This window comes from Acinonyx jubatus, chromosome B4, assembly GCF_027475565.1.
Source record: "Acinonyx jubatus isolate Ajub_Pintada_27869175 chromosome B4, VMU_Ajub_asm_v1.0, whole genome shotgun sequence".
Classification (NCBI taxonomy): Eukaryota; Metazoa; Chordata; class Mammalia; order Carnivora; family Felidae; genus Acinonyx; species Acinonyx jubatus.
This window is the reverse complement of record NC_069387.1, coordinates 44,980,130-46,133,562: the sequence shown is the minus strand read 5'-3', so window position 1 is coordinate 46,133,562 and position 1,153,433 is coordinate 44,980,130. Positions and strand designations below refer to the sequence as shown.

At 41.7% G+C, this 1,153,433-nt stretch overlaps 17 protein-coding genes, 3 long non-coding RNA genes and 1 pseudogene across 47 annotated transcripts; 9 read left to right on the top strand and 12 right to left on the bottom strand.

Annotated features, from left to right (window-relative positions):
* Window positions 1-72,175: 72,175 nt before the first annotated feature.
* On the bottom strand, window positions 72,176-93,042 carry EMP1 (epithelial membrane protein 1). The gene is made up of 5 exons (XM_027035606.2): window positions 92,873-93,042; window positions 77,581-77,693; window positions 75,655-75,751; window positions 75,400-75,540; window positions 72,176-74,467 (listed from the first exon to the last, which is right to left on the bottom strand). The coding sequence occupies exons 2-5, from the start codon at window positions 77,656-77,658 to the stop codon at window positions 74,301-74,303; spliced, it is 483 nt and encodes a 160-aa protein (XP_026891407.1). The 5' UTR covers window positions 77,659-77,693; window positions 92,873-93,042; the 3' UTR covers window positions 72,176-74,300.
* Window positions 93,043-177,122: 84,080 nt separating this feature from the next.
* On the top strand, window positions 177,123-192,615 carry GSG1 (germ cell associated 1). 2 transcript variants are annotated; one of them, XM_015061726.3, is made up of 6 exons: window positions 177,123-177,347; window positions 186,677-186,998; window positions 188,419-188,466; window positions 189,298-189,450; window positions 190,124-190,235; window positions 192,200-192,615. In XM_015061726.3, the coding sequence occupies exons 1-6, from the start codon at window positions 177,300-177,302 to the stop codon at window positions 192,540-192,542; spliced, it is 1,026 nt and encodes a 341-aa protein (XP_014917212.1). In that variant the 5' UTR covers window positions 177,123-177,299; the 3' UTR covers window positions 192,543-192,615. The 2 variants fall into 2 exon arrangements, with proteins under 2 accessions (XP_014917212.1, XP_014917211.2); XM_015061725.3 differs by having other exon boundaries at window positions 188,419-188,589.
* A 712-nt stretch (window positions 192,616-193,327) lies between these two features.
* FAM234B (family with sequence similarity 234 member B) lies at window positions 193,328-228,453 on the bottom strand. The gene is made up of 13 exons (XM_015061724.3): window positions 228,280-228,453; window positions 217,420-217,818; window positions 214,192-214,290; window positions 210,645-210,833; window positions 209,474-209,604; window positions 205,692-205,839; window positions 205,188-205,329; window positions 204,046-204,189; window positions 203,801-203,882; window positions 200,656-200,811; window positions 198,188-198,305; window positions 196,408-196,628; window positions 193,328-195,831 (listed from the first exon to the last, which is right to left on the bottom strand). Exons 1-13 carry the CDS (start codon window positions 228,314-228,316, stop codon window positions 195,826-195,828), a joined length of 1,872 nt encoding a protein of 623 aa, XP_014917210.3. The 5' UTR covers window positions 228,317-228,453; the 3' UTR covers window positions 193,328-195,825.
* A 28,869-nt stretch (window positions 228,454-257,322) lies between these two features.
* On the top strand, window positions 257,323-282,605 carry HEBP1 (heme binding protein 1). Its single transcript, XM_015061722.3, has 4 exons — window positions 257,323-257,510; window positions 266,207-266,345; window positions 268,108-268,288; window positions 282,023-282,605. Exons 1-4 carry the CDS (start codon window positions 257,433-257,435, stop codon window positions 282,192-282,194), a joined length of 570 nt encoding a protein of 189 aa, XP_014917208.1. The 5' UTR covers window positions 257,323-257,432; the 3' UTR covers window positions 282,195-282,605.
* Window positions 282,606-301,114: 18,509 nt separating this feature from the next.
* On the top strand, window positions 301,115-310,263 carry GPRC5D (G protein-coupled receptor class C group 5 member D). Of its 2 annotated transcripts, XM_027035602.2 has the most exons (4): window positions 301,150-301,288; window positions 302,025-302,962; window positions 308,502-308,569; window positions 309,670-310,263. In XM_027035602.2, exons 2-4 carry the CDS (start codon window positions 302,068-302,070, stop codon window positions 309,748-309,750), a joined length of 1,044 nt encoding a protein of 347 aa, XP_026891403.1. In that variant the 5' UTR covers window positions 301,150-301,288; window positions 302,025-302,067; the 3' UTR covers window positions 309,751-310,263. The 2 variants fall into 2 exon arrangements, with proteins under 2 accessions (XP_053081826.1, XP_026891403.1); XM_053225851.1 differs by lacking the exon at window positions 308,502-308,569 and having other exon boundaries at window positions 301,115-301,288; window positions 309,670-310,255.
* Window positions 310,264-326,727: 16,464 nt separating this feature from the next.
* GPRC5A (G protein-coupled receptor class C group 5 member A) lies at window positions 326,728-345,944 on the bottom strand. 5 transcript variants are annotated; one of them, XM_027035600.2, is made up of 5 exons: window positions 345,685-345,939; window positions 345,018-345,201; window positions 332,062-332,990; window positions 329,691-329,749; window positions 326,728-329,397 (listed from the first exon to the last, which is right to left on the bottom strand). In XM_027035600.2, the coding sequence occupies exons 3-5, from the start codon at window positions 332,981-332,983 to the stop codon at window positions 329,305-329,307; spliced, it is 1,074 nt and encodes a 357-aa protein (XP_026891401.1). In that variant the 5' UTR covers window positions 332,984-332,990; window positions 345,018-345,201; window positions 345,685-345,939; the 3' UTR covers window positions 326,728-329,304. The 5 variants fall into 5 exon arrangements, with proteins under 5 accessions (XP_026891401.1, XP_053081822.1, XP_053081824.1 ...); XM_053225847.1 differs by lacking the exon at window positions 345,018-345,201 and adding an exon at window positions 338,721-338,761; XM_053225849.1 differs by lacking the exon at window positions 345,018-345,201 and having other exon boundaries at window positions 332,045-332,990; window positions 345,685-345,944.
* A 42,657-nt stretch (window positions 345,945-388,601) lies between these two features.
* DDX47 (DEAD-box helicase 47) lies at window positions 388,602-411,441 on the bottom strand. The gene is made up of 12 exons (XM_015061716.3): window positions 411,284-411,441; window positions 410,322-410,415; window positions 404,554-404,742; window positions 404,234-404,305; window positions 403,884-404,002; window positions 403,234-403,305; window positions 403,021-403,137; window positions 402,342-402,488; window positions 401,663-401,800; window positions 399,629-399,699; window positions 398,442-398,571; window positions 388,602-396,904 (listed from the first exon to the last, which is right to left on the bottom strand). The coding sequence occupies exons 1-12, from the start codon at window positions 411,368-411,370 to the stop codon at window positions 396,773-396,775; spliced, it is 1,368 nt and encodes a 455-aa protein (XP_014917202.1). The 5' UTR covers window positions 411,371-411,441; the 3' UTR covers window positions 388,602-396,772.
* Window positions 411,442-430,137: 18,696 nt separating this feature from the next.
* Window positions 430,138-490,403, bottom strand: APOLD1 (apolipoprotein L domain containing 1). Of its 2 annotated transcripts, XM_053225846.1 has the most exons (4): window positions 490,292-490,403; window positions 463,727-463,892; window positions 436,513-436,662; window positions 430,138-433,915 (listed from the first exon to the last, which is right to left on the bottom strand). In XM_053225846.1, exon 4 carries the CDS (start codon window positions 433,910-433,912, stop codon window positions 433,172-433,174), a length of 741 nt encoding a protein of 246 aa, XP_053081821.1. In that variant the 5' UTR covers window positions 433,913-433,915; window positions 436,513-436,662; window positions 463,727-463,892; window positions 490,292-490,403; the 3' UTR covers window positions 430,138-433,171. The 2 variants fall into 2 exon arrangements, with proteins under 2 accessions (XP_053081821.1, XP_026891398.1); XM_027035597.2 differs by lacking the exons at window positions 436,513-436,662; window positions 463,727-463,892; window positions 490,292-490,403 and adding an exon at window positions 435,162-436,486.
* Window positions 490,404-491,322: 919 nt separating this feature from the next.
* Window positions 491,323-496,469, bottom strand: CDKN1B (cyclin dependent kinase inhibitor 1B). The gene is made up of 3 exons (XM_027035599.2): window positions 495,496-496,469; window positions 494,790-494,919; window positions 491,323-492,687 (listed from the first exon to the last, which is right to left on the bottom strand). Exons 1-2 carry the CDS (start codon window positions 495,968-495,970, stop codon window positions 494,798-494,800), a joined length of 597 nt encoding a protein of 198 aa, XP_026891400.1. The 5' UTR covers window positions 495,971-496,469; the 3' UTR covers window positions 491,323-492,687; window positions 494,790-494,797.
* Window positions 496,470-513,421: 16,952 nt separating this feature from the next.
* Window positions 513,422-554,366, top strand: GPR19 (G protein-coupled receptor 19). Of its 4 annotated transcripts, none has more exons than XM_027035588.2 (4): window positions 513,422-513,892; window positions 514,607-514,695; window positions 531,954-532,110; window positions 552,490-554,359. In XM_027035588.2, exon 4 carries the CDS (start codon window positions 552,512-552,514, stop codon window positions 553,757-553,759), a length of 1,248 nt encoding a protein of 415 aa, XP_026891389.1. In that variant the 5' UTR covers window positions 513,422-513,892; window positions 514,607-514,695; window positions 531,954-532,110; window positions 552,490-552,511; the 3' UTR covers window positions 553,760-554,359. The 4 variants fall into 4 exon arrangements, with proteins under 4 accessions (XP_026891389.1, XP_053081820.1, XP_053081819.1 ...); XM_053225845.1 differs by having other exon boundaries at window positions 513,448-513,518; XM_053225844.1 differs by lacking the exon at window positions 513,422-513,892 and adding an exon at window positions 513,910-514,126.
* A 10,295-nt stretch (window positions 554,367-564,661) lies between these two features.
* CREBL2 (cAMP responsive element binding protein like 2) lies at window positions 564,662-630,518 on the bottom strand. Of its 2 annotated transcripts, none has more exons than XM_053225841.1 (4): window positions 630,192-630,518; window positions 571,697-571,894; window positions 570,139-570,283; window positions 564,662-567,784 (listed from the first exon to the last, which is right to left on the bottom strand). In XM_053225841.1, exons 1-4 carry the CDS (start codon window positions 630,501-630,503, stop codon window positions 567,780-567,782), a joined length of 660 nt encoding a protein of 219 aa, XP_053081816.1. In that variant the 5' UTR covers window positions 630,504-630,518; the 3' UTR covers window positions 564,662-567,779. The 2 variants fall into 2 exon arrangements, with proteins under 2 accessions (XP_053081816.1, XP_026891390.1); XM_027035589.2 differs by lacking the exon at window positions 630,192-630,518 and adding an exon at window positions 591,244-591,383.
* Window positions 630,519-630,943: 425 nt separating this feature from the next.
* DUSP16 (dual specificity phosphatase 16) lies at window positions 630,944-717,864 on the top strand. Of its 6 annotated transcripts, none has more exons than XM_027035587.2 (9): window positions 630,944-631,084; window positions 637,614-637,742; window positions 673,324-673,365; window positions 673,567-673,917; window positions 674,860-674,998; window positions 691,831-691,994; window positions 704,095-704,254; window positions 712,181-712,304; window positions 714,119-717,864. In XM_027035587.2, exons 4-9 carry the CDS (start codon window positions 673,690-673,692, stop codon window positions 715,293-715,295), a joined length of 1,992 nt encoding a protein of 663 aa, XP_026891388.1. In that variant the 5' UTR covers window positions 630,944-631,084; window positions 637,614-637,742; window positions 673,324-673,365; window positions 673,567-673,689; the 3' UTR covers window positions 715,296-717,864. The 6 variants fall into 6 exon arrangements, with proteins under 6 accessions (XP_026891388.1, XP_053081814.1, XP_053081815.1 ...); XM_027035584.2 differs by lacking the exon at window positions 630,944-631,084 and adding exons at window positions 631,344-632,470; window positions 632,561-632,686 and having other exon boundaries at window positions 673,324-673,917; XM_053225839.1 differs by having other exon boundaries at window positions 637,614-637,770; window positions 673,324-673,917.
* Window positions 712,065-721,824, bottom strand: LOC106965646 (uncharacterized). The gene is made up of 3 exons (XR_003412969.2): window positions 721,227-721,824; window positions 718,821-718,978; window positions 712,065-712,347 (listed from the first exon to the last, which is right to left on the bottom strand). It is a non-coding gene; the product is annotated as an uncharacterized LOC106965646 (long non-coding RNA).
* Window positions 721,825-724,043: 2,219 nt separating this feature from the next.
* On the bottom strand, window positions 724,044-820,960 carry BORCS5 (BLOC-1 related complex subunit 5). 4 transcript variants are annotated; one of them, XM_053225842.1, is made up of 5 exons: window positions 820,476-820,928; window positions 817,868-818,011; window positions 749,298-749,455; window positions 746,614-746,781; window positions 724,628-724,765 (listed from the first exon to the last, which is right to left on the bottom strand). In XM_053225842.1, exons 1-4 carry the CDS (start codon window positions 820,531-820,533, stop codon window positions 746,623-746,625), a joined length of 519 nt encoding a protein of 172 aa, XP_053081817.1. In that variant the 5' UTR covers window positions 820,534-820,928; the 3' UTR covers window positions 724,628-724,765; window positions 746,614-746,622. The 4 variants fall into 4 exon arrangements, with proteins under 4 accessions (XP_026891383.1, XP_014917195.1, XP_053081818.1 ...); XM_027035582.2 differs by lacking the exon at window positions 746,614-746,781 and having other exon boundaries at window positions 724,044-724,765; window positions 820,869-820,960; XM_015061709.3 differs by lacking the exon at window positions 746,614-746,781 and having other exon boundaries at window positions 724,044-724,765; window positions 820,476-820,925.
* LOC113592972 (uncharacterized) lies at window positions 775,465-787,575 on the top strand. Of its 2 annotated transcripts, none has more exons than XR_003412967.2 (3): window positions 775,465-775,770; window positions 780,594-781,320; window positions 786,329-787,575. It is a non-coding gene; the product is annotated as an uncharacterized LOC113592972 (long non-coding RNA). The 2 variants fall into 2 exon arrangements; XR_003412968.2 differs by having other exon boundaries at window positions 775,567-775,770; window positions 780,594-780,733.
* Window positions 820,961-829,228: 8,268 nt separating the features above from the next.
* Window positions 829,229-848,846, top strand: MANSC1 (MANSC domain containing 1). Of its 2 annotated transcripts, none has more exons than XM_027035578.2 (4): window positions 829,229-829,366; window positions 835,346-835,667; window positions 839,345-839,485; window positions 846,815-848,846. In XM_027035578.2, exons 2-4 carry the CDS (start codon window positions 835,445-835,447, stop codon window positions 847,786-847,788), a joined length of 1,338 nt encoding a protein of 445 aa, XP_026891379.1. In that variant the 5' UTR covers window positions 829,229-829,366; window positions 835,346-835,444; the 3' UTR covers window positions 847,789-848,846. The 2 variants fall into 2 exon arrangements, with proteins under 2 accessions (XP_026891379.1, XP_053081812.1); XM_053225837.1 differs by lacking the exon at window positions 829,229-829,366 and adding an exon at window positions 834,942-835,073.
* Window positions 846,904-1,056,034, bottom strand: LOC113592969 (uncharacterized). The gene is made up of 8 exons (XM_053199618.1): window positions 1,055,938-1,056,034; window positions 1,051,930-1,052,100; window positions 915,128-915,230; window positions 888,967-891,212; window positions 884,699-884,836; window positions 851,891-851,979; window positions 850,822-850,968; window positions 846,904-847,039 (listed from the first exon to the last, which is right to left on the bottom strand). The coding sequence occupies exons 1-4, from the start codon at window positions 1,056,032-1,056,034 to the stop codon at window positions 890,315-890,317; spliced, it is 1,269 nt and encodes a 422-aa protein (XP_053055593.1). The 3' UTR covers window positions 846,904-847,039; window positions 850,822-850,968; window positions 851,891-851,979; window positions 884,699-884,836; window positions 888,967-890,314.
* LRP6 (LDL receptor related protein 6) lies at window positions 890,879-1,066,795 on the top strand. Of its 3 annotated transcripts, none has more exons than XM_027035576.2 (23): window positions 890,879-891,219; window positions 915,089-915,482; window positions 962,370-962,567; window positions 992,934-993,130; window positions 994,892-995,023; window positions 998,305-998,701; window positions 999,841-1,000,012; window positions 1,018,327-1,018,543; window positions 1,019,307-1,019,596; window positions 1,020,874-1,021,100; window positions 1,023,283-1,023,467; window positions 1,024,106-1,024,432; window positions 1,033,113-1,033,315; window positions 1,035,073-1,035,284; window positions 1,036,214-1,036,404; window positions 1,043,721-1,043,930; window positions 1,046,428-1,046,553; window positions 1,051,899-1,052,135; window positions 1,052,619-1,052,729; window positions 1,056,973-1,057,203; window positions 1,058,459-1,058,595; window positions 1,059,268-1,059,365; window positions 1,061,421-1,066,795. In XM_027035576.2, the coding sequence occupies exons 1-23, from the start codon at window positions 891,165-891,167 to the stop codon at window positions 1,061,713-1,061,715; spliced, it is 4,842 nt and encodes a 1,613-aa protein (XP_026891377.1). In that variant the 5' UTR covers window positions 890,879-891,164; the 3' UTR covers window positions 1,061,716-1,066,795. The 3 variants fall into 3 exon arrangements, with proteins under 3 accessions (XP_026891377.1, XP_026891378.1, XP_053081811.1); XM_053225836.1 differs by lacking the exon at window positions 890,879-891,219 and adding an exon at window positions 913,737-913,760; XM_027035577.2 differs by lacking the exon at window positions 915,089-915,482 and having other exon boundaries at window positions 891,198-891,219.
* Window positions 944,762-945,122, bottom strand: LOC128311007 (bublin coiled-coil protein-like; annotated as a pseudogene).
* Window positions 1,066,796-1,077,128: 10,333 nt separating the features above from the next.
* Window positions 1,077,129-1,114,127, bottom strand: BCL2L14 (BCL2 like 14). 4 transcript variants are annotated; one of them, XM_053225834.1, is made up of 7 exons: window positions 1,113,991-1,114,127; window positions 1,112,032-1,112,084; window positions 1,091,446-1,091,882; window positions 1,086,772-1,086,945; window positions 1,084,660-1,084,730; window positions 1,082,285-1,082,551; window positions 1,077,129-1,077,561 (listed from the first exon to the last, which is right to left on the bottom strand). In XM_053225834.1, exons 2-7 carry the CDS (start codon window positions 1,112,061-1,112,063, stop codon window positions 1,077,523-1,077,525), a joined length of 1,020 nt encoding a protein of 339 aa, XP_053081809.1. In that variant the 5' UTR covers window positions 1,112,064-1,112,084; window positions 1,113,991-1,114,127; the 3' UTR covers window positions 1,077,129-1,077,522. The 4 variants fall into 4 exon arrangements, with proteins under 4 accessions (XP_053081809.1, XP_014917190.1, XP_014917189.1 ...); XM_015061704.3 differs by lacking the exon at window positions 1,113,991-1,114,127 and having other exon boundaries at window positions 1,112,036-1,112,090; XM_015061703.3 differs by lacking the exons at window positions 1,112,032-1,112,084; window positions 1,113,991-1,114,127 and adding an exon at window positions 1,110,362-1,110,569.
* Window positions 1,111,728-1,152,382, top strand: LOC113592971 (uncharacterized). Of its 2 annotated transcripts, none has more exons than XR_008300120.1 (4): window positions 1,111,728-1,114,449; window positions 1,129,347-1,129,467; window positions 1,132,656-1,132,787; window positions 1,151,854-1,152,382. It is a non-coding gene; the product is annotated as an uncharacterized LOC113592971 (long non-coding RNA). The 2 variants fall into 2 exon arrangements; XR_008300121.1 differs by lacking the exon at window positions 1,151,854-1,152,382 and adding an exon at window positions 1,133,547-1,134,017.
* The last annotated feature ends 1,051 nt before the right edge of the window (window positions 1,152,383-1,153,433 follow it).

Here is a 1,153,433-nt window from a genome sequence, read left to right as displayed (position 1 = left end):
CTTACCCACTGGACTGACACTCAGCCATTCAACTCCATCGACTTAGCCATGGCCATGCAGGTGAAAGTCACCAATTATAACTTGACTGTACCTCTGCGTGCGTATAACTGCATTGCCGAGAGGGGGCATTCTCGTAGGAGCAAGGCATGGCTGAGGCAGACTCGCTAAAAGTTGACCTAAGTCAAAAATCCAGCTCAGGTTCCAGCCCTTTCTTGAAGCTTTCTCTGATTCCACCATCTGGACATTATCCCTCCTCTCTCTGAGCATCCGTACCACTTGTAGGTGACGGCTTGGTGTCCTTTCTGCTGAACATCCACGTCCTCCACCTTTTCTTCTTCTAACAGACTCCTCCTTAGCCCCCAGGCTAAAAAGCAGGCATCGATCCCACCTAAGCCAAGTGCAGCACCTCACCCACCTCACCTGGAAATAGGATGATGAAGGTGACAGCCTCTAAGATGTGGGCTGGTCTGAGCTGATGAAGGATGGGTGGCAGTGTGAGCCACCCCCTTCCAGGCTTTGATGCTGGAGTGCCCGGCTACTTCTGACACACTCTGATCAGATACCATAAGGCAGTTACGGTGTAAGAGACTGCCACAAGCTGATCTGAGTAGAACGAAAAAGAAGGAACAGGATGAACAGTGGTCGGAATGTAGGGCAGCTTCCTAAAAACTGAGTCCACGCCTGGGGTTCCCAGGAGCTGTCCTCATTTCTGACCTTCTGAAATTTTGTTTATGAATTATCTCAGGAGCCTAATAAATCTCTTTTTGCTTAGGGTGGCCATAGGTTTCTTGTAACCAATGAGAAGTGACTGCATAGCCCTTTATTTAAACCTCTATTATGAGGCTAATTACTTCTTACATTGAATTATCCTTACTTGTCTCCACGCTCTCTTTGTCCTGTGGTTCGATGAGATTCCTAAAGACAGAGATCAGGTATTACTGCTTTCTGATTTCCCTCAAAGCCCCTATCATGGGAGATAATAAATTCTTACAATATGTTCTTTCAATGAATGAGTAAAGAGAAAGCATCCATTGTCCTATTCCCATGATCAGGCTCTTCACGAATTTGGGGAATACTTGTGAGTAGAAGGAAATAATTGCTGCCTAAATCAGTGTTTGGGGGCATGTTGGTACAGTTCTCTAACTGGTACCTGAGTTCTCCTTGCCTGTTCCCTTCTACATGACTGTGCCTAGTGAGGGTGCAGAGGGTATGGACACATGTGGCTTTTGTTGAACGAACAGTATTTGACAGCCCTGGGAGAAAGAAATGAGAGACAACTCTTTACTACATGGAATAAAGAGAAAGGGCCTTTCTATTTCCCCAAAGCACGAGCACTCTTCTTACAGAATCCAACCTATTGCATACTGAGTTGATGGGTTTGGTTTCAGTACGGCTCAGAAAATGTCCAAAACATAGTCAATTCCTGGCCGAAAACCACAGATACTGTGCTTTGACAGAGGCACCCATGGTTGTGTCCATTTATGTCTGGGAAACTTCAAGGTCTTACGACAGGTTCTCTGGGAATTCGTTTTGAAACTGGAGTAGGAATCCTAAAAATCTTGTCTAACTCTTATCTTCCCGCCGACTTCTGTGTTTCCTACCAAGTCTGCTCAAAACCCCTGTGGAGGATTCAAATGTGTCCTTGGTTGAGAAGCTTCCCTCTCTAAACCCCAGAAGGAGCTATGGATCCTCTGTGCCCAAGCTCATCTGTCTGTCTCCCTCATCATCCCCAGAGCCCAGGCTGACAGGGCTGGACCCTGAATTTTAAACAGAGCTTCACCTCACCCTTCCCCAGTGACAGGCTCCTACCCTTAGCGTGCTCTGAGACAAATGCTAAGACTGTCTCAGGGGCACCAATGCTGCCGGCCCCTGGCCTACCCTCGCTTAGTCACCCCCTCCCCAGGCCCCAGCAGGCCTTATCTTCCCCACATGTTTGGCATTTGACAAAGCTGTCTCCCTTGGGACCGTTCATCTGTGACATTTTCCCAGCGTGTCTTCTCCTTGTCAACATGATAGGCAGGCAGTCTTTCAAAGTGAGAGAAATGCCGGGAGCCTGTGGGCACACACTTGCGCACACACACACACACACACACACACACACACACACATGCACGCGCATGCGCAGAGAAGAGAGGGAAAGGAAAAGAGCCTCAGTGGAAGGGCAGCACTGAATTTAGCTCAAATGTAAACATGCCTTAAAGTAGCAACAGCTCAGCAGTGCACATTCTGTTTTGATAAGAAGCCATGAGAAGGTTGAGCCTCTTCATGCACGCTTCCCAAAAGCCCTTAACAGACTCTGGACAAGACTCCTTTTGGTATGGCCAAAATGCAAGCACTGCTAGGGACAAAAGCCACCACCAGTTTTAAGGTTGCCTACCAAAGATGTTATCTCCCCCTGCCCCTTCAATGCCTGTGCCCATGCCCTGCCTGGCCCGGGTGGAGGCAGAAGGACACAGAGAGTCTCGGCTGTGCTAGATTTCCTGGACCCGGATTTCCATTGAACACACCCTCCGTCACTAGGCCCCTCTGCCTTTGCCAAGCTGCTCTCTGTGCCTGGAAGTCACCCTCGCACTTCCTCTATTCATCCGCCAGAAAACTTCCCCTCTTCAAGAGTTAGCTCAATTTGCTCCTCATCTGGCACTCCATAGACACCAATAGACTCACCCACTGCAGTGCGTGCTGGCCTCCATGTCGCAAACGTCACCTTGTCTTGCATTTGTCTTTTGATGTTTCTATTCAGCTAAAAGATTGTGTGGGCCTTAAGGCACAGAAAATGGCTTTTTTATGTCTATCCCCAGCACCTAGCCCAGCTCCTGTCATATAGAATTTTATAAAAAGCAGAAAGGCCAGGGAAACCCCTTGGCACCAAGAGATTCTTCCTTTTCTTGCCATGTTAACAGAAATATATGTTAGTGGATGTCTGAAAATGCCGCCTCACTTTCTTACTGGAGAGCCACCCACCCATCCTACGTGCAAAGTGCACTGTCATTCACAGTGGCCCAGCCCTCCTCCCCTGTCATAGGGATAAACCTATGACCCAGCCTGACCACTTAGACTATTCCAGCTCCTTGACCACAGTAATATGTTCAGGAGTGGGCACATGACACAAGTAAGTCCAATTAGGGCCTTCTCTGAGATGTAACATATAAATACAGGGGAAAGGGTCTCTCTTCCTAGATTAGAAATTATATGAATATAGACATAGAGCTGTTAGTGGCCATCTTTCCTTCCTCTTGAGTATGAAGCCAAAATACAGAGAGAAGGAGGTGTAGAGTATATAGAGACATGTACAAGTACAGCCCTAATATACTGCTTTAGTGCCTAGCTCAAGCTGTGCCTGAAGTCAGCCCCATCTTGTTCTTTAGTTATTAGGATTTACAGCCAGTCAAATCTCCTCTCTGTCCTTCTCGTCTTTCTTTTTTTGTTTCTCTAAGCGACTTGTAGTTGAATTCCTGTCCTTTGCAATCAAAACAGGCGTGAAATATACCATTTCTATATAAAGTGAGAGTTTCCTCTTTACCAGTGGAACTCTTAATTACTTTACTTTGAACAATAAAAATTGTTTGGGGAAACCCATTAGCCTTACAATGATCTCAATCATTGCTTATATTTGGTGCTTTCAGACGTTATCTGACATAAATCTGACACGGCCTGTTTAAAAAATAAAAACATTTTAACACAGATTTCGCAACTATTCCCAGGAGAATTGCGACTGTCCGTTGTCATAATTGAACTCTTAAAGGTCATTTTAAAAAAGCAATACCCTGGTTAAGTGTAAGGCCTTTAGAAGGAAAGGTAGGTGAATATTTTCTTGACCTTGGAGTAGGCAAAGCGTTCCTAAATAAGATTCAAAAAGCTCTTAACGATAAAGGGAAGAAAATCGATAAATTGGACCACATTAAAGTTGAGAACTTTTGTTCAAAGGTATCATCAGAGAGTGAAAACACAATTCACAGAGTGGAGAAGGTATTTGCAATAGGCATCAATAAAGGACTGGTATCCGGAATACGTAAAGAACTCCTACAAATCAATAAGAAAAGGGCAGACGACTCAATAGAAAACAAAACTAAAAAAAAAAAAAAGGCAACATGCAATATCAAATAGTCAATATTATGTGAAAGGTGTCCAGCCTCACCACCAATTATCAGAGAAATTCAAATTAAAACGGCAATGAGATATCTTTACAAAGCTGCCCGAAAGCCCAGTATGAGGAGGACAACAGGACCAGATTGTGAAGCCTGCAGAGCAACTGGAAATCTTGGACCTTGCTGGTAGGAATACACTGGGCACCCACTCTAGAAAATCGTTTTAGATATTTATTGACACTGAACTTTTTCATATGGGATGCTGGTAATGTTCTGTATGGTGGTGGGTACCAGGTGCATACATGGGTGTGTTGGCTGTCCATTCTTGGGGCTCTATGCTTATGAGCGTGCACTTTTCTGAATACAGGTTTTGACATTTAACTTCAATGTTGTCAGGGCCTCCTGCAGCAGCAATGCAAGTCAGGTCCACAGTGTCCGCACAGCGAAGCTGGGCCAGGCAGGAGCTCTGTTCTCAGTCCTGGTTCTCCACCCTCCCCTTCGGTTCCACCTGCTACCCAACATCCTTTACGGCAGCCAGAGTCAATTTCCACTCCTTGGAATGCAGAACCCTGACTAGCACAACCCTACATAATTTTTACGTGAATAACTAACCTCTTATTATACAAGTTTGCATATTCAAAATGGTCAAACCATGTCTTTTGTCATTTTTCTGATTGAGAAATAAGTCGTACTTTCTGATTGGCTGTATATTTGGAGTTGCCCTTTACCCAGATGATGCTTCAAATGTCTACTAAAAGGCAGCTGGTGTGGTGGGTAAGCACTTAGACTGATGCTAAACAGCCTGGTTTTGATTCCCAGACCCAACATTTGCCGACTGTGTGGCCTTGGTAAAAACTCCTCAACTTCTCTGTCTCGGTTTGCTCACTTTTAAAATAGAGAGAATGCCTACTTTCACAAGTTTGTTATGAGTCAATTCAGGTAAAGCATTCGTAAGTATTAGCTATTGTCATAGTTACTAACATGAAAGAAACCCAGGCTCTAAGATCATCTAAGCAGCATCCCTTGCTCGGCCTGGGGCAGCTGGAAGCAGAGCAAGGAGGAGCTTCTGGAAGCAAATGAGAGTACATCCATTTGGGCAAGACCCAGGTTTTGGAAGGAGGCAGTAAAGACCCTGAGGGCTACGTTCCTCCAAAAACTTCCACCACCAGCTCTCCTAGATCCCACCTCGTAGTCACAAATATTGTAGCTGTCCCTGGCACTGTTCACTCTAGCTGATGAGAATGGCCTAATAAAATCCCTTTCTGGACTCTGCCTTGGTCTCTGATTCCCAGGCCCCCTTGAAGTACCTCCAAGGTGCTATTTTAATGGTGACTGACAGCCAGGCCCTGGGGGCTGCAGCAACAGCTGTAGTGGCCAGAGTTTGGAGGCTTTGGTCCAATGGCTCCTCTCATCTCTGCCCAATCTCCATCCGACACCCTGCCTGTCTAAGGGGCCTCAACTCCTGCACCGCCCATAAGCCTTTCCTTACGTGCCCCACCACTGGCACAGCCCGCCTCCAGAGGCCACCCTGAATCTGGACCTTGATCATGTCTTAGCTTTGTGGTTTTCAGAGCCCTTCCCACCCCTCTGCTGCACACTCCTCACCTGCTACAATGGCCATTTATGTTCTTCTCTTCCTGATCCTTCTTTGAGCTCTCATCCTTCTCTAAAAGGTATCTTGGAACATTAAACTAAGGCAATAAGTAGAAAATATGGGAAAATATTAAGAAAATATGAGCCACATTATATTTACATGCCTACACACACACACACACAGATGGCACTAGATAAAGTTCATCTCAGAAAGACAACTCCCTTTGGTGAGTGAGACCCCTTGATATGCCTACGGAAGTGCAGAAGATGGGCCCCAAGAGCTTGGTCAATGACAAAGGAGATAATCAATGGCATAGTTAAAATATTTTTTGCACAAAAATGTAACAGGATTTGGGGTAGGATGGGAGAGGAAAGGAGGAAAGGGGTCTGTGTAATGTGGCTGGAAGTTGCTCCTTGCTGAGAAGAGAGGCCAGTAGGAATGCCCAAGAACGTTTGAGAACAGGGTGTCTATTGTGCAGTGAAGTTGTTTGTGATCCTGCAGTGTAAACTCCCTCCACGCCCTCGAACCTTCACCTGAGTCTGCTACACACAAGGCTCCATCAGCTTGGTGATGGTACCACTGGGGAAGGTGAAGGAATCACGCCCAGCAAGGCATAATTTAGTGAGGAAAAGGTAAGGCGTGCACAGTTTACCCAGGTGATCCAGAAACAGGAAGGTCAGGAGGTCAGAAGCAGGAAGTCAGGGCTGGAGGTGACCAGCAGAAGAGTAGGTGTCTGTAAAAACCTCTGCAAAGACTGAGAGAGAAGATGGATCCCCTTTGCCCATGGAATGAGGGTCCCAAGCTAGTATTATTTGCATTTCAAAAGACAAGGAGACTCCATCTAGCACCCGGGTTGTGTGGGTTTAGTGATTACATTGCTTATGCTCACTTGCATTCATGTGTGGTCATTAGAGTGGACAGGGGAAATGATGGGGTAAAGAGAGTCCTGAGTTAGAGGTCCAAAGAGGTGAATCTGAGTTCTGGATTGGTCACTAATCTTGGCAGAACCAGTGAGCTTACATGGTCCTCAGGTGCCTCAGCTATTAAGTACAGATCTGAACTGGCTAAAACTCTATAATTTCTATCAGCTCCAGCACATCAAGGGACTCATTCTGCCTTTCTGCTTTGCCACGACCATTTGAGTCTGCCCTCCCTTAACTGACTCCTCCTTGCTTTTTTACAAAGCTGGGGAGCAATTTTAAGATTTCTTAATGTGGACTCATAGGAAGACATGCATCCACCATTCCTCCCTCCATAGCACTGAGATGGGAAGGCCCTTCTACTCCTGGCCCAGAGGCCAGCAGTGCTGTGGCAAAGGCCAAGCTTGGATGTGAAGCAAGGGGAGGTTAAATACCTGCACAGACTCTTCTCACAAACCAGCCCAAGACCCAGCTCTTTGAGGATCCCCCACCTCCACCCCCAATGCCATGCCATTAGTCCACTTCCTTCTATCACTTAGTATTTGTTCGATAATTGCTGGGACTTCGGAATAAGGGAGATAGCATTTTGAGAGATAAAGTAATGTAAGATGAAGTGCTTCACCTCAGAAATTGCAATAGAATTGGGAACTCTCTTCTTCCCAATCTCTTCAGTAATATCTTCCTTAGCAATTGGTGGGACTCTACTGGAAAGCTATTATTTCAATAAATTCTTAAGTGGCAACTCTATTCTGTCACTGTGCTGTACTCTGAGGATAAAGTGGTGAATAAAGTAAGTTCCTTGTGGAGTTTATAGTCTAAAAAAAGGAAGATAGGCATTAAGGTTGTAATCACATCACTACAGATAATTAATTACTTAATTACAATTGTGATATGTTGCTATGTATAACTGGGAGACTGTGATGCTTAATTTTATGTGTCAACTTGATTGGGTCATGGGGTACCCAGATATCTGGTTACATATTATTTCTGCGGGTGTCTGTGAAGGTGTTTCTGGATGAGATCAACATTTAGATTAGACCGAGTAAAGCAGATTGTCCTCTCCTATGTGGATGGCCATCATCCAATCCATTGAGGGCCTCAATAGAACTAAAAGGAGAAAGAAAAGAGAGTTCACTCTTTGACTGCTGAGCTGGGACATTGGTCCTCTGCCTTGGGTGGGGACTTGTACCATCAATGTTCCTGGCTCTCAGGCCTTCAGACTCAAATTGGAACCATACTACCGCCTTTCCTGAGTCTCCAGCTTGCCGACAGTGAAGGGTGGGTGGGACTCCTCAGCCTCCATAATCATGTAAACCAATTCCTTATAATATATATATATATATATACACACACACACACACACACACACACACACACACACATATCCTGCTGATTCTGTTTCTTTAAGAACACTGACTGATACTAGCCTAGGGGGTCAGGAAAACCTTCATGAATAAGTAAATTTAAACAAAGACCTAAAATGGAATGTGAATTAGCTAGCTGAAGGAGTAGGAAAAGAAATGGGAAAATGATCACAGGAGAGGAAATACCATGAGCACAGAGCATGACCACTTTGAAAAACTGGAAGACAAGTGGCTTAGCGGGGCTGTTGAGAACCGGGAAAATACTGGTGAGAGGAAACCAGAGATGTAGGCAGGAATAAAGTCATGCAGAGCACTGTGGGTCTTCTTAGGGATTTAGGGCTTTTTCAAAGAGCAGTGGGAAGTCATTTAGGATCTCTAACCAAGTTTCCATGCATTAAAAGGATCCACCATGTTGGTTTGTTTATTTCATCACAGAATCTAGGCCAGTCTTAGTTTGAAGTATTGCCAGATGTGCTGTCTCCTGAAAATCTCCCTTGGGCTTCTAGAAGACTTTTTTTTTTTACTTTCTCCCTCACAGTCTGTCTTTCTGCCACTGAACCCAGTTACCATGTGACAGATTGTAAGTGACAGGAAAAAAGCCATGAGGTCCAGTGAAAGGAAGTCTGAGCAGGGAGTCAATAGGTCTGCCTTTCTCTTGACCTCTCTAGACTCTGGTGTAGGGATTTTGGTGAAGTCCAAGACCCTGTATCTCCATTGCTATACTCCACACTTGAGTCTGCCTCACCTCCCTGGGATGTTGAAGGAATAATTAAATTAAAGAAATGAAGTGTGATGCTGTCAGGTGCTGAAGTTAACACCGGGCGTTATAGAATAGAAGACAGTGCCACAGGGAGGCACCCAACGTAGCCACAGCAGAGCCCAGAGGGAGCGGCCTACCAGCCAGAACCATGCCTGCCCTGGTAACAGCCTCAGCCACACCTGCAGGAGGAGTAGGAAGGTGGCAAGGCTCTCTGACAGAGTTTGTCAAGTTGAGGTTACAGTCAACAATCTATTCAGTAAGTATAACTATATGCTGGGCCCATGAAGGTGGGTAAGACAGGCTCTCTTCCCTGAGGGGTAGAGTGTATGATATTAGGCAGAATAATAGCCTCTAAAGACGTCCACATCCAAATCCCTAGAGCCTGTGAATACCTTACCTTCTATGGCAAAACGGACTTTACATATGTGATTAAAGTTTAAGAACCTGGACAGGGAGTGATTGTCCTGGACCATGCAGGAGGGCCTAAGGTAGCCATGAGTCCTTAAAAGCGGAGAACCTTTCCCAGCCTCAGTCAGGATGGAGAGAGATGGGACAAAAGAAGACGCAGGAGAAATTTGAAGCATGACATGTACTTGACGCGCTGTTGCTGGCTTTGAAGATGGAAGAAGAGCTCCAAGAGCCAAGGAGGGTATGTGACTTCTAGAAACTAAAAAAGGCTAGGAAGTAGATTCTTCCTAGAGTCTCCAAAAAAGAATACAGCCCTGCAAATGCCCCGATTTTAGCTCAGTGGGACTTGTGTCAGACTTATGACCTGTCGAACAATAACATAATAAATTTATGTTGTTTTAAGCCACTAAATTTGTGGTAATTTGTTAGCACACTAATGTGTGTGTGTGTGTGTGTGTGTGTGTGTGTGTGAGTATGTGTGTGTGTGTGTATACATACACACACACACACACACATACTAATTATCTTTCAATCAGGGGTTCTTAGATGTGAACGATACAATCCACTCTAGCTAGTGGAAGCATAAAATAAATGTAGTACAGGGTATTAGGTGGGCCAGAGACTGTATATGAGAGCCAGAAAGGCTGAGTCTGAAAGTTTGTTGGCCAGGAACAAGCCCAGTTGTATCACAGAGGCCTCTCTTGTTTACACTGCTGCCCTTACCTCTGGGACCCAACTCCTAAAGCTCAGCATGATCGTCCACAGAACCAGATGGCCTCATTGCCATGCTGGCCAGCAGATCAGTGCCCTGGCATTGCCTGCCTCCCTCACACTACCCACTTTCCCGATCCATGTTTCATGAAGGAACCGAGGTCTCCTACCTGCACACCCACTACAGAAGAGTTCCGTTTTTTTGGCAAGACTCGTAATGTATGGAAACTATGAAAATATAGGAAAAGTACTCAAATTTGGTAAAAGAAAAAAAAATAGTAGAAAAAGCATCCACTAGAGAGGCCTTTGGCCAGGCCTCGTAACTCTCCATGTGGCCACCGTATCTACTGTCCTTACTTGCCCCCACCGTTCATGAATGTTACTTCCTGGACCCTAAGTGAACAGCGTCTGCTAAACCACTAGAAAATAATTCTGATGCAATGTGTTCAGCGCTTTAATGGAAGAATGGATAAAGAAAACTTTGAGAACCACAAGGAGGAAGCAGTTGCCTTGGGACAAGTGGACCAGAAGATTTGAGTTATGAGATTTTGAGCTGACCCTTACGAATCAGTAGAGCTGTAATATTCCAGGCAGAAAGCCATTATAAAAATACATGAGATTGAAGAAGAAGTTGGCACACGTGGGGAGTATTGGATAGTGGGTATGACTGAGGCCCGGGAAGGGATGGGGAATAGAGGGGTATAAGGAGGGAGAGGTAGTGAGGGGTAGACGGTTAAGGGTGTAATAACCTAAGCTAAAGAGTTCAGAATTTATCCTATAGGCAGTGGGGAGCCATTGAAGCCTTTTAATTAGGGAATTGACATCAGGTCATTTTTGAAAAGAGAATTCCGATCGCGGTGTGGCAGAAAGATTAGAAGAGAAAAAACGGGCCAGCAGGCTAGTGAGGAGGTTATTATACAAATCTAATGAAATGGACAGGATGTGCACAAAAGCAGCCGCAGGAGGTATTATGAGGAAAAGGGTGATCCCGAGTGAATAGAACTGGTAGACAGAGAAGATTCAAAACTCTTAGGACTTTTCAGAATTAGACAATTGTGGAGAAGCTCTGACATTCAGTAAACTGGGAAATTTAGGTCTTTGGGAAATGTAAGAAGAGGCTTTAGAAAGAGACAACAGTTTTGGCTTGCACTTGTGAATTTCAGAAACGGATAAGTTGCCTGAGAGGAAACTAAACATAAGAGTCTGGGGCCTGGAGAAGAGCTGAGTGGCAGACACAGATTTGGGGTCATCATAGAGACTGAAGCCCTGGGCTCAGGTGCAGATTTCTCAGGGAGAGTCTGAAGAAGAGAAAAGAGGGTGAGGACGCACCCCTGGGCCAGTGCAATATGTAGGAGTAATGGCAGGCAGCATGGGCCTCGGGGATCCTGGGCCTCACTACCAAATTGGACTCCATGTCAAAATTTTTGATTTTACAACGGTACCAAAACAAAGGTGAGAGGTCAGGGGGTGCTGGGTGAATGTGTGACTGTGCCTAGGACTGCAGTCGCACCTTACGTGGACCCTGTTTCCTTCCCTTGACACAAGTGGCCCAGAGGAGCCACCTGCCAAGTGCTTGACTTGGCCAATGGCCCAAATCTAAGAGACATTGCCCTCCTAGTGTGGCCAGGGCTTGTAACATGTGACTCTCGCCCAACTAGAGAAGACTGGTCAGAACAAGGGCTGTCAGGGACGTCTGGGTGGCTCAGTCGGTTGAGGGTCCGACTTCAGCTCAGGTCATGATTCTACAGCTCGTGGGTTTGAGACCCGCTTTGGGCTCTGTGCTGACAGCTTGGAGCCTGGAGCCTGCTTCAGAATCTGTGTCTTCCTCTCTCTACCCCTCCCTCACGCACACTCTGTATCTCTCTCTCTCTCTCTCAAAAATAAATAAACATTAAAATAAAAAAAGGACTAGGGCTGTCAATATTTGGTCTGGCCCTTCGCTATGGCCTTTGAAGATTCACATAAAAGACAGTTGTCACGTAGAGTATTTGGAGTAGCTCACACTAGAAGACTGGGCATTTGGTGTTTGGACCCAGTAAGAACACAATGGCCTGGTGCAAACTAAAGTTGTCAAACCCTGAGCATACACAGGAACTGGTTAGTAAAGAAAATGGAGCAGATCTCAAGAGAAGTGGAGGGGCCCTGAGGAAGAAATATGTGGCCAAAAGAGAGAAGAAAGGGCCTTGGGTTTGACAGCTTTTGGTCACAGTCTTCATGCAATGCTGCTAGACCCATTTTGTCTGGCAAAAATTCAAATACAGACTGATAGAACACCACTGAGAGGGTTCAGTTTGCTTAAAAGTATACTTATGCGTGTTAAATGTATCCCCAATATAACTTTCCACATTACTCATTCTCATGGCAGAATCTTTTCCGAAGTTAAAACAAAGATATATGTAAAGGATGGCCCTCTCTAAAGGAACCCAAATTCTGAATTAATGAGGTTTTACAAACATATCACAGGCACTGGGCTAACCTCTGTAAATAGCAATTGGCAATTTCATTAATTGGGGTCAAGGTCTGGTCCATACTTCTCATGTCAAATGCAATCAGTTATGCGAAATAGAATCTTCATTTATCATAAGCCTATACTGCTTGTAAGTCAGAAGCGGTTTCCTAAGAATGTTTGAAATGCAAAGTCTTACTTCTACTAGGAAGACCCAGTCTCAGTGACCTTTTCCTGGACTGACAGTCCCCACCAAGCCAGAGGAACTTTCTGGGGCTGGTGAGTTACTATCTTTAGGAAGAGAGGACATATAAAACAGCTCTCTAAGAAACAGATTTGTGGGGCGCCTGGGTGGCGCAGTCGGTTAAGTGTCCGACTTCAGTCGGGTCACGATCTCGCAGTCCGTGAGTTCGAGCCCCGCGTCAGGCTCTGGGCTGATGGCTCGGAGCCTGGAGCCTGTTTCCGATTCTGTGTCTCCCTCTCTCTCTGTCCCTCCCCCGTTCATGCTCTGTCTCTCTCTGTCCCAAAAATAAATAAAAAACGTTGAAAAAAAATTAAAAAAAAAAGAAACAGATTTGCAACAGTTATTGCCGATTTATGGATAGTAATCCAAGATCAAAGACTAAAGCACAGAAGAAATTCTTCCAAAATATTTGCAACGTGGCCATAGCATTAACACCTCCATAGAAAGTTAACTATTAAATCAGACTTTGGCAATATGTCTCTCTCGTATTTAGAAGGGACAGGACATGCCCTATGGTATGTTTGACTCTACAAGTGTATTTGATAAATACGTGTAAACTTTCTTGGAAATGTTTAAGGGCAAGCTTTAAGTTCCCCTCCCTACACCTGGACATATAAATGTGTAATCACGATATTCCTCACATACATGTGTTATGGACAGATCTTTAAAGCAGTCCTTGCTGGTATGAAAGTAGGCGCACACAGGGGAGCCTGGGTGGCTCAGTCGGTTAAGTATCAGACTTTTGATTTTGACTCAGGTAGTGATCTCACAGTTCATGAGTTCAAGCCCCACATGGGGCTCTGCACTGACAATGTGGAGCCTGCTTGGGGTTCTCTCTCTCTCTCCCCCATCTTTCTCTCTCTCTCTCTCTCTCTCTCAAAATAAGTAAACATTAAAAAAAAATAGGCACACACGGACATGCAGACTATTTAAAAATGTTCATGAGACGATGAATCTGTTTAGAATCGTGGTTGTACTGAAAGTATCACAGGGGAATGCATATGTGCAAACTCATCAACATGTATACACTAAATGTGTACAAGGTTTTGCATATCAATCACACTTCAATAAAGTATACACATAATATAAACACTGAGCAAACAAAAGAAAGTTGCAGAATGGTAAGTACAGTGTACAGGAGGCAAAGACATGTGACAAGGACATGAGAGCCAATTCTATATATTATTTATGACCATATATCTAGTAAAAAGTGTTTTAAATGTGTGGGAAGGACAAAAACCCAATCCAGGGTGTCGGTTACTTCTAAGAAAGGAAAGAAAGAAATGAGATGGAAGAGAAGTATCCAGTGGATTTTAACTGTATCTGTAACATTTTCTTTAAAATAAATCCTACTATAGATTCAGGTGGGGCCTGGGGGTGGGGGGCGGGGGGAATGTCTACGTGTCTGAATCTGTATTTCACACACACATAATGGCCCAGAGATATTCCTCAATGATGAAGATACACCATGTCAGAACTGAAACCTTCAAAACTGCGTGCAGGCAGAAATAGAATGCATACCTTGCATTCACCTTGCCCTTCTCAAAGCATTCCCCAAATCCTAGGTATCTTAACATCATAAGTCGAGTGTATAAGTTCTGAGGATGTCATTACCCAGTTAGATGAAATACAAAGATCTAGAAGTGAATTTTTCCTGGCTCACAGTGGTATTTACTTGGTTGGCGATGATCATAAACCTTCTTCTTCCCACACAGTCTTTAACATCCACATACCTGCAGAGCACCTAGCGTAAAAAGCATCTCATTCCAAACTCCAGTAAAAGAATTTCCCTGGTGGTTATAATTCTGGGGACAAACCTCTGATTGGAAGTGGGGGTTGGATCTCTTCGAAGATGACTGCAAGAACATATTTTGCAAGCTAAGTGGTCTCTTAAAATGCAAGTATGTACTGTGACAGGGACATTAACAGATGGAGATCGGGTGAACCGTGTGTCCACGTGGAATGGGACTGAGACCTCTTCTCTACATTTGGAAAACTTGTATTTATTGAGCACCCACTGTGTACCCCATAGCACCGGGCTAGATGCCACAGTGAGGGAGTGTAAGGGAACACTCAAAATGAGCTAAGCTGTGGGCCTTGCCCTTGGGGGATGTTCCACCTGAACGAAAGAGTCTAACTGGGAAACTAACGATTTCCAGGAGGAAGCAACATGGGTCCTCCGGGGCACTGAGGAAGGAATGTGACAAGATCTGCACTGGATGTACAAGAGAAAAGTAAGGGGAGGGATCAGCTGGGAAGAAGGGCTGGGGCAGGACTTCAGAGCAGAGCCAAGAGATATGTGGGGACAGTTTCAAGAGTGAAGGTCAAGGCATTTCCTCAGAGTCAGCGTCCTCTGGAAAAAAGAGTTCCACTACCAACAGTGACCCGCGTGCCCATAGAAATGGCCTTTAAAGAGGACTAAAGCTGTACCTCAATCTTTGCCAACAACGGTGGGGAGGGCACTCTGAGTCCCCTGAGATGCGTTGACCCAGCCAAGTGAAAAGACATTATAATTCTTTTTTTCTGTGGCTATCTTCCAATTTTCCTCCCACTGTAGAGTCCACAGCTGCTGGGCTGCAGTGAGGAAGGAGTGGAGGAATCAAAACGCAGAGAACAAAGGACGTGCACTTTGCTGGGATAGGTCACTGTCTCTTAAGCAAAGCTGGGTGATGTGAAGAAAGAGAACTCTAGACAAAGCATAGTCCAGAAACCGCATTAGCACCAGCTGGGAGATTGTTACGCATGCAAATTCTCAGGCTCCTCCTCAAGCTGACTCAATCCGAAGTTCCAGGGGTGAGCCCGGCAATCTGTATTTTAAGAAGCCCTCCAAGTGGTTCTGATCCACCTTAGCATCTGAGAACCATTGCCCTAAACCATCACACATTGAAGAATGGGCAGTTCTCAGGACTGGGAAAGAATTGGCATAGGCTAGCACTCAGAAGAATTAGTGCTCTGTGACCTTCACGCAAACCAGCGTAGGATAACGATCAACAAGCATAGGCACATCATCCCCCCCCACACACACACACCCTGTACCCAGACTAAGCCACGGGCACCTCAGGAACAAATAGGCTATCCACCAGAAGATGCTTGATTTCAAGTTTTGCATGGTTGTAAGGAAGCATCTTTAAGAGAGCCTTCTGGGATCAACTCCAGACGTGCTGAGGACCACCAGAAAAACCATCTGTTTACTGGACCCTCCTCCATATTACCCCACATTACTGTAATCCTCGATTAATCTAACCCATGAGTTTTGCAGCCTCTCTACACAAGCTCAGGCTGTCTTGCTTGTGAAAATCATGAAACAGGAAGACTTGAGTAAAGACACATACACTCTTCCTCATCTCAGTTGTCTTCAATGTTGCTCATGTACTCATGCATTCATTCAACAAACATGTTTCCCTATAGAGTGCTTAGAATGTGCCCAGCAAGGATCTTTTCCCCATCTCTAATAGGTTTCTATAAAATTCACCACATCGACATAATGTGTGTATGTGTTCAACAGTTTTTTCAAGGGGCTGAAATTTTCACCAATCCTTGACTCTGACCCAGAGTAGTGTTTGCCTATGATTTTTAATTTATTTCATAGAAGGGTGGCTTGGACCCCTCCTGTTGTGTTGTCTTCATCCAGAGAGGGTACTTCTTTCTCATTCACGCTTTGAGGGAAGGGAAATTTGCTGACCAACTAAGTTTCATCACCTCATAGAGATAATATTCAAGAAGGTGGGTCAGACACACAAATCATTACTATGAAATAGGATAAGTGCTCTGAAAGAAGTATGTGTAGCACATTGTTGGAATAGAGAGGAACTTACAATTCCTATGAGGTTTGGGAATTTTTGTTTTTCCACAGAGAAGGAGCATCTAAGTATTTTGAAACCATCCTGATTCCCTGAAGCTCTCCGACATGCTGTTGACCTTTATTCTTAGGAGATTCTCTGCCAACTCCTTCACGGCAATAAGCAGGGCCAGCAGAGCTGAGTTTTCTCATTCCCAATGAGCCTCTGGGTCCCCGTCACCTTTTCCTCTTTCTCCACTTCTGCTGTTCATGCCACACCCTCCCACATTCTCTGCAATCTTGCCCCATTGATTCTCCATCCTTGCTCTCACGTATTACGTGATTCCTGGCTCTACTCCCTGAACCAATATAAGTAGTCATACCTCCTGCGTGCTGATACAAAACGATACATGCACCCTTATGTTTATTGCAGCATTATTTACAATAACCAAATATGGAAGCAGCCCAAGTGTCCATCAATAGATAGATGTATACATACACAATGGAATATTACTCAGCCACACAAAAAAAGAATAAAATCTTGCCATTTGCAACAACATGGATAGAGCCAGAAGGTATAATGCTAAGTGAAATATGTCAGTCAGAGAAAGACAAATACCATGTGATTTTACTCATATGTGAAATCGAAGAAAAATCAAATGAACAAAGAAAAAAAGAGACAAAAACCAAAAAACACCAGACTCTTAAATACAGAGAACCATCTGGTTGTTGCCAGAGGGGATGTGATGGGTGAAAATAGGTGATAGGAATTAAAGAGTACACTTATCATCATGAGTCCTGAGTAATTTATAGAAGTGTTGAATCACTATATTGTAAACCTGGAACTAATATAATGCTATATGTTAATTATACTGTAATTTAAAAATGAATAAATAATTAGAAGAACACAAAACACAAGCACGTCATGTGCTAAATCTTCCAATGAATTTCCAATCATATTTAACAACAAAACACGAAGGCCAGACCTGATTTACGTAACCCTCTGGAGCAGGACCCCTTTTTCCTTTTTTTTCTAAATGTTTATTTATTTTTGAGAGAGAAAGAGACAGAGTGTGAGTGGGGGAGGGGTGGAGAGAGAGGGAGACACAGAATCCAATCCAGGATCCCGGTTCCAGGTTCCAGGCTCCAGGCTCCAGGCTCTGAGCTGTCAGCACAGAGCCAGATGCGGGGCTCAAACTCATGATCCTTGAGATCATGACCTGGGCCAAGTTGGATTTTAACCGACAGAGCCATCCAGGCACCCCTTTCCTTTTTTTTGAAAACACCTGGCTTGTTCCCACCTTACAAACCATTTGTGCCTCTAGTTGGCTGTGCCTGGAATGTTCTGCCCTGAGATCTTTGAATGCCTTGTCATTGAAGATTCAGCTCCAGACTCCAACAACCCAGTACACATAGACCCACACCCTGTCATTCCCTTTACATCACTATGTTTTCCATCTTCTTCAGAAACTTGTCACTTTCTGAAAGTAACTTTTCCACATTTGGAGTATTTGTTTGTTTTGTGTAATTGTTTTGTCCAGTACCTGAAGCTAACCAAACTGCAGGGTCTTCCAGAAGCCAGGTCTGCCCAAGACTTCTGGCACCAACTGCAACGTCGGGGGTTTCCCCAAATCTCCCTCTGTTTTGATAACTTGCTAGAAACACTCAGAGCTTACAGAAGACTATTATATTCAGAGTCACATTTATTACAGGGAAGGGATACAAATTAGAACCTGCAACAAGAGGGGAAGGGGGGGGCAAGTCTGGGTGGGGTCCAGAGGTGGAGCTTCTCACTGTCCTCTCCCTGAGGAGTCAAGCAGGGTGTGGCCCCCGCCAAGACACAAAGTGTGGCATAAAACATGACAGGTAGAGAACAGCCAACCAAAAAGTTTTGCATGAGCCTCAATGTCCAGAGTTTTTGCTGCATCTTCATTATGCGGACATAATTGATTGGATTACTGCCCCTGTGGCAGAAGTCAGTCTGCACCTCTCTACTCCCTCAGGGGTGGTGCTGATATCCTGTAGCCCAAGGGGCCCACCAAGATCCACCCCTTAGCCTACAGTATCAGGCAGGGTCTGAGGGGCCTACCATGAATAACAAAGACACTTGTATCACTCAGGAAATTCTAAGGGTTTAGAGGTTGGGTTACTTCCCAGGAGCAAAGGCCAGACCTCTCTTGGGCAAGGCCAAATTCCTTACTCTGCATCTGTCATCTCCCTACTCTCCTACTAAAACATAAACTTCTGGGCTGCAGAGAGTAGACTATCTGTCTTGCTCTCCACTGTGGTTCCAGCAGTACAGAGAAGTGCCATTTTGTGTGTGTGTGGGGGGGGGGGGGGTAATTTGGCTTTACCCATTCGAGGTCAACATCAAGTTTCATTTCATTTAAAAGCCAAATAAATGACTTTAAACTCTCTTTCTATCAATCATGAACAATTCATCCTTCCTCCCCAAATGACACCTTTCAAAAGTCCCAGAGGTAAGTGAGGTTGTTTCCGCCTGAGGCCAAAGCAATCAGTTACTATTGCCTTGCCCAAGAAAGAGACAAATGAAAATGGAAAGTTCGGTCAATGTGCCAAAAGCCCAATACTACAGCGATAGCTGTTGTCACCACCACTGAATACTTTTGCTGCAGAAAGAGTTCCATGAATCCTTTGTTGGGTGCTGCACACTATAGGAAACACCCGATTCCCAAGTCCCTGCTCACCACAGGAAGTGCTGGAGGAACCCAGATTTATACCTACTCTCAGGTTGCATCTAGCTGCTCAGGGTTAGATGGGAGATGACGAGTCTTTCCCCAGAATTCAGCTCAGCTGTGCGCACATCATACATCATGCTAAGCAGGCCAGAGTTCTGGTGTTAGAGCTCTTTAGGGACACAATATTTTTAGTGTTCACCCACCCACAACCTTTCCCCAACGCGTGGTCGTAATCCAAGGAGTAGGGGTAGGGAGTGGCTCCAGCCTTCCCTGAGTGCCTTCTGTGGGTCTGAAGATGCCTTTCTTCCTTCTCCTTTTCCTGCCACCTGGGCCCCCACCAACATAGCGGATGTGAACATGGACCTCAGTGGAAAAAGTGCTCTTGCCCTTCTTCTAAAAGGCTCTTTGATCTCTTTGTAAATCCATGAAAGCAAAAAGATATCGTGGAAGTTGACTACCTAATTTCATCACCACCACCACCACCACCCCCAGTGTCTAGGCTTTAGGCCCTAGCGAAACCAAAACATACTCTATTATACTTTTCTCCTAAAACAATGGGCAGATAGATACTTCCCTTATATTCAGTGCCTACATGGAGATATGCAAGCGGTTCTTCCCAAAAGAGGATGTGTTCCTAGGTGATTTGAATTAGAAACTACTAGCAATTTTTAAATAACTAAAGGCACCAAAAATATATATACATGTATATGCATGTGTACCTAGTTACAAAATATTAGCATAGGTTATATTGGGGCAATGAGATATCAAGTGATGCTGAGTTTCTTAATTGCTTTCTTACCTTTTAAAAAAGTATTTCAATATTATAGGAAAAAACTGCAAGAATCTAGGGGGTGTGCAGATGGTTGAATGATCAGAAGCCTCTGCTCATGGAACTCTAACATTCTTGTATGCTTGAGATCCTCTCTTGTTTTACTTTTGTATTGATTCTTTTTTATGCCCCTTCTACACTTCAGCTCTCCCCCATGAGAAACTGCTCTAATATATTCAACATGTATCTTTCATCTGGGTATACACTTATAAAGTACATAGTGCTATTTTGTAGCATATATTTTTTATTTACATATATTCTATGACATACCTCTTTCCCCTAAGAGACTCTAACCGCCACATAAGCCATGAGAGTTAATTTATATTTGTAGTTCTATAGCAAAATATGGAGCTTAGCATAGAGGAAAACAGAATATAAATATTTGTTGAACTGAACTGAAATTTTACTCTCTTTTTTTAAAATCTTGCCTTTCCTATGCTTCAGTGATACTTCCTTCTCCTGGTTTCCCTCCTGCCTCTCAGTCTACTTCCAAGGCTCCTCCTTCTTCTCATTCCTAATTACAGGCACTACCTAAGGCTAAGGCTTAGTGCCTGTCTCTCGCTTGTTGTCAATCTACCTGACCCCTACAATTAGTCTCATCCACATGCATGGCTTTTATGATCATTTTGGCATAGGTATTTTCCAAACCTATCTCTAGCCTTCATTTCTTCAACAAGCTGTAGACTTACATGCTCATCTGACAGCTGAAAAGTCCTTCAGCCTTCTCTCCCTCAACATGAAGTCACCTTTACCCCCACCCAAGTCTCTACTTTCTCCTTTGTCCCCTCTCACAGGAACAGAGGTTAGTGTTCTTCTAGTATCTCCTTCTCACCTTTAATAGAACTCCCCCTCCTCTTTTGCTCTGTATGTGGGATAACCAGATCCATTTCTACCTTACGGATAAAACTACTAACTCATAGCCGGGGCAATGCTAGGTGCTGAGAAGGTAAGGGTGAGAAAGGTATATCAGTTTCTGAGTCTTAGGAGACAGACAGTAGACCAATAAATAAGCATTATGTTGCAAAGTGTGATCAATGGTATGAAGGAAATGAGTAGGGTGATGTGTATAATTTCAGGTCAGGAAAAGCATCTCTATAGGATGAGAAGGGAGCCTCTCATAAAAAGACCCATGGGAAGAGCAAACAACCCAGGTTCAAGGGTCAGCAGGTACCAAGGCTGTAGGGAGAGAAAGAGCTTCACATGTCCAAATACCAGAAATGAGAACTTTGTGATAGACCTTATTGAGAAGGGAGTGATCATAACTGATTAGGGTAAGGGGTGGCCAGAGGCCAGATCGTGAAGAGCCTTGGAGATCATTCAAGCCATTTGGATTTTATTCTAAGTATGATGGGAAGTCAAATGTTAGCATTTAAGCAGGCCAGGGATCCGATCTGAATTATGCTTTTAAAAGTTCACAGATGCCTGAAGAATGAATTATGAGGAAGAGGGGGCAAAAGGTGGAGCAGGGAGGGAAGTTCAAAGCTTTTGCACTAGACCAGGTAAGAGGTAGTAGCAGCTTGAACTATAGGATGGCAGTGACTATGGTGACAAACGGACCAATACGAGACGTATGTTGGAGACAAACCTTGTAGAACTTGCTGATAGATGGGATATGGAGATGAGAGAAAAGGAGGAATTAAGAATGACTCAAGGTTTCGAGTGTAAGCAACTATGTGGGTGATAATGCCATTTCATGATTGGGGACATAGAAGGAGGAACGGAGCCAGCTGGCAGTGGATACAGCAGAGAATTAAGAGTTTTGTTTTAGACATGCTAAATTTAAGATGCCAATGAGATATCCTAGTAGAGATGTCAAGCTGACAGATATAACAACCTGGAGATCCACGGGGAGAGCTCTGGAATGGAGATCCATTCAGAAGGCATCATTATAGAGATGTGTTTATGCCGTGGGAGTACACAGATGAAGGGAACACAATCAATGAGATAGGAAGGGAGAGAAAGGAAGGGAAGGGAAAAGAAGAGGGCCCATAACCAGGTTCTTCATCACTTGGAAGTCCTGTCTAAAAGGATGAGCCAGGGGCGCCTGGGTGGCTCAGTTGGTTAAGCGTCCGACTTCAGGCAGGTCACGATCTCGCGGTCCGTGAGTTCGAGCCCCGCGTCAGGCGCTGGGCTGATGGCTCAGAGCCTGGAGCCTGTTTCCGATTCTGTGTCTCCCTCTCTCTCTGCCCCTCCCCCGTTCATGCTCTGTCTCTCTCTGTCCCAAAAATAAATAAACGTTGAAATAAATAAATAAATAAATAAATAAATAAAAGGATGAGCCAGCAGGGGTGCCTGGGTGGCTCAGTCGGTTAAACATCTGGCTCTTGATTTTGGCTCAGGTCATGATCTCATGGTACTGAGATCGAGCCCCACGTTGTGCTCCATGCTGGGCATGGAGGCTGCTTGATAGTCTCTCCCCCTCTCTCCCTCTGCCCTTTTCTGTCTCTGTCCCTTTCTCCCTCTCCCTCTAAAATTAAATAAATAAATAAATAAATAAATAAATAAATAAATAAATACAAGGGTGAGCCAGCAAATTTGCATGAGAAGCAGAGACTAGTGATATAGAAAAAAACATCCAGGAGAGTATGAATGTTATAAAACTAAGAAAGAAGAGTGTTTTGTGAAGAAGGGAGGAGTGAAATATGCCGGATGTTACCAAAAGACCAAGATAAGGCCAGAAACCCACCCGCCCGGTGTAGGATAATAAAAATTAAAGAGTAATTTTGGCAAAGCAAGGTTGTGGGCCAGACTGGAGCAAACTGAGCACTGATCTGTAGTTGTCGGTGAAGAAATGGACCCAGCATGCATAGACAATGCTTTGGAGAAGTTTTACGATAAATAAGGCTATAGGGAGAGAGGAATATAGCATCAGTTGAAGCTTTTGTGAAGATGGGGAATAGTAGGGGTGCCTGGGTGGCTCAGTCGGTTGAGCGCCCGACTTCGGCTCAGGTCATGATCTCACAGTTAGTGAGTTCAAGCCCCGCGTGGGGCTCTGTGCTGACAGCTCGGAGCCTGGAGGCTGCTTCGGATTCTGTGTCTCCCTCTCTCTCTGCCCCTCTCCCACTCATGTTTTTTCTCTCTCTCTGTCTCAAAAATAAATAAACATTAAAAACAATTTTTTTTTAAAGAAGGGGAATAATAGAGCACATCTGTGTGCTGGTGGGAATGAATATGAAAGAGGGGGAGACAGATGGTACAGGAGAGAGAAGGAGCAATGAAGGAGAAACACCCTTCAGAAGAGCAGAGGGGAGGCGCTGGCCTTTGGTAAGGGAGACTTTTTACATCCCAGGAGGAGGAAGGATGGATCCAACGATAACAGACACAGGTGCATGTGTAGACCTAACTAACGGTTGGGAGGAGAAAGAGTTCTCTGTCAATAGTTTCCATTTGTCAATGAAAAGCGGTGGGAGATCGCCAACCATGATGGAGAGTGGGAGAGAGGGGGAAGAAACGGGGGCAGGAGGCTGTCGAGAAGCAAGCATGAAGTCCTTCCGTGTGGTTTCTACGTTCTTTCCGCTACCAGTGCAGCAGCCCTAGTTCACGCCATCATAGTCTGCACCTCTACCGTCACAGTGCTCTCCAAACTGATCTCCCTTGCCCAGCACCCCCACCTCCACCACCCCAACCCTTTATCTATCCACCCTTCAGAGGGATCCCGCAGACCACAAATCTACTGTGCCGTGGGAAGCTTCAATGGGCTTGTTTTACACAACCCTCTACCTCCTCATCTAGGCGCGCAGAATTCCCCATCCCTGATCCAACTTACTCTGCACACTGACACCACGCATCCCTTCCCCCCCATCTTTGCAGAACCACTGCGACAACAGCTCTCCTCGAATGCTACGAAATCTCTCGCGCTGAGGTCTTTGTTCAAGCTCTTTTTTTTTTTCTGCCTGGCATGCCTTCCTCCCTCTTGCGGAATTCCTAGCCATTTCTGAAGATCCAACCCAAACCCCACTGATGTCAAGAAACTTGTTCCTTTAAAACTTATTCCCTTGAAACTTATTATAATAGATCGAAGCCTGTCTTGTATCATAAGCAAATATTTACACATGTGTATTTGTCTCTATGTGTGCTTGCATCTGTCTTCAAGGAAGGAACAAAGGGAAGGAGAGAGGCACGGGAGGGGCAGGAAGGAGAAAAGAGGAAGAAAAGTGGACCCCTGCTGGGAAAGAGGAAAGGTGCCTCCTGGACTCCTGTTGGTTCACCACCACCAACCCGCCCGCCCCCCTCCAACACACACGCTGGCTTAAATAAAACTGCTCAACAGTGCTTCCCAAGAGCTGCAAAAGCCCCAGCCAGCCCCTGGCTTCTGCTCACTGACTTACTGCAGGCATCCTGGGCTGGCACATCCCTTCCCCCTGTCCTTGGGTTCCTCGCCTCCTTTCTTCCCCCCGTGCCTCCATCTTAGATGCCCAGTAATTGCACCAAATCCTAAGAAGCAGCTCCAGCTCTGAAAAGAGCAGTGGGAGGAATTGAGAGAAATAGGGCAGAGAAATGAAAATGTAATGTTGAAAAATTCATGCTAAAGGAAGCACGTGCTCCCCTCCCCTCCTCTGCATGCCATCTGATAAAATTCTGGCAGAGGCCTTGCTTTCCAGGCACATGCAGGGACCATGAGAGGCTGGGCCAAGTCTCTCTGAGGTGATGGAGATATCACTGGTGAGCCGGAGCGTCCACGTGCGTGCAGGAGGAGAGCAGCGCTTTGCTTCTGGGGGCCTGGGCTGCTGACAGGGGTAGGGGAGGCAAGAGGACAGGGGTGGGAGGCATGTCCTCTCCCCCTACATCAAGATCTGCCGCTGTAACGCCACCTCCTCCTCTCCTTTTCAGAAGGAATTCTGAAAAACCAGCACGACCCTGGGCCTGGGCGAGTGGCTGCCCCCCCCCCCCCCCTCCTCCTGCTCCACTTGATTGAGCACTGTTTGCTCTGAGCCTGGGGCAGGAGAGTTGAGGCGGCCGGTCTCCAGTTGCCTGAAAAAGCCCGATCTCGTTCCCAACCCCGGTCTCTCACTCCCCTCGCAAAGCACTGCAGAGCTGCGGCCTGATTAATGCGGTGCGCTGATATATACAGGAGATGGGCTCGCGATTCCCGGCAAGCGGTCCCTGCGCCCCTGCGGAGAGGCGGCTCCGACTGCTCGACTGCGACCCCTGGCGGCCGGCGGAGAAACTCTCCGCAGAGCTTCAAAAGCGAACGGGCCGCTGGACAGAAAGCAAAGGGAGGATTTTAAAAGAAACTGGGGTAAGAAATATGCACCCCCAGATGGTGCAGGGCCAGGGGGTGGAGAAAGGAAGGAAAGCCAATTTTGCTTACTTATAATCTAAACAAGAAGGAAGGGAACAATCTGTCAGGGACGGTGGGGGCTGCTGGAGGGGAGAAGGTGGAAATGTAAAAATCTGTTTATAGTTGGAACGGAATCTGTTTAATATGATGCTTACACAAAATAAGACTTATAAGTTTTTCCCTGCTTTGAACTCTGCTTCCTCCATCTTCATTTTAACTAGCAGCGGGCTCTGATCCGATTTCCTCTTTCATACTCCCAAACCGGCTGCCTATTAGAAGAGGCACCTATCTATTCAGGGAAATGAAACATACTTGGGCTTCCTCCAGTGCCTTCAGTGAGCCTGAGTCACAAGAGCCAATATAAGATAGGAGTTAAGAGCCTGAACACTTGAGACACAATGTAAATCCAGTGTACGTCACGCAGTGCGTGACCTTGAGCACTTTGCTCGACCTCTCTGAACCTCTATTCTTTCTTGCCTAGAAAACAGAGTCTAAGCAAAATGCACCTCCAGGGTTGTGACCATAAAGAGGCAGTAGTGCCTGAGGCGCTCTTGTCCTCGCCTCTCTCTCCAGGACAGAGGAACTGCCTGATGCTGCTACTGCATTCTCTTCCTGAGCAGGACTCCTTTGGGACATGACTATGATACACGCAGTTCAAGAATAGGCCAAACACCTGTGAAAAAGGGATGAATCCTTGCTCACTTTCCCTGAGTCCTTCCCTTTCTTTCCCATCAGTTCACACAGCCCATGCCCGAACATGCGAGCAGACCAGGCAGCACCCACAAAATGGTAGGTGTGGGTGTAGGTGTGTTTGGTGTGCAAAGAGCTTCTTGGCACGGAGCTGCTCTTAGCTTGGGATGGAGCCTGATGCTTTCCGTCAGTTCTTAAAGGCTGTGCATCAATGTCCTTCTCCATGGTGTTAGCATTGCAAACATTCAATGGTCTGATATGCAGTGTTCTCCACCAGGGGCTGGCATGATGAAGAGGTTCTCTAAGGGGCCCCTGCTCCTAAGGAACATAGTCTAGTTGGAAAGGTGTGATGTACACATAGGAAAAACTAAGTAATAAATCATGATTATAAATGGCACGTGTGAAGGATCAAATGAGGAGCCCACTAGCACTATAGGAAATCAGAGAATGAAAGCTGATTCAGATCCAAGCTGAGGGCCCAAGGGGTGCCTGGGTGGCTCAGTGGGTTGAGCATCTGACTCTTAATCTGAGTTCAGGTCATGATCCCAGGGTCATGGGATCGAGCCCTGCATCGGGCTCTGCACTGAGGGTGGAGCCTGCTTAAGATTCTCTGTATCTCTCCCTCTGCTCCTCCCCCTGCCAGCTCTCTCTCTGCAAAACAAACAAACAAACAAACAAAACCCAACAACAACAACAAAAACCCCCAAATAAACAACAACAACAAAAACTTGAGGGCCCAAGAACTACAGAAAGTATCTTGGTCTTTGATGGTGGTGGGCAAGCTCTTCTTTCTAATCAGGATGTCTCACTAGAAGGGTACATCATAGGGCATACCATCTTCAGTGAGGAAGAACGACTTCCTTTTCTATATCACTATCCAACCTCTGATAGTCCTGAAGATGCTGGGCCATCTCCAGCCCCATGACATTGGGCTTGTCTCGGGACATGACTCACTTCCAAAGACTCCACGTCTGAGAGTGTGCCTGCTCCATGCCCATCTTCTGGAGGACAAAACGACGTTGCAAATAAATTCCTACGCATGAGCAAGAGGAAAGAAGAAAGGTACATAGTTACTCATGATTCCTTATCTGTTCACTCATCAGTTCACTTACATAACATCCATCCATCCATTTATCCATTCAGTCTTTCCTGCATACACTAAGTATTATATTTAGCAATTGTTGTATGCCCCGCACTGTGTCCTGTGCCATGAGTACAAAATAATGATGCATTTCCTTTCCTCCTACCCTGATCGAGATCCTATAGCACCCTACTCAATTTGAAAGGATCTCGTCTTCTGTCCCACCTCATCTGAGGGACCAGATGTACTATGAGATTCATGTGGCTCATTCTGTTGCAGTAACAGGGCCCTGATAAACACGGATCCCACCACTCTGGTCAACAAACTGTCATACGGAATCTAATAGTTTAGATTTTACTGATCCACCCACCCACTTCCTGAAGGGACAAGGAAGAAGAGAACTCAATGTACTGACCCCTTAGGATGGGATACAAATAACATCAAGCCTTTGCCTCACACTAGATCTCTGATGACTGACGCACAAGCTGGTTCTAATTTGACCCTCGCAAGTGCCTGCCTCCCTGGGGTGTTCACCTGAAATCATTCCAGTAGCCTTTTCTCCTTGCTGGCTGCCTCTCACTCCCATCCCCTGCCTTCATGGGATTTGTGACAATCCGTGCTCTTTAAAAAATTTGCTGGAGTGTATTTGTATGTCTTTAGTGGTGGCGGAATGCTGTATAATTATCTCCCAATTCATCAGGCTCGTTAACAGGCAAATGCCTTTTTTTCCAATAAGTTTTTCTGGCTGAGGCACCAATAGGCCTTGTTGCTACGGAAACCAGAACGTTTCTTCCTCTATTTGAATTGTGTGTTGAAAGCTCTGTGTGTATGTGCATGCACACATATGGTAGCTGCTCGCTTTTACAGCTCTTTTCCCCTCTCCTACCTCCATGGACCTGTCTGGCATTTTCCCTACATCCCCTGTTTCCGAAAGTTACCCCCTCATCCACAGCCCCTGCGTGTCCCCTTCCTGCCTTTCACTGTGCCCCCACCTCCCCCTCCCCTTCCATCTGGTGTTCTCGGCTGTTTAAAAAGAAATACCAGTTGGCTTGCATTAAATCTAAGAGGGAGAGGGAGATAAAGGGTAATTGTGGAAACAGAGCTTTGCAAAAGCCTTTGACCATCCAGGTGTTTCCTGCTGGAAGGCTCGTGGCCACACTTGGCCATTTCCTAGAACGCGGGCTTCTTCAGAGGAGGAGGACAGGGGTATGGAGAGAGCACCGCTCAGTGCAGGAGAGCAGGGAGACCACAGCCCAGCAGCTCCATCTGCCTGCCTCTGCTCTTGGGCGTGGACAAACATGCCTCCACCCAAGTCACTGGGTTTGATTCAAGGACTGTTGGACGACGGGAGGCCTCCATTGGAATCCATTTCTTTGTTCATTTATTCAACAAGCATTTACTCAACACGTAGTATATGCCAGGTACTGTTTTAGGCACTGGGGATGTGCCCATGGCCCCTGTCCTCAAGAAGCAACACTTGCTCACAGATAATTAAGACAACACGGTAAGTGGGACGCCTGGGTGGCTAGGTAGGTTAAGCGTTGGACTCTTGGACTCTTGATTTTGGCTCAGGTCATGATGGTTCCTGAGTTCAAGCCCCACATTGGCCCCGCCCTTGCACTGGGCTTGCCCTGACAGTATGGAGCTTGCTTGGAATTCTCTCTCTCCCTCTCTCTCTCCTTCTCCCCTGCTTGCACGCTCTCTCTCTGTCTCTCTCTCTCTCTCTCTCAAAATAAATAAGTAAACTTTTAAAAAAAAGACAATATGGTAAATGATATCATAACTACGATTTGGGCTCAGGAGTCAAACTGTCAAACTTAAGTCTGAGCCCCAGGCCAACATTTCCTAGCTGTAACCCTGGGTAAATGACTAACCTCTTTAAGGTTCAATTTCCTTACCTCTAAATTGTTTCTGATGATTAAAATAATGAGTAGGTATTAGCATACTGCCCTGCCCTCAATCCATACTCGATATTTATTGCCATTGTTGTCCTTATCATTACCATTGTCAGGGTTATAAGAAGATTATGATAATAGGCAAGGAGACCACAGAGAGAGTCAAGGTGTCACAGAAGAGGGGTTGGACTGGCCATTTTCCAGGTGAAAAAAGTAGGAAGAACATTCTAGTCAGAGGGACCAGTGTGAGCAAAGGCATGAGGTGTGGACAGGGAAGTGCTTCTGTGCAGCTACAAGGTCAGCTACGTGTGTCTGGGGACAGGGTCACCATGGAATTGTCCTAGGCTGTGAGGACTCTGATCACTACCCCGAGAGGATTTAATCAATCCCCTTAATGGAGTGAGCCGGGAATTCTTAAGCTTAAGAGAGACACAAGTAGACAAACTGTGTAGAGAAGAGACTTTTTTCCTGGTGATACACAAAATCCCAAAATTAAAGGGCTCCTGAACCTTCCCTTGCTTTAAAAGTGATGATACCAGCTGATTCCAGCCTGCACCACACAGCAGTTGATTCCTTGATCCGTGTTGGCCCAACCTCCCAGCATATTCCAGGCCACGCATACCTGGGCATCAGGATATAAGATGCAGCACACCCAGCTCTGTAGCCTCCAACTAGGCATTGAGGCCGTGTGGGAGGAGAGGTGATGAGATGACCCCCAAGGTTTCTTCTAGCTCTTGAGAGCATGACTCTAAATTTAAAGCAGTGGTTGGTTGACTCTAGAGGTAGAGTAGTTGGCAAGGGAGAAAAGAGGCTATGCGTGTAGAGGGTGGTGTGATGGCTGGAGAGGCAGCAGCAATGATGGGGCAGAATGTGCACTGTAGAGAGACCAGGCATGGTTTAGTGATTGAGCTGGAGCTGGAGGGGAAGCAGAAGGGCCAGCAATAACTCAGAGGCTACTTTTGTTGTTCTTGGAGGTTGGAAGAAACAGCAAGTCAAGAGTAAGATTGGATGCACTGGGTTTGGCCTTCGTATAAAAGAAAGAACGGAACTGTGAGGTCTGCTTTGGGTCACGTGGTATATCCACCCTCTCCTCTCAACGCTGAGCAAGGATTGTGGAACTTTGCAATATAAAAGTATGCCAAATTTTCTTTTACCTTTTGTTTCAAATGAGACAACGGTATCTCTGAAAATAAGTATCGGCCTGGATTTCTAGAATCAAAAGCTGGCCAAAGGTAAGAAGGCAGTGAACCAAACTCATGTGACACAATGTCCTGTGTCCTGTCTACTCCACAGCTACTTGCCCTTAACAGAGCTCTGTAAGGGTTACAGTGAATTTTTATATTTTGGGATTTTTTTTCTCTTAAAAACTCAAAGGGAAGGGGAATTTTTTTTTCCCATTGATTTTTCTATTCTGCATTCTTTCAAACCCATGAGAAAGGATTTCTTCTGTAATTAGAAAAAAAGACATACATACACACATTTTTAATGGGTTTGATGGAGCTTCAAAATAAATAAGGAAAATGTTTTTCAAAGCAAGAAAAGTTTAGAAGGAAATGGGGAGAAACATAGATGCTACTACATGCAAGACAGGTGAAACTTGCCATTCGTATTATCCTGTTTGGGCCTCACCACACCTATTGAGATAAATATTCTATACCCTTTTACACACTAGGAAATTGAAGTTAAGGTCCGTTGAAAAACTTGCCAAAGCTTCAGCATCTAATCAGTGGTGGACTGAGTAGTCACACCCATGTTTGCACGACTTCAAAGCCTCCAGCAGCCCCACCATTTACACTAATAATAGAAGAAGGAGAAGAGAGCAGATCACTAATAAGGTTGACCTTTGACACAGATTCACAGAAATTAATGCTTTCCTCTCCTGGGTCCCAGTCCTCAGAATCTGGTTGGTTACCAGAGTCACTTTATCATGTCCTTTCTTCCTCCAAATTTCCCCAGGCTCCAGAACTGCTTTTCCTTCTTCACTGACTCATCTGAACTTCAGTTCTGTCCACTTGGAGCTCTGAACTCCAGTTAAGAAGTAAGTAACAAGATTTACTGATGCAACAGTGTAAGAATCTGTGGGCCGTATTCTTACTTTCCTACCTGTGTTTGCGTCATGAAATCTGATAGAACCAAATGACTGTCTCATAGATGAAGTCAAAGACAGTGACAGAAAACAAAATGATGAATTTCAGGTTGAGGAAAGAGAGAGATCTGAGGCCCAGTGAGGTTTTTTAAACAGTTTTATTGACATATAGTTGACATACACTAAACCATTTATATTTAAGGTGCACGATTTGATAGGTTTGAGCATAGGTAGAAATTTGTGAACCATCTCCACACTCAAGATGATAAACTTATTTGTCATGCCCGGAAGGTCCCTCCTGTGGTGTGAGTGAGTTTTTGATTCCCTTAAATTGGACCAGCTCTTACGTAGAGTGGCTCTGGTAACCATAACAGAGCTCCCTGACATTTTTGTGAACTAAATGTAACTTCACAACCAAGTGCTTTTTAAGCCTGTTCCCAATTCTGGAAATGATTCTGGGGGGGGAAAAAAAAGAAAAGAAAACAATCGCTGGACCTATTTGCAAATAAAAATGATGTGGGGATGATAATCTCCAGAAAATACACAATGCACCTGATAACATAGTCTACACAAGTCCTGGTTAGGAAAATACATTTGTACTTTACATGGGTTAATTGTACATTGGAAAATTCCAACAGAAGTGAGTCCATTGTTTAGGCCCCATGGGCCACACCAGCAGATGTCAAGCTCACAGCCAATGGGGTCAGCAGGGCAGAGCTGAGGAGGCTCCCTATTTCAGACAACTGTACAGATAGCCAAAATCGGAGATTTGGGAAAAATTCAACTCAAGACTGGGGAAGGACCTACCACAAGACTGTTGGTTCCTTAAGGACAGGAAGCATGCTCATTTATTTTGATATTTTTAATAACCTAAATTTCCTAGCACAGGCCTGGACGTGTTTGTCGGAAGGAAATGCTGAACCATGAATTGGGATACCTATTCAAAATGAAATGTCCTCTGGTTTCACAGACCAAGGGGAGTTCCCAGTGTGACCACTCACAGAAATTCCACCACTCCACAAGTGAGGTGGCAAAGAAACTGCCTAGGCGAAAGGCTGTCACTAGGACCTCCTGGTATTCTGTGGACTTCATGCACTGAGCACCCATCATCGATGGGGGAGAGAGCCAAGCGTACAAGCAGGTGGTGGGGCCTATGCAAGGGGAAGAACACACAACACAACGGCATGCAGGTGGAGCATCTAAACTGTCTTAGGGGGTCAAGGAGAACGTTCCAGACGCTCTGGCCTCCAAGCCTCAACCCAGCTACCTGAAGGAGCACTCTTTTCAAACTGATTGTTAAGTATCTTGTATAACACCAAACTCTACCATTTAGCTTCTTCATCTATAATAATAGATTCACTTCAGGAATGCCTGGGTGTCTCAGTCAGTTAAGCGACCGACTCTGATTTTGGCTCAGGTCATGATCTCATCATTCGTGAGTTCGAGCCCCATATCGGGCTCTGCGCTGACAGCAGGGAGCCTGCTTGGGATTCTCTCTCTTTCCTTCTCTCTCTGCCCCTCCCCTGCTTGCACTCTCTCTCTCTCTGTCTCTCTCCCCCTCTCTCTCAAAATAAATAAATAAACTTTCAAAAATTAATAGATTCACTTCAGAAAAGTGAAAAACCAATCTTATTCTGGAGTAAAGTCACACATTAAATATATGCCTGGTGAATTACAACATGGGACATGGGCTTGTGAGCTGCCATGGCGCCTAAAGATGGATGGGGAGGGTAAGGGTTTCTCAGTAAAATATATCTGTGTCAAGTTCTGGTATTTATCAGACCACTAACATCTGTCTTAAAATGTGTTCAGAGAATGCTTCGTAGAGAAGAAAAAAGACAACAGAATGGAGAAAGTAGGACGATAGCAAGGGAGAAAGAACAAAGAATAAAACAATGGGTAGAAAACAGAGGAAAAGGCAAGCTTGAGAGAGGAAAGGGTGGGTTGGAGGATAAGGATGAGAGGAAGAGGCCAGAAAATGCTGACAACTGGAGCATAAAGAATCCAGTAGAGAAGTAAAGAGACAATGAAGGTAAAAGGAAGGAGCTACATTAATGAACACACACTGGGAGAAAAATAAGACAAAGAACAAAGGAACTGAGGGTGTGTGCGTGCAGAGGATGGGAAATCCAAATCTAAGCAGCCTGCCATCTACTGCCCTAAATGGAAGTGTGGAGGTTGGAGGACAAGAGGGCTCGTGCAGATGCAGGGTAAAATCAGTGCCATCTAGAGCCATTTGAATATCTCTGGGGGAAAATTAGAGGCAGCCAGTTGTGTCACAAGAGCCTCCCCGAGCCATGCTTCTAAGGACACCCTTCTGTATCCTTCACCAACTTAAGACCAGATGGCCAAAAAAGGATAGAGACTTCCAGAAGTCTTCAGGGGCTGGCCCCTTGACACTGCAGCGGCATCTCTGCCCCAGCAGATTTTCTTCCATGCATTCAAGCCAATCTCTGGAACAAGTGCCTAATGAGAATTTTTCAAGTGTCCCCATGATAGGAGGACTGCCTAACTTTATCATAAAATGTCTTCCTGCTACTCAGATCTTAAAATAGTAAATGTTCCCCTTAAGAATCTTTTTGACTTTTTTTTTCATGTGCCATTTCCTCTTTTCTGTCAGAAGACATAAAAGGCATTCCCGGAATTATGGTGGGGTTTATTTGAGAATTGCTTGTGCTGATGCAGACATCATGCTCACCACAGTGGAGTCTGTGTCCCTAAGTCATCAGTACAGACAAGAAACTAACAGCCAGAGGTGAACAATATGGCTGTGTTTGAACAGGAAGGTAATGTGGCCACTGCAATTAAATGGAGGATACTAATCCAATTAACCAGATTTACCAGCTATTATGAGGTCATTGTTGATCAAATCCAGGAGTCTCCTGGGAGAACTTAAGGGCTTCAGTTCCCCTCACCCCACTTCCAGGGGGGATGGTAAAACATCAAAGATAATATTACATTCTTAAGATCCCATAAAGTTGGTCATCCCATCAGAAGACAGAGCTCTCATTAGACAGAGCCAAAGGGATACATTTCTGTAATTCACCCCAGCTCATCCCTTTGATTCCATCACTGTCTCAGGGTGATTAAGGCAATACCCAGAGCTGCCTTCTCTCTAGAATTGTCCAGCCTTTGAAAAGTCCCCTCTAGAGGGGACCTCAGAGACAAGTGAGCAACCCCAACTGAAGAAGAGCCAGAATGGCCTGGATAGGCAGAGATAGGACAGGTCAGAGCCAGGCTGACCTCCACCATAAGCCCTTAACAGGGTGTTATTTCTAATGCCTTAAGAGTCTCTCGGGACATATTTTTTTTTCTGGCAGGATGACAGTAACTCTCAGCATAATGGCAACTCAGGCTTTATCTGTTGGATTGACTTCCTTTGTCTTAATCCTGTTTGCTCAGTAAGAGTAAGAGGCCAGGACCAAGCAAATCAGGATAGAGACTTCCAAGTTCCCTTCAACTACGAGGCTTTCTGAATGGACAGGAGGGACACTTAACCTCTTTTCTGGGGGCAAGGGAACAGAAGAGCAAAGACCATTAACTCAGAAAAAAAAAAAAAAAACAAGGCATGAGTTGAAGCCTAAATGTATTGTAATTCCATGACAAAAGCTTATGTTTAATCCGCAGTTTATTGAATGCCTTCTAGATACTCTTTAAATAGCTTATTGAGAGTCTAAGTACTTTGAATATATTATATCATTTAGTATTTACTAAAACTCCATAATAAAGATATTATTACATTCAACTTATAGGTGAGGAAACTGAGGCACAGAGAATTTAAATAGCCTGTCCAAGGTCTTACAACCAGTAGGCAGCTGAGCTAGGTTGGCTAGCTGGCTAGGTTGGCTAGGATGGGCTTCTGAGCCCATCACTGTCACATTGCTTCTCTTGGAGAATATCCATATAATATGATTGAGCCTGTCACTTAGGTCCCAGAACGTCTCCCCTATCGCCCTGGACAGCTGCACACACTTCTGACTCTCACTGGGGGAATTTCTCCCAGTCAGGTGCATGCTGGCTGGCCAAATGAAACATGATTGGGAATAATTGTGACATGATATGGTCTGGAATGAAGCGCAGATGGGACTTGAGTGCACGGAAACCCTTTGGGGTCTGATTTCAAGGGAAAGAGACATGGCCATCTTAATGATTTGGCAAGAGGAGGTAGACAGGAAGGGTGACAGCCATGGCTGATGCAGTTGGCAACAGCTAAAAGTGAAAAATACCTCCTGCCTACAATTTTAAGTCATCATTCTCAACATGGCCAGCCCTGGAGCCTGGAGCCTAGAGGGGTCATATGGAAGGGGCAGAAAGGCAAGGCCACAGGGGCCACCTCTTTGGAAGAGTTCTAAATGTGACTGAGACAGACCCACAACATTTCAGACCTTGCATTTCAGACCCGAGCACCATGGAGAAATTGCTGACTCTCTTTGAGCCCTGAGTGGGAGTTAAGTCTCTTCTAATCCTAAAATATTCTCATTTTACCCAGAGCCTTTTTTTTAATTTTTTTAATATGAAATTTATTGTCAAATTGGTTTCCATACAACACCCAGTGCTCATCCCAACAAGTGCCCTCCTCAATGCCCATCACCCACTTTCCCCTCCCTCCCACCCCCCATCAACCCTCAGTTTATTCTCAGTTTTTAAGAGTCTCTTATGGTTTGGCTTTCTCCCTCTCTAACTTTTTTTTTTCCTTCCCCTCCCCCATGGTCTTCTGCTAAGTTTCTCAGGATCCACATAAGAGTGAAAACATATGGTATCTGTCTTTCTCTGTATGACTTATTTCACTTAGCGTAACACTCTCCAGTTCTATCCACGTTGCTACAAAAGGCCATATTTCATTCTTTCTCATTGCCACGTAGTACTCCATTGTGTATATAAACCACAATTTCTTTATCCATTCATCAGTTGATGGACATTTCGGCTCTTTCCATAATTTAGCTATTGTTGAAAGTGCTGCTATAAACATTGGGGTACAAGTGCCTCTACACAGAGCCTTTTAAATACTCTACAGAAAGGTATCTTCTCCATGGCAAGTAAAAAACAAAGGTACCTCTTATAAGAAATGGAATAACACAGGGATTCAGTCCAAAGACAGGCATAGATTGGTATCCAGTTTGCCATCCTGAGGGCATAAGGGAATGGGTCTCTTTCTTTCTTTCTCCTGCATATCAGTCAGCATGCCTTTGGCTGCAACTAAGAAAGTACCAATTCAACATACTTAAACAATATGAAAATGTATTTCATAAGAAGTCCAGAAGTAGGCCAGCTCCAGAGTCAGTCAGTTCATCCCCCAAAACCCAGCTTCTTTCTATCTCTCCCTTCTACCATTCTCTGGGGACAGCTTTGTTCTTAGAAGTATGTTTTCCAGAGTGTTATAAAATGGCTGCTATATTTCCAGGTGTCATTATCAGACACTACAATGTCTAGTAGAAGAAAAAGTCAGTCTTTTCTGATGCGCTGCTTTTTTAAGAGGAAAAAAAACCCCACAAAACCCTTTTCCAGAAGTCCTTTCATATCTCATTGTCCAGAACTTGTTTATATGCCTAATCACAACCAGTCACAGGGAGGAGAGTGATACCACCATGGCTGGCTCTAATCATTCAGGACTAACACAGAAACTTGGGGAGACGCAGAAACCTGAAGAAAATCAGGACTCCAAAACCAGAAAAGAGCTAGAAGTAACTATGCCGATGATAGTTGTGGCAAAGACAGCTATTTGATTTCCAGTACTCATTTTCCTCTTCTTCCTTAACACCATAAGCCCTGGTATTTAATCGGGCAGTTCGCTATCCAGAATAAAGACTACATTTGTCAGCTTTCCATTTTCACCCCTATGCATGGCCATGTCATTAAATTCTGGTTGCTGAGATATAAGCAGAGGGGCTGTATGGAACTTCTGAAATGTTGCTTTCATGTAGCTAACTCAACTTGGAGACCTGCCAACCATATTCCGCTTTCCTCCTTCTTCCAGCCTACAACCCAAATGTGATGGTTGGATCTCCGTCGGCCATTTTGGATCATAAGTCCACCTAGAGGATGGAATCCACATCCTAGAATACAGTAGAGCAGAAAGACAGGAGCTTAGGTGACTGGTGATTCCATGACCATCAGACCTTCCTTAGACAACCTATCTCCACACTTATGAGAGAGAATGAACTTGTGTATGTGTAAGTCTGTATCTGTCTGATCTGTGGCTTACCACCAGTACCATTCTTAACTGATACAGCAACCAGCAATGAATGCTGCACCTCAGGAGTTAAATTATGTGGGTTAACTGAGTTGATACTCTCGGTCCGGGAATGCATGAAAGACGTAGACAGTGAGAAATTTAGGAATCAAACGGATCTGAGTGCATTCTGCCTTTGTCACTTACGACCTGTGTGATCACTGGTGAGTGACCTTACTTCTTTGAGCTTAATTCCACCATCTGTAAATTAAAGCTGGCTATTCTTACTGGCCATGGGAGTTAAATAAGAAAATGTTTGCAAAGCACTTTGTGTTGCAATCATGCATAACAGATCCACAGTAAGTGGTCCTAAATGTTTAGAAGACAAAAATATACCTTTAAGGACTTAGAAATCACCTAGCCCAAACCTCTCACTTTTATACAAGAAGAAACTGAGCATCATAGAGGTGAAATCAGATTCCCAAAGGGTCTCTGAAGTCCCCTGTTGGAAGGCACAGTTATCATGCTTACTCACAAAGGATATTTTCATCATTCTGTGCCCGGCATGGCATCCACATTGCTCATGGCCCTGGGGCCCCAGGACTTCTCTTCTGGACACACTGCCCAGCCCCTGATGAAGGACAGATGCTCAGCCCTGAGCATCAGCCACCGAGATGGTGTTCTTTTCCTGCACTGATATCATCAGTCACATCATGTGGTACTACTTTAATTGCTGTCCTATTTTTGGAAAAATAGATGGCTAAACATAAGCCATTTTTTCTTAGCATTTTTTTGGTTACTGAAGCAAAGTACTCAGTAAATAAGGCCTGATTTGCATGACATTTTGTATGAATAGCGATGTTGAATGAACAAGGTAACAGACTTTGAACTTTTGTAGGCATTCTATTCAATTTTAAAATGATTTTTTTTTTTGTTAATTCCCAGTAGATTTCCACTGACGTTAAAATCGACCACAATTTGGGAGGCCTCTGGTGGCTACAATGAGAAAATACAAAAGCAATTATAAGCCTGTGCGTGTTTGTTTAGCTAGGTGAGGTATGCCTTTACTTATGCACATTTGGCTATGCAGATTTTCGAAGCACGGGGACCCGGGTTCCACTCCAAACCCCAGGCAGCATCAAAGTTTTAGGCATTATCTAGGCATTATCAGGGTCTTGCTGGGAGCCAAAGAGGACTCATGCTGTGTTTTCCCAGGTCAGAACTGGTCCAAACGATGCCCACAGAAATTCAAAGGCAAGACAACACTGGAAAGGAGAAATAACCACCAATATTACATTCTAGAGGTAGCAATGTATTCCAGTTTGGGCCTGTGTACTAACTAGATAGCACGCTCCACCTAAAATAACTAAATAAAAGATTTTGGTGTCTTTTCCACAGAGCACAATCCGAATGTCCCATCACTCAAGAAACTTGCCCAGTGTGACTGTTTGTTCACATAACTCACCCCAGGGCATAATTGTACAGCACGGCAGTGATGAATGACTAGGAGAGAGCAAATAGAATAGAATAATAATTCTACTCTGGGCTTAAATAATGCTTTTCCTCCCCAGAGGTCTGAGGGTTTTCATATAGATTCGAAGGTAAGGGTGGGTGTTATTATCCCCATTTGTGGATAAGGAAATAAAAATGTTAAGTTGTCTGCTCTGAGACTTAGAATAAAAGCCTATTCAAGGTGAATAATAACCTTTGACATTATCTCTTTTCTCGGATGAAGAAACTGAGGTCAGGGTGGTGATATGACTTTTCCAAGACTGTATCATTAGTGGCCAAATAACACCCCTGACATGGAGCCAGAAACAAACATTAAGCTTCTTGCCAGCCCAGTAAATACCTGCACCATTTTCAAGTCCAGCTTTTCCAGAAACATAGCACCAAAACAGGCTTCCCATCTAGCCAATTGAGGGCCGAGTCTCCCTGGGGTCAGCAGGGTCGTGGTCAGAGATAATGTCTGCTTCCAGAATCCCGGGGTGGGGGAGGTATTTTGCATTAAGAGTAGGTTAACACAGTAACTGGAGAGCTCTCACAGGAGGAAACTTGCCCAAAACTTATATGCAGAAGTCCCCTCTCCATATTATAACAGCATTCAGATTTCCTGCCCAACTCTGTCTTTCCACCATTACCATAGTCGTCCATATCCCATAAAAGATGAGATGCTGCCGAATGTGGGAGGCATCTCAGTGGATACCTGCCCCCAAGGATTCTCTCCTCTACACGTGCCCCTTGCTTCCTGGGCTTTCCGGCACCATGATATGTGGCCCAGACATCCAGCCCGTGGATAGCCCCATCAGGATCTGGATTCCTCTGAGGATGACGCTCCAGGGTCCTGGCGTGACATGAAGCAGCAATGGCTGGGCATTGCTCTGGGGCTCTTGGGCGGCAAGAGGCCGGGGTGGCGGGGGGCAGGGATGAGACGTCACAGGCCGCAGAAGAATGGGCGTCGTGCTACACGAGGGAAAGGAGCTGTCATGGCGCCTTCTCTCCGGGCAGCTCTATCAGAACAGTAGACAGAGGTTTGAGAAGAGGTTGCAGCCACACAGAACCCATGCTATCCCTGCCTATCTTCCTCCCACCAACTTCCTCCACATGCTCTGGCTGCCCTGGGGCAGCTGCCTGCAGTCTGTGGTAAGCTCTGTCTGTTCCTACTGCCAAGAAAAGGTAGAAAACACCTGACCTCCAGCCCCCTGCCCCATGACCCCCACTTACAACCTCCTGATTCGGCCCAAACCCATTGCCCTTGCTTACAAGAGAAAGGAGGGTTGCTCTTGAGGTCACACACCAGGCCTTTTTCTCTCGGATCCAAATGTTCCTCCCAAGGTCCTGCATCAGGAGTAGATCCTACTTAGCAGAAATGGGGATGATAAAGAGTTTTAGTTCTAAATCACAGTATGTTCTCAGATACAAGGGCATGTATGACATCACCAATAATTCAGATATCACATAAATATTTACCACACAAAGCCACTCTCCAGGGGAACAGAAGAGAAATGATGAGGTACATGGAGACGTCAACTGAATTCTTTCACCCTGCTAGCGAGTGCTCGGGTCAGCTCACCCCAGTTTGGTGCCTTTGATCCCCGGGTAAGCTTCCTCAACAGGGGATTTTGTCAAACTTCTTAGGACGTGTAGCTTTTGTGTGGGATGCCCTTGACCTCTGAACTTCGGTGACGTGTGCAGCTACTATGTCCCCCACCCCATGTCCAGGTTCCCACCCAGCAGTCAGCCACAGCAGCGCTGGCACGCACACAGCCCAGTGCTCAGTTCTGGGTTTCTCAGGAACTGAACACGTAAGCGGACGTTCATGGACCCAGACACCTGCTTTCCCTTCCTCTCCCTCCTGCTGTCCACACTTGGGCCACTTCCCTGCTTCTTAGCACTTCAGACGGAGGACGTGAAGGAGTAAACGTGAAAATCTGACAACTCGATTTTGCTGTTTTCCGGAAGCAACGGCAAAACATGAGTTGCCAAACAAGGCAAAACCACTAGCTATTGAAATCTGTAGATTTCAGTTGCCCTTATTTCCTCACAGATAAGTGAGAACTGACAATAAAGTTATTTTCTCTTCAACTTTCTTCCGGAAAAAAAAAAAAATTATTTCTGATGCCAGCTTCATGGGGGTGGACCAGGACCCATAAAAAACCCACGGCTTCTGGCAAACACCAAGAACTCGAAGCTTGGGGAGTGAGGCCACAGACCAAAGACAATCCCCAAAGGTCTCTGGAGCCACAGGGAGGCTGGGCCCACCTCACCCTTCTCAGTGTGGGTCCATGGCTTCCAACGTCAGCCCCAGCCCACTCTTGCCATACAGGCTTCACCCCCTCCCCCTCACCTGGTCACACTGGCCTCTCACTGCCCCTGATCACGCCTCCCCCTCCCCTGCCCTCACCCCCTCTTCCCGCTAGGCCTCTGTCTGAACGTCCTTTCCCAAATCCAAGCCTTCAGGGCCTGGCTCAAGTCCAAGAGCACCGCGAAGACCTCAAGACAATGCCGGTCGGTCAGCACTGCTTTGAGCCCTCCACCACGACCCCATCTTTCCTCTGGGCGCGTCCTGTGGGCAAGTCCTGTCACCCTCAGGAAGCTCAGACGGGCGCCAAGGGGAAGAGTAGCAGGAGCCCTGTGCTTGGGCCGGGCCCAGCCTGCTGCAAACCCAGTCTCTGTCATCTCCACAAGTGAAGCCCGCCTCGGTGTCCTCTTCTGTAAAATGAGACTGGAAATAGAATCTACCTTCTCGATTTATTTTGAAACCGAAATGAGAGAAGACTTTAAAGCACTTGGCACAGGGCCAGGCAAAAAGTAAGTTCTGGGAGCATGGCGGCTAGGAGCATCGCTGGCAACGTCCCTACCACCCCAGTCACAGCACAATGCCTGGTGGGCCACCACTGGCGGCACATCGTGCCAGGAGACGCCCAGGGTTTTGTGGCTTGTGCCTTGGTGCCTAGGGTTTTGAGTACACCATCTCTTAGGTGTTTGCACGATTCCTCTATCCCGGCAAGATGCAGACTCCCCTTCAGGACTCAGGAGCACAATTCGCCCTTAGGGATCCAGGACCACGCTGTTACTGGTCCAGCTCAGAACCTGCTCCCTCTCCCCTTAGGCTGACTTCACCTCAGGAGAGCCTTGACTCTCCTGCAAATAGATCACCAGGAGACTTCGGAATTTTAGATATTCCCAGACCTGTCAGAGTCTTTAGACTTAAGGCAGGCATCTCCTCCCACTTCAGTTACGATTAGAATTCAATTACACGCCCTTCAAAATTGACAGTTCATAGCTCTGGAACGTTAGGAAAAACGACCACTGCCACCGCTCTGCCCTCCCTCCACACCTCCCCCTACCTCCTTTCTCTTCTTTCCTAGCGTCTGCGGGCTGCCTGCTGCTGCCCTGACCGCCCCAGGCTGGCGACCCCTTCCTCCCAGATGGGCTTTGCAGACAGCGCCACCTTCTGGACGCAGACTCAGTTGCACCTTCCCCTTCCAGGAGAAGGGGTTGCATGTAGGCCAGGAGCCCGCCTAGGGTGAACGGTCCTTAACCTCCTGGTAACGCTGCATTAACTGAACAGTTCTGTTGCAGTTCTGCAATAGCTAATATTTTCCTTCAGCAGGGAGCCTGATGCGGGGCTTGAACTCACAAACCATGAGCTCATGACCTAAGCTGAAACTAAGAGTGGGACGCTTAACTGACTGAGCCACCCAGGTGCCCCCATATTTTCCTTTTAAAAAGCAAGGAGCAAGGAGAGGGGCCCCTGGGTGGCTCAGTCAGTTAAGCACCCGGCTTCAGCTCAGGTCATGACCTCGCAGTTTGTGGGTTTGAGCCCCACGTCCTGCTCTGTGCTGACACCTCAAAGCCTGTAGCCTGCTTTGGGTTCTGTCTCCCTGTCTCTACCCCTCCCCAGCTCATGCTCTGTCTCTCTCTCAAAAATAAATAAACATTAAAAAAAATTTTTTTTTAAAGCAAGGAGGTACACATTGTAAGAGAAGACTGAAGGGCCAAATGTAAACAAGACCTATAAATTAGGGAAAATAAATTCCATGTTAGGCAGTCTTTTACCTTAAAAATGTGAAGTGTTAACAGTGATGACTGCATATTTACATTTCTTTTTTCTTTTTTTTTTTTTTTTTCTCTTAAGCAACTTCCATGGGAAAGTGTCAGCTTTAGAATTTGATATAATGGTATATCTTTTTGCATTGGTATAAATATAATTACTGGTCTAGAGACCTTTCCTAACGAAGAGACAAAAGGACATTACCCCTCCTAGCGATGTCTGGAAGTAGATTTGGGCTCTTCCTCTCCTAACAGAACTTGCCACGATAGAAAAACATCTTTTTAAAAAAATTTTTTGAAGTTTATTTATTTTGAGAGGGGCGGGGGGGGGGGAGGGGGAGGGAGGGAGGGAGAGAACCCCAAGCAAGCTCTGCACTGTCGGTGCCGATCCTGATGTGGGGCTTGAACTCACGCACCACGAGATCGTGACCTGAGCCAAAATCAAGAGTTGGATGCTTAACTGACTAACCCACCCAAGCGCCCCTAGAAAAAACATTTTATGGACAATGGATCTCACTTCTCTTTGGGTCTCAGGGAAAAAGTGCAGGATGGTATCCTAGCTACCCTGTTGGCCCACAATTCCTACATGAGAGTAAATCACCTTAGAGGAAGGAAAGTTCTTTCTGTCTGAAAGGGCAATTCTTAATTGCAATTTTCCCCTTAGCGATGTCGAATTTATTATTTGTACTGTCATGCTTTGTATATAAGTAATTATATCATTGGCGATTTTAAATCATCAAAATAAATAATAGCAACTAACGGAGCACTGGGCGGCTCAGTCCGGTGAGCACCTGACTTCAGCTCAGGTCATGATCTCATGGTTCGTGGGTTTGAGCCCGTGTCTGCTTGTTCTGGCTGCATGGAGCCTGCTTAGGATTCTCTCTCTCTCCCTCTCTCTCTCTCTCTCAAAATAAATAAATAAACTTAAATAAATAAATTAATTAATAATAGCAACTAACACTTTACTGAGCGCTTACTAAAATATGTTACTCTAAAATCCGTATCTACCTTAGTTTGTTTCATTCTTACAACAATTCGACATGATAGCACTATCATTAGCCCCATTTTAAAAACAGGGAAACTGAGAGACAGAATTAAATCGCCCAAAGTCACACACAGCCAGGATTTGAACCTAGAAGTTTAGCTCCAGAAGCTATAAGTTTAACCATGACTGCATTCTGCCTTATAGTAGATCAGCAGCTCCAAGGTGACCACCGCCAGTGAAATTTCCAGGTGGGGGGGGAAAAAAGCCATCATTCTATCTCCATAGCTCTTTCTTGCCCTCTACTTTTTTATTCATTCATCCATTTATCCATCCGCAGTCCTTAAACATATTAGTTAAGCAGATAAAAATACAGATAGAGAAACAGAGACATAGAGATAGAGACGAGAGAGAGAGAGAGAGAGAGAGACAGAGAGAGGGAATGTGAGGCAAGAGACAGAAGACAGACAACAGATGAGAAGATTTTGACAGAATTCTTAACCTGACGTCTATGGGATCCCTGAACTCCCTGAGATTATATGCAAAGTGTCCCCTGTATGTGTATTTTTTCTGGGGGAAGAGTCCTTAGTTTTCTAAAGATCGTCAAAGGTGCCTGTTTCCCCAAAAAGATTAGGAATTACCAATAGCAATAAAGAACACAATGGTACACACACCAACCATCTCTCTCTCTCTCTCTCTCTCTCTCTCTCTCTCTCTCTCTCTTTTCATATGGGACCATCTACACAGTCTACATTTTCTCTTTTGGTCAAAAAGTGAAAGAAGATAAAAGGAAATCCTAGAACATTGAGAGAGCTCGAGACTACCTTTAGAACTCATTAACATGTTCTTAGTTACTTTCAACAGTTAATGCAGTATGTGCTAGATATTACTTCAAACATACATAAGGAAGAGAGAAGGAGGACCAGTTTTTACTAAGTACTTACTACATGCTTGGCACTTAATTTTTCTAACGCTGTTGTAGGGATTATTGTTGTTGTTCTCATAGGATTGATTTTTTTTTTTAAGGTACAAGTTTTTGAGACCGTACAAATCACACCCAAGTTCAGGCAGTTAGCAAGGGGCCTGTCCACATGAGTTAAAGGCAAATCTACCTGAAGCTATAAACCTTGTTCTTCCCTCTGCTTCATTCTGTCCTGAGAAAAGCAGGAAGGGCTAATCACTGGATGCATCTCTAATAACCTTGGCAAACCTTTCCAGGGTCAGTCAAAATGAATATGGGTATGTGTGTGCATGTGTTCTTGGGACAAGGTGACCAAGCTCTATTGCATCTCTGATGCAACACATATTCAGAAAAGAAGCCTATTATTTGGAGATTAAATAATTTAATGGTGCTATTATTTCTAGCTTCTGAATCCTTCCGTTAATTCATCATCTTATTCCTGAGCAGCTCTATACTAGGCATTGGGTAGGGCCTAGCATATCAACTTGTAATATCATCTCCAATAGTCCCCACAGTCCCTGTCCTCAGAAAGCCCAATGTCTAACAGAGACCACAGGCATGTGACCAAATCATAATCATACTGTGGAATATAGTTTAAAATACAAGAATGTGCTGAGTCCGGTGGCAGAACAGAGAAGAAGAAAGATGTTTAGGCTGAACCTCAAAAAATTAGGAGGGATTCCCAGGCCAACAATGTGTGATGGTTAATCTTATGTGTCAATTTGTCTGGGCCTTGGTGCCCAGATAGGGGCTCAAACATTATTCTGGATGTTTCTGTGAGGATATTTTAGGTGAGATGGATATTTAAATCGGTGGATTTTGAGTAAAGCAGATTGCCCTCCCTAATGTGTTTGGGCCTTGTCCAGTGAAGCGAAGGCTTGAATAGAAGAAAAAATTGACCTTCCCCAAGCAAGAGAGAATCCTGCCAGCAGATGGCCTTCAGGCTTGGACTACACCAAACACTCTTTACCCTGCGCTTTCGGGACTTGACCACCTCCTTCGATAACATGTGCGTCAATTCCTTAACATAAATTATTCTCTCTCTGTCCCTCTCATTTTCTCTCTCTCATATATATGTAGAGAGAGAGAGAGAAAAAATATATATATATATATATTTATATTTATATATGTAGATATATATTTATATTTAAGTACATATTTACATTTATATCTCTGTTATGTATTTGTGTTGGCTCTGTTTCTCTGGAGAACCCTGACTAATGCACACTACGAATAAGGATAAGCCAGGTGGAGGGAACAACATGTGCAAAGGCACGGAGGCATGAGGTTGCGTGACAACTTTGGGCAGCTACGCGTAGTTCAGTCAATGTATTCAATCCTGTTCTGGAGCCCGGTTTTATTGACTGGTCTGCTCACTCTATGCTTTGCTCCCATACACTAGACTCTAGGAACCTATTCTTTTTAGTCTGTTTGACTAAAAAGCTTCCCCCAGAGCTTCCAAAAGTCTATAAGCTGCTTATATTTCCCTAAAACAATGAGTCTCAGTCACCAGTTGAAGTCCCCGGTTGGAACAAGCGCACGTTTGATGTGCCACCTTGACAGAAGCACGTACAGCTAGTCCCGTCAGGAAACAAGGCATGCTCTGGACATCATATTCTCTGTGCCACAATTTCAACGTCAGTATCCTTTGGGGAAAACCTGCATCAGTCAAGATTTTCAGAAAACAAGACCAACAGGATGTATGCAGTTTGAGTCCGAAGGCAGTCTGCCGGCAGGCAGCATTCCTTCTTGCCCACCCTCAAGAGACTCCTAGAGACAGCTGAGATGAGTCACGATCTCCTCTTGTCAGCTTCCCTGAGCCACACAGTCTCTTTAAAGCTATCTGAGTGCTGTTCTTGTGCCATGAATGAGACCCAAGAATTTCACGAAGCCCTTGAGAAATTGTGAATGCAGGTACAAATATCTGGGGGAAACGTCTACAGCTTCCATCACGTCTTCGAGACCACAACTCACCCCATCCAAAATGAAAAAGAAAAAAAATTAAGCATATGCGCTCTCAAGGGTAAGAGACCATTTGAATGTGAAAGGACAGACCAGAGGTATAACTCTACGACCCAGGTAACTTGCCATACATGGTTCAATGACCTTCCAGAAATAGTAACTGTGAAAATTGATTTCTCAAGTCCTCTCGCTTCCCCCATCTTTGTTAGACTGTGTCACTTCTCAAACTACTTGGCCAAACGGACATAGTTTCTTTGTCCCTGCTAAGGCAGCGTCAAGATCAAAGACTGGACGTTAGGAGACTTGGCCTCAACCTGGCCTTGGCTCTGACACCCCCCTGTTGTGTGACTTTGACGACTCATTCCACTGCCCTGAGCCTCATTATATTGCGAAGATTGGGTGGGATGATCGCTAAGGCCCTGTCTGACTCTCATGGAATTGTCGTCAGTGACTCTGAATTACTCTCATCTGCCTGTTGGTGGCATTGCTTCAGGCTGCTCTTCAATGCTCTGGACAGGTGACATCGCCTTAGGCCTTCCTTCTACCGGCCCGGCCCCTCGAAAGGAACTCAACGGCTATGCAGATTAGCAAAAAGCCATGCAAATTAGTTTGGCTGAGAAGGAAATGCTACTCTGCAAAAGGAAGAACTTGAATATAGTTTAAAATTATGAACCACAGACCTTATACCATGATTCTTCAGGCTGTGAATACCCACTGCTTTTGGAGGAGGCATCCCTGAGTGATTAGGAGGGGAGAAAGACCAGTGGCAATTTTGCAGGATAGTTTGAAAAGTGGTCTGATTATTATTTTTATCTCATATGATTCATTAGGGCTGTTCGAAACAGTCTTCCACAAGAGGTGAACTGTAATCATTTTTATTAGCTGTGCCACATCTCATACACTAGCTATATTTCACACATCAGGAAATCAGTTCTTACAACGAAAGAGACAGTTCTATGCAATGAAAAAAAATATTAGACTGAGAGTTCTGAGACCGGAGTCATGATCCCAGTTCACCCGTTAACTTGCTACATACACAGCCCCAGGTACGATTATCAGTATGAATTCATTGTCTTTCTGTCCTACTTAACTGGGAATTCCTCAGGGTCAGAGACCTTACCTTACTGCATCTCAGCATCCACTCCAACCCCTCCCCCATTGCTACTGGGCAACATCCAGGGGTTTGGATTGAATAGATCCCACTCCTGCCTGCAAGGATGTGCCTTGCTTGATTGGAACCATCCACAGGGAATGATTCAGTACTGGGCAATAAATTGAGGCATTAAATCAATCAGCTCACGTCAATCCCTTGGCCATGAGGGTGGGCACAGGATCCAAAGGGGTTAAAAAATTTTTTAATTAAAAAACTAAAACAGGGGTGCCCGGGTGGCTCCGTAGGTTAAGTGTCCAACTTCAGCTCAGGTCATGATCTCGCAGTTCGTGGGTTCAAGCCCCGCGTCGGGCTCTGTGCTGACAGCTCAGAGCCTGGAGCCTGCTTCAGATTCTCTGTATTCCTCTCTCTCTGCCCCTCCCCTGAATTTTTTTTTCTCTCTCTCTCAAAAATAAATAAACATTAAAAAATTAAAACAAAAAAAAAAAAGAGCTTGTGGGCATCTCCTTCTCTTTAGCTTTGGAGGAGGTATTAGTCCCTGTTGCTGCTGGGAGTCATTCCTTCATTTATTCTTCTCTCCAACCTTGTTTCATTGGTGATCCATGCTCTAAGCACAGTTCAGTTCTCAGTGCTAAGGATACCAAGTCTTCAGTCTTACATTTTAGTGAAAGACACAGAAAATAAATAAGCATAGAAATGCATTGTTTATTGTCAAGTGATGGTCTAGGAAAGAAAAAAATAAAACCAAATAAGAAAAGAGAAAGTTATGGTGTGTGATACGTCAGATGGGTAAGTACATTAAAAGAGATGCAACCAAAGGCATAGAGTTGCTTAGAGGAGAATAAGATTGGCCGGAGGAGAGGAAACCTGGGAAGGTTTCCCAATGGAGATAATATTTAAAAGTCAGAGAGAAAATTAAAAAAAGAGATTGAATATACAAGTCACTTTGAAAATAAGCCCATTTCTTAAAGACCAATTGGGTTTGGGAGTTAAGAGAGAAAGTTAATATAGTTAATATACAGTATAGTTAATATACAGTACAATATTGATTTCAGAGGTAGATTTTAGTGATTTATCACTTACATACAACACCCAGTGCTCATCACAAGTGCCCTCCTTGGTACCCATCACCCATCTAGCCCATCTCCCACCAACCTCCCCTCCACCAACCCTCAGTTTGTTCTCTATCATTACAAGTCTCTTGTGGTTTGTTTCCCTTTCTTCTCTTCCCCTCCTTCACGTATGTTCATCTGTTTGTTTCTTAAATTCCACATGTGAATGAAATCATATGGTTATTTGTTTTTCTCTGATTGACTTATTTCACTTAGCACAATATATTCTAGCTCCATCCACATCATTGTAAGTGGTGAGATTTCATTCTTTTTGATGGCTGAGTAATATTCCATTTATACGTATACCACATCTTTTTTATCCATTCATCTGTCGATGGACATCTGGGCTCTCTCCATGGTTTGGCTATTGTTGATAATGCTAAAAGCATTCTTTTTAAAACTGCAATTTATATCTCCTTAGTGGGTCATGACACCAATTTAATGGGTTACAACCAGATTTTTTTAATAGAATGGAATAGATCAGAATAAAATGGAGTGCATCACACATAGTGAGGCAAGTACAGTTCTGTGAAACTTTGTTTCAGTTGTGTGTGTGTGTGTGTGTGTGTGTGTGTGTGTATTTACCAGTCGAGATATGAAATGTAGTTCTTACAGTGGATCATGGTATAAATAAATAAATAAATATTAAAAAATTAAAGTTGGAAACGTTAACTCAGAAGTTTTAAATCCACATCAATGCAAGACTGTGGAATCTCTAGTTTAAAAAAAAAAGAGAGAAAGAGATTAACAAATGCCAATGGTTTTGACATTGAAGATTTTGAATTTGAGTTTAAGGTTTCAGCTGAATTATCTAACATGAAGGCAGTTTAAAAAGTAAACAGAGATGGGGAAATGTCAATGCTAAAGACAGGAATGTGGGCTTCATCTGTAGAGGAATTACACTTGAAACTACAGGAATGAGTAAAGTTGCTAGGAGGAGAAAATGTAAGAAACAGGAGGGTGGAAAGGATAAAGCCTTAGGTTCTAAACTGTGGGGAAAGGGGTGGGAAGAACAGACCATGATAATGGGAGAGAAAGAACCAGAAGCTCAGGGAAAATCAGGAGATAAAGGACAAGGAGGCCCAATAGAGCACGGAATTTCAATCATGTCAAATGTTCTAGGGAGTTGAGGAGGAAGACGTGGGTTGAGAAAAGCCACTGGATACAGCAACTTGGAGCATACTGACGGTTTTCAAGAAAACTGTTCTGCAGAGGGATGGAAATACAGGCCAGGATGATTAGAACATAAAGGCGGTGTGTTTTATAGCGAAGAGAAGCATATGGAATGAATATGTGATCCTTGCTTTCCATTTCCGACTTCATTATCACAGTTTCCAAGGGACAGTTCTCACAGTCATTGTCACCAACTTTATCTCTTCACCCATCCCGTTTCTGCACCATTTCTTGAAACATCTCGGGTTTTTCCTCCAGGCGGTGATCGTCAACAACATCAAACACGCTTTGTGGGCTCACAACAAGCTTTTCTTGGTCAAAGGATACATGTTTAATATTTTTAATGCCAGTGGAAGAACCCTGGGTCTCAGGAGGGGCTCCCATTCCCCACAGCCCTATATCCTCTTCCTGGGAATGCCAGGAGAATTCATCTTTAGCAAGAGACTGTTGTTTTGTTGGGGCAAATTCTTGAATGGGATTTGTGGTTATGCAAATGCAAGGCTCAGTGCCCAATCCCTGAGAAGGAAGGGGTTAAGCCCATGAAGACCTAAGGCTTCTAAATAGTGTAGGTGAAAGTGTTGTCTGCCATGAATGAAGAGATTGTTGTACTGTTTACTGATCTGGGGTTTCTTCAGGACTGAGATTAGGGACTGTGGTCCAGGATGGGAGGTGGGGCTGGGAGATGAGGCAGGAATATGAGCTAAGGAAGAGCATGTCTCCATCCGACAGGACAGTGGAGGCTGGGGACTGAGGAGGAAAACACCCCATCAGAGGCTCTGTGTCAGTGTTTACAGCGGCAACAATATCTCCTATCAAGTTTCACATTGTTCTTCCCAAAGCTGTAATTTTCTTATAACCTGAAGTCTCTGGTAAAGTTTCTTAACCGTTACAACCTCTCACTAGTAATAACTAACATTCACGGAGGGCTTACAATGTGCCCGGCGCACTTCTAGGTGCCCCGCGTATCATTAACTCGTTGATTCTCAGAGCTACTCTATAAAAGGAAATATTATTATTACCCCCATTTCACAGAGAAAGAAACTGAGGTACAGACAGGTTATGTAACGTGCTTAGGGGGGTCAGAGTCTGAATGTGAACTCATGAAGTCTGACTAGAGCGCTCATAATCTTAACCACCACTAGTCTCTTTATCTTTATGTATGGGTGCGCCAGCTTGGGAAATACAGGAAGGCTCTGTGATGACATTTGGACCGGAGACATTGGTGCACCACGGAGAGGTGAGAAGGAGCCCAGATTTGGGCGTGGACTGGAGATGTTGGTGCACCACGGAGAGGTGAAAATGAGCCCAGCAGAGGAAATCTGGGGTAATCGGGAAGCAAGCGCTTGGCAGTCACATTTGGGGAATATAAGCAATTCCTGGGAATGCCAGCGGCCCAAAGGAAGGACCCTGGCATTCCTGCAGAACCATGGGGCAGGGACTGTCACTAGAGAAATGTGCACATGGAAAGGGTGACTTCCACCTCTGCGAAATGTGATGGCGTGCAGACAGCGCCTTTCACGATGCTTGGACGCTCGGGAACGGGTGCCTACGTTCGTTAGGTCTTGCTGCCACTTCCTAATGCTCTTTCTAACATCCCTTGAAGGACAATCCAGATTTTCATTCTATTACCACCATTCAGCTCATATTCATCGTCTGTCATTTGCAGGCCAGCCAGCTGACTGTGTGGCACAACTTCCCCCCCTCCCCTACCCCCCATGTTACCTCTAAGGCATATCTGCAGCCTCCTAAAGATGCTTTCCGTACTGAGAAATAATTACACTTATCCACGGATAAACCAGAATGACATCAATGTTCCCCATTAATAAAAGAGATTTATGGGAATTTTATTTTTGATCCAAATAACTGAAAGCCAATGGAAGAATATGAAGTTTATATGAGCAGTTAGTAGTCAATTCACAAGAGCTGAAAGTGTATTAGACTAAAATAAATATTTGTTAGAACAATATGTGATGATTTTGTGTCTTTGGAGAAGGAATGTCAATGAGAAAGCTAGGTGTGGAGAGACTAGATAACTGCCTTCCCCCCAACCCAAAAAGAAAATAAGCTGCTTATCAGGCATGACGAGTCTATGGGACGTGGTCAGCCTCATTAGCATATCTTAATTGGGAATTAGACTGTCATCAGCAGAACACATTGTAAGTGAAAACCTGGGGAGACAAAATAATGCACTTAAATTCCAAATGCACATCTTGTTTCCTACCTACTTCTTGAAGTGGTTTGCCTTTGCCTTTCCCTTCTGTTTTCCTGTTATTCATTTCATCTTTCCTCTGTTCACAGCCACACCCCCAACTTCCCCTGTGAACTGTCTTAACTCCCTTCTTTTCCCCAGTTCTATTTGTGATGTATCTCCACAATCACCAGAAGTTATTCCTCCGTTTGTACCCTCTCTCTTTTTATATTGCTTTCCTTTTATCTCTACCTACCGTACTCGTTCTCATTCATCTTTCTCTTTGTCTTTCTCACTTTCCCCTCCCTCACTGCCTTCCTCTTTTCCTCTCTACCTCTCTGTCACTCACACACACCAGCTCCATCTCACATAGAAATTAACTTATAATTAAAAAAAATGTCTTTGCTGGTTACAAATTCCGTTCATGTGGCTCTTGCCCAGGGACTTAGGATTGCATTAAGATTGGATGCATCTCACAGCCTGTGCTCTAAGCTGCAAATGCTTTCTTGACCCTCTCCCACACAACTGGTGGAATAGCATTATCCGTTATCTCCTTAGAACAGGGTTGAGAGGAACATAGTGCTGAATATACATTTGGCCAAGGCTGCATCTATATTATGGAAGACGCTGTTCGCTTTCAGGACAGAGGACACTAGTGCCTGAATTCCCAGCCTCATCTGCAAGTGTGTTACCTCATGGCTGAAAGTACCCTGCTGGGCAAACTCTCCTCTGAACTTGGGGAGCATCATGAATGCTATTGAATTTGGTTTTCCCCAGTTACACCAGGACCTGTAGTAGTCCTGGTGGGTAGTGTGTTTGAAAGACACTTTCAAATAAAGCAGAGAACCATACATCGTGCAACCAGCTGTTTATCTTACAGACTTGCCCTGGTTGTGAGAAGACTATAGTGAAATACGAACTATTTTCCAGGGAGCATACACAGGGCTGTTGATGCAGGCTTTAGCTTTATTCTTATGGGTGGGGGTCTAAGCTTCAGAGCCATACAGAGGGGCATATGTTTGCAAGAACATGATAATTATACCTGTCTTCTAAGGAGCGGCTGGGGCTGTTGGATTAACTCTCCTACAAGCTGGCATGGGTATGAAAGATTTGCCCCATAGTGGGTCTTTAGGGGCACTTTTTTCTCACGGTGAGCTTAAGAATACCAACTTCTAGATAGCATCCTCAGAAAACCCCCAAACCTTGGCTCCAGGATGACTTTGAAGGTCTCTGACAAATTAGTGCCACATGAAAGTTTGTTCTGGACAGTCAAGGACAAGCCCCACTTAATTACTCTTTAGAGTAATTAAGATCCAAGATTGGCCTAGGATTATTAAAAAACAAAACAAAACAAAACAAAACCAAAAAACCCAGGGAATATGGAAACCTGCTCCAAACCCACCAGACTCCAATTACTCTGAAAATCATACTCTCACACTTAGTTTACACTGCAATAAGCCACAGAACTAAATATTTATAGCATATCTTGTTTATTAAACCCCATGATGTAGGTTGTTGTCTGTAGTGTGGTTGGTGCCTTTTCAAAAAAAGTATATTCTTCCATCCAGAAATAGAGACAAAAACCCAGAGACTGGCTCAGTGGCTCCCACAATTCTCTTTAGCCGGTGTGGTTCTTCTCTTGAGGTTCGGTTGTTGGGAATTGGCCTGATATAGCCCCCTGTAGAGAACCTGAAAGCAGATATTCCAAACTTAGCCGCCTGGTGCTGTCTGAACAAGAAGGGGGTCTAGTGTGTAAAATTAAGGTATTCAATCAATCATAAAATATAGGAAGATAGGGGCACCGGGGTGGCTCAGTCGGTTAAGTGTCTGACTTCGCCTCAGGTCATGATCTCACGGTTCATGAGTTTGAGACCCTCATTGGGCTCTGTACTGACAGCTCAGAGCCTGGAGCCTGCTTAGGATTCTGTATCTCCCTCTCTCTCTGCCCTTCCTCTGCTCGCGCGCTCTCTCTCTCTCTCTCTCTCTCTCTCTCAAAAATAAATAAATATTAAAAAGAAGAAGAAGAATTGTTAAAAAAAAAAAAAAAAAGGAATATAGGAAGGTGGTTCTCTGAACCAGGCACATGTCCTCCCCAACAACAGAGAAGAGCAGCAAACGACAATGAATGAACTCTAGAATGCTGTTCTCAGGGTATAGGCTTTGAGTAGAAAGATGGGTCCCAAGTATGTAACTTCGAATTTAACTTTCTGTAAGACAATTGGCACTTTTCTGGAAAATGCTCAATTTCATGAGTGTCACTCAATTCATATTTACTGGACACCTAAGTTGTTGATAATATTAGAAATCAGATATCTCCAAATTTCAGATGAGACAAAAGATCATTAACAGATACAACAAAGTGACTCAGGAAAGAGATACATTTATGTATCTAGTTATTGACTCTTGAGAACCGTGTTGTGTCCCTTAGATATCACTAAGTCCTTTGTCTCAAAATTAGTTAAGAGATTTTATCATAGTATCAGCCTTTTTCATCTCAACTACTTATAACATACAACTACCTTGGGATGCAACAAGGTCAGTTAAATTTTGGGAAAAGCCTTGTGTTACAGAAATACAATTTCTCATATACATGTGATTAATATTTTAACAATATCAACTTTTACACTTTGCCTTTTATGTTGACATATCAGAGTAAAGGAGACATTATCCCAAGACGTTCACCTTCACTTCTCAGTAGAAAAAAAGGGATTCAGGAATGATCGTGTGTATCACTCGCCTAAGAAAACTCAGTTCACAGAACTGCATTGGAGACCCTGCTTCCAGTTCAGAGGAACTATACATCCAAGATTCCCCAAGGCAGTTCCAATTTCAAAGATTCCGTCCCAATATCACCATATGTGGTCTCTTCTCAGATCTGTCTGACTGGGCTCCAGAAAACATAGATGCCAGCCTCAGCCTTGATATTCATTTGTCCATTCAGCAACTATTATTGACCTACTCTGTACATGCCACAGTGTTAAAGTAGATCAAACACCATCCCTGACCTAGAGAAACTTACAGACCTGGCAAAGACAAGCCTGTAAAAAAAATCAAAACAATGATAAGAACCTGCACAGTTGTGGCGGAAACATGAACAATGGTCTGCAGGAACAGTGGATGTCAAGAGGAGTGTGAGAATGCGAGGCAGTCCATGGAAGTCAGATCCTAGAGCTGGCTTTGAGAAGCATGGGAAAAGTAAGGGGACAGCATTTCAGATGGAGGTAACAGCACGAAGGTCAACACAGCTTCAGTGAACTGGACGTGTGTTTCTGAGAAGTGGTCAAGATGCCATGAACAAAAGCAGGTGAAGGTGAAGGAAGCAGGGGAAGAGTGGAGAACATGAAATTTCAAAGTCAGGTTGAATGAAAACTTTCAAGTGTCTATCTGGGATGTCAGGCTGAGGAGATGGGAATTTATTCTTTATAGGACAGGGAGCCACTGAATGTTTTTGAGGAGGGAAAAAGGACCTGGGAAAATCTGAACTTTAGGAAAATGATGGTCTCCTTGAAAAAAGGAGAATTTGTGGAAGGGAAGTCAATTAGAGGCTGGTTTTTCAGCTGAAAGGAGGCAATGATCCAGATTAGATACTGGATCCTGAACTGAGGTCGAGCAGTGAGATGCTAGGAGGCGGATGTGGATTTCACAATGAATATATATGGAGACCACAGTTTCTGTGGCCCTGACTTTCATCTGAACTAGGGGCTCTTGAAACTGCTTGAGAATGACCCCTAAGTACGTCTCGTCTTAATGAACTTCCTCCCTTCTCCACAATGTGTCATATCTAATGTGGCCACCAGGGGACACGCTTACACTAACAACTTCGGAAGAGACCAGAAAAGAAGCAGCCTAGGTAGGGTGGGTAGACACCAGGGATTAGAGCAGAACAGGAATGGAAAAATATGGAGGATAGTAGAGTAGTCCAGAGGGAGACAGGGGTAGAGGCATGGGATTCTTATTGTTCTAGTGAATTTGAGATGAATTTGCAATGTGGGCAAAAGAATGGAAAATAACATTTACTGTGTTCCTAATACACACCAGGAATGTGGGCTGGGTCCTTTTCTATTGTTTCATATCTATACATGACTTCTACATGATGACTATGCATTGTCTCATTTATAGCCAACAAAACGAAGCCTGAGAAGTTCGTTCACTGAGACATTTCTTGAGCAACTACTATATGCCAAGCACGCTTCAGAGCAGTTGGGATACAATGAGTAAACAAGACAACCCTGAAACATACTTCACATGGGAGATGGGTGGGGATCAAAAAACAAGTGAACAAAGAAATGAATGAGACAATTCAGACAGTGATAAACGCTATCAAGAGCGTGGAAGTATCATCAAGTATAATAGGGAAGGGGGTGGGAAGAATTTCATGTAAACTGGTTGATAAATGGAAGCTTCTCCAAGCAGGTGCCATTGAGCTTAAATCTGAATGATGAGGATGAACCAATCAAGTGAAGACCTGTGGAAGGAAGATTCCAGACAGAGAGAACAGCAAACACAAGAGCCCCAATGGGAGATTCGCCTTGACATTCTCTTAGGATGGAAAGGCCTGAGTGGGCTGGGTGCAGTGAGCAAGGGAAGATTGGTAAAGATGAATTGGAGAGATTGCGGGGGGGGGGGGGGGGGGCAGATCCCAAAGGCTACTACCAGGAATTTAAATTTTATTTTAACTTACAGGAAATCACTCAAACCTGGGTCCAGGCCTATATCTCACATTTGCAGGGTGCAGGACAAGAGTTTAAAGGGAAGCCTCAAGCACGTTTCTCTTCCCCCTCTGCTCCACCCTGCACCACAAAGAACTTCACACTCACGTGTGTGGACACCCTAGCTCTTATGTTCAAGCTCTGCCCCTGCTCCCTTACCCCCAAAAGCCATCCCTTGCTCACTCCTCAAGCCAAGGAAGCCAGGTGATCCACCCTTAGGAAGAACTCCAGAAGGATGCTTGTATATCTTTGAGCAGGAGATCCTAGGACCCTAGTGCCCAAAGTGTGGTCTAGGAGGTCTCTGGGCTCCAGACAAGAATGTCCCTCTTGGTCCCTTGGACTCTTCCCCAAACAGAACCTCTTGAATTTCAGGGCCCGGGACAGAGACACTGGTGGTTCAGGTCTAAAGGAACACTATGCATGTCTGCCTGACTTCAAATTCCAGACTCTTTCAACTAAGCACGTTTGTTCCAGTAGTGGGATCTCCTCAGCAACGTGGGTCCACCAAATCTCACATGTCTGGATATCCCATAAGCACAGGGGAATTGAATGGTGGTAGGTTAGACATTCTGGGTCAACACCGTGATCATTATAAGCTCCAGGTTTAAACTGAAAGCTGGCCAAAGAAAATCTATGTAGGAACACAGACAGTACCCACCTCAAAAGTGCTGAAAACTCTCAGTTTTACAGGCTTTTCAAACTTCCAGGAAAGTCATCTTCTTAAAAGTGATGCTGTTTTATCATCCATATCCACTAATACAGTCCAAATATCCCTCCAAAGAGACACATGAGAGTTCATATCCACTAATGCCTAGTGGGCAACAGAATCCCAATGAAGACTGGTTGACCACACGAGGAGGTCAAGAAGCTTCCAGCTGTCAGCAGGGAGGGGACATTGTTCATTGACAGAAAAAAAAAAGGTGAAATAGACTATAAGTGGGTTCTCAGGACAAACTTCATCCACTAAATTTATGTCTGGAGCAGAATGTTCTTTGAGAAGCGTCTATAAGAAAAATACCTAGCCTGACATATTGGAGAAAGAATAGATGAGGGAACATATATTAATTCGTTGCCTATGGTTGCATAACAAACTATCTCAAACGTAGGGACCTAAAACAGCAATATATACTCACTATCTCTAACAGTTTCTAAACTCTAACAGTTTCAGCAATCTGGAAGGGGTTCGGCTGGGTGGTCTGGCCCAGGATCTTTTAGAGGCTGTAGACAAGCTCTTGGCCAGGGCTGCTATCACCTGAAGGCTTGACTGGGGCTGAGAGTCTGCTTCTAGGAGAGTCTAGAGAGTCTGCTTCGAGGAGTTGTGGCTCTCTCCCACAACTGGCTGGCCGATGCTGGCTATTGGTGGGAGGCTGCCGGCACCATGTTGACTTTCCCCAGACGGGATGATGAAGCAGGGGACCAGGCAGAAGCTGTTATGTCCTTCATGAACTGGCTTCAGAAGTTACATTCTGACATTTCTGCAATATCCTACTGGTTACATAGGTCATCCCTACGCAGAGTGAGAGGAAACCCACAGGGCATGATCATCAGGAGGCAAGAACCAGGAGGGGTGATTGGAGCTGGCTTTCCCACAGGAAGCAAGAGCATGCATCGAATCTATGGAATCTTACTGTGATATTTCCTTTTATTCTCTCAACAACTGTAGGAATTGGTTGTCATTGTTCCCTATAAGAAAGGTTAGGCTCAATGAAGTTAAAAACTGACCCAAACTCACAGTTATTAAGTAGCAGACCTAAGAGTCAAACACAGATCAGACTGGACTCCAAAATCATAATCTGTTAAACTCTATAGTGCTCTCTTTCTGGGTAGAAGAGACAAAGCACAGGTTGTTAGCTGGGAGTTCGAGTTGGATAAAAGAAAAGGTAAGTGAGACAAGCCCCCCCGCCCCCGCCAACCCCGGGAGCCCTAGCTGCCAATACTTGGGCAAGCTACTTAACCTCTTTGTGCCTCAGTTTACTTATCTATAACATGGGACTAATACTGGTACCTATTTAGTAGAGTTATTTTAAGGATGAAATAGATTGATAGTCACAAAATTCTTAGAATGATGACTGGCACATAGTATGTGCCATATGAGTGGGTTTTTTTTAAATCAATAAATCATCAACAAATCAATAATTAACGGTACTGAAAGCCCTCCATATTTTAATCCTGTCTGAGTTATCCTTTAATCTGAGTTACACTGGGAAATTGTTTTTATTATTTGTCCACATCATCAACTTTGATCTGAAAGCCTGGGGTTGTCGAGGTTGCTGACCAGACAACCAGTGATCATTGTAAGTATCGTCATGGGTGTTAGAATGATTGGTTGGCATGTTTCTCTCCTGTCTCCATCAGGAGCCTTCAGAGAAGCTCTGTCTCTTCCTTTTCATGTTCCCTGTGCCTTGCACAGCACCCAGCTCACAAATAAATAAAGGACACACCCATGCAATATTAATAATGCTATTTTTGATGATGACATAATGGCTTCCAGAATCACCGAGAGAAATCCTGGAATATCTTCCACAGGCGGGGCTGCTACACCATGTCTGAGTAAACCCTCCTTTCACTGTAAGAGTGCTATTTTTAACCTTGGGCGGGTAGATGACTAGTTATTTCCAAAGGATGGTTGAGAACATGATGGCTGTGACCCTTTGGAATTAGGGGAAAAAATGTGCATGATGAGGAAAACCATGTGCCCTTTTCTGGCTCTGTCCTTTACCACTGTCCTGCCTGATTTCAGTTTGTTCACATCGCCTTCTGTCAGGTCAAAACCAAAGCAAAACAAAAGAAAAGAAAAAGAGAAAAAAATTGTTTCAATGTGCCATCCATAGTAATGAAAAAGCACACAATTTTTTTTATTACATCAGAAAGCCTGCTAAATGGCTGAACGCCTTGGGAATTTGGCAATATAACTAAAATAACAGCTCTAATAAAACCACATTTTTACTTAATATCATTTAAAACAAGATGCCATTTTTACAAAATGAAAGGAACTACCACAGAGCACTGGAATGATCTTATGAGACTTTCATGCAATTTTTAATTGGTTTGGCTGTTTCCTAATTCACTAATAAAAAGGATTATAAGAACATGACCATGTTATATCTGTCTTTTATTTCTAAGTAAAATTGAATACATTTTGTAATAAAATTGAAACAGTGAGTTGATAGTTCTCATTCCCCACCCCCAAAAAATCTATTTCTAAGTGACCTTGATCCAACCCATTCTGGTAAATGAGATTTAATAGTATCGAAAGTATGTCTAATAAGGCATGAGTAGGGTAGCGATGTTTTGGCATAAGAACCCTGGTCTCCCCAGGGACTCACAGTGGGACATTCGCCAATTTTCAATACCTGATTTCTCTCAGAAGACAACCTTTCTTTCTGCTGAGGAGACCGACAAATTAGAAGGCTAAGTCTTTCTCTGACATCTAGTGTCAAAGTGTGAAATAACAGACTGGAAAACAAGCACTCATTAGGACAAGGACGTCAATCTGATTTGCTGACTGTGTTGACAAGCAGCACTCCTTAAGCGTTGGCTCTCGATCTCAAAGCCCTAAAGGTTCATCAGTAAGCAGCTGGAAGCTTTGCCAACTCACAGGGAGCCCCAAGATAGAAGGAGCAAAGAGGTATCCAGAAGTTGGAAATGCATTATTTTTCTTATTATAAAATATGTCTTATTGATCCAAGACTGATATAGAATCCTCAGTGCTTATTTATCTTCCAGTTAAAAAAAAAAAAAAATCAGAAATCATTGCTCATGTCTTGCTAAACTGCCTTCTTATTCCAGGTCCCTTTTATTCTGGGTCTCCTCCCAGCCCACACTCTACCTTCACATGACCTTTTTACTCTGGAATTTCTCTGGCATATGGAATTTACACAGAATGCACAATATAGGTCAACAGATGCCAATGCAAAAAAAAAAAAAGTGGGAGTAGCTTCTGATTTCTGTTTTCTAATACTTGCTAGCTAGCACCAGGACATAATGATACATTATTTTTTTTTTTTAGCAGAGAGCTCATTGGACCATCTCACATTTTAGGATTTCAGGCAAGTTACTGGTAGCACCATTAATTTGTTTGAGAAGGCATCGTCTTTCCTCTGAAAAAGTGTTTGCCAGGTTCATACTCTCAAAACTGTTTCAGGATAAGTGGCTTCTGTACTTCGGTGACTGTAAGGAAATTACAATCATCCAGGAAAATAGACACAGCCAACTGAGGGAGCAGAGGAAGGGGGAAACTTCCTGAGAACCAGAACCACCAAAGTCAAGGGAAGGATGAGAGCCTGTGAGTAGTTAATCCATGTCTTCCTCCAAGCAGTCCACTGAAATCATCCCAGAATTATCGAAATTCTACGGTGACCATGCATCTCCCTAAACTATATAAAACTTCCTCAGTAACCTACAACAGACTCAGTAATATTCCCTGCCAAGAAATCCCCCTGCAGTTTCACTGATTCCTGACGCTTTAATGTAAGTCCATTTCTCCCTCCTTTTAAGATTTTTGTATTTATTCCCTTATTCAACTTGTTCGCTGCAGGTTTACTTGCTGTCTACTATGAGCCAGGTAGTGTGTGGGGTCTGGGAGAATAATGGAGGAAAAGGTCATGGGACAAGTCCTCAAGGTACTTAGAGCCAAAGGTGGTACACTTGATGTTAATTAGATCTTGTCTCCATGGTATTTATGATCTGGCCTTAGGACAGAGCCCCTCAAGCCGTCATTGCATTTCTCTACCCTACAACACGGAGGTCTCTCCTGGTTGCCGGCTCTCTTTCTGTCTCTCTGTCTCTCTTTCAAAAATAATCATTATCAAGTCTGGCAGGAGGCTCCCCTTCCTTCTGAGCTCTGATCTACAGGTTGGTCAGGTAAGCCTACAGTCCATAGGCCCACAAGATGGAGACAAGAAGAATCAACCCCTCACTCTGTGGGTGCAATGTTCTTGGGGGAAAAGAGGCACTGTGGGGGCTATATTCTAACTGCAATCTTGACTCTGGAGACCCCATCTGAGCTTGTCCTAGAAAGTACGTGGTATAGCAATAGAAACACCATATACCTGAGGGACAGGCTACGAGATGTTTCCTCCAATGGAATTGCATACATTTCTTTGGCCTATCAGCCTCACTGGCAACTATAAAATAACAAATTCCTAACAGCGGCTTATTAGCTCAGATTTCAAGAAGCTATTCCACTCAAAAAAAAAAAAAAAGGAAGAGATTATAAATAAGGAAAAGATAGGAAAATCAATAAACACTAAAGGTTAACAACTACCACACACACCAAAAAAAACAGCAAAAATATCTTTGAAGACTGATTTTTTTTTCTTTATTATGTTTCAGGGATGAAATTTCAAGTTAGTATATGTAAATGTCTGACTTGGCAGAACATGGTGAATTAGTCTAAAATATGGTAAAAATTGTTGCTGACCTCATTGGAAGAAATGGCTTTTTAAAATCCCTCTTATTTTTGTGTTTCAAATTCAGTGACTCCAGAATGCATGTTTCTGAGCCAAATGGCACCGAGAAAAATGCTTCCCTTGAAACTTAGCATTAGGAAATTCTTAAGGTTTTTTTTTAAGCGTAATTATTTCTTTTCATTTTATTTTAACCGATTTTATAATCCAAAAGCTTTCCTTTAACGAAGAAACTATGCTAGCCATGGTTAGAAAAGTTAGACAAATTAGATGGTAGAGAATAAAATTCAAATATTAACGGATGAATTACCTGCCACCTTTTTAATTGACCTGCTATACATCACCATGTGTTTAGGGTGTATATGGCAAAGATAGAAACTTAGACCTTCCGGGAAAGAAGAAGTTTATAAACAGCTAAAGTTCAAACAGTGTGATTTGAAAAACAACATCTGTCCCTTTCATCCGAAGCATCTCATAATTTACTACAGAGTAACAGCAAGTATTGATTTCTGCCCTTCATCTTCCTGATCTGCCATTTATCACTGTTTACCTCCCAGAGACTCAGCGTCAGAATACCATTGTTCATCAGGTTTTGTTTTTTGTTTTGCTTCCCCCCCCCCCCCCTCATAACAGCACGTAAAGAACTACAGAAAAGGCAGAGATTTCAGTTAGCTTCATTAGTGCATCAAGATGCCTTCCTCAGCCAATCAGCGTTCAGGGTCAACCTAGAGCCCAATTTTCTTCTCATGGGCCAAATAGTACATTTTGAAGAGGAGGTCCTGGGCGTGCTTGGGTGGCTCAGTTGGTTAAGTGTTCAACTTTTGATTTCAGCTCAGGTCATGATCTCATAGTTCGTGAGTTCCAGGCCCCACATGGGGCTCTGCACTGACAGTGCAGAACCCATTTGGGAAACTTTCTCTCCCTGTCTCCCTCCGCCCCTCTCCACTCACGCATGCGTGTTCTCCCCCATGCCTCAAAATAAATAAATAAGCTTAAAAAAATAAAAATAAAGTCCTGGTAGAAACTGTTCCCTTGTAGCTAGTCCCATCGAAATATATTTCTTTTTGTGCGAGCTTATCAGGAATATGTGATCATCAAGGCTGTCTGTGGAGAACTTGTTTGAGAAGACAACAACTTTATATTTTAAAATAGTAGCAGAATTCCCCATTCCTTCACTAAAAGCATTCCAAAAATGTCCCAGTTTGCTCAAAGGGTCAAGATCCATCATTGTTTATAAATTAAGTCTATTCCTCATGAAATTCATGAAGCAAATGATTTAGTAGAGCCATAGTACTGGAAGAATCTTTGAGAAATCATCTGGTAAAGTCTCAAGCCCTTACAAAGCAAAATGTCTAAAGCTAGACTAGCAGATGTGTTTCTTCTTCTGTAAAAGTTTCAAAGGCTGCCTTGGAATTCTGGGTTGAGGATTTTTGAGAATTGATCCAAACTCTGCAGAAAAGAGTGTTGTGATTAATTATTAATGTCTGTCAAGGGTACAGGAAAGGGTAAAAGGTTGACTCTGGCCTAAATTATCTGAGGGCATTTTTTCTTTTGGGGGGTTTGCTCACAATCTTTATCATACATTCTAGTGTCCTATTAACCATCCCCTTATAAAAAAAAAAAAAAACTTTCAGAATCATGTCCCACCTTTGTCTTCCCTTCCTGAGACATCAAAAACCTTTTCATCTTTCATCCTGGAACCTATTTTCCAAGCCTTTAATCATCTTGTTGCTTGTTTCTACAGTCACTTCAATTTCTTCACTTCCCTTTGAACAGTGGTGACCAACACTGAGTAGTTCTCCAATTCAGACTATAATCTGACTAATTCAGAATATGGAGAAATTATTGCCCCTCATCTTTGTATTTCTTCATCCATCCTGGTATCACATGGGCTTTGTCATAATCATCTGACTAATGTCTATGCCAGATCACTGTTACCTGTGTCCAGACATCATTCCAGATCTCTCATTGGCAAGAGGGATGTTCAGAGCTTAGCATCAAAATAGTTGGCCCAAAAGAAATTTCCATTTGAGGGGTAAGAAAGTTTGGACAAAAGTAAAAGGTGTCTTTAAGAATATATATATAACCATTTTTAAAATGAAAACAGATGTTTAAAATGTTCAAAAGGAAAATTTAGTAAAAGGCAACACTTTTGAAAATCAAATTTAAGAAAATCAGATTTTAACAAGATGTCTCATGGGATACCAAATTAAAGCTCCAAGCATGACCCACATCTATGTCCTGTCCTCTTGTCGGCCCTCCGGGCCCACCCCACCCCATGCCTTGTTCTCCAAGGGACCACAGGCTCTGCATCAGAACTAACATAAAGAGAAGATATGATGCTAATTTGAGGAAGCTAAATTTGGCGATAAAACGACTTAAAAGTAACATTTTAAACGAGGAGACAGCTGAATTAAAACAGATGTAAGAAGGGTCAGTCCCAAGTGAGTTGACACAGGATGATGGATGTGCCCAGAAAAGTTTAACTCTCTGAGAAATATGCAGCCTCCTAGGGATTTCTATTTTGGGGTGCTCCAGGGACTTCCAGGACCACTCCGGAATAGAATCCTTCAAGATTATCCTAGAACATTTTAGGCTTAGAAGGGAGAGCTACCTTCATGTCCAGCTGGCTCCTTACCCTTCGCATGTCCAGATCTGAGCCCATCCTTATCCCCCTCACGTTAATCCTTCCTCCAGCTTCCCCGCGTCATTAACATCATGGCCAGTTTCCCACTGTCCAATCTTGTAACTCGGAATACTCTCTGATGTCCTCTCATCAAATTTTTGCTGAGTCATGTGGCATCTAAGTCAGGTCTTTTGTATTCATTTCTTCCATTCCCATCCCAACGGCTTTGTTTAGTTACTTCCATTTTACTTCTTTCCTCAAGTACTGCAATAGCTTCCCAGCCCTCTCCCCACCCTTCCTTCTCTTCCCCTAGAACCCACTCTATAATCCGCCAAATTATATCATGCCCTCCTCAGAAACATTAAGTGACTCCCCCACGATCCCACCAAGTCAGTTTAAAGCTCCTAACTTGGAGAGTCAGGATGTTCTGTAGATCCTAATCTCTTTTTCCAAACACGTCACTTGACCCGGGGAGCTTTTCCATCCCTATACTTTTGTTGTTGTTGTTGTTGTTTTGGCTCATTCCTCTGAACTAGTTTCCCTCTTCCTCCCATATGTACAGCTTCCAAAATTGTATCCACCCTTTGAGTTCATCTCAAATGCTCCTGAAATGCATGTGCCCATGGAGCAGAGGTGGATGAGGGCCAGAGCGGGTTGCGATAAGGCAGAGGCCACTGTTACCCATATCTAAGGGTCGTACTACTTAGGAAAGCCATGGATGGCTCCAGGGAAATTTGTGAGTGTAATAAATTCTATGAAAAAAAAAAATACACACACACACACACATTTTTGCAGAAATGGATTTTATCCCATTTAATGACCTTAAAAGACAGAAACACCCACCCAGAAGTATCTTTCCTCCTTCCTTCTCAGCATCAACAACACTTCAGCTGCATTGGAAACCCTTGTCTAATTACCTTCTAGTCAGAAAGCACCTCAGGGAATGGGCTCTATCACCCATCATGATATCTCCAGCACCTTCACTGGTATTTCTCACACAATTATATTGAACATCTGCTAATTGCCAGACATAATACTAAATGCTGGAAGAAAGAATATGAAAGATGAGTTCCCTGCCCCAGTGGAGCTCAGTCTAATGAGGGTGCCACTCAGTTAATGCCACAATTAAAATATTTTGTGAAAAATACTCTGATGGAACATGAACATGGTGTTATGTAAACATTGATGAAAGACATCCTAGGAGGGCCTGAGGTAGTCAGAGTTTCTTTTCAGAGATGGGGAATCTGTGCTGAGTCTTAAGGAATCAAAATGGGGTAGCCAGATACCAGAGAAAGAAAAGATCTTCAGGGAAAAGAAATAGCATGTGGGAAACACTTCAAAAGCATGGTGTAAGTATTATGTTTCCTCTCAAGGATAGAATGGCATGGGGAGAGAAGTTTGCAATAGACAGGTTTAGGATTCTAAATTTTATCATGAACAAAATGAAGGGGCCAACGAAGGATTAAAAGCAGAGAAAGGACATGATCATATTTGCATTTCAGGACAATCATTTTTGCAACACAGTGGAAAATGAGTTATAGCAGTGACTTTTTAAGAGACTATTCAGCTATTTTTTTTTTAATGCCATTAAAGGTCTAAATCGGTATGACAATAAAGGGGATGGAAAGGTAGGGGAAAAGTCTAGAAATTTCAGGGGGTAGAATCAACAAGATACAGTTACTAATTAGATGTGAAGAATGAGGTAGGAGGAATCGTGAATGACACTTGGGTTTCTAGCCTCTACATCTAAGTGATAGGTGGTTATTTTCTGAGACCGGGAATACAAAAGAAAGGGGCAGGACCTAATGCGTTCAGTCGAATTTGTAGTTTTTGTGGGCCTGGATCCAGAAAATTGGTCTGAGTCAAGATGCAAATTTTAGATTCATTACAAGATACGTGGTGATTAATTATATACGCTTTAATTAAGTCATCGTGCAGAGTACAGAAATAAAATGACTAGAGGGTCAAGAAAAGAAGAAGGAGCAGGAGGAGGAGGAGAGGAAGAAGAAGATACAGATTAAGAGTGTTTACTGTGCTACGGAATCTAAAGATACCTATGGGAGAGCAATCACTTTGGATTGGTGAGGGTAGAAGCAGATTTGCTTGAAGTAGGCTATGAAAGAATGAATGAGAAATGGAACAATTGGCCCGTTCCCTTAGAGACCAAGTGGGGGGTCTTCACTAGGCCTGTGCCTGCAAGACTCAACTCTGACCCTCCTCCAACCAAACCCTCCCATTGACTAAAAGTCCTTGGGCTTGGGGCCAAGGAGCATACCCACTGGAGCCCACAGTCTCCTTCAAGATTCTATTCTGATTATCCAGGACCCCAAATCCCTGCCCAAAGTCCCCATCCTCACTTCTAGTCCTCTTTCCCCTGGGTCCAGTCCAATCTATTCAGAGGTCAAAACATGTCACAGGTTTGCACATTCTTAGGCTGGAATGGCTGAGGGGCAGCCATTTGCAGGATGGGGAAAGAGTGAGGACTGATCGTGGATACGTGGACTGGGGTCTCTGCATGCATGAGCCTTAGTCCCTCATGATGAGGAATGGAGCCAGAAGCAAACAGCAAGGAAAGCCTGCTGTAAGCGGGAGGCCCGGAACCAACTCTCTCTCCCCCTACAAAACCATGCTCTACCCCAGAACTCCAAGGACTGAGAATTCTAAATTTGATGCTGACCTTCTAGGTATGTTCCTCAAGACGGAGCAATAGAATACATATATTTACCAGCCTCTTAACTTGAATACGACTTAAATATTTAGATATGCAGTGTGCAGCCCTCCATTGCTCTCGCCTAAAGCCCCACGAATGTCACGCTGGGGCCCACTAGAGACACAGACAATAAGCCACAGTTTCAATAAGGTGAAGAGACAGCAAGAGGTTAAAGTATTAGGACAGAAAAAAAGTGTTTCGTTTTGTTTGGTTTCACTTCCGATGAGATAAACTCATGCTTATTTTATGCACAAGAGAAAACTTCCGATAGAGACAGGAATTGGAAATGCAGGGGAAAAAGAGGTATCTATAAGAAATCCCTGAGGACATAAGAGTATGAAATTCAAAAAATGGGGGTGGTTGTCATGGCCGTGGTGGTAGGCATGAGCACAGAAAGAGGGAGGAGAGCTCCTTCCTCCAAGTCAGGAAGAGCAGCTCTTGGAATGGGGATGTCCAGGGAAAGGTCATAGGAATGGGAAGCTGAAATGAACTTAAACTGAACATTTAAGGGTTGCCTGCATTGATCTTTTACTTGTCCTTCGAGGAGCTCTGACAAGTATTAAATACGATGAGAGGTAGAGAATGTGAATTACTCTGGGAGAGAAATTAGCAGAGTCCGTACAAGTAGGCAAGTAGGTTGAAGCGAATTTGGTAATTTGGCTTATGGAAAGAAATCTGGGTCTAAATATTACTGCCAGAAAGATCGTAACTTTTTAAAACAAGATGACTAAATGTCAGATTAATTAGTATAATCTACCTCCCTCATAAATCCAGTACTATAATTCTCAAACTTGATTTTGCAATGCCTAGTTACTCAAAAGCAATTGCAAAATTATACCCAAATAGTCAAAACAGGTTGGATCTTGATTCACCTTAAAACTTATAAATATATGTGCCCTATATCAGCATTTTGTAAGAGGGAAGAGAAGTTGTAAAATAAAACTAAAACAATAAGATCTCAGAATGCCCAAAAGCGTGTCAACAACTATACTAAGGAGTTAGAATCATTCTAACGTTCCTGGATAGACTGGATTTAAGCCACTAATACGATAACACATGTGGGGAAATTAAGATTGATTTTGAGCCATGAGATCAAGAGAGTGGAGCAAGTCATTCCAGCTTAACACCCAATTTAAAAAACTATATAGTGTGTATGTTTATAGACAGACAGAGTCATGCTAAACACCATGTTCTCCTGCACTCAATGACAAACTCGGAACATGGCCAGGGAAAAGGGATTTCCTGGCCCACAGGCTCCCATGGCTTTGGAATATGGACCCATATCTACTCTCCATTCCGCTCTCCATCAGACACACTACTCTTACCATGAAAGGTTTGGAAAGGCAACAGAGGGTTCTAGGTTTCCAGAATTTAAATTAACTCATTCCCATTGAAAATAATAATAGTGTAATAATTATTAAGCTTATTTCCATGCTAGATTATACAAGCCTTTTAGCCCATTTTATAAGTAAAATAATTCTGAATTGTCTCCATGGAAAAATATGCTCTGAGTTTACCCAAAAACCAACTTAGGAAAATAAATTTTGGAACCCGACCCATCCCTATAGTGGGAAAGACTCAACAGTTTGTTTTTGTTTTTCCACCCCCACCCCCACCCCTTGTTCAGTTTATCTCTTAATATAATAAAGTCCCTCGTTTGCCATATGAAAACAGTCATTCTTGCTTTAGGACTCACTCTGTAGCCCTTGTGGGTCATCAGCTAACCCGAAGACTGAGTATGAACTCCCATACACATTGGCATCGTCTGTGGGAATTCTTGTTCTCCCAGCCCTGGATTGGCTCCCTGGTGGTGATGTAAGCATCCATCAACATCCATCCGGACATTAGCCAAAAAGAGAGACTGGAAAGAGTAAAGATATGGAGGCCACTGGAATGTTTCTCACCTACAGTCATTCAGATGGAAGACGAGGAGAGCCTGGAACAAACGAGTGGCCTGTGGGGCAGGGAGATTTGGGGAGGTAAGAGATGTAGCAGAGGTAAAATCCACAGGAGCTGTCAGCTAATTGCTCACGAGGTGGGATAAGGATCATGAGAAAGGGACGAAGACCTGAAAATCGCTCTTCTATCCTCCCCCCTGATAGCAAAGTTCTCATCTCCTCTGTGCTCCCAGAGAGTCTCCTTCCATTTTCTCTAGGTATGAGTCTTACTGCCCTGCTACACTGTAAATTAGATGAAGACAGGAAGCATGTCTGCTGAATCTTTCATTTGCTAGCCTCCAGGTACAGCACCTTGCGCCCAGTGGTTTATCAATACATGTTTTAATGGTCCCCTTCCTGCCCCGTGAGTAGGCTTCACATGTCTCCCTTACAGAAACAGGACTAGGTAACATTCCAAAACACTCCTTTCCTTGGGCTCCACAAAGTCAGTGGACATCTTTCCCTACCTGCTGTGTTCAAGAGCTGCATGTTTCCCTGGACTGCAAATACCTCTTTCCATTGAGTCGATACTCTTCAGAATCTACTCCAAATTTTCCAGCAAAGTTTTCTCTTTTCATCCTGCCCCCCACCACCTTACCCCGCTCCCCCCGTTCCCAAAAATCTAGGCTTCTTTTAACCTCATGTGTACTTTTTTTTTTTTTTTTTTTGGCTGGGGAATTTTATCTGTATTTTGGTCTATTCTATTTCTTAGTAAACATAGGAGAGAGCTTCTCTGTTTAAGTATGGAGCCCTGCACAATACTCTCTTTACTGTTCATATACCTTCATTCAAGGCCCTCTGGAAAGATCTCTCTGTGCCTGAAAGTGAGTGGGGTTTGGCACAGAGACTGTAATGGCTGAGTCCAATGCAGAATGGTGTAGCTGTCTATTGCTCATTTGACACCTCACGTTTATCACTTTGATGAATAAAAACGTCGCCACTTGCCTGCAGCCCCCATTCTTGAGCGGTAATGGAGAGCTCTGTAGCTTATCTTCCTGATATTCATAAATTTGGACCAGTTTCACCTAAGAGCACTTTCTTAACCACCTTAATTCAATTTGACTCTACCTAAGACATTGAACTTAACAAATGTTGATTAAGCTCCACTATAAAAGGGACTCTGACAACTTCCTGTCTTTTCATAGGATATCTAAGATCATCTTTGAAGTTAACCCCATGTCTTACTCTTTCACTATTTGAACTAAGTGTCAACTGTAAACATAAAGATTTCCACTGCTCAAGCTTCTTTTAAATTATTTCTGAGAACGTTTGTGCCTTATCCTTAATAAGAATGTTTCCCCGTGATGCTTTATTTTGTGTCATATTGGCTGAGCCATGGTGCCCAGACATGTGGCCAAACATTATTCTGGATGTTTCTGTGAGGGTGTTTTGGATGAGATTAACATTGAAATTAGTGGACTCTGAGTAAAGCAGATTGCCCTCTATAATGCGGGTGGGCCTCATTCAATCAGTTGAATAGAACAAAAGACTGACCACCTCCACCCCCCAAACAAAGGAGAATTCTTCCGGCAGGCAGTCTTTGGATTTGAACTACAGCATTGGCTCTTCCCTGGGTCTTCAGCCTCTGCCAACCCTATTCTCACTGCAGATTTTGAACTTGCCTGCCTCCATAATCATGTGAACCAATTTTTTTAAATAAATTTACACACACACACACACACACACACACACACACACACACATCCTATTGGTTGTTTTTTCTGGAGAATCCTGAATAATACACTCCCATTCATCATCCAGGTCTTTGAGGTGGAAGATTTCATCTTGGCAGAAAAGTTCTGAAAGCTTATTGGAGATCCTGATTAAAGATCTAGAGAAGGAAGGGGAAAAAAAGGATGCTTTGGAGGTCTGATCCACGGCGAGGCAAATGACATGAGGGAAAGAATGCTAGGGGGAGCTAAGGGAGAGAAATAGCCTCCTATAATAGTATCCCAGAAATAATCTAAGAAATTACATAGGTCTCTGAGAGAGTATTAATAATCAATGCGCTTTGATTAATTGACTTGAAGATATGTTGAAGTTGCATTTTCAGGTTCCATTGTGTATGCTTTCTGGGTATTCCTTGTGTTGTTGCCTCATCCAAAACCACAGGGGACTGGCAGAGTGCCTACTCCACATTAAAACCATTTGTATGATATGGGTATTGACATGATGCTAGGGTACACAGTATCTACTCTGCTTTTCCACTGTTAATTCCAGTCTTTATTATTCACAGAGAGCAGTAAAGCTTTCCTTTTCTCATCTGGCTCCTACAGATATGCCCCAGTTTATGCAATGAATGGGTTTCTGCAAAGGTATGTATGTGATGCTTATCTTTGTGAATTGCTTTATATTTTGAAGACACGTTAGACGAATTGTGTTTCAAAGAAACTTTATGAGTATCTCACTTCTTAATGTCATAAGTCATTCTGACTCAAGATCATAACATCTCTCTCATGTATTAGCTTACAAAATTCTGGTTTTTGCTTTAAGAGGTTTAATTAAAGCAAGATAAAACTACCTAATAAGGTTCACTTGCTGAGTTACTGTAGAAATGCCTAATGTATTACCAGAAGGTAACTTAATGTCTCCAATAAATGCCAAGCTGTCCAAACCACACTGACTGACAACTTAATTAGGTATAAATGTCATGATTATTCCTCATCTCTTGCATTTTTTAGGAAGAAAACATTCACACGGTGAAGGGAATCAGAATCTATTTTTATATCCCTAGAGTTATAAACATTTGTATCAAAATATTTACAATTATAGTATATGAAATATCAATCTATTGAAGAAGAAGCCAAATACAGTACTAGAACAACCCACCAAAGTAATGCAAATTACATGAGACGTAAATGTCACAGAAATAAAGTAAAAGACAAGGCAATACATGGTTCACTCCAGTCATAGTTCGACTTTCCAACCTAATGCAAGTATCCCTTTTGGGTATATCTGATATGTAAGTGTGTTTCTGCACATAAGACAGCCTTCTATAATCTTGTGATGATTAAGTCACAATTAAAAAGGTCATCGTCCCGCAGTTTTGGCTTGCCGTCTCTCTACCCCCAGCCACGATAATCTGGTGGCCTGACCTCAATACTCCCTTAACCAGAATGAACACAGAGAAATATACTTAGTCATGGTCCTTTTACATAAATACCACTAGTCATGGCATAACAACTCCCCAAAGAGGAAAATCATGTGAGAAACGGGATAAGGAGAGAGCTGGGAGAAGGAAAGTAGGCAAGATGTCTCAGATTCTCCCTGGGCTAGATCTTCTCAGGCAATAGAGGAAACGTCTTCCTATAACAACCCCTTTAGACAGAATCTGAGATGGCTTGAAACAGCTCCTCCAGGCCAGAGCAATGCCTGCTTAACCAGGAATAACATACTGCAACTAAGTCCTATATAGAAATGCTCCTATGGCAACAGACAGCCAGTTACTATCTGATTGGGTACCACAAGAGTTTTTGCTTTTTTTTTTTTTCTTAAAGAAATTATCTGCCCATCACCTATATTTTTAATTATCTCATGGGAATTTTCTAACTCTCCTGGGAATGCAGGCCCTGTGTTCTTACCACGACCGAAATCTAGTATGCTTAATACTTCACAATTATATAGCACCTTTAACCCAAGGATCTATTTGGTTTTGGTTCGTGTGTGTTTTACTAAGCTTCCAGAACGGCCCTGCATCACCTGTGAAGTGGGATAGGCAGGGCCTCTGAAAGGTGACTACTCCAGGCAGAGTCAAAGCGAGAGTCACCGCTGAGCCTAGGAGTCCTGATCCCCAATGTGTATAATTAGACAAAACATCCTCAAAAGTTATCATTGAGAGGGAGGGTAATAAATCGTGTCACAGGGAACCGTGTCCATCTCTCTCCCATCATGTACTTAAAAGAAATACTGACTGTATGGACAGGGGGTCCTAAAAACATAACCCTACTGTTGCAGTGTCACAAAACTGCCCCTTGGTCCCATAACTTGCGTGGTACTTTCACCACTGAATTGGTCACTAGTGGCTTTACAGAATCACCAGAAGAGCTGCTTTGGCTTTAAGCAAGAGGCCTAGCAAAGTCCATAGCGAGAGGTCTCCATGAGGGACAGCCACGTGAGGTCTTGTCTGAGTTCTGACCATCCCCCAGGCCTTCCACTGTGAAAAGTTCTCTTTCTTGGTTTAAGCAATCCACCAATTTGGCCTTAGGACTGTATCTCTTTCTCCCATTTTTGTCACAAATACCACTGAGTTCCACAGAGTTAAATATCTGTTCTAAAGAGGGATAATGGCTCACTGGCCATAACCCTCCTGTGGGTCCTTCAGACTGGAATGTGATGTTTTGGTTTGGGTCAGAAAGGCGGAATGGCTTCCAGGCTTAGCATATTCAACCCCAGAACAAGATCTGCTCTTGCTGGAACTTGTACCGCTATTTTAACTTGATGCAATAGGTCTGAGGACCGCAGTGCGAGACCCAGAATTCAGCCTCAGGAGTGGAGCCAGTGGTGTGGCAGCTGATGGGGCCCCAGTGTGTGTAACTGAGGACAGTTGGAGGCCAAGTGTGGTGGCTGGAGAGAGGCTCTCCTGGGGCCCGCATCAAGGGAGCAGCAGAGTACTAGCCAATTACTTTCTCCTAAGGGCAGGGGCTCCACCATAGAGAACCTCCTCAGGAATGGTTTGGGTTTCAGCCTCTCCCACCCTTACTTCCCCTCCCCGCCCCCCGCCCCTGTCTTGGTTTTTCCTGCATGGCATCTTCCACTTCCCTCCCAGATTCAACGGCTTCCTTCTCCCCACCCCCACCCCCCCGGATCCCCATGAATTTGTTCAGCCTTATTTCTTTCTCAGGACCAGATAGAGAATGCCAATGATGAAGCTAAAGCAGAAGCAGATCCAGGTCAGGATGAAGGAATAGCCATGGTGACTCTTCATGTAGAGGTTTCCGTAACCACTGGCATAATGATGAGTATAGATGGACACCCCGACCATAATGCACAGCCCTGCAAGGGGGGAAAAAAAAGTTTAGGTTTGTTTGTTTGTTTGTTTACATTAAAACAAAGAAAAAAGATTGTATAATTTTTTTTAATTTTTTTTTTAACGTTTATTTATTTTTGAGACAGAGACAGAGCATGAACGGGGGAGGGTCAGAGAGAGGGAGACACAGAATCTGAAACAGGCTCCAGGCTCTGAGCTGTTAGCACAGAGCCCGACGCGGGGCTCGAACTCACGGACCGTGAGATCATGACCTGAGCCGAAGTCGGCCGCTTAACCGACTGAGCCACCCAGGCACCCCGATTGTATAATTTTTAAAAGATCCTATTTCCCTCATCGGGAGGATAAAATCTGGCCACTTAGCCCCAAAGTGTTGCTCTTATGATTTGCCCTGGACCAACCTCGATGGTTGTGTTGGTAAACTAGAGGTGTTTGGGCTCTCATATCTCTACTGCTCTGAGAAGCTAAAAGTGTGAAGCAAAACACAGAACTTCATGTCCGCCACTCAGTTTTCCCTTCTGGACCCCCCGCGTATGTAGGCAGGCTGCCCAGGATACAAAAGAACACAGCCTCTCACCAAATTCTGTGTGTTTGGGAAGAAGGACGAAGAATACGAACAGCACTAAGGCCATGCATTGAGGCAGTGGCTTCGGCTCTCTAAGGACCGCCAGCTTCCTGCCCTCAAGTGTCCAGTGTACAAGGACTAGCGACAGGGCAGCCCCAGGAGCGCAAGGTTTAAACAATGAAGCAACTGACAGCACTCATTCCAAGCAGCGATCAGGGGTTCTCAAAAAGAGAACAAACAACCGGGGGACAAAGCTGTCCAAAGTGACTTCACTGAGCCATGTGCTTGTCTGTCCGAGTTGCCGGGAGCACCCTCGGTAAGACCCGCATAAAAGCTTTTCCTGCACGAATGGGAGCCCACCACTGCGATACTCACAGCACACCAGCATAGTGGCCCCCGAGAGGAAGAAGCGGTTTCCCTTCTCCATGGTGAAGAGCTGGAACACGAAGACCACGAGAGAGATGACGGAGAAGATGATGGAGAGGATCATGAAAGCCTGCACGGCCTTGAGGGCATCTGTGGACACAGGAGGAGGAGAACAAGGGTATTAGACTAACTCGTCCCGGATGGACTGGACTTTTCTCTGATCACGCCAACCCTCAGGACCAAGCACAGCCCTTGAATACATACCTTCATTGGCATATGACAGGGCTCCATCACAGTTGCCACCCGTACAGTTTTTCCAAAGACCTACCGATGTTTTTGTATCATCTGAAACCACCCAGACCTGAAACCAAAAGGAAACAAACGGTGGTTGAAAAACTCACCCTCTGCTTTAAAAGAAAAAGGAATAACAAATCAGGTTTGCGCCGGGATCGAATCTTAAGCAATACACAGGACTGAGCCACAAATACGGCTCAGCACCCCCATCCCTTGGTGGAAGTGAGATGTGACTCAAACCGAAGTCACAAAGGTCCCAAGAGGAAAGATGGAAGAGTGTGTGGCTAAAGACAAATCACACAGCTTCTCTGGGGCCGCGTGTCAAGAAGCCACTTTCATCTAAACAGAAGAATGTCGAGGCCCCTAAAAGTAGAAGAGTGACCAAAACGTATTCCCCAAGGCTCACTGTGGTGCCAGTGTCCCTTCCCACCTGGACCAAGAAAAACCATTCTTCTTCTGAAAAACAAGCGTCCACTTGTCCACACACAGCACCTGTTAGAATGAGCATTGATGGAAGGACACGTCCAAGAACGTATGATCACCTGCTCTTGATTCAAGAAACAGCTAGGTGCCAAGCCCTGTATTAGGAGCTGATAATTCAGACATTCAGCACTCTTGGCCTCCACTTCTGCGGTTTGAAGTCGTTCATTGGGCTTGTTATTCTGAGAGACTTAGGGGCTGGTGTATAGAATGGCCAACCTACAGTCTGGAGAAGGCCTCATGGGCGGCGATTCTGTCTTATCAGAGTTGTACTTAAATTGGCCCTGCTTATGATCACACCCCCCCAATGTTAGCAAACTCTTCTATCTGAACTTTAAAGCCCATTTGTTCTTTATTTTTGTTTTTTTAAATTTTTTTTGACGTTTATTTATTTTTGAGACACAGAGAGATAGAGCATGAACGGGGGGGGGGGGGGGGCAGAGAGAGAGGGAGACACAGAATCGGAAACAGGCTCCAGGCTCTGAGCCATCAGCCCAGAGCCTGACGCGGGGCTCGAACTCACAGACTGCGAGATCGTGACCTGAGCTGAAGTCGGACGCTCAACCGACTGAGCCACCCAGGCGCCCCAAAGCCCATTTGTTCTTTAACTGTAACATGGACTTAGATTCTGGAACCACCGTTGGCCCATCTAGTGATGGGTGGCCTTGATTTTTGTGTGCGAGGAGCTGTCTTGTCTCTTTCTGAGAAAAGCGCAACAAAAGCAAATGTGATGCTATCGACTACCACTAGAGGTCAGAGTAGCCCAAGCTTCGGAGAGAAAAGGCTCCTGCTACCTCCATATTTTTATGTTGTTTTGTTTAAGTGAGTTAATTCCGTGGAGCCAGGTTAATCACGCAAAATGCCACTTTCAAGTGCTACTCTCAGCTCAGAATTTGAATGTGTCAGTCTGGCAACCACAGCTTCTCATCCTCTCTCTCCCATCTACCCTTCTAATCAAGGTTCCCAGAAGGAAGAGAAGTTCTGCTCCTGCTGCATACATGGCTGTCCTCATTCCACCCTGAACAAAGGTTCTCCCTCAAGGAGGCAGGCACCTCGGCTGGCTAGCGCTCCTGCCTGGAATGCGTCCCTACTCCTTCCTGGATTCATCGCCTGCCAAGAGACCCCGCCCATCTGCCCATCCTCCAAGCTCCACCTCCGGAGAAGATTCTGCTAGAGACTGAAGAAGCCTCATTGTCTTCTCCAGCCCCTAGACACCTAGAGCCCTGGCTGTTGACACTGGCTTTTATCCCCCCGCTGTTTAATCGTTGGAAGTGCGCGCGTGTGTTTATTGTTTTCCACAACTAAACTGTATATTCACAAGGGGCAGGGGCTGTGGCTCAAACTTCTTTTGTAGCGCTTTATATAAATATCCAAATAACTTCTGGGTGAATGAATGGAAAAAAGAACGTTACTCACATTGGCAATGGTGGAGACAAACAACATGATGACAGTGGCGATGTGGACCACAAAGATACCAGCTAGTAATACCAGCATCTTGGCTTCTTGATGCTTCAAGAGCGAAGAGAATTCTGAAAAGACAGAAGGTAAAGGAGGGAAAAAAGGTTACTGTCAGTTTCAGGAAGATGATTCAGCTTTCCCACATGCGTGGACTATCTGCTAAAGTCAGGAGGAGCTGCAATAAAAACCATCACAATTTCATTATAAATTCCTAGAAACATCTTATTCACCTACTTTCCTAAGCGCCTATTCGTCTGCTTACATACACCTCAATATAAACATAATTCCGCTTCTCAAGGATTTATATACTCCTCTCTCTAATACAGCCTGTTTCAAAAAAGAAAAGCCCACATTTTATCACCGTTGGTGTTTTATCTCGTTTGTGCTGTAAGCACCAAAAAGTAAAACTTGGATTTTTAAAAGGCCTTTTCACAGTTGTAACTTCCAGGTCTCTGCGCAACGATGTCATATAAATTTCCATTTTCCACTGAGGAAGGGTCCGTGCCTCTATCAAACTGCTCACCCAGTGATATTGATAGAAGTGGATTCCTTCTACAGAACAGCAGCTATTACTATGCCCAGAGACTGAATAGGCCACTAATTTGATCCCGGGTGAGCTATAAAATGTGAGAGCCGCAACTTCTGTTATTATAATGTTGTTTGGTATTCAATAATTATAACAACCTAATTACAGTTTAATGGTCTGATCACCTACTGATTGAACATTTCAGATTTGTGTTACTGCACCTGAGCCTTTGGGCTGTGTGTGGCTCATGGTAGGGACTCTGCTATTTGTCTAGGGCACAGTGCTGTATTTCTGTTGATGCACGATGTCGATTCTGGGGCTTTAGAAGCATGCAGCCTGAAACACCACTAAAGGTGCCATCTATTTGTGCGTGGCATTTACACAAAGTCCAATCCTTCAGGACCCAATGGAGAAGACAGGCAAATGCATAACTCACGTGCTAGGAGGACTGGGAAGTAATACGCATTAAGAATGGGTATGGATAACAAAAGCGTTCAGCCATTATCTCCGCAGAGGAGAAAAAGGGAGCCCACTGATCATAAAGAAAATACGCAGGATGCACATGGGAGTGGCTATTCTGATTTATGTCAGCTGCGGAGGGAGTGCTTTATCATGCCCACAAGAGTTACGATGCAGTATAGGCTCAAGGGACTTCAAAAGGAAAGGGCTGGAGGTTATTCACAGCAGAGTGGATATGTGGATGTCCCCACCTAGGAGGAGATGGCTGTGCACATCCTGCAATTGTCCTGCTTCTCTCTCTCACTCCACCTAATTTAATTGAAGCTTTGAGCGTGCTTGAGCCACTTTCCTGCTGTCCCAGGTATTTCGTGGCCAGCACTGATGCTATCGTCCCAACACTTCAGGTGCCTTTTATCTCCTCTCACTTTCCTCATCAGTACTCAAAGTCTAGAATGTTCTAAAACAAGCAAACAAACAAACAAAACCCCACAAAGTCTAGAATGTTCTAATGTAACTGATGGGAGACTTGCTCTTTACAGGCCAGGAATGAGAGGCAGACGCTGGCTTCCCCTCCGTGCATCCCAACTGTCTCCAGCAACCCCTGCCTTCCTTCCCAATCCCAACACTTCCCTTCAACCCAGACTACTTTGTAGGAATGTGTCCAATTTCACTGTGAATGACAAAAATTATGAAGTTTTTCTTGCCGCTTCAGGGGAGAGCTTGGAGCTTTCATGCCTGCTATTAATAATCTTCCTACACATTCAAATTTATTTTTGCTTTTCGCAGGTTCGTGCATACCTCCGCAATTTTCTGCTTGACTTTAATGCACAGTGAAAAGAGGTTTCCGAATTAAACAGGTGGAATTAGAATCATATAAGATCACTTGACCTTTCAGTCTCAGTCTCCTCTTATAGAAAGTGGGGGCTGCAATGTTAATTATACAGGGAGACAGGAGGGTTAAACTGGGTCATGAAAGTAAAACTAGCCCAGTGCCTGCCACATGGCAGGTGCTAATAGGGCGGCTTTGGTTGTGGCTATTAGTATCCCTATTATTATTCTATGAAACTGAGAGTGGCTGTTGCCAATATAACCAGTCAGTCACTAGGCTGCCCTATGAGAAGCACAAGTAGTAGGATATCTGCTATGTACATCACAAGGCAGTGTGTACAGATCATTTTGGGCTCTTAGAAATTGTCATTATGCCTAATACCTGCCCTGTGAGTGGGGAGACCACTAAGAACACACCCTCAGGAATCAGAAGGAGAAAGCTCACTCGTCTCAGCCCTCTCTGGACCATCCTCCTGACACCCCCAAAGTTCACACCATCCCTGGATCCTGATCGTGACCTTCATGGGGAAAGGAAATGGCTGACTTCAGGGGATTACAAATTATTACATAACGAGTCATATGTTTAATCCTCCTTGGGCTCTATAAATGCTTTTTTTATTCCTTTGGCTTCTAATTGACAAACACCCTCCTCCTAAAAGTGGGAAAAGATTGAGGGGCCAAGAACAGAATACAGTACACCAAATGAGGCTTCTTAAACGAGGTGGAGGAAACATCGCGAGTTCCCTGCCTTGCATGCTGTTGGGAATTCAGTAGAAATTTCTACCCCCTTGGGTTGCTATGTAACCCTCCGAAGTAAGTCTGATTCCTTTCATCCCTGCTCAGCTTACATTCTCCATTTTGATGACTTGAACATTATTGCATTCCATACACCTTCCTCCTACTGCACATCCACCTCAGCCCACCCAACTTACCCCTCAGCCTCTTGATCTCTCTCCTGATCTGGAGGGTAATGGCCTTATGAAGGAGAGGTCCTATAGTGCCCTGTTGTGTAGTATTCACTTTCCCCAGGGCCTGGTACCTTCCCTTGTGTTTTGTGTGTGCTCTGCTGTTTTTTCCTGGCTGCTTTAACCTTCAGGCCAGTCACCTGCAGATGCTCTCTTTGCCTGCTGCAAGCATTGTTTGCTCCCTGGACTGAACGTGGTGTGATTTAACTAGGTGTGCTCTGGTCTGCTTGTGAAATGAGACCTGTAGCCACTGCCACCAGAACCAAGGCTGGATCTCACTCCTGATCTAAGCCAAAGCCCCACCTGATCATTATTTCCCTGCCTGTGCAAGCCGGAGGGGTGGGTGGGGGAATCAAGCAAAGAAGTGACTCTCTTTCATCTTAGATTCCTGTGATCGTGCCACATCTATCCGCTGAGGAAAGGAGCAAAACGTCTTGAATTAGCAAGAGTGCTTAGTGTATAGAACACATAATTTCCTCTGCTTTTGGATGCTGTATCCAACCAGAAGTAAGGGGTATTTAGCTGGAGATAGCACATAATACATATAACTTCTCCATCTTTTCACTGCCCCCAATTCGTCAGGTTTTATCAGTGTCATCCATTGTCAGCTTAGGAGGGCTTCCATTGTTTTCAGTGGCCCTCTGTAACACATTTGGAAACAGAATAAACTATCTTCTTAAATTTCTCATCTGGATTGTTCCTAGTAACCCAGTCCCTATACTAGAGTATCCCCAGCAGAGAAACCCTCACCCAGAGGTGAGGTGGCAGAGGAAATCTTGATATGTTCATAGACAACCATTCTACCTAGTGGGTGAATGTCTGGAGATCTAATAGCAGAGCAGAATGGGAATAAATAACAGAAGTTCTCATGCTCTTAAACCTTCCGCCCACCCTCTACCAACAGTGCAGCTTGCAAGGAGACTCATTCCCTACCCTGGTATGTATCTCACTTCATACAAAAGCACTGAAAAGAAACCATGTCTGAATATTCATATCATTGGAAGTATTGACTGTTACAACTTTTTTCCTTGGCAGTTGGTTTCACTAAAACAATAATTGGCTTCTGCCTCAGACCTCTCTAAAATGCTTTGGATGGCACTCTCCAGTGGAAAGCACACTCTTAGTCACAGCTGGGCAGCTCAAACCAGGAAGTACAAAATAACAGCATTGCAATTCTAAATAACTAGGTGCAATGCCTAACCTTCCGAGCATTTGGTGCATTGGGCAGTCCTAAAGTTTGTCAGTTGGTTGTTGGGGACTCCCATAACATTATTTATGGTACTTAAACCTAAGCCAACAGAGCTAGTGCACACACTGTGTTCTTAAAGGCTAGGACATCCACTGACTGTTCTATGTGAGTTGCAAGGAACATATTTCTCCACCCATCATTGTAAGCAAAGTAGGATTTCTTGAGACAGGGGTGCTCAGGGATATGATTGGGCTGAGCAGGAAACTGAGAAAAGCATGGGAGGCATGAATTGTGACTCGAGAGAGAAGTTGAGTATTAAAAGAAAAGGAAGTTTGAGACTTAGAGCCACACAGCAGCTCTCTCTCCTTTTCTCCCAAACACACAGACCAGCCAGTTCCCTTTCCACCACCGCCATCTTTTATTCCTGACCATGCTTCCCCTTTTCTTCTCAAATTGCCCAGCCCACTTAGGAGCGGCAGTCTTTTTATGCTCCTAGTCCCAATGCAAATCTCACAACACTCACCATTCTAGGTTTGCATTAAGTTCTCTGCTAAAAGAAAATTATCACAGTTAGTGGAAATGACCTTGAGAATTACAAATTCTATAAGATAATTGGAGCTCTAAATGACTACCTAAGGTGGGGTGGGGGGAGGGGGGATAACTGTCCTCTCCAGGTTGTCTCCATCCACTTAAATCTTTATTGGTTTCTTGCCTTCCTTTTATGCCCTCCAACTCCCCAAAAATATGAAAGAATCAAAGGAACATAGCTATTGAGACTGCTTTGCCTTAATTTTTAGGATGCTCTGACCACAAGAAACAAATGAGGCTCCTATGGGCACCTTTCCTTTTCTGATGGGTACGTAATACTGCAGAGACTTTGAGAATAATTGACTTCTAAAGATACAGAAGAGAAGTTTAGATGTTGGTAATTTGGCTCTATGGTTGTTAAGCTAGGGTCAGATAAGTTCTTCCCACCACAGAGTATGTGTATTTATTGAACTGCCACCACCAGAGTCTGGGGGATGCAGTTCTTTAAGGGTGGTGGTCTAAGTCACAGTAACTGGGAGCCACACAATAGAATAGGACAATGAAAAACCCACTCTTCCAGCAAAGGAAGTGGTGGAAATCCTGGGCTTCAATCACTGAAGAACTAGCCAGAGCCTGGGGGGTACAACATAATCAGAAACGGGGGTGGAGGGTGGGGAGGTCAGAGGCTATGTGAGCAGAGAGGGAGTCGCACAGAGGTCAAATGTCCCCGATTCATTTGAGAATGAGTGAGATTCTCCCGGACAAAGACACAGGGAGGCATCCTTTACCAGATGGTGCAAGAGAGCTTTCTGAGAACATGTGAATCAGCTGCCTAGCTCGAAGACAGCTTGGTCATTTTCCTGACAGCCTTGTATAACCCAAGCTTCTCTGGGGAGAAGGGAGAAATCATGGCCAGCTGCCAAATTCCCCATCTCTCCTTCCTTTCATCCCAATTTTATAGCTCAAAAAACCATAGTCAGGTCATGGGTTCTTCCTCCATTATTTATCCCTCATCCACCCCTTACTTTCTGTTCGCCTTGTCCTTGCCCAGTTCAGATCCTAACCTGGACCACGGCATCAGCCTCTCCGGTGGTCCTCCTTCTGAGCTCTTCCTTCTCTGCTGTACCCTCTATGCCACTTCGTTATCTGACCTTGTCACTCCTCTGCTCAAAATCCTCCAAGCACCTCACCACCCCCTCCACCAACCACTGGAAAAGAGACTCCAAATGCCTTACTCCGGCCCTGGGAATCCTGAGGATTTGATTGCCAAAGAAAGAGCCCTGCTTTCAAGTGTGCTTCCTCCAGGAACTACCTATCAAAATTTTTTCAAAGAAGCTCAAATCCTGCCTTCTCTAAGAAGCCTTCCCAGATACATAAGTCAGAAGTAGTCATTTTCCCCCACTGTGTAATAACCTTACATAGCTCTTTATTAAAACCACTAGGGGCAATCTGCCTGGTAACAAAATTACTTATGACAATGTTTGGCTCTCTCACCCCTAAGATTCTAAGTTTCCGAAAGGAGAGTCTTGTCTATGACAGGTACCAAGTAAACTTCCATTCAGTGAGCAAATAAATGCTGTTAGGAAGGCTATATATATATATATATATATATATATATATATATACATATACATATATATATATATTACATACACAAACTTTAGTCTTTTACAATTTTTAGAAATCATTTGTACATGATTATAACTATGAATTGAGCATATTATTATATGCAAGCTCCGTGTTATATATTCCTATGTAAATACTTATGTAAACATACGAATATTTTCCTGAGTAATTTTGACATTTGAACATACAAGGGTATATATGTGTTTGTTGCCTTTTATTTAAGAGGATATAAGTGAATGCAAAGAAAATATCTTAAATTTCTAACCACTAATTTGTCCACAGATTCACCTTTTCTATCTCTTTAAGTTATAGAATCTCTAGACTGAGAAGGGGGCCTTAAAATTTCTCCCTAATATATGAACCTCAGCTACAAATCCATACCATGGAACTATCTAAGTCGTGCTTAAACTCCTCCAGTCACAGGGAGCTCACTACTTGCCAAGACCCTCCCATTAGAAACGTCCTTCTGACAATGCATCAGAATCTGCTCTGGGCAACTCCTACCCCTCATCTTAGTTCTGCCCTTAATCTAAAGCTGCCTCTTCAGGGGCGTCTGGGTGGCTTAGTTGGTTAAGCATCCGATTTTGGCTCAGGTCATGATCTCACGGTTTGTGAGTTCGAACCCCGTGTCAGCACAGAGCCTGGAACCTGCTTCAGATTCTATGTCTCCCTCTCTCTCTGCTGCCACCCTGCCCTCTCTTTCTCTCTCTTAAAAATAAATAAACACTAAGAAAAAAATTTTTAACAAAATAAAAAATAAAGCTGCCTCCAGGCATTCTCTAGAATGGTCACCTTTGAAGCAGCACTTTCATGCTATCAGAGAAGTAACCAAAGGACATCACCGTAGATCCCTAAATCTCAATCATGTCATAATACAGTCTTGATTTTATTCGACTTTAGACACGACTCTGTCTTCTCATTGGATCATGTTTTCCTGATTGTGAAATCTCCGTGCCTTTCTGGGTGACTGTAAACTTTGAAGAAAGCTTTCTCACACCATCTGACCAAAGACATGGTACTTCCTGCGAGGCACGAGAAAAGATGAAAGATGAAGCTGCCCCTGATCACATGATTTCCCTGAGTCAGCCTCTATCTCTGCGCCACCTCCCTTAGCGTGACACCCAACGGTGGCTGTTTGCTGCTCCTCCGTAAGGACACTGTGTAGAGTGGCAACACCAAGCCTTTCTATCCTCCTCAAGATCATTCTGCTTTGGTTGGTTTGTTTTTGATGTGTTTGTGTCCCATCGAGGATCATTTGGGTTGGCAAAGTGGATGTCCATTTAACACAAAAGCAGAAAAGGAAACACTCTCTTTTGGGAGCAGTCGGAGAGGATGTGTCCGGAGGAGGAAAAGGCTGGGATTAAAAGCAGGTTGAGTGGATGAGACCTTAGATGAGCTTTTCTGGCCATTGTTATTGTTGTTTTATGTCAAGCGTACTTTCCATTCTAAATATTGTTTTTACGTAGGGGTGGGAGAGGGCGGTGTTAATTTCTCCGTGGGAAACATGTGGAGAGAAAGGATCCCAAAGGGCCATTTCCTCCTGCCTCTGGATGTCTGATGTTCGGTGTGGAAGGAAAGAATTTCAGGTTGTATCTCACTATAGCTACATCATCACGGGGCCTGATGTTTTTACATGCAGAGCAGCTTATGACCAGGAGAAACATCAGGAATCAAGCTGCAAAACTACATGCTCTAGGGGAAACAACTATTTTTTCATGGTCCTGGAGGAAAGGGGGGGTCCATCTCCCAAACGTGGTCTATCGATAATAAATGGGGGGTATTAGAGAAAGAGTAGTGTTTTAACTGACCTTGGTATAAACTAGCACAAACTCTTGCATAGTTAGGGATGAAGAACCAGGGGTGGGGGTGGGGGAACAAGCATGATATTGAAAAAAAAAAAGGAAGGAGAAAAGAAGAAAGAAAGAAAGAAGAAAGGAAGAAAGAAGGAAAGAAGGAAGAAAGTGAAAAAGAAAGAGAAAGAAAGAAACAAAGAAACAAAGAAACAAAGAGAAAGAAAGAAAGAAAAAGGAAGGAAGAAAGAAGGAAAGAAGGAAGAAAGGGAAAAAGAAAGAAAGAAAGAAAGAAAGAAAGAAAGAAGAAAAAGAAAGAAAGAAAGAAAGCAAGAAAGAAAGAAAGAAAGAAGAAAACGAAAGAAAGAAGAAAAGAAGGAAGAGAAAGAAAGAAAGAAAGAAAGAAAGAAAGAAAGAAAGAAAGAAAAAGAAAGAAAAAGAAAAGGGAAGGAAGGAAGAAAGAAGGAAAGAAGGAAGAAAGGGAAAAAGAAAGAGAAAGAAAGAAAGAAAGAAAGAAAGAAAGAAAGAAAGAAAGAAAGAAAAAGGAAGGAAGGAAGAAGGAAGAAAGGGAGAAAGAAAGAAAGAAAAAGTAAGGAAGGAAGGAAGGAAGGAAGAAGGAAAGAAGGAAGAAAGGGAAAAAGAAAGAAAGAAAGAAGGAAGAAAAAGAAAGAAAAAAAAGGAAGAAAAAGAAAGAAGAAGAAAAGGGAAGGAAGGAAGGAAGGAAGGAAAGAAGGAAGGAAGGAAGGAAGGAAGGAAGGGAAAAGGCAAGCACCTATTAGAAAACCAAAATCTCCAACAAATTCTGCCTCTAACTTCTGACTTTGGGAAAATCACATCACCTCTCTGGTTGGTGCCTCCTACAGAGAAAGAGTATGCGGTGATGAAGAACATGGGCTCCAGGTTCAAATCCTGACTCCCTCACTTCTGTTTTTAACTTCAGTGTTGTGGAGGTATAATTAACATGAAATTGTAAGACATGTAAAGTATACGTTGCGGTGATTTGTTGACTGCAGCACTTCTTAACCGTGATCTGTAGACCTCAGAGGGCTAGCGTGAGGATTGAGGGGCTCGTGCCTGACAGAGCAAAGGCTAGATGGTTGTTGGGGATTCTTTTTGTTCCTTTACGTGAGATGAGAGGCTCAGGCTGGCCAAATGGACTTTCAACTTCTCTGGCAGAATCCAAGGGCTGACGACTATGCTAAAAACAAACAAGTAGCCTGAATCTTGCTTTTGCAGATGCTCCCAAGGAGAATAGCCTCTCTCTCTCTCTCTCTCTCATTTCCTCTTGTCCTCCTTTGTGTCCAAGCAGGGGGTGGATCTGGCAACATCTGCAAAGGCTCAGGCCAGACCTGGGCTGTGATGCGGGGACCAGCCCACGCCCCCAGACCGCAGCTGGCCAGGCCGCTGGGGCGACGGCCCCCAGGGTGAGGACAGAAGCTGCGGTTGTCTTCTGCTTCTGACAAAAGAGGAGTGTCCCGGCCACCAGAATGTCTTTGAGGGAGAGGTTGCCAAGACAATAACTAGGGTCTGGGAAGAAAATCAAGGTGTGGCCCAGCCCAGGGGCACTTGGGCGGGTCGACAGTAGGTGGCGGCAACATGCTTCAACCAGCAAAGCGGCCTGGAGAGCCCGCAGGGCCGGGAGGGAGGCCGCCAGAGGCAAGTGTGCTGGGGCGGGGTGGGGGGGGGGGGTGGGGGGGGGGGCACAGGCCTCCTTACTCTTTGTGAGAGCGCTTGTTTAGAGGTGTAGAGGTTCTTCAGTCCAGTCCCTGAACCAAGGAGAAAATGCACCTTCCCCGGAGCTGAACCAGAACGGGGAACTGAAACCCACCGTTTCGCACCCTCCAGGCTGGGCCTCCTCCATTCCCGCATGATCTCCTCTCTCCCGTATTTGTCTCAGGGTTCGGCAGACATTCTAGACCTCTTACCATAGCTACCCTTCACTCTGTTCCTTCCCCCACCTCCTGGTTCATCAGAGGGTCAGCAGTGCCCCCTCAAAACAGTGCCGGGGGCAGCTGCTTCTTCCTGTCATGTTGCTAAGGAGGCCCACAGCAGAGCCACCAAAAGTCCCAGACCAGATCCCCACACTGCAAGCCCTAAGACACGCTTCCAACGTTCCATCCTGGCCCCCACCCACAGCACAAGTGTCCCTTCTCCACCAAAGCCACCTCGGGCAAAGGGAAGCCGGGACGCAGCACCCGCCAGCCTAACTCACCGTTCCAGGATACCAAACCTCTCTCCAGTTCCCCATCTCCAGCACCCCCGCCCCCAAGGAGGGGCCTTTGATTATTTGAGAGAAGTCAAAGTATCAAGGACTTCATTTTGCTCTTAGCTCTGATCGGAGCCTTCTGAAAAGAGGAAAAACATCAAGGGAGATCACTGCCCTGTTGGCATAAATTTTCAGTGGAAATTCAAATGACACCAAGGATGTATTGACCAACATTTGCAGCTTGGGCAACAGAGGTTCTTCACAGGGGACAAAGAACAAAATATTTGACCCTGAGGAATGTTCAGAAACATTGAAGGGGGGGGGGGTGTTCCCCAGACAAGAAGGGAAGGAAACAGGGTGGGATCCTCCCTGTACTTCTCTCTGTCTTTCTCTTTCCGCGGCGCTCTTTCGACCTCTTCTAGAACTGTCTTCTAGACACTTCTTCTTCTCCCTCAACACACAAGCCTAAGGAAACACCTGCCTTTGCACCCGCTCCCTCTTCCTCCTCTACGACAGTTCTATTCAACTATTTGAATTTGAAGATTCTAAGATTCGTCCACACCTTTACCGCCACACCCTCACGCTGCAGGGTCCCCCTCCCAGACAAGAGGGTGGAGCTCCTTTCCCAGGACCAGCTCAGTTTCTTCCTAAACCTGGTTTGGTTACTGGTGAATCCTTTTTTGTTGTCAGTGTCTTAACAGGCTTCTATGGCCTGCCTCTTCTCATCTGAGCTGGTGCCCTTTGTGGGTAATCAGTCAAACCTCTTCCTTTTCTTCCAAGAGCTGGGTGAATCATTGCTATCTGATGACAAGGCGAAAGGAATCTCAGAGCAGATGAGCCCAGGAGGCTGCCTGGACCCTCAACCTTGTGTAAAATGCCCTGCGATGCAACACGATGCCTCAGTTAACTTTTCTCCCAACTTTTATGGATTGAACTATCAGCATGAGCCAAGGGATCCCTCAAAACGGGACGATAAGACCTTAGAACAATAAAATTTCAGAGCCACAGGGAGGCCGTGGAGACCATCAAGCTCTGTTCCCTCCACGAAGAAGACAAGTGACTTGCCCATGGTCACAGGACAGAGTGGGGACCAGACCACAACCCTCCCTCCCCTATTCAGCCATGTTGCATCTGCCCCGAGATTCTTACCATCACTTTCAACCTATGCCCATGTTCTCAATTTTAACTACCCCATTTGAGGGAAGAATTCGGGAAACAGACTCAGGAAATACGAAAGCTGCCGCATCCACATCAAGTCAGTGGCACCAAGAGCGGAGGAGTCCATTTTAGTTCCTGGGAAATGCCCATTTCCAGAACAGGGGAGAAAATGCTGACCCAAATATTTCTTCAAAGGAAGAGAGAGAAACAGAGATCGCCACAAGGGTTTGTACAAAAGTACAGTGTCAGTGGATCTCTCAGTTAAATTGCAAGAAATTATTTCAGGGCACCAGGGATTGAAGTATCACAAAAAGTGGTCTCAAGACATATGTGTTTGGGGGTGGGGTATTGTGAATTCAAGCAATCAAGGCTCCCTTGATTACTGAACAGAAATCCGGGATCATCTAAGCAGAACTGGGAAGAGTCTTGGAAAAGAGAATGTCACGGTCAGAAACTTTCAGATCTACCCTAGCTAAAGGTTATGAGCTCTTCTCCAGGACTGACATCCATTGTGCTGGCCAAGCAATTAGTCTGGGGTTATAATGGATTGGCAGCGTGTTCCTGGAGCTATCATGACAGGTGGTAACAATGTAAAGGTGTGAGCTACGTGAACTATAAACCAAGTTACGGGATAACCCCGGCAAGGCCAAGTTCGAAGCCTGTGCCTCTGGTATTAGATTGACTGATTTAACCATCACCTCCATAAGTAGCGACTGGGTGTGTCCCCTCTGGGTCTGTACGTCCGAGAGTCCCAAATGTCTCTGAGCTTTTGTGTTCGGCAGCCTTGGATATACTCGTGGTAAGTGAAAGAAGAAACCATATTCATGTGTTTAGAAAATGAAATCCCTCAGAATCAAATCCTGTGGGTATGGCTGACGACGTACATAGTTGTAAAGTTTTAAAAATGCTTCCTGCTCTCTCGGAGTCTTAGGTAATAATGATAATACCAATTCGTCAAGTTTTATCCATTGAACATTAATTAAGGGTTAAGCGTTTAGAGAATAAGAGTAGAGCGACAACAAAAATGGAAGAGATATTTTCTGCATGCCCAGGAACAGAACTAGGAGCACAGTATAGAAGTTATAGAGAAGCCAATTGTGCTGAATTTAAGAAATTCTAATAATTAGAGTTGTCTGGCAAAGTGGGCGGGTGGTAGTGGGGGAGCACGGAGACTCTCACTCGGAGGTAGTGAGCACCCCTATTCTGGAAATTTTAAGGAAATGTAAAGTGGCCATCTGTCCAAGGTGGTGTAAAAATAGGATTTCTGCATATGGTGGAGAATGAATGAATTGATCCTCAGACTGAGAATCTCCCTCAAACTGAGAATTTGATGAACAAAATTAAAGACAAAGTGTAACTAAATTTGCGTGTGCCCTTTTCTATGGCCATTTGTCAGATGTACTTCCTATCGGGCTCTGAGGAGTCTACAGGAAAACATTTTGCTTCATCTATAAGCCTTCTAGGTCGCTGACTGCTGTCTCTCCATTGATCCCTGTGCATCTGGCATGAACCAACCCCCCACTGCACCCTCCACACCAAGCCAAGAGGGTCTGCACCCCAGGGTGGTCTTTATGGAGCCCACTCGCAAGGCCCCCTGGAGTCTGGATGGCCCCTGGGAACTGGATAGGCCTAAGCTGGTCTCAGAGGGAAGCAGGAAGAGTTGAGAAAGTCACAGTAAGTTTTTCTAGTGGCCAGTAGAAGGGATGCCTTTCCTTTCCTCAGAGATGTGCCCTGTAGTCCTGGGAAGTAGCCAGCATCTGTTCTGGGATGTGATCTGCTCTGGGTTGGCCCTTGATGGCCTTGTGCCAACTCTCAGGACAGTTTAGTGCCCTCAAACAATGTAAAATCTGGGGGGTCCTCTGACCAGGATGCCAGACCGGATGTCCTGCAGCCCTCCAGACAGCACTCCACCCCCGCCCCATTCTTCAGAGTCTGTGGTGGAATTCAATCCGACTCTGAGGGTGGGAGGCTGCAGGGGGAAAAAATAACCCTCACATTTCAGTATTTTCAAAGACTTAGAGCTGAAATCCAGAAACACTCCTGCAGCTAGGGAGCTCCCTCACTACTTAGAGGCAGTGGGAAAGGCAAGAATTAGAACAGCATTTCAACAATTGCCCTAAAACTCCAGGAAATAACATACAGCGTATTTTCTCACTGCTAGAACTACAGTGTAATGTGAAATGCACACACACAAAAAATGCAATTCGTGATGGTCGACACTCCCAGATTTGTCAGTATTTTCTATGTGCTGACTGGATAAATATTGCTTATAGCTTTAAGTTGCACAGAACTACAAGAAGATTCATGCTGGATTCATAGAATACCATTACTATCAACTTAATAATGGCTTCCTTGAATCCACATCCATGTAATCTGGAAATAATAAACATTTGAAGCAAATGTGGGAGTTCCCTGCAGCTTGAAAAGTTTCCCTTGCACTTAGTTAATCATCCCCTCGAGGGCAGTTTTACGAGGCGCCTTGTCTGTACAATGTACACAGGCTGATTGCATTGAAATGGTCTCTTCCAACGAATTGCATTTCTAAAGGAAAAGCCTAATTTCATCTGACAAGCTGAATCCTGTCATTTTCCTCATCTTGTTTATGTGGAGGAAAAATAAAACCAGTATCTATGTTGAAATGGGCCACACCTAGGCCAAAATGCTAACTTAAAAATAAAACAAATCAGGGGCGCCTGGGTGGGCTCAGTCAGTTAAGCGTCTGACTTTGGCTCAGGTCATGATCTCACGGTTCGTGGGTTCGAGCCCTGCATTGGTCTCTGTGCTGACAGCTCAGAGCCTGGAGCCTGCTTCAGGTTCTGTGTCTCCCTCTCTCTGCCCCTCCGCCCCCCCTCAAAAATAAATAAACATTAAAAAAAAAAAAGCAAATAGAAATCACCCTTCTTCCTTTCTCCAGACTCTCTTTACCATTAATACTAGTGTTTGCGTTTGCACAACCACATTCTGGAAGAGCGAGAAGATAAAATGTTCCAAAACAATCACTGCCTTCCATGCCGAAAACTTCCACATTCAGCTAAAAAAAAAAAAAAATTCTTTTCTTATTTCTGATAATAATGATTATTTCTCTCCACTCAGAACTAAAGTTCAGCTGTTTCTGGGGTGGAAGCACAAAGCCATTCACCATTTTTCTACACCAGATGAAGTTCCCCTGCCCCACCCTCTCCTGCAAACCCAGTTTCCCTCCCGCCTCTCCCCATCCTCTACATCTGGCCAGGAGACATGGAGCTCTGGAATCCACATCAGGCTGATTCCACCAAATGCCAACTCTCCCGCATTTTCTCTGACACACCAGTTGATTCCCAACCCGCCCACTCCCCCCCCCCCCCATCTCTCTGTTTTCTTGAAACAAACCAACCCCCTCCTCCCATCCTGTGGGGAGAAAAAACACATTCAAACAGAAGTGAATGAACAAGCTAAAAGAGCAGGAGCAAATGCAACAACTAAAATAAACAGAAAAGCACGTATCTACCTATCATCCAAAAGAGACCAGCAAACAACCAAGAGAAACAACCCAAATCCTGAAGCAATTGAATCCAAACGGACAAACTGGAAAGCATCTGGCAAGCCGGTGCGCCCTTTCAAAGGCATGTAGTGTTTCCCCATGAAGAATGCCCTATCCTGGCGTGTTCCAAAATCCCTGCTCCCTCCACATTTCAGAGCAAGGACCCAGTTACTGCAAAACATAATCACAGCCCAGTCCCCCGGACTTACCCCTCACCCTCCACCCCGGGTCCCCCAAGCTCCCAGTCAAAAGGCATTTTTCTGAACCTTATGGAAAAAGTTGTCTCAGTATCCACTTTCAGCCAGATGTTTCAAAGAGTTCAATTCAGAGACTCATAGACAAATAGCTACAGGGAAAAAGAAAACGCGGAGCTTAGGTGACGAGGTCAGAAGAAGGAGAGCAGAGAAGGAAAGAAAGTTTGCCAAGCTTCCCCGCAGCGCTGGAAGCTGTCCTACCTGAGGGTCCTAAGCGACGGAGGTGCCCTGAGGAGCTGGTGGCTGCCTGGTCCGCTCTTCTGAAGGTATGTGACCACAGTGTGGGGAGGGACCTGCCTCCCGAGGTTATAAGTTTCCAGGGCTAGTGTGCTGGGGTGTGTGATGGGCGGTTTCTTTTCACTGCGTTTTAAAGGAGTTTCTATGAATCAGTCTGCCTTTAAAAAAAAAAAAAAAAAAAGATTTGTTGGTAAGCTACGCCCTGCTAGGTTGGCAGTTGGTCAAGAGAGGCTGGGAGTGAGCCATCAATTCAAAGAAGCCTGTTTAGGCTCCCTCTGACTCACACACACACACAGACCACAGTGGAAAAAGGAGTGACATTGCTTCAAATGAGTACTAGGAGTCACACAAATAGATCTATTTACCGAAGCCCGTTCCTCCTCACCAAAAAGGAGACACGGTTACCATGGGCATAGGCAAACACAACTTATCTGTCCAAATGTACATCTGGGGAGGAGGGGGTGGGGGAACAGGACAGAGCCCTGCCCGTTGAAATCCTCGCTAATCATCAAAGGAGATTCCCATTCCTCCTCCCCTGCCTCATGCATCCGGGTTGCCAGCCATCAGAAATGATCAGATTCAGTTCCTACTTGCTTCCCTGCCTGACTTAGGTGCACCGTCCTAGGGACAGCTGTCCTGGGAACCAGAACAGGACACAACGCGAGCCCTCGTAATGCCTCTGAATGATGGAGCGCTGCTTCAACAGCAGACTGGTCTCTAATTACGCTGTGTGAATGAATGCCCATGTGGACTCTTCACATTCAGGAGCAAGTCCTCTAGTTAAGATCTTTGCTCTCTGATCTCCATGTAATAATCATCTGGACCTTGCTCCGCAGTTGAGCTTCGCAGGGAGGGGCCCTGGAAGTCACTTGGTCCTATAGCCAAGGCATTCCACTGGAGAGGAGAACTCAGATGCCAGAGTGCAAGCCCAGCTCTCCACTTACTGGCTGTGCGGCTGTGGATAAATCGGCCTCCCCAGGCCTGTTTCCTTGTGCATCAGATGGGGGCAGAAGGTACCCATTTCACAGAGCTGCAGTGAGAAATAACACGGAGAGAGCTTATGATAATGCTCGGCACCTAGTTGAGCACTCAGTAAATGTTAACTATGGTTATTGGACTGAAGGAGAAACTCAGGCCCAGAGAGGTGATGTGACATATCCAAGGAGCCACCATAAATTATTAGCTGCAGCTTGGATCCAAGTCTGCCACATCCAGGCAACTCTATTTCTGTTCCCTGTTGCATCGTGACAACCTATTTTAATTGTAATCCAAGTTATTCTTTTACAGTTATGCATTTATGCAACCGATATATCTGCACGTTGCCACGCATGAGGCACTGTTCAGAGCTCTGGGTCACAGATGTGAGCAAGATCCCTACCCTCTTGGGACTTCTATTCCATGGGAGAATAGAGGACAGACTGTGGCTATTCACCAAAATGTTGATAAAATTACATGGTAAAATTAACAGGGGAATTTCAGTTTCTTGTGGGTCACATTTCCAAATCTTCTGCAATGAACCTACATTACTTTGTTTTTTAGGAAAAATATTTCAAAGTGGAAAGGAGAAAATATCTGCTGAAGTGGATGCTCGGGAAAACACACACACACGCACGCACGCACGCAGGCACGCATGCGTGCACACGCTGATTTAATACTGCATCTTCGCAACCCTTGAAAACTGAATTCTGTCCCCGTAACGATGAGACAGCATAGGTTTTTCATTACAAACTGATGATGTGACGGAAGACTGCATCGGCTTCTCCTATCTTTCCTCACCTCCCCCTCCCCCATCACTCATTTGATAATAAAAGTGCCTGTTTGAGAAAAGCCACTCCCAGGAATAGGTTAAGAGGCCCAGTGATCTCTGAACAGCCTAAGCCTTGGAGAGGGGAGGATGGTGAGACCCAGGAATCCTCCATGAGCTGTGAGGGCAGAATGGACAGCACATTCTCTCTGAGCCTTCACCTCCCGCCCCCCTCGGCTTGCCTTCACCTCCAATGCCTTCTACAAGTTTCATACTCCCTCCCGAGGAGAGCTGGGCTCCGGGGATAGAATCCTGGGATGCTGAGGAGTATGTGGTCTGGTTGCATTTTTTATAGAGAAATCTGGAGCCAGGAAACATTGCAGGAGAGGTGCTCTTGGGTTAACAAAGGAGCCGTGGAGGAGTCATTTGGTCCTTCTGGATTCCCATAATGGGTTTGAAAGGGAGAGGCAGTGCGCTGAGACAGGGGTCCTGGAGACAGGACTCCTGGAAACAGGAGCTCTAGTTTTTCTCTCCCACTGCCTGGCCTGGGGGTGAGTAAGTGAGCCGCCCTCCTACCTTTCAACTTTAAAGTGAGTCCACGTCCTAGCCTTCCAAATGTGCTTAATAAATCTCACCTTCCTGGGTACTTTTGCAAATGTTTAGGGTTTGGAAAGAAAATCTTAAATGCTTTGAGCTCTTAAAACACACACACACACACACACACACACACACACACACACGTGGCATCATATAAAGTGAAGTTGTATAAATATTTTTAAAAGATCAATGCCAGTCCAGGATTTCTAAAGTCGCCTAATTAACCCTTGAAATGTCACTGAACTTATTTTATAAAGCAAAGTTGTCAAGTCTGGGAAGGAAATCAGATCTGTTCTGGCTGAAGTTCCAGCTTACCGTGCCTCTGGATGTGATTAAAATGTTAAGTCTGATTCTGATTCTTTCCACGGCCATGAGCATAAGGCTATGGATAGGGAAGAGTTCAGGGGTCTAAAACCACATGGGGCCGGAGAGCACAGCTCTCTCTGCCATCTGCACGGGTCTTTTCAAACACTTAGGGGTAATCTGCCTGTCTGCTCCGTGCTCCCATGCCCTTCATCTGGAGGGTAGATTAGACACTTTCGTTTTCCATGGGGGTAAAGAACCGGGCAAAATTTCATTTGACCTCAGTAAAGTCATTTATTCTTGGGAAGGAATGTCCCCTCTTGCCCAGTGCCACAGCGTCACCCTCAACTACAAGAATATTTTTCCCTCCTTCTGAAGCAATGAGAATCAACTTCTGGCACAATGCCATTTAGGGCAGCTTTTCAAGTTGGAGCCGGCGTAAACACTTTTAATGAACGTATGAATCAAGAGCGTTTAATGATGAGATACAAGGAGAAACCTCCGAAGGTAGATTTGGCCCCTTATGGCTCCCAGAAAAGAAAACTAATAATAGCTTTAACTTGTTTTTGCTCAAAGTCAGTTAGCCAAAAAGAATCTCAAACATGTTCCCCATTATATGTGCAGGGGATGTCAATGCTAATATTAGCAAACACTGCTTGAAAGGTAAATAAATTAAAAGTTACATAGTATCCTCCAAAATCAAATGGGTGTTTTGTCCCTTGCCGCTCGTATTTGCAATTTGAGCATTTGCCAGAAATTTCATATTCTTCCCTCTTTCCTTCCTGCCACTCTCCTGTCCTTTTTTCTCCCTCAGACTGTTTTCTTCCACCTGTATTGTTTCCTTTCTCAGGTCTGTCTCACTGAGATGTCATTTTAGTATAATTCCCCCAAATAGAGAGTCTCTACAATCCTGTTAGTCACCCCTGCTTTCTTGTCTCAGCGAGCTCGTCCTGAAACTGGTTTTGAAAGATAAAATTCATGAAACTCCAAGAGCGTTCCAAGAATGTGGGCCCCTGGTCAGGCACTTCAAGCCAAGTGGAAAGTCTTGCCGACCCGGCGGTGTGATGTTGCCGTAGAAGAGGATGGGCTGTTGAAGACATCTGAACTCGGCAGGGGAAAGGAGCCAATGCAGCCACCTTGGACAGTTACCAGATTGATGCTAATTACTGCCTTTAAGTTCTTCAGGCAGCTGGGATTTGTATGAATGTTCAAAATGGCTAAAGGAACAGAATTCCCGAGCCATGTCCACATCACTGCAGCTCCAAAGCCAGAGAAGAATAACCAGCAAACAATAAGTGGTGATCAAAACAAAAAGTGAGAAGGTCTTTCTCCAGCTAATGTCAACAGCAACACTAGAAGACGGATATTAAACGCATATCGCCTTCTTCACTTTGCCCTTCATGTTACTGAATGCATTATTACTAGTGCTTAATGGACCATTTCAGGTAAAGCACTGAATATTTATAAGGAATTAAAGAGTGACTGTCCCTCCTTTTGTATAGAGTGGGCATCAGGTCCAGTAAGTAGATTCTGGCTACATTGCAGTTATCCAATTAAAACCTAGTACACTTAGGGCACCTGGGTAGCTCAGTCAGTTGAGCATCTGACTCTTGATTTCAGCTCAGGTCACGATCTCACGGTTCATGGGTTCGAGCCCCACACTGGGCTCTGAGCAGAGCCTCCTTGGGATTCTCTCTCTCTCTCTCTCTCCCTCTCTCTCTGCCCATCCCCCATTCGTGTACCCTCTCCCTCTTTCTCTCTCAAAAATAAATAAACTTTTTAAAAAAAAACTAGTACATTTAATTAGTAAAGTGTCCAATCCCCAAATAAAAGAATCTCCTGTTCTCCCTCAAGATTTTCCCCTCAAACTCAGATGCTGATCAGAGCACCCCTATGGCTAAACTTCCGCAGATGTGAGAAAGCAGTTAACACATATCTTTACATTTGCCCAAGGAAAATTGCCAGGGAAGAGGGCACAAAGCTGGACAGCGCAGCGGAGGGGTCCACCTGGCTCTGTGTGGTCAGGAGAGCACACAGACATAATGATACTCTAGAAATAATCTTGAGACTAAGTTAGCACTTTCAAGGACATGAACTGTTTCTTGGTGGAAACAAACAAACACTAAGTAAGGGGACTCCATTATTCAGCCTCATTGGAAAATGGAGTACTCTTTCCAGTTAAATTTTAGGATAATTGATTGAATATTTTTAAGTCCTGCAGGACTAATCCGAAGTCTTTCCAGAAGTCTTAAGACTAATCCAGAAGTCTTAAGACTCATTCACGTGTGCACACACAAGGTGGCATTTGCCATTCCAAACACGTGGATGCCAGGCGCTCTCTACTCTTGGTGGGTGGTATGTAGGAAGGTCTTTCAAGGCTCTGGAACATGGCAGAGCCAGTGGCCACAGAATTCACAATTGCTCTTCCCTAGCAGGGCTGGATAAATGCTGACCAATACACAGAGCTCATTTTCCAGACCCTGTACTGGTTTCTCCCCCTTGGTTAACGTGCTACGCCTTCAGCCAAATTACAGTGCTATCCAATGCAGTTAATTCAGTTTCATCTTTCCAGTTATATTTTTGCTTTAGTTATACTTGCCTGTGGCTACACCCAAGCATCTCAAATAGAGTTGGGGACCCCTAATCTCTGCCACACATTTGTTCAGCGTGGTCACATCCACAGAGGCTCAAATCAACCATTCTGTTCTTCCTAACTTTTACTCTTAAACAGAGACATTTTCTTGATGCCGTGGGAACCTCTTAACCCACCCTTGTACTAACAACGTCTATTTGAAGATCCAAGGCATCATGCCCTCCGTAACACCCTTCCTTTTAGATTGTGTGCTGAGCAGACCTTGTAGATTTTTGAGGGGAAAGCTACTATAAGGGAACCAGATGTGGGGGAACTCACTGCCACCATCCTGCAAACCTCTGAAACTGCACACAGATATCTGTGACAAAAAGGAGGATGTCCTTTTACTGTTTGGTTTCAGATTATAAAAAGTGATACATGATCTTTGAATAAAATTCCAACAGTGCATGAAAATCTAAGTAAGAAAGTTAAAATCATCCAAAACCTCACCTCTGAGATAATTATTGTAAACGTTTTTTCACATATATATTTACATATGCATACATATATACAATTTTACCCCAGATGACTTAACATGCTACATTGACATCTGCTATTGTCGCACAACAGAGAGTCACAAGAGTCCCTCTAGCTCAGCCCCAGGGCTTACCATGTCAGTAATGTAGATCTATTCCACCATTTGTAATGGCTACAAAGAATTCCATCATGTGTATCCACGTAATGGATACTTATGTTGCTTTGATTTTTTGTCACCGTAAACAAACCTGTGGTAAAACCCTTTGTATATAACATATCTATACACATAATGACATATTTGCCATATTTTTAAATAATGTGTCCCTCATTCATTGGACTGACACAAAGTACAGATGTCATCACCCAATTGTGTGCAGTCTTAGAAAAGTCACTTAAGCACTCTGGATCCTATTCCTCATGATCTTGAGGGTCCCTTCTAGGATTAACATTTTTTGGTCACTTTCCCCATTCTAAAAACTCAGGCAAAGCATGTATAGATGGATACCAATCAGCTGTCTCTGGCCTCTTCCTTCTCTTTTTATCTCATGAACAATAATCAACAATTCATATTGTTGTCCTTCTGATCTATCATCTGAGCACATGAAGCCAAATAAGCCTGCCCAACCCTAAAGATATAGGGCTGGGTAGTTGCCAGCAATTTGAGATTTAAAGGATTCTTTAGTTCTAGCTAAATCTCCCTGGACTGCCCCGTCAGCGTTCTCAACTCGCACACATGCATTTCCCAAAATTCCAGGCTCATGGCATCATTTCACCCTTAGTTTATGCCTTAATCCCCTGGCTCAGGATGTGACCCTAGTCAGCTCCGCAGGCTGGAGTCACGCAGAACTCAGAGGGGCAGCAGGAGTTGTGCCAGTGATCCGTCCCTAATGAGCGCCTGGTCTCGGGGGGATGCCTTCAGCAACCTACAGGTGCAGGGAAACAAACAAGTCTGTGGTGGTAGAGCTTTTGCCAAAGAAGTTCAAGCCTTAGCTCAGAAGCAATAAAAGGCAAGGTCCGTGCTAGCTGGTGGAAAGCGACAGCTGCACGATTCCTCAGCCCTGGTGCTGGCTGACTGATGGATGGGGGAGGAGCTGGCTCACTGGGCATTGTCTGTTGGACGTCTTCAGCCTGTTGAGGGAGAGCTTTTGGCACGATTCTGAGGATTAGGGTCCATCAGACTGTGGACTCCAGAAGGGAGGCCTGCTAAAAATCACAACACTAAAAACTTACATTTGCATAGCACCTTATGGACATACATTCCTTGTATTTTAACCTCTTCTTCTTTCTTTTTCTTCTCTCTCTCTCTCCCCCCCCACCCCTTCCTTTCCTTCCTTCTTTCCTTCCTCTTTCTTTCTTTCTTTCTTTCTTTCTTTCTTCCTTTCCTTCCTTCTTTTACATTATTGGAAGGATAAAATTGAGGTTCAGAGAGTCCTAATTGTTTGGTCAAGGCCACAGAAATATTAAGGAATAGCACCTAGTTTTCTTAGGCTTTAGGGTTTGTTGTTTTGGTTTTTTTTTTTTTAACTCTTTGTTAGGTTTTCTCTTTCCTCTACTTTTCTTACCTCTCTCTGGCTCATGGGAGCTAGAAGAGGTCTGTTGAAGATCCAGAATGGTCCAAAAACGTGGAGGACTTCCAGATATGTGAGGCAGTTTTGAACCCCTCCTGTGGGGTGCTATCCAAATTGAAGCTTCCTAGACCTTCATGGAGGAGCTTATGACTTAAAGAGATCCCTGCATCCATGTTCTCTGAGTGAAGAACTCACTCAACCCAAATGAGCCCTGCAATGGCCTCTAGGTTCCTCATCCCAGGCTTATCTTGCATGCCCAGAGATCTGGTGAGAACCAATCTCCCTAGGAAAGTTTACTTGAGTATCCTGCCCCACCAAATTCAGTGAACTATCTCAAGGTTGGGTCTCAGGCACCCTTTGGTCATATCCAGAGACTTTCCCCCACAACTCTTAGTTGTGGACAAAGAATTAAATGTTATAAGGACTTTACGACAGAAGGTGTACATCCAATAAATAGATCATTGGGAGGACTTAAGGAAACAGTTAAATTATCTTCTCAAAAGAGAGCATTAATTGTTTTCAGAGTATATAGAGGAGGGAGCTGCCATCTATGGGGTTTAAAAAGAAGTTATGGTCAGAGAAAAGGCCGTGACGTTGACATTCAGAACTCGGGCAAAGTACTTAAGGTTCTATTTGGGGAAATTCCCAGGGTAAGAAACTGCTGTGCTGTGAACAATCCATTCTAGGGAGATGGAGAGGCTCATGTGAAGGAGAGCACAGCCCCACTTGAGAAAGGGCTGCAGGGCACATTCTCCTGGCTGGGAGGGGACAACCCATCTGTGAATATCCCAAAAGAGTGACACAAATCAAGAAGTGGTAAATCACTGAGGCTGCAGAAATGGAAGGCTGCATGAGGGTAGAGTCCTTCCTTATTCATGGATGCATCCCATGCAGCTGCAACAGTTCCTGGTGCCTGATAACTACTTGTTGGGTGAATGAAGCAAAACCTTACCCAGGCTTGAACAAAGATTGTGGAGTACTCTCAGGAAGGAAGTAGACTGATCCACAACAGATAGTGTTTCCCCCTTAATTAACCCATCAGACAGTAACAATAAAAAATAAAGAGAACGGTACCTGAAAGAAAGCAAATCATTCACCACAACAGAAATGAGTACGCTAAAACAAACAAACAAAAAACAAACAAACAAACAAACAGCAACAAAAAAAAACAAGCCCAGGTAAATTTTACAAACGCTACAACACCTACGGTGAACAGCTAATGGGAAGGAACTCGGGGGAAGACTCCCAACCATGTGCCCACTTATACTGAGCATTTTAATAGAGGACAGAGGGAGAACAGGACCGCAGGAAAGGAATGTGTCATGTGAGTGAGCAGGCTGTCTGGACTTTTAACTGCCACAAAATGAAAAGCATCACGGGGGTACTAGATCACAGAAATTGCTGGGTTGAAGATAAGCCTCTGCTCAACAAATCCAAAATCAGATTTGTGGTCATCTCTCTCAAACATGCACTCCTCCCGTGTTCCTTATCAGCAGAGCCTTCCCTGACCCCCTGCTTCCTAAGACTAGGAGAAGTGCCCCTCGGTGCCCCCAAATCTCTCTGTGCTTACCCTCCAACAGACTTCCTCACTAAGTTCTGAGCTCCTTCACAGCAAGGCACTGTATCTTATTCTTTGCTGTACCTCAGCCCCTAACACAGCATCTTGCATATATACTAAGTACTCAACAAATAATTGTCCCAAAATTAAATGAATTAATGGTTCCATTATCTACCCACCCAACCTAGAGTTCTACCCTCCATGTCCAAAGTCACAGTCTGAGTTAGTCCATGTAAAATGTGTTTCAGGGGGCGCCTGGGTGGCTCAGTCGGTTGAGCGTCCGACTTCAGCTCAGGCCATGATCTCGTGGTTTGTGAGTTCGAGCCCCACATCGGGCTCTGTGCTGACAGCTCAGAGCCTGGAGCCTGCTTTGGATTCTGTGTCTCCCTCTCTCTCTGCCCCTCCCCCGCTTGTGTTTGCGCTCTCTCTCTCTCTCTCAAAAATAAATAAATGTAAAATGTGTTTCAGGCCTGCCCCCTCCTCTCATTGCGCACTGCCCAGGCCTTTGCTCAGGTCTTCTTTTGTCTAGACTCTTACAAAGGCCTCCTGACATTGGTGTCTTCTGTGCGCTCTCCGTTCTAATCCACCCTCCACATCACAGGTGGCAAGCCAGCAGTCCACACCTATGACTTGTTCAACCCTAAAAATGTTCTAAAAATATTATGAATTCGTTTTCTACATTTTAAAATCAGGGAAGCTCCAATAACATTTTGACTTTCCAAAGTTTCTTTAAAAATTAGAAGGACTCGGTTAAGCGTCTGACTCTTGATTTCGGCTCAGGTCGTGATCTCACAGTTTCGTGAGATCGAGCCCTGCGTTGGGCTCTGCACTGACAGCTCAGAGCCTGCTTGGGATTCTCTCTCTGCCCCTCCCCAATTTGCACACTCTCCGTCTCTCTCAACATAAATAAATAAACTTCAAAAAAAAAAATCAGGAAGACTAGAAACAAAGGCACTTGATTCCCACATGGCTGCCATGAGCTGAAAGGAGCTGGAGGCATGGAGCTTGTCACCTTCAGCAGGGACATCCCCCTTCTCCCCACATGGCCTGCTTCCCTTGGCTTATGGGCCTGCTCCTCGACAGGCACAGATGCTTGTGACATCTCTCCCGTTCTCCCATCAGAGTTATCTGCATGAAACACAGATCTGATCAAATTGGATCACATGACTACAATCTTACTTTGCTGGCAAAATAAAATCATGGTACGCATTCCATACCCCTCACACACACTGGCTCCATCCAGCTTTTTAAGCCTACACCTCCCTTTTTTATCACCCTGCGCCTTGAGCGTAATGGGCATTTTCCCATCTCTGAGGCTTTGCTCAAGCTCCGTTCTCTAGCCTGAGCGACTGGCCTTTTGCTGTAGTGGTCGAGAGAACATGCTGGAATCAGACTGCTTAGGTGCAAATCCTCTCTAAGACTTCCTCATCTGTAAAATGGGGGTAATACTAGTTGATACTTCATGGGGTTATGGGGAGGAGCAAATAAATAGTATGTGTGAAACTCCTAATGCAGGGCCTGGCACATAGCAAGGGCTTAACAGGTGATACTTCTGTTGTTGCTGTCATCTTGCCCTTCTGTCCCTGAAGAAATGCCGTTCTACCTCCATGTCGGGTTCAAATGTCGCCTTCTTGGTGAAGCCTTCCTCATCCTTCCACCCCACCCTAAACAGAATGAGTAATCTGTCCCGTCCCCAGGCACCAGAGGATTTTGCACATACCTCTAGGAAGGCAGTGTCCACATTCTCTCGCCTTGAGCTGTACGATGCCCATCCCCTACACGCACCACTCACTCGCTAAGGGCCAAGTTGGACATTTTCTAGCATCCAGTGCCTGGACCCCAGCTGCTCAGTGTTTCTGGAATGAGTTAGGTTGGACATGAGGATGGCAATAGCCAGAGGGTCAAATTTTTCCCCAGAGTTCTACACACCAAAGATTGTCACCTGATGCCATTTGTCACCTGAATGCCATCCGTAAAGGGCAATAAAAAAGGAAAAGGATAAATTCAGAGCACTAAGAGAAAACTACGGCACTTAACTGTATGGTTTCTGCTTTTCTCACCCTCAGTTTTCTTACCCGTACGATGGGAGATAATAATGCCTTTCCCACCTCACTGGAATATATAAGGATCCAATGAGGATAACATAGGTGCAAACATTTGTAAACATTTGTAAACTACAAACGTGAATTTACGTATGATGTTAATAACATGAGAATGAAAGCATACTATGTATTTTCTGATTTGGAATGGAGGGTAACTGAGTGTTTAAAACCCTCTACTCTTCTCTGCCCCTTCCCCACTCATGCTCTGTCTCTGTCTGTCAAAGATAAATAAACGTTAAAAAAAAAATGGGGCGCCTGGGTGGCTCAGTTGGTTGAGCGACCGACTTCGGCTCAGGTCATGATCTCACGGTTGGTGAGTTCGAGCCCCGCGTCCGGCTCTGTGCTGACAGCTCAAAGCCTGGAGCCTACTTCTGATTCTGTGTCTCCCTCTCTCTCTCTGCCCCTCCCCTGCTCATGCTCTGTCTCTCTCTGTCTCAGAAATAAACATTTAAAAAATAAATAAATAAATAAATAAATAAATAAATAAAACCCTCTACTCAGATCAAAGCCCTTGAAGCCCTGCTCCTTGATCACTCACCTGGATCTCTGCAGCCCCTTCCTATCTGTCCAGGGTACATGTTCTGGTCCCTTTCCACTCTCATCAGAGTGCCTTTCCCAAACTATTATTATGAGCCTCTACTATGGGAAGCTGTTCAATGGCTCCCCACTGTTGTTAGGACGTGGACCCTCTACTTGGCGATCGGCAAGGCCCTTCACAGTCTGATTGTACCTATCTCACCAGTCCTACCTGTCACCAACCCGTCACCCCACCCCTCATACCTCACATCCCTGCCACACAGTTCTAGCACACTCCAAGGCTTTTATATCCTGCCCTGATGAGATACCTCTTCCCTCTGGCCTGTTCTCTAAGGTTCGGTGTGGGCATCAACTTCTCCAGGAAGACACTGTCTGCCCCAATAGGGATTTGGTGCCTGCCCTGGATGCTCCCACAAGCTCTGAGCACACCTGTCTTTATCATTAATCACCAGGAAACACAATATTCACTTACTTGTCTGTCTTCCTCTTTCCATTAGATGGCAAGATCCTGGAAGGTAATAATGGTCTTTGGTGTTTGAATCCTCACCAATTACTGACCACGTCTAAGCATAGTTCGTCCTCTATTATTTTTTATTGAACAAAATTTATTTATAAGGGAATGGAGAATGTATTGGTTATAACATTAATGTACTGCAAGTAAGTTCATCTCTTTCCCCCTCCAAAAAAAAAATAATAAATCATCTCCTGTCTTCAGGAACTTGCTTTTACAGACATAAAGAAATCAGAATTTAAGTGATGGCGGATGTGAGGCCTTTTAGCACTGTGTTTAAGCACACAGACATTGGTGTTAGAGGCTGAGTTTCCATTTTGGCCATATTACTTACTAACTGTGAGGGCATGTTGTGCAACCTCTCTAAAGCGCAGTTTCCTTCTCTACAAAGCAAAGATAATGAGAGTACGTGCTTCATAAATTTTTTACGACAATGGGACAAGATGATGCAGGTAAAACACAGTGCCTAGTGTATAATAAGTGTTCAATAAATGTTAAAAATAAAGTAAGGGTGAAGAAGTCCTGGTAACTGCCTTTTGATCAATGAATCCGCAAGGGTTTGAATGTGTCTATTGGACCCTTGGGAAGCAAAGAGAGGTCTGGATCCCCAGCATGCCATAGACTCTAGATGGTACGTAGGAGGACAATGTAAGAAGCCTCGGAAATGCTTGCTCCCTGTGCGGAGAGGAGAGCACACCCATTTGCAAAGCGGCTTAAACACTTCAGAAACTGAATGTGGTCCTGCTCTTCAGATCACCCAGGCTGTTAGCCTCTCTCACGCACCATGGACTTTCCATTTGCTCTGAAATGCTCAGGTCCCTCAGCCCCATGCTTTTCCCCCCACCCTTCCAAGTGCCTTCCGGCCTTCTTGACTCACTTAACTTTTGATTCTCTCAGGCCTCTTCCAGGCCAGTTTTAAATGCCTGAAACTCTCATAGTGTCATAGTCAGTTGTATTAGGTTTTTATCATATGGCTTGTGAGCACCCACATGGGTAAACTATGCAGACCAATGCAAGAAAGGAAGAGATAGTGCCTGGGGAGGGCAGAAGTCCCAGAGCCAGCTCTCCCAAGGTCCCCTTCTGATTGATACTCCCAGGGAAGGACTGATAGGTACGATGCAACTCCGTGATGCTTGTGAACAGGCATCTTCTGGCAGGAAGGTTTCCGGGAGCTCCTGGACCCTTGGATGATGTTTGCTTTAGTCCTGCTCCTCGGTCACCCCATCCACCTTCTCTTTGCCTCTTCCCGACTCCCCTGTCCCAGCGGCAGGCCCCAGGCCCTGAACATGCTCCGGTGGCCCCAGGTCAGAGGATGTGACCCAACCACACCCCCACCTCTGGTGACAAGGGTACATCACCTAACCTCTCTATGTCCCCCATTTAGTCATCTACCGCGGGCAGAAAGCTCTAGAGTGAAATATGAGCTTGACTGCTATTAGCAGCCCCAGACCTATGACACGATTCCACAACAGCCACAGGGTGCCCATCATTTTGTGTCACAGAGTTATGCGATATCCTGATAATGGTAATAATGGGTAGGCTTGCTGAATGCTTTATATGTACCTTACAACACCCCTGGTTTGGGTGTGTTTTGTTTGTTTGTTTGTTTGTTTGTTTGTTTTTTAATGTAGCATTCCCAATTTGGAGATGAGGAAGCCGAGGTTCCAAGAATTAAGTAGCACACCTGGTCACAAGGTTAGGAGGCAGCCAAGTGAGACTTGAACCCACATCCCTCTAGCTGAGGGCACAGCCCCTGCTTTTCCACCCATGCCACCACCACTTCCTGGGGCAAACAACATTCCCACATCCGTGCCACCTCCCAGGTCCAGCTGCAGTGGTTGGGACCCTCGGACATCCCTGGTAAATTTCTGGATGCTGATGTATCTTGCCCAAAGAGCACCGTTAGGCACTATGAGTATTTTTCTTTAAAGTGTGTAATATACGGGGCACAGATAAGAGAAGACACTCATTGCAGCGTGCCAAATCTCAGTATACTGACACCACTTTTGGCCCCTTTCATTCCTTCTTTGATTAAAGTTTTGTCAACTTTTCAAACGTATAGATTGAGCCCCACCCCCCCTGCATGAATTTCCCCTGGCTACTCCCTGGCCTTCCCCTCTGCTACGTACTTACTCAGCTTGGACCATGCAATTCCAGTACTCGTATCTTTCAATTGGTTACTCAAATGTCACCTTCTCAGTAGGAACTCTCCCGGTCACCTGTTCTAAAATGGCAACCGCTCCCCAACACTTCCTACCCCACTTTGCTGTTTTTCTAAGCTATCTCCTCACTATCCCACATGCTACATATCCTACTTATTTCTCCACTAGAGCATAGCTGCCTGAGGGCAGGCATTTATTTATGCTTTTCCTTATGGCTGCATTCCCCGAGCAGTGTCTGATAGGTGCCCAGTGCTTACTGGTTGAAAGCTTGGCATGCTTGGTTTCCGGTTATATCAGTCTAATTAGTTCTTGCTCTTTCATTAACTATAAAGTCCTCAAAGACATTACACATACCCTATAGATCTTTTGTATCCCCACACGCTTGGGGAGATGCCAGGAACTCAGAAGTTATTTTTTTTTTAAGTTTTATTTATTTAGATAATTTCTCCACCCAATGTGGAGCTTGAACTCATGATCCTGAAATCAAGAGTCTCATGCTCTTCCGACTGAGCCAGCCAGGTGCCCCAACATAGAAGTTATTTTAAAATCCACTTGCCAGGGGTGTTTGGGCATCTGACTTTGACTCAGGTCATGATCTCACAGTTTGTGGGTTTGAGCCCTGCATCGGGCTCTGTGCTGACAGCTCAGAGACTGGAGCCTGCTTCGGGTTCCGTGTCTCCCTCTCTTTCTGCCCCTCCCCTGCTCACACGCTGTCTCTCTCTCTCTCTTTCTCTCTCTCTCTCAAAAATAAAATAAACATTAAAAGGTTTAAAAAGTAAAATAAAATCCACTTGCCTGGTCGAGTAGCAAATTATGCGAAATTGAGGGCCATAAGTTCAGTATTGAGGGATGTGGATCTTTCCATCATTGTGAATTTACCTCTGTTTGGAGAAGTTTAATCTGCATGGCAGGGTTAGACGTAGAGTTCTCAATGGTAAAAATTGATTTCTCTTTTACTCCAAGATTAACTGCTGGTGACCGTTTGTACCTTCTCAAACTAGTTTTCTTTTCCCCTAGCCCTGGAAGACAATTGGGTTCTCTCTCTATCCGTCATTCTGACAGCTCCCTGTGCTAGGAACGGAATTCAGCGTGTTGCACAAATTCTTGTGCCTGCTGGGTCTGGGTGAGGATGCACACTCCCCAGCCCATAGCAGGAGTGAGTGGCTCAGAGGGCAGAGCCCAGCATTCACAAGCCTGCAGGGCTGTGTGCCGCCTGCTCTGTGCACAGGCTGTGTGTGCCCCGGGGAGATCATGGATTTCCATGGCTGTCTCACCCGCAGCAGCGTGCACGTGTGTGCACGTGCTCGTGCACGTGTGTGCACAAGCACGTGTGTGCCCAGCCAGCTCTGCCTGATTCTTTGCCCTCCCGAAATGGGCTGGCTCCTCTGGGAGCATCGCTGTGTTGAAATCCTGTGGGAGGGACCAGCTTTGACCCTAAGAGAATGCAGAGGATTAGCTCTGTCTGCCACCACCCAAATCAGGCCACAAGTTGCAGTGGTTCGACAATGAAATCATCTTTTCTTCTGGTTTTGGTGGTTACTATTTTTAACTGGGTTGAATGGCCAGGAAGAACCTGAGGGGAAGGTAGCCAGAGCAGCAAAGACCAGTTTCCTGGCTTAGGAGCCCCACAGCCCAGGGATAGTTTCCTGTTTGCTGGAGGAGAGCTGTGTGTGTGTGCATGTGTGTGTGCGTGTGTGTGTGTGTGTGTTGCTGGGGGTGGGGGGAGGGCCATTATTCCCTCACAGTTTTTAAGGTTTTGCAACATTTTAAGGAAGAGAAATAAGAAATCTTTGGCTCTGTCCAGGCTTAGACTTCACAGCAATTATTTTTTCTGTTGGGGAAGGAGGGTGTTGATGAGCGGAGAGAGCAAAAGAAAGAGAGAGCAGAATGGGGGGGGGGGGTAAGCTTTGGTGGAACAGGATGTACTTAAAATTCTCCCTGTCTGTTATCCATCCAAAAACTGGCCTCTCCATGGGTGTAGGAGGCCACGGCAACTTCATACATATTTATAGTATTCGACAGATTTGTGGAACACAACTCTAACGATGTATTTTAAATGAAGCTAGAAGAAATACATTTCTATTTCCCTGGGAGAGTTCTTAATTTTTTTGTTTTGTTTTTTTGGATGTAACATGGTGTGGAGAGATGGTGCTGGAGGAAGTGTCACGGATAATGACAGTGTGTGAAGCTGACGTGAGTCTGGGTGGGAGCCGGATGACCCAATCTAGATCGGGCCACCCTGGAAGACCGCCAGCCACTCGAACTAGCCTGACTGTTCCCAGATCTGGGAGCCCCCAGAAGCAGGGTGAAGCTGAAAGATCCCACCATTTCTCTGCCTACCACGCTTTCCAAAGGCTTTTTGATGACCTGATTCTCTCCACTCATGTTAGCCCCCGTGCAAACTAACTCTGTCCCCTCAAAGGTCTCCGAGGATCAGGACGTCCCAGGGGTCAAGATTTCTGGAACCAGAATGCAGACGTCATGAGCCCAAACCCAATATTCTATTTCCTCTGGTTTCCCAATTATATCGCAGGAGTTTCTGTGTCCGAATCCCAAAATACATTTGTTATTTTCCAAATTAAATACGGGCCTCACTGAACTTCACCGGCCCACATTTTTTTCTCTGCATCAACAGCTTCTTTACTGACCTGACTATCAAAAATGCCAAGATTCAACAAAAATATATTCACTATCACTCCTCCAATCCCAAAGCCCTATTTTTCCCCGAGTCCTGCTAATCATTCCTCTGCCTTACTTCCTGTTTTGTGATCTTTTTCTCTATCCCAAAGGTATCAACACTAGTTCATCGTTTAAGCTTCTCAGTGCTAGATAGACTACTGAGCTGTCTTCCTCAGGATTTCTTTGGTTTCAGTTTTTTTTGTTTTTTTTTTTTTGGTTTTTGGGGTTTTTTGTTTGTCTGTTTTTTTGTTCTTGTCATTAATTGATAGCTCCTTAGCTCCTCAGAATAACCAGCTTTGGACACCACTTCATATCCAATTCAGGACCTGTAGATGGCTCCTTACTTTCTCATCCCTACACCCACCTCAACCCCATCACCCCCTGCCACCGTACAACATGGCCCTATGGCCCTAGTCGTGTTCATTTCCTATCCAGTCCTCCATTCGCCTGGAAGAGTCCCACTCCTTTGCCGTCTCACTAAGATTCCCATAGTTTCCCCTTCTCTCCGAACCAATCTTTGTCCATCCTTCCTTCAAGCCTCAGCTTGGCTCCACTGCTGGGAGACTGACCCTCGTTCCCTTTTGATGCTCCCTTCGTGTTCTTTTCTTTGCCATTTTGATCAAATACCTCTGTCATGGCCTCATGGTTTCATGTTTACTCAGTGACCGCCCCCCCCCAAGGAAAAGTACAAGATCGTGCCTGCCCTTTCTTCTGTAGCAGTTAAATGTTGCCATGTCACAGCCCCTGCTTCCTCTCCTTGGAGCCCAGTGTAGTACGTGGCACATACATTGCTGTTGGAGGATTGACAACAACTAATTGGCTTCCATTTGCAAGTAATTCGACAGCAACTGGGCTTGCTCCGTCCCATTAACTACATGTGCCCATTGCAGCAAGGGGACATGTCGAGGGCTCGGAGTTCAGAGGGAGGCTCATGGGCGGAGCCCAGGGCTTGGCTACACAGGCCAGCTTGAAGAAGGCTGAGCTCCCAACGTGTTTTGCTTGTTCTGCAACTAGTGAGCTCTCTTTGTTTTTATTCTCATGTCTGTAAATTACGGGTGAGATGACTCAGCCAAGAAATCCCATGCACGGGGGTATCATGGTATTTTTGTAAATATGATAATCTCCGTAGAGTCAATCCATAAGGCAGTTTATGTATAATGATAAGGACTCCAAAATGTTTGCTCATATTTCCTGTGCAAACATGACATATAACCTGAGGAACCAGAGGCTTTGGTCTCCCCCCACCCCACCACCAATACCACATCCACTATTGGCGAAAATGACCAGGAGGGGGGATCCTCGGAAGGGTATGGCCTTTTTTCCCTTTATCTGCACTTAAAAAAGTATGTCAAGACACTTTCCCAAAAGTTTTTTTTGAGTGTTCAGAAATTACACCCTTTCCCCCGTAAGTCTTTCTGGATGCCATAGGAAAAGTCTTCTGTGCATCCTCTAGAAATAGCATCTCTCATGAGAAGACAGCAGACTTATACTGCGGCTTTCAGCTTTAGGCCTTCTGTTGGAGGACTTGTTTGATCCCCTCAGGACTGTCTGCAGAGCTCCAGAAGTAGGCCGAAGATGTAGAAGGTCACGACTGAAAAAATGGCTCTGCTGGGGCCCCTTATTATTGTCTGTACTCTCAGATGCTCTATGGAAGGAGGCAGAATGAGGGGCTAAATCTACACTTGACCACACTTCTATGCTATGCTCACATAGGCTTGTCCTCTGGTGGCCAAGAGAAATTGTTCTTGAAGGTGCCAGGGTACGCACAAGAACATGACGTTGTGGGAAATGGTTTATATTTTCTTTCAATAGGAACACTATCTTGTTACAAGTTCCAGAATGAAAACCTGTTACAAGTTACAAGTTACAGAATGAAAACCTGTACTTTGCCTTGTTTGATAATATCTCATTCGGATACCTCCAGCTCTGTGCTCCATCACCAGGGCCTGCCAGTTAAAGTTCTGCATTTCCACCACCAGGGTCATGAACCTGGAAGGAATCTCCTCAAGCAGGTTCAGCTACAGAATTAAATCAATCCACCAAATGAACAAGGTGGTGGCAGGCTCATGCACCTTTGGCAAAAGTCATTCTGAGGGAAACGTCTCATTGGTAACCTCAAATCTTCCTTTCAGGGTCAAGGGGGTCATTTCCAACCTTTCAGCATACGACACTGTTTTCTCCTTCTTTTCACTTCATTATGTCACCTATGAGACATACGGGCATTATTATTATTTCTGTCAATAAAATGAATGGGAATAGATGGTTTTGGGAATTTCAGAATGTCTTGAACTCACAGAGAGCCTCCTGGCTGAACCGGACTGGACATCCGTGAAGAAGAGGCTCTGGAGTCGGGTGAACCAGATTTATCTGATTTCCAGCTGCAAGGCCTTGGATGAAGCATTCAGTCTCTCTGAGCCTCGGTTTCCTCATCTCTAAAATGGGGCTAATGCCACCTCGCTGATTGAGTCACTAGTAACAATAAATGTGATAAATAGAAGTAAATTCCTTGGCGCATAGGCATACAATAAATGGTAGATTTAATCTAACATATCACCATTGGAGGAATAGGCACCACAACGTGCAGGAAAACACTCATAGATGGAGAAAAGTTTATGGCTGAGGCATTTTCTCTAGCTTAGGTCACCGAAGGATTAAATTAATGCATGCAAGAGGGTAGAGCTAAGCATAACAGACAGGTGAAAAAGAAGGTGGAGAACAAGTCAACAGAAAGGAACATTCCACAGGAAATTACACTTTGGAATCCAAAGACAAGGGCTGGGCTTTTGAACTTTAGTCACTGCTGAGGAGCAATGAGGTAGAGAGCTCATGGTGGGTGTCCTCTCAGGCAACAAATCCACGCGGCGGGGACCTGAGCTGCGACAGCAGAAAGGCCATTTCCCTCCTCTCCGGGAAGGCCTGCTGGCACCAGGGGAGGAAGTGAACCCAAACGCCATGTCTCCTTCAGCACATGTGTGACTCGGGGCCAGGAGGCATGGGAAAAGCCTAGAAATACGAGGTGGAGAATCTCTATAAACCTGGTGTCTGAGCAGAATGTAATGACTGCAGGTCCCCTGTGCAGCGTTGTGGAGCAAGGCAGGCTAACTGCAACACCAGCCTCTCTGAAACCTCCTCAAAATAACAGTGAACACAACCAACTTACAAGAACGAAACAAAACACCTTTGCCGCCACGAATGCTAACCAGAAATCTGTCTAATTCAGAGATGAAACACACCAAGTTTGTAGTTAAAAGCCAGAATGGAGTACATACATTTTCTGAACCACATATTGAACTAAACCTAACTGACTCGTTTGCCAAAACCTCAAACCAATGCTAAGTGGTTTAAGTATAAAAATTTAAACACGTGAATCCTAGTGAGTCAGGACAGAATCAATGTCATAAAACTGAATCAGGTCTTCGTTGGAATAGCAAAATATGCCTAGAACCAAATTTAAACAGTAGGCTGCGGTTTCAAATCCAATTAGATTAAAGCAAAAAGAAATAAAGAACTCACAATTAGCCAATAGTGGTGAGGATGAGGATGAGGATGAGGATGAGGATGAAAACACTATACTTCCCGACACTTGATTCCCAGAGTAATGACATCTATCTGTGTATCCAGGGTGCACTAATCCCGGGTTCGCCCTTCAATGATCTCAATACCTTCCAATTAGATAATTTGCCTCTGATTGGTGTGGCCTTTGAGAAGTGTATTGGGCTACAAATCACAGGAGATTAGGTCCCACTAAGGAAAACAGAAGACGGCTAATTAACTTTTCAATTTAGTTATTATTAATTGTATTGTTAGCATATTGGCCAGAGATTATACCACTGTGTGTGTGTGAGTGTGTGTGTGTGTGTGTGCGCGCGCGCGCTTGCGCGCACGTGCGCTCAGTATGTAGGCATGATTGCATATGCACATATTTTAATAATATAAATAATTAGCAACTTAAATATACTCATTTTGTTGGCATGTGTGCTTTAGATCTTGAGAACCCCTAGAGGGAAATAAAAATGCGGACGCCCCCCTCCAGCGGGACCAGCACAGAGTGAGTTATTTGTGTCGCGGAAAAATATTAGGCGGAAGCGGGAATCAAAATCATACTTCCAGGGTGGCATGGAAATTGAGGCAGAGGACAGTCTTTGCACGGAAGAAGAAAAGGGTAGGGGCAAGTGGGGAGGTGGGGAGACATACATCTGGAGCAGCCATTTGTCAGATCTTCCCGGAGAAGGTGAAGATGCCAACAGAGGGAAAGAAGGGCGTTTTATGTCACGCAGCCAGGACTTTGACAGTGGCTCAGAGTCTCAGAGGTGTGACAAACTGTGATGACTTGGCCACAAGGCTTCAGTTTTCTGCGGTTCCAGCTTTACTCATCTGAGAAACCTGGGACCTCCTAGCCGGGGTGAAGGAACGAACCCGAGAGAACGAGTTGCTGATTCAGAAGCTGGAGCAGGAAAGGAGGTGCAGTTCCTGGCTTCTCCTTCCGCATTCTGGCCTCCCTTCTCTTCTCCCCACAAGACTCAGAGCCTGTCTGGCCTGCTATTACCACCTCCACTAGCGAACCTCAGACTCCCTCAGGTCTAAGGGGACTGAGCTCCTGGGGGCAACACCCCTTCGGAGTTTTCTCTCCAGCAGGACAGTTTGAGGTGTGGCCTCCAAGCACGCCGCATATCTGAAAGGGCAGCCCACGTGGGAATGATTCCTTGAGTTAGTCTGGCCCCATGTCCAAGAGTTTAACTTGGATTCCACGTCTCTCATTTCATCTCTCTTCCCCTCGTCCTACTTTCCCGTGTGGCTGGGAGCACTTTTTCCATTCCATTTTGCAGACATGTGAGGGCATCTCACTCCCCCGGCTCCCCCACCCCACCCTTCCACACATCTGGAAGAGCAATATTCACATCTGGAGACCATTCGCATCTGGAAGATTTTTTTTTTTTTTTTTTTTTTTTACATTCTTTTCTTTGAAACTCAATCCATGTAACCTCTTGTTCAAACGGGCCTCTGAACTACTGGAATCATTTGCAGAGGCTCAGGAAAAAAGTCCCGAGTTTTATCCCTACATGGTGGAATTTATGACTCAAACCAAGCCCAACATTATGTTTCTGATTGCTTTCTTTCTTTTCTTTTCTTTTTTTTTTTTACTTTTCTGAGCTTCATGTTGGAAAGGGCTGGAAGTGCCAGCCTAGGTCACACACAAGAGGAAGGTGGGAAGTGAGATGCTCAGCAAGCACATTGGTTTAAGTCTGGTGCCTAGCTAGGTGACTCTGAAGAAAATAGTCATTTCCTCATCAGTAAAATGGTTTTTTTTGGGGGGGGGGTTGTTGTTGTTTGTTTTTCTTTTTTTTTTTTTTTTTTGTCTAAAACTAGGTTAATGAACATGCTTCGTTGTCACATAAGATTGTTTGAGGATAAGGTGAGATAACGCAGCCGAACGTGCCTGGTCTCACATCTGGGTAAGATAAGGATCGGCCGGGGGGGGGGGGGGGGGGGGAGAAAGACACCAAGGCTATTGCTCTATGATGTACCACTGAGCACAGAAAGGTGGGAGTCTCTGGAACACGAATCCCACTGTTGGCCACATGCTGTCATGTTAAATGAGTTGACACTGGAGTATTTGATCAGTGGTTCTCCGTGCGCATACAAATCACCCGTCCCGTTGTGGAAAAAAATGTAGATTCTGGTCCAGCAGGCCTGGGGAGGGACTGAGGTTTGCACTTCTAACAATCCCAGGTGATGCCCCGTCCCCAGACATCCCAGGTACGAGGAAAGTAGAATTCCCCACCCAAAACTTCAACCTCTGCTAACAAGTGAATCTGCCATGTTTTCAGTGCCAAACCTTCATCTCAAGCACAGTCAGTGGGAGGAGAGGCATGGAGAGAAATGAAATTCACATTCCTGAAATGCACAAACACCTGTTCAGCATAACTTTGACCCTCTCCTGCCTGAAGGCAGAAGCCACGTGGCTTTGGGCGTGAAGGGAAAACTAACTGCCCTATTTCACCCCATTCCCTGCCTTCGAGTATTTCCCCTCCTGAGTCAGGTTCCTGCCAAGTCAAGAGTGCCACAGCTATGGATGGCTGCCTCTGACCTTCAGTGAGCTGCTCAACTCCCAGCCTGGCTGCTATGAAAGGGAGAAAGACCAGTGCCTTTCAGTGGGGCACTTGCAGCCAGCCTCTCTTGCCCCTGAGCTGTGTTGCCTGGCAACCAGAGGGCAGGGAGACCAGGGTGATGGGAGTCTGTAAGGAGGCTGGGAGAAAATAATGGACCGGGAGAGACAGGGCTGAAGCCATCTGAGCTTCGGTCACACAGACTCGCACACCCAGCAGGGTGGAATGTTGTTATAAGCTTCAGAGGGAGGGTCCAGTGGGTGTGAACCTAGAAAGCAGGAGGCCAGAAGTTTACAAACATTCATTTTTCCCATTTTATTATTTTAAAGATACTAATAACAAAAAGGGGGGGGGGGACATCCTCCTTCTTCGATTGAGTTGGCGAGGCAGGAAGAAAAAACTGAAAACCTGCTTATAAAAACCAAGGGAATCATTAAAGGGTGTGGAGAGGAGTGAAAAGAAGTTGGTAAAAATTCTGTACTGAAAACTAAAACATGCCTTGGAACGTGGCCCAAAAATAGTTTATAGTAAGGTTTAAAAGCTAAAATAAGACGCCTGCCCAGGGGGGCTCCTAGCGGCTCCCGAATGAGGAGGGGTGGGGCAGCTCCACGCGGTCCCCCAGAGAGCCAGGGTGATGGACTGCGGGCCAGGGAGGCAGCGAAAGTGGAAGGAAAATTTGCTACTCCATCACCATTTCCTCCCAGGTTGAAAGCCTTCGTTCAGGCCCTGAAGAGTCTCTTTAAGACTGTTGCGCCTGCTTCTGCTCCGGCGCCCCTGCTTCCTGGCGTGCCCACATTTCAAATCCTACCATAAGGATGTCACCATAAGGATGAGCCTTCTAAAACACAGATGGAATCGCACTGCTCAAAACTTCTCATGCTTCCCCGTTGCCAACAAAGGAAATTCCAGACTTCTTAGCATGGTATTCAATGCTTTCCACAGCCCTGCCCCGGTCTACTTTTCCAGAGTCATCTCCAGCTACTCCTACAGAGCCCCAGCCGCCCTGCAGCCCAGACACCCTAAAGCACACCAGTCTCCACCAAGCCCCGAACCCTTGGGCCCTTCTGTGTCACTGCACACTGCGCTAGCTCCTCATCTGGCTCATCTCCCAAACAAGCCCTATTTACCCTTTTAAAAATACAAAGCGATAGAAAGGTAAAATTTTCAAAGGAATACATGGCAATGATTTAATAATTTGTAAAGGCGCAGAAGATTTGGGGGTGCCTGGGTGGCTCAGTGGGTTGGACGTCCAGCTCTTGATTTCAGTTCAAGTCATGATCTCAAGGTCCCGGGATCGAGCCCCATATGGATCAAGCATGGAGCCTGCTTGGGATTCTCTCTCTCTCTCTCTCTCTCTCTCTCTCTCTGCCCCTCTCCCCATCTCTCTCTGTCTAGAAAGAAAGAAAGAAAGAAAGAAAGAAAGAAAGAAAGAAAGAAAAAATAAGAAATAAATTTAAAAGGTGCAGAAGATTTAAAATGCAATGAAACAGTCTCTTGCCTTCTTCCTCCCCTCCCTAGGCCCTCTTCCTCAACCAAATCACCTGCCACTCTTAAATTTTCTTTCCTGGTGGTTCCCTTCATTTTTCTAGAATCTATTTCTTGCTTTATTTCTTATTTCAGCAATTTTACATAGGATTTTTGCCTGCTGACTCTAACAAATGAGTGTTTGGCACATGTAGAACATATCTCTGTTTTTTATTTTCCCGGTGGAAACTTTTAATCACTTTAAGATCTGGGCCAAGAATAAGCAAAGTATGATAAGACTAAGAGCTCAGGCTAGGAAGTCCTTCTGGCTGGGTCCAGATTGCTAACTGCTTATCATCCCTGTGATCTTAGCCAATTGACTTAACCTTTTCTGTGCTTCTGATGTCTTCAAAATGGCAGAGGATACAATTAGTGTTTTCTTCACTGTGAAATCTGTACTGGTCTCTCCCTAGACCTTCAGCGAAACTTTCATCGGCATTTCTCTTCACTGCTGCTCAAGGGCAGAGGGGCTGTTTCCAGAATCCAAGTCCCCCTCTGGCTTGTTTTACTCTCTTGTCCGACAGGTGTACATTTTCCAATGGCTTCCTTAGAGAGATGGTGTAACAAGACTCTCCACACCTCATCCGTCTGAAAATGCCTTTTCTTCTGCCTTCAAAATTCACAATGATTTTTGCTGGATACAGACTTCTAGTTGAAAGTTATTTTCTTTGTCATTTGAAGCACTGCTTTATTATCTTCTAATATCTACTGTTGCTCTGAGAAGCCTTGGATGCCCATTTATTTGTGGGTTGTCACTAATTTTTCTTCATTTCTCTCTCTCTGGAAACGTCTAAGATCTCTCTTTCATTATTAATGTTCTGAATTTTTATGTTGCATTAAGATGGCTACTAAGTAAACACTTCTTTCTTAACTTTTGTGTCCTTGAACTCCAGGAAATTCTCTTATAATGTTTCTTCCATAATTCCTTCCCACATAGTTTTCTTTTTAGATCTCCTCTCAGGTGGATGTTCAGTTCCCGGGTTATTCTAAATGTTATTCTAAATGTTGGTGGTGGTCATTTTATACTCTTTTTTCTTTCCTTTTTCCTCTATTTTATCCTCCCTCTTTTTAGTTGGCATTTCATAGTGTCTTCTTCTTGTTTAATTGATGTGGTATCTTCATGAATGTCTCTGCGGTTACAAATTAGTTTCTTTCAAGCTCCTTATTTACCTTGAATTATCTCTTGTGTTCTCATGGGATCTTTTCTCTATTTCACAATGTCTCCTTTTCATGTACCACAATTCCCTCGAATACCTAGTCATCGACAGGATTAGCAAGGCTGACCGTGAACTCCGCATAGACCGACAGGCATTGGTTGAGTATTGGAAGAAATGGAGTATTGGTGGAAATGGAGCCCAGAAGTGGCATTAGCTCCAGCACTAAGAAAGGGGTGTTCAATATCGTGAGAGAGGAGCCAGCCGTCTCCCATGAGCTCACAGTGGAGGAGTAGGGGGTTTCTCTCAGCCCAAATCTCCCTCCTGCCTCCCATGAAATCTAGAGATTTCTCTAGAGAAATCTAGAGATTTTGAAATCTAGAGTCTTGAGTCCTTCCAGGAATCTTCAAGAAAAATTGCCCTTGACGCCTGCCTGCACTGTGGATAATCTGTACTGCATCTTCCTCTGTCGACTTCATCAACCCTCAGTCCTCCTCCCACTTCCTACAATCCGTGTATCACGCAATTGTTTATCCTCTGAAGACCTGTCCACGTTGTGCTCATTGCTGGTAGTTTATACTGGTTTTTATTCCTTTGCTGTCATGTCATGAGAGCTCAGAAGGTCAAAAAATAATAATAAATGTGCGTTTCGAGAAACCAAAAATAAAAATGACAATTCTAAAAGTTTCCGGAGAGGAGGTTTAGATCTCCTGAAAAGGAACAGGAATTCCCAATATCAACAATAGATACTGGCCAAAAGAATAATCTTTCCAGTGTTGAAAGACAAGAACCTTTAACCAAGAATGTTAACACCGATTCAACTATTTTTAAAACTTGGGGCAAATGAATGCTATCTCAGGCATGTGTATAAGGTCCTTTAATATTCTCTTTGAAGAAGTACTCTAGTAAGAAGAGAAAGAAATGCAGGAAAACACTGAGACTTATGTTAATTAAGAATGAATAAACACAGGGGCACCTGGGTGGCTCACTCGGTTAAGCTCCGACTCTTAGTTTTGGCTCAGGTCATGATCTTGCAGTTTCGAGAGTTCAAGCCCTGTGTCAGGCTCAGCGCTGACAGCACAGGGCCTGCTTGGGATTCTCGCTCACTCCTCTCTCTCTCTGCCCCTACCCCACTCATTCTGTCTCTGTCTCTCTCAAAATAAATAAACGTAAAAAAAAAAAAAAAAAAGAAAGAAAAAAGAAACATCATTTTTTTCCCTGAAAAAGAAACAATAAAATGTAAGTTAAAAGATACAGAATAGGGAAGTAGGACCGAGAAGACTCACAGAGTGTTATATAATGCAGATACATGGTGCCCTCCACACCCAGGCACATTACAAGTATAAAGTATCAAAATTAGCAAAGAATGAATTAAAAACTTGCATGGATAAATAACCATTATAGAAATTAAATTATCAATTGCCTGATGAAGCTAATACGTATAAACTTGATTCCAAAACAGGATGAGAACACAAGACAAAAAATTCTGTTATCTACATACATGGATAATTATACGTCTAATACATATAAGAAACTCTTACAAATCAGTGTGAAAAAGATTGGAAACTCATAAGCAAAATGAGCAAAATGTATAATATGCAATTTAGATAATGGATACCAAGGATGAGATGAGATATGTATTTCTAGGAAGGCCTAGAAATCAGAGAAAATTTTAATACAGTGCTATACCACCTTATACACACGCAAGATAGAAAGATTAGATCTGGGTAATACCAAGTGATGGAGAAGATTCAGAGAAGGAGACTTGCTCATGCGTTTCTGAAGCAACATTAAACCAGCCCAGCTATTCGGGAAAGCAAACAGGCAGGTGAGTGCGCACCTTGCGCCCAGCAATCCCCGGTGCTGGGTATGCAGGAGCTCATATATAAGGGTATTTGTCTTATCATTAGAGAATGCCATATGTGTGTCAGGGATTGGTGGCTGGAGGAAGTGAGAAATGAGGGAGGGGGCAAAAGGGAAATGGGGACGAAGATCAGGGATGAACAGGAAAAACGAATAACAAACTAAAACCAAAGTGCGACCTTGCATTCAGTGTTCACAAACTGAAGAATGTGTTTAACTCAGCTCTCTGTATGTGAGGTTCCACAAAGCAAAGCTCACGATGCACAAGCCTCCATTTGCCACCTGGTATCCTCTCCTGGGTCAGGGCACTTGTGGTAGAAAAATAAATGAGCAGGCGCTGCCAGACTGTATCATAGCTTTGACCAAAGACCTGAGCTGTGGCACGGAGGTCACCTTCCCTGTCCCTGACCTTCCAACCATCTACCTCCCCCCCATTCATCTGGAAAAAAAGAGAAAGCCTCACCTTTGGTAAACAAACCCCTCCCTGGCCCTCATTGATCTCCAGGCTTAGTGTTTCCCACCCAAACCTCCTTTCCTTTGACAGAACCCTCTGGAGTGCATTGCTCAACCCCCAAGCGATCCTGTCCACTTCACCTGAGGTCACACTAGAGCAGTCAACATCTGTGCCCGCACTCACCAGAGCGTCACTGCAGCCACCGCATGGGTCCCAGACCCGTGTTCAGAAGAACTAAGAAAGTAGATGAAGGCAAGACCTGTGTTTTCTGGGGGAAATTATTCTCACAGCTTACTCCTGCACCCTCCTAGGTAATAAATTGCACACCAGGATAAAGAAACTCCACCTCCGGCAGATAAGGATTTGAATGAACTTTTGAAGTGAACCAGTGATACAGACAAGACAGTACAAAGGTGAACTCTAAGAGCTGGTGAAGTTACAAGAGGCAGATCCTTTTAATGGGCGCATGGTTGGTCCCTTTTTTCTCCCACATAGGCCCACACCAGACTTTTCTTTTAGAACCAAATCTTCAGTTTTTCTATTTCCCCTCGATTCCTCTTCCATGGATCTTGCCTCATCTGATTCCCCAGCTCAGACACCCACACAGCATCCTCTTCCCCACCTCCCTCAACTCACCTAGAGCAGGGACCCCCAATCTCAGACATGTCCAGACTTCACCAGACCTCAAAATGGCCTCATGTCCTTTCCAGCTTGCTTGTCCTCAGCTACCAAACAGATGATCAGCAGCAGCCCTCATTTGATTTACCTTACAGGCAAAGCAGCACACTGAGGCCTTATGGAGAAAAACCACAGAAATAAAAGCTATAGATAGTCCTTGCCCTTAAAGACTGTGACTTAGTGTCTGTAGATCACCTGTTAAGTGAAAGCCATTATCCTCAGCACTTTGATATACAGTCCTTTACTTATCATCGCACTAACCCCAGAAGTTAAAGCCTCATTTTCTCTGTTTTCCAGATGAGTAAACTGAGCCTCTCAAAGGTTGAGCCTCTCGAGCTGGCAAATGGTGAGTCCAGGACGATTTTTTTTTTTTAATGTTTGTTTTTGAGAGAGAGGGAGAGACAGCAAGAGCAGAGGAGAGGCAGAGAGAGAGACACACACACACAGAATCTGAAGGAGGCTCCAGGCTCTGAGCTGTCAGCACAGAGCCCGACACAGGGCTCAAACTCACGGACTGCAAGATCATGACCTGAGCCCAAGTCAGAGGCTCAACCAACTGAGCCACCCAGGTGCCCCTGCCAAGTCCAGGACTTCTGACTCCAAGCCTAGGCAGTGTTCACAACAGCATAGTTGCATTAAAGACAATCAATCCGGGGTGCCTGGGTGGCTCAGTTGGTTAAGCATCTGACTTCAGCTCAGGTCATGATCTTGAGGTTCATGAGGTCGAGTCAGGCTCTGTGCTGACAGCTCAGAGCTGGAACCTGCTTCCAATTCTGTGTCTCCCTCTCTGTCTGCCCCTCCCTTGCTCATACTCTGTTCTCTGCTCAAAAATTAAAAAAAAAAAAAAAAAAAAAAAAAAATTTTTTTTAAAGCAATCAATCCTACTTGGAAATTCAGCGCACTGTGCCCTGAAATTGACTCAAAACATTTTCAAAATAGCCTGTCAAGGAGAACTAATGTGTGATAAAATAAACTCTGAGCTTGAGTGTTTTGCTCTTTTCTGTGGAAAGGAAGGGTTCAACAGAGAAAGGTTGCTAACGGGGACACCTTTGAAATCAAGTTTGAAAGAACAGAGGGCTCTAGTATTGGCAAGGGAGAGAAAATGAAGTGGGAACAAGCATCTTCCCTTACAGTTACTTAGACATTCCTCCTGTACCAGAATGAATTTTCCACTCTGTCTCCCAGAGTAAGAGGAGTCATGCTGAAACGTGGCAGGGTGAATTCAGGTTAAATAACACAAAGAAATATCTCCGGTGATGAGATGGTTAAAGACCAAACTATTTCACTAAAGGAAGTGGTGAAATGTAGATTTTTTTTTCCCCCTTCGATGATTTTGGCTTGCTCCTGCTGGAGACAGGGGTTGGAATACGCGAGCTCTAGAAATCTCATCTGCAGACGGCAGTCCCACAGCTACCAGATTACTTTATTATGCTCACATAAAAAGGGTTCAGGGCAGCCTGTGTAACAACAATTACTCAACCCCAGACCCTCCCAGAGAGCTATGGCAAAGGCTTTTCTCACCTTTCCTCCCTGGTTCCCATACTCCAACAAGCATGAACCAGAAAGGGCCTGAGTCACCGGGTCACGTGACAGAAAGTGCACACGGGGCCTCTCCGCACTTGGCACGGCCTCATGAAACCGAAATCACCGGTGCCCTGCATGCTGAGGAGCACCGGGCAGGTACAGGTTTGTGCTGGGGAAACAGACCAGCGCTGCCCTCTAGCCACTCGAGCTTTAAAGGAAACTCCTACTTGGAAATGATGGAGTCCCAGGCCCAGTGGCCTGGCCGAAAGGCCAGTTGAGTGGGCCACTTAAGGCCCGTTGTTCACATTTGGGGTCTGTGGGAGGCTGCAGGGCCGGGCCGGCTGAGGCGAGGTCTCAGCACTGCACACTGTTGTCCACAGCAAAGGATGCTCGCGACGGCTCCTTCCTGGCCCTCTGGCTGCTGCTCAGCTGTGTGTCCGTCAGTCAGGCAGTCAGTCAGTCAGTTGATGAGCTCATTGATCGTTAGTTAGTTCGTTAGTTTTCTAAATAGCACAAGGGCACAGCCCACCTCCTAGAAAACGATGTTTCACGGGCTCATTAATGATTTCACTGCCCCTGAGGGAAATCAGAAAACTGCCAGGAACAGGAAGAACTCCTGAGGAAACGTTGCTCCTCCTGCGAGAATCATTTCCATCTTCCTAAGAATCATGGACTCAGACAGAGACTATTCAAATTAGTCAGATCCTAGGAATCATCTAGAGCAAGCTCCTTGTTTTCCAGGAAAGGAAGCCCAAGCCCAGAGAGATGAAGCGACTCGCCCAGGGTCACACATCTAGTCAGTGCCCTTCAAGCCCTGGGAGTGGACCAGCGCACATCCAAGGTGAAGGAGGAGGAAACAGGCCATTTCCCTCTTGTGTTTCAGGTAACGGGGTTTGCCTGATATTGACAAGTATAGTTTTACACGTTTTTGCCTCCTGTCCATGTCTCAACCACCACCATGGTCACCAAACACACACATAAATTGCCCGTTCTACTGCTTCTAAGAACTCACTAAGCCTTTTAGTTCCATGAGAAGATCTTAAATTTATAGGTGCTTTTCATTCCTGCTAGCAGAAATGGGAATGGCTTCTGGCCCACAGAAAGGGGTGGCTATCCTTGGCAAGGTCAGGCTGAGTGGTGAATACAGGGTTTCTTTGCCATCCAGAGTTGTCATCCACCTTCCCCACCCCCTTCTTCCCTCCCAATTCCCAGAACCCACCTCCTCACCACTAAAGGGGATCAGTCAGGTGTAGACATGTGGGTCGTTGTAAGAGCCAGGGTTTTCAAACCAAAAGGCCTTCATACACGTTAGCTGCAAGGCATTACTCAAGACATTTAGTGACTGGAAGCTTCAAATTGAGGACAGTAATGCCATGGCGCCATAAGAATGAAATGAGGTCATATTTTGGGAAAGCCCTTTTGAAATTGTTGAGAGGAAACGTAAGAGATTTTCATTGCCGCCTCTGAGCTGCCCTGTGCCTGATCATTCATTAGAGTTCACAGCCCGAAGGAAGGGTGTCAGCAGCAGGGCTGGGCCAGGGACAGGGCTGGAGATTGGAAACGTAGTCTTCTCCACCTGTGTACAAGGAAAGAGTCTCTTGCCACAGTCCTCAGAGGGGACTCGGTAGAGGCAGGTCGTGTCTGGGGCCAGATGTGAGCACAATCCCAGAATGCACTGTGGCTGCTGCTGTGTGTCCATCTCTGAAGCTTTTTTTTTTCTTTTTTTTCTTTCTTTCTTTTTTTTTTTTTTTTTTTTTTCCTGATCTGGGTTCTCATGGAGCATTTTGAAGAGGCTGTGTCACTACCGGCCTGGCCAACTGGCAGCTTGTTCTAGGGCAACAACTCATTTTTTTTTTTTTCTGAGTCTGAGCTTGTGTGAGTGGAGAATATTGGAGATGTGGGCACGTATTCCCTGCTGCCCCATGTTCTTTGACCACTCGGTTCACCCTATGACTCCATTATCTTCAGAAGTCTTGACAGGACATGATAATCTCCTATCCAACGGAGAGTGATGTCCTTCTCCATCTCAAGACTTTGCTCCTTCCAGAAAGAGCGTCCTCTCTTACTCAAGTTAACCACGTCACCTATTTCATCACTCCTTCCCAAACCCTCCTCGCTCCCTCACTAAGCATGGCTGACCCCATTCAGCAGCCCCTTCCATTTCTCCTCTCCACAGACTGCTTTCCCCCTCTGCTTAGGAGCACATTCAGACTTCTATTAATTTGCAAAATGCTCCTTAATGCTTCTTACACTAATTACAATCTTATTTTGATTTTCTTTCCATTGCCACACCTCCTAAATCAGTGATCTACACAAGCAGTGTCTTCTTTTCCTAAAATCAGTTATGTTGCCTTAACCTCATGCTCCATACAAGTGTTACTCCCAAAGGTCCCCAAGGTATTGTCACAAGATCAATGGCTAATTTTCAGCCCTCGTTCTTCATTGGCAGTATGGATTCTCTGCTCAGTGGGATTCACTCCTCCCACGACGTTGGCGGTAACACACCATCTCATGTCTCCATCTCTCTGCCTGTTGCCATGTCCCCTTTGTCAATTCATTTTCCTTTTACTGGCTTCTTAACATTGACGTTTGTCAGGATCTAGCTCCCAGGGCCTCTGTTACTCTGTTTATTCTCTTCTTCTTGTTATTTTCACCCAGTCTCTTAGATGAGTGTTTGTTTCATTCTGAAAACGTGTCCAAAATCATAATTTTTATATACGACTGCTCTGACCTGAAAATTCCTACTGGATGTTGTCTTCCTCAGGGTCTTCATAGTGATTTGATATATATAAAATTAATTGCTTCATCTTTCCGGATTCTGTGTTTCTTTTAATAATACAACTTCTCTCTTAATTAATCACTGAAGAGTTAACCTTGAGAACCATTCTTAATTCCTCTTTCGTCCCCATATTTAGTCAACTTACCAAGTCAAGTTTATTTTTCTAAAAATTTTTGCAATCTCCTTTTCTTCTCATCCATTTTATTCCTATTGGCTTCACCTTCCCTAATTCAGAAAATTTACTCTTCATTTATTCATTTACCAAATCTGTATGGAGTGCCTATTCTGTGCCAGGCTTTGTGCAGGGAACTAGGCAAGTGACAGCAGACATAGACTGCCCCTGCTTCAGCAATGGAATTTACAAGCTGGTAAGAGACACAGATGTTGCTCAAGAAAACATTAATGAACATATGACTGTAAGTTGAAATGAGTATTCTGAAAGGGAGGAACGCAATTAAGGAATGAAACATGAAGTATGAGTAGAAGTTGATTAGAAAAGTGGGTGTGGCATGCCGAGAGAAGGAAGAAAGTCATTCACTGATGGAATAATTTATTCAGACTATTTGATCAAAGGGAGCAGAGTAGGTAGGTTCAAGAAACTTAAAAGCGGCCAGTGAGGGTGGAGCTGAGAGGACAAGAGGAAAAATGAGACTGGAGGGGGGAAGGGAAAGGCCATGTCAGGCCTGGTCCATCAGGGTAAGTTAACTGGTTGGACTCCATCTTAAAACTGATGAGGAGTGGGGCGCCTGGGTGGCGCAGTTGGTTAAGCGTCCGACTTCAGCCAGGTCACGATCTCGCAGTCTGTGAGTTCGAGCCCCGCGTCAGGCTCTGGGCTGATGGCTCAGAGCCTGGAGCCTGTTTCCGATTCTGTGTCTCCCTCTCTCTCTGCCCCTCCCCCGTTCATGCTCTATCTCTCTCTTTCCCAAAAATAAATAAACGTTGAAAAAAAAATTAAAAAAAAAATTGATGAGGAGCAAATGAAGAGTCTTTACTATTACTCACTTTGACTATAGCAAAGGCCTCCTGCCTGAGAGTCTGGTTTTCTTACTCTAATCTGCACTGCATGTCACCACAAGAGTTTTTATAAGATAAAACTCCAACCTATCTAGATTTCTTTCCCAAGACCAGCTTACACAACTTGTACATCACAACCAAATGATTTACCCTTTGAGCTCTGGGCTATTTGGTGCTTTTTGACTCTGTGCCTTTGCTTACCCCCCGCCCCCCCCGCTTCAATTGCCATCTGCTGCTCCGCTCTCCCTTACAGCTGCCTACCAATGAAGGGATCATTTAAATCCATTATTTTCTGGAAAATCAGAAATATCCTGACCATTCTAACTAAAAATGGCTCTCCGTGTGCTCAACAGCCATGATACTTGCCACCTGCATATTGCAAGAGCCTGAGTTTTAGAGCTAGAAAGTTTTGGTTTGAATCCTGGCTTGGAGTAAATTACTTAATTCTGGGAACTTCGGATACCTAATCTATAAAGTGAATAAAATCATTGTATTTATAGGCTTATTGGTAGAATCAAACCAGAACGCATTTCTAAAGTATGTAAAAGGGTACTGCACGCATAGAAAACATTGAATATTTGTTAATTACCTTGCCCCTATTCAGCTCTTACTTTCCTAAAGAAATGGTAGGCGTTTTAAAGAATAGGACTGTCTGTTATTTACTTTTGCATTTTTACACTTAGCATAGCGCCTGACCTATAATATCCAGTCAAAAATGGTGAACGATTAAAGAATTGTTTAATGAAGTGGAATTCAAGATCAGAAAATCACTTAACTAACAAACCAGAAAATCAGATTAAAGGGAGGAAAAGTCTGATGCTTTTAATAAACACAAAATAATCAGCCAAAATTTAATTTGGTCATGAAAAAAAAAATCTTAACAAAGAATAAAATTCAATGTTCTTCATCTGAAACGTGTGTTCATTGAGATCCTATAGATAATGTATTTGATGGTAAAATCTTAAAAGCAATTACATTAAAGTCAGGAATAAGACAAGGACGATTGTAACAGCATGTCCATTCAGTACTAGAAATTCTAACTAATGATATAAGACAAGGATTAGAAATAGAAAGTGTACAGAGTCCAAAGGAATTTACAAAGCTGCTCCTACTGGAAGAGGATAGGATTATCTATAGAAAATCTATATAGAAAATTAGTATCAATAAAATTAATACAAGCGTTCTGCAATGTTATTTTAAAAATCAATATATAAAAGTCAATAGAGCATATACATGCAATGAAATACTATTCAGCCTTAAAAAGCAATAAAGGACTAGTATATGATGAAGCATAGATGTACCTTAAAACATTACGCTAAATGAAAGAAGACAGTCAGTCACAAAAGACCACCTTTTATATGATTCTATTCATATGAAAATCCAGAATAGGAAAATCTAGAGACAGAAAGTAGATTAGCAGTTGCTTGGGGCTGGAGGAGTGAGGAGAAACGGAGGGATCCGTGAATAACTTAAACATACCAGATTTCTTTTTGTAATGAAGATGATTGAAAATTATGGTGATGGTTGCACATATATATATACATTTTAATTGGGCTCCACGCCCAATGTGGGCTTGAACTCACGACCCTGGGATCAAGAGTGGATGCTCTACCAACTGAGCCATCCAGGCACCCTGGTTGCACATATTTTTGAGTATACCAAAACCCATTGAATGTATACTTTCAATGGATGAATTGTATAATATGTGAATTATAATTCAATAAAGCTGTTTAAAAGTCACAGATGTCTAAAAATAATAAACAATTAGCAAATTTAATGGAAGAAATTTCATTCACAAAATCAACAAAATCTGTAAAGTGCCTAGAAGACTAACAAATGTTGTGTAAAATCTTTATTGAGAAAATTACAATATTAAAATGCTTGCGGCACCTAGGGCGCCTGGGTGGCTCAGTTGGTTAGGCATCCGATTTGGGCTCAGGGCATGATCTCATGGTTCGTGAGTTCCAACCCTCCGTCAGGCTCTGTGCTGACAGCCGGGAGCCTGGAGCCTGGAGCTGGCTTTGAGTTCTGTGTCTCCCTCTCTCCCTGCTCCTCCTTCACTCACACTCAGTCTCTCTCTCTCTCAAAAATGAATAAACATTAAAAAAAGTTGGGTTTTTTTTTAATGCTTGGGGCACCTGGGTGGCTCAGTCTAAGCATCTGACTCTTAAGCATCTTGGCTCAGGTTATGATCTTATGGTTTGTGAGCCCAAGCCCACATCGGGCTCTGTGCTGACAGCATAGAACCTGCTTGGGATTCTCTCTCTCCTGCTCTCTCTGCCCCTCCTCCACTCATGCTTGTTCTCTTTCAAAATAAATAAACATTTAAATAAAATCTTTTTTAAAAACAAAAAATAAAATGCTTAAGAAAAGACCAGAATAAATGGAGAAATAAAACATGTCCATGAATAGAATATTTAATATTGAAAAAACATCAATTTTCCCTAAATAAATCCATAAAAAGAATACGATTCCATTCAAATGTTTATTTGATCCTAACATTTGCATGGAAGGGAAAGGGGCTAAAAATAACCAAGACGCTCCTGAAATAGACAAAGTGAGAAACAAGGCTTGCCCTACCAGATATCAAACTTCTCATAAAGTAGAATTATTGACAGTGTATGAGTAAGGAATGGGCAAATGAGCCAACAGAACCAAATAGAGAGCTCAGAAACAGTCTTTCATATAAATTAAAACTTGATGTATGAGATAAGGGACCTTAAAAAAAATCAATGGAAATTTTTTTGAAAGATGGAACATTTAATAAATCATCCTGATACAACTGATTACCTACAAAATGTTATCTCCCCCATCCCACCAACCACAGAAATAAATTCCAAATGAATCGAATACAAATTTGAAAAGAAAGTTTCACAACTTTTAGAAGAAAAGTGAGAAAATATCTTCATGATCTCAGGATAGAGATTTTCTTAAATGAGCAAAACAAGCACTAACTTTATGTGAAAAACTAGATTGATTTGATTAAATGGGTTTTTCTAAAATTCTGCACTATTACAAATATAAAAACAAGGTGAAAAGATAAGTCACAGACTGGGAGACTATATTCTCAATGCATGTAACAACAAAAGATAAATGTTCAGAAAATATGAAATGCTTACTTAATTCAATATGAAAGAATAACCTAATAGAAAATGGTCAAAAGAGACAAATGAGAAATAATGCAGGAGAAACCCAAATGGCCAATATACTTATGAAACTATACTCAACTCACTAGAATCCAGAAAATGGAGGTTCTTTTAAAAACCAAAGCTTGAGGGTTGGGGGGCGCAGCTGAGTGGCTCAGTCAGTTGAGCATTCGACTTCGGCTCCGGTCATGATCTCGCAGTTGAGTTCATGAGTTCGAGCCCCACATTGGGCTTGCTGCGGTCAGTGCAGAGCCTGCTTCAGATCCTCCGTTCCACTTTCTTTGCCCCTCCCCCACTTGCATTCTCCTTCAAAAATAAATAAACATTAAAAATAAATAAATAAAGCTTGGGGTGCCTAGGTGGCTCAGTTAGTTAAGTAACCAACTCTTGATATACACTCTGGTCATGATCTCATGGTGGTAAGATAGGGCTCACGCCGAGCACGGAGCCTGTTTGGGATTCTCTCTCTCCCTCTCTCTCTGTCCCTCCCCCACCTCGTGTGCACCCACCAACCCTCTCAAAATAAATAAAAAAACTTTTTTTTTTTTTTTTTTTAAAGTAAAGCTTGTCAAGGGTGCCTGGGCGTCTCAGTCGGTTAACTGTCCGACTTCAGCTCAGGTCATGATATCACAGTTCGTGGGTTCAAGCCCCGCATTGGGCTCTGGGCTGACAGCTCAGAGTCCAGAACCTGCTTTGGATTCTGTGTCTCCCTCTCTCTCTCTCTCTCTCTCTCTCTCTCTCTGCCCCTCCTCCACTCATGCTCTGTTTCTCTCTCAAAACAAACAACAAAAACATTAAAAATTAAAAAAAAAAACCTCTTGCAAATAAATAAAATCAAAAACATCCATGATAGATAAATGAGAAGGTAACATGAATGGAGAATTTACAGAAAATAAAATATTGTTAATAAATATTTTCAAATAATTATTGTTAATAAACATTATCAAATAAATTCAAATGAAGAGTAAATAGATATTATTTTCCTTATTAGCTTAACAAAAATATTTTTCTTGGTAATTCTTACTGTTGTCCAAGGTGTGATTCCCTGTCCACTCATATGCCACTGCTAAGAGTATAAATTACCATCAATGGTCAGAAAAACTGGCAGTTTGCATTAAAATGTCCAAAATTTTTTATCTTGCAATTACCCCTCCAGGTATCTATCAGAAATAAAAACAGGAATTCAATGAAGATTTGTGTTCAGAGATGTTATGTGTTGCATTGTTTGTAATAATAGTCCAAAGAAAGGAAGAAAAAAAAACATAAATTATTCAAAATAAGGGAATGTTTTGATAACTTATGGATCATAGTTTACCCATAAGATAGACATTAAGAATAAGATAGACATAAGAATGATGTAGTCATTCACTTCTGATGATGTTTATGAAGCATTCTTTTTTTTTTAATGTTTGTTAATTTTTGAGAGACAGAGACAGAGCACAAGGAGGAGAGAGGCAGAGAGAGAGGGGCAGAGAGGGAGGGAGACACAGAATCCGAAGCAGGCTGCAGGCTCTGAGCTGTCAGCACAGAGCCCAATGCAGGGCTTGAACTCATGAACTGTGAGATCATGACCTGAGTCAAAGTTGGGGGCTCAACCGACTGAGCCACCCAGGTGCCCCGCTTGTGAAGCATTCTTAAAGATACTAGGGAATCACTGTGATTGAGGGTGAAGTGATAGGTAGGGGCACAGACCTGCATTAGTGTTGCCCCAGCAACATAAACATACACAGGTGTCCTCGTTATCTACATGTTCATTATCCAAAGCCTTCATAGTTGCAAAACTTAATGAAACAAAGAGAGGTTATTCGCAGGGCTGTGCAAATCACTAGCAAATAAGGATCTGGAGAGTTCAATTAAAAAACCAAAAAACACGAAGAGAAAATTAACAAAAGTGATGACAAGATGGGCCATTCAAAAGAGAATAACTTAAAAGTATTAGGAGAGGCCATTCAGGAAATTAACAAATGCTTCAAACCTCTTTGCCCAATTGGTCCTCTTTATAACTGTGCTACAAAATAATCACGTGTAAAGTGAAAGATGTAGTATTAAGCTATCTTTCATTTTCTTCGGAAAAATCATCCCACAATCCCTTCCCCCATCATTTTCTTTATTGACATTTTCTTCTAAGAATTAGTGTATAATTGCAAGTAGAACCTAAATTTTATTTGAAAGGTTCATAGTAAAATTATTTGTATAATTTTTATTATATTTTCAAGATAAAAATCACAATTAATCCTTTTCACTACTTACGAAATTTTGATTCTGATTTTAATTGATTAACTCCACATGAGTCTAGGTTAATAAAGTCTTCCTAATTATTAGCTATAGAAAATAAGGAGTAGAACAGCACTGTCCAACAGAAAGATAATGTGGCCCACTGGTGTTATTTAGGTGAAATTAATGTGAATGATATATTGTACTTATAACTATCCAAAGTACAATAATTTCAACATGTGATCAATATAAAAATTGTTCTTTTTTTTTTTTTTTTTACTATATCTTCAAAATCCAGTGTGTATCTCTCAATTTGAACTAGCCACATTTCAAGGATTATATAGCTCAGGTCTAGAAGAAAATGCACCAAAACGTATTTCCAAAATGCATATAAAATGGTTGCACGTGAATGGAGGGATGAAGATATAAGATACTACCTTCATAATTTAAAACTTTTAGAACTTCGGCATTTAAGGATCCCATATCTTTAGCTTTCTGTTTTCATTTACGAAGGGTAATATTTTTCTGTATCTCTCATTTGGGGCTTAAATGTTTAATATTTTTTTCCTGTTTCTCTTTATATTTTTTGCTAGTTGCATTTCCTTTTCTGCTTTAGCTCTTCTGGTTTTCTCAGCAAATTATTTCAATTTTTGACCATCCTTTTCACTGATTGCCTGGCAAACTTCCTCTTCTGAGATCATTTTAAAGCAACCCTTGACCCTGCCAATTTAATTTCTTTCTACCCTTTCCTGCTTTCTCATGGATCAAGATCTTTTTTTCTTATGTTATTAAAACCATATTGTTTTCTTATGAAACAGGCAGTTCTCTTAGACCTCTTTGTCTTTAAAAAAAAAAAAAAAAAAACCCTCCCCAGGGGACCTTTTAAGCTGTTGGAATCCAGTTAGTTGATTTTCATTATTTTTTTCTCCTACTGATTTCCTTCCTTCCGTCCTTTAGAATCATACATTTATAATGCATTAAATGTATGGTCACTTTCAACCAGGTTGATAAATTTAAATTTTCTTTCCTTTTTCTAATGTTTTGTTTATTTTTGAGACAGAGAGACAGAGCGTGAGTGGGGTAGGGGCAGAGAGAGAGAGAGAGGGAGACACAGAATCCAAAGCAGGCTCCAGGCTCCCAGCTGTCAGCGCAGAGCCCAACGCAGGGCTTGAACTCACAAACCTTGAGATCATGACCCCATCCGAAGTCGGACGCTTAACCGACTGAGCCACCCACGTGACCCTATAAATTTAAATTTTTAAATACTTATTCCGTGAACATAAGTATCACATTAAGAGCTGTGTTTTAGATCCAGTGATCTGATTTCTCCCTCACTTGCCATAAAGGGCTATTTGCCCTACAGGAGCCTGACAACTTAGTTCATATCACTTTCATGCTGTCTCCTTTCAAAGAAGGTATACACAGAAATTGTTGGGCTACACTGTTGCATTCTGTGCCAAAAGCTTTGGGTAAATTCTTCAAAGAAAGCCGTGGAGCTTGCTCAAGAGATTATGTATCATTTTCTTAAAGGCCAATAGCTCAATTTCACTTTTTTGATGCCCTTAAAATCCCTGAATTGGGGCTTTTGAGAGACAAAAGAATTGAGGAAAGAATTATCAATGTACGTATGACCTAAATAATTTTGAAATCTTCCCTGGATAATAGGCAACTGGCACTCATTACTGTAAGAAACCACCCACTCAGAAAGTGGAAGAGTTTGTTTAAAACAATAGAATGGAACTAAAGGGGGGAAAAAAGTAATAGAGGTGGGGGGAGGGGTGCCCAGGTGGCAGCTTACTGAATACTAACAGCTTACCAAAGTGATCCAGACAAACTCACAGATGCTGAAATCCAACTCCCTGAACATCTGCTCAGGAACCCCCACAGGCCACCCACAGAAAACAAGAGGATTTTTTTTTTCTCCCTCCAGGGGTGGGAGTGGAAGACTATGGATAATAGCTTCCTAATGCAGGAAGTAGAAAAATAAAACAAACACTAGGATTTGGGGTGGAATGAATTAATGATAATTCATATTTGATACGCATTGTGGGTAAAAGTGGTGAAATGTACAAATCAAACGAGATTATTTGGGGGAGGCTCATTATTTGTTTATATTCTGCCCTTTTCTGTGTAGGGCTTGAGGAGATTGGAGGTCACTCTGAAAACGTTAACATTCTATACACGTGAACATATAGAAGGAGATAAAAAAAAAAAAAAGAAGAAGAAAGAAGAGGGGAAGGGAGGAGGGGAGAGAGGGAGGAATTTCAGTTAAGTGTATTTCACTTGTAGAATAGGTTTCCTGGAGGGGGAAAAAAACAAGACAAAATATCGGTTACCATGTGATTAAATTAAAAAACATTTACTGAGGGGCTCCTGGGTGGCTCAGTCGATTAAGCCTCTGACTTCGGCTCATGTCATGATCTTGAGGTTTGTGAGTTCGAGCCCCGCATCAGGCTCTCTGCTATCAGTGCAGAGCCCGCTTCGGATCTTCTGTCTCCCTCCCTCTCTGCCCCGCCCCTGCTCATTATCTCTCTCTCAAAATAAAGAAACTTAAAAAAAAAAAAAAAAGACACTTATTGAGTATTTGCTCTGTGCTAACTTGCTCTGGGTGCTAAAGAGCATTGCAAGATGAGCAGCATCTTTAGATCTCTGCATAAGACAGGACCATGTCCTCCCCCCCACCACCACACGCCCACAGAGGATGGCCCAGTTTTTATCCCGTCACAAGGCAGGAGTGCACACCAGGATGGAGCCCAAACCAGTGCTAGGCCCCCTCTGAGGCCACTCAGGAGGAGCCCCCGAAAGTAGGAATGATTCCAGAATTTATCTGGGGCTTGCAAGGCTGACCTTGATCTTGAGTTATTGTGAGATCATCAATGAGGGGTCTCTGACCTTTCCCAGGACTTGGCTCTGTCCTCTCATTAACTTCTAAATGGGCTAGATTGGAGATCCTGGGAATGATCCAAATCAGAACTGGATGTTTAGGGAGAATGTATCCATCATTATTTTTGTCTAGGTGGGTTTCTTATATCAGGTCGCTCTCTTTCCCCAAGACAAAGTAGAGGTGCTGTAGGTTAAGGGAAACCCTAGTGTCTGGGACTGAAGAAAGGAGCCGCATCGTCAGGAGAAAGCCCAGAGAACCCGGGTATGGGCACCAGTGGCTAGCTGTGCACTGTTAACCAAATTGCTCAACCTTTCATGTCTTCATTTTCTCAACTTTCAAGCAATGGTAACAATCACCTACATCACAGTGTCACAGTGATGATTAAATGAGATAAGATACCCAAACATTCTGGGAACATCTAACACAGATGTTAATTAATGTTTATAAAATCATGAGGGAGGCACCTGGACAGGTGAGAGGATAGATTTCTAAGCAGCTAGGGGAGTAAGCAGGAGAGATTAGACCTCTAAGAAAGCATCTGGAGATACAGAAAGAACCTGATTCAGAAAACCGGAAAGAAGCATCCAAGCCGATGACAGAAACTACCCAAATAATCAGATTCTGCTCTTAATTTGTGAACCTGGGATGCTATTTTTATAATCCCATCGAGCCTACGTGCTGTCTGTGATAGAATGATGACCCAAGAACACCAGAAGACAGCCCGAAATCCACTGCTGTTGAAGCTTTAGAGACAAGAAGCGTTGTGTTCCGGAAGCCATAAACATGGGAGGGACAGAGCTGGCCGCTTACAGCCATCTGGCTCCAGTTTTACCACACCCTCATCCCCATCCTGTCTGAAACCGCACCCCTGGGGCCCGCCTGAAGCTGGACCAGATTCCATATAAATTGGGGTGCAAAGTGCCTTTTCATAGACAATCACCCAGGGAAACTGTTTCTTCTTGGGTCCCAGTCCTGGGTTTCTTTTCCCCCTCTCTTTGTTCATTTTGCAATTTACTTTGTAAATTGTATCTCAGCCACATAATAAAGCTGTGAGGAGACAAATGCTGAAAAGACAACCAGGGCTGCAGAATTGAGCTATCCTGGTGGGTGTGAAGTAACATCTCATTGTGGTTTTGATTTGCATTTTCCTGATGACTAATGATGTTGAGCATCTTTTCATGTGTTTAGTGGCCATTTGTACATCTTTGGAGAAACGTCTGTTCAAGTACTCTGCCAAATTTTTAATGGGGTTGTTTTTGTAATATTGAGTTGTAAGAGGTCTGTATGTAGTGTATATATTTTAGATCTACTTAGACCTCTAGATAAGGGGTCTTTATATACTCTAGATCTAGATATCTAGATCCTAGATACATGGTTTGCAATTTTTTTTTCCCATTCTGTAGCTTGTCTTTTCACTCTCTTGAGAGTATTTTTTGAAGCACAATATATTTTAATTTTGATGAAGTTCAGTTTGTCTATTTTTTCTTTGGTGGCTCCTGCTTTTGGTGTCATAGATAAGAATCTGTTGCCAAATTCGAGATTGTGAAGACTGACCCCTGTGTTTTCTTCTGAGAGTTTTATCTTTTCACCTCTTACACTTAAGTTCTTTGATCTGTTTTGAGTTAATTTTTGCATATGGTGTGAGATAGGGGTCTAACTTCATTCTTTTGTCTATAAATACCCAGTTGTCTCAGTACCATTTATTGGAAAGATCATTCTTTTCCTCACCGAAGGGTCTTGAAACACTTGTCAAAAATCAGTAAACGCATGGATTTATTTCTGGATTTTCAGTTCTATCCCATTGATCTACATGTCTATCCTTATGCCGGTATCATACTGTCCTGATTACTGTTATTTTAGAATAAGTTTTGAAATCAAGAAGTATGAGTCCTCCAACTTTGTTCTTCTCTTTTTCTTCAGGATTGTTTCTGTATTGTGGGTCCCTGTAATTCTGTATGCATTTTACAGTCAGCTTGTCTAAGAAGCAAGCTGGAATTCTGATGGGAATTACATTGACTCTGTAGATAAGTCTGGGGAATATTTTCATCTTAACAATATTAAGTTTTCTAATCCATGAACTTGAAATGAATTCTATTTATTTAGAGCTTATTTATTTTTTAATTTTTATAATGTTTATTTTTGAGAGAGAAAGAGAGAGAGAGAGAAAGAGTGTGAGCAAGGGAGGGGCAAAGACAGAGGGAGACACGAAACCAAAGTAGCCTCCAAGTTCTGTCCCAGCTGTCAGCACAGTGCCCAATGTGGTGCTCAAACCCACAAACTGCGAGAGCATGACCTGAGCCCAAGTCGGACGCTTAACCGAGTGAGCCACCCAGGCCCCCATAGAGCTTATTTAATTTATTTCAACAATATCTTGAAGTTTTCAGAGTATAAATTTTGCATTTCTTTTGTTGAATTTATTCCTAAATATTTCATTCTTTTTGATACTATTGTAAATAGAATCGATTTCTTAATTTCATTTTCAGCATGTTCATTGCAAGTATATTCTACAAACTAGCTGAACTCATTTACTAGTTGTAATCTTTTTTTGTGAATTTCTTAGGATTATTGATATATAAAAGCATGTCTTCAAAAAATACAGATGGTTTTACTTCTTCCTTTCCAATCTGGATGACTTTATTTCTTTTTGTTGCCAGAGTGCCCTGGCTACATCCTCTAACACAATGTTGAATAGAAGTAGTGAGAGCAACATCCTTGTCTTTTTTCCTGATTTTTAGGGGAAAGTATCTAGTCTTCCAACCTTAAGTATGATGTTACCTGTAAATTTTTCATAGATGCCTTTTACCAAGTTGAGAAATTTCCCTTCAGTTCCTAGTTTGTTAGTGTTTTTATTGTGAAAGAATGATGTACTCGCCAAATTCTTTTTCTAAATCTATTTAAAAAATGCTCGTATGGTTTTGGTTTTTTATTCTGGTGTATGATTATATCGATCATACTGATTGGCCCACCAAAATCTTGGGCTCACAAGAGATCCTGAGCACAAACCAACGAACTAATCTGCTCCTGAATTCCCGACCCACAAACACTGCGAGCTAATAAATGCTTATTCTTTTTTAAGCTACAAAAATTTTAGAATAATTTGTTATGCAGGAGTAGATAACTAATGCAGTATTGTTATCACTGTTTTATGAACGAAGAAAGTGAAGTTTGAAGTATTTATCTGCTTCATAACCCCACTCTGGATTAGAATGGAAGTAGAAGTGATTTGAACGAGGTCTTCTGCCTCAACTGGATTTTCCTTCACAAATGTGTATATTTGACAATTCAGCCCAAGTTCACTGCAAATTGTTGTCTGGTAGGCAAGCCCAGCTCATATGGTTGGGCAAGTAGTTCCCTGCACAGAGCCAAGTGGCTGAAGGGGCAGATAAGGATGCTATTCAGCCGATGATTTTCCTGCCAAGCTGTGCACCTGTATCTACCCAAAGGAAATGGCCCCTTTTCAAACATGCCCAGAGACAGAGTCTGATTGCCAAGCCATATACCCAGAGGGTTGATACCCATAGAGGTATTTTTCTTTTTTTTTTTTTTAATGTTTATTTATTTTGAGAGAGAGAGAAAGAGAGAGTGTGCACATGAGCAGGGGGAGGGGCAGAGAGAGAGGCAGAGAGAGAATCCCAAGCAGGCTCCATGCTGTCAGGGCAGAACCTGATGCAGGACTTGATCCCACAAACAGTGAAATCATGACCTGAGCTGAAATCAAGAGGCAGATACTCAACCAACTGAGCCACCCAGGTGTCTTGAGGTATTCCTATTTTGTGCGGAGGCACTCTAGAAGTCAGTTAGGTTGTTCCAATAAAATTATATACAGTAAAACCTTGGATTATGAGTAATTTGTTCTGTGAGTATTCCACAAGACAGGCAAACATTTCTAATAAATTTTAAATTGATAAACAAGCGATGTCCTGCAATATGAGTCGTATGTGATGCCCAACATCACATGATCATGACTAAGTGAATGGTTCTTGAAATTCGCTTCAATATACTAGCACTTTGGATTACAAGCATGTTTCCAGAACGAATTATGCTCACAAGCCAAAGTTTTACTGTAATGAGAAAAAGTTTCGTATTTCCCTGTTTACTAGTTCTACATGCCCATTAGGCAACATTAGTCAATAGGACTAGTCCCAGACAAATGTTTAAGTCTATGACAAGACTTGTTCTCACCACCCTCTCTTAACTCCCACCTTCTAACACCTCTTCCTTAGGATCTTGCCTTTAAGAAAGAGAAGAGCTTTAAGAAAAAGACCTCTTAATATATGAGTGTCTCTTATATGCCAGTACATGGCTGGTCACCTTTTAAACTCAATAACGTTAAAAAAAAATTTTTTTTAATTCTTTTATGTTTATTTATTCTTGAGAGAGAGGCAGAGTGTGAGCGGGGGAGGAGCAGAGAGAGAGGGAGACACAGAATCCGAAGCAGGCTCCAGGCTCCGAGCTGTCAGCACAGAGTCTCACATGGGGCTCGAACCCATGAGCCGTGAGATCATAACCTGAGCTGATGTCGGACACTTAACCAACTAAGCCACCCAGGCACCCCTCAATATCATTTAATGTTGATCGTTCCAAGAAGAAGATATTATCGCCATTTTCCAGATAAGGAACCCCCTGAAGAGGTCAAATAATTTATCGAAGTCATACAAATGCTAAATAGTGACACTGAAGTTAGAAATCAGGCTCATCTGACTCCAGAACCGATGTTTCGCCCACCACACCTCGTTAACAAATCTAAAGGGGCTGCCCTGCCAGGAACATCAGCATTCTTGCAGAGGACAAACAACATTCTGAACAAATCACATTTAAGACCCTAAGATATGAGATTATTGTAGGCATTAGGACCTACCAGCCTACCTTCAACATACCACATAAGTCAACACTCTGACCTAAAGGTAACCCTACTGACAAGTCTCCACGGTATAATCAGGCAATTCACTGAAGTCCACATCCTGGACCTCAGAGGCTGGTACCCTCTAACTCTGAGACCAGAGAGAAGATCTGATACGGGAAGGCAGATGTTCATTCATTCCTTTAACCAATATTTATTGAGTGCTTACCATGTACCATGGATGTGGCAAAGAAAGAAGATAGAGGAGTAACCAAGGTAGATATGTTCCCTGACCTCATGGAGCTGAGAAGATAATTGGGCTCCTTAAACTGCCCCTTCCCATTTTCACACACGCACACACACACACACACACACACACACACACACACAGCTGAGTAGGAAGGAAACTATACACTTAACTCTCGTTATAACCCCTACAGTAGTGGAAGGCTCAATTGACTAGGGCAGAGATTGGTGGTTTAAAAATAAGCAATAGCTGAGAAAGAAGAGATGATGCTTCCAAGAAATCTTCTTATCTTCTCAAGTGAAAACAACAGCATGCACACAGATGCCTCTCAGCAGCCATTCATGAGGCCAGAGGAAGAGGTTCAGACTACCCTCCCCCTGACCTAAGGGTGAAGAGATGGCGGCGGAGGGGTGGGGGTGGGAGGGCAGGGAAGGGCCTGGAAGGAACACTGAGGAGAAACGACCTTTAGGAAATTTGGCTTTAGAGTCAGGAATGTCAGCTTATTATTGCCACAAGTTGACCAGAGAATCTCAGAAGGTGGCACGAGTTTGGGTTCATTTCAGAACAACATGTAGAAAGAATTAACTGGCCACCCAAAACCTTATCTGAACCTAAAATGTCTGCAAAATTGGGCAACAACATTCAAAGAAACAGCCTTTTCCTTGCAGACTTTTAGTGCCAAGACTCCTTCTGGTCCAGTTGTAACTGAGTGAATATAGAAGCCAAGAAAATTAAGTGGAATTTTTGGAACATGATCCTGGGTGTGCTGTAAGCTGAGGACAGAGGTATTCGGGTTTATGAAAGTGGGGTGTAGGCTTATTTGCTCTAGGGTCCTTCCCATACTCCAGAACCTTGGCCAATGTCATAGAGCCAGGCTGGCTTCCAGGCTCCCTGCAAAGACCCAAGTTCAAGGTGATCAGTCCAAAAACTTCTCTTTTTACAATATATTATATGGAGAGTATTTGCTAACAACACCTGTGTAAGACGGAATAGGCCCAAAAGCTCCATATACCAGAAAAACTGGTTAGAAAAATGGAATATGACACCATGTCAAAGAAACAGATACATAAGTACTGATAAGATAGCAATGTGGGCGGTCTCGAGGGCTGCTGCACAAGGCAAAGAAAGGGCCAGTGTGCAGGGATCCAGGCCCTGCCTCTCACGTCAGCCAGAGCAGCTCAGCTTTCCATCTTCATAAACTGGGGCTCTGGAAAAGATTTAATTGGGGGGAATAAGGTCCAAAAAGACGATATAGACAGAGAGATGGATGAAATATCTAAAACAAGAAAAACCCGATGGTGTAGAATGAATGCTGCATCGTGAGTTAGGAGACCGCTCCTTAGCCCAGACCACCACTGGGTCCCTATATGGTCTTAAGCAAGATCAGAACTTGTAAGTCTTGGGGTTGTTTCAACTGATAAATGCCCAGGGTGGGCTAAAAGTTCTCTAGGGAGCTTCAGCCCCAACATAAATTGACTCTCTGGTTGCAAGGAAGCTCTAGACAAAGATTCCAGCTGCTTTTAGTGACCAGGGCTCAAATCCTCCCTTCGTCTCTTCCTCTTGAGAAGATGGGAGTTTTACATGGAGATAAACCTGAGGACTGTTAAGTCATCTCTAAGCTTAGAAAATCCTTGCAACTGAGCCCAGAATGCAATTTAGAGATGAAATGAGCACTCCACTGGGCTTCTCTCTCTCCCTCTGTTTCTCTGCCCCTCTCCCGCTCATGCTCATTCTTTCTCTCAAAATAAATACACATTAAAAAAAAAAAAACAAGTAACACAATTAGAAATTCAGCTCCTCAGTCTCACTAGGCACATTCCATGCCTTGCGTCATAATAACAACCCAGCACTCACTGTAATAAAAGCACGCTGTCACTGAAAACTCACATGGGTCAGACATGGGGCCCAACATTTCATGCATATTGACTCCTTTCATCCCCACCACTTGGGACTATTATTACTCCCATTTTACAGATGAGAAAACTAAGACTCAACCAGGTTAAGTGATTAGTCCAAGATCACATTGCTGCTCAGATAGCAAACCCAGATACCAATGCCGGGCAGTGTGGTGTCAGTGCTCCTGACTACTATGCCATTCAAAGTGGAGACCAAGATGATAGCCCTGTTGACTTTTGAAGACTCATCAGGGGAGGAAGGGGAAGTTATAAAAACAATGAAATGCATTGTCAGTAAAATCCAATGGGATGCCTCCAAGATACTTAAGAATAGGCTTGTCACACATACTGAGTTATTAAGAAGCACTGGCTCCATGGGACAGAGGAGAGAGACTGACAAGTAGTTCTCAAAAAAAAAAAAAAAAAAAAAAAAAAGATGAAATCAGGTCACTGACCATTGGCAGGATGAGGGAAACTTAAACAGGGAGGTCCTTACAGGCAGGGTGAGGGAGGCATGCTGGCGAAGGGAAACCACCAGAAATTCATGCCAAGTGTCCAAGGGCCTGTCTCCATTGCTTAATGGGTCTGGGGTTGTTTGAATGGGTCTTATACACCACTGCGTTCCTGGTTTAGGTCTGAAAAAGGGTCAGTCCTGGGTCAAGTGAGCTGAGAGGGTTCTGCCTCCACCCACTGAGGTAGATTTCCCCCATATTTGTTCTGATTTCTTCAGGAAGGGGTGAAAAGGAAGGGACATGAGCTATCATTTAATACAAGCCCCCTATAACATTGATTTAAATCTCCCACATATTCCCCTTTCCTTTTGTCCCTCAGCCTTTACCTTCTAGCCCAGAATTTCCAGAATCTCAGTCTTTCCCTCTGCTCCCCAGTCTACACTTGAGCTTAAAAGTTCCACACAGCCTGCTCCTTTTGAAAAGCATTCCCGTTGCCATCCTTTCTGCCCCAAGCAACAATGAAGCATCACGGTCCTTCATAAAGGGTCTAGAAAGGCTAGTCTTGCAGGACAGAGAGAAAGGGTCAGTGGTGACAGAGACCACCCTCCCCACCCCCCCGGACTAAAACCACCCAGGAGCAGATGACAGGCACAGTTCCTGCCACACACTAAGGACCCCAGTAGTATTTGTTGAAAGGAAGAGAGGGAGGGAGGCAGGGAGGGAAGGAGAGAGAGAGGGAGGGAAAGAAGACAGAAAAGATATTTTGTTTGATAGTTACAGCTGATTTGATGATTTGGAAACCTCCAGACTGTACTCAGGGGCGGCCAGAAGCCAGTGAATTTTTATTTTATAAAATGAATCAGATAATGCATTTCTATTAGTGACCTTGACAACTGCATCGTCTATGAATTATGTTCGTATCGCTCTGTCTCCTGTACTAAAGTATAAACTGCTAAAGGCTAATGTGCTAAAATATTTTCTATTTCTATTTGCCCCTCCTTTATCCACGGTGCCTTTGGGAGGCTTGAGCTCTACCTAGGTTCCCTTGTACTTCATCGAGATCTCCAATGGGAGGCACCGATGAAAAATTGGAGGGTGACAAGAGAGGATTTATTCCCACCTGCTAGGCCGTGTTTGGGCCATGGTTGTGTTCTTCTACCAAAAGCCACAACTCTCATCAAACGGCCCTTTTCCAAAAGCCACAGCCCTCTCCAGGGCTGATAGCCACTCTTTCCCGTCACACCTTCAACTGAGAGGTGGTATGGGTTTGCCGCCATATTCAGATTCATCCTGCACATCACACCATCCCTTCCTGGTTCTCTAAACCTTACCCCAGGGCTCTGTAATTGTCCTTTCATTAAACCTTCATTCGCATGTTTATTCATTATGGATCAGTCACTTAGTATGGAGCTGACACTATGTTAGAAACACGCCTTTTTGGTGCTGGAAGCGAGCCCTATTTTGCCTTCCTGCTGCTGTCCTGGAACCCGAACCCCAGCCCTACAGGGACACCCCCTACCTAATTATTTTCCCTGTATTAAAATTCCATTGAGGGTGATTAATATACCTCCGGGTTTAGGCTTAGAAATCTCTCTTACAATGTAAATATGACTTCTGGGAGGATCACATTCTTATCTTGATCATTATTGGAAGTGAATAAGCTCATTAGACTTTTTGGGGAAAGAGGGTAAATATAGCATGTTTTAAAAGTCTGTGATTTATTAGCCCTTATTTCAATGTTATCGCTTATATGACTCCCTAAACACATAGTACAGCAGATGTTGCTTCTGATGGGGACTAGGGAAAGGAAAGATCGCCCATGGCAGTGCTAAGGAGGATGCCAAGAGTGGGTGACTAGAGAGGTGTGAGGGTATTGAGGACAAGCAAAAGGGAGTGTGTCCAAAGATAGGGAAGGACCCTGAAAAGAAACTGAATTCATTCACATATTTGTACGGGGCTGGGCAGGCCCCACCCATTTCCTTCCTCCTCTTCTCCACCCACCATTACTGCTCTACTTGAACGGCTACTTCCTCCTCCTCCTCCTCTTTCCCTCCTGTGTCTTTGGGCACCACTCATGTATTGCCTAAGTTACAGAGTGAATTCATGCCCATGATTGCCAAAAGCATGCCGGATACCTCTTGTGTACCATTCAAACCGTTGAGGGTCTGGGGGTAAGGTAGGGAATCTGAAAAAGTGGTTCCATAAGGGCCCCAACATTTGTGGCTTTGCCTGGAATGAGTGTTATCTGGATGAAACATCCCTAATCGGCAGGACTCATCCATCCAACGGACCAAGAACATCCATTCTTCCATATTGGTGTTCTCAAAATACCTGAAGGGGTGGTGTGTTGGCAAACAAGGAGACCTCTTCCTTCTTCAGCATTTAGATAACACCAGTGCTAATCACATCACACAGGGTTGGGGGTTAATGACTCTCTGGAAGGACTCCCGCAGCTACATGATTCTCTGAGGCACAGGCTTCAGAGAAGAGGAGACGTGTCAGCTCTGTGCTCACATGTACAGTGTTGGGCTCTTGCTCATGGGATTTGTGGCAGAGGCAGCTTCTTCCCACTGCAGTATCTTTTCACCTTGTCACCTGGAGAAATAACATTTCCCAGCCTCCACTAAGCTCTGGCCAATGTGTTATAAGCAAAAGCAATGTGTGGCAGCTTCCAGAAATCTCTTTATAAGACAGTTGTCATGTGCTATTTCCTCCACCACCACCATCCCCCCCTTCTTAACTTCCCCTGCCCTCCTTCTGCTATTTAGAGTATGGATGTGATGGCTGGAGTTTGTGCAACCACCCAAGACCATGAGACGGGGGACACATGGAGAGAATAACAGAATATTAAGACCAAAGACTGAGTCCTTGACTGTGCATGATTGTACCAATCCTATACTGCTTGCCTCTAGACTTCTTATATTTGAAAGGAAAATAAATTTCTCTTCTGTTTAAAACACTGTAATTTGGGTTTCTTTGTTATACGTCACCTGACCAGATTCTAATTGATAAAACATCTCTCCAACCTTTGGGTATAATACCAAAGCTATCTTAAATAAATTCTACTCCAGAAAGTCCACTGTCATTTCCTGAATTTCTCCGGAGGTGTCTTAATATGGACCTCACTTTCCCTTTCTTTCTGGGTAAGTAAAAAAGACAATATTCCATGGCCCCTAAAGATGCCCAAGTCAAGGTCAAATGACAAAGCAGAAAGTGCAATGGCATGCAGGGTCCCATCCAGGCCAAGTTCTGGTTCCTACGTTTCCAGAGAACAGCAGTACCACAGCTTAACTATGGAATAGGTATGTGAAACCCACCTACATTTAGGGCCACGATCGAGATCAGTAATGATCCCATGTCTCTAGATGACTAGGGGACCCTTCATGAAAAGAGGCTCAGGAAACAGAAACACATCCTCAGCTAGAAAACAGCACTCCGTGAGTCAGATCCGGCACAAAACAGGTGCATTGGGCCATTTCAGGAAGTAGTTAACCGTGGAGGGAAGTGGCAAGAAAGGAGAAGGGAGGATGGAGAACAATGAGCTGCTGGGAGTGGACACAACGTTCCCCATCACTCTTCCCTGCAGCTGTGCTGGTCACATAACGTGTCTTGATGCCTTCGTGATCTTGCCTGATGAATCTCTTTTCTCATCACACTTCACCTTCTCTGCTACCGTTACGCGTGCCCCAAACATAAATGCTAGATCATACCCTGGAGACACTATACCCTCCCATAGCTACAGGCTTCCCTCTGCTCATGCTATTCTGTGTGTTTAGAAAGCTCTTGGCCCCCTACCAGTTGGAATGACACCTCCTCAGGAAAGCCTCCTTAGATTTCCTCAGGCAAAGTCAGAACATTTTTCCTCTGTGCTTTCAGACCACTTTATACAGTCATACAAACTTCCATTTTGGGGATAACCATGGGGCTGTTTCATGTGTACATTTAATTTGCATGGATTTAACTGCACGTGCTCGGTAAACAGAAAGAGGGAAAAGGAGAAAACAAAGAGAAAGAGAAAGACATATTTTTATTCCAGACACCCTACAAAATATAGCTTCATAAAAGAAAAGCAAACTTCTTTTTTAATGGAAGCTCTTGGGGTACATGAGTGGCTCAGTCAGTTAAGCATCCAAGTTTGGCTCAGGTCATGATCTCACGGTTCATGGGTTCAAGCCCCACATCGGGCTCCACGCTGACAGCATGAAGCCTGCTTAGGATTCTCTCTCTCCCTCCCTCTCTGCCCCTCCCCCACTTGTACTCCCACTCTCTCTCCCTCTTTCAAAATAAATAAATAAACTTTAAAAAAAAAGGAAGCTCTCACTAAAATGTAAAATGCAACGAAAAAAATGAAGGAAGTTTCTTAGAGTTTACTTAACAGGATTTTTGAGGGGGTGACTTTCTAGACTGTCATTTCACTTTATATGCTGACTTTGGACTACAGTTTTGAATAAGATGTGACTCTTCTGCATAGCATCACATAGTGACTTCTCTAACTGTCCCTACATAGACTGCTCTAGGCTGTGAGCTTCTGAATGACAGCAATTTGTGTCATTCATTTTGGGGTCTTCTGGGCCTCGCACGGTGTTCTAGTAGACAGTTGGCGGCCAATAAACATTTGCAGAAAGGAAAGTTGACTGGTCCCCGCATTTCCCACTGGCTACAACTGAATTCGAATCTGAGGGAAACTGTCTCACCCCATTCACCTGTACCACACCTTCTCCAAACTGTCGTCTGGTCCCCTCTTTGAAGACACCTAAACACGAGCCATTCACTGTGCAAAGCAGCACACTTCACAGTTTTGTTAGAAAATGTCTGACAAAGTCCAATCATTAAGAAACGAGGACTGTCCGGAGAGCTCATTGGGGCACCATGAGCATCAAAGGGAGCTTAGTTAACGAATTCTGCATTGCCACCACCACCAGTAAAATTGGCTACAGGAACCAGAAGCCTTTCCTTACTAAACTGATAACACTGGCTTTCTGCTATTAGAGTTTGAGAAATTGAAGGTCCACTTCACTCTCAACAATGATCCTAAGAACTGTCTTTGATATCTCAATTATCCACCTTCAGGAAGGCTCAGAATGGCTGTGAACCTGGAAGTAACAATGGAGTAAAACAGCAAAAACAACAACAACAACAACAACAACACTTTTCATTGGATACATCAACTTTTGACCACCCATCACAATAGATCAGAGAGGTGGGGACCTGAAGGTGACAGCTATTGACTACTTGACTGAACCAGGAAGAAAATGAGCTCCAATCACAGCTGGTGCAGAGGGCACGTGTAGATCTTTGGTGAGAAGAGGAAGTGTTGGTTGGTTGTTTATTTCAGTTTCTTTCTCTTCTTCTATCCTCCCTCTACTTTGCTTTATAGGGGACCAAAAATCTTTGTTTTATATTCATCCATTAATTCAAGAAAAATTTTTTGAATCTCTGCTCTGTGTCAGATACTGTGCGGTCTTACAGGGACACAAAGTAACAGGAGATTTTACAACATTGGGTGGTAAGTGCTACAATAGCATACTAATTAGCATAAGAGAAGCATATATGAGAGGCACCTAACCCCATACTGGAAGACAAAATAACAATGACAATGACAACAATGGTAATTACTAAAGCATAGTAAGCGTTCGCTGTGTGTCAGATGCTGTTCTATGTACTTGAAATATATTAACTTATTCAATCTTCATTACATCTTTAAGCGATAGGTAAGCTTATTATCATTCCCATTTTCACCTGAACTAAAGTGGCAGTGGGGGGAAAGGAAGTAGATATTAAGGCCTATGATGATGTATTCGATGACAGATGTGAACAGATGAGGGAGAGGGAGTCGTCTAGGGGAAATGTGAGTTTCTGGTTTAAGTGATGCATGGATGGTGGTGCCATTACTGACAAGCAGTTTCACCAAGGAGTTCATGTTCCATCCAGAGCAACCCACCTTTGGGAGGAGAAGGGGAGAAGTCAGCGATTCCCTAACTTTCCCCATCCAATTCTCTGCCATGGTCAGGTGCATGAAGCCATTCTACTGATGTCTGCAATCCAGCCTTTCTGGGAGATTCCTATAGGATCCTCAAGAGTCCAGGAGGCCGAGTGGTCACATCAAAGAAGTTAGCATGGATGTTGTAACAGTGGAGGAAAGACTCACTTGAGACAGAAGACCCTGTCTAGAGCCCGTCTGACCAAAGGCCACACGACAACTCCGGAGTCTTACCACTGCCTATTCTGAGAGGGCTTTGGCTTAGTCACAAGAAATCGTGGGACTGGGCAGGGGTGGTGGGGGAGTGGATCTGTGTAGCCTTTAGCCTAGACTAATAAAATTTAGCCTACAAGTAAAATTTGTAGGATATATATCAGATGCCAGGTAGTAGCTAGATACCTTTGAGTCCAAGGTTTAAAGAAGCTAGCCTCTGTCAACCCAGTAGGGAGGGTGACTCCTAGAAAACGATCTATGCTATCCATTGTATTGATTGTGAGAATACAAAGCAAAGACTCAACATCAAAGAACCTGAATGGAACAAGAAATATAGAGACAAGAAGGGTGGTTTGGAGAACTGTTCATGCAGAGAAAACGTTGATGCTTTTCAATGGCAACTCAGAAGATAAGATCAAGAGGTAGGGGAGCAATTTATGAAATGGTACAGATGAGCTCAGGTGGAAACTAGATAGAAAGGTATAAGAATAAGAACCAATAAGAAGCACAGCATTGAAACTTACTACTGGCGATGAGGGTCTTTGGGGTCACAAAGGCAGAAAGTCCTTTTTTTTTTAATGTTTTTTTTTTTTTAATTTATATTGAGAGAGAGAAAGAAGGAGTGGAGAAGGAGGGGCAGAGAGAAAGAATCCCAGGCAGTGTTCCATGAGATCATTACTTAAGCCAAAGTCAAAAGTCAGATGCTTAACTGACTGAGCCACCCAGGGCCCCAAATGCAGAAAGTCTTTAAGAACTAGGGCCCAAAGGAGTAAGAGGTAGGAGATCTAAATAGCATAGAGCTCCAGAGAAAGGATATGCACACCAAATAAGAATACAGATGACCCTGAAAACCTGGCCCTGACCATTCTGTGACTGCAAGTGAGAAAAAGGAATATCTGCCTTCCGGGGACACCAGTAGAGGCACTGTTGGTGGTAGAAAGTAGAAGCTGGGGTGACTGGCCAAAAACTAGGTTAACCAGAGAAGAAAACTACAAGTGAGAGAGAAGCAAGAAGGTAAGTAATAGCATAGAAGAAGATTGAGAAGGAGAGTGCGAAGGGAGGGTGGGCATTTATGAAACGGAGTTATAAGGTTGGTGACAATGGCAAAGCCACCAGTGAATTTAGGAGAAAATGCAATGTAGCCAAGGGGCAGATGCCTACTCTTATAAAATCATCACCCATGGAAAGAAACTATAACCCTCCCCATGACATCTGTGTTGTTGGCCTCACTGCCTGACATGGCCCTTCAGAGGCTGTCCAGTCCCGTGGTACTCAAGAAAAGAAACCTGTACCAGAATATACTTTGAGCAGATTCCCTCATCCAGAACAGAGGTAAGCAAACTACACCCCCTCCCCCCAGCCCCAAGCCACATCTACCAACACTGGGCACTTCCCAGCTGTGTCAATTTTTGTCAAAAGAAAGAAGAAAGAGACAGAGAAGAGAAAAGTCATATTGGAACACAGCCACACCCATTCATACACATGTTGTCTATGGCTGTTTCGGTATCACTAAACAGCAACATTGAGTAATCGTGACGGATTGCGAAGCCAGACATATTTACTTTCTGGCCCTTTACAGAAAGTTTGTCAACCTTTGATCTAGAGGCCATATTCTCCTTTAAAAAAAAAAAAAATTTAATGTTTATTTTTGAGAGAGAACGAGAGAGAGAAAGAGCCAGCGGGGGAGGGGAAGAGAGAGAAGGAAACACCGAATCCGAAGCGGGCTCCAGGCTCTGAGCTGTCAGCATGGGGCCCAATATGGAGCTCGAACCCACAAGCCATGGGATCATGACCTGAGCCAAAGTTGGTTGCTTAACCTACTGAGCCACCCAGGCACCCCTAGAGGTCATAGTCTAAAATGTTAACAGAACCTAACAGTGTGTTTAATGACACCATTGATTTAAACTTTGGTGCAAGCGCCCTCACTAGTGATAGGCTGGTAGTGGCCTGTGGGCTGGCTTCTGTGCACACTTTGAGTAGTTCTGTCCGTAGGGCAGTGGGGGAGGATAGCTCCTGCTATCCCAAGGTCAAAAGTGAGTCCAAAGTGCATCCAAAGGTCAGGCTGTAAGGAGACAGAGCCACCGTTCTACCTCTGTAAATGCAGTCACCCAACACTACAGAGACCTAGAACACACTGACACCCTAGCCACCATGTTTAAAAGATAAGGGTGCTCAGAAACCACCGAAAGGAGGCCCTGCCTCGAGGTTATTTTGATGAGAGAAGCGCTTATGTATATTTATGCGTGTTTATCCTCACGGTAAAACTTGCCTAACCATAAACTTCTGAGTGTATACTTCATTATGAAAGGTAAACCACCAAACTCTTTGCCAGGACAACAGTAAATATTTATTTTTATTCTCTGGAAACTTTTGTGAAGTAATTTCTCAATTTTAGCATCTAATTAATTTCCTTGGATCTGACTGTATGAGAAGTTCTAGGCAGGGTAAGGAACCATCTCCTTTGTTTCCTGATGTGTGTGTGTGTGTGTGTGTGTGTGTGTGTGTGTTTTAAATCAAGGATGGCAAGTAATTTCAGAAATACATTTATTATAATGGTAAGAGGGTAAGAAATAAGCTTCCTAAGTTCATTCATTCATTCGTTCATTCAGCATTGCCAAGCCTCATGCAGGAGCTGTTCTAGGTACTAAGGGTACAATGATGAGAAATATACACAGAAAAGATGGAGGTCGACGTAAGTTGGGTGAGGAGAGGACTCATCCATGAATTGATGCTGGCTCTGGTTCTAAATCTGATTCCAGACTAGTTGTTTCATTCATTGCCTTTGGCCTGCTGGGCCCACACAGTTCTCTGACACAGAGATGACCCTGGCTGAATGTGGCCACATTCTGACCCCGATCCCTCTGCTGGGTCAGACTCATCTCATTGCCCGGACACCCCTGGTATACTTGACTCACTACCTCACCCGGGTGTCAGGCAGGCGAGTGTGGATGCCCAGAGGAGCTCTCCCTTAGCCACGCCTTCCCCAGCCTTTCCAGAAAAGCCCTCAAGGATTTCTGCAACCAGCCCTTCCAGTTGGGCAGAAATTTCCTGCCTTGGCAATCAAGAGGACTTGGCAATCAAGAGGTATTTTGTTTTGTTTTATTTTAAATGCACAGTACATCCCCAGGCAGCCCCACCCTCTGTTCTCATTCCATTAAATCTATTCCTTTTGGACCTTTATTTTTCTCCATTGGAAAGCGGGACTAGGAGAAAGGTAAGGAGAGAGGCTGGAAAAGTGAGAGTCTTCTATAAACATGAAAATTGAGGGTCCCCTGCACCCCTGTTGGCCTCTTTACTTTCTCCTCCCTCAACTCTGTCCCCTCCATTCATCAAACACCCCAGCTTGTGCCCACTCTCTCACCCCAAGGAGTAGAGGCTGCCTTAATTAAGCTGAAATATATAATGTCACAGGAGCTGGCAATAATTAAAGGGTAAAGCAGACATCTGTGTCTTCAGAAAATAACACATATGCATACTGCTCTTAATTTAAAACTAATAACAATGTCACGCTAATATAATTAATGCCTCATTTATTAGGTCCAGTGGGGAATGAACTGTTCTGCATAATTGATTCTCCCAGAATCCTGGAGCCTCAAATTTGGGAAATCAAATGGTTTTAATATCTTTCGTTGTTCTGGAAATCTTTCTAAATACATTGTATTATTCTCTATTTTGCTAAATAAAACGCACCCAATACATTTTGTTACCCTCGTAAGGACAGAACCGTTTCTGACATTATGTACCCAGTGCCTGGTGGAGTTCTCGGCCTCCCAATACATGTTTGTAGAACAAATAAATAACTATCACCTCCAATATTGAATTTTGATGGCAACAAAAATGAACTCTTGGGCTTTGCAGTTATAGGGAGCTCTTTGGCCTCATCTCAGATGGTTTTTTGCATTCTTATTTGTACTTTTATAATTCTCCTGTCTCCTCCTTCACCATAAAGTTGCCAGCTTCTTGCTTCTGTTTCTAAAAGTTCCTCCCTGCCCCATTAATGCACTGACTATAATCTGCCATAGATCAGAATTAAGCCTATTAGGTCATGCCTGAAATAAAAGCAAAGAAAAGAAGCAGAGTGGCTCTATGAATTTTTAATGCCCGTATTGGCCACCCAAAGTCCTTTTTTTGCTTCCTTCTGGATTCTCAGCTATGCTTCAGATGACTGCTTTTGCTAAAGGAGTAGCTCTCAGATAAGACAAGCGTTACCATGAAAACTACAATAGAAACTCATAATAAATGAGTCTTACTTGGGTTAGAACCTCTCACCATAGGTCATCCAGGAAAAGATTGCCACAGATCATAGGACATCACATTTAAATTAACTGGTTCCTCCACACTTGTGAAGCAAAGCCAACTGACATCACATTCCAGAAAAGGGCGGGGGATGATAGGCTACAATATTTCTCAAAATTCAGGAGTAAACTTCTGCCAGGATATTTCAAATGGATCTTCCATTTGCTGGTTCTCTGGACCCTCTTTGGGTCCCAGAAACTCCAAATTCATCACATAAGCAGTCCAGCAGGACTGAGAATTTCCCAGAGTTTCCTTGGAGTGGAAAGAATCTCTACTTTGTGCTAAACAGCTCTCTGACAACAGAGAGCAAATGGATGAAAACTCTATTTTCAAGTTTACCAAAAAATCATTTAGCCTTCAATAATATATTCTGTCATTCACAAAGAGTGCAATGAAGGCAGCAATGAACTGGTTCTAAATAGGGAGGAAATAAGGAAATGAGATTAGCTTAGCATCAGACCATTGGCTCCCACCCTTGGTGTGCCTCTCATATCATCTTGGTTCCAAAGCAAACTGGTTTAGGCATAAGTTTTCTTCCCTGTACATGGTCTGGTCTAGGGCCAGAGAGTTTTTGGTTGGTTGGAGTAAGTAAGGGAACCAGGAGGCAGAACCTGAGCCTTACCCCTGAGTCAGCAGCTGTCTCACCAGGTGACCTCAGGCAGGCTGTCTGAGCCCTTTTGGATTCTAACTCTCTGGTCTGTAAAAGGAATGATGACTGTACCCCTCTGTTCCCAGCATGCTGTGAGACTTGGTTAATTGGTGTTTGGAAAAGCTTGTATCTTTGGATGAAAGCATTTACAAGTTTTGAGCTCTGTTCTTAGCTGAGCCTTTGTTCAGTTGGATTTTCTTGACTGTGGCAATGGACGGTCTATAATCCCTTTGAAAAACTAATTCCTTAACCCTAAGAGTGTGTGAATAGATGGCTTTATAAACCTCTTACGTCTCCCTCTAACTCATGTGTCATCTCATCCATGATCAACATAGATTGCTTCAACTCTAAGAAAAATCCTTTGAAAAGTTTTAATTTTAAAAATATACGGTATAAACTAGATTTTTCTAAATCAAATTGTGGATTAAATGTAGTAGTAAATGTTCCTTGCTTTAAAATTTCAATTTTGAATTTTTAGAAAAGAAAAGGTTTTTCAAAGTGAATACACCACCTTCTGATATTCTCCTTTCTTTAAACAGCTGTGTTGACGTATAATGACATACGATATGATACGACATACGATAATGACGTATAATGACATACACTGTTTAAACTATATGATTTGAAAAGTTTTTGCATATATATACATCTATGAAACCATCACTATAATCAAGACAATAAACGTACCCATTATCCTCAAAACTTTTGCCTGGATTCTTTCACTCCGTAAAATTATTTTAAGATTTATTCCATACTCTTAGGTGTATCACAGTTCATTCCTTTTCATTGCTAGGTAGTATTCCATTGTGTGGATATACCACATCTGCTTATCTTTTTGCTTGTTGATAGACATTTGGGTTGTTTCAATTCGGGGATATTACAAATAAAGTTGCTATGGATATTCGTGTACATGTGTCTGCATGGGTATATCTTTTCATTTCTCTTGGGTAAATACCAAGAAGTTGAATGACTAGGTCTTATGGTACAATATTATCTTCTGCGTACGTTCTGAACAAACATATTGTATTTGGAGAAAAGCACGATACACGTGAATCCCTACATATGGTTCTCTCGATGCCTAAAATTGTTTACCATGGAACCAAAAAAAAATGTATACTTTCTTCTTTTTTCCTTATATTATGATAATAACAGAAAGAATTTGCTTTTGTGTTACACAATGCAATTTAAAAAATGCTTTTGCACACATTTTCGTAATATATCCTTACAAGTCATTTCTTCTTCTCATTCTCTGATTCACTCCAGTTGATTGTCTCCTGACATAACAGTAACACCTCCAAGACTGAATGAAGTATTCTAGCTCTCCAAAGAACTACATATCCAAGGAGCTTTTTCTCCCTTGTCTCTCCGATGGCAACACTTACCCCAAGTCATACGCCCCTGCCAAAGGCTGCCTTGCCCTACTTCGGAAGTAAATCAGCAAGGTGCAGACCAGACCCTCCACTGTTGCCTTCTTTCTCTCTCATTCCGCATGTCTACAGATTCATCAATCACTGAGGCTGCGGTTCATCTCTTACAAACTTCTTGACTCCAGCCCTTTCACAGATGTCCCAGCTAAGAACATACAGAAACTGCTCTTTGGGTAATTCCCAAACAACAACATCTTACCTTGTTGTTTTGGTTAGAAAACAATATTATTGGGGAAATACTGTTGAAAACCAAACTTCACATGTTCACTGTTTCATGCCGGAAACAACTTCATTCAATGGTTGTAGAAAAATTGCAGCGAGACCTTTAGAACCTTCACTCCAGAAATCCCATCCTGTCTCTCTCCGTTCCCTACTACGCTGCCTGTTGCTAAGTCTTACTGCCTTTTCTCTCTCCGATCTCCCAGCATTTTTTACGGTGTGGAGAAAACTGTCAAAGACTCTAGGAGATCATTCTAAAAAGAGTATTTAGCTTTGGGACAACTGGTTTCCTGAATGCAGAAGTTAGGTTAGATCCCTCCCCACACAAAAATGTAATTTAATATGGATTTACCAATTAAAAGTAGAACTATCCAAGCACTGGAAACATATGGAACTTTTAAAGTAATGTTAGGTGGGAGAAGTCTTCCTAAGCAAGACATAAAACCTAGAACGCATAAAGGAAATTATTGATAAATTAAGTGACTACGTAAATTTTCCATTTATGTAAGTGACAACCATTGTAATAAAGTTGAAAAGTAAGAAGCTGATTGGAAGAAAATATATCTCTTGCAATATATCTACATAGAGAAAGAAAGATTACTACTGTTAATATATTGAAAAGCTCCCTACATTGAATTGTACCCCTAAGATATATGCACTTTGGGGGCGCCTGGGTGGTTCAGTCGGTTAAGCATCTGACTTCAGCTCAGGTTACGATCTCACGGTCTGTGAGTTTGAGCCCCTGAGTCAGGCTCTGTGCTGACAGCTCAGAGCCTGGAGTCTGCTTCAGATTCTCGGTCTCCTTCTCTCTCTGCCCCTCCCCTGCTCATACTGTCTCTGTCTGTCTCTCTCTCTCAAAAATAAATAAATATTTTTAAAAAGTATGCACTTTGCTGTATGTAAATTTTACCTCAAAAAATAAAAAAGACTGTAAACAAATATTAAATCCTATTATTGATAAGCAACTGGAATATTTAGTGTACTGATATCTACAACTTAGTTCAAAATGCACAAAAATAAGGTAAATTGAGGGGTGCCTGGGTGGCTCAGCCGGTTGAACATCCGACTTCAACTCAGGTCATGATCTCACAGCTTGTGAGTTCGAGCCCCATGTCGGGCTCTGTGCTGACAGCTCAGAGCCTGGAGCCTGTTTCGGATTCTGTGTCTCCGTCTCCCTCTGTCCCTCCCCTGCTCACACTCTGTCTCTCTCTCCCTCAAAAATAAATAAACATTAAAAAAATAATAAGGTAAATTGATAAATTAATAAAGGAAGAGACAGAAAGATATATGATAAAGTAAATATAGCAAAACGTTAATTATCCATCTAGATGGTAGGTGTGTGGATGTGTAAACTATACAATTCTTTGAACTGTTCTGTGTGCTTGAAAATTTTCATACTAAAATGTTGGGGGAAACCCCCTAAAATGAATAAGAAAATACATATAACTCCTGAGAGCAGAAAACAAAGAAAATCAGCAGACAATTTGAGATTGTTTAAAAAATGGATAAAAGAAAGGACTTTCAATTTCACTTGGAATAAGAAAACATGTATAATGCTTGATAACATCCAACATAAATACACACAAGGGAAAAAAATATATGTGTAAGGATATTTATTGCTTTTCTGTTTAAAACAGAATATAAGAAAGGGAAAAAAATAGAAAAAAAAAAGAAAAGAAAAGAAACAACCCAAACACCCCTCCCTGGGGAAATGGTTAAGTAAATGACAGCGTGTCATGGTCCAGAACCCTGTCAGCAGTGACAAAGAGTGAGATAGTGCTTTTGGACTGACACGGAGGACATCCAAGGTCTGTTGTTCACTGGAAAAACGGGCATCACAGAACATTGTGTGTAAATGGCCATTTGCATAAAAAATAATAATAAAACTATGTGTGTATACAAATATACAGAAAAGGTGTCTAAAAGCATACATATGCAACCCATGATTCATCTTAGGAAAGAGTGAAATTAGAGGCAGGGATAGAAGACAGAGAAGGACATTTAAACTTCTACTCGGTAGAGTTCTAGATTACTTGGACTTTTTGCAATGAGCATGCAATACTTTGGTAACTTTTTAAATTGCCTAAATTGATCCAAAATGCTAATAATGACAAAAATCTACATATCACTAAAGCGCCCTGTGCAAATTGCAAAATTCAGTCAAGAATGCACATATTTTTCCCCCCGCCTAACATCAAAAGCCTGAAGTCTTGCAGACAAAACATCTGGTGATCTTTTACAGGATTTTTCTCTACTTTTCATCTCAATGTGTCAGCATTCGTGTCTATGAGCCGAAACAGTCACAAGCCTATAAATCATGTGAAAGCTCTTTCTTCTCCCAATTGCATCCCCCCCAGGGCTTCACCCGACTCTGGATACAGTCTGCTCCCAATAGAAGCTCCATTGACAGAAAAGTGTTCTTAAACATAATGGAACACATTCTGAGCGAAATACCAAAGACTAGATGGGTCAGAGAGGGGAAAGTTTTACAAAAACACTGCACGCCAAAGGAAAGAGAAGCAAAGATGAGAAGTGAGCAAAAGCAGAAGGAAGATGGAGGCAGGGAGCAGACGAGGCGAGGGGGGAGAGTAAGGAAAGAGTTTTCATGTTAATGTTTGCAGTATTTTGACCCGTGAAAAAATTCAGAAGGAATTTCGCCACCTCGGCACGCACACATACATGCGTGTGGAGCCCTGTTCAGGAAACCAGAAGAGACCTTCTAGAAGCAGACAGAATGGTAAATCGCTCGTTCAGAGTGAGAGTTTTGGGTCTGCAGATATGCAGACATGGAAAGAGGAGCGGGAAGTGTAGAGTCAGGATACATTCTGAAAGATTGCATGCCTGCAAGGAACAGGTTCCCTGCCCACAGAGGGCCTCGGGGCATACTACAAACATCCTTGTGAGTGGGGAGGGCATTCAGCTTCTTGCCCAACTGCAGCTTCTCTGGTAGGGACTGGATGGTTTGCATCTGGACTCTGGCAAAAATACCTATGCTCAGGTGAAGATGTAATGTAACCAGGACCAAAATGCCTTTTGCAAAACATGTTTCTCACTACCGCTGTTTCTTACTACCATGGGGGGTGGGGGGTGGAATACCCCCCACCCCATGCCATGCTTTCCAGGGAGGCAGCGGTGCCCTGTGCACATAAGTCCTCATTGCACACTTCCATGTAGTCAACACACACATATTGGGTACTTAATTCATGCCAGACACAGTGCTTTGTTCTGGAAACGCAAAAATGAGTCATATGACCCTCTCCCCAAGAATCCCACAGTCTGGTGGGTAAATATTTACCCACCAAATAGGGCAGATGTTTGCAAAAGGCACAGTGACAGCACAAAGTCAATCTCGAGCAACTGCTGGGGAAGGGAAGAGTTAGACCCAGTGTCACAGAAGGTGAGCTCTGAGCTGTGCTTTAAAAACGAATCAGGGCTCAAGAAAATGAGAAGATAAGCCAAAGACCAGAAGAAAATATTTGTAAAAGACATCTGATAAAGGACTCTCATCCAAAACATGCAAATAATTCTTAAAACTCAACAATAAGAAAACAAACAACCCGATTAAAAAATGGGCAAAAAACCTGCTCAGGCACCTCAGCAAAGATACACAGATGGCAAATAAGCATAAGAAAAGGTGTTCAACATCATATACCATTAGGTGATTGCCAATTAAAACAGCAATGAGATATCACCACACACCAGTTAGAATGACCCAAATGCAGAACACTGATAACATTAAATGCTGGTGAGAGTGTGGAGCAACAGGAACTCTCACCCACTGCCGGTGGGAACGCAGAATGGTACAGCTACTTTGGATGACAGTTTGACACTTCCTTATAAAACTGAACGTACTCTTAGCAAATAATCCAGCAATCACACCCTTTGGCATTTACCCAAGGGAGCTGGAAATGGATGCCCACGCAGAAACCTGTATGCAGATGTTTATAGCAGCTTTATTCATCATTACCAAAACCTGGAAGCATCCAAAATGCCCTGCAGTAGGTGAGTGGTTAAACAAACTCTAGTACATTCAGACAATGGAATATTATTCAGAGCTAAAAAGAAATGAGCTATCAAGCCATGAAGAGACATGGAGGAATTTGAAATGCATATTGCTAAGTGGAAAAAAAAAACCTTACAGCTACACACGGTACGGTTCCAACTATGACATCCGTCCCCCCAAAAAAGGTAAAACTATGGAGGTGGTAAAAAGATCAACAGTTGCCAGGAGTTGGTGGGAAGAAAGGATGAATAGGCAGAGCCCAGAGGATTTTTAAGGCGGTAAAACTATACCATACGTTCCTATAATAGTGGATACATGTCAGTACACATTTCTCAAGACTCATAGAATGTGCAACACCAAGAATGAACCCTAATCTAACGATGGACTTTGGGTGATAGTGATGTATCAATGTTGGTTCATCAACTGCAATAAATGGACCACACCTGGTGGTCCATCCAGATGCTGATAGTAGGAGAGGGTGTAAAGGAGAGCCAGGAAGTAGATGGGAACTCTCTGTGCTTTCCACTCCATTTTAGTGTGAACTTACAAGTGCTCTAAAAAATAAAGTCCATTTAAAAGAGAAAAAAAAGTAAATAGGAGGTATAGCACTAGCTACCACACCTGTCAATGCAGGTTCCCCCTGTAGGTAAAAGACACAGGCAAAGTCAAGCCGTCTGGATTACAAGTGAAACACTCATGTGAAGAAATAAAAAATATATTTTAAAAACTCATAATTGTATCTGATGAGTTTACCATGTGACCAAGGTCGAGGAAAGCCAGATTATGAACCTAAGGCACTAAGCCCCGAGAATGGTATGTTATAAATTCCCAATACATGGTGGCTGTTATCATCCTCCTTTGCTTCATCATTATCGTCATTATTCAAAGCATTCCAGGGAGGGGTCCACCTTGTTAAAGGCACAGAGATTAGAAAAAGAAAAAACAGACGTGGAGCTGTTGAGTTTATAGAGAGTGTCTCTGTAACACAGAAATCGAGGTAGAAGCAGTAAGGAGACAAGCTAGGTCTTGTGAAGCCATAATTTACTCCCAAAGAACGTTTTATCCTGTAGATAAACAGAGATGGTCTAACGCAAGAGAGTACTTGAGATCAGATGTGCAGTTCTCAAAGACTGGGAATGGGAGCCAGCCTGGAGGCTGCTGCCATTGTCCAAGAGAGGAATTGTGCACTGCTCTGGAACAAGTAGCAGGAATGAGGGGCGGAGACGGAGATTGAACCAGTAGAAATGATAGACTTTAGTGACCACTGAGATGTTAGAGGAAGAAGAAGAGAGAGAAGTCTAGGATGACATTGGGGTTTCTGGTTTTAGTAACGGAGAATGGTGGAGACACTAAGGGGAGGCACAGGTTGGAACAAGGCAGTGAGGTAAGGAGAAAAGAGCAAACGGTACATGAGCTCTCTGCCCATAAGTACACCCCAGATGGCCATGGGCATCATGGCACCACCGACGACCAACATAGGTGCATGAAGCACTAAATATGGCCCTGCCACTCTGCTGAGCCTTCTGCCCACACTATCTCATTTGATCCTTCCAACAGCCTTATAAAATAGACACTGCTGTTATCCTTGTCTTACAGATGAAGAAACCAAGGATTACAAAGTTGCCCAAAGGCAAGCAGTAAGTCCTGGAGCAGAGCTCTAAACCCACGTCTCTCTGACTGCAAAGCTCACGTCCTCTAAACCAAAATGTCTGATCTCGCTGAATCGCCAGCACCTCCAGCCATTTCTCCTTGTGACCCGGGACATGCAGCTTCATCCTCAAGCACAGCCAATCCCCACCTGAATGCATAGCTTGGTGAGAGAGCCCACTTCTCTCAGCTGGGGACCCTTGGCGGGACACAGCCTGCACAGCTGTCCATGGTGGCCCCGTGCTCTATTTCCGAAGCACAGTTCCCTTGTTCTCATCCTTAGGCAGGACTGAGACAATCGGAAGGATTTCAGCCCTATAGGGGGGCATGTTCCACTTTGGCTGAACGACACTTCCCAGAGCAATGGTCTTTTTCTGTGTGTGCCGCTGTCCCCCTTGTGTGCACTGCCCTGGAACTAAATAAGACATCATGATGAGGTGATTTTCATTAAAAAAAAAAAAAAAAAATACACCTAGGGATAAAAACTGTACCAAGAGGAAATAAAAGATGGATGTGTATTTGGTACCTTTGTCATGAAAACCTTTGGGACTCTGAAATTTGCTCTCCTCAGCAATGTGCAGCAATGGCAATTGCAATAGTTAATTAATGACTCTGACTTTTCGCATAGCAGTTTCCAAATGCTAGTCCTCAGGCCAAGTAAGTGCTTGAGGAAGTGTCACTACAAGATAGAATGAGAAAAATAAGCACACTGCAAAATGCTTGTGTGTGTGCAGGTCTGTTGCATACATAGGTACATCAGGATAACTTTTCTAACCGCCTTTCTTGGGAAGAACGCTCCTTTATTTTGAGACTATTATCTTCCCATTTTTAGAGCAGTTTTTACATTCTAGCAGCAACTCCAAAATTCTGGAACAACTATTGCCGTTAGCCAGCCTTATTTCATCATTCAACCCAACGTGCGTTAAGCGTCTACTCTCTGTGCGGCTCTGGGGATGTCCCAGGGAGCAAGTGCCACCAAATGCTGCTCTTCAAGAGATTCCTGGCGGGAAAGATGGGTATTGACGATGTCATCAGAGCACGAGGAACACCAAGAAGGAGAAGCACGGGACATTGCAGAAGCATGTGACAGGCGTCCTCGCCTCACTGCAGGGGGATCTGGGAAGACTTCCTTGAAAAAAATGGCATTTAAGCTGAGTAGGAATGAGTAGGATGAGCAGAAATAAACTGAATGAAGTAGACCTAAGTGGCAGCAAAAAGTGAGGCAGTTTCGAGGAACAGAAGGGGCTCAAGAGCCAGGGGGCTGGCTATGTCACAGGAGCACTTTATTGTTTACATCTAGATGGTCTATGGCTAAAGAGGAAAGTTCCCCCACCATAGGGTAAGCCTGCATTAAACCCATAGTCTGCATCTCCCAAAAATGCTCCTGATTGCTTGCAGCAAAGTCACCAACGAATAATTGCCTGACTGCACACTATCAAGTAGTGTTTGAGAAATAAATGTTCAATGAGTAAGATTCTGTCCCTGGCTGAGGAGGGTGGACAAACAGGTTACTTTGCTGATCACTCTGTGCTTTGTTTCGTTTTGTTTTTTGTTTTTTTGCTTTTTTTCTGATGCCTAAAATAAGAGGGTTGGTTCTTAGTGCTCTAAGGTCTACTCCAGGGCAAACATTCCATAACGATAAATGTGTAACAGCTACCATTTATTGAGCATTTAAAAATTGAAGTCACTGTGTTAGATGTTGTATCTGTATTATCAGCAATCCCCATCACAGCCTCACGAGATAAATGTTATTACCACCATTTTATGGATGAGAGACTCTGAGACATAGACCAAAAGTTCCAAGGTCATGCTCTAGTACATAGCAGATCCAGGATTCAAACCCAGTGCTGTCTGATTCCCAAACCCATGCTCTCTCTTACCAGTTTGTGCACACTACCGTGAAGTCTTGTGATGTTCTATGATTCAGCTCCTTGTCCCTTTGATATTCTTCAGCATGGCACTCAGAGTCTCTTCTGAGCCACTCTTCCCCCTGGCTGCAATCACACTTGCGTTGGGGCTGGTCCACGATACTCATCCCCCGGCAGCACTCTGCTTCTGATGTTCATCCCTGATCCCCCATCACCACCTCCTTCCCCCACTAGAATAAAACCAAGTAAGCAACTGGACAATGGCCCGGAAATAAAACACATTGAGTGGGGTCATACAAACACACAGGAGCAGACGTTATAAGAGAAGCTATTTGAAGTCCAACCGGGCTGATGGATGGAGTCATTCCTATGGAGTGAGTAACAGGATAAAGGTCTTGGTGGGCCCGTCAGCATCCAGAATCTCCTACAAGTGTGACAATTGGACCACATACACAAATATACAGGCATGATGCTGGCCAACAGTGGCCCAGGATACAGCGATGAAATTCCTGAGACTGTGGGACTGGGTGGACGACCAAGGCAGGCGCTTCAACCCTGCGGAGCAAGGCAAGAAAGAATGGAGCCCAAGACTGGGGTTTGGCTCATGGGACAAAGAAGGAACCAAATCATTTATGAGGGATGCCTCATATGAGCCAGAACAGCAACAGAACCTCCCTGCCCCCAAAGCAGGACAAGGGCTGTTCCCAGGTGCTGGAACAAATTTGAGTCTGATGTCTTGGACAGGGAATCAGTGAGATCATTACACTTCTCTTGGCTACTTTGGTTCTAACTCTAGCCCTGATGTTTACTAGCCGGGCAACCTTAAGCAAATTAGAAGACAACTCTCCATGAGTCTCTCAAGTTCACACGTCTCTGTGAGAGAGGTGCTGATTACTCTTTGTTCCAGATTTAGCTTTTCAAAGACACTTGTGTAACAAACAGACTTGGAAGATAGAGTGTCCCTTTGGAACAAAATACAAGAAGGCTTATTGCCCTTCATAAAAGATTTGGGTCCCCTAAGCTCAAGCTTCCTCTTTTATAATGAAACCCACTTCAGGTACAAGTATCATCTGGTCCACCTAGCAGATTTACTCAACAAATTACATTCCTTCCACCACCTCTTTCAGAGAGGTGGTGAAAGGATCCTAAAAAGCGCTCACCATAAATGCTAATGTGCTCCATTGTTAATAAGTGTTACTAACAATACAAACCCTACGACTTCACGTCCCCGCTCATTTCTCTGTCTCCATTTTGACCTTTTCAAATAGGTGTCAGGACAGAAGTTAGTCACATAATTTACACATATTGTCAAAAATGATTATGCTTACTTCTTAAGCATAACTTTTAGCTCCCTGACTTGATTATTAGTGTTTGAGGGCAGGGATCATATTTCCCACCTCTTCTGGATCAGGTATCTACACTTAGCTTTATGATAAAGATGCCCAGTAAACACTTGTAAATGATTGAGTCTCATATGTCATCGTTCTACATACCTATTACCAGGAGAAGCTTAAGGAAGGTCAATAGGAAAGAATGTTAATTGTTTTTAATCAGTTTTACTGTCTCTGTGATACAGGCTTTATAGCCTGGAAGGAGGGCAGGCTGATAAAAACTGTCCGTGGGATGGCAAGCCCATTGAACTTATCTGAAAGGCTGATTTAGCAGTTAATATGTTTATAGGATATTTGCATCAAGTGTATTATTGAGCACGGGCTTAAGTATTTATATATGCCAAGCAAATTACAATAATTCACATCAGTTTTTTCCAGCAACTCATCATGTGGAACAAGCCATCTGCCCACCTACAGGAAACAGTCAGGGTCAAACCTCAGAAGCCACATCTTCACCCTGTTCCTGGGATCTCTGAGCCACAATGCATGCCATCTACTTCAAAAAGACGTTAACAAAATTAAGCTCTAAGCTATTAAGGCCAGCAAGCAATAACTCCTATGAGAAAAAGCAAACTAAAGCAATGAGAACCAAAATCAAGCTTATTCTACAAATAGTTATTATGCTATTACTATCATTATAGACAACAGGGTATCCAGGCAGTTTATTTTCTCCAAGACAGTTGTCCTACAGGGTGATAGAGGTACCTGGGTGGTGGCCTCCTAGTCTAATGGCTATACGTCTCGGACACACGGTTAGTAATGAGTTGAGAAGGCTCTCTCAATTAGTTGTGCTAAATATACGAAAGTGTTCCTAGAGTCACCAGCACAAATCCAAACCGATGCTGTCACTGAATATGACAGTCCACAAAGTAGTATGAGTATATCATTTCACAAACCTGCAAGTGAGGATTGGCACTCAAAAAGCACCCAAATGTGGAAGTCTACCAGTGTTATAATCTGACACACTATCAACAGCCAAATTATGGAAAGAGCCCAAATGTCCATTGACTGATGAATGAATAGAGAAGAAGTGGTATACACACACACACACACACACACACACACACACACATATATACACACACACACACAATGGAATATTACTGGTATATATTTATATTACATATATATTTATATTATATATATAGTTAGTGGTATATATTAGTATATTAGTTTTATATGTGTGTGTGTGTGTATATGTATATAATGGAATATTACTCAGCCATCAAAAAGAATGAAATCTTTCCATTTGTAACAACATGGATGGAGCTAGAGTGCGTTATGCTAAGTGAAATAAGTAAAAAAAAAAAATACCATATTTTTCACTCATATGTGGAATTTAAGAACCAAAACAGATGAACATAGGGAGAGAGAAGGAAAAATAAAATAAGACAAAAACAGAGAGGGAAGCAAACCCTAAGAGACTCTTAAAGATAGAGAACAAACTGAGGGTTGCTGGAGGGGATGTGAGTGGGGGAGGGGATGGGCTAAATGGGTGACGAGCATTAAGGAGGGCATTTGTTGGGATGAGCACTGGGTGCTTTACGCAAGTGATGAATCACTGAAGTCTACTCCCGAAACCAATATTACACTCTATGTTAACTAACTTGGATTTAAATAAATTCTTGGAAGGAAAAAAAAAGAATCTGACCACACTTCAGCATGTTTATCTCCTGTGAGTAGAGAAATACAAGAGGCTCTACTTTCTGGTCTAAAGTACAGACGGCCCACCACATTCCTTAACTTGGATTTTCAAACACTCACACACACTCACACACACACACACACACACACACACACACACACACATGGCTTTCAGGTAACATTACAACCTGGGAAAAGAGGTGAAATCAGAAATGTTTCTGATTCATCATTAGCATTCACTGAATGTTCATTCAGTCCTCTCTTTCCTTTCTCCCTAAAAGAACCAGAAATGAGAGCTAAGAACGTGCCAAGAAGTCAGAGACAGTAAGAGACTACAGCCCGCTTCATCAAATGCTACCTCCATCCTGGCCACTCACACGTGGGGCAGAGGGTGAGAGGAAAACCCAGACAACCTGCTGCCGCTGAGAATGGAAACACTTGTCTTTAAAAGCTTGTGCTGTGATGAGACCCGCCCAGATAGGTCCAGGTTAGCATCTCTAGGCAGAGTGCTCACTTGGGCCATCAGAAACAGAGCTTTCCCATCTCTTTCTTTCACCAGAACATGAAGCATTTGCAGTGCGAGTGAACTAGACTGAGAGCCAGCCTTTGGTCCTTCCCGGTTGCGCATTTGACAACCCCTACTTCACCCACTGCCGTGCACGGCGAACCACGCCGCCCAGGATCGGGCAAACTCTGGCACATCCTCGATTAATGAACCCCGTGGACTTCATTAAAAATCAGAAAACGTGGGTCAGGTCTCACAAGCCAATATATTATTGTCATTTGTTTCCACCTAAGAGGTGAAATTCCAACCTTGGGCAAGTCAAAATACAACCTTGGGCAAGTCAAAATACTCTCTCTATAAATTAAGTACAATTATGCCTGGCGGCAGATATCAGATATGTCGAGTATAAATAGCTTTGAGATCTCAAGATGAAAGGTCCAGTTCTCTTTGCTCTTTGTGATGTTATTTGCAAGAATCCCCAGATACTGCCCTCTTCCTCTTTTGCCCAGTGCCTTGCACTCCCCTCCCCCAACCCCTTGGAAACCGAGCTCTAGGGGATGCTCCAGACCTTTTGCATCCGATTTGCCACAGGGGAAAGAAAGATGGGGGAGCTCAGGGTTAAATTCTGAGACTTAGAGATTATTTGGAATAAACTCACCCCTGCAAACCAAAATTTCAGATAACGAGCAAGTTTATGAAGTGCTGTATCAGAACGACTTGTGGGAGCTGCCATACAAGAGGTAATGGTTTAATGAGTGCTTTTGCTTCTTTTATTCAAGGGCCTTGGAATCCTTTAGGATGAAAGGTCCTGGGAGCCTGAAAGGGATTAATGACAGGCTTCGCGTGTTATTATCCTCCCACAGAGGCACCTACAATCTAGAGTGCAGAAGGTGAGTTTTCAGCCCGAAGCACTCAGGTGACACGCCGTTTTTGCTGCTGCAGAAATCCTCCGCGAGAATGACCCTCAGTGCCAAGAAAATAAAAGGAGGGCAGGAGAACAGTCACCCTCATCCCACTAACAGCACGCTGAGGACAACAGTTTGAATTTTACATTTTCCAGATGAGGAAACTGAGGCAACAGGAGATTAAGTGACTTGCTCACATTTGAAGATCTTAGAAGTGGTGCGAAAACAGAATTTGAATCCGGGGGCACCTGGGTGGCTCAGTCGGTTAAGCGACTTCAGCTCAGAGCCTGGAGCCTGCTTCAGATTCGGTGTCTCCCTCTCTCTCCGCCGCTCCCCTGCTCCCTCTCTGTCTCTCAAAAAATAAATGTGTTAAAAAATTTTTTTTAAAAAACAGAATTTTGAATCCAAGTAGTCTAATTCCAGAGACGAAGCTCTTGACAGGGAGACAAAGCTATTTAATCCTGTCCATTTCATTAAAGACCAGCTCAGGTGGGAGTAGAGTCCCCATACTCCTTGCCTGTTCCTCCCTCTGTACCTCTGCTCTCAGTGTGGGGGAACACCCATCCTACCCACGAGAGGAAGAGAGCAGGCCTCTTCCCAAGAGAGGAAGCTCAAGGAAAGGAGGGGGGAATCTGCTGAGCATTGGCTCCTCGAGTCTGCCTCGGAAGCTGCTGTGTAAAGACAGATTGAGAGATCTAATAGCTGGAAGCCGAAGAAGGGCCACACTGAGCTCTGGACAGACACTTTCCAGCCCAGACCATGCGGAGCTCATTCAGAACAGCCAGGATGGTGAAAGAACAGGATACTACACCCAATAAGGAATTGCTGAAGGAACAGGGCATATTTAGCCCGGAGCAGAACAGACTTAGAAAACAGGAGAGCTATCCTCACGCACCTGATCTGTTCTCCTGGAAAGAGAGATGAGACTTTGCCAGATGAACCCAAGGGAAGAATTTACGCTAATTTTAGCTAAAGCTCAGAGCTGTCCAAAGACAATCACACCGCCTAGTCTTAGCAAAGGTGTTTAGGTACGAGCCAGAGGCCCACCGGCATCCTTGTTAGTAACACATCCTTTCACTTTCAAAAGGGTCCTGGCTTGGGTCTACAATACTGGTCACCGGAAAGAGGGAACACAGACCCTGAGCTCCTGGATGACCTGTGTAGGTTTCAAAACATTTCTAATGTGTCATTTTTAAACTCACATATACAAGATTTTTTGAGATAGTAATCCCGTTAATGATTCGTAACTACAAGGATTATACTTTTTATCTACTTTTCCATCATTTCCATTGTGGTGATGGAGCATAGTCCTTCACAGGCCTGCTCCGCTTTCCTGTCTGTGCGCTCCCACCGGCAGAGGAAACAAGCCCAGGAATGTTGTGCTGAACGGAAAAGGCAGGAAAGTTCTGTTTGACTTGGAATTCTGCGGCATGTGGCAGCAGGGTGGAGGAGTGACTGAGCTCTCTGAACAGGGTGTTCTTTGGGGCCTAGAAAACTTGCTGAAAGAATCTAAGTTCCAAATAAACCGGGAGGGAAGGGTGGAAGGGACAGGCAGGGACCAGGCCAGGGGAAAACAGCGTTCAGGGACACAGTCTCACCCTTTGGTGTGGCAGCACCACTTTGTTTTGCTTCGTGCTCTTTCTTTTTTAAAGAAAATACATCACCAGGCTAGGGGCTAAAGTAGCCATTTGAATTACAGTTTATAGGGAGGGAGGGAGGGAAGAGAGGCCTCAGAAAGGAAAATCATTTAAGAAAAAGAAGTAAAGAGATCCTCATGCGGTCTAGGTACCAGGTGCCTCCATCAGAGGACGCGAGCTAAAGTTCTCTCAAGTTCCTTTTAGTTTATGACGTGCTGATTTTTGCAAAGAGGAACTGCAGTCCCGTGCAGTGTGAGAGAGCAGAGAACATTTGGCTGGGGTCACCACTTCCCTGCTTGATTCTGGGGCTTTATCTAAGTCACTTCACCTCTTTGAGCCTCAGGGTCCGCATGTGTCCACATGAAACCTTGAGGACACCATGTTTCCAAGGCCCCCTCTTTTTTTTTTTTGTTTTAAGTTTATTTATTTTGAGAGAAAGCGTGAGCGGGGTAGGGGCAGAGAGACAGGGGGAAAGAGAATCCAAAGCAGGCTTTACGCTGTCAGCGCAGAGCCTGATGTGGAGCTCGAACTCACAAACCGTGAGATCATGACCTGAGCAGAAATCAAGGGTCCGACGCTAAACCGACTGAGCCACCCAGGCGCCCCACCAAGGCCCCTTCTAACTGAAGTTCAGTGATTCTATGATTAAAGTCTAAAAGAGCTTGTAATTGCCCTGGGCACATCCTCCAGGTAAGGCAATGAGATGGGAAGAGCGGCAGGAAGGGAATCTGTCCATGAGAGTTCTTGACATGCTTGTAAAAAGGAACTGGGCTGATGAGGAATGCAAGCAGGGAAGCCCCTAGACTTTTCCTCTGTCTTACTCCATGTCTGATGATCACCAAAGAGAAGGGCAAAAACCACTTCAATTGCCCCCCTCTCCTCTGGAAATATCCTCGAAAAATAAGATAATGGTGACAACTGATAGCATCCCTTCTTCTGAGGGGCTGAGGAGGCACAGACAGGAGGCCTATATGACATCATCAGCTGATTTTATCAGAGGCCAGCTCAGGCTGCAAGCTCCACGGACCAAGTGTAAAGTGAGTCACCCAACACCACGAGTTACAGCAAAGAATCAGGAAGGAGCAACCTGGCAAAATGTGGAAGGGAAGAGGGGAGGTCTCAGGGTAGGCATATTTGTAGAAGACCCTGAAAGCCCCAGGAAGCCAGAACGGCTGGGGACTAGTTACCTTCCCACACGGAAATTCTGTTCTAGGTCCTCAACAGCATCCCCAACGCAGCCAGTTGCCTCTTAGATGCCTACACAGGCTCTGGACAAAACAGTCACCAGTCAGTGCAAACACACGTGTTGGAGTGAGGGGAACATATCTGAGCACGTCTCCTGCTGCTTCTGGAGAACCAGGTTTGGGTCTGTGCTGTTTGACAGCCCAGTTTGCAAGTCAGAGAACTAAGGCCACCGAGGGAACACATCCGCTAACGTGCTCTGTACAGCAATCCCTCCCGAAAGCCAGTGCAGCTTTGAATGTAGCTGTCCCCTCTGGGCAAGAGGCCACCAATAAAGCCCCCTGCCCCTAGGTGAGTGACATCATAATAGTAGCTGTGTGTGCAAAAGCCTGTGTGTCAGGCTTTACTGTGTGCCTAGCTTTGATGTATGCTATCTCATCAGATGCTATAACAACCCCGTGAAGTAGCTAAAACTGATACTATCACCCCTGTTTTAAGAATAAGAAAACTGAAGCTCACAGTGACCCAATGACCTAATCAAGCTCCCACGCTAGGGAGTGTCCGAGCTTACACAGACTTTGGTCCCAATTAACGAAAGGCAATACTTCAAAAAAGTAAGAAGGAGCCTACCCACTCCTCTTTGCTTTGCTTTGGAATTTACTTGTATTTATGCCACTGTGGCTGTGAGCCCCAAGGAAGAGAAGGGTGTGCGCTTTCCTGCACAAGAGGCTCTAAATACCTGGCCAATCAGCAGCGTCTCCCTGCTCACTCCTCCCACACACTACACACAACTCCCAGGAATCACACTGGGTGGAAAAGTTAATAACGATCCCTGCTGCACTCCGACACCAATTAGTACCTAATGTACGGAACACCCACGCAGTCCTCACCAAGCCCTGCAGGGCTTTATGGCCACAGAGAAAATGCTGTCTTTATTCTCAAGGAATTTACAGTCTTAAGAGGAAGTAGGAGAAGATGCATATCAAGTTACGCATGGCATAAAATGCTTCACAAAATGCCAGGATGACTGGGAGGACCCGAAATCTACACATAGGTGGACGATGTCTCCAGCGGGAGAGCGTCCTTGGGGTCGGGTCACACTTCTACGTCCAAGGCTAATTGCGTGACCAAGCATATTTGCCTTGCTCGCTGTCCTTATTAAGTAAAAATGCACATGCATACTTTCAAAGGCGTGCTAAGATTTCACAGCCTTGCATTTACTACTACGACAGCTAATACGCTGCACACTTCCCTTTACCTTTTAAATGCCTTTTGTGTCAATTAGGACTATTAATAATAACAGCCTCCATTAAGTAGATGTTTACTCTGTGTCTGGCACTGTTAAATGCTTTGTATTTACTATCTCATTTAATTTCTTCTAAGACCCTATGAAGTAGCTGTTTTTAGCTTCACTCTTCAGATACAGAAACTGAGGACTAGAGTTTTGAATAAACCGACTCAAACTCATGTAGCTTATAAGGAAAAAGTAGATTTGAACCAAGGTCTGTCTAAATCCAAAGCTCCTAAGCTTAGAGTCTTCTTCCATTTTAGCTTTATGACACCTTTATGAAGTAAGTAGGAAAGGTTTTATTAACCCCATTTTAAAGATGAAGAAATGGATTTATCCAGAGTATCAACAACTTACCTAAGAGTTTTGGCACTAATCCTGCAACCCATTCCACTTAACGGTCTATCCCATCGTCTTTCCACGGTATCAGCCACTACATACATGAAGAGGGAAAGCCAGAATATTATAATCAGCCTTGAGACGGATCATAAGCAAGAATGCAATCCATGTGTTTTTTAAATTGTTATTTGCTACGTGAGTAGCATCGCATCCAAATGTTAAAAATTCTACCCTTTACCCAGTAGAGAATGCACGTGGTTTGGACTCTTCAAAGCCAAGCTGGAAATGACCTACATTTGAGAAAACTCATGTCCTGGGCTCTCTCAAAGCCACACGGTGCCAGAGATGGTTGGAACCTTGAGCAGACTCGTTTCAGCGCTTACCACTCGAAACTAGCAGTTACGTTGGAATCGCCAATGATTCAGACTCCAAACTCCCCCGGAATCCCTCCCTGCTAGCCCTGTCTGCTCTCAGTTTGCCTCCATAGAGAGTCACCTTCTCTGAACTTCCGCCATGTTTGTTAGTCATCCTAGTAAGTTGGGTAAAATGTGTGTTCAGGCTGTGATACTTTCGCTTCCACAGAAACCCTCTGAGACCTACAGTCCTGCTGTAACTTACCAGAAATTCAAGGGTCGTGATCTATACAGTCATATCCTCGGGTTGCTCATGGATAAAATAATATTAATGAGTCCACCTGACTGCATTATGGGGACTAAATGAGACAATGAACAAAAAAATCCCATAGCAGAATACGTTGCAAGTAGTCAATAAATACTAGCTACCCAATATTGTATTACATCACATTATACCGTATTATGTTATTAACAATGTAATATCATTATATTATTACTACTCATGAGGAGTTTGAGTATATTGAATTTAATTAAGGAGAGTATGACTAATCAGTATAGGCAATTGGATTTTTTCTTTAAAAAACTCTGAGTAGGATCCTTTCTCAGCCAAACAATGGTTTAAGAAAGGAAAAGACAAGAGGTAGAATTATTTGTAGAGTCAATTTGGATCATGTTGTGCCTGTGATGTCTGAATGGATCAGGGGAAGAAGGCAAGGTTGAGAACCACCTACCTTTCATATATGGGAGGGAGAAGAGGCTTACATGAAGAGCTTGTATTTTGGGGACCTTTGCTCCTTTACTCACAGAATCCCTACGTATTCCATTTTTCTGTTATAAATTAAAAGCAGTAAGGCACAGAGAAGACATGCCTTCCTGCAAGTCTGTGTATGAGCTGGGAGTACTGTATTAGTTTCCTAAAACTGCTGTAACAAATTACCACAAACTTGATAGCTTAAAACACCAGAAATGTACTGTCGCCAACTTCTAGAGGCCAAAAGTCTGAAAGTTATTCCACTAAGCCAAAAGCAAGGTGCCAGTAGGGTTGCACTCCCTCTGGGGGCTCAGGAGCACATCCTTCTTTGCCTCTTCCAATTCCTGGCCGCCGCCATATTCCTTGGCTTGTGGCCACATCACTCTGGCCTCTGCCTCCACGGCCACGTTGCCTTGTCCTCTTCTGTGTGTGCCCAGTCTCCCTCGGCCTCCCTCCCACATAATGTTCAAAGTTCATCTAGTAACAATTTTGTCCCATCTCTGGGATTGACCATTTCTTTGGGGAACTCTTGGTTTTACAGGCCAAGATTTGAATGCTAGGTGCTCACTGCTACTGGGGAGCCTTTACTTCTAGGCCCTTTCAGTAGACAAAGCTAGAAAAAATATACATATATTTATGCATATACATACAAACATAATACATAGGTGCATATTATACATATACACACATGCACACACATATGTACAGGTATACATATTTAGGTGTCCATATATATTTATATGCATACATATGTATATATGTATGCATATAATATATATGTATATATAAAAATAATACATATGTGTATATATAATACATATGTATATATGTATATATATAATATATATACAAATATAAAATATATATATATATATATTTTTTTTTTTCACACTGATGCCTCTAATTCCAGTCCACCCAATAAGGTTCCTTCTTGCCTTCCCCCATTCCATAGTTTGATGTCACTTTCCCATATGGAAATTCTAGCTCCCAACTGCATTAACCATGTTTCCATTTGCCCAGTGCCACAATACCTCTGAAATGTTTCAAAATTGCTTGCACATCTACCACAAGATGCATTAAGGATATTTACTAAAAGGAGTTCAAGAGGTGGCTGCCATTCTCCTCAACTGAACTTCACCCAAGACAGAAGGTAAGTAGTCACGAGTTACTTGGATTTGCTCTATTCCTTTTTCCCCTTCAGGGTGGTTGTAGTGTTTATATGAAATACAATTGCCTTCGTTTGTTTCCCGTTTGTTTTCAGTTGTAGGTTTTTCTTTCCCTTCCCATCTTGTTTTAATTTTATTTTTGAATCCGTAGAACATTAACATGCTTCTAAAAGTCAAAACGACACAAAAAACATTGTTCTCGGGCAAAGTGTCACTCCCTCCTGAATCACTTCCATCCCTGCCCCCCACCAAGTAATCAACTTCATTGTTTTTTGGTTTATCTTCCTGTTTCTTTGGTAACGATAAGCAAATATTTATGTTTTATTTGCCCTTCTTTCTCACACAAAAGACAGCATGTTCTATATCCTCTTTTGCACTTTCCAGTTTTTCGGTTAATATTTCCTAGAAATCATACTATATCAGTTCATGGAAATCTCCCTCATTTTGGTGTTTTTTAATTTTTATATAGCTGCACAGTACTCCATTGTTTGTATGTATCCATAGTTAATTCAACTAATCTATTTTGGGAGATTCAGGTAGTTTCCAGTATTTCATGACTGCAAAGAGCACGGCAATGAATAACTTTGTGCATATATATTTCCATATTGTTGGAGGTGCATCTTCAGGGTAAATTCCTCGAAGTGGGATTTCTGTGGTTAAGGGATAAACACATGTGTAGTTTTGTTCAATGTTGCCAGTTCTCCTCCAAGGGGCTGGTACCATTTTGGATTTCTACTAGCAATGAATGAAAGTGCCTGTTTCCCCCACAGCTTTATCAATAGAGTTACATTGTCAAGGTTTTTAATTTTGCCAGTCTGCCAGATGAGAAATGAGATTCCATTGGTTTTTTTCCAATATGCACTACTCTGACTATAAATGAAGGTGAACATCTTTTCATATATTTAGGGCCATTTATATGTCTCTTTTCTTGAATTGCCTGTTTCTTAATTTTGCCTGTTTTTTCTAAGGGAATTTTGATCTCTTTTCTCCCTTAATGTCTGAAAAATCTTTATATGTTAGGGAGAGTAGCCTTTTATCTGTCATATGTATTACTCATATTTTCTCCCAGTTTATGATCTGTTTTTTACTTTGTTTATGGTGATTTTTGCCATGGAGAAGGTTTTTGTTGTTTATTTGTTTTTTAATGTAGTCAAATTTATCAATCTTTTCTTATCTAGTATCTGGATTTTTAGCCATAGTCTGAAAGCCTCTTTTTCACCCAGATTATGAAGTAATTTGCCCACACGTTCTTCTGGTACTTGTATAATTTCATTTTTTTTACATCCAGATCTCTTGTCCGTTTAGAGTTTATCCTTGTATATGGCATAAAAATGGATACAATTTACATTTTTCTAAATAGCTATCCAAGTGTGTCCCAATGTCATTTGTTAAAAAGATCATCTTTGCCCCAGTAATTATGGATATCACCTTTATCATATACTGGGTGTCTATATGGAGCTGTGCGTATTTCTGGACTTCCTCTTCTATTCCATTGATCTGTTTGCTAGTTGTGTACCAGCACCACATTGTTTCATTTCATTGCAGCCTGCTTTAGTATCTGTTAGGGTTGGTCTCCCTCAGAGCTCTTTCCTTCCAGTATTTCCTAGCTAGTGTTGTGCGTCTGTTTTCCTAAATGAACTTTAACATCAACTTGTCTTGCTCTTTAGAAATGCTCACCGGTATTTGTATTAGGGTTACATTAAATTTGTAAATTAACTTAGAGAGAACCGACATCTTGATCAAGTTGAAACATGCCAAGAACGAGGCATGTGAAGTCCTTTTGTTCAAGTTATCAATAGATAATTTCAATCTGGTGTCCTCCCTTAGGCATTTACTTAGGCACCTTAGTGAATACGAAGCTCCCCATTGTACAATTGGATCATACATGCTATACAAGTTCAGAGGAAAGGGAGAGAGGAGACAACTAGAATCACAAGAGAAGGCTCTGGGCTGAATAGAGACTGGAATCACGCATCCTGAAGGTTGTGTAGGATTTAGGTGGGGTAGCAAAGAAGAGGAGGGAATCCCAGTGAGGGGCATGCAGGCAAAGCTCAGGGGTGGACTGAGGGTGACCTGTCTCACAGGACAGAAAGCCCCCATCCAGACTCTTAGCTGGAATAATGGGAAAGACACCACCTTGCTCTTTAAACCTCAGAGTTACGTCTCAGTGTCAATAGCTCCCAGATCCTCGTTATGTATTATTAAAATTGTATTAGTGAACATCAACTAGATTTCCAGATACTGGAATGATAATTTCTGCACATTCTTGCCTTTTCTGGGAGTGGTCTAGAGCTGTGTTATCCAATACAGTAGATACTGGTCACGTGGTTACCGAGCCCTTGGGTGACTAATGCAACCAAGGAATTGAAGCTCTCTTTTTTTAATAAGGTTTTTTTTTTTAAGTTTATTTTTATTTATTTTGAGAGAGAGACAGAGAACAAGCAGGGGAGGGTCAGAGAGAGAGCCAGACAGAAAACCAAGCAGGTTCTGAACTGTCGGCACAGAGCTCGATGCTGGGCTCGAACCCACAAACCATGAGATCATGACCTGAGCCAAAATCAAGGGTCAGACTCTTAACTGACTGAGCCACCCAGGCACCGCTGGAGCTCGTTTCATTTTCATCAGTGTCAGCTATTTTTCCATTGAACCCAACTATATTGCTCTGAGGAGGACTACATTTTATTCTGATGATACCACCGCATAAGATACCATTGTCGTATCGCAACATGTGTGTCCATTTTACTTTTTTAAATGTGGCTCCTAGAAAATTGTAAATTACATGTATGGCTCATATTGTATTTCTCTTTGACGGCACTGGTCTAGAACCTCCCGCCTCAGTGTGGTCAGCAACGTGTGGGAACCATCCCAGGCCTTCAGAATCTGCTGGTTTACAAGGATCCCCGGCAGGGAGCGTGTTCTTCTGCCCAGGAACAGCAGCCCAGGTTTGGATGACTCAGAAGATAGCCAGGTCTCTGGCAGGTACCCCAGAGTGGCCCCCCCATCCTTCTGGGGGTGGTGAGAGGAGGCGGGGGGGTGGGCAGCAGAGATATCCCTACCTCCCACTGTGATGTCACAGAGAAAACCTCTTGTGTCAGCCAGCCCCACCCGCCCTGGGCCGCAGGATATCCTTTCCATCTCCGGCAGCCCATCTCACACCACCTCACCCCTCTGCTGGCAAGAGGGGACCTGATTCGTCTTCACACCAGAAACTCATTCCGTGCAACCGATTAAGGCAGAGCCGAAGAGAAACGGAAACACCCTTGCCTCAGAGCTTCAAAAGTGAATGAGCAAACCCTCCCAACTGACTCAAAATGTTTGTCTCACCCAGAAGGTAGGTACCAAGACTTATTTTTTTTTTTCAGTTTTATTTAAATCCAGTTCGTTGACACACAGTGAAATGGTAGTTTCAGGTATACCGTATAGAAATTCAACAGTTCAGTACAACAACACGTCATCCATCACAACAAAATCTTTGAAATCTCTTGACTCTCCCCTGCATCATACCCCTTATGGTGGATTTGTAATACAGCTTATAAAAATTCACTGCCTTGTTTCACATGCTCATGGTAAGGAGCTTGAGAACACACTATGGGATTATACAAAACAGGATCAAAATTTGTTACTCAAGCCCCATTTTTACTGATAAACCTGGTGATGGCCATACCTCGGCCTTGGGGTTTTTTTCATCTTCTTCCATTATACTTCCCTTCCCTCCTCCTTTGCCTCTTCATCTTGCTTTTCCTTGCTGCTCCCAGGACTACTTAGAGCCCTCTAGTTCTCCTTTCCTCCCTCCCATCTGTATGATTCCCGCTGCCAAAATCTGGTTCCTGGTAAAAGGCTCAGCGGTAGTGGTAACCACAGAGCTGTGTATCACTCTAATGAAGAAAGAGCAGATTTTAAGTTCTCTGCCAGAAAAAGGTGAGGCATCCCCATGGTCCTGCTGGTAGTGAGCTCTGATCTGGAATCTACTGGAACTAAGGACAGCACAACCTTAGTTGGGCTCTGTCTGGTCTCAGGGAACCTGGGAGAATCTGCAGGGATCCTTGAAGCTCCAGAAAGACCCTCACGGTAGGCAAAAGATGTCTTGGCTTGTTTAGGAGAACTCACATCTGGAAATGACTTGCCTCCCATCTGAGATAGTTGGGAACTGCCATCTTTCCGCTCAAAGGGTTACTAAAAAAGCAAATGTTCATTCTCATACTTCTTGCCTTTCTCGGGAGAAAAATGAAGCTTACAATTCGCCAGAGAAATAAAACCCACACGCACGCTCACGCACACAGAGCAATGTGGTGTGCTGTTAATTGGCTGGATATTAGGGATCACAAAAGGATAGCAACCCAAAGTGAATAGGTCATAAATAGGAGAACCCACAGAAATGGGCAAGAACGCGATAGAAAAAGCCAGACATGGTAAATTTTATTGATTATTGATTTAGGAGAGACAGAGGGGGTATGGAAGTTTATCTGTATATCTGAAGTATAAAACACAATGCGCGGCATCATTCTGTGTACGTTTCCATAATCTGTCCTGAGATCCCTGTCTTTAAGTGTGTGCGCCTCCCTTTTACGGAGGGGCAGCCTGGGGTTGAAACAAGAGACTTTGAATATTGACTCCACCATTTACTAGCATTGCGGCCTGGAGCAAGTCAAATGCTCCCTCTGGAAACCACCTGTCCTTCAGGCCTATTGTGAGGGTTCAAGGAGATGTTTGTGAGGAGCCTAGCAAGGTGTCCAAACACCGTAGATTCCCTTCCCCTTCCTCCACACTTTCACGAGGCCTCTTGGTCTTCACGGCGGGACCGTGAGGAACAACTCTCTCCCAATTTACTTCTGAATCACTCAGGTAGGTTGTGTAACTTGGCCGAAATCGTTAGTCCAGCGGTGGGCGGAGTAGTGACGAGAACCCAGAACTACTGAGGCTTCTCGTTGTCCCAGTTTCCCCTCTTGGGCCCACGAAAGGAGGCAAAGACACAGTCTTGCTTTAGAACAGCGGCCAGGGGCCTGAGCCTTTAGGGGAAGGGCGGGGCTGGGAAACGTCGGACTTTGGGCTCCCCTGCACCCCGAACCTCCTGACCCTCAGGCCTACAGGCCGGGGCGTGACGAGATGATCGGATGACCCGGGCGGCGCAGGAGCCACCGCCGGCCAGCAGGCCAGCCTTGGGCACCACGTGGCGGCGGCCCGGCCTCCCTCCCGCCAGCTCTCGCCGGCTCCTGGTCTCGGGACGGCCCGGGCCGCGGCTGTCAGCGGACGCAGGAGCCTGGAGAGGAAGACCGGCCCCAGTCCCCGGCCCCAGTCCCCGGCCCCACCCGCTGGCGTCCCCCGCGCTCAGCCGCTAGGGCGGGGCCTCGCCAAACAATTCAAAACACGCTCGGGGCGCGTCGCCATGGCAACGCGCGCCCGCTGCTAGGCGACAGGGGAGCCATAGTAAACCGGGGGCGGAGGTGTTACTCATGGAGGGAGGGGGGCGAAGGGAGTCGGCGGGGACTCGGCGGGGCTCGGACACCGCGACTGCAGGGGGGTGGGAGAGCAGAAAAGTAGGGACGAGGGGGGCGCGCGCGGAGTGCAAATGGGGCGGCCCAGCTCCGGGCCCTGAGCATCCCTGGGGAGGCCGCTCCCCTTCGGCGCCCCTTCCCGCCCCGCGGTCCCCAAGAGCCCCCAGCCCCAGCTGGCCCCGAGGGCTGGGTCACCGCGCGTGAGCGATTGCCCCACAGGATGTGCAGATGTGGCTGCCGCTCTGATTCACTCCAGCTGCTTAGGGCATGGAAGAAAGGCCGCTTCCTCTCCTGGAAATGACTGCATTAGCAAAAGCCCTCTAACAATTCCACCAACAACGGAAAGGGAAAGGCGACAGAGGAGAGGCCCCCAAATGCTATTCTTCAGTCCTTCCCACTGGACATAAGTAGAAGCGTTCCCAGAACTCAACTGGGGACCCATGTTAGAAAGGAGTCGTATTTATTCTACACGCCCCTGTTCTGGGGCCATGCGCACACCAAACACTTGCGGGTGAGGTTAACCTGAGGCTGAGAAATCCCACAGCTAAGGGTCCTATGTTAATATTTTGGACATTCGGCATGGGCACTTTGGTGACATGACTCTTCCCTTCTGGGCTGGGAGGCCTATCAAAATGTCCTGCGTGAAGACATTCCTCGTTTTATCAGTGATTCTGTGAGCTGTGGAGCTGTGAAATCTCAGATGGCTCAAGATACGTCATCCGAATGGGTTCCAATCACTAGGGAATCACAGAGCTTGGGAAAGGACATGGCATTTCCAATCCGTCACTGGCTTTTAAGCAATCTGTTTGTACCCTGCTATCTGTGAACCAAAGATAATACTCGTTCGTGAGATCACTGCTGTTTTCTGGGCTTTGCTCATCAAAAAGCAGGAATGTTTCCACAGGTGGGAGGAAATGTATTGGCAGCGGATCTGTTCAGTGAAACTATGGGTGCATCTGTGTAGAAAGGCACAGGGTGTGTCTGTGGACCTGTGGACCTTCTACCTTCTCTCACTGTTCTCCTGTATGGGAATCAGGAAGATTTGCGTGTCCCTTAACAATAAAAGACTGTTTGGGACCCTTTTCTTTATTCACATGTGCTCTTCACCCATAGGCTTCCTCATTGTATTCTGAGCCTGGTTTCCATTACAAACCTCATTCACGGATTCCCGGATGTTAGAAAGTGCTGGGCGCTGACGATCAACAATGAATAAAACGCAGCTGCTCCTGTATCTAGCGACTTAAAGTCAAGTGAGCATGTTATGAGCTGCCTGAGAGGCACACGGTAGAACGTGCAGGAACAAAGAACAGGGGCATGTAGATCGGAGCCAGTGACAGCAGAAACATTTCGCATTCCACTCCAGCTTTTTGTCTGCTGAGTAACAGAAAGGGATTAGTTAATGGGTCATGGGTCAGATAATCTGACTCCTGGGCGAAGGACAGAGATACTACTGCTAGGGAGGGCAAATGAACCCATCCTGGGAGAAGAGGCCACTATTGATAATGGGGCGGGGGACAGACAAGAATGGATTTGCCACGAGGCTTTGCCTTAGGGAAGTGGTATGCTATGCAATTTTCTCTGGCTCAGCATTCTTACCCATTGTTTTAATCATGTCTAATGGACACTGTATTCACAAAACAATAAATTGGATTCCTGTTTACAGAGTTTGTGTGGGTGTCCCCAAACCATTGTTTCCCTTTGTGTGTACTTAATAAATATGGTTTCGTACAGTGCAGGGAACAGGGACTGAGGACCTTAGCAAGTATAGGTTAGTCCCAACCCTTGGTTTGGTGATGTCATAAATACTGAGTCACCTATACATCCCCATGGGGAATCGTCCTGACATGGTAACAGTCCAACATACCAAAGTTAAATACTGTTTTGGGATGTGGAATCTTTGCGTCTGTCCTGAGTCATGAGCTTCTGAGCCCAACCTAATTATAGTCATGTTGCATTGACTAGCAATGACTTTTTCTGTTCTAAGAGAGGAAAGAAAGAAAAAAATATTAACATGCCTAAATTATAATGAAAGGAAGTGAGTGGGATGCCAGACAGAGAAACTCATGGTTCATCAAAAAGGGGAAATTAGACATTGTGGCATAGGGTCCTCGGGGAGGGAGGGTGTCCTCGAGATGAATCACAGCTAGTAGCCAGCCAGCCCAGCCATGCAAAGAGCCAGCCTTCGAAGGGGTCGATTCAGGCTTTAGGGAGGCCTAAAGTAATGTAACTTTGGAGGCTCTCTTTAAGAAGAATCATACAAAATGAGGAGTATGTAACGGTCTGGGAAAGGGCCTGAGTTAGCAGAAGACCCCAAAGCCAAAGTGTCCCTGGCTTCACTCAGTCTACCTCTAGGCCTCCTCACATAACCTCCAGCCTGTGCCGCTCCCGTCCCCTTTCCCTTGGAGAAGGCACATGTAATGCTATGAGGGCAGAGGGGGTGCGGTTTCTGAGCAGAGGCAATAAAAACCAAAGACATCAGACTGTGCCAAACAGTGACTCAAGCGGGATATGAGAAGCGTCTGCAAGTATTTGAAGGGTGTAAGCACAGAGCAGGGAAAAGAATTGTTCACTGTTCTGGGGTGGAAAAGGGAATGAGGATACGATTCCATAAAGAAAAATGTGCACAAAACTCATCAGGAAACATTGGCGAACTCCATTTTCTGACACCGTGGAGTTGTATTTCCCATGGGAAGTATTTGAGGATCTATTGAGTCACTGGAACTGGCCACACACACACACACAAAAATGTGCTACAGGTAATAATCCTGCGAGATGTCCTCGAGGGAGCGGCTGGATGCTCCCAGAGTTCGTTCGGAGCCCTGAATTCCAAAAGGCTGACACATGGCATTGTATAGATTAGTGAGTGGGGAGGAGGCCAAAGGAAGAAAAAAGAGCCATCCCCCGCAGGGAGGGACAACCACCTGCACCCCCGACTGGAGTTCAGGACGGAAGAGGAAAAACATGAGGAGACAGTGCCACCCAGCGTCAGGACAAAAGCTGTAGCCAGTTGAAACGTGAAAAGTGACCACAAAATTCCTCCTCCCTTCTCCCAGAGAGAGAGCTCTGCCACAGTGAATTAAGGGTCCTTTGGGTGAAACGGAGAATCAACGCCTGGGCATAAGCACATGCGTGTCAAATGTGCTGTTACATCAGTCCTAGAAGAGTAGGAAGCAAGATCCAGAGACACCCATCTGGCTACAATCTGGATTAATTCTGTCAGAGGGGAGCGGGCCTTTGAGTCCCCAAACTAACTGTACAAATACACAACAGGAAAACCATGGCTTGGTTGGTGGCAAATCTGGAAGAGGTGGGGGAGGGCCGGGGTAGAACACGAAGGGTTTCGTTAAACCTAAGCCCAAAAATGAATCAAACAGGTATTACTTTATGGTACATTCATTCCCTGGCTGTATATTTTGCAGTCTGTTCGGCCTTTTCCTCATTGTAAAGCTGAAGTGGCAACTTCCAAGCTCTTTACCTGCGGAACCAGAAACCAGAAGTCCATCCCTGGGTATATACGAAGAGTTTTCTACAATTGCACATTCCCGGACCTCACTCAGCCTTACTGTGGAATCTCAGGATGGGGCCCAGGTATCTGAGTATCTTTCAGTTTTCTGATGCTCAGAGGTTGTTCTGATGCTCAGGCAGAATTAAGAACCTCTGCTCTCCAATTAAAGAGTGGCCTTTTGAGGACAGGACGATCAAGCCAACTAACATGAACCACAGAAAGCATTACGAGAGGGGTGCAGTATGGAAGGACAGAGAGGAGGGGGTTGTTCTTTGAGAGGAAAGAAACATTTTCCAAGAATGAGTGGCCTTAACACTACTCTTGATAAGAGGCAGATCGCCAGATAAAAAGGGACTGAGGACATTCCAGGTAGAAAAAAGAGCGCCTGCAAAGGCACCCAGGACAAAAAAATGTGTGGCATCGGGCATTTGGAGAATCAAAAGCAGCTGCAGAACGATCTCCATCCTTGCCATCCCAATTAATTGGTACAATTTTTGAGGATGGAAAGAATTCCTGGTTCTCAGGTGGCTGGCCGCAAGAAGATATGCAATCCACCCCTTACTGATTTGTCAAATTACTTTTTTAAAGTTTTAGAAACACTTTTTAAAAAAATAAACATTCTTCTTCCTATGCCCTGTAATATTTTCTGTGTCTGCCATAAAATCAAGCCCAGTCCCACCAGCTACCGAGGGAACGGCAGTCAGATGGAAACTGAATCTTCACTTACTTTTTAAAGACCCGTTCCTCTGAGAATGCAGGTCCTTGCTTCTTTGTGCTTAATCCTGGATCCCTATTGGCAAGCTCTCCCATGTAATCTTCCAGAACAGCTGGGCCATGATTGCATTGTCAATTATTAAATGCCCACGTTCCCTGCAAGGCAGCGGTTTAATCAAGAGGCACTCCAAAAAAATAGGAGGTAGAGGAGGAGGGAGGGGCTGGGAGGTGGGAGGGTGGGAAGGCAGTTTCATTCTGTCAACATTAAACCAAAGGGATTTGGGGCACAGATGGCATCCGTGGTCCTTCAGACAAGCAGCAAGTCGCTGACCATGGCCAAGGTAACCCAGCTTCCCGCTCTTATTGCTCAGAACGTACATTCCATGGTTATTTTGCACCTGATTTAGAGGTGTGTCTGTCTCATCAATGTGTTGTCTATGTTAATTCTGAGTTTTTCTGTTAACCTCTGTCGATGGAAGAATTAGTGACGTTTTGGCACCTATGCACTTCCAATTGGCCTGAGCCAGAGTGTCAAGGGAAGCCACTCTCTGCCCCTTTTCTCAAGAGTAGAGAGTCACCTTGGCGCAGGACTTGTCAGCATATGCAAAGATAAAATTTTCTTATGGCTGCTACCCCTTCATGATGACCTTAAAGAGACCATTGCAAAATTAGACTTGGCCTTCCAATGCAAGAGGTATCTGAATCCTGGAGAGAAAAGGACATGTTTAGAGGAGAAATAAAATACAGGATGAAGGGCGCAGTACTGTAAGTGTTGAAGATGATTCTCGAAAGGGCTCTTGAATGAATTCCCATTCAATAATCAATATAATTCTTGAATGAGTCTCCTTGTGTCCGTCCTTGGTAGGACACTCCTTCTAGAAGCAGCCTCTTTGAGCTTTACTCCAAGCTGTAGTTCGTCCTTTGTCTCTCAACTCACTGCTTCCTTAAATTGGTTATCACCTTGGTGCTGCAAAGTGGTTATACCATGGTGTGGGGTTCATTATTCTTATCTGGCAACAGTCTGCAGAATAACTTACAAATATGTGTGACTTGAAATGGATTGAGGGTAAAGAAAAAAATCTGATGTGATGATAGTAGTCAAATCTCCAAGCCATAAAGTTGCTGAAAATATAGAATTGCCTAAATCATTAGCTCAGTCTGTATACAGAATGATTAATGAAGATGTTTCATCTGGAAGTCCATTGCCTGTTCAAGCAATGGATGTGAAAATAATTAGAAAGAGTAACTTATAGTAACAGAGCAATGACTAAACCAATAGATTTCAGAACTAAAAACAAGATGAAAGCATTCTTTTGGGGGGACAGGGGCAATATGTGACTTCCATACCTGGTAATATAAGATCTTTCTTCATTCCTGATGCTGTGGTTTTCAGTCTTTACCAAGGTCACCCAGAGTCTTGCACAGACTGACAATTCTTGGGGGAGTTAATTTGTTGAGTGCTTTTTTAAAGAAATCATGTTAGCAGATTGCTTTCCAGAAGTTGTTTTATCATGTATTTTATGTATTGATTTTTATATGCGTATGAACCTTATATATTTCTTATTGCCATAAATAATCTGTCCTTTATCTGTGGTATGCACTGTTTCAGTCCCTGGAAATTCTGAAGAACAAACTGTTACATTTCTAAGATAAAGTTCTCTGTTAAATGTAGAAAATGCTAAGCTGGAGATGATGAGGCAGATTTATGAGCCTGTCCCATTTAGCTATGGTTTTATTTACGTTTCTTAAGCTAAGAAGATTTAGGTCTGATTAATTCTGATATGAGAGATCCCCCGGAAAGCTCAAGATGGTTTACTTAAGAAACGTCTGTCAGCAACTAAATATGGGCTTCTTTTCTGTTCCGTATGTATTAATGTAACAGTATAAACAGCTCCATAACACAAAAGTGCAAGACCGGTCAGATTTCTTTATTTTCTGAAGTTCAGTCTGGCTCCGAGCCACCACTCATCAGGGTTGAAATATCTACTATTAGTCATTTTTCAGCTGGCTCTCCTCTTAGGCTAAAAATGAGGAGGAGGTCAGGGGCTCCGGCCAGAGCCACACGGGCCACACATCTTTCTGCGACCACACACTGTCCCCGCCGTGAGGCAGGCACCACTGCTGCCTCAAGCAGTGGAGATGCCCCTCCAGTTCCTCCCCAGTGGCCAAGGGCACCCTCCCTGTGGCTCCATGACCATGACACTTGGTATCCAGTCTCCACGGGCACCACCCGGATACCTCCCATTTGAGATTCTGTCATCTCTGTGGCAGTGTGTGAAAGCCGGACCCAGATCACCATCTCTCAGAACCTATAGCCCCATCTCCTCTCCCGGGGTCTCAACCCCCCCCCCCCGCGTCCCAGTTGGTCCACTGCCTTCTTTAATCCTGAAGGCCCTAATCCTTGCTCCCCGCCCCCTGACTGGGGTGAGCCACTTTAATGTTTATCGAGAGAACATATCCCCCTTTCCTCTCCTCTCCGAGGAATCTGTCAGGCAGAGAAGAGGGCAGCAAAAACTTCTGCTGTTACAATAGCAAATACCTCAGCCCATCAGGGCTACTACGTTCCAGTGAAGACAAAATCAAAACAATTCTCAGCAAGAGCATTAGAGTGACCACAGTTCTTTTACTCAGCTTGAGATAGACTAGCTCAGTGGCTGAATCGCATTCTGACTGAGGTTATTATCTGATCCTTATTCAGATCATCCTCAGTAAACATGTTCGTGTAGTAAGGTCCAGCTTAAACAAACAGCATCGCCACGGCGTCTTCTCCGGGCCACTGCTAAAGCTGAGCCTCCACACGGCTCCTTGGAGAGAGCCCCCGGGGCGGGCTGTGCCTGGCACAGGGGAGGGGCGTGGCTTGAGCCCAGGGAGCCTCAGGATGGGGCACCCTGTCCAGATCTCCGAGGGGGCTCTGCAATCAGCTTCTCCGCTCCTGTTGGTCTGTTACAGGTGGAACTCTCGCAGGGCTTCTATGGCCAACGGGCATTCCTATCTGCCATCCTCAACATGCTGTCACTCAGCCTCTCCACAGTATCCCTGCTCAGCAACTACTGGTTTGTGGGCACACAGAAGGTGCCCAAGCCCGTGTGCGGAAAAGGTCTGGCAGCCAAATGCTTTGACGTGCCGGTGCCCTTGGATGGGAGCAGCACCAACAACACATCATCCCAGGAGGTGGTGCAATACAGCTGGGAGGCTGGGGATGACCGCTTCTCCTTCCATACCTTCTGGAGTGGCATGTGGCTATCCTGTGAGGAAAGCGTGGAAGAACCAGGTGGGCTCCTCACCCAGGGGACCTTACGCAGCCAAAGAACCAGGGGGCAGTGGCACTCGCCATCCCCGGCTGGGCCCCACCCCCGGGCTCGGCATCTCCCACCTCTGTGTTGTATCCCTTCTCCTCAGACTCCCTTTTTCTTTCTTTGAAGTTTTATTTATTTTGGAGAGACAGAGAGAGAGCGAGCCCACGTGAGCTAGGGAGGGGAGGGGCAGGGGAGGAGAGAGAAGGGGGAGAGAGGGGCGGAGAGAGAGAATTTCAAGCAGGCTCCCCGCCGCCAGCACAGAGCACAGACCCCAAACCCACGAACTGTGAGATCATGACCTGAGCAGAGACCAAGAGTCTGACGCGTAACCAGCTGAGCCACCCAGGCGCCCCAGGACTCCCTTTTAATAGGGTCAAAGGCCATCTGGCTTTTCCCCTCCTGACTGTCTCGTAGACCCTCTGGTTTAAAATAGCATTACCCTTAAAGGGTTTCATTTAGACTTGTAACATCATGAGAATTCCCACTCTAGTGAGTTAGGATTGCCGTTTGGAGACCCAAGGGAGGAGAAATGATTCTTCTAGAAAAAGCCCCGGCTCTGCCTAGCTGTGACCTTATATGAGCAGCTTCCTCTCTACAGACCTTGATTTTCTCACAGGTGAGATGAAAGGATCAGAGTAGGTTACCTGTAGAGCCCCTTCCTCCCCGCCCCCAAAAGGGTTTTCTCCTTCTAAGTATTCTCATTATAATTTACCAGGTCAGGGAACTGAAGCCCAAAGAGGGTAACTAGACCCTGTAAGGGTGCCCTTGACCCTCCCAGGTCTCCTGCCACTCAGCGCATACTGGCAGAGCGGTGCCCTGTCATTGTGCATTCCTTCACTTGTGGTTCTCGGTCAGGAGCAGTTGGCCTAAGGACACCCCCCTCCCCCCTGCGCAAAGCATTCAGAGGTCACTTGCTAGTGAAGTTTCTCTAAAGCCCAGAATTGTGTACAATTAACCACATGCCATTTCTCCCAATTTGGGCTAAGGGAAAAAAGGAGATGGAAGAGAAATATAAATGCGTGTATATTTAGATTTAGTATGAACGTCCCGCTTAGCACTGCTCCAACCCCAGTCCTGGAAACAATCGAGAGCCATTCAGACCAGTGGTACAGCGGCAGCAAAAGGTTGACACTAGGATTGTGAGCCCTTCCTGGCATGAGAAATGGGGACGTTTCCCCGCAGAAGCCCTCTCAGCGATGTTCTCGTCTTCACTGTCTGGAATCGGGGCGGGGCGGGGCGCGGGGAGAAATTAATCCTGAGGAATTCTAGCCTATGCCATTGCCTGCCTACTGTATGCGGGCAGGCACTGGTCTGAGCGGATGGAGCTGAACCAGGTGGGAGACTGGGGGCAAAGTCTTCACCCCTCCCTGACGTCAGACCTCGTCTGTGTTTCAGGGGAGAGGTGCCGAAGTTTCATTGAACTCACGCCACCAACCGAGAGAGGTGAGAAAGGACTACTGGAGTTTGCCACGTTGCAAGGCCCATGTCACCCCACTCTCCGATTTGGAGGGAAGCGGTTGATGGAGAAGGCTTTCCTCCCCCACCCTCCCCCGGGGCTTGTGGCAAGTATGTGGGTTTGATAACAAATTTAGTTGCCGTTGACTTGGGCCTCTCTGGCCCAACCGTGCTCTGCATTGTACTGTGACCTCCTTTTCTCTTCTTCTGAGCCCCACAGGCTGACACACATTGCTTCCAGAGTTGACGCTTATTCATATGCAGGAATGCAGAACAGGAACAGCAGGAACAAATAAAGTTCACAAATAGAAAATCGCTTCCAACCAACCTCTCTAACTTCCTCTTATTGCCTAGTAACCATGTTGAAAAGCTTAGAGGGTTTTTCCCTCCCATATATACATATAAATATATTTTTTTCTATATATATTTTTTAGTGGAATGGAGTGAAAAAGGGGAGGGAGGGAGAAAGAAACAAAATTGATCATTCCAAATTCAATAAGGAGAAAAGAGACAAAACTGACCCATAGCAGTCATGCCCCTGGAAGATTTTATGACCATTAGATGGTTTCTTCTGGAATCTCCCTAACGGTGTTTCCAGCCAATCAAGTTTACTTGATTATATATCAGGTAGTGAGCAGAGAGAGCCGAGGGGCTGACAGCAAAGGACCCAAATTGGAGGAAGCTCCCAAGCAGGTTCCAGCTCTGTCTCATTCTCCCCTTCTCTGACTCCGCAAGGCTTTTCCCTTTCCGATAGTCATCATTTGTACCACGTTGTTATTTAACTGCCTGGGTGAGGGCTCTTCTTCTGGTTTCTGACAGAGATCCTATGGTTATCAATGGGAGCCCAGTTCTCCTCCATTGGACTTGAATTCGTCAGCTTCCTCTTGCTACTGATGGACCTGCTGTTCACTGGGAACCCGGGCTGCGGGCTCAAGCTGAGCGCCTTTGCGGCAATCTCCTCCGTCCTGTCAGGTGCGTGCCTCCCGGGCTGGAGGGGGTGGGTGTCCTGGCCACCTTTGAGGCACCCCCCGGAGGGCGTGTATGTCTGTAGGGAGGGCAGGAACGGGGTGCCCACAGGCGGTATAAAGAATGGACGTTGCAGGCATGTTTAAGTCGAAATGAAATTTTGTATTAGAGCATTACGTACTCTGCAAAATGATTTATCTCTAGGTTCTTTTTACTTGCAAGCTTTCCCAGTATGTGAAATATGGTTTGGTTTGCTTTTCAGTTGTACATATACACACACAGCTTTTCAAGACTCTTTTGGATCAAGTAAGAGAAAGAGATGCAGATATCTATCTTACATCTTATATCTTATATCTGCAGATATAAGACAGATCAGGAATAAAGCTCACGTACAGGGCCTGGGTAGGAAGAAGTAAAAGCCCCAAATGCAGCATTGACGCAGAAACTTTTCCCATAACCCTACACCTAAAGCCTGGGGCAGCCTATCGGAAAGCTATGCATTCAAGGAGAAGCCCCCATTGCAGATGAGTCTCCCTGGGAATGTGGTGGCAGCTGGGTAATGGAACTTCTCAACCTAGGCTGCACCCGATGCAAAACAAGGCGGTTGCTCCAAACTCCTATTCCCAGATGGCAATGCCAGTGTCTCTCTAAAGGCGCTGCCTTCCTGTTCCCTCTGTAGGCCTTCTGGGGATGGTGGCCCATATGATGTATTCACAAGTCTTCCAGGCAACGGTCAACGTGGGTCCAGAAGACTGGAGGCCACATGCTTGGAATTATGGCTGGGCCTTCTAGTAAGTGCTTACCGTCTCCTGAGCCTTTTACCCCCTCCTCAGCCAACCTGCATTAGATGTTCTGCCCTTAAGCAGGTGCTTGCTCCGTGTCGTCCTATCGTCTCTTCATCCTTCATCCCTCATCAGGGGTCTTTGGACCAGCGGGCTGGCCCATGAGGTCACATCTATTCTTTCCCCACCTCCTGGGGAGCTACGGAAGGGATTCTGTTTTTCTGATGATACGGTGGTAGCAGTTGCTTCTTCGCCTAATACACATGTTGCTTTGGGAAACGAGACTGGTTTTATGTGACTTACAGAAGCGATGCTCCATGTTTTATATATTTTGTGGCTCAAGGTATTGGAGGACAGAGCAACGAAGAAATAGCCTTGAGATTTGGTTGGAATCCCATGGCCTGTGAATGGCTGACTCTTCTCCTGTAATGAAGAGTAACTTCCTCCTACTTCCATTCTTATCCCACCAAACTGCGTGAGAAATAAAACCTCCCCTGCTGGTCATTCCCTAACCCTTAAAGAATGAAGGGGCCAGTTTTCGATTTCTCTTGAGGAGAAGCAGCCACCATGACAAAATAAACACCAAGTAAACCTCCCCTTTAAGAGTTCCTCGCCTTCTCCCTTGAGGAACATGCTGTCTCGGCTGCACGGGTGCCAGCTTGGAGTTGCCCTACTGTCTGGGATAAGTGTGAAGTACTTTCATCGTGCTGAAAAGACACGGTGCTGGGCTCAAGGAGGCGATATGGAAGCCCATCCATGTCTGTTAGGAGATCCTATCCCCTTTTCTCATGATAGGAAACAGGCCATTTGATTCAGGCGTCTTTGGCCTAATCCACCAGCCACCAGAACTTATTTTCCAGACACATGGTTTTGCACCTTGTGTCTATCTTTAAGCCATTCTTGGCATCAACATCTGCGGAGCTCAGACTACAAAACCCCCATCAGAAGCATTGCCAACCTGAGCCCACTGAGTCTGTCAGAGGCAGCAGATAGGAACACACTGTGCCAGCGTGTGGCCTGGCTTTAACCATCACTTGACCTCCTGAAATTCCTCGCTAACCTCACACAACTTCCTGTTTCCTGGGCTTCCCAGAATCATGGGGAGATTTAGGGGTTGACTTTCCAAGTTTTTAGGAATGTGTTTGATACAGTTCCCTGGTGGGTTTTTTTTTTTTTTTTTTTTCCTTGTCAAATCCATCCAGCTTCTCTTAAATCTCCGGCTTCTCTTTCATCCATTATAAACTCCCTTAAGCCAAGAACCACACTGTTTTCATAATAGGCAAATTCCACTATTACAACCTATAATACCTCCAGATTTGTAGTATTTCCTGAACGACTCTGAGAGGCTCAATTTGTGAACCCTAAGAATGCTAACCTCAAAATGAAGAAGGTAGAGGAATGATCACTCTCAGCATCTGATCTGAACAAAGGAAAATCTTTGGCAGGGTGTGGGGGGTGCTGAGGGGGTGCGTTGGGCTGCATCCACTCTACATGGCTGAGCTACAGGTGGAATCTTGGGAGATTACAAGGGTACCTGCAGCTTGGGAAACAGTAGTCCAGAAAACTGTGTGTGTGTGTGTGTGTGTGTGTGTGTGCGCGCGCGCATGCGCCATGTGTGTTTACATATGTATATAAAACAGGCACACTGGGAATAAAGGAGCTCAGCACTGACAACGGATCAATCCAGTGAAAACGAATCTGTTAAACTCCTAGTCTGACTCTTAACACTACTGACTACAAGAGTCATTCCCTTGGACTACAAAACATTCAGAACGTATCCTACTAAGACAGACCAAATTAAGGCCTCATGCCCGTGGTTCTTGACCTACAATGTAGTGGAGGGAACACACGCAGGTCCCTAAACCCTGAGGGGCATCGACCTAGTTTGCTGGTAGGAAGGAATCATGGTATTTTCCCTGAAACCTGTAAGGAGGTCAGGTTCTTACTGTGCAATTTTTTTTGTTCATCCCTAGCACGGCCTGGGTTTCCTTCACCTGCTGCATGGCATCGGCTGTCACCACCTTCAACACATACACCAAGCTGGTGCTGGAGTTCAAGTGTAAGCACAGTAAGAGCTTCAGAGGAAACCCGACTTGCCTGCCACATCATCACCAATGTTTCCTCCAGCAGCTATGTGCAGCCCACACAGGGGGTCCTTTGACCAGCTACCACCAGTATCCCAATCAGCCCATCCGCTCTGTCTCTGAAGGAGTTGACTTCTACTCAGAGCTCCGCAACAAGGGATTACAACAAGGACCCAGCCAGGCTCTTAAGGAAGAGGTGGCGGGGTCAGTCGTAGAGGAAGAACAGTGTTAGGAGTAGTGGGGGGTTTAGAGGGCAGGCTGAACCCAACCTTACATGTTCGTTATCAACATGTATGTAAGCCAAAGTCTGTGTCTTAAGCATGGTTTTGATGGGTAAGAACAAGAGTATCTTAAAGTACAAGACCAAAGGGTGTGTGCCCGGGTGCCATCGCTCCCTTTTCCTTTCCCACTCCGTCTCCTGTCTCGTTTCACCATCCCATCTCCCACGTTCAGAATCACCTCCTCTCCTTTACTGATTGCTTGTTACGTGCCAGGTTCTGGGCTAAGCAGCACAGTCCCTGTCCTTTAGGAGTTTATCAGTTTGGTCATCTATCTGGGATTTGGAGGAACGGAGGTGCGCAACTCAACAGGTGATTGTGACTCACCTTTCCACAATGCACTTGAATTTTCCTGGAAGCCTCAGAATGGAAAACAAAGGCCCTTCCGGGAGCTTGGACATGTAGGACAGATGTCCTCCACACTGCCTGCTGCAGTATCCTGCATCCACGTAGGAGGGTACCCAATAAAAGTTTAATTAGGTATTAACCCAGAGGACACCAGGAGACTAGTATACATGAGAAGGCTCCCACAGCATGCAGGGACAGGTCCACTTCCAGAAAGGGTCCACTGAGGCTATTCATCATGGGATTTATGGTAAGGGAGACGTCTCTAATGAACAAGGCCACAGCACATCCTCCTCTCTGGAGCCCCAACTCATCCACCCACTCACCGTTTCTCTTTTCCGTAAGGGAAAAGACACCATTCCAATGGCTAAGGAGAATGAGGATAACACACAAGCATGTTTCTACACATAATTTTTATTTGTTCTGCAACAATTCACATTTTTAATAGTGCTTCCTGACCATATACCAGCTGGCTCTTCTGTAGTATGGGCAATAAAAGTAGCAATTCACATTCAAGGGGGTTGGTATCAGCATCCCACACTGCCAAGGAGGAGTAGAGACCATCTACGGGACGGGGGGATGCCGTCTAGGATCGAAGAGGCTGTAAGGATAGCAAGGAGGAAAGCTTGGGCGAAGGAAGCCCCTTGCATTTGCGGAAGTCACTACTATCCCTAAGTGGCAGTCACGCTGGCCTTGCCGGTTCCCCATGTTGTGAGTGGGGGGAAGGGAGGAGCTCTTCCTATCTTAGATGTCAGGTTGGGTGGGTGCCTGTAAGGAGAAGGAAGTGTGGGGACCTATCTGACAGACCAGCACCCAAGCTGGTCAGATGAAGCTTCCTCAGTCCTCAGCCACCATTTCTACCCTCTGCATGGCTGCAGGAGGGACGACAGCTTGTACTGTGTCTAGCAAAAAGGGAAAACTATAGTCAAAACAGCCTATGTTAAGTTAGTCTGTAAACACATCACGAAGAATGTAGGGATGTATGCTTTCCTAGCTTCCTCTTACATAGTTCTGGGACTCACCCAGCATAAACACAATCTTCTACCAAAAAGGATCCCCCCAGAGCAGGCCCTCCGTAAATGACCTTGCATTTTATTCCTCTGCCTAAAGTGGCTGGCTTCCCACAGAGCCTCAACATGGTAGAGAACGAAGTTTAGGCATAGATGGCTCAGCCCAGGCCACAGGACCACAACCCAAGCTTTAGGTATTCAGTTGACTATAGATTAGTCCTTAGAATTATCTACTAGGCCAAACAAGATCCTAGGCTCTTCCACCCAAGTAGATTCAAACCCTAGAAGTGAATCTAGAATCATCCCCATCCTCTTGGGTTTCCATCTAATTAATTGTTTCCCCAGGTTTACAACAAGCTGGACCCACACGTGCTTCCCAAAGTATTGAAACCAGATTTGCTTTCAGAGACTATGGCAAGGGGGTTTCCAAGAAACATCGCAGGCCAATATGCTAGTGCTACCAAACTCGTGTTATGTCATAATGCCAACCTTTAAATCTGGGATCCCTAAATTTCTGTAATCTCTAAATTTTCTGGACTCCCTTTATTAACACAAGCTAAAAACACAAAGGCTCAAGCAAAGACAGAACCTGAGTTGCACTCGGGCATGACCCATCAAAATTATTCAAGAAGAAAAGCAGTTCTTCACCGGCTAACGTGCGATTTTCTGCTATACAAACAACGACCTAGAAGTTTAGAAGAAAACTTAATAGAAGTAACATATGTATTGAAGAAGGAAGAAATAAGCACTGGAAGTAATTCCAAAGCACTTAATTATAAAAGTTATAATATTTACATGGGAATTTTCCCAAAATACAGTGCTTCCAAGGCTCTACAAGGAAGGAGATGTGCAGGCAAAATGGTTGCATACTGGACTCAAGCAAGAGTAAAACTCCAGAAACAGCTTTGCTGTCATGCAAGCAAAGCAAAAATACCTCGGCAACTGAGAGGCGCTAAGGAGGATGCCCCGTAGGAGATGCTAAGAAAGCAGAGTAGAGATGAGGCAGGGATAAGGCTACCCACCTCAATCATTCCTGACTTCACACACATAAGGACCACACACGCACAAGCACTCCTGACATTACTGCCGTGAAAAGTAACGGCATCATGATGGGCAGGGCAGAACAATCAAGACCACATAATACCATTGTTAGAGGTCGGTCCCCAGCTATACTTCTCTGGCTCCCCTTCTGACAGGAATATGGTGGTGGTTATGGTAACTAAGAATATAGAGATGGAAAGTGTGAGGAGGGAGGCTCTGTATGATAAGAAAGTGCTGGATGGTTACCTCAGCCCCTCACTGCCAGTCTTCTCCCTGCTGTTAAAGTAGGGAAGAAGCCAAGGTGCAGGTGGTGAGAGAATACAGAGGGAAATGACAAGTGGCCCTGAATATTGGAGGCAGGGCACCTGACGTCTCAAGATAACCAAATAACCCAGATGTATTTCAGAAGGACAAGAAACCGGGTCCCTGAAGCTTAAAACAGACCTAGAAAATGTTTCATCACAATACTAATACATACACACGCGTGGCATGATGCAAAACAAAATGTTCTGGGGAAGAACTTCACTGGAATTTCCCAGTAAGAGTTTATAAATTAGACATACAAAAAACAACATGGAAGATTCACATTTGCATACTATCCACAGAGTGCCCAGAGGGGGTTAACCCAGGGACTGAAAACATAGGTCAGATACCCCAGCCAAATGGATGGTGCTGTCATCAAAGAACTCTGATGCGCCTTCCAAAGTGCTTTGCAACAATTGCGCAGACGTGGTAAAATGAGGTTGAAGTCTTCCTTCTCTCCAAAGCACTGACTCTGCGCTGATGGGGGAGAGAGAGTACCACCCTGCTCACTTCTTCTGAGACTGAAGATTCCATCAGACTATATCTAGGGGAAAGAGCGCAAGCATCAGAGACTTTATTTTTTTCATGGTAGAGAACTGGAGGAAACCTAAAGGTCAGGCTATTCCTCTACTTTTCTGTCCTTTTGTCTAGCCCCAGTAGTTCATAAGTCTTTCCAGAAAGGTCCAAAAACTTTACCTTTTTCCATGACAAACTCACGAACACTGAACTAGACCACAGTATTTGAGGGGTGGGGGATTAGCATTTTGAGCAAGATAATTCTCCGGAGTAACCGCCACAATCACTGCATGACGTTAGCACCACGAGGCCCAACCCAGAAAATTAAAGTAGAAGCCACCCACCTCAGTCACTGAGACCGTGAAAACCATGAGCCCACATTTCCAAATGTCCCCTAAGGGAGATGGTACCATCCCCAGCTAAAAACAATTGAATATTTCTGAATGGTCATGAAGCACCCTAAGAAAAGAGTGCTGCTCTAACTGGCTCTTGACACCCAAGAAGACTCCCACTCTCCCTACCTTCTAGAGAACAAAGTCGGAGTTGGTAGTATTTGCCCCAAACCCTCAGTGGTAACCAAGTATTTCTTTCAGAAGCGATTCACCTGGTAGGGAAGATCAACAAACTTTATCCTAGAGAGGAATCTTCGCAGCTCCCCGCGGCCAATTTTGGGGGTGGTATCCTCGAGTTGGACCACCTGGCCTTCCATCAGCGCCCACCGTAGACTGAGCTTGCTGACCACCAGGGGTGCTGGGTGGCCTTCGGAGCTGGGCCCTGTTGTCCTGGTAACATAAAAGGCATCTTTCCAGAGGTCGTTAATTCCAACTGAGGAAGGACAAAAACAAGAGCAATTAACATAAAGACCAAAAACTTCTGCTAACAGGAGAGTGGCTCGGTTCAGCAGCTAGATTCATTCATTCATTTACTCTTTCATTAATTCATACACAAAGTTTATTGAGCACCTAATAAATGCAGGGCACTGAGCTAGGCAGTGGGTGCACAGTGGGAATGACTGGTGGCCGGCAAACCAGCACATTCCTCTCGGTCTCTGAACCTTTCCTTCTCTGAAGCTGTTTCCAAGAAAACCCCAAATCAGGAAATGAGGATATGCCAACTCTGGTGACAATTTGGTAAAAAAGTGAGCACAACAAACCAGAACTTCTGAGAATCCCTGGACTGTCAGTGCGTGGTCACAGAAGCTATGTGCCTCCCCAGTGCTTATTTGGCCTCATCCTTAAAACAGGGATCATAAAAATGGTCTGGATTCTTAATCACCGTCATTTAGCCCTCACTGAATAATATTTGATGCTAATATTGAGAAACGGCTCATTTAGATCCAATCACAGGATTCTCCCCCACTCCGGCCCCCCACCACACACACAGCCAGCAGGCCAGTATGCCTGCAAGTTCCAGATCAGGTGTTTTTCCCGATGTATCTCAACAAACTGAGAGCCACAATCATTGGCTTTAACCTCAAGGCAAATGAGTTTGTGCACAGTGAGCCAGTCTGTGAATGGCAAGAGAACACAGAAGTAAAGGAAAAGGGGCCAGTCTGGTCTTCCTCTCCACAATACCCACAGCAAGGACTACAGACTCGCTTAGGCCAGAGAGAGGCAAAGGATCTCGGTGGAGGAGACCATCAGACACTTCCAGACCAGGAGGTGGCAGTGGCTGAGTTTCCAGAGCTTTGACCACCTGAATTACAGGACTCCAATACAGGATCCAGATTTTGCTGTATGGTGTTATTTACATACATATATAAAGCTGAGGAATACTTCTAAAATGTTAATAGCAATTATGAGTGGTCAGATTCCGGCAAAAATTTTTTTTTCTTTCTCCTTTGATTTTTCTCTTGGCAGCCACTTCTATGCAATGGGCATGTTTACTTGTACTAGTCAAAAGAAGGCCTCCCACTGATCCTAAACCAATATCCTGGAGACAACATGCTACCTCCATCATATCCCTCACAGTTAATTCTAAATCCTAAGCTCTTGGAGGGTCGAGAAACCAGTTTTATTTGTATTCCTAGCACCTGGCACGGTGCCTGACATACAGGTGATGCTCAGTGAATGTCTGCTGAAGGAGTGGCTGTGGGAATCACATCCCCCCAAGAACCTCTGGGACATGGGGCTGCACTGGCCCTCGGCTTTCAGGCCTATTCAGAGAATTGGGTCCTCAGCCTGTGAGCCAAGTGCTCCTCCCAGAGGGAGCACTCCGGCCATGGCCCTGGACACCAGGGCGCCAGGGAAAATGCATGGGAGTGCTCAGCTGTCATTTGAAAGTACACATCCCTCCGCTGGTAGGACGGTGGTACCCTCACACACACAGCCGGCACATCTCCTCCCCTCGCTGTGCACGCAGTCCCCACTGTCACTGGGACTCACCCTCTGAAGCCTTCACTGTGCCCGTGGCATTGGCCAGATCGAGAAGAAGAGAGGGGAATGCTGGGTGCAGGAGGTAGAGGTGGTGAAGGCTGGGTGGCCCAGTTCCCGGGATGGCGTCCTGACAATAAGAAGCAAAAAGGAAGAACGCAGGTAACTCTACGTTCCCACATGTGAGGTCCTCGGACGAAAAGGGCAGAGGGGACAGTGATTACTCCTCTCTGATGCTATGACCTGACCCCAAATACAAGCATGTGTTTGAGAAAAACTCCCATATAAAAACTCCACATATTTCAAAGAGCTCAAAACAGACTAACCACTAATTTCTTCAAACCACTAGAGCTGGAAAATGCCCTCTCCCTTATGAGAAAAAAAAGAACGGAAATGTGCATGCCCCAGGAGAGAAGTTTGATGGGGCGGCTCCCAGTCTTCTGCCCGTGGAGTATTACAACACCGGGTCATCTCTTGCAGTAGGTGGGGCTTTGTGGAGACAAAATGTATGTTTGAAAAGACATCTGTCTCCTCTCACTGGGTATTAAAGCCAATGACAAGTGTCAAGCTCAAATCCACAAAACTCTTCTCAGTTCCTGAGATAAACAGAGCATTGGCCACACAGAAGCAAATCATGAAAAAAAAAAAAATTCCAAGGCCCAAGTGTCAGTCGTCTTTGCAGAAGACGTGCACATTGGCCCTTCCTTTACCGGTGTGACTTTTGCGCAAGGATGACATTCCATTCTTGCACGTGTGCAGCCATTCGGTTGTTAATGCACAAAAATACCACGGATGGGTTAGTAAATGACTGCTCTACCTCCTCGAGGACCTCCCCTCCCCTGGGAGCATCCTGGGGTTCTGCTAGTGGAGGAAGTAGAACCCCATATTCTTAGCATAAGAAGTCCACTGAGTGAGGAGAAACACAGGCGGGAAGCTTGCAGCCACACTCCCACCACCACACAGAAGAGGGCGTTTTCCACACACACGCTCAGGAGCCCAGGCTTGAGAAGACAGACCTCTGGCTCTGTCCAGGTGACAAGCAAGGAGTCAAACTCCCTCCTCACTGCCTAGGGAATGGAGCCCAAATTCCTAGCCTGAAAACCAAGGTCTAACGGCATTTAATCCAAATCTGCCGTTTCCAGCCTCTTCCTACAATCATTTACCTGCCCACCCATGCTTCAGCAACCTCTACTGCCCTTGCCCTCTCTAACCTCTGCCAACCTATTTCCCCCTTAGACTGTCTAACAATCCCTGCAGCCCATTTCCATGCATTAATACAATTCTCAGCCTTAGGTCCCACACCTAAATGCCACCCCTTTCACAAAAAGCTCTCTAACTGCCCCAGACAAAATTAATATCCTCTCCTTTTGTGCTTCCACCTAAACCTCTTATTTGTGCTTCCTTTGCGGCATTTGTGACATGCCTTTGTTTTGTGGTTATTTATAGACACTTACGTTTGAGAGTCACTTGCTCCAATCCCTTCATTTTATTAAATGAGGAAACCAGGAAGTTTAAAATGTTAGGCAAACTATTTGTGGGCACACGTTGGGGCAGAACAGAATTAGGACTAAAACCTAGATTTTGAGTAAATCTGATCCTCAAACTGGAACATATTAGCATCTTCACTGACAGATAAAGAGCATGAGGCTCAGAAAAGTGAGGTGGCTCGTCCAAGACTGCACAGTTGATGAACTCAGGACTCTTCATCCTTTGGGGTCCCCCCCATCTGGGGACCATCTGCCTTCTCCTCTAGAGGACCAGCACTCTTTCCAGGCTATCCTTAGGTCCCTACAGAGAACATGGCATCTGGCGCAGAGTGAGTGCTGGTCAAGACGTGTTTAATTGAACTCATTCAGGGTGGGTCTTACCAAAAACTCCCAGGCACCTAATACAGGTGGCACCCTGCCTCATCAGCCCCACTGAAATGCCATGTATAGCACTTAAGACATTCCAAAATCTGCCTTCTGGGCATAGCACCTTCTCTCCCACACTTCCCCCGGGTAAACTCTCAACCTCAGCCTCAGCCTCGTCATCCTCTCCAACTGCTTGCCATCCCAGCCCCACACCGTTTCTGCAGGCTCCGTTTATTTGCCTCAAAGCCCAGCCTCACCCTCCATGAGACCTCCTCTGCCCATTCCACACCAGTCACAGTTAGTTCTCTTCGACTGTGGCACAGATGGATCATCTGGAAATCTGGACCTTGTGGCTTTAGAAGACCTATCCTTTATCTAGCCTCCCACTGTCAGCAGCCAGCAGCCAGGGGCTGTCGGCTTGCACAATGCTCCGCCGAGAGGAAGGCCAGGGCAAGCAGCGCTCAGGAGGAAGCAGGGTCTTGCCCTGCCTGCTCGAGTGCTGCTGTGATCCACCCCCGCCCCCCGGAAGCATGGCGGCTCCAAGGACCCCCGCAGGCCCAATCAGCCCAGCAGAGCAGCTATCACCTCACCAAGTGACAAAGGCCCCCACCCCCCAGGCCCACTTACAGAACTGGGAGATACCGCCGACATCCCCTCGGCCCAGAAGAGGAAGACAGACTTCTGATCTGAAGTAACCGCCGAGGTGGTTGGCGTTTCCTTCATGTGGCAGGGAGCGTTGTAGGTCCAGGTAACAGAGCCCGAGTCCCCATCCACCACCATCATCTGCAGAAGAGGAGCCTGTGAGTACAGCCCATCTCCAGAAAGGCAGCAGGCCAAGAAAACACACAGAGCAAAGAAAACCCACAGAGATCCAAATAACACATGTATTAACAGGTTGAGCTTATTACATGTGAACAAACTGGGTGTTCGGAGAGCATTATATAAGGCCTAGGGACCAAGCCCCACTTTTCAGCAGCTGTTGTCTCCATTTTGTAGAGTGTAAAGGATTGTAGAATTCTCCAGTGGGAAGGAGATGTTAATCATCTGATCCACCTCTCATTCTCAGGGTGAGAGGGTGGAGGCCCGGGACAGGAAGGGACTCAGATTGTTCAAGGTCTGTGACAGTGCTCCGACAGAGAGCGGCCCTTGGAGGGGAGCACCTACTCCCGCTCCTTCCCTCCCGCAACTGCAGCCACCACTTTAGGGAACAATGACTAAGTGGACACAAGTCCTATGGGCTGTGCTAAAAGCTTTCTGGGTTTGATGATCTCACGGCACATATAGCTCAGCCCCAGGGTGGTCTCAAATTCAAAAGAGCACATCTAAACAGATGAACACATAAACTAAGAGATTCACTTAGTTTACTTAGATTTACTCCTCAGCTGCGTCTCTCAAAGGACAATTAAGGGGCCTGAACTCATCATCCCTGACACACTGCTATCTCCTTTTCACCCCAAATACCTCATACCTCACAGTTTTAGAGCCTCTTCTCGGCCAAAATCCACAAGAAACTCCCCATCCACCTCTAGCCCCTGTCTTTATGGCCCTTCTCCTCAAGGGTCTGTTCTTGGATAAACGGAAGGACTGTAGCTCTGGCAACAATCACTTCCCTATTCTTCCAGCCTCCGGGTCCTGCCCTTCTTTGTCCGTGCTCGGACTCTGCCTCATGGAAGGTCCTGGAACCACACAGAGGGACAAACTCCCCTGAGCCAGCAGTTCAAGATTCCCTCCGGCAGTCTGAGGAGAAAAGTCTTGAGACACCACACTAAAAAATTTTATCCAGTCACACATATTATTTAGCTGTCACAATAACCCTATGAAGATAGGTGATAACTCCCACTTTATAAAGCGATGTAGAATCTGCAGTTGGGTGAGATTATGTAATTCACCCAAGGTCACTAGCAAGTAGTGGAGCCAGGATTAAATTCCAGGTCCAAACCCTCAGCATCTCATCTCTTAAGCAAGCTACATATCCCCTTCTCCCTTAATCCCGCTGGAATGCCCATGGAAATTCCAATCTCTACCTGAAATCTTTTTGAAACACAACCAGACATTGCTTCCTTCCTGGACAGCACTGCCGGAACTGCTCCCTGAAGTGATGCTTCTATCATCGGCTCTGTCCTCCACTCATGACCAAATAACCCTACTGCCTCCAATACATCACCTAAATTCTGCAGCCTTGCTTTTCAGGGCCCTCCATCATCAGCTGAGCTCACTCTGATCTCTCTGGAGGAAATACCCCTTGGCCTACCCTTATATACCGACCCAGCAAACCACTTCTCTGCTTTCATGATTTGAACATCTCACCTGCAACCAACATGAAGCACCTCTTGACTCCCTGCACTCTATCTGCTCCCCACGTCCCCATGGCATTGTGCAGACCTCCTTTACCTACCCACCATGATGTGGTAGGGCTGTGTGCATACAGGCACCCCAAAGACTATGAACTACACAAAACCAGGACCTTGTCTTCATTACTGCTGTGCCTCCACAGACATCATCTGTGCATCTGGCACGGAACTTGGCAGATATTAGAGGAGATGATTAAGTGTTTTGTTTGCTCACAGGGAACAGGGCATAATATATAAATATATATGTTACAGTAAAGATAAACTGAAAAGATTGGTCAGTTATAAAAAAGAGATTTTAAAAACTCTAATTCTCCCTGTAATAAGAATGAAAACTGTCTATCCAATCATTATAACCTCATAATATGCAACCTCACATAAAATCAGGAAGACCTATGGAACATGCCATACCATTCTGTCTCTGGGCCACCGGTGTCAGTGCTTCCAACTTAACAAGCCTTCCCAACCACCCTTCCTCATATAAATGTGGTTCAGCTTTCCAGGTTCTGCTCATCATCTTTCCCTCCTTTGTTAAGTCTTTCATAACAACCCAACCACCCCAGATATCCTGCCTTCTCTGAAATCTTGGGAAGATATGTACTGAAGTACTAAGTTCATTTATGCCTGCCTTTCCCCACCAAGAGACTTCAGAAGGTTCCTATTGCCTAACTGTGAGTTAAGAATCCAGAAAGGGGGGTGGGGAGGGCGGCGGGGAGGCGGGCAGCACCTGGGTGGCTCAGTCGGTTAAGCATCCCACTTCAGCTCAGGTCATGATCTCGTGGTTTATGAGTTCGAGCCTCACTTCAGGCTCTGTGCTGACAGCTCAGAGCCTGGAGCCTGCTTCAGATTCTGTATCTCCCTCTGTCTCTGCCCCTTGCCTGCTCACGCTGTCTCTGTCTCTCAAAAACAAATAAACACTAAAAAAAAAATTTGTTTTTAATTTTTTTTTTAACATTTATTTATTTTTGAGACAGAGAGAGACAAAGCATGAACGGGGAAGGGTCAGAGAGAGGGAGACACAGAATCTGAAACAGGCTCCAGGCTCTGAGCTGTCAGCACAGAGCCCGACGCGGGGCTCGAACTCACGGACCACGAGATCATGACCTGAGCCGAAGTCGGCCGCTTAACCAACTGAGCCACCCAGGCGCCCCCAAAAAAAATTTTTTTAAAAAGGAAAAAAAAAAAAGAATCCAGAAGTGGGAACTCATGTACAGGAAGGAAGTTAGCTAGACAGGCTTCCAATGCTATAGATTGTAGCACCGAATTGTGAGTTTTCATTTTATCCATCAGCCAGAGTTTGAGTTCTCTGAAGGAAGGGACCAAATTTTAGGTTCTTTTTATTTCTCACAGGGCCTAGCATATGGCTGGACACAACATTATATACCTTATATATGTTTCAATTGATTTGAGTCCCAAAGTTTTACCTTTTTCATCCCAACTCCATCCTGTATCTGTAGAAGGAAGTCTAACGTCTGATCATCAGTGAAATACCCAGGAGTAGGCTGGCTGCAAATGAGAACACAGTGATCAGTGGTGAATAAGAAGAAGAGGAAAACAAGGAATTCTCTTCTCCTGCATTGCCCCACATATCAAGCGATTGTTCTGAGGAATTCTGACACAGGGGAAAGCGGATCAGAACGGCAAACACACAGAGGAACACGCTGCAAACCTGTGCAGGCCTTGCAGGCTCAATGTCCAGGAAGGTGTCAGATTTTGCCCCCGCAGCAGGACAAGGCCTTGTCTGGCTGTAATCAGGAGGTTGCTGCAGTTGGAGTCAGGTGCCTTCACCATCTGGAGTAGCTCGACACCATCACTGAATTAAACAAGACCCCAACAATTAGCCTCCAGCTGGGATGAGATTCCCAACCCACCGGCTTGGGCTTTTGGTCTTGGTACTCTTGTATTCATCTGCCACCACTATCTCATCAGGTGGGCACTCTTTCCAGGGAATGTCAGTTTAGAAACCAAACATCCCTAGAGAATTCATGCACGTTCAAAAGGAACTCCCAGGAGAAGCACTGCAAAGCCATATCTCTGATGTTAGACGCCCTGGGAAAGAGAACAGAGCCAAGGATAATGGCAAGGAAGGCGGATGGAAACCTGGACAGGAGGCCTGAAACTGTCACTAAGCTTGGACAGCAACTCACTTGACACTGCATCAAATTATTTCTCTGTCTGGACAACTGGGACGATTCTATTTAACAACTGCCAAGCTGACTGAAACAATGTGATACTGCCAGAGAAAATGCTAGAAAATGATTTGAAACTTCTGACAGAACAGAATGAAGACAATTACCATCCAGGCCTGGGGTTAAATGGGTAAAACCCACTCCATGTGGAAAATGGCATGCTTTGGATTAAGAAATAAACAAAAATAAAAAATAAGATTTCATGGATGCTAGCCTTGCTTCTGCCAAAATGAGTTTTTAACTAAGAGAAAAACACAGAAAAAGAGTAGGGTAGATGCTTCAGCACAGTTTTACAAGCAGGCATTTTAAATAAATCTGTCTCCCTACCTGAAGGGTTCCCAGTCTCACCTATCCCACTCTCAGAACCCTAAACAAATATCCTTCTTTGCAACCTATGTGCAGAGTGATCACAAATCATGATCACCAACACATAGCTATCAACGCATTATGTTACCAAGAAAAGAAAGCTTCTAACTCACCAGACCAGAAGATGGTATATTAAGGGCAGCACTGTTTCCCCCCAAACTTCTGCCCACTGATTCACCAGCCCAACCAAACTTGGAGACTCCATAACACATGAGATCTCAGATCTCACTGTGACAAAGTCAGACATCTGCCCTACCTGTAAATGTCAATGAGCTCAGACAGGTTGATAGATCTTCGCTTCTCCCATTCTGGCTCTTCTATCTGCAGAGAAGGTGGTAAGCTGTCTCGATTTTGGGCCTGAACAAAAATGTCCCGCAGGGCGACAGCTTGGATATTTCCTAGCACCACAGGAAGAACCAACACTGAGAAGTTGAATTTACTAGAACTCTCCCAGGGTGAGGATCTGAGCAAGAGACACAGAGCCGAATCAGATGGGTCTAATATAGCCCACCCAGTACATATCCAACATGGAGTAACTGGAGAAGTGATTAAGCGGATGCTGCACAGTCTTTGGAGAAGGCAGCTGAGAAAAGCAGAGTTAATAACCCGCAATGGGTGGGGGAGAGTGAGAGGCCCCTGGGACAGGAGGTGGCAATAGGGCTGGTGACAGCAATTCCCGAGCTTTCGTTATCTCAAAAGGGAGGCCTAACACACACACACACAGATGGGGAACAGCAGCAAAACTACACTTAATTCTTACCAAAGCCAAAAAGGATATAGACAGCCCCGTTTGTGGTGACGTAAACCTGAGGACCAATCAGATTCCCCACGCCCACGATGTTGTACTTCACAGGTCGGCCCACCGGACTCCCTGTCCGGCCAGACACCAGCAGAAAGCACAGATCTGGCTGAAGAAGCAAAAAAACGGGAGTCAATAGATGTCATATCATCTCCTAATCAAATAGCTTCTACAGAAGTCACTGCGCTCTGATTAGCTAAGGGTTCAGAAACACTTCCCAAAGTTGCACAGCACAAAGCCAAACCTGCTTCCCTTTTTTTCCCTGGAAGCAAGAAAATGAAGCCAATGTCCCATTCCTTGTTAGATATGTGCAAAAAGCATCTTCATGGTAGCTCAGGCAATTTCTCTGAAGCATGGTTGTTGCTGATTAACAGTCTTCTGAGGCACAGAGTTCTAGCCGAGAGCTAAGTATAGGACAGCTGACTGCTGGGTCTCTATTCTCATACCCAGAAATCCCCAGTAATATTTGGTCCCAACTAAAATCAACACGGGCAGTCTCTCCCATCATAACATTACATGTCTAGCCTGGCCACTATCAACCCTCAAGCGGAGATCAGCAAACCTATCCTGTGAAGAGAGTCAAAAGGTGGATATTTTAGGTTTTGCAACTCAGATGATTTCTGTAGCAACTAGTCAACCACCATAGTGTGAGAGCAGCCATCGATAATAATAAATGAAGAGGCATGACTGTGCTCCAATAAAACTTTAGAAAAACAAGCAGGGGGCCAAATCTGGCCTGCAGGTCAGTTTGTCAACCCTGCCCTAAAGGGTTTTCTTTAGGAATAGAGTCACCGGTCACTACAATATGAGGCTTGCAGTGATATCTTGACTTAAGTAAAGCTTTTGACAAAGTTTAGCATCATGAATTCTTCTGGACAAGATAAAAAGTATGGTTTTCAGTGTACCTAGAGTAAAAGTCAATGCCAATCCAGAGGGAGACTTTTGGTGGGATGTCACAGCACTCTGCCATTATCCCATTGCTACTAATCATTCTCATCAAAGACTTGAATGAATAGCTTATCTCAAGCTTATCACAGAACTGAAAGTGATAGCTAATATGCTATATGACAAACTCAAAATTCAAAGAAGTGTTAGGCTTGGAAGATGGGTCAAAATCTGAAAGAAGAAACGGGGCCACTAATGAGTTGATTAAGTAAAAGGTGTGGGTGCTTTAACGGATTATAAACAAAAACTAAATCTTAGAAAGGCTATCGCAATCTTCAGCTGCATTAATAGAAATATAAAGCCTATATCTAAAGAAGTAATAATTTCCCTATGCTGGTAAAACTGGCTATATCACAAATAGAATATTGTTTTCAGATATGGGTACCACATTTTAAAAGAGATATGGATAAAATGGAGCGCAAAGGAAAAGAAAGCAAGAAAGAGAGGGGTCTAGACTTCATTTTGTACAGAGTACAGTATAAGAAATTGGGGGTAGCCTTAGAGTAGCAGGTGTAGTGGGACGAGGCTAAGGGCTAATAGGCCTACATGAAAGCATGTAGAAAGAGGATTAGATTCTTTCAGAGTAGCTCTGTGGGGCTGAAGCTGGAACAGTGAGTGGAAGCTATGAGAAAACAGAATTCTCACCAATGTGACAGGATTTTCTTGACCTGACCAAAAATGAAATGAACTGCCTTACAAATCAGTGATATTCCCATTAGCCTGAGTACTCATGGAGAGTATGGATGCCAATGTGTCTAGAATACCGTATCAGACTATAGTACAGTGGAAGAGGGTTCACCACATGGCTTTTAAGGTCCCTTCCCACCTAGAAGATCCAAACTGTTCTAGACCAGATCAGTTCCTCTCACCCCAAACCAGGTCCCACTGTCCCAAGCCCACCTCACTCTAAACCCAGATCTAAGAACAGAGTCACTCTGAGTCATAGACCTCGTATGTTCTATTCCTCAAGAAGAGAGAGCCTTCTATACCGTAGCTTAGAGTAAACCAGCTTAAGTTTCCCAGGTTCTTTGTTGCTGGCATCATGGTCAAGAGAGGTCAGTAGAAAGATGAGGCTACTGCTGTAAACCCATTGCTTCACTAAGATTTTTTTAATCTGTCAACCATCTATCAACCATCTATCAACTTTTCAGGCAGAATGTGTAAGTAAGTAAATTCTGTGACACAAGTTGGGCGATACACTTTTTTTGCTGTTTGGTTAAGACAAAAAAAAAAAAAAAAAAAAAAGCACAGAGTTGGAGCAGACAAGAAGCTAATTCCTCTAAGAGAGGCCACCTCACTATGGAGGGTCCTTAGAAGCCAGAACCTCTAGCCTGTCAACCACCTCTGGCTAATAAGAAGCCAAATGGGGTATTAGGGCCGAGATTTTTAAACTTATCCAGGATACAGAAACTTTTTCAATTTCTTGCTATGCCTCTGCTAACCATACTTCCATTGAAAAGAAACTCCCCATACTTTCCACTTTGGCACCTTCAGATAATCACTCCCTGATGGGCATAGTCTTCAAAAATTTCCCTACACCCTGGTCTCTTTCTTCACCATGACTGTAATAAAAAAAGTTATGTAAACAATAGTTGAGTTTTGGGTTCAATCTACTTTGAGACCAACTGGCTAGCTGAAGAAAAACTAACAGGAAGCACCCTTAAAACAAACTAGCCTTCAGAAATTTACCTAACTTCTTTGTTTTCATCTTACAAAGTATCGCCAGGTGTCCTAGAGCAGTGCTCCTCAACACTTGTGATTGGTGAAGCACTTTCAGTTAGTCTCTGGTGCTCCTGGCAGAAAACCATAAAACACTGATAGATTTCACGCTATTCTAAATAATTTTACTTGCAGATTTTATAACTATACTCCACGCATATGCATTACAAAAATCACAGCAGCAAACACAAGGTCTACTAAAAATTAACATATGCTACCAAATAAAGCAAAATCATCTACATCCACAGTTTTCCACAAGTATTATCTGCCAATTGTTCCTGGCAAACTCACATAGGAAGTCTGAGAAAAAAACTTAGAGGAACTCTGACACAAGCTTGAGGAAAAGCTTTAGGAGTAAAAACTTAAAGTTGAGATAAATCTGTTCGTTAACATATTCTTTCCTGTGAATCAGGAGGGAAAACTACTATTATTTTAACTGTGCACAGAATAACTAGTTCCAGTACCCCACAGCTCCAATAAAGCAGAATTGAGAAGCATAATTTAAGCACCAACGTACTAGACTCAAAGTCTGTATTATCATAGCCTGCGTTACAACTATCCTTTCTTAGGTCATTGTTGTTATTACTTATTCAATTTACAACATGCTCTATGTACATGAACTATCAGCCTATCTTATTGTTTTACGTAAAATAAAAATTAAGTATACATAACTAACAACACAAACACATGGTCCAATAGGCACTACGTTAGGCACTTAAATACATTAGTTCCAACTTTCACAACAATCCTGTGAGTAGACAGAACCTTCCCATGTCCAGGGCCCAGCTGGATCCCATGGCTTGCCCACGGCCACACAGCTACAGCAGAGCACGAATTGAAACACAGACCTATTTGGCTCCAGGGCTCTACCATGTCACAGTCAATGGGAACATAATGAGGCTGCCGGGGAAAACGAGTTCATGATTGTAATTTATTCATTAAATCTCACAAAGACTATTTGCTTAAACCCAAGCCCTCGTAAAAAGGTTTCGAGCAGCATTTATAATAACAACACTAGGAGCTGACTAAAGTTGGAACATTTCCTATGAGAAACACAGACCATTTAATATAGGGCATACCTGCAATTCCCCAATGGCCAGGACTACAAGATCTCGAACACCATCTTCATCCAAGTCTGGCAGCACCACCCCTGGGGCAGCCAGGGTACCGTTGGATAAGTAGTTTGGGTTTAAAGTCCAAATGGCTTTCCCTAGGGGAGGGCAAAGAGGCTGATCACAATTTACAGCTTTCGGACTCTGGAAAAGGCAGATGCCATGCTCCCAGATCAGAAAAGAGAAACCCAATGGGCAAACGACAGACAGCAGCTCTTCCTTACTTTTTCAGTTTTTATCTTATAGGGGACAAACGGAGCAGGGAGTGTAAGCTGAAATCCTCAAGTGTCTGACTCATAAACCTGTGTGATAACTTCATGCCTAGATTTTTTAGATAAAATAGAAGTGCTGAAGTCTCTTCAAGAAAGAGGAGCCCACTTGTCTGGGGCAGAGAAACTGATCTGTAAGAGATTATTACAACTATTAAGGAAACATTCAGGGGCAGCCAGCCAGACCAAGTCTCCCTCCCGCTACCACATGTTCACATGAGCAGGGAAATTGTAGGCGGTTTTCAAAATGACTTCACTTCTGGAGTTAAACTCACATTTAAATTTTTTTTCGCTCAAAGTTACCCCACTACCAAACTCCAACCTCTAAAACTGGGAAGGTTGCTATGCATTCATTCAGCTTCGCTCAAGTCCAAGCAATACACTTATGGTGGTGTCGGGGGCCTTCATTATATTTGATTCTCTTTCACTCCTTGTGTCATGGATGTCTGAGTATAATAAGAAGTCAAAAGGCCAAATCAACATGCATCAACAAACCTTAGTTTCTTCCCTGACCTTTGCTGAGGTGGTTAATGGCCAAGTTTACACAGGGCCCCGTATATATCAGATACAAGAGACAGAGCTTGGCTGTCTTTTGTACACAGCAGGAAGACTAGAAACCAAAAGCCTCAGGGTAGTTTCTGTTTGGGCAATTCAGTTTAGCCCCAACCTAACACCAAACAGGTTTAACCGTGGATCCATTACTCAATCTATTCAAACCCTTTCTCTATCTACCTTAATACTCACCATCCCAAGTAGTAAAATCAGATTTTCCATCATGCGACAGTGGTAAGGCCCCTTCCACACGAGACTGTTCTGACCAGAGACTGTGACTCACTGGAACAGAGGCTTTTGTGGAAAGTGATCTTTACCTGATGTCGCATTGAACGCACTGAACATCTTATGCGTCCCTGTCACAAGGCAGATGGTTTCAGCCACGCTTCCTGGTATCAGATCCAAACATGTAATATCTCGGGCCTCCTCGGGGAGGGGACTCAACCAGAGTGTGCTGCCATTCATCCCCGAAAGGCACACAAGGATAGCAGCTGGCCTTGAGACACCTAAAAGCACTCGAGAGATACAAGAAAAGAAAGGAGACAGAGAAGATAAACAGTACAGGTGAGAAGGAGGCCAGAAAACCAAAAGTAAATGGTGCCGAAGCAGCACCTCACACCTGCGTATTCTGCTCCTTCCCATATTTCTGGCTCCAGGTCTCAACAACAGAGTTCCTCTCATATCTGTTCAACACACTTCTCACGTAAGACAAGAGGTTGTGGACCTCGTCCGGGCCACCTTGTGTGCATGTTGCACCTCCCCCAACACGCTTGTTTACATGTCCGTCACCTCAGCCTCCACTAAATAGCAACACTCGTAAGGCTAAAGACTGTCATATTAATTTCTGTATCCTCAGTGCCTCACAAAGCACCTAGCACACACAGCAACCAATCGTTTGCTGAATAAAAGACAGGAGCAAAATCTAGAACATGGGAAAGTCACTGCGGAGAACAAAAGCAACCAAGAGGATAAGGCATGCTCAGAAAAGTCAGACTGAGCTAGAACATACACAGAGCAGGGGGCAAAGAAATACCCAAGTTCTGAGACGCCGGGGTGGCTCAGTCAGCAAAGCCTCCGACTCTTGATTTCAGATCAGGTCATGATCTCACGGTTCATGAGATTGAGCCCTACATCGGGCTCTGTGCTGACAGTGTGGAGACTCCTTGGACTCTCTCTCTTCCCCTCTCTCTGCCCCTCCCCTGTTCTCTCTTTCTCTCTCAAAATAAATAAATAAACTTGGAAAAAAAAAAAAAAAAAAGAAATACCTGAGTTCTAATCATCGCTAGCAAGTGCTCCCTGAGAGCAGAAAAAAATAAAACACTTTAAAAATAAAATCCTGAAGATTACACATAGCAATGATCAGTAGGCCTTCCTGGTCTAGACTCCCATGGAATCAGCTGATATAGCCCCAGTCAGGAAAGAATACTTGGGAAAACTTAATGTCTATGTTCAAGGACAGCTGGTAAGGGATCAGAGTAGCTCATCTCTTTAGTAAATAATCCTTTATGTCACTTAATTAACAATTAGAATAACAACTTTCTCTCTTGCCAGTTTTACATTCACTTTCAGGATAGGGATGCTGACTCATCTCAACACTTTCCACTTCCAGCAACAACCAATATGGACAAAGCAATTAAGTTTTAGAGCTTCCCTGTACCTATTCCTCAGCACTGCTAATTAAATATACAACCAAAAAACAAGAGACAAGCTGTGGCTCACTGTTTCAGACCCTGTTGCCAGAAGCATTGATACACATGACAAATTACAGTAACATATGTTAGCTCCCGGACTTCCCAGGGTTGCTGTGATTAATATACTGTGCTGTCCTTCCTCCTTAAGGACCCTCTGAGACTCCAGATCAATTCTCTGAATCATCTTTTTCCAGGTGGTAATGGGTTATCCGTTCCCCACCAGACTGTGGCTCCTTGAGGCAGAGACCACATTCATCTTGTTTAGCTCAATATGACTGGCACAGCTCTATGTAAGGTGCACAGCAGGTATTCAATTCATAGTTGTTGAATAAATGGATGCACAAATGAATAAATAAATAAGTAAATAAATAACATAATCCTTCTTGTGCTCAGTGGCACAGATCTTTGAACCCACTGGCTGGGGTTATGGGCACAGCAGTTTGACATAAGGGTCAAGGATGTGAACTCCAGAGACTCTCAGCTATACAGTTTGATCCCAGCTCTACCATTTACCAGCTATGGGACTTTGCCAAGTTCCTCAAGCTCCCTATGTCTGTTTCTCCATATGTAAATGGGGAACAGGGGGATATTAGTCTACCCTATAGGATTATGTTGAGATAAATTTGTTCATAACATGTTATACACTTATACCTGTGCATAGTACACAAGAAGTACCATATGTTAGCTCCAGTGTTTTCATCATCTGTAACAAAATCAGGCTAGTCTGCATTGTGCCCAAACCCATGGCCTTGCCATTAGGAGTCCTGATATATAGCAATCTGTGTAAAACAATAACTAAAACAAAGTCTCCAAATCTAAAAGGGGATAGGGAAAATTTTTACTTCAAAGGCTAATAGTCACAGACAAAAAAAATGTAATTAAAGTTCAATCATATAGAAGTCAATTAAAGTCAAAAGTCAACCCTCTAGGCTGAAGTTTCTCTCTGCAAACAGATCTATTCCTAAATTGCTTCTACAGATTACACAAGACCCAGAAAGTTTTTTTCTAATAATGTCAGAGAAGAGGGCAGCTTAGCATTCCCTAAAACATACCTAGATGTTTATTCCAGGGCCTGGATGATTAAAAAGTAGCTACTAGGGCATCCTCAGCCTCAAACCAGAGTTCCTGTATCAGTTTACAGACTACAGTTTGAATCCACTTTAATGGATGCTGTAGGACAAACCAGAAGCCCCCATGTACCTACACTGAAAATGCAACTTTTTTTTTTTTTTTTTTTGTAGTTGACATATATCACACACTCAATCAGGTTAAGTTGTGGTAAGGTTTAATAAAGAGACTGTTTACAAAGTTGTGGTCTGGGTACAGACAAACCACAAGGGATAGTACAACCCCTTAGAACTGTTACCACTCCCAGGCACAAAGAGACAGGAGAGGAAGTGATTCCTGAAATCCCCAAAAAGAAAGTCCTATGAGAAGACCACCTTAAGAGAGGATGTGACCTATGATCAAGGATGTAGCCAGCCTGAGTTCACCCTGGCAGAGAGGGAGCCAAGGGAATAAATACCCTCCCCCCACTCTCTTCCTCTCCTCCAACTTCTTGCCTGTGCTTCCTATTGGCCAAACCCAATCAGAAGTTGGTAAGCAAGGTAGCCTATTGACATAATGCCTACTGGTTGGCCTTCCAGTGCAGAGAGCAGGGTGGGAGACCAGAGAGAACGAGAGAGGACTAAACATGAGTAAAAAGAAAGCACCTGGCCAAGATCTATGTGTGTAAAAATATGTTAGAACATGAACAGAAGCTTTCTGCTGGGGATGGGAAGGTCGGATTGGATTAGCATTTACTATAATCTAAGAAGCGATGGAAAATTGGCCGGGAGAAAACTCAAGAACCCTGAGAACTAATGCTGTTCATTGGTGTGTAGACAAGTCACTTCCTCTCTGGATCTCAGCTTCTGTATTATGGGACTGGGCGACCCACTAAAAGTTCTTCCAGCTACAACTCTCCATGATTCCTTGAAACGAGCTTTGCTTGCACACAGGAGCTTTCCAATAAGGTTAGTCACATATGATAGACCCATGATGACTTTCTATTGACTCCAGATCCTTTTCTATAGTGCCCTTCCGGAGACAACCCTCATGTTTTCTCTTAGTTCACAGCCCCTCCAATCAATGAACTTCTCCTGTAGCAGCCTCTATAAGACATGTCTCTTACCGACCGCACTCCCATTCCTTGAAGTTACGAAGGAGAGAAGTACATCACGCAGGCCATCTCCATTCACATCAGCCAATTCCAACGGAGACAGGTCCCCACCTGATGAACACATAAAAACAAAAAAGTCCTGAGTTAAGTCACCACAAACCAGTTCTCCCAGGTTACAAAGGGAACAGACACAGAGCACTGCCAGCACCTCCCTAAAAAATAGGCAGACTTCTGGTTCCTAGATAAGACAGAGTACACACAGTACTGCCTATTCTTCTAAGTGCAGCTCAAGTCCCCAGGCATTACTGAGAAAACAAATGTAAGAAGACTCTGGAAGGCGCAGAGAAGGTAGCATGGCTAGAGATTGCAAAACCCACAGAATGACAAGGTGATGACTCCCCTGGGCTTTCTTTTGGCCTGAAATGTCCCAGATGAGGTGCTGCAGAAGCTGGCAACCAGAAATGCCAGCAGGTACAGACAAAAAAGGTCCAAGAAAAGCTGGCTCCCTTAGCCAAAGGACCAGGAAAGGAGCAGCATAGTGAGACAGGAAAGTTTTAGATGACAAGTGTTCTACACCAACCAAACACCATACAGATAGAACTGTGCCCCCACCCCACCCCCACAGCAAAGGCCAAGTGAGAGCCTAGAGTTCCACTTTGCCCAGCTGTAAGAAGGCACCCTTCCCCCACCCCAACCAAGGTCACATCGGAGAAGGCCAGGTGGGGAGCCAGGACTTTCATTCCTGCCTAGTGCCCTCCACACACACAAGGGAAGCCTATAGTTTTACCCCTACCTGGCATGAATGAGGCAGCTCGCGCCGCCCCTGCCTGGGTGGTGTCAGCAGGGGCCTAGCAGGGAGTCTGGGCTTCCCACTGAGCGGTGACAGATAGTGCCACCCTACCCCTCAACAGTGTGGAGTCAGAGGACACCTGCCAAAGTTGGAGAGAACTCATGCACAGCTGGTGGAAGTGTAAATTGGTACAACCACTATGGAAAATAATTTAACGTAAATTGAACACACGCACACCTTATGACCCAGCAGTATCACTCACAGGTTAATGCTCTAGAGAAATGCTCACACGCTGCATCAGCAAACATGTACAAGAATCTTCTTAACAGCATTATTCATTTTTTAAAAAATAGAAGTCACCTAAATGTTTATCAACAGTAAAATGAATCAATAAATCATGGATAATCATACCATGGGAAATCAGTGATGAAAATGAGTAAGGTCCAGTTACAGTATATCAATATTGATGAACCTCAAAAAGCATTTTATAAACATGCTAAACAAAAAGAAAAAACAAGTCACAGAAGCCTGCTTAATTACATTTATACAAAATCCAAAATGGGAAAAATTACTTTACCATGTGGTAAAGATTTAAAGAAAAGTAAAGAAATAATGACACAAAACTCAGGGCAGTAGAACTCCAGCAGGGAGAGGTGGCTTTGGTGAGGAGGGACACATGGAGATTTCAACGGTCTTTATAATGTCTTATTTCTTAAACTCGGTGGTGGATACATCAGTGATTTGTTCCTAGCCTTTACACCATATACAAATATTATAAGAGCTCACTTAGAACCATCAAAAAAGGAAGGAAGAGGTGTGCCTGGGTGGCTCAGTCAGTTGAGCATCCAACTCTTGATTTCAGCTCAGGTCATGATCACAGGGTCATGGGATCGAGCCCTGTGTTGGGCTCCGGGCTCTGAGCTGAGTGTGAAGCCTGCTTAAGATTCTCTCACTCTCTTTCACTCTCTCTCTTTCTCTCTCTCTCTCCCCCTCTGCCCTTCGCCCCTACTTGAGCTCTCTCTCTCTATAAAATAAAAAAAATTTTTGTTAATAAATTGAAATCTTTTAAAAAAGGAAGACGGAGAGATATCCTGTGTGGTGGGAATACAGCATACGTCACATCTACCCAGTCCTGCTTAAGAGAAAGTAAAGGTGAGAACACAGAACTCATCAGAAGCTAAATCAACTAAAATTAGTGAAGTGTCAGAGGTAAAACATTTCTAAACGAAGGTGATGTAGGGGTTTGGGAGTATTGTAGGGGAGGGAAAATTTCTCCTCTACCTTCTTAGGGTTCCTAGCTGGGACTGAGTAATAAAACATAATGAGATAACCGGTTAAGAAGACAGACTGACGTGACAAAAGGACTCAACGTTCACTGAACGAAATTTCACACGTACGTGGGAGCCCCCACAGAAAACTAAAGACCTGGAGAAGTGCTTACGTACTAGGTTGAACAAAGGAGTGGTAGCCATGGGAAGGGAGCTAACACGTCTAAAGAGACTAAAGGAAGAGAAGAGTTATTTTAACAAGGTCTCTGTTTGCACAGACTTCCCTCAGCCTCAACCCCCTGTCTTTGTTGATTAGAATGCTTCTTTCCTCCTGGTACTGGGAGGGCATCTTTCACATAGGAGTTTCATCTCCTGCTTCAGGGAAGAATTAAAGGTCAAGGTCAGAGTGCCCTTCTTGCATCTGCTGCTATTCATGTGCCTTCAACTCAAAATAAACAATATTTTGTTTGCTGTGACATATTTTGGGGTGGTGTTCTGAACCCCCGCACCCCAAGGCAGTTCATAAAAGACAGGACTGTTTGGCACTCACAGCTCGGATGGAATCGCATTCTGGACCCAGAGCAAGCTGTTTTAAAGAAACCTGCCCCAGAATGAGACAAAATAGCTAGAATTACTTGGGTGGCACCAATCTAACCATTAGGAGCAAGAAAGAAAACTTACCGCAAGAAAGCAAGTCGACTTTACTTGAAAGAAATTATTTCAAAATTCAAATTGGGTGAGGCTCCTATAATCGACAAATGCCTGAGGGTCCTACAAAGCCCTGGCCTCTGGTCTGGCCAGGCCTTGCGCCTTACTTTTCTCTGTAAATAGCCCGTCTCACAGCTTTGCTCTCCCCTGACACTGTTGGCTGCACTGCAAGGACCCAGCAAACCAATGCTCTGTCCTATCTGCATCTAATTAAGACCAACGCCAATAGAAACACAACAGAGCAGCGACCTTCCCAAGCTTCTGGAGCCGTATCAATCTTTTTGTTTTATTTCCAATTTTAACCTCCTAACCACCTCCACACACAGGGAGAGGAATGCTATATGACACACATTTATTTGTAAAGACCTGGAGGGAATTTTCAACGTCATCAGCATACAGTTTTACAGAAGTTTTACAAAATTACATGTAGACTTGAAGTTTTCCACAATTGGGGCTGGAAATCCTGCAACTCACCTCTCTGGGGGCCCAGGTGGCGGCTCCAAGTGCTGTGCAGATCTCTGGGGGGACAGGGGATCAGGAAAGCACATACGAGCACCAGGATCATGGAGATGACCAAAGTTAGCAGGAAGACAGATGTGCGTACGTAAGACACGATGGAAGAGGTTGCCTTCTGCTCCAGGCCCCCAAGAGGTTCTGAGGGGTACCCCTCTGTGGCGACTTCTGAAAGATGCGGCTTTGCAGCCCCCACAGCCTCAGCATCTGAGTCAGGTTCTGGCACTTCTCCCAGAGGGCTCTTCCCGTTTTTGACCCCTCCATTCTTCTGCTGCAAGTTGAGCACAAGGTCATCCTCGCTCTCGTCACTGTCGGCCTGTGTGAGGGGGTCATACTCCCCTAGATCTGGACTTTTCTTCCCTGAAACACAGAAAGACGGAATGTCAGGAAGAACTAGGAAGGAGAAACCCTCAACAATTACATGGCAACTGTGAACAGCTAAAAGAACACACAGAAAACAAAATAACTTAAGTTTACAAACTTAAATCTTGATGGCTATCTATAAAACAGATGCCAGCAAAATGGGGAAAGAATGGGGGGGAAGAAAATCAGTGTTCTAGAATTATTGCTTTTATGACTTTAAAAAATTGGAAAAGAAACAAAGTGGCAAATTTCAAATACCTTTTTAGTTTTTTTTTTTCAATATATGAAATTTATTGTCAAATTGGTTTCCATACAACACCCAGTGCTCACCCCAACAGGTGCCCTACTCAATACCCATCACCCACCCTCCCCTCCCTCCCATCCCCCCCTCCCTCCCACCCCCCATCAACCCTCAGTTTGTTCTCAGTTTTTAAGAGTCTCTTATGCTTTGGTACCTTTTTAGTTTTAAAAAAAAAACTCTTAATTTGTGTGAATCTCACTAAAGAAAGACATGGCTCTTATATCAACCTTCCATATGCCTTATGTGCAGACTTCCTTTGATTTTCTTAGATCTGTGATGTTCCAATCCTTCCTGGAACTTGCCTAAACTTCAGAAGAATCGTTCTCTGGGCACTGCTTCTCACAGTCGGATATTCGTGGCTTCCTAATGGTCTCCACAGAAACAGCTTGCAAAGTAGAACACTGTCACCTGAAAACTCACTTCTGAGAAACTTCCTACGATTCTAAAGCCCTGTCAGTACATGTTTCAGTAAACACTGTTTACCTTTACAAATGCTATTCTGAGCAAGTATTTTAGGAGGGGTGGGATCAAGCAGGAATGCAGCGGTAAAGGATTTTTCTCAAAGCTGGCTTACACAACAAGCGCCCTGTTTTTACTTAGACTCTACATTTATTTGGGGTGGCTGACAGGTGAAAATTATAGGAGAGCTGAAGCAACACTTGCTCCCAAGCCACTCCTTGACCCTCACCGCCAATGACTAACTGCTTTTATGCCTTTAGTTCATGCTATCACCATGCAAAAACCAAGAAAAAATTTCCAGTGTTAGAAATTACATGGTAAGTTGTACTAACATAAACTCCATTGTTAAAGCTTTTGTTAAGAAGAAATGTAAAGGGGCACCTAGGCTCAGTCAGTCGAGCGTCTGACTCTTGATTTCAGCTGAGGTCATGATCCCAGCATCGTGGGATCAAGCCCCACATCAGGCCCCTGTCAGATTCCATGCTGAGCATGGAGCCTGCTTAAGATTTTCTCTCTTTCCTTCTGCCCCTCTCCCCAACTCTCCCCTCCATCAATCAATCAATCAATCAATCAATTAATCAATCGTGTTTTAAAAAGAAATATAAAAAAGAAAATACGACCCAGTTAATTAAAAAGGAAAAAAGAAAAATTCTTGATGTTGATCTCTGCCTCTTGTCACTGTGATCTTGGTGATGTCACTCCATATATTATGTCTCATTTACTCAAGACATAATATGAAGCAATAAAACACTATATAGAAACCAATATGGAAGTACAATCTTTAGTGTAAAGCTTAGTGCTTGGTACACAGAAAATCAATAAATATTTTACTAAAAAAATAAACATTACACAGATATACTTTATAACATTAAGTATTTTACAAAAAAAAAACACAGAAGATACTGAGCAAACTGGCATTCTATTAACTAGACACTCCTATGTATTTTCACTTTCAAAGCTATTCATTTTATCAACAAATAATTGGATTTGTCTTGTAAAGGCACAAATTGTAAGAAAATAGACCAATTATTAGGAATTTAATTCAAAATAGTATTTCCAAATTACGCTATAAAGTCAGTACAGGTTTTAAGCTAATCTTCTACAATTTATATATCTACTCCGTGAACCAAATTATTTTATTAATTAGGGTACCCCATTTTCTAACTGTCCCATATAATTTTAGTTATAATAATCTGCAAACAGAACCATAGGCTGTTATAATAATATTAACTCTAAAACTTAAAACGAAAAATTTTTTTAACTAACAGGATATACCTGATGGGATTCAAAATGTGATATATACATCCCATGGATTACTATCCCACCTTAAAAAGTAAAGAAACTCTAACATGCTATGTAATACAGACGAACCTTGAAGGCATTATGCTAAGTGAAATAAACAGAGACACTGTATGATTCTTATATGAGATATTTATCTAGATTAATCAAATTCATAGAAACAAATTAGAATGTAGTTTCCAGGGCCTGGGAGTATGGGTAAATGGGGAGTTGTTATTATTTAATGGGTACAGGTTTCCCTCACTATCCAAAAGTAGAGTATTCCTGTCAAAATCCTCCTAAGCTGTAATAGCATAAAACAAAGAAGCAATTATCATTAATTTATATGGAAAATTTTTTTGAGCTTTCCCAGACCCAAGCAATAACCTCTCCTAGGCTTTTCTGATACCTCAGGGCACATCTTGCTAATGGATGCACAAAATAAGTTGGGATAAAGCACAGATGCCCCCAGACACAGTTCAAAGCCCTGGCAGCTTGGGGCTGAGATGCTGAGCCCCAGGCAAGCAGCTTGGCGGGACCCCTCCCACAGCTGGGGTGAGCGCTGCCTCTCTAATGACTTGCTGCAAAACAAGCACTGAATGCTCTTTTCACTTTTTGCCTTTTTTCACAAAAGCGAAAATCCTCTTTGGATTTCTTTAGGTTAGTGAAAATAGGCACTGACACAGGTCTTCCATAAAAGCAAAGGGACATAATGCAAACTATCAAAGAGTGGGAGATGCCTTACAGAGCTTCAGCTTTGCTAGACAAAGTTCTAGACACTGGTTGCACAACAATGTGAATATGCTTAACAATACTACATTTAAAATTGGTTACATTTTAAACGTGCATTTAAAAATGGTTGAGAGGGTGACTTTTATGTGTATTTTACCATGATTTTAAATTTTTTTAATTAAAAAAGAAAAGACTATATCTAACAAAGAGGAAATCAAACACCCACCATGCAGTCACTCAGCATACACCTGAACATAAGCAGTGTGAGGGAAACTCACTGCCCTCCAATCCAGAAAGCAGTTCCATACACTGATTCGAGAATCTGTTTCTGGCCATTTGCCGATTATCTGCCCTAGTTCTAACTTCTGGGACCCCTCTTCCACATGCAAGTCCTTCAAAACGTGAAGACACCAGTCATAAGAAAAGTATCGCATGGTGTTTAAGAGTTCAAGTCTTTACAGGCAGACAGACAGACAGACAGAGTCAAATCTTGGCTCCATCTCTTTTTAATCATGTGACCTCAATTAATTTCTCAGCTTTAGTAAGCCTTATTCTCCCCATTTCTGAAATGGGGCAATTATTTTTCCCACCTCATGCAACTATTTTTGAGGATTAAATAAGATAACATATGCATGGTCCTTAGGGTCTGGCTTATAGTTGCAGTCAACAGATTTCAGCTTCTATTATTACTGTTGGCATTATTTCTCCCAACTGCCCAATCTTGTCTTCCCCAGGTTAAACGTCTCCACCTCCTTCAACTCATCACTTGAAGAAGCACCGTTTCACGTGTCCTCAACATCCTGGTCGCTCTGCTCTGGACACAATGTGATATGTCAGTGCTTCTTAAAGTATGGTTCTTGGAACTGGATACAATCCCCAGGGTGCAGTCTGACCAGGCCAGGGGAGGGCAGAACCATGTCCTCCCTAATGTAGAGAATACGCTACAATTCGATTCCCGTAACCTAATATCTTGCCAGCTTTCTTGGCAGTCACATCACACAACTGATTCAACTCAAACTCCCAAGTATTGTCTACATACACTCAGGTCATCTTATATAACAGTACAATTGGATTTTTAGCATCAAGTGAAAAATTTAGCATTGATACTTACTAAATTCAACCTTGCTTGTCAGTTGCCACCTTGCAACAAATATACCAGTCTAAAACAGTCAAAGTAAAACCCTTACTAAAATATTGGCTAACAAAACAGTTTAAAAGAAATGCATTTTATGATATCACACACTATCACAGGCAGGAAGAGAACTTGGCTGCACATGCTACAGAAACTAGTAAAATCTTTACTAAACCTATAAAACTAATTTGCAAGCATCCTTTGAAAATCAGCTGCTCTTGAAATGGTCTCTGTAAAATACTATATACTTCCAGTTGATGATAGCAAAGGAAAGCATTTCTGTCAGTATTCGTCCTAAAAACTGGGGGGTGGAGGGAGGGGTGTAATAAAATGGGAGAAAAGAAAACAACCACATTCCCAAACTACAATTTATGAAAAATTGTTGCCAAATGCAGCAAAACTTGTATCCTATTGAGGAAGCACAGTAAGAGTAGATACATGCATCTCAGGTCCCCACCAGTGAGCAGAGTTCACAGAGTTAATAATGACAACAATAAAGATGATGGCAATGATGCTAACTGAAAAGTAGGAGTGCCTACTATCCTGGGCACTGGTCCAAGCATGTACATGTTAATTCATTCCATCCTCATGACAACCCTGGAAGGTAGGTATCGTTGTTGTTGTTGTTGTTGTTGTTGTTGTTGTTATTCCCATTTTACCAACAAGAAATGAAAATATAGAGAGATAAGTTGCATAAGATCACAGAACTAGGGAGAAAGAGAGCCAGGATTCAAACTCAGGCAATCTGACTACAGAATCCACAATCCTAACCAATCAATTGTATTACCTCCCTTGTTCCAGGGATATATAGCCAAACTGGTTATCTCTTGCTTAGAAAGACCAAGTCTGGGGTCCCAAAGGCATCAATGGGCCCCATTCAACACCATAGAAGACTCAAAAGCAAGGTAAAAATAAATGAGAAAGGCTTCTATGTTTACAGGAAGCAAGCTGTCAGGCTGGCAGGTAAGAAAAGTAGCTGTAGACAGTCAGACCTGAAGAGGGGGATTTTTTTTTTTTTTTAAACAGGCTGGGGCCCAAGTAGATTAAATTCTAGCTTCTAACTGCCCTGGCTCACTCCCCCAGCCTCTGCCTGCATGTCAGCCAAGAGCTAGCTATAAAACAAATGACCATTAAATATGATTTATAATCAGAAAGAAGCCATCATTAGTACTTATTCTATGAGATACTTCAAAGTTCTGCAAATATTCAAGAAAGAAGTTACAAAAAAACATAGCCAACAAAATCTACTGAGGAACCAATGCTGGACAAATTACGCCACAAAATGGAAGAAATAATGAACAGATACTTCCCCAGGGAATCCAAGAAATTAAAGAAAACAGTTTCTCTGAAATAAGAGTACACACACACACACACACACACACACACATAATATTTCTAAGAATAAAGGACAACTGAATAGAGAAGATGAGAAGTAAACAAGCAGGGCTCAGAAAAACAATGGAAAAAATAATAAAACAAGTTTAGAAAAGATACCCTTACTGGAATGGCAAATGGGCAGACATGGCTGAAAAGAGTCCGAGATATAAAGGGCAGACTGGTGGAAAATCAAGCAAAATGAAATGGAAACAAGAATGGCTGGTAGTTCCAAGCACTTAGTATGCCCTCTTCCACACCCTTATCTCTGCAAATCTTCATAACAACTTTTGGAGACAGAAACATTATTATCTCCGTTTTCAAGATGAAGAAACTGAGGTTTGGAAGTTTAAGTAACTGGGCCCACAGTTAAACAGCAAGTAAGCAATAATGCAAGCATTCAAATCCAGGCAGTCTGGTTTTGAGGTCTCCCATGGAAAAGATCAAGGCTTTCAAGAAGACTAAAAAGGCATAGATACAGACAGCAAAAGTGACCCAATATATGCGTAACTGAAGAAGACAACGGAAAAGAAAATAGAACAAAAAACAATAATTAAAAAACATGCCAAACAAGCTCCTGTAATATAGCAAGACCCAAAATGGTAAAGGGTACACTGAGTCCCAAGAAAAACTGATACAGAGTAATCAATACTGAAATATATTGCAAAAAAGGGGCTAAACTTCAAGGACAAAAAAAGAATCATATATGAGCAGCCAAGCCAAGGGAAAGAGAATCCAGTCACTAAAGATGGGAACAAAAACCAGGCTAACTTAGTAGTGCAATTGCTGGGTTGTAGGGTTTTGAAGGGGCACATGCACCCCAATGCTTACAGCAGCACTATTAACAATAGCCAAAGTATGGAAAGAGCCCAAATGTCCATCTACGGATGAATGAATAAAGAAGATGTGGTGCATACACACACACACACACACACACACACACACACACACACACACACACAATGGAGTATTACTCAGCAATCAAAAAGAATGAAATCTTGCCATTTGCAACTACATGGATGGAACTAGAGGATATTATGCTAATTGAAATTAGAGAAGGACAAATATCGTATGACTTCACACATATGTGGAATTTAAGATATAAAACAGATAAGCATAAGGGAAGGGAAGCAAAAACAATATAAAAACAGGAAAGGGGACAAAACATAAGAGACTCTTAAACAGAGGGTTACTGGAGGGGTTGTGGGAGGGGGGATGGGCTAAATGGGTAAGGGGCATTAAGAAATCTACTCCTGAAATCATTGTTGCACTATATGCTAACTAACTTGGATGTAAATTTTAAAAATAAAATAAAATAATCAGGCTAACTTATCAGTAACCTATATTATCAAAAGATAGTGTATTTTTCCAGACATTACACAAAGCCCAGCTTAATTATTCCAGACTATAAACTTGATCAGAGAACTCCTATGTAAATATGTTTGCTATCTGTCACAGAAAGACAAGGGATTGTGAAGTATAAAGTACACCAACTGGCCTGAAGTTATAATCATGATCAAATGCACACTTCAGAAGGCAGGGCACTTTAGCACTCTTTTCTCTACTGATTACAGCCACCACCCATATTTTTAATCAATGAAAGGTTTTCAAAGAATAAAGGAGAGGATACTGATTTCATAATGTATCAATATAAATGAGCTTTCCACAGCTATCACTTTTCACCTTAGGAAGACTGAGGATGCCAGTTAAACAGCATTCCCAAAATGGTACAGAGGAAAACAGGAAGCAAGTGCAACTGTATCTTCCCCACGTATGTTCAGGAAAATATGGTGTAAAACACACCATTCTGTGATATGTACTATACATAGACTACACTCGACTGCAATTAAAGGTAAATCACATCATAGATTAGATTATCCAGGGCCCATAACAATTCTAAATTACACATAATAAAACAAATCGTTACAGTAACATTGCGCTCTGCTATACCTTTCAGGCTTTGACCTTCAAACTTTAAAATGGACTAAAAAAATATTTACTTAAGATAAGTTGTTCCACAGGCTGCTTTATGAATGTCACATGGTCCTTCTGTTACTAATTTACCCTATCATATGCATGTGAGCCAAACATCTTTCCATCTTGGGCTTAGTGGAAGGGTAAGAGACTGAAATAGATTCCAAGCAACTGTCCTTTCTTCACCAACTTGATGACATCTGTCATTAGCTCACTGTTACATTAGGCCTTCCTTCAGGAAGCACGTTCCTAAATGAGCCTGGTGCTAACAAAGATGATAATAAGAACTAACACTTACTGAATAATAACAAACCTCTTCAGTACATCCATTTCTTCTACTAAGACAAATAATCCCGGGGCGCCTGGGTGGCTCAGTCAGTTAAGCATCCAACTTCGGCTCAGGTCATGATCTCACGATTCATGGGCTCATGCCCCTTATCCAGCTCTGTGCTGACAGCACGGAACCTGGAGCCTGCTTCAGATTCTGTGTCTCCCTCTCTCTCGCCCCTCTCCAGCTTGCACTCTCTCTCTCTCAAAAATAAATAAACTTTGAAAAAAAAATTTTTTTTTAACATTTATGTATTTTTGAGACAGAGAGAGACAGAGCATGAACGGGGGAGAGTCAGAGAGATGGGGAGACACAGAATCTGAAACAGGCTCCAGGCTCTGAGCTGTCAGCACAGAGCCTGACGCAGGGCTCGAACTCACAGACCGCAAGATAATGACCTGAGCCGAAGTCGGAAGCTTAACCAACTGAGCCACGAAGGCGCCCCCCAAAAAATTTTAAGCCAAATAACCCCATGAGGTAAATATGAAGCAGAGTGTGCAGTACCTAAAGAATTTTCCATAATAATAGTATTACGACACATGAACAAACTAAAGCTTAAAAAGATTAAATAACCAATCTGGTAAACACTGGACTTGAACCCAAAGCTGTGTCATGCTCTTAGTTACCATTCTAGTCTGCTTCTTTACACATAGAAATAGTGAGGATGTCACTGTGGTGATCATTTTGCAATATATACAAATATCGAATCATTACGTTGTATACCTAAAACTAATAGGATGTGTCAATTAGACTTCAGTTTAAAAAAAAGAGACGATGTTAACTAAGGTAACATAACACAGTAGCCCAAACTGGATAACACCTTCACAGTCCCAATCACAGGAAATCCTAAAAAAAGTTATTAAGAAGGCAACTTCTACCTAATATAAAAACTAAAAATTGTATTTGGGGCAGTGGGGAGAAACGACAAAAGGGAGACAAGCAAAAGTACTAACAAAAACAAACAAAAGAAACCACAACCCACATCATCGAAGAGAACACATGGCCATTGCACCCGGGCCTTAAAAAGTATGGAACATACCTGTCTCTTCAGGTCCAAGGCGCTGTTCAAACACAGGCCCAAGGACCAGACTATACTTTCCCTACCCTGTCAGCTGACTGAGTTACTGCAACTGAATACTCCAGGGAGTGATAGTGTCACAGCCTTACGATGTGAGAATGCAAAAGAGCTCAAGAGTTTCAAAAGCGTTTTTCTTGCATTCCCATCCTTAGAGAAGAATAATTATCTATGCTGGGAAAAAAGAAAAGGAACTTAAAAGAAATAAATCTAAATATGTCTGACATCTCATTATCCTTGGAGAGGATATCATCCTACACTAAGGATATACAAAGGTACTCTCTTTAAAGTTAATTAATCCTGGGGCGCCTGGGTGGCTCAGTCGGTTGAGTGTCTAACTTTTGATTTCGGCTCAGGTCGTGATCCCAGGGTCGTGGGATCGAGCCCCACGTCCAGCTCGGTGTGGAGTCTGCTTAAGATTCTCTCTCTCTCTCTGCCCCTCTCCCCCACTTGTACTCTCTCTGCATTCTCTTAAAAAAAAAAAAAAAAAAAACAAACTAATCCTGCAGGTAAAGGCACACATCCATCCCCCACTTCATTCCAATGTTACATACACATTCCAAGACAGATATTATCAATGTTCCTTCCAATGTTCTAATGAGCCCATGTCGGGGGAAAAATGTCTCAGGTCATGAAGTCTGGGGACAGAAATGCAAATTCATACCCAACCCAGTGTCATCCATGGCACAATGTGGCAGCAGGCTGGAAACTCCTTTAGAATAAAGTCCCTGTGATACACCCTGTGATGCCGTATGCTGGATTATCCACCAGACACCAAACTAGCCCTTTCTTCTGATGCCAGTGAAAGCAACTGCTTTTCCTACTAACCCTGCTTTTCCCACTATCACCGTATCAGCAAATACATGTTTGCAACTTAATGTTTAAAATTTATTTGGGCAGGACAAATATACTTTTATTTAAAAAAGCAAGCTTGTAGCGGCACAGTCCCATTCTGGAGGTTTAAGCGAAAATTTTTAAAAACTTGAAGCTGCTGCCCAAAGTACTGAATTAGCTCTAGAAGTTGTCGACACTACCAGTGTGCCTCCTTAAAGAACATTCCACAATTTATCTGCAACTTTCAGGGGCCAAATCCTTCCCCTCCTCAATACTTAGCCTTGAGAGCCAGAGGCTGATCAATAGGAATCAAACCCCAGGATCTAGAATCAAGAGACCCCAGAGGTTCTAGTCCAGGCGTTTCCAATACCGTTTTTGCGACCTTGGGACAAGTCAATTAGCCAAATAACTCTCATTTTCCTCTTCTGTAAACCAGAAGGGGTAAACACCTGTCCCGCTTACCTTATGGCTGCGTCAGTGGTGTCATTAAGTGGAGAGGCTGCTCCAGAGGGTGGCCCGCTGTCCTGCAGCTCCTGTCCCCCCTCGCCCGCAGGGCCAGCCCAAGACAGAAAGAGCTGGGGACCCTGCGGTATGTGGTCCGCGGCGCTCAGGAAAGGATGCTCCCCTCACCAGCCCTCCTTTTGGGATGGCGGCGACGCGCGCTCTGACTGCCGCCCTCGAAGCAACGCCCGCCTGCTCCAGGCCACCAGCCCCGCGCGCCTCCAGCGCTCCCTCCCTTGAGTCTCCCAAGCTCGCCCCGCGCCCGCGACCCCCGACCAGCCTGGCGCCCCTCTCGCCCCCTGGCGGTGACAGACCCCCAGCCCGTGGGGGCTGCACCGGCTCGCCTCCGCGCGCCTGCATCTACGCTGGGGCTGGGACCAGGCCCCAACCGGCTTCGCCTCCAGCGCCTCGCCTCCCAGTCTCCCCAGGGCCCGCGGGAGCAGGGTGGTCGCGAGGCTGCGACTCCTTACCCGGGAGCTTGAGCGCCCTGGACAGCACAGTCGCCATGGCGGAGGCCCCGGTGCGCGTGCGCGCGCCCGCGTCCTGCCGGGAAGTGTAGTTCGCAGCGGGCCGTGCGCGGGACTGGGACCGGGGAAGGTGGGAGCCGCCAGGCAGAGCGGAGCCCGGGGGAGGCGCGGGGTTGCGGCACCGGAGTCCACGTACACGCTTCTGCCCGCTCTCCTCCCGCCCACTCGGAGCCAGATCCTTTTCCCGGCAAGTCACTTCACTGCTCCGAGTCTCACTTTCCTGCTCAGTGAAATGGGGAAATAATAACTACCCCGGAGGCTTGCAGTGAGAATGGAATGAGATAGCAGGTATTAAAGCAGGCACTGGTTGTGAAATGAGCCTGGGCTTTGGAGTTAGACGGGATTTGAATCCTACCTGCATACCTTGCCAGCTGGGCCATCTTGGTCAAGTCACTTGGCATGACTAAGCTTCAGCTTCGTTTTTTAAATGGAGACCCTACCTAATTCACAGGCTTATTGTGAGAATTAGATAATCTGTTTAAGACACAGGGCACACAGTAAGCCCTCAGTAAATGTGTTTCTTTATGTTTCTTAGGCTTCTAACCTTCGTCTGGTGTTTCCAGTTCTTCCCAGGTATCTACTGGGCACTCTACCCTGCAGCTTCTGGCTTGAAGGGTGTAGGAAGCAGGAACTGACCTGCTTCTTCCCCACAGGCACCAAGAGATCAGCATTTTAGCGCAGGATTGCTGAAGATGTTATTTATCTTAGACTTGGGACGGGTCTTAGAGGTCACCTAGTCCACCCTCCTTGTTTCTCTGAAGAGAAAACTAAGATCTAGAAAGATGATGTGACTTCTTAGTGTCAAACAAAAGCTCTAAGATACCTCTCTCTTGGACTCTGCCTCATTCCCATGAGAAACTGTCAGTGGGTATCCTGTGGGTGTAATTCACATCCCATCACCCTTTTCCACTCAAAAACATGTCATGGACTCTGACAGGGCACAGAGTCTGGGGACAGGCTACTGAGTTTGAATCCCGACTCCACCATTTCCTAGCTGCCAGATCTAGGGCTTCTTGCTTAATCTCTCTCTGCCTCAATGTCCTCATCTGCAAAATGAAATAGTTCCAATCCCACAGAGTTGTCCTGAGAATTAAATGGATACATGCAAAGCACTTAGAAGAGTGCCTGGCACCTAGTACCTGTCATGTAAGTGTCAGTGCTTCTTTTTATTAATAAGTGATTAATTTTTGACAACTTAATAATTTAATAACATAAATTTAATAATAACGGATTGGTAATTTATCCATTTATTCTTTCAGAGTTCTACAATACCCCAAATGTTTACTCTTTGCCATATCTCTGGAAGTATGATTAAAAATCATATTTTACATCTATGTAGGTCATCCTGGACCAACAGCACTACAGATCACAGTAAGCCAGTAGTGGCTTGCCTGATACCAGATTAGCTAATTAGAACACATTCTTGAGATATGGAGACTGAGGAAAATAACTTTAAAGTGAGCAGGATGCGGGGCGCCTGGGTGGCTCAGTCGGTTGAGCGTCCGACTTCGGCTTAGGTCATGATCTCACGGTCCGCGAGTTCAAGCCCCGCGTTGGGCTCTGTGCTGACAGCTCAGAGCCTGGAGCCTGTTTCAGATTCTGTGTCTCCCTCTCTCTCTGCCCCTCCCCTGTTCACGCTCTGTCTCTCTCTGTCTCAAAAATAAATAAACGTAAAAAAATATATAAATAAATAAAGTGAGCAGGATGCAGGATATGTCAGTGTTAGCTGCAGAAGAACAGGAACTTGAGTTTCTAGGAGAAAGCAGGTGGGCTGGAACAGCCAGGGTACACAGAAAGGAAAGAGATAATCTATCCACTTTTCATAGTAAAAGGGTATATGCTTCTTATGTGACAGAAGTAAAAGTGTACAGCTTAAAGTGTGATTAAAATTCTGCTTCAAAGGGCATAGTCACCAAAAGCACCAACGTGTGTACATAATTACCTGTGAGCACATAAACACGGGTGAATGTACACATATCCCAGAGCTGTGTCCTCTCCGGCCCCTCAGCTTTCCACGCCTAATCTTTGTGGCATTTACAATCTCCCTATAATCACCCCAGCTTTGCCCAAATGATGTTCAGGGGGAAGCAGATCGCTGAAGACTCCTTCTCAGCCCCCTGAGCAGTCCCCCCTCTTTGTTTTCCATGGCCCTTCCAGAAATCTCTTCCATCCTCCACTTTTTTTTTTTTCATCTTAACACAGGACCCCCAGCTTAGAACATTGTTTCTCAATTTCAATGTGCTTTGCTTCCAAATGAAGGAAAAAAACCTCAGAGCAGCCACCAAATGAATCAAGATCCTGGCCTTTTACAAAGAGGAAACCTGCAAGTTCCTCTCTCGTTACCTGCAGGAATGTGCCTTCAGTGCCCAAACACCCATTGAGGTCACTGTGGAAAATGCAAACACACTGGGTTTCCTGACTGCCCAACTTGGCTTACCTCCCGGAGAAGTGAAATAAGGGGTGGCTGGGGAGGGATGCCTGCGGACAGCCTAACCTGCCTGAGTGTTGTGCCTGCTACATGGAGAAGAAATTCTATTTCTGGAACTCATTAACTAAAGCCAGAAGGGCCCCTTCTCTTCTTCCTACATGATCTGCATTGGGAGAGTTCATTCCCAACCTTCCAAGGTTCTAATACTTGGTAGAGGGGACCCATACTTGCTGCTTCTTATTACCATCATGCTTTCCCAAGTTTTGCTCAAAATCTCGAAGCGTCCTACAGGGGTTCATGATCCTATCTGGTCATCTAATCCTTAACATTCCCTGGATGCTGTCACCACTTCTGCTGGCTGTGACCCTCGCATTAGCATTCACCGCTTCCCCTGGGAACCCGTACTGCTGTGTCCACCAGCAGCTACAACCCCTCTCTCTTGGTACTACTGAGACCTCCAGGCCTCCTGGCCATTTCTACTTCCTTTGAAAACTTCTCCTTCTTCCTCTGTCTCCCATCAGTTAACGCCACTTCATATTTTAATGCTGTTAACATGGCAAAGCTGTTTGATGCAGTGGCAACTAGGGAAGACTGGCTCCCTTCTTTTTTTATGTTACTTTTTATTAGAAAAATACTAACGCTATGCTGCCCATTCTTCAAGGTCAGATGCAGTATTTTCATTAAACAGAGATTTCCATTTTTACTTAGCAAGTCAGTCGGGGCAAGGTTATTGCTGTTAACGAACAACCTCACAATTTGTATGGTTTTAGAGGATAAGAGTTCATTTGGGCTCATGTCACCATCAAGGTGAGAATGCGGATAGGCAGCAATGGGGTTCTATTCCTCCCATTTATTCAGGGCTTCCATCTGGGGCTTCATTCTTCATCCTTAGGGCCTTGGATTCCTCCACTGGATTATCTGCATCCCCAACCATGCAGGAAGTTTCATGTGCCAGGCCTGGAGGTGGTATATGTGACTTCTGCCCACATTTATTTGGCCAGAAATCAGACAGAGAGTATGTATGCCAGGAAGGTATGAGCCCAAGAAGGAAAGGAAACAGTTCAGTGACGGTCTTTTCAGTCTGTGCTATAGTAGACACCCTACCTCTTTATAGCATATAGACCCGAGTTCTTGGTAGTGGGGAGGGGTTCGGCACTGCTCTACTTAGAATTACCCTTCTCCTCTAGAGGCTAAAGCTTTGCTCCTGAGCTGAGCTTGTTGTCCTGAGCTAAGACTTCCCAATGTGTGTCAGATAAGGAAGGCTTTCCCAGGAGGTTCCTCAATCCCTCCACAGACGGATGTCCAGGAGGCATTTCTACATCCGTCAGCAGAACAGAGACAAGTCTGAACCCATTGGTAGACCCATCTCAGGCTCATCTCTACCCTCTGCTTCACTGGTGCCAAAGACCTGGATCAGGAAGCAAAAGAGAAGCAAATCGCAATGACAGCAGGGGAATTGAGAAGAGCAAAAGAGGCGCACAGCAGAGATTACTTTGGGGTTAAATGCCAATGTCAAGAATCCTACGAAATCAGCCTTGCATCTGGATCAGGAAGTTCTAAAAGGGCCCGCGCAAGTGGCATATTCGCTTCTCGTCACAGGCGACTTGATTCTATGACCAGAAGTGGTATGGCTTATTGTAGGTTTATGTTCTCAGAGCGTCCTTTCATAAAACACAAGGGCTCATCCAGCTTAGATTCATACACATAGAACTTTCTAGAATCTAGACTATAAAATGCTTTCTGGGCCCTGAGATTTAAACAAATGCTTCTTCTTAAGTCTCTGGCTGGAACATATATTTAAGAATGACAATATAATTAAGGACAGACCTGCCCAGGGCAACTTGGCTCTCCTTCATCTGGGCCTTCATCATAGCTTGTTCCTATGTCTACCAAAGCACTTGTGGTAGTAATGGGCATGCCGATAGTTACCATGTACTGAGTACTGGTCTCCTATAGGAGAAGACATTGTTTTGGACCCTTGCCAACCTTGATCCAAAACTCAGCCCTTCACCAGCTTTCAAAAAAAAAAAAATTCAGTGGACCAAGTATATTGTGAATTGTGTAGTTTTCCTGAAGATTTAAGGGGGCCAGAGGGTGGAGTCACAGGGTACACATAGCATTTCACCAAAAAATATTCTCCCGGGCCCTTGCTCCTGGATCCATCACTGGGTCTTCCTCCACCAGGACCCCCTTGTGTCTGTCCCACGTTTAAGCTAAGCTCTTTCTTCTCCTCCCTTTTATGCCTCCTGCTGCTCTTAGCCTTGACATAGGCTGGAATCTTACCTCCATCCTACAGTAGGCATGATCTTTGCCTGGAAGCCATCACTTCACACAGTGGAATTGTGACACGATGTGTGCCATGCTGTCCCTCCTTAATTCTCACAAGGGTCCTATTCCTTAGGTCTTACCCCAATCTTACGACGAGGATGTATAAGCTAGATGGATAAAGCCACTGGCCCAAAGTCTTACAGCTCCTTCACACTGGAAGGAGGATTTGAATGCAGGTTTGTGGTTTTTCTTTTTTTAATTATTTTAATGTTTATTTACTTTTTGAGAGAGAGAGAGAGAGCATGAAGAAGGGAGGGGCAGAGAGAGAGAGTGAGAGAGAGAGAGAGAGAGAGGGAGGCACAGAATCTGAAGCAGGCTCCAAGCTCTGAGCTGTAAGCATGAAGCCCGATGTGGGGCTTGAACTCACAAACTGGGAGATCATGACCTGAGCTGAGGTCGGACGCTCAACTGACTGAGCCACCCAGGTGCCCCCAGGTTTGTTTTTTTTAATCACAAGCAAGGACATCAAATACATGACACATGGACTACAGTTTGTCTTCCTTCATCCCTGGCACACATCAGTCACCACCACATTCTTTCACGGTGAGCCTACACACAGCTTCCAAATCCTTAACTCAGCTATCTGGGGAGTCACAACCTATCAATTTCTAAAAACTGGCCTAAAAACTGAGAACTATTTGTAACCCTTGCCTCACTTATGGCATGGTAACCACACTACACACCCCTTTAAAGATGGTACCTGATTCTCTGTTCAGTGTTGAATGTAGCTGATAACCGGCCAACAATTTCTCTAATTGGTCAGGAGTCCTAGATGATTAGTCAGACAGGTTCTGATTGGTCAGGACCTATGTGGTACTGGTTTGTTAACATCTAGACTACACCCCTGGCTGAGTCTTTTCAGTTCTGCACTTCTAGCTCACTGGTTAAGTCCTAAGTAATGCTCTAAAAGTCAGTAAACTAGGTTTTTTGTGTAACTAACTCCTTTTTTCTGCCCTTCTTAGAGTATCACAGACAACTGCGTATTGTAATCATTTGAATATGTGTCTACCACATTAAAACTCCCATACAAAATGTTGACTTCTTAAGAAATAGAAGTAAGATTCTTGTATCTTTTTTTAGCCCTATACAATGCAGAGGACATTGCTTTCAGATGTTTATTGGATAAATGTGAATTCATGAATAAATGACTCATGTGTGAATAGGATGAAATCAATTTAGCAACAAGGTCTTTAAAAATGAGATCCTTTTTATAATGAAGGAAACCTTTGTCCCCCCTAAGTTCACATTCCTTGATTCATGCAACCAAATGTTCTTTCACCACTGCTCATGCTGCCAGGGCCATGGTCCAAGCACCCAGCCTGCCTGACTTCAGGAAACCCAGTCCCTTTGCAGATCTACCCCTTAGTAGTGCTTACACACACCACATATGCCTCGTGCTGTTATTTCTCCCCCATCACTCTGGTTAGGTGGAGTCAGCTTGTCTGATAATTACCTCCGGTATTCTCATCTCTGCATTTCCATAAGGCATCATACTACAGAACAAGAAGCATTGACACTTATATCAAGTGCCCTGCTCCTGGAGTCCACAGGCTATGTCCTTCTCAAGGGGCCACTCCTGGCCAATTCTTTCAGCAGAGCTGAATGTAAAATACATTCACGGGGCACCTGAGTGGCTCAGTTGGTTAAGCCTCCAACTCTTGATCTCAGCTCAGGTCATGACCTAATGGTTTGTGAGACTGAGCCCCAAATCGGGCTCTGCAGCTGACAGCATGGAGCCTGCTTGGGATTCTCTCTCTCCCTCCCTCTCTCTCTGCTCTCTCTCTCTCCCCCATCTCAAAATAAATAAACTTTTAAATATAAATAAATAAAATAAAATAGTGAACAGAAGCAGCAAGGCCTTGCAATCTACGGGGAGAGATGGACATCAAGCAAGTAATAAAACATGTATCATTACAAATGGTGATAAGCACCATGAAAGAAAAGAACCTAGTGCCATGAGAGAGAATTACAGGGAGAACATCGAATAGGTAGGGACTGGGGGCGGTGGGGGGGGGGGGGGCGTGGGCACAGGAAATGGCTCCCTGGGAAACTGAGACCTGAAGAACGGGTAAAGGTTGGCTGAGGAAAGGCTGAAGAACAGTGCATGTGAAGTCATGAGTCAGACAGGAGCTTGGTTGTATGGAGGAAACCAGTGTGCCTGGAGGACAGTTGCAAAGAGCCGGCGGTGAGAGCAAGAGGTGATGGGAGTCAGACCAATCATGCAGACGCCTTAAAAACTGTGACATGAAGGACTTCAATCAAAAAGCGATCTGATCTAGTTGACTGCTATGTGAAGAATAAATTGGAGGAAAATAAGAATGGACACAGAGGGAGCAGTTATAAGAAAGATATCATGGTGCATGAGGTTTCTCATGCTTTGTCTTTCTGACAATATATGCACGGATTCTGATTTCTCACCTGCTTTCCTGTTCTGGAAAGAAAGAAAATATGGGGATTATCTATTCTCCTCGTATCATGCAAACTATTAAACTTCACAGAACTCAAGCGTTTTCTCCTGGGAGCCTGACTGTAGATGGCACAGTTAACCACACCCAGCCTGACATCAGCAGCCAGCCTCTCTGTAGACACAGGCAGCTTGCATCCATAGGAGTCCTGGACCAAATCACACACAGACATAGGCTCCCTGGCTCTCTCACACCCCGAGTGATGCCACTGGGCTGTGTGGAACCATTGCCTTAGGTGACAGCCCAACATGCAATGTATGGAAATAAAACTCTTTCCCTCTACATTGATCTGCCATGAGGGGAATATAAACGGCTGCCATATGAAATATACCATATAAAACTATGTTTTCTCTAACACACAATTATGTTAAATGCTATCCAGGGGCGTCTGGGTGGCTCAGTCAGTTGAGTGTCCGACTCTTGATTTTGGCTCAGGTCATGATCCCAGGGTTGTAGGATCAAGCCCTGCATTGGGCTCCAAGCTGAGCGTGAAGCCTACTTAAGATTCTCTCCCTTGGCCCCTCCCCCACTTGCAAGCACATGCCCACTCTCTCTAAAAGAAAAAAAAAAAAATAGAGGCACCTGGGTGGCTCAGTCCGTTAAGCATCCGACTTCAGCTCAGGTCATGATCTCATGGTTCATGGGTTCAAGCCCTGCATCAGGCTCTGTGCTGACAGCTCAGAGCCTGGAGCCTGCTTCGGATTCTCTGTCTCCCTCTCTTTCTCAAGAATAAATAAACATTTAAGAAAATTTTTAAAAATACTATCCACTATTTTCATTCCTATACAATTAACACTTTCAGCTTTCTTATTTGAAGCACATTGCTGTAATTTAATGAATTACGTTAAACCTAAAAATCATTTCTGAAATCTTTGTCCTAAAATTATCTCTTAAATATTTTTCATTATAATCTTATGACCAAAACTTATTTCTTAAATATTTTTCATTAGGATCTTGCCTCTAAGATAATCTAATAAAACCCGATTACTGTTTACTTCCGGCTGGCTTTCTGGGTTTGGCAGTGAGCTTCTCTGGTCAGCCTGGAGTTTACTATAACACAGGACTTATTGTGATGCTTCATTTCTCTCTAGAATGTTCTTTGAGGTTTCGAGAGGACTGATCACAATGGCAGAGTTGACAGTACGTATGTAACTAGAAACCTTCCAAAGGTTGGGAGACAAATACATCCACCCTACCTTTGCCACCACAAATATTTTCATTCATTCTTTTTTTTTCTTTTCTTTTCTTTTCTTTTCTATTCAAGAGTTGGTCCTTGGGGTGCCTGAGTGGCTCAGTCAGTTAAGCATCCGGCTCTTGGTTTCAGCTCAGGTCATGATCTCACAGTTCGTGAGATTGAGCCCCATGTTGGGCTCCGCACTGACAGCACAGAGGGGATTCTCTCTCTCTCTCTCTCTCTCTCTCTCTCTCTCTCTCTCTCAATAAATAAAGAAATAAATAAACTTGAAAAAGATACTTAAAAAAAAAAGAGTGTGTCCTTAAAGAACTAAAGGCTCTGAGAAAATTTTTCAGAAACTCTATATAAAGCTGATTTCTTACTTACCCAATTCATAAAATCACATTTATTTTTCTTCTTTCCTATCACAAATATCATTCTATCTTAATCTTCCACACCTGGGAATTTTATTTTTTCACCTGAGTAACAACTTTTTATTTCCTTACCCCGGCCTTAAAGACCAAAAGTGGGTTGCTTAGAGATGACATTTTGCATACGGTTATGTCCTCCTTCCCAACACAGATTGTCTCATTTTATTTCTTTCTCTGGGTTAATCTTAAGAATTTGAGTTTTGTTCTTCACCTGGAAGGTTTTGCATGAAACCAATCTTTTTGCCACTTCCCTAGTCTTAAATACTGGTGCGGGTCTTATTTGAGGAGATGTTTTATAATAGGTTATTATATTTTTTCCATCACTTTTTGGGGGGACACTTATTCCCCAATGCTCAGATTTCCTTACAGAGGGATTTCCACTAGAACATCATGGAAGAAGTGAGTTTTCCGATCCGGTGAGATCAGAAGGAGGGCATGCTTAGCATAGCTGTTTCTCCTTGGGACTCATACATTCATTCATTTTAAAAATTATTCATTCAACCAATATTTGAGTGATCACTACTCTCCAGGCCCTATTCTAGATGCTGGGGATAGAAGATCAAACAACACAGACAACACTCCTTACTCTCTGGCATATCTGTTTGTGGGAGCAGAGGAGCCAGGGAGGGAAAAAGGTAGATAAATAAAATATATGCTGTGTCAGATGGTGATATATGTTATGTAGACAAGAGAGAATAGGGAAGGGGAAATGAAGGATGGAAGCTGTAGGTGGTGAGGGGGGCAGAGTGCCCAATTTTAAGTGGGATGGTTAGAGAAGATCTCAGTGAGAAGGTGACATTGGAACAAAGATTTATGGAGGCAGCATGAACAGGAAATGAAAAGTCTTGGAGGCAGAAGCCTGGCCTATTTGAGGATGAGCAGAAATGTGGCTTGAAAGGATGGCTCTAAAGAAAGATTAGTAAGAGATGAGATCAGACATGGCCAGAGCAGAAACAAGTTATGCAGAGTCTGTGGGAGACCCAAGGAAAGATTTTTTGGCATTTAGTCTATGTTAGGTAGGACTTGGAACGTTTGGGGGCACGGAAGTGTTGATTTGACTTAGATTTCAAAAGGATTCCTGTGGATCACTTTCCTGTTCTGAGAAAAGACGATGGGGATGCTAGGGTTGATGAATGCTTTTGGCTAGTGCAATAATCCCAGTGAGAACTGTTGATGGCTTAGACAAGAATGGTGGCAGAGGAGGGAGGGAGAAGTGGTCAGACTCTTAATTTATTTTGAAGATAGAGCCCAAAGGATTCTCTGATGAATCGAATATGAGTTGTGGAAGAAAGAATTAAGGAGACCTTGAGGCTTTTGGCGTAAGCGACTGGAAAAAAACAATGAAAGGGAGACGGAAAGGACCAGGATGGAAAGAGGGGATCAAGGTTTGGCTTGGGGTGTGCCAAGTTGGACATCCAATTGGACGTGCAAGTAGAAATGGCAGTTGGGCAGTTGGATATCAGAACATGGAGACAGGGAGAAGTACTAGGTGGAGATGTAAATTGGGGGTTGTTAGCACGGAGCCCATATTCGAAGCAGGTCAGCATAAGGAGTGAGTGTGGCTGAGGAGAGCGGGGGAAGGGGAGGGGTAGTAGAGTGAGCCCTGTGGCATTTCAACATTCCTGGTTCTTGGAGAAGGGGGAGAACCAGCAGAGGAAGCCAGCAGGAGCCGCCAGTGAGATCAGAGAATAACCAGGAGAATTTGGTGTCCCAGAAGCCAAGAGAAAAAGTATTTGGCAGTGGGAGTGCATCAATCGTTTGAAATGCAGCAGAGAGACCAAGGAAGAGTAGCCTAGGAGTGATCTGCCTGCTTTCAGAGCATTTATTTTGGTCTGTTCTCTGCTGGCCTGCTGGGTAGGTCTTTCTAATTCAAAGAAAGAATCTGCAAGCCCTTTTGGACCCCAGATCTAAGCCATGTTATTCAGTATAGCTTTCTTTTAATAGTGAAGCCGGTATTTTTGTTTCCACCTTCCCATCCCTTTGCTCTATCCTCAGTTCAGTCAGAGCTATGCAGGGAAGATGGGTATCAATTTATTGTCCCCCTAAACCTTCAACAATCAAAAATATTCTTTTTGTATTCCTCTGCCTGGTAGGTGTCTGTTCTCTCATACTACGTTTCCCAATGATGTTATTTCCTCTTCTTGCCCTGTCTTAGGTTCTCTCCCAGGCTTTCTTCTCTAGCCCCCAGCTTTTAACACCTATTACAGGAGCTACAGATACCTTCACGTGGAGCCAGACCCTGATCTAGCCACGGAGCGATTCCTTCTTCTAATGGGGAGCCAATGGAATTAACACACCATTCCTAATGATTGTTCTTAAACAAGGTACTACAAGATTTGTAAACCTCTTCCCAGAAGCCAGACTGTACATCAGACACAAAGGAAAAGAAGGTACATTTCTTTTTTTTTACACCGTCACCGTTAAAAGCCCCTCCTTATGGAGAAACCAGGCTTGTATCTTTTCATATTTCTAAGAGGACAGGAATAAACATGCCCCTTGGTGACCCAAAGGAAGTGGAGGAGATGATGGGTTATCTCCATGATCCCACAGTATCTTCTCTGAGCAAAGTAATATAGAGAGTGAAAAACAATCCTACTGGTTGAAAAAGTCATGAGGTCATGCCTGCAGGACATTCAGTTGCCCACTCTCTTCCGGAGTCCAGATAGACAAAGACGCACCAAATCTGGGCCAAGGACCCCTGGGAGCTTTAAGGAAGACCCCCTGAGGCAGACGACAACAGCAAGGAAGGTCATAAAGGTGTTGGGCAATCCTCTGGTAGCCTCTGGCCCTTGGTATCTGGAATTTCCCTCTCAAGATCAAAAGCATCAAAAGCAGTCTAGCTGAGACATGGCACTTGCCCCAATTTTGGAAGAGCCTAAAAATAAAACCCATTAGGATTTATTAGAGACATAATAGTGCGTGGGACTACTCTTGCATGAAATTAAACTTATTTATTCTTCATTCTATCTTTTACGTTGGCGTTAAAGAGCTTGGATTTTTTATTGTTGTTGTTTGCCTTGTCATTGCTTTACAAACGATTAAGTAGGATTCTTAGATTTACATGAAGCTATTTTCTTATTATCATCAACAATATTTTCATTCTAACCTCTCCCCCGGGGGCTAAGATTTTATCCTTTTATTCAGGAGACAGTACCTGAAGCTACATTCTCATGCCTGTGAAAAGCCCTTATTTTTATGTATTTACACAAAACATTCTCCTTCAGTAATAGAGTCTTAAAGTCAGGTAGATTTCTGACAATGGGCATTTCACATAATGCCAACCCACTCTTAAAAGTACAAATTCCCTTTTCTTCTCAGCCTTAAACATTTATGATTGAGTTCTTTTATTGAGAAAATCTGTGCACATCTCTCTTTCACCTTGAAACTGGGTTAGAAATATTAAACACTGGAGAATTTATTATCCTTTGGCTTTACATGATATAATTCTTTCCAAGTGAAATAACAATTTAATTTTCGATCTATCTTCCATTACATCATTATGCAGGTTTTAAAATATTAATCTCATCGATGATATATCATCTCCTCCAGATCCTGGTATATGGTAAACTACATGTTCTTCAGTTTTCATTTAAATGAAGAAATGGAGGGGTGCCTGGGTGGCTCAATTGGTCTGACTTCGGCTCAGATCATGATCTTATGGTTTGCTGGTTCTTTTTTTTCTTTTTTTTTTTTAATTTTTTTTCCAACATTTATTTATTTTTGGGACAGAGAGAGACAGAGCATGAACGGGGGAGGGGCAAAGAGAGAGGGAGACACAGAATCGGAAACAGGCTCCAGGCTCTGAGCCATCAGCCCAGAGCCTGACGCGGGGCTCGAACTCATGGACCGCGAGATCGTGACCTGGCTGAAGTCAGACGCTTAACCGACTGCGCCACCCAGGTGCCCCTGGTTTGCGGGTTCTATGCCCACAGCTTGGAGCCTGAAGCCTGCTCCCGATTCTGTGTCTCCCTCTCTCTCTCTGCCCCTCCCCTGCTCACTCTCTCTCTCTCTCTGTCTCAAAAATAAATAAAACATTAAAAAATAATTTAAAAATTAAAAGATTTAAATGAAGAAGTGGAGGAGAAAACTTGGCAAAAATCTAGTTAAAAATGGAATAAACAAAAACACTTCATTAATCTTCATCTACCAAATTTAATGTCATGCCTTCTAAGTAAGTCCAGAATGAGAATTTCAGACAAAAGGGCAGTAAGTACAGCCTTCACACCAGGGCAAACAGGGTTCCTGTTCTGGGCCTTACAGCTCAGAGAACACCCAGTTTGAAGAGCCTTCCTTGATAGGTCCTAAGACCCCTCCAGCGCCTGGGACCAAGTGGGTGCAATGCATTGTTGTCTCTCTCATTAGGGGAGCTCTGCAACCCTGCCCCCACCCACATGCCCATGAATTTTCCAATACTTTTTCAATCAAACTGTTTATATTGATGAGGCCCTGCTAGAAATATTTCCCCAGGTCACCCCCCACCCACCAATAGCCTCCCCACCACAGAGAGACACCCTACCTCGCTCCCCACCAGGTCCAGGGCCAGTCTTGCTGAAGGGGATTTGAGGGCTTGGGGTTGTTCCTTTTAGTAACATTGGATCTCAGTGTCGGAAGGGATTCCAGATGTCTGCAAATCTAACCCTCACCAACTAAGAATTACTTCTGTACTCCCCAGTCATTTCATTTCTGCTCAGGTATTATCAGCCTCTGAGAGCCCGTGGCGTGCAGCAGATACCCGCTGTTGGATAACTTTGCGACTGCCACCCGTGACCCCCATCCAGCGACAGTAACGCTTCCTTCCAAAGCCATAGAAGAGGCCTAATCCCCACGCCATATGGCAATCCTTAAAATGCCTGACATACGAGGCAGTGTTCTCAAGAAATTTCGCTTGAAGTTATTTCCCCTTTTCTATCAAAAATATTTTTCTTTCTCCCCCTCCCCTTTGCCTTAGGTATATGAAGTCTTGTCTCCCAATACAAGAGGTTCACTTTGACGTTAATTTCTCCTTTCAGCAATCAAGCCTCACATTCCTCAGAGAGAAGGTTTTTTTACGGAGTTAATCCCTCCTTCCTCTCAAAACTGTTTTCTCTCAATGCATGGGCCTTAAATCCTTAAAGACCTTGAATGTGTTTTCTAAAAGCTGAAAACGTCCATTTCCACTGGTCAAAGCTTGACGTTCAAGAAAGGCTTTTTTCAGAGAAAGGAATGTACCTAGAGCTACTTGGACCTATCCCATTCCATCACAGAACTCTCTCTGTTTCCCTTTCTATGCTAACCTTAAAGAACCAAGTTTTTGTCCTCACTTCTAAGAATGAAGCTCTGTTCTTCATTAGGCCAACCTTAAATAAGAGAAAGCACCTTAGAGAAAGGATTTTTGCATGTTTTTCTGCCTATCCCATATAATCCCTTACAAATTCTTTCTTTCGCCTTAATTTTAGTCCTGCAGTGCTGTTCCCTCATCTGAGAAATTGTTGAATATATTTTCCTCCACTCCCCTGTCTTTTTTTTTTTTAATTTTTTTTAACGTTTATTTATTTTTGAGACAGAGAGAGACAGAGCATGAACAGGGGAGGGGCAGAGAGAGAGGGAGACACAGAATCTGAAAACAGGCCAACGCGGGGCTCGAACTCACGGACCGTGAGATCATGACCTGAGCCGAAGTCGGACGCTTAACCGACCAAGCCACCCAGGTGCCCCATCCCCTGTCCTAAAGATCAAGGATGCAAGAGTCCATTTGCTTCTTTTACAAATGTATTGCTTTCTACACATTTGCCTTATAGATCTGCGATTTGTTCTTTTAGTGAATGAGCAAAAAATACAAGCTGGCAATTTAGAGAATAGATACATCTGGGACCAATAACCAGATACTACTTATTCAGATTATGTATATAATATTTTCATTTTAGAAGAATAAAATAAGGGTATGGTTCATTTAATTTTATCTTTTTGTATATCATTTCAATGAAATAAAAATGTAATTCATTACATTTGGGGGAAGGGTGGGCGAAATAGGGGAAAGGGATTAAAAGGTACAGACTTCCATAGGGCGCCTGGGTGGCTTAGTCAGTGAAGCGTCTGACTTCAGCTCAGGTCACGATCTCATGGTTCCTGGGTTTGAGCCCCACATCAGGCTCTGTGCTGACAGCTCAGAGCCTGGAGCCTGCTTCAGATTCTGTGTCTCCCTCTCTCTCTGCCCCTCCCCTGCTCATGCTCTGTCTCTGTCTCTCAAAAATAAATGTTAAAAAAAATTTTTTTGAAAGGTACAGCCTTCCAGTTATAAAATAGTAAGACACAGTGATACAATGTACACATCGGAAATATAGTTTATAGTATGCAATAATTTTGTGGTGACAGATGGTAGCTACATTTATCATGGTGAGCACTTCCTAACATGAATAAATGTGGAATCATCATGTTGTCCACCTGCAACTAAGTTATAATACAGTATGTCAATTTCCTTTGATACAAAGGAATACATGATATAAAATATGTTACAATTGTAATTATTTAGCGGTCATTCATGAACTTGATACCCAATCCAACAGCTAAAACATTCCCAATAGTTTGTAGCCATGTGTTTTTTCTCTATTCAATTTCTCTGCTTCCCATAAGTGATAACCAAGATACTGAAGATTGCCTTTCAATTTCCTTTAAAACATGAAAATGTTTTAATACATGTGGATATATACCTAAACAATAGCTGTTTAATTTTGCTTGTTTCTGACTTTATGAAAATGGTATCACATATTATCATCTTCTGGACTTGTTTTTCCCTTAAACAAATATTTCAAGGATTCATCCATGTTATTGTAAGTAGCTATATTTCACCGCCTTTTCTATTGTCCATTGGGTGAATATGTCGTGATTTATTTTGCTATTCTCCTGTTAATGTATGTTGGTTGTTTCTGTATTTTCCCATATATAAGAGTGCTGTTGCGAGATTCTTGCTATTTGAGGGAAAGTTCTCCTGCAATAGACACCTAGGGGTGGAATTGTTGTGTTGAAGTGTATGCAAAGTACAACTGTATCAAAAATAAAAATTTTTAATTTAAAAGTTGTACTACTATCATTCCCACTAGCAGTGTATTAGAGAGTCCGTTGATGTACATACATCGTTGTCAACACATGGAATTGCCAAAACTTCTTAAAGTTTCTGCTAATCTAAAGGGTATATGCAGCATGTAATTCCCTGATTACTACTGAGGTTGAGAATATTGTCCTACGTTTCTTCTCGTATGTGCTTCTTTTTCTGAGAATTGTTAGTTCTATCTTTTGCCCGTTATTCTAGTGAGTTGTTTGAAGTAAAAAATAGATTTCTAAAAAACATAATTTGTTAGTATGTGTACAGAATGAAAAAAATAATGACGTAGATCTAAATGTAGTAAGATGGGAACATATCCATCATAAGTTTCAGAAACATATAGACAATGATCCTGCGTGTGTGTGTGTGAGTTAATGTACATAAAAAGATGCAATGGACTGAATGTTCGTATCCTCCTACAATTCATGTATTGAAACCTAATCCCCAATGTGATGGTATTTGGAAATGAGACCTTTGGGAGGTGATTATATAAAGAGGGCAGAACCCTATGAATGGAATTCGTGCTAAAAGAGACCCCATGAAGCTCCTTCACCCCTTTGCCACCTTAAGACACAGCAAGCAGACAGCCATCATGAGCCAGGAAGCAGGTTCTCCAGACACCAAATATGATGACACCTTGACCGTAGACTTCTCAGCCTCCAGAAATGTGGGAAGTAAATTTTTGCTCTTTAGAAGCCACCCAATCTGTGGTATTTTGGTTATAGCAGCCCAAACGGACTAAGATAGGAAAGATAAATCTAAAACTGTCAAAAGTGGTTATCTCTGGGAGGAATGTTGTGTTACATCATGAAGGGAGAGTACTGTTTTAGAACTTTCACTTTTGACTCTGTATTCAGTTGTGTTCGTGGGTAATAAACACATGTTCCCTATAAAATATTTTAAAGTTGCCACCAGAAGAGAAATAGAAAAGAAAAATTAAATATACTAAAAACATAGAGTCAGTCAAGAGAAGTTAATGTAGATATTAATTTCTATCAAAATGCTTTTCTAATACCTAATATTAGATATCTAATATTTAAATTTTATTAACCTCAAATTATATCACGGAGTTTAATTTTATAGTCTAATGGTGATTGTATTTAACACTGATTCCAGTTTTCCTATGAAATAGTCTGTGATGAACTTTGGTATCTCTCCTCTTGCATATTGAAGACTAGGGCTATACCTCTTAAGGAAGCATTATACATGTTTTCCCACCGTGGAATTTCAGAGTTTTTATATCATAAGAATTCTTCACAAAAAAAAAAAAAATGCTTTCTTTTTCCTAGCGGTAGTCAATATTTTATTTTCTCACCCAGCATGCAGTTCCCAGCTTTGCTGAATGCCTGTTTTCCTCAACTTGACTCTAATCAGGTTCAATTTCTCTGGGGTGTTGCCATAGAAAATTTGGAAGAGATGATAAACCAGCGTTTCCCCATATTTTCTCTCTTAAAAAAAAAATAAATGTCCCTTTCCCTTGTTTAATTTTAGAAATCAAATAGAATGTTTACTTCCTGCAAAGATGGAAACCTGGCACAGATTGCTGGCTCCTTTCCCCAGGTGATTCAATGAGGAAACAGTTGAAGGGGATGTGAATCCCAGAAACTAATGACATGGATAGTCAGAAGTTCTGGGGAGGTAGGAGTTGTGTACCTGAAGCGGGTTGGGGCACGTGTTGGCCACAGCCTGGGGCAGATGACTGGCAGCGAGAAACAGGTTAGTGGAAACAAGTTTACATTTCCTCTTGCCTCTTCCTTATTCTGCTTTGAGGCCATGACTGTCTTCCCATTTGCCAGGGAAATCAGCGAAATAGGGACCCAGCGGATAAAATCAGGCAACTACAATCTCAGCAGGAGTTACGAGTTAATGAAGACAGGGGAGGACTGACCAGCCTGAAGCATTTACTCCTCCAATCCTTCACCATCCTCTCTGGCTATTCACTTACAAGTTACATGTCCAGGCTGGACCTTGCCCCTGAACTCCAGGCTCAGATAGACAAGTGTCTACTCTAACTCTCCCTGGATATGAATAGGCATCTCCAACAAAACGTGTCTTCAATCGCACGCCCGATAGTCCCCTTAAAACCTGTTCTTTTTGCAGTCTTCCCCATTGCAGCAAGTGATAACTCTACCCTTCAAGTTACTTACTCCAAATCTGCTTTATCTGGATAAATTCACACTGTGGAGAACTATGCAGCTGTAGAAAGGAATAAGATTTCTATGTACCACTATGGAGTGAACTCCATATGTTTATTTTAGTTCAGTGAGAAAAGCAAGGTGAAACATAAAATTCTACTATTCTAAATTTTACATTAAAAGTGAGGAAATATATTGGGGCTTCTGGGTGGTTCAGTCGGTTAAGCGTCCAACTCTTGATTTCAGCTCAGGTCATGATCTCATCAGTTGTGAGTTCAAGCCCCATGTCAGGCTCTGCGCTAACAGTGCAGAACCTTCTTGGAATTCTCTCTCTCTCTCCCTCTCTCTCTCTCTCTCTTTCTCTCTCTCTCTCTCTCTCATTCTGCACCTCCCCTGTTCGCATTCTCTCTATATCTCTCAAAATAAATAAACTTTTTTAAAAAGTGAGGAAATATGAAAAAATGCATATATTTTCAAAGATGGAAGAACAAATTAAAATGTAATGGAAAATGGTTACTTTTAGGAGGAAAGAGGAAGCAGGTTAAAGGGAACAGGGCCAGAAGCCAAACTTCTCTGAACTTACTTTGGGTATAGCTTTTAACTTAGAAACCATGTCAATGGTTTACATAATTATAAAACAAAATTAAATCAAGATGGGAAAATATCAGTCCCAGAAATTGAAAACAAGATATCAAATATATCAAGTTTATGTCATAACTATATAGAGAAGATTTAATTTAGTAACTTCTAAATATAGCAATTTGAGTGTATTTTCCCAGTGGGATGTATTCTAAAGGGAAAATAAAATTTCAAAGAAATCTTAAGTTGTATTCAGGGCTCAAATTGCTAATAACAATAGTATGAAACTATTATACACATGTATATAACAGGATAAAGCCAATATGTAATTTGCAAATGATGTTTGAAACTATTATATATACACACAGAGTAAGCTAAAGCAAGTTAAGTAATGAGTTATGTTAATGAGTAAGAGTAAAGAGATACAAATATAAAATAAATGAATTAGGTAAAGAAAAAATGTAATGTTTTGAGTTGGAAGTATGAGAATTAACTCTCATGAGGTATTTTTCTTTTTCATACAAGAATACATACTTCTAGTTCTGTCCAAGGAAAACGCGATGGCCAACGCAATGAGGACCCCTAGCGCCCAGATTGAATCTCTAAATACTACTTCTCATGAAAAAGCAACCAGTACTCCTTGGAACAATAGAGGAGTTTCAATTGGGAGCAGGAATGAGCCTGTAATATCTAGTCATGCTAGAAACAAGGAAGCTATTAAAGTCCACTGGGGTCATGTTGAAAGGTCACAAGAACCAATCTGAAGGAGCTCCCAATGGTCAAAACTGCAATTTGGGGGCACCTGGGTGGCTCAGTTGGTTGAACGTCCAACTTTGGCTCAAGTCATGATCTTAAGGCTTGTAGGTTTGAGCTCCACGTCAGGCTCTGTGCTGACAGCTTGGAGCCTAGAGCCCGCTTCAGATTCTGTGTCTTCCTCTCTCTCTGCCCCCCACCCCCCCAACCACTCACACGGTCTCTCTCTAAGAATAAATAAATATTAAAACATTTTTTTTCACTGCAACAATTTGAAGGGGCTCCCAATAGCCAAAGGTGGAACGTTATCATTAAGAATCATGATTGCAAGAGAGTGAAACATACAAAATATGTTAAAATCCATAAGTTTGTAATGACACATTGAAAAAAACAAACAAACCCTTACTGGTCACTTTTGGAGGATACAAAAGGATGAAGTAATTTTTCTAAAAACTGGAAATGCAAGGGACTTAGTGCCCCATGGGACAACCCTCATACAAGAACAGGAGGCAATGATAAATATTCCCTTCCCTTCCCTTCCCTTTCAAGCAGACAGTTTTTACACACATTCTTCCCTAGCAGGGTTCACCTCGAATTCCTCACAGTGAATCAACTCAGTGAGGTGCTCTTAGGTTATCTGTTCTTCCTTTCCTGCTTCATTCTTCCTTCTTCTGCTCCTGGAAGGATCATTTCCCAAAATAATGACCATCAAGCAAGTCCTTGTCTCAGGCCCTGCATTTCTTGAAGAACATCGGCTAAAACAACTGGTAGTAGAAGTAGGTCTGGAAAGCAGACCCTCAGAATGAGATTCTGGAACTGGGTCACCTATAGGTCAGCCATGGGTAGGGATTCCATTAGTGGTGATAAGTAAGAAGGAAATAATTATAAAGACTGTGGAGTTGGCTGGCTTTTGTTCATAGCCTTAGAAGCCTTGAAGAAAAAAAATTAAATTTAAATTTAAATTAAAAAAAAAAAAAAGATGGGCTCAGGTTAACCAGACAACTCAAGACACCCTGGGAAAGTGAGAAAACCTCCATGGCAGTGTTTAAAGAAGTGCTTATCCTTTGTAGCCCAGGGGGCAGACCATGCTGAAAATCAAGTCCAGAATTTCATTACTAGGCTAGCAGGGCTCAAAGAATACTGAACAGCAGCCTAAACAGGTCTCCTGTCAAGGTCAAGGACCTTGTATGATGATAGTGAGAATCAGAGACCTAAGATGGGGATATCTGGGTGCATGAGCCTAACAACCTTGAACCCTGATACCTCTTAACCCTCCCAGTCCGCAAAAGCAGCCCCCTCCCCGTGGCTAAAGGAGAATAGCCTCCATTCCATTGGAGGCTCCAAAAGACCTCAGCTGAGGCAGGCACTTCACAACATGGTGCCTGTCCTTCTCAAGATCTGCCTCCACCTTTTCTAACTTCCTCCAAACCAATGACTAGGGAAAAGTCACAGCTCAGCCCCAATGGGTAACGCCTCCTCTGGAAACGTGTTGTTTCCTCTTGGAAACATGCAGCGAATGAAAATACCTGGCCGACAGGTATCAGCAGGAATTTTTTAGATGTCCTTGCACATGTGGGAAAGGATATGTGTAGGGAGTTATTCATTCCAGCATTGTTCTCATTATCAAAAGTGTAAACGGCTATTGATTGGCTACTTTTTAAGTGTGGCACCTCCACGCACGGGAATCTCCACAGCTGTGGGGAATATGAGGATGTTCCTGATATACCAACACGGGACGAATTCATTCTGTATCGGCACATAAAACAGTTTATAGAAACCATGAGTATAGCAAGCTACCATTTGTGCAGCAGGAGTGGGGAGAACAATAGATGCACGTATTTGTCTATGTAGAAAAAGAAATCTGGAAAAAATATATCTGAAAACAATGTAACAATATATGCTTCCGAGAAAGGGAAGTAGGTAGCTGAGAAACAGGGGCTAGAAGGAAACTCTTTACTACGTATCCTTCGGTACCTTTTGGGTTTTTGAAATGTATACGTGACTCAAAAAAAAAAAATGGTATGAAATTTTTTAAAAGTTAACTGTTTTCCTGTTGTCCTCTCCCAGAGATTCTGATTTTGGGGCAAGGAATCTGCATTGATACAGAAGATACAGGAGATGCAAAGAGCACACTGTGAGAAACTCAGACTGACATCACAGGTCCACATATCAAAGTATTCTATGTGAGGTATCACCAGGAAGGGACAGTGAAGAGAGACAAAGATGATGTCCAGGTGTTGGTACCATAAATGGGGAAATTAGAACACTGTTCTGAACAGGATAAGATGGAAGGGGAATTTCCCAAAATAAAGGACAAGCCAGTCCACTTAGATGTAATTGGGAACTAGATCCTTTTTGCCATTCTAGCTGCAATTTTCATAGAGATTCTGTCATCAAAAAGAAATCGCTGACATGACAATGGAGTTATGGGTATGTCAAAAAAGTTCCTCTCTTTTGATTCCTCTTTTTCCCCAAAACTGCTGACTATGATCAACTCTGTTTCAAACAAGCACATTTTTACAACTTTTTCCTTCCCCTCCTAAAACAGTGTACTTGGTTGGTATAGGATGGAACATGAGACACTAAGACACATACACACACACACACACACACACACACACACACAGTCTCTCCAATAACTGTGCTCATGTTGCCCACTTTCCTCCTAGAGTCCTGCCCCTCCCACTCTCCCCCTCCCACCCTCTCATACCCCCTCCCATCTTCATTCATTCAACAAATATATATTGAGAACTTATGTTTCTGACACTGGGTACTGGAGACAGAGTCCTAATCAAGGTTCCTTGTCTCATGATACGTACATACCAGTGGAAAGGGCTAGAAAAAAGAACGAAAAGTATAGAAATTAATTAATTAAATATTTTCAGATAATGGTAAGTGTTCTGGGGGAGAGGGAACACTTTAGGTTGGGTAGTCAAGGGAAGTTTCTCTGAAGAGGTTATCTGAGACCTGAATGATGAGAAGGAGCCAGGCAAGTGAATTTCTGGGGCAAGAACATTCCAAGCAAAGGAACAGTCAGTGCAAAGGCCCTGACTCTTGAGGAATACAAAGAAGACCAGTCTGGCTGGGGCAGAGTAAACTAGGACGAGGGCACAAACGTATTAGGCGAAAGAAGAAGGCTATGTGGATGCTTGTGCATACCTACTACAATTTATCTCCACATCTTTTGATAGTAGGCTGCGTATATCATGCCATTTGTCACCTTAATACTTCAGTGTATGTTTCCTAAGAACAAGGATATTCTCCTGCACAATCACAATACAGTTATTAGTTTCAGAAACTTTAACATTGGTACGTTTATCTAATCTACAGTCTTATTCCAATTTAAACAATTATTCCACTAATGTTCTTTATAACATTTCTTAGTACAGAGTGACTCTGGTCCACAGTCACAGACAGCATTTACCTGTCATGTCTCCTCGTTTCCTTTAAACTGGATCAACTTCTCAGCCTTTCCTTGTCTTTTAACATACTGGCCAGTAATTTTTCTTTATTAAGTTGTTTTTTTGTTGTTTGTTTTCAGAGAGAGAGAGAGAGAGTACGAGCACATGCGAGTAGGGAAGGGTCAGAGAGAGGGAGACAAGAGAATCTCAATCAGGCTCTGCGCTGTCAGGGTAGAGCCTGACGTGAGGCTCGACCTCACGAACTGTGAGATCGTGACCTGAGCCAAGATCACAAGTCAGTCCCTCGACAGACTGAGCCACCCACATGCCCCCCAGGCCAGTAATTTAGAGAATTTTCTCTTATTTGGTTTTTCTGATCTCTTTACCATTCAATTCAGGTATGCCACATATGTCACATGGGCAATTTTCCATCCTCAGAGCATTAGTCCAGAGGCACGTCGTGCCTCATTGGTGACGTTAATGTTGATCATTTGTGGAAGGGATCATCCAGGTTCTCCGCTGCGCTGTTACTTGGTGGGGAGATACACATTAATTTATATCCAACAAAAAATTGACTGTCACTCCTGGGTTCGATTTTATGACGTAGTTAGAAAAAAAAATTAACCTTTAGTTTATCTCAGTCAGGGTCCAAAGAAGGACCATACAATGCATTTGGTTGCTATGTCACTGCCCTGTCTAAAGTGGCATACACAATGGGGCGCCTGGATGGCTCAGTCCGCTGACCATCCAACTTCGGCTCCGGTCATGATCTTGCAGTTCGTGGTTTCAAGCCCTGCGTCAGGCTTTGTGCCAATAGCTCGGAGCCTGGAGCCTGCTTTGGATTCTGTGTCTCCCTCTCTCTCTGCCCCTCCCTCACTCGCACTCTGTCTCTCTCTCTTTCTCTCTCTCTCTCTCTCTGTCTCTCTCAAAAATAATAAAATTAAACAAATTTTAAATAAATAAATAAAGCAGCACACACTGACACACCTCTGGCTCAACACACACCACCTGCCCTACCATATATTTATTGGTGCATTTATTTACTACCTGTCTCCCACATTAAAAATGTTAACTCCAAAAAAGCAAGGGCTTTTGTCTGTTCTGCTCACTGCTCCAGTACACAGCCTACCTAAACATGAAGAAGTGCTGAAAATTAAAGGAAACAAACCGGACCTGAAGAAGCGTTGAAAATTAAAGGAAATGACCTTTTGTTTTTGTAATCCGGAAGCAAAATTGCAAGGAAGCAATTAATTCCCTGGTGTATCAATATCTGTGGTACTGATTTTTTGCTATGTTCTAAGAGGAGGCAGAGGAAAAGGCATCACTACCATGGGCAGAGAGTGGGTCTTCCCTGAGGTTAGAACATGTGCACAGTCAAAAAGGACAGGGTAGGATATCATTGATGAGAAAGGCTGACCGGGGAGGCAATCTTTGTGCAAATGGGGGAACTCATTAGAGGGGGGAACGCCTTCCTCTCTGAGCCTCAGTCTCTTGGACCCGCATTCAGAAGCCTCTTGGTTACACCAGATGATCCTCTCTGCTAACGTGAGTCAGGAACACCAATTATTTAGCCCCCCTATGTAAAAATCTTAGTGGGATAGATCCCCACTACCTGGACCATACACTCTAGGCTTCCTAGTATTGCATACAACCGTGTTCTCATGCCTTATCACCAATTACGATTTGGTTTGCCGATGCTTTGCCTCTAGGGAAAAAAATGGTGCCTGTTCTGTCCTGTACCTGTTCTATTATTCTCATAATCTACTCACAGAGAAAAGAAAATCTTTCTCACATGGGCTCCTACACCTTCCCACCTACAACCTCCAAAAGCATAGACACCTATACTCATCTCCTCCTTTTCTCTCTGCATAATGGAAGATACGTCCTGATGTACGTCTTTCTTAACTTCTCAGAAATATCACTCAGCCAACCACCTCACTCCTGAATCTTGACATCTTCCTCCTTCCTAGCTCCTTTTTTTCAAAATTAAAGTAACTTGCTTCAGTCTCTCCATGGTTTTAAAAAAAATGTATCTTGACCTCTCCTCATTCAGCTGCTGTGTGTTACCCTCCTTGTAACAACTAGACTGTGTCATCCGTTTCTGTACCGTCCACAACCTCCTTGGATCTCTCAGTCTGATTTCTGCACCTCTCAGCCTGTCGTGTAACTGTTCTTGCCAAGATCGGAGGCTTTCTTGTTGCTACATCCAGCCAATGCTTCCCAGTCTCTTTCCTACTTGGCTTCTTAGCAGCATTCGACACTGTCCACAAGTCCTTCTTGGGACACACATACTCTCCTCTGGCTTCTTGGCTTAGTGGCTCCTTATGTCACAACTTTTTCTCATTCTCCTTAGTACAACTGTCCCCCACTTCTGCCCCCTTGAATGCTGGCATTCCTCAGTGTCATGTCTAGGCTCTCTTTTCTTATTCTACCTTCTCTACTTGGGGAATTTCATCACTTCCAAGGTGCCCATGAGTACCTGAAGACGCTAATGACTTTCCATATCTGTTTCTCCAACCTACCTCTCCTCCCTGAGACAACACAGTTCTGCCCTAATTGTCAGCCTCAGCTTTTTTAAGGCTCAGAAACTTGGTCTACCTGCTTTTTAAAGTGGCTTTTTCTCAGAGGAAATTAAGTTATAATCGTCACATAGTAAAGATGCCAAAAATGTTAGGAGTTATTGTCATCGCACTGATATTATCAGTGGTATCGTTAGCATATTCATCACAAATATTTTTAGCGTGCAAGTTATTTTTAAACAATAAATCAAGACCATTCTGAAAGGGGCAGAGGGACCAAAAACAAAATGGCTCATCATGCTTGACTGCAATAACCTACAAACAAGGGAACACGTCTCCATTATTCTGTCCTATTTGAAGGGAAAGATGTCATATTGTACAACCTCGGTGTAGAGTGTGTTTCTGGACTTCAATTCACAGGAAGAATAAAACTAAAAATCAAGGCCAATCAAATGTTATCCAAAGTAACTGAACCTTGTCTCCTTTTAACTAAGGCCAGGCTCAACTCTGACTTCCCATGCGACCCCCTGACTTGGGAAAGTATGTTGGCTTAATGAACGTTTCCTGCAAAGAAGGAAGAGGCAATTATTGTATGCTTCAGGGTAAAAAAAAAAAAAAAAAGCTGCTTCCATTTAAAGTGTCTTTCCTCAAAATCTTCCTCTCTCCTCAGTAGCTGAATTCTCCCTTCTTACCATGCTCACTTCACCAGACTCCCTTCCCACAGCTCCTGGTCTCGCTCTCTCTTCCCTGTAAATGGTTAGTAGGCAATTCAACATGCATACAACTTTGGTTGCTAGAGCTCTGCTTTGTTTTGCCTTACACATAAATATTACTACCTGCATGATTTCCCTCTCAGCCTAGGTAAACCCTGCTTCTGAGTGTTCCTCCCATCAAGCTCCAAATTTTGAGTGGGTTCTTCTGCTGTAGATATCAACCCCCGCATCCACCCCCAGTCTCGTGAACTTGTCTCTCTTCCTGGGTATCATTTCCAAGGAAACAAAAGCAGCTGTAGCCATTGCCATGATTCATTGTGAAGTCCCCGACTGCCCTCTTCCCCAACCTCTTCAGCACTTGGTGATTTGGAAATTGGGTGGGTCACACTTCCTGCTCTAATGCCCTAGATATTTACAGAAGCATTCAGAGCAGCATGACTCTGGCCCTACAGTACCTGCCTTTGAACCCTACCTTCACCGTTACTAGCTGCCTGCTCTTAGGTAGATTACCTAGCCTTTCTATGCCCCAATTTCCTAATCTACAACACTGGGGAAGTACTAGTACCTTCCTCCCAGGGTCACTGTCAAGGTTAAATGAGATAAACCAAATAGATAGAGCACTTCTGATGCTAACTGGTTCATACACAGCCCTTAAGGAGTGTTATTATTATCCCTCTCCTACCAAATTCTGCTTCATCATAACATTGCATCCTTAAAACCCCACTGCCTAAACAATCCATACGGTATCTTTTGTCTCTAGTACACACACGGTCAACATTATTCAATTTTAATAGCTAATAAATTGCAAAGGGAAGTATCTCACAACATATCAAAGGCTTCAGAGAAAGGAGGACTGCTAATAATCTGTGCTTTAAAATGATGCATCCATACAATGCTCTTGAAGCAGCTGGGGTCAGTTGTAGGTAGTACAACCAACTTAATCCTAGGAGTAGGGAGAGTCTAGCCCTTAACAGTCCGCACAGTGCTTTTAAGTGCCTGAGCAATTTCTATCCTGCTGACAGCACTGTAAAGGGACATTATTACCCCAACGTTGCCGATGTAGGAACGGAGGCCTGCAGAGGCTCGGGAATTTGCAGAGGAGACACTAATCACACCAGCAGGACAGAGCCAAATTGGAATCCAGATCTTCTGACCCTATGTTCTTCTGATTCCCAAATGTTCTTGCTACTTGACCATGCTGAGAAATAGGCCCCATTTTACTGTAACTAAAACAGATGATTAGATCTAATGTCAAGAATAATTCTGTTGGGGCGCCTGGGTGGCTCAGTCGGTTGAGCGTCTGACTGTGGCTCAGGTCACGATCTCGCAGTCTGTGAGTTCGAGCCCCAGCGTCCAGCTCTGTGCTGACAGCTCGGAACCTGGAGCCTGCTTCGGATTCTGTGTCTCCCTTTCTCTCTGCTCCTCCCCCGCTCATGTTCTCCCTCTCTCTCTCTCTCTCTCTCTCTGTCAAAAATAAATAAATATTAAAAAAAAAAGAAGAAGAAGAATTCTGTTAATCATTGGAAAGCCATTGAGCAACCCTTGGATGAGGGTAACGCTAAAGAAAAATAGATCTTTGCCCTTTAATAGATTAGTTTGTAATAAAGGGGACATGGCTATGAGAAGGAAAGACCCAGGAACTCTTACAAAGCAACATACAATCTCTTCCGAATCGTAAACTGCATGCTATTTCACATTTTAATGTCCCTGGATGATTTCAAATCAATTAAATATCATAGTTTACCAGGTAACATTTGTTTTCTTTCTTGGTGGCACATAAAATAACAGTGCCTCATAATCAGTGTCATCAAGTAATTAAAATAATTAAACAGTCATTTGTTTTATAGTAATCAACAAATATTAGTCAAAAGTAAATCTTGTTTATACAGTAAAGTTAACATATGTTACCACAAAACTGGACGCCATCAGCATCACCATTATTGATCACCACTATCTGGCTCAAGTTCAAGGTCCTCTCTGTCAAGATGCAGGCACAGCAGGAAGTCCTTCAAGATTGGGGCAGAGCGGCCTGCACAAATGAGGCTAACAATTAGGTTAACAACTCCAGATGACAATGATTACCAGTGAGTTAAAGGTGCATTTAAATTCCTCATATGGGCAGAACACTTGGAATAAACAAAATGGTGGGTGAGTTGAGACAGAAGGACCGCACGGTGTTTCCAGGGACACAATGAACGTTGTACTGTCAGAGAATGTTGACACCATGCATATTGACAGCATGCTCAGGGATTCAAATCCTGGCTAAGCTGCACACTGGTTTTTCACCTTAGGAAAGTCAATTCTTCTGAGTATCGAGTTCCTCCTGTGTAAAATGGCTATAAAATATGCATGTTTAGTGGTGAGAGGAGGTGATATTTGTAAAATGCTTGTCAGGGGGAACAGGCACTCAACAAATGGTAATAACATTGGTTAGAAGGTTTTGAATAGAAGGGATGAATGAGCAAAGCCACGATTTGAGAAATTAACGTGGAATTTGTGATTAAAACTGGTTGCAGGAAAGAAAGTGGTAAGGAGAAAACTAGTTAAGATGCTTTTTCAATCGTCCAGATGAGAGGTAACGGGGCGAAGCGGGGGGACACACTAGGATATCTGTAGGTGGAGATGCCGCCATCAGCTGTCTCCAGGGGTCAGGAGCTACAAAGACTTTGAACCTTGTCTACTCAGTCCCTGCGGGGGGCAGAGCCTTAAGAGTGGAGCACCAAAACGCCCGAGAGGAATCAGAGGCTTGGAAGTTTGGTGTCCAGGTACCTGAGAGCAGAAGCAGCCGTGGACAGAGTGGAGGGCGGAGGGATGTAGGAAGTTCTCCGTTACCGTTGCCTAAATCCCTAACGCGGGGGAATCTGTTTCCAGGCCCCCCAGAACAGTCGCACTCAGTGGAGGAGGCGGGGCCGGCGGAGGCGGAGCGCGGCCCCTCCTCCGCCGCTCCCGCCGTGCCCCGCCCAGCCCGCCTTCGAGCGCCACTCCGCGGGGCGGAGCCCCAGCAGCCCAGCCCGCGGCCTGCGGCCCCGCTCGCCCTATCCACCCTTGCAACCCTGCGTCCGCAGGTGCGTCCGGAGCGCCGCAGCCGCACCATGTTGGGCATGATCAAGAACTCGCTGTTCGGGAGCGTAGAGACGTGGCCTTGGCAGGTCCTGAGCAAAGGGGGCAAGGTAGGCCCGCAGGGCTGCCGAGGACCTGAAACGGGGCGGCACCTCCCACCGCACCCTGATCGGAGGGGGGGCGGGGGCGGGTTCTGACGCGCAGGTGGGACAGCGCTGTGCTCCGGAATGTACGTTTTGGCGCCTACCGGGGGCGCGGCCCCCCAGTGCCCAGCACGTGAATTGGGAAGGAGGAAGTAAGGGAAGTCCAGCACAGCAGGCCTAGGGCTCTGCTGGGAGGAGGGGTGACAAAAAGGAGAGGTTGCTTTGGGGGAGGGGTACCCCGTGGCGATAGACCTGCGCCTGTTGAATGCATTCCTTCGTTTAAACATCCCAAGCATTCTGCTCTTTTGCTTCCTGGGAGACCTTCGGTTACAGAAAGACCAGAAACATGCTTGTCCTTAAGAAACTCCCAACTCCTGGAGGACTGAGTATAAAGGAACAAGATCTGTTCTCCACAGAGGCACAGGGGCAGGAACAAACCATTCTGCGAGGGGCTGATGAGGGAGCCTGCCCTGAGGAGGTGTCTTCAGCTGGGCCTCAGGGAGGTTAGAAGTGCACAGAAAAGGAGAGAGCAGGTGCAAAGGCCCAGAGCTGTGAAATGGTATGTTGGCCAGTGGGACTCCCAGAGTTGGGTCCTAGAATACAGGTTGGGTGAAGAGGGCGTAACTGCTGTCTCCCCCCAAATTTACATCAGTGCTAACACAAGCAAATGGGACTGCCCCCTGAAGACAGAGTCCCCCACTAGATCATAGTCTCCTTGCAGACAAGTACTTTGTGCACTTTGTAGACTCAGCTCCCAGCTTCGCATCTCGTATGTTAAAGGACTGTGTTGTCTGGCGGCCAAGTTCTGGTACCTGCTACAGTGATGGTCACAAAAGCCCTCAACTAGACTCTAGTCTGCACTCTTCAAGCAACTATAACCAGAGGCCTGTCCCTTCATCTGTCTGTCTCTCCGTTTCCTCGGCAGCACATAGAATGATCAAGGTTAGCCCAGATCAAGGGTGACATAGTCAGATGCCCACAAGCATCCAAGCAGGTAAGGGGAATAACGCTAGCCGTGTTAGGTGCTAGGGCAAGGTGGGGTCTGAGGCAAATCAGAGAGAACTCAGGGCCCCCTCTACAAAGGCAATGATGTGGCGTCACAGAGACGTAAACCAGAGTTGCCAGATTTTGAAGGAAGACCAGAAATCCAGATTCTTCGTGTGAACTCTCCCAAGTTAAAATTAATTTATTCGACAAGGAACTACTTGTCGAGTGCCATCTGTGTGCCAGTCCGTCTTACAGGCCGTGGAGATAGAGCAGTGAACAAAACCAAAAAAATTCCATGTCCTCATGGGGCTTACATCTGAGTGGTTAGTGAACAAAAAAACCGGTACAAACATCATTATCAGATGGTGATCAGGGCTGTGAAGAAAAACAAGCAGGGGAGAGAGGAAGGAACAGGGAATTTTAGGAGTGAGGCTGTGCAAATATGTCGGTTTTAACTGTGGATAGCTGCCTACGAATGTTTGTAAACTGCAGGCCATGGGATCTGTCTGTGCCTAGACCAGGCCTCTGTGCCTGCCAGTCTGTGGACTCAGCCCAGGGATGTCTACGGTGCTTTTTGGCCCTAACACTTATAGAATCCACATGTTACCAACAAGTTCCAGAAAGCTTTCCTTTCTATAGTGGAATCCAGCTTACTTGGTCTCTTTAGGTTAAGAGACAATTGCAAATTCAGGTCTGAGTTGGTCTGCTGCCTGTTTGCCCTCAGATCCCTTCCTCATCCACTCCCTGCTTTGCTCTCTGGGTCTCTGTGCGGAGTGGGGGCTGATCCCAGTTGCCTATTTCCCAGGCTCCGATGTCAGGCACCTGGCAGTGAGGTTCACCCAGCGGGAGGCACTACTGGGAGATAAGAGGGTGGGAAGAAGGGAAGAAGGTGTTTCTCCAAACTATCAGGTCTCTGGCACCAAGAGTTTCTCTGTAGATCCAGGTCTTTCTAGACGGGCCACCATGGTTCTAGCTTCCATCATGATCCAGGTGTCTGAGCTCAGGTAGCATAATCCTCCCTCTACCCCTCCTGAGGTGTTCACTCACCTGTGGGTTGCCTCGCTGCTCCCTGTGGGGCATCTCCACTCTTCTATTATTTATGAAATTAGTTCCTTGAATCAAGATGCCTCTGTTCAAAATACTCTGGTAGCTTCTGTTTCCCTTATGGATACAGTGTCACCTACCACTGATTTGGTGCCTCTAAGGACAAATACAACTCCCTGATAAGCATCTTCCCTCAACATTTGATGGGAGTATGGTGCTCTCTGGGATGTTGCTCTCAGGCGGATGCAAATCATTTAACCTGACCGACCTCAGTTTCAGCAGCTGTAGAGTGGATATAAAAATATCTTTCCCAACTGCTCCCAGTGTTACCATACATACTAATTTTTTAAAAGGCATGAAAATGCGGGGTGCCTGGATGGCTCAGTCGGGTAAGCGTTCTGACTCTTCATTTCAGCTCAGGTCACGATCTTGGGGTGGTGAGATTGAGTTCTGCATGGGCCTCTGCACTGAGTAAGGAGCTTCCTTGGGATTCTCTCTCTACGTCCCTCTGCCCTTTCTCCACTTTGTGCTCTCTTTCCCTCAAAATAAATAAACATTTAAAATGTTTACCCCCTTCAAATGTGGTAATATCATCATGTCACAACTCAGCTCTGTTCTTACTGGCTGTGTGGTCACAGGCAACTTACTTCTCTGAAGTAAGCATGAGAGGAAATAATTTGTATCTTATAAGATTGTTTGGAAGCTTAAATGAGATAACCAGTTCAAAGTTGTTCAACAAAATACCTAACACTTGGTTGGGTGTGGTGTTAGTATCCCTTTAGTTTCACAGGTAATTTTGGGTAAACTACTTGACCTCCTAACCACTCTGAACCCTGAAATTCCTCAACTGTAATACAAGAATCACCATGCCTATGTGACAGTTACTTAAATATTCAAAGGTACTTACAAGCCTTTTTAAATACACACACACACACACACACACACACACACACAAATTCAGGGTGTTATTATTTTGAAAACAGACTCTCCCTGAAATTGAGCATCTTACCCTGGAAAGAGTCTGGGTCAGGAACTGTTGCCTACTTCGCTGGGCAAATTGATGGCAGGAAGCGTGTCCTGTGTAGCTCAGGTTCAGGCTCACCAGATGTTCAGAACTGATTGTGATGGGGGAGGTCCAGGCTGCTGCAGACCTTATCAGGTGCCTTCCACATTGCTTCTGGAGAGAGGAGGACACACTGCTCTCTGTGTTGGATTGGGTGGGTCTTGTGGATGCTCAGAGCAGGACTGACATCAACAACTGACATCTTTATGGGATTTTTTTCCAGCCTGTGCACATTGGTTGGGACCCGACAGCCTGGGTTGGAATCCTGGCTCAACCACCTGCCCGCTGTAACTTGGGCATGTTATTTAACCCCTTGTGCTCCAGTTTCATCTGAAAATGAAGATAAAAACACTAACGTCTTCACAAGATCATTGGAGGGACTGAGTGAACGAATCCATGCAAAATATTTAAAATAATACCCGACACACAGAAAGTCCTGAGTTAGGTTGATTGTTATTATTATTTTCTTACAATGAGAAAGCTGGCTTCCAGAATTAACATGTACACCCACCACATCAGGTGGCAAGGAAAAAAAAAAAAACTGACCTTGCAGAGGACCTTGCAAATACCGTTGCAAGAGGCATTGTTGCAAGAGCCCTGTCTGGAGTTTGAACTTGACCAGGGTTCCCATCGAATGCTGAATATTGGTGTTTGTAGTCATGGGCCAAATCCTTATATGACTGGGAGCATAAGCTAGCCGGATCTGGGGCAGAAGTGGGCTATTCTGTTCCATGTGACAATGAAACACACTAGGGGCGCCTGGGTGGCTCAGTCAGTTGGGTGTCTGACTTCGGCTCAGGTCATGATCTCGCAGTTCATTAATTCAAGCCCCGCTTTGGGCTCTGTGCTGACAGCTCAGAGCCTGGAGCCTGTTTCTGATTCTGTGTCTCCCTCTCTCTCTGACCCTCCCCCATTCATGCTCTGTCTCTCTCTGTCTCAAAAATAAATAAACGTAAAAAAAATTTTTTTAAATAAAAAAAATTAAAAAAAAAAAAAAGAAACACACTAAAGACATTAAATCTGAAGAACCAAATGTGTTAACTGGGTTAACCTAGGTGCTTTGTTTTCTGCAGAAATGGAATTCTATTTCAATTCCCCCTCGAGAACTAGAGTAGTTTTGTAATATCCGTCACTTAGGTTTGAGCGATCCAGTAAACAATGAGAGTTTATGGACTTAGATGCCGTAAAAACAAGGTGGGACCTGCCATGTTACTACCTTTAGACATTGTGGCCCTGCTTTTCTCCAGCATAAATATAACTAGACTAGTTTCTTGTCTCTCTACCCAGCTATGTCTGTTGTATTCCTTGTCGTTAGGGTAAGACCAGGTTTTACTCCGCAGTCTCCTTCCCCACAGACCCTTGCAGTACCTACTATATGCAAGACACAGCAGTACATGCTAAGAGATGCAGACAGCCCCTGCCCCCATGGGGCCTGGGATTGCAGGTGGAGGTTAAACACGTTATTCTTCAGCTGTAATTACAATACGTATTGTGTCTCGAAAGGACAAGGGCCTGTCCAAAATACCAGGGGAACTTGTTTTAAATTGGGATCCTCTTTGGGAAGCGACTTTTCGGTTGGGGCTTTTTGGATAAGTAGGGGTTCGTCAGGCAGAGACAGGAAAAAGATATTCCGGGGAGAGAAAAGAGGCAGGTTCAGAGGCCCTGAGGCAGGAATGACCATGGCACTGAAGGCAATAGAAGGCCAATGAGGAAGTGCTCTGAGTGTGGCTGGCAAGGCAGACAGAACTTAAGTGGGGCCTAGACCACCTGGGATAGGTTAAGAACCTGGTGAATGAAGACTTGTAGGTAGGGGATTAATTAACATGATTAAGTGATACTGAACGCTCATTTGTTCCCCAGGCAATCTTCGCTCCATTCACAGGTTTAGTTACCCCTTCTGCTGATGACCCCCAAACTTATATCCCTGTATCAGTGTCTTGCTGAGCTCTAGACCCACGTGTCCAGCTTGCACAATGGACAGTTTGCTCATCTATAACAGGACGCAGATGAACAGATAGATATGAAAGGGCCCTTCTAACCTTAGTCTCGTCTGCCTTCCGAGCTCCTCAGAAGAAAGAATCACTCTGGAGGAGGAGGTTGAGTTGAGCCTTAAGGGTGGGTAGACTTATCACGGAAGCCTTATCTCTCTGAATCACACTGGATTCCTTTCTTTGAAGCCCTTCTTCCCTGTCCCTGGACTTTCTGCCTGGGGGACAGGCTGAGAGCACGGATCGCCTAGACCATCCCCAGAACTCTCCTTTCTGCTCCGGGACCCCTCCTACTCGAAATTCCATATCTGGATCACAAAGTCAGTTGAATTAATGTGGGGTGGATGAAACTGGCTTGCACACTCGGCTCACCGTCACTAGGACAGTTGTCACAAAATCCTTCTCCCTGTGACAGCCTATGAGGTCTTTGTGCGTCTGGCCCCTCTCTTGCTGTGCCCTGCTTGACTGCCTTTGCTCCAGCCCCAGTGAACCGCATCACCCTCAGCAGTTTGTTCTTCTGTTCTTTTCATTTACACTCGTGGTGTCCACGACCTGGAATCGCCCTCCCCGAGCTATCAGAACATTTACTACATCATACGATAATTTTATAATCTTCTCACCACCCAACCAGACTGCCCATATCATATTAATCTCTAAATCTATAGCACCCAGCAGAGGTTTTCAATATTTATTCAATGAATCAATGCATCAGTGACTGAATGTCCAGCTGGATGATCTATAAGCACCTCAAAGTCAGCCTGACCTAGCCAGACACATCAACATGCACCGTGCCCTGCAAAACAACCTGACTAGTCTTCTTCTGTGTTCCCACCCTACCCTGCCTCTCCTCTTAAACATATCAGATTATTACCTGTTAGCCCGTGCCCCTCCTGATGTCAGAGACTCTCTCTCTCTCTTCTCTGTATCGTAGCCCATGCCACAGTGCTCAGCACACGGTAGATGCCCCATCGTTGTAGGTTGAGTGAATAAAAAGAAGGAAAGAAAGAACAAAGGAAAGAGCCAACCAGCTCTTTTCTCCATTGAGAGTTTATCATTGGTTTCTCCAGTTGTGAGAGATGAGGGTCCATGAAATGAATTTGGATGCCCCTATTCTGAGTTTGACACAGGCACACAAATGTCTATCGGAAGTAACTAACTCAGGGCGCCTGGGTGGCTCAGTTAGTTAAGCATCCAACTTTTTTTTTTTAATGTTTTGTTTATTTTTGCAAGAGAGAGCATGAGCGGAGGAGGGGTAGGGAGTGGGGGCAGAGGATCTAAAGCAGGCTCTGTGCTTACGGCAATGAGCTCGATGTAGGGCTCAAACTCACAAACCGTGAGATCATGACATGAGCCAAAGTCGGACACTCAACCAACTGAGCCACCCAGGTGCCCAAGCATCCAACTCTTGATTTCAGCTCAGGTCATGATCTCACAGTTCATGAGATCAAACCCCGCGTCTGGTTCTATGCTGACGATGCAGAATCCGGCCTGGGATTCTCTCCCTCCCTCTCTCTTTGCTTCTCTCTCTCTCTCTCTCTCTCTCTCTCTCTCTCTCTCTCTCTCTCTCTTAAAATAAATAAATAACTTTTAAAAAAAGAAAGAACTTACTCAGTAGCTAAAGAAAGATGCTTCAAAGCACTAACATCATCCCCCATACGGTATAGAGTCCGGCAGTAAGCATTAGACTAGGGTTTGGAGGTGTGAAGGTTTGGAGGTCTGGTTCCAATTTCACCCCTTAGTAGCTGTGTGTTCTTGGGCCGTTCAATCCCTCTGGTTCTTCATTTCCTCTTTGGGAAATTTCAGGCTGAAATTCTGTGATTCACAGAGTAGCATTTCTGGAATTTAAAACATGAATGGCAGGACTCGGTGGGACCTTCAGTGGAAGGTGTGTGTCGTCTGTGCTGCGACAGAGCCAGAACGAGCAAAACCGTCCCGTTTACACAGCAGGGTTTGCTCCTGGAGACTCTTTGGTAGTGTGACGCTCTCCGAGGGGAGGGCCTCACAGCAATCCTTGGAATTAGTAGCCAAGGTAGATTTGCAGCCTCTTGATTCCTGGTCTGGTGCAATTCCCGCTCCCCCCCCCTTCTTGCTATTCTCCTTTAATTTTGCATTCCAAACACAATAGGTATTTTTCTCATTCTAAACACAAAACTATAATGTAAATGTACTCTTTCAGACCATCCAGGCCACTTAGCCCCACCTCCACAGAGTCATTCGGTCCCCTTGGGAGTTGAGACCTTTCAGTCTAGGATGTCATAGGAAGTCCTGTTTCCCCAGCCAGGGGCAGCCAAGTTCTCTCTCCCATGTGTCTGGTTTTCATCATCATTAGTAAGCGAGGCAGTTCCTTAAGCATCTCATTTATGATGAGCATCTCATTTATGATGCTTCGTGGCATAGCTCTTGTCCACAAAGACTTCATGGCAGATTTTTCAAACTGCACCAGTGTTTCCTTACCCGATGGCTCAATATAGGGCACGTGTTTCTTCTTTTCGTGGAATAGCATGAAATCTACTTGAGTAGCGTGGAAGTCAACAGGGAAGAAAGAAAAGGCTCGATGCAGAATATATCCTCTCCCTAAGGGTGAAGTATTATTTTTGTGAAGCTTTGTTTCTCCTTGTAAAAAAAATACACATTTCTTGTTATGTGTCGTGGTTCTCTTTAACGTTTGAAAGACACGGTCTTATAGCGTATGTTGAGGAATATGAAATTATCGGAGATATCACAGGGCAAGGAAGAGGAGGCGGGAGTGAAGGATAGCTGCGTGGGTCTCTGTGGCAAAGGACCTTCGGGCAGAGACCCACACAGAGAGTGGTCATGCTGGGGGTGGCGGGGGTGGGGTCCCACCGGGAAGGCTCTGGAGAAGTAGTGGAGCTGAGCATCCTGGGGAGTGGGGGAGGGGTACCGTTTAGCGAGACAGGAGTAGTCTGAAGGAAGTACTGAGGGAAGAGAGCTACTCTGTTTCTTCTTGCCCTGAGTCCCTGCTTCTAGAATGAGGCCCATCCTGGAGCCTTGGAGTCTGTGGCGGTGTTGTTGTAGCTCTTTGCTTCCTCCTTTGCAATTCTCTTCTCTTTTTCCTGGTTCTCCTGTCATTCAGGTGTTGGATCTCCTGGCCTGATCCCCTGATTTCATTTCCTCCTCTGTTTTCTACTCCTTTGCCTTTTCACTTGACTTCCTGGAAGATTTCCTTCCGCTTTATCTTCTGACCTCTCCGCTGAATTTTTCATTTCTGTTGTATTTTTAATTTCCAAGAGCCCTTTGATCTCTGGACATTCTATTTTTATAGCATTCTGGGGGACGTTCTGAGTGGCTTGGGAATGCGGTATCTTCTCTTATCTCTCTGAGAATATTGATCATACCAAGTTTTTTTTCTGCTGACTCTACATTTGTAAGAAATCCCAGAACCTTTTTCTCACGGCCCTTCGTACCTCTACTGTCATCTCTTCTACCCTGCCACCATGCCCGGGTTCGTCATGGAAGGTTCTTTAGCAGTCAGGGTCTCTTGTAGCTGGATACCTTACTGCTTCTGGAGTCACCACAGGTTACCACTTTACATCTCTTAAGCATGTGTATTCTGCCCCTAGGAAGAAGTCTCCTATGAGGAGAGGACCTGTGAAGGCGGACAGTTTGCCACAGTGGAAGTGACAGATAAGCCTGTGGATGAGGGTCTGCGTGAAGCCATGCCCAAGGTCATGAAGTATGTGGGGGGCACCAATGACAAGGGTGAGTATCCCTGAGGGATGCGGCTCTAGTCTCAGAAGCAAGCTTACTACGGCTCCCGCCATCAGTGGAAAACACAGGGAGAGGCCACAAGGCACATGTCACCGTGTGCTTCCGTGGCCTGTGAACTTGTTGTACTGTGTGCACGGGGGCACTCGGCAGGCAGGGGGGCGGGAACCACACTGACTTCGTCCCAGCCTCCCCCTCGTTGTGTGGTATCCCTGCTCAGTATCACTGCCTTCCTGCTTCTCTCCCAGGCGTGAACATACACTCTGGGGTTTTTAACCATACGGTGCTTATCATGACTGAGTGAAGGAAGCCGAGTCACAGAGCCAGGCCAACCTCTGACCCAGACCTCTGCCTCCAGGCTGAACATCTCTGCTCAGTCCCCTGGTCTGGTTGCTCAGAATCTGCAGGGTACTGAGGCTCAGTGAGTGTTGAGTATGGCAAGTCCCCGGCTCTGTTCTAGCAAATGAAGGGTCTGAGAATATTTAAGCTGTCCCACTCCTTACAGTCTTGGCAGTCTGTGATGGCTGTGCCCCTATTTTTAAAATGATGGGCGTGAAGTTTCAGTGTGCCTGTCAGCATGAAAACCATATTTAATATGAATGTAACACTAAAGCTCTCTAATTTAAACTACCCTTTATGATCAGTGCAAACCCAAAGTGGATCAGAAAGCAAGGTGAAAAAAGAGATGTGATGTTTTATTTTTAGGGTATTTCTCAAGCTGATAATTTAGAAAGTTAGAAACTGGTATTAACCTCAGTAACATTTACTAGGACTAAAGTAATCAGGCTTTGTATAAGTCCACCAGTAGGAAGTCAGAAATCTTTTTCTTCTTAATACTGTCATAACTTTTTTTAGAAGAAAATATGTATAAAAATTATAAAACTCGTTAAAGAAAATTTTGAACATAACACAACAGCACCCCAAATAATACAATCATTGTTGTCTTCTGAATGTATTTCTTTAGGGCTTTTTGCTAGGCTTTTTTTTTTAATGTTTATTTTTGAGGGAGAGAAAGAGCGTGAGAGGGGGGAGGGACAGAGAGAGAGAGGGAGACACAGAATCCGAAGCAGGCTTCAGGCTCCGAGCTGTCAGCACAGAGCCCAACACGGGCCTTGAACTCACAAGCCGTGAGATCATGACCTCAGCCAAAGTAGGACGCTCAACCGAGTGAGCCACCCAGGCATCCTTTAATAGGCTTTTAAAATATAATCATAGTGTTTGTGCAATTATATACCCTTCTGTTACTTATTTCATAACTATTTTCCACCTTTGAGAAATTCTCTTCTTAAGCATAATTATTGATAGCTATGTTATATTGTATCATGCGCCTATAATTCACTTAGACATATTGCTGTTTTGAACACTTACATGGCTCCCAGTCTCTCACAATTATAAATTCTGCTGCAATGAATATCCTATCACCTGTAGCCTTTTCCACATTTTGGATTATTTCCTTAAAATTTATATTTAAATAGAGAGTAATTAGATACTGATCTATTTGCAGTCTTGATATATATTAGCAAATAGTGTTTTCCAAATGAGTTGAATCACTACACTCCTATTTCCAAAATATACAAATAAGAGGTGTTTTGTATGTATCTGACTGTATAGTTTTCATACCTGAAAGGTTTATTATTAATTTCAAGAACAAAACGAATCCTGATTTGGAAGAAGAATGAGACCAGCAGATCTTTCACAGTTATGAGCCAAAGTTCTGTCTACAATACCCTTACTCTGTGGGTTTTTATGTTTTCAGGGATCGGGATGGGCATGACCGTGCCTATTTCCTTTGCTGTGTTTCCAAGTGATGATGGCTCCCTGCAGAAGAAATTGAAAGTCTGGTTCCGGATTCCAAACCAGTTTCAGAGCAACCCGCCAGTTCCCACCGATGACAGTGTTAAGATCGAAGAGAGGGAAAGCATCACTGTCTATTCCCTGTAAGGAGAGGGTTCTGTGTGTGTGTGTGTGTGTGTTTAATTTATTTATTTAAATTCAAGTTAGTTAACATACAGTGTGGTATTGGTTTCAGGAGTAGAACCCAGTGATTCATCATTTAGTGTAACACCCAGTGTTCATCCCAACAGGTGTCCTCCTTAATGCTTATCACCCATTTAGCCCATCCCCCCACCTCCACACCGACACAACCTTCGGTTTGTTCTCTATGTTTAAGAGTCTCTTATGGTTTGCCTCTCTCTCTGTTTTTATTTTATTGTTGTAAGGAGAGGAATCTTTAGGCATCCAGGGTAGCACATGACTTCCATCACCACTCCTTAATCATCTGGAGGAAGCATTTACATTACATTTATATTTTATTCCAGTTTTATTGAGATATAATTAAAATATAACATTATAGTGACTTCAGGTATACAATATGTAATGCTTTGTTATAGGTAAATATTATGAAATGACCACCATAATGTTTAGTTAACATCCATCACTTGACATAGTTACAATTGCTTTTTCCTGAGATGAGAACTTTTCAGATCTGCTTTCTTAATAACTTTCAAATATTTATTACAGTATATTGTTAACTATAGTCACCTTGCTTGCTATTATATCCCCAGGACAAATTGACCTTATAGCTGGAAATTTGTACTTTTTGACCACCTTCACCCATTTCTCCCAACTCTCCGCCTACATCCCCTATCGTTGGCAACCATCAAGCTCTTCTCTGTGAGTTCAGGGTTTGTTTTTTTTTTCAATTCTACATGTAAGTGAGATCATATAGTGTTTTCCTTTCTCTGTCTGACTTATTTCACTTAGCATAATGCCCTCAAAGTCATCCACATTGTTACAAATGGCAGATTGTCCTTTTTTTATGGGTGAATAATACTGCATTGTATCAATGTACCACATCTTTGTCCATTCATCTGTTGATGGCCCCTCAGGTTGTTTCCGTATCTTGGCTATTATAAATAATGTTGCAGTGAACGTGGTAGTGCAGATATCTCTTCAAGATAGTGATTTTATTTCCTTTGGATATGTACCCAGAAGTGGAATTGCTGGATCATATGGTAGTTCTACTTTTAATTTTTTGAGGACCCTCCATACTGTTTTCCCTAGTGGCTGCACCAATTTACATTCCCACCAACAGTGCACAGTTCTCTTTTTTCCATAGCCTTGCTAACTCTTGTTATTTCTTGTCTTTTTGATAATAGCTATTCTAATGGATGTGAAGTGATATCTCATTGTGGCTTTGACTTGTATTTCAATGATGATTAGTGACGTTGAGCGCCTTTTCATGTACGCGTTGGCCATGTGTATGTCTTCTTTGGAAAAATGTCTATTCAGATCCTCTGCCCACTTTGTAAAAATGTTTATTTATTTTGGGGGGGAGAGAGAGAAAGAGTGTGTGTGTGTGTGTGTGTGTGTGTGTGTGTGTGTGTGTGTGTGTCAGCAGGGGAGGGACAAAGAGAGAGGGAGACAGAGGATCTGAAGCAGGCTTTGTACTGTCAGCGTGGAACCCAGTATGGGGCTTGAACCCATGAACCGTGAGATCATGACCTGAGCCAAAGTCAGATGCTTAACCAACTGCCCATTTTTTATCAGATTGTTTGGCTTTTTTGCTATTGATTTATAGGAGTTCTTTATATATTTCAGCTTTTAACTCCTGATCAGATATATGATTTGCAAATATTTTCTCCCATTTAGTAGGTCGCTTTTTCATTATGTTGATGGTTTCCTTTGCTGTGCAGAAACTTTTTTGTTCAATGTAGTCCATTTGTTTATTTTTGCTTTTGTTGCCAAATACAAAAAATTGTTGCCAAGACTGATGCCAAGGAGCTTACACCTTATGTTTTCTTCTAGGAATCTTATGGTTTCAGGTCTTATGTTCAAGTATTTAATCTATTTTGTGTTGATTTTTGTGTGTGGCGTAAGATAGAGGTCCCATGTCAGTCTTTTGCCTGTTGCTGCCCTGTTTTCCAGACACCATTTACTGAAGACACTTGGCTTCTTTGTTGTGAATTGGTTGACCATATATGCATGGGTTTGTTTCTGAGCTCTCTATTCTGTTTCGTTGAGCTGTATATCTGTTTTTATGCCAATGCTGTACTGTTTTTATTATAATAACTTTGTAATACAGTTTGAAATCAGGACATGCACTTCAGCTTTATTCTTTTTTTCTCAAGATTGCTTTGGCTATTTGGGGTCTTTTGCGGTTCCATACAAATTTCAGGGTTGGTTTTCTAGTTCTGTGAAAAATTCCATTGGAATTTTTATAGGGATTGCATTGAATCTGTCGATTGCTTTTGGTAGTATGAACATCCTAACAATATTAATTCTTCCAATCCATGAGCATGGAATATCTATTCATTTATTTGTGTCTTGTCCAGTTTTCTTCATTAATGTCTTACAGTTTTCAGGTACAGATCTCTTACCTCCTTCGTTAAATTTATTCCTAGGTATTCTTTCCTATTTGATGTCAATAGGATTGTTTCCTTAATTTCTCTGTATTGTCAATGAATTAAGTTAAGAAATACCGAGTCCTGACAATTTCTCACTTCAGTTTCTTCAGCTTACAACACACAAACATTTGTACTGTATCTGAATAAATGCGTTTGCCAGTTGCCAAATTCACCTGGATAGAGTATCCCCACAGCTTAAGCTGAACAACCACATTAGCCACAGCAGGGTTCTGGGAGACTCTGGGAATATCTAAGTCAAGCGGTAATTTGGGGTCACGAATATGTAAATGAGTACATAAATACATAAAGGACTTGGGGGAATCTCCTTTTTTAGCCCATGCTCCCTTTGAATGCCAGAAGGGCAGGGAGTATTTGCCAGAGCTGGACTGCCAGCCCCTTAGCTGTTCACTGTCCATGGTCCTTTGAGCAGAGCACTATTATCATTCTAGTCCTGTTGCCAGGGCCTCAAATGGGGTCGTGTTCCTTTTGACTGTAGAGCACAACAGGTACAGATGGTTGCATGTTTTTATTCTTTGGGCCCCAACCTCCCTTCAGAAACCAAGTCTCTTGTAGATAATCAATGACTCCCTGTTTTCAAAATCCTACTTTGTGACAGGCACTGAACCATGTATAGTCAGAGACCAGGAACGTCACCAGTATCAACTATAGGTATGGATCTGCTCTTGCTCTGGAACAACTTAAAGAAAAATAAATATACAAATAATCTTGCACTGGAGAGTTTTTGTCCACGCCCAGGGGCCTCCACACATACTTATTTGACTGCCCCGCCCCACTTCTGCACCTGAGGATGCAACTTTCTCTGTTGCCAACACTAAGGCTGGGAATGTGAGTTTGGCTGCTCTGGGCAGTCCTAGGCCAAGCGATGCAGGGCCCCCCCCAGAGGACAGTGAGTGTACTGCAGTTGGACCGCTAGCACTGGAAACTCAGCTTTTCTCCAGTCATCAGACTTTCCAGCCTTCACTACAGAGTCTGCAGAGAAAGCAAACTCTAAGTAAAGAATGTCTTTCCCAGGTCACCTGGGTGGCTCAGTCAGTTAAGCGTCCGACTTCAGCTTAGGTCAAGATCTCAAGGTCCATGGGTTCTGGCCCCGAGTCGGGCTCTGTGCTGACAGCTCAGAGCCTGGAGCTTGCTTCGGATTCTGTGTCTCTCTGTCTCTCTCTCATAAATAAACATTAAAAAAAAAAGAATGTCTTTCCCAAGGGCAGGGACTAGAGTGGGGAAGCGAGGTGAGGTGCCTGTGGCCCAGAATTTAAAGAGGCACCCACTTTCACAGTTGTCCAAGTGTAGGGTTCGCACTGAGAGAATAAGCGCCTCCTTAAATCTTATGCCCTCTGTCTCACCTATCTGACCTTCATGCCTGATCCCTCTGTTCCATTCTCTTCCCTGTGTCTTGGGAGGCAGTCTGGTATACTCCAATGAATAAGTATGTTTTCGTTTGAATCCCAGAAGCTTGGGAAGTCCCTCACCCTCTTTAAGACAGTTTCTCCATCTGTCGAGTGCCATAACAATGTCCCTCATAGGATTATTACTAAAGAGTACCTTTCAGTAGCTACTAAGATGCTTCTGTCTTTACAAATCACTTTATGACCTGTGGTAAGTTTCAGTAATTTTTTTCCCCTTCGCTCCTTTTGATTTCATGAGGAATGAGGTTGACATGGTTAACTCAGTTCACATAAGACTTCAAGCGGACGAGGCTGGCTTTGAATCGTCTGTTTTACCAGACCCAGGGTGATGAGTTGGTATGATTTTTTTTCTTTTAACATTTTAGTATGGAAATTTTCAAACTTATAAAAAAATAGAAGATCGTGAAATCCTACGTAACCCATCACTTACCTTCAATGATAATTAACTCAAGGCCAAACCTGTGTAATAAAAAGATACAATAAACTTAATGACGTCCTATGTAACCTATCACTCACCTTCAAGATAATTAACTCAAGGTCAAATCTGTGTCTTGGGTACCCTCACAACTACCACCCAGCCCCTCCACTGGGTTATTTTTAGGCAAATTCCAGACATTTTGTTATTTCATCCACAAATACTTCAGTGTGACTACCAGAGACCTTTTAAAAACACACTCGTAATGTCTTATTACTCCTAAAATTTTAACATCATTTCATTAATGTGATAATAATATAAAATATGTCCAGTGTTCAGATTTCTCCCACTACCTGAAAATTTGTTCTTAGAAGTTTGTTTTGAGCCGGGATCCAAATAAAATCCATCCATTGCAATTGGTTGGTATGCCTTTTAAGCTTTTACTAATCTGCGGCCTTCCTCGCCACTACACCTTTTCATTTTTCATTACTGCCTAGGGGTCATTTGTCCTCTTGTTTCCTGTAGTCTGAATGTTGCAGATTGCCTTTCAGTGACCTTTTAACGTGTTCCTCTGCCTCCGGCACTGCCTGTAAATTAGTCGTTAGAACCAGAGGCATAGTCAGATTCCAGCTGCTGCTTTTGGCAAGGATGTTTCATAGGTGGTGCTGTATCCCTCTATCGGGGGCCCATACGGTTTGCTTGCCTCCGTTTTTGTGAGGTCAGTGACTGTAGATCACTCTTGCCTAGAGCCCTTTCTTAGAGCTGGTAAAGTGATAATGTGCTCTATTTGTCCTTCAGTTATTAGCTGGAATACTTTGATACAAAGAGAAACCTCTCCTCGTCTGCCATTTGACTTCCCTGAGATGGAGTCGTAGAGAAAAAGCAAGATACCTTCTCTGTAGCTTGTTGCCTTCTCCTTATCTGTTTTCGGAATAATGACTTCGTTCCTGAACATCTGCCACACGCAAGGTGGTGTCGATCTGTTTTTTGAGTGTCGGTATAAACACAGGAATTTAGACATAATTGATGTGTTTCAGTTCTTTGTAGCTGTTCCTACTGATGTTCAAATTGTCCATCTTTGGCCAGTGGGAGCCTCTTCCAATTGGTTTCTGGGTCCTTTGGACATGACTGTAGTGCTCTATGGTAGCTTCCTTGCTTTCTGGTGTCACAAAAATGTTTCAAGCACATCTGGGCATTTCTTGCTCTAGAGCTGGAATTAGCCATTTCTCCAAGGACCCTGGTTCCTTATAGTGTGAGAGGGTATCTCTTTAAAAGTACTATTAACATCGGGTCTGTGGAAGTTTCCTTTTAATTCTCTGAAATCTAAACCGATGAAAATGATAAATAATGGTATCTTGCATGGCTTAGTGAATTTTTTTTTTAACCGAACACATGGTCCTAAATTAACATATGTTATTCCTCAACCAGCCACTGGGTGTCACTGCAAGTCAAATGTGCATTTAAAAGTACCTTTATGTGGAAGGCAGTGTGAATGCGGTAGTAGAAAGTCAAGTACACAGTATGTGCATTAGATGACCAAAAAATTAATTCCAAAATGAAAGCTTTGCATCCTTCATTCAGCCTTCCTTTTGTATGAGCTTGTGAAGGGATGTTCAGAAGGGAGTATACATTTATTAGTAGTATGTGTTAGCAGTCAATGAATAGAAGGCTAAGAAAGAATAATACTATCAGAATCCTTTTAGTATTCACAAGAGGCAATAGAAATACCCTCACATTCCAGACCACTGTCCTCCCTCTGTGTTCCACAAAGGCCACTTAGGTTACAGCTCAGCCTCCTCAGCGTAATTCAGCACTGAGTTCAACAGAGACTGATGGCAGGAGAAGGTTGACAGTTTTAGTGAAATGTCTGGGTATAAAGTGTTGGAAACTAGGAGTTCATTGTCAGGGTGACCTGAGATCCAATGCTAGCTCAATGGCCACGGGACCTTTGGCATGTTGCCGAGCTTCTCTGTGCCTCAGTTTCCCCCAAGTATAAGATGGAGCAAGAGTACCTAACCCACAAGGTTGTTGTGAGGATGCAATATTGTGTATCCACGAATGCCTACACATCGCGAGACATTAGGTACACCCTTAGTGAGAGTTAGCCTCTTCTCTTCTTGACTTCACCTCCCTCTGAGAATCAGGTCAAGTTTTACTAGAATTAACAAAAAAGTCAAGCTACTACAGATACACTTCAGTTCAAACCTCAACTCTAATAATTATGAGTTTTACAGTTGGGCTTTCTGAGCTTTAGTTTTCTCATCTATAAAATAGAACTTATGGACACCAGGGTGGCCCAGTCAGTTAAGCATCCAACTTTTTTTTTTTAATGTTTATTTTTGAGAGAGACAGAGTGTGAAAAAGGGGAAGAGAGGGAGGGAGACACAGAATCCGAAGCAGGCCCCAGGCTCTGAGCTGTCAGCACAGAGCCCGATGCAGAGCTCATGACCTGAGCCAAAGTCAGACGTGTAACTGACTGAGCCACCCAGGTGCCCCAAGTATCCAACTCTTAATTTTGGCTCTTAACCCTTCCCAGGATCATGAGATCGAGTCCTGTGTCGGGCTCCATGCTGGGCATGGGGCCTGCTTAAGATTTCCTCTCTCTCTCTCTCTCTGTCCCTCATCCACTCACACTCTTGCTATCTCAAAAAATTACGTTAACATAAAATAAAATAAAATAAAGCTTATGATGCACTGTTGTTAGGGTCCAGTGAAATGTGCATATGATACAACTTTGTCAGCCATGAGGCACCAACGGATGCTGATGTTGTTTTTCTCTCTAAATGACCAGGCCCTTGGGGCATCTGGGTGGCTCAGTCGGTTAAGTGTCAGACGATTTCAGCTCAGGTCACGATCTCACGGTTTGTGGGATCGAGCCTCACATCAGCCTTGTGCTGACAGCACAGAGCCTGCTTGGGATTCTCTCTCTCCCTCTATCTCTGCCCCTCCCCTACTCTCTCGCTCTCAAAATAAATAAATAAATAAATAAATAAATAAATAAACAAACAAATAACCAGCCCCTCATTGAGGACACTGGCAGCTTGGGAAGTTCAGCCTAGAGAACATGAACTTTGGTAAAAAGAGTACAACTGCTAAGCTTCTAGGGTTGTTCCCAGAGCTATAGACCAGTGTTAGCCAAGTTCGTAGATAATTCCAACACCCATCTGTAATCACAGGAGGCTCAGGCCAAGGGTGACATAATACGGTTTTGCCTCCTTGGTCAGCTCAATACTCAAGCTCTGTCCTTTTGATTGCAAGGAGCCTCACCTTCTTTCAAAAACCTCACCCCTTCCTTTTCTGTCCCCTCACCCTTTATTTTCCTCACCTCACTTATTCTCACCTGCATTATATACCCATTTGTTCATTTGTTTATTGTCTACTCCCTCACCAGGATATTCTTGAGGGCAGGACCTTGGGCTAGTCTCTAGTAAGTGCTCAGTTAAAAGTTGATGAATAAATAAGTGAGTGAAAGTCTTGGTCCTTGCCTTCCCTGCACTTCCCTTTTTTTGCTGTCCTCCCTAAAGATCTTGGTCCCCTCCCATAGCTTCAACTGTCACCCTTCCATTGGCAAATCTCCAGCCTGACCATCTCTCCAGCTCCCTTGAATGTCTTAGCAATCATCAGACTCAACATGATGACTAAGGTGAGGCCATTTACACATCCATGAATTCATTCAAAAACACCACATATTCATTATTCACTTACTCTGTGCCAGGAATTGCTATAGGTCCTCAAAATAGTGCAGGGGAACAAGCGACGTGGCCGCCCTTTGAAGCCCGAAAAACATTCTAGTGGGGAAGAGAGATGAGAGACAGATGATGTCTCAAGTATTTGAGGACTGTGTTATTTCTGAGATAAGAAGTCATGTTTGTGGGTTGAGATTATAGGGGAGCATATTTCTTACTCTGGCATGAAGTATCTAACAGTAAGAGGGACAGGTGACAAGACGAGGAAGCCCTTGCCCTGAAGGAGTCTAAGCATCGTCTGGAGAGACGTGCAGCCCGTGTGCTATGTAATGTTCGTACTAACTGGGAAGTTTGGTTCCACTGGGCAAATGTCTATCGAGTACCTCTGATATTTAAGCCGCCTCCCTTCTAAGAGCCTCCCAGTGACGAGATTCCGAATCTAAAAACATTTCCCCCCACAACCGGTCAGGTGTCCCGCCAGTCTTTCGCGAACAGGTACTTGGAAGGGACTTCAGCCACCATTTCTGGGCGGATGAGCCTGAGTCAACACGGCTTGCGCTGCCTTGTCTCCCAAGCACCAGCCTCTCGTTCCCAGCTCCCCAGGAGGCATCTTTCCAAACACCTCCCCAGGGTCTCCCAAATCAATACGTCAAACATGGAATTCAGATGTCCTCCCCAGATCTGATGCCCTGTGTTCTGTCTTACTAAAGGTCCCTTCTGTCCTCCTACTCGTCCTGTTCAAATGTCATCCTGACTCCTTCACCTGGCACATCAACTGTCGGCCAAGTCCTGGTCACCCCCCCAGCCGTGCCTCCCCTTGCATCCGCACCGCCTTGGTCTTCGGCACCTCTTGCCTGAACTGTTGCCGTGTCCTCCTGATAATTTCTAGTTCTTCCACCTCTGCCCCTTCTAAGTTGTCCTTTTATCACCACCTTCCATAGAGCGTGGGACCGATCGCACTCCCTCCCCCCTGCTGCTCAACTCCGGTCACGGGCCTCGGGCCTGCCTCTGACCTAGGCACGCATCAGGGTTGGGATCTAAGCCCAAGCTAGTAATAAAATGAGAAGGGGGATGGGGAAGCTTTGGGCTGGGTCCCCGAATGTGTAGCCAGGCAGCGAAGCCTAGTAAAAATGCTCTGTCATGGCATCGCATCCGCGATGTCGCCCCACTCCGTGTCCACCTGATCTCAGCGCATGCCGCCCCCCAGCTCCCAGGGCCCCCCTCCAACACATGCACAGGCACCCTCCACTTCCACGCTTTCACTTTCACCCAGCTCCTCCTACAGACTGTCTCCAGCTTCTGCTTCTTGGAAGCTGTGTGAGGACAGGCATTTTTCTCGTATTGTTCATTGTTGGCATCAGGAAGGGATGCTCAATAAACAATTGCTTAATATCAGGTCCTCCATGATGCCTTCCCTTCGTGTTGTAAGTCAGAACCAATCATTCCCTATTCCCCACCCCCAGAGCATTCCATTTGTACCTTCGACCTTCATTCTAGTGCTTCCTTCTGCCCTATATAATCTTTATGTGTGTTTCTGTCCTGACCACTACAGTTGGACCTCGAGAGGGTAGACAGACATCTTCGTCGTCTTTACAGCTCTGTGGTGTCTAGCTTGTGTTTTGTGCCCCGTGATGCTCGACTCCATGAGCACGGTTCAGTCTGATGGCCTGACATGCCTTATGGTGTGACTTCTTTCCTGTGGACATGAAATTATCAGCTCCTAGTCTTAATACCTCTTTTGCCTAGCACAGGGCTACATGCATAGCAGACTGTCTCTAAATTTGTGTGGGCTTGTTGATAAAGTTTTAGACCAAGTTGGGTGGTCAGGCTAGACCATGCATTTCTCTTCCTATTTTATTTGCATGCCTGAACTATTATTATCTTTTGCCTCTTTGGACCAAAGCCTCTTGTCTGTTGGCCTGCCTCATTGATGCCTGCATCATCCATCACCACCACCCCCCTCCCCAACCTCTTCCAGACCTTTTTAGTCAGCTCCTTTCATGTTTCTGCAGTCTAGGGTGTGTGTGTCTTTCCTCGGTTCCCATAGTAACCCAATGCTTTGTTCCAAATGCTGAACTCTGACGTGAGGGGAGATAAAACACAGTGCCCCGGAGGAGAGCTTCTTTGAAGATGGAGACTGAGACTTGTTAACAGGCTTACAAAAATAACGTATAGACTTCGTGTTTACTTCCTTTGAGGAGCTCAAAGCGCGTTACGAGAATTCTTGAAATCACACTCAAACGTGCTTGTGAACTTGGAGAGCCATGGGCACTGTGTTACCCTCCGCGGATAGCTTGGAAGCTTGAGGCAGGGAGGAAGGAGGCAGCTTACCTGTGAACAGGCTGAGGAGCCAGCACTGGGCCTGAATCATTTATTAGGACCACGTGCCCTGTGGGGTTTGGTTTTCTGGCCTGTTTGTGCCGTTCTGTGATTGGGTATGGGTGAGTTGGTTGATTTACCAGTGAGGAGAACACATGTATGTTTCATGGCCCACTCGCTTGGTTTGTTTTCTAGTAGAATATCTCCATGGTGAAACAATAGGGAATTTTTATTCTCATTATCAGCATCTCAGTCCGCCTGGGAATAAATATTTTTTAATTGGGTTTTGTTTTTTTTTTTAATGAACTTAAGAATCCCCAAATGACAACATTCTCCATGTCACGTCTCAGACAAGTTCCTTCTCCAGTGGCCCTTGCCAAGGCCACTTTTTCCGCTCACCACTTGGGGAGTAGGACTCCCAAGAGCAAACTGCTGACCCTCTGTCTGCTCACCGTCCAGGCCTCGTCTCCCTCCTTACCATGATGATAGCCAGTAGCTACTCACTGAGGACTCCCAGTAGCTGTCACTAGGCCCATCTTCCCAAATCAGGATCTCTGACTCCAGTTCTTTCCCAGGTCTGAGGAGATTTTCACAGTGCCCGACACACACTTAGGTACACAGTAATAGTTGCATGAATGTATTTCACAGATGCACCTTCATATCAACATGCCCCCAAACCATATTATTTACCGTCCTCACCCCGCTCCTTGTTTTCTTCAATGTAGCGTCCCTATTCTGGTTATTGGCACCAGTTGCCATCTAGAGACTTTACTGGAAGCCCTGGAGAATCTTCGACTCCTCCACCTCTCCCTGCCCTCCCCTCATATCCAGTCACCCCTCACCTGTGCCTTTGTCCAGAAGCCTTTTCCACCTCACACCTGGCTGTTCCTGGCCTCCACTGACTCTATCTCTCCCTCCACTGCCACCAGAGGAATTTCTCCAGAACACAACCTGATCATGTCAGCCTCTTACTTTCAACCCCCTTGTAGGTCCACCTTTGCATCTAGGATCAGGTTCAAAGTCGGCATGGCATTCAAAGCCCTTCCCAGTGTGGCTCCAGTCAATCCAGTTTTCTTGTTTAAATTACCACTACTGTCCCCTTAGTATGTGCTTCAGATTTTATTACATGAGTGAGTGAATATGGAGGCCAATAGACCTAAGTGCTATCATCTTGAGGTCTGTCAACCTGAAGACCCTAATCCTTATTGTTTATCCCAGAATTGTTCATCTAGCCAATAGATCTAATGTGTGTCAGGCACTGTGTTAGGTGCTCAGAATATACCAGGGGGGAAAGTGACAAAGATCCCTGCCTTCATGGGGCCTATATTCTTTCAGGAATTCAGACCATAAACAATGAACACAATAAATGAATTATATAGTATGTTAGAAGGTCATAAGTGCTGAGGAAGGAAGGAAGGAAGGAAGGAAGGAAGGAAGGAAGGAAGGAAGGAAAGGAAAGGAAAGGAAAGAAACAAAAGAGAGTGAGAGAAAAAAAGAAAAAGGGAAAAGAAATGGGGGTGGGGGAAGTGGAGTGAAAAAGTACACAGGGTTTGGAGAGAGGGTCCAGTTGAGAAGATGAGATTGTTTATCGAGTCGGTTCTTCATTACTAGGCTATCTTCCCGGGTTCCTGATATTACCGTAGATTACCATCATGTCCCCCACCCCAAAGGCAGGGAACCAGCTAGCTGTTCTGAGCAGAATTGCAAAGTAACAACAACAGCTTCTGTTTGTTGTGGGCTTACTTTGTGACGGGCACTGTGCTGAGCAGTTCACAGTCTTTTCTCCCTTCATCTTTACAACAGCCTTCTGAGATTCTGCTGTCGACCCTATTTAACAGTTGAAGGATCTGAAGATTAGAGAAATTCAAGCATTTGCCCAAGACCATGAGCTAGGAAAGGGCAGAGGTAGTATGATTGAGCACACAACTAGCCATTTTGACTCCAACCGATGAATGAAGGTATTTGAGGACCACACCTTCTTTGGACGTTTCAAAAACCCAGTAGCCTAAAGAGCCAACAGTGTTCATTTTCAAGGATAAAATTTAGTGTCACAGCACGAGAGGGGGATGCAGAGGGCACTCCGCACTCCTACATTCAGCATCTGATTCGTCTCAGGCAAGTGGCTCTCAACCTATAGACATTCTCTGAAAATAATTCCAATGCCTTGCAAGCTTTTATTGCCAGAACAGTCTTTCCTTAATGTTCATCATTGGTCTGCTAATCCAGTTTCCTCTCATTGAGTTAGAGTTCAGCTTTTCTTCAACTGCCTTGTAGTCTTTCTTTGATATACTTCAACCAACTTTCTTCTCTTCCAGATTGGTCTCAGCTTTGTCCATGTTCTATGGCGATTGTGTAGACACTGGAAGAATCAATCCCTTAAAGATGAAATCCTGGGTGTTTTTACATCAGTAACCCTGTAATCAACGTGCTGAATGCAGGATGACTAACCGCTTATAAAAGAGCAAAGCATGACTCAGAGAACCCCACCAAAAATAATGCATTTGGCCTAATCTTGGCCTGGTGCAGATTCAGACTTTTGAGTCATAAAGCTCATTAGAATTGGGGACATATTTGACTCTAATAAAGATTTTAGTGCAACCCAGATTTAGAGTGGTATATTTAGGGTAGGCCACAGGATGAATTTTGGAGCGTAGGCAGATGACGTATGGAGGGAATAATCATCTTGAAAAGGCAAGCTTTATTCCTTCTCTGTCCCCACCTTCTGCCATCAAGAAAAAGCCTGATTTAGGAAAGTCTTTTTACTTGCTAGAAAAAGAAGGCTTTCATGATTTGAACAGGAGAAGGGATTTATTAGAAGTGATTTCTTTATTTGGGGCATGCTTACAGCTTGCCAAGGGGCCTCCCAAGCCTTCCTCGGGTCTCTGCCTTTGGTCGCTCTGTGTTTTTAACAAAGCTGCTACCTGTCACTGCTGTGATGAAGAGACATTAGCTTCAGCTCCACCCTAGCTAACGCCCCTGTCTCCTCCTCCTTCCCCAGCTAGAGCCAGAGGGGCCCAGAGGAGTGGCTGCCTGGGCGGTAGAGAGATCTAGAGAGAAGGGCGAAGGCACAGCCTATGGGAAGGTCAGCCTACCCTCGCTCGGGGAGATTCCAGAAAGGAAAGGGAAGCTCACACTTAGCACTTGACTCCTGTGTTTCAGGCTCTGCATTAGTTTTTCACATCCATTACTCTATTTAATGTTCATAACAACCTTGGGGGGGAAAGACAGCACATCCCCATTGTACACACGAGGATCTGAGGCTCAGAGGGGTCAAATCTCCCCATCTACGAAGTGGCAAACGTCTTACTGCTCTCACGTGCTTGTCATAGTAAGAGCGGCCAGTGACTTCTTTTTTTAAAGACTCCCCCCTCTCTTGGAGACCGCGTGCTTTCTTAACCAGCCCCTTGTTCTTCTACCCTAGGCAGTTTGGTGGTTATGCCAAGGAGGCCGACTATATAGCACACGCCACTCAGCTGCGGACCGCCTTGGAGGGCACAGCCACCTGCCGGAGTGACATCTACTTCTGCACCGGGTACGACCCTCCCATGAAGCCCTACGGACGCCGCAATGAGGTCTGGCTGGTGAAAGCATAAGTAATTCTCTGAGTTAGACCTTCCTGGACGTATGTTTCTGTGTCCGCTTCCTCGGGGGAGAGGGAGGAGCAAAGCTGCCGGCTGTATCTCCAGCTTAACCAATCTTCCTTCCCTCAGAGCCCTTCACTGCCAGTTTTCTGAAATCAGCATATCCCATCCCTGCTCTTTTTCTCGTGGTGGGAAATAATACAGCCCAGGTAGGCGGCATCCTTCTGACTGACTTAGCTCTGTGGTAGACCAGAAAAAGAATCAGCAACGTTTTTCCAGGTATCTAGGGCACTCAAAACTGCTTTTTAAAAATTATTGAACTTGTATTTTTGCTATTGAGGGGAAAATGTGATTTGTGCGTGATCTTGCATCTGTGGTCCTTACGAGATCTTTGTCTGGAAATAAAGATCTTCGATTCAAACAGCTGATACCGATCCTAAGTATAGTTATTTCCACGACTCCAGAGTCTCATAAATAACACCGTTATGAGTACTGGTGATGATGTTTACTGTTACAGGAATCCCAAGTTTTGTTCCAGAATATAAAGCCAAAAATCCCGGGGTAGAAGGACATGTGCCATATGCTTGAACGTGTCTACATCAGAGACGTTCGCCTTGACTGTGTTGTGATGATTCTACAACCGTGAGTTGACAATCCTTTTTGCAGCTGTGGTCCACGAAGGGTTCCGGGAGTCACCAAAGTAAACCAATGAGAAAAATCATCACATTCTGTTACACATCCCTGAAGGCAGGAAATTTGCTTGGAGGATGTATTCATGGCGACGAGATGAGGTTAGAAAAAGCGCAGGTCTGGTTTCATGAGCTGAAGAAGAACGTGCGGTTTGGCCTGCAGAGAAGGACAGGGCCCCTCGACCCCCTGCTTCCGGGGGCTGTGAGGGGCAGGCAGGAAAGCGACTGAGCTGAAACAGAACGTGTGGGTGAAGCAAGAGGACAGAAGAGCCTGGTGGGTCATGGGGCAGGTACCAGGGCCCTGCCCTGTCAACAGCCCTCCCGGGGACAGCTGGAAAGGTTTTCTGGGAGAAACCCACCTCGGCACCCATCAGAAAGTTACAACGTGAGCAGCGAGGAAAGAAACTAAAATGAGCTTGGATCCTCACCAGGATAAAACGGGATTTGCTAAGGAAAGGGGGAAGAGCTATGCCATCGCCTTTCTTGGCAACCATTCAGAACGGCCATCTCTTCTGAGGGCCGGGCCCCTCTCTGAAGACCAGTGAGAGAGCACCCTGGAGCCTTGGCCACCTGGAAACACCGTGCTGGGTGCCTTACGTGCAACCCCACGTACCCCACGTACACGCTCTGGGAGGGAGGAACTGTGGTGACCCTCACACACAGCTGAACGCCACAGGCTCACACACTGAACTCAGGGCCAAGATGCCAGCGTGGCCACAGGGGCCTTAGGTCACGGCAAGGCGTTTGAACTTTACCCGGAGAGAAAGGAAAAGCACGTGAATGACTGTGAGCAGGAACACAACACCGCCGTGGTTTAAAGGGAAAATTCTGTGGAAGGGAGACCGGAAGGGAATGCAAGCAGAGGTGTGAAGAGCAGTCACGAAACTCTCAGAGGACGGGGGCCTAAGGTGGGATGGTGGCGTGGGGGTGGGGAGAAGCGGGCAGTTCGAGAGAAGCAGGATCGACAGGACTTGGAGGTGACCGGATGAGTGAGGGGAGGGAGAAGGGGTCCAGGGCAGTGCCCAGGATGTTGGCTGGAGCGGGGTGGATGGAGCTGCCACTCTCTGTGGCAGGGAGCCCAGGCGAGAAGCAGGTGACCGAGAGCAGCGTCCGCGCGATGGTCGTGCGGGAGCACCCGAGGGAGGCTGCCTCCCAGTTGCATGTAGGACATATGTGCGGAGGCCGTCAGTATACAGATGGAGTGGATGAACTACGGACTCTCCCAGGGAAAGGCTGCGGAGGAGAAGCGAGAACCTAGGTAAGCATCCAGGGGAACCCCATGTTTGGAAAAGAGCGGAGGAAAAGAGACTGACAAAGACATGGTCAGTGGTGCAGGAAGAAAATGGGAAAATCAGCAAGGAGGACGTGGCCAGCGAGCATTGCTACGTCAGGAAGTGCCACTGAGGCAACTCTGTCTCCACCGGGACCATCCTAGGGCACGTCACCATCTTTCTTCCCTGGACTCCCGCAGCGGCCTCCTGACTGGTTGCACCTCCCTTTGGTCCGTTTCTATACAACATCCAGAGGGACTTTGCTTTAAAACTCTCACTTTGCCCTTAGACTGAAATGTATGTTCCATTTCATGTCCTGCCAGGCCTTGTGTGATTTGGCCCCCGACCACTCGTTCCCCTTCCTTTCTTTATAATCTCTTCCTTCTATCCTCCAGCCTTGGTGAACTTCTGCTTCCTTGAACACAGCGAGCTCTTTATCGCCCCCAGAGCCTTTGCACTAGCTGTTGTGTCTGCCAGAAATCCTTTCTACCTTCTTTTTCAAGTGGCTGGGCCTTCTTCTCTTCCCATAGGCCCTAACCTAACCCCCTCATCCTCAAAAGTCTATAATGGCCCCTCTGTCTAAACTAGGGTCCCCCACAGTTTTCTATCTTAGCATTGTATTTATGTTTTCCTTCTTAATGCAAGCCAATATTTGTGATTTGGGGACTTACTCTTTTTTTCCTCTCTCTTTCTTGATAATAAGGAAGAGCCGCATACCTGGTTTGTTCTCCATTATATCCCCTGACCTAGTTCAGGGTCATCATTTAGGGATGACTTTAACCTTTAAGTAACAGACAACTGAACCAACAGTAGCTTAAACTAATACGTTTTTTTTTTTCTCGCATAGCAGGAAATCTAGTGGTAGGTTCATTAGCTCAATGCTTACATCTCTGCACTTGCCTTGCTGTTTCCCTCATGGCTGCAAGATGGCTGGCACAGCTCCTGCTATTGCACGTTCATCCATGTTCAAGGTAGGAAAAAAGGGAGAGGAGGAAAGGCTGTATCAGTAGTATCATCTAATTTTATGAGTAAACAAGCAGACACTCCCCCAGCAGATTTCCACTTATATCTAATGGGCCAGGACTGACATAGAGCCCCCATACCTGCAACAGAGATGGGAAAGTGTGTGTGTTTAACTTTCCAGCCTCTGGAGTGGGGAGCAACAAGGGAAAATGACATTCAGAATGGCTTCAGAGTAGCTAATCTACAGGGGTTTCTGCAAGAGGACAGTGAGTAGGGCTGTTTACCTGGAATCAAGAATTTGGGACAGGGAGAAATGAGAGACAGCTGAAGAGATGGGTGGAGGCCAGATTGCAGAGGATCTTAAAGGTTTTAATTCTACATTCTCGCTTTTTTTTTTTTTTTAATGTTTATTTTTGAGAGGGGGCGGAGAGAGGGAGGGGCAGAAAGAAATGGAGACACAGAATCTGCTCCAGGCTCTGGCACAGAGCCCCATGCGGGGCTCGAACTCACAAACCGTGAGATCATGACCTGAGCCGAAGTCGGACACTTAACCAGCCAAGCCACCCAGGCGCCCCCTCTGCATTCTCACTTCTGAGCTGTGCAAATGGCTTGGCACTTGGCTGCCTTCCTCTGCCGGTGGTTCCTGTTCCCCCCATCTCTCCTCTCTCCCCCTTTGAAAGCCCAGAAGAGTGGAGCGCCATCAAAGTGCAGAAGGGATTGATTTTCAGTCCCCCTACCCCACAGTGAGGACATGGGGTGACTGGATGGTGATACAGTGAATTAAGAAAAAAAGAGGGACAGGAGCGAAGGAAATAAAATGTTTATCTTCAATCCGGATTTAACAATGAAAAACAACCACAGAAACCAGGGTTTCCAATTGCCAATCTGTGAACTAGTGAAGATAACATCTTTTCCTGACTCTCATGTACTTCTCGTCTGTATCTTTCCCAAAATAGAACTTTATGAAAAGGCCCTCTGGCCCCATCTCCCTCCTTCTCTCCCTGGGGTCTGGAGTAGAGCATATAGTTAATATTTTGGATTATTGTGTAATGAAGTTGGAAACCAGGAAACAGTAGAGTACAGATATTAACAAATTTTCTAAACTATGCTCGGGGTCTGATGCTTAGGACCACAGCCTGGAAATGCATATATAAGGATGCTGTCTCTGCCTTGAGCCAGAAGCCATCTTCCTGTGGCATTAATACCCTTGTATGTTTTGTGAGCACCACCCAGTAAGCTTTGTCCTGTACATAACCCAGCACGATACCTCACTCTCCTGCTTACGCTAGTGCTTAATGGCCGTCAGGTGATTGTGGCTGTGACTACAGTGGAACATTTGGCTGAGTTCAGAGAACTGGTCATCACTTGTTTAAGAAAGACCGCCTTCATTTACATTTGGCTTCTTCACTCTTGAGTAAAATTACTTTGATCTTGAGCACAGTAATTAAAGCTTCATAGCATTTGGTTGAATGCCATGGATCTTGCCTTTGATTGAATTTATATTCTTGACTAGCTCTAGGCTTTCTCTTTAGAGATGTTTTGTTTCGCTAGCAATCATCATTCTGTAGAAGTCTGGGGAGAGACCCGAGCGATGTGCACAAATGCAGAACGTAGAATCCATCTGTGTGAGGTGGAAATGCCAAAGAGGACTGAAAGTGTGGCAGGAATCGGTACGGGCTGCATAGAGCAACCTCGTAATCAAACTTCAGATAAAACTTGAGTTAAGTTTTCCTTGGCTATGAGTTCATTAGACCCTCATCAGAAAGTCGTGTTATGAGCTGGCTCAAACCCAGCTTCTTTTCATGTCTTGCCTCTTCTCCTCTCCTGGGCTCCTTATCCTCCAATAGCATGAGAATACATGCTGGTTCTCCAAAGGTACCCCTCACTTTCCCCACTCCGTGCCTTTGCTCACGCTGCTCCCACACCTAGAACCTCCCCTTGCCTCCCTATCCATCCCTCACATCCCGGCTGAAGTGACTTCACATGCTTCTCTGATTCCCCCAGTTACACCCCTCTTCCCCATGTCACCCCCAGAGTATAAGGATATGTGCACGGTGGATGCTCAGTCTTGCTAATGTAGATTGTTTTGAATTTTTAAATGAGAGCTATTGGTAACTAACATCTATGGAGCGTTCGTCATGTCCCAGGCCCCAGGCAAACTCATTATGTGAATTATTTGTTCTATACAACAACCCTGTGAGGTAGTCACAGGTGCCGCCATTTCTACCCCATTTACAGATGAACTGGGTCAGCTGAGGCAGGTTCATTAACATGCGCCGGGCTGCACAGATGGTACATGACAGAGCTAGAATGGGAGCTCAGGAAGTTTGACTCCAGGACCGAATATTCCTAAACATTCAGTTCAACATCTGGCAAGAAGGAAAGGAGGCCAGGAGGGAATATACTGGGTGGACGCTCCCTCCCTGTATAATTTATTCTGAGGCTGAGCCAAAGTGGCAATGATATAATCCCTGTATCCCTAGGGTACATGGCATGGCCTGAAATTTCAGTGAACCAAACTCCAGGAACTTAAAACTCCAGAAACAACACAGATACCCAGCAGCAACCTATTCGCTACCTGTCAAACCAGCAGCCTTGGTCTGTCCCGTCTCTCTCTCTCCCTCTACAGATTAAAATTCAGCTAAAAGAAGTTCATATGCCACCAATGCAAACACAGGATTATTGCCCCTCCTTAAACAATGTCCACAACGTACTTTTGAATATATCATGTGTGTCTGTAATCATGTTGTCTCCACTCTGATTTTAGAGTCCTTTCTTATGGGCCACCAAATGGGGGCATTCACACAGGGTGTTTGCGGGGTGAGCGGAGTGTGTTTCATGAACGGAGAGGCCTCAACCAGAGGCAGAGCCCCGTCAAGCCTCAGCCATTCTAGAAACCAAGAGGAACCTTCAGCACTTGGTTGTGTATGCAAAGGCCCCATGGAGGAAACAGAGTTATTGGAGTCTATGTAATTCTTAGGAGAAGGGCTTGGTGGTCGTTGGACAATACCGTACTTGATTCCTTCCCTCTCACAGAAAATGAGGTGTCCCACTGTCCGTCGAGACCTGTCCTGTCACCTCTGCTGGGGCCAGGTCTCACTTCCATAAGAATTCTGGACTATCTTACTCCACCCTTATGATTTCAATCTTTCCCTCTTCGCTGGCTCTCTCCTCTCCAACATATGATCATCTCACACCCTCCAGTTAAAACAGAGAAACTTCCCTTGGTCCTGTCTTGTTTTCCAGGTACCATCTCATTTCCTCCACAAATTGCCTTACAAATTACTTTACACACAGGGGCACCTGGGTGGCTCAGTCGGTGGAGCATCCCAACTTCGGCTCCAGTCACGATCTCACAGTTTATAGGTTTGAGCCCCGCGTTGGGCTCTGTGCTGATGGCTCAGAGCCTGGAGCCTGCTTTGGATTCTGTGTCTCTCTCTGTCTTTCCTCCATTCACATTCTCTATGAAAATTAATTAATTAATTAAAATAAAAAATTACACACAGAGTATTCATTTCCTTGCCTCTCGTTCACTCTGTTGATAGACATTTACGTTCTCTGAAAGTGATCCTCCTTCACAAAGTCCAGCAGGCACATTTTGGTCTTTATCAGGGTAAATGGCTCCTCTGTACCATTTGATAGAGACACCACCTTCTCCCTTGCATTCCTCCTTTGACACCTGTGATCTGTCATTCTCGAGGTGCACCTACCCCAGACTACTCCCTACTGCCTTCACTCCCCACCCTGCCCTTAGGTTGCTGTGGTTCTCAGGGGGGTAGAATCGGGTAATACTCTACCCTCTTTCTGCCACATCAGTTGCTCTGCACACCCTCCCAAGGGAGCCCATCCATGATGTCACAGATCACGTGCCTGGGTTCTGTGACCATCCATGTGCCAGTGACTCCCAAATGTTCGATTCCAGCCCAGACTTAACTTTTGTATGCATCCCATCTCCTTTCAAAAGGTGGCCTGCAGGCATGTGTAACTAAGAAATGGGTCCATTGCTAAGACCTACACTGAACAGACCCCCTCTCAGTGATGCAAAAACATAAGACCTTTGAAATAACCACTTGTGGGGGGTTAATAGGTAATTGATAAGGCCTGCCCTTTTCTGGAGTCTCTTTCCGGTAGGAAGAGAGGTGAGTGTATTCATTTATTCTTCAAGCTACACCTTCGAGTGCATCCATCTCCACATTTGTCAGCATAGCTCACCAATTCGATGTGATTTCTTGAATGCTGATAGGTAGGCTTATTTGTTTTTGTATTCTCAGCTCGCAGCAGAATACCAGTTCTTAGCAAAGGCTCAGTGTCTGATTGCGGGATGAATAAATGAAAGAATGTGCTTCCCAATTTATGCAGCTGCTGAGAGACAGCTGGAAAGTGAGGGTGAAGGGGTGTCCCGTCTCCCTGTCATCCAGCTTGGTACCAAGCTTGGAACCTGGCACATGAAGAAAAGGACAAAAAAGCAAAAATAAATCTATAAGCTCCAGATTGCATTTATCCAACAGACTACCTGACATATTCACACACACAATTCACAGGTACTTTGGACTTGATGTGTCCGAAACTGAACTCTCGGTCCAGCCACCAAGACCTTTTCCTGTCTCAGTCTTCCTTGTCTAAGTAGCACACCATCCCCCTACTAACTTGAGGCAAAAATCTGGAAGTATGCCTGGTAAGAGACAAACCCTTAGTTGGTGGGTGGTCCTCAAGCAGCTTCTCCCTCTCCTGTGTGGCTATCGTCTGATACCAGAGTATTCCTCTTGCCAGCAAGGCCATTCTCCTTGGAAAGCCCCCATTTTAACTTGACCAGTCGGCCAATTGTTTCTTGTCTCCTCCCAACTTCTCTTACAGAGACTGGAGGGGTGGGTAGGGAAGAGTGGAGGCCCTCTCCTGGATCACCATTCCCACAGTGCCTCCAGGCAAGCTTGGCCAAGAGTGACAGTCCAGGGGACCACATACATGTTGCTGACTGCTGCTGAGTCCTCGCTATTAACCATGCTTTAGCTTATGTTTATAGCTTGTGGTGTTAGGCTCTCCTCTTGGGCGTAACACATTCCTGATTCCTTCTCATCGCTCATTCATTTCACAAATATTTATGGAGCCCCCACTGGATGCTATATGCCCACTGTTGTGGGCGATTAGATTCATCAGTGAAGGGGCACCAGCGTGGCTCAGTCGGTTGAGCGTCTGACTTTGGCTCAGGTCATGATCTCGCAATTCGTGAGTTCAAGCCCCGCATCGGGCTCTCTGCTGACAGCTCAGAGCCTGGAGCCTGCTTCAGATTCTGTGTCTCCCTCTCTCTCTGCCCCTCCCTGCTCACTCTCTCTCTCTCTCAAAAATAAATAAACATTAAAAAAAATTAAAGATTCATCAGTGAACGAAACAAAGATCCTTGCCCTGTGGAGTTGGGTACGTAGGTAGTAAACAGTAGACATAATAAATCATTTACTACCTTATATTTTAGAAAATAATAAATGGTATGGCAAAATTAGAAGGTAGAGCTGGATAAGAAAATAGGCAGTGTTAGAGGATGGTGTGAAATTTTTACTAGTGTGGAAAGGCCCCATAGAGAACAAAGACTTGAGGCAGTGAGTGAGCTAGCCATGTGAATATCGGGAGCGGGGCGGGAGGGACGGGGTGGGGGAAGCACATTCTAGGCAGAGGAAATAGCCAATGTGAAGCCCTAAGACAAGGTAAGCCTGTGTGACTGAGGCCAAGCTGGCAGGTCAATGGGGCTGCAACAGCAAAGGCCAGAGCACAGAAGGCGAGTTCAGAGAGGTAATGAAAAGGGCTGGTCCTGTCAGGCCTTAGAGGCCACTTTATTTATTTTATTTATTTTTTTTAATTTTTTTTAAACTTTATTTATTTTTTTGAAACAGAAACAGAGCATGAACGGGGGAGGGTCAGAGAGAGGGAGACACAGAATCCGAAGCAGGTTCCAGGCTCCGAGCTGTCGGCACAGAGCCCGACGCGGGGCTCGAACTCACAGACTGTGAGATCAGGACCTGAGCCGAAGTCGGACGCTCAACTGACTGAGCCACCCAGGCGCAGCTCAGAGGCCACTTTAAAGCATTGGCTTTCCCTCTGCACAAAAGGGAGAAGACCATTGCAGTATTTTAAGCAGATACATAAAGCCGTCCTTTGAAAGAATCCCTCTGCTGCTGTACTGATTACATACTATAAGAGGCACAGGGTCGGACTTGGGGTGGGGACAAGAGCAGAAGCAGATGGCCAGCTAGGCGTCTTCCTTCAGCCAAGCAGACAAGGGGTGATGGTGACTTGGGCCAACGGGTGACACCGAAGTGGTGGGAAGCGATCAGAGTCTGTATGTATTTTCAAGGCAGAACCAATAGGATTTCCCATTAAATTGCATATGGGGCGTGAAAGAAAGAGAAAAGTCAAGATGATGCCAAGGTTTTGATTTGAGGAACTAGAAAGATGGAGCTGCTATAAACTGAGATGTGGAAGGGGGACCGGTGAGGCAGGTTGGGGGCTTCAGGGGCCCAGTCTTCCTTTACTCTCTGTCTCTCACCCACCAGCAAGTCAGATTCCTCTTCCAAAGGGTCCCTCGAATCCCACTGGCTCCCACCTACCTCCCCCACCAGCCCCAGGAAACCGACAGCCACCATCACGGCCCGTCTGGGCTGGAGGTGGCCTCCTGCTTCCTGTCCTGATCCTCTCCGATCCCCGCTCCTGCCCCCAGTTCCTAAGCGGGTCAGTCTGATGCCCAAGCTGGATCGCATCACTAACCTGCTAACCGCCCTTTAGTGGTTTCTGTTGCACCGGACTCCGTTCCCTGGGTCCCAAGCGCCTGCACCGTCTGATGCTCACCTCCTGTCCCACTCTCATCCCTTGCTGCAGACACAGTGGCCTTCTTTCAATTTCCCAAACACTCCACTCTTTGGCAGCCTCGTGCTCCTGCTCATCTTACCTCTCTGCATGGATTGCTCTTCCTCTTTCTGCATGGTCCTGGCTGCATGGTCCTGGCTGGCTCTTTCCTGTCCCGTCCCATCCCATCCCATCTCTGCTTCAGTGTCCCTTTCGCTGAGAGACCCTCCTAAGCCACCCTAACAGAGGCACTCCCCACTCCCATTTTTCGCTAGTACAGGCTCTTTTATAGTACTTTCCACAACCAGTAAATAATGTATATTTATATATTTTATTTGCTGTCTTACTGCCTGTTCTCCCACCAAACTACAGGCTCATTGAGGCCAGAAACATGTCTGTCTTCTTCATCTCTATGTCCGCGGCATTTGACACGAGAAGTAGTTACAGATGTTCCATAGCCATGTGTGGGTATGGGAACAAATGAATCATATTAAGTGTAATGCAATAGAAAGCTTAAATGCCATAAATAAAATTACCCTCGGAATAGCATGCATATCCTTTAAAATACAAGGCTCTGGGCCCCTCCTCCTCTCTCACCTGTTCATGCCCCACCCCCCCACTCACCTACTTGTCATTCCTGGCCTCAGCCACTGTGCATACAGGCTGTTTCCTCCATCTGGAGCCCTCTGATTCCTTGTTTCACGTAGCTTAGCTTGGCTTACACATGTCTTCCTCTGAAAGGTCTTCTCGGATTCCCCCATCGGGTGTACCCACAGATTATTTACTGAATGCCTAATGTTTCCATTATCTGCTCACTCTCCACCCACCTCAGTCTATAAGCAACTTGAATACAGCAATGGGCCCTAGGTCTCATTAGCTGTGACAGCTCAAGCGAAAACAGATGCTCAGGAACAGTCATTAGAAGAATGAATGAGTGGGCACCTGGTGTCTCAGTCAGTTAAGTGTCTGACTCTTGGTTTCAGCTCAGGTCATGATCTCACGGTTCTTGGGTTCAAGCCCCACATGGAACTCTGCACTGACAGCACAGAGCCTGCTTGGGATTTTCTCTCTCTCTCTCCCTCTCTCTCTCTCAAAAATAAAATAAATAAACTTTAAAAAAAGAACAACAAATGAGCAAATGAATGAATTAATGCCGATAATACATTTCTAGAGAGAGGCTCTAGAAGTAAATAAATGGACTACCTTCCTCTGTAGACCTAACATTTGAATTTAGCATCATAGTTTGCATGTTGACAATTAAGTTACGAAAGTCCTTTAAAATTAATAGTATTCCTAGGTTCAACAGTCTTATTTAAACTTTCATAGAGTTTATATCATCATTTTGCTTTCAAGACTCTTTAACCCAGCCCACACCAAATTATCACAGAAATCACTGATGTTTTCTTCTTTAAGTAAATATACCCACAGAAAAGAGGAAACATTTATGTAAGTTCAGAGAAATCGAGAAAATTGTCTAGGATCAGAGAGCTAGTTCATAGCTGGTATCCAAACCCAAGTCGGATTCCAGGCCAGTGCCCATTTGATGAAACTAGAATTTTTCAAACTTTTTGTTAACCCCAGCCCACAGTCAGAAATGCGTCTTACATTTCAACCCAGTAACAGCACATGCACACCCCCACACACTGATGAAACAAATGATATGAAAATATGAAACGATATTTCCCATTACTACCAATGGTAAATAAAAACATAGCAGAGTTAACATTGCATACGATTCTATTGATATTTACACAGAAGATAAAAATCCAAAATTGAAAATAAACAAAAATTTAGACATGATTTTTCTTTAGTGAACAGATGTGCTTGCCTGTTTGTAAATTCATTCCAGTGGAATCCTGAGGACAAATGTAATAATTCCAGCTGCTGGACAAAGGTGTATACCTGAGGATATACATTTAATACACTGTTGAACCTGGTTCTTTGCCTTTTTTAATCCAGTAAAAGTTGAAAACCCTAAAAATTCACCCAAATGTGTTGTTGTGATTGGTAATATAGTAATACTCTCTATGTAGAACTGGAAATTTATTAAAATCTCAATCTAAATAACAAACATAATACCTCTTAATCATTCTTCAGTATCAGAATGAAATGAAATTACTTATTCTCTTTTCTGTTCACGAAGGTTAATTCAATTATTGATTCAGAGTTATTGACTCAGATTCAGTGAAAAGAAAATGTATCTTTTATTCAATGTTTTCCCTGCAAGATTCAGATTTTCCTCTACAAAGGAATGATTGGGACTTTGAGAGAAAAATGAAGTGTAACAGTATCTCTCATTTTATTTCATTCAAGCTGATTTTATAATGTTCCCTTCTAGGGGTGCCTGGGTGGCTCAGTCGGTTGAGTGGCCGACTTCGGCTCAGGTCATGATCTCACAGCTTGTGAGTTTGAGCCCCACGTTGGGCTCCGTGCTGACAGCTCGGAGCCTGGAGCCTGCTTCCGATTCTGTGCCTCCCTCTCTCTCTGCCCTAACCCACTCGCAATCTATCTCTGTCTCTCTCAAAAATAAACATTAAAAAAGATTTTTTATAATGTTCCCTTCTATGTGTTGCAATAATGTTGGGAACATACAGCAGCTGGAATTATTACATTTTTAAGGAAAATTTAAAGACTGGAATGAACATCGTTTCAATGGAGTGCTGGTCGCTCTGATCGTATGGGGATGTGGGCCTGAGGCGTTAACTAGACTACACCCCCACTTACCCACCCAAGTAAAACATGTCAGTTTTCATTTGGAGCACTGAATGAAGTTTCAACGCACTTCAAAGCTTGATGACAGGAACAAAGATTTAGAGGTTAGATGTGAAATTGGCATGTGTTTCAGACCAGGACAACTACGACCTTGAAAAATATTATATGCACTTCTACTACACAAAAAGCGTATTTGTCACTGGGACATCTTTGTCAATGGGTTATACAGAGCCTTCTCTTAGGATCCAACAGTTTATGAAAGTTACATTTCTCGTGTGGGCAGGCACTGGTATTGTCCACAAATTTTCCATAGGGATTCATTATTTCCAGTATTAGCTAAGCCAACATTTGCTATCTTGCTGAGTACCGTGCCGTCTTCCAGATGCTCATTTTTTTGGTCATTTGACCACTCAGTGGGTAAGTAGGTAGATATTCACCTCTGGAAATGAAAAACAGGAGAGTAGTACATTGGCAAGTCGGGGAGGGGGCGGGGGAAAGACCAGCCCGGCTCTTCTAGCGTTGATCTCTCTAAACTTGCCAACTCAGACTTGATTCTGCAAATCCACTCAGTAGTAATTGCCAATGTCACCTTTGCCTTCAAAGTGGATTTCGTCACCCAGTACTGACTTGGCTTTTTTAGAACTCTGTAGAAATAAACATTAAGCTATAGAAAACTCATAGCGATGCAAACAATTCTTACATATAGACATGTACATAAGTTCTGTTCAGTGTAGTGTCAGTGGAACACCTGGAACAATAGGATCCATTTCCCAGATGGCTTTTCCATTCCCATGTCTGGTGCTCTGGTGTGGATGGCTGGAAGACGGAGCTGGTGCTGTTGACCAGCGAACCTACCTGTCGTCTCTTAGTGGCTTGGGATTCTCAGAGCATCAGAGCTGTGTAGCTGTGTCTCAGGAGAAATCATCTGGGGATCAAGTATTCCAAGGGACCAAAGCAGAAGCTACAAGTCTCATTTTGACCCAGCCTCAGAATTCACACATCATCACTTCCACCATATTTTATTGGTTACAAGAGAGTCAGCCAAGTGAGATCTCCCCTCAAGTGGTGGGGAATTCGACCCCATTTCTTGACTGGAGGAATGTCCAATAATGACAGCCATCTTTTAAAACTGCCCTGTCTTTTGGAATCCTTGAATGCGTTTGACATGTTATAGTTTTCTTCCAAAATTGTTAATTAAGGATGCCCCCAAATCAGCCTAATATGCACTTTTACTATCCGAGTATCATGTCCAAACGGACTTGCCAAATGAGATATTTTCCCAGTTCAAGAAATCTAAATCTTATTTCTGAGTTTATGTATCATGCTTTGCTTAATATTGTATCTTATGGCGACCAGAAATTCTGCCATGTATAGTAAGTAGATGTGGTCAGCTCCAACATCTGAACAAAATATTTCTACAGGCTTTGCTCACTGGCATCTCACTTGGTTTCAATGAATCCATGAGGTTCAAGAAATTTAGGTGCCAAAGATTCATGATGAATAAACCATGATTGCTAATCAGTTTTTAATAACTCTGATATTGTTTCTGCTCATATTTGTTGTCCAAGCTTGTAATTTCTTTGCAATGTTTCCAGATTAAATAAACATTGAATCAACAACATATTGTTCCAACTCAGAGATTATATTTAATCTAGTTATAAGTAAAATTAAATGTAAACAACTTAAAAAATCTTCCATAAAAATTGTCTTGTCACTCGTATCTGATATAACCAAAAGTGTTGGCAACTTAGATCAGTGATGTTATCAAGTTAAATCACAAAATTTATGGCAGACTATAATTATGCTAAAACATAGCTTCTCTGTGCTCTGCAATAAGACAGATTTGATGAGATATTATGGTATACAGATCTTCCTCAATTTACAACGGGGTTACATCCTGATAAATCCATCTTATGTTGAACATAGAGTACGTTTAAAATGCATTCAATACACCTAACCTACCAAGCATCATATCTTAGCTTAGTTTGCCTTAAGTGTGCTCAGGGGCGCCTGGGTGGCTGAGTCAGTTAAGCGTCCAACTTCAGCTCAGGTCATGATCTCACGGTTTGTGGGTTCCAGCCCCGCATCAGCTCGGAGCCTGGAGCCTGCTTCGGATCCTGTGTCCGCACCCCGCCCCGCCCCGCCGCCCCTTCCCTGCTCACATCCTGTGTGTCTCCCTCTCAAAACTAAACAAACATTTTAAAAAAACCTTTTCATGTGCTCAGAAATTTCCATTCGCATAAAGTTGGGCAAAATCATCTAATACAAAACCTGTTTTATAATAAAGTGTTGGCTATTTCATAGAATTTATTGAATACTATGCTGAAAAACAGAATGCTTGTATGGGGGCAGAGTGATTTTAAGTGTATGGAGGTGTTTAGCCTCATGATCTTGTGGCTGACCGGGAGCTGTCGGCTGCCACCACCCAACATCAGGAGAGAGGATTGCTCAGCACATAGCCCGGAAAAAGATCAAATTCAAATTTGAAGCTCAGTTTCTACTCTTTGGCACCACCATAGTCCAAAAATTGGAAGCTGAACCCCGGTAAGTCAGCAGACTGTAAATTTCATTAAAAATTATGTGTCAAGTCTGTGGTTTTTGCTAAGCTTTGCGTGTTTAATTAAATCACGTTTAGGTGATTTTCATATTTAAGGTCCTGCCTCTACTTTTTCCTTTTTATAGTGCTTAGTCAACATTTTTCTCAATGTTGTTGTGTTGACGCTTCCGATCCAGCAGTTAAACTTGACACACCTCTATATTTTGCACATCATCTCTTTTCTTCTAATGAGCATAAAACAACCCAATGTGAAAGCAATGTATACTAGTTCAATTAAAATGTTACAGTAGTTGCAAACTGGGAAAAAAAAAAAAAGTCGGATAATTTCCTTTCCAAAAACTACCCTGCTCGTTCATAAATGAGACTCAGTTGAGTCTTGACACTTTGCTGACCCAGATAAAACATTGTCGGTTCCTCTCAACTAACTGCACATCCTATTAATATACAATTAAACTGTACAGTGGTAACATCCCGATATTATATGCATTAAATTGACCATATATGGGAAAGTTTAATGAGATGCCCAAAGCCTGCTACGTAATTTGCAGGGCCCAGTGCAAAATGAAAATGTGGCACCCTACCTGGCCATGGGTAAGTCAGTCCCCCCTTTCCAAGAGCCCACCACCTCAATCCAAGGGGAGAGGTGACCCCCGATGGAGTGTGCCAGCAGTCATGGGGCAGGAACAGAAATGGGGAAGCCAAGTGACCCAGGGCGCCAAGTGGTGGTAGGGAGTAGGCGACAAAGAACCTGTCTCAGGGAAGCAGAGAGACAATGGGAGGCAGGATCACGCCTGACCCCAGGCTCCAAGCTCTCAGTGCCTGCTCCATTGTCTCATCTGACTTCACGTTCATCACACAAAGACAAAATTAAGAATTTCGAGATGGTGACCACAAGGCGCTAAATTTGAAGCATGGGATCCTTCTGAATGGGAGTCCCTGAGCAACTGCCCTGGTGGCACCACCATGAAGCTGGTCCTGGAGATGCCAGTGAGCAAAATGAGCAGGTAACCCAGTCCTGGCCAGCACCCCGCGCCACACAGCTAGTCCTCACCTGGCTGCGGGGTGTGCTGCAGGATGCCGAGCATCTGACGTACTCTCGTAATCTATTTTTTTATCTTTCTTTCTTTCCGGTCATGACCCATGTGTCATGTCTGAGTGCTCCTCTCTTCCGAGGCCTGTCGTCCCGAGGTGGGAAGTGTCAGGGGGACAGCCAATACGGCAGCAGGAATGTGCCAGCAATCAGATGGCCCTGGCCATGCCCTCTAACATTCCATACCTTCGGTACCTCCCTTCATCTCTCTGGGCCTCTGCCTCCTTGCTATGCAATTTCTCATGTTATACTATTGGCTTCCTACTTATTAATTATTAATGAGAGGGTGAGACTAGGTGACCTCTAACATTCCCTCCAGGTCTGTTTCTGGAAGAAAGAGACAACACAAATCGGTGTTTGGCCAAAGGCGTTTGGCCTCTTGACTATTTTGTCTTCATTTTTATTGGACTTGTTATAATCAATATACTCTGATTCATCAAAGCCACATTTGAACTGTTTGGTTAGATGTCGTTGCTGCATAAAAGCCAAAAGAAAGGAGATGTGAGTAATGTGGACGTGTGTAGGCAAAGAAGGCCCTCGTTTCCTTAAGGCCTGGCAGCAGATGGGTTAATTCCATGACCCCAGATTTTAGAATGGCAATAATTAGTACCTGAGACAAGCTCTTTTATCTCAGATGCTCAAAGGGCTTTGTGGTCATTAACCCATTAATTCACCTGCCTCAAGCCATCAGGAGCTCAGGAAAAATCTTCTTAGAAGACAAGCATGCTGGAAATGGAAACATCACCACAGTGAGGAGTGGCCATGAGTAACTAGCTGGGAGGGGGTGGGGGGGAAGGGGAAGGGTCACCAGAACAGTTCTCTTGGAAGAATTAAATGGGGAATCCTCTGCTGTTCTACAGACAGCAATGTAACTACTCACGAGGCTCTCTGAGTGAATTCTCATGGATGTCCCATTTCATCATCTGGAAAAATCTCTTTACCCTTAAAGTAAACTTTAGATTAGCTTTTACCGTTTCCGACAAACCACAATTATGCCTAAAGCAAGTAAAGGAGAGGACTCTCCTCCCTGGAATATTCTTCTCTCAAAGGGGGGGCGGGGGGCGGGAATGGCTCTTTAAAGCTGAAGAGTCTCTAAAGATAGAGCACCACTTCAGAATGAATTTGTCTGGGGTTTGTTAAGGTCCTGACTTGTTTGCTGGTAGTTTCCATTAAAAAGCTTCTGCTGGAAAACCACACTGCTAAGACCTGCCTTCACAAGGTCAGGAATTCTATCATTAGACTCTCCCAGCTGAACAATCCACCCATCACCTAGGATGGCCAGGTGCTATGGGGGCATAAAATGTGGAGACTGACCCCCCACCAAGCAGCTATAACTCTAATCAAGGGGGTGAGGCCAATACAAAGAAAATAAATTAATACATTTATTATTTATTACTATTTTGAATTCATTGATTATTTTATTTATTGAAAATCGATTGATGCAAATAAAATGGACAGAAAATATGGTTTCCACTAATTGTGAAGAGCACAGACCCAACCCCAGCATGCCTTGGAGTTCATGGTAGGAGGTGAGTGGTGAGGGCTCCAGGGATTAAGGGAGTCAGGGAAGCTCACAGAGGAAATAAGAGATAAATCTTAGAGGTAGGGAAAGTATTTGGTTAGGGAACAGGATCAGTGGAAATAAAGCAAAAGGCAATTCAGGTCATGGACAACATCTAAGAGAAGGCAATCAGACTGGAGTTTGTTTCTTTATGCACAGTGGGAAAACCAACCTGGATAAACCATAGGGCCAGGAGACCTGAAAGAAATACAGTTGGATGAGAAAGATAGGGCCAGATCGCAGAGTGACTGGAAACCAAACTAACAAGTACTGACTTGGGGTCTTTGGAAGTCCTCTATCAAAATGCAAATACCCAGCGAAAGAACCAAGGAGTAAATTGGGGGGTGTAGAGGTGCGGTCAGTATAGGCTGGACACTACTAATGTGTTCCCTTATACACTGTCACAGGAGAAAAGGGATTTGTTACACCAATATTGGCTGGTAAATTCAACTGTGAGTTCCATCTTTGGCCTTGGGATGCCCTGATGGAATGAAACCCAGAACAGGTGTCTTCTGATAGGAATGAGGAGAGGAAGGACAATGGGAAATTGTACCAAAGGCTTCGCATTGCCAGGAAGAGCTGGTCAAGGTAGCGGCCCACACTTGTTGGACAGCAAAGCCTGAGGAAAGACTTACACTGGATAGGAAAGAGTCGTAGAGAAGACAAATTTCCCCTAATTCACAATTTTGCCAACCGCTGGCCCTTTTAATGCACATAACCCTTCTTTAGGGCCCAGTAAAACTCTTATTCATTAAATGGATACTATTTTGGATCTCACAACCAAAATCAGGATGTGGGGAAGAATCCAGATGGCTCTTTAGGGAGGAGGTCAGACGGAGAGTGAAGTGTCCTCACGTAAGGCCAACTGAAGGCCTCTTGCAGCTTCCTAAACACAGTGGAGTATATGGGGAGGAAGCCGTCTTTTCCTAAAGTCACCTTCAGGACCCCCTAAGGCCAAGGTGCCTCAAGTTAGCAATAGCATAGAAAATAATTGTTCTCGGGGCGCCTGGGTGGCTCAGTCAGTTGAGCGGCCGACTTCGGCTCAGGTCATGATCTCGCGGTCCGTGAGTTCGAGCCCCGCGTCGGGCTCTCAGAGCCTGGAGCCTGTTTCAGATTCTGTGTCTCCCTCTCTCTGACCCTCCGCCGTTCATGCTCTGTCTCTCTCTGTCTCAAAAACAAATAAACGTTAAAAAAAAAAAAAAGAAAAGAAAATAATTGTTCTCACCAAAGAAAGCTCTGGAGAAAAGTTGCCGTGAAACTGGAATAGGTGTGTCCTTCCGGTTCTTTTTATAGGCACTGCAGGAACCTGAGTGAGGGCCTTCCGCCCATTTGGGGAGAGATTAAAGAAGCTGCGATTGTCTCCTTCTTACTCATTGGCAGTTACAACCTCGCAGCCACTACCACCTCAGCTTCCAGCGTGGACACAGAGAAGGTAAGTGGGAACGAAGGGGCCATGTCCTTAGCTATAAACCAGGATTGCTCCAGCCATCTGGCTTGGGAATAACTGAAGGGGAATAGAGCTAGAAGTATCCAATTGCCAAGTACTTTTTTCCTAAAGAATGTGTGTAATTTTTTTTTCCTGGGCAGCCTCAGTGACGACATAGATGTTGGTGCTCGATGGTCCCAAAAGGTAGTTGAAGCGGGGACCATTTTGCATAAGTCTTTGATGAACAAATAGTAGGTATTTAGCAATAACATGTTCTGTTGGGTTGACTTACGTTAAAAGAAGGAACGGCCATTAGAATTACTAGGAAGAATGATCTGCCTGTCTCCCTCAAGCAGTGCATCAGTGTCTCGAATGATCCGATGATCCATTAACGTTGACAGCGCTCGTTCTGGAGTCCGACCTAACTGGAATCTCATCAACAATGCAACCTTTGTCACATACCCTATTTTGTGAAAATGATCCTGCCTTGGGTTTCAAAAAGGCTTGGTGGAAACTGACATGAAAATGGATGAAGCATCGGGAAGTAGACATTGTTCTGCTTTTCCCAGCAGAATGGAGCCAGGCGAGATTTCAGGGTTTGATAGTTTGGGGACGTTTTATCCAGTATGTCCAGGTGTCTTCTTTTGGGAATGAGAGACCTTATAGTGCCCAAATAGGACTACCCGACGGGCGCTCTTATGGGCGGATGTAGTCAGAAATTTGTCTCATCTTTCTTCCGCAGGGAAACAGAAGTCCATTCTCGTGAGGTCCGCCTACAAGTCACCATGTATGAGGACTGCGTCAAGTCCACTGAGGACTATTATTTCCTCTGTGACAACGAGGGGCCATGGAGCACTGTTCTAGAGTCCCTGGCAATAATTGGCATAGTAGTTACGATTATCCTACTCTTGGCGTTTCTCTTCCTCATGCGAAGGGTTCAAGACTGCAGCCAGTGGAATGTCCTTCCCACTCAGTTCCTCTTCCTCCTGGGTGTGTTGGGACTCTTTAGCCTCACGTTTGCCTTCATCACTCAGTTCAATCAGCAAACTGCCCCTGTACGCTACTTTCTCTTTGGGGTTCTCTTTGCTCTCTGTTTCTCATGCCTCTTGGCTCATGCCTCCAACCTGGTGAAGCTGGTCCGGGGCAGAGTCTCCTTCTCTTGGACAACAATTCTGTGCATTGCTATTGGTGTCAGCTTGCTGCAGATAATCATTGCCACTGAGTATGTGACTCTCATGATGACCAGGGGTATGATGTTCATGCATATGACACCCTGTCAGCTCAACGTGGACTTTGTTGTGCTCCTGGTCTATGTCCTCTTCCTGATGGCCCTCACATTCTTCGTCTCCAAAGCCACTTTCTGTGGCCCATGTGAGAACTGGAAGCAACATGGAAGGCTCATCTTCGTCACTGTGCTCATCTCCATCATTATCTGGGTAGTGTGGATCTCCATGCTCCTGAGAGGCAACCCACAGTTCCAGCGGCAGCCCCAGTGGGATGACCCTGTCATCTGTATTGCGCTGGTCACCAATGCATGGGTCTTCCTGCTGCTGTACATCATACCCGAGCTCTGCATTCTCTACAGATCGAGCAAGCAGACTTGTCCTTTACCAGGCAATGCCTGCCCAGCCCCAGCCTACCAATGCAGCTTCAGAGTGGAGAACCAGGAACTCTCACGAGGTACTTTCCCAGGGGGTTCAGGGAGTAGGGAGGCTTTCCTGTGGGAAAAACAGGAGAGAAATTGAGAAATAGGATGAACCAAGAGGGAACAATTTAGATGGGTGACTTACTATTTCCAAAAAGGAGGTAAAGATACCTGGAATCAAGGTTAGACTTTTACGAAAAATCAGTTCTTCCAAAATACAGAGATTTATGGGGGAGAGGCCAAGACAGAAACGAATCAAAGGCCCTAAATAAAGAGGGTGTGACTGAGTGCTCACGCTGGGTAAAGAAAGGCACCCACTATAAAGTGAGTTAACTAGCACCAAATTAGGCTTGGACCATGCAGTTGCATGGCATATGATGCTAAGTCCAGACGTTTGGGCCATCAGATGCAAAAGTCAATCCAGGTAACATGTGATTGACATTTTTAAAAATTTAAGTCTTGAAGCTAATTTGCCCAAACATCATAATAAACCGATTCATAGGACTCATCACTTCATTAACGTCACAAAGCCCAATAACTTCTAAATCTCTACTTTTCAAACCATTCACTGCTTGAAAGCCTTCAAAGTTTGCAAAAAGTGACCGGAAGAGCCATCGAATCAGAATTCTAATAAAGGCTCAGATATGTAATCATTAACAGAAATAAAGCAACTTGCTTATGTGACATTTTCAAAAAATTTCTGGTCAGATTGTGTTTTTATCTTTATGTAAGACCAAGCCACCTGTCTATACTTGGTTAATGAATAAAATAGATTAACCATGACCCAAAAATGCTTGGACCTTAACAACCTGGGAGATAGTGGCTAATTTTGGTTGTCTAGAAATATGTCAAACCCCATTCATTCCCTTCTGAAATATCTGGCCTATTATTCATAACCCAATATCATAGTTTTACATCAATTTTTGTGTCTTAATAGGCATCTGATTCCTCACAATTTATTTCTAATGTGCAAAATGATGTTATTTTAAATGTATATCACACATAATGTTCACCAGGCTCAAAAAAATTAATAGAAGCCTTCCCTTTAAGTGCATACACTTTTTTGAGCTGTCATCTATGGCTAATTACACATTCAAATTAAATCCTGTTCAGAGAGATGCAGCCATTCATTCTTTTCAGTTCAGTTGACCGAGAGTCGGAAATTGATGCTATACATCCTTCCTTTAACAGTTTTTCCTTGCTTGTTGATGGTGCGTCATCAGATCACTAAGGTGTATGGCAGAATTGCAGAGTCAATCCCTGAAACTATGTCTTGTAGTTCTCACCAGAAGGTTAGATAAAATTTCTCGTGTTGTTTTATTGTCGTTGTATATTTCCAAGAAACAAAAGCCGAGAGAGAGAGAGGGGTTCTTAGAATTGTATAATACCCCAAACATACTGGGACTTGTAATGATCAAGAGTCCATACCCCAAAACACAAGTGTTTTAAGTGTTCTAAGGAGGGTTTGGTGAAAGACCAAGGGCTTGGTACTATCCTTGTTACTCGCGCATGGTTAGAAAATCCATTTCTGAGCAGGAAATGCCTGCCAGTGACAGTCACTGTCAAAGCAGTTTGGTGTTTTGTTTGTTTTTATTGTAGACAGAGAGAGAGCATGAGTGGGAGAGAGGGGCAAAGGGAAAGAGGGAGAGAGAGAGAGAGCGAGAGAGAGAGAGAGAGAGAGAGAGAGTCTTAAGCAGGCTCCACGCTCAGCTCAGAGCCCAACACAAGGCTTGATCCCACGACCCCGGGATCATGACCTGAGTCGAAATCAAGAATCAGACACTCAACCAACTGAGCCACTCAGGTGCCCCCAGTTTGATGTTTTGTTAAAAATAATAATAATAAATCAGTAGTGTAGTAAAGGACATACAGATTGCTCTCCACATTGGTCAGAATACCAGAAACTTAAACTGGGACAACAGAATCAGAATCTAGGTCACCTGGGAAAAATTACAAATATCAAAACTTAGAAGAATTATTAAAACTCAGTACAAAATAGAGGATTCCACCAAGCTCAGGAAAACATACCAGTAGACACAAAATAGATAAGAGCCAGACTAGAAGAGTACGATAACAAGAACTTGAGAAACCCTACGTACGTATTATAGGTCACAAGCTAGCAATAGGCAAGCAGCTTACCACTGCCTTTGTTTTCCTTTGCTCAAGAAACACAGTGCTATATAAATAGACGTGTGGTCAGCAAGAACAATCAGGCTGTTGTGCTGGGCGTCAGTCAGCCAGTCGCCAACAAGAATACCCATTCCAGTCCTGGGATCCACCAATGAGAAGTGTGGGGGACTTGGGGAGGCTGAGGGAAAACCACAAAGACAGTTAAAGGGTTATAACATCAGACCTATGTGGAAAGGTTAAGACAATGGAATAGACAGTAGTTCTTAAGGTGCCTTCCTCACAGACCATGCCAGTTCTCTCTCTAAATTCTGTATACCACAACATGACATTTTGTGTGAGCCCATGAGGCATGCATTTGTCATGAGACTCTTCTGATTAATACTGCCTGTAGCTGTGACTCCAGTCACATAATTATTTGATTGACCACTGGGTTGTGAAATGAGAATTATTCATCTGAAAGAAGAGAAAGACAAGAGGAGATTAGCAGGGAATTTCACAAGTATGAAGACCTCTCTCCAAGAGGCTGTTGTCCTGTTTTCTGTCTCCAACCAAAGACAATCTGTAGAAGTGAACTCAAACCAAAGCACAAAGGATTTAGATTGACTGTGAAAATAAGAGTTAGTAAACACTGAAATAGATCGGCAAAGGGGATTAAGGACTCTATTTCCCTGGGATTCTTTCAAAAGAAGATTAGGCTTTATGTCTCTGAAGTGGCTTATGAACTTAATTCCGAGATCTAAAAACATCCGGGTGGAGAATAAAAATGCACTCAAGCATGTTACCACAGGACACCAAACAAATGGTTATAAATATTCTTTGCCCTCTATTATAAATGCATTCCTAGAAATTGTGTATTGATTATATTTTTTAAACCAGTTGTCCTTTTTACTGAGATTTTTTTTTTTAACGTTTATTCATTATTGAGAGACAGAGGGAGACAGAGCATGAGCATGGGAGGGGCAGAGAGAGGGGGAGACACAAAATCCCAAGCAGGCTCCAGGCCGAGCTGTCAGCACAGAGCTCCATGCGGAGCTTGAACTCACAAACCATGAGATCATGACCTGAGCCGAAGTCAGACACTTAACCAACTGAGCCACCCAGGCGCCCCCTTTTAACTGAGAATTTTAAATGCAATATAATTTGTGGAGATCTTAAATATAGAATATCAGCCATCAAAATTTTTTTGTGAAGGGAAAGCTCCTATTCTAAATATTGCTTACTTCATCTGCCCTAGTTTACTTAAGGTATTGTTATATCAAGTTTGCTATAAGCAAGGCCCATGTGTATATATATATATATATATTTTTTTTTTTTAAACATTTATTTACTTTGAGAGAGAGAGAGGGCGCATGCATGCACACGAGCATGAGCAGGGGAGAGGCAGAGAGAGGGAGAGAGAGAATCCCAAGCAGGCTCCACACTGTCAGCGCAGAGCCTGACTCAGGACTCCATCTCACAAACCAAACTGTGAAATTATGACCTGAGCCAAAATCCAGAGTCAGACGCCTAACCAGCTGAGCCACCCAGGCACCCCAAGACCCATGTATATTTTAAAATACCACATTATTGTGGGCATTTTTTTCTGTTCATTGTTTGAAGGTGTACAAACCTAGCATGATTCTTTTTGAAGGCTTTAAGATAAAAACAATGAGTCTATGCAGTGTAAAAGTGGTTCAATGACTGTAAAATGATGTGAACCAAGAGAATGTTCCCGCAAACTTAAGCCCATTCATTGGGCTGTTTGCCTTATGGTAAATACGAGCTTTTGCTGGACGGCCCTTTTTTTTTTTTTAATTTTTTTTAATGTTTTTATTTATTTTTGAGACAGAGAGAGACAGAGCATGAGCGGGGAAGGGGCAGAGAGAAAGGGAGACACAGAATCTGAAGCAGGCTCCAGGCTCTGAGCTGTCAGCACAGAGCCCGACGCGGGGCTCGAACTCACAGACTGTGAGATCGTGACCCGGGCTGAAGTCGGACGCTCAACTGACTGAGCCACCCAGACGCCCCTGCACGGCCCTTTTTGACAATTCTCAGCATGTTTTTCTTCAAGGCACCCCCGTTCCTAGGAGAAACCCAATTTCAGTGGTCCCAAGTGGTGTAGTTTTTGTTTGCTCTTTCTCAGGAACAACTCTCAGAACTGCTGTTTTATCACCTTCAAGAGCTACAGGTTACAGAGAGAGTTGTGGTATAAAGTAGGGAAGACTACAGTGAGTCTGGGCAGGATTTGTCTGGTCTGAGGACGGATAAGGCACAGGTGTGACATTCCTAAAGATCCAGAGAGCGTGAGATAATTGTGCAGCATGGGGCAGCAGAAAGAACGCAGAATCTGGATGCCCTGGCTTGAGGCTCAGCTCTGCTTCCTGCCAACTTTGAGACCAAACCAAGCTCCTCAACGTCTAGAAGCTCAGGCTCCTTGCCTAAATGATGGCTATAATGTCTCTGCCTCCTCCCTGTATAAACATAAGGTCTTCCTTACTCAACTCAGATTTCACAGCATGAAGTGGCTGCAGGATGAACAGAAAGAGGAAAACACTTTGGTGTTTTCCTTTGGTAAATCCATGAACAGCAGCCAGTCCTGGAGAATTCTGGAGAATGAAGCTTCTCTGGTGTCTAGTCTAGTCTGATGAGAATGTTGGGTGAATGTCGGTCCCTAAGGAGCTGAGTGTGAAGGAGTCTCGTTATACCTCAAGGAACACAGTTAAACCGAGAATTCAGTTCGTTCTGTCATGAAGGAAAGAATAGCATTTTATATTTCACAGGGTCCAACCCTCTAGAAAAAAATGACAGTGGGAAGACAATGTCAGATCATCACGTATGACCACACCACCAGCACCACCGTGGGTAATAATATGCAGAGTACAGTAATATGGTGTTTTCGATGATCATGCCCTATTCCAAGGGTCGTACACATATTGAGCGACTTAATCCTCAAGACAATCCTATGAAAGACATTTGCTATTATGATCATCATGATCTCCCTTTTATTCACATCAGGAAACAAAGGCAACCAAAGGTTAAGAAACTTGGCCCCAGGTCACACAGCTAGCGAGAGAGCCCCTAAGTGTGAACACTGGGGCATGGCCATGTCTGTGACCATCAAACAACAGATACGTAATGCTCAAGGGCCTGACCTCGGAGACAGACACAGCTCAAAAGTCTTGTTGAGGGGACCAATATTAAACACATAACCGCGCATGGGATTATTCTATGTCCTGAACACACGTACGCCATCCATAGTCAACCTTCCTCATAAGCTTTCAAGCACTCTTTTTTTAAATCATAGATTCAGGGGAAAAAGAAAAAAAAAATCAGCCTCGACTGAGAATTCCTTTCTAAAAGGCCAAGAACCTCTTTGCAAGCCCTTGAGTCTCCTCATAGTCCTCATGTGCTGTTTCCACGTGAATCTCTGACACTAACCCAGCCCTTCCCTCCTTTGGCTTTCAGCCCGAGACAGTGATGGAGCTGAGGAGGATGTAGCATTAACTTCATATGGTACCCCCATTCAGCTGCAGGTAAATGTGCTTGTCTACAATCACCAAGGAGGGATATAGCAAGCCCACCTTCCACAGGAGAGCTGTCAGGCTTCATTTCCAATGTCTTTACTGACCTGAGAGAGGACAGGCAGGGCAGGCTTGTCCCTCCAAGTCTGTGCAGCTTGAGTCATCCAGATATAATGCCTTTGTCTCTGCCCGAGCCCCTCCAAATCCCCATGGCCCCTCCATTAACGATGTACTCCAATATAGGTGAATGTCGCTGGAAAGAAAAGGCAGCTTGAAGGGTTCCTGTGAGGGTGAAGAGGAGCAAGCTCGCTGCTTTTTGCCTTGGGGACAACAGGGACTTGTGAATATGAATGAGGTCACATCTGCTTTTAGTATCTATCAGTTGTCTACATGATCCCCTGAGCCCTGCTGGCTGCCTCTCTGAGTCACCGTCTAGCTCCCGCAGCTCAGGCTGCCCCCAAGAACTGGGTTAGGTCCGTCACCACCATCAGCAGATGGGTGTAACCGATTTTAATTCTTTCAGACAAAAGCAGAGGGAGCGCTACTGAGTAGAAGGGGAGGCAACTTGCGTTTGTGCCACGATGGCTTGAGGGCACACAGATGCAGGCAGCCAAAAATACCACACTGGGACACGGTTCTTGTATTTTGATCCCCGTAACTGAAATCTGAGGGTGAAAGTCATGCTCAGATTGTTTGTTTGATGGACCGTACACGGCAACTCTAACTAATCCTAATCCTTCTGGTCTGTTATCTGAGACTTTGCCTTTTCCTGGAATGGCACACAGCCCAGGATACAGATAGATCGTTTACCGTCATTAACCCTTTGGAGGGCATTTACATGATGAGATCTTTATTATACCTTCTCCAAGAATTTCTTGGATTACTTCGATGTCCAGTGATCAGCTCTTCAAGAATCTTGCAAAAAGATTCTTGTTACTGGCTAAGAAGGAAGATGGTAAAACAAAGTTCTGATGTGGGTAGGCTCAATATTTTTTTTCTTTATCAACAAAGGACTGAATGAAGCTGAAATGGTATTTCAAACGTAGCTCTGGAGAGTATCATCCCTTGTGTTGGCTCAGAAAGTTGACAATGGATTTCTTCTTCTTTTCCAGACTGTTGATCCTGTACAAGAGTGTTTCATCCCACTGCCTAAACCAAGCTCCCAGGAAGACGCAGAAATACAAAGTCCATAGGAAACATGTGCAGTGAAAACTCAGAAGATCATCCCAATGGAGCCCTGATGGGTTGCTGGGTGTCCTGAGTCACACTATCAACAGAGTATGGGCTCATCCTTCCTCCCCTGCTTCCTAGCCCATTCCATCCATCTGGGACCCATCATCAGAAGACCACACTCTCAAGCAAAATTACAATCTTGCTGGCCACCCTACCTTGATCATGTGTCTCTTTCTTCCTTTGTGCAACTGAAAGATTCCCTTCCTTAGCAATGCAAAAACAAATTGGCACCTCTTACTAATGGGGCCAGAAGACCTAGGTCTGAAAAAAATAAGGCCATATTAATGTGACAAAATATAGAGGTCCAGGGATGCCTGGGTGGCTCAGTTGGTTAAGCGTCTGACTCTTGATTTCGGCTCAGGTCACGATCTCATGTTCGTGAGATGAACCCTTGCATCAGGCTCTGCACTGACAGCCAGAGGCCTGCTTAGGATTCTCTCTCTCCCTCTCTCCCTCTCTCTCTCTCTCTCTCTCTCTCTCTTAGAGAGAGAGAGAGAGGGAGGTCAGTAGCAACTTACTACTAGATTGATCCTCTAGTCATGTTTTATAAAGGGACCCTAAATGAGTAACCCAGAATTTGCAACAAAAATTATAGCAAAATCCTCGGGATCCCCACAATTGGGTATACTAAATAACACAGACATTTCATGGGCTTGCAAGCTGGCAGCAAACTGGCAGCTTCTTCCCATGGTTTTAGCACCCCATGACAGTGAGTATGGTGGCAGATGTGGCTGAGGTCAGTGACCTGCTTTGATGAACCACTAAGAGCAAAGGAAGAACCACCCTAGTTGATGCTTATAAAGGATTTTAGGCGGTGCATATAAAAAACAGAGTCTGCCTGTCTTGATGTTTCTAATGGACTGATGCCTCTGCATTAATTACTTTGACTACATTCCTCCTACAGCTCCACATCCTTCCTGATGGATTCTTCTATTCTTAACACCCATTTGTTGTACATAACAGGTATAACAGGACCAGAGGTGTGCCACCAGAAAACAGAACCTTAGAGAAAAAAGAAAGACTTGCCCAAAGTCACACAGTAGTTAGTGGTAGGCCAGGTCTTTCGACTCACAGGCCACCCTCTTCCCATTGTATACGGCTTCTCCATGCCTGTATTTCTGTATTAACAAGTAAGCGTGAACCCCCTGAGAACCAAATGTGATATCTCAGACCAGTGAGTGTTGAGGGCCTCCTATGTGAAAGCAATTTGAAGGATAGCTAAGACTCCATACATGAAAAAGAGCCTTTTTAGTAAGCAACATACAGCGTGAACTGCTCAAGATCACCAAGTATTTCCTAAGCACCTGCAAGAATAGGAACTGTTCTTGGATTGAGCCCTAAGCAGATAAGGCAGACAATGTTGCTTTGGCGGAGTTTATGATTTTTGTAGGGGAGATAACACAACGCAGAGAATTTCAGGATCACAGCTCCCTCCTTTTACAGACAAGGAAAGGGACTTGGCCAGAATAACATGGCTTGCCAGCGGCAGAATTGACTAGAATCCAGGTTCCCCAGCTACGGTTCAAGGGCTTGCTCACCCTCTACACAATGTTCCAACATGTCATATATTTTTCTGTTGCCCTCAGATAGCTGGTCCTTTTTGAAATCTGTGCCCTGAGCAATGTTCTCAGAACAAACAAGTATGTAGGTAAATGACCAAAGAGTGTTGCCCTCTGTTTTTATCGGTAATAAAAAATTGAGGGAAAATGTTTAAACGTGAAGACTCAGACCTATTGATGAGATGCTATTTAACAAACCAAGTAAAGAACCCAACTCGAGGGATAAACAAGCCACAACCTTACATCTGCTCTGGAAGAAAATCATCATCATTGATCCTCCTATTTTTTATCCTCAAAATGATGACAGTGGCATCTTCAACATAATTCTGTCTTGTTGTGTTGTTTGGTTGGTTTGGCAGATGTTTCTGTTGAGTTGGCCAACCCATTTTAATAATAAGCCCATTCAAACCGTATGTGGTGGCTAATATTGTTTCCCAAAATGTCTTTCTTAAAATTAGTAAAAGTAAAATTGAACATCTTTGTACCAAATTTTGGACTACGTGTTAGTTAGATTTGGGGGGTGGGGGTTCTATGGTGGCAAGTGCCTCATTCAGGCTGTTTCAGGAATGGCATTGGATTGTGAGGTTACATATGGCAGCAGGGAGACAAAACTCTCTGAGAGCAGATATAGCCACTCAGCCAGCTTCGTGGAGATGGAATACTGTCAGGCATTGGTAGGAGATTGTTGTCCCCACCTCAGCCCTGAAATGCCCCTCAGCCATTTTGATAATTTCCTCACTGTCTCCTTTTGAGGTGTTTTCATGTATCCACCCACTATGGGATGACTGGTTCTCTCCCCATGTATCATATTCAGATTCCTGAAAGGAAGTCTGAGCGGTCCAACTAATCATCATTGCTTCTGACAGGGAGCTCTTTAGAAGTGGCCCTCCTCTTAATTTACAGTCAGCTTCTGGACTGCCAGCCCATGGGTCTCGTACCCATCCTTGGTCCATTCAGCTGTGCCTGCCTTTGTCACGTGGGACAGACTTGGTCACATATGTCTGCTCCCTCAGCAAGAAGCTGTGGGCAGGAAATTCGCCTCCAGGCAGCAAGGCATAGCATGCACCATGAGTGGCCAACACAGGAGAGATTAATCCAGAAAAGTATGAGTTTATGAAGTTAAAGAATATTTTAATGAAAGTACAATATCATTTCTTTGAAGTTAATGCAGCAATTCACATAAAGCTAAAAACCCCAATAGCCTTCTAAGTCAAGATCCATGAGGAACCACTTAAAAAAAAAATGATAAAACTATTTATGATTACCATATTGTACTCAATTAGTCAATTCAACAGGTATTATGTGAAGATTTAAACTCATTTACTTATATGTACCAGGTTGTATCATTTAAAAGGTGCTTATTCTCTTACGTATTTTAGATAATCCTCTGCTGACTTTATCCAGAAGAAAGGGTATTGGTGAAAAACTTTGTTATAAAATATCTCCCTGGTATAATGTGGCTGGTTAGCTCAGTTAGAGCATGATGCTAATAAAATACCTGCCAAGTAGAGTTAATATATCCTTCATTTTGATGATTTTTCCTGACCTAAAGATCATCAAAGATTTGTTTCCCTCCACATTAAATTTCATGCTCTCCCCGTAAGCTTAAAGGCTTCCAGTTAGCATGCCTTATTTCAAGCTGTGGTCTCATCAGGCTAAATTCTCTCACGCTCTCTACCATTATTCCTTCTTCTCCTTTTATTGTTTTTTTATTTTTATTTATTTTTTAGAGAGAGATGGCACAAGTGGGGGAGAGGGGCAGAGGGAGAGAGAGCACGGAACCCCCTGCGGTGCTCAATCCCATGACCCTGTGATCATGACCTGAGCCGAAATCAAGAGTCTGATGCTCAACTGACTGAGCCACCCAGGTGCCCTTCTTCTCTCTTCTTTTAAACAGATGACCCCTTTTTCCAGGATTCTTTCTCCTTCAGATTGGCCAGATTCATGCCTTGTTATCCTCTTTTTCTCCTCCCACAATCAGTTCCAAGTCTACCTTTTCCCAGAAGCTTTCTCTGATAATATAAGGACCCAGGGGTGTCACATACCAAGCCCTTAAGTTGTGGCAGGATGAAGTTCTCTTTTTGCCTCATGCTCAGATGGTAAAGAAGATATTTCTGTAGCATCTTCCTCAGATTAAGCCTACTCATCTCCTTTATAAGCACACAATTGATGAGCAATAAACTAGAAAACATATGTGTGCTTCCTTGGTACAAAAGCCTCTGTATTTTTCACGAGAAGAAGGCACTTCTCAATTAACATTCAACGGGGGCAATCGTGAAGACCTCAACTTCTAAGGAGACATGCTTGACATCCCAGACATCTCCTTGGAGTCGTCGAAAATGTCTTGATGGCTCAAGCCAGTTTTAAGCTCCCGGTCTTCTGTGAGAGATCATACTGGCTGCCTTTCACAGACAGATGAGTTAAAATTAAGTTTGCATTTTAACACGTATCAGAATTTATTTATTCAAAGGGCTTCAAAGTGGAGGACTCAGGAAGCATGAGGATGCATCCACTGCTGACAACGTTATTAGAATGCTTTTCCTGGAACAGCTTTCAAGAAAGTCTCAAGAAAATCAGTGTGATTGGGTTACTGTGATAGTCCAGCTGTCAGATCGGAGAGGTGAGTTGAATGAGGAATTTCCAATATTGATCTCATCCGTCACTCAAAGAACTACCAAGTACGCTTCGGAAATGCCATTGGATATCTTTCTGGATTTTTCTAAAGAGAGTGGAACTATTAGAACTCAAGCCACATTTAATCAGTAGATAAATCAAATCCGGGTTTGGAAACGTTGCACCAGATCTCCAACAGGATGAATCCTCTAGGCAGACTGTTTTTTTAATATGAAAAGTAAGCAGATCTTATTGACTTTTATATGTTCTCGGAGAAAAACATTCACATGTACAAGATTGGCATTTGATATGAGATGTGTTCGCACTTTATTTTACACAAGTCCTTTCATTTGAGGTCAGACATAATTTTTCATTTCGACAGGACTTTCACATGATTATAGTCACAAGCTCTTGAGATAACTATGTGTCATCATAGGGCTCAAGATAAACTAAACTGGTAGGGATTTCAGTCATATCTGTTATTGCCCAATTACTATAGGATAATGGAGTACACCCAGTAAAGCAGATACAGAGGAAGCTATCCATAAAAAAGGTGTAAAACACAGGGAAAGAAAATAAATTATAGTACTGCATATATATTTTACTTGACGAAACTGACATTTTTAACTCACCAACATGTTCTTTTATGTGATATAAATGTACCAAGGAAGCACGATTTTAAAATTCCTTTTAGGGGCGCCTGGGCGTCTCAGTCAGTTAAGCATCTGACTCTTGATTTCGGCTCACGTCATGATCTCGTGGTTCATGAGATGGAGCCTTGCGTCAGGCTCTGCATTGACAGTGTGGAGCCTGCTTGGGATTCTTTCTTTCCCTCTCTCTCTGGCCCTTCCCCCCAACCATGCGCTCAGGTGCATGCTCTCCCTCTCTCTCTCAAAGTAAATAAATAAACAGTTAAAACAAAAAATAAAAATAAATAAAATTATTTTTAAATTTTTTTTTTATTTATTTTTGAGACAGAGACAGAGCATGAACGGGGGAGGGGCAGAGAGAGAGGGAGACACAGAATCGGAAACAGGCCCCAGGCTCTGAGCTGTCAGCACAGAGCCCGACGCGGGGCTCGAACTCATGGACTGCAAGATCATGACCTGAGCCGAAGTCGGACGCTTAACCGACTGAGCCACCCAGGCACTCCAATAAAATTCTTTTTAAATGTGAAATTCACTGCTTAGTTATTCTGTTTTTAAGAGTCTTATAGATGTGCACATCCTCCAAAAAACAGAGCCCACCTGAACATACTAACAGGGCTGAACTTTTAAAAATATATTCTACAAAGGAAACATTTTGTCATAGCTCCCACCTGGACTTTATTGGTATGTAGAAGAACTCTGTGTAGACTTCATCTGCAATTCATTTTTAAATTCCTTAATGTCAACTCCAAATGGCACTACTCCCAGGGCAATTTCTGTCTGGAAACTTTCTGTCAGTCTGAAAAACTGAGCTTTTTGAGTTTTGATTTGAACTTACAGCTGATTCGATTCACATTTTTAAAAATGTTTGCTAGATCTGTTATTATTAGGGGCCTGTTTTAAAAGCAAATGAAAATCCATGGAAAAGAAACAAGGAGATGCCTATAGCAGGATGAGATCTTAGAATAGATGGATCTTTGGGATGACTGGTCCTTTAGGCTAATGATAATTTGTTTTTAAACAGCCCTTCACGTTTTAGCACTTTACAAACAGTTTTCACATCCGCTATCTCGTTTGATCAATTGGATGGATAAGGCAATTTATTTCAATTATGTATGTATGTATATATACATATATTTATATGTTTATATATTTAATTTTTATATATTCATGTGATAGTTATATACATTTAATTTTTATATATTTATATAATATGCATCATATTATATACATACACACACACACATGTGTATATATATATATATATATATATATATATACATATAAATCTTTCTAAGATAATAAGAATCTTTTCTAAAAGTGCATTTGGGCCACTACCACTCTGCTGTTTTTTACAGTATAATCTGAACTACATCTGTTAACTGCAACAGACACAAACCCCATGAGAATCCTTATTTATGAGCAAAGATGTCACTGAAAGATTTCCAAAAAAGACTGTGCTTTGGTTTTTAGCTACAGTTGTTATCACCATGTTCTGATGTTGATAACCCATTTTTCTAAACACCAAAACACATGATAAGAGCATTTAGGAAATAAGGAAACTCCGTCAACTCTATGGAAAGTGTCAGCTCCGGTAGTCATAAGTGCTGTTTGCCAAACGTTTTTCAAACTCTCCTGCCTTCCAGGCATATGGCAGGATTGCCCTTGTGAGGTTGGGTGGAACCATGGCACTAATTCTGGCCAATAAGTTGGAGCAGAGATAATGTCATTTGCAAAGTCAAAGCCAGGCAGAGGCAATTAATTGCTGGCGCAGGGCCATCGGGAGTTTGATTCTTTTTCTTCCACGGTGGCAAGCTCCATCCATCTGGATTCCATGATGAAGACATAGTCTAAGCAAGAAATAAGACTTTGGTATTAACTCACCCAGAGTCGGACTTGTTGCCTTAGCTGGCCCAGCACATTCCGACTAACTTAGCCATGAACCAGTTGTCTGGTGTCCTGAAGGGAAAGGAGTTACTTGTCTGGATGCTTTACTTTACCACTGATTGTTCTAGTGCTCTTCAAAGACATCCTTAGATTAAAGAAGAACCACCCTGTTCTTGACTGATATATGCCAGACGAATCTGCCAGCCAGGTGGCTCCATGGTTGTTCCCATAATTACAATTCACTGAGAAAGCTGCCATCATAAAAGCACGCAGAGGATGAGGTGGTGACTTAGAACACAGAGTCACTCTGTCTGAGAGACTGAGGGCAAGGAAGACTTCACAATGGAGGTCAAAAGCTCGAGCTCTGTCTTAAATGGTAGGCAGGAATTCATGGGGCAGGTGATACAGGGAATGATACTCAGAGCAGCCACCAACAAGGAGTCTTTGTGCAAACCAGAAAAATGTGCCCCCTATGGGTGGATGAATTAGAAAAGGTGCCTCCCCACCCCCAACCCCCAGGGAGGCAGCCTCATGCCAGGACACAGGGCTTGGTAGGCGGAACGAGGCTAAATTCCAACCCTGCTCACCATCTCAGCCAGGTGTCTCTGTGCGGTACAAAAATCAACAACAACAACAACAACAAACTACTCAGCTGACTGCAATGACCCAGATTTGCAGGGCAGAAAAAAATACCCGTGTAAAGGTGTAGCTGCGAGGAAAATGAAGACACATCCAGAGAACCGCGAGGCATTCGTTATCGCTAGAGCACAAATGCACAACAGGGGCAGCAACCGGACATGGGGCTGGAGACCTGGGCTTGGTCAACTCATACAGAGCTTCTATCCCAAAGGCAGGAATGTAGCCCTGGGAAGGAGGAGCTCCAAAGGGAGAAGCCCATGCTGTATTGAGCCGCGTTGGAAACTCAGGCAAAAGGCAAAATGAGCGTTCCTGTTTATACTTACCAAAATACCTCCCATACTTTGAACCAAATAGAAAATCTCCAATGAAAAAAATCTAAGTCCATTGCCTAATCTGTTCACACGCCTCTGTCAACCCTCATAAACCCACGGGAGGGACAGGACAGCCACACAAGCCTGGGAACCACAGCCTGATTGGAAACAATTGTTCCTGTTGCGAAATAACGCAGGGTTGTAAAACAAACAAACCGCAACAGGCTGTTTTCATAAAATGTTGATGTGTTGTTTATCGTGGTCCTTTTTGCCTTCATTTTGATTTTCAAACATATTATTTACCTTGATTACTGCAGGTCTTGGTGCTCCCTTGAATTTTGTGCCCAAGGTAAGTGCCTTACCCTCCTCCCCCTGCCTCCCCCACCCCCAGCTGATCAGATTTGCCTCCTATGGAAGGAAGTGTGTAACTGGGGGAGAGAGAACCCTGGTTACACATTAGAATCACCTGGGAAGTTTGAAAAGCTCTCCATGGCTTGGGACACCCCCGTGGCTCAACCATTTGAGCATCTGACTCTTGATTTTGGTTCAGGTCATGATTTCACAGTTTGTGAGTTCGAGCCCTGCATTGGGCTCTATGCTGGCTGCATGGAGCCTGCTTGGGATTCTCTGCCCCCCCTCCTCCCCCTTCTTCTTCTCTCTCTTTCTCTCTCTTTCTCTCTGTCCCTTTCCCGCTTCACTCTCTGTCTCTCAGGATAAATAAATAAACATTAAAAAAAAAAAAAAAAAAAAGCTCTCCAGGGCCTGACCTCACCACACACCAATTAAATCAGAATTTCTGGGAGTGGAGCCCAGGCATGGGTATGTTTTAAAAAATCTTTCCACATGATTATGTTTTGCAGCCAGGGTTGCAAACCACTGCCTTAAACAGATATGTGGGATTAGATGCAAAGAATGAGGAAGGGGGAGAAGTCGGGATCCTGGCCGGGGTAACTAGGTGGATAATGATTCTGTTTTATAGAAGAGGTAACCCAGGAAGAACACATGTGGGGGTGGAGAGGAGAGATGAGTAGTCTTGCATGAGCGGAGTTTGAAATGGAAATGCGCAGATGCACTGGAGGCCATGGAGTTCTAATAGAGACAGGGAGAGACTTGGGAAGGAGCTTAGAGGCAAAGATGGAAACTGGGGGGAAGGTGTGGTTGTACCAGGAGCATAAGGAGGGGGCCCCAAGTGGGGTCCTAGTGCTGGCAAAGGCCATTCCATCCCTAAAGGGATTGTCTCCTGATATCCCAGTCCCACCTCAACCACTGGGACATCTCCACCAAGATCCTTCCAGAGAGAGGACCTAAGTACTGTCCACAGAACCACATGACACGCTGAATGAATGTACTGAGAGTCTTCCTCTGGCTTGGAATTCAAAGGTTGAGGAGGCAGCGACCAGGGCTTGCCTGGAAAATTGGTGGATCTGCCAAAGAAGAACGAACGTGGCTACCTATCCAATGCCTTTCCTCAAACCTGCAGAATCAGACAAATCAGCTGGGACAGTTGTTCCAAATATAAATTCTCCTAGTCAGACCCGGAGCTACTAAATCAGAACCTCCAGGAGACGGCCCTGGGACACTGCATTTTTCACAAGTCCGCGTGTGACTCTGAAGGTAGTGTGAGGTGCCTGGACGGCTCAGTTGGCTAAGCATCGGACTCTTGATTTATGCTCAGGTCATGATCTCCCCATTGGTGAGTTCGAGCCCCACATCAGGCTCTGTGCTGACAGTGTGAAGCCTGCTTGGGATTCTCTCTCTCTCTCTCTCTCTCTCTGCCCCCACCCCCCGCCGTTCTCTCTCAAAAATAAATAAATAAACTTTAAAAAAAAAAAAAGATAGTGTGAGTTCAGCAAGCACCGCTCTGTTAACAAGGGAGGTCTCCCTCCTTGCTCTGGTTTGTAGCAAAGAGTGTCCAGGCTTTCCCAACTTGGCCCAGGAAGGCAGGAAGTGATTGGCTTGATATGGCACAATCAATGGAAAGATTTTATGAGTCAGTCCTGTCACTGGAAACATTCAGCTTCCAATCTGCACCTCCCCTCCTCCCCTTGTCCAGAGTCATGTTCAGCCCAGGACACACTCACCCCGTTCTCCTAAGAGAAAACATTGCCAGAAGCAGCTTACTGCCTTAAATTTAGGAAGATAAATCCTTTCTGAGCCTACCTGCTGGCATATGCTCATCGATTTCCAGTTTGGTTTATACAGGCTGGAAGGTCCTTGTTCATCTATTTGGTTCAAGTCAGTTTAGAAAAGTAATGCACTTGAAAAAAAAAGAAGAAGAAGAAGATTGCAATTGATCTTTGGGGGGATCAATCTAAAATGGTTCTCTGATTTTTGCTTTGGGGATGCTTTTCTCGTTTATATTTGAAGTTGGTTCTTGTGTGGTTCTCGTAGGAAACAGCACTTTCCCAAGCTCGACAAAGAAAAGCCTCAGGGAAATAAAACTTGGATGTGATGAAATGCACTCAGCCCAAAAACTAAAGAATTTCCTTTCTTTCCTCCAAGCCTCAGGCTTGTAAGTAGCTTTTATCACATTGGATTTAAGTGTTCTTATATGAAAAAATAAAAATAAAAAAAAATAAGAACCTCATGGTTGATCAGCTGAAATCCATCAAAATTATTTCAGAAGAAATGGAGACACCAGAACAGACCAGAGGGAATTTGACAGTGGTGTTCTCTAAATGAGATGTTATAATCCCAATTAGCCTGTGACAAGCAAAAAGACACCTTTCTCCCCAAAACTGTATTCGTTCGTGCAACAAATGCTCCTATACGTGCAGACACTGTGCTGGGCCCTGGGAAATACAGAAGGAAACAAAACGAGTTCCTGTCTTCCTGAAGCACACAGAAGAGTAGGAGAAAAGCAGGTAAGCCAGCCAATAAATATAACTTCAAATTTTGAGTACTCGGACACAAACAGGCTGGTCCTCTGAAGACCAGCTACCGTGGGAGACCAGCATTACTCAACTGGTAGGAGGCCTCACAAAGGATGCCACGTTGGACTGAGGTGTAAACGCTGTCAAGAAGAGTTTGGGGAGATTTGGGAAGAGTCGGGGCAAGACCCGAGCGGGAGGCACGTAGAGCTGGGCCCCTCAAGGGAAGGACTTACAGAAAAACTCGTCTCTGAAGGGAATTATTGGCACCATTGAGAACTCTAACTCGCAGGGTCAGACCCAAGAAGGACTGACAAACCAGACAGGAGAGAGGCAAGGAGTCCTGGAAGGGATCACAAGATGGAGAAATGTCAGTTCCCTAGACCCAGGGGCAGCCGGGCAGGGTTTGAGGTGACCAGAGCCCCAGACTGGCCATGTCTTGGCAATGAGCAGCAGCATCCGCTTACTGCTTGTCTTAAAATATTCGTGTCACTTCCTAGGTGTCCCAATAGGTGAATATGAGAGGTCCTGCGTAAGGGTTTAGGCCAAACCTAAACCTCGTGAAAACCTACGTGGGATTAACGTCGTCTAGATATATAAGTTATCTCCTCAAATTTCTTCACTATATATAGGAAAGCCTTTCAGACTGGAATGCCTTTCTGGAAGAAAAGATGTTGAGAAAAGCAGGGATGTGGGAGGCCATAGATAGCGAGGTAATGCTCTTTGATTGTCACATCACCCACCCTAAGGGCATGTGAGAAAGGTCGTGGAAAGCCAGGTCACAGGGGTGGGTCATGAGTCCTCGGTCACAACACCTGGTGACATGTGTCACTTGTCCACTTTGCAATCAACTTCTGTTTTGTTACTGATTTGAATGGAATGATTTTTTTTACCGGCATGATATATTTGCATACATAGAGTGAATAAGATTAAGGACAATGGTTTCACCTCACTGTGGAAGTGACTCTGTACCTGACAATTACATCTGATCTCTGGCTACACGCATAGCTGTGTTGTGTGGGTGAGCTGCACACATGCAGACACCCCACACCCATACTAGGGATCTCCAAGACTCTCACGGACTGCCGGAAAAGATACTTGGAGAGGCAGAAGACTCCTTTTATCCTTTATGCAGAATTGATAAAGAACTATCTTTCTTGGGGCACCTGGGTGGCTCGGTCAGTTGAGCATCCAACTCTTGATTTTGGCTCAAGTCATGATCCCAGGGTCGTGGGATCAAGCCCCGAGCTGGGTTCTGCTGAGCATAAAGCCTACTTCAGATTCTCTCTCTCTCTCACTCTCCCTCTCTCTCTCTCTCTCCATCTGCCCTTCTTCCCCACTTGAGCACTCTCTCTCTCTCTAAAATAAAATTTTTTTTCAATTATTCTAACGAAAAAGAACGATCTTTTTTCCTATCATTTCCCCTTTATAAATAACATGCAACACACATGTGCACACACACACACACACACACACACACACACACATACACACACATACATACCAGCTCCCTGGGTGGGCAAAGTTTTCAGGTTCCCGTTTGGTATATCATAGCCACCGGGTGTGTCAGGAAAAGGAAGGGACAGAAGGCCCAACCAATGCCTTTGAAGGGGGCTATGGGACCATTGGGCCACCTGTTCTGCTGTCATTACCGCAGACAGCAGAGGGGCAGCAAGGGGTTGTGTGTAAGAGATCCCAAGGCAGCCCACCCGGCTTTGACCCTCAGCCCTATCACTTGGTCGCTATGTCACCTTAGGGCTCCCATTTCTGCAGGTATGAAGCGAAAGGGAGATAAGTAATCATAATAACTCATACGGTTTTTATAAGTATGAAATGAAAGAACCACAAAAAGAACCACCTTGTTCGCAGGCCAGGGTCCGCGCCTTTTGGAGGCTGCTTCTCCTCACATCATCCCCCTCGTTCATGATGCGAGGGCTTCTGGGAAATTAGACACAAAAATAACCTCTCTTACTAAGCCCTTCTGTGATGCGGTTGCCCAGTTGCATGGACCGCTCAGGACACTCTGGGAATTGTCCCTTCATGCTTTCCTGGATTTCTGGTTCTCAAGGCCTTAACATTCATGTCACCTCATGATACCTTTTTCTTCCTTATTTTGCCAGGTCCCTGATTTTCTAACCTTTCCTTCCTACCTAGGGGCCTTCTCTCCCCACCCTTCCCTCACTCCCACACTCCCTCCCCAGTTCAGCTTTGTCTGCCTCCCCCTCTGGCAGCGACTTAAGTACACTCAGATGCTCCCTCTGACCCGCTCTCCGGTTCCCAAAGCGTTCGACGAGTTCACGGGTTTATGACTCAGATGACTAAGCTCAGGCTATGCAAGCACAACCCACAAACCTTTTTGATTTTGCTGAGAATACAAACCATGAGTTTCTTTCGTATGCAATTAATCGCCCTCAAAGAACAACATGGACCTGTTTTTTTGTACTTAAAAAATGATAGCTTTTGTGCAAAGAACTCCATCGGGCTATATTTCAGGCATTGACTGTATGTTCCTGAGGCAGGGGGTGCACGTTAGTTTCTACTAAGTTCAAGTCTCTTTGCAGAGGAGTCCACAGGGTTGATCGTCGTATCACAATACAACGTTATTAAATACAGATGCAAAGTATCCGCATGGTCTCTTCCATTCCAAAGCAAAGCTGTGAGGAATTGTTCTGTAAAATAAAACTACCGGCCAGGGCATGGATTATGACAACCAAAAATAACACACTTACTAACAGGTGAGGGTGTGTCCAATGAAGAGCATTTTCCTTTTCCCCTGAGGGCTGAGGGAGTGTTTGGGGTTGCAGGTGTGGGAGAAGAAAACTGCACAGTAAAACCGATAACCCCTCCACGGTGCTTAGAATCCAATGCCAGGAACAACAACATGCCGAGTAAAACTCCAAAACCCCAACAGTTCCAAGCCTCCTTGAGCCTCCTAGTCCAGCCTACTCCCAACACGGGACGCCCCGTATCATCCTCAACAGAGCGTCATTGAGCTTGAATACATCCAGCAGGCGTTAACCCACCGCTTTGCAGGAAGCTCGTCTGGGAGCTGCATCCCTGAAATTTCTAACCATTCGGCCACCTGTTATGCTGTCGTTATCAGAGGCAGCGAGGGGTTATGCGTAAGAGATCCCGAGACAGCCCAGGATCTTTGACCCTCAGCCCTATCACTTGGTCGCTATGTACCTTAGGGCTTCCATTTCTGCAGGTATGAAGCAAAAGGGAGATAAATGGTCATAATAACTCATACGGTGTTTTTTTTAATGTTTCTTTATTTTTGAGACAGAGAGAGACAGAGCATGAATGGGGGAGGGGCAGAGAGAGAGGGAGACACAGAATCGGAAGCAGGCTCCAGGCTCTGAGCCATCAGCCCAGAGCCTGACGCGGGGCTCGAACTCACGAACCGTGAGATCGTGACCTGAGCCGAAGTCGGACGCTCAACCGACTGCGCCACCCAGGCGCCTCTCATACGGTTTTTTATAAGCATGAAATATTACACAAATAGAGCCCTTAAAATGGAACCTGGCACAGAGTAAGCTCCCAATAAATGTGACCTGTGTCGAGGATAACGTAGCCTGCAGAAGTCTTGCCCTCTCCAGGTGAAATAGCTCCATTTCCATCAACCGTGCTGTATGTCAAGTAATTCTAGAAACAGCTCCCCTGTTAGAAGCTGCCCAATTACAGTGAGATGCGCAGAAATGGATTTAATAATCTGGGGTGGGGTAACATGTCCCCAGTTCAGCGAGAACAGCAGCTGCCCTGATCCAGACTTCACAATTTTATCAGTGCTGCCTTTGATCGCGTTGGCTTTTTGCCTGCTGAACCACATCGCCGGTCGGTATCCAAGCCTTTCCAAACAATATTTATGTAATTTATTTGGGAGGTATGAATACATCTACATTCATTAAACTAAATTCTTGGTTTGGGATCTTCATTCCGGTCTTTTGCAACACATTTGTATTCTCATTTTTTTATTCAGTCTTTTCCCAATGTGTCGCGTGCAAAATTTGATAAACCCATGCTTTGTTTTTTTGGGGTTTTTTTCAACGTGTATTTATTTTTTGGGGGGACAGAGAGAGACAGAGCATGAACGGGGGAGGGGCAGAGAGAGGGAGACACAGAACCGGAAACAGGCTCCAGGCTCTGAGCCATCAGCCCAGAGCCCGACGCGGGGCTCGAACTCCCGGACCGCGAGATCGTGACCTGGCTGAAGTCAGACGCTTAACCAACTGCACCACCCAGGCGCCCCATACCCATGCTTTGTTTTTAACCGGGTGGTTGATAAAAGTGTTACCCACACAGATCGAAAGACAAAGCCCTGTGGGAAACCGCTAGAGACCTCCATCTCTAAATGATCTCTTCTTGAATGTTTGCGTTATGATTGCACCTAACTCTATGAACCATTACCCCTGCCTTTTTCCATCTTGTTCATAAAGATATGGTGCCAAAATCAATATACGCTCTTTCCGCTTCAATTTCTTATGGGTAAAAAATGTCGATCTGGATTTATTCCTTCTTAGGGAAAGAGAGAGAAAGTAGTTTTACGTAATCCCAGGATACGGTGCTAGTCCCCTCCTACCATGCCGCAGAGCTCAGGGCAAAGCTACATGGGTTTGTCAGAGGTTTTTTTTTCAGTTGATAGAAATCCCGCAGGAATGATAGACAATAATATGAACTGATGTAGCTGGTACACATGCAGTAACCAAATTCCATCAAAATTTCACCTTTTCTTTTCCAATTTTTTTAATGTTTATTTATTTTTTGAGAGACAGAGCGAGAGCAGGGGAAGGGCAGAGAGAGAGAGGGAGACACAGAGTCTGAAGCAGGTTCCAGGCTCTAAGCTGTCAGCACAGAGCCTGACCCGGGACTCGAACCGACGAACCTGAGCTGAAGTCGGATGCTTAACCGACTGAGCCACTCAGATGCCCCCACCTTCTTTTCTCTTGAGATCATCATGCTTGGATCTGGTGCTTGAGACACGTGGGTCAGGTCACAACTATAGAGCTGTTACTTTCAAAGGTTTTTCAAGGGCTGCCTCAGAAATGTGCCCTCAGGAACTACACGGGAGTAAAAGACTCCAGAGGGCTGGGACAAAGCCCCCTGAGGGGACAGATAACTCCATACAACCAGGAAAACAGGAAGGTGCTGGGGATGGGTTTTGACTCAGTATGGGAGTCAGGGAAGAGGAAGGATTATCACACTGGCAGGGAAAATGAAGAATCCTGCCTTGTCTTACAAGTCCTCCTCTGACACTCTACTTTCCCAAGAGGCAAATGTTCCCTTGGCTTGGGGCTCGTCGTCGGGGAGTGACCTGGGGTTAACCACAATAGGCCCATCATCACCCCCTCCTTCTCTCCACGGCTTGCATGCAGAAGGGAGAGGAGACACTAGACAGGAAGTCAGGGGAAGAAAAGGCAATTCGGGAGGCAAAGTAAAATGAGAAGGAAGCTTAAAATACAGACTGACCATGGCCGTTTTCTTGGATTCTTTATTCAAACACCCACTTTGGGGCGGGGGGGGGGGGGGGGGCGGGGAAGGGTCTAAAACTGGCCACGCAAGTGTTGCCAGTAGACAAAGCACAGAACCCAAAATCTGGCCCCGGTCGTATTGAGTCCACTAGGCCTGAGTTCTCTCCTCTGTAAAATGAAGGCCAGGGGGCCCAACTGAAGAAGTTCTGTGACCTCAAATGCCAACATTGTAGGCACTGGAGTGTTCCATTCTGAAGGATTCAGAGAGTTCTAGCAATCTGGAGGTGGCAGAAGTGAGGGTCAGGCACTGATACCCTGCCACACAGACCCATCTGCATACCTGGAACGTCCTGAAGCCACGGCTGGGGGCGGGGGGTGGACAAAGCATTGTCTGCCCTGGATGGAAGAGATTCTAGAAGACGACCACAGGCTGGACCATCCCATGTGCAAAGCCAACAATCTACAACCCGGAGGCCGATTTCCCAGACCCCAGGTTTCAGCAGTCCACACTTGAGAAAGATTTTTCTGACGCTCCAATTCCAAAATACTTCCATGCTTCAGATCGGGGCTGAACAGCAGCAAACCTGCAAACCCCGATAGCAACAGAAGGAAGTGGGCCAGGAAGGAAAAGATCAGCTGGGCACAGTTCGGCTCTCAGCAATAATGACAAGGCTAGAAATGAAGGAAGGAAACCCAGAATGCATGGGGGCAGGGGACTGGGAGGGATGGGCTTTACTGCTGCCTTTCCAGGGCCAGGCTGTACTCTTTGTTTTGGCACGCATTCCCTGACAAAAAGTCAATGTTCTCACCACATAAATATTCGTCGACATTAATAACAACAGCATCTGACACCGTTTATCGGTAAAGGTGCCAGATTGCATGCAAATGGGCTGCTAGAATACCTTGCAGAGTTTCACAAAACTAACACACCGGGCAATGAACGTCTGGCAGAGGACATGGGTCCTTTAATGATGGTGGGAGGGAGGACACGAACAGCTCATACATACAAGCCTTTTAAAACGGGACGCATTTGCCTCAAGCCCACTGAATGTCTCTGGTTCTGCCTCTGCACCGGGCACTCCCTGAGGCTGATCTCTGAGGTTTTACCGCCATCAAGTGGAAGCATGGGGTATGGCAGTGGCAGAAGAGCCTCCGCGTGACGCCAGAGGCAGAGAGGAGACTCTGACAGTGAAAGATGAGAGGAAGGTTGCTGAGTTTCACTTCATTATCACCCATTTAGTTCAAAGGAGATGCCATTTTGGTTCCCAGCCATCAATCAACCGGCGTCACTCGAGGCCCAAGCTGGGCTAAATTTGCACCTTCTATTTCAGCCCAGTGAAGATGGAAACCTACAGGAAGTCTTTGAAACCCTCTTGTCCAATATCGTAGTAATTGTCAGGTGCCCAAACCTCCAGTTCCTGTGATGTCCCTATTTTAACAGAAGAGTTTAATTATGGCCTGGACACGTAAGACCTGAAGACAGGGTAGCAGCCACGGACAGGGTTTGACAAGATCTGTTCGAACGGGGAGCAGCTATCTACAAGAAACAAGGAAGAAACAAGGAAGGATTCGGCGAGGTGATGGTCTACTTGTCCAAACTCTGTATTTCTTGGGAGAGAAGCCAGCAATGGGCGCCATTTCCATGTTTTCTCCTGTTTTTGAAGAGGCTGACATGAGGACTGCCGTCATGGAATTATAAAAGCCCGGCAGATCCTTGCCCCTAACAAGAAAGCAGATCCAGGGTATTCTGTGGCTTTGCTTTTCACTCAGCCCCCTTCGCTTGGTTGATGGGCTAACCACCAGAGGAGTAAAGAAAAGAGGGAAGGGAATATGTATTTCTTGAGTACCTACACCGTGGTAGATAATACACGTGAAATTATATTGTCTTCACCTGACAACAACCTCACTGAGAAAAGATTAACCTCTTAAGAAAGATTAGAATGGTCTAGAAGGATCCATCTCATTATTTGTAATTCCCCCTCTTCAATACAAAACTAGGCTGATGCTGGGACAAAGCCATGTGGGAAACCACCAAATCTTTGTGGAATGTAAACATCCTTAATTCAGAGTGTCATTAATTCTCCAGCCTCACCTCACCTCTTCCCAACAGGGTTTTTCCTTCTGATGAAAAACGGAGCATCAGGCTCTTAGGAGGTAACTCCCAAACTCAGCTACGAATTTCTAAATGTCATTCCGTTTGTGCATATGGGGATTTATTCTTTTTCCTTCACCAAAGAGTGTTTCCTATTGCCCCACCCCACAGAGCTGCTTCTCGAGGTAACTAAATAATAATTGTTAGTCACTATGCATTTTCCAAGGGATATTATGAACCGATTGTGTCAAACAGGGATCTGAATTCATCCCCTCCTACAATTAAACCTCGTGTGGATCGGGAAGCTGGCCTTGAGGACTCCTCCTGGTCCTACTGGGGCCACCAAAGCCCATCCCAGGGTTGCCATTCCTCTGCCTTCCGGGAACAAAACCTCAGAGTCCGTGGCCGTTCTTGGCTCCCCCTCTCACCCTTGCCTCTCACCCAACAGAACTGAACCTTGAACTTGGGCTCCGTGTCTTGAGCTCCGCGTGAAGAAGACAAGAGCCTGCCGTCTCTCCTTCAGGTCCCACCGCAGCTCTCACAGTCAAAGAGTTGCCACCGTATCTTTATTGCATCTCCAAGTGAGGAACAGTGAAAAACTTATTACACACGGAACACTCTCCTTTGGAGGACAGTGTCCTCTTGTGGGACACAGGTGGTGAACACAATGCAGAGCTATTTACAGAAGCTGAGGAGCAAGGCGCTGAGAGAAGGATCAGTGCCAGGAGTTTATAGCAAGAACAGTGCACAGATTCTCCTGCCAAAGAGAAATCGGGCTTCTCCCCGCTGGCGAGCTACAGAAGAGGGACTTCTGGTAAAGCGTACAGGGGAGCTTCAGTCTGGGGATGGACAGCATGTTTGGGAATGGTGACCTGTGAATTGGTGCTGCGGACCCACAGGGGTCCTGTGGTAGCACCAGAGATGAGAATGTTTAGGGTGACCTTGAGCCTCTCCTACCCAGGCGAGAAGGGAGGGTGCCAGTGAGTTGGTCTCCAGTGTAGATTTCGTCAGGGACAGGCCTTGGCTGTTTTTGCTCAGATTTGCCATTCTGCTCCGGGCCAAGCGGTCCTCACAAAACCCGTCTTGAGTTAGAAAGGCTGGCACCTGCAGCTAACTGCGCCAGTAAGCGGTCAGATGAGCAGAGCTCTCATGGCTTGTGAAATGACTGGGCACAGTGAGGGGCAGACCCTGAGTTTGCCTGAGACTCCCTCCTGCTTAAAAGACGGATCCTAAGTATGGGACGAAGGAAAAACCCTAGAGTGCTGTGACCTGCCGTCCTGTTAGCCCCCCAGCAACTCCAGAAGGGAAGGAAAGCTCGTCCCAAAAGGTTCTGTACGGTTTCCTTAGGCGACTCCGGGTGTAGCCCACATCCCTTTGAACCCCCCCTGGTTGGCTGACTTGCTGTGTTCGCCCCACTCTTCGGAACAGCTAACTGCCGCCTTTCCTTCCTTCATAGTCATTGTAAGGGCTAGTCCGAGTCTGGGCCCGCGGAATGGAGAAGTCCTTTTGGGAGGTCCGATTCTGAAAAGGCAGCAACCATATCGTTAAACCCACTCCAATTCCCGGATATTTCCACAGAGCTCCAATCTGGGCGGGAATCTAACTCTCTCCCCTTCTCCCAACCCTCCCCCTGAAGCCCTGCATTCCAGGGTCCTGTGCTAACCCCCGAGGCAGATCACGGGAAAAGAAGACACCGCACCCTTTCAAGGTGGCCTTCCAGGGGCCATGAGAGTGGCTACAGCCCGTGTTCCCAAAGGACAGACATTCCAGGGGGGCTGACGCTGCTGGTGTAACAGGAGAAAGAAACCATTTACCTGCAGCTGAAAATGGGTGGCGTAGGGAGCATAGAGCGTATCACCTAGCTCTTCAAGGCCTGAAAGAGAGGGAGGGGGGATTACAGCGTTAGGGTCCCCCCCACCACATCATGCTTCTGCCTGTGCCTACCCCAATTCGGTCTATCTAAGCATCTATCTTCCCAGCAGACGCGAGTTTCATGTGGGGAGAGATTGTCCCAAGCCCAGGGCCAAACACAAAATAAGCACAATATTGGTTGAATAAATGAATAACCCCCAACATAGGGTCACTAGGGAAGCACCTTTCCCAAAACGTTCACGGGTGGCGCACCTCAATCCAGGACCACTTGAAAAGCACTCTTGAAACCAGTCTTTTCAGACAGAGAGCTGTCCAAGCGCTGTCAGTTACCTACAGCGAAGCTCACTACGGATTTACCTGCTTCCTTAACCACCAGCAAGGCAAGAAAAAAAAATTTTATTACTTTCTTTGGGAGGGGGCAGAACTTATAAGCAATTGTTTTCTCGGTATTTGGGGAACACTGGAGGGATTTAAACTCTGGAACAGAAGAGTAAACGCATACAGTTGTCGTGAATACAATTTAAAGCAATCCATTCACCTGTTCCAGGTTACTGAGATTTCCCACCAAGTGTACCTATTCAGTTTACTCCGTGAACACCTCAAATACTTTCTCTGTGTTACTGTGGAGAATATAAGGATTAACCAGACGGATTCCTGGCCTGAGGCTGACACTGGAGAGCAAGGGATATACGACAGCTACACAAATAGCTATGAAATGAGACAGACTCTGATAAGAGCATTTCAAAGTTCTACAGCGTGTGGGAGGAGCGAATAAGGAGACTGGGCAATGTGTGCTCTGGAAAGGGGCAAGAACAGGGCACAAAGGCATGCCTGGAGCCTGGACACACAGGCAGGGAAAGGCACTGAGTGACTTGGCTTGTTTGGACGGAGAGCACAGCTTCCGTGGTTGTTGGGTTCTCGCTGGGAAAAGCCTCCCTAAGTCAACATGGTGGATCTTAGACAGCCAGCAACGTCTGCGAGCAGGAACATGTGGTGGCCAGAGAAGTATTTTAGGGGAGAGGAAGGGGATGGGTGGCCTACAAAATGGATGGAAGGAAGGATGAAAGGGAGGAATCGCAGTTCAGGAATGATAACAGGGAGTCCAGGAGCGCGGTGACAGAGTGAAGCCGTGAGAATGGACAGGAGTGGATGGGTGCTAAAACATCCCCTCCAGCCGCCCCTGTTTCCCTTTGGCCTTCCAAGCGCCCCGGAGACGAATCACAGCTCCCGTGAGAAGCACCAGGAAGCTGTGCACCTCGGGCTTCAAGAGCAGAGGAAACTGTTAGCTGAACCTAAGAACCTAGCCGTGGAGGTCCCTCACTCCTCTCCCAAACTCATCCCCCCAGAGGTCGGTGTAAACCTCAGGGACTCTTGATTAGGCCCAGAGAGCAGTGGACACCTCACAGACCGACGGATAGGTCCCTAAGGGCAAGGGCAGTCTCTAGCTGTCGGCGTAGCCTTTTTCTGTTGTGAGAACAACAGAACACCTGGTTACTCGTGACTTCAGGCAAGAGCAAAATCATTGGATTCTTTTATGTCAGATACAATCTCTTCCCTCCCGTGGGCCCAGAGACACGCAGTAAGATGAGGCTGTGCAGGATAAATCAGAATCCTCAGTAACTTTATGGAGATTTCTGCGGGTTTGTGGTAAAAGGGCTTTCTCCCTCCTCTGTGCTCTGTGCCTACCGCAAGGAATCATGGCTTGGCTTGCTGCATTCAAATCTATAAAGGCTTCATGTTTCTGGAAGGAACACCCAGCTATCCTTCATAAAGAACACAATCTCGCCTACAGGTCTCTAGGGGTGTTTCTAGTCATTCCTTTGCTCCAACTTATTTTGACTCAGAGAAACCCACAGGGTATTGTGTAGAAAGTACTAGATTAAAACTCCAGAGGCCAGCTTCTAGTTCTACTAGAACTCTAACCAGCTAGATGAGCCTTGGAGACCCTGTCTGTTCTGTCAGGGGTAGGACCTGGATAATCATGAATGTTCCTTACAGTTACAATATCCTATGATTCTGGGGCGCCTGGGTGGCTCAGGTTAAGCGGTTAAGCATCCGACTTCAGCTCAGGTCATGATCTCACAGTTTGTGAGTTCGAGCGCCGCATCGGGCTCTGTGCTGACAGCTCAGAGCCTGGAGCCTGCTTCGGATTCTGTGTCTCATTCTCTCTCTTCCCCTCCCCCACTTGTGCTCTGTCTCTCTCTGTCTCTCAAAAATAAATAAAAATGTAAAAACAAAACAAAACAACAACCAATATCCTCTGATTCCCTCCCATCTTCCTACAAGGAATTCTCACCCAGCCGTGCTCTGTACCTTGAGTGATTTCCTCTTGAGAGTAGGCTCTGTTCTCCACACCATAGCTCTGCTTCATGAGCTGAGGTTTACAAAACGCATCCTCAACAGGGTAATCCATGGGGTTCCGTTGCTTTGTGAGCAGCTGAAACTCGGGCGCAACGTAAGCCAACAGGAAAACCCAGCCATTGGCAACCAAGGCTGAGCTGAGGATGGTATCATCCCACTCGGGGCCAAGGGCAGAAATCAGGAGCAGGGTGATCCACGTCACCCAGATGGCAATGGAGAGAACCATGGTGAGGAAGACGTGGACCCCGTGTCTCTTCCAGCCAGTGAAGGATCCACAGAAGACGGAGCAGGACGTGAGGAAGGTCAACGCCATCAAGAAAAGGACATAGGTGAGCAACAGGACAAAGTCTTCATTGCGCCGAGAGGCAGAAAGCTCAGAGAAGATGGCGACATTGGTCCTGTTCATGGTGAGGACGATGTACTCAATAGCAATGACATCCTGCACCAGGCTGAAGCCCACGGCCAGGCCCAGCATCACCAGCAAGGACAGGGGCTTCCTCCCACGCACCAGCTTCGTCAGGTTGAAAGCATGAGTCAGCAGGCAGGAGAAGCAGAGGGAGAAGAGGACGCCGAAGAGGAAGAAGCGGGTGGGCCCTGTACTGCCATCGAGTTGGATGATGAAAGCGAAGGTGAGGCCGAAGATGCCCAGCACACCCAGCAGGAAGAGAAACTGGGTCGGGAGCACTTTTCGCCTGTTGGAGTCCTGCACCTTGCAGATGAGGATCAGGAGACCGAGCATGAAGGCCACCGAGGTCACAGCCCCCACTGCGGCCACCGCTTCTAGGACAATGCCCCAGATTTGAGTGGTATCACAAAGTCTGTGGTACTTGGCATCCAGGCTTGAGCGGCAACCTCTAGGGGATGTCGTGGCCATTCTGGTCCTGCATAAACGCAAAGTTGAGGGGAGGGGCGGTGAGTCTCCTAACAAACTCGGACAGGCACAGGGGACCCAAAAGATTAGGGAAAACTTTCACATGTTTGGCCGGGGTTTTGCCTCTGAATTCGCTACGTTAGATGGAGCTACTAACTTTTCTCCACCTCTCATGGCAAGTTCTACAGACTGATGGAGGGAAAAGACAAATCTCCCCACAATTAAACTATATTAATATGTACCCTGATGCCAGACGACTCAATGCTCTGCTGAGGAATTTCAGGGTCTCATTTCAAAAAAATATGTCACAAATACCTTGCCAGGGATCCTGATACTTTTGGCTGGTATTTTCTCAGGAATTATCAAACATGAAAATCTCTAAGCTTAAAGCTTTAATCATAATTTGCCAGTCTCAAGGCTTTCTCCACCTTTGCCTCTGTTTCAGACATTTGTAAGCATCCCATTCTTTCCTGTAAATTTCTCTACAGAAGGCCAAACATTCCCTTCACCACCATGGGATCCTCGACTTCAGCTTTGCTGTCACATATTACAAGGGTTTTTCCCCTCCTTGAGGTTTGTAAGGATGGCTCTACTCATTCCAAAAAGCAATGGAAAGAGTCTTCTATGTCAGAAAGAGTTCTTTATTAACTATCTGTAAGGAGGGACACCCTGAAGGACACAAAACAACGGTGGATAATCCAATGAAACATATTACGAATAGCTAATGCTCATTTTTACTGTGGATCAGAAACTCTTCTAATCACGTTTCGTATATACTAGTTTAATTTCAAAGCAGCTCTAGGAGGTAAAAAAAAAAAAAAAAAAAAAAAAAATAGCCCTGTATCACAGATGAAAAAACTGAGGCAGAGACAGGTCAAGTTACTTGCCCAACATCATATACGAGGAAATAGCAGAAGCAGCATTTGAATATAGGTCAAATTCTAGGATCTATGCTCTCTACTACTGCAGGTACCACCACTCAAGTGAGTTCTAGTTGGCCTTAAATGCAAACTGAGATATTGTCATTCTCTCTGTCTCTCTCTCTCTTACCTCCTCCCCTTTTTCTCCCTTATCAGATGCCCCATAAACCAGTTCTGTTCGTGGTCTTGATTCCACTTGGTTCAGCCCCATACAGGCTAGGAGCTCCCAGGGGATAGATGATCCACAAAGCAGGTAATCTGCTCACCCACTCAAAGACAATCAGAGTTGACTGGCTATATAGCAGATTACTTCCTACATATCTCTCCTTGACTTCCCAGGTCTGCTTCCTTCTCTGCTCCCACAACCTTCATGTCAATTTCAGACCCAGCTGATTTCCCGAACCCCATGAAATCTAATTCCTAAGAATTCAGGGCACAGTGGGAAGATAAATTGAGACATAGGAAGAGAGAAGGAGTTTGCACATTTCCCAAAAATGTATGGTTCTCAAACTCCAAAGTCAATGTCAAGTAAGATGCTGAAATTCAAAAGTGCTAAGGCTTTAAAGTTTGCCAACAAAATTTTTTCTGAATTATCTGGCTGTTTATTAGTTTCTAGGACACCATTACTTTTGGTTTGTTGTACGCTATTTGTGCACGATTTTGGGGGGGGGGGGGGCTTTAGTTTTTCTTTTCCTGATAGGATTGCTCACTCAACAATGAAGAGTCCTGAACCGACTAGAAGAGAAATATGGTCGGGACAGGGAGCAGAGGACAGAGGTAGGGGAAGGGAAGGCTCACTGAGAACCGCCCCCCCCCCACCCCACACACACACAGAAAATCACCTGTGAAAGATCTCAGCTTCTGCTAATGCCAAGTAGGGAGAGCCTGTGAAGAAAGGAATTGAAAGAAGGGAAGCCACTGGCATTGGGAAGCAGGAAAAGGTATAAAACATCCGCCGGATCCTGCTTCTTTCCTTGTAGCAGAAAAAACAGCTCAGAATTTCTTCACCACATGCCCATACACGCTTATAGACAAGACTTCTCTGGCCCTTCATGGCTCTATGGGATTATGTGATCAACCCAATGGAAAAACAACACCCTCCCTTCTCCTTCCATTTTATGTCCTCATGATCAAACCACAAGTCAGAGAACAGCACAGTGAGATATAGAACAGGCCACCGTTCACTGACTGTCCAGGGCAAATGAGCAGCTTCCTCAGTGTAGACAGAATTCCAACATCTGCTTCCCTTAAAGATACAAAATCTGGGGGCACCTGGATGGCTCAGTAGGTTGAGTGTCACTGCACTCTACCCCATGGAAATTATACCACAGTCGCCCCTACCGTGCAGAGCACAGAGCAAAGGATAGGTCTTCAGGGCAGTGCAGAATACGAAACGGGAGGAAGAAGGAAGGCAACTGAGCTTAGATATAGGCAACTCCTGAAACACAAGGACCCGAAGTCTGATCTGCCTTGCGTACCAATGTCCACTCCATGGAGGTAGGGAGAAGGGAGGTGCAGACCCCACTTACTGGTCCGCACCACCAATATGGGAGAGAAAGAACCCCCGTTGAGTTCAAACACGGTGCACACAAGGGAAGGGACCGAGGCCATGTGCATTTCATCCTCACTCACCTCTCCTCTCCTCTCAGATCAGTCAGAAGGGTGCATCCAGCAGGAAAGGTATCTCACCCTCCCAGCCCTGCCCCGCAACTGTCCCTTCCCCACTCTTCAAGGTAGTGCCGTCCCTTGACGGTAGTCATCATACATAATCACAGAAAACTATGAAGGACTTTGGGCCTGATGACTAAATCTTATCAGAGACTGATGAGGTGTTTGCCTGAAGGGCACCTGTGGTGCTGGACAGAGGAACAGTGAGGCAGAAACCTCCCGCCCCCAGCTTAGAGCTCCGGGCCCCTCCCTTGGGTGGCAGCTTTCCGGGTGGGGGATGCTGTCTGGGGGCCTCCTGGCATCCACAGACCAGAGTCCAACAAGAGCAATGGGCCATGGGTGTGGAGAGGGGAGAAACCCTATGTCCCTCAACTTCGCCTCCACCTCCCACCCCCAATCATGCATGGGAGACGGAGAAACAGTCCCTGAAGTACCTTTAAAACACTGTTTTTAAAGAGATGCTGAAATTTTCAAGCATACTCACAAAAAAAGAATAATATGGTGGAGACCCCTTGGACTCATCCCTTGGTTTCACAAATTACCAATATATGGCCAATTTTGCTTCATCCACATCCCCACCCACTCACTAGATCTTTTCTTAAGTTTATTTATTTGTTTTGAGAGAGGGGCAGACAGAGGGGGAGAGAGAGAACCCCAAGCAGACTCTTTGCTATGAGCTCAGAGCCCAATGCGGGGTTTGAACACCCAAACAATGAGATCATGACCTGAGCCAAAATCAAGAGTCAGACATTTAACCAACTGAGCCACCCAGGTAACCCCTCACTAGATTTTTTAAAAATTTATTTATCCATTTATTTTAAGGTAGACTCTACATCCAACGTGGGGCCCAAACCCCCAAACCCTGAGAACAAGAGTCCCATGCTCTACTGACTTGAGCCAGCCAGGCATCCCTCACTAGCTTGTTCGTAAGCAAACCGCAGACATCATATCCTTTTATACTTAAACACTTCACGTATCTCTAAAAGATAAAACTCCTTTTTAACTTAACCACCCTTTAAAAATTAACAATAACCCTTTAATATCAAATATCCAGTTAGGGTTCATATTTCCCAATTCTCTCACAACTGTCCTTTTAAAATTTTTCTTAGTAAATACGTGTTTATCTGAGTGACTAATTTTTTTGGAATTATCCTTACTTCACCTCCGTTAGCCCTCCTCCACCTCTTCCCCTGCACGACAGGCATTGCGCAATGGGTCTAAAGTGTCCTAAGTACTTTGAATTTGGTCAGAGGAAAATAAAACTCACTTACTTGCCTCATTAACAAGCAGCTCTGTATGGGGAAGGCCCTGTGTCACCCAGGGAGTGGCCCAGATGAGGAAAAGACACCAGGAAGGTGGCTGGGGGAAAGGACGGGGTTCTGAGAAGCTACGAAGGACTTCTAGAAAGCAAGGTTTGAGGGGGAAAGGGAAGCAATGAGCATTTGGGAAAACAAACTGCCAGGAGCTAGAGAGGAACCTCAGGGCGGGAGCAAAAAAGAGAAAATGGAATGAGACCACGGGTTATTTGGCCATCGCTTGTAACCAAAGTCAAGGGCAGAGAGATTTGGGGTCCCATCAAGAAAAGACTACCTCCTACAAAGTCCGAATGGGGGCTGCAAGGAGCCATTTACTCTTGGACAGCTCTGAACAGGGAGAGGACGTCTCACCACTAACTCATTCTCAGCAGGGGTGAGGCATGTCCTTATGCGCTCTACCCATTTAACCCTCACAACCACCTTCTGCTATAGCTCATACCCTCATTATCCCTGTCCTCCAACTGCAGCCACTGAGACACAAGTCAGCTGGCTCACCAAAGTCACACTGCTAGGACAAGGCAGGGTCAACTGAATCCAATTCTGAATTCAAACCAGAATTCTAACTCCAACATTACACCCGTAGAGCCCTATGTCTGGTAAGGACTTTAAAGCCAGGGGGGACCTGCCATTGGCAAGGTCGGGGAGGGGGGGGGGGTGACTCCATCAGCACTCGGGCAATGCTCTAGGCTTTGAGCACGGATGAAATCCACTGAGGCACGCGGCCTGCCCTTGTGAGCTGCTCCAGCTGTTCAAGTTACGCATAATACCCTCAGATTCCTGCACACTGGCCACATGCGCTCCACTGCAGCAGGCAGGGCAGGAGAGAAGGCTGTGGAAGAGGAGAAAGAAGGGCAGGAGGCAGCGCAGGGAGCTCCCGTTGGTGAGCCCAAGGCAGAGGCACCAAAAGCCAATTTAAGATCCACCTCAGAGCTGGGAAATGGCCTGAGAAATCCCCATCCCACATTAGCAAACCCAACATTCGTGTCCTGCGGATGACATCTCTTCAGGAGCTCTTGAATATTCCACTCCTCTGACCCCTCCACCTGGACCCCTTCAGAAGACACCCCCCCTCATGCTCCAGGCCTGTCCTCTCTGAGCCGCTCTATCGGCAGCCAGGGGGGAAGAACCATAATCCTGCACAAAAGTGTAAGGCTCTGCGTCCTCAGCCCTGCCTGCCTCTTGCGCTTCCTACCATAGCCCTGTTCACGCAGCCCTGCAATACCTGTTGGAAAGTCTGTGTCTTCTTCCAGACTGAAAGGCTCTTTGATGGCAGGGACTGAGTTGTTAAGTGTTTCTCCCCAGTCTCCAACCTGATAGATGGTAAATGCCTAAGTAGGATGGACGAGTGTGCTCAGGGATAGAAGTGGAGTCCGCTGGGAGAGGAGGGGCTGCTCAGAGGACAGCGTGAGTGGGGTGCATCGCACCTGGTTTCCTTGCTAGCTCCCCATTCACTGTCCCGAGTCCCAACCTCCCTTCCTCCTGTCCTCCTCAGGTGGGCTGTCTAAAACACACTTCGGGTCCGAGGCTAGGGGCTCTGGGCCATGTCTGGAACCGTGCTCCTATCTGAATGACGCCAGGTGTCTCCCAGGAAAGTATGAGTCCTGAGATTTCCCAGGAATCAGGGAGAGATTTACTAGAATCCAGTCCCACATTCCCACCCAACTCCCTGATGACTAAACCCTGTACTTGGCAGGAACATGGTACAGTTTTAAAGTATGTAGCCTCTGACCTGGGACACAGGAAAGGGCCTTGAGTCATAAGGGTGAGACCCCCTTCACTTATTACAGCTGCTAACTAAGCTAACAACTCACGGTCCAGTAATCCAACAACACCTACCACACAGACCTTGAAGTCGCCTGGCGCTGTCCTAAACCCTTCTGGAATGAGTCAGGGCATGAAAGAAAAAAAAAAGAAAAGTTAAAAAGAAAAAAGAGAGGGGAAAGGGAGAAAGAAAGGAAAGGACAATAGGAGGAAGAGGTGATAGGGGAGGAAGAAAGGCAAGGAGGGAGGGAGACAAGGGAGGAAGGGGGAGGCAGGAAGTCACTGTCTTCACCCCGCCCTTTCAGAGAGAAGGGGTTTCAGCTGCCTTCTGTGTGGACACTATCTCCAGGAACCTCCCTCCCCTCCTCTGAAAAATGAGGGTGGGGTGCTGAACTCGATGGTGTGAGCCCACCTCCAGCTTCACTGTTCATGCTTCTAGAAAACTCCTTTTAGACAATTCCCAAATCTCTTTCTCCCTCCCCCTCATTCTTCTCCTCGCCCCACCTCCTGTCATTAAAAGAACATGCCCTGCCAACCCCTAACCAAACCCCAAAACAGGGCTGGAGGTGACTGAGGGTCCGAGCGCAGGCCAAGCAAGGAGAGGGCCACCAGGCAAAGGGTCACCTGTAGGACGAGGCCACCAGGTAGCAGAGCAATACTGACCTTAGACCCGGGCCCGCTCTTGCCAGACCCAAGGCCCGAGCTGGTATGCAAGAACAAATGCCAGCACTGATGAGTCCCCCAGCATCCCCAAGACTCCTCTCCTCTTTTCCCAGGGGGGCGAGAATGGGGTCTAGAGCTCCTGATGCCCAGACCTGGAAGGTTGCCCAAGCTGGTTGCCTGGGCCACACCCCCCTCCACTCCACCCCCACTGTATCTGAGCGTGAATAACCTGGGGCCCAGAGCCTAGCCAAAGCCAATCTTATCTTCCTCCTTATGAGGCATATCTCATTCTTTCATCTGAAAATGAAGAAGACAATACCTACCTCTCAGCGGTGCCTGGGGAATGATACCAAATAACTTTAGTGTTTGTTGAAGCTGAGTCCCCTCTACCTGAGCCAGGAAAACGTGTGATTTTCTAGCATTTTAATTTTCTCTTTTTCTTGGATTGCCTCATTCAATGTAGCGCAAGAGTCCCAATACAATTATGAATAAAAATAATGACTCCGGCCACATCCTGAGTTCCCCGGAGGCAGGCACCCTGCTGAGGGTTTATGTTTTTGTATGGATTCTCTCATTTACATGTTTTCACATTTATTGCTTCATTTACTATTCCTACAACCCATTTTATAGGTGAGAAGACAGACTCTTAGAAGTTACTGTGCCCAGTTTCACAGAGCTGAGAAGACTATCCCTTTATGAGTGGCCTTAATCATAATGTAATTTTTCATTTCATCTCGAAATCACGGTGATGAACTCTGAAGCTTTGCCCCCCAACTCCTGCCTGTCTCCACTTAAACCGGCTCTGAGAAGTCTCCACAGTGAGCAATACTACACTTGATCAACACACATTTAAATGCCCACTCTGTGGGGCGCCTGGGTGGCTCAGTTGGTCAAGGATCCCACTTTGTCTCAGGTCATGATCTTACAGTTCATGAGTTCGAGCCCCACGTCGGGCTCTGTGCTGACAGCTCAGAACCTGGAGCCTGCTTCAGATTCTGTGTCTTCTTCTCTCTCTGCCCCTCCCCTGCTCGCTTGCCCTCTCCCTTTCTCTCTCTCTGAAAAGTAAAAATAAACACTAAACATTTTTTTAAAAAAATAAATGCCTAAAAATAAATGTGTTAGGTACTATGCTAAGTCACACAGACCAAAAGTATGTCTACTGCCCCTGGGAGACCCAACAGAGTCACGGTGACATACAAAGAAGGACACACGGGCTGTGCGGAGAATGCTAAGTGCACATGGAAAACAGTGATCCATTCTACCTAACGGGTTTCTTTTTTTTTTTTTATGCTACAGAGACCAGGGAGGTGAAGCATGAAAGATAAGCAGCAAAGAGTGGGAGATTTTTAGGAAGGTAGGTTAGTTCCCAGATTTCTGGCTTAGGCAACTGCGTGGAGCCTAGAAATGCAGGCGGGTGAGGACCGATGCCAAGCGTGGTCATGTGGAATCTAAGATGAATATGGAACGTGCAACTGGAGGCATCCAGAAAGGACAACACAAAGTCCTCCTGAGAGTTTACTCCGGGCCACACATTCCTGCCTTCTCACAACAACCCTATTATTACGTCCCCTTTCTGCAGGTGAGGCACAGAGAAATTAAAATAACTTGCCCAAGATCTCATGGCGCGTAGAAGCCAGGCTCCAGGACCTGGTTGTGCTGACCCCCTCTGCACTTAGACATGCAAGTCTGAGGCTCCGGAGAGGTTTGGGCTGTAAGTACAGAGTGGGCCTAGAGGAGGTACCTGAAGCCTTGGGAGGAGAACAAGATCACATTGGGAACAAGTACGGTGGGTAGGGGGCCAAGGGCAGAACCAGGGGAACACCATCTCACCAACACAGAGGTCAACAAAAGATGGTTTAAAACTTGATCAGGTCAGGCGCCTGGGTGGCGCAGTCGGTTAAGCGTCCGACTTCAGCCAGGTCACGATCTCGCGGTCCGTGAGTTCGAGCCCCACGTCAGGCTCTGGGCTGATGGCTCAGAGCCTGGAGCCTGTTTCCGATTCTGTGTCTCCCTCTCTCTCTGCCCCTCCCCCGTTCATGCTCTGTCTCTCTCTGTCCCAAAAATAAATAAACGTTAAAAAAAAAAAAAAAACTTGATCAGGGATTGGGGCGCCTGCACCGTTCAGTTGGTCGAGCGCTCGGTTGATTTCCACTCAGGTCACAATCCCAGGGTTGTGGGATGGAGCCCTGCATGGGGCTCTGTGCTGAGCGTGGAGCCTGCTTAAGATTCTCTCTCCCTCTGTCCCTCTCCCCTGCTCATTCTCTCTCTAAAATTTAAAAAAAAAAAAATTTTTTTTTTCTAACGATCAGGGGTTGGTAAAAAAACAATCATCATAATAAGCCTGAGTGGACTGGTTTCCCAGAAGCCAAGGAGCAGCTTCAAAAAAAAAAAAAAAAAAAAAAAGTGGTCTGTAAGGGGAACAAAGAAGGGAAGGCCTGGGAAGGGATCTTTGAATTAACATATTAGCTCCTTTCTGTCTGTTATAACAGATTCAGTTCCAGAGCTTCATGGCTTTTCTCCAACTGGTCCTCCCAACCCTTCCTAACTCCCATCCCCACCTCCATGCAAGGCAAACCAATCTTCCAAGAGTATTTCTATCCAGAAGGGGATTGTGACAAAGTCCTGCTTTTTGCCTCAGCACGTGCATTTGTTCTCTCAACCAGAAAGACCCTTCCCCTCCTCTTCACAATCCATTTACCATATTGCTTTGAAATATAACTCAAAACTTACCCCTATCTTGAGGTAATAATAATTTAATAATAATAATTTTAAAAATTATTAGTCCCATCTCGTTCTAAATGTATTCTAAACTCTCATCATAGTTTTTGCGATTAAGTATTTCTTGGTACTCAAGTTTTTCCACATATATGTTTTATACAACACATTAATATCAATGCTGACTCAACTATCAGATAACAAGCTTTTTAAAGGAAACAGCAGACTTTCTATTTGTTGGTATTCTCCTCACTATATGCTCTGCACAGGGGTTGCTGAGCAAATGTTTTGGACTAAGACTGGCCACTGAATATCTACTCAAAGCAAGTTATTTATTGGCAAGTGTGAGTTAATGGGGAAGAAGAATTTTGGAAGATGAATACAAGCTGATGCTTATCCTCATCTTTTTATCTAGGCTGAATTCTAAGACAAGGGTGGAGTCCCAAGGGAATGTCTCTGCCCATGATGAAGGATTAGTTACAAATGGAAAGTGTCTACAGGGAAATCTCCAGGATCCCCTGTTCTGGGTAGTCATCCTAATTCTGATGACATAAAAGTGATTATGGCATCAGCTTATGAATAACCTCTGAATAACATCACTGAATTGAGTTCCTTTTGTAGTAACTGAGAGAAAATAAGTTACCTTACCACCTTAGGCAGATCTAAACAAGCATAACTACAGTGTATATCCCAGTTTCTTTACTTTCGGGTAGTTCCCTGGAGACATTCCATACCATCTGCCTCCATTCTAAACAAAGCATACGAACTTTAGATTTCTGTGAAATAAATTGCTGGAATATAAAATACTAGAAATCTTTAAAAGAAAATAATATTTTGAGTGAAACTTCCAAATATTTTAGGCCCAGGATTTTAAGAAATAAAATTTCCAGAAAATAGGTGGATAAAGTAAAGTCCATACTGGTATACCAGCTCACAGCTCTCAAATATGCCTTCTTCTAAATATTTTATATATAAAAATAACATATTCGTGTTCAATCCAACAAGTCCCAAGCTAAACTTATCATCCTTCCTTACAAGCCTGTATTTCTAAGCCCTAAGAATGGCATGACCACTCACTTAGCACCCTACTCGATCTAAAGATACAATATAGACTACCTAATGTGGGAAAAGATTGAGAGAGCAGACCATGTGGCCAAAAATTATATGGCAATAGCAAGCAACAATTATTACAATAAATGTAAATGGTAACTTTTTCATTTTGAAAAAAGAATAAATTAAAACAACGGAAAAATGTAAATAAACACAAAAATAAGCAATAAGAAATAGTGTTTCTTTAGCAGGTATTATGTATCAAGTACAAAATTAAATAGCTTGCTGAAGGTAAGAAAATTAAGTAAGAGTTGAAGTATTACTATCACACAACGTTTAGTTAAGGCAAAAAGACATTGTAGGAACCAAAAGGCTTACTTTATAATCATTAAGGATACTCCACATTGAAGATACAACTATCATAAACTTTTATGCACTAAATAACATAGCACCAAAATACATAAAACAAAAGCTACTGGAAATACAAGGAGAAATTAAAAGAAATACTATAGTTATAGGAGATTTTAATATTTCTAGGAGACTTTAATATTCTTTATCAGTCCTTAGCAGATGAAATAGAAGAGTAATAATATGATAACTTTTTATAAATGTTCTATGGACACTTTAATTGAAATAGTCTCTATGTTCTTATTAGATCTCCATTGTTAATCATATAATTCCAATCCTCTGTATCTGTGATCAGCAAACATTTTCTGCAAAGATCCAAATAAGTAGTTTAGGGTTTGCAGGGCTGAAAGCAGCCATAGATAATGCATAGAAAAATGAGTATAGCTGTGTTCCAATAAAACTTTATTTACAAAAAGAGGGAGTTTGCTGTGTTTGGCCATGGAACTAGTTTACCAATCCCTTTCTATATGATTGCTTATGTTGAAATGGTTATGAAATATTTACAAAAACAGCATGTTTTAAACCACAAAAAAATCTGAAATTCTGAAATAAGAAACACACAGATTATATATTCTGACCACAAAGCAATAAATACAGAAATAAAAGTAGAAACAAACACACAAAACTGCTCAGAAAATCTGAGATCCTTCAGATGAAAATACTATTCAATTCATTGTTTCTTAAGGTCCTAATATACCAGCACATCATTTCCTGTCCATTTCCTCAGGTCAGTCTGGGTTTTAAACAGAACTGGACCTGAAGGCAAACTTCCAAAATGAGAAGAATGAAATCACAGTCAAAATTCATCTTCAATTTTCACTAAGTAGTGGAATGCTATTCTGCAAACTCCAAAGAAGATTCCCAAAGGGACACATGCAGATACAGAGGGGCTAGAATCTCAGCCATGGGAAGGAGATGGGGGCCTTGCCTAGACCCCTTAGGAGAAACTCAAGGCCCAGGCCCTGGCCTCCTCACAGCTGCAGGTTCCCGCAGAGCCTGGATGAGAAATCAGTCTTCTGACTCAAGACTGAGCGCACTTCCCAGAAATGTCACGCTCATTCCTATCTGCCCTCTGAGCACACATCTGGCCATATCCTCAGAGGAGCCTTTCTGCTTCCCAGGTAATGCCGCTGCTGACTGTTCCTTTCTGTCATTCCATCCCTCTCCTAGTGATAGCCAGCACACAGACCTGGAGGGGGGAGATCTGTCCCCCATTCTCACCCCTCCCATGGGTCCCAGCCCAATGTATCTGAAGTGGTTCAAGGATTGCCCTTCAGGAGTGAGCCCACATTGGTGTCTGATTCAATTGAACCCTTCAACAGGTGTGGCCTTTACAAACCCTCTAAGGAGAAAATCAGCCTGGAAAGAAGCCAGGAACAGAAAAGCCTTCCAATTCTTTGGTCCTAAGCAGGCTTTCTCTATTACTAGCCCTATGTTACCCCCACCCCCCCCCCCACCACCACCACCACACACACACACACACCCTTCCCCCAGTAGATGTTTAAGGGAGTATCTTGGACAGCTTTGGGGCCATACCTGGGTCCTATCTAGTTGTTGCCAGAAAGTGGGCTGTTATTGGATATTCAACTTCCATCAGCCCCAAGGTTCCTGAGCAACTCAAAGGACAGCCAGGGAAGGAGAGCTGTGGGACTGACAGCCTGACACTCTCATCAAGAGAAGGGGTGGCTTCAACGATCGGCTTCCCAAAATTCACAAGGGTCTGCTTGTTGTGAAAGGAGAACACAAATCAAAACTTTTCAGTACCTGAGTGAAGTAGCAACTGTCACTATGTCCCTCCTCCTACCTCCCTCCACCCCCAACTCCCAACCCTCTCCACCCCCAATCCCATCCTCTAAAATCGGTCTCCTTTTCTCTTCCCTAAGTGTGATCCCCAAGCTGCTCACGTGCCCAGCCAGGATTCCACCTGCTAGGAGTTTGTAAACGTGTCTGAGCACAAATATTATCCCGACTATTTTTTTTGCTCTACGCCTCTTGCTCAGCCTGAGAACCTCAGGGCGGGGATTCTGAGTTCAGTTAACCAAACTAGAGAAATTCCATTCTTGGGATTTCTTTTTCTCACAGCCAGCTGTAGTCCATTACCAGGAGTTCTCTTTTCTTGTATCCCACCCCTCCCAAAGCCGCACTCCCCCAAGGATTTAAATCTGGAGGCAGAGGGCGCCCGGGCCGCGCGCGCCTCACTCACCCTTCTGCCTTGGCCGTGGCGCGTGAACTTGGGCTGCTTGTTTCGCGCGCGTCGGAGGCGGCACGGGAGCCTCTAGCTGCTGGAGAAGCCCGCAGGCAGCTATCCCGCCCTCGCAGCGCTGAGCGGTTATAAAGGCAGCCGTCGCCGGAGGGAGGGAACAAGCGAGGGGGTGAGCAGAGGGACACGGGGCGGGAGAGGGTCAGGGGGAGAGGACACGCCTATTCCAGTTCCGCGGCACTGCATGCTGTTATGAAAATAAAGTCCCCGTGCCAGGGTATGAACCAAAAGTCGCCTGACGTCAGCGGCACAGTCACCCTTGAAGGGGGGGGGGGGACAGGAGGAACCACCGGGGCCCCGCCTAGCGCATCCAAAGTGCTGCGGGACGCGCGCACGGGCAGGTCCCAAGGCCCGGGGGGAAAAGTGGCCAGAGGGGACCTCTCGTTATCGTCCCGCAAGCTGTCACGTCTGGGGCGGGGGTGGGGGAGAGCCACACCCGCCCTCCCCGCCGGGCACCCCCCTCCGACAAGGGCCTGGGCCAGCCAGGTCGTGGCGCCTGGGTTAGCTCCTGGGTCCCACGGCCGGCGTGTGCGCGCGCGCGTGTGTGTTAAATAGGAAGGAGAGCTGACCTCCAGGTGGCCCTTCCTGCCGTGGTGCGGGAGAAGTTCCATTTCCTCACCTTTCCTCTTAGCTTAGCCTATCACTCTCCCCCATCAGTGCAGGATGGGAAGCCAGGCGGGGCAAGGAGGTGACTGCTCTCTCTGGCGCCCCAACCAAAGCCAGGTCGAAACCAAGGAAGATTCCTCGGGGGTCCGGAGTCAGCTCCGCAAATTCCACCTGTCGAACTGTCCTCAGATGAGCAGCATTAGTGCCGTCCCGGGGTGGAGACCTCACTATCTCTGTACTTCCCTAACTACCTCTGTAAAAGCCTTGACCAGGCAGGTTGATGAGAATGGGGACGCCAGATAAAATTATGAAATAAAGGAATTTGCCTTTGGTGTCTGGTTCCGCCTCCCTCGCTGCCCACTCCTCTTCCATTATCAAGCCAATCCTACTGAAACTTGTCTTTGTTTACTTGTCAAACAATCCTTGAGTGGCTACCCCTCAGTGTCAAGGCTCAGGCAAGGCTCTACCCCAAAGCCTTGGGGGAGGGGGAAGTTCTGTGCTTTTAAGGTGCCCATTGGCACTCCTGGTTACTATGCATGTGAATTAACAGGAAGGCCTAGGGCTCCCCAGCTTTGTCCTCACACCCCAAGTTACCAGGGTCTAATGGGCTTTTAAAATGTGACTTTATTCGGTTTAATTTCACTCCCAAGAATCCACAGCCAATGTCTTGAGTCTTGGAACATTTTCCTTGAGGCCTGCAGCCCAGGGGGCTGCAAGGGCCACCCACTCCTCTCCCCAGACTCACAGGGTGTGGGGGCAGGGGAAGGGGCAACTGAGAGCCTGGTGGAAATGACAGTGTATTTTCGTGTGTACCATTTGCTAAGTGAGACCTTCTCTCGGGACCTCTGTCTTCTTGTGTTTAAGGAGGAAGTTGGACTAGACCAGCCTTATCCAACAGATCTACCATTCAAGTGACAAATGCAAGCCACATATTAAAGTTAAATTTTCTAGCAGCCAAGGTGTGAAGAGCCCCTAGTCCAGGGAAATGGGGCTCAGCCACAAAAGGGGCTGCCCCCTCCCACGTTCATGAAGAATCTGGTGCTAATCCGTTCCTAGAGGACCTGCTTCTGGGTCAAGGTTCCATACGCAGAGAAGCTTCATTGCTGCAATCTACTGAAAGTCAGCCCTCCACACAAAGGTCTGTAAAAATAATAAGTAAAAATAAATACAAAATAAAAAATTTTCTAGAAGCCATATTAAAATAAGTAAAAAGGAGGGGACACCTGGATGGCTCAGTCGGCTCAGTATCCAACTCTTAACTTTGGCTCAAGTCCTGATCTCGCAGTATGTAGTGAGATCCAGCCCCCTGTCAGGCTCGCATGGAGCGTGGAGCCTGCTTAAGATTCTTTCCCTCTGCCCCTCTCCCCCACCCCCACGGCTTGTGCTCACTCTCTGTGTCTAAAATAAGTAGTAAAAAGGGGGGATTGATTTTAATAATTTAACCCAATAGATCCCAAACATCATTTCAGTATAATCAAGCTTTTACAAAAATCTCAGTAAGCTAATTTACACTCTTTTGTTTCAAGCTAGGTCTTCAAAACTTCAGTGTATGTATCACCCTTAGCACTTGGGAGTTTGGAATAACCACACTGCAAGTGCTCAGAAGCCCCGTGTGGCTAGTGGCAGCTGAGGCATTTTAGGACCCTGAATCACCATGCCTCCAGGTGAGGTTGGTGATGGCCAGAAAAAGCCGTCAGGTCCAGGAGGGAGTCAAATCAGAGAGAACGTGTCTTCGGGGATTTCTTCCCCTTTTCTTGTCTTCCCTGGGACAAGAAACTCCGGGAAACCTAATGCGCCGGGGATGAGGGCGTTTTGTTTTTCCTGTTGCTTTCTTGTTCTCTCGGTGACATCTGGCAGGCTGCGCGTGACAGCTTTGTGGGGAAAAGCTGCCCTTGATCGCCTGCACCCACTATTCTTCACTCTTTTAGTGTTCGTTTAAATTCCAGCTAGTTAACACACAATATAATGTTAGTTTCAGGTGTACAATTCAGTGTTTCAACACCTGCATCCAACACCCGGTGCGCATCTGGACAAGTGCCCTCCTTAATCCCCATCACCCATTCAGCCCATCCCCCACCCACCTTCTGTGGGTGGGACCATGAGTCTGTTCTCTACAGTTAAAAGTCTGTTTCTTAGTTTTCCTCTCCCCCCCCACCCCCATGATCTTTTGTTTCTTCAATTCCACAGTATGGAGGTTCCTCAAAAAGTTAAAAAACAGAACTACCCTTTGATCCAGCAATTGCACTACTAGGTATTTACCCCAATACACCCATTATTATTCACTTTGCCACTGACTTCAGAGTTCCCTCCTTGTTCAGTTACCATGGTGTCTTCTACTCCCTGCTTTTAACTTCTTTTCCTCCTCCCATCCCTTTATCAATTCGCCAGCCCAGCAGCCGGCCTGGACACCCCAGAACACAAAATTTAAGGAAGCACTTAGCCCCGAGAGTGAGTGCCTCCTTAAATTGTGAGCCCCTGAGAGTAAGACTTGCTTACCTCCTCTAGCCCCAGCCCTGTCCCAGTGCCCCAGAATCCCCTGGGGTCTGGTTGGGGGCCGGGGCGGGGGGGGGGGGGGGTCGAAGTGTGTAGGAGGGTGGAAAAGCTTAGTAATTTTGAGATGCCCCTGATGGGGACAGGGTGGGGGCCAGTAGAGGAAATAATTCATTTAGTAGGTCTCTTTTCCTACTAAAACGGTCTGGAGAACAAGGTTGAAGGCCCTTGGAAATCAATAGAAGAAATGGTATAAAGGGTGTCTGGAGACTCAGGTATGACTCCAACTCTAGTTAGCCTCCTTTGAGTGTTACCTGGCTTCAAGTGACAGGTAGCATTGTTAAGGGACACAGAAGGGAAGCTCACATGACTGGAAATGAGGTGAGAAGAGAGAGCCTCATAATAAGGGTGCCTTGTTCCCCCAAAAGAGAGGCTGGTCTGATGCTGGGGAGGACCTTCGTTCAGCTGCAAGGCCGGCAAGGGGTCATTTTCCATGGGATGGGCCCGGGTCAGCCTCCATCTGGGTGTCCCAGCGCCCAGTCCCTGCTGACACCTCCCTTCCCTACCCCACCGCCCAACATCGCCATGATCCCCACTCTTGATTGCAGGAATAAACCAGGAACCAGCAGCGCCCTGGTCCTGGCCCTTTACCAAGGGAATTGTAATTACTGTTTGGAATTCAGGACTGCTCAGGCCCAGAGCTCCCCTTTCTTTCCCTTTACTTCTTCATTCGCAAGATAGGAAGGTGCCACCGGTTCCCCCTCCCTGGCCTCGATTAAATCTCACTTAATTTAACTTCACTGAAGCACCTGAGTCAGTTGGAGAAAAGGACAGGGGGATTTTGCTCTAATGGAATTGCACTAGTGACCCACAGCTCCCACTCTCCCTGTGAATAGTGGCTTTTCCATTCAATCGCTAAATGATACAGGAGGCATTGGAGAGCCAGCTATGTACCAAGCACTGTAGGGAATATAATACAAGTATGAGAAACAGGCTCCTTGGTCTCTGTCCCCTGAAGGGAATTTCCAAGTCTATTCAGCCATTTAGCAATGGTGGGTGATCTTGTGTATGGCTGGGGGGGGACTCAAAAGATAACTGCCTCTACGTTGCTCAGTTTGGCAGGGAGGTAGCCAGTAAGGAAACAAAAGCAATGCATTGTGTTAGGTGTCACATGGGAGAAATACCCAAGGACCACAGCTGGGCACAAAGGCCCCAGGTAGCGCCCCCCACGGCATTCAGCATAGCCCTCACCAGGGGGAGAGGCTTCAAGGGTGAGTGAGAGCTTTTCACATGGAGAGGGAAGAGGGCTGAGGAACAGGGAGTGCATTCCAGCGCGGAGGGAACAGAATTTGCCAAGGCACAGAGGGTATGACAGTCGTGCCCATTAGTAGATTGTGAGCACAAAGCGTGGGCAGTGGGGGATGAAGTGGGACAAGTAGACAGTGGCCAGACAGAGCGTGGAGTCGCAGACTCCTTTTTTTTTTTTAAAGTTTATTCATTTATTTTGAGAGACAGATCGCGTGGGACAGGGGCAGTGAGAGAGGGAGACCAAGAATCCCAAGAAGGCTCCACACTGTCAGCACAGAACCTGCTGCGGGGCTCACGCTCACTAACTGCAAGATCATGACCTGAGCCGAAGTCAGACACTTAACGGACTGAGCCACCCAGGCTCCCTGTCGCAGATTCATCTTGGAAGCAGAGGTCACTGAGGCGTGAAGGAGGGGACCGACCTGAGATGTGTGAGATGGACAAGCCACTCCAGTGGCCCTAAATCCAGTGACTTGTGTCTTTATAAAAAGGGGACGTGGAGAGAGCAGACCCAGAGGAGACTGAGAAGAAGGCCGAGGGAGACAGGCAGAGCCCGTACTTTTCAACTGCCACAGGCCAAGAACACCAAGGGTAACAACAACCGCCAGCAGCTAGGAGAGAGGCGTGGGATAGTTCTTCCCTTGGAGTTCCAGAAGGAGTTCCTGCCAGTACCTGGATCGCAGACTTTTAGCCTCCAGAACTGGAAAGAATGAACTTCTGTTGTCTTAAGCCACTCAGTTTGCGATACTTTGTTCAGGCAGCCCTGGGAAATTAATACACCCCTGCAACGTAGGCCGTCTCGTGTCTGCCGTGGGGTTCTGTGAACTGCTACAAGGAGCCTGCCTAGCGCCGCGGGAGTCTCAAGGCTTCATGCCGAAGTGGCCTTGGTCTCCCCTTCCCACCACCACCAGGTAGAAGGGAGAGAGGTGGAATGCACACAGGGTAAACATGTGTGGCTCCGGAGAGATGACACTTGAAGCCTCGGAATGCAGCCTGCGGGGAACCAGCGCTCGTGTCTGCCTGCCTCCCGTCCCTAGTTAGGCGGCAGTTGGAAATGCCACGGTCACGGCCCAGACTTCCCCACTCTTTCTGGGGTTGGCTTGAATGTCGTGCTCCTACTCAGGGCCCTAATTCAGAGGAAAGTTATGAGCCGAGGCTGCCATGCTGACACCAGAGCGGCACTGCCGGTAACCCCAAGGCTGGGTTAGAGAATCTCGTCCCATCAAGTGCCCAGACTGGTTAGTGGCCTGAAACCCAATGCAGCTCCAGGAGTCTGCACCTTCCACCCAGTGGGTTTGCCTGACCTCTCCTTCTCCTCTCTCATTCCTTTCTCCCTCCTCCCTTGCGTTCTCCCTCTCTCCCTCCCTCTCCCTTCCTCCCCCCTTTCCTCTCTCTACCTCTTTCTCTCTCCCAGTCTCCCTCTCTGTTTCTCTCTCATTGTCTCTCTCCCTCCCTCCCTCTCTCCTCCTAATAAGACCTGGCCTGAATCCCACTAATAAATCAAGAGCCCGTTTCCTCATCTTGAAAGAAGGGAGCCCACGACATCTAATTCACGGTGTTGTCATGAACATGGAATAGAATTACATCTCGCGCCTAGGAGGGATTCAGTAATACTCATTTACTCACTCTTGGATTTCTGGCACTGAAGGCAGGAAGGCTGCTCCTTGAGTCTGTACGTGACAGACAAGCAAACTGGTGATGCTGGCAAAACCGCCTTTCGGCGCCCTGCCTTTGTCAGGCTTCCCCCTCACTTCCAGTTACCCAAATGTCTTGTACTTTCCATATGTGGCTCGAGCAAAAAAAAAAAAAAAAAAAAAAAAAATCATTCAGACTAAAGTGTTACAGGACTGCCAGGATTACAGTATTTTCTATGTAATAGAATGGCCTGCTGTTGTCACTCGGCAGTAAAAAGGAACAAACCACTGATACATGCAACACCATGGATGAATCTCAAAAACATGTCAAGCAAGAAAATAAAGAGTACCTACTGTATGCTTCCAGTTGTATAAAATTCTAGGGGCGCCTGCATGGCTCAGGTGGTTAAGCGTTGGACTCTTGATTTCAGCTCAGGTCATGATCTCACGGTTCATGAGTTCGAGGCCCTCATCTGGGCTCTGAGCTCACAGCACACAACCTGCTTCAGATCCTCTGTCTCCCTCTCTCTGCCCCTCCCCCCCCCAAAATAAATAGATGTTTAGAAAAATTTTTTTTAATTCTAGAACAGGTGGAATTTGTCTATGATGACAGAAAGCAGATCAGTGCTTGTTCATGACCAAGGGTACTTGCTGAGGATTCCCACGAGGGAATGTTTTGGGGTAATGGATGTGTTCTAGTCTCTTCATCATGGTGGTTGTTACCCAGCGGTATGCCTTTGTCAAAACCAGCAAGCTGTGCCCTAAAAAAAAATGAATGCATTTTAGGCCTTTTGAAGAGGTTGATGCTTGGGGGCACCTGGGTGACTCAGTCGGTTAAGCATCTGACTTCAGACCAGGTCATGATTTCATGGTTTGTGGGTTCAAGCCCCACATCAGGCTCTGTGCTGACAGCTCAGAGCCTGGAACCTGCTTCTGATTCTGTGTCTCCCTCTCTGTTTCTCCCCTGCTCACACCCTGTCTCCCTCTCTCTCTCTCTCTCTCTCTCTCTCTCAAAAATAAATAAAAGATTAAAAAAATTTTTTAAAAAGGTTGATGCTTAACACTAAAAAACTCATCCCTGAGAGTAGAATTCTAGGGCAAGTGAAGATAATAGATCCAGGCCACAGAGGGCATTTCAGGAGAACATCCTGGATTGACAAAAATCTTTCCAGGGATAAGCTATTTTGGAAATATGGTTCAGACACCCGAATGTTTATAAGACTCTGTGATTACCCACACTCCCACCTGTTTGTTCTTCACTCCCTGATTTGAGACTAGGTTTAATCACGCAACAAATATGTATTAAATATCTCTACATGCCAGGCACTCTCCCAGAAGGTAGGGATTCCACAGTGAACAAGACAAAGTCTGTCCTCGTGGCGCTTACAGTTTAGTGAAGAGAATAATAATGAATAATAATAATAAGGTAATACATAATAAATAAAACGGTAATCAAATAAATAGAGTATGTTAAGCACAGTTGGGAGGAGGGGCTGGAGGAACCGATGCTACTTTACTCTCTGCTGTCGGCACAGAGCCCGCTTCAGATCCTCTGTCCCCGTCTCTCTCTGCCCCTCCCATGCTGGTTCCCTCACTCTCTCAAAATAAATAAATAAACTTCAGGAAAAAAAAAAGTGACTAGATTCTGAATACATTCTGATGATAAAGGTAACAGAACTCAGTGAATTGAATGTGGGATATGAAAGGGGGAAAAAAGAGTCAAGGATGATTCTGAGGTTTGAGGCTTTGGATATGCAGTTGTCCCTTGTACAACATGGGGGTTGGGGCATCGACACTTTCCACAGTCAAAAATCCAAGTATAACTTTTGGCTCCCTCCAAAACTTAACTGCTAATAGCCTACTGTTGACCAGAAGCCCTACCAATAACATACACAGTCGATTAATACGTATTTTGTATGCTATGTGTATTCTATACTGTATTCTTACAATAAAGTAAGCTAGAGAAAAGAAAATGTTACCAAGAAAATCATAAGGAAGAGAAAATACGTTTACAGTACTGTGTTTACTGAAAAAATCCTTGTAGAAGTGGACCCGTGTGGTTCAAAGTGGTGCTGTCCAAGGGTCAACTGCAGTTGAAAAGAAAATCCTTTTGGTACATGTGTTTTCAAGAAACAACTAGGGCCCTTATTACTAAATTATTCTCTAAACTAAATGACCATGGTTTGAAAATAAAAAATGAAAAAGTGTAGGCTATGAAACTGCTTTGTGCCACACCCATCTGGAAGAGGCAATTTCAAAAATATAAAGACTTAAGGGGCACCTGGCTGGCTCAGTCAGTGGAGTGTGCAACTCTTGATCTCAGGGTTGTGAGTTCAAGCCCCATGTTGGGCGTGGTGCCTACTTACAAAATAAATAAAATTTGGGGTGCCTGGGTGGTACAGGCGGTTAAGGGTCCAACTTGATCTCAGTTCAAGTCATGATCTCGGCTCAGGTCATGATCTCACGGTTCGTGAATTCGAGCCCCACATCAGCTCTGTGCTGATGGTGTGGAGTCTGCTTGGGATTCTGTCTCTCCTTCTCTCTGCCTCTCCCCTGCTTGTGCCCTCTCTAAAAATAAATAAACTTTAAAAATAAATAAATAAATAAATACTTAAAAAATATATATATATCAATACTTAAATATTGAAACTTCTGAGACGTAAATGTTTACGGGATTGGCTGTGAGATGAATATTTGAAACTGGGATGATCCCATAAAGTGCCATAAACCACCAACTTTTTCTAACAGAATTTTAGAAGCACTGTCTCATTGATTCTCAAAAGAATCATGCAATTATAAATTATTTCTTGGTCAAGCCACTTGCGCCATCATGGCTGAGCCGGGTGAACTGGAACACTTGCAGAGTGAAGCAGTTGTTTGGTGACACAGTCAGATATTAACACTTAGAAACTCACATGAAGTGTGTCAGTCCCTAGAGTGGTTTAGAATAAGTCAGTCATTATTTAGCCAAGGGGGGAAAACGTAGCAGGAACATCAGTGATAACTTTTTCCACATTGTTTTTATCCTCTCTGGTGCCATCTTCCACAAGTTTAAAGTCATCAGGGTTTTCTTCACAAGTGTTTACAAGCGATGACTCATGTAGAGTCCAGTACAGAACCACAAATTCTCTCCTCTGCCTTTAACCCACAACATTTATCTCCCAGCAAATAAAAAAAGATGAGAAAACATTTCTACTCACATAGATTGGGACCACTCCAGAGTTTCAACTTAGGAAGACACAGAAGGCCTTTATTTCTAAAACTGTTTTCAAATTAATGAACTTCCCAAATGCCCCAATCTCCCTATGTCCCTGATTTGGTAGGCTTGGCTAAGACCCATAGAAGAAAAAGGACTTGCTCAAAATTTACTTGATGAGACAGTGGAACTGAGAAAAAAATACTCCTACCAAGATAAGAAGGTCAGTAAATAACGTCCATTCTCCCGAATGCGGGAGAAATATTTGGCTTTCCAATACAAGTTGGTCTGAGGTTTTGAAAATACATATATTCTTTAACACAGCCTCCATCACGATTTCCTGAGTCAACAGAAGTAATAATGAATCACCTGAGGGGAGAAACTGGTAAGAACCAAATGCTGATTGAAGGCCTATTTTGTGTCAGAGCCCCTTTCAGCACAAAAGCACTAAGGAGAACGATCCATGCATCCATGCATTCTCTCAATAAACTCATACAGAACAGCTATTATGTGTCAGGTGTGTGTAGTATTTCAGATGAAACAGAGTCAATGAATAAAAGGACTTTATCCAAATCAATAAATCACCTTTGCATCAAAATGCCCTCAGTCTCCTCTCTTGAGTTGGAAAATCAGCAGATTATCAACAGATGATCACCTTATCGCCTGTTCCTTTAGTTGCTAAGTTTATTCAGTGTGTTGGTGGGGGACCCCAAAGAACGTGGCCAAAAAGGCTGTGTCCCCTGGGTGGTGGGGTACAATGAGAGGGGTCCCCAGTCTGCTATCCAGTCCCAGGCCACATCTGAATTTGATTCTGGTCTCATGCCAGAGATGGTCCAATGGCTCCAGTGGACACGGAAGACTAATTAACTGACTAATTCCAAGGACAACACGGACCCAAACCAGAGTGAAACTCCTGTGGAAAGATTCTGGGCTGGCACCCAGGGCACACCCCAGGGCCCGCCAGCAGGGACAAACTGCCGTGGCAACTCCCAAGCCGCCCTAGCCGGTGGCAGGTGGAGAGCAGAACAAGGATGCCATTGGGCCCATCACTTGCCTGCCAGCCATTTCCTTATTTCTCTTGTGCTACCCAAACCACAACTGTTTGAAACACCCTTTCAAGAAACTGATGGGTGTGACCTTGGGAGGGAACAGTGTAAATAGGCACTGACAAAGGTCAGTATTGAGAAAAGAAGATGATTTTAAGGGAAAATGGGAAAAGACACAGCCACCTTGGTCTTGTTAAAGATGAGGGCCCCAGATGTCTCTGGATAAGAGTTTCCCCAAACTAAGGCTTGTCCTAGATCCCCTGGGAAAGAACTTCTGAAGTGAGACATAGGAGACCTAGGAAAAGTTTATTTTCCCATTGTAAAGAAATATGGCTCTCTTCCCACAAAATAACTGTGTGTGTGTGTGTGTGTGTGTGTGTGTGTGTGTGTGTGTGTGTTACATACATCTGTGCTATACAATGTTGAACTATTAATATTTGGGGGTGTGGGTAGCACTTGGCATAATGTGTTTGGCCCACAATAGACATTGTGGGAATGAGCTTGACCAATGATAAGCCTGAAGGAATAAGCTTGACCAATGATAAGCCTGAAGTTCAGAGAGACAAAGGGACATGGTTTAGGTCCCAAATCTAGTTAACTGGGGAGTCAGGACTAGAACTCAGGTCTCCAGACTCCCCTTCCAGGCAGCCAGCTATTTAACACCCTAAACCCACTTCATGACTTATTGAAGGAGAACAGGACAGTGAACTCTTTTACATTCGGCATTTTTAAAAATCTGCATTTTTACTCCCCCCCACACACACACACAAAAAATGGAAGAAATTCCCTTGATATTCTCAAAAACCACCAGCATTCCCCATTTTCTGTAGTGCAGGGGCTCATAAACTGAGGTCCATGGACCACACACACACACACACAAATACACGCACACACACAAATCAAAGGTGGATTTCAAGTTGAAAACCCCTCTCCATTGTCAGAAATGTATGCGCATTTTCCTTGAGAAAATGTCCATAGCTTTTGTCACATTCCCACAGGTAGTCATGGAGGGATCAAAGGTCAGAACCACAATTAGCCTATGTCTTCTCACACCGTACTTGCCAGTGCAGATCAGGTTTTCCCTGGCTCTCACTTTTAAAAGGGTGTCTCTACAAGTGACATAAAGGGTACAGCAGCATAGACCAACAAAGTTCTGGCTGAGAAATCCAGGATCAGCCTAAGGGATTAACATTTCCCTATTTTGGCATACGATTGGAAACATTTTCTCACAACCAATAATTTTTTCTCTCTCTCTAAAATACATCGGAGAATATTCATAAAAAGGAATAGTTTCTTTTTCCTAAGTTTATTTATTTTGTGAGACAGAGGGTGTGTGCTCAAGGGAGGACCAGAGAGAGAGGGAGACAGAGAATCCCAAGCCGGCTCTGCGCTATCAGCACAGAACCCAATTTGGGGATCAATCTTACGAACCCCGAGATCATGACCTAAGCTGAAATCAAGAGTCAGGCGCCTAACCAGCTGAGCCACCACGTGCCCCAGGAATAGCTTCTTTTTAACCAGTACTACGAATTGGATGTTTGTGTCCCCCCACAAAGTTCCTATGTTGAAATCCTAATTCTCACACATGACAATATTTGGAGATGGGGGTCTTTAGGAAGTAATTACAGTTAGATGAGGTCATAAGAGTGGGGCCCTCCTGATGGGATTAGTACTCTTTTGAGAAGAGACACCAGAGAGTTTGCTTGTGCTCTGTGTGTGTGTGTGCACAAAAAATTGAGCTCATGTGAGCACACAGCGAGACGCGGTCTCCTGCCAGCCAAGAGAAGAGGCCTCATGTGAAACCACCTTACCGGCCCCTTGATCTCAAACTTCCAGCCTCCAGATGTGAGAAAATAAACTCTGTTGAGTAAGCCCCCCAGTCTGTGGTGTTTTGTCACACAGCAGCCTGAGCTGACCGGTACGAGTTTAGTTCGTTGTTCATGACAATGACCGCTGGCATCCAGAGTATTCCGTTTCCACAGCACATGGGCTTTCTCTGTCTCATTTTGAATCTTTACAGACACCCTTCAAAGCAGATGCCATTTTCCTCATTTTACAGATGAGGAAACTGAGGGGTAGGTGGCCCTCATGTCGTTGGACCTTCAGAAAACAGAGCAGCGCCCACACAGCCCAGCCCCTACCCCAGAGGCAGCCCGTCCTTCCTCTGCACCCCTCTGCCCTGGCCTCTTGGCCCAGCACATGACTGACTTTGCAGGGACACTGAGGCTGTGCTCTCTGCCCTGTGTTCCCCAGCGAGCTCTGCCCTGGCCTCCCTGCTGGCCTCGCCCTGCTGAGCTCATTTGCAGCTGGTGTTGCCCTGCGGCCCTAAACAGTCTGCTTTTTAGACATTTGGACATTTAGGTTTGGCAGGGGCTGCAGATCCTCCCTTAATTTCCCTTTCCCAAGTGAAAATAGCTGACCAACTGACTTCACTGGGGCCAGGCTGGCATCTCTTAGCAAATGTCTCCATTCACAGCCTGTTTTCCATGATTCATATTTGGTGCTATTATTGTATTTCTACACATCCTAAGATGCGTAACAGATCTGTCAAATGGTTGTGTCTTTATTTAGTAAATAAATAAATAAACCCCCCATTCCTGGGGTTCCAGCTCACTTGTCATGTTCAGGGCTTCTGGTGGACAAGGCCAGGCTAGTCTAGGACAGGCTGGGAAGGGCATGCTCTCAGCCCCGGGTCTCCTGCCCCCAACCCCACTCCTGCCAATGCCACATCCTTCTCCATATCTCCTCTGTTTTCTGAACACCTTCCCACTTTAATCTGCTCTTTTGTCTTGTTCCGTTCTAAGCCAACACCTGTTGGGCACCTTCTTATTCCAGGCACTGCATTACGTGTTTTATACCCATAATCACAATCATTTTGCACTCCAAGAGGCTGATAAACACATTCACGGCAAGGGATATAGGACAGATAAGGTTTAATAAGTTACCCCTGGGGCACTTTGGCGGAAACTGGATCTACACCAAAGCATGAGGCTGTCACTGTGAATATGAAAGTATTAGCAAGCCAGGTAAGGAAGGAAATGCATGGTTTGGTTTAGTTTGGTAGCCTGGAGATGCTTTCCTGGAAGACCCTGAGTCATGTTATCAGGTGTTCATTCACCTGTCCCTCTTTTGCGAGACTGTTGGCAAATATCAATACTCACTTTGATTCAGCACAATGGTACATATGAAGTACCTACTATGTGAGGGCCTTGTACTACTCTTGCAACACAAAGATCTCTACACAAAGGAGGCCCCTGAACTCCTAAAGCCACAAAAAGTTCATGAATGTCTCTTTACAATTTTCAGGAGAGAAGTTTTGTATCTTCCTGAGATTGTCAAGGTTTTTCAATGCACTAGAGGATAAGAGCGGCCGCTTTACAGAGTTAAATTATAAGGCAAGCCCTCAGATCGTAAGATATTTTGTCAGGAAAAAAAAAAGTAAGAAAATAAAAACAGAACTAATATATAAACACACACCTAAATGAAGCCCCCTCTCTCTGTTACCATCTGTCATGGAGACATGCCATGGCCATGTGGAACAGAAGGACCCTGTAGCCACCTTCACTCCCTCCTCTGATGGTCACATGGCATCAGTCTGGACTCTAACAAAAGGAGTGGCTAAGTTATTCTACCTGAGGCACTTGGCTGAACTAGAAGGCCAGGAGCTGACCCCACTCTGACCCATGTCTTATTTAGCCTTGTCCATTTGGTGTTCATTTATTGTTACTCCTTATAAATCAACTATTTATTTTTCTTGGCTAGGTTTCCCTTCAATGAAAGGAGTTCTCAAGATAAACAATTTTAAGTACACACACACACACACACACACAGAAACATTCATATTGTAACTGAAGACAACAGACCTCTGGTTTAGCCATCTGGTTCATTCATTCACGTATTCAATCAGTATTTACTATCCTACCTGGAACCAGGCTCTGGAGTTAAGGACATAAGTAAAGTAAGTCCTGTGTTTAAGGCCCTCACAGTCTAACAGGAGAAACAGATGTAGAAATACAGGATTGCAATAAAACATGAAGAAGTAAATAAACTGGGAATTTAATAGAAAGAGAGTGATTTCTCCTGGAGGGTTAAGGAAAGCAGGAAAGATTTCACTGTAGAAATGAGCTGAAGAATAAGTAAGATCAGACATAACAAAGAAGATACTCAATATGTGTGTCTCTCTACAGGGTTGCTCTTCAGCCCTGCCTGCGTTCACTCAGCAAATACTAATCCAGGGGGCCTGGGTGGCTCAGTCGGTTGAGCGACTCTTGATTTCAGCTCAGGTCATGATCTCACGGTTTGTGAGTTCGAGCCCCGCATCGGGATCTGCACTGACCGCACAGAACCTGCTTGGGATTTTCTCTCTCCCTCTCTCTCTGCCCCTCCCCCACTTACTCTCTATCTCTCTCTCAAAATAAATAAAAATAAACTTAAAAAAAAAAACAAACAAATACTAGTCTAACACCTATGGGAGCTATGCACTAACTTCCCAGCCTTCAACTCTGTGATGGTAATAATGCATAGTCAAAGCACCCACAGGGTGTGCCCTCGCCCCTTTCACCAGACTGTAAAAGATAATTTGCATTGCAAACATCCTGGTTAGGGTGGAGGGCACCTTATGAGCAGGGGTTTGTGAGAAGTTTATAAAACAAGGTAAAATCTACTTTCACGCCTGGCTAAGTGAAAGCCAGCTTTTGACATGAGCTACGTCAGGAAGGCCCATCTAACCCCCAAATCTCTTGCCTGAACCCTGTTGATCTGCCCGAGGGGGGGGGCCCATGAGCATTAATAAGAGTCTTACTTTGAAATGCTAACGTGCCAAGAAATGGCCAGCACATGAATCTGGCTTTTACTGCTCATACCTTGTGTGTAAGTATAATGCAATTCTCCTGTCTGCATAGTCGCTAGCCATCTCCCTGCTTTGGAGCCCGCTTTACCTGCACCTGTGAAAAGCCAGCCATATGCAGTACTGATGCCTGTCCATGGCGCTGAACCAAAGTCTGGTGACCACTGACGGGTGCGGGTACGGGCGCCGGGTGTGAAAGCTCCAACTTCTTGGCTCCAGTTGGGTCAGGTCTCTTTACCCCACTCCCCACTTTCAGGCAGCCCAGGCAGAGACCGCCCACCTTCCTCCGCTCCCTCCTCTGCCCCATCCAGCTGTCCCACTGATCTCCCCCTGGGAGCACTTCCACAGGGAGCCCGAACTACAGCTGCAAACAGAGGAGGCACTGCACCAGGAAGCCAGAGAGGGAAAATGGAAAGGCCTGGAAAATAAATCCCCAATCCTTGACCGTGTTGCCTTGGGAAGGCCCTTTGAGGAGGAACACAGAGGCCTGAGGCAGTGTATGTGCAGAGTGACTGGCAAAGCACCAGTGTCCGGGGTTGTTATTATTGCCACTCTTCCACGTTCCTCTCTAGGCCTGTAAGTGGCCGACAACCAAGGCTGCCATCCACGGCACCCTGGGACCAAGGCCACGTGCACGCTTTCTCATTTAATCCTCACAACGACCCAGTGAGGCAGGAATTACTTGTATTCCCACTTTACAGGGAGGAAACTGAAGCTTAATAAGGTTAATAACTGGTCCAAGGCCACAGACCTGGCCAGGGGGTAGAGCTAGGACAAATCCCAAGTCTCTCTGGGCAGAGACCGGGCTTAACATCACCACGTCAGTGGAGGCTGATGGTCGCTCTCTCCAGGGGTCTCTGTGGATTGAAACTACATCTCTGCCACAGAGGACAGCCAGAAGGGAGGCCCGGCCCCACAGGTCTAAGGCTGCACTCCCCAGTGGTGCTCGCCACGGCACCAACCTCCTCCCACAGGGCTTCCGAAGGAAGCCAAGAAGTCACATTTCTCCTCACACAACGTTTCTGATGATATCACTCGGAGGGAGCAGAGGCCCCTCCGAGATCTGTTCTGAAAGGGGGCAACCTAGTCTTCTAAGGGAGACAGCCCTGACTTGAACTGCAAGTAGGCTTTATCACCGACTCTTTGTTCACTGAACATTTCAGGAACGGCGATCTCTGGAACCTCAGCTAGGCATCAGCTTCTGTGCCAGGCCCAGGGTTACCAAGATTAAAGCAGAAGCCACGGCCTCGCCCTTACCCTCAGAAAAGGTAGCGGCCTACTTTGCAGAGGACATAGGTAGGTAAACTGGGGCTACGATGTAGGAAGCACTGAAAATGCGAGGCAGCTCTGGGTGGGTTTGGCACATAAGCGCTTACGCAGTTCTTTAAAAACTGTAAGCTTTAGTTTCCTCAGCAGTAAAATGTGGATAATAGGACTTACCTCTTCGGGTTGCTGGAAAAATTAAACAACAAATATATGTGGAATGTGGAATGGAGGACTGTTCCTGGTTAGCTCCTGAATACATGCCAACCTTCACAACATGGGGTGGGTGACTTAACACTTTCCTCCTCAGCTGCCCAATCTGTAAATCAGGGCTAACGCATCTTCCAAACTTCTGGCTCTGTCAATCCACAGAGGTCGCCTGAAAACTCTGAGAGGGTTTTCTGGAGACAAGGGACGGAAAACCGTCAACCCTCACAGGGCTTCCTGTAAAGCTGGGAGAACAATATACACCGCATGTGTGAGTCAGTGCAGAATTATATGGCGCCTACGTTTCCAGCTGGAACAGGGGTGGATCTGGGAGTGACCCACAAGGACTGGAATAGTAACAAGAGGCTTCCACAGAGGTGGGACCTGAGCTGTGCCCTGAAGAACTTGTAGGACTCTGTCAATCAAGGCCCAATATGGACCCAGGATCAACATGGGGTGTTGGTGGACAAGAGAAGAGATTAGAGTAAATCCTCTCAGGAGTCATTTAGAATATAATCTAGACCTTCTGGGTCCCCTAATTCAGCGGGTAAAAACACCAGGCTCATTCTCTGCCCTCAGTCCCAGCAGCCACCCTTGCCTCAGATGTGTCTTCTCAGGATCCCATTCCTCCAAGTAGTAGCCACCGGGGTCGCTTGTTCCCAGCTATGCTCAGATCTTCTAAGAACTATGGACTCCATAGCCAACCTGTGTCCACAGAGGATGCTTGAGAAACACAGCTTGAAAGGGCAAAGATGCCCCAACAGGGTAGCCAATCAGATCTTAACTAGTGTTCCACTTGCCAAATAAACTAGGAAAAGCAAACACTCCCAGTCTGACCCAAAGGAGAACAAATGAGGCAGCTATGAGAAAATGGAATGTGATCCTTTGAACTGAGTTGGAAAAAAAGCTCTCCTTCAAGGAAAATCACTCTCCTCGTGATTGTTCCCTTGGATGCAGTGATTTCTGGGGGAGCACATTATTAGCAGTTTCAGGCATAAGCAATGGAACTGGAAACCATACCTCCCAGCTGAACCACCCCTGCCGAGTTACTTGTGACTACTTATCTGGTTCCATCAAATGGCACATACTAAACCTCTGCCTATATAAACAAGTAAAAAGGCTAATTTCCTGGCAGGACATTCCTGTGTAATTAGTCAGCAACTGCAGTCCCTTCTCTGTCACTAACTAGCACCGTGACCTTTATCAGGTTCTTCTCTCTCCATCCTCATTACCATAAGCCAGGCCACTATGTCCCTCTCATGGACCACAGGAGCTTCCAACTCATCTCTGTCTCCCCCAAGTATTCCCCACCCTGGAGACCTTTAATATAGAGATCTTCCTAAAATCCCAAATCTGGCCAGCTCTTCCCTCCCTGAAATCTGCAACATCTCTTCTATTTACTTTCATATATAATTCAAACACCTCTGTACAACTTACAAAGTCAAGCTCTGGCCCCTGCTTCACATTCTAGACTCAAACCTCATCCTCCCCCATTTAGAGTCCTTTGTTCCAGCCATATTTAGCGGTCCATGTTTCTCTGTGTAATACTAACAATAACCAACACTTGCTGTTTTTCTATGTACCAGATATTATTCTAAAGAACTCTTCATGCATTGCTGATTAAATCATTACAGCACTAGTAGATAACAATTATGACGATCTCCATTTCACAAATGGGGAAACCGAAATCTGCAAAAGTTAAATAATTATCCAAAATATTATTTGGATAAAATATTATTTGGCAAGTAAATAGTAGAATTTGACTATCCCATGCTTATCATCCCCCCTTCTTATCTCCATGTCTGTATAAGGGGTTCCCTCTGCCTGGTAGGCCATTCCCTCTCTCTTCCTTTCTCTTCCCCACCCTTTCTTCACTTGGCTAACTCCAACTCTTCATCTGAGCATCCCCATGTATATATCTTCTCTGAGTTTTCCCTCCACAGACAGCCCTCTCGCCTCAGTAGTAGTAGTTAGTCTCCAAAGATGGCACCCAATGAATGATCCATCCCGATATTCCTGCCCTCGTGTAGTTCCTTCACATACTGAATCTTAGCTGACCCTGTGACTCACGACAGAGTATGGTAGATGTGATGCTGAGTAACTCCTGGTCCTCGGTAACAAAATGCCTGACAGCTTCCACCCAAATCTCTTGGAACATTCACTATGGGGCAAATCAGACACTATGTAAGAACTGTCTCATGCTGTGAGGAAGCCAAGGTAGCCACGTGGAAAACTATGTGGAACTGGAAAGATGCCCCACCAATCCTCAGCTGTTTTAGTCACTAAAGGCCATGTACCAGATATATATAAAGAAACCATCTTGGATGTCTAGCTTGGTTGAACTCTGAGATAACACTAGCCTCAGCCATCACCTGACTGCAACTATAGAGAGACTCCAAGAGGGAACTATGTAGCTAAGTCCCATCGACCCACTGAACTGTGATTTGTTATTTTGAGCCACCAATCTTTATTGTGGTTTTGTTAAGCAGTAATAGATAACCAAAGCAATGGGGATACAGTGGTGAACAGCTGATTGTGTCTGCCCCCAAGGAAGTCTTAGTCTAATGGCAAAGATGGTCAAACAAACAGGCAAGTACAACATGGTGTGATGAGTTTGGGTGATGGAGAAAGAGTAAAGGAATGACAGTTCAGTCAGTTCAGTCCTTAGCACAACCAAGATGAAAGAAAGCAATACGGTATGGTTGATAAAAGCATGGGCTTTTGAGTCAGATGAAGTCGTCCAAATCCTGGCCTTAGACTTGCTTTCTGAGCGACTTAAGGAAAATTTCTCAAACTTTCTGAGCATCACCTTCATCATTTATACAATGGGGATAATAATACTTAGTTTAGAAGATAGCAGTAAGGGTTAAGTTAAGTACTGTTTGTAATGTTTATCACGTAGCTTATTATATGGTAACATGCTATATAACATATATATCACATGTAACTAAATATAGTTAATTACCAAAAAAGAATATGTTGCAACAATAACCTCGACTTGTCAAAGCTCATGTCAAACTAAGGAGAAAATTCCCTCTACACATGGAACTTACCTCCATATTGTACATTTTATGACTAAATCGTTAATTATATTCCATTTACTTGAAAGCCCATATTTGGGGGAAAGAATGAAGAGGAAGATTATGGCTTATACTCTGATGTATACTAAACAAGAGACTAGACGGGCTACTCTTGGAGGGCAGGAAGCAAATCTTATTCATCCTCATACCCCATGCTGATCATAGCACCTGCTATATGGTAGCTGCTTGCTAATATAATTTGAATGAATGATTGAATGAATGAAAAAGAGAACTCCCAATTACTGAGCACGTACAAAGTGCCACAACTAGGCTGAGTATTTTACCTAGAATATCTCTTTGACTTCTCAAAACCACCCTATGACATAGGCAATATAGTCACTTCTGATTGAAACCACTCTCCAGCATTCAACACGTAGTTTAATACCACTTGTACCATAAACTTGAGGCTGATCTTTTTCAGAAAGCAAAAGTGTGGCTTGACCCAACTGGCTAGAGAGAAGACTCACTGCCACACAGAGCTTATCTTCCAATTATTACATAACTATGTGAATACCCTTCGAAAGCTAAAATAAGCTGGTGAAGGCAACATAGCCGATATAAATGCCCAGTAACTAGAGCAGAATGAGGGCCGGGCATGTAGATCCCTTCAAGACCATAAGTGAATTTGCAACTTATGTACTCCAGGAATCCCGGTCTGGGAGATCAAGCTAGATGTCAGGAGACAAAGAACCTCTCTACAAAAAGAGAAGGCTCTGCATTTTAGCTCCCTGCCAAAGAGGGAGACTGCCTATGTCAGTCTGGGTCCAGTCAGGAGGCAGAAACCACACAGTAATTCCAACAGGGAAAGTTTAGTTTTAAATTTAAAGACTTATGAGACTGTGATAGGAGCATAGTTATCAGATGTAAAGAGAACTATAAAGGGTACTTGAGGGCTGAGGGAAAATATCCAAGGAAAGACAAACTTGAAGGGGAGACCTCGTCCCAAAAGCTGGGCTTCAGATTTCATTGGAGAAGATCTGGTTGCGGCCTACTGGATGGTGGAGAAGTTCACTGGGTTGCCCAGGCCAGCGCGGGTCCACAGTTGCTGCACAGACAGGAAACAATTCCTCAGGGCACACGCAAGCTAAGGCTGCTGGACAGGTGTGCAGAGGGAGTTGGCGCACCACTGCAGGCCTGAAGCATGCCAAGCCACATCAGGAAGGCCACAGGAAGGTGGCCACTGGGCCTGCATCATCTCCAAGAGACTGCACATTCTGAGCACACAGCTAGGACAGAACACTGCTGTCCTCACAGATCCACACCACTGACCACCCATCTAAGCAAGAGCAAGACAGGAAAACCACAAGGCACCATAACTAGGAAGAAAAGCCTACAGTTTCCTCTTCAAATTCCCTCCCTTTCCCTCTACTGAGACAATTTAACAACATTCTCAGCATGTACAAGAAATACTTACAGTCTAGTCCATCATCACAGAGCAGGTACTGAAGGGTGTGCATTCAGAGCTAAGAGGCCGTAAAGTGATGACTGACATAGTACCTATGTAGGAAAGGAAAACAAATTAATACTTCACATGGAAAAGAGAATAAGCAGGTGCTCTTTCCATCCTATTACAGAAACACAATGAGGCATATTCTTAGTAAGACCGCTATACCAGGGCTCTCTGACAGTAGTACACAAAAGTGAGCATGAATTTAGGTGCCCAAGTTTACCCTGCCTGACAGCAATGTTAGAGTTCTGTTTTGTTTTGTTTTTACATTTATTTTCAAGTTAGTTAACATACAGTGTAGTCTTAGCTTCAGGAGTAGAACCCAGCGATTCATCTCTTACACATGACGCCCAGTGTCCATCCTGAAAAGTGCCCTCCTTAATGCCCGTCACCCGTTTAACTCACCCACTTTCCTCCCTTCCGGCAACCCTCAGTTTGTTTTCTGTATTTAAGAGTCTCTTATGGTTTGCCTCCCTCTCTGTCTTTATCTTATTTTTTCTTCCCTTCCCCTATGTTCATCTGTTGAATTTCTCAAATTCTACATATGAGTGAAATCATATGACATCTGTCTTTCTCTGATTTATTTAACTTAGCATAATACCCTCCAGTTCCATCCACACTGTTGCATATGTCAAAGATTTCATTCTTTTTCATTGCCAAGTAGAATTCCATTGTATGTGTGTGTGCATGTGTGTGTATACATACCACATCTTCTTTACCTATTCATCAGTTGATGGACATTTGGGCTCTTTCCATAATTTGGCTATTGTTGATAGTGCTGCTATAAGCATTGAGGTGCATGTGCCCCTTCAAATCAGCATTTTTGTATCCTTTGGATAAATTCCTACTAGTACAATTGCTGGATCATAGGGTAGTTTTATTTTTAATTTTTTGAGGAACTTCCATACTGTTCTCTGGAGTGGTTGCACCAGTTTGCATTCCCACCAGCAGTACAATAGGAGTCCCCTTTCGCCACGTCATTGCCAACATCTGTTGTTCCTGAGTTGTTAATCTTAGCCATTCTGACAGGTGTGAGGTGGTATTTCATTGTGGTTTTGATTTGCATTTCCCTGATGATGAGCGATGTTGAGCATCTTTTCATGTGTCTGCCATCGGGATGTCTTCTTTGGAAAAGTGCCTATTCATATCTTTTGCCCATTTCTTCACTGGATTATTTGTTTTTTGGGTGTTGAGTTTGATAAGTTCTTTAGAGATTTGGGATGCTAACCCTTTAATCAGATATGTCATTTGCAAATATCTTCTCCCATTCTGTTGGTTGCCTTTTAGTTCTGTTGACTGTTTCCTTTGCTATGCAGAAGCTTTTTATCTTGATGAGGTCCCAGCAGTTCACTTTGGCTTTTATTTCCCTTGCCTCCAGAGTCATGTCAAGTAAGAAGTTGCCGTGGCCAAGATCAAAGAGGTTGCTGTTTTGTCCTATAGTATTTTTATGGCTTCCTGTCTTACATTTAGGTCTTGCATCCATTTTGAATTTATTTTTGTGTGTGGTGTAAGAAAGTGCAACCTTAGAATTTGAAGACAGATCCCAGAATGTTCTCATTCTCCTCAGTGATTTCATATGGCTTTGTCATCACTGTTCTACCTACATGCTTTATCAAGCTAGATATAATTTCAGCCTAAACTGCCCTGCCTCCTATCTCCTTGAATGTTTCTTATGTAATCGAACTGTATGGATGTCTATATATAGTGATGCTCCCGACAACAAATGTAGACTCCAATGTCAAGATTATCTGCCATCTCTAGAGTTCTACTTTGCAACTGCACTAAACTTCTGATCACTCTGGTCTACTGAAACGTGGTAGAGTCAGAGCTTCTTTACTTGTATCCTAATTGTTTTTCTGAGCTTTGAGGACTGCTTTGTGTCCAGAGAGGATTGGCTTAGTTTCCTAGACTGCCATAACAAAGCACCACAAACGTGGATGGCTCAAAACAACAGAAATCTATTCTTTCACAGTTTTGGAGGCTAGAAGTTCTAAATCAAGCTGCCATCAGGGCTGTGCTCTCTCTGAAGGCCCTAAGAGATGTTTCTTCCTGCCTCTTGTTACCTTCTGGGGGTTGCCAGCAATCCCTGCTGTTCATGTTCTCCTACTTGCATACTCCAATCTCTGCCTCCATCATCATGTGGCCTTTCTCTTGTGTGTCTTCTGTCTCTGTGCCAAAACTCCTCTCTTCTTATAGAGACACCAGTCATTAGATTAAGGCCCATCCTTATCAAGTATGATCTCATCAACTTGATTACAGCTACAATGACCCTATTTTCAAATAAGATCACATTCACACGTACCAGGGATTAGAATCTAAACACATTTTGGGGGGAGACACGATTCTACCCAGTAGACAGCACTGCTTATCCTTCTGTTTCCTCTATACATAAATATGACAAGTGCAGAAACTACTCTACCATGAATCCAGAAATTACCAGGACTGGCTGAGAAGTGGGAAAAATGAAGAACTAGAATATCCTGGGTTCTAAAACCAACCTCCGTATTTGGTTGAGGTCCATACATTGCAGAAGTGGCAGGGAGAGAAAAATGTGTGCAATCTTGAGCAAAGGCATAACTTAGTGAATAGTTTTTTATATGTGGATATACGTTTAGCAGTAAATGTAACTCCAAAAGTACGGGAGAGACTAACCAACACGATAAGCACTGACACCATTTTTATGGGTCTATGGATTGCCATTTTCAGATTTGGTTTATTTGTTTTCAGCTCATTTATGTTACAAGGTCACTTACTAGGTGTCTCACTAGTTCCTCTACCTTAAATGCTTCCTCTCACTTCCCCAGCTCTTGTCTATTTTAGGACCCTCCATGTCCTCCATCCTCTGTGGAATCTTCCTGAATTTAGTCTTCAATTCATTCTACAAATATTCAGCGAGTGCCTATTATGTGCTAGGCACATTGCTTGGTGTTTAACAATGAGTAAAAATGCATTCAGTCCCACCTCTCATTGTGCTAATAATCAAGTGAGAGAAATAGATATCAATCAAATAACCAAATATAATACAGTGACAAGTGTTATAGCGATGCAGCAGCATGAAATCACAGTCTCCAATAAGAGGACTTGATCTGGTCAGTGATATTATGCAAGGCTTCCCTGAAGAAGGGAATGCTTGAGCTGAGATCTGAAGGATGGGTGGAAGCTGCATAGGTGAAGAGGGTAGAAGAGGAGAGCAGGTAGAGAAAATGGCATGTGCAAGGGTCCTGTGGCAGGCAAGAGCTTAGAAACAAAAAAGGCCACGGGGGAGAGAGGACAAGTAAAAGAGTTGCTGGAGAAGTCAGTGGAGCCATGCAGAGCCTTGCTAAGTGGCTTTGTCTTTATTCTTTCTCCAAAGAGCAACCGAAAGACACTGAAGGTTAGGTGAGTTCGTTGTTGGTTTGTCTTTCTGACAGTTAACAAGGGTTGCTTCACCTAGATGGGAACTCTGGGAAAAGACCGGAATTAGTGACAAACATCTATTTGGGCTGACATGATCTGCCTCCTCTAAACTCATTTATTTTGTATTATTTGTATCCCCCTTACTTGGTTTACCAACTGTGCAACCTTAAGCAAGCTATACTTGTTTGAGCTTTAGCTTCCTCTTCTGAAAAGGAAGATATTGATAATAGCTACCTTAAAGAACTTCTGAGCTTCTTAAATTCAATTCAATAATGCACATAAAGCACTTAGAAAAACATCTGATACATAGCACGGGCTCAGAAATATTAGCTGTTGTTATTTTATTATTACATCTTAAGCATTATCTATTGATTTATTCTTTAATTACTTATGCCATATAATCAGCACTCCATTTTAATTTTCTTCAATCATCCTTTAATTGTGCCCTTCTGAATCTTAACCTTCCCATTAAGACTGAAAGCCCCTTAAAGGCAAAAACGGGTAGCTCTCTCATCATCTACTATGCTGCTGATCTAAATACGTGTTCATTCGTTAGATCTTCAGAGTTTGCTCTGCTTCTACTCCCATTTATTTTGAATCACAGAGGCAGCATAGGAAGGTGGAAGAATGATGTGGGCTGGTGGAAGAGGTAGAAGGGAGTGTGGTTCTGATCATGGACGTTCATCTCTAGGGTCGGGTGGTCCAAAGAGCAGATGCCAAGGTGCGCTTAGAAACGCCTCAGGACCCAGAGACAGAAGTCGTCAGAGTTGACATTTACTGAATCTCCACGATCAGTACTGAATTTGCCCTTAATCCTCCCAACAACTCTGAGGGTGGTGTTATTACTATGACCCCCCATTTCATAGTAAGAGAAAGTAAAACAGTGCCGAGAGCACTATGCAGATAAGCACCCAGTGTGCCACAGCCCTCACATGCATAGCAAAAGCATGTCATTGAAGTCAAGACAGAGGACTTGCGGTCTCTGCCCCAGGATACCCCCTAGCCTCCCCGTTCTTCCGCAGTCTCCCCTGCACTGGGCCTGCACCCCAGACAGCAGCGTGCTGCCCAGGTCAGGCAAAGCTGTGTTCTGCCCCACCTGGCTAGTGGCTTAAGGCAAATCACCTGAATCCTCTGTTTCCTCTTTCCCCATCTGACACACAGGGAGGAAGGGGATGAAAAGAGGGGACTTTCCTCGGAAATTTACTTTCATGGTGTAGAAGCAGGCTGTAGCTGCTCTCCATATTAACCTCCTCTCAACCGTTGGGGTGAGGTCAGACAAGCTTCTGTGCCGTACATTTGCTGGGTTTTCCTGGCCTCCATATTCCCACTACATCTCTGGTAGCTAGTGACTTGGTTTAATGCTGTGCTTTGTATAGTACTGTGCGCATTTTGGCATCTGATAAAAGTTAAATTAGAAAACCTTAATGTGGCATCACTGCATTTATTTTGGCTTCTAACTTGCAGAAGAGATCCTCATTTTAGGCCTTACTATTTTTCTAAAATCGGGGATGAAAAGGAAAACGAGCCAAGCCACTCTAAGGTAAATCGACAGAGAGTTGGAGGAGGACATAAATGAGTATTGTTAGCACTGACTACTTAGGGAACTCTTCTAAAGGAAAGTGGGATGGTCACGTACCATTTAATGTGGTGGTACTCCCAGGTTCAGGTTCAACACCAACCAAACCTGTCTCGGATTTACTAGGTGTGGCAAAAAAAGAAGGAAAAAAAAATATTGCCTACAGGACAAACTGAATTGAAAATAACGGTATGAGTTAATTTTTTCGTCTTTAAAAGAAGAAGAAAGGGCAAAACAATAGGGATGGAAAACAACTGGGCATGAGGAAACTTTTGGGGGGTGATGGAAGTGTTCTAAAACTGGATTACAGTGATGACTATATAAATTTGTTAAAACTCATCAAACTGTGCAATAAAAATGGGTGATTTTTTTTACTACATAAATGATACCACAATAAAACATTAAACATTTTTTAATTAAAAAAATTCTGGGGGTGCCTGGGTGGCTCAGTCAGTTAAGCATCCGACTTCAGCTCAGGTCATGATCTTGCAGTTTGTGAGTTCGAGCCCCGCGTCGGGCTCTGTGCTGACAGCTCAGAGCCTGGAGCCTGCTTCAGATTCTGTGTCTCCCTCTCTCTCTGCCCCTCCCCTGCTTGCACTCTGTCTCTCTCTCAAAAATAAATAAACATATTTTAAAAAAAAAATTTTTTTTTAATTCTGAATGATTCCCAGACCAGAAAGAGTAAAGGTGAGATAGAATGGGAGGTGGAGAGTGGGATGGGAGGGGTGTCTGGAACAGGGCCAAAGTCAGCCTAGCATCCTGAATCTTCTAATCAACAAAAATTAAATGTCCCAAATCATTAGGAAATAGGTCATATAACTAAATAATAAATCATTTGTGAGACATTGGCTTCCACAGATTCTCATCTCTCTTTGATATGCAATTACCATTGCATCAATTACATCATAGTAATCTGCATACTTTTCACTCCAACTAGGTTGTAATCCCCTTAAGAGTAGACACTGATTTTGTATACTCCACAGTGCCTAGTGAGCTGAGGATAGTCATTCAATGGGTTATAGTTACATGTTATTTATTTTTTTTAATAGGTAAATTCATAGTATTCAAAACTCAAATGTTACATAAGAGTATGTGTGCGCATGTGTGTGTGTTGGCGGGGGGGGGGGGGTGTTTGAAGACTTTCCCTTCCTCAGCACCCCCCAAAATACCTGGTTTCCCTCCCTGAAGGTACCAATGTTACCTGTTACCTATTTCTTGTATATTCTTTGAGGGATATTTATTATATATTATATATATATAAAGAAGGTGAAGGTTAATATGTATTTTTTATACATTAAAACAGTGATAGTATATTATACACTCTGTACTATACCTTGCTTGGACTTTAGGCAATGACTAAGGTAAACAAGATTGTAAGAAATGATGAGATTAATACTATAATCTCTGAGGGGAAATGGCTGATCGGTTCTAATTTAGTCTCCTTGCCAGGATAGGTCCCTGGGGAGGTTCAAGATAGTGAGGCAGGCAGAATTATGTCTTAACAACCAGGGGTGATAGTCTTACCAGAAATATGGAACTACGTGATTTCTCTTAAATCTTGGTACTATGGCTAGAGGAGGTATAGTATTGGACTAGGCTAAACCAGCCTTGCAATTAGCTCTAATTAAATAATATCTAATATCATATCTAATTGGTATCTAGTATCATTTTATATATATCATTTATATATATAAATGATCATATATATATATAAATGATCATATATATAAATGATTATATATATAAATGATTATATATATATATATATAATGAGTGGCCTGGCATGGGATTGGTTTTAAAGCCCATGTTGGGTGACAGGGGTATCACTGAGCCCTGATATTGGGTCTTAAAGCCCAAGCAGGATTAGAAGAATGTCCCTGCATCATAGCTGCCCAGAATAGCAAGTTGGGAACTAAAAGGTGAGGAAAACATCCTTAGGGGGCCAGGGAGGGTGAAGGGAAAGATGGTCCATCGTGAAGAAATGGAGCCCAAGGAGATGAATAGTGTATCCCCACAGAAGGATGTCACAGTGTGAGGTGTCTGAGCCAGAGCAGGGTGAGGAGGGCATATGTGTGAAGGGATACTACCATGGGATGTTGGGGCCAAGCAGATGCGTATGTCTATGCTATGAGATAGGCTGGCACAAGATACCAGAGTCTAAGCTGGGTGATGTCCCCACAGAGATAGCCTGGAGTAGGGTATTGGAACCCAGACAAGGTAGGGAAGGCATCCTCACCTGAAGGCAGCCTAGAGGTGAGAAGTCCAAGACCAAGTAGGGAGACTAAGATGTCCAAGCAGGGGGGTAACCTGGCATGGTGTGTGAGTGCCCAAATGGAGTGATGAAGTCATCTACTTAGTGGGGTTAGTAGCAGTTATGGAATATTGGTTCTATACAGAGGGATTGATCAGAAAATGAACTAATACGAAGGCTAGTAAGAGCCATCACTGTTGGAGAAGGAAGTTACACAAATAGAAAGGAAGAAAACTAGAATAAACCCTGTGCTGTTAGATTGGAATTGGAAATATTGGCACGAACTCATGTTTTCCCATATAGAAAGATAGATGCAGAAATAGAGATAAATGTGAATGTATGTCTAATATATGTATGTAATATATTTGTACGTACACAAACATATATTCTCTAACTCTGTCCACTGAGAGGGTCTAGGAACGGTGACACTGCAATAGCAATGACCACACATAGAGCCCAGATATTGGTTTCTAAATGCCATTATGTACCAAAGGCCCCTTGAAGAAATGACTCTTCCTGGAAAGTATAAAATCTGCCTGGAATGCCTTGTGGTGCCAGAAATAAAAAAGTGCTCAAAGAATCTTGGGGATATATTAAAAGGACACAGAAGCCAGATGAAAGTAGGGCTCCCCTCTGGCCAAGTCTGGGATAGTTTGAGCTTCAACATAAATAATAAACAAAACAGGAAGCCATAAATCCGTACTGATGTAAAGAAATAAATTGAAAGCTTCATGAAGTGGGGGTGTTTATAAGCTTACAAACCACCTCTCCATAAAAGTTACTAATTACAAGGGGGAAAAAAGTAACTGTTTGGTGAAGAAGCCTCACAGAGATCACCATAATCAAAGGATCAAAGTGAACACAACAGTAATGAGAAAATCAAAATCAGGAGCCACCTCACAGGCTGCCATGAGAAAAACACAGCATTGATTCTCACATACTCCGTCAAAAGTGCATAACCCAAATCTAAGCAAAGGAAAAACATTCAATTCTAAACTGAGAAATACTCTACAGAATAACGGGCCTGCAGTTTTGAATGGAGTCTGAGGATTGGGTTGTAATAATGTGTCAGTGTTAACTTCCCGATTTTGATTGGGCGCATTTAGGTTATGTAAGAGAATATACTTGTTTCTAGGAAATAAAAACAAAAGTACCCCAGGGATGATGAAGCATCATGTCGACAACTTTCTCTCAAGTGGTTTAGGGGGAAGATGTTCCTTGCTATACTTGCCACAGTTCTATCAACTTGAAATTGTTTCAAAATTATAATTATTTTTAAAACATGAATGGGGTTGTGGAGAGTCACAAGAGACCCACTCACACCCTAAAGATAAGAATAAGGGGGCTAATCTACAAGATCACAGTTTTGTTTTGTTTTTAAATCCATCAGAAATATGAGGACACAAAGAAACCTAAATAAACTAAATTCCAGTGTTATAAGGGCTTCTTCCTAGGAAATAAGAGAACCATAGAAGTTTTCATCTCTGACAGAGTAGTGAAGGACAAAAAATCTATAAGAGATAGGAACAGGAAGAGCAGCTGAACTTTCAGTGGACTTTTAATGGCTGTGGGTGGCAAGCTACAGAGCAAATCTGCACCTACCCACCCATGTTTTCCCATGGCCTTCACCAAATGCTCAGAGGTAATAACTCAAATTCTGGGGACAGAACAGCAGAGCTGAGAGAGGTCTCCTCGGGTATGCAGGTCTTCCCAAGTGCACAACTGCATAAGAAGAAAGCTGAGAGGAATACCTCTGAGTGCTCTTGGCCTTCAGGGAGAGCACTGCTGTGGCCCTCCAAAGACTGATGACAGAGCAGCAAGGCAGAGAGAAGTTTTCTTCTAAGGTGCATAAAGCCAGTAACATGACTGCAAAGCAAAGAGAACTTCCCAGAAACATATACTTAGCAGCTGGGCTAGAAACAGAGCTTTCCATGGTTTGTGAAGCTGGTGGCTAGATATAAAGCAAAAAGAGATCTCTATGGTCTTACTAGTGTCAGATCTCAAGCTCTGCTAAAGAGAAAGTCCTGATCCTGCCCTCAAAACATTTGAGGCCAATGGTGATCTAAATGAAACTAAAATAGCAAAAAGCCCAGACCCATTTAAAATTCCAGCCTCCTATTGGGTGTGTCCTTTGTTGAGAATAAACATTACTTCAATTTTTATTTTCTGTCATACATATAATGTCCAGCATACAATCTAAAATTATAAGGCACATAAAGAGAGAAGAAAATATTATCCATTATCAAGAGAGGAAACAGCCAATAATAGCAGGCATAGAGCAGGCCTAAATTTTGTAATTATCAGACAGGGACTTTAAAATATCTTTGATAAATATGATAAAGGAATAGGGGCACCTGGGTGGCTCAGTTGGTTAAACGTCTGACTTCGGCTCAGGTCATGATCTCATGGTTTGGCTCATGAGTTTGAGCCTCACATCAGGCTCTCTGCTGACAGCTCAGAGCCTGGAGCCTGCTTCAGATTCTGTGTCTCCCTCTCTCTCTCTGCCCCTCCCCTGTGCTCTCTCTCTCTCTCTATCTCAAAAATAAACAGTAAAAAAAAAAAAGTTTTTTTGGAAAAAATAGACACCATGAGAACAAATGAGAAATTTTATCAAAAAGATAAGAGAGAGAGAGAGGGATGGTAGGAGGGAAGAGAGAAAGGGAAGAAAGAAAGAAAGAAAGAAAGAAAGAAAGAAAGAAAGAAAGAAAGAAAGAAAGAAAGAAAGAAAGAAAGAAAGAAAGAAAGAAAGAAAGAAAGAAAGAAAAGGGGAGGGAGGAAGGAAAAGAGAGAGAGAGAGGAAGGGAGGAGGAAGGAAGGAAAAAGAAAAGGAGGGATGGGGTGTCTGGATAGCTCAGTCGTTTAAGCATCCCGACTCTTGGTTTTAGCTCAGGTCATGATCTCACAGTTCACAAGTTCGAGCCCTGCATCAGGCTCTGCACTGACAGTGCAGAGCTCTGCTTGGGATTCTTTCTCTCTCTCCGTCTCTCTCTTTGCCCCTCCCCTGTTCTTCTTCTTCTTCTTCTTCTTCTTCTTCTTCTTCTTCTTCTTCTTCATCATCATCATCATCATCTCTCTCTCTCTCTCTCTCTCTCTCTCAAAATAAATAAACTTTTAAGAAAGGAAGGAAGGAATTGCTAAAAATAAAAAATATGATATCAGAAAGGAAGAAGTCATTTGATGGTCTTAATTATGGGCACAGCAGAGGAAAGAATCAGTAAACCTAAAGACATATCAATAGAAATTATCCAAACTAAAACAGAAATAGAAAAGGGTGGAGGTGGAATAAAACAGAGCATCTAAGATGCTGGGATGATATTAAATGGACTAACGTATTTGTATTTGAAGTCCCAGAAAGAGAAGAGAGAAAGAATGAGACAATATTTGAAGAGATAATAGACACAAATTTTTCAAAATTGATTACAGAAATCAATCCACAGACCACAGCATCTCAGTGAACTCCAAGCACGATAAATATAAAGAAAGCCACACCAAGACATATCATAGTTAATGTACTGAAAAACAAAGATAAAAATAAAATCTTAAAAGCATCCAAAGGAAAAAAAAAGAACAATCATGAATGATGGCTGACTTCTTATCAGAAACAGTGGAGGTCAAAGGACAATAGAAAAGTTCTCTTAAAGAACTAAACAAAAAAACAAACTCATCAACCTAGAAATCTATGTATATTTCAAACATGAAGGTAAACTAAAGACATTTTCAGGCAAAGCTGGGGGAATTTATGTTCATAAAACCTGCTTTACAAGAAAGGAAAGGATACAGATTGAAGTGTAGATCTGCAGGAAGGAATAAGAGCCCCAGAGACTATAAATATAAAGCTAAATATAAAAGACATCTATATGTTTTTTAAGACTGTTTAAAGACTGGCTGTTTGATAATGACATACTTGTACAATATATAGCATATGGAAGTAAAATATATGACAATCAGGGCTCAAAGAATGGGAGTTTAGTAAATGAAATTATAGTGCCACAAGAGTCATGTATACATTGTTTAAGAACTAGGATGATGTTATTTAAAGGTAGACTGGGAAAAACTAGAGATATTTGTAATCTCTAGAAAAACCACCAAAGTAACAGGTGATGTTTAGCTAAAAAGTCAATGGTATATTTAAAAATATTCAATTTGTCCAAAAGAGGGCAGGAAAAGACGAACAGAGAAACAAATAGTAAGGACAAACAGGAACAAAATATCACCTAACCAAACTGTTTAGAATTAAACCTAAACATATCAATAGTTACATTAAATATAAATGAGCTGGCCTCCAATAAGAAAACAGAAATTTTCACACTGGGGAGAAAACACCCAGGTATCTGCTATTTGAAAGAAACACACTATAAATATGAAGACACAAAGAGGAAGGGGAGACCTAGAAAATTTTAAGAAACACACTCCAAAGTGTGGGGAGTCCTGAGAAGCAGGAGGAGGGCCTGCATGGAGGAGGGCCTTGCTTGTTCAGTTTTAAACTCCTGGGCTGTCCAGGAATCATGATGTGGGATTGGTGCCCCCCACTTTATCCTTCTGAGGAACTCCCTCAAGAAAGAAGGGGAGTTGGCATGCTGGGCAGTCAACAAAGCAGCAAATGTCAACTCCATGCCCATAACTAGCTACATTTCCTTATCAGCATGAGAGGACCACTCCAACTACTTAGTTATTTCTAACCAACACAAAGCCCTTGACCTTTAAGTTGGCCCATGCAGTCTTATTTCAGATAAATATAAGACTTCTCTTAGGCTCTAGAAACAGTGAAAATAACTCATACAACTTCCGTGAACTCTTAGGGAACTGAGGAAAAATCTGTGGTTTGAAACTAGAATTTGGAAGCTGCACTAAATTCTAACAACCTATGTATCTAAAAACGTAAGAGTGGACTTATGTTTTCCCATTTCTACTTCAACCATGTAAGGAGCTTGGAAGTTGCATCCTAATAAGTTAAAGCTAAACACACTGATAAATCAACAATTCTTTTAGGGTCTATAAGAGAGGTGAGGATAATGTCAAACTGCTGCCCCCAAGATTGGAGAGAGATGAGTGAATACAGGAAGTCATGGCTTCCTGGAGGAGAGACTCAAAACGGAAACCATGGTGGGAACCACTGCCAGGGTAGGAAAACCTGAACTGTAACTGAGAGTGTGGACAACTCAGAGAGTTAAAACTCCAGGTGGTTGGGGTGGGGCACCTGGTGGCTTAGTCATCTGAGCATCCAACTCTTGATTTTGGCTCAGGTCATGATCTCACGGTTCATGAGTTCAAGCCCTGCATTGGGCTTTGCACTAACAGCGCAGGGCATGCTTGGAATTCTCTCTTCCTCTCTATCTGCCCCTCCCCTGTTCACTCTCTGTCTCTCTGTCTCTCAAAATAAATAAATTATTTTTTTTTTAAGTTTGAAAAAAAGAGGCACCTGGGTGGCTCAGTCGGTTAAGTGTCGACTTCAGCTCAGGTCATGATCTCATGGTTTGTGAGTTCGAGCCCTGTGTCGGGCTCTATGCTGTCAGCTGGGAGCCTGGAGCCTGCTTCAGATTCTATGTCTCCCTCTCTCTCTGCCCTTCCCCCGCTCGCACTCTGTCTCTCTCTCTCAAAAATAAATAAAACATTAAAAACAAATTTTTTTTAAGTTAAAAAAAAAACTCCAGGGGGCGCCTGGGTGGCTCAGTTGGTTGAGCGTCCAACTTCGGCTCAGGTCATGATCTTGCAGTTCATGAGTTCAAGGCCCATGTCGGGCTCTGTGCTGACAGCTTAAAGCCTGGAGCCTGCTTCAGATTCTATGTCTCCCTCTCTCTGCCCCTCCCATGCTCATGCTATCTCTCTCTTGCTCTCTCTCTCTCTCGCTCTCAAAAATAAATAAACATTAAAAAAAAAAAAAAAAAAACTCCAGGCGGGCCCAGTCACAGGGGAGCCCCACATTTGTGAGATCTACCTCCAGGAGTTCAACCAGGTTCTCACAGTGAATATAAGAGAAAAATCCTCCTGTGCTTCCAGCAGGGGGAAGGGAAGAAGAACGATTTGAAACACATCAGAGAATGCTGTTCTTCTTAATAAGGGCTATCTTCAAGAGAAACTAGTCAAACAGAGCCTAACCTACTAGGACGTTATCAGACCTTCAGTAATGTGGTAAGGTATAGGGAAAAGAGAAGTGTTCTATAGTCCTATGATTAGGTTTCAGTCCTTTAGTGAGCCTATGTCTCTGGACTGTGAACTTCAAGGTATGTCTCAGTTTTTTTCCTCCCCCTTTCGATGAGACAGGATGGCTAGGGTGGGCTGGAGTTGGGTATTCCCCTTCTTCTACATAGAAAGCTAGTGTAGGCTGGAGCTGAGCTTCTCCAGCCCTCTATGTAGAAGAACCTTGAAGTGCACAGTGCAGAGACATAAACTCACTAAAGGGCTTTTTATTCAGTACATCCTATCCAGCTATCAAGAAAAAACTACAAGGCATACCAAAAGGAAAAAAGAAAACAGAACTTGAAGACACAGATAAGCATCAAAACCAAACATGGCAAGAAGTTGAAATTATCAGAATGGGAATTCAAACAATTACGATTAACATGCTCAAGACTCTAATGGATAAAATAGACAGCATGCAAAAATAGATGGGCAACGTGTGCAGAGAGATATAAATCCTAAGAAAGAACATAAATGAAATGCTAGATATGAAAAACACTGTAACAGAAAAGAAGAATGCCTTTGATGGGTTTATAGGCTAGACATAGCTGAGTAAAGAATATCTGAGCTTGAGGAAATCTTAGTACAAACTTCCAAACCTGAAAAGCAAAGAGAACACAAACTGAAAACAAAAGAAGAGAATGTCCAAGGACTGAAAAAATACAGACTATGTGAACAGACCAATATCTATTAAAGACATTTAATCAATAGTTAAAACCTTCCAAAACAGACCCAGACTTCTCTGGTGAAGTCTATCAAACATTTAAGGAAAAAAATTATACCAATCCTCTAAAATCTCTTTCAGAGGATGGAAGAGGTAATACTTCCTAATTCATTCTAAGACCAGCCTTACCCCATTACCAAAATCAGACACAGACATTACAAAAAAACTATAAATATCTCCCATGAACACAGAGCAAAAATTCTCAACAAAACATTAACAAACCAAAGTTCATATAAAAAAGTCAATTGAAGGGCACCTGGGTGGCTCAGTCAGTTAAGCATCCAACTTCAGCTCAGGTCATGATCTTGCAGTTCATGAGTTCAAGCCCCATGTCAGGCTCTGTGCTGACAGCTCAGAGCCTAGATCCTATTTCAGATTCTGTGTCTCCCCCTCTCTCTGCCCCTCCCCTGCTTGTCCTCGCTCTCCCTCTCTCTCGCTTTCTCCCCCCCAAAATAAAATAAAATATAAAAAAAAATTTTTTAAGTCAACTGATTTCCTAAATATCAGCAATGAACAAGTGGAATTTGACATTAAAAACACATTTATATGAGTACTCAGAAAAAAATGAAAAGCTTAGATATAAATCTAATGAAACATATACAAGCTCCATGTGAAGAAAACTACAAACTCTGATGAACAAAATCAAAGAACTAAATAAATGAAGTGATATTCCATGTTCATGGATAAGAGACTCAATACCTTCAAGATATCAGCTCTTCCCAATTTGATCTATAGATTCCATCCAATCCCAATCCAATCCCAGCAAAATCCCCACAGTTACTACATTATTAAATCCAACAGTGTTCAACAACAACAAATCACAAGCCATACAAATAAAAAAGCATGGTCCATTCAAAGGGGAAGAAAATCAACAAAAATTGTCTCTGAAAAGACAACAGATCTATGAGACAAAGACTTTAAAATAACTGCAAAGAACTAAGGGAAAATACAGAGAAAGTCAAGAAGATGATGTGTGAACAGAATGGAAAGATCAATAAAAATAGAGACAACCTAAAAAGAAACCAAAAAGAAAATTGAGAGCTTAAAAAGTACAAGAACTGAAAGTAAAAATTCATTTGAGGGATTCAAAGGCAGATTTGAGAAGGCAGAAGAAACAATCAGCAAACTTGAAGAGAGGAAATAGAAATTATTGGGTCTGAGGAACAGAAAGAAAAAAGATTGAAGAGTGAACAAAACCTAAGGGACCTGTGAAACACAACCTAGACAACCAACATTCACATGGAAGGGAGGAATCCCAAAAGGAGAAGAGAGAGAAAAAGAGGCAGAATATTTGAAGAAATAATGGCTGAAAACTTCCCAAATTTGATGAAATACTTAAGTATAAACACACAAAAAACTCAAAGAACTCCAAATAAGATGAACTCAAAGAGATCCACACCAAGACTATAATCAAACTTTCAAAAGCAAACACGCACACAAAAAAACAAACAAAAACAAAAGCAAACACAGAATCTTGAAATCAGCAAGAGAGAAGCAAATTATCACATACAAGTGATCTTCAATAAATCCAGCATGTTTCTCATCAAAAACTTTGGAGCCAGAATACAGTATGTTGACAAAAATACAAAAGACAGACAAGATGACAGGGGAGGGGAGGGGAGGGGAGGGAAGGGGAGGGGAGGGGAGGAGAAAAAAACCTGTCAACCATAAAGCCTGTGTGTGGCAAACTGTTCTTCAAAAGTGAAGGAGAAATTAAGACATTTCCAGACAAACAAAAGCTAAGGGACCACTAGACCTGTCCTGCAAGAAATGCTTGAGATTCCTACAAGGTAAAATAAAAGTACACTACACAGTAGCTTAAAACCATATAGAGAAATAAAGATCTTAATATAGATAAATTAAGAAAAAAATATATATATAGGTAAATATATGGGCAATTATAAAGGCATAATTGTGTTAGTGTAAAAGCTAAAATTACTGTAACTTTGGTTTGTAACTCCAAATTTTGCTTTTTATATAATTTAAGAGTCCAATGTATTTAAAAGAATTATTAGTTTATGTTTTGCGTACAAAATGTATAAAGATCTAATTTTGTGACAACAACCAAAAGGGGTGGGGACGGAGCTATAAAGGAGCATAGTTTTTGTTTGTTATTGAAGTTAAGCTGGAATGATTTCAAGTTAGATTATAACTGTAAAATGTTAAATGTAATCCCCATGGTAACCACAAAGAAAATAGCTACAGAATATACATGAAAGGAATGTAAACATTTCACTACAAAAAAAAAAAAAAAAAATCAGCTGAACAGAAAAGACCATGTAATAACAGAAATGAGAAATTTGAAAAGGGGGTGCCTGGGTGGCTCAGTTGGTTAGGCATCCAACTTTGGCTCAGGTCATGATCTCCCAGTTCATGAGTTTGAGCCCCGCATCAGACTCTGTACTGACATCTCGGAGCCTGAAGCCTGCTTCAGATTCTGTGTCTCTCTCTACCCCTCCCCCACTCATTCTCTGTCTCTCTGTCTCTCTCTCAAAAATAAATAAACATTTAAAAAAAACTTTTTTGTAATAAACTTAAAAAGCCATAAGGCATACAGAAAATAGCACAATGACAGAAGTAGGTCCCTTCTTATCAGTAATTATTTTACATGTAAATGGATTAAACCCTCCAGTCAAAAGACAGATTGGCAGAATGGATAAAAACACAATGATGTCAATTAATGCAGAAAAAGAATTTCACAAAATTGGACACCCTTTCATGATAAAAAACATTAAACAAACTAGGAACAAAAGGAAATTATCTCAACGTACCAAAAGCCATATATGAAAAACCCAGAGCAAACCTCATACGCAATGATGAAAGACTGAAAGACTGAAAGCCTTCCCTCTAAGATCAGCAACAAGACAAACATGCCCATTTTCACCACGCCTATTCATCATAGTACTGGAAGCTCTAGCCAGAACAATTAAACAAGAGAAAGAAATAAAAGGCGTCCTTGGAGTGCCTGGGTGGCTCAATTAGGCAAGCATCAGACTCTTGATTTAGGCTCAGGTCATGATCTCATGTTCATGGGATTGAGTCCCATGTCAGGCTCTGTGCTGACAGTGTGGACCCTGGTTGGGATTCTCTCTCTCTCTCACTCTCCCTCTCGCCCTCTCTCTGCCCTGTCCTTTCTTGTGAATGCATGCGACTGTGCTCTCTCTCTCTCAAAAATAAATAAACATTTAAAAAAAAGAAAGAAAGAAAAGGCATCCAAATTGGAAAAAAGTAAAATCATCTCTGCAGGTGATATGATCTTCTACATAAAAATACCCTAAAGATAATCCTAGAAAAACTACTAGAGTAAGCGAATTCAGCAAATTAGCAGGATACAAAGTCCAACACACAAAAATCAGTTGTATTTTCTGTACACTATTAATGAATAATCTGAAAAGGAAATTACAAAAACAGTTCCAGTTATAATAGCATCAAAAAGAATAAAATTCTAAAAAAATAAAATAAAATAAAATAAAATAAAATAAAATAAAATAAAAGTAAAATAAAATTCCTAGGAATCAACATCACCAAGAAAGTAAAAGTCTCATACAAGAAAACTATACTAATTCTAAAAGAAATTAAAGAACACATATATAAATGGAAACACATCCCATGTTCATGGATTAGAACACTTAAAATTGTTAAAATGTCAATACTTCTTGGGGTGTCTGGGTGGCTCAGTCAGTTAAGCATCCGACTTTGGATCAGGTTTTGATCTCACAGTTTGTGAGTTTGAGTGCCACATCAGGCTCTGTCCTGATAGCTCAGAGCCTAGAGCCTACTTCAGATTCTGTGCGTCCCTTGCTCTCTGCCCCTCCCCCACTCATGCTCTATCTCTGTCTCTCTCTCTCTCAAAAATAAATAAACATTAAAAAAAATTTTAATAAAAAAAGGTCAATATTTCCCAAAGTCATCTATAGAGTCAATGCAATCCCTTATCAAAATCCCAATTTTTTTTTTTTTTTTTTTTTGGCAGGAATGGAAAACCCATCCTAAAATTCATATGGAATCTCAAGGGACCCTAAATAGCAAAAACAATCTTTTTTTTTTTTTTCAATATATGAAGTTTATTGCCAAATTGGTTTCCATACAACACCCCAGTGCTCATCCCAAAAGGAAAACAATCTTGAAAAAGAAGAACAAAACTGGAAGATTCACATTTCCTGATTTCAAATCTTAGCACAAGCTACAGTAATCAATACAGTTTGGTATTGGCATAAAGACATACTTATAGACCAACGGAACAGAATAAAGAGCCCAGAAATAAATCCTCACATCTATGGTCAAATGGTCTTTGACAGGATGCCAAACCTTTCAGTGGGGAAAAGATAGTCTTTTCAACAAATGTTGCTGGGAAAACTAGTTATCCACATGCAAAAGAATGAAGTTGACCCTTACCTAACACCACATACAAAAGTTAACTGAAAATGAATCAAGGACCTAAATGTAAATAAGACCTAAAACAATAAGACTCTTAGAAGAAAACATAGGACAAAGGCTTCATGACATTGGATTTGGTAATGATTTCTTAGGTGTGACACCAAAAGCCCAGGTAAAAGAAGAAAAAGTAGACAAATTGGACTTCATGAAAAATTTAAAAATTTGTGCATCAAAAGACACTATCAGCAGAGTAAAAAGGCAACCCACAGTATGGGAGAAAGTATTTGCAAATCATATATGATATGGAATTAGTATCCAGAATATACAGAAAACTCCTAAAACTCAACCTCAAATAAAACAAAAACAAAAGCAAAAAAAACCCCCAAAAAACCAAACCCCAATTCAAAAATGGGCAAATGGAGAAGCAAAATGCAGTCTATACATACAATGGAATATTATCCTGTCTTTAAAGAGGAAGGAAATTCTTTAATATTCCATAATATGTATGAAACTTGAGGACATTGAACCAAGTGTAATAAACCAGTCACAAATAGACCAATACTGTATTATTCCACTTACGTTAGGTAGTAAGAGTAGTCAAAACCATAAAGACAGAAAGTACAATGGTGGTTGCCAGGGACTGAGAGTTGGGGAAAATGGAGATTTATTGTTTAATGGATAGAGACTTTTGGATTTACAAGATGAAAAGAGTTAGGGGGATGGAGATGGTGGTGGTGTTTGCACAATAACATGAGTGTATTTAATATCACATAACTCTTAACTTTAAAATGGTTAAGATGGTAAATTGAGTATTTTATCACATTAAAAAAGAAGTGGGGGGAAAAACCTGCACAGGGATGTTTACAGCAGCTTTATTCATAATTGCCAAAATGTGGAAGCAACCAAGATGTCCTTCAGTAGGCAAATGGATAAACTATGATGCATCCAAACAATGCAATACTATTCAATACTAAAAAGAAAAGAGCTCTCAAGCCGTGAGAAGACATAGAGGAAACTTAAATACATATTATTAAGCGAACCCGGTCTCAAAAGGCTAAATACTGCATGATTCCAACTATATGACATACTGGAAAAGACAAAACGATGGAACCAGTAAAAGTATCAGTGGTTGCCAGGGTTTGGGGTACAAGAAGGGATGAATAGGCAGAGCACAGAGGATTCCTAGAGCAGTGAAAATACTCTGTGTATTATAGAGGTAGATACATTTGTCCAAAGCCACAGAATGCACAAGCCCAAGCGTGAACCCTGAGGTGATCTATGGACTTTGGGTGATTATGATGCGTCAGTGTAGATTCATTGATGGTAACAAATGTACCTCTCTGGTGGGGGATGCTGATAATGGGGTATGTGTGTGTGAAAGGAGATATATGGGAAATCTCTGCACCTTCCTCTCAATTTTGCTGTGAACCTAAAACTGCTCTTAAAAAATAATTTAATTTAATTTTAAAAAGTCAAAAAAGGGCACCTGGGTGGCTCAGTTGGGTAAGCATCTGACTTCAGCTCAGGTCACATCTCACAGTTCATGGGTTCAAGCCCTACATCAGGCTCTGTGCTGACAGCTTCAGATTCCGTGCCTCTCTCTTTCTGCTCTTCCCCTGCTCACGTTCTGTCTCTCTCTCTCTCCTCAAAAATAAACATTTAAAAAATTTTTAGAAATAAAAGAAGTTAAATATATATATATATATATGTAAGGATGTATCAAAGTTTTGTTTAAAAATTCATTTCAGAATGAAACATGAAATAATTCTTTTAAAGCAGTGTTGTCAGAATAATTCCCTAGAGGGGTGCCTGGGTGGCTAAGTTAAGCATTTGACTCTTGATCTCGACTCAGGTCACGATCTCACAGTTCATGAAATCAAGTCCCTCGTCAGGCTCTGTGCTGACAGCACAAAGCCTGCTTAGGATTCTCTTGCTCGCTCTCTCTCTCTCTCCCTCAAAATAAAGTTAAAAAAAAAAAATTCCCTAGAGCCTTAAACCTTCCTGATAGTATACCTCTATTTAATGTCACTTTAACAAACTTCCATACTTGTACATATTCATTATAAATTGGTATTCCCATACTTTATGTACTTTATAAAACACAAAAATAGAAATTAGAGGATGAGTTTAAAATAAGGTATTAAAAAATTCTAGTATTTTCTTTCCACACCCCAACAAACTGTCATACACTCCCCTAGATGCATGTGCCCCACCATGGAAACCACCCTTCTAGGCCATAGGGGAGAGAGAAATGAGCCCTGGCCACAAGCCACTGGCCAGTGGGAAACCCAGGAAGTGTGGAGAATGGAGAAGGGGCAGGAAATGACTGTACTGCTGCTGAGTACCTTAAAACTCTGCAGTTTATGTACAGGCTATAACTCCTACAGGACACGCTTCTCCCCCTCCTTTCCTCTCTGTCCCTGTATCCTACCCAGGTGATCAGCATAGAGGTGAGTCGCTCTTCTCCATTCCCACAGAAACTTCAGTCTGTCCCTTATCCTCGTAGGAACTTTTGCCTCCTTCTAGGCTGCCCTTGGTGATCACACACGATTGGAGTTCACCCGGACAAAGATGCTGAAGAGGTGAGGTATGAATACGACTTACCCACACTCCTCCCAACACATAGCACCTACAGCCTGGTTTGGAACAATACTGGCATTTATTAGGAAAATAGGTTAGGCCAATCAGGGTTTTCTAAAACACATTTCTGTCCCCCAACATCTTCCACTACTCTTCTCAAAAAAGAGACTCTACTCTTAAGACATTAGTCCCGAAAAGCAAGTATTTTCTTCCTTAGGCAGGGATTATGAACAAAATTCCACTAGAACTCTTTTGAAGAACAGGAGTCTATTTTAGTGTCTCTCTTTAAAGAGCTATAACCTCATAAGCACAATACAAAACCTATCCAAACTTACGGGGGTGCCTGGGCGGCTCAGTCAGTTAAGCATCCGACTCTTGATTTCCACTCAGGTCATGATCTCATAATTCGGGAGATCAAGCCCCCGCATCCAGCTCCGCACTGACAGCTTGGAGCCTGCTTAGGATTCTCTCCCTCTCTCTCTGCCCCTCCCCGCTTTCAAAATAAATAATCTGAAAGAAATACTCAAACTTATAAACACACACATACTTTCCTTTACTCTAAGGAAAAATGAACAATCTAATCTGGTTCATCGCCAAGATCCTCTCAACCCTAAAATTCTGATTTTGTGTGAGGTTTTGCACGTGAATAAAATGGTAGAGTCCAAATGTCAAATTTATTCATTTTGTAGGAATGTGGTGAAAATATAAAACTACAGTGCCGAGAGGCATCTTTCTCACTTCCCCCTCACCCCCAGCCCTTTGAATTCCACCACAAATCGATGAAATGGAATCAGAAGCCACAGATTAACTATGATGTAACCGAATCTCTACTTCATTTTATTAGCCTAAGCCCACCGTGCAAAAGTGCTTGAACACCCTTCGATGCATGCATGAAATCGTGGAAGATGCAGAATAAGAAATGACAAGGTTGTGGTTTTAACATATCGTAAACAAGCTTGTCCATGTTTCCTCACGAGATGAGTCATTACCTCCAGTAAATGCAGTAATATATGCCAAGGCCCTAGCAAATGCCTAGCACACAGCGGGCTCTCCACCGCCTTATGGTAAAGAATCACAAACAGACCATTACGTATGTACAAACAGAGTACATCAAATAAGAAATCTTCTGGCGGTCCCCACTCTCTTGACCCACCCAGAAAACACAACAAGGATGTTGGCTTGAAGTTGGCGCTGCATTAAGTAGGTTGGGTTAGAGTTTCTAAGAAGGCAGGTATTGAGCAGGAGTCACCCGCAGCCTCCTCCCGCAAAGGAATGCTTGGAGAAGAGCCAGCACAGAAGTGAGAGAGAGCAGAGGTAGCCCAGCATTTCTGACCACCATGCCTTCTTATGGAACCAGAGGGACATTTCCCCATCACTTGGAGCCGAAAGACGTCTTTAGGACAGAATGGACAAATGAGTGGCTCACCAGCTAACCAGCACCAAGCTGATGCGACAGAGGAGGGAGGGCAATAGATAAAGCTTATTAGATGGATATGCAGTAAGATAGAGGGATACAACAGAAGGGGATTAATGGCTCAGAGAATTTACATTCATAAACACAAAGCACATGTACTGGGGTAGGACGGGGGTGAATAACAGCATCCATAGGTTACAGGCTGGGGTGTGGGTTGAGGGAGGACATAAACAGAGGGCAAGCGACTTCATCAAAATCCCAGGAGGGAAGGGCACACTTCTGAAGGGAACAGAGCTGCCTGTGACATGAAAAGGGAATGTAGACTGAAACTGTGAACACAGAATAGCAGAAGGCAACTTTGTGTTCTTACTACATCTGAACTTCAGCTTACTTCAGTCTCCCAAGGCCTGTCTTGTGGGTCAACCCAGATCTTGAAGGCTGAGCCTTTTACATACCTGTGGGGAGTTCTCATATGCACTCTGGCCCCCTTTCGTCACTGTGGGCCACACATGACATCAAGAGCCCTTGTGATCAGCCACCACGTCTCAGTCCCTGCTCAGTATTTATCCTTCTGCTCAGGATGAGAACTCCTGCCCATTCAGAGGTATCTTTTCTTCCTTCTGCCATCTACTGGTGGAAATGAAAATTTCATATTCTCCCCCCAGACTTCCCAATAGGTTAAGTCTGAAAGCTCATTTAGGTAATACTTATTTGCTGGTAGAAGAGATTTTTCCAAAAGAAAAAATATATAGTATGGTTCAATCATTCATTCATTAAGTACTTCCTGAATGAATAATATGAAATTATAGACACACACACACACACACACACACACACACACACACACAGTGTATATAGTATCAAGAGCAGAGTCCTGAAACCAAATTTTGCTTGACCCCTTATGTGCTATGTGACCTGGGCAAGCTACTTAGCTACTCTCCATCTGTAATCACAGTAACAATAATGATAATCATAATGGATAACACGTGTTAATCATATGATAAGCCACAGTCTACCTCACTTAAACCTCACAACCCCATGAGGAAGGTATATCGCTATCTGCATTTCTTCACATTTCTTCAGATAAGACTGAAACACAAAAAGGCTGAAAAACTTGCCCACAGTCCCAAAACTCTCAAGGAGCAGATTTGACAGTCTGCCCTTACAGCTTATAATGGGAACAATAATATCTACCTTTCAGGATTATTCAAGGAACTAGAGACAACACATGTAAAATTGCCAACAGAGTATGTTCCAGAAAATGACAGATATTGAACAAATGCTGTGTGCTAGGACCTATGAGATGTTAAAATTACATCCACAAATAAGCCATGGTCCCTCCCCTCTAGACAAGCATAATCACAACACAATGCTAAGACAAATCCTGAATTTACCTAAGGCTGAGTTCAGCAAAAACAGCATCTGACTTTCTTCTTCAGTGTTGTCTTCCTGGTACCCGGCACTGTAGCTGGGATACAGCAGACACCGGAAGGGAGGGAGACAACAGAATTTAAAAACACAAAACACAAAAACTAGGTTCAAGACTCTGTGAGGCAGATAGGACGGATGATCTTATTTCCATGTTAGCAAAGAGAAACTGAGGTTCAGTAACTTCCATGAGGTCACATAGTAACAGTCAATAGGTCTTTTGACTAACATTTTGCCTATATACTCTGTTGCATTCCCCCATCCTTCTGGCTTCTTCCAGCACCAACATGGCACCCATAGGTTAATGAAAATATCAGGTGGAGGGATGGCTTGTAAGCAAAAACTTCCAAGAGTATGAGCAGACATCAGGGCCCACATCCTAGAGATTACATGGTCCCACATGAGCCCATTTTCTGCCTGTCTGTCTTCCATTTGGCATAAACCAGCTCTTCACTCTAGGGTAGGCTGTTCAGTGCTACTTCCCAGAGTTCGAGTTTCTGTAGTTATTTTTAGCTGGAGTTTTAGTGCATTCCTGGGACAGGTGAGGCATGAAAAGGAATGTGGGTGTGGGTAACCCTTGAATCTCTAGTGCCAAGGTCTGGGTCTCTTGTCATTCCAACTAAAGAGATGACTCACACCCTGACTTATTATCTGCCCTGAGGCTTGATTTCACCTTAAGAAGTGTGTGGATTAAAACTTCTTGTATATTCTCTAATTTCAAGATCTTGGAACTTTTTTTTTTTTTTTTTGATGGTTATTTAGAGACAGGGGCAGAGAGCATGTGTGTGCATGCACACAAGCGGAGGAGGGGCAGAGAGAAAGAGAGAATTCCAAGCTGTGAGAATCGGACGCTTAACTGAGCCACCCAGGTGCCCCAGAACATACTTTCTTGATGTTATTTTGTTACCTGCTTTTGATAACACGGATGCCTTCACTTTTCGTAACTAATGCCACAGGCTGTGGTTCTTTCTGATCTCCTTTCCCAGGGCTTTGAGGGAGCTGGGGTAGACAGTCTCTGATTTAGACTTTTGGATATTATCTACAGATAGAAAGCTACCTGGAAAACATCTGGCTGTAAGCCAGATATCTTTATAGAAGTCAGACAAGTTTTAGGATATTTATCACATCTTTCAGGGACTAAGAAACAATAATCATAACCTAGTTGAGTCTAGACCCCTTTTGGCAACCACTGGAATCCCTTCAGAGCACCCTTAAGTTCCAGAGTGCCTCGAATTCTGGACCTGCTTTAAGCCTGGAATAGCCTACCCAACTAAAACCCTATCCCTGGGACCCTTGCACCCCTCCCTAAGGCAGAGATATTTTCCTCCTCTCACTGTAGTTCTGGACAGAGGAAGTAAAACCAAGTTAGCTAGTATCATGAAGCCATGATACAACGAATGTAAAGTGGCTTCATGATTCAGGTGAGAAATAAGGGGGAAATTTTCTCTGGGCCAGCATCACATGACTATCACAAGCTATTTCCTTTATTAAGGCATACAAATTAGGCACACCTGGGTGGCTCAGTCGGTTAAGCCTCCAACTCTTGATCTCGGCTCAGGTCATAATCTCATGGTTCATGAGTTGGAGTCCCAAATTGGGCTCCGTGCTGACAACTCGGAGCCTGCTTGGGATTCTCTCTCTCTCCCTCTCTCTGCCCCTCCCCCACACATGCACCCACATGTGCTAAGTAAATAAATAAACATTAAAAATTAATTTTTTTAAGTGTGTTTTTGAGAGAGAGAGACAAAGAGACAGAGCACACATGGGTGAGGGGCAGAGAGAGAGTGAGACAGAATCCCAAGCAGGCTCCAGGCTCCGAGCTGTCAGCACAGAGCCCAACGCAGGGCTTGAACTCACAAACTGTGAGATCATGACCTGAGCTGAAGTCAGACTTAACCGACTGAGCCACGCAGGCACCCCCTCTCAAAAATATTTTTAGGCAAGGGAATTAAAAGCAAAAATGAACTACTGGGACCTTATGAAGATAAAAAGCTTCTGCACAGCAAAGGAAACAAACAACAAAACTAAAAGGCAACCAACGCAATGGGAAAAGATATCTGCAAATGACATATCGGACAAAGGGCTAGTATCCAAAATCTATGAAGAGCTCACCAAACTCCACACCCGAAAAACAAATAACCCAGTGAAGAAATGGGCAGAAAACATGAATAGACACTTCTCTAAAGAAGACATCCGGATAGCCAACAGGCACATGAAAAGATGCTCAACGTCGCTCCTCATCAGGGAAATACAAATCAAAACCACACTCAGATATCACCTCACGCCAGTCAGAGTGGCCAAAATGAACAAATCAGGAGACTATAGATGCTGGAGAGGATGTGGAGAAACGGGAACCCTCTTGCACTGTTGGTAGGAATGCAAACTGGTGCAGCCGCTCTGGAAAACAGTGTGGAGATTCCTCAAAAAATTAAAAAAAGACCTACCCTATGACCCAGCAATAGCACTGCTAGGAATTGACCCAAGGGATACAGGAGTGCTGATGCATAGGGGCACTTGTACCCCAATGTTTATAGCAGCACTCTCAACAATAGCCAAATTATGGAAAGAGCCTAAATGTCCATCAACTGATGAATGGATAAAGAAATTGTGGTTTATATACACAATGGAGTACTACGTGGCAATGAGAAAGAACGAAATATGGCCCTTTGTAGCGACATGGATGGAACTGGAGAGTATTATGCTAAGTGAAATAAGCCATACAGAGAAAGACAGATACCATATGTGTTCACTCTTATGTGGATCCTGAGAAACTTAACAGAAACCCATAGGGGAGGGGAAGGAAAAAAAAAAAAAAAAAAGAGGAGGTTAGAGTGGGAGAGAGCCAAAGCAGAAGAGACTCTTAAAAACTGAGAACAAACTGAGGGTTGATGGGGGGTGGGAGGGAGGGGAGGGTGGGTGATGGGTATTGAGGAGGGCACCTTTTGGGATAAGCACTGGGTGTCGTATGGAAACCAATTTGAGAATAAACTTCATATATTGAAAAAACATATATATATATATATATATATATTTTTTTTTTTTTTTTTTTAAAGGCATAAAAATTAGGTGTGGGAATTGTTTGCAATTAGGGGAGGGAGAGAGGTTGGTGGGTTATTTTGAAGCTCTGTTTCTTATATCAGGAAAGCAGAACTAAGGGATTGTATCAAGAAGGGAACAGAGGAAAGGCCAGAAACACCCTTCCTACTCCTGAAACTAGAGCCTCTGGTGCACTGACTGCAAAAATAATTTACATTTCATTTAAAAGAATGTCATTTTAAACTTCTATACGTCTACCCATCTTACTATTTCTGAAGACCTACCTTCTGTCTTTTCTCCACTTGCTTTGTAATCAACTCTATCTGCCATTTCTATTCCACAATGCAGTCTTAAACCCCAAAGAATATAGCAATACAGAAAGATGGTCTGTACTAGATTAATAATCTCCCCCTAAAATCTGTGTCTACCTAGAACTCCAGAGTGTGACCTTATTTGGAAATAGGGTCTTTGCAGATATAATTGGTTATGATGAGGTCACACTGGATTAGGGTACACCCTAAATCCAATGACTGGTATCCTTAGAGGAAGGCCATGTGAAGACACAGACACATGAGGAAGAAGGTTACATCGAGAGGGAGGCAGAGATTAGAATTATGTTGCCACAAGCCAAGCGACACCAAGGATTGCCAGCAACCACCAGAAGCTAGGAAGAGGCAAGGAGTCTTCCCTAGAGGTTTCAGATGATGCATGGCCCTGCTAACACCATCTCAGACTTCCAGTTGCCAGAACCGTGAGCCAATCAATTTCTGTTGTTTTAAGCCACCCAGTTTGTAGGACTTTGTTATGGCAGCCCTAGGAAACTAACACACATCTTGATGAGGGTTTCAGCAGCAAGACTTCGCAATGTTACCTTAGAGGATAAGGGAACATGAAGAACAGATCTAAATAATAGCACAAACTCACAGCTCTGTCCTCATTTACTAACAGATCACATTCATTTATTTCTGTGCCTCCTGTCCTCCACAGTAATATCTTTATTTGTTCTGTGTAGGACTCTAGCTTACAGTCTGGACCTACTAATATGCCTAAAGATGCATCATCCACATTTCTTTGCTTAGTGTCCTATCATCCCATCCTAGCAAAGCATAATTACATGTATACTTTAGAGACAACAGCTAAGCTTTAGAGCAGTTTTTAACCCTTTCAGTCTCCCCAGAAATAGGCACATACTTCAGGGGTCTACGGACCCTATGTGAGAGACGCCATTTTTTTAGAAAGTTCAGACACCTTCAGGATAATTCCAATCTCTTCTCCTAACCCACCACCCACACCCCAATTCAATGTCAGCTTGCTTCTGAAGTCCTCCAATGAATGACAACAGCAACCCTCCATTCACTTTTACCCAAAGGCTCAGAGAGAAAGTGTTGCTATTATCCAAGCCACTGCAGAAAGTTCCATCTGGAAAATACAACATTCAGGGAGAATTAGCCTCCAATCATACCCACAATTCAAAACAAAGTCACAGTTATGGCCCCCACTCAACTACTTGACTCCTGCTTTTCTTCCACCCTTTTTCTCCTTTCCTTCTTTCTTACTGACTCCTAATTTTTCTAATTTAACCTTCACTCAAATGCACCATAACAAGGAGCAATGAAATTTGGAGCAACCTAAACAAAATAATCCATGTGTTTAGATTTCAATTAATTATAAATGCCTTATCCACAGGCATTCCTCTTAGGATACGTTTCTGGCAGAATGTACCCTATATTTATAAAGATCTTCCTGCAAGTAACCATCCACACCTGACTACCACAGAGAATTTTACTGACATCTATTTTTCACTTCTTGCCAGATACTTTGACCCTAAGACGCACTTTCCATTAAGATATACATAGAAAGTTTCTCTTCAAAACTCAATCTTAAACCACTGGAATCTCTTCACCCTGGTTCTGCCAATTCAGACCCTTTCTCTTCTAATAAAATTGTTACATTTGACAAAAATGATTAGGCATCTTCTATGAGTTGAAAGTCTTCAGGGCACAAGACTGTTCATGACCGTGAAGCTCACAGCTGTTTCTGATTTCCATCAACTTTCCCCTGTCTGACCCAGTCTCTACAGAACCACGGTCTATTTTCTCTCCAGGAGCTGATGATCCAGCTTTACATATTCTGAGTTATGTAGCCATATAGATGGAGACAAAAGAAAAGAAACCAGTCTTCCTAACCCGAGCAGTCTTCTTCCTAACCCGAAAGCAGTCTTCTTAAACCGAGCAGTCAGGGAAGTGAATGTACCTAGGGATCTAAGAGACTCTGCAGTCTTACTTAAGGCCTTTGATCCATCCCCAAGAAAAACACAACCACCTTTTAAGCAGGACTTCCCATTCAAAGCCATCCATCACCTCGTTCCTTTGCAAATCTTTAAAAATCATAAATAATGTTTACCTTAATTAAGAACAAGCAATGATTTCACCACATAACTGCCACTGTCAATGTCTTACCTATTAGCAAGATCTTAAATCTGTAAAGTCCCTCAACCCGTAAAGGTTTTCAAGCAGTTTGAATCTTTTAAAAATAGTAGGTAAATTTATTAGTCCATATTTGGTCTAATGAAGCACAAGCTGAGATTGCTTATGTATCACCAGTTTTACAAATACAGAAGCTTCTTCCCTTTACAAATACAGGTTCAGGGCTCCATCAACCTAGTCCTTGACTTGCAGCTGAAAAAACAAAAGGTCTGTGTGAAGTGATAAAAGAACACATCCTACTCATCTCGTGACCAAGACACCAAAGCTGACACGAGCACCGTAAAGACCGGTGTGCGGTAATGGCACCCTACAGAAGGAGAGCGAGTGCTCAAGTAGATGAGCAGGTTCTCGACATCACTGTGACAGATTTCGGTCTGAGGAACTGTGCTGGAGGGGGCTTCATCCTCTTCTACAATCCCCTTATATGAAACAAAAGGCTGAAATCAAGTCTTTATAAAAGAAATTAACGGCCTTTCCGTTTCTTCATTTTTCCTCCAGCGACCTTGTTCCTGACACCCATAGCACCCTCCGTGTCGTCATTGTCCCCAGTGTCCTCCCGCACGCGTTTCTTCTTTTCTCCATGCTCCCTTAACTCCTGCAAGAAAAGAGAAAGGATGGGATTGAAAATGAATTACTGTCACTGAAGGTAACACATCCTGCTCTCCTCTCCTTAAAATGCAACACCGGGGCACCTGGGTGGCTCAGTCGGTTAAGCAGCTGACTTCAGCTCAGGTCATGATCTTGCAGTTCTTGAGTTCAAGCCCCGTGTTGGGCTCTGTGCTGGCAACTCCTGGAGCCTGCTTCGATTTCTGTGTCTCCTACTCTCTGCCCCTCCCCCACTCACTCTTTCTCTCTCAAAAATAAACAAACATAAAAAAAAAAACACTACATAACTCCCTAATACCTCACACTAACAAAGGGAGAAGACCAAACCCCGATACACAAAAATGTTTACATGAAAATTAAAACAATAAGCTATTATTTACACATGGCAGGCCAGCAAAGATCTAAGAGAATGGTAATACCTAGTATTTGTCAAGGTGTGGGGACACCCACATAAACTGTCGCCGACAGCTCTTCTGGGTGGGAGAGGGAGGAATCTGGTATTCTGTATGAATTCAAATTTTAACTCCATTTACTCCTCGGCCCGACAACTAATTCTACTTTTAGGAATTTATTCTAAGGAAACGAGTACACAAAGCTGTACATACTAGGATGTCCAACATGGTACTAGTTAAAACACAAAACATGTGAAAAAACATAAATATACACCCATGTAAGTCATGTTATATATTTATAATGGAATTTTTTGTAGCCACTGAGAAGTGATCACATTGCTCTATATTTGTTAAAATAGAAAAAATGTTAATTATATACAATTAGATAACATCTAATTATGGCTAAAAAAAGAAAAATAGCCAAATGTTATCAAGAGCCAAATGTTCGCCGTGGGGGATAACTCATATGTCTCATTTACTATTTTAATCTTTTCCATATTTTCTGAAATTCTTTCCAATGTATATCTAATACTTTTATAAACCAAAATACCAAATGAGAGTTCTATGTGAGCAGAAAAACACAAGTCCACGCCTCAGCTACTCAGAAAGCAGCCCAGGGGCAAAGTTTCCTCATCCCTCAGACTAGAACTCTAGGGAGCAGACAGCACTTGCTAGGATTCTCTTTTACAGTCTTCCCATCCTCACCATTATTATTACTGCTACTTACTGTTAGTTACTACGCAGTTCACGTTAGCTTATCTGATGCCCAAAAAACCCCTATAAGGATCAAGGTAACTGTTATTTCCAATTTACAGGCAAGGAACTGATTCCGAGAGGTCAGACGCATTGTTCAAACCACAATGTCCAATTCACAGCTGGGTCTTCTGATCTCGAGTCCAGAGGTTTTCTTGCCACATGTGAAACATGAACAGTGGCTGAGCATGTGGTCACTGTGGTCAGACTGAGTCCAGACCTCAATTCAAATTACCTACCATCTCTACACGTTAGTATGCTCATCTTAAATTTAGAATAAAATAATACTTCCTGCAGTTAGTTATGAGGATTAATCCAACAGCATCTAGCACGTAGTTACCATTATTTGCATAAAAGTTGGTGAAAAAGTAAGTTGCATACCATTCGGGCAAATCTTTGGGCTTCAGTGACACGCTCTGTCAGCATCATAACTTCATCATCCTGTGTTGGAAAGACAGGCAGTTTCTTCCCAATTAAGTGTTCTATGCGCTGGAAGAGTTCTACATCATACCTGAGGAAGGAAAATTGGTGTGGTTTTGGCTGGCTGACAACGCGGATGTCTGTCCATTCCCAAACTACACATTATGCGGTATGAGGCAACTGACGCAAGTTTTAAACAATACTGAATCCAGAATACTGATTAGAGCAATCCTCGGTACACAGCCCACTAGAAGATCACCCAACATATTTTTACTCCCAGAAAAGCCAAAATTTTGTCTCTCTAAAAACAAAATCGGAGCGCCTGGGTGGCTCAGTCTTTAAGTGTTTGACTTCGGCTCCGGTCATGATCTCGTGGTTTGTGCTGGAGCCCCATGTCAGGCTCTGTGCTGACAGCTCGGAGCCTGGAGCCTGCTTCAGATTCTGTGTCTCCCTCTCTCTCTGCCCCTCCCCTGCTAATGCTCTGTCTGTCAAAAATAAACATTAAAGTTATTTATTTTTTTTTTTAATTTTTTTAACGTTTATTTATTTTTGAGACAGAGAGAGACAGAGCATGAATGGGGGAGGGTCAGAGAGAGAGGGAGACACAGAATCTGAAACAGGCTCCAGGCTCTGAGCAGTCAGCACAGAGCCCGACAAAGGGCTCGAACTCACAGATCGTGACCTGAGCCAAAGTCGGACGCTTAACCGACTGAGCCACCCAGGCGCCCCTAAAGTTTTTTAAACAAAATCAAAATAATTATTCTAATACTCTGAGTTGAGGGAAAAGTCACTACTCTCCAGCTTCAGCAGTTGAAAGAAGGAGCAGGGGTTTGTGTGTTTCTATATGCCAAATGCTACACTAGATCATACATATATATATAGGATACGTATATATATATATATATATGTGTGTGTGTGTGTGTATATATATATATATGTATGTGTATATATATATATGTATGTATATAATCTTCATTAATGCTCTGTTAAGTAGATACCATTATTTCCATTTTATAAATGCTGAAAACAACATGAAGGAGGTTAAATGACTATTACAGTAAGTGGCAAAGTCAGGCCACCAAGTCAGTCTGCACCAAAGCTCTGCTCTTTTCTCTGCATTGTTCTGCCCCTGAAGTCAATTTACTTACTGTGTGACAAAGGTGATAGCCTTTCCAGAACGCCCAGCTCGAGCGGTTCGACCTACTCGATGGATATAATCCTGAGAAAAAAAGCATAAATAAATCTGAGTTACATAAAATTTAAATAAAAAACTATGAACACAAAGTCCTACTGCAAACTTCTGAAAGGAAATAAACTCATGTTGAAACACGGAAAAATGGACTGGGCAATTTGTTCAGATAAATCTACTTCATCTTTTTTATTTTCCTTGCAGCACAAAACTGACTCTCTTTTCTTTACAGAAAGACAAATCTAAAGCATATCTACACGGCTGCAGACAACATGGTCTAGAGAAAAACAGCACTGGATCTAGAGGCAGACCTGCATCATGGCTCTGGTCTTACCACCTACCAGCTACACAACTATCTACAAGTCACATAGCCTCTTCGAATCTTGGTTTCTATCTATAAAACAGGGATAGAAACACATGCCCACACTCAGAGTTATTGGGAAAATCAAATGAGACAGCACCTTGTCTACAGCAGTTAAATACAAAGCCAAGAGATACGAGTTGTTCTGGGGGCAATTCTGTCCTACCCAGGGATATTTGGAAATGTCAGAACACATATGCGGTTGTCATGTCACCTATGGGTAGAGGCCAGGAATGCTGCTAAGCATCCTCCAATGCGAAGGACAGCCCCACAGCAAAGAATCTCCTGGCCCAAAACATTAATAGTGCCAAGGCTGAGAAACCCTGAGATACACTGAGAACCACAAGCTGACGACTCTGAAGAAGTAAGACTGACAAAGATCAGCACGTGCTGCATCTACTCCTGTGATCTCACACCTCTCTTTGGCTACCTTCATTCACATTTATTAATATCACATCCTCAGGCACATGCAAGATAACGAGAATAAATAAATCAAGAGCTTTCCCAGTTTTTGATACTTAACCAATAAAGGATTAAGAAGAAAAAAAAAGGAGACAGAAAACATTCCATTAAGAAACACACTTTGGAGGGGCGTCTGGGTGGCCCAATCAGTTAAGCATCTGACTCTTGATTTCAGCTCAGGTCATGATCTTGCGGTCATGGGATCGAGTCCCATGTAGGGCTCTGCTCTGACAGCAACAGAGCCTGCTTGGGATTCTCTCCTTCCCTCTCAAAATAAATAAGTAAACATTAAAAAAAAAAAAAAAAGAATATTTTTAAAAAATACACTTTGGACGCACTGGAATATTATTCAGCCATAAAAAAGAGTTGAATCTTACCATCTGCAATAATAGAGATGGACGTTAAAGACATTATGCTAAGTGAAATAAGTCTGAGAAAAATAAATACTGTATGATCTAACTTATATGTGGAATCTAAAAAAAAACAAACTGAGCTCATAACATAGACAACATATTTGGTGGTTTCCAAAGGTGGAAATAATTCCCTCCAAAGGTGGAGTAGGGAATCAACTGGGTGAAGGGAGTCAGAAAGTACAAACCTCAAGTTATAATACAAGTAAGCCATGGGAGTGAAATGTACAGCATAACAAAAATAGTTAATAATACTATATTACATATTTGAAAGCTGCTAAAAGAGTAGACCTTAAAAGTTCTCAGTACAAGAAAAAAAACTCATAACAATGTATGGTAACTAGACTTGTGGCAATCATTTTGTGATAAATACAAACATCATACCATTATGTTATACAACTAAAACTAATCTTTTATGTCAATTATACCTCAATTTAAAAAAAAAAAAAGAAAGAAAAGAAAGAAATATAGTTCAAAACTAGAAAGTCAAGTCAGCAGGGACACCTGGGTGGCTGAGTCAGTTGAGTGTCCGACTTCGGCTCAGGTCGTGATCTCATAGTTTGTGGGTTCAAGCCCCACATGGGGCTCTGTGCTGACAGCTCAAGAGTCTGGAGCCTTCCTCAGATTCTGTGTCTCCCTCTCTCTCCTCCTCCCCCATTCCCATTCTGTCTCTCTCTCAAAAAAAACATTACACATCAAATCAACATTAAAAAAAAATTTTTTTTAAAGAAAAGAAAGTCAGGTCAGCAATGGGACTCACCTTGGAATGGGTAGGAATGTCAAAGTTAACAACTACATCCACATGAGGTATGTCCAAACCTCGGCTTGCAACATCAGTTGCTAGAAGAATAGAACGAGCCTTTGCCTTAAACTTATTAAGAGATCCTAAGCGTTTGCTCTGACATGATGAAAAGAAATGAAAAGAATGTTAATCTTGACAAACTAAGGAATCTCAGAATCTAAGACACACAAACTAGAAACACTAAATATAAGAACCAAGACAGAAATTTTTAAAAGGATGTTTCCCCTAAGTCCAAACTAGGCTCCACAGATCAGAAGGAAACATGGAAGCAACAAAAAAATATTTAAGACGAGGCTAGAAAATAGTAACAGGAAACGGGGATTGTTTAACATGACAGATAGTTGAAAAATAATTTATTAAACATCTTTAGAGACCAAAGAATCAACGTTAGCACTAGGGCTGAATAAATCAACTGAAAAGCTTCCATACCAGACAAATGAAATCTTCTAATTTGAGCCTCTTACTACCCTAAAAGGAGGAAGTAAGCAACTAGAGCAACACTTTAAAGCCCATAAAATCAAAACAATTCTGAAAAGATGCATGAACACCTCATGTTGTTATTGTATAGAACTACTGCTATAAGCTTTACCCTTTTCACACCACCGTTTCACCACTAATGATGCCAAAGAATCTTTACCTGACTCATCTGTCCATGGAGGGGGATAGCAGTGAATCCAAGATTTCGAAGCAGCAAAGCTGTTCTCTGAGTATTGTTACAGGTGCTGCAGAATATCATAAAGGAGTTTCCAGCCAGTTCATTTAGAATGTAAACCAGGTAGGTATCCTAAGTTACAAACCCAAAACAATCAATGTAAGTAACTGATCTGGAAGAAAAGACTGGAGTCCCAGGAATATAAACTATCTAAAAACCTAAGCCTATAGTTGACTCTCAATTACCCAGACCCCAGCTGCCAGTTTGCACTCCTGAAGCAGCATTATCATCTCTGTGAACCATGAATTTCACATGCCTGAAGCCAAGCACAAGGAAATCTATAGTCGGCAACCAGGAAAAGTCCCTACATCAAAGCATATAACGAGGGTCCCTTGCCTATAAAAAAGCCACATAATCAGGAGACAAAAGAAAAACTACTTCAAGAATGGGGCTGGAAAGGAATTACATCATGACTTCATTATTGTGGTTTAGCATGCTGTGAATTCCCGGAATGTTTGACTTTATCAGTGATAAATATAAGCACAGTATGTGTTCTAAAACAAACAGTAGCACAACTCTTAGCTAATCAAAAGTGGACACACTTTCAGATGCTTTAGTGAGGAAGGAGACGGAGAGGCAGGAACAATCAAAGTAAACACTTTACCTTGAATTTAGAAGGAATAAAAAGGTAATATTGCTGTAATTTCTCAACTGTCTGGTATTTGGAGGAAACAGCACATTTCACAGGATTCTTCAGTGCTGCTCGCTGAAGTTTTTGCACCTGCAGAAAAAAACCTGGAATAGTACACTGATTCCTAAATGCTGTTTTTACTTATCACTTAATAAAGAAGAAATCAGAAGTCCTAGAAAACTTCACCTTCTTGGTCATGGTGGCCGAGAAGAGAAACGTTTTCCGATCTCGGGGAATCACTTTGAGGATCTTGTCAACCTAAGGCACAAAGAAAGGATACCAACGTAACATTTAGAGTGGATATTTACAAATGCTCTTTGTGAAGCAGAGAATGAAAAACTAAATATATCACTGTGGGAATTTGGGAACTCAAAAATTCCATTCAATTCAGCTAAAATTTATTGAATATTTATTATTTGTACCATACTATATGCTGTTTTAAAAAATGCCACTCAGAGAAAAGAACAGTTTAAATTACAGTAGAGCTAATCTAAGAGAAAAGTCAAAAGTGTTCATCAACTAAGTTATGAGTGGGTAAGCTATGATGGCAGAAAATAAAAATATTTCAAGGTATACGAAAGAGGTATATATCAAATAAAATAGAAACGAAATCTGGTAGAAATTTCTCATCTCTAAAACTACAGTCAGACTATATTCTCTAGAGGATACTGAGGCACTGACAACGTGAGGGACACCAAGAATGAAAAAAAGGCAGCAGAAATGTTTAAATTAACTGATAATGATACAGTATTCCACAAAGCAGTTGTGCAATGAACCGAAGTTTGAAAGAGGGCACTTGAGATGTCCTACAATGAGGAAAGAAACTGGGTGCTCACCTCTGTCTCAAAATCCATATTCAATATTCGGTCTGCCTCATCCATAACCAAGTATTTGAGGGCTCTTAAGTTGAAACCTTTTGTATTTTCCAAGTGGTCTATCAGTCGACCAGGAGTCGCTATCAAGAAAGGTTGAAGAGAAAGGGCAATGTTTAAGAACTAGGACAAAAAGAAAAGTTACCAACCACCCCACCCACCAAGCCCCCCAAAATTTCGGAAATTAAAAAATAAAACAAGATCACAAAAATCCTTTCTTCAAAATCTTTCTACACAAATAAGTTTTATGCAACATAGACAGATCTTCTCCAATTCATCGTTGTCAGTGCCTTTTACCGTTGTCAATTACTCACCTATTATTACATGTGGTTTTTTCGCCAGGGCCAGAGACTGGGACATTGAATCAATTCCACCTACAATCACAGCTACAGAAACAAAAAGAATACAGAAGAGAGACCCTCACTTTTTTCCATAGTTCACTGAATACGTTTTAAGCCAGTGCTAGATTTCTACTTAAATTTTTCTTCCCGTATAACTTTCCCTAAAGCTAAAATACCAAATTCGCTCTTAAGGTCAATAAAGTCATGTTAATAATATTTGCTTCTATTCTCCTTTTCCATTCATTCTCAACTTGTGAAGAAACTCTACAGTTCCTTTCCTGTCAGACACTTACCGCTTTGCACACCAATGGAAGACCCCAGGGCTTCAAACTGCTCTGAGATCTGAAAGGCCAACTCCCGAGTGGGCGTGAGAACTAAGGCAAACAATCGCTGGGGCGTCTCCAACAGTGCATTCAGAATGGGCAAAGCGAAGGCCCCTGTTTTTCCAGAGCCAGTTTCTGCCAGCCCGATGATATCACGACCTAGGAAGAAAAAGAAAACCTCTAACAGCAAAGAAACGCTCTCTGCATTATTTCCCTTTTTCTACAATGACACAACGTGGGCACAAAGTAGACAGTGAATAAATATTTGATGAACTGGAGGGAGAGGAAGGTTGAACAGACAGAAGACATAGTCTCTGTCCTAGGTAAGCTTAAAACCCAGGGGTGACATACACAAATATGATATAATGTGATAAGGGCTTTATGACAGGCCCCTACAACATACAGTGAGAACACAAAGGAAGGAGTAACTCACTGCCCAGGGGAGTCAGGAAAGGCTAACAGACCTGATGAGTAAATTAAATCTGGAATTAAGCAAAGAAAGAAAGGAAGCACATTCCTATAAGAGAACAGAGGACGGAGGCTGTAAAGAACACAGCCACGTGCAGGGAGAGTGAGAAGTACAATGCGGCAGGAACACAGAAATGTTAAGGAGGGAGAGGGAGAAGAATGAGGCTAGAAAGGAAACTCATAAGCCATGATAGGGTGTTTTGATGTCTTCCTGTAAGACAAAGAATGAAAGGATTTTAAGCAGGGAACATGACGATCAATGTTACTCCTTAGGAAGATAATCCCTATGCCTGATGGCATAATGAGCCAAGAAGCTCAACAGTACATGCATTTACACTGCTTCTTCTGAGGGAAGAATGCCGTAAGTAATCCCTTAAGAAGAGGTCCCCATGGTCTGTTATCACCAATCAAGCCGTAACTATAAGATTTGGAAATTAACTCCCAAACCAAGGCCACCATCTCTAGGCTGGCTGGCTGCAGCTCACAAGGTAGCTGTGCACTCCAACAGCGCCTGCTGAGATTGCTTCCTAGTGATAATGACCTCCACGGTTGATGCTCACATTGTTCCCTGACTGTATATAACTGCTGAGATTTCCTTACCTAGAGATTAACCCTACAATAAACCCCTTTTCTCCGAGGTTACCTGAGTGACTCTCTTCCTTATGACCTAAGATGACCTTAACAGAATGGGGAACACACAGGAAAGTAAGAGCTCAGTTAGGATACCAGGGGAGTTAGTATGGTGGTCTGAACTGAGGCAAGACAGGATAAAAACAAGTGAGATGTACAAAGTAATGAAAGAAAATGTGGTTGACACATGGGTTTCTAAGGGCATATAGAAAATTAGCTCTGGTGAGGAAAACAATGACTCTGGTTTGAACATAGGAACTTGAGGTTTCTGCAACAGGCTCAGAGAGAAATATCTAAAAACCAGTTGGATGCACTTGTTTGGAGCTCAGCAGAGAAGTACAGGCTAGAAACACAGAAGTGGGAGCATCCTAACAGTTTTGCTCCCCCAAGGGCAGACACATCAGAATAACCTATGGGATTCTTATACCTACACATGCCCAGGTCACACATGTGGAAATTCTGATTCAGTGACTCTAGAAATCTCTACTGTTTTACAAGTAAGACAGGTAATTCTGATGAGCACTGGCTGAGACTCACTGATGCAGATAGTGTTAAAGCTTCAGAACTGGATGAGAAATCTTAGTAGTGTTTTCAGAGTGAGGAAAAAAAAAAAAAAAGATAAAGATAGAATTAACCTTACAAGGAAAAAGGAAAGGAACCAGAAGAATCTCATAAAGAATAGCTGGAAAGACAGAAGATAATACTGACTTGAAATTGAGGAGGAAGAGAGCTCAAGAAAGGAGAGTGATTGATATCAAGTAGAGCAGACTTCTCAACATCCGTCTTTTAGACATTGATCACTTAAACTAGGATCCTGCCAAGCCAGAGCAAACAACGCCATAGTCTAGTGAATTCTACCATTTACCCTTCTAAACAGTAACATCGATGTTACCTATAAAAGTACAGGTGTAGATGTGAATTATAAGTCAGACCAGACAATGCACTAACTTTGTAAAGGTCAGAGCAACAAATGACAATATACAGATAAAATTTCTCCCTCATTTACTAACTTTAATGTTCCTCTTGGTTGTAGGGTAAGTGATAATGCATTGCAACAGCCTCTACCTATTTGTGAGCTAAGGGCTTCCAAAGCCTTTTATTCCCCAACTTTGTGGGGATTCTGCCCTCCCTGCCTGGGTACAACATACTTTCTAGAACAGGAAAACAAGAACAAGAACAAAAACAAAAACACACCCACTGGGATCTGTTCCCCTTTTCTTTCAAGGGAAGTCTTAAAATTTCAGAAGAAAGGGGTATACAAGAAAGATTTAGGGAAATAAAGAAGCTTAAGTCTCTCAATCCATGTGGCTGTAACGCCCACCGCCCACAAAGCAATATTCACTTTGTGAAATTATTTTTCTCTATTATCTCCTTTCTTCTTCTCACAACCTGTAAGCCTTTCCAGTGGTAGTATCTGTGTAGAATGAACACCCAGTAAGAGGAGCAGGAATAAATTCATTCACCTGCCACACTGCTAGCACCTAACACAACTACTTGGTATATGGCAGCCATTCAAAAAACTGTCTGAAATTCCTAGAGGACTTTGAGTGATCTCTGAATTAAAAATAAACTTAATATGGAGTGCCTGGGTGGCTCAGTCGGTTAAGCGTCCGACTTCAGCTCAGGTCATGATCTCACGGATGGTGGGTTCGAGCCCCCATCGGGCTCTGTGCTGACAGATTGGTGCCTGGAGCCTGCTTCGGATTCTGTGTCTCCCTCTCTCTCTGTCCCTCCCCCTTTGGTGCTCTGTCTCTCAAAAATAGATTAAAATGTTAAAAAATTTTTTTGCAAAATAAACTTAATAAACAGATGGGAAGAAAAGCATCCTCAAAAATCATCAAAAGATTTTGCTCTCCCCACTGTAACACTATAATATAGGGCCAAGAACACAGGCTTTTCACTAAAACATCCTATTATTCAAATTCTAGCTCTACTGATAACAAGTTATGTGCACCCACCCAAGGTACTTAATCCACTGGCCATCACCAATAAAATAATCATTCCTGCCTTTCAGAATTGTTATAAGTTTAAGAACAATGGATGGACCCAGGATGCCACAATTTTGTAAAAACCGACACCATCATTAGTACTCAAACTAAATTTTAAAGTTAATTTAAGAGAAGACAAAAGAAAAACTTTGTTAGATTATTTAAATCTCTTGCTCAGAGCCAGCGTCTATAGGTTTTTTAAATGAAGCATTTGTAAACTACTCCTTAGAATGAAATAACCTCAAGAATAAGAATACTTTCCATGATGATTATATCAGTCACATTACTCAGTTCCTAGTAATCTTTCATGGACTCCTACTTTCTCTGCATTAAATACAAACTTTTTACTGAAAACATTATAAATAATTTAAGGATTATTACCACCACCTAATTTGGGTTCATTCTTCCAACACATGCTGTAGGGCAGGCAGGAAAATGCCAGAATGCACCAACCCTTCTTCTTGCTTTTTAAAGCAATTCCAGTACTTCTGACTGCCGAAACTTCTTCCCCACTAATGGCCTTTACACAATCCTTATCCTCTTAGCGTCTCTAGACAACTTGAAAGTGTTTACGACCCCCTCCCTAAAACACTCTCCCTTACCTAATTTGTTTGAAACTGTCCTCTCATGATTTTCAACCTGTTATTGAGTCTCCATTTCTCCCCTTGTCATCTCTTGACCCTACGTGGCAACCTCAGCCATTTCCACAGTTTCAGCTACAACTTCTCTTTGGATGTGGTATCTGCATCCAGTTCTGGACTCTTAATCAAGCTCTAATTCCCAGATTCCACCTGTGCGTCAGTCAAGTCTATTTCTTTGATGCCCGAAATCAATTATTTGCAACTGAACTCCTCTTTCCTGAAATTATTTTTCCTCCTATGTTCCCTTTTTACACCAGTAATATGTCCTAAACACACAGGCAACGATCCTAGATTTCCCTACCCCTTTCCTTCCATTAACTAACTAGTTATAAAATCATGATGACTCCTTTTCTATCATTTTTCTTTCTTTCTCACTACCTCTACCCTACCCTTTATTTATTGCCAAAATTACCACAATGCCCTCCTAATTGGTCTCCCAGCCTCTTGTCTCTCATCTCTAAATTTCCTTATAAAGCTATGAGATTAATAGTCCAAGAAAACAACTCTAAGCATTTCATTCTCCTGCTAAAAAAGTAATCCCCAAAGGCACTCCACTGCCCATGGAACAAAGACCAAATTCCTTTACCCACATCTAAGTCCTGCATAATCTGGCCCCAAAGACTTTACTAATCCTTTCCCTATTCTCTATTAAGTAGTTGCAAGCCTCCACACATGCCCATGTGTTCCAGCCTCCTTAGCTTTTTTTTCATATTGTTCCCTATGCCTAGAAGGTCCTCCCCTCCCATCATGCACGAATGTCTAAATCTTATTCAGTCTTCAAGGTTCCGCTTGAATGTCTTTCCAACCTTTCCAGCCAAAAACTAAAGTTTACTCTAGTCCATTCCAATGAGTAGTAATCTCTTCTCCTCCCTCGGTGCACTTGGAATGTAACTTTCTTATGTCCCAGTTCACTTTGTAATAGATTTATAATTATCTCCTTACTAGAATCTAAGTTCTTAGATTCTAGTAGAATCTAACTTCTGGGCAGAATCTTAACTTCTGGTGCCTTACACTTGTATCAGATACTTACTATTTATAGAAGGAGCAAATGGAATTTCATAGAGTAAGTCTAATTACTTTTCCACATGACAGCCCTCCAAATCACCGAAGCCAATTACCATATCCCATCCAGATCTACTCTTCTGCAGACTGAATGCACTCAAGCTCCTTTAACTATTTAGGACTATTCTTGTTACTATACCACACTCACTGCCACTCTTGGTCCCTCAAAACTGGGCCCCAGAACTAAGCATAATATTCTAGATGTGTTCTAACCAGCAAAGGCATTTCTCTCACTAGAGCTAGTTCAAGAGTTCTTAACCTGGGACATATGGGAGAGGAATTCAGAGTGAAGGGTAAATTCCACATACAGATATGTTCATACACTTTTTTTTTTTTTTTTTTTTTTTTTTTGCCTGGAAAATCTCTTATACTAATGTAGCTAAGATTCCATTCATTTTCTCTATGGAACTTAATGAATTTCAGTGAACATTGCTAGGTCTCTTTTACCACCAACCCTAACACTGTGAAGCTGGGCTTTGGGAATCTAAGAGCAGGACTTTACCTCTACTCCCATGAAAGTTCACCCTGTTAGTTTCAGTCCCACTAGTCATCAAACATGTTAGCCATTCTTCTGAAAATCTGATAAACACGTCTCACAAAGAGAGAGCTCTCAACTCCTCTAGATACTGATGTGTGTTCCAGGCACCCTTATGTAAATCTGCACTTATTGATTCATAATTCCTAACAAGTTTCTTGTTCATACACTTTAACCCAGTGTGTCCTTAAAGTTAACACCTGTTGCAAACAACAAATCTCCTTATAGAAAGTAAGCTCAGTAGAACAGAATTACTTTTTCAAAAGCCAATATGCCACAAATTTTGTATCTTTAGTGACCATATTTTTATATTACTTGAAGTATACAACAACAGCTCTCAAAAGTGGTAAGTAGTTGAGTGAGTATAACTTCAAACTGAACCTGTATTAAGCCACATGTTTAATTTCAACCTACCTTGTAAGGCCAAAGGAATAGCTTCAATCTGGATCTTTGTGGGCTTTGTCCATCCCAACTGGTCACAAGCTTCACACAACACATCTGTCACACCCTTAGAATTCAGAAAAATACACTTTAGCAAAGAGGAACCCACACACTTGCCTCCCAGCTAATTTTTTTTAAATGTTTATTTTATTTTTGAGAGAAAGAGAGAGCATGAGCAGGGGAGGGGCACAGAGGGGGTTAACACAAAATCCGAAGCAGGCTCCAAGCTCTGAGCTGTCAGCACAGAGCCGCAGCCAGGCTGGAACCCGGGAACCACAAGATCGTGACCCGAGCCACAGTCGGTTGCTTAACCCACTGGGCCACCCAGGCGCCCCTGCCTCCATCCTAATTAAATGACTGTCGGACCCACCCTGCTGGTGACATGTGCATCCCTTACGCTTGGATTCAAGAAGTATTGCGAGCCTACTCGGTCCACTCTTTATGAGCACTAGGAGATAGTAGCACTTCAAGACTTAACACTTTCTACTCAAAGAGACAAACCCAAGCTCTTCACGTGCACTATTTCATTCAAGCCTCACAATTCGCTGAAGTACGTATTATTACCCCCAATTTACAGATGTGGAAAGTGAGGCACCGCGAGGTAACAACGTGCCCCTAGTAAGTGACTGGGTCAGAATCCAAACCCGTTGCATCTTACTCCGAGGTGGGGAGGGGGGAACTTACAAATACAAACGTCGCCACACCAAAAGGGAGAAAAGCGCAAATGGGGACTCTCAGGGACCGGCAGCCCTCCCACCATCCAAACCCAGAAGCTTAGGGAGAGCGTCTGGAACCCAAGTTTCGGAAATTCTGAAGGAAACCCAAGCTAGGCCCCAGCTGCGTCTATACACTATTAGCCGGAACCTAAGGCAAATGGACTCTGCCTGCGCCCAGTGTCAGCAGTACAAAGAAAAGCCTGAGTCATCCACGCTCACCAGATCTTTAAAAGTTTTAGTTTCCTCCTCTTGCACCGCCGGCTGAGGCGCTTCAGTCGGAGAATCGTGCTCCTCGGGCGCCGCCATGTCTTCCGCGCACTCCGGAAGCGGGTCGCCGGCGCGCGGCGTGCCGGGAAATGTAGTTTCAGTTCTCCCCGGCCAGCGTGTTCTGGGCGCCCCCCTGCGGACTGGTTGGGATTTGCCGGCCGGAGGGCTGAGGCCTTGTGGAACTTAGTTTTAAAAAGGGGGTGGGGGATGGATATTAACGTGTAGGCTTGTGGAACTGAGAGGAGTGCAGAAGGCACTGATGACCTGGGCCTCCTGTCTGTACTTTAGGATCCTTATAAGAAGTTATTCCCACCTCTCACACCTGTTATGTTCCTTGCTTCTCCAATCATACAGCATTGAACAGGGTGATACTGCAATACTATTTATTTATTATAATTGTTTCATTCATTTACTCAGTTGAGCCCACCATATGCTAGGGCTATACTACATGCCTAGTGGCCAGGACACCATCCGTTGCTGTGGAGAAGACAGATAATGAATAAATGATCACAGATAATTTCAAACTGTGAAAAATGCTATGATGTAACAAACAAATAAAAATGATGGAGAGTAACCTGGGGAGGACAGGTTGTGGGGACAACTGTGAGCTTGGGCAAGGCCTCTGGGAAGCAGTGATAATTGAGCTGAGATCTCACTGGTGAGAAGACAGTCCCTTGAAGAGTCCAGGGTACAATTATTTCAGACTAAAGGAACAGCAAACGCAAAGGTCCAGAGGAAGCGTAGCCAATGAGGCTGTTCTGGGAAACAGTCTGCCACTACTGAGGCAAATTAAAAGTTATTTTATGTTGCAGGTGCCTGTGCCCAGCAAGCACAATCCTCCAGCATGCAGGTTCTCACACGGTGCCACAGTGCTCATATTATTGGAGGCAGCTGGTATGCATCCTTGGGAGAGTGGATAATTAAAACGTGTCCACGGTGTGAGCAAATGGGCCTATAACAATACAGCCAGATCTCAAAAACCTAGTGCTGAGTGGGAAAAGTATAAAATATGTCATGTGCATTTAAAATATATACCCAGAGGGTGCCTGGGTGTCTCAGTTGGGTCAGCATCCGACTCTGGATTTGGGCTCAGGTCAGGATCTCAGTGTCGTGGGCTCGAGCCCTGGGTCCACGCTGAGCATGGAGCCTGCTTAAGATTCTCTCTTCCTCTCTCTTTCTCTCTGTGCCCCTCTCACCTGCTCTCTCTCTCTCTCTCTCTCTCTCTCTCTCTCAAATAAAAAAAAAAAAAATTAGGGGCACCTGGGTGGCTCAGTAGGTTAACCATTCAACTTCAGCTCGGGTCATCATCTCGTGGTTCATCGGTTCAAAACCCAGGTCAGGCTCTGTACTGACAGCTCAGAGCCTGATACCTGCTTTGAATTCTGTGTCTCCCTCTCTCTCTCTGCCTCTACCCCACACACACTCTGTCTCTCTCTCTCTCTCTTCTCTCTCTCTCTCTCTCAAAAATAAATGTTAAAAAAATTAATAGTAATAAAATTTTTAAAAATATTTTTTATTTAAAAAATAATTTCTAAAGATGTACTCCATTAAAAATAAAATCAGGTAAAAATTTTGCCCACAAAAATATCACTTTCTGCTAGAGCACATACAAATAGAAAGATACACTTCAGACATTTGAGAACGGTTACCATGGAGAGAGAGGAACTGCAATAAAACTGGGAATGAGGGAACTGGAAATAAAAGAATAGATACACAAAGCAGGAGAAGGGACTTGTGACAATGTGCCTTGACCTGAGAATTGTCAGCTCAGCTCAGTGTGCCTGAGGTCCTCCCCACCACCAAGTGAAAAAAGGTCCTGACTTAGGAATCACGTTGGTGTCTGCAAAAACAAAAACAGGTAGGGTGAAGTCAGAGAAGCAGACCCAGGTCAGACCCTGCAGGACGCTGTTAGTAAAAGAGTTTGGGGTTGGACGTTATCCTGAATACAAAAGGAAGCTCCTGGAGCGTACTGAGCAGGGAGGCATGTGACCTACATAAGCTAAAATATCACTCTAACTCTGAAGACAGATAGTAGAGAGGAAAGGGTGGAAAGAGAAACTCCCTAAGAAGCAAGAGATGATCTTCATACCCCAAGCTCTAAGCACGCTGCCTGATGCAAAATGGATGCCCCGTAACTGCTCGGTGGGTGAATTACAACTCGGCAAAGCACCGGGGTCAAGTATGATGGCAAATCGGAGAGAACTACACTGGTGTTTCTTTCGGGAGTGAAACTGCTTCCAGCTTTGAGATTACCTCCTGCAGAATACACTAGGGCCTTTGCTGTTTTCATATCCGTGTCTCCACCTTAAAGGGAAGGAGAGAAGACCCACACCACATAAAACAGGGTGACCAGTTTCGGGTCACCCTGAAACTGGTTCTATCATCACCCGCTTGGGCCAACACAGTCTGAGGCCTTCCAGCTGTCTGTTCAGCTCCCTTCCCCCCCCCCCTCCCCCGCCATCCTCTCCATCTTCCCAGGACAGGCAATGAGGCAGCCTTAGGTGATCTCCAAAGCAGGTAATTCGATTTGGGATAAGGGAAGTTGACTCATCCCAAAGAAGTTCTCCCAAACTAGCGCTGTCTCCTTTTGTAGACCTGATGACGGTCAGCATGAGGTGGGCTGAGGGACAAAGCACAAGCTAGCACCCACCCCCACCGCTCTTCCCCCAGGTGGAATATGTGATATTCCTCACACACTCCTGGCTACCCAAGAACAAAGCACAGGGGTCTAAGTGCTTGCCATGGTAATATAGGAAACAAAGGCAAATGAAAAATTAAATTCCCTTCTGCCTATAGCCCATTGACAAGTCCTTGAGATAGAAGAGTGACCTCCCTCTAAGAGCTCAGCTGCCTCCATGATGACACTTTGCTGGGGCAAAAGAGAACCTTAGCTTAACATTATCCCAACCTGGAGGATCCTGTAAGTCTGCTTCCTTTATCTCAACTGCCCCAAGATATATGCTGGCAATCATACTCCAAGCTTATGCCCCCCCCCCATATATATCTGAAGGGTCTCATGACTGAGGTTTTATTAAAGGTAACAAATAGCGTTTCCCTAGCAACAGCTAGCCCCTCAAGATCCTGGAAACCTTGCTTCCAAAATTCCTTAGAGACATACTCTATCCCTGATCCCCTCCCAAGCTGAGGATACGTATATAAGGAGTTACCCATCAGGCCCCCAGTGCAGCTCTTCCTGCCTATGGATCCTGTCCCCGTGCTTTAATAAAATCACCTTTTTACACCAAAGATGTCTTCAAGAATTCTTTCTTGGTCGTCGGCTCTGGCCCCCACGAACCCCCAGCACCCCCAAAACTTCATCAGACCTGCTGGAAATTTTGTGTTACTTGTTTGACAAGTGAGAAACTCGAGTCATGTCAAGCGACATGTGACAACGCAAGGTAGCAAGAAACAAGAGGAGAACCCAGGCCTCTGGAGGCCCAGACAGTGCTTTCACTGCAGAGAACATCATCTCCCAAGACCACGAGCAGCTCTGTCCTGCAGTCACACTCAGATTCCTCGGCCCCACAGAGTTTTCTGTAAGAACGACAGAGCAGCTAAAGTATTTATTCAGCTTCCCTGACATTTGTTTTCTGATTTCATTTAAGAGGGGAATGGGGAATGAAGTGTTGAGGGAAGCTGGAAGCCTGGAAAGGGGCCGCAGATGGAAGCAATTGTAAGGACTAAAAAATTGCATATCATATAGGGTCTAAAGTTACCCAAGTTTTGTTAAAATGTGTTACAGGAAAGAAAAAAAACCTCACACAGAAGATTTGTAATGGGAAATCTGTTTAAACTACTCAGCTGCTATTATAATATAAAACTATCCTCTTAAAAAAATATATTTAAAAAGAGGCGCCTGGGTGGCTCAATCTGTTAAGTGTCGGATTCTCAATATTGGTCATGAGCTTATGGTTGTGAGTTCAAGCCCCGCATTGGGCTCTGCAGTGCAGAGCCTGCTTGGGATTCTCTCTCTCCCTCGCTCTCTGCCCCTCCCCGATTCATGCACTCTCTCCCTCTCTCAAAATAAATAAATTTTTAAAACATATTTAAAAAAAATTTTTTTTAACGTTTATTTATTTTTGAGACAGAGAGAGACAGAGCATGAGCAGGGAGGGGCAGAGAGAGAGAGGGAGACACAGAATCTGAAACAGGCTCCAGGCTCTGAGCTGTCAGCACAGAGCCCGACGTGGGGCTCGAACTCACAGACTGTGAGATCATGACCTGAGCCGAAGTCGGATGCTTAGCCAACCAAGCCACCCAGGCGCCCCTAAAACATATTTTTTAAAAAAACAAAAAACCTGTCCTTTTCAGCCAAGCAAAAATTTTTTGTTTGTTCTCAGATAATTCAAGCATCAGCTATTGTTAAAACTTCCTCTCGTGCCGGCGTCCCCGAGGTGCAGAGCGATGTCAAGACAACACGGCCTGGTTGCACCATTCCTTGGTCCCGGGGTGTGCCGGCAAGGTTTGGGCCTCAAACAGCACCCACCTGGGTGACACGATTCATGTCAGACCAGCAGGGTGACCACAGAAGCTTCCACAGAGAAGAACCTGCTTCAACTGAGGGGACTGTCTGCTTCTGCCTATTCCTACCAGGCTTGGAGTAGCTGGGATATTTATACTCTGGTCAGGGATATAATAGAGGTCGTTCTAGTAACTGAGCGGTGTCACATCCTGTACTTTAGAACAATGAGGAAGATTGAAGAGGAAATCCAAATAAACACTCAAAATGGTGAGGGGGAAAAGCAAGCCTGAAATAATATACTGGCTCCAGAAGGACAGGGCAAAGTGACTGCCCCCAACCCCCACTCTGAAAGCCTTTCGCAGGCTCCCACACACTCCTGCTTTCATATGCCCCTTTCTCCACAAAAAAAAAAAAAAATCACTAACAAGTATATTTTAAGGCTGCATGAGCATAAGGACAAATACATAAATATTCCGTATTAAAATAGTTCCTCTCATGTAAAAGTCCTTTCCCCCCCCCCCCTTTGATGTTAAAAGAAATTAAAACCTTTTTTGGGGCGCCTGGGTGGCTCAGTCGGTTAAGCGTCCGACTTCGGCTCAGGTCACCATCTCGAGGTCCGTGAGTTCAAGCCCCGCGTCAGGCTCTGGGCTGATGGCTCAGAGCCTGGAGCCTGCTTCTGATTCTGTGTCTCCCTCTCTCTCTGCCCCTCCCCCGTTCATGCTCTGACTCTCTCTGTCTCAAAAATAAATAAAACGTTAAAAAAAAATTAAAAAAAAATAAAACCTTTTTTGTGGGCCTCTAAAAGTATGTTGGGCTCCAGACACTGTGGCCACTGTACCTGGCAGATAAGGGGAGGACCATGGCACAGCCTCCAGCAGGACAGGGACACTGGGCTGCTGTGGGGCATAAGGACAGCAGGGGCTCCTGGACCAAACGTGAAGTGAACTCCCAAACTTAGAGACAAGGCTTCCATGGAAGACACAGACAAGAATCCGTTGCTCATCAGTTTCTGCTCAAAATCCACCCTCCCCCCTGCCGCAGCTGCATTCCCCGTAGTCTGCTGTGGAGACAGACGGCTCCCATTCAGTTCTGAAAGTGTTCTGTATTCGTCAAGAAGGATCCGGTGCCAAACTTAATCAGTCAGAAAATTATGTTTAACTGATGAATTAAAAATCTGTTCTGAGTCTTATAATGTTATAACGAGGGTAAAAACAAGAGGACAGTCTACGTGGAATTCAGAAGAAAGAGAGTTGACGTGCAAATTACTTAGTGACATAACCAATCTGTGTCTAGAGGAAAAAAGATAACTAGTCCCAGTTGTTTGTTGCTTTCTTTTTCTTTTTGATTCTAGGTTGAAATTCTTAAATGCTTCTTAAAATGCGGAGGAATCGGTGTTTGTTTCTTTTTTTGTTGTTCAACAAAAATTCTCAAATATTATGTCAAACCTTGGGCCAGACATCAGGATCCAGAAGGAAGCATGAAACCTATGCTCCAGTTGGGCAGACGCCTGTTTAAAAAATAAGAAGAAAGTTGGGGCGCCTGGGTGGTTCAGTCAGTTAAGTATCCAACTCTTGATTTCGGCTCAAGTCACCATCTCTCGATCCATGAGTTTGAGCCCCTTATCAGACTACATGCTGACGAGGCAGAGCCTGCTTGGGATTCTCTTTCTTTCCTTCTCTCTCTGCCTCTCCCCCTGCTCACACTCCCTCTTTCTCTCTCTCTCTCAAAATAAATAAATAAACTTAAGAAGAAAGAAAGAAAGAAAGAAAGAAAGAAAGAAAGAAAGAAAGAAAAGAAAGAAAGAGAAAGAAAGAGAAAGAAAGAAAGAAAAAGAAAGAAAAGAAAGAAAGAAAGAAAGAAAGAAAGAAAGAAAGAAAGAAGGAAGGAAGGAAGGAAGGAAGGAAGGAAGGAAGAAGATTACACAGAAAAGTAATCACAAGTGAGATGAAAGATACCAAGGGAAAAAGCAAGGGGATGACCTAATCTTTATCTGTGAATCATGGCCATTTTCCACTATGGAAGTGGCTTTTAAACTGAGACCTGAAATTGACCAGCTGTGTGGGAATAGGGGGTGGTTAGGCTTCTTCTAGGTTTGGCTCTGTGGTGGGAAAAAATAAAAGATCAGATGAAGCTTACAGAGATGATAAGATGACGATTTAGGGGGAAGCTGGCAGTCTAGGTAGGGAACTGAATGTCTAGGACCATATGGGCCATGTAAAGGATCTGGGGATCTGGAGCTTTATGCTAAGGGCGATGGGAAGGAAGCCTTTGAAGAGATTTGGGCAGAGACGCATTTGAAAAGATCACTCAGACAGGCGGCTGCAGTGCAGAAAAGATTGGGTCAGGGGAGATGGATGCAGAAATATCACTTACCAGTTATCAAGCCAAAGATGATGGTATTTGGGACCAGGAAGGGGCAGGAGAGAAGTGGGTTGGAGAGAAATGGACAAACTCAAAGGGTGTGGAGAGGTTAGATAAATCCTCATGATTGATTTAACTCAGAAGATGAAGGCCAGGGATGCATCGATGGTCCCCAGTGTCTGGCTTAAGCGAGGAGAAATGGGCTGGAACCTTTACATAGCTAGGAAGCACTGGAAGAGGGGCAAATACTTGGGAGATAAAGGGAGTGAGGTCATGTTCAGAAGGGAATGGTATTGGAGGAACTAAGACTCAAACCCAAGCAGACAGGCTCCAGAGCTCCCAATCTTACCACCACACTGTATTGCCACTAGGCTATCCCTAGTATGGCTAAGGGAGGTAGAAATATAAGTAATATGTCCTTAAATTTTTCAATTAGCTGAAGCAAATTATTCTGTCTCCTGTGTAGTGCACATACCCCAAAAGGCATCTCTTCTGTGGATAATTAGTTTTGAATCTCAACTAGACCTTATCTCCCAATGAACGTTACAACGTTGGCATCTGGATTTCTCCCCCACACCAGCTTCTCTCTCCATCCTCCCCCTCGCACCTCTTCTTTCCCTCCAGCCTCCGCATCAGCAAGTCCTACAGACTCCTTGAGTCCTTCTACTTCTCCCTTCCCATCACTACCACCGTGGCCCAAAATGGACTTTCTCCTTGTCTGCTGTCCCAGCAGACTGCATGCTCTATAAGAGCGGCGACCCCAACTGTGCTATTCCCTTGCAATGCCCAGTGCCTAGCAGAGAATAGCATTCAGCAAATAGTTGCCCAGTGAATGAATGAGACTGGTTTGTAGATTAGTCTCCTATGAGTGAGCTTATCATGAGCAAATCCCCAGAGCCTACTTATTTCCTAATTATATGGATCACGGGAGTTTCTGAATCCAATCTGACAAGGCCGCATACAGCCGCTCCCGTGATGGGCACCACCCCGTAAGCGGTGGCTAAGAGCAGCTAGCTCAGTGTGGCAGTAAAGCCACCCTGCCATTTGGTCCCTTGAACATTAGCCAGAACCCCTTGGTCTACCACCATCCTTAGGCCTTTCAGATAAGAGATTTTTATGTCCGGGACCCAAAAAAAGTCTGGTGTTTCAGACTTAAGAATTTAAGAGCAAAGGACGATATTCTAAGACGTAAACAAAACATAGAAAAAATGGAATTAACCTGAAGTCGACAACAAGCAGGAAATTCAAATGGTATGTTACAATCCTTACGTAGAAAACCACAAAGGCTAAAGCTTCAAGGTCAGTTCATACTGTGGGGTGGCTGACAAAGGAAAGGCAGCTTTGTCTCATTTCCTGGTTTCCTGGTTGTTTCACAAGCCTCTTACATAAGTGTTTTATTGTTAATGCATGCACAATTTAACAAATTGCTAGAAATAGAGGTGTTTTTGTAATTCCTTGGCAATGCAGGTACCATTGCCACAGTGAAATAATAATACACAGCAGCTTCCAGCTGCACTTTTAAACTTATTTTTAACATAAGTTAAAACAAAAAACTTTTTAAAAAAAGTTTAAACATAAAAAACTTATTTTTAATGTTTTTATTTATTTTTGAGAGAGAGAGAGAGAGAGAGCACGAGTGGCAGAGGGGCAGAGAGAGAGGGAGACACAGAATCCGAAGTGGGCTCCAGGCTCCGAGCTGTCAGCACAGAGCCCAAAGCGGGGCTCCAACTCACGAACCACGAGATCATGACTTGAGCCGAAGTCAGATGCTTAACCGACTGAGCCACCCAGGCACCCCTCCAGCCGCACTTTTAAATAGAAGCATGTGAATTTAAGTACAATGAGTTTGATGTCTAGATGTTTGAAACAAATATAAAATAAAACATTAACTGCTATCCTGGACATTTCTCATCCCAGTGATAGTCCAACATCTTTTTTTTTCTTTTAATGTTTATTTACTTTTGAGAGAGACAGAATGCGAGTAGGGGAGGGGCAGAGAGAGCCGGAGACAGAATTCAAAGCAGGCTCCAGGCTCTGAGCTGTCAGCACAGAGCGGGATGTGGGGCTCGCAATCATGAACGGTGAGACCATGACCTGAGCCAAAGTCAGAAGCTTAACCCACTGAGCCACCCAGGTACAATTCGTCTCCTTAAGTAGAAACCAGACACTCACTCGCCCACCCTACCTCACTGCTAGGGCACAGTATCTACAAACAGGAATACCCCTGCCAGGGCTTAGTTTAGAACAGAGCAATGCAAGCAAGTGGTCCCTGGCATTGGCAGCTAAGGGGGCAGCGGGGGGAAGGGGGGGGGGCAGAGGTCCTGGGGTCAACAGCCTGTGCAGGTCACGTAGATGCAATCTGAGGTGTCATAGCTTAGCAACAGCCGCGGAGGAGTTTCCGCTGGTGTGGTGACATCACAAGGTTTGAGTATTGTTCCCGGCAGCATCACCCCCAAGCCTCGCTTGCACCCCTTCGGAGATTCTGTGAGCTTCCTAATATGTTTAATAAGTTTCTTTTCTGCTAAATTGGCTGGAAGAGCCTCTATTGTTTGCACCTTAGAACCTAAGTGGGAGGACTGCTGAGAAGAAACCACGCTTCCCCGATTCTACACAATTAAAACACGCTCCTCAGCTGCCCTCGGTAAGTGGCGCCGCACGCGGCCTGGTGAGCCTAGCACATTTCCTGTGTCCGTCTGCTGTCTGTCCTGCTGTCCTAGACATCCTCCCAACCATTCAATACACCCTCTCCCATTGTTAGTCTCAACCGGTGACCTTGCTTCCTATTCGGGGAAAAACGAAGAGACCTTCCACGAGTTCCCACGCCAACCTTATCACCTGCCTGCCCCACGGCCTTCCCTCTTGTTTGGAGAAGGTGTGCTCAGTGCCCCTACGAGTGAAGGCCAAACCCTACTGTGCACTTGGGCCAAACCCTGTCCTCTTACTTTCTCAAGAACACTCCTCTAAAGTCTCCATTTTCTCTCCCGCACCATCACTTTTTCCCTCTCCCCTGGCTCATTCCCACAGCACACACCACACGTCCTATGATTTCTCTTCGTCTTACAAAATATTTCTCGTGACCCCATATCCCCCTCAGCTACTGCCCACTTCTCTGTTCCCCTCGACAGCAACACCCTTCAAGAGAGTTGTCTGTACATGCTGTTTCCAATCCTGTCTCTCAAATCCACTTCAGTAAGGCTTTTGTCCCCATTGTTTCCACAGATAGTTCTCATGTCAAGGTCATGAGTGACCTCCATGCTGCTAAACCCAATGCCCAATTCTTATTCTTCATTTTACTTGTTTCTCCAGAAACCTTTGGCTCCCTCCTCCCCGAAAAATCCTTTTCACTTGGCTTCCAAAGTTTTTCTTCGGCCCTGATGACCACTCCTTCTATCTTCCTAGCTAGCTCTCCCTCATCCCCACCAACTCCTCACTCTAAATAGTTTTTTTAAATGTGATTTGAGAGAGAGAGAGAGAGAGAGAGAGAGAGAGAGAGGCAGAGGCAGAGAGAGAGAAGAGAAAGCATCCCAAGCAGGCTCTGTGCTGTTAGTGCAGAGCCTGGTGATGGGGGGCTCGATCTCACAAACCATGAGATCATGATCTGAGCTGAAATCAGGAGTCGGATGCCTAACCAACTGAGCCACCCAGGCACCCCTCATTCTAAAGGTTGGCAAGCCCTGAGCTGAGTCCTTAGAGCTATTCCCTATATAGTCTATGTCGACTCACTCCTGAAGTGTCTTATCCAACCTAATTGCTCAACTGCCACCTATTTGCTAAGGATCCTTACATTCATAACTCTTGTCTAAGTCCTCCTAAAGCTCCAGACTCATTTATTCAACTGTCTACTTGTCTTTCTTCTTGAATGTCTCCAGTGTGTCAAACTTAACGTCTCTAAAATGGAACACTCCTGATCCCACTCCTCCCCACCCACAGCTGTCCCCAGGTGAGGAAATGGCAATGTCACCCATCTCAACCGTTCAGGCCCAAGTCCTTACTGTCTCCCACTTCCCACATCTAAACTATCAGCAAATCCTGTTAGTCTACCTCAATAATATACCTAGAATCTTACTACTCTTCTCCACTGCCAGCTACCAACATCTCCCACCTGCCATATTGCAATAGCCTCCCATTTGGTCTTCTTGCCTCTACTCTCGTCCCTCTGCAGGGAATTCTCAATGTAGCACCAAAGGGATCCTTTTAGAACATAAGTCTGATCAGATCCTTGCCCTGCTCGGAAACTTCCAATGACTTTCCACCTCCCTCAGAGTACAAGTCAGTCCTCCAGCAGTCCACAGAGCCCTACCACTCGGCTCTGAACTCATCGCCCACCTGCTCCCCTTCCCTGCCCCACTGCAGCCACGCTGAGCTTCTTCCCTCCCCAAATCACATCTAGCATGCTTCTGCCTCAGAAGCTCTGTCCTTCCTGGTCACCTCAGCCTGGTGTGCTCTTCCCTCGGGCGCCCGCATGGCTCTCTCCCACACGCCAGCGTCAGGTCTTCACTCAGATGTGACTTTCTCGTTGAGGCCTTGCAGCACCTCCCCTGCCCTTGCACTGTCTCCCCTGTCCCTGCTTGGCTTTTCTCCATGGCACTTATCGCCATAGAGTAAGCAGAATAATGGCCCCCAAAGATGTGCACATCCTAATCTCCAGAATCTGTGAACACATTCTCTTACTTGGCAAGGGGGAATCACATTGCAGATGGAATTAAGGTGGCTAATCAGCTGACCTTAAGATAGGAGATTAGGGGGCACCTGGGTGGCTCTGTCGTTAAGCATCAGACTTCAGCTCAGGTCATGATCTCACGGTTTATGAGTTCGAGCCCCGTTCGAGCCCCGTGTTGGGCTCTGTGCTGACAGCTCAGAGCCTGGAGCCCGCTTGCGATTCTGTGTCTCACTCTCTCTCTCTGCCCCTCTCCCACTCACGCTCTCTCTCTCTCTCTCTCTCTCTCTCTCTAAAAAATGAATAAACATTTTTAAAAAATAGGGAGATTATGATAGACTGTCCAGGTAGGCCCAGTGTAATCACAAGGTCCAGGAAAGCGGAAGAAAAGGCAGAAGAGGAAGCCAGAATGATGTAATGGAAGGACTCAACCCATCATCGCAGGCTTTGAAGAGGAAGGAAGAGGGTCCCAGCTTAAGAATGCAACAGCCTCTAGAAGACAGAAAAGGCAAAAAAACACAATTCTCCCTTAGAGCCTCCAGAAAGAATCCTAGCCCCACCAGCTACTTTATTTTAGCCCAGAGAGGCCCGTGTCAGACTTCTGACTGTAGGAAAATAAATGTGTGTGGTGGTTTTAAGCCACTAAGTCCACAGCAATTCATTACAGCCCCAAAAGGAAACAAATACACACTATCTTACAAACTAGATATTTACTTCTTTTCTTATGTCTGCATTCCCTGTCATCATTAGACTACACGTTCCACATTCCATGATAGAAGAGATATTTGGCTATTTTGTTCACATCTCTGTGCTGACGCCTAGAAAAATACCTAGCATATAGTGAGCACTCCGTAAATACCTTGTTGAATGAATGAATATTTACCTGCCTATAGGTGTGTCATGTGTCTGGGAGGGAACAAGGAAGAGGAACGACAAAACAGCCGTTGTCAAGTGAAAAGGTTATATGCTTGTGTGTAAAAGAAGCAGTAAATTAGATTGCGCTTCTGGAAACAGTTTATATTACCCTGGGCCCAGATTGGTCATCCTGGCGAGGAGAGGAGAAGCCCAACATCCTTCCACTTATAAGGCAAGGGTGTGGGGACAAGCTCCAACCTGACCATGGTGCAGAGAGGAAAACTCTCTCTTACTAGCTCCCGCGCACCAAAGGAAATGGTGTGAAAGACCCCACACTCCAGTGCTGTCCTGGGTGGTCAATGTGGATCAACAGCTACACGAGAAAGCTCAAAGAGCTGGTCATACTGAAGAGGTGAGAAGTGCTACCTGAAGTCTTCTCCCCTTTAGGAAACACCCCTTTTAAAGGAGGCCACTGTAGGAAGGAAAGCTTTCAGAAGTCAGCACCACGGATTTATGATTCAGTGGTGACCTAAGGCTGGGCTTGGGGTGTTTGTGTATGTGATATATATATATATATATATGTATATATCACACACAACAGTATTCTATTTAGCCATAAAAAAAGAAAAATACATTGCAATTTGTGACTACATGGATGGATCTTGAGGGCATTATGCTAAGCGAAATAAGTCAAACAGAGAAACACAAACACTGTATGATCTCACTTATATGTGGAATTAAAAAACCACGCGAGAGAGGCAGGAGCAGGAGAAGGGGGATTGGATTAAAGTAATCAAAAGGTGCAAACTTCTGGTTATAAGATAAATAAGTAACAGGGATGTAATGTACAATATGACAACTATAGGTAACATTGCTGTAAAGTATATTGGAAAGTCGCTGAGAGATTAGTAGATCCTAAAAGTTCTCATCACAAGGAAAAAAATATTTTCTGGGTTTTTTTTTTTTTGCATCTATATGAGATAATGGAGGTTAACTAAACTCATTATAGTAATAATTTTGCAATATATGTAAGTCAGTTCATCATATAACTTAAATGAGGCTGTTTGTCAATTATATCTCAATGAAACTGAAAGAAAAAAAAAAACCAAAACCACCAAGCCTGCGGTTTCATGGAGGATACCTACCTAGTTCTGGCCTGAGTCTGCCCAACCTGGCTCCTCTCTCTCTGCTTTCCTCCTTCCTCCCCCTCACAGGCTTCCTCCCACCACCACTCTTCTTGGACCTTTTCTTCCTGATTCAGCTCTTCTCGTAAAGTCCCCAAACTACATCATTGTTTTGTCCTTAAAACCACAGAATCAAGTTCATCTTAGCCCTTCACAGTATCACCAGTCGTAGTATACTGTTAAAACATAACAAATACCACAGCCACTCAAAACCTTTCCGGATGTATACTCAAATTCAGAGTCAAGTTTTAAGGTTACATTCCCTTGGGTTGGAATATGAGAAAATCTGTAATTCATGTAAATGAACCAAAGATTGGAGTATAGCATGAATTTGAGCAGGAAGAACCTCAAATCAGGAGAACCAGATAGAAGATGGTTGCAGGTGTTGGGGGTAAAAGCCTAGATGAGTCGTGATAGCAGTGGAATTGATCAAAATGGAGTTGAGAGACATTTAATAGGAAAGCAATCCTTTGGCAAAACCTTATCATAGAAATAAGGAAGGGGAAGATTTAGAAATGAAGTGAGGGGTGCCTGGGTGGCTCAGTCAGTTGAGTGTCTGACTTCAGCTCAGGTCATGATCTCGTTCACGATTTCGAGCCCCACATCGGGCTCTGTACTGACAGCTCAGAGTCTGGAGCCTGCTTCAGATTCTGGGTCTCCCTCTCTCTCTCTCTGTCTCTCTCTCTGCCCCTCCCCCACTCATGCTCTGTCTCTCTCGCTCTCAAAAATAAATTTTAAAAAAATTTTAAAGAAAAAAAAAGACAGTGAGAATTCAAGGTAGGAGCCTGGGATTCCACTGCTACCTTTGATAGACGTGGAAGCGTTGTGAAACTGCACCAGTTTTGCTGAGGGGGAGGAGATGTCTAGCGTTAGGTGTGCTGGGAAGCAATGCCAGCCAATCCATGAGGACAAAGAGCACTGGTTCATTTGTTCATTCATTCAACAAATGCTTATGGAGCACGTCCTGTAGCAGGAGCTGGAGAGACGCCGTGGGGAAGCTTATCTGAGATACTGTGTCTGTCCTTCAAGAGCCTTGAGGTATGCACAAATATCTCTAATAAAAGGCACCATGTGATAAGTCTGTGTAAGAGACACAAACAGATTGCTCTTAGACGTTCAGTCAAGAGCAAAACCATGTCTGGCTGACATCAAAGTACAGCACTCTGATGAGGAGGAATCAGCTAGGGCTTTCAATTCTGCACACGCTCCTGTAATCTGTTTTCTTCTGTCAACGACCTCCATCTTTGTTTGCACCTCATGGAATACACACCAATTTCAGTTGCCCTAAGAGAATTCTTTGTCACTGGTTTCATTCATACCAACATCCACTCCAGGACTGTGAGATGCTAGGAATAGACATGTAGGACTCAGTGAAAGCCTCTATGATAGAGGCAGGTCTGTGGCTCAGAGAACCTTCAAATCTCAGGAATGGAGGAGAAAGCTATCAAGGAAGCTAAACAGAGAGACAAATAAGAAAGACCAGCATCACAGAATTCAAGAGAGAAGGATATTTTAAGACTAGGTAATCAACAATGTCAAATGCTACAGAGAAGTTAGAAAGAATGAAAGTCCATTAATAGTGTTGGGGAGCCTGGGTGGCTAAGTCAGTTAAACGTCTGACTTCAGATGAAGTCCATGAGTTTGAGCCCTATGTTAGGCTCTGTGCTGACAGCTCAGAGCCTGGAGCCTGCTTTGGATTCTTTGTCTCCCTCTCTCTCTGCCCCTCCCTCGCTCTCTCTCGCTCTCTTTTTCAAGAATAAATAAACATTTAAAAAAGCAATTAATAGTGTTTACTATGCAAAATCTCAGGGAACAATGTTAAAAAACAAGTCATCCTGGGGGTGTCTGGCTGGCTCAGTCAATAGAGCACACACCCTCCTAGTCTTGGGGCTGTGAGTTCGAGCCCCACATTGGATGTGGAGGTTCCTTAAAAAAATAAAATCTTAGAGGCGCCTCAGTGGTTCCGTAGGTTAAACGTCTGACTCTTGATTTCGGCTCAGGTCATGCTTAAATAAACGTTAAAAAATAATAATGGATGAAAAAATTTTAAAAATCTTAAAACAACAACCACAAATCATGCACAAAGTATTATCATCTTGGATAGTTTCATGATACCTAAGATCTCATTCATATTCACACCTATCTGCTCACCCACAAGCCTCCAGTAGTTTTAGGCCATACAACTGCAGTGGAATTGAGTACATACCCCTAATGGGAAGAAAACCAACAAGCAGGTTTTATGGTGGTTTCAGTGGCATGACCCCCAGAAGTTTCATTTGCAGAGGTTTTTCTACAAGAGCTGGAAAAGCCTGTTGAACCAGTCATTTCTTCATTCGTGTCTGTGTGGTCTCTGAAGATGCCTTCCCAGCACATCAGCAGTTAGCAAAAAGTTCTTATTAATCATGTCCTTCCGTTCTAGATATTTTGTTCCCAAATATCTTGCCATGATTGGGACATCTGGGACAGCATTACAAAATATCTGTGCACAAGTTTTTATGATCTAAGCTGAAGTTTGATCATTTTCAAATCATACTCACATTGGTTTTTGTTTTTGTTTTTGTTTTCGTTTTTTGCAAATACTAGCCATTTGCAAAGCTACATTTTAGTTTCTTATTGATCAACCTAATGGCATAAGATTACCCTACCTGGCTTACTGGATTGTTAGCACTGTAAGATTCTAGAACACAGTCTCCGTTGCTGACAAATGACAGGAGGCAGGAGGTTGGTAGATTAGTACTCAGTAAGTGTTTTCTGGATGAATGAATGAATCTGTCACCCTATTGTTAATAGTGCTGTCATTATTGTGAGCTATCATTTTATATCATGAATACAGTCACTCCCAGAAGTGCTAAAGAGCCTAATTCTGTAGTCAGGCTGCCAGGATTCAAAGCCTGGGCCACCTCTTGCTAACTGTACGACTTCCCACTTCCTTACTTTCTTTATCTAATAATATGGGGGTAATCATGGTGAACATGTGTAAAATTTTTGTAAGGTAAGTGTGATAATGCCTGTCAAATTGTACTCACAACAAGTAAGTTTTCAAGAAATGTTAGCTATTACTGTTATCATTAAATATCCACATCTTTTATTTATCATCTAAATGTCATTTTGTTCAGCACTAAGGAAAGTATGGTTCTTCAATGACATTTCACAAGTGCATTAAAAAAAATTTTTTTTTTTAATGTTTATTTACTTTTGAGACAGAGAGAGACAGGGCGTGAACAGGGGAGGGGCAGAGAGAGAGGGAGACGTAGAATCCAAAGCGGGCTCCAGGCTCTGAGCTGTCAGCACAGAGCCTGACATAGGGCTTGAACTCGTCAACCTGAGCTGAAGTCGGACACTCAACCAACTGAGCCACCCAGGCGCCTCTACGAGTGCAGTTTTAAAAACAAGGTGAGGGCAGAATAAATGTCTGCATGCCAACCAGGGAGGCTGGAAAAAGAAATTTGAATCTAAGAGAAAGATTTGAGACATCACCAACCCTTGCCTGACTCCATCTACAAAAATTTTGGTAAATTTGGCAACTGTATCCACACAAATGCTGGAAGGAGCCATACTCTGACTGCTCCCATGTACTTGGGAGGCAGAGGCCTCGGCTGTGAGTCACCGCTAAGGTTCTGGGGCAAATCAGGTCACGGGCCTGCCTGCACTCCCAGCCCTGGGGTTGCGCTGGAAATACAAAATGGGACTAAACTCCGTCCTTTGCAGATGTAGCTTCGTATAGAGAAGCTTTACCAGTGCAGGCAGGGGCACGTTGGAAGACCTTCTCCCCACAACCTAATGCTAATGCCAGTCAGGATCAGGGGTGCTGAGGGTCCCTAATGTTCCTTCATAACCCCTACAGGGGTCTTGCTTCATCAGCATGATTTGCCCTCTCCTTAAAACTCTCTGTTTGCTAAAGGAACATTCAGATCTTAGGGCTCACTCTTGGTCCTATTCCAGACCACAGCAGGATTTACCTTCTCTCATTTGAGTTTGCCAGGAGCCAAAAGCAACATCCCAACCTCCTGTCAACTCAACAAGGAGAGATTTATTGCAATTAACTAAAAAGACACTTGTCACGACAGGAACACCATATGCTTCAGCAAAGATGGGATCCCAGCTTGTGGCTGGCCTTTGCAAACAATCCTACCAACACAGACTTTTTTTTTTTTTTTTTTTTTGGTTGCACAGTCATTAATAATGCAACATTCAGCCCCAGGGGTGTTTCCAAGGTGGAGACTCAGAGGCTGGCACTCAGAGATCACCTCCAGGACAGAAGTTCTCAAAAGACTGCAGCAACCATTACAGACTCTTTGCTTAGATTGCTGGACCTCTCACTCGATGTCCAGCCTCCTTTTCTTCTTTACAAAAGAATCCCAGGTATATTTGGAGCAGCAAATTTGTAGCTAAAACTACTGCATTTCCTAACAGGCCTCCCATGGTCAAGATCAGCTACTTGCAAGGTAAAATCTCCTGGAACTTTCTGGGACAGTTTTGCCTTCCTCATAGAGATCCTGCCCCTCACCCTTCCTTTCTGCCTTTTTCTAGTGCTTGGCTTTTGTGAAGGCTGATTTAGCTGATTCTAGGTTTCTTTTCAATTACTTCCCAGGTTGTAATTGTGTCCAAAGGCTTTGAAACTTGCTGAGACTTCTAGATAATAAGAAAATTCCTGTAATATGAGTTGATTACTTTTTAAAAATTATACAGCTTGATATGGAATATTCTAAGTGAAAATAATTACACATCTGCCCCTTTTCAAAGTTATTAATTCATACACAGGCAGACATGAGATTAGGTAATTAGTTACAGAAAGGTCAAGAAGTCTGAGGAATGGGTAATTTATTTCAATGAAAGGAAAGAACTTATTTTGCTACAGTGGGAAAAAAAATGTGGAATTCAGAAATTGCTGCATTGAACTGTATCCCCATTTATCTCTGCGCAATGTTTTTATCTCAATGTCTCACTTCCCTCTACTTTCTTTTCGCACTAAGGTATTGAATGAGAAATATATCAAGTTGACTGACTTTAACTTATCTGATGTAGGGTGGCTTCTACAGCACTCTTCTCTTTTTTCTCTCAGTAAATACTTTTGACTTTGACATTTGCCATCTTGGAAATGACAGGTGACTGAGGGCAAATGCATCAAAGTGATTAAGATCAGAATATTTGCTAAGGACCATTTTTTTCAGAGAGTAAAACATAGTTTTACTGAATCCTTGAAATGCAGAGCTAAATAAACCTCCTTTTTTGTGGGGGAAAAAAAACAATCCAAACAATTAGAAACCCAAGAAACTAACAATCGCACTTAGACCCGAGTACAAAATTTTTATTTTTCAAACTCGGACATTTTCCTGAAATACACTTATAATCCAAATACTCCTCTCCCTTCTTCCTTTTACAACATACCATTTCAATCTGTTTATAGAATGAAGGCCTTAAGGAAAAGCCTTATTCACATTCCCACAAAAAAAATAAATAAAAATTTATCTCTAGGATCCATTTAACTGAAATTGACTAAATCCTGATACAGGCTCCAATCTTTATAACAGACACATAAGAGGGTGGATAAGCTTTCATTATCGACAAATTCCTACTAATGTAGCTAAAGAGTTCATTAAATTATTCAAATGCATTTATTGTGCTCCTATTATGTGCGAAGTGTTGTTCCAAAGTAGACACTCTTCCTTAGGTGTAAAGAGGGCCACTGAAATGATAACTGGGAGTTTATGACTTTGATATCCCCTAGTGATAGGAAGTACCCTAATGATAGGAAAAGTTTGCTATTGCTGCTTCCTGAAATGCCCAGTTTATTTTTAGGGAAGGAACAACCTACCCACTGGAAGACTATAACTCAAACTTCAGCTTTAATAAAAGCTGGAGTTAGGGAGTGGTTGTACCTGTGTGATATAACACAAACGACAATGCAAAGTACATTCTGGTGATCTACAATGCTAGCTATCTGTGCAAGGTAGGCTAAGAAACGACACCAGTTTAAAAAGAAACCAGTACCAACTTCAAAAGAAACCAGGATACAGAGCAATTGCAATTTGTGGTAAAAATAAAAATTTACAACCACTAACCCCTTCCCCCAGCACTGAAAGTACAGTTCCTCAGACACTCGGCTATCATTTGGGAAAGAAGGGGGTAGACTGGATAAATTTAAAGCGTGTTAAATAATTAAATAACACAGCCAAGTATTGCGTGTGTGGTCCCAAAGACTTTTCGACATATTTTTTAACATTACAGTTGTAGGAATGGAAATTGAAAAAGTTATACGTATTTTCTTAGAGACAGCTTACAGATTCCTTACGGATCTCAAAGCGAAAATATGACACATCGCCACCATGACACAAGCTATTTTGTCTGTCATCCCTAAGACATAACTTCATAGGACATCAGACTTCCCATGGTCTGAGTGTTTCCTTCACGTGCCTCTAAATTGAGGTTCTCCCCTGAATAAAACAGGTTCACTTTTCAGATCAAGTGTTATTTGCTGGCCAACTGCCTTCAGGATAAATATGCTTGCAACATTTCTAGAGCCCGCAAGTCAAATCTCCACTGATAAACTTAAATTCGGCCCCATCTCTCTGTTCAGAACTTCCCGCCTTTGCTGGGGAATGAAAGTCCCCTCTGACGGAGAGAGACTTATGCAAGGAGAGCGATGCTTTTTCCAGCTCATGAGCCACCTGACGAAGGCAAACTCAACCTCATCTCCTTAAAAGAGCGTCCATGGTCTCCCATTCAGAAGTCTGCTATTCCTATTACTTCCTAAATGTGGTGTGGGATTAAATAAAATTAAATGCAAATAATAAATGGTAATTAAATAACAAACTTAAAATAAATTAAAAACACAATACATGGTCTGGCGGTTTTCATAGAAGGTAACAAAGGTCAATCTGCATGAAGTTCACAGCCCTTCAGGTACCAGTTTCTACAATGATTGGGCAACACTGCCCTCTAAAGGGATTATTATCTTATATCCCTTACTTCACATGGTGGGAAATTGCCCCAGGATGCACTGACGTATCTCACGCACAAACACATTCTTTCTTTTGCTTTTGGGACACTGTCTGTCCTTGACTTTCTGTGAATGACTCTGAAGACCACGGAGCCCCTAGGGAGGCCATAAAACTTCATGAATGCCCACAAGGGGGTCGGATACCAGTATCTGCTGCAGTGATTTTCAAACCTTAATAGGTATCAGAATCACCCCCCCACCCCCCGCCCCGTGGGCTTGCTTACACACAGGTTGATGGGCCCCACCTCCAGTTTCAGATCCCTTAAGTTGACAGTTGGGTCCAAGAATTTGCCTTTCTAACAAGTTCCCAGGTGATTCTAACGTTGCCAGTCCAGGGGCCACACTTTGTGAGCCAGACACTGCCCTTGGCACCTTAATCTCACTTAATACCTCGCAACAGGGTGAGGGTTTAGCATCTGTTCTACAGACCAGGAAGCCAAGTCGCAGAGAAATGAACTGTCCAAGGTCACACAGCAGCAACAGAGCCAGTAACAAACCCAGCGCTGTCTCACTCCAAGCCACTGCTCTCTTCTGTACACCAGAATGTCAGTAAATGAAGCTGTTAGTCACTTCATCTTCCTTGGCCTCTGCTTCCTGTTGCGAGGGGGCAGGAATTAGAGGACTGTTTAGTTGGTTTTTCTCCCAGGGTATCTGGAGGTCTGGATATGATTCCCTCCCCCACCCAGGAAGATGCACTCTGCCCCAGGCTGGATTTGAGAACGTGTACAAGTAGAGGGGAGGGAAGGGCACATCAGTGGGAGAGGACCCCACTGATGACCCCACTGATGAGCCCTGCCCGTTCAGAGGGGGTCTGATTTGCTCTGGATTCTGGAGTTCTTTTACACTCAGAAAATCTGAAAGAGAGGTTTCAAAGCTAGTGTCTCCTCTCACAGGCATTCTGAGGACCTCAAAGCCTACTGGGGCTTGGAGAGGACCCAGAGGGTGGCTGCGTGGCACCCTCCCCAACCTGCTCAAACCACCTGCGCTGTGGCAGAGACCCTGAAACAACTTCAATAGAGTAGCGCCCACCGTTGTGGAGACTGAATCGTTTTGATAAAGGAAAAATAATTTTCAGGTCACATGTCCCACAGGATGTGGCAAGTAAAAAGTCCCTAGCATTCAGCCCCAGGCAGGATGTCCTAGTGTTAGGGAAAGAAGGTCTGTGACTCCCTCCTTCCCCCAATTTCAAGAACAGTTTTTCTCATCCTTTGCATTCAGTTCAGCTCCTAATCCAACTTGGTGTTTTCCTGAGGGAGCTACAAATCTGGAGCATCCCATGGGGATGGTTTCTGGCCTCGGTCACAAGGGGGAAAGGATGTTCTCAGAAAAACAGCCCCGCGGGCTGGTCCGCAGAGATCTTGAGGTCGTGGCCACGGCCGCCCTTCGTGCAGAGCTGGACTCTGGACTCCAGCTGCTGGCTGAGTTCGTCCAGGGCCCCGGTGCAGGACTCCAGGCTCTCGGCCAGCTTCTGAATCTTGGCCTTCAGCACGGCCTGGCTAACCTTGGTGGCCCCCTCGGCCCGCCTGGGGATGAGGAAGCCACGTGAGCCGAAGAAGACGATGAAGTAGACAGAGTTGTAGAGGGCGATGGAGGCGTTCTGCCCGCACTGCAGCAGCTGGCGGTCCCCGCGGCCCTGGCAGCGGCAGAAGAACTCCAGGCAGCTCAGGATCTCGCGCATCTGGTCCTGGCAGGCGGCGGCGATCTCCTGCACCCGGCGCAACTCCCGGGAATTGCAGAAGATCAGGGAGAGGTCGGACGTGATGGTGACGGCCCCTCCGGCGGTGGCCACGCCCAGCCCCACGGCCGACGCCACCAGCGAGACCCCCAGGGTGAGCGGGCTGAGCGAGAGCCCCACGATGGCGGCCACGGCGCCCGCGGCGCTCAGCGAGCTGCCCGCCACGTTGGCCGCCAGGGAGCGCCGGCGGAGGCGCTCAAGGCGCCGGGCCACCTCGCGCAGGCGCAGCACCTGGCCGTGCAGCCGGCCGCGGCGGTCCAGCAGCAGCCCCTGGAAGCGGCGCAGCGCGTCAGCGCCCTGCAGCTCCCGCGCCGCCGGCCTCTCCATGCCCTGCGGGGACACAGACGCGCGGTTAGCGCGGAGTCTCGATGCTCCCCCCACGCCCCAGTGAGGCTCCGCAGCGACTGCCACGCGAGGGGGAACGGGACGGGCATTTTCCAGCGAGTCCTGTGGGTCAGGTGCGCAGGGACCAGTTCTGTACTCTGGGACAAGGCACCCTAGTTCCCGGGACCTTAGAAACGCGTATGCAATGCCCTCGTCCGCTTCTCTCCCCTGGGGAACGCTAAGGGTGGGCTTTATTAACTGTTAAATGAGAGGTAAGCTCAGTGAGGAGGGGGTGCAGGCATTACTCTGCCGCAATACTGAGGCCTCTGCTCTGTTTAAAACATCACTTTACAGGTGGTGGGTTGTACCAGTTCACAAAGCCCTGTCCTTACCTGAAGACTCGGATCCTAACCCTTTTGCAATTCACTGTTTTGCGTCTGGGATGAGTGAAAAAGACAAGTCCCCCAAAAACTCAAAAATCATATTGTCCATCAAATGTAAGGAACTAATTTTGCTACATTAGATGCTTCCCTGAAGCAACTCTTGTGCTTGTTGTTTTTCCAGGCTCTTACCTTACAATCAAGCCTAAAATGTTATTTGGGCCATCTTTTCTAAGTCTCACTCTTTGATGGGTGCTTCATTAAAACTAAGTTCCAGTAAATGAATACTGCTATGTTTCTTTATTCCAAACGCTTCCTTAAAAAATGAGTAGCCACTGAATGAAATAAAGTGTCCAACATTTTTAACAACTCACTGAGGGCTACCTAGTACCAAGTTGAGTTGAAGCTAATTGGAGATGACTAAGAGAGACAACTGTACATCTGGGGTAAAAGTATATCCTTCCTAGTTGCCAAAGATCCCCACCTTCATAACCACTGTACTCATCATTATTAGGACCTTCTTAAAAGTGGCAGATAAGCCATAGCAATAGAGAATTTCAATACTGTGACATATCAGCGTAGAATCATTATTCTCATCTGAAAGATGAGAAAATTGAAACACAGACACATTCTAGATACAGCTGACTCTTCACAGAACCATCTAGAATCTTGGTCTCCTGACTCCTAGGTCTTAATTGTATTCACATGCCCCCATTATTCCACTCACCAGTGATAAATTTCCAAGTAAAGAGACCTCTTAGCAAAATGAGGTAAAGTCACACAAAATATATAGGGGACCAAGGATATAACCCCAGTATTACAATCGCAATGGCAATCTTTCAGACAGAATCCTTCTAGGCTCCCCCACTTACCATTCACTTCTGGCTATCTCCAGGAAAGAAAAATCTGAGGCTGTTTCTGGATGAGCATGCTTTATAGTTCCAGAGAACCAATGATTGCTCTGGGAAAGCCTGGTCTCATTCTCAGAATTTGCCATTTCCTGTCCTGGCCCCTGCTGCCTTCAACCAGAAGGATGTGACATGGTGGAAAATGACCTGCCAGCCACACAGCACATCCCGTATCTAGGAAATGAACATTGTGTGTTCGCTTTCCCCCAAACGCAGGAAAAGAACCACAGGCTCTTCCCCAACTTGAAACAAGTGTTGTCATTCTCCCAAGGGGCATACCCTGCCTTTCCTCTCCTGAGAATAGCTAATGACGTTATCTGAGAGGACAACTAACGTACCCCAGGCTGACCAATTATAGTGTTTCTTGAGAGGGCACCATCACAAAATCATTTTTTACAAAGAAAAAGAAGAGGGAGAACCCTCTTATGTCTGAGGTAGCTACTCATAATCCACTCCCGTATTTTAAAAACCACTGTGGCTCTGAGTGGTTGAAAGGCGATCCATTCAGCCCACAGCCTTAAGAATGTAAGACCACACCCACAGGAAGTGCTGCGTGCAGTTTTGGGCATCTCCAGCTGTGGAGAAGATACTGGAGGTCTCAGAAAGGGCACACTGCAGGCCAAATGCGTCAGAAAAATCAGTGGGGTCAGGCTGTACAAGGAGCTAATTATACACTTTCAACAGCCGGGATTTGGCTTCCTGGGTTTTCATTTGAAGTGGCAATTATAGCCCATACAATAGTTAAATGAATGGATCCTATCCCTAGGTTAGCGAAGCATGGGCTGAAGGGCAATCATCTGGATAATTCAGAAGGGAAAAACACATACAGCATCTGTGGATACTTTCTGGGGCATTCAGATATGCGGTTGGAGCTCAGCCTGGAAGCCCCAAATACATCATCCTTCTAATATTCCCACCTTCGAATAGGAAGGCCAAATTGGTTTTTCACTTAAATAATTATGGTCTCAACTCTCTGGTTCATCTGGAAAGTCTTAACAGCCATATCTTTCTGGAGCATAATGAATTTCTCCATCTTTATAACTATGCTTTGTATTTATCAACACGACACCATTTGCTATGACTCACAACCGCAGTCCTTTTGAACTTGATTTTTCAGAATTTGGTCCATGTCCAAATATTCCGGCTACAGCTCCTCAAAGGAGAAATATGAACTTAGTCAAGATGCCTTCAGTGTCTCCCTGTGCTTTTCAGGTAAAAGGTAGGAACATATCTTCCTCTGTCCCCATAGACATAATCACTCCAAACGGAATGTGAGCCAGAGTGCACTGGGGCAGGGGGCAAGGTGGGAATGTACCCTGGTTCTTCAGCTCCCAACTTCCCTGGATATTTCCTTGGGTGCTCGGGTTTAGAAGACCACAGTTAAGCTTGTATTTCTTGGGCGAGGAATCTTATTGGGATACAGGAGGGTCGTCATCTTCAGAGCATCAGTAATCATAGTACAGACCTATAGTGAAGAAAACAGAAGGTAGAGGAGAAGGGTCAACATAAGGCTTTGAATTACTTATAAGAATGGACACTTGAATATAACACGTTCATCTCAGCATTTACTTTCATATATTTAAGCACAATAAGAAATCTGAGGAATGATTGAAAACTTTTGATCAAAAGTTTTGTCCTCTTCTCATTGTGCTGCAAATCTTTATAGCCTTTACGATACGGACTTCTGTGTATATGTTATACTGATTCTTTTTTTTTTTTTAATATTTATTTATTTTTGAGACAGAGAGAGACAGAGCATGAATGGGGGAGGGTCAGAGAGAGAGGGAGACACAGAATCCGAAACAGGCTCCAGGCTCTGAGCTGTCAGCACAGAGCCCGACGCGGGGCTCAAACTCACAAACCGCGAGGAGATCATGACCTGAGCCAAAGTCGGACGCTCAACCGACTGAGCCACCCAGGCGCCCCATATGTTATACTGATTCTACTCTCTGCTTTTATCCTTTGGAGACTGGGAGACACCCCAAAAAGGTAAATGCTGTCAAGAGTAGAACTTTGTAGCTGTAGATTAGTTATGTTTAAAATGCCTACTTGCAAATCTTGCTTCTTTGGGATATCAAAATGTATTTTGTGATGTATTAAGGATACTGGTCCTGAAGTCTACCAAATATAATAGTGCATTTTAGCCTAATTCATTATCTGTATGAAGTTATAAAAGTAGCCGTAGATGACTAGGAATGACGTCATTTGTATTAAACCCAGATCTATTTCTGAGTATGTGGTTCATGCTGTTGTGAAAAATGTTTTACCTTTTACCTTTGTCAGTTTGTAATGAGAGGATTTCCTTTTACCCTTTGTAGCTCAGAGAGCACCTGATGTATCATCTCAGACACAATAAACATGCTCCTGAAGGTCAAAAAAAAAAAAGTTTTGTGTGAGTTGTTCCCCCAAAAATCTGTGGCCTGCATCCTCAAACTTCTATTCTAAATTATGTCTGGGGCACTTGTAACACATTGTCCCAGAGAGACTACATTGAAAATGGTGGCTGACCCTCAGATTAGCCTTCAGATCTGTTAAACCTATGATGCAGATAAACCATACTATGAACGGTACTAACTTGAATTCTGAGTTCTGGAACCATAAGGAAATACAGGGGAGGAAAGAAGAGAGGAAGAGAGCCTTTTAACCATAGTCATTTCCAGACTCCAGTCCCGAAGAGTCTAAATCAAGAGGCCCAGAGTGGGGTCTGGGAAAACGTAGGTGATTCTGATCTGTAGCCAAGGTTGTGAACCTCTGCTCTAAAAGCTGTGAATGTTCTGACTGCTGGTTACATGGCAGCAGAAACAGTAGGGCTAAGTGACAGCAGTTTGTGAGTTAGATGATTTTTTTTGTTTTTGTTTTTAATGTTTACTTATTTATTTATTTTGAGAGAGAGAGAGAGAGACAGTGTGTGTGTGTGTGTGTGTGTGTGTGTGTGCGCGCGCATGAATGAGGGAGGGACAGAGTAGGAGAGAGAGAATCCCAAGCTGGCTCCACACTGTCAGCACAAAGCCAGACACGGGGCTTAATCTCACAAACCAGGAGATCACGATCTGAGCCGAAATCAAGAGTCCGATGCTTAACCAACTAAGCCAGCCAGGTGCCCCTGTGAGTTAGGTGTGTATACAGTTATTAATAGCCATTAATTTGGGGACCCTTGTTAAAACTATCACATTTTAAGATAAAGTGATGATTATAACCAGGGGTCTCCCAGAGATCCAGGGACACCTGGACCACCTCCATGTTTTTGAGGATCTCAGTGAATTAAAAAGGTAAAACATTTCTCAAACAAGATATAAAAAAAAAAAATGTGGTTTCTTTTCATTGCAATGTAATGTATATTGCAATATCAATATTTTGCTATTCACAAGATAATCACAGGATTTATAAAATATTAATTCACAGTGCACTACACTGGTAAAGCAACACAAGTTTAGAATTGTATGATGATAATTTTTTCCTTTTAATCTTTACCAGAATATCTTACTGACTATACATAGAACCTCTTTTGGAGTCAACATCAAAAGTATAAAATTGAAACAATTTGTGAATGAGAGGTTTAGGCCAAAGGTCTTTCAAACTTTCCTGTGTTAATGGTCTTAATATGTACAGTTACTCAAATAAATAAAAGTAGGTTAAAATAATAACACAGATCCATCTGAGCATTTTTGCCCATGTGATTTGTAAATGTCATGAGAACATAAGCACTCTAGCACATAGTTCTCAGAATTGCTTGTTGAATTAAACTAAAGAAAAATATTTTGCTCTCTCAAAGAAATATCATTATTTTCATAATGATTTTATGAGAGTTTAGCATGAAATTATCTCTTGGAAAATACAACCTGGTAGGTTACTCAGAGCACTGACACTGCAGAGGACTTTCAGGATATCTATGTTGCAACGATATCTCAATATTATTTCATCAACTCATGGAAACGCACAAGAAAAAAAGGGCCGAGTGAACTCTAGCCATTTTCATTTCTCCAAACTGGCCTCTGATCTTTGTTAATGTACACACTCCTCGTTAACCACTATTGTTTAAACACTGTCTGTGTTCTTTTTTCCACTTAACGTTCCTGCAGATACACACTTCGTGTTGACATAGTCCTCACGTTGTCATTTTTAATAGCTATGTAATAATCCCACTGTTTGCTTAGTCATTTCCCTATTAGACAGTTGGATGGCTTCCAGGGTTTTTTTCTTTTTTTCACTATTATAACTAGAGTTGCCGGGAACATCTGTGTACATTTCACCCATTTGGATTATTTCTTTGAGGCTATTCACAAATGGGAAAATACCAAGTGGAGGAGGAAGAACATTTTCATAGTTTTTGTTACATGTTGCTATACTTCTTTCCAGAAGAACCACTTCATAATGCCATTAGCTTTTAGGAATCCCAGCTGCAGGATTTAAGACAATTTAATTTTCTGGGGCGCCTGGGTGGCTCAGTCAGTTAAGCCTCTGACTCTTGATTTTGGCTCACGTCATGATCTCCCAGTTCATGAGATCGCTGGCAGCCTGGAGCCTGCTTGGGATTCTCTCTCTTCCTTTCTCTCTGCCCCTCCTCTGTGTGCACTCTCTCTCTCTCTCTCTCAAATAAATAAACATTTTTTAAAAAGACAACTTAGCTTTCTTATATTAATTTGCTTGGTTTATTTCAGCTCCATGGATGTGTATTAAATACCTACAGTGTGCCAGACATCATGCTTGATTTTGAGGATAAAAAGCTAAATAAGATACCTTTCCTGCCCTCCAGGAAATGGCCATCTATTAGAGAGAAATATCAGAACAGATCATTTCAATTCAACATGGAAAGTGCCAAAGGTGTGTGCACGAAGGAAGCACAGGGAAAGTGCATGTCTAGGAAGTACCAGGGAAGAATTTCTGGAAGCACTGGTAGAAACTAGAGAGTTGAACAGATATTATATGGATAAGATTAGAAGGAAGAGGAGGACAGAATAAGGAAACAGAATGGACGAAGGCGTGGAGTAGCGTTCGGGATGCTTCAGGCAGTTTCGTATTGCTAAGCATAAAGTGGGAAGCTGGGAACGTCCAGGGATGAGGCTGAGAGGATGTATAGGAGTAAATCGTGATGGCTTTCTTTTTTTTTAATTTTTTTTTTTTACAGTTATTTATTTTTGAGAGAGACAGAGCATGAGTAAGAGAAAGGCAGAGACAGAGACAGAATCCGAAGCAGGCTCCAGGCTCTGAGCTGTCAGCACAGAGCCCGATGCGGGGCTCGAACCCACGAACCATGAGATCATGACCTGAGCCGAAGTCGGACGCTTAACCGACTGAGCCACCCAGGCGCCCCTCGTGATGGCTTTCAAATGCCATGTCGGGGAGAGGGAGGCATTGAAGGCTTTAACCTGTGGCTTTACAGTTGTATGAACGATGGTTTTCAGAGGTACACAGCTAAAAGGCCAGAGATGAGTTAGAAGGCTGTTAAAGTAAATGAATGTGAGACGCCTGGGTGGCTCAGTTGGTTAAACATCATCTGACTTTAGCTCAGGTCACGATCCCATGGTTCACAGGTCTAGCACCACGTGGGGCTCTGTGCTGACAACTCAGGGTCTGGAGCCTACTTCGGATTCTGTCTCCCACTCTGTCTGCCCCTCCCCCACTTGCGCTCTGCCTCTCTCTGTCTCTCAAAAATAAAATAGAAACACTTTAAATGTTTTTAAATACATGAATGAGATTATCATGGATGTATACAGTGTTGGTAAAATGGAATGGAGCAGATAAAAGAAAATATATATTTTGGAAACAAAATTGACAAGTCATACTTAAAGCCTCTCAGACCATCATATCCACTTCCATTCTATTGGTCAATCAAGTCAGGTAGCCAAGCCAACATCAATGGGCTAGAGAAGTATACTCCTGCCATCGGGGAAGGCAAGAAGAAGAAATGCAAACCATCAGGTCATCTCCCAGAGTGCTTTTCTTATGGAGGAGATATGTATTCCAGGATGAACGGCGATACTACCAACCATCTCATGTCTCATAAATTCTCTTCCTCCTTAGTTATTTCTTTGGAATTATAGTCTCTATGTGGATATAGAAAAAAATCTCACTCTGGCTAATATAATCAAACTATTGGTACGCGTCTGCAGGAATATGCTTGAGAGCGAACCAAGGAGGTCTGGCGAACCAAAGCTGGAAGGATGTTAGCTGTTTTATAGTTGGAATAGGCTGTTTGGATGCCCTGGACCAACCCCTGTTCTTTCTTGTAGTAGCATCAGTTTAATATCAAAATTCCAGGAGTCAACCCGGAGTAGCTGAGCTTAGGTCAAGTGCCCATCCGCTGGCTGTACTGGGTAGAGAGAAGGGGACTGAATATTTCAGCTTCCAAATGCAACATGGTAACAGAACTTTACCCTCCCACTAACACTACATCTAGTCAGGGAGAAGAAATTTCACAGTAGGAAATTATGGTGGGGTGCTGCGGACAGGGAAACCGATGCCTAAGGAAAAAAAGAAAAAAGAAAAAGAAAGCATCCACCATAAACATTTTCATCTATCTTGACCCACCTGGAGTTCATTTTAGTGTATGATGGGAGTTAAGCTAAGCAGAAAGTGAGAAAGCATTTACGCTTTTCTATAAATGTGTTATTTCTGATTTGTCTTGTGTTGATTTGTTACTATTGTCTGCATCTGTTTCTAGAAACTCTATTCTGTTCCACTGGTCAATTTCTCTGTTTTTGATTCAATATAATATAATTTTGAAAATCACTGCTTCATAATAGGATTTTTATTTTTTATTTTTAATGTTTATTTTTTATCTATCTGAGAGTGAGAGCGTGCATGTGTCATGAGTGAGAGGCTGAGAGAGGAGAGAGAGAATCCCAAGTAGGCTCTTACCCATTAGCACAGAGCCCAATGCGGGGCTTGATCCCACAAACCACGCGATCATGACCTGAGCTGAAATCAAGAGTCGCACACTTAACTGGCTGAGTCACCCAGGTGCCCCAGGATTTTTATTTTTAGAGTGAGAATCTCTCATCATTGTCTTTTTCTGGAAAAAAGATATAATCTTACTTATTTTTCTGGCAAAATCTGACTGGGAGCTCTTCAACTGCCCCAATCTCCCTAAGGTGATCAATTAAAGACACTTTAATTTTGTTCCACTTCCCCCTCCACAGGTGTGCACGACACACCTGGGATCACGTGAGTGAAACATACATTACCTCATTAACATAGAAGCATTTACCCCATGGGCTCTATTACAGCGTATCTTCTTTACCACATGCCTTTTCCTCTGGTGCCAGAAAGACTGCAGCTGAGTCCACACCCTGCCAGTAGCCATAAAGATTCTCTTATCTCCCAGGACAGGACACCAGGAAACTATTACCTTAGTCTCTCTTTTTCCCAAGCTTAGTCATTATCTCTCAAGTTCTCAGACATATACAATAATCATTGCAACCTAGATTAGAGCACCTGCTGGCTTTGTATGTACAGAGGCATAATAAATCTTAAGCTCTCTCTCAACTTTTAGACGCCTTGAGTAGTTTCATTTTTAGCATGCCTCTTACAGGCAAGAGAATGTTGGATATTAGTTTTCTGTTTTGACTTTGCTCAAAGCCTGTTTTTTAATGAAGAATTTAGTCATTTCGCAGTAAACATTATAGTGAAGCAGGGATGTATCTTCCAATACGCTGGAAGTTGATTGTTATTGTTCTAGCTATTTGCTTTGTTATTTTATTTTATTTTATTATTGTTTTATTTTAGAGAGAGAGAGAGAGAATGCATGTGAGCAGGGGAGAGAGAAAGAGAGAGAAAGACGGAATTTCAAGCGGGCTCCATGCTCAGTGCAGAGACCAATGGGGCCTCGATCCCACGACACTGGGATCATGAAGTGAGCTGAAATCAAGAGTCAGATGCTCAACGAACTGAGCCACCAAGGTGCCCCTAGTTATTTGCTTTAATAATAACAATAATAATAATAAACCCTTCAATGGTAGGGTTTCAACTCTATTTGCTTTTGAGTTAGGTAAGAAAATAACTTTTTAATCCACCTTTCCTAAAATTTAGCACTTTAAAAATTATTTCTGCTGCTACTTTCTATGCAAAAAAAAAAAAAAAAAAAAAAAAAAGGTTAAATTACCTTTGAAAAACAGGCAAAGCAGATTCTATAAGGTGGGGCCCTGCATGTAGAGTAACAACACTGGCCTTGAGTCCTGAGCCTTTGGTTCCCGTATGACTTTGAGCAAATAACTTAACCTCTTTGATCCTCAATTGCCTTTAGAGGGTTTTCTTAAATGAATTATAAAATACATGTGGAATCCTTTTGAAACCTACAAAATGTGTTATAAATATATTATTAGTACCTATTTTCAAAACAGTGACTGTGATTTCTGATTATCTGTAACCTTTTATCAACGTTTATTTATTTTTGGGACAGAGAGAGACAGAGCATGAACGGGGGAAGGTCAGAGAGAGAGGGAGACACAGAATCGGAAACAGGCTCCAGGCTCTGAGCCATCAGCCCAGAGCCTGACGCGGGGCTCGAACTCACGGACCGCGAGATCGTGACCTGGCTGAAGTCGGCCGCTCAACCGACTGCGCCACCCAGGCGCCCCTATCTGTAACCTTTTAAGTAGTTAAGGGGTGCCTGGGTGGCTCAGTTGGTTGAGCGGCCGACTTCGGCTCAGGTCATGATCTCGCGGTCCGTGAGTTCGAGCCCCGCGTTGGGCTCTGTGCTGACAGCTTGGAGCCTGGAGCCTGTTTCAGATTCTGTGTCTCCCTCTCTCTGACCTTCCCCCGTTCATGCTCTGTCTCTCTCTGTCTCAAAAATAAATAAACGTTAAAAAAAAATTTTTTTTAATAGTTAAAAAAATGTAGACTTTATTATTCTCATAGTATAGCATTTGATTTACCAATTGATTTCATTTTATATCAGTGTTTTGCCATTGCCTTTCTATGGCTCCCTCAGAATATCTTTTTTACTTTTCAGCTATGGCCTAATCCAAAAGTGATTTTTAACTCATCAATTTATAATGTTCTCTGCCTTATTTGCAACCGTAGTAGGTAGCCTAGGAACATATCCCCTATCCTTGATCTAACAATATCTCTTTATCTCCTTGCAGAGGATTCCAGGATCTGTGTTCGCACTACATTGTATGATCCTGCACTACTGACCATAGCCGACTGGACCAGAGGTGGCCATCTGAACCCAACTTAGCCAATCAGATTCTTTCTCCTGGGAGGTTGGAATATGGACCCAAAGAGAGTTGAGTTAGTCTTCTCTCAGTGGCTGCAACTGAAATACGGAAGTCCAGATCTGTGAGGCAGCTACATTTTGCCTATTATGTACACCAAAGAGCAGAAAAGGTGTGTTTGTGGGGAACAATATAGAGACAGGGACCTGGAGGTAAACAGAAAGAATCACTTTTTCTTTCTCTCCATCCCTATGTTCCATGAGCCATCTGTATATCCTTAGTTGTTTTTTTTTTAATTTTTTTTAATGTTTATTTATTTTTGACAGAGAGAGAGAGCCAGGGCACAAGCCAGGGAGAGGCAGAGAGAGAGGGAGACACAGAATCCAAAGCAGGCTCCAGGCTCTGAGCTGTCAGCACAGAGCCCGACGCAGGGCTCGAACTCACAGACCGCGAGATCATGACCTGAGCCGAAGCTGGACGCTCAACTGACTGAGCCACCCAGGTGCCCCCTTAGTTTTTTTTTTTTTTAACTCCCCTTTTATTCCTTGAGTGATCTTGATTTGATTTCTCATCTTTGCAAACAGAGAACCCTAACCAACACCAAAGCATACAAGATCTATTCTTTGAATTTCACATTAAAATAATTAATGTGGATTTTGGGAGGTGTTTCTCTGCAGTGCCCATGAGTGAATCAATTATTTAATAATCATGCAGGGGTTTCTCCTACTTTGTCTTCACTTCAGGGATAACAATGCTTTCTTTTCATGGAAAATATCATTTATCATTATTTCCCTCAACACAAAAGAAATACTTTTTGTAACATGTTTATATAATATAAAAATGTAGAAAGTTAGAAAGGTTTCCCTCTCCATTTATTTGCTTTCACCCTCCAGAAGTAACACTGAGGTTTATAGCTTGCTATGTATTCTTACATAATGCTTATGATTATACAAATATGCATTGTGGCTTTCTTTTACAAAAAATAGCATATTGCTGTATATATTGCTATGCAACTTTTTTTTTCCACTTAAAAAATATAACATAAACATTGTGTTAGTCATTTCCCTACCCCCATAGATCATTTTTTGGCCTTTCTGTCTGCTCTGCTCTGTGTCCCAGCCGGCTGACCCCTGTGGATCGTTTCACCAGGCTCCCTGGCCAGATGCTTCTGCTAGGGTTCAGCCAATGGGAGTCACCAGCAAGATATCCGAGCATAAGAGAAAAAAATCAGTGTTCCTTCCCTGCATTTACCCACTTCACCTCTGTCTTTTTGCAGTAGATGTATCCCCTCTTTGGCTGAGTTCCACTTGTGGCCCTGCCTCTATGGTTCCAAATTTCGCCGGGTTCCTGTTATGTCTTCTCCTTTGTACCTTCAACCCCATGGATCAGCTTCCCACTCTTGCTAATCTGTAGGCATTTCTCCACCTCTTCTTTGCTGGCCTAACACTGCCCAACCTCCATAAATAAATCCTTCCTTAAAATCCCTTCATTTGACCATCTGGGGTGAGTTCTTTTTCCTGCCAAGACCTTCTTGTATACAGATATTTTACCAAGATGATACATGTAGCTGTCGCTCAGCTTATGGGCAGGCCATGATTTATCCATTCCTTTATTGATGGGCATTTATCATATCTTCAATTGAGTTGTTTATTACAAACAGTGGTACAGTGAATATTCTCATATGTGGTCAAGAGTATGTTCATGTCTATTCTTGGTGAGTATTTCGGTAGGAGAGATTCCTAAAAGTGGTATTTCTGAAACAAACGCATACATATTTTGAATTTGATAAATATTTTTTCTCCCTCCTGGGCAGAGAGTCAACAATTTTCTCTCCTGTAACATATTTACATACAATGAGCAACAAATAACTATAGCTATGGTAAATAAAAAAGTAAGGCCCTGGTAAAACATGCATGTTTAGACCGTTCATCCAAAAGAAATCATGGATATTTTTAAACCTAAAAAGAAAGTAAGTCTTTATAAAGGAGTTTCTGAATCCTGCAGCTATTCAGACAATGTAATCCTTCAATCAGCTTTATTTCAAGGAAAGAGAACAATTTCTGACTGTTCAAACTAATCTGACCAGAAAAAGTTCCAGTGGTCCCTAAGTGTATTAGATTAAGCACATGATTAAGAATATAATCCAAAGAACATTCTAATGGTAAGTTTCAGAGGACATTCACATTATACGCAACTTCTGTTTGGGGCCCAGACACCAAGATGTCTGCTATCATGTGCTGAAGTTTAAGTTTACCAGGTTTAATTTCTCAACAGCAGAAATAGATTCAGGGAGGCAAGACAGATGTTTATTGAACACTGTAATAAATTAAAAATAATCTAAATTTCCACCATGTAGGGAAATGGTTAATTACACTGTGGTACATCCATGCTATGGAACCCTATGCTGCAGTTTTAAAATGTACCTTCTTGGGGCGCCTGGGTGGCTTAGTCGGTTGGGCGGCCGATTTCGGCTCAGGTCATGATCTTGCGGTCCGTGAGTTCGAGCCCCGCGTCGGGCTCTGTGCTGACAGCTCAGAGCCTGGTGCCTGTTTCGGATTCTGTGTCTCCCTCTCTCTGACCCTCCCCCATTCATGCTCTGTCTCTCTATCTCAAAAATAAATAAAAACGTTAAAAAAAAATTTTAAATGTACCTTGTTGATTATGAGTGAAATGGTGCACTTTTCACATCTGGGTTTTTTTCCCCTTTCTGTGTCCTCCTATGTGGATTATATGCTCATATCACTTGCCCATATTTCTACTGGTTTACCTTTTTTCTAATCCTCATGCAGAAGGTTTACAATGATATGGGTACTGATTCTTGTTTTGTATGTAGGAAATGTTTACTTTCATTCTGTTGCCTGTCTTTGAATTCTGTTCATGGTGGTTGGTAGTCCTAACATCATGTAACCAAATTATCAATCTATCGATATGACTTTTTACCTTTCTGTGTCTTCTAATAATAGACTCTTCTGGGTTTTTAATACCACTTCAGTTAATATGTATAAATGGTAAGAAGTAGAAATTCAATATCTCCTTCCAAAAGGAAGGCAAATTATCCCAACATGTCTCCAAAAGACCCCGTGAATGTCTTCTTGTCTTTCATGGACCCTGGTCCATGTGGTCATGGACCACATGATGTGGTCAATCCCTCTCAACACACTTCAGTAAGGCTGAATGAATGAGGAGTGATATCTAAAATAAACTCTGGGAAACTTTTCCTAGTATAAAATGCAGTAAACGCTGGCAGCAAAAAAGAAAAAAGATGTCCACTATATAACCTTATGACTAAGTCTCCATATTTTTATTAGCTCATTTGCTTATTCCCACATGGTTTAAATTACCAAAGTCTTGGGGCGCCTGGGTGGCTCAGTCAGTTGAGTGACAGACCCTTGATTTCAGTTCAGATCATGGTCTCACGGTTCATGGGTTCAAGCCCCACATTGGGTTCTGTGATGACAGTGCAGAGCCTGCTTGGGATTCTCTCTCCCTCTCTCTCTGCCCTTCCCTGGCTCTCTTGCTCCCTCTCTCTCTCTTCCACTCTCTCTCTCTCTCTCTCTCAATAAAAAATAAAAAATAAAATTACCAAAGCCTCACATGCTTTGTAGCAGTTGATCATTCCAGATAGCAAGAAAGCTATCAAACACAACTAGAGTTATGTCAAAGGGACCTAGGAGGCAATGTTGGTCAAAATGAGACAATTTGGGCTTCACTAATAATTTGCAATGGATTGAAACTCATCAAATATATTTAAAATCATGAGTATATAATGGCTTAAAAAACCCAACAACATGGGGTGCCTGGGAGGCTCAGGGTTAAGCATCCCACTCTTGATTTCAGCTCAGGTCATGATTTCACTGTTTGTGAGATCGAGCCCCAAGAACCGCTCTGCACTGAGAATGTAGAACCTGCTTGGGATTCTCTCTCTCCCTTTCTCTGTCTCTCTCTGCCCCTCCCCTGCTTGTGTGTTTTCTCTCTCTCTCTCTCTCTCTCTCTCAATAAATAAATAAATAAACATTTTTTTTAAACCCCAAAACAAAAAACCCCCAACCAACTGGTCGTATTTGAAAGATGGAAGAAAATTAATTCAATATCTTGAAAACTGATAAATTAAGGGACAGAACAAACATTTACCCTGCCTTTCCTATATGTACTAGGTATAAGGAAGTGCTGTAAAAGTCAGGAGATGGTTGCATGACTCTGTGAATATACTAAAAACCATTTAATCATACCCTTTAAATAGGTGAATTATATGGTATGTGAATTATATCTCAATAAAGTAATTCAAAAAATCAAAAGTGGTTACTTTTGGGGCAAGGGAGGAGGTTGAGATGGGGACAGGACACACAAAGGAGTTTCTGGGGTGGCTGACAAGGTTCTGTTTCTTCTTCTTCTCCTTTTTTTTTTTTTTTTTTAGTTTATTTATTAATTTTGAGAGACACAGAGACAGGATGAGCAGGGAAGGGGCAGAGAGAGAGGAAGAGAAAGAGAATCCCAAGCAGGCTTGGCATTGTCAGCACAGCCACGGGGCTCAAACCCACAAAACCATGAGATCAGGACCTGAGCTGAAACTGAGATCGGATACTTAACCAACTGAACCACCCAGGGGCCCCTACAATTTTTAAAAAATTAAAAATTAAAAAAAAAAAAAGGAATAGAAAGCAGCTGTACAGGAAGGAGGGGAAGCTTGCTATACTACTTAACAAACTAATTGGAGGAAAATGTAAAATTCTTGAAGAGATTAGCCATATTAAGAAATTAAGACAGTGCGGAGCTATCCTTACAAGATGCCAGCCTTTGTAAAGAGTCATGGGGAGCAGCAAATCTGGAGGCTACTGATGGAAAGCCACACGGGTCCAGTTCTGCATTCTGTGGTGGTGAAGCAGGTTTGATGGAAAAAGAACCAAAAAAGAGAAATCTGGAAAACTGATTGCTGGCATTGCAAGGAGGATAAAAACACCAGAACATAAATCAAACTCCCTGCAATCACTCAGGCTTTTCCATCTGGCACTAAACATTCTCCAATACATTTCTTCGCCACTGCGTCAGCTTCCTCTGAGAGCAGATCTTTTCATGCCTTTCCATTCAGACTCTCCTTTGCTCCCAGACTTTGCTCTTCTGCCTTGTAGTAGGATTCTCCAGAGAAACAGAGCCAGTAGGATATATACAGAGGGAGAAAGATTTATTTTAAAGAATTGGCTCACACTATTGTGGGGCAGACAAGCCTGAATTTTGTGGAGCAGACTGGCAGGCTAAAAATTCAGGGGAAAGTTGATGTTGCAATTTTGAATGTGAAATCTGCAGGCTGGAAAGTCAAGTGGGAGTAGACAGTGCAATCTGGAGGCAGATTTGCCTCTTGGGAAAACCTGTCTTTGCTTTGAAGGCCTTCAACTGATTGGACGAGGCTCACCCACATTATGGAAAGTAATCTGCTTAACTCAGAGTCTATTGATTTAAATGCAAATCACATCTTTAAAAATGACCTTCATAGCAATATCTAGACTGGTGTTTGACTAAACAACTGGGCACCAAAGCCTAGCCAAATTGACCAATAAAATTACCACAGGGGCACCTGGGCATCCCACTCTCGATTTCGGCTCAGGTCATGATCTCTCAGCTTGCGGGATCAAGCCCCGTGGCAGGCTCTGTGCTGACAGCATGGAGCCTACGTAAGATTCTCTCTCTCCCTCTCTCTCTCTTTGCCTCTCCCCTGCTCGCACACCCTCTGTCTCAAAATAAACAAATAAACATAAAAAAAAATTTAACTATCCCATGCCTCGTTCTCTAATTCACAATCCTGGGTTGCCAGTGTGTTCAGAGGCATCACTGCTTCCTCCTGCTTCTCCAGAAAGCACGTATAGACCACCCCAAAATCCTTTCCACCGGAGGATTTTCTCTCTACTGCCACATCCTTCAGAAGCAATGAAAAACACCTATTCACCAAAATGTTTGCCTCCTTTTGTTCTCTCGTGTACCGTTTCAGTCCGCCATCCCTCTATCCTGACGTGGTGAGTTCTCTTCAGAGTTGCTTCCACTTTCAGTCAAACCTACTACTGAACTAGAGACTTTTTTTAAGAAATCTCTTTTCAAAATTAATTGCGAATTGTTGCTCATTGGTAGTTTAGGAAATTGCTATTACCGAAGCTGTTATATATTTTTTTATTTTTTTAATGTTTATTTATTTTTGAGAGAGAGAGAGAGAGAGACAGAGCGCGAGTGGGGTCGGAACAGAGAGAGAGGGAGACACAGAATCCGAAGCAGGTTCCAGGCTGAGCTGTCAGCACAGAGCCCGACACGGGGCTGGAACCCATTAACCATAAGATCATGACCTGAACTGAAGTTGGATGCCTAACCGACTGAGCCACCCAGGTGCCCCAAGTGGTTGTACTTTTACTCAAATGAAAGATTTACAGAATTATGATAGGTTTTTGGGTAAAGTTGACTTAAACGTCTTTTTTTTAAGTTTTGGTTTACTGCTGTTTTCCCAGTTCCCAGTACAGTGCATGGCACATGATAGGAGCTCAGTAACCATTTGTCAAATGAATCTATTAATGTAGTAGATTAGTCAACAATTTTAACTTAGATTATTCTTACATTCTAAGATAAACTTTAATTACTCATGATGCATTATTCTTTCAAAATACACCTAAATTAGATTTGCATATTGACTCTAAGGGATTGGGCCTGTTTCTTCTCTTGTGTTGTCCTTTGTCCTCACTGGTATCAGAGTTATGTCAGGATTATAAAATGAATCACATAGCTTCCCATCTGATTCTGTGCTCTAGAAAGGCTGGGATAGGATGGGAATTATGTCCTTTAACTGCTTGGAAGAATTCACTGTAGAACACAGACCACGTTTGGACCATGTACCTTTTCGGTAGGTATTTTTTTGACAACAATTTCAATTTCTTTTGTGGTTATGGGTATATTCGGGTTTTTTCTTTATTGTGGATCCAAGATTTGACATTTAGGTTATCTTCAATAATTGTCCATTTCATCAAATATATTGGCATAAATTACACATGGTATTCTGTAATAACTCTTAAAATCTCCTCTATATATCTGTAGTATGTCTCTTTCTATCCCAATGTTAAGTATATCTTTTTTAATTAAACTTTATAAAAGTTTATCTAATTGCTTTTTCCCCCCAAAAAATCTCTTTATTTTCTATTTTCATTAATTTTAGAGTTGCCTGATTTATCAAATAAAAATGTAAGATGGGGCGCCTGCTCAGTCCATGGAGCTTGAGACTCTTGATCTCAGGATTGTATGTTTGAGTCCCACACTGGGTGTAGAAATTACTTAAAAATAAAATCTTAGGGGTACCTGGGTGGCTCGGTCAGTTAAGCCTCTGACTCTTGACTTCAGCTCAGGCACTTATTCTCTGTCTTTCTTGTTTTCCAAAAAAAGTGCATTTAAAACTACAGATTTCTGGGGCTCCTGGCTGACTCAGTTGGAAAAGTGTGCAACTCGATCTCAGGCTTGTGAGTTCAAGCCCCACATTGTGTTGGACATACAGATTACTTTAAATACATACATACATACTATGGATTTCCTTGTTTGGTCCCATTCTGTGGATCTTAATATGTAATGTTCTTTTTTGTTCCATTCTAAATAATTTGTATCTTTTTTTTAATGTTTATTTATTTTTGAGAGAGAAAGATTCAGAGCACAAGTAGGGTATGGGCAGAGAGAGAGAAAGACACAGAATGTGAAGCAGGCTCCAGGCTCTGAGCTGTCAGCACAGAGCCTGACGCAGGGCTTGAACCCACAAACCATTAAGATCGTGACCTGAGCCGAAGTCGGACACCTAACTGACTGAGCCACCCAGGTGCCCCAATAATTTGTATTTTCTATTTTGACTTTCTCTTTAATCCAAGAGTTATTTACGTGTCTCTTTTTATTCTTAACTTTTAAGTGTATAGATTTGGGAATGGTTCTTTTTATCCTCAATTTCTAATTTTATTACATTGTAATCACTGCATGTGACTTGAAATTTGTTAAGCTTTTCTTTATGGTCAAGTATCTGCTTCCCAAACTTTTTTGGTGTTGTGGTACATGTAAAAAATGATATTTGTGCATCTCATTAGGGTAAAAGGAATTTGGAGCCCCAGACTAGGATGCTGGTGGGAGTCAGGCTATAATCCCCAAACCTCTGGCCCATGGGACACAGGTCCCACATAGTATACAGGTTGGGAAACTGGACTACTACATGCTCAATTTTTGTCCATGTTTTATGTGTATTTGAAGAAAATGCCATTTCTCTACCTGTTGGATATATATATATATATATATATATATATATATATATATATATCTCAAATATATATGGGATACATATATTTGCATATGTTTGATTAAGATTTTAATGTCTGGGGACGCCTGGGTGGCTCAGTCAGTTATGCATCTGACTTCGCCTCAGGTCATGATCTCCTGGTTCATGGGTTTGGGCCCGGCATCAGGCTCTGTGCTGACAGCTCAGAGCCTGGAGCCTGCTTCAGATTCTGTGTCTCCCTCTCTCTCTGCCCTTCCCCACTTGTGCTCTGTCTCTGTCTCTGTCTCTCTCTCAAAAATAAACATTAAAAAAACAAAAAGCTTTTAATTGTCTGATTCAAATCTTCTATAGTTACTTCTTTGGCTCTGTTTTTCTCTCAGTGATCACATCCTCCACCTTTCCTTCTAGTGGCAAACACTATCCTTCATTTGGTGCTTATCATCCCATACATTTTGTTAGGTTTTAACCACTACAGACGTATCCGGAATCAATACATAGTATTCTTTTGGTTGTTTTAAACGTTCTATAAATGATATCTTACTAGGTGTATTTTTTTTGCCAATTTGCTTTTTTCATTCAACATTACATTTGTGAAAGACATCCCTATTCTGAAGGTGAAGCTCAAGCTTAATCATAATTTACTCAGATTTGCTTGTAGTACAACTTTTTATTAATAGAATCCGAGTTAACTACTCATTTTCCTATTGATGTGTATTTCTTTTTTTTTAATGTTTATTTATTATTTTTGAGAGAGAAAGAGCGCACAAGTGGGGGAGAGGAAGAGAGAGGGAAAGAGGATCCAAAGCAGGTTCCGTGCTGACAGCAGCGAGCCTGACGCAGGGCTCGAACTCATGAACCATGAGACCACGACCTGAGCTGAAGTCAGATGCTTAACTGACTGAGCCACCAAGGTGCCCTTGATGTATATTTCTAATGCAGATTTCTAATTTTTTTACTTGTACCGTGTTGCTCTGAACATTCTTGTGCAAGTCTTGACTTCCTAGATGAATCCTCAGAATGAAATCCTAGGCCTTAGGTTATGTGCATTTGTAATTCTTCTAGACATTACCAAATTGTTCTCCAAAGTGGACATACTAGTTTACCTTCCTGCCAATGGTGCAGAATAGGTCCTATGGCTCTACGTTCTCACCAACAATTGGTATCACATTTATATTCGTTTTTGCCAAACTGGCTAAAAAAATGAATCACATTTTCTTTGCATTTTTTATGAATCTTAGGAAGGTTGATCATCCTATTTGTCATTTGGTTTTACTTTTCTGTGAATTTGTTTATATTTTTGTCTTTTTCTAATGGGTTATTTATATTTTATTGATCTGTAGGAGTTCTTTATGTAATCTGCACACCAATCTTTGTGGGTTATATCTGTTACAAATAACACCTTTTGGATTGTAACTTCTCGATTTTTTTTTTTTTTTTTTTTGAGAGAGAGAGAGAGAGAGAGTACACACATGAGCAGGGAAAAGGCAGCAGGAGAGGGAGAGAATCTTAAGCAGGATCCACACCCACCATGGAGCCTGATGCGAGGCTCTATCTCACAACCATGAAATCATGACCTGAGCTGAAATCAAGAGTCCGATGCTTAACCGATTGAGCCACCCAGGCACCCCTGTAACTTCTCAATGTTTATAATGACTTTTAATAAGCAGACATTGTCTACATGTTAATGTTGTTGAAATTACCAATTTTTTCCTTTATGGCTTGGGTTTTCGGCTTCATTTTATCCTAAAGAGCAAGACCATAAAAACATTCTCCCGTTTTCTCTTCTAAAAGTTACTTTTTGGGGTGCCTGGGTGGCTTAGTCGGTCAAGCGTCGGACTTCGGCTCAGGTCATGATCTCACAGTTCGTGGGTTCGAGCCCCGTGTGGGTCTCTGTACTGACAGCTCAGAGCCTGGAGCCTGTTTCAGATTCTGTGTCTCCCTCTCTCTCTGCCCCTCCCCTGTTCATGCTCTGTCTCTGTCTCAAGAATAAATAACCATTAAAAAAAATTTTTTAATAAAAAAATTAAAAAATATATAAATAAAAGTTACTTTTCAGTTTGAGTCCTTATCTAGAATTCATTTTTGGTATATCTGTGAGCTAGGGATCTAATTATGTATAAGGGGTTATCAAGCATTACTAGTATAGTTCTTCCTTTCCCTATAGATCCAGAGTGTCCATTTTGTATAAATCGTTTTCATAAATAGTTTGGTCTGTTCTGAGCTTCTGTTCTGTTCCTAGTTGTATACTTGTCCATCCATGCACTAATGTCATTCTGTTTTAATAACAATAGCTCTATATTAACGGTGCATGTCTGGTAGGAAAAGACCCCCATCCTTTTCTTCTGTTTCATTGGGCCTTGGAAAATCCTAAATTAAAAGTTATTGTCCCTTCTGAAAGAATGGTGGCTGCCAGGAGCTGTGGGGAGAAGGGAATGGGGAATTAGTGTTTACTGAGCATCGAGTTTCAGTGGGGATGACGAAGAGGTCTGGAGCTGGATAGATTGGATGGTCACGCAACAATGTGAATATACTTGTATACCACTGTGTACAATTAAAAGTGGTCAAAATGCTCTAAAAAGTCAGCGTCTCTTAAAATTATGAAGATACCATTGCACCGATATTTTTTAATACAGTGTTTTTGATGAGAAATCTGATGTCTGTTTGATTCTCCCTCCCTCCCTCCTTTGTAGGCATTCTGTTTATTTTGTCTGGAAGATTTTAAGGCTTTTTTTCCTTATCTCTTCTATTCATACATTTCATACTATTTGTACCTATTCATACTATTCATACCTTTCAATCTGAGAAAGCAAGTCTTCTCTGAATGACTTATTTAAATGCTCCGCCTCTCTTCCATATTCTATAGTCTTTCTCTCTGGAACTCTGATTAGATAAAACTGAAAATTCTAGATCTTTCACGTATCTTGATTATGTAGAGAACTTTCTAGCTCTGTTTTCCAGTGCGTTAATTTGTTTTCCAGCAAATCTGATGGAGCCCTTTTATTATTTCAACAATCAGATTCCATAATCTCTGGTTTATTCATACTTATGTGTATTCAGCGTTCATAAGAATGTGAACACAAGTCATAACTTGTTGCAAAGCCCTAATCTTCTTGCTCTACGGACTCCATTTTCTCAGGTGGAAGTTTGACCGTCTCTCTCTGTCGTGGTGGCATTCTTCAAAGTTGGACATTCTTGATTTTTCACTCATCTCTATAGAGGGCATCTGTTAGATCTACGTCGCATTGCTTTTCTTGGCCTGTTTGGAGAAAGGATAGGATTACCTACAGGATTACCTATAGGATAGGATTACCTATAACCTGAGGTTATACCTCGGTGGCTAGTGTTCTGGTACAGATGCTCCTCATTCTTCCCAGACGTTGCCAGACACTGAAGGTGGGGCCCTGCCTTGTCTTTCTTACTGTCACCTTCCTCCCCATTTTTCTTCACTGGAGATAGACACGACCATTACTATTATCCGGCGGAAGGGGTAGGAGAAGGTGGTGCTGAGGAGGGATCAAACCATCTAGACATTCCTGCTGCGGTCCCCGAATCAGTCAACTTATTTGAACTTTGAACTTTTTCCTGCTGCTAGCATCTACCAGTTTGGGGCAGTGAGCATTCAGGGTGTCCTTCCTATATTTTGCAGCAAAACAAAAACAAAAACAAAAAAACAATATTCAAGTTTTGGCTATCATAGATCTTTTTCACCTGCGCCTGTATCATACAGGCATTTGTCACAATTTCTGGTCCCTGGAAATGTCCCCCTCTTGTTTTCCATGCAGTTGTGATTTTCTTCATCTACCTTTTCCATTTCTTATAGACCTTACAGAAATTTGGAGCTGGAAGAAAAGGTTGTGCCACTTTTGTTCAATCTGTTATCTTCAAGTTCACCCTTTTATCATGCTTGAGTTATACATAAAGAGAGAAATAAGACAAAGAAGTGATCCATGGGAACCAAAATATCACCTTTTCTGATAAAAGTCACTGAAGGGGCACCTGGGTGGCTGAGTCGGTTAAATGTCTGACTTCAGCTCAGGTCATGATCTCGCAGTTCATGAGTTCAAGCCCCGTATCGGGCTCTGTGCTGACAGCTCAGAGCCTGGAGCCTCCTTTGGATCCTGTGTCCCCCTCTCCCTCTGCTCCTCCCCTTCTCACCTGCTCTCTCTCTCTCTTTCTCTTTCAAAAATAAATAAACATTAAAAAGAGAGCCACTAGAGAATGTAGCTTAGCATGGAAGGCAAATGAGCTTACTAATACTGAACCACACAGTATTATACCGACTGAACCAGCCAAACCCAGCAGCCCCAAGAGGGGCAGATCCCATCACCTAGGTGGCCCTGCCCTGCAAGTAGCCGAGTGGGTGCTTTCTTGGGCTGCCTGGCTCCCAAAGAGGAAGAAGAATGAAACCAAGCCATTCGTGCTCAATTTATTATTCTGGAATTTACCAATCAGATTACATCACCCTCTCCAAGAACACAAGGAGATCTACTAAGTCAGGTTCCTTCACAGATGGAAGTTGTATTCATTCCCTGTTGGGACTGTAACAAATTACCACATTGTTACTTAAAACAATGCATCTTTATTCTCTAGTAGTTCTGGAGGTCAGAGGTCCAAAATCCATTTCACTTTTCAGAGGTAAAGTCCAGGTGCTGGAAGGGCTGGTTCCTTCTGGAGGCTCTGAGGAAGAGGAAGAATCCCACTCCCCCCCCCCCCCACCTTTTTTTTTTTTTTTCATTTTCAACATTTAGTGGCTGCCTGTGCTTGTTGGCTGTGTCTCCTTCCTCCGTCGCCAAAGCTTGTCATTCCCATCTCTGGCTTTGTCATCACATCACCTTCCTCTCTGACTCTTCTGTGTCCCCCTTTAAGGACCCTTGTGGTCACATCAGGCCAACCAGATAATCCAGGATAACCTCCCCACATCAGGATCTTAACTTAATCACATCTGCAAAGTCGTTGGTACCACATAAAAGAATATGTTCACAGGTTCCGGGAATTAGGACATGGATATGCTTGGAGAATAACTCAATCTATGGCAGAAGGTAATATCAAAAGTCAGTTAAGAATTATCCCCCCACTAATATTCCCTTGATTTTTGTTCTCTTAAACCGCTGGTTTTAGCCATTAAGCCTATGTCAGCAGAGGTGTGTGTGACATCCTCACGAGAGGACCTCAGGAGCCTATCAGAACAGTCCTGCCCCATCTTCATGAGACTACTCCTCCCTCTTATATTACCCAACTTTGTCCCCTCCCAGGAACACTGGTGGGCAAGACAGATTTCACTCACAAAAGGTTCCAAAATAGTTCCCTATATGCATTAATTAAATAGTTCAATGCCATTTTGTACCCAAATCTGAAATTTTCATTTTTCTTTTATCCGTTTTTATCATGCCTATCCATGTTTTCCACATAGCATACCAGAGGATCAGGATTGAGATTTAAAAAACATTTTTTTCCAATGTTTATTTATTTTTGAGAGAGACAGAGAGAGCATGCCTGAGCAGGTGAGGGACAGAGAGAGAGGGAGACACAGAATCTGAAGCAGGCTCCAGGCTCTGAGCTGTCAGCGCAAAGCTCAAAACAGGGCTTGAACCCACAAACCATGAGATCATGACCTGAACTGAAATCGGACGCTTGACAGACTGAGACACCCAGATGCCCTGGGATTGAAATTAAATGACAAAGGGGCGCCTGGGTGACTCGGTTGAGCTTCGACTCTTGGTTTTGGCTCAGGTCATGGTCTCAAGGGTTCATGGAATTGAGCCCCCATCAGGCTCTACGCTGCCAGCACAGAGACTGCTTGGGATTCTCTCTCTCTTCTGCTCTCTGCCCTTCCCCCACACATGCTTGCTCTCTCTCTCTCTCAATAAATAAATAAACGTTTTTAAAAATTGATAAAACTGGGCTCCTGGGTGGCTCAGTCGGTTAAGCGTCTGACTTTGGCTCAGGTCATGATCTCACGGTTCATGGGTTCAAGCCCCACATTGGGCTTGGTGCTGACAGTGCAGAGCCTGCTTGGGATTCTCTCTCCCTCTCTCTGCCCCTCCCTCACTTGTGTGCACTCTCTCTCTCTGTCTGTCTGTCTCTCTGTCTCAGAGTGAATAAATAAACTTAAAAACATTAAAATCATTTAAAATAATAATAATAAAATTAAAATTAAAATGACAAATGCACTATTCCCATTATAATATGCACAACAAAACCTCAATAACAAAATGCTAATAATGTTGAGGGGAAAAAAATTTTAACATAAACATCTTCCCTTTATCAAATGTCTAGAGAGAAATTAAGGTCCAAGGCATGAAATAAAAATCATGAGACATTAAGGTTCAAAGAAAGCAAGGTTCAAAACAAAATTATCCTGTTTTTGTGAATTAAAATTCAAAGAAATTAAAGTCCAAAATTCATTTCCCCCAACTTTTTATTCGAGCTGCTCTGTCTCAGATGGAGGGGATTTCGATGTTTGGGTAGAGGCTGGGATCTTTAGCAACTACATTTTAAGCTGGATCTCACTGGAATGGGGGCAGCTCCTAGAGGGCCTCCAAATTAGAAAGCAATAGTTACCCCCAGCAAGTCTGTACTCTGCTTTTTCCAAGAGTCTATAGATTTACAGAACATGCAAAATGATCACAGCACCCACTCTACACACACCAGAGGCAGAAAACAAGCTGATTTTTCAAGCAAATTATCAAGCAAAATACATTCCCAGAATCAGTAGTGCGGGTCGCCAACAGTATTTTGGGTCGCCAAAAACTGTTGCAGAAATAACAGCCTCACCAGAAGCCAGTTGAGTGAGACCAAGAATCCAGAATTGATGGACTGTGAGTTAAAACCCAGTTAGGAGGGGGGCGCCTGGGCCGTTCAGTCCGTTGAGAGCCAGACTTCAGCTCAGGTCATGATCTTGCGGTTCATGGGTTTGAGCCCCGGATCAGTCTCTGTGCTGACAGCTTGGAGCCTGGAGCCTGCTTTGGATTCTGTGTCTCCCTCTCTTTCTGTGCCTCCCCTGCTCGCACTCTGTCTCTCTCTCTCTCTCTAAAACAAAAAAAATAAAGACTTTTTAAAAATAAATTTAAAAACCTAGATACGAGAAATTGACTAGCTACAGGTTAATTTCCGCACAATGGCACCTTGCATTTTTCACATCCAGGAAGTTCCACCTCTGGCAAGGCATTTGAGGGGCTGCTGCCTCCTTGCCAAGTTAGAATCGCGCAGCACTGGCAACGTCTTCGTGGATCAGATCTTATCTGTGGAGCTGTCCTTTCCCACCCAGATATTAGAAACCTCTTAATTTCCGAGTCCCTTTTGAATTTTAGTTGTCTGCACTACACTGTTGCACTGAAGGTGAATTCCGTCCAGTGACAGAGCTCCCAAAGTAACCAGTAAGCATTTTTATTCCTGTGCTGCAGTGGCTTTTTCCACCGCCTCTTTCTGTGGCATTCCTCAGGCGGAAGAAAACCATCACCTGGGGAGAATTTCTCCATCCCATTTCCGTAACCAGTTTCTAGCAACCTCGAGGACAAGTAGAGAGAGTGATTCTTGAGCCACATAAATGCAAACTTAGTCCATCCACTTTTGCCCTTGAAGATAGTTCAAAACAACATAAAAGAGGAATCAGAATTAGGACTGTTTGTTTACATTACCCACCTAAACTTAGTACTAGCACATTGAAAACTAATCTCTCATTAGTGCTCTGTGGTCCAAAGAGAACCCAGCTGCCCCCACGGTTTAAAAACAGCAAATATTTTTCTACTCCTTCAATATCTAAAAGGGCAGTATATGAAAAGACTGTTTCTTTCTCCCTATAATTGAACACTTGCCTCAGCTGTAACTGCTTATTAAGACCTCTTCAGCCTGCAGGCCCCTGATAAGTCCCTCTCGTGGCCCCTGTGCCCTTGCCAAAGTCCTCTTACAGCCTCAGAGTGGCTTTTCTAAGGTCTTTTTTCCCAGGCCACAGCTGTTAAGAGCCCACTGCACCACCATAAAAACCTACCTGGCTCAGTGTAAGACTGCCAAGATCGAAATGTCCTGCACACACACACTAAAGAGCAAGACCACAGGGCCAAGGCCAATCCCATGCCACTCCAGAAGCCTCAGTCACTCCATGGGCATTCATTCGCTTCTCCCTAATTGTGTACCTTATTTCGCCCACACCAATTTTCTGGCTGATGTATCAAATGTCGGAACACTGAAGCAGAGCCCGATAAATAGCACCCCTTCCTCCTTTTCTGAGTTCAAAACAAACTGAGATAAAGGAGTGGAAGGAGAAGGCCAAAGTCGTACCTAGTTCCTGATAAAGCTGGGTTGAGAGTCAGAAAAGCTTCCCAGCACCCAGCTGCAGAATAAAATCCAGCAGTCCAGGTCCAAGGGGGATTTGCCTTGCCGTGAGTGGAAGCGTCAGCCCGCCCTGAGAGCAGACCTCATGCTGGCTGGATTCCAAGGAGGAAAGTGGGTGGGAATGAACTGAGCATGCCCACTTTATTTTCCCCAAATCTGCCCCTCAAATCATGCCCCTTTTCCGTTCAGGGCTGAGTTAAGAAAGGGCAGAGAAAATGCAACTGCCTTCACTCGGAAGGGTAGTTTTGGCTTGAAAAAAAAATTTTTTTTACTAGTAAAAATATTATATGTATTACTTGAGTAATTAAACAGCATGACCTTTTAAAAAAATTTTTAATGTTTATTTATTTTTGAGACAGAGACAGTGGAAGTAGGGGAGGGGCAGAGAGAGAGAGAGAGAGAGACAGAATCCGAAGCAGGCTCCAGGCTCTGAGCTGTCAGCACAGAGCCCGGCACGGGGCCAGAACCCACCGATGGTGAGATCGTGAACTGAGCCGAAATCAGACGCCCAAGTGACTGAGCCACCCAGGTGCCCCCCCTTTTTTTTTTAATTTTTTTTAATGTTTATTTATTTTTGAGACAGCATGACCTTTTAAAAATCAAAATGCTAGAAGATTCCCACCTGTTAGACTGTAACACTATGGCTATAGTCTGAAATTCTAAAGATGAGATTTCTGGGGCATTGTTAATTAGCATTAGGGAATGTTTCCTCAGTAGTTTTTCATATGTCTTTATGAAAAAAAAACATAAATTTGGAGTGCCTGGGTGGCTCAGTCAGTTAAGTGTCCAACTTTGGCTGAGGTCATGATCTCACAGTTCTTGAGTTGGAGCCCCCACAAGACAGCATTGGGCTCTCTGCTGTCAGCACAGAGCCTGCTTTGGATCCTCTGTCCCCCTCTTTCTCTGCTCCTCCCCTGCTCACTCCCTCTCTCTCTCTCAAAAATAAATAACCATTAAAAAAAAAAAGTAAGTTCATACATTTATTAGCTGTGCACTTAAAAACATGATTTACAATTTGGAGCGAGATTTTTTTTTTTTTTTTTTTAGAAATAGAAGGTATGGCTTCTTTTTCTTCTTTTTAAGTTTTTATTTATTTGTTTCAAGAGAGAGACAAAGTGTGAGTGGTGGAGGGCAGAAAGAGAGGAGAGAGCAAGAATCCCAAGCATGCTCTGCACTGTCAGTGGGGAGCCTGATGCGGGGCTTGAACTCACTAACCCGTGAAACCATGACCTGAGCCAAAGTCAGATGCTTAACCGACTGAGCCACCCAGGTGCCCCTGGAGCCAGATTTTAATAAAAGCTTTTCTCATCACGGAGACAAATGTTTTCAGCCTTCTCAGATTCCCTCCACTGCCTCTTCTGTTCTTTCATTTTGTCAGTGCCCCACCCATGTGAGTCACTGCCCATTTCCAGACTTAAATGAAATGGCAGTGTGTGAAATCAGTTTCTGAGTGGTCACAGAGTGGCCAGACGACACTATCTAGGAGTTTAGGAGGTGAACCCTGGCCAACGGAAATGGAGACGGGAGCGTGCAGGCAGGTAAATGCCCTCTTGTGTCCCTCTTGGACTGCTCTGAGGGACAGCTACTTCCTGCAGCCTTTCTGAAGGATCCCTGCTGAAAGGCCTTCCACTGGAAAGACCACTTCCGTCCCTTTCCTCATTCTCTCCATCTGAAACTATTTGGGCTGTTTGGGGTCATCCTGCCCTTGCCTTAGGGTGACCCTCAGCACTTACCGCCTCCAAGCTCCCACAAAGCCAACATTTACTGAGTGTTTCTCAGGGAGGCAAAGACAATATCACATTACATACCATATAAGAAACCTTCCTCTTTTTTCTTCATTTTACTTTATTTTTTATTAAGTAATCTCTACATCCAACATGGGGCTCGAACTCATGCCCCCGAGATCAAGAATTGTATGCTCTACCAACTGAGCCAGCCAAGCGCCCTTAGGAAACCTTCCTTTTAAATATTTGTTCAGTTTCTATTTCCTCAAAATCTCTAGGCTTACAGCTCACCCATCTCTCCTGCTTATTCAACCTTCTCATCAAATTTTCTTCCAATGATCCCCCTCAGCCTGTGGTAGGTGGAGAACTTTGGTCTTCCCTCACATTTTAATTCTCTTCACTGCCAGCCACCCTGCTTAATTCAGCAAGCCCTCTAGAGTGAGCTGAGTATACAAAGCATGCATTCGTCCCGTGGACAAGAAGGGAGGTATTGCCAGTACATCATTATAATACATCTTTCCCTCTGTCACACGGGCATAAAACAAAATCCCAAGCAGAGGGAAGAGAAAGTTGTGTCAGGGGTGAAGCAAGTGTGGGGCCTCGGCACGCTCAAGTATGTAGTGCAATCTGGTGGAGGAAAAGGAGATCGGGAACAGGGATCTCGAGGCAGGGGCAGATATGACCCAAAACTGGGTTCAGAATGAGGTCGAGTCACCTGTGCTGAAGGAGGGCAGGAGCTGGGAACGTGTTTTCAGGAAACACTGGCACAGGCAACAAGAGTGCAGCTTAATACGCGATCTTATATCAACAAACACCCCATATGTTTACTGCCAGGATCAGAACTGATCCCAGTGGCAATGAGACTGATCCTGAAGGTAGACAAATGGATCACCTGCCTGGACTCGAGGGATGAAGAACCAGGAAGCCTGATGAATATTAACATCTCCCCTCACACTTAACAATACATTCTCCTTATGTATTGGTTTCCATTGCTGCTATAACAAATCACCACAAACCTAGTGGCTTGGAACAACACAAACTTAATACCTTGCAGGACTGTGGGCTAGAAGTCTAACCTGGGTCTCACGGGTGGCAATGAAGGTGTTGACGGTGCTGCATTCCCTTCTGGAGCCTCTAGGGGAGGCTCCTTTTCCTTGCCTCTTCCAGCTTCTAGAGGCTCTGTGTTCCTTGGCTCCACAGTTCCTTCCTCCACCTTCAAAGTCAGCAAAGGCACGTTGAGTTCTCTCATCCCATCACTCTGATGTCTTCTGCCCTCCTCTTCCACCTTTCAGGACCCTTGTGACAGTGGATTCACCCAGATAATCCCAAATAATCTCCCTGTTTGTGGGTCAGCAAATGAGCAAACTTAATTCCATCTGCAACCTTCCCTCCCCTTTAGCCATGTAACATATATTCACAGATTCTGGGAATTAGGGTGTGCGCATCTTTGGGGCTCCATCATTCTGCCTACAATACGGCACTGAGTGCTATGGAGAAAAACAAAGCAGGGATGAGGGAGAAGGAATGACCAGTCTTCCATAGGCGTGTCTCTGACCACAGCTGCTTTTGCTTTGAAGGATTCATTTGATTAGATTGGGCCCAGCTAGATAATCCAAGCTATTCTCCCTGTCTCCAGGTCCTCAACATTAATCACATATGGAAAGACCCTTTTGCCACTTAAGGCAACACTCATAAGTTCCGGGGAATGGGATGTAGACGTCATGGGGAGCCATTATTCTGCCTTACACAGCTTATCTGTGATAGAATTTTCTAGGTGTCCAGGCTTCTCATTGACCCTGAAATTTCCAGCTGGAGCTCTGACAGAAGCCCTTGAGAATTCAACTAGTAGATACAATGACCTCAATTTTGTCAGAAAGCAAAAGATTCTTCCCTCTTAACTCCCTAGATTGTAAAAACATGTGTCCTCTTCTCTCTGCTTGGAAGTAAAGCAGCAGCATGATGCCACTACCACCATTAAGATACAGAAGAGTTACATCAGCCCCAATAATCCCCTGGTGCTGCCTCTTTATAACCAACACATCTCAGCCCAAGTCCCTGACAACCAAGGATCTGGTCTCCGTCTCTTTACTTTTGCCTTCTTGAGGATGCCATACAAATGGCATCACACAATCGGCAGTCACTCAGATCTGGCTTCTTTCACTTAGCAAAATGCATTTGAGATTCACCCATGTTGCTGTGTGTATAGTTCATTCTTTTTTACTGCTAAGTAGTATTCCATGGTATGGTTACACCACAGTGTGTTTATCCATTCGGTTGGGTTTTTTTTTTTTTTTTTAATGTTTTATTTATTTTTGACAGACAGAGATAGAGCATGAGCAGGGGACGGTCAGAGAGAGAGGGAGACACAGAATCCAAAGCAGGCTCCAGGCTCTGAGCTGTCAGCACAGAACCCGATGCGGGGCTCGAACTCACAGACCGCAAGATCGTGACCTGAGCCGAACTCGGACGCTCAACCAACTGAGCTACCCAGGCACCCCATATCCATTCAATTGTTGATGGACATTTTGGTTTCCGGTATTTGATGATTGTGAATAAAGCTGCAACAAATACTCATGTACCTTTTTTTTTTTCACGTGAATTTCAGTTTTCATTTCTCTTGGGTAAATACCTAGAATTACTGGGTCATATGGTGTGTGTTTATCTTTGTAAGAAAACTCCACACTGTTTTCCAAAGTGGCTGCACCATTTTGCATCCTACCAGCAATGTTTGGGAGTTCCAGTGGCTCCATAGCCTCATCAGCATTGAGCATTTCAGGTTTGGTTTGGTTTTGTTTTGTTTTAGTTTGGGTTTAGTTGGGTTGGGTTGGCTTGGCTTGGGTTTTTAGCCATTCTAAGAGGCATGTGGTATTATCTTATTGTGTTTGAATTTGCAACTCCATAATTACTGATGATGTTGAACACACGTTCATGTGTTTATCTGCCATCTGTGTGTATCTCCTTTCATGAAGTATCTGTTCAAAGCCCTTTGCCCATTTTTTGAAGAACAAATATTGTTAAAATGTTCATACTACTCAAAACGATCCACAGATTTAATGCAATTCCTATCAAAGTACCAAAAGCATTTTTCACAGAACTAGAACAAATAATCCTAAGATTTGCATAGAACCACAAAAGACCCCAAAGAGCCAAAGCAGTCTTGAAAAAGAAGAACAAAACTGGAGGTATCACCATCCCAGATTTTGAGATATTCTACAAAGCTATAGGAACCAAAACAGTATGATACTGGCACAAAAATAGACATATAGATCAAAAGAACAGAATAGAGAACCCAGCAGTAAAACCACAATTATTTTATTATGTTAACCTTCAACAAAGGAGGAAAGATCATGCAATAGGAAAAAGACAGTCTCTTCAACAAATGGCATTGAAAACACTGGGCAGCTACATGCAAAACAATGAAACTGGACCACTTTCTTATGCCATGCCCAAAAATAGACTCAAAATGGACTAAGGACCTAAATGTGAGACCTGAAACCATAAAAATCGCAGCAGAGAGCACAGGCAGTAATTTCTCTGACATCAGCCATAGCAACATTTTTCTAGATATGTCTCCTGAGGCAAGAGGAACAAAAACAAAAATAAACTATTGGGACCACATCGAAATAAAAAGCTTCTGTTCAGTGAAGGAAATAACCAACAAAATTAAAAGGTACCTACTAAATGGAAGAAGATATTTGCAAATGCTATATCTGTTAAAGGGTTAGTATCCAAAATATATAAAGAATGTATAACACTCAACACCAAAAAGCCAAATAATCCAATTCAAAAGTGGGCAGAAGACATGAACAGACATTTCTCCAAAGAAGACATATAGATGGCCAACAGACACACAAAAAGATGCTCGATGTCACTCATCATCAGAGAAATGCAAATCAAAACTACAATGAGATATCATGTCACACCCGTCAGAATGGCTAAAATCAAAAACACAGGAAACAACAAGGTTGAAGATGTGGGGAAAAAAAAGAACTGCCGTGCACTGTTGTTGGGAATGCAAACTGGTATAGCCACTATTGAAAACAGTATGAAGTGTCTTCAAAAAATTAAAAATAGAATCACCATATGAGGGGCGCCTAGGTAGCTCAGTCTTGATTTCAGCTCAGGTCATGATCTCATGGTTTGTGGGATTGAGCCCCACTTCAGGCTCCACACTGACAGTGTATAGTCTGCTTGGGATTCTCTCTCTCCCTCTCTCTCTCAAAATAAAAAAACATTTTAAAAAGAGGAGGAGAAAAAGAATTACCATATAATCCACTACTTGCATTAATGAGTGCAATTAATGTAGAAATTAATTCTACAAAGAATATGAAAAACACTAATTTGAAAAGTTTGATAAGCACCCCTATACTTATTGCAACATTATTTATAATAGCCAAATTATGGAAGCAGCCCAAGTATCCACCAATAGATGAACAGATAAAGAAGAGCTTAAATATATACATATATGTATATATGTATATGTATATATGTATATATACAAATATATACATATATGTATATGTATGTATACATACATATATACATACAGCTCCAGGCTCTGACCTGGCAGCACAGAGACTGACACGGGGCTGGAATTCACGAGCTGTGAGATCATGACCTGAGTTGGATGTTCAACTGACTGAGCCACCCAAGCACCCCTGTAATAGTAAAAATTTCATGGCAACACAGAAGAAAAACTTTTTTTTTTTTTTCACTAAGTCCATGTCAATTATTTGTTTGGATCACTTAGATAAGAAAAATAGGATAAGTATCAGAAAGGCAAAAAATCAGGGTGTCTGGGTGGCTCAGTCAAACATCCAACTCTTGATCTCACCTTAGGTCTTGATCTCAGGGTCGTGAGTTCAAGACCTCACAATGAGCTCCATGCAGGGTGTGAAGCGTACTTAAAAAAAAGGGGGGGGGGGGGCGCCTGGGTGGCGCAGTCGGTTAAGCGTCCGACTTCAGCCATGTCACGATCTCGCGGTCCGTGAGTTCGAGCTCCACGTCAGGCTCTGGGCTGATGGCTCAGAGCTTGGAGCCTGTTTCCGATTCTGTGTCTCCCTCTCTCTCTGCCCCTCCCCCGTTCATGCTCTGTCTCTCTCTGTCCCAAAAATGAATAAACGTTGAAAAAAAAAATTTTTTTAAATAAAAAAAAAAGGGGGGGGTGGGCACCTGGGTGGCTCAGTCTGTTAGGCATCTGACTTCAGCTCTGGTCATGGTCTTGTGTTTTGTGGGTTCAAGCCCCACGTAGGGCTCTGTGCTGACAGCTCAGAACCTGGAGCCTGCTTTGGATTCTGTGTCTCCTTCTGTCTCTACCCCGCCCCTGCTCACACTCTGTCTCTCTCTCTCTCAAAAACAAATGAACATTAAAAAAATTTTTTAAAAGGCAGAAAATCACTATATATATTTTCACCTTGTAGTGTGATAAATAACAAAAGCAGCCTCTAAAATTGCTCAACTATTTGAAATTTTTAAGTTATCCCCGTAATGCTTATGTCATGGAGAAAATTCAGATTATAACAATAAAGTATTATTTAAAGATAATATATACATATATTTCACATATAGAATAAAAGAATAAAATAAAAATAAAAGAATCTTTTGCTCATTTTTAATTGGATTATTTTCTCATTGATAAGTTTTGAAAGTTCTTATATATTCTGCACACAAGTCCTTTGTCAGATATGTGATTTGAAACTATTTCTCCTAGTCTATGGTTTATGTTTTCATTCTCTTTTACAGTCACTTTCACACAGCAAAAGTTGTTCATTTTGATGAAGCCCAATTTAGATTTTTTTTTTGATGGATCGTGCTTTTTCAGCTTCATATCTAAGAAACCTTTCCCTCATCCAAGTTCACAAACATTTTCTTCTATGTTTTTTTCTAGAAGCTTTATAGTTTTACATTTTACATTTAGGTCCATGATTCATTGTGAGGTTTGGGCATATCCATTTTTGCATAAGGTGAAAGGTGTAAGTTGAGATTCTTTTTTTTTTTTTTTTTCTTTACTTTGGCTTTTTTGTTTTTTTGGTTTTTTTTTTTTTTTGTTTTGTTTTTTTTGCATATGGTTGTTATTTGTTTCAACATCATTTACTGAAAAGACTATCTTCCTACATTGACTTTTTGCACTTTCATTAAAAATTGGTTGGGGTGCCTGGCTGGCTCAGTCAGGAGAGCATGCAACTCTTGATCTTGGGGTTATGGGTTCAAGCCCCACATTGGTGTAGAGATTACTTAGAAATAACATCTTTAAAAAATTGGTTGACAATGCATGGGTGTGTCTATTTCTAGACTCTGCATTCTATTCCATTGATCTTTGTGTCTGTCCTTTCAATAAACACCACGCTCTTGATTACTGTGGCTTTGGTGATTAGATAAATCTATTTTTAGTAATCTCTACACCTAACCGGAACTCATGAGCCCAAAATCAAGAGTCACATGCTCTACTGACTGAGCCAGCCAGCCGCCCTTAGGTATATCTATTTTTTTTAATTAACTTATTTATTTTGGTTGGGGGTGAAGGATGGGGGTGAGGGAGAGCACAAGCAGGCCAGAAGCAGAGAGAGGAGAAAGAATCCCAACGAGGCTCTGTGCTGAGCCAGACACAGGACTCAGTCTCCTGACCATGAGATCATGACCTGAACCAAAATCAAGAGTCGGTTGCTTAACCGCCTAAGCCACCGAGGAGTTCCTAAAGCTATTTTTTTAATCCAAAATTTCTATCATTCAAGATGGGTCATCTTGAGCAAGTTACATAACCTCTCTTAACATCAATTTTCTCAGCTATAAAAAGGATATTAGGGTGGCTCAGTGGGTTAGGCGACCAACTCTTGATTTCAGCTCAAGTCATGATCTCACGGTTTGTGAATTCAAGCCCCACATCATACTCTCAGCTGTCAGCGCAGAGCCTGCTTGGGAGCCTCTGTCTCCCTCTTTCTCTCTGCCTCTCCCCTGCTCTCTCTCTCTCTGTTTCTCAAAAATAAACATTAAAAAAAAAGAGGATCTTAGGAGTACCTATGTGAAAGAGTGATTACAAGGGCTAAGAAGCCAAGGCATGGGAAGCATGGGAGTAGAATTGTTCTGTTTCTAGCCTCCTCCTTTCTTCCTGGATTAGCATCTCCTTTTGGGGAAACAGTTCTTCTTACTCACATCAAGCACGTAGTCCTATTGTAGCTGCCAATCATACTACCATGTCCCACCCTGGCCACAGGGAATGGTCAAGGGATGAACACAGGTGCCACGCATAGCTAATTGGAGACTTTCTCCCCTTAGTATTACGGGAGATTGAATTCCTAGCCCTAACTTTTGCTTTTCCCTCTACCCACATACTTTACCATGTAATTTCAGTTTTTCTGACTCAGGAATAAGTATATTTCCTTGGATTTTACCTTTGGGGCTGGCCATGTGACTTGCTTTGGCAAACAGAATGAAGCAGAAGAGACAGAGTACCAATTTTGTCTAGAATTGAAGAGGCCGTAGGATCTTTCTTGTCCTGGTCAATAGCTAAGGAGAAGAAAACTTTTTCACTTGAATGAAGATTGAGTTTTTTTGTTTTATTTTTGTTTTATTTTTTTTAACATTTATTTATTCTCTTGAGACAGAGAGAGAGAGACAGAGCATGAACGGGGGAGGGTCAGAGAGACAGGGAGACACAGAATCTGAAACAGGCTTCAGGCTCTGAGCTGTCAGCACAGAGCCCAACGCAGGGCTCGAACTCACGGACCACGAGATCATGACCTGAGCCGAAGTCAGACGCTTAACCAACTGAGCCACCCAGGCGCCCTGAAGATTGAATTTTGATTAAGCATCAAACTGGACAATTTTAGTTACTGAATTGACACTGTGAAAGAGGGTTTTTATTATACAAGAGTGAGCTAGTAAGCTCCAGAAGCCCAAGACTGAGACTCAAACAGGAACAAGTGAAGGCTAGTGACTCCCACTAAACAGACCTTGGTTGGGGGGGGGGGGGTGACCCCACGTGACATTGCATTTTTATTATACCTTCCTCCACGTCATGCTCATTCAAATATTTTTAAACCATTGCATCTTCTTGTATCTCATTCCTTATTGTCCCTATTTTATTGAACTTTAATCCTTTTCAACAGCTTTCTCTTGCCTTATTGGCACACTTTCTGTTCTCCCTTTTCTTTTAAAATTTTGATCAAAGCAATACATTTTCCTACTGGTGAATCTCAGCAGTAAAGAGCATAGAACTAAAATCAGCATTCCTTTGCTCGTCCCGTGCAGTATTGTTCCAGGTCCTCCAAAACGGAGCCACCAAAATATAGTTAGACATGCAAGACATTTACCAGGGGAAACATCTGTAGAGGAAGTGAAGAGGAGCCAAGAGAAGTTGGGGAAGCTGTCCAACCATGATGCATATCTGACCTTGAGTGAAGGAGAGCGGGAAGGAAGGAAGGCTGAGTGAAAGTGTCTTGGATCGCAGTGAGGTTGTAAAGAAAGTTCAGCAAGGCCACTGGGGAGTCCTCAAGCCAGTCACCTGAAACCCACACTTGACTTTGTGCTGAGGCCATGCTTCCCAAGGCTGCCTCCAGCCAATGATTGAACGCAACGGCCATACTGAAGTAAGACCATACCTGGGAGCCATGAGACTCCTCTGGCTGTTCTTTCCACACCACTCAATCCATCATGGCTTTTCCTATCTTAAACCTGTCACTTCTCATACCTCCCTTTTGTGCATCCTTCCACACCCAAAGTAAGATGGTCCAGGGCCTGCTTGTACTTCTGGGGAAGGCTCGGTTGTAGGCAGTCGGTAGGAAATAGATCGAAGCACAGGAGAAAAGAGACAAAGGAAGCCACTTAAACTGGACCTTAGTCTAGGTAAAAGGAGTTGGTGTAACTCTTGAAATCTAGCATGATTTACCAGAACAGGTCATTCAAATGAGATAAAGTAATTTTATCCTGGAGTCTACTCTCTGCACATCTCCCATCTCGTGGCGGTAGGCAACTGGTAGCTGATTCAGGGTTCAGAGCTTCCCTCATGTCTATCTCCACACAGAGAATTGACCGAGAAGTGCTCTACTGATCCTCCAGAATTCCACACCATGAAGTAGAGGGAAAACAGTTGTGGCCTGCCAAAACCAGATTGTAGCGGATGATTACCACAGCTGCGAAGACACCTCAGGAGCAGGTCCACAAAAATGTCTGCTGCTGTAAACTGTGCATCCGTGCACTGGTAACACCAGACTATGACAAGCTGAGTAGTACCAGACTATACATCATACGTCCCAATCACCTTCCTCCACGCCTTGGTGCCTTTGTAGATTTTGTTCAGCCACATGGATACCCCTTCTGCTACTCTTGTTTGTTGGGTTTGGGCTCCGCAAATTTCTATTTATCCTTCAATAGTTAACACAACATCTCCTCTGCAAAGCCTTCCCAGAGCTGCCCTCTCCCACGTGTATGCTCACAGAAGGTTATGCTAACCTATCTCATTGTTCATAACTTATTGTACTGTGGTCACACACACACCTTTGAGCTCCTTAAGGGCTTGAGAGCAGGGATGGGTTTTTTTTATACCTAATGCTTAGCATACAGTAGGTGCTTAATACGTTTTTACTGGAAGAAGGAAGGAAGGTAAAAGAAAACAGACGCAGAAAAAAAGAAAAGAAAACTTACACAGAACTTCTTTCTATATCGACATTTTCCAGAACTTTGTGCAAATGAGCATCCTCAAAGCTACGTTAGGTAATTCTTCCTCATACCAGGTGTGAGAGCCATTGTTCCTACAGTTATGTTAACTATCTTAATGATTCAGCCAGATGACCAGAGAAGAAATTATGCCAAGCACTAATGCAGTGACATCATACCAACATGGCCTGGTTCTCGTTTGATTAATTAAGAAATATTGCAGTTAGTAATGAGGCTCTGCCCTAGGAAGCAGGTCTAAGACACCAGCTCTAAAGAAAACATACCTATTATTCCGAGAATGAGCCATGTGACATCAGATTATTAAGTAGTGTTACAACATGCCCTTGGCTTTGAATTGTTCCCAGCCTTCCCAAAGTAAAGAATAATGTGTAGTCAGTGTTCACTTCACACACAGCAGAGCAACTAAGGAAACCACACTCACACTCCAGCTGCTAAAACGGAATGGATAAATGTATTTATATGAATATACTATGCAAAGGGGAGAAAGCAGGGAGGAATGAGAATGGATGGTGAGGAATATCCGTGAACAGGTAAGGAAAGGATATATTTTGAAAAGTTGCCCCATGTGTGTATACATCAGCCGTGTCCAGTTAGACCTAATATTGAATTACACTCTCATTAATAATAGCTGACGTTTTGAAGCACTTCCTTTAGCCACCATTTCCACACATTATAACAATGTTTTTATAAAGCACTCTCAGATACATTATTTCAGTGGCTCATGTCGACCACCTTGTGGGGAGGTTATTCCTTTCCCTCGTAAGCTTAGCCTAGACATTGTGACGTGAAGATGACGACCCCACCTACAAGTCTGTGGTGGCTCATTGAGGAAGACCATAGACTTCAGCTAATCAGATCTACCTCTGCCCACCCAACCCACTCCCACCCCCAGCTGTGGGTATATTCCCATCCACAAAGCAACTGGCTTTCCCAGGACCTACCTCTCAGGCTCAAAAGAAAACCTAAGGCTTAATTATTCTTTACAAAATTACCTTCAAAACCCAAAGGACAAGAAAACCACCCTAAGCGCTTCTTATCCGCACAAATGAAATGGCCTTTTTAAAAAAATTTTAAGGGTTTTTAATTTAATTTAATTTTATTTTATTTTATTTTATCTTATTTTATTTTTGAGAGAGACAGGGCTCAAGCAGGGGAGGGGCAGAGAGAGAGGGAGACACAGAATCGGAAGTAGGCTCCAGGCTCTGAGCTGTCAGCACAGAGCCCCATGCAGGGCTCAAACTCACAAACCGTGAGACCATGACCTGAGCTGAATGAAGTTGGTCGCTTAACTGACTGAGTCACCCAGGCACCCCATGAAATGATCTTTTTACGGAGTCCTCTCACCAAATTAACAAATTAGCTAACTTCACTTGGCTCTTATCTTGCTACACTTCCCCCAAAACAAGTTGGGCACCCCCCGCCCAGGCAAATGAGATAGGAGGTAGGAACCTAACACAAACAAGTTTAGCAAATATAAAGCCTTGGATCATGTCTTCCTACCTAACTCGCAAGGTGGCCTTGGAGAAACACCAGAATCTATATGGATCTTCAGAGGCAAGCTCATGCTTTAATAATAACCTCCCTCCTTAGGCCTTCCGAGCCTCTTTTACCATAAAATGGCCTTATCCCCTAAGAAGGGGTTTCCTAACCTTAAAATGTCCCATGGTAGTTGTAGCCTGCCACAAAAAAAAAAAAAAAAAAAAAGTCTACTGATCAAAACTAAGTAGCATCCTCTGTCTTCTTCCTAGAGCAACTTTGGAAAATGATACTATTCTTTCCTTGCCGAGGAGAGAGGGAGACTAAGGTGCAAGAAGTACTAAGATTTTCCTACAATCATTCCAAAGTTTAGCAGGAGCTTTGTTTTTGTTCTTAATGAAACAATTATTAAAGATTAGGGGGTATCATTTTTCCATAAATGGCAAGACATTGCTGGCCAGAAATATTTAATCACTATACAGTCTTCCAATCTGGCAGAAAGTGAAAGAGAATGATTTGGGATCGAGTGTCACACTGAGCCAGCTGGCCTTGAGATTATTTACAAGAGATTTACATTGAGATTATTTACAAGAATAACAGGACAGCCTCTAAACCCAGGCGAGAGTCAGAAGAGTCAGCGAGACCTAGATCTGAGCCCTCGTTCAGCTGCTTAATGTGACGGTGAGCAAGAGTTAGTTCCAAAAACTCAGTTTCCTCATTGATATAGCTATTTCTCAGAATTTTTGTCAGGGTTAAAAGGAAAAAATGTAGATAAGTGGCTTAGCACACATTGAGTGCTCCATAAAAGTTGGTTCCTGTTATTATCTATCTGTAGGGAGAGAACGTCTGCTTATCAGACTATTGGGGATTGTTTTGCCTATGTGCAAAATTCAACCTAGGCACTTCAGGGAGGTATAAATCAAAACCTAATATTTGCAATCATTTTTTCCCTATTTTTTCCCACTATGAACGAGGGACAATCATAGATACTATTAAAAATGAGCTGGCATGAAGTTTGCAACAGATGGTTCAGGTACAACCTACTATTCGGTTACTTGCATTCTAATGTATTTTTTCCAAATGAAGGAAAGAGCAGGGAGACATAATTAATGAACAAGGATTTTCAGGTAACATTGGGCACATCTGCCTTTCTATGTGCAGGGAGAGAAAGACTGAAGGCCAGTGCCTTAAGGGACCTTGAAATTTGTAGTAAGCTTCCAATTACCTGTTTGAGCCGGGTTTGGAAGGAACTTTGGAACGGCCAACCCATTTTCAAGGAAACAGAGACCTAGATACTAAGTTAGCACATCTAGTTCACAGGAACGCTATGCTCTATTATAGCTATACTGTTATATTTTTATAAGCCTTTTAAACAAGAATGAAATGGCTTCTAAAAGATGTGAAATTATCTGCCCAACCTGAAGATGAAAAGTTCACTAGGAAGATGTGATGTGAAGCTTAGAGTAAGTTAATAGATTTTCCCCTTTTAGAAATTTTTAGCATATGAAATGTATCTCTACCCTGCAAGTTACTCCAAGATATATTTTTAAAATATTACTTACAGTTGCTCCCCAGGAAAGGATACATTTCAAATGTATCTTGATTAGACAGTCCCGTGTAACAAAAGTTCCTTTCCTTGAAAAAGTCTGCAGGAGTTCAGAAAACATAGTAACTTCACTTTACTTAACACTGATACTCTTTTCCTGTGCCAGCTTTTGCCTGCTCCTTTTTAGAACACAAAGAATACCCATCTTCTCAATCTCCCTAGCTTTCAGGCCACCTGACGATAGCACAATGCAAATCACTCGGTAACTACATATTTAAATAACCGCTATAGAACAGGAGTTCAGCAGAGGTGTCCTGGGGGGAAAAAAACGAAATCAATGACCCTGGGCAAGATCTGTATTCTCCTCATACAAAGCCTCCCCAACTATCCGTCCCCACCTGCCAAGCCAACTTTATCTCTCTGTATGGCCCGGAACAACCCCCACCCCCCAAATCTAGCTCTTGCATAGCTACCAATCAGAATCAATCCCTTGCTCAAAAATCCTCAAGGACTTCTATATCAGTTAAGATTTGCATTTGGCAGCTAGTAACAGAGACCAGAAATAATAGTGGCTTAAACAAGATAAAAGTGTATTTTTCTTTTACTTAGAGGAATTCGGGAGATAAGCGGTACAGAGCTGGTGTGGCATCGCCTACAGTTCCTGTATCTTTGTGCTCCACAATGCACCTTCTATCCTCAGAAACAAAGGATGCCTCCTCAAGTTGCATCCATCTTATCCACCCTCCAGGCAGCCAGAAGGGGATGGACAGGCAGAAGTCAAACTTTTTCTCAAATGCCGCAGATGTCGAAAACTTTTTTTCAAATGCCTTCAGGGGCCTAACGCAGTCCAGCATACTTCAGGAACACTCTTTAAATAACTGCCAGCCCCATGAATGAACAAATTCTACGGCAGTACTCAAGTAGGGCGATTTATCACTTACAAAACTTTGGCAAATGTTAACAAGTAGACCCAGGGCACCATATTAGAAACTATAAGGCACAGATTGAAACTCTTAAGAGAGGACACCCCACTTTAAAATAGCTATATAATTGGCTTTCCACAGTACTAAAATTCCCAGAGTTAGAGATTTATTCTGTTGGGTTAAGAGACTATGTTTCCAGTCAAAGGCACTGTGTTATGCTGAGGAATCAGAGAGCGTTTAGAATAAGTAAAGGCAACTTCTGACACACACAAACTTAAAGCACGCATGAAACATAACTCGAGACTACCTAGCAGCACAGGAATGCCAAAATCAATAGGCATTTCAGAGCAGGGTAAAAGGTCCATGAATGTCACTTGGTAAATGTGAGTCAAGTGATTTGTTACTGCACTAACAAGGTGCAAACAGAAGAGGTTAGTTTAGGGGAGGGAGGGAAACTGCCCCGGGGCTGCTTGGAGCGGCCGGCCGACAGGTGGCTGTACTAATTGGCCCCGGGTTGGCCCTGTGCTGTATGAAGGAGTGGACCCCTTAGAAAAGGGGGTGGCTGACAGGCAACCAGAGAGGAGAAGCAGAAAGTAAAGTCAAAAACCATCTCTTGCACGATGGACAGCAAGGACGGCGTGGGTGTCATAAAAGGGGTGCTGCATCAAGACCCCAGCTCTGGGTTCCAGTCTTCAGCCCCCCCCCCCCCAAGTTGGGTAACTTTGGGCAGCCGACAACCTCCCTGGGCCTCAATTTTCCCCAAAGAGGGGCTTGAACCAGATGATTCAAGGTCCCCCCAACAGCGTTAAAGTGAACGTTACTTGATAGTAAGAGCTCCTACTTCAGCCCATCCGGAAAAGGCTGTTGAAATCTACCAGAATGAGTGTTTAAGGAGCAAGAGCAGGTTAGACAGGGGAAGACAGGACGTGTGGGAAGACGGGACGTGGAACCAACGTTGGAAACAAAGCGCCAGACCAAAGAGGCCCTTTTGCTGCTCTGTACCACAGGCCCGAGGTGTCATCTTGGATGTGAGCTTAGGACTTAGCACAGTCAGCACAGGGAAGGCCTCTTCTCCTATGCGGGGGCTGGGGGTGGGGGGCGGTGGATACTCCAGAGTCGAAAAAATACTAATAAAATGGCAAACACACACATAGCTATTATTTTTATGCAGGCTTTGTCCTAAATTCTTTACCTATTTTTAATTTTCTTTCTAGAGAAAGAGGGCTTTAAAATTGTAAAGAGAGAGGGGCGCCTGGGTGGCTCAGTCGGTTGAGTGTCCGACTTCAGCTCAGGTCAGGATCTCATGGTCCGTGAGTTCGAGCCCAGCGTTGGGCTCTGGGCTGATGGCTCAGAGCCTGGAGCCTGCTTCCGATTCTGTGTCTCCCTCTCTCTCTGCCCCTCCCCTGTTCATGCTCCATCTCTCTCTGTCTCAAAAATAAATAAATGAAAAAAAATTTTTTTTAAATTGTAAAGACAGAGGCAAAGCAAGAAGCAGAATTAAGGTATGTAACATGCTTGGCCCAGGGCCTGGCACGTGATAGGCACTCATCATCGTTGTTGTTGCTGACAAACCAGGGGCTCAAGGAGACGATTCCCCCCACTTCCTTCTCCCATATAACCACCTCTACCTTCTGCAGCGGAGTAACGGGTGTCCCACTGATGATGGAGCTCCACTCCACTATCCACGGGGTTCCCAGCGCTGCTCAGGTATATATATAACCCCACCTCTGGGCCCCCAGCCACAATCTTCAGTGGAGGATATGCTACAGATAAGCGGTTAGTTACTTCCTCCTCTCTCTCCATCACGGCTGCTCCCTTTTCAGTGAAGATTTGTTTTCCTGGCAGAGGGGAGGCGGGGAGGTGAAGGGCAGAGAAGAGAAAGGAAACAAAGAGAAGGTGTAGGAGTGATTTCAGACCCGGGTGCTCCCTGGTGCTGCTATTTAGAGCTTTTGTTTTCGAGCAGTATGGAAGACCGACCCTCTTCCTAGAGACTGAAACCGAAACAACCATGACTGGGGCTGGGAATTACAGGTCACTTAGATTCACTCCAAAAACACCTGAGCTGACAGCTGAGGAAATGAACAGGGAGCAGTGAATTTGCGAACCCCCCTCGCACAAGCTTAAGGGACAGCTTCTTGCTGGGTCGCAAACCGAATGAATGCAGGTGGTTCTATCGGCTTAGCCAGCAGAGGTCTCTCTTTTCCTAGGCTTCAGTTAAAAAAAAAAAACCAACAACAACAACCCAACTTCATGGGCTGTCCATTTTTATCATCCCTCCTCTGAAGTCTCTTTCCAAAACCCAATAAATAGTGAATCCTTCGGCCAAATTATTTGTAAACATTCAATCCAGTCACCCAGTAAAAATGGAAGACAAAAACTGTTGAGCTATTTGAAGAAAGTGATTCAGTATCCACTTCTAAGCTGCTCACCTGCTTAGAAGATTCACACCACCTGTACGGGCAAAGGGCAAAACATGGGCCGGCACCCAAAACAAGTCAGGCAACCAGCTTCCCTGAGAAGAGGAGGCAAGGTGAACAAGCAGCTAGTGGGTGGAGGCAAAGTGGCGAGATTCACTTCTTCAGCTCCATCATTTAAAGACCCACAGCAGGCCATAGTATTTTCCAGGAGGAGGGGAGGAGTCCTGCATTGAAGCTGTAATATATTAGTTGTGGCCAGTATCCCCCCTGATGGTCCCAGGACTTCGTGTCCCCTTCATTTACTGAAGCCAGGATTTTTCTTTTAATATTTATTTATTTTTGAGGGAGAGAGAAAGAGAGAGCAAGTGGGGGATGGGCAGAGAGAGAGGGAGACACAGAATCCAAAGCAGGCTCCAGGGTCCGAGCTGTCAGCACAGAGCCTGACATGGGACTCCAACGCACAAACCGTGAGATCATGGCTTGAACCGAAGTCTGACACCTAACTGACTGAGTCACCCAGGCGCCCCAAAGCCAGGGGTTTTTTTGTTTTTTTGTTTTTAATGTTTATTGTTTTTGAGAAAGAGAGACAGAGCACGAGCAGGGGAGTCCCCAGGTGCCCCTGAAGCCAGTTTTAAAATGTGTTTCATATGGTGTATGTTTAAACAGCATCACAGAGAAACATAAAGGTGCAAGCCTACAGGTCATGATCTCACAGTTCGTGGGTTCCAGCCCCACGTTGGGCTTGCTGCTGTCAGCCTGTCAGCACGAAGCCTCCTTCGGATCCTGTCTCCCTCTCTCTGTCCCTTCCCCACTTGGCTCTCTCCCCCCAAAAAATAAAATAAAAAATAAAAAGGTGCAAGCCTAAACATTCTTTCCCACCTCTTATGGACATTTTTAAAATTTTTTTAATGTTTATTTATTTTTGAGAGAGAGAGAGAGAGACAGAGTGTGAGCAGGGGAGGGGCACAGAGAGGGAGACACAGAATTTGAAGCAGGCTTCAGGCTCTGAGCTGTCAGCACAGAGCCTGACGTGGGGCTTGAACCCATGGACTGGGAGGTCATGACCTGAGCCAAAGTCGGCCACTTAACCGACTGAGCCACCCAGGTGCCCCCCACCTCTTATGGAAATAATCCTGATCAAGACTAAGGGCTTTGACCAGAATTAGATAAAATGAGGAAATAAGCAAGTTTAACTGAAGCTGCACAAGTCTCTTCAAGTATCCAATGGCTTCCCATTGCTCTTAAAGTCAAGTCCAGAATTCCTAATGTGGCTTCCTTCAAAAGCCCATCTGGACTTGCCCATAGCTCCCCCACAGCACTCACTCCCAGCCACAAGCACCTTTCTTCACTTCCTCAAAGTCCTTCCCTGCCTTGGAGCTTTGGACTGGCTCAGCCTGGGTCTTTCTTCTTCCCCTCCTTCCTTAGACTGGTTAACTCCCGCTCAGCCTCCAGATCTCAGCTGAAGGTTATTTCCTTACGAGAGACTTCCTAACCGCCACCACTAGGTTAGGCCCCCTGTTTCTAATGCTTACAGCATCCTACATGGCAACCAACGACAGAAGGCCCCTCGTGGAGAGACAGGTTTTTCAAGACTTGTTTCTTTTTGGTGAACACAGGCTGGCTAGGGGAAAGAGTTTGGATTTCAGCCCCCCTTTGCTCTCTCAGCTAGACACCTTTGTATGGGGCCCAAACCATGGGAACACAAGACAGAATCTTTGAGATCCCTTCACAACACTTATCCTTCAGAACACTCACCTAAACTGCATGTAATAATCATGGCTGTGATGCCCTGTCCATCTCCTCCAACAGCCTGAAGAGGGCAATGCTCCCATTTGTTACGCTGAAAACAGAGCCTGGCCCTTAGCAGAAAACAGAGCCTGGCCCTTAGCACGCAACAATGAAGCAGTGTTTGGCATCACTAAGCAACCATGAAGTTATCACATGCTTTTTTTTGAAGCAAGATAATAAATGTCCACCGTTCAGCCTGTACTGTTGTACTAGCATCTTCCTTTGACTCCTGCGAATATGTGGTTTTCAGCCAAAAATCAGGATTCTAGCTTCCCTGGAAAATAACCTGATCCGCAGGGATAGACTCCGTGATCCTGACTAGGAAACAGAAATCACAGAATTGTGCGCCAGAAGGAACCTATAAATCAACTTGTTTAACTTCCCCACTTTACAGGAAATCAAGGATTAGAATATTTTCGTCTGTAAAATGAACACTGGATGCAGTGATCTTCCATACCTGGTATTCTGAGATCCTAAGATTTGCCTCAAACCAGTCCCATGGAGAGTGACAGCTCAAGATTGGTCTGGTTAGCAAACTAGAAATTTAAAACAATCTCCTGAGCACTACGTCCTACATAACAAAACTAAGACAGGGAGTTAGTTAATCTGTTGAATTCCGGGCAGAATCCCTGGGTGTGCCAAATCCCAAAGATGTAGGAATGTGAGGTTTGGGATAATGTTACCCACAGGATCCCTTGTGCCAAAAAAGATGGAATTGGCTCAATTTTCCATGGTTTGTTAAGATATTCCCGAGTTAATGGGAATGATATTTATACCTCGTTTGTGTGCCCTGGAAAGAAAACCATATACCCAAAGACACACGCTCCTCATAATTCATATATGGATTTACTGATATCTGAAACTAGACAGAAATAGACAGAAAAGGAGGGAATAGGCATTATAGAAATGCTTGTTCTCCGCCAATGTCTGAGAAAAGAGACTAAGACACAAAGAGAAACTTATTCTGCATTAAAGAACTGTAAGGATAATTATTTTTCAAATTTGAAACATGTTTATAGTTGTTTCTTGTTAAAAACTGTTTACAAAAATGAGGTCATACCATAAATATTGCTCTGTGCCTGCTTTAATATTATTGACAACTCTCCGTATTAACGTAGATAAAGCTACCTGGGGTGTTTTAATGACTGCGATCTGTGTCATTCTTGGATATACCATATTCAAATAATCAATCCCACATTCCTATATCTAAGGAGTTGTTCAGTTGTTTACTTTTTTGTTTCTTTTTATAATCAAATATATAACTTCACAATAGTCATTCTGGTAAATATATCTTTAGTCATTATTTCCCAAAAGTAAACTTGTAGAAGATGAATTGTTAAATCAAAAAGTAAACCCACAGTATATAATGTAAAATATAATGTGTGTGTGTGTGTGTGTGTGTGTGTGTGTGTGTGTGTGCGTGGGGAGGGGCAGGGGAGAGATTTAACATTTTTCCCATGTGGTTGGCTATAACACTATAACCTAACACCATTTATTCCATAATATAGTCTCTCTCTACTGATTTGATATTTTGCGTTTTATCATATAATAAATTCTGCTTGAAGCTTTTCAGAGAATAGAGAAGTTGAAGCAAAAGCCAGTTAAGGTGATGACTTATCAGCTCAAATTACCAGCTGATATATAGAAATTAAAAGCAGGAATGGATGGGGGCACCTGGGTGGCTCAGTCGGTTGGGTGTCTGACTTCAGCTCAGTTCATCTCACAACTCGTGAGTTCAAGCCCCGAGTCAGGCTCTGTGCTGACAGCTCAGAGCCTGGAGCCTGCTTCGGATTCTGTGTCTCCCTCTTTCTCTGCCCCTCCCTTGCTCATACTGTCTCTCTCTCTTTCAAAAATAAATTAACATTAAAAAAAATTTTTAAAGCAGAAATGGATCAAATGTGTCAAAAAGGTGGTTGTATTCATTTTAAGAGGCTGACTCAGCTAGAACTTCTAGTATGATGTTGAATAGGAGTGTTAAGAGATAATATTTTTGCTGTCTCTCAGCTTTAGTAGTAAAGCATCCAGTTTGTCATCAGTAGGTATCATGTTAGCCCTAGGTAATTTTTGGAGATGTTCATTATCCAATTTAGGAAGTTTTCTATTCCTTTTTTTGCTGAGTTTTTATCATGAAGGATGTTGGATTTTTCCAAGTACTTTTGCTGCATCAACTGATATGATTTACGATTTTTCTTTAGACTGTTAATGTGGTAGGTTATATTGATTTTCAAATGTTGAACCAAACTTGCAAACATAAAATAAATCCACTTGGCCATAGTGTTTTAAAAAAAAAAAAAAAAAAGGAGGCTGATTCAGGGGAATGTCTATGGGCAAAAAAAGGTGATGGCACTAAGCCAAAGACTAGCAGGTTTGGATTGAGAGGAATCTTACACTGAATTTGAAAGGTGGTCATGGCTTCCACACATGCAAACTCTTTGCTTCTCTGGTCAACAATGAAGCCAGGAAAAAAAAAAAATCACTCAGCCTTGGATAGAAAGGAGGGAAGCAAAGGTTAAACTATCAAGAAAGGATGATGGCCATCTTTGTATCTGAGTGATGCTAATTGTGAATATATTTGCCTAAACTTATGTATTCTATATGTAATTTATATCCCAATAGTTTTAAGCTACAGTTGAGTATGTTCTCATATTTTAAGAGCCTTTTGTTCTCTTTCTGAAAACTGTGTTTATATCCTTTCTTATTTTTCTGTTGGTTTGCTTTTTCTCATTGATTTGTAGGAACTTCATATTTATCAGGGAAATTAGCCCTTCAGTATATGGGTTGTGAACATTTTCCCAGTTTGCCATTGTATTTGTGTGAGTGTGTGTGTGTATGTGATTGATTTAGTACCACAAACAAATCTATACCAGGTCCTTTTTGAGATAATTAGAGATGGCCCTAAACTGAACAAATGCCTTACTTTTTAAGCTTTTTTAAAAATTGTGTTAAGTATACATAACAGAAATTCGACCATTTTAACTATATTTTGCAATATATTAATTCTGTTTATTAAATACTTCATAAAAAATTGTTCTTGGGGCGCCTGGGTGGCTCAGTCGGTTAAGCGTCCTACTTCGGCTCAGGTCATGATCTCACGGTCCGTGAGTTTGAGCCCCGCGTCGGGCTCTGTGCTGACAGCTCGGAGCCTGGAGCCTGCTTTGGATTCTGTGTCTCCCTCTCTATGACCCTCCCCCATTCATGCTCTGTCTCTCTCTGTCTCAAAAATAAATAAACATTAAAAAAATTGTTCTTAAGAGTGGTAACAGCAGCAGGGTGACTGAGTGGCTCAGTCAGGTGAGCATCTGACTTGATTTTGGTTCAGGTGATGACATCATGGTTTGTAGGATTGAGCCCCATGACGGGCTCAGGCTCAGGCTTGGCATTGGTAGTGCCCAGCCTGCTTCAAATTCTCTCTCTCCCTCTCTCTGTCCCTCCCCAGCTTGTGCGTGCTCTCTCCGAATAAATTTAAAACCTTAAAAAAAAAAAGTGAGAATTAAAACTGAGAAATAGGAGCGCCCGGGGGGCTTAGTCCGTTAAGCATCTGACTCTTGGTTTTGACTCAGGTCATGATCTCATGGCTCATGAGTTCAAGCGCAGCATGGGACTCACACTGACAGTGCTGAGCCTGCTTTGGATCCTCACTCTCTCCCTCTCTCTCTGTCCCTCCCCCCATTCACAAGCGCACTCTCTCTGTCTCTGTTGAAAATAAACATTTTTTTTTAAACTGAGAAATATATTTACAAGGTTAATATAGCAGATTGTGGATGGTTACTTGAGAATCCAAGATAAGAACTGGATGTCTCTGTTAATTATATGGTTTATAAATATATGGAATGATTAGTATTTATTATATAACTGGTACTGTGGTAAGTACTGCCCATACATTATCCCACTGAATAGATTAATAATCCTGTGAGAGAGGTAAATGCATCCTCATGATATAGCCAAAGAAATAGAAACTTTAAAAGGTGAAGTAACTTGCAAAAGGTCTTATAGGCAATGAGTTAGGTAACTGGGACTCAAACCCAAGCAGTCTGATTTCAGAGCCTGAAGAGCAACCACCATACCCATGTCTCACAAAGGATTCACAGAACACTGTGTAGGAGATTCTTTTAGACAGAACATGGACAGACTTTAAAATGTTTCCAGTAGTTGTGTGCGTATGTATGTGTGTGTGCTTGTAGAAGTGTATGTAAGTATATATGCATGTATGTATGTATGTATTTAAATACGCATATAATTTGCCACTTTAACCATTTTTTATTTATTTTTAAGTTTATTTATTTATTTTGAGACAGAGAGAGTGCAAGCAGGAGAGGGGTAGAAAGAGAGGGAGATTAAGAATCCCAAGCAGACTCTGTGCTGTCAGCACAGAGACCAATGTGGGGGTTCGATCTCATGAACCGACCCATGAGATCATGACCTGAGCAGAGATCGAGAGTCAGTCGCTAAACCAACTGTGCCACCCAGGCATCCCTAACCATTTTTTAAATGCATAGCTCAGTGGAATTAAGTATATTCACGTTGTTGTGCAACTACTACCCCAAGCCATTGTCTCTGACTTTGCTCTGAAAGCCTTTGCCATACAGAACATTTTTACTCTTATGTCATTGAATTTAACAATATTATATTTAATAGATTCTGCTTTGTTTCATACCTAGAAAGACCTTCCCCGCTCTGAGATTATATTTTTGAAAAGTCCCCTGAAGTTTCTTCTAGTGTGTCTCTAATTTCACTTTTTTACACTTCAGGAAAAAAGTGTAAGTTTTTACACTTCTTTAATCCTTCAGGAATCGATCCTAGTATAAAGTATGGGATAAGGATCCCACTCCATTTTTTTTAAATGCTAGTAGGAATTACATTTCCAGCTAGACAAATTCATTTTAAAACCAAATAGGAAAAAAGTCAAGCAAAAGCAGCCAAATTCTGGGAAAATTCTGGGAAAAAAGCAGATTAAAGGGACTGGTTGGATGTAGAATATTAGTGTTACCAGAAATAAAATTACAGTAATTAAAATAATATAGTCCTGAGTGCATAAACAAATAAAACAATGGAATGGAATAGGATAATCAGAACTTAACAGAATTTAATATAAAAGCATAAATTTAATTATCCCCTTTATCATCTTGAGTATTTCTATCCAAGAATATGGGACACCCTTTCATTTGTTCAAGTCTTCCGTTAGAGATACATCCACAGAATGAGAACCTTACTCCATCTGCCCCCTGCCTTCCTCTCCACTAAAGAGTGACAAGTAGTGAAAAGTTACCTGTGGAGGCTTTGTTTGGGGTCTAAATTGCTTCCCAGCATCATTCCTAACATATTGGATTCCCCAGTGTCTCTCTCTATTCACATAATGTGGAAAGCTGTTATCAAGTCAGATTTAATCAGACATATCTGTACCATAAGTCCATAGTCTGGGCCCAAACCCAATACTAAGTGTTAAAGATGAAACAGTAGGTGTTCGGTGTTGGCAGAATTCTTTTTAAAGTTTCCAGAGGCTGAGTTTGGGCCTTGCTTTCAGTTGGGAAGTTAGGACGGCAATTGGAAGTTACCAGCTACTCTCAAAGATAGTGCTTCAAGTGATCATAGGTGTTGGTCTAGAACAGCAATGTCTAACAGAAATATAATGGGAGTCATATATGCAAATTAAAATGGTCTAATAACCACACTAAAAAAAAAGGGGAAAAGAAACAGATAAAATTAAATTTCATATTTTTATTTGATCCAATGTATCAAAAATATGATCACTTCAACATGTAATCAATACAAAAATTATTGAGATATTTAACATTCTTTTTCATACTAATTCTTGGAAACCTGGTGTATATTTCAGTTACATCTCAATTTGGACGAGCCACATTCAAATGCTCAATAGCTACATATGGCTTCTGGCTACCATATTGGAAGGTACAACTCTAGAAGAAATCTTCCTTGAGTGCAACTCCAGGAAAATTGCTTAATTTATTGAATATCCATAAAGTCCAAGATTGGAAATACCATATCTCAAGGGTCTAGAACAGACTTTGGAAGTAACTAGTCCTCACACTCACTTGATATTTGTCTCCTGTCTACAATGTCCTTATCAAGGGGTCATCCAGACTAGTGCCTGACTCACACTTCCAGGGATGATGAGCTCACTACTTCCTGAGGCTAGCCAGTCCATCTGGGGACTTTCTTAACTCAAACAAATTCCTTACTAAGGGCACAGGCAGGTTAGTTTATGGTGGTCCAAGTTAGGTTGTGTAAGTAAAGGATTGATTGGGTTAGGAAAGACTGGAGGAGGTAAGAACTAAAAAATGGCTGGGGAAGTGGAGTTAAGAGCTGTTAAGACTGAAGGCTGGGGCTGGACGTCAAGTTAAAATCATTAGTTACACTGCCACAAGAGTAAGAGACTCCCAAAATGTATGCATATATGCTAGTTTCACTAATGTGAAAATAGAGTGATTTAGAGAGTAATTTGAATTACTATAAACTTTTGAAATTTTCACAGCAAAGTAAAACATAATTGAGTTACAATTAATGCAGGATATCGTTTCTATTAGACCCGTAATACAACCAACATTCTCCTAAATCTTAAAGTACTTTATCAAAAGAATTTCCAGACCCAGAAATCAAAAGGCACTTGAAAAGTCGTATTTCCTTTCTTAATTTTTTTCTCAATTTTATTTTAACGTTTTCCTTACTTAAAAGCACTCTGGAAATCAAAAAGAGAAAACTTCCTTTAAATTTTTTCAATAAAAATGACAGCGACTTGGCTGAATTATGATGGAATCTGGCTGGGTAGCACTTGAAATAATAGACCTGATCTGTCTTTACATCTCCCCGGTTTCTTTTCTTTCCTTTCTTTCTTTCTTTTTTTTTTTTTTTTTTTTTTTCCTCTAGGTTGTAAGGTGCTCTTTTCCGGGCCACCTTCATCCCCAGCCCCCTCCCTCCCCAAGTCTACCTTTCCAAGGCAGGGGAAGGTGCATCTTCTCCTGGGCTTCCGTCAGCGCCTCCCTAGCACCTCTGGCCAGCAGCCGGCGAAACGGCGTGCCCCGGACATCCATTAACGTTTTATACTACATCTCTGCCCCCGCCAAAGCTGCTCGGGTTTGTTTACCGCGGCCCCACGCTCCCCCACCCGCCTGCACACTGTCAACGGCACTTTGGGGCAAAATTTTGGAACAGACAGATGCTCCGCCCACCCTCCTCCCCAGAACCAGCTGAAGCTCCCCAGTTCGGGGCGCCGAAATAGGTTTACGTCACACGATGTGGGGTACCGTATTTTTTACAAGCAAACAAGCATCCAAAAAAAAAATTCAAACTTCACCGTCGGGCCAATGGGGAAGGAGCGGGAGGTGGGCGGAGGAAGAGCGCGGCGGGCGGGGCGGGCGCGGCGGGCGCGGGGGCTGGTACCGCAGGGGATTCGTGAAAACGCGCCGGGCGCAAGGTTTGGGGCTTTTTTTTTTTTTTTTTCTTCCCTTTCCTCCCAAACCAGCTAAAGCGCGAGAAGCTGGAGCCTTTCGGATCCACCTTAAATTTTCAGTGGACTCGGCGCAGGGGTCAGTGGGCGCAGCCAATGCCAATCAAGTTTACAACCACCAGCCCGGGAGGGAAAAAAGAGAGGAAAAAAATGATCTTCAAGTTCCCTAGTCCTATACACACTCGGACGGACGCACGCACGCACTCACATACGCGGGCACACAAAAGGAAGCGGGGGTGGGGGGGGTGGAAGAGGCGCCCGAGGGAGGAGGGTGGGGGTAAATGTTTGCAAAACGCTCGTTTGGGGCTCGGTGCCCGCGGCCCGAGCGCTCGGGGAAGGCGCGCGGGAAGCGCGGCCCGACCCGAGCGCCATGATGGTCGCCGCGGTTCGGAGCCCATTTTCTGGAGGGGGAGCTGCAATGATGCAATCCCCCGGCCCCGCGTCCCGGCTGCGCGCCCTTCTCCCTGCCTTTTCTTAGCGTTCCTTTGAGGCGCGTCGACGCTTCGCGCCCAACACGCATCGATTTCTTGTTGTATTTTGTGCTGATTCCTGCCTACTGTGTGTCCCCACGCGAGACAGGCCTGGGACTTGAGTGTCCGTGTAAATACTTTCGCTTCTGCAGGGTCTGACTGAGGCTGACCCCACCCCACTCCACCCCACCCCCACGCGAACCAAGATCCGGGAGGTTTCCTCCCCCTTACCCCGCCGTGGATGAGGCGGGGGTGGGGGGATCTAGCCTGACTGTGGGCGCTTCTTCTCTGCCTCCGCCCTCCTCCCCAGTTTCGCTTACAGGATTTTTACCTTACTGTTGGCCGGGAGGGAGGGGAGCGGGCGTAGGGTGTGGCTCAGGTAAAAGAGATGGCAAATTTAAAAAAGAAATTCGCACTCTGAAAAACAGATTGGAGATCCAGATAGGCTTTTAAAACACCTTTTTCAGTCCTAAAAAGCTTATGAAGAGCAAGTGTTACGCTCACAATGATGAAGATGAAATGGCGAAGACGGCGTTTCCCGGCCGCCGGGAAAGGTCGCCTGGCGCGGCCGGGGCGGTGGGCGCACCGGGGCCTGAAAGGCCGCGCGCCCCGCTCCCATCCTGTGGATTTTTACGGTCCCTTCTGTCCCCCAGTCATGCCCCTGGCCCCACGTTTTCCTATTTCTTCCCTGCCCCAGTCCGACGCGTTGGACAGCTGGGGATGCGATGGGGGGTGGGGGTGGGGGTGGGGGGGAGCTGGATTTTGCAAAACGGCTGTAAAGGAGGAAGCGACCCCGCAAGCGGCTGTGGCGCTTGGCCCCTCCTGCGCGTCGCTGCGGTCCTCCTTGGCCGCCGGCGAGCCGGGAAGCCTTTCGAAATGCGCGGGGCTGCGGATCATTGGAGCCCAGGGTGGGGGTGGGAGCGGGCTGCTGCCCCGGAGGGTCCGAAGATTCGGAAAGGTTCTCCCCTTCGCACAGATCCCCCCCACCGATCTGGAATATGGCAGGGTGCTTGGTGTAGAGGGTCTGACTGTGGAGAGAAGTAGGGGCTTCCGCTTCTTTCTCAACCCGGAGGAGAGATGATGAGGGAGGAAAGTTTCCGAGAAACCGCCCCGCGCCGCTGCGCGGGCCGGGGAGCAGCCGCCCTCCACGGCCTGCGGGGCGCCCCGAGCGCGGGAACTGCGCGCAGCCACCCCGGCGGCGCGGGCGCTGCAAGTGGCAGAAATGCAGCGAGACTTGATGGCCTTTTCGTCGCGGGGCGCCAGCCAGCCCGACGCCGCAACTGCCGCGGCAGGCGGGAGCGGGGCTTCGGGGCAGTTTGGGGAGACGACGGCGCAGTGGCCGGGGGAGCGGAGCAGGGTTTGGCTGGCGCCGGCCGCCGCGACCCCTCAGAGGGACGCCCGCGGCGGGCCCAGCGGTCCGGGACCAGGGAAGGGACGCTCCGAATCTCGGGGACGCACTTGGAGAGTTGACACAGATGTGTAAAGGATCCACCCGGTGACTTGGGGGCTGCGTTCCTGTGAACGTGCCTGGAGCGGCGAGCATCCACTTCTTCCTGGCCCTACACTCCTAAAACGCAGTCTCTAAAAATTCACATTAAGGATGCCGCTTGAGGGAGGGAAAATAGGGTGCAGGCAGCAATTAAGAGGATTTTTTTCCTCTGTTAGAGACACTTTTTAAGTACTCTTTTTGGTTCAGAGAAACTAATTTTATTTCATTATTTCCTGACTCTCCATTCCTTCCTCCCCATTTTGAATTGTTTTTCTTGCTTTCTCAGTGTCTTCCTGAAAAACACCCTGTATGCGTGTTTTGAATAGAATCACAAAAACACCTTTAGCCTTTAATTAAAATAATACCTACTTGGAAGATGTAGCTCCGCCACCAAAGGACCTTCTTTTCTCCTTCCCGGCAGCCGAAGAGAGTCAACTCTGCTCTTCTTTTTTTTTTTTTTTTTTTTTTTTTTTTGCTTTGCTTTGCTTTCTTCTTCTTTTTTTTTTTTTCTTTAACAGCTTCAGGTCAAAATAAGTTTTAACTGTCTTGTGTAGAGCCCCCTTTGGGGTGCAATAATGTAAATGCTAGTATTTCAGGTAAACAATTTAACCCAAGTTCAAATGTTTGCGATTTAACCATTTGCAGAATCCTAGAAAAAAAAATTTACACCTTAGCCACATTTTTAAGAGAATGTGTAATAACAGGAATCATTTTTAGTAAATTTGACTTTAAAATACCTTGTCTAAGTTTTTATTAAAGTAAAAAATATCTTACCTCTGCCACGTCAACATGGGCCCAAACCCTCAGATTTGGTATTTAGATTAACCAGTCTTGGGTTGTGTAGATTATAACCAGGAAATTTCAAAATTGAAGGATTTGTTATGACCAGTTTGAAGAATATCTGTTCCGTCTAAATTAGTGTGGAATTCCAATTTCTAAAGGACCTATATATATCTAAATATTTTTGACAAGAGGTGTAGATTAGGTGGTCTGAACAATCGCTCTAATTTCTCACAACACTTGCATGTGTAAATACAGAATTTAGAGAAGTCACCATGTTACTTTCATTTTCAGTCCTGCAAATGTATGAACAGTCTACACTTATGTAAAAATGTTTGAGTCGGACACATATCCTAGAAGATATAAATATTGGAACTAATGGAGATTTGACAATCTTATTTATATGAAAATGTGGCTTTTCCACTTTCCACGTCTAAAGCTTTGTTCACGCATACAGAACTAAGTGGAAAATACTATCACATTCAGAACCACATAAACATCATCTGAGATGTGGGCCTAAATTATCAAGATATTTGCCACTTCGTGTTATATTTGTGTAAATACACCCATAATGCCAGGTCAAATACCTCAAAGCTTAGTAAAGCACATTACAGTTCAACTCGATAGCTATGGAAGTTTTCTTTATTGATTGCTTGATGTGTAACAATAATTGGCATCTTTTTCACACATTACAAAAAATTATACTTGGCTCAGTATGCAACCTTTTAAGCATAGCCATATTATTTAACAGAAGAAGGGAAAAAATCTATTCTACCCAATACAGCATTTACAAATGCACAAAACATGCCACTTTGGCTTGTATATGGTCTAGATTAAAAAAAAAAAATCTCTTTTTAACATAAATAAGTTAGTATAATTTTTCAGTGTCTTTACAGAGTTATGTACACAGGTACACTTCAAATGGTTTTGTTTCATACACATACACAGGCAATGTAAAAATACTGTTTAAAGATGTAGTATCCATTTCAGTAATTCCACGTATGCTTTTCTCTATATGCACTTTCCTTTAAAAACACCATTTCCTTGGGGCAAATTAACAAATAAAATGAGAACCTTTAAATTAAAATTATTTCATTATTTTTATGTGAAGTTACTGAAAGATGTTTAAAAAATATCCAAGGTATTAGAATTATTTTGACTGTGTCTACACAGCTCAAAGTCCAAAGAAAATTAAGAAATCTTCTCAGCAAACCTGATAAAAATTAGATGGTTAAATCTGAGCATTTAGAACTCCCCCCATACACCCGATATTTGCCCAGAATTACCTGAAAGGATTACCTAACTGCTGAATAATTAAATGGTAAATTCCAATTTTAAGAGAAACTGAAGGGGGGGCGGGGGGAATAAGAGGATAGTTTTTTGTTAAAAAAAAAAAAAAAAAAAGCCATTTGCCACTACATAACGGAATCATCAGAGCTCCCAAATGAGAAAAAGCTTCATGTACAAAAAAATTAACAATTATTTGCAACCAGTGTACAAATTTGGATGATTTTTTAAAAATGAATTATCAGTTTTCACTGAAAGAGACATTACATCTTTAAAGAAAACAATTCAAACCCTTCCCCAAAACTGCTTCTCTTCACGCAAGTCAAATATTTTTCTCCTTGCTCTAAATGGAAGCAAGCTCTTCAGAACCCCCCCCCACGCCAATTCCTCAGCCCCACCCTGCCGTCCCTCCCCCCAAAGTTTATGTGCTACATAAAAGGTAAAAACTATATACACAGGTAGTACAATGAAGCAAATAAGGAAAAACCTAATTGCACAATGCTACATCCAATGCTTTTAGAGGCAGATCATTTAAGAGTGCCTAAAATTTTAGTGTTATTGTGTTGTTGCTTTTCAGTGCTTATACAGGATGTCCACTCCATGGAGTCCGCGATATGTATTTAAAATTTTTAATTTATATCTTCCTTGCTTCACCAAGCGGTGATGTATCTGATAAACAAGGAAACGTGCTCTTAATTCTGCAAAAGAAACAAAAAGAAAGAATTAGGAGAAAAAGCACTAGAATAGCATTACCAATAAAGTACAGGAATTATTTCGTCACTGTCTTAGTTGTGAAATACCTGAGCAATGGAAAAGAAAGTGTGTACTAAAAGCTGATGACCATAGTCCTCTCCATCCAACGTTTCCTTCACTGGATTTTTTACTTTTCTCCGTGTTGTTTATTTTTGTTTAGAGGAGTGGGATCTCAACAGTGGGGAGATTTGTCCCCCAGGGGACGTGTGGCAATGTTTGGGGACATTTTAGGTTGTCACACTGGGGGTGGGAGGTTGCTACTGGCATCTGTTGGGAAAGGCCAGGGCTGCTGCCAAACATTCTACTAATGTACAGGACAGCCTCCCACAACAAAGAATTATTCAGCCCAAAATGTCAATAGTGCAGAGGTTGAGAAACCCTGGTCTAGAGAATCGGGGTCAAAGACAGTGAGAAAGAAAGGAGAATTAAGAAACTGTAACACTTAAGAGTATCAAAGTTTTCTAAATTTGAAAAATAAGTGGAACTGTAACTTATAAATGCTCTCCAAAGAAAATTCTATTAACTTTTTTTTTCAAAATATTATTGTTTCTCAGTCATATGCAAAATATACACAAGAATGCTTTTGAGGAGGTCCTTACCACTATTTCTAGTATTCTCTGAACTGGCAATGTTTACTAACAAATGCCTCTCTCTATGTCAGAATGGGACCAGATCAAAATCCAATAGGTGTGATTCACTGTGGCTCATCTGACGAGCTAAGCTTCAGGTCACAAACCACAAGTCCCAAGCTGCAGGTGGCTTCAGAAAATTTTTTTCATCCACTTTTCCCACTTCGTATACAGCTGTAATATAGAAGTCCTATAGTGATGTTCTGTATAACCTTTGAAAAATGCCAGATGTGTGTGAAGAAGTCATATATATGACACTATGATTTAAAAACACAACAAACTTGAATCTCACCTTAATCTCTAGATTCCTTTATTTTTTTTTTTTTTATAAATGAGGATTTTTAAAAGCCAGGATCAACATGTACTAAAATCTCTTTATGTGCTAAGCTATGAGTGCATGGGGGGGGGGGGGGAAGAGGTCACGGTTCTTATCAGTAAGAAGTTTACAAACTATTAACATATGCACTTTGATCATTATGGATAGCCAATCCACGGTAAGTTGAGGGCTGAATTATTCAAATTAGCTGTCCATATTGACCAGATTTTAGTAGATGGAAAAAAATCTCCACTTCTCTTCTGTGGGGTAGACCTGCCCTTGCCGGCCCTTATGACTATTCACGGTTTCCCCTAAAATATCCAAATCATCCTGTTATAGCACAATTAGCATACACATGCTGACGTGTTCCTGGATTGCTTACTCCAGCAGAGTTAATTTAACTTCTGCTTTGTGACTTCGGAAGTTATCATCAGAAATTCTGTAGGAACCTTAGTATTTTTGAGGTTTCCAGTTTGGTTTTTTTAAATACACAGGGTTCCTTTCCTGTTCCCAAAACTTGTAAGAAAACAGGGAAAGCGGCAGTTTATGAAAACGATAAAGATAAAAGCATGTAACCATGGGGTTAACCAAATAGGAACCATTTGTACCTAACTTTTCCCTCAAATTTTAATCATTTACTTGCCATTTTCCCACGTATGGCTCGAAATCTGTTACAGACTCAACTTGAATCCCTGGGAAATGAACTCTCATGAAGTGAGACTGGGGCATACCCCAGTTCTTGTTCAGAAGAAGTTAAGAACCTACTGTTCCCCAACAGGTTTTGGTGGGATTCACAGGGAATTAATCGGCCTTCTATCCATTGGGCCTTGGTCACAAGTACTTGCCGAGGACACTTGGTCTAGTCATTCCATGTTTCAAGGAAAAATGATGTCAGGACGTGGAAAGCATGAAGCACCACAGTACCCCGGAATCCAGTGATGCCCCAGCCTTTCCCATTCCTATTTTTTGACCTCACAAAATATAAACAAAAACAAAAGCCCACAAACTCTATAATCTGCCAACAACCACTAAGATCAGGTTATCTTGGGGTTTGAAAGCCCATTTCGGGATGTAAGTTACTTGCGCCTAGCCATCAACCCACCGAGGAGTTTACGTTTGACGTCTTCTCAGGCCAGGCTTCTTGGGCGTCTGCTCCACTGAACCCGCGTTCGGGGAACCGTCTGAGACATTTTCTTCTGTTCTGTTGGCTCTTTTGTTTTGAGGAGAGGAATCTAAGGGCAGGAGGGAATTTTAAAAAGAACACACAATCTTTATTGGAAAAACAATGGCTGACAGAAGTTGGCACAATCGGTAGGGGATGAAAAACCCACACCTCCACCCACAATCCTGGACCCGTCATTCCCAGTGGCCTTTAAGGGCACAGAATGAGGTTGTTTTCACATAACAGAAAGTGTATTCTACGCCCCAAAGCTCTCTGTCCATTGCGAAGACGGAGGCCGTGGATACACATCCCAACGCTGTCACAGACCCACCGCTGGCTAGCGGGGAGGAACTGCCATGTTTTCGGTTAGAGAAATTATCAGATAATACCATCTCAGGCTCCCGACTTAAAAATAATAAACAGGCAAGCAGTCAGCCGGATAGCATTTAAAACCCAAGATTAGGCCACTTCGCTCCCCACAAGCTAAATCAGAATACGCTATAAAAGTAGGTAAATAAATAAATGAATAATAAACAAACAAATAAAAAGCTGAGGTTAAGACCCTCAAGCAGGCAAAGCGGTGCCCCGGACAGACAGACAGTCAGACAGACAGACAGACATTTTCTGCTTGGGGAAAGGTCATTACCATCTGTAGCAGGTCGCTTCCTTATCCCAGGGCACTGCTCCGCTAACCCCGTCTGGTTGTCCGATGTATCAGTCTTTTGGTCTACCAAATGTGTGTCCTCTGTGTTTGCCTGAGACCCAATTAAAGGCACCGCCTGGCGGCTCCCGCTGACATCCTGGCTCTCCTGCGCCGGCACCTTGCAGGCGCCTTTGGGTGGCCGCGGGGGTCTGTAGTAGAACTCGGGCAAGCTGCCCTTTTCCACCTCTTGCCACTCGTATTTGCCCTCCAGGGGCTTGTGATTCTGGAAATCAAAATTCCACTTGCGCTGGCTTGCCTCTTCCATGTCTCTGCAGTGCTTCTCCAAGTCCCGGGTCAACTCTTCGTGGTTGACCGGGCCGAAGAGGTTCCTGCAGGCGGAGGGCTTGGGGTACTCCGCCTGTCTGGCGTCCATCCGCTCCAGGCTCGGGCTCCCGTTAGACACTCGCACGTTTGACATCTTCCTCCCGGGTCTCTACGACCGCCTCGCGCGCGCTCTCCGAAAACAAAACTGAACAAAACAAAACGCCCCGACCCAGCCCGAACCCCTCTTATAAAGCCCTGCGACTGCGCTCCGAGCCAAGAGAAACAAACACGGACAAGTAACTGCCCGAGCGTCAGGGGCGCGCTGGCTCTGGGGGAGGGGTGAGGGGAAGCCCCGGCCAGGCAGCCGAGAGCCGCCGCCGATCAAGTGTACCGGCGAGCGGGAGGGCGGGGAGGGGAGGGGAGAGGAGAGAGGAGGGGGGTGGCAAAGCCAGTCCAGGTCCCGGGCTGCTGCAAGCCCGCGGGTCCCGCCAACCGAGCGGCTCTCCAAACCTTGGCGGCGTCGGAGTCGCGGAGCGGCGAGGCTCTGGGGACAGGGGAGGGGGAGAAAAACACCCCGAAAAGACGAGCCCCCTTTTTTTAGTTGCCCAATATGGCGGTGGAAGGGAGGCTGACGAAGAAGAAAATGATTGACACCGCAAGTCTATTTAAACAGAGGAGGAGATCCATTGGTTGCGGCGCCGGGAGCCGCCCCGCCGCGGCTGGCAAGCCCGGCCTTAAGGTGGCCCGGCGCGTCCCCGCCCGCGCGCGCGCGCGCGCCGACTCCGACAGCGCCGCCCGGAGATTGGCTGGTCGCGTGACTGCCGGAGGTGCGCCGCTGCCAGCAAACCTGCTCCGGCTGGCCTCGGAGAAATTAAAAACGAGACAAACAAACTAGCCAAACGGCCGGGGAGCCGGGGAGCCGGGGAGCCGGGGAGGGGCGGGGGCGGCGGGACCTCGGGTTCAGGTCACCGCGCTGCGCTGGCTGGCGCGCCCACTCCGCGCCCGGGAAACCGAGGGGCTGGATCAGATGATCTCCAAGGTGGCTGGCGGCTCGTTTTACGCCTCGGTGGCGATCGTGTTTTCCCGGCACTCGCCGAGCCGCGGGTGCGGGCCACTGGGGGCGGAGGCGGACAGTGGGAGTTCTGCCCCCCAGCGGGGCTCTCTCCGGTGGCCCCAACCTCTGGCACTGCGGGGCTGGGGGCGGGGGAGCCTTCGCCGAGGGCCTGGGAGCCCCCCTGCCTGGGTGCCTCGGCTGTGGGTGAGCAGTGGTTAGCTCACCCTTAACCTAGAAGTCTCTGCTCTTCTGGGGGGTGGCGGGAGGTTGGGGAAGAGGCCAAAGCGAACGTGGGCGCAGCATTTGTAATCTAGTCTGAACCCAAGCTCTCTCCCTCAATATAAATAAGGATTTCAAGATCAAAAACTCGACTGGTCTCCCAGGTCCCTAATAAAACCTGTAGCTGTCTCAGACACAGGTTTCAAAAGCGAGGTCACACCCCTGACCCAGGTTCTTGCTTCCCGAGCACATTTAAGGCCACTGACATGGGCTGCGTGTGGGAACTCGTCTCCTCTTTGTATTTTTCACTTCTTTCCCGGGTTGTAGCAGTTTCCTCTACCTGAGTCCCGCCGCCAAATACAACAGCTCCTTCCTTCCTCCACCTTTCCCTCCCACTAGATTCACTGCTACAACCCACCCAGAGCAAAATTTAGATGCAAGTGAATGCCTTTACATAGCTACAAATCGTTGAAGGGTGAAAGTAATCTGAAAGTCCAGATTATGAAATGATTCATAAAACCACAGCAACCCTGTCCTCACTTCTGATACTATTATTTGGGCGTTTCTCTGCTCCCCGTTACAACTTGCAATTATCTATCAACATGATCCTGAGCAGGATGGTGAGAGTTAAAGATGTATGGGGAGGGCTGTCGTTTCTGAGACACCGGACTCCACCACCCGCCCATACATATAATCTTGGTTTGGGTCAAAGTGGATACATTTTACTGGAAACTAATCTCCTTCACTTCTAATAGTACACAGCAGCAATGTTTTCTTACGCATCTATGCTACAGAGGAGTTTGATTTTTAACTTTTCTTAACCACGTATTGTTCCAAAGTGTGTTCCACTTTGTGTGCCTGCCTCATCTCGGCACTCCAGAATGTAAGAGCTGGCAGGGACCTTCAGAACCCTGTGGCTCAAACCCTCTCTTTCCACCACTGAGGAAATTGAGAGCAGGAGAGGTTTCCTGTCCAGGGACACACATCCAGTAGATGGCAGAGCCAGGTCTCCTAACCCTCAGGCTGGTTCATTTTCTCTTTCTTTCCTTCCTAATGGTTCAGGTTTTGCCTGGATTCGCCTGTGCTGTAGTCTGCAGATCCTCCTCTCTTACAAGGGATTCAAAATGGCTGCTGCTCATTCCCTGGGCTGCCTGCAGATGTTTCCTAGATGTGGCCTGTGGTCACTGATATTTATATGCAGCTGTCACTGGCCTTTGGTATCACTATGCACTAGTTCAACTAAAACGCAGATTCCAGAAGGCCAAGGGTGATGATACCCAAGAGAGCAGTGAGAGAGGCAGTGCCCAAAACTAGTTTCAAAGTCAGGACTTTCCACCTGATTGACAGAAAATATTTCACCTGCGATCCACGTGAGAGGTCTCACCTTTATTTTTGTACACCTAAGGAGCTATACTTAATTTCCTGGATTAGAGAAGGGGGGAGAGGGACAGGAAAATTAGGTAGGCCTCAAAACCATATTTTATACACTATTCCCGGAATTAGATCACTGTTGACATTTTAACATAATTGCTAGACTACCCAGGAATTCTGTATTATACATAAGCATAAATCCACATGTATAAATACACAAACTACCACATAGATGTAAAAGGAGATATTCTAGAGTATTACAACATACCACAAGAGTTTGATTTTATTCATGGAATTAATATCTTACATAAAAGTAGAAAATTAATATTTCTCTCCCCTACACACCCTGAATCTTTCTTCAATTAATATGTGGGAGCACCATTTTGTTGCTTTGTTACTCTGGAAGAGTAAATGAGTCACAGTCACGCCACCTTAAGAAAGGCTGTGCTTAAATCGACCTTGCTGCGATCTGAAAGCGTTTTGGTTACAGGCAAGGCACCGGAGATCGGTAAGGCAAATAATGAGTAGTAGCGACGAAGCGTGAAAAAAATACTATGGAGTCCCCAAGGGAAGAGGGAAAGCGGAGATCCGAGCGAGCGCCATCCTCCTTGCGGAAAGTGGGCGGCTGCAAAAGAGTAAGCCAGGGTGAAAAATTTCAGAAAAACACTGCGAAGGCGGAGCTTGGGTAGAAGACAGAAAGTTCCCCTCGCACTGCTCTAAAATGGGCTCTGCTTCCCCAAGACCCAGAATCTAGTCCTGAGCCGTGTTTCTGTCGTTTTCACCCCTGACGGTTTCCTACTTAGAGCTGAGAAGCGTCGCGTAAGCCAGCCAAGATTTCTGTGTCCTTCACAAACTGACACAGAAGCAGACACCAAAATAACTTTAAACACCTGCGTAGTAGACAAGGGTCCAAACGGGGTGGTAGGGCCAGCTCGCCTCCCAGATGCAGTCCTAGGGGCGAGGATGGGGGGTGGGTACTTGCGCAGCCCCGAATGTTTCTGCGAAAGTCCGAGTTTCCTGGCCCAGTTGCCCCTCCCACCACAAGTACGAGCTTTTAATCCTTCCTGGACGATGTTGATAATAAGGCAGCTTTCACTCAATTTCACTATCCTCCTAAACCCACATACTTTTACAGTTTGAAGATTTCACGGTCATCTGTTTCTGACATTTTCATTCAACTTAACAAATATTTATTAGGCCCCTTCCATTAATTTGCTTATTCTTTTTTTCTTTCAACAAATAGTTACAGACTGCTTTGGATATGCCAGGCCTTATCCTAGGCCCTGGGGATAGAGAAGTAAACAAACAGATTTAGACTAGGATGAAGCTTACTTCTAAGTAGGGGGAGGGGAGACAGAAAATAAACCCCAAAATACATGACTAAAATACATACTATGTAAGGAAGTGATACATGCTATGGAGAAACCCTAAGCAGAGGAAAGGAAAACAAAGGGTTTGTGAAGTCCCTGTGCGAACAGAGTGGCAGAGAAATGCCTCATTGAGAAATTGGCCTTGGAGAAGCTCAGAAGGCTTGAGAAAGCAAGCCGTGCGGGTAGCTGGGGAAAGGGTATCCCAGTAAAAGGGACAGCAAATGCAAAACCCCTGATGTGAGATCTTTGTCCGATGTCTTCCAGGAACAGCAAGGAGCAAGAGGAGAGTGGTAGCAGAAACTCAGGTCGTACAAGACCATGTAGGCCTGTGTGGAGTTTTTATCATGGGAAGCCACTGGGACACTAGGAAGTTCTGAGCAGGGGAATAATGTGATCTTACCGTGTTTAAGGTATTCCCCACAGCATTATTCTCAGCAGCAGTGGGGGTAAAAGGATGACTTAAGTCACAAAGCCTGCCTTTAGGGAGTATACTTCATAGGTGTGGGAGGCCACCAGGTGCACAAAAAGCTACAGAGGTAGAAGGCAATACATGGAAGAACAGAAAGAGGAAGTCTTCAAGGAAGTGTTCAAGTCAGTTCTTGAAAAAATGAGAAAAACGTCAAGATTATAAGGATGTATTGGTGGGGCTGGTAGTTGGGGGATGGGATCAGACAGTTGGCAGGCCATGGATGGCATGCTGAAAAAAAATCTGTTTATTCAACAAGCAATGGGAACTGATGGAGCTTTTGGTGCAGTAAATAATGTGATCACTGTCCAGGCTTGTCTCTTGAACAAGAGCAAGCCTGGGCCCTGAGAGACAGTGTCCAGGGACAAAGCTAAATGGAAAGCTGGGTAGACAGCCCCATTATGGTGTTAATCCAAAGGAAGCTGGTTGTTGGGCAAAGTGTAATGTGAGGCAAGAGGGTAGAAGCATGGACCATGAGACCAGGATGAGAGTATTTGGAACAGAAGGTGGGAGGCAATCTGGCATGATCACCTGAGCTACAGAGGCATAACTCTAGATGCTTTGTATGTGGTGATTACAGCCCCCAGAGTAAGTGGAGACGTAAGTGTTAAGGGGCCCAAACTGTCTTGGACAATCAGATCTCTGTATTAGGAAGTGGCATCTGACAAGAGTAAAACGTGGGTCCAGTGAACCTGGAGAGGCTGACTCAGTGAGGTAATTTTGGAGGCTGATTGCAGTTGTTCAAGCAAGAGACACAACAGCATTAAGCAGGGCTGTGGAGGAGGGAATGAAATGTACAGAACGAATGTAGGATTGCCTCGGTAGTTAGAAAGGATAAGGAGATTAGAGAAAGATGGAGAAATGGAGGACAACTTTAAGGACTCAAGGTTGGGTATTTCAGAAATACTGTCATTAACGAAGAACAGTAACACAGGGGGACAATGTGACACAGACTGCTAGCTGTCCACCAAAACCCATTCTTTCTCCCTTAGTATCAGAATTATAACCGGGCTGACAGCTGCCTAGCCACAGTAAATTTCCCAGCCCCTGTGCAAATAGAATGTGGCCTTGTGGATTAGGTATTTCCCAACAGAATGTAAGAAAAAGGGATATGTGTCTTCCTGGCCTAGCACATAAAACCTGTCACATCAACTTCCTACTTCTGCCTCTCTCTCTTTCCTTTCATATGGGCTATGAAGGTGAATACTACCGCAATTTTGGAAGCCACATTTTTTTTAAGTAAAGCTCTGCACCCAATGTGAGGCTTGAACTCATGACCCCAAGATCGAGTCACATGCTCTACCACCTGAGCACCCCTGGCAGCCACATGTTGAAGAACATAGAACTACATCAGCCTGGGTCCCTGGCCTGACTTGAGAAATAAATAAATAAATAAATAAATAAATAAATAAATAAATAAATAAATAAATTTCTATTTCGTTGAAATTTTGGGTCTATTTGCTATAGCATTTTGTAGTCAATTCTAATTAACGTAGAGGGGGAAATCAGGGAATAAGGAATAGGGAAGATTCAGAATTTGATACAGTCAGTGTGTGCATTGAAACTGGATCCCCTGAGAAAAGAAAGAGAGGCTGTGCCTTAAGAGGGCAACAGTGGGGCGCCTGGGTGGCTCAGTCGGTTGAGCATCTGACTTGGCTCAGGTCATGATCTCGTGGTTCATGGGTTCGAGCCCCGCGTCGGGCTCTGTGCTGATGGCTCGGAGCCTGGAGCCTCCTTTGGATTCTGTGTCTCCCTCTTTCTCTCTCTCTCTCTGCCCCTCCCTTCTCTCTCTCTCTCAGAAATAAATAATAAACTTAAAAAAAAGAAAAAGAGGGCAACAGAGATGGTATTAGAAAAACAAATCTGAACCATAATGTGAAGGGGTGTCATGGTTGGTGGGGCTCTGTAAGACCCGTCCATATTTACAAATATGCCATTAACCATATGGCCACATCAGATACTTTGTTACAAAGGTATGGGAATAAGGATGCATGTAGCTTCTCCATCCCTTGATGTCTATGTTGCACTTGAGGTGTGCAACATTGTTTCTTCACTGCCCCAGGCTCTCTTCTCAGAGAGTCTGTCCTCTTACTTAACCTTGTCTGCTGAGGGACAGCAGATTATATGACACTGTTCCCATTCTGATCCTGAAGTTGACCAGATGAGGGGAAAGCAGGTGTCCTATCTGACCTAAACTTGGCCAAATTCCTCTAATGAAAATTTGGAATCAGGTCTCAGAAACCAGTTAGTAAATTGTCAGTCAGAGATTAATAAAGTGATGCAGATTCAGAGCTGAAAGAGTTGTTTTAAGAAAGGCATCTTCAGGGGTGCCTGGGTGGCTCAGTCGGTTAAGTGTCTGACTTCAGCTCAGGTCACAATCTCATAGTCTGTAAGTTCGAGCCCTGCATTGGGCTGTGTATTGACAGCTCAGAGCCTAGAGCCTGCTTCAGATTCTGTCTCCTTTTCTCTCTGCCCCTCCCCCACTCACACTCTGCCTCTCTCTGTCTCCCAAAAATGAATAAGTTTTTTAAAAATTAAAAAAAAAAAGGTATATTCAGGAGGCACCTGGGTGGCTCAGTCGGTTAAGCATCTGACTCTTGATTTCAGCTCATGACATGGTCTCACAGTTCATGAGATCCAGCCCCTCCTCAGGTTCTGCACTAACCCCACAGAGCCTGCTTGGGATTCTCTCTCTGCCCCTCCCCCACTGTGTGCCCCCCCCCCCCGCATAAATAAATTTAAAAAATTTTCTTTATTTAAAAATATTTTTATGTTTGTTTATTTCTGAGACAGAGAGAGAAAGAGCATGAGTGGGGGAGGGGCAGAGAGAGGGCGACACAGAATCCAAAGCAGGCTCCAGGCTCTGAGCTGTCAGCACAGAGCCCGACGCGGGGCTCAAACTCACAAACCGTGAGATCATGACCTGAGCCGAAGTCGGTCGCTCAACCTACTGAGCCATCCAGGTGCCCAATAAAAATTGTTTAAAAAGAGCATTGTTATAAAAAAAAAAAAAAAGAAAGAAAGATATCTTCAGCCCACATGTGATGGAGATGCAGATAATGATCTTTTGCAGAGTTCCAGAAGAAAGAAACGGGCATGCAAAGAGAGGCAGTGAAGAGACCATGGGATTTAGAAAGACAGATAACCCTTAGCAACCAAAGACTCCCCAGGTTCTGGATCCTGCAACTCATGAGGTTCCTCTCCCTGGACTTAAGTTTTGTGGGACATCCCTATGTTTATAAAACAATTTCCCCCTTCTTTTCCAAGCTAGTTTGTTATGGGTTTCTGTTAGTTGAACCTGAGATGTTCCTGATGAACTCAATGGTTTACATATTTGAAAGCAGCTTCTCTGGTGTTACCACATTTGGCCCTTATAAGACAACCGTTACGAGGCCAATGCTATCATGTTGTCTTTCAGATGAAGTCCTAAGACGGAAGGCTGAGTGTTCCAAAGCCAAGGAAGAGAGTGAGGACGGTACTAGAAGCAGCATGCCTGTTCTCATGAAGCAGAGTCCAGAGTCCATGGTGACAATACTTGAAGAAGATGCAAGGACTCCATAAATTTTATGACTGAGGCATCATTGCCTTAATTTACCTACAATGCACTACACTTCCCCCCATCTCTGGGGGAAATGAAAGTTAAATTCCTGGAAAGAAAAATAACATCTTTGAAAGAAATTGGGTTGCAAGAAGGGTATCAAACTGATATGGTGGGGTCATTCTTTAAAGAAAAAAGTGCATCAAGCATTTCTACTTAGAGAAAAATCTTCATTTTCAAGTAAAATATGGTAAGCAAGGGCAGATTTACTAGTATTGCTGGTTTCAAAAGAATGGAAAATAAATAGAAAAACCTGGAGTCATAACCACATACCTGATTTACATGATTTATTTACCTGATTTATTCAGCTTCCAAGACTGGAACATAAGTGGCCAACTTCTGTGAGTAGAATATGGAATTTGGGACAATAAATAGGTTCACCACCAATTCACTGTTTTCAATTACATTCTGTTCTTTAAATTGAGAAAACATGATGGGGAAAACCTCCTTCGATTATGATCTGTATTTAATTTATGCAAAATTACACCTAAAAAGGGAGGGGAGTGCTCTTTTTCTACTCCTGATCACTCTCTGAATAATTATTCACATGAATATTTGTTCATTCCTTCATTCATTAAATTTTTAATGAGCCCTTACCAGATGCCAGCCTTTCTGGGGACACAGTGGAAAACAAAGATAGCCAAAGTCCTACTTTCATGGAATTGAGCTTACACTCAAGTGTGAAAGGCAGACAATACACAAACAAATAAGCATAGTTTGTCATGTTGTTACAAGTGCTAAAAGGAAACAAACTACTTTAGGGTACAGAGAGTAATGACGGCAGATGCAATATTAAGAGGAAAGGATTCTTTGATAAAGTGACATTTGAATAGAGACCTGAATGAAATGAGGGCATGGACTATGTAATTTTCTATGTTCCAGGCAGAGGAAATAGCAAATCCAAGGGCCCTGAGGTAGGAATGTGCCTGGAATGGCTGAAGAACAATAAGGGAACGGTAAGCCAGAAATAAAGTAGGGCCTGGGAGGTAGGAAATGAAATCAGACAGTAAGTAGGAGCCCAGATTAAAGATTTTAGATTTTATTCCAATCAAGATAAGCCATCTTTGAGCTGAGAGTTTTGATTGGACTTTGGCTAACTTTAATCACTTTGCTGAGTGGGAAGCACTACAAAGAAGCAAGAGAGAAGCAGAAAGACCAGTGAGCAGACCATTGCAGCAATCCAAAAAGGAGGTCATGTCATTTGAGACCAGAATGGTGGCAGTGTAAGGAGAAAAAGGATAGACTTGATAGATGTGTTTTTAAACACACAGCCAATGGGATTTGCTGAAGGATTGGAAATAGAGCGTGTGCATGAGCGAGAGGAGTCCATAATGATGCCAAGGCTTTTTGGCCTAAGCAACTGAAGTAAAGTTTGGCTATTTACTGAAACGGGGTTGGCTGAAGGATGGACGAATTTTGCTTTGTGTTAAGTCTGAGATATCCATAGACATCCAAATGGAGAGGCTGAGTAAGTAGATGTATACATGAGTCTGGAATTCAGGGGAGAGAGGTTTGTGCTGGAGATACAAATTTGGAAATTTTCAGCATTTAGATGATGGGACTAGAAGCCACAGGACCAGATAAGATCACCAAGGGAGTTTAGACAGAGAAGAGAAGAGGCCTGAACAGTAAGAAATCAAGAAGATGGGAGGATCTAGGCAAAAGAGACTGGAAAGGAGACACTGATGGAGTAGAAGAGAGCCTAGGGAGAAGTGACCCAGAGAGCAAGTTAAAGAATGTGTCTCAAGGAGGAGAGAATTACTGGTTCAAATGGTTCAATTGCTGCTGACAAGAAATAGGACTGAAGACCTACCACTAGATTTAGCCATGGAGGTCACTGGTAATCTGGACAAGAGTAGTTTTGCTAGACTGGAAGATATGAAAGCCTGACTGCTATCTATCCACATGAATAAAATATGCACACATGTACCTAGTCTAAGCAGAGGGTAGCTAGGTTCTAATATCAGGCATCAGTCTGGAAGCAGGCCAGGGGTGAGCATTGGCAGATGGGAAGTAAACACATTATAAGGGTGCCTCCCATTGCTTACCTGCCCTACTTATTTCTTTGTATGGTTTCACAAGGCTTCCTTCAATATCTTTTCTTAACTTTCCTAAAAATTATCACGTCAACAAACTTCCTTAAACCTCTTTGAAAGGAATAGCTTTGGGAGCCTGTGCTAAGAGAATTAGTATGGAATTAGCTTTGCTTGGGAGTCTCATATTTCAACTAGCTAGTGTTCTGCATAGAAATTCATTGTACAACAGCATCTTCTGTTCCCATCATAATAGACTGTCTTATCTACCAAATAAACAATGTAAGGCTCTAGTATAAATTCTTGGCATATCAAAAGGGCAATGAGTTGCATTTTTATTTATTTTTGACAAAAAGCCTTTCCTTACTCTGTCATAATGGTATTCTTCTACAAACCTCAATAATCTGCTTAGGATATTCCTGTGTCTGTGGAGTAATTAGATCTCCAGTGTCAAATGCAATTTGTTACCTTTTTCCTTAACTCAGGATTAGATTTTCTGACCTAGAATGTTTCAGAGTAGTTTTCCATCTCTTCCTTTATTGAAGAAACAGAAACATCCAGAATAGTTAGGCCCTCTGTGGCCACATGAGGACAGAAGAGGGTAAGTAATAAGATAGAATTCCCCCTCCCCCCCCACCCCCCAGCATTCATCAGGCAGGAATGTAATTGACCTGCTGCGCTATTTAAACAGCACAGGAGGGCAGCACAAGGCCAGAACTGTCAGCCATAATCCTGCAACTATGCCAAACCACAACCATATTTGTAATCTACTTTTTTTTTTAATGTTTATTTATTTATTCTGGGGGAGAGAGAGAGAGAGAGAGACCTAGTACATGAGCAGGGAAGGGCACAGAGAGAGGGAAAGAGAGTATCCCAAGCAGGCTCTGTGCTGTCCGTGCAGAAAAACCCAACTCCGGGATTCATCTCATGAACCGTGGGATCATGACCTGAGTCGAAATCAAGTCAGAGGCTTAACTGACTGAACCTCCCAGGTGCCACTGTAATTTACTTCTTAAAATGCATACACAAGAGTTTCAATCCCCACCAAATTAAATTTTTTTTTTTAACGTTTATTTATTTTTGAGACAGAGAGAGACAGAGCATGAATGGGGGAAGGGCAGAGAGAGAGGGAGACACAGAATCGGAAGCAGACTCCAGGCTCTGAGCCATCAGCCCAGAGCCCGACGCGGGGCTCGAACTCACGGACCGTGAGATCGTGACCTGAGCCGAAGTCGGACGCTTAACCAACCGACTGAGCCACCCAGGCGCCTCAATCCCCACCAAATTTAATTGAACTATAAATTTACATAGATCTTATTAAATGTTTTCAGATTATTTTATGTATTAATAATAGATACATTACTCACATAGTGATCTGAATTTAACTTTTATCAAAGCAGAGTGTTTTAATAGCTATGCAATCAAGGTAAGTATTATAACCCTTAACAAGTGAGGAAGTACAATAAAGATAAAAGGTGACTTATCTATGGTCACACACAATTAGGCATAAGGTCAATGTAACAACTTAAATCTGATTCTTTTCTACTAAACTTAGCTCTTTCAGAAAGTCAGCCTCTTCAACATATAAAAACACATATACTGCCTCCATGACATATTCACCTTGAATTCAGGTATAAATTGACAGCCTTTTTTGTGTCTCCAGTGAGGCCAATTCTTATGCTCTAAACAAAATAAATGCAAAGTAGATAGCACCCAATAGGTATTAGTGACCAATACGCATGATTCCAGTATAGCTCCAAGACATACCTCCCACTGCATTCTAGTAGGGGTCCTAGATATGGTAGTTATGGAACCCATCAAGTCCACAGCCCCACCAAAGGTTATGGCATGGGCTCCTGACCAAGAGCTATGGTTTATAATGGGGCCTGATACAGAGAGCTCTGCCTGAAAGAAACAAGATGGTAATTAGCTAAGTCAATCTTATACTTTCACTCAAGATTTAGAACAAGGAAGTATAGCAAGAACCATAAGGTCATGGTGAAAAGAGAACAGACAGATGCAGAGAGAACACATGTAGGGACCCTGTAGTCACTATGTGCTAGAATGACAGGCCATGGACTTCCTAGGCATAGGTGTCTAGAATTCCCAACATCCCAAATGAACTTTTGATTCCTGTTTACCTGGGACCCTTTCAAGGCCCCACAGTTTTGGCTTTGTATTTTCTAAGGACTTAGCAGTATGGCTAAGAACATGTGAACACACATGCACACATATCCCACACATTCAAGGTAACAAACGGGACTGTTCCTTACAACCAAAAGACTATATACCATCACCCACAGATATTCTTCACAATCAATATAAACCCACATTTAATCCCAACCAGGGTCACACGGAACATATGCTTATATGATCAAAGCTGTACTTCATTCACTCAGTATCTATTGATTACTTATGACATGGCAGGCATTATATGAGTGCGGGAGTTACAGAGAGAAATAAACAACAGAGACAAATAAGGCAAGGTCTCTACTTGAGGGGCTCCAAGCTCAGCAGGAAAGACATAGGAAGATTATACAAGAAACAAATTATACAAAATTTGGAAAAATTGTATACCGACTGCCTAAGTGGTAGATTCCCTTTTACGTGTATGTCATCCTGATAGGGCTCTTCTATCCAAGTCCAGTTTATCAGTTAACACAGATTTGTGTCAGCATATTGTACACCCAAGTGAATAGATGAGAACAGAATTAAATCATCATTCTTGAGTGCTTTGCTCATTAGGATGTAGAATGGTGTAATTAGATGGACACGGTTAATAATTACTACTTTCATCATGACCATTATTTAACGTGAGTGCTGGCTTCTCAGGAGTTTAAATGTGGTTTGATGTTTTAGATTTAAGAGTTAGACAACCCTTGGGGCACCTGGGTGGCTCAGTCGGTTAAGTGTTCACCATCTGCTCAGGCCATGACCTCACAGTTTGTGGGTTCGAGCTCTGTGTTGGGCTCTGTGCTGACAGTGTGTGGCCTGCTTGGAGTTCTTTCTCTCCCTCTCTCTTGCCCCTAGACTTCTCGCACACGCACACGCACACACAAACACACACACACACACACTCTCTCTCTCTCTCTCTCTCTCTCAAAATACATAAACTTAAAAAAAATTCAACAAATATTTAAGTGTGTGTAATTTTGTGAACCATAAGGGCAATCACTAGAGGAATTTTGAAAAGTGAACAAAATACAATCACTACCTTCAATGGGGGGAGTTTTATTCTATATATACAAACAAAGAGACAATAACATTAATTCAAAGCCAAATATGTGTCCTTTGAAAAAATAGTACAAGCAAAGTGTTAACGAAGTTTTTAGAGGAGATCAGGGAAGGCTTCAGAGGTTGCTTTTGAAATGGGTCTTGAAAACTCAATGGGTTTTAACTAGAGGGGAGGAGTAACTGAATTAATCAAATGGTACAGTTTATTAAATGTTAACTTGGTAACTTGAAGAGTCATTTTATTCCCCCATTATTGTTTATTGTCACTGTCCAAGATAGCTCACAAATTTACCAATCCTTTAAAAATATAGGAAATTCTCTCTTTGTTTTGCCTACTGACAATCTTATCTCCTACCATAAACGCTTTATATACTAGATACAGTCATTATTAGCACATTGCAATTGGTAAATAGGGAAATAATGTCAATATAACTCAGAAATCATGTTGGTTCATGGGGCACCTGGGTGATTCATTCAGTTAAGCATCTGACTCTTGGATTCTGCTCAGGTCATGATCTCACGGTTCATGAGTTGAAGCCCCAAATTGGGCTCCATGCTGCTGCTTGAAATTCTCTCTCCCTCTCTCTCTCAAAATAAATAAATATACTTAGAAAAAAGAATTATTTAAAAAAGAAAAGAAAAAAGCAGACAATTTCTCAGGAATGCCTTTCCTTAGGATAAATAGAGGTTTGGTAGCTTCAAGAGCCTTTAAATTTTTCACAGTAGTAGCTTATATGGTGAAACTGCACCATATAAGTGCAAATGAAAGTATAAAAGCATTTTCTCCTGTGTGTGTTGGGGGGGGCGGTGCTGATTGAGAAAGCTAAATATTGGATCACATATATTTTTTAATGTTTATTTATTTTTAGGGGGGGGGGGGCAGACAGAGAGGGAGAGAGAATCCCAAGCAGGCTCCACACTCAGCAAGGAACCCAATGTGGGGTTTGATCCCATGAATCGTGAGATCATGACCTGAGCTGAAATCAAGAGTCGAATGTTTAACCAACTGAGTCACCCAGGCACCCCTTGAATCGTATTTTTAATTTTGATGAAACTGCTTTTAGTTGCAAGCAGCGTCCTCTAGGACCTATATGTTACAAGAGGGAAGCCCATGTCCCAGGGTTAAAGGTTCTAAAGAAATGCTATATAATAGAAATATGAGACACACATATAATTTTAAGTTTTCTAGTAGCCACATTTTTAAAATGCAGAGTAGAAAGAAACAGGTGAAATATTTCAACATATAATCAACATAAAAACTATTAATGAGATATTTTACATTCTTTTTTCCATACTAAGTCTTTGAAATCTGCTGTATATTTTACATTTACAGCAAGCACATCACAATTTAGATTAGCACATTTATTTTTATTTTAATTTTTTTTTGGATTCACACATTTAAATGCCCAAGAGCCACACATGGCTAATGGATACCATATTGGGCAGTATAGCTTTAAAGGATGACTGTGAGGTTGAATACAAAGGCCAGTGGAGATTTAATTGGTATTATTTTTTATTAGCATAGTAACTTTTATTGTCCTCAAGTAACAAAGTTGCGTAAGTTTTGAGGGTCTGCTCCTAAACCTATATTTTCTCTAAGTCCTGTTATTTTTTAGTACACCACTTTAAAGAACCTTGTTTTCCCTGTACATGGTTTCTTAGCTTTCCTCTCAGCTATGGGTAGTCATATGATACAGTTCTGAGCAATGTAAAGGGAAGTCTGGTAAGTCATATGGGAAAATGTTTCACCCTGATAAGAGAGAGGCCACAAGGAGAAAGCTTACCTACCACCCCCCCACCCCGACCCCCACCGCATCCCACCATATCCCTTTCTTTTTGTTTGGAACATTTGATAGAAGAACATGATGTTTGATGCTATGGCAGCCATCTTGTGACTATGATAGACGAATCTGTAATATGTTGAGGATGGCAGAACAGAAAGGCATCTTTCCTTATCAGAGATTAAAATGCAATGAAGCAGCTAGCCATGCAAATACGGGGGTGGGAGGGAGGTCAGAGCAGAGTCACCTAGCAGAAGGGTGCTTCAGCAGAGAAGATATCCTCAATGGGCATTGCTTAATATTCACAACTGAAGTTCACCCTTTTTTCTTCCATTTCCACCCCCCTCCCTTGCTAATCAGTTCCTTCTGATGAGAACATTCTTGTAGGTATGACAAGAGTGCTAAAATCACTCCCAACACTGAAGAGTGGAGAGTTAGAAGCAGAAGCAAAATTTCCTTGAAGTCCCTTATTTTTATCATTAAGGTTTCATTCACAAACATTGCAATTTGGCTGTTATATATGTATTTAACACTTAAAAAAAATTCTTATGGTTTTCTATCCTGAAAAAGATTTCCATCACTCAGTTAATAAGATCATATTCTTTTGACTGAACCAATTTTGAGTAATTGGTAATGCATATCAGATTCATTGTTCATCAATTTCTTACATGTCTTGAGGTCACCATAATTCAAGAACCCAGATTCACAAAAATACGTGGATAAAAATGACAACAGTTTTTCACTGCTTTATAGTGTCAGGGTAGTTACAGGACACACTGCCCAGAATACTGCTAAAAAACTTTTTTTTTGTTTTAAATTGTATGGGTAGCTTTTTCAGCTGCTGATTGTGGAAATTTTGGTAAGTGTATTTCCTGAGTCATGTGACAGACTGAACGGATAACCAACCCACTAATGACTTTCTTTCACTCATCAAAGGATTTTTTTCCAGGAACAAAGATGAAACTTTATTTGACCACTTACCAGTGTTACACTAACATTTTTATCACATGTAAATGAACGAGGAGCCTCAAAGGATTCACAGTTCTTTATCAACTCTTCATCCAATTCCCATACTTAATTTTCATTAGAGCCATCTCATCTAGTGCAATAAAAGTATTCAGTTTGTTTTACAGTTGTTGATTGCCTTGACAAAGTAAGCCAGCCGTCTTTATGACTCAGTCTTAATCATTAAGGTGAACAAAGAATCAATTCACCTTATCTACATTTCTTTTCCTTCATGAAGAAAATGTCAATTCAATCCTGGCTTCGAAAACTGGTTATCACCTTCCTCAACCAAATAAGTGTACTTTTAGATAACAGAGCAGGATTTTGAAGTCACTTCTGACTTTGGCACAAATTTGCTTTAAAAGGTAGAGTATCCAAACTAACAAGATTTACTAAATTTTACTATCACTTTGAACATAGAAAAATCCAGGGGCTACCGTTTTAAAATGGAGGTTCTATGTGAACCTTGATGGAAACTGTCCAAAGCCTTCAAAATTTGGCCGCACCTGCACACATCCATATGTTTTTCTCTACTTAATTTCATGCTACCTAAAAATCACACTTTCCTTTCTAGAAATTTTCTTCTGTCCCAAATCCAAGTCTTCAAATTCATCATTTAAAACTTAACAAATAGAGCGCAATAAAGTTGCCAAATTACTAACATCTATGTTTTTATAACAGTTCTAAGATTCGGGTTTAGCTCAATCTACCAGTTATGTAAATCTGCATCTGAGCACATTAAAATGCATCGTTAGAAATTCTTCCATAAAGATACTTGAAAAAAAAAAATCAGCTTGCCTGCCTTTTTTTTTTTTCTCCCCAAACAGATCCAGTCATGATAACATTAAGTTCCACCAGGTCTTCTCATTTTTTCTTAGTATCACAGACTTCTAAACCACCTGAAACGGATTCCGAAGGGAACTTAAAACCACCTTTTAACATTTGCTTATTGGTTTGTGCTTTTGATGGCTATTGCTTCTAGAGTTACCTCTCTTTTTGGTTTCTAAATTTGCATGGCTGCCTTTTGACTTTGCTTCAAAAGTCAGTCTTAATCCTGAGGCATTGCTCGAGCAAGACGGCCTTGGGGCTAGGTTTATTTGCATCTTTTCCATAACAGAGCCCATATTTTAAATATGTACCAAAATACTACCTGAGCTTTTGGATTTACTGTTGCTGCCTGTCACTTCTCAGTAATGGAGAGAGTGCTGCTGTCACCTTCGTCATGTTCATTCTAAAGCTCTTCCACGACAGGTCTGACAAGGCAAAGATTTCTAACTTTCAGGGTTTTCATTACCGTTCGTATTTTCGCTAGTTTCGGAATTACACGTAAAATGGCCTGTTCTTAACTTCCAGTCCGCCTTCCTGACTGAAAACATGACTTTCAGTATGAATTACATATCAAGACTAAACGCCGGCGCCCAGGAAGCGGGACAGAGCGGTCGCCCGAGTTGGTAAACAAACGCCGCGCAGGCGCACTGACAGCAGGAGGGTAAAGCGGTGGCCTGGTAGCCAATGGGGGATTTTTCGTATAGTGAAAAGTGGAGAAGCAAAACAAAACGCTGCTTCTTGAGGTGATAAACTGGTTGGCTTTTTCTACTTTTATTTATTTCTGGCTTTGGTTCCTGAGTGTCGCAGCCCTGGGGCCTTGCAGAGAAGTCCGTAGAATACCTCGACCCCCGAGAACTGCCGCTAGCGTGTCAGCTAGTTATACCGGCCTCATTTGTTCTCGCCGCAGAGTCTCGATCTTCTGTACACAACACTAATCCACCCGGCTTGGGAGGGTTTAAAAAAAAAAAAAAAAAAAAAAAGGCCTCACAACGCCGCACAAAATTTGCTACTCTTGGGCGCTTCCCCAAACAACGCGAGATCTGCCCGAGAGTAAACCGGCACTTCCAAGGGCACGATTGCGCATGCGCCTGACTAAATCGTTTTTCGCGGGAACAAGGTTTGAAACTTTGAAACTATCTGTGGGGTTAGTAGTAAACCAAATTTGGCCCTCCAGAAAGGTCCGAGGGAGTCAAGCACACACCGCTACGTTCTTCAAGATTTTGCAGTCATAACTCTGTATGACTGCGTAGTCGTCCCTTCTTTCCCTTGTATATTGGCTGTGAATTCTGTGTGAGAGGAGGGTTTCAGCGAATCCAGTAATAAAGAAGTGGGCGTGAGAGAGCGGATCAAGGTTTTAAAATAAGGATGACTTTTATGTGTTTGGAAAGATAACTCGGGGAGCGACTTAAAGGAATAAATCTGAGGGGGCCAAGATTTTTTTTTTTTTTTCTTTACTGGAGACCATGAGAGACTGCTGAACTGAGGTAATGCAGTGGGAAGGAGATGGGAAAATTTGAGAGGTAAATGAAGGCAGTAACTATACAGCACACGCGAGAGGTGAGACTAGAAAGACAGGACAATTGGCAAGGAGAAGAAGTTTTCCCGAAAATAGTGTGAACCTGTGCACGTTTGTAAACAGGCAGAAATGATGAGGCTGTGATTCGTAAGATGAAAATTGGGAAGTCCCTAAATGGGTGGAACAAGGAGGATTCTGAAACGCGTAGCCCTGAACAAGGACTGAGGTTAGGCTTAGAAAGAACAGTTAAAGTAACAAGAGTCAGGAATTTGGGAACTGTCTTGAGAGAACTGACCAATCTTACCTCTTTCTCAGGATACATGGGACACCTGCACAAGCATTGGATTTTTGTCCTGCAACGTCTGAAAGCTACCACGCAGACACCTGCAGGACTCTCTCTCCCAGTAAGTCCCCTGGTCCCTGCCACCTCCCACCCACCCTGTATGTCAGCAGGGATGCAATGTGGATTTCATGGAGTGACACGGTGGAATTTGTTACCAAGTCCCTTAAACATACCACTGGTGCGTTACAAAAATACATACTTCTAGCTCTAGTTACCCAGCTCACTATGTATTAGAGTTCATCTTGATATTGGCAGCAGTCTTGCGCAGCTTAGCCTCTATAATTTTGATTCTTTGTGTACTGTGTGGAGTCCAAGGCAGAGGAGCAATGGAGTACTTAATTTCATGAGTCCATCAAAAGAATGGTTTGTAGGTAGGCAGTATAGCTTCGTCTGTAAGAAAGACTAAATCTAGAAAGCCACAGGCTTTAAGTCGTAATGGAGTTTAAGTTTAAGCAGTAATGGAGAAAGACTGCAGGTATTAATTAGAGAATGGAAGTACTTCAATAAGGAAGTAGACCCCTGTTGGGGCGCCTGGGTGGCTCAGTCGGTTGAGCGTCCGACTTCAGCTCAGGTCATGATCTCGCGGTTGGTGGGTTTGAGCCCTGCGTCAGGCTCTGGGCTGACAGCTCAGAGCCTGGAGCCTGCTTCCGATTCTGTGTCTCCCTCTCTCTCTGCCCCTCCCCCGCTCATGCTCTGTCTCCCTTTGTCTCAAAAATAAAAAAACATTAAATTAAAAAAAAAAAAAGGGAGCTCTCCCTTGGAGCACTTCACTTCATTTTGGCAGCTTAAAGTATAGCCTAGTAGCTGGGCTATATGTATGCAATTCATGGAAAAATGTTCCAGGAAAAATTCATGGATGCAATAGAATAGTATTTCTGGGATAAAGCCTGGGTGTCTTATTTTAGGGAGTGGGATCATCCCGCTGTAGGAGGCATTGACATCTCAGTATGGTGTCACAGAAAGTGTGTGGAATTGGAAATCGGACCTGGGATTTGCCTTAGTCGGTTATGCAACCTCCCTGTGCCTCAGTTTCCCTATTTGTAAAATAAGAATAACAGTGCCTACCTCATAGGATGATTGTAAAGATGAAATGAGGTACTGTTGAGATGGCTGCATGAATTACTATATAGAACATATGTAATTTATGATCATCAAATGAGAATTTCTTCCCTGAACCTCCCACATTTATGCATGTCATCTACCCCTCAAATATGGAAGCCCTATGTAGCATTGGGCCATCTGTATTTAAGACAGGTTCTCTATGTTGCTTTCACCCTAGAATCATCTGGGGAGGTTTAAAAAAATGCCGAGGCTTCACTCTAGACCAATTATAAATCAGAATCTCTGGTAGTGGGGTCTGGACATCAGTACTTTTTAAAGCTCTTCATTTTGCTACTAAAGTTAAGAACCACTGCTTTAAGGGGCACCTGGGTGGCTCCGTCAGTTGGGCGTCTCACTCTGGTTCAGGTCATGGTCTTGCAATTTGTGGTTTCGAGCCCCACGTTGGGCTCTGTGCTGATGGTTTGGAGCCTGGAGCCTGTTTCAGAGTCTGTGTCTCCCTCTCTCTCTGTGCCTCCCCCACTTGCACTCTGTCTCTGTCTCTCTCAAAAAATAAATAAACATTAAAAAAGAAAAGAACCACTGCTTTAAGAGTTCTCTCTAGAAGAAGAAGAAAATTAGACTTGTGGTTTAAGACTACCCATCTGTATAGCTATATATTTGAAAAATTTCTCGAGGAATAAAGGCTGGTGTTTGAGATGGGCAAATGAGTAGGGCATAGTGAGCTGTATTCAGGAAAGAGGACACTATGATAAGAGTGTGGTAAGCATCTTGATTTGGGGAGAGGAAAGTGATGAGGTCAATAATATAGGCCCCAGAAATAAATGGGTCTTGCTGTAGAGATAGAGGACTTTGAGTCTCCCAAGTTGATTTTTTGATCTAGGACAGGCAACGCAGATGATGATGTCTTTATTGCTTTACCATGTGGTAAATCTTGGGCTGATGTCTGTAGTGGGGTGGGGTTACCTTCCTGGCTCTGCCCCATTAGTTCAGGGTCGGGGGGGCATCATGGCCTCACTGAAGTGTATGATGTGAAGGTGCATGTGGGGAAGTATGCAGCAGGCCATTGGCCATGAATCCTATCAGGGTTGTGGCTGCTTTGACTACACAAGTAGTTTTGTTGGTAGTAACAGATGACAAAGGTGAGATGTAAGCCTATTTTTGTAGCCTTTTAGTGAATAGAAAATCACTTGGAACGGGAGGGATGGCATGTCTGGGTCAAGAATTTGAGCTTCTAAGAGATAAGTGACTTTTTAGTAGGACAACTCTTGCTTCTAGGGATATAAGTGATTCAGAAGTTGAAACCACCTTATTACTTCAGTCTTTGGATGGCTAACTCCAAATGTAGCAGTAATGGCCAGAAATATCTTCTGCCACATAAGGTAACCTGTCTTTAATCGGGTCCCTTTTCTTGAGAAGCACATTCGTTTGTCTAGTCATTTGCAAGAGCATTGGGGAAATGACTCAACATTATTGGCTAGGTAAGGAGAGAAGGGAGCCAGAGACTCTCCAGGGGTCAATAGAGGTTATGAAGCAGAAGTGAGGAGTGGAATGGGGTAGGAGGATAGGGAACTCTGGTTAAGGAGGGAAGTATGTTGAAAGTTAGAAATAGAAAAATCCCAAGCAGTGACAGGTTAGTCCAACTGTTATAAAAATATGTGAAGGGGCACCTGGGTGGCTCAGTCGGTTAAGCGTCTGACTTTGGCTCAGGTCATGATCTCATGGTTCGTGGGTTTGAGCCCTGTGTTGGGCTCTGTGCTGACAGCTCAGAGCCTGGAGCCTGCTTTGGATCCTATGTCTCCCTCTCTCTGCCCCTCCCCCACTCATGCTCTGTCTCAGTCTCTCAAAAATAAATAAACATTTAAAAAAGTTTTTTTAAATATGTGAAAATAGGAGTGCTACCTACCTGAGATTCTATAACAAGAAATACCACAGACAGACCACTCGGTAGGGCTTCCGCAATTTATACGGGGGTGAGAATGGATTAGAGTACTCTGGAATGCTCACCCTTATCAAGGGCATAAAAAGGCAAGATGGTGACTGGGAAAGGGGTCTCAAAGAGGATATTTGAGTGAAGTTTTTGGAATGCCGTTAGACAAACAAATCAGGGAGAGAGAGGTGGCACACTCTTACCCAAAATGTAAGCTTCCCTATCTGTAGCAGGCACAAACGGGGGAGGGGGAAAGCCTGGACTTTAAGTTAAGGGGCAAATCGTGACTAATATACAGGACTGGATATTTTAATTGCTATTTTTACCTAAAAGTGACCAGAAAAAGGATGGGACTGCCCAGGTTTTCTTTTGGGGATGGGAGAAGACCCAACCCCTGCAGAGTGTTTTTAGACGGACAGTAGAGAATAAAACTTAAGTTGTTTTAAGTCAGTCCCCAAAAGTCCTGTTTGTTCAATGTGCTGGAACATTATTGTTGAGCACCTACTTTGCTTTTAGATTTTAATTTTTTAAATTTTATTTAAATCCAAGTCAGTTAACATACAGTGTAATAATGGTTTGAGGAATAGAATTTAGTGATTTATCACTTACATATAACACCCAGTGCTCATCCCAACAAGTGCCCTCCTTAATACCCATCACTCATTTAGCCCATTCCCTCCACTCAACACCCCTCCAGCAACCCTCAGTTTGTTCTCTGTATTTAAGAGTCTCTTATGGTTTGCCTCCCTCTCTGTTTTTATCTTATTTTTCCTTCCCTTACCCTATGTTCATCTGTTTTGTTTCTTAAATTCCACATATGAGTGAAATCATATATTTGTCTTTCTCTGACCAACTTATTTTGCTTAGCATAATACGTTCCAATACCATCCATGAAATGGTATGATTTCATTCTCTTTGGTCGCCAAGTAATATTCCATTGTATATATACCACATCTTCTTTATCCATTCATCAGTCAATGGACATTTGGTCTCTTTCCATACTTTAGCTATTGTCAATAGTGCTGCTATAAACACTGGGGGGGAGGGGTGCCCCTTCAGATCTGCATTTTTATATCCTTTGGATAAATACCCTGTAGGGCAATTGCTAGGTCATAGGGTAGCTCTGTTTTCAATATTTTGAGGAATCTCCATACTGTTTTCTAGAGTGGCTGCACCAGTTTGCATTCCCACCAGCAGTGCAAAAGTGTTTCCTTTTCTCCACATCGTCACCAACATCTGTTGTTTCCTGAGTTGTTATTCTGACAGGTGTGGGGTGGTAACTCATTGTGGTTTTGATTTATAGTTTCCTGATGATGAGTGATGTTGAGCATCTTTTCATGTGTCTGTTAGCCATCTGGATGTCTTCTTTGGAAAAGTGTCTGTTCATGCCTTTTGCCTGTTTCTTCACTGGATTATTTGTTTTTTGGGTATTGAGTTTGATAAGTTCTTTAAAAAAATTTTTTTTTAACGTTTATTTATTTTTGAGACAGAGAGAGACAGAGCATGAACGGGGGAGGGTCAGAGAGAGAGGGAGACACAGAATCTGAAACAGGCTCCAAGCTCTGAGCAGTCAGCACAGAGCCTGACGCGGGGCTCGAACTCACGGACCGTGAGATCGTGACCTGAGCCGAAGTCGGACGCTTAATGGACTGAGCCACCCAGGCGCCCCAATGAGTTTGATAAGTTCTTTATAGATTTTGGATACTAATTGTTTGTCTGCCATGTCATTTGCAAATATCTTCTCCCATTCCACCAATTGCCTTTAAGTTTTGTTGATTGTTTCCTTCTCTGTGCAGAAGCTTTTTTATCTTGATGAGGTCCCAGATAGTTCATTTTGCTTTTGTTTCCCTTGCCTCCAAAGACATGTCTAGTAAGAAGATGCTGTGGCTGAGTTCAAAGAGGTTGTTGCCTGTTTGAAGTCTGGAATTGTTTTGCCTTCAGCTTTGTTTTTCTTTTTCAACATTACTTTGGCTATTCGGGCTCTTTTGTGGTTCTGTACAAATTTTAGGATTGTTTGTTTTAGCTCTGTGAAGAATTCTTGTGCTTTTTTGATAGGGTTTCCATTGAATGTGCAGTATAGACATTTTAACAATACTTGTTTCTCCAGTCCATGAGCATGGAATGTTTTTCCATTTCTTTGTGTGTTCTTCAGTTTCTTTCATAAGCTTTCTATAGTTTTCAGCATGCACATCTTTTACCTCTTTGGTTAGGTTTATTCCTAGGTATTTTATGGTTCTCGGTGCAATTGTAAATGGGATTGATTCCTTGATATCTCTTTCTGTTGCTTCATTAGTAGTGTATAGAAATGCAACCAATATCTTTACAATGATTTTATATCCTGCGACTTTGCTGAATTCATGTATCGGTTCTAGCAGTTTTTTTGTGAAATCTTTCAGGTTTTCCATGTAGAGTATCATGTCATCTGTGAGGAGTGAAAGTTTGACTTCTTTGCCAATTTGGATGCCTTTCATTTTGTTTTGTTGTCTGATTGCTGAGGCTAGGACTTCCAACACTATGTTAAACAACAGTGGTGAGAGTAGACATCTCTGTCATGTTACCGATCTCAGGGGGAAGCTCTCAGGATGTTATTAGCTGTGGGACTTTCATATATGGCTTTTATGATGTTAAGCTATGTACTTTCTATCCTGACTTTCTTGAGGGTTTTTATTAAGAAACGATGCTGTATTTTGTCAAATGCTCTTTCTGCATCTATTGACAGGATCATATGGTTCTTATCCTTCTATTAATGTGATGTGTCACGTTGATTGATTTGCGAATATTGAACCAGCTCTGCAGCCCAGGAATGAATCCTACTTGATCTTGGTGAATAATTTTTTTAATATACTGTTGAATTCGATTTGCCAGTATCGTGTTGAGAATTTTTGCATCTGTGTTCATCAGAGATATTGGCTGTAATTCTCCTTTTTAGTGGGGTCTTGTCTGGTTTGGAGATCAAGGTAATGCTGGCTTCATAGAATCAATCTGGAAGCATTCCTTCCGTTTCTACTTTTTGGAACAGCTTGAGAAGAATAGGTATTAACTCTGCTCTAAATGTCTGATAGAATTCCCCTATGAAGCCATCTGGCCCAGGACTTTTATTTGTTGGGAGATTTTTGATAACCTATTCAATTTCTTCACTGGTCATGGGTCTATTTGAATTTTCTATTTCTTCCTGTTTGAGTTTTGGTAGTGTGTGAGTGTCTAGGAATTTGTCCATTTCTTCCAGGTTGTCCAGTTTTTTGGCATATAATTTTGCATAGTATTTTCTACTAATTGTTTGTATTTCTGAGGTGTTCATTGTAATCTCTCCTGTTTCATTCATGATTTTATCTATTTGGGTCCTCTGTCTTTTCTTTTTGAGAAGTTTGGCTAGGGGTTTATCAATTTTGTTTATTCTTTCAAAAAACCAGCTCTTAGATTCATTGATCTGTTTTGTTTTGTTTTTGGATTCTATGTTATTTATTTCTGTTCTAATCTTTATTATTTCTCTTCTGCTGGCTTTGGGCTTTCTTTTCTGCTTCCTCCTTTAGGTGTGAAATTAGGTTCTGTATTTGGGACCTTTGTTACTTTTTTTTTTAACATTCATTTTTGAGAGACCGAGAATGCGAGTGGGGGAGGGGCAATGAGAGAGGGAGACACAAAATCCAAAGCAGGCTCCAGGCTCTGAACTGTCAGCACAGAGCCCGATGTAGGGCTCAGACTCACACACTGTGAGATCATGACCTGAAGTCGGACACTTAACCAACTGAACCACCCAGGTGCCCCGGAACCTCTCTTACTTCTTGGATTGCAGTGTATCTTAGGCCTGCCTGTGCTGCATCCCAAAGGGTTTGGACTGTTGTGTTTTCATTTTCATTTGTTTCCATATATTTTTAAAATTATTCTTTAATTTCCTGGTTGACCCATTCATTCTTTAGTAGGATATTCTTTAACCTCCATGTATTTAGGGGCTTTCCAAATTTTTTCTTGTGGTTGGTTTCAAGTTGTGATCTGAAAATATATATAGTATGATCTCAATCCTTTTATATTTGTTGAGGGCTGTTTTGTGACCCAGTATGTGATCTATTTTGGAGAATGTTCCATGTCACTTGAGAAGAATGTATATTCTGCTGCTTTTGGATGGAAAGTTGTGAATATATCTGTTAAGTCCATCTGGTCTAATGTGTCATTCAGGACTGTTGTTTCCTTATTTATTTTTCTGCCTACGTGATCCATCCATTGTTGTAAGTGGAGTATTGCAGTCCCCTACAATCACTATTATTATCTATACATTTATTTATGTTTGTGATTAACTGATATATATATTTGGGTACCTCCATGTTGGGGATGTAAACATTTACAATGGTTAGATCTTCTAAATGGATAGACCCCTTAATTATGATATAATGCCCTTCTTCATCTCTTGTTACAATCTTTGTTTTAAAGTCTAGTTTGTCTGATATAAGTATGGCTATTCTGGCTTTCTTTCACTGTCTAGTAGCATGATAGATAGTTCTCCATCTCCTCACTTTCAATCTGCAGGTGTCCTCAGGTGTAAAATGAGTCTCTTATAGGCAGAATATAGATGGATCTTGTTTTTTTATCCATTCTGATACCCTATGTCTTTTGATTGGGGCATTTGGTCCATTTACATTCAGGGTGATTGTTGAAATACATGGATTTAGTGTCATTGTGTTATCTGTAGGTTTTGTGCTTGTGGTGATATCTCTGGTCCTTTGCAGCATTCCACTCACAGAGTCCCCCTTAGGATCTCCTGCAGGGCTGGTTTAGTGGTCATGAACTCCTTAAGTTTTTGTTTGGGAAAGTCTTTATCTTTCCTTCTATTTTGAATGACAGCCTTGCTGGATAAAGGATTAAGTATGTTGAATATTTCCTGCCACTCCCTTCTGGCCTGCCAAATTTCAGTGGACAGGTTTGCTACTACCCTTTTGTATCTACCCTTGTAGGTTAAGGCCCATTTGTCCCTAGCTGCTTTCAGAATTCTCGTTATCTTTGTATTTTGCCAGTTTCAGTATGATATGTCATGGTGTTGACCTTTTTTTGTTGTTTTCGAAGGGAGTTCTCTATGTCTCTTATACTTGGATGCCTGTTTCCTTCCCCAGATTAGGAAAGTTCTCAGCTATAATTTGTTCAAATAAACCTTTTGCCCCTTTCTCTCTTCTTCTAGAACTCCTATGATATGGATATTATTTCATTTCATTGAATCGCTTAGGTCTCTAATTCTCCCCTTGTGGTGTAGTAACTTCCTTTCCCTCTTTTTTTCAGCTTCATCATTTTCCATAATTTTATTTTCTATTTCACCTGTTCTCTCCTCCGCTTCTTCTGTCCTCACTGTCACTGCACCTAGTTTATTTTGCATCTCATTTATAGCATTTTTTAATTCATCATGACTATTTCTTAGGTCTTTGATCTCTGCAGCAATAGATTCTCTGCTGTCTTCTATGATTTTTCCAAGCCCAGCTATTAGTCTTATGACTGTTATTCTAAATTCTTGTTCAGATATATATTTTATATGTTTTAAGCAATTCTCTGACTGTCATTTCTTCCTGGAATTTCTTTGAGGAGAATTCTTCTGTTTCATCATTTTGGCTAGTTTTCTGTCTTTTACATGCTTTAGTAGCTTGTTATATGTCCTGCACCTGCAAGTAATACTATATTAAAAAGGGGTCATACACTGTCCAGGGCTTGGAACTTCAGGAAGTATTTTTGGAGTGTGTCAGTGCTCTCTGTTGTTGTGTATTGCCTGCTCTATCCCACTGGTCAGTCTTCTACAAAGCTCCTCCTTACTCGTAGTAGTGGATTGTTTAGACTTTCCACCAGGTATGCTTTAATTTGTTGTTGAAGTAACTCTGGAAAAAAGGAATGGGCAGGGGACCTGATCTCATACGAGGAGAAAAATGAAAGGGGCAAAAAAAAAAAAAAAAGACCAAGTAGAGAATCAAAGAAACTTTAAGGCTTAATCCAGAGAAAGGAAAATAAAGAGGGAGGTATAGAAGAGGTATAAAGGAATAGAGTAAAAATGCCTGATTAAAAAAACCAACAAAGAGAAAGAAAAAAAATAAAGAAAAAATATATATAATAAAAATTGACCAAAAATCAAATCAGAAACTATGAGCCTGATTCTAAAGGGAAAAAAAAAAAAAAAAAAAGAAGAAGAGGGTAAAAAGAAAAAGAAGAGAAGGAAAGAAAGAAAAGAGGGGAAAAAAAGAGCAACAGACTAACATACACAACCGCAGGACAGTTGTCTGTTGGTGCCTGGGACCTGCAGCTGTGATGGTCTGGATGAGATGCTGCTTGGTTTGGGTCAGTGTTAATCTCTCTAGGAAGCAGGTCCCGCCTCCACTGGGGGCCGCTGTCCTGTTCTCTGAAGCCCCACCGTGTTGGTAATGGAGATAAAAATGGTAACACCCCAATCTCTCCTCCCCTGACTAGTGTCTCAAACCACACGGTTTAGGCGGTCCTCACAGAGTAGTCCCAGTGGTCAGCCTATCCTGCTCCACAGTCTCCCACACCTCCTAGGCAGTGGGCTGGGATTCAGCACCTGTTTTTAAAGGATCCTGCACCATGCAACCCCGTTCTGGGGTAGCACCACTCCATTCTCCCAACATGTTGGGCGCCTGCAGACTCTTTGGTCCTTGGCGGGGCAATAACCTCTCTTCCCACAGTACTCCAGGAAGGGGATTATTCTCTCCCAGTGTGCCCCTGAGATTGCTACCAAGCCCTGGGGCTGGCTCCCCACCCCTAGGTGTTGTTTGGAGAAAATCGCACACTTTTGAAAATTAGGATCTTCAGCTCCTAAGGCTGTTTACGAAGTAGAGACTGGTACTCTGTATTTCTCGTTCCTCAGTCTGTGATCTGGAGATGTTTTTCTCTCGTCCTAACACACAACCACAATATACAGCTTCTCTTTCTCTCCCCTTTGTCTCTCCACGTAAGGGGATCTCTCCCCTCCGTGCCCACTCTGTTATATGTCCCCCAATTCACCTACACGCACCTCTGTCTGGCCAAGCTGTCTCCCTCCACCTGTGGAGATTTTTCCGTCACTCTGCAGATAGATTTCCTGGGTGTTTCAAGTGTTCTGGCCTCAATACAGCTGTGTTTGAGGGACGAGGGAAATCCCAGCCCATTTCTCTGTCATCTTCTGAAGTCTGTATCATATTTTCTTTATCCATTCATTTATTGACAGACACTGAGATTGTTTCCATATCTTGACTACTGTGAATGATGCTTCGTGAACCTGGAATGCAGATATCTTTTTAAGATACTGATTTTATTTCCTTTAGAGATAGAGATATTCCCAGAAATGGGATTGCTAGATTATATGGTAGTTTGTTTTTAATTGAAATTGGGTTACTTAGATAGGAACATTGAACTGGTAAGGTCATGTACATTTCAGAGCCAGCTGGGTCTGTTGGGACCAGCCATTTGGGGGCCAGTAATGCAATGTAAAGCAGGATGAACTGATACCAAAAGAGAAGCAGGTGTGGGGCACCTGGGTGGCTCAGGCAATTAAACATTCAGCTCAGGTCATGATCTCACAGTTCGTGAGATTAAGCCCTACATTGAGCTCTGTGCTAATAACATGGTGCCTGCTTGGAATTTTCTCTCCCTCACATGTGCACACTCTCTCCTTCTCTCAAAATAAATACATAAATACGAATTTTAAAAAAGAGAGAAGCAGGTGAACATAGCTGATGATGAGAAAGTAAGAGATGATAGGCATTGTAGCCTCATAGAGAAAGAAGTAGAGACAGTGCCAGTCTTGGCTCTGACAGCTTTCTGGTCACTTGTCAAGTCCTGTCTTAGGTGTGTCTTCCTGTTCTAGAATTCCCTACAGTTCTTCTGAGTCTTTGTAACCTACTTCCATCTACTTAGCTTTTCTTCCCCCAGACAACACTGTTAAGTGGCTAATTGTTTCTCCCCTTCCTAGTGTCTTGACTTAATGAAACCACATAACTTCTGTATAAGGAACATACACATATGTAGTAGGGACACTTAATTTAACTTATTAACTCAGCTATGCCAAGAAAGAATAGGTATCTTGTTTTTTCCAGAGTTTTCACTTGTGTATTAGTCACCTATTACTATATAACAAAATACCTCAAAACATAGTAACTTGAAACAATAATAAACACCTCATAATTTCTGTGGGTCAGGAATTTGGGAGCAACTCAGCTTAGCAGTTCTGGCTTCGGGTGTCAAACATGGTTGCAGTCCTAATATTGATGAGAACTGCAGTCACCTGACTAGGGCTGGAGGATCTGCTGCCATGGCAACTCACTCATGGTTGCTCCTTGGTGCTGGTTGGTGAGAGGCCTGTTTTCCATATGTGGGCCCCTTCATAAGATAGCTTGAATGTCCTGACATGGTAGCTGGCTTCCCCCAGAATGAACAGTCCAAGAAGTTAGCGAGCCAGGCAGAAACTATCCTTATTATGACCCGGCTTTAGAAGGTACATAGAATCCCTTCTGCCACATTCTTTTCATTGGAAATAGGCTACTAAGTCAGGTCCACATTCAAGGGGAGTAGTATTAGGTATCACCATTTGAAGGGAGTCATATCATATTTTAAAACCATTGTTAGGTTACAGGGGAAAAAAAACCCTAAGTGTCTAATTCAGTCTCAGATATAGTTCAATTTCATTGAACAATTCCTTTAAGTAGTATAAGTCTCCTTTGGATAAAATATGTTTCATGTTTCACAATGCCTTCCGAGGAGGTCCTGCATCTTCTCTGAAGATAACATCCATTTGTATGGGGGGTGGGGAAGGGTAATGTACACATTCTTGTGGAATTGATGAGAGAGATGGAATCCCCTGGCTTCATTCTGGACCTAGAGTATGTACTGGCAGTTTTCTGGCATGATGTCCCTTGTTGGCCTGATCACCGGGGAATCTGCTGGCCTGTGATGCTGAAGCCTGGAGCTGGTGAATTCATGGCCCATTTTTGGCTTCAGGCAAAGTTCCCAGGGAGTACTGGCTACCTCCCCTTGCGGACTCAGCTTCTTCTTGGCCCATGCTATGGAGTCACCTCATCTGTCCATGGCAGCCCCCTGGCTGTTAGTTCAGCATCCATGCTTCAAGGGAATAGGAACAGCTTGGGACAGTTGACTGCTGTATCTCTGTCTGACTACACTGTTGGAGACTTGCCATTGGCCCAAATAGCTATGGAAAGTGCAGAGAGTGTGGTATGAGGGACCTGGGCAGTGGTCCCCAAAGAGGAGCAATGGTAGAGATCCTCTCAACATGGAGGCAATTCACTGTGGTATGCAGAATAAGGGCTCCCTAATGATGTCCATGTCCCAACCCCTGGAACCTGTGAATATGTTACCTTACAAAGCAAAAGGGACTTTGTAGATACAATTAGGTTAAGGACCTTGAAAGGGGAGATTATCTGAGTGGGCCCAATCTAATGACATTGGTTCTTGAAATAACCTTTTCAGTCTGAGGTCAGAGTCAAAGGGAGATGTGACTATGGAATAATGGTTAGAGAGGTACAAAGTTGTTGGTTTTAAAGATGGAGTGAGAGGGCTATGAGCCAAGGAATGTGGGGGGCTGGAAAAGGTAAGGAAATAGATTCTGTCTCTGTAGCCTCCAGAAAGGAATGCAGCCCTGCCATCACCATGATTTTAGTCCAGTAAGACCCATGTCAGATTTCTAAGCTATAAAACTTTAATATTTGTGTTGTTTTAAGCCACTAAGTTTGTGATAATTTGTTATAGCCACAGTAGAAAATGAGTACACTCATATCCAACTTCGGCCTAGAAAGAGGTCAAGTCCAGTTTTCTGACTGCTTTATTCTCCTTATCTCTCTTTCTCACTAAACCTGACCTGGAAAGGGACAGACTCCATGTGGCATGTCCTTGTTCTAGCATAGAACAGTATTTATTACTTTTTCATTCAGATGACAAAGTTTAAGTACAATAAACACCCATACACTCTTCCCCTAGATTCACCAATTGTATTGTTTTGCCATATTTTCTCACACTTTCTGTATATATACATACATATATTTTCTTGTTGTTGAACTATTTGAAGGTAACTTGCATTCGTCTTGACACTTTATCCTGAATACTTAAGCATTTCCTAAGAATAAAAAAATTCTCCTATAAACCATTTCCTACACCTAATATAAATAACAATTCTGTGATGTCATCTAATATCCATTTCACAATGCAAATTTCACCAATTGTCCCCAAAATATTTTTAATTAATTAATTAATTTTTATTAGAGAAAGAGAACGGGAATGGAGAAGAGGGGCAGAGGTAGAGAGAGAGAAAGAAACTCAAGCTGGCTCCACACTAAGCAATCATGACCTGAGCTGATATCAAAAGTCAGATGCTCAAGCTGACTGAGCCACCCAGATGCCTCCCAAAAATATTTTATAGCTACTTATTTCCATTCTCTCTCCCTCCCCAGTCAGCACGCCAGCAAATCATATCCTTTGCAACTGTGGTCTTTAGTCTCTTTTAATCTGTAACAGCACACCCTTCAAGCAGCACACCTGGTTTTTTTGTTTGTTTGTTTGTTTGTTTGTTTTTAAGTTTATTTCTTTTGAGAGAGAGCATGTGTGCACAAGCAGGGAAGGGGCAGAGAGAAAGAAAGACAAAATCCCAAGCAGACTCTGTACTGAGCCCGATATGGGGATGGAACTCATGAATTGTGAGATCATGACCTGAACCAAGATCAAGAGTTAGATGCTTAACCGACTGCCACCCAGGTGCCCCTGTTTTATTTTCATTTCATGACATTGACTTTTGGTAAGTCTAGATAAGTTCCCTTGTAGAATAGTCTGTATTCTCAATTTGGCTGATTATTTCCTCATAACATCTTATGACTTGTTCTCCAACCCCTGCCCTTTAAAAAAAACTAGATGCTATGAATAGAAGTTTGTTTAGATTCAGGTTGAACATTTTATGAAAGAGTACTTCATTAGTAATATTGGGTAGTTCACATTGCTTCATGTTGGCACATAATTGCAAGTTGTTTGGTGGCATAGTCAAGATGGTGACGACCCCCCCCCCCCCCACTTCCAGAATACATTTGCCTTTGCAGTTTGCAAATCATCTACAAACAACCTGTCCTCATTTAATAGTTTGAATGCCCATTTTGGTCCTTTACTGAATAGGTTATTTCATTGAGGGCTGCTCCTAACTATTATACTTTGCATTCATTAGCTGGCATTCTTTTGTAAAAAGAGCTTTGTTTTAAGAAAACTATTTAAAAAATTTTTTTTAATGTTTATTTTTGCTAGGGAGAGAGAGACAGAGCGAAAGCAGGGGAGGGGCAGAGAGAGAGACACACACACAGAATTGAAAGCAGGCTCCAGGCTCTGAGCTGTCAGCACAGAGCCTGACACAGGGCTCAAACTCACAAACTGCGAGATAATGACCTGAGCTGAAGTTGGACGCTTAACTGACGGAGCTACCCAGGTGCCCCTTAAGAAAACTATTTTAATAAATCTCTCAGACAGTTGGACAGTAGTTTGCTTTTGATTTGGTTTAAAGCAATCAGAAAGTTCATGATTTTTTTTAAGTTTATTTTTATTTATTTTGAAAGAGAGAGCGCATCCAAGCAGGGGAGAGGCAGAGAAAGGGAGAGAGAGAATCCCAAGCAGGCCCTGTGCCATCAGCACAGAGCCCAATGCAGGGCTTGATCCCACAAACCATGAGATCATGACCTGAGCCAAAATCAATTGTTTGATGCTTAACTGACTGAGCCAGGTGCCCTGGTCTCAAATAATTTAAAGCAATCTTTTTAATTTCTCCTGTCAGAGGCCCTTAGTAGTGAATCACATTACAATCAATTGACAAGTAATTTTAGTCTAGTCCATTATTCACGATGCAGAATAGTATAGTGTAGTGTGCCTGCTCTGGAGTCAGATTAAATAGTTCCAAATCCTTATTCCCACACTAACTAGCTGTGTAGTTTGGGGCACATTACTTATCCTCTTTAAGCCTCAGTCACTTCTATAAAACAAGAAAGTCTGTAAGAGTACCTGTCTCATGGTTTGGGAGGAGGATTAAATGACATGTACTAAATAAATGGGACATGTTAAACATTAGCTGTTTTTCTTGTTCTCGTTATTGTTATTGACTAAGAAAAGATAGATGATATCTAAGTCACTGTCCTGCTGGCTTTCTAAGAATTTCTTCAAACACCTATCGGCTTTCCTGATAAATGAATTTTCTGAAAGCTACAAGCATTAGAATTAGCCAAGTTGAAATTCTCTGTCTTATTTAGAAAAACTGGGATTAACCTGGCTCTTCTCCTAAAATAAAAGAAGTAAATACATCTTAAGCTGTGAATGTTGAGCCAGGAAGAAATTTTGATTTCTTGAAATTATACTCCAGCTTCCTTGTGCAGCCTCTTTTTTTTTTTTTTTTTTTTTTTTTTAACAGAGTTTGCATTCCTGCACATTAGAAGTATTTCTGCCAGGGTGACTGGGTGGCTCAGTCGGTTAAGCATCCGGCTTCGGCTTGGGTCATGGTCTCACGGTTTGTGGGTTTGAGCCCTGCATCAGGCTCTGCGCTGACAGCTTGGAACCTGGAACCTGGTTCGGATTCTGTTTCTCCCTCTCTCTCTGCCCCTCCCCGCTCACACTCTGTCTCTCTTTCAAAAATAAACATTAAGAAAATTTTTGAAAGTATTTCTGCCCTCCAAGATAAATATCTAGAATTGCCATGGTAAGGACTCTGAGTTAGAAACAATCAGTTATATGCCAGCCTAATGACATAAACGTAGAGCTTGCTTAAATTCCTGATGGAGGTAGTCCAAATTCTATCCAAAGGATTGACTTTAATCAAATTTATTTTTATTTAATATCATTCAGCAACTCACATTCAAAAATATTTGTGCTTTCTCCTATAAAATTGTAAAACATTCACAAATTGTTCCTTGTGTCAACAATCAGGTGTGGTTGTAAAGTTAAGGCTGTTAGGACTTAAGATGAATGGCTTCGTAAAAATCAGAAGTCCCAACCTGAGAAAAATATAGATTCCTGTGTCCTTCCCCCAACTCTGTGATGGCACTCCACAGTCACCCTGTGAAGCTGGCATTTTCATTCAGTTGCACCTAAATAGATTTTTAGGGAAAAAAGCAGAGGAGTATGGAGGGAGTTAGCATCACAGTGTCCATACTAATTTCTAGAATCCTTTTAGGATTTAGGGTCAGCAACAATTTAATAAGGAAAGGGCCCATTAGGTAAATTTGGCTCTGAAAATGCTAATTGAAAGTCCTCCTCAGCAATTCAGTCCTTTTTCCTCTTCCTTTCTTTAGTCAGCAGGGTCCCATGGTGACCGGTTCTGAAAGAAATCATCCCCTTCAGCTGTTACCTAGCACCATGGCAACAGGGACGTCAGCAAAGCAGGATAGACCCTGCACAAAAACAGTTTCTACTAGGCTTCCTCCCTGCTTCTCTAATTCAACCCTGCCTGAGGCCTAGGAATGGGGCTAAGGACATCTTGATATACACACTTAAGAAATCCTGTGTGTTTCTGTGTTTTATTTTGTCTTGTTCATGAGCATAGATATATGGGTGTATAGTAAACTATGTTATGAGAATTTCCCCTCCCCCTAAAACATGGAGCATATCTAAAGGGTGGAGATGGGTGATGGGATGGCAACAGGGAGGTAGGTACGCATGGGATGGTCTTTGTAATGATATGTAAAAATTGTAATTATAAAGTAGCAATAAATTGATAGTAGGAAACATCATGGCCCTAAATATGTGGTCTGACTTATATTTAGACACAAGACCTCAGGGAAATATTTTTAAAATATTTTTATTTACCTGAGAGTGAAGTAGACAAATGGCTTTAATGAACGCTGAAGGGGGTGCAATGCTGTCCTTGGTGCTGAACACTCAGTTGTCTCAGTTATGCTAAGTGGGTTCCAGACGGAGGTTAGGGAACACCTTGTCACATTAGGGTATTGATAATAAGAAAGAAAGGGGCTGGGAAGAAAGCATCATTTCCCTCACTACCAAGCAACTCTGAATGTCCATAATAAAACGTTCAGATGAGAAATAAAACAAAAAAAGAAAGTGGAGAAGGCTGGAGGTTTGGTTGAGTCTTTTCCTTTTCATATGGAGATTTTTGGTCAGAGCCAATCAGGTCGGAGATTTCTGCTGCTTTGCTCCTGAAAGGAAAAGTGGGGGAAGGGAGATAGAAGATGGCCACATTCCCCCCTTGAACCACATGATCCATTTCCCATGTGACACATTCCAGAGCCTTGGAAAGGATAAGGGAGGGGCACCAAGAGAGTGGGGCTGGGGGCGGGAAGATGGTTTAACCGTCAACCCAGTACAGCGTCATCTTGTCTTCTTACCAGGAAGCAGGCTACGAGCCAAGGGGAAGGCAGAGGACAGAAATGAATGTGTTCCCAAGCTTTCCTGGTGGTTTATGGAATTCTCCAAACTCCTATGCAAGGGTTATTCCTGACAGAGAAGACCAAAGGAGACCATCCCTGAAATCAAGTCCAGATGAAGGTATGCACTAGGGATCCTGTGGTATTGCGGCTGAAATTTGGCTTAGAGAACATAATACCTTCTTTTTTTCCAGGCAATTTAGAGATTTTTGTCATGGCTTAGATGTCGGTTAGGGGCTTTAGATTTGTTGCAGGTTTAGAAAAGATGCCTAGATAGTTCTGTAAAAGGAACAATTTACCAGAGTAAGTGCCTGTTGAAGAAAAATTGATAGAAATTTTGTACAATGATAATTAGTAAAACAAAGTACTAATTGATGAAAACGATTTTTTCTTTGAGTCCTGGAAAGAAGAAAAAAAATAATATTACTGAAATCAACTAGATTTCATTGTCATGGCAATAAAATCTTGTTTCCTCCCTTGCTTATTCTGTGCCCATGTTCCCAGAGGTTATTGGCAGTGGCTTAGGGAGCCTGAGCGGGCAGGCGTGCTGTTTCTTTGTGCTGTGCAATTGTCTTCCTTCTGATGTTCCTGATTCAAGGAGAGCTTATGATTATTTCCAGCTCTGGTTTTAGATAGTAGAGTGCTACTGACTTCCAAATCTTACAGAATAGCCATCAAGAAGGCTCCCAGGAAGTTCTCAAAGGAATCTTCTAAAGTTACAGGCTAAAATAATCTGCTATGTACTTAAATCTTGGTATCTTTGGCCATTTCTACCTAGCACAAAGAGGGAAGTTAGCAAATTTAAATTTTATTTCATCTTTTAAAAAATACTTACAAAGTTATTGCTATGTGCAAGACATTATTCTAAGCACAAATAATCAGTCATTTAATCTTTATAATAACCCTCTGAGGGAGGTATTATTAGTACCCACATTTTGGTAATGAAGAAACTAAGGCACAGAGAAATCAGGGAACATTCCCAAGATCATACAGCTAGCAAACCCTAGAAATAGGGTTTGGACCCAAGGAAATTGACCCCAGAGTCCCTGATTTTTAACTACTAAACTATGCTTCTTTCCTGCTTGTGTTATTTCAAATGATGTCAACAGCTGATTTGGCTACAAATTTTGTTCAGCTGATGCTACTAGAAGATCAAATTAGCTTGCCTGGCTAAAACAGATCCCCGGTGGAATCTATATTTAATCTTGAATTATCCCAGTAGTCATATTCTGTACTCCCAAATAACCAGTAAGTAATTGCCTGTTCTTCTCTTCCCTTTTTGCTGTATAGATATTTGGTAGTAAAGTACTGTGTTACTATGGTGACCAAATGATGTCTAAAGGCAAAAAAATCTAGAATTACCTCATGGTTGATTTTTTTTTTTTTAATCGAACTGAACATATTTTCATCCTCTGAACCTAGTAATAAGACCAGTCTAAACATGTTATCTTTAAAAGGACTTAACTTGGTTTTCAAAATAAAACAAAGAGATTAAAAACTTTAGAAATTATGACCACAAACTACGGTATCAAACAGACTAGATTTATTGCTTTAAAATAATATTATCATACTTCAAGGTAATAACAGATCATTCTCTTTACAAATTATTTTAGGTTTTTAAGGGAAAAATAAGTTTTTCCCTTAACTTCTAGAAATTTCTGAAATATAAAGATTTCCTCTTTTTGGTCTGTGTAGTTTCCCTTTTGGCTCTTGACAGTAAATGATGACTGATCTCATACTTCTGTGCTATGGAAAAACTATGAGAAGTTACTAGGTCAAAGATACAAAGAGGAAGAGAAGGGATAGAAATCTAAAATTTGTAAAATTCTTCACTAAATGAGGTATTCCCCTTCAGGGTTTCATCGAAGAATACTTTGAAGAGTGATTGTGTCTCCTACGATACTGAACTTTAGTCCTTTATATTAAGCCTTGGATCCCTGCTAAAATCTATGTTTCCCTGGGACAAGTACCACTTTTACACTATTATAGTCATCTAAAATGAGCTCCTTGAGTGAAGGGACCATATCTTCCATCACTGGGTTTCTGGCACTTAGCACCAGGCCTGGTTTATGGTAAGCTCACACTATACATTTGCGAAAGCTCTGGAAGCTTTCTGCTGGAGCCAGTTTAGGGGCCCACCTCTATTTTATGCTGCATGTGCTTGTAGAGAGGACAGTGAAGAGGTGAATGTGTAGTGGGAGAGAACTTAGCAACTACATATAGTCAAAACTATGCCTGAAATTTATATACGCTAGTCAGGCTGACCCTGAAGCAGTAGCACACTAGAGTTCAAGAAGTATTCATAAATTCCTACCTGGGGATATCCAATCCCCCTGACATTTTATTTATCTTTAGAATGAGGTTCTCCTGATATTTTTATTTGTGTCTAGATATAGAGGCACCCTAATGGTCTCATTTTACTCTGATGCTCTGCCTGGCATCATCTCCCAACACTGAAATAGTTTATCTTGGGTTGAGGCTGAATGTGATGAGGTCAGTTCCTGCCCCAGGCAGGCTTCTCCTAATCAGGTGTGGCTCCCAGTCCCCAGAACACTTAGCCAAGAGCTCACATGACTATAGGACTCCTCCCCCAGAGAACCCTGGGATCTTTAGTGTCAGAGTAGATTGGAGCCACAGTACTTTTCCCAAACCATGGCAGTTAGGACTTGAGTGCAAAAGATTGTCTCAGGTTATCTTGAAAGTTTGCTTAGGATTTGAATTCAAGTTAGCAGGTTAACTAGGGTTTAAACAGTTATCCCTCTTGGAGTACCTGCCTGGCTCAGTTGGTAGAGAATGGAACTCTTTATCTCAGGGTCATGAGTTTGAGCCTCATGTAGGGAGTGGAGATTACATTAAAAAATAAAAATAAAATAAATAAAATAGTCACCCCTCTTTATAATATTCAGAGACATATCCTATTGTTCCCATCTAATTCAGTCATTAAGGAGAGGAAGAAAAGGGTTTGTGGATAAACTTCTCCTTACCGCCTTACCTCCGGTGTTACCTGCTGAGTGAGTTGTGCAGAAGAAAAGCTGTGCTGGAAGCACTGTACAGCCAGGCAAGTACGGCATGCCCACCACACTCATGCAGGGCTTCTCAGGTAGGCAGGGCTGGTGTGCTCGAGAGGCTTAGGTTTGGAAACCTAGCTGGGCTTCCTACTCATCCCTCTCAAGTCTACCAGCTCTACTTTCCCAGCTGAACAGGAGAAGGTAGAACAGAGAGACAAAGCAGAGAGGCTTCCCCTTAGGGAGAGGCCTTGCCAACCTGGAGGCTAGTAATGGAAGAGGAAATAGGAAGAGGGACACTGAGCCTGGGTGAAGGATACGAGAAAGTGAGACCGGGGCCCTGCCTTTCAGTCACAGTAACTTGCCCACTGCTCACAAACCCTGCCAAATGAGTCAGGCCCTGCCAGCCAAATTACTGAATCTTTTCCTAGCATATGTGTATATAGGGAAGAGGAAGGAATAGAAGGAAGAACCAGAATATGGATGCAGCATCTCCTTTATGAACTAAGGCCAAAAATGACATGAGATGGGACGTCGTCTCTCTAAGAGGACAGTTTAAAAAGCAAAAGAGGCGTTAGCATGATGAATATATTTTCCTGTTTATGGAGTCATTTTTCCCTGGCTAAACTTTTAAAACGGTCATCTCATGGAATCTCTCATTCAGCATACTTTCCTGGGCACTGGATGTCTGTCATGTGTAATCCTGATACAGACTCTGTGACATAGGTTATTAGCCCCAATTTCTGATCAGGAAATTGAAGCTCGGAGAGATGGACTAACCTGCCCGAAGTCCCACGCAGCAGATAGAGCCAGGATCTGAATTCTGTCCTCTTTCCGCCATATCACAAGTAAAGTTCTTTCCTCTGCATTCTTTAAAAATATAGTATATGTTTTTGGATATTAGGTTAATATAAATACAGTTCTGGAAAATTTGGAAAACTATAGAACTGTAATGAAAATAAAAATCAGTCATGATCTTGCCACCTGGAAACAACCATTGTTACAATTTTGTTATATTTCTTCTCAGTCTTTCTCAATACATACAGTGATAACAAAAGTCAGTGTTTGTTGAACACTTGCTTTGTTCCAAACATTGTTCTTAGCTCCTTTCCTGCATCATTTATTTTATTCTCACAACAAATCAATAAGGTGGGTACCATTATTATCCTAATTTTATTGGTAAAAAGCACTCAATAGGGACAAAAATGTTAAGTAACTTGGTAGAGGCTACCTAGGTATTGAGTGATCTGAAACCCAGGCAGGTTGCTTTATAGCAGGGTTTCTCAACCTCAGCACTATTGGTTTTTGGGGCCAGCTAACTCTGTGTTTGTGGGGGGCTTTCCTACATTATTTTAGAATGTTTAGCAGCATACCTGGCCTCTACCTACCAGATGTCAGTAACACCCTCCTCCCCCAATTGTGACATCAAGAATGTCTTCAGACATTGCCAAATATCCCCTGGGAGGCAGAATTAACTGTGAACCACAGCTCTAAGAGCCCATGCTCCCAATCACTACATTATACAGCCTCTTCATATTTGAAATGTGTGAAGAGTCATTTTCTTCCACATCTAAGGAATGTAACACAACTTCCAAGTTTGGGTGTAGCCTATGAAACCTTTTGGAATGTCAGTGGCTTTATAGATCATGGGTAGGAGATTAGTTACTTCCAGAAAAATGCTCATTGGTAGACTTTTATAACAGGTTTATCATATTCCCACCATTGCCCAGTTGGGAGAATAACTATGTTTTTCTTCCTTATAGTCTTTTCTCTGGTTCTCTGTGACAGGCACCCTTAGCCTTCAAGAATTCAGATTTCAGGGGCACTTTGTTGGCTCAGTTGGTTAAGTGTCCGACTTCTGTTCAGGTCATGATCTTGCAGTTCATGAGTTCGAGCCCCGCATCTGTGCTGACAGCATAGAGCCTGCTTGGGATCCTCTGTCTCCCTTTCTCTCTGCCCCTCCCCGCACATGCTCCCTGTCTCTTTTTCTCTCAAAAGTAAGTAAAACATTTAAGGAAAAAAAGAATAAAAGAATTCAGATTTCAGGTGTACATTTACAGTATATAGCATGCTCTTATCAACTATGGTGTCAAAATATATGCCAAGCAAAGGATATCTGTTGCAAATAATTGCTTGCTAATATATCAAATACCAAGATTTGCCAGTGATTAATTTTTTAAATTAATTAGAATAAATTTAAGGATATCTACACAATTGTTTTCTTTTCCACATGATTTCTTAGTTGAAGACTCAGTTTTGGAGTTATAGGTCAGGCTCGTAGAGTTGCACATAATTCTGGATACATCTGTAGGGGTGTGTCACATGTAAAAACACATTTGTCACATCTGTCTCTGAGGAAGAAAAGCTAAAAATGATTGGTGTAGGTGACTTGGGTCAACCATGGCTGATGTACAGAGAGGATTAAAGTATGAACCAATGAGAAATGATAGCATCGTTTTAACTTATAAAATGTCTAAAAATATATGGTACTAAAATATGTATTAACCATGTGAAAAAAAGCAAATACATGTCAAACATATTTTCAGTGACAGCTGGCTACATATAGTTGCATAATTTGTCCATGAAGAATGCACATTAATGCAAATTCAAATCTAAGTTCTGCTCCATGAACTTAAAGGTTTGCTTTCTTGGAAAAACCCTGATTGAGGGCAAAATTTACCCAGAGCGTTGATGTTAATTTGATGTGAAACAGAATATAAATGCTTCTGAAAAACAGAGTTCTTAGTAACTCTGTTCAGTGTTTACACTCAGTTCTTAAGGAAAACCATCTTCTTTTCAAATGACTGTAAATCACATCTACTGTATCGTTCTGTGCTTTGAGTGTAATGCGTCTGGTCTTTGCCTCCTCCTTCTTTCCTGAGTTTCACTAGAGATTTTAATACTGAAATCCAAGCTTGAAAATGAAACTGAATGCTTACCTCCAGAACAACTGCTCGCCTCTACTTTAACTCAGTGAGCACACAGCAGCTATTCAAAAACCGTTTGCTGAAATGAATTACATTGAATTTGGGGAGGTGCAAATCCCTTGGCCAAATTGTTTCCTTCAGAATTCAAAAGACTCCATACTGGGAAGAGAGGTGTGGGAAATTGGTAGAGGATGCTAGTAAGTTCTTCTCCCCTCTGAGAAGCTTGGTTTAGATAGAATGGAAGGCAAACACAGGTGGCAGGTCCTCCCTGACCCATCACCTCTTGCAGGGAATCTTCAAGAGGTTGCTGGCTCTTCCAGGATAATTATTGGGGCACCTGGGGGTGGCAGGGGCAGGGTGCTTAGCTGGCCCATAGGGGAAATTCATCTCTTCTTTGGAGACCCATACTGTTCTTGGTTATCAGAAGCTCACAGAAGCCTCAGCAGCCCTAACCAACTTCCCTCTCCTCCCATCAAAATGCCCTCTTGGGATGAGCTCTCTGCCGGGTGAAAGTAGTGGGTTATATATTAAATGAATGTGTGTTGTTCCTTGAAACGTCTATCAGTTTTAGTTCATTACACTAAAAGGAACTTAGAAGTCATCTAGGCCAACTCATTGATATTGTAGACATGGAAATGGAGAGTCAGAGAGATTGATTTACTTAAGGTCCTTACAGGGATCTAAAAATAAGACCTGTTTCTCATGACTTTCTGTTCAGTGCTTATGATCAGAATCAGAGCCCTGGTTTCTTAGTCCCTGGTCCAATCTTTAAGGTAAACTACACTCTTTAAGCTTTTCAAGGTTTCTACTAATCTAGATGCTGGTGGGGTAGTGGAAAGTGGTAGTGTTCACACCCAGTTATCTAAGAAATGCCATATTGAAAAAGAATAAAAGAATTCAGATTTTAGGTGTACATTTACAGTATATAGCATGCTCTTATCAACTATGGTGTCAAAATATATGCCAAGCTCCTATTATTATTACTGCTCAACAAATTAACACAAATTTAGTAGCTTAAGATAATAGCTATTTATTATGTCACAGTTCTGCAGGTCAGAGGTCTGAGTGGGTTGGCTGGTTTCTTTGCTTAGAGTCTCACAAGGCTGAAATCAAGGTGTGGACAGGACTGTGTTTCTTTTTAGAGGATGATTCCCCTTCCAAGCTCTTCTCAGTGATTGGCAGAATCCAGTTCTTGTGGTTGTAGGACTAAGGTCACATTTTCTTCATGGCTATCAGTTGGGGACCATCCATCACTCCTAGTGGCCTCTCTCTGGTTGTCACACGTGAGCCCCTGTATCTCAGAGCCAGCAACAGCATGTCCACTTCCTTGTCATGCTTGGAATAACTCTCTAACTTCTTTTGCCTCATCTGTCTGTCTTTTTTTTTTTTTAATGTTTTATTTATTTTTGAGACAGAGACAGAGCATAAGCAGGGGAGGGGCAGAGAGAGAGAGACACAGAATCCGAAACAGGCTTCAGGCTCTGAGCTGTCAGCACAGAGCCCGACGCTGGGCTCAAACTCACAAACCGCGAGATCATGGCCTGAGCTGAAGTCAGACGTTTAACCGACTGAGCCACCCAGGTGCCCCTCATCTGTCTGTTTCTAACCTGAGAGGATTCTCTGTTTTTAAGGGTTCATTCATTTATGAGTCTCTTTTGCTGTGTGGCATGGACATCTTTGGTGTGGGGGGGGGGCATTTTGCCTCCTACATATATTATTTCCTTTAAATAACGGCAGGGCTCCATCCTACCAGGCTAAGTGGAAAAGTCAGTGACAAACTTTACTGGGACTGGGAGTGGGAGTCTCTTTCTCTTCCTACGTCCTGGGGTTCTTACAGCAAATGTATGGGATGGTCGCTCTAGCCTTCGATCCCTTCTGATTATAGCAGAAATGTAATTATGATCTGGGCCACCACGTGTCCTTGGAAACTGGTAGATCTGTGTTGGTACCACCCCTGGGGCAGTGGACTTTATTCCCAGCTAGAAACTCTATGCCTTGAGTCCACCCTGCTAGCTGCACTCCTCTATTACCACTTGTCAGTGGGGAGCAGTAGGGAAGTGAGTGCAGTGGGGAAGTGAGGCAAGGGTTCCAGGCCAACATTGTTTTTTGTTTTTTAACAACTTTATTCATATACCAAAACATTCCCTCATATTAAGTGTATAAGGCAGTGATTTTTGTTATATTTACAGCATTGCACAACCATCACCATAATCAAATTTTGGAACCTTTTCATCATTCCCAAAAGATCTTTTGTGGCCATCTAGGCCTGCCTTTCACATGACTCCAGGGGCCACAGCCACATCCTGGTTCAGCCATCCTTGTTTCTCTCTCCTACCCTCTATAGAAATCCCGTCAGAGAACTCAGCCTCCAGAAAACAAAAGCCAAGGAAACAGTGTTGTCTCAGGCCCAGTAATACAACTCTCCTGCAAAATAAGGCAGAACTTAGGGTCTGGGGTCATTCTCAGAAGGGGACAGAAAAAAAAATCTCCGCAAAGAGCACAGCACAAATCAATTCTCGAGTGACTTATTATCTTGCCTCCGTACAATGCGGTGGAGTCTTCCAGTTGCAATTATCAATGGGCAACACTGACTCCGTGGAACAGTGACCTGCAGGTGAGTGAATCAGGCCTCCTCTTTTCCCCCTCCTCTAGGCAGAAATGAAGGCATTCTTTGCTCCCTGCTTAAATGACCAGGTGGGGACATATTGTGGAGTGGGATAGGCGAATAGGGGAACCAGTCTGGTACAGAGTCAAACGAAGTTCCCGGAGGCACTTAGGCCCTCTAGGCCCCGCTTACCCCTTTTTCTCTCTTTCTTGTCCCCCACCCCCTGTGAGATAGGTTCTTTTGACTGCAGAGAAGTCTGAGTTGCCTCAAGGAAAACAGCCTATCACAAGTACTAAGTCCAGGCCTTAAGGAGCCTGAAACATTGTTCAAGATCTGCAAGGTAGCTGGGGATCCAGGGCAGCTTAGGGACTGGGTTTTCTTGTCTTGTCATCTGTCTGCAGCAGGAGTCCTAGGGAGTCTACTAGCAATGGCTTGTTCTTCTCTGTCATGGCTGCTACTGCTTCCTTTGGTTCCCCAACTACCCAGCCCTAAAGAAGGTCCTCCTACCGTGCTCTGCTCTTTTCTTTCACAGAACTCACTACAACTTACTGGTTTTATTTGTACTTATTTATTCCTCTTCTCTCCATCCCTCCACAGCATAGTCGTAATTAGACTGTGAACTTCCTGAAAGTAGGGACATGGTTTTATTGGTCATTGTATACATAGTTCTTAGCACAGTACATTCTGGCACGTAGTATGATCTTAAAATGGATTTATGGAATGATGAATGACTTAATGAAAATGGGCAAAGAATCTCAATAGACATTTCTCCAAACTTATCTATTTATCTGACAACTGGATGTCTCTACTTGGGTATCTGCTAAGAATGTAACTCACCCAAAATAGAATTACTGATTTCCAGATCCCCAAACTTTTTCTCCCTCCGCCCCCCCCCCCCCCCCCATCGCAGACCCTCAAACCTAGGAGTCATCCCTGTTCCCCTAACCCCATCACACACCAGCAGATATTCTTGGCTCTGTCTCCAAAATATTTTCAGTAGCCGTCTACTTTTCTCCACCTACATTGCTACTAGGTCTAAGCCATCATTATTACTTACTTAGCTTATTGTAATAGTTTCTTAACTGGTGCCCCCACTTCTCTCAGCCACCTACACAGCAATTAAAGTTGTATTTTTAAAACATAAATCAGGTCATACTCCTATCACTCTTTTGCTTAAAGCCTGCCGTGAGTCTCATTGCAATAAGAATAATATCTGTGCCCTGCAATGCCATATGTGATTTAATCCACTGCCTACCTTTCTGATTATATCAGGTACCATTTTATTCCACATTCATATGCTCCAGCTACATAACAAGCTTATTCCTGCCCCAGGGTCTTTGCACACATTGCTTCTGCCTAAAATGTTATTCTGACTTTCCTGTGGCTGGCTTGCCATCACTGGAGTTTCAGCTGTAGTATCACTTCTTCAGAGAACTGTTCTCTGGCCACTCCATCTAAAATAAGACCCTATGTTACGATGGTTTTAGAGGCAAGTAATAGAAAACTCAAAGGGGATTAAAGCCATACAGAAACATTGCTTATTTGAGAAGCCTAGTGGTGGCTGTTCTAACATTACCTCAGTGTCAGGACACTGGGTAATATCTTTTTGAGTCTCAGGACTTCCCCTGCCCTTATTACTGGGTGATAAGATACCACCCAGTGCCCCGACCTCTTCACATGACAGTTTACAAAGGTTAAGAAGTAAGGGGCAGCCAGGCCCACAAGATAGAACACTTTCCACATGCCTCTTTCCTCTTATCAAGAGAGAAACATTTTCTCAAGAGCTTCCCAACACCCACCTAGAGATTTCCTCTTGTCTCAGTGCCAGAAGCAATGATGGTGTGACCATCCCTAGCTGCAAGGCATGGCAGAAAGTGGTTATCTTGCCTTTTCAGCCTCTTGAGAGAGGAAGGCAAGGGAGAAGTTGGGAATGGCCATTAGGTAACCGACCAGTCACGTGCCATCCCATTTTTCATGGATCCTTGGTCCCTCATTTTGCTTTATTTTTCTCCCTAGTACTAGCCATTTCTTTACTCTTTATGTATTTGTTTAGCTGTAATTTGTTTTCCCTACTAGAAGTAAGCTCCACAAAAACAGGGACCTTGTCTGTCTAGCTGACTTCTATATTTTTAGCAATTAGCACAATCCTGGTTCATATTAAGTGATAAAAAATATTGGGTAATTGTATAATTGAAGACTATTTTGCATATACCATTGTAAGAAAATAGTCATTTCTTAGGGTGATGTTTCTTGATATTTCTTCCCCCCCCCCCCATTTTGTCTGACTTTATAGATTTTGTGTGAACAGTAGAGAGAGGGAGAAGTTCAGTATTATTAACCCTGGAGCTGCATCCCTCCTGCACAGAACTTTACTAAGTGGCAGTGGGGTGAGAGAGATTGGCTAGTGTCCTTTATATGCACCTATAGTGAGATGCTAGGGTAACCTAACATTTTCTCCTGCAACATTGTTTGTAAAGAATTTGGGGAGGACTGCAGCTCATGACCAACAGAAACGTTCATGTGGGGTAGAACTTGGGTTCCTTTCTGTTACATTCTTTTGGGTGTGACATTTATTCCAGTGCTAGCCATTCCTACATAAAACTGTCAAGTAGGTGCTTCTTCACCTTCAGCCTTTCACCCTTCACCCACTCCCTCCCATAATGGCACCCCATCTTTATTCTCTCAGGTGTGACTGTCCTCAAGACTTTTAGCATCTCTTCTTTTTTCCTTTCCACTAAGATCATTGATCTCAGAGATAAAGGGGTCTCTTCTGCTTATAATAGTAAAAATATTTACTCTTTAAGAAGCATTTACATTTTAATAGGGACCTTGACTTTAAAAGAATGATGCTCTAATGGTAAGAGAAGTTGAGAAAGAAGCTTTCCTCGTTCCCAGAAATCACTCCAAGGATGCTGACTCTGTTTATTTCTGATATTTTAGAATTCATGTGAATGACAAAGAAAGGTAAAGGTGGTAGAAGAGTAATACAGGTCCATGGACAGCCAGTATCCAGACACAAAGATGGTGTGCCCAGACTGCTCTTAGGACACTGCTCGATCCCAGGCTGGAAACAGATTCAAAGGCACAGAGCTGGAAATATTATGGAGGAATATTTATATGTTATATAACATACAATAGAAAAGGGGGAAAGGGCAGTAGAGAAAATTCCAGGTTTAGTAAGCATGTGATACTAGGGGTCTCCGATGGTGGAGGAGAAACTGTTTCACTGGAAATATGAGGTTCTTTTGCAATTATTCAGAATTACTTAATGGAAATAATTTAAGTAGAGTGGATTTCATATGTTTTTCAGAAAGACATTCAATTGATTGTATTACATATTTTGGTTTAAAGTATAGAAAAAGGTTTTATTTGGCTAATCTGTCACTAAAAAAAATCATGCCCAACTTGGAGAAAGGTTGTGTTGATTTATTTGGATCTTAATGATTTTTCCCTTAGAATCAACAATGTGAATAATGATTAGGTGCCAAGGCCCCTCTGCAAAAGCCATTCACTCTTAACCCAGTTAAATTATGTGACTGATGTTAGTATTATCACTACAGTATGAGATGTGGTTACTAAAATTTGCTTGTTGTATGGCTTTTGAGACTTCCATGGGCTAACAGTAGTAAGAGTGCTAATTTTTTTTTAAGTTTTAAAAAGTTGATATTTAAATTGTTTAGTTAACATACAGTATAATGTTAGTTTTAGGTGTACAGTATAGTGATTCAACACTTCCATTCATCACAAAGTGCTGATCAGAAGTGCACTCTTTAATCCTCATCACCTAGGTCACCTGTCCCTCCGGCTCCCCTCTGGTAACCATCAGTTTGTTTTCTATAGTTGAGTCTTTCTTGGTTTGCCTCTCCTTTTTTCCTCTTTGCTCATTTGTTTCTTAAATTCTATATATTGTGAAATCATACGGTGCCTGTCTTTCTCTGACTGATTTACTTCACTTAGCGTAATGCTCTCTAGCTCCATCCTTGTTGTTGCAAGTGGCAAGATTTCATTCTTTTTTATGGCTGAGTAATATTCTGTTGTTTGTGTGTGTGTGTGTGTGTGTGTGTGTGTGTGTGTGTGTGTATCACATTTTCTTTATCCGTTCACCTATCAGTGGACACTTGGGCTGTTTCCTTAATTTGGCTATTGTGATAATACTGCTATAAACATTTGGGGTGCACGTATCCCTTCAAATTAGTATTTTTGTATTCTTTAGGTAAATGCCTCGTAGTGCAGTTGCTGGATTGTACTAGTTCTATTTTTAACTTTTTTAAGAACCTCCATAAGAGTGCTAATTTTTTAAGCACTTGCTATGTGCTAGACACTGCATTAGATTATGTATAGACCTGCACAAAGATAAGGCTTATTGACAATTTTCCTCATACTAGGCAGATTGGTTGGTATTAGCTCATTTAACTCCTGTGCATATATTATCTCATTTTATCTTCATAATAATCAAATACGATAGGAATAATTATCCTTATTTTACAGATAAGAAAACTGGAGTTCAAGAAGGGTTAGATCATTTGTCCTGGGTCACACAACAACTTAGTGAGCAACAAAGGTGGAATTTACACTTGAGCTTTCTGACTTCAAAGCCTTCATACATGTACGCTTTGCAATATTCCTATATTGTGAGATGAGAAGATTTTCAGCACAGGATTATGTTCTGGGTGTAGGTTTGCCAGATTTAGCTAATAAAAATATAGGATACCAGTTAAATATTATATGGGATATATCTATGCTAAAATATTGTCCTTTATCTGAAATTCATCTTTTACTGGGGATCCTGTATTTCATCTGGCAGGCATATCTGGGTGGCACATTGTGAGAACGTGTCTTATCCTCTCTGGTTTTTTTGTTCCCCCACCACAGTCATGCTGGTGGCTACCTGGGCCTTATGTAGTTCCATAAAGCACTGAGCTCAGTGTCCACACCAAAGCCATAGCTCAGAGCAAGAAAGCGAGATAACCATTCAGGAAGCTTCTGAAGAGCCTGTGTGGCCTCCTTAGCCATTTGTAAATTCAGGGATGTAAATTCAGGGCTTCAGGGTATGTTGCCCTGTAAATCCTGCCCTACTGGAGGCAGTAGGCTGGTAAATGTTAAACATCTAGTTGAGCAGGAGAAGAAAAAAAAAACAAAACCTGATTTGTGGTGTTTGTCAGTTTCCATGGTGTGAATATTCCTGCCAAGGCTGATTTATACCTGCATGATGTCATTGAACTTGGAGTTGCGAAGAAATGTGCACAGCTGGCTCTGGGGAGCTCATGCAAGCCAGTCCCCCACTACTGTTTTGGGTATTTCTTATTTTCACATATACAGCCTACTAACAATGCAAGGTTTAAGAGCAAATATCTACCACCATGGTATTTTCTAAGTTACAAAAATTAAAATTTAAAGGAGACATTTCCCTACTTGGGGCACTACCATTGATCAAACTTTTCCTCACTTTCAGTTCAAACGGGTTTAGAGTTCTGCTTTCATCCTGTGTTTAAAAGCCAATAACGGTTAATCATGTGTTATAATGAATTTCCAATCATCTCACATTTTTCATTCTGAAGAAAGGCTGTATTTCCAGACCAACATGTCTTACTGTACTTTTGATGCCAAGCCTCTGTGCAGTATATGGTGGGAGTGATTTTTTTTCCCCAAATGTTCACTATGTCACATATTTCTGAGCTAGCATATTGAACAGATGTATCTGTGGGTAGGCAAGAGGCTGTGGCGGAATAATTTTACATTCCTGTGTTTGAGGAGTCAAGAAAGACCTATCCATGTACAGCCAGTGTGAACCTCTGAATTCAGATCCAGCCTTTTGTGGCCTCCCTAGGCATGAAGCCCCAGTGGTGGTTAAGAGCATGGGCTTTGGAGTGAGGCAGTCCTGGGGTGACTACTTTATAACTGTATGATCTTGGGGAAGAACTTCAGTTTTTTCCATTTGTGAAACATGGCTATTACCTACCTCAAAGGACTATGTGTATGAAGTACCTGACATATAGTAAGCACAAAATAGATATCAATTCTCAGTGGTGTTAATGCTGTAACTACTGTCATAATTGTAATTAGTCTTACTGCTCAGTAGTAAACAACCTTATCTTATGTATCTGCTTTGGTCCAGCAGAAGCTTACCATGGTACAAGAAAATGTTTCAGGTTGGTTTTTTTTTTCCCCAACCAAATCATGTAAAAAAAAAAATTCAACATTATAAAAATTCTAGTTTGACATTAAATGTTTAAACAGATTTCAGAAATAAAAATGGTCTTTCTCTATTGTAAGAATGCCTGTGAATCTTTATAATTCCATGGGGGAAAAGAGATCAGTTGTTAGGGTTCTTTGAATCTAGAAGCTGAAGCAGCAGTTGATGCTTGGCAAGGAATGGCCCCTGGTACAACCCTGAAGTAAACCAAGTTTGTCAGCTGTGTGCCTCTGTTCCTCTTTTGGTCCTTTTGTTTGTTTCTCATCTTTCATGCATTCATCCACCTATCAGTGTGATTTTCAAAAAGCTAAAATCATGACTCACTCTTACACAAATAGGGGATGAACGTAGGTCAAAGATTTATCAACTTGCTACTGAAGAAACCAATGAGGTAATAGGGCTGGTTCTAAGAGCATTTGAATAGATGGGTATTTATAGGGTTTTGTTATTGTTATTGTTTGTTTTTTTAAAGAAGATGGACATAAGCTTGCTAGACAGACACAAAACTAATGTCCTACTGAGCAATAAGTTCATAACTCTTGGAGTTATTTTTTCTGCTAGACAGAAATCTGCATGTTAACATGTATTTTCACAATGTCTGGGCTTTAGTCATATAGTAAATAGCAAAATCAAGCACAGATACATTCTCCCAGAGAATTAAATAATTCTTTGGGGGAACCCCCTTTAACAGTGTCTTAGCATGACATTAAAAAGATATGCTATACTCTCTTTGCTTTATCTTCAAGTATTGGATACTTTTTATTAACACATTTATCCATTTATTTATTCAGTAAACTTTTAGTATCTATATGCCCCAGGGATGCAGAGATAAAAACACAGTCCTTGCCCTAAGGAACTCATAACCTTATGAAGCAGAGCAACATTCAAAATAAAAGTTGCAGGGTGCCTGGGTGGCTCAGTTGGTCGAGCATCTGACTTCCACTCAGGTCATGATCTCATAGTTCATGAGTTTGAGCTCCACATCGGGCTCTGTGCTGGCAGGTCAGAGACTGTCTGGGATTCTCTCTCGCCTTCTCCCCTTCTCAAAATAAATAAACTTGAAAAAAACAAAAACAAAAAACAAAACAAAGTAAAAATTGCAATATACAGTAACAGGCATTTACCCCAGGCTCCTGGGGGGGGGATGGAGGTCCACCCAGTCCCTAGCTCTATACCATGTCAACCCATCCACTATTTCCCCACCTGTATATTGCAATAGCTCTCCTAGAGCCTGATAGATGAATGATAGCGTATAGAGATATATTCTAATAAGGGCCTTCAGTACTCAACTCAGTGGGGTGTATCATGTGGCAGTCTCAGAACTGAAGGGGAAGAGAGAGGTGGAGCAGGAAAGAGGTGAATACGTTTTTCCTGTTGCTGTTAAAATTACTGCATATGGATAACCCAGACATAATAACTAATTAAACAACCCTTGTATTTCAGAAACACTCCCCTGAAGAAGGATTTATTTCCAAATTAATGGGGTAGGCGAAATTTTACTTTGGAACCTGAAATTTTACTTTGGAACCCTAGAATTTAGTTATAACATGGCAGACTATTTTTTGGGGGGTGGGGATTGCAGAAGCCTGTCTGAGGACAGACGTCTCAACTACCTTCACTCTCCCTTAAATGAGAATTCTACTGCATGTAGCAGTCGATGGAGGTGACTTTAGTTTCACAGTCTGTTTTCCCTGTCTCCATGGTCACCAGTGTTTCAGCTCCATGAGAAGACACAATGACTTTCTATCTCTGGGTTTAATTCTCCTAGCAGAGCCCCCTATGGTAGGAGTCCTACATTTCAGTTCTCTGTCCCTATGGATTTGATTCAGTAAATATTTAATGGGCAATTATTAATGTAAAGACAAAGAATAGCATTCTTCACCTGGGAGCCCACAGTTTGATGGGGGAAGTCAGAAACATGAAAGCAATTCTGAAGCAGGGACTCCTGATCTTGGCTGCACATTAGGATCACCTGGGGGGTTGCACTCCAGGCCAGTTAAATTAGAATCTCTGGGGGAGGACCAGGACATCGGTATTTTTTAAAAGCTCCCTGAGAGAGTCCAATGCGTTGCTAAGCTAGAGAACCATTGTTCTAAAGGAAAGTATACTTGGAAAATGCTGCAATAAAGGACTAACAAAGTGCTGTGTGAACAAGGATACCACAGCCATTCTGGCATTGTTCATACTCTCATCCACTGTTGACCACATTTCAGCCCATGAATGCAGAAAATGTAACCTCTCACTGTAACCTTGGGGAAATTTTAGGTCAGTTTGATTGTAGGACGTTTAGAAACTGTGTATACTCTAGGAGGTGTGGTTTGTAGGAAACTATGTCCCCTAAGGGAAAGGGGACCCAAAAAAAGATGACCCCCAAATTCATTCCACGTGCTCTCTCTCTTCTTTGGAATGTTTTTTTCACTCCCTGTCTTCCTAAAGAAGTCCTAGTCTCTAAATCCCCAACTCAAACATCACCTCCTTTGTGAAGTGTCTCCTTTCTTTTTCATATCCCATGCAAAATTGGGTCCTTGTTTTTCTCTGCCACTTAGCTGCTTGCCTTTTTAGCATCAATTATAATTATTACAGAATTTAGTTATGTCAGGCAGCTGTTTATACATTTTCCCTCTTACAGGCTTTACTTATCTGTTTCCCTAGTACCTAGCATAGTGTCTTGTCTTGGTTTATTGAATGAAAAAACAGAGCCGTAGCAGTTGTACGTAATGTCCAAAAAGTCGTGCCATCGTTGGGGAGACCTGGACTCAGGACCTCCTCAAGGCTCCCTCGTCCAATTTCTGAGCTTTAGGAGCCTCTGCTTCTGAGTGGTGGGGCTAGAGAAGTGGGCAGACACACTCGCTGGTGTAATGCAGCTGAAGGAAGTGATGGAAGCCCTCCTGGTGCTTTAGTTGTGGTGGTGAACTTGAGTTTCATCTCCAGAATTTTGCTACAAGGGAGAGAGAAACAAAAGTAAGTTCACAGGTTCAAAGTGTGTGTGTTGACTATTGAAAAGAGGCTATGCCACCAAGTCCTGTTTTATTTACGCTGCAGGCATCCCCCAAAAGTTGAGCACAGCCTGGGAAGATTCCTCGTCTGTTTTACTTTTAAACTTTAAATCTTTATTATATTTTATTTTATTTGTAGGTAATCCCCACACCCAGTGTGAGGCTCAAACTCCCAACCCCGAGATCAAGTCACACACTCTACCGACTGAGCCAGCCAGGTGCCCCTAAAGCTTAAATCTTTAAAAAAATAATTTTTTTTGGCATTTCGTAGGTTTTACACATATAAAGGTGAAGAGATCATTTCAAATTTATAAGTACAAGGGTCATGCATTCCAGATTTTCTAGGGAAGTGCTAATTTTAGATCTTATATTCTGTTTTCAGACTGCATATCCTGATTTTTTTTAGATGGAGAGTGTGGTTGGTATTCTTATAATATCACCCAGCCAGCCATGCTTAAAAGCCTTCTAGTAGTCAAATTTCTAATTATCTTACATTTCTTTTGAGAAATCACGTAAGGCTGCCTTATGGACAAAAAAGCCTGAAGGTAATATGGGACTGGCATTTACTACATCACACTGAGCTCCAGATTTTTGTTGAATGTGGTTTCAGGGTGAGAACAGTATATATTAACACTCATCTCCCTACCGCAAATTAGTGCAAAAGTCCTTCAAGGAAAAGTCGGCCATTAAGAACTGTTCTGCCATTAAAAACTGTTCTTTCGGGGCGCCTGGGTGGCTCAGTCGGTTGGGCGTCCGACTTCAGCTCAGGTCACGATCTCGCGGTCCGTGGGTTTGAGCCCCGTGTCTGGCTCTGTGCTGACAGCTCAGAGCTTGGAGCCTGCTTTGGATTCTGTGTCTCCCTCTCTCTCTGCCCCTCCCCCGTTCATGCTCTGTCTCTCTCTGTGTCAAAAATAAATAAAGGTTAAAAAAAATTAAAAAAAGAAAAAAAGAAAAACTGTTCTTTCATTAAGAACTGTTCTTGGTAGGGACCTGAATGGCTCAGTTGGAGGAGCGTGTGACTCTTGATCTTAGGGTTGTGAGTTTGAACCTCACGTTGGGTGTGGAGATTACTTAAAAAATGAAACCTTTAAAAGAAAAACAATAACAAAAACTGCTCTTTAATCCCACCTCTAAACTTCAGAAACGCTTCTGTGTGAGGCTGGTCAACAGGAGCCCACCAACAGGGACAGGGGGCCCTGAGGGAGCTGCTGGAGGGCCCCCCTGCTGTGCCACAGGCTACATGGGACTGCTCTGGTTATTTTGGACATAGATGCTGTGTTTTCTCTTTCTGCTTAATAGATTCAGACCAAATTAGACCTTAATAATCCAACTACAACCAAAGTCACGCCGATTTTAATTGAATAGCCCACAATTATATAATTGTTTTACCTATTAAAATGTATAACTTTTATTGTCACCAACTAGTACCCTAAAAAGTTAAAGGCTAAATTTATAATAATCTTCTATATCTAAGGATCATAAACTTTTACTTATTTATTTTTTTAAATTTATTTTGAGAGAGAAGCATGAATGGGGGAGGGGCAAAGAAGAGGAGAAAGATAATCCCAAGTAGGCTCCACACAGCATAGAGCCCTATATGGGGCTCAAACTCACAAACCATGAGATCATCTGAGGTGAAACCAAGAGTCGGACACTTAACTGACTGAGCCATCCCGGCGCCCCAAGGATCATAAGCTTTTAAAAAACCAGCTGAGGGGCACTGAGTGGCTCTGTCGGTTAAGTGTCCGACTTCGGCTCAGGTCATGATCTCGCGGTTTGTGAGTTCAAGCCCCACATCAGGCTCTGTGCTGATAGCTTGGAGCCTGGAGCCTACTCCAGGCTCCCTCTCTCTCTGCCCCTCCCCTGCTCATGCTCTGTCTCTCAAAAATAAATAAATGTTTATTTACCCAGCTGAGTAACAGTTACAGTTGGCTGGTTTTAATCATCCATTTGCCACAAACTTTCTAGTAACCTGGTTCCATTCTATAGAGAACATCTTGTATGTTCTTTAGTCAATATGTTATTCTATGAAACAGTAACAGCAGAATAGCCTCAAGTTACATCATTTGTAAGTAGCAAGCTATTAGAACAGGGATCATGTCATCTTTTGGAAGAAGCAAGCTATTTTCAGATGTCATTAAATTAGAAGCTACTTCTGGCTCCTGTGAAAGTGTTACATACAGTTGCTCCCTGCCTTTCATAATGCTTCTGTACTGGAAATTCTGCATAAGTAAGAACGGGGCCATCTCGGGGAACCAGCCAGGCTGTCTGCACAGATTCCTGTTAGCTGTTTCCATAGCTGACATCCATGTGTTTCCATCTGCCCTAGTCTTCTTGTCGCAGCCTCACTGCTTTAGTGTCCTGACATTTAGGAACTTCTCACCTGCTTGCCGTGCATTCCATCTGGGAGTAGCACCCTTACCATGAGCCAGATTTGAGTGCCTTAACCCTTTGTGGTCCCAGCGGGTGAAGGCAACAAGGATATGTCTAGGGGTGGGGCTGGGCAGGAGGAGTTCTACCTCACTTGAGTAAGGGTTGAGAAAGGGAGAAGCCAGGGACAGCCTGAGCTGGGATCAGCCAAAAGAGCTCCTAAAACAAAAGAGAAGTGGAACCAGAGCTCCTTCTGGATGGTAGTCCAGGGTTCCTGCCAGTCCACGGGTCCTACTCACTGACAGACAACAACAGTCTCAGTGTCCGATAAGACTGTTAGCCTTAGGAGTCGCTCTTTATAACACCATTTTAACAGGAGGCCTCATTCTTCTTTTCTTATCCAGAACTAAGAGGAAAAAAGTGAATATGGTTTTTGCTCACAGAATGGATAACAGCAAGCCGCCTTTGGTCATCCCCACGCTCCTGGTGCCCCTCCAAAACCACAGCTGCACCGAAACAGCCACACCTCTGCCAAGCCGTGACCTGACAGACTTACATGGGGAGCACGGCTGGATGAGCAACAGAACGGACCTGCAGTACGGACTGAGACCCGGGGAAGTGGCCACAGCCAGCATTTTCTTCGGGGCCCTGTGGCTGTTCTCTGTATTTGGCAACTCCCTGGTTTGTCTGGTCATCCACCGGAGTAGGAGGACACAGTCCACCACCAACTACTTTGTGGTCTCCATGGCATGTGCTGATCTTCTCGTCAGCGTCGCCAGTACGCCTTTCGTCCTGCTTCAGTTCGCCACGGGGAGGTGGACACTTGGCAGTGTGATGTGTAAGCTGGTACGGTATTTTCAGTATCTCACCCCGGGCGTCCAGATCTACGTCCTCCTCTCCATCTGCATAGACCGGTTCTACACCATTGTCTATCCCCTGAGCTTCAAGGTGTCCAGAGAAAAAGCCAAGAAAATGATTGCCGCGTCGTGGGTCTTCAATGCAGCCTTCGTGACCCCCGTGTTCTTTTTCTATGGCTCCCACTGGGACAGTCATTGCAATTACTTCCTCCCTGCCTCTTGGGAAGGAACTGCCTACACTGTCATCCATTTCTTGGTGAGCTTTGTGATTCCTTCTGTCCTCATCATCTTATTTTACCAGAAGGTCGTGAAGTATATCTGGAGAATAGGCACCGATGGTCGGACAGTGCGGAGGACGATGAACATTGTCCCGAGGACAAAAGTGAAAACTATCAAGATGTTCCTCATTTTAAATCTATTGTTCCTGCTCTCCTGGCTACCTTTTCATGTGGCTCAGCTGTGGCACCCCCCCGAACGGGACTCTAAGAAAAATTCCCTTGTTTTCACAGCTATCACATGGATATCTTTTAGTTCTTCAGCCTCTAAACCTACACTCTATTCCATTTATAATGCCAATTTTAGGAGAGGAATGAAAGAAACTTTTTGCATGTCCTCAATGAAGTGTTACCGAAGCAATGCCTATACTATCACAACCAGTTCAAGGATGGCCAAAAAAAACTACGTTGGCATTTCAGAAATTCCTCCCACGGCCAAAACTATAACCAAAGACTCAATCTATGATTCATTTGACAGAGAAGCCAAGGAAAAAAAGCTTGCTTGGCCCATTAATTCAAATCCACCAAATACTTTTGTCTAATTTCGCAGAGTTCTTTCAATTATTGTTATGTTGCCAGAGATTAAAAAGCTTTAACTCTAAAAACAGAAGCTATTTATATGCATTTTTTTTTCTGTCAACTTTCTGAGGGAAATGTTTTATTTTGTAAAATGCATTTAACTATTGATTGGAATTTCTGTGGTTTTCTTTTGGTTGCCTTTTCTTTTAGGGGAAGCTTTCACCTTGAGCTATAGTTAAGAGTTCTTTTACTCTATTAGTTACGTGCATAAAAGAGAGAATGCGTTCCTACTTTTTAGTTACCATTAGGTCCAAAAAGCATAAACCATACACACAGCCTTTGATTAATGACTCAAATTTGTTTTATTCTGTCTCCTTTTTCTCCTCCCTACTGAAATTTTATAACTATGGGCTTCTGTTCCAAATGAAATCTCCTGTCACACACATTTCAGAGACTTGTATTTCTGCGACTAAGTAACATTGAGGGAGTGTTAATATTGTATATGTTTTTACATTACTTTCTTCCAAGTAATCGCTGTCCGGATCTCCTGTGGAAAGCACCCCGTATGATGGAATACACTGGAACTTTCTGGGAAGTCTTCTGTGATTAAATTTGACTCAGGATTCTTAGGGAAAGAAACTTATAAAATTGCCTAATATCTCTCTCTCTCTCTCTCTCTCCCTCCCCATCTCTCATTTTCATTCTCCCTTAACCTAAGCAGTTGATGAGGTCTTGAAAATTCCGAGGTCAATATGTTTTTCTCACATCTGTGTCCCATCTGGGCTGTGTCTAGGATGTTTACTTCCCTTCTATGAGTTAAACTCAAGCAAATGAGTAGGTGTCCTTGCTAGGCAAGCCCTTTAGAAAATGCCAGTGGGAGAAATGACACATGGCGTTTCTCTGTGCTCTGCGCTTCAGGCAGAGGGCTTTGGCTGCCTGGCCCGACCTCTATAAATAGATATAGCCAGGATGAGAAGCACCTGCTTCATCCTCCTTGATACTCTGACCTGAGGCCATACGTCCAACCAGCGCCTTTTTCCCCTCATCTCTCTCCAGGATACATCTTCATAGCCTGGCCAAATTCAGACTCTTCTTTGCCTGTGCTATCTCTAGGTTTTCTTCTCTGCTTGTCAGCTTTCTGTTGTTTCAAATCTAGGTCCAGCACATTTTAAAAATGTTCCTATTTAAACAGTAAAGGGCCTACATGGGGCACCTGGGTGGCTCAGTCGTTAAGCGTCCGACTTTGAGTTCAGGTCATGATCTTGCAGTCCGTGGGTTCGAGCCCCGCGTCAGGCTCCGTGCTGACAGCTCAGAGCCTGGAGCCTGCTTTAGATTCTCTCTCCCTCTCTCTGCCCTTCCCCCACTCATGCTCTCTCTCTGTCTCTCAAAAATGAATAAATGTTAAAAATAAATAAACAATAAAGGGCTTACAGACAAGACAGTATGCATTTTCACATCCCAGTTAAGAGCTGCAAATAATAATTCCAGTTCTTCAGCAATTTTACCCGCATTATTTTATCCTCTTGGGAATTCTGTGATGTACTACTTGTCATCTGCGCCTCATAGATGAGAATCTGGAATGCTGTTTTGTGACTTGCCCACATTGGAGTGTGACAGAGCTGGTATTCACACTCAGGGCCTCTAACTGCACGTATATCACTCTTTCCTTGACACTACAGATGTCTCTCTAAGGAACACACGAGTGGCCAAACCCGTCCAGGCCTCCATGGGTCTTCTGGCTGCTGCTTTGGTAGAAATCTAAGGTCTAAGAGAATCCGCCCATTCTTAAAAGGAGAGTCTAGGTGGAATTTAATGAGCTGGCCCTCACCTTTTCTTTGGCTGTGGATAGGTTGTTGGACTTGTGCTGAATGTCAGAGATACAGACAAAGGGAAACAAGACAAGACTGGGTTCAATAATTAGGACAAGGAACAAGAACAAGAAAGCATTTCATCTATGAAACATCTACAGAGCCGGTGTTTTTAAATGGAACTGCTTCCTTCAGTCAAGTTCAAAAGGCAAAAAGAACATCTCATATTTTTCTTTTTCTTTTTCCTCCTCATCTTCTTCTTCCTTATCCCATCAGCAGATGGCACTCTAAAATGACAAAAGAAGCTAGATATTTCTCTCACTTAGCCCTCGAATTCTATGGTTCAGACTTGTTAAAAAGCAGAGAAAACCCTTGCATTTTGGTCCATTTTTTGGTCCATACTGTTGGTCCATTCAAAAGGAATATTTTTAAAAGATTGTAAAAAGTTAAATTTAATTCATCTCAATTTTGTTTATATATATATTTTTAGGTTTTAGTTTAAACTAAAAGAGTTCTAAGCTTCATTCTATCTATAATGTTCTGTGAGTTTATCCTAGTCGGTGGAAATTCAGTGAGACAATTTCATAGCTGAATTATTATAGGTCATGAGACTGATTTGGTTGACACTTTAAGGTTTTTTTTTTAAAGAATCTCCCAAATAATGACAAATTAAAAGTGTCAACCAAATCATAGTCTCATGACCTATAATAATCCAGCTATATTCTCTGAGCATGTTGATAATTCACTGTATTTTTGTTTAGTCTGTTTTTAAAAAATTTTTTTCAATGTTTATTTGTTTTTGAGAGACAGAGAGAGACAGCTTGAGGGAAGGGGCAGAGAGAGAGAGAGAGAGACAACAGAATCCAAAGCAGGCTCTGGGCTCTGAGCTCTCAGCACAGAGCCCAATGCAGGGCTCAAACCCATGAACCATGAGATCATGACCTAGCTGAAGTTGGACACTTTACAAACTGAGCCACCCAGGCACCCCTAGTCTTATTTAATATTCAGGATTCCTGTTGTCTCACTTGATCCTGAAATAGAGGAAACTGGATATAATTCACAGATTGATGAGGCTTTGCATAAGTCCCAACAGTACAAGAACAACATTCTCCGTAACTCATATCTGCCTAGCAAGAATCAGTTAAATCACAGGGAGGCAGCCTATTGGAGACAGTAAAAACATTACCCCAGTCTCCTTACCAGGTACATATGAGGCACGCCATGAATCTGGATTCATGTAGCCTCCAAAGCGGAGTTCAAGAAAAATGATAGTGGGGAACAGGGTTCAGAGTAGAGGTGATGCTCATACCTGGCTCCCAGAGACTGTCAGAGGAAGGGACAGGGACGCATCCTTTAAGGTGGAATTCAAGTTGTTCCTTTTCTTCTAATCTTCAGTGAAAGCATTAGTCGAATCAGCCTGCTGCTGAAAGTCCACAAGCACATCCTGCTCATATGTGCTTCTCAGTTGACCTGACATGCCAGGTTTTTACCCAAGATGGCTGGAGCTGATTCCCTGGGCCAGAGTTCCTTGCTCAGGAAGGACAATTTTACCCAGGGGGGGCCTCCACCAAATATGTGGGAGCAGTCATTTGCCAGATAAGGTGGGCAGTTTTGTGTCTTGGGGTGGGCACAGTCTTTCCCTTTTCCCTTCCAGTCTTGCTGCCCCCTGCTCAAACTCACTGTGAAACAACATAACTGAGATCTTTTGGAGCTACTGGACCAGGATCAGCTTCGAGGATGAGCTCCTCTGGAATAACTGCATGTAAAAGCAATGAAGAATTACAGAATTTTGGATTAGAAGGGACATTGAGAGACCTAGCCGATGCCCCTTATTGTTCAGGAGAGGAAATTACAACGAAGGGAGGTCAAATTAGGGGTAAACTAAAATGCCTTCTACCAACCAGTCCAACATCCTTTTATATATATAAAGTTTGTTTGTTTGTTTTGAGAGAGAGAGAGAGAAGAATGCACACTAGTGGGGAAGGGGCAGAGAGAGAGGGAGAGGGAGAATCCAAGCAGGCTCCGTGCTGTCAGTGCAGAGCCCGACGCAGGGCTCAATCTCAGGAACCGTGAACTCATGACCTGAGCTGAAATCGAGTCAGATGCTCAACTGACTGAGCCACCCAGGCGCCCCCCAGTCCAACATTCTTTTAACTTCACCATTCTGCTTGCCGTGGCATGATTCATTTATTGGAGAAAAAATCCTCCCTGTGTGCAGAAGTCTATGAAGAGAATAAACAATTCCCCACTGTTCAGTTAACCTGCTAATTCATCTGGAACAGAGACTACCTTGGCGTACTCTAATTAGAGAACAGGGGAGACAAACGGACTTTGTCTAAGTGTTTTGCAGAATGACCGCTTGGTGGCACTGTGGCTAGTAGGTAGAGCCCACCACCTCTTCCTGATGCCTGTCACATGGGCAATTTCTGAGAGGTCCTGGTCTCCTAGCAACAAGTCAGGGAAAATTGCTGAGCACAAGAAGCAGCTGTAGATTAACTGATCAATCAGTGTGTTCAAAAGACAGAGCATCTAAACATTTGGAGGAAATTCCAAAATAATTAATACTCTTTACAGACATGAAATCACTAGTCAAAATATTATTTTAAATCCATTTTGCAAATGGTATCACTTTCACAAAACCCCATCAGACACCAAACTGGCGGGAGTGCCACCCACACTTACCGAGGCCTCTGTCTTTTCTGTTCCCTTTACCATTTGACTCTGAGAATTCATGGCCCTTTTCATAGAAGTGCAATCTAGACTTTTCCTAAAAGTAAATGTCCCTATGCTCCTAGGCAGTTAAGTTTATTTTAGGTTGAATTTATTTTAGGGCCCTCTCATTTCCCTCAGACCGTCTTTAGTTTTTTGATCCCCTATAATCTGGGCCATTCTGCACTTTTTGCTCAACCGAACAAAGCTCTGTATTCTTTTCCAGAAGAAGCCTCTTTAAAAGATTGCCTTTTAAAACTCCCCATCAACACTGAGTTATACAATTAGGGCTATACAATTAGGATTCACCTATAATTTGAAGAATGTGCGATTTCACTTCTGCAGGAAAATGACTCCCAAAAAGTCCTGGCCTCTGCAATGAGGGGTGCATGTATATCTGCACCCCTGCAGATATCCTGCATTCCAGGATTATAATGTAGGTCTGGAAGCTTGCGAATATAATCTGGTTTTCAGCAGGCAGCAATAAAGTAGTCCCAGGTATTTGCCCACAATAGCTAAATACAGATTAACACTCCTCTAAGGGAATTTTTTTTTTTTTTTTAAGTCTGCAATCTAAACTGTAGCTGTAACATTCCCTGATTCCCCTTTAAGTGTTTGAGGATTCTGGTTCTGGCAGCCTGAAATTTTTTTTTTAAGTTTTATTTATTTATTTTGAGAGAGAGAGGGAGAGAGAGAATCTCGAGCAGGATCCACATCATCAGTACAGAACCCGATGCGGGGCTCAAACTCATGAACCATGAGACCATGACCTGAGCCGAAACCAAGAGTCAGATGCTTAATCAATTGAGCCACCCAAGAGTTCCTCTAAGGGAATTTTGAATGAATCTTCTCTACTCTCCTTCCCTGACAGATCTTCCAAAGAACAGTCTAAGAAGACTATATTCCCAGGGCACCTGGGTGGCTCAGTTGGTTAAACATCTGACTTTGGCTCAGGTCATGATCTCGTGGTTCATGAGTTCAAGCCCCGTGTCGGGCTCTGTGCTGCCAGTTTGTAGCCTAGAGCTTGCTTTGGATTCTGTGTCTCCCTCTCTCTCTGCTCCTCCTCTGCTCATGCTCTGTCTCTGCCTCTCTCTCAAAGATAAAATAAAACATTAAAAATTTTTCAAAAAATGAAAAAGAAGACCGAGTAGGCTTAGGTCTTCTAAGGTCTTAGGTCTATTAGTGTTCTGCTAATAGGACCCTGAGCGTGCTGGGTGAGGACATGGCAGAGACACCTGGACAACAGAAAAGTAGATGCAGGATTTGTATGGTAGAGACAACGGGCAGCACACTAGCTGAGAAGAAAAGATACATACTCTGTCCATCAGTCTAGATTCATGTACACTTCTGGGCTATCTGATTGTCCAGGAAGATGTATTCTACTTGAACGACGCTTAAGTTTTCCTTAGTCATAAATAGTATTATGGTTGCTTTCAAGGGCTCGGAAGTCAACTTGTGGGTTGAAGTTTGGATTCTGCTTACTACCCGTTTACCCAGAAAATTATTCTCAAACCCCAGCTTCTCCATTTTTAAAATGGGGAATGTAGCGGTATCTACCTGTACTAGACTTCTCTAGAACCCTAATGACAGAACTAATAGGATGTAGTTAGATGATAGCTAGCTAGCTAGATGATATATTTGGAGGAAGTGGCTCAGGCCATTGAGGGGACTGACAAGCTTGAAATGTTTAGGGCAGGCAGGCAGGCTGGGGTTGCGGTTTATGAAATCTATGGGCCGGGCCAGCAGGCAGCATTTGATGTTGTAGTCTTGAGGCAGAATTGCTTCTTCTCTGGGAAACCTCATTTTTTGTTCATAAGGCCTTTAACTGATTCAATAAAGCCCACCCAGATTATCAAAGATAATCTTTATTTAAAGTCAACTTATTGTAGATGTCAACCACATCTACAAAATACCTTCACAACATCTAGATTAGTGTTTGATTAAATGACTAGGTACTATAGCTAGCTAAATTGACATGGGAGACTAACCATCACACCACCTTACAGAATTGTTGCAGTAATAAAATGAGCCCAAACTCATGTAAATCATCAGTGTATTACTGAACACATGTGAAGCCCTTAATAAAGGTTTTCTAATGCTATTTTACTTTAGTCACTGCTAACCCGGTGAATTTTCCCATTTTTCAAGTTACTTGGCACCTATTGCCGTGTGTTAACATTAGTAGAAATGGGTTTTTAATGTTACTGTCAAATTGTGGCATTGTTTTCCTTCTGTAGCTTTTTTTTTCTTTTTTTTAAGTTAAGATTTTACAGACTCAAGGTGGAAGGAACAATTGGAAGCAGGAACTTGAATGGAAGGGACATAAGTGGTAGGGCTACTTCACTACTCACCCCAAAGGAAACTTTTCCCCCTGAAAATATTTCTTAAGAAAGAATGGTCCAGGGGGTACCTGGGTGGCTCAGTCACTTAAGCAACTGACTCTTGATTTCAGCTCAGGTCATGAGCTCACGGTTCCTGAGATCAAGCCCAGGGTCTGGCTCTGCACTGGCAGCACAGAGCCTGCTTGGGATTCCCTCTCTCCCTTGCTCTCTGCCCCTCCCCCGCCTGCATACTCTCTTACTCTCAAAATAAATTAATAAAATTTAAAAAATAATTTTAAAAAGGAGGAATGGTCCAAAACAGGATACACAAAATACTTGAGGATGTAGACTTTTATTGTCACCCTTCTGTTGGGATTTCCACTTTATACAGAAGAGAAAACTGATGGGAGTGGAGGGGAATCAGTTTTGCCTGTTAATTTAACTATCATTCTAGTAGAATATGAAAAACCAGTGAAACGGACCCAGGTCACTCTTGGTCATAGTTAATCATAGGCAACTATGTAGCTAAAACATGTAACGGTTGTATATTTTCAGTTAAACCATATGAATTATACTATAACTAGAAATCAATGAAATTTCATTGAAATCAAATTTCAGTGATATCAAATGAAAGCGAAATGAAGGTATTGAAAAAAAGCTTCTTGGTAACTGGGGAGTTGAAGGGGAAAGAAACACAGTGAAAAGCCATAGACTCAAACTTATGAACACAAACATTGTAAGCAACATTTAAATTTATTTTGAAGAAAAATTTAACAGAACGGTTTATGGCTTAAAATTTTTTTTTAAAGAAAAGATATATGGGTTTACTGTTGGGGATGTTTATGAGAGGATTAAACCAATGGTGAAAGCCAACCTACTGACAAGAACCTAGAGCAGAAGGAAATATTGTGTCTTTAATGACTTTAAATGTCTTTACTGACACTATCAAGCCACTGTAGTTTTCAGTCTCCTTATTGTTTATACCAACTTCAGTTGGGTATTTACTTGTACCTGAAAGAGTCCTAACAGATTCCCTATTCTCATTCTATATAGATTATCCAGTGGTGTCAAGGTGGCTCATACATGTTGCAAGGTGGCTCATACAATTTTTAAATTTTCAAAAATGTTGGTTGCCGACTGACAACATAGTAGCATGAAATCAACCATGGTGGGAATATTTCCACCCCAGAAATGGGTAAATACTGCAAATCGGACCTCCCCCAGCCAAGAGTCAGTTGTTAAACATCTACCAGCACACAACTGGCTACTTCTTTTTACTCAACAAAAATGTTCCTAAAAAGCCATCTTACTCAGAATGCGATTGTACATATTACACTTGTAGAGATATTCTATTTTCATTTTATCTGATAACAAATGAATGAGCACATTTTAGCTTGATGTGTTTCTGTCACCCCCGGGTATAGAATGATGTGGTTAATGATCTATGAAACATTTATCTCACCAAAGGAGTGCTAATGTAAAGGAACTCCATGATGAGTCCTTTGTATTTGAAAAAGAACCTTCTCTCATCTCATGCTTCCAGAAGCTCTGGCTGGGTACTGCATTGTCCTCAAAATGAGTCAGCATCTCCGGAGCCCAGATGTGTTGTGTTTGTGTGCTTCTGATTTGTACTGAAGACTCCTTTCCCCACCAGGGCTGGCCCTCTTCACTCCAGGAAGAGTGATGCTAGTGTAGCTCTGTTTAAAGACACTACACTGGCTGCTGCTAGGTAGAGTTCCTACTCTGCCTCCCTAAAAAAAAAAAAAAAAAAAAAAAAGCTCCAGGGCACATGGATTTTCCTTTTTCTGTCTGGAGTGGGAAGAACACGGGGCTACTCTCACAAGGGAAGAGGCACTGCCAGCTTTCATTTTGTACTTGACGTCAATGAGAATGCCTTCTTCTGGGAGAAGGCTTGGCCATCGTTTTTTTGGCTTTCTTCCTTCCTTTTTCAATGCTCTTTCTTCTCTTTTTGTGGCACTTGGGGCTCAGGGCTGTCCTGACCTGAGGTTTGAGGGGTATTATTATTAGCCATAAATCCTATACTTTCTTGTCTTGTGGTGCTGGGAGGCATGGTCTTCATTCCATTGAAGCGGTACGATCCAAAAGTCAATGTGGGCCTGGGACGGCCATTTAGCCTGTTTGGTTCTGGACTATCCAAGTCTGCCCAGTGTACACATAGTTGTCATTTTCAGCCTGCTAACTTGATTCCATGTTGGGTTTGGGGCTGTGAAGTGCTAATCAGGCATTGCTTTCCTTCTCAGCAAAGGGGCACTGAGGCATGGCAGGTTCGGAATCGGTTCTGTTGAACCACAGGAGAATTTTCCTGCTCAAATATGTATCTTACAGAATCAAAATGGCCTGCAAGCCAAAGCTCACTGTCCAACTCCAGCCCAACCCCCAGCCAAGGAGTGTTTGGGGGAACTGTCACAACACAATAGGTGAATTAGTTTGTCCACTTTGACCCCAGGGCTTGCTTTAAGAATCCAGCTGATTTACCTCTTAGTCATTTTTAGAGTTGGGCTGGGTATCTCTCTGCAATCCTTAACAGTTTCTAAGACACAACTATCATCTGTCTCATGAAGTACAGTTGATCTTTGAATAATGCAAGGGATGGGGTGCCAACATTCCACAAAGTCAAAAATCCACATACAACTTTGGACTCCCCCAAAACTTAACTGCTAATAGCCTACTGTTGACTGGAAACCTTACCACTGATAACATAAAGTTAACACATGTTTTGCATATTCTATTCTCTATTCTTGCAATAAAGTGAGCTATAAGAAAATGTTAAGAAAATCAGAAGAAAAGTGCGTGCTGTGCTGTATTGAAAAAGGTGTGACCTGAATAGTTCAAACCTGTATTGTTCAAGGGTCAACACAAATCTGAATTTGATATGGACATCTCCAAGCTGCCTACAGACTTACAAAAAGAGCCCTTCCAGCTCCATAGGTCTTCTAGCCATCTATTTTCCAGGCCTCCAATATGCCTGGTTGGGCCATTCTAGCTTATACTAGGCCTTTTTCAGTAGTGTGCTAGAAACCAAGTCTGGCGGGGGGCGGGGATTGCTGATTTGTAGCATTTACTGATTTCTATGTGTCAATACTCCAATCATTGCCAATTAAAAGCTACGAAGTTGATGTCACTCAATGTGGAGTTGAGAAGAGATGCACACAATTGGCTTTCCTCTGGGGAGCCTGCCATAAGCCAGCTGCAGCACAGCACTGTTTTGCATTTTTAAAAATGCACCCTCTGGGTGGAGGAATTAAGAAAGGTATTCCCCCCCGCCCCCCCACCAACCCTGTGAGGTCAAATTTGAAAAAAGCACCTCTCTGGGCAGACCGATGCAAAAGGTGCCCTGGTGAGCAGATAGCAGGTGCCCTTTCCTCTGCACATGGCCTGTTGTAGGAAATGTGAGCTAGATTTTAGATCCATTCACCTCCTCAACTGGGTGCCTTTGTGCAGTGCACAATCAGCCCAAACTTACATGGCAGCCTTGGCTCTGACTCAGGACTACTCTATAGTTAAGTAAAATGGATGGAATAAGGGAAAAGAGAACTAAGTTACCTAGCAGTCTGGAAACCTGCTTTATGCAGATTATAGGATTATTACCAGTTGGAACACTAATTGTTCTTAAAATTAGTTTAATTAATCGGAGACTATTATTGCTAAAAATGCCTTCCAACTACACCATTCCAGGGATAGACATAGTGATAAAGCTTAAAAGACTTTAGAAATGTGATACCTACAACCCTACATGTTTAAATTCCAGCTCATTAAATATATTTATCTTCCATGATTTAAATCCTTACAATAGTCAAATGCAGGCATATGCTAATATTTTAAATTTAATATAGTTCTTTACTACTTAAGAAGCAGTTTCTCATATCTCCTATTTACCCTGCCAGTTACTCTGTGAAAGCTACCCTCCCCCCTTTTTATAGATGAGGAAAACAGGCCGAGAGATCAAAGAATTCAAGGTGACTCGAAAAAGGAATCCAAGACCAGTGCTTCTGCCTAAATCTCACTCTTTTTACTGTTCTGTGCTCACACAAACATATTTCAGTATTGCGAAACAGACCACTTGAGATTTCTCTGGTGAAGATATTTTATTTTTCATAAAAATATAATTGTACAATGCTCTTCAGAGAAAGAAAATACCCTTAATGCCCCCCAATACCACATGGATTAATAATCTTCTTCTCTTTCAAAACTAAATATGTAATTGATAATATGCAACTGATTTCTTGTGAAATATAGCATTGATGTTTTAAATTTCTTTGCCTTTGTTTGAACTAAAAGTAAATCCAGTTTAAACCTATGCTTTTTGTAATGAGCCAAATCAACTCTATCATAATTTAAAGATGATGAAATAAAATGCTAAATGGTGATGCTGATAAATACTATCAAGTAGCTGAAAAACAGTGATATGAATTTGCTGCAGTAAGACAGATTCTGATTTAGATACAACAGACAGGTTTTAGACGAAATAGAAAAAAAAATTTAAGAACATCAACTATCTCCTAAAACGTGACCTGGCCAAACTTATTCCATCTTATATTCAGTTGCTCTAATATATGGCAGGTCTATGCTAAGTTAATGACAGAATATGACTGGTCTAAATACACAAATATATACTTTCCCCTTACCTTCCTTTCTTTGGGAACAACAACAACAACATTACTCTTTTTACTCAGGGAGCAAAAAGAACAGCGCTGATCCAGAGGGACCGAGCTCAGTGATTCTCTCCCCCTCTTCTGTTCTCTCTCAGCCTGTATGTTGTCATTACAGAAAGTGAGAGATGCTAGGATTTCAGTATTGCTGCTTCCTAACTGGAATGGGAAAAGAAATGCTCCAGCTGTTTTAATCAGTGACATTTATTAACATGCTTCAAGTGGCCAAAGCGTGCAGCCAGCACAACACCCAAAGCAATCAAAACATTCCTTTTTAAGACCAAGAAACTTTGTCTTGGTATGATCTACTTTAAAATACCAAAAAGATAGGTTTAGGAATAAACTTTATATAAGTTGTAATTTACTTTCATCCAAAATTACACATCCTCTACCTGAGGACAAAGTCACTGCTCTTGTAAAGATACTGGGGGTGGGGACAGAGGGTAGCTCAAATGACCCTGTACTTTAAAATTACAACCAGAGAAGAAATACTTCAAGCACAATGGAGACATTCCATTGAAGAGCCACATTCATTTTGGAATGTTTGCTTTGAAAACAACTCTTCTGGGGAATTCAAAAGGTACTGAACAAAAAGCAACACGTAGTAAATCTTGGGTTGTTTTGCAAAATAAAAATATACATTTGAGTAGACCAGATGGCAAAACCATACCCATTACAATCTGAACACTATATTTAAAACACTTAAACTCTGAAGGTCTGGATATTAACTATCCTCAATCTATCTATATTTGTGATCCTAGAAAGACATTAAATACTCTTAAACCCCCAGTCCTCCAAAACACAGAGAGACCCAACAGGTTGGGCTAGTGGTATATCAGTAGTCACACAGGACTAGACTAGATCTGAGTTTGCAACCTACACACAAGAGATCTTCAGGAACGTAGGCTAAGGGGAAGCACTTTATTGAAACATGGCCTAAGAGAAGAGGGGAGAGTACCTTGTAATCTGAAACTATGTGGTCCATCTCTTGTTCCACCTCAGTCTGGAGTATGATGCCTCCTCTTAAACTGCCATTTCGTAACAAAACATACTGTGTAGAAGCCAAATATTTGCCTCGGTAGAGCAAAGAACAATTATAATTTAGCAGCAACAGAGAACACAATTCCTGATTTAACTATGGGACAGAGAAGGAAGAGTGATAAGGTGTCTCGCTGGGGAAACTGAAAGATACCTAGTCTATTTGCATGTAAAATATTATGAGCTTGATTCCTCAGCCATTACTCTGTTGGGTAGTCAGGAAGAAGGTCAATGTAGCTGTAACCGGAGCTGAAAAGAACTACTCTGCCGTTCTGTGCTCCCACCAGGCCATCTGGCCGTGGTGCTGTGACAACTCTAGCTCAGTGCTTCATTCCAGAGTGTAGACACGGTCAGGGCCGAACCAGAGGCACACCCACAGTGTGTTTCTTCCTGGCTCAGAACACATTCATCACGAAGCTCATGTCAGGGGAGAAACTAAGTGTTCTGGTTATGCCTACAGCCATTAGATCTACTAGCAATTTCTCCCTCATTTTGTTCCAGATCTCTTGAGGCAGAAACTCAATCTCAGCAGCTAATTTCATCCTATTTTCTTTAGAAAAAGTGTCCGAGTTAGTTGACTACACAAGGAAATGTGTGTGAACATTCACTCCTACCCTCCCCACATACATATATAGACATACAATAGAAACACATACATACATACATTCTCTAAGTTGTCAAGATGGTGTATGCTGATGAAATGCCTAAAGGGTTACTTCTTGCTTAAAAAGAAAATTTGACTAATTATTCTCCAAGTATGGATTAGGCCCTAGGAAACTTTTATAAATATAGTTCGAGAAGACAGCAACGAAAGTTTTAAATAGAGGCTGTCTTGAGGGCTTTCCTGATGGATTTTGTTAACACGTACATTATTCAAAACAGGCATATCATTATGGATTATAAAAATAGAACTGTATATATTTGTTAATACATATTCACAGCTTATGCTGGAATGGCTCACAGGAGAAATCATGGTTCATGCAGAAAATAAACATTACTCAAGTAAATATAAACAAATAAGATTAGGTCCATTAAGGCTGAGAACTTAATAATCAGCCCATTTGGTTTCTCTTTGTAGGGCAGTCAAAAACATAAAAGAAGGTGACACCTAAACATACATACACATACAATGACATGAAATACATGGAAAGAATATAAATTAACCAATAAAGCAATGTGGAGTTAAGGTGCAAAAATACAATCTTCACCCACTTCTCTCTACTCCTGTGTTTTCAAGCATTACAACATGTTAACTGCCACCGGTGGCAATACCAACCAGAACAGGTCTGAATGTTTATAAATTTTCTAAGTGTTGAAAGTTAAAGCAAAATCCTTTGGGATCTATGATCACACATTTTGGTAGAAACTGCAGATTTACAGAGATGACTACTGAGCAGTAGGTAGTAAATGGAGCCAAGAAGTACAATCTTGCCCATTCATCCTCCATAGGAATCAGAATATTGGCTTCAATCAGCTACTCATCATTTTATATAATCTTCACCCTAAAAAATAAATCATAGTTACCAATGTAAGAATGTTTGTAAGTCAATGAAGTTTGTTTAATCTGTTTTAAAATGTATAAATTTTTTGTTTGTTTAGGATCTACAGAAAGGCTTTTTAAAAATACAGATTGCAAGAAAATTGAGCTGATTTGGCTTTTTTTCATTAATTCAATTTAGATTAAAACAAATGTTACCTCATGTAATAAAAGCTATCAAAAACCAAACCGTTCGCTTTTACAAAAATATTTTAAAAGATAAAAAATTTACAGCATTTTCTTATAACTGTTTCAAGTGCTCCCAAAGCAATCACAATGATAAAGAAACCAATCCATGACATCTTCATTATAAAATCTTTACAGTGTCTTCAACAAATGGTCCTGGAACAATTGGATATTCACATGCAAAAGAATTAAGTTGGACCTCTAACTCATACCATATAGAAAAATTAACTCAAAATGGATCAGTGACCTAAAATATAAGAGCTAAAACCATAAAACTCTTAGAAGAAAACATAGGGGTAAGGTTCTTCATGACCTTGGATTTGACAATGGATTGTTAACATATGACACCCAAAGCATGAACAACAAAAGAAAAAATAGATAAACTGGACTTCATCAAAATTTAAATGTTTTGTGCACCAAAGGACACTATCAAGAATGTGAGAAGGGGCGCCTGGGTGGCTCAGTCAGTTAAGCGTCTGACTTTTAATTTTGGCTCAGGTCATGATCTCATGGTTCGTGAGAGTGAGCCCTGCATCAGGCTCTGTGCTGACAGTGCAGAGCCTGCTTGGGATTCTCTCACTCAACATAAATAAACTTTAAAAAAAAAAAAAGAATTTGAAAAAAACAACCTACAGAATGGGATAAGGTCTAGAATCCGGGAAAAATATAAACTCCTACAACTCAACAACAAAATGAAAAACAACTCAATTAAAACTTAGGGAAGGGACTTAGACATTCCTTCAAAGAAGATATACAAATGGCCAACAAGCATATGAAGAGATGCTCAACATCATTAGTCTTTAGGGAAATGCCAATCAAAACCACAATCAGATACTACTTCACATCCTAAGATGGAAGGCTATAGTTTTTAAAAATAGAGGGGCACCTAGCTGGCTCAGTCAGTGGAGCATGTGACTTTTGATCTCGGGGTTGTGAGTTCAAGCCCCATTTGGGTGTAGAGATTACTTAAAAATAAATTTTTTTTAAATAAGGGAAAATAAAAAGAGTTAGCAAGATGTACAGAAATGGGAAGCTTCATATGCTGCTGGTGGGAACGCAAAATATATCAGCCACTGTGGAGAACAATTTGTGGTTCCCTTAAAAGTTAAATATAAAATTACCAGAAGACTCAGCAATTCCACTTCTAGGTATATAACCAAAAGAATTGAAAACAAGTACTCAAACACATACTTGTACACTCATGTTTCATATCATACTGTTCGGGAGAAACAAGCATCAACAGATGAATGAACAAATAAATTGTGGTACACATACCTAGCAGAACATTATACAGCCATAACATGGAATAAAGTACTAATATATGCTACAGTGTGGATGAACCTTGAAAATATACTAGGTGAAAACAGCCAGACACAAAAAGTCACATATTGTATGTTTCCATTTGTATGAAATATCCAGAATAGGTAAATCCATAGAGACAAGTTGCCAAGGGCTGGAGGGAGGGAGTAAGAACAAGTAACTACCTAATGAGTTCAGGGTTTTCTTCTGGGGTGATAAAATGTTTTATAACTAGATAGAAGTGGTGGTTGTACAACACTGATTGTACTAAATGCCTGTGAATTATTACTTTAAAATGGTTAATTTTATGAATTTCATATGAATTTCACCATAATGAAAAAAAAAAAAACCCTGCAATGATGGGCTCCTGTACTAGATACAGCCTGGACTAGGTGAAGACAGGTTTTTCCCATTATAGCTGTGTGACCCTGGGCGTCTTAACCAACCCCTCTGCTATTTCTTCATCTACAAAATAAAAAGTGTAATTCCTTAACACAATTATTGGAGGAAAAACATAAGATAAATATAAGTGAAAGGATTCTTTAGGCTGTAAATCAAAATACAAATAAAATTCTTATTAACAATAACTAGAATGTATACTCCCATTTATGGACTAAGTTTACTTTAAAAATTTTCCATACATTTTTCAGTTGCTGTTCATTGAGCCCATGTAAAATTCATCTCAATATTTAGAATCTAACACCATTTCACTTGCTTATTAGTATATTACAAATGACATCAACATTTTATTTAATGACATAAGGAAAGTGGTCAATGGAAACCCTACCTTAAAACACTCCTCTAAATATAAACTCTCCCACTCATGGTACTCACAGGAATTGCTGTTAGCATCTGTCTTCCCAGCTTTCATGTGCCTGCTTGAGTTCTGCTGAGATTTGCTCTGCTCTTCTCCAGTGAGTAGGGCCTTTATTTCAGAAGGGATTTTTCCTTGGTCCATTGCCATGCACCACTGCTTGTACTGAAATATGTAAAATATATTCAAGTAAAATTTTACTAGTCAGAGTTCAGGAACCAGGGGTGGAAATCCCAGACAGAAAAACTCCCATAACTAGAGGTCACACTGGCTGGTGGGAATCCTATCCCTCCACTGTATTTCCTGTTTATAACCTAGGACATGTATGAGGCCTGCCATCTTTCAGAAGAGGGTAGGAAACTGCTGCTGAATCTTCTAGTGATAAACTGTGGGTAGTGCTCAGATTAAGAAGGCCCTTCTGGGGAGGTGCCTGAGTGGCTCAGTCGGTTGAGCATCCAACTCTTGATTTCGGCTCAAGTCATGATCTGGCTGTTTTGTGGGTTTAAGCCCTGCATTGGGCTCTGTGCTGTGTGTGAAGCCTTGGAATTCTGCTCTCTCTGCCCCTCTGCTACTTACACTCTCTTGCTCTCAAAGTAAATAAACTTAAAAAAAAAAAGAAGGCTCCTCTGGTTAAAAGATTCTCTCTTCCTAGTGTGCCACTAATTAGAATTCATCTCTTTTTGCTGTCACATTATCATTTCTACTCCTAAAATAAATAATTTTATAATTTCCCTTCTCTTTCATAAACATTCACTAAACATCTGCTTTCTGCCAGATTGTGTAGTATGGACTTTGACGTATACGAAGATCAGTCAGTTCAAAGATCATGCCCTCAAGTAGCTTCCACTGCAGAAGGTAAGAAATAACTTGCAGCAGGAGTCAAATTCAATATATATATTTTTAAATCTATTCAATAGTGTTTATCTGGACTCTCTTCAGACCCCAACCTTATTTTCTTACCATTTAAAATGCTGAGGTCCTAGTTTTGTGATGATCATAGTAGTATTCTCTCTCGTCTCCAACCTGTCACCTCCTCCCCTGAGCTTATAGTGAGATTTCTATTCTCTTTTACATTTCTACAGCCACCACCCAAAGTCTGGATGAATAAATGACCAAAACATGACAAATAAATAAATCAATATGCTGAAACACAAATGGTATATATACTATGCATATTGTTACATATTGTTATATTGCTTTTTCCACTTAGCAATATATTGTAAATGCCTTTCTACATTAGTAAATATACATGTGCATTGTGATTTTTACTGCCTGCAAAGTAGTCCAATTTATGAATGCAGTATAATTTAACTAATCCCCTATTATTGTACATTTGTGTTATTTTCCATTTTTTTCCTTCAAAAACAATCCCTCAGTGAAATAGTCAGTCACATTCTGCTCCCACAAGCTACTATGCAAAACTGCTTCCTTGCTTACGTCTTGGCTAACAGACTAATACTCTTTCCCATATTTGTCAAACACATACGTGAAAATTGGTACCTTCATATTTTAATATATATTTCTTTGACTACTAAGCTTAATTGATTTTTTCAGGTGTTTACTGGCAGACTTTCTTACCATTTCCAGTTCCTCTCTGAGGGCACATATGGCTCTTTCCCGACTGGATACCAACTCTTCCAAATACTGGTATCTTAGTTTTTTCCTGGCCCGGCATTCTCTTGCACTCTGCCGGCTCCTCTCAAGTTTTGCCTTCAAGTCAATTTTGGCTGGCTTCCGACCACGTTTGCCGGGCTTCTTAACTTTACCTCCAACCACCTTTGCCAAGAGAGAGAAGAAATGGTTTTTTTCTCTCAGTTCTGTTTCTAGGAAAGTGACTATGGCTGCACATTAGCAAGGAAAACATTTACAAATAATAAATGAAGCCTATGAAACTAAGAAAGCATAATCCCATGACATGCCTCATGAGTCTTTGCTTCATGTTATTGTTTTCTTTCTGATACTTCTAATACTATGAGTGTGAGAGAAGAAATTCTGTAAGTTTTCATTATTTCTTCAATGATAAATTTTAAGTCATTTAACAGTAAATTTTATGAACCATGTATGGCTAGATGCTACAATCTAAAAGATGGCCACTGAATATTGTGTTCACAAAGAATTTCTGACTTGTGAAAATAATAGGTAGAAAAATCAATATTTAAAATTATAGGGGTGGCTGGATGGCTCAGTTGGTTAAGCATCTGACTCTGGCTTGGGTCATGATCTCACAGTTTGAGAGTTTGAGCCCCATGTCGGGCTCTGTGCTGACAGCTCAGAGTCTGGAGCCTGCTTCAGGTTCTCTCTCTCTCTCTCTCTCTCTCTCTCCTCTCTCTCTCTCTCTCTCTCTCTCTCTCTCTCTCTCTCTCCCTGCTCCTCCCCCATTCACGCTCTGTCTCTCTCTCTCTCAAAAATAAATAAACATTAAAAAAAAAGATTTAAAAATTTTAAGTTCAGTGTAATCTCAACCTTATAAAACACATAGAAGAAAGGATGTTTATTAAAAATTCAATGAGGATTTCTTTGACAGCTTTCTCTCGTCTATATTTTTTATTATTTCTAAATGTTTATAGTTAGAAAAAACATAAAATTTGTACAAAAATTGTGTGTGCGTATATATACACATTTCATATATATATATATATATATATATATATATATATATATATATATAAATGTATCCTAAGAAATTTGGCTATGAATTCCCTCTTCAGCATTGATGAGCCCAAAGGAAAACACAGAAGTCCCTGACATCTTCAGGATAATTCTCTCCTGATTTTAGAAGCCTGTAATTATAACCTTAGACTGTCTCAGGAGATTTCAACTTGCTCCCACTGGTCATAAGACATCTTTTCAATATCTCTATTCATTTACCTGCACAGGCACAATTTTTTGGTGACTAGCAAAGTAATTTAATCTTCTTCATTGTTTAGCTTTGGAACCTCCCCAAGTTCTTACACAAGACGTAACTATGAGGTAAATGTGATGATTTTTTAAATACACGAACCTGAACTTGTACATCAAATAAATTTTCTTTAAAGCAATTACCTTGAAAGGGGTTACATTTATTCCAAAGAACAAGCTTTTTGGGAAAGTGCTTTTAGAGCTAGTTTCTTACAAGCTACAATACAGTCGAGTTGGCCTCAGATTATCTACTTTATCTGACAAAATTCTGAATTATGTCTAGTTCTTTCTGAAAACTACCCTCAGAAAATAAAAATGACATAACTTCAGTATTCTGAAAGGAATACTGCTGAGGAATACTGCTGAGGCTTTAAAGGCAATTATAAAAGAGAAGATGCAAAACTCAAATACTGACAAATCATTGGAATAAAGTAGGGGCGCCTGGGTGGCTCAGTTGGTTAAGCATCTGACTTCAGTTTGGGTCATGATCTCACAGTTCATGAGTTCAAGCCCCGCGTTGGGCTCTGTGCTGACAGCATGGAGCCTAGAACCTGCTTCGGATTCTGTCTCCCTCTCTTTGCCCCTCCCCTGCTCGTTTTCTCTCTCTCTCTCTCTCTCTCTCTCTCTTTCAAAATAAATGAACTTAAGAAAAAAAAAAAAACTCTTAAAAAAAAAAAAGTAGACGCATTCCCAGTAACAAAACTCAAACTCAATATTCATGTGGGTATAAAAACTCTCATTTGCTTGTTTGTTGCGATCACTATTAATATCACACATGAACAATGCCCAATACCCTATAAAGATCAGATCATTACTAAGTATAATGGTTAGGTTGAAAGCCAAACTGTAAATATGAATGAACCACATTGACTAGACCCTGTGTCATATAACATGATGGCCAACCACTGCATCAAGCATTTTATAAGGCAGCTCTGAAATGAGACTGAATTCTCTAAGACTCTGGGGAAAAAACTTTCTTTTCCACCACTCTTGTAAAGCTAGCTGCTTCAGTATTCCCAAATTAGTTTCAACTTTTCAAAAACAGATCTTTTAAGCTTTTTATATTATACACCATGTTTTTATTCCAACATAATAATATACACCTCAGGAAACTGCACAATTTTAATAAAATATTTTGAAATCATCCTACATTAAAACAAAGTATATTTGCTATTGCTACAGTTTTTAAAAAGCAATATATTTACAGCATAAACTCCAGTCTACAGAGACATAAATGATAATCATATCTATTCTTTATGTAGTAAAGTGAATCGTCAATCATACAACACTGTAATCTAATACCTCGAATATTGCTGTTTTTAATTAATTCAGGAGAGGCTGCCTTTGAGAAGCCAGCAAGAGGACACAGTGTACTTAAGAGACTTCAATGATTTTTGAAACAAACTGAGCACGGTCATAAAAATCAAACAAAAGTTATATCCTTTTGTTTAGTTTTCATGATAGTAAAATTATTTCACTACCTTTTTTTAAATTAGAAAGCAGAGTAAATGAATCCAGGGTGCCTGTATTTTATGTCACCTCCTATAAAATTACGTTAAAACCATATGTTTAATTTTTCCTCAATGGTAGACTGAATTTTTAGCTTTTGGTGTCAGCTAAAATCTGATTAGTATACCAGTTTTCAAGAGAGGTACGTTGCAGGATTACTGTAAGTCTTAAGTATAAAAGCACCAGGTAAAGAAAAAGGTATTATACAAATGTGGGTTAGTAGACTACTTGCCTTAACAACTGAACTGCATATATTCATAAGCCATAATGATTAGGGGAAGCTTAGGAGAAGTTAGTGAAAGGAACCAGAAACTAAAACTGAAATCAGTCTCACAAATTCCTTAAATATCTCTGGCCAAAAATCATTCTTACCAATTTTCATTAAATTTTCACAAACTCAGTGACAACCATATTGTCCCTTTGCTCTCCTATTTCTTCTGTGAGGAAGCACATTAATGTTGCTAAGTAAAAGTACTGATTTTTATGCACCAACACAAACTCCAAAGAAAACTATGCAAATAATATAAGATTTAGCTTTTTCTATTCTAGTCTTATTTCTATTGACATAGAGCCACATGAAAATATAAATAGCTGTCTTTAAAACAGTGGAACCTCTTTATCCATTACCCATTTTACTCCTTTTTCCTCCCCCAAACACATTTGTGAGCTGGAAATAGGAAGCCCCAAGGGAAACACTCAGAAAGTCTGTCTCCCTAGCTCTCATAGAAAGAAACTTGCCAGCCATTGATTTTTTCCTTACTCTCCAGAGAATTTATTACACAAAGGTAAAATAGTAGAGATGCTAGATTTTAATAAGGCTTTTGCAATACCACATCTGTCTTCATTATTATGTTTAAAATGTTCAAGTCTGTTTATTATAAGCAAGTAAGAGTGAAGGTCCTACTTTTCTGTTAACTACCTGTTTTTTTATAAACACTTTCTCCATTGAGACAAGCTAAAACTGGATGTTCTGATTTTTAGAAAGTAAGCACCAGGGACTGTCATATAATTCTTAGTACACAGCAATAACTATCTAATAAATATGGCAGACAAAAAGACAAAAGACATTCCTAAGTAACTAATGGGTCAAAGAAGAGATCACAAGGGAAATTAGAAAACTACTTTGAAATGAAAAGAAAACACAACACACCAAAACTTTATGAGATGCAGCTAAAGCAGTGCTCAGAGGGAGCTGTAAATGCTTAAACTAAAAAGAAGATTTGAAATCAATAACCTAATTTTCCACCTTAAGAAACTCGAAAATGAAGAACAAATTAAATCCCAAGCAAGCTGATGGAAGGAAATAACAAGTATCAAAGCAGACATAAATAAAATAGAGGTTGGTAAAACAATAGAGAAAATCAATGAAACCAAAAGTTTCAAAAAAATCAACAAAATCAACAAACCTTTGGCTAGACTGGCCAAGAGAAAACATTCAAAATACTAAAGTCAAGATGAGGGGTGCCTGGGTGGCTCAGGCATCCGACTCGATTTCGGCTCGGGTCATGATCTTGGGGTCGTAGGATTCAAGCCCTGTGTTGGGCTCCATGCTGTTAGTGTGGAGCTTGCTTGGGATTCTTTCTCTCCCCCTTTCTCCTGCCCTCCACTGCTTGTGCTTATACTCTTTCTCTCAAAATAAATAAACTTAAAAATAAAAGACTGGGTTAAAAAAAAAAAAAGACTGAAAGAGACATCATCCCTATCAACTTTACAGAAATAGAAATGGTTACATGAGATACTATGAAAAATTATATGCCAAAAACAAGATAACCTAGAAGAAATGGACAAATTTCTAGAAAGACACAAAGTAGCAAAACTGACTCAAGATAAAATAGAAAATCTGAATAGACCTATAACAAATAAAGAGATTGAATTAGTAACAACAACAACAACAAATTCCCACAAAGTCCAAGTCACTTCACTGGTGAATTCTACTAAACATTTAAAGAATTAACACTAAGTTTGTATAAACTCTTCCAAAAAACAGAAGAGAAAACAACATGTCCCAATTCATTCTATGAAGCCATTATTAGCTTGATATCAAAACCAAAGATACCATAAGAAAACTACAGACCAATATGTTTTCCGAATATAGATGCAAATATCCTCAACAAAATACTAGCAGATTGAATCTAACAACATATAAAGAGGATTTACACCATAGCTATGTGCAACTTATCACAGGAATAAAGGTAGGTGTAACAACCCAAAAATCAAATACTGTAATAATAGATCATCTCAAAAGAAAAAAAGGGCCAAAGTTACATTTTCTTCTCAAAAGACTCAGAAAAAGCACCTGACAAAATCTAACACCCTCATATGATAAAAAAACAAAACAAAACAAAACAAAACACTCAACAAACTGAATAAAGGGAACTTCTTCAACCTGATAAAGGGTATCTATGAAACACCCACAGCTAATATCACACTTAAAGGTAAAATATTGAAAGCTTTCCCCCCAAAGATCAGGAAAAAGACAAGGACCTTGCCTTCTCTCATTACTTCTATTCAACACTGTATTGTATTAGAGGATCTAGCCACAGCAATTAGGCAAGAAAAAGAAAGAAAAGTCATTCATACTGGAAGGGAAAAAGTAAAACTATTTTTACTTGAGGATGGTATGATCTTGTATGTAGAAAATCCTAAGGAATCCACAAAAAACTATTAGTGCTGATAAATGAGTTGAGCAAGGTTGCAAGAGACAAGATCTATAAACAAAAATTAGCTCTGAACAATGAACAATCTGAAATGAAATCATAAAGACATTCATTGAGAATAGCATAAAAACATACCATTTAGAACAACATTTTAGGAGCACCTGAGTGGCTCAGTCAGTTAAGCATCTGACTCTTGATTTCGGCTCAGGTCATGATCTCACTGTTCCTGAGATCAAGCCCCAGGTCAAGTCAGGCTCTATACAAACAGTGCGGAGTCTACTTGAGATTATCTCTCCTTCTCTCTCTGCCCCTCCCCTGCTTGCTCTCTAAATAAACATTTAAAAAAGGAACAGCATTTTATTGAGGGTATTTGCATCTATATTCAGAGAACATATTGGTCTATAGTTTTCTTATGGTATCTCTGGTTTTGATACATGCTATAATATTGGCCTCATAGAATGACTTAGCAATAATTTAACAACAACAAAAAAAAAAAAACCCCTGCAAACCGTATGCACTGAAAACCACAAAACATCATTATAAGAAACTAAAGATCTAATAAAAAGAAAGACATTCCATATTCATGGATTGAAAGACTTAATATTGTTAAGATGACAATATTCCCCCAAATTGATCTGCAAATTCAACAAAATCCCAGCTGGGGTTGCCTGGCTGGTTCAGTTGGTAGAACATTTGACTCTTGATCTTGGGGTCATGAGTTTGATCCCCATAGTGGGTGTAGAGATTACTTTAAAAAATACCAAGATAATTTAAAAAATTATATGGTAATAGAGGGACCCCAAATAGCCAAACAATTTTAAAAAACAAAAAGATGGAGGGCTTGACTTACTGATTTCAAAATTTATTAGAAAGCTACAATAATCAAGATAATGTGGTACTGGCACAAGGGTAGACACATATCAAATGAAAAAGAATTGAGAATCTGGAAATAAACCTTAGATTTATGGTCAACTGATTTTCAGTAAGGTGCCACAACAATAGAGAAACGGGAAAAGAACAGTCTTTTCAATAAATGGTGCTGGGACAATGAATATCTGCAAGCAAAAAGAATTAAGTTGGAGTCCTACAACATGCCATATACAAAAATTAACTCAAAATAGAACAAAGGCCTAAATGTAAGAGCCACAATAACTCTTTTTTTTTTTAATTTTTTTTTTCAACGTTTATTTATTTTTGGGACAGAGAGAGACAGAGCATGAACGGGGGAGGGGCAGAGAGAGGGAGACACAGAATCAGAAACAGGCTCCAGGCTCTGAGCCATCAGCCCAGAGCCTGACGTGGGGCTCGAACTCATGGACCGCGAGATCGTGACTGGCTGAAGTCGGACGCTTAACCGACTGCGCCACCCAGGCGCCCCATAGCCACAATAACTCTTAAAGGAAAACACAGAGGTAAATCTTGTGACCTTGGATTAGGCCACAGTTTCTTAGATATGACACCACAAGCATACTCAACAAAAGAAAAAAATTGGACTTCAAAATTAAAAATTTTGTGCTTCAGGGGCGCCTGGGTGGCTCAGTTGGTTAAGCATCCGACTTTGGTTCAGGTCATGATTTCACAGTTGGCATGTTCATGCCCCACGTCAGGCTCTGTGCTGTTAGCTCAGAGCCTGAAGCCTGCTTCAGATTCTGTGTCTCCCTCTCTCTGCCCCTCACCCACTCATGCTCTCTGTCTCTCAAAAATAAATAAACATTAAAAAAATTTTTTTTTATGCTTCAAAGAACACCATTAAGGTCAACACATAGAATGGGAGAAAATAATTGTAAGTCATATGTATGATAAGGTATTTGTATCCAGAATATACAAAGAACACCTACAATTCAACAAAAAGATAAACTGTCCAATTAAAGTGTAGGCAAAGTATTTGAATAGACATTTCTCGAAAGAAGACATATAAATGACCAATAAACATATGAAAAACATTCAACATCATTAGTCATTAGGGAAATGTGAATCAAGGCCAAGAGATACCTCTTTATACCCACAAGAATGGTTATATGATAAAAAACAGCCAATAACATGTGGAGATGTGGAGAAATGGAACCCTTATACATTGCTGGTGGGAATATAAAATAGTAGCCACCTTGGAAAACCATTTGCATGTTCCCCAAAATATTAAACCTAGAATTACCATATGACCCAGCAGTTCTGCTCCTAGGTATATCCCCCAAAAGATGAAAACATATGACCACATAAGAATTTGTACAATGCATGTTCATAGTACCGTTTTTCATGATAGCTTTTTAAAAAGTGGAAACAACCCAAATGTCCATCAACTGATGAGTGTATAACAAAATGTGGTGTGTCCATACAATGGAACATTCATTATTCAGACATAAAAAGGAATGAAGTACATGGTTCAACACAGATGAACACTGGAAACATTATGCCAAGTGAAAGAAACCAAACACAAATGGCCTCGTACTGTGTGATTCCATGGAGCTAAAATGTCCACAAAAGGGAAATCGGTAAGAGATAAAAAGTAGATTAGTAATTGCTTAGGGCAGGGGAGGAGAGAATGAGGAATGACTGCTAAAGTGTTTCTTTTGTTCTTTTTTAAATTAACATAGTTTGCTTTTCAGAGCTGTTTTAGGTTTAGAAAAAATTAAGCAGAAAGTAGAGAGTTCTCACATATCTCCTCTTTCTCCACTCTCCCAGTGTCCCCTATCATTATTTTTTTGAGAGAGACAGAGAGACAGACAGAGACAGGGGATGAGCAGGGGAAAGGCAGAGAGAGGAGACACAGAATCTGAAGCAGGATCCAGGCTCAGAGCTGTCAGCACAGATCCTATGTGGGGCTCGAACCATGAACTGTGAAATCATGACCTGAGCCAAAGCCAGACACTTAACCGACTCAGCCATCCAGGCATCCCCCAGTGTCCCCTATTATTAACATCTTGTAGGGGTGCCTGGGTGGCTCAGTTGGTTGAGTGTCCAACTTCGGCTCAGCTCATGATCTCGTGGTTTGTGAGTTCAAGTCCCACATTGGGATGGATCTCTGCTGTCAGCACAGAGCCTGCTTCAGATCCTCAGTACTCCCCCACCCTTCCCCCATTCCCTCTCCCTCTCTCAAAAATAAACATTGAATTAAAAAAAAAATCTTGCATTAGTGTAGTACATTCACTATAACTGATGAACTAACGTTGATATGTTATGAATAAATCCATAGTCTACATCACTCTGTGTTGTATGGCTCTCTGGATTTGACAAATGCACATATCATGTATCTGCAATAAAGTATCATACAGAATATTTTCACTGCCCTAAAAATCCCATGTCCCACCCCTTCTTCCTTCCTCCAAAATGCTGGCAACCATTTATCTTTTTACTACTTTTATAGTTTTGCGTTTTCCATAATGTCATATAGTTGGAATCACATGGTAGACAGCCTTTTTAAACTGGCCTCTTTCACTTAGCAATATGCAGGTAAGTTCCGCCATGCCTTTTTGTGGTTTAATAGTTCAGTTCTTTTTATTGCTTAATAACATTACTGGGGTGCCTGGGTGGCTCAGTCGGTGGGGTGTCCAACTTCGGCTCAGGTCATGATCTCACGGTCTGTGAGTCTGAGCCCCACGTTGGGCTCTGTGCTGACAGCTCAGAGGCTGGAGCCTGTTTCTGATTCTGTGTCTCCCTCTTTCTCTCTCCTCCCCCACTCATGCTCTGTCTCTCTCTTCTCAAAAATAAACATTAAAAAAAAAATTAAAAAAAAACAATATTACATTACATGGATATACCACAGTTTGTTTACAAGGGTTTCTTTTTAAGGTAATGAAAATGTTCTGGGAAGATAGCAGTAACCATTGCACAACTCTGTGAATGTACGGTTGGCCCTTGAACAATGCAAGGGTTAGGAGCACTGATCCCCAAGCAATCACAATTCCACACAAAACCTAACTCTTAATAGCCTACTGTTAACTGGAAGCCTTACTAATAACATAGTTAATACATATTTTGTATATTATATGTATCATATACTGTATTATTACAATAAAGTAAGCTAAAGAAAAGAAAATATTATTAACAAAATCACGAGGATGGGGTGCCTGCATGGCTTAGTCACATCTGACTTCAGCTCAGGTCACGATCTCAAGGTTCATAGGTTCGAGCCCCGCATCAGGCTCTGTCTGTGCTGACAGCTCAGAGCCTGGAGCCTGATTCAGATTCTGTGTCTCCCTCTCTCTCTCCCCCTCCCCCACTCATGCTCAGTCTCTCTTTCTCTCAAAAAATAAATAAACATTAAACATTTTTTTTAATTAAAAAAAAGAAAATCATAAGGAAAATACATTTATAGCATGGCACTGTATTTATAAAAAACAAATCTGCATGTAAGTGAGCCCACATGTTCAAACCCATGTTGTTCAAGCGTCAACTGTACTAATAAAAATCACAGAATTGTACCCTTTAAAAGGATGAATTTTATGGGATGTGAATTATTTTTCAATAAAGGCATTATCTTAAAAAGACAGCTGTTATTAAAAAAATATGTGAACCTTAAAAAGCGGAAAGAATAATAGAAAAGGAAGAATCAATGTGGCATAGAGACACAAGCTTATGAGGAGAAAGAATATTACAGAGGGGAGGGGTCAAGCATAAGGGTTCTAATTTTGGAGCTTAAAAAGGCTGAGAATTAACATACAACGACTGGATCTAGCCAAGAAGGAGTTCCTGATAATTCTAAATTTAACCATTACAGAGAAAAAATAGAACTTAGCCTGCAAAGGCCTGAGTGTGGATGGCACAGGCTTCCCAGTCAACAGGTTTAACTTTTGTAGAAAGAGGAGCTGCATGCTCTCCAGGGGTTCTTATTAGGAAGGCTCCAGTGTCCAGATTAAACTCTATTCCAAAGATTCTTGGATCATTTTACTTCTAGCTTTTTAGGAGCTAACAACAAACACTTAAACTCAAGGCCAAACTGGAGTATGCAGGAAGAGAGCACTCACCATGGACAAGGCCTTGAGTGAGGCACTCTACCTGTTATCTCATGTTATTTCACACCATTTCAGTGAGGGAAAAGCCATCTTCTTCAGGTAAAGAGGGGAAAATTATTTCCTCTATTCAACAACCATTTACTGAACACCTGCCATGTCCCCAAATTCTGTGAAACTCCAGGAATATTGATATAAGAACATAGGGTCCTAAACTGTAATGTATATAGACTCATAAGACGCAGAAGACATGAAAAAAGCAATAACATAATAAAAGACAGGATATCAGGATATACAGGAGTGATGGTGGTAGAAGGATACATGTATACACACACATACCCACACACAGATATGCACAGTGATCTCTTTTTGTTTTATAGATGGCAACATTTTAGTTCAGAGAATTTCAGTGTCAGAGCAGGGTCTAGGACCTAAGACCCCTGATTTGCATCATAGCAACTTGTCACAAGGTAACTCACTATCATAAGCATAACTATTCCCCTCCAGATTTCATGGTAGGACTCATTAACTTGATCACATCATGCCCTGCAAAGGCTCGAAAACTGACAGGTGCTTTATAGGCACTGCTCTATTAATGCCATATATCTTTCATTTACTCCAGCTCACTGTGGCATTAGGCACTTGATGGAGGGTGGTGGTGAGGAGGTTAACTAACAACTTTCTCATTTTATGCTTCCTTGAAATCTCCCTCTACTATTGTGGCTCTCCATACCCACCAACTTAAGTCATGCCAATCTATTCCTTTATAAAATCTGAGCGCTTCTTCTCTCCTCCTACTGCCTATATTAGTCAGAGCTCTGCTCACAGATTATCACAATAAGTTCTCAGTAGGGCTCCCTACCATCTCTCCTTTTCCACTCCCACCTTCCTAGTTAATCCATCCTGCAAAGAGCTACCAAATTAACCTTTCTTTTCAGTTTATTAAAATAACGTTGGTGTATTTTCCTTCATTGTAAAAACGCAGTATCTGATCATTACAGAAAGAACAAACTCCCTTTGGCCATGTCACTCTCCAGCTCAAGAGAAGACCTCTGACTCAGCACTGCTTACTAGGTCACTATATCCAGTATATCACTTTCCTGTGGCTGCTCTAACAATTACCGCAAACTTGGTGGTGATGAAAGCAATAGAAATGTATTCTTTGTTTGTTCTGCAGGCCAGAGTCTGGAAGGACGGCACTACTTCTGGAGAGCACAGGGGAGAATCCATCCTTGCCTCTTCCAGCTTCTAGGAACTATCAGCATGCCCTCATTTGTGGCCACGTCAATCCAATCTCTGCCTCTGTGGTCACACCGCCTCCATATCTGTCTGCCAAATCTCTCTCAGCCTTACTCTTATGAGGACACCTGTCATTGGATTTAGGCCCCACACAGATAATCCAGGATAAATTCTTCCTCTCAAAACCATTAATTTAATCACACTCTCCCCCCCCCCCACCCCATAAGGTAATATTCACTTTTACCATATAAGGTGATATTCACAGGATCCAGGGATTAGGACACAGATATTTCTTTTCAGGGGCCACTAGTCAGCCCACTATATCCAGGCTCCTGCTAACCAAGGCAATCTTCTCTTTCATTATTCCCCAAAGGGGAATCATATCTAGTCATGCCTCCTTAGGACCTTGCCTCATCCCCTCCATTCCCATCTATTCAATATCACCATTTCTCCAAATGTTCCCTCCACCTCTCTACCATCCAGAATGGCAAATGTTATGCTTTCTTTGGTTAGGGGATCAGCTCTAGCCTTCTTTCTCTGAAGCTCTCCCTGACAATCACCGTCTTCCCATATGTCATTTTTCTTCTCCAAATGTCTGGAACATATACTGAACACACTGAATTTATATGTTATATTGCTTTTTGTTTGTTTGTTTTTTAGTGGCCTCACAGATTTAAGTTCTATCTCCTCCAGGTAACGTGAGCTGCTCGGGCACAAAAGCTGTGTTTTCTGCTTTCCCAATCTCCACTGTATCCAGCCCTGAGACAGGCTAAATTTAAGAGGCATTTATTAAAAGACTGATAATTGAATGAATAAATGCAAAGAAAAATTAGGACTATTCAAAACTGACTTAACTCGATGTCATTATCAGGACTGCCAACTTATAGAAGCTACAAAAAAAAGAAAAAGAAAACGAAAAAGAAAAAGAGAAAGAAAAAAAAAGCTCCCTCATAAGGGATATAAAATCTGAAAAACCAATGAAGAACTCTTAACTATTTTACCACCCTTTTTGCACTTATTTACATCCTAGCGCTCTAATTCTTAAGGCAACTCATAAAAGTTTCAAGCTGTTAAGTAAGTCTAAGAGGATTATTGCATGTACATGAAGTGGCAGCAACAGCCCCAGCTAAAGGCAAAAAATAGCAAGGGGGTTCACTTCACTCTTTTTAAAATGTAAAGTGAAAAGTTATCTCCAACTGATTAAAGAAAAATAAGATAGATAGGAATGTACCCAGCTACTGCTCTTTACCACTGTAAAGAAAAAACAGGTAGCTGCATTTTCATTTGGTGTTAAGACTCCCTTAACTTCCTTCACAGCTGTGGGTTAGGCCTTTTATTTACCAGATCTTCAGAAACAAAAGTCTAATCACATCTTCCTGCTGCTAACCTTTCTGCCAGTTTTTCTAGTCAACGGAAGGAGAAAGAAGATAAAGTAGGCCTCTCTGAACTGAGAGTTAACTCCTGCCTCTCCTCTCCCAACACCTATGCCTGTTTGAAGCTAAATATAATACTACATAGATTTCAGCAATGCCTGAAACTGTTACAAACTGACTCACTAGGAGCCGGTCTATACCTAACTGTCTTTGCTTCCCCGCCCACCTCTTTCTCAACCGCTACATTTTCACTTCTACCCTATCACTCCAGGGAAAATTCTCTTGCTAGGATCATAAATAATCCCCTATTTTCCAAATAGAACGGATACTCCTCTCCAAACCCCCCTTTGCTGTTTGACTTTTTTTGTGGCATCTCATATTAAAGTCCCCTCTTTAAAATTTTCTCTTCCCTTAGATACATGGCAGAACTGCCTTCCCCCTTTTTTTTCTGGTTCTCCTGGATCACTAACCCTCTTTATTTTGCGGAGTTCTGTTCCTCAGCCTCTTCTGATCCTTCTAGTCCAGGGTTCTGTCTTTTTAGCTCTCTCTTCTGTCCACATTCTTCATCCTTGAAGGATTTTATGCATGCTACATCAACCACAACCCAAATTACAATAGCCTCAATATGGTCTTCAGCTCAGGCCTTTCTTACGAGCAATCTAAACTGATGAGGGGCCAGAAAGGACTAGCATTTACTGAGAACCCGTGATGTACTAAGTTCTTCTGATATGGGCTCACATATATACAGCTGACTCTTCAACAATGCAAGGGTGATGGGTGCCAACTTCCGAACAGTCAAAAAACCATCTGTAACTTTCACTACCCTGCAAAACTTAACTATTACTAGACTGTTGACTGGAAACCTGCTCAATAACATAGTCAATTAACACACATTTTGTATGTCATATGTATTACATATTGTAATCTTACAATAAAGCTAGAGAAAAGAAAATGTTAAGAAAATCATAAGGAAGAGAAAATATATTTACAGTACTATATTTATTTTCTAAAAATCCACGTGTAAGTAGATCTGGGCAGTTTAAACCTATGTTGCTTAAGGGTCAACTGTTCATTTTTTAAGTAAGCTTTACGCCCAACGGTGGGGCTTCAACTCACAGCCCCAAGATCAAGAGTCACATACTCTACCAACTGAGCTAGCCAGGTGCCCCAAAGGTCAACTGTTATTACATTTAATTATCACAATAATTCATTAAAGTTTTATTAATCCATCCAGTGAAGAAATTCAGTTTGGAACAGATTAAATAATCTGTTCAAAATCATAACAGCTTGAAAGTGGTAGAAATGAGATCTGGTCTTTGGTTATATGCCAAAATCCATGTTCTTCCCTAATCGGACCCTCTGCCTCTAGTCTTATGCTGGTTCCTACATCTTTACCCTAATCCATTCTCCATATAGCCATTAGCATTTTTTCCTTTAAAAACACAAATCTGATATTGTCACCTCCGCTTTAAAATCCTTTGATGGCTCCCCAACATCTATAGCCTTGGTTTTCAAACTTCGGCAAGCATATGAGCCAGTCAACTGGGGAGCCTAATTAAAATTCAGATTCCCACGCCCTATTCCCAAGATCCTGGGTCAGCAGGTGTTTCTTTATTCCACATTTTGAAAAAATACTGACCAAAATGTGTTAGCTTAACTTGCCAGGCATATCATGATCTGGCCCCAGATTATTTTTCCAACCTTATCTCTGCCTACACCTTTACTTATGCTTTATGCTCTAGCTTAGGAGTCAGCAAACGACAGCGCTGATGGAAAGCAAAGCCCAGCCTACTGACTGTTTTGGGTAAATAAAGTTTTATTAGAACACAGCCACACCCAGTCATTAAATCTGCCTATGGTTACTTCTGTGCTAAAATGGCAGAGCTGAGTAACTGCACCAGAGACCACATGGCCAGCAAATAATTACTATCTGACTTTTTACTGAAAAATTTTTAATTCCTGCTCTAACTTCTACCATAGTACTTATTCAGTGCAATATGCTTTATTTAGTACAGGCATCTACTCTTACCGCTCCAAAAGCACTTTACCTCTATTGCCCTTATTTTTTACCTCACTATATTGTAATTATTTTTCTTCTGTCTGCTTAGCCCACTGAAATGTAAGTTTCCAAGAATAGTTATAAACGTTATCACTTTTGTGTCTCTGTCTAGCACAATGCCTTTACATATTATGTGTCCAACAAATATTTAATGAATTAATGAATAAACAGACTTTTCTGAAAACCTTAGGAGAGTGAATTGTTCTAAATAAGGATATGTAAACTTAGATTTCAGCTGGTTTCTGTAGTATTAAAATTGCTCCTTAGGGTTAAACCATCTTTTGAGGTACCTTAGTTAAAATATGCAGGCAGTATAGGGGTGCCTGGGTGGCTCAGTTGTTTAAGCATCCGACTCTTGATTTCAGCTCAGGTCGTGATCTCATGGTTCCTGAATTTGAGCCCCACATGGGGCTCTGTGCTGACAGTGCAGAGCCTGCTTGGGATTCTCTCTCTCTCCCTCTCTGTCCCTCCCCTGCTCGTGCACTCTTTCTCTCTCTGCCTCTGTCTCTCAAAATAAATAAACTTAAACATTTTTTTTTAAATCTTAAAAAAATATATGCAGGCAGCCTAGAGAGGAAAGGAAGGTACATTAAATCTGTCAGAGATTTGTTTAGTAGATGAGCTGGCTCTTCTGTTTTAGTCTCGTGGAAAGCACTGATGAAGAGGACGGAAGAAAAAGCAGAGAATGTCTGAGTTTTGTGGCACTGCTCAAGGAAGGTGGTTCCAACTGTAGCAAAAGATGGATAAAGGGTCAATAGGAGGGACTTCAGGGGCCAAAGGACAGGTCCAGGAATGTCAAAGAGATTCTTTGGCCAAGTTAAAATTTTTGTGAGAACCAACACTACTCAGAACTGAATGGAACAGAAGACCTTGTCTTCTTACCTAAGAGGTAAGGAAGGTGTAAGAAAACTCATTTTTAGAAAATCGTGTGTAATACAGGTAGACAGGAAGAACGAAGGAGAACAGTATTCATATTAGCATATTGTGGCCAGTGTCTGACCCACTCTCTTGTCAGTCACTCAACTGAAGCTTGGTGCCCTAAACTGTCAGGCAATATTATATGGTAGTCTATTACCAGCTTAGTCTGAGGCAGGAACATATCTAGTCTAGGATATTTCAATTTGTATTAGTCATTCATTCAATAAACATAGAAGTCAAATGTAAAATAAAAAGTAAGAACCTTCTATGATCAAAGCCTCTGAAAATAACATACGTTAATTTTCTTTGTAATTGAATGCAGCAGATCAGGAGGAAGCTTTCATAAAAACAAGCACTTTTTACTAGTAGACATGCAGGTGGGCTCAGGAGACTATCTTTCTCACAATCTGACAGTTAAATGCAGAGTTTAAGTTCATTTCAAGCCCCATCCCATTGCCCTGTCCCATTGGGGGCATAGTTAGGAGCAAAGGGTAGTGTAGGTATAAATATAAACATGGCTCCAAATGTTATGCAACAGCGTGCAATTAAGAATTGCTAAAATGAGCATCTCAGGTACCTACTGCACTGTGTCAACTACCAAGGAAGTCACTCCTTGGTAATGATAACATTTTTTGTGCTTACTATATGTCAGACTCTGTATTCAATGCTTTATGATAATGTAGTACCTCTAATCCTCAGCAAAGCCTGTGAAAAAGGTATTGGCCATTTAACAGATAAAATGGAAGCTCAGAAAGGTTAATTAGCCAAGATTTTTCCTTCCCAACTAGCTTAGTAGAGATCTACTCAGTCAGTGTTCGATCTCTGCTACTTAACACTTTCCCAAGCCCCCACTTTTAGATGCCCAATCTATCTCTTGCTTTCTTTTTGCTATTTGCCATTGTCTGTATACTCTGGGTGGTTGGCTCAATAGAGCACATGGATTAACAAAGCCCAGGTACGTCAGGGCAATCTCCTTAATGACACTCTGTCCCCACTTCCTTCAGTCACTATTAACAAGTACTCTATGCTGTGTCAGGCACACTGCTAGTCGGTTGAAAGGCAAAGCTGCACTCCCATTCAAATCTGTCCTACTCTGACTCCAGAAAGCTGGACGGCAGAATGTGGAGAGCTCCTGGCACACTCACTCGTTGCCACTGATGAAAACAACTCAGAATACAGAATCTTTTTAAAGGGAGGTCCTCACATCATCATCGTCTTCTCCTGACCTGCTCATTCAACTACTGTCTCTCTAGAACTGCAGCTCCTGCCCACTTCATCCTCTTCCCGTTCCCCTGGCCTTGCTGTTGGCCAGTCTGTCATCCTTTCTGCCCTCCTGTCACCACAATTCCAGGCCCCAACTCTCACCTTCCCTTATACAGGAAAAAAGGGAACCTGAGACTCCATCACTTAAACATAATGTGAGGGGAAATGTGTTTTGTGTGTAAGTACATGTATATGCTAGGAGGAAAATACAATTTTGCAGGACTGTAACAACTAGAGCACAGAGAAAGGCAGGCCTGGGAGCTGCCAAAGACTTGTTTAAGGGCTGTTTCATACTGCCTGACTGCTGGAAGAGCGGTCCAGTCTTGCTGTACATGGCATTTAAATATTACTCATCCACAACTACGATATGTACTCAAAGTGAAAGTAGTGTATTTACAGAGGCACTATCCATCCAGAGACCTCTGAAGGGATTTCCTTCTGCATGATCATTAAAGATTTAAGAAACTGCTGGTTTCTAAATACTCTCATAAAAACAATCAATTAAAAAGAATGAGAACTGAGTTCGTTTTGCTTCCCTGTGAACCCTATAGGAAATAAATTATGGATAGTCTACCCCCCAAATTTAACTTCACGCTTTTAGGGAAAACAATACAATTTTATACCCTCCACCACAGTTTGCTAGTTTTAGAAATAACTCCTATGTGATTTTATAGGCAAGTCAAATAACTCAAAATCCAATGTATTTTTCTTGGGACTTAATTTGAGATTACCAACGACTTTGAGAAAGTTATCAAATGTTTCAAAGGTCTGAAAAGTAAACTAAAAATTATGTAGAATATACTGTGAGAGCCTCAAATTAAGGAAATTAAAGAACAATGTTATTTTAGCATCCTTAAAGAGCTGTAACATTATTTTCTACAAAAGAGAAGGGATACGGTATTCAGATTTACTTTCAAAATCAATACTGAACAGTCAAGCTAGCAAGACTTTTATGGAAAATCATTTTCTAATGTTCCTGGAAAACTTTCAGAACTCCCTCTTTCTGTCTTGGAAATATCACTTCCTATTAGGGTTTGCTACTTCACAAGCAAACTGTTTCTCTAGGTGAGTCTCAATTTCAGAGTACTGCAGTGGGCTTTCCCTTCATTTATCACTTTTCTCAGAGCCTTCTGCAAGAACGGGAAGAGGCGATGATGTAGACTAACACAAACAGCACAGAGAAGAGAGAAGTGTTTTCATTCTAAGGATGGGTGAAACAAAAATGTGACCGCAGCAAAGTGTTACTGGTTAAGTGGAGGGGGACAAGAGCACCGAAACAAAGGAAAAAGCTAGCATGAGCAGTATGCCAGAGCCTGTGGAAAGTAGGACCTCTGAAAGGCAAAGAGAAGGAGTAACTTCTACTTCAAAGACTGGCAAAGTCTAGCAGTCTGAGTCCTTAAAAAAAAAAAAAAGTCCAGTTTCTTAAACATGCCAGAACATCAGTAAGCTGATGAGTAATGAGCTGACCATCCCTATATCTTCATGAAATAAAACTGGACAACACTAATGTGGATAGACAGAAAGACAGGGTATACATAAACTATGTGAATTACCCAATTATGAATAATGCCTGCTAGAATCATAGGGATAAGTGATTTTTTTTTTTTTAATGGCAAAAGACGGATGGAAGTGGAATATTAAGATACATTACCAAGAAGGAATTCACTACTTTTCCTAGAGAAGGCTTTCTAGAGGAGGTTAGATTCTGGACGAATAGCAACAGGAGCTTCGCACAGTGTTCCAACCAACCACAGGAAAATAGCTCATAAGGGGAGTGAACTGATTATATGAATGGGGCATTGAGTAAGGGAGCCTGAGAGAAGAAAGGGGAACCTTCAAGGGGAATAGGGCTGGTTCAGGGTGCCCTAATTAAGGTCTCCACACCGGAGAAAGTGTGGGAGAGGGCCGGGGAAGGCAAAAAGAGAAAACACGGTAGTTTCTTCACTTATCTCGCTAGGCAAGTCAAGGACTAGGGTTTGCGCTACCTGGAAAAGCTGACAAACAGGCTTGTCCGGGGAGTGAAAAATTTCCAGAGGAGAAGGCCCTTTCTGGAAAAACACAGCCCCCTGTTGCCTGAATTTCTGGCTGGGTACAGGGGGTAACAACTGGAGGCGCAGGGATGTCTAAGGCAGGTGTTTCCCGGGTGTTGGCGAGGCTACCAAGCTGAGGTTCAGCGGCGAGTCTAGCACTTAGCGACAAGCAGGCGGCGGCGGCGGCGGCGGCGGCGGCGGCAGCAGCTGCGCGTGCAAACCACAGGACTTACCTTACTGTCATCCATCTCGGCGGACAGGCCGGCCTGGCCAGGCGCTCCCTCCCCCTCCCCTCTCCCGGCTCAGCCGGCCTGGCCGGGCCCGGCCCCCGCCCCGGGGGAAGAAGGGGATATGGTTCTGACTGTCTCCTCCTCTCGCCTAACAGTTCGCTTCCCTGAGGCCACAGTCACGGGGACGAGGGACCAGTTCAGGAATGACAGAGCGGACCCTGGAGGCGGCCCAAAACGCCTCCCTTTGCCGCCGCCGCCTCCTCCTCCCCCTCCATGACAGTCTCTGGGTGTGTTTACAGACTCCCTGGAGAGCCGCCCGGACGGGAGGGTGGGCGGGAGCACTGCACGCGGAATGGCCTCGTCAGTTGCCGTAGTCGGCGGCATTCTGGGGATTGTAGTTTTCCCTAACGCACCGTCTGCAAGGCTGACTAGGAAGAAAACTACAATGTCCACATAGCCTCAGCAAGGCGTCTGTTTTCCTCTTGCTTCTGAACGCGGCGGAGGAGGGGCTAGCCAGGAGATCAGACTACGTTTCCAACAGTGTGCTCTTTTGGACTTCAGAGCTGTGGGCGCCGGTGGCGCGAGTTTGAGGCCCTGCAGAGGCGCCCCTGAAGGAGGAGCATTGGGAGCGGGCCCTCTTTAGGGATACCGAGGAAACCCTCAAGGTTCTTTATTAAAACAAAAACAAAAAATTGTTGCTTTGGGAAACAATTTGCGGTTCCTCATAATATTAGACATAGAGTTACCATATGGCCAACAAGTCCAGACAAATGAAAACATACCTCTGCGTGAAAACGTGTACACCAATGTTGTATCCTACAAGCATTATTCATAATAGCGAACAAGTGGAAACCACCCAAATGTCCCATCATTGTACGGACAGGACAACTGACTGTGGTATATATGTTCAAAGAATGTTAGAAGACCATAAAAAGGAATGAAGGACTGATACATGCTGCAGTGTGCATGAACCTTGAAAATAGGCTAAGTGAAAGCCTATATATTGTAGATTCCATTTCTAATGGAAGGTCTAAGTAGGTACATTAAAGGAAACAAACCAAGCAGTTGACCGGCCAGGGTTAGGAACAGCAGGGAGGTGGGGGCATGTATGGGGGAGATTGTTAATGGGCACTGGTTTTCTTTTTTGAGGTGATGGCAATGTTCTAAAATTAAGGGTGCCTGGCTGGCTTGGTTGGTAGAGCATGGGACTCTTGATACCAGGTTCTGAGTTTGAGCCCCATGTTGGTTGTAGAGATTGCTTAAAAATAAAATCTTTTTTAAAAAAAGAAAATGTTCTTTTTTTGTTTTGTTTGTTTATTTATTTATTTTCAGAGTGAGAGAGAGAGAGCAGGGGAGGGGTAGAGACAGAGGAGAGAAAGAATCCAAAGGCCCTGCGCTCTCAGCGCAGAGCCTGACACAATGAACTGTGAGATAATGACCTGAGCCGAAATCGAGTTGGATGCTTAACTGACTGAGCCACCCAGGGACGCCGGAAAGAAAGTGTTCTAAAATTGATTTGGTGATGTCTGCACAACTCTGTGAGTATACTAAAAACCAATGAATTGTGGTGCCCTTGGCTGACTCAGTCCGTGGAGCATGCTACATCTGATCTCAGGGGCTTCAGTTCAAGCCCCATGTTGGGCATAGAGCTTACTTAAAAAAACAAAACAAAACAGAACAAACAAAAAAACCCCCACTGAATTGTACATTTTAAATGAGTGAAATGTTTTTTTTTTAACGTTTTATTTATTTTTGAGACAGGGAGAGACAGAGCATGAACAGGGGAGGGTCAGAGAGACACAGAATCTGAAACAGGCTCCAGACTCTGAGCTGTCAGCGCAGAGCCCGACGCGGGGCTCGAACTCCCGTACCCCGAGATCATGACCTGAGCGGAAGTTGGCTGCTTAACCGACTGAGCCACCCAGGTGCCCCTTAAATGAGTTAATTTTAAAGTATGTGAGTTATATCTCAATAAAACCATCAAAAAATAAGAATGCCTTTGTATCCTTCTGATTTAATAAAGTTAGTGATCTTTTTGTTGTTTTAGCTTAAACCATTGAGAACTTCACAAATTCATTAACGTTCATTAACGTTATTCTGGAGAACTCATTGACCGAGTCCTTTTCAAAGACCCTTAAATCCCAAAATTCAACTGAGGTAGAGTTCCTAGATTTAGCAATAAATATACAGAACACTCACACTTGATTTTAGGATAAACAAGCACCTTTTTAGTATAAGTATGTCCCATAAAATATTTAAGACACACTTTTACTTTAAAAAAAGTATTTATTGTTTATCTGAAAATCAAATTTAACTGAGTGACTTCTATTTTATCTTCCTGTTTTTAAGTTTATTGAGAGAGAGAAAGCGTGTGCAGAGGTGGGGAGGGGCAGAGAGGGAGCAAGAATCCCAAGCCGACTCCACCCTGTCCATGCAGAGTCTGACATGGGGCTCAAACTCATACTGCAAGATCATGACCTGAGCTGGGGTCATGGGACACTCAACCGATGGAGCCACCAAGGCACCCCTGTTTTATTTTTTAACTCCAAATTGAGGAAGAATAATATAGGCATCCCTTGTTTTACTGCACTTCATTTTAGTGCGCTTTTTACAAATTGAATGTTTGTGGCAATGCTCCTTGAGCAACTCTGTGGATGCCATTTTCCCCACAGCACTTTCTCCCTTTGTGTCTCTGTGTCACATTTTAGTACCTCTCATAATATTTCAAGCTTTTTCCTTATTATTATGTTTGTCATGGCAATGTGATTAGTGATTACAACTTGCTTGAAAGCTCAGATGATGGTTAGCATTTTTTAGCAATAAAGTACCTTTTCATTAAGGTATGTACACTTTTTTTTAGACCCCATGTTATTGCACACTTCATAGACTGCAATATAGTGTAAACATAACTTTCACAAGCACTGGGAGCCCAACAAATTCATTTGACTCGCTTTATTGTAGTGGTCTGAGAACTGAACCCACACTATTTCTGAGGTATGCCTGTAACAGGAAAGTTGAGTCATCTCTGACTGATCTATATAACGCTTCAGAGGAACTAAAGCAGGTCAGTTCCTCCAAATAAAAGCCACAGAGCCAGGTCATGCCGTTGTTAATGGGTCTGTCATGTTGGGGTTTCACCAGTAGGGCCCCCCAGAGGTGCACCTGTAACCCCCAAGCTGCATTCCTGGAGGTCTCAGAGACATCTAGCCACTTCCTTTCTGATGATTATGGGAGCAAAAGTCTGTGCTCATACAGGCTCTCCTCCTCTGCCTCACCTAATACCCCTTCTGTTCTGCTCCAGGGGCTGCTTTCTACCCCTTTCTAGCTTCCTTCTACTGTGCCCAGCCTGGCCTCAGTTCTGCTTCCCTAGCTCTGCCCTTGTCACTAAGTCCTCTTCTTTGAGGTGAAACTGCTTTTCCCTGGGTTAATCCTCCACCACTCTCTCTTCCTGCATCCTGGCTGACAAAAGTGTGTCCAGTCCTCTGTAATGGCACTTATCCACCCTGTCCTTACAGAGAGGCTGTGTATGAGCGGTTTGCAGATCCCATTGCCAGCCCCTCAGGAAGGAAGACTAGGACCTTTTGAACCATGCAGTGGAAATCTATAAACATACAGGAAAGTCTTTACACCAGCTTCAGGAGAGTGATTTTTCTCTAGGAAGGGGGAGGGAAGGGTTTGGGATGGGGAGTGGTTAGTTGTATATTTAACTTTTAAAAAAAAATGTTTATTTTGGGGAGAAACAAGTGGGGGAGGGGCAGAGAGAGGGGGACAGAGGATCTGAAGCGGGTTGAGCTGACAGGCTGATAGCAGTGAGCCCGATTGTGGGGCTCAAACTCATGCACGGCAAGATCATGACTTCTGAGCTGAAGTCGGACGCTCAACCGACTGAGCCACCCAGGTGCCCCTATATTTAACTTTTATTTATTTATTTATTTTTAAATATTTTTATTTATTTTTGAGACAGAGCATGAGCAGGGGAGGGGCAGAGAGAGAGGGAGACACAGAATCTGAGGCAGGCTCCATGCTCCGAGCTGTCAGCACAGAGCCTGATGCGGGGCTTGAACTCACAGACCGTGAGATCATGACCTGAGCCAAAGTCGGATGCTCAACCGACTGAGCCACCCAGGCGCCCCTATATTTAACTTTTAAAGAGATGAAGCAAATGTGTTAACTCTGGAAGTGGAGTGTGTGTTGTATTTTTGTCTTTATATTTCTGTACATTTGAAATATTATACAATTAAAGTAGAAATTTAAGTTTAAGAATTATAAATAGGCTCACTTTAGAAGGTGTGGAACTACTTTAATTTTTTTAAATTTAATTTATAAAAATAAATCTTAATCACATCATAAAATAAGACTTTGTAAAGGAAAGAAATTCTCAAGGAGAAGTATTGTGTAGTCATATGTTAAACATTTGCTGAAAGTACCCAGAATTGGTAATGAAGAGGGGAGGGAGAACAAGAGAGTATTAGTTTTTATAAGTATAAATCCTCAAGGACTTTATAATCCAAGAAGGAGAAATTCACACGTATAAGGGACTCTGAACAATCACCAAACAAGGCATCCAGTGAAAATCATACAGACCAAGTTTAATATCCATGTGCTCAATTGTTTGGAGGGGGTAGGGAGCCCCGAGCGTCAGACTGATCCCTGAAAAAAGTAAAGTGAACACAGCAAATGCATTTTTTTATTTTTGAAGGAGCAGAACGAAGCTTAGAGGAAGAATCTTTTCTCAGGGTGCTGGGCCTGCTTTGTATTCGTGGTTTTCAATCTTTTCTTCCTATCTTGCCTTCTCAGAAGGAACTTCTGAGGCATGCAATTCCTTCTAAAAATGCATATAATTTTCTCTTCCCTCCCCTCCACGCTCCTCCCTCCCCAACACACACACAAGCACATTTCATATACTCCCAGACACCCCACATAGAGGCACTGTTGGCCTATGATGCATCAAGCCTCTGCTGCTGTGGAGTTTCTTGCAGTGAGTTCCTAAGCAGCATGGCACACACCCACTGCCACTAAGTGTGCATGCCTTCCATGCCCTCATCTCTCTCTCCCCTGTTCCCCTTACCACTAGGCTAAAAGAGCACAGGTGTCTAAACAGAGCCAAGACGATCAAGTTACTCCCCGAGCCACATGGGTCTGCTTGGCACATATCCCCTGGGGAACATCAGAGAGAAAGGAAGCTCATTAAAATAACTTGTTAGGCTCCAGCTGGCTTCCCACTAAGTTTGACACACGAGTCTAAGAATTTAAAAATTATCCAGCTCTTTCCAAAGTTTCATTGGGAATGAAAATTGTTTGATTCAGTTCTGGCATGACGATTTTTGCTGGACCCATCTCCAATCTAGAAATAGCAATAATTAAAAACAAAGGCTATCAAGAAAGAAACGAAGGTGGCCATGAAATCTACCATGGTAACTTCTGACCCACCTTAACACACACCGTACGTGTGGGGAAGAAGGTATCCCAGAGTCAGCCCAGAAGTGACCCATTGTGACTTCTCTGTCCCTCGCTTGTCTTTTCAAAGAGTTGATCATCTGTGGCTGAATGATAAAGATTTTAAAATGCAGCGTGGTTGTACAGTGAATTTGTGGGTAGCTCCAATTATGACACGGGCTGAGAGAGGACAGGAGGATCACTATTCATTCAAAGGAAAAAACAAACCACTGATTGAAGAGAGGTAGGGGGTGGCATGAGATTAAGTGAGGAGGGCAAGGGAACAAAAATTAACCTTATTATAGAAACCACAAACAACGGGAACAGTACAATATTCTACATTCAGGAATGCCATGGCTACATTGATATGTAAATCTGGCACTTGAACAACAGAGTATTATTGCTGCTGATATGGTAATCTTCAGAGGTACAGAGAAAAAGTGGGTGGGTCATGTGAAATTCATGAAATGCTTGAGGTGAACTCACTGCTGAAGTATTAGTCATGTTTTGTTTTGTGTGTGGTTTTTTTCCAATTTATTTTATAGATAAGTATTCCTCTGTACTTTTTGCTTCTGAAAAGTTGAGCTTATTTTCATGAGGCTATAAAGTATTCCAACTCAGAAATTGGTTTCTGTTCTTAAGGCATTTTGCAAAATGCCTCCCCTCCTTTGGCCTACACAGACAAATATGTCTACATTTGCATACAGCACAGTACCTATTTACTCTTCACATTGGCTAGAAAGCTCAGAGGCAAGAACCTAAAGGAACATTTTAAGAGTGAGTGCATAATTCAGCCTGCAGCTTGTCAGCAGGAGCAAAATAAATAAATAAGGCCAAGAAGGACTAAAACAGTCTGCTGAAAAGGAAGGAAAAAAAGGCCTAATCAGCATAAAAATAAGGAAGAGAAATTGGAGCTCACGGAACCAAAACCTTCCATGTTCAAACTTTCCCTTACCTCTTCCCCTTCACCAACATAGAGAACTTCTCTCAAAACAACAGCTTTTCTTAATATGTCCTACCCTCCATTTCTACTTAAATACCGTTGCTATTCCTAAGCCAAAGTATACCTTACCCAGCAGGAAAGAATCAAGTGTGTCCTTATTTGAAGAAATATGATAATTATTTGGCCAGCAAGCAACTGTTTAAAGCTGAACTGCTCTTTGTAAGAGATGGCTTGTTAAGCATCACTATTAGTCCCTTACACTTTAGTGTGAATGTACCTCTTTATTTTCCCTCTTATTTGCTGCCTAAAGATTAGTTTCACATGGGATTGAGGTGTGGGAGAAAAGAGGAATATGTGCTTTTGAAGGATAGGTGTCGTAAGAGGGGAAGAGATCTGGGTAGATCTGATTGCCATGGCACGGGTTTGAGCATTTAAAAAGCAGCAAATGGCTAATGAGGGTTAGGGCAGTGGAGATAGGAGAGCGATAAAGAATGAAGAACTGACTAAGGTACCTTCTTTCACAATTCTCCTGAGGGCTTACCCAACAGACACACATAAGACAGGCACATTTTACTCTATTGACTCAGACCCGTAGAAGTGTAAACTTACCATGACACATGTAATGGAGTAAATAAAAAAACTCAACCTGCATTGAAAGCTCAATGCCTTTTTTTTTTTTAACAGCTTTCTTCCATCAAAGTTCATTTTTGACGTTACTGTTTCCGGCATAAGCTTTGGTAAACCTAGAGTTGTTTGCTGAATGGAAATTTGACAGGGCTCCTTTTCTGGATCTTGCATTCTTAAGGAACAATGACTCCTGGGTTATCCAGGAGGAAGCATGGCTTTGATACCTGGAGATTCCAGGAGAGCAGCCGGGGAACTACCTCTTGTTTTATGAATAGCCTTAACTGCACCAAATTTTGCTTCAATCTTCTCCATTTCTTTTTTTTTTAAGTTTATTTATTTATTTTGAGAAGAAGGGGGAGGGAAGAGAGAGAAGGAGAGAGAGAGAGAGAGAGAGAGTCCCAAACAGACCCCACACTGTCAGCGCAGAGGCTGACATGGGATTTGAACTCAAGAACCATGAGATCATGACTTGAGCCAAAATCAAGAGTTGGACGCTTAATTGACTGAGCCACCCAGGTGCCCCAATCTTCTCCATTTCTTTTTTTTTTTTTAATTTTTTTTAACATTTATTTATTTTTGAGACAGAGAGAGACAGAGCATGAACAGGAGAGGGGCAGAGAGAGAGGGAGACACAGAATCCGAAACAGGCTCCAGGCTCTGAGTGGTCAGCACAGAGCCCAACGCGGGGCTCGAACTCACGGACCATGAGATCATGACCTGAGCCGAAGTCGGACGCTTAACGGACAAAGCCACCCAGGCGCCCCTCTTCTCCATTTCTAAGAAAAATAAAAAACAAAATGCAACCTGAAATTTACTATTGGGATCCTATCAGACCTACTTATGACCCTAAAGATATTTTCAAGAAGGCACAAACAATATTTATGACAATGTAAGTGTTAATGTTTTATGCATCTGCTTAGATGCTATCTGTTGCTAGATGTAAATACTTTTTAAAAAAAAATTTTTATGTTTATTTATTTTTGAGAGAATGAGAGACAGAGCATTAGCAGGGGAAGAGCAGAGAGAGAGAGGGAGACACAGAATCCAAAGCAGGCTACAGGCTCTGAGCTGTCAGCACAGGGCCTAATGCGGGGCTTGAACTCACGAACCTTGAGATCATGACCTGAGCCAAAGTCAGACGCTCAACCGACTGAGCCACCCAGGTGCCTCTAGATGTAAATACTTTTGATTCTTTCTTTCTGGTATTATCTTTTAATATTATGGATATTTTGAGTTTTCTGTTTGGTATCATAGATTTTCATTTATTTTTTGATCATTTACATATTTAGGTTAAGAATTTTTGTAAAGCATATTTTCAATTCCTTTGATTTTAAGGGTTCTCTCATCTGTGTAAGACTTCCATTCCAGGATATAGCTTTAAACTTTTTTTGCTTATACCTAGACTTGTTTCCAAAAACATTTCAGTCTGAAGGTGGCTAATGTCAATTTCTTGGGTCAAGACAATGTTACCTGAACGGCATAGCACCTAACATTTTGTGTGATAACATATAATACTAGTAGTGGTAGTGTCACCTGACAGTTTCCAAAAAGGTCTGTGCGGATATTATCTGATAAGAATGAAAGTCTTACCACATGGAATCCAACCAATTGTGCTAACAGTATTTCTCCCACCAACAGCAGTCCTTTGGGAGAATGGCATGTTTGTTCTAGCTAAGGTTATCCTTCACAGTTAGACAGCAGAGTTCTGCTGGGTAGCCATTTCAGTCTCTGTCATTCGTAAACGTGTCCAAATCAGTAAAAGATTTCTTTCCATGCTATGTGAGATAGTCCTTTTAAAAAGTACATTCCAGAGACACCTGGGTGGCTCAGTCAGTTAAGTGTCTGACTCTTGATTTGGGCTCAGGTCAGAATCTCACAGTTCATGGGTTTGAGGCTGTGTTGGGCTCCGTGCTGACAGTGCAGAGCCTGCTTGGAATTCTGTCTCTCCTTCTCTCTCTGCCTCTCTCTCTCTCTCTCTCTCTCTCAAAATAAATAAACATTTAAAAAGCATTTTATTTATTTTTTTTAATGTTTTTACTTATTTTTGAGACAGAGACAGAGCATGAACAGGGGAGGAGCAGAGAGAGAGGGAGACACAGAATCCGAAGCAGGCTCCAGGCTCTGAGCTGTCAGCCCAGAGCCCAACGCAGGGCTCGAACTCACGGACTGTGAGATCATAACCTGAGCCGAAGTCAGACGCCCAATAGACTGAGCCACCCAGGTGCCCCTAAAAAGTATCTTAAAAATTAAAAAAATAAAATGTGTATTCCAGAGGTGCCTGGCTGGCTCAGTCCGAAGAGCATGCAACTCTTGATCTCAGGGTCGTGAGTTTGAGTCCCACATTGGGTGTAGAGATTACTTAAATAAATAAACTTTAAAATAAGTATTCTAAATTTATCTCAATCAAGGTTCAAAGGACACCCTTTAATCCTTGTATTGTAAATAAGTCTATGTTGATTCTACCCTCACTGTTTATGATTTTTACAGATTCACACTATGCTATTTCTCGGTCTTCACCTATCCAAGATGAAACATACTGTTTTAAAAAGTCTTTCCCCGTGCCCGAGTCCTGTAGAGTTTTGCAGTGGCCTTTTCAGAACAGTTTCTGATGCCATCACCTCTTCTTCAGGACATCAAGACATCAATAACATCCCCTGTGTGTGGATGTGTGGAGGAACCAAAGTTGTTCTCATTTGTTTGTTTGTGTTTTAATCTGATTGAAATATTTATTCTGTTTTTATTTCTGTTCTGGACTTGATTCTGCCCTACATTTTCTGGGGCCTTCTACTGGAACTTTTAGGGCACATAACCACATAGCTGGGTGATCTATAGGAACTTTGCATAGGCATCTATATATTTTCAATGCAAATATTAAGCTATTTTTCCCCTTTAAATTTTTTTAATGTTTATTTATTTATTTGGGGGGGTGCGGACAGCAGAGAGAGAAGGAGATACAGAATATCAAGCAGGCTCCAGGCTCTGAGCTGTTAGCATAGAGCCCGACGCAGAGCTTGAACTCACAGACCAGGAGATCATGACCTGAGCTGAAGTCAGATGCTTAACTGACTGAACCACCCATGCGCCCTTTCATTTTTTCCCCTTAAATTAGATCTTTAGACAGCCACCTTGTGTCTCCAACCAGATAGTATTATCAGAACTGAGAGTTCATACAACTATTCTCGTTTCATAATTCTCATTCTTCATTTTAGGAATGTAAAAGTATTAAGAATTTGGTGGTAGAGCCTCTCCTGACCCTCCTGGTGCCTTTATGAGACTCGAAACACAAAAGTAACAACACCCTCCTCCCACTTTTTACCAGGAGTACATACATGTCATTGTGAATTTTATACGATTTGCTTTACATCTAAGCTGTGGCCTCTAGATAGCTTTCTATACTAGGATAGAAAGTCATTTTGTCTTAAGTAATGCTGCCTTCCTCAAATAAGCTGCCTTTTTTTTTTTATTAAAAAAAATTTTTTTTAAGTAATCTCTGCACCCAACACGGGGCTCAAACGCATGACCCCAAGATCAAGAGTCGCAAGCTCTTGCAACTGACCCAGCCAGGCACCCCTCAAATATGCTTTTTGAGTTGCCCCGGTGCCAGTTCAAGATGGCCTTGTGCTGGCTGACGCACATGCAGCTAGGGATTGTGCAAGTAACGTTGATCTTTTGCTGCATGTTTGTACCTCAATTGTCAGCCTGGACTCTTACCCTCTCCCCTCTGTGCTTGGCCCTCTCCCCTCTTCCACATGGCTCTTGTGCTGTGTTGTTTTTGCCCTTTTGTGTTTTCAGACAGCAGGTTCTGGAAGAGGGTTATCCTTTCCCTAATCCTGTAAGATTTTCTCCAGTCTGTTTTGTCTAGAAAACTTCAGGCTTTCTGTTTCCCTTAGATAGCCTCTTTTCCCACTCAGCATGGAATTTGTCTGTTGACCTGGTCAGTTCTGGCGGCTTCAGGTGAGGTGCAAATACATGCCTGCTCCCTTGAACCTGGCCATGGCTTCCAGAGGACAAGATCACACCTTCTCTACTTGGTAACCCCTCTCCTCCCTCCCCCTCTCCCACCTACACTGTAGGATCCCTCAGGAAAGGAGGAAGTAGGGATCTCTGGCCCAGTGTTCTGCCCTATAGCTGTGTTTCCTCCCCATTTCCAATGTCTTCTCTCATTCACACTTTCCTCCCTTGTTTCACTCCTAAATCAAGAACACTTCTCTCCTTGCCACGGACGCAGCACACTTGGCCGCTCCCCCAGCTCTGCCATCCTTCAGGCTTGGGAAGAGGTCCCTGAGCAGTTTGCCCAGGTGCCTGCAGGGCAGCTCAGTTCCCAGCCAACCAAAGTGCTAAGTAAGGTACCCAGCATGGCTCGTCTCTTATTTCCACAGGTGCTACTGCTAAGCTTGGAGGAGGCAGTTAGTTTGTTGTGGGGGAGGAGGCTGGCTGGTGATGGAATTAGAGCCCCCTCGGCATTCTTCAAGGGAGCTGCCTCCCCAGATTTCCCTGTTTAATGTTTCCAGTAAACAGGTGGTCACTCCACTGGAGGTGGATTCCTGGATATTTTTACCCAACACCCCATAAACAAAATGACAATGTTATTGGACATGTCATACAGCCAGGCATATGAGTAACGTCCCCATTAATCAATTTGCCAAAGAAAACAGGTTGCTATCTAAGCTTGTTTGGAGAGATGCTAGTTATGTGAGGGAAGAAAAACTTGGGCATCTGCTTAAATGTACACTGTCAAGATTAAAATGATATATACTTGGTGACTTGTGTTTTTAAGCTAACCTTTCCCTATGCAAGACTGCACCCGCAAACAGTTGACACACAAGCAATTGTTACAAGAACGTCACTATAATGACTTCGGTGGTGCCTGTTCCACTGGGGTTGAGGTAGAGATAAGACAGAATCCAAGAGAGATGTGACTTTATCAGATTTGTCACTATACTATTAAGAAGTGTTATGCTACCAAGAAATCCTTCAGTTGGAGTATGATTAATTCATTTTTTAATCCATCCACTCATTTAGAAATGTACTGGGCAGCTCCTTCTCACCAGGCATTGTGCCAAAAGCTAGATACACAAAGATCTGCCCTCTAGAAGCTTACACACTAAAGGGGGGTTCATTTGCATACTTCTCTAAAGTATGTAAATGAATAAGTGCATGACAGCGCATTAAGTGTAATAACAAAGGTATATATAAAATATAAAGAGGACCTAGGGGAAGTCTTTGCTGAAAGGGCTGATTTCTGAGCCAGGTCTCAAAGGGTGGGTACACGTTTTTCAAGCAAGCAAGCAAAGAAACATTGGCAAAGGCATACTGGTGTGAAATAACAATGGGGGACTGCAAACAGTTTGGTTACCTTGTAACTCAGGCATCTCAGGAAATGGGAAGAGTAGTGTCGAGAGCAAGGGCCAAAGGGGCGCCTGGGTGGCTCAATCGATTAAGCATCTGACTTCCGCTCAGGTCATGATCTCGCAGTTTGTGGGTTCCCGCACGGAGTCAGGCTCTGTGCTGACAGTCTGGAGCCTGCTTCAGATTCTGCGTCCACCTCTCTCTCTGCCCCTCCCCTGCACGTGCTCTGTCTCTCTCTGTGTCCCTCAAAAATAAACAAACGCTGGAAAAAAAAAAAAAGAGCTAGGGCCAAAGAAGTAGACGGGAGAGAATGTCAAGAGGGGGGACTTAATTTGAGGGTGTATGGGAAGCACTCAAGAGTTTAAGCAGGAGAGAGGCGCCTGGGTGGCTCAGTTAGTGAAGCATCTGATTCTTCATTTCGGCTCAGGTCATGATCTCGAGGTTAGTGAGATGGAGCCTTGCCTTGGGCTCTGTGCTGACAGCGCAGATCGGGATTCTCTCGGCTCTCCGCCCCTCCCCCGCTCACACTTGCGCGCGCGCAAGCGCGCGCTCTCTCTCTCTCAAATATAAATAAACTTAAAAAAAGAGTTTAAGCAGGAGAGTAATAATTAAATCTGGGGGGACGTGGCTCTTCCACATGCAATTGACACCTCCTTAGTACTTTTTATTTATTTTAAAACATTTTTTATACTATGTCATGCCATACTCGTAGTATATGCTATATGACGGTGTGGTATATGGCATATGGAATTTAATATTCGAGTATAACGGCCTGGCCTATACTCTTACTGTGTGATGACCGAATAAAGAGTCTGACATAAGTCTCTCACTCTTGGTCAGATGTGAGTAGTATTAGCAGAGCCGTAAGCCAAACCGCCTGACTCGATAGGGTCTATCATGCACAAGCAGCAGGTGACAAAGAAGTGTTGGGATGTCTCCATTGCAGCTACACGACCATGCCAAATGTATGTTCCAGAGATTACTTTAACCCCTCTGTCACCCAGAATTGTAATTCAACTTAACGTTATATCTCTGGGAAAGGACAGAAAGTTTGAAAATGTTAGTAAGTCATGGAATTCACTCCAGAGAAGCCTTTTATTCCCAGCTTTACTGAACTATGTCCATTTTGCAAGGTGGATGATACCTATAATGACCATATAGAAGACGGATTAAACATTATCAATGCTCTTCAGTTCCCCACGCCATGCCTATAACATGTACTACCAACAAGTGACGGATGAGCAGATGGAGGCAGTGATAGATTAGAGGGACTGAATTTAGAATCTTCCATTTATTCATTAGAGTTGAAAATATATTAAAGAAAGGTGACAAAATAAAAGAAAACTCAATGTTCTCTACACAAATTTTCCTTAACCAGATGGAATTTCTCTTTTTCATTTGTAAAAGTAAAAAAAAAGTTAGCTTTCTATTGCAAAAGTAGCATGTGCTCCTGATAAAACATTCAAGCAATAAAGTTATAAGGTCAATGGTGAAAACCTCTACTCCATCTCTCTCACTCGCCAGAGTTAACCACTGTATATCTTTCCAGAAAGTTTCTACACACTACAAAAAGTATAGGTATCTCCCTTTCATTTTAATACAAATGGAATTTTTTTTTACTTGAGAGAGAGAGAAAACGTGTGCATATGTGCACATGCGCACACGAGTGGGAGAGGGGCAGAGGGAGAGGGAGAGAAACTTTTTTTTTTTATTTAAAAAACCTTTTGGTTTTAATTTAAAACCTTTTGGGGCACCTGGGTGGCTCAGTCAGTTAAGCATCTGACTTCGGCTCAGGTCATGATCTTGTGGTTTGTGGGTTTGAGCCCTGCGTGAGGCTCTGCTCTAACAGCTCAGAGCCTGGAGCCTGCTTTGGATTCTGTGTTTCCCTCATTCTCTGCCCCTCCCCCATTGCACTCTGTCTCTCTCTCTCTCAAAAATAAACATTAATTTTTTTTAACATTTAAAAACAGTTTTATTTATCTTGAGACAAAGAGAGTGAGTGGGAGATGGGGCAGAGAGAGAAGGAGAGAGAGAATCCCAAGCAGATTCCATGATGTCAGCACAGAGCCCAATGTGGAGTTCCATCTCACCATTGTGAGATCATGACCTGAGCCAAAATCAAGAGTCAGCCACTTAACTGACTGAACCACAGATGGTGCCCCACAAATAGAGTTACATAAAACACACTGTTGTGCATATTTCAATTAATAACATGTATTGGATATTATTCCTTATCACTGTGTGTGAGACACTATCTTCTTCCTTCAGCATTGTTTTCTTTCCTTTCAGAATTTACTTTTTGTTCTAGTTTCTATTTTTACTAGTTAAACAATGCAGAAATATGCAACTTTAAATATAGATCTTTCTGTTCTTGTGTGAACTTTTCCGTAGGACAGATTTCTAGAAGAGGAGTCTCTAGGTCAAGTATATGTGCCCTTGAATTTTGGCAGATGTTGCCAAGTTTTCTTCCAAAAGGATAACAAAATATAATCTTCTACCAGTCGTACATGTCTCCCTACTTGCCAGACAATGCGTTTTATCAAACTTTTAAAGCTTTGCTAATTTGATACATTAAAAATGGTATCTTGGTGCTATTTTAATTTGCATGTATTGAATTAGCAGTGAGGTTAGCTATTCTTTGTGTGTGTGTGGTGGGGCATTCATATTTCTTTTTCTAATGACTAGCAATTCATGTTTTTGCTCATTCTTCTATGGGTGGTTGCTCTTTTAGATTTCTGAAAGCTGTCTATATACTAAAGGAATTACACTGATATTATATGTATTAACCTTTTTTTCTTTTTGCCCAGATTGTTGACTTTGTTGATTGTTTTTTTTTTCTTATTCAGAAGGTTCCATTTTTAAGTAGTCATATTTGTTAATCTTTTCTTTATGACTCCTGGATTTTATGTCATACTTAGAAAAAGTCTTCTCCATGACAAGATTATTTTAAAAATTCACTGTTTTATTCTAGTACTATTATGATTTCATTTTTATATGTCTTTTGTCCACCTGGGATTTATTTTTGATGTTCAGAGAAAAGTACAGATCTACTTTTATTTTTCCTAAAAAATGAACCACTTATCCCAACACCATTTATTGAATATTTTTCCTATTTATTGGAATGCTTCTCTTATCATAAACTTATTTTGTTTGCACTTGGATCCATTTCCAGACCGTCTACCTCTTTCCATTGATCTGTCTATTTCAGCACTATATCAACTATTTTAATTAGTGTAGCTTTATAGTACATTGAAAAAATCTAATGGCTAAGGCAGTGCAAATACCCTGTATGATATTATAATGATATATGTCATTATACATTTGTCAAAACTTATAGACTACAATACCAAGAGTGAACCCTAAAGTAAAGTATGGCAATTGGGTGATTATGATGTGTCAAGTAGGTTCTTCCTGGGTAAAAAAAAAAAAAAAAAAAAAAAAAAAAGTACTATCCTGGGGGTGCCTGGGTGGCTCCGTCAGTTAAGCATCTGACTTGATTTCGGCTCAGGTTGTGATCCCAGGATCGTGGGATCAAATCCTACTTTGAGCTCTGTACTAACAGTGCAGAGCCTGCTTAAGATTCTCTCTCTCTCTCTCTCTCTCTCTCTCTGCTTCTCTCCTGCTCACTTGTTCTCTCAAAATAGATAAACATTTTTTTTTTAATATACTGTAGGGTACAGATTTTTTTTTTAATAAATAAACATTTTCTTTAAAGATGTACTATTCTGGTGAGTGATGACAATGGGAGAGGCTATGCATGTGTGAGAGGTAGGGGTATATGGGAATTCTCTGTACCTTCCTCTCAGTTTTGTCGTAAGCCTAAAACTGCTCTGGAAAAATAAAGTCTTAAAAAGCTAAATGAAATTAAAATTTAAAAATTCTAACAGAACTAATTCCCTTTCATCACTTTATTTTCATGTTTATACTTCCAGATGATCTATACTCAAATGCCAATAAGAAACGTAATTGTATGATATGTTTGTGCTGAGTAACAATGGATGGTGAGATAATTTAATGATTCTTTAAAAAAAATTTTTTTTAAATTTTTATTTATTTTTGACAGAGATAGAGAGAGAAAGAGCAAGCAGGGAAGGGGCAGAGAAAGAGGGAGACACAGAATCCAAAGCAGGCTCTAGGCTCTGAGCTGCCAGCACAGAGCCCAAGGTGGGGCTCAAATCCACGAACCGTGAGATCATGACCTGAGCTGAAGTCGGATGCTTAACCGACTGAGCTACCCAGGCGCCCCCATAATTTAATGATTCTTTATAGCCCATGTGATTTTTATGTTGTTTTCATTTCCAATATTGCAGTATAAACAACATTGATTCATATCTATTTTTCTGATTTGACAGTATGTATTATAATTTCTTCTTGTGTAAAACTTTTGGCTGAAAGTCCTGGATGATATCCCAGTGCTTATTCCACCACCATACTGAACCCTTTAAAATTCATGAAAGCAGGCAGTGCCTACTGAAAATTGGAAACTCTAGATCTGTGCTAGAATGTGGATAAAAAAAGCTCACGTTCTTGGGGAGCCTGGGTGGCTCAGTAGGTTAAGCGTCTGACTTCGGCTCTGTGCTGACAGTTGGGCTCTGTGCTGACAGCTCAGAGACTGGAGCCTACTTCAGATTCTGTGTGTCTCTCTCTCTGTCCTTCCCCTGCTCACATTCAGTCTCTCTCTCTCTCTCTCAAAAATAAATAAAAACTTAAAAAAAAAAAAAAAAGAAAGCTCATGTTCCTCATGTTTCTTACCCCACAATCCCAGTAAGTATAGGGTCCCAGAATCAGCTTTTGTTCACTATCTTCTCCATACCAGGTATCTTCCATCTGTGTATTTAGTTAGAGATGCAGATTTTTAGCCTTGGTAGAAGACAGCTTTACTAAAAAGCACAAAGGCACCATCTGAAATCTCAGAAACTGCAGTCACTGTGGCCAAACTGTAACCCTTATGTGGTTTATAGGCTACATCCTCCCTCTTGAAGTCCAGAGACATTCTGAAGGTCTCTTGAAACAGCTCTGAGTTACACTTAGTTGGTTCAGAAATGCAAAACCAAAAATTTCAGAAATTACAACCTGAAGGAAATGACAAAGAGCTTCTTGGCAACCTTTGTCTTTCCTCATCATCGTTTCCACCACCCCTCTTCCCTCTCCCCTCAACAAAATCTGGAAGTTCAAAGCTAGATATTACCTCTACAGGATTGGCCAAGAGAATTTCTTCATTAGGCTTCCAACTTCTAACTCCCATTCATCTTGAAGTTTCAGGTGGGTACTATTGTAACCATTATCCACACAAGAGCTGGGGAAACAGGAACAGATAGATTCCCTCATGAAACAGAGTAAGAAGTAGCTTTGACTGTTTCACACGACCATGAGGACAGGCGAAAGCCAGTTGCCTTGTGAAGTCATGAGCTCTCCCTCTGATTGCCTTCTGCCTGGATTCCTTAGATAGAATTCCTGAATTGGGCCAGAAGCTGAAGTAACTGATCTTTGAGTTGGGGTGTGTATGGCTCATAGAAAGCTTCCCCAAGAAGATGGCAGCTGAGCCAAATCTAGAATGGGATTCAACTAAGCACAAAAGGAAGGGAGAGGAAGAAGAGAGACTAGCATCCCAAATGGAGGGAAGAATATAAAGAAAGGCATAGACATGCGATACAGTATAGCAGAAACTACAAATACTTCAGTACTTTATTTTTGGAGCAATGAATCCCTGGTAAGATATGGTTGGAATGATGTTGGAGAAGTAAGGGGTACTTAGGTCCTAAGGGTCCTGGTATGCCATGATCAAAAACTTGGGTTTTATCTTACAAATGTTTGAAGGGTTTTTAATGTTTATTTATTTATTTTGAGAGAGAGCATGTGAGCAGGAAGAGAGGCAGAGAGAGAGGGAGAGAGAGAATCCCAAGCAGGCTCCACACTGTCAGCACAGAGTCTGATGTGGGGCTTGACCTCACGGACCATGAGATCATGACTTGAGCTGAAATCAAGAGTCAGATGCTTGAATGACTGAAGGTTTTTAAACAGATGAATGATACATGGTAACTGGAATAGCCCCCATATAAATATATGATGACCTTACCAAAAAAATACAATTAGCCTAATTAATTGAAATTAGCCTAATTAATGAAAGCTGGTGGGATTTTTGCCATTTATATGTTGGAGGATCATCACACCTATTCTAAGATGAAGTCTCTACCTAGCTTCTTAAACTGGGTTTTGACATAGTTGGATTTATGTACTGGAAAGATCATCCTGGTAGCCTTGCAGGAAAACGTTTTAAGGGAATTGAGATTGGAAGTAGGGAAATAATTTAAAGCATTATTGTAATTGTCTAGGTAAGCAATGACATAGGCTTGAACTAGGAAAGTAGGTAGAGGTATCTGTTGAGGACAAAATCAGCAGATTTGCTTGAACTGTTAGTGTAACATAATAACATAACAAGGCAGCAATGAAATTGTACCTCAGAAAGAATCACAATTGATTGATAAGCCCAGCTTCTGTGGTCTGAAGCCCATCACTGCTTCTTGCTTAGGTCATGCTTCTAGCAGGCTGCTTTATTACTGAGTACTGGAGGGATACTAAGGCAGGCCCATTCCTGGGAGATGTGGGGCTTGTCTGATAAGCAGTTTTAGCTCCAAATGTTCCATCAGCTTTGCTGAACTTTCACAGAACTGCACTGCAGTTTTTTCCACTCAACCAATTTCCACTCAACCAATCTTCCACTCAACCAATTTTTCCACTCAACCAATCTTCTATACTTCTCTCCCTCCTCCCTTCCTCCCTCCCTGTCCCTTTCCTCCCTCCCTCCCTCCCTCCCTTCCCTCCTTCCTTCCTTCTTTCCTTCCTTCCTTCTTTCCTTCCTTCCTTCTTTCCTTCCTTCTTTCCTTCCATCCATCCTTCCTTCCTTCCTTCCTTCCTTCGCTTCTTCCATGATTCATAAGGGTCCAACCTATATCATAGTTTGATGCTCTCCCAGAGAACCTGGACCAAACTTATGGTGGATAAGCTTTGAGGCTCCAGAGTCACAACAACCTGGGTATGAACCTGGTCGTATCATTTCTAAATATGTGAGTTCAAGTGAATAATTCAATCTCATCAAAGTACCAGTCTTCTCATCTATTAAATCATGATAACTGCTGTGAGAACTAAATTAATCAGGCTTATAAAGTACTTAGCACAACATCTGGCACATAGCAAGTGCCTGTTAAGTATTAGCCATTCTTATTATCAGAGATGGGGGATGAAGGAGAGGAAGAAGTCAGGGTAATTCTTAGGTTGCTGGCTATTTATAATATATTAACTAATCATAGTATTTTCTCAAGTTAATTCTCCTTTTGCATACAACAGGTAATCCTTTTGAGTACAAAAGAGATTAGGAAAACCTTGTTCCTCCGTATTCCTAAATTTCTTGCCTCCTCCAGATTTCATGGCTAATGGAATATAAATCACTAAATGATACATCAAAATGGACATAAAAAAGATTCCTTTACTCCGGACTTGAGAGGGTGGCCCTTCTCTACATTACCCCAGGCATAGCTGTTCCCCATAAAATACTAGCTGTGAGAATATTCTTTTGCCCTGTGGAGGAAAGGCTCATTCTAAAGCTCTTTCATGTAACAAGGGAGAAAAATTATCCACCTTCCTTGAGGATCTAAAAGATCCTCCAAATTGAGTGCTTTTTATAGAGCTTTATTTATAACAATTGAGCTATTAAATATGACACCAAGCACACTACAAAGTGTGTATTAGCAAATGATCCTCCCCTTTCCAAAACACCCTTAGGAAACTCAAGACGGAATCAGAATTCAAACCATAGACTGAAATATGGAGTTAAAACTATTAAAAAAAAAAAAAAAGGAATGGAAAAGGAAAATGTAAACTCCTGAACAAAATTTTAGAAAATTTATGGTATAAACCTGGGGTGGGAAAAATCTAGCTGAGGAGTGTTTATATGAAAAATGGAGCCAACAGTGCAATTTTGGCTTAAAAAGAAATGAGTATAGGGGCATCTGGATGGCTCAGTTGGTTAAGCATCTGACTCTTGATTTTGGCTTGGGTCGATCCTAGGGTCATGTGACCAAGCCCCATGTTGGGCTCCGTGCTGAGCATGGCACCTACTTAAGATTCTCTTTGTCTCTCTCTCTCTCTCTGCCCCTCTCCCTTACTTGCTCTCTCTCTCTCAAAAACAAACAAACAAACAAATAATAAAATAAAATAAAGAAATGAGTGTAATCTTAGGCTGCATGACTTAGTAATGAAAATCTTCGGTTTCCTCATCTGCAAAATTAAGGGCTGGATTAGATGGCTTCCAAGTCCCATACAGCTCTATTATTTTATTAGTATATGACTATGACTTTCAAGTTCTAAACTTGAATTCCTACATTTTCAGGTAATGACCATGGAAAAGATTTATAGGCTTGATGAAAACAGATAATCCATTTCTCTGATTAACTTCACAGTTTGAATTATCTCCAGGAAAAAAAAAAATAATCTTTTTGTGTGAAGAGACCCACAGAGAGCTCCCAAAATGAGTGTGGCAATGGAATAAACTTGTGTACATCTAGTTCACATCATGTCAAGCTTTATACAAAACTATTTTTCTTGAGGTGGCGAGCTTGAGCAACCAGTTTTTCCTGAAGTTTGCCTGATAAATATGTTTATGATGAGCTGTACTGTCATCCTTCTATCTTGCCATAGCCTCGGAGGGCCCCTCCCAAGCCAACCGGCTGCTTACTGACTTTGGTAATCAAGGATTTCAGAGGCAGAGATCAAGGTCAATATGGGGCAACGGCAGAAAGGACTAGAGAGCCCTCATACCCAAGGTCCCCTTACTAGGCTCCGCTGTATGAGGGCTGAGGGAGGGTATGGACCTGAGTTTTAGCCACAACATACTAGGTAATCTATGGGTTACCAGTGAGCTCCCTCACTCCATCCTTGCTGCTACCATTCTCTTCTGGACCCCTCATCTGGCATTTTCAGGCATTTCAAACATCTTTTTAGAAAAAGGCAGCAGAAGAGACCAATCGTGGGGACAGCAAAGCTTTAATAAAACTAGAATTCCAAATATTTCAGCTGGGAGCTCTTTGTCTAGCTAAGAGAGATTTAGACAGTGGATCAGAAAGCCTGAATCTCCTTCTAGTCCTGCAATTAAGCAGGTGCATGCCCTTGGGCAAGCCACTCAACAACCTTGGGCCCTGTTTCCTTACTTGTAAATGGTGAGGAACCCTACCTAGCTACTTCCAAGAGCCTAGGACCCCCGAACTAGGACCAGCTTGTATCCTGAGCAGGAAAGGAAACGTATGTAGGCTTGGAGGTGATCTCTGTGAGGCCTATTAAAAAGCACCCTAGAACTTTAAAAAGAAGTGTCCGAAAAGCAATACGCAAGAACTGAAATCACAGGACTCCCAGGTTCTTGTCTCACATCAGTCCCTCCCAGGTATTGGCTGAGTTGCTCTGTGTCTCACTTTCTTAATTCTGTCAGGCAGAAGAGGTCAGAGAGGGTGGGGCTATGGCCAATGGATCATGTTCTCAACGTTCTGGAAAAAGGACAGAGGTAGCAGAAAGTCCAGGAGAGGAGTTTCCACTGCAAATTGACCACAGTCCATTCTCTTTCCAGATTGGAAGGGAGGTAAGAACTGCTATAGCACCCCTGACTTCTTCAGTTACCTTCATTCCCTCAGCTGCACAGCCACCAACTTGGGAAATCGAGATCTTGGACAAAAAAGGGTAAGTCCAAGAGATGCTAAATTAAATGGACTTCTGGAAATTTTTGTGGGATCCACAGACAGTTGTTTTCGGGGGCGGGGGAAGGCCTTCCTTTTTTTTTTTTTTTTTTTAAACTGTGGTACAAGATACACAACCTGAATTTTACCATCGTAATTGGTTTTAAGGGTACATTCCAGTGGAGAGGACTTTTCTGATGACTTCAGTTCTCTCCCCATACTGATGTAGACTGTATAGTCCTTTGCTAGCAAATTTCTTCAGGGTCAGATCGCAGGGGCTCCTCAGTTAAGCTGGGTTAGTTAGCTCCTGCAACAGGGAAGTCCTCAAAAATACCAGAAATGTGACAGGAAATCATTCAGGGGTCATTTCTCCTTGATGTGAGGGAGATCTCATTTCTTGCTGTGTCCCTTTAATTTTTTATCTCTCTGCCTTGGCCCTAACAACTTGTCCAGACCTGTGGCTTGCCCTTGGGCCTGCTTTCTTTTGTTATGCTGCATTTTTGTTCTCTGCAGACTCCTGGCTTATTCTGACTCTGAAAAACCTATTTTCCTTGGGATCTGACTTGTCTGCCCCTTCAGTGGTCTTGCATAGCTTATTTGTCAGATGTGACTGACAGCTTCTGCTCTCTACCTGAGCTTCAGCCCCACACCTCTGACTGCCCACTGGTCATTTCCTCTGGAATGTGCCAGTCATTCTTCTGCCAACCAGATTGCAACATGTTTAAACACAACCTTCATTTTTTTTTTTTTTTTTGCCACAAACCAGCTGCTTTTATAACCTCTCATTCCCTGTCAATAGTCCATTAAGTCATTTAGACCAGAAGCAACATCCTCTCTGATTTAATCTCCCTTCATTGCCCTTAGCCATTCATTCCTTAAGAACACTCAGATTTTCCTTCAAATATTGATCATTGTTTCTGTCCTTCCTCTGCCTCCCCCCATGCCCATTTTTAGGTCCTTACCACCTCTCATATCATCTAGTGCTCACATCCACTCTTTCCCCCACTCAATTTCCCATGCCAGGCCTAGACCTATCTTTATTAATCAAGTCATGCCTATTCAAAACCCTGAAGTTCTTAACTTGTCCTATCATACAGGTTTCTTGTCCTTTTCAAGCTATTCAGGTTTCCTCTAATTTGCTCCCATTCTAGACAATCTTTCTGCCAGGCAGCTATGTTGTAATGGAAAGTTTAATGGACTTGGAATTAGTGGGCCTGCTTTCAAATCCCAGCTCTGTACTCAGCAGAACCACCTTGGGCAATTCACTGACTCTCAGAGCCTTGGATCCCCATTTGCAAAATGGGGATAATAATGGTTCTGTCATAGGGAACTTTATGAGGATTTAATGAGATAATGTGTGTGGAAGCAAATTAACATTGTGCTTAGAACCCACATTTAAGTTGACTCCCTAGGTTTGAATTCAGGCGTTTCCGCTCAATAACTATGTGACCTGGAGAAAGTTCCTTAACCTCGCTGGGCTTCATCTTTTTTGTTTGCAAAATGGAGATATTAACAATGTATATGTCATAGTCCATAGTGATGATTAAATTGAGACAATATATTAAAGTGCTTAACACAGTTCCTGGCACACTATAAACTCTAATAGGTGTAAGCTATTAGGATTATGTGCAAGAGATTTAGTACAGTGCTGAACACCTAATCAGGCACCTAAAAAATATTTGCTAACTTTGTTGATGAATTCATCACATCTATATGATCTCATTTCCCACTAATTCTTACTATGCACATTCTTGTCACCCTTCCTCCAGACCGACTATCTTGGTTTTCCATGAATACATCTTCCACTTCTCTTGCCTTTGGTTATAGTATTTCCCTTTTCTAGAATGTCATGATTTCTCTTCCCTGCCTATCTAAATTCTTCCTGTTTTTCAAGGTCTATTCTAAATCTTGCTTCCATAAATCTTTTTCTTAGTACTTCTTTTAAAAAATTTTTTTAATGTTTATTTTTGAGAGGCAGAGAGAGAGAGACAGAGAGAGAAAGAGACAGAAAGAGACAGAGTGCGAGCGGAGGAGGGGCAGAGAGAGTGGGAGACACAGAATCTGAAGCAGGCTCCAAGCTCTGAGCTGTCAGCACAGAGCCCAATGCCAGGCTCGAACTCACAAACCATGAGATCATGACCTGAGCCAAAGTCAGACGCTTAACTGACTGAGCCACCCAGGCATCCCTCTTAGTATTTTTGTACTTAACCAATTTCTCACTCTTTTGAACCAGTTACCCTTGATTTAGCATCTGGTACACTTAGATACTATTTCCTGTATATTCATTTTGTGTCTTCAACTAGTTTGGAGAATATTCCTCTAGCACTGTTTCAGTATACACAGTATTGCTTCAGCATTGTTTCAGAAGACACAGTAAATATAGTGAATATTTAATCTCCTAGACAACTGTATCAACTCAGCCCACCTCTTGGGATCACATTCCTTAATTATATTTAGGGTAGAATTTGGAGAGAGGGACACACACTTCGTTGTCCAAGGGTGAGGAAGGATCCAGAATTTTGAACCAATTTTTCAGACTTAGAGTCAGTTATCAGTAGTGTGCACATGAGGGTGGGCAGATTGGGGGTAGATGGTTATAGAGATAAGGAGTTCCCACTACATGGGACAAGGTCCTATGGCCTCTGAGGGCAAAGTGTTGAAGAAATACCTAAGCATGGCATCTCAGCAGGTAAGGGGCTGGAGGCAGACTAAGAGGTGACTAAGACAAGGAAAGTGTCCCCATTCAAATCTGGTTCTTGCTGTGACAGGCTTTGCCTTTAACTAGTTTCTCAAGCTTCTTACACCTTACACAACACTTGCCCTATTGAGAAACTGGTTTTGCGTGAAACTTCCCATGGCTTGAAGCAAGTATCCATGACGGTGTTTGCATACCATTGGGGTTTTACCCCTCCCAAATGTGCCAATAAAGATGAAGCGACATTCAGATGACGTGGTATGAAGGGAATCACTGCAGCCTCCAAAACGGAGCATGTTTGAACTATGCAAAAGGTTCATACCAGCATTTCACAATGATCTCAGAGAAGGCCAAGGAAGACTAGTGCAGGATGCAAGGTAAAGAACGTGGTCTTTGCCCTAGTTCTCACGGAGCCTTCTCTGTCCTGTAGCCTGTGATAATCTTCCCATCTCTGGGCTCCTGTACTACCTACTGTCTTGACCACACAGTTCAGTCCTGCATTACACATTGTCTTCTGAACATTGCTTTATGAGTTGTGTCCCCCAGTTCAGTTTCTTGAGAATGCAGACCATCTCTCTGTCTTTGGTGTCCCCTATGGAGCCTCTCGATACAATTTAACTCTATTGGGCACAGCAAGATTCCCAACAATGAGTGTTGATGGATTTGTTTTTGAAAATGTAAATTCACAAAAAGTAGCTCCACTAGGGGGAACTGGTTTCTTTTTTTAAGTGGCAGGTGTTGGCAGTCCCCTCATCATTTGTGGTGCAGTCCTCAGTGGCAGCCTCCTTTCAGAGGTCAGGGACTCAAGACATACAGGTGGGACACATGGTCCCAGTGCTTTCCCACTTAAAAGAGAAGGATGTTCTGCCTGGTGCCTGAGACCCCTTCCTGACTCCCCATTCTGCTCCCAATCACAGAGGCCATACAGTCAGAGCCGTGAGGGACCTTGGGAGATCATCTGACTCAACTCCCTTATTTTGTAGATGAGGAAACTGGGACTCAGGGAAGCATAGCTGAAGGTGGTAGGAAGAGGATGAATGGGCGTTGAGTCAGGTAGAATTGGACACTAATCCCAATGCTGCCGCTTTCTAGCTGTGTGATTGTGGAAGAGTCTCTTCACATCTTGAAAGCTCAATTTCTTCATCTTTGAAGTGGGGGAGAACAATGCCTACTGCCTGGAGTTGTGAGAACTGAGTGAGATCATACATGTAAATGCAGTGTTTGGCAATAAGAGATGCTTCATACTTGTTGGCTCTCTCTCCTTGCTTTTTCTTGAGTGTCCTGCCCAAATTTAAAGTGCTGGCCTCTCCCGTTTTTCAAGTTAAATATATTTTTCAGCCACATACTAAGGCTGGCCTTCTCCCTGCTGGAAAATTAGTATCAGCGATTAAAAGTGTTTTGTAGTTATCTTCACTGAGCGTTTGGACCAATATATTTTGAGCACATTTATATTACTTAGGGATGAAAGAGCTTAAAAGACAAGAATACTGAATTTCAGAGTGAAATTCAAAGGTGTTGAGGTTTTACCCATTTTTCAGCTACAGTGTTTGAGCTCTTGGTGTCTTAAAATAGTACTGATGGCCTTTTACCCCTTAAAAAAATTCCATTCTCTGATATATTTACATGCTTTGCCTTGCAACCTGATATTTTTCACCTGTCTTTCTTAAGACATACTCTGCAGTCCATTAATCATTAATTGGAGCTAAAATGAAAACATGGCTGTTGAGGTTCTGGTAAAGATATAAGAAATGCACTGGTAATGATCATGGCAGACTGGTAAGGTGGTTTAGTCTCAGAAATGGAATGGACATTCATATCATTTATAAAATTTAATACTTTATGGTGAATGTTTCTTTCCCATGCTGAAGAAGGTTTATGAGGGTCATTATTTCTCTTAAAAATTTTAGCTAAGGGGCACCTGGGTGGCTCAGTCGGTTAAGCATCCAACTCTTGATTTTGGCTCAGGTCATGATGTCACAGTTTGGAAGTTCGAGCCCGTGTGGGGCTCTGTGCTGGTGATGCAGAACTTGCTTGGGATTCTCTCTCTCTCTTAAAATAAATAAGCTTTTAAAAAAATGAAAACAAATTAAATAAAAATTTTAATTAATATTCACTGTGTTTGGCTGCAAATATATCTTTGCATTAAGCAGAATCAGGATCAGACCAGAAGAAAAATCTTAACATGAAATGTCTCCTAATTATGACTATTACAATTACCAAATTGTGATTGATGATTCATTATTTGGTGAATCAGTTAGGTCCTACAAGGCAGAGGGACAAAGCAGGGGAAACCTCCCTGAAGTTTTCTTCATAGAAGTTGTGGTAAGCAGAATAAAGATCCCTCAAAGTCCTTGTTCTAATCCTCAGAACCTGTGAATGTTAGGCTACATAGCAAGGGGTGGGGAGAATTAAAGTTGCCAATTAGCCGACCTTAACATAAGGGGAATATTCTGGATTATCCAGGTGGGCCCAATGTAATCACAGGGGTCCTTGATAGGGAGGAAGGAGGGACAGAGGAGACCCAGAGAGAGGGTTGGTGATGTAAGAAGAACCCAATCGACCATTGTTGGCTTTGAACATGGAAGAAGAGCCCACAAGCCAAGGAATGCAGGCAGCATGTAGAAGCTGGAAAGAATAAGGACATGGATTTTCCCCTAGAGTGGGAAATAGCCTACTGACACCTTGACTTTAGCCCAGAAAGACCCCTCCTTTTTTTTTTTTTTTTTTGAGAGAGAGAGAGAAAAGAAAGAGAGAGAACACGCGCATGTGTGTGTGCATGCGGGCCAGGGAGGGACAGAGAGAGAGGAGGGAGAGAGAGATTCCCACAGGCTCTGCACTGTCAGCATGATGAAGCCCAATGTGGGGCTTGATCTCGCAAATCCATGAGATCATGACTTGAGGCAAAACCAAGAGTCAGTCACTTAACCGACTGAGCCATCCAGGTGCCCTGAGACGCATTTCAGATGTGTGAGTTCCAGAACTATAAGAAGATACATTTGTGGTGTTTTCAGTTACTAAGCAGGTGGTAATTTGTTTAGAGCAGCCATAGAAAACCACAACAGTGGGTTTCTCCAAAGGCTGACAGACTATCCTGCCCCAAAGATGCTGCCTCGCATTCAAGGATTTCACACAATCGTAGGCAACAAGGTTTCCAAAGGGCCTGAGAGGTAGGGAGAGGCAGAAGACCATTGTTAAGGGGGCAAAGTGATCAGCAGTTAGAAGAGAGTGCTTCTCATGTCTGGCACCACAAGGGATGGATACAAAATATAAATACAACTCACAGCCTCCTGTCTGTGAATAGCCATACTCACGATTTACATCACATCTTATATGCCTTTATAAAGGACTATGCTGAAATAGTCTTATTTAGTCCTCCCACCAGTCCTATGAGATGGAAACTGGTATTATTCCGTTTTGTAAATAAGAAAACTGAAGTTTAGACTGCTAATTCTCCTGAAATCAGACAGTAGTAAGTGGAAGAGAAGGGATCCAAACAGATCTGACTACAGAGCCTAGCCATTTCACTACTTTGATATCTGTCCTGCCTGGAGCTGCGTGGCCAGGAACTCAACTCACGTGGGGGCTGTGCATTAGTCAGGGTAGTTTCTACTAATAAATGGAAGTTGTGGGGAGAGGTGCAGAGAATACTTAGCAGTGAACATCCATCCTCCAGATGTCTGCTTTTCATGAATCTTCCTCAAATACACCTATTGTCAAAAACATCACTGGCCAGTAGTAGTTTCTTGCAAACATTTTTAATTCACTGTTCACCAAAAACCTAAATTTGACATGTTTAAAATATAGCTCAACCCACCTCCCCTACCCTAATCAGACCTCCAACCAAGACTTTCCTATTTCTTTTTTTTTAAATGTTTGTTTATTTTGGGGCACCTGGGTGGCTCCATCAGTTAAGTGTCTGACTTCAGCTCAGGTCATGGTCTCACAGTTCATGAGTTCAAGCCCCACATCAGGCTCTGTGCCGACAGCTCAGAGCCTGCAGCCTGCTTCGGATTCTGTGTCTCCCTCTCTCTCTGCCCCTCCCCCACTTATGCTCTGTCTCTCTCTCTCTCTCAAAAATAAATAAACATTAAAAAAAATTTAAAAACATTTGAGAGTGAGAGAGAGAGAGTGCACACGCGTGTGTGCAAGAGCAGGAAAGGGGCACAGAGAGAGAGAGAGAGGGAGAGAGAATCCCAAACAGGCTCTGTGCTGAGGCTGGGCTCAATCTCACCAACTGAACCATGAGATGACCTGAGCCCAATCAAGAGTCAGCTGCTTAACTGACTGAGCCACCCAGGTGCCCCTCTTTTTTTTGTTTTTAAGTTTATTTATTTATTTTTGAGAGAGACAGAAAGCACACATGCAGGGTAGGGACAGACAGAGAGAGAGAAAGAGAATCCCAGGCAGGCTCTGTGCTGTCAGTGCAGAGCCCAATGTGAGGCTTGATCTCACAAACCACGAGATCATGACCTGAGCCAAAATCAAGAATCAGATGCTTAGCAGACTGAGCCACCCAGGCACCCCTCTAGTTCTTTTAAGAATGTCATTGTTAATCCAGTCATCTATACTCAACAGCTATATAAACAATAACAGCTAACACTTCCTGAGAACACATTCCAGTTATTGTGCTAAGCATCTTAGACATCATCCATTTAATCCTCTCAACAACCCTATGAGGAAGGTACAATTATTAGCCCCATTTTATAGATGCGTAAATTGAAACTTATGTAAACCGCCAAAGGTGACACCTTAGCATCATCTTTCATTACTCATCTCCACCCTCCATAGCAAATGAATCACCAAGTCTTCTCAATTCTCTCTCTGTACTATTTCTTGCATTTGTTGCTTTCCTTCCCTGTCCATTGCCACTGCACCAGTCTTAGCCCTTTTTGACTTAGGTCTGAATTGTTGCCAGTGCCCAATATGGTCTCTCATGTTCCACAATTTCCTTCCTTAGATCTTTCTAATATGCTTCGGTCAGACTAAGCCACCTAAAAACCCAGTTATCCCATCCATTACCAAGTTCAAACCTTTAAACTAGAGGACGTATAGCCAAATGTCCCCAGACATCATCCTTAGTATGATGGTAGCAATATTTTTTTTGAAAAATTAAATAACTTTATTAGATTACAATTAAAAGGAAAAAAATGTTACAATTTTTAGGTTGAAATTATAGGACAAGATACAGCACAAAGATAAGCAAACACTAATTTAGAGAGTTCTCACTAGTTATCTGACCATCCTAAATACACAATTCCATTTTTTAGAGAAAGCTTTCGCATAGTTAGTAACGTAGTAACATAGTACGAACATAGTAGTTATGTAAATATGCTTAGTGTTTTCCATGTATTTATAAACATCATTATTAGTATTAAAATAACTGATGTACATGGTAAAAGAAAAACTGAAACACAATACCACCAAAGGATATAACAATAAAAACATTTCTTTCCCAAGATTGAATAAGGTGATTTGTACTTCCTTCTTCACACTTTTCTGTAACTTACAGACTTTTAGCAATGCACAGGTACTGCTTTATAATAGAAAATAAAGCTAATAAAGCGTGATTTTAAAAAGGAACCACATTTTCCATCATTCCCTGCTACTTACAATATAAAAGCTAAATTCTTTGGCTGAGGCCCTATGTAATCTGGCTCCAAACTGCTTTCCAGGCTTATTATATACTACTCAATACAAATGTTCTGCTTCAGTTAAACTATTTTAAGCACATTTTCCCTGCTGTGTCTCTGACTGTGTGTTTTCTCTTCCTGGAATGAGCTTTCCCATTCTCTTTTAATATCCCAATTCAATCTATTGTTCCAGATCTAAGTGAGTTCTACATACAGCTTTTCCTAAAGAGGAAGGAATCAGTAGTCAGTATTCACCATGTGGGCTATGTACTATATTTGGTGCTTTATGTGGTATTCATTGGAACCTCACAACAGCTCTTGACAGTTGGCATTAATTACCTTCATTTTACAGACGAGGAAACTAAGTTTCCTTCAAGTCACCCAGCCAGTATGTGATAGAGCTGGAATTTGCGGATGGCTGTCTCTTCCCCAGCTCAGGGAAATCTCCTTTGTTCCAACTTCTGTAGCACATTATCTGAGTAAGTTTGACCAGTAATCACAGACGTGCATTCCAAGATGGTGGCATTGCTCATAATACTATTTTGAATTACTTTTACTTTGCATTTTTGTTTATCTTCTCAACAAAACCTCCCGTGAGAAAACTTCAGTGTGAGTTCTCACTTGTGACTTCCTAGCTATTTGTCTTTGAGTCAACTCCTTAACCTTTCTCGACCTCAAGTTAGGTAATAACAATACCTAACTCTTAGGGTTGTTATGAGAGTTAAAAACTCAATATATACCTGGTACAAAAGAGCTGATTGTTGTGCATTTGACTTAATATGGTGATATTAATTTATTTTCAAATTCCACTTAATTTCTATACTAGGGGTTTTTTATACTTTATACTTTTATATAGGGGTTTATACTAGGGGTTTGAGATATTCCTAAGACTCAGTGTCCTAAAGAGGACTAGACCTTTTTCTTTATACAAAAACTGGCTTTACACAAATTTAAAAATAATTTTTCAATTAAAACAGGATTTTACAGGATGCCTGGCTGGCTCAGTTGGTAGAGCATGTGGCTCTTGATCTCAGGGTTATAAGTTCGAGCCCCACGTTGGGTGTAGAGATTACTTAAAAATAAAATCTTGGGGTGCCTGGGTGGCTCAGTCGGTTGAGCGTCCGACTTCAGCTCAGGTCATGATCTCATACTCCATGAGTTCGAGCCCCACATTGGGCTCTGTGCTGATAGCTCAGAGCCTGGAGCCCGCTTCAGATTCTGCATCTCCCCCTCTTTCTACCCCCCCCCCCCGCTCATGCTCTGTCTCTCTGTCTCCAAAATAAATAAAAACATAAAAAAAAATTTTTTTTTAATCTTAAAAACCCATTATTTTGCTATTTAGTCAGAATATCCTTTCTTGCTGTTTAATCAACATTGAACAAGAAGTTCAGTTACTGGTTAAAAATTGTTCCTAAAAGTAAGGAAAAATAAGTTACAAACAGAGATGGAGGCAAACCATAAGAGACTTTTAAATACAGAGAACAAATGGAGGGTTGATGGAGGTGGAGACCTGGGGGGGGCGGTGGGGAAAATCGGAGATGGGCATTGAGGAAGGCACTTGTTGGGATGAGCACTGGGTATTGCATGTAAGCGATAAATCATGGGAATCTATTCCTGAAGCCAAGACTACATTGTATATACTGTATGTTAGCTAACTTGACAATGAATTATTTAAAAAATAAATAAATGAAAATAAATAAATAAAAATGTAAAAAAAATTGTCCCTAATGGTAAATGTCTACATTTATAAACAGGAATATTGTTATTGAATGTTGTCGTTTTTAGTCCAGAGAGCCACTGTGGATTTTAAAATTGAGCACATTGGGACCTGAATTTACTCAAAAAAGGGAAAAACAATTAAAAATTGCTGGCCTTCAAAAACAGCCTTTTTAAATTTTTTACTATTCTTTATAGTAAAAAGAAGAGAAAAAGAATACAGAGAAAGAATACAGAGAAAAAGAATATCGCTGTATTTACTCCAACTATTTTCCTTTAGGGTCAGATGAAAAGAAGCAAAACTCACAAATACTTTCTAGCCTTTTATCTATTTACTTACTCCCTACTACCACCATCATTTTTCGGTGGTTATAAAAGAATTTTTAAGCCTTTTGAAAATAAGTACATCTGGTGTTAGAAATGATCAATCTTTTATTCTTAATATTCTATTTCACATTTATTAAGAGTTGTCAAAACAACCTTGACAACCCCCCCCCCCCCATGTGTGTTCTATATAAATGGAAAATAAAGTTTGGGCTATAACTAGCAAAAGTCCATCTACAACTTTCCTGAGCTCACAACAGAGAAGTTTGCATCTCTCAGAGTACTTCTCTACCTGTTGGTTATGAATTGTTTGATTAAACAAAACAAACAGTCTGGTTATCACATCATTAGGATCTTCATCGGGTTTATATGTCTCGCATCTGTCTATAGCGAGGGATGATCCTCTTTTCCGTGTCAAGCTTCTTGTCAGAATAGATTCTATTCCAGTTTCTATTTTCTTCTTTTTCATTCCCTTTTCAAGTCACTGCAATCTTGCCTGCGCAAGACTGTTTTCAGTGAAACCACCCTGTCCACGGTCACTTTATTGCTAAATCAGAGACCTTTTAGACCTTACCATCGGGACTTCTCTGAGCATCAACTCACTGGAAGCACACTCTTTCCCTGCTTGAAACTCTTTTCTTGACTTTCTGTAACAGCCGTGGTCCACTGCTTTTCTTCTTTCCTAGTTTCTCCTTCTCAGCATCCCTGTGAGCTTCTTTTGGACTGCCTCTTCCCAAAACATCAGTAATTGCCTTGATTCCCAACATCTTTTTTCTCTCACTCTCCATTGGCCATGACTGTGACTAAAATATGGTTAACGAATCCCAAATCTTTATCTCCTGCCTGGACATGGCCTCTGAGCTTCAGACTCATGAATGCAACAGTCTATTCCTCTTCACTTTCCATAGGTACCTTGAACTCAACATGCTTAGAATTAAACTTATCTTTCCCCTGGTGATGTAAGTAGCCCTGTCACCCATCCATTTGCTTGAGTCAGAAACCTAGAAGTCATCCTAGATACTGCCTTCCCCTTTAACGGTTCAGATCTAACTGGTCACTGGTCCTTTTGATTCCAGTTTTTTAACATCTCTTCCATGTGTCTTCTCTCCATTTATATTTAACTCTCTAACTTGTGCAAGTGTCCCTCGTCTTGCTTTACGTCATCCCTTCCAAACCATTTTTGATGCCACAAAATGCACACTGGATCCTGTCATTTCTCCTGCTTAAAATCTTCCAGTGGCTTCCTCACTGCTTGCTTTGAGTAGAGTCCAAGCCCTTTGGCATAGCTTATAAGGCCTCTATGATCTTGTTTATGTTCAGATATGTAGGACATGTTATACAGATTGCAGCTCTTCCATTTACTGTGTGATTAAACAAGTTAACTGTAAAATGGAGGTAATGGTAATTGTGAGGATTTAAATGAGATCATTTGCAAAAAACGTTAGCTGTTATCTTAAATTACAGTTAACATCCTTATTTGTAAGTCTATGGAAAACAGTACTATCACTTCCTGAAGATAAAATTCTTAAAGTAGAATTGCTGGGTATGCATTTTTAGACTTTTCAAAGCATATTGCCAAATTGCCCTGCAGAATAGTTACACCAATTTATACTTTGACCAGTGACATTGAGAAGGCCTGTTTCACCACACTCTTGACCTAATCCTGGGGTTACTCATTTAAAAAAAATCTTTGCCAAATTGATAAGTGAAATGTCATCTAGTTTTTATAGTTAATTATGTCTATTTACATATTTGCTACCGAAAGATCAGATATACACTGATAACAGTGTTATTGCTATTTACTTTTTCTCAGTTCTAAGTCTTAATTTGACATTGAGGTTTTTTCACCTCTTTCATGAGCTGGGATTTTATGTTTTTGAACCCCTTTACCTCCTTCTTTCCTTCCATTTCCTTAGTAAACAGTATGTATTTGCTTAATTTAATTGAATGAAATTGAATTCCTATTAGACTTTTAAGTACTATATTTGGTGCAATTTCCTTGTTTCTTTAGATGAGGAGCACAGACTGCTGTACCGAGAGTTGGGAAACCTGTTTCTAGTCCCAGCTCAGTGCCTGAGTAGCTGTGCATCTTTGGGCAAGCCACTTAACCTCTCTGGACCTTCGCTTTCTTGTATGTAAAGTGAGTGGGATGGTACCAGGTAATGTCTCAGGTAACTTCTACTTCTCATATTACATAGCTAAAATGTTTCTTTCATGCGGTTTCTTCAGGGGCAAACTCTTAGAACTGTGTAGGACCTTATAATGCATAGCAAGGAGTTCAAATTCAATCCTAAAGAATTTAAGCAGGTTAGTACATGATCTGATTTATGAAGCCTAAATATAACTAAGCCTAATAGTTTGGTTTTGAAGAGAGAGTTTGAATAATCTATAAATAGTTATTTAATCTGGCAGCTCCCTTTGCAAATAGGAAGGAAGCATGTTTGATAAAAATGCTACAAATACTATGTCTCCTACTCTGCCACAAATACTGCTCCCCTCCAGGACAGTGTCATCTCTTTGAGGCAAAACTTGCTGCTTTACAGAACTATGATTCATTTGTATAGTGCCACGAGCCCCAGGACAATAGCAGCCACCACCATCCAAAGTCATAGCCAAGACTTAAATGTAAAGTAGGTCGAATTTGTTTTTGTGGTGTGTGTGTGTTTGTGTGTGTGTTGATAGTCCTTTAAAAATCTGTTGAAAGCTAGGTACTCACAGAAAAACCCACATAAGAATATATGCACAAAATTTTAGGGGCCTCCTGGACCCTTGGAAGCCCATCCATATATTCCCTAGCAATACATGAATCCTAGGGTACGAACATTTATTGGGACATTAAAGGGATCCCTGGAGATTAAATAACCAAAAATGCTTCCTTTCTGGGGAGCTGCCAGATTAAATAAATATTTATAGATAATTCAAACTCTCTTTTCAAAACTAAACTATTATGCTTACTTATAAATACCCTCTTCATAAATCAGATCATGTACTAACCTGCTTAAATTTTTTAGGATAGATTTGAACCCCCTTAGCATGCATTATAAGGTCCCACACAGTCTGGCTCTTCCCTGCCCTCATTTTATATTTTTGAGCCCCGCTGGCCTTTCTTTTGCTCTGGAAACATACCAACCCTCTCCAGTTCACTCTGCTTCTACTGAAGTTTCAGAATGACCTCTTTCCTCTGCCAGGACCCCTTTCCCTGGTTGCCATCCTTCAAGGATGAGTTCAAATGTCCTCTCCTCATGAATGCCTTCCTCAACCACTTTTGCCCCCACCCTCAATCCTTTGCTATCCCATCACCCAGTTTTCTCCCCACATCGTCAGTGCTATCACTGTCCTGGCCGTTGTTTTTATTTGCTTGTTGTCTTCTCTCCCCAGTAGAGCATTAGTTCCATGAGGGAAGGGGCCTTGCTTCTCTTATTTATAACTGAACCCTCTGAACCAGGCACAGTGACTGGCACACATTGGTAGCAGGCACTCAATTACCAATAGCTGACGAATGATTAAGCTTCAGCCAGGGGTGGATTAAACACTTAAGAGGGTCTAGGGGCACCTGGATGGCTCAGTCGGTTGGTTACGTGTCCGACTTCGGCTCAGGGCGTGATCTCACAGTTCATGAGTTTGAGTCCCGTGTCGGGCTCTGTGCTGACAGCTCAGAGCCTGGAGCCTGCTTCGGATTCTGTGTCTCCTTCTCTCTCTGTTCCTCCCCCGTGCGCACTCTGTCTCTTTCTCTCTCTCTCAATAATAAATAAAGATTAAAAAAAAAAAACACTTAAGAGGGTCTAAGCACTGAAGATTATGGCACTCCTCCCCCATATTTAACTCTAACTAAAAACAAGACTAAACTGCACACTTACATGTACTGAAATGTCCTAAGTGTATGAGTTGTTTATCTGCCTTTGGGGACTCTAGCACTCACTCATCCCTTTAAATATGCTGGAAGCGGTACATTTTTGGTTCAGCTTGTCTCTGCCTATAAAAAACCTTTCTGGGATTTTGACAGGTATTATGTTGAATCTCGGGAGAACTGACGTATTTATTATATCCAATTATTATTCCCATCCATGAATATCATGTGTTACTCCAATTAATTAGGCCTTCTCTAATTTCATCAGCATTTTGTATTTTCTGGCATACAGATCCCATATATGGTTTGTTAGATTTATACCCCAATGTTTCCTACTCTTTGGAACAATCATAAGCAGTAGTTTTTAATTTGCTTCCACATGTTTGTTGTTAGCATCTACAGAAGCTCTTTTAGTAGAACAAGGAGAAATGTGCTCTTTCGCAAAGTAAACTTGTTCAGGGTTACCTGTTGGACTAATAACAGGCTATTTATCCTAACATTGAAGTACTTCATAACGTGCCTTTAAATCTCTTTAACTTAGCCCAATTGCTACACACCAATCTCTACTATTACTGATGGGTCTACTCGTCCCTCACCTGAATACACGTTAATCCCGCCACCTCCATGTCTCTGTTCGTGCCATTTCCTCTACAGAAGAGTCTTTCCACTGAGCCCTTTTAACCTAAACTAAATCTAAACTATCCTTTGAGGATGAGGTCAAAGCTCTTCAGAAGCTGCCTTCCCTAACAGCCCCAACATACATTGCTCCTTTTTTCTGCTGGACTTAAAAAAAAATTATTTGAGAGAGAGAGAGAGAGAGAGAGAGAATGAAAGCATGAGCGGGGCAGAGGGAGAGAGAGAATCCTAAACAGGCTCCACGGTGAGTGCGAGACATGGGACTCGATCTCACGACCCTGGGATGATGATATGAGCAGAAATTAAGAGACGGATGCTCAACTGACTGAGCCACCCAGGAGCCCCTCCACTGGACTCTTAACCAATATTATGTGCCCCCCAATCACTAATTTAGTTTTTAATTAGTTTTAACCTGTGCCTTGTTTCCCTGATTAGATAATATATATTGGGGAGGCCCCTATAATAGCTATCATTATAGTACCAAATACATGGAAGGCATATGAAAAAGGGGGCAGAAGTTTCAAGATGTGTCAGTTAAAGCAAAGCTGGAGCTTCAGTATGTAAAGGGTATTTCATATGTTCTTGCTGAGTCTTTCAACTAGGCAAGATCGTAGGACAAGGATTCTCTCTTTTCCTTCCTTCCCCCAAACTCCAACTCCTCCAACTAAGCAGATTTGAGATGCAGATCCTTTTAAACTACCCCTTCTAAGCTGTTCTAAAAAGAACAGGTCTATGGTTAGCAGATTGTTGGAAGTTTACTTCAAGAACATAGGTAATCCCACTAAAGCTGCAGTAACATCTCCTGGCCACCAGAGGACCGGGGCGCCGCGGGAGAGATTGATTCCCCCCCAGCAAAAGTCTTAGAGGTCAAAGGCAGAGAGGCAGAAGAACGTGGGCTCTGCATCTGTGGCCTTCAGGCTTACTTGACTGCCCCAAGTGCTCAGCGGTCTCCCATCTCCAGATAGGCTCCTTTTCCTCTTCTGAATGATGAGCTGGAGGTTCCCAGAGGCTAACCCCAATACTAACCTTAAATGATTATCAGTAGTAACAAATGCACTTTAGTTGCAGGATTTAAATACAGAAAAGCAGTACAGAGATCTTTCTAACCCACCCCAAACCTGCCTCTCAGTTTTTTGGCCAGTTAAAAAAAAAAAAAAAAGTCCCTCAGGCAGTGTCCAAATGGACATTCCACAACAAAGATGCCTTTAGGGACCAATGTCCCAAATCCAGCACATTGTAAATGGAATATTTTAGGAGCTAGATTATTCCTGCACATAAATTCTGGCTCATGGAGCAGTCCACTCGCAGTGTGCTTTTCCGTCGTTAATCACATCTTTGTTATGTGATATCCACGTGAGTACTTCTCAGTAGAAGCAGCTTCATGCTCAAATGCTCAAAGAACGCTAGAATAAAGCTCCGATTGTCCTATTCACTGATTCCAAGTCCTGGTTTGTCACCACCTCAGGTCTCCTCTAGTTTTCCAAAGAGTGTAATGTAATCTCACAGGAGAGCTATTCTGATTAATCCAAATTAAAAAAAAAAATGCACGAAATGTGTAGCGTTAAATCAACAGGGGCTTGCACCTCTCAAGAGACAGTGAACCTCCGGTCTGATTTAAAAATGATTCGGCGCTGCCCGATGTAGAAAACACGCTAGAAAAGAATTTTATGCTGCCCACACTCATTAAAATTTGTAAACGTAAACAAGTAAACACAAAGTAAAATAACGAATGTGAGAAACAGTCATGTGGGGTCTTTAAACGACAAACACGTGTAGATGGCTGAATGCCTGACAGACAACACACTACAGTGATTTTTCTTAAAGTACCTGTAACTTCTCTTTCACAAGAGACGGCAGTGCCCTACATTTGGGATTCATCAGACTTTTGAAGGAGTGATTGTAATTCTCTCAAATCATTGTTTGCGTTTCTTCGTGCTAGTGAGGCAGCTGGAAACAGCGCAACCAGGAGGAAGAAGCTCTGGGTCTCCGGGGGTAAGTTGGGGGCGGGGGGAGGAACACGCTTAAATACCTGTTGGGGCGCAGCCCCCGGCCCGGGGTCGGGGCTGGCGGGCGCGCGGGCGCGGAAGGAGGAGGCCGCGGGGGCCGCCTCCTCGGGCAGCCCCGGCTCCTCCCAGCGGCGCCTGCGGAACCTGCCAGTGAGTCGCCGAACTCCGGAACGGAACGTGACCCGACCCCTCCCCGAGCGGCCGAAGCGAGGCGCGGAGTCGCGCTGCGGACCCGGGCGGCCGCGGGATGGGCGGGCGGGCGCGCGGCCCCGCCCGGCGCCCACCGCCCTGCCCTCGCCTGTCTCCTCCTTTCCCCCGGGCTCCGCTGAGTTCATTCACTGGGATTGGTTTCAAGTGACGCCATCTCTTTATTTTTAAACCAATGACCTCATCCGCGCTTGAAGTTTCCTGACCAGCGACTCTTTCTCTTTCCCCCCAACCCCCCACCCCACCCCCCCGCCTTTCCCCCTCTGTCTGTGTATCACTGTTTGGGGGGCTTTAATCAGTTTTTAAACGATTATTATCACTTCTCCCTCCCCCCCTCCGCTTTCCCCACGCGGCCCCCCACCTTCACCTCCCCAAGTTCTTCACCCCTTTCAACATTGTTTTTTCAAGGCTGACGGGGGGGGGGGGTGTGGTGGTGGAAGAGAAAGAGTGAAGAAAAGTTGCAAACGTCTTCCCTCTTTCTAAGCTTCCCACCCCCACCCACCCCTCAGAGAAGGAGAAGATAATATAGTGAAAAGAAGAGGAGGAGGAGGAGGAGAGCGCGACGGGACGGACGCGAGCGGGAGCGCAGCCGCCCTCCCGGCTCCGCGGCGGCGCCTCGCACGCCGGGCAGGCGAGGGGGGCCCGAGGGGAGACGCCGTGACAACTTTCATTTCCCCCGGAGGGAGTCGGGAGGTCGGCGGCCCCAAAAGTAAGTGGCCTCCGGCCGGCGGCGCGGACCGTGCGGGCGGGAGGGCGCGGGGCTCTGGGGGCGCCCGCCCGCGCCGGCAGCATGGACGCTCCGCGGCGCGCCCCGACTGTGTGGGCGCCGTGCTCTAAGCCCCGCGGGCTCTGCCTCCCCGGGCGTCCGCGCCACCTTTCCGGGAGGCGGGGTGGGGGCGACCGCGGCCCCGAGCTGCACGAGCGTCTGAGCGGGGGTGTAGGCCTTGTAGGGGGCCGGGCCGGGCGGGAAGGGGGCGGGCGGCCGGGCGCGGGGTCTCGGTCCGTGCGCCCCCCGGCCGCGCCGGGGCGAGCGGGCCCGGCCGCCGGATCCCGCCGCGAGGAGCCGCCGCCGCCGCCGCGGGACGCGGTACCTTCGCGGGCGAAGCTGCTCACTTCCAGGCGCGACTGTTACACAACACGCCTGCCAAGTGGGGCCCCGGCCTGACTGTTCCCATTATCCCAAATTCGCCTTTGGTGTAAGCAGCGAGGCCACCTGGGTGCTGACGGTGCTGCGTTCTCCAACCAAACCGACCAACCAAAAACTCGGTTTTCACGCTGGGGCCCCAGTCACGGTGTTGGGGGCGCGCCCGTGACTTCTTTATTTACACTAGCCGTAAAACGTGAGAAATAAGAAAGCCCAAGGGGGCAACCGAGGGTCTGTTTATCATGTATGGCTTCAGGTAATAAAACACCAGGGAGAAAAATATTTATGCAAAACTGAAGTTTTCAGATAATGGGTTAATTTCCTAGAACAAACCAACAAAAACCCGGTAATTGAGAAAATACGAGTAGATCTGAAAATGAATGGATACTGCAAAATCCTAAAGGAGTTGATTAAATGCCAGCTGCCAAGATCCTAAAGCCCTGGGTGTTTTCAGATTTTTTGGAGAAAGCACACCTCTCACCAGCCTGCGATGAATAAAGTGGAGAGGAAAAACCTGTTGCATAATCCCATTTGCCGTGGGGTTTGGTGTGCCGTCCCCTTGAACCGAGGGGAAGTGAGTTAAGATGCAGGGTTTTTAAAACTCTCTGAAGTTTTTATTTACCCAGTGCTGTGGCTGCCACTTCTGCTTTAAAAGATTATAGGTAAATACTCTGCTCTTACAAGTGAACCAAACCTATCAAACCTGTTTAGAAAATGACCAGGTATGTTTCTTTTCTTTCTTTCCGGTGTGTGTATGTACGTGTGTGAGAAACTTACCATCCATGAAAGACCTTCTAACTACTATTTGGGGAACGTAGGCTGTCAGAAAAATGCCTCTTTATGCCACCCATTTTGTGGGGCGGATTGAGAGTGCACTTAGGTGACAACTGTTTCCTCAAAGGGTGTATACGATTTCAAATTCCATGAAGAAGAGCGCTTTTTAAAGTTAAGGTAAATTTTTAAAGGAAGAAAAGAATTCTTACCAGTTAATTTTTAATTATTTACCTTTCCTTAATTTTTAATTATTTACCTTTCCTTGAGAATCCTGTATATTGGTGGACACACAGCTTGGGAGGCCGTAGTTAATTGAGATTTTTGGAGTTCTGTATTTGGTGATGACAGCAAGCTGGAGAAATAAATTGAAAAACTAGGAATTTGTGGCTTTGGGTAGGTATTTTCATCAGAATGTGACGAGAGACCGTGAAAATTTTTTTGGTTTTTGTTTTTTAAAACAAAGTTGTAGAATTCAGTGAGTTTGAAGACTGTTGTGGAAGGTTGCTGTTAAAAAAAAAAATGGGGGGGGGGCGGTGGTTAACACTGAACATCCTATGTGAAAACTTGAACTAAGTAACACCAGCCCAAAGAGTTGTTTTGGGTAAGATTATACTTATCAAAGTTCCACGTGGGGGAAAATTAAAAATGGTTTATTAATTCTGGTAATATGAATAGTGTATGAAGGAAAGTCGGTTCAAGCACTGTAACCCTACATTCACATGTAAAATAATTGAATAGCTATAAAGTAAAAATAGTCATGAAAAATTGAGGATTAGGGGTCTCTGTGGCCAAAAACTTAATGGCAGTAACTGTAAAGGGGGCAGAGGGAAGGTCCTGTTAACCCAGTTCTTTTCCTTTTTCTTACACGTTTTAAAACTATTTGTAGAAGTGATGCTGAGATCAGGTCTGAGATAGGTGCAGAGTTTAGGCTGGGGTCAGAAGGGCCAGGGTTGATGCTGTTTTCTAGAAATGCTTGTATCCGGAATTTGATTCCATAGAGGTTTTGGTATATGGGATTATATATTGATGAAACTGATTTACATAGCTGTCCAGTATTAATGTTTTCCTATTTTCAACCAGTCACAATATTCTAAATATAATTTACTAGAATTACCATGGAGTTTATCCTAGAAACCTGACTTTTCCCAGATTATCAAAAAAAGAAAAAAAAAAGTGGAATTTTCTATCCTGTGTTACTGATTAAAAATTTCACCGAACGTATCTTTAAAATGTTTTGTATTCTCAAGGAAACACTACTTTAAATTGAAGAAGTAAATTAATATAGAGTAAGTTGATTTGGATCAGAATCCCAAGAAAAGGGAGGAAATAAATCAGGGGAGACAGAAACCAGATTTTATGATAGACTTCAACAGATTGGAAAAACTAGTTAAAAGGCTTCATAGGAAAAACCACAGTGGATGCTTGATTGGCTTTTTAAAAATTGCACCAAAATTTAAAACCAAGACACATATCCACCATCATAAAAGAAAATATTACTAATATTGTCTTAAGCAAAAATGTAATTAAGAAAGTAAGTCTTGCCCAAAGCCACATATGATCTATTCTAAAGCCAGATGTCAATTTTTTTTGATTTTCTTGTGTTGTGAATAATCTCCTGTTTTTATACATTCCATTAGTCCAGATGATCAAGGGTTGGCTATGTAAAGGGATGAAGTTCATAAAGGTTGGCTGGCTTTAAGAGGAGGCCATTCTCAAACACTGAGAAAGGGAGTTTGAAATTTAATCAAATAAATGACTGGAGGAAACAAGTGACTCAAAAAGAAGGATTTAAGGCACATTACTAAGAACAGGTACAAAGAAATAATAAAAGCTTGCTAGGGGTATGATCGGTAAAGAAGGAGATGAGATATATCTTGGCATGAGAGAAGAAAGGCATAAAGGAAAAAACTCTTCAATACCAAGGCAACAAGAAGGAGGTAATGAAACTTCACCTCCTTAATTGAGATGAGATACCTCATTATAGGTATCACCAGAAAGTCATGAGTTTCATTACATAAAAAAATTAATCTTGGGGGAAGGGATGGGTAAAGTAAATTATGAGCATAAGTCCTAATTAAATGAGAATTTAGAACTTGAAATTGCCAAATATAAATTTAAAATGGAGACCCACTGCAATTTCAATTAAGTTATTAGAATGGGAGAGATAGGTTATAAAAAGTTGGAACTATTGACTAAATTGATTTCTAGATTAACTACAGATATAAATCAATCAAAATATTTATTAATGATATACTGTTTACATATACTGAGGTGGATACCAAAAGCTGGAGACATGGATCCATGTCCTTAATAAGGGGAGGAGGATTATAAGAATTTGTAAGGGAATTATGTACATATGAAATGATACACAGTTATCAGACAGCTGGGAAGTGCCAAATTCTTGGTGTAAGGGAGAAAGAGATTGGGGCATTGGGGGAGGTAATGGGAAGATAATCTTCATAGAGATAATAGAATTTGACCTTGGCCTTAAAGGATGGTTAACATGTATATGGAGAAAAGGAAGTGGGGGAGGTCATTCATCCATCTCTTCATCAAATTTATTTGTAGCCTCTACTATGTGCTAGACGCTGTTCTAGGAACTGGGCATACAGTGGAAAATAAGAAAAGTTTTTGTCCTTATGGGGCCTTACATTCTAGTGGGAGAAGAGTGAGGGACAGTAAATAAGTAAACATTACATGGAAAATCTAATGACAAATTTTGATGTCCAATGAAGATAATAACGGGCAGGGTCAAGGAAATTATAGAGGGCTAGTTACAGTCCCGCTTATTCTGTGAATAACCTGTTTTGTGTGTGATATCCTGATGAATGTTGATGATACAACTTTTTAGTATTTATTTGCAGTCCAAACCAATTTGTGTAAAAGTCTACACATTATCTTTAACCATTTTTTTTTTAAAGAAACCTACGTAACATTTTTTAGATTGAAGCATGCAGGCTTTGAGTTTTTAACTCATTAACAATTTACCTACGATTCTTTTGCTACCATTTGCCAAGAACCTGCTTTTGCAGTGATGTTAGTATGATTGTTTACAGCTTACCTAGGGTAATGATGTACATATTGGGCTGAATGCTTAGATTCTCCGTCAGAAGCAATATTCCAGTAGCCATCGTGCTGTAAAGCGAAGCTAAATTCCAAGGACAGGTTGTTTTGACGGTACCTTCTCGAGAACATATGAAAACCAAAGATGTACAGACAGTAGAAGTAAACTGTTCATCTTAATGATCGGATAAGAGAAATAGGGTAAAGGGTGACACCTCTGCAGGTCTTGTCCACACAGTCCAAGATTCCAGTGGCTGTTTTGGGCTGCGTTGTATTCTGTGTCCGTAATTACGTCGTCTTCAGTGTTTGTAAGGGAGTTAGGGGTCTTGCTGGAAATACTGTCTTAAGCTTAGGAGCTTTATACTGTTTTTCTACAAATAGTAGAAACTTGGAGTGAAATGTCAGTTCCGAAATGGAGAAGTGTGGACTCATTGTAGTTATCTGACCTTTGGGTTTTCTTTTGTTGTTGAGAAGATGTTCTTTATAGTGTCACTGAAATTTTTTTAGTGACTATTTCATGATTTTGGACACATTTATGAAGTACTTCTCAAGCCTTCCTTAAGAAATTTGTTCCTTCGTTTTCTCCATTATTTCTCTGTAGTTTTAAACTGAAAAAGATATATATATATATATATATACATAGCTGAAATTAAGATAAAAGATTTATATTAAGCATATATTACGTGTGCTTCTACAGTACATTCTGACGTACTTGGGATGAGCCTGTGGAAAAGAAAAGTTTTCAGAGGAGGTGGGAAATTCTTTAGCATTCCCTTGATTTCCTTCTAAACTAAATATTTAGAGAAGAATTGTAGCTCTAAATGCCAGGGGTGTGTGGTGTGTATGAGGACAGCAGAACTCAGATTTGTCTTAGTGACTGGGTGAGGAGTGGGGCAGACTGCAGTTTACAGAAAGAAGATGCACTGTAAATTGTGATGGTAAATGGCAAGGTAATTACTACTAAACCGTTTCCATTCTTCCCCTTAAAATTCATGAGGATAGGCATGTGTAGAGAGTTATATGCTACTTACTGTTTGTATTGCAGCTCCTGTCCTAAATAGTGCCTAGTAGAGTCGTCTTTGGATAAATATTTATTGAATAAATTCTCAGAACTGGTATTTTTGATCATTATGCCTCTAGCTTAGAGCATTGTTTTTTGAGCTTTGAGTTGAAACCTGCAGGGGGTTGCCTTATAGCCTTGGGCACCTGACTTGTTTGAGGAGTCTACTCACTCTAGAACCTGGACCCTGACCTCACCTCCAGCTTGCCTGATGCCGGCTGACCTCACCTCACCTTGTCCAAAGCAGTAGGGGTGGGGGTGTGGGGGGTTGTCACCTATCAACTCCTTCTTTTCCTGAGTTGCTAAGCTGTGTCCTCTTCTGGTCACTTCTCAGAACACTGAAGTGTTGCCAGTCTGGCCTATCTTATCATGGGTTTCTTTTGTTATTTTTGTTTGTTGTTTGGTTGGGGGAGAGGCATATTCCTCAGGAAGATAGTTCTTGACTTTGTTTTGTAAACTGTACGTGGTATATAAAGCATGGTATTATTTTCTTTTCCTTCCTAGCTTTAGCTAAAAATCTAGGGTTCTTTTGAAAATGAACTGGTAACTGATCTTTTGATATGAACCAACTAAAAACACTGTTTGTTTGTTTGTTTGTTTGTTTGTTTTGAGACAATCAGGAAATTAGAACATGGAGTGTGTATTAGATGATATTTAAGAATTATAACCATAAAGTTTTTATCCATGTTAATAGTATTGTGGTTATGTTTAAAAAGTCTCATCTGTTAGAGGTACATATGGAAGTTTTTATAGGCAAAATGAAATGATGTCTAATACACGTTTTTTAAAAACTTCAGGACAGGCACAAATACACACAAATGGGAAATAAGTAAAACAATATTGGCAAGTTTTTGATAATTTTTAAGCTAGGTGATGGGTATATTGGGGTTTGTTACTGTTTTCTGTATTTTTATGTATATTTGGAAATGCCCATAATAGCTAAAACATATATTGCCAATTATAACTGTAAAGGAAGTAATTTAATACAGTAAAGTTATGTGGTTGGACATTTGAACTAATTTTTGATTATCTCCATTTTGCATTTTCTATAAGTTCTTTTAGTAATGAATTTTTAGAAGAAGAATTTTGTAGAAATTTGCCTTTTAGAAGTGTTTTAAAACTCTTAACTTTGAGACCTTGTGATGATATACTTGTAGTTTATAAATTGCTTTGACGTATTTTGTCTTTTATCCTCAGAACAAGATACGAGTTATCCATTTTACAGATGAGGAAGCTAAGACCTTAGACTAAGTAATTTATCCAGATCCCCAAACAAGTAAGAAGTGGTGCTAGCCCTGGAGCCGAGATCTTCTGATTCATTTTCAGGTGCTTCTTTTTTTATGTACACATTCTTGTAAGTGTTCTTTTTTGTGGTGTTATAAACCAGTGGTTTTCAAACGTTGTGGTGTCAGGACATCTTGTACGCCTTAAAAATTATTGAGGACCCCAAAGATCTTTTGTTCATGTGGACCGTATCAATATTCAACATATTTTAAATCAAGAAATGTTTAAAATGTTTACTCATTTAAAAATAACAAACTCATTAGGGGCTCCTGGGTGGCTCAGTTGGTTAAGCGTCTGACTTCGGGCCATGATCTCATGGTTCGGTTGTTCGAGCTGCGCATCAGGCTCTCTGCTGACAGCTCAGAGCCTGGAGCCTGCTTTGGAATCTGTGTCTTCCTCTTTCTCTGTCCCTCTGCCACTCATGCTCTGTCTCTCAAAAATAAGTAAATGTTAACAAAAAATTAAAAATGACAAACTTATTAAAGGTTAATGAAAAAGATCTTCCAAAACAAAAAGTATAGTGAGAAGTATGACATTTACATTTTTCCACTTGCTTTACTGTGTTGTTTATTTTTTTTAATTTTTATTAAAAGATCTTTTTTTTAATGTTTATTTATTTTTGAGAGAGACAGAGCATGAGCAGGGGAGGGGCAGAGAGAGAGACACAGAATCTAAAACAGGCTCCAGGCTCTGAGCTGCCAGCATAGAGCCGGACACGGGGCCTGAACTCACGAACCCATGAGACCGTGACCTAAGCCAAAGTTGATGCCCAACCAGTTAAGCCACCCAGGTGCCCCTACTGTGTTGTTTAATAGTTGGATTTCCATAACTGCTTTTAGATCCAATCTGTTGCAGTACAGTGTTCGGTTTGAATTATATGAGGAAAACCCTCAATATACAGATACATAGTTGAAAAAAGGGTGGACTATTTTAATATCTTTTCATGTAATTGTGGATATCCTTTGTCACATCAAAACTCAACAAGTTGTACATTCTGTCTTTTATTCATTCTCTCCCTCTTCTCTCTCCTTTTTTCTCTTTCTCTTCCTCTTTTTCTTTCTTTCTCTCTCTCCTCTAGTTCTCTCTTTCTCTCTCTCTTTCTCTCTCTCTTTCTCTCTCTCTTTCTCTCTCTCTTTCTCTCTCTCTTTCTCTCTCTCTTTCTCTCTCTCTTTCTCTCTCTCTTTCTCTCTCTCTTTCTCTCTCTCTTTCTCTCTCTCTCTCTCTCTCTTTCTCTCTCTCTTGCTTCTTGGGGGCAGGGAGAGAGAGAATCCCAAGCAAGCTCCACAGTCAGCTTGGAGCCCAATGCGGGGCTTGAACTGAAGAACCGTGATATCATGACCTGAGCTGAAATCAAGAGTCAGACGCTTAACCAACTGAGCCACCCAGGTGTCCCAACAAGTGGTAGATTCTTAAAAGTTAGTTGCAGTATTGAATGTGAAACCATATCAGTGAATTTTTTATACTCTGTAACATTAAAATTTTGTTGGTCTGTCCTCGAACTTTGGATGGATCTTTGACCTGTATGTGATTTTGAAACATCATGTGTTGGTGATTTGAAAAATAATGGTTTACTGAGTTATGCAGATCTTTCAGATGTTGACATATTTGATTACACAGTATTTAACAAATCACATTCTTTTTTTTTTTTTAATGTTTTTATTTATTTTTGACACAGAGAGCATGATCGGGGAGGGGCAGAGAGAGGGGGAGACACAGAATCTGAAGCGGGCTCCAGGCTCTGAGCTGTCAGCACAGAGCCCGACATGGGGCTCGAACGCACGGAGTGTGAGATCATGATCTGAGCTGAAGTCGGATGCTCAACCGACTGAGACACCCAGGCGCCCCTAAATCACATTCTTTTATATGTCCATTATTCTCATCAAAAAAGTCTTTCAGTATTAGGAAGTGGTCAAGATTTTGCTGTCAAGTTCAGGTTTTCAAAAATTCTTATTTTATCTTGAAAGCTCAAATTTTATCATTGTCAACAGATAGTGTCAGTTTTTTCCTTGAAGTGTCAGGCTCACTTTATTCATGTTAGAGAAAATATCTGCCACATACCTCAGTCTGATTAGCCATTGTCTGCCACTCATTCTTTTAAGCAAAAATGGTATTCTATGAAAAAATCATGGTTTAGCTCCCAACTCAAACCATTGCATAAATGCTTTTCCTTAAGGCAGCTGTTGTAGTAGGTATGCAGCAGAAGTGTTTCTTGTATACTTACCATTTCGTCACACAATATTAAAAAGACCAAGTTCTCAGGAGTCAGATGCAACAAAAATAATAACTCTGACTGTTTTGGCAAGGACATTGTGAAGTGAAACCGACTTTTTAAAAAAATGATTGATGTAGTGAAGGATATAATTATTACTAGTATAGTTCTGTACTTCTGCCTTGATTTATGCTAAAGCACCAGCAGTTTTGCCCACCTTTGCTTTTGTACCATTACAGCAGATATCAACATGGTTTTTTCAAGATAAATCATGAGACTCAAAACATTATTTAATACTTGGAGTAATTCAACAGCATTTATGTTCGTTGCCAACCATTCACATGAAAGAAGACCTTCTTCGATGATTAGTTGGCATGGATACTAGAAAGTGAAAACAAAACAGTAAGTCCACCCACATCTACGGATCTGTCCACTTATAAAGCATAAGTACTGTCCTTAAGGCAAGATATTAACTTGTAATTCATGTTTGCAACAAAATCTTTAATTTGATGAGATACTGCATCATTTTTTTAAGTGGCATTGCTGTGATTTCTTTTACTAATTTTTCATCCGGCATTCAGCAGTGTTAACCATACCAACCAGTGCCATATGGTTATTTACTTTGTATAATGCTTCGGTGGTCTTTTTATTTCTTAAAACATTTTTTTATGTTTATTTTTGAGAGACATAGATCATGAGCAGGCGAAGGACAGAGAGAGAGGGAGACGCAGAATCTGAAGCAGTCTCCAGACTCTGAGCTGTCAGCACAGAGCCCAACTCTGGGCTCGAACCCACGAACTGTGAGATCGTGACCTGAGCCAAAGTCAGATGCTTAACTGACTGAGCCACCCAGGCGGCCCAGTTTTTTTATTTCTAACATGAAAAATCTTTTGGTTTTAAAGAGCTCATCGTGTCAATGACTAAAACATTTAATTTCTTTAAACACGAGATGAATTCATTGGGTGATAATGAAGTTGTGGAGATGATAGCAGATATTAGCAGAAATTGCTATTGCTGAGAGCATAAAAGTACTAAGAACACACTCAGTTAATTTCTGAAAACGTACATATTTATGCCTTAAACTTTCTACCTTAGAAAATTAAAAAAACATAAGAATCTGTTAGTTGGCAGCATGATACATTATCATCACACACCACATATCCTCTGGATTCACTGTTGTACACTCATGAGAGAATGAGAGCAAAAAAGGCAGATTACATCTTTGTATTACAAAAAATTATTTTGCTATTGTGGATCCCCCAGAAGGGTCCCAAGGGCCTCCCACCCAAGAGTCTCTGGATCACCCTTTTAAAATGCTGATATAGGGGCGCCTGGGTGACTCGGTTAAGTGTCCAACTCTTGATTTTGGTTCATGATCTCATGGTTCATGAGATTGAGCCCCACGTGGGACTCTGTGCTGACAGCGTGGAGTCTGTTTGGGATTCTCTCCATCTGTGCCCCTCCCCTACTCATATTTGATGTCTCTTAAAAATTAATTAATTTAAAAAATGCTGATATAAACTAGCACCATGTCCTATCATATTTTTAGAGGAGTCTAACATAGACATCTATAGCAATTAAGTAATGTTTCCGTCTTGACTGATTAATTTGTCAGGAAGAAGGGAGTATGCTATTGTGTGGGATGAGCCATGTGACCCAGAGACCATAATGGGTGGAAGGTCATAGAACATCAGAAAGTGGTTGGTAAAGGGTAGATGGAAGGGAGGAGTCGGTAAAAGCATTCTACCACTTAACAAAAAATGAGCATTTGTTCTCCTGTTTTTCTTTTTGTAAACTAGAAAAGCTATTAGCCCATATATACTTACATCTATAGATATACGTTCATACTCATTTATGTCTGGGCTCGAACTCAGGAGTACTTGGTCATTTTTTGGGGTGGGGGGAGCAGAGAAGAGACAGTATCATAATTAAGAGGATGGGTGCTCATCACAGTCATTTGTTCTTCCAACTAGGGAGGCTGTTGACCTTTCTTTCCTGAGGAAGCTGAGGGATGACAGAAGACAAATAAGGCTAGAAAGAAATTCTGAAAGAAGAGTGAGTGGCATAGCCTTTGCCGATCATGGGAATAGCTGTAGGCAGAACTGGGCTGTGGACGGAAGTGGAGAGATAAGCACTGGAGAGTAGAGAGGACTGGGAGTGAACTGGGTTCTCCCGTGTTCTGGACACTGGAAGAAGTACAGAGATGGGTGCAACAGGAGTCTTGGAGCTGAACGTATATTTGAGAGAGTTCTATCAAAATACAGTTAAAATAACTATTTTAAATAATTGCACTGGATAGTCTGCAATTTTTTATGTCTTACCAACATTTAGATTTAATTATTATAACCCATGTATTTAATTACAGTAGGAGAAAATAACAATGCCACAAGTTTGGTGCAATGCTGGTAAGTCTCTAAGCTTTGGTTATGGCATCAGTATATGAAAATAGTGGCCAGGGCAGGTTTGGAACTGAAAATTCAAGAGGGAAATTTGAATACTTTATTTTTTACTAACAGGAGACCGAAGAGTTTAGTTCCAATAGATCTCCTTTATCAGTTTGTTATATATGTGGTACTTATTTCCAAAAAGGATTTGAGATGGCGGAAGGAAGGATCTAAGTCAATAATCAAGAACAAACATGATTCTAAATTGTGTTTTTTTTCCCCTGTTCCCTACTGATGACATTTTAATAGAGACATATAGTTGAGGTACTGTAATTAAATTGGTCTTTATTTACTATGCAGGAGAAATATAATCCTGTCCTCTCTTAGTTGCATGTAGCATAAGCAGAGTATATTGTAAAGGGAGTGAGTTTGGGCAGGAAGATCATAGCATGTTAGAGAAAATTTTTTAAAAAATTCAGGACTGCTTTCAGCTGTAGTTAACAGAAAGCCACTAGCAGAGGTTTAAACCATAAGCCGTTTATTATTGCACAGTTCAGAGAAGTTCAGAGGTAGGTGGTCTCTGTTGGTTTAGCTGCTCTGCAGTGTGCTCAAGGCCCCAGCTTTGCTCTGGTCTTTGACTCTGCCGTCTTTTTGCATGTTCATTATTGCCACCAGGTAACAAAATGGCTGCCTCACTTTAGACATCACATCCCTTTTCAAGGCAAGAAAGAAAGGGAACCGAGCAAGCAATCCCTCCTGTGCTTGCCTGACAGAGAACACAGTCTTTCCCGGAGGCATCCATCCTATTTTCTCTGAAGTCTCATATGCTTGAACTGTTTTACAAGACTGCCCCTAGTTCTAGGAGAGGCTGGGGAACTGTGTATGGCTAAGGGAAATGGCATGGTTGGGGTAGTGTGCATCATGTATCATTTCCTAGGCTTTGACACGTTGCATGCTGCCCAGGAAGAACTGGGATTCTGTTAGCAAGTTAGAAGGGAAGCAATGTCTGTTGGGTAGCTTTGTGTCTGTCACAAATATGCAGAAAGGAAAGCCCAAAGGATACTAAGTAACTTGCTAAAACAACTTTCTTTTAGTCTAGAGAGTGTTTTGAGTGTTCCTCCTCAAATAAGGCCATATCTATTTTCTTGTTTTAGTGGAAGGTTATACAGACCTATATCCGTTAGTTCTAGAGCTAATTTAAACACCGTTAGGTCTCAGTCTTAGTGTGACATAAGAATATTGTATTAGATAATCGCAGATATAATCTCCAGTTCTAAAATTCCTGTCTCCTTTTTTTCCCTGTCTTGACCACTCCACATTTATTATCTTTTTTCAATCAAAAAAGTGAACAGGATTAGAGAGAAGATACGAAAACGTATGGTGTTTCCTAGTCATCTTGATAGCTGCGTAGGATCTTTAATAAAGATCTTGATGGCAGGGCACCTGGGTGGTTCAGTCTGACTCAAATGTCCGACTTTGGCTCAGGCTGTGTATCTCACGGTCCGTGGGTTCAAGCCCTGCTTTAATAAACAGTAAAAAAAAAAAAAAAAAAAAAAAAATTAAAAAAGATCTTGATGGCACAGAAGGTTAAAGTTAAAATGGGGTTTTGACTTTTGGGCAGTTACTTACACTACTACTGCCTCAAGTTTCTGCTGAAAATGAAAACTAAATATTTTTATTTTAATAGAGGAATATGTATATACATGTGTGTAGTCTATAATCAAAACACCCTGGGTACAGTGTTCTGAGAAATTGCCCTTTGTCCCAACAGGAGGCATTTTATCTTTATTTTTATTTTTTAATTTTTATTTATTTATTTAACATTTTTTTTAATGTTTATTTTTGAGAGAGAGAGGGAGACACAGAATCTGAAGCAGACTCCAGGCTCTAAGCTGTCAGCATAGATAGAGCCTGACATGGGCCTCAAACTCACAGACCTCTAGATCATGACTTGAGCTGAAGTCAGCTACTTAATGGACTGAGCCACCCAGGCGCCCCCAACAGGAGGCATTTTAAACTCTATTGTTAAAAACCTGGTAGAACATCCCCTTTTGCTTGTTGGGCATTTGTTCTTATTTGTTAATACTGTTCACACTGCATATTTGCTTTAGATAAAATTAAAGGACAACCAAAGGAAAGTGATCTCCTTCATGCATTATGGCAACTAAATTTTACTTGATTGAGGCAGAAACTTTGAGGTTTTGAGTGCCTTAAAAAGGGATTCTACTTGTGTTTCAGCAAGAGCAGTGATCTGGTTCCTCATATAAAATCCTGTCAAGTTTATATGAATTTGGATATACAGTGAGTTGAAAATCGTATTCCCACCTCTAGCAAATTGCAGAGCAATTACACTTGCTTATAAAAGAGGCTGTTAAAATGTTAACATAAAAAGTTTTAATCTTCTATCCAACAAAACTCTTATGGAACGATCCCACTGCATTTTATTTGTGGTTTATTTGTGGTTTATCAGTATTGGGAGACCCTGGAGATTAACATTGTTAACTGTGGCATTTAGGGGACCAAAAGGCACCTGCACTTTTGGGTGTATTTTTCAGAATAAAATGCATGTATGTATAACAATTTAACAGCTGCTTAAAACAGCTTAGGGGTAGCTTAGGGGCATTTAATTTCGTTACCACAGAATATCCAAATATCAGAAACTTTTTCTTCTACAGAAAGCCTCTTAAGTATGTAATTAAAGCAATTGTTTTCATTTTTCCTTATGTGAATGACTAAGAGCCTTGTTAATGTAAATATTCAGGAAGCTTGATTTTATAACCAACAATAAAAATCTTGTACAGCGGAAAACCCCATCTCTTGTCCGCAGTCCAACTGAAAGACAAACTCAGGCGTTTTTTTTCTGGCAGATGAATGACCCTTGTGGAAGGATCTTAGATGCTGTCAGTGGCTATCTCATTACATAATGTAATTAATGAGATGTTAGTTTAAAGAGAGTATTTTGGGGGGGGGAGGGGGGGAATTTCCAAGTACAAAATGTAGGCAATGTGGTATTCACTTGCCAGGAAAAAGTAGTTTTATACAAGTTTTTAGTAAAAGTTATTGTGAAATCATTGGAGATTTTTATTATGGAAATGACCTTAATTCATTCATTAAAATAAGCACTTTGGCTTCTGAGTCTGGTAGGCTTTTTTTTCTGGACAAAAGATCCATTCTTTTTGCCAGTGGTCATCAATATGTCATTGTTATCAGCACAAACAAGTATTTACTGAGTGACTTCTAAGAGTGAGGTATTAGAAGGGATGCAAAGAAGTATAGCATGTACTTGGTCATCAAGGAGTTTATACTTGACACCATCTCTTTATTTTCTACTTTTCATGATTTAAACAAATCACCATAAAAGACTCCTTACTCTTTTTCCCAGGGGTTCTTCAACTAGGGGTCCAGCACACTCTATCTTCCTAGGCTGAGGGATAAAGTCACAATTAGAAGTGGAGGCCAGTCAACTTGAGGTCCTCTCCTGGCCGTTTCCCCTTCCTTCCTATGATTGCAGACTTGCCCTGTTTGCTCTAAGAGGATTGTGCTAGCCGGCTGCTTCTATAGGGTAGTTGGGGAGAAGGAAGACAGGGTCCTGCAGCAGTTCTTGGCTCCTTTCAGAATATGGAAGGTTGTGTGTGGAGGGGTGGGAGGGCTGCCTGGGTGGCTCAGTTAAGCGTGTGATTTTGGCTCAGGTTCATGATCTCATGGTTTGTGAGTTTGAGCCCCACATGGGGCTCTGTGCCGACAGCTCAGAGCCTGGAGCCTGCTTCAGGTTCTGTGTCTACCTCTCTGTCTCTTCCTCCCTTGCTCGCGTGTGTGCTCTCTCTCTCAAAAATTTGTGGTTTATCAGTATCAGTGTCAGACAACAGAGATCTGTTGTCATTTTTTCCTTTTTTTCTTAGTAAAAACAACATAAAATTTGCCATCTCAACTAGTAGTGTTAAGTACGTTCCCATTGTTGTAAAACATACCTTTAGTATGTTGTAAATTTTTTCACCTTGCAAATCTGAAAACTCTGTACCCATTAAACAACAAATCCATTTCTCCCTTCCCCCACCCCCTGCCTGGTAACCTCCATTCTCCATTCTGTTCCTGTGATTTTGACTATTTTAGATACCTGATGTAGGTGGAATCCTATAGTATTTGTCTTTTCATGACTTATTTTACTTAGCATAATGTCTTCAAGGTTCATCCATGTTATAGCATGTGACAGGATTTCCTTCCTTTTAAAAGCTGATTATCGCATTATCATTTCATGTATAACCATGTTTTGTTTATTCATCTGTCGACGGACATTTGAGTTGCTTTTAGTTATAAATAATGCTGTTATGAACATGGGTATACAAATACCTCTTAGAGACCGTGCTTTCAGTTCTATTAGATATATATCTAGAAGTTGAATAGCTGCATCATTTGGTAGTTCTGTTAATTTTTTGAGGAACTACCATGCTGTTTTGCATAATGTTCACACCATTTGATAACTCCATCAACAGTGCACAGTGGTTCTAAATTCTTCACATCCTGGCCAACACTTGCTATTTTCTGTTTTGTTTTGTTTTTTTGAGAATAGCTATTCTCATAGGTGTGAGGTGATAGTTCATTGTAGTTTTGATTTGCATTTCTCTGATGATGCTGAGTGATGATGATGAACATGTTTTCCTGTATTCGTTGGCCATTTGTGTATCCTCTTTGGAGAAATGTTTAAGCCCCTTTCCCATTTTTTAATTGGGTTACTTGATTTTTTTCTTTGTAAGATGCCATTTTCTTTTTAAAATGTGAATTGGCAACTTAGAACTACTCAGAACAGGTGTGATACCGCAGGGATACAAAAGTGGAATGAGTGGAATATAGGAACTGGGGAGTAGCCTCCCCCATCTCTAGCCATTACCAACCAGTACAGCTTGCTTAGTTGAGGGCTTTGTATTCCAAAGAGGATTTGAGGTCTCAGGGTCATTCTCCTACTCTTCTCTTCTTCCTTGTTACTTACAAAACCATGGGGGTAGACAAGATGATAACCGAGGTGTTAAAAATTCTTAGGTTTTGAGAGTTACTGCCTTTTACCAACTGACCTCTAGCAGGTAAAATTTCCTTCAAACCTCAGTAACACTGACCCCTAGACTAAGAAATCTTTGTTAATGGCTAATAAGAAGCACTCCACAAAAGCTTTGTCAGATCTTTGGTTTTTTAACTTTTAATTTGACTTATTTTGTTCTTCATACTGTAGTATCACCCTCAAATCCTGAGGCTAAAGATTAGTTCTTTACTGCTATATACAAGTCCTTCAGTGGGTATGTTGTACTTTGCCCTGAAGATATACAGCAGTTGTTGTTTTTTAAAAACCTGCTCACAGTCATGAGGAAATAGAAGTCAAAGTTCATTTGGCAGTGTATTTGTTGTTGTTTTAAATTCATAGAGCAAACAGAACAGCCAGTCTAAATTCAGTGAATTTTTATTTTGGTAAAACTAGCTATTTTGTGTGTGTGTGTTAAATGCCATCTTTAAAGGAGTATTACCCAGCTGATTATTTATTCTCTGTGGCTTTCATAGTGATATTGTGGTAGTAATTAAAAGAAGTCATCTGATTGTGGTGGTTGAGGTTGAAGGGTACTGTGGACTCTGCTATAATATGCTTAGAATTACTTTTAGATTTCAAGTACTTGATATTTTTAATTTTTTGCATCTTATTGATACTATTTGGTAGATAACCAATCTTAAGGGAGTTCATCTTAGTTATATGCAGTTATATATTACCGCCATATGGTGCTGTGACTTAAAATGCTGTAATATTAACATCACTCTATGAAGTAATAAGAGAAACAAGTAAAATCCAGTAAACTGAATAGAATGGGTAAGGAATACGCATGGTGACCCAGAAAGAGACTGGAATTCGTAGTGCTTGCAGTAGAGTTCAAGATATCCAGTCCAGTATTGCCTTTGTGTTTGGCTATCCATGGCATCTACATTGCTTTCTGGTATGTTGCCAGGTCTTGATGGAACATTACCAATCCCTTCTTTTGCCAAAATACTGAACAGAGCTGAGTGTGTGAACAGGGGAGGTAAGGCAGGAGTCTCAGGTAACTTCAGAGAGCTACATTGTGGGAAGCTGCCAGAATGTTCAGAGCCACGTAGGTCATTCTTAACTTAGATTATATAGAACTCAAGAATTGAAAATGCATTTGATAACATTATGACAATTTCATTGCAAAAGATTATCTAGATCCTGTGGGGCTTCTCATCACTATCTCTCTGATTATGATTGGTTGTTTAGTTGTGAAACAACACAACCACCGGAAAACAGGTAAAGTGAAAAGATAAAACTAACTCATGGCTGGTAATTAGTAGGCCAGAATTCATTAATGTCATCATTATCAAAAAGGTGTGGAATTATCATTATCAAGAGGGTAGAGGATTTCCCTTTCAAATGATAGAATTTCATAAATTTATAATTTATAAAACTATCAGATATTTTCATTATTTATCCAGTTATTTATGTTGCATGGGAAATACAGCATTTTTATACTATAGTTCCGTTTCTGGTTTCTGAAAGTGTATAATGTTACTCTTATTACAACATCAATATCATTTGTAATGGAAATTATTTTCCCTTTTAGATGCTTCAGAATCCACGTTTAAAAAAAATTTTTTTTTAACATTCATTTTTTTTTGAGAGAGTGAGTGGGGGAGGGGCAGAGAGAGAGGGAGACACAGAATCTGAAGCAAGCTCCAGGTTCTGAACTGACCACACAGAGCTCGATGCGGGGCTTGAACTCGTGGACCGTGAGACCATGACCTGAGCCAAAGTCAGACGCTCAACTGATTGAGCCACCCAAGCGCCCCATAGAATCCACATTTTAAAAATTAGAGTGGTACACATGCCTCTAAGACTGTGATTTGCTCACCATTTCTCTAATCTGTTTTGTGTTTGGTGGGGAAAGATTTGCAAGGAAATGTGACTAAAGTGATCATACAATTTTGGCTAGATAGTAGCTTTTATTTTACTTACTTAATTAATTTAAGGTTTATTTATTTTGAGAGAGTGAGAAAGAAGGCGCTTGTCCAAGCAGGGGAGGGGCAGAGAGAGAGGGAGAGAGAGAATCCCAAACAGGCCTTGTGCTGTCAGCCTGGAGCCCAAGGAAGCAGGGCTCAATCTCACAACTGCCAGATCACGACTCGAACTGACATCAAGAGTGGGGTGCTTAACCAGCTGAGCCCCCCAAGCGCCTTAATAATAAGTAAGCTTTTTCTAATTAAATATGGACTATATATGTAAACATTTTGATAGTATTAAGAAATCATTATAATTCACATTAACTATAAAAAAGTAGAAAAATCCTATGACTATCTCAGTAGATTCAGATGAAGCATTTATTAAATGATACAAAGCTCTTAGCAAAGAAAAATAGGACTTAACTAAATATGATACTAAGTTCTGGTGAGGATGGAGAGCATACAGAATTTTCATGTGTTGCTGGTGGGAGTACAAAATGGTACCACTGTTTTGGAAAACAGTTTGGCAGTGTCTTTTAAAGATAAGTGTGTGCTTCCCATATGACTCATCAGCCCTACTCCTAGGTATTTACTTCAAAATGAAGACTTATGTTCACACAAAAACTTGTATTCAAATGGCTGTGAGCTTTATGTGTAATCACCAAAAAACTAGAAAGAACTGAAATGTCCTACAACTGGTGAATGAATATACAAAGTGTGGTACATCCCTACAAAGTATTGATGTATGCAACAATGTAGATGAACCTTAAAGGCATTATATTGAGTGAAAGACGTGACTCTTGAAAAGTTATGCATGGTATGATTCAATTTAAGTCATATTCTAAAAAGGCAGAACTGTAGATATGGAGAACAGGTGAGTGGTTGCCAGGGTTTGAGGGTAGGGGAAGGTATTGATTACAAAGGAGTGGCATGGGGGAATTTAGGGTCAAGACTTCTAGAACTGTATACCAGAAAATATGAATTTTTTGTTAACAGTAAATTCAGTAATATTCCTAGGTACCAGGTTAATATACAAAATAGGTATTTCTGTATAACAAAATGAAATTTTGAGAAAGATGACATTTCTAATATCAAAAAATTCAGATACTGGGGCACCTGGGTGGCTCAGTTGGTTAAGCGTCTGACTTTGGCTCAGGTTATGATCTCATGCTTCGTGAGTTTGAGCCCCACATTGGGCTTTCTGCTGTCAGCACAGAGCTTGCTTTGGATCCTCTGTCTCCCTCTCTCTCTGCCCCTCTCCTGCTTGTTTTCTCTCTTCCTCTTTCTCGCTCTCACAAAAATATTTAAAAAAAATTCAGATACCTAGGACTAAATAAATCTAATAAAACATGTCCTCTAAAACCATTACACATCTGATTCTAAAATTTATATGGAAACATAAACAGCAAGAATAGCCAAGGTAATTGAAGAGAAGCAAAATTGCAGGATTAAACAGACCCATAAAAGTGTGTGTATGCAATATATATAATTATATATATTTATTATGTACATCTATACATACAAAATTTATTATTAAGGTGGCATTATACAGCAATGTAGAAAGAAAAGTCTTTTAAATAAATGATCCTGGGTCAATTGCATATCCTATCCATATCAGAAAAAAACTAGTTTTGACCCCTACTCACATCATACGTAAAATAAATTCCAGGTTGGGGCACCTGAGTGACTTGGTTGAGCATCTGACTCTTGTTTTCGGCTCAGGTCATGATCTCAGGTTTGTGGGATTGAGCCCTGAGTCGGGCTCTGTGTAACAGCACAGAGCTTGCTTGGGATTTTCCCTCTCTCTCTGCCCCACCCCGATACGTGCTCTCTCTCTCTCAAAATAAATAAATAAACATTAGAAGTAAATAAATATGGGGTGCCTGCATGGCTCAGTTGGCTGAATGTCCAACTTGGGCTCAGGTCATGATCTCGTGGTTCATGAGTTCAAGCCGTGCGTCAGGCTCCCTGTCAGTGCAGAGCCCGCTTGGGATCCTCTGCCCCCCTCTCTTTCTGCCTCTCCCCATTAACAATCAATCAGTCAGTCAATCAGTAAATTCCAGGTCAATGGTAGATCTAACTGTGGAAGGTTGAAAAAAGTTTCTTAGAGGTGCCCAACGTATTAATCATCAAAGAATGCTGAACAGAATCACAGTAAATTACCACTACACACTGAACAGAATAGCTGAAATTTAAGAGCAAACAAATACAACAACAAAAAACTTGAAAGCAGCAAGTGTCAGGAAAGATTCAGAGCAACTAGTACTCTCAAACACTGATGGTAGAATTGTAAATTTGTAGAGCTTCTTTGGAAATTTTTTCATATTAGCTTAAAGCTCTTCCTACTTGTCATACCTGTGATCCAGCAAATCTACCCGTAAGTGTATATCCAACAGAAATGTGTACTTATGTTCACCAAAAGTCATGTCCAAGGATGTTCATAGCACAATTCATAACAACTGTAAACTGAAAACAACCTATATGGCATCTCAGTAGAAGAGTGAAAAAATATCCTGTCATCTATTGAGCGAAATACTTATAGCAGTGAACAGGAAAATCTTGGTATTTACAAAAACATGAGCTCAAATATAACATTGAAGAAAAGAGTTCTAAAATAGGCAAAACCAATCTGTGATATAAGAAGTCAGGATAGCAGTGACCTTTAGGGAAGGAGATTAATTGATGGGTTAGTGTATGAGGCCAACTTCTGGAGTGTTCTATTCCTTGATCAGGATGGTAGTTACATGGGTATGCTAACTTTGTAAGAGCTCTTTGGCTATATATTCATATTTTTATGCTTTTGGTATACATGTTGTATTTGTATTTTTAAAAGTTTATTAAAAGATATTTTGAGTTAACTAGGAGAGAATGGCATCCAGATTGTATTAGTTTCTTTTTTCACTGGGAAAGTTTGTATTATCAAGTGTTGTAAGAGAGAAAATTATTTCTATCTACAAATAGCTTCATAAATACATATAGAGAATGGTTTTAAATTCTTTCCTAACTAAAACAAGACATGCCTGAGCTTCTTAGGTTTTAATTGCTTTTATTGCTGGGGAGAAACCCATTCTTCCTCTATCCATGTTGTTTTGTTGATTTTTTTTTCTTCACAAAACAATAGGTTTTTGAAGTAAGTCACAGAGATGAAAAAGTACAGCATAGGGAATGTAGTCAATGATATTGTAATAATGTTGTATGGTGACAGATAGTGACTACACTTATTGTGGCAAGTACTGAGTAATATACAGAATTGTCAAATCATTATGTTATATACCTGAAACTAATAAAACATTGTCAACTATAGTTTAATTAAAACAAATGAACTTAGATAAATTTTTGGAAACCATTCTACATCAATACATATAGATATTTTTCCATAGGGAATAATACTACATTGATATGATAGTATATTTAACCCATTTATTGTTTGCTGACATTGAGATTGTTTGTTTCTGACTTTTTATAATTATAAACCTGTTTTTCAGTGAACTATGTTTCACATGTAATATACTTGGGCAAATACTTATGGGACAAATTATTGGAAGTAGAATTTTTGTATCTTAGAGTATGTATATTTTAAGCTTTTTGTTTGGAAATAATTTTAAACTTACAGAAAAGAAAAAATCAGGTATTAACAGTTTGCTGCCTTTGCTTTATCATCTGTTCTCTCTTCACATATATACATAATACATTTTCCATTTGGGAAGAATTTGGACACATCATGGCCATTTATCCACAAGCACATCAGTGGGTTTCCAGACAACAAAGGTGTCCTCCTACCCACAGTAGAGCTGTCCACCTAGTAAGCCTAACATTGATTTAATACCCCCATCCAGTCGATCCTTTGTATTCTGGGTCATGTCAGTTGATCCAATAAGATTCTTCACAGCAGTTTTTCCCTCTAGTACAGGACCCGGTTGAAGATCAGATACTGCATTTACTTGTCATGTATATTTTTAGTTTCCCTTCATTTGCTATAGTATCTTGGCCTTTCTTTGTCTTTCTCTTTTTGATGACAACTTTATTGGGATATAATTCACATACCATAAAATTTACCCTTTAAAAATGTTCAGATCTAATTTAAAACTATAAAATTCTTCCTTTTAAAGTAGAAGAAAAGTCAGTGTTTTTTAGTATTCCCACAGAACTATGCAACCATCACAACCATCTAACTCCAAAACATTTTTATCACCCCTCCCCCCCAACCCTGTATACATTAATAGTCACTTCCCATCACCCCCATCCCACCATCCCAGGTAGCCTCTGGCAACCACTTATCTACTTTCTGTCTTTATAAATTTGCCTCTTCTGGGAATTTCATATATTCATAGTCATATAATATGTAGCCTTTTGTGTCTGGCTTTTTTTTTTTTCTTTGTTTTCAAAACTTACCCATGTCGTAGCAGGTATCAGTATTCATTCATTTTTATGGCTGAATAATATTCTATTGTGTGGATGTATACTACATTTTGCATATCTGTTCATCAGTTGCATAGCCTTTCGTCCTATAAATGCTGCTATGAACATTCTTGAACAAGTTTTTGTACATGTTTTAATTACTCTTTTCTGATCTAGGCTTTGTATGTTGGTATAGCAGCCAGCAGAACTTTCTTAGTCATGGTTTCCTTTAGGGTTTGTAGTGGATCATGACTAGTCAGAGAAACAACTGTTAGGAAGACATGGACCAGGCAGGGCAGTTTTGTTATTTTGAAGTGGTCTGTTGACCAAAAATCTTGAGGACCTTAAAGTGTAGGCAGCTAACTTCTGTCTACAACTGTTCTAGGTTGTCCAGCTCCTGAGAGCTTATACTTTTTGCCTACCTTACTGGACCTCCCAGTAAAATGGACCAGTTTTAATAATTAGTTCCTCTTTTATTTTTCCTGCTTACACTCTTTGGAAAATACTGACGGGCAGAAATGTCTGTATAATCTTGTCAGATGTAATTGTCAGAGTTGTAAAGCCATACTTCCCTTTTATGCTTCTTTTTATGTTTATATTTGTGTTGGGAGACGTGACAGTGTACCTGAAGGAAGGGGAACTGTCTTCCCCCTCCCTCTTTCCCTCCACTAAGTCAGTGCATTGAGAATCTGCAAACTGGCCTCCTCCTGAAGATAAATCTGTGTTAAGTGTTTCCTGGCAGGAAGCAGCCAGCCTCAGGGTTCAGCTGAGAAGTTGCCTCTAGAGTTTGTAGAAGAGTTTGCTGGCTAGTGATGTCCCCAGTCCCTCCAAATTTCTCTTGGCCAGAAGTTATTTGTGAATACAAGGAGATTGTATAGCACCCTAAGGAGTTGGGGTAGGAGAGCATCCAGAGTAAATATAGGTTGGTGAGATTTATCATCTCCTTGTTGCCTTTCAGACATCACCACTAAAAATTCTTTCTCTTCTCCCACTCTTGGAGCACTCATAGCCTTACAGGTATCTTGTGCACAAATTTTATTTCTGTGGTATTGTCTTAAATTGTATCCTCCAAAGATGCCTGAGCAAAAAGATTTGCACAAAAGAGATGTTCAGAAACTGTTATGTAATGAATGAGTTACAAGTTAGACCCAGTACTCAAGGGGGACAGTCAAATGAGCATTTTCTAGCCTGGTGTTTCTTCTATTGTTTGTTAATAAGGTATATTAGGAATAAAACCTTCTGATTCTGTTTGAGTGCTACATTTCTTTCCTTTAAAAAAATTTTTTTTGTAACTTTTTTTTTTTTTTTTTTAGATTTATTTATTTATTTTGAAGGAGAGCGAACAGGAGAGGGGCAGGGAGAGACAGAGAATCCCAAGCAGGCTGTCCACAGTCAGTGCAGAGCTCGACTCCCGGCTCGATCTCCCGAACCATGAGATCATGACCTGAGTGGAAACCAAGAGTCAGATGCTCAACCAACTGAACCACCCAGGTGCCCCTCCTTTTTTTTTTTTTTTTTTTTTGAAGTAACTACTGTCATAACTTTGAGAAGGGTGGGGATGTCCTTTATGTAATGTACCATAGATTGTTTGGCTGGAGGCCCAAATCTTGGTTTCCATCATCAGCTTATTAAATGAAGTTTTACAGGATTGGATCAGAGGGAAGTATTGCAAAAGATTGTATGCCCTGTGATTTGCCCTTAGTAATGGGAAATTCCTGGGTGGAGGTATTTATTTAACTTGTGTTCATTCACAGGTGAACACTGAACTCTGTCTTGTCGCCTTTCAACTTTTAAAAATCTTTTCTTGATACACCTAGAAACCAGTGAAGAAGGATTGGAACCATAAACTGTTTTATTAAGGTAGAATGTGTTCTGTGCCCTAGCATATCCTTGTGGACTTCTGTTGGGTATTATAAATGAACCATGGTCTTTCATTAGTATTGGAATTCTAGAAACTGTGACATTGAGAATTTTATCTGTTACCTGATGATATGTTCAGAACCCAAGACTTCCAGCAGATATTATAACACATACACTTTGAAGATAGGTGAGATGAATTTCAGTATTATGTATGTTACTCATTTTCTCCACTTCTTTCTTAAAAATTTTTTTAAACGTTTATTTTATTTTTGAGAGAGAGAGAGCACACACAAGCAGGGGAGGGGCAGAGAGAGAGGGAGACACAGAATCTCAAGCAGGCTCCAGGCTCTGAGGTGTCAGCACAGAGCCCGACACAGGGCTTGAACTCACAAACTGCAAGGTCATGACCTGAGTTCAAGTTGGCGCTTAACTGACTGAGCCTCCCAGGGGCCCCTTTTCTTTTCTCCTTTTTTTTTTTTTTTAAATGTTTATTTAGTTTTGAGAGAGAGAGAGAGAGAGAGAGAGAGAACACAAGTTGGGGAGGGACAGAGAGAGGGAATCACAGAATCCGAAGCAGGCTACAGGCTCTGAGCTGTCAGCACAGAGCCCGATGTGGGGCTTGAACTCATGGAGTGCAAGATCATGACCTGAGCTGAAGTCACTCAACCGACTGAGCCACCCAGGTGCCCCTCTTTTCTCCTTCTTAAACTCTACCTTCCAGATGGTCTCTCTTTTGTGGCCCTTCCTTGGGAGGCCTTAGGGAATCAACCTCCAGGGGCGCGTGGGTGGCTCAGTTGATTGAGTGTCCAACTCTAGATATGGAGCTCAGGTGGTGTGGAGCCTGCTTGGGATTCACTCTGCCACTCCTCCCTCAAAATGGATAAACTTAAAAAAAAAAAAACAACCTACCTCTACCTGTTTATGTAAAAAATACTGATGCCTGGATCCTACTCCCCAGAGGTTCTGGTTTATTGAGGTAATCAGGATATTTAAGAGTTCCCCAGGTGATTTTAATCAGCAGCCAAGGTTCAGAATTACTGCGTTAGCCAAAATACTCCTCCATTAATCCTGTGTTGAGTTATTCCCTTTGTAGCAAGTGTTAGAATTTATAAAGTACTATTTTTTTTTTTTTTTTTTTGCATACTTACTGTGTTCTCACAGTGACCCAGTGAAGCAGACAAGCTTCTCCTTTCAGGGTTCCTTATTTTTCATGAATGTTCTGTGGAGGCTTGTCTCATCATTTTGTTCTCTACTTCCTACATGGCTATTTCTTTTTTCTTTTTCTTTTCTTTTTTTTTAAGATTTTACTTTGAAGTAATCTACACCCAATGTGGGGTGCTAACCCACAACCTTTGGATCAAGAGTCACAATTGCTCCTCACATGGCTTTTTATCTGCAATTTCATGGCAGGCTGGCATTTTGGTGAGGCGGTCTCTCCTCACAGCCACACATGTCAGGTGTTTAAAAGGGTGTATTATTTCTCATCTTCTGAAACCTATTGCTTTCTGTACTTTTGAGGAGCCTTTTAAAATTTGCAAAATGGTAAGTCTGTAGGGCTTCGGAAAACAGTGTTCTTTGGGAGCTCTATTTTCTCTTCCACCACTAATGCATTGTGTGACTTTGGGCAAGTACTTAACATTTTGTAAGAGAGAAATTAACCCATCAGAAGGTCTGCACTAGGAATGGAATGGAATTCCTACTTCAACTGTGAAATTTGAATTGTCCCAGGCTGACATCCCATTCCTCCCATTATTGGCCATTCCCATTGCCATTATTTTCAGTTCAAACACAGCTTTTGTACCTTTTGTCCTCCAGGTGAGAGAGAGATTGAAAATCAGTAGGTCTTGACAACTGTTTGAATGCGAACATTGAGAGAACCAAATATATCTTTGGGTCAGTGTATTTTTAAACTTGCCTAATTGGAAGAACCTCCTGGGGCATTTGTTAAACGTCACAGTCTCTACTTGAGACCCCAAGTATCATTCTCCAGGGCGGGGCCTGAGTGATCATTTTATCTCCTATATGTTTTTTTAATGTTTGTTTTATTTTTGAGAGAGTGCTAGCAAGGAAGGGGCAGAGATACTCTCTCTCCCTCTCTCCCTCTCTCCCTCCCTCCCTCCCCTCCCCCTCTCCCAAGAGGCTCTGAGCTGTCAGCACAGAGCCCGACATGGGGCTCAAACTCACGAACCATGAGATCATGACCTGAGCTGAAGTTGACGCTTAACCACCTAAGCCACTCACGTGCCCCCATTTTACCATATTTTTAAATCAAGTTCCTTAAGTGATCCTTGTAATTAGACAAAACTGAGAACCTGCTGTATAGGAAATTGAATGTAGTAGGTGGTCAATAAATGCACCTATATCTATTCCACTAATCCATTTAATAGTTCTTTCTACAGTTTTACATTTTAGCCAAGGTCCACAACCCCAGAATTCCAAAAAGCAAATACTATTTGCAACAGAAAAATATTGACCATTTATTGCATTGTGGTTAGAGGGCCTTTTAGTCTCTGATACGTAGTGTTTTATGATGCTTACCTATGTTGGTAGCAAATGGTGATAGATTTCTTTTGTACCTATTTGAGAATCTGTGCAGTGAGGTAAAACAGCGCAGCCTTGTAAGCATTATGTTGGAGTCTATGCCATGATTTCCATTTTATATGAGATGGTGAAACTAGATATTTCGGTATTTAAGTCATTGAATTCTTAATAGACAATACTGTGGTTTGCTTTATACTAAATTTCACTTGTGGCAAACTTATTTTATTTGTAATGATCGTGCTTTCAGTTTTAATTTTGAATATGTGGTCTTGGTACTGCAGGTTATTTATTTATTTATTTTTAAATATAAAAAAGATATTTATTTTAAGATATACTGGTCTGGCAGGCCTGAATCTGTAGGACAATGTTAAAGCAAAATTTAGTGCTATCAAAAAGTTTGAAATCTTTATGTCTACAAACCTGAAAATTGTTTACTTAAGTTTTATACAACTTCTAGCTTCTTTTTCTTCTAGAGAAAGAAGAAATAATTCTAATAATAATTCATAATTATTATAATTAATAATGCTAATAATAATTCATTATATTATCTGGTATCAATCTGGTGACATCTCATTATCTGTTGCACTAAATTGATTGTAACAGTTCTTAATTTTTTTTTGATCATTTCATACTGTCATTTCCTGTGATTTAATTTAGGTTTGATGTTAAACAAAGATTGCAGACTGTCAGTGCAGTTTTGCCCTGGGCAAGCTCTGAGGTAGTATTCTTTTTTTTTTTTAATTTACATCCAAATTAGCATATAGTGCAACAGTGATTTCAGGAGTAGATTCCTTAGTGCCCCTTACCCATTTAGCCCATCGCCCCTCCCACAACCCCTCCCATAACTTCAGTTTGTTCTCCATATTTATGAGTCTCTTCTGTTTTGTCCCCCTCCCTGTTTTTATATTATTTTTATTTCCCTTCCCTTATGTTCATCTGTTTTGTCTCTTAAAGTCCTCATATGAGTGAAGTCATATGATTTTTGTCTTTCTCTGACTAATTTCCAGTTCCATCCACATAGTTGCAAATGGCAAGATTTCATTCTTTTTGATTGCCAAGTAATACTCCATTGTACATACATACCACATCTTATCTATCCATTCATCCACCGATGGACATTTGGGCTCTTCCCATACTTTGGCTATTGTTGATAGTGCTGCTATAAACGTGGGGGTGCATGTGTCTCTTCGAAACAGCACACCTGTATCCCGTGGATAAATGCCTAGTAGTGCAATTATTGGGTCGTAGGGTATTTCTATTTTTAGTTTTTTGAGGAACCTCCGTACTGTTTTCCAGAGTGGCTGTGCCAGCTTGCATTCCCATGCAGGTTACTTTTAGAAAAGGAATATTGGTCTGTACTAAAACTATATATATTTATATTGCTTGTCTGGAATACATATGAATGCTTTGCACCTTGAAGCAGGGCTGTCGTAGGGATATGTAATTAAATTTTTAAAAATCTAGGGGTGTCTGGGTGGCTCAGTCGGTTGAGCGTCCGACTTCAGCTCAGGTCATGATCTCACACTCTGTGAGTTCGAGCCCCGCGTCGGGCTCTGTGCTGACAGCTCAGAGCCTAGAGCCTGCTTCGGATTCTGTGTCTCTCTCTCTCTCTCTCTCTCTCTCTCTGACCTTCCCCCGTTCGTGCTCTGTCTCTCTCTATCTCAAAATTAAATAAAAACTAAAAAAAAAAACTTAAAAAAATAATTTAAAAATCTATTTTTTTCACATTACTAGGTCACTGTTGGATGAATCCCATGATTCTGTATTAAAACTTATCTTGATTAATGATTCATGTAAAATAATTTTTACTGTCTTCCTCTGAATAGCATGAGCATGATTTGTGACTCGTTAAAATATATATACTTTAGTTTTTTGTCATAGAAGGTATGTATCTTGTATATACATATATACGTGTTTGTGTGCATAGTATATATATGTGTATATATATAATGGAAATGTTAGAAATTACTGAAAGATAGGTAGGAGGTAGTCACCCATCATGCCAACATTCTGCATCCCCTTCTCTTTACATTCTGCTTTATTTATTTTGGCCTTTTAATTTTTTTTTTTTTTAAGTTTATTTATTTTGAGAGAGAGAGAGGGAGAGAGAATTCCAAGCAGGCTCCACACTTAGCAGGGAGCCTGAAACGAGGCTTGATCCCACAACCACAAGATCATGACGTGAGCTGAAATCAAGAGTGGGACACTTACCTGACTAAGCCCCCCAGGTGCCCCTATTTTGACCTTTTACTATGACTAATTCTTCTGTTTATAAACAGTTACCTGGCTAGTAAGACTTAAACTTGTACCTATTGCTCATTTTGCTTGATACTGGTTCATCTGAAGCAGGGACAGAATACAGTAACTGAGCTATTTCTGAAATTTTTTTTGGTAGAATAATTTAATACTGTAGTCTAAATAGCCGTTTTCCCAGGCACCTTCAATCAGGAAGTCAGTTATTTAATAAGGATATGTTTTGTGTCAGGCGTACTGCCCTGGATCTAGACCATCACTAGTTCCTTGGCTCTTTGCTTTCCTGTCAGATTTTGTAGTCACCATTCTAGGCAGAGCCCATCCTTCGACAACTAAAACTTTGTGGGTTGCAACTAGTCTCCTTGCTTTCATCTTCTCTTAATTTCAATCCATAGGAAGTTACCAGTGAAATGCATCTAGCAGTGTGCTCATGTTCTTTTCATAAAGTTCACAGTGACTTAGATGGTTTTTAGACTTTCAGGACACTGCACCAGCTGACTTCTTTCCCTTCGCCAACTTATTTTTTTATTCACTGTTATAATCTGTGTTCTAGCTGGGAAAATCTGCACACAATTTATCCCTTTACTTTTGTTTATGTGTTTTCTTCATGTAGATTTTTCTTCCCTCTTCTCTGGCAGTTTATGTCCCTGTTTTCCTTCAAAAGCCTAAGACACTTTCTTCTTTTTGACTTGTCGTACCCCTGCTAGCATATTATCTTTTTATATTTGTCCAAATACCCCTTTTCACCTAATTAATATCAGGGACCTTCCATCCATTCTGTTTTTTTCCCCGCAGTGCCTCATATTGTTTTAGAAACCTACCAGTACAGACACAGGTATTTGTCAGAGTGGGAAATTGAGACTTTGGTAGGAAGATATTCCCTGCTTCCCTGCTGCGTGTGGCATGCCTGAACCTGACCGACGTCACACCAGAATTTAGTGCCATCCAAAAGATGACAGAATCACCTCTTTAAAAAAAACAACAAAACAGCAAATAGGAATAATATCCTTTTAAACTTGCATTGTTCAGCAGGCGTTTATAGGAAATCTTGTTTTTGGACTTACTTTTTTCTGTGGATTATAATCCATTACTATTTTGCTTTTCAAATTATTTGGGAAATCCTTTTTAAAAACAATTTTTTTAATGTTTACTTATTTTTGAGAGAAACAGAGACAGAATGCAAGTGGGTTGGGGCAGAGAGAGAGGGAGACACAGAATCCGAAGCAGGCTCCAGGCTCCGAGCTGTTAGCACAGAGCCCTATGTGGGGCTTGAACTCAAGAGCTGTGAGATCATGACCTGAGCCGAAGTTGCAGGTTCAACCGACTGAGCCACCCAGGCACCCCTGGGAAATCCTTTTTTAAAAAGGAGCCGATAGAGTGAACTGGGAGCTGAGATAAGGGGCCTGTAGTTATTTCATTTTCCACTCTGCCTCTTCTTCTCTTCGAAGGTCATCTGGATGGGCTTGTGCTCAACTGAGAAGAGAACGAATGGCTCCCCAAGGCTGCTGGTGGACGAGGAAGGGCAGGGCGGTGACGCTGCTGGTGCAGGTGCCAGTCAGAACTTGCCAGTCAGACTCTTGGTGGAGACCACTTCGTCCCTATGTACAGAGCTTGCTCTCTGCTTTCAAAATATGAGCACTAGATTATAAGTAATTCAGATCTTGTTCGTTTTCTAAGCAGTCTAGTGTGAAAACAGAGAGAATTTGGGTCTTCCTTTGAGGTTTAGAGAGGAGTTTTACCTTTAGTGTCTAGATCATCAGAGCATTGGAGGGCTAGTGAAAACGTAAGATACTAAGTTAATCATCTCCACGCAGTATAACCATGTATGAAACACCAAACTGGAAAAAGTTCCTCTCTCTTCTCTGAAATAAAACTTTATTACAGTAACAAATAAAAGATTTTAAAGGTTGATAAAACACCCGAATCTGTGGATGACTGTTTCAAAGCAGTCTGTGATTTGTGATTACTACTTAGGATAGCAACCCTTATCAAGGGCCTTGGCATTCCCCCCCACCCCCGCCACCCCCGAAAACAGAAAATGGATTCGTGAGAAGGGCTTAACCTGACAAAAGAAAATCATGAAGGGAGAAATGAAGAAGGAGAGAGGAAGGAGATAGGGGAACAGCAAAGCCTCTAAGAACAACAAATAAGGGCAGAGAAACTACAGGTAGGTTATGTGATGGAGCCAAATTATGAGGAAAGGATAGACTGAAAAGGACAGAATGGAAAAAGTAGCTCTGGGATGAGGACAGGGAAGATTCTGATTCTTCTCGTGGCTGCCCCACTTCCTTACTGGTCTCCTTGCTGTCCTGTGGCAATGTGAGTCTTTCACCCAGGTCCTGGCCTTGTCACCCACGTTGCCCTGTGGGTACAGCTTCCTGATATCATCCCCGGGCCCCAGAGGGGGAAGTGTGAGGACAGATGCAGTGACTTAAATTAGCATAGCCTGGGAGCCTGGAGTGAAGAGTGTTGCTGCTGCCACTGCCCCTTCTTCCTCTGCCCCTGGCCTCTCCCTTTATTTTTCACCTGGTAGGTAGAGTAACATTCCCCAGAGGGGACTCCTGGGTACCAAGGGACTGGCAGAGAAGTGGAAGGCATTGTCTTGGAGCAAACCTTGGGAATACCCCACCACAAGAGAAATGATCGTGCTGTTTGTGGACCCATTGCCCAGGAGTTATCCATTTTAATTTGTGTGTTGTAGGATGTAAGCTGTAATTCTGTGACATGATTGCTTAAAGAGCAAATCATTCCTGGTACTCTGTCCTGTTAAAGCACCTTGTGAAGGCCTGAGGTGCATTGACCGTGATACCATATTCTTACTGAAATAGTCTTTAGACGTTAAGTGATCACAGGATTCCTCCTTTTACAGGTGAGGGGAAAAAAAAAAAAACAAGCTTGGGGATGTCAAGTGACTGTTGCTGTGACATTTTAGTGTCTTTGTAGAGGAGCTGAAATTAGGAACAAGGTCTCCTGAATCATCTCTGGAGACTTATCCTGGTCCACAGTTGTTGTTTTTAAAACCAATGCATCATAAGACCTTACTTGTTTCTAAATTCCTAGATTTGCTTTGGTGTCAAGGGGCAAAGAAAAGGAGTAGGCTTAGGATGGAGGTTGATTGGCACAGAAAGAAGCCTGTCGTGGGTTTTTTTTGTGTGTGTGTGATTGTAGAGTTACGTAGCTCTGGCTTTTACTGTTAGTGGAGCTGAGCAAGGGGCCTGCAGCTACCCCTGGGCCTGGCTGGTGTCCCGTTTTTGAGGCCCCAGAGTTATTTTTAGCCTCAGGGCCTTGGAAGCAGGTGTGGTCCAGGCTTGAAGGCCACGCCTGGAATGTGTTCAAGTCTTGTTGTGCGTGTCTATTTAGGAGCTCAGAATAGTGAGGAGGCCGCTGTATATACTTTGTTGAAAGATTTGTGCTTTTCCAGTAAGAGGAATGAAAGTCCTCTTGCAGGCTTATTTTGGAAACTTTATAAATTGAAATACATTTTAAGAGTGTTAGGGAATATATTCATTTAAAAGAGAAAACCATCTATGAATTCTTTGTGTAAAGAAGAAAGCTTTTGTATTAAGAGTCATACCCCAACGGACCTACTGAACCTCCAGGTTTATAGTCATAAGTGTGTGATCTAAAATTCAATTTCTTGTCTCTCCCTGCCCCCCAACATTATTGTTATTGAAAATAATTCTTTGTAAGTTCTTCTGTGAAGTAGAAATCCAGCTTTTATCTTGAGGGTAAACATCAATTTTCCTTTATTGTATTGTTAATCCTATACCTTGTTGTAGCCCAAAGTTTTCTTAACGGTCCTGGTAAGGAGGAATGCAGGCAGGATGGCGACAGCCACTTTAGTCTCTGAAGTGTTATGTCGTGCCCTTTTTCTAAGACGTTTTTGTACCTTTACAAGATTATAGAAAGGAAAAAATAGTACCTTTTGAATGTATCCGTCATGTGCTCGTGTGTGTATGTGGGTGTTTGAGGTTCTGCTTTACTTTACTGTTTTGTAACTTGCTTTTATTCTCTTAATGGGTCATGACCATCCTTCATTGTCAAGAAGTATGCTTTCACACCATCATTTAAAAATGTTGCATGATACTGTGTTGCAGGATTCAGTGTAACTTGTAGGTTATTTAGTCTCCTTTTGCTGCGCATGCAGACCTTTTCCATTATTTTTCACGTGTCTTTAAATTTTTTTTTTAATGTTTATTTATTTTTGAGAGAGACAGAGACAGAATGAGATTGGGTTGGGGCAGAGAGAGAGAGAGAGGCACAGAATCCGAAGCAGGCTCCAGGCTCCGAGCTGTCAGCACAGAGCCCGACTCGGGGCTCGAACTCCCGAGCTGTGAGATCATGACCTGAGCTGAAGTTGCAGGCTCAACCTGCTGAGCCACCCAGGCGCCCCTCACATGTCTTTTAACTGAAAGGTGAAGCAGTTTCTCATTTGTCACTTTGAAAAGATCCGTGTAAGCCATTTTGAAAGTATCTTCAGAAGAATAGTTTGGCTTTGTGGTTTTACTTATTTTAATATCAAAAGACTTAAAGTAGATAAAATTACAAAATATACTGTGATAAACTTGGGCTTAATTAGAAGTGGTGGAAGGTTTGGTGTTGATGATTCCCAATTGTTTTCCGTTGCTTGTTCCCGGAGCCTTCTGATCTTCTTTGGAAAAATTAAATTATATCCTCTCTTTACCAGACTATATCCCACATTGTCCAGATGTTTACCCTGGTTGTAATATCATTAGTAATTTCACTCTTTGTCAGGAAAGTACACCTTATCTTTCATGTAGTGGCATTTTGTTGTTTTGGGGGTGAAGTGGACTAAAGATGGTGCACGGATAAAGATGATAAGCTTACATTAGTCTTACCAACCCCTTGAACACAGTAACCTAACTGACAGAGTCCTTGTGGTTAAGTATTTGATACACTTTTTAGCAAGGAGAGCTCCATGAAAGCATTTAAAATTTTTTTAATTTAAAGATCCGTTAAACTGCTTCCTTGCTGTTTAGATCTATTCAAGCACACATCTTGTTTAACATGTCTTTGATCTTTTGCTACATTCTGTGCTGTAAAATCAAGATTTCACTATTAGGTACATTTGTGGAGTTGGAAGAATTATATTGATATTACTAGTAATCTTTCTTGTTACAATTTTTTTCATTTCATACAGCACTTTTTATTCTTTTGCCAAGGAACGCTTCTTCATTTGTAGTTTTAGTAAGAAACTACTGAACTTGTGTGTGTGTGTGTGTGTATGTGTGTGTGTATTTCACAGTAGAGTGTTCGAGTGGCTGGAAATACTTCATTCCTAATAGACCTAACCATTTTACTGAAGAGGGACGGAGCACCTACCGCATGATTAACTAGCACTTGCCCAGTTCAGCGTTACCTTGGGCAGCACTGTATTGATTGGCCTCAAGTCTTTGACAGAGAGAGCTGCAGCCTTCCCAGGATCCACCTAGCTCTCTCACCTCCTCATGGCTTGTACTTAACCATCAGAGTAAGACCTTTTCTGACTACTCTGTTTAAAATTGCAACTACCCAACTGAACTCTCCTTCCTCCCCTGGTTTGTTTTTTCTCCATAGCGCTTGTGTTGTTGCTGTTTGTTACTGTCTCTGGCATTGCATTAGAAACTCCAGCAGAACAGGAGTTTTCACCCAGCACATTTTTGCTGCATTTCTCCAGCAGTGCCGAGCACTTACTAGGTGCCCAACAACTGTTTGTCACATGACTGAATGAGTTACAGTAGGCCTGACAGGTGCTCAAGAAAACCAAGATGTACACATTAGTGTCCTTATCTGACCTCTGTTTGGTTTGATCTGACTCTTTCCACTCCTGCCTCCAGTCCACCTTTATTGCAAATAACCTTTCCAACACATTTTTTCCTTGAGTCTCAGATTAAACCAACCACAGACCACATTTTCTCTCGCCCAGAGACTTCATGTAAGGATCCTTCTATTCCCATTCCCTCAAGACCACCTCATATCCAGGCCCCTCTTCGGGGCAGAGGGAGGGTAGAGTCCTTAGTTTTTAGGCAAGGTGCCTGGAGAAAGCATTATATGTTAGAGGGAGCCGTGGGTACAAGGAGTGTGTCTGGAATAGGTACATGGTGTGGTGGAAGGAGGGGAGGTGGTGGAAGGAGGGAAGGTGGAGGAGAGCTCCGAAGGATCAGGGAATGGGAAGCTAGTAAGACAGACAGGTGAGCACAAACAGGAAGCAGTGCTGAGGAAGGACAGAGGCTCCAGCTGAGCCAGTACCCAGAGTGCAGTGCTCTTCCTGATCAGAAACTGGGTGAAGTCTTCTCTCAGATCTGGACTCTACCTGGGCTGACCTGTGTCTGAAGAAAAGACATTGTATGTAGTCTTTGAAGGATGGCTGTTCTTCCAGCCTTTATCTGTGGGTCCTTGACGTATATATAAACAACCTAAGCCTCTGATAGGAGTGAGTTCTTTCAGTGGTGCTCTAAGTTGGTGAGAGATGCTGGTTTTATGGTGCTAACAAGTGCTGTCTCTACGTCCAGTACTGTCTAGACACTTGTGCTTCAAGCTTCAAGCAGTCTGTCCCATTATTGCCCCCACTTGTCAGAACGTGTCCTCTATTTTGGGGTAAGAAAATATGGTCAAGACATTAATAAGGTGACTGAAAGTACATTAAGCTTATATAGTTGTCATGGCTTTGGTGAGGGTGGTTTTTTGGGTTTTTTGTTTTGTTTTGTATTTGTTTTTTAATATATTTTACCAAATATTGGGCCTCAGAATTTCTGTTAGGGTTTGCCCACAGCATATGAGTCAAAGTTGCTTTAATCAGTGTAGATGGTCAAAGTCTAAGCTGTTCTTGCTTGTTTCCAAACTTCATAACCTGCTTTTTTCCCTTTTGATTTGTTCAGTTTTCCTGTTACTGAAAGTCCATGTTTAAGGCTCTGCCAAAGGCTGTTTAGTGTATCTTGTTGCCTATTTCCTCAGTTTTATTGGAGGGAAAAAAAAATTTAAGACCAGCTTGTAGTTTAATAAAAGCAAACTTCTCACCTGATTGTATCCTTTCCATAAATTCTCTGAGAATTTGAACTTGAGCTCAAGCCCAGCCAAATAAAGCCCAGTCACTCTCCTCACTGAACAGGCAGTTCAGGCACCCCAAACCCATAGAATCATCCTTTCCCTGCTGAAAATTTCTTTGTAAAAGGAAGTCTTTCAAATGGAGATGTGCCTTTCTGAGGGGTGGCCTCTGTGTCTTCATAGGTCCTACCTTTCAGACATGCGGGCATGTTCTTGGAGCCCTCGCCCTTACCTGCTGGCTGTAGGCCTTGATGTGGCCCTTAAGGCAGCTGTGCTTGGTGACAGTGGAGCTGTTGCTGTTGGCAGAAAGTAAGCCATGGGCAGGCAGAAGGGGGAAATTGTGTGTAGAAAAGGTTCTCCCCATTTTTCTGGTGGGATAGACAAAGTGTCGCTGTGACTGACCTGGAAGCCAGGATATTGCTGGGAAGTTGAAAAGAGGAACACCTCCTCTAAGAACAGGAGGGAGATGCTTAATGGAATCATTTAAAAACTACCTTAAACCTAAAAAAATTTTTTTGTTTGGGCACTATGTTTAAGGTTATGTGCAAGTGGTGAAGAAAATCAAAAGAAAAAATTTTCCTTTTAGCTACTCTAGTGGCAAATACTGGTTTTTGTTTAGTCGAGCGGTACATTGTTCTTTAATTAAAACAGACTCTCACTTGTTCACCTTATCATTAAAACACTGTTAGGCTTGGGGCGCCTGGGTGGCTCAGTCAGTTAAGCGTCCGACTTTGGCTCAGGTCATTATCTCACGGTTTGTGGGTTTGAGCCCCGCGTCGGGCTCTGTGCTGACAGCTCAGAGCCTGGAGCCTGCTTCGGATGCTGTGTCTCCCTCTCTCTGACCCTCCCCCGTTCATGTTCTGTCTCTCCCTGTCTCAAAGATAAACAAACGTTAAAAAAAAAAAATTAAAAAACCAAAACCAAAACCCTTGATTTCTGAAAGTGGGATACTTTGCAAATATTTGTTTAGTGGCTCTGGTTAAGGTTACCAGTCTTTGGTATGATAAATACTGGTTTATTCCTTTTTGGAGAAATAGAAAACTTTATTGTATGTATAGAAAAGTATTCTTTCACTGTCTTCTGAAAAGCCTGATGCCACCCAGATTTCCTTGGTGGTAGACTGGGGCACCCCATCAGTCTCCTCAGAAGAGTCTTCCCACTGCTCCAGCTGCCTGCCCCTTCTCCTGGGTGTTGGAGGTAGGCCAGGGCTCCTCACCACAGTCCCCAGGCAGCCAAGAGGGCAGCACAGCTAGAGGGCCCGGAACACCTTTGTCTGGGTCAGTGTGATGAGGATCCGCAGCAGAGACACTGCTCAGGGCCAGTGCTGCCACCCCGGGTCCCTTAGCATTTTTCAGAGGGCTTTACACTGGTGGCTTCTCCACCTTCCACGGTCCCATGACCACCAGATAGGTGTCCCCTTTCCCAGGAACTTATGGTGCCATCCTGTCTTTGGGTGAGAATAGCCAGAGTCACAACAAGGTGTCCTTTAAGAGATGAGCCTGTACTTCATGAATGTGCACATCACATTTTAAATTTCTCTTAAGTCGGAGTAGTTGTAGAGGATACTGTCTGATTGGGATGCCATAAAACAGTTTGCTGACCTTTCAAGCATGCTATTAAGAATTACCCTTCAGCTTTTGGGTCCTCAGGTAAAACCCCTGATTGAATAGGTGTGATGTTGGGGAAAAGGGGGAGTTGTCTTTTAAGGTGAAGTATTTCTGTGTTTTAAAACATTTTTTTTATTAAAAATTTTTTTGTTAATGTTTATTCATTTTTTGAGACACAGAGACAGTGAAGTGGGGGAGGGACAGAGAGAGAAGGAGACACAGAATCTGAAACAGGCTCCAGGCTCTGAGCTGTCAGCACAGAGCCCGACAAGGGGCTTGCACCCATGGACTGTGAGATCATGACCTGAGCCAAAGTTGGATGTTCAACTGACCGAGCCACCCAGGCGCCCCTCTCTGTGCATGATTTCCAAAAGTGCACGTATGGAAGATACATAGATTATATCACATCCTAATTAAATATGAGAAAAAAATAAAATTGTAGTATTTAATTTAAGTGAAGGAAAAAAGCAGGGTGCATAATAAGTGTATATACTGCGTAACCGGTTGAACAAAGGGAAGGAATATATATTTGTGTCTTATTCTGTATTCATTAAAAAAAAAAAAAAAATCTTTGGAAGAAATCAGAAGAAACTATTGACCATGGTTTCCAGTAGAGGGCAGGGGGGAGACCTGGGCAGATGGGCAAGGGTAGGAGAAGGATTTTCAGTATATTTATGTTTTTCATGTATTTGTTGGGGTTTCAGTATCATGGCAATTTTTAGTAGTTTTGTTGAAGTGTAACAAACATAAAATAAACTGTACATATTCATAGTATGTATACATTTTATACCTTTTTTTGAACCTTGTGAATATGTTGCCTATTAAAAATGGAAAGAAAATAGTTAAAACTTTAAAAATTAAACGTTTAAATAAATCAACAAATAGCAAAGCTGGCCTGTCCTAGGTTTTGTTATATGCACTTGGGCCCTTACAGTTCAATTCTAAGAATGTTTATTCCTTTTAACTTCTTGTAGAAATTTTGGGTAAGATTAGCTTGTGGTTTTGCCAACAATAAAATATTCTCTTGTCATCTTTTAAATCCTACCTGATGCAGAAGGTTTCAAAAACAAAACTGTCACAGACATGTTCCCGATCTCAAGGTACTGACATTCTTCAGAATGAACAGTGAATGCCCAGAAATTTCTAAATTAGGGTTGCAGCCTAGGACAAGGACCTGGCCCAAATTCTCTCACTGTAAATAAACAAGGTTTAAGGCAATTGTTCCCCCACCTCCCATGCCCCCTCGGTAGGGCTCTGCCTCTCACATAAATCTGTTTGGAACTACAGAAAATCAGACCTTGGGCATAAAGGTGTGACAGGAGAGCTCCAGCTGGCCTGAGTACAACATGAAAGGATGTGACTTCATCCTCATTTCACATTCAGTGCTTTGCTTCAATTACATCCTCATATTAGGGTCACTTGGCCCAGACCTTTTCTTGGTCAGGGAAAGGGTCTTTCTGCTTCTGGAACTCCTGATTCTGGTTCTCTAGGTAAGGATGTGCCCTACTGTTTGCTGTAGTCGATCTTTGGTTTCAGTGATTTGGGCTCAGGAGATTAGGCTGAAGGGAAGCAAAGATGAGAACTTTCTCATTCAACTTTTGCATGTTTGCTGTCTTCTCCCTCCCTTTGTCCCTTGATCTGCTAACCCAGATAACTGCTTTGTTCCATCCAGATTTTATCATTGAGAGGAGCCAATCAGACTTGGATACTCAGTGCCATGGTTGGAATCAACTTGCTCTTGTTCTCAGATTTCCACTTTCTGTGCCACCCGGGCACTTCCGTGGACAAGTCGAGCCATTCTTTCTCAGTCCAGTTTCATTATGGGAGCAGGTGCTTAGGGAAAACAGCGTAACCCAGTAGTAGGAGCCCTGGTTTGGGAATCAGATAATCCGAGTACAGGACCTTACACTGTTGTGAACTATGTCACCCAGTAGTTAGGATTTGATTCAATGCTGTATCCTTGGCAGGGGCTTTGCCAAAGTACATTCATTGATTGGGACAGATTCTCTGCTCTGGTTTCTTCAGTTGAAGATAGAGATGATTTTTATACCTCATTGCCAGTAAGCTATACTAAAAATAAATACATTAAAATAAGACAAAAGATGGACAAATAATGTATTCTATATGGAGCTGATTTGTAAGGTGCGGGGGCAGAAATGGTTTCTCAGGAGCCTTCTAACCCCCTGTGTGTCTGGCTCTGAGGGAAAGAGTGCAGCTTGGTTGAAGCTCAGCCATATAGGAGGGTGGAGTTGCTTCTGTGTTTATCGGCTAAATGACATCTTTGAGATTCCAGGTGCAAGGCAGCTCTGTCCACCGTTGGCATCTTTAAGGTATTTTTCCTCCTTTCTCTTTATGATGAGTAGTTGCATTTTTTTTTTTTAATTTCTTAGAGTGTAAGCAGGGGAGAGGGGCAGAGGGAGGGGGAGAGAGAGAAGGAGAATCCCAAGCAGACTCCACACTCAACCCAGAGCCCAGCATGGGGCTTGAGCCCACGACCTTGGGATCATGACCTGAGCTGAATTCAAGAGTTCGATGCTCAACCAGCTGAGCCACCCAGGTGCCTGGGTAGTTGCATGTTTACTTACTGTAAATAACTTTGATAATTTTATCCTCTAAACAGACTTTGTGAAGAGATAAGGCCTATGTTACATCTACATTTCATAGATGAGGAAACTGTGGTTCAGAGAAGTTATATAATTTTCCAAAGTTAAGTAACAAGTAAATGGCATGGCCACTTCTCTTTGTATTCTCCATGCTTCAGTTTCTAATCTGTAAGTCTGAAATTAGGAATAGGACCCAGTGATGTTTGAGGGTTTTACCATCCTGATCAGAACTCAGTTAATCAAATACTTACTCAGTGTCTTAAATCATTTGTGGAGGATTTTACTTTCTTATAACAGTGTGAATTGAGTATCTTATGTACAAAGCACTATGGAGGCAGGACATGTAATACAAAGTCTTTACCATCAAATAGTTTACCCTGCAGAAGGTGAATGCCAGCAGTGGATATCTGGTGTTATGTAGTGTAGAGGATTTTCAGTGAGCAGAGATGGACCAGGGAGCTAGGAGTCTGAGAATATTGGTCAGGGCCAAGCTGTGGGCACAAAAATCCCAACTGGTATCAGTTAGGAAGTGGCCAATTAGGGCACTTGGGTGGCTCGGTCGGTTGAATGTCCAAATCTTGATTTTGGCTCAGGTTGTCATCTCAGGGTCAGGGGATGAAGCCCTGTGTCAGACTCTGTGCTGAGCGTGGAGCCTGCTTAAGATTCTCTTTCTGCCCCTCTGCGCTCTCCCGTGCTTGTGTTCTCTCTCTCAAATACAAATAAAATTATATATATATATATGTATATGTATGTGTATATATATATGTATGTATACATATATATGTATATACGTATGTATATGTAAATATAAAGGAAGTGGTCGATTATAGGAGTTTGGCAAGAATAGGGACGCCCTGGTTCTAGTAGTCAGGGTTCTGTATGTCTGCTGTATGGTTGCTGACCTAGAGTCCCAGGTTGGGATGTGAGATTTTCTAAGGCTGCGAGTCAGTGATTCTCTTAAGAATGAGGCACCAGAAGATGAGGGGTAAGTCTGTGAAGGATCAGAGAACTGAGGGATGGAGCAACCAGGGCCAAAATAGCTGTGGGACTATCTCAGTTGGAGCTGGGTACATCACAGTCCCCCAGCAGTTAGCTCAGCAGTTGGTATGACAAGAATATCAGCCATTCTTGTCCCTTCTTTTCCTTAAAAGGCAGCTGAAATTTATGAAAGGTTTTCCCAGGGCAATTCAAAGGGGCTGCTGTTGTGCCCTGGTGTGTGTGTGTGTGTGTGTGTGTGTGTGTGTGCGTGTGCGCGCGCGTTTGTGCGCGCTCACATGTGTACACACACTCCTACCGTCACAGAGGTTCTGAAGCCTTCAGAAAAGATGTGTCCTGATAGTATGGGTTTGCTCACCTGGTCATAGGCTGTTCTTTGTGCTCTTTTCAGGAAATAAGCAAATAAAACCCATTTGGAAAAAATACTACTTCAAGCATCTTTATATAGCTCTTTCAATCTCATGCTACAGGCGTGTAGTTCTGGGCCTCGGGTCATTATAATTCATGACTGTGTCTTCTTTTATCTTCTTTGGGTTTTATATTTTGATGTAAAAGTGAATTACCATCAGTGGGATTTTCCGGAGCCATTCCTGTTTGTCCTTTTTGTTTGTTCAAATGAAACAGTGCATCAAGTATGGAATTAGATTAATGGAGTAAATATTATGAATCATACGCTCTCTCTAATCTGATGCTCTTTCTTTTTTTTGACCCCATGTTTTGTTTTCTGTCTCTGTCTTCGTGTAGGATTTTCAGTCCAGCGTAAAGCTGTTGGAGCGAGGAGCAAAGGTAAAGAATGATGTAATGCGCTGGCTGCCCCAAAGCATCTTTTGTTGTGGAATGGTTATTCCAGTCATCTCTTTATGAATCAAATGTGAGGGGCTGCTTTGTGGAAGGAGTCCTTTGCAAGAGCACATCAACGGGGAAAGAGAAAGGGACATTCACTTGGAGGGCTCTTGCTGAAAATGGGTTTAACTCTCCTTTTGCCAGTCACCACCAGCCTGACCTCATACATTTTTAGTACAATGGAGTGGCTGAGCCTTTGAGCACACCACCATTACATCATCGTGGCAAATTAAAGAAGGAGGTGGGAAAAGAAGACTTATTGTTGTCATGGCCCATGAGATGATTGGAACTCAAATTGTTACTGAGAGGTTGGTGGCTCTGCTGGAAAGTGGAACGGAAAAAGTGCTGCTAATTGATAGCCGGCCATTTGTGGAATACAATACATCCCACATTTTGGAAGCCATTAATATCAACTGCTCCAAGCTTATGAAGCGAAGGTTGCAACAGGACAAAGTGTTAATTACAGAGCTCATCCAGCATTCAGCAAAACATAAGGTAAATGTTTGCTTTTTTCCTTTTTTAAAATAGACACCCTGAATGAGGAATAATTGTAAAACGAAGTCTCATTTTTAGGGGAAAAAGTAATTTGAGTGAGTTTTGGTTGCTTTTTAAACTTTGGTACCTAAGGGATACCTCCAAGTAATTTACTAACAACGCTGTCACATTTCAGAATATTTCTAAACTATACAGAAAGGGTAACTTAATTTGGTCAAATGCTGTGTTTTCCTATTAATGGTTTGCTAAACTTTTAAAAAAATTAAATACTAATAAATAGTTATAGTTAATACACAATATTATTAGTAACTTAATACACAAAATTTATAATATGTGTATCAGAAGTTACTAAATTAATACATTATTTTGTATTATCTACAAATTTACTGAAAGGAGATCATTCTGTAAGAGTGCTCGGGAAGAAAGTGGAAACTAATTGTATCAGAAGTGCTGTTTATTTGTGGGAAGGGAAGGCACCATTGTTCAAGATTTAGGGATGTTATCTTCGAGGAAGGTATTTCTGGGATACCAAAATGTCGTCCTCATGGTAGGTAAAGCTGTTTTTTTTCTTCAGGAATGAAAATGAGTTCATGTTTTAATTTTACTAAACAACTGATTTATTTGTTTTGTAGAAACGTTTTTAAATGTTTCTTTAGTTCAAGGGTTGTTAACGTTTATTTTACATACTGTTTTATGAGTTTTAGCCTTTTACAGTGTTAAGGATTTTAAACCAAGGCATTTGGAGCACACCTAACATCAATTTTGCCTTTTAAAAGTTGATTTTTACAAGTATCTTACCATTTGTATGCTAGGTTTATCCAGAAAATTGACTGCGTCTCATTTTTATTCATATTATTAATTGAAAGCAGGAGACAGTTATCTGCTTCAGCACCAGAGGATTGTGGGAGCTGCCTTCCTAACAGCCTCACGTTTGCATTGCAGGTTGATATTGATTGCAGTCAGAAGGTTGTGGTTTATGATCAAAGCTCCCAAGATGTTGCCTCTCTGTCTTCAGACTGTTTTCTCACTGTACTTCTGGGTAAACTGGAGAAGAGCTTCAGCTCCGTTCACCTGCTCGCAGGTAAGGTTTGTGGCAGAAGTGAAAGGACTTCGCATCTCACCGAGCCTTGGCAGTGAGCTCAGCGTAAGATAGGTCATCACAACTGGGAATGTATTGGGTAAACTGATTTATTTATAGCTTCCGGTTGACATAACTATTCTGTTTAACTTGAATATTGTCATTCTTCCACATTAGTGGCATACACATCAGTGTATTTTTTTACTTCGCTCAAATGCCTCTTCATTTGGTATTTATGAGCTAGAAATGTCACATAGACAGGTGTGCTGCTTTTAGCCGGGGGATTTTTCCATTCACCTGGGATCTAAAAACACGAAATGCTCTACCTCTCAGCTCCTCTTCTTAGTTCCCGCCCCCTGTGGCAAGAAGCAGAGGAGTTTCACAGGGTTGAACTCTTATTAAACATTTACAGTTAAAGTGGACTCCAGCAATGAGCTCACCGTTCTTGGGCATTATGAACAATGAGGGGAGAATGTAGACTATTTATTCTAATAATTAGGGGGACAATTTAAAAACTCATTTACTTTCATATTTTTCTTTCATTTTTACAACTGGAAAAGGTCTCAGTTTGCAAATACTAAGCTTATGGTTTTATGAAATACATGAGAAGAACTAAGTATTTTATGTCTGTCTTAAAGGGGGGGCGGTGTGAGAGTTCCATCTCACTGATTCTACAGCAGAGTGCTCATACCAAAGCCCTGTCACTCACACTGGCTCAGAGCAGGGGATACAGTTTGACCGTGCACAGTGACCTTGAACACACAGCTGCTGTGGCCCGCAGATTGTGCCACAGTGAAAGGCAAGATTGATTTTAAAAACGTGACCTAAGAAAATAAAATATGGTAGATATTATCATTTTCACATCTTGAGTCTTTTGTTGCAAGGAGGATACCGTGAACTTGTTGGCAGTTGATTGTTGGAAGTGTAAACATTTCAGTTTTCAGAGAAAAGGATGAATCCATTGTCGGTGTGTTAACACTTAAACTCTGTGAAGCTTTAGATGAGATTTCCATATCTCCAGTTCTCTCTCCTCAGCTCTTGCTTCAGGTCTCAAAAAGCAGGCATAGATTATCCGTTGTCATACCCTTAGCTTATGCTGTGATTCTGCCTGATCTTTCTGTTGGTTTCCTTATGTGAAGTCAGTGTGTCTTAGAATGCAGTTTTCAGAATTCCGTGGCTGAGAATTATGTTAGGTTCTATCTCTTGTTGCTGGGTGCATTCTTTTACTGGGATATAACTGTGGTAAATATGACAGCTGTTATTGGAGTTCCATTAAACTCATCTGGTGAGTTTAGGAACTCCTTTCATGCTTCTTGTAGGCACTCTGAGGACTTTACCTTGGAATCCTACCAATGGGATCAGGGTTATTCTTTAAAGAGGGTACACCAACTGTGTGCTTCCCGGGAAAGACACTCTGCGCCTCACTCTTGTCTGAGACGCTTTCCCTATGGAGGGACTCTGACTTGACAGCGTGGCCAGATGGACACTCCTGTGGAGGAGTGAGCTCATACTGAGTTTCTAGCACAGGTGTTTCAGTTCCTTAAATACCCTTTCTCCCCTTTACCAAAGAACACTCCTTAGTTACCTGGGAAGGTTCTTATCAGTTGTGTGTTGGTGTGGGAGGAGCACTCCTTGGGCAAGGGAGAAAAAGGACTCAGTGCGATCAGCTAGATCAGCCCTATGGACATGTGGAATGACACATGGGATCAGAACACCTTGACATCCCCATATCATACATGAAATGCTGCCTGGGTCTCAATGAGAGTCCATCCAGGCAGCACCAAGAACCACACTGAATGTATTGCTGACACCATATTCCCATCCACACCCCAGAATCCTGTGTATCTTTTAGTTCAGGAGGTGGCTTCAGGGACTGAATTGCCTTGTTTGGGAGTGAGCAGCCAGATCTCTTATGAAACCTAAGAGAAGGTTCTCAATGGTTGAAAGCCTCCAGCTGTCCAAAAGCCTCTGACCAATTGGAAATTCCCTTGGTTAGTGACAGGAGTGGACAGAAAAGTGGCAGAAGTGGAAGAAAATGCTTGGGAAGGTATGGCCATCAATTGTTGGCAGCCCGTTGTGTTGCCAACATCTAGCTGCTCATAGGATGTTCCAGGGATGTGGGTTGGAAGGACATAATGACAGATGTTTCTTAAATATTTTGCCTAACTGGAAAAGCACACAAGCTTCTCACAGGTGCTACAGAAAATGACACGGTAGATGGAGACAGTTTTCACTACAAACTGCCCCTGTTGCTTCCAGCAGTTGGAGACAGTTTCAACCTCATGTGGATGTGGTAATAGAAAGATGCAGTGGTTCCTCCATCATTCTAGAGCTTTTAGCTACTCTGAGATATTCAGGAAGCAAGTATCAGATGTGAGATGCTTTAAAGAAATGTGGCCTGAATTCCATTCATATTCTCAGAGAGGGCTAGCTACCTTGCCTGGGAAAAAATTACTTTGGAGAAGGGGAACAAAAAGACATCCCCACAGAACTGATAGATGAAGCATTTTTATGTGCTCTCTCCCTCCAATAAGAGGAGACCCAAACTTACCAAGAGGACCTAGTTATATAGACACAAAGAAGTGCAGGATTACTGAAGGAAATGCGGATTGGGTTTGGGGAAGCTATACTGGCATGGGCTTAATTCCTTAACATGGAACAGGTCCTGTTTGGGGACGGGGCTAGACTATTAAACTTGTTTCTGCCAGGTGAAAGGGGTTCTTGGGCAGCTGATTATCAGGGAGACCATTTTGCCAACGCTTCTAGTCCTGAAACTTGGAACCTGGTTCTTCAGTGAACTCTACCTGTATTGGCCACATCTGTAGGCCTCCTCGGCTGGGGACCTTGACCAGCTTTCCCTTCTTCTGAGAAGCCCAGTCAGTACTGTCAACAAAATGATTCATTTGATAACCATATGCTATCCTGTCATAAATCTTCCATTATTATCTTAAAATCTTATTTAAACCTTATCTTATCCTTTATCTTTTTCATTTATTAGCTTAACTCCCCGGCTGAATTCTTTTTCAAGCTGAGGACTAGGTCTTTTTCATCTTTGTGTTCTCCAGGAGGCCCAGCACTTCTTAAGTTTTCAGTAAATATTTGTTATCTAAATTAGCTTACATGTAGGTTTGTATCATTTCTGTTTCATGTGATTCATTTTCTTAGTGTAGAATATCAGTGATTCTATTAAATAGTCATGAGACAATATGAAGTGTAGTGAAAACTTGAGATTGTTTTGAAATAAATGATTTACAAAGTATATTTGTTCAGAGCAAACATACAGCTGTTACAGAAAAGTAATATGAAAGTGTTTTCATCTATTTAAGTAGATTTAAATACGATTTTAAGAGTTAATAAAAATACTGAGATGAGCCAGTGCTAATTTTATGTCATCCTTAAATACTGAACTTTAATAAAAAGCTAATAGCTCTGGAGACCTAGCTCCACTCATAGGAAGATACAAGTCCTTGAGTCTGTATGAGCTGAGAATGGTTGTGATAATTTCTACATATTCTTTAAAAAATTTTTTTTTTAATGTTTTTATTTATTTTTGAGACAGACACAGAGCATGAGCAGGGGAGGGGCAGAGAGAAAGGGAGACACAGAATCTGAAGCAGGATCCAGGCTCCGAGCTGTTAGCACAGAGCCTGACGCAGGGCTCGAACTCACAGACCGCGAGATCATGACCTGAGCTGAGGTCGGACTCTTAACCGACTAAGCCACCCAGGCACCCCAATTTCTATATATTCTTAAAGGTAAATATAAACTGATCTATTTAGCCATTGGGAAGTCTCCCAGTAACCAAGCCAAGCCAAACCATAGCACTGTTTTACCCTCAGAGGAGTAAAGAATTTGATTATCAGGAGCAGCCTCATCTTAGCAAGAAAGAGTGAATTTGGGTCCCTTTGGGAAGTTCTCCATCATCATTGGATAGATGGTGACAAAACCATCTTTTCCATTTTTTTTTTTAATTTTGAAGTCAGTTATTAAATAAGCACAGTTTAAAAATACATGTATCCTCCCACAACCATCTGTAAAAATAAGACTTAAGAATTTGAGTTAATAGGGTGACAGAATGGGTGACATAAACATTTGTTTCACAAAAATGACTATAACTGGGGATTCTCGTTGGGAGGATTTATATGGAATAACACGTATGAAATCTTCGATATCAGTCTTTTTAAAAAACTGTTATCATTGTGAGTTAGAAAACAAATAATCAAGTTTTTGGTCTTGGTAGGTAATGTTCAGAAAACTCTTTTTCTTTAAAAAATATTGGGGTTGCCTGCGTGGCTCAGTCTGTTAAGCGATGACTCTTGGTTTCGGCTCAGGTCATGGTCTCACGGTTCATGAGTTTGAGCCCCTTGTCGGGCTCACGGCACAGGGCCTGCTTGGGATTCTCTGTCTCTCTGTTTCTCTCTCTCTGCCCCTCCCCAGCTCGCGCTCTCTGTCTCTCACAAAATAAACTTAAAAAATAAAAAATAATCTTGTGTCTTGGCCTTTACTTATTCACTGTGTATCACTTTATTCTACATGCTTTTTGTCTATTATATTTCTGAGGGTGCCAGACTGAACATAAATATAGAAGGAAAAAAGGAAAAATACTGAATTTGGACTTTCATTTCTTGGTAACATAGAGAAAAGAGAATAAATGGGTCATTAGTACAAATAAAGATCAGCCTACAGATGAGAAATACAGTTCTGTTATTTCCTTCTCTTTCTTCTGTGTTGTAATTCTGAGTAAAAGCAAAAGGGGCCCATGACAGTTGATTAATTCTGCATCACTCCTTCCTGTCCTGTGATGAGGCACAGGATAACCAGCCCTACAGCAAAACACCATGAAGGAGTCATGGACTTCAGCCCTTTCATTTACAAATGAGGAAAGTAACAGAGCCTTGAGTGGGTCTCCCAAGCTCTCACTCTCACTATGTTCCCCAGGCCCATATCTGCAATAATTCCAGAGTCTTCTGGAATTTCACCAGGAGGCTGAACTGAATCAGGGGCTCCCATTTCAGATCAGCCTTATCTTGAAAGGCTCTTTTATTGGTAGCTCTTCCTCAGACTCTTTGTGGATTTCAGAGTCCTATTCTTATTCACATTTTATGGAATGAAGCAATGTATAAAAATATACTCTATATAGAAATTTTTAAAGCATTACATTATTTTAGCAGGGGGATCATCAAAAGTGTAACTACTCTGTTTTGTGCTGAAGTATATATAGCTTGAATAATGGTAGAAGATACCATTTATTAAGCATTTACTGTTAGGGACAATGTTAGTAAAGTGCTAAGGGCTTTTATAAACATTTTGTCTCTGAACACAGATTAATGTTGGCTTTGGTTAAAGGCCAAATACACATTTCTTTGTTTTGAGTTAGATTTGCTAGTCTAATTAGAACTAGGAGTAAGTAAAAACGTGTTGGGCACTATGGTTTTTCAATTTAACAGAGATCTGGATTCAGTCAATAGATCTGTATAATAAACATATGGCTTTGGTTTCATGGAATCAATTACTGTCCTTCCTAATGGAGGTATAGTGGAAGCCTTATCTTGCTGGTTATGGATTTTGCTGTGCACAGGTCTGTTACCTAGTTTGGCATTTCTTCGGTCCTTTTGTCTAGAGAGGAGAATCTTTAGTCACTCCACTTCAAATCCTGCCGTTGTTGGTAAAAGACTGAAATGAATGGATCTCAGGAAAAGTACTATAGTTACTCAGGAACTGGCTGTTCTTGAGTTTAAAAAGCTGCAGTGACTGAGAGCCACTGAAAATAGACTAAGTATAGGTGCTATTTTGCCCACTGGTTGCTGAGCTTCTGAGCCTCCGTTTGCGTGAGGCAGTCCAAACTGGATTGTCTTCCTGCAGTTGCTGCCTGCCAGTGTGGTAAGCCAGTTTATGCCACTGCCCAGCTACCATGCCTAAGACATGATGCCTATGTCTGTGTCTTTTTAAAAAAAGATAGTTCCTTGGTTACTCATCCTGACAGTTTGCACAAGCCAAGTGACAGCACCCTAGATGACATTGGTGGCCTCCATTTTCCCTGGCCCTGGTCATGTCACCTGTGGTTCTGGAGAAGCGCCAGATCCAGGACTTTCCATCCAGTCTAACTTCTCAGTGTTTCACAGGCACTTTTGAGTTTGGGCCCAGGGCTGAGCTACCAGAAAAGCAAAAGACTCGGCCCTGCCCTTGAGAACCGAACAATTAATTTGGGGAAACATGCCTAGAGCAGGTGAAAGAGAGGAGCACATGATCATGCGCTGTACCATGTGATGTGGTGATCGGGGTGATGGAATGTCATCTGTGGAGGTTGGGGAAGATTTGATTATGGCAATGGGATTGTAGTTGAACCTGGGAAGAGGAGTAAGATTTGGTGGGGGTCAGACCCTGGCATTCTGATTGAGGGGGGAGAAACATGATTCAAAATGTCAGGACTGAACATCGACTTGAAGAGGGTAGTGGGGGGACTAGAGTGGATTTCTTTTGCAAAGGGGAGAAAGTGAGAGTTGAGAAAAAATGAAATCAAATGACACAAGCCCTTTAAACCAGGAGGACAAATGTGTGAGCCTTCAGGGATTTGGCTGCAGCCTCTGCCACCTCTCACTCACCAGGTCCTCTGACCTCACGGAGCATCTGCTCTCCTCCTCTTCTGCCACCAGCTCTCAAGCCAAGACTTCCCTCTCCCCGAGGGCTCCAAGAGCCTCTTAACTAGTCTTCTCCTGTCCTCTGCTGTGCCCCCCAGAATCCCTCAGTCGCAGTGGAGCCAAAGTTGTACTTTTATATTTTAATGTAATCCAGATTTATATAACTCCCTGGTCTAATATGCATCATTGCTTTTCATATAAATTCCCAAATCCATAACTGACTCACAAGGCCCTGTAATGGCTGCTCCTGTCTGCCTCTCCAACTTCATCTCATGCCATGTAAGTCCTCATTCCATCTCACTTCTGTAGGCCTCCTCTCAGGTGCTGTAAACCTGCGGTGGCAGTCTCTCTGGGCCTTCGCAGACACCCTCTCCTGTCCTCCACTCCCTTCACATTTCCTGCTGGAGTCAGTGTATTTGTCAAGCCTTCCCTAGCCACTAGGCAAAGTTGGTTTTCTCTGTGATACACATTCCTTTGCCACCTGCCTATAATTAGTTAATTATTCATCTAATTATTTGGTTAGCATTTGTCCCACTAAACTCTCCATTCCAGAAAGGGCCTCTGTTTCACCTAGTGCCATGTCCTGCTCACAGTAGGTGCTCACTAAATCTCTTTAACTTAAGAGTGATTCCAGTAGCCTCTAGTGTTGTTTGGTTGACTGAACAGATATCCCTTTCTTCCTGACCACTTTGTGAAGTCTCCAGGGAGGCTGTGCTGTTGGCCAAGAAGACTGTTGATAGAGTGAAATACACAGAAGTAGTCCTTGGGAGAGCCTCCTACAGGGTAGCTCAGAAGGCTTGGAGCTTCACGTAGAATGGCATGAGAGATGAGTTATATGGTGATTCATAGACAGTTTATAAGTTAGTCAAATTTGATTTTTAAGAGTCATTCTCTTGAGACCAGACTCATACCCCTTTTTCCTCTTGACTCATAGAGTTATCTCCCAATTTATAATCTCACTTCACCCATTGCTTTGATGATCACTGTAAAACCTGCCCAGCAGCCACTTCATCCTTATCTAGGTCCTAATTGTAGTTCGTCTGATTAATTTCCTAAGGGACATGCCCTGATACCCTGAGCCCGGGGGTATTAGTGGACCTTCCAAGTCATTATTGGAATTCTGACCCCTGCAGGTATGATTGGGCTCTCTGGATCATATGGAGTTCTGAGCCACTTATGGACATCAGAAAAAATTTTTTCTCTCTACTTTTCATGTAGAGTCAGAAGCACACTAAAGATTGGGTATGGAGGAAGCACAGTAAGGATTCAGTATTGCTTGTCAATGGCCAGAGTAGCACTCATTGATTCTACATTTTTTTCTGTAGTAGCAGAAAAAAGTTTTTCTTGCCCTGTGCTGCCTCTGTCACCCTGAGAGTCTTCTAGGGCATTGTGGTCCAAGAATAGGAAGCAGATTCTGGGCCCCCGCCCATGCCAGCATAGCTTTAGGCTTTGAATGGAATCAGGAAATCCTTTTGAGCACCAAAAATATACAAGACTTGTGTCCATCAACAGCTATTCATTGTAACAAGGAAGGATTCAGTAAACATTTATTGAATTTCAGTTATGTGCCAAGCACTGTGCTAAATGCTGAGGGGATTACAAAGGAGTGTGAGACATAATTCTTATCCACAAGTAGTTCACAGTGTAGTAAAGCTGGAGAAATAGAGGTCACCACACACACACAAAGATAATTCACACTTACCAAGTCAGTGGCAAACACTTACTGCCAGATGGTTGCCATAAATTTTATGAAATTTGTAAGTTGGCAGGACCATATATATACTGGTCAGGAAAGATTTTTTTTTTTTTTTTTTTTTTTTTTTAAGCAACAGAAGAGTATTGAAGCTGTTGGAGAGCAACTCAGTAAGGGAAGATAGCATCCTGAAATTTGTTTCTGGGACCTGGCCCCCCAGCATCAACCTAAGACCCCTGGCCAGCTCTCCAGAGCTCTGTCAGAGCTGTCTGTCTGTGTCTATCTGGCTGCCACTGGTGTCACCTGTGTGTTCAGAAGGTTTTGATGTGAAATGTATTAGTTATGGTAAAAAAAAAAAAAAAAATCCTTGGTAGACTTCTGTAGAAGAGGTATGACCTGAGTTAGCCTATGGTTTGGAAGGAAATACAAAATGGATTGGGAAGACTGGATTGCCAAAGGCTCAAGATTGGAAAACAAAGGTGTGTTAGGAAAAGAGAAGACTGATTTTTCCTTTTACATGTAGGGTGGTGGCATGGAAAATCAGATTGGACAATAGATTGGGATTAGATTAGGAAGCGTCTTGAATGTCTGCTCACAATCGTAGATTTTATCCTGTGGGTATTTGGGAGCAGAGATTACATCAAAACTTTATTTTAAGATGCTTCATCTGGCAGCAGATTGGACATGAGTTGGGAACAGAACAAGTGGATCAGAGAGAGAGCTGTTACTGAATTTATCTGAGTGAGGTATGAAGGTCCTGGACCAGGGGGCGGCAGGAGAATGGAAAGGCAGGACAGTAGGAGAGACTGAAAGGAAAGTGTGTTGGCATAGCAACTGGATGTTGCTGAGCTGACCAGGAGGCTGGGGCTACCATGGATGGGGATGCGGAAGGAAAGAGAGGGAGGTGTTGGCTTTGACTTTATTTTAAAGGTGTTAGTAAGTCTTTCAAGTAAACATGACCAAAGGGAGTTGAAAGTGTTAGATTGGATTTGGGGACATCAAACAATACAAACTTGGAGATCTTTATTTTCAGGTGAAATGAGCAAATACAGTTTCTTAAATAACCTTCCTATCCATGCTGACGAGGCATCCTAAATTCTTACTTCTCGGGAAGTCCCCGGACACTGCTTGCTTGCCGTTGTCTTCATCCCTTAACATTACTGCAGGATCAGTCAGGGCTGCCTCTGTGAATCTGGCTTCCCTCTTACAGAACTTGTTGATTTTACTCAGTGAGTGGTGGGTTCTGGCCATATTCCTTTTGTTTGGTTATTCTGGTTGCACTCTTTAGAAAAATCTTTGTTTGTTTGAGGGCATTTATTAGGAGTCCTCGCTGTGTGTCATGGGTGTTTTAAGAGGAGTTTCTGGGTGTGGCTCTCTATTGCCAGTTTGAAAGATCAGTAAAATAGGTATCACTCTACATCTTCTGAGAGTTCTTTACTAAACAATACTTCTGAATTTTGCTAATTGATCTAGATCTAGATCTTGGGGAATAATGAGATCTAGACATTCTGAATCAAAAGAATTGCATTATTATAGTATTTGGGTTTTTTTTTTTCCTGCTAGTACTTTGAAACTTTAAAATTCTTTTTTTGTCTAGGCGATAAGTGTATTAATCCCCAAATTAGATTAGATAGAATCTTTCATTCCCTGATTGGGTGAGGTGATAGAGTGATGCAGAGTAAGCTTTTTTGGAGGTGTCATTTATGGGCAAGTTTTGTGAGACGTAGGCTACTTCTTGGGCTTCCTGGATGGTCTCCACAGCAGTGCGTACCTGTCCGCTTTCCTCTTGGTCTGTGCTCTGGTGGACACAGAGTGAATGGGATAAGAGCTTAGAGTTAATGCCTTATATTAATTATTTAGGGATTTTTCTTGTCAGTGCTGCTCCATGGAGGATTGGCTAAATAAGACAAAGAAGGAATGCTGCTAAGGTTGTTCAGAAAAATATGCCATGGTCTCTACCCTCTCAGAAATGATTTATCAATCATGTGTGGCTTGGCTTACTCAGACGAACCTATATACATTGGAATAGTACAGCTACTTATTATTGTTTGCTTTCTTTAGGGGTGTGAAATTATGGTGCCTTCATTTTCTTGTTCATTTTAGTTAACTAGCTTCAACTCTCCGTGTGTATAGTCTGCTGACCCTGGAAGAATTGAGTCTTTTTGTGAGTGGCTAGAGAACAAAGTTTGCCTGAATCAGTCACTTCACTGTGAAGTGAAATGTATATTTATTATCAAAATAACATTTCAACAATTGAAACATACATTTCAGCAATTTTTTTTATAATTTTTTTTAGTGTTTATTTTTGAGAGAGAGAGACAGAGACAGAGTGAGTAGGGGAGGGGTGGAGAGAGAGGGAGACAGAATCCAAAGCAGGCTCCAGACTCTGAGCTGTCAGCACAGAGCCTGATGCGGGGCTTGAACTCACGAGCCTGGAGATCATGATCTGAGCTGAAGTTGGATGTTTAACCAACTGAGCCACCCAGGAGCCCCAGCAATTTAGTTTTTAATATTAGGGTTGCCTACTTTGTGCAATAGCAAAGTAGCAGATTTTATTTTCAGTACGGAGAGAAATGTTCTCTACGGGTGCAGGTATACTTCACTTAAATCCTTCATATGCATTCTGGAATAAGGAAGTGAATGGGTTGTATTATGTCACAAAAATGGAGTCTTTGTTTTACAAAGGTTGAACTACATGAAGACTATATTTAAAAACTGAAGCTGTATAAACTCTGTGAAAATTTAATATAAAAATTAATTTGCATTGACTTTTTAGAAAAGTCTGTCTTGAAGTAGAGCTTTGTATAAGCACTGTTTCTATGTAGAGCTGTGGAATCCATTCAGACTATGAGAGGGAGCTGCCTGTAACTCTTCCCACCCTGGGCGGCTCTGCTGATAGTGCTCTAATGAGTGGCTGGAAGTGAAGAAGTCCTGCCTTTCTCCCTGCAGGGAACGCTCTTAACAGTAATGGAATTGACGTTCATCTCTAGTTAGAAAGACTAGGGAATCCATTTTTAGAATTTGAGGCTTAAACATTTATGTAACATCACTAAGCTGTAGTAAAGTGCTACTTTTGTTTTATTACAAATATTCCTTGTTAAGAAAAAAACTGTGATTTATAACTGGTGGCAAGGGTCAGAGGGAAGAGAAAAGAGTGACTAATTGGAATTGTTTAGTAGAGTTATTATATGTATTTTATTTTACTTGGCAGATTTTTTTCTTCTCTGAAAATTAAATGATAGTTCACATTGACTTTTTACATGGTATTTGTGACTAGAATTGTGGAGGTAGGTCACTTAAGGAAGAAGTTTTTTTGGCTGAATTAGAATAAGGTGATACATAATTATGAATGCCTTTAAGCTACACCAGATGTTTTCTGTGTCCAAAGTAATGTGTACATTTTTATGTATAAACCTGCATTCTACTGGCTGGACTTGTGGAAGACTAACAGAAATTGTAGTTTGACTGCCTGTCCATCCAGATCTGTAGAGTCCAAATCTGCATGTCTACCCTCTGGTCTCCTTGTCTGCGTTTCTCTGCAGGCCAGGTGCATCTGCACGAATGTCTTCCTTCCTCTTTTTTTTTTTTTTTTTTTTTTTAAGTTTATTTATTTTTGACAGAGACAGAGTACAAGCATGAGCTTGGGGGGGGGGGGGTGGCAGAGAGAGAGAGGGAGACACAGAATCCAAAGCAGGCTCCAGGCTCCAAGCTGTCAGCACAGAGCCCGATGTGGGGCCTGAACTCCCAAACCGTGAGATCATGACCTGAGCCAAATTCGGACACTCAACCAACCAAGCCACCCAGGCGCCCCTTATGTCTTCCTTTCTCTTAAAAACAAGTGTTCCAGCATACAGGGAAGAGTGGAAGCCACCATTCAGACTCAGGTCTGTCTTAGGGAAGCTCATATGGATTATATGACTTTCCATTTTCTACATTCCCAGGTGATAATGTAAAATCTAGGGATAGAAATTTGGTGAGATTGGATGGTGAGTTAAATCCTTAACAACTTTAAAAGGTATTTTAAAACATTTTCAACAGAGGAGGATAATGTGCCAATGTTGCATCTTCTTGTAATGGAATCTAACATGGAGTCTGTGGGACCATGGAGGATTGTGACAGGGCCAATAAGATGGGTTTTGTATCTGTCAGCCATTTGTAACGAAAAGTTTGCGTAGATGAATTGTATTTTTCTTCCTCTTAGATCTGGTTTGTAAGAGGAAGAAGGACATTTTAGACATATTTCAAAACTGAGTTGCTGATGAGGCCACAGATAGTTTTTCAAGAGTTCGGGGAAATCAGGCAGTGTCTCATCTGTTGTTAATTAATGAAATGAAACTGAGGTCACTAGAGTACAACGATGAATGAAAGGTCATTGAATGGAAAAAACTGTCAATGAAGGAGGGTGTTAGCAGAGTGGAACATTGTCCTAGATAAAGATCAGGGAAAATGTACTCTTTGGCTCAGGTCGTGTTTTCTGGAAGCGACTATGGTTTGGGACATCTCAGTCAAGACTGAGCACTGTATGCTCTGATTTTAGTGAAATCTGTTCAGTATTTTAAGGCTATTCAGGTTTGTGCCAGAGATTCATTGAAAAGATAGGTAAAAAAGATTTCTTTTTGTTTTATAATGTGTTCTTACCGTGTGTTATTGCTGTTTTTGTTTGGCTTTTTTGTTTTGTTTTGAGGTTAAAAACTAGTTTCCTGCTCTTATTTCTGTTCTCTTAGAATTTTCTAGAGCCACACTCACTTTTGAGATACTCAAAAGTTAAAAGTGATTTAGGATCATGGTAGTAATTAGTGATAAGGCCGGACCTCAAACAGCCAATAGTGACTGACTCTGTGGTTTTTGCCAAATTGCGTCCCCTCTGAGAGTTGCTTTGTGGAGGATGGCCTGAAAGTCCTCAAGACAGCTTTCAGTTTCACAGCCACCTTGCACACTGTGATCCTGAACAAACCAGTGACTGTATTTATACTTTAACTAATTCACCTGTCAATTCTGTTACTGGTTTCATGCAAAGTGCATTTAGAGTTTCTTGTGTCTCTGGTTATGTCAGACCTCTTACCTTTTTTTTTCCTCCCACACTGAAGCTTTTGAACGAGGTAGCTTTGGGGAAACGAGGCTCTGCCATCAGTTTGGGAGAGGCCCATGGCCATTTTCAGCCTGGTATTGAGACCTGACTGGTCACGGCTAGTGAGGGCAGGACCCCATAGAAATCAGCAAGGCTGTCCCCGTATCCTAAGAGGGAGTTAATCTCGTAGTATTTGGAGAAGTGATGATATAGCACAGCCATTGAGTGTATGGTCTCTAGGGCCAGACTGCTGGGGCTCATATCCTAATTCTGCCAGTTATTACCCTATGTTTTTCTGAACCTCTGTTTTCTTATTTGTAAAATGGGAATAATGATAGCACCTACCTCATAGTTACAAAGATTGAATAAATACTTTTAAAGTGCTTAGAGCAATGTTTGTCGCTTACCAAACATTAGTGTTTGCTAACGTTAACAATTATTGTTAAGTAATTCTTTGATTACTTGTATTATTTGTTTATCTGATTACTTCTAAATTTAAAATGGAATTCAACTGGAGTTTCCTTGGATTGTTTCTCTTTTCTCTGAGAATATTTACTGAAATATTGTTCTGTTAGATTTAAATGAGAGGCTATTACATGAACTGTATTAGAGCCACGATAGAAAAAAAATCTGAGAACAGCTCTGTGGAGAAATACCGGACCCAGAGAAGTTAACAGAAGCTTATTAATATTTAAACTCCTACAATTAAATTGTAATCAGAATAGTGCCTGTCAGTTATTATGTTGGGTAGATGTAAGGTAGATAAAGAACGATGAGACCCTTTAACGCTTACTGTTAGAAGAACTACTTTCGGGGGAAAAAAAAAAATAACACACCTCACCTTAAATAACTGTGTTATGCACTTAGACTGAAAAGGGACAGAACACTAACAGAAACAAATTCTAAATACTAATCAGTGACACTCTTATACATAGGCCAAGGTAAGTTGACCGCTTTCTTGAGGTTCCCTGTGGGTTATGCTCTATGAGCATAGGTGTAGGAATTGTGACTGGCTCCATTTCAGTACTTGCAATGGCCCTTGTGTAACATTTCCTCAACTGTGAGTTGCCCTTACTATAAATAGATTTTAGGCAGTGGGGGGAATGGTTTGGGAAACTTATTTGAGTTACATTAAACTCATTTCCTTGGAGTCTTTAATATGCTAATATGTGCTGTGATTCTCCCAGGGAAATATGATACGCAGTATTTCTCTTACTCTTTGGACCAGTATCTTGTCTGTCAACTTCCTGTAGGACCCTAGTGCTTTGGAGCACACTTTGGGAAATGTAACCTTAGAGCATTGCTTTTTTCGCTTTGTGTCTCTGGCGAATCCTAACAAGATGTAGCTAAAGAAATAGCTGCAGATCCAGGGTGGAGGAAGGCCTCCCAGGTGAGGCTGGGTCCTAGATGTATCTGAACTCAGCCTGTGCTCTTTCTCTGCCGTCAGTCTTGGGGCCTGTCTGTGTTTTGCTTGCTGCGTGTGCATGCACAGGGCATGGTAGTGGTGGTGATAATCCTGAATAAGAGAAAAGCATCAGAGTGTGAAATGAAAGTGGGTTTTGTGTGGCTGGAGGCCATGCTTGGAAATGGTAAGTAATGAAGCCATGGAACTATACAGGAACACGTCCTGAGGGCCTCATCTATCACATGAAGGAGTATGGGATTTCTGTAATGGAACTGCCTACCTTTCCATCAGGTTACCTTAAGAACTGCTGATGAGTAAAAACTGCACAGACACTTAGGTGGAGGCTAGGAATGACACTTCAGCATTTTGCGGATACCATAGCTGTCACAGGCCCCTTGCCATCCTAGCTTGCTGCATTGTGGAACCTGTACTGAGTACAGACAGTAGACACAGGAGTCCAGCAGATTCAACTTCAGTTGAACATACTACAGGGGATAATAAGGGATGACATACTCTCCCCTCCCAGCTCCCTGCATGTCTGCAGTTTTTGAGGACATGTTTTAGTTGCTTCTGGAAGTGGACTAAAGACTAACAGAATGTAACTCAAAGAACTGGAGATAAATGTTCAGTGAGATTTTAAGATCTTGTTTAGGGCTTGATTAAAGAGGTAAAAGTGGGGCTGCCCTGTCCTAATAACATGTTAATTGTTTTTTAATTAAATCGTACTAAAAATATACAAGTATTTCCTGTGATCCAAATCTCTTTGCTTCCTGACTTTGAACTTGGTGAGTAATGAGGGTTTGGCTAGCAGAAGATTTCTCTGAAAATTTACCAGAATCTTTAGATTCTGGGTTTGGATTTGAATAGCAAGGAATATTTATATTGGAAAACCCAGGGAAGACCATATTCATTTTTTCTTTTTCAGAGGGGGTGAGGGTGCCTCCAATGGTTGGGTAGATGTCTTGTCATTAAGAAATGGCAAGATGGTGATTTAATGAAGGTCACAGAGCAGATCATAGTAAGGACTGGACTAGGAAAAACGGGATTCTTCTGGGTGTAGGAATCTTGCCACAAGGCCTTCATGTACCCTAAGAAATTAGGGTCTGTCACCACTTCTTCATAGTGCTCAGCAAAATGAACAGTGGATCCCAGGAGTCACTGGTAATTATAGGAACCTTGATTAACTGTCCAGGAATTTCAAGGACTTGATGTGGAGAATATTTGCAAGAGTGGGGGCGCATATGTCTGTGATCCCTTTGACATAAAAAACCTACATAGTAGGAAGATTGAAATTTAACTCTAGCATTTTTAACTTGATCAATTTTATTTTGAAGAAATAATATCTGGCCTCAGTTCATGGTTGTTTTTGTTTTGTTTTTATATCCCCATTTCACCTCTCTGAATAGTTGTCTTGGCTTATTTGCTACTTTTTTTATTTTTTTATTTTAAAATATTTATTTATTTTGAGAGAGAGAGCATGTGAGTGAGGGAGCATGTGCATGCCAGCATGGAAGAAGCAGAGAAAGAAGGAGAGACAGAATCCCAAGCAGTCTCTATGCTGTCAGTGCAGAGCCCATTGTGGGGCTTGATCTCATGAACCTGTGAGATCATGACCTGAGCCAAAATCAAGAGTCAGGTGCTTAACTGACTGAGCCACCCAGGTGCCCCTGTTTGCTACTTATTTTAAATCCTCTTTAAGTTCCATAGGAGAGTATTCATTTGGGAGACTGGGGGCAGGGAGGAAATGTAGGGTAGGTGAGGTTGGAGAGAGGGAGAAAGAGACGGGTCCAGTTAGGTGTCCTCAGGGGTACGGCTCCCCATCGTGGCCCTGTAAGCCAAGGCTCACTGCCGGGCTGTATGCCAGGCTCTGTGGTGGACAGCTGTGGACAGGAGTACGTGTGTAGTGCTGTCCACTTGCATCTGTGGGATTTGACTTTTTTTTTTTAACCAGTTAGAGTTATATTTGAGCAGTTAACAAAAGGCTGATTTTTATCCTAGTGCATGGCATAGTAATTTTATGTGTATTTTTAGGTGGGTTTGCGGAGTTCTCCCGTTGTTTCCCTGGCCTCTGTGAAGGAAAATCTGCTGTAGTCCCTACCTGCATTTCTCAGCCTTGCCTTCCTGTTGCCAACATTGGGCCAACCCGAATTCTTCCCAATCTGTATCTTGGCTGCCAGCGAGATGTCCTCAACAAGGTGGGTGCTTTGAAAATATCCTTCATTGTAGGGTTTCTTGTTAGCAGCTGGAGAAATCGCGATTGCCCATCAGCTGTCGCTTCCAGAAAGGAAGTACAGCATTCTCAGTGTGACTTCTTATGGCACTTTCATTAGCTTCTGGAGGGCTGTTTTGTTTGATGTTACTGATTGCCATAAGATGTAAATGTTGTCACACTTGCTTGTTCCTCAAAGATCCGGGAGACCTGGGATAGGACAGGATTTGTCAGAAGTGTAGCCGGATTTTCTTAGGGTATTAATTGTTCTGTTGTAGTCATTGGGCACACTCAGGAAGGCTGATACTTCCTAGATTATTTCACATTTGTAACTGTATTTGTTTACTGAGGCATACTAGAAAGGGACTCAGGCTGAGCTTGGATTGAGGAAGGGCCTCTGGCTGGAGGGATGGGGGTGGGAATAAAATGGTGAGGAGAAGGGCTAAGAGCACGCACTGCAGGCCGCCCCGTCAGAGGCTGCCTGGAGCAGCTTCATTGAGAAAGAAGAGGGAGGAGCTCGGACTTGCTGAAAAGGTTCACACACGTGAAGCTGGTGTGCCCAATAGAGGAATCCATAGTGATCCAGCCCACGGTATTTAATGGTACAGGTGTAACAGTAGTAGAACTAAGGTCTGCCTGCCTGCACAGCTTATATGCTCTTAACTGGTAGTGCTGGGAAACTGTGCTCTAACTTCCCAGAAAAGAGGTTTTTCTCTAAAAGAGCAGTCAAAGATCTTAATTTACCTGTTGGTGACTTACAGGTGCTACTTTATTTATTTTTAAAGAGCGAGAGAGAGCAAGCAGGGGAGGGGCAGAGAGAGAGAGAGAGAGAGAGAGAGAGAGAGATCCCAAGTAAGCTTTGCCCTGTCAGCACAGAACCCACTGTGGGGCTCAGTCTCATGAACCGTGAGATCATGACCTGAGCCAAAATCAAGAGTTGGATGCTTAACCGACTAAGCCATCCAGGCACCCCACAGGTGCTACTTACTTGTAAAGGGGGGAGGTACCTTTTCTCCTTGAGTAATTGAAAGAGTTGGGCTGACCATAAAACTAGCTCCCAGATTGGCTTGTATTAGCACGTGAAAAGCAAAAATACTCTGTGTTTGCCAGCAGTGGGGGATTCTTTCATTTTTTCTTTTTTGTTTTTTCAAAACTCCCACCTCTGTAAAATTTTGCCTCGACACTGTTATTAATATCTCTGCTTTTACTGTGAGAGATTTGAAATTTGATAGTTTATACTGTTTTGGGTTTTTTTGGTGTAAAAAGATGATTTTAATAAGCACGGGGACGGGACCCACAGGCAGGAAGAGCTGCCGATAGTTTATACTTTTATTGCGCCTTTCTGGTGGGGTCACATTTCCTTTGAACACGTGATTATTGTTCTCTTTTAGAGATAAGCAACCTATGTCACAGAAACCAAAATTAATTTCCTACAGTCACATGCATCCCTGGGATAAAGCTGAAGATGTTTTAGTTAATCCTCAATCGGAAAATGAAATAAAATTCATCCTAGTTAAGGATCCTGTCCCGATTTACCCCTAGTTAAAACAAACAAAAAAACATAACCAGTCAGCAGGTGCTTTTACAAATAATTGTGTTATAGATCATTTTTGTTACTTTTGACATCAAGTTAAATGGCACATTCATTTTGCTATGTACTATTTCCAGGTTTAACATATGTGTCTGTTAACGACTCTAGCGGTTAAAATGGACCCTGGAGTTGAATACATGGGGAGAGGATGGTTTTCTCCTTCATCTGGTTTCTCAGTGGACACTGAACAGGCTGAAGAGGATATGTACACAGAAGCATTGGGAGGAGGTGGTTGTGGGGAAGGAATAAATTTATGGAAGCTCAAGGGGAAAACAGCCTGGGCAAGGAGGTTTTGTGGAAGACTGTCAGGAAACTTCTTTACAGCAGATGTAAAGGATGGTGAGAAGTAAGCATGCTTTGAAAATGGTGAGCAGGAATCCCATAGTGACCTCTGGATTCATTGTTGAGAAGAGTCCTAATGCTGACAGGGATTTTAGAGATCATGCAGTCAGTCTCCTTTCCTTGATCAATGAGGAAGCTGATATTCCAGAAACATTAAGTGAATTCCACGACACCCAACAGATGAGTTTTGGGACCAGATGTGGCTCTGTTGAACAGATAGCTTGAACTGATCTTTCTGCTCAGCTCTCTGATTTAAACTTTCCAGGAGAAATAATATGCTGCTTCTCTTCCCGAAGATCTCCAGAGATGAAGATTTTGTAATTTTTCCTAATAGCACATACCTTTTTATTAGAATTTAGAAGCTGAAGTTTTTAAAAACGTCGATAAGACCACTAATTTTATTAGTTTTTAAAAAAAATTTTTTTAATGTTTTATTTCTAAGACAGAGAGAGACAGAGCATGAGAGGGGGAGGGGCAGAGAGAGAAGGAGAACAGAATCTGAAGCAGGCTCCAGGCTCTGAGCTGGCAGCACAGAGCCCGATACGGGGCTCGAACTCACAAACCGTGAGATCATGACCTGAGCTGGAGTCGGTTGCTCAACCGACTGAGCCACCCAGGCACCCCTAGTTTTCTTTTAAATCAAGTGACACCAAAATATTTTAAAAGCATATCACAGAAACTTTATTAAAATCATATTTACCACTTAAAATGCTAGGCTCTTTATATTATTGCATTTAACCCTCATAATAGGATTAAGACATAGGGTTGGCTCTGAGTTATCACTTACCCAAGATTTTGTGGCTGGGAAGTCATGGACTTCAAAGCTGGTTAGTGGCAGAAATCATCCTCACTCAAGCTACTGTTCTGGCTTTAAGGCTTGTGTTCATATAACACCAGACATACCCATCTTCTAGAAGCTAGAACTCTCTAGAACAGGCTGTTATGAAGGACTGACGATCTAAACTGTTTCTTGAGTCACTGCTGAGATTTTCTTTCCCTAGTTTTCCTACAGCACATTCTGCACCAGCACTGTCCACTAGAAAGGTAATACAAGCCATATACTTAAAATGTTTCAATAGCTTTATTAAAAAAGTAAAAAAGAGCAGGTGAAATTAATTTTGATAACTTTATCACAGTATATCTAGAATATTATTTCAGTGTGCAATCAGTGTAGAAAAACTATTGCTATTTTATGTATTTTTTTGTACTAAGTCTTTAAAATATGGTGTATATTTCGTAATTACTACCCATCTCAGTGTGGCACAGTTCAGGTGCTCAGTGGCCTCATGTGGCTTGTGGCTACCACAGAGGACAGTGTAGGTCAATACTTTCAACATATTTTAATTTTACTCAGGTTTCCAAGGCATAGCTCTTCCGTAAAAAACCGTAAGAAGTCATTGGTAGCAAAAAGAATACTTTCAATTTCTTTTCCCTTCACAACTGTACTTTTGTTTCTCACAGTCTGTTCTTTTATTCTCTAGTCTTTATACAAGAATTGGAACAGGAATAGCTTATTGTACTAAAAGTAGTTTGCCAGTGCCCAGTTCACATCTGAACTGAGTGGGATTTGCGCAAGAATCTCTTTGAAAGACCAAAGTTCTTGATTTTCTGCCTTATCGCTTAACATTTCCAGTAGAGACTTTAGTTTCACACTTAAATGCATGAAATGTATGATGGAATCAACCTGTTGTCAGTAGTCACAAAGCCAGAGCTATATCTGCAGTAAGTTAGCAGTTCTGCTGCCCCCTTGCCCCCCAGACAGTGTGCTGTTGGCACTCTTGGTGTTGCTCATTTCACTCTTGGAACCAGCAAGGTTGGTTTTCTTGTGCTTCCCGGTTGTGTTGCCTGCCACTGGGATGACTGCCACTTTCTCTGTTGTTTTCTTACCAGAACTAGTAGCCTAGACACAGAATACTGCCTTCAGGGTTTCCATATGATCTAGGAAGGCAAAGGTCAAAATTATCAGTAAAAATACAACACATGGTGCTCAAGTTGAGTAGACAAGACCAGTTCATTCCACAATGATGTACAAGACGAGGTGAGTGACTGTAGAACTCCCACTACCAACGCAGCCTGGAGTGATGGTTGACAGCTGGCCTTGGAGGTGGGCAGTTTTGCTTCCCAGGTCTTACCTTACCATCCATATCACTTTAGCTAAGTTGCTGAATCTCAGTTTCGTCACCTACAAACTGTCACGATTCCTGCCTTCTAGCATTCACGTGAGGTTCAAATGAAATCACGTATCCCTAGCACCAAGGACAGTTCCTGGTTCACAGGGCCCTTGGTCAGTGTCCTCAAGAGGTGGAGTATACCAGAGGCTTTCGTGAGTGGTGGATACAGTGGGTGTGGTTGATTGAGGAAGGCTGGATGGAGGAAGTAGGACGTAAGGTCAGTTTTGAAGGCAAAAGGAGTGGCAAATGCAAAAATATTTATTTGAATGGACTTCAGAAAAAAAAGTGACAATTCCATTGTCTAGAATTGCAGTGCCTGTGGTGATTTAATGTGATCTCTCTCCTCAGTCTAGCTGAACATGGGAAACTTGGCCAAGTAGAACAGTTTTATTAAGGCTTGTATATCAATCTGTGTTCCATTTATTACTTCATAGTCTGCAACAACAGGTTATAGGACCCTTACTTACAAATTAGTCCCAACTACAGGGCAAAGTTTATTTCATTATTTAGGAGAGAGAAACTTTGAGAGGGAAAAAATTGTGAATGGAAATCATAATGAATAATAAAATAATGAAATAAAGATTATTTTTGACTCAAAAATGTTATTTTTGAAAGTTTTCTTAATTGTATATTGAAGCAAGAATCCATCCATCACCCACACGGTTACAATTTTTTTTTCTTCTGATGAGAACTTTTAAGTGCTGTACATTACATCCCCATGACTTATTACTGGAAGTTTGTCCCTTCTGACCATTGTCACCCACACCCCCCATATGTTCTCTGTATCTCTGAGTAGATTCCTTTAGATTCCACATATGTAAGTGAGACTGTATAGTATTTTTCTCTGACTTATTTCACTTAGCATAATGTCCTCATAATGTCGCAAATGGCAAGATTGGCAAGATTTCATTCTTTTTTTATGGCTGAATAACACTTCATTGTATACCTGTACTACATCATTATCCGTTCATCAATTGATGGAACACTTCTGTATATCTAGAGTGTTGTAAATAATGCTGCAGTGAACATGGGGTGCAGATGTCTCTTCAAGTTAGTGTTTTCATTTCTTTCAGATACATACCCAGAAGTAGAATTTTTGGATCATATGGTAATTTTATTTCCGATTTTTTGAGGAACCTCCATATCGTTTTCCATAGTATCTGTGCCAATTTACCTTCCCACAAGCTATTTTTAAAATAAGATAAAGTGTAAGGGAACTAACATTTAATGAGACTCTTATATTATGTGCCAGTTATTTTGTCCTTATAATAGCTTTATAAAATGTACGTCATTAGCCTTACTTTACAGGTGAGGAAACTGAAGCTGAGAGAGGTTAGACGACCTACTCAAGATCATTCAGGTAACAAGCGGTAACATGCTAGGTTGTGCTTTGGTTTTTCTGGGTCCAGTACCCACACACTTCTCATTATTCCTGCCACACGGCATTCATCCATGCAGCAGGAGGGAAGGTAGGGCACACACGTAGGTGCATGTGCTGTTAGAAGGGTAAATGTGGTTAGAGGAAATATACAAAAATTTGCTTCTGACTGTGTACATTTTTCAGTACCCCAGGAAACAAGATCCTCCGTCAGCTGAGAGTGAGGAGAAGGAATTTGAAGAAAAGGGGAAATGGGTGGAACGGCATGTAGGAGAGAGGGAACCTAGGGAAATAAAACGATTGCTGAGGAGCGTGAATTGGAATTGAGATGGAGCAGCGTTGCTGAGTGGTTTTCTCTGGCTGTGTTCAGCTGCATGGGCGCAGACACAGACCAGGCGGGTGTGGGTGTGGCTTCATGGGTGCAGAGGCAGACCAGATGGAGAGTTAGATTTACCCAGGGCTGTAATCTTGCTGGGTGAGTGTGAAGAAGCCATAGTGGGACACAGGAGTTGAGGGTGGAGGCAAAGGAGTAATTTATAATGACGGACCACAGAATTTCACTTGGGCAAGGAAGGCAGACAGATACCATGAAGATGAAGGACCGAAAAGGGGGTAGAGTCAGAGAAGTGTAGATCCAGGGGAACGAAAGGATTCCAAGAGTGGTGGTGTGAGAGAGAGCGAGCTGGAAGGAGAGGAGGAAGGGTCGGGGGTGGGGGGGTGGGGGGGTGGGGGGTTGGTGTGAGGTCAAGATGAGGGACAGGCCAAGGTTGTTGGTATTGACCGGGACTGACCGGGTCACATTCGTGAATGGTGAAGGTGAGAAGTTCAAAGAACTGAGAGACCAAGGTATCAGAAGGATATTTGAAGCCAGAGAAGATTATTTTGCCAGTAGAAAACATTTGTTCACAGACTTAGCACAAAGTTGAGCTACATATTAAACGGCATAACGGGAGTGCCTCTGGAATCTTACAAACTGTGATGCTTAATAACGGGGCAGAGAAATTTTCAGTAAAACAAAACTGAGCAAATTCCATAAATATCTCTTTTTAGTGTAATAAGAAGTCCTTGACATTCATGTGCAAATGAAAGCAATCATTCTATAAAACAGACCCATTCTTCCTAATTAGTTCCAGCCCAGCACCATCATCAGAAGCATTGCCTTAAGATGCCCTCGAGCCACTTATATGTACATTTGTAAAAACTATCTGGAGAGCAAGTTAATAGAATGTATGGCTACATGAAGCTTCAAAACTCAGTGATTCACCCACCTCTCAACCCTGAGGCCCAGCAGGTGCCGCCCGCCTTACGGCTAGGCTAGCAGTAGGCTCCTGTGCCTCCACTGCTGGAACAGTGTGCTTACCAGGAGGTATCGTGTTTGTTCTCAAACTTGTTTAGGCCAGCGTACTTGTTATTATAATTGTGCACATTAATTAAAATATTACATAACGCCCATGAAATATGAATGAGGGAAGAGTGTTGTTTTTCTATGATTTAGGTGAAATGTTTTGGGACGATCCAGGAAAACCAAATTGCTTTACGTCTTTTTTCTGTCTAAACTAGGAAGCAGTAAGGCAACTGTAAAATACCTGAGGGGCAGTCATAAACCAGGATTCTGTACTGATGTTGTTTCACAGGTTTTTGCTCTTCTGAGAAATGAAAGCTCTTAAGTAGTATATGCACTTGGTTGTGATTTGCTTAAGAACTCCCATCAGCTAAACCATACAAAAAAACAAAAAAAAGAAGCAGCCATGGTCCAGCATCAGAAGTTAGTGAATGAATGTACATTTATTTGTTTTAAATTAAAGTGGTTCAAGTGTATATGTATTATTTTACTGACTTTTGCACTGATGTAGTTACTGCCACCAGATTACATATTGTGTTCAATTTAGTAACCATTATTATATTTAAATTTTACATGGTAACATCTTTGGATTTTTGTTTGCCTCTTTGTTTTTAAAATTAGCCATGTTTTATTTATCAAGTCCCATCTTACTGCAAAAAGAATTTCAGGGAATAGTTGAATAATTGACTTAATAAACATTTTTACAGTAAAATTTTTATAAAGCAAGTTATATTTACCATTAAGATCATTTCCTTTTTCTCATTTCATGTTTAAATTATTATTTTTTCATATGTATTTTTTAGGTTATTTATTTTGAGAGAGAGCACGAGCTGGGTAGGGGCAGAGAGAGAGGGGAGAGAGAAATCCCAAGCAGGCTCCACACTGTCACCACGGAGCCCTATGCGGGGGTTGATCCTGTGAACCGTGAGATCATGACCTGAGTTGAAACCCGAGGGTCAGATGCTTAACTGAACCCTCCAGGCACCCCTGTGTTTAAATTATTTTATCATCACTCAGTTTTAATATATTAGTCTTTTTCACCCTTCCCCTTTTGCCAGTTATTTAAAAATTAAAAAACTGCTGGGGCACCTGGCTGGCTCAGTCACAAAAGAGTGTGTGACTCTTGATGTCAGGGTTGTGAGTTCAAGCCCCACGTTGGGTGTAGAAATTATAAATACATAAATAAATAAATAAATAAGTACTCAAAAAAACCTTTACTACTTAAATGCATCTTTTATGGTACACTGTTTTATAAGTGAAAAATACTTTTGAGATATAAACAGCATTGTAAGGTTGGATTATTGATGTATCTTAAATATGTCAGGTCAGAATGGTGCCCTTTGCACATTTCCGTCTGTCCAGCATGGCGGTGTTGCTGAAGGTTGGTGCGTGGCAGCAGTCAGCACAGGGCAGTGGACCTGCACGCAGGGAGCCAGTTCTCCCCCTGCAGCAGTAGATACTTGTGCAAACATGGCAGAGGCCAGCACTGTAATGCCTGTGGCAACAGCTGAGGTGACAATAAGGGGAAACAGAGCAAAATCAACACTTTGTGTAAGTGTCCTCAAATATGTCCTGAGTTGCTCTGAAAGTCTCCTCAAAGAAGTTCAGGCCAGAGTGGTCCCTCTACTTTCTAATTTATTAATGATAGTTGAAATGGGCATAAAGAATGAAATTAAACTTTATATTCTAATACTTGAATTAGTTACAAAGGATGTGTATATGTAGGCTAATTCCCTTGTTGCTCCATCTAATTTGCTTTTTTTTTTTTGAATGTTTATTTTTATTTTTGAGAGAGACAGAATGTTATCAGGGGAGGGGCAGAGAGAGAAGGAGACACAGAACCCGAAGCAGGCTCCAGGCTCTGAGCTGTCAGCACAGAGCCCGACGCGGGGCTCGAACTCGTGAACTGTGAGATCATGACCTGAGCCGAAGTTGGATGCTTAACTGACTGAGCCACCCAGACACCACCCCTAATTTGCTTTAAACAGAACTTCAGCAAAGCATGGCCACTAAGGACAGGTTTTGGAGGTGGATATTCTTGATTTGAACTTTGACTCTATCCCACTAGCTGTGTGACTGCAAACGTTGTGTAACTTTCTAAGCCTCAGTTTCCTCATTTTTAAAATGGGGATCATAATAGTATCCATATCAGAGGGTGGTTGTGAGGATTAAATAAGACAGTCTATTTAAGTTTTTTATTTTTATTCTAGTATAGTTAGCATGCAGTATCGTATTACTTTCAGTGTATAGTATAGTGACTCAGCATGTCCGTACGTGACCTGGTGCTCATCATGACAGGTGCCCTCCTTAATCCCCATCACCTAGTCAGCCATCCCTCCTTACCCCCCACCTCTCCTGATGACCATCAGTTTATCCTCTATAGTTAAGAGTCGGCTTCTTGCTTTGTCTCCCTTTTTTTCCCTTTGCTTATTTTGTTTCTTAGATTCCACATATGAGTAAAATCATATGATACTTGTCTTTCCTGGACTTATTTCACTTGGCATTATACTCTCTAGCTCTAGCCACATCATTGCAAATGGCAACATTTCATTCTTTTTTAATGGCTGAATAATATTCCAATACACACACACACACACACACACACACACACACACACACATATGCCACATCTTCTTTATGCATTCATCTATCCATGGACACTTGGACTGCTTCCATAATTTGGTTATTGTAAATAATACTGCTGTAAACATAGGGACGCATGTATCCCTTTGAATTAGTGTTTTTGTATTCTTTGGGTAGATACCCAGTAGTGCAGTTAATGGATCATAGAGTAGTTCTATTTTTTAACTTTTTGAGGAACTTCCATACTGTTCTCCAGAGTGGTTGCCCCAGTTAGCATTCCTGCCAACAGTGCAAGAAGGTTTCTTTTTCTTCACATCCTTGAGAGACAGTCTATTTAAATGCTTAGCACAGTGCCTGGAAAAAGTAGGCATTCATTAACTGTTAGATATTATTTTATTAATATGTGCCATGTACCATAATATTATTATTAATAAACCTCTAGCAAAGGTGCTCAGCAAATATTTTTTGACTGAATTTTGGTTAAGTGGCCATTTCTATAAACTGTAAGTTATGAGGCTACTTGTCAGAAATATACATTGTTATGTTCTTTCTGTGGGAAAATCAAATTTGACAGTCACTATACACTTGTAACATGTTTTGTTCTTGGAACTGCCTTTTGTCTTCTGAAACTTCTAGGTCCTCATTACTGAATTGGGTGGAAAGCGACATTACTACTTCCCTTTACTTTTAATTTAATAAACCTTTGTAGTACTGCTGGTGGATAGGAGAAAGTCACATAAGATGGTTCATTTCTTTAAGGACCATTGGCAAGAAAGGCTTGAAAGGCTCTTAACTCCAGTGACCCGCTGCTGTTCTTACATGGGAGATACTGCAGTTGATCAAATGGTAGTAATCTCAGTGCAGAAAAACAAACGTGACCTTTGCTACATGTACACAAGTTTAAAAGTTGTAGTGAACACCATGGAGATCTTCACAGCCTAGTTATTAACCTAGCAGAAGCACGTGAGAGCATCAGCAGACTGGGGCTCTGGCACCACAGAGGCGTCAGTCACTCCACGAAGCTCACCTGGTTCTCAAAGCCGTTTCTTGACATCATCTCACAGGTGAAAGAGGGTTTATTAAGTCTGCCTTTTATGTAAGATGTATTTCTTGTGCCAAATGTAAATGAAGAGACTCAGGGAATTGGCATGTCTCAGGAGGGAAAACAGGAAGATCATCAACTGTCTTTCAGGTAGTTGGAAAAGATTTGGAGAGGAGGTGCCATTCCAAGAAAGGGAATAAATGACCAGCGTTGCTTACAAGGGAATTATTTTAGGCTTAGAACACATAGAACTAAATGAAGGGGGGTTGTGTAGGCTTGTCTGGAAAACGGTAGACGGCGTATCAGTCGAACAAACACGTATTGAGTGTAACTACGTACCTGGTGCCAAAGGTAGAAAAACAAGTGAGAATCAGTCCAAGATCCACCTCGCTATTTAATAGGAGAGACAAAAATTATCTGCTAATTATAACCGTGTGCTCAGTGAACAAAGTACTTTGGAAGGGCAGGGAACGGAATGGTTAATTATGCGTCAGTGGAAGGAGTACATAGTAAGGCTGATTTCCACAAAGCCAGCAAAGTGGAAGAGAGTCACCAGGAGGAGGAACAGGCACAGGAATGGTGTGAACGCCAGCATGGAAGCGTGGGCGTATACATGTCTTGTTGGGGGATTTGGACAAGAGCAGGCAGCGAGACGATGATGACATTAAAGTGTGAACAAAGCACTTAGCCCTTGTTTGATTGTAAGAAAGATCACTTTGGTTCTTGTTTAGTATATGGTTTAGAGATGAAACCCCGCAAGCTTTAAGAACTCCCTGGTGGCTCTGTGTGATGCTGGTGGTGGTGAGGGCTGACCACTGACTGAGCAGCAACCAGAGGGAACAGAGAGGAGAGGACAAATGGTGGAGAGGGGGAGGGTAGGTTCTACCAAAAGGCTGTGGCAGCCATTTGGATGGGGGTCGTGAAGGAAGCGAAATGAAAGGATCCTGTTTTCCAGCTCAAGTGTCTGAGTAAATGGTATTACCACAAACCAATTTTGGATTCCAAAGAGGAAACAGGTATTTGGGGCACAGAATGATACTGTGTTTGAGTTTCTGACATTTTGAGTTTGAAGGGCCAGAGGAGCATACAAATAGAGACATCAGTAGGTGGTTGGAAGGAGGGGCCGGAAATGGAAGAGGATTTGTATTTACGAGTCAGTTGTCAGCATGTAGAGCTGATAAAGCTCTGGCAGTAGATTCAGTCTTTCACAAGAGTGTTCTGAGCTCAAAGACTACCTAGGACTGTGTCTTTAAGAACAATCAACATGTTCGGTTTGGGAAGAAAATGTTCTTGTTGTGTGCACCTGTATTCTAAAGTCAGAGCGAACTGTCATGGTTTTATTTTGTATTCTTCGACTTCTCTCTCAGCAGTGAAGATAATAGAGAATTGGTTGTATTCATGATGTGTGTTCTTCAAGCATGCCATTGGAAACAGCTTTTTTTTTTTACCCTTAAAAACAATTCTGCTTGAAACTGAAGTCTCTAAATGTCATTGCGCTAGGTTTTTGGGTTTCACCGATTGAATTAACCCTGATTTCAAGGAAACTAGTAATTTTGATCATGATATTAGGCTTTCCTCTTCCAAAGTGATTGTGCTCAGTGTGGCGCTCACATTTTAATTGCTCTTTCCCTCCACAGGAGCTGATGCAACAGAATGGGATTGGTTATGTGTTAAATGCCAGCAATACCTGTCCTAAGCCCGACTTTATCCCCGAGTCTCATTTCCTGCGTGTGCCTGTGAATGATAGTTTCTGTGAGAAAATTTTGCCGTGGTTGGACAAATCAGTCGATTTCATCGGTAAGTAGTTCAGGGTAGTATTACAAGCCCTTTAAGGGTTATAGTCTCATGTGCAGGTGCACCCCTCCCCTCTCTCCCTTTTTCTCTCTTTAGAGAAAAGGAGGCTATTGCAGAGATTTCAAAAGTCTGAAAACAACACATGATGCTGCTTATCTCATTCAGTGGCCAAGGTGACGTGCCATGCTGTCTCTAAGAGACTGGCCTTGTGACATTATAGCTAACTAAACCACTGCCAGGGTTAAGCCTGATGGCATCTGTCATTACATATTTGCAAGCACTTGAAATCAGTTAAACTTCTGGGATTAAATTTTGTAGCCATTTCCTCAAATCCTATAAAAGACTTTTGGAAAGTTTGGTGGCATTCCTTAAACTGTTTTTGCCTTGCTGCTATGTTTTCCCCAGAGAAAAGTCAAATCCTGTGAAAACAAATCCCATACACCTAAAGTCTTTATGTCATGAGATTTGTAAGCTTCAATCCGTGTGCCAGTAATTTCAAGTAGTACCGGCTCTAATAGAATTCACACACACTCTCTCTCTCTCTCTCTCTCTCTCTCACACACACACACACACACACACACACACACACACACACACACACACTTGGTCGTTTCCTTGGGGTTGATTGTGATAGGCTCTGATCTGTCCTGTGCTGTGTTGTTTGCTGGGCCTGGGCCTGTTAGTCCTGGAGCCTCCCGACTCCTAGCTTCAAGTGCTTTGTAACATTTTGGTGCCGCAGGATGAGGTCTTCTGGTGGTAAATTGGTGGTGGTAAGTTGGCGATGTGTATTTGAAATGGGGTTTTAGTGGAGAGTAGCTGAACAGAGGAGGTACGCTGTTTGCTTTTGAGCAGCGTGGCACGGTTCACTCTTGATGTTCCATGTGAGAAGTTTTTCTTCCCCCAGTCACAGAAGCTTGAGCACCCTAATCCACAATTAAATACTCTGAATTGGTTACTGTAATTAAAAAAAGAACTAGTTCCTTTTAAGATGTGAAACGCTGTAAATTGAGCCCCTCAACTATACCCTTTCATCTGTGAGAGGAATTTTTTTTTTTTCTAGATAATGCTTTTGGAACATTGAGTAATTCCAAAACAGTTCTGCCTTTTTTTTTTCTTCAAGATTCCAGATTGCTAAAACTTTTCATCTTTAATTAGAATGCAGTCTTTGAAATGCCAGAAGATAAATGGCTTAGATAATTCACATTACAGTATTCACAAACAAAACTCCCCAAATTAATCACCCCCACCATTGTACTTCTAGGAAATATTCAGTATATCATTCAGTTTTTGCCTCTTTAAAAGAGAACAAACGTTCTCTTTTTTTAACGTTATGGTTAATGTTCCCATTCCATGTCACATCAATCCAAAGACATTTGGCTCTAATTTCAGCTAAAAGTGCAGTTTCAGAATCTATTTAGAAGAGAACCTGATTCTCTTAACGCATCACAATGTCTAAGCTTTTAGGAGGGTTAGCAGAAAAGAGAGAATATGAATAACTTTGCCCCAACTTACTTTCTTCTTTCATGGGAGGTATTGGGGTCATCCTGCCACTTTTAATTCAGACAAAAAGAATTTACTGTGTTCCAACTTGGTTAAACACACCCAAGTACACATATTGTCATTTATTTGTAACATCTGAAAATATTTATACTCCTCATACTCCTCAGTATTTCACCTGCTTGTGCCTATTTCCTAGGGCCACTGTCCTTATCCCACCCAGGTCATTGAGGGCAGAGTGTCCAGCCACGTTTTGGAATCCAGTGCACAGTCACGGTAGTTGCTGGTCTCTAGGGTGCTTTACGTGAGGGTGGGTCATGGCTGAGTGCACGCTGTGAAGATGCACCCTCATACCAGGGCTTAGAAACTTCCAGGCTTGCGGGTGTTTTTTCTTTTTATTATTTAGGTAAATTCCAGTAAGTTTCTGGGTTTGTTGGAAGTACTCAAGTGTTCATGGAGTTTTGTCTTTGTTTTTAGTTCACACGGGCAGCAGTGAGCTCGGGTTGCCTGTTTGCACTACAGGACACGCACCAGGTGGCCCCAGTCCCAGTCGCTGCTGCTCCAGGTTCCTGCCTCGCCTCTTGAGTTTAAATGTAGGCCATACAGGGAGGTGACTAAGGGCATGTACTTTGGAGCCAAACTGTATTTGAGTCCCGTCTTCCTTGGGTACTAGTTAAGTGATGTTGGGTAAGGTCCTCCGTTTCCTGATCTGGAAACTGAAGATAATGTATCACTTTATAGGGATATTGTGAGGATTAAAATAGATAACGTACCTAGAATACCTTGCCACTCGCCTAACTTATAATTGGCTCTTAGTAAGTAGTAGTGGTTGTAAAAATTAACATCTGAGAAGTCCTTTGGTTTTCTTTTTCTTTGAGCTGTCCTCTAGAAGCTCAATTATTACTTCTTTATTTTTAGCCTTTGTAACTTCACATCTTCACTGGCTTCCCCTTACCCTTTTGTTATCCTCTCTGCCCTTTGTTAAAAGATTTTTATTCCCAAATAGCTGTGGTGGCAGCTTGTTTTTCTTCTCTCCAGTTTTCACCATCAGTATTTTTGTTGCCCCCTGTTCAGGAACCTGCTGTTCTTAGCCTAACATTTCCAGACCCTCCAGCACCTGCTCCCCACCTTTACAACCTTTCTGTTCCCTCCCTGCCCCACACGGCAGACTGTTGTCTGTGCAGCCTCATTACTCCCAGCGTGTAGCTGCCTGGCACACACACACTGCTGCCAAGAAATGTGTTCTAATGAACCAATCCAGTGAAATCACTTTTCAATCAGATTTTTAAAATACATCCTCATAGATGTTGTGACTGTAAAAGCAATGTAAATACAATGCAGAAAATCCGAAAAACAGAGAAAAGGAAACCTGTAACTTCAGCATCCTAACACATCTGTTATCATCGTTTTATTTCCTTCCAGCCTTTTTCAATTTTTTTTAAAATATATGAAATTTATTGTCAAATTGGTTTCCATACAACACCCAGTGCTCATCCCAACAGGTGCTCTCCTCAATACCCCTCACCCACCCTCCCCTCCCTCCCACCCCCCATCAACCCTCAGTTTGTTCTGTTTTTAAGAGTCTCTTATGCTTTGGCTCTCTCCCACTCTAACCTCCTTTTTTTTTTTTTTTTTTTTGTTCCCCTCCCTCATGGGTTCCTGTTAAGTTTCTCAGGATCCACATAAGAGTGAACGCATATGGTATCTGTCTGTCTCTGTATGGCTTATTTCACTTAACACCCTCCAGTTCTATCCATGTTGATGCAAATGGCAAGATTTCATTCTTTCTCATTGCCAAGTAGTATTCCATTGTATATATAAACCACATCTTCTGTATCCATTCATCAGTTGATGGACATTTGGGCTCTTTCCATACTTTGGCTATTGTTGATAGTGGTGCTATACCCATTGGGGTACCTGTGCCCCTATGAACCAGCACACCTGTATCCTTTGGATAAATTCCTAGTAGTGCTATTGCTGGGTCACAGGGTAGTTCTATTTTAATTTGTTGCGGAACCTCCACACTGCTTTCCAGGGCGGCTGCACCCGTTTGCATTCCCACCAACAGTGCAAGAGGGTTCCTGTTTCTCCACAGCCTCACTAACATCTGTTGTTTCCTGAGTTGTTAATTTTAGCCACTCTTACCAGTGTAAGGTGGTATCTCAGTGCGGTTTCCACTCACAGAGTCCCCCTTAGGATCTCCTGCAGTGCTGGTTTAGTGATCATGAACTCTTCAGTTTTTGTTTGTCTGGGAAAGCCTTTATCTCTCCTTCTATTCTGAATGACAGCCTTACTGGATAAAGGATTCTTGGCTGCATATTTTTCCTACTCAGCACATTGACTGTTTCCTGCCACGCCCTCTGGCCTGCCATGTTTCAGAGGACAGGTCTGCTACTACCCTTATGTGTCTTCCCTTGTAGGTTAAGGCCCATGTGTACCTAGCTGATTTCAGAATTCTCTCTTTATCTTTGTGTTTTGCCGGTTTCGCCATGCCTGTTTCATTGAATCACTTAGGGCTCTAATTTTCCCCTCGTGGTCTAGTATTTTCCTACCTTTTTTTCAGCTTTATCATTTTCCGTAATTTTATCTTCTGTTTCACTTATTCTCCTGTCTGCTTCCTCCATCCTTGCTGTCATTGCACCTACTTTATTTTGCACCTCATTTACAACATTTCTTAATTCATTGTGCCTATTTCTTAGGTCCTTGATCTCTGCAGCAATAGATTCTCTTGTCTTCTATGCTTTTTTCAAGCCCAGCTATTAGTCTTACGACTATTATTTTAAATTCTTGCTCAGATATATTGTTTATATCTATTTTGACCAATTCTCTGGCTGTCATTCCTTCCTGGAATTTCTTTTGGGGAGAATTCTTCCCTTTCATCATTTTGGCTACTTTTTTGTCTTTTACGTGCTTTAATAGCTTGTTATGTGTCCTGCACCTGCGAGCACTACTATATTAAAAAGGGGTCATACATTGTCCAGGGCCTATCCCTTCAGGAGGTGTTTTTGGAGTGTGTTGTGTACTCTCTGTTGTTGTGACTCTGGTTGCTTTATCTCCCTACGTGGTGGTTTGGACCCTCCACCAGGTGTGCTTTGATTTGTTCATTAAAGTGACCTTGGAAAAAATTAAAAAAGGAGTAGAGTGGAAGAAGCCTTATCTTATACAAAGAGAGAAATGACAGGGGTGGGGGGAAAAATGACCAAGCAGAGATTAAGAGAAACTATATGGCTTAATCCTGAGAGAAAGAGAGGAAAATAAAGAAGGAGATACAGAAGAGGTGTAAAAATAATACATTAAAAATGTCTGTTTAAGCAAACCAACAACCAGAATAGAGAAGGGAAGAAAGAAGAAAAGTGTGTGTGTGTGTGTGTGTGTGTGTGTGTATAAAATAAGACTTGACCAAGAATCAAATCAGAAATGCAAAATCATCAGACTTATTGGATGATGCCTTGGAATGGGGGCTGTGCTGGTCTGGAGGAGGGGCCATCTGGTTTGGTCAGTGTCAGTTTTCTGGCAGATACGCAGTTACCGGGTGCAGAGGGTGTGGTTTGGTGTAGGCGGGTCCCACCTCCACTGGGGGCCCACTGTCCTCTCTGAAGCCCCACCTTTTTGGTGATGGGGAGAAAAATGGCGACACCCCAGTCTCTCCTCCCTGGACCGGGTGTTCCAAACCACAATGTTCAGGCTGTCCTCACAGTGCCGTGTGGGTGAGAGTGGGCTGGTTTGTCCTGCTGCAGTCTCCCATGCCTCCCAGGTACTCGGCTGGGATTCACACCCCGTTGTTTTAAAGGATCCTGCCCTGGGCACCCTGGTTCCAGGGTAGTGTCACTCTGCCCAACCAGCTGATAGAGGACCGCTGGCTGGCAGGTGCCTGCAGGGTCTTTTGTCCTTGGAACGCCAATATACCCTCTGCCACGGCACTTGAGGGAGGGGGACAGCTTTCTCCCAAATCACCTCTGAGCTCACTACCGAGCCTGGGGCCAGCTCCCCCTCCCCACCAGGGCCAGGTGCACAGACTGGCAGCCGGCTCCAGTCCTGGTCCAGAGAAAGTTGCACAACCCTGGATTGTCACTCCTAAGGCTATTTGCAAGTTAGAGACTAACTGCTTTTTTCTGTTCCCTGGTCCATGGTCCAGAGAGGCTTTTCTCTTGTCCAAATACAATACCATGCTTCCACAGCCTCTTTTTTTCTTTCTTTTGTCTCTCCACTGAAGGAGATCCTCCTTCAGTCAGTGCCTATGCTGTCTGTTTTATCTCTCCCAATTTGCAATCATGCATCCCTGTCCCGCCAAACTGTCCCTGTGGGCCCCTGGAGATGTTTCTGTCACTCTGTAGCCCAGATTCCTGGAATTCCAAGTCTTCTGGCCTTGGTACTGCTGTGTTTGAAGGATGAAGGAACTTCATGCCTCCCTACTTCTCGGCAACATTCATCCAAGTCAATAAACATTGTTTTTAAAGGAAGATGTGGGTGCATATCCCATTTACTGTGTTTACTGCATAATATGTGCCCAATGTTAAACCCTTTGAGGTAGTTAGGAGCAAGATCCTTATAGATCCTTACAGACTTGTTTTGAGATAATTATTTTAAATAATTGAGAGAATATTGTCAACATTTTAAAAAAATTGAAACTGAGCCTACTTCCAATAAGAATTTAAGGCAGCTTACAGTCTGAGACTGGGATCAAAAGATGCATTGACACACATACACATTAAAATGGAAAAAAGGGCAAGAATCAAGTAATATGGGGGTAGAAGAAGTATAATCTGAATTACAGTTACCTATTGAAATTGTGTGAAAATCTTAACTCTGAGCTTCTTAGCAGCCAAGGCAAAAGGGGAAATACTAAGATCAGTACAGGCTAAGTCCTGTATAGTTGAGATAAGGAAGAGTATTCTGTAGGCCCAGGAAGGTAATGGACTTTATGTACATGGGTTTATGTAGTATTATGTTGTATATACATATTTCTTAATTTCAAGAAGTATTCGTGTTCATTTGTTACTATTCCACTGTGTTTGATTTCTTTATCTAAGGAAGGCTGTTTGATTTTTCATATACTATCCAAAAGCCCTATGTGTTTTCTACATAATAACAAATCACATACCCTGGAATTTGTAATATTTGTAACAGAGGTGGTGAGATTGGAATGGCCTTGTATTACTGTTCAGTTGCCAGAGCAGATTCCCTGGATATGTTAATTATAAGAACTTTAACATAAGGTTTGGTAAACTTTTGGTGCCGTCAGCTAAAACAAGAAGGAAAAGGGAAGAATTTAGCTCCATGGCAGCAGTTCATGGTGAGCACGTGTGTAGTTGTTTAGAATCGAGGCAGTCATAATATTGGCTAAAATATGAGTAGCTTCCAGGCTGTGTGGGATAACTTTGCCCACTCCTACAAGTAGCCTTTTAAAGCCCCACAACAGTGAGGTGGCAGCACTGTTTGCTTGAATGTTCTTGGTTCTCACAAAGTGTCCAAAAGTCCTACCCTGTTGTACAGAATATACATGATGCAATCAGTAACATCTCCATATCCAGGAAAGGTACAAGTTCCCTTGGTCCTCATTAAAGTGAGCTGCTAAACCTGATTCCTAGTATATACACAGTTTTCTTCTTAAACTCAGCAAATGAATTATGTTGAGCCACTTTATGACCTACAGAAAATTCTCCTAAACAAAAATAGGAAACAATAGGAAGAAAGATTCTATGAGTCAGCATTTTAAAAGTAGCTTGACCTGGTATCTTTTTGCTTTCTGATGCGCTATCGTGATGAAGTCTTTCTCCCTCCTGCTTTTTAAGTTAGTGAGGTATGGCACATATGTTTGAAATGAGAAAATATTTTTAAAAATGTAATACCTCTTATACGTAGCAAATCATTATACCGTACACCTAAAATACAATGTTATATGTCAGTTATATCTCAAAACTGAAAATTATATCTCAAAACTGGAAAAAAAATTAGTGTCTCTTACATAACTAGAAAAAAGTTGGGAGTGTCAGACAATATGGGTAAACAAAATATTAGCTAAATCTTAAGATTTGGGGTGTTATTTTCTTTATACTTCTCTGTAATTATGAAATTCTCTACACTAAACAAATGGAATCATGTCATCACAATGTAGGATTTATACTCAGGGAAAATTATTAAAATTAAAAACAATAATGTAAAAAACACATTGGGAAATGTACCAAGTAAGAGGCGATCTTGAGTAGGGGACTCGCTGCTTATTAACATATTGGGACCAACCCCCATTGTCCTATATGTAAATGGTGGGGGAAATTATCTTCCCTTACCTCCTTAAAAACTATTGAAAGGAAGAATATTATGAATACAGGAGATTTACTTTGAGTTATCAGATGCAAGTAAGCAAATGGCAACAAGATCTCACTGTTGAACAAAGTTGTTCACGGTGACCCTTCTCGAATTTGACTCCTGCAGAGAAAGCAAAAGCCTGCAACGGATGTGTCCTGGTACACTGCTTAGCTGGCGTCTCTCGCTCAGCCACCATCGCCATCGCCTACATCATGAAGAGGATGAACATGTCCTTAGACGAAGCTTACAGGTGAGGACAGGGATATGCCTTGTGGATTGGGTTTTCACTGGACCTGAGACATGAAGAGAGAGGAGGGTGGGTAGCCAAATTACAGCAAAACAGGACTATTTTAGTTACATTCTTTACAGGTGACTGAATTTTTAAATGGTTTTTCAAAGATTAGAGAAGAATATAAGTCAGCATGAGTTCTACCTGAACATGTGTCAGATTCATCTGCAGCTACTTTTTAATTTTAAGGAAAAACAAATCTAAACAGATCTCTACCCTGTTAAGTGAGTTTGTATCTTTTCCTAATTGGGGAAGTACATAGGAGAAAAAAGCTCCAGCAGGATACCTGTTATAGAACTCCTACTTCTGCTTCAAACTTTGTGCTTTTATCACTGTGAGGAAAAACCCTACGTACAAGACCAAGTTATTGTCAAAATCCATTCACTGAGTGGAATTTCCTCCATTCATTCTAGAGTAGCCCAGATTCTGCATTTGGACTGGGTTGCTCCCCCCACCCTTGGTCAGATGGAAGGCAGGCAAGTGACATGGGCGTGAGGACCGGAGTTTGGTGGGTGAATCTGGATCCCCTGCGTGGATAGCGGGGATTGGTTTTCATGCGATAAACGGCCATAAATATAGATGCGGGAAGCAGGCCTATTGTGACAACTGGACTTTTTCTCAAATTGGAAAATTTGGAAAGAAGAAATGAGCTACCTGAAGAGCTTCTCATTTGAGGAATGAGACTGGAGGAGAAGGACCCTCCCTTTGTCTGCATTAATTCCCTTGTCCTCAATTCAGGCTTTTCTCCCTAAAAGTCTTCTGGTACCGTGTAGAAACCAGAAGCAAAAGCACTCTTATGTCATGTTTTGAAGTCTTACTATGAGGACCCTGCATTTGTACTTGTTACAGTTGAGCCAGTTGTCTCTGGCTTTGTTAATTTGCTTTAGGTTTACTTGATCTCCAAGGAGTTTGATTTTTCTCCATATTCAAATACAAATTTTCAATGTAGTTTCACTCCTGCATCTTCTGAGGTGTGTCCATGAAGGTTAGAAACCATCGAAGGATTTTTCCACTATCTCTAGGAGTCTGTGTTTCCACAATTAAATAGAAAAGCTATTTATTACTAGTTTTTACCCCTTGAAGATTCTTTTTTAACACAGTGGTTACCAAAATGGATGCAGACATGAGACCTGGTTTTGAATTCCAGCTGTGTGAGTTTGGGGAACCGAATATAATACTCTGTTTAATGCATTGGCCTAGTGCTTAGCACACAGAGGCCAGCTGACGGCTGATGATTCTGTCTGCTGGCTGTCGTGCTGGATACAAAGAGAAGGAGCTCAGGTGTGTGCTTTGAGGCTGTGGCCATCTGATACTTGCTTTTCTGGTCCTTAATTAAACATATGAAATGTCCTGAGGAAGGGACTATGAGGACTTTGAGAAGGCCTGATATTGGGAAACTGAAGCGGGAGAGTGGCTGTCACACCGTACTTCTGAGGGCAGCACCAGCCTGAGTTGGCGGGGAGGACGGAATCCTCTCTTATCTGTTGCATTGGAAACCTTGGGTCCTTGGAAACAAGCTGGCTAAGACTAGAGCTTCTGGGCCCTGGGCCCTCTCTTTCTAGCATGCTCCAAGGACGTGGTATAAAGCTCTCCCAGTGCAAAGGCCCTTTTATTCTCCACCTTGAACTTTTAAGCCAGTCATCTTCCATAGGTATTTGGGAGGCTCTAATATTTTCCTATCTTATTTATTCACTTAGTACTCTGATTTAACACTGTTCTTAAGATAAAGTGTAGTTGTAAAATTTGAGGTTTTTGTTTCTTTCCTCTCTTCGTAGATTTGTGAAAGAAAAAAGACCTACTATATCTCCAAACTTCAATTTTCTGGGCCAACTCCTGGACTACGAGAAGAAGATTAAGAACCAGACCGGCACATCAGGGCCAAAGAGCAAACTCAAGCTGCTGCACCTGGAGAAGCCAAATGAACCTGTGCCCGCAGTCTCCGAGGGCGGACAGAAGAGCGAGATGTGCCTCGGTCCACCCTGTGCCAACTCCGCTACCTCAGAGGCGGCAGGGCAAAGGCCCGCGCACCCTGCCAGCGCGCCCGGCTCGCAGCCGCCACTGCCGGAGGACGGCCCGCTGGTCCAGGCGCTGAGCGGACTGCACCTGCCGTCCGGCAAGCTGGAGGACAGCAGGAAGCTCAAGCGCTCCTTCTCTCTGGACATCAAGTCCGTCTCGTACTCGGCCAGCGTGGCCGCATCCTTGCACGGTTTCCCCTCGTCAGAGGATGCTCTGGAATACTACAAACCCTCCGCGGCTCTGGATGGGACCAGCAAGCTCTGCCAGTTCTCTCCGGTCGAGGAGGTGTCGGAGCAGACTCCAGAAACCAGCCCCGACAAGGAGGAAGCCAACCTCCCCAAGAAGCCTCAGCCCACCAGGCCCGCAGAGAGCCAGGGCAAGCGGCTGCATTCGGTGCGAGCGACGGGCGGTGGCGCCGCCCAGCGGTCCCTCTTCTCCCCGCTGCACCGAAGCGGGAGCGTGGAGGACAACTGCCACACCAGCTTCCTCTTGGGCCTGTCCGCCAGCCAGCAGCACCTCGCCAAGTCTGCCGCCGGGCTGGGCCTCAAGGGCTGGCACTCAGATATCTTGGCTCCCCAGACCTCCGCCCCTTCCCTGGCCAACAGCTGGTATTTTGCCACAGAGCCCTCGCGCTTCTACTCTGCCTCCGCCATGTACGGGGGCAGCGCCGGCTACTCGGCCTACAGCTGCAGCCAGCTGCCCACCGGCAGCGACCAAGCGTACTCCGTGCGCAGGCGGCACAAGCCGGGCGACAGGCCCGACTCGCGGCGGAGCTGGCACGAAGAGAGCCCCTTTGAAAAGCAGTTTAAACGCAGAAGCTGCCAGATGGAGTTTGGCGAGAGCATCATGTCCGAGAACAGGTCGCGGGAAGAGCTGGGGAAGGTGGGCAGCCAGTCTAGCTTTTCAGGCAGCATGGAGATCATTGAGGTCTCCTGAGGAGACAGACACTCGTGACTTCTGTTGACAATGTTTGTCTTGTTCACAAAAAAATATTCCCTGTAAATCTGAAGTATATATATGTACATACATATATATTTTTGGAAAACGGAGCTATGGTGTAAAAGCAAAAGATGGATCAACACAGGTGTCTCTCCACACCTGCACTTGAGAGATCAGCTGACACGTCTCTCAACGAAAGCGGAAGGGCAAATGCTAGATTTCCTCCTAGACAGATGAGAAACTTTGCAGCGAATTGCACATCCTCTCGTTCTTCCTAAATCCGGTTGTATTTGGTGTTGGAGGACAGAATCCCCTACCATTTAATTTTCGTGTCGTGCCACAGGAGATCTCAAGCACTAGTCTCTGTCCTGTCCCTTCCGTAGTGCACCTTAGCGCTGAGACTGAGCCAGCTCGTGGGTCGGGCGGGTAGACCCCATTAGGGACAGAACCTCATGGTAAACGCAAGAGAAACGATCGCATCCAAAGCGGATTCACGCGTCCACGCTCACCCGGCAGCCGATGCGCGCATCACGCTGCCGGACAGACCGTTAGGGGCCTTGCCGTGGTCTCCTTCGGAGCACACTCAGTACCTCAGACTGCAAGTCGGGGCTCTCACCACTACCAAGTCTGGTAGCCTGTGTCCTAGGCCTTGTGGGTAGGTAGGTAGCTAGGCACATTTTGCAGACCAGTTCAGACTATCTCTGCACAAATTTCCAGTAGGGCCTGGATGGAGGTGGTACCTTGTTTTCTTCTTCTCAGCTTTATGAAGAGAAGGGAAACCATCTAGGATTCCACTTAACGGCCAGGGATCTGGCAGCATAATGACTGAAGCTAAGGTCGGGAGGCTAAACAAGTCTACCTCCCTCCCTGTAAATCCGAGAATTGTTCAGAACGGTGTTGTTACCTTGGTTTCAGCCAGATGGGGATGTACTTGGGTCGGTAGCAGAGCAGCAGAACCTTCGAGTTCTCAGCCAGAGTACAGTTTTTTCCATTTTGGTCTCACTGCACATATAGGTTTTGTAAAAATCTAACAGTTAGGTAGAATGTTATAGGAAACTATCAAGAGGGAGAAACTATGGAAAAATTAAAGAACTAACGTTGCTGAGGAGAAGCAGGAAACTCAATTTTTTCTCGATGGTTTTCTCCTCAGCACGTGACGAGGGTGGTAGTTCTGTGATTCCCTTTCCGATTTACTAATAGGGCTGAGAGGCTGGTGACGTAAGGAGTGTTCAGAGTAACACAGTATAGGAAAGTGAGGGGAAGGTGGTTGGATTTGATTCATTGTGAGCAGAGTGGAAAGCTACAGCCAAGCTATTCTCAGAAACTATCCCCAGTATTCTTTCAGTAGAAGGGACACATCAAAATGGAGCAGGACCAAGGTGGTCTCTCAGCCTTTGACCTACAATCACTGTATGGAATCAATCCTGGCAGCTGAAAATAGGTTATTGGAACAAGGATACAAGTGTTAGTACATACCTGCTTTTAAACTCCCTGGCTTGAGTCTTGTCAACTATAGTGTGGCCCTCTTTTGAAGCCTTAATTCACGTCAGCAGCTTTTGTGTGTGTGTGTGGGGGGGGGGGGGGGGGTTGTCGTTCTTTACTGTAAGTGTAGCTAGTTGCTGACTCATATCTCAGGTTTTTCTGTGTTCGAGAAATGGATAGTCCTTTGACTAGGATGTGACTTTGTGTTTCCTGTGATGACTGCTGAAACCAGCACAGAATGAATGGCGTGACTCAAAGCTGACTTGTTCATGATGATGCTGAGCTTCGTGTAACCTAACTGGTTGTGCGCAAATAACGCGCTGTGATCTGGGTGTAGAAAGAAGGCAGGAAGAGAGGGCACCGCACAGGGAAGTCACTGTCATTATATTGAAAAAGTTCTCAATGATCGGAATTTTTCCACATACATTTAAATTTGGGATGTAACCAGACATTCTCCAGGTTTCACAGAGTAATTTTTGACGTGTTACATATACACACACCCTTCTTCCAGGGTCTGGTCACAACCGTGGAACGTTTCTGAGAAATGAAAGGAACAGCTCCAATCTTACATATGTCCCAGGAGGGTTGGGGGGGGGGGGGGGGCTTGGTTTTAACACCTCTCTGGGCAGAAATTTGCCTTCCATTTCTCTTGGCCACGGTCCCCTTCCTTCCTAAGACTGATGATGTAGTCAGACACTAAAACCTTTAGTCCTTGATTGCGAATGTCAAATAATCAGTTCTTGGGATCCAGACTGCCATGCCTCAGGGGCAAGCCCTGGAGCTGCTTGGGGGCGGGGGTGGCTGGCTCTCTGAGTGATCTTGGGGAAGCCCCGGAGGCTACCGGGGTGATAGTGAATGGTGATTTCTAAAGAGCAAAACTAGACTTCTGTGTGAGAAATGCTGGACAATGGCTTAGAACATTTGTCAAGTTAGGTGGAAAGACTGTATAAATGTTTAATATGAATATACTGTTCTTCTGGAGTAAGATGCCGCCGAATGGTTAAATTGTGCATTTCTCATTTTGATGTTCATGTATGTTAATATGAAATAAAATCAAAACTGGTACCTGTTTATACATAAATAAGAGGACTGTTTCCTTGCAACTATACTCGGTGGGAAGAGCAACATCCAAGTTGCAAAAGGAGGGCGTGGCGGAACCTGCCCTGCTCTCACGTCAGAGAGGACTTGGCTGAAAACAACGTGGTGGGGGCGTCGGATGTAGTACGTGCGCCATCATTCACACGGGACGCTTGGCTAAGGGCGCAATGCTGGCCCGTGTTCTCTAACATGCACACCACATGCCCACGACAGTGCAGAACCCCAGGCACCCGGCAAATATTTGCTGACTGTATCAAGAATAGGTACAGGGGAGGACGAAGACCAGATACGCATTTGTGGTACATTCTAATGGGATGTATACGTGGTTTTAGAATTCTTGTGGGGAAAACTGAGGAAGTTATTAAAGGTCTGTTCTGCATCCTTGCCACGTACATCTCAACGACCCCTCTGCTTATAAATGACACTGCACGTGACAATATGTGAGACTAGCAGCTTAGTCCCATCAGTGTGTCAATAATTATGCATCAAGGGAATAAAGCATTTACATTTATAAATCAATATGCTTCATAATAAAGCATATTATCTTGGAATAATAGAATTACAGGTGATGTCATTTAAGTTGGTTGTGACAGGCTTCTGAGCTGAAGCTAAATTTAAGAAAATTTACAAGCGAGAAGGATTGTACCGGGTGGGCAGAGACTTGGCCAGGACCTTGCAAAGAACCAGGGTTGGGCACCGGAGAGAAAAGGGGGTGTAGAATAAATCTGCCTCCAGAGACGGACGGTGGCTGGAGGCAGCAGGTGTTCGAGTGACAGGCTTTGGATGAGAAGGTGTATGTACACGCACTGACCGGGGGCCCCTTGAGAGACCATCAAGGGCAGGCTAGTGCTGGAGACTAGTCTGGGTCTGACAACAAAAATTAGACCAGGGCTTGGGCTAAGGGGAAACCGGGAAGGTCTAGATGGGAAGGGGAGGGTGTACCTTATGGGGCCAGACGACAGCAACTCTTTACCCTCAAAGCCTTCACTGGCGTTTTCTTTTATATCCCATCTGGTTTTGTCCTCGGACGCGAGGCAGAAATGTTTTAGGTCTAGTAAAATTTGTCGAGGTGCTTTTCTCTGAATATTACTCTTCCGCATCTATAAATGGAAGAGGGAAGGGAGTTATTTCGAGCAGTCTGTGAGGCCCATTCATCCTTGTGCAGCGTAATTATACTTGGTTATATCCTACAGTATTGAGAAATCAACTGGAAAATTACGTCACTACCTTGGAAGATGTTCACAAGTCAATCACGTTATGTGCAGGGGCATCAAATCGGGTTTATGTAAAAACAAGCTTCATTCCACTGGTTCTAGCCGAAATAGTAAAAGTGGAAACGCGGTCCCACAGGAAATGCTGAATGGGACCTCGCAGGAGCAGAGTCACAGGCAAACAGGGCGGCTTGGAGAGGGTCAGTTTGGCTGTGGTCGGGGTTCTCTCTGCTCAAGGGAACTGGGACAGTTTCAAAGGCTGAATTTAAAGTACTTGGTTCACCAAAGCTTTTGGCATGAATCCTGCCTCGCTGTAGAATAAAAATAAAAGGTGGCAGTAGGAATATGCCTCAACTGGTGAAGAAAATGGGTCATTAGCAAGTTCCCTCGGGTCTCACACTGACACCGATAACCCAGAACAGATTCCTGAGAGCAATGGGCACACGTCAGCACGACACATGAGATACTGGGTCCCCTAGTAAGCAACTAGGTCTGGCTGCCAAATTTTTTTATTTTTTGGTCTGAGGCCTGTGGATAAGTTATCTGGTCACCCTTCCCCTCTGTAGTTGGGGCATCTGAATGGAAGCTACATGCCCTGTGTGTGTGCAAAAAATCAAATGTTCCTCATTACAAATCAGCCTACAGCAATGACATCTTCTCTTGGGATGTAGAACAGTTCACCTAAAACGTCCCCCAAGAAGCAAAACTGTCACTTCACTCTACCCTTCAGTCTTCAGGATCAGCATTGTAAGTAATTTCCTACTGCGTGGTGTAGGTCTCAGTTTAGCTGAGGTATAAACAAATTGGGAAGACAATTTCACTCAACTCTTAAAACGTGTTTGCTCACGGCTCTCATTTCTGAAGATTCCTGGTCTTGTCCCGGGACTTGGTGAGGGAAATGCCAAAGGTAAGTGAGTTCTACAAATCCACAAAAGCGGTGGCACAGGTCAGTCCCCCAGGGCCATTACTTTACGTAACCTTGGAAACAGCAGGTTTGGTAATGAACCTGCTTCCTAGGTCAGTGGAAAGAAGCAAAGAAATACCCAGAAGATATTTTTTTTAATAAAAAACCCACCTAATTTCTTGAGTGCACTCCTGTATCTCTGGATACGGAGTCCCCAAAATTCATTTCATCAAATACTCTGGGCCAAGAATATAAATTATGTTCCAAAGAATGACAGAATTTTAAGGGAAACAAAGACATGACATCTGTATAATTATATAGGCTCTCATGAAGCCTACACTATTGCTCTTAACCCTACAATTAATTGTTTAATATTTATTCACTTTGAGTAGGGAGAGGGGCAGAGAGAGAGAGAGAGAAAGAATCCCAAGCAGACTTGACTCTGTCAGCGCAGAGCCCGATGTGGGGGCTCTAATTCACAAACCATGAGATCATGATCTGAGCCGAAACCAAGAGTTGGATGCCTAATGACTGAGCCACCCAGGCACCCCAAGCCCACAATTCATTTACTAGAAACTTCCATGCACATAATACAAGGGGTGAAGGCCAGCTTCCACCAGCCTCCTACTTCGAGTCAAGCAAGGAGCCTGCGGTCTAGGGACCTATTTGACAGTGTTCATAGAGATGCATAGATAGGTATGCAAAACAGATTCTCAAAAGAGGGGAGCCGCTGGACACTTTCTAATTAATAAAGAGAAGGAAAGACGCTCTCTGTTGGGAGCTCGTAATTTAAAGTCACTACCAAAACCAAGGGGCACTGCTCAGAGACAGCAGCTAAAGATGCCTCTCGCTGTCACAAAAGTGGCATCCTGGAGCAGGCAGGGGCACCCAGACCAGCTCACACGGTAGGGAGGTGGAAACAGACTCAGGGAAATTAAGTGATGTGTCAAGATTCAAGGCTGGAAACGGACAGTCCGGCTCTCTGATGACAACCGGTTGCCTTTTTGTCCCCGAAGCATCCTGTAGGGTCCGGATGGGTCACTGGGCATTGAGGGACAGAGAGCCAGCAGAACTCTCTCTTCAAATGACAGATCAGATTCCCAGAATCCTTCAGAAAAGGTCAAATCCCGAGGAGGTAAAGGACTGGTATTGCACATTACCAGTCAGGGGTCCATCCATCTGAGAAGAGCCACTAGCAGTGATAGAGAATCAGGGGGTTGTTAAAGGACTGACCTGCAGCACTGAATTACAGATGCTGGTAAGAGAGCCCCAGTTCAGCTGCTGCTTGTTCACCTGAAGTCCCTGGGCGGGTGGTCCGGAAAGAAGGCGGCAGTGCAGTCTGGGAGCACCGGGACAGCTGGAGCCTGCAAGCCACTCTCGGGAACCCGCATCTGCCTCTTGCTGGCCGGACCCGCGCTGGCCTCTCCTCTAAGCCTTCGTCCTCCTGCTGCAGGTGACCTGAAGGAGAAGCTAGATTCATACCTGACCCCCGATCTGGAAGAACCTGAGGCAGAGTTCTGTGGGGGCCGGAGGAGCCGAGAGCCCGGCCGCTGCGCCCACCAAAGGTGCAGCGGGTCTGCAAAAACGTGCACGAGGTGCAACAGGGCATGGCGTCCGGCGACCTTCAGCAAGTAAGCACGGCTACGGCTTTCCGTCTGCTTCCAAACTTGTGCAAATTTCTCTTGTGGCCACCCCCTACCTAACCAGAAGTGAATAGGGAAGGGAATTCTGGAAAACAGTTCAGCTTCGCCAAGTTGACAACGTTGCCAAAACACCCCACACCACAAAGATCAACTGGAATTCTCTTAAAAAAGAAAATACCGAATTTGCCTGTGGTACATAAGCCCCTATGTACTCAGGACCCAAATCGTTTTGTCTTTTTATGCATTTTTTTTTTTTCCAGTAAACTCTACGCCCAACATGGGGCTTGAGCTCACGACCCCGGGATCAAGAGTCATGTGCTGCACCGACTGGGCCAGCCAGGTGCCCTTGTCTAACTTCTTCGTAAGAAAACGAGTTGGATGGAGAGCTGGCTGGCTGAGAATTTTCTCCTGCCGTGTTAGGTCTGCCTTTCTGCCATGTTCATGCCTTGAACTATTAAAACGCAGTGAGAAAGCTCCATCCTCAGGAGGCTTAGTCTGTGTCTGCTTTTATTTGTTCTGCGCTTGTATTTGTAAATTGTACTAAGTGCAGTGATGGTAAGAGCACCTGACCCCTGAGCTGTTTTCAGAGCTCTTCGTTCTCTGAAAGCTGCAGGCACGGCCCTGCGTTCAGAGCTGGGTTCTGCACACGCCAGGAACGCAGAAAAAGACCATGATGTGCGTGGCTTACAAACGCCACTTCCTGTAGGTCTCGGCAAAGGGAACAGAAGTATTCCTTGCACTCCTTTTTTTTTTTTTGCAAAAACCAATTTCTGCCAATTTGAAACTAACAAATAGTTAGAAGACTGTAATGAGCGCAGGGGGCACCGAGTCTAGTAGCTATAACAGGTATTAAAATGTATTGTGAAATTATATTAACACAGTATGAAAAAATGAAAAACAGCACGAAATGCTATTGGAAGATCAATGGATTAGAATGTAGTTCAGAACGAGATCCTCCATTATACGGAAATTCACTACATGATAGAAATCACTACATGATACACATGTGCATGTGTATTTGCCCATCAGAGGGAAGACACATTATTCATTAAATGTTGCCCTCCCGTTAACCTTAGCTATTAGTAGGTTTCTAAGAAACAGAATGTCTTTCTTGATTTGTACCAATAAATTGTTCTAGAAATGGTTTAAGACCCAGTAAACCTGACCATCAAAAGGCATTAGAAACACAAACTTCTTCCACCAGTGCGGCCCAACAAAGTCCTCACTCCCCAGCACAGGGCTTCCAAGTCCCCCACGACTCCCTCCGACCCCTTCATTGCCTCAGGCAGGACATCTCTACCCCATCTTCCTTCTGGGGAAGGAAGGGCATCGGGTCCCATGGAGGCGGAAATGCGATCTGAAGGTTGCCCTCTGGAAAAGCTGGATGCACCTTGACCTCTTTCCTTGGCCCATCTTGTCTTTCCAGCTCAGAGGAATGAACAATCTTGATACTTTTGGGATGTTCCTTAAAAATCCTAGAAGCGGTTTTTTTTCCTGTGTCTGAATTAAAAAAATTTTTTTTACTTAGCTTAGTTTGCTCATGTATCTTCTGTCATCCAGTTGTTTTATGTCCCACATTTTATTCTGGGTTCTAAGAACCTTACAAAATAGTATCTGATTAAAATCTGAGATTAGAGTCAGATCAAGTTTACCCAAGATACGCTAAATTAAGTGGGACCCGTTTTAATCTTATAAATATACCAAAGGCTGTTGTTGACGTCTAAGAAACGCCTTGTAAAGGTTGAAGGAATAAAGGGAGCACGGGGTGCATGACAGGCTGGCTCCAGAGGCGTCCCCGTGTCCCCCAGCGCTTGGTCTCACTTGCCCGCCTCGCTCTGTTCCTACATTCCATTTCTTTGTGTCTTCAGTCTTTTCTTCCATGGGGACATTTATGACGTGCTCTAAGAACTTTTGTGGTTACTCAAGTTCAGTTCCCAAACTCCCACAGAAATTCAGTAGCGTTCTAAGTTTTGTGTCTTCAGAAAAGAAGGGCGGGGACTACCCAGACATTTTTGTATTCGGGGCACAGCGTCAGACACATCGAGTGGGCTCAATAAATATCTGCTGTAGGCATGTCAAACCCCGACCACACCACAGGCTTTCCAGGCTGGTAAAATAAATGCCGGTTAAAGCCCTGTTACAAACTCGGAGCCTCGCCAGTGCTGATGTGATAAAAAGAATCCTAAACTACGTGTGCATCAAGGAAACCAGTCGCGGGGGGGGGGGGGGGGGGGGGGGAGGCGGACCTCGTGAGGATGCTGAGAGGAAGTGTTCGGTTTCCGATGACGACATGTGAGGGATACCGTAACCTAGTGCACCAACAAATACCCCCAGCGCAGGAAGAGGTGCCCCAGATAAAGACCCGACGTGATGTAAACAGGGCAGGAACAGTAACAACACCGAGACCTGGAGCAAATTAGTTCTTTATGTTTGCAGTTCAGACCCCGGAAAGGCTGCGGAGGAGAACGGCCTGAGGGCACTGAGGGCCCAGAGCTGCTTTGAACATTTCTCCCCTCCTCTCCGTGTTTTCACTCCGCAAGCTAGACCTGACACTACGCGCTTCCAACTAAAAACACAACGAAACCCTAAACGAAATAAAAACAATTCCCAATGCAGAGTCCTGTAACAGATTCCTAATAATTCAAATGTTCCAGCTTCGGTTAGCACCGAGGCTTGGTTTGCTTCGTTTTGCAAACAGAAAAAAATGCCTCAAGGGAAGGGGTGGGGAGGGCAGCGTCAGACCTTCAGGGAGAACCGAAGCCTCCAACCGGCTTCGAGATCCAGTCACATCAGGGCCCTCTGGTTCCAGCCATCCTCGCCCTCGGGCCGTGCTGGGGTGGGGCCAGGCGGGGTCCCCACAGAACGACAGCCCCGCCCGGCAGGAGGGGGCGGGCAGGTCTACAGCCTGAGCTCCCGGTCGGGTTTCATGCTGAAGGGCTCCAGCCTCTCGCTCTCGGGCAGCATGCTGTTGAGCCGCTCCATCAGGGGCACGGTCTGGTCGATGCCCATCTGGATGCGGCGGAGGATGGCGGACATTTCATTGACCTTCTGGATCTGCTCCGCATATTTGGCGTATCTTTTCTGGCGCTCTTGCATGAAGCTAAAGAGAGTTTCTACGGACAAATCCATCTGCGGAGGGAGACAAGTGCAATACGTTAAACCCAGTTGAACCAAATCCTCCGGAGAGGATCGGGGTCCAGCGTGAGCCCCACAGGTCAGGAGGCGGCGCTGGGGGGATTTAAAACCCCTCCTGATGAAGCTTGACGACCGCTGCCCCGCAGTCACCCCTGGACGGGGACAAAGGGATGACGGTTTCTGGCTCTGTGGTGGGCACGTGAGCCTCTTATACCTTGTGGAGACCCTCAGATTTCTCTCTCTCTACATAAAGGCCAGGGTTTGAATGTGGCTCTGCCGCTGGAGGTGATGATACTTCTGTCCCAGGGCCCGTATCTGCAAAAAACAGGGAACGGATTCCCAAGATGCAGGGTTGCCGCGAGGATGAAATGAGAGAGCGCATCCAACGCGGGACTATCGGGGTTCAGGGGTGTCTCCAAACGCATTCCTCAGCCCTCCCTCTCTTCCTTGCACAGGGGCAGGTGTGGCTTTCCCTGACGAGCAAGGCTCACGACCGGACCGCAGACCACAATGCCACGAGGCAGACTGCTTCATGCCCCACTCCCGCCCCCCGCCCCACCACCAGTGGGATGACGGTTAGGCTCTGGGCAACCATTTTGTGACTATTTTCTTCCCCTGGTGAAGTTCTTTGGAACCTATTATCTGGATAAAAGTGGGGGAGGGAACCTCCGGGATGTCAGGTGCCTGTATCCGCCTCCTCCTGTGTAGGGAAGAAACAGCCAAACTACTAAGACTCCAAGTTCTACCCTTAAATTAAGTTCAAAGGCTACTTCTGCCCTTCGTTTTCATCTATTCCAGGAACATGCCCCTTCCCAGCCCCCCAGCCTCATGCAAAGTACTGGCATCTACTACACGTGACCAGAGCCTCTGGAAATGGTGTGATAAAAACCCAAACAAACAAGCAGACGCAGAGGAGACCAACGCCAGCCCCAAGAAAAAACAACCATTTTTTAGACTCTGTGTGTGTGTGTGTGTGTGTGTGTGTGTGTGTGTGTGTGGCGGTGGGGAGGAGATGGAGAAGGGATGGCGAGTAAGGGGGTGTTAGAAGAACTTAGTGCTTGTTTTTTCTATGTTGGTTCTTTCCTCACTTGTTTTGAAATGCCCAGAGGACCAAAAACAAAACAAACAAAAAAAACCCCACCACCACAACAAAAACCCAGCTAGCGGGAGAGGAGGGAGGGAGGGAGAGACAAAACATCAACCTCCTAATACTGTGGAAACAATTTCTACCTTCAGGTGGTTCTCTGCAACCCTGTTCGGTCATTTAGCACTTTGAAGGTAGTGGGCCAGTAAATTACAAAGTCCGTAAGAGTCAACCGTGGGCCTTTTCAGGATGGTAGTTCAATCCGGCACCTAGAAACACTCCGCCTTCCGACAGACACCGGGCAACGTGGGAGCTTGCTGAAATCCTCATGAGAACCAGCCCCGCTCACCGAACTGCCCGCTCCGGCATTCAGAACCATCGTGAGTTTTTACATTTCACTTGGCAGTGGTGTTCCCGCCCTCACCACCCCCAACTCTACCAGACCAGGCACCCGGGAGGTTTATCTGAAATGGCCTCCGAGACTGTAACTCATCACGTCTTAGGCCCCTGGCAATCAACCACTTCCCCCATGAGTTACACCTGATCAGACGGTGGCATTTGTTCAAATGACATATCCTCGCCTACACATTTCCTCATCCGACTGGGGCCCATGTCTGATGTATCCAAAGCCACTCCATGTTTAATGCCTCGGTGCAAGCATGCTGTTTATACAGGCTGACAGTATGTCTCTCGCGTCAATTCCATGATAGTCCGTGGAAGAAAAAAAAACACAGAAGAGGAAATTTGAGACTGAGCGACCCGCAAGGTTTCACTGTGATGGAACCAAAACCAGAACGCAGATCTCCTCAGTCTAGCGTCTTCCTTTCACCCACGCTGTCTACGCAAGACAGCGTGCCATGACTTGTGCATAAGATTCTAACTGGTGCGTGGCATGGCATTAGAGAACATGATGGAGGCGTTACTGCCTTTAAATCCTTTCCCACTCTTTCTGACCGCTGCAAGGCAAGTCTCACGTTGGTGAGAGTAAGACTTTAATACCTGGAAAAGTGTAACAGAACTGGTGATACCTGTTTCTCATGTCCCTGTCCTTTGCCCTCCCGAGGCAACAATGTTGCTGATCCCTAATCCCTACCTTTGTGGGCACCCGTGAACCCCCGGTACAGACTCATTCCAGCACATCTGACCAGACTTTAGGTTGGAAGTCAGTATCTAATGCAATTCCACACCTTACCATTTTGACAATCTGGAATGTATCCTTATTCACCTTTCCTCTATTTTTGGGCAGAGATTCTAATAAGGAAGCATACATATAATGCATATAATCAACAGACATTCTTGAGTATGACAGAGTGCCATACAGCATGCGATGTCCTAAGGATACAGACACTGAGAACCAACTACTGACACCAAAGGTTATTGTGCACACTAACATGACTCTTCTTTTGTACTATCTTTATTAACATAACTTTGCCATTCCAAAAAATCCATTTCAGTAAAAAACAAAAAACAAAAAAACAACCTACTCGAGTCTCCAATAAACAGAGAATGGCTGTTTATTTTCCACAGCTCTTGCCTCAAAACCCATGCCTTGCTGTGACCCATGACTAAGTTCTAGTCAGTGGTATGTATGTGTGGAAGCCTCTTATGGCAGCTTCTGGGTATCTTCCTTAAAACTTAGCTGGCACATACTCTTTGCTCCTCCCTCTTTAGCCTTTCCTTCACTCTGCTCCTGCTGGAATGCAGATGCAGCCGCCTTAGACCATGAGAATAAGTAAGGTCACGTCCTAGGGTTGGTAGAGCAGTGACTTAGAAGTTTTGTCCTGTGAGGACTGTGTGGATGAGAACAGTCCCAGCCCTGGGAAAGAAGAAATGTCCATTCTGTGTCACTCATGGTAATTTTGGATCTCTGTAACACCAATTTAACTTAACTTATACTGACAGAAATGAATGAGGTGAACTCCCTACCCTCAAGGGACTCACTGTTTACTCTTACATTCATACCTCAAATGCTGCCCTACACATGCATGGACTGTCTCTGATGGTGGTACATTTCAAAGGACAGGTGAAAAAAGAAGGTGAAATTATTTGTGGGCATAACTTCAGGCTTTACTAAGGCATTAGTTATCTGTACAATATGCTCAACCTTGTTCCAAATACCTTATTTGGATTATCTGCCCACCTGGTCAGTCCACTGCCAGAAACATCCCAAATATTAGCAAATCAAACCCAGAAATATATAAAAAGGATAACACATCATAACCAAGTGAAGTTTATCTCAAGGATATAAGCTTTTTCATCATCTGAAAGCAAAGTAATTTGCCCTTTCAACAGAAGAAAGGTTAAAAACTATATGACATGTCAGTAAATGCAGAAAAAGCATTTGACAAATTCAATTATGAAAAATTTCACTAACTTGAAACAGAAGGAAACTTTCTCAACCTGATAAAGGGCATCTATGAAAAACCTACAGTTAATATCACAGTGGTAAAGGATACTTTTCTCTCTACAATCAGAAAGAAGGCAAGGATGTCTACTCTCATCACTTCTACTCAACACTGAACAGTCTTAGCCAGTGCAATAAGTCAATAAAAGGAAATAAGAGGCATGGGAATACCTAAAGGGTCTTAATCTTTAGATGACATGATAGTGTACTTAGAAAAATCTTAAGGAATCTACCAAAAACTAATAAAACTAACAAGTGAGTTTAGCATGGTTGCAAGATACATACATGGCCAATATACAAAAATCGATTGTATTTCTGTATACTTGCAATGAACTGGACAATAAAATTTAAAAACAGTATTTACAATTGCAGCAGCAACAATTACACAAGGAAAAATTCAACAAAATATCTACAAGACCTGTACACTGATAATACAAAACTCTGCTGTGAAAAATTAAAGAAATCTCAAAAAATAGACAAGTATACCATGTTCATGGATTGGAAGGTTCAAGATCATTAAGATGTCAGTTCCTGCCAAACTGATCTATAGAATCAATTGCAATCTGAATCAAAATTCTAAAAGGGATTTTTTTGGTAGGGATTTGATAAGCTGATTCTAAGTATACAAAATGGCCAAAAGATTTTTGAAAAAAAAAAAAACCCTAAGTTTGAAGACTTACAGTACTTGATTGCAAGACTTAGTATAAAGCTACAATAATCAGGATGGTGTGATATTAGCATAGAGACAGAGCAATGAAACTGAACAAGGAATACAGAAATAGATCTAAACATATGTGGTTGATTGATTTTTTGTTTTAACAGTTTCCAAGGTAATTCAGTGGGGAAAGTAAAGTTTTTCAATAATTTGTCCTAGAACAACATGATATCTACATGGAAAGAAAACTAAATCTGGACCGCTACACTTTACCCCATACACAAAAGTTAACATGAAATAGATCACAGACCTAAAACATAGTAGCTAAATCTATAAAACTTCTACAAAGAAAACAGGAGAGGGGCACCTGGGTGGCTCATTCGGTTAAACATCCAACTTCAGCTCAGGTCATGATTTTGCGGTCTATGAGTTCAAGCCCTGCATTGGGCTCTCTGTGCTGACAACTCAGAGGCTGGAGCCTGTTTCGGATTCTGCGTCTCCCTCTCTCTCTGCCCCTCACCTGCTCACGCCTCTGTCTCTCTCTCTTTCTCTCAAAGGTAAATAAACATAAATAAAAAATGAATAAATAAAAGAGGAGAAAAGCCTTTGCTGTCTTGGGGTAAGCAAAGGTTTCTTTGATAGGTCCAAAAAGCACTAATCATAAAAGGAAAAAAAAAAGGTTAAACTAATCTTCATCAAAAGTTAAAATTTTCTTAGAAAGACACCACTAAGAAAATGAAAAAGCAAGCCAGAGACTAAGAGAAAATATTTACACTACATATATCTGATAATAGACCTATCTAGAGTATATAAAGAACTCCTACAATGTAATATTAAGAAAAAATCCAAATATGGGATCCTTCCAAGAATATTACCCTGGGGCTTCTGTCTCACTAAAACACTGACTGAATTTCTAAGGGGAAAAAAAGAATCAGCTTTTAACATCTTCAAAAGGAGAATTAAGACCTCTTCCAGGAAAGTAAGCCTCCAACTGATCAGCTGAACATCAACTGAATTTATTAAAAAGAAAGGTAAGGGAGAGGGGGCCAGGGAAGAATCCTCCAGGAGATCATCTGGAAATGGGATCAGATCAGGGGAAAGAAAGGGGGTGCCTCGCTGGTTCAGCTGGTACAGCATGTGACTCTTGATCCGGGGTAGTGAGTTTGAGCCCCACACTGGGTACAGAGATTACTTAAAAATCTTAAAAAAGAAAAAAGAAAAGAAAGAAAGAAAAACCAAAAAGGAGAAAGAGGAGTAGCTAGATGTTAACCAAACAGTTGTCTCAACAGAAGAACTCCCTTGCAAAGCTCTGACGTAGCGTGGAAGGAAAAACACTCTAGTCAGTTCTGAAATCACTCTGAGAACTCTGGAGGCTTATGGCTCATGACCAAGATTATCCTAAACCCCACCCCTTGTCTACATAGTTACTGCTGTCAAGTGAGAAGTGGCTATTCGTGAGGCTGCACAGCTAACCTCAGGGAGACCTGTTTCACGGAAGCTCCTGTCTTGACTGAGTTAGGGTGGCAAAACAGGTCTGTTGCTTTCAGACCCACTGGCTTAAATTCTCAGTAGTTCCCTTCCTAAGGTTTAGCCAGAGCTTTTACCTCAGGTATGAAGTGACTGTTCAGATACTGCAATTGACCTAAGTGGACATCTGAAGGCATTCCTAAGCTCAAAGTGAGTGACTGAGTCACCCTGTGAGGAGCGGCCTTCGATGGAAGCAACACATAAAAAAAAAAAATAAAAAATAAAAAAATTAATGTGAGGCTGAGTAATCATTCCCGATTTACAACCAACTATATATAGCATAGAGATAAACACAGTGGTGTCAGAACTGGGTCAAAATCTTGGTTCCACATGTGATTCGTTATCTTCGTGACGTTTTTTTTAAAGTAAGCTCCCTGCCCACCATGGGGCTTGAACTCACCACCCTGAGATCCAGAGTCACAGGCTCTACCTGAGCCAGCCAGGCCCCCCCTACCTTTGTGACTCTGAACCAGTCACTTAACCTCTTTGAGCCTCAGCTTCTTCACCTTTAGACTGGGCATAATGATAGTCCCAATTTCAGAAGGCTGATGTGAGGAGTCATGAGGTCACATGTACAAAATGCGTGTAAGAGCCCCGAGAAAAACAAGAGTGCCACAAATTGTAACATATATGTGAACTGAAATACAAACTACGTCTAGAGACCCCTTTTACATGACGAATGGAAAACGAGGTAAATTTAGTAAATCGGGGCAGGAAAAAAATGACATTTTGAGGTATCCAAATAGACACAATATATCTTTTTTGTAAAGGCGGGAGAGTTTATTGTTATGGCTCATGTCTGTTACACTAACTATCCTCAAGGCTTACACAGTCACCCAGATGACAATTTACCATTGTGTTTTTCGCTGACATGTGTCATTTTTGTTCCAAACTTTTGCTACTGAAAGTCTTACAACAGAGTCACACTGCTCATCTCAGTTTCCTGACAGAAACACTTCATACTCCATAACGGCTAAAATCATTATTTACCTACAAGCCCTTCCATGTGCTTTTGATTTATATGTTCAGCCGTGAGAATGAGTAACTCCTACCACTCTTTGGTGCCACCCAACATGGTAAATTAAAAATATACAGGTGTACATGCATGCATATATATTTTTTCAAAAAAAATTTTGAAAGCAAGCAGAAGAGCTCTGATAAATGACACCTTCTCCAACAGAAGTCCATAGCTTCAAAAATGTTGTTACAGATAATTTCCTGATAGGGGTGCCTGGATGGCTCAGTTGGTAGAGCGTCAGACTCTTAATCTTGCGTTGTGGGTTCGAGCCCAATACTGGGTGTAGAGATTACTTAAAAATAAAGTCTTTAAAACATTTTTTTTTCTGACAAAATAAGCTTTGATGCTGGTTTGGCACAGGCGGGTCATCCTATGGAAGATATCTAAATGCTTGATGTAACTTCTTTTTCAAAGTAAAGGTGATCTTTTCGAAGTACATACTACAAAGGTCTATAGTTTTAAGTTAGAACACTATATAATACAATAAGCTCACAACGATCCTGTACACTTGCTAAATTCTAAAACCTTAATTGTAGATATGTACAAGATGGTCAAAAGTAGCTTAAAACTAACTTTTTCACAGGTGAAAAGAAAAATGAGTAGGTAAATTGTGTACCACAGTTAAAAAAAATTCAAGTTTATATGATCAATAGACTCTTGCTTTTCCTATCCCTTACTTAAGTTTCAAAAAAATGTTAAAAGGTCTGCTTAAGAACTCAGATGAGATTACATTTAAAAAAAAGTTACTTTAAAAAAGTTACATTACTTTAAAAGTAATGTTCAGCTTTTAATGTCATAATGTCTCTCAGTTAACTTAAGCCTCAAGGTCAATTTTTGTTTGGTCTTAATAATAGTTCACTTTCTTTGCACCCATTCTACATTTAAGTTCCTGTTTCCCAAGGAGGCCAATTTAGGAATGGGGGGGGGGGCGTGCGGTGGGAAGCAGAGGCCATGAAGGGCTGAGGCCATAAGCAAGGGCTGTCTGCCCTTCTTCTCACATTCCACACGCAGCCCTGGCTTTGTTCTTCCTTTGGACAGACATCCTTCTTTGCAACTGCTTCCGTGTTTTTACATAAAGGCCCACACTTTCACGTTTCTAAATGTCAGAACTACCAATTCTCCTGATGAGAGAGCATTAGCATAGCTATATAAACTAGTACTGTTCCAAGGGCAAAATCTGCTGCTGCCAATTCATTTCTCCAAAGAAGATGTACAAATGGCCAATAAGTACATGAAAAGATGTTCAACATCATTCGTCACTAGAGAGCTGAAAATCGAAACCACAAACAGATACCACTTTCTACTCAATAGGATGGCTAAAATACAATGGCAGGCAATAGTGAGGAGGTGGAAAAACTAAAATCCTTGTGCACTGCTACTGGGAACAGAAAATGGTGCACTGCTTCAAAACCAGTTTGGCAATTTCCCCCAAAGTTAAAATACAGAAGCCCCACATAATCCAGCAATTTCACTCCTAGGTATTATACCCAAGAGAACTAAAACGTAGGTGCACGCAAAAACTTGTACACAAGTGTTCATGGCAACATTATTCATAAAGTAGCCGAGAAGCAGAAACAACCCAAATGTCCATCAATGGATGGATAAACGAAATGTACATCCTTACACTAAAATATTATTGGCCATAAAAAGGCATGCAATACTGAGCTAAGCTACAACAGAGATGAGCCTTGAAAACATGATGCTAAGTGAAAGAAGCCAGGCACAAAAGGCCACATGTTATATGATTCTGTGTATGTGAAATGCCCAGAAGAGGTGAGTCATAAAGACAAAGTAGATTAGGGGTTGCCTGGAAATCGGAGAATGGGGGATGGGGAGCGACTGCTAACTTACACGGGGTTTCTTTTTATGGTGATGAAAATATTCTGGAAATTAGTGGTTTTAGAGGAATAACTTTGTGAATATACTAAAAACCACTGAACGGTACACTGTCAGAGTGAGAGGTACCTCTAAGTCGAGTTCTCACCAATTTCATGAAAAGTTCCTTGCTTGTTCTTTTTTTTTTTTTTCAGTTCTTTTATGTTTGCATTTATTTACTTTTTTTTTTCTTTTTAACTGACCCCATAATGACCGCATTCTTCATCTCACTCCTGACTGGAGGCACCTTCTTTTTTTCACATTTTTACTTAAATTCCAGCTAGTTAACATACAGTGTAATATTAGTTTCAGGTGTACAATATAGTGATTCAACACTCTCATGCAACACCCAGTGCTCATCACAAGTTCACTCCTTAATCCCCATCGCCTATTTCAACCATGCCCCCACCCACCTCCCCTCCTGTAATCATCAGTTTCTTCTACAGTGAAGAGTCTGTTTCTTGGTTTGCCTTTTTTTCCCCCCATGCTCATTTTTGTTTCTTAAATTCTACATATGAGTGAAATCATATGGTGTTTATCTTTCTCTGACTTATTTCGCTTAGCATAATACTCTCCAGTTCCATCCATGTTGTTGCAAATGGCAAGATTTCATTCTATTTTGTGGCCAAGTAATATTCCATTATACACGTACATACACACACACACACACACACACACACACACACACACACCCCTCATCTTCTTTATCCATTCATCAGTCTATGGACAGTTGGGCTATTTTTCCTAATTTGGCTATTGTAGATAATGCTGCTATAAACATTGGGGTGTATGTATCTTTTTGAATTAGTATTTTTATATTCTTTGGGTAAATACCTAGCAGTGTGGTTGCTAGATCATAGGACAGCTCTATTTTTAGCTTTTTGAGCAACCTCCATACTGTTTTCCAGAGTGGCTGCACCGGTTTGCATTCCCAAGACCAGAGGTACCTTCTTCTTAAGATTGTTCTTCTTGGGGGGTGCCTGGGTGGCTCAGTCAGCTAAGTGTCCGACTTAGGCTCATGATCTCGTGGTCTGTGGGTTCAAGCCCCGTGTTGGGTTCTGTGCCAACAGCTTAGAGCCTGGAGCCTGCTTCAGATTCTGTGTCTCCCTCTCTCTCTCTGCCCCTCCCCTGCTCGCGCGCGTGCTCTCTCTCTCTCAGAAATAAACATTAAAAAAATTAAAAAAAAAAAAAAGATTGTTCTTTTTGGGGCACTTGGGTGGCTCAGTCAGTTGAGTGTCTGATTCTTGATTTCAGCTCAGGTCATGATCCCAGGGTTGTGGGATTGAGCCCTGCATCAGGCTCTGTGCTGAATGTGCAGTCTGCTTAAGACTCTTTCTCTCTGTCCCACTACCCTTCTCTCCCACTCTCTCTCAAAAAAAAAAAAAAAAAATTGTTCTGCTCTCAGAACCTTGTGCTTGGGCTTAGTTGCTCTGGCTTTCACACATCAGTTACCACCTGACTTTGTCTTTGACTCACATGACTGACTGTCTCCACTTCAGAGAGTCAAGTGCCCCTTCCACCAAAGTCTGGCATGTTTTGGCTGATCCTCCACCTTCTATCCCTACCACATGTTCACCACCATTTGACCCCTACTGGAGATTCGGACAGATTATGAAGGTTACGGGTATGCTGGGGTGTGACAAAAACCTTTCTGGGTCACCTCTGTGTTTTCTGGGTTTCTGAACCTCCTTCAGATCACCATTCCCACAGAGGATTTGGGAGTTCTCTGTGGCAATCTTCTCTAGGATGCCTGTCTCTTGCACAATGGACACATGATGGGAAGATGTTTTCATTAATTACATCAGTGGCAACAATTACCACAAATTAGACCCTTTGAAGTGATCCTATTTTTTTTTTTTTAAGTTTAGTTATTATTGAGAGACAGGGAGACACAGAGCGTGAGCAGGGGAGGGGCAGAGACAGGGGGAGACACAGAATCTGAAGTAAGCTCCAGGCTCTGAGCTGTCAGCACAGAGCCCGACGCGGGGCTCGAACCCACAAACCGTGAGATCATGACCTGAGCCGAAGTCGGATGCTTAACTGACTGAGCCACCCAGGCACCCCAAAGTGATCCTATTTCTGAAGACAGTAGTTTGTAATAGTTTACAGCTTATAAAAGTAAACTTTTGCCATTTATTCTCATACCATACCTTTGATCTGTAAATCAGACAAGAAGGGGAACTCCTCTCTGGAAAGTCTCTGTCTACAGGATCTACCAAAAACAAAAACTGAAATCCACAGTAGTGGGACTATTTCTTTTGGTAATCTATGTGCATATGAGGATGAGTAGGGAGGTAGAACACAGTATACAATATCCCGTGATGCCCTGGTTGTTTTAATTAATGTAATAAAATAATGTATAACAGTGACAACCACCACCCCTTAAGGATCTATTAAATGTTGGGCATTGCACTACGTACTACGCTCATTATCTTTGTTCCTCACAAAAGTCCCATGGGGAAAATGTCACTCTCCTACTTAGGGGTGTGGAACTGGGGACTCAGATCACAAAATGTGCCTGGGGTCACAGGGCCAGAACTAGCAGTGAAGCTAGACTTTAAACCCACGCTCTTCCACCTAATCTCTGCCCATCTTTTCGACACAGCTAATTAATTTGAACGTCATTTCAATTAAATACATGCCATGTTGAACAACGTGTTCAATACTTTTTTTTTGAAATCCTTAACAGATGCATTTAAATGGCAACTTTTGACAGTTTTCAAGCGAGTGAAAGAACACTTTTGTTTCTAATTTAACCACCATGATTTTTTTTAAGAGCCAAAATAACAAATTACCAGATATAGCATGGATATTTACAAAACAAAAACTGAGAGGAGACCAAAAGGAATGAACTTTGTCAGCAGATAAGCTGTAATGACATTTTCACTGGCAAAGTCTGTTTGTACACTTTGGACTCTGACGTTTCACTTGTACCAGCATTTCACAATCCCTGACCTCACCAGGGGGGCTTTAACACAGAATGTTCCGGCTGCAAGGGTCCTGGGAGATCAGTCCCACTCCCTGGCTTTACAGATGGAGACTACTGCACAGGGCTTGAGCAGTCCCATGCGGCTGGTACCACCAGAGCCAGGGCTGGGCTCCAGATCTCCCGGTCACCATCAACGGTCCCAAGGAACGAAGGTTGGCCTGTGACATTTCCTTCTCCACAGTTAGTCCTACCTTGTCAAAAATGAATTAAACTGTGTGAAAACTGCGAGTTTTTCGGTCCATAAGAAACCCCCAAATCTGCTGCTAATGAATGTCAAAGTCAAATCAAACATCTCCAAATCCATTAGGAATAGGAACCTGCTCAGGTGGGTCTACATCTGCAATTAGGAGGATATCAGGCCAAAGTGTGCGCAGTTTCTACTTCCTTCTGGAATTACATAAACCTTCCCCGGTCCTCGTTAGTCTGCCATTTCCTGTTGCGAAAGGAACAAACAATGGGCAGACTGTCACTGATGTTTTCATTAAGTATACCACAGGCTGAATGGCATCGATTACCACGTAATGGACATTTTGAAGTGACCCTGTTTCCTTTTTTCAAACAAGGTATCTTAATGTCTCCTTAAAGAAACACATTTTATTTGGGTCTTCAGGAGAATTAAGACACATCAGGACCTCAGGAATTTGAATGGCATCACTTTGTTCCAGTAGTTATTTCTGACTTGCCCAACTTCCCCACGTGCCTTCTTACCCTCTGTGTTATGTTTAGGCGGGAAGGTAGGCGAGAGCTCTCAGAACCTTTAAGCAGTTCCCCAAGCTAAATATGTGGCCGTTGGGCAGATGACCCCCTTCCTCCCCATGCCCCAGAGAAGGGCTAGGGAGTGCCTCTGAAAGGCAGCAAGTGAAGAAAAAAGATCTGGGCAAAAAGAAAAGTTCTCGGCAAAACTCCCACTCCTCCCTCCCCCTTGGGAGAGCCTTCCCCGCACTCTCTGCAAGACAGTAGTTCAGGGCACACACACACCTATAATCTCTGCCTCCTTGGGCAGTCTCTGTTCCAGAGAGTCTACTCTCTGGCCTCCCTGACTATACCTCTCTCTCCCTGTCCACCTTCATCACTCCTCATCCCCCACCGGACTGGTTTAAAGGCCCTTTTCTCAAAAATGATGGGTGGAGAGCGTGGAAAGTTAGCCTCGGTGAAGGCAGAGGAAATGTGGGGTCTTCAGGGTTATTTTTTTAAGTGTGGCTGCATCCTATCAGAACTGTTCTGAAATCTAAAAGTGGATCCTGAAACTATGAAGGGAATATTGTAAAGAAACACTGGGTCCAGGAAAGCATGTGAGCATCGCACACAAGCGACGAGAGGAGGCGGGACGTAGAAGGCCTTGGGACAAAGAACTGAAGGGAAAGAAGCAGGAAAGCACGGGCTCGGGCGTCCTGGGTGTGGGTCTGAGTCCCAGCCCCGCCACCCCACAACTGGGGAGCGCTGAACGGTTTACCTTTCAGGCCTTCCAACCTCAGTTTCTTCTTCTGTCAGACACAGACGACAGTGCATGTAAAATGCCTATCCCAGACCCAGCATGTGGTACACAAGTAGAAAACGACAGCTGTATCATTATGACTCTTGTCACCATGAGGTACTAAGGGAGAATCTGGAGAAGCTGTGCAGGTAGATGGGGCGGCTGGCTGGTGAAGAGAATCTGGGGGCCGTGTCACTAGCCCGGACTCCCCTTCCCAACGTCCAGAACTAAAGGGGAATAAAAGTCTGTATGACCTGGGTGACAGATTCAATAGTTTAAAACCTGAGCTAAGAGGACTAAAACAATTGGACCGTGTGCTCCATAATTCCCTCATTTCTGCACCCAATTGTGCATGAACACAATCCCTCTTTTGATTCAGAGTGGAGAACCGACCTTAGTGGTGGTGTGGAGGTCAATGTTTTACAGTCGAAATTCTCTACCCTGTGCCTGAAGAAAGGACGCGAGAATACTAACATCACAAAGTGTCATATCTCAGTGGACGCCACAGTGTGCAGTCCTAAGCACCATGCTGGATGACCTCGCCGCACACGTGAGGGCCTGATCCGGAGACCGGAGGCCGAGATCATCACCTGTGCAGAGGCTGAGGTGACAACTCAACTTAATGCACACATTCATCTGGCAAACACTTCTGAGCACGGCGGGGGGGAGTGGGGGGGAGACACGAGGCAGGAGATCCTTCCTGACCACAGGAAACCAGGAATGCATTACATACAGGCTGTTGGCATATACTGACAGGTCTAAAGGATCCGCCAGGCAGAGACGGGGAGCACATTCTAGCAGGAGGGAAGACCAGAGGAGACATGGAGCAGGAGTAGAGACCAGGGAGCAGTCTGAATTTCGTGGACTTGGGAGAACAGCCATGACCACTACAAGCTGGAAAGACAGATGAGCGACTGTTTACTGAAAGACTCCAGGTTTTGGCTAGAATGAAGACAGAACGGCTGAGGTGCCTTAGGATTAGGAAGAAACCATTACTAGGCTATGCTGTCATTGTGCCACTAATACTCATACTTCTACAGAATAGCATCACTTCCCTCCTTGGTCTTGCCGCATTTGAGATAAATGTCTTTTACTCCCTAAAATAATCCTTTCATGGACACAGCTGCCTGTAGTCCTGCAGACTTCCTTCACGTTCATTATCCCACTTGCTCTAGGCCTACAGGCTGTCACCTTAACTTTCTGCCTGAGCGATTTCTAGTAATGGTTTGATGTGATCCTTGACAAGTAGTAAGCCCTCTACTCAGGTGTAGGATGAACTGCGGACTGAGGCCAGGATGGCTTCTAAAGGTTTACGATATTAAAATACAGTTTGTCAACAGGGGCAGAAACAAGTTAACTGTTGCCTCAAGTTCTAGGAACACACCAGAAAAAAATCCTTTGGGAATTCTTGAGATCTGAAAGATCTAGTGAGATTTTTTTAAAGGAGTATGGATCTGCAAGTGTTCTCCCAACTAACAACAGAGAGAGCAAAGAAGTCTGCAGTTCAGAACATCCAGATAAGGATGACAATGAGCAGATTGTTAATAAGGAAAAGAATCTGGCGTATTGTAATTGTCATTGGTCAAAAAATTGGATAAATCGTAGGTATCGACAGAGTGTTAAGGAAAAGTCTCCTGGCTCACTCTGTACTAGCCAGGAGATCTTTATATTACAAATTCCTTCATAGAAAGGCTTTTCTAGCCCACCCCATCTATAATTTCCATCTCACTGATATTTCAAATCCTGTTCCTTGCTTTGTATTTTCATTCTTAGCACTTATCTTACATGCTATATATTTTATTTTACCTTGTTTATTGTCTGTTTCTCCAGATATGTAAGGTCTGTTTTGTTCAGCGATATATCCTCAACCTAGATACAGCCTCCCAACAGAGCCTGGCACAGAGCTGAATGAGTTCATAAATTAAGTAGACATGTAAAGGCATATGCATACAAAGTTCTGAAAGGCATATTCTTATCTCGGTGAGTCAAAATTCTACAGCCAGGGAGACTGAACCCTAATAAGGCTAACATATTGTGAGAAAAAAAGAACAGAGGTATTCCAAGCTGGGGGGAAAAATGCATGTTCGAGGTGGACATTTGTAAAATACAGAAAACAGAATGAAGCAGGCTAAAAACAAATACCACCAATCATCTCATCATTAAAGGGTAACCACAGTTAATTGTCATGTTTCCTTCAAATCTTTTTTCTTAAAGGATATTTAACATAGTTGAAATCATATTGATAGTATAATGCCATGTTCTGGTTTTTTCACTTAATGTTAAAAGCTTGTTTTCATAGTATCACTTGCCTTTCATTGATGGACTTAAGTCAAGTGAAATTTATCACGAAATGTGCCCTTCTGAATCTCAGTGTTGGGCTACAGATGCATTTTAGGAATATAAGCTGAAAGATGATACAGATATTCAAAGTGTAGCTCAAAACTTAATACAGCCCTGGGCATGCATATGGACTACATTTCCCAGCCTCCTTTGGAGTTAGCTGGGGCCATGTGATTGAGTTCTAGCCAAAGTGATGTGTGACACTTATGGTTTGGTCCACAGAATCTCCTATCTGTGCTATTCCATTCTCTTTCCTCTTTTGCCAACCAGGTGCTACCAGGATGTGGTCTTTGGGTAGGGCAGAGACACAGATGAGAGGAGCCTGAATCCCTGAAGTCAAGGGAGGAGAGTCACTTGCTAACATCCAGAAACATCCACCCTGAACACGAGCAAGAAATAAACTTCTGTTGCATTTGAGCCATTACACGTTTCTTAGTCTATTTATAGCTGCAGTCTAGCCTACTGTAATACAACTCCCAAACCTTTATTTTCCCTAATAGAATAAAGAAGCTTCTCCATCACTAGGATAAAGATAGGGAAATAAATGAAGAATACATTAAGTTCTTCATTTAACAAACATTTATTAAATGTTAACTATGCACCAGGCATTGTTCCAAGCATGCAGCAACATGCAAATTTGCTAAAATTCTGTTTTTCTTCGTGGAAAGAGAAATAGGACAGGGAATAGCTTTTCCCAGCCCTGCTTCCAGTTCTATAACTCATGTGCCCTTAATGCTGCTTATTCTCTAGCTCACAGATTGCAATTACTCTTGCATTCCTCACAAGAGAGCAGTGAAAGAGGCCTCTAACATTGCCTACTCTGGCAGACTGGAAATGACCTATGGGAGGATGAGGGTCGGGGGCTCTAGTACCTGGCACATGTGGCCAGGACGAGAAAAGCTGGCAGCTCCATCTGTCTAGGGGCATGTCTAGGGCAAGCAAACTAGGGTGGGGGGGGGGACAGGGCTGCTGTTCACACATGCTCATATGTCAGTATCCAGAATTAGAATGGAGTTAAATCTTGGAGCAGTCAAATAACTGAGTTTTGCTCATGCTTCGCCAAAAAATACAAGCCTACATTTCCAAAGGCAAGTAATAAACTAGGTTGGGCCCTTTTCCAGGATTTCAGCCTTCTGGCAGGACAGTGCTGGTGTAAAGGAAGTGTGGGGCCAGGCCCAAGGAAGTATTATATGCATACCTTATAACCAGACAAACCAGAATAAGCTCAATCCCCCATCTGCATTTCCTGCCACCCAAGGGACCAGTTGTATTTCTTACCAAAAAGAAAGGTTGCCCAAAGGACAAGAATGGGGGAGAACTATAATTATATTGTAAGGTCTCAACCTGAAATTTACACCAGAGTAACTTATAAGATAGAAAGGGAACCTAAAACTTTCTTTCAAATATTAGCAAAAAGAAAGCCTAACATCTCAATGACCTTGTCAAAATTTGTAGGTTTTTTTTAATGTTTATTTATTGGGGGGGGGGAGGGAGAGAGGGAGTAGGAAGGAGAGAGGGAGTAGGAGTGAGGCAGGGGAGAGATGGGAGAGAGAGGGAGTGGGAAGGAGAGAGGGAGTAGGAGTGAGGCGGGGGAGAGAGAGACACAGAGAGAGAGAGAGAAAATATATGCAAGTGGAGGGGCAAAGAGAGAGAGGGAGACAGAGAATCCCAAGTAGGCTCCAGGCTGTCAGCGCAGAGCGCACACAGGGCTCAAACTCACGAACCGTGGGATCATGACCTGAGCCGAAATCAAGAGTCAGATGTTTAACCGACTGAACCACCCAGGTACCCCCAAATTTGTAGTTTTAAACCCATTTTATAATTTGAGGTCAAGCAAACAACAACAACAACAAAAACAATGCGAGGGTATGTTTAAAAGCAACAGAAATGTAACACGGCTAAAATGTAAAGGAGTCTCAGTTCAAGGTGGTAAAGAAGTAACAGCCTCACGGGGCCAATGGTCCACTTGAACCAGGTTTTTAACTGAAGGAGCTCACAATGAATGCTAGTGCCAGTTCAGACACTGATTCTCTGTGCAACACCGTAAACAACTCATTTAACCTTGACCATCTCTCCCCCAGCCCTATGGAGGAAACATGGTACAGGAAGTCAGGTCAAATACTTGGAAAATGGCTCTAGCTCTAGCTAGGTCTTAAACGTTCCAGTACTGTTGCCCGAAAGAAACCCCTGCCCAGCTCTGTGTGAAGCCCATGACTGGTAACTCACTCCTTCAAACACCAGTTGAGAGCCTCGTGCATGAAAAAGGGACACCTCAAATCAAAATGAAGTACTCCAAAGAAGTAGAATAGAAGTAGTATGGTAAAGTGGAAAAGAGGGCTGATGATCTATCATATCTTAGCCATTTTAACTAGAAGAAAACTCTTGGGCAAGTCCCACAAGAACTCAAGGACTTCGTTTTCTTTATTTGTGCAATGAAAGGGCTGCATTAGAGAAACTCTGGGGTCTATTTATAATCCCATGTAACCACATGGCTCTCTCAGAACTAAAACTCTTTCTTATCTGTTCATCTGAAACTCCATTCAATGCTTCATATTGGTTTACGCTAAAACAGCATGCTTATCGACACATCTAAGAATGAAAAACGCCGACTACCAGAATCATACTATGCATTTGGTCTCAAGGTCTTCAAGCCAGCACACAGTAACTGCAACAAAATAAAGCCAGTGGTTTTATCTTAGTTAACAGAGCGTTCCAATCTATGAACATACTTACCCACTGACAGCAACTACAGTGAGGCAGAAACATGATCCAGGTCAGTGACAAGAGCTGCTCCAAATGTCTCAACTGGGTCTTCCTGGGACTGTGAATTTGCCACCTGCCCTCCTCTCTTAAATCCCCTATCCCTGGGGAAAGCACCCACGTTAGGAAGATGTATGTTCCTTGCACTTTTCAGTTAACCCAAATTTCAATGGCTGATGTGACCTAAAACTGCAAGTGTCTGCCTGCCAACTGGAACCTCAAGTAGAAATAACGAGCTATCGCAGAAAAATCACTGAAATGACAAAAGTGATATATCTGTAGCCTAGGAGTCAAGGACTAATCATTTGCTGCCATCCAGTTTCACATTTCTCACGGTCCAGGTTCCCAAGCACCAGTTTGTCAGTCACAAAGCAGGGTGAACAATTAATTACAAAAATCACACATATCCCACATCTGTAGCCTGACAGAAATCGTGCAGAGCTTGAGGGAAACCAGAGTGCGCTAAAAATTATGTCTTGCCTCTACGAAGATCTTGTTCCTACTTGGGCTGTTGGGAGTAAACCTTAAAATGAGCCAATATTTAGGCTGCCATTGGTCTCAAGAAACTACATTAGGCCAATTCATGGCATTAGGGTTAGGCTTTTCTCTCTAGTCATGATTTATATTAAAAACAATAATAAGAGCTATCACTATAGTGTTTACCATATGGCAGACATGGTCCCAGGTACCTCATGGAGAGTAATTCATTCAACCCTCACCAAAACCTATCTGAGGTAGATTCTATCCTTACTCCATTTAACAGAGGAAGAAACTGAGGCTCCAAAGAATTACTTGTTCAAGGTCACACAGATAGTCAGAAACAGTGTCAGGATTTGAACCCAGGCAACAACGCTCTCGAGTCTGCACTCAGAACCGTTATGCGGAAGCACCCACAAATAGAAGGTACACGTTATCCCACCTCAGCTGAGCCCTCCATGACTCCCAGCATCCACAACTGTACTACTGCTCATTGGTCACTTTCAATGAATAACCTCCCCTCTTCTTCAGGGAGAACATATAGGCTCCTCGGGTGTGGCTGATCTATGCCAAGTATCCTTCTTTTTATAAACTTGTCCAAGTTCTCCCTGTTCTCTCAAAACAGATGCCCCAGGTCTGTAAATCCCACCCTCTCTTGCTGCCTTGGGGACCCTGCTCTAAGACCCTTTCTACCCTTCCCCATTAATCTCTTCTCTTCTGTCTCTTCCCCATCAACCTGTAAACATGTTCAAGGATACCACCTGCAAAACCAAACCAAACCAAAACAAACACCAAGCCCTCTTTTGATCTCTATTCACTTTCAACTCCATTATTTTGGCCACTATCTCACTCTGTGACCCTGGATAAATAAATTGCTTACCCTCTCTACTAGGCTTCAATTTCTGAATCAGAATAATGAGGGTGCTGGACCAGAAGGTCTTTAAGGTCCTCTGATCCCCAATGTTCTATGGTTTTTAATGCAGAGAAGAGATCTGAACAAGTTTAATTTCTTCACTGTCCCCAGAAGCCCCAAAGTTAATTTTCTTCTAAGACTGCCAAGCTGTTCCTGTAGCCAGCAATGCTCCCCGACTTCTCTCCATTCATTCCCCAAACCTTTGGATTCCCTTGAAGAGCTAGCTTAAATCTCACTGGCTCCAGGATATCCTGACCTTTAATTCTTCCAGAACTTCACCTAGGACCACAACTGAGCACTCTCCATCAACAGTGCCTCATCTTTCACATTACTGTCCTGTGTATCTTTGTTCCCTCGCTTCGACTAAGCTCTCAGCAGGCAGGCACTGTGTCCACTTTTTTGTAACCCCTACAAAACCTCACACTAAGTAGGTCTGCAATAGTTGCTCAGCAATGCTGGTTGTCGGAGGGGTCACCCAGTAGCCACTAAGGAAACCAGCAGTCAGTGTGTGTTACCCAGGCTCTCATGAAGGAAGACTACCCCTATCTTCTACTCCTCTCTCATGCACATGAATCTGTGAAACACAAACTTGTCACTCAAGAGCATCATCCAAAGTTAGGAACAGGGAAGCTTAGCTAACTCCTTGATTTTCTTTTATCAGAATCAGAAAACAGTTATAGCTGTGTTTCCCTTTGATCCAAACTTAAGTAAGTGCAGGCGCTGTAACTTTATGAGTCTTTGGTTGATCCAGGTTCTACACTTCCACTAATACATATTCTCCAAGGTTATTAAGTTCCTTACTTTTCAACACATACAGCATTATGTTACTTCCTCACACTTGCAACCAAATTTCCAGGAAACATCTGGAATAATATTAGAGACTTGGTGTTATATCAAAACTACATCCTCTGCTTTATTCATTTGGAAGTGACTAATTTCAACCCTGAGGTTAGAAGTGAGCACAGCTGGATGTGTATGTTCTAGGACTTTGTTGGCATTTACCAACAAAGATGCCAAGTCACCAATGAAAACCCTAAAGCAGTGCTCACCTTCACCTTCAGAGAACTACCGAGGTACCGCTGCTCGGTACTGAGTACTGTTCCCTGTTCTGTAACAAACCTGGGTAACTACTGACTACTCAAAGTGAATCCCAAAGTTCCTCAAACAATTTTAAACTCAGTTTTTGTTTGTTTGTTTTTTTTTTTTAAGTCAGTTTGCTTTCAATGAATGCTCCAGAACACTGGTTCTCAACCCTGGTTACATGGTAGAATCATCTAGAGCACTTTCATAAATACCAATGCCCAGCTTCCTCCTTTCCCCCACTCACCACCCTTCAAAGATTTTTATCTAACTGGTTCAGAGTGAGACCTATATACATCAGTTCTTTCTTTCTTTTTTTTTTTTTTTTTACATCAGTTATTTCTTAAAGGCAGTTCAGCTACATTGAATAAATTAAGGTATTATTATTTCAGGTATGCCAACAGCATTACGGCTGTGTTCTGGAAAAGGGTTCTTAGTGGAAAAACTGATAAAATTCAAGTAAGGTCTCTGTTTAGTTAATAGGGTGGTACTGATGTTAATTTCCTCATTTTGATCATTGTACTAAGGTTCTGTAAAATGCTCACTTTAGAGGAAGCTGTGTGAGGGATATACAGGACCTCCCCAAATTACTTTTGTGACTTTTGTCTAAATCTAAAATTAATTCAAATTTTGGAAAGTTTTCAAAAGGGTCCTTTACCTTTAAAGATACATACTTAAATATTTGTGAATGAAATTAAATGCCTGAGATTTACTGCCAAACAGATCAACTGGAGAGGTGGCAGGGAGTGTGAGTGGGGATATGGAGCGAGGAGCTTTCACAAATTGATGCCTGTAGAGGGCGCCTGGGTGGCTCAGTGGGTTGGGCGTTTGACTTCAGCTCAGGTCATGATCTCTCATGGTTCCTGAGTTTGAGCTCAGCATCAGGCTCTGTGCTGACAGCTCAGAGCCTGGAGCCTGCTTCGGATTCTGTGTCTCCCTCTCTCTGACCCTCTCATGCTCTGTCTCTCTCTGTCTCAAAAATAAATGAACATTAAAAAAAAATTAAAAAAAAATAAAACAACAGAAATGGATTAAAGGACCTTCCAATAAGAAAATGAGAAGCATTACAAAATAATGGTTCTAAAATCTTCTAAGAGTTAACACCATGGTTAATTTCTAGCACAGAAGTCAAAAATGGTAAGGTGTCTGCAAAAGCATTTCCCAAAGAATGTTCTAAAAACACTACTTCTATATGATGTTACCTAAGATAAAGGTTCTGAGGTCAAATAAGTTTGAAAAGGGGCACCTGAATGGCTCAGTTGGTTAAGCATTGACGTCGACTCAGGTCATGGTCTTGTGGTTCGTGAGTTGGAGCCCCACGTTGGGTTCTGTGCTGACAGCTCAGAACCTGGAGCCTGCTTTGGATTCCATGTCGTCTTCTCTCTCTGCCCCTCCTATGCTTGTGCTCTGTGTCCTTCTCTCTCAAAAATAAATCAACATAAAAAAAAGTAAGTTTGAAAAGCACTGGCTTTCTTTACTATAAGATTCCTAAGAAATTTATTTTTTAGAAGATTTTATTTTTTTAATGTTGATTTATTTTTGAGAGAGAGAGAGAGAGAGAGAGAGAGAGAGAGAGAGAGCATGAGTGGAGAAGGGGGAGAGAGAGAGGGAGACACAGAATTTGAAGCAGGCTCTGGGCTCCAAGCTGTCAGCACAGAGCCCAATGCAGGGCCCAAACTCACTGGCCCTGAGATCATGACATGAATTAAAGTCAGACGTTTAACCGACTAAGCCACCCAGGTGCCCCTCAAGATTTTATTTAAAAATTTTTATATTTATATATTTATTTTAAGACAGAGAGTGCAAGCTGGGGAGGGACAGAGAGAGAGGGGAACAGAAGATCCAAAGTGGGCTCTGTACTGACAGCAGAGAGCCCGATGTGGGGCTTAGACTCATGAACCGTGAGATCGTGACCTGAGACGAAGTCAGACACTTAACTGACTGAGCCACTCAGGTGCCCCTTAAGATTTTATTTTTAAGTCATCTCTCTCTATACCTAATGTGGGGCTCAAACTCACAACCCCAAGATCAAGAGTCGCACACTCCTCCGACTGAGCCAGCCAGGTGCCCCAATTCCTAAGAGCTTTTAATAAAATCATATGCATCATGACTTTCCAAGGGTGGTGATGGAATATGCAAGAAGGTTGACCTTCTTCACATGGAACTAGTTTGGTAGAATTTATTTTGGAAAATCATGCGTGAGACCAGTGATTCCCAAATCTCACATAATGGAGAATGTATTCAGTGTCATTTGGTAAGTGTATTAAAGTAATGATTCACAGACCACATCCTAGACCTACTGGCAGGAGAGAACTCAGTATTAAAACAAACAAACAAAAAACTCAAGAGAGTCTAATACATAATCACGTTTGAGATTGAAATCTCTGTAGATCATACTACAGTAAAATAAGCTTATAATATTTGAAAAACTACAACAATGCCAACCAATATGCAAATATGAAATGACAATTTGGAATTGTCTTAATGAAAGTACTTAATCCACGAGAGAAGCATATATGTATACTTTTTATGAAAGGTAAGTAGTAAAGCATTGGAGGCATTGGCAAATTTAAATCTATCAATATAATTAGTGACTACTGTGTAATCTCAAGGATGTACTACATCTATTACTAATTGTTAATGAATTTGCAACGATTCTCAACCCTTTACTTGTGTGTTTCCTCATGTCCATCTTCTTTTCATGCCTGAGCCAATGACCAGGACTATTTAAACAACTCCAGGAGGTGCCATTAACATAAGTGGTTTCTCCAGGACAGAGCTCCTGCCCTTTTCTTTATATGATACTACTTTGTGGTATTAGGAATCTCAATCCCTCCTTTACTGAAAACTTTGGAAAGTGTATGTACTATGCCTTAGTGCTCACAGAGCTGTGCCATGCAGCAGCCCAGCCAATGATATATTTAAGTGCTTCACAGAAGTACCTACTATTATTAATAATTACTAAACATTTGTACCATGCACTTTAGGTTTCTAAGTACTTTCACATGAGTTTTCTTGCTCTTTCCCTCACAAAAACCTTGTGCATTAAGTAGGCATAACTGTTTCCATTCAGCCAATAAAAATCACCTAGCTTTTCACATGCTAATACAGTGAAAAAATAATTGAAAGAGATATCAAGGCTCCTGCTCTCAAACAACTGATACCCTGTTGGAAAACAAAATGTAAATTATATAGGAAACAGCGAAAGTCCATTCAAAGATATAATGTTAGCTACAGCAGATTAGTATATCAGGACTTTACACACACTAACAATAGCTAACACTTACTAAGCAATTTAATCATCACTCAACACTTGGGACAGTGTTACTGTCCCCCCATTGTTACTATTACCCCATTTTTCAGATGAGAAAACCGAAACCAGAACGAGTTAAGTAACTTATCCAAGCAAATAAGTGGTGAATCAGGATTCAAATTCCAGATTAGTCCAGCTGCATAGACTACTCCTTTTCACCAACACATTTTACTGCTAGGAAAGACAGAGGACAAATGTCAAGACTAAGATGGGTGCCTGAGGGGTTAAGCATCTGACTTTGGCTCAGGTCATATCTCATGGTTTGTGAGTTCGAGTCCCACTTTGGGTGCGCTTAAGCCCTGCTTTGGGTGAACACGAGCCCTGCTTGAGGTGAGTCCCACTTCTCTCTCTCCCTCTGCCTCTCCTGGGATTCTCTCTCTCTGCCCCTTGCTGACTTTCACCCCCCCCCTCTCATAAATAAATAAATAAATAAATAAATAAATAAATAAAATAAAATAAAATAAAATAAAATGTAAAAAAAAAAAAAAAAGACTAAGAAAATGGCTACTTCCCATAAAGCTTGGATCATTGGCTCTACTGCTCAGTAGAAAAGGACCTGGTAGTCAGAGGAAATGAGAATCGCGAGCTGGTGATGTTATTTTCCCACAGTACGTTACCTCTTTGATTCGTTTAACCAAAGCATTCTGATCAAAGGCAACGGCCTCTGCACACTGATGAAGGTGGTCCTGATATCGAAGGCAGAGCTGTAACACCTGCTGAGAATCCAATTTCTCCAGTTTGGTATTTGTTGGGGAAGTCTGGCCACTCAATAGTCCTTCAAAGTAGAAAAAATTTAAATCAAATAAAATAGAAATTATTGTCAACAAATTTGTTTTATAAATAACAATAAATTCACTGAAGACAGGATAGGAGACTAAGATTTAATCTTACATCTTTTCCTATATACTAAAAACAAACATAGCAACTGTCATTTATGGAGCATCTGTTACACACCAATCACTCGGCAAAGTGCTTCCTATACATCATTTTTCATACCCATAATTGCCCTAGAAAGTAAGGAATTATTAGTCCTATTTCATAGATAAGAAGCTCAAGACACAGAGAAGTTAACTTTCCTAAAGTCACAGTGACTAGTAAGTGGTTTCTCCAGAATACAGTTCCTGACCCTGTGACACTATTTCAAGGTATCAGGAATATAAATCCCTTCTTGAACGAAAACCTTGGAAAGTGTATTTACTCAATTTCTTTTAATAATTAAAATGACTGTCTGACTTCAAAACAAAGACTGCAGCAAGACACAAAGAAGAGCATTACATGGTGATAAAGGGATCAATCCAATAAGAGGATATAATAATTATAAATATTGATGTATCCAACACAGGAGCACCTAAATATATGAAACAAATATTAACAGACATAAAGAAAGAAACTGAAGAGTAGCGGACTTTAACATCACACTTACATCAATGGATAAATCATTCAGACAGAAAATCAATAGGGAAACAATGGCTGTGAATGATACATTAGATCAGATGGACCTAACTGATACATTTAGAACATTCTATCCAAAGATGGCAGGATACACATTCTTTTCAAGTGTATATGAAACATTCTCCAGGACAGATTACACGTTAGGCCACAAAACAAATCTTAATAAATTTAAGAAGACTGAAATCATATCAAGTATCTTTTCTAATTACAATGGTATGAAACTAGAAATCAATTACATGAAAAGAACTGGAAGAAACACAAACACATGGAGGCTAAACAACATGCCACTAAACCACCAATGAGTGAATAAATAAATCAAAGAAGAAATAAAAAAAATACATGGAGACAAATGAAAATGAAATGGTCCAAAATCTTTGGGACACAGCAACAGTAGTTCTAACAGGGAAATTTATAGTGATATAGACCTTCTTCAAAAAACAAGAAAAATCTAAATAAACAATCTAACCTTACACCTAAAGGAACTAGAAAAAGAAGAACAAACAAAGCCCAAAGTTAGTAAAAAGGAAGCAAATAATAAAGATTAGATGGAAATAAATAAAATAGAGACTAAAAAAAACAAGAGAAAAGATGAATAAAACCAAGATCTGGTTCTTTGAAAAGGCGAACAAAACTGATAAACCTTTGGCCAGACTCATCAAGAAAAAAAAAGAAAGAAGACTCAAATAAAATCAGAAATGAAGGAGGAAAAATAATAACTGACATCACAGAAATATAAAGAATTATAAGAGACTACTATGAAAACATGCCAACAAATTGGACAACCTAGAAGAAATGGATAAATTCCTAGAAACATACAATCTTCTAATATTGAATAAGAATAGAAAATCTGAAGAAACCAATTATTGGTTATACAACTGAGTCAGTAAACAACAACAACAACAACAACAACAACAACTCCTTTCAAACAAAAATTGAAGGCCAGATGGCTTCACAGGTGAATTCTACCAAACATTTTAAAAAGAGTTAATACCTACTATTCTTCTCAAACTATTTCAAAAAAATAGAAGAGGAAGGAAAACTTCCAAATTCATTCTTTGAGGCCAGCACTGCCATTACTAAAACCAGAGACACTACAAAGAAAGAAAACCACAGGCCAATATTACCAATGAACACAGATGCAAAAATCCTCAACAAAATATTACCAAACTGAATTCAACAATACATTAAAGATCATTCACCACGATCAAGTGGGAATTATTCCACAGATGCAAGCGTGGTTCAGTATTCACAAATCAACCAATGTGGTACATCATATTAACAAAAGGGAAGATAGATACCATATGATCATCTCAATAGATGCAGAAAAAGCAGCAAAATACAACATCTGTTCATGATAAAAACTCTCAACAAAGTGGTTTACAGGGAACATATCTCAACACAGTCAAGTATGAAACACTCACAAGTCACATCATACTCAATGGTGAAAAACTAAAAGCTTTTCCTCTAAGATCAGAAACAAGAAAAGAATATCCACTCTCACCACTTTTATTCAACATAGTACTAGAAGTCCTAGCTTCAGCAATCAGACAAGGAAAAGAAATAAAAGCGCACAAATTGGTAAGAAAGAAGTAAAACTATCATTATTTGCAGATGACATGGTGCTACATATAGAAAACCCTAGAGGTGCAGGATATAAAGTTAATATACAGAAATCTGTTGTACTTCTTGGGGTGCCTGGGTGGCTCAGTAGATTGAGCAGCTGACTCTTGGTTTTGGTTCCAGTCATAATCTCATGGTTTCATGGGTTTGAGGCCCCACACTGGGCTCTGTGCTGACAGTAGGAAGCCTGGTTGGGATTCTCTCTCTTGCTCTCACTCTCTTTTGTCCCTCCACGGCTCATGCTCTCTCTCAAAATAAATAAACTTAAAAAAATTTTTTGTTGCACTTCTATACACTAACAATGAAGTAGCAGGAAGAGAAATTTTAAAAATCCCATTTAACCAAAAAATTAAAAAATAAATAAATAAATAAATATCATTTAAAAGAATGAAAAGAATAAAATACCTAGAAATAAATGTAACCAAGGAGGTGAAAGACCTAAACTCTGAAAACTATAAGACATTGCTGAAATAAACTAAGATGATACAAATGAAAAGACATACCATGTGCATGGATTGGAAAAAAATTAGTATTGTTAAAATGTCCATACTTTCCAAATCAATCCACAGATTGGGTGCAGTCCCTATCAAAATACCAATAGCATTTTTCATAAAACTAGAACAAATAATCCTAAAATCTGTATGGAACCACAAAGGATCTGGAATAGCCAAAGCAATCTTGAGAAAGAACAAATCACAAGTCCACATTTCAAGATATACTACAAAGCAACAGTAATCAAAATGGTGTGGTACTGGCACAAATGGAACAGGATAGAGAACCCAGAAATAAACCCAAACTTATATGGTCAATTAATCTACAACAAAGGAGCCAAGAATACACTATGGGGAAAAGACAGTCTTTTCAAGAAATGGTGCTGGGAAAACTGTACAGCTACACGCAAAAGGATGAAACTAGACCACTGTTTTAACACCATACACAAAAGTAAACTCAAAATGAATTAAAGACCTAAATGTGCAACATGAAACCACAAAACTCCCAAAAGAAAAAACTGTTATCTCTCTTGGACATCAGCCTTACAACATATTTATGGATAAGTCTCCTCAGATATGAGAAACAAAAGCAAAAATAAACTGTTGAGACTACACCAAAGTAAAAAGCTTCTGCGCAGCAAAAAACGAAAACAAAACAAAAACCATCAACAAAACAAAAAGGCAACCTAGTGAGAAGATATTTGCAAATGATGTATCTGACAAGGGGCTAATATACAAGATACATAAAGAACTTAGATGTTTTGGGGTGCCTGGGTGGCTCAGTTGGTTAAACATCCAACTTCAGCTCAGGTCATGATCTCACGGTTCAGGGGTTCTAGCCCCACATTGGGCTCTGTGCTGATAGCTCAGAGCCTGGAGCCTGCTTTGGGTTCTGTGTCTCCCTCTCTCTCTGCCCCTTCCCCACTCACACTCCGTCTGTCTGCCTGTCTCTCTCTCTCTCTCTCTCTCTCTCTCAAAAATAAACATTAAAAAAAAAGAACTTAGATGATTTAACACACACACATACACACAAATCCAATCAATCTGATTAAAAAACGGGCAGAGGACCTGAATAGACATTTTTTCAAAGACACACGCACAGATGGCTAATGGTGCTCAACATCACTAATCTCTCTCAGAGAAATGCAAATCAAAAACCAATCAAAATGACGAGCATTAAAAAGACAAGGAACAACAAGTGTTGGCAAGGACTGGAGAAAAGGGAACCCAAGTGCACAGTGGTGGGACTGTAAATAGGTGCAACCATTGTATAAACTGTGTAAAATGGAGGTTCCTTAAAAAATTAAAAATAGAAATACCATATTATCCAGGAATTTTGCTTCTGAAAATTTACCTCAAAAAATGAAAACACTAATTTGAAAAGATATATGTACCCCTATGGTTATTGCAGCATCATTTACAGTAGCCAAATTATGGAAACAATCCAAATGTCCATCGATAGACGAAGGGATAAAGAAGATGTATAGATTCAGAAGACAGACAGACAGACAGACAGACACACACACACACACACACACACACACACACACACACACACAGAGGAGTATCAGTCATAAAAAAAGAAAGAATGAAATCTTGCCATTCGTGACAACATGGATGGACCTACAGGGTATTATGCTAAGTGAAATAATTCATACAGAGAAAGACAACATATGATTTCACTTATGTGGAATCTAAAAAACAAAACAGACTCTTAAGTACAGAGAACAAACCGGTGGTTGCCAGAGGGGAGGTGAGCGGGGGAATAGGTGAAATAGGTAAAGGGCATTAAGAGGTACAAATTTCCAGTTATAAAATAAATAAGTCATGGGGATCAAAAGTAGAGCATAGGGAATAGAATCGATAATACTGTAATAACGTTGTATGGTGATAGATGTGACTACACTTCTTGTGGCGAGCTTTGAGCAATGTACAGAGTTATGGAATCACTCTGTTGTACATTTGAAACTAATAGAACATTGTATGCCAACTATACTTTAATAATAACATTTTTAAATGGCTGTTTGAAAAACTGAGAAACAGAAATAATATGTAAAGGAACCCATCAGGAGGAGATGCAAAAATGAAGAAATTTAAAAAGTGAATAGAATGTCAGTGAACACACTAGAAACTTCTGTTATGTTTTTTTCCAACATCAGTTTTGTTGTGTAACTATTAAATTCCCGACATGTGCATAGGACGCTTATTTTCAAAGCCTTTCATATAAACTTAACTTACTTTTCTTTAAGGTGCAGTATGTAGAGGAAGATAATTACTAACACTTATGTAAGAAAAAAAATCAATTAAAGAGGCTAAATGAGTTGTCCGTAGTCACACATCAAACTATTGACTAGAACTCAAACATACCAACTTTTGGTCAAGTACTCTGCCAAGCCAAAAGTTCACAAACTTCTCGGTGTTAGGATTCCTTTACCCTTTGAAAAATTATTGAGGACCCCAAAGAGCTTTCTGTAGTTAACACCAGTAGTCACCTATTAAAAATTAAAACTGAGAAAATTCTTAAATAGTTATTAAATTATCTTAAAACAATATTAGCCTCATTACATGCTAACATGAACAACATATTTTAATTTTTTTTAACGTTTTTATTTATTTTTGAGACAGAGAGACAGAGCATGAATGGGGGAGGGACAGAGAGAGAGGGAGACACAGAATCGGAAGCAGGCTCCAGGCTCTGAGCCATCAGCCCAGAGCCCGACGCGGGGCTCGAACTCACAGACTATGAGATCGTGACCTGAGCCGAAGTCGGACGCTTAACCGACTGAGCCACCCAGGCGCCCCTGGACAACATATTTTAAAAGAAGTAACGATATTTTCCAAAACAAAAAAGTGAGAAGAGTGGCACTGGTTTAAATTTTATAAGTCTTTTCAATGTCTGGCTTAACAGAAAACATATGGATTCTCATATCTGCTTCTGCATTTAATATGTTGCTTTTATAATAGGTAGGTAGCTTCTGAAAAACTCCATTGTACATTTGTAAGAGAATGAGTGTAGCTAGCAAGTGTCTAAGTATTTTTTTTTATTTACATATTTTGAGAGAGAGAGAGAGCATAAGCAGGGGAGGGGCAGGGAGAGAGAATCTCAAGCAAGCTCTGCGTTGGCAGCACAGAGCCGGACGTGGAGCTCAAACTCACAAACTATGAGATCACGACCTGAGCCAAAACCAAGAGTTGGAAGCCCAACTGACTGAGCCACCCAGGCGCCCTGCAAACGCCTAAGTATTATTGTGAAAATAGTTTTGACCTCAGAGAATCCCTAGAAGGGTCCCATGGATCCCAGGGATCGCCCTACCACACTCTGAGAACCACTAAGCTAGGGCCACACTGTCTCATATCAGAGCCAATGATATAGCATAAGGTACACCAAAATCACTATGACAATGGGGCATATGCTGAGCATAATCAGTTTAAGCCCACCCACATCAAAGCTCATCTTAGGAACCCCTCCCCATTCTTGTCCCCAACCACCAACGTCAAACTTTCACTGATTTCTCCAGTACTAGAACTTAAACCAGTCTTCTCCTCCCCCACTTCTCCTACCTCAGCAGGCTGTATGATGGGCTACCCAGTTGGGCTATCACAGAGAATCCTCAGAAATGCCAGTCAGTGTTCTCAGATCTTCATCTCACCTGAAAGAGCTAAGGTAAGGGCAGGGTTGAACATGAGGCACCACTCTGTTCCCCCATATTCCACTGCCAGCACTTAGGTCCCTCGGCAGTTCCACTGCGGATCCTAACAGAGGAAAGCACCAGTTACTCCAGCTAAACCTGCCTCCACACGGTAGCTTCTGATGAAGCCACTATTTGCAAAAATAGGGATTTATTCTTTAATTGAAAGTTTTATTGAGATCCTGTGTATAGGATCTCGTGTATCCCTTTACTCAACTTCCCCCAAAGGTAACATCTGGCAAACCTATAATACAACATCACAAGCGAGACTGACGGCGATACAATCCAGTGATCTTATGCAGATGTCCCCATTTTACTTGCACTCGAGTGTGTGTGTGTGTGAGCATTCATGTACGTGCACGTCTGTGTACAGCAGCGGTGAACCACACGATGATTCTCCTTCTGACATATTGCCAAAAGGTCAATGGTAGCCTAACAGGATACAACAATGCCTACATCATTTGCCTCACTTCATCTCATTGCACAGGCATTTTATCATCTTACGTCATCACAAGAAGGGTGAGGACAGAACAATAGGCGTTTTAAGCCAGAGAGAGCGTACATCCACATAACTTTTATTATAGTTCATTGTTAAAACTGTTCTATTTTATTATCAGTTGTTATTATTAATCTCTTGCTGTGCCTAATTTCTAAATTAAGCTTTACGACAGGTGTGTACATTTAGAAAAAACCTAATATATATAAGGTTCAGTACCATTCAGTTTCAGGCATCCACTGGGGGTCATGGAACACATCCCCCCACGGATAAGGGTGTCTACTATATTTAGCTCTATACAATTTTTTTCACACGTGTACATTCATGAATCCACCACCACAGTCAGCTCCTGAGCTGTTCCATCACCACAAAGATTTCTTGTGCTGCTTTTTATAACCACATCCACCTCTCTCATACCCCTCCCCATCCTTAACCCCTGACAACCACCCATCTGTTCACCATTAAAAAAATTTTTTTTTTAATGTTTGTTTATTTTTGAGAGACAGACACAAAGCATGAGAGGGGGAGGGGCAGAGAGAGAGGGAGACACAGAACCCAAAGCAGGCTCTAGGCTCTGAGGTGTCAGTACAGAGTTCAACACAGGGCTCGAACCCACAAACCATGGGATCATACAACACATGTAACCTTTGGGGATTGGCTTTTTTCACCCAATATAATACATTCGAGAATCATCTACGTTGTTGAATCTATCAATAGTTTGCTCCTTCTCATTTCTCGGTAGTATTCCATGGTATGTATGTACCAGAGTTTGTTCAACCTTCCATCCATTGAAGGACATTTGAGTAGTTTCCAGTTTGGGGGCGGTTAAAAACAGAGCTGCTATGAACAGTTGTGCACAGGTTTGTGTATAAGCCAATTTTCATTTCTCTGGGACAAATGCCCTGAGACTGACTGCCATGGCTGGGCCATGTGACAATCACTTGTTTAGTTTCATAAGAAAATGCCAGTTTTCTAGAGTGCCTGAAATTAATAAGATGGGGATTTTTCAGACCACTAAAATCTTCTCACAAAATTATCAAGGACTACCCTAAAACTGACAAAGATACAGTCCCAGGAACAGACCTGAGGAAGAAGGTTACCGAAAGCTTTCTGCTGTCAATCCAAGAATTAGAAACAGAGAGGAGGTGCCATGGAAAGAGGAATGAAAGATTTTGTGCTTTCAATAGTGGCCAGGATAACGCAAAGGCCATAAGGAAACACTGATAAATTCAACAATATAAAAATCAAAGATTCCTCATGGACAAAAAACACCCTAAGTTAAACAAAAAAAAACCCTGGGAAAAATATCTGCAACTCATATCAGAAAAAGCAAACTTCCTATTATGTAAAGAGCTCCTAGAAATTGGCAAGTAAGGAATCAGCAAAAGAAAGATGGACAAAGGATATGAATAGGCAGTTCACAGAAAAGGAAACCTCAATGCCTCAGCTACAAGAAAAGATGTACAACCTTATTCATCATAAAAAAAATTAAAACTTCACTGCAAGCCCATTTTTCACCTATCACATTGGTAAAAATCCAAAAGTATGATAAAAACTCCGTAGGTGGAACTATGAAGAAAATAGGCATTGCTGATTAGTGTGTAAGTCATTAACACCCCCACAGGGGGCAATTTGGCATGGATATCAAAATCACAAATCCATAGAGCCTTTGATGCGGCAATTTCACTACTAGGAATTTACACATAAATTAGCACATAGGCTAAATGTTGTGTAAGGTATAAATATATAAGATTATTCGTTGCAGCAGTGACTGTCATAGTAAAAGATGAGCAAACACCTCAATGCCCATCAACAGGGAACTTGTTAATTAAACCAAGGTACATCCATAAATATTATATGACCAGAGAAACCAATAAAGGAGCTCTATATGTATTCACAGAGAAAAATCTCCATAAGATATTAAGTAATAACTCTTTCACCTAGGCTGCCAACATGGTATGCAGACAGGAAGACCTGGAAAGTTCCGGGCCATATGAGCCACAGCCACGGCTGCATGGGCAGGCAAGCAGGGGAAACACCCAGGAGGCTGGGATAAACAAACATCACTCAGGTTACTCTGGGAACATTAGTATGAAGTATTACGACTTAGGAACAAGAGCTGCCCAACTGTCAACCTTGATAAACTGTGGACCTTGGTCAGCGAGCAGACATGGCTAAATGCTGCCAAAACCAAGCCTGGAGTCGCTCCTATCACTGAGGTGGTGCGATCGGGCCACTACAAAGTTCTGGGGAAGGGAAGGCTCTCAAAGCAGCCTGTCATTGTGAAGGTCAAATTCTTCAGCAGAAGAGCGGAGGAGAAGATTTAGAGGAGGGCAGTGCAGTGTCCTGGTAGCTCAAAGCTACATGGAGGAAAGTGCATTAAATGCTTTTTTTTAACAAGTGTGCTTAAAAAAAAAAAGATATTAAGTAATAAAAGAAAGGTATATAGGATGGTGTTTAGACTATGCCACCGTTGTGTAAGAAATGGGTGGTATGCAAGTAAATAAAAATATACATTCATAATTGCTTATATTTTACATAAACTCTGGAATGACAAGAGTCAGACAAATGGAGAGCAAGGGTAGGAGGGAAGACTTTCACAGGATATTTTAACTTTTTTTTTTTTAACCAGATGAATGTATTTTGTTCCAAAAACTTTTAAGTAAATCAACTTATTTTAACAAAAAGTTGCCAAGGTCTTTCTCATCTATAAGTAATATCTCCTTGGGCAGTCCTCCCCTCATCCCTTGCCCCAAGTATCCCCAATTATATAAGCCCAAACCGGTTCCATATCTTTCATTCTCACCAAGGTTGACATGGCTGAATATACCTTAAAACATAATCTTCTCCACGGCAATTAAATTAAAAGCCTCATAACAGGGGCGCCTGGGTGGCTCAGTCGGTTAAGCATCCGACTTCGGCTCAGGTCATGATCTCGCGGTCCGTGAGTTCAAGCCCCGCGTCGGGCTCTGTGCTGACTGCTCAGAGCCTGGAGCCTGCTTCAGATTCTCTGTCTTCCTCTCTCTCTGACCCTCCCCCGTTCATGCTCTGTCTTTCTCTGTCTCAAAAATAAACAAACTTTAAAAAAATTAAAAAAAATAAAAGCCTCATAACAAACTTTGAGATGGGGGAAGATATTTTACTTATCTATTTACCTCTTATGTCTGCCATACAGCACCTAGTACATAAAAGGTTCTCAAATTAGGCTAGGAGGATACATTCTACCACTGGAATTCCAAGCAAAGAGTGAGCTGAAGAAGACTTTCGGGAGAAAAAGCCTTTTCAGGGTCACTACTCTGTTCTCCACATATACTTAAGAGTGAGGCCTGGTCTCAGTCTGAATCTGCTCTTTGAAAGTGAATGAGGAAGATTTCCAGTACTTGAGGAGACTACTGGGAGCTTGTATTAAAGACTGGGGAACGTCAGGGCCAGCCCAAGCTTCCAGAGGGCTGAAGGGCAGAAGCAGAGGACCCACAACCCAACTCTGGCTCACAAAACAAAACCTTTACTCTTTCTCTTTAAAAAAAAAAAAAAAAATGAGAAAAGAAATTTTAAGAAGGCTGCCAAGTCTAGAAGGCATACTGGAGTTGTTTAAGTTGCAGCCAACTTCAAAGTCAAAGAAATTATACTTTAAATCATCCTTATAAATTACAATTGTACCCTCCCCCTAATCATCTAAAAGCCAAGCCCAGGTAGATGGGTCTATTATCAGAATGTGCTTTTTTTTTTTTTTTGACTCACAGCCATCTCTGAAAATCTACCACAAATCTTGCTCCAGATCATAGAAGGATCATAGAAAGTAGGGGGGGGGGGGGAGGAGGAGAAGAGAAGAGAAGAGGAGGAGGAAACAACGACGACGATGACGATGACCAAAACGACGACAGGCCACTTTTTCTACTCCTGAAGCTACAAAGCTGTGGCAACATAGGCCAATTCTAGAGGCAGTAAGCAAATATTTCCCATCACTCTCAAGTGTCAGGAACCTGCTTCCCTCATTTTGATGACTGAACCACCCCTATTATCTTCTGATCAAAAGAGGAGGGAGAACAGAAAGCTGGGTAAATTTAGAGATGGTAAATTTTGTCATTTGTAGGAGACCGCAAACTGCCAGCCTTTTGGACTGTGTTTCTTCTGAATGCATGTTTTTTTAAATTTCACGTTTCTGAATTTCAGGGTTTTTTTAAGTGCAGACGCTTTCAGTGAGGTGCATACCCTCCTACTGTCTCAATTCCACCACTTCCTACTGCTATCTGACCAGCCAACTTCCTTCATTCGCATTACCTGGCCTCTGAGGGCCTCTACAGTTACACCTGTGTTTTAATTCTTACCAACTCTAATAATAACCTAAACCCTTAGTAATAGAGAGTGAACCATATATCATCTTGAAGTTATTTTTTGTATAGTTTCATAAATGTTCTCTATGGTTAAGACTTTTTAGTTTTAGTTTTTCTTATATAAATCTTCAAACACATAGAAAAGTAGGAAAAAATATACCCAAATGTTCACCCTCTAGATTCAACAACTAACATTTTATTCTATCACTTCATCCTTCTCTACTTCTTTGGTTTCCTGTGCCATTAAAAAAAAATTAAAGCCCTCATGACACTTCACTCCTAATACTCTATTCTTCCACATGTTTATGATTAGCTTTTCACGTTAACATTTCTAAATTATGTCTTCCTTACTGTGCAAGAGAACAGGACCATTACCCTTAGCTTTCTAATTCTTCTTGAGCTTTAAAACAGTGGTGCACTCAAAGTAGATATTTACCGAGTTAAAAACCTGATCTAATAGATTCCATATTTGCAAGTGGTAAATACTGGAGACATTTCTTAAGACCCTGTTAGACCCTGTTGAAACGACTTTGTTTATACAGAAATGGAGAGTGGGCTCCAGGGAATGGGTGAGGACCAAGACTGATTATTACCCAGATCCAGCAAACTGCCATCTGTACCCACCTCTTTGTGTAAAGTGCTGAGTGGAAAAATCATCAGGGTTAAACATTTGGGAAATAATTTGCTGAGCCATCTTTTTCTTTCTGAAATGTCAGGTAGGAAAAAAAAAAAACGTTTTTTTAAAGTATAGCGCAGAACCATATGGGTATTAACCTAGGCTATTACCAAACTGAATTCCTTAACTTTTAAGGGCTTAGCCACTTCCAGGACTAAAATGAGTCTTATGAGTAGTGAGGCCTATATTTTAGAAACAGTATAAGAAGCTGGTTTCCTGCTGCAGAATCCTGAGAGCAGAATCTCTGGAAGTTTGACTGTGAAGGTATAACAAGGCGACAGATTATGAAAAAAGAAATCCCCCCCCAAACTATTAAGAGATTTTTTACTGTATTGGTCATTGTATATCTGAAAGACAGAAGCACATTAGCCATGTGTGTTCTTTACTCAATATAAACTTTAGTTCTCAAAAGTTCTCTTTTTTAAAAAAAGGAAAGGGGTCTAAAAATACCAACCCAACTTGGACAGGATCCTATGATGTATACTGGTGACCAATTCTTTTGGGGTATTCAGAAAAAGAGTGCACTCCATAACCGGCTCCCTTTGGAACTTTTACCTCCATTCAGTCACCTCAGAGCAGCACCATCTCACCCAGGAGAAGAAACCAGCCAGACAGGCTATCATCATGGTTTTGATTAAACCATGTGATGGAAGAGACCCCAAGTGCAGGCAAGCTGGATATAATATGCCAACCCACCATAAGCAAAGAGTGAGCTGAGGAGAAAGAGTTCTGTGTGAGTAGAAATAATCTCCTAACAGTTACCCATAAATACCAGAGGGCCGATAAAGAGCTCTCTCATTAAGGTGGTGCTATAGACTGAATGTCATATCCCCCCAAATTCATATGTTGAAACCCAATCACTAATGTGATAGTATGAGGAGGAAGGGCCTTTGGGAGGTGATTAGGTAAATAGAGGATGGATCCCCCATGAATGGGATTACTGCCCTTATAAGAGACCCCAGAGGGCCCACTTGCCCTTTCTACCATGTGAGGGCAAAACAAAAAGATGACTATATGAATGAGGAAGTAGGCCCTCACCAGACACTGAATCTACCAGCATCTTGATCTTGGACTTCCCAGCCTCCAGAACTGTGAGAATTAAATTCTAAGACAGGGAGCTTATTAGTCCCTGGAAAAAGCTGAATTCAGCCCTATTATTACTGGTTGTGTGATTTGGGCAGTTTACTTTATATCATATCTCCAGGTCTCAGTGTTCTCATGTGTAAAACTGGGATAATAACCACTCCCCCTTACAGTTTTCCCAGCACACAGTAGGATCTTGACAAATATCTGTTCCCTTTATTCTTGTCTTTCTTAAGACTCAGAGAGGTAGAGGGGCACTCAGGCTTCAAGGGAATTTATGGTAAGTTATAGAAAGCAGTTCATCTATTCATCTATCTAGGTCCAGGCATTCATTTATCTATGGGCCAATGACCTTGGTTTATGTTACCGAAGGAAAAAAAGCAGAGAATGTTACGACCAAAGGTAGATACAATTTTTCCAAAGGTGATCAGTTTCTACAGATGAGACACCTCGGTGTCTTCAAGAAATCCTGTCCACTGTTATGAACTTACCTTAGCTTTTCACAATCTTCTCCACTTTTTCCTCCCAAAGAATGAAGTGAAATGTTCAACTCATCTTCCTCCTTCAACAATTTCCAGGTTCAAAGACTTGCTCTCTGGTTAAATTTACAGGCCATGGAAGGGGGGCAGCATTATATAATGAAAGATAGAAGCTTTGGAGTCAGGTAGACCTGGGCATTTGAATCCTGAGATTGCCATTTACTACCTATGTTATGTAAGAGTAGGATTTAATTTCCTTGAACTCAGTTTATCTACAATTTGAATACTATCTAGGTTAAAGGAGTACTGTGAGAATTATGTGAAGTTATGCTTGACATAGTATTTGGCACAGAACAGGAACTCATTTCACTGTCCCCAGGTCTCCAACTACCAACTGTTGCCACAGTCAAATAAGCAGGTTTCAAAATCTGGCTGAAGGAACGGCCAACCCTACTATACTAGGAGTATTTGCTAGCCCCTCCAACTATATCCCAGCACTGTAGGAAATAATAAAGAAGTCATCTGACACCTCAAGCAGATCACCAGAAGCAGCAGGAGTTAAATGCAATGCAGTGCCAGATAAAAGCTAAAATTAAAAAGTAGGAACAACAAAAAAGTCCCAGAACACAATTCAAAAATGGGCAGAGGACTTAGTAGACGTTTCTTCAGAGAAGATCTACAAATGTCACTTAGCACATTAAAGATGCTCAACATCACTAATCATTTAGGAAATGCAAAACAGAACCACAATGGGATGCCGCTTAACCATTAGGATGGCTGTTATCCAAACAACAGAAAATAACAAGTATTGGTGAAGATGTGGAGAAATTGGGACCCTTGTGCAGTGGTAGTGAAAATGTACAACAGTTTTGAAATTACAACAAAGGATATAGAATGTTACATCCGCTTAGTTGAGAAAGCAGTGGCAGGGTTTGGGAGGACTGGCTTCAATTTTGAAAGAAGTTCTATTGTGGGTAAAATGCCATCAAACAGCCTCCCATGTCAAAGAGAAATTGTTTGTGAAAGGAAGAGCAAGCCGATGAGGCAAACTACATTGTTTTCTTATTTTAAGAAACGGCACAGCCACCCCAATCGTCAGTAACCACTACCATCAGCAAAAAGATTCTGACTCGCTGAAAGTTCAGATAGTACCATTTCTTTGCAAAAAAGTATTTAATGAAGGGATGCACATTGTTTTTTTAGATTTAATGCCAATGGACACTTAATAAACTATACATAGTACAACCTAAACGTAACTTTTATAAGCACTCAGAAACCTACAGTTTCACTTGACTCACTTTATTGCAATATACAGTCTGCACTGTGGTGATCTGGAACTGAACCCACACTATCTCTGAGGCATGCCTGTATGTGGCAACACTGTCCTTCAAAAGTGTGGAAGACATTAAGACATTCCCAGAGAAACAAAAGCTGAGGGAGTTCATTACCTCTAGACCTGTCCTTCAAGAAATGCTAAAGAAAGCCCCGCAGGTTGAAATGAAAGGGCAATGGACAGGAACTCTGAGCTGTATGAATAAATAAAGATCTCAGTAAAGGTAAACACGCAGGCAATTATAAAAACTAGCGTTATTATAACAATAGTCTGTAACTCCATTTTTTGTTTCCTACATGATTCAAGAGATTAATACATTTTTAAAACTTATTAGTTTATGTTTTTGGACAATGTATACAGATGTAACTTTGTGATATCATCATCTGAAAGGACTGAATATGCAACTGTAAAGGAGCAGAGTTTTTATGCTATTGAAGTTAATTTGACATCAATTCAAGTTAGAGTGTTACAACTTTAGTGTGTTAAGTATAATTCCCATGGTTGGTGAAGATGTGAAGAAATTGAACCCCTTGTGCACTGGTGGTTTTGAAATGACAACAAAGGATTTAGAATGTTACATCAGCTTAGTTGATAAAGCAGTGGCAGGGTTTGTGAGGACTGGCTTTAATTTTGAAAGAAGTTCTACTGTGGGTAAAATGCCATCAAACAACCTTGCATGCCAAAGAGAAATTGTGAAAGGAAGAGTAGGTCCAATGAAGCAAACTACATTGTTTTCTTATTTTAAGAAATGGCCACAGCCACCCCAATCATCAGCAACCACTACCCTGATTGGTCAGCAGCCATTAACAAGGCAAGACCCTTGTGAAGAAAATGAGAAAGGAATTTAAACATTTCACTACAAAAAAAAAAAAAAAAAAAAAAAAAAAAAAAAAAATCAATTCAACACAAAAGAAGATAGTAATGCAGGAAATGAAGGACAAAAAGGCTATAAACCATAAAGGAAACAAGAGCAGAATCACAGAAGTCCTTCTTCCTTAGTATTTACTTTTTAAAATGTCAATGGAATAAACTATTTTATCAAAAGACAGAGATTGGCACAATGAATTTGTAAAAAGGATGATATAACTATAGGATATCTACAAAACACTCACTTTACATCCAAAGACACAGGTAGGTTGAAAGCGAACAGATGGTAAAAGATAGTCCATGCATATAGTAACCAAGAGAGAAGGATTTGTTATGCTAATTCAGAAAAAATAGACTTTAAATCAAAAAGGGTTATAAGAGACAAAGAAAGACATTATTTATAAATTAATAAAAAGTTCGATATAGCAAGAAGTCATAACAACTGTAAAACACTTACACACCTCATCACAGACCATCAAAATATATCATATATCAAGCAATAATGGACAGAACTGAATGGAGAAAGAGACAGTTCTACAATAATAGCTGGAGACTTCAACACGCCATTCTCAATACAGAAAAACCAGACAACAGATAATTAAGAAATAGAGGACTTAACACAGTAAACCAATTAGATCTCACAGACATATACAGAATGTGCTATCCAACAACAAGAGAATACATACAGACTCTTTGCAAGTGCACATGGGACATTTCTCAGTACATTTCCCAGACCATTATGTTAGGCCACAAATTAAATCTCAATAAAACTTAAAAGATAAATATCATACAAAATATCTAACCACAAAAGAATTAAGTTAGAAATCAATACAAGAAGGAAAACTGAAAAATTCACAAGCTTGTGGAAATTAAACCAACACACTCAGAAGCAACTGATGGATCAAAGAAAAAAATCACAGGGAGATTTAAAAATACTTAGAGATGAATAAAACCTAAAATACAATCTACCAAAACTTAAAGGATGCAGCAAAGCAGTGCTAAAAGGGAAATTTATAACTCTGAATACTTATAATTAAAAAGAAAAAAGCAGTCAAATCAACAAGCTAAGATTACAACTTAAGGAACTAGAAAAAGAAGAATAAACCATACCTAAAGCTAGCAGAAGGAAATAGTAATGGTTATAACAAAGAGAAACGAAATAGAGAACAGAAAAATAGAGAAAATAAACAAAAGTTAATTCTTTAAATAGAACAAATTGACAAAGCTTTAGCTAGAAGAACTAAGAAAAAATGAGAGAAAACTCAAATTCTTGAAATCAGAAACAAAAGTGGGGACATTACTACTGAATCTACAGAAATAGAGATTATAAATGAGTAGTATGAGCAACTGCACATCAACAAATTGGATGGCCTAGATGAAATGACTAATTCCTAGAAATACAAAGCTGCCAAGACTATCATAAAGAAAGAAACAGAAAATTTGAATAGACCTCTAATTAGTAAGGAAATTGAATCATTAATTAAAAAACAAAAATCTCCCAGGGGGTGTCTGGGTGGCTCAGTCAGTTAAGCCTCTGACTCTTGGTTTTGGCTCAGGTCTTGATCTCAGGTTTCGTGAGTTCGAGTCCCTCATCAGTCACCGTGCTGATGGTGCAGAGCCTGCCTGGGATTCTCTCTCTTCTTCCTCTCTCTCTGCCCCTCCCCTGCTCATGCTCTCTAAACAAACAAACAAACAAACAAACAAACAAACTTTTTAAAAAAATCTCCCAGTAACAACAAAGTCTTGAACTTGATGGCTTCATTGGCGAACTTTACCAAATATATAAACAACTAACACCAATTCTCAAAATTTTCCAAAAATTGAGGAGGAAAGGACACTCTAACTCATTCTGTATGGCCATTATTAACCTAATAGTGAAGCCAAACACACTACAAGAAAAGAAAATTTCTGACCATTATCACTTATGAACAGTGGTGCAAAAAGCCTTCAGAAAATGCTAGCAAACAGAATTCAACAGCATATGAAAAGGATTACATACCATGACCAACTGGGATTTATTCCTAGAATGAAATGATGGTACAACATAGGAAAATTGATCAGTGTAATACACAACATTAACAGAATAAAGGATAAAAACTACATGATAATCTTAACTAATAGAGAAAAAGCACTTGACAAAATTCAACACGCTTTCATGATAAAAACACACAACTAGGATAGAAGGAAATTAATAAAAGAGCAAATATAGAGCAAACAATACTCAATGGTGAAAGACTGAAAGCTTTTCCTTTAAGATCAGGAAAAAGGCAAGGATCCCCACTTTTACCATTCTAGTCAACATAGTACTGGAAGTTCTAGCCAAAGCAATTAGGCAAGAATAAAGTAATAAATGAAATACAACTTGGAAAGGAAGATAAAATTATCACTGTTTGCAGATGACATGGTTTTATATGGGGGAAACCCTAAAGATTCCACACAAAAAATTTTTAGAACTATTAAATGAATTCAGCAAAGTAGCAGGATACAGTTCACACACAAAAATCAGTTACAATGAGAGTTCTGAAACACTGCTGAAATAAATTGAAGAAGACAAAAATAAATAAAAAGACAACTCGTGTTTCATGAATTGAAAGACTTAATACTAGGATTTTTTATTTTTTTTATTCAAGTATAATTAACATACAGTATTATATTAATTTCAGGTATACAATATAATGATTCAAAAATTCCATAAGTTTCTCAGTGCTCATCAAGATAAGTGTCCTCGTAGACCCATAACCAGTGAAGAAATTGAATCAGTTATCAAAAATCTCCCAACAGGGGTGCCTGGGTGGCTCAGCCAGTTAAGCATCCGACTCTTGATTTTGGCTCAGATTATGATCTTGCAGTTCATGAATTCAAGCCCCACGTTGGGCTCCGTGGGGACAGTGTGGAGCCTGCTTGGGATTCTCTCTCTCATTCTCTCTCCGCCCCTCCCCCACTCACTCTCTTTCAAAATTTAAAAAAAAAAAAAAAAATCTCCCAACAAATAAGAGTCCTGGCCAGATGGTTTCCCAGGAGAATTCTACCAGACATTTCAAACAGAGTTAGAACCTATTCTTCTCAAGCTGTTCCAAAAAGTAGAAACAGAAGGAAAGCTTCCAGACTCATTCTATGAAGACAGTATTGCCTTGATTCCCAAACCAGACAAAGACCCCACTAAAAAGGAGAATTACAGGCCAATATCCCTGATGAACATGGATGCAAAAATTCTCAACAAGATACTAGCAAATCAAATTCAACAGTATATTAAAAGAATTATTCACCATGATCAAGTGAGATTCATTCCTGGGCTTCAGGGCTGGTTCAATATTTGCAAATCAATCAATGTGATACATCATATTTATAGAAGAAAGGATAAGAACCATATGATCCTGTCAATAGATGCAGAAAAAGCATATGACAGGGGCGCCTGGGTGGCTCAGTCAGTTAAGCATCTGACTTCGTCTCAGGTCATGATCTCACGGTTCATGAGTTCGAGCCCCACGTCAGGCTCTGTGCTAACAGCTCAGAGCCTGGAGCCTGCTTTGGATTCTGTGTCTCCCTCTTTCTATCCATCTCTGACTAGTACACTGTCTCTCAAAAATAAATAAATGTAAAAAAATTTTTTTTAATTAACAAAAAAAGCATATGACAAAATACAGCATCCTTTCTTTTTTTTTAATTAAAAAAAAAATTTTTTTTAACGTTTATTTTTGAGACAGAGAGAGCCAGGGCATGAACGGGGGAGGGTCAGAGAGAGGGAGACACAGAATCTGAAACAGGGTCCAGGCTCTGAGCTGTCAGCACAGAGCCCAACGCGGGGCTTGAACTCATGGACCGCGAGATCATGACCTGAGCCGAAGTCAGCCGCTTAACCGACTGAGCCACCCAGGCGCCCTCATCCTTTCTTAATAAAAACCCTCAAAAACGTCGGGATAGAGGGATCATACCTTAACATCATAAAAGCCATATATGAAAGGCCCGCAGATAATATCATCCTTACTGGGGAAAAACTGAGAGCTTCCCCCTGAGATCAGGAACACAACAGGGATGTCCACTCTCACCATTGTTGTTTAACATAGTGTTAGAAGTCCTAGCCTCAGCAATCAGACAACAAAATAAGATAAAAGGCATCCAAATTGACAAAGAAGAAGTCAGAGTTTCACTTTTCACAGATGACATGATACTCTACATGGAAAACCCAAAGACTCCACCAAAAAACTCCTAGAACTGATACATGAATTCAGCAAAGTTGCAGGATAGAAAATCAATGTACAGAAATCGGTTGCATATCTATACACCAATAACGAAGCAACAGAAAGAGATATCGAGCAGGGCCCCTGGGTGGCTCAGTTAGTTAGGAGCCTGACTTCAGCTCAGGTCATGATCTCATGGTCCGTGCTTTCGAGGCCCATGTCAAGCTTTGTGCTAACAGCTCAGAGCCTAGAGCCTGCTTCAGATTCTGTCTCCTTCTCTCTCTGCCATCCCCTGCTTGCACTCTCTCGCTTTAAAAAATAAACATTAAAAAAAATTTTAAAGAAAGAGATATCAAGAAATTGATCCCATTTACAATTGCACCAAGAACAATAAAATACCTAGGAATAAACCTAACCAAAGAGGTATAAGATCTGTACACTGAAAAGTATAGAAAGCTTATGAAAGAAATTGAAGAAGACACAAAGAGATGGAAAAACATTCCATGCTTATGGATTGGAAGAATAAATATTGTTAAAATGTCAATACTACCCAAAGCAATCTACACATTTAGTGCAATTCCAATCAAAATTGCATCGGCATTCTTCTCAGAGCTAGAACAAATAATCCCAAAATTTGTATGGAACCACAAAAGACCCCAAATAGCCAAAGTAATGTTGAAAAAGAAAACCAAAGCTGGAGGCATCACAATTCCAGACTTTAGCCTGTACTACAAAGCTGTAATCATCAAGACAGTATGGTATTGGCACAAAAACAGACACATAGACCATAGGAATAGAACAGAGAACCCAGAATTGGACCCACAACTGTATGGCCAACTAATCTTCAACAAAGCAGGAAAGAGTATCCAATGGAAAAAAGACAGTCTCTTTAGCCATTAGCAAATGGTGCTGGGAGAACTGGACAGCTACATGCAGAAGAATGAAACTGGACCACTTTCTTATACCATACACAAAAATAATTCAAAATGGATGAAAGAACTAAGTGTGAGACAGGAAACCATCAAAATCCTAGAAGCGAAAACAGGCAACAACCTCTCTGACCTTAGCCGCAGCAACTTCTTACTTGACATATCTCCGAAAGCAAGGGAAATAAAAGCAAAAATGAACTATTGGGACCTCAAGATAAAAAGCTTCTGCACAACAAAAGAAATAATCATCAAAACCAAAAGGCAACCAACAGAATGGGAGAAGATATTTGCAAATGACATATTGGGTAAAGGGTTTGTATTTAAAATATATAAAGAACTTATCAAACTCGACACCCAAAAAACAAATAATCCAGTGAAGAAATGGGCAGAAGACATGAATAGACACTTTTCCAAAGAAGACATCCAGATGGCCAACAGACACATGAAAAGATGCTCAACACTGCTCATCATCAGGGAAATACAAATCAAACCCACATTGAGATACCACCTCACACTGGTCAGAGTGGCTAAAATTAACAACTCAGGCAACAATAGATGTGGACAAGGATGTGGAGAAAGAGGAACCCTCTTGCACTGTTGGTGGGAATGCAAACTGGTGCAGCCACTCTGGAAAACTGCGTGGAGGTTCCTCAAAAAATTAAAAATAGAATTACCCTACAACCCAGCAATAGCACTCCTAGGAATTTATCCAAAGGTTACCAGAGTATCAGAGGGGCACATGTACCTTAATGTTTATAACAGCACTATCAACAATAGCTAAATAACAGAAAGCGCCCAAATGTCCATCAGCTGATGAGTGGATAAAGAAGATGTGGCATACATATACAATGGAATACTATTTGGCAATTAAAAAGAATGAAATCTTCTTGCCACTTGCAGCAACATGGATGGAACTGGAGGGTATTATGCTAAGTGAAATAAGTCAAAGAAAGATACATATTTTCACTAATATGTGGAATTTGAGAAACTTAACAGAAGACCATAGGGGAAGGGAAGGAAAAATAAGTTACTAACAGAGAAGGAGGCAAACCATAAGAGACTTTTAAATACAGAGAACAAACTGAGGGTTGATGGGGTTGGGAAAATGGGAGATGGGCATTGAGGAGGGCACTTATTGGGGTGAGCACTGGGTGTTGTATGTAAGTGATGAATCGGGAATCTACTCCCGAAGCCAAGACTATACTGTATATGCTGTATGTTAGCTGACGTGACATTAAGCTATTAGGAAAAAGAAAAGCTAAGTGTTCTTTTAATCCTCTTTATTTCATCCATCACCCCCCCCCCCGCCCCCCACACACACCCTCTGGCAGCTACCAGTTTGTTCTCTGTATTTAAGGATCTGTTTTTTGTCTGTTTTATTTATGTGTTTGTTTCTTAAATTCCACATATGAGTGATATCATATACTATGTGTCTTCTTTCACTGACTTGTTTCTCTTAGCATTAAACCCTCTAAGGTCCATCCATGCTGTTGCAAATGGCAAGATTTCATTCTTTTTTATAACTAATATTCGTGTGCGTGTGTGTGTGTGTGTGTGTGTGTGTGTGTGTGTGTGTATTCATCTAGGAATGGACACTTGGATTACCTCCATATCTCGGCTATTGTAAATAATGTTGCAATAAACATAAGGGTGCATATATCTTTTCACATTAGTGCTTTTGTTTTCTTTGGATAAATACCCAGTGGTAGAATTACTGGATTATATGGTAACTCTATTCTTAGTTTTTTGAGGAAATTCCATAGTGTTTTCCACAATGGCTGTACAAATTTGTATTCCCACCACAGTGCACAAGAGTTCCCTTTTCTCCACAGCCTTGCAAACACCTGTTATGTCTTATGTATTTTATTTTAGCCATTCTGACAGGTATAAAAATATCTCATTGTATTTTTAATTTGCATTTCCCTGATGATTAGTGCTGTCGAGCATCTTTTCATATGCCTGTTGGCCATCTGTCTTCATTGCAAAAATGTCTATTTAGGTCCTCTGCCCATTTTTAATTGGATTATTTGTGGGGTTTGTTGGTATTGAGTTCACAATACCACCTATAGATTCACTGCAACCCCTATAAAAATTCCAATGTTTTTTTGCAGAGATAGAAAACCCATCCTAAAATTCATATGGTATTTCAAAGGACTTCCAATAGCCAAAACAATCCTGAAAAAGAAAAACAAAGCTGAAGGACTCACGCTTTCCTCATTTCAAACTTACCACAAAGCTATAGTAACCAAAACAGTATGGTACTGGCATAAAGACAGATGTAGAGATCAATAGAATAGAATAGAAAGCCCAGAAATAAACCCTCACCTACATGGTCAAGCGATTTTGTACGAAGGTGCCAAGACCATTGAATAGGGGAAAGGAAAGTCTTTTCAACAAATGGTGCTGAGACAACTAGTTCTCCACAAGCGAAAGAATTAAGTTGAAGTCTTATCTAACACCACATACAAAAATTAGCCTAAATTTTATCAAAGACCTAAAACCATAAAACTCATAGAAGAAAACACAGGGCAAAAGGTACATGACATTGGGTTTGGCAATGATTTCCTTGATATGACACCAAAGATACAGGCAGCAAAAGAAAAATTGGCAAACTGGACTTTATGAAAAATTTAAAACTTTGTACACCAAAAGGCACTATCAATAGAGTAACAAAAGAAACCCACAGAATGGGAGGAAATATCTGCAAAGGCCATATATCTGATACAGGATTAATACTCAGAATATACAGAGAACTCATAAAACTCAACATAAAAAAAAAAAAAAACAATTCAAAATAGTCAAAAGACCTGAGTAGACATTTCTCCAAAGAAGATATACAAATGGCCAATAAGCACATGAAATGATGCTTAGCATCACTAGTCATAAGGGAAACACAAATCAAAACCTCACACTCATTAGGATGGCTGCTATCAAAAAACAAAACAAATTAACACAAAACCAGAAAAGAAGTGTTGGTGAGGATGTAGAGACAGTGAAGCCCTTGGGCACCGTTGATGGGAACGAAAATGGTAGAGTCACTATGGAAAATAGCATGGCAGGTCCTCAAAAAATTAAACACAGAATTATCATATGATTACCAGTGGTTCCACTTGTGTGTACATGCCCTAAAGAACTGAAAGCGGGGTCTTGAAAAGACATTTGTACATTCACATTCACAGTAGTTAAGACATAGAAGCAATCCGAGCATCTAGCAATGGATGAAAAAATAAGCAAAATGTGGCAAATACTTACTATTTATATTATTCAGCCTTAAAAAGGAAGGAAATTCTGACCTATGCTACAACATGGATGAACTTTGAGAACATCATACGAAGTGAAATAAGGCAGACACAAAAGGGCAAATATGGTATGATTCCACTTACATGATGTACACAGAATAGTCAAATTGATGGAGGAAAAAAAAAAGTAGATTAATGGTTGCCAGGCACTGAGGGAAGGAGGGAATAGGAAGTGACTGTTTAATTGGTATACAGTTTCAGTTAAGAATGATGGAAAAGGATGGTGGTGATGTTGTACAACAATATGAATATACTTAATGCCACTGAATCATACTCTCAAAAAGGGTGAAAGTGATAAATTTTACATTATGTATATTTTACCACAATAAAAAGAGTCAAGTGGACAGATTTCCATTTTTGCTAAGCAAAAATATTCCACACTACCCCTCTAATACAGCAGCCAAGAAAAAAAAGAAAAAGGTGGTCCGTAGAGAACAAAATCTAAAATATAAAAGGATAAATCGAGAGAACAGATCTTATTTCTTTCTCTGAAAACTGAATGAGTTGAACCATGGTTTCTTCCAAACTTGGAAAACTTCATGTTTCTATGAGAAGGAAGATAAAATATTATTCTACACTACTAGACCAGGTTTTTTTTTTTTTAATTATAGCACCAAGACTAATTTAGAATTCTTTGCAGAAAGGAACATATTTAAATTCAGAAGACCCTTCCTCTGAGTATAAAAATAAATGTAGTCTATCACACACACTCATAGTTCAGAGGTCGCAACCTCCAACATCTCTCAGTGAATGAACACAGGAAGTCCACTCTGTCTCACGTGTCTGGAGGTATGAATGCCAGCCTATAAAAATGGAGCACCTGAGTCCTCACTACAATTTGGCAGCTAGTGTTCACCACACCCTGGTGTTCTCCACTTGCTGAAATGGCAGCTTTCCAGACAAAGTGAGGATGGTTGGTTGGAGCACCAAAGGATCCTTCCCTCTAAAAAGAGTTTGCTTTGAGGAACGGAACATGTTCTTTTAAAAACTGCATTTTAACACGTAATGCTACTTATAGTAGTTTGAAATATACACAACTTCTTGAAAATACAGACTTTTTGCAAGGCACACCAAGACTGAGGGGAGGCTACCTTTAGAGTCAAGAGCAATCACATTGGGGACCCCAAATTTTTTTTTTTAGGTTTTCAGAAAGATCAATCGCAGGTTCGCTTTAAATAAAAACAAATGAAGTACCAAGAAAAGGATGCAACCAAAAAAGCCTGAAATACTAAGGCCACGACTGTGTTACTTCAAGGAGTCACCCTGCTTGTGGATATTACCTCATGGTTTCCCTGAAGGATTACATACCCTGCACTCTAATGGATTATGGGAAATATGGGACTGTTTATACTGAAGAACACACCCTGATCAGGTAGAAAGGTCTCATTTGTTAACAGTTTAAAAAGTCGAGGCAATATGGCTGATTGATAACAGATAATTACTAGGAACAAGATAGATTTTAGAAAAAAATCTGATTTCCTACTAATAGGGAAAACAATCTCAATTTCTATTCTGTTCATATACAATTAACAGGAAATATAGAATATTCCTTCTGTATACAGAGGTAAGACCCAAGGAACTGCAATAAAGCAAAGTGTCACATATGAGAGCCTACTTGCCCATTACACAGAGAAGCTGAAGAACCAAGGGCCTTTTCCCCATCTGCCCTGCAGCTCAAATACAAGCACATGACAGAAGTTCCACCAATCGATGCATCCACCCTTGCCTCTAAATGGGGAGCAAATGTTGCAAAATAGGGACCTTCTACAAGGTACATTCCCTGGTGACAACTGTTTCTGGAAAAACAGGGTTTCTGAGGTAACAACAGAAGCAGAACCAGTGGCAAAGTTCAGTCTACACTGCCAGCCAGCACTGTTTGTGATACAGGGCATGCCAAAGTGTTTGGTCATAACAGCAGTAGTGACCTCAATGGTTAAGTTCTGTGGCACGATTTTGGCCATTATGCTTAGGCAGGTGACCCAAAATCTGATTCTAGAGCTCTTCTAGAGATTCTGGAAGCTATTCACTATCACTTTCAAATTTGACCGATACACTTAACCTTAATTTCTCTATCAGTGAACTAAGGGTAATACTGTCTACCTTGAAAGTAGCAGAGAGAATTAAATGAGATAATGTATGTTTGTCAACCTCTCAGAAGAAAAAGGTAAGTGATTCAGCCAGCAAAATCGAGTTTATTAGGGAATAGCATAGGAACTTCAATTTGGAACAAGCAAACTATGGCGAACCACAGGCAAGTCTGGGCAACAAAGGAGGAGAGCGTCTTTCTATGCAGAAAAAGAAGTTGGGAGGGTTGTTTTAAAGAAAAGCTCATTGGGGAAAAAAATAAGCGTTCAAAGTGGTGGTGCCTTCTCATTGGCTGCAGGTGGCTGGAGGTGGTAGCATCTGATGGGCTGTAGGCGAAGGCAGCTTGCTCGGTCCAGAGGAAATCTTCCTTCTTCCTGTTGGACTACGCAAGTCCTAACGAGTATTTATGTGCACAAGAGGGCAACCTTCATGATTTCTTGACTATAATTTTGAGTTAGGTTTCCTTGACATATTTTCACATGTTAAGTCTCTTTGTAAACAATAAGCCAACATTGTGACAATTTACTAAAATGTAACTCTATGTCAGGTGTCAGATAAAGCATTATATTTCACGAGTGAGAAAAACAATAGTTAACGTTAATGATGGCATCCCCTTAGCCAAGCATTGTGCTGACCATGTAATGTATTTTATCTTATTTAACGGTCAGCACGACTTTAAAAGGCGGATTTTATCATCCCCATACAAAGCAAGTAGAGTTAATAGTAATAATAATCATGGCAACAAATCACATGATGGATATATGTACTGGAGTTCACAGAAAGAAAAAATATTGTACATGAATGATTTTGGGTGACAGAAATATTGCTATAATTTAAGGGAGATAATACAGTAGCCAAACCATGAGAGCCAGAGTTGCTAATTCCTGAAATTCTAGTGTCCATTATTTGGCAACTTACTTGAGGAATTAATTTAAAATAGCATTTTCTTCTTGACTTATGGTTAAGGCAGTTTTGCTTATTTGAGATTTGACTATACTTTGGAATTGAAATGTCAAAAAGTATTCAGTAGCAACATAGCCCTTTTATAAATAAATCATACTTCTTATGGGCTGTATCTCTGGAATACACTTGGTTGAAGGCTCATTATTGGCACTTACCATAGAATCCTTTTTGTGTATTATTATCAACGTTCCTGCTTTTTTCCCAGGTCTCTGAAAGACCCAAGGCACATAAGCACCTTACAGCCATATACAAAGTAGTTCTCCATAGATGTTTGCCATTCCCTACAGAGTACTGAGGAATGCTCCTATCTGGATGAGTGCCACAATACACAATTGGTGTACCCCTTGGGCCTTGCTTAAAGATCCCTAACTTCTGAAGGCTCAACTGCCCGGTTACCCCATTCCACTTCCTCTGAGCAAAGTCCTGATTTAAATTTATTTCTCACTGGAGTAAGAGACATTCTGTTCATATCTCTCCAAAGAAATGAACTCATTCCTGTCTCTAAAGTAAACTTACGTCACCCATATTTGAAGATATGGGCTCTTCTTATGCAAGTAGTGAATGAGGTTTTATCTATAAATCACTTGACTGCAGCCTTTTGAATATTTAGCAAAGGCAGTTTTATATGGAACTACAAGATAAAAGTGATACCAAAGGTCAACAAAACCAAGTATTAAACTTTGTTCCTTTCCCCTAGCAACTACATAAAATACACACACAGTATATCCCGTCATCACTAAGTCAAAACTTGATTGATCTAGGGTAATTAAATCATATATTCAGCAAGTTCACTCCTTGGTTTTCTGACCTCTGGTCTGAAGTTCATGGAGATAACATATCTGAATCCCAGTGTGACCATAAACACAAAGATCACTATCACAGGGCTGACTGAGAGAACAGGTTTTCACATTCCAAGTCCATCAAGCATGTGCCTTTGTTGTAGAAGATATTCAAGCAATAAAAATGCAAACTTTTCCCACCATCCCTGAAGCACACAGCTGTGAAAACATCCTCCTTTACCGAATGTATCAGTTGATAATATTCAGGAAAAAAAAATTATGTGGTCATTTGTTACTCTTTTCTTATTTCGTGCTTCAGTTTCCCCAGAAACAGGAAGAAGCCCCGTAGGGCACTAGGGAGAGATGGGCAGTCAGGGGAATAAAATCTCTGGTGTGTCCAAACCAAGGCAAGATCAACAGGGATGATGAGAGGGAAGCAAGTAGAGGTATCACACGCTACTGATGTGATACACTAACTGAGAGACCCAAAGACACGAACATCTTTTGAACGGAAACACATCTGATTTTATTATGAAATTAATATACGTTCAAGAGACAGACAGGCAAACTGGCTAAATAAAAAGGTTTTGGAATTAGACCTGAATTGAAATGCTGGCCCTACCTTTAACAGCTGTGTGACAGCAGAGGTCTTGAAACCTCTCTGAGCCTTATCTGCTAAGAGGAAAATGCCTACCCTAAGAGGTTGGGCAGAGATTAAAGGAGATAATATATGTTAACACCTCTGGGCACCAAAAAAAAAAAAAAAAAAAAAAAGCGAGACAGATGGGAAGAAAAAGGTTGTTATTATTAGCAGAGAACTGGCATTGTGTATACACCAAAATCACTGCTCATATGCAGCTTCTAATAAACAGTAATAAAATGAGTATATTCTATAAACACTCCAGAACTTTTCTGTCCACCACATATTAAGATGAAATATATTCTACAAACACTCCAGAACTTTAGGGTCCACCACATATAAAAATATGTGTAAAGTTTTTCTATCTTGCCTATGTTCACATATATCATTTTTACAATAAAGATAAATTGTACCTTGAAAAAAAACAAAGGCTAAAAGTAGGTCAAACATATGTTTGTTTTCATATTAATTATAGTAGAAGCTAAGAGATAAACATGTAAAGGTAAAATATTTCCAGAGTTATTTTCAGAGAGCCGTTCATTAAAAGAACAAAGTAAACAGCAAATGAAAGTTACAGAAAATCTTTGGATTTAAGTAAAAGAACCATGCTGAACGAATCAAAGCTGTCCAATAAAGGAGCAAATTGCCCTGTATGACAATGAGCTGTGTGGGGTTAGATGTAAAGCAAGTCAAGGCTAGAAGTCTACTTTGATGAAATAGTCTATAAAATACACTCAACTCAGGGGCTCTGCAACCAGAATGATAAAACGTTAAAAATTTCCTTCCAATTCTAAGATCCTATAATCTTTGAACACTATGATGCACAACCAACTCTCTGGTGTCCACGGTAGGATAGAGTTTACCTCTAACATGGTCCCTATTAAGAGAAGGGTCTCCAAATTCAGGAAAGAGACAGATTTGCCACTGAATTCAACTATGAGAGAAGTTAAATTAATAGATCTGGTGACTCCCCCCTACCCCCCATCTAACACTCCTGGAAACATCTCCTGTTTTCCTCTCTTTTGGCTACTTTTTTTTTTTTCTTCCCTGGATGCTTTGCTTATAATCTATTCAGTCTAATTCCATAAATATTTACTGACTTCTAGGAAATCTAACCCCCTGAAACAGACTGAAACTCAGAAGATTTATATACCAAGACTGTTTACTACAGTATATTTTAATATAAAAATTTCCTCTAAGGGGAGATTAAATGTTATGCAGCTATTAAATGGTGTTTTCAAATAATATTCCATGACATGGGAAATCCTACAATATAATTTTAAATGAAACTGTAATATAAAATGACAAATTCAGCACAATTCTCAATGCAAAGTAAATGTGTATCACATATATGTTTACACCAGAAGGAAATACATAGCAAAATGTTAACAAAGCTGTATCTAAGTGGTGGAATTTTTAGGTTTTTTTTGTAAATCTGTTTTCCAAATTATCTAAAATAATCATATTTCCATTTTATGATCGTGAAAAAAAAGAAATACTATTTTAAAAAATAAACACGGGCAAAATACCCCTCTGGTTATCTTGGATTCGTGACTCTGAAAGCGACAATTCCTTTAAAGGAGGAAGCCTGGTATAAAAAAAAAAGTTTGCATCTGACCCTGTGTTTGAGATGGTTGCTATGCACAGTGCTGTCTTTAAATTAATCAGTAAACAAAGAACAGCTGGGACAATATCAGTTTTATTGAGGATGTGGAACAACAAGAACTCTCAAACATAGCTAGTAAGGATATAAATCAGCATAAGCACCGTAAAGAATAATTTCATAGTATCTAGTAAAGCTGAAAAGATTTGTCCCAGACTAAACAGTAATTTATTCCTAGTTACATACCCTAGGGAAAGCTTTCATACATGTGCATGAGGAGACATGTACAAGCATGCCCACTAACAGACTGTTCGATAATGAAAAAATCTGAAACAACTCAAACATTAACAGGACAATGGATAAGTGAATTGTGAAACAGTCATTCAGTGGAACACAATACAGCAGTCAAAATGAGGTGTGTATCAACATGGATAAATCTCAAAAGTATAAGCCAAAAAAAAAAAAGTTACAGAAGTACATATATAGGATACATACAACAGAATGCGATTTATATGAAGTCAAAACATATAAAAGAATATTAGATACTGTTTAGAGTTCTATAAATATGGAGTATAAGGTAAAGACGTGAAAAAAATGTGTGGGCATGATGAACACCAATCAGATCATTGATTCCCTATAGAGAGGAAAGGAGAAAAAAATGTTAGGGAGGGTCACAAAAAGTAGTGAAGGGCACTTGAAGTTATTTGAAATGTTTTTCTTTGGGGGGGGGCAAAAAAAATCAAACAAATATGGTAAAATACTAAAGTCTGACAAAGTTGGTAAATGAAGATTCGGGTGTTTGTTATTTTTGCTATATGCTGAAATATTCCAAATGAAAAAAAAATTAGGTGGCAGTTGGCAATCTCTATTGGGGACAAGGTTCTCTAGCCACAGCCGTAATTCTTAAAATCTTTTAGGTCTGAGACCCCTTTGCAAACCCTATGGAAGCTATGGTTCTGCCTCCCACAAGGGCTTCTGACACCACCACAGTTCCATCCTCAGTTACCATGAGAGCCATTCAGGAAAACATACCCTTCTTCAGCCATGTGGTGCCAAGGTAATTCTACTCATGCTAAGAGTTAGCAAAACTAGACACTTCTAGACAATTAGAGAGTGAATGACACACTAGCTGCTCAGAAAGATATAGCCTGGGACAAAGAGAAGACCTCCACAGAAGAAAGACCAGCAGAGTGTTTGACAACTAGTGAGAAGGCTAAAAACTCAGCGATATGCACGCAACTCAGTGTCTTCAAAGCTCATTTAAAAGGTTTGGAAGCGTTAAAAGGAATGTTCTTATACTCAATTGAGCTCTGGTAGAAATCCAAAGTTTTAAGTTAAGGAGTGACTGATAATGAAGATCAGTGCGATTTTTGTTCATACTTCTCAAAACTTCCCTCTGTTTGCACCTCTTATTTAATACCATTTAATTTGGTTAGTTTGTATGCTACTATTTGGCCAACGTTTATGCTTAGCTTTTCCAGTAAAGCACTGTATTATTTTCAGCAAGTCCAGATGAATGGAAAAGTATGTCTCTTTCAGTCAGTGACTCCATGAACTAAGCTCAGGAAACCTGTAATAAAAGCAACAGCTGACAGTGGATCTAAATCGCTGGCTAAGTCCCTAGAAGCACACAGTCTCTCCAAGGTGAGGCTTAAAAACTCAAACCTATGAAAAAAAAACAGTAAATACCATAACTCAACATGCATGTGAAAGTCTTCAACTGATTTAATGATCCCAGGTGGGTTTTTCCTCTGCAAGTTCTAGATCTGTGGTACACAAAACTGTCCCAGAAATACCAACGTTGTAAGCTTAACAATGCTGTGTGAACACTCCAATTTCATTATCACCTTTCATCGTCTCCACGTCTTCCACCTTTCTATCCCAATCGAAATCTTTTCCTTACACATACTTGCCCCCCCCCCCCCACCTCCAGCTGTCCTGTTATCTTCCTCTACTTTATCTCATGCCCTTGTCTCTACTCCTGGACTACACATTTGCTGCCTCCCAGAAAAAAAGAGGAACCAGGCACAGAACTGGAGACCTGGAGGAACGATAATGGGCTAAAGAAGACACTTCCATCTCACTCTTCTCTCCTGGTGATGTCCTTCCCTGCCATCCATCTTTCCAACAGAAAAAAAATCCAACAGATTTTTTATGAAATCTAATCTGAATGAAGCTTGTACTATATTATAAACGCACAACTTCTTAAGACTTTCTAAGAACTTTCTGGGAAGCAAATAATTACAAAGAAAACCATGCCGCTTAATAAAACTGCAAAACACATACTGATTTAGTTCTGCCCTGGGGTGAGGAGGGGTTTGGGAAGAAGAGGGCCTCTCTGGCCGTCACAGAGACTGGGGGCGCTACTGGTATTTAGCGGAAAGGGATGTTAATCATCCTCCCATACACAGGGCAGTCCCACACAATGAAGGCTGGTCCACCCAAAATGCCAGTAGTGCCCCCAGTCCACACTCTCCCACTCTTGTTATGAAACACTGGACCGCAGACATTCACTGTGCCAGATAACTCCAGCTAATTTCAATAAATACTTGGCTAATTTTGACATTTTCTGGCTTTTAGGAACATGTAAAATCGGGCATCAGGTTGTCCAAATTCCCAATGCTGCACAGAATTCTGGGAAGGGACAAGTTGGTGGTGGCACATGCTCCAGTGGGCCGTGTTGCCTCCTAGTGTTTGGAAATCCTAATTAAAATAACTATGTTTTGAGTTCGGTATTGCTATGTTTGGGGACTTCTTCACTTATACTTGATGCAGCACTCTGCTGAGCCAAAACAGCTACAGGGGCCATTTTTCCCTGAAAATGAGTCAAGGCAGTTACACAACCCTCCACAGGGATCAGCGCACAACAGCCTCGGAGGGAGTGCAGGAGGAGACCGGTAAACATCTCTCCCCTTCATCAGTTCAAGTTCCAGCTCAGATTCCTCTTGACAAAACAAACATGGCTTTTATATCACAGTAATTCTTTTGTAGCAAGCAACTCATTCTCACATTCCTTCTCTAGCTTATTTTCCCCCATAATTCTTTACCCTTTGCCCGCAGTCCCCCCTCCCCGCCATGTTGTACTATTTGTATGGAAAAAAAAAATTTAAGAGTTGCTTCTTGCCAAGTGTGACATCAACTCATTCTTATTTAGTGATGTCCAGCGAGAACTTGCTCTCCCAAAACGTTTGCTCATTTTGAAGCAACAAGGTTACTAACTGTAGTTTGTTTTTCCGGTCACTTGTTTTTGATGCATTAGTGTATCTTCTGAAACAAGTAACATAGCGCCTCATTTCTTTGGCCCAAGGCACTATACATGTATACAAAGGTCTTTTCAAATACCTTCAGGAAGACTATGTACTGCCTCTGTTGACAGAAAGGAAAAAAGATAACCAGAGAAATTAATAATTTTAACCTCCCTGAAAAAGATACCCCTGCTAATCAGTAGCAAGAAGGAACTACCAATGTTATAGACAATGCAAGCCCAAAATTCTATTCTAGGTGAAGAACTTTTGTTACTTAGGAAGGAAAAAAAAAAAAGAAAAGAAAAGAAAAATGAGTGACTCTTAAAATAGTATTTCAGATATATTACACTACTTCATGTTTAACATCACTTTGGTAAAGCACCACTTGATGAATAATTTTGGAAAGCCAACAATTTTATTCCACACATAAAAGAAGCTAAAATTCAGATTTTCAGTTAGCTTATTGGAAAAATTGGTGCTGGTATTCTCAATATGTGTCCAACTATGACAGAACTACTGAACTATGTCAGGTACTAATCCTCTCTCATGAAATCTTCTTTAAAACCCTGTCCCTTCCATTTCTCTGTTAATTAAAAGGCACAAATAGAAACGATATTCTTCTCTATTCCCTTCTTTCAGGGAACATTAGCAGCAAACCTGCCTTAATTATCAGAATGCAGAAATTAATTCCCAGTGTGGGTTGGTCCTAGGCATGAGTAACGATTCTAATTCCAGTATTTGCTGACCACGAGGGCATTGAGGAACCCAGTCACATACAAAAGGTTGTGTGATGATTCTAACATCTTTCTGGTTCATTTTCTGGGATGCCATGGCATTTGGGGGTTCCCAGTGTTACCCTAGAGAGGTCGGTTTAGATCCAAAGCAATCAGGCATACTTTCAAAGGGGTCGCTCATGGCTCAGAAGGCTTTAGGTAGTTCTATAAGGGGGGGTTTCAAAGTCTTCAGAAATACAAAGTTTCAAACAAACCAGGAAAGGAACAAGAAGGCATATACCTTCCTAGGGAACTGCAACTATTTAACAAAAAACAAGTGCAAAAAATCTATAGAGAAAAATAAGAAAATCGTAAGTTGCACGTCTGGGGTGTGTGTGCATGCATGTGTGTGCGTGTATTAAGTCAGCCTGAAAAAGACAAAGGAAAAGGCCTTGAAAGTTGTAATTATAGAAAATTGCTCAGGTGACTTCATCCCACCCACATGCTTTTGATTTTCAAAAAGTATGACGAGCACTTTTTAAGTTAGTGTTCCGGAAAGGCTGCAGCTGTTCAGCACAGATTTCACATGCTCAGTTAAGAACATTATTTTATCAACATAAAGGTTAATGGCTTCTAAATGAGGGGAGCAATTTCCAACATGAGTACCGTACATTCATATTAGCAGTCACTCTGTTTAAAGATACAGACCCAGAAAGATGAGCTGGTCCTTGGCATGTTCAGTAAAATAATAATAGGGAGATTCATAAACCCCTCAACTCCCACCCAAAATATTTAGTTTGCCCTTTATAAAACATTACATCTGTGTTTGAGCACATGAGCATAGAGGCTTTTGCCATGACTACAACACTGCATTCAGTGGACCCACAGCAAATCAAGTCAGAAAATCAGAGCAAACTTTGAAAAACACCTGCCCCTTCTACTTCCTGCCACACTCCCGACCCCACTCCTTCCCCAGTACCACCTTAACTATTCTCCGTGACAAGAGGGGCACTATAATGGTGCTAGGCCAGGAAAGGTTCAGTGTGCAGCACCAGAATGACTCCTACTACTGACTGTGGTTTTGCAGGGTCAATTTAAAAAATTAATTTCCTGTAAAAAATAAAAGGAAAATAAAAGGAAAACCTAATTTAAAATAGGGTACCTGCATGGCCCAGTCGGTTAAGTGTCCAACTCTTGATGTCAGCTCAGGTCATGGTCTCATGGTTTGTGAGTTTGAACCCCACATCAGGCTCTGTGCTGACAGTGGAGAGCCTGCCTGGGATTCTCTCTGTCTCCCTTTCTCTGTGCCCTCCTCTCTCTCTTTCTCTCTCTCTCTCTCTCTCTCAAAAATAAACATTAAAAAAATAAATGCTAAGAAAATAATAAAATACAATGGAATCAAAGGTCATTAGGGGAATCTATCACATCCTACCATTGTTAAGTGCAGACCCCAACACAAAGAAACATAACTTGCAACCCCAATGGGAAGAAAGCTATACTTCACTACCCTAGCAGGAGGGAGAAAGATTTTCTCCTTGCCTGCAACAGCCCACACAGTGAGACACTGTCATAACACAGCCTATGAAAAACTACTATACTTCAAACTCCCAGTTCAGTCCGATGAACATTTTTGTTTATAGCAGCCCTCCCCACTCCCCCCTTTCCATTATAAAAGAGCGTTCCTCTCCTTCGTTTTTCAGGGTGCCTATGGTTTTGCCATAGCTTGCTGGTCCCACATTGCAATTCTTTAATATTCTTGAACAAAACCATTTTTGCTGGTAAAATAACTGCCAATTATATTTTTAAGGTTAACACTCCCTTCCCAGTTCTGCCATTATTCTGCTCCTCCCAGCAAACAACCCTATAGCTCCTTTCCACTCCCTGTACTTCCTGTATCCACTCTGTCAAGTCCTGTTATTTCTTCCTTGAAAATGTGTCAGATTTGCCCTTCCTTTGACTGTGCCCCCACCAATCCAGACTTTCATCAGCCCATCACTAGAAAATTACAATGGTCTCCTAACTGTATGCCCATCTCTGGCTACTGTCATACCAATCATCAAAAAAGCACAGCTTTGGGGGCGCCTGGGTGGTTCAGCTGGGTTAAGCATCTGGCTCTTGATTGTGGCTTGGGTCATGATCTCACAGCTTGGGAGCTCAGGCCCAGTGTCGAGCCTGCATCAAACGCCACCAATGGGTTCCATGCTGATGGTACGGAGCCTGCTTAGGATTCTCTCTCTCTCCCTCTCTGCCCTTCCCCTGCTTGCGCACACATGTGCGCGTGCTCTCTCTCAAAATAAATAAACTTAAAAAAAAAAGCACAGCTTTCAACTTGCCAATACCCTGTGCTCTATTACAACACACACAAAACTATAATTGCTTCTTGGAACATCACCTCCAAATTCCTTTCCCTGGCTTTTAAAAGCATCTATGAACCAGCCACAATTTAGCTTTCTGACCTTCCTTCTTCCTCCTCCTCAAGATGCACCCCTCTCTTTGGTCCAGCAGCTATCTCACAGTCTCCACCCCACCTCCCCAACAGTGGCATACTCAGGCTCACTCTGCTCCTCCTTTCCTCCCACCTAGGGACTCTCTTCCTCCACCCCTCCTGACGCAAGCCAGCACATCCCGCCCAACTCCCGCCTGTTCCTTTAGGATCAGCTCAATTAATAATTCCTCTGCATGGTTGTTTTCTAGGACTATGGCCCACCTCTTCCAGTGTGATGCCAAGAACTGGGTCTTTGGAATATGACAGACTTGAGTGTAAATCTCTGCAGAAACTGAACAGGTTGTCTACACCACAACACTGTCATACCTAAGCATTCTTAACCTACAAAATAAGGATGACTGAATACCTCCTTCATAGGATTCTTCTGAAGATTAAAAAAGAAACTGCACAGACAGCAACTAGTGTAGCACTTGTCACATGGTAAAGCAGGCATTCAGCGAATGATAGGTATTATGCACTATGCTTCTAAAATTCTAGGCTTTGAGTTCATTGTGATTTTTTTTTTTCTACTAGCTTGTAAAACTCCTCAAGGGCAAAACTAGTGCCACATCCAACTGCTTCTTACTTTTTCATAATTTCAACTCCCTGGACAGTCAAGAAATGGGGAAAATCACACAAATTGGCCCACAGGTCCCCCAAATAGTTATTATAAATTTCATGCGCTAATGCCTATGTATTTTAGTAACAAGAAACCCCCAAAGGCTTACTGACTTTTATTTTGTTTCCAAGGTGACAGGAGCAAATTAGGAGGTGACTGCTACTTTCCATCAGAAAAGGAAACAACAGGAAAAAAATCATAGAAAGTAAACATACGCACATGATCTATACGAAATAGTAAACAAAATAAAGTCTAGCAACCAAAGCTTCTGTTCTAATTGAGATATTAGCAAGTATTGAGTTAGAGACAATGTTAAAAAATACAGAGAGAAACGTACAAAGTTAAAATGATGGTGGTCAAAGTCCACTGACCATAATTGTTAAAATTAGAAAGAATCTTTGCACAATTACCGCAATTATCTGTTGAGCCCTCAATACGTACAAAATATATGCTACACATAAGCCATGCTGCTCACATAAACTAATCCTCCCCCATTAACTCCCTGAGGTAGGTATTAGTATCCTTATTTTACAGATTAAGAAATCAGGGCTCAGAGGGGTGAAGCGACTCGCTCAAGATCACAGGGCCAATGTGTGACATTTTCCATCCCTGAACTAACTCCAAGTCTATGCTCTTTTCCCATAATGCCACACTGCTCCTCCACACTCTTATGAGTTGCAAGAATTGATTCTAAGTTATAAAAGGGATCCTTCTGCTTAAACATATATAGTAACGGAGAGTTCATTATTCTGCCAGATAGCACAGGGTTTATGAGCACAGACTTTTAAATTTTCTTTATTTTAGAGAGAGAATGCACAAGCGGGGGGAGAGGAACAGGGTGGGAGGAGAGGGAGAGAGAGGAAGAGGGGGACAGGGTGGGGTGGGGGGGGGGTAGAGATTCTTAAGCACCATACTCAGTACAGAGCCTGATGCAGGGCTTGAACCCAAGGCCCTGGGATCATGACCTGAGCCAAAATCTAAAGTCTCAACCGCCTAAGCCACCCAGGTACCCCAAGCACAGACTTTTGAGACCAGTGAGATCTAGGTTAAGAATAGCTGTTTGGCGGGGCACCTGGGTGGCTCAGTTGGTTAAGCATCGGAATTTAGCTCAGGTCATGATCTCACGGTTTGAGAGTTCGAGCCCCACATTGGGCTCTGTGCTGACAGCTCACAGCCTGAAGCCTGCTTCAGATTCTGTGTCTCCCTCTCTCTCTCTGCCCCTCCCCTGCTCACTCTGTCTCTCTCTCTCTGTCTCTCTGTCTCTCTCTCTCTCTCTCTCTCAAAAATAAACAAACATTAAAAAAGAAAAAAAAAAGAATAGCTGTTTGGCTAGGGACCAAAAAGGACTCATATGACAAGTCTGCTGTTAGAATTAAATATGAGATGCTGCATGAAAAGTGCTTTGCTCATTGTCTGATGTATTGTAATTGCTTAATAAATATTACCATCATAATGATTATCGATAGAGAGTTCTTTATTATTTATTTCAAACCAAAACTACCCTCCCAATAACTTCTCCCCATTGGTCTCCATTCTGGTCACTGGGACTTCACAAAAGTAAATCTAATTCTGTAGCCATTCAGCAGCTATATTATGTTGGAAGACAGATGTGATCTCCTAAAAATTATCTCTTCTCCAACCTAAAAATTCTTATCTGCTTCAAGACTTCTTTGCTTGACAAGGTTTCCTGACAACAACTTTCTGGTCACTCTATTTAGAATATATCAACATTATAAAGATCTTAAACATTACACCCAGAACACTCTTGCAGGTAGAGAGTAACCAATGTCACGTACGGTGCCGAGACTACTGTTTCTACTTTCTGATCTTGGTATCAATAAAAGTCCCCCTACTTCCACTGAATTCTGTTGAGCTAGTTTTCCTACAACTTGTGCTTATGCAACTGATTTTTTTTCTCATCTAATGCAAGATTTGACATTTATTCCTTTTAAATGCCATTGTGGTTTCAGCCCACCTTGCAAGTCTGTTGAGGTCATTCTGAACCTTGGGATCAGTCATGCATCATGTTAGGTATTCTAACATTTTTATCACCTGCAAATTTAATTAATATGCCTCTACCTCTTTATTTAAGGTCAATAAACAAAATTTTAATGAACATGAAATACGTCCAGAGTCCCTTGGTAGGAGCTAAGTCAATTGATATGATGTTGAATAAGATAGAGGTCAAGGTCAGAACCCTGTAGCATCTTACTTGCAATCTTCTCACGGGCATATCCTGAAAAATTTTGAGTTTGCAAAAGACAAGGCCGATGGAGACAAAATAATAGGCTATAAATATTTTAATTATTTTCTAATGTTTACTTTTGAGAGAGAGAGACAGAGAGTGAGGGGAGGGAGGGGAAGAGGAGAGGGAGACACAGAATCTGAGGCAGGGTCCAGGCTCTGAGCTGTCAGCACACAGCCCGATGCAGGGCTCAAACTCACAGACCATGAGATTGTGACCTGAACCGAAGTCAGAAGCTCAACCGACTGAGCCACCCAGGTGCCGACGCTATAAATATTTTAAAAGGGAGCAAACTCTAAAGATGCAAAGTTGGAACCAATGGATGGAATGTTAGTGATGCACATTTCGTTATCTCCCCATCCCTCCCCCCCCTTTTTAATGCAACTACAGTTGAACCTTGAACAACATGGCTTGAATTATATGGGTCCACTTATAAGCAATTTTTTTCAATATAGTACAGTACTGTAAATGTATTTTCTCTTCCTTATGATTTGAATAATATTTTCTCTAGCTTACTGTATTGTAAGGATATAGTATATAACACATATACAAATTAGGTGTTAATTGTTTATGTTATTGGTAAGGCTTCTGGTCAATAACAGGTTATTAGCAGTTAAGTTTTGGGGAAGTTAAAGTTATATGCAGAGTTTTGACTGTGCAGGGGGCCAGCACCCCTGGCCCCTACAATGTTCAAGGGTCAACTGTACTTTGTTCTATGTCTAAACTTCTGGTACCTCATCTGTTCTTTACAATTCGTTAAAGATGACAGTTCAGTAATTTCATCTACAAGTTCTTTCAGTTCCCTGACTGAAGGGATGTTCTTTCAGCTCCCAGGGTGAAGGGACAGAGTGGGGGTGAGGAGACAAGCACCAGAAAACAATACTTTTTGTTCGGCTATTTGGACTTACAGCGTCTCCCATCTGGGATTTTTAGCTGCTCTATCATTCCAGTTAGTTAGCTTTCTTCTTGACAGAAAATACGGAAAAAGAGGCGTTAAATAGTTCTGTTCTGTCATACATTAACATCACCTCATCTTGTACAAGAAGCTTGCTATGTCTACTCCCTGCTGTTCTGCTCTGAACATAACCTTTTGTATTTCTGGTTATCCTTCGTGTCCCTCACCTCAGAGGCCTCTGGGTATCCTAGCTTTTATATATCCTGACACTATTCATTCAAGTCCATATCACTCTTTTATACCTATCTTTGCTTACATTTGCTTCATTCTACTGAGGATACATACTTTTAAAATTAGAGCATCTGGAATGTTCTCTGTCCAGCCACAGTGATTACTTCAAATATCTCACTTTCTTCTTCCTCATCATCATGATTTGTGTAAATATGCAGCACATCAATTTAGAGAAAGTAAAAGAGATGATGAAGGAGATGGGTTTATATCTCAGTGGGATGAACTATTAGAAAGTATGCTCTACAAGAGCAAAGATCTTCTATTTTGCTAGAGGCTTACCTACTAGAACAATGCCTACAGCTCCCATAGCCACTCAAATATGTATTGAACAAATGAACAATCAAAATATCAAAGGATAGTAAGACTTTAGCAGGCCACAACAGAGGAGACAGATTTCAGACAGAACAGCATGAACAAAGGCTTGGAGGAAGCGGTCCACTGTGGCCTGGAGCTCAAGACACACGTGAGCAGTGGGAGATGAGGACTTAATGACTTCTTGAGATCTTCAGGTCAAACTGAGGAGCTCAGCCCTGAATCAGGCAGGCAGTCTGGAGCAACTAAATATTCCGAGCAGGAATCACGTAACTTGAAGTAGGCTTAAGAAAGATTCCGGCAGAGGTATGCAGAATTAATTAAAAGGAGTTAAAAATGTTCATTAAAAATGTATTTACTCATACAGGCTTAGGAAAAAACCCTGGCCAGGGATAGTTAATATCTTTCTACGTACTTTCTATTTGAACCCACAGCATCTGCCTTAACAACCTGTGTCCTGCCCCCACGTTGAAAGGAGTTAAGAGTCATGAGTATTACTAAAGCAAAGTAGGGATAAAACAAAGCCAAAATAAAGAGGTCACAAAACTGTAGCTTCTTGCCAGAATTTACTGCAAGCTGGAGGAGGATTGGCTTCCACTTGCTAAAAGAATGGCTTAGTTGTTTCACCAAAGGGAGTTATGCTCAAATCTGGGAACATTTTTTTCACTTCCATCTAACACTATTTTTTTTTTCCATCTAACACTTTTAATGTGTGGGGCTACCTTGATAATTCTGTTTCAATATCTTCCAGTATATTGGCAGGAAATAGAAAGAACAGCAGAATGATAAAGCCTATCTGGATACAATGTTAATATTAGTCTTTCTCTGCTACTCCACCAGACTTCCAAATGACTCTTGCCTTTTCTTATATGTGATCCCTTATGAATCTGGTTTCCTTTCCTAATTTTTCATGCTTTGTCCTGTTTTTCCTCACTGTATTACTATGGAACGTTGCCTGATACAGTGGTTTTACTAATAGGCTAATCTACTACTGCTTGAAGTAAACAATGGCTGCCATGATGAAACTTAATCTTCTTTATTTACAGACTTCTTTATTTCTTTTGCTTTTAGATGGTAACTATCCCTGGCTAGCAGTTCCTCTTTGGTAATTTCATGCAATCTAAATTAGCAGCAGCCATGACACTGCTATCCTATTTAGCTTTGGGATAGGTCTTAAAATAGAATTTTTACTCTCTTCAATGGTGTGGTTTTTAATCTCTCTGGTTGCTGCCACATATGTTTGGGAACTGTAGTCTACAATGTGGTTTACAGTCTCAAAAAAAAACACCTTAACATTTTAAATAAATATGGTAGTAATAATAAATATACATAGTGGTAATACATAGGATACCATAATAGATACTGCATTAATGATACACACACACACACACACACACACACACACACACACACACACACACACAGTAAAACGTAGTGCTGATTAAAACATACCTAAAGGAGTCTCAATAAATCTTATAATATTAAACACTACCTCTCAGCAATTACATATAAGATGGTAATCTCTTTATCCTCCAAAATACTAAATAAATATTAGAAAATTTAAAAAATATTCTTAACACATGGCAAGAGTTGATTATGATCAGGCATGAGTTCTCCTTTGGCTCTCTGATCTGTTAAACATTTTTCAACAACTCATTCATTGTAGGTTAACCATGAGGGTCCAAAAAATAGCCTCAACAAGCTAGACACACAGGCCACATCTGACACTGAACTACGGATGATTGTAAAGTCTCCCACTGGAGGTCTGGAGAAATACAGAATGAGAGAGTTATGGCTTAACATTAGCACATGTGAAAAAGACTTTAGGGTTCTAGATGATTTGATGGGACTCAACTACCAAAAAAAGTGGCTGCAAACTTGAGCTGCATTCAAAGAAATACAGCAGGTGGAGCAAGGCTGAAGATCCAGCTCACACCTAGAATATTCTGTTTAGTGCTAGGGGCTACACTCTAAAAGGGCAAAATGGCGTACATTTAAGTTTTAGATCAGACGGCTGGCTGACACCAGATCTTGTCATATAAGGAACTGTAACTCTTTGTGTAGAGACTGTTCCACAACTTTTAAAAGAGCATATATTACTTATAGTCAGAAGAGAAGACGCTTCCATTTTGAAGAAAATATATTTAAATAATGCCCAGCGTTGAGTTGGATATTATAAAACTGATATGTTCAGATACTGCTGGTTTTACTACAGATTTGTTTATTAAACCTTCTGGAAAACAATCCTGCCATACCTTGTTACAGCCACAAACGTGTTGCTGTCGTGGCTTTATAGACAAACTATGGTAGATGCATAAGACAGAATACTGATTGGCCATAAAAAGGAACAAACTACTGACACAGCCACATGATGGGATCTCAAATGCATTATGCTAAGTGAAAGAAGCCAGACTCAAAAGGCTACATACCTGACACTTTCATTTAAATGACATTCTGGAAAAGGCAAAAACTATTCGGACAGAAAACAGATCAATGACAGAGGTTGAGGTGAGGAGGGGAACTGACTTGTATACAAAGGGACATAGGAAGAGTTTCTGGGAACAATGGAACTATATTATACCTTGACTGTTAGGGTTGTTATACCACTGTAGAAATATATTAACTCTCACAGAACTGTACATGAAAATGGGTGGGGCCACCTGGGTGGCTCAGTCGGTTGAGCGTCCGACTTCGGCTCAGGTCATGATCTTGCGGTCCGTGAGTTCGAGCCCCACATTGGGCTCTGTGCTGACAGCTCAGAGCCTGGAACCTGCTTCAGATTCTGTGTCTCCTTCTCTCTCTGCCCCTCCCCCACTCATGCTCTGTCTCCTCTGTCTCTCAAAAATAAATAAATATAAAAAAATTAAAAATAAATAAAATGGGTAAACTTTACTATATTGAAATTCCATCTTAATTTTAAAAAAGGAAAAAAGAAAAATAAGAACATCTTGAAAGCAGCCAGAGAAGAGAAATACATACACGAACAATAAGATTATCTCTTAAAGAGAAATACTTTTTTCAGACCAACAAAAACCTAAAAGAATTCACTACCAACAGATACATACTATAAGAAATGTTAAAGGAAGTGCTTCAGGCAGAAGGAATATGATATCATATACAAACTTGGATCTCTATAAAGAAATGAAAATTTCATGAAATGGATGAAATAAAGGTAAATATAAAATACCCTTCTAATTATTTTTAATAGTTTCAAATAATTGTCTAAAGCAGGGGTCAACAAAGTATAGCTCTAAGGCCAAATCTCACCCACTTCCTGTTTTTGTAAGTAAAGTTACTTTGGAACACAGTAACACCCATTCTTTTATGTATTGTCTATGGCTGCTTTCATACTACAACGACAGAGTTGAGTAGTTGAGACAAAGACCAGATGGCCTACAACACCTAAAATACTTGCTAACAGGCCCTTTACAGAAAAAGTTTGCCACCCCTGTTCTAAAGCAAAAATAGCATTGTATTGTGGGTTTATAGCATATGTAAAAGAAAAATGTATAAAAACAATAGCATAAAATATGACAAGGAAATTGGAGTACAAAAACCTTCCTGTAATAAAAACTATACTAAATGTGAAATGGTGATTAAAGATGTGTATTAGAAATGCTAGGGCAACCACAAAAATTTTTTTTTCAGATTTAAATAATAAGCCAATAGTGGAGACAAAAATGAGCTCATAAAGAGATTCGATCAATGCTAAAGAAGACACAAAAAGAGGGGAAAAGGAATAATGAACTGATGGAACAAACAAAAAACAGCAAGATGTAAAAGTTTAATCCAACTGCATCGAAATTACATTGAACATAAGACTAAAGGTATCGTTTAAAAGATAGAGATTTTCAACATGAAAAAAAAGCAAGACTCAATTATATGGTGATTATAAGAAACCCACTTTAAATATAAACATATAGCTAGACTAAAACCAAATGAATGGGTGAGGTATGCTTCTTGCTATAGCCAAGTGAGGCTATCAACAAATCTTCTCCACAAAAAGCAACCATAGGGGCGTCTTGGGGGGGCTCAGTCAGTTAGGCATCCAACTCTTGATTTTGGCTCAGGTCATGATCCCAAGATTGTGGGATAGAGCCCCATGTTGGGCGCTGTGCTGAGCATGCAGCCTGCTTAAGATTCATTCTCTCTCTCTCTCTCTCTCTCCCCCGCCCTTCCCCTGTCCCCCACTCCCTCTCTCTCTCAAAAAAAAGCAACTATAAAGTTAGACAAAATTCATAGAAACCATTTTGAGGTTTGAGAACGTAACCAAAGGCATACAATAATCTGAGACGCATTTATGCCTAAAAAACAGATTAACTTGGATAAGAATAGTGGGAATTAGGGTGCCTGGGTGGCTCAGTTGGTTAAATATCTGACTTCAGCTCCGGTCATGATCTCACAGTTCGGGGGCTTGAGCCCCGTGTCGGGCTCACTCACTCTCTCTCTCCAAAATAAATAAACATTACAAAAATATTAAAAAAAAAAAAAAAAAAAAAAAAAAGAATAGTGGGAATCTGTGGCATTTGGACCTGGAGCTTCTCCCATCTGTCTTGCCTCAGTTGAAGCAGATGTTGTGCCAGGATGGGGCAGGTTATGAGAATAAGCAGCTTTTCTGTTGTAGCAGAAAGAGGCTTACTTGATTTGGAGCAGTGGGTAACACTCATGTCCAGCAGTGGGTGTCAGTGGAACAGACTATCTCAGAGATAGGCGAGTGAGAAGGGCCAAAAGCTCTCCTAGCACAAGGCTGTGGTCATGGTTGGCACAAGTATATTCCTGGCTGAGGCTGCTTGCATTTATAGCAAAGACCCAAGGGGACTCAACCAGTCACACACTCCTGGCTGCCACTGAGGCTATGTGGATACCAAGAGCATAGGTAAAAGAGCCCAGCAAAATATAAAAGAAGGGGGAGACTTGAAAACAGCCTGAAGTTTGAAGTACTACATACACACACACAAACCCACTGACAGATGACACAAACCTTACTGGATTAGGTGGTTCAGTATAATTCCTGTTTAATCACTGGCTGACTAATAAGCCAGGCAAACATAGAGGCAAAGCCTGGGGAAGCAGACTTAAAAATTAAAAATTTAAAAAATAAACATCAAAGGCCACAAATCATAGGGAAGAGAGATTTCATAGGTGTAGTAAACACGTTACTAATTTATATGTAGTTACTAATTTATATGTAGTAAACACATTACTAATTTATATGTTTATACTATTAATGAAAAAACAATGAACAAACAAAAAAGTAACCATAGGATATGTTAATTAGCTTGATTTTGGTGATTATTTCACAATGAACATGTGTATCAAATTACCAAATTGTATGTCTTAAATATATATGATTTTTAATTGTCAAATATTTCTCATTTAAGAAAAAAGTATGAAAAATCTTGGAGAGATGAGAATCTAGACCTGGTATATTATGTTATCTAAAATGTTGAGGTCTCAACAAAAAATTACAAAATAAGGGCGTCTGGGTGGCTCAGTCAATTAAGCATCCGACTCTTGGTTTGGGCTCAGGTAATGATCTCACAGTTTTGTGTGTTTAAGCCCCGCACTGGGCTCTGCACTGGTAGCAAAGAGCCTGCTTGGGATTCTCTCTGTCCCCCTCTCCTACTCACACTGTCTCCCCCTCTCTCTTTCTCTCTCTCTCTTTCAAAATAAACTTTAAAAAAAAACTTCAAAAAAAATTACAAATATACAAAGAAACAGGGATCTGTGACTCATAATCAAGAAAAGAAGCAGCCAACAGAAATGGTTTCTGAGTACCCCAGGGGTACTAGCTAAATCAGACAAAAATTTCAAAGCATTTATTATATATAAGCTCACAGAACTAAAGAAAAATCATAATGAAAGAAAAAAATATGGAAACAATGAATCTATACATAGAGATTTTCCATAAAGAGAGTGAAGTCCTGGAGTTGAAAATATAATAACTAAAATGAAAAATTCACGGGAGCACTTCTACAGCAGTCTTGAGATGGTAGGAGAAAGAATCAGTGAGCCTGAAAATATAAATTATCCAATGTCAGTAATAGAGAAAGAAGATAGGAAAAAAAAGAAGAGTTTCAGAGATGTGTGCGATAGCACAGTATACGAACATATACCAACACATACACATTGGAAAGCCAGAAAAAGAGAAGAGAGAAGCTTATCAGGTTTGATGAAAAATTTTAATACACATTCAAGAAAGCTCAGTGAAGTGCAATTAGGAAAAAAACAAAGAGATCAACACCTAAATATAAAACAAGCTGTTGTAAGCCAGTGTTTAAGAGAAAACCTCAAAAACAGCAAGAGAAAAGCAACTTATCTGGAACAATGGAGGCTAGAAGAGAGTTGAATGACATACACGAAGTACTGGGAAAAACTTTTGTCAACTGAAAGTTCCATATCTAGCAGATTTATCCTTCAAAACTGAAGATAAAGACATTCTCAGATAATCAAAAACTGAGAAAATCTATTGCTAATGGATAATGCAAGAAATACTCAAGGAAGTCTCTTCAGGCTGAAAGAAAGTGACACTAGATGGTAACTAGAAGCCAAAAGAAGAAATGAGGAACACTAAAAATAGCAAATATGTGGTTAATATAAAAGATTCTATAAATATGTATAAATCCGCATTTCTTCTCTTAACTTCCTTGAAAGATGTAATCATTTTTTTTAACATTTATTTATTTTTGAGAGAGAGTGAGTGGGGCAGGGGCAGAGACCAAGAAGGAGACACAGAATCTGAAGCAGGCTCCAGGTTCCAAGCTGTCAGCACAGAGTCCAATATGGGCTCAAACTGGTGAACCACGAGATCAGGACCTGAGCTGAAGTCAGATGCTCAACTGAGCCACCCAGGTGCCCCAAAAGATGTAATCATTTTTAAAGTAATAACCATGACACTGTATTTTGGGGTTTATAATATATATAAATATATTTTAATGTATTTATCATTGATACTTAATACTATAATAACCATAATATATAGTAGTAGCACAAAGGAAGGAGAAAGAATGGTGCAAAGCTTATATATTTTACCAGAATTATTAACTGAAGTAGATTCTGATAAATTAAAATGCGTATTATAATTCCTAGAGCAACCACCAAGAAAACAACTCCAAAAAACATATAGTTAGAAAAAAATCAGAAGAATTAAAACTGTGCATTAAAAGCATTTACTTAATACAAAAGGTGGCAGTTAAGGAGGAAATAAAGGAACAAAATAGACAAGAATAGAATGTTTGTAAAGAAATAGCAAAATGGCAAATTCAAGTCCAAAAGGCAGACAGTGTCACACTGGATAAAACAGCAAGATTCAATTACATGCTTTCTATAAGAGACAGATCTTAGATTCAAAGACACAAATGGATTGAAAGTGAAAGGATGAAAAAAGATGTATACTATACGGAGAACTACATTAAAATATTATTATATATGTATATATAATTATTATTTATATATAACATATACACTTATTTATATATTATATATACATATATAATATATACATTATTATATGTTGTATATTAATATATACTATTAATATAATAATGCTATATATGTATATATAACATATTAGCATAACTACATTAGGAATTATAACTATATGAATAATGATATGTTAACATACTATACAGAGAACTATATTAAAATCAGATAAAATACACTTTGAAATGAAAAATATTATTAGAGACAAAGGATTAATGATAATAATGATGTATATCTTACATTGGTAAGATATAATAATTTCAATGTATACACACCTAACAATATAGCCTCAAAACAAATGAAGAAAAAACTGACAAATTTGAAAGGAGTAATAGACAATTCAACAATAACAGGTGAATAATTCAGTACCTCACTCTCAATAATTGGTAAAAACAGAAAATAAGTATATATATATATATGCATATATATATGTATATATGCATATATATATATATATATATATATATATATGACTTGAACACTATCAACAAAGGTGACATAACTGACATATACCAAACATTCCAGCCAAAGACTGCAGAGTACACAATTTTTAGAAGTGTGCATGGTTTGCACCTTTCATAAAAATTAATTCAAGGGGCACCTGGGTGGCTCAGTTGGCTGAGCACCCGACTTTGGTTCAGGTCATGATCTCATGGCTTGTGAGTTCGAGCCTGGCATTGCGCTCTGTGCTCACAGCTCAGAGCCTGGAGCCTGCTTCAGATTCTGTGTCTCCATCTCTCTGTGCCCCTCCCTTGCTCATGCTATCTCTCTCAAAAATAAATAAACATTAAAAATATATTTTTTAATTAATTCAAAATAGGGTGCCTAGCTGGCTCAGTTAGTAGAGCTTGTGACTCTTGATCTTGGGGTCATGAGTTCAAGCCCCACACTGGACAGAGCTTACTTTAAAAAAAATAAAGGGGCGCCTGGGTGGCACAGTCGGTTGAGCGTCCGACTTCAGCCAGGTCACGATCTCGCGGTCTGTGAGTTCGAGCCCCGCCGTCAGGCTCTGGGCTGATGGCTCGGAGCCTGGAGCCTGTTTCCGATTCTGTGTCTCCCTCTCTCTCTGCCCCTCCCCCGTTCATGCTCTGTCTCTCTCTGTCCCAAAAATAAATAAACGTTGAAAAAAAAATTAAAAAATAAATAAATACAATTAAAAATAAAAATAAACAAAAATTAACTCAAAATGGATCAAATACCTAAATGTAAAACACAAAACCATACAACTCCTAGACAATAACAAGAGAAATGTCCCTAGGTGATCCTGGGTTTGGTGATGACTTTTTGGTATTATCAAAAACATAATCCAAAAAACAAAAAAAAAAAAAGAAAAAAATTGGGATTTCATTAAATAAATTAGATTTCATTAAAATTTAAATTTCTGTTCTGTGAAAGACACTAAGAAAATGAAAAAACAAGCCACAAAATACTTGCAAAACACATAACTGATAAAGGACTAGTATCCAAAATATACAAAGAATTCTTAAAACTTAACCATAAAAAAAGTCCCAATTAAAAAATGGGCAAAAGAAAGATCTGAACAGACATCTCAGCAAAGATGATATACAGATAGCAAATGACCACATGAAAAAATGCTTACCATCATATGTAATTAAGAAATTGCAAATTGAAACAATAAGATATCGTTACAAACTTATTAGAGTGGCTAACAATCAAAATAATGACATCAACAAATGTTGACAAGGATGTGGAGCAATGGGAACTCTCATTCATTACTGGCGGGAATCTAAAAATCATATAGCCTCCTTGGAAGACAGCTTGGAAATTTCTTACAAGAATAAACATACTCTTGCTATATGATCAACAATTTGGTAACACCTAAAACAACATCACCAAACGTTGACAAGAATGTGGAGCAACGGGAACTCTCATTCATTGTTAGTGGGAATGCAAAATGGTATCACCTCTTTGGAAGACAGTATGGAAATTTCCTACAAAAATAAACATACTCTTGCCATATGATCAGTAATTTGGTATCTACCCTTAAATTACCCGGTACTTACCCAAATGAATTAAAAATGTAATGTCTGCACAAAAACCTGCACAGAAATGTTTAAAGCAGCTTTAACTGCCAGAACTTGGAAGCAACCAAGATGTCTTTCAATAGGTGAGTGGATTAAAAAAAACTATGGTACATCCAGACAATGGAATATTATTCATCAGTAAAAAGAAATAAGCTATCAAGTCACAAAAAGATATAGAGAAACCTTAAATATATATTCTAAATGATAGAAGCCAATCTAAAAAGGCTAAATACTGTAGGATTCCAAATATATGACATTTTGAAAAGAAACTATGAACATGGTAAAAATATCCATGGTTGCCAAAGGTTCAGGGAGTACAGAGAGAGGAATGAATAGGTAAAGCACAGAGGATTTTTAAGGAAATGTATGATACATTGAATGGTATGATATTCTGAATGATAACAAATGAATGGTAGATACATATCATCATACATTTGTCAAAACTCACAGAATGTACAACACAAAGAGTAAACTCCAATGTAAACTATGGACCTTAGTTAATAATAATGTATCAAATTTAACCCGATTGTAATAAATGCATCACATTATTAAGTTAACATTAGTAATAGGGAAAACTGGATGGGGAGTTGGTAAAGGAGTATATGGGAACTCTTGTACTTTATTCAACTTTTCCGTAAACCTAAAACTTCTCTAGAAAATAAAGTCTATCAATTTTTCAAGAAGTACACATGAAACATTTTCCAGAGAGACCATATACCAAGCCATAAATCAAGTCTCAATAAATAGGATTTGAGTTATACAATGTATATTCTCTGACCACAATAGAATTAAATTATAAATCAACAACAGAAAGAAATCTGGGAAATCCCAAAACATTCTGAACTTAAACAACATACTTCTAAATCAACTGGTTGGTCAAAGAAGAAATCCAAATGGAAACCAAAAAGTGTTTTGAAGTGAATAAAAATAAAGACATATCAAAATTTATGAGATACAGCTAAAGCTATGCTTAGAAGAAAATTTATTGCTTTCAAATGCCTATTTCAGAAAAAAAACCCTTATACCTCAAGAAACTAGGAAGAGAAGTGTAAATTATATTTATAAGCAGAAGAAAATAATAAGGATTAGAGCAGAAAGCAATGAAATAGAAAACAGAAAAAAGGAAGAGAAAATCAATGACACCACAAGTTGGTTCACCAAATAGATCAACAAAACAAGTGTGTAGCCATATTGACCAAGAAAAAAGGAGAAAAAGCCTCCAATTATCAAAATCAGGAATGGAAAAGGGACATCACTATTGACCTCACAGAAGTGTAGAGGATTAAAAGGGAATATTATGAAAAACATCATGCCAACAATTAGGTAACTTAAATAAACAAATTCATAGAAAGACAAAAATTACCAAAACTGACTCAAGAAGAAATAGAAAATCTGAATAGACAAGGCCTATACCAAGTAAAGAAAATCTCAGTCCCACTGGCTTCACTATGAATTATATCAAATATTTAAATAAAAATTAATAACAATCCTGGGGCGCCTGGGTGGCTTGGTCGGTTAAGCGTCGGACTTCGGCTCAGGTCATGATCTCACGGTCCGTGAGTTCAAGCCCTGCGTCGGGCTCTGTGCTGACAGCTCAGAGCCTGGAGCCTGTTTCAGATTCTGTGTCTCCCTCTCTCTCTGCCCCTCCCCTGTTCATGCTCTCTCTCTCTCTGTCTCAAAAATAAATAAACGTTAAAAAAAAAAATTAAAAAAAAAATTAATAACAATCCTTCACAGAGTCTTACAGAAAAGCAGAAGAAATACTTCCCCACTGATTTTTAAAAACATAGTTATTTATTTTTGGGAGAGCACAAGCAGGGGAGGGGTAGAGAGAGGTGGACAGAGGATGGGAAGTGGACTGTGTGCTGACAGCAGCAAGCCCGATGTGGGGCTCAAACTCAGAATTGGGAGATCATGACCTGAGGTAAAGTCAGACACTCAACTGACTGAGCCACCCAGGTGCCCCACTTCCCAAATGATTTTATGAATCCAGTATACCCTCATACTAAAGGCATCTCAAGAAAAACGAAACAAAACTACAAACTAATCTCAATTTGTGATAGGTCAAAAAGGTCTGAATATCCAGATGTGTGCATGTAGACTTTTCTCTTAATCTAAACATTTATAGTACAGGAGTATATACGTTTTTTAAAAGTGTGCTTTATTGGGGATTAAAAAAATTTCCAAGATCATATATATATATATATATATACCGTTGAGCCTTGAACAAATCTGGAGTTAGAGATGTCAACCCCCCACCCATCCCCTGCAGTCAAAACTCCACACATAACTTTTGACTCCCCCAAAACTTAACTACTAGTAGTCTACTGTTGACCACAAGCCTTACCAATAACATAAGCAAACACCACATATTTTGTATGTTACATATCCTATCCTGTACTTTTTACAAGAAAGTAAAGCAGAGAAGAGAAAATATTAGGAAAATCATAAGGAAGAGAAAATACATTTACAGTATTATACTGTATTTATTGAAAAACAAAATCTACTTGTAAGTGGACCCACATGGTTCAGACCTGTGTTATTCAAAGGTTAACCATATAACATTTATGCACTGATTTTAGAACCTAATTATACCCAATGCCTCTACAAACACCAGATGCTCCTTTGTTGTTCTTCTGGGCCCACAGAGGAATCTACATAAAGATGATGCAACATATAAGGAAGGCCCATAGGCAGAATTCTATAAGAAAGTATTTTTTATTAAAATATAGGGTATTGGTGGTAAAGCCCAGGGAAACCTCATTAGATTACTCTGAACATATTGAAAAGGGGAATGGGGGTATTAAATAACAGTTTGAAGAGCCAAAGTTCAGGTGGACTTAAAGGCCAGGATATTGAAATGTCACATTGTACATCAACTATACTTCAATTAAAAAAACCCTAAAATTAAAAAAAACATGTGGGGTGCCTGGGTGGCTCAGGCAGAGAAGCATGCAACTCTTGATCTCAGGGTTGTAAATTCAAGCCCAGTGCTGGGGGTGGAGACTACTTAAATAAATTTTTTTTTTTTAATGTAATTGTGTGTCAACTATACTTTTTTTTCCCTCAAAACAAAAACAAAAACAAGACAGGACACTGGGGAAATGTATCTATTAGCTAAAATATATAGAGAGGTGCTAAAGTCCAGGGTGCTCAGAAGTTCTACTTCCCTGTCTTCAAGGGAACACATTGTTGCCATAAGCTGTCCTGGCAGATGTCTATCCTAAAAATTATTATCATATGTAAAACCTTTCTTCCAACATCTGACCTCTTTGTAGAAAACTGATCCCAAATATGGAATTGCAATATTTTCTAAGATGATACTGTATTTTTAAACTTTTACATATTTTTTAAAAGATTTTATTTCTAAGTAATCTCTACACCCAATGTGGGTCTTGAACTTACAACCCCAACGTCAAGAGTCGCATGCTCTACTGACTGAGCCAGTCAGACATCCTCGAACTTTTTATTTTTAAAATAATTTAAGAAAAGTTGCATAAAATAAAGGATTCCTATATGCCCTTCACCAGCTTCCTCTAATATTAACACAGTACCTAACCATAGTATAATTATCAAAAACAGGGAATTAACATTGGTACAATACAATCAATTAAACTATACACCTTATCATAAGGTACCATTTTTTCCCATTAATGTCCTTTTTTATTCTAGGATCCAATTTGGGATCCTAGAATAGACATTGCACATCTCTTTAATTTCCTCCAATCTATGACAATTCTTCAGTCGTTCCTTATCTTTCATGATTTTGACTCTTGTGAAAGTTATTTTGCAGAATGTCCATAATATTTTTTACTGATTTAATAATCTGTTATCAAGAATCATTGATTGAAGGTTTACTAAGGGCCAGGCACTAAGCCCCCTACCTATATTATCTCATTGATTAATTTTTAATGTTTATTTATTTTTGAGAGAGAGAGACAGACAGACAGATAAACAGAGCATAAGCAGGGGAAGGGCAAAGAGAGAGGGAAACACAGAATCTGAAGCAGGCTCCAGGCTCTGAGCTGTCAGCACAGAGCCCTACGCAGGGCTCGAACCTATGAACTGTGAGATCGTGACCTGAACCTCAGTCAGACACTCAACCAACTGAGCCACCCAGGCGCCCCTGATTTTTTTTAAGTAGGCTTCATGCCTAGCCCAAAACCCAATGTGGGGTTTGAACTCATGACCCTGAGATCAAGACCTGAGCTGAAACGAAGAATCAATGCCTAACCGATTGAGCCACCCAGAAGCCCCTATATTATCTCTTTCAAATAGAAGTGCCTTTAACAAACTTTAGAGCAGAAGCATTCTAAAATCAAAGAGTAATCATCTTCCATTCACCCTTCTTTAGGTGCTAGTGTTTTGTAAATTACAATGCATTATAAAACATATTATTATTCACCCACCCCAATATCCTTTAATGGTCCCCTGCCCCCTAAAAAATATTAAGTCCAAGTGTAAGCCTTAAATTCAGAGCCTTAAACTTAGGACCTTTTTGAATCTTTACTGCCCACATTTTCCTACCTTTAAACCTTGGCTCATTACTTTCTTCTCTTGTACTGGCCTTTCCTTTTCATCTCTAAATATGCTTTCATGAGTACACCTCTTATCACTGCCCAAGAGCTACTGATCTTCTGGCATCCCAGAATTTAATGCCTCATTAAATTGGTATATAATTTAATACTCATTTGGTATATACACACGATCCTGGACTATAGGTATGTTTATACAGATTCTTGTCTCCTAAGTGAGACTTTTTGAGAAGAGAACTCAAGGATTCTTTCCCCTATGACATACACACACACACACACACACACACACACACTACCTTAATGCTTAATAACATTTACTGAATACCTATCAAGTGCCAAGCTTTGTGTGCTAGGCCCTGAGAAATTAGAGATGATTAAAACACAACCCCAACTCTTGAGAAATATTTGGTGTAATAAATATTTCTTTGAATACAGTGATAGACTAAAAATAGAGTTTTCACTCCAAAATATTAAGGTCACTAAAAGTTTCCGGTAGCAATAATTTTTTTCTTTGTTGTCCTGATAAACACTGAAATAACTAATTATAGATTACTCATGTGTTACAGAATTTGACATATTTTCCAACTAGCTTGTGCTTGAAGCAAGCTGTGACCTCGTTTTATGAGAAATCCAGATGCTACAGAGTAAACTTAATTAACCAAAGGCCTTTGCAAATACTGCCACAGGTTGTAGCTGTGTGAACCGACTTACTAATCATTATAGTCTAGCGACATCTAGTGGCGAAGGTGGTGTTAAAAACAGCACTGCGATAAATTCAACTACATTAAAGGGAGGCCATCTTATTAAAAAAGGAGCAAAATAGAATGACTTAGGATATTTATTAGCATTAAAGAATGTTTTAATGTTTCTTTGGCCCATATTTATTCCTCTCAGTGGGATGTATCATTTTTTTCCTTCCCTTGAGACTGGTAAACATTAATCTTGATGTAAGATTTACTGAAATAAAAGTATGAATAGTTTGTTAGAAAAAAGTCCTTGGTTAAAAAGACTGAATGAAGAACAAAACAACTCCCAATTGTCGTATGTCTGCTCCCAAAATCTTGCAACTCAAAACCCCATTTTTGTTTATGTGTATTTGTTTACCAACACTTTCACATGTGGATAAACCCGTTTAGAAATGTGTTTAGAATATTTTGTTAATAATTTTAATTAGCTCATATGAGGAAAATAATTATCTATCTAAAGTCATTTTTAAAATATCACTTTGCATTTCACTGGCTTTCTGTGAAACCAAATTTTGATGAGAAGAAATATTTAAACATTACCAAAACCCAGGGACTTTTAACAAATTCTTCAGCAAGTAATGAACTCTCAATGAGTCCGAAATTTAATGTACAGGCATTAAATGTGAATCAGTTTCAACAATGGAGTTCATCCAAAAATAGCAAAAACCTAATGACATACTCTAAAATACTCTTGACAACTGCATCTCTTTAAAAAATATCTAAAATCATTTATTTGAATGATCTAACACTTCTGTGATCTCAAGTAGTACTTAAGTTTGAAAACATCTAGCTCAGTGTTTTCCAAAGTGAATCCCTTGGAATGCTAGTTTAACACACAGATGTCTTACAACTGAACTTACTAATAAATCAGATTCTGAGTCTGGGGCCCTAAAGTCAGTATTTTTTTTAAAAAAGTTTCTAGGCACCTGGGTGGCTCAGTTGGTTGAGAAACTGACTTTTGATTTTGGTTCAGGTCGTGATCCCAGGATGGTGGGATTGAGCCCCTGTTGGACTCTGCAGTGAGTGTGCAGCCTGCTTAAGGTTCTCTCCCTCTCCCCTGCTCGCATGTTCCATCTAAATGTAAAAAATAAAACAAAGTAAGTTTCTCCACATGGCTTTTTAGGCATAATAAAACTTTGGAAGTAATTAATACCAAGAGCACACATATAAATTCTTCTCAATTGTTCTGATTCTAGTCAACCATTCCTGCCTCTCTCAGAATAAGTTGTTCCATCCTGTAGGTTCTCTAATGCATTACATTTATAAGCACTTATCATGCTGAATCACAATGACCTGTTAAGAATATAGTTTCCCTCACAAGACTGTGAGCTGTTCATAGGAAGGAATAATGTTTTTTTTTGTATCTCTAGCCTAAAATATCTGACAAACAGCAACAGCTCAATGAATTTAGTTAAGTGAATAATACATGAAACATCACAATTCTAAAAAGAGTACATGACTTTCACTTTTGCCCAGGATGAAAAAGCCTTATCTATTAACAATTCCAAATAATATAAAATTAGCATTAATCTTTCTAATAATCACTTAAAATTTGGGGGTGGGGGAAAAGGAATTTCTTTTTTAATTCTCGGAACACCTTTAGAACGTTGGCTTTCCTAAATAAACATTTCAGTCTCAAATGCTAATGTTTTAAAAATAGAATTTTTTATGTTATTTTTGGAAAAGTAGAAAAATTGAAGATGACTAACAGAATTTTATACTATTCAGCCTTGGAATGTTTCTAAGATGTTATGTAGCAAAAACTACTAACAAAACAGAGCCTTAAAAAGAAATATATTTAAAAAAATACATTTATCTTTATTGTCATATTCTAGGAGTAATTGGCTAGCTTAGCCAGGAAATGATATTGCTTAGAAAGATATATCCTTGGGTACTAAAGTAAACCATGCATATTTTTTTAAATTAATAATATAACACAAATTAAAAGCTTAAAGAAACACGAAAGAATGAATAATAGTATACAGTTAATTATTCCAGTAAGTTAATGTCTAATATGGCTTAAAATTAAAATCAGATTTTAACCTGCATACATATGGGTATGTAGAGTAATACAAGAAAATCAAAGCAGCGCATCCCAGATATAATTTTCGTCAAGAAGTATTTTGGCATCTTTTAATTATAACTTTTTGATTATATGGATGATCCCTTAAACCATGAATCCACTCCCTGACCCCATCCTCTCCATGTGGCTACCTTCTATCCCTCAAAGCCCTACTCGACTGTTATTTCCCTTGTAGAAGAGAATTAATGATTCTCTTCTCTACACATGACTGATCTTTTGGCCATATGGCCAATATGACCCATGCTACGTTACTGTAAGTTCCTTACCTATCTTAATCACTCACCAAACTGTAAGCTCCTAAGGGACAGCAGCTGTGTCTTATATTCTTTGTATCTCCACTAGCTGGAACACCACCAGGAGCACCAATGTTTACCATTACAATTGGCCCTTGAACAACACAGGTTTGAACTGCGCAGGTCTACTAACACTCGGATTTTTTTCAACAAATACGATACAGTACTGTAAATGTATTTCTTCTTCCTTATGACTTTCTTCGTAAATTTTCTTTTCTCCAGCTGACTTTTTTGTAAGGATACAGTATATAATATATATAACATACAATATATCGACAGTTTATGTTACCAGTAGGGCTTCTGGTAAACAATATGCTACTAGCAGTTAAGTTTGGGGTGAGGGAGTCAAAAGTAATACACAGATTTTCAACTGCAGGGAGATCCAGGCCCCTGACACCCGCATTGTTCAAGAGTCAATTGTATACTGCAGAAATAAACCAAGGTAGTAATCGAAGGCTGTTGGCATGAGGCGTTTAAAATGAAAGAAGTGGTAATGGACAGAAAAATAAAGATTAAAAAGCATTTTTTTGAGGATTTCTGCTTCTGCCAATGAAAGATTAATTGCTATTATGCCTTCCAGTCATAAACAACTAGGAACCAGACCAAATATATGACACACTCTTTTCAGATATTCTCTAACAGGCTTTGATCCTTGAGAGAAGGAAAACAAGCAAGTCCTATCATTTCCCCAGTTTATTACTGAAAAACATTTTCCAAGCGGGGGGTGGGGGGAGACATCCATAAAGAGCCCAGTGGCCTCAGTGAGTTGAAGAAAGAGAACGTGGAGTTTGGAGAGACAGAGGTATCAGAAGGTACACAAAATAATATGGGGGAGGGGAGGGCTCAGTAAGAGAGCAGTCTGCGGAACTGCACAGGGCACCCTGAGTCTCTGGTTTACACCAAGTTATGAATTTGCGGTAAAATTCCACCAGGCTGGAGAAAGAACTGCAGGAAAGCCATAGGCCAAACAATGTCTGAAATTCTCACGGGACTGAGGGCAGTTTGCATTCCCACTTGCGTGAGTAGTGAGACTTCGTAACACATGGGCCACAGGTAAAGCACTCAGAAGGGTAGTGCCTTAGAAGTGAGGCTCAGTTAAACTAGACTAAAGGCTGCTCTGGATAAACCTTCACAGAACATAAAGGCAGGTCAGAAAGGGTCAAACTGATTATAAGTAACTTAACTTTACGCCAGAACAAAGTCTAATATACTTTAAAGGAATAAAACAAACCCTAGCACCCAGAAACATACGAAATATACAATGTTTGGCATACAGTGAAGAAATTTCCAGGAATGCAAAGAAGCAGGAGAATATGACTTGTAATACTGAGAAACTTCATTTAATAAAAAACAGATCCAAAAATGATAGACTAGCAGTCAAGAATTAAAATTATAAATTATAAATGTACCCTACATGTTCAAAAAGTATAGGAAAACATAGGCATGATAAGCAAAGACATGAAGACTTTATTAAAAGGGAGGTATATCTAAAGCTGAAAAATACAATTATCTAAAATTAAAAATACATTGAATGGGATTAAGAACAGTATAGACATGACAAAAACAAAAAACAAAAAAAACCCTAAATCTGGAAACAAAGCAATAAAATTATCCAAACTAAGAACAGAAAGGAGAAAGACAAAAACAAAGCAATAAAATTATCCAAACTACGGACAGAAAGGAGAAAGACCAAAAAAAAACCAAAAAACAAAACTGAGAGGTGCATTAGTGACCTGTGAGACAGCATAACACAGAAAATGGAGTCCCCAAAAAGGAAGGGGGGTGCAGAAAAACACTGGAAGAAATAATGGCCAAAATATTTGATGAAAACAATAAACCTATAGATCAAAGAACATTTAGAACATGTCAGTATGAACTCAGTATATTCAATATATACAGATAAATATAAAAATACATATAAGTATAAATGTGTGTATTATGTATATACACACATATCTATTTCCTTGCTAAATCCACTGAGAAGGCCCAAGAGTAGCTTCTAAATACCACTCTCCACTAAAAGAATCAAGATTCCCGGAGAAATGCCTGACTCTAGTGCTGGAGCCAGGGAAGACCAAGAAAAGTCTGGAACATTATATCATGCCAGAAAATAAAAACATGCTCAAAGAATAATGAGAATATGTCAAAAGGACAAAGTAAACTAGACTGACAGGGTTCCAACTGTCTCAATTTGGAGCATTTTTTTCAAGATTAGATTTTTTTAAGTAGTATCTACACCCAACATGGGGCTTAAATCCACAACCCTAAGACCAAGAGTTGCACACTCCACCGACTGAACTAGCCATGTGCTCCTAAATTTGAAGCATTTTGAGATTGAAAATAGTGACTGTAACAGATTATAACTCATTGAATAAAATAAGAATTCACCATTCTGCATGGACTTAAATAAATAAATGGAGAGAAGAGAAAGCTCTTCCTAACAGTGGAATACAAACTAATAAATGTAGAAGGAATGGTAAAGGTAGAAAAATCACTATTTGGCAACCGTCTCTGTGTAATTAATTCAAACAAGAAACAGTAATGGATATTATAACCGGTGAAGGAAAGTGTGTTGAGAAATGAGATTTCACAAAATTCCATAATATCTCCTTAAAAACTTACCAAAAAAGGGGGTAAAAATTTTATAGTGAACCTGGGCAAAAACTGACATCTTCACATAAATAAAAACAGAAAGAATCTGCTTCCAGCTGATCTGCACTACAAGAAATGCTACAAGAAGGTCTTCAGACTAAAAATAAATGACATCACATAGAAACCTGAATCTACAGAAAGGGATTAAGAATTCTGGAAATGGTAAATATGTGGGGAGGCATAACATTGTATTCTATATGTAGTTCTTTCTTCTCTTAATTTCTTTGGAAGATATATAATCATTTAAAATAAATATAAACTATTGGGAATGCAAGCTGGTGCAGCCACTCTGGAAAACAGTATAGATGTTCCTCAAAAAACTAAAAATAGAACTACCCTATGACCCAGCAATTGCCCTATTAGGCATTTATCCACGGGATACAGCTGTGCTGTTTCGAAGGGACACATGCACTCCCATGTTTATAGCAGCACGATCAACAATAGCCAAAGCATGGAAAGAGACCAAATGTCCATCGATGGATGAATGGATAAAGAAGAGGTAGGGTGTGTGTGTGTGTGTGTGTGTGTGTGTGTATGTATATACATATATATGTGTATATATATATATATACATATACGCATGTATATGTATATATATATATATATATATAATGGAGTATTACTCGACAATCAGAAAGAATGAAATCTTGCCATTTGCAACTACGTGGACGGAACTAGAGGGTATTGTGCTAAGTGAAATTAGTCAGAGAAAGACAAAAATCATATGACTTCACTCATGAGGGCTTTAAGAGACAAAACAGATGAACATAAGGAAAGGAAAACAAAAATAATATAAAACAGGGAGGGGAACAAAACAGAACAGACTCATAAATATGGAGAACAAACAAGGTTACTGGAGGGGTTGTGGCAGGGGGTATGGGCTAAATGGGTAAGGGGCACTAAGAAATCTCCTCCTGAAATCATTGTTGTACTATATGCTAATGTGGATGTAAATTTCAAAAAAAAAAAAATAAGTAATAAAAAATAAAATATAAATTGTTATAATGTATATAATTATATAACATAATACAGTAATACATAAGTTTTGTAAATAATAAACATATATTTAATTTATATATAAATATATAATTTATAAATATATATATAAATAATATATAAAAAAATAAATAATATATATAAACACCACATGGGATTCCTAGTATATGGAGATGTACCAGTATGATAACTATAGCACAGAGAAGTGGGGTAAATGGAACCATACCACTGAAAAGTTCTTACATTTTATGTGTACAATATTAACTCTGTGTGAACTACGATGTTAAAGATGTGTACAATGGGGGCGCCTGGTCGGCCAAGTCGGTGGAGAGTGTGATTCTTGATCTCAGGGTTGTAACTTCGAGTCTTACGTTGGGTGTAGAAATCATCTAAAAATAAAATCTTTAGGGGCACCTTGGTGGCTCAGTTGGTTAAGCGTCTGACTCTTGGTTTCGGCTCAGGTCATGATCTCACGGTTTTGTGGATTTGAACCCCACAGCAGGCTCTGGGCTGGCAGTACAGAGCTTGCTGGGGATTCTCACTCTCTCTCTCTCTGCCCCTCCCCATGTGTGCTGTCTCTGTGTCTAAGTCTCAAATAAACAAATCAACTTAAAAATAAATAAATAAGTATTTAAAAAGTAAAAATAAAAAATAAAATCTTTAAAAAATTGTGTATTATAATCCGTACAGCAACCACTAAAAAAATAATGCATAAGAATACAACTAAAAAAGCTAATAGAGGACTTAAAATGGAATACTACAAAAATTTAGTTGATCTTGAAAAAGTCAGGAAAGTAAAGGAACCAAAAGGAGACCACAAATAGAAAATGAAGAACAAATGGTAGACCTAAATCCAACCACATCAATTTACACCCGGTTAAAGACAGACTGCCAACACAGGAACAGAAATAAGACCCAACTGTATGCTGTCGGCAAGAGATGCACTTTAAAGACACGAATACATAAAAACAAAAAGAAAGAATGGAAAAAAATATATACTATGCAAACAATAAGTGTGAAAAGGCTGGAGTGGCTATATTAACATAAGACAAAATAGATTTCAAGATAGGAAATAGTGCCTTCTATACAAGGACAACTTCATAATAATAAAAGGGTCAATATAATAAACATCGACGTGTGCATGCCTAATAACAGACATCAAAAATACAGACAGAATAAAAGGCATAGACAAACACAATCACAGCTGGAGATTTTAACACTTCTTTTTAAGTGGTAGAACTAACTAATTAAATATCATCAGGGGTGCTTGGGTAGCTCAGTTGGTCAAGAGTCTAACTTCAATGCAGGTCATGATCTTATGGTGTGTGGGTTCAAGCCCCGTGTCGGGCTCACTGCTGTCAATGAAGAGCCCACTTCAGACCCTCTGTCCCTTTCTCTCTGTCCCTCCCCAACCTCCACTCTCTCAAAACTAACTAAAACATTTAAAAAATAAATAAATAAAATAAAAGATGGGAAGATCTAGGGTTGCCTGGGTGGCTCAGTCAGTTAAGCTTCTGACTCGATTTTTGGCTCAGGTCACGATCTCATGGTTCATGAGATGGAGCCCCACATTGGGATCCGTGCTGTCAGTGTGGAACCTGCTTGGGATTCTCTCTCTCCCTCTGTCTCTGCCCCTCCCCTGTGCACGCCTCTCTCTCAAAAAAAAAAAAAAAAAAAAGATGGAAAGATCTACACATCCACATAAGAGGAAAGAGGTTCACTAAGCTGGATGCTAAAGACAAGGAGAGTACAGAAGCAAAGTCCCAAGAAGTGTAGAAAAAAGGGAAATGGAAAAGCATTAAGTTTCAGAGAAAGGCATCGACATACCTTCTCTGAGATTTGATGGAAAGAAACAAGAATGGATGCCCGTGTACATTCACTGAAGTGAGGAAAAAAGTGAGGCTGCTCTTGCAAAATGGCTTTGCTCTCGCAACTGGTTTAAAGCGATCATTCGCCTCGTACTTCCAGCTCTTGCGTAAGACTAACGCTTTGCTGGTTAACAGCAATGTTTAAAAGGTTAACATACACAAATAATCCACACGGTAATCAGGAATAAGTTATCAACTTTTCAAATACGGTATTCAGGAGAGAACAGACTCTTAGGATCAACCTTGGGCTCAGAGGTCACCTTTAAGTCATTCAGAAAAGACTAAGCTCTAAGAGCCAGTCTCTTATCCTCTTCCATTTTCTAAAACAGAGATAAGGTCTGACGGCTGGCAGAGACAAGTGTCTGATAAACGCCAAGACTCTCTACCTTTATTCTATTTGTCTGGCTAACAGATGAGTGGGTGAGAAAGATGTTAATAAACTGATCATTTGAAATGTAGCTCCCTCACTTTCTCCTTACTACCATTTCCCATTGATTCATTCTCTCCCAGCTTCAACCTCATGCACTAATTCTCAATGTTCCATGTGATTTGAGAGCCTTCACCGCTGTTCCAGGAGATTTTGCTCCACCAAGAAAAGCCCCAGGCTCTTAACTGTCAAAATCGACTTCACAGAAATCATGTTCTTAACAAACAAATGCGTAACTCCCAACAAACTTGCTTCGTCTCACTTAAGTATCTACACTGTATTTATCTGACCTTCCTTGCTGGTAACAAGGACAGTCCCTTCTTTAGGCAGCAAGACAATCTTATGTTGTATCCAAGGTCAGTAACAAAAATGATAGGTCAGTTGTAAAGAATGTCATATGTGCATACATGCCCAAGCACGTGTACGTGTGTATGCATATATTCATCTTCAGGCATGAACAGAATGATTATATAACTTTTATACATAAAATGTCAACTTTGCATTTCTCTTATGAATACTTCGTTTCTGTAGATTGACATAAAATTATGCAATTCATTAAAAAATATAAGTGTTGAATGTTAAGTAAGAGATTTATAGGGGTTTTTTTTTTTAACCCCGGGAATATCATTTGCATCAAATCTACATTTTGCTTTTGTGTCTTGTTGTGGCCATTTTTTGCTACTTGTAATTTCTTAATTTTTCATTTTCTAGTAAATGTTTTACACTTCAAGATAAATTGCTAATTCAGAGACTGCTACGAAAAACAGACATTCTTCTCGCTTAGATAAAAAGAGGAACAGATATTTGGCACCAGTATAGAGCATAAATTATACTCTGCTATATCTATCCAAAAGGGTTAAGGCCAAAGAAAGAATCTGCTTGCTTATTAAAAATGCAAACATTACCTCAGTCATCCGAATAGCCCCAAACTCGCCCAGCCACTGCCTCTGCAGATCACCCACCAGCATTAGCATTACATCACATGACATTACGGAACAATAGTGAACTCTGTGTAATACTTGAATATATTGTTTTGAAAGAATAAACTGTGATTAACTTGCATGAAAAGCTTTCTGAAATCAAACCTGGGGGGTACAGCCCTCACTGTGTGGCCTTTCTACTACTTTGAGAAATAGCCTCATCCTGAAAGCAGTAAAGGGCGAAAAAAGAGAGTAGAGTATAAAGGCGACAGTGATGAGTGGCCCTCCAGCAGCCCAGCAGGCAGGCGGCAGAGCTTTAAATTACCAGGCAGAGCAACGGCAAAGCGGGAGGCTCTGTACGCTGCCCCAGAAATCCAAGCGGCCTCACAACCATCACCCCGTTGTCTTTTACAGCCCAGTGATCTTTCTAATTGGCTTTGCTAGAATTGGAAACAGTCTCATTCCATGTACAAAACAGCTGAAAACTCCATGTCCTGATGCCATCTCGAGATGGGCTATAACTTATAGCCGTGTGACTTTAGGCAATGAACTCACACTCTCTGAGTCTCAGTGTTTTAATCTATAAAATGGAAAGAAAATAATATCTTGCAGAGGTACAGGAGGGAGGGGAGGGGTTAGCTACTATTATTATCGTAATTATCCTTCTTATTTTCACCCAACTGTCTCCTTTGCCCGTCTCTTCTAATCACTAAGATGTTTCTTCTTCACAAGTGAAATGGGAGCGTTTCCTTAAATGCTTGCTGGCTTTTTTTTGTTCCCTGAAGTCTGGCCCCTGCCACATGTTGACATTTTTATTTTCACGCCGTCCTTCTCAAGTGATTTCTCCACCTTCCTTAGCCAAATCCCAAATCACCTCTTAACTGTACCCTGCCCCCCACCAGCTTTCTTCTCTCCCATACCTATTCTCAATGTTCTCAACAACCAAGGTTCAAAGAGGTGAAAAACAAAGCCAGGGCAACATAGCTAGCTGGTAGCCAAGGCCCCATTTAAATCCGGTATCAATGCAACCAAGTCCAGCTACATGGCATTAACTGGACTACAGTCATTATTCACTTTTAGGGTTCCAGTGATGAGTTTATTTTATTTAAAAAATTTTTTTGAGTTTATTTATTTTGAGAGAGACAGAGCCAGCGTGAGCAGGGCAGGGGGAGACACAGAGAGGGAGACAGAGAATCCCAAACAGGTTCTGCACTGTCAGCACAGAGCCCCACACAGGGCTTGAGCTCATGAAATCGTGAGTGAGATCATGATCTGAGCAAAGGCCAAGAATCACACACTCAACCAACTGAGCCACCCAGGCACCCCTAACCTCAGATTTAAAATCATCACTGGGAGGGGCGCCTGGGTGGCTCAGTTGGTAGAGAGTCCGACTCTAGATTTCGGCTCAAGTCATGATCTCCTGGATTGAGCCCCAAGTTGTGCTTTGTGCTATAAGCATGAAGCCTGCTTGGGATTCTCCATCTCCCTCTCTCTCTCTGCCTCTCCCTGCTCTCCCTCTCTGTCTCCCTCAAAATAAATAAATAAAAACTTAAAAAAAAAAAGTTTAAATCTAAGGTTAGTTTCCCTTAACACCAAGCCTTCTCCTAGATGCTTCCCCTTCTAGGCAATTTACTATCATAAAATAAGAATCATTTCAAATGCTTAGAAACACTATCCCAGAAAATCATTAAGTATATCTCAAAATTCTGGGAGTTTTTTTGGTTCTGTTTTTGCTTCTTTTTGGTATCTCCCTAAAGTGGGGACAAATACTGGTCCCATAAGGCCTCAGCCAGGACTAGAAGACTTTGGAAGACTTTGGACATATTTAACAGGAAGCAGAAGCATGAAAGCGTGACCACATGCATATCTGGAAGTGCTGGAGTATAGAATACAAGTGTCCACCTCTATGTTTCTACAGCTAAATTAAATCTGATTTGTCTTTTAATCTGATTGAATGAGGACATGTGGAGATGGAAATTTTATTAATGTTTATTAATGGCTTTGAAGAATCATGTTCTCTCTCAAAATAAAAACTGTTAAGATGGGTAGCAGGATGTAACGTGTTGTTTCATGGAAGAACCAAAGAGTTTCCCAAAGTCCAACACTGAGGCCTGTGGGAAAAGATCAAAAGCTTGCATTTCCTTACCCGTAAAGCAGATGACGTACTGGGAACAATGAGATGATACATGGTTCGATAAAGCACTATTTGTTTTTATTTTTGTTTTGTAAGTAGAGTGTAGAACAGTGTAACTAGTATCTGAAATCAGTGATGAAGGTTCAAGTTCAACCTCTCTATCTGCCAGCTGTCTGATCTGACACAAATCATTCTAACATATTTAACGATGTAAGAATTAAATGGATGGCAGGTGTTTGTGTGCGTGTGTGAAGGGGGGGTATCTTCTAAAAGAAATAGCTCTATAAATGTAAGATGTTTTAGGTTATATTGTACCAGCTTAAGCACACCAGGACCTTATGTTCATTTATATTTCCTAATCTTTGGGAGGAATACAGAGACAGAAAGAGGGATTCTTATAGTAGAAACCCTGTTCAGTTAATAGAAAATCACTGCCACTACTTAATAGGTGTGAAAAGAAATTTATTAACATAAAATAAAAATATATAATGAAATTATCAAATGAATAATAAAATTCATACTAAAAGGTAACTCTACCTCAGTATACAGTAATCAATATATGCTAATCCTCTCATGCATACCCTCTCCTCTCATACAAAACAGTTGCCAAAATTAATTTTAAGTGTACCAACGATTATGGAGACTTTCTCTATGGATCTAAGCTAGTCAAAGATAACAAAGTCCAGGCCACAGATAAGGATGAAAATCTTTGGGGCACCTGGCTGGCTCAGTCATAAGAGCATGCAACTCTTGATCTCAGGGTTGTGGGTTTGAGCATGAGGTGTAGAGATTCCTTAAATAAATAAAACTTTAAAAAAAGGAGTGAAAATCTTTTTGTAGAAATGTAACAGGTAAAGGCCAACTCCAGCATCATTCATTCATTCATTTACTCAGTCCCTGCTTTATACCAGGCTCTACAATTCAACAACACACAAAACACAGAAACTTCCTCCCACATTCTAACAAGGAAACAGACAGTAAATAAGTAAACTATACATTAGATCAATGGTGATTAAAAACTACAGAGAAAAGCAGCAAAAAGGGCTGCAATTCTAAATAGGGCAGTCAAGGAAGGCTTCACCAAGAAGATGCCGTTTAAGCAAAGGCCCAAAGTAGACGAGGAAGGCACACACCCTCTGGGGAGAGTAATGCGGCTGTGCAAACCTTTCCAGCAAGTCCAGATAAGACAAAACCCAAGTGCTTACCTTTCAAAAGTGGCTGGAAGGTCGGAATCTCTTGCAGTTTGATGACATCGGGATCGTTACTGACATTCCGTGAGGGCTGGGAGCCTGGAGCTACAACCACGATATCGTCCATCTTGGCTCTATGCTTAGCTGGAGAAGGAGTCACTGAAAATAAAGTTACACTGCTCACGAGCTGCATGTTAGCCCCCTCTGTCTCACTAAAGTACAGTCATTAAAAAGAATATTTTTACACAAAAAAATGCCAACTGTAGTCATCCTGCAGTGGAGGCTGGAAAAGGGGAGATAAATCATAGGGGATCTGTATTTTCTACTAAAAAAAAAAAAGCATTATAGGAACCTATAACATGCATGAAATTGCTTTTGTAATTAAAAATATCTTATTATTCAGCACATAAAAATATAAGGTAGATCATGTTTTTAATTTTTACTTCTTTGATCTTCCTGACATTGTCCCTATCTTACCAATGAGGAAATGAGCATACAAGATTTGGTTGTGAACTGCCCAAAGTCAATAGTGCTAGAAAAAGAATTGGGATAGGAATTGGAGGTCTATGGGGTGTTGGTATCCACGGCCCATCCCTGTGAAACTGAGGTTTGCAGAACTGGTGGCCAGACCAGTTCACAGCAAGCCAGGTATATTTAATAGATCCTATCCATGGGGAAAAAACAAAAACAAAAACAAACAAACAAAAAAAACCCTGGTTCTCAACCCTATATGAGATGGGTCTATTCCTGAGGCACCAGCCCCCTGACCCTTACAATTACGGGCAGTAGTCTAAGAAGAATAGAAATAAACAGGAAGTCCATTCTAGGCTGAGGCCAAATTCAGAAATTTGTGGGACCGTTAAGAGAGGCAGGCCAATTTCAGGTATGTTGCAAGAAAGCAAACCATTTGGAGGAACTGATTCAAACTACCAACAACTTCCTAGACCAAGATACCTCCCTCTGCTCAATATCCTCCTGGTTAGAGCAAGAATAAACCTTTAAAGTGGTTTACCCTCTAGAAGGTAGTATTTGTGGGCTCATCATACTTATGTCTCAAAGGTTGATGCAGGAAGGCCACAGAACTGCCCCGCCTCCTAGAGGCTAGAGTCTCCTGTTGCTTGGCATTCTCTCTTGTAGAATCTCTGCTACTTTTACTGCTCTTCAAGAAGTATCTCTTAACTCCTTTTGCTAATTTACTTCACATTTCACAAATCCCAAGTCAGAAATCTTCCCTACTACAAATTGATTTCTTCTTCCCCAGACCCCAGTGGAAAACAGATTTCACTAGATTCTAGCTAACCTCTATCACCTTGCCTGTAAAATGGGGCCGCTGTGAGGATTAAATATAAATGTATGCAAACCACTTAGCCCAGGGGAATCGGGCAGATTCTAAGCTATGCTATTGGTTAGTATGCTATAGTATTGGTTAGAGCTCATGCTGTTGGCTAGTTAGTAGGTGAGCAAGCAGATTTTTTAAGATGCCATGCTTCTTCCCCTCAAATATGCTTCCGGCCTGACACAGGGGCAAGAAAATAAAGGGTAACAACTATTACTGTGTTTGCTATTAACAGATCAGATGTGCTGGGTCTTCCAAGGAAATAGAAGAATGTAGCAAAGCTAGTAGATGCTGTTCACCATTGAAATGTGTCCCAATCCAGCCCCCCAAATGAGGACCTGAACCAGTCTTGAAGGACACACTTCAGTGTGGACTCTCTGTCAGCGTCTACATTTCTGAATTACAGATCCTACCAGGAATAAACGACAGTTGTGGATTCTTAGTGTATCTACACCTCTCTGCAAGTGTAAAATATTGTTTAAAATTTCATAATATATACAACTATCTAATCATTAGACTGTACACCTGAAACTAATATGTTATATTTAGGCTCCAGATTGAATCCAATTTGGATTAGCAACTCAAGCAGAGCCAATTGTGCTAGGGTTTGTCGCTAACAACGACAACAACAGAGCATAGAATCCTTAATTATCAACTATTTTATTATTGACTGCTTACTATATTTCTAGCACAATAATCCTTCCGATCCTATTTCAAACGCTGGGAGAAACCTTAAAATTACGAACGGGGGAAGAATAGAGAAAAACACCAGAGCGTGCGGTGCTGGCCAACCCCCATGATAATAGAAAGCGAGTCGCGACCCCCTTCTTAAGAGAAAATGCAGTTTCTGGAGATGTTTGCACCCAAGGGTTCAAAACGATTGCAGACCTGTCACACATCCCTTCTGAAAAGGAACATGTTCTTAGAGATTCTGTCTCTGATCCATCCCGTGTGAGCCAAATCTCACGGTGTCAGGCATGAGTACTAACGCCAAAAGTTAATTAGGTCGTCTTTTAAAGAGGAGGCAGAGCTGGGAGAAACAGCTGTTTTGACAATAAATTATGGGCATGGGCGCACAAGCTGACTTAGCTTGCAGTCACAGGCACTCCCATCAGGGGAATGACGGCTAGGACAGACGGTGACTTTTTTCTCTTTTTCAAGAAAAACGTACGGTGAGGGCTCTCTGTGCGTTCGTGTCCACGGTCCCAGTCCCCACTAGGTTGGGAGGCAGCCCCCTCCGCAAGCAGACAGGGCCGGCTGGAGGAGGGTGGAAGTTAGGACACCGACCTGAGGAGTTCAGATCGTTGGGTCGGCTCTCGACCTCGGAGCTCTGCTCACTGCCCATGGTGGCGGCAGCGGTGGCAGCGGAAGAACGGCGGGCCAGGCGGTCACCGCTCCGGTGGCGGGACGACCGGGCAGGGGCCGGGGACTGGGACAGGGGATGCTACACCAAATGTGGGCGCCGCTGCAGGGCCGACTTGTGGAGATGACGCGCCCAGCCCACTCAGGTGCGCTGGCGTTGGGGGATGGGAGGCCCTATTTGGGGAACCGACGCGCCAAGAGGCGTAGCGCGGATGCACGGTGTTTGCCCGCTCTCTTTGGGGGACCCTAAGGAAAGAGGTGGAGGGCGCCCAGCTTCAGCCGCGCCAGCGGCCGGCGGGCGGCGCCGCTTTCACTCACTCGCTCCAGCGCCGCAAGCTCGCTCCTTCCGGGACGCGGATTGGCCGCGCCGGCTGCGCGCGGCCGTCAGTTCCGGGTTGGAGGCCAACCCCCCCGCGACCACGCCCCCGCCCCGGGGAGGGCGGGGAGAGTGTAATCACCCTTAAAGGGCTCCACCGCCTCAAAGCCAGAACCAACGCCCCCAAAGAGCAAGGCCTTCTCTATTGTAATGATGCGTTGCCTTTAAGCATCACCCAGCTAGTGGCACTTTATTGTTAGAACTTTATAAAATGCGGCGTGGGGATTGTTTGTTTTAGGGTTAGAATTCACAACTGTCTGGATGCAAAGCTCCTGTTTCAGTTCCAGAAGGTAGGAGTTTGGCCGTGGACAACCATAGAAAAAATATAGACGGTGAAGGAAAGAGATGGAAATGAGAGATAAATGAAGAAATTGAAAATACTGATTCAGGGCACCTGGGTGACTCAGTGCTTTAAGCATCCCACTTCAGCTCAGGTCATGACCTCACAGCTCATGAGTTCTGACCTCCGCATCAGTTTCTGTGCTGACAGCTCAGAGCCTGGAGCCTGCTTCCATTCTGTGTCTCCATCTCTCTCTCTGCCCCTCTCCCACTTGTGCTCTGTCTGTCTCAAAAATAAAAACATTTTTTAAATGTTTTAAAAAAATACTGATTCACATGTTAGGGGGTGTGTGTGTGTATGTATCCTCAGAGGAAAATGGATGCCCCTATAATCTAGGCATTTTCTGGGAACCTTGACAATTATCCACAGGCCATTCCAAAACTAGCAAAGGTGGGGGAGGAGTACAAGAGATGCAAAATAGAAACTGTAAGATTGGGCAGATCAAGAACTGAGACCTAGCAATGCAATGCCACCAAGGAGTTGGGTGGTTTTGTGGTTCTCAGAATTTTACAATTAATTTTATATAATTTCCTTCATGAAATTTCAAGCAAATGTCCTAGCATTTTACATTTATAAATATAACCTCAGAAGGAATGCCAAATGAACTGTATGATTAAGTCCCTTCTATTCTACAGTATCATAGACATTTCCCCTATGTTACCTCATCGAACTTTCATAGCAACCCTGAGGCCCACAAACAGGTACCTTCCTCACGGTCACCAGGTAGTAAATGGTAGAACCAGGATTTAGGACTGTCTGATTTCAAAATCATGCTTTTTCCTCTACTCACCATTGCAATACTCTGAGAAAAGTATAAATGAATGTAAATTCAGTATTTGGTGGGAATATGAAGAAAGAACTAAAAACTGCCTGAAAGGTCAAGTAGGCTCCTAGGAGGTGGTGTTTGACTGTAGTCTTGAGGTTTACATAAACCATCAAGCTGATGGGATCATTCCTTTCTGGAGAGCCCCTGACTCCTCTCCCAGGTTTGCCCTCTTTGGGGGTGGGCAAAAGAGAAGGAAAAAGGGGAGAGTACAACTCATTCTGGCTCTTTTTGCCCCCTTTCCACGTCAGACTATATTTATCTTGTGTTCCATGCCCTAATTCACCCTGATGTGGTGGTGCTTTTTATGCTTCCCATTGGATGAATGCTTCATTCTAAGGTTCATTCTCAACATTCTAAACATTCTCAACTGATGAATGAACAAATATATCATCCTATTCTCTCCTGGCCTGCAAGGTTGCTGCTGAAAAATCTCACCTTATAGGGGTTCCCTTATATGAGAGAAAATGTGTTTCTCTTTCTGCTTTTAAAATTATCTTTGTCGGGGTACATGGGTGGCTTAGGTATTTGAGCATCCAACTCTTGGTTTCAGCTCGGGTCATGATCTCACAGTTTCATAGGTTCAAGCCCCACATCAGGCGCTATGCTGACAGTGTGGAGCCTGCTTGGGATTCTCTGTCTCTCTCTGCCCCTTCCCCTCTCCTGTTTGCATGCACCCGTGCACACTCGCTCTCTTCAAAAATAAACTTAAAACAAATTATCTTTGTCTTTTATTTTAGATAGTTTTAATTATAGTATGTCTTGGAGAAGATTGTTTTGGATTGAAATTTTGGGTTGACCTATTAGCTTCATAATCTTGGATATACAAATTTCTCCCCAAGTTCAGGAAGTTCTCAACCATTATTTCTTTAAATAAACTTTCTACCCCCTTTCCTCCTCTTTTCTTTTCCTGGGACTCCAATGATATATACATTGTTTCTCTTGATGGTGCCCCAAAGTCCCATAAGCACTTTCTTCATTCCTTTTCATTCTTTTTTTCTTTTTGCTCCTCTGATTGGGTGATTTTAATTGGTCTGTCTTCTAGTTCATTGAATTCTTCTTCTGTTTGGTCAAGTCCAAGTTTGCAGCTCTGTATTAAATTCTTCAATTCAATCATTATATTTTTCAGCTCCAGGATTTGTTTGGTTCTTTTTTATGTTTTCTATATCTTTGCTGAAGTTCTCATTTTGTTCTTGTATTGTTTCCCTGACACTGTTAAATTGTCCGTTCATGTACCCTTGCTCCTCCACTGTGGTGGAGTCTGGCTATGGCTATCAGGCAGGTGTTGTGCAAGTGTGCAGCCAGAGGGACTAGCCCTGAGTGCACACACACAGTGGAGATCAGCCACCGGGTCTAGGCTGGCGTCTTGCACTTGCACAGCTGCCTAGGCTGCCTGCCATTGTGGTTCCTGGGCTGGGCTGAGGACAGGAGGGAGTGGGGACGGAATCAGGTGGAAGATGTCAGTGAACACGAATGCCTGTGAGGCAAAAGCTGGCAAGATCTGCAAGGCGTCCGTGGCAGTTTGTGCTTGCCATTGGTATCTTCGGTGGTGAAAGCTGCTTGATTTGGCTACAAATCAGGTCACTGTGAACCAAGATAGCTCCAATTGCATGGCACCAAGGAAGACTTTGTGCCTAGCAGTCTCCATATGTCTGTATGTCTCAGCTTTGCCAGTCTGGGAAGGGTGAGATTAAGGTGGGATCTTTGTGTACTCTCCTGAAAGTCTGGGGAAGCTGGTTACTCACTGTGTTCTTCCTTTCGTGGCAAGGAGAACTCTAATTTTTTTTAATGTTTATTTTTTTATTTTTTTTAACTTTTATTTATTTTTGAGAGACAGAGACAGAGCAGAGGAGCAGAGAGGGAAGGAGACACAGAACCCAAAGCAGGCTCCAGGCTCTGAGCTGTCAGCACAGAGCCCGATGTGGAGCTCAAACCCACGAACTTTGAAATCATGACCTGAGCTGAAGTCAGATGCTTAACTAACTGAGCCACCCAGGCACCCTTAATATTTATTTTTGAGAGAGAGATGAAGTGCGAGCAGGGAGGGGCAGAGAGAGAGGGAGACACAATCTAAAGCAGGCTCCAGGCTCTGAGCTGTCAGCAAAAGCCCGGTGCAAGGCTCAAACTCACGAACCGTGAGATTGTGACTTGAGCCAAAATCAGACACTCAACCAGCCAAGTCACCCAGGTGCCCGAAGGAGAACTCTTTCCAGCTGGGAGGTTTCCTCTTGGTGCTGAGCAGTGCTGGCTTGGAGGAAAGGATGATGCAGTCAGAATGAAGCTATCTTCCTCCACTATATATGTGACTATTCTCAAGTTTTTTGTTGTACTGTGTTGCTGATGTTTCTTAAGTGAATTCCAGAGTTCTCCCAGAGCTGCTTTTGTTGTGGATAACTAATGATTGATCTTTTTGTGGAGACAGAGGCTGAGATCTCCTACATCACCATTTTTTTTTCAGAATGGATAAATAAAATGCGGTATATCCATATAATAGAATGGTATGTGCCCCTCACTAAGGAATGAAGTACTAAAATGTGCTACAACAGGGATAAACCTTACAAACATTATTCTATTGGAAAAGAGTCCATCACAAAAGATCACATATTGTAGATTCCATTTATATGAAATATCCAGAAGAGGCACTATAGACACAAAAATAGATTAGTGGTTGCCTAAGGCTGAACAGGAGGGGTGTGGAAGGGAAAAAGGGGAGTGACTGTTAACGGGTGTGTGGGTTTCTTTGTGGGAGTGATGAAAATGTTCAAAATTTATTGTCATGGTTGTACAACCCTGTGAATATATTAAAAACCACTAAATGGTACAATTTAATTAGGTGACTTTTATGGTATGTGACATATCTCAATAAAGGTGTTATCAGAGGAAAGATATAGAAAGATAAAATGTCTTTATTCCTTTACTCAGCATTTATTGGTAGCCTATAAATGTGCTGGGCACTTGCTAGAGGCTAGTAATAAATGATCCAACAGGACCCAGTCCCCATCCTTAAGAAGTTTACAGTCTGTTGGCAAGAAAATGATTTGGGCATTTATACTTCAAGGATTCTGCTGGAGGGGCTTTAGAGGTAGAAGACATTTGAGATTGATGCCTTTTAGCACCTTGAAAACCATTTCCACGTGAACAGCAACTATGTGACCTATATACATAATAAATAACAATTGAACCGGCTTTTGGGGTTTATAAAGTACTTTCCTAATATTGGCCCAGTATGATGGGCCTATAACGTAGATAATGCTTTCTTGACTTTACACAGAGGTTAAGGAGTTTTTTTTTAATTTTTTTATTTTTAAGGAGGTTATTCTTGATCATGAAGCTAATAAGTAATGAAACCAGGATTCAAATTCTCTGAAACTCATTATGCTTTTATCCATTCCAGACTGCTCCTCCTATATCTTTATATTGCCTGGCACTCCAACTGGTTTCCTACGCCATAAATCTGCTTACCTCTACCGCCGCATCCAACCAGTCACAAGTCTGGAGAGCCTCTCTCCTTAGTTTCTCTTCTGTCTCCACACCCTGTTCAGGGCCTCCTCCCTTCTTCAATTTCTTGGAAAACAGGAGGCCTCTGGCTTTACCTCTGTCAATCCATCCTACATGTGGCTGGCAGACAGAATTTTTAGAATATTAATAAGTTCTTTGGACCTGCCAATGCCCTATAAAAACCTTCAATAACTCCCTATGGCTTCAGGATCAAGTTTAAAATTTGGCACATGAACACCTTCTTGCTCCGACCCCAGCCTTTTTTCTCCATTCCTCTATGTACACAGGGAGACTTCGTGCCAGTCAGGATAAAATTCCCTGGATACTCATGTCATTTTCTCTGCCTGGAATATTCAGACTTTTTCTCTCCCTCTAGCTAACTTAACTTCATCCTTCAAGGTTAACTTATGTCCACACAAAACCTACACATGGATGTTTATAGCAGCTTTATTCATGACTGCCAAAACTTGGAACCAAGATGTCTTTCAGTATGTGAAAGGATAAACAGACCAGTACATCCAGACAAAGGAATGTTTATTATTCAATGCCAAAAAGAAATGAGCTGTTTGGGCTCCAGGGTGGCTCAGTCGTTTAAGCACCCAACTTTGGCTCAGGTCATGATCTCACGGCTCTTGAGTTCAAGCCCTGTGTCGGGCTCTGTGCTGAGAGCATAGAGCCTGGAGCCTGCTTCAGATTCTGTGTCCCCCTCTCTCTCTGCCTCTCCCCTACTCGTGCTCTGTTTCTCTCTCTCTCAAAAATAAATAAACATTAAACATTAAATAAAACATTAAAAAATAAACATTAACCATTAAATAAATACTGGTAAACATTTAAAAATAAACATTAAAAAATAAAAACATTAAACATTAAAATAAATATTAAATAAATATTAAAATAAAAATGAAAACAAAACAAAGAAATGAGCTATTAAGCCATGAAAGGACATGGAGGAAACTTAAATGCATATTACTAACTGAAAGGTCCCAATCCATAAAGGCTACATACTATATGATTCCAACTATATGACATTCTATTAAAGGCAAAACTGTGGCAATAAAAAGACCAGTGGTTGCCAGGGGTTGTGAAGAGGGGAGGGATGAATAGGCTGCGCACAAAGGACAGTTAGGGCAAGGAAAATACTTTGTATGATACTATAGTGGTGGATACACCTCATTATACATTTGTCCAAATCCACAGAGTGTAATACAGTAAGAGTGAGCATACGCAAGCTATGGACTTTGTGTAATTTATGATGTGTCAGTGTAGGTTCATCAGATGTAAGAAATGTACCTCTCTGATAGAGGATGTTGATAATGGGGAAGGCTATGCATGTGTGGGGGCAAGAGGTATATGGGAACCTTCCTCTCAATTTTACTGTGAACCTAAAACTGCTCTAAAAAAAAATAAAGTCTTTGGAAAAAAAAAAAAAAGACTGAGGCATGCCTGGGTGGCTCAGTCAGCTAAGCATCCAACTCTTGATTTTGGCTCAGGTCAGGATCTAACGGTTTGTGGGATGGAGCCCCATGTCGGGCTCTGGGCTGAGAGTGTAGAGCCTACTCGTGATTCTTTCTCCCTCTCTCTCTCTCTGCCTCTCCCCTGCCCATGCTTTCTCTCTCAAAATAAACAAACAAAAAAAGATGGAATTTTTATCTCCTCCCAGAAGTCCAGATTATACATCCCGTTTCTGAGCTTCCTGAGTTAGCATCTTCTATCATTACATTTATTCTTTTTTTTTTAAATTTTTTTAACGTTTATTTATTTTTGAGACAGAGAGAGACAGAGCATGAACAGGGGAGGGTCAGAGAGAGGGAGACACAGAATCTGAAACAGGCTCCAGGCTCTGAGCTGTCAGCACAGAGCCTGATGCGGGGCTCGAACTCACAGACCGCGAGATCATGACCTGAGCCGAAGTCGGCCGCTTAACCGACTGAGCCACCCAGGCGCCCCTACATTTATTCTTTACACAATAACTAATTTGATTGTCTTCCCCACTATGAGCACCTTGAAGGTAGATCCAACGTCTTATTGGTCTTTAATTTCCCTGGTGTTTAATCCATGTTTTCTGAATAAAATACTTTTAAAAAAAAATTTGCCTCCACATAAATGGAACTTCTAAGTCTCAGGAGAAGAGGATCAAGAATCTTTTCAGGCAGTGAGATGAAAAGAGATACTATTTCTAATGTAAACACCTAATTCATATCAATGGAAAAAATTTCTTTAATCATTCTTTTCATCAATGTCCTCTGTTCACTGTCATAACTGAAAAAATAATATGTCACTTCAACGATAACAGGGTCATTGTTTAAAATCCAAAATCTGAAGCTTCTAAGTCAAGGAAAGGTCTCATTAGTGCCTAGCGAGGACTATGCTGTGAAGGGAGATTTAAAACAACGTGACCTTTCCCTAGCAAGACCCTCAAGTACATCATCTGCAGAGATAAAATGTATTGTTTACATCAGTCTTTTGCTACAACAGGAAAATGACTCCAATGGGAAATCACTGTGGAGTTTCCTTTGATAGCTCTTTAAAGCCAAGTATTTGCAACATCATTGTAATTCCAGAGGAGGTCATCCTCTGGATACAACCGGTAGAGTTAGTTTCAGGCAACCTTTGTTCACAGGGATTCTCAGTCAACATAGCCTCCTATAGCTCTTGGTTAAAACCAGGACGTAGCTGTTGGCTGTATTGTGTCCAGCACAGTAAGTTACAATGGCTTAGTGCTTTAGGTTTGAAAGTTCTTCACACAGACCAGGTGGAGATGTTGTCTAAGGTCTGAACCTTTGGCGAGTTAAGTATCAGTGGTTTGGTAAAATTGCATCTGTTTGCACGTACACAGAGGTGTGGGCGAGCAAGCATTGATTCAGAAACACACTTCTGCAACCTATGCCCTATTCTTTCCCATTCATTCACTCGACAAATATATTTTAGTTAAATATTTATTGAGTACTTATTAGGTACCAGGTACTATGCTAAATGTCAGGGGATACATTTTAATAACTATAGCAGGCACCATTATATTATTATCTATACTTACAAACAGTAAATCCGGGCAGAATCCGAATGCCTTCGTTGAGGCTTGACCTGCGCGTGAGGGCTAACTGCAGAACTGTTAACTGTGATTGAGGACCCTCCATGCCTGGAATTATCGAAAGCAGATTCTTACAGCCAGGCCCCGGATAGAAAGCAGTGTAAAGTCCCGAAGGGAGAAACTGCCCTCAGAGGTTGCCCCTCTGGTAGGGGACCGAGTCCGGGACACAGAGGCAGAGGCAGAATGCAGGGCACACGTTTTGCACCGTCTGACTTTCCTCTGGTGTGGGCGCGCGTCCTGCGGCCTCGGGAAGGAGCGGGCGCCGCTGCAGGCCCGCGGACAATCCAGCGGGTCGCGCCCACGCCCCTCACGGGGGCCGCAGCAGGGCGGGTGGGGTGGCAGCGGCCGGCTGCTTCCCAGGCAGTGCGCGATCGCCGGGCGCCTGGAGCCACCGCGGGGAGGGGCTCCCGGAGGACCGCGCTCCAAGTGGCCGGGAAGCAGCTCCGGGTTGCAGGGCTGGAATGTGCCCTTCCACCTCCCCCTCCCCTCCGCCTCCGGCCAACTTTCTGCCGCCGCAACGGAAGCAGGAACTGGCGAAGCACACGCCCCCCGGGCCGGCCGGGAGCTGCGGAGCATCCCTGCCGCCCTCGCCGATACCCTCGCGCGGATCTGCCGCTCCTTCCTCGGGAGCGCGTCGGGGCTGCCCTCGCGCGGGTGGGACACGGGAGCCCCCGGGTCGTGTAGCTTCCAGGTAAAGGCGTCACCGCCCTCCCCCCCCCCCCCCCACGAGACCGGCCGCGGGCTGCGCCTCCAGCGCCGAGAGTGCAGCCCCCCCGCCTACTCCTGGGGCGAGGCCCCTCCACCTCTCCGGGAGCGCCAGGGACCGGGTTGGGGCGAGGAAGGGCTGGCCGGGGTCTTGGTGGGATCGTGGGCCCCCAGAGGGAATCTCCAGGCTCGCGTAGCAGCACCTGTCTTAAGTGACCCTGGCTCCGCGTCGTCATCAGGAGAGACAGAAGAATGCCCAGTGAGCGACACACATTTCCTCAAAGGAAGGGAAAGAAAATGATTTCCAATATCTGACACGGTTTTGCACAAGTGCGTTGTAGTGGCTATAGTAAGCAGGCGTCAAAGTTCAGTGCCTCCTGAGCTTCCTCCCACCTGTATCTTTTTCACGCTTTCAACAGAATTCAGCTTGACTGTGGACCTTTAAGGCCTAAGTAATAACGATTAGAAGAATTACAGAGGTTGAGTATCCTTAGCGCGATAAACTCTTCAGTAACTTCTTGCAGTCCAGGCGCCATGAAGATTCTGCCTAGAGAAAACACAGTTCCTGCCCCATCCCCTCTCATGGTTCTGGTTTCTTTGCAAAAATTTGAGCAGAGATTCTGTCAGAATCCTTGCAAAGTAAGACATTGGCCTGGTTTTCCTCTTTTTGCTCCTGTCTGGTTTTCTTTAGGGCTAGAAAAGAGACTTGCAAGATGCAGCAACATGAAAAAGGGTCACTTGTGCCAGGATTCTTAACCTGGAGAGCCACGGCTAGTACTCTGAAAGTCTGTGAACTTCAGTGGCAAAATTTATTTTAGTAGCCTCTCACTGAAATGTAACATTTCCTCTAAGAGGCATGTGATCAAAAGCCTTGGTAGAGTTAGACGCAGCTGTAATTTGCCATCAGTAGAAATCACAGGTGTTTTCGCATTATATTACTGATTACACAGATCTCAAGTATCCTGTTCATTCAACACTACTTCAAAATTATGGCAGTTATTAGATGTACTGCTTGATATTTGATAGGTTAATAAAGAAGTACAGATATCCCACAATTGTTTCTATTTTGACTGAAAATGGGATTAATAATAGGATCTATTTCATAAAGATCAGGAATCTATTTCATTAGGATTCTTGTAAGGATTAAATGACATGACACATGTAAAGTGCTTAGCATAGAGACTGGCATGAGAGAAACATAAATGTTACTTGTTATTTGTTTACAAAAGTTGGATACAACAGCAAGGAAGCTATTGGACTTGTGTGGTTACTATATATGGGTAATATATACTCTTTTTTTTTTTGCTGTTTAACTATTTTTGTTGTTTTTTTACTATTTTGTTGTTTTAAAGACTGCTTATATTAGGGATCACTCTTTTTTTTTTTTTTAAGATTTTATTAGTAAGTAATCTAATCTCTACACCCAATGTGGAGCTTGAACTCGCAACCTGGAGATCAAGAGTTCCACGCTCCGTGGACTGAGCCAGCCAGGCGCCCCAATGTTAGATTTCACTCTTTACGTTGTACAGTTCTATGGGTTTTGGCAGATGTGAAGACATGTGTCAACCGTTACAGTATCATTTAGAATGATTTCACTACTCTAAAAATCCCGTGTTCCACCTGCGCATCCTTCCCTTCCTCCTCCTGGCAACCACTGATATTTTGACTGTTGATGTAGTTTTGCCTTTTCCAGAATGTCGTATGGTTGACAAGAGGTCATATCTTTCAGACCGGTTTCTTTCACTTAGCACTATGCAATTGTGGTTCCTCTATGTACTTCTGTGGTTTGATAGCTCATTTCTTTGTACTACTGAATAGTATTCCATTATATGGATGTACCACATTTTGTTTATCCATTCACCTATTGAACGATGTCTCGGTTGTCTCCAGTTTTTGACAATGATGTAGAAAGTTACTATAAACATATATACATAGATTTTTTTTTTTGTAGGATTTGGTTTTGTCAGTTTTTTGGATTTTAGTCATTCTAATAGGTGCATAGTGGTATCTTATCATTTGAATTTACAGTTCCCAAATGATTATGATGTTGAGCACCTCCTCTTATGCTTATTTGTTATCTATATATCTCTTTTGAGATCCACATGGGGCTAGGTCCCAGGATCTGTGAGACCATGACCTGAGCCAAATCCAAGAGTCAGATACTTAACCAGTTGAGCCACCCAGGTGCCCCAACTTTGCTCATTTTTAATTGGGTTGTGTTTTAAAGTTCTTTGTATATTTTAGCTACCTGTCCTTTATCAGATGTGTTTTGCAAATATTTCTCCCAGTCTGTGGCTTATCTTTTTATTCTCTGAATAGTGTCTTGGGCACAGCAGATGTTTTAATTTTAATGAAATCCAACCTATCAATTTTTTTTCTTTCGATGTTTTAATTTTAATGAAATCAACCTATCAATTTTTTTTCTTTCATGGATTGTGCTTTTGGTATTGATTGTATCTAAAAAAATCATTGCTTAATCTAAGTCCACAAAGATTTTTCTCCTATGTTATATTTTTACTATATTAAAACTATTTTAACATGTTTTTTTAAAATATTTTATTTTTAGGTAATCTCTACACCAACATGGGGCTTGCACACACAATACCAAGATCAAGAGTCTCATGTTTTACCAACTGAGCCAGCCAGGCACCCCTCTAGGAGTTTTAGAGTTCTGCATTTTACATTGAAGTCTATGATCCATTTTGAGTTAGTTTTTGTAAACGATGGAATGTTTGCGTCTAGATTTATCTTTTTGCATATGGATGCCCAATTATTCTGTCACCATTTTTAAGAAGACTATCCTCTGTCCGTTGAATTGCCTTTGCTGTTTTGTTAAAGAGCAGTTGACTCTATTCGTGTGGGTCTTTTTCTGGGCTTATTAATCTGTTCTGTCATTCTGTTTGTCTATTCTTTTGCCAGTAGCACACTCTTTTTTTTTTTTTTTTAAGTTTATTTATTTTGAGAGAGAGAGCACAAATAGGGTAGGGGCAGAGGGAGAGAGAGAGAGAGAGAGAGGGAGAGAGAGAGAGAGAGGGAGCACGAACAGGATAGGGGCAGAGGGAGAGGGAGAGAGAGAGAGAGAGAGAGAGAGGATCCCAAGCAGGCTCTGCGCTGTCATTGCACAGCCCGATGCAGAGCTCAGTCTCATGAATGGTGAGATCATGACCTGAGCTGAAATCAAGAGTCCCACGCTTAACCGACTGAGCTACCCAGGTGCCCCTACACTGTCTTGATTACTGTAACTTTGCAGTAAGTATTGAAGTTAGGTAGTGTCAGTTCTCCAATTTTGTTCTTTTTCAGCATCATGTTGCCCATTCTGGGCCTTTCTGTGTTTCATGTAACCTTTAAAATCAAAACTTTGCAGTGAATCTATAGATCAAGTTGAGAAGAATGGACATCTTTTTTTTTTTTTTTTTTTTTAACGTTTATTTATTTTTGGGACAGAGAGAGACAGAGCATGAACGGGGGAGGGGCAGAGAGAGAGGGAGACACAGAATCGGAAACAGGCTCCAGGCTCCGAGCCATCAGCCCAGAGCCTGACGCGGGGCTCGAACCCACGGACCGCGAGATGGTGACCTGGCTGAAGTCGGACGCTTAACCGACTGAGCCACCCAGGCGCCCCAAGAATGGACATCTTAATATTGATGAACATGGACCATCTCTCCATTTATTTAGTTTAGTTTTGTTTTTTGATATTTTACATCAGCGTTTTGTAGGCATATTAAAAAAAATTTTTTTTAATGTTTATTTATTTTTGAGAGAGAGACACACACACAGCGTGAGCAGGGGAGGGGCAGAGAGAGACACACACAGAATCTGAAGCAGGCTCCAGGTTCTGAGCTGTCAGCACTGAGCTGGACACTGGGCTCAAACTCACAAACCATGAGATCGTGACCTGAGTTGAAGTTGGAGGCCTGACTGACTGAGCCTTCCAGACGCCCCTCTAGGCACACTTTAAAAACTACTTTGATAATTATATTTCATATAACTGACTTCCTTCATAATCCTAATATATTTCATTTTTCATTATATATATGTATTTTATTAATTTATTTTTTAAAGAATTTATAGGGTTTTTTTGTTTTTTTTTTGTTGTTTTTTTAGAGGAAGAGAGTGCGCGAAAGCAGGGGAGAGGGGCAAAGAGAGAGAAGGGCAGAGAGAGAAAGAGAGAATCTTAAGCAAGCTCCACACCCAGCACAGAACTGGACACAGGGCTCAATCCCACTACCCTGGGATGGTGACCTGAGCTGAAATCAAGAGTTGGACACTCAGCTGACTGAGCACCCCTCATTTTTATGTTTTCCTTAAATGTTACCTTATTCTGAACACTTTTTGTAAATATTTTTCTACTGTCTCCCCCGCTTTAGTCAAAAAACCTTTTTCTGTTCTTTGTTCACTATTTATGTAGTGTTCTTAACATGCTACATCTCCGAGACATTATTAACTTTAAGGCTCACATATTCTTTGACGTGGTTTTTACTTAAGTCTCTGTACAATTCACTTTTGAACTGAGACTCCTTCTATAGATTCTTGACCTAGATTTTTCATGTCAAGTTCCGTATGCTGATTCTAATATTAATTGCAATCCTGTTCTAGGCAACAGCATTTACCCTGATGGTAGGTAGTTCTACCACAAGCTTTAGTAGAAATTGCACCAATAAAAAGTTATGAATAGGGTAAGCTGAGAAAGTTCACTTCTTGCTCCTCTAGAGAATCTAGTAGTCTTGATCAAACGGGGGGCCATTTGGGTTGGTTATGGCATTAATATTCTACCTATGTGAAGTATCTGGTTACCTATGCACATTAGTTCAGATCACTTAATATAATTGGCATCTGTCACTCAACATACTCTTAAAAACTCTATTGCTCATTCTAGCCTTGCTTATTTAAAAACATACAGGGCCATACTGAAATCTGAGGATTGCTGCTTCAAGGATCATTATGCTCTGTGAAACTGACCTTTTACTCACTTTATGGAAAAAGACGACTTGCTTAGCACCATAGCCATGCTTGTTGAACCTAAATGGAGTTTCTGAGCTTTGTACTAATTAAGATTTTCACAGTTGTTTTCTCATGGTGGTAGATGGATTGTTTGTAAATAAATTGGCTTCCAAGATTGAGTTGACCAGCTAAAAAAAAAAACAAAAAAAAAACAAAAAAACTTTTCTGTCTCTCAGAAAAGAGCCTAAGCCTCACCAGACTACCAAAGGGTTCGGGTTCCTGACAGAAGAAGGAGGAGGAGGAGAATGAGATTGAAGAGGAAGTATTTCTGCTCTACAGTATGGTTCAGTGAACAATTTGTATTCTCAAAATGAATGAATTCCCTCTACTGACCAGTTAACTCTTAGAATTAGATTATTAGAGTTACCTGTCTCTGATTTGATACTTAAGGAGAGGCAGCCACAAGAAAGGCAGCCCCAGTTTCCTCATCTATAAAATGAGGGAAATAGTAGCTCTTTTTTTTTTTTTTTTTTTTGCAGACCTACTATCAGGATTAAATGGGATAATATATGTATATTTCATAGCACATTGCCTACCACCTAGTAGGTGATTTTAAAATGCTGGTTGTTAATACTGAGAAAGAAACTCTGCTCAAGCCTGTTATCACTGCTTCATCAGTGGCTAGAGATTTTGTGTCCTCTCCCCTCTTGGTTAGGAGAAGCAAGAAGAGGAAGGATTCTAGAACTTTGGGGGTAGGCCTCTTGTTTATATCTCTTCCTTCATAGATATTTGTCAGCTTTTAAGCACTGATGGGATAGTATACATATTTGTGCTAATTAGTTCTTTACCAAGTTTTTAATGAAGGTTGTCTTGATCTATTAAAAGTGAAACATAAAAAATGCTTGTTTATTTCTGTTTTGTAAATCATGAGCTGTTGACATTGACTTGAAGGAAATGAAATGTATCTTCGTGAGATTTATTAAAAGAAACAAAACTCATTGATGATTTTCTATTTTTGTTCTAGAGAGAAATTCCATGATCTGTACAATCTTCTTGAAGCAAACTCAGACCAGAGGGAGGATTATCTTTGACCTTGGAAGACTAGGCTAAATTGAAATTTAAAATGTCCTTTAGGGAAGAATGGGGCTTGAGTTACACTTTTGTGGTAATTTGCTTCCTGACACTGAGGCTGTCCACCAGTCAGAACTGCCACACGAAGAATCTAGAAGATGTTGTCATTGACATCCAGTCATCTCTTTCAAAGGGAATTAGAGGCAATGAACCTGTACATACATTAACTCAGGAAGACTGCATTAATTCTTGCTGTTCAACGAAAAACATAACAGGTAAGTAATAGTCCCTTGGCAACTCTTCATTTTAAGTGTTTTGTGATATAAGTAGCTGGCTGATCTGGCTGCATAGTTTATCCTAGTGATTCTCAATGGGGTAGAAATGTGGGTAACAAATTCACTGGGAACATGTGCCACAAGTGTGTCCTCCCCTCCCCTAAGCTGGGTCAAAGTTACTGATGAGTGTGTGTGTATATCACCCAGGTGTGTAGGTAGAAAAAAGGTTGAGAACCACTGGTGTTATGTTCTAATAGGCATCTAAGATGCTGGAAACAAAAACCCTTAAGGGACATGGGAAGTTGTTTGGACTGACCCAGTCACATGACACAGAGGAAAGAGGCTCACAGGTCTGAGCCATACCTTTGCATGTTTCAAGTTCCAGATTTGAGAAATATTTATCCAAGAGAAACAGTGGTCATTTTTCAGTTGTTTATGACCCTGTCCTAATTCCCTAAATGAAAAGTAAATAAATAACCAACCACAAAAAACACCCACACTACATTTATTGAGCACCGAATGCCTTGCTGAATGCTGGAGACAAAACAATGAATAACATGGACAAGGCCTTGCCATCAAGGAGCCTAGAAGAGCTAGTCAACACTGGAGTAATGCTTCTTACCTGACTTACTGGCCAACCGAATCATACGTTTTCTCTTATATCTTTGGTTTCTCTACTTTGTATAATGGGTGTGGTATAGTCAGAAATGTATGCATATAATCTTGGTTCCTGGTTCCTGTTAGAGCTCCTAAAAACCTTGCCATTTCCTGAGCCTAGGAGCTTCTTTCGTTATTCATTATGAGCCCCTTTCAACCACACCTGAGTTACGACTGTTGGTGGCTCCCTAAGTAGCTCCAGGATGGGAACTCGTCACCAGAAAGACCCAGCCTTGATTAGAAATTTGGAATTTTCAGCTCCACCCCCACCTGTAGGTAGAGGAGAAGGGCTGGAGATTGAATTCAGTCACCAGTGGCCAATGATTTAATCAGCTGTGCCCACATAATGGAATCTCCATAAAAAAATCCCTAAACACAGGTTTAGAGAGCTTCCACATTGGCAAACACATCCACATGTGCAAGAGGATTGTTCACTCCAGGTATACCGGGACAGAAGCTCCTGCACTCAGGACCCTTCTGGACCTCGCCCTATGTACACTTCATTTGGCTATTCATTTGTGTTTTCACTGATAAACTATCATAGTAAGTATAGCCTTTTCCTGAGTCCCGTGAGTAGTTCTAGCAAATTATCAAACCTGAAGTAGGGGTGGTGGGAGCCTGGATTTATGGCCAAGTTGGGCAGAAGCGTGAGTAACCTGGGAGCTGATACTTTTGACTGGCCTCTAAGTGAGGACAGTCTTACAGGACTGAGCCCGCAAACCTATGGAATCTGATGCTAACTCCAGGTAGTTAGTGTAAGAATTGAATCGAATCATAAGACATTGAGTCAGTGCCCTGGAGAATTGGAGTATTAGTGTGGAAAAGATACCACATATTTGACGTCAGGAGCAAAAAAAAACTTTCAATGGTTTTCTCAAACTCAGCAGTGTGCTTTGATATTCTCTATAGGAGTAATTTATGGAAATTACAGAGATTTAATTTAAATTTCCAGTTTTTCTTTAAATGTTGGTATCAACATTTATGTGAAGTAGCAAATCATCTGCAAACAGTACTGAATGCTGTGTGGGTGTTTGCTGGCAACACAGGAAACCTTGCATTTCTTTTCAGCTCCGTAATGGGTGTTTAGTGAGAAATGAGGGTTTGCTGTTTTATTGTATAAGCAGAATTACTGTTACTGCTTTACGGTAAGTAGAGATAATTGTGGGTCTCCTTTAACGGATCTCAGACTGTTTCTTCATTTATTGAGCAATGGTCTTTAAGTGCTTTGATAATTTGCTCATAACCACAGATTTTAGAAAGATGCCCAGGGGCACCTGGGTGGCGGAGTTGGTTGAGTGACCAACTTCAGCTCAGGTCACGATCTCATGGTCCGTGAGTTTGAGCCCCGCATCGGGCTCTGTGCTGACAGCTCGGAGCCTGGAACCTGCTTTGGATTCTGTGTCTCCCTCTCTCTCTCTCTGCCCCTCCCCTGCTTTCTCTCTCTCTCTCTCTCTCTCTCTCTCAAAAATAAAATTAAATTAAAAAAATTATTTAAAAAAAGGAATTATTAAGAAAAAAGAAGTACAAAGGACACAAAGTTTTGCATACAACTTGGGGGGGCTTATGGACCTTTCCCTTTACCTCCATGCCCCCCCAAAATGGTATTGCAGAATTATCCCATTGCTGAGAAAGGAAAAACTAAAGTACCTTTCTTGTTGCCTGGTTTTCTGCCTAAAACCCCTGCAGAAACTAACTGAATCTTCTTTCCAAATGCGGGAGTCAAGGTTGATCCTCACCATTGCCTGATTTGAAGAAGTTGTGCTGATGGCCAGTTATGCAGAATATTTTCCCCTGGCTTTATTGAGATATATTTGGCATATAACATTGTGAAAATATATACAGTGTGATGATTTGTTACATGTATATATTGTGTAATGACTACTACAACAAGGTTAGTTAATACATGGGTGTGTGTGTGTGTGTGTGTGTGTGTGTGTTTAGAAAGAGCATGCATTTTTAATAATTAGCCTATGTGCCTCTTAACCTTCATCCTGGGGCACGTGGGTGGCTGAGTCGGTTAAACGTCTGACTTTGGCTCAGGTCATGATCTCACAGTTTGTGAGTTCGAGCCTCACGTTGGGCTCTGTGCTGACAGCTCAGAGCCTAGAGTCTGCTTCAGATTCTGTGTCTCCCTCTCTCTCTGCCCCTTGGCTGCTCACTCTCTCTCTCTCAAAAATAAATAAAAAAGCATTAAAACAAAACAAAACAAAACCTTATCCTGACCAGGGGTATACTGATCCCTCAAGGGTCTTAGGCCAAGATGTGAGATGGCACCAGATTGAGACCAAAGCCAGCTCTAGACCATGATGAATAGAAAGAATGATTTCTACTGGGCATAGGTGGAAGAGAAAAAGAAGCAAGAAATGAAAGTTAAGAGTAAAAAGTTTGAAAGGAAGGAAAATGGAAAAGCAGAAATAAGGAAGAATAGAAATGTGAAGAAGAAAAATCAAAAGAAGAATGGTACTGATAAAGGTAAAACATAGACTTTGTCCTCCATACACTACTCAGGTCCTTTGTGGAAGGGGGCAATGATGGTGTGATGCTAAATTTAGGGACTCTACTCAAGAAAGCCAGACTCATGGCTTCATAGGTGTCTGGTATAGGTGTCTGCCTTTGGGATATGAGAGATAACATGAAATCATTAGGTTAGATCCATTTCTTAAGTTCCAACTCAGTTGTGAGTTGTGTAAAGATCGCAAAGTCAGTATTTCTGTGTGTATTTTGATGGATATTTGAGCAAATGGAAGGCTTATCTAAAGAATTAAATGCATTATTTTTTTTAAAAAGAATTAAATGTACTATTTAAAGTGGGTTTTGCCAAAATTACCTTAATTCAGATTTTTTAATCCAATGTCTTCACAAATTGCTGTAAGTACTAAGGAAGAGGAAACGAATTAGTGGTCAGCAAGCAAATGCACAACATGAACAAAGGTATTTGTGTTGGACAGCAGAAAAAATAATTGCCATCGTCTTTAGAATATCCTATTTCAGTGTAATGCTTATGATACCTTTAATTTCAGGAGACAAAGCATGTAACCTGATGATCTTCGACACTCGAAAAACAACTAGACAGCCCAACTGCTACCTATTTTTCTGTCCCAGTGAGGAAGCCTGTCCCCTGAAACCAGCAAAGGGACTTATGAGTTACAGGATTATTAGAGGTAATAAAAGCATTGTTCTTTTTCTTTGGTGATTGGGATTCTTTAAGGATATGGTTCATGTGAAAGATTTTCTACAAAAGAATCTAAGTAAAACTACCAAAAGTAGTCACAAATATAAAGGCACACCAGAAATCTCTCATGATTTAAAATTCAGTCTATTAAACCAAACATCTGTTTTCCAATGAAAGATCTCTGAATGATGGTATTTTGTGTTGTTTAGCTTTTTGTTTCTACCTTCCTGAGATAAAAGGCACTCAGACCTTTCATGAAAACATTTTGAAACACCTCTTTAGAAAATGTAAGAGCCACTGGAATGAGGTCTCCGTGGTCCACGGTCTGTTTTAAAAGGGTTAAGACCTGGCTGCCTGGGTGGCTCTGCTGGTCCAACTTCGGCTCAGGTCATGATCTCACCGTCCACGGGTTCGAGCCCTGCATCCGTCTCTGTGCTGACAGCCCAGAGCCAGGAGCCTGCTTCAGATTCCTCCCCCTCTCTCTGCTCCTCCCCCACTTGTGCTCTGTCTCTCTCGTTCTCAAAAATAAATAAACGTAAAAAAATTTTTTTAAAGGGTTAAGATCCATGTGAGTATACAAAATTCTAGTACATTTGTCTTTAGGTTCTAATTATTTTATAATCACATTGTGTGAAATCAAACACCCTGGATTTTATTACCTAGACCTGGAAGGAGGTTCATTCAAGAAGTATTTACTAAGCGTCCACCATGTGCCAAATTCTGTGCAAGGCATTGGAAATACAGTCTCCACTCTGAACATATTTGTTCAGAATTTAGAAAATAAACAACTAAAAAATAATATAATAATTTGGATATGTCTTGGTGAGATTTTGGCTTGTTAATATTTTTTAAGTTTGTTTATTTATTTAGCTTTGAGAGAGAGACAGCGTGAGCAGGGGAGGGGCAGAAAGGGAGAGAGAGAGAGAGAGAGAGAGAGAGAGAGAGAGAGAATTCCAAGCAGGCTCTGCACCCTCAGCTCAGAACCTGACGTGGGGCTCGAACTTACAAAACCGTGAAATCATGACCTGAGCTGAAACCAAGAGTCAGATGCTTATACCAACTGAGCCACCCAGGCGCCCTGGCTTGCTAATGTTCAGGGTGAAATGTTTTCAGTATCAAGCGTCCTTTTATTTAAGTCTTAGACAGTTTTTTTCACTATACCCTTGGCTATTAATAATATTCTATTTGCTCATTTACTCAATAAACAACAAATGTTATTTAGCATCTCCTATATGTGCCAAACACTTTTTCTGCCCCAAGAACGCAAAAATGGAAACATGGAAAACAAGGTTTTTACCTCTGGAACTTATGTTTTAGGAGGGAGAGACAATAACCATCCTAAATAAGTAATCAAGAAAAATATTATAAGTAATCAAAAAAAAAGTAATCAAGAAAAATATCATCACAAGTGTTAGGCTGATGATTGAGCTAAGACAATGTAATAGATGATCACTGAGTGGACCCTCATGAGTAGGTGATCAGAGGAAGCATCTGTGAAGAAGTAACCCCTCAACTGAGGTCTGAATGGTAAGAAGCCAGATGTGAGAAGATCTGGGAAGACCTTCAGGCAGAGGAAATAGCCTGTTTCAATATCTTGAGGCAGAATGATTTCAGTCTCAGTCTCAGCTGGCTGACTCACTCAGAGTGAACCATATAAAGAGTGACATACAGGGGCACCTGGGTGTCTCAGCCGGTTAAGGGACTGGCTTCAGCTAAGGTCATGCATGATCTCATGGTTCATGGGATCAAGCCCTGAATAGGGCTTTGCACTGACAGTGCGAAGCCTGCTTGGGATTCTCCTTCTCTTTCCCTCTCTCTCTCTCCACCTCCCTCACTCCTGCTTTCTCTCTCTCTCTCAAGAGAAACAAACTTAAAAAAAAAAGTGATACGCAAGAAGTATGAAAAGTGGAGAGATGGGGCGCCTGGGTGGTGCAGTCGGTTAAGCGTCCGACTTCAGCCAGGTCACGATCTCGCGGTCCGTGAGTTCGAGCCCCGCGTCGGGCTCTGTGCTGACAGCTCAGAGCCTGGAGCCTGTTTCCGATTCTGTGTCTCCCTCTCTCTCTGCCCCTCCCCCGTTCATGCTCTGTCTCTCTGTGTCCCAAAAATAAATAAACATTGAAAAAAAAAATTAAAAAAAAAAAAAAAAAAGAAAAGTGGAGAGATCACATAAAGCTTTGTAAGCCAAGGTAGGAAGTTCTTATTTTAGGTGTCTAATGGGAAGCCGTTGGAAGTTTTCAGTAGGCGTGTAACATGGTGTTTTCAAGGTGATTTCTCAAAGCTCACTGTGACTGCTCTACTGGGGAGGGACAACAATGCGGCAGCAAGAGAGGAAGTGGGAAGACTGGGTAGGAGGCAGAGGCAAGATCCAAGTGGAAGGCCATGACATTGTGGACCAGGGAGGTGGCAGATGAGGTAGAGAAGTAAACATACAGCTGTTTCAGAGGAAGAGCCGATGGTGTGGGATGGTTGTGACGGCGTGGGAAACAGAAGTATTGGAATTGAGTCCTAGTTTCCTAGTTTTTGGCTTGAAAGTCTAGATGGATGGTGGTACCATCTACTGAGCTGGGGAAGATTAAGGAGACTGGTTTTAGGGTTGGGAGGGGGAGTGCACTCAAGGATTGTCTTGTGACTCTTTTATGTGTGAGGTACTTTGGGGAATGATACTGCCCAGGGTGCCTGGGCTCAGGCTCCACTCTGTCCCCTGTGTCTGAGTTTTGGTTAATGAACCAGATGTATCAAACATTCCCTAAAACAGGAGCATAAAGCACAAATTATTTGTGTAAATTCTTCCTAAATAGTGATATAAACCAACTATAAGAAAACTGGCATAAGGTACAAAAGTTTCGGTTTTGCTAGATGAAGAAAGCTCTGGAGGTGGATGAGGATGACAGTTGCAGAGAATGTGAGTATACTCAATGCCACTGAACTGTATACTTACAGAGTTAAAGTGGTAAATAGTATGTACATTTTATCACAGTTTTCAATTTTTAAAAAATTTTTAAAAGTTTATCTATTTTGAGAAAGAGTGTGTGCGCCAGCAGGGCGAGGGGCAGAGAGAGAGGGAGAGAGAGAATCCCAAGCAGGCGACATGGGGCTTCAACTCACGAACCGCCTTGAGCCAAAACCTTGGTCATGATCTCGTGGTTCGTGAGTTTGAGCCCCACGTCACCTGCTTCTCTCTGTCTCTTTCTGGCCATCATCCTGCTTGCACCCACACTCTCTCAAAATAAATAAACATTTTTTTTTTTTTAGATATTGATTTTTAAAAAACACTAGGCATAGAACAAATTAGCCTTTCAAAACACTTAAAACCTTACTTTCTGTGGACACTGTCTTGTCCTGCCCTTTTGGGGCATCAGTGGGCAGATCTTCTGGCTGCCCCAGGTCTTCATGGCTCCTTCCCTTTGTGCCTGTGTGTAAATCATCTGGGAGCCTATAGTGTGGTGGTGATACTTCTTGCTGTTCCTCTTGGATCACCTGGAACATCGCAGAGCCTGTTAGATAGCCAGGGGTGGTAATTCAGCAGCAAATGGATATTCTAGTCTTAGTGTCCAAAGAGGTCAGGGCTCAAGACACTAACCGGAATGTTTGTTCTTCTTCTGGAACTCCCATCGTGTGGCATTTGGACTGCAACGTTCTGCCTCTGTTATCCCTTCTCACTACCTCTTCTTCATTCTGCCCCTTCTTCTGCTATCAGCGCACTTCCCTGTATCTGTATTCTATTTCATAACGAAAGCGCAACATTAAAGAAATTACAGGTAACTTAATCTAGCAATTCTACTTTCATAAAACCTTAAAGAAGCAAGACCAAAACAAGAAAAAGCTATTGGTTTGAAGCATGTTTTTTTTTTGTGAAATTCGTTTGAAAAGTAAAAAACTAGGAGCAGCATAAGTGTCCCGTTGCCTGAGAACGGTTGGGTATAAAATATGATGGATCCATTTGAGAGAGGTTGAGCATCCCGCTCTTGGTTTGGGCTCAGGTCACGATCTCACGGTTTGTGGGTTCGGGCACCTCGTCGGGCTCTGTGCTGACGGTGTGGAGCCTGCTTGGGGTTCTCTCTCTCTCCCTCTCTCTCTCTCTCCCGCTCTCTGTCTCATAATAAATAAACTTAAAAAAAGATAAGTTTGAGGTATATAAATAAACAAAATTCCAGGTGAAAAACACCTGGTTGTTTTTCAAATACATGAAAAAAAATTTAACTCTAAGGCACACAGAAATGTTAATGGTTGCTGAGACATAATGATAAAAACCATAGTTGAATTTGTTTTATAACTTCCATATACTTCTGTAATGTTGTTGCTTTTATAATCCATGTGCAAAAGAGGGAATATGAGGTAAAGATTCTCTCCAGTGGAAATGGGAGAAAAGGGAACTTTGGCATGTGTGTAAATCTTTACTGGGAGGCTGTGAAGGTCATAAAGTCGGATTAGAATTAAACAGTTCCTGTGGCAGCCACCAGGGGGCGCCATCAGCCCAGAGCAGGTTGAAGAGCAAAGTGGCATGGACCCTGGACATCATGTGCTGCAGGCTTTATACATACAGGATGTTTACAAATTGTGTTTGTAATTCTCTTTATGAATCTGCCCATGTTGATGGACTGAGAGTCCCCACAAAAATAAATTATCTGCTTCCTGTTTAGAGTGAAATTAATAGATACCTGTTGGGTGGTTTGTTTCCAGATGAATTCCATTTCCTATAACGGATGGGCTAATATTTACAGACCAAAAGCTTGAAAGATGATAGTGTACTGTGTTCATTCTATAAAACCATTGCAACTTGGAATTATTTAATTTTTTTCCCAGCTTTGCAGTGTGTCATTTCTACCGAGGACTAGAATAAGGGAAGTTCAGAAACAATAAATTGGGAGTCTGTTTGCTCAGCTGGTTTCCAAGTAATAGTCAGTCCCTACGTTTTTTATTTCATCAAGTCACTTGAAAATGAAACTCAAAAGAGAGATTGAGGGCACAGGGCTGTTTTGCAGTCCCCGCTGGCTCATCTCTGTGCGAGCGAGAAAAAGCACCACACCCCAGTGGCAAACATCAGCGGGTGAGGTGAAGGGAGCAGGTGCACAGGATCCCTGCATGCCTCTAGGATCCTTGCCAGTAGATGAATCTTATCAAGAAATGGGACTAGCCCTTGCTTTGCTTTATTTATGAACTGACATTCTTGAGAAAGAAAGCAGCTGTTTTGGTCATTCTTGTCAATGGCTTTATTTAAGTTCTGAGTTCACACACATCGCATTTACTTAGTCTTTTTTTTTTTTAACTTTAAAATGGAATATGTTGAGTCCTGTTCTTTTTGAAAAATATCTGATGCTACCTAAAAATAGAGATGCTGTTTATCTTATGGTGATGTTATATCTATCATCGTGATGTAACCTGCAGCAGAAACTCTTTTCTCCAGCATTGTTGGAGGAAAGAGGAATTTCAATCATCCGAATTCTATTTTGGGGTAAAGTACTATATCCTAGAGCAGGTGTCTGCAGACTTTTTCTGTCAAGGGCCAAATGAGAAGTATTTTAGGCTTTCCAGGCCAGTATGTTTTTTTTTTTTTTTAATTTTTTTTTTAACATTTATCTATTTTTGAGAGACAGAGCATGAGTGGGGGAGGGGCAGAGAGAGAGGGAGACACAGAATCTGAAGCAGGGTCCAGGCTCTGAGCTGAGCTGTCAGCACAGAACCCGACATGGGGCTCGAACCCACGAACCGTGAGATCATGACCTGAGCCGAAGTCAGATGCTTAACCGACTGAGCCCCCCAGGAGCCCCTCCAGGCCAGTATTTTAGGTTTTATGGGCCACATGCAATCTGTTGTATCTATTCACCTCTGTCCTTATAGTATGAAGTACCTGCAGACAGTGCATAAACAAATGAGCATGGTTACATGCCAATAAAACTTTATTTATAGACACTGAAATTTGAATTTTATATAATTTTCATGTGTCACAAAATATTATTCCTTTTTATTTTTGTCAGCCATTTAAAAATGTATATGTTAGCCCATAAGCCATACAAAGAGAAGTGACAAGCTAGATTTGGCCCTCAGGCCATAATTTGCTGACCCCTGTCCTAGACGGATTACGGAGTGACCGTTCTAAAGGACCTGTTCCAGGTGTGATGCTTACAGAGTAATCGAAGATATTACAAATCAGAGGTCGCCTCTGGATGTTTGTTAGCAGAGAAGAGAATGGAATCTAGTTCAGACACTGGCACTGAGAGGAGTTGAAGAAGAAAGGGGGAAAGAGAACAGGGAAGAATGAACAAGGAAATGCTAAGAAATTCCTTTTCTTCCTTCCTTGTGTTTTCTGCAGTTCAGATCTAAGTCAAAATGATCAAGCCAAGTAGCAGAGTGATACAGAGCAATTCAAATGATCCTTCCCTGCCCCTGATGGCTCCCACAAGCCTTCCCAATTTGAGCTGTGATGAATGGTGTGTGAGACTAAGAGCATAATTCTAAGCTTTCTGTCACCGTGAGGAGGATGTGAGGCTGGTCCCTCCGTAGCCAGCACTCGGAATTGTGTGATTTTCAGCTCTTTCTATCAGCACTGTGGCCATCCTAATTTCAAATTTGGTCCCACAGTCCTCAGACTCTAAGACATTGGCTCTGAAATTTTAATCCTTGAGAGTCACAATGAAATCTCCCAAATTGCCTCCCTCCCCTGTGTGTGGTGCTGAAACCTGTTTTTTGATTGGACACTGTGTCATCAGCGTTCTGCTGCTGCTGTGGCCTCGGTGCCCTGGGAGGAGACCAGACCTTCCCTCCCGGCCCCTCCGCCTCCACCCTGTTGCAGGCAAATTGCAAGGATTCTGCCTCCGCTCCCCCTTGCCTTTCTTGCCTGCGGGTGCCCTTGCTACGAAATCTCTCTAGGTGATTGCTGCCTTCCCAGCTGTCTTGTCAGTCCCAGGGAGTTTCTCTCTGCCACTCGTCTTCCAGCCCTGTCGCCCTGGCCCAGCCCTCTTCCCTGGCATCGGCCCCCTAAGTGTCTCCATCTTCCTAAACCTCTTGCTGCGGCTCCGGAACTCCTCTTAGCCCCCTTGCTCTGCTCCTCCCAGCTCTTCCTTCATTTGCCTGGTCCTCCTCCACACATTTCTCCTCTGTCCCACCACTCTAGAAATAAACCACAGCATCTGGTAGAGAGGCAGTGTCATCAGATTCTGATTTAGCAATTTGTATTTTTCCATTTTGCGCAAGTTTCTATGAAATGTCAAGTTTCAACAGTTTGGGGACTTACTGAACAAGCTGATATGTTTGTCTTTTTTTAACCTGCCTTCGCATGGAAATATTTAAGTCTCCCTTTAACTTTTCTCTACATTTTCAGACTTTCCAGCTCTGGCTAGAACTCATTTGCCAAGCCAAGAGTTAACCCAAGAAGGTTCTCTCATCCATGGCCGGTCTCCGCAGGTGATCACTCCCACACCCCCTCCTGTGACAGGTTATTCAGAGTCCACTGACAGCTTACAGAAAGGTGCCTTTTCTCAGAAGTTGGGGTCCTCAGATCACTTGGAGAAACTATTCGAGATTGATCAAGCGAGTACACGGTTCCCTGTTGATAAAGAAAAGGGCCATTCTCAGAGTTCACGGTTTTCTTCAGAACAAAACATAGCTCATCTGCTGCCCGAAAAGGTGACAACACTCCCCACTACCAAGGCTGTTTCCTCTCTGCATATCACCTCTGCTGCTCCAAAGCCTGCATTTCCCCCCACCACCAATGCTCCGGTGATACCTTCTGTGACTTTTGAACCAGAGGGGGCCACCTCAGCTCCACCCCTAGCTGTGGTCACGTCTCAGCCCCCCACAAGCCTCTTGTCTACAATGTTGACACATGCCGAAGTTACACCCAAAGCTCGCGTAACTACGACAATAGTCTCAAACACCATCTTTGAGGCACCTACGGACTGGAAAGGCCCCCTAGAAACAGTGCCGGTTAGAGAAATTTCCAACCTGTCTTTGAACACAGAGGATGCCTATAACCCTGCTACGCTTTCTTTGTCAACTGTGGATTCTTCTGCTGCCACATTACTTCTGTCAAATGTGGATTCTTCTGCTCCGAATAAAAGTGCTTCTCAGGAAAATGGGAAGGCCAGTCCAGGTGGTTCCTCCCTGAAGAGTGTTCCAGAAAGTCAGCATGGCCTCCCATTTGAAAAATGGCTCCTCATTGGGACCCTGCTCTTTGGTGTTCTGTTCCTAGCCATAGGCCTTGTCCTCTTGGGTAGAATGTTCTCAGAATCTCTCCGCAGGAGACGCTATTCAAGACTTGATTATTTGATCAATGGGATCTATGTTGACATCTAAGGGGGAAACTAGATGTCTCTTAATTCATGTTCTTCCTGGTAGTCCAAACACAGTGACTTTCTACTGACTTGCTGATCTTAGCAGGATTTTTGAAGTGTCTTGAAGACAGGCACATGCCCCCTACCACTTTCTTTTTGCTTGCTTTTTTCAGACAATGGGAGAAAGGAAACGAATTAGGTAATTTGAGTGATCTATCTCCAAAATATTCGCTGAAAACAAAGCTCTACCTAAAGTAATAAAGTATAATTGGCATATAAATTGAAAAATGACTGGCTGTTTGCAAGGAAAAGTGGTTAGGACTTCTAGGCTGCAGTTCATTAGCATTTCTGGTTCCAGATAAAGTCAACTGTTTATGATATTAATTCTAATAGATTTACTTTCCTTTTTATATGAATTCCAATAAAACTTATTCCAGATGTATTTCCTTCCAATTAAATATTTGAATAAATCTTTTGTTACTCAGTAATGTTCTTGCAAGTGACACATCCAGCTGGATAACTTTCAGTTTATTCCCACCAGCAAAATGATTAAATGATGAAAATATGTGTTCTAAGTTAAAGTGACCCCCCCCCCCTTTTCCCATCAGTGAGCAAAGAGGTTCCTTTGGGAGAATTCTAGCAGAAGATTATTATCTACATGGAGACAGTGATAAGTCACTTTTGCTAAACAGCCAAATCTACTTTGGGTCCATTCTAGTTAACTATTCTGCCCCCCCCCCCCCCGCAAAAAAAAGTAATACAGGAATATTCTAAACTTTACCAAGTTGAAAACATAACAGTGTTATTTATAAATCCTTATGTAAATTTTGCCAACAGTCAATTTTGGCTTTACGTGGAATAACATTGGAAACAATGGATAACGCTTACAATTATTGTTAAATGATTACTGTGCTGTAATTTTTATGTGCGTTTAAAAAATTCATTTATTTTTAATTCCAGTATAGTTAACATACAGTGTTATATCAGTTTCAGCATACAATAAGTATGCTGTAATTTTTTATTGATTAGCTATTGAAATGCCTGAGCAATGCCTTTAATAAAAATATTTTGCCGGACGAATTACAGTGAGGTGACTAAGAATCCAGGAAGCTGCCTGGGTCAGTTTGACATCTGAGTCTCTGGACTTCAGTTTGCTTATCTGCAAAAGAAGAGGTTGTGCCTTCCTGGAGTCACCAGGGTTTTTAAAGATACAAATGGAATTTGGGAGTGAACTTTATACAGTGAGCACTAGAGGGCAGTAGCTGGTTTATAAGTATAGCAATGAAGACAAATGTAGGAAATGACAGAAACAGGCTTTTCTCCTGTTTCTTCCTCACCTCCTCCTTCTGCTTCTCTCCTGGACACACACACACACGCACACCCATCTACATTGAGCTCATAAAGCTCATTAAGAGGAAAGCTGGTCTAGTGAAAATACTACCTTTCATATATTTTCCAATTTAACAGCTTGACACAAATCTCCAAGGGGTTTACATAAGCTTTAAGTAGGCTGAATAAATAAAACCTTGAATCAATTTAATTTAACAAGTATTTATTGAATATCCACATGCAGGCCAGAATCAGATCAGTAACTAAGTGCCTTGGAATTTAAAATTTTCTCCTTGTCTTTGTTAGCAGAATTGGACAGTGGGAATAAGGCTTTCTCTGGGTGCTTACAGAAGTTTTCTTCTGGTTCCTTCGTAGCTCTCTTTCCACCTTACTGCATTGCCTTCTTTCTTGCGAAGGAGAAACTCGAACAGGAGCCTGGATGAAAGATGCTTGGGGCCCAAACTCCGGCAGTGAGCGTGGGGATGTGGATTGCAGGGGAACAGCTGGATTTAAGACCAACTTCTAAGGAGGAAAGAGTAGCTCTTCTCACATAGCTCTCCCTGCCCATTAGACCTGTCATTGTGGCAGAGACTGCTGCAAGGGGCAGTGAAAGGGAAGGAAGCCAGCCTATACTTTCTTGTAAGTAATTTTAGCAGTGAATGGCCTGGGCAACCTTTTAAATAAAGGTGAACTGAATTATGAGCCCCCTCCTAGAGACAGTGACAGCCTAGAAGAAGCAAGAATACTAGAAAGGACCCCTTGCTCAAAAATATCCTTTCTCCATATTTTACCAATAGGACACTCACCTGGGTTAAAAAGCTATTCTCAAAAAAGCTGATGACCTCTGAAAGGTGAACCCTATGGCTGACTCACTCTCAATAAATACATCTATGTCCTTGTTTCTCAATTACCCCTGGCCTGAGTGAGGCATCCTTGAAACTCTGGTTCTCAGACTGTGGCAGGCAATACAAGCAACAGCCAACCCCAATTCCACTTTTGCCTCATTTGTTGTAGATCAGAAGTGTCACATTCTTTTCTAGCCTCTCTTGAAGTTAGGGATGGGCCTGTGGCCCGGTTCTAGCTGAAAGGAAACCTACTGGGGGCTTCTAGGAAAGATTCTCCTCCTTGATAAGTGAGGGTTACACAAAGAAGAAAGCCCCCCTCCCCCCCACCCCAACCCCTTATTTCCTGCTTGGAATGTTGGTTGAGTAAGGCCTTGATACTTGGAGCTACTGCAGTCTTTCTGCCACCATGAGGTGAGAAATCGCTAACAAGCTGAGCATGGCAAAATGGGATTTGGGAAGAGTCTGGTCCTTGACAACTTGGTTATCAAGCAACAGCACCAGCTCTGGAACCGTCCGCTTCCAATCTCGTTCCGTGATAAGTCTCTAACATTTGTACCATGTTTAGTTGAGCATTCTGTTACTTATTAATAATGATAGCAAGTGCTTATCAGGTACTTGACTTTGTGCCAGGCACACATTTATATATACGAACTCATATCATTCTTATAACAGCCTCGTGAAGAACTTCTTATTTTGCATATGAGGAAGCCGAAGCAGAGGGAGGTTTAAGCGTCTTGTCTGAGGTCACTTGCCTGGGTAATCTGGCTCTGACATTCCCACTCCACAGTCTTTCAACTGGAGATGGTGCACAGCGTAACCAAAAAAGAGGTGTGCAGTAGACGGGACATATTCTAGATAACAGCTTTTAAAGGGTGTTTTACCTTGAGCCCAAAGCGTGGCAGTTGAGATCGGTGGTTTCATTCTGAGGCAGGCTTGCTCCAGTTTCTCAGACGTGGACATCCTGTCTTCTTGTTTGGTCCCTGACCACCTGTGCCAATGTTAGTGGTCACTCTCTAGTCAGAAGAACCCTGGAGCAGAAAACCCATCTTGTTGCTTGTTCTTGCACCTCAATGAACAGTACCACCAGCCACCAGTCTCCCTTGTACTGAGCAACTTCAAAGTCCTACTCCATTTCTGCCTCTCCCTCAGCCTCCACAACCAGTGTTTACCACATGCTGTCTCTTCTCTTTCAGAAACGCTTCTCAGAGCCAGCCTTCCCGCTCCCACCTCCTATTTGTCTCCTAACCTGTTTTTCCCTACTCCCACGTTATATACTCCCTCCACATGACCTCCCATTACCTTAAAAGCACCACACACACACACACATGGGGCGCCCGGCTGGCCTAGTTGGTGAAGCATGTGACTCTTGACCTCAGTTCAAGTCCCACACTGGGTGTAGAGATTACTTAAAAATAAAACCTTGGGGTGCCTGGGTGGTTCAGTCAGTTGAGGATCCAACTTCGGCTCAGGTCATGATCTTGCAGTCCATGGGTTCCAGCCCTGAGTTGGGCTCTGTGCTGACAGCTCAGACCCTGGAGCCTGCTTCGGATTCTGTGTCTCCCTCTCTCTCTGCCCTTCCCCTGCTCATGCGCGATCTCTCTCTCTCTCTCTCTCTCTCTCTGTCTCTTGCTCTCAAAAATAAAAATAAACATTTTAAAAAATTAAAAAAAAGTACAAAACAAAATTTTAAAAACAAAGCATAACACACAATACATCCCGCACTACCTGTGCCACCCCACCCCTCATTACCTGAAGGGGTGATTAGCCATTCATGTGGCCTAAGAAGCCTCCCCATGTGCTAGCCCCAAGCTATCCGTCCGTCTACCTTCCCCCCTCACAAAATCTCTCTCTTCACCATTTCTCAAACGTGCCAGGCACTTTCATGAGCTATGCTATTCCCTCTGCTCGTAAATACCCTTCTCTTTCTTCACCTGGCAAATTTCCACTCACCTCTCAAGATTCGGCTCAAACATCACCTCCGCCACAGTCTTCCCAGAGTCTCCCAGGTGAGTATTATTCCTCCCAGATTTCTGGCATGGCTGTGGATTTATACCATTAGTGAGACACTCGCATGGTATCTTCTAACGTATCGGTTTTATACATTCCACTGCTAGACTGATTCGTTAGACAGCAATGTTATTCTGATTCCCCCACCCTTAAGAGTGAGCCTGGCACACGGTAGACCCACGATAAATGATCACGCGTGAATTTTAAAGCCTGTTCATTACAGTTCATTCCTTTCAGCAATGGACAGTAAGGTGATCAGCTGTACATGCAACAGCTTCTATGTCATGAGGAGACAACCTAGTCAAGACCCCACTTCCAAACACTTTTTAGGAGAATGGGATACAATCCAGGTACACAGTACTGAAGTGTATACTTTTATTTTAACTAAGACCATGTGCTGAGGATCAGCATTGCGATTTTGTTTATGTCTCTCTTTAGAATTGAGGTAGTACAGTTTACTTAGCCCGTAGAGAGGGTGAGCTGACAGAATTTGTTTTTGTTTGTGCTCTTATATTTTTGGGTAAGTTGAAAGGTAACTTTTAGAGTGCTTTGACGGCCAAAATCAGGCTCAGAATCTAAGTTATCTGTCCCCAGATTACGACGGTGATTAGCAAGAGTCAAAGCTGAAACCAAGAGCCTTCTGATTCCATATTCTCTCCACCTCCCTGCACTACTGTCGGCACTGGTATGTCCCCGTAGAAATAACGCAACTAGTCTAACACTCACCCGGACGTTAGGGGAGGGGAGGGTTCCAATTTTTTTTTTTTTTTTAAGATTTTATTTTAGGGATGCCCCGGTGGCTTGGTCGGTTAAGCGTCTGACGTCGGCGCAGGTCATGATCTTGCGGTTCATGGGTTCCAGCCCCACACTGGGCTCTGTGTGACAGCTCAGAGCCTGGAGCCTGCTTCAGATTCTCTCTCTCTCTCTCTCTCTCTCTCTCTCTGCCCCTCCCCTGCTCATGCTCTGCCTCCCTTTGTCTCTCAAAAGTAAATAAATGCTAAAAAATTAAAAATAAAAGATGAACATTAAAAAAAGATTTTATTTTTTACAGTTTACTATTTTTTTTTAAGTTTTTTTTTTTTTAAGGTTTATTTATTTTGAGACAGAGAGAGACAGAGCATGAATAGGGGAGGGTCAGAGTGAGACGGAGACACAGAATCCGAAGCAGGCTCCAGGCTCTGAGCTGTCAGCACAGAGCCTGATGCGGGGCTCAAACTCACATACTGTGAGATCACGACCTGAGCCAAAGTCAGACGCTTAACCGACTGAGCCACCCAGGCGCCCCTACAGTTTACTATTTTTGAGAGAGAGAGAGAGCACACAAGCAGGGGAGGGGCAGAGAGCGAGGAAAGAGAATCCAAAGCAGGGTCCAGGCTGTGAGCTGTCAGCCCAACACAGGGCTCACAAATTGTGAGATCATGACCTGAACTGAAATCAAGAGTCAGACGTTTAACCGACTGAGCTACCCTGGCTCCCCTAAAGATTTTATTCTTAAGTAATCTCTACACCTAACATAGTGTTTGAATTTATAACCCTGAGATCAAGAGTCACATGCTCTACCGACTGAGCCAGCCAGGTGCCCCAAGGAGGGGGCCGGGGTCCAATTTTGACTTTTAGTCTCCTTGCACACTATGCAATTTATAATGACTTTAGTGATGCTGGTTTTTCATCTTTTCTCAATAGATGCATTTACATTTAGATAATAGAAGATAAGGACACAAGGGACTTGTTAAAGATTAAATTCTGTCTCAATGATTATATTAAAATACTGTGTTTATTGGGGCGCCTGGGTGGCTCAGTCGGTTAAGCGTCTGACTTCGGCTCAGTTCATGATCTCACAGTCCAGGAGTTCGAGCCCCACGTCGGGCTCTGTGCTAACAGCTCAGAGCCTGGAGCCTGCTTCAGATTCTGTGTCTCCTTCCCTCTCTGCCCCTCCCCTGCTCATGCTCTATCTCTCTCTGTCTCTCAATAATAAATAAACGTTAAAAAAAATTTTTTTTTAATAAATAAAATACTGTGTTTATCAAGAGCCAAAAAAAATTACCTACACAACTTCTGGTATTCAACTTTTTATTTTTTTTTTAATGTTTATTTATTTTTGAGAGAGAGAGAGAGAGAGAGAGCAAGGGGAGGGCCAGAGAGAGAGGGAGACAGAATCCCAGGCAGGCTCCATGCTGTCAGCACAGAGCCTGACGTGGGGCTTGAACCCATGAACCATGAGATCATGACCTGAGCGGAAACCAAGAGTTGGAGGCTTAACCAACTGAGCCACCCAGGCGCCTCGGTATTCAACTTTTTATATGGATGACTTGTCTTCACAGCAGTATTGAAAAGTCCCCGGAAGGTTAGCACTTCATCTTCACTTCTTTTTATCTGTTAGTGTCACTGATTATTTGCCACTTGTGGCTATGGCTTATGCCTATTTTATTTTTTTTCCTCACCAAGTCCTAATTACAGTGCATTAAAGGATAAGAAAAATACAGTTCAGAGAATTGAAGGACTTGCCCAACCTTGCCTCTGTGTCTGCAGCCTTGCTTTTGCTTTTTCTGTTGTGACAGCTGCTGCTGGACTGTGCACTGAATAGGTGATCAGTAAACACCTGTTACTTGTAACATCTTGGAGGCTTCTCAACTCTAAGGCTTTTGGCCTTTTTTTTTTTTTTAATGTTTATTTATTATTGGGAGACAGAGAGAGACAGAGTGTGAGCAGGGGAGGGGCAGAGAGAGAGAGGGAGACACAGAATCTGAAGCAGGTTCCAGGCTGTGAGCTGTCAGCACAGAGCCCGATGCAGGGCTCGAACTCACAAACCTTGAGATCATGACCTGAGTCAGACGCTTAGCTGACTGAGCCACCCAGGTGCCCTCCCCCCCTGTTTTTTTAGGCTTTTGGCCTTTCTATTGTGGGATGAAAGGAAGTCCAAATGCAGCAAGACAAAAATGATACAAGTTAGGAATGGCGGTGGGCTCTTGCATAGTTCTAGCTAATGCTGCCCCCTATTCCTTGCCTTCTTCCCTCCTTCCTTGCCAGCACTGCCTTCAACTCCTCCGGCCCTGAGACCTGCGTTCCCTTCCAGTGTCCCCTCTGCCTTCTGTGGCACGGCTCCCAGGCGAAATGGGAGACAAGGGGCGGGGAGCTGGCAGGCTCTGTCTGAGCTGCTTGTCTCCTCAGAGACCTGACCTGTTCTCCCAGTCACTTCGAGCCACCGGCTTGCACCATCAGAGGGAAAAAGGAAACCCTTACCAGATATCATAGCACATACCTGACCATACACACTGGTGGGCCTCTTCTGCAGGCTTATGCATAATAAGCTTTACATTTTTTTATGTTTGTTTGTTTGTTTATTTATTTTTGAGAGAGAGAGAGAGAGAGAGAGAGAGAGAGAGAGAGAGAGAGAGAGCAAGCCAGGAATGAGCAGAGAGAGAGGGAGAGAGAAATCCCAAGCAGGCTCTGCACTTGGCACAGGGCTCGAACTCACAAACTGAGATCATGACCTGAGTCAAAACCAACAGTTGGATGCTTAACCGACTGAGCCACTCAGGTGCCCTATATAAGCGTAAGAAAAAGAAAAGAAAAGAAAAGAAATCTTAAAACAAAAATTTTTTTAACGTTTATTTTTTATTTTTGAGAGAGGGAGACAGGGCATCAATTGGGGAGGGAAAGAGAGAGAGAGACAGAGACACAGAATCTGAAGCAGGCTCCAGGATTCAAGTTGTCAGCATAGAGCCCAATGCAGGGCTCCAACTCACGAACTGTGAGATCATGATCTCTGAGCCGAAGTCAGACACTTAAATGACTGAGCCACCCAGGCGCCCCCAAAGTGAAGAAATCTGAAAGGATAATGTAAAAGAAATAGGATTTGGAGCTAGGGAGAATAGGTGACAAGAGAGGATTCCAGGGACTGGGCAGATGAACCATTAGCCAGCAGATCGATGCCATTGGTTAACATTTAATGAAAGTATGCAGGGTGCTAAATTGATCGACCTCAGCCAGTGTCCCCTGACAGACCACTAGAGTGGCCACGCTGGGCTGACCAGGTACGTGCCACACAGGTCCAATGCTGCTGCCACACCTTCTCCTTTTTGAGTGCTCCATGGAAGAGAGGAACAAGGATAACTGCTTTTTTGCAGACGGCAAGGAACTACACAGGATCGTCCTTTCCTACCTGCCCCTGCCTTCCAGTCCAGCCTTCCCCTATTCCAGGCAGGTTCTGCATATCTCAGTTTTCTTCACATCGCCTTCGGTCAACATCATCAGCAAGCTTTTGTTTATTTTTTATTTTAGTTTAGTTTAAGTAGGCTTCATGCCCAGCATGGAATCCAGCGTGGGGCTTGAACTCACGCCGCTGAGATCAAGACCTGAGCTGAGATCAAGAATCGGATGCGTAACCAACTGAGCCACCCAGGCGCCCCAACATCATCAGCAATCTTAAGACTTGGCAGGGGTGGGGGACCAAAAAGCTTCTTATCTTACAAAGAAAAAAAAAAAAAAAAAGGAAAGCCTTTGCATTAGGAGGACTTTGTCCAGCTCAGGCACAGTTACCAGCATCCTCCCCTCCTCCCGTAAAGTGGCAATAACAGAACATACCCCTGGCCATCCCCTCCCCCATCCCCTCCCCCGCCCCTCGCAGGGGAGAGGAAAAGGGCACAACTTTGAGAAAAACAAGTATCAAGGGTTGACGGTGTGTGCTGAACTTTAAAATGTGAAATTACGGTGAAAAATATTTTGGAAAAGAAACTATCTTCCAAATTGTGCGACATAGTAAAGTTAATGGAGCCCATATGTCGTCTACTAAAACTTAGAAAAACAAACTAAAAACAATACTTTAGCGCCTGCCAGGGTGAAATGTGATCCACTTCTTAATGCTCACTCAACCCAGAGTGAAATGCTTTAAAATGGTAATGATTCCAAAGTGCAGCCTGAGCTCAGTGGATAAACAACAGACCTCAAACACAGGGGAGTGGGGTGGGGGGGTAATGTTCTGATCCCAGCTCTGGGCAAAATCACTTCATCTCCCAGTTCTTTCTCAATTTTCTCGACTTTAGAATGGGGATATCAGTATTTCACGAGGTGTTTACAAGGCACACTAAAATGATCGTAAAGCACTTTACAAATGTTCAATAACTGATGCTTTTTTCACAATTTGGCTTTATAACATCCTTCATTATTCACTCAGTGGTGTGGAAATAAATGAAGCCATGCCAAATGAGCACAGAGGCTATTTATTCAGAGCTTGCTATAGTAAGGGAGTCAGCCACCGTGGCTTGCATTTGGCAGAGGCACCAGCCAAGCAGGGGAGTAGCTAGGCTCTGAAGTGGAAAAAAAGGGAAGGATTCAGGTAATCTCTGGTGGGAGTTTGTTGGTGTGGGGAAGGTGGAGGTGGGCTATCTAGAAGCAGGGCGTCTTATGGGATTGGTTCGGGGAGCACATTTGGCTTTCTCAAGTTGGTCCTGGTTGTAAAGGGGGTGGGGATCCTGAGGTGGAAGGCAAGTTCCTTGGCTTCTAGAGCTGATTGCAGAAGAGGTTGTGGGTCAGAGCTCTACTGTCATATGGGTCATATATTTGGCCATTGCCTGTTTGTATGTTCCGTCCTTCAGTGGAAAATGAAAGGTGGGAAGGGTCCGAATACCCACAGAAGCCTAGGAGCCTAGAAAGTAGCTTGAACCTTTGATACCTTGTAATCACTTATAGAAGCAGTGAATTCCGAGGACAGACTCCTGAACTAATAGTATTGACTCTCCAGAATCAATGGGCATACCACCAGACTGGTAGTTGGGACAACCAGGTTCTAAATGTGGTGATTCTATTGTGTCCATTCCCCACCCCAGCCTGAGACAAGTCACATACCTTTCCAATTTCCTCAAGAATAGGCTGAGAATTCCTATCTGTGTAGTGTAGCTCATCATTTGGTTTTAAAAATAAATGGCTTGGCTGGAGGGGGGGGAGTGGGGGGGTGGGGGCGGTGGGGAGACACCTGGGTGGCTCAGTTGGTTAAGCGTCTGACTCTTGATTTCTGTTCAGGTCATGATCTCGCGGTTCATAAGATCAAGCCCTGTGTCAAGATCCTGGCTGACAGGTGCAGAGCCTGCTTGGGATTCTCTCTCTCTCCCTCCCTCTGCCCCTCCCCTGCTCTCCCTCTCTCTCTTTCTCCCAAAATAAGTAAATAAAACACTTAAATAAAAATAAATAAATAAAAATAAAAATAAAAATAAATGGCTGGGGCCTTCTGGCTCAGTTGGTGGAGCACACAACTCTTGACCTCAGGATGGTGGGTTCAAGCCCCGCAATCTTAAAAAAAAAAAATCTTAAAACAAAAGTGGCGTAAGTTTGTACAAGGAACCTATAAAGTGGGTATTTTGAACTCCACGAAGCAGGTATTTTAGAAGACATTCTAGAAGTGTGAGAAGGAAGATTATGCCTTCGAATTTTCATCTGGTGGACTAGAACCTTAAACATTTTCCATGTGTCCTGTGAGAAGACTGGCTGACACTCCCTCAGACTCACTGTCTTTCCCACCTTTCCAATTTCTCTACCTCCATTAAGGCTCCCCACCCTCTGCCTCTCCATTTTCCATCTTTGTGACAGGACTAGTAGAAACGTGGGAATTTCTTTAGGCCCCTAACAGAAAGATGTGTACTTGATTTCTACCTCTCACTAATTCACCCATTTCTTAAAAAACAATGTGTTTCTTATTATTTTTAAGTGAAATTTTGAGTATTTTAAATAAATATTATTTAAATATCTCATTTTTAACTTCTAATATCATAAATATTGATAGCTATAACCAATATAAACAAAATCTCTTTAGGTCCTCAACAATAGTTCAGAGTGTAAAGAGACTCTGTAAAGAGACTAAAAAAATTGCCAACCACTGCTTTAGATAATATTACCTTTTGTCCTAGTAATCTAGAACATAAAATTGCACAGAAAAATTCATGCACAGTATGTTCATTGCGGCACATTTAAGAATATAATCAACCTAAGTCTCTGAGAAGACATGTATTTCATACTCGTTCATAAGGTAGAATATTATACAGTTACTGAACATATTTTCAAAGAATTTTAATGAATACAGACAAACTCATTTTATTTAAAAAAATGTTTTAAACGTTTATTTTTGAGAAAGAGAGAGGGACTGAGTATGGGTGGGGGAGGGGCAGGGAGAGAGGGAGACAGAATCTGAAGCAGGCTCCAGACTCTGAGCTATCAGGACAGAGCCCAATGTGGGGCTCAAACCCACACACCGAACCATGAGATTATGACTTGAGCTGAAGTTGGACACCCAATTGGTTGAGCCACCCAGGCTCCCCCAGACAAACTAATTTTAGACAAAAGTGCCAAGAATACACAGATGAAGAAAGGGTGGTCTTCAATAAATGATGTTGGGAAGACATCGTATCTACCTGCTAAGAATGAAATTGGATGCGTATCTGACACCATACACAAAAATCATCTCAAAATAGATTAAAGACTTAAATCTAATACCTCAAACCATAAAATTTCCAGAAGAAAACAGAGGGAAGAACTCCTTGACATTGGTCTTGGCAATGATTTTTTGGACATGACACCCAAAGCACAGGCAACAAAAGCAAAAATAATCAAATGCGACTACATCAAACTAAAAAGGTTCTGCACAGCAAAGGAAACCGTTAACAAAATGGGAAGACAACCTATGGAATGGGAAAAAGAATTGTAAATTGCTTATCTGATAAGGGGTTAATATCCAAAATATATAGAGAACTCTTACAACTTGATAACAAACACAAAAACAAAACAAAACAAAACCCAAATAACCTGATTAAAAAATGGGCAAATGACCTGAATAGACATTTTTCCAAAGAAGACATACAAATGGCCAACAGATGCATGAAAAGGTGCTCATCATCACTAGTTGTCAGGGAGATTCATATCAAAACCAAAATGACCAGATTTCAAGCTGTATTACAAAGCTGTAATCATCAAGACAGTATGGTACTGGCACAAAAACAGACACTCAGATCAGTGGAATAGAATACAGAACCCAGAAATGGGCCCACAAACATATGGCCAAGTAATCTTTGACAAAGCAGGAAAGAAAAACCAATGGATAAAGACAGTCTCTTCAGCAAGTGGTGCTGGGAAAACTGGACAGCGACATGCAAAAGAATGAACCTGGACCACTTTCTTACACCATACACAAAAATAAACTCAAAATGCATGAAAGACCTAAATGTAAGACAGGAAGCCGTCAAAATCCTTGAGGAGAAAGCAGGCAAAAACCTCTTTGATCATGGCCACAGCAACTTCTTACTCAACACGTCTCCAGAGGCAATGGAAACAAAAACAAAAATGAACTGTTGGGACCTCATCAAAATAAAAACTTCTGCACAGCGAAGGAAACAATCAGCAAAACTAAAAGGCAACCAATGGAATGGGAGAAGATATTTGCAAATGACATATCAGATAAAGGGTTAGTATCCAAAATCTATGAAGAACTTATCAAATCAACACACAAAAAACAAAGAATCCAGTGAAGAAATGGGCAAAAGACACGAATAGACACTTCTCCAAAGAAGACATCCAGAAGGCCAACTGACATATGAAAAAATGCTCAACATCACTCATCATCAGGGAAATACAAATCGAAACCACAATGAGATACCACCTCACCCCTGTCAGAATGGCTAACATTAAAAACTTAGGCAACAACAGATGTTGGCAAGGATGCAGAGGAAGAGGATCTCTTTTGCACTGCTGGTGGGAATGCAAACTGGTGCAGCCACTCTGGAAAACAGTATGGAGGTTCCTCAAAAAATTAAAGATAGAACTACCCTACGACCCAGCAATTGCACTACTAGGTATTTATCCAAGGGATACAGGTGTGTGGTTTCTAAGGGGCACATGCACCCTATAGCAGCAGTATCAACAATAGCCAAAGTATGGTAAGAGCCCAAATGTCCATTGATGGATGAATGGATAAAGAAGATGTGGTATATATATACAATGGAGTATTACTTGGCAATCAAAAAGAATGAAATCTTGCCATTTGCAACTATGTGGATGGAATTAGAGGGTATTATGCTAAGCGAAGTTAGTCAGAGAAAGATAAATATCATATAACTTCACTCATATGAGAACTTTAAAATACAAAACAGATTAACATAAGGGAAGGGAAACAAAAATAATATAAAAATAGGGAGGGGGACAAAACATAAGAGACTCTTAAATATGGAAAACAGAGGGTTGCTGGAGGGATTGTGGGAGGAGGGATGGGCTAAATGGGTAAGGGGCATTAAGGAATCTACTCTTGAAATCATTGCTGCACTATATGCTAACTAACTCAGACGTAAATTAAAAAAATAAATTAAATTAAAAAATTTTCCAACCCCCCCTCCAAAAATCCATAATGTGATATCACCTCACACCAGTCAGAATGGCTACTATCAAAAAGACAAGAAATAACAAACGCTGGCAAAGACATGAAGAAGAGGCAACGTTTGTACACTTGGTGGGAATGTAAACTGATAAAGCCATTTTGGAAACCAGTGTGGAGTTTCCTCAAAAAATTAAAAATAGAACTACCATTTGATCCAGCAATCCCACTTCTGGGTATATTCCCAAGGGAAATAAAATCACTATTTTGAAGAGATATATACACCCCCGTGTTCATTGCAGCAGTATTCACAATAGCTAAGATATGGAAACCACCTAAGTGTCCATCAACAGATGAATAGAAAAGAAAATGTGATATATATATATATCTACATATACAATGAATATTATTCAGCCTTAAAAAAAAAAAAAAAGGAAATCCTGCCATTTGCAAAAACATGGATGAACATAGAGGGCATTATGCTAAGTGGAATAAACCAGAAAGAGAAAGACAAATACTCTATAGTATCACTTAGATGTGCAATCTAAAAGAAAGAAAGAAAAGACAAGAAAGAAAAGACAAGAGAAAAGAAAAGAAAAGAAAAGAAAAGAAAAGAAAAGAAAAGAAAAGAAAAGAAAAGATCAAACTCCTAGAACAATAGTTGCCAGGGGCACCTGGGTGACTCAGTTGGTTGAACGTCCAATTTCGGCTCAGGTCATGACCTCATGGTTCATGAGTTCGAGCCCCAAGTATTGCTCTGTGCTGACAGCTCAGAGCCTGGAGCCTGCTTCAGATTCTGTGTCCCTCTCTTGCTCTGCCCCTCTCCAACGTGTGCTCTCTCTCTCTCTCTCTCTCTCCCTCAAGAATAAATAAAACATTAAAAAAAAATTTTTTTAAAACAACAGTAGTTGCCAGGAGCTGGGGTGGGGTGGGGTGGGGGGGATGTGGGAGGATGTTGGTCAAAGGGTACAGCTTTCAGGTGTAAGATAAATAAGTTCTGAGGATCTAATGCAGAATAGTGACAATAGTAAATAATACTGTATACTTGAAATTTACTAAGAGAGTAGATCGTCAGCACTCTTATATACAAGACAAGATAACTGTGAGGTGATGGATGTGTTAATTTTATTTGTAACTTGATTTGATTTCACAATATATCTGTTGTATATTTTAAATATATTATAAACTTATTTGACAATTATACTTCAATAAATCTGGGGGAGGGGAAGAATGGTAATGATATGGGGAAAGGCTGGCAGAATAATATTAATTGAAATATGAGACAATATTAGGTATAATCCCAATTTTGTATATATGTGTGCTTATGTGTGTGTAAAGGCTTAAAGAAAATTTACCAAATACACTAAATCACTCACAGTGATTAGCCATCTTTGGGTAATTGGGCTTTGATCTATTTTAGCTTTATATTTACGGCTATTTCACATGTTGTCTATAAAAAACTCAAGTATCATTTTTATACTTAGAAAAACACAAATGTTATTTTTTAAAACACTTATAACATCACATTTATATTTTTAATGCAGAAGCTTCCAGCCCTCCAAAAGGACAGGGATCCACAATTTACATTTTTTTGGAGAAGGAGCATTTGCTACAGCACTTACAAATTTGAAAATTTATATAGCCACTGCTTCAATATCCAAGCATGTATCTGGAATCTGAAAAGTCATCTCATTCATAAAACATCTTGTTCATAAACTACAACCAGGATAGGCCAGAAGTCATGGAAAACCAGTGGGAGCAGGTGGAGGCCACTGACCTGACATAGGTACACGGCTGAGGGTGTAAGCCTTGGAGAAAATGCCGAGACCAAAAGATGAGTGTCAGGGGAAAAGACAGGTGGACTTTGACTTCTACAAACCAAGTCACAGTAGGATCTGAAGGTCAGCCCAAGCTGAGATGGAGTAGGCAGTGGCAGGTGATTGGAAGAAGGCCAAGGAGACTGGCAACAGGGAGATTCAGCAGCAGGCACTCAGGCACCAATCCCAGGTACTGGAATTTATGGGTAATCTGAGGCAACTGAGGAACCAGAGCACATAGTTCCCCATTTCAAGAGGCCATAGATAAAAATGGGAGGGGCGCCTGGGTGGCTCAGTCCATTAAGCGTCCGAATCCCTGCTTGGGATTCTATTTCTTTCTCTCTCAAAATAAATAAATAAACTTTGACGGCAAATAATGGGAAAACCTTGGTTTCACAGACACACCCGAGAGACCTAGCTCAGACATACTCAGTTCAGCCAAGTGACCTCGTGCTAATTTCTACCTCAGAGGGTAATGGCGGAGATTAAGTAAAATATGCCAGATGAAATATCCAGCACAGAGCCTACGTAGCAGAAATAAATTGAAGTCGCTACTGTTATTAATGTTATTGCTTTTTCAACTCTCATCGAATGGGGACTTGGGTATATGTAGGTAAGAATCGATGTTCCTCAGAAACAAATATTTCCTCGGAAACGTTTTGCCTAATGGACCCAGCCTAGAAATTCTTCAGTAAAGTCCACCTGGGACACATGTTCTCACTAGACCTGCAGGAGCGCAGGTCAAGGGGAACTCATAGTGACATGCTGATTATTTTATCTTCAGGCAAGGCTTTTTCTCCGGGAGCTCCTTGTCTGCACCACACCTGTATGTGCAACCTGTAAAAATGAGGTTTTACTGCCTTTATTGGTCTCTGTTGGGAACAGAGGGACTCAAAGCAGAGTTCATTTTTTTTTTTTAATGTTTATTTATTTTTGAGAGAGGGAGAGAGACAGAGATGCAGCACCAGCAGGGAAGGGGCTGAGAGAGAGAGAGAGAGGGAGACACAGAATCTGAGGCAGGCTCCAGGCTCTGAACTGTCAGCACAGAGCCCGATGTGGGGCTCAAACTCATGAACTGCGAGATCATGACCTGAGCCAAAGTCGGACGCTTAACTGACTGAGCCACCCAGGCGTCCCAGAGTTCACTTTCTTAAGCCTTTAATCATAATGTTGACAAACATTATACCTTTTATGATTAAGAAACAGAATCACACATGTAGACTATGAATCATATCTTAATCCAATTGGCTAAGAGTTATATAACACAGTTGCAACTTTTTTTTGGAGGGATTATAAATGTTTACCTTCAAATTTCCAACATTATATCAACCATAACAGGAAAAATAAGGGGAATTTCCCTCCGGATTTTAATGCCCTTCACTCAAAACTAAGAAAATGTGCCGATACCTTTTGCTGCTACCTGTGTCAGATTCTGCGTTCCCAGCCTTGTTTCCCTGTAGGTTCAAGGTCAAGTCCACTCAGATCCTGAACTAAAATAAGACTTAGGCACAGCTAATAATTGCTATTCGGTCCCAGTGTATGAACTTTAAGCTCTGGGCACAATTAGACCAACTTAGTAATTAGTTTTAATTTTTTTTTTTTCCCCGCATCCAGAATAACCCCCTGCTTCTTTTGGTAACACTATCATACCTTTTTTTGGTGGGTGTGGGGTAGGAAGAGGCAAAGTGGGGGATGAATTCCTCCCTGGCTGTGTGTAGTCAGAGTGGAACTCTCACAGCATTCTGCTTTCCTCACATGGAGGCAGGCAATGTGTTTATGAAATAAGACTTTCAGGCTCCAGATATGTGGTTGGATATTTAAACACTGGCTGTACCAACTATCCTCGGAGATTCCAATTCAGTTGGGGCCAGGGCCTCTGTATTTTTTTTAAAGTAAAAAAAAATTTAAAGTTTATTAATTCATTTTGAGAAAGAGAGGGAGACTGGGACAGGCAGAGAGAAAAGAGGATAGAGAGAGAATCCCAAGCAGGCTCTGCACTGTCAGCACAGAGCCCAACGTGGGGCTCGAACTCAGGAACCATGAGATCATGACCTGAGCTGAAACCAAGAGTCAGAGGCTTAACCAACTGAGCCACCCAGGCGCCCCAGGGCCTCTGTATTTTTTAAGCTCCCCGTGTGGTCCTAGTGTGCAGACAATGTGGAGGTCCACTGGATCTGGGCAAGCATTCCATGACAGTAGAGCCTGACAGTTCCTGTCTCTCCCCAACTTAAGGGACTCTCTCTCCCCCTGCCCTTTCCCCCTCTTTTCTCCCTCTTGAATTTCCATCTGGCTTATTCATATTATAGAGTGGATATTTGTGCCATGCAGTTAATACGGAACTAAGGTTTTTAGATTTGAAAAACCCGCTGGGGGATGGTGGCTCATTTGTGACATTTTTTTATTATTCTCAGACCCAACTGCAGGTTTGTGTTATCTTTAACAGACTCTACCGTTCCCAACATGGCATATTTGTGTTAACAGGAAGATTGTTCTGCCAGTCTTGTGAGAAGAAGACTAGTAATGAGAAGCAGAAAGGAAGTTTGGAGGCTGATTCTAGGGTGTAATGGGCATATTCTGACACCCTACAGTGGAGGGAGACATGGGGTCCAATAAGATTAAAATGAGCCTTGTGATTCTGTAAAAAGACCTACTCTTCTCATTTTTGTGCTATCTGGACACCAGAATTTTGATATAGATACTTATGGAGGACTCATATGGTTCAGAAAGTAGATATAGCTAGATGTCCAAAACATATATTTTTAATTCCTTAAATCAAGACTTTATAAAGGTAACAGACAAATGGATTTGTTTGAAAAGACTGAGCCCATGCTCTCAATGCAAACCATGCAGTTTACCTTCACAGAGGTTCCTGTGTAACAAACTATAACATGATACTTTCTGTGGAACATCACTCAATCTCTCTCTGGCAGCAGCAGCTGGAAATTACTGTTTAAACATCCATGCTCACTGATCCATGGGCTATCCAGGCACAATGCTGAAAGTATTTAACTCCCTGTCTGAGGTTAGCTTTCCACCTGCTTTCCAGTTCAGTGACAGAGACACCTGTTGTAAATGCAGTCTGAATTAATAAAAGCCAATGATCTCTGGCCAAGCCACAATTTTTATTAGTAAAATTTGGAGGTAATACTGTGACAGTTTTCCTCATTTCCCTCATCCATTTCACACGCAGCAACCAAGGAACTTCTCTGTGTCAGGCATTGGGTTAGGTACTGGTGATTCAAAGATAATACACAATTATAAGAAATTGTGCTACACGTGACTCAGAAGTATAAACAAAGTAGCATGGAGAAACGAAGTTTTCTTAGGAAGTATTAAGGCTTTTTTTTTTTTTTTTAAACGGGGGGAAGTCATGTTCAAGTTGGGTCTTGAAAAGTAAATGGGAGTTTCCCTAAGACAAAGGTAGAGAATGGTACTCCAGGCAGAAAGAATAGTATGTACAAATGCAAATGAGGAAAAAAAAAGTGTGGCAACTTTGAGAGCAGTGAGAAATTCATTGTCACTTAGACCAATGAGTATCGGGAATAGGATTGCACATGAGACTAGCCAGGTATTTTTGAAGGGTTTTTGTAAGCCTTGCTTGAGGGTTTAGATTTTACTCTACAAGCACACAGAGTAAAGTCATTATTTCCAAGCACAGCCTGTTCTTGTTACAAAAGAAAATCAACCAGCTATATGAGGAAAAGACTAGAGGAGAGAGGCAGAAAAGGCAGCTTCAAGGCTCTTTCAAGAGCAATAGTTTTCAACCAGGGAAGATTTTTGCATGCAGGGGATGTTTGGCAAAGTCTGGAGACATTTTTAGTTTCATGAAGGAGGTAGAAGGTGGGGAGGAGGGGTGGTGGTGGTATATAGTGAGGAGAGGCCAGGGATGCTGCTAACATCTTACAAGGTACAGGGCTTCACCCCTTCTCCCCTACCCACGCCTCAAATTATCCAACCCACGCCTCAAATTATCCAACCCAAAATGACAACGGTACCAAAGTGTAGAAATTCTGTTCTAGGCTGTTAAGTGGACAGTTGCTGCTTTGGGTTGCTGGATGTCCATCCCTTCTTCTTTGGAAAAGCACCTTGATTTGTTTTTCATTCGGATGTTCCCCTTCTCCTAGAAAGCCAAGTGCTTCAGGGGAAGCTGACCCCGCCCCCACCCCGGAGGTAAGGCTGAATCGGATTAAGCCAATCAGCTCATCCCATTCCCCTCAAGCTTTCATTTGAGTAGAGACCAAGCTAGGGTAACAAAGAGACCCAAAAATAGAGCTTTAAATAAGATGGAAATTCACTTCTAACTCTCATGAAAGTCAGCGGTCAGAGATCTAAGGCTAGCTGGGTAATTCTGTGCCACCTGCGGTTAACTAACACAGATTACTTTGATTTTACTGTGCCACCATCTCCTGAGGTGCCATTCTCCTCTCCTGGTGGAGACTGGCTGAGCTCCGCCTCTGAGTTCCAGTCTGCAGGAAGAGCGAAGAGAGTTCACTGCAAGCGTTTTTGGTCTTTAAGGGGCGATCTAGAAGTTGCACACGTCACTTTCCCTCCCATCCCATTGACCTGAATTTAGTCACTTGATCCTGTTCACCCAAAAGAGAAACAGGGTAGCGGCCCTGTTTTCAGCTAAAAATCGTGGAAGGCACTGGTTCTTCTGCTGGAAGGAAAATGGTTAGTGTGGAAACTGAGGGGTAATTAACATCTCTGTAACACCTAGATTGAGTGGGTGGTATTCTGTTCAGGACCTTGACTTAATATAGGCCCATGAGGTATGAAAACATGTGAAAAACACATTTGCTGGAAGCTTCTGGGAAAGAAGCTAGTAAAATTCAACCTAAAAGTAACTTACAACACCCTGATGTTTTTTCTTAACCTTATTAGATCTCTTCCTCCAAACTGCATTTTTATTCTTTCAGTTTCCACACTGTCCTATTTCCATCAGCGGAAATCACTGTCATAGTTTCCCCATCATAATGAATTGATACTTGACATTCTCTTTGTAGCCCCTGTAACTAGTCACTTATGAAGGCAAAGCTCTATTTTCTAATGTCCCTCTTTTTTTTAAACAACTTTGTTTATAATTCACATACCATGCAGTTCACTCATTTATAATTACAATTACACCCAACTGCAGCGTACAATTCTGTGGTTTTTAGTATATTCTCAGATAATGTGCAACCATCACTGTAGTCAGTTTTAGAACATTTTCATCATCTCCAAATGAAAGCCCACACTGTCTGGCTGTCACCTCTGTAGATCCCCATCACCCCCCTCAAACTTAAGCAACCACTAATTTGCCTTCTATCTCTATAGATCTCCCCATTCTGGACATTTTGTAAGAATGGAATCATAAAACATACGGTATTTTGTGACTGGCTTGTCTCACTTAGCATAATGTTTCCAAGGTTCATTCATGTTGTAGCCTATATCAGTATTTCATTCCTTTTTATGGCTGAATAATATTCCAATTATGGCCATATTACATTTTGTTTATACATTTCCCAGTTGAAGGACATTTGGGTTCTTTCTACCTTTCATCTATTGCGAATAATGCTACCCTAAACATTTGTGTACGCGTCTTAAATGGGAGTACATTTTCATCTCTCTTGGGTATATACCTGAGAGTGGAGTTGCTGGTTCATACGGTAACTCTAAACATTTCGGGAACTGCCGGACTGCTTTTCAAAGCAGGTGCTCCATGTTACATTCTGACCAGCAGTGTCAAGAGTTCTGATTTCTCCATATCCTCGTCCACACTTACATAACTTTTTTATTCTAGCCATCCTCTGTCCTTTTCCAAGAGGCATCATCCAGGCTAAGCCTTCAGCTGGTCCATTGGTCCCTGATTTCACACCTTTTCTAGCACTTCCAACCTCTGTGTTTTCCTGTCTCAAACTCTCAGTTATTCATACTGAGCACCTGGCTTACTCCCATCTGCCTGGCCTTGCCCTTTTGAACCAACGAGAGAGACCCATCAGGCAATATGCAGGTGATTATCTGCTCCAGAACTGCCCAATCCTCCCTACACACACTGAATTTGAAAAGAATTAAAATACCATGACCACACGTTAGTAGAATGAAACATGGTATAGCAATTATGGAAAACAGAGTGGTAGTTCCTCAAAAATTTACACAAAGAATTACTGGGGTGCCTGGGTGGTTTTGTGGGTTAAGCATCTGACTCTTAATCTCAGCTCAGATCTTGAACTTAGGGTCATGAGTTCAGGCCCTGCATTGCGCTGTGCGCTGGGCATGAAGCTTACTTAAAAAATAAATAAATTTAAAGAATAATAATAATAAAATAAAAATAGAATTACCATCTGATTCAGTAATTCAACTTTTGGGTATATATCTGTGATGGTTCACTTCTGGGTATACACCTGAGATGTGTCAACTTGATTGGGTCACAGGATGCCCAGATGTCCTGTTCAACCATATTTCTGGGTGTGTCTGTAGGCTGTTTCTAGAAGAGATTAGCATTTGAACAGTTGGGCTGAGTAATGCAGATGACCCTTCACAACGTGAATGGTCACCATTCAATCTGTTGAGGATCTGAATAGAACAAAATGTGGAGGAAGAAAGAATTCTCTCTCTCTGCCTGATGGTTGAGCTGCTCTCAGAATGGGACTTACATCATCAGTGCTCCTGGTTCTCAGGCTCAGACTTGGATTAGAACTACACTACTCGCTTCCCTGGTCTCCAGCTTGCATATGGCACATTGGGACTTCTCCAGAATCACCTGAGCCAATCCCTCATAATAAACCTCATTATGTATATAATTTCCATTGTTATACATACAGTTTCCTATTGTTTCTCTGGAGAACTGTAATACAATATACAAATGAACTGAAAGCAGGAGTTTGAACAGAGATTTGTACACCCATCAGCATTACAGGTGAACAGATTTTTGTACACCATTCATAGCAGCATGATTCGCAAAAGCCAAAAAGTGGAAAAAACCCAAGTGCCCAAGTGCCCATCAACAGCTGAATGGGTAAACAAAACGTGGTGTACACATTTGGAATGGACTATTATTCAGCCTTAAAAAGGGAAGAAATTCTGCCACATGTTGCTGTGTGGATAAGCCTTGAGGACATTACGCTAAGTGGAATAAGCCAGTTACAAAAAGGCAAATACTGTGTGATTTCACTCATATAAAATACCTAGAGTGTCTTCACAGAAGTAGGAAATAGCATGGTAGTTACCAGGGACTGGGGAAGGAGGTATTGAGAGTTAGCTTTTAATGGATACTTCTCAGTTTGAGAAGAAAATGTTTTGAGATGCATGGTGATGTCAGTTGTATAACAATGTAAATGTAGTTAATGCCACTGAATTGTACACTTAAGAATAGTTAAGATGGGGGAGCACCTGGGTGGCTCAGTTAGTTGAAACCTACTCTTGGTTTCAGCTCAGGTCATGATCTCACAGTTCGTGAGTTCGAGCCCCACATCGGGCTCTATGCTGACAGTGCAGAGCCTGCTTTGGACTCCCTGTCGCTCTCTCTCTCTGCCCCTCCCCCACTGGCTGTCACTCTCTCTCTCAAAAATAAACATTTAAAACAATTTTTTAAAAAGAAAAGATAGTAAATTTTATGTTGTGTGTATTTTACTACCATTAAAAATTATAAAAATCATGATGCCAAACATGTATAAATGAGGTATGATTGAGCCATAAAGAGAAATGAAATACTGATACATGCTACAACATGGGTGAACCTGAAAATATTACACTATGTGAAAAAAAAACCCGACAGAAAAGGTTACATTGTGTGATTCCGTGTATATGACACATCTAAAATAGGTAAATCCACAGAGACGGTATGCAGATTGGTGGTTGCCAGGGGCTGGGTGGAGGAGGAAATGGGGAGAAATTGCTTAATGGGTACAGAGTTTTATTTCTGAGTGATGGAAATGCTTTGGAACTAGACAGAGATTGTGGTTGCACAACCCTGTGGATGTACTAAATGCCACCGAATTGTTCACTTAAAATGGCTAAGCATGTGGTATGTGAATTTCACCTCAATACATTAAAAATTAAAAATATATGTATGGGGTGCCTGGGGGGGCTCCATCAGTTAAACGTCTGACTATCGATTTCGGCTCAGGTCGTGATCTCATGGCTCATGAGTTCAAGCCCCACATTGGGCTCTGTGCTGACAGCAGGGGGCCTGCTTGGGATTCTCTCTCTCTCTCCCTCTCTCTCTTTCCCTCCCCCATTCTCGCTTACAGTCTTTTTCTCTCTCTCAGAATAAATATATAAACTTTAATATGTATATTATATACTATATATACTATTATATACCATATATACTATATATACCATTATATATATATATATATATATATATATATATATATATATATATATAATTTTTTCTTAATCTCAGGACTGGTATCTGTTTCCTGCTCGACACCAAGCTGCTCCATAAGGGGCAGCCCCGATCATGTTCCCCTGAGGGGAGGCTGGCCACTCAAGTGACCCTCTTCTTCTCCCCTTTCTTAGGTACTCCCCTTTTTTCCTTCTCTCCTTTCCTCATCCCTCTTAACATCTTCATTACCAGGCCTACCCAACTTGCCCCCAGCCTGACCCTTTGAATTTTTTCTTATCACCCACCCCTTGGCTTAACGTCCTCCATGGACACTGGCCTCACAGTTGAACAGACCAAACAAGCTGCCCCCTCACTGCTTGCACTGGCTGCACCCCCAGCAGCTGTAGTGGTGCCCGGCTACTTACTTGCTTTGCCCTCCCTTTGGGTCCCCACTCTAATGTCACCTACACAGAAAGGCCTTTTGTAACCACTCTGTCTACATTTTAAGTATTATCTACCATGTTCTCTGTCTCCTTCCTCTGCCTTTTCTTTTCCTTCAGAACAGTTATCACTAGACTTGTCATATTTGCCTCAGATCTTTCTAAAATAAAAAAATATATACATGAAGGTCCTTTTTCCATCTCCCCCAACATCACTCCCTTTTTCCTCTTTTACCAAAGGAACTATCATAATTCTGGTCTCTGATTCACATACTCTTCTACTTACTTACTCATTTATTTATACTTCATATGTGTGGGTATAAACAACAGACAGGAATTGCTTTTTCTGTTTGTTTTAAATATTATTTTATTTTATTTTAATTTTTTGTAATGTTTTGTTTATTTTTGAGAGACAGAGACAGAGCACAAGCAGGGGAGGAGCAGAGAGAGAGGGAGACACAGAATCCAAAGCAGGCTCCAGGCTCTGAGCTGTCAGCCCAGAGCCCGACATGAACCGTGAGATCATGACCTGAGCCGAAGTTGGACGCTTAACGGACCGAGCCACCCAGGTGCCTCTGTTTGTAATTAATCGTTTTTATAGTTATCTATCATGATGCACGTATCTCTACAACACACACACTCACATGTACATGCACACTTCTATCTATCCAGTTCATTCATTTTAATGGCTGCACTATATTTTAACAAATGAATATACCTCAATTTTTCTAGCCCCTTATTAATGAAGCTTTCCCTCTAGTTTATGGCTACTATGAGAAATGCTGCAAGACAATATTTGTGCATACCTTTCACACACGTGGAGTTTCTATAGGGTGTAAACCTGGAAGTAGAATTGTGGTATGCCAGATGTTTTCCATTTGCCCCTCAGTTCCACTCTCTCCTCTACTCTGTTCTGCACCCCAGGAAGCTGACCTTTATGGACTACATCAATGAATGCCCTGTTCCTCTTGTTGGATCTGGCCAGTGGGAGGTACCAGCAGGAAAGCAGGGGAGTGGGTGGGTAGGAGGAAAGGGGGTTGAGATCAGGGCATTTATCCTCCTGGTCTCTATCATGCTGGGTCTCTGTGGGTTGGCTACATTCCTCTCCCTAAGGCTCCCTAAGTTTCCCTAAGACTGTTGCTCCTTGGATTCTGGAGATCTGGTAACCATTTTCTCTCTTTTCCCCTTCAGACCTAGGGATAGCCATGAAGTTCCCCAAATTTCCCTGCTACTGCTACCCTCATTGATTTTTTAAATTTCCATTAACTGTACCTGTGTTCTTGTAAATAGTCCTTTTATGAAACTGTCCTCAATAACCCAGGGTTAGAGCACATTCTCTTTCTTGCAAGATGCTGATCAGTACATATGATGATATGTGCATTTTCAACTTTACCAGATGCTAATCAGTTAAAGGAAGCTAGCTTCCTGTCTTTATTTCTCCCGGAGGATTCATTGATGAGATCTCAAGATATTTTCCAATGCCACTAAAATGTGACTTCCTTGCTTTTCACCACATGAAATCCCTGCTCTAGGTAGATTGGCCTATTCATTGGTCCCTGAACATCCTTGTGCTCTTAAGTCTTCCTTAGATAAAATATTCCTCCCCATTCTATTTCCTCCTTTTTCATACTGTGATGATCTGCACCCTTCCACTTCTCTTCCCCGCCCCCCCTCTCCCCCCTCCAACCAAGCTTCCTAGGAAGAAATCTCACTTGCTTCATGAAATCAAGCTACTAAGGGAGCTAATGACCATGAGCTCCTAATACTTATTGTCCCCACTATGCAGCTGGTCCTCTGCCTCTCAAAAATCTCTTGTGCTTGTGGGGGCACCTGGGGGCCTCAGTTAGTTCAGCATCCGACTCTTGATTTCAGTTCAGATCATGATCTCGTGGGTTCGCGAGATTGAGCCCTGAGTTGGGCTCTGTGCTGACAGCATGGAACCTGCTTGGGATTCTCTCTCTCCCTCTCTCCCTCTCTCCCTCTCTCCCTCTCTCCCTCTCTCCCCCTCCCCAGCTCATGTGTGCTCTCATTCTGTCTCTTTCCCAAAAATAAGTAAATATACTTTAAAAAAATCTCTTGTGCTTGTTTTCCACTTTTAGTTTTCCCTATGTATATGTCTAATGTCTTCAACTATACTACGTTTCCTTGAAATGTAACCGACTTCGAGCTCTGTTTTTTTTTTTTTTAAGTATCTACCCACATTATTTAACTGTTGTGTTCAAGAGGTACTCAGTTAATATCTTTGATGACTCAGTAAATAAATCTATTGCCCTAATATCATTAACCAACATGCAATCTGATGACCTGGAGTCCTCTCTGCATTTATAAATAGATATAATTTCCCTTTTTCATGCCAGTTGAATTCATTTGTATGTTAAATGCATCCTATTAAATAGCCTGTGTGTCTGAGCTCTGAGAAGTATATGTTTTGGGTAATGAATGAATTAATGCCTGTGAATTTACTGTAGACCTAAAACTACTATTAAAATTAAAATTAAATTAAAGTATTTGTATTCTTGGGTCAGTTGCCTGGCTGGGTCAGTTGGAAGAGCATGGGACTCTTGATACCGGGGCCATGAGTTCGAGGCCCACGTTAGGTGTAGAGATGACTAAATAATAAAAAAAAAAAAATAATAATAATAAATTTTAAAAAATTGTATTCTCATTATGAAAAAAGTTCTTAGCAGTGAAAACAAGGATGATGATACCCAACCAAGTTAGTTAGCAGGGATCAAGGGCCTTCCATTCTCCACCCTCTCCAATGTGAAAATCTGAGGTTTCTTTGTTGACTTTGAAGTATCTGTTAACATCTGCAGACATCCTAAGGGAAATTGGCAAATGATAAATAGATCCATGCTATTTTTAACTCTACTGGGGGGGGGGGAAGCAAGGAGAAATTAGGTTTCTCTAGGTGAAAACTGGAAGAGAGATGTTTTTCAGGAGCCTACCTAAGCAAAAAGAAACAAAAATTAGTCCCAACCTCCTTCATGGCCACCCCAAACACAGTTGCCTATCTCTATCTAACATATACCCAGTAGTCATAAAGTTACAAATAATCCTTGAGAATGATCAAGTAGTGAACAGAGTAGAAGAAAGGTTATAGAACATTAACAGAGGGGATGAATGGTGAAGAAATGAAATCGATCAGCATAAACAATTGCAATCACTTGCGAGAAAAAGAGATAAGACGATGTTAAGGAGTAGCTCTATCAAGGGAAGGTGTTTTTGTCATCAGAACTCTTGCATCATGGGCGACCATGCTTGGCTCAGTGAAAGGACGGACAGGTTTATCTGTTGAGGAGAGAGATGTGGAATGGGTGCTAAGGTGGTGGTCCTCAAAATATTGTCCCCTGTCCAGCAGTGCCACCTGGGAATTTGCCAGAGAGGCAAACTTCAGACCACCTGACTCAGAATCTCTGGGGGACAGGACTTAGCAGTCTGTCTGTTAACAAGCCAGGCAGTCAATTCTGATGTATGCTCAGGTTTGAGAACTAGAACTACCGTGCCAGGTGATTGTTTATACAATACCTATCTGTATGTGCGCCTCTGCCGTTAAACTATTTGAGGTTTTTCCTGTCAGGAAATGTTTCCCACTTGGCTCTTCATTGTTCACTCCAGGCAAGGGGAGTGGTGGGTGCCTGTGGGCTCAGGCAGACTCTGAAGCACTTCTAGTCCTGAGGAAGGTGTATAGAATTACAGGTACACTAGGAGGTCTATCGTGGAGGTCACTAGGAGGTCTAACTAGGAGGTCACAAACCGTGAGATCATGACCTGAGCCAAAATCAAGAGTCAGATGCTTACCCGACTGAGTCACCCAAGTGCCCCAAGAGTTTAATTTTTAAGCAATCTCCACACCCAGTGTGGGGCTCGAACTCACAACCCCGAGATCAAAAGTCACATGCTCCACTGACTGCACCAGTCAGGTGCCCCGCAAATGATTTAAATAGAGAGAAATTCAATGCTATGACAAAAGTCTGTATGGGGAAACGAGGAAGCCCAAAGAAAGGACATTTAGATCAGGGAAGGTCTCCTGGAGAAATTAGTACCTGCTCTTCAGAACACAGAAGATGTACTTAAAGAAAAAGTATGAAAGTAGCTGAGAGGAAAAGGGGGAGGTATATGTTTCTGGTGAAAGGAATAGCATAATCAAAGACAGGGAGTTCCAACAGGACGGCAAATACTGGGAATGAAGATTCTCAGAAGTCAGCCTCGGACAGAAGCACATAGGAGCTGGAGAGAGGGATAGAGGGTGACCACCTGTCTGGCTTTCCCCAGAATGGTCTCAAGTTTAGCACTGAAAGTCCCTTGTTCCTCCATTCTAGACAAACCAGGATGGTTGGTTGGTCATACTTGGATAGAGGCCAGAGTGCAGAAGATCAGATGTGCCATAAAAAGAAGCACATATTTGATCTACCAGGATGTCCATCAGGATGTCCCTAAAGGCGACAGGATATATTTGGGAAAATCTTACATGGCTGAATTATTAAGAATAGGGGCTCATGAGAAGGGAAGGCAAAGTCAACCCTCCTGGCTTTTGCTGTTCCACACGAGCGGGGACATATAAAAAACATTGTTAAAGAGGGAGGAAGGAAAGCCAGGAAGGCAAGGAGGGAGGATAAGTCTTTAAGTCGGGAGTTCTGTGTTCGCTGTTTCCACTTACTCATACACATTCTGTAAGCTTCAATTTCCACATCTGTGAAATGGGATAATACCTACCTCCTTGGTTTGTTTTGATGATCAAACAACAGAGTGCTTGTGAAAAAGCTTTGTGAACTCTAAAGCACTATATGGGTATTACTAATAGGAGCACTATCAAACTCCAAATATGTCCAACCACATCAATCTGGAGAGTGTAATTTGGGTCGTAATTGCATCACACTGCCGCCTGCTTTTCTACCAGCACCATCGTCATTAAAACGCCTGTATGTTGGCTGGCTTCAGTGGGATTCAGAGTGGCTGGGGAGAACTGCCAGGGGGGAGGCAGTCCAGGTCCTTCCTTCTCCTCCCCCATACCATAAACATTCAAACCAGGCAAAGTGGGATTAAAAAGAACAAGAGAGGGTAGGGGGACAGAAAGGAATGGAAGCGATTTATTCTAGAGCCCAACAATACTGTTCCAAGGGTTGATATCAAGTCAAGTCATGGCCTTTTTATAATTCTCTTTGCCCACGGGGCATGACTCATACTTCTTGATCAGGTCCCTGCCTACCTCTCCAGGTTGTCTCCGGTCCGTCCTCCATATGCTGCATTGCCACCACAACAAACTGCTAGCCATGGTGGAATTTGTCCTGGTCTCTTCCTGCCTGTGCTCTCCCCTTTGCCAACGTCCCTCCTTAGACCTCTGGGATGGGCTCAGATGCTACCTCCAACGTGAAGTCTACTTTGGCTTCCCCAGGCAAAGCCAGGCATCAGGGGGCCCGAAGCATCTTGGGCACTTTTCTAGCATGGGGAGCGTGTAATGCTGTGTCGCAGACAAAAGCTTAGGTTTTCAGTCATATTCTGGCTTTTATGCCCAGGTGGGCCATTTACTCTTTCGCGCAAGGCGTAAGAGAAGCCTTGCAGTGGATTGTGAAGAGCATAGATTCTGTCTGGAAATCCAGACAGCCCGGATGTGGGAACGTGGACCAAACTCTTGGGTCCCTAAATATGTCAAAAGGGGGTAATGAGGTTAGTATTGACGTCATAGGGTAGTCGTGAGGGTAAAACGAGTTAACATGTGAAAACCACTGAGAACGGGGCCTGGCATATACATGTTAGTTCTTGCTGTTACTCTCATGGTTTCTTCTCTCGCGAAATGGGAATAGCACTCACCGAAGAGGGCTGATTGGAGAATTACTCAAGCGGAAGTGCTTGGCTTAGAGAAAGTTCCTGATAAATCTTTTACTTGCCCTTTTAGCTCTTGCCGTTTGTATCACACTTCTTCACTTAAAGATATTTCCACCGCTAAAAACTCTTAGCTCCTCCAGGGAAGAGAGACATTCATCCATCTTTGCGTCCTCAGTGTCTGGCATATACTAGGTGCTCAAGAAAAACTTGGCAAATGAACTGATAAAAATGTAGTCTTGGCAAAACTCAAAATGGCCTTAAGTGGCCTCTTAGCAATATACTAAAAGGCCACCAAATAGGAATGCAATCCCTAAAAATCTGTATTTTTATAAATCTGTGTAAAATTCATCATTTGACTATTAGGTCTTTTGTGTTTGTGTTTCTTGTTTTGTTTTGTTTTGTTTCTTCCCTAGCCTTCTCTCTTCCCTGTTTTCATCTTGGGTAGGGTTTCTCAATCCTGGCACCAGCAATGGTTTCGAGACAGTCCTGTGATTGTAGGCTGTTTAGCAACATCCTCGGCCTCTACCCACAAGACGCCAGTAGCATCTCCCACCCCTAGTTCTGACCATCTAATGCCTCTAGACACTGCCAAGAGTCTGGGAGACGGGGCAAAATCCATGCTCATACCCCACCATTGAGAGCCACTGGTCTAGGGAATCTGCTCAAACATTTCCAGATCAACTAAATTTTGGTAAGGACTGATTTTTTTTTTTTCTGTTTTTCTCCAACGCAGAAATTTGGTTCAAATGCCTCCAAATTGAATAGACTCTGACAACAGTGAAGGAAAAGGAATCCCTTCTTCCTTGACTGCAGTATTCCTCTAGATTCTCATCCTTAGAAATGGCAAGGTTGGGGCGCTTGGGTGGCTCAGTCGGTTAAGCGTCCGACTGTGGCCCAGATCATGAGGTCATGATCTCACCATTCATGAGTTTAAGCCCCGTTTCGGGCTCTGTGCTGACAGCTCAGAGCCTGGATCCAGCTTCAGATTCTGTGTCTCCTTCTCTCTCTGCCCCTCCCTGCTCGCAATCTGTGCTGCTCTCTCTCAAAAATAAACAAAAACATTAAACCAAAAATTTTTTTTTAAATAAAAAAGAAATGGCAAGGTTAGGGGAAGGGCTTAAGAGCACATTTTATTTATCTAGACATACGCCCCTGACATAGCAATTGCATATTTCTCTTACTTCATTTTGTGGGGAAACTCAAAGAATGCAGTGTTTTACAATTCAAATTAAAGCAACAAACACATCAAGCTGTCTGATTTTCTGGGAGTGAGAAGTGGGGGAGGGGCTTTATGATGGCATAACTGCCTGAAAACTTTTCAACACCAGAAAAACGTTTTGCAGCACGAAAGAAAAATGTGCATGTTGAGAAAGAACATGAATGCTAAAAACACATTGTTACTATAAATTTTGAATCTGAGACACAATTCACAATGCTGCTTTACTAATAGTGCAGTTTTAAACCTATTTAAGCTGGGAAATTTGTTATCAGGTGACTCATACATGTGGGGAAATCCAGTTCATGTGTGCCAAAGATGAAAGAAAGCGATTAGGTGTTTAAATGTTAAGATTCCATTCAGTCTTGTGAATGAACTGCAGTAATCTCGGATGAGAAGAAAAGCAAGAGGGCAGTTATTCATCAAGTTAAAAAATGTTAAAGGACTCTCTGGATTTAAATAATAAAACCTTGCATTTATGACACATTTATCTTTCAAATACCGTAAGGACTTTTCTTTTTTATTTCGAAACATTCAAAAGTTAAAAAAAAAAGTTAAGTACAGTGCAAACAACTTTTTGTCCTTAAGCATTTGAAAGTACAGACCTGAGGCCCTATTGCCCACAAATACTTTTTCCTACAGACAAGGACTCTCTCCTGTATAATCACAATGCAACCGTTAAAAAGCAGGCAATTAACACTAATGCGTGACTGCTAGGTAAGCCTCAGGCTCTGCTCTACTCACGTTCTGCCAATTGTATCAATGATGTGTTTTCTAGCAACAGGTTCAGAAGCACAGCCTGCACTAAGTTGTCATGTCTCCATCATCTGCCTCTGCCTGAAACAATTCCCCGGTCTTTCTCAGACTTTCATGACTTTGACACTTCAGAGTTATCCTGTAACTTGTCCCTTCATTTGGATTTTGCCGGTGTTTCCTTAGGATTATATTCAGGTTATACAACCTTGGCAGGAATATCATAGAAGTGATGTCACTTTCATCGCTTTATATCGTGTCATGTGGCACATAATTTCAGTCTGTCCCATTACCATGATGTTCACTTTGGTTCCTTGCTTAAGGTAGTATCTGCTAGGCATATCCTCTGTGAAGATATTCTTTTTCCTAGTGAAACCATGTAAATAGCCCATTCCTCAGCAAACTTTTGATGTACTCATTTACTTATGTCTTTGTAGTCATAATTTTCTATTTTATTCAATGGGTGATGATATTTTACTGTCATTTTAAATTTTGATGCTCCATTTGTTCCTGACTTGGCCAATGGAAGGCTCTTCAAGTGGCTTCTATGTCCTTGTGACACTTTCACAGCATTCCTTGAGCCCTTCCTTGCTCTGTCACAACAGTGTTCCAGGCTTATACTTCCCCTGCCCCAGATGTGGGATCAGTCATTTCTCTAAGGAGCCCTGGTTCCTCTCAGAGAAAAGCGTTATTTAGAAGACAAGATCTTGACACTACCTGTGATCATTGGTATCAGGCTGTCACCATGCCTAAACTTGCTGTGGTGCCTCTAAAAATGTGCCGCTTGGGGGCAGCTGGGTGGCTCCACCGGTTGAGCGACCGACTTCGACTCAGGTCATAATCTCGAGGTTTGTGGGTTCGAGCCCCACGTCAGGTTCTGTGCTGACAGCTCAGAGCCCGGAGCCTGCTTCGGATTCTGTGTCTCCCTCTCTCTCTGCACTTCCCCTGCTCACTCTCTGTCTCTCTCTCAAAAATAAATAAACATTAAAAACAATTAAAAAATGTGTCACTCGGATCTCCTGCTACAGGCAACATAATTGACTGACAGCCCCTACTACTGCCCGCCCCCCCGATCTATCACCCTGTGTGTACTGAGGCCATACTCCCCAAGGGTTACTCCCAGTCAATACTTAAGCATAGCAGGCTCAGGGGGCCCATTCTGCAAGACATAGGAATTCTTCAATGGGCAACTTTGGTTTGGGAACTCCCCATCTACTTAGTAAATCCATTCTTGGAACTGTGTGGCTGTGCAAGACTTGTCCTACTCCTGTCCTTCTTTCCTTGTCTCCTTCCACAAATGTCAGAAGACATCTCAGGCTGAAGGATCTCTCTTCCTTCTCCTTTCTTACTTGTATTAGTTACCTATCACCCTGTAGCCATTACCTTTGAAAGATATTAACTTAAAACAAAATACATATTTATTATTTCATAGTTTTTGTAGGTCAGGAATTTGAGAGCAGATTACCTGGTCCGGAATCTCTCATGATGTTGCTGTCAAGAGGTCAGCCACAGCACAGTCATCTGATGGCTTGACTTGACCCTGGAGGGTGTATTTCCAAAATGACTCAGTTGGCTACTGGCAAGAGGTCTCAGTTCTTCACTACAAGGACCATTCCTTAGGGTCCCTTGAGTGTCCTTGTGACATGACAGCTGACTTTAGCCCTACACAAGTGCTCCAAGAGAAGGCAGAGCCACTGTTAAAGACAAGCCAACAGGTCCAAAATGGAGTCACTTATGCTAAGCCCCATGCCACCAAACTGAAACTTACAGTTTTGTCCTCTCCCAGAAATGGAATCTTAAACCAATCAATTAGGAATCACCAGGTCAGCACTGGTGAGGTAACCTGCCTGATAGACCCTTGCCATTCCCTGAAGGAAAGTTACTGTGCCACAACGGATCCATTATTTTGCTAGTATAACTTTCTTGTCCCACTCCCTTCTACTGATAAAAGTCTTCCATTTTGTATAGCTCATTGGAGCTCTTTTCTATCTGCTATGTAGGTTGCTGCCTGATTCATGAATCATGGACTAAAGCCAATAATATCTTTAATTTTTTTTAAGTTTATTTATTATCTTTGAGAGAGAGTGAGAGAGAGAGAGCACAAGCAGGGGAGGGGTAGAGAGAGAGGGAGACACAGGATCCGAAGCAGGCTCCAGGCTCAGAGCTGTCAGCACAGAGCCTGATGTGAGGCTCGAACTCATGAACTGCGAGATCATGTCCTGAGCCCAAGTCGGACACTTAACCAATTGAGCCACCCAGGCGTCCCGCTAATAGCATCTTTAAAATTTACTCAGTTGAATTTCTTTTTAACACATGTCTTGTATTGTCTAACCTTAAATTCACATCATGTCATTGCAGAATAGGTCAACTCTATTCATTTTGGGAAGGACTTTCCAGGTGTGAGAACGCCAAGAAGTAAGAATCATTGGGGGCCACCTTGGAGGCTGTCACGCTCCTCCTATACATCTCTTGCACATCTAATCTTGTGCAAGAGTCTTGGTAACTCCTTCTTAGTAAACATGAACTGACACACCTGCTTGGTGGACAGAGCTAGGGAATACACACACACACATACACACACACACACACACACACAGAGTCACATATTCATTTATAGCTATATCTATCCACATATACTGAAAACCATAAATTCATATCGATACATCCAATATCGATACATTCCAATAAAGAATCACAGCGTCTGTTCTAGTGTTTTCTCTTTCTGTATTTGTAACTGCTTTGTACGTTTTGAGATACCTGGACATGTAGATTTACCTATTTTATCAAATATGGGAAGTTTTTGACTCATTCCTTCAAATATTCTTTTTTTTTAATGTTTACTCATGTTTTTGAGAGAGAGAGGGAGAGAGAGAGACAGAGATAGAGAGCGTGAGTTGGGCAGGGCCAGGGAGAGAAGGAGACACAGAATCTGAAGCAGGCTCCAGGCTCTGAGCTGTTAGTACACAGCCCAATGCAGGGCTCGAATCCACAAACTGTGAGATCATGACCTGAGCCGAAGCTGGACACTTAACCGACTGAGCCACCCAGGTGCCTCCTTCTTCAAATATTCTTTATGTCCCTTTCTCTTTGTTACTGGAAACCTTGATTGCTACCTTCTACATTGCTACTGCACCATGGAGAGAAGGGCAGACGAGTAAATTAAAACACAACAAACCTCTTCTACCATGTTTCAGTGCTCATTCTCTCTCTTTTTTTAATGTTTATTATTTTGAGAGAAAGAGAGAAAATGTGAGCGGGGGAGGGGCAGAGAGAGAGGGAGACACAGAATCTGAAATGGGCTCCAGGCTCTGAGCTGTCAGCACAGAGCCCGATGTGGGGCTTGAACTCATGAACTGCGAGATCATGACCTGAGCTGAAATCGGACGCTTAACCAACTGAGCCACCCAGGCGCCCAGTGCTCATTCTCTTAAAAAAAAGAAACAAAAACAAAAACAAAAAACCCCTTTATTTATTTATTTGTTTGTTTAAATGTTTATTTATTTATCTTGAGACAGAAAGAGAGAGTGCAAGCAGGGGAGGGGCAGAGAGAGAGGGAGAATCTCAAGCAGGCTCTGCACTGTCAGTGCACAGCCTGACACAGGGCTCTATTTCACGAACCGTGAGATCATGTCCTAAGCCAAAATCAAGAGTCAGATGCTTAACTGACTGAGCCACCCAGGTGCCCCTCAGTGCTCATTCTCTTGACTAAGCATTTGCTTGGTTGCTGTAAACCTTTCACTGTCTTGTAGAGCTCTGATAAAGTTGACTCTGAGAGTTTTTGCCAGTGTTTTTTTTTTTTTTTTTGCAGTATTTATGGGAAGAGACAGGCCCCTGGATTTCCCCACTCCATCACTTTCATTGACATTGACATCGATATATCTGCCTTCTATTTGTGACTCCGTCCTCCAACAGAAAGCCAGCTTCTATTATTCTTAAGGTATTTACTTTTTGATTAATCCCTCTGTATGTAACCAATATTCCGCTCCCTCTATCATCCCTTTCCCTGCATGGACCCCTCCTCTTTGCTCCGTCGACATCCGAGTCCCTGCGACAGAGTGTCCTCTGCTGTAGGCGTCCTTTAATTCTGCTGGGACTAACCTGAGTACTTTAGTGCACAGTGTTTTCATTTATTGATCATTAAAAAGTTTTATTAGGTTTTACTGGGGGGTTATATGGCCACTGATGAAATAAGAAACAAATATTATTAGGAACAAAGTATACTTCTTTTCAAATTATAACTATATTTAGGCATCTCATGCAATACTCTTATTCTGTAGCTAGGAATGACTATTAAATCCCATTCAAAGATGGAAAAATAGAGGTAAGGTACTCTTATGGTATCCCCCAAATTTATGGTGAGCAGCTGCAGTCACACCCTGTCCGATGTCAGGAAACCTTGCAACACGTCCTTTGTCACTTCCCTCTTCCATTTCCAGCAGCAACTCTTCTACATCTTTTCACATTTCTGAAGCCCACGCTGTATTCTTTCTTACTTCACTCTGAATAGATTAACTTTGCTTTTTTAAAAAAATTATTTATTTATTTTTTTATTTTAGAGAGGGGAGAAGGGGAGAGGGGCAGAGGGAGAGAGAGAAAGTCCCAAGCAGCGTGAAGCATGACATGGGGCTTGTTCCCACGACCCTGGGATCACGACCCAAGCCAAAACTGAGTCGGATACTCAACTGACTGAGCCACCCAGGCACACCAAACTTTGCTTTTTGAATACAGTGGTCTCCCCTTACCCATGGGGTACACATTCCAATCCCTCTGAGGGTGCCTGAAACCATGTTTCTTCCTAAACATAAAAGCTTAACTTATAAATTAGGTGCAGTAAGAGATCAACAACAGTAACTAATAATAGAACAGGGGTGCCTGCCTGGCTCTGTGGGGCATACGATCTCGATCTCAGGGTCATGAGTTCAAGCCCCGTGTTGGGCACAGAGCTTACTTAAAAAAATGGAACAATTATAACAATATAGTGTAATAAAAGTTCTGTGAATGTGGTCTCCGTCTCCCCAAATATCGTATTGTACTATACTCACCCTTCTGCTTGTGATGACGAGATGCTAAAATGCTCCCATGATGAGATGAGATGAAGTGAGGTGAGTAACATTGTACCATAACATTAGACTACTAGTCTTGATCTTCTGATGACAGGGACTGTGGTTGGCTGTGGGTAACTGAAACCAGGGAAAGTGAAACTTTAGATAAGGGGGGACTACTGTATTAAGCAAATAAAGGCCATCAAATGTAAACTCTTTCAAATATTTGTCTCTGTTATCCCATTGCCCCCAAACCTATAGTTACAAGGGGCAGATTCGGGTTTTGTGGTACCTGAGCACATGCAACTGGAAAAGGAGGAATTAAAAAAAAAAAGAATTCAAAAAAATTTACCCTGGAAAATTTTATAAAAACATATGACTATGTTATATCATGGTCATGGTCCCTCCCAGAGCCTCTGGAAGCAGCCTGTGAAAGTAGGGGTGGAAAAAGGGAGTTGGAACTTCAGCAGCTTTTGATAGGTCTCCTCGTTCTCTTGCATCCGGAAGTGGTGGTTCTCCTCCTCCCCCCGTCCAAGGCCAATTCATCCTGTATCCTCCCTCTCTCTTCTTCCCTTCTAAACAATTCCATCACACAGAACATATTGTTCTCTAACTTGTTCTTCAATTAACAGTATATCAAGGCTACACTTCCAAATCGATACATCTAAATCTACACAATTCTTTTTAACAGCTGTATAGTATTCCACAGTAAGGATAGACCATTGTTTCAACTATTCCCTATTGAATGCATTCAGGTTTTTTTTTTCTTATTAGATTGAACCATATAAAACTACCATATTTGTAGGCTTGTTTGTTTTGTTCATTTTATATTACAATGTTTTACTAAATATCTATGTCTCTATAAATTTTGTTCCTGCGGATAAATTCTAAGAGGTGGGATTCTATTTTAAAAGAGGTGGATATTGGGGGGAGGCACCTGAGTGGCCCAGTCAGTTAAGTGCCGGACTCTTGATTTTGGCTCAGGTCATGATCTCACAGTTTTGTGAGTTTGGGCCTTGCTGAGAACACTGTGCTACAGGTGCAGAGCCTGCTTGGGATTCTCCCTCTCTGTCCCTCCACTACTCGTGTGTTTTATCTTTCTCTCTCACATGCAAAATAAATAAAAAAAATTTTTTTTTAAAAAGGTGTGTATAACGGGCTACCTGGTTGGCTCAGTGGGTTAAGCATCGACTTTATTTTGGCACAGGTCATGATCTCATGGTCCTGAGATAGAGTCCTGGCATCAGGCTCCTTGCTTGGTGTAAAGCCTGCTTAAGATTCTCTCTTCCTCTCTCTCTCTCTGCCCCTCCCCCATGTACACCCCTCCCCTCCCTAATAAAAAAATAAAATAAAAGTTGTGTATATTTTACTCCTAGATTGCTTTCCTAAAATGTTGGCATAATGTATGCTCCCATCAATGACCTTTTTGGAAATTATAAGTCACAGCAGCCTTGTTTCAGTGCTTCTCAGAGCAGACTGTCTCCACCATACCCTGTATTCGCCATTATTGACCGCACCTTCTCTCACCGCAACTCTTCAACCAGTTTTCCACCTTCCCCCTTTCGGTTTATGTCTCTAGCTTCTCTTTTTCTATTCATTCCTAGATACTTGTATTCCACATGGATCTGCTCTGGCTCACTTTTCTAGCCACAACGAGTGCTCTCTTCTCCCCTTAGGTAAGTTTATGGCTTCAGCTGTAACCTCTACCCTCAGCCCACCAGTGAGGTGGCCCCAAGTTCACTTCACCTGAACTATGAAAATGCCCTCCCTTCCTGCAGATGTCTAACTGTCATCCTCCAGAAAATTGTGGTAATAACTATTTACTATTCTACAGCACATTCCTGGATTGTGTGGTGTATAAGTTCCACAATCATCACTGAATAGCTATATTTTCCGCTCCTCTCCTGAGTCCAAACTTCTACATCAAAACTGTGTACTGTATATCTCCAGCTGGAAGTTTTACAGGTAGGGCCAATACAAAAGACCCATTGTTGAACTTATCATCACCTCTTCTGAAATCCTCCTTAGGCATTTCTTTTCTTAGTAAACGAGACTCTCATTCACTCGGGTGCATAACTTAGAAACCTGGAAATTCACCCTGACTTCTTCTCTCTCTCTCTCTCTCTCTCTCTCTCTCTCTCTCTCTCTCTCTCAATTCACATCGGATAGGTTCCCAAGCCCTGCGGTTTCTACCCCATATTCCTCAAATCCATGATCTCTTCAATCCCCTGGGTTATTGGCCTGACCATCTCTTTCAGGGGCTAAAAATAACTTCCTCCTTGGTCTTCCTACTTTTTGCCTTGCCTCCCTTCTATTATGCACACTGCAGTCAGAGATATTATTTAACACGTAAATCAATTCTCTACCATGAGAAAAATGCTTCAAACTCCACACTGTCAACAGGCTAAAATCTAAATGACTAAGCATGACTTAAAAATCAATTTATTTATCCAATATCTACTTAACGGCCTGCCTCATTTTCTGACATTCTCTAAAAGCACCCTATGCTTCAGCTATATGGATCTACTTTCAAATCTCCAACATGCCAAGCTCTCTAATAATTCAGTGCCTTTGCACCTGCTACCCTTCTGCTTGGAATTCCTTGTCAGTCTTGTTGGCCTGACAGACTCCGACTTAAATTTCAGGCTTAAGCTCTCAGGTTATTTTCCTTTTTTTAAATGGTGCAGGCAGACAAACACTCAAGTTCCTTATTGATATTCTGCACACCTACACCATAGCAATTTTAACATTTAAATTATTTGTTTTATCAATTAGTGTTTCTAAACACAGTTGTAAGCTTTTGGAGGGTAGGAGCCATGATTAGTCTCATTTTTGCATCCCCAACACATAACACAGTGACCTGCATCGAATATTTAATAGGCATTATTCATGAATGAATGTAAAAATAAATTAGTTAAGTAGTAAGAATGATGTCCAGGCTAGGGCTTAACCTTAAGCTACATAGATTTTTCACTTAAGTACCTCTTAAAAAATTGGAAAAACAGAAGAATATATTAATGGAAATTTAAGAAATAAAAAGTAAAAAAAAATCTCATATTACTTTACCATCCTAATGCCTGTTTTAATGCAGTTACTATTTACTTTTGGTCTTTTTTTCTAATATGTGGTAAATAAGGAAGTATATTTATACTATATGCTTGTTTTTATATTTATATTTTACATGGTTGTAATGAAGACATACGTGCACTTTCACGTTTTTAAGTTTAACTAACTGTAAACATTTTCCAGCACTGTTGTGTAGTCATCTGAACCATCACTTTTCAACATTGTATGATACTTCCTCTCTCTACTTAGGATGATGGCTATAGAAACTTAGGTTGTACTCAGTTTCCTATTATAAATAGGAACAGATCCAGGTTTTATGGAACTTGAAATTTATACAATTTTGAGAGACGTTTTCAGTAAAAGAATACAAAAAAGCCTTACTTTTGCAAACTTTGTGAATACATTGTTAGGGACCCTCCCGGGGTCTGGAAGGGGCCTGTGAAAGTGAAGCTTAATTGTCACTTAATTTAAGTGAAGGTTAATTTTCATCAGCTTCACAGTTGTCTACCTCCAATTATAAATAATCCTGTGATAAGCATTTTGAGCATGTGATTTTTCCCTCTCTTCTATTATGTTCCAAGGATTCCAAGTTATTATAACACCATAATATGGTCATATTATGACACCTTTCTCACCTTGAGGTTGAGAAAGGAAATGATTATTTATTGAGCACCTATTATATACTGATATATTATTTATCAATATAGTTTAGATATATTTAAAAAAATTTTTAATGTTTATTTATTTTTGGAAGAGAGAGAGAGGGAGGGAGAGAGAATGAGCAGGGGAGAAGCAGAGAGAGGGAGACACAGAATATGAAGCAAGGAAGCTCCAGGCTCTAAGCTGTCAGCACAGAGCCTGACACGGGGCTCCAACCAACGAATCACAAGATCAGGACCTGAGCCAAAGTTGGACACGCTTAATCGACTGGGCCACCCAGGCACCCCAATATACTATTTAATTTAATCCTTACTACAAGCCTGAAGGAGGTATCATCCCCATGTTACAGACGAGAAAACTGAGGTGCAGTGGGTTTTGTACATCACGTACATCTTTGACTAGTTACATCTTGTAACTGGTAGGGTTTGGATCCAAAGCTCATGCCTTCTCTTCTCCACTACATTATGGTGTTTCCACAGCCTCACTAGCTTCACAGTAATACATTTTCTAGGCTATTGCTGAAAAACCTGGTTCACAGGTACCTGTTTTGAGGAGGCCAGTAGGCCAAATTTGCAGTCTTGACATGGTTCTTGGAAGAAGGTAATTTAAATCAGTGGTGACTAGACTTTCTTCAGGTGAATTTAGGAGAAAGTGATTTGACTGTTTCTGCCCTCTGTCTGTTTACAGACCTGTATCACTTAGTTCAGCACATATTTCTTGGAAGAAGCAGTGTCTGAAGTTGAAAGACCTGGGCTGGGTTTGGGTCCTGCTGTTGACTACTTGAGTGGCCTTGGCGAAGTCATTGAACCCCTCATTTTCCTCCTCGGTGCAATGAGGATAATAAGTAACAAATCCTGCCTCACTCCAGGCTAGTGCCAATACGATAATGTGCGTGCAAACCCTCAGTGAACTCCAATGTCACTGAGGTACAGTAGTGCCCCCTTATCAGAGGTTTTTGCTTGCAGTGGTTCCCCGCAGCCAACCACGATGGGAAGCAGATCATTCTTCTTCTGACTGTTGTCAAAAGTCAATAGTAGCCTAAGGCTACGTCCCAATGCCTGCATCATTTCACTTCACTTCATCTTTCGTGTAGACATTTTATCATTTCACATCATCACATGAAGAGTGAGTACAGGAAAGATAGTTTGAGAGACAGGCCACAGTCACAAAACTTTTATTACAGTATATTGCTGTAATTGATCTATTTTATGGTTAGTTATTGTTGTTAATCTCTTCGTGTGCCTAATTGATAAGTTAAACTTTAACTCAGGTACATATGCATAGGTAAAACCGGTATATGTAGGGCTGGGTGCTATCCATGGTTTCAGGCACCCGCAGGAGGTCTTGCAGTTAAGGAGAAATTTTTGTATAAGTAACATGGTGGAAGTTCCTCCACTTGCTCGCCCGTCTGCCTCCAGGTAAGGGCCTGTGACAGCCGTACGGAATTCACCTGATGGCTCCATTATGGTTAACTCTGGCTGGAGTTGCCTCCTCAGCTGAAGTTGCCACTTCTTTTTACGGGGTGGATGTTTGGGCTGTTCCACCGGGAAGCATCAAAAGCAGCAGACGCTGTGCAAAACCAGGCTGAGATTCTGGTGAATCTTTTTCTCCTCAAGCTGCGAGCTGATCAAAAAAATGGCAAAGATTTATCTATAAATGCAACTCGTAAAATCCCAAGCGCAGTCCTTACCAATTGTCCCTTTGCTCTGTCTTAGGTGCTGACGCATTTATCCTGGAATTTTACCTGGCCGATTAGAAATCTTTAGTCCTTGTGGGACCTAATTCTGGGGATGGTCTGTAATTCTGGAAAGCCACGAGAAAATAAAAATCTCTGTTCTGAGTTGGCGTTTGGACATCTCCCCGTATCACGTTTAGCTGGTGTAAGCAGCATTAATCTTTATTTTCTTTAACAGAGAAAAGCGTAAACCCATTTCCAAGCCCCAAGATTGAACTCGTCACCCTGTGCTGGGCCCCGCGCGGCTCCCCGCGCACGGCCTGAAGCTCCGCAGCCGGCCCGCCGCCTCCCGCGTCCCCAGCCCAGGTGTCAGGCAGCGTGTGCCGGGACCTCCACCTGGCTCGGCCGGCGGCGACCGCACAAAGAGCGGAGCAGGCGGCGGCCCGGCCGAGCCGCAGAAAGTAGTCCCGACCACGCCGGGCCGATGTTGTTCGACGTCGCTTCACGCCCTCCGCGGGGAGGGCCGCAGCGGCCGACCCAGGAAAGAATCCCATAGGAATGCGCCGGCGGGAGGCCTTTTCCCTCCAGCTCGCCACTGCTCGCCTGGCAGATCTCCCGGGGTCTCCAAGCAGAAGCCGTGCGCGCGGCCCCCCACCTTCTCCCGCAGCTGCTCGGGAGGCGGCGCCGAGGGAGGGGCTCGCCCGCGCGCAGGGAGACCTTCGCGGCGACCCGTGGCGGCGGCGGGACCGCGGTATCCCTGCGCCGCTGCGTGAGAGGAAGAGGCTGAATGAGGAACTGCGCGGGGGAAGCGGGGCGCCGGGGGAGGAGGCGGCGGGATGGAAGCAGACGCTGGCGTCGCGCGAGCCCCCGGCAGAGCGGCGCGGTAGAGAGGACGGCGGCGGCGGCGCGCGCGGAGCCTTGACGTGCCCCTTTCTTTCTTCTCTCTCTGGAAAGCTGGGAAGCATGAGCGTGCAGACCTGCCGCTGCGGCGGCCGCCCCGGCTCCTCGCCTCCCCCTTTTCTGGCCGCCCCTCGCCGGTGAGAGAAGAGAACGCGAGAAGGGAAGATGGGGGCCGTCCTGAGGAGCCTCCTGGCCTGCAGTTTCTGTGCGCTCCTGAGAGGTGGGAAAGGGGGGGGGAGCGGGAAAGTTGGTGGGATTTGGGGGGGAGGTGGCCTTGTTTTGTGTGTGTCTGGGGGGAGGGGGAGGGAGGGAGGAGAAGGGGAAGAGGAGCCAGGAGAGGCCTGGTCGTGGGGAAGGAGAGAGAAAGGGGCCCGGGAGAAGGGGCTGTGCGCTCCGCCTGGCCACAATGCAGACCCCTTCCTGGGGTTCCGGACCTTCCCTGGACACAGAAGAGCCTCATCCGGGCTGCTTGTGTAGGTGAACCCCTGGAGCTCCATTCTATCGCAGTGACTGAGGGTCTGCTTGTCCCTTTCTGCCGGGAGTCATCCGGGAGGAGGGTCTTTGTATGGATTTTGGCTTTTAAAATGTTGGAGCCGAAGATGCTTTAACGTTGGTCTTCTCTCTGGAAGCCCCCACCTTTTCTGTGTCTCTTACGGTGAACTTTTAGAGCCTTCTTACTATTTTTCCAGGCCTTGTTACTACTAATAATTGGCTTCCGTTGGGGATCTAATGATCCTGGGTGAGAGCACAGTTGGAAAGTGACTCCGAGGTTATAGGTCGAGCGTTTCAGCACTGGGAATCTTCTGAGCTTCAGCCCATAATAAAATAGAAGCGTTGCCCTTGTAACCCCTGGTATTCAGGACTTGCCCCTATTTTCGGAGCCTGCAAGTGTACAGTTGGCACTGAATAGGAAAGTCATCCTTGTGTGAAGAGGAGCCTGTCCTGGGACCTAAGTTATCGTTTGCTGCGCTCCCCTGGGGGACTGCTTGGCACTTTGGTAAAAAACGTGAGCTATTCTAGGTATTTTGCTCCGAAAATCGCATAAATTCGACGGCCCTGTGGTTTTTTGAATTGCCCTGTAAAGCTGTCACATACGCCGTGACTTTTATTTTGTGACAGTTCACTAAGGTTTTTGATTGGCCCGCAAGATTTCAACAGCTCTTCTCAAACTTATCCGTGTGGAAGTGGTGATGAGTCTTGCTATTGAGCATTTACCAGCAGAGGAATTTACGTGTGGATCGATGCAGTGGCTGTGGCTTTGGTTTTGTTAAAATTCTCACGTGTTCATGGCAAATTCTTTTCAGGTATAAGACCTCTTGAGTCCATGGAGATTTTTAGCTCTTCATTTAACAAACTAAACTTTTGTTAAGCCTCCATAACTTGCTAAAGTTTACAGGGCACGATGGTAACTCATGATCTTGTGCAAATGAACCCAAGATGCCTTCTGTGTGTGTATATTTGTGTTGGATGAATGTGATTGACTTTTTTTCTTTTTTTTTTTTTTGAGTAGGAGGAATTTTTTTTTTTTCTGTAGTTACTCTTGCAGGATTATTACGTTTGCATGTTATATCTACTTATACTTAATAATTATGACTCACTGTCAGCATATTCCAAACTATTTTCGCATGTCACCCCCAGAAAGACAGTGCTTGCTTAATTGTCTTGGCAGAGAATTTAATACAGTGTTGTGTACTTGAAAGGCTTAATAAGTATATGTTTATTTCATCATCGTATAGTCTTTGTTGAAAGGGGATCTTGCTCTAGTTGTGAGAAACATATTTGACCTAAGAATATGCATATATTTTAAGACAGAAAGTTAGTAGTTAAATATGAGAGTCAGCTGGTTGGTTAAAGTCCTCGGGAAATCTAAGTCCATAACCTGGGGATGCTTCTGGTTGCCTGGCTGTATTTCTTGGAGGGTAAGGGTGTGACATAAATGCCATTTGTTTAACACCAAGTTTGAGTCTAGAGTTGGGTTTGTTCGTTACTGGACTTCAGAGAAATTGTACTTGAAGTATTAATTTGAAGTATGGTGTTATGTAACAAGACCTAAAAGAGTTAATAGTTTAAACTGCCTCATTTCTACCAGCAAATTTCCAAAAGTGGACCTCTCATTTTCAGTGTAGCATAATGATAGTATAAGGTGGTCTTTGAATTTATCAGTGCTTAACTGTGAGTACATATTATTTGAACTAAAAAATAGTCTTTTGATGTGAAAGATTTTCATTCATAATTTAGGTTTTTTTCATTCCTTGATAATGTCATTCTGTGTTATAATAGTGGCATTAGTTGACCTTGGACTCTGAGGAGAAAAATGTGATTAACTTGTCGCGTTAAGATAATTTTTTCTGTAGAGGAATTGTTATGAGGAGTTAATATTGGGATGATGGGTTGATGAGAGAGTTCGGGAGACCTTTTGTCCTGTAGCGCTGTTAAGTCAATAGCTGAAAGCCAGGGAATAATGCGGTCATCGTCTGGGCTGCATCCCTAACCCCTATCATCTGAGGACAAAGTGTAATGGAAAGATTTGGGGATTTCAGCACTAAAATCTTGGGTTCAAAGTCTGTGCTTCTCTGTTTAATAACCTTGTGATTCTGGTCTAGTCAGTCAGTTTCTCTGGGTCTCAGTTTCTTTACCTGTAAAATGTAAATAGTAATACTGACCTAATTTGCATGTTTAACAGGCATATTAAGTGAAATGATGAATATCAAGTGATTTGCTAATGTTATTTTTTGTTATAATTTTTTATTGTGGACATATTCTCAAATGCCAGGAATTTGAGACTTAATTTGTGTAAGATTTACAAATTCTTGTGGCCAGAAGAGATTTTGATCATTCTGGTCTAACTGCTTAATTTGCAAGTGAGGATACTCAGAATCAAACAGATTATGATCTGATTAAGCTCCTATAGCTAATTAACAGTGGAAGGATGGTAGGGATTTATTGGTAGGGATTTATTAATAGTAGGGATTTATTGTTCATTCTTTTAGCAAATATGTATGGGAATACCTGCCTACTGTATATCAGGCTCTGATGGTATAGTGGTGAGCAAAATAGCCATGTCCCTGTTCTAATGGACCTCACAATCTCGGTTGCCATCCTTACTGTTCTCTTGGTTCCATCCAGGTACTGATTAGAAAAGATTATATCTCCAATTTTCTAGAGCAAATATATATATATATATTTAAATATGTATTTATTTTTGAGACAGAGGGAGAGCGAGAGCATGAGCAGGGGAGGGGCAGAGAGAGAGAGACACACAGAATCTGAAACAGGCTCCAGGCTCCGAGCTGTCAGCACAGAGCCCATTGTGGGGCTTGAACTCACAAACCGTGAGATCATCACCTGAGCTGAAGTCGGACACTTAACCGACTGAGCCACCCAGGTGCCCTTAGAGCAAATATTTTTATAAGATTTTTATAAATTTTGGAATACCATTGTGTGTATAATCTGTAAATACTATGTCCCAACTTATGTTGAGGAGGCTTTGTTGTTTCATAAAAATTTTTTGCTACTTAGTTTTTTAGAAAATATTATTAGTTTTTGTGGGATGGTGGTAAATACTGTACAAACAAGCCACTAGTGTTTTCTATCTTATATTTTGTAGAAGTGGTACTTGGAAAAGCATTTGCTTTAATATCAAGTGGAACAAAATCTTGAGGAGGTAGAGTGAATTTTGGAGTGGGAATCAGGAGAATTAAGTTCTCATTCTAAGTTTGCCATTAGCTAGCTGTGTCGTGACCTTGGGTAAGTCACTTAATCTCTGTATACCTTATTTTCATTAGGTATACAGAGATGCATAATTCATATTAAAATGTTAAGATCTCTGAGAGAACGTGAAGAGACCAATTTTAATTTTGTTTAACTATTTCCCAAACTTGGGAATATTTTTTCCATAAATTTTTTTAACATTCTGGTGAATCTTCGATCTAAGCAACACACCTGGAGAGGGCTGGACTGGATGACCCTTTGAGCATTAGGTTGATTAACATGATTGATACTTTTTAAAAATTTATTTTGAGAGAGAGAGATTGCACGTGCACATGAGCAGGGGAGGGGCAGAGAGAGAGGGAAAGAGAGAATCCCAAGTAGGCTTTGCACTGCCAGTGCAGAGCCCAGTGTAGGGCTTGAACCCACAAACGGTGAGATCATGACCTGAGCTGAAGTCAAGAGCTGATGCTTAACCGACTGAGCCACCCAAGCACCCCTGATGTGATTGATACTTGATGGTAATTTCATATAGTTAAATGTGATACTTTCATTCCTAGTTACTTGGCTTTAGGTTTGCTTATCTGGCTAAGGAATAATTTGATTGGGTACGAGTAAGATTTCAGCTCTTTGTTATTATGAGGCCTAACAGACTTTTCCCATTGGTTTGGTTTTTCAGCGACTTCTTTGTTTTGCCTTTTTTTTTTTTAAAGTTTATTCATTTATTTATTTGGAGAGAGAGAGTGTGCATTCATGAGCAAGGGAGGGGCAGAGAAACAGACAGAGAGAGAGAGAGAGAGAGAGAGAGAGAGAGAGACAATCCCAAGTAGGCTCTGTGCTGTTAGTGCAGAGCCCACTGTGGGGCTTGAATTCATGATCCATGAGATGATGACCTGAGCTGAAGTCTAGAGTTGGACGCTTAACCAACTGAGCCACCCAGGCGCCTCTGTTTTGCTTTAATTGGAGGTTTTTCCATTTGCTGAACTGAAATATTCTTTCCGTATAGTTATACATGCTTTGGCTATCAGAAAGGACTCTTTTTTGAATATCAAATAAGACTCTGTGGAGGGTATATAAATGAAAATGTTTTACGTGAGTTTATAATTTGAACATGTTGGAAAAACAAGTAACACAATAACCTGTTTAGGTCATTGTAGATACTCTTGAAATTTTAATTTCATCATGGAAACTTCATTGCAAGTTATATTTAGAGAAGATTATAAAGAGGGGCAGGAAGATATAGGCTTTGTGGATAAATTAAATTCAGATATTCTACTACTTTATGTAGTCTTGGACAAGTTACTTAGCTTTAGTTTCCTCTCCTGTTAAGTAGAGGTAATATCTTACAAGATTTCTATGAGAACTGATGGGATAATATTTGCAAAGGGAGAGTATGGTGCACAGTCAGTAGTAGACTTTGAATAAATGGCTACTAATATTAAGATGGCTAAATTAAAAGAAACATTAATGCTCAGGAAAGACTAGTAAAACATTTAAGTGCCAGGCACTGTTTTAGGAGCCAATAATTTTAGGCCAGTGGTTTTTGAACTTTTTGACTCTTCTACAACTGAAACAAAAACTCCATGAAATACCTTTATTTCCGATATTGTCTTTTTTTATTAAAAAAAATTTTTTTTTAATGTTTATTCTTGAGACAGAGACAGAGCATGAACAGGGGAGGGGCAGAGAGAGAGGGAGACACAGAATCTGAAACAGGCTCCAGGCTCTGAGCTGTCAGCACAGAGCCTGATTGGAGCTTGAACCCATAAACTGTGAGATCATGACCTGAGCCGAAGTTGGACGCTTAACCGACTGAGCCACCCAGGTGCCCCTGATATTTTCTTTTTTAAGTTTTTATTTATTTTTTTAAGTATTCTGTACCCCCAACGTGGGACTCAAACTCTTGACCTTGACATCAAGAGTTGCATGCTCCTCTGTCTGAGCCAGCCAGGCTCCCCACTTCTGATATGTTATGTTTTATTTTATATAACTAAGATGGTCACTATTAAGTTTACTTTACCTTCTAAAGGATTGAAGCTTTATTTAACACTATTTTAGGTGAGTATTATAGATAAACCAGAGGATAAATAGTGCAGTTGATCGTGATACTTATTTACTTGTTTAAGAGTTTAGTATGGGCAGAATGATTTTATCAAAACATTGTCTAATTGAGAAAAAATTTTAAAAATGTTTATTTCTTTTGAGAGAAAGAGAGGTAGAGCATAGGCAGGGGAGAGGCAGAAGAGAGGGAGAGAGAGAATCCCAAGCAGCCTCCGTGCTGTCAGTGCAGAGCCAGATGTGGGGCTTGAACTCAGAAACCATGAGATCATGATCTGAGCTGAAATCAAGAGTTGGCTGCTTAGCTGACTGAGCCACCCAGGTGCCCTGAGAAAATTTTTTTATTCTATTATTTTGTTATAACAGTTAAAATTATTCAGTTGATGAACTTCTCCCTGCAGGATGGGTAAATGCTATACCAACTTCCAGCATTGCATGTTTCACTCTTCATATGAAAGTTTTTAATGTGTCTTCTGTAAAATGAGCCTTGCATTATATGTTTTACTCTTTTTTTAAAAGTAGTATATTTTATTTATTTTTGAGAGAAAACGTGTGTGCACACACACGAGGTGGGGAGGGGCAGAGAGAAAGGGGGACAGAGGATCCAAAGTGGACTCTGCACGGATCAGCAGAGAGCCCATCGTAGGGCTCGAACTCATGAACCATGAGATCATGACCTGAGCCCAAGGTAGACGCTTAACTGAGCCACCCAGGTGCCCCCATGTTTTATTCTTCATATGAGAGTTTTTATGTGTTTTCTGTAAAATGAGCCTCACCTTAATGAATAGAACTCTGCTCCATGTGAATAACTTTGAAATTACATAGTCAAATACATAGACTAGGTGACCTAAGAATAGGATATTTGCCCTTGAAATTACTAATTTAAAATTAGAGGAAAACAGTGTTAATTTGATATTATTAGCACACACTTTGTTTCTCAACTGTTTATTTGTGGCAGTTGACTATCTTCACAAAAAGTTCAAGACATTCAGATGTGCCTGGGCTCTGTTTGTTGAAAATTAGTGGTGCTTTAATGCTGTGATCCTCTTAGCTGTAATGTAACTTGCTAATTTTTGTTTCTGTGATACCTTGCTTGGCAGGGCCAGGAGATTGGGGATACAAAGTGAAATCATATTTTTAGCTGAAAAAATTTATTAGTTAAGTGAATTTTTAAGTTATAAATTGACATTAGGCTTAAAATTATTGATTACATTCTCAGTAAAAATAAAAATGCAGGGCGCCTGGGTGGCTCAGTCAGTTAAGCAGCCGACTTCAGCTCAGGTCATGATCTTATGGTTCATGGGTTCAAGCCCCGAGTTGGCCTCAGTGCTGACAACTCGGAGCCAGGAGCCTGCTTCAGATTCTGTGTCTCCCTCTCTCTCTGCCCCTTCCCCGCTCTTGCTCTGTGTCTCTCTCAAAACTAAATAAACATTAAAAAAAGTTTATAAAAATGCAGAGGTGAATATGATTTGCAGTAGTCATGTTTTTCAAGAAAATAGTCACTCACTTATTGGAAAATGATACCTTTATCAAATTCTATATGTTTGGCCAGGAAGCTATTTTCTCTGATGGCCTTGGTTAGTCATCCTAGACCATTTATCATCCTAGACGTTATCATTCCTAGACCAAAATCATTGGATATAGGGATAGGAGTCTTTCTCATTATTGGCCAGCTTTTATTGAAAGATGGAATTTAAGTGTATCCATATATCCAATTTAAAGATTCTGTATTTTGCAAGTCTGAGAAAGCTAACATCTGAACTTGATTAATGTGAACTCTTAGCTACAATTTATATGGTCTTTATTTGTAGGTTTCTTGATTTATGCCAGTGAAGACAACAGCTCTTTGTTAGATATAAGCTGTTTCAAGAATAGGTATTTTTCCTTCGGTACTACCATGTACCAGAGCTTTGCCTGTATTAGGTATTCTAAATTTTACATTTAAAGCGGTATAAAAAGATGTGAATTTTTATGGCATTTATACAGTTTGTTTTGGGGCTTCATTTTGTGTTTTGTCTCAAGTCATTTATTAGATATGGTATAAATTTGTAGGTACTGTAATTTCTTTTAGCACAGATTAGATAGAGAAAACTGAATCAGAAATAAATCAGCATGTTTCTATGTGAGAAACTAATCAGAAATAAATCAGCATGTTTCTACCTGAGAAACTAATCAGAAATAAATCAGCATGTTTATATATCTGAGACTGAATTTGAAATGTGAATTATGTAATATATTGTCTGGTTTTAGGATATAACTCTTGCAGTGGTAATATAATTAGCAATCTCAAGTAGTTTTTTAACCCTGTTTTTTTTTTGTTAAAGATATACTTCACATACCATAAAGTTCTCCATTTTAAAGTGTCCAGTTCAGTGGTTTCTAGTATATTCACAGGATTGTACAGCCATCACCACTGTCTAATCCCAGAACATTTCATCACCTCCAAAAAGAAACTCCATACTCCTTAGTAGTCACTTTCCATTTCCCCTTTCCCCCAGCCTCTGGTAATGAGTAATCTACTTTTCTGTGTCTACAGATTTGCTTATTCTGAACATTTCATATAAAAGGAATCATACAACATGTAGCCTTTTGTGTCTTGGTTTCACTTAGCATAATGTTTTAAAGGTTCATTCACATTTATAGCATGTATCAGTATTTCCTTTTTATGGTTGAATAATCATTGTATGGATACATGAAGTACTTTCGAATGAGTGTGGTTTTGATCATTGGGATCTTTATTTGGAGAAATTATTTCTGAAATCTCTTTCTTAAGTTATAGACATTAAAAAAAGTCCTAAGTTCCTCTTTTTTCTGCTGGAGAAGCACTGAGTAGTTCACCAGCGTCTCGTTTCTGTGTACTAACTTACACAGAGCCCTGTCTCAGTTAACCTTTTGCCAAATTCATATTAGATTAATAGGATAGAAGGGATATTAGAAATTACCTGGCCCAAATTCTTCATTTCATGAAGGAGAAAGGTGAATGACTAACTTAAGTCTAGATTGCTGGTACTCTGGACGGTAATTTCACATGCATTGCTTTCTGCATGTACTTAATTTTACCTGGGCCTTATTACAGTTTTGAAGATGATACCAGTCATTTAAAACATTTTTTTAATGTTTATAACTGAGAGAGAGAGAGAGAGAGAGTGTAAGCGACGGGGGTGGAGGAGGGGGAGACAAAATCCGAAGCAGGCCCTAGGCTCCGAGCTGTCAGCACAGAGCCTGACGTGGGGCTCAAACTCATGAGCCGTGAGATCATGACCTGAGATGAAGTTGGGTGCTTAACCACCTGAGACACCTAGGCTCCCCTATACCAGTCATTTTTAATAGAGGAAAATAAATATCAGTGTTATTTTAGACTTTGCAATAGGTGGTTTGTCATAATACTGTTAAATAAAAACTAGTCCGGATTTAGGTAAGGAGAGACTATTTGAAAAGATTATTATAACAGAGAGAATGCTCTGACTGAAAGATCTGCAAGTGTCTCAAATTAAACACACAAAACTTTTACAGAATAGGGTAAGCCGGGCCAGCAGGAGCTTTCAGTGGAGGTGAGTAAAGTGGGTGGGGGTGAGCAGATTGCATGATCAGGATAGTTTAACTGGATTTGTTTCCCCCTATGGTCAGCAGATGCATGGAATGAGCTGTTAAGAGAGGAAGTCCTGGGGCGCCTGGGTGGCTCAGTCGGTTGAGCTTCCGACTTCAGCTCAGGTCACTTCAGCTCAGATCTCGTGGTCTGTGAGTTCGAGCCCCGTGTCAGGCTCTGGGCTGATGGCTCAGAGCCTGGAGCCTGCTTCCGATTCTGTGTCTCCCTGTCTCTCTGCCCCTTCCCCGTTCATGCTCTGTCTCTCTCTGTCTCAAAAATAAATAAATGTTAAAAAAAAATTAAAAAAAAAAGAGTAAGTCCTGCATCTACTTCCTTAAACTTAGGGCAAGCCAAAGTTTAGGGGCTTGTGGGAAAGGGGAAAAGCCTGACTAAAGTTTGGTCAAGCCAACTCAGTGGATTAAGTAATGAACAGTTGTGAACACTTGGTTAGTCCCCCTGTTCAAAACAGAATTTTTCACTATTAGGGGTATGTTTTAGTCTGCTAAGGCTTACAGGCTTTTTGCTATAACAAAAATAGTGTAGGGGTGCCTGGGTGGCTCAGTTGGTTAAGCGTCCGACTTCAGCTCAGGTCACGATCTCATGGTTCGTGAGTTCAAGCCCCGCGTTGGGCTCTGTGCTGACAGCTCAGAGCCTGGAGCCTGTTTCAGATTCTGTGTCTCCCTCTCTCTCTCTGACCCTCCCCCATTCATGCTCTGTCTCTCTCTGTCTCAAAAAGTAAATAAACATTAAAAAAAATTTTAATAAAAAAAAACAAAAATAGTGTAGTTTGGGTAGCTTATAAACAACAGAAATTTATTTCTCATGGTTCTGGTGGCTTAAAGTCCAAGATCAAGGTTCCAGCATGATCAGTTTTTGGTTGAGGATCTTCTGTGGATTGCAGACGACTTACCTCGCTATCCTCACATGGTGGATAGCAGAGAGAGGAAACAAGCTCTCGACTCTTGAAAGGGTACTAATCCCATTCATGAGGACTCCATCCTCATGACCTTATATAATCCTAATTAGTCCCCAAAGACCTCATCTCCTAATACCTTCACATAGTGGGGGTAAGGTTTCAACATAAGAGTTTTAGGGAACCCAAACATTCAGTCCATAACAGGGTAGAGTAAGAGTAATTGTGAAGTTGATATCATTAGATTTGACCTGATTATTTATGTAGGTATAGGCCTTATAAGTTTGCTTTGCTGAACATTTTTATAAGGAATCTTGGATTGGACTTGGAGGAAAAAATTTAGTATTGAAGTATAATTGCCATGCAATGCTATATTAGCTTCATGTATACAGTACAGTGATTTGACAATTGTGTACATTACTCAGTGCTTATCATGATAAGTGTAGTCACCTCTGTCACCATTTAGTGTTACTACAGTATTATTGGCTATATTCCCTATGCTGTACTTGTCATCTCTGTGACTTACTTTATAAGTAGAAGTTTGTACCTCTTAATCCTCTTCATTTTTTGCCCATTCCCCCACCCATCTTCCCTCTGGTAACCACCAGCTTGTTCTCGGTATGTATGTACGAATTTATTTATAAAATGTATTTATTTAAATTAGGTTCCATGCTCAATGTGGGGCTTGAATTCTTGACCCTGAGATCAAGAATCATACACTCTACTGACTGAGCCAGCCAAGCGCCCTTGTTTTTTGTATTTAATAGTTTGTTTTGTTTTTTAGATTCCATATATAAATGAAATCATATGCTATTTGTCTTTGTCTGACTTATTTCACTTAGCATAATACCCTCTAGATCCATCTATGTTGTCACAAATAGCAAGATCTCATTCTTTTCTATGGCAGAGTGATAGTCCTGTGTGTGTGTGTGTGTGTGTACATATACCACATCACCACACTTTCATTCATCTAGTGATGGACACTGGATTGCTTCCATATCTTAGCTATTGTAAATTATTGTAAACATAGGGGTGTGTATATCTTTTCAAATTAATGTTTTTCATTTTCTGTGGATTAATAGCCAGTAGTGGAATTACTGGAGTATATGGCATTCTATTTTTAATTTTTTTTTTTAACGTTTATTTATTTTGGAGACAGAGAGAGACAGAGCATGAATGGGGGAGGGTCAGAGAGAGAGGGAGACACAGAATCTGAAACAGGCTCCAGGCTCTGAGCTGTCAGCACAGAGCCTGACGTGGGGCTCGAACTCACGGACCGCGAGATCATGACCTGAGCCGAAGTCAGCCACTTAACTGACTGAGCCACCCAGGTGCCCCTCTATTTTTAATTTTTGAGGAACCTCCATACTGTTTTCCACAGTGGTTGCACCAGTTTACATTCCCACAAACTGTGCCTGATATTCCCTTTTCTCCACATCCAAGCATCTCCAATGCTTGTTGTTTCTTGTGGTTTTGATTTTAGCCATTCTGACAGGTGTGAAGTGATAATTTCATTGTGGTTTTGATTTGCATTTCTCTGATGATTAGTGACGTTGAGCATCATTTCATGTGTCTCTTGTAATGTGTATGCCTTTGGGAAAATGTCTCTGCAGGTCCTCCGCTCATTTTTTTTTTTTTTTAAGTTTATTTCTTTACTTTTGAGAGAAAGAGCAAGCACGTGGGGGAAGGGGTAGAGAGAGGGAGAGAGAGAGAGAGAGAGAGAATCCCAAGCAGGCTCCGCATTGCAAGGGTGGAGTCTGATGTGGGGCTTGAATTCAGGAACGTGAGATCATGACCTGAGCTGAAGTTGGACGCTTAACCAACTGAGCCACACAGGCGCCTTTGTCTGCTCATCTTTTAATCAGATTGCTTTTTGTGTGTGTTAAATTGTATAAGTTCATTATGTATTTTAGATATTAATTCCTTACAAGTATCAAATTTGTACAAATTTGCAAGTATCTTCTACTCAGTAGGTGGCCTTTTTTTTTTGTTAATGGTTACCTTTGCTGTGCAGAACTTTTTATTTTGGATTTCATTTTTAAAAGCTTCTTGAAGCCAGGACGCCAACTCAAGAATTTACTATCAGGTTTCACTTGTAGTACCTATAGATGCCGGTGAATTCTTGACATTCTTAAATGTGTCCTAGGGTTCTTGGGCCTGACTGGGAGTGATCTTGCTTACTTCTGCAAAGCTTGGAACTCCAAGCCAAGTACCAGTCCTTTTTTCCTAAGAGGACTGTGAGCACTGGCTTCATGAAGTCAGCCACAGCTCCTTAAATCTGTCTAGTCATATTTGATTAAATGAGCACCACTTTCAAAAATGGCATGCCAGTCAAAGCCTTGGTTGCATAACCAATGTTTCCAACTAGTGGGACAGACTCTTATTGAACTTATGCAAATAACTGTATTGCTGGGAAAATAAGAATACACAATGAAAGTTTTTGAATTATGGAGGAGTCAGACAAGGAGGAAAAATGTTTTATTTCTGTTTACAGAAGCATAGTCTGCTTAAATCATTAATGAGTTATAGATAACTTAAAAGAAAAAAGAAAAGAATTCTTTATATCCAGAAAATGGGACATTAAAGCATCAGCAGTATCTTAAATAAAACTTGTGATCATTCTTCATCAGTTTATTCAGTCCTGTTAATTCTTGTCCTTCTAGATCTTTGGTTAGTAGTCTTACGAACCTATCTGCTTCTCCACTAAATCTCCTGATTTAGTCCACTGGTACAGTCTCAAAGTTACTTAAGTGATCAGAAGCCCAAGAGTACCTGGTATAGTCCTTTTTCAACAGTCCTTTGAAGATGAGCACTCTAGCTAGCTTATACCTGATTTGCAAGCACTTTCAGGAAAGCATCAGAATAAAAAAAACCAAACCTGTAGATGACAAAAGACTTAAAATGGTGGTGATTAACTTACTCCTGATTATTTAATTTAATTAACCAATTTATTATTAAGTAATTTCTATGGTCAATGTGGGGCTTAAACTCATGATCCCAAGATCAAGAGTTGCATTCTCTTCTGACTAAGCCAGCCAGGTGTCCCACTATGGATTATTTTATTTTTAAAGTTTATTTATTTTGAGAGAGAGAGAGAGTGGGGGAGAGGGAGACAAAAGGGGAGAGGGAGAGGAAGAGGGAGAGGGAGAGAAAGAGAGCATTGTAAGCAGGCTCCACACTGTCGGTGAGGAGCTCGATTTGGGGCTCGAATTCATGAACCATGAGATCATGACCTGAACTGAAGTGTGATGTTTAACTGACTGAGCCACCCAGGTGCTGCCACGACCCCCCCCCCCCCCCCCCAGTAATTTTAAAAACGAAAGATCTGATGAGAGTTTGTTATAAAACATAATGCAATTGATTAGGAAATTTGGTTTTGTGACATGCAAACCAAAGTCAGGTCAATCCAAAAAAGTTTTAGACAAAATATAACCATAATGATTAACCTTATTTTAAAGAAGAGTGGATATTATATCATCTATGTGATGAATGTATATGATCTTTGCAGCGAATAAAACTGTAAAATATATCATAATCCTGGGCCACATGTCCCATCAAACATATAGTTAGAGCACATCAAGAATATATCAAAATTAAGAGGGAATGGGGTGGGAAGGAGGCCAAGAACAACAACAAAGAGAATATATCGAGATTATTAAGTAAAAATTTTAATAAGTCTGGAATAAGTCCTAAACATCTACATAATAAAATTCCTTAAGTAAGTGATGTGAATTCTGACTGAGAAACATGAGCCTATTGTATATGACGAAGTTAATATAAAAATGTGTAACTGAAATGATCACTGATGACACAGTATTGTTGTCTAATATTAGGAAAAGCAGCACCAGGACTCCTGATAAATAGAAACATATCATTAACAGAATATTGATAAATTCCTAGGAATTTCATGTAATTTGTTAAATAATATTTTACTCATATGATTTAATCTAGGGAATGTAAGCATCACTTCTGATTTGCCATGTAATAACTTTTTTTTTAAAGATTTAATTTTTTTAAGTAATCTCTGTACCCAACGTGGGGCTCAAGCCCATAACCCCAAGATCAAGAGTTGCATGCTGTACCAACTGAGCCAGCAAGGCGCCCCACAAATCATAACATTGATCAAATTAACCTAGTTATTTTTAACACCTCTTTTTAGAAGATGAAAGAAGAAATTCTTTGTGAATTCCCAGGGACCCTTTGGGAAATTTTGAAGGTAGTCATAGGGGCAAGATACATCATTTAGGACTTGATTTAGTAAAAGCAGAGTGTCAGAGTTGTAGGAGATTTGGAGATTTGAACGTTTGATTAGATAGGATGATGGGTCATTGAGAAGAACTAGTTGGCTACCCATTTAACCAAAGTGTAAAAAATTTTATTTAAAGTAACCATAGGAAGGAACATGATGAAGCATAGCTCTCTCAAAAGTGAGAAGGATTTTTGTTTTGTTTTGTTTTTGTAAATAATCAAGATATGATAAAGTCAACATCAAGCACAGGAAATTCTAATTTTTTTTTTAACGTTTATTCATTTTTAAGAGACAGAGACAGAGCATGAATGGGGGAAGGCAGAGAGAGGGAGACACAGAATCTGAAGCAGGCTTCAGGCTCTGAGCTGTCAGCACAGAGCCTGATGTGGGGCTCAAACTCATGAACCACGAGATCATGACCTGAGCCAAAGTTGGACCCCCAACCAACTGAGCCACCCAGGCGCCCCTCAAGCACAGGAAATTCTGATAAGATACGGGATTTTCACTTTCTAGGGAGATTATTTAGAAGGCAAAGAAAAACCTTTTATAACCTCTTTATTAAGAGCAGACCAGTAACCCGAGAAAATTTTGTCATTTTAATAGACTGAATTTTACTTTTGTGCAAGTAACAATATTTGATACTAAAGCACTTTTTGAAAATCTTACAAATAAACCCATCAGATCCTAGCCAGCTTTGACCACAACAAAAAAATTTCTTTTTCATAAATTTTTTGTAACTTTCTGTAACCATTCAGCTTTTGTCTTGCATCTTCTTCTTTCTATTCTGGAATAATTAGTCATTTTACTTTGGGACTATTTTCTTTTTCTTAATAAAAACACATCCTGCACACCTGTATACAAAGTTGTTCTTTTCTGTCACTTTTTCTCCTAGTACAGTTTCATTTATGAAATTATGGGGGCACCTGGGTGACTCAGTTGGTTAAGTGTCTGGCTCTTAATTTTGGCTCAGGTCGTGATCTCATGGTTCGTGAGATCAAGCCCTGTGTTGGGCTCTGAGCTGACAGCTTGGGGCCTGCTTGAGATTCTCTCTCTGTCTCTGTCCCCTGTGCATGCACGCTCACTCTCTGAAAAATAAATAAACGTTAAAATAAATGTAAGATTATGACTTAATAATTGCTTCTATTTTATGGAGTTGGAGACCTGAACTGCCTGTCATGCACCATCATTTTTCAGTAGACTGGCAGAGCTTATGAATATATATATCTTACAACTTTTTATAGCCATACACTTCTCAATGTGGCAAAAATGAATATGCTTATAAGTAAACTCAAATATATGTATATATAGCTGCTTGGTAACCCTCAAAGTAAGGGGTAAAAAAAATATATAAGCTTGAAATGCTTATGCTGTATTCTATCTTATAGAAATGACCTTGTTATTTAATAAATATTGGTGAATTAGCAAGTTGTTGCAGTTTTTTTAAACATTTTTTTAAATGTTTATTTTTGAGAGAGAGAGAGAGAGAGAGAGCACGCGGGCGAGCAGGGTAGGGACAGAGAGAGAGGAAGACACAGAATCTGAAGCAGGCTCCAGGCTCTGACCTGTCAGCACAGAGCCTGATGCAGGGCTCAAACCCACAAACCGTGAGATCATGACCTGAGCAGAAGTTGGATGCTTAATCCACTGAGCCATCCAGGTGCCCCAGCATAGTTCTTAACGTGTTAAGAAAATATTTTGGAAACTATCTTCAAGTTGGTTTATTACAAAACATAGTTACTAACTGAAATAATGATTGTCAGAACAACTTGGCTAAATACAAATGTAGATGTAAAGCTAGTTTATTCTGTTAGTAAACCTGTAAAAGTTTAGGAAGAACATATCCAGATAGAATAAAAATGTATGCTTGTCTTAATTTTATGTCAATAACTCAGAAGACATAGCTATTTTTATTATACCAACAATATTGAACTAGTCTCATTTTCCAAAGATTTACTTAAATATGTGTTACTTTGGATTCTTAAAATACGTGGGTTAGTTTCTATGAAAAATACTTTTGAAAGTAGAAGAAGTTTAAGTTCCTTGATTTTTGGAAATCTTAGGAATATTCAATTTATATGAACAAGTATTGACTTTCAAACCAATTAGAATAGAACTCTTTTAAGGGATTTTATAATCTAAAATTATAATTGGTAATACCATCTAGAGATAGGAAAATATTTTATGTATGTATAACACATGTTACATTAAAAAACATGTATTAAAATACTGTAATAGCATTCTGTAGTGACAGTTGGTAACTACACTTGTGGTGAGCATGGCATAGATTTTTGAAATCATCATGTTGTACACCTGAGAGTAGTGTAACATTGTGTATTATCTATACTTAGTTTACTTGCTCTGCATGAATGAAAGTTCTTTTAAAAAAGATTATGAAGGATTCATGGAAACAACTAGTGCCCACTAAGCTTATTTCAGGTTTGACACGGTACTGACTACAGGAGAGGGAGGTGAGAGCCTTAGGCACTGAGACACAGGGAAATTTGGGTTGGTGTTTGGAGTCCAGCTTTGGAATCAGACCTGGGATTGAATTTGTTCTCCACATCATAAGCTTATTAATTGGATGGTCTTGAGTTAGGTAGTTAATGTCATTGATTCTTGATTTCTTCATCTGTAAAATTGGCATAATGATACCACCTACTTTACAGTGTTGTAAAAATTAAATGAGACTATATGTAAAGCACTAAGCATGCTGCTAAGTTGTAGCTGATGTCATCCTCGTTATGTGTATAACTGTATTCTGGCATTTTTGGCATTATGATGGAAAAGTAGAATTCTGGTTAATGGGAAAGCACTGTGGGTAGGTGTCAGAATGAGCAGATTTTTGTAAGAAAATATGGAACCTAGAAGAACTCTAGATTCCTTACTGACTGGCTCTGTGACCACGGATAGGTCACTTCTTTGTGTCTTAATTCTCTAGTGAGGTAGGGACACCTGACTCAAAACCCTCATAGGGAGGACATGGAAATCAAGTGGAATCATACGTGTTAAACTGTTCTTTAAAATACAAAATATTGTATGCAAAAGTGATGGCTCTGTTATTTTTGTTATGAAGGTTAAGCATCAGAAGTTTTGCTGAGTGTGTCTCCCCAGTGGGGCTCTATTAACAGGCTACTTTAATGCCACTGCTCACATTTTTATTAATATTGGTTATTAACTTGGCCATATCATTATTAGAACTTTATTTATTTGTTTACTTATTTATTTATTTACGAGAGAGGGTGCGAGTGAGTGAGGGGCAGAGAGAGGAGACAGGGAAGTGGGGCTCATCCGAAGTGGGTCTCGAGCTCCCCCAATGTGGGGCTCTAGCTCATGAACCATGAAATCATGACCTGAGCTGAAGTTGAACGTTTAACCAACGGAGCCAGCCAGGCGCCCCAGCAGTGATCTTGTTGAACATCTCCATCAGCGCTTTTGAGTGACCAGATGCATTGTCAACGAGCAGTAATATTTTGAAAGTAATCTTTTTTTTTTCTGAGCAGTGGGTCTCAACAGTGGGCTTAAAAACCAGTAAACCATGTTGTAAACAGATGTGTTGTCATCCAGGCTTTGCTGTTCCATTTATAGAACAGGCAGAGTAGATTTAGCATAATTTTTGAGCACCCTAGGATTTTCAGAATGGTGAATGAGCATTGGTTTCAATTTAAAGCCACCAGCTGCATTATCCCCTAAGGAGAGAGTCAGTTGGTTCTTTGATGATTTGAAGCCAGGCATTGACTTTTCTCTAGCTGTGGAGGTTCTAGATGTTGTGTTTTTCTAATATAAGGTTGTTTTGTCTACATTGAAAATGTGTGATTTAGTGTAGCCACCTTCCTTAATTATCTTATCTAGATTTTCTGAATAACTTGCTTCTGCTTCTATATTGATACTTACTTGGTGCTTTCCCTTGCACTTTTATGTTATGGAGAGGCTTCTTTCTTTAAACCTCAAGAACCATCCTGTGTTAGCTTCAGACTTTTCTGCAGGTTCCTCACCTCTCTCAGCCTTCGTAGAACTGAAGAGAGTTTGGGCCTTGCTCTGGGTTAACCTTTGGCTTAAGGGAATGTTGTGGTTGGTTTGATCTATCTAGACTGCTAAAACTTTTTCCATTATCATCAATAAGGCTGTTGTGCTTTCTTATCATTTGTGTGTTCACTCTAGTAGTACTTTTAATTTCCTTCAAAAGCTTTCCCTTTGCATTCACAACTTGGCTAATTGGCACAAGAGGCCTAGCTTTTGGCCTATTTCTGCTTTTGACATGCCTTTCTCACTAAGCTTAATCACTTCTAGCTTTTGATTTAAAGTGAGAGATGTGGGCCTCTTACTTTCACTTGAACACTTAGAGGCCATTATAGGGTTATTCATTGGCCTGATTTCAACATTGTTGTGTCTCGGGACCTGAGGAGAGGGAGAGACACAGGGGAATGTCTGGTTGGTGGCACAGTCAGAACACATAAAACACTTTACTGATTTTGTTGTCTTTGTGGGTACAGTTTGTGGTGCCCCAAAACAATTACAGTAGTAGTATAACAGGTCACTGATCAAAGATTACCATAACAAATACAACAATAATGAAAATATTAGAAATATTAGGAGAATTAACCATAAGGTGAAGTACATACATGAAGTGAGCAAATGCTATAGGAAAAATGGCACCAGTAGACTTGACACAGAATTGCCACAAACCTTTAATTTGTAAAAAAGGCAGTATCTGCAAAGTGCAGTAAAGTGCAAAGTGCAGTAGGGTGAGGTGTGTTCCCTTGTGATGAGCCAAGGAAATTGCCTCTGTAATCTCCACTGGAGGAGTCAAGGGAGAATAGAAAAGGCCTCACAGAATAGCTGGGAATATTCCTGCTCAAGAGTTAGGGTGTGATTCTCTACTCAAAGAGCCAGAGAAAAAAATTTCTTGGCTGGAAAATATCAAAGTACCATGTTGCAACAGACTAGATGTATGGAGCACTGATTCAGGAGTTGAAATTGAGGAAAGATACATGAATTTCTGGACAGGAGAGAAGTTTACATGGCATCATCAAGGTAGGGATGGTGTATGTCCGTAGTTGAAGCCCAGTCCTCATCCAAGTCATGTCACCATACCAGCGTCAAAAATAAATCCCTACTTAGGAAGATACTTTATTTGCAAAGACTGTTGTGATGCTCTGACCATGAGGTATGTAGGTATCTGAAAATCAAATACCAAAAGGCTTTTCTCTTATAGATACAAGTGAATAGTGCCAGCAGGATCTTTGTGGGAGAGTAGGATAAACTGGTGGGGGTTAGCAGATGACATGACCGTGGTAATTTAACAGATGTTTTTTTTCTGTGGTCACCTTATGCTCGGAACGAGTCCTTAAAAGAGGATGTTCTGCATTGTCTTGCTTAAGCTGAGAGCTAGCCAAAGTTTAGCAGTGCATGGCGAGGAGGTAAACTTGACTAAACTTTGGACAAGTCAATAGGTAAGAAATGGGCATTTGTGAGCCCTTGGCCAGTGCTTAATGTAAAATCCTTTTGGGTTAATGGCAGATATATTGGTTCTGGAAAATACCTTTTAGATATTAGTGCAGGTTCTAGAAAATACCTATTCAGTATTAGTAAATATGTTTATCATATTATTGTCAGGCAGTAAACTCTGTCAGGGTTTGGGGATAAACTTAGTTATAAGATATTGCTGCTGTTCTCAAGGGACAGAGGTCTTGGTTGAAATAGTAAATGTATTTTTAAAAATGCTAATATCAAATACATGGTAAAGACTGTAAGGTCTCAAAGAAGGAAAGCTGAGGCAGTAGGAAAGATTGATGGAATAGGTAAGGTTTAAATCTGGCCTTGAAGAACTTGCTTGCTGGGATAATGAGAGAGAAATACGGAGTATGGAAAATGAATACACTGTGGTGATGTAGTGCTCACAGTATGTTAAAAACCAGTTTGTATGATCCAGAGGCTATGAAAGTAAGTTAGAGTCATAGGTAGAAGTCACCTGGTGGTGGCCTGAAGTATTGAGCCTTTTTTATTTTAGGCAAAGGAAATCAGAAAGCTTTTTGAGTGAGATAAAGCAGAAGTATTTGAGGTGGAAAAGGATTGGGAGAGTATTGAGATCACTTACTATTAGTTTAGGTGTAAGGTCATGAAGGTCTAGAGTAGGATAGTGGTTTTAAAAATGGAAAAGAAACAGATTTAAGGACATGCTAAAGAAGGATCAGCAAGACAGTAATTGGCAGACTGGGGGAAAAGGGAGGTGTCAAAGAGGGTACCAGTGAGATTAGAAAATGGTACTGTTGACTCTTGAAGTGTTGTTTTGTTTTGTTTTTGGTGGGTTGGGGGGCAGGTGATGAATTGAATTTAATGGCTAGAGGAGATAGCCAACAAGAGGTTATAGGTCCAGTAGTGAAGATTAGGCTGGAGATGAAAAAATTACCTGAATAGAGTTGCTTTATTGACCAGGTGAACTTGGCTTTCTGTACTATACTTTTGCATTTCAGGAACAAGAAAGAGAGAATCTTGGGGATATCTATAATTGAGAAGTGGGGGGGGGGGGGAAGATTTGAAACTAAAAGGCAAATGAAGCATGACCAGAAAAATAAGAATAATAGCGTAGTATAGTATAAGGAGAACATTCTGTATAGGTAGAGCTATCGTCAACACTGTTGAATGCTAAAGAGAGGTCAAGAATAAGGACTGAGAAAGGCCATTGGATTTGGTTAGGAAGACTTGGAGAGAGTAGGATTAGTTGAGTGATGGGTGGAGAGTTACTGTAAATTAGAATAAGAGGTAGTGGTATGAAGTATATTCAATATTGTAAGATTTTGTGGTGAGGAGAAATACAATTCTCTTGGTGGTAGCAAGGTTAAGGATATTAAAGTTTTTGATAGCAGGGACCTGGCAGGAGTCATTGAAGATCTAAGAAATAGGGAATAATCCATAGAGCAAAGTTGCAGAGAGGAAGTAGGGAGGCTGAATCAAAAGTTTTGCTTTAACCTTAAAAAGGAGAAAGGGTAACTTGTCATTTGAGACTGTGGACAAGATAAAGGAGGATGGGTGGGACATGTGGAGATTTTTGAGAAGTTTAAATTAAGTTGTTGGGGATATATGACATTTACCTTGTTAGAGTGAACTCTAGGATTTCCTTTTAACAGTTCGTAGGTTTAATATAGTCCTTTATTTCTTTCTGTATTTTTTTTTTTAAAGATCTTATTTTTAAGTAATCTCCACACCCAACATAGGACTTGAACTCAACAATGCTGAGATCAGGAGTTGCATGCTGTAGTGACTGAGCCAGCAGGGGTCCCTAAGTATAGTCCTTTAGAAATCTTAAACAGTACTGCTAAGTTAAAAGAAGTTAACTTGTTCCCCACCCCAACCTTCTTTTATTCCTCTTGTACTTAGGCTTCTGAAGCCTTAAATGGTCAGATGGGTTCTTTGGATTTTGTAGACCACATGTTCAGTAGAAATGTTTGACTTGAAAGTCATAAACAGACTTACTATTACTAGATTTAGCTGATACTTAATGCCATATGCAGATTTGGTCCACAGTTTTCCAAAGATAGTGCCAAAGAAAGGTGCTCAATAAATATTAGATTATTATCAGTTTTGGACTTTAAATTATAAGTGCTCAGACTTAGCCTTGTGCAGCACTTGGCATTGTACCCTTCATTAATAGAGACCCTTTTCCTGATTTTTTGAATTGGCTCCTAGTATGAGGGGCTCAATATAAGAGAGTGCACTGGACACTGTGAGTACTGATAAATCAGTGTGATGAATGAAGGCATGAAATTAGTTAAAAGTGAATCTGTGAGGGAGATTTATAAATTTGTCAATAACAGTATCAGATGTACAGAATAAGCAGAAAGAGCTCTTAGTCACTTTTTAAAAAATCTATCCACCCATTTGTTTTTGACTAAGAAAGTTGAATTTAAGCTTTGTTAGAAGGGAAATTCATGTTATAGATGAAAATAGTGGACTTTATAACTCCATTTGGCAGCCATAATCCATAAACTGGCTTAAACATCATTTTTTTTCTTTATGCTTTTTTGAGCACCTTAATTTTTTGAAATTAATTTCTTAAAAACGAGGTAGAATTACTTTTAAGTGGTATGTGGTATTGGCTTTGGATGACACAGTTTTAGACCTTCAGTAAGTAATTGTGGGAGAAGATTATGTAGATTATTGTATAATTCTGCTATTATTTTTCCTTCCTCATTTGTCTTATCTCAGCCTTTAGATCTGTGCTATCCAATACGACCACTTGTCTACTTAAATGTAAGTGAATTAAAATAAAATAAAAGATTTAATTTCTTAGTCATACTAGCCATGTTTTGGGTGCTTCCTAGCCACATGTGGTCAGTGGGTACTGTATTGCCCAGTGGAGAGTCTATTTCTATTATCATAGAAAGTTGTCTTGGATGGTTGTAGTCTAGATCTTTAATTACTAATAATGCCTGGAAAGTAAATATCAGGAACTTGGAATAGATGCTTAAAACACCCCACACCATGGAATTTATACAACTTCAATCCTAACAAAGTCAGCCTTCTAAAAGTTAAATATTATTTCTTTAGGATAGCCTTTGTATTTAATTTTGGTCTTAGGCCTTACTCAGAGGTCATTCTGATAATAATGTAAGACAGAATAAAGTAGTTGTGCTAAGAGCTGTCTCTGCCAGACTGTTTATTTAACAGTTTAATTAAGATATAATTGATGATACAATAAATTGTGCGTATGGAAAGTATAACATTTAATAAAGTTTTGATATGTACATATCTCTGGAACCATCATCATAGCCAACCTAATATATCTATTACCTACAGGTTTCCTCATGTCTCTTTATAATACCTCCCTGTATAAGCCCTGTTCTTTTTTTACCCTCTCTGTTCACCTCTAGACAATTGCTGATTTGCTTTCTGTCACAATAGAGTAATTTGAATTTTCTAAAATTCTGTATAAGTGGAGTCATGCAATCTATACTCTCTTTTTTTTGGTCTGACTTCTTTCACTCTCCATAATTATTTTGAGATTCACATACTGTATGAGATTCCATATTACATGTACACATAATTCATTACTTTTTATTGTATGGATGTATCACAGTTTGTTCATCTATCTGTTGATGACTGCTGCTGTTGATAAGCTGCTATGAACATTTATGTACAGGTCTTTGTATTGACATATGCTTTTATTTCTCTTGAGTAAATACCTAGGCATGGAATGGCTGGATAATATGGTAGGTTGTATGTTTAACCTTTTAAGAACTATTTTCCAAATTGGCTGCACCATTTTACATTCTCCCCAGTAGGGTGTGAATGTTCCACTGGTTCCATCGTTGCAAATTCTTGGAATGGCCAAGCTTTTTAATGTGACAGACTATTTTAACCAGAAAAGACTGTCCTAGGAGAATTAATTCCTTGTTCTTGCAACTTTTTGTATTTAAGTGCTACAAAAATAGTATTTTGTGAAAAGATTTTAAGACGGTCTTCTACAGATTTATTTACTCTTATTTTTGATAGTATTTGTTTATTAATGCTGATTTGAAACTCAATTTATGAGAGCCATTGCATTTCCTTTCTTACTTATTTCTCTTTTTTTGTTCTAGCGGCCCCTTTGTTGCTGTATGCAAACAGACGGGACTTGCGATTGGTTGATGCTACAAATGGCAAAGAGAATGCTACGATTGTAGTTGGAGGCTTGGAGGATGCAGCTGCGGTGGACTTTGTGTTTGGTCATGGCTTGATATACTGGAGTGATGTCAGCGAAGAAGCCATTAAACGAACAGAGTTTAACAAAACTGAGAGTGTACAGAATGTTGTTGTCTCTGGATTATTGTCCCCTGATGGACTGGCATGCGATTGGCTTGGAGAAAAATTATACTGGACAGATTCCGAAACAAATCGGATTGAAGTTTCTAATTTAGATGGATCTTTACGAAAAGTTTTATTTTGGCAAGAGTTGGATCAACCCAGAGCTATTGCCTTAGATCCTTCAAGTGGGTAAGTTTTGTGCAATGTACAAAGGCTGTTGCATCTCTGTTTCCTGGTTTCTTTCTGCTAGCATAGACTCCTCCATCCCCAAGAAAAAAGAGGTCAAAAACCCAATTTTAGATTCTTTGAGCTTTTTTTCAAGTAGACTTGAATGTGGAAGATTGTGTTGTGTTCTTTAAGATGTTTCTGTAAACAGTTTTGTTTCTAATATCACTTACGGGACAGCAATATATAGAGTTCTTGGTTTGTTTTCTACATTTAATAAGTACAAGAGGATAATTAGAAGAAGAAGGAATGAAGACCTAAAAGAGTAGTATTCATTTATGGATCTTAAAACTTTCATTGTATATGCAATCATTTTGTAGTACTAGTGTTTTTTTAATTAAACTCTGAACTATTATTTAATAATTTAATATGCCAGTATTGAATGAACAATAAAAATTAAGTTGTTAACTCATTTCTAATTCAAGAGATTTGCTGTAAAGATTTATTTTCTAATGAGAAGGGAAACGTAAAGCCAAGGGTAAATCCTGTTAGAAAATGTGAACTGTGTCATTATATGCTTCTGTTACTATGCTTCACTTCTACCATATACCATTCCTTGATACTTGTTTATTGAATATGTTGTCATGCCACCTGTCATGGTAGGGGTAGATAAACATCTAAACATGAACCTGAAATGAATTACTAGTAATTTAAAATCTAAAGATAAATAACCTGCAAATAACCATTTTAACACTTTGTTTTCTTTGACTTCCAAGTATGTTGGAATGTTTTAAAATTCATTTATAGGAGTGCCTGGGTAGCTCAGTCGGTTAAGCGTCCGACTTCAGCTCAGATCATGATCTCATGGTTCATAAGTTCAGGCCCCTTGTTGGGCTCTGTACTGAAGGTCAGAGCCTGGAGCCTGCTTCAGATTCTGTTTCCCCCTCTCTTCTGCTCCTCCCCTGCTTGTACTCTGACTCAGTATAGTGAAACTTTAGGATGAGAAGTCTGGAACACACATGTAATTTTTATGTGTGTGTATTTATATGTGTGTGTGTGTGTGTGTATTAAAATTGTATAATTTTCAGAGGGGCATTAAGAGGTATCTGCTAAAGTCAGGATGGTCTTTTAATAAAGCATGATAAAATACAGTGGTTCTAGTGGGAGGAAAAAGTATTGAGTGGCCCCAGGAGGAGGTCACAGATGTTGGATATGCAATAAACTGTACAGATTGAAGAATTTGGTTGTTGAGAACTTGAAAGATATTTTTGACAAATGGAATCTGTGTTTTTCCAACAGAGTTTGAGAGTCTCAGTGTTGAAATGTTTGTGAGGTTACTGCTTTATAGAGCATACAGGGTTTTTGGTGCTTTCAGTGGTCATTAGGGAACTTTGGTGAAAACACAAATAGTTCTTAAAATTTTTTTTTTGACAGACTTAATTTTATAACTGTAAGGGTGATGATGGCAATTTAGCCAAATATCCATTAAATAGTATGTTTAGAGTTCTGCTTTTTGTGTTCTTGTTGGGGAGAAAGAATATCTTTAAGGATTTGCAGTGTATTTAAAGACAGAAAACTTGGGAGAGAACTTTCCCTTCTTCAAAAGCCTGTTTACTTGCATTATGTAGTGTGTAAGTGGAGAGGGGAAGAGTGTTAAAAAAAATTGGAAGGGCCACAGAGCTCTTGTGGAGGATGGGTAGATAAAAGAGCTTGATTACCACAGTTCTGGAGCAGCATGTAGATCATTTCTATAAGGAATAATACGATAGTACATCATATAAGGGATAATGTGATGGTACATATTCAAGGGAGCTGAATTTATAGGTAACTCTTCACTCAGGATTTGATAATTTAATGATTAAATGAGTCATTCTCATTTTGTGCCCTAAAGCTGATCAGCTTTACTTCTGGGTGTCACGTCTGATAAGTATCTAGGAAGTAAGTTTACCGTATGATTAAAAAATACATTAGAGTTTTTCTGTGGCTAACTTCCCAGTATTGAAGATGAGAAACCACCAAAGACTCAGCTGATCAAGAATATTACTGGAAGAATCAATAAAACTGTGCTTTGAAGGTAGACAGTAGTGTTATTTAAGCTTCTAAGGGATGTTCAGTGAAGGCGTAAAGTTTGCTCAGACACTCAAATATTTTTTCATTACTTTTGAAGGTTGTGGTTAGTGTTGCTTATGTGTAGGAGTGTGTATGTAAATTTACTCCCCCTCCCATTCTTAAAATCTTTTTAATTTTTGGAAAGTTATGTGTCATATGGCTATTTTTAAAATTACACAACTGGAAATAAATAGAATGCAGCCAAATGGTATACATTTGGTAGTTAGCATGATGGAGTGTAAAATTATATTTTAAACTCATGCATTTAAAAATATATTCTATCAGTCTTCAGTGTTGATCTTAAATTTATGTTAAGGATTGTGGTTTTACTGGAAAAGTAATTTTAGATTGAGTACATCACTTATCAAACAGAAGAGATGATTTCCAGATTTATTTTTGGGGGGAGAAATGAAGTTTACTTTCCAGAGAAAGTACATGAAAACAGTGCTGAAGAAAAATGTAGGCCTTATCAGAGTTCCAGTATCCTGGGTTATGGGGTTCAGAAGAGCTGACTGAGCTCTCTCACATCAGCTTATGTAAAAGGAAAGCTATTGAATGACTGGTATTGTTTGAGCCCTGGGAACTAGTGCAGACATCTGTGTGCTTTCGGATGTATGGAGTTCTTTGTGTGATCAGTCCATTTAGCCTAGACTGAAGGAAGATTTTTATTTCCCTCCCTAAATTTGGCCTCTGTTAGTCTGAGATTTTTTTTTTCTTTCTTTCGAGTGATGGCAGTGTAGAATTCAGAATAAGGGGCAGGAAAATGTGTGTATACAAATTGTTCCAGAAATGAACAACCATAGTTAGAGAAAGCAGTATCCTTACTTTATAGGGAGAGATATTCCTGACTGTGTGGCTGCTCTAATTGTAAGTTCCTTAGTCTGTTTCACAATGACTGTACTAATCTTAGTGATGTTGAGGGCCAGCTGTTTCAGGTACACATAAAGCAGTTTTAAGGGTTTTTTGTTTGTTAAGGATCTGTTCATATTTCAAATCCTTTTGGATATTTTTGAAACAGTTAAGCTTTAGTGATTCAGTCTGAAGTGAATTCATACTGAACCACTTTGAATGATACATATTTTTAAAATATATTCTTATCATGAAGAATAATATTTATAGTACTAAGAGCTCTGCTTTAAAAATGCTTGCAGAACTCAGTGGAAAAAGAATAATGTATACTTTCCTCAACAATTATATACATTTAATTGTCATATGTTGAGTATTAAAAGTATTTTCTACACTGTTATGTTCCAGGTGACAAAAATCATTCCTGCCACATAGAAGGTGTTCAATAAATATTTAAAAAATTTTTTAATGTTTATTTAATTTTGAGAGAGAGACACAGACAGAGCAGGAGTGGGGGAGGGGCAGAGAGAGAAGGAGATACAGAATTCAAAGCAGGTTCCAGGCTCTGAGCTGTCAACACTGAGCCCACTGCGGGGCTTGAACCCATGAACTCTAAGATGACCTGAGTCCAAGTTGGCCGCTTAACCAACTGAGCCACCTAGGCACCCCAATAAATATTTTTTGAGTGACTGGATTTTTTATTTTCTTTCATAATCCTTTTAGTTTTCCTTGTTAAGAGGAGAAAATGTTTTTTAAGCAAATGTAAATTTTAGCATCATCTCATGAATTCTACCTCAGTATGGTTTTGATTATAATTTCTTACTTAAAACATAATAAGGTTTTTAGTTTTTTCAATTCAGTTAATCAAGATTATATTTTATGGAAATATAAAAGTCACTTATAAAGTCACTTATAAATAGAAGTCATTTTATCTTTTTGGACTTCAGTTTTCTCATCTCTAATACGATGGGTTTCTTTCAGTTTTGACATTGTTTAAACTTAAAAAGTGAAGATATTTAAATAAGTACTGTATATCAATTTAAAATTTTTTACTTTACAATTACACATTCAAGTCCATAATTTAGTGTATGTTACACTTAGAATTATTTCTGCAGAACAGATTCTTTTTAAAAATTTTTTCTAAAGTTTTTTTTTAATGTTTGTTTATTTTTGAGAGAGAGAGAGAGAGTGCACAAGTGGGGGAAAGGCAAAGAGAGAAGGGGACGGAGGATCTGAAGTGAGCTCTGTGCTGATAGCAGAGAGCTCGGTGTGGGGCTGGAACTCGTGAACCTTGAGATCATGACCTGAGCCAAAGTCAGATGCTTAACCGACTGAACCACCCAGGCGCCCCTTTGCAGAACAGATTCTTAAAATTTGTTTCTACTGCTCTTATTGCATAGGTCATCACACTCAACAACCCCCCCCCCTTTTTTAGGGCTATTCGACTCATAAAACCAGTTTGCCAGTTCTATGTGATGTAAATTGGAAAATACTGTAAACTGTCAAAGGTTCTTTTTGTTTGAAGAATGAAAAAGATAGCAAATTACTTTCAGGCAGATTATATAGGTTAAACATATGTTTGGGAGGTGAGGTTTTGAGATTACTACCCCAAATTTAAGAGAAACGTATTAGAAAAGCCACTAATCCAGGAAATCTGGAATATTGGTTTGGCTTTACCCGCCTCTGGGATATGATGCAAGGTCCTTGAAAATGAAAAGAAAACTTTTTAAGAATAAGTAAGTGTGTGTGTATATGTATATTTTCAAATGTTAGTGTAGGGCTCTTTACTTAAAAAAAAGAAAAATCTTAACCCACATCCAATTTTTACAAGAAATCTTAATCCCATCCAGTTTTTAGTTCTTTATGTCTACTATTCTTTATGTCTACTATCCATTACCCTTAGATTGAGTTTTAATTATGTAGTCAAAATTTTTTTATGTCCTCTATCTCCAGGCCCACTTTTACTGAAGGAATATTAAAAAGGAATATTTGCAGTATAACTAAATGACTTTACCTAGCCCAGTCTCTTAATAGTTTTGGTTTTTCAGTAAACGCTTTCCTTGCTTGCAGCACTGACCTTTTAATTCAGCCTAAGCAGAAAGAAGAATAAAATTTTGTGAGAGTAAACAACAGGATACCTTTAACTGTTTGTATTTTGGTGATCTTACGTACCCTTGCTGTATTCCACTGTGACTGGCTCTTTAGAAACTACAGTAAATTATTTTTAACTGGCACCAAATATTTGTGCCATTGAGCCTTTAAGATTTTGGAAGGAGTTTGCCAGAGAGCTAATTTGTGAGGTAGGAATAAAATGATTGTCTTTAGTCTTTTTCACATTATTTAATATTGATACTGTATTCCTTTTAGAAGTTTTTTTCTTAAGACTTCCTGATTTTTATACTCTTTGGTTTTCCTATCACTTGGACCACTCTTTTCCTTCCTTCACTAGCTCTTGAGATACGGAATAGTAAAAGTGCATCATTTTCTTTATTCTTTCCCTGAGATTATATCCATTTCCATAGCTTTTGCATAGAAGCAGATAGCCAATTATGCTAAAATAGAAAGCTTCATACTAGTCTTTGCTGTAAAACACTGGTTCTGTGTATGAAGGATCTTGCTCCATATCTCAGCAACGTACAGTTTTGAAAGATGTCCTGCAAACTGGGGGAGCCTATTTTCTACCCATTAAATCCTAGAACTGGTAGGAAATCTTGAGGATCTTCTAGCTAAAGGCCTTCACTTTTTGGCTAAAGAAACCAAGGCCTTGGCCAAAATAAGAGACAGCTAGATTCTAATATACAATTTTTTTTTTTTTTGTAATTTGAGAGAGAGAGAGAGAGAGTGAGCAGGGGAGAGGGGCGGAGGTGTGGGGGGGAGGATGCAGGAGAGGGAGAGGGAGGGAGAGAATCTTAAGCAGGCTTCATGCTTGGTGCAGAACTTGATGGAGGGCTCAGTCTCACGACCATGGGGTCATGACTGACCTAAGCTGAAATCAAGCGTTGGACGCTTAACCAACTGAGCCATCCAGGCACGCCAAGACAGCCAGATTCTTAGCTGAGATTTTCCAGTCTCACATTTGGTGCTTTTTTCTTCATGAAAAGCATCTTGATAAAGCTGTGTTTTTTGTTTTGTTTTGCAAATTGAATTACTTTAAAAATGCAACATGGTAGTTTTATTTAAAGAAGGATTTTTGTAAATTCTTTGTTTTTTAGATTTATACTCTATCATTTTTTGTTTTACCATTGCTTTTTGCATGCACTTAGTCCACTTGGGTTCAGCTTCCTTATATTGAAGTATGTTCTTCAGCTTTTTTTAGCAAAAGTTGATTAATTATGAACTCTTGGTCTTCATCTGAAAATGTATTTAGTTTGCCCTCATTTGTTAGTGAAAATTAGCTGATTATAGAATCTGGGCAATAGTTATTTTCATTCAGTTGTAGGAGGGTCTTATGATTTTAATTGTTGCTATGAGAGGTCTGTTATTTTCTAATTAACATTGTGGCTTTGTAAGTACTTTATCTGTTTTTTTTTTTTTTTTTCCTGGTTCTTTAGAAGCAGCCCATAAGCATCTCTTAAGTTTTGATATTTTGCAGCTTTTCCTACACTGTCTAGATGTAGCTCTATTTTTTTTTTTTTTTTTTTAGTCCTGCTTAGAACTCATGTTTGTAAAATCTATTATTATTGTTTGGTAGTTCTAGAAACTTATCATCCATTATTTTTTACTTTTCCCTCATTATCCTTAGAATCCTTTGGAACTCCTTTCTGCTCCATGACTCTTAATCTTGCTTTCATATCGTCTCTTTATTTCTCTGGGCTAGTGTGTAGTTTATTTTTTCACTTGTCTTCCAGATAACTAATTCTTTTCTCAGGTGTGCCTAATTTTGCAGTTTAATGAATCAGTTGAGCTTTTAATGTCAGTGACTATGCTTTTCTAGAAGCTCTTTGTACTCCTCATTTAAAAGACTTATGAGAAAATGTCAGCCTACATGAAAGTAGAGAGAATAGCATACCAATAATTTTAGACTTACAAAAAAGTTACAAAAATAGTACACCCTGCATCCCTTAAGATTAACATTTTATTTAACCATAGAACAGTTATATAGACCAAGAAATTAATGTTGATATAGTACTGTATCTCTGTATACCATATTTAAATTTGTCCAGTTTTCCTACTAGTGTCCTTCTGGTCTAGGATCCCATATTGCATTTAGTTGGTATCTACATAGTCTTTTCTAATCTGGGACATTTTAGCAGTCTTTGTCTTTATAACCTTGACCTTTTGAACATTACTGGACAGTCATTTTTTAGAATGTCTCTCAATTTGGGTTTGTCTGATGTTTTCTTATGATTTGATTAAGGTTATACTCTTTTGGCAAGAATACCACAGAAGTGATGTGTGCTCTTCTCAGGGCATCCATCATATCAATAGTGCATGGTATGAATCCTGGCGATGTTATATTTGATTACTTATGATGTTGTCTACCAGAGTGTTTTTTTTTTTTTAAACTGGATTTACTGTTATTTTCCTTGCAGTAAATATTGGAAGCTATGTAGTTACCTTGTTTCTCATCATTCTTTTATCCACTAATTTAGGCATTCTTTGATGGTTTTGCCTGCCAACGATGATTGCTGTGGTTTTGCCACATGGTGATTTTTCTAGTTCCATTGTTTCTTCCACATGTATTATTAAATTCTACTTTAATGAAGAACTATCTTGTTCTTCCCACTTATTTATTTAAGTATTGTTTATATTAGTATGGGCTCATGTGCATTCCTTTAATTCTATAGATTATAGTCCAGTATAATGTCATCATTTTTTGCTTAAACTGTCCCAGATTTGGCCATTTCTGTGTCCTTTTGATAAGTCCTCATCATTTTTTGAGTACTTATAATGGTCTTACCGTGGAAGATGTTTCAGACTTATCTTGTCCTTTTTCTACTTCGTGCTTAGAATCAACCATTCCTCCAAGGAGCTCTGTCTCCTTTAAATGGAAAATGGTATTTATTTATTTATCTATTTATCTATTTATGAGAGAGAGAGAGCGAGTGAGAGAGCTGGGGAGGGGCAGAAAGAGAGGGAGACACAAAATCCAAAGCAGGCTCCAGGTTCTGAGGTGTCAGCACAGAGCCTGATGTGGGGCTCGAACCCACAAACTATGAGATCATGATCTGAGCCAAAGTCGGACACTTAACTGACTGAACCAGCCAGGCACCCCTGGAAAATGGTATTTAGAAACTAAGATCTGGAAGCTAAGTGTGTTCATTGCTACTAGGTTTTCATTGCTTTTAAGACCTCTCAGTACACAGAGTTAAGAAATACATGGATGTGTACATGTGCACATAGTTCTGTGTATTTTCATCTTTGTCTATATATTCAAAAAAACATGAGTTCATTATATCCAGTTCCAACCCACTGCTGCAAAATTATATTACAGTCTTGTCCTTTTCTTCTTTTGGTCTGTTCTGTGATATTGAGAAACCTGGTCTTATGCACAGTATATTTTTGTATATGTTGTGTGCAAACCTAGTGTGCAAGGGTTTCAGAATTGCTAACCTATTCTATGAGTAACAAATTTACTGTCTAGAATACAATGCTATGAAACTACTGTCCATAGAGTCAAAATACTGTCTTTGAAATTTATTTAGGTAATTTCTTTCTTATCTGTTGCAGTGTGGCTATGTTCTTCATTTATAAAACAATTGTTACTGTTTGTATACCATTTCAGATGTTCCCCTGTATCCTAGCTGATTTTAAGTATTGATTTATATTGGAGTTTGTCAAACAATTGCCATTTTTAAAGAGTTAGAAATAACACAAAAAGTTATACTCTGAGTAGTGTCCTTCTTCCCCATCTCTTTTACCCTGGTCCTATTCCCCCTTCCTGTCCAGTCTGTTCCCTCTTATTTATAGGTATTTTACTTTCATTAATTTTTGGTTTTATCTTCTTGAATTCCTTTTTGCACAAATGAGCTAATGCACGAGTGTTCTTTTATAGTTCTGTGTGTTTCCGTCTTTGTCTACATATGAAAAGAACATGAGTTCATGTTGATAACTCCAGTTCCAGTCCACCACCGCAAAATTACATACTAGTCTTGTCCCTTTCCTCTTTTGGTCCATTCTGTGATAGTGGAAGCCTGGTCTTATCCACCTCCCCCTGCCTTTTTTCTCCTCTCATCCTGTTGCCTTACTGGCAAGATTGTACACTTATCCAGTAGAATGTTGTAGATTTTGGATTTTCTAAGTGATCCTTGTAATGTTTGACTTACTTTTATGTTTACATTTCTTATAAAATGAAATTTAAAATAGAAGACTTAGTGACAAATTCAACATTTTGCACGAATGCTTCATAGGTAGTACTAAGTACTTTGTATTCATCACATCAGAAAGCACATAATATCTTGTCCTCCTTGTAGTGATACTAAGATAGTTCATTAGGTTCAGATGGCGAAAGTTAACATCTTTATTATAAAGCTGAGTTTTTCCTCTTATATCCTTCACATATTTGTGGGATGATCCTTTTGTACCATGCCAATATCCAGTTCCTCATCTATTGATTGTTTTAACACCCACTGAACATTATTTTTTTGTATTATTTCATTAGGAATATGTTACTGTTTTATGATGTTCTATCTCATGTATTTTATTCCATATTTCATGTGTTTTAATCTTTTTAAATATTTATAATCTATCAGATTGCTCGGTTGTCTAAAGTTTTTAGAAATTCACTTCTGTGCTTTGTTATATTTGCTGTTTCTTGCTTAAGGTGAACTGTTGTTTCCATAGGTACTGTATAGTTTCGGATTGTGAGCTGATCTTCAGAGGAGTTACTGGCCTCCGGGGTGGGGGGTTGGTGGTGCATATCCCTCCAGAGAGGTTTTAGTTTCCTTCTGCTAACCACCCTACAGGGTTTCCAGGGACAACTTTATTTTCTATTTTTAAATTGAAATATAATTTCTATACAGTAAAATGCACAGACCTTGTTTATGCGGTTTTAGCAGATGTGTACACCTATGTTATCACCTTGTTTAAGCAGAGATCGTTTTTTACATTTAATTTTTGGAGTTCGAAGTTCCTGTACCATGTACAGAGAATTAATTCAACCTCTAAACCGATGTGAGGGCAGTGTGTGGTTACAAAGTCTTTGCTGATTTTTCCTACCTTTGCAGAACCTAGGCCAAGACTGAAAAGCTCCTTTGCCTTCCTCTGCCAGTGGCAGATTTTTGTATTTCATTGTTCCCAGGGAGTCTGTGAAATGTGCAAGAATCTTCTCACAGTGTGTTTCTTATGTGTCAAGGCCTTATCTTCCCTGTTTTGCTGCTGAAACAGAAGTCCCTCAGTTTCTGAGATGAGAACATCCTAAAGGGTTGTTGTAACATCAAGCATGTACTGCTTTTTACCTCCCTGTTCATTTTTGGCTGTCTAGAGATTTCTTCCCCTACTTTCATGATACTTAGCTCTATATTTAAAAGCTTGTTTATGTATTTTTATTTTGTGTATATGTATGTCTTAGTCTGTTTGGGCTGCTGTAACAAAATAGTGAGTGGCTTATAATGACAAATTTATTGCTTACAGTTTGGAGGCTGGGAAGTCTAAGATTAGGGTGCCAGCATGGTCCCCTTCTGGTGAGGGCCCTCTTTTTGGTTCTTAGCTGGTGCCTTCTTGCTGTGTCCTTACATGGTGGAACAACGTAGGGGTTTCTTTGTAGCTCTGTCCTCATTACTAAGCACCTCTCAAAGGCTCCACATCTTATCACCTTTGAGGGTTAGAATTTCAACATACGAATTTTGAGGGGACACAAACATTCAGACCATGGCAATGTATAAATCAAATAAAAGTGGTTCTAGAGGTTTTGTAAAAGAAGGGTTTTCTGCTTATTTTATTATTAAATTATCAGAAATAGAAATTCTAACTTTCATGTTTTTAAATACTGCCTTTTCTTATTGTGGATATATATGCAAGATAAGCATTATACTTACTAATATGTGTATTAATGACTTTTAATTATAGGTAGGATTAAATAGGTAACTTCAAGAATCACAAAATGATTTATGATCAAGTATAGATCTGGTTCATTTAGTTTTTATGACTCAATTCTAAATGTTCTCTTTATTAGCCACCTTTGTGTGTAATTACATCTTGTAAAGGGTACAAAACCTAAACCAGTTTAGGTTTATTGAAACTGAGCGCTTCTGGATATTTTTGTTAGGGGAAACTGGATTCAGAATGGAGAACATACTAGACTAGGGTTTGTGAACATTTTGGAAAATTTATTATTTTATCCTTACCTAAATTGTAGACATTATTATGCTTTGGATTGTAGTAAATTTGTATAAAATGGTTGATATCTAGTCTGATTGTCAATTGAGGTATTTTTACTTCCTGGTATAAGAAATTTTGATGTTTTAAAAACTTAACAGTTTCTTTACTTACTGTAATTACTTCCTAATTAAAATAAAACCTGTCTTCAACCCTTCACTTCATTTAAAATTTATTTTCCAGAAAGTATTGCAGTGGATATCAGGCCAGATACAACAATAAAATTACATTTGTATGGAAACTAGTGAATAGCATTTAACAACCTGGTACTGGTTCATGATTTTTGATGAATAGCAGATGTGAATACTATTGCAAACTGGCGCTGTAACTGTATATGTTTAATTCTTCAGTATCAAGTCAGAATGTTTATCTTCTCTTAAGTCAAAGCCAAAACAGAACCCATTGAAGCCAAAATAAATTAGGGGCCAAATAGACCACATAATTGAGAGCTAGTAATAATTGTTGCTGAAGATTTTTTTCTATATGAGCCTGTAGCCTGGCCTGTGAGAAGCCACAGGCAACATTTATCAAACAGTCTTGCATCCTAAGGATACTAAAATTGGCTTTTCAATATGATGCGGATAAAAAACTTTTGCAGAATATATTACACAGCTAGTTGAATTTAGACACTTTATTGTTGAGTACATTCAGGTAATCATAGAGTTTCTAAGCTAGGTTAACTCCCCAAACAAAAAAACTAAGCTAAACCAAACCTACTTTTTAATATGTGTACCCCAATTATTTTTTATTTTTGGAAAGATACAGTGATGTAGTCAAGGAGTTTACCTTGTAGTCTTATTTTAAAGCAGGTGGTTTAAGAGGGAGGTGTCAAGCCTCAGTGTCAGATATTCCTCATTCTAATAACAAAATATTTAAGTCATATTCTAACAGAGAATATAGAGAATGTTTTTTTCCTCAGAAATCTTTTTTTCCCCTGCATCCTAAAATCTCTATTCTGCGGCAGTCTGTTTTTATTTAACTGATAGATCTTTAAAAAGGTTACACCTTTCTCTTATTGGCTGGTGCCCAACCCCCTTTAAAGATTAACTTTGTCTTAAAAGTACTAGCACCCAAAGATTGCTCTTGATGAAGTCTGACACCTTAGTATGACTGACACTCAGGCTTCTAGCAGGTGCTCCACACTCAGCGTGGAGCCTGACACAGGACTTGATCCTACAGCCTTGGGATCATGACCTGATCCAAAATCAACAGTTGGTCTCTCAACTGACTGAGCCACCCAGGTGTCCATATGCTGTATATTTAGTTCTGGAAATGGCCTTCACTTACCTTTCCAATGCAGATGTAACTCTTGATGACTTATTTGACATTCATTGCCCCCATGATGCTTTCTATTGGCAACTCTACCCTAGCTGTTTCTGGAAATTTTGAAGTCAGAATTATTTTGAAATATGACAAACAGAAGTCCCTAAAGGATCCAATTTTGTTTTTAAATTATCTGTATTTAATAAATTAATGTGAAAAACTCTAAAGTTAAAGTTTACTGAGAATTTTTAAAGCTCTTTTATAAACTTGGGATTTTTCTAGTGTACATAATCTTTCTGATACATAGAATGGACCTTTAATTTCTTTTAATACCTAGGTGTCTGTTAAGTTTATAGAGATATCGTATCTTTGTACCATGTCTGGATTATACATATTTGAGAACAGAGCATGGTACTCTTATCTTGTACTACACTTGTACTAAGGGATGTAAATTGGTATTCATTACTGTAATTCAGCTTTGTCTCCTCACCTGGCTCAAATAAAGTCCTCAGATAATCATAACCCAGTTTAACAGAGTAAGTCTTCTGTATCTACTTTGGGTACAGGAGATACTTTATCTGATTTTGGAGGACAAATCCCATTAGATGTTTTCTTTCCTCTGTTAGGGTTGTTCTTTTCCCCTCATGCTGAATGATGGATGAGTTTGGGTTTACAAAATGGAACTATCCGTGTGATCAGCTGCCATAGTTCTCCAACATCACATCCCTTTATAGTGTCCTCTGAGCAGGGCTCAATAACTTCCACTCCTTTTGGATCAGCTTCATTGATGCATCCCTGAGTGCCATGAATGCTTCTCTCCTGACTCTCTAGGACCTGTTGCCATTTTACTGTGCTCCTTGGAGAGGGACAAAGTTGCATAAAGCAGATTCTGAGCCTGAAGCCTAGGGAAAAATATTATGTGACTGCTGTGGAGAGGACCCAAGCACAGAGCCTCATTCTGCTGTCAGGTCATTCCGTTACTGGAGACACCCACTTGTTGCATTTTAAGAATAACATTAATTTCTTTCAGGCTCTGTTTCTTATTCTTCCCTGTGGATACATAATTTAGCTGCCTTTGGGAAAAAGTACCAATTGAAGATTTGGTACCAAACTTACTGACCAATACAAATGAGTACTAAGCTTTATAGAACAGCAAACTGAAGCAAAAGGGCTTTGTCTTTTTTTTTTTTTTTTAAGTTTACTTATTTTGAGAGAGTGAGAGAGAGAAAGAGAGTGTGTACACATGAGCAGGGGAGGGGGTAGAGAGGGAGAGTGAGAGAATCCCAAGCAGTCTCCACACCGCCAGCGCAGAGCCTGATGCGGGGCTCGAACTCATGAACTGTGAGATCATGACCTGAGTCAAAACCAGGAGTCAGATGCTGAACTGACTGAGTCACCCAGGTGCTCCACATTTTTTAAAATTTATTTTTATTTTTAAATTTTTATTTAAATTCAAGTGAGTTAACATATAGTTAACTGTATGTTTCAGGAGTAGAATTTAGTGATTCATCACTTAACTGTAACACCCAGTGCTCATCCCAACAAGTAAGTGCCCTCTTTAATGCCCATCACCCATTTAGCCCATCCTCCCAACCCAGCACCCCTCCAGCAGCCCTCAGTTCTCTGTATTTAAGAGTCTCTTATGGTTTGCCTTCCTCTCTGTTTTTATCTTATTTTTTCTTCCCTTCCCCTGTGTTCATCTGTTGTGTTTCTTAAATTCCACATAGGAGTGAAATCATATTTGTCTTTCTCTCACTGACTTATTTCACTTAATACATCCCACCTGTTTTTTTGTAGACTTATTTATTTTTTTAATAAATTAAATTTTTTTTTAATGTTTATTTTTGAGAGAGATAGAGACTGAGTGCAAGCAAGGGAGGGGCAGAGAGAGAGGGAGACACAGAATCCGAAGTAGGCTCCAGGCTCCGAGCTGCCAGCACAGAGCCCGATGCGGGGCTCAAACTCGCAAACCACGAGATCACGAATGACCTGAGCTGAAGCCAAACGTTCAACCGACTGAGCCACCCAGGCGCCCCTTATAAAATTTTTTTAATATTTATTTGTTTTTGAGAGACAGAGAGAGAGAGGGAGACACAGAATCCGAAGCAGGCTCCAGGCTCTGAGCTGTCAGCATAGAGCCTGACATGGGGCTCAAACTTATGAACCGTGAGATCATGACCAGAGCTGAAGTCAGACGTTTAACTGACTGAGCCACCCAGGTGCCCCATTTTGTAGACTTTTTTAAAGAGAAGTTTTAGGTTCACAGCAAAATTGAGTGTGACAAAATCTTTCTTTCTTTCGTTCTTTCTTTTTTAAAAAATGCTTATTTATTTATTTGAGAGAGACACTGAGAGCGTGAACGGAGGAGGGATAGAGAGAGACACAGAATCTGAAGCAGGCTTCAGGCTCTGAGCTGCCAGCACAGAGCCTGATGTGGGGCTCAGACCCATGAACCGCAAGATCATAACCTAGGCCAAAGTTGGATGCCTAACCGACTGAGCCACCAGCACCACCCCCTGCCCTCTCTGCTGGGACAAAATATTTCTAATTCCTCCCTTCTGTAATAAAAACTTTTATTTTCTATTCATTTATTCCTTCTCTAATGCTCTTCCTTTCTTTAATGTAGATCTGAGTTTCTTATTTATATCATTTTCTTCTCTTTTCAGAACTTCTTGCAAGGCAGGTCTACAGGCAAAAATTCCCTCAAGTTTTGTTTGAGAAAGTCTTTTTTCACTTTTGAAGAATAATTTTGGAGGGTACAGAATTCTAGGTTGGTAGGTTTCCCCGGACCTTTCACCTCTCTAAATACTTCAAATATTTCAATCCAGTCTTTTCTTGCTTGCATGGTTTCTGAGGAAAAGTTAGATGTCATTCTTATCTTTGCTCCTCTGTATCTGAGGTGTGTTTTTTTCTTCTGGATTTTGTTTTCCCGAGATTTTTTCTATGTCTTTGAATTTCTGGGGTTTAAATATTTGCTTAGGTGTAGGTTTTTGTTTTTTTTGTTTTTTTTTGTTTTTTTAATGTATTTATGCTGCTTTGCTGTTCTGTGAGCTTCTTGGATCTGTGGTTTGGTGTCTGACATTAATTTGGAGAAATTCTGAGTCATTATTGCCTCACATATTCCTTTTTCTTTTCCTTCTGGTATTCTCATCATGCATATGTGTATCTTTATGTTATATCTTTTGTAGTTGTCCCCCGGTCCTTGGATATTCTGTTCTGTTTTGACACACGCCCCCCCCCCCCCACCCCCCCCAGTCGTTTTTCTCTTTGGCTGTTTCTGTGGACATATCTGTAAGCTCAGATTCTTTCCTTAGCTGTGTCCTGTCTACTATTGATTCCATTAAAGGCATTCATTTCTGTTACAGTGTTTTTGATCTCCATCTTTTTTTTTTTTATTCTTAGAATTTCCTCCATCTCTTGGGTCCTATTACCGATCTGTTCTTACATGTTGCCTTTCTTTTCCATTAGAGTCCTTGGGATATTAATTATGATTGTTTAAATTTGTAGTCTGATAATTCCAACATGCCTACCATATCTGAGTCTGTTTCTGATGCTTGCTTGCCTTTTCAAAATAATTTTCTTTTTAATATGCCTTATAATTTTTCGTTGAAAGCCAGCTATAATATACTAGGTAAAAGGAATTGCAGTAAATTGGCCTTCAGTAATGTGTTGAGTAATGTGTTTTGGGAGAGGAGAAGCATTCTATAATTCTTTCACTGGGGCCAAGTTTTGTTGGTTTGGTTTTTTTTTTAAGTTTACATCCAGGTTAGTTGGCATATAGTGCAACAATGATTTCAGGAGTAAATTCCTTAATGCCCCTTACCCATTTAGCCCATCCTCCCTCCCACAGTCCCTCCAGCAACCCTCTGTTCTCTCTATACTTTTTTTTATTTAAAAAAAATTTTTTTTAACGTTTTTATTTATTTTTGAGACAGAGAGAGACAGAGCATGAACGGGGGAGGGTCAGAGAGAGGGAGACACAGAATCTGAAACAGGCTCCAGGCTCTGAGCTGTCAGCACAGAGCCCGATGCGGGGCTTGAACTCACGGACCGCGAGATCATGACCTGAGCTGAAGTCGGCCGCTTAACCGACTGAGCCACCCAGGTGCCCCTCTCTGTTCTCTATATTTAAGAGATGTTTTGTCCCCTCCCTGTTTTTATATTATTTTTGCTTCCCTTCCCTTATGTTCATCTGTTTTGTATCTTAAATTCCTCATATGAGTGAAGTCATGATATTTGTCTTTCTCTGACTAATTTTGCTTAGCATAATACCCTCTAGTTCCATCCGCGTAATTGCAAATGGCAAGATTTCATTCTTTTTGATTGCCAAGTAATACTCTATTGTGTATATATACCACATCTTCTTTATCCATTCATCCATCGATGGACATTTGGGCTCTTACCATACTTTGGCTATTGTTGATAGTGCTGCTATAAACATGGGGGTACATGTGCCTCTTTAAAATCGTACATGTGTATTATCCCTTGGATAAATACCTAGTAGTGCAATTGCTGGGTCATAGAGTAGTTCTTCTATTTTTAATTTTTTGAGGAACCTCCATACTGTTTTCCATAGTGGCTGCCCCAGTTTGCATTCCCACCAGCAGTGCAAAAGAGATCCTCTTTCTCCTCATCCTCGCCAACATCTGTTGTTGTTTGAGTTGTTAATGTTAGCCATTCTGACAGGAGTGAGGTGGTATCTCATTGTGGTTTTGATTTGTATTTCCCTGATGATGAGTGATGTTGAGCATTTTTTCTTGTGTCAGTTGGCCATCTGGATGTCTTCTTTGGAGAAGTGTCTATTCGTGTCTTTTGCGCATTTCTTCATTGGATTCTTTGTTTTCTGGGTGTTGAGTTTGATAAGTTCTTCATAGATTTTGGATACTAACCCTTTATCTGATATGTCATTTACAAATATCTTCTCCCATTCCATTGGTTGCCTTTTAGTTTTGCTGATTGTTTCTTTCACTGTGCAGAAACGTTTTATTTTGATGAGGTCCCAGTAGTTCATTTTTGCTTTTGTTTCCGTTGCCTCTGGAGACATGTTGAGTAAGAAGTTGCTGTGGCCAAGATCAAAGAGGTTTTTGCCTGCTTTCCCCTCGAGGATTTTGATGGCTTTTGTCTTTTGTTTAGGTCTTTTCATCCATTTTGAGTTTATTTTTGTGTATGGTTTAAGAGAGTGGTCCAGGTTCATTCTTTTGCATGTCGCTGTCCAGTTTTCCCAGCACCACTTGCTGAAGAGACTGTCTTTATTCCATTGGATATTCTTACCTGCTTTGTCAAAGATTAGTTGGCCATACATTTGTGGGTACAATTCTGGATTCTCTCTTCTGTTCCATTGATCTGAGTGTCTGTTTTTGTGCCAGTACCATACTGTCTTGATGATTACAGCTTTGTAATACAGCTTGAAGCCTGGGATTGTGATGCCTCCAACTTTGGTTTTCTTTTTCAAGATTGCTTTGGCTATTCGGGGTCTGGTTCCATATAAGTTTTAGGATTATTTGTTCTAGCTCTGTGAAGAATGTTGGTGTTAGTTTGATAGGGATTGCGATTAGGGACCAGTTTTTTTTTTTTTTTTTGAATGTTGTATTTATTTTTGAGACCAAGAGAGACAGAGCATGAGCAGGGGAGGAGCAGCAAGAGAGGGAGACAAAGAATCCTTAGCAGGCTCCAGGCTCTGAGCTATCAGCACAGAGCCTGACGCGGGCCTCAAACCCACAAACCATGAGATCATGTCCTGAACCGAAGTTGGATACTCAGCTGACTGAGCCACCCAGGCGAAGGCCCAGTTTTTTAGTGAGCCTGTGCTCCTGAGCAAGTTGGATACTCAACTGACTGAGCCACCCAGGCGAGGGCCCAGTTTTTTAGTGAGCCTGTGCTCCTGAGCTGTGAGCTTGACAAATGCTTCTTAGTTTTTTTCCTCATTAGGTGGGTCAGGGTGGCTACAGGATGCTGGAGTTGGGTAATTCCCTTCCCTTAGGTGGCTTAGGCTCTGATAAAACCCCAATAGTTTAGGCTCTGGTAAATTTGTGTCCCTCTAGGGCAGGCCTTGCTAAGAAGAATACAATGTGTTGATGTATTTTAAAATGGTTAGTTTATCCTTCCTCCTGCTGGGAGCATGAGGTGATTTTTCTTTGATCTTCGCTGTGAGGACCTGGTAGAGTTCCTGGAGGTAAAACTTTCCGAAGTGTGAGGGCCCCCTCATGACTGACTCCCTTTAGAATTTTTAACTTTCAGATTTGTCTAAGCTAAGGCTCTTACAAGTCAAATACAGTTTAGGTTTCCTACCCTACTACTGATTCTCCTGGAGGTTTCTGTTTATGGGTTTCTGCTCTTGTAAGTTGTGATATTCTGGATTTGCTTTTCTCCAGTTTTGAGGGCACCAATTTGCTATGTGACCCTGCCTCTCTGATGGATCTAAGAATTGTTGATTTTTCAGTTTGTTCAGGTTTTTGCTGGTCATTAGAATGGAGTGATGACTTCTGAGCTACTTTCACACTGGACTTAAGTTGGAAGTTAGAGCTTTGTTTTTTTTTTGCATTGAAAATATGAATACATGATGCATGGGAAAATAATAATATGATATTTATTAACCAAGAGGATCTTACACAGTATAGTCTGGAATTTTAGTTTTGATAGATGAGTTCTAGGAATATTCAGAGGTCTTTATCTGGTTTGGGGCAGGCTTTAGGGGCTAGAACCTATGTGCTGTTGTATCTTATTTATATTCTCAAATTCCCTGAATCATTGGTATTGGATTTAATAATATTGTTATTTATTAAAATAAACTTAATCTACAGTAAGCAGATACTGTTTAGACTAGACTGACTTTGTGTAAAAATCTTTACAGTGAGACTGAGATAAGCAAATCTGCCTCGTATCAGTTTGTATATGGGAGGACCAAAGTGGAAGTGAAATCAGCAAAATGAATTCATAACTGTCTTTATATGCTTTCATTAATTTATTAATGATAGAGGTGTGAGTAAAACTCTCAAAACTTGGTTGTAAAATAAGATGAAATCTGTTTTCTTATATACTGTAACAATTTTTCTTTTAAGCCTAATCATGAGCAGACAACTGTTAGTAATCTGAAAGCAAAGTTTTCTGAAATGAGTCTCCTCAGAGATTGTGGAAAGAGTGGTATGTGCATGGAGATAAGACTACAAACATGAAAACTCTGTATCCTGTTTAGTAGAATTGAAGATGACTTTGGAAATGTGTGTGTTTGCCTGTAGAATGAATGGTAAAATTGTAAGATGCTTTATGTTTATAAAAGATGAGAAGCATCATAAAAAAGCTCACTGTGCATTTGTCAAAACCCATAGAACTTTAACTGAGAAAGTGAACCTTAATGTATGCAAACTAAAAAAAATCATTTAGAAGGTTGGAAGACCTTAGGTAGATTGCAGATTGAGACAGAAGATTCTAATTCTGTTAGAAATTATGAAAGAATCTCACTGACAGAGTTGGGGAGGAAAGGTGCTGACTTAATTAAATTTGGAAATGCATGGAACCTGAAAGACTAAAGGCGAAAGGAACTGCACGTAAGCAGTGTACTCCAGTTGTCAGTGTTGCTTCCCGTAGCTGTGATTGCATGCTAGAATTAAGCAGTTAAGTAAAATAGATCGTACGAGGTAGGAACCAAGTTTCTTACTTGGGATGGGAAGGTACAAATAAACAAGGGGAAGGATGATCCTCGCGGTAGTGAATTAGAATCAAAGACCTCAGTATGAGCTCATGTGTAATTTAATACACAGTGTACATTTTAAGTCGGTTTAGTTCATTAACCTCAAAGCAATCAAACGTAAAAAATCTCAGCCCTGGAATTAATGAACAGTTTTTCATATTTAAGGTAGAACTAGTAGAAAAGTATATTATAGTTAATATTTTCAACATTGGCTTTCAAAAGCATTGTAGGATTTGTTAGACCTCACAGAAAGAATGTGGGAGAGTCCTAAATCCAAACCTGTGTATTAGCAATCATATTGTTGAATGACTTTGGATATGAGGGAGCTTTGTATTGATACAAACAAATACATAACCCATAATTGTAGAGTAATGATTGCATTTTCCACTATTTGTAATTTTATTTAAAGTACTGGTAAATATATGTGGTATGCTTCTTTCTTCTCTCTCTCTTTCTCTCTTTCCTTCATTCCCAGGAGGAAACACAGCAACAGAGTTTCAGTGTAGCTAATACTTGTACCTAATTTTCAGTTAAACAGTTTGTGGCAAGACTTGTAGAATGACCATTTTCAAGTCATTCTGAGGCTGAGATAAATGACTGTAGTATGCCATATAAAGTCTTGGGAAAATTCAAGTCCTGTTTTTTCTTTTGATGAAATGAAGGGCTTGAGTGAAATAATTAGGGAGATATTTCTTAGAAACCTTGGAGCATCTTTGTAATTTTTTATTATGCATGCTTATTACCACATTTTCTGGGAGAATGATTTAAAATATTTTATCTTAGTGTTGCATTGTATCAACTATAATTTTGAATTGGGAAAATACAGTTACAATATCACTGAGATTTAATTGATGCTTTATCTGAACTGATGTAGTTTTATACTAGAAATATTGCTTAGTGTTTTCTAGGGTTGTATATACTGCTTATGTTATTACATATTTACTGTGTATTTTCTGATATTCCAAAGACCCATCTCTATGGAAAGGTAATACTTTGGTTTTACTCTGTTACAATGCATGTTCTGATTTAGTACTTTTGGATGGAGCTTGAGATTTTCTGAGGCTGTTGCTACATGGTCTGTATTTTGAGTTGTAAGGCTTTAGAGCAAAGGGTGGTCCAAGTTTTCTAGAAACATTCAGAGTGTAAACATTTTAGTCTTTGTGGGCCACATACAGTCACTGTTGCATGTTCTTTTTTCTTTTTCTTTTTTTCTTTCTTTTTTTTTTTTTTTAACAACCTTTAAAAATGTAAAAACTATTCTTAGCTCATAGGGCCATACAAAAACAAAGCAATGGCTAGATTTGAAACCCTTGTCATAGTTTGCCATTTTTGCTTTAGAGAAAAAGGATGTATGCATTCAGTTGTTGATACAATCAAAAATTCTAGAATTGGTGTTTGTTTGTAGCTTTTCTGCATTTCAGATCATATGATTTTTCTCTGACATAATTAATGAAGTGAATTATGGTTCAGAAGCTGATGGTTCAGAAACTTGTTGCTTTCATTTTTTTGCTTATTGTAATTGAGGTATAATTTTACATAAAGTAAAATGTACCTTTTTTTTAGTATATGATATTGCAAATTTTGACAAATGTATACAATTCTGTGTTGTCAAAGATGAACAAAGCTGGACCCTAGTTAAAAGGGTAAGTTCAGATTTTAATCAGTAATATATTATTGCAGTGTGGAATAGAGTGCAGTGTAAATGGAATTCTACTTTGATTTGTACATGGGTAACTCAGTGTTTTAAAGGGAGAATGAAGGAGTAGGGAGGCGGTGAGCAGGGGTTCAGTAGAGTCAGGGGAGTGATAAATTACAAAAAAACTGGAAGGGGAAATTGGTCTGTGTGAAACCATCTGGGTTGGTTAACTGGCACTTATCCAAGGCTCCTGCCCTCCCACAGAGACTGGCAGACAGGGGCCCTATGTTCAGGTGTTGGCTGGAACAAACAGTAAATTCTTTTGGCAGCAGTGAGTTTTCTCAGGCAGGCACTTTATGAAGGACTAGGGTCATCTTAGGGATGCAGCCTTGAGCTATTAGAAGCTATGTTAGTATTCTGTTCAAGTCTTTGTAGGCCAAGGTTGAGGCCTAGCTGAGAAAGGACTCAATGGAACCTAGATAGAGGTTAGTCAGAGAATCTTTGTCGGTACCAGCACCACAATTGAGATATGGAAGTGTTCTACTACCCCCCAAAATTTCCTTGTGTGTTTTTGTACTTCTTGCCCCCCACTCTCAGCTCCTTGCAGTTACTGACTTGTTTTCTGTTCCTATAGTTTTGCCTATTCCAGAATGTCATATAAATGGAATCATGCAGTATGTAGCCTTTGAGATTGGCTTCTTTGAGTCTGAATAATGCATTTGAGGTTTATCTGTGTTGCTTTGTGTATCAGTAGTTTTTGTTGTTGTGGCTGAGTAAGATTGTATGGATGCTTTACAGTTTGTTTATCCACTAATTAGTTCAAGAATATTTGGGTTGTTTCTAGTTTTGGCAGTCACAAATAAAGCTGCTTTAACTATTCATATTATGTATGAGCCTAAGTTTTTATTTCTCTTTCATTACTCTTGGGTAAATACCTAGGAGTCAGATTGCTGTGTTCCGTGGTAACTATAATTAACTTTATAAGAAACTGAAAATTTGCCAAAGTGGCTGTGCCATTTTTCATTTCCACTAGCAGTGTATGAGAGTTCCAGTTGCTTTGCATCCTCACTAGTACTTGATATTGTCAGTTTCCTTTACGCCATTCTTACATGTATGCAGTGGTATCTTGTATGTGTATTTGTGTGTGTGTGTGTTTTAAACACTGTCAAATCAGCTTTATTATTCAGAGCCACTTTGCGGAATTCAAAGAATATGGCACTTTCATACGTTGTTTGCAAGCATCATTCTAGAGATATGGAAGGAAGGTTTTAAGTATAAATACAGTGGATTCTGAACCTTGCCATATGCTGCTTCTATTGGAGGGTGGTGTTTCCCAGTCTAGGGAGCACATGGCCCCCATTCTCAGGGCTGGTTAATCCCTGGGTAAAGTCACCAACCTAGGCTCTACCTGGGTTGGCATATAAGTCAGGGTATGGCTAGTAAAACATAAACTACTAGGCTTTTTAGACAGAATTAAAAAAAAATAACATTCCATTTATTTAAAAGTACAGTTCTTTCCAAAGCTTTTATTTATTTTTAATGTTTATTTGTTTATGTATTTATTTGTTTTGAGAGCCTAAGAGAGAGCCTGGGTGTGTATGTGTGTGAGTGGGGGAAGGGCAGAGAGATAGAGAGGAGAGAGAATCTTAAGTTTCTGACAAGCATAGAGCCTGATGAGGGACTTAATCCCGTGAACTGTGAGATCATGACCCAAGCTGAAACTGACTGAGCCACCCAGGCACCCTTCTAAAGCCTTTAAATTTAGCTGATAGATCTTATTTTTTTTAATTAAAGTATGGTTGACATAAAACATTATATTAGTTTCAAATGTACAGCATAGTGGTTCGATAATTACATATACATTATGAAATGCTCACTGTGATAAGTGTTGTTACCATCTGTCAACATAAAAAGTTATTACAGTATTATTGATTATATTCCTTATGCTGGACTTTTCATGCCTGTGACTTATTCATAACCGTAAGTTTATAACTCTTAATCCGAGTCACCTATTTTGCTTATCCCCCCTTCCCTAAAACCACTCTCACTTTTGACCCAGTTGCAGATTGAGGGTTGTCATGACTACCTGTAGGTTCAGTAATTCACTAGGACTTCCAGAATTCACTGAAAGTTGTTATATGCTGGTTATGGTTTATTTCAGTACAAGTAAAAATCAGCCAGGGAAAGAGGTGCACAGGACAGGGTCCAGGAGAGTTCCAAGTGCAGACCTTCAGTTGTCTTCTCCCAGTAGTGTTAGGTGTGTGGACAGCACTTACTTCTCCCAGCAATGTGTGCCAACATGTGGAGTGATGCCAAATAGGGAAGTCAGATGAGACTTGGTGTGTGTTTTATTAGGGTTTGGTCATGTAGACATGATGACTTCCTGCTTTGCTGACTATAGTCTCTAGCCCCCCCCAGAGGTTGGGCTTATACTGAGTGGCCCAAAGCCCCTACACATTGTTAGCCTAGATTATCTGAGGTGGCTTATGGCCTCAGATCAACAAAAAGGCACTCTTAGTAAAGACAATTCAAGGGTTTAGAGATTACCTTACACTGGCTGAGGGCAAAGGCCAGCCCTATGTAAGGAAAAGGTTAATCATCTACTGCAGTTATGTATTTAGAAGTATATTGGTTAATTTCCAAATTTTTAGGATTTTGTAGATATCTTTCCTTATATATTCTACTCTAATTTTCTTGTGACCAGAGAACATACCATGTATGATTTCAATTCTTTGTTGCATAGCCCATATTCTTGTGAATATTCTGTATGTACTTGAGAATACTGTTTATTCTGCTATTCTGGAATGTTTTCTTTTCCAGTACATTGGAATAATTTTTGTCTTAAGATTAGAATTATTTGGTCTTTGAAAATTTTAGAGAATTTACCAGTAGATGTATGGGCTATGTTCTCCCTCCCTTTTTCTCCCACCTGGGAAACATGAATTTACTCTCTTGATTTTATTAATAGTTGTAGCTTATTCAGGTTTCTAAAAACTTGTCTTGATGTAGTTTTGTAAACTCATGTTGTTCCTATACTTTTGGAAAATCTGTGGTACTTTTTTTATTTTATTTTTTTACTTTAGGGATTTCTTCTCCCTTTATTTTTCTTATACTTTTTTTGGATTAGCTCTTTACTTCTCATCCTTTTAGCTTTTATAATTTAAACATCCTTAGTACTATTTTTACCTGTACCTCAAAGTTTCATTATTTGCATCTAATATTTAGTAATAATGTAATAATCTAATAACGGAAATTTACAATTTCCATTGAGGTTTCTTTGAACTGTGTTTTTTTAGAAATGTGATTCTTAATTTCGAAACAGATACGGATTTTTCCTAGTTAATATTTCTAGGTTAATTAATTACAATTACTGTGTGGCATGTATGGTAGTCCTGTACTTAAGGTTTGCATTATGGTCCAGTGTGTGGTTGTATCTAGAAAATATTGGGGCGCCTGGGTCGCTCCCGTCATTTGAGCATCTGACTCTTGGTTTTGGCTCAGGTCATGATCTCACAGTTCTTGGGATCAAGCCTGTGTAGGGTTCTGCACTGACAGTGGGGAGCCAGTTCAGATTTCTCTATCCCTCTCTCTATGCCCCTCCCCCAAGCACACGTGCTCCCATTCTCTGTCTGTCCTCCTCTCTCAAATAAGTAAACTTAAAAAAAATTCCATGTGGGGTATGACTCTTGGTCTTGAGGTTGTGAGTTTGAGCTCTATGTTGGGCGTAGAGCTTACTTTAAAAATTTTTTTTAAAACCTTTAAAAAAAATAAAAATATTCTGTGTGTGCTTAAGAAGATTGTGTATTCTGTGTTTTTTGAATGCAGTGTTCTAGATGTGTCCATTCAATCAAATTTGTTCTGTTGAAATCTTCTGATTCCTGATTTTTAAGTCTCTGATTTATTGCTGAGAGAAGTGTGTTAAAAATATTTCGCTTGGTGATTAATTTGACAGTTTCTTTCTATAGATATGCCTATTTTGCTTTATGTGCATTGAGGCAGTGTTTTGAAATAGAGGTAAGATAAAGACTTTTCTTCCTAATGTACTTATACCATTATTTATTGACTTAGTTGCTGCTAATGCATTTTGCCCCAGACTTTTGTTAGGTATTGCTTGCCATATCCACTTTTCTCTGGTAAGTTTTTGCCTCATTTATATAGTGTTCCATGTTTTTACTTTTTGTGTGTTTATATTTTCTAGGTGTTTCTTTTTTAAGTAGCATATAGTTGCAGTTTTTGGGTTGATTTTAAATCCATTGTTAAAGTTTGTCTTCTACTGAAGCTTTTTAAAAAATTTTTTTTAAAAATGCTTTTATTTATTTTTGAGAGAGACAGAACACAAGTGTGGGGTCGGGGACAGAGAGAGAGGGAGACCACAGAATCCGAAGCAGGCTCCAGGCTTTGGGCTGTCAGCACAGAGCCTGATGTGGGACTCGAATTCATGAGCCGTGAGACCATGGCCTGAGCTGAAGTCTGACTGAGCCACCCAGGCACCCATCTACTGAAGCTTTTTAAAGTCCTTTTACAACTTGTGCTTATTGTGGTTGCTCATGTATTTGGATTCATATCTGACATTTTATTTTGAGTTTTCTATTTGTTCTGCCCATTTCTTTTCTTTCTTGTCTTTCATATTGATTATATTTTGTCATTCAGTTTTTTCCATCTGCAAATTTGCAGTCTTTTGAGAATTTTAAAAATTTTATTTTTTTGAGAATTCTTAAAATTCTAGGATTTTTTTGACATGTATACTTATGAAATCCTTAGTATACTTTATCTCTGCTTATTATCCTTTTGTCTTATATATGTCATTATCATGAGTTTAAGTTCTCCTGCATTGTTTCCAGCCCACAAGACCTTATTTTTAAAATTGAGGCAAAAAGAATAACATAATAATTATGGTATGCCTACTATATATACAAGCTAATCAATAGAATATTACCAGTACAGATTGCTGTCTATACTGGTTGCCTCCTTGCTTGCACCATACATCATACTTAATTCTTTAATTGTTTTTGGCGTTGTGAAGTAGTGTGAGACTCTAAAGAGAACCCCCCTCTCCACCATGAGTTTTAAAAATATACACTAGATTTTCAATTTGATAAATTTTGAGAGTTAGATTAGAAATTAATTCCTTGTCAGGTCCCATTTTCTTTTTGTCAGTTATTTCAATTTAAGGAAAAAGTTTATTCTGTAGCTTTCAAACGATTTTGTCCTTCTTCTTTTCTACCTGCTTTCCATCTCTGGTAGATTAATGAATGCCTATTGAAATGCCTACTGAGGGGCGCCTGGGTGGCTCAGTCGGTTAAGCGTCCGACTTCGGCTCAGGTCATGATCTATGGTCCATGAGTTCGAGCCCCGCGTCGGGCTCTGTGCTGACAGCCCAGAGCCTGGAGCCTGTTTCAGATTCTGTGTCTCCCCCTCTCTCTGACCCTCCCCCGTTCATGCTCTGTCTCTCTCTGTCTCAAAAATAAATAAAACATTAAAAAAAAAATGCCTACTGAAATGTACTCTTCGGTTTTTTAAGTAGTATTTATATAGAACTTAATAGCAAATTAATATCTTACCTGTTGCTTTATATTCTTTTGGTAAGTAAATTGGTGTGAAGTCATCCTATTTAAAATACATGTTTCTGATGTTTTAAAAAGTAAGTATTAAATGACTGTTTCTCTTTTGTTATTTTCTGTGGTTACCTTGAAGTTTTTTCTTTGACTTGTTTGATTCCAGGGTGAAGTTGGAAGTAACTAATTCTTGCTTTTTGGCCCTAGTTAGTATCCAGGTAGCTCTAAAATTAGCACCATTATCAGAAGACTGGAGATTTTCTAGCTACTATTTCATTCTGAGTTTTGGAGTCTCAGAAAAAAATGGAGTCTATAGTTTTGTCAAAGAATCTTAATGCTCCCCCCTTTCCCCCCCACAAACAGTAGGTCTACTGTGGGTGTCTGATTAAGATTGCAGACTTTTCTCTGTTGATTTATGTGGATTTGAAAAAGAGTAAAAAGTGATGGCTTTTTATTTTCAGGAGTGTTTAAACATTTGGAAGTATACCAGTTTTCCCAGGTGAAATCTCAGCATTATTAATTGGTTTCGAGTAATGCAGTTTTCTTAAAAGCATGATGGCTTCTCCTATTTGACTGGACTACTTGAAGGACAAAACAAAAAATTTATGATTATTTTAAAAAACATTAGTTTTGTGGGGCACCAGAGTGGTTCAGTCAGTTTAGTGTCTGATTCCTGATTTTGGTTCAGGTTGTGTCCCAGGTTGTGTTATGGGATTGAGCCATGTGTTGGGCTCTGAGCTGAGCATGGAGCCTAGTTGGGACTGTGTACCTCTCTCCCTTTGCCCCTCTCTCTCGCATATGCTCGCTGTTTGTCTGTCTCTCTCTAAAATAAAAACAACAACAACAACAACAAGAAAGCATTAGTTTTGTGATCTTTTTCACACTTTATTAAGAATAGCTAATGGTTGATGTAAGTCACCCAGTGTCAAAGTAATACAGTGTCAAAGTGACTGCACTATTTATATTGTGTATATTTTTATGAAAATTCGTAGGTAAGTTAACATAATGCCTCTTTTACCACTTTGGCAGAATTTTCTAAACTGAGAATACAAGCATTTAAAGGATATTTAATTATATTCATTTGTTCATATCTTATAAGTAAAATGAGACTCTGGTGTGTATAATATATTGAGTGAAGAAGCAAACTAAAACATCACTGAGGGTTACCACTAAATATTTATATATGTAAAGAATTGGATACTAAAAGCTTGAATTTGTAATAGAAGTTTGACAGTCTATTTTTATCTTCACAGATCTTTGGATATTTATACTCAGTAAAATTTAAGCAGTAATTGTGAAATCTAAAAATTCTACTTCTCAAGTTATAAAACTTTTGAGGAAAATATGGAAGACTGTTGTGTGGGAAGTAATTTATTTGGTGCTTTGCTTCCTAATATGATCTTCCATAGCTTTAAGAGCTAATTATTAACTAATATTTAGGGCCAACTGGCTAGTGAGTTAAATACATTAACACCACTGTAAAAGAACAGAGTGCTAAGGACAAACAGATGCTTCAGAAAGTCGGATTCTTCTTCACTAGTTTTGAGCCCTAAGTGAATTAGAATTCCTTGAGGATCTTTTATTTTTATTTATTTTTTGCTGGAGAGTATTTAATGTGGATGCTCAAGGCCTGGGCAGAGTGGGGAGTGCTCTGGAATTAGGCAGACAGGCAAGGTGGGTGGTTTGCAAGTCCACACCTGACCCCAGAAGAGGATGCTGGGTGGTGGGGGCTGGCTCATGCATGCCAAGGGGAGTACCAGAAGGATGGCCCAGGCAGGCAGACTCACCAGGGGACTCGCAGGCCAGCCCATGAGAAGGTATCTAACCCAGGTGGTGAGTGCCCAGGCCAGAACATAACCCAGGGTTGTAGCTGGTTGGTGGCTCCCAGAGCCTAGGAACTGGCATTGTTAGGGACCTTCCTCAGCTGCTGCTGGAATGCAAGGCATATCTGCTGGGTGGACTCAAGCAGCTTCTGGAGGCAGGCATGGAGGGGGTCACTTTTCTCCTCCTAAGTGGTCCAGACAGGAGTTGATCTGGTCCATCATGGAGTTGATGGCAGCATGTTCTGCTTCCCAGAAGCCATCATCCTTGCCTTTTGTGCCTGCCTCCATCGGCCTGCCCAGGTCCCTGTTGGGGCCTGACATTGTGCTATGATGGAATGCTGTGTTGGGTGAAAGGTCAAGGTGGTTTTAGACAATATTGATGCTTGGGTCCCAACCCAGACCAATTTAATCAGAATCTCTGATGGAAGAGCCGAAGTTATTGATATTTTTAAGAGTTTCTTTTTTTCTTTTCCTGATATTTTTAAGAGTTTCTGAAGTAAGTCATTCCCAAATGCTGCTGGGATTGAAAATTTATGCTTTTGGTATTTCATCTTGGTGGTGGTGATGGTGGCATCGTCATCATCATTAGTGTGTGTGTATATGTGTGGAGGAGAGAGCACAGTCTAAGAAACACTATGTTAAAGAAAACTTGTATTAGTCTGTTCAGGCTTCTATAACAAAATACCATTACTGGTGACTTAAAAACAGCAGAAATTTATTTCTCTCAGTTCTGGAGGTTGGAAGATCCAAGATCAAGGTGCTGGCAGATTTGGTGTCTGCTGAGGGCCTGCTTTCTAGATGGCTGTTTTTCACTGAAACCTCACAAAGTAGAAGAGACAGGGGAGCTTTCTTGGGCCTTATTAGTAAGGGCAGTAATCCTATTTATGAGGGCTCTACCCTAGTGACTATTTACCCCCAGAAGCCCTACCTCCTAATACCATCACAGTGAGAGTCGAGATTGCAACATACGAGTTTTAAGGGGGATGGACTTTCATACCATAGCATAATTGCTATATTTACAATTCTAGTTTCTGAATATTCAAGGACTGATGATTGGGTTTTGAAGTTACGAAAGTGAATAAATCAGACAGTTTAGCTGAGTTTTCTTCCTTTAACAGTTCATTGTTTCATTGTTTATGGTGACATAAATATCAAGTTTTATTTATATATTAAAAAAAATTTTTTTAACGTTTATTTTTGAGACAGAGAGACAGAGCATGAACAGGGGAGGGTCAGAGAGAGAGAGAGGGAGACACAGAATCTGAAACAGGCTCCAGGCTCTGAGCTGTGAGCACAGAGCCTGATGCGGGGCTCGAACTCACAGACCTTGAGATCTCAGTTTTCATCAAGATACTGTTTTAGGTAAGACCACAGATGGAAGGTTCAGGATGTGATTTCCCTGGTCTTTCTCTGCCAGTCATTCTCATGGATGTTGAGATTGGCCCTTATGACAGGAGTCCCGGTAGATTGAAGGAAGAGCTGTGAGACTTTTGAAAACACACCATTTGTAAGATGTTGCGAATGGGGGTAGTTATATGAGGCCTTGTTGGGAGAAGAGTTGAAGTGACCGTCTAAACTTTAAAGTGATGCTTTTGGGTGGTATTTGGATCTAAAAATTGATGTTCGTGTTCACAGTTTATTTTTATTTTTAGAGAGCAAGCGAGTGGCGGAGAGGGGCAAAGAGAGAGAGAATCTAAAGCAGGCTCCATGCCCAGTGTGAAACTGGACACAGGGCTCAATCCCACGACCCTGGGATCATGACCTGAGCCAAAATCAAGAGTTGGACGCTCAACCGACTGAGCCACCCAGGCATCCCCATCGTTTTAAGTAACAGAAGTCCCTGTGATTTAAACAGAAAAAGTATTTTTAAAGAGGTTATTGGGTTACTCCTAATAATATTGGGTTATTTCCTAAATGGTAGGAGAACCAGCCTTCGAATCTGTAGCCAGGAACAATGCTACAAATCATACCACAGATGTGATCCAGTGATAGCACTGGATGTTAGGTAGCATCTTTGCCACTATTTGTACTCTCACTGACATGAGGCAACAGATATTCCTAAAATTGCTGCTAGTTCTTTTTGCAAAAGTGGATTAAAGAAGGCTGAATTAATTCAAACTAGATTTAATTTTCTTTTGCTATTGCCTCCAACCTCACCAGCATGGATTGCTTGTGGTCCTTGCTGTGCTGCTCTGCTGTTGCTTCCTTCTTCTCTGCCTCCTCTTCCTCCTTTTCTTGGTTTGTCTGACTGGCAAAACCCAAATCTTATGCACCTGTCCCACTTGCAAGGGAGGTTCGGAAAGCAAATAGCTGCTGCTTTCAGTTTCTTTAGTTTCAAGTGATTCTGTCTCATAAAGTGGAAGATTCTTTAAGCATAGGAAGGTAGTTTAGATACTAGATGGCCCCCTCAGATGCCAGGTATCCATGGCAGACATTTTGTAAGTGAATGATCATAGGATTTGTGGCTATATTTGCCATGATTTGAGTATTGGTTCTATTTTCCCCCCTTTTTAATGTTGAAAGAGTGAATGAGGTATGGTGGTGGACATAAAGGAAGAACAGAGTTAATAGAACTATAAGTTTTGTAACTGGAATGGGCCCCAGGAAAAATCTAAGCCAATCTAAAAAAGAAAATACCAATTATAAGAGTTAATGTTCTTTAGGTAGATGTTGTTCTCTGAGAAGTCATCTTGACTCCTAATAATGAAACCGATTTTTACCCCCATTAGTCCTCATAAGAAAGCTGCTATATAATGTAATGAACAATACCATTATAATACCCACAAGTCATAGATTTCTTTGGCACTTATCCCTGTTGCATCAGGGCAAAGTGCAATTTTGTAAAAGCAGGTAAGATGAGCTGGAGAGGTGAACTGAGGAAATATTCAAGGGTAAAGGCAAGATTCTCCTCAAAAACTAATTTTGGGATTTCTGTAATCGATAGTAATTAAAGGCGTGACTGAAGTAATTTTACCTTGAAAACATAAATTCTCTCCACCAAGCCATTAAAAAAAAAGTCCATGAAACTATCTATGTATAACTTCTGGTTTTGAGCGATGGGATATTCTAGTATACCCTCTAATGTGACCTTGTAGCAAAATGTGTTTTGAGTAGACTAATTATATGGGTTTATTAGGTATAAACCAGTTTTAAATTTAGGGGAAATATTGTTGCAGTAAAGTGTTACAGGAATTTCTATATCAATCTGTACAGTAGGGGAACAAAGGAGAGAGTATTCAGTTTTATTTTGGGGGCTATTTCAGATTGACCTTTTCTAGCTGAGCAGTTGTTTTCCAGAGGGACAAGGTATGGAAATGGGTAATAGTTTTTAGTCAGTAGGAACACTGTGTGCCAGACTCTTTCATGCTGTTGCACGTTCAAGGAATAGCAAACAGCTTGTAACTGGAACATAGTAGAAGAATAATGATATTTGTTAAAATAAAATTCTGCCTTTATTTTTTAAGGTTATGGTTTCTGTAATACACACATACAAAATGTCCCAAGAGCAGGTGAATGCAAACCATTATTAAGCATTTGAGTGCTGACTGTACATACTCTTGCCATTATATTAGATTGTTTTGTGACAGGGGTTACAGTAATAAGTAAGGCAAGGACCTGGAATATAGAGGGGTGGGAAATATGTGAAGAGCCCTAATATTTTATGTATTTGATGTACAGGGGATATTGAAATGTACAGGGAGAGTGTGCTTGAGGGAGTCATGAAATTCTTCACCAAGTATCACTAATGGTGACATTTGAACTCTTCTGAAGAATCAGGATATTTATGATAGTATAGAAGGAGGAGAGAGACATTCTAGACAGTATATCCTCTATTATATTTAAAGGACCTCAAAATGCATCACCTATGATTTCTTCAGAAAGGATTGTAGACAATAGCAATTTGGGAAAATGCATAACTTGGAGATATTGGGGGTTTGGTTCCATACTACGGCCATAAAGTGAATATCACAGTGAAGTGAGTCAAGTGAACTTTTAGGTTTGCCAGTACATATAAAAGTTATATTTACACTATACTGTAGTCTATTACTGTATACTGTAGTCTGTTAAGTGTGCAATAGCATTATGTCTAAACAATGTATATACCTTAATTAAAAAATACTGCTAAAAATGCATACCATTATTTGAGCTTACAAAGTGAGTGATGATCACAGATCACCATAACAAATATAATAGTAATGAAAAGTTGAAATATTGGGAGAATTACTAAAGTGTGACGGAGACATGACGTGAGAAAGTGCTGTTGGAAAATGGTTCTGATGGACTTTCTTGATAAAGTGTTGTCACAAACCTTCAATTTGTAAAAACAAAACAAAACAAAAAAACATAGTATCTGTGAAACGCAATTTAACAAGGTATGCCTGTACTATAGTTAGCATTTTGTTTGATAATAGGGAATTAAATGGATTTAGTATTTTATTTCCAGGTTTATAAACTTTATCTTCTTAGAGTGGTATGTTAGTATTATTTCTGAATTAAATTTATTCTTTATATTATGTCCAACTTTTTGAAATTAGTCAACTGGACTGAGTGTTTAAGGATCATTCTTAGCAACCTAATTTTCTCCAGGATAACCAGTTTATATATGTAGAATTCCATTATGATGAATATTATCACAGCAAAGAGTCTATTTAATAGAGCCATCCCCGTGTTCCTTCTTGTCCCTCAATAGTAGAATCTTTTTCATATGGTTACTGTACATTTTCTTTAAAAAAAAAAACTCTAAAATGAATGCTTTCACTGTCTTTTGTCAATCACCACTTATTGTTAAAATGTGATACAAACACAGTCAAGTAGAGGGGAAGCATGGAATTATAGCCGACTTCTTCACAGTTCTTTTTTTTCTTTGTTGTTCTATCAGGAAACATATCCTTGAATTCTCCAACCTCCACTTCACTTAAAAGCCCAATTTACTAACCAAAGTAAGATGGAACTGGTGCAGGGGTCAGGAGGAGGAAGAGTGTATGAATTTCGCATGATACTTTTTTTTTTCACTTTCATTAGAGTAGTCAAAATTTTTTTCACTGGTTGTAAAATTTCACCTTCTATATGTCACATTATGTTCTTAGAATGTGGCATGACTCCTACACTTTGGGGCTGGTTTGGTTTCATATGCAGCTTTTTATTGCAGTTTCTTTTGCCCTGTTCCTATAGCCCAACTTTTTATTTTACTAAGTAAGACCCTTTTTATTTTATTTACCTTTTCTGCCCAACTCTCCTAATTTTCGCACTAATTTTTCTTTTACTCTGTTGAGTGGTTCCATGGTTGTAGAAGGAAAAACAATGAGATAAAGATGCTCATTTCATCCTTCTCTGAAGTCATCATGCTGCCCCCTAAACTCTGTCTCTATTCCGTTTTGTTGAATGACACCAATGTGGACTCATTCACATTTGCCAGCTCTTGAGAGCCATCCTGCTCTATCATTTATCTTTCTTCTCCCACATTGTTCCATCTTTCCACTTTTGTTTTCATCAGTTCTCATTTGGAATATTTCAGAAGTTTTGTGCTTTGCTTTTCTTTCTTGAATTTCTTCACCTTATCACCAGTGATTAAAACGATAATCTTACTGCTTTAATTTTCTGTTTAGAGTCTAAAATACCTTTGCATCACCTATAGGTCATGCAGTTCAAGCTTCTTTGCATATCAGAATAGGTCCCTTCTGTGGGGTTTCTTTTGTTGGCAGGTGTTCCCCTCAATCCACTACATTCTGCAGCTCTACTGATCTTGCTCTTTATTGAATGTGTCACGACTTCTGATGTCTTTTGCATATGCTGTGTCTTCCTGGAATGCTGTTTCTCATTTTGGGAACTGCCTAAATAAAAGTACTGTTTCTCTGGTAAGCTTTTATTGACAACTGTTAACATTTACTAGCTTGATTAAGTATCACTTCCTTGTACTCTCTTAGCACCCTGTTCATACATCTCCTGCTACGTTTATCACTCCTTGCCTAGATGCAGGTTTCATAGGAACAGTTGTTTTGCCTTGCTTATTTTTGTATTTCTTATGTCAAGGATGATGCTTAGCTCCTAATAGGTGCTTAGTACATTTTAAAAAATTGAATAATATCTTGGTAATTTATAAAATACTTCTGTGTTTTTCTACTTCCTGTGGCTCTTTCTCTTTCTATATTAAACTTGTAGTGAGTTTTTAACTTAAATGTTAATCAGGTAACATAGGGAAATTTTAGTATTTATAGATGAAATTTATTACTTTACATTTTAAATATTTGAACAAATGAAGGTATCAGCAAGATTTACTTCTAAATTTTTATCAAATTTTCATCTTGACAAATGCTCATTTTCACTTGTATTTGAAGCTTTTAACCTTGAAGTAACATGACTTGGTATATATTTTACTATTAAATAGTGTGAGAATTATCTATTAGCTTTGATAAGCAGTGGCATACAAATAATTTTATTACTAAAATTCTAATTGAGCTAATTTATTAACAACTTTTAAAAAAATATAATTTATTATCAAGTTGGCTAGCATACAGTGTATACAGTGTGCTCTTAGTTTTGGGAGCTTACATACAACACCCAGTGCTCATCCCAACAAGTGCCCTCCTCAATGCCCATCACCCATTTTCCCCTCTCCACACCCCTCCCCCCGCCTCCCCACCAACCCTCAGTTTGTTCTGTGTATTTAAGAGTCTCTTACGGTTTGCCTCCCTCCCTCTCTGTTTGTAACAATTTTTTTCCCCTTCCTTTCCCCCATGGTCTTCTGGTAAGTTTCTCAAGTTTCACATATGAGTGAGAACATACAATATCTGTCTTTCTGTGACTGACTTATTTCACTTGGCATAATACCCTCCAGTTCCATCCACGTTGCTACAAATGGCAGGATTTCATTCTTTCTCATTGCTAAGTAGTATTCCATTGTATATATAAACCACATCTTCTTTATCCGTTCATCAGTTGATGGACATTTAGGCTCTTTCCATAATTTGGCTATTGTTCAAAGTGCTGCTAAAAACATTGGGGTACCTGTGCCCTTATGCATCAGCACTCCTGAATCCTTTGGATAAATTCCTAGCAGTGCTATTCCTGGGTCATAGGGTAGGTCTCTTTTTAATTTTTTTGAGGAACCTCCACACTGTTTTCCAGAGTGGCTGTACCAGTTTGAATTCCCATCAACAGTGCAGGAGGGTTCCTGTTTCTACACATCCTTGCCAGCATCTGTTGTTTCCTGAATTGTTAATTGTAGCCACTCTGACTGGTGTGAGGTGGTATCTCAGTGTGGTTTGGATTTGTATTTCCCTGATGGTGAATGATGTTGAGCAGCTTTTCATGTGTCTGTTGGCCATCTGGATGTCTTCTTTGGAGAAGCGTCTATTCATGTCTTCTGCCCATTTCTTCACTGGATTATTTGTTTTTCGGGTGTTGAGTTTGGTAAGTTCTTTATTAGATTTTGGATACTAACTCTTATCCGATATTTCATTTGCAAATATCTTCTCCCATTCTGTCGGTTGCCTTTTAGTTTTGTTGATTGTTTCCTTTGCAGTGCAGAAACTTTTTACTTGATGAGGTTCCGAAGTTCATTTTTGCTTTTAATTCCATTGCCTCTGGAGATATGTTGAGCAAGAAATCACTGAGGGTGAGGTCAAAGAGGTTGTTGCCTGTTTTCTCCTCTAGGGTTTTGATGGTTTCCTGTGTCATATTTAGGTCTTTCATCCATTTTGAGTTTATTTTTGTGTATAGTGTAAGAAAGTGGTCTAATTTCATTTTTCTGCATGTTGCTGTCCAGTTCTCCCAGCACCGTTTGCTAAAGAGACTGTCTTTTTTCCATTGAATACTCTTTCCTGCTTTGTCAAAGATTAGTTGGCCATACATTTGTGGGTACGATTCTGGGTTCTCTGTTCTATTCCATTGGTCTATGTGTGTGTTTTTGTGCCAGTACCGTATCATCTTCATGATTACAGCTTTGTAGTAGAGGCTAAAGTCCGGGATCATGATGCCACCTGCTTTGGTTTTCTTTTTCAATATTACTTTGACTATTCGGGGTCTTTTCTGGTTCCATACAAATTTTAGGATTGTTTATTCTAGCTTTGAGAAGAATGCTGGTGCTATTTTGATTGGGACTACACTAAATGTGTAGATTGCTTTGGGTAGTATTGACATTTTAACAATATTCTTCCAGTCCATGAGCATGGAACGTTTTTCCATTTGTTTGCGTCTTCTTCAATTTCGTTCATAAGTTTTCTGTAGTTTTCAGCATACATCTTTGGCTAGGTTTATTCTTAGATATTTTCTGGTTCTTGGCCCAGTTGTAAATGGGACCAATGTCTTGATTTCTCTTTCTGGTGCTTCATTATTGATGTATAGAAATGCAACTGATTTCTGGAAATTGATTTTGTATCCTGTGACTTTGCTGAATTCTTGTATCAGTTCTAGCAGCTTTTGGTGGAGTCTTTTGGGTTTTCCATGTAGGGTATCATGTCATCCGCGAAAAGTGAAAGTTTGACTACTTCTTTGCCAATTTGGATGCCTTTTATTTCATTTTGTTGTCTGATTACTGAGGCTAGGACTTCCGACACTATGTTAAACAACAGTAGTGAGAGTGGACATCCCTGTCGTGTTCCTGATCTCAGGGGGAAAGCTCTCAGTTTTTCCCCATTGAGGATGATATTAGCTGTGGGCTTTTCATATATGGCTTTTATGATGTTTAGGTATATTCTTTCTATCCCTACTTTCTTGAGGGTTTTTATTGAGAGAGGGTACTATATTTTGTCAAATGCTTTTTCTGCATCTATTGACAGGATCAAATGGTCCTTATTCTTTATTTTATTAATGTGATGTATCACATTGATTAATTTGCAAATATTGAAGCAGCCCTGCAGCCCAGGAATGAATCCCACTTGATCATGGTGAATAATTCTTTTTATATGCTGTTGCATTCGATTTGCTAGTATCTTGTTGAGAATTTTTACATCCATGTTCATCAGGGATATTGGCCTGTAATTCTCCTTTTTAGTGGGGTCTCTGTCTGGTTTGGGAATCAAGGTAATGCTGCCTTCAGAGAATGAGTCCGGAAGTTTTCCTTCCATTTCTGTTTTTTTGGAACAGCTTGAGAAGGAAAGGTATTAATGTCTGGTAGAATTCCCCTGGTAAGCCATCTGGCCCAGAACTCTTATTTGTTGGGAGATTTTTGATAACTGATTCAATTTCTTCACTAGTTAGTTATGGGTCTGTTCAAATTTTCTATTTCTTCCTGTTTGAGTTTTGGTAGTGTGTGGGTGTCTAGGAATTTGTCCATTTTTCTGACATATAACTTTTCATAGTATTCTCTGATAATTGTATTTCTGAGGGGTTTGCTGTGATAAGTCCAATTTCATTTGTGATTTTATCTATTTGGGTCCTTTCTCTTTTCTTTTTGAGAAGTCTGACTAGGGATTTATCAATTTTATGTTTTCAATAAACCAGCTCTTAGATTCATTGATCTGGTCTGGGTTTTTTTTTTTTTTTGAGTCTTTATTGTTTATTTCTGCTCTGGTCTTTATTATTTCTCTTCTTCTCTTGGCCTTGAGGTTTCTGAGCTATTCTGCTTCTTGTTCCTTTAGGTGTGCTATTAGATTTTGTATTTGGGATTTTTCTTGTTTCTTGAGATAGGCCTGGATTGCAATGTATTTTCCTCTTAGGACTGCCTTTGCTGCATCCCAGAGGGTTTGGACTTTTGTGTTTTCATTCATTTGTTTCCATATATTTTTAAATTTTCTCTTTAATTGCCTGGTTGACCCTTCCATTCTTTAGTAGGATGTTCTTTAACCTCTATTCATTTGGAGGTTTTCCAAACTTTTTCCTGTGGTTGATTTCAGGTTTCATAGCATTGTGATCTGAAAATGTGCATGGTATGGTATGATCTCATTTCTTTTATATTTATTGAGGGCTGTTTTGTGACCCAGTATGTGCTCTATCTTGGAGAATGTTCCCTGTGCAGTAGAGAAAATGTGTATTCTGCTTTTGGATGAAAAGTTCTGAATATATCTGTCAAGTCTATCTGGTCCAGTGTATCATTCAGGGCCACTGTTTCTTTATTGATATTCTGTCTAGATGATCTGTCCATTGTTGTAAGTGGAGTATTAAAGTCCCCTGCAATTACCACATTCTTACCAATAAGATTGCTTATGTTATTGTTATATATATTTGGATGCTTCTGAATTCGGTGCATAGCTCTTCTTGATGGATAATTGTTAACTCTTCTTGATGGATAGACCCTGTAATTATGATACAATGCCCTTCTTCATCTCTTGTTACAGCCTTTAGTTTAAAATCTAGTTTGTCTGAAAAAAGTATGGCTACTCCAGCTTTCTTTTGACTTGCAGTAGTATGATAGGTGGTTCTCCATCCCCTCACTTCAATCTGAAGGTGTCCTCAAGTCTAAAATGGGTCTCTTGTAAGACAGCAGGTAGATGGATATTTTTTTTTGTTGTTGTTTTTTTTAATCCATTCTGATACCCTGTGTCTTTAGATTGGAGCATTTAGTCCATTTACATTTAGCATTTTTATTGAAAGATAGGGATTTAGTGTCATTGTGTTATCTGTAGGTTTCATGCTTGTGGTAATGTCCCTGGTCCTTTGTAGTCTTTGCAACATTCCACTCACAGAGTCCCCTTTAGGATCTCTTATAGGGCTGGTTTAGTGGTGATGAACTCCTTCAGTTTTTGTTTGGGACAACCTTTATCTCTCCTTCTATTCTGAATGACAGCCTTGCTGGATAAAGGATTCTTGGCTGCATATTGTTCCTATTCAGCACATTGAATATTTCCTGCCACTCCCTCCTGACCTGCCAAATTTTAGTAGGTAGGTCTGCTACTACCCTTGATGCATCTACCCTTGTAGGTTAAGGCCCATGTGTCCCTAGCTGCTTTCAGAATTTGCCAGTTCAAGTACACTTTCCGCCCCTTTCTCTCTGTCTTCTTCCGGAACTCCTGTTATACGGATATTATTTCATTTCATTGAATCACTTAGTTCTCTAATTCTCCCCTCGTGGTCTAGAATTTTATCTCTCTTTTTATCAGCTTCATCTTTTTCCATAATTTTATCTTCTGTTTCACTTATTCTCTTCTCTGCCTCTTCAATCCTCGCTGTTACTGCCTCCAGTTTATTTTGCACCTCATTTACAGTATTTTTTAATTCATCATGACTATTTTTTAGTTCCTTGATCTCTGCAGCAATAGATTCTCTGCTGTCTTCTATGTTTTTTTTCAAGCCCAGAGATTAATCTTATGACTATTATTCTAAATTCTTGTTCACTTATATTGTTTATATCTATTTTGATCAATTCTTTGCTGTCATTTCTTCCTGGAATTTCTTTTGAGGAGAATTCTTCCATTTCATCATTTTGACTAGTTTTCTGTCCTTTATGTGTTTTAAAAACTTGTTATGTGTCCTGCACCTGTGAGCAGTACTGTATTAAAGAGGGGTCATACACTGTCTGGGGCCTGGCCCTTCAGGAAGTGTTTTTTGGAGTGTGTTGTGTGCTCTCTGTTGTTGTGATTCTGGTTGCTGTATCTCCCTACTCGTAGTGATTGTTTTGGACCCTCCACCAGGTGTGCTTTGATTTGTTCATTGAAGTAACCTTGGAAGAAAAAATAAAAAAAAAAAAAAAAGAAGAAAAGCGGTGGGGGGGGGGGCGGTGGTGGTGGTAGTGGTAGAAGAATCCTTAACCCATACAAAGAGAGAAATGACAGGAGTGGGGAAAAATAAAAGAAAATTGATTGGGCAGAGAAACTATGTGGTTTAATCCAGAGAGAGGGAGAGGAAAATAAAGAAGGAGATACAGAACAGGTGTAAAGAGAATAGATTAAATATGTCTTCTTAAACAAACCAACAATCAGAATAACCAGACTAGAAGAGGGAAAAAAGAAAGAGAAAGGGAAGGAAAAAAAAAATATACACACACACGTGTGTGTGTGTGTGTGTGTGTGTGTGTGTGTGTGTACACATAAAATAAGAATTGACCAAGAATTAATCAGAAAATGCAAAACCTCTGGGTGCCTTGGATCCACTGGCAGCGCTGGTCTGGAGGAGAGGCTGTCTGGTTGGTTAGCGTCAGTCGCAGGTAGATGTGCAGTTACCAGGAGTGGAGGGGTGTGGTTTGGTATAGGTGGGTCCCCCCTCCACTGTGGGCCGCTGTCCATTCCCTGAAGCCCCACCTTGTTGGTGATGTGGAGAAAAATGGCAGCATCCCAGACCAGGTACCCTAAACCACTCTGTTCAGGCCATTAGTGGGCTGTTTTTTGTTTTTTCTTTTTCCCTTCCCTCCACAGTCTCCTATGCCTCCCTGGGGCTTGTGTGGGATTCAAACCCAGATGTCTTCAGGGGTCCTGCTCCACGCTCCCAATGCCAGGGGAGTACCACTCTGCCCCACCAATGGATGACCTCACAGTGCTGTGCGGGTGCTAGCGAGGCGGTTTTGTCCTGCTCCCCTGACTCCCTTGCCTCCCTTGCCTCCCTTGCCTCCCTGTCTCTGGATTGGGATTCTAACCTCTTAAAGGGTCCCAGTCCACGTGCCAAGTTTCAGGGAAGTGCCTTCTGCCCTGCCCATAAATGGCCTCTGGCTGTTAGGTGCAGGCAGTCTTTGTTTTTTGAATGGTTATATATCTTCTTCCCATAGCAGTTATATATCTTCTTCCCATAGCACTCGAAGGAGGGGATTGCTTTCTCCCTCTATGCCTCTGAACTAGTTACCGATCCTGGGGCTGGCTCCCTTCCTCCCCAGGTGTGTGAACAGGGCAGCCGGCCCCCGTGTGGAGAAAGCCCTGCAGTTAGAAATTGGATCTTTCTCTGTTTTTTTCTGATCCCAGTCAGTGGTTTTTCTCTTGTCCAAATACAGTCCTACACTTCCACAGCCTCTCTTTCTCTTCCCTTTGTCTCTCTGCAGAAGGGGATCCCTCCCCTCTGTGCCTATGCTGCTTGTTTTATCTCCCCAGTTCTCAGTTACGCACCTATGGCCCACCAGGTTGTCCCCGTGGACCCCTGCAGACGTCTCTGTCACTGCAGCCTGGACTCTTAGAATTCAAAGCCCTTTGGCCTCAACACTGCTGTGTTTGAGGGACAAGGGAACTTCAGGTCCCCCTACTTCTCCACCATGTTGGATTCCCCTCGTATTAACAGGTTTTTATTTCACCATAAACTAGACACTGAATTCTTATTTATTAAATAAGTTTAATGCTTATTTAGGTTAATAACAATTTGTAGAGCTGCCTAAATTTTATTGTACAAAATAGACAACACCACTTACTGCTGTATACATCTTGATAGTGTGCAAAATCACTTATGATCAGTCCATATAAATTGTTCATAGTTTATATGCAAACTGGGATAAGTGCTACAGCACAGTGAAACATGCTGCGGGAGCACCTAGGAGGGAGTAACTGGGCAAGCTAGGAAAGACTTCTATAGAAAAGAAGGTACTTTTGAATTAGTTTTAACATTTTTTTTTTTAATGTTTATCTTAGAGACACAGAGACAGAGCACAAGTTGGGGAGGGGTAGAGAGAGGAGACACAGAGTCTCCTTCTGTGGGGCTGGAACTCACCAGCTGTGAGATCATGACCTGGCTCAACTGACTGCGCCACCCAGAGGCCCCATCGTATTTGTGCTTTAAGCAGCTTTATTGAGATATAATTTATATGCAGAAATATGCATATTTTTACATTTGTAGCTTGATGTTTTGATAAATGTATATGCTTACCTTTCCTCCCCCTAAGTTTTTCATCACATCACTCCAGAAAGCTGCCTGAGCCCCTTTCAAGTCAATCTCTGCTTCTACCTAGTAACTACTGATTTCTATCACTGTAGATTGGTTTTGCGAATCTGGAACTTCATAGAATAGAGTCATGAAGTAGGTACTCTTTTTTGTATCTGGCTTCTTTTGTTCATCCTAAATTTAAAAATTCATCCTGTTTTGGAATGTAATGTGGTTTTTTTTGTATTGCTAAGTGGTATTTCATTGCATGAATATACCAGAATTTTATATCATCCTATTAATGGATATTTGTGTTGTTTCTAGATTTTAGCTATTATGAGTAAAGTTTCTGTGAACTAGTATGTACAATTGTTGTGGAGATGTGGTTTTTTTTCCCTTTTTTTTCTTTAAATTTATATCTTAGTTAGTTAACATACAGTGCACATTGGTTTCAGGAGTAGAATTCAGTGACTCATTACTTAAATACAACACCCAGTGCTCATCCCAACAAGTGCCCTTCTTAATGTCCATCACCCATTTAGCCCATCCCCCATTCACCTCCCCTCCAGTAACCCTCAGTTTGGCCTCTGTCGTTAAGAGTCTTTTGTGGTCTCTTTTCTCCTCCCGCCTTCCCATATGTTCGTCTGTTTTGTTTCTTAAATTCCACGTATCAGTGAAATCATATAGTATTTGTCTTTCTCTGAATGACTTATTTCACTTAGCATAATATTTTCTAGCTCCATCCACATCATTGCAATTGGCAAGATTTCATTCTTTTTGATGGCTGAGTAATATTCCAGTGTGTGTGTGTGTGTGTGTGTGTGTGTGTGTGTGTGTGTGTGCGCGCGCGCGCCACATCTTTATCTGTTCATCAGTTGATGGACATTGGGCGCTCTCTATAGTTTGGCTATTGTTGATAATGCTGCTATAAACATGGGGTTGCATGTATCCCTTTGAATCAGTATTTTTGTATCCTTTGGGTAAACACCTAATAGTGCAGTTGCTGGATTGTTGGGTAGTTCTATTTTTAGTTTCTCGAGAAACCTCTATACTATTCTCCAGAGTGGCTCCATCAGTTTGCATTCCCACCAATAGTGTCAGAGGGTTCCCCTTTCTCTGCATTCTCGCCAACACCTGTTGTTTCTTGTGTTGTTAATTTTAGCCATTCTGACAGATGTGAGGTGGTATCTCATTGTGGTTTTGATTTGTATATCCTTGAGTGTATATCCTTGAGCATTTTTTCATGTGTCTGGTAGCTATCTGGATGTCTTCTTTGGAAGAGTGTCTCTATTCATGTTGTCTGCCCATTTCTTAACTGGGTTATTTGTGGATATGTTTTTATTTCTCTTGGATAAATACCTAAAGGTAGAATTGCTGGTTCATAGAGTTAGATGTATATTTAACTTTATAAGAAACTGACAAAGTGTTTTCCAAAGTGATTATACTAGTGGTGTATGAGAGTTCCACTTGCTCCATTGTTACCAACACTTAGTATTGTTAGTCTTTAATTTTTTAATTATTTATGTTATTTTATATATAGAGAGAGCGCAAATGAGGGAGAGGGGCAGAGAGAGAGAGAGAGAGAGAATCTCAGGCGGGCTCCACACTGAGTAACCTGATCCCACGACTCTCAGATCATGACCTGAGCCAAAATCAAGAGTCGGACACTCAACCAGTTGAGCCACCCAGGTGCCCTAGTATTGTTAGTCTTTTAAGTGTTAGCCATTTTAGTGGGCGTGGAGTGACATCTTACTATGGTTTTAATTTGCATTTCCCTGATGATTGATGATATTGAGCATTCCTGTATCTAGTAAAGTTTTGCATCCATTAAAAAAATTAAAGTAAAATTTACCTACATTATATTTATATTTTTGGACCAGTATTGCTTGGGATAATAGCCCTCTCTGATTGTTTGCCATGGAGAGCACTCTTGTTTTTAACAACATTCCTGGGCATAGGTTTTTCCATTACTTGCTTCAAATAAAGTCAGCATTCTCTTGCAGGGCCAGGTAGCTGCCAAGTTTTAAGGTCTGCCGTGTCTTCTAAGGTGTGCCACACACTTAGCAGGGTGGATGGGGTGCACATAACTTCTGGCTGAAATGTCACACTTCCTCCTGAGATTTAGTAGATATTCCGAATAAATGCTTCTCATTTTGTTGTTTATCCTTTGGTCAATTTTCACAGACTCTAATTACTTTTGACTGTCCTTTTTTTTTCTTTTCTTTTTTGGTTTTAGAGGAGAGGATTTGCTGAGTTTCTCACAGAGCCATTTTGGGAGCTCTGGCCTCTTTGTATTCGTTTTTTTTCTTGTTTTCCTGCAGTCTTTTTCTATACTGCAGCCACTCTCCTCCTCCTTGGCTGCTCCACTCCTCCAAACCTCACAAAGCCAGTCATATCACTTTCAATCTTAAGTCTTCAGGTGTTGTTGTTTGCTCTTAGAATAAAACCCAGAAAATTTTAAGATGGTCTAAAATTGTCTGGCTTGCTTTTTTTGTGTACTTTTATCTTGCATGAATCTGATCATTCTCCTCATTCTGGACAATATCCAATCATTATCCTCATTTTAGGGGACACTGCCTTCTCTATTCCTTACAAATCAAAGGCATAAGTGTTGGCTTTGCAATCTGGGGGATGTAGATTTGAATTTCTGTTCTGCATTTATTAGCTGTGTGACTTTAAGTAATATGCTAACTCTTCTGAGTTGTCTGAAATACAGTGATGGACAAATATATTTCATAACACTGCTATAAGGCCTAAGTGAGATAATGTATGTAAAACCATCAGCACAATATCTTGTATCTAGCTACCTGATATTCTCTTCCCCTAATTCCCCTGAGTAAACAGTTTATATGAAATACCTACTTGTACAAGCAGAATCATTTTAGTATTACCATTCCAACATTATTTTTGAGTAAAATTTATGCCTGAATTTCTATTGTGTTTGAACATGTTTATTTGGGTATCTCATATCTAATTCAGAGCACCTTCATTAACTTAAAAAAATATGCTTTTAATTGAAATATAACACATTAAGAATTTTACCTTTAACAAGGAAAATTTTCTCCACCCCCCCCCCGAAATGAGACTATTAATAATAGATTTCTGTTTTTTTTTTAATTTTGGAAAAAGCTTCAAACTTGTAGAATAGAAGCAAAAATGGTACAATGAACTCCTATATACTCTAACCACAGTACAAGGATCGTATTTAGGAAATTAACATCAGTACATTTCTGTTAGGTAATTTGATAGTCCCTTAGATTTTCCCAGGTTGCCTAATAATGTTTTCATAGCATTTTCCCCAGCTGCTCGGTCTAGAACCATGCACTTTATGTAGTTACCATGTGTCTTTATTGTGTTCTAATGTAGATTAGATTTATTCTGCTCTAATCTAATCTAATCTAATCTAGATTAGTTTCTCAGCCTTTCTTTGACTTTCATGACATTGATATTTTCAAAGGCCATTTGTTTTCTAGAAGTTTCTCAATTTTCTCCACTTTTTCATAATTGTGTTCAGGTTATGCATTTTTTGGCAGATACTATTTAAGAGAGTCTGCATGAAAGCATATCCTTTCCAGTGCATCACATATGTGACACCAGTTTGTTCCCTCTCATTGATGATGTTAACTTAGGTGATGTGGTTAAGGTAGTATCCACCAAGTTTATTTTCTCTAAAGTTACTATTTTCCCCTTTGTCATCAATAAGTAACCTGTGGGGAGATACATTGAGAGTGTGAGTACCCTTTTTTTTTAGTAAACTTTGATCACACAGTGTTTGCATGCTTGATGGTGCTTATCTGAATCAGTTATTACCATGGTGGTGACAAAAAGGTAAATTGTTAAAATTTTGATAATACCCAGGGGTTTTAGTTTTAGTGTTCTTGAGGGAGCTTTCTTTATCTAATAGTGATAGTTAAAAATTATTTGGGTATTACCTTGCTTATGTCATGGATTTGTTTATATGGTTTTTAGGTTCATGTACTGGACAGACTGGGGAGAAGTACCAAAGATAGAACGTGCTGGAATGGATGGTTCAAGTCGCTTCATTATAATAAACACTGAAATTTACTGGCCAAATGGACTGACTTTGGATTATGAGGAACAGAAGCTTTATTGGGCAGATGCAAAACTCAATTTCATCCACAAATCAAATCTGGATGGAACAAATCGGTAAGATTGCCTTATTAAGTTTATTTTTAAACTTTAAGTAAACATCATGGTGTTTTGATATCGTAAGCAAATTATAAAGGCCTAATTTTATTATGAATAAATTTATGTATTTTTGGCCAAGTGTCAAAGAGGAAGAAGAGTACACTTTTAGTTTGCTCTTGACAAAAGGTAACTACATTTCATCTATCTTGATAGGACTTAGAACTTACAGACTGTATTTTTTTTTCTCTTTCTTTCTTTCTCTCTCTCTTTCTTTCTTTCTTTCTTTCTTTCTTTCACTCTGAGCTAATTTAGTTATAATACACAAACATGGAATTTCTTGTCAGATCATGTTCAGAATTTTACTGACACTTTCTATTTATGTTCTTGTGTTTGAATGATTATTTTGTTTTCTAGTGGTCTCATTCTTAAGACCTCAACAGAAACAGAACCTTAGATAGTTGAAGGAATTTTTCCAAGTGTAAACATTTGTAAGTTATCTGAACCATGAATCAGGAAGCATTTAGAAGTCTTGAAAATCATGAAAGATTTAAATAATTTATTAAAATAAAGTTTTTGTAACTGTGGAGTTGGGAGTATTTTCTTGCCTTGTTTTAAAAAAGAATGAAACGACTTATAACAAGATGGTTTAAAAACAATTGGAAATAAATGAAGGAAAGTAAGAAGTATGTGATGAATATAAAAACATAATTGCTTTGTTTGTACTTCTCTCGCTTTGAGAGAGATGCTAGGAAGTAAATCTGGTCCTGTCATAGTTTTTTTGACTTTCTCAGAATACTCGTACAAAAACTAATGAAACTAGATAGCAAATTCAGAAGCATACCATAAAACTAACCTCAGGCATCCAGAAGTCAAAGCAGGTAAGAGCAGACCACTAGCAGCCACAAGAGAAAGTTGAATGGGGTATTGCATAGAACTTGAAAACAGAAGACCTCCAAAATAGCTTCAACTATTTAGTAGACAATTTGCTGGACTATATTAAGAGCAGCAGCTGAAATGAGACAGTGGCGGGAGTTGCCCACTCCAGTATCAGCCAGATACAGTGTGTTCATGGTAAAGACAGAAGAGGATAGAGCCGTCTGGCTCCTGAGAATTCTTGAAACAGAACTTCTAGAGTTCTCTACCAGTACAGGGTGTAGCGCACTGAATGGAAACAAAATACAATAGTAGCATCAAATGAGCAGAATAGGGAAAGTTAGAGGGTCAGAAGAGGAAGAAAAGAGAAAGTTCAGATAAGAATTGGCAGAGAAACAGCTGGGAGGTCTCAGAAAGGAAGCTGCCATATTGTTTAACATTACAGGAAAACAATAGAAGAGTCAGTTCTGTAAAACTGGAAAAACTACCTTGAACGCCATCTTCTAAAAATTCAGGAAAACTAATTTTCCATTAACATGAGAAACACAATAGTATCAAGGTAAAATCCCATTTGAAATTATTATAAAGAATATCTGACATTTATAACAGTTTTTTAAGCTAATAACAGCTTTGAATGCATCTTAGCTTTATAGTTTTTACTCTCCCTCCCACATTTAATGTTTCTGTCACAGTTTGCATCTTTTTACCTTATGTATCCATTAACACATTATAGTTACTTTTACTACTTTTATTTTTTAACCTTCATACTAGATTTATAAGTGATTTACCCACCAATATTACAAAATTAGAGCATTCTGAATTAAACCATATGCTTACCTTTTTACCAATGAGATTTATACTTTCATGTTTTCTTGTTACTAATTAGCGCTCTTTTTGTTTCAGCTGGGAGGAAGTCCCCTTAACATTTCTTGTAAGGCTGATCTAGTGGTGATAAACTCCTTCTGCTTTTCCTTTTCTAGAAAATTCTTTATTTCTCCTTCCATTCAGACAGCTTTGCCAGGCAGAGTATTCTTGGTTGGCAGTTCCCCCGCTTCTCGGCACTTTTAATATATTTTGCCATCCTCTCCTGGCTTCCAAAGTTTCTGCTGAAAAATATGCTGATGGTCTTACAAGGATTCCCTTGTGTGAAACAAGTTCTTTTTCTCCTGTTGTTTTTAAGATACTCTTTGTGTCTTTAACATTTGACAATTTAATTAAAATATATCTTGGAGTAGGTTTTTTTGGATCCATCTTTTTTGAAACTTTCTGGGCTTCTTGTATCTGGATGTCTATTTCTTTCCCCAGGTTAGGGCAGTTTTCAGGCATTTTCTTTCAGTAAACTTCCTGACCCTTTGTCTTCATCCTCTCCTTCTGGGGCCATTATCATGTGAGTAGTGGTCTACTTGCTGATCTCCTAATTCCCATAAACTATCTGGGACACTTGGGTGACTTAGTCAACTAAACGTCTGACACTTGATGTCGGCACAGGTCATGATCTCACAGTTTGTGGGATTGAGCCCTGTGTTGGGCTCTGTGCTGACAGCATGGAACCTGCTTGGGAGTCTCTCTTCCTCTCCCCTGCATGTGCTCTCTCTCTCAAAATAAAAAAAGTAAATTTAAAAAAGTCCTTTAAACTGTCTTCACTTTTATTGTTTTTTCTTTCTGTTTCTTTGGATGAATTCTACTGCCCTGTCTTTGAATTTGCTGATACTTTCTTCTGCTTGATCTAGTCTGCTGTTGAACTCCTCTCTCAAATTTTTAGTTCAGTTATTGTATTCTTTGCTGTGTAATTTTTATTGCTGCTTTCCTATATTTTCTCTCTTTGTTAAAATTCTCACTTTATTCATGCATTGTTCTGACCTTGGTGAACATGTTTATGACTGTTACTTTGAACTCTTTATCAAGTAAATCACTTATCTTTGTTTCACTAAGGTCTGTTTCTGGAGTTTTTTCTTGCTCTTTTGTTTGGAACATATTCTTCTGTTTGTTCATTTTTCTTTACTCTGTGTTGGTTTCTACACGTTAGATTAAAAAAAAAAAACCGGGGTGCCTGGGTGGCTCAGTCGGTTGAGCAACTGACTTCAGCTAGGGTCATGATCTCACAGTTCATGGGTTTGAGCCTCGTGTCAGGCTCTGTGCTGACAGCTCGGAGCCTGGAGCCTGCTTCAGATTCTGTGTGTCTCTCTCTGTTCCTCCCCTGTTCATTCTCTGTCTCTCAAAAATAAATAAACGTTAAAAAAATAAAAAAAAAAAAACAACCAAAACACCACCCCTCCTAGTTTTGATGGACTGGTATTCTGTAGGACATCAACCTTATCAACCAGCCTGATGTGAGTTCTTGGTTGTCTCTCATACTTGGGTGATTGCCCAAAGTGCCTTCTTCTTCTTCTTCTTTTTTTTTTTAAATTTGTTGTTTATTTATTTTGAGAGAGAGAGACAGAGAGAGAGAGAGAGAGAGAGAGAACGAGAACACAAGTGGTGGAGGGGCAGAGAGAAGGAGAGACAGAATCCCAAGCAGGGTCCACACCATCAGCACAGAGCCTGATGTGGGGCTTGAATTCACGAACTGCAAGATCATGACCTGAGCCCAGATTAAGAGTTGGATGTTTAACCAACTGTGCCACCCAGACACCCCCCAAACTGCCTTCTTTATTCTTAGTGGCTCCCAGTAGTTGAGAGTGTGCCCAGATTTATCAGGTCTTCCAAAGGGAAGGATCACAGTCAGCACCTGCAGGCTGATTGGAATCTAGATCACCCAGGAAATAACTGGGAAAGTATATAGTTAGGGGCCTTACAGGGAGAGACTTAGAGATGGACATTTCTGCCTGTTTCCACAGCACTGGACCCAGGTATACAGCCTGGGTACACAGGTATATGTACCCATTAAGAACTACCTCATTGCTACAGCCCTGTGCAGCTTATAAATGTAAACCCCATTAGTTTTCAGAGACAGGTGATCCAGAGTCCCATCTCTTGGGTGGCATCTGTAAAAGCTGGGGCTTCAGATGTGTCTGTAAGCTGATTGTGTGGAGATACTGGAGATTTGGATTGGGCTAGAGAAAAGGTGGAGGTGGTGTCTGTAGAACTCCCTGGTCTCCTGGGATGATTGTTGTCAGCCCCTGGATATCTGCTAAATTAGAAACCTTACTTCAGGTTTCTTTCAGGGAAATAGACTTCCTATAGGGAGAGATTGGGACATGGGTGATTCTGACTATTTCTCTGTGCTGAGCCCTGCTGGGATAGATGTCCTACATAAGTTTCCTGGTAGCCAACAGCAAAAATCTATTGTATACACAGAAAAGATTAGTAGGAATCTAAGCATACCAATATAGAATATCACATCACAAAGAGAGCAAGAAAAGAACAAATGAAATACAAAACAGCCAGAAAACAATGAACTAAATGGCAAGATTAAGTCCATATCTATCAGTTATTACTTTATATAGAAATGGACTAAATTCTTTAATGAAAACTCATAGAGTGGCTGAATGGGTAAAAACACAAGACTCACTATATTCTGCCTACAAGAGACTCACTTTAGCTTTTAAGGTCATTGAGGCAGAAAATCAGGAGTTGGATTCTTAACCAGCTGAGCCACCCAGGTGCCCAAGAGTAAATCTTAAATGTTCTTGTTGTATGGAAACCAATTTGACAATAAATTTCATATTAAAAAAAAATCTTAAATGTTCTTATTACAAGAAGAATGTTTTGTAACTATGTATGGTGATGGATATTAACTAGACTTACTGTGGTGATCATTTTGAAATATATACAGATATTGAATGCTTATATCATACCTGAAACTAATATAAAGTGTGTCAATTATTCCTCAATTAAAAAAAAAGAAAATTAGAAAATTTACTGATATGTGGTGGTGAAACAAGAAATTCCTGAAAAATCTCTGGGTTAAGGAAGAAATCAAAAGTATCTGAGACCAATAAAAATCCAAATGCAACATTTCTCAAAACTTAAGAGATACAACAAAAGCAGTTTTTTTAATGTTCTTTTTTTTTTTAATATATGAAATTTATTGTCAAATTGGTTTCCATACAACACCCAGTGCTCATCCCAAAAGGTGCCCTCCTCAATACCCATCACCCACCCTCCCCTCCCTCCCACCCCCCATCAACCCTCAGTTTGTTCTCAGTTTTTAACAGTCTCTTATGGACAAAAGCAGTTTTAAGAGGGAAGTTCATAGGGATAATTTCCTATAGTAAGGAACGAAAGCTCAATCTACATTTATTCTTCAAAGAACTAGATAAAGAGAACAAACTAAGCCCAGAGTTTCTGGAATGAAGGAAATACCAAAGAATTAGAGTGGAAATTCATGAAATAGAGACAATAAAGGCAATAGAAAAGATCTATCTAATCAAATTAAGAGCTCTTTTTGAAGAGAGGAACAAAATAGACAAACCTTTAGCTAGGCTTAACAAGAAAAAAGAAGACTGAAGTAAAATCAGAAGTGAGAGAGTAGACATTACAACTGATACCACACAAATACAAAGGATCAGAGGAGACTACTATGAACAAGTATACACCAAACAAATTGAGCAACCTAGAAGAAATGGAATATTCCTAGAAACATACAGTCTGTCAAGACTGAATCATGAAAAGGGTGCCTGGGTGGCTAAGGGGTGCCTGGGTAGCTCAGTTGGTTAAGTATCCAACTTCGGCTCAGGTCATGATCTCAGGGTTCGTGAGTTCAAGCCCCATGTCAGGCTCTGTTGTCACAGCTCTCAAAAATGAATAAACATTTAAAAAATAATAATAATAAACCCTGAATCATGAAGAAATAGAAAATCTGAATGGATCAGATACTTACAAGGAGATTGAATTAGCAATCAAAAGCCTCTCAAAAAACAAAAGTCTAGGACCAGACTGCTTCACTGGTAAACTCTACCACACCCTTGAGGAAGAATTAATACCAACCCTTCTTAAAATCTTCTACAGAATAGAAGAGGGGGGGAGTACTTTCCCATTTTATAGCTATTATATTACCTTGATATTAAAATCAGACAAGGGACCTACAAGAAAGAAAAATTACCGTCCAATATTCCTAATGAATATAGATGCATAAATCCTTTTTTTTAAATGCATAAATTCTTAACAAAATACTAGCAAACCAAATTCAATAGTACATTAAAAAGATCGTAATCAAGTGGTATATATTCCAGTGGCAAAATTAAATATTCATGATTAAATCTCAACAAAATGAGTATATAGGGAACATACCTTAACATGATGAAGGCTATATATGATAAACCCATAGCTAATACTATACTCAAAAAGTGAGAACCTGAAAACAAGATAAGGGTGCTCACTCTTGCTGTTATTCAACCTAGTACTGGTGGTCCTAGCCAGTGCAGTTAGGCAAGAAAAAGAAATAAAGAGCATCCATAAAAGAAAGGATTAAGTAAAATTGTCTCTATTTGCATAAGACCTGATGTTATATATAGATAATCCTAAAAACCACCAAAAAAACTATTAGAATGAATAAATTCGGTAAAGGTGCAATATACAAAATCAATATACAAAAATCAGTTGCATTTCTATATGCTAGTACTATCAGAAAGAGAAACTAAGAAGACAATTGTATTTACTATAGTATGAAAAATATGTGTATATAACACACAGTAAGAGATTTAAACAAGGAAGTGAAAGGTCTGTACCTTGAATACTATAAGATGCTGATGAAAGAAACTGAAAAAGACAAAAATAAATGTAAAGATAATTCTTTCTTATGGGTTGGAAGAATTCGTTTGTTAAAATGGCCATAGTACCCAAAGCCACCTCCACAATCAGTGTAATGCCTATCAAAATTCCAGTGAAATTTTTCACAGAAATGGAATAAACATTTGATGACACCACAAAAGCCCCCTAATAACCAGTGCAGTTTTGGGAATGAAGAACAAAGCTTAGAGGCATCATGCTCCCTTATTTCAGACTATATTCCAAAGCTACAGTAATGAAAACAGTATAGTGGTGGCAAAAAAACCGGCACCTAGATCAGTGGAACAGATTAGAGAGCCCAGAAATAAACCAGTGCATATATGATCAATTAATTTATGACAAAAGAGCTAAGAATGTACAGTAGTGAAAGGATAGTCTTGCCCATATAATGATGTTGGCAAAATTGAGCAGATGCACAAAAGAATAAAACTGGACAGGGTGCCTGGGTCGTTCAGTTGGTTAAGCTCAGATCATGATCTCACGGTTCATGAGTTCGAGCCGTGCTATCATTGCAGAGCTTGCTTGGGATTCTCTCTCTTTCCCTCACTTTCTCTCTCTCCTCCCCCACTTGTGCTCATGTTCTTTCTCTAAAAAGTAAATAAACTTAAAAAAAAAAAACCAATAAAACTGGACCTGTATTTTATACTATGCACAAAAATCAACTCAAAATGGGTTAAAGACATACATTTAAAACCTGAAACCATAAAATGCCTAGAAGAAAACATGGGGTAAGCTCCTTGACATCAATATTGACAGTGATTTTTTGGTTTTGTCAACAGAAGCAAGATAATGAAAGCAAAAATAAATAAGTAGGACTGCATCAAACTAAAAAGCTGCACAATAAAGGAAACCATCAACAAAATGAAAGGCAGCATGCAGAATGGGATAAAATATTTGTAAATTTTATGTTTGATAGGTTGCTAACATCCAGAATGTATAAAAAACATACATAACCGAATTGTAAAAAATCTCATTAAGAAATGGACAGATGGGGCACCTGGGTGGCTCAGTCGGTTAAGCATCTGACTTTTGATCTTAGCTCACATCTTGATCTCAGGGTCCTGAATTCAAGCCCTGCATTGGCTCCCTGAGGCACATGAAGCCTACCTAAAAAAAAAAAAGGGCAAAGGAACTTAATTTTTCCAAGGAGGACTTGCAGATGGCCATCAGGCATGTGAAAAGGTGCCCAACATAACTAATCATCAGGGAAATGCAAATTAAAACTACAGTTAGTTATCACCTCACACTTATTAGAATTTCTACCATCAAAAAGTTGAGATAAGTGTTGGCAGGAATGTCGAGAAAAGGGAACCCTTTTGCACTGTTGATGGGATTGTATATTGGTGCAGCCAGCATGGAGGCCCCTCAGAAAATTAAAAATATTATTACCATGTGATCCAGTAATCTCACTTTGGGGTGTATGTCCAAAGGAAATCAAAATAGGGTCTTGAGATATCTGCATTCCCATGTTCATAGTAGCATTATTCATAATACCCAGTACATTGGAAATATTTATGTCTGTCAGTGAATGAATAAAGAAGGTGGTGGTATATATACATTCAGTACAGTATCATTCAGCCATGAGAAGGAAGGACATCCTGCTGTTTGTGATGACATGGGTGGACCTTGAGGCCATTAGGCTTAGTGAAATGAGCCAGGTAGAGAATGACAAATACTGCATGGTATCAGATGTATGTGGAATCTTTTTTTTTTTTTTAAGTTAATTTCATAGAAACAAAGAGAAGAAAAGTGGTTACCAGGGAATGAGGGGTGAGGTAAATAGGAAGAGGTTTTGTAAAAAGGTATATAAACTTTCAGATTGAAGATGAATAAGTTCTGAGATTTAATATGTAACATTGTCTTTTTAGTTGATAACATTGTACTATATAATTGAAATTTGCTAAATGTTTCCCCCTCCCCAACAAAAAGAAAGACAAACAAAACCAAAAATGCATGAGATGTGATAATTAACTAGGTGTGGAGAATCATTTTACACTTTATGTGTATGTCGTATCATCAGTATGTACACTTTAAATGTTTTTCAATTTTATGTCAGTTATACCTCAATAAAGCTGAAGAAAAAGGATGAGAAAAAGAATAATGTCCTTACATAGAAAACTCCTCCAGAAAGATATGTCAATAGGACTGATCAAACCTCCATTTAGAAATGCACAATCAGATTGAGACACCAATGTCACATGTCAAAGACCAAAATAAATTAAAATGAGAAAATTCAGAAATGAGATGACAGAACTAAAAATTATAAGTGAAGAAAGATTATTTGAGGAAAGATAGCTAAAATAGAAGGGACATAAGACTGAATAAACAGAAAACAGAAGACATCTTTAGGAGTTGAAAAAGAAGAAATTTTTTTTTAATTTTAATTTTTATTTTTTTTTTCAATATATGAAATTTATTGTCAAATTGGTTTCCATACAACACCCAGTGCTCATCCCAAAAGGTGCCCTCCTCAATACCCATCCCCCACCCTCCCCTCCCTCCCACCCCCCATCAACCCTCAGTTTGTTCTCAGTTTTTCAGAGTCTCTTATGCTTTGGCTCTCTCCCACTCTAACCTCTTTTTTTTTGTTGTTTTTTCCTTCCCCTCCCCCATGGGTTTCTGTTAAGTTTCTCAGGATCCACATAAGAGTGAAACCATATGGTATCTGTCTTTCTCTGTATGGCTTATTTCACTTAGCATCATACTCTCCAGTTCCATCCACGTTGCTACAAAGGGCCATATTTCGTTCTTTCTCATTGCCATGTAGTACTCCATTGTGTATATAAACCACAATTTCTTTATCCATTCATCAGTTGATGGACATTTAGACTCTTTCCATAATTTGGCTATTGTTGAGAGTGTTGCTATAAACATTGGGGTACAAGTGCCCCTATGCATCAGTACTCCTGTATCCCTTGGGTAAATTCCTAGCAGTGCTATTGCTGTGTCATAGGGTAGGTCTATTTTTAATTTTCTGAGGAACCTCCACACTGTTTTCCAGAGTGGCTGCACCAGTTTGCATTCCCACCAACAGTGCAAGAGGGTTCCCGTTTCTCCACATCCTCTCCAGCATCTATAGTCTCCTAATTTGTTCATTTTGGCCACTCTGACTGGCGTGAGGTGATATCTGAGTGTGGTTTTGATTTGTATTTCCCTGATGAGGAGCAACGTTGAGCATCTTTTCATGTGCCTGTTGGCCATCCGGATGTCTTCTTTAGAGAAGTGTCTATTCATGTTTTCTGCCCATTTCTTCACTGGGTTGTTTTTCGGGTGTGGAGTTTGGTGAGCTCTTTATAGATTTTGGATACTAGCCCTTTGTCCGATATGTCAGTTGCAAATATCTTTTCCCATTCCGTTGGTTGCCTTTTAGTTTTGTTGTTTGTTTCCTTTGCTGTGCAGAAGCTTTTTATCTTCATAATGTCCCAGTAGTTCATTTTTGCTTTTAATTCCCTTGCCTTTGGGGATGTGTTGAGTAAGAGATTGCTACGGCTGAGGTCAGAGAGGTCTTTTCCTGCTTTCTCCTCTAGGGTTTTGATGGTTTCCTGTCTCACATTCAGGTCCTTTATCCATTTTGAGTTTATTTTTGTGAATGGTGTGAGAAAGTGGTCTAGTTTCAACCTTCTGCATGTTGCTGTCCAGTTCTCCCAGCACCATTTGTTAAAAGAGACTGTCTTTTTTCCATTGGATGTTCTTTCCTGCTTTGTCAAAGATTAGTTGGCCATACGTTTGTGAGTCTAGTTCTGGGGTTTAAGAAGAAACATTTAAAGACCAAAGTGAAATGTAAAAATTTTAAAAAGGTGTGAGAGAGTGACAAATATTGAAGGTAGTCAAAGAAGAAACAACAGAGATAAAAGACCCTTTTAGGAAGATAGCCAAAGCAAGGGAATAGACCACATAAGAAAAACTATAATTCAGGCAAAGTTAAAACAAGATTTGAAACTACAGATCGAAAGAGAACACTATGTACCTGAGAATAATAGTCAAAGCAAACAACACCAAGACATTCTGGTAAAATTATTCTATAGAGAAAAAAAAATACTCTCTCGATCTCTAACATAATTTAAAAGAAAAAGAGAATTGAATTAGCATCAGACTTTGTCTCACAGTTTCACTTCATGTCAGGATTAAATAGAATAATAATTTCAAGATACTCGAGTAAGAAAATGTGAGACAGTTTTTTTTTTAATCATAACTGGCTTTCTCTTATAAAGGTATAGATACACTATTACCAACATGCAGGAGGTCAAGAAATACTGTTTCCCTGAGTCATTCCTGAAAATGTGCCAGTGCCTGAGCTTTAGACAACCAAAATGATGAGTGAGATATTTTTAAAAAAGGTTTGGTGAAGAGCATTAATTATATAACTATTTGTAGTATGAAAACTAAAGGAGGATTGAAATTGAGAGGGTTATAGTATGTAGCAGTTACATTTTAGATAAGATAGCTAAAGTGCCACTATAAAAAATGAAGCAAGAATAGAGGGTACTATATGCAGAAATGCTGTTGAACTCTTCATAGTAACTACATTGGTGTATTGGCATTAATGCTCAATTCTGAGGGTTTTTTTTTTTGAGATTGTTTAATTTTGGATTAAGTGAGTAATCATTGGATATATTAATTCTTTTGCCCTTGGATAAGCAGGATTTTCAGTGTGGAAGAAGTGAAATAAATGTAATATTTTAGAGGTTAAGGAAGGAAGACTGATAATTCTGCATTTTAATTGGAAGTAATGGCATGAGCTTAGTAGGTATTTTATGTTACACAGATACATATACAGAAATATGTATGTTTCCTAACTATGACTGCTAAAGAGGAATAGGGAGAAAAAACATAAAATAACTATGTTATAACCTTGGAAAACTGTTCCACCTTAAAAGAATTCATACATTTCAGGTGAAATGGTTGATTTTATGTCTTTGGCAAGAAATGTACAAGATAAGCTGGAACATACGATGTACCAGATAGCAAAGAGTCTATTACAGACCACTGGGGTCATTTTAGTAAGCCTGGAGAAGTAACTTGAGAAGTGCCTCTCAGGTCAAAGATGGAAAGAAACTCATCAAGTATGTTTAAATCCTTGAGTTCATGATGACATTGTAGAAGGGAAGTGGTCAGTTTGAGAGGATGACAGGGAACCAATTCATTACTTCTAACGTTGGTGATAAAGGGAAAGAATCAAGCAATTCATTTTCCCTTTCCTAACTGAAGCTACCAGTAGTTGACAGAATAGTAGATACGAGAAAGCTATTCCCACTAATATATGAAAAACAAATGATAAAATCAGCATATCAGCATTTTATAATTTCCAGTGAAATTGGATGTAGGCAGTGAAGGTCAGTGGCTGCTGACATCATAACCAAGAAAAAAACAGACGTTATTTGCTGATGGAAGAAAAGTACACCATCTTTCATTTTGCCAAAGGTGTCAGTTTGACATGCATCTGACCAAACTTTGAATTTGCAGGAAATATGCAGGAAAAACAGGGACAGAGAAACATAACTGAACTGCTCTATGAGTATGCATCAGTGGATCTGGACATAAAGGTCAAATATAACTCAGGTCCGTCAACAGATAAACTGTGAAGAATGATGATGGAACTTGTAGATTAAAAGAGACTAAAAAGGGGGTTGAGGGATGAATAGGCTGCACACAGGATTTTTAGGTAGTGAAAATAATTCTGTATGATACTATAATGATGGATACATTTCATGGATTTGTCCAAGCCTGTAGAATGGACAACATCCAAGAGTGAACCCTAATGTAAGCTATGGACTTCGGGTGATTATGATACATTAGTGTAGACTCATCAAGTATAACAAAAGTACCAGTCTGGTGGGGGATGTTGATGATGACGAAGACTGTGCATGTGTGGAGGTAGGAGGTATATGGAAAATTTTCTGTATCTTCCCCTCAATTTTGCTGTGAACCGAAAGCTGCTCTAAAAAAATATGACTTAACAAACTTAGTAAATGAAAAAAAAAAGGTGGTAAAGGCTAGACTTTTTTGTGGATGCACACTTAGCTAATAAAACTATAAAGAAAAGTAAGGAGGTGATTACTGTAAACTCAGATTAATGGTTACTTTTGAGGAGAAGGAAGGGTTGGTACAGGGTCCATGAATAACCTTTTGAGGTGGTTGACAAATTTCTTTCCCGATTTGGGTGAAGGTCATGGGGTGTTTACCATATGATAACACATTAAATTATTCATTTATTTTCTGTATTTTTTTCTGTATCAGTGTTACAATAAAAGGTTAAAAACAAGTTATCTTTAAGCTTCTCATCAGATAAAGTTCATTACCAGTACACAGTATTGGAAAGGTGGAAGCCTATGAGTTCTTTGCAAGAGAATGTTTTCATCAGATTAAATTTGAGAGGAAAATTTTCACATGGAGTCACTAAGAGATGTGGTGTATTAAAAACTTGCAATTTTTTGTGTATGTTAATTTTATATTACTTTCCCATGGTGGTCTCTGTTTAAAATTGGGGGCATAATTCAGTAGAGGTAATTCTACAAATGAGTAAGCTAATGTTATTCATGATAGAAATCTTCTGGAAGTTAAACTAAAGATAGGCCTTGGAGTACCCAGGGAAGGTGTAAACTCTACATCCCTTAAATGGTCGTCCTTTAATTATCATTTGCTTTTGATAAGAGTATGTAGCAGACCACAGTAGCCAGTACTTATTAGGTGTTCAGTAAAAGTGTATCAGTTGATATTATTTATTATAGAATAATAATTGTGTGCTATTCTTTATGAAAATGGTTCTTTGAATTAGTCATTAGCAAGGCGTGAGCTTTTTAGCCACCCTTCTACTGAGAATGGATTTTTCCTTAAACTTCCACACTTTGAGTGCCTTTTGAGACGAACATCAGTGCATTTGTCAGAAAGCCATCCAAGCACTTGAAGGATTGCACTTTGGTCTTAGAAGGAGTAAGCTAATTGATTATCAGTTGAGAATAATAACCTTAGATCTATTACATTCTACAAAGAAATCTCATACAAAAGTAAAAAACAGTCTTACCATTCAGTTCTGGGAAAAGCTACATAATTGTTGATTCCAAATCTGGAAACCCACACGAGCAGTGCAGTTTCCATGATGAGCTTCAAAGATTCTTAATTGCTTCTCTTCCTTAACAGAAAATAAACAACAGGAATTTGTAGCATACACTTAGTTATTCTATATTTGTATATCTCATTTCAAGCAGTCTTCATATAAGCTGTGGAATATAGTTTTAAGTATATCAGTTATTTTTGGACATAGATAACTCAAAGCTCTCATATGCATTTCCTAGAATGCATTAATAATGCCTCCTAAGCGCTATCTCTGCAGAAAGTACATTACCTGTAAGACTGTTTTTATTTTATTTTTTTATGTTTATTCATTTTTGAGAGACAGAGGGCAAGCGGGGGTGGGGCAGAGAGAGAGGGAGACACAGAATCCGAAGCAGGCTTCAGGCTCTGAGCTGTCAGCACAGAGCCTGACATGGGGCTCGAACTCACCAATGGTGAGATCATGACCTGAACTGAAGTTAGATGCTTAACCGACTGAGCCTCAGGCGCTCTTACTACCTACTGTTACATGTGTTGTGAAATATAAAACGCATAGTTCTTTCATTTCCAGTTGCAACAGTGGGAAGACTGCAATATTTATCTTTGGGAAGATTTGCAGTATTTAGTTTTTAAGAAAAAAATGATCAATATCCAGTTGACTCTTGAACAACATCAGTTTGAGCTACACAGGTCCACTTGTATGCAGATTTTTTATAAATACAGTACAATAAATGTATATTTTCTGAGTAGCATTCTCTAGCTTTATTATAAGAATATAGTGTATAAAACATATACAAAACATGTGTCAGTGGGCTGCTTATGTTATCAGTAATGCTTTTGATCAACAAACGGTAGGCTATTGGTAGTTAAGTTTTTGAGGAGACAAAAGTTATTTGTTGATTTTCCACTGTGTTAGGGGTCAGTGCCCCTAACCCCCTGCCTTGTTCAAGGGTCAACTGTATTGTTAAGATGGCATTTCTCCCTAAACTAGTCTATAGATTCAGTACAGTCTCAACAAAAATTCCAAGAGTTTTTGAGACAGTGTGTGTGTTTGTGTATGTGCATGTGTGTACATGTGCACGCACACTTTTTAAATAAATGACAAATTGAATCTAAAATTTGTATGGTTATGCCCAGGACCCATTAAAATAGTTCAACAGATTTTTTTTTTTCCAACGTTTATTTATTTTTGGGACAGAGAGAGACAGAGCATGAACAGGGGAGGGGCAGAGAGAGAGGGAGACACAGAATCGGAAACAGGCTCCAGGCTCCGAGCCATGAGCCCAGAGCCTGACGTGGGGCTCGAACTCACGGACCGCGAGATCGTGACCTGGCTGAAGTCGGACGCTTAACCGACTGCGCCACCCAGGCGCCCCTCAACAGATTTTTTTAAGATTTAAAAAAAGTATGACATTTTTCAACTTGATTTCAAGATTTACCATAAAGCTAGAGTAATTAAAATGTATTAAATCTAAGGATAGAGATCAGTGGAACAGAATACAGTTCAGAAGCAGGTGCATTTAACTGACTTTAAAGCATGTATCAAGGGTGTAAATATGTTATTTAACCTGCCTTGACAGACATTGAAGAAAAATAATAAACTTTAAAATCTTGGGGAAATAATAAAAGCCCTCTCTATGGAAAATAATTCCTGATGACTAGAGTCAGGGTTTTTGTTGTTGTTTGTTTTGTTTTTTAAAGGTTATTCCTTTATTTTGAGAGAGAGCTCAAGTGGGGAAGGGGTGGAGGGAGGGGGAGAGAAAGAGAGAGAAAGAGGGAGGGAGAGGGAGGGAGGGAGGGAGGGAGAGAGAGAGAGAGAGAGAGAGAGAGAGAGAGAGAGAGAATATCCTAAGCAGGCTCCATGCTGTGAGTGCAGAGCCCAACATAGGGCTCGATCTCAGGAGATGTGAGATCATGACCTGACCAGAAATCAAGAGTCAAGACACCTAACCGACCCAGGCGCCCCTAGAGTCAGGTTTTTAAATTAAGGTTTTTAAAGAACACTTTGTTTTGTCAGTGTTATTCAGCAGCAGTAGGAAATGTGGGGGAATGGTTGGAGGCAAGTCTAGGAGGATGGATAGGAGCCAGATCATGTAGGGCCTAGTATTCATTCTAAGATAAGGCATTTGGATTTTATCCTGAAAAGTAGTAGGAGTCTTTGGAGATTTTCAGATAGCAGATTGACCTAGCTGGATTTATCTTTTAGAAGTCCCAATTTGATGGTTGTATAGAAAATGGTTTGAAGATTAGTTATAATTAGTCCTCTTCCTTAAATCTTCCAGTAAATCATCATTATTCTCAGGTGAAGCACAAACTCTTTTCATTGTGAATTAAACCATATAATTCCTTTCTCTCATTTTTGACAAGTGTTCTCACCATTTCCTCCCTTGTACACTGTGCCCAATCCTGATAAACTACCTGTTGCTCTCTGAAGATGTCTATGATGACTCCTGTTTCTGCTTTGAATGGCTAGTTAGATGAAAGTGCCACTCATTTGAGATGGATTCAGAAATGTAGAATAGATTGTTTTTCCTTTCTTTACTTGTTTCTTTCCTTTTTTAAATGTGGGAAGAGAGCTGAGTTCAGCTTTGGACATGTTTGGGTTGCTTAGACAAAACCATGAAGTCTGGAGAGCTCTGAATATATGAGCCTGCAGCTCAGCAGAGCAGTCTCAGAGGAAGATATAGATTTATAGTCATTATCAAGTTAATGATTATTAAAGCCATGAACTATAAACATAGGGGAATTTTGCATCAGTGTCAGAGACTTAGGCAAAGATAATAACATAACAGAAACCTTGAAGAGTTTCTGCAGGGTTCAAGATTGAAAGATGTCTCAGTCTGACTGAGCTGTTGTATGATTAACCATCGTTTTTTGCCTGGGTTTCAGGAAACCCCTCAGACCCAGGCAGATGGACATAGTTCCATCACTTACTCAGCTTGTGAAGAATCTGCTTCCTAAGGAAGCAAGTTGAAGAGATTTATGCAAATAAGTAATAATAACCATGGCTCTCCAGAGATGGTGGCTGGAGTGAGGTTGATGAGGAGGAGGAAGTGTGGGGTGAGATAAAAGGTAGGCCTCATCTGGATTCTTTTAGCACTTTTGGGAAATATATACCAGGTATGGAAGGACACATATGTTATGGTAACCATACTTGACATGATTGAGCATGTTAGGCAAAGGTCAGAGGTGTAGTTACAGCTGGCTTTGTGAATGACCACAGTGGTGTCAGAGAATAAGCAGTCTCACTATATTAACAGACTTCTTGGTGCTACCAGAAATTTGAAAAAACAATACATGAATGTGCTATTATTGCTAGTGTCAAATCCCCTGCCCCCGACCTAGTGTGAATTGATTTCCAAATTAAAGCTGCAAATTGAAAATTTATTGCCTTCTCCCTTCTGGATCTGAAAGCCTGGACTAGGAATTTGTAGACTGCAACAGAATTGACATCAACTTCCAATTAAGTACAGACCTCCCTCTGAAATACAAGCAAATAGGAAAAAAAAAAAAAATAACAGGGTGCATAAGAAGATACTACAGTTCAAATGAATGACCCATATTAAGGAATCAGAGCAAATGTCTTCCTGTAATTTCCTTTAAGATAGAGGAGGAAGGGGCGCCTGGGTGGCGCAGTCGGTTAAGCGTCCGACTTCAGCCAGGTCACGATCTCGCGGTCCGTGAGTTCGAGCCCCACGTCAGGCTCTGGGCTGATGGCTCGGAGCCTGGAGCCTGTTTCCGATTCTGTGTTTCTCTCTCTCTCTGCCCCTCCCCCGTTCATGCTCTGTCTCTCTCTGTCCCAAAAATAAATAAAAACGTTGAAAAAAGAAAAATTAAAAAAAAGATAGAGGAGGAAAAAATTATCAGAGTTTAAAAGGACACAGTCAGTATACATGAAAATAGAGTAGGTAGTGTGAAAGAATACATTTAAGATCAGTAAAAACAGAATGATGATAAAGAGCATGATTGTTTAAAACAGTTTAAGCAATGGGGGATCTAGACAGATGACTAAAAAGAAATCAAATCAGTGAAATGGAATTTAACCTTGAGAAATTATCCCACAATTTGGAGAAGCAGAGATGAAAACAGTGGAAAAGAAAAGAAAAGATTTGGGATCTGGAGGTTGATGCAGGAGTTGTTATGTGTTACTGCAACAGAAAGATATACAAGGGAATATGCAAGATATGCAAGGAATCAAAATACACTATATTGCTCTTTCTGAAAAAGTTACTTGATATACCTCAGAATTAAAATGTAGAGCTTGAGTGAGGAAGTCAGATAAGTAAATATTTGTGAAGAAGTTAAACATGGAGTTAAATCTAGTAATTGCTGTTAATGTGCTTTTAAAACTTAATGAAACCATGAGATATTTTGAAATAGAAGATAAAAAAGTACATAATAAACATCTAAATATCAGGTGTTATCAATAAAAAATGAGAAATGGTAGTGGGATGGTCAGATGAAGAAGAAAGACACACAGGAATAAAACCCTATTAACATCTTACCTTAATATATGGCAGTGTCAGTAGATACTGTCTTATTCTTGAAGTTGGTTATCATCTAAAATAAGATCAAATATGATTTAAAAACATAAAGGTAATTAAAATTGAATAAAACAGTTTGTATATCTTCCCAAACCCTAGAGCCTAGAGACATAAAAGGAGCATATAAATTCAATCTAGTGGGAAAAGTCCATGAGAAAGGAGAGAGGAGGAGTATAAGGAAAGAATAAAAGTAGAATATAAGAAAAGAGTATGATCAAACAGTTATGCTATTAAATATAAATTGAAGATATAAATAATACAATCTGAATGTTGAATAATGTATTTTTTAATGTTTGTTTGTTTTTGAGAGAAAGCAACAGTATGAGTGGGGGAGGGGCAGAGAGAGAGGGAGACCACAGAATCTGAAGCAGGCTCCAGGCTCTGAGCTGTCAGCACAGAGCCCAAAGAAGGGCTTGAACCCACAGACTGTGAGATCACCACCTGAGCCGAAACTTAACTGACTGAGCCACCCAGGTGCCCAAATAATATCTTTTAAGCATACTGCCCTATTGTGAACCACTCAAGTTGTAATTTTTTACTTTTACAAATAATTGTTACAATAAGGAAGAGCCTATATGAATTTGCATCTTTGATTACATCTTAGAATTAATGATTAGAAATGGGATTTATATATCAGGGTACATAGAGATTTTAAGGCCATCTTTTTTTTAGTGGAATGATTTTATTGATTTTCACTGCCACAAAGTGTATGTCCACATATCATTTTTTACATTAAGTTTAAGAAAAAATGTTATTCACTTTGAAATTTTAAAATATATTTTACTTGTATTAAGTGTATTTTTTCTTTACTAGTGAGAGCAGGTATTTTCCATAGTGTTAATTATAGTGGATTCTCGTTGTTCATGGTACTTAATTCTACAGAGTTGTTGCAAATACTGAAATAGTGAATACAGAACCAGTGCTCTTGGGAAATACAGAATTAGATTTCTGCCAGCTTGTGGTCAAAACATTTTTATCAACTGATTATTCATAATCTTTATTTTTAATGCATGTTTCTGTTTAAAAATACCTTATTTAGAGGCTCGTGGGTGCCTCAGTCAGTTAAGCATCACCTGACTTGATTTTGGTTCAGGTTGCGATCTCTCAGTGTGTGGGATCGAGCCCCGTGTAGGGCTCTGCAGTGACAGCGTGGAGCCTGCTTGGGATTCTCTCCCTCCCTCTCTTCTGCCCCTGCCCTGCTCATGCTCTCCCTCCCTCCCTCTATCTCAAAATAAACAAATGTAAAAAAACCCTTATTTAATATATAATGTTGAATGTTGAACAATATGGGTGTTTAAATTATAGCACCATCATTCAATGCAGTGTTACATAGCCATCAAAAATAATGTGAAAGAAATGTTTAATAACATGGTAAAAATCTTTATGTTGTTAAACGAAAACAGGTCATTATGATGCAGCAAATGCCTCGAATTTACAACAGCTCACTTTTGTGGGGAAAAAAATCCAGAGGAGAGGGTGAGTTGGAGTCTTTCAAAATAAATTAACCATTTTCTCAAGGCAAATTCACCACTGTTACAGGGAAACGAGGACTTTGGGGCCTGCTGCATATATTCCCAGTGAAGAAGCTGAGTAACTAGGGTGCTAAATATAAATACTCTTTATTCTTGGCTTAGTGCAGGTGGCTCCATCATCTCTTGGTTTGGCTCCGCTCTTTTCCTTCTGTGCTTTGGGGCTCTATGATTTAGAGTGAGTGGATTTTTACTAAATTGTAAATTCTAAATCTTGTTGGTTAGTTGGGCCTTAACTATTTTAAAAACAGAAACCAGTTGTTCCATTCCTTGATGATTGGGAATTGCTTGTATGTGTATATAGAGATGTACATATTGTTCATATGCATAAAATAAAGGACTAGAAAGATGCTCTTTATATTTCTTTTTCCAAATTTCTATGGGGAACATTCATGTATTTCTTCTATAATCAGGAGAAAACAAGTAGTTTGGATAAAACTAAATACTAGATTTTGATAAATTGAGTTAGATCCCTTTAATGTGTCTCTTGTTTCTAGTCCAGATACAGTATTAACTGTACTTCCTGTCTGGCCTACTAGACTACAGTCTTCTTGAACACAGTGTGGTTCAGCTCACTTCATGTGAGGCCCAGTTATGTCTAAGACACTATTCAAGTTGTTTACCCATTTTTAAATTATTTATCTCACTGAATTGTAAGAGTTTTCTGGAAACACGTTTTTCATTGGGTATGTGATTTAGTAATATTTCCTGTCCATCTGTAGTTTTTGTTTTCATTTTCTTGTCAGTGTGTTATGAAGCACAGAAGTGTTTAATTTTGTAAAGTTTAATGTGTTAGTTTTTCTTTTGCTAAAAGTGTACTTGATATCTTTAGAAATTATTGCCTGATCCAAAGTCACAAAGATTTACAGCTGTGTTTTCTTCTATGAGTTTTATTGTTTTAACTTACATTTAAATTTGTGCTACATTTTTTGTATGGCATCTTATACTCTTATGTCAAATTTATTCTGAAGTATTCAGTTATTTTTTGTGGTGTTCTGAGTGAATTATTTAATAAATTTCAATTTATGTATTCTTTTAAGATGCCACATCTGAGACCATATCTGTCTTTCTCTGACTTATTGCACTTAGTATAATATTACTGTTGTTGCAGGTGACAGGATTTCCCTTTTTTATGGCTGAATAGTATTCCATTGTATATATACGCACCACATTTTCTTTATCCATTCATTTATCCATGGACACTTAGGTTGTTTCCGTGTCTTGGCTATTTTAAATAATGCTTTAGTGAACATGAAGATACAAGTATCTCTTGGACATAGTGATTTCATTTCCTTCAGAAGTGGGATTGCTGGATCGTATGGTTCTCTTTTTAATTTTAGTGCAACTTCCTTACTGTTTTCTGTAGTGGCCGTACCAATTTACATTTCCACTATCAGTGCACACAGGTTCCCTTTTCTGCACATTCTTGTCAGCATTTGCGGTCTTGTGTTTTTTTCTCTTTTTAATGGGTGCCTCACCCTGTGGAAAGGTCTGCTGGAGGCCTGTGGTTGAGCTGATTTATCATTTTCCTCCTCCTTATGAGGAAGCTTCTGCCACATTCCTCACAGTCCCTTAGCCTGGGGCTAAGCTGTTTTTTCTTCTGAAAATGAGATTTGAGATTCTGTCTAGGGAGTCCCTGTCTGGGTGAATCCAAAGCAGAGATCCTTGAGGGTGAGCACATGGGACATTCATCAAATACATAGGAAGCCCCACTAGGTTCAGGCAACTTTCTAGGCATTAACCATGACCATAATCCAATGCACAGAGCAGACAACATTACTGCCCTCCAGGGTTCCTGTCTAGTTGGGAGTCAGACAGTCACACTAGACGTTACAAGCAGGTAGTGTCCACAGTGCAGTTGATATGACATCATCCTGGCTTCCTCTCGAAATGGATGAATCTTCCTTCCTTCCTTTCTTTTTTTTTTTAAATTGAAGTACAGTTGACACACAATGTCACATCAGTTTCAGGTGTACAGCGTAGTGATTTGACAAGTTTATACCTTATGTTATGCTTGCCACAAGTGTAGCTACCATCTGTCACCATACAATTCTTTCACAGTATCATTGACTGTATTCCCTATGTGTTATCTCTTGTCTTTTTGATGGTAGCCAATTTGCAAATATTTTCTCCCACTCAGTAGGTTACCTTATCATTTTGTTAAGCACTTCTTTTGTTGTCTAGCGCTTTCTAGTTTAATGAAGTCCCACTTGCTTATTTTTTATCTTGTTGCTTGTGCTTCGGGTGTCCTATCCAAAAAATTGTTGTCAAGAAGCATGTCAAGGAGCTTTTTCCCTGTGTTCTTTTCTTCTAGGAGTTTTATGTTTTTCAGGTCTTAGGTTTAATCCATTTTGAGTTAATTTTTGTAAATGGTATTAAGATAGGGGTCTAGTTTCATTCTTTTACATGTGAATGTCTAATTTTCCCTGCATCATTTATTGAAGGGGCTGTTTTTTCTCTACTGACTATTCTCGGCTTTCTTGTCAAATACTAATCGTATCGATTTCTGTATTTTTCATTGCTAGTATATAGAAATGCAGTTTATTTCCATATATTGACCTTATATACTGTAACTTTACTGAGTTAATTAGGCCTGGGAGTCTTTAAAAAAATATTCTTTAGTATTTTCCACTCGTAGAATCATGGACTGTGAACAATGACAGTTTTACTTCTTCCTTTCCAATCTAGATGTCCTCTATTCCTGTTTGATTGTACTGACTAGGTCCTCTGTTACAGTGTTGAATAGAAGACATCCTTGTTTGTTCCTGATCTTTGGGGGGAAATAATTTATTATTATTATCTTTTTTTTTTTTTTTTTTGCCATTGAGCATGATAGCAGTAGGTTTTTTTTGTAGACCCCTTTTGTGGAAGTTTCCTTTTATTCCTGGTCTCTTCACAATTAATACCATGACAGAGTATTATATTTTGTCCAATCCTGTTTAGTATTAGCAATAGATACTACCAGTGCTTTTAGCAGTAGATTCAGTCTATGGAGATGATTATATGATTTTATTTTTTAATTTGTGAACATGATGAATTGCATTAATTGTTTTTAGTTGTTAAACCAGTCTTGCGTTCTTGGGGTAAATCCCATTTGGTTATGGTTTAGAATCCTGTTTAGATGTTAAGAGATTCAGCTTGCTGACAATCTGTTGAGTATTTTTATGTCTTTATTCATAAGAGGTATTGGTCTGTAGTTGATTTTTCTTATCCTGCCTTTGTCTGGCCTTGGTGTAATACTAACCTCATGGAATGAGGTAGGAAGTGTCCCCTCTTCCACTGTTTCCTGGAAGAGTGTGGGATAGATTGATATTATTTCTCCAGTAACTATTCGTAGAAACCATCAGTGAAGCCATCTAGGCCTGGGGATTTCTTTATGGGAAGATTTTAAGTTGTTAAGTCAATTTCTTTAATTGTATTGAGTCTTTAGATTTTTTTTATTTCTTCTTGATTCACTTTTGTTTGTTTCTTTCCAGGAATATTTCCATTTTATCCGAGTTGTCTACATTGGCATAAAGTTATTCGTTGTATCTCCTTATAATCCTTTTAATTTCTGTTAGGTCAGTTGTGATGTTCTTCTTGTATACATGATTTTATTCACAAATTGCCCAATTTATGTCTTCTCTCTTTTTTGGGAGGCCAGTCTGAGTCTAGCTAAAGGATAGTCAATTTTGTGAATCTTTTCATAGAACTCACATTTAGTTTTACTGAATTTGTCTTCCTCTACTGTTTTTGTGTTTTAATATGCCATTGATCACTACCCTAATATTTTTGTTTTCTTATGCTAGCTTTGGATTTAGTTTACTCTTTTTTTTCTAGTTTCTTAAGCTTGAAGCTTAGTTTATTGATTTGTAATTAGCTTCTTTTCTAATATAGGCACCTAAAGGGTAAATGTATAGAATTTACCCTAGGAAGTTCTAGGGTAACTTAGAACCCTAGTTTTTTTTTGCAAAGTTAATGTATGTTGTATTTTCATTTCCTTTTATCTCAAAACATTTAAAAGAACTTCTTGTGATTTCTTCTTGGGCCCATTGCTTATAGAGAAGACATTAAGAATTTAGAAAATTCTCATTTGTGGACTTCTCATATATTATTGTTGTAGATTTATTAATGAATTCCGTAGTTCTCAGAGAATATACTTCATATGATTCAGTCTTTTAAAGTGAATTGAGACTTGTTCTGTGACCTAGTATGTGGTCTCTCCTAGAGTAACTTCCTTGCACAGTTTGAAGAATGTATATTCTCTTGTTATTGGATGGGACTTTTCTGTAGAGGCTAGTTTAAATTGGTTAATAATGTTCAGATTTCCATATCCTTAATGTTTTCCTGTCTAGTTGTTATTGTTGTTGTTGTTGTTGTTGTTGTTCTTCTTCTTCTTCTTTTTTAAGATTTTATTTTTAAGTAATCTCTTCTCTCAACGTTGGGCTCAAACTTACAACCTTGTGATCAAAGTTGCATGCTCTTCCAACTGAGCCTACCAGGTACCCCATTTCTGCCTAGTGGTTCTAAACTTTATTAACGTAAGAGTAGGATGTTGAGATCTTGGACTGTTAATGTTGAGCTATTTATTCATTGCTGTCAGTTTTTTCTTCATTTGTTTGAGGCTCTGTTTTTATGTGTGTATATGTTTATAGTTGTATCTTCCTCATAATTTGATCCTTTGTCATTATAAAATGTGCTTCTTCTTTACCTCTTATATACTTCTTGTCTTGAAGTATATATTATCTGATAGAGCCTCTCCATCTCTCTTAATGGATTTAACTGTTTGCTGTAACGTTTTACCTTCAACCACTTTGTATGTTTCAATACAAAGTACGTCTTTTGTAGACAGCATATAGTTGAATCTTGTTTTGTTTTACCTAGGCAAACAATCTTTGTCTATATAGGTAGAGGTATTTTTTTTTGAAAAGGAAAAACTGTATCTATTTAAAGGGTTCAGACTTTTGCCTTTTGATTGAAGTGTTTAATATATTCACATTTAGTGTTATTAATGATATGGTTGGGCTTACAGCTGACATTTTGATTTTTTGTTTTTATATCTTTCTTTTTTGTTTAGTTTTGGCTCTTTTTTGCCTCCTTAAGTAGATATTTTCTGGAGTGCCATTTTAATCCCTTTGCTGATTTTTTAAAACTATATTTTGGACAATAAAATAATTTTGGTGTTATTCTAGTGCATTTTTTGCATTTTGTCAAAAAATACTTTATGATAATACTGGGTCAATTTCTGTAAAGTATAGAAGTTTTACTCTAGTGTAACTCCATTTCCTCCCTCTTTTTTGCTATTGTCATTTATATTACATTTCTTTTGTAACCAGTATGAAGTCATACTAATTTTTGCTTAATAAGATCTTACGTGTTTTAAAGGGTTAAAAAGAAAAAAGGAGAAAGCATTATTTGTAGTCTTTTGTATTAACGCACATATTTGTGGTTTCTGGTACTCCTTCATGCTTCCTAAGGATTTAAGTTCCCATTTGGTGTCCTGCTCCAATATAATTTTATTCTCTCCCATGTCCTTTGTGTTCCATATCTTTTACTTTTTAAACTTTTTTTGTGCTATTTCTTTTTGATTTTTAAAAATCCCCCCTTAGGGATGTAATATACAGCATAATGACTATACTTGACACTGCTATATGATACAGGAAAGTTGTTGAGAATAAATTCCATGAATTCTCATCACATAGAGAAAAGACTTTTTCTTTCCTTTTTAAAAGTTTCTACATGATGAATATTAGCTGAATCTATTATAATCATTTCACAATATATGCATACCAGATCATCATGTTGTATGCTTTAAACTTTATAGTGACGTATGTCAATTATTTCTCAAAACTGAAAAAAAAAATCACAAAAAATTCCTCCTTTTCACCTTCTGTTTCTGTTTCCTTATTTTTTTTTAATTGATTCTTGTGTTATTTCTACTTTAGACTTCATTTCTGAAGTGATTTATTCTTATACTTCTAATTCTTTCATCCTGTCACCTCAGTTTTGAAGTTTTTAATTTTGTTTTATTCTTTTATGGCTAGTATGAAAGTATTATTTTGCAGTAGGTGATAAATTTTATTCTAGAGCCATATATTTCTGTCATATTTTAGTTGTAGGAATGTTATTTTTTATTTTGTTTTGAATATTAACTTTTTTAAAAAATGTTTAATGTTTCTTTTACTTTTGAAAGAGAGAGAGAGAGAGACAGACAGACTGTGAGCAGGGGAGGGGCAGAAAGAGAGGGAGACACAGAATCCAAGGCAGGCTTCAGGTTCTGAGCTGTCAACACAGAGCTTGATGTGGGTCTCAAACCCGTGAACTGCGAGATCATGACCTGAGCCGAAGTTGGATGCTTAACTGACTGAGCCACCCAGACACCCCTTGAATATTAGCTTTTAAAATGGGATTTGCCCTTAATACCTTTATTATTTTATTTTCATGTATAATTATTTTTCTTAAACTTGTCAAAGAAGGCAGTGTTCGTCATAACTTTTATAACTTCACAGAACTCTTGTGTGTGTTTCAAAATATGGCAGCTTGCTTTCTGAGATTTACTGGCTCTGTTTCCTCCTCCCACTTTTTTCTGTGCCTTATTTTTCCATCATCTCTCATTTTTCATTCTACTACCAGTAATTTATCTTCAGTATGGAGCTTTGTCTGGAAGGTCAGCTTTAAGAGTTCATAGTGGGTTAAAGTGCACTAGCCCCTTTAGTGCCAACCGTGGATTCATTGTATTTCCTCATTCTTGGAGTGGCCAGAACCCTTCCTAGTCAGCTGACTTTCTCAGATTTGTTTGCACTGCTTTCCATTGTTACCTAACTTGTTTTTAGGTCTCCCAAATGCCCTATTGTTTCTTTATGATTCCTCCTGCAGAAGTGCTGATGCCAATCACATCTTATGGCTCTTGGTAGTTTTCCATGCCTTTTTGTATTTTGAGGTTTTTGGTGATATATTATATTATATTATATTATATTATATTATATTATATTATATTATATTATATTATATTATATTATATGTTATATGTGTGTGTGTGTGTGTATATATATATATATATATATATATATATATATTTTTTTTTTTTTTTTTTTTTTTTTTTTTGCCTAGCTCTGTTGTGAATGGATTTTCGGTTTTGCTACCTAGAGTTGCTCTCTCTGTTTTTATGTGGAGGACTTGTGGAGATTTTTTAAAACCTGTGCTGCTACCAGTACTGTCACATTCTTTTTTTATTGTTATTATTTGAGAGAGAGAAGAGAGAAAATGCAAGCAGGGGAGTGGGGAGAGGTAGAGAATCTTAAGCAGGCTCCACACTCAGCATGGAGCCTGACACGGGGCTCTATTCTACAACCATGAGATCATAACCTGAGCTGGAATCAAGAGTTGGACGCTCAACCCTTAATGCTTTTCATGTCTTAACCATCCAGGTGCCCCTACTGCTGTCATCTTCTTAGGTGTTAAAACAACTTCCCTATGGGAGCTCCCTTCCAAGGTTAGGTATTCACATGTCAAAATTTATGACAGTAGTACTTTGGTATGACTAAACAAAGATTTATTACCCACACAGGTGGGGGAAATTCTGAGACAGGGGCAGAGGACAACTTTCTGGGAAGAGGTCCAGAAACAGAGAAAGTGAATGCAAGTGCGCAGGTGTTCTATAAAGGATAAGTCCAGTTGGTGCAGAATTTAAAAGAGGAACCCACCAAACATGGAATATGAAAGAGATAGCAAGGGGCTCATGTACTTGGGGGTATTGGCGGGGTTGAGTCCTATCAGTACACTGCTGATAATGACAGATACAGGGAAGGGATGACACTCAGAGGTTGTCAGCACTAAATCAAAACATCAACAGGGGTCTCAGTTTCTTTCCTTTGGTCTTCATAGTAGAGATCCATTTTTTAACTCTTGTTGTTGTGGCCTACTGCTGAAGAATGGGGCTTTGATCTTGCCTGCCATGTTTGTTTTTGGTACCCATGATTAATTTCTCCTTGGAGAAACTTACATTTCCAGGGAGAAACCAAGTAGGCCTATTTAGTAATCCCAACCAGAAAGATTAAAGGTGAAGACTATGTATTATCTCCACTTTGAGTAACAAGTCACTGTTGGTTGGATGAATCAATGAATGACCAAAAACTATGTTAAGAATAAGTGAGGAGCCCCTGGGTGGCTCAGTCTGTTAAGGGTCCGACTTTGGCTCAGCTCATGATCTCACGGTGTGAGTTCGAGTGCTGTATCAGGCTCTGTGCCAACAGCTCAGAGCCTGGAGCCTGTTTTGGATTCTGTGTCTCCCTCTCTCTCTCTTCCTTCCCAGCGCTCTCTCTCTCTCTCTCTGTCTCTCTGTCTCTCTCTCTCTCTCTCTAAGATAAATAAACATTAAAGAAAAAAAGAATGAATGATAGCCTTCTTAACTCTGCTTTCTGTTCAGCTCTATTAATTACATATATCACTTAAGGTATCTAATTTTATCAAGTATTTACTGAGTGTCTAATCATTCCACCTAATTTGGGCATAGTGAGATCCTGGGAATATAAATAAGCAGTCTAGTATTTACTTGACTCTGATATGATATTGATTTTAAGAACTTTTTTATTTACAAACTAATACAGGAAATGTGCCACTTCAGTTGTAAAATGTTACCCCATCTCAGAAATGTTAAAATGTTGAAAAATATATCCTGCAACTGAGGAATTATTTATGAAATGTTTATAAATGGCCAAGCATAATGCTAAATGCTTTTGCACATATTATCATTTAACCTTTAACTCAGTGAGGGTAGATTATCTTTCATTTGCAGATAAAATAAAGCTTGCAGAAATGGTGTAAGTAGTTAAGTGTTAGAGGGACGTTGAACTGAGGTCTATCTCATTTCTGACCGATACATAAATCTTTTCAGCCAATATATAAAATTAGTGTATCTTTTAGGGAAGGTTTTTATTTTTCCTGTCTGTTTTCCTGTGTTTACTTCAAAGAGTGAATTTTAACTTTTTATTTAATGATATACACGACTTAGAAGGCTTTTTTTCCTTCCAAAGTTTTTCAAAGATCTGATTATGGAATTTGCAGTTCTTTAAGATGGTTAATGAAATGCTAAGTAATTTAGGGTTTTTTTTTCTTTCTTTCTTTTCTTTTTTTTTTTTTTTTACTATTCCTCATTTTTCAGTTGGGTTGCTTGTCTTTCTTGGCAGCTTCTCAGGGCTCTTTTAATGTCTTACCATACTGAATTTTTGGTCGATTTTAGTGTGAAATAATGTAGACCTATTTAAATTTGGACTTAAACTATGATATCACTCTTATAAATGACATAATCACTTTAGTAAATTCAATAAAGCCATTCATTTAGAAAGTGGAAGAAACCACCTCAGAAGTTGACATTGTGGCAGTTCTTTTGGGGAAATGAGAAGGAAAAGTAATCTGCTAGGGAATAAAGAAAAATGGGAGGATAAAATTGTGGTGATGTGGGCTGGCAGAATTGGGATGAGTTTCTAAAATAGAAATTTGTTTGGTAAACTAGTCATGCTAATCTTGTGTTCAGTTTTTTAAAAATCTAGCCTGAATTTAAAACACCTTAGTCTAGGACCATTCCATGTGCAATAACAGATACTAACTCTGCTTAGATAAAAATTATCTATACTGCCCTTGAATTTAATTTAGTATGCTGGTAGTCTTCCTCAGTATTTGAGATCATCATGTAATGTCCAGGACCTGAAAATTGGATTATCTTCCCAGAGATATGTGATGCTCTATTTCTCTTCAGTTGCTTATATTTTCCATTCCTCTCTCCCAGACTATTTATGAAAATATAATATAATATTAGGTAAATATGATATTAGGTAAACATCAAATAATTTTTTTCTTGAATATTATTTTGGCTCAGAACGTGATTTACTAATCAGGAGTGTATACTAATAATTCTCCATGACACTGCAAAGTTCTGTGGTTGTGCACTAATCAAGCTGTCTATTTTAACTTTGGTATAGTATGGATGGCTTGTGAGATTTTTGGGTCTGCTTTGTCTCATGAACACAATGCCTGTGGCAGCACTTGTTCTTTTTGCTACCTGACTTGTGGAGGTCAAGTAACCAGATAGCAGAAAGCAAGCAGAAATGATCATTTGCTGGAGCTAGACTGGGTTTTGCAGAAACAGCTCCACCAGAACACCTTTTTAAGCCCTTCAAGTATATGTTTTTACTTTTGTTTATTGAAACCATAAATAATGGGAGAAGAAACAGGCTCAGGTTCTTTGTTTTTACACCTCAAGAAGGGGAAAACCTATTGCAGATTTAAAACTATTTCACAGTGCCAACTGTGAGTAAGCCCTGGGATTTTTCTTTTTGCCGTAACAATTTTGGCCACCTGTCTCCTAATGAATTTTGTGGAAGGCTGGAAGATGTGAGTCCAGAGGTGGAAATTGACAGTAGTGCTAATACTGGGAGCTTCTCTCTGCTAGCTTGTAGTGAACATGGGGCCTGTTGCCAAGTGCTTGGGGGTTTTGGACACCATGAAAATACGTTCAAATTTACTGTGTGACTTATTTTTCATAGGTGTATTTGACCTTAAGACATGTGTTACTTGGGATTTGTATGTGTTATTGCAGACTGTAAGACTGTTTTAATGGGCAAGATCAAATTTTGATAAAAGAAATTTTAGAAATGTTTGAGTTTTTCTGTTCTTGTTAATAGGCAGGCAGTGGTTAAAGGTTCCCTTCCACATCCTTTTGCCTTGACATTATTTGAGGACACATTGTACTGGACTGACTGGAATACACACTCCATTTTGGCTTGCAACAAGTATTCTGGCGAGGGTCTGCGTGAAATCCATTCTAACATCTTCTCTCCCATGGATATACATGCCTTCAGCCAACAGAGGCAGCCAAATGGTAAGTGATCTTGATTTTTAAATTGCAAGTTGGAATAGCTTTAGCACTCAGATGTCTGGCTTTAGTGAGGGCAGGAGGAGAGAGGACGTATCCAAAGGTAGTGGAAAGGAATGAAACATAGGAAAAATGTCAAAATATAATTCAGGTTAAGCAGCAGCCTAAATCATTTGTAGCTTGTTATCTATCACTGTTGGCCAACTCAGCCCTTTGTTTGGGTCTGGGATTATGGTGGTAGAGAAGAGAGAAAATAAGAAACTGAGATAGCTAAGCTTATACACAAATGCGTTTCTTGTTTATATTATTTCTCTCTAATGTGTGTTTGATTTTGTTCAGATGGGTGTGTTTGAAAACAAACTTTTCTTAAAAAGAAACCTCTGTGAATGAATCTAACTACCTCAGGTTGCCTAATAAAATACCTGCTTAAGCTTTTCTATGCACACTCTCTCTCCACCTCCCCTCCTTTTTTCTTAGTTTTGCTTCTATTTTTGGTCAACCTTTGCAGTGACTTGAGCTTTGGCTGCTGGCAACAATTTATTGTAAGAGAGGGATAGAATTAGGTTTAAAAGGAATATGAGAATGTTAAGTGTTTGGCACTTGTATATAAATAAATGTCTGGCATTTGTCTGAGTGTATTTCAGATTGTATTCCAAAGCCAAAAATGAAGGGTTTTTTGGATTATGCATTGCTTTGTATTAGTTCTGTCTGTTTAGGGGGAGATAGTCAAATACTGAATGTGTTCTATTGCAATCTGGTGATCATGAGTCCATAAGAATGTTTTTAAATGTAGGGGTTGGCCTTTTGTAAAAATGTATGAATTTTTCTTCCCATGCTTAGCATATTTTAGAGAATTTCCTTTTTGTTTGTTTGTTTTTTGATTTTGTTTAATGGTACGGTTGGTCTTTTGTTTTACTAGTTTGAGAATTTGCGGTTATTACTGCTTTCGTCTTTCATATTTTGTTGGTCTCCATTTTATGTTGATTTTTTTCTATGAGTATTATTTAAATCCATCCCTTTCCATAGTTTGTACAAGTGTGCTAATTAATCCCCGCTTCTCAGTTTTCTCTCTTTTAGTCTATTATGTTTATCTTTTCCATGTTAATATTTCCACAGTATTTTTCAACATTCTAGTTATTTTTCTTGGCTTTCAGTACCCTCCACCACAATTTTTCCCATTCTCTGTGCTCACTTAGGTTTAGCTCTTACTAGTCAACAGAAACCTTAATATCCAGTTAGACTATTTGCCTTAATGTCTCACCCAGTGTACAGTCTCTAAGCTTTTATTCATACAGTTTTACCACATTTGAAATGTTCTCCTGTCTATCCTTCCTATTCTTCAAGGATCGTGTCGCGTCCTACATCTTCAATGAAAGTTTTCTTCTTTAATCCTTAGTGGTTTATTTTCCATTTGGTTCAGTAATATTTAAAGTCTATGATGTATAAGATAGCGCATAATTTCATTGTTTTATATTGTTTCCTAGTTTGTTAATTTTGGCATACAGACTAGATTGTAAGCTCTTTTAGGGCAGGGGTCTCCTGTTTATTTCTTGTGTATTCCTCTCAAGGTACAAAATGATAAGTCAATTCTCATTGATTAATTTCCTTCCTTGCAGATGTTTTGGTAGTCAAGCCACCTGGATGACATTTGGTAATAATTTGGTTTATCACAGTTGCTCTTGTTATGGTTGTTAACCTTTGTGTACCTAGCGTGAGGGAGGGCATCCATAATCATTGGTATTAATCAGTGTGATTTATATTTGACAGCTACAAATCCATGTGGAATTGATAATGGTGGTTGTTCCCACTTGTGTTTGATGTCTCCAGTCAAGCCTTTCTATCAGTGTGCTTGCCCAACTGGGGTCAAACTCCTGGAGAACGGAAAAACCTGCAAAGATGGTAAGAAGGTGGTCTCCTAGAAGGAAAAATTTTAGCTAGCAGTTGGAATTCTGTATGATTTATTTTATTTCTCTATCATAAGCTCTGTAGATTACAGTGTTTTGGGAGAGTAGTCACTTAATCTCTGCCTTCACAGTTGGTTATATAACAAGGGTGTTTTGTATTTGAGGGCGTCTCTTTAATACTATTTTATAAATTAGTATTTCAACTAAATTTTTAACGTGCTACTTTTGAAAAAAATTAGGTGCTATTTCATTTTTTACAAGATGTCAGCCATTGATATCACAATTGATTTTTGTGAAAATGAATATTACTTTTCTTAAAAAATGTATTTTTAACAGTAGGTTGCACTTGAAAATAAAGAACCTCAGTGAAAGAAACAATATTTACTAAACTTCCAACTATAAAGACTATCATGGGGTAGATAAATTTTCTAAAAGTTTATTGGATGCTATTTTTAATTGCCTTTTAACAACAGAAGTGCTTTCAGAAGAAGAAGAAAAAAATTCCAGTTTCTACTATTTAAAGCAAGCAACCTCTTTCTATACTTAACCACTGCTACTTCTGCTTACTCTCTTTACTTCCCCTATAGAGAGAGGGCACATTGGAGAAGTATGTTTAATTAGGACATTTCAAGAGACTTGTGCTTTGGGAGAACACCAGTTTTTCTCTTTTTCTTCTTAATGAGAATGTTATTCTTCTTTCTTACCCCTATGGCTAGCTATCTGGTTTTCTAGCCACCAGCAAGACCTAGTAAGAAAATTGTTATATTTAGCAGTGACTTCTTTATCTAACTCTGAAAAGCAGAAGCCTTTATTTCAGTTGGGTTAGAGTCTTCCTGGCAAGGGGGTCAGGGAGTCAGAGAGATGGAATTGAGTTGGTGTACAGGATATTTGTCATGACTTGGCATTGATAAATTATCCTCCTAGTCAAAGGTGAAGCTGGCTGACTCTTGTCAGGCGGTTTCCATGGCAAACAATAATTTGGTTTCAATTTAAAACAAAAGGTTTTTGTAATGTTGCTTTTTTGTTTAAAACACGTAGCCTGACTTTAAAACAGAGGATTTATTTTAGTAATAGTGGTCTGTCTACTCCCTCACAGCAGTGTAAATGTACATGTTTAACTAGTATTTAAAATTTTAGATGTACATTTGGCGTGTAGTAGCTTTAAGTTAACTATTCTGTTTTGATCACCTTGCTCAAATTAACAGCTTCACTTTCTATGACTTCTTTGTTTGCATAGTTTGGGCTGGCTCTTTTTGGTAGTTAGCAGAGGCAGTGAATGGTACAGTTATGCCTGCTTGGTGCCTGCTGTAGTATTTAGGGCTGTATTTTCTCTAAGATGAAGTTTATCTATAATTAGTTATCAAGTCAAAAAGTTGATCTTGAGAGCTTGACTCCTCTTCATATTTTTTTTTGCAACTATAATTCCAGATTGCTGTGAAACTTAATACCAGTGTTTTATTTAAAATTTTTTTTTCCCTAATATTCTTGAGAGAAAGAGACAGAGAATGAGCTAGGTGAGGGGCAGAGAGAGAGAGTGAGAGAGACACAGAATCCGAAGCAGGCTCCAGGCTCGGAGCTGTCAGCACAGAGCCCAACATGGGACTCAAACTCATGAACTGCGAGATCAGGACTTGAGCCGAAGTTGGATGCTTAACAGGCTGAGCCCTCTAGGCGCCCCACCCGTATTTCCTTTTAGACTCACTTCTTTGGGAATCTTTTTTCAGTCTTTCAGATATCAACTTGCTTACTATCTTTTATAGTTATATGACTTTTTGCTGGTGCCTTACATGGACACTAAAAATCAAAACAAAAAAAAGATTGAATTTAATGTTCTCATTCTCAGCTATGTTTTTATTGAATATTATTTTGGGTTTAAAACATTTCATAAGCAAATCTGACTTAAAACTCAGTGAAATAAAAATTTGAGTGTTTCTTTTTTACTGATAATATATTAGCTAATATTTATCCAGTGCATGTTCAGTACGTTCCTGAATTTTACATTCACGTTATTTTTAAAAAATGTTTTTTTATTTTTGAGAATAGAGAGTACAAGCAGGGGGGAGAGGTAGAGAGAGATGGGGACAGAGGATCGGAAGCGGGCTCTGTGCTGACAGCAGTGAGCCCAATGCGGGACTTGAAATCACAAACTGTGATGAGATTATGACCTGAACTGAAGTTGGCCACTTAACCGATTGAGCCACCCAGGCTCCCATACATTGATCTTGTTTAATCCTCACAGCAACCCTGTGAGAGATAGATGAAGAAAACTAGGTTTAGGGAGATCAAGTTTTGCCTAAGTTTGTATAGGAACTTGAATCTGTTTCTATCAGATCTACAGCTCTTACTCTTAACCACTGTTTTGTTAACTGATTCCCTCTCTTTGCTACTGCTTTCCTTCACCGTAGCCTTCTTTGTTCTTAATTCTGTCAGGCATTGCCTTATAGTTCTCTTTGTTAAAACAGCTTTACTGAAATATAATTTGCATGCTATAAACTTCAGTCACTTCAAGTATACAATTCACTGGGCTTTTTAACTAATTTACAGTTGTACAACCATCACAGTCTACTCTTAGAATATTCTCATCAGATACAAAAGACCTTTGTCTTGGATTTATTTACCTTTTTATTTATTTATTTTTATTTTTATTTTTTTAAATTTTTTTTTTTTAACGTTTATTTATTTTTGGGACAGAGAGAGACAGAGCATGAACGGGGGAGGGGCAGAGAGAGAGGGAGACACAGAATCGGAAACAGGCTCCAGGCTCTGAGCCATCAGCCCAGAGCCTGACGCGGGGCTCGAACTCCCGGACTGCGAGATCGTGACCTGGCTGAAGTCGGACCCTTAACCGACTGTGCCACCCAGGCGCCCCTTATTTACCTTTTTAAACATACTTCTTGAACAAAGGACCTATATCCTATGTCTCCTTCCTCCTTTAATATTCAACTACTTAACTTCTTAGTCATTACTTAGTCGTTATTCATTATACCTTTTAAGTAACTGTTATTAATTTCAGGACCTATATAACGAATGAAAATAGAGAAGGAATCAAAACTTGATTTGGAGAGCTGAGCCATTATAGAGCTTGGCCTTGTAGTCAAGCTATTCCTAGTTCATTATGTTTACTTTCCATTTCCACCCTAAATAGACTCTGAGTATCCTTTTGTACCCCTTTACTTTTCAATTCTTGAAGAGGTTCTGCATTCTTTATTTAGAATGACTAAATTTTACCTGTGGGTTTCAATTTTTTTCTTCGTTTATTTCACTTTGTCGTTCTAGGTGCCACCGAATTACTGCTTTTAGCCCGAAGGACAGACTTGAGACGCATTTCTTTGGATACACCAGATTTCACAGACATTGTTTTACAGTTAGAAGACATCCGTCATGCCATTGCCATAGATTATGATCCTGTGGAAGGCTATATCTACTGGACTGATGATGAAGTGAGGGCCATACGCCGCTCATTCATAGATGGATCCGGCAGTCAGTTTGTGGTCACTGCTCAAATTGCGCATCCTGATGGTATTGCTGTTGACTGGGTTGCCCGAAATCTTTATTGGACAGACACTGGCACTGATCGGATAGAAGTAACGAGGCTCAATGGGACCATGAGGAAGATCTTGATTTCAGAGGACTTAGAGGAACCCCGGGCTATTGTGTTAGATCCCATGGTTGGGTAAGAAGCTCTGCCAATAGAAAATTTTGCCTGGTGTTTGTGTTTTCTACAGGTTTCTAAAAACATTGACAAAAACAATATGAAGTATATATTGGTTTTCAATAAACAGCTCTTTAGTGGCTGTTCATTTTTAGAACATACTGATTGGAATAAAATCTCAAATTAAAGAATTCTTAGTTTTTTTTTCCTTGAATGATTTGAATAGTTTTTCTTTATAAATTAAGTCAGTACTTGCTGACTTTGGGTGTTGGCTACAGATTTTGCCGAGGTTGCATCATGACCATGAAAAATGTGGAAAGAAATTGTTTTCAGAACTCTTTCTCTTCCTCTAGAAGATTTAATTCCATCCCATTTTTAGTACTTCTAGAATGATATGGTAAAGGATATATCTAACTTTATATATCCCAAGATATATGAATGACTTGAAAAAAAATTTTTTTTTTTTGTCAGAACACCCTGACCACAACCCAGGGAAACATAGCTTTCTGTATACTCACCAATGTTATTTGTTACTATGCAACTCACTCTGAGGGTGAACATGGTGACAAAGTATTACACTTCAGTGTATATCAATGCCTTAGAGCTACTTAAACTCCCAGCAGTTACTTAGCACTACAAAAAGAATTAGTTATTTTAGGAATTCAGTTTGTCATCTGAATATTACTACTGGGATAGCCTTTTTGTGTCAGAGGTGACAAGCCAGCAAGAAGAAGAGATGACTGGGGCGCGTGGCTGGCTCAGTTGGAAGAGCATGTGACTCTTGATCCTCCGGGTCATGAATTCAAGCCCATTGGTGGGGTGGAGATTACTTAAATAAATAAAAAGTTTGGAAAAAAGAGATGACTATTAATGGGAAGGAGCACAAAATATTTTGGAAAAACATAACTAAAAATGAAATCTTATTATTGGAAGGCATTATCAGTTCTAGAAAACACTGTTTGATCTGAAAATTTCCTATAAGCATATGCACTGCTATTATGTCTTAAACATAACTTTTGAGTGTGTTTAAGTCCTATTTTTTTCCCTTCTGTGGTGTTAACTGATACCAGTGGAATATGAGGGGTGGACCTCACCTTTAGGATATCTGAAAGTTACAGTTTATTATCTGTGTTTAGCTCATTTTCTGTGTACTTCTGTAGGTACATGTATTGGACTGACTGGGGAGAAATCCCGAAAATTGAGCGAGCAGCTCTGGATGGTTCTGACCGAGTAGTGTTGGTTAACACTTCTCTTGGTTGGCCAAATGGTTTAGCCTTGGATTATGATGAAGGCAAAATATACTGGGGAGATGCCAAAACAGACAAAATTGAGGTTTGTTTCTCGCTTTTTCATTTTAAAACCAGTTTTATAATGGTTTTTGAGTTGATGTTAATTTGATGCAGATATTCTTGCCTCTTGTCTGGGGTGCCAGAGGTATCTTTTATGGAAATTTTATTCAGCCTTCAGGATTCTAGGCATTATGTATTTTCTTCCACTGAACTCTGATAGATATCTGAGCTATACTGGTATGAAAAGTGGATATTCCTCTATTTCTAGTCCTAAAAGCTTACGTGACTGATTTCCCTCATTATGGATAAAGCCACTGCTCGAATTTCCTAGGGACAGTTTCTGCACAAATCAAATATTATATAAGATGTATACTGGAAGAGCTGGTAGTCCTGTCAGGAAAACAGCCCATTTGTGTACATATAACCTCTTTTTGTTGTTACTGGTGTTGGGGGCAGGTAGTGTCATATATTAAGTGTTAAGATGGTTACATGCAAATAGTTTTTAAATTGATTTATGAGCTGTGTAGAAGAAAGGTTAATTAACCCAAGCTTGGGGAAATATTTACTAAATGGTAGAATTAAGTTGTAGCAGTCACAATAGAATTATGGTGGAAATAACCAGTGGTGAATATTTTACCACAGTGTTTTGTAAATGGCACATATGTTGACGTTGAATGTGAACTCTAAATTCCACAACTTTGAGTTGGGCTGTGCTAGAGGTCTTATGGATCACATTCTTAAAACAGTTTCTTTCATGATATTTCTTTGTGGGGGGATGTGTGACTTCTCATATAAGGAATGGCTTGGAATGGCTCATCAGAGCCACAGCACATAATCTCCTAACAGATAGATAATTTGGGCTGCAGAATTTTAGAAAGGTAATTCTTAGGAGTGCCAGGGACTCTGAGGGAATAATGAATTAAAGGGCCTTCCTTTCAGAATGGAAACTTGGAATAGAAGAACCCATTAGCGTTCCACAAGGCTCAAATACTGCAAACTGCATCTCTTATTCTTGCAGCTGGTTTGCATTAATAGGAGATTTTGCATAGACTTGACTGTATAAATTTTCTCCCTGTTGTTAGTGGTTCATTGCCTCCCCCCTCCTTAAATCCAAGTTAGGGTTTGAATCTTTAACAGCTTAGAAGGCAGTGCTAATGAGACCAAAGTTATGATTTCATTTTTTTTTTTTTTTAAGACAGGCTATTAGCTTCACTTGGGTCAGCTCGAGTACAAACTGCATACTCGTTCCCAAGCAGTTCACAGATGTATATTGTTGATCAGCTATGGACTGTACATGAGGGTATAGGTATTGCTACTCTTAGAAAAATAGTTAAAAGCTCCTATGTCCTACAAGAATGTTTGTAGGGAAGAACACTTGATTTATTATTTTGTAGGGATTTAAAAATTCTATACTTGGTATTATCTTTTTAAGGTTACTATGACTGATTAGATTGTAAATAAAACATTTGTTTCTTACTGGGAATTTTCCACACTTCAGGTCACTTTAAGTACTTTAGATACAGATATGTATTCAAAATCACTAATAGTTTAGGAGGGATTTAGGTAGAAAAGTGAGAATTTTTGGAGGTTCTGAGTGACAGGGTTGGAGAATACAAATGAATCACATTATATAACAGTATGTAATATTGATTAAATAGGATTTATTTTCTTGGCTTACAGTAAGTACAGTAGATTGTAAAATTAGTATTCATTCTGGCCTGTTCTGTCTTCTTGAGCTGTACATATATATACAGTGGTGTCATTTGTTCCTCACTTTCTTCTTTCTTTCTCCCCTTCTTCTTTGAGTGGTAGCATCCTTAAAAACCTGCCTTTCAGATCTGCTTCTCTTCCTCCAGGTTTGCTGTCTGTCCTCTTTTTGACAGATTATTTGGGGTTAATGGTACATCTACCTCCACTAGATTATACACAAAAAGACCTCCCCTTTTTCTTTGTCTGGAGATTCTGATGAAGTTTCTCTAATTGAGCATGGGTGCTTTTGTCACTTTTTTTTCATAGACACATTTGGGAGATAAGGAGAGCAGGTTTTGTTATTCTCTTCTTAATTTATGATGATGTGTAAAATTTCTAGTATATGGCATACTAAGAAAAGAGCACAGCTCCATCTAAATTAATCTTGCATAATTGGGGGAGAAAAACTGTTAGTTTCTCTTTCTGAGACTAGTGGTGGTTACCGGAGCAACTGCCACAACCAGCTTTTCATCTCACTTTACTTGATAGTAGGTTAAATATAGTGAACTTGAAAACTTTTGGAAAAATACATAATTTTTTAAGTGCTTCTTTTTCTAAGGAGGTTGTTTGCTTTTGTTATGTAGCTGGTGATGCTAACTACCGATCCTGCTCTGGGCTAGGTGGCAGTGCTCCCTCCCAGTCCATCCTATTAAGAAATCTTCCCAGTAGGACTCTTCCAGTCACCTGAAACTAACGTAGCATTGTGTATCAACTACAGTTTAAAAAGAAATAATGGAAGAAGGGGTGCCTTGGTGGCTCAGTCAGTGGGGCACCCGACTCTTCATTTCAGCTCAGGTCATGATCTTACGGTTTTAGAGTTTGATCCCCACTTCAGGTTCTGCGTCAACAGCACGGAAGCCTGCTTGGGATCCTCCCTCTCTCTCTCTCCCTCCCCCTCTCCCCCACTCCCTGTGCCCATCCCCCACTTGCACTTGCTCTCTCAAAAATAAATAAACATAAAAAAAAAAAAATGGAAGAAAGCTTCCCAGCTTTTTGTCATGCCCAAGAATGAAAGCTGCTTTTTCCAGGAAGTGTAAGGAAATATTAAATAACAGTTGTATAGCCCTGTTGCCTTCTGGAAGATTGCATTTACTTGGGATCAAACTACCCTTTATGTGTTTATAGTACATTTGAAAAGAAAAGATTGATACTTGGGAAATTTATATGTAGCAATTGTAAGACACAGTAAACTTTTGTGTTTTGATTGGGTCTTATGGGAAGAGCTCAGAATGTTCATCTGCTTACTCTATCTGCATCTTCAGTGGAGGTTCCTTAGATCAGGTTCTCCCTTTTTTTTGTAAGTGGTGAATTAACCAGGTGTTGGATATATTGGAAAGCTGTAGGTTTCAGATTTGATTTTTATTGTGCAGAGTTGGCAGAAAGAACAAATAGGTTTATCTAAGGTTTATAACCAGCTTCTGCAAAGAAGGATAGGACAAGGGGAATTGCTAATGGTGTCACATTTTTTTAAAAGACAGTCATAATTTTGGCTGATGCTTTAAGATAAGGCTGTGTCTGTGAGGATATATCTGATTTCCCTACTTGTCAGCTGATACTGACCACTTACCTGTAGGTGTTATTTGAAAGGTACAATGCTGGTGCTTGTTTATACTTCTTATTCATTATGCTGAAATCATTTCATCACCCTTTACAAACAAGCTTCTAGTTTACTTGTCTGCACTGAGCTCCCCCTCGCCCTCCACCTCTGTGCCCACCCAAGTATTACAGTGTTCTGGGGCTTCCTTATAATACATACGAAAGCATTATCAGAAAGGATAATTTCTATTATTCTGATAGGACAGTCATCAAATAAGCCTTCGTATCTATTTCATAAGACCCTGCAGTAGGCAGAAGCACATTGTATCTTAACATTCATATTTTGATTGGTCAGGTTTCGCTGCCAAAAACACCTGTTGCACTGAGGGCCTGGAAAACTGCTTTTCAGTAGCAAAGACCTATCATTGATAATTTATAAGCTTAAAGCATTTTTTTGCCATTATACAAAAGTTAAGAAAGTTGGGGGCACCTGGGTGGCTCAGTTGGTTAAGCATCCGACTTAGCTCAGGTCATGATCTCGCGGTTCGTGGGTTGGAGCCCTGTGTCAGGCTGTATGCTGACAACCCTGAACCTGGAGCCTGCTTCAGATTCTGTGTCTCCCTCTCTTTGCCCCTCCCCCACTTGTTCAGCCTCTCACTCAAAAATAAGCATAGAGGAAAAAAACCATAAAAAAGGAATGTTATCATTAGCTTTTTTTTTTTTTTTGAGGATGCTTTTCTCATTGCATACAACTTAACTGATTGACAGAATAAATCGCTGTGTTTTGAATCACTGGTTTTATTGAAAATGACATCGTTGGTTCAATTTTTCTCGTAATTTTTTTTTTTTAGTATATATGTTTTCATTTTTTTCTTCTTTCAGTTCTCAGCTTCTGCTGACAGATGCAGCAATACATACTAGTTATAGGTAAAGAGAGACTTCTTACCTACTTGGAGCTCATCTCGATTTGTTTTCAGTCTCTTATTATAAATTTCCCTGCTTTAGAGAATGTCCGTAGTTAGTTTTGTCCAAATCTAATTATACCTGGCACAACTTTGGGAAACAGAGGTTGTTAGAACTTGGAGTATTAAGAAGTTTTGAATAAAGAGTGTATTATTGTATAGGATGTGTGCTGAAAAGTTGGCAATTGGTGAATGATCTATTTTATATTCTAAGCCTGAAATTGCAGGGCTACATTTTCCCTTCATGACAACTTCCTCTATTTTGTCAATATCGTAATAAGGGAATTTGTTTTCCAAGTATTCAGATTTCTTTGTAAAGTAATTTCTTTGGCATCTTTAGCCTGTGTATTGTGAAAGTCTGTTATAACACAAAAGGGCCCATTTATGATGATTTTTCTTGTTTGTTTTAAAGATTAATTTCTTCCTTAAGAAATAATAATAATATGATCATCTGCCGTTGAGATAAAGCTCTTTTGATTACAAGTACCTTTTGAATCTTTGCCAGTTTATAACATTCAGTGCTCCTTAAAATTGATTTTATTTTTCAGTTTCAGAAATATTCAAGATAATGAGCTTAAACACCTGAATGTTTGTCCCTTTCTACTACTTTACACCACTATATGTATGTATGTTAATATATATTTTTTCTCCACATGTTGCTGACATACAACAACGAAGAATGATATTGATAAACACCATCATTAGATCCCTTAGCTCAACAGAATACCTGGATTAGGGGCTTATATTCATTGAGTTGTAAACATGGCGCTGTCCTTTTATATCACTTGGCATCTGTTTGGGATGTATCTTATGATAACACATTTTTGAATTCCTATTTGAAAGTTACCTTTTGATGTACAATTCAAGCAGCATTATTTAACTTGTTATAATCTACGGCAGCCAAAGTAGTACATCATCTAATTATATGCTCTGTTGTCTCATTATGCACTCTACCCTATCTGGCTCTGAAAAAATTATTGTACATATATAATGAGAGAAACTTGCATGATGATGAGTGTAAACATGCTTTCCTGAAATGCCACCACAAACCCTAGACCCTTACCAAATAAGATGCTTTGCCTTACTTAGGAGTTAGTATGGTTTTATCTATGTAAATTAGAAGAATCTGATGCATGTTGTTATTTTAGTGACCACGTTTGAACTTGCTCTTGGATAATTTTTAAAATGTTCTGTTACCCTTCTTCTTCTCATGTTTTAGTATAAAACCATTTAATATGTGTGGAGATATTTTTAGTTTCAGTCTACCTTTTTTGTTCCTTTGGTTTTTATACTCCTGAAGTGAAAGAGTTCTGATTTTAAATATGCTATTTTCTTGAGAAATCAGCTTCTTTACAATTTGGAATGGTGTTTAATTGTTAAAAGTTGTAATCTCTCGATCTTTATTGAAACATTTTATAATATCAGGTACTGACCTTAAATTTGTTTGATTTTCCATTTAACTGGATGACTTTAGATAATTCAGATAATAATCTGGTCTTTGTATTTTGACCAGTAAGATCGTTTGAACCAGATGATCTTTACGTTTCTTCCCGTTACATTTTCTGGTGTTTTTTTGTACTAACTGTACAAAATAACTATGTTAATTTAGATTAAGAACAGATAATACATTTTGCCTTGGGAGAGTTGCTTAAAGGAAGTTTGTATTCAGATGACTAGAATATTTTCTTTTTTCTTTAAATTTTTCTTTAGTTACTATACATTTAATCCCTTTTAACTGAAGAAGACTTGCATTTGGGGGGTTTAAATCTTTAGTAACTCAGTTTTCTTTTTAATTTTTTTAATGTTTATTTTTGAGAGGGGGGGTACAGAGAGAGAGAGAGACAGAATCTGAAGCAGGCTCCAGGCTGTGAGCTGTCAGCACAGAACCTGACGTGGGGCTCAAACTCACAAACCACAAGATCATGACCTGAGCCAAAGTCAGATGCTTAACTGACTGAGCCACCCAAGCGCCCCTTTAGTAACTCAGCTTTACTGAAAGCCATATCTTGTAATATCCGTTTATATTTTGTATTGACCCATATATAAGCTACTTTGTTATTAACATGTTTGGTAGGTTTAAATAAATGTTAAAAGCCATTTTTTGAAACCTGCAAAATATGTAAATGTATTTTACTAACAGAGTCCATGTAAAACATTATTTTTCAGGAAGAGATTTCTCTGTAGGTGGAAACTATTATGCTTTTACAAGGGTCACAGAGATCTTATTTTTACTGTTTTTAGTAGGTTTGGAAAGGGTAGGTAGTCAGATAATGGCAAAGGCCACGATTTTGGGACTTCTTGGGAGGGAATTTATGAATCCTTGAGCAGTTAAAAGTGGCCAGTATTTTAACTTCTTATTTAAATTTAAAATTATTACCAGCTGTTTAATGATTCTGTGTAATAGTTATTCCTAAAGTTATCCCTAATGAACAAAGGCTTCTCCTTCAGTTATTTTTTGCACTTTAAGTGTAGTTTACAATTTAAAAATTTCAGTGTGCCTCGGTGGCTCTGTTGAGCGTCCAACTCTTGATTTTTGCTCAGGTCACTATCCTAGGGTCATTAGATCAAGCCCCATGTCCGGCTCTGTGCTGACAGCAAGGGACCTGCTTGAGAGTCTACCCCTCCCCTCCCCCACTCATGCGTATGCTTGCTCACACTCTCTCAAAATAAATAAATAAAAAAAAAAATTTAGACCTTCTAAGAATATTATAATGCAGGCCCTGTAATTATTTTTGTTGAACTCCTAGATTTCACACTGTTAATTCATTGCACTATATATATATATATATATATATATATATATATATATATATTTTTTTTTTTTTTTTTTTTTTTTTTTTTTTTGTTAGATTTGATCTGAAATAACTAAATCTCAGAGAAGGATTAGAATTCCTTTGGCAGGGTGCCTAGGTGGCTCAATCAGTTAAGCTTCTGACTCTTGATTTCACTCAGGTCATGATCTCACAGTGAGATCAAGCTTAACGTTGGGCTCCATGCTAACAGTGCAGACTTGGAATTCTTTCCCTCCCTCTCTCTCTGCCCCTCCCCCCACTATGCTCTCTCTCTTTCTCTCAAAATAAGTAACTTTAAAAAGAATAGGAAGAGGAATTTCTTTGGTTGTAGTGAAATTTTCGGTAGACTGGTATTTATTTAGTATTTCGTTTATAATTATGAGCTTCTGAAATCTTTCAGTCTTCTAGAGTTTGTAAGTAAGAATGAAATTAGAGGCTTTATGCAATTAATATCACCCCTATTCAGAGTTTTTTGTTTTGTTCATTTATTTTTTATTTTGGATTGACAGTGACTTGGCTTTTATATTCAGTCGAGATTTATAATGTTGTTTTTATATTTTAGCTATAGTGTTATTCTTAAAATATGAAAAAAAAAACCCTTCTGTGCCACAGTAGATTTCATTAGGCTAAAGATAGTAAGTAAACAATGTTGCATGGGTTTGCAAAGTTGTTTTTGCATAAAGAAACTGTTTATAGTTTTCATAAAATTAGCTGTTTTCTAGATACAATGCTCATACAAACATTTGTTCTTTCTGTCCCAGGTTTCTCTTCCTAAAATTCAGCATTCTTTGGCACTTTTTGCTTAGTTAGCTTCTTGTATTTGCCCAAGATCATATAACTTTCTATTTAGGAAAAAAATGCAATTCCAATTTCCTGATTTCCTGATGCAGTACTTTTTGTGTTGTGCTGTGTTGCTTCTCTTTGAGACTGTTTGTTTTGAAATAATTTGAGACTTACAGAAAATATAGAAGAATGATATATCTTTCACCCAGTTTGATTTTACCTACTCCTAGAACAGTTATCAACACCAGGAAATTAACATTGATACAATATCCATTATTCCTATTGTATTTATTAATTGGAATTCTCCTGTAACGAAGAGCTGTTCTCTCCCCTTTATTTAATTTTTCATATATATATATATATATATATATATATATATATATATATATATGTTAGTATGGAATCATGGATACGTATTTTACTCTATAAAATTATGGAATATTATAAGGTAATATTTCATTATTATCATTAAATAGTTGCAAAAATCCCAGAATTGGCATTAGGAGCACCTTCAAGCTGATTCCTGTGGCCTTTTCATGAGCGTCCTTCTCTTCTTTTTAAATTGTGGTAAAAAACAAAACAAAACAAAAACGCTTAATATAAAATCTGCCATTTTAACCATTTATAAGCAGAGAGTATAGTAGTGTTAATTATTTATGCACGCTGTTGTACAACAAGATCTCTAGAACTTTTTCATTTTGCAGAACTGAAATTCTTCCTAACAGCTTCCTTTTCCCCCCTCCCCCTGCCCTGGCAACCACCATTTTAACTTGCCTTTCTCTAAGAGTTTGACTTCTTTTGATACCTGAAGTGGAATCATCTAGTGGAATAAGTGGAATAATACAGTATTGCCTTGTTGTTGCTGGCTTATTTCCCTTAGCATAATGTCCTCACAGTTCATCTGTTTTGTAGCATATAACAAGACTCCCTTATTTTTAAAGGCTGAATAATATTTTATGTATACACCACATTTTCTTTACCCATTCATCCATCAGTGTATATTTAGGTTGGTTCAACCTTTTGGCTATTATGAATAACGCTGCAGTGAACATGGATTGCAAACATCTCTGAGATCCTGTTTTAGTTCTTTTAGATATATACCCAGAAGTGGGATTGCTGGATCATATAGTGATTCTATTTTTAATTTTTCAAGCAACCCCCATAATTTTAAAGCCTTTTTTGGAAGAACAGTATATTCAGCTTTATCTTATATTTCTCTTGCCTCAGCCCTGGAATCAACTGTTACTCCAAAGAATCATGGTTCTTTTTAATGAAGGGTAGTATTTAAAAACCAGTATCTGGGGGGCGCCCGGCTGGTTCATTTGGAAGAGCATGCAACTCTTGATCTTGGGGTCATGAGTTCGAGCTCCATGTTGGGTGTAAAGATTACTTAAAAAAAGAAACTTTAAAAAATTAAAATAAAATGAAAAAACAATATCTGGACATAAGGCATGCTCATTGATACTGGAGTAATTTGCCTTTCAATAAGGTATTGATTATTATTTCTACTCAGACTCCAAATAGAATTTATTTTACTTGTGCTTGAAAAGAATGAGAGGAAAGAGAACAGTTTTCCCTTGTTAACATGCTAATGTTTTCTGCATTAGGGTTTTTGGAAGGCCCTAGGACAGTGGGACTCTTAAAAGTGTCTCATGAAGCAATTGATAGAATTGACCAAGGTGGTATTGTGTTGATCATAATAATGCCTTCAACTGAAAATCTGTTTTCAATTTTCTAGTTTTCCTGAGTAATTTTGGCTTTAGAAAGCTTTGGCCACAGTAGCATTTCTTAGCTCTCTGTAAGAGCATACTAACTGCAAATGTTTAATATTCTAAACATGACTCCTTGAAAAAATAAAATTATGTAATGAAACTATGATATTTTCTCTTTTCACATTAAAAATCACTTGTATTGGGACGTCTGGGTGGCTTAGTTGGTTGAGCATCCGACTTCGGCTCAGGTCATGATCTCACAGTTCGTGAGTTTGAGCCCCGCGTCGGTCTCTGTGCTGACAGCTCAGAGCCTGGAGCCTGCTTCAGATTCTGTGTCTCCCTCTCTCTTCCCCTTCCCCACTTGTTCTCTGTCTCTCAAAAATGAATGAACATTAAAAAAAATTTTTTTAAATCACTTGTATTTACCGAGACATAAATCTTAAACTAGGTTAAAAGGCTTTAATGCAACACTGTAATTGCCCTTACGCTCTCTTACACAGGTACATGACATCTCTTTACTTCTCCTACTAGATTCAAAGCATTTCTCCCAGTGAGCATCTGCATGATTGAACTGTTACTTCCACAGATATGTATTCCATTTTTTTTTTTAAATACCACTTCTGTGAAATTCTGTTTTATACCCTATTATCAGTGAACCTCCAATGAGGTATATTGTCTCTTTATATATAAATTTTAATTCATTACTTGTTTTAGACATTGGCTGGAACATTAGAAGAGGAATGGTTCATTGTGAACATAAATTTCTCTTTTAGGATGTCATAATGTTCCCACTCTAGCTCATTTTATGATGGGTACCTGGTTGTCCTGTTGTCATCTATCTCTTGAACGTGTCTAGTCAAGTGGAGTTGCATAGCAACAAGTTTGGTAATAGACTGGCTGCGTTCCCAATTTATGGGTAATCCGGTCTTGACATTTAATAAGCTGATGAAACTGCTCAAGAAAACAGATGTGATACCTATAGAAGGTTTGCTATTACCTCCTTTCTGGTTAACCCACATCTGTTTCCTGTTGTAGTCTATATTCTCATTGTGGTTTGTAATATTTGGGAATGCCTCAGAATAGTTAAATCCCTACCACAATGTGGTTGAAGCAGTTGAAACCACTAGAGACTCTGGTTCAGATTTGGAGGTAGATTTTAGAAGTGACAGAAGCCCAATTTCAGTGTAACGAATTAAACCACTCTGAGGTAATACAGTGAAGCACACCGTCAAGAGTTGCCAGATTTAATTAGTGTTGGCTCCACCTTGAAAGCATAAGGGTAATCTTTTGGAATCACTTAAAATGGTTCATTTGTTCTGGGTTCAGAATGTACAAGCAAGCTTTAACCAGGATTTGTGTTGTTATTTTAAACATAAGAAGCTTAAAACCATATTTACAAACCTAGTAACCTGCCCCAAACTGTAACTTGTTGGGTATGAGAAGTATAATAGTGATTTTCTTTGAGATGAAGCAGTATGTTCTTGTTTCACTGTGTTGCTTCTGTCCAGTAGAGATTGTGTAGCTGGTAAAAGCACAGTATTTAAGGGAGGTGTCATTTTCTTTTTTTTTTTAACGTTTATTTATTATTGCAAGACAGAGAGATACAGAGCGTGAGAAGGGAAGGGGTAGAGAGAGGGGGGAAGACGCAGAATCTGAAGCAGGCTCCAGGCTCAGAGCCGTCAGCACAGAGCCCGATGCGGGGCTCGAACTCATGAACTGTGAGATCATGACCTGAGCCGAAGTCCGTTGCCTAACCAACTGAGCCACCCAGGCGCCCCATGGGAGATGTCATTTTCTAATGGAAGTGTCATCTCTGCAAAAGTAATGCAAAGAAACAGATTTCAGAAACTAATCATTGGACTCTGTATAAAGAGAAATATATGGTTCTTTAGATGTAAAGTCTCACAATCAGATTTTGTTTAAGCTGTTGATCCCTTAATCTCTTCAGGGGATTCTTATAATTGGTTTCCACATCATATCAACAACAAAAGTGATAACAGCATTTGTTAATGACAGCTATTATTATCATTATTATTATTATTCAAGTACCCTTGGACTTGCACCTTATCTTTCCTCCCTTCTTTATGTTTTAATTATGAAAAATATCAGACATAAAGCAGAGATTCTCATGAACCACCATCTTTAACCATTATTATTAGCACATGGTCAATCTAGAATACTCTTAGTGGGAGAGCCAAGGAGATGGCAGATATGGATTATCTTATTAAACTTAAATATTGGAATAACCTAAAAGAAATCAAAGAATCAGGCCTTTGTCCTTGCTCTTACAAGTCTCAGCTAGTTCTTTGAAATGTGGACTTGGAAATGTGATAAAAGCTGGGGAAAAAAAGTAGAATTCTATTAAATTTTTTCATCAGAAATCATTTTTTGAAATAATTTTAACCTATGTTAGGATTTAAGTATAGTATAGCTGAAGAGGAAGTAAAGACCAAATGGAAGACATTTCATTGTTGTGGCTTTACTGAGCCTACTGTCTTTACTGAGTCTTTACTAAAGACCAAATGGAAGACATTTCACTGTTGTGGCTTTACTGAGCCTTTACTGAGAGAGACAGAATGTGAGTGGGGGAGGGGCAGAAAGAGAGAGAGAGGGAGACCCCGAATTCGAAGTAGGCTCCCGGCTTCGAGCTGTCAGCACAGAGCCTGACACAGGTTGGAACCATGAAATCATGACCTGAGCCAAAGTCAGACGCTTAACCAACTGAGCCACCCAGGTGCCCCTCAGTAATAAATTTTTAAGTTTTGATTACATGTTGAAATAAAAATATTTTGGATATATTGGATTAGATAAAATACAGTATTAAAGTTAATTTTACCTGTTTCTTTTTACTTCTTAGAATCTGGCTACTAGAAAATTTAAAATTACAATGCATGATTCACCTGTGGGGCTTAAATATTTCTCTTGGGCAGTATTATTCTAGACCCAGTCCTCTTATAAAAACTACAAGAAACATAGGGAATTAAGGGAAACAATGTGCTTCTAAAATTTCATTTAAAAATCTTTAGCACATCTTAATTACATGGTTTAGGTGGAAATGGATGTGATGTATCTAGCTTTAATGTGCACTTTATTTACCTCCTTCCCCTCTACCCCTGGGGGGGGGGGGCAGGGAACTTCTGGTTTTTGCTTTTAAAGTGAAAGAAAAAGGATTAGCTAAAAGGGACTAATGCTCTAGTGGGTAAAGCTACAAAATCCTTAGTTGTGGCTTTTAGGAAAACTGTATTTGAGTTCCTGGCCACTGTGCTAAAGATCTTTGTAAGACCTTCATTACCATTTGTTGTTGTTGTTCTGACAGATGTTGCTAAAAACCTTGTATTTTAAATATGTTCTTTGCTCCTTTTTTCTTCTTCCTGAGACCCTGGCTTGCACTTAAAGCAGCATTAACACTGATCCAAACACCAGTTTGGACAAGGGCCTAGACCAAAGCATTTCTAATCTATAATCCCTTATGTGTAATTCTGAAATCGAAAAAGCTCTCAAAACCAACTTATTTCCGTTAATTCATTTGGTGGAAAACCTGACTTGAAGCAATGTAAGACTATCCGTAGTCTTTATTTATCCTTTTTTTGTGGGAATATATATGTATTTTGCTGCAAAAATATTAATGTGTTTGGCAACCAGGTGCTCCCTGAAGCCAGGCAGAGGTGATATGCCATGTGCGTTGTGTTCACCTTTCTAAATTTCACAGTAAATCTGAAGTCTGAAATATGGCTGGCCCTAAGCCTCAGATAAGGGATTTGGACCTCTATTACCATCCCACAGTAATTGAAGATATTTTATTAGCCCTAATTCTGTATTTAAGATGACTATTTTCAGCACAATCTGAACACAGTAACAGAGGTAAATGAGGTCCTCCCAAAACAGAATTTTGTCATATCACTCTCCTTTAAAGTGCCCTCAGAAGTATCTTGTTTTCTATAGGTCTCATCCTGAAGTCTCATCCCTGCCATAGGATGGTATCTATCTGCCTAATGTTGTCTCCTTTGAGTCCCTTTTGTGTTCTCTCTGCCTCAAAGCATTTGTTTCAGTCAGTCACACAAGGCATCCTTAACTGTGTCTTAACATGTGTTACTTCTTTTATTCTGAAAAACCCTTTTTCTGTTTGTCAAAATTCTTCTAATTCTTCAAGATGGATTTGAGCTCCTCTATTTCCTATACTTCTTGATAAGATATAGGCCAGAGAGGAGTATATGTGTATGGTTTTAATGTAAATACAGTTTACCTCCTCAACTAAATTGTAATCCCTTAGCTACAAGAGGCCCTGTAATAAACTTCTTAGCATTCCTCATGAGGTCTTTCGTGGTGATTTGCCTTCATTAGATGTGTTTGTTAATGTTTGATTTGGGGCTGGGGGAGTGAAGCAAGGATCCGGTACAGCAGCAAAAATATTTGTGATCCAATTGTCAAACTGTTTGCTCCTTTTTATCTGCTGTTTTAGTTATGTACATCTAAGTGGCGTAAGCAAACAATACAAATTGGGGGTTGGAAATGGGAATAAGGCTGCAGCCCTGTAGTTTTCCACTAGTTGCCAGGATATAGAAAGGTCTGTATTGTTTTTATTCTTCTGTTTCATTCTTCTGTTTTATTTCTGTTGCTTTTATTCTTCTGCTTTATTCTGTTGTTTTATTCTTCTGCTAGACAGTGTGGTTGTTTTCGTCTTCAATTTCCACGTATTCTTTTATATTAATGTATCAATTTTTATTTTGAAGCACTACATTTTAATCAATTAGTTACAGCCATTTAAATGTAACTATTTACTAAGAGGTACTAAGGTATTTATTGAAATAATTTTAAAAGGCAAGAACCAACATCTGCAGGGCATCTACACATCTGATACTGTGCTATGTATTTAACATTATTTTATTTCATTCTTAAATAATTCAGTGTTACAAGTTCTCTTCCTGTTTTACGGTGAGAAATTGCCTAAGGGTACCCAGTGAGTGATAGAACTTATATTCGAAATCTAAGTCTGTCTAGTTGTGCCAGAACATTGTTTGCCAATCATGAGAGATTTTTAGAGAGGAGAATGGAGAGTCACCGCTAAATAGAAGGCGCTTAATTGTGTAAACTAAAAGCATCTTTTGGAGTTGTGATTTTGTTATTTTTCCCACTGTGATTTTCAGTTCCGTTTTTTGACTGTTATCCAAATTCATACTTATGCAGCCATCTTTTAAGTTGTTCACTTATTAGAATGAACAGAAATGTTGTAGGCTAACACAACTGAAAGAAAGAGTTGGTTGATCCTGTAATGTTTTTGGAGGAGAAATTTAAATTTTATTTCATTTCATTTCATTTCATTTTTTAATGTTTATTTTTGAGAGAGAGGGAGAGAGAGCATGAGCAGTGGAGGGGCAGAGAGAGAGGGAGACACAGAATCTGAAACGGCCTCCAGGCTCTGAGCTGTCAGCAGCGAGCCTGACACTGGTTGAACTCACAAACCCCTGAACCATCGTGAAATCATGACTTGAGCCGAAGTTGGATGCTAACCAGCTGAGCCAGCCAGGTGCCCGTAAATTTTATTTTTATGAAGAAGTTCGATATTAGGCATTTAGTGTGTGCCTTTAGATGAGGAAACAAATCTTAACAGGAAGGTCAGTATTTGGGCATAGTACAGAAAAATTAGTGTTAGTTTATTAAATGTAAGATAATGCAGAGTAATTGATTTAAGATCATACTGAAACTAGAAGAAAATCAAGTCAGACATTTTAATATACCAGAAGCTGGTGAGGAAGTAGTATTTTAGGGTGGTACAGTGCATACTATTTAGCACTGTGTGTTGGAAATTCTTCGATTGGATGGTGAACTCCCCCTAATAAGAGAACATAAGTTCACTATTAAGTATATGACATTTTAGATGACGTAGTGGTACATTTTCCAGGAGATGCAGTTGGAAATACTGCAGTAGAAACTGATGAGACCTTAGACTAGAACTTTACATATTTATTTTTTGTGTATTTATTTTTACATAAGATAACAGAAGCTGCAAGATTTGATGGTCTTTAAAAGGTGATTTGCAGAGGAGAACTCAGGAATCCTTGGAAAATATCCAACCAGGTCTGAAAAAGGAAGGGAGAACCAGTAAAAATGAAGAGATAAAAAGCCTTTCTGACTATAGAAAAAGGGAAAAGGTCATATTGTGCCATGAAGATCCAGTGCATAGTTTCAGTGGGTGGTTAAGAGTATCAAATTAAAAAAAAAAAAAAGGCAAAAGAGCACAGGAACTGAGGAAAGCAAGGAGGTAGTCACTGATCACTGACCATTTTCAGTAGACTTATTTCATCTGAGTCAGAGATTGGAAGTCAGCAGAGTAAGGGAATGAATCTTAAGAGATGGAGGCAGCTGTTACAGATCATATTCAAAGAATGTGGCAGTAAAAACAGAATCATTCAACTTTTAAACAGTGTCTTTCTAAGTTGGAGGAAATTGTGTTGTGATAAAGGCAGAAAAAAAGGACCCTATGAAGAGGGAGATATTGAAGATATCTAGGAAATAGTACTAAAAGGAATTTCTCATGAAAGGGTAGAAGAAGATGCTAGAGTCAAGAGATAATCTCTGGAGGAGAGTACCTCTGGATGGAGGTAAAATAAAAGTACAGAGTTTTAAAAAATAAACTTTCCCTACCTAGAATAAAGATGTTTCTGTTACACATCTTACAAAGGAAAGATTTTTCTTTCCGATCACAGTTTCCAATAATACAGGGGGGCCAGAAATTCTTTCTTGGAGCTCTGCTTTTAGGGAGGGTTCAGGAATGTATCCATTCTCCAAAAGTAGGGAGTAGTGTGGATTTTTTTCTTACATGGATTTAAATTTTTTACATGGATTTAAAATTTGGGCAAGAATACCTTTCATTCAAATGGCTAAACTGTAGAATCTGAGGAAAATGTTAAATTTTCATTTCCATTTTTAGGAAGGTTTCTTGAGTGAGTGTCTTAGGAAACCTATCTCTTTTTAAAAATTATTTAACAAATATTTATTGAGTTCTTTGTTAGACTCTTTAACAGTAGATGTGGCAGGCACGTAAATGGATGAATTAGGTTCCTTCTATTCTAGAGGTCACATTCTAGTTAGATACGTAAACAAATTATTGACCCTTTTTCTCTACTCAGTCCTTTTGCTCTTAAACACCGAAGTAATCTTAAGATATAAATATCATAAAGCATATCCAGGAATGATCTGTTGCAAGAAAATATGAATGTAAAAAGTCAAGAGTCATGTCTCAAATTAAGGAGAAATTATTAACTTTAAGCAGTGTTTAATGTAGGAATTAGGATAGTATTCTTTTAAACTATGTTTTTTGGGGCTCCTGGGTGGATCAGTTGGGTGAGCATCTGACTTCGGCTCGGGTCATGATCTCATGGTTCGTGAATTCGAGCCCCACACCAGGCTCTGTGCCGGCAGCTCGGAGCCTGGAGCCTGCTTCAGATTCTATGTCTCCCTCTCTCTGTCCTCCTCCCCCGCTTGCACTCTGTGCCTCTCTTTCTCTCAAAGATAAATATAAAAGAAATAAACTATGTTTTAAAAAATACTCTTTTTAAACAAAGATTAAATAAAGATTTAAACATATAAATGAAATATTTATTGATATTTGCCCGTGAAAATGCAAGGATATAGCACAGTTTTGCTTACTCAATTTTTTAAGTACTTTGTTTTCAAGGTTTGGCTGTTCTTGGAAGGTTAGCAAGAGTTTTTAAATTTTAGAGAGGAGAGATAAAGATAACATCTGATTGTCATTCCATTTAGGCAATCACAGTATTGACTTATATGGACTATTTCCTACTAATTTTATGGATAAAAAAATTAATTCTTGCGTAAATCATAATACTGTTTGTAGGAGGGTAGGGAAGATACTGTTTGCATGTATGTACATGATTTTAGTACCAGAATAACATTTCTGAAGTCCAGTTTGCCTGGCACACAAGCCACTTAATGGTAGAAATGGTTTCAGTTGGCGACTTCCAAGTTTTTGCTTTAGAAGACTGACTCCATCTTTCAGAACAGAAGATGAGTACATGTTGCTTGAATGTCAGGGACAGAAAAGATGCCTTTGCCACTTGTACAGAAATTGTTGAGCTTATGAGAGTTTCAGAATGAATTTAATAATGTTGCTAAATGGGGTAGTTGGAGACAGTAGGTACATCCCAGTTCCTGGAAACTTAGTTGCAGAGAGTGTTGTAAATTCCAGATACATTTATAATTATAATCTTAAGAGACTGAGAGATGTTCTGAGAGCCCTTTTATCTTGGGCTTTCAAAAAATTTTCAAACAAAACCATAAAAGAAAAAAGTATAATAAGTGGAAGGAGTCCTAAACAAGACATTTTGTTTTCAGCTGTGTGATCTTCTGTGAATCTCTGTTTCATTATAGATGTAAAACAGACAAAACTCTCAGGAAAAATAAAGTATGTTATAAAACAAAATATATAATAAAATAATGTGTATGAAGGTACATTATAATGTAAAAACAAATGTAAAAGCAAATTTAAGGTAATGATACTGTATTTTTAATTTTTAAAAGGCACTTAATAAAAGAGATACATACTAAGGCTAATATTGCCAGAATTTTTAGAAGGAAGAGTAATAAGAAAGAGATAGAAAAATAGAGGGAAAATATGAGCTTATACTGAGTATTTTAAATCATTCTTGTTACATTAGCATGTTGTTATTTTGTGAAAACATTGTAATAAAAATAACTAAGATGACTCTTTTCAGTTTTGATACAACAGGCAGTTGGATTTGTCATTTTATATACATTCGAAAAATAAGTACACATCTTTTCCTCTTGTCTTTAAACTTAAACTTGAAGGTTATGAATATTGATGGCACTGGGAGACGAGTACTGGTGGAAGACAAAATTCCTCACATATTTGGGTTTACTCTGTTGGGTGACTATGTTTACTGGACTGACTGGCAGAGGCGTAGCATCGAAAGAGTACACAAACGAAGTGCAGAGAGGGAGATCATCATAGATCAACTTCCTGATCTCATGGGCCTAAAGGCCACAAATGTTCATCGAATCATTGGTAAGTAATTAAAAAATTCCTTCAAAGATGGACGCCAAGAATGAGACAAGTTAGAGATAGTGGTTTATCAAGCAGCAGTGTAAATTTTTGGTGTTTTGAGGGAATATAGAAATTATCTGTTAATTCTTTTTTTTTTTTTTTTTTTTTTTTTAAAGCAAGAAATGGGCCTTTTGAATGTTGGCTTAGTACTCTGGCTACATAGTTTGACTTGAAGGGCTAAATATATACACACACACATGCACACACACCTGCTTCATTAAAAGAATTCTGTCCTATTGTATGAATAATGTAACTTATTTTAAAGCTTACTGTGGGTACAAAGGAAAGTATTTGCATACCTTTATTTCCAGTTGATTAGCAGGGGGTTTTGACCTGTCCCGTTTCTGACTTGGGCCAGTGCACAGTCCTTAGGTAGTCTAGTGGTATCTCTTGCCCAGGAGGGCACCACATTGAAGCTAACTTAGTGTGGAGGGCTGGCCTAGCAAAGTGCATGCACTACAATGCAGAACTCCTGGGCTCAAGCATTCCCCCTGCCTCAGCCTCCTGAGTAGGTGGGAATACAGGCCTGCATCACTGCCCCTGGCTTTTTATTCCCTATTAATCTTCATGGTATTTATGACATTAGGATTGAAACTATATTTTGGAGCAGATAGAATCATAGGTCTTTGTGAACCACATGCCTAGTCGTTTTAAAGTGAAAATATGTTGATTGTGTCAATGTGTGTGTCTTTCTGTATCCTTTTATAATTAACATATTTTTTAGGTTCCAACCCTTGTGCAGAGGAAAATGGGGGATGTAGCCATCTTTGCCTATATAGGCCTCAAGGCCTTCGTTGTGCCTGCCCCATTGGCTTTGAACTCATCAGTGACATGAAGACTTGCATTGTCCCAGAGGCTTTCCTTTTGTTTTCACGGAGAGCAGATATCAGGCGAATTTCTTTGGAAACTAACAATAATAACGTGGCCATTCCTCTCACTGGTGTCAAAGAAGCTTCTGCTTTGGATTTTGATGTGACAGACAACCGAATTTACTGGACCGATATATCACTCAAGGTTAGCTTAAAAGAATTGAAATGTTAAAACCAAAGACTAAAAGGGAGAGGTTCTAAAATTTGAGTCTTCATGTTGTGATCACTCTCCCTTGTTGTTTAATAGGCAGAATTCAACAAAAGCCCTTAACTTTTTAAAGGAAGGAGGAGGTCCATTCTGTATTTAATTAAGTGCTTTTTTAAAATACAGGATACTTTGCTTGAGTGTTCTGAATCTGCAAGACATAATCTACCTCTGCTTTATTCCATTTGAGAATAATGAGTGACATTTTCTGCAAAGAGTAAGCAGTTGAAGTCCCATCTAAATGAGTTATAGAGACTTGACTTACTTTAAACACAATTCTGTAGTCTGGCTGAGGTAGAAAATGCCAATTATGAGTTAGAATATACCTTTATTTTCTTTTTCCTAAAATAAATATTGAAAAGCACTACTAAGTCAATAAGAGGGAGGAGCTCCTGAACAGAAAATCTGGAGAATAATCTTTCCTTCTTCTAGATTGTTTTGGGCCTATTTCATATAATTTGTGTAAAATTTGTTTAATATGCAAAAATCACGGGGTATTGGAGCCAGAATTGGATTCTAATGGTGTTCAATAAAATCTTTAACTTGAATGAATAAATGAAGTAAAATAAGTATATTTTGGCTTGTATTGTATGGCCTTCTAAGTTTTCCTCATCTTGAAAGTAGAGATAATGCCTGTCTTGCAGGGCTATTTTGAAGATTAAATGAGAAAATATGTGTATACAAGGTACTTAAGGTAGTGCTTGCCAAGAAGTAGCAGCCATTATTAATGGCTTGAATAATGGCTTGAAATTTTGGGAACTCAGAGCTGCAGTGGTAATAATCTGATAATGGTTATTTACATTTTATGATGTATAAGGTTGTTGCGATCTTTGCAGATTGACACAATGACATGGCATACTCTCAGGAACCTTCAGGAAGTTGGCTACCAGTTACAAGTCTACAGCATTCTGGCCATATTTTTTTCACTTGATTACTAATAGATTTTAAAAGCCAAGTCATTCCACTGTCTTACTTGAGTAAATTTTTGGTCCTTAATAATTACAAAAATTTCTCCTCGGCTTGATACTAAAACTTGAGGTCACAGTTGCATTTATTAGAGATTGACATCAGGCTTTTTCTGTGCTTGTAAAATACATGAATTGTATTAAGAAACTATGCTTCTGGATCCTCGCACCCAACGAAAACTAGAACTCTTCTTTCTGGGTAGTGTTTTATACTTAAGCCATGTGATTTTGTTGTTAATCTCATTCTTGCAGACCATCAGCAGAGCCTTCATGAATGGCAGTGCACTGGAACACGTGGTGGAATTTGGCTTAGATTATCCAGAAGGCATGGCAGTAGACTGGCTTGGGAAGAACTTGTACTGGGCAGACACAGGAACGAATCGAATTGAGGTGTCAAAGTTGGATGGGCAGCACCGACAAGTTTTGGTTTGGAAAGACCTAGATAGTCCCAGAGCTCTTGCACTGGACCCTGCTGAAGGGTAAACAGCTTTTATGTATGCATTCTTTGCAACTGTGTTGCCCATAGCCTCGTTATGGATTGTATTTTTGATGTCTTAAATAATGCTTACTAGGAATCTGGTAACTAAACCATAGGTAGGCTTTATTTTAAAACCCATTAGTTGAGATTTCACTGATTTAGAACTAATTATTAGCTATATTTTACTTTTGCCATTATTAACATTAGGTAAAGGAAGATTGGTGAGATGGACTAGTAATTAAATATTACCGATCCCATTTGTATGCTAATAAACAGCCTTTTTAAGGGTATCGTTTGCATTTTGCTTTACCCTCTCTGAAGTTAAATCAGATCTAAAACCCACTGAAATAATGCTGTGTACTAAGAAATAGCTGCATTTTAAAAAGTTCCATTTTAGAATATTCATCAGTTCAAAGTGGACAATTAGTTTGATCATTGTTAAAAGCTTAGAGAAACTTTGATATGAGATGGTAAACTGTTTTCGATTAAAAAAACATTTATTTACAACATGACGTTTTTCAAAGGTAGGTGATTGTCTTACATGATGTAGCAAGTTTTAAAAAGCCAACAGCTAAGAAATCTGAAATTTGAAGAATAATTCTACTTTTAAAAGCAGAAGTTTGGGCGCCTGGGTGGCTCAGTCGGTTGAGCATCCGACTTCAGCTCAGGTCATGATCTCGCAGTCCATGAATTCGAGCCCCGCATCGGGCTCTGTGCAGACAGCTCAGAGCCTGGAGCCTGTTTCAGATTCTGTGTCTCCCTCTCTCTCTGACCCTCCCCCATTCATGCTCTGTCTCTCTCTGTCTCAAAAAAATAAACCTTTAAAAAAAAAAAAAGCAGAAGTTAACAGTGTGAACATACAAACATATTTACCATACCTGTAATTAAAAATAGATTCTTGAAATCACATTAATTCCATTATTACCTAGTCTCCATCTCGTTAGAAGGCCAGAGCAAAGACAGTTTCTCTGTGCTGACATGTTGTGGTTGGATTACGGTGATCTTAACTCTAAGTTACCACACAGATAAATTTAATAATTGGGAGCAAGGACTCCACAGTTTATTTGGCTGCTAGCAACTGTGACATTTGTCTCACAGTTGTTTTTGCTTCTTGTGTGCACGTGCCTGTCAGCTGACAAGTACAAATGCAAACAAAGCCCAAGATTAACTTTAATTTTCAGAAAAGCACGTTCATGCATTGCTACTAAGTCAACCATCAGCTGACAGACTGATGAGTAAATGTCTGTCCTCAGGTATTTGATGAGAGTTGACATGTGGAGTGCTTTTCTAGTTCCAGTATTCAGAATGTTTCAAAACTAGCACCTTACTAGTTTAGTTGAAAAAGTACTTAGCTAGGGATTAGGTTCTAGTTCTAGCCCTGCCATGTGATGGAGTTGAAGAAATTAGATCATTCACATTTCTTTTATTGCTTTGGCCTCTTTACATCTATAAAGAGCCTATACTGTGGGGCTGCTCTGAGGTTAATGTGAAAAACTTGGAAAAATAATATAAAAGCAAGAAAGTATTCTAAAATTTTACAGGGATTATAGCAGTAGTGTTCAGTGCCCAGCCGACACAATAAGGGGTGAGTTCACTGCTCATACACACATAGTATGTTCCCTTAGACTGCACGACCAAATACATTTCAAACTTTGCTTTTTAGTTCCATTTAAAGACTATTAATTTTTACCTTTGATATACTCCTGCAACTTGTTTTTGGGGAGAGTTGATTATACAAGTTGAAAAATAAGTCTAAAAATTTAAACCTCAAATTACTTGTGTTCAGAAATATGTAAAGATACAAAAATATTTTATGCAGAAGTGAATCAGATTCTGAGCCCAGAACTTTAATTTTTTGGTATCTTCTTGAATATTAGTTGCATAAATGCAAGTGCTGCAGTATGGATATCATTAGTTTGTTTCCAGTTTCTGGGTTTTGGATGGAACATATTCATTGGAAAGACTAAAGAAAGCTGACTCACTTCCTTTTTAGGATATGAGAAAAAATATTTAGGTGAGGGTGCCAAAATAATTGAAAAAATGATAGCCTTGATTTTGCTTTACCGATTTCCTTGATTTAATGTATATTTTCTTTAAATTTATTTAGTTACCATGCATGAATATGACCCTTTTTCCCAAATAATCAAAAGTGACCTGTTACATATCTATTGTTTTGAATTTAGATTTATGTATTGGACTGAATGGGGTGGAAAACCTAAGATAGACAGAGCTGCCATGGATGGAAGTGAACGTACTACGTTAGTTCCAAATGTGGGACGGGCAAATGGCCTAACTATTGATTATGCTAAAAGGAGGCTTTATTGGACAGACCTGGACACCAACTTAATAGAATCTTCAAATATGCTTGGTAAGCTGTACTTCTTTTTTTTTTTTTAATCCAGACAGCTATAGTATGTTATTCTTTCTATACAAAAATCCGTGACTGCTGTTTACCATTGGTTAGATACTATTGACAGAACTTCCTATGAATGTCTAGATGTTTTGACATTGTATCCTGTTTATTATTATTAATAGTGGGCCAGGTTCTTGGATTCACATCTCTTTATTTTGTGGAAATTTCATTATTGTTGGGCTTGTAGTGGAATTTGTAACTCCCTAGATATTCCTGAAGTGACTTTTTGTACTAGTAAAGTACAGTATATGCATTTCCATCTTTTTATGGAAGGAAGACTAAAAGTTCAACTTACAGACCCCTATGGAGAGAAAATAAAACTACAGTCAAAACAGACCACTTGGAGTTTAAACAAACTCAGTGATTTATAGCAAGAATATAAGTTTGAGGCATGGGGTCAGACTGCAGATGGATTGATTTCAGAGGACTGGTCTGGTTTTAAAATTGCTGTTAAATAAATTGTTCTATCTTAAATTGCTTACAACTGTAATATTTTATAGGTTACAACTTTCTTTCTTTTGGCCAATAAGGCTCTTCTACTCTCACATGTTTCATGCCTCTGCTTTTCCCGTCTACTGCCTTTCTGAAAACAGGACTCAACCGGGAAGTTATAGCAGATGACTTGCCTCATCCTTTTGGCTTAACTCAGTACCAAGATTACATCTACTGGACGGACTGGAGCCGGCGCAGCATTGAACGTGCCAACAAAACCAGTGGCCAAAACCGCACCATCATCCAGGGCCATTTGGATTATGTGATGGACATCCTCGTCTTTCACTCCTCTCGGCAGGCAGGGTGGAATGAGTGTGCTTCCAGCAATGGGCACTGCTCCCACCTCTGCTTGGCTGTGCCAGTTGGGGGTTTTGTTTGTGGATGCCCTGCCCACTACTCTCTTAACGCTGACAACAGGACTTGTAGTGGTAAGCTGCGTCTCCCCCAGTGCAAACTAGAATTCGAGGAGAAAGCAGGATTTTGAAAACACTGTAGTTCATGTTCTTTCTAGAGCTAACAAGTTGTAGAAGTTCAGAGTTGATCATTTAACAAAAGAGAAGGACTAAAGATGGAAAAATGCATGTTTTTGTAACTTAACTGTTTGATGATAGCCAGTTGCTGTTATGGAAAAATTGGTATTACAGAAAAAATTAAGTCTTTTACTTTTGAGCATTTAAATATTTAGTGCACAATTGCATAGCTTCAGTGAGACAGACTGTCATACATGCGTGCTATTAAGAATTTATATTTTTCTTATTCGTGTTATATTTATTATAAAATACAGACAGTAAAACAAAGAAAATTTTCAAACTACAACCTCCTTGTCCTTTGAAGTTCGTAGTATAGGCTAAAGATAAAAAATTTAAGCAAATAAGAGGCCAGGTGGAAAATGCATATTTTTCATGTAAATTTATCCCGGTATAAAATAATTGTAAATATCTGTGGAACTAAAGAGCACATGCTCTGAGCATTGTGGGTGGTCACTACTTAATTCCAGCTGATTTACCAGATCTTCTCCATTCATCCAGATTTTTCTTAGCTGTAATATCTGCTGATATTTAAATATTAGCAGTACATATTACATATTAAATACACATTAACCGCACATACACTGTGCTAATGACATCAAAACATAATGTGTAACAAACATTGTTGGCTTGGGGAAACCTGGTTTATGACTCAAGTATATGTGAAGGCCCATGTCTTGATGGATAGACAAGAACAAATTGCTAGATATGATAAACAAATAGAGAATTCGACCGGAAGGAGTAAATTCATGTCAGAGAAGTGTAGGCTATGGTTCACTAGGGTGGATGGTAACAAAACTGCTATAGGATATTGGATTAGCTATTAATTATTCAATTAGTCACATATATGACATAATGTAATATACAAAAATATATAAAACATATAAAAAGTATAAAATAAATATATATTATTCTACATGATATATAAACGTAATGTTTAAATTTAACATAATAATATAAAATATTAAATGATGTGTATAATAATAATAATAATAGCTATTAACTATTCAGTTCACTATTGAAATTACTTTATTCTGTGACTGAAAGTATAAGAAGTCACATAGGAAAGGATTCAGTGTGTTGTGACACAAGGCTTCAGTTGTGAAAAAGAAAGAATATAAGTTTATAGTTTAATGATTTAATGGAGTCTTTGCCACATAATAGTTTTGAGTTTTACTAAAGTCACATAAATTTTTTAAGCTTTAAACTTCTCATTTGTAAAATGGGAATAATAATATTAACTACCATGTAAGGTTGCTGTGAAAATTAAGGTATAACATGATTTGATTATTGTGTAGAATGGATTTGAAGAGAGTTGTGGTAGCAGGGAGGTCAGGCAGACTGATGTGGTAAGGGACGTGGCAGTGGTGACAGAAGCTGATGGATTGAAGGTATATTTTGAAGCTAGAATGAACAGAACCGTAGGTTGTACGTGAGGAAGAAGAAGAGAGAGGAGGCAAGGGTGACTTTTAGATTTTTGGTTTGAGTAGTTAAGTAGGTAGGAGATGAGAAGACTAGAGTGAGAAGTTTAATTTTAGGCATGTTTATATCGATTTCCCCATGGGACATTGACATAGATACATTTAATAGATAGTTGGATAGAAGAGGGGAGACATGAGGTTGAAGATAAATAGATTTTGGAATTGCCAGCACGTATTAAAATGGGTAAGATTACTTAGGGAGAGGGTATGGAGCTAGAGTTCGCAGACTTTCTGTACAGGGCCAGGGAGTAAACATTTAGGCTTTGTGAGTCATACAGTTTCTCATACCTGTTCAACTTTGTCTACTGTAGCATGAAAGCCATGGACAAGACATTTTTAAAATGTGTCTGAATTCCAATAAACTATTCTAAAACAGACAGCAGGGCAAGATATAGCTGTGGGCTGCAGTTTGCCGGCTCCTGTTAAAGAGAAAGGAAGGGGTCTGGTAACCTAAGGAATTCTGTCTGAGGAGGGAGAGCTTGCAGTGGACACTGAAGAGTAGCATCCAGAGAGGGAAAAGGAAAAACAGGAGAGAATGGGGCACCAGAAATAAGATTATTCCAAAACAGAGAACTGTGCTGAATGCTGCTGACAGGCTGAGTTAGGTGAACCCTAAAATAATGTCCACTGGATTCTTGAAGAAGGTGGTGATTAGTAACCCTAAAGATTAGTTGCAGGGAAATAATGGTTAAAGATTAGAGTTGGTCAGAATGTGAATGGAGAAAGGGAGAGAGGGGTAGTTGTCTTTTTCAAGAAGTTTGACGTTGAATGGAAGGAAAAAAATAGGAGTAATGACCAATGGAGAATGGAACCAAGGGGAATATGGAAAGACCCTTTGAGATCATTATTGTTTTTACTGCTTATATTTGTGCATATTAGTTGCTGAGTGAAGGCCTGAGGAATCAGTGCCGAGAGTCCCCATATCTGTCTTTGGCTGCCTTTTGGAGATAGATCAACAGTGCTTCCAGTGGCTTTCTATTGTGTACTTTTTTTTTTTTAAGTTTACTTATTTTTGAGAGAGAGAGAGAGAAGAGAGTACAAGTGGAGGGGAGGCAGACAGATAATCTAAAGCAGCTCTGTGCTGCTAGAGGAGAGCCTGATGTGGGGCTCAAACCCACAAACTGAGATCATGACTTGAGCCACATTCAAGAATCAGGTGTTTAACCAGATGAGCCACCCAGGTGCCCCTGTTGTGTCCTCTTTTTATAATTAGTACCATTTAATATTTGTGTAGAGATATATTAGAATCCAAGGCAGATTATGAGAGAAATTTATCACAAAGTGCTTGCCTTTAGATACTTTTCCAACATTGTGGGCAATTTACTCCTTGACCTGTGTTTCATGTATGTATATATTTATTTATTTATTTTTCAGATTTTTATTTAAATTCTAGTTAGTTAACACACAGTGCAATAGTGGTTTCAGGAGTAGAATTCAGTGATTCATCACTTACATATAACACCTAGTGTTCATCATAACAAGTGCCCTACCTAATACCCATCACCCATCTAGCCCAATCCCCACCCACATCCCTCTATCAATTCTCAGTTCTTTATCTTTAAGATATGATTTGTTTACCTCTCTTTTTTCTTTTTATTCCCCCCTCCCATATGTTCATCTGTTTTCTTTCTTCAATTCCACATATGGATGAAATCATATGATGTTTGTCTTTCTCTGACTTATTTTGCTTAGCATAATACACTGTAGCTCCACCCACATTGTTGCAAATGGCAAGATTTCATTCTCTTTGATGGCTGAGTAATATTCCATTGTATATATACTACATCTTCTTTATCCATTCATCAGTCAGTGGACATTTGGGCTCTTTCCACAGTTTGGCTGTTGCTGATATAATGCTATAAACATTGGGACATGTGTGCCCCTTTGAATCAGTACTTTTGTATCCTTTGGGTAAATAGCTAATAGTGCAATTGCTAGATCGTAAAGTAGTTCTATTTTTAACTTTTGAGGAACCTCCATACTGTTTTCCAGAGTGGCTGTGCCAGTTTGCATTCCCGCCAACAGTGTGGGAGGGTTCCCCTTTTTCTGCATCCTCGCCAACACCTGTTGTTTCTTGTGTTGTTAATTTTAGCCATTCTGACAGGTGTGAGGTGGTATCTCATTTGTGGTTTTGATTTGTATTTCCCTGATGGTGAATGATGTTGAGCATCTTTTCATGTTTGACCTGTGTTTCAAAAGCTAAATCAGATCATGCTGTTTCTCTTCTCAAAACCTTACAATGGCTCCCCATTTCACACAGAGTAAAAACCTAGTTCTTATAATGGGCTACAAGTTCCTACATGATCCGTACCCCTCACTTTGCATCCCTCCCCCTTTGCTTCTCTTGGCTTTCACTGTTTTCACCGTGGCTTTCACTGTTCTCCCCTTGCTCTCTTCATGACACAGCTACCCTAGCCTCGTTGTTTTCAAATATGCCATTTACTCCCACCTCAGGATTATTGTGCTGCTTATCACCTTTTGGAATGTTTTTCCTGCAAATATTTACATGGATATACTTCATCTCTGAGTCTTTGCTTAATTGTGACCTACACAGTGAGACTTGATCTACCCTTTTAAAATGGCAAATCATCCTTCCACCCTATTTAGCATTGCCAGTGTTCCTTACCTGTACTTTTTCTTTTTCCTATATAACATTTATCATTCTTTGTTACCGTATGTAGTTTATGTACTCTAATATTTATATACTATAACTTCTTAATTATGTTAATTGCTTTTATTGTCTGTTTCTTGGAACATAAACTCCCTGAAGCAGTGTTTTTGTTCTGTTTTTTTCACCGATCTTAGGTGCCTAGAACAATGCTTGGTGAGTAGTAATGATTCAAGAAATCATTGTAAAATGAAAGAATGAAGAAGCAGGGGAGGACTTGGAAAGATACAGATACTCTTCTACTTATCAGCTTTGTGACCTTTGGAAAATACTTGACCTTTCTGAGTTTGCTTACCTAAAAATGGAGATGATAATTTTGGGGATTAATATCTAGAATGATGAGTGACATGTTGGAGGTCCTAAATAAACATTTGTTTGTTTTCCTTCCCAATTAATCTGAAATAATTTTATTCTCTTTCAAAATTGTGGCTACGGGGCTGCCCCTTAATTATTGTGATCTAATGCTTGTTTCTTCATGTGTTTATTCATTTATTCTTCCAATGAATATATATTGAATGTCTGCTACATACTGGGCATTATTTGAGCCAGTGGAAAATGTAGCAGTGAATGAAATAGACATCAGTCTCTGCCCCCATGGAGATTGTATTCCAGTGGGACAGATAGTGAACCAAGTAAGTAAACTATATCATGGGTTAGATGGAGATAAATGTTTTGGAGAAATATTAAGAGCAAGAAAGGGTGAGGAGGAGAATTGCAATGTTAAATACACTGATCAGAGAATTCCTTACTGATAAGGTGACATTATGTCAAGAACTGAAGGAGGTGAGGAAATGAGTTATGTGGATATCTGGGAGAAGATCTATTAAGCAAAAGAGACAGCAAATGCAGAGGTCTTAGGAAGAAGCATGTCTGGCATGTTAGAGGAACACCGAAGGGGCCAGTGTCACTGGATTAGAGTGAATAAAGAGATCAAGTCAGGGAGGAAACAAGAAGCCATATTGTGTAATCCCTTGTTTAGTACTGAGGTGGTTGGTCTCTATGGCACCTTTGTGCAAATCAGGAAAAAATGGTTTCCTTTCAGCATTTGCAGCCACACAGGTGCGTGGCTTGGCTAATGAAGTGTGGACTGGACTTTGGTCCCTACTCATGCCCTTGGCACAGGGCACAAGTGGCACAGTCAGAGGTGATGGGCTTGTTGGCCTTGTAGTTTTTGAAGTTCTTCCACAAGAGCATGGCCTTCCTTTAAGCTGCAGGTGAACAATTGTGCCTTCAAAAGGAGCTGAAAACCTCCCTCCTACTTAACATCTCATCTGTCTTCATTGTGACAATGTAAAGCTCAGACAGTCTGTATGACAATTTCTTAAAGTACCATTCTGCAGATGAGGGAGTTAGAGGTTACATAAATTAGGTTGGATTTGGGCTTACAAAATTGCATATTCTTTATCACTTTAAGCACTGAATGACAGAATCAAGTCTTCCTTGAAATAAGTGACAACATCAGCTTCCATTAATGTCATATGTAGACTTTTCAAAACAAGCATTTATTTGAAGCCATATTTGACTTTGTCTTAATCTACGTTTCTAAAACACCTAATTGTAGAATCGAATTGAAGGTTAAAACTTGACTCAAAAAAAAAGCAAGAGCCCAGTAAAACATGGTAGGGGCCAAATATATACTTGATTAATTGTTTCCCAGGCAGGAAAAGTTGGCAGCTAAAACTCTGGAGTCTAAGCTTCATTGTATGTCTTAGTATAAGTGGTGATTATTCTGTCAGAAACTTAAGAGTTTAGAGCCCCCCTCCCACCCCTTTTTCCTTCAGTTACAAGAAAACAGTACTGCCAAAAAATAATTCTTAAAAAAAAAAAGCTACCTTGTTGTGACATATATTTTTACTACCTAGTGTATGTGTTCTACTAAAATTGCTAAAAGTTGTTAAGTCAGTATGTGATGGAGTTGACTCCAGATAATGGAGGGTTCCAGTGGGAGACTTTCTAAATCTTCCAAGCTAGGTATGGGCTTCTAGCTGGTGAAGAATTTACACAAAGCAGAATTTCAGTGTTGTGAATGTAGCATTGTGTGTCAACTATGTTTCATTAAAAAAAAAAAAAAGAATTTCAGTGTTGTAAATACCAGGTTTCTTTATAAGTACCAATGAGTTTCTTTGGGAAACTCAAATTAAGCCAATGTACATTTGGGTATAAATGTAAAGTAAACCAGGGAACCACACATGATGGAATCGTGAAGAATGGGGCTTAGGTCCTCTTAAGCAAGGACTTCTGGATTGGCCATTTATGTTTATGTCCACGAAAAGCACAAAATTCTACTGGATTTAGGTGATGACTGAATACCAAGAGACTGGAGTATAATTGTGGAATTTTTATATATGGTTTAATGAAGATTTTCAAAATACTTAGTAGACTTTGAAGTTGTTGGTAGCACTGTGAAATGCTGTTTCTTTTCTTTTCTTTTTTTTTTTTTGTAAGTGAGAGAATATGCAGGGGAGGGGCAGAGAGAGCGGGAGAGAGAGAATCCCAAGTGGAGCTTGATCTCAACCATGAGATCATGACCTGAGCCGTTATGCTGATATCAAGAATTGGACGCTTAACCAATTGAGCCACCCAGGCGCCCCAAATGCTGTTGTTTTCTAGATGTTTTCCGGCATAGTAATCAGTGTCTTAGTCCCGAGGGTTAGTCTCTGTTGCATTTCCCCATTTCATAAATTTAGGACATCAACTTAATATCAGATTAATATATTTTTTTGGTAAAAATATAAATACAAAGTTTTTTGTGAAGATAGAGATAATGAGTATAAAGCATTTGTTATTACTAGTTCTGTGTGTGCATGTGTGTGTGAGAGAGCAAGAGAGAGAGAGAGACATTTTTACTGGCTTTCCTTGCAATTATCATCCACACAATGCAAAATAAAACCTGTAACTGCAATCCATGAGGATTTAACTTCTATTAATACTAACTTTATTACTGCTACTACTGATATAATTAACAGTAGTTATTTTTACTTTACATTTATATAATACTTTATACTTTTTTATTGAGGTATAATTGACAATAATGCATTATTACATTTTTTAATGTTTATTTTTTAAATTTATTTTTATTATTTTGTTTTAATGTTTATTTTTGAGAGAGAGAGAGCATGAACAGGGAAGAGGCAAGGAGAGAGGGAGACACAGAATCTGAAGCAGGCTTCAGGCTCCGAGCTGTCAGCACAGAACCTGATGTGGGGCTCAAACCCACGAACTGTGAGATCATGACCTGAGCTGAAATCAAACACTCAACTGATTGAGCCACCCAGGCTCCCCAATGTTTATTTATTTTTGAGAGAGAAACAGACAGAATGTGAGCAGGAAAGGGGCAGACAGAGAGGGAGACACAGAATCTGGAGCAGGCTCCAAGCTCTGAGCTGTCAGCACAGAGCCCACTGTGGGACTCAAACTCATGAACCGCGAGATCATGACCTGAACTGAATTCAGGTTGGAAGCCCAACCGACTGAGCCACCCAGGCGCCCCCCCCCCCTTACATTTCTTTTAACGTTTGTTTGTTATTGAGAGAGCCAGAGCGAATGTGGGGGAAGGTCAGAGAGAGAGGGAGACACACAGAATCCAAAGTCAGGCTCCAGGCTCTGAGCTGTCAGCACAGAGCCTGATGTAGGGCTTGAACCTGGGAACTGAGATCATGACCCGAGCCTAAGCCAGACGCTCAACCAACTGAGCCACCCAGGCGCCCTGAGAGAATCCCAAGCTGGCTCCACACTCACAGTGCAGAGCCCGATGCGGGACTCAAACTCACGAACTGTGAAATCATGACCTGAGCCAAAATCAAGAGTAGGAGGCTTAACCAACTGAGTCACCCAGCACCCTTAATTCTTGAAGTATCTTCATATATGTTGTAAAATTCTTATAGGAACTCAATGAGCAGGACAAAATAGCTGGAACCTTATTTTAGAGTTGAGCAAACTTTGACCCAGAGAGGTTCAGTGACTTAGTTATGATCAAGTGAGTAGATGAGAGAGCTGATACTAAAACCTTTCTTGGAATTTCTGCTTTGACCTATGGAAACCCAGGTTTCCTGCCACCCACAGAATAGCTTATGGAAGAGTAGGATTATTCACTTGGCACACAAGGAGAATTTTGATATCTTTATCAAATGCTTTATTGAAATCAAGTCTCCTTTTATGACACTGTGGACAAAATGGAACAAAATAGGCTAGGGTTATGACATAATACCCTATGTCATTGGGTAAATTCATAACTGGTTTGATAGCATAGTGCTCATTAGTGTCACCTTGAGGAGAGTTTCTAGGGACATTCCAGAGGGTTTTGTCCTCAGTCTTACCTCTTCAACATCTGTGTCTGTTTTGCATGAAATGTAGACAACAGGTTGATCAGATCTTTGAGTGATACAAGATTTAGAGTAATTGTGTTTAAAATTTGCTCTTTTCTTTCTTTAAGCTCCAACTACTTTCCTACTCTTCAGTCAAAAGAGTGCCATCAACCGCATGGTAATTGATGAACAGCAGAGCCCTGACATCATCCTTCCCATCCACAGCCTTCGGAATGTCCGGGCCATTGACTATGACCCACTGGACAAGCAACTCTATTGGATTGACTCACGACAAAACATGATCCGAAAAGCACAAGAAGATGGCAGCCAGGTAATTCAGGGATCGGTTCAAATTCTGGTTTTTTTGCTATGTAGTTGGACTAACCATCCTCTTTTACTTAATTCTTGAGTGTGTGCGTGCGTGTATGTGTGTGTGCGTGCGCACATGCGCAAAGAGAGAGAGAGAGAGAGAAGAATGTGAAATTCTGGACCTAGCAGCTTTTTTTCCTCCTAATGATATTTGATCATTATCAAAGATCCTAATTGTTTGATAATGCTATTGGAATAAAAATTGTATAAGGAAAACTTAGTTTGTATATTGGTAATGACTTTGTTACTGCCACTCATATCTGTTTGTTTAGTTTTTTCCATTATGGTTTCATTTATATGGAGTGTTGGAAGCTTTGAAATTAAATAGACCTTGGTTTTGATCTATCTGTGTCACTCACTAAGATTCTTAGGAACTTTTTAGCTGAAAACAATGTAAAGCACAAAGCCCATTATCTATTATATAGTATGTATAGACTCAGTAAATAACAGTTCTATTATTATTAATTATTTTTAAAAGGTTTAGAGGATAAGAAACATATAACACAGTCTTGGTAAAATTAAAAACACCTAAGGATATGTTATCACTAACTTAATGATGGGGGGGCTATTATTTGGTGACTAAGGAGGGGAGGGAATAAAAATATTATCAATATCTTATCTATGCTTACATACCAGTCATGGTTTATATCACAGTTATCCATACTACTTTACTTTCTTTCTGTGGCCAAGCAGTTTTAGACTGGGAATTACTATGAATAATCATTTGTCTTCCTTATAGCAGTGATGTTGAATTTTGAATATATTAGAATTTAGGGAGATTGGATTAAGTTTTGGTATGTCACTAAGGGTGAGGTGATCATGTATTTAGGGGCTGTTGAGGGATCATTGAGAGGTCTAGCAATAGTGGTATATTACAGATGCACCTTACACTATATAGACCAGGACTAACAGACTGATAAATAATGGAAATTATAGCTGTTATTATACAGTCAAGGACACAGCAGATAAATGAGATAGCCTCCTTAAGGAATATATTATCTCAGTGTTGCCAAGTAAATGAAATATAATTTATTCATATAGAACATTAGAACAGAACCCCCTATTGCTTTGCTTTGTTAAAAACCTTTTTTTTTTTTTTTTTTTGGTGGTTTGAGGATTGGAGAAGGACATGACTGGTCGATGTGGTTTCTAGCCCTCATTGCTGTTGTCTCTGTAAGCGGTTCACACCTTCAGCACTATTGACATTTTTAGGCTATATAATTCTTTGTTGTGGAGGTATGACCTGTATATTGTAAGCTGTTTAACAGCATCCCTGACCTTCACCCACTAGATGCTAGTTGTACTCGTATAGATGTGGCAATCAGAAATGTCTCCCCATAGTGCCAAATGCCCCTGGTTGAGAACCGCTGCTTTGGAGGACTTGTAGGGATGTTTCTAGCTGCAGCTATAGCCACTTGACAGGAGACTCTTGCCACCTTCCCACTCGAATCAATGCACTGTCGGGTTCCTAGAGCAACTAATATGGCCTCAGCTCACTCCTCTGCTACATGTCATAATAGCCAAAGGGAACATTTAAAATGCCTGATAAAAAAGAAGCACATTACCCATAAAAAAATCTGTTAGTAAGAAATGTCTGGTGAGACTTGAGAGTTCCTTCTCAGGTTTGTACCATGTAAGTGTAAGCTTTGTGAGCGATCACTTCAGGGCTCTCTGGCTTGGAGTCTAATTTTCTATGTGTACGTCTTTTTCTTTCCCTAGGGTTTTACTGTGGTTGTGAGCTCAGTTCCAAATCAGAACCTGGAAATACAACCCTATGACCTCAGCATTGATATTTATAGCCGCTACATTTACTGGACTTGTGAAGCCACCAATGTCATTAACGTAACAAGATTAGATGGGAGATCAATTGGAGTGGTATTAAAAGGCGAGCAAGACCGACCTCGAGCCATAGTGGTAAACCCGGAGAAAGGGTATGCTACTCAAGTTGCTTTCAGATATCTTGGCATGTGAGATTCTCATCAGCCTTCCTTTTCAGCTCATTCGTTATTTACCTTTAATATACTGTGCTTCAGTGAAAAAACTTGATATGCTCTATCTACCTGCCCCTGCGTTTTCTTGTATTTTTGCTTTCCCTGCCTAGAATTTCTTTCCTTTGTCACTATTGCTTTAGTTCTAATTTCTGCCCATACCTCCAAGACTGAACTGCAGTGAAGTTTTCCTTGAGCTAGCCCACCCCAGCCTGGCGTGGTTTTCCCCTTTCTCAAATACCCAGCACTCTGTATCTCTGCCTCTCTAGTTATGCTTAGACCTCTACCTCAGATTTAATTGTGTTTTTGGTGTTATATTTTCTCCTAGACTTTAGGTTCCTTTATGACAAGAACTAATGTTTTCTGTCATTCAATACAGAGCGTTACATTTGGTAAAATAGTACTTTTTTGCATCTGAATGAATGATAAGGAATTCAGCAGGGGAAGTAGCTTACTTCAAAAGAGTTACTGGAAAGAGATGAACTTTAGAATTTAAATATAAGAAATAACTCATATATGACTTATTTTTAGTTATGAAATAGACTAATTGGAGAAGGAATTTAAAATTTTGAGTCCAGGTCTCTCTGATCACTGTTCTTTTATTTCTGTATTGTAATATTCCAAAAGTATAGGTGTGCCTGTGTCTATCATTTCATTTTATTAATTCATGAAAATTATCTCCCCAAGAAGTTCTGTATACTCTGTGTTACTGTTATCAAAAATAATAAAAGTATCCCATGGCCTTAAAAATAACACATTCTACAACATTTAAAAATAAGATTTTAAAATATTCTCCTTATATCTTTAAGGATAGTCTCCTTTTGTATGGTTTCTTACTTTGATAAACTTACTGTTTCCTCCTTTCTCTTCAGGTATATGTATTTTACCAATCTTCAGGAAAGGTCTCCCAAAATTGAACGGGCTGCTTTGGATGGAACAGAACGGGAGGTCCTCTTTTTCAGTGGCCTGAGTAAACCAATTGCATTAGCCCTTGATAGCAGATTGGGAAAGCTCTTTTGGGCAGATTCTGATCTCCGTCGAATCGAAAGCAGTGATCTCTCAGGTACCCAAGAAATGTAATTCCTTATTTTAATTTCAGTTATTGAGATGATTCATTAATAGGATTTATATTTTTCTTCCATTTTATTATTTTTGTGGACATTTGTTTACAGTTCTAATTTTTTTTTTAATATTCATCTTTTGAGAGAGCACAAGCGAGCATGAGTGGGGGAGGGGTAGAGAGAGAGGGAGACACAGAATCTGAAGCAGGCTCCAGGCTCTGAACTGTCGGCACAGAGCCCAACGCGGGGCTTGAACTGACCAAAGTCAGACGCTTAACCGACTGAGCCACCCTGGCAGCCCTTCTTTCTAAAGGGTAGGTGGTTAGTATCAGGTTGGTTGGGAAGCACTTTTTCTTCAACCATGTATGTGATTGATCCCTCTATTATATAATACTTTCCCCGTTTTCTTGATTTGGCCTCTATAAATAATACATTTCTGATGCATCACTTCTTCATTCCTAATTCTTGTGCTCTAGTTTATGTTCTTATCTGAACTCTGGCCTGAGTTGTAGCCAGTGAAATCTCCTCCCTGCTGATTCCCTCCCACCCCCCAGAAAGTTTATGCATTTTTCCCAAACTACTTTTCTGAAGCATGGTATCTGATCATGTCACTGCTACTAAAAAAAATCTTCAGGATAATCTCATAACCTGAAGAAAGAACACTAGTTGTATACCTAAGTTGGTATTTGCCTTTCACAAAGCCATCGTCAACCTCAAATGATCTTAACTCATGGTATTTTAACCAAATTAAATCACTTGCTGGTGTTCATTTGTCTTCAAACCTCTGTATGCAATCATAGTTACTTCACCTACCCGCCCCCCCAGTTTCTGATGTCCAAATATTCTGTGTGCCCTCACTACTGATCAAGTAAATGAAATTAAAATAATAAACTATTTATATCTATCAGAGTGGCAAAAATATGTTAAGGTTTATTACACCCAACATTTGCCAGAATGGTAGAGAATGGCATGCTCTCATGCACTTTGGTATAAGTGGAATTGGTAAGACCTTTCTGGAGGGCAGTTTGCCAGTGCATTTCCCTTTTCTTTTTTTTATTGATTATTCATTTTTGAGAGAGAGAGAGAGTGCACGTGAGCAGGGGAGGGACAGAGAGAGAGGGAGACACAATCTGAAGCAGGCTCCTGGCTCTGAGCTGTCAGCCCAGAGCCTGATGTGGGGCTTGAACCCACAAACCCATGAGATCATGACTTGAACTGAAGTCAGATGCTCAACCGACTGAGCCACCCAGGCGCCATTGAATTTCCCTTTTAGATAGTTTTTTTCTTTACAGAAATAATGACCCATTTGTACAAGGTTACCTGCTCAGCATTATTTATAATAATGTGTCACAGAGAAATACATTCTGATATATCAAGTGTATGCAATATAACAGTCATTCCAAAAGAAATGAGGTAGATCTGTGTGCACTGACATAGAAGGATAATTTTTTATTTTCTTTTTTCTTTTTTGAGAGAATATATGCGTGTACATGGGAGAACCAGGGGAGGAACAAAGGGAGAGGGAGAATGAGAATTCTAAGCAGGTTCCATGCCCAGTGTAGAACCTGATGTGGGACTCAGTCCCATAACCATGACATCATGACCAGAGCTGTAATCAAGAATCAGACGCTTAATTGACTGAGCCACCCAGCTGCCCCAAAGGATAATTTTTAGAAATTAAGTTGCATGACAATGTTTTTATTTAAGGTTAAATTAATTTTATATATGTATGTACATGCCCACACTATATTTGATGGCAGATTGCTCTTTAAAAACACTTAAACTGTGTATACCCATGTGTATCTATACACACATACAAATAGGTAGGTATACTATTAAGAAAACACATGGGTATGTTTGTATTTTCTTCAGGGAATAGGCAAGCAGATATACCTTGAGGAAGGTCTGGAAGGCTAGCATACTAATGTTGAGAGTATTTCTGTATCACTTGAATTTTATATGTTTGAATACATTTATAACTTTCTTAAACTAGAAAATACTCTCTTTTCAGATGCCTCCTTCCATTATGCCTTTTCTGATTCCAGTCATGCACACATTTATCCATATGTATACACATACCTCACATGGAATATTCTTTCCCTCATCTATTCACCTATATCTTTTATGTCACCTCTAATTTGAATAATAGTTATTTATGTCAGTGTTTTAACTCTTACTAGTTTTATTAACCTTCTTTCCTTTTCTCTACATTTATCATGTTTTTTTTGTTATGAAATTAACACATGTCCATTAAAGACGGTTTAGAAAAGAAAAAATCCAAAAACACTATCATTATTAATTTAACTTCCATTTTTTTAATGCCTTTTTTCCCCTACCCTTAATTATGAAATGGTTCCAGCATACAGAAAGTATGAGTTCCTATCATCCAGCTTTGTTAAATCTTAGTTTTTTGGGCCATTTTTGCTTTTGAACTATTTCTTGTCCTTGAGACAATACTTCAGAGAGAATTTTGAAGCCCTTACATATCCATCCCCAATTCTATTCTCCTCCCTCTTTTCCTTAAGGTAACTTTTGATGTTTTTCTTCGTCATGCATATTTTGCTCTGTGTGTGTGTGTGTGTGTGTCTTTTGCCATACATACACATTACACATATATTTGAACTTTTGTTTCACTTTTTAATATAAATAGTATCGTGTATTCTTTTGTAACTTGCTTTTTTCCAGATACATCGTGGTTTTGAGATGATCCCTGTTGATCCAAAACTCTGTCATTTGTTTTCAAGCTAAATAGTATTTCATTACATGAATCATTCTATAATTTCTCTATTCTGCTGTCTCAACTGCTATTTCCAGTTTCTTGGCATTAAAAGCAATGTTGTATGAATATTCTTGTGCACATATTTGAACATTTCTCTAATGGCCTGAACCTAGTAGTAGAATTGCTACTTAATGTGCTATGTATATATTCACCTTGAATAGATATATCCAGATTGCTCTTCAACATGATTATATCAATTTAAGATACCCACCAGAAGTGTGTGAGTTGTCCCTCTAGTATTTGGTATTGTTAGACTTCTAAATTTTTAGTATTGCAGTAGTTTAAAAGTATATCTCAGTAACAAAATTCGCGTTTCCCTGTTTGATATTAATTTATTGGTCATTCATTTTTTTCTTCTGTGAATTGCTATTTATTGATATTTTTTCTATCACTGATTTTTAAAAACTCTTTATTCAGACTATTAATCCATTATCAAGTTACATATATATTGGAGGAGAATTGGCATATTAAAGAAATTCAGTCTTTTCATCCATGACTGTGATGGATCCCTCCATTTGTTTAGGTCTTATTTGATAATTTTTAGTACATCTTTATACTTTTCTCTATAGAGGAGGGTATGTGTTGCATAAATCTTCCAATTTGTGATTTACCTTTTCACTCTTCCAATAGTGTCCTTAGATGAAAAAGTTCTTAATTTTAGTGCAGTACAGTCTACTAATTTTCCCCCTTATGATTAGTACTTTTTATGTTCTGTTTAAGAAAGCTTTGCCTACTGCAAAGTTACAAAGGGATTTTATGGGTTTTGTTCCTAAAAATTAAAAAAAATGTTTTTTTTTTTAACTTTTATTTATTGTTGAGAGACAGAGACAGAACATGAGCAGGGGAGGGGCAGAGAAAGAGGGAAATACAGAATCTGAAACAGGCTCCAGGCTCTGAGCTGTCAGCACAGAGCCCGACGCGGGGCTTGAACCCACGAACTGCGAGATCATGACCTGAGCTGAAGTCGGACGCTCAACCAACTGAGCCACCCAGGCACTCCCTAAAATTTTTTTGTTTAACCTTTCTTAGTTAGATCTATGATCCATTGGCAATTTATTTTTGGGCATGGGGTGAGGTAGGGGTTAAAAATTTTTTTTTTCATGTTACTATTTAACACCAGTTTTAGAGAAGACCATACTTTCTCCACTATTTTCTAATGTCACCTTTGTTGTAAATGAAGTTGACTGTATTTCTGTGAGTTTGTTTCTTATGTTCTCTTGGTTACTTTGTCTTATGTGGTATTTTATTGTCTTACTCATTATAATGTTATAAACAAATTTATTTGGCAATGTTCGTCCTTAGTATTTCATCACAATGGCTGTTGCATTTTTTTTTTTTTTTTTTTGCATTTCCATATACATTCTAGAATCTACCTCTGAGTTTCCACCAAGAATGAAAGAAACCTAGTGGAATTTTGACTGGGTTTGCTTTGAATTTATAGGTCAATTTAGAGAGAATTATTTTTATATTAGTCTTCCAAACTATGAACATGGTATATCCATCCATTTTTTTAGAACTTTAATTTTCCTCAGTGTTTTATAGTTTTCTTCTTAGAGGTCTTTCCCATCTTCACTAGAGTTGTTCGTTGGTATTTGAAGCTTTTGAATGCTAGTGGTAGAGCTAGTGGTAATTCTAAATTTTTAATATTTTAATCTCTGATTATGGCTGGAATATAGACATAGTTTCTTTTTCTCCCATTCCCGTTATATGAGCTTATTCCCAGGGACCTTGTTAAATTCATTTATTTGTGGTTTCTTTATGATTTTGTATGTCATAGAACCATTTGTCTACAAATAATGAAAGTTTCATTTCTTCTTTTGCAGTACTTTTTCCTTGTTACCTTATAACACCGACTGGTACCTCCAATACAATGTTGAATAGAACAATAGAATCCTTGGGTGTTTGTTTTGTTTTGTTTTTCTTGATTTAGAGGAACGCATTCAATACTTCATGATTAGGTATTATGTTTGCTAAGGTTTTCTGTAGATAACATTTTTATCAGATTAAGAAAGTTCCTTCTGTTCCTAGTTTTCTAGAATAAATCAAACTCGGCATGATAACATTTTCCTTTTTATATATTGCTGGATTTGATTTGCTAATGTTTTGTTTAAGGGTTTGTATCTGTGTTCATGAGAATGATTACCCTATAATTTTCCTTTCTTATAGTGTACTTGGCATTTTGCCATCAAGGTTATGTTGACCTCATAAAATGTTTCCTCTTTTTCTGTTTTCTGAAAAAGGTTAGTGTAAAACTGGTAGTTTTATTTTTTCCTTGCTTGTATATTCACAGATAATCATACACTTTTATCTTGGGATCTCTTTCTGCTTCATATTTTGAGCCTGCCGCAGAGCCTTTTACACTGGATTGCATTTAGTACATGCGTAGTTTGTTGAATAAATAAGCGTATCTTCATTGTTGGTTCCAGTGTTTTACTTCCCCTTTTATCACTGCCATCAAAGTAGATCAGGTCCTTATCATGTCTGGGATTCTGCAGTGACACTGTTGACAGCTCTTTTTTTCTCAGTGGTCCACTTGAAACCATCCTTGCACAACTAATCCTTTTAATTCATTCTTCTTCTTATTTTTAACTTAATCTCATCAAAGTAATACATGTAAATATTTGTGGAAATCAAATGCTTATACTCAGTTATAACAGAAAATAAGTCTACTGTTCTCCTACATACTCACTTCCCACTCTGAGGCATCTATTTTAAAATAACTTGCTTAAAGCTGCTATTTCTCCATTTTTCAATTTTAGACATCACAAGTTGACTTATTTAATAGAAGATAAAGATTTTGCTGTCTTAAACCATATAAGGCCAAAATACTCATATGAACTCTCCTCCTATCCTCCCAGGATAGTTATATCATAATTTTTAAGTTCATACTTAATTGTTATTTATGGCTATGAAAATATTACCTTTAACCGTGTTGCCTTCTGTAGCTTTTTTCCCCCCTGAAGTTAATCTTGTCTAATGTAAATATTATTTCAGTACATACAGATGGATCAAGCAATCCATCTTTTTTCTTTTTAATTGAAAGCATACCTCTTGAATTTCTTTATCATCTTGCTCCAATCTGGATTTGCTTGCTTTTTTAGGCCAACTTCCTTTCACTGTTATCCTGGGAATGCACCTGCCTTTCTCCTTGGTGCTGAATCCTATTTACTGGATTCCATGTCTCTGGCTAATTTCTTTTTCTTGGTAGAATGCATCCTCTATTATTTCTTGAAAGGGGTTCATAGGAGGTTAAAAATTTTCATTTATTTGTCTGAATTTTTTCCCCTCACATTTGATTGATAATTTGGATATGTATAGAATTCATGTTTCATAACTATTTTTATCTCCCCGTTTTGAAGGCAGAACTCTGTTGTCTTCAACCATCTCATGTCATTGTGATTCCCAACTATTTGTATATGATCCTTTATTTTCCCCTCCAGACACTTTTAACATCTTTTCTTTTTCCTAAATATTCTAGAATCTAATGATAATATGCCTTTGTGTGATCCCTCCCTGACTTCCCTCTTCTGTTTCTTTCTTTTCATTGAACTCGTTACTAGGTGAGTCCTTTGTATCTGGAAACTTAACATCTTTTTTTTGTTTTTAATGTTTATTTTTGAAAGAGAGACAGACAGACAGACAGACAGACACAGAGCATTAGCAGGGGAGGGGCAGAGGGAGAGGGAGATATGGAATCCAAATCAGGCTTCAGGCTCCAGGCTGTGAGCTGTCAGCACAGAGCCAGACACGGGTCTCGAACCCATGAACTGTGAGATCATGACCTGATCTGAAGTTGGATGTTTAACCGACTGAGCCACCCAGGCACCCCTGGAAACTTACATCTTCAGTTCTAGAAAGGTTGTTTTTTTTTTTGTTTGTTTTGTTTTTTAATGTTGTTTCTTTAATGATTTGTTTTCTCATTCTGGAACTTTTACTCAGATGTTGAATCTTGATTTTTCCTCAGATGTTGTGAGTATTTTTCTCTCTTATTTTCCATCTCTTTATCTGAGAGAGTTTTTCCAATTTATCTTCAAACCCTCCTGTTGGATTTTTTTCGAGCTTTCATATATTTAATTTCCAGGGATTCTTTTTTGTTCTATGAATGCCTTGCCCCCATCAAAAGCATCCTGCTCTTCAGGGTTTTGTTGCTCTTGATTTGTTTTTTTCTGCTTTATCCAGAGAAGTACCATTTTTATCTGTTTTATATGTTAAGGCTTTTCATAAAGTTTAATTTGAAGAATAGAATTTGCTTTTTAAAAATGTTTGAAAACTACTCTTAAGTTTTTGTCCATGTTTCTATGAACTAAAGTATTTACTGTGTGTTGGGCACTTACTTGCTTTTGTTTGTACTTAAGTGTCTAATCTGTTTTCTGATATATATATCTTCTCAGAATGATTTTTAATTCTTGTGGTAAAGAGCTTACTTACCATATTTTCCTTTTCAGTACTTTTAGAATCTAACTGGTATTCAATCAGTAATTATTGAATGCATGACTTGACCCACATGAATCATTGCTGTTGAATGTTCTCCTTTCCAAGGTGCCAACCGGATAGTATTAGAAGACTCCAATATCTTGCAGCCTGTGGGACTGACTGTGTTTGAAAACTGGCTATATTGGATTGACAAGCAGCAGCAAATGATTGAAAAAATTGACATGACAGGTCGAGAGGGTAGAACCAAAGTCCAGGCTCGAATTGCCCAGCTTAGTGACATTCATGCAGTAAAGGAGCTGAACCTACAGGAATATAGTAAGTGCTGATGACATACTGCTAATTGCAGGATTCATATTTGTTGTAAGAGATTAAGATGGAATTAAGATGTTCTTCTGTGTCGTCTTACCTTTTTTTTTTTTTGACAGATTTTTGTGCACTTTTAATTTTGCCAATTTTTAAACTCTGTGTTTTTAAAACCTTACATCAAACCCATCTGGGAACTTTTTCAAATTAAACATCATTTCCCCATAAAACAGGAGTGGGGAAAGCAATGGTTTTGTTCATTTTCAAAAATTGCCCCAGATACAGCAGACTCTTCTTTGCATGCCTCCTTTCTCACCTTCAGCCCCTTGAAGAATACTGGTATAAAGTATATATTTCTTTTGTTCCCTGTGCCCCCATAGTTTGAATTAAAACAAAAATTATATAATGATGAATATAGTTATCTTGGAATAACTTATGAAGCAAAAACAACTAAAAATTATTTCAAAAGTTTTTGAAATAAACTTAGAGAAGACTGTGATTAACAAGTGTTTGTTTTTTCCTCCTGCGTAAATTTTTCAATTGTCAGCTTAGAAAAGTACCCATAATTTTTTTTTTTAACCCTACTGGAAACTTTTTAATATGGCTTATCATCTTGCCCTAATTTCTTATTAGTATCAAAAGACCCCTCATAGCAATCACTACTCCGGGTTTTATGTGATTGTACCAGGAATGCTAATGTTAAATGAAATATTAAAGAGAGAGTTATTGAAACTCCTTAACTTCTCAGCACAATGCTTTCAAATCAAACTGGAGTATGAGAGGAGAATAGCAGAAGGAGAGCACCTTTGCTCGTTCAGGTCTTCATTATGTTGTCACTGTTCCTGAACTTTAGAAGTTCAGGGTATTTGAGAATTAGAATTGTTGTCATTCTAAGTTATGACATGTGACTTAATGCTGAACACTTAATAGAAATAAGGCAATGATTTCGTGGTGCCTGGGTGGCTCAGTCGGCTGAGTGTCCCAACTTTGGCTCAGGTCATGATCTCACAGTTTGTGAGTTCAAGCCCTGCATCGGGCTCTCTGCTATTAGCCAGAGCCCACTTTGGATCCTCTGTCCCCGTCTCTTTGCACCTTCTCCACTCACGCTTTCTCTCAAAAATAAACATTTTTTAAAAAGGCAATAGGGGCGCCTGGGTGGCTCAGTCAGTTGAGCATCTGACTTCGGCTCAGGTCATGATCTCATAGCTTGTGAGTTTGAGCCCCGCGTCAGGCTCTGTGCTGACAGCTCAGAGCCTGGAGACTGCTTCAAATTCTGTGTCTCCCTCTCTCTCTGCCCCTAACCCACTTACATTCTGTCTCTCTCTCAAAAATAAATAAACATTAAAAAAAATTTTTTTAAATAAATAAAAAAGGCAATAATTTCTAAGCTGTTTAGTCAGTTGACAAATGATTATTTTATTGCAGAAAATCTCAATGGAGATTTTCAGAATTTTAGGGGGAATGTTTTTTTTTATAATCAACATTTAAATATGGTTTTATAATTGGAAAACCCTTTTTTTTTCCAATTTCTAATAACATTAAAGAGAGTGAGATTTTTATCAAATGTGTCATGGAATAAAGTTTGTGCTATGTAGGTTGTGCATTCTAGTACCCAGTATGACTGATGTCTCTCTTGAGACATCTATATAGTATAGCACATCTTCGCATTTATAGATAGCTGACTTTCAATCTCATCAACACACACCGAAAGTGGGGTGATGTGTTATTGAGAAGGCAGAAGATAAATGGGTGGCTACTTTAGATGCTGGTATTCTGATGACAGATGTCAAGTTACTTTTAACACAGGCTAAGTAGAAAATTGAAAGCAACTCTATTAAATACAACTTGTGAGACAGATTTTGAAAAGTTGCTTAACTTTGTATTAGTTTAATTTAGCCTAAATATAAGGAAATTAAACATTTGTAACATTGCAAGTTACCTTTTGCAGTTGATCAAGCAAATAGTTTTTATTGTCTCTGAGTGGTTGCAATCCATGTGAACTTAAGTTTCTTTAATATAACAACTCTAATTTTCTGTATTTTATTATTTCTATATTTCATTAAAATAATACGGTTTTTAAGTAAAATCATCTTTTATAAAGGTAGAATTTCTGAGTTAAAATCTTTAGAAGACTTTTTATATTTTAAATAGAAAAACCCAGGTTTCTGCATTCTCCCTAACAATGTTTTTAGTTTCAATAATCAACTTTATTTTAGATACAAATATTTAAAGACAGTGGTTAAATACAAGTATTTTGCATTTTAAAATTGCTCTCATTTTCTTGCAATTTTTTGTAGGGATTAGAGTGAGGAATTATACTGCTAGTGAAATTAAAATCCGAGGTAATTTTACATTTGGTTTTCTTGGCAGTTCATAAATAGATTTTGACTGAACTGTCTTCCTTTCTTTCCTCCCTCCCTCCCTCCCTCCCTCCCTCCCTTACTTTCCTTTCTCTCTTTTCCGCCTCCCTCCCTTTCCCTTTTTCTCTTTTCTTTTCTCTTTTTTTCAGGACAGCACCCTTGTGCTCAGGATAATGGTGGCTGTTCACATATTTGTCTTGTAAAAGGAGATGGTACTACAAGGTGCTCTTGCCCCATGCACTTGGTTCTGCTTCAGGATGAGCTATCATGTGGAGGTAAATACGTTACTTTCTTGTGCAAGGCCAAGTGCCACTTAACATGTTCCATAACTGTCTAGCATTCTGTGAATTGTCAGTGAAATTGCTCTTTCTCCTAACTTGATTAGTCACTTGTATTCCATTCATCTGCATCATCCTAGCCTTCTGGGTTATTCGGAGAGTGAATCCATCATGACAGGTAATAAGTGTAACCTAATCTTGGGACTAAGGAGGAAGTGCCCTTTTGGGGGGAGGGGAACTCATCTTGTGAATGACTGTATTTCCTAATTATAAAGTAGCTTTTTTCACCCCAGAGAGTAACGAAATGAATTAATTCTACCTCCTATAATCTCCATCTACTGAATTCTAGATTCTACCAAGTTTAGGTATCATTGCTGGGAATGTATCCAGTGAAAAGAATATTCTTTTATTCAAATCTATTGGTAGTTCCCTATTGTTTTTACTTATTTACCTAGCAAAAAAATTTTTTTAAGATATCACTACAATAATGTTGTAGTGAAATTGGTTCAGTCGTTCATGAGAGCATTAACAAATTGGTACATTCCCTTGTTTAAAGCATATTGTGGTAACATTAAATACCATAGTAATATTCATTCCCTTGATTCAGAAATAATCTTCTTGTGGATAATTCTAAAGTAATTCAACTGAAAGAAAAAAACTGTTCTTTCTCTACAGTGGCAGGAATCTGAAAGCAATCTAATTTCTAATGATAGGAAAATTAGGTTAAATAACTGAGTTTATACAGCTATTAAACATTATGACCATAAGCTCATGTAAAAATGTAGCCAAAATTTGGCTCAAGTAGAAAAAAAAGTTTTAATGGTGTTTTCTGCTATGACAACAACTACTTAAATACATGTTTCTGTAAACAAAGATTGGTTTATACACTCAGAAAAGTTGTTGATAAGGTGTTATAAAAATATTTTATTCTTCTAACTTTACTTTAAAAAATAAGTAAATAACCATGTATTTAGTAGCACCTGTGAGGCACTCTGCTCGGACTACAGGAGATTTGAATATCTTCGAGATAGAGCATACAGTTTAGTTGGGGAGATCAAATATGTACACAGTAAAAGTTAAGCTCTGGTTCTTGAAGTATCTTCCCTCAGAATAACAAGTGTTGCACAATAATGTGAATGTACTTAATGTCATTGAACCACATACTTTAAAATGGTTAAAATAGTAAACTTTGTTACATATATTTTACCACAATAAAAAAAAGAGCAATGATATGTTCCCATATCAAGGTGCTAGATTATTATTACTCTAGTAAGGCAAATCTTAGAAATGCTTACCTTTATGTAATGATAACATAGATAAAATTGAGTCAAATATACCATCATCCATTTAGAAAATAAATGTCTTTTAGGGGCGCCTTGGTGGCTCAGTTGGTTAAGCATCCAACTTTGGCTCGGGTCATGACCTCAAGGTTCATGGGTTCAAGCCCCGCCTCAAGCTCTGTGCTGACAGCTCTGAGCCTGGAGCCTGCTTCGGATTCTGTGTCTCCCTCGCTCTTTGCCCCTCCCCTGCTCACACTCTGTCTCCCTCTCTCTCTCTCAAAAATAAACATTAAAGAAATTTTTCTTTAAAGAAAATGTCTTTTAAAAGAACTTTGATTTTTTTTCTTCATATTTTGTGATTATTTTCAATGTATGTATTAAAATTTTTAAATGCATGTATTACATTAATAAAGCATTTTAACAAATGGGTTACCAACACTCAAGATATACAGTGTGTCATTAAGAAAAGTACCCTGGAGCCCTTTTCCAGCTGGTTCTCTTCCAGAAGTAAGCACTATTCTGATTTTTATCCCCATAATTTAGATTTGTCTGTTCTTGCATTTTATGTAAGGAATAACAATGTATGTATTCTTTTTGTGTCTGATTCTCTTGGTTAATATTTTTGAGATTATTTTTGAGATTCAACCATATAGTGGAATGTATCAGTAGTTTTTTTCTTCTTATTGCTGAGTGGTGTTTCACTGGATAATATGCCACAGTTTTTTCTCATGTTGAGTGACATTTTAATTGTTTTCATTTTTTCTGTTCTTAAGAATAAAACCGTAGTCAGTGTTTGTATACAACATTTTTTTGCGGGGGCGCCTGGCTGGCTTAGTTGGTATGACTCTTGATCGCAGGGTTGTGAATTTAGGTCCCATGGTGGGTGTAGGGATTACTTAAAATCTTTAAAAAAGTGTGTGTGTGTGTGTGTGTGTGTGTGTGTGTGTGTGATTTAACATTGATTATACAGTGGAGGTAAATGAAACACAGAATCTTAATTCCTGACCCTCAAGATGTGTTTTCATTTGAGCTCATCTTACCTGTCCATCTCCTTTCGTTTCTCTCTTTACTTTCGTTTGGCTGTTTAGAGTTTGATGACCACTGTTGTATGTTCTGTTTTGTTCTGTTTTGTTTTGCCTCTGTGGCTTTACTTGCGGTACTTCAAAGATGTAGTTCTCTTCTTGCATGCCGTCCTAAGTCTTATTTTTCAAGGAGTGTCTTCTCATGATCTTTAAACCTTCACTAGCCATTATTGTCCCTGCCTCCCTTTCTCTGAATTGTAACTCTTGTTACCACAGTTTGCCTGACATACAGTTCAGAGTAATGTTTTGTTTTATATTCATTAGTCTCTTTCTCTTCCTAGCCCCAGATTAAATTATAAGCTCTTTAAGGACATGGACCCTATTTTACCTATTTTTATTCTCCACATGATCTAGTATAGTGCTGGATACAAAATAGGCTCAAATTCCCTCTATAAATAATACTTCAAATTCCCCACGTAAAATGTTCACCTGTAATTTGCAGTGTTCTCTAAAGTTTTTTTGTCTGTTTGTTTGTTTGTCTATTTATTTAGAGACAGAGACAGCGTGAGTGGGTGAGGGACAGAGAGAGAGGAGAGAAGGAATCCCAAGCAGGCTCCCAGCTGCCAGCACAGAGCCCAGTGTGGGGCTTAAACCCATGAAGCCATGAGATCATGACCTGAGCCAAAACCAAGAGTCAGGCCCTTAACTGACTGAGCCACCCAGGCGCTGCCCCAGTATTCTCTACTTTAAAGATAAGAGGTTTTCTGATATTAACAAAGTTACATTATCTAGAGAATTTACTAAGAGAGAAGGTTTTAAATGAAGTCCAGGAACCTGGGATATAAAGGCAATGGGCTAAAACTAGAGAGGCTGTCCTTTTGGTCCTATCTTTTATTTTTAATTATCCCTTTGTGTAGGAAGCTATATGACCTTGGGCAGTCACTTAGTCTCTCTGAGCCTGTTTCCTTATTTGCAAAACAAGGAAATTGGGCTTGAATGGCAATTCTCAAAGTGGCCTTAGCAACTTTTACATTTTTAAAAATTAAAAGGGCCCCAAACAGCTTGTGTTTGCATGGGTTATGTTTATCTGTATTTACTGTAGTAGAATTTAAAACCAAGAACTTTAAAAAAATTTGTTAAAAATAATAATAATAAGCGCTTACATTTTCTAAAGTTAAACCTGTTAAGAAAATTATAACTATATTGGAGCCCTTGGGTGACTCGGTTAAGTGCCCCACTCTTGATCTTGGGTAAGGTCATCTCACAGTTAGTGAGTTCAAGCCTGGCATCGGGCTTTCGCTGATGGTGTGGAGCCTGCTTGGGATTCTGTCTCTCCTCTCTGCCCCTCCCCCACTTGTGAGCGTGCACTCTCTCTCTCTCTCTCTCTCTCTCTCTCTCAAATACATAAATATTTAAAAGTTATTTTTTAAAATTTATAACAATATTTTCTAAAGCAAAGTAATTTTAGTGAGAAATGTGGCATTGTTTTTACATTTTTGTATATCTCTTTTAATGTTAGGCCAGATTCTCATGTCTACTTCTGCATTCAATCTGTTGTAATATGTAGTTTGGGTTGAAATATATGAGGAAATTTAGCCTGAAATGTAGTTGGAAAATAGAAAACTATAATAATAGTCTTTTAAAATAATTATACATATATCTTGAATTCTACACCAGGTATTGACCAGTGGTAGTTTACTGTAGATTTAGTTGCAGTGTGGAATTTGAAACCATATGAACTTTTCATACTCTCTTAAATTAAAATCCACTGATCTATTTTGTCCTCTAATTGGATATTTTACCCAGACCTGATTTTATAACCTTACACTGTGGTCATTTGGAAATACTAGCATTCCAACCAAAAATTCCCAGATCTTCAGATTTTGATGAATTTCATTATTCAATATCAAAAACCCCATGTTTATCTCACTACCAGTCTCATTAGAAAAAACTTTAGGGACACCTGGGTGGCTCAGTCAGCTAAGTGTCTGACTTCAGCTCAAGTCATGATTTCACAGTTTGTGGATTTGAGCCCCACGTCGGGCACTCTGCTGTCAGTGTGGAGCCTGCTTTGAATCCTCTGTCTCCCTCTCTCTCTGCCCCTCCCCCACGCTCTCCTCTCTCTTCTTTTTCTCTCTCACAAAAATAAACATTAAAAAAGAAAAAAGAAAAAACTTTTAAGTACTGGGAATCTGTCAAACTTACCATGTTAGATACAGATTGTCCAAAATTATAATTTCTGGTTGAAAGCTCCATTGTTACAATATGCTTCAAAAGTACAGTGTTATGATTTTGCCATTATTTTCCTTGAAGTAACAGGCTCACTGGTTCATTTTTTTTTTATTTTTTTATTTTTTTATTTAAAAAAAAAATTTTTTTTTTCAACGTTTTTTATTTATTTTTGGGACAGAGAGAGACAGAGCATGAACGGGGGAGGGGCAGAGAGAGAGGGAGACACAGAATTGGAAACAGGCTCCAGGCTCTGAGCCATCAGCCCAGAGCCCGACGCAGGGCTCGAACTCACGGACCGCGAGATCGTGACCTGGCTGAAGTCGGACGCTCAACCGACTGCGCCACCCAGGCGCCCCTCACTGGTTCATTTTTTAAAAACTTCCTGCCAAATACCCAAGTGTAAATAACTGTAGTTTATTTGTCAGTTCTTTTAAATTAAAATTAAAATGGTGTTCCATTTTGGGTTGAGTTTACAACTCAAAGTGCTTTCCCTAACTTTAAAATATTTAGAGGTTGGTGATTATAGTGATTATTCCTAAATTATGTGTCAGATTATAATGGATTGCAAATAATCCTACTTGAATTATAATATTTGAGAAAACTTCTGCCTTATAGTTTTGCAAGTTAGTGAATCTAAATGTGGTAGTGTAAAAATTGTACTTCTCTGATTAGTAGGGATAGTTTACAAACTTTATTTATTAAAAAGTGTTTTGCGCATGTTAATATTAAATGAGCTTCACTAGGTGTGTTTGCACCTTTGTGTGACTGTTGTGTTTTTGTCACTCCCCTCCCCCTTGGTCATTTGAAGAACCCCCAACATGTTCTCCTCAGCAGTTTACTTGTTTCACCGGAGAAATTGACTGTATCCCTGTGGCTTGGCGGTGTGATGGGTTTACTGAATGTGAAGACCACAGTGATGAGCTCAATTGCCCTGTATGCTCGGAGTCCCAGTTCCAGTGTGCCAGTGGGCAGTGTATTGATGGTGCCCTCCGATGCAACGGAGATGCAAACTGCCAGGATAAGTCAGATGAGAAGAACTGTGAAGGTATCCAGACTTCCTAGGGCCTGGCTGTGTAGTCTTTTTTTCCCATTAATGTTCAGTTGTTTGAAATTCAGAGTATTGCTTTGGCTCAGTGGTAAGTAGTCCTTGTTTCCAGTGAGCTCTGAAGTAGTGGCTTAATTTATTACAATGAAAAATAATTTCACATTTTCCTCTTTGCACTACTAACCTTTACGTGGTAAAAAATGAGCAAATAAATTCTCTAGAACTTTTTTAGTATCTAGAAATGCACATAGATAGAATTCTTTAATTCTTTACAGAGTAGAGCAAAATAGGAAATTTCCTGCTGGATTTCTTTTTCCACTTTTTTCTCTCTACCAATGGAAATCTCTAGAGAATAATTTTTAAGTTATATTTTAAAGTCTAATTTGTTTTTCATTTGTACCCAGAAAGTACTTTTTGTCTCTTGGCAGAGTTTCACTTTACATGATAATGAAAATAAGAAAATTGTTTGCATTTTTTTCCCAGTGCTTTGTTTAATTGATCAATTCCGCTGTTCCAACGGTCAGTGCATTGGAAAACATAAGAAATGTGATCATAATGTGGATTGCAGTGACAAATCAGATGAACTGGATTGTTGTAAGTAGGACTAAAATCTTACATATTACGCTTCTGGGAGACTTTTTAAAATACTTTTTTTCTTTAAAGATGTGTTTCACTTAGAATTTCCTTATTAAGAAATAAGCATTAATGTTAAGCTAGTTATTTGTACCAAGATCTTTTATGTTTTGCTTGTAATAATTCCTTAAAGACACTGGTTTTCTTATGCACAAAACTCTTCACAGAAACATTTAGGAAAGCATCAGAGAAGAATAAGTATTATTTTGCCACAACTAGAGTTAGGAAATTCTCAAATGATTTAGATATGTAGAAATCAGTTGGTGGCATAAGCTTGAGAGTTTCTGAACATCATTTCTGATGTTTATCATCTCTCATTTTTTTCTAGACATATTTCTACTAGTTTCTCAGTGACTTTAATAGCTTCCTTAAAATGTAGCCTGAAGATACTTAGGCCATCTTATACCCCTAGGCCTAAAGACTCTAGGGTACATAACCCATAGTTTCTTCAGGGTTCATAACTATTGACCATGCCCTGACATAAAATATATCCCAAATTGATAAACTTAGTTCTGAGTGGAATTCAGCATAAATCAGGTCTACCCTGTCAAACTGGTTTAATGAAATTTAGATAAAATTCATTTAAAAGCTCTTTACTCATAGGTTGCCTGGGTGGCTCAGTCAGTTAAACATCCAACTCTTGATCTTGGCTCAGGTCATGATCTCACAGTTTCATGAGTTCAAGCCCCACGTCAGGCTCTATACTGGCAACACAGAGCCTGCTTGGGATTCTCTCTCTCCCTCTCTCAGAGTCTCTTATGGTTGAGGTTGTAGTAAGAATAGTGATTTTATTTTATTATTATTTTTTAGTTTACTTATTTTGAGAGAGAGATAGCGTGAGTGGGGGAGAGGCAGAGAACAATGGTGAGAGAGAGACTCCCAAGCAGACTCTGCACTGCCAGCGTAGAGCCCAACGCGGGGCTCGAACTCATGAAACCGTGAGATCATGACCTGAGCTAAAACCAATAGACGCTTAACTGACTGAGCCACCCAGGCGCCATAAAAATAGCGATTTTAAAGCCAAGTAGAGATGGATTTGAATTCTGGCTCCACCTCTTACCAGCAAATTATTTACTGTCAAACTTTAGTTTCTTTATCTTTAAAATGAAGATAATGTTTAGCCTGGTGGTTGTGAGAAAATTAAATAACTTAATGTATATAAAATATATAGCTTGGCTCATAGTAGATACTGTTGATAAAGGAGTGTGGTAAATGATACTAAACGTGCCGTTGTAGAGATCTGTACGAGTGGTAGCACAACAGAGCGAGTGGTCAGATCTTCAGGAATAAAAACAGGGTTCATCGAGGAAGACATCTTAGAAAAATGGTGCTTAAAATTGGGTACTGATCAGTGAATAGAGTTAATTGTACAGATAAGTGGAGAGATTGCATTCCAAGCAGAGAGAATATGCTATTCAAAAGCAGAGTGAAACAGGCACCTCTGGGAAACTACATGTGAATGGGATGCCAAAATGTAGGCTATGTCTTGAGGAGGGATATCAGCAAAAGAACATACGTTAAGGGTGAGATCATAGAAGACTCTGCTTTTCTTCTAAAAAGCCCAGACAGCATCCAGAATAACAGCCATTGACAAACTTAAGTGAAGGACCGGCATGGCTATGTAATTGTGAAAGCTGTGAAAGCAGATGCATTGCCAGCATAAGATTAGAGGCAGCTAAATGACACATTGGTTGCTTTCACACTTTTTGGATCACCTCAAGAGGAGTACAAAGATGGGGGTGCACACGTAAAGGAGTCATGCGGTAGTATCTACCTATATTATGTAGAATGTATTCTGAAGTTTTCTGTTTTAAAATGCTTGTTGTAACCCACTAAATTTTTTTCACCATCTAATTACTTGGAGCCTATAATTTAAAAATTCTTAGGAGGCGATTGTAGTTTAGGCAGAAGATGATTATCTAAATCAAGAGGAGCAGTGGTGGTGGAAAGGAAGGGATAGAGTTCAGAGCTATCTCAGAAATAGAGTAAAAAGCGTTTTGTAACCACTTGGATGTAGTTGATAAGTTTAGGTTAACTCATAGGTATCTCACCGAGTTGCTGGAGTCATTAACTAGAATATGTAGCAGGGACTGAAAACTGAAGGACCATTCCATATCTTGGCTCAGATGTAATGTTTGCCTGATACAGGTTTTTTTATTAATTTTTTAAATTTAAGTTTAATTTAAATGCTTTTGATTTGCCACGGGTGCCATCATTTATTTATGATCTGCTTTACCCCTGGAATCTAGGAAACATGTCAGATATTGGTGAAGACGACTGCAGTGTAGACAGGTCGCTTCAAAGTTGCTGATGAGCTTATCCCATTGAAGCTATTCAGGAAGTTGTCGATTGTATGGGTCTGTAGCTCAGGAGAGAGATTTGGCCTCTACTGTTAAAGATAATTAAAGCTGAAGCAGTAGATGAAGTCTCTCGGAGAGTTACGTAGAAGAGGAAAATAGTAGAAGATAGAAGGAAGTCTGGCAAGCACCTGTACCTAAGAGGCAACAGAAGAGAAGGAAGCCAACAAAAGGAAACAGAAAAAAGAAGAATCAGAGAGAGTAAAATTAAGAGAGTGGTATCTTGGAAGGATACTGTTTAGACATTTTTGAGAAGAAAACATAGAGCCAGCAGTACTGAATGTTTAGAGAGGTCAGTAAGATGAAGAGTTAGTGAAAATGGCAAATAGGAGAACTCTGACCTTTGCCAGACTAGTTTCACTGTGGCGATGAGGATAGGAGCCTGATTTCAGTGAGTTAGGATGTGACCCAGAGACTAAGCATTGGAGATAGTGAATATAAACTATTCTGTCTCGACGCTTGGCCTTAGAAAGCAATGCCAAGGCACTGGAAGGGAATACGATAGATGGTTGCTCACAAGGACTGGGGAGGATCTGTACCCCAGAGTCCACAGACAAAATATGTAACTGACAGCCCCTGCATATTTTGTAATTTACTGATACCATTTTCTTTCATTTCTTTTATTTAATCTATTAGGGGCTGAATTTAACTCTGTGGGTGGGAGATTTAAGGTAAGATGAAACAGAAGGAAGGTTTTTTAAAAGATCTGCAGTTGCGAGATACAGTCTGACTATTCGGAATGGAAGGAATTTCCTTCTAAATAGAAGAGTAATACTCTGAATCTGATGAGGCCTTTTGCTGTTTCCCTCTACCTGTAATATTGATGCCACCTGCTTCTAAAGCCTCAGATAGCTCAGGGATCTGATGAAGGTGAATGCCACGGGCAGGGTCTTCCTCTGGTTCTCTCATGCTCTCACCTTTCTAAGTCCTCACGCACTCAGGTACCAGACACCTTATGTTTCTTGCCCTCAGGCAACTAGACTTACCCTGAAGGTACCAGCATATTGGGCCTGAGAGCTAATGTTCATCTTTAGCTTCTCATCTCCCTTCACCAGGCCTATATGTCACTTTTCAAACCTAAAATCAGGCTCAGAGCTCGTGCCTTGCTGGTGCAGAGTTGGCTTCTTTGTTATTCCAGTTAAAACATTTGATGACTTTTCTAGGTACATCCCTTTTGGCCCTAAAATTTTCTCTGAAATTTCAAAATAACCCTGTTATTTTATGATATACAAAATGAAGTAGGATGAGGCGCCTGGCTGGCTCAGTTGGAGGAACATGCGACTCTTGATCTCGGGGTCAGGAGTTCGAGCCCCATGTTGGGTGTAGAGATTACTTAAATAAATAAATAATTAAAAAAAATAAGGTAGGATGGGGGCGCCTGGGTGGCTCAGTCAGTTGAGCGTCTGACTTCGGCTCAGGTCATGATCTCGCGGTCTGTGAGTTCGAGCCCCACGTCGGGCTCTGTGCTGTCAGCTCAGAACCTGTAGCCTGCTTCCGATTCCGTGTCTCCCTCTCTCTCTGCCCCTCCCCCGCTCATGCTTTTTTTCTCTCTCTCTCTCTCTGTCAAAAATAAATAAACATTAAAAAAATAATAAAGTAGGATAAATTTTAACTGTCTCTGTATTAAAGCTTAATGATTAAGTATAATTCACTTACATCTTTGTTATCAGTTTGCAGATATACTTCTCAGTGTATCGTTTTATTTCTATCTTCGCTTAAGGATAGTTCATTTTGATTTCTAATGGTATTTATATACCCATAGGGCATGGTGTACATGTATTCATAATAACTATTTTGAGTCTGCAGTTGTTTCTCCATTATATAACTGTACTGCATTCTCATTTTAGATCCAACTGAGGAACCAGCTCCACAGGCCACCAATACAGTTGGTTCAGTTATTGGAGTAATTGTCACCATTTTTGTGTCTGGAACCATATACTTCATCTGCCAGAGAATGTTGTGTCCACGTATGAAGGGAGATGGGGAAACCATGACTAATGACTATGTAGTTCATGGACCAGCTTCTGTGCCCCTTGGTTATGTGCCACACCCAAGTTCTTTGTCAGGATCTCTTCCAGGTGAGCTAAGACTGACCCATTGAGAATCAAGTCTTGGGTCCTGGCAACATTGCCAAGTTTCCTTTATAGAAACAAGATACTGCCTAGAGTCTGTTTCAAACTAGACTCCTTTGGGTTTAAAAAATTATAAGAATAAATATTTTATTTTACTTTTAGCACTCTTTATACAGAAGATCTTAGATCTTAGTAGAAATTGTCCAAAAAATATAAAGCAAATATGTACACATTTATATACACTGATTGCATTTAGTGCATGCACTACATATACTGCATTTCTGGATGTACTCTACTGAAAGTGAAAGCTAGACATTTGGTAAAGCGTCATAAACCACAAGTCCTTTAGGTGCACTATTAGGAGACCTCAGGACCACTGAGGACAGGAATTGAAGGTGCAAAAAAATAGATTAGGATTCCTTTTCAGCAAACAAAGATTTGGAAATAGCTGGGTTGACAACAGGTTTGTTTTGGCATAGCCAAGTAGCCAGAAATTCTGGGTACTTGAGTAGACGATACTGCTCTAGCAAAGTACAGCTTTCTTTTAGTGCTTTCTGGTGCCCATAGTGAAAAGAAGCCCCCACCCCCCATTATTTTAATGAATATGGAGAAGGAGTTTCCCGGCAAAAGCTGTCAGAAAATAAGAACTTATTCTGGGTGTAACTCTAAGTAAACAGGATTTTGAAACTGTTAATGATAATGATTCCTTATTTTGCTGTACCTAGTTTCAGTTAGTGGAATATGGGAAGTCACGTGAGAAGAAATAGAATTCTGGCATTGGTGGTTGTGATTCCAACAACGTTTGCATACATTAGATGAAAAAGATGAAAAATCTCCCGTACTTTGTATTCATGCCCTTAAAAGTGGATTTAGTTTCCTTTTGAGCACATCTCTTGTTTAGTCTACCCTGCTTTACAGCCTCCACTCTCCATAGGCCTTTTCTTCTGCAAATCCTCTAAAGTTGAAAACTTCTTATTTTGAAGAGTGCTGCTTCTATCCTTGGGGGGAAGGGATGAGAGCTATTCTTGGCCTTGTTCTAGGCCAGCTCTCAGTGGAAGTGTTCACTTCTCGAGAACATTCGTTTCCCTTCTGCATTAAGCATTTTCAATTATTGTTATGAAACGAGAGCACAGATTGTTTTAAAATCAAACTATTTGGCTATTGGTATTTGTAATCCTAGTATTAAATAAAAATATTTTATACATAAAAATAATTTGTATAGATCTTAATCATCTTCAGTATTTATCCTCCTTCATTTTAGGAATGTCTCGAGGTAAATCAATGATCAGCTCCCTCAGTATCATGGGGGGAAGCAGTGGACCCCCTTATGACCGAGCTCATGTCACAGGAGCATCATCAAGTAGTTCTTCAAGCACCAAAGGCACTTACTTCCCTGCAGTAAGCAGTCTGTTTTCCTTTGTTTCACTTTGAATGCTAAGATAAATAGGATCCTAGACTTTTAACTTCTTTAAATGTGGGTGCTTAGTGATGGTAGCTTAGAAAGTTTTTTAGTATACTATTTAGGCATATAAGGCTCCTAGGAAAGATTTGCCACCACCATGCAAGCACTTTTAAAGTCTTTAAGTTTACTGTGTATTAACCAGCATATTTGAAGGCACTAGACAGTAATTTCATATTTTGGGTAAAAGTAGAACTACTAAATAGTATCTCCTGAGAGACTTAGGATGACCTTCATTCTGTAACCTTCCAAAAAAGGAAGCATGCCTGCTATTTCTCCTACGTCAGTGATTTTTCTCTAAACGTTTATAATTTTAAAAAATCAGAACCCTATTGTGCTGAACTTAAACCAGTGACTTACAGATTATAGATTTTCTGCTTATTACCTTGCACTGTTTAGCCATGATGAAATTGTATCTTAAGGAGTAGAGAGCCCCACTCCTGAAGCACTATTTGAGGTCAGTTCTTTGAAAGAAAGATTGTGCTAACTGTGTAAGGGAAAGGAATACAAACAGATGAAGGAAGAGAGTGTAAAGAAAGTCTAATGGTCTTTATCTGGCATTATTATTATTGTAATAATTATTGTAATAATTTAATTATTGTTCCATTTAGATTTTGAACCCTCCGCCATCCCCAGCCACAGAGCGATCACATTACACTATGGAATTTGGTTATTCTTCAAATAGTCCTTCCACTCATAGGTCCTACAGGTAAGTAAGTGGAAGTATTTATTAGGAGAACGAAGTAGTGGGTTTGATGTAGCCCTACATAAATAGATGATGGCCACTGAGAGAGATTAGGCATCTTGTCTTGATAATGCTGATGTTGTCCCTACCGCACATCCTTTTCTTTTTGAGGCATTACACATTTTTTTAGAGAGAGTCACAAGTGTTGACTTTATAATAATGAAGTAGAGTCAGCTCCCAATACTGCTTTGGCAGTATTGTAAGGAAAAGTTACCCACCAAAATAACTGATTACAAAATGGGCTACTGCTCAGGTTAGCTTTGTTTGGTGGCCTAGGAATGGAATATTGGCATAGGACTGGAGTTCAAAGAGTTGTGAGAGCTGTAAAATTGCAGGGGTGCAAAGAGCACAGAATTTGAGAGAAGTTGGGAGAAGCTTAAGTTCAGCCCTTGCTTCAGTATTACACCATCTGGAATGAAGAATTCTTCATAAAGTTGCCTGGAATAAATCACAACTCACTAAAATAAATGAAATCTATTTGTAAGACAAAATGGGGACATTTTCCCCTTGTGCTGATTTGTGTCTGTAGAGCATGTTAAGCAGGAGAAGGACTAGTGTTTACCTTACTCTTTCCATCTTGTTTCAAAGGCCAGCAGAAAGTCAGCGGCTTGATACTCTGTGTAAACCTAGTGCTGTGTTTATCAGTGTCCCTCAAGTGCCTATTATCTTCTAGATAAGTGTTTCCTAGACTTCCAGTCAAATTGCCCTGATAAAACCGTACAGATAGGTAGAAATCAAGTGAAACTGCTGATAGTATCTTACTCAGAATTCCCATTTCAGTTTATATGCATAAGATTAAGGCCTGATTCTGAGCTGATATTTTTGTGTTTTATTGTAAATTGCTTTCCTTGCCACTAGTTTGTTCTAAAAAGCCGAAAGAGAAAGCAGAAACCTCAAAACTGAAAAAAACAAAATGAAAGACCCCAAATTTTTATTTTTAAAAAGTTATTTCTTTAAATTGAGTAAAACATTGTTTCATTAAAATGAACATAATTGCATCAAAAACATTTCTTACTTGACCATTTCCCACGTCTCAAATTAATCCCAGTTTCTTCTGAGTCACTTTTCATCATTTGTTGAGATTCTTGTCTGAACTGGAATGTAAAAGAATTTTGTTGATTTTCTTTCCTTTTTTCCTAGCTTTTTTTTTTTTTAACATGAAAATGGAAGTGTTTGGCCTTTTAGTTGAGCCTAGAATGTTCATCAAGGCTCAAACCTGATTGGACAGAAAGATAAAACCTAAAAAGTGCTATGACCTCATGTCAATATTGGTAGTAAAACCGCTTGAGAACCTGCTCAGCAGGTCGTGTAACCTTTAGCCATTTGTTTTGAGACCAACCCTGGGTGCTAGCAGATGGTTTCTGTGTTGGGATGGGGTCTTGTGGCACACTCTGTAGCACTGGGTGTTTAGTGGATTGTTACCTCAGTTTTGCACGTGCTCTTGCCCCTCTTTTGTCACTTTGGCGACGGAGTATATAAAGAAACCTTGATTGGGATAAATATGAAATAAGATCAGCTGTACTATATTTCAAATGTAAATGCTATATGAAGTTACAGATAGAAGTAGAAGTGAGAGCTAGCACTTTGAAATGAGCACTTCCTTTCACTAGTGTGTTCGTCTCTTTTCAATGCCTTTTTTATTAGTTAGCCATGGTGCAAACTTGCTGAACTTGAAAAGGCAGAACAACAAGAAATAAATTAGGTCTCAGTCGGTTAAACGTCCAACTTCAGTTTGGGTCATGATCTCACAGTTCTTGGGTTTGAGCCCCGCGTCGGGTTGTGCTTGACAGCGCAGAGCCTGGAGCCTGCTGTGAGTTCTGTGTCTCCCCCTCTCTCTCCCCCTCTGTTGCTCATGCTCTGTCTCTCAAAAATAAAGAAACATCAAGAAAATTTTTTTAATTGTAGTAGTGTATGATCTTCAACCTGAAGTTTACATCTAATACTTCTGTATTCTGATAGAGAAGAAACTGCTTTTCTATAAAACTAAGTGTCTGCTTCTTGATTTTCTCCCCCTACCAGCTACAGGCCATATAGCTACCGGCACTTTGCACCCCCTACCACACCCTGCAGCACAGATGTCTGTGACAGTGACTATGCTCCCAGCCGGAGGATGACCTCAGTGGCAACGGCCAAGGGCTACACTAGTGACTTGAACTATGACTCAGAGCCTGTGCCCCCGCCTCCCACGCCCCGAAGCCAATACTTGTCAGCAGAAGAGAACTATGAAAGCTGCCCACCCTCTCCATACACAGAGAGGAGCTACTCTCATCACCTCTACCCACCACCACCCTCCCCCTGTACAGACTCCTCCTGAGGAGGGGCCCTCCTCCTCTGACTGCCTCCAACGCAAAAATGTAAATACAAATTTGGTTGAGATCTGGAGGGGGGGAGGGAGCTATTAGAGAAAGATGAGGCAGACCATGTACAGTTAAAAATTATAAATGGGGTAGGGAATACTGGAGATATTTGTACAGAAGAAAAGGATATTTATATATTTTCTTAAAACAGCAGATTTGCTGCTTGTGCCATAAAAATTTGTATAAAAAATAAATTTGTACTAAAAGTTTTATTTTTGCAAACTAAATACACAAAGCATGCCTTAAACCCAGTGAAGTGACTGAGTACAAAGGAAACAGGAATAATAAAGGCATCACTGACCAGGAATGTCTGGGCTTTATTAATACCAAAAAAAGAGAGAGAAAGAGAAGAAGAAGAAGAAGAAGAAGAAGAAGAAGAAGAAGAGAAATTCAAGTCCATCTCAGAGCAGCAAACCATAGATACTTGGAAGTAGCCAAATAGCCTTCATGTTAGCTAACATTTGAGGGCCAATAAGTTTAAGAAATCACAAAAGGAAAAAGAAAAAAAGGTATTAAAACTAACTTTGGACAAAGGGCTTTATTTTCTCTAGGAATCCCATTATTTTAGTGAGGAAAATAGGTCTTTATAAAAATCCCTTCTGGGTGTTGCCATTGGAGGAGATGAGCTGTCCAGTCAGATGGTGTGGGGCTCTTTGTGTGTGCAAGTCTTCTGTCCCTACCTTAGAACCCACAGCCTCTGTCAGAAGAATTCGTTTTTTCTCTAGGTGTTTTTACCTTGCTTCCTCCCCCAGCAGCTTTGTAGGCCATTTTGCCAAGATATCACGATTTATTCAAAGCTTTTTTATCTGAGGATTGATAAAATGGAATTTTCTAAATTAAGGTTTCATTTTAATATTTCTACTAGCTCTGTTCCTCTGTAGGCTTAGCTCTTCAGTTTGACTGATGTTTTTGCTTAATGATCAAAGATTAGACATATTAGTGCTCCTCTTCCAAGATTGTTTTAATGCTCATTAAAATATCTTTTCACAACACATATAGGCAATGTTTAAGAATTACAAATTTAACCATTATGTTTTGTTGTAAATTAATCATATATCCTTGCAGTACTTTCAGCATATAATACCACAATATGAAATCATTTATATATATATATTTTTTTTCTAGTAAAACATTTAAATATGTTCCAGTTAGAGACAATCTATTTAAAAAGAGAATTTTTTTGTTATCATTAGGTTTTCCCTTTATTAACTGTTTGTGACATTTTCATGTTCTTTAGGCCAATTTTTCTGAGTGATGTCTACATACATACCTCTTCTAATGTGTGACGTGACTTTAATATCTTCCTGTTACCCAATGTGAATGTTAGATTGTTTTCAAATTATCCACAAATTATTCTTATAATCACCTCTTATATATTTTTGTGTGTTCTCTCTTATCCTGTTATGGATTAAGATGATTTAACAAATTTAACAATGTGGATTAAACGAGAAGGCCAACCGTTGACTTCTCAGCTGTCAGAACTTGGGTGGAGGGGAGTAACGGAAGGCTCTTCTGCCACCTGCCTGACCTGCGTGGTCCTGGGGCTGCTGCATCTTCAGCTCTTAGGGCTGACGTGTGGAATGATTCTAGCACTGCTCTGCCACCTTGCCAGAAGTTAGTTTCCTGCTTTTTACATTTTTCCAGCACTTCTCTGCTAAAACTGAATGTGTTTTTAAACTAATGTATTTTTACCTTAACAGATGTTGGTCAGTCAGTTATTTGAATGATTTCTTTTTTTTTTTTTTTAAATTCTGTCTTGCTGAGGCCTCTCTGGATTTCAGGGCCCAAGAGAAAACCATGGAAGAAAAGATTGAGACTTTTGGCAGGGGTGAAGTAACTTTATAAGCAATTAAAAATACCTGAGGAAACTTTTTAATGAGAAAAAATGGGTTTCAGAATAATGCTTAGATTGTCAGGGGCACCTTCTATGAATCAGGTGCCCTTGTTTGCATATAAATAAATGGTGATCCATCAGTGTCTTGCATTAACTCTTCCTGTCGGTGGAACAAAGTGCTCACAGTCTAACAGAATGGACACTGGAGTTGCATTCTGTGACACGGGGGCCTCTGACACTTAAATGAAGATGGAAAGGTTAGCAATAACTGGGTATCAATTAGAATTTAAGAATTCTATATGTTTACATTTTTTAATGTGCATCTTTATCCGGTGGGCTTCCCATGTGGAAACTTGCACTATAACGAATTAAGAAGAATATTGCCTTGTTATATCTCAGTTCAAGTGCTTGTACTGCGATGGCAATGGCCTCTTCTTGCAAAATACTGATTTGTGTGCCAATTTGTTTGAAATTATTTGAAGGCAGTTCCGCTTAATCTCAGGGTCCTCTTTCTTGGGTAGTTGAGATGGATTCTTAATATTGGGGGGGGGTGTACCTTTAAATGAGAGAATTGTCAAAAATCGGGAAAGATTGGCCCTCGGGCTACATGGACAGTTAAGCTTAAGTAACAAACTATCTTGATTAGTATTAAACACAAGAGGTTTAATTGGAAAAACTGAAGATAAAAAATAAACATGAGCACAAATCAGGGGGAAAGTGGATAAAGGTTTTGAATTTGATGTATTGCTATATTCACTATCCATGAGGGTAAAATGAATAAAATGTCATTATTTTCCTTAAATACTTAAGTATTTAATTTTGAACACCGGTCTTAAAGCATGTCTAGTTAGTGATGTGATTAAAATTATCTGAGAAATGAACTCTGGCATCGTATACTTTGTGCTTATGCGCTATAGTAGGCTCACCTTCATTGAGGTAGTCTTTTATAACTGCACTTTTATAACTTTGAACTTGGCTCCTGCAGAACCCTGGTCTTCTGAACAGTGGCCCAAGGGGTTTTGCTGCTTAAATCAGATAATGGCATATTCACAAGAAAAAAAAAAAGCTAAGGGATAGAATTTCTCAGTATTAATTTTTCTTTCATGAAATATTATTACGCCTTTGACCTTTGCTGCCCCTCTTCTATAGCAGCATATGTGAGATGTCTGTCCAGCAGAACATTAGTTATTTTAACTATCTTGATTTTAATATAACAGTACTTTGAGATATATCAAGAAGTATCTGACACTTGAGAATATCTGTTCTAAAGGGATGATATATATTTAGAAATGAAGACTTTACAGTACATTTTCATCTAATAGGCCAATAATTTGGGGGCAGAGCTTTTGAGCAGTAAAATTTTAGCTTGACTGAGGATTATATATTTGTTCATCATTTTAAAGCACTCTGAAGTCAATAATTTGTAGAAGGCCAACTCCAACTTTGATAATACACAAAAATCTCTACCATCTGTGTTAGGTAGCAATTAATTTGGGGGAGAATCTTTTTGTTTTGCCATAAATGCCTATTAATGAAGACTACTTCAAGTAGAGTTAGTAGCTATGGCTTACCTACCTAGCCTGTTAAATGCGTCTGTGTGTGTTTATGTAATCTTATACCAGTAATCCTAGTAGAGACTACTTCTGGTACCAGAGAGGCTTACTGTAGGCAGGTTGGCTCCTCTGTGATAGTTGTGCTAGTCTAGTTAGTCATGTGCCTAGATTTGATTCCTAGAAATGTAGTTTTTAAAATTGTTTTTTCTCTTGCTGAGGGAAAACTTGCCGCTTCATTGATTTGCATGCCGTAAGAGCTTCATATTGGTTACCATTACACATCTAACAAAATTCAGAAGCAAAAATCTTGGGCTTTTCATACCCCAGATATGCCATGCTTTTAATAAGCTTTAAGTCTGTATAATGACATACATCGTATGTTTGGGGTGTGGATTTGAGTATGTGAATATCAGTTGGCCAACAAATGTTAGGGCATCCACAAATGAGACTATACACTAAGTGTAGACAGGGACTGAGTCATAAGTTTATAATCAAGTGTTGTTTAAAACATGTTCTCAGAATTCTTAAACTCAAACTTAATTTTATTTGGTATTCCTTTCTTTATCCCGAGCCTGAAATGAGCAAAGAGAAATAACAGATGATTTTAGAAAGTACTGGTAGCATATGTGTGGTTTCTGACTTCTGGGATGGCATCATTTTATACTAGTCTCAAAATTTGCCTTTTGAAATTTTCAGTTTCAGGAGATAACATTTTACATTTATAGTTTTTAAATTATGAGCATTGTGAATCCATATACTTGGGATATTTCTGTTGGACTTGATTCTGCATCTCATGAAACTAATAAGCCTGCACCTGAGTAGAAGGGGAGGTAAATTCTTTGGTCTTACTGACGATCCTCACTCTCCTTCAGTCCAGGTAATTTTACTTGGTTTTTCTTTTTCATAAAGCATCCTTAAGCTATTGCTAAGTTTATTGCTGTAAACAATCCTCATGACTTTACAGATAGAACTATAAACAATGATTTCCTGTACTCAGGGTATAGACCTAACGAAAACTTTTACATTTCCACCATTATCTAGGGTTTACCCAAAAGTCTACACCAAAGATGTAGAGACAATGTGCTTTTTGCTTATGCTTAACTGTCCATTTTTTTTAAACAAATATAAGAAGGCCAGGGATATATATATCATATATGTATGATATGTATATATATCAATGCATAAATATGAATATTAAAAGGAAAAGAAAGTGAATATATCTAATTTTACATGAAATTAAGTATCTGGGGTTAGTAGGAGAATGTAAAAAGAGGATACCAAGAGCTTAAGCTGGACTAGCCTTATTTGCAAGTGAAGGATCTGGTGCTGCTTTCAGATGTTTATTCTTTGTGTTTTTAAATTTTTTTCTTAAGCTTTAATCTTTGTTATTGTCTTAAAGTCAGCTGGTGTTTCTTGTTCATGGACTTTGGTACGATGGTGCTTTGCAAGGATGTATTTATATTTAAATGGCCAACATTTGGTCAGCCCTTGTCCACTATTCACTTCCCCCTTTTTGTAAAATAAGTGCTTTAATTGTAAACTGTATAAAAATACCTTGTATAAATCCCCTTTTGATTATTACAATAAGCTGAGTTGTAACAAATGAAATGTTGATTTTTATAATAAAACAGTGGAAAATAAAAGTGTCAATTCTTTTCAGCAAGAAATTGAAATAGCTGATTGTTCATTGCTGTGACTTGCATTTCAGAGGCAACAAAACCCACTTTTATTGTTTGTATTTCAAATAAAATACAACTTTGGAAGAGAGATTTGAGCATAGTTCAGTGCTGCCCATACCTGTGATTGGGAACAGATAATAAGGGAAATATTTTGTGTTTCCTGCTCTTGTTTTCAGTAAACTCCTGGAAGGAGCCTGCTGTAGACTCTGAACCTCCCCCCTCTCGAAATTAGCTTTAAAAATGAACATTGCTCTTCCTGACACAAAGCCCAATATGATACGAGGATACCAAAGGAGCCGCAGAATATACCCCTTCAAAATATGCCACTGTGATTCAGGTGGGCACTTTAAAAACAGCAAATACAGATAGAGGCTTTCTCTGAGCTCTCCTTGTCTGTCTAAAGACCGATCCTCCAAAAGGAACACAGTTGTCATAAACCATAAATCCCCTCCCTGGGAGCTTGATCAACCAGGGAAAAATGATTCTTATCCCTGGAGAGAAGACTAGGAAAAATAGCCAAACTTCGTCCCGACTGTCACACCTCCCACCTGTTCTTCTAAGGACCCATTCATCTTTCCTAAAATCACTTCCTACTTACTCTTCCCTAAGAGGCCTACATCTTCCCTCCCCTTTTCCTATTCATACGGTAGGTAAGCCTGAATTGTAAGCCATCTAGGGGAGTTACTCATTTTTCCCTGGGTATCTCCCATGTATATGTAAGTTAATACATGTTATTTTCTGTCTGTTTTGTTCATCTGTTTCTTATTACAAGGGTCTCGGCTAAGAGCAGAAGGGTAGACAAAGTTACTATTCTCCCCTACAACATTTAACATGAGGGTGAATGGAAAAACCAGTGAGAACTCACAGCTACTAGATCCCTGCTTGGGTCTAAGTTTGCTGGTTTGATAGGAAGAGAGGAAAGCTTTATTATTTGGCATTAGTTAAGCTCAAACATCAGGGGGTTAAGTGGAACAAATGTTAGTGTAAAGTCTTCTCTCTGAGACTCTTTCTCTTAAGTGAGCTTACCTTGACTTCTTTGCTGACCCCTCCCATTCTTTTCTTTGGAAAACAAAGTTGTGCTGTTCCCAGTGGAGTCCAAGAAAGGAAAGACAGAACCGAGGTTGCTTTGCCTGATTTAAAGGCAGGCTCAAGAGTGGGAAGGACAGTGCCAGTTGTTTTGGACTTTTCTCTACCCAGGTAAGTTTTCTGCTAAGTTAATACGTACAGTCTTTCTTACTTTTAATTCTTTGTGTACAGTTGCAGTATTTCTGCAAATGTCAATTAAAGGATGAATTACTGTTGACAGGGTCCGGGACATGATACCCCAAAATGCGACACATTAGCATAGTGAGTATTTCAAGGAATTCGAGAAATGGCATGTGCAGGAAGAACCCTCTGACCTTTCCCTGAAGCAGGTCGTTAACCCTAATGTGAGAAGTGCCCTCCCTGTACACAGAGGTAAGGGGGCATCCTTATCTCAGAAGAGAAAGGAACAAAAAGGAACCTGAACAAACAGGCCTTGCTAAGTTTGCCCCCATTTATTACACATAGCTCATACTCTTTGTTCTATCATATCTTTCCATGACTTTGCGGTTCTCATTAAACCTAGCATAAAACACAGGTTTAACCATTTCTTTGGGTTTTCATTTCTTTATGAAGGCTCCTGTGTCACTTAAAACTTAAAAGACATTTGTATGCTTTTCTCTTGTTAATCTCTTATGTTACAGGGATCCAACTCAAGAACTTAGAAGATACTTTTCCTTTCTTACAATGTGCTCTGATTTCTGCTTCCATTTATTTGTACTACCATGCCGTCTTCTAACACCACCGACCCCACCACCACCTGTCCCCCCCACCCCAAAAATTCTCCACCCAAGATTTGCATTTGTAACTTCAGCTTTCATCACCATATAAAGCCAATCTTTCCCAATTAAGAGACTAAAAATAAAGGATTATTTTGCTAAGATTTGTCCAGCATTTACTGTTGCACCAAGTACTAAATATCCCCTCTGTCTCCCCCTTAACGTAATAAACCAACCGATTAACACCTAAGCTAAACAGGAAACGTCCAGTTTGAGTATGAAGAACTCCAGTGCAAAATTTTGATCAGAGGCAGTTGGCAGTGGGTGGAGGGAAAAGGACATTAAATTAAGATTGAGATTCTAATCTTTGTTTCATTTTAGTTAACTGCCAAGGCATGCCTGAACTCATTTAATCTCTCCGTATTTGTTGGCATAAGGCTCTGATAGAGTTTTCCCAAGTTCTTGGGAAGGGTTAAGGGAATCAAGTTTTATACAGTGCTGTGATTCTCATGACAGGGCTTTTAAGAATTCAATGTAGATCTGGAGCTATTTATATTTTCTATTATGTCAATTTTTGTCATTTATGTCTTTCAAGGAATTTGTCCATTTCCTCTTAAGTAGTCAGCTTATTGGCATAAAAGCGTCTCTTATCCTTTCAATGCCTGTTTCCATTTCTGACATTGGTAATTTGTGTCTTGGTCAGTCAAACTGAAGGTGTATTGATATTCTTGATCTTTAAAAAAAAAAAAAAAAATCAGCTCTGGAGCGCCTGGGTGGCTCAGTCGGTAAAATGTCCCACTCTTTATTTTGGCTCAGGTCATGAACTCAAGGTTCGTGAGACCGAGCCCTGCGTCACTGGACTGTGTGCTGGGCATGGAGCCTGCCCCTCTGCTGCTTGCACTCTCTCTCTAAAAAATAATAACAATTTTTTAAAAAATCAGCTCTTGTTCTAATTCTTCTCTGTTGTATGTTCATTTTCTGTTTCATTGTTGTCTGCTCATTATTTCCTTTAACTTATTTGGATTAAATATGCTAGTTGCTTAAGATAAAAGCTTAAGTCACTGATTTTAGACATTTTTTTCTGATAAAAATATTTAAAGCTGTATGTTTCTCTCTATGCATGCTTTAGCCGCATCCCACAAATCTTGGTGTTTTCATTATCATTCAGTTCAAAACACTTTCTAATTTCACTTGTAATTTCTTTGAACCCTAGATTACATAAAAGCATGTTTAATTTCTAAATATTTGGGGATTCTCCAGATACCATTTTGTTATTTTTAGATTTAATTCCATAATGATCATAGGTCCTCTGTATGAGTTTAACTCTTTAAAATTTATTGAGACTTGTTTTACCAGCCAGACTACGGTCTATCACAGTGCATGTTTTATGGGCACTTGAGTACTATTAAAAACGAAAATCACAGGTCCAAAATGGAGTCACTTATGCTAGGCCACATCAACAAACCAGGGTGTAATGCTTAACCTAATTGCAGTTTCAACCTCCCCCAGAAATGTAGTCTTAACCTGTCAGGAATTTTCTAGTCAGCACCAGTAAGGTAATGTGTCACATGGGCCCTCTGCATTCCCCAAAGGAAGGACTTCACCCGAAAGAATCCTTTTTTCTGTTTATGACTTCCTTGTCCTGCCTTTAAGAACCTTTCCTTTTCTGTAGCCCTTTGGAGCTCCCCTCTACTGGGTACAGAGGATGCTGCCAATTCATGAATTGTTCAGTAAAGCCAATTAGATCTTTAAAATGTACTTGGGGGGCGCCTGGGTGGCTCAGTCGGTTGAGCGGCCGACTTCGGCTCGATTCATGATCTCGCGGTCCGTGAGTTTGAGCCCCGCATCGGGCTCTGTGCTGACGGCTCAGAAACTGGAGCCTGTTTCGGATTCTGTGTCTCCCTCTCTCTGACCCTCCCCCGTTCATGCTCTGTCTCTCTCTCTCTCTCTCAAAAATAAATAAACGTTAAAAAAAAAATTTTTTTTTAATGTACTTGGTTGAAAAAAAAAAGATAAAACTTACTTGGTTGAATTTTTTCTTATTTAACTATAGTATGCTGTAGTTGCATACAGTGTTCAGTAAAGGTCAGTTAGGTCAGTTTGGTTTATACTGTCGTTCAAGTCTTCTATATCTTTGCTGATTTTCTATTCAGTTCTCCTGGGAGAAAAGTGTGGAAATCAACTTTAATTGTGGATTTGTCTATTTCCCCTTTTAGTTTTGTCAATTTTTGCTTTGAGCTCTGCATAATTTAGGATTATTGTTGTAATAATTCACCTTTTTATTGTTACGTAATGTCCCTCTTTGCCTCCATATTCCTTGACTTGAAGTCCACTTTGATATTAATATACCCATTCCAGCTTTCTGACTAGTTTTGCATTCATTTTTCTATTCTTTTACTTTAAAAAATTTTTTTTAATGTTTTTTATTTATTTTTGAGACAGAGAGAGACAGAGCATGAACGGGGGAGGGGCAGAGAGAGAGGGAGACACAGAATCGGAAGCAGGCTCCGGGCTCTGAGCCATCAGCCCAGAGCCTGACGCGGGGCTCGAACTCATGGACCGCAAGATCATGACCCGAGCCGAAGTCGGACGCTTAACCAACTGAGCCACCCAGGCGCCCCTATTCTTTTACTTTTAACCTCTCTCTCTTTCATGTTTAGACATAAAATATGTAGTTTGGTCTTCATTTTTATCAATACTATTTCTGCATTTTAATGGCACTACTTAGCCATTTCCATTTAATGCAATTATTGCTGATTTGATTTGTCTACCATTTTGATATTTTCTCTTTGTCCCAACTATTCCTTCTTTTTACTCTTCTCTGGCCATCTTTGGAAGAGAGTATGTTTCAGGATTCCATTTTATTTCTACTATTGGCTTACTAGCTATGCTCATGTAGTCATCGCTGTACGATTTACAGTATGCATCTTTAACTTGCTGTAGTCTACATGAAATAATACACCACTTTGCATATAATATGAAACCTTACAACAGTCTCTTTTCATTTTTCCCTTCTAGTCTTTTATGTTTTATTGTCATACATGTTCTGCATGTTATGTCATGAGACATTGTTTTTGCTTTAATCAATTTTCTTTTTTAAAATTTAAAGATGAGAAAAATATTTTTATTTACCTTCATATTATTCTTTGGTGCTCTTCATTCCTTTTTATAGATCTGGGTTTCTAATACAGTTTTCCTTCTGGCTGAAGAAATTTCCTTCAGCATATCTTACAATGTTGATCTAATCATGATAAATTGTGCCTTTGATTGTCTGAAATGTTGCCATGTTGTCTTAAGAAAATTTATGACAGCTTTATTGAGGTATAATTGACATACAATAAACTGCATGTATTTGAAGTATGCAGTAATTAATTTTGTGTTTTTATATACACACAAAATAGTAAGACAAGGTAACAACAGTTCTATCACCCCAAAATGCTCATGCCCCTCTATAATTCCTTCTTTCCATCCCTCCGTTCCAGGAAACCAATGACCTGTTTTCTGTCACAATAAATTAATTGCATTTTCTATAATTTTATATAAGTATATATGTAGTGTATGATTTTTTTTTGGTTTTGGTTGAGCTTCTTAGAGATTCATTCATATGCATGTTACAGCATATACTGATAGTTTATTCTTTATATATATATATATAATATACATATTATATACATATATTCATATATATATGAATAGTATCTCATTGTATGGATATACCACAATTTGTTTATCCATTCATCTGTTGATGAACATTTGGGTTGTTTTCCATTTAGGGCTTTCACAAATATAGTTACTATATTTGTACTTTATTTTTTTAAATGTTTTTATTTATTTTTGAAAGAGAGACAGAGACAGAGCATGAGCCGAGGAGGAGCAGAGAGAGAGGGAGACACAGAATCCAAAGCAGGCTCCAGGCTCTAAGCTGTCAGCACAGAGCCGATGTGGGGCTCAAACTCACGAACTGTGAGATCATGACCTGAGCTGAAGTCAGAGGCTTAACTGACTGAGCCACCCAGGCACCCCTATAGTTACTATATTTGGTACAAGTTTTAAACCAATTCATTTCTTTTGAATAAATTCCTTTTTTTTTTTTTTTTTTAGTTTTTTTTTTTTAACGTTTATTTCTTTTTGAGAGACAGAGAGAGTGCGAGCAGGGAAGGGGCAGAGAGAGAGGGAGACACAGAATCCGAAGTAGCCTCCAGGCTCTGAGCTGTCAGCACAGAGCCTGACGTGGGCTCGAACTCACAAACTCCAAGGTCATGACCTGAGCTGAAGTTGGACGCTTAACTGACTGAGCCACCCAGGCGCCCCTATAGTTACTGTATTTGGTACAAATTTTAGGCCAATTCATTTCTTTTGAATAAATTCCTAAGAATGAAATGGTTGGGTCATCTGGTAGATGTTTAACTTTTAAAGAAACTATGGAAGGGAAGGAAAAATAAGATACAAACAGGGAAGCAAACCATAAGAGACTCTTAAATACACAGAACAAACTGAGGGCTGATGGGGGTGGGGGTTGGGGGCAGGGAAAATGGGTGATGGACATTGAGGAGGGCACTTGTTGGGATGAGCACTGGGTGTTGTATGTAAGTGATGAATCATGGGAATCTACTCCTGAAGCCAAGACTACACTATATATTAGCTAACTTGACAATAAGTAAAATAAAAGCAAGAGAAACAGATGCAATCCTATACTCCCTCCCCCACCCACCCAAAAAAAAAAAAGAAAAGAAAAAGGAACTGTTTAAAATGTTTTCCATTTTGGAAATGTTAAGTTTGCATTCTAGTTTTTTAAATGTTTTAACTTATTTCTTTTGAGAGAGAGAGAGAGTGAGTGCACATGCGAGTGGGAAGGAGGGACAGAGAGAGGAGAGAGAGAGAATCCCAAGCAGGCTCCCTGCTATCCATGCTCCATCTCATGAACTGCAAGATCATGACCTGAGCTGAAATCAAGAGTCAGAGGCTTAACCGACTGAGCCACCCAGGTGCACCTACATTCTATTTTTCTTTTTTTTTTCAACGTTTTTTTTTTGGGGGGGGGGGCAGAGAGAGACAGAGCATGAACGGGGGAGGGGCAGAGAGAGAGGGAGACACAGAATCGGAAACAGGCTCCAGGCTCCGAGCCATCAGCCCAGAGCCTGACACGGGGCTCGAACTCACGGACCGCGAGATCGTGACCTGGTTGAAGTCGGACGCCAAACCGACTGCGCCACCCAGGCGCGCCTACATTCTATTTTTCTTGAGTGAGCTTTGGTAGTGTGTCTTTTAAGAAATTTGTCCATTTCATCTAAGTTGTTGAATTTTTGGTATATGATATTCTCATTATCCTTTTAATATCTGTAGAACCTATAGTGATGTTCCCTCTGTTTATTATTGGTAAGTTGTGCCTTTTCTCTTGATCAATCAGGCTAGAGGTGTTACTGATCTCCACAAACCATCTTTTGGTTTCATTACTTTTACACCATTCTGCTTTCTTTCTCTTTATTTCCTTTCTTTTTTATAATTAAAAAATTTTTTTAAGTTCTTTGAGAGAGTGTGTGTGCACATGTGATCTGGGAAAGGGCAAAGAGAGGGAGAGAGATGCTCAGCTCGATCTCATGACCATGAGGTCATGACCTGAGCCAAAATCAAGAGTTGGACGCTCACCTTATTTCTCATCTCTCAGGGACTACTCCTTCATTGCCTGATGCACAATGTCTTGAAAACGGAAAGCTATTCTTTCATATAGCTTGTCTTTTTTTTTTTTTTTCCAGTTGTTTTAAGCAGGAGTTTAAACTCAGTCACTATTACTTCATCTTGGCTGGAAGCTGCAGATGATTTGGAACATTTGGAGAGTTTGTTAAAACTACACATATCTTGGGCCATACTCCAATCTCATTGATTTACCGGTTATAGCAGTGAGGCTAGGGTATATGATTTTGCAATTGTATGTTAAAAGTAGGCCAGGCATTAGACAGACAAAGTTAAATTAGACATAATACTTGTTTACAAAAGCATTTTTGTTAACAGAAGCATTTATAATCCAATGCAAAAGATTAGTTCTTATGGCATAATGTCTTAAGTATAATGTCCATAAATAGTGTGCTATGGAGCATCTCTATGAAGAAAGGTATCCAAATGTAGCCCTCTGGCAGCCAAGGGAGGGTTTAGCAAATACTTCCTGGAAGAAATGGAGTGAATTTGGAAAGATGGGCTGGAGTTCATTGAATTAGTGGAAATAAGGGGAAAGGGGACCAGGAGGCAAGGACAGACCAAGTGGAGAAAAAATATTGTTATAAAGGCCCAGAGGTGCAAGGTTGCAAATGCATAATGTAGAATGGTTGAATCAAAGTGGGAGAAGAGGTGATCCCCATTGTCGCCATCCATAAGAAGAAACTCCTTTATCTCGGATGTTTTTCTGACTTTCTGTGTGGGGGCAGGAAGCAAAAGGGAATATTTTTTTTCCCCACAGTTACCTGATTTACATTCTTTATTTACCCTTTCCCACAGCTCCAGGTTTGATTCAGCATTACCTAAAACCACCATCCACCATTTTTCAACAGTGGTATCAGGGTTTACTAATCATTGATTCTTCCTCTTTCATGCACTCAAGTCACTGTTGATTTCTCAGATTGTCACACTTTACAGATCAAACATAGACTTCCCCTCATCAGCCCCTATCATTTGTGTTTCTTGTAGATTAATTCCACAAGGAGCCCCAAACAATTGCATTCTGAACGCTGTTTAATGTTAGTTATCTTTTTTTTGTACTTGGATTAAAAAGTACAAGAATACCTTTAATTAATTATCTCCTTAGAGTTTTTACAGTCTTTCCAATGAACAAGTCAGAAAACTATGAAACAATTACACAAAAGCCACGTCACAAGATTGTTGAACAAAGAATTCGGCCCCATTTGATTGCAACTCACTCAAAATTCTTTTGGCTTTTGTGGCCACGGTAAGCAGAAGGAGTGGGGGTAAAAAGACTTGTAGAGTGGATGTTTGCCACTATAAATGGGGACAGCCCCTATTTGAGCCCTCCTCTTCCTCTTAGGGAATGCCCTACCTTATGTAACTTAATATGGTAAACAGCCTTCTCTCATAATGAACTGAAAATGTAGAAAGCCCACTCTCCTAGTTCTTGACAGCTGGAGCACAGGCATATGATCTGGGGTCAGCTAATCCAAGTAATCCACCTGGAAGTTTACCTTGGAGACAGGCAAGATTGGGAAGATTCTTCCCAGTGGGGAAGAGAGATGGGAGTGGGGGTAGCAGCATCATTTCTCAGTAGCAGTGGGGCCAGTGATGGCACACAATTTCTGGTTCAGTGGTGGAGACTGGGGCATGCGTGTTCTGTGGTGACACCAGACGGAAGTGTGATTTAGCCTGTGCTTCTGGCTGCGGAGGCTTACTTTTACTCTTGCCATTTCCAAATCTGGGAGAATAACTCATTTCAGTTAAGATGGGTAGAGTAGTGATATTTGATGTGATATTAGACGGGTCCAATTTTCCCTTGGAGCTGGAAGTATGTCTAACGCATTCATTTATTTGCTCATCACAGGTTTATTAAACACCTGTTTTACATCAGGCTACATGCTGGGTGCTACAGATCTAGACATTTTTAAGGCTATAATTTGATAGTATTTTAAAAATTATTGTTTCAATAATTATTGTTTGTTAAACAATTGCGAAACATATTTCGCTTACTATAAAACCTCATTCTGAACACTAATTTCAGAAAAACAATCAGTGACTGCTTTGGGAGGAGAGGAAATTTTGTTTTAGCTGAGGGCAGTGCATATTAAACATAAGTGAGCACTCAGCACTAAATACCAAGCACTGTTGTAAGCACTTTTTATAAATTAACTCATTCGATCTTCATGGAAATCTTAGTACTATTACTTTTTACTTGTTTTAACCATAAAATACTCTTTTTAAAAATTGTTTTTAATGTTTATTTTTGAGAGAGAGAAAGCACAAGTGCGGGGAGAGGTAGAGAGAGAGGGAGACACAGCATCTGAAGCAGGCTCTGGGCTCTGAGCTGTCAGCACAGAGCTCCATGCGGGGCTCAAACTCACAAACCGTGAGATAATGACCTCATCCAAAGTCGGATGCTTAACCGACTGAGCCACTTTGGTGCCCCATGTAAGATACTCTTGACAGTGGTCTTTCCACGTGTTTAACAGCTACTAATCATTACACTATCACAAAAAAAATAAAGAAAATTTCAGAGTCCTTGAGAAATAGAGGTGGGGTCTCTGAGATTGCTGAGGGAGGTAGAAGTAATAATTTTCTGCCAAATGGAAGTTTTCAAACTGCCAAAGCATTTTTCTAGGGAAATGAGTCAAAAGGCAGACATGATAATATATCCCCAAACTAGTGGATATAGCAGTGAATTCAAGTCTCTTTGAACTGCATCTACCAACATCAATAGCAATATCTTCCTAAAAGTAGGCTTGAAACAACGTCATTAGGCCATCCCAAGTGTAGTTTAAAAAGAAATGGTACCAGAAAACCAAAGAGTAAACACATGCACAATTTATCATTTCGCCCTTATGAGATCAGCAAATATCTGTAACAAAATTTCCCCAAAGCGGCCAACAGAGACAAGGTGACCGTCTCTGTTCTGAACATCTGAAAGGAAAATTACCACTTGTCTTCCTAGACTTCCTCCCACACTCATTGGAGAACCTGGGAAACATGGATGTCACTGGCCACACTACTACATTCTATGAGCTGCAGACAGACAAGGCCTCTCTCCTCAGGCCTCTGGATTCACAGGAACAATGACTTTGAAAACTTCAGTGCTCCCTCTGCCTTGTACATGTTAATTTTCTCCCATAGTCTATGCTGAGACCAATGTAGACAGGATCCTAGTTGGATAATGAGTATTCCAGATTACAAATCTTCTGATTTTTCAGTCTACTTCTTCATGTGATATCCCAAGCACTTTTTCCTAGAGGGGAAAAAGAGAAATAGATTCACAAAATTCCAAGTTTGATTCACTGTTGAACTGAAAACATAAACCTGTTAACTCTGCTCTCTTGTCCCAGGCATGACCCGGGTTTCAGAGACTATGTTAGGGTTGGGGGGAGGTTTGGAAAGATGAGCAGCAGCCTTGGTATTCAGGAAAGGAAAACATATGTGAAGGACTTAGGTTACACACCCAGGGCTGATAGGCTAGATGGGGAAAGGCTTTGATGCTGTATTTAAAATTCAGAAGAGTTAAAAAAAAATTCAAAGGAACAGATATTGGAAAGTTGAAGATTATGGAAAGTTGAAGATTATGCTCTTTGCAAAGTTCTGTGAAATGGATGAAGTTGTAGGAGCACAGGGTGACTATTTGAACAGTCCTTTACAATGAGGAAAAATGCCCAATGGGTGAATTAAAATCTCATGGCAGCTAGTTTAGCATGCTTTTTATTTTTATTTTTTATTTTTTTAAGTTTGTTTATTTTTGAGAGAGTATGCACGTGGGGGAGGAGCAGAGGTAGAGGTAGAGATAGAGATAGAGATAGAAGTAGAGAGATAGAATCCCAAGCATGGTGCCCAACTCTGGGGTCAAACCCATGAACTGTGAGATCATGACCTGAGCCAAAACCAAGAGTCGGACACTTAACCCACTGAGCCACCCAGGCGCCCCTAACATGTTTTTTAGATACAGTTGTTATTCTTTCATTTGATTGATTGATTGATTATGCTAAGAGTATTGGCTTAACATCTATGATGTATGTAGAAAGAATGGGAGTGTTGAGAGACAAAGAAGCATAAAATACATAAATCTGCCCTCGTGTTTGCAATTTCGTTGGGAAGTTAGATGTACTTGCAGGAAATGTGAAACACTGGGATAGTTAGGAACCCTGGAAAACTGGTGCATAGGAATCATTTTCCTCCTTCCCTACCACTATAAGGACACCCTGGAGTGCCACCAAAATACCAAGAGCCAATGGAAGTCCCTAGAAGCTTGCCACCCAGTGTCATCTTTCTTTCTTGTGCTTGGAGACTGAGCACAGGTGTCCACATCTCCTTCACATTTTCATAACTCATATCAACTCATAAATATTCTTTTATCAACATCCTCCTTCTTTATTTTTTGCAACTCCTCTATCAGCCTTGGAAACATTATAGTCCTTTCTCTCTCATTCTTTTTCTTCCCTCTTCCAATTTCCAGCCACATGCTCCAAATTAAACCTAACTGTGGCCAAGACTTAAAATTCGGATTTATGATGACCTGGAAAAGTAAACTAATAAATTACAAATGATAAGGAACAATGCCATCAAATTCTGAAGCCTTTGAAAATTCCCTTTATTATTTCTACCAAAAATCCATCAATCTTCTCTAATTAAAACTGTTTTTCTCTCTAGCACCAGCAGCCAAATTAAAAATAAGTAAATAAAAATGTATTCTTTTTTCTTTTGTCTTTTAATTTGCTTGCTAGAATTAGAACCACCATTTTTTCATAGCAGATTTGTTGAAATATATCACAGAGTTCATCCTTTTAAAATATATAATTCAGTGGGTTTTAGTATATTCACAGAATTGTGCAACCATCACGTTTGGCTGATTTTAGAACATTTCCATCACACAAAAAGAAACTCTTTATCCATTAGCAGTCACTCCCTATTCTCTCTCTTCTTCTCTAATCTGTCTCTGTGAATTCACCTATTCTGGACATTTCATGAAAATAGAATCATACAATGTATGGTATATGGCCCTATTGTCTAACTTTCACTTAGCATAATGTTTTCAAGGTTCATCCATCTGTTCCATTCCTTTTTATGCTTAAATAATATTCCACTGTATGTACATACTGCCTTTGGTTTTGCTATTCACCATTCATCACTGATGAACATTTGGGTTATTTCCACTTTCAGGCTATTATGCATAAAATGAATGCTGCTATGGTCATTTATGTACAAGTTTTTATGTGAACATTTGTTATCAATTTTCTTGGGTATATATCTGAGTGGAATTGGTGACTCTATGTTTAATATTTTGGGGGGATTGCCAAATTGTTTCTAAAAGGGAAAATTTTAGAACTCAACCAGCAGTGGATAAGGGTTCACATTTCTCCACATCCTCACCAACATCTGTCTTTTTTATTTTAGCCATGCTAGTGCATGTGAAATGATATCTTACTGTGGTTTTGATTCACATGCGCCTAATGTTGAAATGAAGATGTTAAGCAAGCATCTTTTCATTGCTTACTGGCCATCTGTATATCTTCTATGGAGAAATGTCTATTCAAAATTGGCTTTTGTCTTTTTATTGTTGAGTTGTAAGAATTTATTACATATTCTGAATACAAGTTCTTTTTCAGATATATGATTTGAACATATTTTGTTTCATTCTGTGTGTTGTCTTTTCATTTTATTGGTAGTGTCCTTTGAAGCAGAAAAAAATTACTTATTTTTTAAATTTGTCTTTCTTAAGATTTTTATTTGCTAAATACTCTCTACACCCAACGTGGGACTCAAACTCACAACCCCAAGATCAAGAGTCACATGCTCCACCGACTGAGCCGGCCAGGTGCCCCTCAAGCAGAAAAAATTTTAATTTGATGTAATCCAATTTATTTTTTCTTTTGTTGTTTGTGCTTTCGGTGTAGACTATTTTTTTTACAGAACACAGTTGGCATTTCAGCTGCATTAACCAACTACATAGACTTTTAGCCTATAGACTGAATAGAACTGGCCTGTGGACCCAGTTGATACTTACAATCTTTTTGGAAAAATATATTACCAAGACCAAATTATATTTTGGAAAATATATTTTGGAAAAATATATTAACATTAACCAGGATGATTCTTTCCTGTATGTAATCATAGTGCAGATATGAAGTGTTGTAAGAAGTCAGAGGCTAGTGAGGCCCTTAAGCTAGAGTAGTCGGGAAAGGCTCTGGGACAGAGGAGGGACTTGAGGGGGTCCTGGAAGAAAGAACAGTTAAAGCCAAAATAATGTCGAGGCATCTTAGCATGAGTTAAGGCAGCTTGAATTTAGAATACTTAAGAGCCTCAGTTGTTCAGATCAGCCCCTTACGGCTACCATATCTGGTGCAGATGTGGAAAATAGAAAGGAACAGAAGACTAGGTAAGCTTAACAGGCAGCCACTGAAGACCACAGCGGGCACTTCAGTCCCTTAGCAAGATCAGCTCTGCATTCCTTCTGGAAACCAAGAGACCAAGAGTGGAGGCCTCAGGGCCATGCTGACCATGTGTGGAGCAGACTCAAACCCACTACCCTTGCTCCATTCTAGTGGAAAGAGGACTAAAGATAATGTGGGACAAAGGCCTGTGCTTCCAAGAAGGATCTGAACAGACAAAATAAAGTGCCCTGAGCCTATGGATATTTAAAACTATGGGCTACACATTTTGGAAAGGTTAACCTTGGGAGGCCATCTGAGTATGGCAGCTTTAAGGAAATCTCAAGGAATGAGGATAAAGGATGGGGTTGGCAGGGGGCGGGGGGGGGAGGGATGTTGAGTCTGAGGCATGGGGGTGAAGATGTCTGTTTCGCCTGATAGCAGGTAGTTAAAAACAGATACATATCAACAATAGCCAAATTATGGAAAGAGCCCGAATGTCCATGGGCATTGGATGAATGGATAAAGAAGATGTGGTATATATATACGATGGAGTATTACTCAGCAATCAAAAAGAATGAAATCTTGCCATTTGCAACTACATGGATGGCACTGGAGGGTATTATGCTAAGCGAAATTAGTCAGTCAGAGAAAGACAAAAATCATATGACTTCACTCATATGAGGACTTTAAGAGACAAAACAGATGAACATAAGGGAAGGGAAACAAAAATAATATAAAAACAGGGAGGGGGACAAAACATAAGAGACTCTTAAATATGGAGAACAAACAGAGGGTTACTGGAGGGGTTGTGGGAGGGGGATGGGCTAAATGGGTAAGGGGCACTAAGGAGTCTACTCCTGAAATCATTGTTGCACTATATGCTAATTTGGATATAAATTAAAAAAAAAAAAACAAAAAAAAACCATACAAATTTGGGGCACCTGGCTGGCTCAGTGGGGAGACCTTGTGACTCTTGATCTCGGGATTGTTGAGTTCAAGCCCCACGTGGGGTGTAGAGATTGCTTAAAAAATAAATAAACTTTATTTAAAATAAAACAAAACAAAACGATACAAATTTAATGGTTTGCTTTTTGCTTTGTATCAAAATGTCCCTGTCAAAATGGCTGGGTCCAAGCAGCAATGACAAAATATCATGAACGCTGTGTCTCTCTCTGCCTGTCAGCAGCTAAGAGAACAAGGAAGTGTTTGCCTCTCCTTGTCTCACTGACAGACTTCGGTTGCTTACAAAATTTGTGAAAGCAGAAATTATATCTAAACATTTTATATCTTGACATCTCTTCATTTCCTGTTATATCTGACCGGTCCCCCCTGGTCCAACACACATATCCCATGTACCCTTTGGGAGCCTAGTAAATATTTATCGATGATGAAGATAATCACTAAAAATAGGATCCCATCACTGGGATATATCTCTTGCCACTCAACTTCTAAATCCATGAGAACTGCCTCAAAGATGTGTTCCCTTCACTTAAAAAAAAAAAAACCAACGAAAAAATGAAAAAAACCCCACAACTTTCCATTCCGTCTCCTCTGAATTCTGGGAAGGTTCATTTTGAAATAGGATGCACTTACCCATCCACCGTGCTGCTGGACCCAGGGCGAGAAGTTGTCTTTTAGGTACTTGGTTCCAAAGCCCAGCACCCTGTTCATAGGGTGATTGTCGATAGCAGTGAGCTTGGCCGTGACGTCTATTGCAAGAGCAGCCTTAAAGCCCTGAGCTCTGACCTCTGATTCTCCCCTGGTGTCCACACCCCTTAGGAACTGGTCTGTGATGATCTTGAAAACAGGGTAGCACAGCTGGTCCTGGAAGCTGTTCATTAAAGCCTTGTCTTTCTTTAACTGTGTACAAGAGGATATGCATTTAGTACAGCAGCCTGGCCCAGTGAAACCGACTCAACAGTGGGCCCCTGAAACACCCAGTGGAAAACCCTGGCTCCAACTAAGAAGTTTCTTAGTGAGCAAGGATTAAATGTTTATTTGGAAATTCTATCTTTGACGAATGATAAGCTAAGCAGGTTCTCAACAAACACTGTTTCTACAAGGGATATCCTGGCGGATGCATCAGATGCTATGTAAAGATTTCGGTGGAGCAGCATCCTTTATGTGAGCCCAGCCCACCCCCCAACTTCTGTGAGACTCAGGAGCCTGTCTGTTTTATAAATCTGAAGCAAGAATGACTAATGTCCTCTACACAAGAATGGACCCCTTTTGATCAGCGACCCAGTTGAAGAAGCTAGACTCAAAACCCCAGTGGGCAGCCAGAAGCCCGGACTCTACCAGAATGGTCGAAGAATTAAATGCCAGAAAGAAACACTTCCATGGAGTACCCTGGCCCCTCTCTCTTTGCTCCTTTGGGTTGCACCTGCCTCTGGCATCTCAGGAAGGTACAAGATGAGCTTGCATGTGGTCTCAGGGATGAGGGGCTTTGCAGGCACTCTGCAGCCATGGGGTTGGGGGGTAGGGGTTAGGGTTAGGGTTAGACAGAGTCACTGTCCCTCTCTAGTAGGAACTCACACCTACACAGCAAAGTCAGACCTTCTGTGTATTCCTACCAGAGTCCTCTACTGGGGAAACAACCATGTTTTCTGCATAAATAACGTAAAACGTCACCCCAAATCATCAGGAGCGTGCATCAAGCAAAGCGAGATTTTTTAAAGTGGTAATTTATGGGATGAAAAGGAAAGCGTCTCTCTTTGAAGCCACAAAGGTCAGCTTCATACCACTTCCTGTCCCTTGCCTCCCTGACCTAATGCAAGTCACTTCTTAGGGAGGCTGGGAAGGAGGTTGCCATGAGAGCCACAGCGTCTTCAAGCTGTAAAGAGTCCTCGAGGATTCGAATAGGTCCCTCCCAGTACAAGGACTGCACTGTTGGCTGGTTATTGGCATCTGCTGGCCATTCTTCTGGTGACAGGAGGCTCATTCCGTCACAAGGCAGCCCTGAGCGCTAGAAAGTTCATTCCTAAAATGGAGAAAATCAATTGCCCCATAACTCCTATCCATTGATGTTAGTTCTGGAGAAACATAGGAGTGCCCTCAAGTCATGTACCGTATTCTATTTTCTTTCTCTGCACCCCAGTTCATCCTCTACTTGTGGACTCGAAGCTCACACGCCCTCCCAGTTACCATCCTCTGCACACACTGCTGACAAAGGCATTGAGGGAGGACCCACTGAGAAGTTGGGACTGGGGTAGAGTGGCTGGCCACTTAGTGCTGTTTCCCCTCCTGCACAAGCCGCATGGGGCCTGACTTCCATCCACTGATCGTGGCAGGACAAGGCAAGGGGTCCACAGGCCAGTCCCTGACTGACAGACCCCAGAGGCTACTCAGCAGTCTGTGGGTAACGGCACAGAATTCTGGGGTCCTGCTCACCAGCGCTGTATCTGAAGACACTCTCACACTTTCCTGACAGGAATGATGGGTCTTGACTTCTAAATGGCAGGAAGTAAGTCCAAAGTTCTCCAAGTAACACTAATCCGCCTCCCCGGCCAAATAGCTGAGAGAGACCTTGAGCAGAGAACAGTCCAGCCACTCTCGGGGGAGATTTTGGGAAGGACTCCAGCCTTGGAGCAGGCGTGGGACATCGATATCCAGACTGCAGGGCAAATGCAAGAGTCTAAACTTCCCCGAGGATCAGTTACATGGGGAACCAGATTCATAATTCTATTCAGCAAATTTTAATTTATTGGTGTCTTTTCTTGCAATAACAAAGTTACATTTTTCATTTCCAAAAATTCCAGGGAGGCTCCAGAAGGTTTACTTATGTTTTCCAAAGTGATTCATTTTTGAGATGCTGCCAGCATGAAGAATTTGGACTCCAAGGGAAATAAAATTTAGGACTAAGTGGAAACCAGAACTTGCAAAGGAATACAATCTGCAGTACGCTTCCATTCTCTGTCCCAGTGCGTGGGCACAGAAAAGAAATCACATTAGTTCAAGAGGCTCCATACCTCTCTTTCCAACTGATCCCCTGAATATTTCAGCAGCTCAACGATTTGGGCTATTATTTGCTCCTCTCCATCTGTCGGGGGAAAATTCCAGTTATTTGTTTTAAGAAGAAAAATCATCTTAACTTTTTTTTTTTTTTTTTTTTTTTTTTGCCCCCAGGGACAATACTTGTAGCCTGGTTAGGGACTGAGGGAGACATGTGCTTTGTAATTCTCAGCAACTTAACTCTTACCTTCCTTCGACTGATGGGGCACAAACCACTCCAGCTGCCCTCTCCTACAGACCCCTCCTTTCCTTTCTTCTTTTCTCCCTCAGCGCCCCGCTTCTCACCATGAAATGCATCACTTTATTCACTGTAAGAATGTTGTTGACGATATTGGTTCCACGACCCATGGTCCTGTCTCTGAAGATGTTTAGGAGAACCTTCTTTTTCGTTGGTAGGATTCTCCTGAGCAGATGTTGCTTTTCCCATATGGACACCATAAATTCCAATGGGTCATATTCCCCCTTTGTGCTGCTAGAAAGTACAGAGCCGAATTTGTGGGCCCCAGCTAAGAGGGGGTACGGTCTTCCTGGCTTGCATTTTGGGAATTAAGCTCATTCCTAAACCCACCTCTATTTCCCCGCTAGTGTGTTCTTTTTACATTATCTTTCAAATTGATTTATTTGATTAATCTTATTTACTAATATGTATACTTTGCACGCTGTCTTTACAACAAAGTGAGGTATAAGTAAATACACTTACGGAGTGCTCCCACTCCAAAGGCTAACATGGCAGGTAGAGAGAGAGACGGCTCCTGTTGGTGTGTACATGGGAACGGGGGACGTGGAGTATGATTTTTCTTATCTCAAAACATGCTAACCACCCAACATGAGGAAAACGGTCATGGCTCCGGAACGGAATCCAGACAGAGAAAAGCCAGTTACTGATACAGGAGTGCTTTTTTTGAAGTCATGGAGTCCTCATGTGTGTTCCAGATAAGAGGGAAGGAGAGGCCAGGAAATTAATCCAGCCCATCACCTCCCAGGAAGGCCTAGCGAAAGGCAAGGGAAGTGGGAGGTCTGAGCCTCAAATCACCTGGGAGGCACCAGCACGCGGGTCTCCGTGGCCCGTGTGTATGTAGTTTTTATCTGCCCCCGTGGCCCCTCTCTCTGGGAGTCACCGTAACAAGGGCCGGCATTTCTCACGTGCACAGAGGAGACGAGCATCGGCCTGAGGCTGGTTCAGGGGCAGCTCTCCACACACAGGGGATCACAATAAGGTGGAGGCACTTTTTAGCACACTCAGAGGGGCCTCTTCTCTTCCAGCCCCGGAAGGGGTAGTTTGCGGTCCCAGCAATGCGGCACGAGATAGGCGACATCACCGCTCCGCTTGCAGGCCAGGCAGCCGCCGCCACTTGCGCCTTGTACTTGGGCTACTGCAATCTCCGGGCCGCCTCCCCTCCGTCCCACCCCTGGGCTGGAGTTTGGGGAAGGAGGGCCACGAGCAGGGACAGTCGTCAGTGACGGCAAGTGGGACTGAACTTCTCTTCCTGTGGCACGTGGTTGCACTCCCGTTCAACTCCAGAATTCCTGCACATCTGCTGGGAACTCCTGGTCCTCGCTACGGCTGTGGCTTTGGTGACAGCTGACCCCCCCCTCTGGTCACTAGTTCTCGCTTCTGCTACACGTGGTGCGCCAGACCTGGTGTCTGACGACGCCCTGCTGTTTCACGGGGCCACGTTGTAAGCCCCTGGGCCCGTGCTCCGTCCGTAACCTGGGCATTCCCAGGAGCACACCGGTCACCCACAGGATTAAATCCAATAGCGCATCTCCCTCGGTGGACAAGGTTGAGCGGCAGCTTCGTGCTCCCCCTCCCCCCCGCCCCCTCAGCAGGAGGCTTTGCAGTTAGCACTGAGCTTGGCACGTTGCTTCGGTCTGTTGGCGCACTGCCCTTGCCTGGGCCGGTCTCAAGAGCGAAAGGTCGGGGCCTCCAGCAGCCTGCTGTCCTGCCCTCGGCCCAGGGCAGCAGACACCCCTAACTGCAGAGCCCTGCTCTGACCAAACCCACAAATGCATAGCTCTGCCTGGCGGACACCCGGCCCGACGACCCAAGCACGTGGAAGGGGGTTTACCTTTCTTAGCACTGGGCGCTGGAAGCTGGAAGCCCTGGCGCTGGATGAACGGATGGACAAAACTGCCTTTGGACTTGCGGCTTCCCGCCTGACCGTGGACCTCGTCGGCTGGGGGCCAGGAATGCACAATTTCGGCAACGCGGTTGGCAATGGAAACGACTTGGGGGTCCTCAGCTGAAACGAGACCAAATGGTGCTGAGCGGCCCTTCCCAGAAGAACTTGGTCTAGCTCATCGGTATGCACGGTCGCCCGAAATGAAAAGCCCAGCCTAGAGGGAGAGGAAGCTGCCCGGGGACGTGTGTGCGGGGGAGGCCATTCTTCAGAAAGCTCTGGCAGTTGCCTGGCAGAGGCTGGGATGGGGGAGGAGCACACAGAGGAATGATTGCCACCTTGAAACAATTGCCCTTCTGCACCCTCTTTTTGAAGTCTTGCAAAATTAGGGTCCCCTTTCCCCTTTGCAAGGGAAGAAACACAAAAGAAAGTGCTTAGTTCTTTGCTTGAGGGAATCCTCATTATGCTTTTATTTTTATTCTTTTTTTTGGGGGGGGGCATTCTTTATATCTTGGGAGAGCTGGCCCCTACGTGCAGAGGAGGGCATTCAAGAGTTTGACAAGCCTTTGGGGGTTGGTCACTGAGGAAAGAGAAATATCCCTGCTCTCAGACCATATTCATTACTCAAGCCCATTATCAAGTCAACACTGAACTCCCCTTGCTCTTAAAGTGACACGTCTTCTCTCTCCTCCCGGTCTAATGGGAAACATCCAATTAACGCTGATAGGTACACCAGGACACATAAAGTGCAGTCCATGGCTTTCAAGAATTTATAATCCAGGAAAAGAAGTATGTATTTGCACACATTACTATAGAATAAAGCATATGGGGGCATGAAGGTTTAAATATCCTAGCCCCCTGAATTAAAGGCCCCCTGAAGGTCCTAGCCTGTGAAGGGACGAGTCAGCTCCGCTTTTCGTCAGGGATGGGGAGGGGGGGAGCAGGTGGTATTGCTGAGTTATTTGGGACTAAAATTTTCATTGTTGATTTGTCGCTAAATTCTTAAGTTTTAGAAATGTATGCAGCTCTGTCTTTGATGCCCTACGGAGCCCAAGTAATATTTGGAAAACGCTATCCCATTCACACACTTGAAGAAAGCAACACAGTGGGGTTTGGGCCAGAAGGTTGGGGTGCCCAGAGGAATTCCTGGGCTTTGTAAATGAAGATGGCTAAGAGAGGCATAGCCTGGGTCCCAGGAGGGATCCTGTCCCATGCTTTGACATCCTACGGAGCTGCCAATGTGACTTCTGACTCTCTGTCCCTGGATTCCTCCACAGTATGGGAGTTTAGTGCTCCCCCTTCACCCTCTGGGCATCACTGGAAGACCATGGGAACTAATGCTTTGTCCACAATGCCTTCCTTAAAAAAAAAAAAAAAAAGGTATAATGGTTTCCTTAAAAAGCCATATTTTTCATGTTTGGTTCACAGGGTTCAAAAAGAGATAATAAGGAGTGAATTGAGAGAGAAGTATTGGAGAGTCAAGGAGAGAAGGATGGATGCCTTTCTTCCCGTTTTAACAGCCAAACCAAATATATACTTTCCACCTTATTGCGGCCCAACCAGCCTCCTCTCTTGAATGCTGGCCACCATGGCCCCTGACAAGGAAATGGCAAGAGGCTGGGTCCCAGAGCCTCTTGTATCTGGGAGCCTTCCCTTGTATCGGCAGAAGATGGGGACTTTTTTTCCCCCCTCTGTAACCTTGTGCGGCCTGTCTGGGGCGATCAGCGCATGGCTCTTCTACCAGAAAGCCACACTGTGCCCATCTTGTACTTGAAGGAGGCAGATGGAGGCCCCAAAGCCTGTCCCTCCTTATCCCCCAGCCCCCATCATGTGGCAGGGCGATCAGGAGACCGCTGGCGGCCTGGGAATACCCAATCTGACTCACCTGCTTACAGTGCATTGCTTTCTATGAATTGGTGGGCACGGAGGGAGAGAGGCAGGTGACATTCGTGCAGGGAAAAGTATGAGCGAGTACATTTAGACTCAGATGAACCAGCTCTAGCTAAGATGCCCATTTTATTTCTTTATTTCTTTATTTTCTTCCAAGTTTGTATTTAAATTCTAGTTAGCTGACATATAGTGTAGTATTGGTTTTGGGAGTAGAATTTAGTGATGGATCATTCACATACAACACCCAGTGCGCATCCCAACAAGTGTCCTCCTTAATAAGATTCCCATTAATTAAAATAAATACCTAAATTTTAAACTCTGAGGAAAAAAAAAAAAGATTCCCTTCTTGTTGGAGTCGATCTCATCTGATAGGCAAGGGGGAATTGGATGGGGGTGGGGAGAGGACAGAAAGGCCGCCTGTCCTTTGGGGTCTATTTTTGGGGGAGGTGATGTCACTATAAGAAGAGCAAGAGAGCACAGCCAGAGGACTTGCCATCCAGCCTTTGGCCTGAGGCATTTGTTTTGTGGATGCATGTATTTATTTATCTTAAAGTTTATTTATTTTGAGAGAGACAGAGACAGCGCCAGTGGGGGAGGGGCAGAGAAAGAGGGAAAGAGAGAGGATCCCAAGCAGCCTCCATGCTGCCAGTGTAGAGCCTGACTCAGGCCATGAAACCATGAGTAAACCAAGAGTGAGATGCTCAGCCGCTCAACCGAGGCACCCAGGCGCCCCCTGGAGGCATTTGTTTTAAAGAGAAGGGGCAGGGTGTTTCCCTATGGTTGAGACTGCTACTTCCTTCCCAGAATCCATTTTCTTCCTACTTAGCAAGTGACCCCTGAAGTGTCACAGGCAGCAATGGGCTCAGCTGCACAGACTACATTTCCCAGCCTTCTTGACACTAAAGAGTGGCCAGTGAGATGTAAGAAAAGTTGAGTGCAGTTCCAAGAAAGCTCTCTAAAACGGAACTGAATTATCTAGAAAAAGACACCCTTTTGTTCTCCGCCCCCACCTCCCACCACTTGCTTCCTCTTCTTCCTGTCTGAAATGGAGAGACGATGGCCGGAGTCTCAGCAGCCACTTTGGAATATAAGGTGACTTTGAGGTTGGAAGTTACTAGCCTAGGGATGGCAGACTAGGAATCATTCCACATTTAGCGAATCCTAGCTGTGGACAAACAAGGGTTCACGGGTCAAAGACCCTGGGTTTGTAGTTTCTAAGATTGGTATTGACGCCATTTTTCTACTTCCTAAGACCTCTTCCTTCTAGACTTTGATCTTGGGACGTAACCTTACAGTTCTCACTTAAGCCTGGGTCCGGGTCCTGGAAACAGCAGCGAGGGCTAAATTGTGAACTTCAGTTAAAAGAACCCAGGTGACACCAGCTGCTAGGCTCTGATTTATGCGTGGTAAAATAGAAGTAGAACATGAGACTCTCTTGAGTCACATCCGATGAAAAACCAACAGACCACCCACGTAATTGACCAAATAAGAAAGCGGGCAAGAGAAGTGTTGGAAGGGAATATACACCGAGTCTAAGTGTCTACAGCAAGGCCTCCTTGGGAAGTGACCGTTTCTACTATTTTAGAGCTATCTATGTCTATATAGAGATCTTAGAATTTTAGTAAATAAAAAAGGTCAAATGACACTTCAGTGTTACCAAAATACAGAATGTCATTTGTCTCGGGAAACCAGAGGATTAAGGTCTGTAAAAAGTGCCTCTGTCTCTCGGAAAAATCCAGAAAAGTCTATGTAGGTGCGTCCACAGGGTTCTGTAGGCTCCAGAGCTCAGCTACCATCCCCAGCGGGAGCTTGTTGTACCCATGGCAGGGGGGTGGGGTGCAGAGAGGAGGAGTTCCCCAGATAACCTCACCCCCAACTTCTCTGGTTCTAAAATTTTAAAGTCCAGCGGGAAATAAACGTTTCCTTGATCATCGTGAGGGATAGAAAACGACCCAGCGGGGGTTGATTCTCCAAGTAAGCCGGGGACTGTCACAGCGTTTTAAAATTGAGACATTACTGCCACCTGTTGACTAATTATTGACAATTTACCCCAGCCATCAAGCCCAGCAGGAGTGGGCGCTTCTTTTAAAATGTGGGCAGCGGGCACTGGGCACTGCTGAAAGGGAAGAAGATACTTATGCCGAAGCTTGTCGACGGAGGGTAACTGTATGCTAAGGCCCTTTGTGAAAATGTTCCATTGTCCTGAGACAAATGACAAAATGTATTTTGTTCCACTGAGGGGAAGGTTTTGTCAAAATGCTTCTTCGTTGTGTGTTTTCTCCCCCCAGAGGGCCTTATACTTTGAAAAGTATTTTTGCATGCAGCTACCAGATCTTTCCATCCACCCTAAGAGGTAGGGAGGGTGGGACACCCCAATGTACAGATGGAAACAGAGGCCCAGAGAGGTGAGCCGACTTACCTCCAGGAGTGTGGCAGTCTCAACCCCTGTGTAGGGCTCCTTGGCACAGAGGATCGGGAGTTTGGGCAGCGAGCTTATTATTAGGCAGTGGAGCCAGAAAACCTGTCCTGTCACCCTTTGCTGCCATTCTCTTACTTCCTGCTCGGTCTTGAGAAAAGCAGGGCAATTATTATTGAATATCAATAAGTGGGGAAACTGAGGCACAGCTGCGTGCCCTCCCTCAGCCCACATTACCAGCGGGGAGGAGATGGACCACCAGACACACAAAGAAGGGGAAGATCTTGCTGTGGGAGAGAAGAATCCCCAAATCCTACCTTCACGCTCTCTGTGCTGTCCCATGTTAGAAAGGGACCTAGCCCTTGAATGACTGGGACCGTGAAGCTCTGGTATCGCCTGACCCTCCAAGCGGGCCGTAGGCGGGCTCTGTTCATTTTCCTCCTTCTCTACCACTCCAAAGAGTGCTCTCCAAGATGACTTTTTCTTGCCCAGGTTTGTGGCCTGCTCAGGGGATGGGGAAGTTCTCCAAGCCCATGACACTTGTGTCCACGAGTCGTTTGCTGGCCAACTCCCCAGTCCTCTCTGGGACAAACTTCTTGTTCTCGGCGGCCTTGGGGAGGAGGCAGCCGGCGGGTTCTTGAAGACGTGGTGTTTGGCGTAGAACGCCAGGATTTTGAATTCTAAGCTGTTTGGGTCGTCATCGTCCAGGGGGATCTCCTCCAGGTCCCAGGCACTGGTGGCGCACATGGCGACCCTGCAACAACAAAGTCCACACGTGTCCTTTGACCTGTGGGCGCGCTACTCTCTGTAGGTCCGGAGAGGTGGGTGGAGTGCCGCGAACATTCCTCGAGCACCTGTTCTGTCCAGAGGCAGGGAGGCATCGGACGCGGAAAACGCAGGGTTCTTTCTGAAAGCACAGCCTCAGCGACAAGGGAGAGAGAAGGCACAGAGACAGCTCCACACGAAGAGAGTGGGCGAGGAGCCAGATCAGAGGTGCAGGTAGCCAGTGAGGGGACGGGGGATGGTGGGGGTGGGGAACACCTGCCCAGAGAGGGCAAGCGAAGCCTCTAGGACACATAGAGAGGGTTTACGTGGGTGGGTGGGTATGGGGGCTAAGAACAGGGTGGGCAGAGGGCAGACCGTGGTGGAGTTTAGGATGTGTTTGTAGAGTGGCGAGAGGGCTGACAGACACACGTAGGCGCTTTGTGAGCAGCTGGGGTTGAGGGATAGAGGGACAGTAAGTGAAATGGCAGTGGGGCCAACTATGGGGGCCTTTGAACCTGCGGCTAAAAGCTCTGCCTTTTCTCACTCTGATCAGTCAGTACTTCCCAAAAGGAGCCTGAGACCTGAGACCTCAGAAGGCAGTCAAAGGACTTCCTGGGGAGGGTAGTTGGGCAAAGGGGGAGGCTAACTCAGGAGGGAAATAACTGGGGTCTCTGACCCTTCCCATCCTCTCTTCCTTCTTCCTTTACCGTCTCCACTGGCTTGCATAGGTCTGCTTCTACCTCCTGCCATCTTGGGATCCCAGGTAAGACCCGGGGGCGCCTGGGTGGCTCAGTCAGTTAAGCTTCTGACTCTTGGTTTCGGCTCAGGTCATGATCTCATGGTTCGTGAGTTCGACCCCTGCCTCGGAGCCTTCTTGAGATTCTCTCCCTCTCTCTCTGCCCCTCCCCCGCTAGAGCATGCACTCTTGCATGAGCGCATGCTCTCTCTCTCTCTCGCTCTCAAAATAAATCAATAAATAAACTTAAAAATGTCTCATTTGAAAAAAATCCTGCTATTTTTACAGCTTTGAAGAGCACTGATGGAGGCAGCAGAGAGCTTTTCAAAGTTTTGGTGGGAGAGTGATATAGTCACTGGCAGGTTTTGGGAAGATCAATCCGAGCACTAAGATGATGGAATGGAAGGATTTCATCTTTATTTCTGAATGAATAACTGGACATGTATAATAAAATGATTTTCTTCAATTAAAGCTTTCATGAAATATCACCTTTTTTGGTTTCCTGCTAGGAAATAATTTCATTTTTAAAAAAATGTTTATTTTCGAGACAGAGAGAGAGAGAGAGTGCTCCTGTGCATGAGCAGGGGGAGGGGCAGAGAGAGAGGGGAAGAGAGACTCTCAAGCAGGCTCCGCACTGTGAGCAAGGAGCCTGACACGGGGCTCAAACTCACAAACTGTGAGATCATGACGTGAGCCGAAATCAAGAGTCAGACACTTAACAGACTGAGCCTCCCAGGCGCCCCTAGGAAATAATTTCTTTTTTTGCAAATAATATACTCTGTTTTCTTCTGTTAGATGTTAAGGATTACATTTTCCATTTTGTTCCTGATGCCGGAAAGTGCTGTCCTCCCATCTCATTGGATTACAATTTCATAGGCAGTGGCTGTACTAGAAAACGGCACTAGAAAACGGGCTTCTCACTCTGACAATCTGGAGATTTAAGCTTAACTCCTGGCCTTCCAACTGACTAGCTGTGTGACCTGGGACAGGTTACTTCACTTCTCTGAACCTGAATTTCATGTAAGTAAATTAAAAATAAGAAATCATCTTGCAGGGATATTGTGAGGCTATAAGATAATGTATGAGAAGCCCCACCAGAATCTGACTCAAAAATGGTGGCTATAATTTTTTGTCTAGTACAACTGTTATTCCCCAGGCCCTCTGACTCTGTTCTTGAGGTGGCTTTTAATCATGTTCCCTTCCCTCCATGGTCCTACTTTGGCATGGAAGCTGGTGATAATAAGTAAGCTGTGGTGATATTCACGGGATCCACCGGCCTATCTATTCCTCCTTTTCTCTCCATTATTTCCTCTTCTAGCGAGACGAACTCACAAAGAAATGGGACCCTAACTGCAGACAGGGTTTGAGGCAGTGAGACAGGGTACAAATAAATTGTCTGGAGGCTGATGGTTGGGGCTGGCTCAGCTTCTAACGTGCAATGTTCTTGGACAAGTCACTTAATTTCTTTGGTCCTTCGTTGCCTCATCCAATATTCTCCACTTTTCCCAAAGGTTCTACTGTTTGAAGGAGGTGTAGTGGCTGAAATATCTTCCCTGCCTGCCTGCCAGTGCTTCCTGTTTCCACCTTTGTTTCCTCTCTTTTATTTGTGAGAGGCTGGTACAGAAGCCATTCATCTGAGGAAAGGCCCCTTGGCCTGAGAGAGCAATGGCCCCTGTCTGGGTGAGTTCTGACAGAAGCGAGGCTGGGAGGGGCTGCAGGGGGCTGTGCCAGAACATCAAGGTGCACATGGAGGGGACAGAAATGGATTTCCCAGGGTGGCCAAGGAAGACTTGCTAGATCTGAACTGCCTCCTACACACACAGGCGTAGTTACACGACTTCTGAGCTCCACACACCTGCCTCAGGTAACTGAACATGAGTAAAGCTTGAGAGCTGTGGCATGAGGTAGGGGTCAGAACCACTATGCTTCCTCCTCCCTTATGTGTCCTCATATCCCTGTCCTATTCCAGGCTTTGACAATCTTTCTTCCCTCACCATCTCCCAATTTCACAGTCACGTGATGCACCACAGTGAAACTTTTGCTGTCTGGAGTCACTTCAACAACTCCACAACGCACATGCTCCTTCCCGCTGCTTCTCCACCTTTGCCTCCCCCTGCCCCCCATATTCCCGCCCTCCCCCGCCACATGGTCTCAAAGGTCAACTGTTTGCCTCTTCCTGGTGCGGTGTTAGCCACCCCCCCCCCCCAAGTAGGATCCTTCCCCAAGTTTGTCTAGATGTACTCTTTCCTCCTCAACAGAATATAAACCCCATGAGGGCAGGCATGTCTGTGTGCTCTTTTGTCTCAGCCCCATGCCCAGTGCCTACAATAAAGCCTGGAGCAAAAAGGCACTTGACAATGGCTTGTGGAATGTTTTTTCCTATTTGGAGACAGACTGGGTTCAAATCCTGGCTCTGCCACTAGCAGTCATGTGACTTGCCTCCATGCCTCAGTTTCTCATGTTTAAAATGGGTGTGATGACAGTACCTATTTCATGCCATTTTGGAGATTAAATTAGTTAATATTTGTAAAGCATTTAGAATAGAACTTAAGTGTTTGAACAAGTGCCTGGATAAGTCTTTCATTAAAGAATATTTATTTACTTTGGGCAGTGCTGCTTTAGTTAAGCTCCAAGGGGGTTTCAGATGGCATGGGGAGAGTGCGGCATTTGCAGTGAGGAAGAGAGATTGGAAAACTGCTTTTTCACTTATTGGTAAAGGGTCTGAAGCGAATCACTAACCTCTCTGAGGTGTTGTTCTCCTATTTATAAAATATGACTCATAGTATCTAACTCATTGACCATGTAGGAGGACTAAATTACAGAGTGAAAATCCTTAAAACAAGTGGTGGTCCGTACAGAGTAGTGGTTTACATGCTGGCTTCTTTAGAGAACCTAGGTCACATGCTGGGTCTTCTGCTTATGAGCTGTGTGACTGGGCGCATTTCTTAATTTATTTGTGCCTCCATTTTCCCATCTGCAAAATGGGGATTAGAAAAAAACCCTACTTAGGGGCTGACTGGGTGGCTCAGTTGGTTGAGTGTCTGACTCTGGATTTCACTTTGGGTCATGATGTCACAGTGGTCATGAGGTGAGGCCTGGAGCGGAGTTGAGCTCTGCACTGGGCACGGAGCTTACAGAAGATTCTCTTTGTGCCCCTTCCCCTTCTCGCGGTCTCTCTCTCAAAAAACAAAAACAAAATAACGAAACAAACAAACCCACTTTGTCAAGTTTGTATGTGGATACAAAGAATTAGTGTGTGTAAGTCACTTAAAATAGTGCATGGTAGATGATAAATGCGCAAGAAATATTGGCATTATTATTTATTACAATTATATTTTTTCATAGGTTACCGTTTTGTAAATAAATATTAGTGTTTATAAAAGCAACCTCATCAAATGCAGCAATCAAGAAAACTAGTGACATACAAATATTTGGCTTAGCACAAAAGCCACCCTTTTATACACATATATATGTATATGGTGTGTGTGTGTGTGTGTGTGTGTGTGTATAAAGTATATATTCTATAAGATATGAAGACTGGAACCTGGCTGGCTTTCCCAGCACCAAGCACCATGCCTGACACACGTAAGTTCTCCATGAATATTTGATGAATGAATAAAAAATGATTATAGAACTGCCAGATAAAATACAGGACATCCTATTAAATTTGAAGTTCAGATAAGCAAATATTTTTTAGTATAAATATGTCCCAAATATTGTATGGAACATACTTATACTTAAAACAAAGTATTTGTTGTTTATCTGAAATGCAAACTAAATTGGACGTCTCGCATTAAAAAAAATTTTTTTTTTTGATATTTACTTTTGAGAGAGAGAGACAGAGCATGAGTGAAGGAGGAACAGAGAGAGAGGGAGACACAGAATCCGAAGCAGGATCCAGGCTCTGGGCTGTCAGCACAGAGCCCGACGCGGGGCTTGACCCTACGAACCAGGAGATCATGACCAAGTCAGACACTTGACCAACTGAGCCACCCAGGCGCCCCTGGATGTCATGCATTTTTATGCAAATCTGGCAACCGTATGCATGTAAGAGGTTGAGAACTGAGGTAAAAGTAAGTGACCGAGATGGACCAAGGGAGAGAGTGAGCAGCCTGAGAGGAGCAGGAGAATAAGCCAGAAAGAGTGAGGCAAGAGCAGGATAGGTAGTCAGAACTGGGAGAGCCCACTTGGTGTGGCAGGAGGTGAGCTCAGGCAACAGCCCAGAGCTGGACTGTGTCCGGAGAGAAGTGATCAGGTTTTAAAATGGAAGCTTCCTTTTGAATTGGGCCGCTCAGGATGGCTCTGGGCAGGGAAGGCACTCAGGTCCTGCGGGAGCTATGTCCTGGGTGGGAGAGTGAGTCCTCTCCTCAAGCCATGCTATGCTTCTGAAGAAACCTGCACGTAAGTTAAAAAACCCCAAACCTTTCTAACGTAGTGGGACGGCTTTAAAATTGTGTGTGTGCATGTGCACGCGAGCGTGCGTGTGTGCGGCACTGATTGAGAGAAGTGGGGTCTGACCTCTTTATGAAAAGAGTTTGCTAGATGCTGACTCAGGAGCAAGATCAGAAAAGGGGAAAATTACTGAGGTCAAGATGGTGCACCCAGTCTTTCCATGTGGAAGAAGAGATTTTTGTCGTGTTACAAGCTAGAAAGGAACGGAGCCCTTGGCCCAGCCAAAGGGCAAGTCTGAAAATGAGAGAGAAGCCGAAAGCATCACAGGGCTCAGGTACTGGCCCGGATGAGGCAGCCCTACGGTGGGGGGGTATGGGAGGTGGGGAGTGGGTAGGTGCTGTGACCAGCGCCTGCAAAGCACTGGGCTAAAATAAAACGGCGGAGACATGAAAGTGTCAGTTCAGACACGTTAAATGCATTTGACAAGCGTAGGGTCTTGCCCTCTACTGATCCTCATTGTAAACGAAGGGAAAGCCGTTAACTTTATAGCTAAGGCTTGTTTTAAAGCAGGATTGCTTAGTGTATCACCTGTTGGGTCCCTTCTGCTCTCAGCTATTCCTGTGGAAAGTAAAAGCCCAACTTTTTATTTATCTATTTTATTTTTTTTCAATATATGAAATTTATTGTCAAATTGGTTTCCATACAACACCCAGTGCTCATCCCAAAAGGTGCCCTCCTCAATACCCATCACCCACTTTCCCCTCCATCCCACCCACCATCAACCCTCAGTTTATTCTCAGTTTTTCAGAGTCTCGTATGCTTTGGCTCTCTCCCACTCTAACCTCTTTTTTTTTTTCCCTTCCCCTCCCCCATGGGTTTCTGTTAAGTTTCTCAGGATCCGCATAAGAGAGAAAATATATGGTATCTGTCTTTCTCTGTATGAAAAGCCCAACTTTTGAATTTATGGAAACTCACACCATAAATATTCTGCATGTCGCCGAAAGAAAGCCCTGGGTGCCCCCTCCCCCCACCCCGGGCTGGTTCAGAGCCTGGACTGGGGGATCGGCTACACGGTAGGACCCGTGAGGCTTATTCTAACTCAGTGACTCAGGATCCTCAGCCCTGCTGGTCCACCCTCGGTCTATATCCACTCTCCTTATCCATAACAAACCACGGCAAGCCTACTTTCACAAGCAAGGTCCGAGAGCGTTGGCCTCTCTTCCCTCTCTTACGGGTCCTCCCTCCCCTCTCCCCTCCTAAATGGCCAAAGTCCCCCGGTGTCCCCTCTCCCTTTGGGAGCTGCTGCCCAGAGGGCTGTGTGGGCGGCACTGTATGTGCAGCTGGGAAGTCCGAAACTTCGGGAAGGTCCTCAGCTCTCCTCACCAGACGGACACGCTTCTGGGGATTTTTAGCGGTGGATTCACTGCTGAGGCTGGATGTCACTTCCCTCCCCGTGGCAGGTAACGGACAAGCACGCGTGCCTCGTGGTTCCGGCACGGAGGCTGCCGTGACTGGTGGCCGAAGCGAGCCCGACAGCGTTGAGCTCAGTTTGCCGCGTGCGAGTCTGCGCGGTGCCAAGGCCAAGGCCGTGGAGGGCTCAGCCCACGAGCCCACTTCCACCAGCTCTGGATGTACAGATGAGGCCCAGGAGTCACGCGCGCCTGTACACAGACGCTCATCCCCCAGGGGGTTCCCAGACCTAACTGTCAGCTGAATTTTGTCTGGTTGCCTCGAGCCTTCCCTTCGCACCCTGTGGCCCCTGTGCCCCCTGTGCCCTTCAGAGGCTGTCTTTTCCTTCCTCCCCGAACTCCAGACAGTTTTATACCTCCATGCCTCTCCCCTGTTTGCCATCTCCGAGGAGGACACGTTTTGCAATCCTAATGGTGAAATGAGCTAAAAATATCTTCACTTCCCACAACAGAAGGGAACCTGAGAGACAGAGCCTTAGAGCACTTCAGTTATACAAAAGGACTGAGGCTCTAACAGGGCAGGGGGTGGGGGTGGGGGTGGGCTCGGACAGGAGGGAGCTTTCTAGAAGGGAGGGAGAGGGATTTCCCATTTTACCTGGGCCTTGCCAGTGAGGGTCTGCCAGCGCTAGACTGCGGTGCCCAGGACCCTGGGCGCAAACCTGGGGATTCCCGTCCTCAGCCCCCTCCCTGCTCTAGGAGACAGCACCTCCGTGGGCGCTTGGCCCCTGACCGGCTGTCACGCCATCACACACCTTGTCCTACAATGAGAGAGGACTGCATAGTGTTACACGTGATCCAGCCAGTTACATATGCGTTACTGAGCTATTTCAAACCTTCTACAGCAAAGGAGAAATGAAAGAGAAACCTAATACATCTTTTTCTCTCCTTTTTCTGGAAACCCCAACAAACTAGATTCTTCGCTGTCATTTGGATTCCGAGTTTACAACTTTTTAAGAAACCCAGCAAACCTCTCCCCTGGTTGGATTTGCCTCCTTAGCAAACCCAGGACTGAAAACCCAGACTGGGTCCTCCTGGGAACACTGGTGCCCCCTGGTGTTACCTGGGAACGCAGCTGTCAGTGGTTTTTCCTGCTTCAGGTCAGGTAGGCAGCAAGGTATTTCTGTACCTGAGTCTCTCTCCACAAAACTTAAGAGGAAACGTTCACCCAGTCTTCTTGGCTTCTCATTTAGGGAGGCTCATGTGATCCAAGATCCCATCTGGCTGTAGCCGCTTCAGGTTTGGGACTAGTAAGGCTGAAGTGAGGCTTACGGAAGGACTACACTTCCTGGTTAAGCCCTGCCCCCAGCTTTTTAACTGAAGGAGGGGTTGACCTTTGCCCATGCAATTTGACTAAAAGTAGTTCTACCTCCTTTATCAAAAACTCTCACTGCCCTTTGGGGCAATTAGGTGGGTGTTTTCCTGATAGTTCTGCAAGTTCTTTACATTTCATCAGGTTAGCAAATGTTTACTGACCACCTAATATGTACGTGACAGCTATTGTAATGCATTTAATCATAACGACACTGAGAAGCAGGTGTTATGATTCCCATTTTACAGATGAGGAAACAGGCTCAGGGAAACACGCTGTATTTTGCTAATGGTCCCTGTCAGTTGAGCTGAGATCTGAACCCTGGCTCTCCTAGCCTCACACTGTATCATGTTACTTCTCCTCTGTGACTCAAAGATTATATTTCAAATGGAACCACTGGCAAGGCTTTAAAAACTGACTCTAACCCCAGCCATAGAAGCCACAAAAGTTCATTTTCCCCCACAATTTTATTTTATTACTATTTTTTCAACGTTTATTTATTTTGAGAGATGAGTACAGAGAGAGAGAGAGGGGCAGAAAGAGAGAGAGAGAGAGAGAGAGAGAGAGAGAGAGAGAGAGAGAGAGGCAGAGGATCCAAAGCAGGCTCCATGCAGAGCCCGATGCAGGGCTCAAACCCATGAACCATCAGATCATGACCTGAGCCAAAGCCTGATGCTTAACCAACTGAGCCACCCAGGCACCGCTCCCCACCCCCTTTTTTTTTCACATTTTAAAGATAGAATTCCCTATGTATATGAAAGAAGAGAGTTAAATATGATTTCACATTCTATCCAGATTCTTAACTGAAAGAGACATTTATGGCCATATGTGTGATCTTGAAACCTTGAGAGCTGGCCAGTAAAACAAGAAGATGAAGGAAGTATGAGGTGGGGAAAGAGGAATTAAGGCTAATTTCATAAAAGTGAAGGAAGAATTGGCCGTTTAGATGTTAGGCAAACAGGTCCATGAGAAACAAATGGACGGTGGTTATGGGAAAGTTAGTTCTATGGTGACAAACTGAATTTTAACCAGAAAACTAATGTTTATTGCACGTAACGTGTGCTAGTCTAGCTAACTTAAGGAGTATTAAAATATTAAGAATGGTTTTTCTTTTTTTTTCTTTTGAGAGAGAGAGAGAGTGCACATGCGAGCAGAAAGTGGGACAGAGGGAGAGAGAGAGAGAGAGAGAGAGAGAGAGAGAGAGAGAGAGAGAGTCCCAAGCAGGCTCTATGCTCAGCATGATGCCGGGCTCCATCCCAGGACCCTGGGATCATGACTTGAGCCAAAATCAAGAGTTGGACGTTCAAACAACTGAGCCACCCAGGAGCCCCTAGAATGGTTTTTCTTTAAAAAAAACAAAACAAACAAACTTGGTCTTTTTTTTTTTAAGAATAGTCATTTGAAACAGTTCAAGAATCAACAATTGCATACCACCAATAACTAAGTCACATGTTACAGACTACAGTTGTTATTGGCGTTCAGAGTTACATAACTGAATGACACTGGCTTCAGAAATGACTTAGAATCCCACAAGGTCTTGGCAAGGTTAAGTACAAACACAAGGAAGGGGCAACTGGCACAAGGAGACAGGCTCATTGAGGACAGAGAGCGTCCATTAATCATTCAACCTGGCAACTCCCATAACAAGCTAGCACATAAAGGGATGGGACTCAAAACTTGTTATATATGAAAAAAAAAAAACAAAACCAACCCAACCCACATTTCTCCCGATTCTAAAAAAACACAGCGTTGTAGAACACTTGTAAAATGTAAAATAGCATAGATAAAATAAAGACCATCATGATCCAGTCATTCAGTGATCAATGTTATTAAAAATGTGGCTTATTTCCTTCCCTCTATGATAATAACCTCTAGCTACCTCCCAAGCGTCTGCCTGGCCCTCTGCCCTTCCCTTTCTCACTGCTTCCAATTACGCACTTCTCCGAAGGCACCCTTGCAGCTGGCTGGACAAAATGACCTCTACCCTAAATAATCATATCCAACCGGACAAGAAGTGGATGGTCTACGACCCAAGTTGGGCCAATTCAATTCCGTCTGCCTGAAATTTGGAATTGTGTTACAGAGAGTCTAGCTACCTCCACTGGGTGTTTCATTTGGGAGGTCGTGTTTGGGTCCTGTGCAGCAGAGGAGAAAAAGCTGGCAGGCAGAAAAAGCGAGGAAGGAACTAATCAGGAGAGAACTGGGGAGAAATAAGGAGAGAAGCAATAAGCAATAACTGAGAGCTCTCCACTGGCCACCTGGAGGCTGGGAGACTCCTCCCCCCCCCTTTTTTTTTTTTTTTTTTTTTTTACTCAGCTGATTTGAGTGTTTCTTTCAACCAGAAGGATTCCTGAACAAACACAATGTACATAGTTTTACATAGTTAAGAGGTTATCATAGTTTTGCGGCTTGCTTTTTTTTTTTTAAGTCGGCTCCACACCCACCGTGGGGCTTGACCTCACTCATGACCCTGAGATCAAGAGCCCCATGCTCTACCAGCTGAGCCAGCCAGGCGCCCCTATGACTTGCTTTTTGCACTTAACATCTATCATAAAGTTATCTCCCTACCAACAAACGTATTTTGTAAATAGAATATTCAAGTTTTACTTATTTATTTTGAGAGAGAGAGAGAAAGTGAGAGAGAGAGAAAACACGAGCAGGGGAGGGGCAGAGAAAGGGAGAGAGAGAGAGAATCCCAAGCTGGCTCTGATGTGGTGCTCAAGCCCACGAACCGTGAGATCGTGACCTAAGCCCAAATCCAGAGTCAGACACTTAACCGACCGAGCCACCCAGGCGCCCTGTAAAGAGAATTTTTAATGGCTGTGTAAGTCCAGTGAATGGAAGCACTAAGATTATTCAACCAGGCATTTTTAAGATGTCTATTTTCACTGTTATAAATAATGTTGCAGAGTATAGTTTGCCCATATTTTTTGGCAAACTGTATCTTTGCCCATATTTTGTATTGTTTATTGAGGAATGACTCCTAAGAGTTGAATTATTGGCAATGGATATTTTTGAAATTGTTATTTTTATTCTCAGTTTGCATTAATTTTGGATTCTGGAATTTATTTAAATTATTGTGGGAAATATGTCCAAGGGAAAAATCCCTAAGTGTTTGGATGTATGAATAAAAAGCTCATCATCATGGGCACCTGGGTGGCTCAGTCGGTTAAGCGTGCAACCCTTGGTTTCGGCTCAGGTCGTGATCTCATGGCTCATGAGTTCGAGCCCCACATTGGTCTCCATGCTGACAGCACGGAGCCTGCCTGGGATTCTCTTTCTCCTTCTCTCTCTGACCCTCCTCTCTCTGTCTCTCAAAATAAATAAACTTAAAACATTTTTTTTAAATAAATAAAAGTGGAAAAAAATAGCTCATCCTCAGGAAAACTTTGGGGTTTTTGCCCATCTTTGTAAGTGAGTATAGAGTGACTATCAAATAAGAGTTGAAAGTCCAGATGTGCAGATTTTAGAGTGGATAACATACTCCTCTGGGGCTCTGACTCTCATTCTTAATTCAATCTCAATGATGAAACTGAATGAAATATGTCTCCTTTGTTAAACTCATGCCTATTTTATTATTTTTGGTGCTCCTGTAAATGGGATATTGCAAATGGGATTGTTTTTTTCATTTTCTTTTTTCAATAGTTAATGTTAGTATGTAGAAATGCAACTGATTTTTGTATATTGTTTTGTATCTGAAACTTTATTGAATTCCTTTATTAGGTCTAACAGGTTTTTGTTTGTGTAAGTTTATTTATTTTGGGAGAGAGAGCATGTGAGAAAGGGAGGGGCAGAGAGAGAGGTAGAGAGAATGCCAAGCGGGCTTTGCACTGTCAGCAGAGCCTGATAAGGGGCTCGAACTCATGAACCATGAGATCAAGACCTGAGCTGAGATTAAAAGTCAGACATCCAACTGACTGAGCCACCCAGGTACCCCTCTAACGGGCTGTGTGTGTGAGTGTGTGTGTGGTGTGTGTGTGTGTGTGTGTGTGTGTGTGTGTGTGTGTAGTCTTTAGGGTTATAATATGTCATCTACAAACAGGGGCAATTTTACTTCCTCTTTTCTTATTTGGATACCTTTGATTTTTTCTTCTTCTTGCCTAATTGCTCTGGCTAGGACTTTGAGTATTATGTTGAATAGAGTGGCTAGAGTGGGTATCCTTGTCTTATTCCTGATCTTAGGGGAAAAGCTTTCAGTTTTCACCATTGAGTATGATGTTAGCTGTGGGTTTGTCATATTTGTCCTTTATAATGTTGAGGCATGTTCCTTATGTACCCAATCAAGTTGAGAGTTTTCATCATGAAAGAAATCGAATTTTGTCCAATGTTTTCTCTTCATCTACTGAGATGATTGTATGCTTTTTATCTTTCATTTTATCTGGTGTGTCACATTGATTTGTGGATGTTGAGCCCTTCTGGCATCCCTGGAAGAAATCCTACTTGGTCATAGTGTATTGATTCTTTAAATGCATTTATGAATTTGTTTTGCTAATATTTTTTTGAGGGTTTTTGCATCTATGTTCATTAGGAATATTGGCCTTTAATCTTCTTTTCTTGTAGTGTTCTTGTCTGGTTTTGGTATTAGGGTAATGTTGGTATTATAAAATGAGTTTGGAAGTGTCTCCTTGTCTTCTCTTTTTTGGGAGACTGAGAAGGATTGGTATCAATTCTTCTTTAAATGTTTAGTACAATTTACCAATGAAGCCATCTTCATTATCTTGGCTAGGAGGTTTTTGAGTACTGACTCAATCTCTCTAAGAATGGCTATTGGTTGGGGCGCCTGGGTGGCTCAGTCAGTTGAGCGTCCGACTTCGGCTCAGGTCATGATCTTGCGGTTAGTGAGTTCGAGCCCCGCGTCGAGCTCTGTGCTGACAGCTCAGAGCCTGGAGCCTGCTTCTGATTCTGTGCTCCCCCTCTCTCTCTGCCCCACCCCTGCTGTACTCTCTCTCTCTCTGTCTTTCAAAAATGAATAAACATTAAAAAAAATTTTTAAAAAGAATGGCTATTGGTTGTCCCCCAAACCTTTGTGATTACCCATGCTCTGTTCTTAGTGGCTCCCAGAACTTGAAGGTGTGCCAAAACCTGTCAGTGTCTCAAAGGGGAGAATCATAGTTTGCATCTAGATTGGACGCCAAACCCTCTGGCAGCAGCTGGGAAAGTATATAATTAGGGCCCTTCCAGTAGAAACTGGGAGATGGGCTTTTTTGCCTGCCTCCCTCTACACTGGACCTAAGTATATGTCTGCGAAGGTGGGTTGTTGGCTATAGTTCTATGGGATTTGTGAGTGCAAGGCCTGTTGGCTTTCAGAACCAAGTGATCTGGAGGCCTGTCCTTGGGTGGCATCTGCAAAAGCTAGGGTGCCAGCCATGTGTGCAAGTTCCTTCCAGAGAGATACTGGTGATTTGGAGTGGGCTAAAGGGAGAAGGCAGAGGCAAGCTGTGTTAGCTATCAGAGGGGGGTGACTTGGCAGCCCAGCCCTCAGGCAGCAGCCTTAAAAGTTGGGGCCCTAGATGTGTTGACAAGACCCTTCCAAGGAGACGCCAACAACTTGGTTTTATTATTGGAGCCAGTAGGAGAGAGAAGGCTGGGGAAGTGCCCACCGGCTCTTTCAGGCTCCAGGAAGGATTGCAGTTCGCACTTAGATGTGTGCTAATTAGAAGCAAGACCCTCAGGCAGCAGATAGTAAAGTGTGCACTCACTTTCCTGGGTGAGACTCAGAGATGAGAATTTGTGCCTGTTCCCTCTGCTCTGAGCCCCAGGGCATAGACACAGCAAGTACTTGCACGTCTGTTAACAACTGCTTCTTTGTTTGCTATAGTTGTGTAGATGTATTGTTCTGTTCAGATGCTATGTAAGCCCCAAGTTCTAGCCACCCTTTTGAGTTACTCATCACTGAATTTCTCCCATGTGTATGTAAGCTATATGTGTGAATAAACTTGGCTTTGCTTTTCTGTTGTTAATCTGCCTTTGTCTAATTTACAGGGTCCCAGTGGAAGTACCCAAGAGGCCAAAGAAAGGGTTTTTTTTTCCCTCCTGTACACCTGCAAGGAGATCCTGTAAGTTGGGGTTAGAATGTCTGAGTGAAGACAAACCAAAAGAATTGAGGTGGTGTTTTGGAGGTCTTGCTATGACTAGAGGGAAGATGGATGGTGCTTTTGGAACAGAGATCACAGTGGCACAGAAGCAGAGTATAGTTGTGACAGCACGTTTACAGTACCGTGGCTTTTGCTAAACACTCCTGATAAACAAGGAGAACCTCGGGGCACCTGGGTGGCTCAGTCGGTTAAGCGTCCGACTTCAGCTCAGGTCACGATCTCGCGGTCCGTGAGTTCAAGCCCCGCATCAGGCTCTGGGCTGATGGCTCAGAGCCTGGAGCCTGCTTCAGATTCTGTGTCTCCCTCTCTCTCTGCCCCTCCCCCGTTCATGCTCTGTCTCTCTCTGTCTCAAAAATAAATAAAAAACGTTAAAAAAAAAAAACCAAGGAGAACCTCATACTTGATGCTAATGTCATCACTCAAGTCAAAGGAGGCAATGGTGATAAATTTTGCTTACACTTGACTCTTGCACTTGGCAGACAGGAACTGGTTAGTCTCCTAGAAGCAATGGGAACCCTGGGAGAAAGAATTAATGTTGACCCTAGTGTAGAATTTGTGATCATGAAGATAGAATTCTGGCCTAGCCAAACATTGCCTTGTAGGCTAAAGAGAGGCAGGTTTTCATGGCCACAGGCTCCCACAGGCGTAAGGATGACATCTGTAATTTACCCAGACTTTATCAATGATTCCCTCAGCTATGGAATAGGTACTTGTTGTTATAACCATGTTACAGATGAGGATTTTGAGGGCACAGGGAAACTGAGAAAAAGTGCCTCGTGTAACCCAACCAGTGTGGCAATGTCGGGATTTGAGGGAGCCTAGACCACCAGGCTTCAGAGTTCAGGAAACGAACCACCGAAATTGACTGTCTTCTTAATACTTAATTGTGTGGATCTATCCCTGATCATCGATGTTTTTCAATCATCTTTTTGATTTTCTGGACTCACTTTTACTGCTGTTGAGCTTGGTATACAGAACAAGAAGATTGGTGTAGATGAAAACACGGAGGTTTTGAAGTGGATGAAAAGGTATTCTTGGATATGCTTTCAATGGAATGCTGGAACCTTTGGACATTATTTGATTTTACAGATGTGTGCGTCTTTGCTTGCTTCTGATGGGGTTATTTTACAACTCTGTAGAGACAAAAGCTGACTTACAGGAGACTGATAGTAATACAAAGTGTTCCTTCCATTAAAATGCAGATGGGCTCCTGTGGAATGGGGTTGTTAATTGTCCTGTGGATATTGACCTGTTTTTCCAGTTTGCCTCTATTTGTCAATTTATTCCAGCATTTAAAACAATTTTTTTTATGTTGATTTTTGAGAGAGAGAGAGAGGGAGAGAACATGAGTGGGGAGGGACAGAGAGAGGGAGACACAGAATCCGAAGCAGGTTCCAGGCTTTGAGCTGTCAGCACAGAGCCTGATGCGGGGCTTAAACCCATGAACCATGAGATCAGGACATGAGCCAAAGTCAGACGCTTAACTGACTGAGCCACCTAGGAGCCCCTGTTCCAGCATTTCTTAACTGACTATAAATGCGTGGTAGTTTAAGTTCTCCTTTGAACTGGTTGTAGTATTATACCAGTCCCACCAACCATTAATGAGGTAAATAAAATATTTGACACATATTCTTTTGTATTATGTGGAAGTTGAAGAAAGATTCTCTATGACCACATTCTAGCCAGGCTCCTCTGAGCCCTTTTTTTGACTAGGCCTCAACCTTGGCCTATAAAGACTTGAGTGAAACACTAACATAATTGCCAACAGCATATGGCCACATCCCTACAGTGACCTTAGCTAGGCCCCCTTAAAGTGCCTGCCTGAGAAAACTCAAGGATCACAAAAGAACTTAGTTTGTTCGAGACAGCACCTGAGCCCCGGGCCCCTGTCTGCCAGTGTCTGTGGGAGGGCAGGAGCCTAACAGACCCAGATGGTTTCACATGGACTAGACCTCCTCTCTTGTAATTTTTCACTCTGTTCTGCTCTCTGGGTCTCTACTCCATCCTCCCTTTAAAATACACATTCACCCTGTGCAAATCCAAGCTTAGTTCAGTTCACGGTGGACTCTTTTCCCTATTGCAATAGTACATTACTATTTAAAATCTCCTTACCACTTTACCTAGGGCCCAGCTTTGTTTATTTTACCTTTGAAAAAATTATCTCCTAACATTGGTTAAAATCACTTAATTCTCTGCACTTCATGTTCCTTTCAGATTCCTCTTTAATTGTCTAATTGAGAGGCATTGGGATAGAGGTCTCAAGGTTCTGGTATTGGTTGTTTTTAATGGCTTAGTTAATAACTCATTTACAAATAATATAGTACCATAAGGGCTCAGGCTGTGTAGGCAAAGAGTTTGGAGCTGAATCCTGATTCTGCCTCTTATTGGGTAAGTAGAAGGGAATGATCTGGAGAAGGAAGCAAAGGGAAGACATTTGATTTTGAGGTCAAAAGGAAGTCCTTACATGAGCTCTCACTTTAAAAGAACACACATAGGGGCCTCTGGGAGGCTCAGTCAGTTAAGCGACCAACCGACTCTTGATTTCAGCTCAGGTCATGATCTCACAGATCAAGTTTGAGCCCTACATTGGGCTCTATGCCGACAGTGCAGAGCCTGCTTGGGATTCTCTGTCTCCCGCTCTCTCTTGCCCTCCTTGCTCTCTCTCTCTTTCTAGAAACAAATTAACATTAATGGGCGCCTGGGTGGCTCAGTCAGTTGGGCGTCCGACTTCGGCTCAGGTCATGATCTTGCGGTTCGTGATTTCGAGCCCCACGTCAGGCTCTGTGCTGACAGCTCAGAGCCTGGAGCCTGCTTTGGATTCTGTGTCTCCCTCTCTCTCTGCCCCTCCCCTACTTGTGCTCTGTCTCTCTCTGCCTATCAAAAATTAAAAAAAAGTAAAAAAAAAAAAAAAGATGAACACATATAAAAGGTGTCCAAAAAAGGTGTTAAAAAGTTATTCTGTCACTTGTTAAAATGATAAGGTAGACGAAATTCAGGACTAGGTACTGAGGTTCTGCAGTAGGGCAGGGACATTGGGCTTAGCTCTTAATTTAACAACAGGCAAAGTGGGACTTCCTAGTGGAAGGGGTCAGTGGATAGAAAATTGCCAAGAAGAAGAATCACGAATAAGGGGGAACCTGGCTAACCCGACCTGATAGGGTTCCTGCTGGAGGCAGGTCAGGGCGGCCAGATGTCCCCTGGGGGATGGCGGGGAAGGAAGAATCTGGTCAGATATCAAGGGGGATCTTCTATCAAGGGTGGGAGATTCTGGCTAAACTGACCTGAAAGGATTCTTGCTATAACTGGACTCTGGGAGAGCATACCCAAGGATGGGGCCCTCAATGGGCTCAGAGGAGCCTGGCTGAATGAAGTTCAGGCAAGAAGAGAGTCTTTGTCAGTGGCTAGGACAGAGGGCAAATACAAAAGAGGGGAACTGGCCTGGAGTGAGGGTCAGTCTCTGCTGAGGTTCTTGAAAATATTAATGGCAGAAGAAAGGATTTTTTTTTTTTTAAGATTCATTTCCAACAACAGAAGGGAGAAAGAAGACTGAACCATTCTGATTCAATTGGACTTCTCTCTTCTCTTACCAAGGAAAACAGTCTCAGTTGGAAGGGTCTGAGGCAAGTTGAAGTTTTCAGTCAAGAGGAGATGACAGAGGTGTGTTCAACAGGGCAGGGAGACGCAGGGCCAGTGTTGAGTGGAGCCTGATGCCTGGAGATGATTTGCGTAGTTTTCAGGGAGCTGGCATGCCTCCCAAAGCTTCACCTGTGGTAATTTCCTGCCAAATCCTACACCGCGTTAGTAAAAGGATGATTTGTGAGCTGTTAGAATGGGGGCCTCCGCGTGTTCGCTGAGAGGCCATCAGGGCAGACTCATCCCATCTCCCACGGGGCAGGGGGGTGTCTTTGATGAAGTGCACGTTTGCTCCAGCACGGTTTTTGACAAAGATGCTCGTGAGACGCATGTGAAAGTTGGAGAATTGTAGTCTCGATGACGTTGTAATCGCAAAACTTTCTGGATATGTTTCTACTCATTTATCCTTGAAGCGTGTGCTGACGGAATGAAGGGCCTGACCTCTCTGGGTCATTTTCCTTTTTTTAAAAAAAGCTTATTTATTTTTTGAGAGAGATACAGTGTGAGTGGAGGAGGGGCAGAGAGAGGGAGACAGAGACAGAGAGAATCCCAAGCATGCTCCACACTGTCAGCACAGAGCCCCACGTAGGGCTCTAACCCAGGAACCACGAGAACATGATCTCAGCCAAAATCAAGAGTCAGACACTCAACCTACTGAGCCACCCATGTGCCCCCAGATCGTTTTCTTTTTCATCTCCTTTCTTCCCTAAGTGTCTGAGCTTGGGCAGATCGCTAAACTTCTCTGGCCTTTCAACATTATGTAAAAAAATGCCTCAATCTATGTATGACTACATGAATAATTCGTTCATGTATGCCTAGAGGGATATAATTTACCTCTGAGTTCTGTCCTTGATTCTGTTTGACATTTTTTGTGATTGACTTAGATAATGGCAAGTTTCTAGATGATGCAAAGAGGTGGGAAAGCATATGAATGAGTTCTGGCCCCAGAGTCAAACAGTCTTGGATATGAACCTTGGGTCTGTCACTTCCCGATTGGATATTGAGCAAGTCTCTTAACTTCACTAGCTTTGATTTTCTTTTCCCTTAAATGAGAACGATAGTAACAACAACAACAATCACAAAAGACTTCGTGTAAAGACAAAACTACTATAGAAGATACTACATGAAACACATTTAGTTAATGAATCCTCCACTAACCATTAGCTGTTCATGTTATATTATTACTAAGCTGGGAACAGGAACGTTGGATAACATATCATGTTTCAGAATTACTGTAGGGTGAAACCAGGAGCTACTACCGAGAATCGAAAAGGCTTATGAACAACCCGGCATCTGGGATTCACCAATCCACTGCATGCGAACAGAATGGGAATGACCTGGTTTAAGAGCAGCTCCTGTCAAAAGCCTTTTAGGGGCTTTAGGTGACTGCTAGCTCAGAATGAATTGATGTGGCATGGCATCCAAGAAAGCGGATGTCTTCGGCTGGGTGAATGGGAGGGCAAAAGAAGCTACAGTTGAACAGTATTCTCACCCTTGTAAGGGAGAGCATGCCCACAGAGCTGTGCTCAGTTCTGCCCTTGTGTTTTTAACAAATGTTTATTTATTTATTGAGAGAGAGAGCACGAATGGGGGCAGGGCAGAGAGAGAGAGAGAGAGAGAGAGAGAGAGAGAGAGGGAGAGGGAGAATCCTAAGCAGGCTCCACGCTGCCAGAGCAGAGCCCAGTGCGGGGCTCGATCCCACGAACTGGGAGATCTTTACCTGGGCCCAAATCAAGAGTTGGATGCTCATCCGGCTGAGCCACCCGGGTGCCCTGCTCTTCTGTTTTTTATTGAAGAAGTAAGGTAGGAAGCTAGACTACCTGAGTTCAAATCCTTGCTCAATGAACTCGGGCAAGATATTTGATCTCTCTGTGCCTCCGTTTTCTCATCTGTAAAATGGGAATAATAAAAACTTGTACTTATCTCATAGGGCTGCTGTGAGGAGTCCATGGGATGTAAAAGTAAATATGTCATGCTTCCAAAGGTGTCTGGCTCATAGTAACTGCCAGTCTAAGAAGGACATTGTCAGTGTCCCAACATGACACGGTCAGAATGGTGAGGGGTGCAGAATCAGTGTGACAGGCAGAATAGTGAATGGATTATCCTCCTCTTATCCCCCCACCTCCTGTCCCAAACACATATGCCACTCCCTTGATATAGGCAGGGCTTCACAGGTTTGGACTCTTGCCTAAATTGGAATGCTCAAACTCACACCCTATCGGGTCTCTAGCACCAGACATTAGAGATCATTTAGTTTAGGGCCCTCACTTAAAATATGCTCAAGGTCAAGTAGGAAGTTGAGAGCCGAGGTCCTCAAGCCCATGTCCTCTGCTTGTTTCACTCCCCACCTGCCTCCTTCCCTCCATCTGCTTGTCAAAGTCTGGCAAGCCCCAGCTCAACTCCCACCTCTTCTTAGAAGTCTTTTTTCAGATCCCCCAAGGTGAACTGGTCTACACTTTCCCCATAGCTACACCATGGCAAGCTCTGAACATTTTTTATAATACTTACCAGTCTTCTTGGTATTAGAGTTCACCATCCATGCTTCTGTCTTCGCCCGGTTTGCCTGAAGAACAAAGACACAATTTACTCACTTCGCATGTGCACTGTGCTCTGCTTACATCAAGGCCATCATGAAACGCTCATTGACTTGATTATTAAGGTTGTGTAATGTGGACCATTTATCTTAGAAGAGAGAAGATTTAGCAGAATGGAACTGGGCCTCATGGGGAGGAAGGATTAGATTTAGCTACTCCGTTCCAGAGAATAGAACGAGGGCAAGCAGTAGAAGTCACCAGGGGGCAGATCTGATCTGTTTGGTTGGAGAGAATCCTTCACAGGACAGGCTTTTATTTATTTATTTATTTATTTATTTATTTATTTATTTAAGTTTATTCATTTTGAGAGAGAGAGAGAGAGAGAGAGAGAGAGAGAGCATGCACCGGGGAGGGGCAGAGAGAGAGGGAGAGAGAGAATCCCAAGCAGGAATCCCAAGAAAGCCCGGCAGGGGGCTCGATCTCATGAAACAGGAGATCATGAGCTGAGCCGAAACCAAGAGCTGGACATTTAACCGACTGAGCCACCCATGTGCGCCATGACAATCCTTGAATAAGGAGATGGGTGTCTCATGAGAAGTGAGATTCCATCAGTGAAATTGTTCAAGCAGAAGCGTCATGACCACCGTCGGTGATGAGGAAGACAGGAATATAGGATACATCCCTGAGATTCCCCGTTGGCTCTCTGTGTTTCAACATCATAAAGATCTTGGTGCCATGTTAGGGTTCACGTGTAGTCACAGACACAGTATTATGAGGGGTGCACTAACAGGTTTGAGACCGAGTCCGGCACACCTGGGTCCAGGTACAGCTGGGTCTCAGCTTGGCTCTCACCAGTCCAGTGTGCAGAAGGGACGGTACCTCCACAAAAAGCCAGCCCCTTTCCCCACTCCCTGTGTTGCTTGCCATATCCCCTCCCTCACCTTTCCCCATTCTGCTCATTTCTGTCCTGTGCACCTGCAAGGTCAGCTTCATGCTGAATTTTACTACAGTGAAAAGTCCTGAGTGTCTCACGGTTGTGTGCTGAAACCTCTCAGCTTAGCCTCGGGGTGTAGTGTTATATTCAAACCTTTTCGAGCATTTCCACATAAAGGCCCTGAATCCATCTTTTCTAGGCTCTTAGCCTTGGAGCTATAGTTTTTCTGTTTCTTCTGGCCATTCCATTCCATTTTCAAAGTATGGGTCTAGCTATTACTTTTCTGGCTGGGTCCCAGGTAGACTTTTGTAAGCTTCCAGCCACAACCTTTCCATTTTCATGGGCTTGTCACCATCAAGTAGGTACCCCTCTGGTATTGCTCTCAGGATCCCGTTTTCCCCATTTTGGGGGCTCCCGTCTGAGACTTCTCCCCAACCGCTGCATACCCAGGTATTGATTGTGATCTCCCATTGACCCCTCTCCCCCAAGGTCTACCTAGTTTTCTTTACAACACAGTTTGGCTTCCTACCCATGGCCCTGAGTTCCTCTGGCATCTGGCCTCGTTTGTAAGGTTCTCGCTCAGAGGGTTCAGGTCAGTAGAATATCCACCATTCATCAGCCTGATACGTTTGCAATCTCCAAAGTATCTACCTTCATAACGTTCATTTCTAGGTAATATCAAACTTAAGAGTGGGTTCTATTTCAAAAGTTCATTTGTTTTTTTATTTTAATATTTTTATTTATTATTTATTTGTTTATTTATTTATTTAGAGAGCATGTAAACACGGGGAGGGGCAGAGGGAGAGAGAGAGAGAAAGAGAGAGAGAGAGAGAGAGAGAGAGAGAGAGAGAATCCCAAGCAGGCTCCCTGCTCAGTGTGAAGCCAGATGTGAGGCTTCATCTGATGACCCTGGGATTATGACCTGAGCCAAAATCAAGAGTCAGATGCTCAACCCAGGCGCCTCTCAAAAGTTCATGTGTAAAGGACTTGTTTAGAACTCACATTTTTTCCTTGCCGTAATGTTCTTCATGGTGGTTAGTTTTGCCAGGCCAGTCCAGGAGAACCCATCTAACCTTCAGGATTAGGCTGGACTGCCAGGACCACAGAATGATTAGGAGTAATAATAGGTGAACAGAATACAATCATGGAATAGAACAGTGTTTCTATGGGGAAATATTTTCAGAGTTCTAACTAAGAATGCTGGGATTCCTTTAACTGCCCGCAGTTTGCACCCTTAGTAAAAGAAAACAAAGCCACTACAATTTAGGGAGGGGTTACTCTGCACCAGGTGGGGTAAACTCATTATGTGAGTGATATGGTTTCATCCTCATGTCAACACTGATGGAGAGTGGTGTCGGTACTGCTATTAATCCACATTTTGAAGATGAGGGAATGGAGGCCAAAAGAACTGATCTCAGGGACTTTGGACAGGGATTCTGGTAAAATAAAATCTGGTGAGTGCTAGGAAAGGCACAGGGATTCCAGAGGACGGAAGGGGTGAGAAGAGAATCAGGTGGGGCGACAGAGGGAATAAAGGTTGGGTCAGGGCTGGGGAAGGTGGAGGCAAGTGGCTGTGGACATGACAGGCAGATTGGCTCCGTGTAGGACGGTTATAGACAATATATATTCTCTTCCCCTGTGACGTGTCTTTGGCAGACCCTGTTGGAAGGTGCTTGAAACAACAGAGAATAGCCACGGTCTGCCTATGAGAAGGAAGAGTGGCAATAGGTAGTTTCAGTCCTGGAGGAGATCCAGCATGATGTGGGGGAGCCCTTCAAGGCCCCAGCTGTTCATTGCCCCCTGTGCCCGTGTGCCTATGACTTTGTGCCCTCCCTTCAAGACTAGGATGCTCTGCCTTGTCCTTCGATTCTGGGCTAAGTTGTGTACCTTGCTTCAACCCTTACAATATGAAAGTCAGGACTGAAGCCCAGGCTTGGGGGACTTTTGTCCATTAGAGCTTGCTTTCTTGTACACACTGCATAGTAGCCATGACGACATGTCCAGGCCCGCCTGATGAGGCTGAGAGATACATGGAATGGAGTTCCAGCTGACCCAGAGGGATCCTGCCTTGATCAGCTAAACCCCACACATGAGCGAGGCCAGCTAAGATCAACAGAGCCACCTGGTCTATATCAGCTGAACCTTGCAGACTTCTGAAAAATAAGTGGTTTTTTTTTAATTAAACAAATCAAACTTTTAATTTTGAAATCCATGTAGATTTACATGCACTTGTAAGAAATAAAGATCCCATAAAAAAAAAAAGATCCCATGCACCCTTTATCCAGTTTTCCTCAATGGTAACATCATGCAAAACTATAGTACAGTATCATAACCAGGATAGTGACATTGGCAGAGTCAAGATACAAAATACTTGCATCAGCATGAGGATCCCTCATGTTGCTATTTATGACTACATTCCCTTCCCTCTTGCTCCCACCCTCTCTGTAACCCCTGGAAACCCCCAATCTATCCTCTGTTTCTATTATTTTGTCATTTCAAGGATGTTATATGAATGAAATCATATAGGATGTAACCATTTGGAATTGGCTTTTTTTTCCACTGCATAATTCACTGGAGATATATACCTATGTTATCACATCTGTCAATAGTTTATTACCTTTTACTGCTGAGTAAAGTGTTCCAAGGTATGGATGTACTACATTTGTTTAACCCTTCATCCATTGAAGGACATCTGGGTTGTTTCTAGTTTGGAACTGTCATGAATAAAGCTGCTACAAACATCGGTGTACTATTTTTGTGTAAATGTAAGTCTTCATGTCTCTGAGATAAATGCTCAGGTGCTCAATTTCTGGGTCATAATGGCAGTTGCATGATTAGTTAAAAAAAAAAAAAAGACCCTGCCAAATCCTACCCTTTTACATTACCACCAGCAATGTATTGGTGACCCATTTTCTCTGCATCTTTGTCAGGATTTGGTGTTTATTGTCGCTACTTTTTATGCTTGCCATTCTGGTAGGTAGGTCATGACTTCTTATAGTGGTTTCAGTGTGTATTTCACGGATGAGGCTGAGAGATACATGGAATGGAGTCCCAGCTGACACAGAGGGACCCAGCCTTGATCAGCTAAACCCCACATATAGGCCAGCCAAGATCAACAGAGCCACCTGGTCTATACTAGCTGAACCTTGCAGACTTCTGAAAGATAAGTGGCTAATAATGAAGAACATCTTTTCATGTGCTTATTTGTCACCTGTATATCTGCTCTGGTGAAATGTCTCTTTGTGTGTTTTGTCTGTGTTCTAACTGGATTGTTTGCTTTTTTTACTGTTGAATTTTGAGAGTTCTTAATATATTCTAGATACTCATCTGGTTTTCACATATTTCTCTCCTACTCTGTACCTTGTCTTGTTATCTTCACAAGGTCTTCCACAGAGCAAATGTTTTAAATTTCGATGAAGTCCAATTTATTAGTTTTACCTTTTATGGATCATGTTTTGGGTGCCGAGGCTAAGATCTCTGCCTAGTTCTAGATCCCGAACATTTTCTCCTACTTTTTCTAAATGTTTTACAGTTTTACATTTTACATTTAAGTCTGCAATCCATTTTGAGTTCATTTTTGTATAAAGGGTGAGATTTAGGTTGAGGTTCATTTTCTGATCATGGCTGTACAATTACTCCAGCACCATTTGCTGAAAAGGCTATCTTTTCTCCACTGAGTTGCTTTTGCACATTGTCAAAAATCAGTTTGGCATATTTGTGTGTATCTATTTCTGGTTTCTCCAGTGTGTTCTATTGATCTATGGGTCTATCACTCCACCAATACCATACAATCTTGATTACTATGGATTAATTCCTTCCACTTTTTTCTTCTTTTTTTTTCTTTTAGAAAGAGAGAGTACAAGTGGAGGAGAGGGGCAGAGAGAGAGAATCTTAAGTAGGCTCTATACTCAGCATGGAGCCTGATGCACGGCTTGATCCCATAACACTGGCATCATGACCAAAGCCGAGATCAAGAGTTGGATGCTCAACCAACTGAGCCACCTAGGCACCTCTTTTTCTTCTTTTTAGATATTCTAATTCCATTTAAGGTGTAGAATAACTGCCTATATCTATAAAAAAAATCTTGCCGCGATTTTGATAGGACATGCATTGTATCTGGAAATCGATTTAGGGAAAATTGACATGCATGGTGCATCTTTATCCATATTCTATATTCCATTTATGTTTATCTATCTTTATCTATATTAGCTATATCTTATCACTATCTACTTATGTTCATTTATCTTTATCTACATATCTATATTTCATCTATATTGAATCTTCTAGTCCATGAACACACTATGTCTCTCCATTCAGATTTAAAAAATTTCTTTCATCAGCATTTCAGCATAAAAGTCCTGGGTATGTTTTGGTAGATTTACATCTAAGTGTTTCATTATTTTTGGGGTGATTGGCAAATGGTTATAAATATAAAATGGTTATAAAATATAAAAATTATATTTTTAGTTTTGGTGTCCACATGTCCACTGCTAGTATACAGACATAAAATTGGTTTTTGTATGCTTGTCTTATATCTTGCATCTTTGCTGAACTTAGTACTAGGAGTTTTTGATTTTTTTTTTCTTTTTGCTTTGTTTTCTTTTTTCTTATTGCACAGGCTAACACTTCCAGCACCATGTTGAATAAGGGTGATGAGAGTGGATATCTTTGTATTATTGCTGATCTTGGGGTGGGGGAAGCATTCAGCCTTTCACCATTAAGTATAATGTTGCTGTAAAGCTTTTGGTAGATGTTCTTACCAAATTGAGGAATTTCCCTTCTATTCATATTTTTCTGAAAATTTTTACCATGCATAGATGTTGAAATTTGTCCAATGTCTTTTCTGCATCAATTTATACGATCATGTAATTTTTCTTCAATAGCTTGTTAATATTATACTGATTAATTTTTGAATATTGAAATGGCCTTCCATCCCTGGAATAAACCCCATTTGGTCATGGTGTATAATTCTTTTTATGTGTTGCTAAATTCTATTAGATAATATATATTTTTTAAGGATTTTATATCTATAATCAAGAGGGATATTGGTCTGTAGTTTTCTGGTTTTCTGCCTTTGTCTGTTTTTGGTATAAATCAAGCAAATTGGGAAATATTTCTTCCTCTTCTATATTCTGAAGAGACTGTGTAGAATTGGCATTAATTCTTCAAACATTTAGTAGAATTGTCTAGTGAAACCATCTGGGCCTGGAGATTTCTTTCTTTCTTTTAAGTTTATTTATTTATTTTGAGAGAGAGAATGCTGAGGGTAAAGAGAGAGAGGGAGAGAGATAGAACCCCATGCAGGCTCTGCACCATCAGCACGGAGCCTGATGTGGGGTTTGAACCCATGAACTGTGAGATCACGACCTGAGCCAAAACCCACAGTCAGACGGCTAACCAACTGAACCACCCAGACCCCCCATGAGATTTCTTTCTTTTGAGTTTTAAAATTATGAATTCAACTTCCTTATAGTTATGTGGTTATTCACATGGCTTATTTCATTTTGAGTGAGTTGTGGTGGTGTGTGTGTGTGTATGTGTGTGTGTGTGCTTAGGAATTGGTCTATTTCATCAAAGTTGTTAAATTTATGAATGTAGAATTGTTTGTAGAATTATCTTATTATCCTTTTGATGTCTACAGGAGCTATAGTGATATCTCCTATTTTATTCCCAATATTGGTAATTTGTGTCTTCTCCCTCTTTTTCTTTGTTAGTCTTGTTAGAAGTTAGTCAACTTCATTCTTCTTTTCAAAGAACCAACTCTTGATTTTCTCTATTGTTTTAAATTTCATTGATTTTTGTCCTTATCATTATTTTTAATTTAATTTTTTATTTTTTTAAATTTATATCCAAATTAGCATATAGTGCAACAGTGATTTCAGGAGTAGATTCCTTAGTGCCCCTTACCCATTTAGCCCATCCCCCCTCCCACAACCCCTCCCGTAACCCTCAGTTTGTTCTCCATATTTATGAGTCTCTTCTGTTTTGTCCCCCTCCCTGTTTTTATATTATTTTTGTTTCCCTTCCCTTATGTTCATCTGTTTTGTCTCTTAAAGTCCTCATATGAGTGAAGTCATATGATTTTTGTCTTTCTCTGACTAATTTCACTTAGCATATACCCTCCAGTGCCATCAACGTAGTTGCAAATGGCAAGATTTCATTCTTTTTGATTGCTGAGTAATATATATATATATACCACATCTTCTTTATCCATTCATCCATCAATGGACATTTGGGTTCTTTCCATACTTTGGTTAATGTTGATAGTGCTGCTATAAATATTGGGGTGCATGTGTCCCTTTGAAACAGCACACCTGTATCCCTTGGATATATGCCTAGTAGTGCAATTGCTGGGTCGTAGGGTAGTTCTATTTTTAGTTTTTTGAGGAACCTCCATCCACACTGTTTTCCAGAGTGGCTGCACCAGCTTGTATTCCCACCAACAATGCAAAAGATATCCTCTTTCTCCACATCCTCGCCAACATCTGTTGTTGCCTGAGTTGTTAATGTTAGCCATTCTGACGGGTGTAAGGTGGTATCTCATCGTGGTTTTGATTTGTATTTCTCTGATGATGAGTGATGTGGAGCATTTTTTCATGTGTAGGTTGGCCATATGGATGGCTTCTTTGGAGAAGTGTCTATTCGTGTCTTTTGCCCATTTCTTCACTGGATTATTTGTTTTTTTGTGTGTTGATTTGATAAGTTCTTTATAGATTTTGGATACTACCCCTTTATCTGATATGTCATTTGCAAATATCTTCTCCCATTCTGTCGGTTGCCTTTTAGTTTTACTGATTGTTTCCTTTGCTGTGCAGAAGCTTTTTATTTTGATGAGGTCCCAGTAGTTCATTTTTGCTTTTGTTTCCATTGCCTCTGGAGACGTGTTGAGTAAGAAGTTGCTGTGGCCAAGATCAAAGAGGTTTTTTCCTGCTTTCTCCTCGAGGATTTTGATGGCTTCCTGTCTTACATTTAGGTCTTTCATGCATTTTGAGTTTATTTTTGTGTCTGGTGTAAGAAAGTGGCCCAGGTTCATTCTTTGGCATGTCGATGTCCAGTTTTCCCAGCACCACTTGCTGAAGAGACTGTATTTATTCCATTGGATATTCTTTCCTGCTTTGTCAAAGATCAGTTGGCCATATGTTTGTGGGTCTATTTCTGGGTTCTCTATTCTGTTCCATTGATCTGAGTGTCTGTTCTTGTGCCAGTACCATACTGTCTTGATGATTACAGCTTTGTAGTATACCTTGAAGTCTGGGATTGTGATGCCTCCTGCATTGATTTTCTTTTCAAGATTGCTTTGGCTATTTGAGGTCTTTTCTGGTTCCATACACATTTTAGGATTATTTCTTCTAGCTCTGTGAAGAATGCTGGTGTTATTTTGATAGGGATTGCATTGAATATGTAGATTGCTTTGGGTAGTATCAACATTTTAGCAATATTTGTTCTTCCTATCCAGGAGCATGGAATCTTTTTCCATTTTTTTGTGTCTTCTTCAATTTCTTTCATAAGCTTTCTACAGTTTTCAGTGATTAGATTTTTCACCTCTTTGGTCAGATTTATTCCTAGGTATTTTATAGTTTTTGGTGCAACTGTAAATGGGATCGATTCCTTGATTTCCCTTTCTGTTGCTTCATTGTTGGTGTATAGGAATGCAACTGATTTCTGTGCATTGATTTTATATCCTGCAATTTTGGTGAATTCATGAATCAATTCTAGTATGTTTTTGGTGGAATCTTTTGGGTTTTCCATATAGAGTATCATGTCATCTGCAAAGAGTGAAAGTTTGACCTCCTCCTGGCCAATTTGGATGCCTTTTATTTCTTTGTGTTGTCTGATTGCAGAGGCTAAGACTTCCAATACTATATTGAATAACAGTGGCAAGAGTGGACATCCCTGTCTTGTTCCTGACCTTAGGGGGAAAGCTCTCAGTTTTTCCCCATTGAGGAGGATATTAGTGTTGGGTCATTCATATATGGCTTTTATGATCTCGAGGTATGCTCCTTTTATCCCTACTTTCTTGAAGGTTTTTATCAAGAAAGGATGTTGTATTTTGTCAAATGTTGTCTCTGCATCTATTGAGACGATCATATGGTTCTTGTCCTTTCTTTTATTGATGTGAGGAATCACATTAATTGTTTTTGGGATATGGAACCAGCCCTGCATCCCAGGTATAAATCCCACTTGGTCATGGTGAATAATTTTTTTAATGTATTGTTGGATCTGGTTGGCTAATACCTTGTTGAGGATTTTTGCATCCATGTTCACCAGGGAAAGTGGTCTATAGTTCTCCTTTTTAGTGGGGTCTCTGTCTGGTTTTGGAATCAAGGTAATGCTGGCTTCTTAGAATTTGGAAGTTTTCCTTCAAGAGAATAGGTGTTAACTCTTCCTTAAATGTTTGGTAGAATTCCCCTGGAAAGCCATCTGGCCCTGGAATCTTGTTTTTTTGGCAGATTTTTGATTACTAATTCGATTTCCTTACTGGTTATGGGTCTGTTCAAATCTTCTATTTCTTCCTGTTTCAGTTTTGGTAGTGTATATGTTTCTAGGAATTTGTTCATTTCTTCCAGATTGCCCATTTTATTGGCATATAATTGCTCATAATATTCTCTTATTATTGTTTTTATTTCTGGTGTGTTGGTTGTGATCTATCCTCTTTCATTCTGGATTTTATTTATTTGGGTCCCTTCCTTCTTCTTTTTGATCAAACTGGCTAGTGGGTTATCAATTTTGTTAATTCTTTCAAAGAACTAGCTTCTGGTTTCATTGATCTGTTCTACTGTTTTTTGGGTTTTTTTGGGGTTTTTTTTGGTTTCAATAGCATTAATTTCTACTCTAATCTTTATTGTTTCCTGTCTTCTTCTGGTTTTGGATTTTATTTGCTGTTCTTTGGCGTAAGGTTAGGTTGTGTATCTGAGATCTTCTTTCTTTAGGAAAGCCTGGCTAGCTATATACTTTCCTCTTATGACCGCCTTTGCTGCATCCCAGAGGTTTTGGGTTGTGGTGTTATCATTTTCATTGACTTCCAGATACTTTTTAATCTCCTCTTTAACTTCTTGGTTAGCCCATTCATTCTTTAGTAGGATGTTCTTCAGTCTCCAAGTATTTACCTTTCCGTATTTTTTCTTGTGGTTGATTTTGAGTTTCATAGCGTTGTAGTCTGAAAATATACACGGTATGATCTCGATCTTTTTGTACTTACTTTGGGCTGATTTGTGTCCCAGTATATGGTCTATTCTGGAGAACGTTCCATGTGCATTGGGGAAGAATGTATATTCTGCTGCTTTGGGATGAAATGTTCTGAATATATCTGTTAAGTCCATCTGGTCCAGTGTGTCATTCAAAGCCATTGTTTCCTTATTGATTTTTTGATTAGATGATCTGTCCATTGTTGTAAGTGGGGTGTTGAAGTCTCCTACTATTATGATATTACTATTGATGAGTTTCTTTATGTTTGTGATTAATTGATTTATATATTTGGGTGCTTTCACATTTGGCGCATAAATGTTTACAATTGTTAGGTCTTCTTGGTGGATAGACCCCTGGATTATGATATAATGCCCTTCTGCCTCTCTTGATACAGTCTTTATTTTAAAGTCTAGATTGTCTGATATAAGTATGGCTACTCTGGCTTTCTTTTGTTGACCATTAGCATGATAGATGGTTCTCCATCCCCTTATTTTCAATCTGAAGGTGTCTTTAGGTCTAAAGTGGGTCTCTTTAGCATATAGATGGATCAAAGCATATAGATGGATCTTGTTTTCTTATCCATTCTGTTACCCTACGTCTTTTGATTGGCGCATTGAGTCCATTGACGTTTAGAGTGAGTAGTGAAAGATATGAATTTATTGCCATTATGATGGTTGTAGAGTTGAAGTTTCTGGTGGTGTTCTCTGGTCCTTTCTAATCTTTGTTGCTATATATATAAATATATATATATAATCTTTTCTCCCCTCAGAGAGTCCCCCTTAAAATTTCTTGCAGGGCTGGTTTAGTGGTCACAAACTCCTTTAATTTTTGTTTGTCTGGGAAACTTTTTATCTCTCCTTCTATTTTGAGTGACAGCCTTGCTGGATAAAGAATTCTTGGCTGCATATTTTTCTGATTCAGCACACTGAATATATCTTGCCACTCCTTTCTGGCCTGCCAAGTTTCTGTGGATAGGTCTGCTGCAAACCTGATCCATCTTCCCTTGTAGGTTAGGGACTTTTTTTCCCTTGCTGCTTTCATGAGTCTCTCCTTGACTGAGTATTTTGTGAATCTGACTATGATATGCCTTGTTGATGGTCAGTTTTTGTTGAATCTAATGGGGGTCCTCCGTGCTTCCTGGATTTTGAGGTCTGTGTCTTTCCCCAGGTTAGGAAAGTTTTCCGTTATGATTTGCTCACATAACCCTTCTACCCCTATTTCTCTCTTCCTCTTCTGGGACCTCTATGTTTCTGATGTTGTTCCTTTTTAATGAGTCACTGATTTCTGTAATTCTTAAATCATGCTCTTTTGCCTTAATCTCCCTTTTTTTTTTTTGCTTCATTATTGTCCATAATTTGTCCTCTATATCACTGATTCTCTGTTCTGCCTCATCCATCCTTGCCACCACCGCATCCATCCGTGATGGAAGCTCAGTTATAGCATTTTAAATTTCATTTTGACTAGTTTTTACTTCTTTCATCTCTGCAGAAAGGGATTCTAATCTATTTTCGACTCCACCTAGTATTCTTATTATTGTGATTCTAAATTCTGGTTCAGACATCTTGCTTGTATCTGTGTTGGTTAAGTCCCTGGCTGTTGTTTCTTCGTGCTCTTTCTTTTGGGGTGAATTCCTTCATTTTGTCATTTTGAAGGGAGGAAAGGAATTAATGAGGTAGAAAAATTAAAATTAAAAAAAATTAAAATCAAAAAATTACACACACACACACACATACACACACCGAATAAATAATGCTAGATCCTAGGTGTGTTTTGGTCTGGGTGTTGAAAGTGGCTTGACAGATTAGAGAAAAAGAGGGGGGAAAAAGGAAATCATTTGAGAATTTGAAAAAATTAATACACTGAAGTAGACTAAAAGGAGGTGATGGGAGTAAAATAGGATTTGAAAACATTTACACAAAAGTAAAAAATATAGTAGAAAAAAACTAAAGAAAAATATTTTTAATAAAAATTGAAAATAAAAATGGATTTTTTCTCTTTCTGTATTCAAGAAAAAGAAAAGAAGTGAAAAAGAGAAAAAAAAGAAAGAAAATTGAATAGATAGACCTGCTAACAGATTGAAATACGACTGGAATTACTTCATTTTCCCCTAGAAGTCAGACTATGGAGTGCTTTATAGTCCATAAACTAAGCAGGCTGTGAGACTTGTGTTTTTGAAGGGCGAGGTTGGCCCAGTTGGGCGGGGCTTAGTGTAACGGCTCCGTTCTCCACTAGATGGCGCTGCTAGCCTACTGGGGTGGATCGTTGCAGAGTGCGTAGGTGCGTATGCGCATGTGCAGGAGCGGTGAAAATGGCGTCAGTCTCTAGTATGGGAACTCTGTTCTCTCTGATCAGCAGTCGCGCACCCATCCTCTGTCTTCAGCTTTTGTCCGCTCCCCGCTTCTTCACTGTGCGTGACAAAGCCCCAGGCAGTACCTTTCTCCTGAGTTTTGTCTCAGATGCAACTGTTTTCCCCGGCCCCTTGCTTCTGAAGGACTGTCGCTTTGACCCGTTCTGCCCCTCTGCGGGAGGGTCTCACCGAGCAATGGCCGAATGTCGGCTGCACCCAGGAACGCTTGCTGGACCGTGCTGCTGCCGGTGCCCCGAGACTGCAGCCAGGTGCCAGCCTGCCCCAGAAAAAGTTCGCGAGATAGTGTAGCAGCAGCTTTTCACGGATTATGGAGAATCACAACACACATCTGGCACCAGGCTTCACCCTCAACGACCTTGCCCCAGTACCAGTGAATGTGGCCGCCTTCCGGGGTCTGCTGGGACCAGGTGGCTTCAACAGTCTCTACCAAAAGTCCTTCCAGCAGTGGAACCGCTTTTCCCCGTGTGGCCTGAGAACCTCCCGGACCCCACTCTGTTCCTGGGGATTCGCCCTTCCCACCAGAGCATCGCCAGGTATGGAGCTGCGGAGTTGCAGGCTTTGCGCTCCCCTTGTTTACAGTCTTAATGGAATTTAAACCGTCTCCTTTCCCCTTTCTCCCCTTTTAGTTTAGTCCCTACGGCTGTTTCCAATTTTCCACTTTCTCTCCAGCTGCTTTTGGGGAGGGGTGCTTTTCTTGTATTCTTACCCCCCCCCCCCGGCCCCGCCCTGCCTCCATCCTCTCTCCACCCGCAAAACACCTCCCTTCCCACGGCTTCTCGCTCCCCAAGTTCACCTCTCTGCGCCAGTACCTGCTGAATTCTGTGGTTCGGGTTGTGCAGATTGTTGTGTTAATCCTCCAATCAGTTTTCTAGGTGTGTAGGATGGTTTAGTGTTGGTCTGGCTATATTTCATGGACACGAGACACGCAGAAAACTTCCATGCTGTTCTGCCATCTCGGCTCCTCCCGATTTTTGCCCTTATTTTTGTATTTCCTTCCTTCTGCTTGCTTTATGTTTTCTTTTTTCTTTTTTTCTAGGTCCTTGAGGTGGGAGCTTAGATTATTGATTTGAGACTTTTCCTGTTTTCTAATGTATGCGTTTAGTGCTATACATTTTTTTTAGCATTGCTTTACTGTGTCTCGCAAATTTTAATATGTTACATTTTCATTTTTACCCAGTTAAATGTACTTTTTGATTTCCCTTGAGATGTCTTTGATCCACAAATTATTTGGAAGTGTGTTGTTTAGTTTCCAAGTATTTAGCTATTTTCCTAATATCTTTCTGTTACTAATTTTTTAGCTTTGTTCCATTTTTTTTTCAGTTCCTTTGAATTTGTTGAAGTTTGTTTTATGGTCCAATATATAGTGCATTTGGTATGTGTTCAATGTGTATTAGAATGTATATTCTGTTGTTGGGACAGGTGTTCTAGAAATGTCAATTAGGACCTATTGGCTAAGGGTATGCGAGAGTTCTTCTGCACTCTTGTTCATATTTGCTTTAGTTGTTATATCAATTATTTAGAGATGTTGGCATCTCCAACCTCAATTGTGGACTTGTCTATTTCTTATCAGTTTTTTCTTCACATATTTTGTGTCTCTGTTGCTTCATACATACACAGAATTACTATGACTTCTTAGTGGATGAACTCTTTTATCATTGTATAAAGTACCTTTCTGTCTCTGGTAATTTTCTCTTCACTGAAGTCTGCTTTATCTGATATTAATATAGCCACTCTTGCTTTCTTTTTATTAATGCTTCAGTGACATATATTTCCCCCATCCTTTTACTTTCACTCTGCCTATATCATTATTCAAAATAGATTTGTTGTAGACAGCAAATACAGTTGAGCAGGTCATATTTTATTTTATTTATTTATTTTTAACGTTTATTTATTTTTGAGACAGAGAGAGACAGAGCATGAACAGGGGAGGGTCAGAGAGAGGGAGACACAGAATCTGAAACAGGCTCCAGGCTCTGAGCTGTCAGCACAGAGCCCGACGCGGGCCTTGAACTCATGGACCACGAGATCATGACCTGAGCCGAAGTCGGCCGCTTAACTGACTGAGCCACGCAGGCGCCCCGAGCAGGTCATATTTTAAAATCCAATCTGCAACTTCTGTCTTTTAATTGGTGTCTTTAAACCAGTTGTATTTAATGTAATTATTGACATGTTATGGCTTAACGTATTTTGTTTTTTGTTTTCCACTTGTTCTCTGCTTTTTGTTTCTCTGCTTACTTTTTTCTGCCTTCTTTTGGCTTAGTTAAACATTTTTCCATTTTGATTTATTAGTGGTGTTTTTGAATGTATAGCATTTTTAGTGGTTGCTGCAGGTGTTATACTATATATGCATAACTTATTAGAGTCAACTGGCATCATTTTACCAGTTTGAGTGAAGTATAGAAACCTTTCCTCCCTTCACATGTAGTTACCTTCCTTTTTTGTAATTGTCTTAAATATTTCCTCTGTGTACATTAAGAACTACATCAGTGTTATAAATTTTGCTTCAGCCATCAAACATAATTATGAAAACTCAAAAGGAGAAGGAAAGCTTACTGTATTTGTACATGTTTTTGCTTACTGTGTACTCTCTTCTCTGCTTCTTGATGTTCCAAGTTTCCTTCTCTTATTTCCTTTCTGTTTGGAGAACATCCAACATTCTTTTAGGACAGTTCTACCAGTAACACATTTTCTTAGTTTTCCTTCATCTGAGAATATCTTGATTTCTCCTTAATTCCGGAAGGATATCGTTTCTGTACATAGATTTCTGGATTGACAGTTCTATTCTTCCACCACTGGAAAAATATTTTGCCAAGTCCTTTTGGCACCCATGGTTCCTGGTGAGAAATCTGCCCTTCTGATTGTTTTGCCTCTGTTTTTCTCTGGCTGGTTTCAAGATTTTTCCCCATATTTTCAGCTTTCAGGAGTTTGGCTGTGACGTGTCTTGGGGCGCATTTCTTTGGGTTTGTCTGGTTGGTGGTTTGCTCAAATGTCTCTTGGCAAATTTGGTTTATGTGTCTGGCAAATTTAGGAAGCTTTCAACCATTATTTCTGTGATAATACCTCGTTTTATCTCTGTCTTCTTTCTTCTCTCCTTCTGGGACTCTGATGACATGGGTATTAGATCTTTTGCCATTGTCCACAGATCCTGGAGGTCCTACGTACTCTCCACTGACACTGTAGTGGACGTGATTTTATCAGCTCTGGGTGATGGTGAAAATCATAACTCTCCACTGGGCCTCTTCTGATACATCCTGGCAGGGAAAGGAGAGGCTCCTCTTTACTCCCAGGTGGAGAAGGAAGTCCAGGCTCCTCCCATGTTCTGTACCAGAGATCTGTTCAGTTTAAGGAGGCCCACCTTGCTCCCAAATGCCAGGCAGAGATCTGGAGAGATTGAGAGCATCAGCAGCTTGCAACGTCACTGCTAATGGGTTCTGCACAGGCCAATGTGTCCTTGCTCCCTGCTGCGCCAATGACCTTGCTGGTGTCTTTTGTTTATGCTTGTAGCTCAGGTTATCTTTCCTGTGGCCACTGGATCCACTGGTCTGGTGGACCTTACTGAAGAATGTACAGGATGTTTCCACTCTGTGGTGTTGTTAAAAATTCTCCAGAACAAAGCAAAGCAAAACAAAACAAAACAAACCTTGAATGTATATAATTGAACACCTGGGCAATGGTATCTGTAGAACAAATCCCTAGAATTAGATTTATTAGATCAAAAGGTTTACTTCACAAACCATTCTTAGGAGATAATCCCTAAGTGCATTAATTTTTTCCCTATGGTTAGGCTAGATCTTTGTTTCTTCGAGGTCTCTTAGCTTTTGAAAATGCATTTTCTTTCATACAATTATCTTGAGGTTGTTTATACAATTTCACAATTTGGTTGCCCCTAGCAATCACAGTTTTTTTGCAAGTGTCCAACCACTTCTTTAATGCACAAGCCTAGCTCACTTTATCCTGACCCCCCAGATCTTATAACATTGGAAGAGCTGAATTTACTTCTCAAACCCTATCTATCTGTGACTTATAGAACAAAAACACACCCAGGTTTGTTTTGTCTTCTTCCTCCTTGTATTTACTTTGGCGAATCCACAGGGACTACCAACCAAATGTGGGTTTTCAGAATAGTGTTTATCAAACTTCTAAATTTAGCATATGTTTATAAACTTGCTAAGGATATTCATACTGGAGACAGGTGCCACATTCTTCATAAAATAGTTATGAGGGTTTGGGGGGAAATGTATTATGAGATTAGAGGAGCTGAAAAATATATAATTAGACTTTAAAACACATACTTCTATCTGAGCTCCCTTCCCACCCTTCCCTCTCCATCCAGAATTATAGTGAAAAAATAAAATGGCATAAACCCATAAGGAAAAGGAGAATTGGAGGGGAGACAGGAGTAGAGAAGAGATGTGGTCACACCTGGGAGATGAAAAGTGTTTTGAAGGATGGTAACTGACTTAGCAGATAGAAGTGGCTGAAACCCGAGTGTGCCTATGGAAAGGAAGATTGATGAGCATCAAGAGATTGTTCCCTAGACCTCCTTGAAGGGCTCTAGAATTGGAGACACTAGGACAAGTGGAAGGAACTGGGGTGAGCAATGGGGCTGAGAAGAGGGAGATGGTTTGAAAGTTTCCCTAAGGACTTATTATACCTCTGAACCGTTATGGGACAACCTGTCTCTAATCCCTGTAGAACAGGGAGTTCCTTCTCTGAAGACACTGACAGTATCTTTGGCTCTGGGACATGCTAGTTGTTGAGTCCCCATCATCCTCCCCACTCCCTCTATGGTGACAGGTGTACTACTCGACCCAGTTCGCCAACTCCATCATGTTGGAGAAGATCAGAGTGAAAAGTCAGTGGAAAAATTCAATGGCCCCAGAGAAAATACTCACACATAGTGACAGCTGGGAGGAAGGTATGTATCTCCTAACAACAGAGTGACTTAACACCAGATCAGAATGATATTCTGCTGGCCACAAGGTGACAATTCTGATCCAACCACACAGCCTTTCCAAACAACTTCGTGGTGTCTCATTTTTAAGCCAAGGATCATCAGACTCTTGAAAGGCACCACCAAAATAAGAGATCAAAGAGTGTGTGTGGGAAAACTATCAATTAGAAGAAAAAGAATATGTAAGGGCAAAAAATTGAAAAAAAATTACAATTATCTTTAGAGAGATGAGAAGATATTGCAGCGATTAAGTAAGAATGGATGCCATTAAAACAAACAAACAAAAACAGGGAAATATGAGAAAACAAGAAAGAGCTCTTAGAAATTAAAATTCTTTAATTTTAATTAAATTAATTCCACTGGCTGGCTCAGTCAGTGGAATGTGTGACTCTTGCTCTCGGGGCTGTGAGTTCAAGCCCCACGGTGGGTGTAGAGATTTCTTAAAAATAAAATCTTTCTTTAAAAAAAAAGAAATTAAAAAGATTAGAATAGAAATAAAAAAATTCAACAGAGTTTGGGAAATGAAACTGAGGAATTCTTACATAAAGTAATAAAAAAACCCCAGAAAAGAGGACACTAGGTTGACTCATTCCTCTTTGGCAATCCATTTTTCTCTTGTGTCTCTTCCATTCCTAGACTTTCCTGTAGTTGGATTTGTCTTTTGACACATTTCCGGTCAAGTTGAAATCTGCAGGAGATTTCTAGAAAGGCTTTGTTTTCCTGATACAAATGCCACCCTTTCTACTTCTTTCCCCATCCTTTTCATTCCCGCCTTGAATGTAGATGTGATGGCTGGAACTACAGCAGTTATCTTGGGCCATGGGAGAGAGACCAAGAGAGTCCAGGAGCTCTTTGCCCTGACATTCGTAAGCCTCTGAAATAATACCAGTCTAACTACCTCTTGACTTCCCGTGTGAGGAAAAAACCAAACCCTAATGTGTTTAAGCTCTTTGGTTGGATATTCTTTTACTCGTAGCTGAATCCTATTCCCAAATGCAGAAAGAAAAGTTGAAAAACTAGAGCGTTGGGGTGCCTGGGTGGCTCCCTCGGTTTGAGCATCCACCTCTTGATGTTGGCTCAGGTGCTGATCTCACATTTGTGAGATGCAGCCCTGTGTCCATCAAGCCATGCTCAGCGTGGAGCTCCTTGGGATTCTCTCTCTCCCTCTCTCTCTGCCCCTCCCCCCTCATTCTCTCTCTCTCTCTCTTTCTCTCTCTCTCTCTTTCTCTCCCTCTCTCTCTCAAAGTAAATAAATAAACATTAAAAAACCCACTAGAATATCTGTTCAACTGGTCCAATATTCAACTCTAAGGAGTTTTGGAAAGAGAAGACAGAGATAATGAGTGGGAAAAAACTATCACTGGAATAACAGAAGAAAGTATCCCAGAACTAAGCTTTCATATCTCGAAACAACACATTGGCCCAAGTCACTAAAAATCACCAGGATGTAGATTGGAAGTACTTCACAGTTTGCTTTCAGATAAACGGACCAGAGGTCAGGAAATTGGCTTTACTACGATAAAAGAGCGTATAGTAAAAAGAGTTAACATTGCATAGATATTCTAAAGGTTTGGCAATAAACATTAAACCAAAAATGTTATATTTTAAGAAGTTGGGAACCTGTGGAGATGTAGTATCTGGTATCTGTTCAATAAAGTAGTTTAAATTTGGTTGATTGGTTCATGCCTGGAAATTGGCATGTTTTGTTTTAGAATTTGGTAATTTTGAAAAACTATGCACATTAAAATCATACAGACCTGGTTCTGATCCCAGTTGCACGGTGCATGCAATTTTCTTAATTTCTTTGTTGCCTTTTTCCTCCTCTGCATGGCTACTTTAGAGATTATTGTGGGACTAATGGGAATCTGTATCTGAAACTCCTGGCATAGAGCTGACATTTCTTAAATATTAATTCTCTTTAATGACATTTCTTGAATCGAGATTCTACCTGTACACACACACTATTGCCTTCCATTCTTCCCTTGTCTTAGTTCATAAGAACTCTAATTACCAAGATGATGAAGATTATCCAGTCTGTTGGTTCCCAGCCTGGGATTCCTCAGCCCTGGGGAAGTTGTAACTAGGGTCTGATTATTACCTTCAATAATCAAAAGCATCCCAGAAATCATACATGGCCTGGGTGTTGGGAAAAGGAGCTATCAAGTGTTTTTGCTTTTGTCTAAGATGTAAACTCATTGTGGTAACTCTGGTTGCTTCATGATGATCAGAAGCTCTGGGGGGTGTTTATACATCTGATAACTAAAGGTAGAAAAATTATTAGTTAAATTTTTAGGGATGCCATTTGGAAGGCAATATCTTTTGTTTTTGATGTTTATTTATTTTTGACAGAGAGACAGTGTGTGAGTGAGGGAGGGACAGCGTGAGAGGGAGACACAGAATCCAAAGCAGGCTCCAGGCTCTGAGCTGTCAGCACAGAGCCCGATGCAGGGCTCGAATTCACAAACCATGAGATCATGACTTAAGCTGAAGTTGGACTCTTAACCGACTGAGCCACTGAGATGCCTCTAGAAGGCAATATCTTTAAAATTCATGGGATTTATAGTGAAAATAGTGAAGAGGGTAGTCATTCTGGGGGAGTAGGGTCCACAAAGATTATATAACTTGCTCAAGTTCACACAGTGGGTTAACAGCAGGGCCAAGGCTAGAACTGATTTCTCCTGATGCCTAGTTGACAGCATGTTTCACTACTAATAGAAGGTCTCCAAGACCATCTTATCTTCCCACGGCCCTATGTATGGTGACAGATGCCAACCGGACTTACTGTAGTGATAATTTTGTAACGTAGACGAATATTAAATCTTTATGTTGTACACCTGAAGCTAATATAATGTTATGTGTAAATTATACCTCAATTAAAAAAATTTGCTTCGGAAACTTGAAACCCAGGATATTACAGTGTCAAGGGTACCTGAATTCTTCTATGTGCTTGGACCCCCAAGAATCACGGGAAGGAAGAAAGTATTCCTGGCAATGTGTCCTGATTTACAGGCACAATCAGAAATTTCTCTCTTGTTTCCTTTTGTCGATTAGAGAAATTTGTATCTTTGAAGATTTAAAATGCTTGGTTACTTAAGAGAAAGAGAAAATTCTACTGCTTGCTTCTATTGTTTTTGTGCCTGTGAAAAAACCAGGTTTTCAGCCAAGGCAAATCAACGTGGCTGAAATTCCCACGAGAAAGTAGACCAGGCATGAGAACTGAGTATGTACCTGTCTGGAAGCCAGAGCCTTTGATAAGCAAGAGAACCAGGAAGAAAACTGCTTAGGTAAGCTGTGATCACAAGGTGGCGCCACACACACGCTCGTCAAATCCAACCATTTTTCTAATTCTGGGGAATTTTTCCTGATTTACTGAAGCAGGAAAAAAAAAAACACCTACAAAAAATATGGGTAGGTCCAATACTTCAGCTTGGAACAGGCGGTTCAAAGTCCCAAAGCACTTGCCGTCTTTAATTGTGTGGCAGAGAATCCCCTTGTGTTCTCTGGGTTCACTGAGTCAATAAGGAGCTTGCTGACTCAAGTGAGTGGGGACTCAGGAAGTGACTGGCTCCAGCAGCAAGAAAGGCTGGAGTTACTCTGTGGGGGCAAATCAACCCAGGATTCGGGCTCTAGCAGAGGCTAACACTTGGGTGGACTCCTTTATGTCTGGCCATCTGACCTTAGGGGAAAGGCAATTTCCATTTCTATACGGGGAAACTCATTTCCTTTGTTGCTTCCTTTATTTTGTTTTCCTCCCAAGAATTGTGAATTTTCAACCGGTTGGGGCCTGGGAGGAAGGGATGGTTGGAGCATGAGCCAACATGTCCTTTCTTCCATCCTACCCCTCCCCAACTCTAGCACCTTAACCTACCCCTTTCCTCCAAAGGAAAAATGCAAGTAGTATATCCATGCCCACTGACATCATGGATTTTCCTGCTAGTCCTGATTTAAAGTATCTTGAAAGTTTGCTCTCAAAGGACTGCTTTGTATTAAAGGAGAAAATAAAACCCGTGCCTACTACCCTAAAGCTCTTCCTGGTCCCACAGGAAGCAACCTGGGCTATCTGCCTCTGGCACCTTTGATTCCAGACCAATGTGATGGCACCCAGGTCAGCTCCTGGCCTCTCTGCTGAGTAAGCAATGATTCCTCCAGGTTCTACACCGGCAGTGTGCCCCTCACCTCCCCCCCATCCCAATCCCCACCAGCATCGTGCCCCACCCCCTCCCTCCACACCAGCAGAGCTGTACCTGGACGCTGCTTGGATGCTGCTTTGGAGGAATCATTGTTCCAGAACGGTGGTTCTCATACCTTAGCATGCATCATAATCACCTAGGGGGCTTGTTAAGACAGACTGCTGGGCTTCCTTTCTGGTTTAGTAGGTCTGGGGTACAGTCAGAAAATTTGCATTTTTACCAAGTTCCCCTGTGAGGCTGATGCTACTGGACTGGGGACCAAAGCACCTTGTAGAGGTGCTTTTTCAGGGCAAAGAGCTGGTGGGGGAAAAGGAGCAGCAGGAAGAAGCCCACAGCTGTTGTTTGCCTCGTCTTTTTCCGGGGTGGGGGTGGGGGAAATGTGTGCCAGAATCGCAGAGCCACCAAGAAGGCCCGACCTCTTGGGATGCTGCAAATCTTTATCTTTTCTTTCTAGACTAGTGGTTCAGAAGCTGGCAGCACCTTGGAATCACTTGGGCGTTTGAAAAAAATTCCTGATGACTGGCCCCCAGTCCCACAGATCTTGATTTAATTGGTTTGGAGGGTGCTTTGGGGCATCGGACAGTTTGAAAGCTCTCTGGGTGTTTTGATGTGCAGCCCAGGTTAAAACACAAAAACAAAAACAAAAAAACCACTGTTCTAGGCTCTCCTCTCGTTACATGCTAATATCTAATCCCTAGTGAGTGGAAGAACCAGTCATCCGTCCTGGAAACTTCTAGCTCTCTCTCACACCTTCCTGCCTCTGCCCATCTTCAGGCGGGAACAGTCTTACATGTCTCTGACTACTGAACTCCCAGGTTTCCTTCAAAACCCAGTTCAAATATTTCTTTCATGGTGGAGACTTTCTTGGTTTCCCCTGACAGGCATTGCTGCTTTTTCTATCTCCTAAAGTATGTTGCACGCCCTTGAATGACAACTTCTATTTCACTGTATTGTAATTATTTACTTTCATATCTTTCCCCCTCATTCGGTGGTGTACTGCTCAGGGCGCTTCATAAAACTGTGGTTCAATGAATCCCCTCGTTGGAGATAAGGTTTGAAATGCAAGAGGTCTGGATAAGGTAGTTTATTTCTTTCGATTCTGTTCAGCAAACCGAGTGCCTACTGTGGCTGAAATTCCAGTGGGTGCCTGGGAAGCAGAGTGAAATGAGCCGTGACCCTGCCCTTGAGGAATTGCTCTTGAAGTCAGGCTCTCAGGCTAGTTTTGTGCTCATTAGATTCAGCCTGGGAACCACTTTCCGAGAGACCACCTGGAGCAGGGGGAACCTGGGCATCCCTTTTACACCCTCCGTGGCACTCACGATCTACAGGATTTAGCGAGTTCCGTGGCATTCTTGCATGAACTTGCCCTTGTCTACCTCTCCAGACATACAGTTTGCTGACAGTTTAACAGGTGGCCTGTTCGTTCCCAGCACACATCGTGCTATTGCAAGTTCACATGTTTCAGCTCCCCTGAGATGCTCCTCCCATCCTAGTTTGCCTGGCTAACACCCATGGCCTAGGGGTCTTCCCTGACTCCCAGGCCGAGTGCCTTCTCTTTGTACTCTCTTACCATTTTATACATACCTCTATCACAGTTTTTTTAAAGTATTTATTTATTTATTTGAGAGAGAGAGAGAGAGAGAGCGTGCGCAAGCGGGGGAGGGGCAGAGAGAGAGGGAGACAGAATCCTAAGCAGGCTCTGCGCGTTGCCGGCATAAAGCCTGATGTGGGGCTCAAACTCACAAACTGTGAGATCATGACCTGAGCTGAAATCAAGAGTCAGATGCTTAACACACTGAGCCACCCAGGCGCCCCATCATAGTTTTTCACGAGCTTGGCAAACAGTGGGTTCTTTGTAGGGTTGCATTCAATTCAATCAGTTTACACACTGATCTCCGACTTTATCCTGCCTATGCACCATTCACATGGGTTTAGAATAGGGCGTCACATTCTCCTGGGGGATCAGGATACTGAAGAGGAAAGAGTCAGGGTGTGGTCAGAAACACCTGTACTTGTCACCGGATTCTAATAGGTATCCTGCTTTCAAGTTGAGAGTCTCTGAGTTACTGTAAGCCAGGCAGTGTGCTAGGTGCCTTTAGATCTTAAAAAAAAAATTTTTTTTTAAATGTTTATTTAGTTTTTGGGAGAGAAATGGAGTATGTGTGTGTCGGCGGTAGGGGGGTGGGGTGCAGAGAGAGAGGAAGACAGAGAATCCGAAGCAGGCTTGAGGCTCCGAGCTGTCAGCACAGAGCCTGATGAGGGGCTTGAACTCACGAACCATGAGATCATGACCTGATCCGAAGTTGGATGCTTAACTGACTGAGCCACTCACGTGCCCCAAAGTCTTTAAAAACATTTTTTTTAATGTTTATTATTTGAGACAGAGAAAGAGAGAGAGGAGGAGCAGAGAGAAATCCTAAGCAGGCTGCAGGCTCTGACCTGTTAGCACAAAGCCCAACATGAGGCTTGAACCCACAAACTGTGAGATCATGACCTGAGCTGAAGTCAGATGCTCCACGGACTAAGCCACCCAGGTGCCCCTGTGCTAGGTGCTTTTAAAAATCACAGACACAACAATCTTCACAACAATCTTGCCAGGTAGTTACTGTTATCCCCATTTCATGGATGAGAGAACTGAGGTTAAGTTTTGTCCCTAGCCACACAGCAGGTAAGTGGCAGAGGGATGCAAGGACCAAAGCCATCATGCTTTTTGATTTGTTTCTACACCTCTTTCCTCCATCAGAACTAGATATTTATTGAAGGCAGGGACATGGTCTTAGGAATTTTTTGCACCCCCAGTGCTTGACACAGGGTCTGGTGTCCGAAAGGGCTGAACTAACCTGTGTTACGTAGAGACTCAGCCACGTCTCTAGTTATTTAGCCGCACCTAGTGTTTGTGATGACTTATTTAGGTGAGATGCTGTTGTTTCCATCCAGGGCGGGGGGCGGGGGGCTTCACTGCATTAAACAACCAATAGTTTGTTCACACGGGTTTTGTGAGAGCCCTATTTTAATCGATCTTTTGCCTGCTAAAAACCTTGTCACGTTTCAAAACCTTGTCAACTGTAATTTTACAGTTACCTGCTTCCTATTTTGTGTGTTTGATTATCCTTTCCCTTCCCAGATCTGCTGTCTTTGTTCTCTCCTGCCATTCTTTTACTGGTCCTGGCAGTGGACAGAGTCTTCCTCTGTGTTTTCTTCAGCAGGGCACTCTTCCCACCAAGTGTGTGCATAGCAGACAGATTTGGAAGCTTGTCTCCTGCCTTCCATACATGTCTCACGACAGCACTGCTCACTTTCCTTCCCGTGGGAGTAGATCCCAAGCCAGGTTCACAGGGTTGGCTCCATAAAGCCATGGAAATGGTACCCATGGGCTGGGCTCCATGCTTTCCTGGTCAGAGTGGTACATGGCTGGGTGTGCCCAGAAAAATCAGTGTGAGAAGCAACATGACCACTTAGAACCTATTCTATTACACTGTTCGTAGCCTCCATGTTTACTCTCCCACTTCATTGTTCCCATCCTCCCCTCCATCCTGAAACCCACTGCCAAAACGCCCTATCTCCTGTGAGGGCAGCTTGATAACAGAGTTCCACTTTTATTATTTTATCTTATGGACATGACAGAGCTTAAGATTGGGTCTAATTCTACCATCTTGCCATTTGTTCTTGATTTTTAGCCATCTCTTCTTTTCTTCCTCCTCCCTCCCCACCCCCCCGGCCCCGTCATCTCCTTTTGGATTAATGGAGTATTTGTTAGTATTCTGTTTTGTCTCCTGTATTGGCCTTTTAGTTACAACTCTGTTTTATCCACTGGTTGTGGACCATGTGCATCTTTAGCTTATCACAGTCTGACTTGAATTAATATGATAAGACTCCATGTGAAATATAAGGGTCTTACAACAAACAACATGCTTCCACTCGCCTCTCTCCTGTCCTCTGTGATAATGTTAGTATAAATTTTGATTCTGCATATATTACAGACCCAGGAACACATTGTCACTATTTTTGCTTTAAACAGTCAATGTATTTTATTTTATTTTATTTTTTTAAAGTTTATTTATTTATTTAGAGAGAGAGCGCGTGCATGTGTGAGCACGAGGGAGTGGGCAAGGGGCCGAGAGAGAGAGAATCCCAGGCAGGGAGCCCAGTGCAGGGTTCGAACTCATGAACCTGTGAGATCATGACCTGAGCCAAAATCAAGAGTCAGTTGCATAACCGAGTGAGCCACCCAGGTGCCCTAACAGTCAATGTATTTAAAAAAAATCAAAAAATGAAGAAAAAAAAAGTGTTTTATTTCTGCCCCATATAGTTACCATTTTTGGCACTCTTCTTTGTGTTTTTTAGATCTAGATTTCTATCTGGTATCATTTCCCTTTGGCCTGGAAAACTCCCTTTCACATTTTTTATTGTGCCTTTCTGTTGATGATAAATTCTTTCAGCTCATGTTTATCTAAACATATCTTTATTTTGCCTTCCAATTGTATCTGTCTTGTTTAAGATACATGGAGATGCTTGGATCTGTGGATTGGTATTTTTCATCATATTTGGAAGTCATTACTTTTTTGAAATAATTCTTCTGCCCCGATTTTTCTTTGCTTTCCTTCTGAGACCTCGGGTATATATGTGTTAGATTGGTTAATATTGTCCCATGTGTAATTGAAGCTCTGTTCTCCCCCCCCCCCCCCCAGTTCTTTTTCTCTGTGTGCTTCAATCTAGTCACTAATATTCTGTCTTCAAGTTTACTGATCTTTTACTTGTGCAGCATCCAATCGGCTGGTAAGCCTATTGTGAATGATTTCAGTTACTGTCTGTTATTAAGTTCAACAGTTTCCGTTTTGTTCTCTTTCGTAGTTTCTGTTCTCTGATAAGATTATCCATCTATTCATTCCTTAGGTCCACTCTTTCCCTTTAAATTCTTGAACATATTCATTTTGTCATTTCACAGTCCTGGTCTGCTAATTCCATCTGTATTGCCTCTGGGACTCTTTCTCTCGACTGCTGTGTTTCCTTCTTGTGACATGTCATACTTCTTTATTACATGTCCAAACTTAGACATTTTATTGTCTTCCTTTCAAGAGTGTTGGGTTTGTCTTGGCAGGCAGCTGGTTATTGGTGGGTCAGCTTGATATTGCTGAGCATCGGCCTTGGGCGTTGTTACGGTGGGCCCAGGGAAGCCCCTCTCCAGGGCAGGTGACGCGGCGACTAAGGTGTGGCCTTTCTTGGATCGCAGCCAAATGTCCAGAGTGTTCATCATGTTCTCACCACTATGGCTAATGAGAACATCAGTGTTTCTCCCACTGTGTGACCTCTGGAATCTGTCAGAACACAGCTCCCCAGTACCTATTCTTCCCTGGGCCTTGGTGTTTCCCCCTGCACGCGTGGAGCTCTGTTTGCGGCCAAAGACTCAGGTGGTCCCTGTGTGGGTTTCTGGTTTTTTCCTCTGTTGCATCGCTCTCCTCTCTAGTACTCTGCCCAGCTGACGTCAGCCCCTCGGGCAGCCCACATGTTTGGTCTTTTTTCTTTTCTCTCTCGCCTTGGCTTGGGTTCTACCTCCCTGTGCTGTGGTTTGGAAAGCCCCCACACAGAAGGCCAGGGTGAATGTGGATTTCACCTCTTTTGTTTTTCTTCTCACAAGGTGCCCATCCTTGCAGCAGCTGTAGCTCGGTACCTGAAAAACAGTTGTCTCGTATATTTTGTTTCATTTTATTATTTTTAAACTGTTTATCTATTTATTTTGCGAAAGAGAGAGAGAGAGAGAGAGAGAGAGAGAGAGAGGGAGAGAGAGGGAGAGAGAGACTCCTAAGCAGGCTCCATGCTGTCAGTGCAGAGCCCAACACGGAGCCAAACCCACACACCGTGAGATTATCACCTGAGCTGAGATCAAGAGCTGCTCAACCAACTGAGCCACCCAGGCATCCCCTACTTTTATTGTTGTTTATGACAGGAGGGTGCTGTTTATGGTGGGAGGGTGCTGTTTATGGCGGGAACGTAAGTGTGATATCCCTTACTCTGTCATGAGGATGCCACAAGTCACGCTGTAGTTAGGCAGACATTCCTAGCCTGTTTTACAGTGGAGGGACCTCAGGCTCCGAGTCCATAAGCACTTCGCTCAGGATCACACCAGAACCACCTGAGAAAGGGGTGGTGCTCACAGTGGAGCTCTTGCTCCATTGCAGGGTTCTCCACATCACTTCCTCTTTTTGGTTCCCATTTCCCTTTTCCATCTTGTTCCTCTTCAAAGAGAATATACAGCAATATCTGTGTTCCTATCTTCAGTTCTACCGTATTTCACCTTGTTTCTCACTTTTGTGGCTTTGAACCTTGCTCTACCTTATCTGGCAAACTCAACATTTGTAATAATCACTCTCCCTTTGTGCTTCTACTTACGTCACAATATCTAACAATGTTTCTTACTTATTTTTGTATTTCCTCAGTCTCAAGCACTGTGGTTTCACATAGACATCTTTTCACAAATGTTGACTGAGCCAACAAAAAAAAAAGAGTTTTATTTCATTCATCTTTCCACCCTTTCCCCTGTCACGCCATTGAAAACAGGTGCTCAAGGGGGGCTGGGGGTAGGGGGGGAGCTGAAGTCCGTAGATGTCAGGGGGAGGCCCCAGAGCCCTGCCTCCTGCTTCTCCACATGCAGCTCGAATGTGCTTTTCTGTGGATACCGGGTTTTGGCTGATGATTCATGCATTCCTTTATTGTTCTTAGCACACTGGGATTAGCCCACTGCCTTTTCTCTTCTCTCTATACCTTTCTTCTCCTGGAAACAGTTCCATAAAGATCCCTTTTATTATCCATTTCAATCATGCCATTAAAATCTATCCACTCCTTTTTACCATTATTCTTTTTTTCCTTGCATTTCTAGCACACTCTAGAATTTTGTATGCAATTTCTTTATTTTTGCTCTCTTTTCCCCTCCTTTCCTTCTCTGTACAAGCTCTTCTAGAAGCCTTTCTATGATACTTTAAATTCCATCATTTCTATTCCAATTTCTTCATCCTGGTCCCTCTTCTACTTGAGGGATTCTGGTTTTCTCTTTAAAACCTTTGATTTCAGGGCTACTTTCCTTGACACTTCCTCATATCATTTTCTAACCCACCCACCACTGCCATCCTGGGAAGATCAGAGGCCTGCCCTCCCCTTGATCTCTCCTCTTTTGCTTTTAATCTCTTCTTGTCCCATCAGGAGTTTACCCCTTTCTTTATACCTCTGCCAAACTTCTAGTTTTTGAGAAGGGAATTTTGGCTATTACCTTCATAAATAAAAATAGGAGCATCATTCATGGGACATGTCACAACCTTTATTCTTTTTTGTTCGTAAATAATGTCAACTCTGCTGGCTCATTTCCATTTTGGTGACCGTGTAACCAACTGTTGGTGTGTGTGTTTAAATAAACACCTTGAAATTCTATGCTCTCACAAGCTGGGTTGTTTGTTGGGGCACTTATTTTAGATCTCTCATTTCATTTTTTTTCTCACGAATCAAGAAAAATCTTCCTTTTCTCCCCCCTCCTTCCACCCATACCCGTCTTGTGGTATTTAGGAAGGGAGTCATTTTTATGGGCTCAGCATGCTGGAAGGGGGTCATTTTTATATATGGCTTTCTTTTTCAGATTTCTTTTTGGGGCTATAAGGATTTATTTTGGGGGGAGGGATATGCATATCCATGAAGTGAATAGTTTTGTTTCTTCAATTCATAAGCATCATTATGTATCATCAGATCCAGATGCCAGAAATCTTTGGAAAATTCCCATTGTAAACTATAAATACAAATCTTACTTTTAAAATTGTCTGGTAGGGAAACTCACATATCCAGGTTTCTCCATGTTCCTGGAGAATAATCTGCTCCAGACAGGTGAGACTCACACTACTTCTTGCCCAAACTCATGTCCAGTTTCTCTTTCCCTAGAGTCCTTTAAATGCTGAGTCTTGCTTTCTTTTTAGTGGTAATTACATGCTTCTACTTTGAATTATTCTTTATCCTGTTTTTGTGAATTTAATGAGTCTTTTAAAACTTCTTTTAAATTTCTTTTCCTTTGTTTCCTTTTTTCCTGCCCATTTCTCCAGGACTTGGGATCATGAGCAATGAGTTGGCCAAGTCTCTTTCTCTATCACTTCCAATGGCTGTTCCCCCTTCCCTAGTTCCTCTTCCATGCACTTCACAGAACTTTTCCCCTGGAGTCAAGCTTATCCATGTAGGTACCTTTTCTCGTCAGAAGCTGCCTTCTCCGAGGTATCTCCTCAGTGCACTGGTCACCACACCCTGGCTTCTTTCATTGATTCCCTTTTACTTTTTTGTTGCCAACAGCTGAAATCAGTCTTCCTTATTTCCCCTGCTTCTCCCTGAAGCTCTACTACCCTTCTTTCCCTTCTCCTCAAGCCCCAGGTAGCTTCCTTAAATCCATCTGAGCAGAGGTACCCACCATACCTTTCATTTTGCACCTTTGGAGCCAGCCCAGTTGGTCCCACCTCCATGTTTTTATGACCTGTTCCCGGCGGTTTGATTACCCTCCTTTCCAACAAAATTCACCAGCTGCTTACAGTTTTATTCTCAACACCTGAATGTTTGACTTCACATTACACTCCAATGATTTCTTGGGCTTCATCTTTTGTAGGTCTTTATTCTATAGGAAAAGCATAGGAAAATATCTCAAGCTTTTCTGATAATAGTTCAATTTCATATTTTCTTGGTTTAAATCTTATGATGATCAGCTGTTATTGGCTCTACCCAGAAGGTTAATACCTCACCAAATCTCATTCATTGAATCATAATGTATTTCTGAACAAGGTCTTTAGATGTGACCTGCCCAGTGGAATCACCAGAAAGTTCTTATAGTATCCTGACCCCTTTTTTTACTGATGAAGTCTCTAAAATAAATCTGATTTATCTGATGGTCTGAACTTCAAACTTCTTTTTTTTTTAGGCAGAGTATTACCTTTATTTTTAATTAATGTATTTTTAATTTAAATTCAAGTTATTTAACATACAATGTAGTCTTGGCTTCAGCAGTAGAACCTAGTGATTCATCTCTTATATATAACACCTAGTGCTCATCCCAAAAAGTGCCCTCCTTAATGCCCATCACCCATTTTCCCCACACCCCCGAGCCCCCACCCCCATCAACCCTCAGTTTGTTCTCGGTATTTAAGAGACTCTTATGGTTTGCCTCCCTCTCTGTTTTTATCTTATTTTTCCTTCCCTTCCCCTAAGTTCATCTGTTGTGTTTCTCAAATTCCACATATGAGTGAAATCATATGATATCTGTCTTTCTCTGACTTCATACTTTTTGCTATTTATTTTCAGGAAGGTCTGAAAATCAGGTTGGAAATTGAAAATCAGGTTCTCTACCACAGGTCTCAGACCATAGGGGACTTTAGAAAGCATTGCATGGTTGTTATTCCCAGAGTCTGGGCAGTATGGGGGAATCTCCAACTCTGTTCAATTCCCTATGTCATTTGGATGAAAGATGAGACTTCGGCATACGGTTATGTGCCCCAATAACTGACTCAGAATTTCTCTAAGTTTGGGGACTTCATCTTTTTCAGTCCCCAGACCTTTGGAATTGGGACATCTCCATCTGTATTTATGGTTGGCTTTATGGTCAGCAGAACTGGTGACTGTCTAGTTGGGGTAGTAAGAGACTCCACATTTCAAACCCACTGGGACCTTTTTATGATTGCATCAACAAATGTGAGTTATGGCCCCTTCCTGCACTGTTGGCTGTGTTGTTACGCTCTGGTTTGAAGACACTGCTTTTGAAAAGCAAATATTCCTGAAGACTCTTATCCTGATCATTCAACTCTCTTTGGAATCTGATGAATGTGGATTCCTATTCTGGCTCTTCTACCTAATAACTGAACACTCTATAATGCCTTTGAGCCTCAGTGTCCTCATCTGCAAAATGAGTCTAACGATACCTACTTCACTGAATTGTTCTCAATTCAGTGAGGGCTTTGGAAAGACACTGTGATTATAAAGTGCTATGGAAGTGGTAGTAATTTGTCCTTTTTGCTCTTTCTCTTACCTTAACCTCCTTGGTGGGTGGCCGGGGGCATGACTGGCATGCAGGACACACAAAAGACAATGATAAAGAATGCTTATAAAAAGTAAAGGGCCCAGGGCAGGGGAAAAGTCTACCCTGAGGTAGAGAGGGCAGCATAGGACAGAGAGATGAAAACTATGGGTAAAGAAGTGAAGGAAATTTATATGTCAAGTAAAAGGGGGCCTTCCTGTGGGGTGCTGGGTGTCAGCCCCTGTTTTATTGCAGGAGGTGGGAAGGGAATATACTATACAGCTTTTTTTTAAGTTTATTTTTTGTTTATTTTGAGGGAGAGAGTGAGTGGGGCAGGGGCAGAGAGCGAGGGAGAGGGAGAGAATCCTAGGCAGGCTCCACACTCAGCGCAGAGCCCAACATGGGACTCGATCTCACAAACCATGAGATCATGACTTGAGCTGGAAGCAAGAGTGGGTTGCTTAACCAACTGAGCCACCCAGGCGCCCCTACTAGACAGCTTTGAAGCTGTATTTTCTTTTGGAGAGGCCAGGATAATATCAAGACAATAAAAACGGTTAGATTACAAAAATAGACATGGAATTGGGGACAAAAGATGGAAAACTCATGAAGGAAAACTGCTCCCACTCACCAACTTTTCTTAGTATGAACCCTAGTTTTCTCTTTGATGTTACATATATTCCCCTTAGTCACCTAGGGGATGGGCATCAGTCTGAATACAAACTGATTCAACTGGTGAACTGAAGGGACATGACTGTTGACCACAGAGCTGTGTCATACCTAGGGGAAGAGCTGTGGAGCTCTGATGTGGAGCCCTGCCTGTGGCCCTTTGCTCTTAGGGGCCTGCATGCTGTTGGGCATCAGAGGAACAAACTTGAGTCTGTGTTCTCTCCTATCCATGTAACCTTGGATACATCTCCCAACCTCTCTCTGGCCTCAGTTTCCTAGTATTATCTAATATTACTACCTAAGTCGCTTATTACAACATTCTGTTAATGTTCCTCCTAATGCTTTCTGTGATGATTAAGTGAAAGGTACTTGGTCATCTTTAAAGTTCCACACAAATCTTATTTCTCTATAAAACTTGTATGGAACTTTATTATTTTAATGTTTTAAAATATTTATTTATTTTTGAGAGACCGAACAAGGCAGAGCATGAGTGGGGGAGGGGAAGAGAGAGAAGCGGGGGGTGGGGGGGTACACAGAATCTAAAGTAGGCTCCAGGCTCTGGGCTATCAGCATAGAGCCTGATGTGGGGCTCGAAGTCATGGACTGAGAGATCATGACCTGAGCTGAAGTTGGACGCTTAACTGACTGAGCCACCCAGGTGCCCCAGAACTTTATTATTTTAAAGGTGAACCACATTTCTGTAACAGATCAGGAAACTGTAGTCAAAATAGGATAATTGAGTGATATGGCAGTTAGTGACAGAGACAGGGATGGAACCCAGGCGCCTGTCTCCCAGGGAAGGGAGTGGACGAGCTCAGGGGATTGTGGGAGTGTCTTTGAACAGGTGAACAGGTGAGTAAGTTCTGCAAGCAAGAGACAGTAAGGCTGGCAGTAAGGGGCTCTTTGTGTGTGTTGGGCATCGGGTGAGGAGAACAGAAGACAGAATGAAGTCTTTCATGAGTTACTGCTTGGCCCTCTTCCCAGAATGCCTGCTAAGCCGAAACTGCCCAAGGGAAGGGGCCTTCGTGCATCCACAAATCCTTAGATATCCTTTTAACAAATGGGTTTGTGTAGATGGTAGGGAAATCTAAGGAGTTGGAGGAGGTGAAGTTTTCCTCCCTCAAGCCAGAAGTATAGTCAGTGGGATGTAGAGGGGGGGAGAGAGGGAGGCTGGGAGCAGGGCTGGGGGAGTTTGCAGCAGTAGGGGGGCAGCATGAGTCAGGCTGTGGTGCCACCTGGGTGGACAGGACCGCCCTCTGTGTTAAGCTAATAGACTCTTTGATGTCAGTGACCATTTCTCCCTTAGCATGTTCTAAAGGCAGGGCACCTCTTTTCAGGGCTACAGGCTGGCTGCTTCCTAACATCCTTTAGTAAGACTTTCCCTGGAAAGTGATGGACTGAGGACAGGGACATTCTCAGGATATCGGAAGAGGAGGGGCTAAAGGCCCCACAGCTTTGTGTTTTTTGTGTGGACCATACAGAGGTTTGGTGTCTCCATTCTAGTGTTTATCCCCATTCCCTTGCACCCTCCTTTCTGCAGTGTCTGTGGGCATTTTAATGCCTCCAGTTCTCCAGCCCCTGCTCCTCCCCCTCCCCCACCTTCTCTCGACTGTGATGTGCTTCAGGCTCAGAGAGCCTGTGACTTCAACAGAGGCTCACAGTTCTTTCTGATACCTGGGCAGACTGTTCCGATTTCTGCTTTTTCCTTGAGTTCCAAAGGGCTTAGGGCAGGGAAGTACTGGATTGGGCTCATCCTAACATGCAACAGACAAAATGTCAATTTTTCCGACTTTTGCCAGTCAGTGGATATCACACTGGCAACCTGAAATTGGCCGGGGTGGGAGTATTTACATCATGGGAATTGGCACGTGTTACAAATCAGGGCCTTTTTTCCCTCCTGGCTAGCTGGTTGTTTAACTGTTACCAGCACGCTATCAGCTAAGAGGAGTGCAGGGTTCAGTGTGGTCCTTTGGAGTGGCTTCTATTCAACTTCTAACTGGCTCCTAGAGCTTCCTGAAAAGATCTAGTGCCCTAATACCCTGATGCAAGGTATCCAGCCCCTTCATTTGTTGTAGCAGAGGAAACTGATGCTGAGCTCTGCTTTGGGCTCGACAGTGACCAGGCTTATGCTCCAGGCTACTACTCTGGTGAGACTAGAGGGAGCTGCTAAGGGGCAGAGGGGCCACATTCTTCAATACGACGGCAGGATCAGGCCCAGGGCTCCAAGCCTGCTCGGAACTCCTTGCCAGGACTCTCCCCTTTCCCTTCCTAATCTTTGAATGGCAATCACACAAGACCAAGATATCAAGCTGTCGCTGATTTACTAACCAAGCCATCTATCTGGTGTGTGGCAGGTCCCAGGTGTCTGACTCTATGACCTTACCTGTATGTTCAGACCCTGGAGGCCCTGCATACAGGCTGTGTTTTCTCCCCCACCCCCCAAACCTTTCTCGCCTGATCCTTCACCTCCAACTCTTCATTAAAACAAACCACAACAAAACCCAAACACTTAGAAATCAATGAAACAACAAACATTACCAAAAACCAAACGAAACCCTCCTTTTCAAAAGGAAACCCCGAACATCGAACATCGAACATAGTTCTCCCCAACCACTCCAGGGGGAAGCTAACTTTCTGTCTTCCAGAAAATGGTAGAAACATGCTATTCAGAACGCACTCAGCACATGAATCACCTACCCTCCCACGACTTCATCTGCACGAAAATAGACACTTCATCTGCTTCCATTCCTACTCTGCCTGCCCAGAAGTCATTATCCTTTGGTGACATCAGAACTGGTTGCTCCGAGGGATGGTTGCTGGTGAGGGCAGCGCCAGCTGGTAGGGTGCCCGGGCACGCCAGTTCTGAAACGTCCCAGGAGGGGACAGGCTACCAGATGTGATGGTTGGCAAGGTTTGGATCAGCTGCTGTCCTTGAGCAGTGGAGGTAAGTGAGTGCTCAGGAGAGTGGGGGGCAGCCAAAACATGGCTTTGCAGGGGGAAAGAGCACCACACGGGAATCAAATATACGGATACGCATCCTATGCTGCCCTGCCAGCCGTGTATCAGAAAGTGCTGGATGGAACTAGACCAGGGAGTAACACACTGCTGGTCCGAGGGCTAACTCCGACCCGCTGCCTGCTTTTGCACAGCTGGCGAACTTAAGAATGGCTTTTACGTCTTTAAATGATTGGAAATTATGAAAAAGTAACATTTCCATGACACGTGAAAATGAGGTGAAATCCAAGTTTTGGTGTCTGTAAATAAAGTTTTGTTAGGACGCAGCCGTGTCCATTCTTGTACACATCACCTATGGCTGCTTTTGTGCTTCACGGCAGAGTCAAGCAGTTTGTGACAGAGACCGCACATGGCCCTCGAAGTTTTTACTCACTGTCCCTTTGCAGAAAAAGCTTGCCAGTCCCTGGACTAGATGACTCTGGAAGGTCCTTGCAGCTCTCACATTCTAGATAGGATTCTACATTTGCATTTGGAGTCTCCCCACTGCCCCCCTGCCCCACTTCAGCAATGCTTCTCCTTATGAATTCTCCATCTGTTCCTACCACTTGCTATTGGGATTGGATTCAGCCCAAGGGAAGCAGTCTTCGAGGAGGCTGTGGCTCAAAACCCTGGGCTTGCATAAAAGATAGGGGGACAGGGAAGAATGAGAGGCAGGTGACATTGGACATGGAACAGAAAACCATTTCTTAGTCATCAGGCTTATATTTTGATCCACTGAAAGTTGAGTCGGCATGGTATAGTATTGCATTTCCCTTTGTGTTTTTTTTAAGTTTACTATTTTTGAGAGAGAGAGAGAGAGAGAGAGAGAGAGAGCACACAAGCAAGGGAGAGACGGAGGGAGGGAGAGAATCCCAAGCAGGTTCTGCACTGTTAGTGCAGAGCCTGATGTGAGGCTCGAACTCACAAGTTGTGAGATCATGACCTGAGCCGAGATCGAGAATCAGACACTTAACTGACTGAGCCACACGGGCACCCAGGAAAGGCCATTTTCTCCTGAGTTCCCTCTCCTCCTCTTTGCCTTCATGTGGTAGGCCCGATCGGGAGACATGAGTCTGGGGAGGTGTAGTCCCACAGCCTGGAGAGGAGCACTGGAGTAGGCTCTGCCCCTGCAGCGAGAAGCGTCCCGTGGCCCAACTTTTCCCAGGCTCGGACCCCAGCCTTGCTCCTTGGTTCCCACTGCCCTGCGTTCATTGACTGTGTTCTGCGCCTGGTGCCTGTTTTACCGCAGGACAAGCCACTCCACTTGGGGCTGTTTGTATGTTTCACCATAGAAGCCGAGCACTTGTGGAAATGATTCCAGCTACAGCTTGGGGGCAGCTCTTACTACCCTGCTGCTGCTCGGTTCCCTTTGTCAAGGGAAATTAACAGCCACAAAAAATAGCTCGGCATTTTCTCTTTATCTACTGCACATAAGACATTGAGAGAGAGGGACTGTGCAAGTGTGCCTGATGGGCACAGGGCACCGTCACCACCCCGAAGTAGCAGCCTGTCCCAAACACACAGTTTTCAGAGCCGTTTGGACCGATTTTCCATCCAGGAATCTCTCCTCCACCTCATCTGACAGGTGACACTGAGTCTCAAGACCTCCCCCCTCAAAAAGTGCCCTTCTCTCTCTGTTTTGACTTCTGTCATGGCCTCCTCATCCCTGACCCAGCCTGTCACATATGCCTGGATTTCTCCAGCTGGACATCTTATTTGCCAGGATCCTCCACACTTGGCTTGTCCATTTGGGGACCCCCTTCCAAGAGGCATCTTCGTGTTGCAGGAGGAACACAAGTTTGCCAGCGGTTTGAATTCTGGGCATTTAGCTGTGTGACTTTGGAGAAGTTATTTAAATTCCCTGTTGTCTCAGTTTCTTCAGATATAAAAGGAATACATTACTTTATAGCAGGATTGTACTGATGAAATGCAATAAATATATAATATGTCTGGCACAAAGTTAGCCCTTACAAATATGATTTAGGGGCACTTGGGTGGCTCAGTCGGTTAAGCGTCCGACTTCGGCTCAGGTCATGATCTCGCAGTTTGTGGGTTCGAGCCCCACATCGGGCTCAGTGCTGACAGCTCAGAGCCTGGAGCCTGCTTCGGATTCTGTGTCTCCCTCTCTCTCTGTTCCTCCCCTGTTCGCGTTCTGTCTCTGTCTCTCAAAAACAAATAAACATTAAAAAAAATTAAAAAAACAAAAAAAAACCCAAATATGATTTATATCCCACCCCTGCCACATTTGCTTTCCTTTCTGTTTTTCTTTAATGTACCCTTTGGAACTTAACAGAATATTCTAGATATGGCTTGAACAATGCAGAATACAGTGGAACCATTTCATCCTTATTTAGGATAACATTTTTTTTTTTTAAAGTAGGCTTCAAGCCCAGTGCAGAGCCCAACATGGAGCCCAATGCAGGGCTTGAACTCATGATGCTGAGATCAAGACCCGGGCTGAGATCAAGAGTCAGATGCTGAACTGACTGAGCCACCCGGGTGCTCTGACAACAATCTTCTTCTAATGCAGCCTAATGTGCCCTTGGCTTGTGTTGGTGTTGTTTGAGACAGTGTCACTACTAGAAGAGCAATCCTGGGTTGGGAGTCAAGACATCTGCATTCTTTCCAGTTCTTTCATTAATTTTCCCACCAAATGTTTACTGAGCTTCCATCATGTACCATGCACTAGGGGTATAACAATGAACAACACAGGAAACCGCACCCTAGTGAGGGAGCAGGTGCTGTATAAACAGTCTAATGTATAATACAGTGCCAGGGAGGGACAAGAACAATAAATAAAAACAAACCAAATCAAACAAACAAAAACAAAGCTGGCTGAGGGATTGAAGGGCTTCTGACACTAACTGGCTGTATAGACTCGGTAGAGCAAAGAGACTGAATCAGATCTGCTGTTTTCAACCAGTGCTCCGAAGAGCGCCAGGAGCTTGGGAAGGTGCCTTAGGGGTGAATTGCCAGGAGGGGGTGCTGACTCATCAGACCCTTTGCCTCTACTCCTACACAGAGCACTACCAAAATGTCTTCACTTGGCCTCTGTGTAAAACTCTCATTGATGAAAATGTTCTATTATTTTTAAAAGCTTGGCATCCTCTGTACTGGATAGTCTCTGGATTCTCTGCAAGCTCAAAGACTGTGAGAATCGCTATAGTTTTTTCATGTGAACTGCTGTTAAACCAGATCTCACCTAGTGAGTGGTGTAAAATAGCATTTACATCTATTAGTGTAAATTTTTATCTTCTTAGTTTTGGTCTATTGATCCGGTAGGCCAAGATAATTTTGCAACATTAATTCTAACATCCTACATATTAGTGATACCTCCTGGCTTTGGTTCTTCTGCAAATCTGTTTTATGTCCCTTTTATATCTTCATCCAGGATGTTTATAAAAATGTTGATTAGAATGGAGCCCGGGGCAGAGACCTTCGTTTCTTTAATATACTACCAGGTTGATCTAACTGTAATCAACAGCCTTTGAATTTTATATGTTCAAGAGGCTATAGACCCATCTGAGTATCATAGCACCCAGCCAATATTTCCTCTTCTTACCTCAACACTATCTCATTTTCTGTATTTATTTAATGGCTGCTATCTATCAAGGTCTGGGATCAACCCTAGGGAAACAAGATAAATAAGACACCAGGGGCTCACAGCTAGTGGGCAAGCCAGTAATCACAGCCATATGATGAGGGCTGAAGGGCAATATGATCCAGGACATTGGGAGGAAGTGCTCAGCTTTGCCTGGAAATGTCAGGGGGGTTTTCTCAGTCAAGAAGTCATCTCAGACGATCTCATTCAAAGAGGTACCCATAAGAAATGTTGTCCAAAGTCATATGAAATCAAGATAAGTGGCATCGATGGCAGCCTTCTAATCCAGGCACTCAGTAAATGTTTCTTGAATTTGAGCTTTAAAAGAGGAGGCATTATTTAATAATAGGTCAGGGGGCAGAGGAAATTGAGGCCAGAGGGGATGGAGGGGTGAGCTAAGGGTCGTGGAGAAGCTGAGTTCAGGGAGCGGCAAGGGGAGTGCAGAGGACATAACAGGGGCAGGAAAGTCAGGGCTTGCTGAGAAAACAGAGAGTGGGACTGAGGGAGAGAGGTGTTCAGCACTCGAGATTTTGTTTTATTGTTGATTTGTTTTGAGAGAGAGAGAGAGAGAGAGGAGAGTGTGCACAAACGGAGGAGGGGCAGAGAGAATGGGAGAGAGATCCCAAGCAGGCTCAGTGCTGTCAGTGTAGAGCCCAACGAGGGGCTTGAACTCATGAACCATGAGATCATGACCTGAACGGAAATCAAGAGTTGGAGGCTTAACCAATGGAGCCACCCAGGTTCCCCGACACTCAAGATTTTTTTATCTTGGGCACCTGGGAGGCTTTTGGTGCTATTACCTGGGACTGTGAGGAGGAATATGGTGGAATATATTATTTCCCATAATCTTTTCCCTTCCAATTCTTTGATTTCAGATTTCCACTGCTAACGGCTGACTTAGCAGAAGGTGGCTTCTGATACGCACTGGGAGAGGTGGGAGAGCAGTGATGATTTCCTTTCTCCCAGACAGATACTTTACATTGCATCACACCCTCTTCAACTTGACCTGGCTGCATCCTCTGTCAACTTCAGCTTCAGTTTTTGAAGTAGGAGGATTTACCTGTCACACACTTCTATTAGGGTTACTAATTCTCATTCTGGTCTGCCAGGGACTTTCCCACTTTTAATAAAAAACATCCCACCCACTACCAGTCCCTTTAGTCCCAGGCAAACTGGGACTGTCTCACTCATCCAAGATGCACGTGAAGTGCTAGGAGTGCTTGGTCTGTACACAGAATGTTCTAGGCAGCATCGGGTAGGAAATGCAATTGCTAGAACACAATGTAGCTCTGAAGTCTTATCTGCCCTGATAGGGGTGTATGGAGCCTGGGAGGCAGCAGGGAGGAGCTAGGGTGGCTTTGGGTGGTGTTGTGCCCATCGAGCCCACCCCAGGGGAGAAAGTGCAGGGCAGACGGGAGGGGCTTCGAGCAAAGCATGGGTGGGCTGCAGCTGGTCCAGTCACCTCTCCGTGGGGGCTGAGCCAAACCTCCCCCACTTTACTTTCCTGGGCTCTTAATTGAATGGAGAAATCCAAGAAGACACAGCAAAGGATCGAGCTGGGCTCTCTGTGCCTCAGACCATGGCTGCTCATACACAGAAGCTCTTCGAGAGTCCTGCGTCCCCCCAGTATGCTCCTTGGCACCGGAGGACACTTACTGCTACAGGAAGCTGGGGAAACAAAATAGTCAGAACCACAGTCTTCTATGAAAATGTTGGGTCAATAAAACCAAATGACCGTGGGTAGCCTGAGACAATGGTGGGCAAAGAGGAACGTGGCAGACTTTCACTTCTGTCTTCACCTGCCTTTCCTGCACATACACACTCATTCACTGGGGACAGAGGCAGGATGGTGAAATTCTGCCTCCCTCTCCTTACTTCCTGGATGGAGCATAAGAAAGGCTTTGGCAAATCGAATCCTAAATTTATTGCTCGGGCGAGATCCAGTAGCACGCCTCATGCCCCTCCCCCTCCCCCCAAAAGGTTAAATAGTTCCCACCGGGTGCAAGAAAGGGTTATTGAAAACAGCAGGGTTTTTTTTTTTTTTTTCCTTAACTTCAGCACTTCTGGTAAATCTCTGATCCAGCATCTAGTGGTTAACCACTGATACAGGAAATGACATTTAACGTTTTTATCACTCAGCCAGAAATGGAAGAACAAGGCAAGTCTGTGTTTAGGGAAGATGGATGGTTGCCCGCCACCTTCATCTTAAAGGCACATCATCTCTTTTGCTGATTGCTTTGGCTGTTGGCTGCTCACGTCCCCCCTGGCCTGCTGGCTTGGCTGAAATGGAGCAGGGATGGCAGGAGAACGGTCACAGCCTTGCTGCCTAGGATGGGGATCCAAGTGTTCTCAGCTATCAAAAGGATTCTGAGCCGCAATTGATTCCCCTTTTTCAGGAGCCATTGCACGTGGGGACGGGCAGGCAGGAAATGAATGTGGATGCCCGCGGTCCCAG

Coding starts and splice junctions, on each gene's coding strand:
- EMP1 (XM_027035606.2), bottom strand. CDS start 77,658: ATGCTGGTATTACTAGCTGGTATCTTTGTGGTCCACATCGCCACTGTC. Junction 75,541..75,654: donor CCTGTCATATGCCAATGAAG/GTATGTATTCAA, acceptor CTGTGTCCACAG/ATGCCCTCAAGGCCGTGCAG. Junction 74,468..75,399: donor GGCCACTATGCTGGTGTGCT/GTGAGTATCGCA, acceptor CCCCCCTTGCAG/GGCTGTGCATTATGGTCGGG.
- GSG1 (XM_015061725.3), top strand. CDS start 177,300: ATGAGCAAACCCTCCCAACTGACTCAAAATGTTTGTCTCACCCAGAAG. Junction 177,348..186,676: donor ATGTTTGTCTCACCCAGAAG/GTAGGTACCAAG, acceptor GGTCTGTTACAG/GTGGAACTCTCGCAGGGCTT. Junction 188,590..189,297: donor TCCCCCGGGGCTTGTGGCAA/GTATGTGGGTTT, acceptor GGTTTCTGACAG/AGATCCTATGGTTATCAATG.
- FAM234B (XM_015061724.3), bottom strand. CDS start 228,316: ATGGCGACTGTGCTGTCCAGGGCGCTCAAGCTCCCGG. Junction 210,834..214,191: donor AAGGAATGGGAGTGCGGTCG/GTAAGAGACATG, acceptor GAGTGCTTTTAG/GTGTCTCAAGGCCAGCTGCT. Junction 196,629..198,187: donor CACAGTGAAGGCTTCAGAGG/GTGAGTCCCAGT, acceptor GTCCTTCCTCAG/TTGGAATTAACGACCTCTGG.
- HEBP1 (XM_015061722.3), top strand. CDS start 257,433: ATGTTGGGCATGATCAAGAACTCGCTGTTCGGGAGCGTAGAGACGTGG. Junction 266,346..268,107: donor GGGGGGCACCAATGACAAGG/GTGAGTATCCCT, acceptor TTATGTTTTCAG/GGATCGGGATGGGCATGACC. Junction 268,289..282,022: donor AGCATCACTGTCTATTCCCT/GTAAGGAGAGGG, acceptor CTTCTACCCTAG/GCAGTTTGGTGGTTATGCCA.
- GPRC5D (XM_027035602.2), top strand. CDS start 302,068: ATGTATGAGGACTGCGTCAAGTCCACTGAGGACTATTATTTCCTCTGT. Junction 302,963..308,501: donor GAACCAGGAACTCTCACGAG/GTACTTTCCCAG, acceptor TTTGGCTTTCAG/CCCGAGACAGTGATGGAGCT. Junction 308,570..309,669: donor GTACCCCCATTCAGCTGCAG/GTAAATGTGCTT, acceptor CTTCTTTTCCAG/ACTGTTGATCCTGTACAAGA.
- GPRC5A (XM_027035600.2), bottom strand. CDS start 332,983: ATGGCCACGACATCCCCTAGAGGTTGCCGCTCAAGCCTGGATGCCAAG. Junction 329,750..332,061: donor TCAAGAGGAAATCACTCAAG/GTACAGAGCACG, acceptor CCTCTCTTTCAG/GCCTTGAAGAGCTAGGTGAT. Junction 329,398..329,690: donor CCACCCATTTTCAGCTGCAG/GTAAATGGTTTC, acceptor CTGCCTTTTCAG/AATCGGACCTCCCAAAAGGA.
- DDX47 (XM_015061716.3), bottom strand. CDS start 411,370: ATGGCGGCGCCCGAGGAGCACGATTCTCCGACTGAAGCGCCTCAGCCG. Junction 404,743..410,321: donor TATTCCTTTGGCCTTACAAG/GTAGGTTGAAAT, acceptor TTTTCTTCCTAG/GTCGTGATATCATCGGGCTG. Junction 403,138..403,233: donor CGGCCACCATGACCAAGAAG/GTGAAGTTTTCT, acceptor TTTTTTCTGCAG/GTGCAAAAACTTCAGCGAGC.
- CDKN1B (XM_027035599.2), bottom strand. CDS start 495,970: ATGTCAAACGTGCGAGTGTCTAACGGGAGCCCGAGCCTGGAGCGGATG. Junction 494,920..495,495: donor GAAGCGACCTGCTACAGATG/GTAATGACCTTT, acceptor TCCTGCCCTTAG/ATTCCTCTCCTCAAAACAAA.
- GPR19 (XM_015061714.3), top strand. CDS start 552,512: ATGGTTTTTGCTCACAGAATGGATAACAGCAAGCCGCCTTTGGTCATC.
- CREBL2 (XM_053225841.1), bottom strand. CDS start 630,503: ATGAACTCAGCGGAGCCCGGGGGAAAGGAGGAGACAGGCGAGGGCAGG. Junction 571,895..630,191: donor CGGGGGCTGCGCCCCAACAG/GTATTTAAGCGT, acceptor CTCTTGGCAAAG/GTGGTTGGAGGTAAAGTTAA. Junction 570,284..571,696: donor TCAGAGAGGAACTGGAAATG/GTAAGAAAGTCT, acceptor TACATATTTCAG/TACAAGCAGTGGTGCATGGC.
- DUSP16 (XM_027035587.2), top strand. CDS start 673,690: ATGGCCCATGAGATGATTGGAACTCAAATTGTTACTGAGAGGTTGGTG. Junction 691,995..704,094: donor AGCGAGATGTCCTCAACAAG/GTGGGTGCTTTG, acceptor TTCCCTCCACAG/GAGCTGATGCAACAGAATGG. Junction 712,305..714,118: donor TCCTTAGACGAAGCTTACAG/GTGAGGACAGGG, acceptor CTCTCTTCGTAG/ATTTGTGAAAGAAAAAAGAC.
- BORCS5 (XM_015061709.3), bottom strand. CDS start 820,533: ATGGGCAGTGAGCAGAGCTCCGAGGTCGAGAGCCGACCCAACGATCTG. Junction 818,012..820,475: donor CAACGATCTGAACTCCTCAG/GTCGGTGTCCTA, acceptor CTTTATTTTCAG/TGACTCCTTCTCCAGCTAAG. Junction 724,766..749,297: donor TGGTTAAACGAATCAAAGAG/GTAACGTACTGT, acceptor CTCCCTCCGCAG/ATGGATTTGTCCGTAGAAAC.
- MANSC1 (XM_027035578.2), top strand. CDS start 835,445: ATGTCCTTTAGGGAAGAATGGGGCTTGAGTTACACTTTTGTGGTAATT. Junction 835,668..839,344: donor TTCAACGAAAAACATAACAG/GTAAGTAATAGT, acceptor CTTTAATTTCAG/GAGACAAAGCATGTAACCTG. Junction 839,486..846,814: donor GAGTTACAGGATTATTAGAG/GTAATAAAAGCA, acceptor CTACATTTTCAG/ACTTTCCAGCTCTGGCTAGA.
- LRP6 (XM_027035576.2), top strand. CDS start 891,165: ATGGGGGCCGTCCTGAGGAGCCTCCTGGCCTGCAGTTTCTGTGCGCTC. Junction 915,483..962,369: donor GCCTTAGATCCTTCAAGTGG/GTAAGTTTTGTG, acceptor TATGGTTTTTAG/GTTCATGTACTGGACAGACT. Junction 1,058,596..1,059,267: donor AAGGCACTTACTTCCCTGCA/GTAAGCAGTCTG, acceptor TGTTCCATTTAG/ATTTTGAACCCTCCGCCATC.
- LOC113592969 (XM_053199618.1), bottom strand. CDS start 1,056,034: ATGAGAGAACCAGAGGAAGACCCTGCCCGTGGCATTCACCTTCATCAG. Junction 1,052,101..1,055,937: donor AGGTGGCATCAATATTACAG/GTAGAGGGAAAC, acceptor TTATCCTGGCAG/TTTGCATCTCCGTTGCATCG. Junction 915,231..1,051,929: donor CAATTTCTCCGGTGAAACAA/GTAAACTGCTGA, acceptor ACATCACTCCAG/TATATCAAGCCATGACCAAA.
- BCL2L14 (XM_053225834.1), bottom strand. CDS start 1,112,063: ATGGTGAACTCTAATACCAAGAAGACTGGTAA. Junction 1,091,883..1,112,031: donor AATACCAAGAAGACTGGTAA/GTATTATAAAAA, acceptor TTGTTGTTGCAG/GGTCGCCATGTGCGCCACCA. Junction 1,086,946..1,091,445: donor ACAGCACAGAGAGCGTGAAG/GTAGGATTTGGG, acceptor GTCTCGTTTCAG/CTGAGGACCCCCAAGTCGTT.